The sequence below is a fragment of the Neolamprologus multifasciatus genome, chromosome 10, assembly GCF_963576455.1.
Source record: "Neolamprologus multifasciatus chromosome 10, fNeoMul1.2, whole genome shotgun sequence".
In the NCBI taxonomy this organism is placed as follows: Eukaryota; Metazoa; Chordata; class Actinopteri; order Cichliformes; family Cichlidae; genus Neolamprologus; species Neolamprologus multifasciatus.
Window position 1 is genome coordinate 30,258,001 of NC_140448.1, and position 1,115,880 is coordinate 31,373,880.

At 41.4% G+C, this 1,115,880-nt stretch overlaps 10 protein-coding genes and 5 long non-coding RNA genes across 31 annotated transcripts; 9 read left to right on the forward strand and 6 right to left on the reverse strand.

Moving 5' to 3' along the window:
* Positions 1–103,824: 103,824 nt before the first annotated feature.
* Positions 103,825–702,792, forward strand: sgcd (sarcoglycan, delta (dystrophin-associated glycoprotein)). Of its 8 annotated transcripts, none has more exons than XM_085173730.1 (10): positions 200,679–201,774; positions 288,368–288,489; positions 389,461–389,522; positions 506,045–506,230; positions 578,149–578,250; positions 595,274–595,361; positions 600,093–600,212; positions 664,855–664,927; positions 686,975–687,098; positions 696,999–702,792. In XM_085173730.1, the coding sequence occupies exons 4-10, from the start codon at positions 506,045–506,047 to the stop codon at positions 697,182–697,184; spliced, it is 879 nt and encodes a 292-aa protein (XP_085029856.1). In that variant the 5' UTR covers positions 200,679–201,774; positions 288,368–288,489; positions 389,461–389,522; the 3' UTR covers positions 697,185–702,792. The 8 variants fall into 8 exon arrangements, with proteins under 8 accessions (XP_085029855.1, XP_085029856.1, XP_085029853.1 ...); XM_085173726.1 differs by lacking the exon at positions 200,679–201,774 and adding an exon at positions 279,022–282,342; XM_085173729.1 differs by lacking the exons at positions 200,679–201,774; positions 288,368–288,489 and adding an exon at positions 103,825–104,698 and having other exon boundaries at positions 387,821–389,522.
* On the forward strand, positions 131,641–132,490 carry LOC146510486 (band 4.1-like protein 5). The gene has a single exon (XM_085175506.1). The coding sequence runs from the start codon at positions 131,684–131,686 to the stop codon at positions 132,488–132,490; it is 807 nt and encodes a 268-aa protein (XP_085031632.1). The 5' UTR covers positions 131,641–131,683.
* LOC146510487 (uncharacterized) lies at positions 169,352–171,701 on the forward strand. The gene is made up of 2 exons (XM_085173952.1): positions 169,352–169,906; positions 170,449–171,701. Exons 1-2 carry the CDS (start codon positions 169,522–169,524, stop codon positions 171,489–171,491), a joined length of 1,428 nt encoding a protein of 475 aa, XP_085030078.1. The 5' UTR covers positions 169,352–169,521; the 3' UTR covers positions 171,492–171,701.
* Positions 475,917–504,796, forward strand: LOC146510488 (uncharacterized). Its single transcript, XR_014876304.1, has 2 exons — positions 475,917–483,572; positions 483,614–504,796. It is a non-coding gene; the product is annotated as an uncharacterized LOC146510488 (long non-coding RNA).
* Positions 521,343–525,973, reverse strand: LOC146510489 (zinc finger CCHC domain-containing protein 12-like). Its single transcript, XM_085173721.1, has 2 exons — positions 525,469–525,973; positions 521,343–525,165 (listed from the first exon to the last, which is right to left on the reverse strand). Exon 2 carries the CDS (start codon positions 524,192–524,194, stop codon positions 522,473–522,475), a length of 1,722 nt encoding a protein of 573 aa, XP_085029847.1. The 5' UTR covers positions 524,195–525,165; positions 525,469–525,973; the 3' UTR covers positions 521,343–522,472.
* LOC146510490 (uncharacterized) lies at positions 530,870–567,598 on the forward strand. Of its 3 annotated transcripts, none has more exons than XR_014876301.1 (3): positions 530,870–533,442; positions 534,455–549,540; positions 550,500–567,598. It is a non-coding gene; the product is annotated as an uncharacterized LOC146510490 (long non-coding RNA). The 3 variants fall into 3 exon arrangements; XR_014876302.1 differs by having other exon boundaries at positions 534,455–547,448; positions 547,759–567,598; XR_014876300.1 differs by having other exon boundaries at positions 534,455–567,598.
* On the forward strand, positions 608,798–634,037 carry LOC146510491 (uncharacterized). Its single transcript, XR_014876303.1, has 2 exons — positions 608,798–620,674; positions 620,738–634,037. It is a non-coding gene; the product is annotated as an uncharacterized LOC146510491 (long non-coding RNA).
* Positions 702,793–780,289: 77,497 nt separating the features above from the next.
* LOC146510492 (rho GTPase-activating protein 7) lies at positions 780,290–906,976 on the forward strand. Of its 6 annotated transcripts, none has more exons than XM_085173708.1 (17): positions 791,508–792,751; positions 879,472–879,543; positions 879,635–879,716; positions 880,637–880,700; positions 881,222–881,796; positions 881,882–882,080; positions 882,706–883,086; positions 884,811–885,118; positions 887,256–887,429; positions 891,486–891,645; positions 893,186–893,384; positions 893,497–893,710; positions 898,114–898,228; positions 898,314–898,544; positions 898,647–898,876; positions 899,678–899,851; positions 905,794–906,976. In XM_085173708.1, exons 1-17 carry the CDS (start codon positions 792,631–792,633, stop codon positions 905,900–905,902), a joined length of 3,408 nt encoding a protein of 1,135 aa, XP_085029834.1. In that variant the 5' UTR covers positions 791,508–792,630; the 3' UTR covers positions 905,903–906,976. The 6 variants fall into 6 exon arrangements, with proteins under 6 accessions (XP_085029836.1, XP_085029837.1, XP_085029834.1 ...); XM_085173706.1 differs by having other exon boundaries at positions 791,509–792,751; positions 887,253–887,429; XM_085173709.1 differs by lacking the exon at positions 791,508–792,751 and adding an exon at positions 862,540–866,319 and having other exon boundaries at positions 887,253–887,429.
* Positions 906,977–913,692: 6,716 nt separating this feature from the next.
* rars1 (arginyl-tRNA synthetase 1) lies at positions 913,693–942,873 on the reverse strand. 2 transcript variants are annotated; one of them, XM_085173713.1, is made up of 15 exons: positions 942,702–942,873; positions 937,190–937,324; positions 936,897–937,088; positions 936,487–936,595; positions 935,440–935,540; positions 934,375–934,496; positions 934,163–934,283; positions 933,344–933,473; positions 933,053–933,157; positions 932,566–932,744; positions 932,343–932,452; positions 930,206–930,311; positions 920,999–921,171; positions 916,329–916,576; positions 913,693–913,968 (listed from the first exon to the last, which is right to left on the reverse strand). In XM_085173713.1, the coding sequence occupies exons 1-15, from the start codon at positions 942,744–942,746 to the stop codon at positions 913,859–913,861; spliced, it is 1,986 nt and encodes a 661-aa protein (XP_085029839.1). In that variant the 5' UTR covers positions 942,747–942,873; the 3' UTR covers positions 913,693–913,858. The 2 variants fall into 2 exon arrangements, with proteins under 2 accessions (XP_085029839.1, XP_085029840.1); XM_085173714.1 differs by lacking the exon at positions 942,702–942,873 and adding an exon at positions 940,692–940,813.
* Positions 942,874–943,732: 859 nt separating this feature from the next.
* On the reverse strand, positions 943,733–986,003 carry wwc1 (WW and C2 domain containing 1). Its single transcript, XM_085173705.1, has 22 exons — positions 985,001–986,003; positions 973,857–973,966; positions 973,376–973,579; positions 972,530–972,606; positions 971,695–971,774; positions 967,456–967,585; positions 962,008–962,154; positions 961,696–961,766; positions 961,182–961,427; positions 958,275–958,364; positions 956,491–957,146; positions 954,144–954,261; positions 953,795–953,965; positions 953,209–953,401; positions 952,936–953,028; positions 951,317–951,366; positions 951,002–951,200; positions 950,599–950,769; positions 950,430–950,522; positions 949,097–949,327; positions 948,792–948,910; positions 943,733–948,684 (listed from the first exon to the last, which is right to left on the reverse strand). Exons 1-22 carry the CDS (start codon positions 985,117–985,119, stop codon positions 948,618–948,620), a joined length of 3,435 nt encoding a protein of 1,144 aa, XP_085029831.1. The 5' UTR covers positions 985,120–986,003; the 3' UTR covers positions 943,733–948,617.
* A 7,652-nt stretch (positions 986,004–993,655) lies between these two features.
* On the forward strand, positions 993,656–1,023,270 carry arl10 (ADP-ribosylation factor-like 10). 2 transcript variants are annotated; one of them, XR_014876297.1, is made up of 5 exons: positions 993,656–993,922; positions 1,000,966–1,001,149; positions 1,008,056–1,008,231; positions 1,013,701–1,015,455; positions 1,015,846–1,023,270. XR_014876297.1 is itself a non-coding variant. In XM_085173732.1 (4 exons), exons 1-4 carry the CDS (start codon positions 993,785–993,787, stop codon positions 1,013,872–1,013,874), a joined length of 672 nt encoding a protein of 223 aa, XP_085029858.1. In that variant the 5' UTR covers positions 993,656–993,784; the 3' UTR covers positions 1,013,875–1,023,270. The 2 variants fall into 2 exon arrangements, 1 of the variants encoding a protein (XP_085029858.1); XM_085173732.1 differs by having other exon boundaries at positions 1,013,701–1,023,270.
* On the reverse strand, positions 1,023,241–1,032,810 carry nop16 (NOP16 nucleolar protein homolog (yeast)). The gene is made up of 5 exons (XM_085173734.1): positions 1,032,584–1,032,810; positions 1,031,232–1,031,340; positions 1,029,464–1,029,518; positions 1,026,786–1,026,892; positions 1,023,241–1,023,621 (listed from the first exon to the last, which is right to left on the reverse strand). Exons 1-5 carry the CDS (start codon positions 1,032,688–1,032,690, stop codon positions 1,023,478–1,023,480), a joined length of 522 nt encoding a protein of 173 aa, XP_085029860.1. The 5' UTR covers positions 1,032,691–1,032,810; the 3' UTR covers positions 1,023,241–1,023,477.
* A 2,613-nt stretch (positions 1,032,811–1,035,423) lies between these two features.
* Positions 1,035,424–1,092,761, forward strand: grk6 (G protein-coupled receptor kinase 6). The gene is made up of 16 exons (XM_085173720.1): positions 1,035,424–1,035,660; positions 1,047,948–1,048,043; positions 1,060,799–1,060,911; positions 1,066,041–1,066,118; positions 1,067,479–1,067,579; positions 1,071,955–1,072,047; positions 1,078,034–1,078,097; positions 1,080,935–1,081,075; positions 1,081,751–1,081,941; positions 1,082,022–1,082,059; positions 1,084,011–1,084,100; positions 1,084,407–1,084,615; positions 1,086,654–1,086,791; positions 1,087,915–1,088,052; positions 1,088,846–1,088,980; positions 1,089,489–1,092,761. The coding sequence occupies exons 1-16, from the start codon at positions 1,035,609–1,035,611 to the stop codon at positions 1,089,537–1,089,539; spliced, it is 1,728 nt and encodes a 575-aa protein (XP_085029846.1). The 5' UTR covers positions 1,035,424–1,035,608; the 3' UTR covers positions 1,089,540–1,092,761.
* LOC146510498 (uncharacterized) lies at positions 1,070,037–1,098,495 on the reverse strand. Its single transcript, XR_014876305.1, has 2 exons — positions 1,095,203–1,098,495; positions 1,070,037–1,076,334 (listed from the first exon to the last, which is right to left on the reverse strand). It is a non-coding gene; the product is annotated as an uncharacterized LOC146510498 (long non-coding RNA).
* Positions 1,098,496–1,106,809: 8,314 nt separating this feature from the next.
* Positions 1,106,810–1,112,677, reverse strand: LOC146510499 (uncharacterized). Its single transcript, XR_014876306.1, has 2 exons — positions 1,111,141–1,112,677; positions 1,106,810–1,109,967 (listed from the first exon to the last, which is right to left on the reverse strand). It is a non-coding gene; the product is annotated as an uncharacterized LOC146510499 (long non-coding RNA).
* Between the last annotated feature and the right edge of the window lie 3,203 nt (positions 1,112,678–1,115,880).

The following is a 1,115,880-nucleotide window of genomic DNA, read 5'->3' on the forward strand; positions in this document are numbered from 1 at the left end:
CAGAACAACTGTGTGCACGAAGAGCTGCACTGACACACATTTGCCACACTCAGATTGGCATAATAACATTACAGCGGGTGGATTGCACTGCACATTAAATTGCACGTTCCCTAGAAATAGGAGAACTAGTGGGTGCAGTGAGAGAATGAAGTGAACCAGGTGGAGGGGAAATGCAATGCCAGGTAGAAGGATGGGGGTGTTTAGAAATGGAATAATGGAGGATAAAGGCATAAACTGAAAAAATGGAATCAGAAAAGGATATATAGGATAAAACAGAAATATTCAGAAATGGGAATAAAGGGAAGGGAAACACGGATAAGAATGATGAGATGGAGAAATTCAACATGAAGAAGAGGAGCGCTGATGGAGATGGATGAGAAAAGAAAGCGTGAAGTGAGGGATGTAAAGATAAATAACTGGAGAGCGGTGAGGAGATGGAATGATCCCTTCATCCCTCTGGGTCTATCTCCATCTATCTCTCGACTCCTCATCCTCCCAATTCTTCAGCTGTCACTGACGAGCTCCACTCCCACTGGACTCAGCATCTGTCTAATCACTAAGTGAAACGCCAGCTTAAAGAAAAAAAAAATCCTCCCTTCTGTGATGCACCTTCAGATTCATCACAGGCAACAGACCAGTCAGATGTGAAATCTTCTGTATTCACAAGACAAACAGCGCGCTCACCTCCACCTACCGCGTGACTCTAACACGGAGGAGCTGACCGAACGCAGGATCGCGGCGGGCACGGCGGAGATTTGTCACTCCGGTCGAGGCCTGAAGCTTAATGTCCCAAGTAAAGTGTTACAGAATAGATGTTGACACAAAAGTGGCAGGTTCAGAAACCGACATGACTGCAGGGATTTGGCAGGAGGATGCTGGAGGACCGCCGTAAGTAAATGTGACACGGTGGCATACATCAGAAACACTGACATAACAGAGACGCTGTCGGGGGAAAGAAAGAGGGAAGAGTGACATTGCTCTATTTGTCTCTCTATTCTTTTTCTTTTTGCCTACGTCTCGCCTTCTGGCTTATTTATACTTCCATCATGTCAGTTTCTGTATTTCACACATTTTCCTTCTTGGGTGATTCAAACTCTTCTCTGGACTTTCCTGTTCGGTTTAGTCTGAATGGTCTACAGTAACGCACACAGTCCCCCGTAGCTATGTAAAGAAATTAGTTAGTTATTAGATAGATACATATAATAGATACATAGATTTTTTTTTCTTTCTCAACAGGTGATCCAGGTGATTGATATATGTATTTTTTTTGTCTGCTTATTTAATTGGCTTTTGGTTTTTTTGCCCTTTATCCTCGTCCCTCTTCTCTGCTGTTTTTCCCCCTCTTCCTTTCTCCCTTTTCTTTTCCTCATTCAAGTCTGTCCCGTTTCTAGCAAGTGAAAATTAAAAAAATTAAAAAAAATAAACAATAAAAGGTGAATCAAATAGACCATTACGGCAAGGCTGGGATGGCCACTTTGGTAAAGTAAATCCGTTGGGCATCTTTCTTCGCCTTTAGACAATAATTCTGATGGCAAAAGAACCAAACGGGACGGGCAAAAAAGAAGAAGAAAAAAAAATAGATACATAGAGTTTAAAACCAGTGAAAACAGGAAAAGAGAAGAATTTTAAGTTCTCAGAGTGCTGATTTCCTCTGATGCCCTTAAATTTGAAACAAATCTCCAAATTTTTGGACAGATCACTGATTCCTGCTCATGTTCTTGTGAACAGACAATCTGGAAGTTACTCCTGGAGGACGCTGGAGCAGCCCAGGAGTATCTGGAAGTACAGGGAGAATAAGCCAGTAGACTGAAGCTCAGGGTTAACCACATCACTTCCTTAGGCTACGTCCACACGTACCCGGGTATTTTTGAAAACGCAGATTTTTCTATGCGTTTGCACCTTTCGTCCACTGAAAACGGAGATTTTTTTAAAACTCCGGCCAGGGTGGATATTTTTGAAAACTCCGTTTTTGCATTTACGTGTGGACGAGAAAAATGGAGAAAACGCAGCGTCTTTTTTTGACGTCACACTGTGCGCCACGTTATTGTTTCGGTGAAATGAATTTCTACAATACTGTTACTGTTAATTGTTCTCTCTGCAGTGTTTAAATGCTTACATATACACACACAGTTACTGTCCCTCCACACATACGACTCGGTTCTGCTTCTATGCCCCAGCCAGTGTTGCCAACTTAGTGACTTTGTCGCTATATTTAGCGAGTTTTCAGACCCCCTAGCGACTTTTTTTCTAAAAAAAGTCGCTAAAAAAGACGTGAAAGACATTACAAAAAACAATAATTGCTAAAAGAAATTTAATTTGTAGTTCTAAATAAATTCTAAATGCATTTAGGACGTTTTTTGCTCACTTTATGTCTCGTCCACAATGTTATTTCTCTCTCCAGCAGCGTAGGTTACAATTACATTAGCATGACCAATTATACAAATTAGGTGATGACGTCATTTAGCGACTTCTAGCGACTTTTAGGACAACCAATAGCGATTTTCCTTACTGAGGAGTTGGCAACACTGGCCCCAGCTTTGTTTACTTTTTCCCATCGAGGCTTCTAGACTTCTGATTGGCCAACATTTCTACACGGTTAGGAATATATCGCCACCTGCTGCTTTGGCATGTTCTTAGCAGCGTTTTCCTTCATTTCTGCGTTTACGTGTGGACGGGATTATTTTTTAAAACGAAAATGGAAAATCTCTGTTTTCAAAAATACCCGTGTACGTGTGGACGTAGTCTCCATGAGCCACCAATCTGGAAGATTACAACTGGAGGACTTACGAGCAGAAAGGATATTCTTTAAAAGAAAAAGTGTGTCTCATTCACTAATATTTGCATCAAAATCATCTTGGCCTGCACAAAACACGGGTTCATGAAGCTGCATACTTGTCTTACCACCATGCCAACACACCATCTGCATTATAGTACCACGCACACATGCCCACTGCAAGAAAGGCAGGAAAAAGTCCAATTAAAGAAATGAAAACAATCGTGTTTGAGGAAGAAGCACGAAAAGGTGCAGCATTTCTTTCCCCATCACAGCCAGAGAGATGATGGGAGAGAATATGAATTGTTTTGTTGTTGAAAACACCACAATATGAAAAAAATATCCCAAAATGTTGGGAAAGGGGAACCGGTCATTCGCTAAAACTCGCTACAATGGGGAAAAATGAAATCTGTAATCTACAACATCTGTGAAATGATCACAAACAATTAGATTCACAGTGCAGAAATGAAGTCATTTTTAATGAAAGATAAATACTTCTTAATCATCTTAACTAATTAGTATCCAAATACGTTTAAATTAATTACATTTTTACACTTTTTTTAAAATCCAGTACTGTTTTCTTTATGTGCATTTTAATTTTCTTGTTATTATTATTATGATTACAGTTAGTGGGAGCCAGAGATGATTACTTTTTTCAAGTAACGAGTAAAGTAAGGGATTACTATTGCAAAAACTGTAATTAGATTACCGTTACTTTCCCATAGGAGCGCTGCATTACTGCGTTACTAAAACCGTGATTTTTTTGCAAGAATGTCTCATGACAGTGACGTAAGCGAGTGCGACGTTCGTGACAACAGCTGTGTGCAGATCAACAATGGATCATATATCGAGTGCAGAGAGAGTATGAGCGTGCAGCGTTTAAAGCGTGGAAGTACTGACCTTACTTTGAGTTTGATTCCATAAAAAGTGACAAAAACATTAGTGTCCGTTGTGCGTGGGAAGAAAACTTCTTTTTACACCGAAAAAACCCCTAAACAAGCTCCAAGTGCGCAATGACGTAATGGGAAATTCACAGAGAAACTCGCGGATTCTTCCACTGACCGCTGCACACCTGCACCAGGGTAAACCTCCGCCTATACCGTTCCTGCTTTACAGGTGAAAATAGAGCAACAGGACCGCTAGTCTTTGACTTTTAGTTATTTTCTGCTGTTTTACTTGCATCTATTTGAAAGACTGAGTGTAAACACAAAAAATATTTTATTTTATGTGCTGGAATGTGCAGAAAATAGGTTTAAATATTAAACTAATTTCTTCCAGTCAGAGAATGTTGCATATAATAAAATTTTTGCTTGATGCATAAAGTTAAAAGATTAAAACTAATAAAACAAGTTTTAAAAAGAGACTTTTCCATTTGATTACATTTTGTATGATGGATTATGTAGAAAAAGTAGAATTGGGCTCAAAGATCTATCACTTTATCACCTATTCAGGTTGTAAATCGTGTTGTTAAAAAGTAACTAAGTAATTAATTACTTTTGAAAATACGTAATCAGTAAAGTAACGGGATTACTTTTTTGGGGAAGTAATCAGTAATTAGTTACTGATTACTTTTTTCAAGTAACTTGACCAACACTGGTGGGAGCAGTGTTTTAGCAGTACTGATATTAGTGAGGTCACATTTAAATTAAAAATGAGAGCCGGGTCTTTGTCATTCGTTCATGTATATAGTTACATATAGTGAACCTATATATAGTTATAGGTTCACTTTGCTCACAGAATGCAAACAAACTTTGTACCACAAATACTGATGAATCACACATTTATTCATGTAATGTTCATTCACTCACAGATTTATTTGTGGATGAGGCCAAGTGAGATCTTTAAGTCCAGCCGCTCCCAATCCTTCCTCTCTCCTGTTACAGATGATAACTTTTACCACACACTAAGGGTCAGAGGTGAAAGTGCTCTAAGATACGCCACCTTGAACATTTATTGTGTTTATTACCAAGAGTTTAGTGAACCTGTCTATCAAACAGGCACCAACTGTAAGACAATTCTCCGGAAAATTCATTTACAGGCAGCTTCACTGACCTACAGTAAACAATGTTATTTTACAGTCTACCTTCTGTATTCTACATAATTAAGCTGCATTAATGTATATAACTTCTAAAATATCATTAACCAACCTGTGCAGATGTGCTGGGAACATTTAAAGAGAATGACAAAGATGTTGTATCTGTAGAAGACAGTCACTGAGTGATGCAGAGCCTTAAGGATATATTTTATTAACTCCCTAAAAAAGGCAGTCTTCCATCCAAGTTCATAGTCATTGTAGATATACTTTGTTAGAGTAAAACTTAGTGTAGTCCAAGAAAGAAATACAATTGCATTAATGTGTAATTGTTGTAACTGTTGTGTAGTTGTCTTTTTCAGACTGATGGGAATACACTGGTTTGATTGTATAAGGACAAACCAAGCAAAACAAATTAATGCTGAAGAGGATATGTTAAAATAATGAAGCAACAAGATGAGACTGGTTTAAAACCTCCATGATTTGGCTTAAGAGCCAAGGTGAATGGAGACAGCAGCTAACTAAATGCATCATATCCATCCGTCTGCATGTGAACAATGGCATGATACGGTCCTCCTCTGTGAAAAGGCCAAATAGTAATTGGGTCCTTGTGACACTTAAGAAAATGTAATAAGAGCAAGGAAAGATCTGTTGAGGTGCACTGGAGAAGAAAAAAGTGGTTAGAAAGAGAGCGAATTAAGAAAAGGCACATTCGGAGCGAAGGCTGCGACGGATTGAGGAAGTCCACAGAATGAGAGCAAGACGTGGGAATAAAAACAGATTTAATAAGAGAGACAGTGTATGTGTGATTATAGTACGCAGTGTGAGTCTTAATATTCCAGTTAATCTCCATCTTGCTGGATCTCTTCTTTAACTGCCCCGCTCTGTTGTTTCCGTGCTACATTTCCATACATTTTCCATATAATTGCATTTTTCCCCCTTTTCTTTTTGTGACAGAAAACTCACTCACCCTCCCCAGTTTTTGCATTTCTAGCTCCTTGACTAGTGAGCTAATTAGTTTTGCAGTAATTACCTGCTTCAGTGCATTGTAATAGTCTCTTTATTGTTTGGGGGGGGGGAAGGAATTACACAGTACAAGCAGAAAAGGTACAATGAATCGAAAGGCTCTCAGATTTTGATTTTGTTGTTCTTTAAACTCGCGACCAGCCTGAATGTCAAATCTTTTGATGTGAAAGGGCGGAAGAATAGAAAACAGAGCTAAGCCTTTTATCTGCCTGCACCTTATTCAGATAGCTGTTACTTTAGAATTGAAAGTAGGCTACTGGAAAGCATATGTGGCTTTGGGAAAAAAGCACCAGCACTTCCTGAGCACTCAACCAGGCAGTGCAACTCCCAAATCAACCAAACCATTAACACAACACGTCACTTCTCTCAGACGTCCTTGATTTTGTTGTTGACGATCATTTACAAAAGGCAGCATTAGTGCTCAAAAAAATTAAAATGTTGCAGCATTCTTGTTATTTTTAAATGTACAGTTCAACCCCAAATTAACCTTAATACCCATTTAACTGCTAGTCTGTTTGAGTGTGCTCAGCTTCAGTGACACTAGCTGCACAGATGTCTGATGGATGGGTAGGACCAAAGGAAGACTTTTAAAGCAGCAATGTATTTTCCTGAAATTGTTACACATTTAGTTAAAAAAAATGCATCTATCCTCAGCGTAACAGCACTTCTTCTTGGTTGCTCTTACAAGAGAATCTGAAAAGATTACAGCAAAGAAGACCCTCGAGGATAACGTCTTCCTTCTGCTCGCACCAATAAGAGTTTTAATCTTTACAGATAGAATGCTGAAGATGGCAGGGGAAGAGAATTTCACATTTTTGTTTGCATAAAGATCTTTGTGCGATTCCAGTTTAATATTTTGTGATGCCATAACTCTGGAAAACAGCTGGACGTGGAAAAGTTTACCCTAAGACTGTGAACAGATTTATTTTGATGAAAACAATTATCAGCAACTGAGTTTTCTTTTGAAAAATTTCAAGTAAATAGTATTTGACATTAGCAATGATAGGAAATTGCATGTGGCTTAGATTATCCACTGTTCTCAATATATTGACGATTTTCTATAGGTGACTAGCAATGGGTTTATAAACAATAGTTACGTGGGCAGTGTTGGGAAGGTTACTTTTAAAATGTATTCCATTACAGAATACAGAATACATGCCCCAAAGTGTATTCTGTAACGTATTCCGTTACGTTACTCAATGAGAGTAACGTATTCTGAATACTTTGGATTACTTAATATATTATCATGCTGTTTACAACTACATGAATGTACTATTGCTGTGATTTATTACTGTTACTGAAGGTCCGCGGCTCCGAACCGTAGTAAAGGGACTTCTGGCTAATACGGTGGGTTCTGTGTCGGCTCGTAGCCGAAAACTAGCTTTACTTTGTTGTCTGGGTCAACTTTGCTAGCGAGAGACAGAGAGAGGCGTTGAAAGGCTGCTCCAACAGAACTTATTGTTTTTGGAGGAAAACACGAACATGGTGTACAGTCGAGTCTTAATAGCTTACTTACAACTGGGCTCGTCAGGCTCTCTTCTTGGCTGCAGTGGTTATTATTATATTTACATGCTTCCAGCTCCCGTTTTTGCTCGATGACAACATGTACTTTTCCTTTTTCTCCCTCCCTCGCTCACAGACACATAACGTGTATGGCAGTCCATTCTCCCTGCAGCACGGACTACACTGCCCATGATGCTACATTCTTTAGAGCTATACCTGTAGCATTCTGCCTATTAGCTTAGCACAACAACAACAAAAAGGCCTCTCTCACCCAGGAAACACGCAGAGAGAGAGAGAGCGTCACCCCGTAACCATGGCAACCGTAACGCTGCCGCCTGGAACAACAGAACGTAGCTGTCAAACAAAACCCAAACAGTCCTGACCCGCCACAATATGAAACAGGGAAGTACCGCCGTGTAATCCATTTATTTCAACAAAGTAACTGTATTCTAAATACCACCTTTTTAAACGGTAACTGTAACGGAATACAGTTACTCATATTTGTATTTTAAATACGTAACGGCGGTACATGTATTCCGTTACTCCCCAACACTGTACGTGGTAACTAAGCCATCAACTTTAGTAAGATAACTGTGGTTGAAAATATAGGTGTGTTACCATACTAACATTCAAACATCCAACAGATAAAAACATAAGCCTCTGTTAGACGTTTGTTTTCTCCTCCACACAGCTCCCGAGCCTCGTTTTTCACTGTCTCCTGTGATTGTTTTAGAAAACTGATTAAATTCTCAGAGTTCTATTCAAAGGCGTTCTGGCTCCTAATTTGCCGTATTGTCAAAGCGCATAGACACAGCTCTGTCACTCGCAAGTGAAGTGAAAGCAGATGTATTGTGTATTCAAGGATGCTCCAGTCTGACAGCAAAGAAGTAAATCAAATCTTTTTCCTTTCTTTGCATGCAATAAACACATATACCTCACCAAAGACAATTTCCCTCTATCACTCCATTTTCTCCCCCCGAACTCCCAGTTTTTTGTATTTTCCTCGCTTGGCGGTGCGGTTGCAGTGAAACAGATGACATGCCTCGTGTGTGTGTATGACTGCCACTTGAACAACCACCACTTCACAGCTGTGTGTGTATACGTGCTCATAAATTGGCACTTGGGGTGTCAGCAATCTGGCACTGCGATGGACTCTCATGAATTCAGAGGCTTACTAGAGCTGCTGTTTATTTATTCAGGGCATCATACGGAATAGAGGGAGAGGTGGGATGAGAATGCCGGGGCAGAGTAACAAACATGAAAGTAAATATGATGTATAATTGACATATCCCTGACATCTCTTAGCTTCACTGGACCTGCTTAGGTTGGACAAGCTGCGCTCCTATTATTCTGATGGAGTCGAGTGACCTCACACAGAGTGAATCACAACAACTCTTCCACCTGCAGTGTGAGCAGGGGTCAGCCCGAGTAATTGAAAACACCTGTCAGTAGGACAGGGCCTTCAAAGCTTCAAACTTGATGCTAAAGAATTCATCATAATATATTTTTTTTCTTTTGCAGGCACAGTATTAATGGGTGATACACATTTTAGGCCATAAAAAGAAAACATAAGCTAAAAAAAAGACCAAGATTATTTTTTCTATCTATCTAAACTATAAGTCTGTGAAGGTTCTCAGTCATCCAGGTCATCGTAGCCAAAGGAGCTTGCAAAGAAAAGCGTCTGGACTTCTTTAAGTTACTTGAAGACGTTTCACCTCTCATCTGGGAAGCTTCTTCAGTTCTAAGGTCAAATGGTGGAGAGTCCCAGATATAAACCTAGTGGGAGTTTCCCCCCACAGAGGGACAAAAGGACCCCCTGATGATCCTCTAATCGCCTGAGCCAAGGTGTGAAACTGGGTGTGGGTCCCAATCAGCCAGAGTTTCGGTGAGCTCATTGTGAAACCTGGCCCCACCTTATCATGCGAATTCCTGAGGTCAGATGGTCCAGGATGTGAGTGGGCGTTAAGGCGTCTGGGGAGGGATCTCAAAACTGGATTATAGATGGCAGAGAGTTGGTGTCGTAAACCACCGCCTCTGTTCAAAGATGGTCGCTCACAGTGGACATAGATGGCTTCTTTCACTCCTCTTTCAAATCATCTGTCCCATCCATCCATCCATCTTCATCCGCTTTATCTGAGGCCGGGTCACGGGGGCAGCAGCCTAAGCAAAGAGGCCCAGACCTCCCTCTCCCCAGCCACCTCCTCCAGCTTATCCGGGGGAACACCAAGGCGTTCCCAGGCCAGCCGAGAGATATAATCTCTCCAGCGTGTCCTGGGTCTGCCCCGGGGCCTCATCCCGGTGGGACATGCCTGGAACACCAACCCCAGGAGGCGCCCAGGGGGCATCCTTGTCAGATGCCCGAACCACCTCAGCTGGCTCCTTTCGATGTGGAGCAGCAGCGGCTCTACTCTGAGCCCCTCCCGGATGGCCGAACTTCCCTTCGGCCATCGACCAAGAAGACCCTTATGAAAAGAACATCGAGGGAACAGTTTACCCTGCCCAGGATATGGTTACCGGGGCCCCGCCCTGGAGCCAGACCCGGGGAGGGTGCCCGAGGGCGAGCGTCTGGTGGCCGGGCCTTAGTCCATGGGGCCCAGCCGGGCACAGCCCGAAGAGGAGACATGGGCCCATCCTCCCGCAGGCCCACCACCCGCAGGAGGCGCCATAGGGGTCGGGTGCATTGTGTGCCGGGTGGCGGCCAGGAGCGGAGGCCCTGGCGGACTGACCCCCGGCTGCCAAGACTGGCAATAGGGACATCTGTCCTCTCTGTCCAAAATGTGAACATTGGCATCCTCGAAAGAGTGTCCTTTATCCTTAAGATGCAGATGGACAGCTGAGTCTTGTCCTGTGGAGGTGGCTCTTCTGTGTTGTGCCATGCGCTTGTGAAGTGGCTGTTTGGTCTCTCCAATGTAGAGGTTTGGGCATTCCTCGCTGCACTGTACAGCAAACACCACATTCTGTGTTTTGGCGTTTTGTCTTTCGGGTGAACCAGTTTTTGTCTGAGCGTGTTGCTGGGTCTGAAATGCACCGGGATGTCATGCTTGGAGAAAACCCTCCTGAGGGAAGTCCAGACGCTTTTCTTTGCAAGCTCCTTTGACTATCTAAACTATCCATTATTAAAAAGTATGCAAAAAATATTTAATTGGAAGCACAGTTTGTGCTAAACCAGTTCTCCCCTGCACCTCTCCCAAGTTCTGCCAGCTACTGATGCTACCGTACTTCTGAGATAAATGAAACGAGGAGAAGAGAGGTTAGCCAATGAAAGACAAAACCAAGAGAAAGAGGAGGGGGGAGAATACCCTGGTTCATCACTTTTAAGGAAACTTACAGCAGACAGTTACCTTCTTCCACTAAATCAGGATGAAAAAGTTACAGTTTACATCAAAGTTGCTGAGAAAATGTTCAGCAAGATGGCGTGCATGCTAATGGAGAGGCTAGCTGTGAGCATCCAACTGTGGTTGAGTTACGCTCGTGAAAATGCTTTGGCTTCTGCTCAAGATTAAGTACTTTAAAGCTTCTAGTGAATTTAATGTATTTCACATAATGATTTAAAATATGCTGTATATGTACACTCTGTGTAAATACTGGAGACATATTTAGGCCCAGGGGTCTGGAAGTTGATGATCCAGACATGTATCAGCGAGGGATCTTCATGGCAACTGATGTGTGTTAAATTAAATTAGAAAAAAAGATTAGACAAGTCTAAAAGACAGAAAACGTTTAAAGCTGAGCAGACTTTAAATGGATGAGGTTAAACATTGGCCAAAACAAATATTTTGTGTGTATTTGAAGATCTATATAAAAATATTAATCTGATTTTTCGTTAAATAAACTGTTGCTGAAACGTGGTGCTTTTGATTTTGCTAACATTAGCAGTGCTAGCTTTGGTCTGTTTCATGCTGGTGTGCTGCTACAACTTTGGTTGCTTGGTTTAGGGAGGGGGAAGACATCTGTCAGTGCTGCAGCCCCAGGTAGTGCAACTTGTGTAATAATACCTTTTAAATTGTAAATGAAAATAATATATTTAACCGATTATCACATTTCAATGCCTCGTTGAGTAGTCTTGCACATCCTTTAGCTTGAGCTTTTCCTGTGAGTGCCCTTTCCTGCCGTCCTTCTGTTTAGCTGTTTCTAATTCCTGTCACATACGGATGCACAAGTTTTGGATATTTGCTTTGTTTTATATAGTCAACACAAAAAGTTCACACATTACAAACAAATTTAACCCAGCTGTCACTGCAAAGGGCAAACCACAACCCTATTCAGACTCAGTGGAACACTTGCAGGAAGAGCTGGCTGCAAATTTTAGATCTCTTGGTTGAGAAGACAGTGAAATATAACACAACGGTTATGGTAAATTGATACTGTGTGCTGTTTACCAAATACGAATGACAGATAATTGCAGCAGAACTCAAATATATCTTTGCTTCGTTTGGACCGCGTGCAGCTCACCAAAGCTGCATATCAGTGTCAGGCTCATTGAGAAGCTGGTTTATCAGTGTGGATCCACTGTGTGACTGTTTACTCTCATGACTACCAGTGTTGGTCAAGTTACTTGAAAAAAGTAATCAGTAACTAATTACTGATTACTTCCCCAAAAATCCCGTTACTTTACTGATTACTTATTTTCAAAAGTAATTAATTACTTAGTTACTTAGTTACTTTTTAAAAACACGATTTACAACCTGAATAGGTGATAAAGTGATAGATCTTTCAGCCCAATTCTACTTTTTCTGCATAATCCATCATACAAAATGTAATCAAATGGAAAAGTCTCCTTTTAAAACTTGTTTTATTAGTTTTAATCTTTTAACTTTATGCATCAAGCAAACATTTAATTATATGCAACATTCTCTGACTGGAAGAAATTTGTTTAATATTTAAACTTATTTTCTGCACATTCCAGCACATAAATATTTTTTTTTGTGTGTTTACACTCAGTCTTTCAAATAGATGCAAGTAAAACACAGCAGAAAATAAATAACATCAAAGACTAGCGGTCCTTTTGCTCTATTTTCACCTGTAAAGCAGGAGTGAGGTAGGCGGAGGTTTACCCTGGTGCAGGTGTGCCGCAACGGTCAGTGGAAGAATCCGCGAGTTTCTCTGTGAGTTTCCCATTACGTCGTAGCTACTCGGTGCTTGTTCGGAAGTTTAGGGTTTTTTTCGCTGTAAAAAGAAGTTTTCTTCCCACGCACAACGGACACTAATGTTTTTGTCACTTTTTATGGAATCAAACTCAAAGTAAGGTCAGTACTTCCACGCTTTAAACGCTGCACGCTCATACTCTCGCTGCACTCGATATATGATCCATTGTTGATCTGCACACAGCTGTTGTCACGAACGTCGCACTCGCTTACGTCACTGTCATGAGACATTCTCGCAAAATAAATCACGGTTTTAGTAACGCAGTAACGCAGCGTTCCTACGGGAAAGTAACGGTAATCTAATTACCGTTTTTGCAATAGTAATCCCTTACTTTACTCGTTACAAAAGTAATCGGATTACAGTAACGCGTTACTGCCCATCTCTGATGACTACAGAAATGCACCACTTCTGATCAAACAGCAGAGGTTAGGACAAACATCAAAATCAAGAGAAGTAAAGATGAGTAAACAAATGTAAAACTGAGGTATGATTATAATTATATTTCTGTCTTCTTTTCAGTTTATTATCAATAATTTTGCTATTATTATTATTATTATTATTATTATTATTATGTAGTTATGCTAAATAGGTGTCATTAATATCCGATGAAGTCTACTAACACAGATGCTAAATCACCACGGTGCTGAAAGGCGCCTTTGATGTTTTTAGTTCAACAGCGCTAACATTGTATGTAAAACAAGTTATTTTCATTCTATTGTTAAAAGAAAACCACAACACTAAAATATTCTTCATACCTATGAAGCACAAAAAGGCATTTCTTAGTTTATTTGCCAGAAAGAGTGTAGTTGTTGTAACAGTGCCACTGGAAAAAATCAACAGGCTATAGTCCTCTAGTAAAAAGGAAGCTCAGAGCTTTCTTTTTACACTTTTTAACTGCACATTTTTGTGGAGTAGTCATTTGAACCTTTCTTTATAAAGTTGGAAAACATTATAGTTGGGTTACATTACTCTTTAGTGAAGGATCATTGTGTCCTAATTTGTGTAACAGCCAACCCGCTTCTATCCTTCCTCTTTATTATTTTCCCTTTGCACACCCCCTCTCCTCCTCCCCATCAAAATAAAGAAAGAGGTCACCATCTGTGGCAGCAGTATGGCCAAGTCAGAAGCCTCATCTATTAATCAAAGCTACATTTACTAGCATACTTAATAACGCCTGCCAAATTCGCATAGGAACATAATGTGAGTAAATATTTAAAAAGCTTACCGTATGTCAATTTGTGCCAGTATCGCCTCCACTGAACTGTGGATGTGAACAACTTGTAGGTGTCTTGGAAAATCAAATATGCAAACAGTTGAGGGGATAAAAAGCTGTTCCTTCCTCTGGCGGTCGGGAGAGAAGAAGCAAAGGAGCTGCTGAGTGGTAAATGAGTATTAGTATTCAGTGCCATTAACTGAGTGGAGGACAAATGAAATCATATGAAATGGATATAGCCACTAATTGATTTGTAGATTCTTGTTTTAGAGCCTTTAGTTATTCCTTATAGTCGTGACTATCTGGGTGTTATGGTCCCAGAAATGATCAGACTCGGACAAGAGGTTAAAGTGCTTGATTAACAGCTTATACTAGGAATATTGGTTAGTAAGGTGCTTCCATAATTTGTATGGGTCTATCGTCAAGGCACTTGCTAAAAACACTAAAAGGAGTCCAGCCCAATCTAGACTTCTTGGACTGACTTTTAGTAAACTATTTGTTAGACATATGCACCGCATTGCTCCAAAAGGCCCCAAAACCACAAACAAGTTGGAAAGGCCACGTTAGCAGACCGCAAGCATCCCTCACATCTAAAGCTTCCTTTAGAGATCAGACAGGTCAGTTCTTTATCTGTTTTTAAGTCACTCTTGAAAACCCACCTCTTTACCCTGGCCTTTGACACCATGTGAGATGTTGTTTTTTTATTTTTATTTTTTATTTTAGTTGTTTTTAGGTGATTCGATGCTGTTTTATCTTGTTTTTGTTTTAATATAGGGCTGTTTTAATTTTATGTTTTATGTGTTTTATTTATTTATTTTGCTGTTATTCTATTGTTTTAACTTATTTTCTGTACAGCACTTTGTTCCTGTGCTGGGTATTTTAAAGTGCTTTATAAATAAAATTGGATTGGATCTAAAGCAGTAACTGAATTTAAATGGGAGCTACTATCTATTTAAACCGTACTAGTGACTCACTTTTCAAAAAAAGACTCAAGTGGCTGTTGCAGAAAGTGCCGTTTCTAGCACTTTCAAATTTCGTATCTGGTTTTAGCCCCTGTAAGTGTCACTGTTCACCTCAGGTGTCAATTTGCAGTCATCCACATTCTCTGGAGGAGGCTGCGAAGCTTTAAGAAAGTTGAAGAGTCAGTGAAGCATCATTCTGTGTGATGATAGTGATATTGAGGCAAGTTGTTCAGGATATCCTAAAGTATTGTCTTGGTAAGCACTGATGTTAGCTATTAGCTATTAGCCAGTGTTACTGAAAGGTGATTCTAAGGTTGTCAGACAGACATTCAGTGAAAAAAATGATATGTCTGGAGACGGAGAGTGGCATGTCTGATCTGCTGACAGTAACTGTCACAATCCTGGCTCTTATGACCCGGCGGTTTCAGTTTGTGTGTTTTGTTATTTTGTATTATGGTTTGAATCCACCTTGTTATTGTCACAGGAAAGAGAGAGTGAAGGTTAAATGGCCATTTGCAGTTCAAACAATCTATTTGTGTTATGGCAAATGCAGATGGACCCAGGAAGCAGAACGCACGGAGGCAGAGTTGCGGTGAAGACAGTTTAGTTACAGTGAGGGGGAGGTATTTACAAGGACAAAATATATACAACAGTGTATGAATGGGGACGTGCAGGTGACGAAAACACACACAGGTAGTGCACTCGATCTAAAAAAGGAGAGGGACGAGAATTAGGAGGGTCTTGCCCGATAACCGAGAAAAGCTTAGAGTAAACTTTACCGAGAGTTGGAGAGCTTACTTGGTACTGTTTGATGCCAAAACCTCCAGACGGAAAACAAACCAGTCGAGGCAAAATCCTAGGGAGGAAACAAAACTCCTTACAGTCACCAAAATAATCCAAGGGCTCCAGCAGGCAGGGGCAGAATTTCAGACGCTCCAAAAACGCCAATACTCCGACACTAGTCCTCTGTCAGGTAGCTCCTAAAGAACACTTCTGAGGAAAGCATCTGATGAGTAACAGGTGTGCCAGGTTCAGTGACTCACTGCCCCGCCTACCTATACAAAAGGGGAGGCACCAAAAAACACATACAAACAAAAACACCACATAACCAGAACCCAACTCGTAACAATTTGTGATCTTTAACCCTTTAAAACCGGTCAGAGCAGCACGCTCTGTTTTGCGTAACTATTTTTAAATCCCGGTAGCTCTGCAACCACGTGAGCTAGTGTAATAATTTTTTTTGCATATGAAACCGGAGGAGTTGTACTTACATCTTATGCCATCAGCTTGTCCTCGGTCACAGCTTCCTTCCACATACAGCTTTGCAAAAACTGCATAAAAAGCACTTGCAGCAACAAGAACATAATATTCCAGAAACACGCTTTGCCGATCCGATCAGCTGTTCATAACACTTCCTACATTGGATTAGACGTCAGCGCGAACTATCGCATGTCCGCCATGATCTGGCCGAAACCGGAAGTGACGTCATTTTTGCGGAAATGTAGTTTTTTACCGTCCGGGCCTCATGAGCCTATACTGGTGTTTTTAAAAGTTATGTTTGACTTTATGACTTTCTGTATTGTTTCTGGGATGCTTAGGACTCATATTGCACTGCTGGAAATAGTTTATTTTGATGCATATGCTGCTTTTTTGCAAATTTGCACAATAATATTTATTTTCGTTTTTCCTGCAGTGTATAAAAATTGGTGTATTTCAAAAATAAAACTATGAAGACACTCAAAATAAATTTCCTGTGGTGGAAAACTATTTTGTGCAACTTTTTTGTATTTACAGTTTTGAGGGATAAGCCTCTTAAATTTCTCTAACTAGAAATATATGTTAAAAAAACAAAAACGATTTTCAATTTTTTTGTAGTTTATTGCACTTTTTTGCAATTTATGTAATTACTATGCACTTAATTCATACATATTATTAAAATCTAGGCTGTAATGGTTGTATTGATGTATAGCAACTTGAAATGCTCCCAAAAATGGCTCCACAGCATGTAAAAATATAATATAAGCTCTGGCGGACTTGGTTCTACGGTAGGTCTTAAAGGGTTAAATCAAAACTAACTTATAAATGTCAGAAACTAATAACTATAGCTTGAGAAGTGTCATGGAGTAAAGGATATTACTTTCCAACAATGCATACATTAACATATAAGGGACAAAAGATCTCGATTTTATGCTGCAAAGCATTCGCTAGAATCCAGGTTAACAGAGAAAATGCATTTCAACCCTGTTAGGAAAAAACTCGACTTTCATTTGTTAGAATCTCATCTCAGGCTGTAATTTTATTAGACATGTAGGCAGTTCTGTGAATATGCGATTTAAGATGAATAATGCACACATGCACACGCGAAGAAGAAAAATGAATACAGGACATTTTATTATAGTATCCACAGCGCTGATCCGATAGTGTCCTCCAGAGCACATGCAGAAACATATTCCTAGCAAAGATATGGAGCTATGACTGTGATTAATATTAATTCTGAATTTCATATTCCACGTGGGAACCTAAAAGTCATGTAATTATGAAAATGAAAAATGAATACCGTTTAAAATTTTGAGAGGTACATTCATAGAAGAAATGAATTATAAATGGTGCGTGGAGTCACTCTCTCCAGCCGTCGCTATCACAGCTTGAGGTCATCCGGTGTCAAACAACCAGTCCAATAACGAGTTAAGATTCACGGCGATCCTTCTGCTGGGGAAATGTTCCTGTAATCCCTTTGACATGCTAAACATCCAACAAAATGCTGACCTTTTTAAGAATACCTGAGTGGTTGGCATTTGCAGTGACAAGTGAAGTTGTGTTACCGCACAGTTACAAGGTGGGATGTAAAGGAAAATCAATGACACACGCACAAGGGCGGCAGGCAGCAACCTTGTAGCGCTGCAGTTAAAAGGAGATTCGCTTAGACTTTCTGGGCATTGATCAAATGTAAAGCGAGTGAAGAAAGAGTAATAGTGTAACAGTAATGTGAGAGTCGTTTCTGACTTGAACAATTTATAAATGAGCACATGGATGGAAATCGATACTCCGTGAGTAACAAAAATCAAACTAAAGACAAAATAAACAACATGATGAATAAGTATGTGAAAAATTGAACATAGCATGTCTATATTTAGATTTATATGACAGTAATGGGGCTTTTATGTGGTGTAGCAGAAGATGCAGCCTTCATAGCTTTTATTCTTTTATCCCTGTGCAGCCACAAAAGACTTGCTTTCTTGAGTTCATCATAATTATTAGTTTGTGGACCATCACACCTTATCACACCTTAAATTTCATTACTGTCTTTTTCTTCTTCTTGAATACTTTTTTGGTCAGAAATCCAGTTCAGACATTTGACTTATGCCGGGCTCACACTGTGCGATTTTTTTCAGTCGTGCGATTCAGCTCCTGCTCAAACTGCACGATTGACTCGCAGGGGTTAGGAGTTCGTAGGTCACGATGCAGGGTCTCACACTATACACCCCGATGCTCTGATGCGACCTGAGTGCTCACCAGGGTTTTAATAGTTTTGTAATTTTCATTAGTTTTTATTTTTATTTAGTTTTGGCTTCAGATTTTCAATTTTATATCAGTTTTAATTAGTTTTTACCAATTGTTTGCTAGTTTAGTTTAGTTTTTATTTTTTTGAAAATCCTTAGTTTCAGTTTAGTTTTGATTAGTTTCAGTTATAGTTTTAGTCGTGTTTGCAATAATTAAGTGTAACAAAATCCCAGTTTCATCATATCAGTCATTCTGCTCATCCTTGGGTATGTTGCTATTCCAGCTACCATACTGCACCCTGGACAGGTCGCCTGTCTGTCGCAGGGCTAACACGCAGAGACAGACAACTCACATTCCCACCTATGGGTTCTTTAAATAAATAAATAAAGGCAGATGAACAACCATTAATACCAGGCAACTATAAAATGTATATCTTGGCCCCAATGAGACTATTAACTCTCGCAGCACCGGGTGTTTGTAATTTTGGTTCAAGTGAATTGATAAACTTTTTGAAGGTAATTGACTCACACAGTTGTGTAGATATCCCCGTCCTGTTGTCTCGGGATGCATCACGCTGCCTTGCCTGGGGTTAGCTTCTGTTTTCTGGGGATGAGGGTTGAATGTGCTCCCTTACCTTCTCAAGCTAAGCTAGGTTAGCCTTCTTGTGTGAGCTTTTCAAGTGCACTTTAAGGTTTGTGGGATTTTTCCCTTTAGAAATGTCCCTCATAATTTGTCTGTTTCCACTACAAGACACTTGCTTTATCCAAAACACAGTCATATTCAAAGTAATCCCAAATTGGACTCTGGCGCTTTCTTCCGACTTTTCCTGACATGATTCTGCGCGTGGACGGAGCAGCAACACAGACGACTCGACTAACGTGCTGCCACCTGCTGGCATAATGAGACACAGCAAGAAAAAAATCTGTAAACTAAACTTCATTTTCACCCTTGACTATTGTGTGACACGCACACATCAATGAAAACTAAACACATTTTTGCTATAAATTCAGTTAATTTTAGTTAGTTTTGTGAACACTCATTATAGTTTTAGTTAGTTTTCCTTTTTTTGTTTTTATTTTTATTTCCGTTAATGAAAATGTTTTTTCACTTCTAGTTTTCGTTATTTCGTTAGTTTTCGTTAACGATAATAACCTTGGTGCTCACACTGTGCGTCCATAAAATGAAGGTTATAACAGAAATTCTGTCGCTCACTCTCCCTCTCTGTCTTTCACTCACACAGACACGGACACCACCGCCATCAACTTTGCTAAATTGATAATGAAAATCATTGATCAAGCAGCTGTGATTGAGCAGCAGTGTAGATCCAACTATTTTCACGGTTATTGTGGTCGTGATAATTTTGTGAGGCCACATCGAAAAAGGCTCGGATGAGCTTTCCAGGAGGATTTTGAAATCCTCACGACCAAGCGATTGATGATCGGGAGCTGGTCGTGAGGTGTTAATCGTTTCTCGTTACCCCACGTATACTACACGACGCACAATGAAGGCCAAAATCGGGCCGATCGCCAAAACGGTCGCACGACTCAAAAATCGGCTCAAAATGGGCCAAAAATTGCACAGTGTGAGCCCAGCATTAGCTGACATGATGCCTAGTATACAGCTGTGACACTGCTTCTGTGCAGTTGCTTAGCTATAGAGACTAGAACCAGTTTTCTTTAAGCAAGGGAGTCTATGGGGATAGATTCCCTTTTGGAGACATTCAGAAACTGAAATTTGAGTATCTTGGGGTTTTGTTCACGAGTGAGAGGAGATTGACAGATGGATTGGTGCTGCAGCTGCAGTGACACAGACGCCGCACCAGTCGATCATGGTAAAAAGAGAGCTGAGCATAACTATGATGTCTCCTGGGCGAGATGTTCTGGGTATGTCCCACCGGAAGCAGGACCTGCAGCAGACCCAGGACAGCCGAGAGATAATATATCTCAGCTGGACTGGGAGAAGGTAGCCGGGGAGAGGGAGGTCTGGGCTTCTCTGCTTGTGAAGCACTGTGTGACATCTGTCTGTGAAAAGTGCTATATAAATAAACTCAACTTACTCACCTTCCTGGTGTTGATACCCCAAATTTGTTTTCTACCAACTGGTCTAATAAACTTCTCAAAAACTACAAAATGGGTTTTTATTAAATGTGCTTAGTACAGGTCTAGAACATACAAGTTGTTGGATTCCCTGAAAGTCGTCTTGTCTTTAATAATAATTAGAAAATGATTGCATGCTGACAGTGTAAAATAAACATTGTATAAATTACACAAATCATTTTTCATGTTTTGTCAAAAAGACGTACTTTGCCTAAGAATGACCTTAACACAGTTTCTTTGTTAGACCAAAGAAGGACCTTTTGAAGATGTTGTTAAATCGTTGATTGTCCAAAGATTATTATAAGGTCTTGAATAAAAAGTCAGTACTTGGTTTTCTCATTTTCAGTATTGTGAGGTGAAAAGACTTCCCGGCAATTACATCTCGCAAAGTCTTGAATACTTAAAAAGAAAGCCACTGGACTTCATTCCATGACGTTGTCTTGCCTTTCATCCAAGAATCATATTCAGAACTTAACCCTTTAAAGCCGGTCGGAGCGGGCACGCTCCGTTTTGCGCAACTACTTTTAAATCCCGCTAGCACTGCAACCACGTAAGCTAGCGCAATAATTTTTTTTGCATATGAAACCGGAGGAGTTGTACTTACATCTTATGCCATCAGCTTGTCCTCGGTCACAGTTTCCTTCCACATATAGCTTTGCAAAAACTGCATAAAAAGCACTTGCAGCAACAAAAACATAATATTCCAGAAACACGCTTTGCCGATCCGATCAGCTGTTTGTAACACTTCCTATATTAGAATAGACGTCAGAGCGAACTATCGCATGTCTGCCATGACCTGCCCAAAACCGGAAGTGACGTCATTTTCGCGGAAATGTAGTTTTTTACCATCAGGGCCTCATGAGCCTATACTGGTGTTTTTAAAAGTTATGTTTGACTTTATGACTTTCTGTGTCGTTTCTGGGATGCTTAGGACTCATATTGCACTGCTGGAAATAGTTTATTTTGATGCATATGCTGCTTTTTATGCAAATTTGCATTATAATATTTATTTTCATTTTTCCTGCAGTATATAAAAATTGGTATATCTCAAAAGTAAAACTATGAAGACACTCAAAATAAATTTCCCGTGGTGGGAAACTAGTTTGTGCAACTTTTTTGTATTTACAGTTTTGAGGGATAAGCCTCTTAAATTTCTCTAACTAGAAATATATGTTAAAAAACAAAAACGATTTTCAATTTTTTTGTAGTTTATTGCACTTTTTTGCAATTTATGTAATTACTATGCACTTAATGCAGACATATTAATAAAATTTAGGCTGTAATGGTTGTATTGATGTATAGCAACTTGAAATGCTCCCAAAAATGGCTCCACAGCATGTAAAAATATAATATAAGCTCTGGCGGACATGGTTCTATGGTAGGTCTTAAAGGCTTAAGAAGTCTCTTACATGAGACACGAAATATCATCACGAACGAAGTTAGTCCAATCGTCTTCTTTTTAAACACTCAAGACCCACATGACCTGGATGATTGAGAGCCTACATGACTATCCTCCTCATATAAGGTTCACACTCTACAATTGTACACACCACAATGATTTATGGTGGATTTCTCTGTAAAACTGAACCTTTTCAACAATGCACCCACCTCAAAAGTGCCGCATGTCACTGTAAACTCTGATACATCAAAGTGACTCAAAGGGGAGAAGGTATAAAACAAAAAAGCCCCAAGGAATCCTTTCATCATGGTAAAAAGTGTCTCTTCCACAAAGGCATCAACTTTGGTCAGCTACATGTTTGATTGCATTTAAGTAGCCACTGATGGACGCGGTGTACAAAGAAAGTAATGACACGTCTGCCGCAAACACAACCATAAAATAGAAAAAGGTAAAAAAACCCAAAAAGTATGACTCAGTGGGTGAAAACACACACAGAGGATGTAGACGTCAGCATTCTTTTAGCATATGAAGGGTATAGCTATTGGGAAGGTGTCACTCTAGAGGACTGATGGTGCTTGTGGTTTTCCTCCAGAGGATTTCAAAAATCCCCCCGACCAAAACCACTCTGTTACGAGATTTCTCAAACACACACGTGGCGCAGTTCCTGCCTAGTGGGAGGCTGCCATCCCCTAGGGTGAAGAAGAAAAGGTTTGTCTTGCGTCGGCACATCGCAACAGCTGTTGCAGTTGACCTTTGGGTCTTGATCAAAGAGGCCTGCTTTGTCTGGTGTTAATATCAAATGATGAACATTCAGCTCCCGCGCTGCCCTTTATTTTTGCTGCCAAACAGACAGCAGGAACACATCAGCCAGCCCTGATTGGTATTCACACACGCTTGTATAAATAATTATGAGGCTGCTGAATGCTGTTGGACAGTAAAGAGAAGGCAGGCTGCTCGATTCTCAGTTTCTTTTCTGTCCTTTATGGTATCTTTAACCCTTTAAGACCTACCATAGAACCAAGTCCGCCAGAGCTTATATTATATTTTTACATGTTGTGGAGCCATTTCTGGGAGCATTTCAAGCTGATATACATCAATACAACCATTATAGCCCAAATTTTAATAATATGTCTGCATTAAGTGTATAGTAATTACATAAATTGCAAAAAAGTGCAATAAACTACAAAAAAATTGAAAATCGTTTTTGTTTTTTTTTAACATATATTTCTAGTTAGAGAAATTTAAGAGGCTTATCCCTCAAAACTGTAAATACAAAAAAGTTTCACAAAATAGTTTCCCACCACAGGAAATTTATTTTGAGTGTCTTCATAGTTTTATTTTTGAAATACACCAATTTCTATATACTGCAGGAAAAACGAAAATAAATATTATAATGCAAATTTGCAAAAAAGCAGCATATGCATCAAAATAAACTATTTCCAGCCGTGCAATATGAGTCCTAAGCATCCCAGAAACGACACAGAAAGTCATAAAGTCAAACATAACTTTTAAAAAGCGTGTTTCTGGAATATTATGTTTTTGTTGCTGCAAGCGCTTTTTATGCAGTTTTTGCAAAGCTATATGTGGAAGGAAACTGTGACCGAGGACAAGCTGATGGCATAAGATGTAAGTACAACTCCTCCGGTTTCATATGCAAAAAAAATTATTGCGCTAGCTTACGTGGTTGCAGAGCTACCGGGATTTAAATGTAGTTGCGCAAAACGGAGCGTGCCCGCTCTGACCGGCTTTAAAGGGTTAAGAAGCCCATGCTTTGAATATGCTCTTTTATAACTAAGTCAAATGTTGCATTATACTCAATGTACTTCATATTTTGAAATGCAATATTAATGATTAATATTTCTTCTCATTTATTTATTGTTCGTTGAGGTAGAAATTGTTTGTTTTTATTATAGCGTGAAAACTCAAAAAAAAAAAAAAGAACTACAAAAGATTTCTATCTTGCAAAAAACAAAAAATGATTTAATGAAATTTCAAACTGGTTGTTTTGTTAACCGTCCCCAGGTGGCAATATCTGAAAAAAGAAGCCAACAACTGTAGTTCATGAACGGGTACTTTAATCTGATTTTAAATAAGAGTCTGTCCAGGGCGTACCCCATTTCTCCCCAAATCACAGGTCAAATCACCAATCTGTTGCAAGGCTAACACAGAAAGACATACAACCATTGTTGCAACAACATCCTATTATAGAATCACTAATTATCCTAACCTTGTGCATGTCTTTGGACCGCGGCTGGAAGCTGCAGTGTCTGGAGAGGAACCATACAGACATGGCGAGGACATGGAAATCGAAAGGCCCAACCAAGGAGACCCAAGACCTCTTTCCTGTGAGGTGACAGTGCTATCTGAAAGTCTGATGTGAAAGTGGCTGTTCAGTATCAGGGTGACTATCTACAGACATGTGTGTGGAAATACTGGCACTGAACACAATCAAAGGCTACCAGGACGTTATACATTTTATTATAAATTATATCACTAATGGAGAAAACTGTAATCATTCTTATTCTGACCAGTAACTATTATTTAAGTAAATGTGCTCTTATGGCCATAAACAGATGCATCACATATTGGACACAACATACTTAATCCATAAACATTTAATCTCATTAGTAAAAGGAGGTTATTAGCTGGATGTATATACCCTGACTGAATACAGCCCGTTCCATCATCCTCTAAGTGAAGAGTAAGCAGCGGCCTCATATCACCACAGCGTTAGCAGGAAAGTGATTATAATGAGCAATGTGAAAGCAAAAGCTGTCAGGAATCACGGAGATGGATTAAAACAGAAAATGGCTCTACTGCTGAGGATTTCAGATGAAACGGGACAAACAATCATTGGACGAGGCATAATTTCTACCATGTGGACATGTTTTCACACACGTTGGCAAGCACGGGCGCATATAAAACTTCTGCAGCCACAGTTTAGTGCGCTCGGACGATCAATACCTCTGGCCGATCAATCGCCCGAGATGAGAACAAGAGCAGAGGTGGTGGTCGAGGTGCAAACCTGTGACATTTCATTGTAAATGAACGCTTGAACTCCCGTCATTATTTTATGCGCTGACAGCATTTTTTTATGATCCTAACTCTTGCTGAGCGCCTTCTTTACATGAACTCTTGATACAAAGCAATTACTGGCATTTTCATGTTCACAGGTAGAGAGGGGCGCCAGGAAACAGCTCAGCCACGCTGCTGCTGCTTTTTTGTGTGTATTTGACCTCACATCACATTAAAAAAATGAAGCAGAAATGACATTAAGTGTATGTTTAGGAACGAGATCATGGTTAAATTGTTCGCATCGTTTATGTTCAGACATGTAAGAAGTGGATGTCGTCTATGCATTTCATATTATTCACTTAACATTTGTCCATGACTGCGTAGAGGTGTGGGGAAATAAAAAGACAAATATCAACTCAGTTACTTTATTATAAAAAAATTAAAAAAAACCATAAATGATAACAAACGAACCCAATCGAGAGTCAACAAACCCTTATTTGATCCATTATTTGATCATTTTGTAGTTTCACATCATTCAAATGCACAAAACAAATAATGGCTAATTGCCACTTAATATCCAGAAGCAGTTTTTTTTTTTTAAAAAAAAAGAAGAAGAAATACAAATTAAGAGGAAATGCAATTTTGTGAAACCTGAGGTTAGGACCAGTGTGAAGTCTTATTTTGTATTTAGTGTGGGGGTCATACTCTGGTACTGTTGTCCTGGTAACATTTAAAAGGATATACAGATAACATAATTATTCAGTATTATGATAAACGTTTAGTGAGAAGAAGCATTAAATATGAGACGTTCTTATTTACCACGAATGGTCTCGTTATATAGATGCTATGTAAGCTTTAGCTTCAAACTAAACCATTTCACTTTGTTGTTTGATTTTTTTTATTTATTTCTTGTGTAATAAATGTAGAAAATAAATTCAATTTCAATTCAATTCAATTCAATTTTATTTATATAGCACCAAATCACAACAAAAGTCACCTCAAGGCGCTTCATAGATACAGAGAAAAACCCAACAATCATATGACCCCCTATGAGCAGCACTTTGGCGACAGTGGGAAGGAAAAACTCCCTTTTAACAGGAAGAAACCTCCGGCAGAACCAGGCTCAGGGAGGGGCGGGGCCATCTGCTGCGACCGGTTGGGGTGAGAAATAAAGACAAGTATATCTCTAAAACTGAGGTCTCTGTTAAGTAACTCTTATTTGATTTATTTGTTTATCACCACAGAGTAAGTCTATGTATAAGACAGAAACAGAAGGCCTCCCTGCGTATTGCTGGGTGAGAGTCAAAGCACTTGGTTAAGTTAATTCCCTTTTTGCAAAGGTCTCTTCATCTCTGCAGCTGATGATCATCTCTCGGAAAAAATTTGATGTCACCTTTTTTTTTTTTGCTTTTATCCTGAATTTAAATGTCCTCACACGGGGCTCATCCTTATCATCTCTGCTTCGGTATTAAAAATCCACTTAACAAGTTCAGAGTCCTTTGCTCTCTTTTCATTTTGAGATAGCACACTCACAACCCCCGCTCCTCCTCCCCCCCAGTCACACCCCCACAGTGTGATTAGTATGAAGGCCCCGCACGTTCTTTTCCACACTTCATTAGGAGACGTGTAGTTCCCTCAACGCAGGGATCAAATACACACCACCCCAATCTGGCCTCTTTTTATAGCTCTCAGTCAAATTCTATATTAAATTCCAAGTTGTATTGCTTACTTAAAGGGCTTTTCATGGCTCATGTATATATGTATATGTATATATATGAACCCAGGCTTTTTATCTGCTCCTGATTTCTTTTGTGAATCCTAAAGTGACAAAGCCTTTGATGTTTCAGCTGATTCCCCTTTCTATGACTTGTCCTTTTTCTGGTTTCTTGCTAAATCAGAATTTAGCATTTTACTTGATATTTTCATTGTGAATGGCCACAGTCTCTGTTTTGTGCCTCCGATACTCACTTCCTGTTTTATTTTGGTAATAACTCGACTTTTGTGTCTCTTTGCTTTCACTCCCTTGTCTTGCAATAACAGAAGATGAAAGTATAGTGTGTGCAGCACTTGTGTAATGCTCCCTAGTCACCAGCTTATTATATATTTTTTTTATTGCCATTCCCAAGGGTTGTTGTGTTTTCCAGTTTGGATTTTTACATGAACTTTCCCATAAATTACTTCTTGCCTATTTTTTTTAATTTTTTTTTTAGCTTCCCGAGTATGAGCATTAAGATTTAGACTTTTAGTCTACCCAGGTAAGCTCTTGGTTAAGTCTTAGTTTCCATTATTATGAAGGCAGTTCACATATAACCAGTGTTGGTCAAGTTACTTGAAAAAAGTAATCAGTAACTAATTACTGATTACTTCCCCAAAAAAGTAATCCCGTTACTTTACTGATTACTTATTTTCAAAAGTAATTAATTACTTAGTTACTTTTTAAAAACAACCTGAATAGGTAATAAAGCGATGGATCTTTCAGCCCAATTCTACTTTTTCTGCATCTTCCATCTACCATTAAAAGAAGTTTTCTTCCCACGCAGTGATCAGCGGACGCTAATGTTTTTGTCACTTTTTATGGAATCAAACTCAAAGTAAGGTCAGTACTTCCACGCTTTAAACGCTGCACGCTCATACTCTCTCTGCACTCGATATATGATCCATTGTTGATCTGCACACAGCTGTTGTCATGAATGTCGCACTCGCTTACGTCACTGTCATGAGACATTCTCGCAAAAAAATCATGGTAATCTAATTACTGTTTTTGCAATAGCAATCCCTTACTTTACTCGTTACTTGAAAAAAGTAATCGGATTACAGTAACGTGTAGTGCGTTACTGCCCATCTCTGCATATAACTGAAGTGCATGGATGTGTACGGTGTAAGTGCTCCACAAATCTGCTCCGGAGCAGGTTATGTTCAAAATTAGAGACCAACAGGTATTACAATAACCATTTACTGACCAATCAGTTCTGTGGAAAGTAGCATCACTGATCCCTCAGATCTCCTGACCTTTACACACACATGTACATATGTGTGTGTCTGTGTGTGTTAGCAGCTGCTTCAGATCCATTGCTGCCCTCAGTAGATTAAAACTCCCCGTCGTTACACTGATTGATTTTCTTTAATGTCGAGCACAACTATGAGGAAGTGTGTTGTCTGTAAGTAATTCCACAGCCTGAAATGAAATTCAAAGCTGTGTTCTACACCACAGCTAAATGAGAGAGAGAGAGAGAGCCAGGGACTGCGTGGAGATTTAGATGTTACACCACTCTGTGCATCCATTTTGGACCAAATTCATTACCCATACTTCAGCACTCAACTTCCCACCCTTCCAAATAAATGTTTGAGACTTCATGTACACATCCACCAGGACCTTGGTTTGTTAAAACTTCTGGCAACTTGTCTTTTAAACTTTAATTTCACAACATGTGGCTTAGCAAGTCTTCATTTTGGGGGGCAAAGGGGCATACGTTCACTCTATTCTGTATTTCTCCTGTGAAGGTGTCCTCATTTAGTCAAAAACAGCTTTAGCAGTCGTACTCTATGGTTTGTTTCAGTGTCAGCGATCAGTGCATTTTTTGTTTTTTGTCAAATATTAATGAAACATCTCAATTTAGAGCAAAGTTCTTTGAAAGTGGCAGTGCTGAATGTTCATGTAAAAGCAACCTCTGTTGTGGGTTTATGAATTATTTAATGACCTTTCTGTAATGAAACAGGTGACGAACAATCTCTCAGGCAGGTGAAACACTTAGATGCTCACACAGTAAGAGCCTCCTCTGACTCACAACCCATAATGTTGTCATTTTATTTCTAAAAAAGGCGCTTTTCCTGGATGTATATATGATTGCATTTCCTCCGAGTGTGGGTAGTTGAACATTTAGCAGCATAACAAATTTGAGGATGTCCTAAAGGTTCAAAATTTGTGCAGAGGCACAACATCGAGTTTCCTCACCTGACTAAGACAGTTTTATCTGATCTGCCCAGCTTCATCTACATATCTTTTTTTCATATCTGTGTGGATTTAATCAGAGGAGTCAATGAGGAGTAACACCTCTTTGGATTCAGCTATGAAGCCTAAAAGAGCAGGTCAGCCTTATTTAAAAGGTTGAATTTTGAGTAATTTTATCATTTCTCAGAGGCCGAGCAGCAGCTGTGCAGGGGGAAATTATCTTAGTGGCTGAATTAAAGTTACCAAATTTAAAGTGCAAAGGGGGACCTCCAGGATGTTCCACTCGCACAGATATTCATGTAAAAGGTGTTACAGATGAGCCAGACTTAAATTTTTCAAACCTTTAGACGGACATGCACAGTTTGGAAACATTTCACACTTTATAAGTCTCAAAGATTTGTATCATTAAATATATTTTTATGTCATTGATGTCTGCAGGTTGGGAAACTTGGCCAAAGAAAATTCACAGTATTTGCAAAGAAACCCACAGCCTACTGTCATAGGTGTTTTCACTGATCATGCCTGATTAGAAAACACTGTGTGAACATATACAGTCGGGGCGACACCCTTTTGACTGCTTAGCTGAGGTAAATGACATAATTATCATTCACAGAGTTTAGCGGTATCATGTAATTCCCTGCAAAGCTTCAGACACCTCCAGTTTAAATAGAGGTGAAATGACATGATAAGTATATTATTTTTTTCTTTGTTCATGGCTTAATGACACCACGCAAAATTAGTGAGTCACTTAACCAGTGTTTTGCCATAATTTTGTATTTTTCTCCTTGCATCAGTCTTCAAAAAGAAATAACAGTAATTCTTAAACATCATGCAAATTATTCGATTTCTCGGGTTTGCTGTCAGTGGTGATTTTTAATCTGTCTATTGTGGTATTCACAAAGTCTTCCCATTTGATAAAATGGCATGTCAGGAAAGAGTAGCACAAGGCCAAAGTCACTTCTAACATGAAGCGTGATTAAAGGAGGCGATGAAGAGCGGCTGCAGGATGATTAATGTAACAGCTCCCGTCTCCTTTGCTTTGCTGGCTCGCTCAACAGTTATTATACAGTTTCTGTCAGTTTTAGTGTCTGTTCATATAAAATAAATGGAAAAATAATTTAGAATTTTAGATTTACGGAATAATTACAAGAGGAGCAATACAGTTGGTTAATTGCATTATAAAGTTATAAACCTATGAAGAATAACTATGAAAACTAGGAAGATTGGGTTACATATTTTTTTAATTTGGATGATAAAAAGAAACAAATTACTGAGATTAGATGAAACTCTGATTTTGTAACAGTGAGATGAAAATGCCTGGAGTAATTTTTTTTCCAAGGACAGCTATTTCAGGCCTTTTCTGCTGAATTACATTCCCCATTTGTCCCTGTGGCAGAAGCAGTGCTGGACTCAGTGGTTTTAGAACTACACTTTTAAGTGTCAGGAATCAAACAGCGGGCCGTGATGGCTCTTGTGTTTGGATTTTCATATTGAATTAACTGCCCCGGCGGAACGCCGACCTTCTCTCTGTGTGGATCGAAGCTTCTCTTGATTCATCTCTCCTGCTGGGTGCCCTGCGGGACCTCATCGTGTTTAACATAGCTGGGTTCACACAGGAATAAAGGCGAAGGTGAGCTTTGATGGCACATTTCGTTTCTCTCCTCAGCAGTCAGCACTTTGAGAGCTGGAGGGAAAATGAATTGTGGCACGTGTTGCTCACCTCACTTGAGTTGAAACGACAGCTCTGTCACTTATCACAAGAACCTCAGCAGGGTGTGCTGAACTCTCCACAGGTAGATGAAAAACTAAACTGATATAACCCCATTTCGGCTTTGTTTGGTCGTAACATTAATTTAGTGTGTGATGTAAAAAGGAATTGTTTCCTGCACAGAGGCTTCACACTGTAAAAAAAATCCGTAAAAATACAGTACAATCTACTGTATAAACGTGAAGGAATACATAGAAATGTACGTTTAAGGATATAAAGAACTATATTTAATGAGTTACAGTGAAAAGAAGTGCTTGGAAATAGTAATATAAACAGAAATTTAAATTTTTCTATTAACGGAAAATATCAGGTAATGATACAGAAAATATACTGTGAATAAACGGAATTTTCCGTTTTATAGCGGAAGGAAATGTCCATAAATAGTACAGAGAGTATACTGTAAATCTACAGAATTTTCCATTTTATCATTTATAGAAAAGTCGTCAAACTTCCGTAAAAAAACAGAAAATGTACTGGCAGAAAATTACCAGGACATTTTCCGTTTTTCTACGGAATATTTTTTTACAGTGCAGGTTTTAAGATAATGTTAACTATGTACTATGTATAATACACTGTAAAAATACATCTGTAAAAATACAGTACAATCTACTGTATAAACGTGAAGGAATACATAGAAATGTACGTTTAAGGATATAAAGAACTATATTTAATGAGTTACAGTGAAAAGAAGTGCTTGGAAACAGTAATATAAACAGAAATTTAAATTTTTCTATTAACGGAAGATATCAGGTAATGATACAGAAAATATACTGTGAATAAATGGAATTTTCTGTTTTATAGCGGAAGGAAATGTCCATAAATAGTACAGAGAGTATACTGTAAATCTACAGAATTTTCCATTTTATCATTTTACTGGCAGAAAATTACCAGGACATTTTCCATTTTTCTACGGAATATTTTTTTACAGTGCAGGTTTTAAGATAATGTTAACTATGTACTATGTATAATACACTGAAAAACAACTTAATTTTAAAGCCCTGAAGACATGCCAAGAATTTTCAACCAGCCAAAAAGAAAGGAAAAGACACGATCGTACAGGGGAAACAAATGCTTGCATTCATTCATTAATACAGAAACACAGCCTTTCAACCAAGTCTGCAATGGTTACTCAGGGACAGAGAATGAACAGTCTAGCTAAAAAACATTTAAAATTGTATATTTTGGCAATTTGTTAGTGGACGTCTGCCCCGAAATGACATAATTTAAATAAATAAATAAACAAATAATGCCAATTTCTTTAGCTGAATCAATGAAAATCCCACATACACAGTTTCACAGGGAAAAAATAGCATTTTACCAGCAAGGTGATTCTCAAAGAGCCAGTAGCTGAAAAGTTGGTAAATCTTGGCTCGGTGTGCAGTCCGTCCTTACAAAATCTGAGGAAACTGGGCAAGTGGTAGAGCTATCTATAGCAGGTGAAAAGCATCTGAAAGTCGTGTCCTTAAGAGGAAATAAAGTCAAGCAAAGACATGACAAAGGGTGACGTAGAACAGCGATGTAGGAATCCTACAAACATTTAGACAAACATTTAAAACACAGTTTTCACTTTCATCCATGTTGACAAAGAACATCTACATCTCTCCAATGACTGTAGCAGTCAACAATTTAACAATTTAATACCATTCAGTTTTGCTTATATAGTACCAAATCACAGCTTACAATGATATAAAACCCCAACAATCAGATGAGTCCCCTAACAATCTTTTGGAGACAGTGGGGAGGAAGACAGCACAAAACAGACTGTGGAAGAGAGCTAATAACATGTAAGTAACATAAAAAGTGTGCATTTGAAAGAGTATGCTCGAGTATAATCAAATGCAATAAGGGAGGGTGGTGCTTTCTTTTGTGTTAAATCTTTTTCAGAACAACTTTATGCATTTGGTTTTATGTTATTCTGAAGGCTGAATGCTCCCTCTGCTGCTACACTGGAAACTGAAATTACCAGCATCATTACTGCCTAGTCGGAGGAACATTTCTCCAAGGGAAGTGGTCAGGAGTCACAGAAAGTCTTTGAAAGTGGTCCTATTTGATCCACAAACTAGGCCCAGACCTTGCCTGGTATGCAGGGGAAGAGAGTTTAGGATTCTAGGGTGGTTATCAGTGGAAAGACAAAGATCAGAGGTTAGAGTAGCTGAAAAATCACCTGAATAATCCAGTTGTGGTTTGAGTTTCTTGCATCTCTGAGATGACTTTTATTATGTGTAATCCCTGACTAAACTTCTAATCAAAGTCACTCATTTGTTTCAGCTTATGTTTAGCTGCTGTAGGATGGTCTCTATATGCTGAAACAGTGGTGTGTGGTGACTTTTACAGAAAGGCAAGCAGAGATTTGCATCTCTTATATTGCTTGTTTCATAAAGGTAGACCTCTGCCCGCTCTGAGATACACCCTCTGGTTTTTCTTTCAGGGTCTTAATTTGACAGATCAGAAGAGGAGACAGGAAATAGAGCACAGGAATGCAACAGCAAAGGACTTAAACTCAACTGCAAAATGTATGGGCACCTGTTCAATCAGTGAGCTAAACTGGCACACAGTCTGACTGCTGTGTTTGCACCTTTGTTGTTTTTAGTGAGGTTATCAGTGAGAAACTTTGGAGGCGAGCTTTAGGCTGCCCACCATGTTCAAATCAGTATTCATGTTTTCTATGAACTAAACCAAAATGAAAATAGTTTTCTTGCACTTTTGGTTTGTGTGGGCTGAGCCCAACCGTGCCCATACACGGCCTAGCTCTAAGAATTCATCTAACCGAGAGCAAATCCTCCAACATAAACACCTTCTCCATCTTTGACCCTGCAGTCATCAAAGATGTGCTTTAAGGCCATGAAGGAGGATGACTGAGTGTCTGTTATGTTATGAAAGAGATATTTCCATAGCATTATTCATGTGTGTTTGAGTTCTTTAACCCTTTAAAGCCGGTCAGAGCAGCACGCTCTGTTTTGCGTAACTATTTTTAAATCCCGGTAGCACTGCAACCGCGTAAGCTAGCACAATAATTTTTTTTGCATATGAAACCGGAGGAGTTGTACTTACATCTTATGCCATCAGCTTGTCCTCGGTCACAGTTTCCTTCCACATAAAGCTTTGCAAAAACTGCATAAAAAGCGCTTGCAGCAACAAAAACATAATATTCCAGAAACACGTTTTGCCGATCCGATCAGCTGTTCATAACACTTCCTACGTCCATCAGCGTGAACTATCACATGTCAGCCATGACCTGCCCAAAACCAGAAGTGACGTCATTGTAGTTTTTGAAATGTCGTTTTTTACCATCAGGGCCTCATGAGCCTATACTGGTGTTTTTAAAAGTTATGTTTGACTTTATGACTTTCTGTGTCGTTTCTGGGATGCTTAGGACTCATATTGCACTGCTGGAAATAGTTTATTTTGATGCATATGCTGCTTTTTTGCAAATTTGCACTATAATATTTATTTTCGTTTTTCCTGCAGTGTATAAAAATTGGTATATTTCAAAAATAAAACTATGAAGACACTCAAAATAAATTTCCTGTGGTGGGAAACTATTTTGTGCAACTTTTTTGTATTTACAGTTTTGAGGGATAAGCCTCTTAAATTTCTCTAACTAGAAATATATGTTAAAAAACAAAAATGATTTTACATTTTTTTGTAGTTTATTGCACATTTTTGCAATGTATGTAATTACTATGCACTTAATGCATGTATATTATTAAAATTTAGGCTGTAATGGTTGTATTGATGTATAGCAACTTGAAATGCTCCCAAAAATGGCTCCACAGCATGTAGAAATATAATATAAGCTCTGGCGGACATGGTTCTATGGTAGGTCTTAAAGGGTTAATGTTACCATAGATCTACTCTGTTCTGCCAAAATGACAAACAGGCCTCAGAATTTTCCATCACTGTGAAAAATGTATTAATGATGTGCAATATTTTGGTTAATGTAAGCTCTGGTCTAACATAGAATACAATACATATTTAAAGTCAAGTAAAAAGTCCTTATATTTCTAATGTAAATAAGAAATGTTAGGTGGTGATGCTTAAAATATCCTGAAAACCCTATAAATGCATGAAAAAATATAAATCATTGTCTCAACAGTTGATGCAAATATGGTCATTACTTAAGATAAAAAATGTGTTGTGCAGTGAGGAGCGGCTGATGCGTTCGTGTCTACCGTACTGTAACTGACGGCTAACAAGCGCCGAGTTAGCCCAGTCTGACAAATGCGGAATCTAAAATTAACTCCAGGCCTTTTGGTGAACCGGGAATACATAATATCCCATCTGTGTGTGAGAGCATGCGTGTCTGTGATCTGATTCAACTAATTATGACAAAATAAAGGGGAGTTTACATCAGTGTGAGAAACAGTGTACTGTAAATCTGAACTCATTATCTTCCAGCGCCGACATCGTCGCGTCTTTGACTTTGTGGGTGTTGAAAGGGCAGCTTGAGGTTGTTACAGAGGCGCTGGCATGCCGGTTGGTGCACGCAGACGCTGTATGTGATGAATGGGGTTTACCAGCCCAGAAGACGAGGGCTGCAGACAGAGACATGAGATGCGGAACATGGATTTATCTGCAGCAAGAGAAAAATCAATTAAAGCTCAACAGACAGATTGTGTGAGTGCGCGTGTTTGTGTCTGTTCACGCTATTTGCACATGTTTGTGGTGTGAACCAGACGGAGACGGAGAGTAAAAACTCCAGTTAAAGTCACCCTAGAAGTCATTTCAGCACCAACTTTTTTTTTTTTATCCACTGCTAAATCCCAGAGACTCTGATTGTAGGAATCGCACCTGCAGGAGCCAAATGTGCACTTGCATATAAGTATCCGAATCTGTATTGACCTACTTAAAGCTTCAGATGGGTGGGATGTGCACAAGTGCAGACACAGATTGCCAATTTCCTTGTCAGATGTGAGGTAGGGTGAACGAGAGGCCAAGGTCCCAACAATTTCAGGTACAGTCTGTGTAAAGTTGGGTCACCCTGAAATATTGCTATGCTACTTTGGAATCAGACAATAACCAGGTATCACCATATACTCAGATGACAATGATAATAATGCAGTTTGATCACCCGGCCTTTCATTCCTTCAGGGATACAGCTGGTTATGGCAAAAGTCAAATGGGTCAATCCTACCTGCTTATTTTCAAGTGGACTTTTTATGTCTTCTATTCCAAATCATTATATTTATATCCTAAACCTGGCCAATTACCTTTTAGAGCCAGTGAAAGTGAAAGTAGGAAGCATGTGAGTGGAAAACACAAACGTTCCTCCACTATGCGAACACTGTAGGTCTCTAAAAACAGGTCTGGTGTGTAAATTATCACCGCCACAGGAGACCTTACGCATAATGATGTTGGATGTTTTGCATCTGGGATAAAGTGGCATTGGACTTTAAGGGTTGATTTAAACCATTCTTGCTTGGATTCAGACATAGAATGACAAAACAACTACTTTCACATTAATTTCCTGAAAATAGCGTTTGTAATGAGATGTAAAATAAATTCTGTGTTTCATTTAAAAACAAAAGTTAAAATAGAAGTTGAGGGCTAAACATTTGTGACTAGCAAGACATTTCAGTGGTACATGGATTGTATATAAAAGAGGGCATAACAACCTTTTTTTTAATTCTTTAGCCTCAAGCTGGGTATTTTTTTAAACCAGATGTGACCAGCTGGGAGAAGATCTAAAAAAAATATTTAAAAATGCATTTTGTTACCCTTTAAGCATCAAATTCACTTCTGTCCAATGACTGTGATACTGAAGTGAGTTGTTGAGAATATGTTGAACTCTTCTTTTTGTAACGGCTGTCGTTGTCGCTGCTGCAAGCTGTTTTTAGTGTCTTTGAAGTGGACCTAGCATCATTGGATGCTGAATAAACTCTCAAACAATGTGACAATATGATCAAACTGTTTATCAGAAGAAAATGTGGGACTTTTAGGACTCTCAAACTTAACATTAGCAGGTATAATGTTAGGTTATAACCAGTGTTGGTCAAGTTACTTGAAAAAAGTAATCAGTAACTAATTACTGATTACTTCCCCAAAAAAGAAATCCAGTTACTTTACTGATTACTTATTTTCAAAAGTAATTAATTACTTAGTTACTTTTTAAAAACACGATTTACAACCTGAATAGGTGATAAAGTGATAGATCTTTCAGCCCAATTCTACTTTTTCTGCATAATCCATCATACAAAATGTGATCAAATGGAAAAGTCTCTTTTTAAAACTTGTTTTATTAGTTTTAATCTTTTAACTTTATGCATCAAGCAAAAATTTAATTATATGCAACATTCTCTGACTGGAAGAAATTAGTTTAACATTTAAACCTATTTTCTGCACATTCCAGCACATAAAATAAAATATTTTGTGTGTTTACACTCAGTCTTTCAAATAGATGCAAGTAAAACACAGCAGAAAATAAATAAAGTCAAAGACTAGCGGTCCTGTTGCTCTATTTTCACCTGTAAAGCAGGAGCGGGGTAGGCGGAGGTTTACCCTGGTGCAGGTGTGCAGCGGTCAGTGGAAGAATCCGCGAGTTTCTCTGTGAGTTTCCCATTACGTCGTAGCTACTCGGTGCTTGCTCGGAAATTTAGGGGTTTTTTTCGCTGTAAAAAGAAGTTTTCTTCCCACGCACAACGGACACTAATGTTTTTGTCACTTTTTATGGAATCAAACTCAAAGTAAGGTCAGTACTTCCACGCTTTAAACGCTGCACGCTCATACTCTCTTTGCACTCAATATATGATCCATTGTTGATCTGCACACAGCTGTTGTCACGAACGTCGCACTCGCTTATGTCACTGTCATGAGACATTCTCGCAAAAAAATCACAGTTTTAGTAACGCAGTAACGCAGCGTTCCTACGGGAAAGTAACGATAATCTAATTACCGTTCTAATCTAATTAATGGAATAGTAATCCCTTACTTTACTCGTTACTTGAAAAAAGTAATCGGATTACAGTAACGCGTTACTGCCCATCTCTGGTTATAACTAGCTGGTGCTTTCACTTTGGCATTGTTTTTAGAGGATACAACATAGGTACGGTCTTAATATCTTAAATTTAAAGCTGTCATGAAACGGCTGTGTAAAGCAGACAGAATAAGACCCAAATGAAGACTCATAGGCAGGACTTTGACTCAAAAACACAGCCTGTACTGCTGAACGGGAAAATAATACTAAACTAAGCACACAGAGAGGCACACGGAGAAACACACAGCCATGAGGGAGATTGTGACATTGGACAGAGGGAAACAGAGAGCTTAAATACACCAGGAATGACAAGGGAACAAAAAACACAGCTGTGACAAATTAGACACAATGAGACGAAGCAAGAGGGGACAAGAGAGACACGACGGCTCTGGAACATGGTAAAATAAACATGATAGATGGGGTGGACATGGAATAAAACACAAGGAGAGGAACATTGGAACACAGAAGGGAAACAAGACACAAGGACACACACATAAACACAAACACATCGAAAGGGACACAGAGGACAAAGACACAAGGGGAACCTAATAGACAAGAACTAAAGGAGGAACCTTAGACAATTCAAAATAAACTCACAACTAACAAAATGAACTTAAACATAAACCCTAATACAAAATGACATCAAAACACAAGAACTCAAAACACTACATGAAATGGTAAATATATGGTAAATGGCCTATTTGTATAGCGCTTTTCTAGTCCCTAGGTCCTTAGGGACTAGTAAAAGCACTTTACACAACCAGTCATCCACCCATTCACACACACATTCACACACTGGTGATGGCAGCTACATTGTAGCCACAGCCACCCTGGGGCGCACTGACAGAGGCGAGGCCACCACCAGTAGGCAACGGGTGAAGTGTCTTGCCCAAGGACACAACGACCGAGGACTGTCCAAGCCGGGGCTCGAACCTTCCGATTACAAGGCGAACTCCCAACTCTTGAGCCACGATCGCCCCAGGACCATGACAGAAGGTGCACACACCAATTAGAAGTTGCCTCCACAGCATATGGCTGGTCTCTAGCCCCATATATAAAATACAATTAGGTGTAATATTGATGCACGTCTTGGCCACTGTACTCAAGACAGCAGGACAACATAGCGGCTTCCTCAAAACAGCACCCACTCTAATGTATTTTAATGGATAAAGTCTATGTTTGTGAGAATGCATCAGTTTGGAAGACATAATTACACACTAATCAGTGTATATTTATCAGTGCAACATTCTTTTATTCTGTTAAATAAACTCAAAATGATCGACTTTACCTTTAATAAAAGTTAGGAAGTTAGAAGATCTGTGTAAAAAGTTATGAGTGTGCTTTAAATGCATGTGAAATATCTGTTCATCCACAATCAGAAGAGCTTCTGACCATTAGACAGAATGCAGGTTTAAGACACATCAGCAGTGATGTAACTTATCATACCTGGAAACAATGTCCATCTTTAATTACCTCCATAGAAATGATGGTTCATAAGCTTACGTAGATTCTGTTGGTTTATGGTTCCAGAAACTCTGATTTGTTGTGTGTCTGTAGTCTGAGTGCTACTAACCAGTCAGGTTCAAGCAAGCTTTAGATGCATGTGTGTGTGTGGAGATCAAAAGAGGGATTGCATTTGCCAAAATGCATCAATTATCGTCTGACAATGATTTCTTTTTTTTATCTTCTTTGAATATTTGAAACAACATCTGACATACAGAAACTGATGTCTTGTTCTGAATATCCACTGAGGCTGAAAACAGGCAAACTGATGGCTTCTCTAATGTGGTTAGGGTGTAAAAGAGGCCTTTTGCAGCATGAAGCTGAATATTTTGAATGGTGATTTCAAATCCTTGGAGCAAAAAGAGCAAGTGAAGCTCGTATGAACACAGTATTCAAGCTTTTTTTTAATAACAGTAACTGATTTTTTTTTCTTACATCCTCACTGAACAGCTGGCAGTGACTGCTGACGATGTTATATTTAAGTGTTTCTTCTTGGAAACCTGGCGATGGAGGATTCTGAGCAATTATTTGTGGTAATTAGGTCAGGAGGAGGCAGCGGCGTGCTGGGGGGAATCACAGCCCTCGGCGACCCTGCCGGGGAAACCTCACCTCATAAGCTATTATTGGCAGCACTGCAGAAAAATGTCAAGGAAATAAAACACAGCTCATCATATGTCACGACTATGTCTTGTAAACGTTACTTAAACCAAATAAATGTTGGCTCGCGCTGATAAATCTGTCACTCCGTGTAGCTTCTCCAACAGCTACTTCCTCATTTTAAAACGAGACTGATACATAAAAGCCCAGAAGCCTGGCGGGTATTACTTTCTATACAAGAAATCCTATTTACCGGTTATTAGTTGACATGTATTCGTAGTGTATGACTCATTAACTATGTTTTTTCTCTCAGTAGACTCCTATGTAACGCTTATTAGCACCAGACCACAAATTAGCTGCTCATAATTAACATGTTTAACTCTGTAAAATGCTCCTAATGTAAATGAGTAGTAAAACATAACCAAATTACTTATTACTCATGCCTCAAGTGCCCCAAACTGAACAAGAGTAATTAAGATTAAGGGTCCCATCTGAAGTGAATTCCTGCTCATACTGTAGCTAACTTCATTGCTCTTCACCTTCATCATCTCTTCAAGGGAAACTGTCAATTGCAGAGGCAGAAAAGTGCAACAGAAGACATGCAGAGCATCGCAACAGTGTATACATAAAAAATATAAAAACAGTTTAAAAAAAGTTGATAATGTTTTAGAAAACTTAAATGCACCACTGATCATAAAAGTAAAGAATCTGTCTGTCGGGGATGATTTTGGTGTTTTATAATGCACCACATGCAGCTGGAGCAGTATGTCCACTGTTTAATTAATTCTCATATTTTCATTTTCCACAGTGTTGAGATTTCATGTGGTTTTGCCCAGCCTGTGATGTTTTATATAGCTACTCATCGGTTGCATAAAATGCACAAAAAAATTCCATCCATCCATTCGCTTCTGCTTCTCCTTTTCAGGGTCGCGGGGGGCGCTGGAGCCTATCCCAGCTGTCATAGGGCGAGAGGCGGGGTATACCCTGGACAGGTCGCCAGTCGGTCACAGGGCTAACAGACAGGGACAGACAACCATTCACACTCACATTCATTCGCACATTCACACCGAGTGACAATTTGGATTTTCCAATTAACCTATCCCCACAAGCTGCATGTCTTTGGACGGTGAGAGGAAGCCGGAGTACCTGGAGGGAACCCACGCAAACACGGGGAGAACATGCAAACTCCACACAGAAAGACCCGGCCTGATGTTGGAATTGAACTCAGGACCTTCTTGCTGTGCGGCAACAGTGCTAACCACCGTGCCACCGTGCTGCCTGCACAAAAAAATTGATTCATGAAATTGAAACAGTGATGTTTGCCACGGCCAATGTGCTACGTATGCTAGCTGTAACATTTAAATGTATCATTTTGGTAAATTTTACAAAGGCTCAGAGATCCATATGAAAAAATACATTTCCACATGACTCTATGGAGTGCTGTAAAACACTAAATACAACATGTCATTAAAGAGCAATAACTTGCAGTCATTATTTTCCGTATGGATTTATATGGTTTTCAGATTTTCGTTGAGGAATATCTTTTTATCAGCATTTAAGTTCATGGAGGTCTGAAGGTATTCATCACAAACGTTAGGTATTCTGCTGTAGATTTACTGTTGTCAGGCAGAATGACCCACTTTCAACCAAGCTTTAGCTGTTGGCCTCCTGTTTGACTTTGTTTTTGTTTTTTTTGTTTTTTTGTTTGTTTTTTTTTTTTTTTTTCGCCTGTCCCATTTGGTTCTTTAGCCGTCAGAATTGTTGTCTGAAGACCAACAAGGATACCCAATGGATTTATTTTGCCAAATGGATCATCATGGCATTGCCGTATTGGTCCATTTGATCGACCTTTGTTTTTATTATTTATTTTATTTTCAGTTGTTACAGACGGGACAGACATGAGTGAGGGATAGGAAAGGGAGAAAGAAAGAGGAAGGAAAAGAAAAACAGAAGGGGAGAGGGACAGTGAGAAAGGGGGGAAGAAAAAATATCTCCGGGATCACCTGTTGAGAGAAAAAGAATAGAAAACAAGCAAAAAAAACAAAACAAAGCAACATACTATACACAACACCATCGCATTAATCTGGCTAAGTGTAAACAGCAGTAAATACTAAATATTGAATGTTGTTGTGCAGCACGCAGGACAGACAGCGCACAATGTGCTTTGAAGTAGCAGCCAAGAAAGGTGTGATTTAAGTCTACGAACAGTGAACACCTGTGTGCACACCTGTGTGGATCGGCGCGCTTGTATTCAAATGGTTTCCCCATGTAATGGTCTGCTAGAGGATGTAGAGAGCCATAGCCCCGTCCCCCAGGGCATGAAGCAGGCATGGAGGAGATCCAGGCCCCAGACATCCAGAGGCCCCAGAGTGCAAGAGCCCAAGGAGGACCACCGGAGGGGCATCCGTGCCACCTTCATGGGAAGGGCTGAGGATCCCCAGATGAGGGGTCACCCAGTATCCACCGGGCAGAAGCTAGAGGGGGCTGCACCGGCGTGCCCGCCGGCTCCGCCGGCAGCCAGCTGTGCCAGAGTGAACTGTTTGACTTTGTTGAGATACAGAAGAGTTCAAATTAAATTCAATGACTGAATGTTTTGTTCAGGTGTAATTTTGCAAACCTAAGATGTGCTGTCATCATCTTTTCAGAGAGAAGCGTCTTTGTCCTGGTAATCCAATCCAATGTTTTTCTAAACTGTGCTTTACAGGCCTCACTCAGCGTGTTAGTCACCGAGATGTAACTCTTTGTTGTACTTTCATTTTATTTCTAAATAAGTGAACATTAACCCTTTAAACCAGTCGGAGCGGGCACGCTCCGTTTTGCGTAACTATTTTTAAATCCCGGTAGCTCTGCAACCACGTGAGCTAGCGCAATAATTTTTTTTTGCACATGAAACCGGAGGAGTTGTACTTACATCTTATGCCATCAGCTTGTCCTCGGTCACAGTTTCCTTCCACATAAAGCTTTGCAAAAACTGCATAAAAAGCACTTGCAGCAACAAAAACATAATATTCCAGAAACACGCTTTGCCGATCCGATCAGCTGTTCATAACACTTCCTACGTTGGAATAGACGTCAGCGCGAACTATCGCATGTCCGCCATGACCTGCCCGAAACCAGAAGTGACATCATTTTTGCGGAAATGTAGTTTTTTTACCATCAGGGCCTCATGAGTATATACTTGTGTTTTTAAAAGTTATGTTAGACTTTATGACTTTCTGTGTGGTTTCTGGGATGCTTAGGACTCATATTGCACTGCTGGAAATAGTTTATTTTGATGCATATGCTGTATTTTTGCAAATTTGCACTATAATATTTATTTTTGTTTTTCCTGCAGTATATAAAAATTGGTGTATTTCAAAAATAAAACTAAAACTAAAATAAATTTCCTGTGGTGGGAAAATATTTTGTGCAACGTTTTTGTATTTACAGTTTTGAGGGATAAGCCTCTTAAATTTCTCTAACTAGAAATATATGTTAAAAAAACAAAAACGATTTTCAATTTTTTTGTAGTTTATTGCACTTTTTTGCAATTTATGTAATTACTATGCACTTAATGCAGACATATTATTAAAATTTAGGCTGTATTGGTTGTATTGATGTATAGCAACTTGAAATGCTCCCAAAAATGGCTCCACAGCATGTAAAAATATAATATAAGCTCTGGCAGACTTGGTTCTATGGTAGGTCTTAAAGGGTTAAATCACAATTACCTGTTCAGAATAATATAAAATTTGGTGCTCCACAGAGTGAGAAATAGATATATGATAACATGTATTCAGTCAGTTTGCCTCTCTTACGGTCTCGGACATATACTGACTCTACACGTGTGCAAAAAAAGAAAGAAAAGTGAAAATAACAATGTAGTTCTGAATCATTGGATGGAAAGTGATGGTAAAATTTCTTCAAAACATATATTTTAAGTGGTTTTTGTGAGTCAAAAGAAAATATGATAGCTTGGAATGTGCACAAAAACCACGTTACCTTTGTAGGTGCTTGCACTTTCACCAAAACAGCAAAAGAAAGAAGAGAAAAACTCAGTGCAGGCAAGGGGAATGGCACCGTATAAAGAGACGGAGTGTAGTGTTTATGGTTGATATTTAACATTGTTTCTGAAAAAAGAAAAGGGAAAAAAATCTTGAGGGACAGGAAATTGACCATGTTTGAAATATGTGCCTCCCCCCTCGTCCAATCCCACATGCCTTTGTCCTCGCCTCAGCAAATCACAGATATTCCTGTAAGGTCTAGCTGATTGAGGACATATTTGCATACCCAGCTTCTTATTTTATGCTACTTGAACTGTCGCTGTGCCATTACCATGTCCAAATCAGTGCGCTGCTATAGTGATCTAATTTTAGTTTTCTTTTGCCATTTGACGACAGTTTGTTTAAATCAAGGCCCAGCTAAACACGGCAGTTAGGTGTGTCACCATAGATTGTTGTTTTTCCTTTTTCTAGCATAGAGAAAGTGTCACAAGCTACATGGATGAAAGAACATGAGTAGATGGCCCTGAAATTAGCAGATCTACCTGGCTCTTTCCAGTTGTTTTATATATGTGCGTCCAGTAGCCCAGTAAGATATATTTGCTAACTCAACATTTCTAGCTGAATAAAACATCTTAAAGATGTTGAAAATCATTCCCTGACAGTTATACTCATTTTATATTAGCAAAGACTGTGACTGTGGGAATTCCATAAATGAAACAGCTCTGAATCAGCGTACATGTTTGGGTTTTTTCATAGCAGTAAAGCCTCTAAGGTTATCACGACTGAGTCAACCATGTCTAATGGAGTAAAAATGTCAAAATGTTTTTAATGTAAATCAAGTTACATAATATTCTTTTCATGCTTCGTAGGCACTAACCTTCATATATATATATATATATATATATATATATATATATATATATATATATATATATATATATATATATATATTTACAGTGAGTTTATTTACTTTTTTTCTTACATCTTTCGTGAGTTTGTGAGTCATTTCCCTTCTCCTAAACTACACTGCAGGAATGTCTAAATCCTCAGTTTCTTATTCGCCTGGCACTTCCAATACAAACCCAAATTTCCATCAGCTCCATCCTTGTGGGTGGCTCACATTGAAATCCCCTGCGTCCCCTTTGTTTGCCCCTGCTGGGCTTCCTTCTACAAAGAGAAACATGGCTGTGGGGCATCAGCCAGCTCTGGCAGCTTAATAATTCATGGCTTGTCAGTATGAATCATGGCACACTCCCCCACTGCAATCACTGAGATCATTTGCTCAGCAAACCCTGCTAAATGGCTCTGCCATTTGTCACAACAGTAATTAAATGTTTCACATTGATCCGGCCACCTGTGGTTACATCTGACCCAAAACAAAGTGGGAAACACACAGGTGGCACCGCTCGTGGCTGACATGTTGTGTGAAGTAAGTGATGAGCTCCACTCAGATGAGTAAGACTTTAATCTTCATACCACATTTGTTTTTTTTTTTTTAACTGACTAAAGACAGTTTTATTCTACAGAATCACAAATAAGATGCTCAAAGACAGCTTTTGTTTTGATGTTTTAAATGATCTGATATTCAAATGAAAATAAGAAGCAGAGAAACGCAGAAGTTAAAGCTTTACTTGGACACTAGCTTGTCAAACAGTCTCCTACATACCACAGATTGTTGTAGAACAGCTGCAGCTTAAGTTCATCAGTACACAGGAACTGTTCAGGCACATACTGAGTTGTAAGACACCCACATCCCATACTGGCATGTGTTAAGTGGAATATGTGATGAAGTAAAATGCGTGCACAAGATGACTGCTGAGTTAATAAGATGTATACATACATTTGATGCTGAGATGGATAACTGCAAAATGCATCCTAAAATCCATACAGACCCTTGAAACTGAGGCTAGTCCCTACTCCAAAAGGAAAAAATGCAATCATGATAGAAATGTGATGAAATATTTGGTTGGTAGTCCAAAATAGTGGTCTTTAATAAGCATTAATAATCCACTACATCCAAAAAAAGTGTTAAAATATGCATGAAAGAATGCAAAAATGCACTGGCAAAAGACTACATCTGCTATGGCTACACAGGAAGGATCAGAGGCAGGAAGTGCTGCTAAAGGTTCGACAAGTTTTAATGATGTACCCTGATAAGTAGGGATGGGTATCGTTTAGGTTTTATCTGATACCGGTGCCAAACCGGTACTTTTGAAACGGTGCCGGTGCTTAAACGGTGCTCGAACTGGTGCTTAAAGAATGGAGAACACAAAATTGGTCCAAAAACCTCTCATGTTCAGCCGTTTTTTTAGTAAAAAGATTACAATGTTAGCCTTTTCTGCAGCTATAGGGCATATATGGTATCACTCTTGGCTGGAAGCAGCTTAAACAATGGAAAAAACAAAAACTTTATCCAAAAAACTCTCATGTTTAACTGTTTCCCACTTTTTATTTGGTCATTTTTGCCTTTTTATCCAGGGTGAAGGGAGTATCTGCCATCAAACAAGAAGACAGCCGCATGTAGCTATGATGGTGTTTGCTAGTTCACCTTACATACATTAATGTAATAACGTGGTTAGCCTACTCAACGTAAATTATACACAAACAACATTAAGCTACTCACGCAGAGAAGAACGGCTGCTGCTGCATCATCATCCTCATCATTTCTGCTACACTGGCAGGGCTAGGGGCCAGGACTCTACTCTTCAGCTTTTTGGGGGATGTTGCTAACTCTTCGTCCGATAACAGGCACCACACCTGCAGTAGATGCGCTTGGTGTGAGGTCTCGCAGCAAGCTATCAAATACGGCGCATTTCTCGGCTTTTAAAAAAAGACGCTATGCGTCGCCAGGTGTTTCATCGGATTTCAGGTGTTACCTCCTTTCCACAGTATCACCTTAAAGCACTTGTTGCAGCTGCTGAGTTTGCATCTTTTGCTGTGAAGTACAGCAAGACTTTTGACCGCTTCGCCTTGGGCATTTTTAATCTGTAGCTCTGCTCTAAAAGAACGTACGTACCTGGACCCGCCTACTATCCCCGGAAACGTAAAATGATTGGCTAGAATTCAAAGTGTATCACATCTCAGGAAAAAAAAGCACCGAAATAAAGCACCGAAATGTGCGCTGCTTTTCGGTCTGGTTACTACCGTTTATGTCAGAACCGGTGCCATCATGGCACCGGATACCGGTACCCATCCCTACTGATAAGTATTACAGGTCAAGGTTTGGCATGAGCTTCCTCCGAAGGGTGGCTGGCCTCTCCCTTAGAGATAGGGTGAGAAGTTCGGCCGTCCGGGAGGGGCTCAGAGTAGAGCTGCTGCTGCTCCACATCGAAAGGAGCCAGCTGAGGTGGTTCGGGCATCTGACAAGGATGCCTCCTGGGCGCCTCCTGGGTGAGGTGTTCCGGGCATGTCCCACCGGGAGGAGGCCCCGGGGCGGACCCAGGACACGCTGGAGAGATTATATCTCTCGGCTGGCCTGGGAACGCCTTGGTGTTCCCCCAGATAAGCTGGAGGAAGTGGCTGTGGAGAGGGAGGTCTGGACCTCTCTGCTTAGGCTGCTGCCCCCGCGACCCGGCCTCGGATAAAGCGGATGAAGATGGATGGATGGATGGGTTTGGCATGTATTCAATTAATGAATTAATCAGTGCAGTTCTCCTCTGTTTCTACATAAAGCTACAAACATAAACATAAAGGTACGTTTTGATGGTAGCCTTAACACCTCTGCTGCACTGAGGAGGCAAAGACCTAGCAAAGAGTGGAGAAGTGAACCAGAGTTAATACTGCAGGTAAGTGTGACACAGGTGTGCCAACCTTAGCCTAAAGAAGATGCATCTACTGCAGGAGGAGGTAAGGAAAGTCGATGCACAGATCCATCCACACACTAGATAGAATCAAAGTAGATCAGCGGGAAGAGAGATGGCAGGTCAGCAAGTGCAGGACGGGGGAACCATGACAACACTGCTATATAATTATATGGAGACTAAGCTACAGGTTCTCTGGACAACTAGCATGAACAAGATGTTGGAATTGGGTGCTGATTTGACAGTTCTTAGTAGCTAATGTGGTCGCATAACGTGTTCTTTCTTTTATCGCAGTAAATTTCACCAACCAATATGGTTTTCATCAGGAAACTATTCACTTGAAAAAATGCAACAGTCTCTATAATCCACGCAAGGCATCACTCACATCTCTCTGTGTAGCCTGATATCACATACATGTCTCAGTGTGCTTTACTGTGAAAGAGGAAAAAATTGAGATCCGTCCTTTGACAACCCGACTCTTTTGACATTTGACAGGAGAGTAAATGTAATGAGCAAACAATGCCAAAATACAAGGATTTATGGGTAAAAGGATACGGCAGCTGACATCTGACTGCCAACAGTGTTTAATGAACAAACTGAACTGTGGCAGGCTGGACTGATGCACATATCCAGATAATTCCTTATGTGTTTCCCAAACGATGCAGACTCGAGACAGAAGGGCAATTACAGCACAGAGCACAGACGATGAGAAATAATTCTTCTCATGTCCAACAACTTGCTAACATTAGTACATGTGCCACAAGCTGAAAACTTTGTGCTTCAAAGGATTAACGGTGTATCACTGTCACAAGGAATATAGCCACACTTCCAACCCAATATGGCAAATAGATGATATCAACAGCAGCAACTGCTACCAATAAAAGCAATCACAAAATGTTTTCGCCAGTTGGTTGAGAAATGCCAGCCCGTTCTCACTCCCGAGGCGTAACATGCCGACGTTTTGTCACGTCCGCGGCATTCCTGAGGAACGCAAAAGGAGACCTTCGGCGTTCTTATGGTACGCGGCGGGTTATGGGCGAAATCCAGTGCAATGAGGCTCCCGCGGTAATCGACGTTCCAGCCCTGTATTCCAGCCCTAAACCTAACCTTATCCCTAGCCCTAACCATAACCTTTTTCCTGATCTTAACCAGGGCTTTAATGATGTTAAATAGCGTGTTTCTAAGCGATTTGAAGAAAAAGAGCGAACATGTGTAGATTGAGTCCATACGGTTCTCATATTTCCTCGTTTTTCCGAGGTCGTCATTTAGGAACTTGGTGGGTAGCCGAAAACGTAATATGTTGACGATTTGTCACCTAGCGTAAAATGTTACGCTTTGGGAGTGAGAACATGTTGGAAATGCACGTTTTTCCATGTTTTTCACAGTTGCCAGGGGGGGTCACTGACCAGTCTCCAACAACTACTGCCACCCAGTCAGGGAATACACATTTTTCCCTAAAGGTGCCTACAACAACAGAAATATTAACTTATATGTTCTTCAGATGTTCAGTACTTTTAATTTTCTTTTTCTCTTCTAAAGTGCGGCAAGAATCTATCACAATTCATATATCTTTTTGTTTGTTTTTTTCCTTTTATTTACACCCCCTGTTATTTCTGAATCCCATTCTAGGCTCTAGACATCGAAGGAAGTCGAGCGCTCAGTCAGTGTATATGAGGAAAGCTGCCAGTGGACCATTAATTATAGGGCAGGGTGTGAGTTGGCTGTGAAAAAAGATCAACAAATTCTGTTTAAAGAAAAATGACAGAAACACAAACACACACACACAACAGCGAGTTCACAGTGGATAAAACAGAAACACAGCTTTTGAGATTTTCTCAACTGTCAATTCAGCTTGGGCTGCTTGGAAACTAATTTGCAACCCATTGACAACCTGTCCTTTTATTACACATGTGGGGGGTTTTCTTTCCTCCCCCCCATTTGAATACATATAGGGCCATACCTGGAAAGTCTGCAAGCTCAGTAAGCAGATTAAACTTCAGTGGTCAGTTTGAAAAACCTCCATGATTGTTGTAAAAGGAGGGAAAAGCGTTGCAGATTCATTTTCCTGGTCTGGTTTTTCTAGGTTAGCTTCAGAGCCTTTAGGCTACCAATGCTGTCCAAGCTGGAGACGTCCTAAAAAGCTTAGCTCCATTTATTTTGGTCATGCCGTTTCTGGCTAAGGTCTTACCTACGGGCTTTATCGCACAGGATTTCACACTAAACTCTCACCAAATGACAGCGGTATCACTGGAGACACATTCACAGTCAAAGATTCTTCTGTTTGATTAAAAAAGTTCAATTTCTGGAGGCATGAATCAGCTTAAAGTCAACCGAAGGAAATGCAGACACTTATTTGACATGTTGAAAGCTGCCGGCAAGTAATTCTGAAAGAAGTGAGCCTGAAACTAGTGAGGGTGAGGAGCAAGGATGTTTAATGACAAACACTGAAAAGTCTGTGTGGAAAGCAAAGGAGAGTGAAACAGCCTATTTTGTCGCTTTGGAGTTCAGTATGTTTGTTTATTTGTTTATTTATAAGGAACCCCATTAGCTTCCACAACAGTGGTTGCTAGTCTTCCTGGGGCCCAAACCATCAAATACCACCAAATAAAATGTTACACAATGAGTTGGATGCAAAATGTCCACATAATTTGGCTCTTACATCCACAATAAGGTTTTACAATTCTGAAAATGTAAACATGTAAATATTAAAAATTATAAAAAATAAATAAATTAAAATAAAATAAATTAAAAAATAAATTAAAAAATTAAAAAAACAAACAAAAAAAACACTCAAACAAAATACACAATTTCAAAAGAAACAAAAAAAAGTGACATTACCCTCTTACAATTTTTACAAATAAATTAAAAACTGCTTAAATAGGCTTTTAGGTGATTTTTAAAATTATGAATAGAAGCCAATTCTCTAATTGCATAAGGCAACTTATTCCACTGAAAAGATGCTCTAAATATAACAGAGTTTTTCAAAAAGTTACTTTTAACTCGAGGAGTTACTAAATTGTGGTTAATGAGAATCGTGTACCATGATTATGTATTTCATCTGGATATTGCAACTGAGCATAAAAAAAGTGTGGTGTGTTTACCAGTATTGCTTTCTTTAAAAATACAAATAAGCCATAGTATAATTTAGCTTGTACAGAAAGCCAAGAAAGTTTATCGTGCATTTTATCAATACTTGTATAATATGAACACCTTAACACTAATCTGGCCGCCCTATTTTGGACTAACTGAAGTCTGTTCAGATCTGTCTTATTAGTATGTGGTTGCTAGTCTGTCAAAACCCACCCAGTTGCTGGCGATTATTGATTGATTGATCTTGCATCAGGCTTCTGAGACATTTTTATCAGTAGGTGATGCAAGTAATTCATTATGCCACTTCTGAATCATGTGCAGGCATTAAATGGAAGCAGCTGGTGGGAGGACAAAGACACTTCAGTTGCAGTGAGTTTCTTACAGCTCGGTTTGGTGGACAGAACTTACAGATCCCTCAGCAAACTCGTGACAATATGCTGTAATCGCTTCGTTTGATCTGTTTCGGTTGTTTTTATATTGGATTTTTTTTTATTTGAATTTGTCACAAATTAACCAGCGCAATCAGAAGTGAAACAACAGCTCATTTTCACGTTCTTCTCATTTTATGATCATAGCATGAAAGATGTGTAAAAGCCAGGTGGTTGGGCGCTTAAAATAGAGCACAACGGCTTTTTAACACATGCCACCGATATAAGAAGAACTTGACGGGGGGTTGTTTTTGTGGGATCGTTTTAATTTCCTTAAACCGTCAACGAGTGCAATGCTGGAACAAATCATTTAAAAGAAATAGCTTGCCAAATCGTTGTGCATTATCGCATCAATCCAATGCTATTTCCGTCATAATTGTTCCTCATGTTGCAAATCGTTACATCATTTCTAAAATGTAACATGGCTGCATTCATTCATTCAATAATAACACATTTTAAGAACGCAGAACATCTGTGTTTAAAATTTTATCTAATTTAAGATGGTAACTGATGCTGAGGATGAGGTGTGGTGATGAAATGTGTCTCTCATAAACAGAGAGATCAAAAGAATATAGTGTCATTTGTCTAGAACTGTATGTGGTTACTCTGCACGTGGTTTAATCAAGGTAAAAACAATGCACAGCTGTTTTTGTTTGCCCTGCTGCCTCTTCAGAGATTTAATGAACTGAAGCAGGAAGACTGAAGTGAGAAACTGCTCGGGGCCCCAAAGGCCTCAGCCATTTCTGCGAATTGGAACTTTGATCAAGCCCAAACTTCCTGGTCTCAAAAATAACTCCAGCCTCATTTGAAAAGGGGCGTTAATGCGCATCAACTCCCATGTTAAAATGTCCAACAATAGAAAGCACACACTGATTAGACATAACGTTATGACCACTGACAGGTGAAGTGAATAACACTGATTATCTCATCATCGCGGCACCTGTTAAGGTGTGGGATATATCAGCAACCAAGTGAACATGTCGTCCTCAAAGCTGATGTGTTAGCATCAGGAACATGGGGTGCATGGCTGCAGATCAGCCAGGGAGCCTTTGCTCACCTATATCCACCCCCAAAAGCACCATCAATCGGCACGTGAAGGATCACATCGATGGTTGGGTCCATGTGTGTGGCTTACCTGGGAAAAACCTGTCACCAGGATGCACTAAAAAAAAAGCCAAGCTAGCAGAGGCAGTGGTGTGATGCTTTGGGAAATGTTCTGCTGGGAGGTCTTAAGTGCTCCCATGCATATGATTGTTACCGTACTCTCTTTCTTGACTGTGGCCACAGCAGGATAATGTACAAAAGTGGGTCAAGAGGAGGAGAGGAGCACAACAACAAGTTTGTGTTGACTTAATCTTCAGATTCTCTAGATCTCAATCCAATTACGCATCTACTGGATGAGCTGGACAAATAAGACTAACGCACATCGCAACATACAGGTTCTTATATAGCATTTTTCTGCTTTACTTACACAGCATGCCTCATTCACCCATTCACACAGGAACTTTTTTTCTGTGCTTAAATGCTTTCTAGGTAACATTCACACCAACAGATTCATCGGAGGGCAACTTGGGGTTAGTATTCTTCCCAAAAGAAGTTGGTGGTTCGATGATTGGCATCCATGCCAGTCTTCCAAAGCCCTAAACCTGAGGCTTTGCATTATAGCATTCGTATTTTCTTGTAATCGGAAGGTTGCCGGTTCGAGCCCCGGCTTGGACAGTCTCGGTCGTTGTGTCCTTGGGCAAGACACTTCACCCGTTGCCTACTGGTGGTGGTCAGAGGGCCCGGTGGTGTCAGTGTCCAGCAGCCTCGCCTCGGTCAGTGCGCCCCAGGGTGGCTGTGGCTACAATGTAGCTTGTCATCACCAGTGTGTGAATGTGTGTGTGTGTGTGGATGACTGGTTGTGTAAAGCGCTTTGGGGTCCTTAGGGACTGGAAAAGCGTTATACAAATACAGACCATTTACTATTTAATCCAAATATTGCATAAGATATACATTTTGTCCAGATTGGGGGAATTCATTTGTGACTGCACTTTAATAATGATGCTTATCTTTAGGTTCAATAAGGAAGCTCTGTAATGATCATCTGCCTGCTTTCATGGGTGTTTGTCTGTTTATCTATTCTTTCCATCACGTCTGCTTTCCACAGCTGTCCAACTCAATTGTGACATCATTACTGTCCAGTCCAAACATTTTTTTGCCCACCCTCTCTGCGACAGTCAGCCTCCATTTTGCATGTTTTAAATCTGAGTAGTGTTCTGTCATTTTGCCTTGTTTGCGAAATCCGCCTCCTCCTCATCTCCACCTCATCCCGGTCACTCAGAGCCTCAGCCAAACCTCTGTCTTCATCTTCACCACCACCAACATCCAGAATTGGCGGGTGGTCCCGTCCTGATTTCATTTCACTGCAGGGATTTCATTCATGACCATGATGGGTCATTGTAATCTAATCACCTGATGACTTATAACACCAATAACTCAAGCTCGGTTCCTCCATTCAGTGATCTCTCCTTAAGCAACTATTAACCCTTTAAGACCTACCATAGAACCAAGTCTGCCAGAGCTTATATTATATTTTTACATGCTGTGGAGCCATTTTTGGGAGCATTTCAAGTTGATATACATCAATACAACCAATACAGCCTAAATGTTAATAATATGTCTGCATTAAGTGCATAGTAATTACATAAATTGCAAAAAAGTGCAATAAACTACAAAAAAATTGAAAATCGTTTTTGTTTTTTTAACATATATTTCTAGTTAGAGAAATTTAAGAGGCTTATCCCTCAAAACTGTAAATACAAAAAAGTTGCACAAAATAGTTTCCCCACCACAGGAAATTTATTTTGAGTGTCTTCATAGTTTTATTTTTGAAATACACCAATTTTTATATACTGCAGGAAAAACGAAAATAAATATTATAATGCAAATTTGCAAAAAGCAGCATATGCATCAAAATAAACTATTTCCAGCAGTGCAATATGAGTCCTAAGCATCCCAGAAACGACACAGAAAGTCATAAAGTCAAAGATAACTTTTATAAACACCAGTATAGGCTCATTGAGACCCGGATGGTAAAAAAACTACATTTCCGCGAAAATGACGTCACTTCCGAATCCGGAAGTGACGTCGGGTCATGGCGGACATGCGATAGTTCGCGCTGACGTCTAATCCAACGTAGGAAGTGTTACGAACAGCTGATCGGATCGGCAAAGCGTGTTTCTGGAATATTATGTTTTTGTTGCTGCAAGTGCTTTTTATGCAGTTTTTGCAAAGCTATATGTGGAAGGAAACTGTGACCGAGGACAAGCTGATGGCATAAGATGTAAGTACAACTCCTCAGGTTTCATATGCAAAAAAAATTATTGCGCTAGCTCACGTGGTTGCAGAGCTACCGGGATTTAAAAATAGTTACACAAAACAGAGCGTGCCCGCTCCGGTTTTAAAGGGTTAATAATAAATTTTGCTCCATCTTGTGTAGTACTTTGTCTCAGTAGTTTTAGGATTTAAATTGTTTTTGATAATTTTATGCTCTTTTTGTAATAAACTTGATTTGAGTCCAACCTTTGTGTTCTGTAAACCCACCAGAAAATGACAAAAAAGGAAGAAGTGAGCAGCATTAGGAACAATTCCAAATACAAATATTGCTTACATTGCTTGTTGCATGTGTTACATTTGGAGTGGTGATTTCAGTGTGTTGCCTTTCTTGCTACACTGCACAATGAATGGCTCCAAATGCAGTATGTAAATCGCCACCAATCAAATTATCCACTGAATCATCAACTTATTTTGAAATTAGAGTCAGCCTTTCTCCTGATTTACCCCGTGGCTTCAAAGACTCTGGGTAATATCAAAGACATGTCACTAAATGTCTTTAATTTCATTTGCCCCTCAGGCATATAATTATGTTGCTATTGCCAGTGATGTAGATGCTCTCCATATATGACAGCTGAAGTCAACGGTCATTACCATTAGATACTTATTGAGCTGTCAACTTCTGCCACTTCCCAATATGACAGTAAACACCATTAGTATAGGATGCTTGACACATTTAATGAGCAACAGATGAGCCTATGCACAGAAGACTCGGTAGGATCATAATCTACAGTTTTGTCAGGTATTTCCTATCATATATATATATATATATATATATATATATATATACTTTCACATTATTAATAATATCTAATAACTAATATCAGACAGAGCATGAAGAGAGGTTAGGCTGCTAAATTAGACCAAATATATTAATCAACAGCACAGTTACTGATCTAAATGCTGAACTAATTAAATGTGTTGTCAAATGAAATTTTGTTTATCGTATAAAGAACAAAAAACAAAACTTCTTTGTCATTCTAATTATATATAAAGCTCATCTTGCAAGGGCAGCTGGCTGCCGCTACCACAACCCTTCTGTGGCTTCAGACAGGGGGGTGAAAATACACCATCAAGTTAGCGAAGTGGCAAGCAGTGGAAAGCTGACAATCAAATGTCATGTTGTGAAGCAAGTGGATCTGACAAGAGAGCCTGAGCGATCTAAAGACAAAGGTTTTGTGGAAAGAAAAAAAAAATGAACGCACAAACTGTTTCATCCAGATTATTTTGTTTTCAAAGTTGTTGGATGCCAATGAAAAACTGCAATGTTAGTCAGAAACTGAGGTTTGAGGAGCTGACGTTGTTTTACTTGAGTTTGGGCTTAGTAGGGTCTCAGGTGGAATCTGCTGTTGGATGGTGGATTTCTAGAGCAGAGTGGAGGAGGCAGGTGGAGAGTGGGCAGACAGGTGGATGAATCCTTCCTTGAACAGGTTAAAGAGACCAAATGACAAAGCAGATGAGTTGACCTGGAGGCCTTCATAAACAGTGAGTGGGCAAAGGTCAGCGATTAGAGGAAGCGAGGAGAGTTAATAGAGATACATTTTCATGGGAAATTGTTTTTGGGTAAAAAGTTTTATTTATATGGTGTCAAATCATTACATCAGTTGCCTCAAAGCACTTTATATTGTAAGGTAAAGACCATACAGTAACACAAAGGAAGTCCCAATAATCAGACGATCCCCTATAAGCAAGCACTTGGTGAGAGTGGGAAGGAAAGCTCCTTTTCATCAGGAAGAAAACAGTATATCAAAGACTTTGTGCATTTGTGCAGTTTTTTCTTTCTTTTGAAACCTGTCTTGTTTGGCAGCTTTTGCAATCAGTGACCCCAATTTTATGTTGTGTCCAACGTCTTGCTTTTCCGAGATGAGCTCTATAAATTCTCTATAAGTTTATATCACTCTGGTAATAAAGCAAAGTCGATTTTTATCAAATGAGTCATTAATTTATAATTCATTAAAACTAAAATGTGCAGACATGTGGTTAGACTGTGCAGTAAAGTCAAAATCACTGTCTTTATATCCTACTGAGACGTTATAGGGGGACAAACTGATTAGTTTTTAAACTGTGCTCAAATGGATGGTGCTCAAAGTCCCACTCCATAATGGTACAACCCTCTGTGCATGTAAAGTAAACCTCATAAGACCTTTATCTATCTAACTGAGCAGCGAAAGAAGAGGCAGGAACAGCTTGACATGCATGCTGGTCTCACATCAATCTCCTTCAAAGAGCACATTGTTACACAATGGCTGAGAAGCTGCTGACCTCTCAGCTTGACAAGCTCCAGCCTTTGTTAACAGGAAATTGACACACCCATAAAAATGGCAGAAATTAGAGATTCCAATGACTCTGAGTCAGCTTCTAGAAACAATAGTCGACTGAGGCCACAAGGAGATGGATGCAAATGGCAAGCATGGGATCTTTTATTTAAAATGTAAGGAGAGAGATCGCTTTCACTTTGATATGTTTTATCGAATGTTCACTTTTAGAGCTCTGTTTATGTTGCCATCAGTGAACAGCTGTAGGTTTTACAGGCAGCTTGTGCTGCTGTTGTTTTCCTTGCACGTTGAGGCCCGTGATAAAAGTGATGGCACTTGAACGGGATGCGCCTTGGTGTTGTTTCAGCTGGGGGCGCACCTCCCAGTTTTCAAATGAGCTGGAGGCATGACTGAACAAGCAGGTCGGTCTCTGCAGGCATCTCTATAATACATCAATGGAGGAGCATAGAGATTCCCACATGACACAGAGGGAGATTGCAGCAACAGTTGGAAAATATGACACTTTCTGCAGAAATCTTCTGCAATTACTTTGTATTTTGAATTATTTCTCTTCCAGTTCCAGTGGTGAAACATTAACTGGAACCCATCATTTAGAACAGTCCTTCTCAAATAGTGGAAAGGTGGCCCTGCACTGTAAAAAATATCCCGTAGAAAAACGGAAAATGTCCTGGTAATTTTCTGCCAGTACATTTTCTGGGGGTTTTTTACGGAAGTTTGACAGACTTTTCTGTAAATGATAAAACGGAAAATTCTGTACATATACAGTATACTCTCTGTACTATTTACGGACATTTCCTTCAGCTATAAAACGGAAAATTCAGTTTATTCACAGTATATTTTCTGTATCATTACCTGATATCTTCCGTTAATAGAAAAATTTAAATTTCTGTTTATATTACTATTTCCAAGCACTTCTTTTCACTGTAACTCATTAAATATAGTTCTTTATAACCTTAAACGTACATTTCTATGTATTCCTTCACGTTTATACAGTAGATTGTACTGTATTTTTACGGATTTTTTACAGTGTAGGGAACGTGCTTTTTTTTGCCGTAGTAGAATAAAGTGCAATTGCACATCCACTACAGTAGGTGGCAGGGGGTTTTGCACCAAGCATGCACAGACACACAGCACAGAGCAGGAGGTAAGAAGTGCAGTAAACAAACCCTCAAGGAAAGAAGGAAAAATATTTAACAGTGATGAAAAGAAATGCGTAGAGAGGCGAGATAATGAGACAAACGAAAGTATGTAGCGCTTGGCTTCACTGTGAACACGGTGGGAGACTAGGACCGGTATGTCTATTGAATAGTTAATGAGTAGTAGTTAATGTTGCTGATCAATTTAAATTTATTTATTGATTTTGTTTAATTGTATTTTTCAGAATCAAATGGTTCAAGTCGGTCAAAAAATGTTTATAGTTTTGTTTATAGAGTTGCAGTACTACTACAAGCACTTTAAATCTTTCCTGTTGCAGACTAAAAACGATTTCTCAAAAGTTATTCTTTGTTTTAAGGTGATATTTTTTTCTTCTTTTCTTCAATATGGGGGGGCGTAACAAAAATAAGTGAGAAGCACTGATTTAGAAGGACACTTCAGCAAGCTGAACCCATCTCAAACACAAGTTCCTGTAGCTACGTATGATGCTGTGTTGGGATCACAGTTCACATGAATCACTTTCAATTTATCTCTAAATCTCTATAAAACAACATAACCACAGTGCTGTACAAAAATAAAATAAAATACAATAAGAGAACACGAATAAAACAATGAATTAGTACAAAGAAAGGCTAAAAGCTCTGTCTCCTCTGGATTTAGTTAGCTGATCTAAGAGCATGTGACAGCATGTGAGGGTGAAGCAGCTCAGACAAAGACATTTTTAAATGGATTTAAACTGAATGGGAAGCCAATGAAAGGAATCAAACTGGGGTTATGTGCTCTTGTTTGCTTTTACCAGTTAAAAATCATGCAGCAGAATTTTGTACCAGGTGTAGACAGCAGAGGGAGGCCTGGCTAATTCCAGTCAAAAGAGAATTACAGTAATCCAGGTGAGATGTGATAAATGCATGCATCAGTGTCCCTAGGTCAGGGGTGGGGAACTACAGGCCTCCAGATTTTAGATATCACCCTGGGTCAACATACCTGAATCAAATCAAATTACCAGGCCTCTGGAGAACTTCAAGACATGTTGAGCAAATTTAGCCGTTTAAATCAGCTGTTTTGGATCAAGGACACATCTAAAACCTGCAGGACCCTGCTCCCCGTTCCCCACCCCTGCTCTAGGTGGTATCTCGACAGGATGGGCTTAATTTTTGACAGCCTCAACTGAAAGCTGGACTAAGCCACAGCATTGACCTGTGAATCAAGGTTTAGGCTGGGGTCCATTTTTACACCTAAATTAGTGATGCTGGATTTTTTATGTCGGGTCAAAGAGGAAAGGTCAAAGGGAGGGATACAGCTGGAGCCACTTGATTTAAAAAGCATGACCTCAGTCACTGACTGAAGCTTTATGCTGCTCTGTCTCCTCCGCCCTCTAATTCTCTAATTTCATGTTCATTAATTTCTTTTGTTATTTTGGTTATGAATTTCCTTGTGTATCTGTGGCTGATTTGCTTCCTTTGCTTTCTGTTCTTGGTGATTATAATCACCGTCCTCATTTGTTTTCACCTGTCTTTAATTAGTCCTCTGTGTATAAATGCAGTTTGTCAATATCTACCCTCACTTTTCTGCTGTCCCCTACTATTCCTAGACTTTAGTTTTCCTTTTGGAACCTGCTTGTTTTATATATCAGACAACTGTTTGACTTCCTGACTAACATTGCAGTTTTTCATTACCTCCTCTGAAATGTTTGTACATTCTTTTGTTTGTCAAAAGTCCCTTTCTCAGTACTCATCCCAGTCCCTGGAATGCCATCTACAGTAAACACATAGCATGTAAAAGCTGTGATGATGAATAAAGCTTGTAATTTGAAAAATGTTTTTTTTTAAAAGTTGTGTAAAATATAAATAAAATTAGAATGCAAAGACTTCCAAATCTCATAAACATCTTTTTCTTTTAAAATATATCAGCACATTTTTAAACCTGATGGTGAGGGAACAAAAGGGAGGTTAACTGAAAGTGGTCCTAAAAAGAAACAGCTGGAGGAACATTTTCTAACTAATAAGGTTGGCTGGAGGATGGGAAGAAGTTCACCTATCTGCCTCTACACATTGAGGACACGTTGTTGCTGTGGTGCATGTTCTTTAATGAATTTGAAAACTTTCATTACTCACAGTGCAAAAATCTCTGTGTGCAAGGGACAAGGCCAACAATCAATATGCTCTGTCTGTAACGTTTGCCAGTGCCATCGACATGGGCAGGTAAAGGTCTATTTTGCTAAAAAGAAGCCACATGTGAACACGATCTAAAATCACCTTCATCGTCTGTGGGCCAAAGCTGATTTATAATGGAACAAGGTACGCAGCAGAAAATGGATGGACGGATTTTGTGTAGCTGCTTAAAAGCTGCCAGCATCAGATGTAGAGTATAGCACAAGGTCTTCTGGCATGAGTCCTGTGATTCACCAGGTCATCATGCCAATAGTTAAAAAAACAAACAAATTTTGGCAAGTCTTTGACCAAAGTTTTGAATTTGCCATAGTGTAACGTTTTCAATGATGCTGTGAAAGAAGAATCATGTAATTCAAGGCCAGACTTATTCTGAAGCCCACCTATAAAACAGAGCAAAAAGGAAAAAATAATAATAAAGTAAAAAGAACTGTTCTGCTCCTTAAGAGTTCACTCATAGCACCTTTGTGTTTGGTGTTAAATCTGACCAACCATTAACAGATTTGATTGTTCTAAATAAACACGGAGAAACTAAACTTCTCATGAGTAAAAGCGGCACAGAAAAGATGAGGAAATGTGCCTGACTACACTATTGCACTTTTATCCCAACAGTTGCATAACATCAATGTTCAGGTTTCAAAATATAACAGACCATAAACTACACACACACACTTATGTTAACCCACTGCATGTCATATTTCATCCTAAATCCAGTATTTGGCTTTCTCTATTAATGGGATTGTTCATGACAGTGAACCTTGTTGTAACTTTCAGTGATATCGCTTCCTTTTTCTTGAGTTGATATTATATCCTTCCTACAAACAGGACCTTTTGGCTTACAAACCTGCCTCTGGAATTAGACAGATAACATTGTCTGAGTTAATTAATTAAAGATATAACTTTGCTCCCTGGTGTTCTTCCTGTTCTCCCCCTGCCAGGAGGCAGCTTCCCACTCTCGCTGTCTGAAATTATAAATAATTTTGGCAATAAGTCCAGAGCATGGGGAGGATAAATGAAGTAATGGTTAAGAAGCCTTTCCAAAGCTTGGAGATGTTATGAAAGTAACTCAAAAATGTGCCTTAAAAGTTGACCTTCATCTATTTTGGAAGAAGATGGATCCACTGGAAAGGAAAGACTTGGACATTTCTTTCATCCGTGTCTAGGAGAGTTTTTGCCTTGTATATTGTCACTAACACTTTAAAGCCTTTAGAAATTAAAAGAGAAGCAATCAATACTTAATAAACTAAAATTACTGGAATTATAGTGAGCTTCCTTTTAAGAAGAACAGATGGGAGTTACTGCAGCTCCTCAGGGCACACAACACGACTCATTTAAACATTTGTAAAGAACTGTAAACCGCTCAGAAACATGTTTGGTGCAGCTTTGTGTCAGTTTCCAATTAGCTCAAAGGATTTCAGCGAAAAATCTCCATCCTGCTTTTCATTTCCCCAAAAAGCTGAACCAACCCAAACTGCACTACTTTTAACCCTTTAAAGCCGATCAGAGCAGCACGCTCCGTTTTGCGCAACTACTTTTAAATCCCGGTAGCTCTGCAACCACGTGAGCTAGCGCAATAATTTTTTTTGCATATGAAACAGGAGGAGTTGTACTTACATCTTATGCCATCAGCTTGTCCTCGGTCACAGTTTTCTTCCACATAAAAACTGCATAAAAAGCACTTGCAGCAACAAAAACATAATATTCCAGAAACACGCTTTGCTGATCCGATCAGCTGTTCGTAACACTCCCTATGTTGGAATAGACATCAGAGCAAACTATCGCATGTCCGCCATGACCTGCCCGAAACCGGAAGTGACGTCATTTTCGCGGAAATGTAGTTTTTTACCATCAGGGCCTCATGAGCCTATACTGGTGTTTTTAAAAGTTATGTTTGACTTTATGACTTTCTGTGTCGTTTCTGGGATGCTTAGGACTCATATTGCACTGCTGGAAATAGTTTATTTTGATGCACATGCTGCTTTTTTGCAAATTTGCATTATAATATTTATTTTCGTTTTTCCTGCAGTATATAAAAATTGGTGTATTTCAAAAATAAAACTATGAAGACACTCAAAATAAATTTCCTGTGGTGGGAAACTATTTTGTGCAACTTTTTTGTATTTACAGTTTTGAGGGATAAGCCTCTTAAATTTCTCTAACTAGAAATATATGTTAAAAGAACAAAAACTATTTTCAATTTCTTTGTAGTTTATTGCACTTTTTTGCAATTTATGTAATTACTATGCACTTAATGCATACATATTATTAAAACTTAGACTGTAATGGTTGTATTGATGTATAGCAACTTGAAATGCTCCCAAAAATGGTACTACAACATGTAAAAATATAATATAAGCTCTGGCAGACTTGGTTCTATGGTAGGTCTTAAAGGGTTAACTAACAACTGGACCGTAAGTTAATGAGTGGGTAAGGAAATTGAATTAGAGAGGACGTGTGGAAGCTTTTTCGTTGCCAAATCTTTAAGCCGTGTGATATTTTCACTGCTGTGAGAACGGATTGAAGCAGGTTTTTATATGAATGCCTCACATCTGTAGGAGTTTGGCCAGCTGATATTATAGTGTCTCTTGGTTAAGTTGTTGTGTGCATTAAGTGATGTCAGAGGTAAACATAATTAAGCAGAACAAACTAACTTGACCTTTTATTTTTAAACTCAAGAAATATCCGGCATTACAAGTGTACAAAGTCATTCTCAAAAATGATTTTATACTAATTTTGTTTTAATGACTATAGCCTTCTTTGGAGCTAGTCAATTTAGCCTTCAGTATAGGGTAAATGTAGCTAATAGGATCCAAAGGTTAGCGGCCCACTTTATTGACTTTTTACTGATGTATTATTTGTTACAGCTGAAATGCTGTCAATTTGAACAGGTTTCCTGTGTGTGGTAATCAGGCTCTCTGGTGCTAGCTGGAATTTCTAGTGAAGTCTTTGTGTTAATGTTTTGTGCGTCAACGGTCCCAATTAGTTGAATATGTCTCTCTGCAATGAAGAACTGAACTGTTCCTGTGAACAGAAGAATTGTGTTTTCTCTTACCAACTCACCGTTCACCCCTAAACTTTTTGATTAGGCAACTCCAAAACCTTCACTTTGATTTTTGTGAGCTATTCAGAGGTTGACTGGTGTGTTTCACTGTCCTGCTGTATTACTGAAGTGCACTCGACTTTCAGAGCACAAACTGATTGTCGAACAGTCTCCTTCAGGATTTTCTGTGGAGAGAAGAATTCATGGTTCCATCAGGTCCTAAAGCAGCCTCAGACCATCACACAACTACCACAATGTTTGACAGATGATATGATGTTATTTCTGTGAAATGCTGTGTTAGTTTCATACCAGATATAACACAATGTAAAGATTCTCGTGAGTCCACAGAATATTTTCCTAAAAGTTTTGGGGATCATCAAGATATTCTCTGGCAAATGTGAGACGAGCCTTTGTGTTCTTCTTGAATTTTGCCTGACTGACCAGTGGGTGCCTTTGTTTCGCCCGCTCTCTTTCTTATTGTTGAATTAATAAATTCTGACCTTTATGGAGGCGAGTGCAGCCTACAGTTCTTTAGATATCCTGGGTTCTTTTGTGGCTTCCTGGACAAGTCGCCTATGTGCTCTTGGAGTCATCTTGGTAGGCTGGCGACTCCTGAGAAGGCTCACCACTGTGGATAATAGTCCTAAAGTCTTAGAAATGCCTCTGTTGTATTTTTCAGGTGAATAGATTCAAAAGACTTTATTTCTCAGCTGTTTCTTTAGATCATGGCATTGTGTGTTGCTTTTCTGAGGTCTTTTAGTGTATTTCATTTTGTATAAATCTGAATTTGTTCTTGTGTGGACACAAGATGGGTGATTCTAAACAGACGTTCTGTGTTTTAAAAAACAACCAAAAGACCTCAGAAAGTTCAAGCTATTGGCACCAATGGGAAAGACTAAGAAATGGACACAAATAATAATTTCCATTGGAAAGGACCTTGTCCTTTTGAAATTTGTCACAATTAACAGCACAGCTTACATCACTGTAGGGTATGTTTTTAATGTTGTACACCTCTACAGTAGGGTATGGTAGAGGAAATAATAATAAATTATAATATATTTTATTTATAGGCGCCTTTCAGACCCTCAAGGTCACCTGACAATAGTACAAAACACTAGCAGCAACACAATATAATAAGATATAGCAAAATAAAATGTAAACATAAGGTAAATGAGAAAAAACAAGCATGAAAGTATAAAAGCTAAGCAAGGAAAAATAGACTAAGACGGGGTCAAGGGTATGCAATTCTGGATGGATGGGTTTTGAGACGTGATTTAAAAGTAGAGAGAGAAATGCCCAAATCCTCGCTCAATATTTAGAGGATGTTCATAAAAGAAACAGATGACTAATTTTGAAATATTTACAAAGTCATACAACCAGCAGACATTTTCAGTTGAACATGATATAATCCTACAAATCACAATACATAACATACAGACCATAGCAGACCAGGCTCCATCTCTGCCATCATGTTTAACAGGGAGTCACACTAACTGTAGGACACTCTTCAACTGAATGAGATGCCCTTTGTTTTTTAGAGTGGATTCACATGTAAGTTTTTGGATATACCACTGTAGGGACTTCTCAGCATTGGAGACAAAAGCAAATATAATAGTGAGTACCGATTTGTTGTCTAATTATGCAATGTTTTAAGGTAAACATTGTGCAAGTAAGCATAACTTTCAGTAATAACATTACTCTTTTCAGGAACTTTCTATTTTGTAGCAAGCTAGTAACATCTTAGCCGAAGCCTGTCTGTGAAGCACAGAAGTGTTCTTCTGCTCTCTGAGGGAGATAAGCAGATGCAGGCCTGTTCAGCAGCACAAGCTGGATTTAGTATCCCGTGCCGAATGCCGTCATTCACAGACAGCTGCTATTAGAACGATAGCGCCTGGCCAAATGCTATTCTGCGTCCCTTCCATTCCTCTGTGGTGCTCTGCTCGTCCGCGTCGATTGGCAACACCTTTGGAGTGAGCTGAAGTGCTAACACTACTCCTCGTCTTGCTGCCCGGCGCGCCCCGAGAATGTTTCCTCCTTTGCACTCTGAAAATATGGCTAGGAGCCACAACTGAACTGGAAATGAATAATAAACTGTGTGAGGACTCCACAGGGCTGAGCAAGGACACGTGCTTCAGCTGAATTTTGGTTTCTTGACAGGTTGCGATATGGGCATTTGCATACCACCCTGCAGGATCTTGTCTCAGCTGGTGCAAGCTTCTGAGGGACCTTCTTGTTTGGATAACTTCTTTGTTGGTTATTTTCTTTCATTTTTTTTAACTATCCCTGTCTGTTTTGATTCATTTGCTCCCTCCATTTTTTTAATCATTGTTATGCTCTAGTCATCATGTTCTTAAACTGGGTAACATCACATAACTCAGCTTTACAAAAGCTTGGCTTCAGGGCCAATGACATACTCTTTTGATTCACTTTTGTTCATTCTGTCAGAAAAAGAAGAAAAGCTCAAAAGATTAGAGGAAACTTGGTTACAAATTCTGTCTTCTACTCCAATGTTTACTCTTTTGATCTCGTTTGATTTCTTTTCCTTTTTTAAAAGACGGAGTTTCCTGGTTTCCAGGAGTTGGTGCTATAGTAGTGACAAAAAAGGTCAGTTTCAGGCGCTTCAGTTATCATTTGTTGTCCCTGACCTATGTAGTGGCTTTCCTGATTTACATAAATGAGTCAACTTTACTTGGCCAGAAAATCTATGTGTGTTTTGCTATTTTTTCTTTATTTTTGAATTCCCATTAATTGTATGATGAAAATACATTGCATTAAGTTGGAATATTGATTTTTAAACGCTCATGTAAAACTAAATCTGTTATCTTGGAGAACTGCACGGTAATTACAATATGGCACACTTCAATTAGCATGTCTATGTCTGTAGGTGTATGACTTCTCCCACTGTTAGAAACACTTTGAAGACCTGGAATAGGCGAGTCTGATGGAGGTGTTGGTGGTGCAGCAGGGTCGAGGAGCAATGCCAGGGAGGCTTGCAGAGAAGCTGAGAGCAAGTCAATAATTGTGCTCTCCCTGTTCCAGAGATGCCGGGACCTGGAGGAGAGGAAGAGCAGCTGGCAAAAGCTGGAAAGCTGTTGGGACTGAAAAACTTACAATTGTAAAAAAACAAACCTTACTGGAGTCTACAGTGAGTATAAGTAAGTTTTTGTAGTCTTGTACAACATGCAGAGCTTAAGTAAATTGTAGTCGTATATATATATATATATTTATTTTAAAATAAATAAATATTTATTTATAATATAATTTATTTATAATAATTGATAAAGTAAAACATCTTGCTTCTAAGAAATCTAAAACGCTGTACAAGTACAAGTTTTATTTTTCAAAGTAGTATTAGAAACTTATAGTTGATATTTCACTGATGATTACTTACCTTTAAATTTGAATGAATTTACAATAAGTGCCTTTATCATTTAGTATATTCTAATAATATTAAATAAATATATATATTCAAAATACAGAAGCCTCCTATAATGGTGCGTTCACACCGAACGAGATAGAAGCGACCAAAAAGCGCCACATGGCCCTAACTGGTCGCTTGCACATTCGCACCTTGAAGCGCGCCCAAAGCAAACTGGTCGTGCTTTGAAATATGCAATTTTCACGCATCTGAACTGTAAATGTGGGAGCAAGTGCCAGCTGGTATGTTTGCAAGATGGCAGCTGTCAATATAGCGTTTGAAGAGAGAGTCTCCCTTCTCTATTTAATGTGGAGAGCAGAGCAGCGTCGTAAAGGATGTCCTCACCGTACCTGGGTCCATCAGGTCCTTCACAAGCATGAGCAGTTTGGTGAGTTTCACCACTTGCTCCAGGAGCTGCGTCTTTCAGCGGTACCACTGTCTGTCCCTGGCCCAGTTTGAGGAGCTGCTGTCCTGCATCGGTCCAAGCATCGCCCACCTAGACACCAACTACAGGCGCTCAATCCCACCTGCAGAGTGTATGTCCATCTGTCTGTGGTTAGTAAAAGTTTATAATATGTGAGCGGCGCAGGACGTGCTGTGGTGGAGCCATCAGGCCTTGGTGTCCGGGTGAGGAAGCTGTTCATGGCTCACTTCTTGACAGAGAGAGCGGGGCCTTTGCAGCCACAACGGCTCTTTTAAGAGCCACCCACAAACCTCTTAAGAGCTTTCCTGTCTAAATAGTTTAACCTCTTTATAATGTTTTTTTTTTTGTTTTTTATTCTTGTCTCTGTATAGAAAACCGCCAGTGTTAGCCACGGTGTTTATCAGTATCCATGTCCAGTATCCATTTTTCTTAAAAACAAAAATAAGGTACAAAAAAAAAAATAAGCTCCTCTTGTGCTGTGCTTGTAATGTGATGGCCAGAGAGCACTTGTTGTAATCTAGACTTTAGAATAACTAGCAGGGTTGTGCCAGAGACCTATTATATTAGCTTTGTATGAAACTATATCCCAGGTTGAAAACCTGTATTTAAAAGTTGATTCTCAAAAGTTTCAAAGCCCGGAAACCAAAGTCAACCTTCTGTCTTCAGAGATTTAGATAAATATTTCATTACTACTGGGTTTTTCCTTCTCATTTTTAGCCTTTTGGCTACTGATAATTTAGGCACTGAGACTATAACAGCAAGCTACAGCTGTGATCATAGTGAAGTTTCTTCTATAGTATGTTCTTTGTTTTTAATTTATACTCTTCAATTTACTGAACAAAGGCTTTTAAACTAAAGTTCCAGAGATAAAACCTAACATCAAAGCCAGGAAACATGTGTTCTGATCCATAAAGAAGACTATTATCAAAGATAAAAGAATAAGAAAGGGCTGTAGGAACAGCAGCAGCATTGAAGGGATGCATATCCAACAAATGCACACAATGTATTTACTAAAAGATGCAGCAAAAAACAAGAAATAATTTACCAACTATTCTGTTAGGCTACACCGCGTGAAGAGGAGCTGAAACAGCTTGAAAACAATTATAGAGACAATATCCTGAGGAACATTTCCCAGGTTATTCGTCTATAAAATGTGGTTATTATACCTTCCAAAAGGAGCCTGTACATGAGATGAATATTTGTGAACGTCCTGTCAGCTCAGCAGAGATCCTGGCCTTCAGTGTCACTTACACTTTATTAACTGATGAGAGATCATTTGGTTTTCCATGAATTCGATGCAGGGCAATCTTTCCTTACAAGGCTGACATATGAGGCATATAAGTCTGTCCGCTAGTTCCCTTGGCAGACCTGCAAACACAGATGTCGTTAGTCCGAGTAGATCATTGATCAGGTGACAGTGAACACATGATTACCCTGCTAAGGACAGCCAGTCAGAAGAAAGGTGACTTAAAGAGAGTGTGGCCTTAAAGAGGGGGAACTGAACATACTGCTTCAGACAGTTGATGAACTAAGATTGTCCAGCTGTAAAAAGCTGATGGGGTCACCCCATCGGCAGGCTGGCGGACTGGCAGGCGGTTGGCATGGACATCCATTTTTGTGAACATGATAACTTGAGAATGAAGGCATGTTGGATTTCCAAATGAATACCATAAGTGCATCTACTAAAAATCTTGGAAAAGTTAAGTTAAAAACTTTGTTAATGCGATAATTCAAACATGAGAAACATGCTAAGCTACAGTAATAAAGCTAAAGCATATAGCTGTCACGGTGGCTGACTGAGGTACGACCCAAAAACAGGATTCAGACCACAGGGAATAAATGAATAGATGATTTTTAAACTAAATTACAAAATAACAAAGCTAGGAAAAACAGACAAGGACAAATACTGCAAGGATGACACAGCATATAACAGAGGCGAATGGAGACAACATGTACACAAGGAGGATAACGAGCGAAGAGGCCACAGGTGGGACAAAGCTGACACTCATGACTGACAACACAGGGGAAACGTAGCTGAACATAATACACATGAAACATAAGACCATCAAAATAAAACAGGAAGTACAAACACTGAGACCAAGACGTGGGCTTGACACATGGGGAGAAAACAGACATGGGTACATGACTGGGAAAGCTGAAAGACACAGAGATGAGACTAGTGATGGTAAATTTGATTCTTTTTACTGAATCGAGTTTTAATGAGTCACTCGCCAAAGTGAATCGGTTTTTTGAGTCATTTGATTCACTGAGTCAGTTGACCAGAGAGTGCAAAAAATGTACATTTTCACTCAAACTTAATTTGTTTCTCTTTTCATGTAAATCCTACTGCTAAGATGAATGGTTCTAAAAGAAAACAACTATTTTATATAATAATATATATATATATATATAATATAATATAAAATTAAGCAATTTCCTATCAAAATTGCTTAATAAACATTTATTTATTTTTATTTTATTTTTATTTTTATTTTTATTTTTATTTATTATTTATTTTTGTATTTTTATTTTTATTTTTATTTTTATTTTTATTAGTATTTTCCTTAAATGTGTTAAATATATATTTTCTCATCTAAATGTCCACTGAGCTGTGAGCCAGGGGGCGGTAATGCGCCTTAACATTGGTTGCCAACCAAGAAGAAGAAGAAGCTGTGAGCCAGGAGGGAGGGGGTGAGTGAGTGAGTGAGTGATTCGTTCGCTCTATGATTCAGCACAGGAGGGAGGGGGTTAGTGAGTCCTGAGTGATTCGCTTACGCTTACGATTCAGCACAGGAAGGGAGGGGGTGAGTAGCTCAAATGTGCTGTTAGCATGTTAGCAGAGCGATGCTACTGTGAACCGAGGAGCTATTTTCTTGATGTGAGCTTCTACTCAGGGTTTTTTCTTCCAGTTCAGAGCAGATATTTTTTTGTTACGATACTGGATGTTGTGTTTTTCTCCACAATTTTAATTATAAGCTAGATACATTGCTGCTAACGGCAACAGGGATGAGTCAGTGAGTCAGTTGGGCTTGTGAATCATGATTCATGAGTCAGTAAAGTGATTCTCGAGTATTGAACGATTCGTTCATGATTCGCGCATCACTACATGAGACTACGGAAGACTGAGCTCAAGAGAGACCAATATAGAACTAGTACATAGCCCATAACATACACAAAAACTGGGCTGAAGACCCAGGACCATGACATGTAGCTATGGATTAGAAGATTAGCTTAATAGGTTTCTTTAAAGATTGTGATGTTCACCGAATTTAAGTGATTCTTTTTTATCGGAAGTTGGAAGCAGTTTTTGGTGTAATGCTAACAAACAAGAAAAGACTTTCAAGACTTTCAATCAAAGCTTGCTGGGATGATTTCTGATGTCATTTCCATTTTGAGATAACAAATAAAGAATGTCGGTCCTTTCTACAGCTACTTTTATATATTTGATTCATAACTTGTGAACACTGGTAAAAACAGCTTACAGGAAGTAACCACCACTGCCAGGAGCTCTTGATTCTTTCCATCTAATCAGCTTTCATGTTGCAGAATTCTCTCATTAGCCTCATTAGTTAAATCTTTAGAAAGTCTAATAAAAAAAAAAATAGCTTGTACTGTGTGGTAGCTTGCCTATATACCTCCCTTGACTTAAATCTGAGTCTTTCACTGATTTGGTTTAATCTCATCATCGGCAGGATGCCCAGGATGTCCTTTCTGCTCTTGGTCACCCATCTGATCGCGCCTACACCAATAGCACTCCTGCCAATCCCATCAATCAACTTCGAGGCATCAACTTTCCCATTTAGCTCAGCAGCTAATTGTCAAAGAGGATGTGGAGCAGAAGGAAATGTTTTAGCTAAGCCTGCATTATAATTAGCAACAAACCTGGTGTTCTTCCAGTGTCTTCCAGAAGTGCTACTCCTGTCTAATTAGAGTCATTCAAACCTCAGCCTCATTGACAATTACATGCTGTGCTCCTTTTCCTTTTAGCTGTGGCACAAGTGGCGATGCCGCTCATCATCACTTGTGCCACAAGTAATGAATGCCATTTTAGGAGCACGAGGAACATGTGCCATCACCCCAGAGAATGCACTGTCACAATGATCAAGGCTTAGTCTATAATTGGTTGCTGATGAAATAAAGAATGATAAAAAAGATGCCAGCAATGATTCCTCCAGTCTTGTGAGAACATACATTTTTGATTCTAATAAACTCGATTACATCTTTACACGCTGGTGTACTTGTCATGCTTTTGGGTCCTTTAACCTTTTAAAACCGGTCAGAGCAGCACGCTCTGTTTTGCGTAACTATTTTTAAATCCCGGTAGCTCTGCAACCACGTGAGCTAGCGCAATAATTTTTTTTGCATATGAAACCGGAGGAGTTGTACTTACATCTTATGCCATCAGCTTGTCCTCGGTCACAGTTTCCTTCCACATACAGCTTTGCAAAAACTGCATAAAAAGCACTTGCAGCAACAAAAACATAATATTCCAGAAACACGCTTTGCCGATCCGATCAGCTGTTCATAACACTTCCTACGTTGGAATAGACGTCAGCGCGAACATGTCCGCCATTACCTGGCCGAAACTGGAAGTGACGTCATTTTCGCGGAAATGTAGGGTTTTTTTACCATATAGCCTCATGAGCCTATACTGGTGTTTATAAAAGTTATGTTTGACTTTATGACTTTCTGTGTCGTTTCTGGGATGCTTAGGACTCAAATTGCACTGCAAATAGTTTATTTTGATGCATATGCTGCTTTTTTGCAAATTTGCATTATAATATTTATTTTCGTTTTTCCTGCAGTGTATAAAAATTGGTGTATTTCAAAAATAAAACTATGAAGACACTCAAAATAAATTTCCTGTGGTGGGAAACTATTTTGTGCAACTTTTTTGTATTTACAGTTTTGAGGGATAAGCCTCTTAAATTTCTCTAACTAGAAATATATGTTAAAAAAACAAAAACGATTTTCAATTTTTTTGTAGTTTATAGCACATATTATTAAAATCTGGGCTATAATGGTTGTATTTATGTATATCAACTTGAAATGCTCCCAAAAATGGCACTACAGCATGTAAAAATATAATATAAGCTCTGGCGGACTTGGTTCTATGGTAGGTCTTAAAGGGTTAATGTGAGAATGACACTAAACTGCAGTGCAGAAGAATATCAGAAAAAACGCCTGTGGACTTGTGGTCTTGTCAGACTTATTCATGTACCAGAGCATCAGTAACATTTATGTTTTTCTCAGGATGACAAATCTAAAGGTGTGCTGTGAAGAAGGCCACCAAGATTAGTGTGCAGACACCCACACAGTCCTAAGAACAGGTCTAATCAGGCAGCGTAAGTGAAAACACCATGCCCATGTGTGGGTGGACCATGGCCTCTAAAATCTGGCACTTAAATAAGACTATGAGAAATAATGATACTGACTCAACCACTTATCTCTGATTTTGTGGCTGTATCGAGCTGATTACTGATCTTAATGTGTTTCATTTTCATAAGAAAAATATTTATTCGATGAAGATGCACTATATTCTTTAAAATCCAAACCACCAGTTATGATTACTGCACATTACTGATATAATCACATGTATTATGCCACGTGACAAATCTATTTTCTATCTTACATATAGTTATGTTTTTCTCATGTCATATCAGAAGTAGTTACCTTTCCTTAATAAAAATAAATAAATAAAGATATATTTTTTTACATTACTGTAATGTTTCTCAAAATAACCACATGCTATATCTGAACAAATCAGTAATATAAAACTGTGTCTGGGTCTGATTTTGGGCCTCAAACAAATCATGTGATGTTTTGAATCAATATATCCTGAGATAAATAACTGAGATCATAAATTTCGGGAAGCCATAGAAAAAAACATGCATCATTTCATTATGTCTGATCCTCTCTTTAGGGTCAACTCCTCATCTGCATGCAAATCCAGACTGCTTCCAGCATGGCTGTGATTGTATTCTTAGATCATTTCCTGGAATTCTTGTTCTTTTTTCCTTGTGCCTTTCTGATGTGTGATGGATCTCTTCCCTCATGTAAAATTGGCAGCTATTTTACTTGAACTCAATTTTCAGGAAAGCAATGGAGTTGTAGGAATCCAAATCTGATAAGTAGGGTGGGTGGTGAGTGAAGATTGTGTTAATATTACTTATCCTAGAGCAAGCCATTGGTTAGTGAGGTCAGCACTTCTCTAGTTCAAAGTCATAAAGGCTTGGGCTGCGTGTTCTGCTAACGTCAAAGTTGTTCTCACCTTAGACTATGGGAGTTTAAGGCACTTCAGCATTGGCTTCATTTTCATACCTGGAACAGTCAATTGGTCATTTTGGGAGAAGGTGTTTCCGCAAGTGGAAGTTATGTATACTGGTGTATTGACTGTAACATGAGATGCAAATATGCCACATCTTCAAAACAAATGTTGCATACAAGGTCAACATATCAGTCTTAGTCTGAGGGTGAAGATCTTGATTTAGCCTCACATGTGGTTAAGTGATTGTGGTTACTGTCAATTAGATCATAGAGACAATCACCTTGTTACTGAAAGGAAAATCACAAAGTGCTTCACATAAAATAAAACCACCAACAACAGCAAAAAGAAATAAATAATAAAACATAATGAAATGCTCTCCAATTGCCAGTTTTAAAAGAGTCTTCGGATGCTTTTTAAATGAGTCCCAGATCAAAGACGGGCAGAGAATTGCATAGAATGGAAGCCACGATTGCAAAGGCTCTGTCACCTTTACTTATTAGTCTAGATTTGGGGATGGATAACAGAAGACCTGACAGTCCTGCCAGTGACATAACTGCAAAAGTTTGCATATATAGGTGGGCATCAAGTAGAGCAGGGCGATATGACCAAAAATATTTATCACCATATACATTTGAAAATTTGCGATAACGATATAACTGACGATATAATTGACACTAGACAAAATACTTTACAACTCCTCAACTTTATTAGTGCAAGAAAACCCATCAATGTATTTTCACTTAAACAAGCAGCTGTTTTTTATCTGCATTAAAGTTATATAAAAATTTAACAGTGCAAATGCAAATTCCTTGCTGACAGTTTAACCAAAAGGCATTTCCAGTGGAAATTGGCTGACATATCTTCAGCATAACCATGTATAATATCCACAAAACTTAAAAAGAGGTTATACACACACACAATACGGTAATATTATGTTGAAGCACAGTACGCATCCCTCCGCGAGGCTCCTGCCTACGATAGCCGTAATGCTCCCACAATCCATCAAGCGGTGCGGCTTCGTAGCTTAGCAAAGTCGCACTACAACATTTGACAGATTTTCGAGCGCCGTGCACATAAAATCGTTTCGAGGTCAGTAAACACAACCAGGCACATAAGGCACACGGGATTATAAGGGGCATTGTCGACTTTCAGAAAAATCAAAGGATTGATTTTAAGTGTGCCGTATTTTCCAAACAACACGGTAACAACAATGGCCCGCTAGCATGCTCTACCAAAAATAGTGCTTTGTTGTGAATCTGACGGACGAAAGCCAAACCAGTTCCACACCACTGAAGTTGCAGCATTTTTACAAACCGATCCGCTTTCGCCCTTCTCATTCTCCATCGCCGCCATGCTTTTTCCGCCATATGCGTATGAAAACAAAGGCACCGCGCATGCGCGTTTTACCCATATTCTATTGCAATATTTCATTTTCTTATCGTTTCCCAACATTATACCGGTATTACTGTGAACGGTTTAATACGGCCCAGCCCTAGCAACAAGGTGAACACCACAATCATAAAACTGAACTCTAAATTAGATGGGTAGCCAGTGCAAACAGATCAGCAGTGGTGTGACCTGTAAATCCAAGGAGGTTTTTGAAGAAGCAAGTCAAGATTGAATCACAAAAATCCAAGTTTAAATATAAGCATGAATTAGTCTCCATGTTAGATTTGGATATAATATGTTGAAATTTACTAATATTTTTCAGCTGATGAAAACAAGACTGAACCGAATCCTTAACATCTCAGGTCTCTAATAGATCAGTTACCAGGAGATCAAATTTCCCGTGGGACCTGTGGGACCAGACTGGCAGAGGCACAAATAAAGATCTCTGATTTATTCTCATTCAACTTGAGAAAATTATCTGACGTCCAAGATTTGAATCAATTCAAAACATTTTGTACAATAAAGCTTTAGAACTACAATGAAGTTTAAAAGTGAATATCATCAGTGTAACAATGATAAGAAATATCAGTAAATCTGATCTAAAAAAAAAAGTAAATATGTGGCGATTGTGGCTCAAGAGTTGGGAGTTCGCCTTGTAATCGGAAGGTTGCCGGTTTGAGCCCCGGCTTGGACAGTCTCGGTCGTTGTGTCCTTGGGCAAGACACTTCACCCATTGCCTACTCAGAGGGCGCGGTGGCGCCAGTGTCCGGCAGCCTCGCCTCTGTCAGTGCGCCCCAGGGTGGCTGTGGCTACAATGTAGCTTGCCATCACCAGTGTGTGAATGTGTGTGTGAATGGGTGGATGACTGGTTGTGTAAAGCGCTTTGGGGTCCTTAGGGACTGGAAAAGCGCTATACAAATACAGGCCATTTACAATGAAAAAAAATGTGGCCAGGAACTAGGGATGGGTACCGGTTCTGACATAAACGGTAGTAACCAGACCGAAAAGCAGCGCACATTTCGGTGCTTTATTTCGGTGCTTTTTTTTCCTGAGATGTGATACACTTCGAATTGTAGCCAATCATTTTACGTTTCCGGGGATAGTAGGCGGGTCCAGGTACGTACGTTCTTTTAGAGCAGAGCTACAGATTAAAAATGTCCAAGACGAAGCGGTCAAAAGTCTGGCTGTACTTCACAGCAAAAGATGCAAACTCAGCAGCTGCAACAAGTGCTTTAAGCTGATACTGTGATACTGTCAAAGGAGGTAACACCTGAAATCCGATGAAACACCTGGCGACGCATAGCGTCTTTTTTTAAAAGCCGAGAAATGCGCCGTATTTGATAGCTTGCTGCGAGACCTCACACCGAGCGCATCTACTGCAGGTGTGGTGCCTGTTATCGGACCCGGAGTTAGCAACATCCCCCAAAAAGCTGAAGAGGAGAGTCCTGGCCCCTAGCCCTGCCAGTGTAGCAGAAATGATGAGGATGATGATGCAGCAGCAGCCGTTCTTCTCTGCGTGAGTAGCTTAATGTTGTTCGTGTTTAATTTACGTTGAGTAGGCTAACCACGTTATTAAATTAATGCATGTAAGGTGAACTAGCAAACATCATCATAGCTACATGCGGCTGCCTTCTTGTTTGATGGCAGATACTCCCTTCACCCTGGCCAAAAAGGCTAAAATGACCAAAGAAAAAGTGGAAAACAGTTAAACATGAGAGGTTTTTGGACAAAGTTTGTGTTTTTTCCATTGTTTAAGCACTGCTTCCAGCCAAGAGTGATACCATATATGCCCTATAGCTGCAGAAAAGGCTAACATTGTTATCTTTTTACAAAAAAACAGCTGAACATGAGAGGTTTTTGGACCATTTTGTGTTCTCCATTCTTTAAGCACCGGTTCGAGCACCGTTTAAGCACCGGCACCGTTTCAAAAGTACCGGTTTGGCACCGGTATCAGATAAAACCTAAACGATACCCATCCCTACCAGGAACAGAACCCTGTGGAACACCATGTAAGAGAAAGACTGATGATGGTTTATAAGTAGATGTAGCAACAGAGACACTTCTATAAGTAAGATATGAAGGATAGCATCTGTGTGAGTGATGAAACGTTTCTCCCAATGAAAATGCTATGTCCAGTTGAACAGAATCAACCTTTTGGGGTCTTCACAGAAGTTTGCACACCTCCCTGTTTTTTGTAACCACGAAGACTGACCTGTGGAGAATTTACTTTGCAGTATAACTACACATGAACAACAGGCGGTGGACTTCAGAGAAGTATAACAGGAATGACTGCCTGGCCATTGGGTCTCCAGTTGTCTGCGACTGTGTCTGCAGTGGAGTTTAATCAGGCATCTGACGCGACCTTCGTGTGCCTGGGAATATCTTCAGATATCTGAGGAGCAGCTGGTTGAGCAGTCAGCTGGTGATGTGTGCAGTGCAAGCACTTTGTTGTATTTATTTAGTTTAAACTTAAATAAAACCTTTCTTATAGCAGCATGTAGAGGAAGTCCTGCTCAGTTAATATAGACAGTCAAGATATAGCACCAGGGTCTGCACTCTAAAAAACACTTACAGGAAACTAATATTCAGGTTCCGTTGATCCATGAATCAGGAACTTTTGAACATTTAGCAAATACTTCACCATCATATGGAAAAAGTGCTATGCTACTTTAATCTGTTTATTTCTTTCTGTCAAAGAAAAACTGATTTCCCTCAAAGCTTTCGTTTCGTTTCGTTTTTCCTTTCCCCCCCCCAACGCCTCCCTTACCCTGTCTCCTCTGCAGGATGATGGATGTGGCTTTGCAAATCATGAGCTCTCCACTGTCCCTCATCCACTGGGAGACCCTGTCTCAGCTCCATGTGCATTGTTCCCTGTCGTTCTCCCTTGTTTTCTCCTTCCTCTCTGCGTCTCCGATTTGTTTCCTCTTTCTGTCTCTCCTTCACATCTCCTCTCGCCTCTGTTTGATGATTGATGTCGCTTCATCAGCTTCTGCTATCCGAGGGGCTCTCGTGCCTGTGATGCCAGAGGACCCAAAGGACAGCGGCCAAGCCAAACCTTCCGAACGAGCTGCTCATTAAACTCATCATGGGAAACTAATGAGGATGAATTTGGAGCCTGGATGCGATTTAGTACCAAGGGAGTGCTGGGCTTCTCTCAAAGTGTGTGTTCATCTGTTATACTAAGATTACCGAGGCTGTTTCTTCTGTTTGGCTTTTGTTCTGTTCTTTTTCAATTTACCATTTAATTAAACACAAAACAAATATGAATATTATGAGATTATGAACACATGTGGAGTGTGGTTACCCTGTGGGGTCTAAATCTTTATCTGTGTTGACCGTAGCTCCAACCCTAATCATATATTATCAGAATATTTTGGGTGGGTTTTTATTTTTTGTTTGTTTTTGTTTTTATTATTGTTCTCCAAAGTCTTTGCAAATAGGAAGACAAACAAAGCAATCATTTTAGGGTTAGGCTTTGGACTAGGGTAGAGTTTCTCACTAGGGGTGGGTTTTGATAATCGATTCATCGATTAAAATCGATTCTGGCTTGGATAACATGATATCAATTCATTAAAATCCTGAATCGATTTTTTAATATAAATTTATTTTGCCCGATATGCAAGAATCTCAGTTTCGACAACCACCAAACAGCTAAAACAGCAAATGAGAGCAGGTAGGCTACACAGATTCTGCACAAAGACGTAAACACAAAGCGCGGAGCCGCCGACGGATCAGAATCAGTGACGGCGGGTCCGTGCTTTGTGTTTACGTCCTTTTTGCGCTGATTCTAGAGCTGTTAGTTTGATCTCTCTCCAAACAATACTGACTGAACCAGCAGCAAAAGAAGATCCAAACTACGCTTCACATAAACATCGTCATGAATTCCCTCTGACTTTTGCTGTTTTGCTTCCACCATGCTTCATGCACAGCTCTCTCTCTCTCTGTATATTTCAAGAACAGTTTCCCGTCTAAAAATCTGTTTTCTGCATTATTCGCTTGCTTGTTACGCATAAGCCTACCGTTGTTTACAGCGCCGTCGGCCGACGTTTTTTTCCCTTTTACTTACTTCCGAAAAGAAAATTTCTGCCGTTCAACAGGCTACTGAACAAATGTAAACTTTTTAAAATTATGCAAAATGCAAAACGCTTAGCTGTGTCTCTAATAAAACTGCTGTAACTTCAGAGGTAATGTTCATATGTTGATTAATGGTTTTCTTTCGTTTTTGATGTCCTGCAGAATATTTTTATAAAATCCCAGGCCACGAAAATCACCTTCATGTTTTTCTGTGTTTTATCTTCAGCTATTTTGACACAAAGGCATCTGCTGTGATGCTTTCACCTTTGATAAAGTCTTGCGAGTGTCAGCTTCCTTTTTATAGATACAAAAATGTGAATTATAATATATATATTATATAATATTTCTGACTGTCTGAGGCAAAATTTCCCAGATTCAAATCGAATTGAATTAAATCGAATCGAATCGAATTGAATCAAATCGTGGATCGAATCAATTTGGGACCTTGTGAATCGGAATCAAATCAATTCTAGAAATCAGTGACGATACCCAGCCCTATTTCTCACCAATGAACCCTAACCTGCAACCATAAAAAGGTCGATTAATGAATTAACCTGTCACTTTGAAGCTAATAGCTGGTGTCTCGCAGACATTCCGACTCTGGTTGCCTGGTAACCCTCTGATTTAGTTACTACTCTCTCATATGTCAATCATAGGTGTCATTCACACTCACCTCAAAATTGAGAAAAGATGGCATGCTTTGTGTTGTCTGTAGTTAGTTTTTGCTTGTAGTCACCTGATGTCACTGAACTTCTACAGTCTCTGGTCACCACCTTGCTGCCAGTCACTTCCTGTGTAGACACAGCTTTGGATTTTAGAGGGTTACTGGACATATCAGATATATTAGTGTTCATATCGTAACAACCTCTGTGTTCTGAGGTTTTATGCAACTTGGGTTTAATATCTTTCCCGAGGATTTTTGACATGCTGACTAGATTAGCCAGGGATCTAACACCAACCATCCAATTAGAAGATGACCTATTTGACCTCCTGAGCTACAACCAACCATAGCGGAAGAAAATCTTATGTATGTATTGTTTCATATGCTTTTTTTTAAAGTAGTTTACACAAGTTTCAGAATAGAGGTCTCGTTAATATTTCTGTCCACTGCAGCTCTATGTAACGCGGTTAAAGGACCAGGGCGCCTGACTGCAGCTTCATAGACAATGAGCTTTCAGAAGTAGTTTCGACTATGGAGCCTGAGTGTGTGAATAAAACACAGGAAACCAAAATAAAGCTCAAAAATATATATATATATATTATGTTTGTTATAAGAAATATATAGACAGATGTACAAATATATATATATATATATTCATATATATCACAAACAAAAATAATGTTGACAATACAAAACAGCTTATTAGGTTCCAAAAGGAGGTGGGATGAGGTTTAGTCCAGTATGAGATTTAGTTTAGGTTTGAACATAAAAAAAGCATAATTCAATAGCTTTAACAGTTGGAGCAGATCAGAACAACTACTATACAACAAGTTATATCCACCAAACATAAAGATTTATACATATAACTTGATCTGTGACTGAATTACTACTGATTTATGACAAAAATGTTCCTGTTGTGCCACCTGCTTCCTCTGCCAGTCTGAATTTCAGATTCAGACAAACATACAAAAACCATTGTTCTTGCTGTTATTATGTCTTTGTGTCTCACACTTTTATATCAGTGTCACCTCCCACTTTCATTTCATTTTCAGTCTGAGCACACTTTGTGGCCCGTGATCCCCAAGCCCCCTGTGCTCTAACCATAACTTACATTCTGTATGCACAGGGCTGTGAGAGCGGTTGTAAGACTACATCTATATTCCATGTATAAAATATTCAACCAGAAGGACTTCTCTTGGTGCTCGAAACTTCTTAAAAAACCCAACATTTAATACAGGTATATCAAAACATTTTCTAATAAAAAATGTAATAAGTTGTACAGATTGCTGTTTATCATTTTTCCAAGCTTATAGATTTGTCGAACGCGACAAGCAAAATGCAGCAGTCTTTGTGTGTCTATATTCAGTTTAAAAGTGCTTTTCTTCATTACATTCCCTAATTTGGATTCACAATGGTCCAGGGACTATCAACCCGTCTGTGTCATTTAATTATAGGTGTATGAAATGAGAGCATTTCCTCCCGTACTCCTTTAATGTTTCCTGGAATTGATAAGAGTGAGGAAGCTCATCACATTACATTGCAGAGCTGTGATCCTCCTTTGTTGCGGCTCACTCACACTAATGGGCCTCATCAGCTTCGCAGGCAGATACTCGACTATTAGCCAAGAAGAGGCAAAAACCGTAATGGGAAACGTAGACATGGATAAGAAGGAAAAGAAGATGGGATGTAGTCAGGAAAGGAGAAAAACAGGAGGGAGTGGGATGTGGAATAAAGAGAACAAGAAAGAATGGCATTAAAGGCAACCAAACTAACACGTTACAGCTGATGGAAACTGAAAATCCTACTTGATGTTGGAGCTACAATAGTTAAGTCCTGGGTGTGAAACTAAAGTTCCCTATTAACAGTAAATACATTAAGGATTTTCAAATGTTTCTAGAGGTGTTGTTGGACAATCTGATTGGTATAAAGTGACCAAAGCCATAAATTTATGGGAAAAAACGACTCAAATGACCCTGTAGAGACATAACATTACTTCTACCCATATATACATTCAGCACACGATTTACACCTTCCCCATCCATTCACCTGCCATGCATCTATCAACCTTCATCCATCCACTCTACCATTGTCCATCTACCTCTCTATTCATCTCTCCCTCTACACATTCATTCATACACTCATCTTTTGTATACTCTGGACAAGGAAGTGGATCCAAAGGCTTTCCCTCAGGTCCAGAGGCCTATTGGTGGTGACATGGTGCCATCCATAATGCATTTCTCCTTAAAGGAAGCCTGTCTAGCAGGCAGAGGATTTGGAGTCTGTGTATTCACTTGCAAACATTCGGATCCATTATGGATTTCAGGACCACTCTCTGAACACAGTGTGGCTCTGATTTATCTACATGAGATGCTACAATAACAAGAGGACAAACTCTGCTTCTGATTTTAAAGTAGGTACCCTGAACACACACACACAGTGTCACATGTACACACACTTGTCCTACAAAAATGGGCTCACATGCACGTATTTTGCTCCCAGCTGGCATTTTCAATGGCTTACTGGGGGCTCACCTACAACAAAAAGGTCAGTAGGTGAGGGCTGTGCCACCTGGAAAGCAAATGTAGGGAATGAACTAAAATCAGCCCCGAAAGAGTTGGCACACTGCTTAAAATTAATAAATGAAAACAGAATATAATGACTTCCAGATCTCATAAACTTATATTTTATTCATGATAGGACAGGAAAAGATGATGATGGCATGCTGTGTTGCATTTTTATCTTCTCTTTAATTGTTTGGTGATGTAAAAAGAAAATAAATTGTCAACTAAAGACCACCAAGTTTCACAACCTGAGTTAGGCTTTAATCCTAATTTATTCATCTTTTTTATTTTCTGTATAATGCAAGTGATGTTGGCAAGTTTTTGATAGAAATCATCTCGAGGGCTGTCCACTTCCACTTCCAACATGGTTGCCATTTCTTGACCAGTACTTGAAAGTCTGTCTTGCCACTTGTGCATTTTGACCTCAAAGTAATACAACAACCATACATTGCCTTCTTTGTCAAAATAACTCAGAAAAGCTGCAAACACAAAAGGAATCAATCTAGAAATGCATATTATCTGAAAGGACCTTTTTCCTTATTTATTAGAGATATTTTTCACTTTTTTGTCAAAATTCTTGCATTTGGATACTGTGTCAACTAATGTAAGCCATAAACAAACTCCTCCATTTTCATGTACAGATACGTTTTAAGTTAGATGCAACTTTGGTCGCCACTACACATGGAAACCTACTTGAGCAAAGTCACGTTTTTGCTCAGGAGGAGCTGAGCTTCCTAATGTCTTGATGCATGCTCGGTCATCCAGGTAAGTAAATCCTAAAAGACTGATTCTGTTCATCTGGACGTATTTTTCTCGTTTCGACCAATGGGCTTTACAAGACGAACACCCAACTCTTGAGCCACGATCGCCCATGATCAATGGTCATGACAATTTGCATATTACTGATGAAGGAACTGACCTCCCAGCCCATTGTTCATTCAGTGGGCTAGTTTCAGTGATTGTGCAAATGTACTGTTTATAAGATTGGGGAAACCTGCAGCTAGCTGAGACTGAAGAAGTCACTTGGATGAGTGATGAAAGTTTCTTCCACTGATTCTGTTCATCTGGACGTAGCGTTTTCAACCTTTTGGTTATGGGCTTCCTTTTCCATTGAAGAAAAAAAAGGGACTTGTTACAATAAAGTGCATTGACATTATTTAGTCAAAGAAAAAAGAAAAAAAAACTTTTTCTTAGTCCTTTTGTTTTACATTCTGATAGCAAAAAATAAAAAATTAACTCATTGGCTTGACAGTGTGTTACATAATGCAGCATGTTTAACTTATTTACAAAGACTACATTAGGTACATATTATGAAGTTGAGGGTCAACCTGACATTGTACGATACATGGGAGATACACCAATTCAGGGCTGGTCTTACCTAAATTCAGGGCGGATGGGGGACACAAAGCTAATCCATTTATTCCATATTTTGTAGAATTCGTCATTTCGAATTTTTAAAAAGAATGTCAATTTTTCCATTTTAAATATTCCGGAAACCACATTAAACCAATCCTCAAGTGTTGGCGGAGTTGGATTTAACCACTTTCTGGTTATTGAATTTTTGCTGGCCGCTAATAGCGCTTGTAAGAGTTTTGTGTCCCCTCCCTGGACCGAGCCAGCAACCAAGCCGGTTATGGGCTTCCTAATGCACACGTGCTTATGGAGGTATGGATCTATACACAATTAAATATCATCATAAGTTTACACCCAATGCTCAGCTGTAAAATCTAAAAACGGACAGCATTAATTAAAATCTCTTCAACTTTCAACTTAATTAATTCACCAGTTTAATATATTTTCTGTATTCTTTCAGTCTTGTGCTCCCTGAATGGCTTATAACTTCATCTTCTTGGAATCTACATGCACACAGGTTTAGCTATATATGTTGACCTAATGTGAATTGAAACTGCTAAGGCATAAATTCTACATGAATGAGTCTTATTTAGATTTCTTTGTGCCCTCATAAACTATGCACTATGACTAAATGCAACTTGTGTTTTTTTCCTGGTGATAGGCTGGTCCCAAGGGGGCACTCAATACATGCACTGAGGACATACAAAACTACTTAATGTCTGGAAGTGTGCAGGCGATAGAACTGCCATATGTTCACATCAGCTGCAAGCAGATGTTTAAAAATTCAGGGTGGGAGGTGGAAAGAGAAGGCTGCTGTAAAACTAAGTGGAAGCAAATTAGCACAAATTAACAACAGGACATTGATTTTTAGCTCTTAAAGGTTAATGTGGTTTGTGACTCTGCTGTCTGAGAGACTGTCCGGGGAAAGAAAGTGAGTCAGCGTAGAAGAAAGCAGGAGAAAGGAGAGAGAAAAGCAATATTGTTCCATATTATCTGAAAGAATAAAATGTGTAAAAGATGAGCAGAGGAGGCCAAATAATTAGTGAAGAAACAAAGAACTGAGGCAATCAGGAGTTTGTAATAAACCCAAGAACAAAGGCGAAAAAGAGAGAATGTGATTTAAGATTCCTCTTTCAGTTTTTCAACATAACTTTCGGTTAGGGATGCAAAGATACCAATTTTTTCAAACCGATACGATACCGATACTTGGATCTGAGTACTTGCCGATACTGAGTACAAAAACCGATACTTCTACCACACACACACACACACAAATGCAATGAATTGGAAGACAGGTTTTATTTTATTCTCCGCCGATAAAAAATAAAATCGTAATAAAAATGACCACAAAAAAAATTTCAAGTGAAAAATAAGCACTTCTGTTAAATTATTGCGGAGTATCCACATTGTAATTGAACAAAATATCACTGAACTATTGGCACTGTCTCGAGCTTTCAGAATAATAAATAAACACTTCTGTTTGGAATCAAATAAATACAAATTAGGTTTGAGAATAAAATAAACTTTTAAATTATTGCAGAGTGTCCAATTTCATATCGCAGCTCGAGTATGCTGAGAAGACGGTGCAATCCTCTGTTTTCCACAACTGGCATTGGCTGGTCATCCAGAGCGATAAAATGAGTCAGAGCCTCTGTTATTTTAACTGCCCGTGGATTTTCTCTTGACATTTTTCATCGCTTTTCCAAAACCTGAGTTAAAGTTGGCTGTTCCGGTCCACACTGCTGACATTTTGTTTAGCCTAGCTACAGCAGCCTCCAGTTTCTCTTTTTTATCTGGAGCCGCCAGTCTCACTCGCCTAACCCTGTGCCTGTTTAGCGCGGGATGTCCCCCTAGTGGCCAATCTAAAAAGCTACAACAGAAATGACAAGCCACCCTCTGATTAATGAAATAAGTTAGTATCGGTTCATGGTATCGGTTAACTTTTACGAGTATGAGTACACACACATTTTACAGTATCGGCGCCGATACCAGTATCGGTATCGGTACCAGTATCGGTATCGGTGCATCCCTACTTTCGGTTAATATGAAACGTATTTCATATACTTGTTTTACTTTTTAATGAATGTCTGTTGCATATATCCATACACCACAAACCTAAAATCCAACTTTTGAGTAAAACATCTAAAGAAATTGTATTATAAGAATACATTATAAGTATTATAAGTGCAAGGATTTTGTTTTTCTTACTTAAAGTATTTTTATTTAGTGGCAGTTCACTAAACTTGATAAATTCTGTTTCTAAAGAAGCATTATCAGTATATTATCAGGGACGGGATATTATCCAGACATACATGTTTGCTCTACTTTTATTATTATTAACAATTTTAAATTTTGAACAGGTATAGGATTAACTCACCAGTTTCACTTTCTGCGTTGTCACATTGCGTTTGTTGCTTTTCATATGCTATTCCACCCCATTATGTGCTAGCTAATGGCACCTTAGCCATGGTGCTTATTCTATTATGTTTACATTCAATGGTAGCGGTTAACCACTCAATGTATGCATTGAATGTATAAAACATAAGCTTTAGGCTAAATGTAATGACATGGAGTCAGAGTCCAGTTCGGTCACTGAAGTATCTATTGGAAAACATCTGGAACAATGAAGGAATTAAGGCTGTTGGAAGAAAACAGATTTTCCTTTTTGATACTTTTCTGAAGCTGCAGTTCTCTGGATCTAATCATATCTTTTACATAGTAACCAGTACTCATACACTCACCTCCTTACCTTGAATTCTCCTTAGAGGTCCCACAAGGCTTCACACTTTTCAATTCAATTATATTTTATTTATCTAGCGCCAAATCACAACAGTCGCCTCAAGGCTCTTTATATTGTACAGTAGATTGTGCAATAATAGATAGAGAGAAAAACCCAACAATCATATGACCCCCTATGAGCAAGCACTTTGGCGACAGTGGGAAGGAAAAACTCCCTTTTAATAGGAAGAAACCTCCAACAGAACCAGGCTCAGGGAGGGGCGGGGCCATCTGCTGCGACCGGTTGGGGTGAGAGAAGGAAGACAGGATAAAAGACATGCTGTGGAAGAGAGACAGAGATTAATAACAGGTATGATTCAATGCAGAGAGGTCTGTTAACACATAGTGAGTGAGAAAGGTGACTGGAAAGGAAAAACTCAATGCATCATGGGAATCCCCCGGCAGCCTACGTCTATTGCAGCATAACTAAGGGAGGATTCAGGGTCACCTGGTCCAGCCCTAACTATATGCTTTAGCAAAAAGGAAAGTTTGAAGCCTAATCTTAAGAGTAGAGATAGTGTCTGTTTCCTGAATCCAAATTGGAAGCTGGTTCCAGAGAAGAGGGGCCTGAAAACTGAAGGCTCTGCCTCCCATTCTACTTTTAAATACTCTAGGAACAACAAGTAGGCCTGCAGTGTGAGAGCGAAGTGCTCTAATAGGGTGATATGGTACTACAAGGTCTTTAAGATAAGATGGGGCCTGATTATTTAAGACCTTGTATGTGAAGAGCAGGATTTTGAATTCAATTCTGGATTTAACAGGAAGCCAATGAAGTGAAGCCAAAACAGGAGAAATATGCTCTCTCTTTCTAGTCCCTGTCAGTACTCTTGCTGCAGCATTTTGGATTAGCTGAAGGCTTTTCAGGGAGTTTTTAGGACATCCTGATAATAATGAATTGCAGTAGTCCAGCCTGGAAGTAATAAATGCATGAATTAGTTTCTCAGCGTCACTCTGAGACAGGATATTTCTAACTTTAGAGATGTTGCACGTGGATGCTGTATTGTTCTTACTTTGTGATTTTTTATGTGTAAGCTGTTTGTTGCTGGTTTTTAGTTTGTTTTTTGTCTTTTTGGAAGCTGACACAGTCTCTATGGAGATGGGGTTTTGGGGGGGGGTAACAGGAGGAGAGATGCTGCAGAGAGGTGTGTAAGATTGCAACTCTGCTTCCTGGTCCCAACTCTGGATAGTCATATTTTGGGGGGTTTAATAAATTTGTCCCTATTTCTAGAAATGAGAGCTGCTCCATCCAAAGTGGGATGGATGCCGTCTCTCCTAACAAGACCAGGTTTCCCCCCAGAAGGTTTGCCAATTATCTATGACGCCCACATCGTTTTTTGGACATCACTCAGACAGCCAGCAATTTAAGGAGAACATGCGGCTAAACATGTCACTCCTGGCCTGATTGGGGAGGGGACCAGAGAAAACTACAGAGTCCGACATTGTTTTGGCAAAGTTACACACAGATTCAATATTGATTTTAGTGACCTCTGATTGGCGTAACCGGGTGTCATTACTGCTGACGTGAATTATGTGAATTTATTCACACTTTATAGTTATGACCTGTATATCCCAAAATATTCAAATGTATGCAGATGATGTAACATTTTTTGCATAAAGAAATTGTATTGACATTGTAACTAAGCACATGTGTCTGGGGTTCAGTGTATAAAATATATACACTATATTAAAAATCATGCAACTCAGTTTAAATACAATCTCATCATCTTGAATGTGTCACAGTCTGACAGAGAGGTCAGGAGTGAGGAGCTGAACCCAACTGCAGACATGCAAAATTAAACTTGATTTTAACAAAGGGCGAGCTGTTTATTAGAGGCTGATAAAATGGTACAAAGACAAAGGCAAAGGCAAAACTAAATAATAACCTAAACTGGGCGAGCTAAACATAAAAAAAAAACCTAGAACAAGAACATAAACATGTAGATATGATGTGGAAAAACTGGAACACACATGGCATGAATTCGTAGACTTGGAAACATGCATGACATAACAGGTAAAGCAGACGAACACACAAGGAATCAGGGGAAGTGGAAACACATGGGAAAACAGCTGATACGAATGAACACAATGAAGCCACAGGGGAAGTGAAACTAAACACACTGAACATGGGCTGTATCGCAATTCAGGGTCTGCAGCCTTAAAGTACGCAGCCTCAACGATCCTCAAGGGCCGCGTACTTAAAGACCGCTAAGGCCGGAAGTGCGAGGCTTGTGAAATGGGACGGTCTAGCCTCCGTTGCGCTGCCCAGGTTGCCTAGCAACCATGATACTAACAGCTGGAAACGTTTCATACAGCTTTGTTTGACAGAAATGAAGGAGAAAATCTTTTGTTCATTTGTTTGTTTGTTTCTACATGAGCTTTGATCATTCTCTGTAAGATTAAGCTCAGCTATTGAACGGCGTATATTTTAAAGTAAAGGCTTTAAAACCAAGTTAGTACAAACGTCACTAATGTCACATAACTTTGCCGACATGTGGCCAACAGTAATGTTTTAATGTTCTTCGTTATTAAACATTTGCACATAAATAAGTGACATGATATTCAGTACTTAAAGTTTACTCTTCGGCCGCCCCTCATCTGCCGTTTTTTTTCGGCAAAATTATCCACACCCACCGCCGCGCTATGCATTCTGGGATATGTTGGGCCATAAAGTCTACACCGCCACATCCTTAAAATTCAGGGAAATGAAGGACGCATTTGACAGCCTTCGTCGCGTCGCTGTGACGTAATCGGCCTTAAAATGCGGCCTTTAAGGCTGCAGACCCTGAATTGGGATACAGCCATTGGACACCAGACCACTTCAAAATAAAACAGGATGCAGACATGACAACATGAGCTTAACAACACAGACATGAAACACATGACACACTAAGACACGTGGACTTATTGTGGTAATAAATACACACCAGGGAAAAAGGGGGCCGGAGATGAGACTAGAATAGAACATGATGGCTGGGGGGAAACACATGACAGAAGGAATGAGCCACAAGGGGAAAACAAGAGGAGACAGACATTACTGAAACACATGAATGGCGAGGTAGACTTAAACAAGGGAGGGGAAGAAAACACAAGGGGAAGCTAATAAACAATGATCTATAATGGCAACAAAGCCTAGGATGTTGTGATTATTTCTAAAGTGGTCGTATTGATGAAATAGTGAATTTTGGCATGTATGACATCAAAAGAAAAACAAACAAACAAGTTACATAGAACTGTCAGGGATGTCATTTTGTTTTGACATTACTGCAAAGTGATGCTGGTGAGCAGAGGGACATCTGGACAAGATTCATTTATAAAGATAATACAACCTCTAAACATTAATATTAAATATTTGTTTTGTCAAAACTTGGTGGAAATTTGAAAAACAAATGGATAAAAATTAATTTCTTCAATAAATGACTTTTTTCCAATAACTGCTATTGTTGCAGGATAGGTCAAACCGATGAAATCACCTTTAAAAGGAAGCATTTTTTGATAAAAAATAATTTTCATTTCATTGTGGTAACATTTTGGAAAAACAGTATCAAATATTTCACCATATTTATTTTATGTATATAATGATATTATATTAATTATATATTAAGGGGTCCCACCTCCTGTGAATAACTTATTAAATAAAGGACTAGTGCTATATTTAGCACCACGGCCATCACTAAATAGAATTGTGAGGTGCCCAATAGGGCGAACCACATTTCAACAGATAACCCTACATAAAGGAAAGTAAACACTGGCGAAGCTTACCAAGGAAAACTCTGCATATCCTATTTTAACATGCACTGTAAATTGCAGATCATGGCAAACCAGATCTGTGATTATTTCTAAAATGTTATGATGGATTACTTGTATGTGTGCTTTTTATGACATGCCAGGGACTGTGGATGGAAATGGGAGCTTTCACAACAATCTGACATGTTAATGATTTATAGTCCTTTTCTGATGTCCATTAACATGCACTGTCCCTGTTAAATAAACAAATATAGAAGAAGAAGAATAAAAGATATGTACACTGATGGATGACACTGCTCTGGGGGCTGATTCATGTGTGGGGTTATGTGGTGCTGAGGAAAAAGCGTGTTTGTGTTGTGCGATGCCAGTATGTCAGTTGATTTGGTTGGTTTTAAGGCATGCAAACAAGCTCAGTCTTGTTGATGTGCCTTGTCAACAAAATCTAATAAGCGAACTGAAGATCATTGACTCTTCAGTGAGTGTTTGTTTTATTGAACTGGTGTTATATAGTTTAGTTTGCAAATGTGGTCGTTTGTAAAAATGCGTTTTTCCACCACAGTGTTTACTCCTCACAACTTATGAATTTATTCTGATACGCAGTGGTTCCAGCAGAAGCAAAAAGCCAACAAACGTTAAGGAAAGAAGAAGTTTTGTTCAGTCAAGTTTGCCTCTGACATCTCCATTTGGGTGCACCTCCATGATACTTTATTTTCTGCAGTTAAACATAGGTTGACATTACTCTCAACTTTCTGGCATTACTCCTGAAAACAGCAGGCAGAACAGTCATGTTTTGGCTGTTGCAATCATGCCCCCTGTTCATACAGGAGCCTTTAAGACATCCCTTTCAAATGTGCTTCCAGTCTAAGTAATAGAGAACAAAAACCAAGGTTCCTTGGTATGTGCAGAATATTGTGTGTGTACTATTGGTTTTTCTTTTGATCCTTAAACGAGCAAAATTCCCTTCAGGCCAAAAGACTACTGTGGATTAAATGTCACCTCAGCATACTGAGGTGACTCCATGGATGAACTCTGAGAGGAGGTGGTGTTTAGACAGAAGAAAAAGGGCATGGAAACACACAGATAACATCACAGTGACATTTTCTGTTGGTCACTCTGCCAGACTGGTAGTGAGACTGCCCCTCCCACTCTATCCACAAACTACTACTGTAAAACAGTTCATACACTGAACAGCTTGTTGAAGTAGTCAAAGATCATGCAGGCTATACACTGAGGTGAAGGAAATGAGGAACTACAAAAAGGCAGCGGAAAGGCAGCCAGGTATCGTCAGGGTAATAAGATCTGCACGTCTGGAAACATCACAAAATAAAGGTGTAAAAATGCCACAACCTGATCCAAACACATCACTGTGTGTTTTAAGCTGTATGTATCTATCTCTGTAATATATGCTGTATTCAATCACGTGACTGCAGAGACACGTACACTGTGTGCGCTAAGATGTGTGTTGTCCATGCATGGATCTTTACACAAAGTAAAATGCCATCATTTATATTCATACCCTTTGCCTGAGGAGAAAGAGAGCAGCGCACTCTGCATTCGACACTAATGCACACAAGACACAGACCCATTTTATAAATAACAATTCCTCCTTCAGGCTTTTTGTGTCCCTTTGCACTTCTACAGTTTCCCCATGAGATTCATATCAGATATTTTTTAACATATTATTAAAACACATAAAAGAATCTCAGCTTTAAGTTACTTATTTACATTTATACCATGCCAGATTTATTGCTTAAAACCTTTCACTAAAGAAATAGCAAGGGAGCACCTTTTCATATGCGTTCACAATGATGTTTAACAATATGACAAAGCGGATTATTCATTCTGGAAAAGAAAACATATAAGAGTTAAATTATTGGGTTTACTGCTGTGCAGCAGTTCAGTTATGGTCAGTGTTGGTCAAGTTACTTGAAAAAAGTAATCAGTAACTAATTACTGATTACTTCCCCAAGAAAGTAATCCCGTTACTTTACTGATTACTTATTTATACAAAAGTAATTAATTACTTAGTTACTTTTTAAAAACACGATTTACAACCTGAATAGGTGATAAAGTGATAGATCTTTCAGCCCAATTCTACTTTTTCTACAATCCATCATACAAAATGTAATCAAATGGAAAAGTCTCTTTTTAAAACTTGTTTTATTAGTTTTATCTTTTAACTTTATGCATCAAGCAAAAATGTAATTATATGCAACATTCTCTGACTGGAAGAAATTTGTTTAACATTTAAACCTATTTTCTGCACATTCCAGCTCATAAAATAAAATATTTTTTGTGTTTACACTCAGTCTTTCAAATAGATGCAAGTAAAACACAGCAGAAAATAAATAAAGTCAAAGACTAGCGGTCCTGTTGCTCTATTTTCACCTGTAAAGCAGGAGTGGGGTAGGCGGAGGGTTACCCTGGTGCAGGTGTGCAGCGGTCAGTGGAAGAATCCGCGAGTTTCTCTGTGAGTTTCCCATTACGTCGTAGCTACTCGGTGCTTGCTCGGAAGTTTAGGGGGTTTTTTCGCTGTAAAAAGAAGTTTTCTTCCCACGCACAACGGACACTAATGTTTTTGTCACTTTTTATGGAATCAAACTCAAAGTAAGGTCAGTACTTCCACGCTTTAAACGCTGCACGCTCATACTCTCTCTGCACTGATATATGATCCATTGTTGATCTGCACACAGCTGTTGTCACGAACGTTGCACTCGCTTACGTCACTGTCATGAGACATTCTGGCAAAAAAATCACAGTTTTAGTAACGCAGTAACGCAGCGTTCCTACGGGAAAGTAACGGTAATCTAATTACCGTTTTTGCAATAGTTATCCCTTACTTTACTAGTTACTTGAAAAAAGTAATCAGTAACTAATTACTGATTACTTCCCCAAAAAAGTAATCCTGTTACTTTACTGATTACTTATTTTCAAAAGTAATTAATTACTTAGTTACTTTTTAAAAACACGATTTACAACCTGAATAGGTGATAAAGTGATAGATCTTTCAGCCCAATTCTACTTTTTCTACATAATCCATCATACAAAATGTAATCAAATGGAAAAGTCTCTTTTTAAAACTTGTTTTATTAGTTTTAATCTTTTAACTTTATGCATCAAGCAAAAATGTAATTATATGCAACATTCTCTGACTGGAAGAAATTAGTTTAACATTTAAACCTATTTTCTGCACATTCCAGCACATAAAATAAAATAATTTTTGTGTTTACACTCAGTCTTTCAAATAGATGCAAGTAAAACACAGCAGAAAATAAATAACATCAAAGACTAGTGGTCCTTTTGCTCTATTTTCACCTGTAAAGCAGGAGTGGGGTAGGCGGAGGTTTACCCTGGTGCAGGTGTGCCGCGATCAGTTGAAGAATCCGCGAGTTTCTCTGTGAATTTCCCATTACGTCGTTGCGCACTCGGTGCTTGTTTAGGGTTTTGGTTTTTTTCGCTGTAAAAAGAAGTTTTCTTCCCACGCACAACGGACACTAATGTTTTTGTCACTTTTTATGGAATCAAACTCAAAGTAAGGTCAGTACTTCCACGCTTTAAACGCTGCACGCTCATACTCTCTCCCGCACTCTATATATGATCCATTGTTGATCTGCACACAGCTGTTTTCACAAACGTCGCATTTGCTTACGTCACTGTCATGAGACATTCTCACAAAAAAATCATGGTTTTAGTAACGCAGTAACGCAGCGTTCCTACGGGAAAGTAACGGCAATCTAATTACCGTTTTTGCAATAGTAATCCCTTACTTTACTAGTTACTTGAAAAAAGTAATCAGATTACCATCTCCGCGCATTACCGCCCATCTCTGGTTATTGTCACAGTTATTTTTGGCACTTTTAATTGAGAGTCAATTAGAAAGTGCAGCTTCATAGCAAACATTTACATAACATGTAAATGTTTCACTCTGGCAAGTAGAGATTTATTTGGCCCCCGTCTTGCTACATTCCTTTGATGTATATTATCGTATTTTACAGTTTTGTGGTTCTGTTTCGTGTTATAATACTTCACAATTTATTAAAACCTAAATAAATATGAAGTCAAATGAGATTTTTTTGTTTTAACACACATATAGATGTAAAAACACTTGCAGTATATACAGCATGTGTTCCAAAAAAGTCTAGTCCTCTAATGACACTGAACAAAGTCTGAGAAAATTCTAATTCAGTGGGGGAGGCCATGTTGGTTTGGCTCTTTTAATCAAAAGGTGTTAGGGTACCTGGGTCTAGTGACCCAGTGTTCAGTATTCTGATCAATATTCTGTAATTTAGTGGTTTTTCATGGTTTAGTCTTTTGTACTTCTTGCTCTCTTAGTTATTCTTTAATATTTTGAAATTTCTAGTCTTTAGGTTTTGTTACTGTGCCTCCTCTGTGTTCCTTATGTTACATCTAGTTATCGTTGTCTCTAGCTTCGTGTATTTCCTGTTTTACTTTCCCGTATCCTGTGTTTGTGTATTCTGTTTTGCTTCCTCTCGGTCTCCTTTTTGTGATTAGTCACAGCTGTGTTTCCCTCCTGATCCTCACTCCCACGTTACTCTTTTGCATTTAGTGTCTGCATCTTCCTCTGTTCGGCGTTGCATTCTCCTTCATCCCTCGCTGTGTGTTCCGCTCGCCTGGTTGGTTCATGTGGTTTTCCAAATTTGTTTTGTTTTTCTTGGTGCCTGCAATAAAGCTGTCTTTTGAGTTTAGTTTCTGCCTTTGAGTCTGCATTTTTGGTCCTCCATTCCAGCCTGCCACACACAGCAACCATTGAAAAAGGAAAGTACCATATTTTTGGACCATGCACAGGAATATATGGCACAATAAGCGAAATAAAACAGTCAGAAAAGTCAAACTTTACTTTTGAATTACATTAATTTTAAATTCTCTCGCAGCTGCTCTGTTCCCATGTTGTTGCAGTATATTAATGACAAACCTCATATTGTGGATGGATTATCTCAGGTCCATTTACAGCATCCTGCCATGCGATTACATTAGTCCCTAACCATCGGGAACCGTCACATTAACTTTTATTGAGGGAAAAAAGTTAGCATAACATAAACACAGTGAAGCTGGAGGATAAATGCTAACATAGCTGTGTTGCTAGCGATCACGTAGCACATCATTATACACCAGCTAGCCCAACTTCAGTAACCCTACAAATGTCACTGCTGTTTAGTTTTCTGTCTTCATTTATGTTGGAAGTGATAGCAGAGCTGTACGTTTTATTTTTTCAGAAATCTCTCAGTCAGAACATGCTATATAATGTTTAGGTGGAAACTAGCGAGCTAACTTCCTGCTAACTTCCTGCTAAATTTCATAAATTCTGTTTTCATGGATTCCTGGATGTTAAACTTAATTGTTACACCTGGTAAAGCAGCAACACTGATGATTTTATTAAAGATGAAAGAATTTAGACTGTTTTTAACTCTCAGTGATGCTCCAGTGTTTGTTTGACTTTGGGACCTGAAGCAGACGGAGTTTTGGACCCAGATTACTCCACGAGGCTCCTGACTACTGTCTCCGTAACGCTCCGACAATCCATCAAGCGGTGCGGCTTCGTAGCTTAGCAAAGTCATACTAAAACATTTTTTGACAGATTTTTCAGTGCCGTGTACCACATAAAATCAGTTTGAGGTCAGTACGCACAACCAGAATTCATACATAAGGCACACCGGATTATAAACCGCACTGTCGATTTTTGAGAAAAATCTGGGGGATTAGCACCAGAAACAGACAGTTGTTCCCACGTAGGCTTCTGAAGCTAACTGGTGTCTGCTAACCTTCACCTTCAGCGGATTCTCTGAATTGGACCTCGACTATGTTTGTGCTGTTGTTGCTGTACCACAGCCAGATCCCATGAAAGTACTTCAGAAGGCAAGTTTGTAATCCAGTATCAGCGAGTGAAATGTTGGTGTCAGGTCTGTTTCTTGGCACTCGTCTGAGCATGCTAACAAAACATGTCAGTGCTAAGTGATAAATCAAGCCTGAATGTGCTCACTTGTTGCTCCAAATAAACACGAAAGCAGATGAAAGATTACAGTTGAAGTTTCAAAATGCTGAGTTCGGAAACCAGAGGGTTACATTATGGTGGCTGTACAATTTGTTTTATGTATAGTTCACTCTTTCAGTTGGGAGACCATGGTCACATTCTGTGTAAGACCAGTTTGTGTTTACATAGATCTCTTATTATTATGACAGAGTTTTTTGAGGGTATTATTCTTATGGTTTTGTCTACTACCAAAACAACTTGGTAACGTTCAGGAAAACAACATGGATTTTTGTCAAAATGAACCCTTTAACAAAGTTAGACAGCAAACTTTTCCCAACTGTAAGCTTTGACTTTTTACTGAACAGGTCACAAAGATGCACCTGTAGTCACATGACCTCAAGACAAACCCACTGATGAGTGAAACCCACTGATCAAAGTCCACTGATCAATTATGTGAGGTCAGCACAATTATCAAAGACCAGTGGTCTGATTGACACCTCAATGGACCACTGATCAATGGTCCACTGGACAACAATAAATTTTATTGAGATTTATTGATAAAAACAATAAATCCAGGGCTAGGTGTGGAGGGTTGTGTGTTTCAGTGGACCACTGATCAGTGGTCCATTGTGGTGAAACCCACTGATGAGTGAAACCCACTGATCAAAGTCCACTGATCAATTATGTGAGGTCAGCATAATTATCAAAGACCAGTGGTCTGATTGATACCACAATGGACCACTGATCAATGGTCCACTGAAACACACAACCCTCCACCCCTGGTTGGGGTTTTTTGTTACTGTTTTTATCAATAAATCTCAGCAACAAAGAAAATACACCCATGTGTGTTGATTTCATCCTAAGATGGCAAACAGAAACACAAGTTTCCTTGTGGCTCAGGAAACTAACCACTCCAAGTGGCTCAGCACCACACCCACGCCCAGCACCACGCTGGTAGGCGGGTTTTAAACGTAGAAAAGCCAAATGGCTGCTCTCTGGGACTCTAGTTAGTTAGTTAGGCTGCTTTCTTTCTTTCTTTTTTCCAAGTAGTGCTCAGGATTTCAGATTTATGAGAGTGTTTTATTGATGCTGACACAGTATATGTGGCACATTTGACAAGATGAACTCTTATTAGTGGAGAGCTACTCCACCTCCTCATACATAGTGAGAGGTACAAGAGGAGGTCAGGAGGAGGTGGAGTGCGTTCATGTTTACTGATGGTCTGTGTGGCAGCTCTGTGATGAAGAGATCAGCCATAGAGGGCTCGGATCCTTCTGAGCAGGTGACCTTTCCATCACACGTACAGAGTAAAATGGAGAGAGACAGAAAGACATGAAGATGCCGGAGCTCTAAGCGACACTGACATTTGTACACTGCAGTGTTTTGTTGTGGTTTGACCTGCTGGGATCTGATCATCTGCCTAAACACTTGTGTAACTGTAACTTAATTTGCATTATTATTGATAGAGATGTGAACAGTAACAGTGTTGTTGATCGTACAGTATTACAATCGAAATAACCTTAAGCAATCTCGAGCAAGAACCTGGGCGAGGGGCTACAAGGCATTACTGTTAAAGTTACTGATATAGCACCTTATAGGAGTCACACTCAGACACCGAGGGTCACCTGAAGAATACTTTGTAAATTCATGAATAAAACTGTGTGCATGCTGTTTCATCAAATATAAAACCGAGACAGTCACTGGAGAAAAAAAGGTGTATTTGATGATCCTAGATCTAGTAGTGGGACTTGAAACAAGAGGCACCAGTTAATACAAAAAGACAACAATGCATGCAAAGTGAGGTCAAGTCATGCCTGCTAGCAATCTATGTAGATGCTGCTCCCTCTCTCAGCTGTGTCAGAGCTCCTTTTGGCTCTGGGACCTTAGCTCAGACATGACAGCTCGGCGTGCAATAACAGCCAACTAACAGGAGAACTAGAAACAACAGCATGAAGAAGTTACAGTAAATGTTAATAGAGAAGGGTAAGGTTTTTCTAAGTTACTGTATTATAAAAATAATTTTAGTATCCCAGAGGACAGCTTTTCCAGGCATTTGCTTTATAGAAATGGTCGTGGCTCAAGAGTTGGGGGTTTGTCTTGTAATCGGAAGGTTGCCGGTTCGAGCCCCGGCTCCGACAGTCTCGGTCGTTGTGTCCTTGGGCAAGACACTTCACCCGTTGCCTACTGGTGGTGGTCAGAGGGCCCGGTGGCGCCAGTGTCCGGCAGCCTCGCCTCTGTCAGTGCGCCCCAGGTTGGCTGTGGCTACAATGTAGCTGCCATCACCAGTGTGTGAATGGGTGGATGATTGTGTATAGTGTAAAGTGCTTTGGGGTCCTTAGGACCAAGTAAAGCGCTATACAAATACAGACCATTTACCATTTATACAGAAACAGAGGTGGCACATGCCTGAGGCCGACTGGGGTCCCCAAGGACCGACAACGCCCAGGCAAAGAATGTTTGCTCTCCTGCTTAGGTAGACTGCCAGCAGATTAGCGGATGATGAACAGGTGAGCAAGACGAAGCTTTATTGTCCCAGGTGAGCTTTATTGTCTGGTTAACCCCACCTTACCTGTAAGGTAAGGTGGGGTTAACCAGACACACACACAGGAGAGACAGAAAGGAAGAGAGAGAGAGAGAGAGACCAAGCATGGAGAGCAACAGAGAGAACCGGCAGAGACGCCCATGGGGACTGGAGGACCATGACAATTAGCGAGCTAGCCTGATGTGTCCCCTGCCGTCTGGAACTGTTAGCATAGCAGGCTGAAAGAACACAGAAGCTTGTAGTTTCAGTATTAAAACTTTATATTAGTCAGCCTGGTCTTGGGCAATGTTACTGAAACAGACAGTGAATGAATGTCTTGTAAAATAGCAGTAATGGAGTGATTTAGAGTTTTTTGGCATCATTTATTTTGGAGGTTTAATTATTGTTTGTCATTTGTCTTTTTTCTTATTTAATGCTATCAACGTGTTAGTGTTATGAAAACTTTACATGATATGACATTATTGAGCATGTTTATTACTTTTAACTTTATTATCTTTCACAGAATCGTTACACCGCACACCTACCAGAAGATGATGTTAACTACAGGTTCAGAATTCTACTTTTAACTGATTATACTGTTTTTTTGTTGTTGTTGTTATTTCAGTTCAGTTTGTAACTTAATGGCAACAAACTCTATTTGGGCCCCCTGTGATTTTCTATCTGAGGCCTCAACAAACTCCAGAACAGCCACTGTGTATAAATCACCTGTTTTCCAACAGATAAAAAAAAAGCGTAAAGCCGTTATAATATAACATGATTGTAGAACTCATAATATAATAATGAATAATGGCTTTGCAAGGTTTTACTGGATACAAAATACATTTTAAAGGATTTTATTCATTTTTAAAAAAGAAAAGTTCATCTCATTCTTGCTTATATTATTGTAAACTCTGCTTAGATTACAGTTTACATTGTTTCCCAATAGATTACAGCTCATTTGTGTATTAGTTACAGAACAAAATGATAACTTTATATTTTATTCTTTGTTAAATTAAAAGGCAAAGTTGTCATTAAATACCTGCTGATATTTTCCAATAAAAATGGTAATGAAGAATGTTTGCCAGTTGTTATTTAAATGAGACCAGAATGGGGTGAAAAATAATCAACAACACTGAATTAGATTCACTTGTTAGAAACGAGACAAACTTTCACCTGAACCCAGAGCAGTTTTACAATTTCCACCTTTTACAGCTGATATGAGGTTAATGCCTTTGTTTTTGAACAGCTGGTTACCAAGGTTATTATCGTTAACGAAAACTAACGAAATAACGAAGACTAGAAGTGAAAAAACATTTTCGTTAACGGAAATAAAAATAAAAACAAAAAAAGGAAAACTAACTAAACCTGTAATGAGTGTTCACAAAACTAACTAAAATTAACTGAATTTATAGCAAAAATGTGTTTAGTTTTCATTGATGTGTGCGTGTCATACAATAGTCAAGGGTGAAAATGAAGTTTAGTTTCCAGATTTTTTTCTTGCTGTGCCTCATTATGCCAGCAGGTGGCAGTACGTTAGTCGAGTCGTCTGTGTCGCTGCTCCGTCCACGCGCAGAATCATGTCAGGAAAAGTCGGGAGCCAGAGTCCAATTTGGGATTACTTTGAATATGACTGTGTTTTGGATAAAGCAAGTGTCTTGTAGTGGAAACAGACAAATTATGAGGGACATTTCTAAAGGGAAAAAAATCCCACAAACCTTAAAGTGCACTTGAAAAGCTCACACAAGAAGGCTAACCTAGCTTAGCTTGAGAAGGTAAGGGAGCACACTCAACCCTCATCCCCAGAAAACAGAAGCTAACCCCAGGCAAGGCAGCGTGATGCATCCCGAGACAACAGGACGGGGATATCTACACAACTGTGTGAGTCAATTACCTTCAAAAAGTTTATCAATTCACTTGAACCAAAATTACGAACACCCGGTGCTGCAAGAGTTAATAGTCTCATTGGGGCCAAGATATACATTTTATAGTTGCCTGGTATCAATGGTTGTTCATCTGCCTTTATTTATTTATTTAAAGAACCCATAGGTGGGAATGTGAGTTGTCTGTCTCTGCGTGTTAGCCCTGCGACAGACAGGCGACCTGTCCAGGGTGCAGTATGGTAGCTGGAATAGCAACATACCCAAGGATGAGCAGAATGACTGATATGATGAAACTGGGATTTTGTTACACTTAATTATTCCAAACACAACTAAAACTATAACTGAAACTAATCAAAACCAAACTGAAACTAAGGATTTTCAAAAAAATAAAAACTAAAATAAACTAGCAAACAATTGGTAAAAACTAATTAAAACTGATATAAAATTGAAAATCTGAAGCCAAAACTAAATAAAAATAAAAACTAATGAAAATTGCAAAACTATTAAAACCCTGCTGGTTACTTACCGTGCCTTTTTTATGTAGCCTTTCAAAAGCTCTGCAAAATCCTTCAAATCAGTGATTCACCTGTTTGTTCTTCTCTAGCGCTGCTTCTAATATTGATTAGACACGATATTGCAAAATTTCTGAATGCCTAAGCTGAAGAAAGTGCACCACAGGTTAAAATGCAACTTTTACAATGCTAACAAACCTCTGTTGAACTTTAAAATGTCATAACACAGTAACAAATTATCACATAAATGTTTTCCCCTGAAAATTGTCTTCAGTGCAGTGTCTCCAGTGGTGGTACTTTGTCCAATATCATACCCAAAAGTAGGTTTTCCTCAGGCACTCGAAACAGTAAATACATGCTACCGCTGCAAGCTGCTGCAGAGTGAACTGCCAGAGAAGAATTTAAAGTTTTTCTTGACACCGAACTACTCAAACATCTTTTACTTGTGTGGGCCAAAAAGTTTTGTAAACGTTTGCGTCCTCTGTGGCGTGTCATTAGTCCGCCTGCTTTTACACATGAACAGCTGTTGGACTTCATAGCTTCACATTTTGTATTAATATACAAATATAAGAATCAAGTTTTTCAAGCTGTTCAGCTAATTAATTAATTTATTCATTTTTTAGAGCTTGATTATCTGAGTGTAAGTGGTGAGCATTTAAGCACAAATGCACCACTTACATCTTCCATAATCACTGCTTATGTTAAGACCTGCTTTCAAACCTTTTTGTGCTAAACAATTCAATATTGATATTATTAAAGGTTATTACATAACATCTACAACTGCAATACGATTGCCCTGTTACGTCACACCACTCTCACTCAAATCCATTGTTTAATTTTTACTTCATGGTCCCTGTGCCTCCCCGGCCAGCCCAGTGTGGCCACAAGTGTTTGTTGTTTTTCTCTCTCTCTCTCCTACCTGTCTGCCTGGGCGGAGCTCTGATTGGGCTCCCGCCCTTGGCCCGCGCACCTGCAGCTGATCTCGAGTGAATTGCAGTTGATCTCTGGCTCTTCTTAAGGCTGGGGCTCTGAGCTATTCGTCGCTGGAATATTGAGTGACCCTCGTCAGTATTGCCTGGCTTCATTGTGAATCAGTTGTTCCTGTGCTTGCCGTCGACTTACCCTCGTCTGTGTTTATAGGTTTATCTGGACCCGCCCGTTTTGATTCCTGGACCCCGTGAGTGTGAGTGGGTTGCTCGTGTGAGGAGTGTTTGGACAAGGAGCGGAGCGAGTGTGAAGAAGTGTGTTTCCCCCCTATTGATCCCCGGGACCCTGGTGTCCCCCGTCCCGTGTACATAGCGCATCCGAGTGTTTAATAAAGTGTTGTTGAACCGTGCTACCTCAGTCTGTGCCTGAGTCCGTCCACCACCTTCTAGTAAAACCCCTCTGCCTTTAAATACAGTGTGACACTTCCAAAACAAGGCAGTGTACACGACACAGGGTAGTTAGTTTATCTCCGCCTTCCCTTTTCTCTCTGAAACAGTTTCATATGATCACTATGGAAGTCTCATCAAATAAATTAAAGGTAAGAAACAACATAATAACCAAAACCAAAGGTTTGTAGTTAGTGAAAGAAGGCTACTTTTTAAGTATCTTTTCATTTCCAATCAGTCTCAGTATGGTATCCGCCCTGGGGTCTTCTTCCGTTTTGACATACTTGTGTAAATGCATATGAGGAAAACTTCCAGTAAGTTTAGATGCCCAAACCACATTAACTGGCTTCTTCTAATGGGCTGAATATGGTTCTGTATTGGCAGTGTGTTAGCAGCCCATATGAAGCTATGGAAAGCTGGTCCACATCCACCATCTTTGCTTTAAACGCTCTATTTAAAAAAAAAAATCTGTGTTTTTTCATTTTTTCCTATTTCCAGTGAATGCCACTTTCAGTCCCTTCCAAGTTCCAATTGGCGTCTCAGCCAGTCAGCATTTGGCCTCCACGCAGTGAAGCATCATGCTGTTGTTTCTTTCTTAGAGAACTGCGCAGTAACACTTTTGCAAAGGATGACACCCCACTCCAAAGGCTGGTGTCCTGCAGGTTTTAGGTGTGATATCTAAAACCTGCAGGACACTGGTCCTTGAGACCTGGAGTTCCCAACCCCTGCCAGTCAAATACCTATGCAAACAGACCGAATGGTTATACCATAAAACTAACATGATGCAGAGAAGTAGCAGAGGAGCCCCTCCTGAATGACTTCTGAATTAACCCTAGAAACTTCAGAGTCTATATTCTTGAATCTATGTTTTTTTATTTTTTTTGGTCACTACCAGCAGATTGAACAGTAAATCATCACCTTCATTTTCAGATGTGATCTGGCTGAGGAAACGTTCCTTTACTCCACTTGGCAGTATAGTAAATTACAACGTTTTTGGCAGCGTCTGTGAGGTTTTAAAATCTAAGATTTATGGGGTTACCTTTCCTCTAGATCCTGTAAATTACCTCTTGGGCAACCTCTCAGGTTGCCAGAGTCCCTTTGCCTCTTTTCTGTAAGCCATCAGGCTTACAGAAATTCTACTGCTCACTGCCAAAAAAATGACAATGAACTGGAAGTCACATCTACCATTGTCAACTGGATGTGGATTTCAGAAGTTAATAACTGTATTCCTCTCATGGAGAATGATGGACTGTCTGGCAGCGTGGTCTCTCCAACTCCAGTGCACCAAGGTTATACAAGGCTATTGTGGTTAAAGCTATTTTAACAGTCTCACTTTTTATGTAGGTCTAACTTCGTTTAGATTGCCTTTGCTTTCTCCATGTATTGTGTGATTTGTTCTCAATGTAAAACCAATCACATTGATCCCTGCAACAGTCCCCCATCAATCTCAGTGTCCTAACTTACTTTAATGAATTCATGCAATTGTAGAAACAAATTTCAGCTGCACAACAAGATGCACTGATTGTTGACAGAGATCCGCCTGCTACCAGCTTCATCACTAATCCCCAAACTGTGGACTTTGATATCCCTGCCTGCTCGTCATGCAAAATCTGCCTGATGATCTTTACCATTTAATCAATACTGCGGATGCCTATACCTCCTGTGTTGATGCTGAAAAGAAATAAGGCTGCTTGACAGTAATTATGTAGTGATGTTAAATTTACTATCATGCAATTAAATGGCTGCAAAATTTACATTCAGACAATCAAAATAAGAACAGCCCAGTCACTTGTAGAAGCAAATAATGGGCTCGTGGCTAATGTGGTGGAGCCAGTTCTGCTCGAGGCATTCATACATCATTTTGAAGGAGGCTTCATGAGCTTTGTGGTCCACTTTTGAAGCTAGTGTGTAGATTGTGGATCGATACCTCACATGTCAACAGCGAGCTGCTCGCAGTGTCATGTTATTTCCTCCTCATTATGCCTGAGTTAGGTACGTTTATCCAGCCACTGTGGGTCAAATCCACAAATCAGCAGTGTTGGGGAGTAACGGAATACATGTACCGCCGTTACGTATTTAAAATACAAAATATGAGTAACTGTATTCCGTTTAAAAAGGTGGTATTTAGAATACAGTTACTTTGTTGAAATAAATGGATTACACAGCGGTACTTCCCTGTTTCATATTGTGGCGGGTCAGGACTGTTTGGGTTTTGTTTGACAGCTACGTTCTGTTGTTCCAGGCGGCAGCGTTACGGTTGCCATGGTTACAGGGTGACGCTCTCTCTCTGCGTGTTTCTTGGGTGAGAGAGGCCTTTTTGTTGTTGTTGTGCTAAGCTAATAGGCAGAATGCTACAGGTATAGCTCTAAAGAATGTAGCATCATGGGCAGTGTAGTCCGTGCTGCAGGGAGAATGGACTGCCATACCCGTTATGTGTCTGTGAGCGAGGGAGGGAGAAAAAGGAAAAGTACGAGCTGTCATCGAGCAGAAACGGGAGCTGGAAGCATGTAAATATAATAATAACCACTGCAGCCAAGAAGAGTGCCTGACGAGCCCAGTTGTAAGTAAGCTATTAAGACTCGACTGTACACCGTGTTCGTGTTTTCCTCCAAAAACAATAAGTTCTGTTGGAGCAGCCTTTCAACGCCTCTCTCTGTCTCTGCTAGCAAAGTTGACCCAGACAACAAAGTAAAGCTAGTTTTCGGCTACGAGCCCGACACAGAACCCACCGTATTAGCCAGAGGTCCCTTTACTACGGTTCGGAGCCGCGGACCTTCAGTAACAGTAATAAATCACAGCAATAGTACATTCATGTAGTTGTAAACAGCATGATAATATATTAAGTAATCCAAAGTATTCAGAATACGTTACTCTCATTGAGTAACGTAACGGAATACGTTACAGAATACATTTTGGGGCATGTATTCTGTAATCTGTAATGGAATACATTTTAAAAGTAACCTTCTCAACACTGTCTAGATCAGTAAATAAAAAGTGACGTTATGATGTGAACTTGATGTTATACTCTACTTGCCTGGATTGTTTTTCTTTCCTCTAACTTTCTGCAGCTCCTTATTACTCTCAGATCTAAGGAATTTACAGTAGCACCTGTGAAGCTGTGTGAACAGCTAAAGCAACGGGACGCATTTTATAAAAAAAGATTTTTGCAAAAAAATCTTAAATGTTCATGTTTGTTGTTTACTTGTTGTAGTTTTATTTATTTATTTATTTTTTGCAGTTCTTTTGTGCTTACATGCACACACTGAAGTGTCTGATTTCACAATTGTTGTCACAAACAGCCAAAATCAACCCATTGCAACACTTGTTAGAGTGTTTTCCACAGACACCGGAGTGCTTTTGTTGATAGCTGGAGGCCACAAGAATTTTAAGAGTTACGAATTACTAGGAAGCAGCATCGAAACTTGCTAAACATGCTATTGTGTTTTCAGTGACAGATGAAAAAAGAAATCAGTTGTGCATTTGTCCTGTTTCTGGCAGCTTAAAAGAAAACTTTTAAAATAATTACTACAGCTTTGTCATAAACACTGCTGTGAAACTGAGTGAGAGTCATTTATGGACTGTGATTTTTTTAAAGCAGCATGTTTTCCTGATGGCAGACATACTTGCCTGTACATAATTATATATTAAAAGGAGTCATGCCAGGGAACAGGAACAGCTGTTCTTGAAATGAAGGGAAACTAAGGACAGGTGGATGGAAACCAGGTCTGCACGGGAGCCATGCACTGGAAAGGCATTGTGCATTAAAATAAATATCTTTATAGCCACAACTTGGCAACTGACGCATGAACAAATGATTTATTTAAGTCGTGAACACTTGTTCTGGCATTTCAGCCAATCGCGGCATACCCCAGCCTCCCGGGGGAGTGTTTTGACTTTCAGGAACCAATAAAAAAGGAAAGAAAGTTATCCGCTGTCTGTATAAATATGCAAAAGTTGATATTTGAGAAATTTGTCAAACTCTGTCAGTGGTGGATAAGTAGCTAATCAACATGCAACTCATCACTTCACTGTTTTCCTATTCAAAACATACCCTTTCCCCAGTCTTTCCACCTCAGTGCATTTCGAGTGAAACTTGTTGAGCCTGCAGCTTGACATTAAAGATTATGGCAGAAGTGCAGCTAATTTTTTATTTTATATTCACAATTTTTTTTGAAAGACCCATCTTCTAAAGACCAACATGCCCGGGTGTATTGACAGGCTGACCTTCGGTTCTGCAGATAATGAGAGTGAAAACCAAGTAAACAGCTTTCTGCTTTTCTCTTCTCCCAGAGAGACTCCGCTCCATTTTTGGCTGAGGGAGGAGGAGGAATGAGAAGAAGGCTGCTAAAATCTCTGCACTGCTCTGCTCATTACTGAGGAAGCAGGGAGGAGAAGGAGGAGGGAAAGATTTAGGGAAGAGAGACATATATACCATACAGAGAGACAGACCACAACTGGGTGGGGAAAAAAAGAAGAAGTAGAACACTGGCATGTTTCTCTTCACCTTATCCTCCTCTCATCCTTCTATTCCTCATCCCACTTAGCAGAGAATTAAAAAGATGCAGTCTTTCAAAGAGGCAGAATTATACTGAGCTTTTTCTATGTTATGTTGAGCTGTTGGGGCTTTTTTAAGAGCAAACACAAATAGGTGAGCAGGCAGGCCAGAGCTCGCCTGGGGAGATTAAAATCTGCAACTGAGGGCCCATCTTGCCGAAAGCTGTCAAATCTGTTTACTGGTTATCACCACGGTGACTGGCTGGGGACGCCGGTTTAGGCGCAATGCCACAGAGGATCTTTGTCACTTGTGTTTTTCTCTTCAAATACTTATGAGCGTGTCAGAATACTGGCAGATGGGTGTTTAGTAAGTGGATGGCTCAAGTCACCACTGCTGTCTGCTCTTTTATTAAAAAGATATCAAAAGGACAACAAGTTGATTTAAGATTCAAAAGCCACAACACAGAACTTTATTGGACTGGAGTTACATTTATTTTACTGTGCCTGAGTAACAAAATACAACAGCTAAAAAAAGATGGAGATGGTCAACAATGTTTTTGGGGAAAATGTCAACCTGGAAACACATTGGCTATTGACTAATGACTTAAGTTTGATTCATATAAGCTTAATTCAGTTCAATTCAATTTTATATATCATCAAATCACAACAACAGTTGTCTCAATGTGCTTTATACTGTAAGACTCTAAAATTATATAGAAAAAGAACGCTCTATGAGCAAGCTCCTTTGGTGACAGTGGAAAGGAAAAACTCCCTTTTAACAGGAAGAAACCGCCAGTAAGAGGGGGGTGACCATCTGCCGGTTGGGAGTGAGGGAGGAGGACAGGACAAAGACATTTTGCTCAGTGCTCTATCGTGTGGAGTATATTTGAGCAAGAAGCCAAAGAAAAATTAATTGCTAATACCCTACGACCAAAGACTTGACAAAAAGGTGGGTGGATGAGGGCGGGCTATTAATAGGATCAGACATGATGGAGATGAAACCAATGCTTAATGAAGAGCATTTAATATATGCATTGAAGAACATAACCTGGTCAAAAACGACGTTCCTAAGATATTCCAGGCCAGTACAAAAACGTCAGCTTTGTCTGAATTTAGTTGAAGGAAATTATGGGACATTGAGACCTTTACGTCTTTAAAACAGGCCTGTAATTGAAATGATTTGTGCTATCTGATTTCATGTATAGACATATAGAGATGGGTATCATCTGCATAGCAATGAAAATGTATGCAATTCAATTCAATTTTATTTATATAGTGGCAAATCACAACAGCAGTGTTTTCTAATAGCACAACATAATAATAATAATGATAATAATAATAATAATAATAATAATAATAATAATAACTTAAGACTACTTATTTACATGCACAAGTTGAAATCTGTCAAATAGATACGACTCTAACAATTGCCGCACATTTCCTTTAGTAGTCTCTGTATTAAAATGTTATGATTCACAGTGCACCGGTCTTTTGTGCAGGACTAAGTGCACTGAGAACATTACTGAATAAAGATAAATGTGACTGTTTTAGGACTTTTTTCCGCAACTTTTTTCCCTTCAACCAGCTTAGAGGTGACTGACAGCAGCAATCACACTTACACATCCTAAATGGTGTTTGCTGAAATTAAACCGGAATGGTACACAGTACTCTGTGTCCTGTTTAGCTGCCACTGCCTCGGGGGAGAGGAAAAAAATATGATTTTTTTACTGGCGCGTCTAAAAAAAACTGATTAAGGATGCAATCTCTGTAGAAACCACCGATGTCCTCGCTTCACATCAGATTAAATTGTCCATCTAATTGGGTCAACGTGGCTTCTTTTTAAAGGAAGATGAATAAGCATGCCAGGATACAAGGATGCAAAGATGGTAACACACTCAAGGAAGATGGAGAAGGGGGAAAGTGAGATGCAGGTGTAAAAATGCAAGAGGAAAAGGGAGTGAGCTGCACAAACTGACGGAGTGGAAAGCACGGTGACCATAAAATCAACTGCTACACCTCTACCCACTCAGCTTTTTTCACATCATTACATATTGGCATATGCTAAAATCTGTTCATGTTAATTAACCTCTTTAATTTAGCTCCAGTAGTTACTGTAAGCTTGTCAATGCAGCCAATCAATGCATGCATAATTACATGAAATGGATACGGCGCTCAACCAGTTCACTCGACCTTCAGCTGACGACAGATCACAGCTCCACTCATGCTCCAGATTAATTTCAATAATTCCCTGTATGTTTCCCAAGACTGCATTTTGCTAGCGAGTCGATAAACATCAAATGAGAGGTGATAGTTGAGGTTAATTGCTCAAACAAAAGGTCAAGTCTATTATTGATAGAGTCTACACGGGGTGAACAGCAGAGGCCGCGATGCTGAAGAGAAAGATTTGTGACCAAGCTGCTCAAGATGGAAGCAGAGCGAGCAGCACCGAGCCTGAGTAAATGTATAATGACAGTTTGACTCAGCATTTAAATTGCTTGAGGAAAACCATGCAGATGGAGTGCAAACATCACATAGTTTCAGGGCTTTTCGTTTAGATTTTCTCAGTCTTGATACATTTTTAGCCACATCAACAAGAATTAAATAAAGTAAGTATCTGTAAAGTTTTCTTTATTACTTGAATTACTTTTCATGGTTTTGCACTCAAAATCTAGTTTAGTTTGCATTGGTTTATTTTAGTTAACTATAGTAACTTTGATCAGAGCTGCTGGAAAAGTCACTGGTTGACAACAAGCCTCATTAGGTAAACCAGGGGTGTCCAGCTCCAGTCCTCGAGAGCTATTGTCCTGCAGCTTTTAGATGCATCAAATGATGCATCTAAAAGCATCATCATCAAGAGGTAATCAAATGATGGGATTACCTCTTCAGAATGCCATCAAGTTTAGCAAAGGCCTGGTAACAAGCCATTCATTTGATTGAATGGCTTGGATGCATCTAAAAGCTGCAGGACAGTAGCTCTCGAGGACTGGAGTTGGACACCCCTGAGGTACGTGTGGCACTATGTTAAAGACAGAGACATGAAAATAGTAGCCCCCCCCCTTTTATTTGATGCTCAGAGACATTTTCTTTTAGTAAGACCACTGTAATGTCAGTTTTACTGTTGTATAAGTTCCACCAGCAGAGGGCGCTCAGTCCTGTACGCATCGGTAGCTGACGCTACACTAGAAGAAGTAGTGTCCGTGGTGAAGAGGCAGCGTACGGCCCGCGCGCCGAAAGAACTGATTAATCAGACATATTTCTGTCTTTACAGGTAAGCTGGGTGGTTGGTAATATAAAACAGAGGTTCTAAAAGTGACAGACAGCAGTGGCGATTAATGATAAATGTCTTGTTTGTGGTGAATGTTAAGCTAAAGAGCTAATTTCCAAGTTGGTCCAGTTGTTAGCCTGTTCTGATCCAAGTGTTAGACTGTACCTAAAGCTTGTGAGTTCATTGCAGGTATTTTTGGGTTAAAGTCGCAATATATATGTTTTGCACAATAAGAGAAAATGTGAATTGCTTTATGTTTAGTTCACGAAGAGTGAATGTTATAAAAATGTTAAGAAAAACATTTATTTGAAAGAGATTAGTTTGATAAATACAGTTAAGAAGACAGGTTCATAAATAGATTAAAACAGTAGTAAAAACAAGATAAAACTAATGAGAGTTCACTATGTTATTCATGCGTATAGTAAAATGTATTTTTGTGATTTAAGCAGTTTATAAGAGGTGCATGTGAATATGAAACTGTATAAGTTACTTGTATAAAGTAATGTCAGCTACACTAGAAGTGGTGTCAGTGGTGAAGAGGCAGCGTACGGCCTGCATGCCAAAGAGAACTGATTGTCATATTTTTCTGTTTTTACAGTTTTCTGTAAAAATAAATATGTTGCACGGGAGATGAGTTGGCCCATCATTTCAGAAGTGTAACATACGCTGCACCACACTGTTGCCTGAATGGAAGCAGTGTTGCCAACTCCTCAGTAAGGAAAATTGCTATTGGTTGTCCTAAAAGTCGCTAGAAGTCGCCAAATGACGTCATCGCGTAATTTGCATAACTGGTCATGCTAATGTAATTGTAACCTATGTTGTTGGAGAGAGAAATAACATCGTGGAAGAGACATAAAGTGAGTAAAAAACGTCTTAAACGAATTTAGAATTTATTTAAAACTACAAATTAAATTTCTTTTAGCAATTACTGTTTTTTGTAATGTCACAATTCCAACCCTGCTCCTTTATCCGGGCTTGGACCAGCAAAAGTGACCCGAAATTGGCACTCTGGTGGAGTTACTCTGTGTGTGTGTGTGTGTGTGTGTTTATAAGTACTTTTAAACCTTGTGATCCACAAAACAGCATAACAGTAAAAGAAGAACTGACTGCGTTACAGTCAGTGGAGGAGCAGCGGCTTCGCCCATGCGTGATTCATTTGCAGTTTGGACGCACAGGTGTGAACGTCTCCTGCCCTGATAGCAGCTGGGGGAGGACTATCCTCCACCTGGGAGCACTTTGGCACGGGTGAGGTGCCCACGGCAGCACCGCTGCTTGTTGAAAACGCATATCGCTCTTACTCTCATGTCAAAAAGTTGTCATAAATAAGTCTCCAATAATACCAGAAAAAGTCGCCAGATTTGTCGCTAGTCGCTTTTTAGAAACAAAGTCGCTAAGGGGGTCTGAAAACTCGCTAAATATAGCGACAAAGTCGCTAAGTTGGCAACACTGAATGGAAGCTCAGTCTGTTGTCACACACGCTTTATTCTGATTTTGAGCACCATGTTGTAAAATGTCTCTGTCTATTAAAAAGTTATTTAAGGAGCAGTTTGTGCCAAATTCAGTTAATACAGAGGTCCCCAACCCCCGGGCCATGGACTGGAGTCTTTGTTACAGGGCCGTGATAGTTGAGGCTCAGGTGTGAAATTTATGTTGTTCAGGGTTTTTATCATCAACTCTGTTTCCCCGGTACCAAAATCTTCTTTTTTTGGTACCGCTACTGGTTTTATTTTGTTGTATTTATCCGCAACACCTTAAAGGCCGGTCCGTGAAAATGTTGTCGGACATAAACCGATCGTGGTGCAAAAAAGGTTGGAGACCGCTGAGCTAATATACAGAATAATAGGAGGCTGTTTTGCATGCCTATAATTGTATTGAAGTTTCGTTTGTATGTGTCTTGATTGTTATCAATGTTTTTATTATGACAATTACTCTGACGAGGACAATAAAGTTATTCTGATTCTCTCAGAGGCATCAGGAACTTGAGTACTGTGCACTTCACACAATGATGATAGTTTCTTCATTTGGTGAATCATCTGGGCTCCATGTGAAATCTTAGGGTTTCCTTTAGAAAACTCCAACACAGTTGGAGAAACCATCACTTCAACTTGCTCATACCTACACACTATAATTTAATGTTACTGCTATAACATTTCATATGCTGCTTGTATTCAAAAGGCTCAGAGAAAAGGCCCAAAAGAGTCAAAAGCCATATCTGATTTGGATTATGTAGATCCCATGCAGCGTGAGCTTTTGTTCCATGCGCAGGGAGCTTCCAGCGTGGCTGCAATTTTTATATCTCTCCCTGGAAGTCCTGTTTTGATCACTCACACAGTGTGTGCTGAGATTTCACCACAGACCAAAAACTTGCACAGACAGCGAAGGCAACTTGTGCTTCCAACTGAAACTGATTGGAATTTCATGTGCTGGGAGAGAATTTGTCATTTTTCTCAATATTCCTCATACTATTCACCATAAAGTCATCCCCCAGGATAGCCTCTACTGTACTGACCTGAGGCATGTGAGGGAGAACATTCAGAGGAACAGCTCTGACCTGCGGTGCATGCCAACCTGTCATCTCGTGCCAGCTCAGAGCGCATCTAAAATGCAGGAGTTTTTTTGGCCATACAAACAATCTTTGCTCACCACCTGGACCACTCATCAGATTTGCCTCCCAGCAACTTTGTCCACTTCACGAAAAATGAAAATCAAGTTGAAGGGTCGCCATTTGACACAGTGGAAGAGATCCAGCACACATCTCAGAGGCACACATGGGAACATAACAAGACTTCAAGTGAGAAATCTAAAAATAGCAGCTGCACGGAGAACAGGGCAGATTGCCACGCGATGCTCCTGAACATGAGAGTCAATTTCTCACATTTTTTCCTCACACTTTGTATATTATGAGGATATTTGCCATATGCAACATGTATAACTTGAAATGTACTTAGTCAAGACAGTGCAATAATCCAGTCCAATCCAATTTTATTTATATAACACCGAATCACAACAATGCTCACCTCCAGCATTGTTTTTGATTTGTATTTAAAGGTAAAGAACCTGCAATAATACAAAGAAAACTGAGAAAACTCCAACAATCAGATGACCCCCCCAATGAGCAAGCACTTGGTGAGAGTGGGGGAAAAAACTCCCTTTAAAAGACAGAAACCTCCAGCAGGACCAGGCTCAGGCAAGGGTGGCCATCTGCCACCGGGTGGAGGTGAGAGAGGGAGGACAAGGCAAAAGAATCACTGTGGCAGAGAGCCAGAGGATGATAATAACCAGTGATTAAATGCAGAGTTGTGTATAAATGCATGGGCCGTGAAAAGACGTGAGTGAAGAAGAAACAGTGCATCATCGGAATTCCCACAGCAGTCCAGGTCTTTGCTCAGCCAATCGGACGGCATGTGGGTCATAGTAAGCCTGTCCCGACTTCCTCCTGTCAGATGCGTGGAGGCAAGCCAGGTGACAGAGCTGTTGCAGGTTTGTATTGGCAAACACTTGCTTTTCCCGTTTTAATGCATTTCTTTTAACACCCACTAACTTATGCAACTTAGATGCTGATTACTGTGAGCCAGAGCCACAGTGTTGTTGTGCACTGAACAGAACGGAATTGGTGAGTTTGAACTTTTAATTGACTGTTTGTATTGCTACCAGCTGACGCTCATTGGTTGCTGCCGGTCCAAACAATTTGATTTTGATTTGACCGATATTTGTTGAATAAAAAATGCTGTGAAGCTATATAGTATGTGTATAGCAGTTGAAATGTTTCAGTTAAATCTTTATTGGTTAAATATACTGTTTGTTTATTTGTGTACACAGGAACAAGAATAACTTAATGTTTTGGCTAATGTTGGCTGACATTTTTGTGTTATTCTTGTGATTTCTTTTTGGCCTTGTTTATTTAATGCAGGCCAGGTGAACCCTTTTCGGGTATGAAAAAGGATGGCGAGCCAATGAACGGCTAGGAGCAGGACTCATTCTGCAATTGAAGCTTCCACTGGTTGGGTAGGAAGCTATCAAAGACGACGCTCTGTCCCCATTTTCCAAATACACTGATTTCCATAATCATACACACCATTCCCCCCATTTATGGACAATAGCGCTTGGACATCTCTCATGGACATTCAGATAAAACTCATGGACTCCAGTGTGGATCAGTGTTTTTGATGTTAACATGTGTTGTTTATGGGGAACTGTTTTCTATATTGCTTGGTATAAGCCAGAAGAATTTGCTTAGTTGTTTTTGTGCACCCCCACTGGGTTTTTGATTAATTGAATAGCTGCAGCAGGAGTGATTATTTAAGTTTTCCTTTTCTTTTCTTGTTATTTTTCTTTGGGGTTTGGTTAAATACATGGTACCTGCAAAAGCATTTTGTGTTGTGTGTATTTATTAATTACTGCCCACCAGCTCCAGTAGCATTCCTAAATCCTCTGATTAATAATAACCATAGTATTTCACTCAATACCTTGCCTGTATTGATTCATTGGCGCTTCATCAGTGTTACAATGGTCAGGGTCAGCTGATCCCACCCTAACTTTGAGCTTTCTCCAAAAGGAAAATGTAATCCTAAGCTTAAAAGTAGAGAGTGTTTATAATAATTGTAATTGATGGATGTTTTCAAAAGTGTAACTTTACATTTCCTATTAACATTTGCATTATGTTGGCAAATTTAATTGTCGGATAAGGCAAATATGTGCATAAAACTTTACAGGAATCCTCCCACTTTCATAATCACCTCTTTAGTAAATTCACTCTTGACTCATACTTAAGGCAAGTATCCAAGTGATGTACAAAATAAATCTTTAAAAAATTAAATTTAAAATCCCCCTTTATAGTGGCTTCATTCATTTGGGGTTACCTCCTGAGGACGTGGTGATATCCTCTTCTTGGTGTATAAAGAGCCTCTGATGTGCCTCAGCTGAGTCAGTGAAGAACAGCTGTCATGATTTCTCCCTGCTGGAAAATAAAAAGTATTACCATAGTTAGGAAGCTACATCAAAGGATGTACAGCACTTTAAATGCTAAACATATGTCGGGGTAGTCCTCACTTTTTCTTTGCATTTACATTTCGTGTAAAATCTGTATCCAGTGTGACTTAATCTGGGTGCAACAGTTAGATAAGCTTTTATCTTATATATTAGTCATAAGAACAGAGGCTTTTCTAATCTAGAGCAATATAGAAGCCATCAGTGCATCCCTATCGGACATAATGTGAGCCTTATCATGATGTTTTTTCTCTGTTTTAAAGCACATTCTTTTTTTGCCTTTGTTTTGATGAATGTTCTAAATGAAACAAAGGTGAATAAATTTCAGGTTGATTTCAGGTTGAATTCAGAGAAATAAACTTTTTGGTTGCTATTGTTTTGCAGGGTTCATCAGTTTCTTTGAGCCGAACAGAAGTTTATTATATTTACAAATGATATTGGAAGTAAGTGCAGAAGATAAACAATAAGAATGTGGGTGTGAGTCTGATTCGTATCCAGAGTTTTGGAGTTCTGCTTACTTTTCTTCATATTTCCAGTGCGTACTGTGTTTTATTGTGTTCTTGGACCTTTAATGCCTGTTGTGATGGATTCTGGTTTTAATGTTTGTTCCGAATCTTTGGTTTTCAGCTTCATTTTCTGTCTTATTATGTGTAGTTCCTCTCACTGTTTTCCTTTCTGTTCTTTCCTCTGCCTCGTCTTTTATTTGTGCCTTTGTCCTATTGTGTTGACTGTTGACTCTGACTTTTTTTGTATTCATGCTTAATTATGATTTTTCTGGCTTCTTATTGTAGTTTGTCAGATGGTTTCTTTGGAGTCTTGCGTTGAGCTTTGCTTCCTTCTATCTTGATTCCAGATCGTCTGCGCCTGTGTCTCGTTTCCTGTCCTGTGCTCTACACTGTAAAAAATGGCAGCGAATTTGACATAAAAACCATGTAAAATCCCTACAGAAAAGTACAGTAAACTCAAAAACACAATTATTCTGCTTCAATCACAGTGGACTTTTGTAAACTATTAAATATAATATTTTTGTTATATTTACAACATCAATGTGTGATTATAATCAAATTTATTGGTTAAAACTACAAATACTTTGAACAAAAACAGTACTCGTAACAAAACAATTATGTTAATTTGACATGCAAGTATTGTAAAAATTATAGTTTTAGTCAGTTGTTTTTAAAAATCCAAGAATTATATGTAAGTCACTTTACAAGTTTATACTGCATGGATGTACTGGACCCACTTTTAACATGATTCATGAAACGATGCAAATTCCAATAGGACTAATTAAAATGTTTTCACAGAAGATGTCATTGTGAACCTGAGAGGTTGCCTCTCTATTTATAGCCTACATGAAAATATACAATTACAATTGTTTACATTATGTGTGCAGCTATTTGCAGCCTATTGTAGAGTAACATATAAGAAATTATTATTTAACGCCTAAGTAATGCTTCTGTTCAGTCATACTGCTTGTATTCTTTATGTTTCTTTTAATTGCAGTGTGATACTTAGACTAGACTACTGTTTTGGGTTAGGTTAGCAATGTCTCATTATTACAAGCTAAACAAACTTACAGTGCCTCCCATAGGATTTCTATGGTGCCTCCTCTCCACAGAACTGTAAGCTACTGTAGGTTAGTGATGTGCGGATCGATCCTGAAATATCGATTCCTCCGATACCAATCATTTATGTTCTAGAATCGATTCTCACATTAAAATGTCGATTTTTTTTTTTTAGTAATTTAGTGTAAATTTGTAGTTTAGCATTAACAGGAACACAGTGGAAAGAAACTATAACATTCGGATTGTCTACATTCAAAGGAACTACTTCCTCTTCCGCCTTTCATAGTCATGTGCGAAATATGGCTGTATAAATGTCTTGCAGCCCCTTGGCGTGCGCACTCACAGCGATGGCTGAGCGTAATTGGAGTCATGTGCGGACGTATTTTACCTCCACAAACAGCTGAGACGTGGTTTGCAATACATGTGGCAAAAAAGTGCTCCAAGAGTGAGGTGTTGTGGCCATACTACCACTATTTGCGCCATTATTCAGCACTGTTGTTGAAATTTGGTCCATTGATGAGGTTATGGACGCCTAGGTTCGAATGTAAACACAGTTACTTCAAAAGATGTGCCGGACACTTGAAAAGCTTCAAAAATATTTCTCAAACTTTGTCAACACATCATCAGATGTATCAGGCTTATCTTTTAGTTGGACAAGAATGCCGTGAACTGCTGCAAGTGAAGGAGAGCTGTGTGTTTTATCCCAACCTCTACAGTCACACTATTCAGCATGCAGTCAGGGAGTTAGCTTGTTCAGAAAGCAATACCACAATTACCACAGACATTCAGTACAAGGGCACTGCATATAAAAAGGGACAGTTTCTTGTGTACAGAAATGACGAGTGTATGGAGTTTGGTGAACTTCTACTCATCTTGATTCAAAATGACACATCTGTTTATGTTCTAATGGATATCCACAAAGGCATCTTCCTCTCCGAATACCGTCTGTATTCTGTGACAAAGGACAGTCTTGGGTTACAGTGTATCAACATTAATGACCTGCCTGATTTCTATCCTTTGGTATCATACATTCTTGAGTAAACTTCCTGCAGAAGTGATGCTTTTTCTTGAGAGGGGGAAAAGGCCTCGCCCAAAACTGAGGAGGCAAATGGATTGTTGTGACTGAGATGATGGAAAAATGTCCTCATGTAGGTAGAAAACATTCAATTGACATTGCAAAAAAAATGGTGGCAAAATATCCCACATCTCTGCGAGATGTAATAGAGGGTGATATTGTTGGCGCAGGCTACCTTACCCTTATCAAACCGTTGCAGAACAGAATTGAAAATGTAAGGCGTACTTCAACACCCAAAATAAGAAAAAGAAAACATCAGACTGACTCAGACCACACAGACGAGATCCCATTAGAAGAAAGAGCAGCAATGCAGGATACATACGGGAGCATTCAATGGGATGTAGAATTTCTGCCTCTTGAAGAATCTTCAGAGAGCCAACAGCAAAAGATGGAAAAACTCAAGGTGATGATCCAGCAAGCTGATGCCAATCAAGAAGAGGTAAAAAGTCTAATGAAGTCCACTTATTACACACAACGTCAACATGTCAATCAGGGGAAAAGTATCAAATGCCAATTAGGTTTGATGAACTTGGCATGTCTGTCCACTTCAAAGAACTTACTGGGATTGACCTCAAAGAGACATTCACACGAAATTTGTATTTGAAGAGGAAAAGGCTTCTGGACTACATGATCACAGTTGCTGTCAGCAAAAGCAAGGCGTTCCTTCAGACTTATGCAAGGCTTCAGAGGATGCGGGGACCGCAGAGTGGCTGCTCAGATGATGTAAAAGAGATGGTCCTGCTTCTGCTCAGCTACTTTGAAGAGAAGGAGGAGTCTGTGTTCAAGATACATGTCTGGCAGATGAGGTACAACTGGAGCAAGTGCCTCTGACACCCACTATTATTGTGTGTGGTAAGTCTGTTTCAAGCCTGTTACCACTGGGCATACATGCCAACCCTCCCGATTTTTCCGAAAATCCCGAATTTCAGTGTCCCTCCCGAAAATCTCCCGAAGCCACCATTCTTCTGAATTTCTCCTGATTTTTCCATCCGAACAACAAAATGGAAAAACCATATGCCAGAATTCATAGCGCGGGCCAGCCAATTCCAGTTTACAAAAATGGCAGTATTTACTTAGTTTTAATATTCATCTTATTTCTCTTTCTGAGTCGCAAAATGAACTTTTAGCATATTTTCAGGCGAGAATGTAGCTGTGTAAACTTGGCGAGAACAGTGAACTCCCGGCACATCGTTTTCAACCCCCCGCGGTCTTTCGCTACTCAGGTTAAACATGATATATAAGTCACTTTGATAACTTAAAAATGTTATTGTTTGGCTTTTTCAGTGTTTTATTTGTTCGTGAGTAAATCGGTTTGGCTGAGATTAAAGTTATTAGATTAGATTAAATAAAACTTTATTAATCCCTCGGGAGGGTTCCTCCGGGGTTTTCACACAGCTGAATAAACATCAAACAGAAAACTGATTAAACAGAAGTGTGAGATTGTCGAGAATTTTCGCCACCATCCGGTTATATTTTAGATAACAAGGAGCATGTTCCTATCACATCTATCACACCTGTGCTCTTCTGTTCCTTGTCAGTGTGGAGATTAGAAAATTATTTTACTGTTACTATTCATAACCATTATCATTACTGTTGCATTACTTGTCGTTTATCATTATCATTTCATCAGAGCAGTTATTGAAGCTGTTGATGTTACATTAAAGTCTGTATTTCAGCTGTTAGCTTAATTACATAATAATCTTTCATTGCAGGTGCAACTGTAACCACTCAGCAGCCTGCTGCATTGGAGTTTGCCTGGTAACAGATGACTCAGAATAAGTCAGGAAGTATACTTCTAAAATGTCTTTGTTTGTCGAGTGAGGTCATGCACTGAGGTCAAGACACACATAGGCTGCCTGTACACACATACACAGTATCTAGACTTGTTTTGCTCGAAACTGCAAAGTTGTTTTACCTGCGTACGTGACAGTTTAGTTCCACAGATAAGTGAAGTGCAGTAAATGAAATAACAGGAAGCATCTGGCGGTGGCGGAGGAACAGAGGAAGGAACTGTTCTTTTTTGAATGTGTCCAAGCTTGGGATTACTGGAACTGATGCATTTTATCTATCTGCTTAGACGCACGAGGGGCGTTATATTTCCTGATACCCTGATGTTATAAATACGACTGCTCGTTTATTGTTTGCCACCATTATGTCTGGTTAAACTTGGGTAACACTTTATAACACGACCCACAAATAAGGCACAAATACCCAGTACTTGCATACAATTTGCAGGCAACATGTCAGGTTTTTGCAAGAAACAATGAAACAAGTGCACTGTAAGTGCAGGGATACTTTAGTTACTCCATAACACGGACAGCGCCCCAGAAAGTACGGGGCACTTACACTGTACTTGTACTTACCTGAACTTTAAGTCCCACAGCACCTTAGCATTGTTGTTCAGCCACCTTTAGCAATCTTCCATCAGGAGTTGGGCACTAACTGATATCCTGTACGCTATCTCAACCGCTCACTTTTTATATTCTGCTGCTATGAACTGGACCGTCCACACTTGCAACTCGGGTCCTCTCGGCTGTGTGGAATAGGCAGATAGTGTGCCACATGATGCTGCAGTGTATTAGGGGATAGTTCCCGCTGACCCTCACAGACAAGCCCACATAGAGAAGGATCTCTTCTCTTTCACAGTTTGCTTTATTACATACTTGTGACCCATTAGAGGTCATGACCATCCACACATCATTTCCAAGACAGCATTGTTGTTGGGGTTTTTTTCAACAACAGTCAAGCAGGTCCTGTACAGTGAAGTGTGATTTCTAACAAGCTGCCAGTAAGGATGATTCCTGCATCTTATGACTCATGTCGTAATTAATTACTCCCACTCAAATCAGGGAATAAAAAGAGAAAGAAGGAAAGAGTGTGAAGAATGAGTAGAGCAAATGAGAGAAGACAGAGAGATGAAAGCAAAAGGAAGAGGTCGCTGAAAGGCTATGCGAGTGTAGAGGTAACTGCCCATCATAATTCAAAATGTTCCACTGCTGCTTCATTTGTGTGCAGCGTAATTGAGCTGGTCATTTGCTGCTTATCATGGCAGCATTACCATGAAATGGTCTCGACTAATTGAAAGCCCAGGAAGATGGGTCCCAATGGTGAGGAAATAGATGACCGTGAACTTTTAGCCATAATGAAATTATTCCATGTCTCTATTCCAATAATAATATGTTGTAGAGAGATTAAAGACAACAGGTTATGCACCCTTTTGTGGATGTCATAACTGTCAAAGTTGAGATTCTGGTGAATCTAGCTCTCCTTACAGATGGGATTCAGTCTACAGAAATTAATCCTGTATGTTCTCGGAGCGCACGAAGCACACGCTGCCTTTAGACCGATGTGCCAGCTTAAATATCTGCTTTAACTGCCCCAGGGTCATGCTGGGAAACCCTTTGAATATTCACTCTGACTTTCATTGACATCATATAAAGCCAAATGTGATCCCTGTCTCTGTGTAGGCTCTGGCAGACTCACAGAGTTCACCTTTGTTCATCTAAATCTATGATAAAACACATTTGCTTATCCAGCCAGCTGACACCGATATTGTTATATTTTAAAAGTTGGAGAAGTCGTGATCTTAAAAGTACAGCGGCCCCACATTTAGAGTTTTGCTAGATGAGGCAGCAGCATAACTATATTACTTCAAATTGAAGTAATTATGAAGTTTTACAGTTTTAAAAAGTTCTGTTTTTTTAATGAACTTATGTGTTTTGTGGACCTGGAGGATGCTTTAACCACATTTCTTAGGGTCCTTTAGAAGTTCGGGGTATTTTGACCATCCTAGTAAGACGTAATCGGTGTTACGTCTATGGTGATACAGAGAAGTCAAGCTGACAGTTTACCTGCTGATCTACATTTCTACGTTCACCTTTGGTCCTGAGCTCTGGGTAGTGACCAAAACAATGAAGCTTGGGATACAAGCAGCAGAAATGAGGTTCCTCTGAAAAGTGTCTGGGATCAGGCTTAGAGATACAGGGCTCTAGAGTGCGACCAATTTGGTCGCAAATGCGACCAAATTTTTCCGTGGTGCGACTAAAAAAAAAAATTTGGTCGCACCTGTGCGACCAACTGTTCAGGTAACAAATAAAAAAAAAAAATCTCTGCAACTCTCCGTGTGGTCAACAACAGACACACATTATGCCCCTATCGTGGACTAAACCAATCAGAGATAGTCAGGGGCGGGACCTCTCTGATTGGCCGTGGTTCAGTTGAAAGTGCAGGTGGAAGAGAGAGGTGAGTAGTCTGAATAAGGCGATATCAATTCATTAACGGATTCCACACAAAGACGTAAACACAGAGCGGACCCGACGCATCAGAATCAGCTTTGTCTTTCTCGGCTTTCTCACCCGACGGCTTGTACACGGATACGCTGTCGGAGCTCAGCGATTCTGATGCGTCGGGTCCGCGCTGTGTTTACGTCTTTTTTGCGCTGATTCTGAGCTGCAGGTTTCGTCTCTCTCCAACTAAAATTCGCCGAGCCAGCAGCAAAAGAAGCAGCAAACTAGCTTCACATTTGATTAATGTCGTCATGAATTCCCTCTGACTTTTGCTGTTTTGCTTCCACCACAATAAAAATCACACTTCCTGCCCAGCTCTCTCTCTCTGTGTACTTCAGGAATAGTTTCCCGTCTCAAATCTGTTTTCTGCATTATTCATTCACTTATTACCCATCAGTCTACCGTTGTTTACAGCGCTGTCTTTTTCTTTTTTCACTTAAATGACCTCCGACAAGAAAGCCTAATTTCTGCTGTTCAATACTGAAGAAATTTAAACTTATTAAAATTATGCAAAATTGCAGGATATTACAGAATATTTTAAGGTTTTGTGCTATAAAAAGCCAGGCCAGGAAAATCTCCTTCATGTTTTTCTGTGTTTTATTCTCAGTTACTTTTCGCACAGTGTATCCAGAAAACACATTATATGCTGCAATAAATGCACCGCCCAAGTGTCCCCTCTCCCCACTGCCTTTCAGCAGCAGGCAGCAGCAAACAGGTCGTCAGAGGAGCCGAGATGATGATTAAGTTTAACATTTTCTACAATATTGACAAAGCACTTTAAGCACAAGATTGTTAGTTAATAATTTAGAAATGAACATTGTCTGTATGGACTTCCCCCCCAAAGAAGGTGCACATGTAAAACTGCAGTGTTAAGCGATGCAGTTGAAAAATTTGTGTGCGCCTAACTTTTGTGCCGGTACGCCTAAATTTTTAAAGTTAGGCGTACCGGTGCGCCCATGTCAAAAAGTTAGTCTAGAGCCCTGAGATATGATGGATGGATTGATGGAAATAAAAAGAAGTCATGTATTATTTAAAAACAATTATTTAAGGGATTCACTCCGTACATTTTTTTCAGCCTGTATCCTCTGCAGTGCATCCAGGCTTTCAGATATCCTGAGTGACAGCGTCTTGATTTAGAAGCCAAGTAATACAATTTTGAGATTTGCCATCATGTGAAGAGAGCACACGTTTAGCAAACACAGTTAGCTTCATGTACAGCATCTGGCTCATCAACACAAATGTAATCACCATACTCGGGGGACACACTGAAGTCCTCAGTTCTTCTACATGAGCTGTTAATTGTGCTGATGACACAGATGAAAACACAAATACATGGATGTACACAACGGTACATAATACTCCTGCCACACACACAGACAGAAAGACAACATCCCAGCAGGTGGCTCACGTAGATCCATCTGTCCAGACTGAGGGATTCCAAGCAGCTGGTCTTGATGACATTTGCTTGAGGTCTTATCTAATTGGATTCTCTAAATGGCAGCAGTACAGAGGACCGGTCACAGGATAGGACATCATTGCTCCAGTTTAGCTTTCCATCATTTCTGTCGTCCTTCTAGATTACATCTTAACCCTTTAAAACCGGTCGGAGCAGCACGCTCTGTTTTGCGTAACTATTTTTAAATCCCTGTAGCTCTGCAACCACGTAAGCTAGCGCAATTTTTTTTTTGCATATGAAACCGGAGGAGTTGTACTTACATCTTATGCCATCAGCTTGTCCTCGGTCACAGTTTCCTTCCACATATAGCTTTGCAAAAACTGCATAAAAAGCACTTGCAGCAACAAAAACATAATATTCCAGAAACACGCTTTGCCGATCCATCAGCTGTTCATAACACTTCCTAGGTTGGAATAGACGTCAGCGCGAACTTTCGCATGTCCGCCATGACCTGCCCGAAACCGGAAGTGACGTCATTTTCGCGGAAATGTAGTTTTTTTACTATCAGGGCCTCATGAGCCTATACTGGTGTTTTTAAAAGTTATGTTTGACTTTATGACTTTCTGTGTCGTTTCTGGGATGCTTAGGACTCATATTGCACTGCTGGAAATAGTTTATTTTGATGCATATGCTGTTTTTTTGCAAATTTGCATTATAATATTTATTTTCATTTTTCCTGCAGTATATAAAAATTGGTGTATTTCAAAAATAAAACTATGAAGACACTCAAAATAAATTTCCTGTGGTGCGAAACTATTTTGTGCAACTTTTTTGTATTTACAGTTTTGAGGGATAAGCCTCTTAAATTTCTCTAACTAGAAATATATGTTAAAAAACAAAAACGATTTTCAATTTTTTTGTAGTTTATTGCACTTTTTGCAATTTATGTAATTACTATGCACTTAATGCAGACATATTATTAGAATTTGGGCTATAATGGTTGTATTGATGTATAGAAACTTGAAATGCTCCCAAAAATGGCTCTACAGCATGTAAAAATATAATATCAGCTCTGGCGGACTTGGTTCTATGGTAGGTCCTAAAGGGTTAAACAGTTCTCAAACTACATCTGTGCTGTATAAAGGAGTGTAGATGTTCTATCTTCGTGTTATGAAACACTTCTCGCAGGCGAATTGTCTTAAAACCTTTAAATAAGAGGTAAGAAAAAAATGTGCAAATCAAAATTCTTCTGATTGCTTCTTTCTTGCAATCCCATGCCTTGACCTTGTGTCTCTGATTTTGTGGGATTATGTTTCACAGGAAACTATTTTTTTAAGAATTTGGAATTTAGAAAGGCAATCAGAAACTCAGCCTTTTTGCAACAGCACACAAACAGTGGAGCAGTTACTGCTGCTGATCTAAAGCCGTCCAACTCCAAGTGGGTGTCCACTTTTTGGTGGGCTGCTGCTCACTTTTCTCCCACACTCGCTGCTGCTTTTTGGCAACGAGCAAAAACAGTAACTATGGAAATTCATACATGCAATAGACGCATTTTGGGAGGAGGCAGTTCGCTAGCTCAGCGGCTTCCTATTACACCTGTATGTTACCTGTTACTCCACAGTCATACTGTCGTGGTCCTGAGTCTGCCGACTCAGTGTTTTGTGTTTCCTTATGATTTTGTTTATTCTGATTATGTACTCCGTTATGATTTGCCATTTGTTAGGTTTCTGTTCTGTGCCTGCCCTGGTCTCACTTCCGTGTCCCCTCTGTCTGTCTGTGGCGTCACACTGTCTGCTTGTGAATCTGTCTTTAGTTCAGTGTCTCGTCTGGTTCTCTGTGTCTGAGTTTCCTGTTTTATTCTGAAGGTCCCCGTCTCATGTGAGTGTGTTCAGGTTACGTTTCCCCTGTCCCGTCAGCTCTGATTTCTCCCAGGTGTGTTGCCCTCCTGTCTCTCATCCCCTGATTACTGCTGTGTGTATTTAAGCCATGTGTGTTCTCCTGCTTGTTGCTGGTTCGTCTGTGTTTCATGGTGTCCTGTTCCTTGTCTGCGGCTCGCTGCCTCTCACCCCGTTCGTATGATCTGCGGTTTGTTATTTAGTTTTCCCAGTTCAGGTTTGTTCTGTAAATTCTCTTCCCTCACTGCCTGTTTTTGCCACTCCACCACTTGTAAATAAACGTCACTCGAATTATCAGTCACTGCCTGCATTTTGGGTCCTCCTTTTCCTCCAACACCACACGGCTCGCCTCGGCAGCCGTGACACACTCAGTCTTTCAGTTTCTGCATTTATTTAAAAACATTTTTCTTCTTAGCTTTTTTCTTTCTTTGAAAATCCTTTGACTATTTGATTAAATTCAAAGGTATTCCATGAACAATGTTAATAGGCCTGTGTTCACATTTACCATCATTTGTTTTTATCTGTTATAAATTACAGAATGTTTGAAAGCAAACAGAAAAAAACAGGTCAGAACGTGCAGGTGATTTTACATCAACTGTAGACCTTTATGCCCATTACAATCTATATTGTTTTATGAGTATTGGACTTTGTTTGTGTGTTTGTTGTGGTGGCCTTTCTGGCTGATAAAACAGACACGTCTTCCACTCTAGGTGCTCAATGCCATTGAGTGTATAGCTGTGTGTTAATACATGTGAGTGCTTTGCTTCACACTGTGGCCTTAACCTCCAGAGAGGAACATACACGCAAGCCTGCACAAACAACTTTACCACCTTGACCTGTCAACCACACACACAAACACTTATTTATCCCAAGGTCGGCAGTGGGTGACGGTAGATTAAAGAAGGAACTTATGTGTTTATGTGGATGGACAGATAAATGGACAGCAGGTGGCCACAGATGGATGGCCGGACGGCCTGAGCCTTTTCCTCTGTGGCTGCCAGGTATCATTGATCAGCCCTTTCCTTCATGCTGCATTTTTAATTGCTTGGCGAGAAAACAAATTAGGCGAGGTTGTGGGGCGCTTGGGGCACAGAGGTGAAGCCCGGCTGTAATCACTCAGGGGCCTCATCAAAGACCATCGATAGCCGCCGAGGACACAGGGACCAAAAGCTGAGATAAAAAGAAAAACTGTCCTGTCACGGTGTGTCTGAAGTGATTTACACTGGTTTGATTTGCTTAGGAAGAAAGATGGAGCTGAGCAGTTTTAATTGTGACCTGGAATGACCTGAAAAAAGTCCATTATATTAATTTATTGCTACATTTTATGATTGATGTATGAATGTGCTTAAAAGTACAGTAGGCCCATGTGGCTTTTTTCATCCTCTAACATATTGATTTGACGTTCAGCCTCACTGGCTTATCGCTCCAGTTACTCTGGTCAGTGGCATCACCGAACAGCACTAGCTAACATTAGATTAGATATGGATTCCACTAATGTCACGGAAGGACCGACTCCCAGTACAACACAGATTTCAACACAAAGTCCGTATGAGGACAGAACAGTGATGCTGTCTTCAGGTATTTTTCTCATAAAGAAAGTACATTAGAAATAGGGATGCACCGATACCGATACTGGTATCGGGTATCGGGGCCGATACTGTAAAATGTGTGTGTACTCATACTCGTAAAAGTTAACCGATACCATGAACCGATACTAACTTATTTCATTAATCAGAGAGTGGCTTGTCATTTCTGTTGTAGTTTTTTAGATTGGCCACTAGGGGGACATTTCGCGCTAAAGAGGCACAGGGTTAGGCGAGTGAGACTGGCAGCTCCAGATAAAAAAAGAGAAACTGGAGGCTGCTGTAGCTAGGCTAAACAAAATGTCAACAGTGTGGAACAGCCAACTTTAACTCAGGTTTTGGAAAAGCGATGAAAAATGTCAAGAGAAAATCCACGGGCAGTTAAAATAACAGAGGCTCTGACTCATTTTATCGCTCTGGATGACCAGCCAATGCCGGCCGTGGAAAACAGAGGATTGCACCGTCTTCTCAGCATACTCGAGCTGCAATATGAAATTCCCAGCTGCCCACACATCAGGGAGATAATGGTGCCAAAACTTTCTGAAGAGGTAAAGACAAGCAGTGTGTGCGCGATGTCAGTCCTCGGTTTAACGCCACAGTGGACTGATGAGGAGTTTGTTCGTCAGTGCCGAATACTTTCGTTATTTTGTTTGTTTGTTTACAATATGGACACTCTGTAATAATTTAAAAGTTTATTTTATTCTCAAACCTAATTTGTATTTATTTTATTCCAAACAGAAGTGTTTATTTATTATTCTGAAAGCTCGAGTTAGTGCCAATAGTTCAGTGATATTTTGTAAAATTACAACGTGGAGACTCTGCAATAATTTAACGGAAGTGCTTATTTTTCACTTGAATTTTTTTTGTGGTCATTTTTATTAAGATTTTATTTTTTATCGGCAGAGAATATAATAAAACCTATCTTCCAATTATTGCATTTGTGTGTGTGTGTGTGTGGTAGAAGTATCGTTTTTTGTACTCTGTATCGGCAAGTACTCAGATCCAAGTATCGGTATCGTAACGGTTTGAAAAAATTGGTATTGTTGCATCCCTAATTAGAAAGCAAGCTAAGGCTGGTCAGCTAGCACATAAGTCATAGATGGAAATAGCTACTGGTTTCTGTAGTCCCATTTTGAACATCTGACATCTTGTTTGCAAAAACTGAATGTGGTGGGAGAGGTGGGTACAGTGAAATTGTAGATGGATCTCTGTTTTGACAGAGAAGAGGGACTGAGTCCAAATTCTCCAAAATTTTACTGTCCAGGAACGTCTCCAAAAGTTGATTCTGTTCATCTGGACGTAGCGTTATCTGGGAGAAACGTTTCGTCACTCATCCAAGTGACTTCTTCAGTCTCCTTTTGGAGATTCATTTTCCTGGATGATTGAGAATGCATCAAGATGTCCAGGAACGTGTTTACAGAGCTCAAGTTAGAAAGCTGTTTTCCATAGACTTCTGTAAGATTAGATGACCTTTGGCAACCAAGATTATTGCCATCTGCTGATCTTCAGATAGAATTCAGGTTTAAAGCACTTCTGCATTTCCTTCATTTTTCCTACTCGGACACTCAGAGGCCGAAAGGTTACTAGTACACAAGAGTACAAGGAAAAAGGACTAAACCTGGATGAATACATTCAGGACCACAACAACTAACAGAGGACTTTGGTCGCCAAAAGTTTGACTGATGACTCCTACTGGTCTCCAAACACCACACGTTACAACATTTGTAACTTTCCCTTTGAAGTTGTGATGCATTTTTCAGTACCAAAACAACTGCCTTGTGTTTCTGTACACCTACAGTATGCAGTCAGTTTCACTTAGCAACCACTCACCAGCTGCCAGGCATTACAAATTTTCCCTCACCACCACTGGTTTTCACTGGTTTCCAACTCCTCTGTAGGCCCGTGTGGCTTGGACCTACAGTAAACAGTCCAAGCTCCTGGCACTGCATGAAAAGTGAGGTTTTTGTCAGAAAGCAACTCTACAGAGTTGCTGTAGAAGTGCAAGTTAATGACTTTTGACTGGAATTTGGAGGCATCCATCCATCCATCCATCTTCATCCGCTTTATCCGAGGCCGGGTCGCGGGGGCAGCAGCCTAAGTAGAGAGGCCTCCAGACCTCCCTCTCCACAGCCACCTCCTCCAGCTTATCCGAGGGAACACCAAGGCGTTCCCAGGCCAGCCGAGAGATATAATCTCTCCAGCGTGTCCTGGGTCTGCCCCGGGGCCTCCTCCCGGTGGGACATGCCTGGAACACCTCACCCAGGAGGCGCCCAGGAGGCATCCTTGTCAGATGCCCGAACCACCTCAGCTGGCTCCTTTCGATGCAGAGCAGCAGCGGCTCTACTCTGAGCCCATCCCGGATGGCCAAACCTCTCACCCTATCTCTAAGGGAGAGGCCAGCCACCCTTCGGAGGAAGCTCATTTCTGCCGCTTGTATCCGCGATCTCGTTCTTTCGTTCACTACCCACAGCTCGTGGCCATAGGTGAGGGTAGGGACGTAGATCGACCGGTAAATTGAGAGCTTCGCTTTTACACTCAGCTCCCTCTTCACCACGACGGACCAGTGCAGCGTCCGCATCACTGCAGCTGTAGCCCCAATCCGTCTGTCGATCTCCGGCTCCCTTCTCCTATCACAAGACCCTGAGATACTTAAACTCCTCCACTTGGGGCAGGAACTCATCCCCGACCCGGAGTGGACACTCCACCCTTTTCCGGTTGTCTGTGAGGCAACACAGAAATATTCCATCGTACCCTTGGACTGTGGGAGTCTTTCATTTGTAAATGGGAATGCTATGAGGTGCTGTGTGGAAGTCATCGTAGTGTGAAGGGGATCACTTACTTCATCAGGTAATGTTACAAAATTGCCTTTGCCTTTACGGGGCACACAGTCATTAAGATATTTAGGTGTGAAAATCGATTCATTTCTTTCTTATTTAACTGGCACTTTTTCCTTTCTATACGATGCATCACTGCAGCCTCACAACATCTAAGCACACTGTCATCGGTGGTTCTTGTTTGCCTTGGGAAAGCAGAAAGCGTAGCATTCCCTTTGAGTGCAGTTACTGTTATAACAAACGTGTTGTTATTTGTATGTTGACTGATGGGTAATGTTAAAATAGCAGCGTGTGAGCCAGTGAGCAATAAAGGCTGTGTCACTCTGTATTTTCATATTAATTCATTGAGTAGATGCGCCTGAGACAAATTTCCTCTGGGAGTGTAAAATCTATCTTATCTGTCATCCTACCTCACCTAGTTATTGAAAATAAGAATTACGCATTCCCAGGTGTGCGATATGTTGCAGGTGAAGTGATATAGAGTGAGGTGTAATGTATCCCTCTCTCTCTCTCTCGCTCTCTTTTTACTGTCTCTGTTCTTAGCTCACTCGTCCTTCTGGTCCTCAGGTTATCTTGTGCGATTGTGGCTCCACGGTCATGTGTGATGGGGTTCGCAGAAGAAAGATCCATAGTAATCCAGTAATCCAGGTATATCGGTGCATATTCAAAGTGTAATAAAATAAAAGCAGAGTAGAAAATGCTTTGCTTTACAGCAGGTCCGGGATGTCAACGACCCCAAATGTTGGCCTCGGATGTTCCCTCGATCCGTTTCATCCCCAGAGGCTGCTGCTCCGAGGCCGCTCTGCACGTGCTTATCACACAGTGATCTCTACACACATCACGCATCAGGTGGATGCTGCTGCCACTGTGTGTGGTAACAGGTCGGAACACCTGTGCGAAAATTATTAAAGTATTTCATCCAATCAGCTCACATGTGTCTTTAAATACACGTTTGGCTCTGTCCTGGCCTCAGCCTTAAAAGCTGTTCTGTCAGACACTATGTTTATGTTTGCTGTTAGCTGGGATTTTCTCCATTTCTCCATCGCTATCATTTCTAGTTAATGTAGATGCTGCTGTTTTATTTCTTGGGGCAGAAAATAGCTTTTAGCCTTTAAGACCTACCGTAGAACCAAGTCTGCCAGAGCTTATATTATATTTTTACATGCTGTGGAGCCATTTTTGGGAGCATTTCAAGTTGCTATACATCAATACAACCAATACAGCCTAAATTTTAATAATATGCATGCATTAAGTGCATAGTAATTACATAAATTGCAAAAAAGTGCAATAAACTACAAAAAAATTGAAAATCGTTTTTGTTTTTTTAACATATATTTCTAGTTAGAGAAATTTAAGAGGCTTATCCCTCAAAACTGTAAATACAAAAAAGTTGCACAAAATAGTTTCCCACCACAGGAAATTTATTTTGAGTGTCTTCATAGTTTTATTTTGAAATACACCAATTTTTATATACTGCAGGAAAAACGAAAATAAATATTATAATGCAAATTTGCAAAAAAGCAGCATATGCATCAAAATAAACTATTTCCAGCAGTGCAATATGAGTCCTAAGCATCCCAGAAACGACACAGAAAGTCATAAAGTCAAACATAACTTTTAAAAACACCAGTATAGGCTCATGAGGCCTTGATGATAAAAAAAAAACTACATTTCCGCGAAAATGGCGTCACTTCCGGTTTCAGGCAGGTCATGGCGGACAGCTGATCGTGAGCGTGCCGCTCTGACCGATTTTAAAGGGTTAAATAACTTCATTTCCATTTGCAATACAAAGCGAGACGTATTTTTAAAGAATCATACATTATTTGATAAAGTACCTCATTAATTTGTGTTTTGGGGATTTGAACTATCATCAAACAACGGAGAAGCAGTTTTTTTCTCCCTAACAGGAAACTAAGTTTCAAAGGTTTAATGTTTTAAGTGTCACCGCTGCTCATTAAAATGAATTCATTCATTCATTTAAAAAAAGAGCTTGTCCAGGTGACAGAGGATTTTTTTTGGTTTAATTGTCTCTGTGTTGCTTCCTCTAGCCTGCATCAGTAGATATGTGAAAACAAATGTGTGAGTCTTAATTATTTACCTGTGAGGTACAGAAGCTCAGCTAATTAGGTTGCTCATTAGTGGTACTATTTTCCTTTAGCGTTTAAGGCAAACAAACATCCATCCATCCATCCATCCATTTGCTTCCGCTTATCCTTTTCAGGGTCGCGGGGGGCGCTGGAGCCTATCCCAGCTGTCATAGGGCGAGAGGCGGGGTACACCCTGGACAGGTCGCCAGTCTGTCGCAGGGCCAACACACAGGGACAGACAACCATTCGCGCTCACATTCACTCGCACATTCACACCTAATGACAATTTGGATTATCCAATTAACCTATCCCCACAAGCTGCATGTCTTTGGACGGTGGGAGGAAGCCGGAGTACCCGGAGGGAACCCACGCAAATTATAGCAACAGGTGTGCGTTCGTTATACCCGCGCGGTATAACGAACGCACACCTGTTGCTTTTGCTTACACCAGGTACTTGGGGCCTTAACTGGATGCGTACAGGTGCCCTTCCTCTCCCCCCGTCATGTTAAGTTTCCTGCGCAGGACGCTGGGGCGACGCTCCATCCGGAAACATGCAGAGAAAGCCCGGCTACGAGAAGCCCAGCGGGCCACAACGCACATCCCTGCAGCTGGGGATGCAACGTCCATCATCACCTGCCGTGTGTCTCTGCTGGATGGGACAGATGTCAGTGTTGACTTACCGAAAAAAGCCAAAGGCGAGGAGCTGTTTGAACAGATCATGTACCATCTGGACATTGTTGAGAAAGACTACTTTGGAATACGTTTCATGGACTCGGCACAAGTTCCACATTGGCTTGATGTCACAAAAAGTATCAAGAAACAAGTGAAAATTGGCCCTCCTTACTGCCTTCACATGAGAGTCAAGTTCTACTCCTCAGAGCCGAACAACCTGCACGAGGAGCTCACCAGATATCTTTTTGTGTTGCAGCTGAAACAAGACCTCCTCAGTGGCAAGCTCGAATGTCCGTTTGACACAGCGGTGGAGTTGGCCGCCTTCTCACTACAGGCTGAGTTGGGCGACTGTGATCCATTAGAACACAATTTGGATCTCGTGTCAGAGTTTCGCTTCATGCCTGAGCAGACAGAGGAGATGGAGCTGGCTATATATAACACATGGAAGGAGTGCAGAGGTCAGACACCAGCCCAGGCGGAGATCAACTACCTGAATAAAGCCAAGTGGCTCGAAATGTACGGGGTGGACATGCATATGGTGAAGGCTCGAGATGGTAACGAGTACAGCCTGGGCCTGACACCCACTGGAGTTCTGGTGTTTGAAGGACAAACTAAGATCGGCAAACAAACAATTTAGCCCTTTCTGGAGCTCCACAAATACCAATGTATTTGTAGCACTGAAACTGGCAAGTGTAACTAGCCTGAAGGGCGCATTATATTCCATTTATATTCATTTATATTATAGTCCATCTTACCCTAGCCCAGCATCCTCCACTCACACACCAACCCTCTGCATGTCGTCCTTCATTACATCCATGAGTCTTCCTTGTGGTCTCCCTCTTTTCCTCCTGCCTGACAGCTCCATCTCCATCTCCATTGTCCAGTATATCCACTGTCCCTCCTGCACAGGTCCAAACCATCTCAGCCTTCCCCTCTAACCTGAGCTGTCCCTCTGATGGACTCATTTCTAATCCTGTCCATCAAAATGTTAACATCTTCAGCTCTGCCACTTGTATTTTTCTTAGCCACCTTAGTGCCTCCATAGTGCACCATACATGATATGACTATGATTGCTCCTCTCCAGAGCATGCTATCATTACAAATCATGATGTCTCATCTATCAGCCCTACTTGCTAACAAGTAGGGCTTCTAGGTAATCCTACCCCCACTTTGAATATCACTCCAACCACACACGCATGCACAGGTTTATGAAGCGCTCTTAGCAAGCCTTAATGAGATCTTTCCTCCATTAGTCTGCTGGAAAGGTGGTTTACTTTTTATTTCTTGTTAATGTCCTGCACGAGTATTAATTTTGCGTTTATATTTGTTTTTATGTTTTTAAAGTTAATAGTTGTTGACTAGATTCTCCAAACTGACGGCAAAAACCTCTTTAAAACGATTACTCGCCCTACCAGCCTCATCTCTCTCTCTCTCAGGTGCACCAGGTGGGAGTGATTAATGATTGCTCTGTCCTTTATTTAACAGACTGTGAGCTTAGTCTTGTCTCCAAGACCAAGCAGCTTTCCAGATGCTTCTTTTGGCATTTTTGTTTATTTGATGGAGGCCGTGGTATTCTTTTCACAGCTTTACTTATTACTTTAACTTTATTGTGTTAGTTTGTGGAAAGAAGTTCTGGGTTCTAGCCTGTTCTGTTCCTTAGTAGCATCTTTTTTATACGTTGTGAGCGCTGATATTCCCATCAATGAGCTGTCTTAAACATGGCAGTGGTGTCGATGCTCTATCGAGCATTTTAATGGATTTATCTGACAAATGCCATCCAAGAATACTGCGCTCCAGTTTTGCTGTTTTCTACTATTTTATTGGTCAGTTACTTAGAGAGCTAATTGGCTTGTGGTAATGCTCGGTCTGTCTGTTTATTGCATGTGTACATCTTGTGAGTGCAGCTTAATCAAGCTTGGTAGTGTCCCTTAGCTACCATATCTTTGTTCTCCAGCATGTTGTCTAAATATAGTCACTTCTGGCTCACATGTTAATTTAAACCACTAAAGCTGGACTCCAAAACCACTGAGCAGGCTACACCCATATATCTTTATTATGGAAAAACCAGGGAAATTTGGGATTTTAAAGACTAAACGCACTTTATATCTTTGTATATTTTATTTTCATCTTTGTTGGTAATAAGGTGGAGAATAAATTGCAAAAGTATTAATGATACAAATCAATCCCAAAATACATGCCACTGTCTCATCCCAGTGAATCTGCTCCAGTTATACTGGGCTTCCTCTTCTTTGATACCATCTGATACCGTGAGCTGTACTTTTTACTAGTGATTGAGTTTTAGCTTCCAGTGATTTTACACTTTTCTTTGATTACGCTGAAACTATTTTGTGTAATCTTTAAAACACAATTTGCAGGGAAAAAAAACACATCAAAACGTGATTTTAATGATTTGCAAATGAAAGGACATCAAGGGATGTAAGTTCAAACTACATCACATGCAGTCTTTGTTTAGAAAGCAGTTGAGTGTAGGGATGCAACAATACCAATTTTTTTCAAACCGATACGATACCGATACTTGGATATGAGTACTTGCCAATACAGAGTACAAAAACCGATACTTCTACCACACACACACACACACACACACACAAATACAATGGATTGGAAGACAGGTTTTATTTTATTCTCTGCCGATAAAAAATAAAATCTTAATAAAAATGACCACAAAAAAATTTCAAGTGAAAAATAAGCACTTCTGTTAAATTATTGCAGAGTCTCCACATTGTAATTTTACAAAATATCACTGAACTATTGGCACTGTCTCGAGCTTTCAGACTAATAAATAAACACTTCTGTTTGGAATAAAATAAATACAAATTAGGTTTGAGAATAAAATAAACTTTTAAATTATTGCAGAGTGTCCATATTGTAAACAAACAAACAAAATAACGAAAGTATTCGGCATTGACGAACAAACTCCTCATCTGCCCGTGGATCATCAGTCCACTGTGGCGTTAAACCAAGGACTGACATCGCGCACACACTGCTTGTCTTTACCTCTTCAGAAAGTTTTGGCACCGTTATCTCCCTGATGTGTGGGCGGTTGGGAATTTCATATCGCAGCTCGAGTATGCTGAGAAGATGGTGCAATCCTGTTTTCCACAACTGGCATTGGCTGGTCATCCAGAGAAATAAAATGAGTCAGAGCCTCTGTTATTTTAACTGTCCGTGGATTTTCTCTTGACATTTTTCATCGCTTTTCCAAAACCTGAGTTAAAGTTGGCTGTTCCACACTGCTGACATTTTGTTTAGCCTAGCTACAGCAGCCTCCAGTTTCTCTTTTTTATCTGGAGCTGCCAGTCTCACTCGCCTAACCCTGTGCCTGTTTAGCGCGGGATGTCCCCCTAGTGGTCAATCTAAAAAACTACAACAGAAATGACAATCCACCCTCTGATTAATGAAATAAGTTGGTATCGGTTCATGGTATCGGTTAACTTTTACGAGTATGAGTACACACACATTTTACAGTATCGGCCCCGATACCGGTATCGGTATCGGTGCATCCCTAGTTGAGTGCTTGCACATGAAAGTATACATTCAATCAAGTTAAGCAAAGCTTTAATGTGTTTCTGTTTGAATCTACTGATGATCAGCTATTCAATCCATAAATGAATCATTCCTGTGAGCTCATCTTTGCAGTCCATAGCGGCACTAGGCACCAAACTGAAGCATTGGCCTTGTACATAACCTGTTATCTGGAGCATTAAAGGCACGTGCCATCGCTCCTCAGCCACTGAATATTTATTTAGGAATGCAGGTTTGCTATCAAGGTCAAACAGCCTTGACTCTGCCTTCACAGCACAGTCATTTACCTCCCCTGAGGTGGTGTAGGGAGGAGTGATAGCAAGGAGAAAGATACAGGAAGAGAAAGAGAGGAGGATGCAAAGACACTGCAACTTTTCAAGTTTGTATCTGCTTGCATTTTCTCCTCGCGCTTGCCCAGGGCACAGACGTCGAACGCAGGGAGAGGACACGGTCGGTCAGCAGCGCAGCTCTGTATATATTTTTTCTCCATTAAATTTGTGGCTCACGAGAAAAAATCAACTTTTCTTTGGTCTTTACTCAAAATTCCCATCACATTCATCTTTTTTTAAAATTCCAGTCTTCTCACTGCTCTCTGTAAGCCTTTGCCAAAAATCCCTACACGTAGATAGTGCCCAATCTAAATGACTGCGGTGCCTGGCTTAGAATTGATGGAGACAAGGAAAGAGGAAATCTTTTTGAAGATTTATCTCTTCACCTGTGTAATGACTTTCTGTATTGTTATGTTTATCTACAAAAGAACACAGGGGGAAGTGATGAATGTCTATGATATGAGTTGACACCTCTCAGAGTGTGATTAAAAACCTTTTTGATGCTGTTGCGGTGCATGTTAGCTCATCTTCTCCTCAGTGGGGGAATCAGAAGAAGGTGGCAGAACAGCAATTGCGGCTGGTGCTTTAATAACTGAACCGCCTCTTCAGTGTTTGTCTGATTTGGTTGCTTGTTGCCTCGTCTCCTTGTCCTCCTCCTCCTTCTTTGTTCCCGTGAGAGATCCTCCTCAATTTGAGGACATCAAATGCTGCAGTTTTTTGTAGCATTTTAGAGATAATCACAAGTTGTTCTTTGACACTCATGCCTTGAGACACCAGCTGCACCAATACTGAACTGGGCTCCAGTTAGCGATGCTGACTAAACCACCAGTAGATCAGGTTCACTAACTAAAGTGACTGAAGAAAAATAAAGCCTGTCTCAAACTAATATTCTCTGCAATAGCCAGCCAGTGTTGTTTATGACTGTAAAAAAAAATCACCCTCCTCTTAATTTATTACCAATTCAGTTTGGGTTTATTTATAGAGGTTATAGGGGATTAAAAGCTTTATTAAAAAGGAAAGTTTTAAATCTTAAAAAGTAGAGAGGATGTCTGCCCACAGATTATGTAGATTTACAGTCTTAGTTGCTGGTTTAAACTCTTTTGAACAGTGATGATGCTAATTTTAGGAAATTATGGTGCACATTATTGAGAAGAGTCTCCTTGGTTTACCTGCACGATACATCCATTGCTCATCATATCTAGCTGCCAGAAATGGATGAATGAATGCTCAGGGCTATTTCCCATCCTCACCCAGTAGTTTTGATACCCAAACCTAGCTAAACGATAAACAGAAACAAGGTTCTCAAATCCAGAACATGCTCCAATGTCCTCGATAGGGATGGGTATCGTTTAGGTTTTATCCGATACCGGTGCCAAACCGGTACTTTTGAAACGGTGCCGGTGCTTAAACGGTGCTCAAACCGGTGCTTAAAGAATGGAGAACAAAAAATTGGTCCAAAAACCTCTCATGTTCAGCTGTTTTTTTGTAAAAAGATAACAATGTTAGCCTTTTCTGCAGCTATGGGGCATATATGGTATCACTCTTGGCTGGAAGCAGCTTAAACAATGGAAAAAACACAAACTTTGTCCAAAAACCTCTCATGTTTAACTGTTTTCCACTTTTTCTTTGGTCATTTTAGCCTTTTTGGCCAGGGTGAAGGGAGTATCTGCCATCAAACAAGAAGACAGCCGCATGTAGCTATGATGATGTTTGCTAGTTCACCTTACATGCATTAATGTAATAACGTGGTTAGCCTACTCAACGTAAATTACACACGAACAACATTAAGCTACTCACGCAGAGAAGAACGGCTGCTGCTGCATCATCATCCTCATCATTTCTGCTACACTGGCAGGACTAGGGGCCAGGACTCTCCTCTTCGGGTTTTTGGGGGATGTTGCTAACTCCGGGTCGATAACAGGCACCACACCTGCAGTAGATGTGCTCGGTGTGAGGTCTCGCAGCAAGCTATCAAATACGGTGCATTTCTCGGCTTTTAAAAAAAACGCTATGCGTCACCAGGTGTTTCATCAGATTTGAGGTGTTACCTCCTTTGACAGTATCACAGTATCAGCTTAAAGCACTTGTTGCAGCTGCTGAGTTTGCATCTTTTGCTGTGAAGTACAGCCAGACTTTGACCGCTTTGCCTTGGGCATTTTTAATCTGTAGCTCTGCTCTAAAAGAACGTACGTACCTGGACCCGCCTACTATCCTCGGAAACGTAAAATGATTGGCTAGAATCTAAAGTGTATCACAGCTCAGGAAAATAAAGCACCGAAATGTGCGCTGCTTTTCGGTCTGGTTACTACCGTTTATGTCAGAACCGATACCGGTACCCATCCCTAGTCCTCGACAACTTTACAGTTTGAGCCATGAGTGGTTGGGTCATAGCAGTAGCATACATCCTGCAGGGAAGCAATTTCTCTTTTTTCTGTTGACAAAACAGCAACTTTAATCTTGCTGGTTGGCAACCATGTCCAACACGGGTGGAGATGTGTGGGCAAAATGCCATTCTTTGTTAGCCAATTACACTGAATTGAAAAAACTATTACACTTTATCTTGTTTTATAAAATGTAATAGATTATATTCATTGTTATGATAAGACAGTTGGGGGTTGAGGGGGTTAACACTTTAACAATAGTCATTGTGGGCTTGTTGCACTTCATCATCTTTGACTGTCTATGATTTGGTTCATTGCCCTTCATCTCTCCTCTTGTTAGAGCCCTTTGTTGTAGTCTCTTCTTTGCTTTTGTGGTCTCATTCATATAGAATTAATTGACAGAACTTGAGGGATAAGCTTCTACTTTACTGTCTTGTTTTCGCCTCTTTTGTGATGTACGCCCAACTCCTTCGTCTTCCACTCTCACGTCACATCTTCTTCTTCCTAACCTGATCCTCCTAATTCCTTGCAGACAGGCTCAAGGGGATTTGAATGTTTGGGGAAAAAAAGGCTGATGAGGAAAGAAAAGAAAGATTAAGAGGATAAAATTGAGAGGAACCCTTGAGCCTGTCTGATTCTCGACACGTGTCAGATAAATGGAGCCTGGCTGCCAAGGCCTTCTTTGGGTTGCTGGGTCAACAAAACCTGATATGGCAACGTGGTCATGTCATCTGTCATTATCCATCACTTCCATCTCAGTCTTTTCCCCCTTGACTTCACTCTCTGTTAATATGCTGCCAGCCAGCCCTTACCTGAAACACGGGAAGCAGCTGTTAGATATTCTTTCTTTCTGGGCCGGTAAAATCGAGTTTACTGCAGAGGTCACTCTATGTTCATTCTCAACCATCCACAGACAAAATGGAGATATTAAATTCTGTCTGGTCAATGTCTGGTCAGAAAATGATGCTGTACTTAAATATTTCTTTTGATGTATGAAGCACAACATCCCTTTTATTCCAGACTTGAAAGAAAGGTACAAAAACCTTTACAAAATAGCTGTGATCTGCTTTAATTTGTAATGGTTACTTCCAATACTTTTAGCGAAAAAACATCAAAACACATACAGAAGTTTGAGTTTAGTCTTCTTCAAAATCTTACCCTGTTCTCATTTCCAGGGCATCAAGCCTCGGCATCCAATTTAGGTGATATTTTTCAAAAAAGGGTCCCTGTCCCAGATTTTTGCAAACAGGCCCCATGGCGTCTCGTTTAACTGCGCTGAGCAGACGCAAACTTTGATTCAGGTTCAAGTGCTCCATAGATGACTTATAAGCTGATAATAAGACAGAGCATATGTAATAAAACAAAGGAAATGCAAATTCACCAAAAGCATTTAAAATTTAGAGCATCTATGTAAGGCTTAATTATCTGGATTAACTAGAAAATGTCCTGGTCCTGGGTCTTGATTTTGTATTATTATTTTTATTAGTCTGTGGTTTCTTCTTGGTTCATGTTTACCATTGTTTTGGTTTCTGTTTTGTATTTCTAGTTCTCAGGTTTTGGATTCCTCTGCTCCTCGTGCCTCTCTGGTCCCTGTACTTCCCTCTGTTTCGTGTCCCTGAGTCTGTGTATGGAAGTTCAGTCTGTGGGTTTCCTGTTTTACTTTGAAGGTCTGTGTCCCTTGTCTCATCTTGCCCAATTAGGTTCAGCTGTGTCTCCCTCGTGTTTGCCATTCCTTGTTTCCCTCCGTGTGTGTTTGACTTTGCTCCTCGTCAATCCGTCTGCGTATACATGTCTTTCCTTCTCCCTGCTTGTCATGCTCAGTGTTTTCTCTGCTCTCCGTCTCCTCGTGTTTCAGGTTTGTGAGTTTGGTTCTTGGTTTTCCCAGTTCAGGTTATTTCTTAGTTCTGTTCTTGCCAGCCTCAATTTTGTTTGTATTTCACTCACCGTAAATAAAAGCTCGCTCACATCCTGCCTTTGGGTTCTTCTTCTACAACTCCACAGAAGAAAACATAAGAAGAAGCCAAAATATTGAAATAACATATCAGTATAGATACAATAAAGTAAGTTAAGAACATCTTTACTAAGTAATATCTTCTTGCACTATGCACTTATGGGAACAGGATATTTAGCATCCACTTATGGGAATGCCAAATATCCTTGGGCAAGATACTAACTCCAAAGTGCCTTCAAATAAAGCAACTGAAAATGAAATCAGTAAATACAAAATAAAGAAAAAAACAAAAATATAAATGAAAAGTCTCCCAAATGCAAGGTGAACTATCTTAACTAAGAACGTTGTGATTAGGGATGCACCGATACCGATACTGGTATCGGGTATCGGGGCCGATACTGTAAAATGTGTGTGTACTCATACTCGTAAAAGTTAACCGATACCATGAACCGATACCAACTTATTTCATTAATCAGAGGGTGGCTTGTCATTTCTGTTGTAGTTTTTTAGATTGGCCACTAGGGGGACATCCCGCGCTAAAGAGGCACAGGGTTAGGCGAGTGAGACTGGCGGCTCCAGATAAAAAAGAGAAACTGGAGGCTGCTGTAGCTAGGCTAAACAAAATGTCAGCAGTGTGGACCGGAACAGCCAACTTTAACTCAGGTTTTGGAAAAGCGAAGAAAAATGTCAAGAGAAAATCCACTGGCAGTTAAAATAACAGAGGCTCTGACTCATTTTATCGCTCTGGATGACCAGCCAATGCCAGTAGTGGAAAACAGAGGATTGCACCGTCTTCTCAGCATACTCGAGCTGCAATATGAAATATAATAAATGAACAGAAGTGTTTATTTATTATTCTGAAAGCTCGAGACAGTGCCAATAGTTCAGTGATATTTTGTTCAATTACAATGTGGAGACTCTGCAATAATTTAACAGAAGTGCTTATTTTTCACTTGAAATTTTTTTGTGGTCATTTTTATTAAGATTTTATTTTTTATCGGCAGAGAATAAAATAAAACCTGTCTTCCAATTCATTGTATTTGTGTGTGTGTGTGTGTGTGTGTGGTAGAAGTATCGGTTTTTGTACTCTGTATCGGCAAGTACTCAGATCCAAGTATCGGTTTGAAAAAATTGGTATCGTTGCATCCCTAGTTGTGATCTAAATCCAGACTTTGTAAAGCTTAACAAGACTAATGTCAACATCAAAGAAGTTACTACTTGCGCGTCACCTACACCACCGAACAAGACTGACAAGGCACTGAGGGGTTTAAACACAATGTGTTTGTCACATATTCAGTGAATATTCCTAATCTATATGTACATACAGTGTGGTGAACATGGTCCACATGTTCCTCTCCCCACGCCTCGAATATCCTTTTCGTCCTTTTTAGAGACATGTTTTTTCTTTGTGTTGCTTAGTTTTCACTTGCTGATTAGTTTTGTTTTATCCATTTTAATACCACAACGCTGAACAAAATGAGGACCTACAGGTACCCGGTGTGTTTAAATGAGGACTCATCACATAAATGCGTACTTTTAAAAATCTGCTGAGTTGGGGGACGCAGTATTGCTTAAACTATGTGTCAAAGGCCCATGATTGTGCTGTGATAGTACTACAGAAGAATTTGGTTCCCTGGACTGAAAAGTCTTAGTATGCATGTTGGTATGCTGCAGAAGTAACATATTCATTAAATATTACTGCTCATGTCCTGTTTGGATGCTTTCGTGAGCCTGTCAATTTTGGAAATGCTAAATTCCAGTGGAAGGAGGCAGGCATTTGACTCTCAGAAAGTGGAAGAACAGGTAAGGAGGCAGTGGGAATGGACATTTGCCAGTTTATTACCCAAACAAGGAGAATCAAACTCTTTTGTTGCGTCAAGGGTCAACATAGAAATGGATTTGAGGTGGTAATATTATTAACATAACGCTAACTCACATGGCAGCATTTGGTGAGACATTTATTGTCTCTCAGCAGACTTACTATGTGGAAGATTTGTGATGTTAACATTATTGTCATGGCTGGCTGCGTGGCAGGCAAAGGCTGGATCCAAATGCAGGACTCAAACACAAAGGTTAACTGAAGGAAGCAGCTTTAACAGATGTGTAAACTGGAACCTGGAAACTTGGGAACTGGGAACCAGGAGCTGAGGAGAGACGCACAACCACATAGGGACAATATTACAACATGCAGAGAAAGACAGAGGACTTAGATTTGGGAAACAGGAGGGAAACACAGCTCGAACTAATCAGACTAACGAAACAAGTGAAACAAAACTGAGCATGATGCACACAGGACAGGACTATCAAAGTAAAACAGGAAACATTAGACAGACTGAGACACGGTCTGACTGAATGCAGGAACCAGAGGAGGCAAGAAACACAGATGAATAAACATGGAGACAGAAGAGAACGTGGACACAGGGGAGGAAAAGAAAACAGAACCATCAATAATAATAAATCAGAGAATGTAAATGAAAACACATAAACACTAGGTCACATGTGTCAAACTCCAGGCCTCGAGGTCCAGTGTCCTGCAGGTTTTAGTTGTGTCCTTGATCCAACACAGCTGATTTAAATGGCTAAATGACCTCCTCAACATGTCTTGTAGTGATGGGATTTCCGGCTATTTTTAGAGATCCGGCTCTTTCGGCTCGGCTCACTAAAAAGAGCCTGCTCTTTCGGCTCCAAACCGGCTCTTCAGGTTGTTTTGTTGCTTTAATTATTTAATCATTAACAATAATATAAAATTATGCAGAAAAGGAATTACTAATGTAAAAAAAAGTGGTTTTATTTATATATGTGGCCCCTAGAGACAAAGCACGTACAAACTCTAAAGCATATACAAACTCCAAAACACATTTCTAACGTTTACTGAACTTCCAAAACAGAGCTACCCAGATCACTGAAATTACACAATTGAAAACATGTGTGTATTGTTTGTGTATTTATAGACAAGCACTCATATTTATTCAAATAATTTAAAAAAAAAATCATTTACCTGTTATTACCACACACCAAATCCGGTTGTTGATATTCCTGGCTTGTGTAGCCACTAGGTAACAAAAGCTCAACACTGCGCCCTAGAAACCTGGAGCACTTCTGTTGTCATTTGTACGTGTTTTGGAGTTTGTACGTGCTTCTGAGTTTTTACGTGTTTTGGAGTTTGTACATGCTTTGTCTCTAAGGTCCACCATAAATATACTTTATTTATTCACTCCACATAAAATGTAATAAATAAATCATATAATACAAAAAACAACTATTTACATTTTAAACTTTTAACTATTTAAATTTTCAGCTTTTTCCTTTTAAACAAATTTAACGTGAAACAACACAAAACACTGCAAAACACAACACAATTAAATATAAATTAAAATATTAAAACAAAAAGAAGATGCACATTCTCTGTCATATGGGCCTGCATGATTTCTGAATCCTTTATCATCTGCAACTGAAAATAGTGGATGATTACTATACCTTTCTAATGTGACGTTGTTGTCCCTCGCTCTCTTTCTCTCTGGCTCTGTTCCTGTGCTACTGCCAGTGTAACTAACGCCCCTCCCCCCTCTGCCCAGCGCAAAGTACAGGCCGCGCGTGCGGAGTTTAGCGGAAAAAAGGGCGAGAGAGAGGGTGAGAGAAAGAAAAAAAAACAAAAAAAAACTCACGGCTCCCAATAAGGAGCCGGCTCGCGTCGTTCACTTTAAAGAGCCGGCTCTAAGAGCCATTTCGTTCGCGAACGACACATCACTAATGTCTTGAAGTTCTTCAGAGGCCTGAAAATGAACTAATCATTTTATTCAGGTGTGTTGACCCAGGGTGAGATCTAAAACCTGCAGGACACTGGCCCTCGAGGCCTGGAGTTCGACACCCCTGCACTAGGTCATAGACTCAGTACCAGTTATTCAAATTTAAGACGAAGTGTTCTTATTCCATGCATAAGGTCTCCTGTCAGATGAGGCTTTAGTTCTCTTGGAAGCTGAAGCTAGAAGAGTTGAGCATTTTTAAAAAATGCACATTTAGAATTCATAGACAAAGCAGAGATAAGCACTTAAGCACCTGCAAAATGGTGCATATCCAGAATGGAGATAAACAGAAACGACATTTAATTGACCGAAGATGATACATCATCATCATCATTTTCAGTTAGTTTCTGAAGGAGTAAAAAATAAAGAGAAAAAAACATTCCAGACTTAAGACAAGTTTACTTTTTTAGACAAATTATCCCGAAGAACTCCTGACTGCTCGAGCACTTTTAAATGATGGCTTGCCTGAAGAGCTCAGGAGGTGTAATTTTTAGTTTTCTAATCACTTCAGAAAAGACATTTAAAAGCTTCCCTGTTAACAGCACTGGCCTTTTATTAAATGTAAGCTCAGGTTTATGATTCAGTTCTACTGTATAGTGTGTTCTCTGTGCTCCCTGTTTTTCTCTTCCCCCTCTGTAAAGTGTGGTTGAGCTGTGTCACAGTTGCTGCTTTATGCAGCATGTGGACAATTGAGCATCTGCAATCATTTAAACATAATTCCCACCATTACGTTACCATCATTGCAAAGTTCGCAGTGAAGAGGCGGGAAGGCAGAAGAGGAAAAAAAATATGACACAAAGTATAATTATCTTGTCATCATTCGTTTAATGTCACGACAAGCCGTCTGTCCTGTCATTGTCAGCCATCTCTCTGCTTCATAGTCAAGATGATAGGTTAGAAAAAGTCAGAGTTATAATGCAGTTATTTTACTGTGTGCAAAAATCTCTGGGTTTTCAACTTAATTCTCTTTTTTCTACTGTGCAATTTCTGACATTTTGCAAAAACATTCATAGTTTTTAAGGGTTTGGAATTTATCTTTGCAGCCGTACAATCTGCTTGGTAAGTGAGGTCATCCAGGAGAAATGATAGAAGTTTCTGTTTGCCTGTGCAGGCCAGCGTTTATCTGAAGAAAGTCGACTGTCCCTCTGAAGCAGAAGTTGTCAACAGTGCCGTGGAGCCGCGCCGCTACAGAAGGATGGAAGGCAAACAGAAATCATTAAAGCACAACAACACAATGTTTAGCTTTAGCAGCAGTGGAAAGAAGACTTCTTTTTTCACTGAGTCTCTTCAAATAGGAAATAAAGATTATACTTAAATTATACCTAAAAGAAGCATTTCTATAAAACTAGAAAATGTCAAACTAACCCGACCTCGGTAGTGACGCAGTTCAGCAACCAATGACGTACAGACTGAACAGCACAGCCTCCGCTTTTACACAGAACAAATTTTAATCAGCTGAATGATGATTATATCCTTTGAAGGCTGAAAAAAGCACAGGAGAAGCTGCAGAAAAACATCCATGCATTCATTTTCTGCCACTACCCTTGTCCAGCTCACGGGTAAGGATAGGCAGCAGGTCCCAAAAAAAAGATCACTAGTTTAAAAAGAACCTCGACAGAGTGATGCATCCCAACAGGTGAGTCTGAAAAACAAGTGCGGTGCAGCATGCAGTCTTGGGGAGTAACGGAATACATGTACCGCCGTTACGTATTTAAAATACAAAATATGAGTAACTGTATTCCGTTACAGTTACCGTTTAAAAAGGTGGTATTTAGAATACAGTTACTTTGTTGAAATAAATGGATTACACGGCGGTACTTCCCTGTTTCATATTGTGGCGGGTCAGGACTGTTTGGGTTTTGTTTGACAGCTACGTTCTGTTGTTACAGGCGGCAGCGTTACGGTTGCCATGGTTACAGGGTGACGCTCTCTCTCTCTGTGTTTCCTGGGTGAGAGAGCGCCTGTTGTTGTTGTTGTGCTAAGCTAACAGGCAGAATGCTACAGGTATAGCTCTAAAGAATGTAGCATCATAGGCAGTGTAGTCCGTGCTGCAGGGAGAATGGACTGCCATACACGTTATGTGTCTGTGAGCGAGGGAGGGAGAAAAAGGAAAAGTACGAGCTGTCATCGAGCAGAAACGGGAGCTGGAAGCATGTAAATATAATAATAACCACTGCAGCCAAGAAGAGTGCCTGACGAGCCCAGTTGTAAGTAAGCTATTAAGACTCGACTGTACACCGTGTTCGTGTTTTCCTCCAAAAACAATAAGTTCTGTTGCAGCAGCCTTTCAACGCCTCTCTCTGTCTCTGCTAGCAAAGTTGACCCAGACAACAAAGTAAAGCTAGTTTTCGGCTACGAGCCCGACACAAAACCCACCGTATTAGTCAGAGGTCCCTTTACTACGGTTCGGAGCCGCGGACCTTCAGTAACAGTAATAAATCACAGCAATAGTACATTCATGTAGTTGTAAACAGCATGATAATATATTAAGTAATCCAAAGTATTCAGAATACGTTACTCTCATTGAGTAACGTAACGGAATACGTTACAGAATACATTTTGGGGCATGTAATCTGTAATCTGTAATGGAATACATTTTAAAAGTAACCTTCCCAACACTGGCAGCATGAAACATGTTTCTAGTTGAAATACATTCAAGATCATACTGACTGTAAAAAGAAATAAAATGTTTTTGTGGATTAACATTTTCCTCACTGTTATTTTGTCATAAATGTGAAATTTGAATTTTGTCAGTAGTTGTAGCAAACTGGTCAACATACCAACAAACTTGGTATGGTGAGTTGGAAGATTAATTACCATCACCTATTTAATGTGAGCAGAGGTTAGCATCACTTTACTCCTTACATCAAAATGTGCAAAAGCTCCACAGTGAAAAATGAATCGCTTTCAAAATAAAAGCTCTAACTTCCTTCATGTGTTGGCCTAGTCTCTTCTGTCAGGCTCCAATGTCACGTTTCTTCCCTTCACAGATATAAAGGCTGACAAAGTTCAAGTCAGCAAGCAGGAGCAGGTGGTGGAAACAGTAGACTAGGGTTTGTCTCCCCTTCATAATTATTTATAGACCTACTTTTAGTGGCTTCATAGTGTAGTGGTTTACATATTCACCTAACAAGCAAAAGCTCTCCGTTTTGTTCCCAGGAGGAGACGGGAATCTCTCGAGGGTTGTTCCAAGGAAGGTCATCCAGTGTAAAAGCTCAAAACAGCTCAAACATCCAGATGGAATCAGAGAATCTGCAAGTAGCTTCAATTTCTAAACTTTCTTTTGTTTTCAGTTGCATTTTTTACTTACATCGATCCTTTCGCAACATTTACATTTTCTGTCCCAAAGTTCTGCCATCACCAGTGTGAACCAAATAAGAGAGAAATTGAATAGTTTCACTATCACAGTTTCGCCCTGTGGAACAACATAGCAGGTATGCACATTGCCGCGAGACAAATCTCTGCACAAGCCATGGTATGTTTTGAGTTTATGAGTGTTACATAAGATGTCATGATGTGTGCGTAAGGTGCTGTAAATCTGTGCCAGCCCCAGTGTTACTAATCCTGCGCATGCATGTTCAAGAAAAACCTCATTTCAAGAGTCGCTCTTCATGCATGCAAACCTGCTGCATACACACACGCACGCACAGCTCTACCGCATGCACACCCAAACAAACCCCTGTTTCCCTTCCTTCCTCTTTCCCCGCTCAAACACACACACACACACACACACACATCATCTAACTGTTCCATTATTCTGGCTCGCACATCATGTCTGCCCTGAGTCAAAGTAGCAGTCCCAGGGCTCACAGGCAACACTGTCTCTGCATGCTAATATCAACAGTGATGATCATGAAGCAGATAAGCAACGGAAGGATCTTATGGGAGCACAGGGAAGGATGGCACGTTGCCCGCTTCAGCTGTTTCTTTCTTGTTGACTCTCAGCTCCTTGTGCCATCGTACTCGCTCCCACTCGCTTTACCTGCTGTTATATCAGTGTTACCATCACCTGCATCACCTGAGCTGTTGACCCACTTGACCTCCTGTTGGTTATTGTATTAATACAGTCTGAAAAATCTGCCCTAGCTCTGTTTCTGCCAGTTTGCCCTTTGTGCCCCTTTTTCTGTTGGAAACTGAGAATCTTATTGTCCTCAGTAAACGACACCCTGCTTCCCAGTTTCTCAGCACGTCCCCTTAGTGACTGCCTACCCAGGCTTTTTCCTGGACTTTTGAAATGACTGAGCTTTACTTGGTGTTCAACTAATTCTAAACAAAATGTAAAGCTCCACTTTCAAACTCTGCGCAGACATGGCACGCCCTGTGGAGACCTCATTACTGTCCGTACTGCTATATCGAAGCCACATCTGGCCAGATGTGTGCCACATATTCTATTTCTCTATGTATTGAACCAAAATCTATAGTCAGTACGGCAGGAGAACTAGTGAAAAAAGAAATCGAGATCATCTCGTGAGGATGAACGTTACTGCAAATCCTAATTCTTCAGACAGATGTTGAGCTGATTAAAGACATCACAAATCATCTACAGACGAAAGCACACGGTTAGAGTCGGAAGAGTGTTACATACACACTTGTATCCATGTCCGCATATTCATTCATGCAAATTTTCATGCAACGTATTGGGAATCACCAACTGAAGTGCATGCCTCTGGAAAGCAGAGGAAACCCACACAGACACAGTGAAAACAGGTAAATTCTACACAGGACCCAACGAAGGTTTGAATCCAGAACCTTGTTGTTGTGAGGTGACAGTCCTACCCATCATGAGCAGCTCCCAAGGAAAATGTCTGGTCACTCCACTGTGTTCACCAGCAGTAGTCATTTGGTGAGTGTTAGCACACAAGAGGCATCCAAAGTGTAACGGCGGATATGTCAAGCTAGCTCATATTCACGTGATATAACGTTTGTGCTTTTATTTTGGTAACTTCCTGTGTGACCGGAAGTGAATGATGTAACGGTAACCAACTTGATGTACAAAAAAGAAAACGGTAAACTGTTGCTAACGGAGAAAACGGAGAGAAAAACATGGTTAAATTGTACAAAAATGAATGGTTCTAGCTACAGTCGATAGGGGAACAAGGTTTGTAATGTACATGATTTAAGTTGAGCAATCTGAAATGCATAATATGTATTATATAGTTAATAGAAAACGGTTAGACCAGCGTAATGAGCGGTTAAGATGGTGTTACATGAATAATATGGTAATTGTTTTATTTGTTTGTCTAGCTCTTACGTTGGTTCGTTGTCTGATACACGGCAAGGAATAATAAAGGTCATTCAACAACCATCAGTTCTGGCCTTCTCAGTTCGACTGGATGCTACACAAGGTTTTCTTTCTCAGGAACATCTGCCCCTTCCTGCGGAGCAGGAGGCCGTTACGAGTGCTGAGACCAAACCAACACGTCCACCCATCCATTAGGATTAGGTTAATCATCTCAAAGTCAATATTTGCCCGGCAATCATCACAGGAAAGAAGTCAAACTGCACGGTCATACAATCATTATGAAACCATTGTTGTACTTTTTGTTCAAATGTGAGCGATAGATAAGAAGATCATTTTAATCAGAATGAGTCATAGCGCACAAAGCGGATTCATTTTGTTCATTTTCAATGTTTCAAACTTACAAAGTGCCTACATCGCAAAACTGAGCTCCATACGTACACAAAAGGAGCAACAACAGAGAAAAGGAGAAAGGGTTTAGTGAGGGGAAAGTACAAAGAAGGTAGTGAAGGAAGAGCTGAAGGAAGCAGAGGGACCTTAGAGATGGCTGGATAGAAAATGAATCTTCTGAGGTGCAAAGTTTGCTGCAATCCTGCTGCAATACTTTGACAATTTCCTCATCCCTTTGTTGTTGATGTGTTTTGGAATGAATTTTTCAGATGAGCAGGGGAGTAGCTCTGATATGAGGGTTACGGCTGACAAGATGACAATTTTTATGATAGACTGCAGATCAAAGAAGGTTTAACATTCCAGTCAATCAAATGTTGAGGGTGTCAAGATGGATAGAGACAAAGGCCTGATTGCACTCGTTTCTGAAAAGTCTGGCGGCGCAATGAAGTGTGTGTATATTTGAAGATTTTAAAAGAAACTCACCTCAAACAAAACTTAGTGTTAGGAGAAACAACTCGTAAATGCTCTGACATTCAAAGCAGTTTCATTTGTCAGTGTCAGTTTGGGAAGAGACTGGTGCTTATACTCTACAGTAGAGCGCTTTCCTGTGAATATTTAAGCTCATTCAGCCATTCACACAAATGCTTTTTTTTTCTCCATCTATCTCCACAAACACACTCTAGTGTGTGGATTGGGGGAAATGTGAGGCTTGGGATCTTGGATAGGGACGCTAAACTTCTAATTAGACACCATGTTAGGCTACGTTCACACTGCAGGTCTTAATGCTCATCGAATTTGATCGGATTGATCAAAAAATCGGATTTGATCAAAAAATCGGAATTGAGCATTAAGACCTTCCGATGCAGGTCTTGATGCTCAATTCCGATTTTTTTGATCAAATCCGATTTTTTTTGTCTGCTCGTTCACACTACAAATAAAATGCGACAGCAAACGCGCTCTAGTGTGAACGCTCAAAGCGGCCCGCATGCGCAAAAGAAGACATCACACACAACGCGCTCTGTTTAGACCCAGAACAAACAGTATTGTTTGACTGATGGCCTTAATATAAAGACTTCGGACTTTACGTTTCCCAATTTTTGCTTTAAGTTATTTTGTTATTTACATAATAATGTAAATAACCTAATAATGATCCTTATTGCTGTTTTAGAGGAGCGCTGCTTCAAAGGATAGTTGCAGATTTCTGTCAGAATCTGCAGATTATACAGTACAAATAAAATGTTCACGTTTCTCCAACGTTGTCTTCCCAACAGTTTCACTGGATGACCAGGAAGCGTTCACGATGTCTTCTCCGGCGCTGATAATTGGCGTCTCTCTTGTGTCAGTGACGTAAAAGACGGATTTAATGTGACATGACCATCAAACAGCAGCTTTCTAAAACATCGGATATGTATCGGATTCAGTACCACATACGAAAGTGACCCAGATCGGATTTGAAAATATCGGATTTGTGCCGTTCACACTGTCACACCATGATCGGATATGGGTCGCATAGGGTCAAAAAAATCGGATTTGATGCGCTTTCGCCTGCAGCGTGAACGTAGCCTAAGAGAACTATCCCAAAAAAAAGCCTTTTGTCATGTTACACCTTCACAATGTGTAAAATCTTAATGTTGTGGGAGTTTTGTCCATTATGTTGCAGAAAGCCACCCTCATAGCTCAAAAAACACATTTTCTGGGACTTCTACATGAGTCCTTCATGAATTACATGAAGCAATGATTTTGTCAGTGTTACAGATGTCAGGAAAAAGCAAGCAAGCAGTGTATGCTCCAAGGTACTGCAGGTGCTGAAAACATAGCTTTGATTTACAGTACAATACAGTACAGATCTGTTTAGAAAGTCAAATACAGCCTCGGGTGACTTTTTAAAATCAGCTAATCACCTACATGGGTGTGATTTGATCTAATTGTTTTTGGTAGCACTTCAATGTCAGCAGATTTTGAAACTCTGCCAGATTCTCATTAGTGCATAAAAGTGTGTGACATCACTTTCATCTACCGGAGCCTTCCACACTTCAAACTAGTGAGAGGAGCAAAGGGAAATCACACAAAAGCACAAGTCTTTAATGATGTTGGAGCCACATTAATAATATTCTAAGAGACAGAGAGCGAGTTTGTGTCTGGTTTGTGAGATATCGATATAAAATGTGACAAAATGCTTATTTGTGCAGTTTGGTCATTTTTCTGGTATTTAAATTAATGAATTAAAGGGTTATTTGTGGTTGCTTGGCAGACAGCTCCAGCTTTACATTTTACCCTTTGATTCATTTAATGTCATTGTGTTTTATCCTAGAACAGTCAACAACTAAATAAATTAATATCCATTTTATCCTTTATGGAGAGTCTGCTACTCCCCACCTGACCACAGGTGGGCAAAGGAAAATGTTGTGGATGGAGTCCATTCAGACGTGGACTAATCAAAGGCAGCATTGACAGAAGATTGTGTGTGCTCATAGAGCGCTTGATATATCACAGCCCAGGGCTTCAAAGTGAAATATACTGATCATTTTGAATAAGCTGGGAAATCTACGGTGTCCCACAGAGGTCAAATGCACTCCGCCTTAAGAAATCACCAGCAAATAGAAAATATATGCCACCGAAGCTCAAAAACAAACAAACCAAATCTCAGAAAAACACAAGTGAAGTGTTATTGTGGAGACCATAAAGTGACGGAAGTCCCCAGCTAGCAATAAATGGTAAATAATAAGCATGTATTTACAGTATTATATGAATCATACAGTTAAAACACACATTACCTAAATCTTTTCCTTCATTGTGTTAGATGTGTGTTTCTGCAACATGTTTCTACTTGGTGGTATTTTCTGAAGTTGCATTCTTGAAACTCCTGATCTGGCTTTTAGTTTACTGTAAAGTCACGTGTTGTATCATGACAGTTACTCGCCTTCCACTGTCATCCATTCTCACTCACTGTTACAGATGTAAATAAAGAAAAAAGGTTGATATTTCTATTAAATTTATATACAAAACATTGCCAATGAAAGTATTTAATTTTAACAATGTTGTGTTGAGTAGTCCTAAGCCATCAGCATTCAATGTTGTTAATTCATGCACATACTCTTAGTTGTAGCTAGAAAAACATGCAAAAGTGTCTAGCATCAGTTACACCAGAGATTTCAAATCAAATAACTTGTCTGCAGCTCTCATTTTTAAGTCCCATTACTTTTTACATGTAACAGGCTTAAAACATTTTAACAGCGAAGAAGAGCATCTGCAAAACTGTAATATTACATTTTAAACATTGTGTTATTAGCATGCATGGTTACTATTTATTTTTTATTATAAATAAATAGTAACCATGCATGTAACCCTAATATTTAGGGCAGCACGTTGGTTAGCACTGTTGCCGCACAGCAAGAAGGTCCTGAGTTCAATTCCAACATCAGGCCGGGGTCTTTCTGTGTGGAGTTTGCATGTTCTCCCCGTGTTTGCGTGGGTTCCCTCCGGGTACTCCGGCTTCCTCCCACCGTCCAAAGACATGCAGTTAGTGGGGATAGGTTAATTGGAAAATCCAAATTGCCACTAGGTGTGAATGTGAGTGTGAATGTGAGTGTGAATGGTTGTCTGTCCCTGTGTGTTGGCCCTGCGACAGACTGGCGACCTGTCCAGGGTGTACCCCGCCTTTCGCCCTATGACAGCTGGGATAGGCTCCAGCGCCCCCCGCGACCCTGAAAAGGATAAGCGGAAGCGAATGGATGGATGGTTACTATTTACTTGAATTCAATTCAGTTTTATCTATATAATACTAAATTGCAACAACAGTTGCCTCAAGGCGCTTTGTATTGTAAGATAAAGACCCTGCAATGACACAGGGAATACCCCAACAATTAGACGGCCCCGTGTGAGCGAGCGCTTTGGAGACAGTGGGAAGGAAAAACTCACTTTTAAGAGGAAGAGACAGCCGGCAGAACCAGGCTCAGGGAGGGGCGGGGCCATGTGCCAGTAATGGGAGAAAGAACAAAGACTGAGAGCAAAGATTAATGAGAACTAATGACTGACTGTAGAGCAGAGGGGTGGTGAGTTAACTCTTTAAAACCAATCGGAGCAGGCACACTCTGTTTTGCGTAACTATTTTTAAATCCCGGTAGCTCTGCAACCACGTGAGCTAGCGCAAAATTTTTTTTTGCATATGAAACCGGAGGAGTTGTACTTACATCTTATGCCATCAGCTTGTCCTCGGTCACAGTTTCCTTCCACATATAGCTTTGCAAAAACTGCATAAAAAGCACTTGCAGCAACAAAAACATAATATTCCAGAAACACGCTTTGCCGATCCGATCAGCTGTTCGTAACACTCCCTAGTTAGAATAGACAGCGTGAAGTCCGTCATGACCTGCCCGAAACCGGAAGTGACATCATTTTTGCGGAAATGTAGTTTTTTACCATCAGGGCCTCATGAGCCTATACTGGTGTTTTAAAAAGTTATGTTTGACTTTATGACTTTGTGTCGTTTCTGGGATGCTTAGGACTCATATTGCACTGCTGGAAATAGTTTATTTTGATGCATATGCTGCTTTTTTGCAAATTTGCATTATAATATTTATTTTCGTTTTTCATGCAATGTATAAAAATTGGTGTATTTCAAAAATAAAACTATGAAGAAACTCAAAATAAATTTCCTGTGGTAGGAAACTATTTTGTGCAACTTTTTTGTATTTACAGTTTTGAGGGATAAGCCTCTTAAATTTCTCTAACTAGAAATATATGTTAAAAAACAAAAACGATTTTAATTTTTTTTGTAGTTTATTGCACTTTTTTGCAATTTATGTAATTAGTGCATATGTAATATGCACTTAATGCAAACATATTATTAAAATTTGGGCTATAATGGTTGTATTGATGTATAGCAACTTGAAATGCTCCCAAAAATGGCTCCACAGCATGTAAAAATATAATATAAGCTCTGGCGGACTTGGTTCTATGGTAGGTCTTAAAGGGTTAAGAACACAGTCTAGGCCTATTGTAGCCTGTAATATATAGTGTATATATGCACCATATATTATATAAATTAACTCTGTTTAGCATTTGTAACAAACCAGGTTAGGAGGATTATTAATTTTGCATAAGCCTGTTTTATACAATTCAGCTAAAGTACCTTAAAATCAATTGCTACCCTGCAGACAGGGTGACAAAAAAGAGAAAAGGAGACACAATAAATAAGTGAGACCTGAGAGTTGTAGCAGCTTCAGTCAAGCAGCCCGCTCAGATCGATGCCAGCTCTCAAACAACAGCGGCCTGTCAGTCCTCTTTCCACATGGTGGCCTTTTGCTAACCTCCAACTTGAAATAGCCTGCTTCCATCATTCCCCAGTGTAGCAGAGCAGATGAAGCCCCAGTTGACCAGTCTGTCTGCACACTGAAGCATGGTGATAACTTCCGACAGGTTGGGTGGCTTCGCTTCCGTCTTACTTCGCGCTGCCCTTTGCCCCCAACATCACTGCTGCTCCTGTAATGATGGAGACCTGCAGCCCTCACTACGAGGCTCAGAAAAACAGAGTATGGGAAGCATGACTAAAAACATAGTGTTCTTACTACAAGACCAAAATCTGATGTGACGAGTGTCTGTGTGTGGAGAAGCAATGACGGTTGGGAGGGGGAACATTTCATTTTCACTCGGGGTTAGCGTTAGATCTTTGTTGGCAGATTCTGAAGGTGAGCGACACCAGGTGGAGCTTCAAAGGCAGGTTGTTTGTTCTCTGATCACTTCTTAGCAATAAAGAAAACAAACACCCCCACTCCAAGGTTACAACATTTTTTTTTGTCTGACTAACTTTGCCTTTGTGATCTGCAAACAAATCACATCACTCTGAGTCAGAAGCCATGTTTTATTCATCAAACCACTGAACCTGTTGGTTGTGGTAGTTTTGAGAGCTGCAGACTTGACAGTTAAGATTCTGAGCTCGGGCTGACGTTCCAAAACAAAGACTCAAAACTTGAGTTTAATTATTAGGCTGTTAGAGTTCTCTGCTTTAGATGCTTCGAGACTTTTAGCTGGAAAACCAGTCACCTTTTTCTCTATAAACACATTCTTAAGACACATAAAATTTGTGCAAATACTTATTGCGTTAAAAAAAAATTTTGTACTCACCTTTTCTTAATGCAGCCATTGACAGTTACTGTCATGGTCCCCGTGCCTGCCCAGCCGGCCTCACAAGGCTACACTTGTGTTTTTGCTTTCTCTCTCTCTCCCCTACCTCTCTGCCTGGGCGGAGCTCATTGCTGGCTCCCGCCCTTGGCTCACACACTAGTGATGTGTGATACCACTGATTTCCTTTCCGATCCAATACCAAGTAATATTCAGGGAGGTATCAACGATACTGATCCGATACCGATACTTTGTACAAAAACTTCTCTCTAAAACAAATTATAGCGTCATAATGATTACAGGACATCAGATTACTTGTTCTTATCACTTAATAATGCAGAGTTCATCATATAGAAATAGAAAAACTGAAGTTGTGCTATTTGAACACCTTGCCTGCAGCACTAAAGGACTCCGTGAGAGACGTCTGTCTCGCCCTAGCAGCACCTGTCCCGAAAATCTCCCGGAGCCACCATTCTCCCGAATTTCTCCCGATTTTCCACCCGGACGACAAAATTGAAAAGCCATGTTGTAGAATTCATAGCCCAGCCAATTCCAGTTTCCAACAATGGCGGCAGCTACTTGGTTTTAATATTACTCTTATTTCTCTTTCTGGGTCGCAAAAAAACTTTTAACATATTTTCAGGTGAGAATGTAGCTGTGTAAACTTCAAATATCTGAGCCAACCGACACATCGTTCTCAAACCCCCGTGGTCTTTCACTACTCGGGTTAAACATGATATATAAGTCACTTTGATAACTTCAAAATGTTATTGTTTGGCTTTTTCAGTGTTTTATTTGTTCGTGAGTAAATCGGTTTGGCTGAGTTATTAGATTAGATTAAATTAAATTTAACTTTATTAATCCCTCGGGAGGGTTCCTCCGGGGTTTTCACACAGCTGAATAAACGTCAAACAGAAAACGAATTAAACAAAGTGTGAGACGGTCGAGAGTTTACGCCAGCGCCCGGTTATATTTTAGATAGCAAGGAGCAGACGGCAGAGTTTCACTCCACCGAGGGAGCTCGTGACGTACTACCCGGCTTTCTTTAGACCGCGAAGGCCGGGTCCTCAGGTGGAAGCAGCCTCTGAATTTGGACACCCCCACTGTTTCCGGGCCGGCCAATAATAACGGTGACATTTAACGTATTTTACCCAATAAATAAACACTGTAAAATGTAATTTTAATGTCTCCCTAATTCTGAGGTCTCAAAGTTGGCAAGTATGGCAACAACATCTCACTTTTTTGCCACATGTATTGCAAACCACGTCTCAGCTGTTTGTGGAGGTAAAATAAGTCCGCACATGACTCCAATTACGCTCAGCTATTGTTGTGAGTGCGCACGCCAAGGGGCTGCGAGACTTTTATACAGCCGTATTTCGCACATGACTATGAAAGGCGGAAGAGGAAGTAGTTCCTTCCAATGTAGACAATCTGAACGTTACAGTTTCTTTCCACTGTGTTCTTGTTAATGATAAACTACAAATTTACCCTAAATTACTAAAATATCGATATTTTAATGTGAGAATCGATTCTAGAACATAAATGATTGGTATCGGAGGAATCGATATTTCAGGATCGATCCGCACATCACTATCACACACCTGTTGGCGATCAGCTGATTTCCCGACTACTATTTGAGGCTGGGCCACAGATCTTCTCATCGCTGGATGATTGTGCTACTAACGTTAGTCTCTCTTCCCAGCTCCCGTGGTCTTGTACCTTTACGCCCTACCTTCGTGACTTGTGAGTGATTTTTCCCTTTCTTGTTCCAGTTTACCTTCCCAGACCTGTGACCTCCCAGCTGTACGAACGTGTGTGAGTTGGATGTGAGGACGTGAGCGAGCGTGAGAGAGAGAACCTTCCCCTAATTCCTTGGAACCCTGGATTTTTCCCCGTCACTGTATATATTATCGCACTGGTGTGTAAATAAACGGTGCTCTGAGACGTCAACCTGTTCTGCACTTGAGTCCCTGCTTTCAGATTGTGACAGTTACATTACATTTGACATGTCTTGAATATTTAAACAGATTTTTGACCGAGGTTAACAGTAGCCACAGACCTCTGTCTTGCCCTGCCAGTGAAAACACACATGTCTAGACACTGGTTGGTGAACCCTTGGGAACCTACTGCTTGGCAAGTGGTTGCTGGCTGTAACTGGGTAAAATAAGTTGCAAAGACAATGTTGCACTAAATACCTCTGATTGACTTAGTCACTACAAAGTTGCTGCTGTCACCCGTAGTTTGCATGGAAGGTGTCAGCTTGTCTGCAAAGACTTGCTAACCACAGAGACCAAACCCTGGGTGTTAGATAAGGTGCTTATGCATAGATAAAAGCAGTGTAAGTTATGTTTGTGTGATTGGGTGAAAGAGATTTGTAGTACAAATCACTTGGAGTCTTAAATTAAAGAGAAAGACACTATACTGCATGCAGTGCAGTCCATTTGGATCATTTGTGTGCTAAAATACCCAGAATGCCTGTCAGTTCTTTGGAAAGTCTCATAGTATCTGGTTAGTATTAACAGTGACTTACTAAACTTTTTCATCCAGCCACTCACCCATGTAAACTATTTCAAGGTCTGTCAGGGGGCGGAGTCTGTGACCCAGCATTTTGAGTTATTTAGTATTTTTTGATTACTTATGAGATAATGTTACGTTCTGGGGTTATTCGTGGTTTTTCATGTTTCTGTTCAGATTTTCTCTGTTTTGTTTTTTTTTTCCATGCTCAGATTCATGTTCATGTTCCCATGTCATAGTTTTCATAGATAGCCTTAGCTGTTCCCACTTTAGTTTCTAGTTCAGTTTTGCCCCAGCTCACCTTGCCTTTGTATTTTTTTTCCTATCTTGCTTGCTTTTTGTTATACCTTAGTTTTCTCTTTCTCGTGTCTGCTTTTGGGTCCACTCCGCAAACACACTGGGTCTTTGTAAAGCTGGAGCCTTGTCATTGGGCACATACATGGTAGGCACTTCGCCAGTCTATCACAGAGCAAACACATAGAGACAGACAACCATTCATGCTGACGGCTTTTTAGTGAGCCGAGCTGAAAGAGCCGTTTCTCTAAAAAGAGCCGGAAATCCCATCACTATCACCAATTAACCTAACATGCGTGTCTTTGGACTGTGTCAGAGGAAGCCAGAGTACCCAGAGGGAACTCACATAGGCACGTTGAGAACACACAAACTGCACAAGCAAGCACACAGTGTATAAATAAAAACGAATCCTAGCTTTCTTGTCTCAAATCAAACAATTGTGCAAGGGCCTTAAAAATGCTAGTTTTTCAATGGCCAACAGTGTGCGTTCATGTGTGAATGACCCTGTGATTCCCCCAGTGAACACTTTACTGATGAATTCAAAGTCTCAGCTATTTTCAAATCTTGTTGAATATGATGTTAATTTTGAAAATTATGCTTAGAGTCACAACGGATTAGAGCCCAAATCCTTAAGACCAATATGGATACTGAACGTTAAAATAGTGGCTGATCATTTTTTGTTCTTTCAGACACATGACTTGATTTACTTAACATTTATCATCTATGTACAGTAGCATATTTTGAAAAGCTGCTTTATTATCTCATAATTTCTTTGTCCATTATAAATAAAAGTATTAATTTATTAGTCCCTAATTAGAAAAAAATTAACTCTTTCACAGGCAGGGTTATTGTTTTCACCTTGGAGGACTGTCTGTCTTTGGTATCATGGAAAATGTGTTGCTGGGGACTCCTGCTAGAGACGGGACTATGATGAGGACAGTGCAGTGTCCTTTGGCAGGTGCATGTATGTCTGTACACGGACTTTATCAGTGAGACAATGTCACGAGACGCAGTCACAGAACTTTACAGCTGCATAAAAAGTCAGAATAAAGAAGAAAATCAAAGATGAGTTTGGTCCAGTGGATTTAAAAATAGGGGTCAGTGGTAAAAAAGCTAAAGAGCTTATTTTCCCTTTCTCTCTCATAGTCTTTTTAAAGGTTGTGTTTGTATGCTTATCTGATTTAAAGTCACATATATCACATTTTCCATGATTAGCATGCACTGAGAACTCATTGAAGCTGCTTCTGGTGTGATTTCATTGCAAGATCGTCTTTTTTTGTCCTGTTGATTCATGAGGACAGACTAAAGACAAAATCGTTTTTTCCAAATTATCCTGCAAATTTAATTCCTGTTATGTATTGCAAAGCAGTCTGCAACAGTGACTTTTGCTGTAATTTAGAGCTGTGGTTGAGCTATTACGGTAAAGCAGTCCTCCTCTAAATGACTACTTTCTGTAGCTTTCTCTGTCATATTTACAATTACTGAAAAGATGATAGTGTGGGTATGTTTTTGATAATTAGCTTTTGTCTGCCTGTCAGAGTCTGTCAGAAGAGCGGCTCCATTACTGTTGCTTCCCATCCTTTAATAATTTTGTGGTTGTTCGTGTAGCGACTGCTCCTCGTTGCTGTAAAGCCGCTTACGGTTACCTGCTGTAATGTTTTCCTTCACTTGCAGTCAATCATCCGTCGGGCCTTCAATGAGCTTTCGCTCATTTGTAAACCTCATATTTTGACATGTTGTTGAATCAGTGAAGGTTTGTGAGGCTGCAGTGGCAAAGTGAATTTTGTCTTAATATAGTTTTTTAAAAGTTTTTTTATAAATATGTAAGGTCATCACATTGCACTTAGGTTGTAAATGCCAAAGCTTGTTGGTCTCACAGTCAGAAGGCAATAAAACAAACTCACTTTATATTATTATGCATAATTCTTTCTTTCCTAAAGCAGCCTGAGAAGTTTCAGGGTTTGGGCAGTCGTGGGTGCTTCTGGGTGTGTTTTTGTTTTCCAGGTGGAGACGTGGGCAGGTCTGTGGCTGTATCCCAATTCAGGGTCTGCAGCCTTAAAGGCCGCATTTTAAGGCCGATTACATCACCGCGACGCGACGAAGGCTGTCCCAATCCGAAGGCTGCTCCAAATGCGGCCCTCAAATGCGTCCTTCATTTCCCTGAATTTTAAGGACGTGGCGGTGTAGACTTCGTGGCCCAACATATCCCAGAATGCATAGCGCAGCGGTGGGTGTGGATAATTTTGCCGAAAAAAAAAACAGCGGATGAGGGGCGCCTGAAGAGTAAACTTTAAGTAAGTACTGAATATTATGTCACTTATTTATGTGCAAATGTTTAATAACGAAGAACATTAAAACATTCCTGTTGGCCACATGTCGGCAAAGTCATGTGACATTAGTGACGTTTGTACTAACTTGGTTTTAAAGCTTTTACTTTAAAATATACGCCGTTCAATAGCTGAGCTTAATCAGAGAATGATCAAAGCTCATGTAGAAACAAACAAATGAACAAAAGATTTTCTCCTTCATTTCTGTCAAACAAAGCCGTATGAAACGTTTCCAGCTGTTAGTATCATGGTTGCTAGGCAACCTGGGCAGCGCAACGGAGGCTAGACCGTCCCATTTCACAAGCCTCGCACTTCCGGCCTTAGCGGTCTTTGAGTACGCGGCGCTTGAGGATCGTTGAGGCTGCAGACCCTGAATTGGGATACAGCCTGTGTTCTCTGGGCTGAGTTGATCTTCCTCACCTGACATGAATCCTCTCATTAAGGCTGTGATTCAAGTACCTGCTGTTTCAATTGCTCTAAGTCAGTTCATAGGTGGTAGCGAGGCTCACTCATATATGTATTTATCTTTGTGTGTTACTGCCTCTAACCCATCACACGGGTTGTCTGCCAGTGTCCTGCCTGAAGCCCACAGCCTGTTCTCAGAAGTATAAGTCAGTGTTCCCACAATCTCAACCTTTAATCGATACTCCTCGAGGATTCTTGGAACCACCTGTCGCTCACCTCCATGCCCACTCTCCACAGGAGCCCAGCTGAACCCTGGACCCCCACCTGCTCACCTGAAATCTCAAGTAAGGCCTCAGCTTGCAAATCTCCACTGTTGCTGCAACTCACAAGCTCATCCACCTTCACCTAGATCTCTCTCTCTGCAGACGATACCTGTGCTGATCAGTAGAGACTAGGATCCACTCAATATCTCACAACCCTACACCTGCATTTTTTTTAAACAATAAATCCATAAATATGCTCTATTGCAGTCCTATTACAACAAAGCCTGGGTAGTATAGAAGCAAAATGCAAAGAAAAAAGACCGATGGCTCAATCATTTTAACAGCCCTGTGAGAGATTTGGTATTCAGGAGTCCGGGTGATATAGGCGGGATGAAAGCACAACCAAAACTCATCGGTAAAAAAGACGAGAACTGCTAAAATTAATGAAAGCCTACAGACAGCAGGTGTTCTCAGAACATAACCGTGCCGTCTTATGACAGGATAAAAATAAACATGATTTTTTTGTCATGGTTTTCCAGCTGCATTAAGCTTTGTTTGAAGTAAATGCCAAGTGACAAAAACTGTGGTGAACAGCAATTGAGTTTGATGTTGTAGACACTCCACCCCACTGTGAGACATCCTTTATCGAAATGTCTTATAAATATCTCAGCAAGCTGCACGCTTGGCTGCTCGGCACAATTGTCATAATCATTTGTGTTTTACAACAGCAAGCTGTTGAATATTAAGAGCATGTGCAAATGTTTAAACCAAATGTATTATTGATTCCTCAACTTTTCCTCTCTGCAGTTTTTAACCTTTCTCCCATTCTTTGTTTTCGCTCTTTGTTCATCCGGTCGCGTTTGTTTCGACTCCTGTAATTCCTCTCAGCTTTCAAAAGCTTTTTTTAGTAGATCCTTGTAAAGAGGATGATTAAAAGTTCTTCTAGCTGAAATGATCCTCTGTTGCTCCTGCTACACTGATCTTTGCATCATAGGGTGGAGGACTTAGGGGAAAGTCATGAATCTCTCCTGGGAGATAATGACATGTGCAGTCATGTACAAAATGCTATGCTAATTTAATATTTATAATAATAAATGGATTTCATAATGCTTTCTCCAGTCTCATCGACCTGTCAAAAAAATATACAGCACGTCTACTATCCTGTTAGCTAGGAGGACCCACGCTACCTCCCAAGTGAGCCCGTTCTCACTCCCGAGGCGTAACATGCCGACGTTTTGTCACGTCCCGCGGCGTTCCCGATGAACGCAAAAGGAGACCTTCGGCGTTCTTATGGTACGCGGCGGGTTATGGCTGAAATGCAGTGCAATGACGCTCCCGCGGTAATAGACGTTCCAGCCCTGTATTCCAGCCCTAAACCTAACCTTATCCCTAGCCCTAACCATAACCTTTTTCCTGAGGTTAACCAGGACTTTAATGATGTTAAATAGCGTGTTTCTAAGCGATTTGAAGAAAAAGAGCGAACATGTGTAGATTGAGTCCATACGGTTCTCATATTTCCTCATTTTTCCGAGGTCGTCATTTAGGAACGTGGTGGGTAGCCGAAAACGTAATATGTTGACGATTTGTCACCTAGCCTAAAATGTTACGGTTTGGGAGTGAGAACGTGTTGGAATTGGAACACAGGTATATAAAAAACTACATAATGTAGTAATTCATCAAAGTAAGCACACACAGGGGGCAGTTTGTTGTTGAAAGACTTTGGTGATGGCATCTTCTTCTTCCAACAGTGCGCAAACAAGGTCCATAGAGATGGATGAGTTTGGTGTGGAAGAACTGGCCTGATAAAAAAAACGTCTGGGATGAATTAGAGTGGATCCTGAGAGTCAGACCTCCTTGTCTAAAAATTCCCATAAACACTCCTAAACCTTCTAGAATGTTTTCCCAGATGATTTGAAGCAAAAAGGTGGGCTGACATCATCATATGTCATCATATTACGCTTTGGGAGTGAGAACATGTTGCCCAAGTATATAAATGTGTTGGACATGCTTTCATTTTGCATCTGGTACTGCTTGTCTTGTCTCTTTCCCCTCATTGTCCAGCCTACAATGACTGACAGCTCTCCCTTCCTGAGCCTTTTTTTTCCTTCCCTGAGATCTTTTACTGTTAAAGGATTTCTTTCTCCCCACTGTCGCCAAGTGACTCACAGGTCACTGTTTGATCTTTGATGTTGTTTGTATAACATTACCAGGTCTTGACTCTTCGATATAAAGTTGCTTGACGTGATCTTCCAGGTGTGGGTCTGCCTTCTGTTTTTCTTTCTCTCCTGTCTGCTAAGGTTGTGTGTTTGTGAGCCTATACCAGGGGTGGGCAATTCCAGGCCTCGAGGGCCGGTGTCCTGCAGGTTTTAGATCTCACCCTGGGTCAACACACCTGAATCACATGATTAGTTCATTGCAGTCCTCTGGACAACTTCAAGACATGTTGAGGAGGTCATTTAGCCATATAAATCAGCTGTGTTGCATCAAGGACACATCTAAAGCCTGCAGGACATCAGCCCTTGAGGCATGGAGTCCCCCCACCCCTGCTCTAGGTCCAGGGAAAATGGCAGTATCTGATTATTCCATTCAATTCAGTTTTATTTAGCGCCAAATCACAGCAACAGTCGCTTCAAGTCAATTACAGCTCAATCTGCTGTCTACCAAATGTCAACTGCAGCTTCTATGGATCCCTCCTTCCTTCCTTTCTTGTACTAAACTCATCCTCAAAGTCACTCTTGTTGGCCTAAGTAGCAGTTACTGAACCAGCGAGAACACCATTCATGAATTCACCTGGATGAAGATTTTTCCAGGCAGTCTGAGCCTTCAGACTTTTTGAACTGAAGTGCTGCACAGACAGGTGTATTTGAGGTAATAGAGGGCTTGCAGCAGAAATCAAAAGTGCCACTTTGACATGCTTCTGGGGCAGATTTGAACAAGGGTCACTCGGGGAGAGCAAACATGTCATTTCCATTTGAGAATCTCCTGAGAAAAAGCCAATTCAGAAGGATAAGGAGAAATGTCTCGTTGAAGAATACAAATAAAACATTCATATCTTTCTGATAATTGATACAGGTTAAAATAAGGTCACTGTTTTCCTTAAGCCGTCTTTAAAAGGCGAGGCAGGCAAGAAAAAGGAAAATTACAGGTTTTGCAAGGACAAATCTTCTGGTTATTTAGCACGGAGTGTTTTAGAGGAGAAAGGCTTTATGCTGACTTTTGTGCTGAGAAATGCTGTAAGCAGCACGAGCCCTTCATCTCTGTTTTCTGTGTTAAACATTCCAGCATCTACGTGAAATGAAAAAGGTTAAAAGGTTCAAGGGAAATGCGAAAAGCACGCAGCACCTTTTAGTCTTTCTACTGTGCATATAAGTTTCTATTTGAGAAACAAAAGATGGTTTAAAGCAGAGGTGCCAAACTTATTTTAGCGTGTGGGCCACATACAGCCTAATTTAATCGCACCATTTACACCAGAGCAGTGAAAACAAAATAACACACAACGAACACAACTCAACCACCGCCTTGATTTAGACAGATACAAATGTGAGTAATATTTAGAATTATAAAAGCCTGGGAATCTAATCATGAGTCATGCAATCAGTGAGATTAAAAAGTCAAAAACTTAAGTGTAACTTTTCCAAAATTGTCACTCTTCAACAGAGATGGGCAGTAACGCGTTACTGTAATCCGATTACTTTTTTCGAGTAACGAGTAAAGTAAGGGATTACTATTGCAAAAACGGTAATTAGATTACCGTTACTTTCCCGTAGGAACGCTGCGTTACTGCGTTACTAAAACCGTGATTTTCTTGCGTGAATGTCTCATGATAGTGACGCAAGCGAGTGCGACGTTGTGACAACAGCTGTGTGCAGATCAACAATGGATCATATATCGAGTGCGGGAGAGAGTATGAGCGTGCAGCGTTTAAAGCGTGGAAGTACTGACCTTATTTTGAGTTTGATTCCGTAAAAAGTGACAAAAACATTAGTGTCCGCTGTGCGTGGGAAGAAAACTTCTTTTTACAGCAAAAAAACCCCCTAAACTTCCAAGCAAGCACCGAGTAGCTACGACGTAATGACAAACTCACAGAGAAACTGCGGTATCCTTCCACTGACTGCTGCGGCACACCTGCACCAGGATAAACCTCCGCCTACTCTACTCCTGCTTTACAGGTGAAAATAGAGCAAAAGGACCGCTAGTCTTTGACTTTATTTATTTTCTGCTGTGTTTTACTTGCATCTGAAAGAGTGAGTGTAAAGACAAAAGAAAAAAAAAATTATATATATTTTATGTGCTGGAATGTGCAGAAAATAGGTTTAAATGTTAAACTAATTTCTTCCAGTCAGAGAATGGTGCATATAATTAAAATTTTGCTTCATGCATAAAGTTAAAAGATTAAAACTAACAAAACAAGTTTTAAAAAGAGACTTTTCCATTTGATTACATTTTGTATGATGGATTATGTAGAAAAAGTAGAATTGGGCTGAAAGATCTATCGCTTTATCACCTATTCAGGTTGTAAATCATGTTTTTAAAAAGTAACTAAGTAATTAATTACTTTTGAAAATAAGTAATCAGTAAAGTAACGGGATTACTTTTTTTGGGAAGTAATCAGTAATTAATTACTGATTACTTTTTTCAAGTAACTTGACCAACACTGCTCTTCAACATCCAATAAGGGGGCCAGATCTGACCCCAGGCCGGCTCTAATCCCACTGGCTTTACGGCGACACGCTGAAATACACTGGCTACAGTAACAGCAGCAATCGAGACATATGTTTGGAGTTTACTCTATTGCTCGTCTACGTGCTGCTGCCAGAGGAGGTTTTGTCTGTTTTGGTGTTACTTGTCTAAATCTAATGATTACGGTGGATTTAGCTGGAAGGTGTCACAGCGGGTCTGCAGAGGTGTGTTTGTAGGGTTTTCTGACTGTCTATATAAACTGTCTATTTGCTGCATACTAAATAAAACCGTGAGCATAGGATTAGTTCACGTGGGCCACAAAGACGAGCTCAGACAGTCTTAATGTCAGCGACAACAGCCCACATCAGCTGAGGGCTCGGCTCATACTATTGCATCTTATTGCTAACTTTCACAGAAGGGATGCTACTTAACTTTTATATACTGTTTCATGCTTTCAGTCATTTGGAGCAGAGAGAGGTCGGGGGTCCAAGAATTCCCTGATAATTACTGTAGCCTGAAGAATTAAGACATGGATGATTAATGCATAACTAATGTTTCAGAGAGCAGAGTCTGTTTTTAGGAACACGTGTTTTTGGGGAAAAACTGTCACACACTGTCATGTCCTGTTTCACCTTAGTCATGAAAACATAAATACAACATCGTATGTAAATATATAATCATAAACAGAAAATTTGATTCACAATATTAGTTTAACATTAATATCAGAACTGTAATGGATCAAGTTGAGTCGTAACAGTAATTATTAGAAAAATAGGATTTCCATTTATTTAACCCAAAAAAATTATATTTACACAAGTAATAAATATTGAGCTCATAAAAGAAGTCAAAGAAACAAAACTAAAGTCATGCAAAGACTACAAACTTAAGAAACCAACTGACTGCCCAAACAAGCATAACTGACCTAAACATGAAATGACACAGGGGTGACACAAGAGGGGTAACTAAACAAAACAGTCATAAACCACACAAATGATGCAGTACAGTCTAGTTTGTTAATAAAATAAATATCAAAGAAGAAAATCTAGTTTGTATCCAAACTTGGTTTGGATACAAATGTATCCAAATGTAGGAGTTTCATACTCTTATGTCTTTTGTCACTTTAGGAAAGGTCATCAAATTACAGGCAAAAAACCCGACATTTATACATTTAAACTGCCAAATGTTAACGCAGGTCGAGTTTAGCCTGAAACGTATGTGAGGGTTAAGCTGCTGTTGCATGCCATGCTGTACCTCTGCAAGCCACTCTGCAACCCACCACCCCTGCAGCTCCTGCTTTTCATGTGCGGTCTGACATGAGCTGATGTCAAGTTGCTGTGATTGTTAGACTGCTTTGTGCTACGTTGAGCTCTTGCTGTGTCTTTCCTCCCCTGCCTTCAGCTTTCCTTGTATGCACATGAAAACACAGCAAGGTGAGCGTATGCTTTTCAAGCTGTGCAGATGAAAATAGTGTTTTTTGTTCAAAAGGAGAGTGTATTTCTCAAGGTTCCACATATGAGAAAGCGTTACCATTATTTTTTTTTTCTTTAATATATTTCCTTTACTTTTTCGTTTTGTTTTTTTTTTTGTTTTGTTTTTTTTTTTAGGAATATATTTATTCTCTTTGAATAACATAGTTAGAAGACACACAACTTTAACATCTCTACATAGAGAGAAAATAATGTGGAAAGCAGAAAGGCAAAGAAAATTTAAAAACATATCACTTCATAGTCGAATCCAATATGTGCTTTATGTCCAGCGAAGAGCAAAAAGCATTTTGATGAAGACTGTATATAACCATGGATTACAAACTACTGTTTTTATTAAAGTATCACGTTTTTTCTGTGGGTTTTTTGTCTTTGTCTGGAGCAGTAATGTCATCGTGGGTTTCTTAAGTGGGCTTGAACAGTGAAATTCCCCTTTCTGTCAAGAAGTTTGTACCCTATTCCTGAGATATGTCGGCATTAGAAAAAGAAGTCCCATTTCCAAAATGTGTTCCCTCCTTCTCTTGTTCCAAAGCTGTGCAGTAGGCCACATTAGAAGCTTTGCTTGGCCAATTTTGGTCCCCGGGTCTTAGGTTTGACACCCTTGGTCTGGAGTGTTTTCACCGCGGCAGTCTTTTCACAATAAAAGAGATAACTGTGCCTTTTATATTACATTATTCTATAAAAATAACACATTTGATTATTAATTTAATAAAGTATTTAATTGGCTTTCTCTTCTCTGGGTTTCTGTGACCTGTGAACATCTGTTCACATTAAACTTTAACGCACAAACGGTGTCCTCTGGGATTAGCATAATACGGCTGGGACTTCAGTGGCGAGTGTATCAGCACAGAGGAAATCTACAGTATATTGCCAATGCTATTTTTAACCACCATATTATCTTTACTCACCGTTTCCTTGGCTCTAGCGAGGCCTTGGCGAGTTTGTGCTGCACTCGAAGGTCAGAAGCTTTGCCGTTGGTGGCAGCTTGTAACAGTCGTCTGCTCTCAATCCTCAGATGGTAAGGTGGGTTAGAAAAGCTCTCCAGCTGCTCCCACAGAGGTGGGACAAAGTGTCAGCTCACCACACAGAGGAGGAAGGAGAGAGAGGAGGGCTTTAAATCTCTCCTTTTCTCTCTTTCACTCTCTCCACATTTCCCATGGCTTCCATGTCGCTGTCACTTCCTGGATTATTTCTGTATAATTTGTTTGCAGCATATATTTTGGATTTAAATCATTTGTAATTTGCATCTGTTTGCACACAATACATACCCACTCACACAAACATGTACACACACATTTGAATTGCCTGAAAATGTAAATTCCTTCAACCAAGTTTTAACAGTAAAAATTTGGCCCAGCAATAATAATGAGCATCATCATTAACCCTTTAAAGCCGGTCAGAGCGGGCACGCTCTGTTTTGCCTAACTATTTTTAAATCCCGGTAGCTCTGCAACCACGTAAGCTAGCGCAATAATTTTTTTTGCATATAAAACCGGAGGAGTTGTACTTGCATCTTATGCCATCAGCTTGTCCTCGGTCACAGTTTCCTTCCACATATAGCTGCAAAAACTGCATAAAAAGCACTTGCAGCAACAAAAACATAATATTCCAGAAACACGCTTTGCCGATCCGATCAGCTGTTCATAACACTTCCTACGTTGGAATAGACATCAGCGCAAACTTTCGTATGTCCGCCATTACCTGCCCGAAACCGGAAGTGATGTCATTTTCGCGGAAATGTAGTTTTTTTTTTTACCATCAGGGCCTCATGATCCTATCCACAGGTTTCTGTAAGAGCGTACGTAGGCTGCCATGACAGACCACTACTTCCGTTGTCCGGTTTTATACTTCCGGTTACTCAAAGCGAGACCCAGCGTTCAGTCGTTGCTAACAACAAAATTAGTTACTTTGTGCGGTAATAAGTGGCTTTACCTGTTCGAAGATGAGCTCGGGTTCAACGTGTGCTGTCGTCGGCTGCCACAATAATTCAAGAAAACTGAAAAACGCATTAGAAACATTTTGCCTTGAACATGAGCAACTTAGAAAGGCCTGTCCGTGCCCACCGCCCTACGCACTGCACTCTATGCCGCGGAAGGAGGATCGGAAACTAGCGTGGCTGGCAGCTTTAAGACTCAAACACCCTCCAAAGAGAGTTTATGTTTGCTCCTTTCATTTTATCGATAAAAAGCCCACAGAGCTACACCCCGACCCGGAGCTTTATCTTGGCTATGACCGACCCCCACCGAAGAAAAGAAGAAAGCTCACTCGGACCACTTTGAGTGTGACAGCTTCCAGTAATACGAACAAAAACACAGAATCTGTACCCGGTAAGTGAAAGTGTAAATGTGGTTTGCCACCGTTTCGCATTTTAATCACGCAATTACTTTTACTAAATAATAGCCTATGGTGAATGGAGTTAGTATCAGCACTAGCTGGTTATTAGCAGCCAAGTCTCAATTTTAACGAAAGTTTACACCCGTGGTTAGTAATTAACACCAGCCGCATGCTGCCAAAAGATTAGCTCCAAGGGCTGTAAAAGTCTTAGGTTTGTGTTTATAAAGAACATGTTTTTTCAAGTCGAGAAAACTCAAGTAAAAACGTTAAAAGCAACCTTTGCAAAAATACCAACATTGGTGACTTTTTTTTAGAATGAAAAATAAAATCTAATCACAGTAATGGAATAAAATTGTGACAAATTTTTAGGGGACTTAGGAACATTTTATGTTGACATTTATGATTTTGCATTTGTGTGAAAAAATGTAGAATGAGAAATTTCACTCAAAAAATATAATAAGCTAAGTGACACTTTACAGTTTCTCTTATGCTAACAGTTTGACTGTACATCTGATCATATTTTTGTCTTATTCAGACTCCACAGTGTTATGTTCAGTGGAATTAGACCAGGCCAGCATCTCCACACAACCCCCTGAGCCACATCTGCACTCAGTCCACACACAGTGGGAGGATCCTTCGCAACAAGACCATCAATACTGCAACAGGTCTCGCAGAAAAGATGTGCAGGATAAGATGACTCAGTGTGATGAAGTTGCATATTTCATTCTTCAAAATGATGCAGACGCTTTGCTGTACACTGGGATAGCCTTAGAAACATTTAACACACTTGTGTCGACACTGGAAGGATATGACAACAATGAATTTACCATGCCTGTCCGAGATCAAGTCCTTATGACACTTATGAAATTAAAGAGTAACCGAGTAATGGGTGACCTAAGCCGCCAGTTTCATATATCACAAAGCATGGCCAGCAAGATCATCTCACACTGGTTAGACAAGCTGGAGGAAGTTCTCCGACCATTAATTCCATGGCTGCCAAAAGAAACTATTCAAGCAACTATGCCTGAAGCCTTCAAGAAGAACTTTCCAAATACTACATGCATTATAGACTGCAGTGAGACCCTTTTACAGAAACCCAGAAATCTGGGCTCAAGAGGGGAATCATACAGCCATTATTATTCACACAACACAGTCAAATATTTGGTTGCTGTTGCACCATGTGGACTAATCATGTTTGTGTCTGCGGCATATGGCGGCCGATGTAGTGACAAATTTATCACAATGGACTCTGGAATATTAACATACCTAAAACCTGGTGATGAAGTCATGGCAGATAGAGGTTTTACAATTAAAGACTTACTCTTTGAGAGAAAAGTTAGATTAGTAATACCCGCTTTCACAAAAAAACGTAGACAGCTAACTGAGGAACAGGTAACATACACACGTCGGATTGCAAATGTAAGAATCCATGTTGAAAGAGCAATCAGACGCTTGAAAGTCTACAAAATACTTTCACAAATTGTTCCTATAAGCATGGCTCCTAAAGTAGACAAGATACTGAGAATATGTGCTGCTCTAGTGAACTTAAGAGAGGATCTCATTCGTGACACACAATAAATGTGTATGTTATGAACAATTGTGGACTCTGGGATATTAAGATGGTTACTCAGAACATAAAGTTGTGTAGTGTAATGTAATTATTTTAAAGTTAAAATTTGATGTACATATATGTAGAGAGTAAATAATTCCAGGTCTCCCTTTTTTATCTTCTGTTCTAGAAGAAAGGTTATGTGATACAGTACATATGTATGTGTGTGTATGTATGTATGTATATATATATATATATATATATATATAACAATTGCAATCAATTGAACAATTATCACTTTTTATTCAACCACAATGTGATAAATTTCTTAAATGAAAAAAAAAGATGTTTTTCTCAAATCTACAATAATTAGTTGTGCATTCTTGACATTTTTTTGTGTTGGAAGATTACAGAAATACAGAACTATTCACAGCATTTAATGTTGTCAGTTTGTCATTCATTTCCCACCATATGTTACAACTATGTACATTTTAGTTGTATTGAAATATTTAACAGATTTCATATTGAATGTGTCCTTTCATTCACAAGACAGAGACCAAACTCTGCAGACATGTTGGTGTCTGACTGTCCCATTTATAGTTGTAACAAGCATTAAACCTTGCTCATTATCTTCAAGTATCTCTCATTTAACTGAAACCGTCCTGCTGCATACTCCTCTACAAGTCGAGGTAAGAAATATGAGAAGTAAAACCCTCTCAAGCGCTTTACTTGTTCCTTTACAAATGCTTCATCATATTGCACTGTAAATGAAACATGCTCAGTAGGTGTCCAGATCACAAGTGTGGCAGTCTTGAGCCCTGTGCAAAACATTGTAAGTTGGACTTGCATGTAATAGCCTCTGCTGCCAGTTTTCTGCAGCTGCAGTTCGCCATCTACCAGTTTGATATCGCTGCATTTCTGGGTAAGCTGCTCCATGAGTGAAGGATAAGTCGGCACAGGACATTTTATTTCTAGAAGCACATCTGAGTCAATGACCCCGTCAGGACTCGCAGAGAGCCATGGCTCCTGGATGCTGATAACACTACCCATGTGAAGGATGTTCATACCCTGTTCTTTCAGCTGATGACAAGCTCTAACTTCATTTTCTTTACCATGGTTTGTTGCATAATTCCCACGAAAGGAAGGGTACATGTGCTCAGATAAAAATTTATCATTTTTTGTGGTGGCACGTACTGGAACTTTTTTAGCGGAGCTTGCTGTAAGTCTGATTTTCCTGCAGTTGTGCCACAAATCAGATGCACTTTGCTCTTTTGTTTCTTCTTGTAATTGTTCTGCTTGCTCTTCAGAAACTTGAATGTATGCCTGGTAGAATGCCCTACATGGATTACAGCTTAGTTTGTAACTGTGTGCTTGGTGTGGCTGAAAAAATTGCTCATCAACTTTACTGTTGCGGTGAGGACCTGCAGATGGCGAGGCATTGTAACACTTTCCAATTAATGTGTTCTTGAGGAGGAAAAGTGGCTTCACTGGTGCTTTGCTAACACTGTCAATAAAGTCTTGGTGTGTAAGGTGATATGGTGTGTTAGGGAGAGATTGTGTCACTGCAGTCCGGGAGTTCACATCGTACTGCTGCTCTGCCCTATGATGTCTGAAGTTTATCTGGCTTAGACGTTTAGGTTCAAGGTTCTTTGCTGTCCCTGCATTCCACCTGTGCTGCTCGTCTGTACACGCAAGCCCTGTCTTTCCACTGATCGCAGCATTCTGCACCTGTAACAAACATTAATAGTTTTTTCTGTCAATACTCTAGATTTAACATAATGAGGAAGTTTACACTAACAAAAGCAGTACACGGTCGGTGTCCTGCATGTTATAGATATGACCCTGGGTCAATACACCTGAATCCTATCCAAAACAGATATAAACACTGGCAAAGTCACCCATATTATCCATTTCATATTAATAGTCAGTTACTTTTTGATGCAGAAATATACATCCACAGTCTAATTTTTTTCAAAGTAGTGTGTGTGTACAAATATACATATATATAAACAAACGTGTATTATACTACCCTGTGTCACTTCTTATAACTATAGTTTTTCTTGTCCTGTAAATTTGCCCTTAATGTGCAGTCTTTTATTTATTTTTTTATATTTTATCTTCATGTGATTGTACAGCATACAGCCCACACAAAGTTAACGAGTGGCTTTCACATGTAAACAGTGCTCCACGTAATACTTGGCTAGATGGCAGTAGCGTGACTCCTTAATCACAGCCTTTGACCAGTCCAGTGTTTCTGTTTCAGTGATTTAAACATTGTGATATCCAGATAAGTGATATACCTTCCACAGAATAGCAGCCGCATGACTACATGATCTTCCTAATCCGGCGATACAGGAACAGCCGACTGTCTCCACTACTCCACTTTCTCTTAGCATTACCCATGCTAAGTGTTTCGCTTGATTAATACTCTGGCTCGGCTCTACAGCTGCTTTAAGAAAAATAAAGTCGCCTTGTTTGTTGAGCAGTACTTTATCAATTTTGTTGCTGTGCAGGTAATTATACGCCTCGGTGCTCTTGTAATTACGTAATTCCTCGCCATCAACGCCTTCGGAAAATACAAGGTAATTAATAATGTCGATGTAGCTAACATCGGGCCATAGTTTCATGTCATCTACCCACTCCGTGAGAAGTGACGGGTGAGGCACTGCAACTGAACTGTCCTCGCTTCTTTTTAAAACATCTCTACTGTGTATCCACCTTCGATGTGTTGCCATTTACTCCAGGTAAAAGAAACTGCAGTGAGAGAAATCTTTATCAACAGTCAAGGTGTAACCCCACAACTGTCAATAACAGCGCAAGCGGAAGTAAAAAACCGGCTTCCGCTATGAATCGGGGTAATGGCGCGAAATCAGAAATACTGTGGATACTGGTGTTTTTAAAAGTTATCTTTGACTTTATGACTTTCTGTGTCGTTTCTGGGATGCTTACGACTCAAATTGCACTGCTGGAAATAGTTTATTTTGATGCATATGCTGCTTTTTTTTGCAAATTTACATTATAATATTTATTTTCGTTTTTTCTGCAGTATATAAAAATTGGTGTATTTCAAAAATAAAACTATGAAGACACTCAAAATAAATTTCCTGTGGTGGGAAACTATTTTGTGCAACTTTTTTGTATTTACACTTTTGAGGGATAAGCTTCTTAAATTTCTCTAACTAGAAATATATGTTAAAAAAACAAAAACGATTTTAAATTTTTTTTGTAGTTTATTGCACTTTTTTGCAATTTATGTAATTACTATGCACTTAATGCAGACATATTATTAAAATTTGGGCTATAATGGTTGTATTGATGTATAGCAACTTGAAATGCTCCCAAAAATGGCACTACAGCATGTAAAAATATAATATAAGCTCTGGCGGACTTGGTTCTATGGTAGGTCTTAAAGGGTTAATTTGTACAGATTTCTTTTTTTTTTCCCAAATGCTGTGAATTAACACCCACATTTAACATAAAGGCAAACCACCGATCATGCTTCAGTACTGATGCTAATCATTGAATGACTCCTATGACAAAAGCACAAACATGCTCTAATTTCAAGCAAGACTACAAAAGAATTTTGGTGCCTGACAATAAATATGAAGATTTTTATTGTGGTTGCATCTGCATTAGCATGGCATCATTATAAAATGATTAGGGTAAAACTGATAATGCATTCAATTAAAATACTCCACTGAATGATAAATTGACTTAACTACATGCACAAATTGCTTACAGTTGCAGTTTTTCCTGGAAGTCCTGGACTTGAGCTTCCAGGCTCTGCGTTTTTACTCGATTTGGAAGGTGGCTGGAGCGCGCTGGTGCTGCTCAGTTTGTACTGAGGTGTTACTTTGAGATGTAGTGTATAGCTCTCGCTCGAGGAGGTGTGTATGTGTGTTCACGAGTGTGTCTGCATGTCAGTGCCAAGCCTGGTGATCCCTGAGCTTGGCACCGTCTGGGCTGGAGGCTTGAGCTGGACAGACAGACTGGGTGGGGGGTGTTGTTGTTGTTGTTGTTGTTGAAGCTGATCCCTGGGGTTTGAAAAGCTGGTTCCATCTAACCTCTAACCTCCCACCACTGCCTCTGGCTGTGGCACACAAAAACAGACACGGAGCCTACACCGGCATGAGCAGATATGACAAAGGCATACAAATACGACAAGGCACGCACATACACGAGTTATTCGAGGCACACGTGCAGAAAGTGGCAAAAAAATAAGAAACCCGACGTTGCCCCCCCAACAAAATGAGATGGAAAGAATCTATAAGGAGACAGAATGAGTGGGCGAGCATGCACACGAGGCCTCAAATGTTCCCCTAAATCCACGTTCAAAGGAAATTATGATGACTTTTCAAAGCAGTGCAGTGTATATTGTCATCATATGCATGCATCAACTTAAAGTGGTGCCTTTGGGGCCCATACATTGGCGTGTATGTTGTTGTGGTTATACTGTGAAAGGAATAGTTGTGTTTATTTTCTCCCCTTGCCTACAGTGTAGGTTTCTCTCTCTTTCTTTCCCCCTCCCGGTGTGTACCGCCACATGTGTGCGAGTTGATAGGTTTCACTGGGGTTAGGAGGTCCACTTAGGAGTGTGCCCACTTACTGGTTCCTGCTGAATTCCTGGCTGGTACACCTCTTCTGTGTCAACTAATCATCTAAATGTGGTATTTAAGGACTTCATCCACCCACTCTCCGCCAGATTATATCAGTGGTTTAAGCGCTAGCGTGTCAGGCTCAATCAAGCTCCTTGGCTTGCATCGTTCCCCTTCTGCTTACCTGTATCTTTTACCTCAGCCTGCCTCATCTTTGGAAACCCATCCACCTGCTGTCTCTTGCACGCCTGGTTGTAGCTCTGCAGTAAAAATCTTTGCGTATTCTTATGACTAAAGCTTCTATCATCTGTGTTTTTGAGTCTGCCGGAGTCCGTGTCTGTGCTCATTCTTCTACTCTTTCCCTCTTTTTGCTTATGCTGTGACACCATTAGTTAAATGGCTTCTGTTGTTTTCTGCACACATGCTTTTTCCACCCAGCCTGCATGTGCTGCACACATAAGATAATAGAAAACGGTCGGTGCATGACAAGCTGGAATCATGCATCAGCATTTAGACGTCATTCGCAAGGATAACAACAGCACAAAGACCAAAGCTGGAGGTGAACTTGGAATTTTCTAGCCTCAGGCTTCATGGGTGAATTCACCACTGAAACATGAGGCTTGTAGCTTCTCTAAAATTAAACTTCCGTTTGCTTTTAATTATCCTCTTTTTCACTTTAAGAAGTATTTGCTTAAGTAAAGTCAGCTAGAAGTCCTCTACTCAGTCATACAAAGATCAAAGGGAAGCACAGAGACCTTCAAACAATTTCCAGTTGTCAACCAGAGCTGCTGGACCAAATGTCATCAGCGCAAAAAGAGAGAGAAGAGAACCAGGATCAGAGTTGAGACAATGAAGCTTCAAGCTAAGGCTGTTCTTCTGGTTGGTGTTCAGAAATCAAATCTTGGTGCTGAAACATCAGTGGATGGACTGTGCTTACCAGCTGTGTAAAGATGTTGCCCATGTTATTTATCTGTAGAATTCACCAGTGTCTATTTGCTGCTGTTCAAATTCCTCTAGTTGTGCATGAATTGTGTGATCATCAGTGGGGATGAAGACTGGAAGGATTGAAACTTGAATGAATAGAAATCTGTGGGAGACATTTATAATGGTCAAGTGAGAAGAAGCCCAGAAGGATCCAATCAACAGCTGAGCAGGAAGCATAAAAACTGTTGTGAAAGCATGTTGTTGCACTGATACATGTACAGCAGAGGTTCACCACAGTTACAGCTGCATGTTCATTGTGAGCTGTAAGTGAGCATACTTGTCATTTTTCTTCCTTACACTAGTCACGAACAGTGTTGGGGAGTAACGGAATACATGTACCGCCGTTACGTATTTAAAATACAAAATATGAGTAACTGTATTCCGTTACAGTTACCGTTTAAAAAGGTGGTATTTAGAATACAGTTACTTTGTTGAAATAAATGGATTACACGGCGGTACTTCCCTGTTTCATATTGTGGCGGGTCAGGACTGTTTGGGTTTTGTTTGACAGCTACGTTCTGTTGTCCCAGGCGGCAGCGTTACGGTTGCCATGGTTACGGGTGACCCCTCTCTCTCTCTGTGTTTCCTGGGTGAGAGAGCGCCTGTTGTTGTTGTGCTAAGCTAATAGGCAGAATGCTACAGGTATAGCTCTAAAGAATGTAGCATCATGGGCAGTGTAGTCCGTGCTGCAGGGAGAATGGACTGCCATACACGTTATGTGTCTGTGAGCGAGGGAGGGAGAAAAAGGAAAAGTACGAGCTGTCATCGAGCAGAAACGGGAGCTGGAAGCATGTAAATATAATAATAACCACTGCAGCCAAGAAGAGAGCCTGACGAGCCCAGTTGTAAGTAAGCTATTAAGACTCGACTGTACACCGTGTTCGTGTTTTCCTCCAAAAACAATAAGTTCTGTTGGAGCAGCCTTTCAACGCCTCTCTCTGTCTCTGCTAGCAAAGTGACCCAGACAACAAAGTAAAGCTAGTTTTCGGCTACGAGCCCGACACGAACCCACCGTATTAGCCAGAGGTCCCTTTACTACGGTTCGGCCACATTTTAAATCATCTTGACTTTAAACTAAGACAGGAATCGGGATGTGTGTTACAGTGCAGGGTGTAAATCGAAGGTGTATGAATGCAGTATAAATGTGTGGAGTGTTAAGACCACAAAGTGAATATCTCTGCAGCACTGACAGAAATAGACTTAAAGAATTTGCAGCAGCCTCTGAAAGCTGGACTCAGTTTGCTCTTTGTCTACAAATTAGTCCTGAGCCATACTGCTAATTTTGCTATGACCCAACACCAAGTAAATACAGGGCCGGTATTCCTGATACTGATACTTTTAACTTCTAAAGGGAGCTTATGCAGGAGAGAATGGTTAACACAACAAAACACACCTTTCAGCTTTTAATAATGTATTTTTAATTTCTGGAGACCTGAGATGTGGACGTGCCGTCTTTAAAGTGCTCGGTTCAGCTTTTCTTGTTTAAATGTGCTACCGGCTATAAATAAAATAGACATGGTAGTCAGCACAAAAAGGTTCAGATATTTTTCATGGTGCATGTTTGAGGGATTTTTTTTTTTTTTTCATTTCATTTCTTTAACTTAAGTCGGTGTGCTGCATGCTGAACTTGGGTGAGGCAGGACTCAAACTGTGCAATCAAAAGGGGAATGTATTTTTACCACAAAGTTGTATAAGTATATAGAGTGATCTGGGTAAAGGGGGGTTCTGGGCTGGAAGGCGGGAAAACACATTTACTATCATCTTTGTTCACTCTATAGCAAAAACACACTCCATCTACTCCATGTAGTGACTCACTCTCACTCAATCATCCGACAAGGGTCCAGAGGAAACGGGCAGGGGTCCACGGAGGTCTGTGCAAGGAGACGGAGAAAGAGCCGTTAGGAAGAAGCCAGGTTACACAGTGTTGGGGAGTAACGGAATACATGTACCGCCGTTACGTATTTAAAATACAAAATATGAGTAACTGTATTCCATTACAGTTACCGTTTAAAAAGGTGGTATTTAGAATACAGTTACTTTGTTGAAATAAATGGATTACACGGCGGTACTTCCCTGTTTCATATTGTGGCGGGTCAGGACTGTTTGGGTTTTGTTTGACAGCTACGTTCTGTTGTTCCAGGCGGCAGCGTTACGGTTGCCATGGTTACGGGGTGACGCTCTCTCTCTGCGTGTTTCCTGGGTGAGAGAGCGCCTGTTGTTGTTGTTGTTGTGCTAAGCTAATAGGCAGAATGCTACCGGTATAGCTCTAAAGAATGTAGCATCATGGTCAGTGTAGTCCGTGCTGCAGGGAGAATGGACTGCCATACACGTTATGTGTCTGTGAGCGAGGGAGGGAGAAAAAGGAAAAGTACGAGCTGTCATCGAGCAGAAACGGGAGCTGGAAGCATGTAAATATAATAATAACCACTGCAGCCAAGAAGAGAGCCTGACGAGCCCAGTTGTAAGTACGCTATTAAGACTCGACTGTACACCGTGTTCGTGTTTTCCTCCAAAAACAATAAGTTCTGTTGGAGCAGCCTTTCAACGCCTCTCTCTGTCTCTCGTAAGCAAAGTTGACCCAGACAACAAAGTAAAGCTAGTTTTCGGCTACGAGCCGACACAGAACCCACCTTATTAGCCAGAGGTCCCTTTACTATGGTTCGGAGCCGCGGACCTTCAGTAACAGTAATAAATCACAGCAATAGTACATTCATGTAGTTGTAAACAGCATGATAATATATTAAGTAATCCAAAGTATTCAGAATACGTTACTGTCATTGAGTAACGTAACGGAATATGTTACAGAATACATTTTGGGGCATGTATTCTGTAATCTGTAGTGGAATACATTTTAAAAGTAACCTTCCCAACACTGGTTACACAAGGGAATTCACAAAGAAGAGCCAGGCTACACTGAGGTAAATACAACGATCCAGCGAGGAACAGTACGCCACTGAGGTCTTAAGTACAGGTGGAGAACAGGAGGCCAGAAGCCAAACGCTGGCAGGAGGAGGTGAAAACGGCAAACCCAGGAAAAGACGGAGGACCATGACAGAAACAAAGCATCGACCAGCTTTGGTACCTATCCTAACGATATCTGTATCGATCAGCTAACCTCTACCATAAATGAACCAGTAGAGATTTTGGAAGACCAAACCACAGGTGACTCTAGCTTTTCCCAGTCACACCAGCACTGAGATTAATATTTAAATAAAGCTCCATTCAAATAAACCTGATATTTTTGTACATTAAATACAGTGGGGCAAAAAAGTATTTAGTCAGCCACCGATTGTGCAAGTTCCCCCACTTAAAATGATGACAGAGGTCAGTAATTTGCACCAGAGGTACACTTCAACTGTGAGAGACAGAATGTGAAAAAAAAAAAAATCCATGAATTCACATGGTAGGATTTGTAAAGAATTTATTCGTAAATCAGGGTGGAAAATAAGTATTTGGTCAATAACAAAAATACAACTCAATACTTTGTAACATAACCTTTGTTGGCAATAACAGAGGTCAAACGTTTACTATAGGTCTGTACCAGGTTTGCACACACAGTAGCTGGTATTTTGGCCCATTCCTCCATGCAGATCTTCTCAAGAGCAGTGATGTTTTGGGGCTGTCGCCGAGCAACACGGACTTTCAACTCCCGCCACAGATTTTCTATGGGGTTGAGGTCTGGAGACTGGCTAGGCCACTCCAGGACTTTCAAATGCTTCTTACGGAGCCACTCCTTTGTTGCCCGGGCGGTGTGTTTTGGATCATTGTCATGTTGGAAGACCCAGCCTCGTTTCATCTTCAAAGTTCTCACTGATGGAAGGAGGTTTTGGCTCAAAATCTCACGATACTTGGCCCCATTCATTCTGTCCTTAACACGGATCAGTCGTCCTGTCCCCTTGGCAGAAAAACAGCCCCATAGCATGATGTTTCCACCCCCATGCTTCACAGTAGGTATGGTGTTCTTGGGATGCAACTCAGTATTCTTCTTCCTCCAAACACGACGAGTTGAGTTTATACCAAAAAGTTCTACTTTGGTTTCATCTGACCACATGACATTCTCCCAATCCTCTGCTGTATCATCCATGTGCTCTCTGGCAAACTTCAGACGGGCCTGGACATGCACTGGCTTCAGCAGCGGAACACGTCTGGCACTGCGGGATTTGATTCCCTGCCGTTGTAGTGTGTTACTGATGGTGACCTTTGTTACTTTGGTCCCAGCTCTCTGCAGGTCATTCACCAGGTCCCCCCGTGTGGTTCTGGGATCTTTGCTCACCGTTCTCATGATCATTTTGACCCCACGGGATGAGATCTTGCGTGGAGCCCCAGATCGAGGGAGATTATCAGTGGTCTTGTATGTCTTCCATTTTCTGATGATTGCTCCCACAGTTGATTTTTTCACACCAAGCTGCTTGCCTATTGTAGATTCACTCTTCCCAGTCTGGTGCAGGTCTACAATTCTTTTCCTGGTGTCCTTCGAAAGCTCTTTGGTCTTGGCCATGGCGGAGTTTGGAGTCTGACTGGTTGAGGCTGTGGACAGGTGTCTTTTATACAGATGATGAGGTCAAACAGGTGCCATTCATACAGGTAACGAGTGGGGGACAGAAAAGCTTCTTACAGAAGACGTTACAGGTCTGTGAGAGCCAGGGATTTTCCTTGTTTGAGGTGACCAAATACTTATTTTCCACCCTGATTTACGAATAAATTCTTTACAAATCCTACCATGTGAATTCATGGATTTTTTTTTCACATTCTGTCTCTCACAGTTGAAGTGTACCTCTGGTGCAAATTACTGACCTCTGTCATCATTTTAAGTGGGGGAACTTGCACAATCGGTGGCTGACTAAATACTCTTTTGCCCCACTGTATGTCTGGTTTTCCCAATTTAGCATAAACAAATAAGCACGAGTCACCCAGTGAGTCAGAAGGCCTGTCAGTAAATCTGCCACTCCGGCTGTCACCGATTCCCAGTGGCCATGTAATCAGCGAGCAGCGTCATCGTTTCCACACCATAATTCCAGCTTTATTTCCTCCTGTACGCCTTTCACCGCCTCTCATTGTGTACGATGCACTTTATTAAAAAGCTTAATGCTCAAATTGGCTCATTTAAGTATCTGAGAAAAGCTTTATACTTGCATTTAGTGTGCAAATATGTTTGAAGTGATGTCTCATAATTTAATTTCACGTTCCAACTACTGTCCCTGCGTTTTATTTCTTTTCTTTTTTAAGAGCTTTATTATATTTTGATTTTTCAGCTTTTAATTGATTTGTTTTATGCGATGGAAGCATCATTTCTCCCTTTTCTCAGCCCATTTCTCCGGCTTCTTTTAGTGCGCAGTCCTGTGGGTGTATATTAGAACCAGAGTCCTTTAAAATCAATGCTGGAATGAAGACAAAATCCACGACAAACTTTCAAACTCCAATCACTTCATGCTGCCTGCAAATGTACTGCAAAACAGACTGAATCCAATAAAGAACTGAACAAGCAATACTTGGCGAGTCTGCGATAAACTGAGAGCTTGAAACCAGCGAGCAGTCATTTTTATTTTATTTCCAAAACCTTTATCTCCTTTCCTCATCCCTCAAATATTCCAAATTCTTAGCAAATATTCTCGAGCACACTCCTCCCTAATATAATTACATTAGAGTCCTGCTAATTTCTTTCCCTGTCGTCTTCTCGCTCCCTCTCTGTCTCGCTGCTTCACTCGTTCTGATTATCTTCTCCCGCTCACTTTCTCCCTCTCTCACTTTCTGGCTCACAAATCTCGAAAATTGAGATCTGAAGGCTGGTGCAGTGGGAAGCCTTGATACAAGGCTACCACTCTCAGTCAAATGAAGACACTCCTTTGGCATCGAGAGGCGGGAGCGCAACCTGCCCACACTTGTCTCTCTGAGAGATTTTGGTCTGGAGGGCCAGTGCTTCCTTTTTATTCTGGCAGTAACACAAGAGGTGTGATGTGTTAGGGGGGTATGTTTATGTATTTGAATGTATACGTCAGAGCAGACTGTACGGTCGTGCACTTCTTGGAAAATGCTTTCAGCTGGAAAGGTAAAAGACAAATATGGACCGGGCTTGCATTTACATTTTGATTCCTTTTGATTTTCCACAGTTAAGTCAGTTCTCCATGTAGCTCAGGATAATTTCATGCATTTCCTTCCTGCATGCACTGCTGGGGCCCAACCGAACAGCTTCAGCTGCAGCCCACTGCACAAGCTCCTGCCTGCACATGTAAATGCACCTGGTGTGATGAGCACCAGCTTTCTGGTAAATCCTGACTTTTTATTTTTTATTTCTTTTCTCACAAGTGAAAAACATACTGAGAACAAATTACAGGAAATTACAGAGGAGATGTTTGTTTGTTAGGTTGGCTGGAGGATGATCTGTGAGTTTACTGGAAAACATGACGGATGTTTTATAAATTCGATTGCTGGAAAAGTTTCTTTGTGGGGGTGTAGAGCAAGGTCATGTTAACAATCCAATAAATATTGTCTGACGCACCAAGGTCGTCAAGGACAACTTAATGATTTATTTTTTAAAATTGACAAAAATCTTAGAAACTATGATTCTTATGTGTACTGTCAACATATAGTAGGTAAAATATCATGGCACATTTGACCTCTGACCTCTCCTTCAAGGTCAATAGATGAGTGATTAATTATAGTGATGTACCGTCATTTGTAAGATCCATGTTTTCTACTGCCATTCTTTGTACTGGCTACATTCAGCTTATGATACCAAGATAAGGAAGCTTATCATATTATAATTTGTAAACTAAAGGCAGTGTAGACTACAGTGTAGCCAGTTGTAGTATTTCTAATGACCTGCAGGAGGCAGCACCTCTGGTCATTAAAAAAAAAAAAAAGGAGTGGAAAACAGACAAATGTGACGGGATGTTTGATTCCAGAGTCGGAGGCCACCTCCGTGTTCTCTATAACATGTCTTCAGTAACTTCTGTCATCTGCATGGGTTAAAGTCGCTTCTTCCTTTGTGCTGTTTTTGTTTATATTACAGCCTTGTGTCATTGTTAATTCCTGTGTTACTTTGATGATCACTGACTTTGTGTGTTGTGTGTTTCTCCACTTCTGTAAATGCCTTCCTTTTTTTCTTACCTGACTCTTGTCACTCGTGCTCTTGTGTACTAATACCTCAGCTTGTCTCCTCGTTGTGCGTTTTATCATCTGAATGTTCCCGTTTCCTTTTCGTACCTGGACCTTTTTTTGGTCAGTGGTTATTTTTGGGCGGCACGGTGGTTAGCACTGTTGCCGCACAGCAAGAAGGTCCTGAGTTCAATTCCACCATCAGGTCTTTCTGTGTGGAGTTTGCATGTTCTCCCCGTGTTTGCGTGGGTTCCCTCCGGGTACTCCGGCTTCCTCCCACCGTCCAAAGACATGCAGCTTGTGGGGATAGGTTAATTGGAAAATCCAAATTGTCACTAGGTGTGAATGTGCGAGTGAAAGTGAGTGCGAATGGTTGTCTGTCCCTGTGTGTTGGCCCTGCGATAGACTGGCGACCTGTCCAGGGTGTACCCCGCCTCTCGCCCTATGACAGCTGGGATAGGCTCCAGCGCCCCCCGCGACCCTGAAAAGGATAAGCGGAAGCGAATGGATGGATGGTTATTTTTGTTTTTTTCTTTCTATTTTTGTACATCCAACAAGTAATTTTTTAAATGCAATCAGTTTAAATGCCCTTCATTTAGTTCAAATTCTCGGCCAAACTCTGATAAAAGATGATACTGCAGAATCCAGCAATAGAGGGACATTTACACAATGAAACAAAGGGTATTACTAAAAAAAACAAAAATGTCTCTCTCTGTGGATTTCAGTGTAGATTGTGGTTAGCAGATCACTAAAAGGTGAGACACACATGACACATGGAGTGCATGTAAGCCTGAAAAGTGAACAGATCCTAAAATCCATTTTCAAATCTAGTGGGAGTGGAATGTACAGAGTAACACTGGCCTTCTATCGATTCTTGTTAAGAGCCTGGTGGCTGAAGTGTCTGAAGCCAATTAATGGGTTTTTGGTGAGGAGGCTGCTAAAATAGTTAAGGTGTGAGAGGAGATGAAGGCATGTCAAATGTAAAAACAGAGGGTGTATTTTTTTTTTTTTAAATAACATACAACTTTAACTGCACCAGCTTTGTTGCAGGTTGTGCAAAATTGAAGTCTGACTGTTAAACCAAACAGCAAAGTTCGGCAGATCACTTGTTTTGCCATGTGTTGACAGTCACAATCACTGGTTCGTTAACAGTGTAATAATGAAGCCAATTTAATGTTTGTGGATCTGTAAGACATCAGCATTGGAAGCAGGTAAAGATAAAATGACAGTGGTCTCATACTTGATCCCTGGGGGACGCCACCACTGACAATAGAAACTGAGAGCAAGTAGATATTGATCTAATTTGTGGGACAAGTAGAACCGATATTTAACGGATATGAAGAGAACAATTTTAAAGCTGTAATGGGCGTTCCCACCCACAGGCTCAGTCTGTCCAATAGAAAGCTGTGGTCAGTCAAACATATTCCTAAAACCCAAATAAACAATGATGGAAGGCATCCCAACATCAACACTCATCAAAATGATATAAGTCACTCTGAGAAGGATTGTTTTTCTCTTAAGCAGCCTGGAGATGGATCTCCTATGTTGGGAGGTCAAATTCAGCTCAGATTCTTCTTTTAAAAGTTTCATAAAAGCAATTTTTGAGGTTTTGTCTGGAACAAACACCAGGTTTATCACATCAACTGGGCAGAACTTTTAGATCGTAACCAAGAATGTTAACAGGATTGTAATGAATCACCACTGTCAGTTTGTTTGGTTACCAAATAATCAACAATATCTATATGGCAGTTCAATTTAGGTCAAAGTGCTAGACTAATGGGCTGAATCATTTCACAGTTGCATGGCTAAATGCACAACTTCTCATAAATGAAGCTGCAATAATCAGAAGCGACGGTGATAACATAAACCAATAGTACAGATTATCTGAGCTGCTCGTGCAATTGAATATTGTGCATAATTGGTGCTTCACGTATAAGAATTTTGCTGCCTTATTACTTGAAACCTCCCTTTAAGCAGAAACATTTTAAATCTCAAATAACTCCGTTGTGTAAAGGTTACATTTATGGTCTTTTCCATTTAGAGAAGGTACGTTTTTTGTTCCTGTGACATGGAGCGAAGACGCAGAGAAAACCACTACAATAGTACTTACTCATTAACTTCAGTTCATTTAAGTGTGGCGTCTTTTGTTAAAAGGAATTAAAGTGAGCGGCTTCAGTCTGTTGAGGGTGTCACATTTATTAAAAGGAAATTAGTAATGTTCTGCTTCTTTTATTAGCATCCAGACAGCTTTGTGCATTTATATTTTTGAGACCAAACACTGAAGACATTGTATGATTTGTTATAGTACAAGCCATTACATTATGTGTTTCTTTTTTTAATTCATATTTGTCTGGATTGTTTTAAGCACATTTCTTTTCATTTTTATTCTTTAAATGTAATCTTGAAAATGTGGCGTTCACAGATGTCATCGGGATGAGGTGGGGATGCAGAAGACACTGAGGATCGTTGTCTCCATCCTGCGTGGTGCCTTCTTTACGGTAAGCATCTAAGGCGATGTTAGTATTAGTTTGTTAGTTTGTGGTTATGTTCAATACAAGCAGTCGGTTATTATTTCTTTTTGGGCTATTAGTGAATACGGGTCTATATCACAAATAACTATTGCAGTAAACTCACAAACAAACCAAATGGACTGAACTATGTTAATATTAAACATTAGCTCCGAGAAAGTTACTAGAAAACTTGAGTAGTGGTGTACTTTCAAAAATGTTTATCAATTTGATACCAAGTACATACAAAGCCAGTGTCACCAATACCAATGAAAAGACTGGTATGGATATGTCAGTAGTTGGGTTAATATGTTCAAGACACAATGCCACGACTGTCATTACGCAGGTATCAGTAAAGGCTCAGTTTCTTACGGAGCCCCGCAGGGGACATGGGAGAAAAAAAAATTAAGACGGACTTTTGCGAGATCTCGCACAACAAACTCGGGAACTCGCAAAACAAACTCAGGATCTCGCAAAAGTTTTAGCCGCATTCTTCAGATGCCGGCTCGAAGCCGACCGGGAGGTCGAGGCACGATGTGCCGGGAAAGCGGTGTTCCTCCCGGCTGTAGTAGGTCTCGACCTCCCGTTAGCTTCGAGCTAACGGGTTAGCTTCGAGCTAACGGGTTAGCTTCGAGCTAACGGGTTAGCTTCGAGCTAACGGGTTAGCTTCGAGCTAACGGGTTAGCTTCGAGCTAACGGGTTAGCTTCGAGCTAACGGGAGGTCGAAGGCCGAAGAATGCAGCTAAAACTTTTGCGAGATGTCGCAAAACGATGTGGAAATGTACATTCAATCAATATCAGACTCCACCAACAAAAAGGCTCTCAAAACAATATATGTATGTGAATTTTTGCGTGTATTCTTATAATTGTTACCTTTTTCTTTTACCCCTGGCTTTTTGTGTTCATGTTCTGTTGTTTTGTATACTTCATCTGTTTGTATGTTGTATACTCATTGTTTGTTAAATAAAGTAAAAAAAAAAAAAAAAAAAATCTCACAAAACTTTTGCGAGATCCCGAGTTTGTTTTGCGAGATCTCGCAAAAGTCCGTCTTAATTTTTTTTTTTCTCCCATGTCCCCTGCGGGGCTCCGTAGTTTCTTGGTATTTCATCAGTTCGTCAAGGTGTCTTGACCCAAAGCTGGTACAAAAGAGAATCACCAAAGCCAGCAGTCTTCATCCACCTCGCAGTTATTTGGAAAATTCAGTCTGGACTAAACTCTATAATATTTCCGATACACGCTTGTTTGCCGATTAGTTGCAAATCCACAGACAGGATTAGCCCACCTGCCCTTCAGAGATCTCAACACTACTCCTCTGATGTTAACCATCACTCCACATTTAATAAATAATAATGAAGTAGAGGTTGAAGAACTATGCCCTCGTGTATTTTCGTTTGCTCTGCAGTTTTTACTTGCATGCTTCTTCATATAAGAATCTGCACTCGAGTACAGTTCTGCACTGGTGAGTGCAGACTTGTGGCATTGGTAATGTTTCAGTTCACATTAATTGTGACTTGATTTCCAGTGTTTGTGTAGCAGTGAACAGTGTAAAGGTTTAGCTTGCAACAGGCCTTTCTGACCCCGGCTCCTGCAGTGATTAATGGTTTCTGGGTTAGCCTTCAGTTTCTGGGTTGTTGCAGAAAGGTTCATTAAGCCGCGTTCCTGCAGCTGAGCGGCGTAAAGAGCACAAGAATACAATGAAAAGGGATATCTGTCTTCAAGGATTTAATGTTAAATTATGTACTCCTGCCTTTTCCAAACAATTAAAACTAAACTGATCCTGTTAAGATTTTACCAGTTTTTCATTTTTTTAAACTAAGGCGAATTAGTATATTTTATAATTAGAAACACTGATGCACTGTCCTGTTTGTATTTCACTTAAAATATCCACGTTGTATAATTCCCCATCCTTATTTTTCTCTTTTGAGGCAATGTAAAGTGAAGAGTTACATTTTGCAGTGTAAAAATAAGAGGTTTTTTTTCTTTTTCTTTTTTGGTCTATTATTTTTCATCATACGTCAGACATCTCCCCTGGGAGAAAATCTTAAGTCTCTATGTTTTGAAGTGCTGTATTTCAATAAATCTCACGGCAGGAGTCCACCAAATGTAATGGAGGGAAGTGATTTCTCTTTTTTTATCATCTTTGTCCTTTTCAAAGTCCCGCTGTTTTGTAGGAGATCGTGATGCCTTTCAGGGTACAGATTTATCAAGCAGAATAGCAAGGACTCGTGTCAGTCAGGGCTACTTGTTTGTGTGTCACGCACCTAACAAACAGCATGTTGGAGGTCTCAGCGCCCTCCAGAGCTCTTTGTCTTGTCATCCCACCACAGCCAGGCAGGCTTTTTTTTTTTTCCGCCCTGCTCAGCTTCATAATTCAGCCAGAACGATGGGGACTCCCACAATGATTGAACATAATGACGTGTGAACCCATTAAGCAGCTAATCAGAAACGGCAACGAAGCTGATGATGATGAAGGTGAGGCCGTCATCACCCAACCCCCCCATCCAAACTGATGTGAAAAATCCTGCTGCAGTGTATTAGAGCAAGGCTACACTGCACACACGGCGGGTAATGCCAACATGAATGCAGCAAGGTGTTTATGAATGACGCAGCTGCAGACTGGATCTGATTCGCTGTGTTTGCTGAAGTGTGCGATCGAATATCGAGCCTTTTTTAAAAATTAATTCAAAAAGTTTTCTGGATGTGTAGTGACTCGGTCACACAGAGGTAAAAATAGCAAAACATCCTTGTGACTAGGAAAAATCAGCGGTTGCTTAGTGATTGCGTTACATTTTTTCTATTTGGTAACCAATTGGAAGAAGGTGAAGCAACCAGCAACAATTTGAAAGATCAATTGCAATAATGACATCAGACTGATATTGGACTTACTGTGCCCAGTCTTTATGGCAAATGACAGCAGCTAGTTTTCCCTGGTGTGGCTGTAGTAACTTAATCAGATTCAAAAGGTATTTCTAATGCATGGTAAAAACACTGTATATAAAAGATGGATGTAAGCACCATGAAGTTGTCCATAGTTTGTGCAAACTGGGCCTTATCACTGTAAAAATCTGTTTCTTGCTACTATTAATTATTTTAAGTAGAAAAGAGGGTTGAAGGTTAAGTTATAAACTCAAGCTAGCTAGCTGGTTAGCATGTGTTCATTAGCACAACCACATCCATAGTTTGTGTTGGAGTTTTGGTGAATTTCTGTCAGCAGAACTGTAGCATAGACATGTTGGGTGGCTTGTACAGGAACACCATAAAGGTGCCCATATTGTTTGTCAGATAATTACAAAAGCAAAGTTTAGAGGAGTAATTTAGTGGCATGGTTTAATGTACGTGAAGTCCAAATGATTGCATGTGGCTAAAGCTGCTTGTGTTGGCATGCACTCATTCAGAGTGAACGGGCAATTTTTTAAAAAGAATTCAGTCTATACAGTTGGTTTGGAAAAGAATAAACTATTTTTGTAAAACTAGACTCTAAATCTGTCCAAGAGGAAGAAGAAGTGACCATGTCTATTGGCTAAAATATGAATTGTCAGGGTTCTTGAGCCTTATCTAGAAAAATCGAACAGGCACAGCTACAGAACAGACAATAACAGAATCACTGTAGAGAAACTCATCACAGATTCTTTTAATATTGACCAAAGGATCCACTCGTTAACAAAACACCTAGCTAACATGTCAGACTTTATCATTGTTGATCTGCAGCGAGAAAACTAGATAATAATCAAATGCAAATAATGTCTGATTTTAAAAAAAAAAGAATATTATTTTAAAATAAAGACTCTCAGTATGATGATATGAAATTCTTAACTAACTAACCCACATTACAGAAAGACACATGCATGCATGCACGCTTAGAAAGTGCTCTGCAAGACTGCTAAAAAAAACCCTACAAATTTAAGCCCAAATGCAGATAAGACTGCACATTAAACTAATATTACATTGCTTCACAGTACTTCTCCAAAACACTTTGCGGGGATGGGATGGGGATGGAAGATGACAGTAGATGAGATCCGCAGATGTGTCCCTGGCAGGAACATGGCCACCAAAAGCTAATTTTGGTGCTGGTGCACAGCATACATGCAATAAGTGCACTTCATCGTTCTGTTCCCAGCTTGTCTCTCTTTGTTTCCTTTTTCCCTCCTCCAACTTTTCAGCCTGTCAGTTTCATTCAGTCTGCTGTTCTTTGAAACCTGCAACAGAAAACCATATCTTATTAGGTTCAACCTTCTTTTTTTGGTTTGTTTTATTATGGATGCTGTTTTTCCTTTTTTTACCGAATGAGCCACGCTATCAAGCAGAACGTGCATTCTTAAAAATGCGACTGCATGTTTAAGTAAATGTTTTGCATGCATGCATCAAGACATAAATGCTTTGCAGATCCACTAAATAGTTTGTGGGAACAGCAGGGTGAGAAGTAACAGCAGCTGCAACAAACAATGCTGTGCAATATTTTAAAAATGCATGCAACATTGCAATGCCTAGGGTAAGTTTAGGCCTGGCACACCACCAGATATGAAATACAGTGATGAAAATAAGGACGATTAAGCCTTTAATTTAGTGACAAATGGTTTTACAAATGCATTTAGTAGAGAACGAGTGTCCGTGGCTGAACTCGAGGTCTGACCAGAACTAGAAGCCGGTTGGCTTTTCATGAATATTTGCTTTCAAACTTGTACATCTGTCTGCCCTTGACCACTTCGAGTACCCTCATCGTCTAACTATTCTGTTATTGTTAGCTGTATTATATTCTTCTCCATTATGACTTAAGGTCAGCAGAACTGTTTTACAGACTTCTGGAAATCTTGAGGGCAAGAAAGCTCAAACCTTCAGCTTCTAAAAGAATCTTTTAAAGAAGTCTCTCAAATGAAAAAAAGGCCTCCTTTCAAAACAGCTTTGAAAATGAAATGAAATCATGTCTTCGAGCAAATATACATTAATAAGGAGTTATCCATATTATTACTGATTTTATAATGTAAGTCGTTTCGTTTAAAGCAGCAGTATAAGTGATGTGCACGGCTCAGCTTTTGTTAGTCATCGTTTTGTTCTTACATTCATACAGCTCAGCCAGCGAGATGGAAGAGAGACTTGACAATCATTAATGTTTTGTTATTGTTTCTAAAAGCATGTCGACCTGACCCTGAATTTTCTCACTTTACCGAGCAACAGCTGTGCGAGATCAGTCACATCTTTTTACATGGAAATGACTTTAGTGTGTAATTTCTTTCATTGCTTTGTGCGTTCTGTTCTGGGCATATATACATTTACCCACATAGCATCTGCACGTCTACTACTTCCAAGAGAGCATTAAAGCAATGAGTTCACATCACATTCATGCATAATTTAGATGAGCGTGAGCTTTGTTTCTAGCTGTGTAGCTTCCATTTGGTACAAAGAGCTGTTTATCCATCTCTGTTTCACCATCAGCAGCCTCAGCCTGCTTTCACTTGCCAAGTACATCCTGACAGGCAAAAGGAATTAGCAAGTGATGTTTCACAGTTATTTTAACAGGCAGCGAGCCTACAGCGAGGCGCCATCTGAACAAAGAGCACCTCTCCACACGCAAACGCACACTAACTGAAGATAAAGTGCATCTTTTTAGTTTTCAAAGCAATCATTCAAATAAATGAGCGCTCAATTTTGGAGTGCTTCGGTGATATAGAGAATTTACATTTTGTTCGTATTTATAATGTCATAACTCCAGCATGCGACACTCCCACAGCCCGGCAAACTAAATGAGTACGTTTATGGGGACGCACAGCCTCAATATATATTTGGAACACATACATTTGTCTGTCCCAATAAAAACACAAAAGAATTGAAGGAATTCTTTTGCTAGAACTTTGTACAAGAAGGAATCGACGCCTCCAGCATCTTTTTATCTTTAACAATAGCTCTTTTTTCCACTCTGGATTTGTAAAAGTAAATCATGAGCTCATACATCCACTCAGTGTTTTGTTATAGAATTAATTTTGGTGAAGCTGCTTCATAAAAAAAACATTAAAATTCAGGAAATTAAGCATCAGATGGGCAAAATTTCCTGGGGGACAACATCCACACCGCCCTCACGTGTGAAGGACCAATGTTTCAATGCAACTTTGCAAAGGAAAGCTTGTTCTTACTGCTTTATGCAATCATTTTCTTAGACATGCTTTTTCTTCTTGGGTAACTGTTTAACTCGGGGATGTCAAACTCCTTTTACATTGTGGGGCAAAAAGAAGTGCAGTTTCAACAATACATCAGTTTTTTTGTTTTGTTTTGTTTTACATGATAAAGAAATTGACTTTTTTGACTGTCATGTAATCATAAACTGGAAGATTTACTGTGTTTGAAATTTGTGATTTTTTATTTTATTTTATTTTTTTTAAATTCAATTCAATTTTATTTATATAGCGCCAATCACAACAAAAGTCGCCTCAAGGCGCTTCATAGATACAGAGAAAAACCCAACAATCATATGACCCCCTATGAGCAGCACTTTGGCAACAGTGGGAAGGAAAAACTCCCTTTTAACAGGAAGAAACCTCCGGCAGAACCAGGCTCAGGGAGGGGCGGGGCCATCTGCTGCGACCGGTTGGGGTGAGAGAAGGAAGACAGGATAAAGACATGCTGTGGAAGAGAGACAGAAACTAATAACAGATATGATTCAATGCAGAGAGGTCTATTAACATATAGTGAGTGAGAAAGGTGACTGGAAAGGAAAAACTCAATGCATCATGGGAATCCCCCGGCAGCCTACATCTATTGCAGCATAACTAAGGGAGGATTCAGGGTCACCTGGTCCAGCCCTAACTATATGCTTTAGCAAAAAGGAAAGTTTTAAGCCTAATCTTAAAAGTAGAGATAGTGTCTGTCTCCTGAATCCAAACTGGAAGCTGGTTCCACAGAAGAGGGGCCTGAAAAATTTCTCAGTTTATAGTGGAATAAACAGATTTTTGTTCTTTGTTTGTTTTGTTTTTTTAATAGTTTATCTATTACATATTTACTTTGGTGTAGTATCCATGGTGACAGGGGAGCTTTTATCAGTAGAAAATGCCCTAAAACTGTTAAAATGCATCTAAAATCGTTACATTTTCTAAAGCCATCCCCTGGGCCAGATTGGAGACTTCACAGGGCCAATTCTGGTCCACGTGCCTTATGTTTGACACCCCTGGTGCAGTTTTAGCTTTATAGATGGATACAAATCTTTCTGACCAATACTTTTTTGTGAGACTCACGGGTTTCGTTGTCACATCACAAAACTCGGAAAAAGGCTCGAAATAACAGAAAACGAGCAACAAGGAAAAAAAAGCCTCTTAGGTTTTCCTTTCAGCAGCTTCGCCGGCCATCTGAGGTTTCTGTCTTGATTGTGGCTGCATTTTCTTTTCTCTGTGCGTCCCTTGTGTCTTTGTGGTGACTCCCTGTAGGGCACAGTGTAGGCAGCAAAGGACAGTGACACGTTAACCTGCACTTTATCCATGAGGACAGCTCACCAGCTGTCTTCACAGCCACTAGACAAAAAGATAAAAGCCAGACTTTTAGAAAAGCGTCCTACAGAACTGAGCCAATCACAAATGTGTCTGAAAATATGGGATGAAAACTTCCGTGTAGACTGCACCGGTATTTTTCTACTTTCACATCTTTTATCAAGTAAATAATTGACATCGCATTGAAACACAAACTGGTATTTCAGTCTCAGTGGTAACAAGTCGCCTGTTAGTGTTTGCCTGAGGCTGATGATGTGCCATTAGTTTTGTAGATCGTAAACAAAAGCACAAATTAAAGTTTTGACCTGAAGATGGCAGAAAAAGATCTCTAAAGTAAGCCGCAAGGGGGGAAAAGCAACAGAGCGCTCATTATTAACTTCAGTCAGTCTTAATAACATAACATAGCATTGCATAAGAATCAGTACAGTTGTCTGTGAAGGTTCTCAGTCATCCAGGTCATCGTAGTCAAAGGAGCTTAGAAAGAAAAGCGTCTGGACTTCTTTAAGTTACTTGAAGACGTTTCACCTCTCATCCGAGAAGCTTCTTCAGTTCTAAGGTCAAATGGTGGAGAGTCCCAGATATAAACCTAGTGTGGGACTGGGACTTTCCACCATTTGACCTTAGAACTGAAGAAGCTTCTCGGATGAGAGGTGAAACGTCTTCAAGCAACTTAAAGAAGTCCAGACGCTTTTCTTTCTAAGCTCCTTTGCCAATCAGTACAGTTAGACAACGGCCATTCCAAACTCATGTGACTTTCTACAGATGACTCACGACTGCCTCCTGATTTTGAGCCAGTACATTGTTTCATTAAGTCTGTGAAACATAAAATGACAATTAGGAGGAAGTCACTGCCAAAAGTAGAAAACTGAAGTGATCGTCTTACCAGTTTACACTTTCGCTGGCATTAGCTTTGCACTGATGTGTGCTGGATGAGGCCACAGCTGCTGCTGCTGCCGCTGCTGAGTCAAGACTATTAGTTTAATTCCTCTTAAATAACCAGCGTGGAGTCTGCGACAGCGATCGTTCCACAATGTAAAGAAAACAGCTGAATTACATTCTTTTTTTTTTTCATACTCTTTTGCATCAGGCTGTAAAACTGACTGCACTGATTACTGTGATAAGGCAGTAACACTGCATTATCTGACTTCAATAAAACTGCATCACTGAGAAAACATTCATCTTTATCTTCTTCTTTTCGGCAGCTTATACAGAGTATGTGAGTCCAATAATTACTAAGTACAAACACTTGAAATGTCAGCACAACAATGATTTTAAGATATTACTTTCAATGACTAATAGTGGAGCACTTTTGTGTAAGCAAAGCTAAACTCTGGAGCATTTCCTGTACCACATGACCAACAGTGAGCCTGTGAAACTCCCTCTGAGTGACAGATTTAGCGCTTCAGCTGAATAACAGCTAGCTGTTGGTGTTTGGGTATTTTGCTCCTCATACATTTTGCAGAGTCGTGTTTGGCTTGCATGCGGCTCTTCAAAATGTTGATTTCCTCAGCAGCTTTGGACGGTTCTAGTCTCACAAAAATAAAATTACACATAAATTAAATAAAATATAGAATTCAACTAAGCAAAGGTAATGCTAGGACAGTGCTTTACTTCATTATGCCCAAAACCTTCAATGCCATATATGGGTAGTTTTCATTCATTGTAATCTGTGATAAACAGAGCAATAAAATAATACTGATTATCCAGCCATTTAAAGAACCGCCTATAGCATCTGCAGTGGTAAATCGTAGGTAGACAGAGTGCTTTGGTTGGATTTTTGGAACCTAAACAGTGCATAACTGTGCAAAAGGCAGACCTCAAACTTTGACGCTACTGACAACTGTTTGTTTTTTAAGCTTCTGCCTTTCCCTCAACCTCCAAATGTGGAATTGTTTTGCTCTTTTGGAACAATGGGACTTCAGGAGGTGCAGGGGCGTCAAACGGCCGCTGGTTATGTCAGGTGTTGCAGAGAGCATCCCTCATGACTGAGAGCCTTTGTCTTTGTGGTAATGACCGGGTTTTTTAACAGGACAACACTACAGTACTCAATGCCCACAGGACAAGGGAATTCTTCCAGGAGAATAACATCACTCTTTTGCACCATCCTGCGTGTTCCCCTGATCTAAATCCAATTAAAACCCTTTGGGGATGGATGGCCAGGAAAGTTTACAGAAATGGACTCCGTCTTCACCACTCTTCCCACTCACCTCATCGAAACCCTTGCTTTTTGAAGTGAGCAACAATAACGGTGGAGCTACTTATTGAGTTCATGTTTGGAACTTTGTTTTTATTTTATTTATTTTTTTATTTTATTTTATTTTATTGATTAGCATTCAAATCCATCCATCCATCCATTCGCTTCCGCTTATCCTTTTCAGGGTCGCGGGGGGCGCTGGAGCCTATCCCAGCTGTCATAGGGCGAGAGGCTGGGTACACCCTGGACAGGTCGCCAGTCTGTCGCAGGGCCAACACACAGGGACAGACAACCATTCGCACTCACATTCACTCGCACATTCACACCTAATGGCAATTTGGATTATCCAATTAACCTATTCCCACAAACTGCATGTCTTTGGACGGTGGGAGGAAGCCGGAGTACCCGGAGAGAACCCACGCAAACACGGGGAGAACATGCAAACTCCACACAGAAAGACCTGATGTTGGAATTGAACTCAGGACCTTCTTGCTGTGCGGCAACAGTGCTAACCACCGTGCCAAGGGCAGCACGGTGGCACGGTGGTGCATTCAAATATCTCAATGAATACAGAACAAAGATCTACCACAAAGCAAAGCTTGAGACAAGGCTAATCAAAAGGTATTGGCTGAAGCATTTGCTTATTACGCCAACCCTTTTAACAAAAGATTTTGGGGGACTTACGAGTGTTTTGGAGGTGCGATCCTAAACTTTTGATCAGCTGTTTCAGTTTCAGCATTGCTTTCAATAAATTGCATGCTCAAAAAAATGTTTTGTTTTACTCCCATGTCTTCTTGTTGCGTGTTGAAGCTCTTCTTGGAACCTTGTGAAGCTCCAACGATGCAAAATATGATTTATCTTTTTATTTTTGCCATTTTTCAAGTGGTCTTAAACTTTTGATCAGGACTGTAACTGCCCACTACTAGGCAGAGGAGGCCCCCTACTGGCCTCACGTATGGGACTGATAACAAGTGATAAGTTATTCAGCGGGCTGATAACGTATGAAAAAAGTGGACATCCCGACATTCAGTTAGAGAGATTTTACACAGACGTTTTTCCTTTGACAGCTTCAGAAAGTCCTCACTGCTCGGCAGCCAGAACTTCATGTTTAGAATCAGGAGTCAAATTTTAAAAAATCTTTGACAAAAATTTGTCCCATAATAATAAGAAAAAGTCTTTCCACCCCACAGGTCATAGTTCTGATAAGCATGTCTGCTATCAGTGAGCGTCCTGCATCAAAGAGAACAACAGGCACATATTTGTATTTAGGATTCTTAAGCTGATCTGTCTCTCCTTTGTCACATTTCTGGCCTTGAACACTTGCGTTATCTCCACTAAGCTTTTTTTTTTTTAAAGAATGCTTGTTTACTTTTTAAAAGCATGCCATGCAGTTGACGATATTAGCATCGAGTGACATCCCTGCTCTAAAAACCTAAAAGCTGGAGCTGAAGCTAACCCGTCCCTTACTTAAGCTCAAAATTAGGGACAAAACAGTTTATTTTAATTGCTATTGGCAAAGGTCACCTATAATTATCCTCTTCATTTGACCACAAACTGTGTCCTGAGACGCTCTCAGTGTTCAGTGGCAGTAAGCTGGCTTTCCAGCTGCTAATATAGACGGCTGCTTACAGAAGCATGTCTTTATAATTGCATGCACTGCTCAGACATGCTGTTTGCTGCACTCAACCAAAGAAGAAGAAAAACCGATTTTGATAAATGTGCCTCTACAAAGAAAAAAATTTATGTACTGTGTTTTGTTTTTTTCCCCTTAACCTTCCATCACTTAACAAACAGGCCAGTATTATTTTCATAACAAGTATTGATTGCATCAGCGCAAAAAGCTTTCTCAGCAAATTAGGTGTGTGTGTGTATCAGGTGCAATGTATGTGTGTATAGTTGTGGAAAATTCTGCTCTTTAAGCAATTGTGTATCTCGCTCTGTGTGTGTGTGTGTGTGCAGTGGGGCGTATATATGCTCATTTTAGAACGACACCTACACAAATAAAAGCACATATTGTACTTGCATGTTTTTGCAAGCGCAGAAATGTCAAAGGTGCATTACAAGCATTGCTTTTCTACTTCAGAGCACTAACAGGATCACGTTTTCAACTTTAAAATGTCACCTGAAGAAGCAATTTTGTGCATACATATTTCCAATACAATAAATTCAAGTGCACGCCAAAGGAAAAGCAAAAACAATCCCCTTTTCATTCTCAGAGTCTTGAATAACATTGCTTTGTCTGTGCCGTGACCAAACCAGCTTTAGTGCAGATCTGTCGGTTGGATCTCATCACACTCCGTCTATTTAAATAGACTGGGTAACCATCATAAATCAAATTGTGGTGGACGCTTGTGTTTTTACCTGCAGAAGTAGTGTTTTGTGATTAAACCTAATCAGCAAATTCAAGGAAAAGAAGAACGCGTGGTGATGAAGTGCAAAACAGAAAGCTCCAGGTGTCCTGGCTGATAAATGGTAGGTGTCCACTGGTGTGTATGCACCGGGTTCATGCTGTCACAGAAGGAAGATGCTCATTGAGTTGGCTTCTAGCAGAGAGTGGCTGTAGGAGGACAGCAGGTGTCAGTGATGACAGACTCTGACCTGCACCTGATTGGATGAACACGTCATCCAGGCAGTCTGCTTCCACCCTTCAAATGTTCTGTTTATGCACACAGTTCTCTAAAAACGTCTCGGGTGCAAAATGAGCTCCACAAAATCATTTTTATTTTTGATCAGCAAAAGCTACATTCAAAGCTTCTTTTTTTTGGGCGGATTTTCCCACAGGCATCAAATCACGCTACATGCATAGCATGCCCTAAACTTCATCTCTTCAGGGAGATTAGAAGTTTTTCACCTTGATGCTTGAAATTCACTAGCAGGGTGTATAGCATGGCTGGTTACGCAGACGGCGACTGGACATAAGAAATAGATTCAGCACCGTGAATATCAGCCCGTTCTCACTCCCGAGTCCCGCGGCGTTCCTGAGGAACGCAAAAGGAGACCTTCGGCGTTCTTATGGTACGTGGCGGGTTATGGGCGAAATCTAGTGCAATGACGCTCCCGCGGTAATAGACGTTCCAGCCCTAAACCTAACCTTATCCCTAGCCCTAACCATAACCTTTTTCCTGAGGTTAACCAGGACTTTAATGATGTTAAATAGCGTGTTTCTAAGCGATTTGAAGAAAAAGAGCGAACATGTGTAGATTGAGTCCATACGGTTCTCATATTTCCTCATTTTTCCGAGGTCGTCATTCAGGAATGTGGTGGGTAGCCGAAAACGTAATATGTTGACGATTTGTCACCTAGCGTAAAATGTTACGCTTTGGGAGTGAGAACATGTTGTGAATATTTATCTTCACTGTAGAGCAACAGTGGCTACTCTTCAAGTCTTTCAAGAGCTTCCATAAATCCTGAGTCATGCTGTTGGATTCACAGGAAGCCAGCTTGACCTCAATTACATGTAAATGAGGAGTGGGCAAGGTGAAGCCCCGTCGCTCAAAGCACGCTATGAGAGTCTACAACATAGCTGCTCACATACAGCTGACAGATCCTATGCATGGGTTGTATTTAACAAATGGATGAGGCCACTCTGACGTCAGTGATTGGTTTTTGGGGAGGAGGGGGCGGGGCCAACAACTTCAGGCCACCATATTTGTCAGTCAAGTGAACCATACTCCTGATTTTAGGCCTGGAAAGTATCAGAATGGATTTTATTTTTTACGACTTTAAGAGGAAGCTGTTATTTTCATGGCTGAAGGCATGTTAACATGGCGCTCTGTGGAGAGCTGAAGGAATCGTTTTTACCGCTTGACCCTGACAGAAGCCGGTGCCCTAACATGAGAATGTGTTGACAGGAAACAGCGCATCTGCATGGAAAAATCCTACAGCGCTTCACACACATTCCCTACAGTTACAACACAACCTGCAGTAAGCACAAAGTGTGTGTATGAAATGTGTAAATACACGATCAACCACATAAATATGTCTATAAAGTCAAAAATTAAAGACGGAGCACAAAATAGGCAATAAAGTGAAATCCATATCCAAATAAAGAGAAGGCTGAAACAAGTCTATAAATAGTTTATAAGTTCATACAGTGCAGCTGTGTAAATATACGTCGCTGGTGTGTGTGTGTGTGTGCGTGTGTGTGTGTGTGCGCCTACAGGGTCTTAAAGTGTCCACGTGTTTCCTTCCCGTGCGTGAGCGCGTGCGTCTTTAAATATTCTAATCAATGTTTACGACCCCTGGCAAGCGGCGGCTGTCGGTGTGCCAGCTTCACTGCAGGTGGAGGACTCTGCCAACCCCCAGCAGACACCACCACCTCCACTCTGTGCACGAATTCCACTTTGCTTTGGGAGAGAATCCCTCCTCTCAGGTTTCTTTAACCTTTTAAACACCCCGATTCTTCCCCCTGTCAGTGATTTTAGGACTCAGCCTCTGCTCTGCATCCTCCCTCATGAGTCGCTCTCTCTCTCCGTTTCAAACCATGATCAGCTCAGCTCCTGCAAGGAAAACTCCACCTACTCAGTTCTGTTAATGTAGTCACTGACGGTGCAAGCAGCTCCCTCCCCTCTGCTCACTTTCTCTCTCACTTTCTCTCTTCCAGGCATCTCCCCCTCAACCTTCCTCCTCCTCCTCCAAGCATCCTCTCCTCTCACATCGCTCTTTGGCTCCACTTGCGCTCGCAGCCTCCCGCCTGTTCGCATCTCTCCGCTCTCTTCTCTCCGCCTGTCCTCCTGTATTGCGCGCACACACATATATGCATGCATGCGCACACTTTCACTCTTTCTTTCTCTCTCTCTGTCCGTCTCAGTCACATCGGTCCTGTGCAGACTTGAGTGAGCCCCGGAGAGGAGATGATGCCGGTGGTGATTCTGTTGGAGCTCTTTTGGTGATTTTTTTTTCCAGGGTTTATTTTTTCCCCGTTTAAACAAACAGCAAACTAGACTCAGAGAAATGTTGATGCAACAGCACCTCTTCTCTCCACGCTTTGTTGATCTGCTTGCCGTCTGCCCAGCATCAGCCCGTTTTGGGGGGATTTAAGCGACAGAGAGTGTGCTGCGCCGGCTGTGCGCTCTGCGGCTCTGGTGCACTGGATCTTCTTCCTCGCCGCTTTAATTCACACAGAAGGATGATCAGTTCTTTGCGCCGACAGGAATATTACTACTTCAGCTGTCAATACTCTTATCCACTTCTTTGCCCCGGCCAGATCGCAGTCTGAGGCGCCCCGGTCCCCTGAAGGGAAGAAGAAGCATGTCAGAGGCACCTGTGTTGCACATGGAAATGAGCCGTCTGCTGCTGCTGCTGCTGCTGGACTCCAGCCTCTAAACTAAAGAGATTATTCCCAAAATAACAGAAGAAATTGGATCCTAAGAGTTTCCTTCTGACCAGCTGAGAATTCCTGTAGCTGCTTAACCAGCTCTATGATTTTCTGACTTCCCAAGCCTTTGATTTTGGCATCTGACTAAGAGGTAAGGCTGCTATTACTTTGCAATGTGGCTTACTCTAGCCTGCTCATCCTCAGCAACCTTGATTCTGCACTTTGGAGAGAAACGTCTCGGCGATGTGGCAGATTCTGTTGTTGCTTTGCTTGGTTACTTTGCAGTCTTCCAGAGCTAATTTTCACCAGAAGCTGAGTCCACTGTTGGGCTTGCCCCAGCTTTCTGTCATTAGTCGGGGCTGGCACTCTGTCCTGTTTACTACTGTCTGCATCATCCACTGTGTGGCTCTCGCCGTGTGTTTCTGCTCAGCAGAAACGAACGGCACTGCAGCTGAGAAGCCAGAGGTGTTTCGTGTTAAGTGGATTTCTAGAAGCAGAGAGTTTGTCATGATCTGTCTGCTGCTGTGAGTGCACAGGAATTAGAGATGAGCTGCAGGTATTTCGAGTATATTGAATCCTTTTTTAGAGCGCAAGGTTCATTATATTATACTTGTTGTCCTTCCTAAAAACCAGCCAGCTCAAGTTTGTGGGTATAGTTAGATATCAGAATCTCTTCTGCCGATTTCTGTTGGCTTATTCTGGCTACACTTTTACAGCAGAATTACTCAGCGGCTCGCATCGACATGCTTGGCACTTATTTGAAGTGGTACATGTAATTGGCATTGGACATGGACCTTCTTTCTGCACGTAGGGATCTACGTGGTATCCAGATTATATGCAAAGTACTCAAAAGTATTCAGTAATGCCTAGGTTAGTCCCTGTCGGATAGAATTACTGTGTGGTGTCTGTATATGGAAACACAGATGTGGGGTAATTGCATTCAGGGGTTCGCCGTACAGTCTGTTCAGTTTCAGAGTGTGTGCCAACTTCGGCTGAATTAAGCAGCGTTTTTCACACAGAGAGGATTCGACACTAAGTCTAAAATTTGGCACCAGTGTGTTCACGTCTCCGTGCAGAAATCCAAAGGGAAACTGCATTCCCAGGTGCCCCGTAGTCCTTGGATCGTCGCTCCTCGGGCTTTCTCGGTGGATATGTTGACTAGATTGAATTGCTTTTGTTGAAAATGGGATATAACCTGCCGGCTCATCGGCTCCAAGAATAGTCGGATGCATTTACGGTCCATCTTGCGTACGTACCATAAAAATTGAATATCTTGAGTGCTTTGAGCCATAATGCTGAAAGTCCTCGAAAAGCTACTGGAAATGTGTCTGTAAATAGTAACAGCAGAGTCTTCTCTCAATCAGAGGACGTCCACGGTGCAAAACACGTCAGAGCACATAAGTGATTTGGTGTTCTAGTCAGATTGTTGGGTTTGAAACAACTGCAAACTTTTTGCTGGTGTACAGTTTATCATCTCTTAGAAATCTGTCGTTTTCTGTGTGTACAATTGTTTTGGCTCTTCTGGAGAGCTCATCAGAGATTAGTTGCATCCTTTCCTACAACCCTGTCTGAATCGCTCTCTTTTAAAAAGCACATCGAAGGCTGCAAACAAGAGCTATACATGTCAGTAGTAGATAAAGTAAAAGTGGAGGAACGAAAGTGCTTTTGGGCATCATCAAAGTGCTCATAATGTCTCTTACAAGAAAAGTGTTCAACATTTTTTTAAAAGAAAACAAAGGTATCCCAAGTAACTGGAAGCCGTCTTCACTGAACGCACTCGTTAACGTGAATCGCTGTTGAGCGAGTGGGTGCCGTGAAGTGACGGCCCCTTGTTATTGGCACGGTTAGGACTAATGGCAGTTCAGACAACACAACTGCTAGCAGCACTGCTGAGACCAGTTCATATGAATATTTGATTGACTTTCATCACCAACTATTGCTAAAACTTTCCTAGTAAATCTTTAAATGTCCCAGTGAGTTGAAGAATGTCACTGAAATATGTGCAAGTCAATGAAAACAAGAAATTGTTACTACATCATAAGACAATGTGCAAAATAACACAAAAGTTCCTACAGAGCTGAATCATTTGTAACTCATGCAGATTTGAATGCTCTATATAAGAAAAAACTAAATGTGTACTTGCATTGTTTTTATGAAATGAGTCAGTCTTCGGTTCTTTATTAGTTTATAGTGATTTAATTTGGTAAGGCGCAGTGATGTGGACTGATGTATGGTTCATTTCAATTAAATTTTATTTATACAGCATCAAATCACAACAACAGTCGCCTTGAGGTGCTTCATATTGTAAGCTAGACCCTACAATAATACATACAGAGAAAAACCCAACAATTATATGACCCCCTATGAGCAGAACTTTGGCGACAGTGGGAAGGAAAAACTCCCTTTTAACAGGAAGAAACCTCCAGCAGAACCAGGCTCAGGGAGGGGCGGGGCCATCTGCTGTGATTGGTTGGGGTGAGAGAAGGAAGACAGGATAAAGACATGCTGTGGAAGAGAGACAGAGGTTAATAACAGATATGATTCAGTGCAGAGAGGTCGAGTAGGATGGCTCAGGGCAGTTTATCAAGTTAAATAAACTTTATTTTATTTTTTTTTTGTGGTTTCATTTCTAAATATGAATATTGTTTTAAAAACTGAACTAAATCTTGTCGTTGGTGCTGAATCAGGTGACCATCCCTTAGTTAGGTTGCCAGGTCTGCGCTACTGGCTTCCCATGATGCACTGAGTGTTTCCTCTTCACTAACTGTGTCTTTATACACCTCTCTGCATTTAATCATTAGATATTATTATTTCCGTCTCTCTTTCCCTGCATGTCTTTTGTCTTGATCTCCTCCCGTCACTCCAAGCTGGTCAGAGGCTACTCCTGTCTGAGCCTGGTACTGCTGGAGGTTTCTTCCTATTAAAAGGGAGTTTTTCCTTCCCACTGTCACCAAGCACCTTGCAATGACTGTTGCTGTGATTTGGCGCTATATAAATAAAAGTGAATTGAATTGGACCTTAACTTTGAGTTCTTGTGAAGGGTAACAAATTTTTTACTATAAATGTATTATTTTTTAATATAATTTTCTTCTTCTATGACTGTCTAGTAACTGCCTTCTTTTGACCCAGCTGTCTTGTCTTTAAAAACTCAACGTAATGAATAATATGTTGAAATTCTAGCCTTAATTACAGCGACATACGTCCAGCTGTCAGCTCTGTGATTACTCATGCAAGCCACAACTGATCATGTCACCGTAAAAGAGGAAGCTTATTCATAAATATAGTAGCAGTCCCACTTTCGGAATAGCCTCTTTGTCCTGTTATATCGTACAAACATTTCACATCTTCATACTACCTGTAAACAAATAAACGCTCACACATGGTCACTTATCGCTGCTGATCCCACTTGAAAGATCTCATGATTTGTAATGTAATGATGTCAGAGTGTGATAATTATCTGCTGTGTCAACATCGATTTCGTCCTGGCCGAGCACCAGATTTTCTAATGGTTTGCGGCAGGCAATTTACTGCTGTTTGCGCAATTAATGTTGAAAAAAGGCATCTTTTGATATTGCTGTAATAGTTGACGATAAGAGGGTTAATATAGCAGAAGGTGATGTTACCAGAATAAGCATATATTTGGTGCAAGTGAGTTGTGCAAGGCTATGAGCTAGGTGTCAAAGCTGCGTCTCTGTCCTTGAGACCTTCAGAGTCCTGGTTTCTTTTGCTCTTTCAATGTTGAACTTAAATTGGAGCTTCAGAGAGGAAAATAGTATAATTGCTCAAAACAATTGCAACTTTTTATTCACACATAATGAAAACTGCAGCGAGCACAAACAGTGCTTTAAAGTGTGGGCTGTAAAATTGCTGTGTCCTTTTTCTCAGCAGTGTGCACACAGAGCTCTGCAGCCTCACAAGTCTACATTTAAGTAGTTTTCTTTTAATTTTTTCTATCAAAATACACATTAAAGTCTGCCATTACATCATGTGTACTATGTTTTGTCTTTATTGTGTATCTGTCTGCTTTTAAGCTTTCAGAATTTCACTATGTGACTGCAGAGCGACAAAATATTTTAAATCACAACAAAAATAGTTTGTAATTTTTAAAAAAAGAGCTAAATCTTAGTTTCATTTATTACACTAAAGAACCGGCTAATGCAGAGACTTGAACCAGGGCATATTCTACCACAACCAATGGTTTCACAGACACACATCATGTTTTGTGCCAAAGCTTGAATTGTTTTTGTCATTTCTCCCGAGACATTTATGAGAAACAACAGACAGTAAAAGGAAACGGATGAGACTAGTGGAGGAGGACGGGAAGGTGAGAGATGACAAGGCAGAAAATTGTTGAAAGAGCAAGACAGAATAAAGGGAGGGGTTTATAGGAGCAGGGGGGGACTGCAGGTGGTGATCAAGAGCAGACAACAACAGCGTTCCCGTCAGAAGCCGGCACTATGATATGGGTCACTTGGACATGACGGCTGGTAAAGAAACATGAATAATAAATTTTGGGGAAGGTGTAGTGATGAATACTGCATTAGAGCAGAAGAAGCTCTGAGCCCTTTCTTCCCACAGCTCCCCTCTAACCCAGCAATCACTCAAGGATTACTTAGGGTAGAAATGCTGACCTGTGTGCACGCAAATTATACACACACACACACGCGCACAGCACGTGATCATGTGATGCATAACTACATTAGACCTCAGAGGACAACACCTAGAAGCTGATCTGGTGCCAGAGGACAACCTTCCGTGTCCTTCAGCATCACGACACCTTAAACAAATCAACTCATTTTAGTGGTCTGATGACAGCCTTTAGTGTCCTTGTTTAGCCTTGGGACACATACGTGTGTGTGTGTGTGTGTTTGTCAACAGATGGATAGATAATGTATTTTTATGTGCACAGTTGGGCACTGCCAGTTATGTCCAGTATTTGTGAAGCCTTTCTAAGAACAGTGAACATTAGTAACAATAATAAATACAAAATATGAAAGTAACAACTGGAGCTGATAAAAAATGAATAAATAAATACATTTAAAAAGCACAGAACAATGCTCTACCTTGAATTGGAACACAGGTATATATATAAAAACTACATAATGTAGTAATTCATCAAAGCAAGCACACACGGGGGGCAGTTTGTTGTTGAAAGAGTTTGGTGATGGCATCTTCTTCTTCCAACAGTGCACAAACAAGGTCCATAGAGATGGATGAGTTTGGTGTGGAAGAGCTGGCCTGATAGAAAACCTCTGGGATGAATTAGAGTGGATCCTGAGAGTCAGACCTCCTTGTCCAAAAATTCCCATAAACATTCCTAAACCTTCTACAATGTTTTCCCAGATGATTTGAAGCAAAAAGGTGGGCTGACGTCCTCATATTAAACTGTATGGATTAAGAATGGGATGTCACTTAAGTTCAATATAGTGTACTTCTCAATGTGAATGTAATGCAGTCTTTTGCTCTCTGCTTACTTGTTAGTGAAGCGTTCGGCTCTTCTGCTGCTAAATGTCCCCGTCTGCCATTTGGTGCTAAGCAGGTAGAGTGCAGTGAGTTTTAAGAGCTTATTTTTGCTGAAAAAGTCTGTCTGTTGTAGCTGAAAAATTTCACGAGCGTAGTCTGAGTGAACTATAGCGGTGAATTTACAGACTGAACAGCAAAACAATGAGCTGAAACTTGATATAAAGCTCCATAAAGCAGCGAGGAGCTGCAAATTCAGCTGATAATTCTCACTAGCTTCATCGTGATGGGAGACCCCTTTCACGTTTGATATAGTTTTATTATAAAACACTGATTACAGCCACTGTAAAGATAGCATAAGGTAGGTTAGTAAAAATGCCATTTGTGCCCGTTCTTTATTACGTTACATCTTTAGCGGTTTTCTTCTTCTCTGGCTTGTTTTTCCTTGTAGCATTTTGTCCGTTTTCAGTTTTGCTGCTTTTTCTCCGTCTTCCGACATGTTGCTCTCCCCTGCTTTAATATTTATTATTAGTAGTATTAGTATATGTCACTACTCCAGCCCTGCAGTTAATAAGCTCCATACCATAGCACCATACAGCATTAAAAATGAATTCAAGGACTATTTCTGTTTGTCAGCACTGCTCAACAAATCTTTGTATTTGTGTTTTTCTTGGTGTACTGTACATGTGTTCATGCATGAGTGTCTCATGCTCTCTATCGATGCTCTCTAGGGGACTAAAGGAAATTGGAGGCTTACTTCCTTTCCACTAATTACTCTGCAACAGTCCCCACTAATTGTCAGGGCCTCGCGTGTATTTGATGTCAGCAGTGTGAAGCCATGTGCACAAAGTGGGACGATGGTGAGAGGAAGGAAAAGGCAGAACAAAGCAGGTCAATAAATTTGCTTTGAAGATGTGTACAAGCCTTTAAAACAACTTCTGGATGTGGATCCATTTCGCTGGAAGGGAGGAGGATTGTAATATCAACATGGGCACAGATAATATACTCCATTTAAAAATCCTGGACTGCGTTCCATTACGAGCTGCTTCTTGTGATATTTATTTCAATGTGCCACCAAAATAAGTGCACATAATGAAGTGAATACCTGCACATTCTAATGCAATCCAGTGCAACGGTGCAGCAACCCACACTGCCTTTGTAAAGAAGTAATAATCAAAGAGGTATTGATTCAGTGTGAAGTCAAGTGGGAGCCTGCAGGACCCTCTGGGCTTGTGAAGAGCATTCTCATTCATTCAGAGTTAACCCTCCCACCACTGGTCAAAATTTAATGTCTCAACCCCCCCACTGCTCTTTTTTTTTTTTTTTTTTTTTGTGCACATCTGCGTTGGTATCGACTGCAACCAGGAAACAGCTGGATGTTTGCACGCTCAAGCCTGACACTGTCTCATCTGAGACCGACTGAGAGTACTTGTATTTTACACCTTATATTTATAGTCAAGCATTCAAAATTAATGTTGCAAACGATGTTGAGAAAATGTCACATGATAGAAGCAGGTTCTAAGAATAGATACCAAGTAGAGATCTCAAAGTCCCTGCCTGAGATTTGCATGCAGGGATTTTCAGAGCTCGGGAGGGCTCGATTACAAAGTCATCTTTTCTAAAGGAAACTTTAGTGGTGCTCAGGTGGCAAACAAGGAGAAGATGGACCATCTAAGCTTTGGCAAATCAGTAAAATTCTTATGTTGTTAAACTGTCAGCCATACCACCAGTGTTGGTCAAGTTACTTGAAAAAAGTAATCAGTAACTAATTACTAATTACTTCCCCCAAAAAGTAATCCCGTTACTTTACTGATTACTTATTTTCAAAAGTAATTAATTACTTAGTTACTTAGTTACTTTTTAAAAACACGATTTACAACCTGAATAGGTGATAAAGTGATAGATCTTTCAACCCAATTCTACTTTTTCTACATAATCCATCATACAAAATGTAATCAAATGGAAAAGTCTCTTTTTAAAACTTGTTTTATTAGTTTTAATCTTTTAACTTTATGCATCAAGCAAAAATTTAATTATATGCAACATTCTCTGACTGGAAGAAATTTGTTTAATATTTAAACCTATTTTCTGCACATTCCAGCACATAAAATAAAATATTTTGTGTGTTTACACTCAGTCTTTCAAATAGATGCAAGTAAAACACAGCAGAAAATAAATAAAGTCACAGACTAGCGGTCCTTTTGCTCTATTTTCACCTGTAAAGCAGGAGTGGGGTAGGCGGAGGTTTACCCTGGTGCAGGTGTGCAGCGGTCAGTGGAAGAATCCGCGAGTTTCTCTGTGAGTTTCCCATTACGTCGTAGCTACTCGGTGTTTGTTTAGGGTTTTTTTCGCTGCAAAAAGAAGTTTTCTTCCCACGCACAACGGACACTAATGTTTTTGTCACTTTTTATGGAATCAAACTCAAAGTAAGGTCAGTACTTCCACGCTTTAAACGCTGCACGCTCATACTCTCTCTGCACTCGATATATGATCCATTGTTGATCTGCACACAGCTGTTGTCACGAACGTCGCACTCGCTTACGTCACTGTCATGAGACATTCTCGCAAAAAAATCACGGTTTTAGTAACGCAGTAACGCAGCGTTCCTACGGGAAAGTAACGGTAATCTAATTACCATTTTTGCAATAGTAATCCCTTACTTTACTCGTTACTTGAAAAAAGTAATCAGATTACGTTACTGCCCATCTCTGCATACCACACAAATCTAATCACATAACTAACATGAAACAATGTTTGAAACCCACTCATGTTTAACTTTAATTAGCATCTTTAATGATGGCCAGAAAACTAATAGTATTCCTGTTTTGTTGGGCAAACTGGTCTCAATTAATAATCATTTTAATGATATGGCAACTGTTCTTATTGATAAACCACAATAGAAATTCCAGGTTTAAAATGTGATTGCACTGGGTCTGAACAATGCTGTTATATTTCAGGCTCAGAGAGGCAACGTCAGGGACAGCCTCAGGTTTTCAGTGTTATGAATGTGGTTGTTTTTGCTAGTATATCACTATAGTAACCAATGCTGTAAAGCTGACCCAGTCCAGAGCAGGTCATGTTCAAGATTACAGATCAGCGGGTATAAAATCGCTGCCTGCTGACGGGTTAATTCTCTGGAAGAATATCATCACTGTTCCTGCAAAATCGCCAGACTTTACTGTGCAAGTAATAAATTAATTGAATACATTTAATAACGTTTTCTTTTAAAAGTGTCCAATTGCTTTCTTTTCCCGATGAAGGGAATTAGAAGAAACTTTATTCTTGCTTTATTATATATCGCCTGCAAATGATTTAAAACGTTTATTAGTCTATAAGTACTTAAAGTACATTTATTTGTACTTGCTGACTCCATATAAAATTGACACGCAGTCTAAGCCTACATTTAAATTGTTTTTATTTTTATTCTTTATTTGCTCTCAGACCCCCTAAACACCATCTGGGCTTAACAGTACGTCCACACATCTGAACTTTAATTTAATGGAATAACAACAGATTCTCGCGGGTACACCAGGAGGATCTGATGGATTACACCAGTGTCTTAATGATAAGAGCTGTGATACTGATTAGTCTGTTAGATTTCACAGTCGCACATTTTTGCTGGCTTTCTTTCCTGGCTTCACGGAGGCTCAACTCTATTAAAATAGTAGCACGTTCCCAGTCGTACTGCCTGAAATGCTTGATGCTCGCACACATTCATACAGCACATTTCTCTCACACACTGTTTTTGTCTGTGCCGGCTGTTGTTTCCAGCCTGTAATATCTATTTAAGCACTTCATGTTTTTCTAAAATGATTTTATCTTTATTGGTCGTGTTTCCATCACAGCTACATTTATGTGAACCTGTTCGTAGCTAGACTCAGAAACCCTGGGCTGACTTACAGTATGGACTGGCACTCTATTTGAGTCCTTCACATACAACACCTTTTTCTATACCTCTGTGATTTAACCAACATTCATACCCCAGTGCGCGCATCGAAGCAAACCTGGGGTTCATTACCTTATCTCAGGATGGAGAAGCCAGGAATTGAACCGCTGACCTTATCTGCTCACCAGATAACCTATTGCAGACTTTTCAAGAAGCCAAAGGTCTGGGACACAGAATTAACAGGACTTTTGGAGAAGGACAGCTTTGTTGTCAGAGCAGGAGATTGCTGTATTCTTAGCTCCAAAAAGAAAAGTTCAGGGTGCTTCTGAAATGCCGTCACCATCACAGCTCATAGTATGCAGATAGATATTGATTGTGGTGCAGTTCCAAACGTGTTTTGCAGTCTGGCATCAACTACTCGGTCATTAAAGGAGACGGAAATGACAATACAGTTTAGCACGTCACATCTGCAAAAGAAACCCAGCTGCAGGCGATTTACAGCAGTGACACTACGTGTGCGACAAACTACAGTATAACTTTCATTTCGTGTAGAGTAACAAAAACAAGAAAGGAGAAAAATGTTACAAAGTAATGCAGTACTGAAAAAAGGGTTCAAGCTCAAACTGCCAGTGAAGTTTCAGATGATTTTCAGAATATTAAGGAAGTGTGTGGATTTAAAAACAAGGTTTAAATATGTAACGAATGTAAATTATTAGTATTTATGCCATTTTCAAACCAAGGTGTTTGTGGGACCTGAGTAGTAATGGCTGTTTCTTTTTTACATTATTAATGCAGTGCAGACAAATGAGTGAAAACTGGATGCTTGAAGCGAAATGTTAGAAAGCAAACAGTAAAATCTGGTTTCACATGAATATTTAGTGCTCGAAAGAGGAAAAATAAATAAATCTCAAATAAAAACAAAGGATTTTATGTTTCTCCTGACAGATGGAGCTTGATTGTGCTTACCTTGAGGACAATATATGTGTGTGTGTGTGTGTATTTTTAATGTAGAGATGTGTGTAAATGCCTGCATTGCTCCAATGCTTGTCTGCGTGTCCAAATCTGTTACTAAAAGCATGGCGGTCTCCGACAACTCTCTCTCCCATCTCCTGTCTGCTCCGTGAACAGCTTTGTCTCACGCTGCAGCTGAGCGGTGATGACAGGCCTGCCTCAGCGACATGGAACTTTTCTCTTTCAGTCGAGAGTCTGAGTCCTCCGAGGACCTGATTTGTCAGGCAGAGAAAAACAAAAGTCAACAAACGGTCCATCCGAAGGTTAGTAAACTCTGCGTGGAGGAGACAGGCGTGAACAGACAGGCTAAGTGTTGAGGGAGCATTGCATAAGAAGAGCAAATAGATTCGATGACGAGCGAAACTGCACAAAGATGAAGTTGTTTGCTTTCATATATTTTACAGTGGAGCTGCGGTAAACACACGTGGTTTAAAGTCCTGTGAAGGGAGTCGCCTTTCTGTGGGAAAAGTGTCATATGAAGTCAACACGTTAGGCAGTGTGGGCTGTAAAAGTGCTCATGTCTGCTCTGAGGTCGGGCGTGTCATCATGGGAGCCTGAGCAAGCTGGAGAAATGACCGTCTTCTAAAGCCAGCTTCAAGTAGCCAATAGGGGGACTGCAGATTTTGGCACTGCCAGATGTTTACAGTAAACCTGAGATAAATATGTCTAAAAATGAAACCCTTCTGATTTTACAACCTTTGTTTTTGACAGAATGACACGAATGGAAGTAATTCAAATTGAGCAGCTCTTTCGCTTTGGTCCATATTTTACCTTTTAGACTTTGCACAGTTCATAGCTGAAAATGCTCCTGATTGGTCTGTCAGTGCTGCAGCTCCTGAATTCATCTCAAGTGTTTCACCTCCTTTCAAGCCAGACATCAGTGTGCAAAAAATGGGTCTGGAAATGGGGTCAATCGACCGTTTTTCCAAAAAATTGCATCTTGAAAAGAATTTAAATATTTTAAGCAGAATTTTCACATCAATCGTCCTGATTTTGAACCATTACAATCTTTAGTTTTTAGCAGGAAATGTTCTAACAAATGTGATGATTTGAGATGGAATGACATGGGTCAGGGAAATGAAGAATCGATTTAACAAAATCATTTTCTCAGTTATAGAGGACCATTTAGAAATTTAGTTTTATGTGGATTAGACTACTGACTGTTGACACAGGCTGGCCCCTGTGATTGGCTGCCCCTCGTAAACAACAGGTTTTGAGGAGGAGGTGGGTGAACCTGTGCGCTGACCATGTTAAAGGAAATGTGTGCTGAAAGGTCAAAGGTCTGAGTGTTCAGAGTAATCAGAAGAGATTACTTTGTAGAGGTGGGAATCACCATATTACACACATTATCACAATACTTAACGCACGATACAATATTATTGCAATTTTTTTAAATATTTTGCGATATTCAGATTCTGTACATAAAGGTAAACTTTATCAACATTCATTTTATCTAATATCAAAGTCTCACACTCAGTCTTTCTCTCATTTCAGTTTTATTGTTGACAAACTGAACGGTTTGTATTACAGTCTAGTCCAACTTAACTGAACGCAACCATCTGGTACAATTATAGCTATTCTGAACTATGCAGTTTATGAAAACTATGCAGCCCCTTCAGCAACTGAAGAATTTGAAAGTAAATGAAAACAAAATATAATTTTACATTAAATAAAAAGTTTTAAACTTAATTAAAATAAAACATGTCTTAAATTAAAATAAGTAAACTGTCATGTTTATTGCTGCCATAAAAAAGTTAAACACATTTGGACAGTGAAGGAATGTCAGGATTCTTGCTCAGAAAAAGGATCAACATGCTCTGAAGTCAGAGCACAAAAACCTTTTTGTAACAAAATATCGATTTCTGCTGTCCCTGTATCGATACATTATTAGCAAACAAAATATCACCATGCTACACAGTATCCATTTTTTTCCCCCACCCCTATTACTTTGTGATACCCTGCAATACTTTGGACAGACTATTGTAACAGAAGACCTAAAATAAGGAAAAGAATAATGAGTTCCCTTTAATATTAGATGAGCTTTATTTTTGAGTGAGTAACTTCCCGTCAGGACCAACAGAAAACCAAGTTTTTAAAGTCTCTTTTCTGTTGTGTGGCTGCAGGATGAGCTGAGGGCGGGACGATGTTGTTGTTTTATAAAATTATACTGAAAGACGTATTTGTGTGTGCAGAACCATCTGCACTCATTTCTTTTGTTTGCTTTTATTCTCTTTTTTTGGCACCAGCACCTGTGTGGATAATTCATGACTCGACTTCTGTCAGACAATTGGCAGCTGCTGATGTTGTTTTCCGAGATAAAGTTAACTTCATCAACCTTTCATGGTGATCCCTGCTGAAAACACGTTTCTTTGTTTAAAGTTGAATGATGTCAGTAGCAACACGTACAGTTGTGTCACTGTGCCCCAGCTGTCTCCCTCACTCTCTGTTTAACTTGTCCTAAAATACTAGTTCAGAGTTTGCAGAGTGAACAGAAACATGGCCGTCAGCTGTGTGAGAGTTTGATCTGTTTCATAATAATGTGGTGTGCAGGAGAGAGTACGACTACAGCGTAGAAGTACCGACATTGGTTTGAGTTTGGTTCTGTAAAAAGTGTCAAAAACATTAGCGTCTGCTGTGAACTCTGCGTGGGAAGAAAACTTTCTACAGCGAGAAATAAAACACCGAGCACGCTGCCACGGGAATGTGAAATTCACAAAGAAACCCCCGGATCCCCCCACTGACATGTCCACTGCAGCACCGGGCAAACCTTCACCCGCCCCACTCCTGCTGAACAGGTGAGAATAGACTTATAAGCGTCAGGACTCGGTGCTGCTGAATCTTTGATTTGATTTATTGTTTGCTGTGTTTTACTTGCATCTATTTAAAAGAGTGAGTGTAAACACAAAACATTATTTTATTTTATATGCTATATGTTTAACACATTTCTTCCCGTCAGAGAACGTTGCATATAATTACATTTTTGGTTGATGCAATGTGCATAAAATTAAAAGATTGAAGCTAATCAAACAAGTTTTTAAAAGACACTTTTCCATTTGATTCAATTTTATATCCTGAAATATGCAGAAAAAAAATCTAATTTTTAAGTAATTAAGTAATTAATTACTTTTGAAAATAAGTAATCAGTAAAGTAACGGGATTGCTTTCTTAGAGAAATAATCCATAATTATTAGCTAATTACTATTTTCAAGTAACTTGACCAACACTGCTCATGACTTTAGTAATGAAGTTCACAAACACCTCATTTTCTCCCAGAGGCCTGGTGACCGTTGTTTCGTTGTCAGAGTGGGTTTGGTTTTCCCGCCATGCATTCTTCCTTAATTACTAAATACTAGTGTTTATGAGTTGATGCTGTGAAAATATTTGAATTGCCAAGTTCTTGGTGGTGAATAATGACAATTTTATATGTGATCCAAACTTCAGCTCCTGAATCAAGGCTACTTTCAAAAGCGAGCACACAATTTTAGCACCGTTATTGTTGGATTTTTGGGGGGTATAAAAGGTGGTGCTTTGACACCATAGTATCTAAGGAATGCCCTTATGGTATTCAATGTCCTTTCATACGTACAGTTTCTTATTTTCGTGACATTTTTGACACACCTACCCAAAAAGTCAAATCTGCTCCAAAACCTGTTGCCCAGGAGCTTCTAAGGAGCTTGGAAAGCAAAGCGGCAGGACTTCATTACATTTCATCTCTCATCCAAGAAGCTTCTTCAGTTCTAGGACCAAATGGTGGAGATTTCAGATTTTAAACACTAGGGGGAGTTGTCCCTTAAGAGGTTTGTTGACCCACTATTGATGATGTGCCTGATCACGAGCCAAGGTGTGAAAAAAGGTCACACCAACCAATCAGGAGTGAATCTCTTGCGACGCATATTCCGACTTTAAATGAAAATGTTGCATTAATTAGGATTTGAAACTAGTGACTGGCATCATCTGGAAACCAACGGGAAAAAATTTGCTAAGGTGTTGGAGCCATTTCAAAAACACGTCTGTGCAATCTGATTTCTGTATTTCCTTAAGCTTAAAAATGTAACAAAAATATACAATGTAACAAGTGTAACAAATGTAACAAATGTATTCTTTCTAATGAAAGAATACATTTGTTACATTTTTCAGAACTGTGCTTGTTTTTATAAAAACGTGTGTGTAAGAGCTACTGGCCTTTCAAAATAAAAACAAAATGCATTGCATTGTTACATAGAAGGCTCTTAAACAGGAAAAAAGTACTTGAGCAAACGAGGCATGTTGTTTAATGTTGACTGTGCAAGCTGAGTAGAAACGTTCTGCATAAGAACCAAATAAGGCAATGCTATACATAATAGTTTATGCTAATTCACAGATATTAACACTTATCTTTGATCTCTGATGATTCTTGGAGAACTCTGCACAAAATTCTAGCAACATTGTTATGGATTAAATACTGATTATGGAAAAACCGAGTCCAGCACACCTCTTTCTGCACTCTGACTAACAAGCAAGCTCCTTCGAGGTGCTCAATGTTGGCACGGGGCTGACGAATATGCATTGATTTGTTTGTCGAAAGGGGGTGAATAATTCTGATGAGCTATTGATTGCAGTAAATCAAGACATTCGTCACCTTGGTTAAGGGCAGAGGTGCCTTGCTGATAGGTTGTATAATGTATATGATTGGTGAACCTTGAAACAAGGCATTGAAAAATGACCACTTTGCTAACTGGCTGTTAAAGCTCATCATTCATCGAGGAATTTTAGTGACAAGCTCAAGGGTACACGATTGCTGAACAAAACAAAAACATACTTAAACTGTGTTTTTATTATTTTCCAAAGTGGTTTCTGACTCTGAAGTTAAGCTCTGGTGGCTCTACGACACGACGCTGAAGCAGCCGGTGCTTTCGCACAAAGGCGGGAGGATTGCATAACCCAGTGGTTCCCAAACTTTTTTTGCTGGGCCCACCTTGTTTTACAAGAAAAATGTTCGCGCCCCCCCCCTCATGCGCGCGCACGAACACATCCTCCAACCACACACACCCATATTTTGCTCCATTGCGGTTTATTTCACACCTCAAACATTTAGTAAACAATTAAGCAAATACAAGTAATCTGCAATAAATTACAGGTAGTAATAAAATAAAGTACTAACTCTTTTACGCTACGTCCACACCTACACAGGTATTTTTGAAAACGCAGCTGTGTCATCCACACGTAAACGGCGTTTCGAATCACCGAGAACGGAGATTTTTTAAAACTCCTTTTTTGCGTTTATGTGTGGACAGGAATACAGAGTTCTTCACACAAAGTCAAAGGTATGTGCCTTTTTTCACGTCACCCTGTGTGCACGTTATTGTTTACATGAGATGAATTGCAGAATGGCAGATAGAGATGAAATACTGTTAATCTGACTATCTTCAGGTTTTACACGCTTACATATACACGCAGTTACTGTCCCTCCATTTACAAAGGCAGAGGCGTCACGGTGTAATTATTTTACATGTAGTTGTTTTTTTTTTTTCTGTATAATAATATTCAACATTGCTATCAATACATTTTTCAAAAAATCCCTCTGCAAAATGGGTTCAAAAACATAAACAACTGTTGGATGCTGTTTGTCCATGATTTGAACCGGGGGAACAAATTGTGGCAGGATCAGCCTGATGTTATTTGTATCCCACTGTAACTTTACTGTATAAAGAGCTAACATCTCCAAAATGTCAGGAGTAGTTAGTCATTACAACAAGTGTTTGTGAACTACAAATCAAGAATGTGGGATACTGTTTGTCCGTGATTTAAACAGCCCAGCGCTGCTCCCAACAAAGGGAAAACCAATCCTGCAGGGAGACCTACCTCGGCATTGTGCAGGTGAAACCAAAGGGAAGATATGCTTCACCATATTTTCTAGTCTTTGGCTTAGAATGAAGTTGGTTTGGAAACATATTCAGCTATGCTTCATCTCTTGCTTTGCATTTGTGTGGGCGCCCGTGCTAGCAGTGTCCAAGCGTTGTTGTTTTGTTTTTTTTCCCTTTTCATGCCGCGCCCCCCCTGCAATGGCTCTGCGCCCCCCCTAGGGGGCGGGCCCCACACTTTGGGAACGTCTGGCATAACCAGTGCGCCAAGAGATTTTGGACTGCACGAATACCAGCAGCTTGTGAAGAATGGCTATTGTTTCAGAAAGAGTGAATGAAGGGGAGAGGAGAGGTGAGGAGAGAGTGAAAGGAGGAGTTCAAAAGGCAGAAAATAAGAGACAAACTCGAAGAAGGCGACGAAGTAGAACGTCGGAGATGGGAGGGAGACAAAAGATGAGGGAAAACTGCAGCGAATGACAGGACGGTGAGAAGATGAGAGAGGAGGCTGGTCAACGTGAAAGGGAGAAAGCTGAAGTTGAGAGAGAGATAATGTAGGAGACCGATGGTTAAAGTGTAGGAAACGAACAAGAATCCAATTATATGTGGCTTCAAGGAGTCAGAGCGTCTCATCATACATGTTGCTCGAGAGCTCTGACAGGACAGACCTGACTCACCCCAGTCTCTCTACAGTAGGACTGTGGGCACAATTGATTGGGAGGAAATGGCTCCTCATTATCTGTAGTTCATCAGTCAATGGTAGAGAGAGCTGTGGTTCGAGTTTAAGAATAAACGTAGCACATGGATTAGAAAAGTTGCTGTTTCAGTTCTCAGAAGTCTGGCGTCATACAGTCACTTTGTTGCTGCTAGTCTGTGTTGGTTATTTGGCAAATCTCGATCGTATCCACAACTTTAGAATAAAATATGGAATAAAACTACATTTTAATGATCATTTAAAATGAAATTTCAGCTAAGCTTCTACAGATCAGGTGTTCCAGACACAGCAGCTGCTAGATTTCTTCTCCATGTCTTAGGCTACGTCCACACGTACACGGGTATTTTTGAAAACGGAGATTTTCCGTTTTCGTTTTAAAAAATAATCCCGTCCACACGTAAAGGCAGAAATGAAGGAAAACGCTGCTAAGAACATGCCAAAGCAACAGGTGGCGATATATTCCTAACCGTGTAGAAATGTTGGCCAATCAGAAGTCTAGAAGCCTCGGTGGGAAAAAGTAAACAAAGTTGGGGCATAGAAGCAGAACCGAGTCGTCTGTGTGGAGGGACAGTAACTGTGTGTGTATATGTAGATAGTTTGATTATCATTTGGTTGGTTTCTATGTTTGTCTCGTCTTGCGTTGTATTTGTCTTATTTTATTTTATTTATTTTTATTTTATTTTTTTTGTGAAGCACTTTGATCAAAACTGTTGTTTTTAAATGTGCTATATAAATAAATTTTGATTGATTTTTGATGTAAGCATTTAAACACTGCACAGAGAACAATTAACAGTAACAGTATTGTAGAAATTCATTTCACCGAAACAATAACGTGGCGCACAGTGTGACGTCAAAAAATGCGCACACCTTTGACGCTGCGTTTTCTTTGTTTTCTCCGTTTTTCTCGTCCACACGTAAATGCAAAAACAGAGTTTTCAAAAATCTCCACCCTGGCCGGAGTTTTTAAAAATCTCAGTTTTCAGTGACCGAAAACGCCGTTTACGTGTGGACGAAAGGTGCAAACGCATAGAAAAATCTGCGTTTTCAAAAATACCCGGGTACGTGTGGACGTAGCATTAGATTGGTGTTTAACAGCAACTTGAGAAAACATCTGTGCACTCATTTCCAAGCATGATCTAAGCTAACATGATCACATGGACATGTTTTGTTGTTGTTTCATTTTAGATCTGATGTGAATCTTTGTATAAACGCCTTCATTTTTCTGTCTTCTGCAGTCTTTTCCTGTAGATTCCAGCGTGCTTTGAATGCCGCGTCTCTAAAGACGTCACAGCGTCAGCTCTGCATGTTAATAAATTACACTTGTGTGTTACAACACGAGGGCTTTCAAGGCATCCACATCCCTGGAACATTTATATAATTTCCTCTGGGATTAATAAAATATTCTGATTGTGATTCTGACAAAGTGTTGAGGCAGTAAGACGACACGCGTGTGTCCTAAAGAACAGACTGTAGGATCATGTTCTGCCTGAACAAAACCTTTAAAGTCGCCCTCTCTCGCCCTTTGCTTTGAATATTGATTAACCTCAGGGTCTGAATAAACTTCCTTCCTTCCTTCTTTCCCTCCTTCCTGGTGTACGGACTCCCTCCTTTGTAGCTGAACTCATCACTTGCATGGTTAAGCTTAATTTAGACGTTTCTACGTTAAGATGTAACTGGAAGCCCCTCTTAACCCTGCACCGCAGCCTTTCACGCCAAAGTTCAGTTACATATCTGGTTACGTTGCCACAGATTTGATGCAGATTTCCTGCTGATGCATGATTCACACATTAATTCGAACATTCAGAATTTATTGGAACGAACGTTGAAACGCTGCGTGGTGATTGAGCTTTTGTGCCCAAACGCTCTCGCTGCACCTCTGAAGATCCTTTGAAGTCTGAAGTGCGTTAACGACGTGTCTGTTCACTTGGATACTTGAGTAACACTTCTGCGTTTTGATTCGCTACTGCTCTCAAACCCAGCTTTATTTATAGTGCTGTTTTTCGTTCTTTCATTGTATAAATTTCCCGTCTTCTTTACATTTGAAATCCTTGCATTTCACGGCTGTTTGTTCTTGTTTAAATTTTGCATTGCTTTAGATTTTCTGCAGAGCTCCCCTGGACTCTTGTCTGCACTCTATAAATAAATATTGCTCTCTTGCTTGCTTTTGTCTGGGGTTGAGCTTGAACTGCAACAACGGTGGGTCTTATCAGTTGTAGCACTCGCCTTTGTTCTTGTTTCCTTTCTGCTACCCACAGTCTAACAGACACATTAAATTTCACAACGTTAGCAAATGCACCTTTTCATCCAGGACTCTTGTGTGCTTTAAATCGTGTCTTAGCAAAATAAGGGTAAAGGTAAGGCTGTGACAGCTTGAGTTTTTATTTTGATGCAGTTTGAGCTCCTTGTTGTGTTCCCTATTTATCCATCAGGGTTATTGGTGCTCATGCTCCCCCGTTGGGCTTTGTTTTATTTCGAGTAAACCGCTCTTACCGCTGCTGTAAGGAACCGTGGCGTGTTGTTTTTGCACAGTGGAGAAGCAAAGAAGACACGCTCTGTAAACACGCCGCAAATTCTGATCGCGTGTTTTGCATATTAGTGCAACACAACAGCTGTAAATCTATTCATTTAGGGCACTTTTCCATCATTGTTCAGTTTAGAAAAAAGCTCTAGTGATAAATGATTTCATATTGTGGTTTCTACGAGCCACTGTCACGCATGTCCAATAATTCCATATTCTTTGGGGGAGCTGAACCAAATCAGCTCTGTGAGCAGATATGCTTTAATGTACAGGCTTTTACTTATGAGCGAACACGAGTGTGTACTCGCAGTTGTTGTGTGTATTTATTTATGCACTTTAACGTTCCATGGCGTTTTACATGAAAGAGGAAATCACCACCGGCTTCCAGACGAGACTCGCTTTCCCTGAGCCGGGGAGAAAATTGAATGAGTCGGGATTTAAAATTTATTCATTATTTGATTTCCATCTCCTGAAGCCGGCCACTGAATTCCTCTCTGTAACCGGCTAAGCACAAGTGCCTCTGGCGCATGGCTACAAGTGCACAATAACACCACCTATCATTTTAATGCAGATGTTCCCAGCAGAAGAACGTTTCGGCGGAGTGGGATATAATGTCCGTCAGAAATGAAGCTGCTTTTTTTGACTCTTTCTTTATTTTTAATGGGCAACGGAGCCACACAGTAAACTGTTTCTTACTGAGTGCGATGTGAGCATGAATGGGCTTTTGTAATGGATCATTGGTAATGCATCTGAGTATTTTTAATTATGTCTTTTTCCAGTGGAGATGTGTGTAAATGCATGCTTTGCTCTTATGCCTGTGTGTGTGTCTCATTGTTTACCAGAGGGCAGTGTTAGCTTCAGGGACCCACGACCTGAATTGCAGAGGCTAGCAGTATTGTGAGCTAATATTGACTGTATGAATGATGGTCATATTAACCTGTTGAATGGATGGCTGCTTTGACTAATGACTACCTGATTTTTCATTTTCTTAATTCCACACTTTGCAAGGATGGCTTGTGTAAATTAAAAGATTCAAATGAGGATGGAGGGGGAGGCCAAGGGAAATGAAAAATGGACAATTTTTGAAAAAGTCCACAAGTGCACAGAGAGTTTCACACCAAATAGTTTTCTAATTGAGATCAGTGAAGGGAGGGTGGGGAAGTTATCTCCAGCTTGTCATTGTGCCGTGTGCAGAAATGGAAAGATTTCACCTCCTCGATTGAAACAAACCCAAAAGACAGTTGTTGAATTTTGAGAGCGTCGAATTAATTTACTCGAGTTGAACAAAACGGCATGATGGGATTTGTAAAAATAGTGTATGGCTTTATTGTGACGGAGGTTCATCCTCGATCGGGCTTCAGAAAATCTGTGTGGGGGAAATAATAGGACGATTCTTCTGCTACTCTTAGTTCAGTGCAACAGGCACTGAAGGAAGAATAAGGATTGAATAAGCCTCACTGATGTGTCCAGATTGTGCTGGCAAAAAAGAAAAACATTTCAAATGAATTCAGAAAAGGGCAGCTGAGCGTGAGAAATAGCTTCCTGTTAAAAGGACGTTTTTCCTGTCCACTGTCACCAAAGTGCTTTCTGATAGCTAATCATCTGATTCTGTAATATTGTAGGGCCTTTACCTTACAATATAAAGTGTCTTGATGTGACTGCTATTGTGAATTAGCATTGTAAATAAAAGTATATTGAAATTCATCCATGTCGTGTATATTTTTCTCTCTACATCTAAGCTCACAATATCCTTGCTAATCTAGCCCAAACCAAGCAGATCGGGGCCTGTGCCAGAGTGAGTAAGCCACAGCTGGTCCTGTGTAATGACTTTCATGTCTCTTGTGGATTTTCGCTGGCTGCTTGGCCACACTCACGATATCTTGAGGAGAAGAGTGGCTGGAGCTGGCAAAGGCGCAGAACATTTAGCCGTTCCCGGTCAAAACCGACGCCCTCCCCTCCTTTTAAGGTCTGACTAATGCAAATCGGTTCTGAAAAATGTATGTTTGTGTGAAACGTTGCAGTGAAACATTAACTATCCACATAACCAAAGCTGTGCAAACACCCCTGGAAGGTACAGTAAGTTATTTATGCGTTTAATCCTTCCCTAATGTGTGTTCCCTTACACTTTGCGTTAAGCTAATACATAATCAAACATCCCCAATGGCGGTTTCCTTTGCTAACACCATTTATACTCCAAGTACATGAGGACTTTTTATTTCACACACAGCCACTGATGTTACCGAAACCAAACACGGCAACCCCCGTTGCCAAAACAATTTATTTCTTTATTTCTTTCTACATTTCGTTTCCAGTTCTGTCATTCAGAGCTGTGGGTTAAACCTTTAGCTTCTTTGGTTGATTGACATTAGAGCACCGATGAGGCGGCATGGTGGGAGAAATTTTCATCTTCATCTATTTTGATCCTCCACACAAATCGTCCTTATTGAACTCATTTAAAAGCTTCATTAGGAAATAGTTGGGTTTGAATCGTAATTATTTTTGTCATAGCCAAAGAGATGTGTAACTGTACGCAGTGCAAGTCAAGTTTTGGATGCTGCTGTCAATGTAGCGCTGCTGGTACGGGTATGAAAACATCCAGGAGGCATCGTTTCTGTTTTTTTGCCTCAAACTGGAGAAAAAGCGCTTCAGTCCTTTGTCTTTATTTCTTTTCCTCCAGATGTTGAGGAATGAAGTTGCTTCTGCTGCTCCTCAGCGCTGAAGAAGCTCCTCCTGTTGCTGATATCAAACTGCAGCCCCAGTTAATGGTGATACATTATGTCGGGCTCTTGTCTGATGAAGTGTACTTAATGTGCTGCAGCGTGGCAGCTTCCTGTCATGTGGCATCAGACCCGTCAGGGTCAGGGTGAACATCTGCTTTGTCCTTGCACTCTTACAAGTAGGCTTTTTCTATTGCCGCGTGTCAGCGAACCTTTTTAGCTGCAGAGCAGCAGATTGCCCACAATCCTCGGGTTTTTCTGCTCCTTTGTGGGCTCAAGAGGTGCTTTTGTTCTCTGCTAAATGGAAGAGGCACGACACAAAAAGTCTTTCTGGCTTCAGTTTGTGTGTCTGTGTGTATCTGATTGTGAAGCTTGTAAAAATCCCTCTCCGTGCATTTATCACATGTCGGTACTACAGGCAATTTACTCTTAAATGTTACAAAATAAAGGCAAATTACCTTTTTTAACTTAAGCACTCAATGTGATTTTTATTTCCCAGTAACGTCTAATGGAAAAAAAGTGAAAATCACGATTTACCCAAACGGCAGGCAAACTGCGATTTTGCTGCGGATGTTTCTGCAACAAAAACACAGCTTTACGTGGAAGAAATAAAGGTTAAACAAGCAAAAACCAACATTTTTCTGAGTGCATTTTTATAGCCTAACCTGAATATAAATGAAACGACAGTTTTAATAGCTTTGGGATCAGGAGTACATCTGTACTGTATATTCAAAAATAAGAGGAGAGGGAAAAAGATACAATTGCAACAGAACAACCCACTTGACACCTCTTTAAATGAAATATCACAAGTAATCACTGAAAACGTCAGTGTGTGTGTGTGCGTGTGAGGATCCTCTGTAATTCCTACCTCACCTTCTTCAGAGGGCAAATGCTGCTCCAGATAGGTTGATGCATCGACCCTCTCCACTACAGGGGGACAGAATAAAGCACAAGTGTTCCAAAAAGGGTCCTTATTAAAACACTCCACCACTCATTTCCTCCCCTCATGGCCTCTCGCCTGCAGCAATAACAGCGGCACCTGCAAACCGCCTCTCCTGACCTGCACAGGTGCTCCGGACTCGCTCCCTTGCCAGGAAAAAAAGCTAATTTTGACTTCAGGCTCTTGGTTTGAATTTTACGATGCAGAATTAAAAGACTGAGGGAGGGAAATAAAGTCTTGGATTCTAATTAAGGGAGTTTTGTGCATCCCAGAGAGAGATGATTACAGAGAATAAAAGCTTTTAACAAGCATGGCATAAGGTAATCCACCACTCTCGCCCCTCACATCACCCATCAGCCAGTAAATGACGCCCCGGGCATGTCAGATTGATTGGCTGAAATTCAGTAACAGCATAATCAAAATGAGAGCCAGGACTGTGAGCCACCGCAGTAGCTCTAATATTACATTTGAAATGCATTGTGTGTGAGGTATTTTGTATGTCCCGTCCATCTAGGCTCTCATATCGTTAAAGTCTTTGCAGTTTTCGAAATCCAGATAAATAATTCGAACCTGTGTAGCAAACAAACGATCTGTTTTCTGTCCCGGCTGGATGCACGGGAAGCATTTCCAAAAAATACACTTTGATGTGTTATTCGGACCGTCCTGACCCGCAGCTGGTCAAGTGTGCAAATTAAATTTGGCATTTTTGCATTTTGCAGGTCTGTTTCCTGCTTATTCCACATAAAGTACCATGGCTAATTGAGTGGTAATAACTTAGAAATTACCACATTATTATATTCTTGTTTTTCACTGTTACCCTACTATTACCACTTTATTACAGAGTTGTATTTCCATATTATTACCCCCAGTTTTGGGGCTCTTATTATTCTATTACATAAATTTCAGTGTACTATTACTCAACTGTAACCACTGTAGCTACATGATATTACTTGGATATTACATGGTTATTACTATGGTAATTGCATAGTAATAACTTGGAAAATAACCCATTATTACCCTGTTGTTTCCCCCTTGTTACCCTACTATTACCCCTTTATTACCTAGCTGTAGTAGAAAGTGCTACCAAAATCACTGTCACAATCCCGAAAACTTTGACTGCAGCTTCGAGGACTTTCTTTCCCTTCATGAGCAAATTTTCAGAAAAGAGTTCCTGGTTTGTTTTAAATGATTTAGACAACACATACTGCTCCAGCAAATTCCAACTGCCTCATAAATGGAAGCCCATCACATACTATGACTATGGCATCTGGTCTGGCATATGAACAATTGCTGTCTTGTGTTTTTGGACCCATTGAGGCTATATTTGGAGAATAAGCGGATTATCAGCAAACACTAATAAGTTTGGTTAGCTTCCCTATAATTTATGGGTGAATTCCACAGATGGAGTTAACAAATCGCAATGAAAATTCGAGATGACTTTATTAGTCTTACGTCCTTATGTCAGTGGAATGGAACGGAGCCATGTGTGTAATAATTTAATTGGATGACCGGTTCAAATGACAATAAAACCTTTTAAAGGTTTGGTGACTTTGCCCCAAAGTTATACTTCTGTCAGGGAGTTGGGTCTGTGACCCAGCATTTGAATTAATTTTATATTTATATCTTTTTTTCTTTTTTTCCGCCTGTCCCGTTTGGTTCTTTTGCCATCAGAATTATTGTTTAAAGGCAAAGAAAGATGCCCAACGGATTTACTTTACCAAATGGAACATCCCAGCCCTGCCCTATTGGTCCATTTGATTGACCTTTGTTTTTATTGTTTATTTTATTTTTTACTTGCTACACACGGGACAGACATGACTGGGGGAAGGAAAAGGGAGAAAGAAAGAGAGGTAGGGAAAGAAAAACAGCGGGGAAGAGGAATGGTGATAAAGGGCAAAAAACAAAAACCAATAAAACAAACAGACAAATATACATATATCAATCAGGCTCCAGGTCCCGACAAGCAGCCACCAGGAGTGAGCTGGTGCGTACCTGAATGCCCATCCCCAAACACCAAGAACCACCAATGCACCGATGTCTGAGGGCGTCTGCCACTGGCAGGGGGAGATAGGCCTCCAAACCTTGGAGGGTCTGAGATGTCCCCAGAGAGGTGGCGTCTGATACCCAACCTCTTTTCTGTAGTGACATTATCTAAGCTGCCCAACAAAAGGGGAAGTTGGAATGTTACATTTCAGACACTTTGATAAGTCTTCACATATCTCGCGCCAAAACTTCTGAACTGGTGGACAGAACCAAAGAGCGTGGATATAATGAGTTGGTTTGACAGTGTGAACAGTTGTTGGTAGACGTAAAGCCCATCTTGAACATCCGATGACCTGTATAGTGAACTCTATGTAGTATTTTGTATTGAATTAATTGAAGACTGGGATTTCTAATTAGATGAAAGGTTTTTAAGCAAATCTGAGACCAGAAGTTTTGGTCTAAGTTAACTGATAAATCCGCTTCCCATTTTGCAATAGGAAGTGATATTGATTCATCTGTTTTAGAAAGCATTCTGTATATTTTGGAAAGTAATTTGGGGGTTTTAAGAGTAAGAAATTGTACCACACTTGATGGTGTTTGTAGTCCAACTTGACCCGGTTTGAATTTCTTTTTTACTATGGATTTAATTTGGTGATATATCCTAAAAAAAAATTTCTTATTGATCCCATATTGTGTAACCAGTCTGTCAAATGGAAAACCCGTGTTTCCCCAGGTGTTTCCTCTTCCTTCATTAACCTCCTGTGGATTTAAGTCCTCTGTCTTCCTCTGTTCAGTGTCGGGTCATCTGTTTGTATTGCTTCAGGTCAGGGCTCAGGTTCAGCTTCATGTTTATGTTTTTGTTTTCTTGTCACAGTTTTCATAGTTAATCCTAGTTTATTCCAGTTTACGTTTTAGTTTTTCCCCAGGTTACTTTGCCTTGTTTTCTGTTTATGGATTTAGCCTAATAAACGGCTGGCTTTTTGTCACACTTGGTTTCCTCTCTCCCGTGTCTGCTTTTGGGTCCACTCCTCAAACACACCAGTGATAACCTCGAGCACGCGTAAAAATAGTTTCACATATTTATGGCTTTAATATGATTATTTTTGCACTCCAGAGTGAATTTACTGCCAGGATCAGCACCGAACAGACAGCGTGCTTCCTCCATTATATGCATGCATCAGTGCAACAGCATGACTGGCTAGTATAACTCCTGTCTTAGTTGTTTTTTGGGGCACAACCTTCGACTGCCGTGTCTCCCTCTAATAGAAGTCTGCTGGCGACAGAGGTTGCAACAGAGAAATTATTATTTTGTTAAAGTGTGCATAATTATTTATTTTCTAAAGCATGTGTTCCAGCACATACAGCAGAAAACATTACAGGATGTTCATTTCCATCCGCATTTTCTGGCTCTTTGATGTTTTCTTTATTCTAACTGTAGATTTCCATGCTACCAGCAGGTACATGGATTATCCTACAAGAAAGCTAATTCAACCATAGGAAAAGGTTATGAATCACCCATTACGGCGCATTAAATGGTTATATAATGCCATCTGCACACTTAAAGCCCTACGTTTTAGTTTTTTCCAGATCAACATATCCGTGTAGGATTTTTCTTTAAATGCAGTGTTGTCAGTGTTGGATTATGACGTGGGTGATGGCGCGCTCTGTTAGCCGCACTGAGCTGCTTTGAGTCGGTGTTTTCAATGTGAAGGAGAAGAGGGAAAGTTATGAAGATATGCACGCTTTTCCCATCTGTAATGTGCAATAGAAGCATATAGAGCAAACTGACAGTGTGAGTGCAGGATCACATGCTTCATTAAAATCTCATTATGATGATGGGAATTTGTGTGGAGACTTTAAAAGGGTCGTATTAGGATTTTGGGGGGGCTTCCTTTTTCCTTAGGTGTGATACATGGCTATATTTCTTCTCTCATTTTCACTGATATAAAAGGTTAGAAGCCAAACTAAAAGGAGTTACTCTCAACCTTTTCTCCCGCCATGTATCAGCCAATGTGAGGGTGCATCAACAAAAAGCAGGAGGGGCACTCCTGCAGCTTTCAATGATATTAGCCCATTAAATGGCCGTTACCAGGTGTTATCACTCCCATACATGCTGCTAGTGGGTGTTTTCTCACCTATTGGTATGCTCAGTAGGTTCCTATGACCCTATATAATGAAATGACATAATAGTTTCCACTCTGATACTGGTTCTATTGAGATCTGCAAGTGCATATGCAGAATCAGCGGGTAATGGACACGTTTTCTGAACTCCATTTGCGAGACATGAGCTGCAAACCTGCCTTCTTTTTAATGTAAGTTTATTTTTTGGGGGCGGTTTTGTCAGTTATTGTAGTTTTTTCCAGAGTTCTGAATCAGAATCAGAAACTTTATTGTCATTGTCACAGGTACAACGAAATTAAGAATGTTCCCCGATCATTGCATCATCCCTAGCAATATCAAAATATAAATAAAACAATAAAATTCAATAAATAAAATAGATAGAATACTTAAAATACTAATAAGACGTAACAGTAAAACATTCACATACATGCTTCAGACCGTGCATAGATTAACACAAGAGTGGCGTGATGGACATTTTTTTTGTAGCATTCAGATGTGTTGTTGCAGTTGGATAACAGCTGTGTTTGAGTCTATTAGTCCTTGCGCTGATTGCCCTGCACCGTCTGCCTGAGGGCAGCAGTTCAAACAGGGAGTGGCCAGGATGTGAGGTGTCTTTTATGATGTTTTGGGCCTTTTTTCTGCTCATGGCTCTCTGCTGGGTTGTGGAATCCATTAATCTTTGGAGATTCATTGGCTGTTGGATTTCCTGCTTGAAAAGTCATGCCATGGCTCCTTCTTTCCATGATACCCAGCAGTGATGTCACTGTCTATCACACAGCCTGATCTTTGGGAGAAATCTGCAACCTCACAGAAATCCATGGGAAGGCCCATTTACCTGTTTTTATATTAAATCCCAAAATTGGAATGACACGTTCCCAGCACTGGGGAAGGTTAAGTGCAAGGTTTCCAATCCAGTTTCTAAAAATCTATAAATTTGTCTGAATTATTAATGGGCCCAAAGTTGATGATGTAATGATGGGGACACCACATTAGAAAACCCCAGTGTGATTTATTTTATGAACACGGTCATAACAAACCTATCTCACTGCTGAGGTATGTAATCGGGTGGGTTGAGTAAAAGAAGTAGGGATCCCTGCAGTGTTTGTGCATGCACACACACACACACTCCAGTTAAGGACAGCCGAGTGACTCTTCTCCTGCTATAATCCTGTGAAAGAGGACTAAGACTTTTATGCATACAACAGTGCGGCTGTAGATAACAGCATCAGAGGGCTTGCTTCATAAAACCTGCTCTACGTGAAAGCGATTCGCCAGGCAGAATTGTAATGCAGAGGACCCGTCTGGCCCCAGATTCAGCGTTCAAGCGGGTTTTGTTCCATCAAAAATGTCCCATTCTGTAACAGAAGAAAGGAAAGATCATCAATGACGCCGGCGCTCTGTAAAAATAAACTCGTTAGGAGTTGTATGGCTTCTGACTTTCATTTGTCCTCCGGCTTGAGCTGATTCGCAAATCTGTCAGCGGTCCACGTCTGGTGCACGAGGGAATAGGCGTGTTAAAACCACAGCCTGTTTCAGGTTCACCAACAGATAACCTGAAAGTGGATCTCAGATGTTTCATCTTAGTGGGTTTTTTTTTTTTTTTTTTTTTTGGACACCTGGCAAACAACGTGATGTCACATCCTACCTGGTGATGGGATTTCTGTGAGTGCATCTGTAGATTTACACCGCGGCTGAAGGCCGGAGAAGGAAACTGTTTGAGTCGCTGTAATGTCTCCTGTCAACCCCGTGCACCTGACAGCAGCCGTGTTTACTGCTGCTGTTGTAGACATACAAAATAAATGACAACTAACACTTTATTATAAAATACTGGTTCATCCTTCGACTTTGATGCCTTTTATTTTTGCTTGGATGACTCAAAGATCAGTAGCAGCTGAGGTAGCGGAAACAGGTTGCGTGTTCATTAATACTCCCTGATGTCAGCAATTTCAAAGTTAGCCTTGTAAAGACTTTGTAAGAGTGAGTATACTGAGTTCTTTTAACAACCACCTGCAGCACCCTGCCATAGTGAAAGAGTACTGTTCTCCTTTTAGGTCTTATTTGGTACATACTGTGGAAAAGTCTTGAGCCGCCCCTGATTTTGTTATATTTTGATTGGAAAATGCAACATAGCAAGTGTTGGGGAGTAACGGAATACATGTACCGCCGTTACGTATTTAAAATCCAAAATATGAGTAACTGTATTCCGTTACAGTTACCGTTTAAAAAGGTGGTATTTAGAATACAGTTACTTTGTTGAAATAAATGGATTACACGGCGGTACTTCCCTGTTTCATATTGTGGCGGGTCAGGACTGTTTGGGTTTTGTTTGACAGCTACGTTCTGTTGTTCCAGGCGGCAGCGTTACGGTTGCCATGGTTACAGGGTGACGCTCTCTCTCTGCGTGTTTCCTGGGTGAGAGAGGCCTTTTTGTTGTTGTGCTAAGCTAATAGGCAGAATGCTACAGGTATAGCTCTAAAGAATGTAGCATCATGGGCAGTGTAGTCCGTGCTGCAGGGAGAATGGACTGCCATACACGTTATGTGTCTGTGAGCGAGGGAGGGAGAAAAAGGAAAAGTACGAGCTGTCATCGAGCAACAACGGGAGCTGGAAGCATGTAAATATAATAATAACCACTGCAGCCAAGAAGAGAGCCTGACGAGCCCAGTTGTAAGTAAGCTATTAAGACTCGACTGTACACCGTGTTCGTGTTTTCCTCCAAAAACAATAAGTTCCGTTGGAGCAGCCTTTCAACGCCTCTCTCTGTCTCTGCTAGCAAAGTTGACCCAGACAACAAAGTAAAGCTAGTTTTCAGCTACGAGCCCAACACAGAACCCACCGTATTAGCCAGAGGTCCCTTTACTACGGTTCGGAGCCGCAGACCTTCAGTAACAGTAATAAATCACAGCAATAGTACATTCATGTAGTTGTAAACAGCATGATAATATATTAAGTAATCCAAAGTATTCAGAATACGTTACTCTCATTGAGTAATGTAAAGCAATACGTCACAGAATACATTTTGGGGCATGTATTCTGTAATCTGTAATGGAATACATTTTAAAAGTAACCTTCCCAACACTGAACATAGCGAGTAATTTACTGAAACATACAAATACACAAACAACTACAAATGTGGCAAAAACAGAGTTTGTGCATTTCTAAAAAGCTTAAAAGTCAATATTTGGTGTGACCGTCTTTATTCTTCAGCACAGCCTGAACCGTCTGAAGCAGTTCTCTTGTGATTTCTTTCAGTAGTCTTCAGGAGTAGTTCTCCTGACGACATTCAAATCTCTTCTTTGGATGTTGTTTGCTTTTTGTTCTGTGTTTTAAGATGATCCCACGCTGCCTCAGTAACACTGTTGTAACCCTCTTGTAATCTTCTCCACACATATTGTCAACAGTTAAGTTTTGGTTCATCACGCCGTAACACCTGCTCCTACTGAGTTTCAGTCCAGGTCTTGTTTAATTTGACAGACGTCATCATTTTCACTCCATTTCTTAAAAAGACCTTTAGAAAGTCAGAAAAGTTGCTCAAGACTGCTTTAAAAATGTATAAGAAAGTTTGGCTCCTATGAAACAAATTGTAAAGAAATGACAGGTGTCTCGAGACTTTTGCACAGCCCCATAAAGAGTAGAAATAAGTCCACATAGAACCTCAGATCTGACAGTGCAGTTGATTAAGGAGTAGACCTTCACCTGGGACAGTGAGGTCTAAATCCAGTATGAAGCCCAAGAATCAGCATACGCCTGTGCTCATCTGGTGACAGCTGCTTGGATTAGAGGGGAGGCTGCAGCAGGAGAGCTCTCTGCTTCCAAAATTTGCCCTCTTTTGTCCATTTCTAGGTTAAAGCTCCACCTTAGGTCATCTTGCCAGTCATAAAAATTGGCCTTCTTTCAGTCTTCAGATGTTGCCCTGTTACAGCACGAGTTTCTGCAATTAATGTAATTGTTCTTGATGCCACAATCTGCCTTATTTGCTATTCAAAAATAATTTTATAATGATAATTTGTGTGCATTGGCCCGTCCAGGGTCGAGTGAAAGGCTTTTAAAAATGAAAGTCAAACATAAAACGCTGCTTTTATAGAAATATTCAACATATTTCTGTGAAATTGTGTTAAGTAAGACTTTTTGTATCTCTTTCTCTCTCCCTGTAATAAATGGAGCCTTCCCTTTCCCAATTAAGTTGTCACATATAAGACAAGATGGTCCTTCCTTTATCCAGCTTTATTCTCTCCACATCATCCTTTTTTCAGTTTCTCTCTTTTCTGTCAGTCTTTCTTATTTTCTCCTGTAGCTAATTTGCAAAATGACCATTGCGCTTTTTTCTGTTTTTCTGTCTCTTCATGTTATTATATGTAAATCTCAGAAAGAATTATATAATTAACAGTAGGATTAAAGCCAGGATGTGTCCGTTTATCACATAAAATGGGCAAAAGCCTCAAACATGTTGTTTACAGGCATGGATTTGATATTATTTCAAGATTTTAAAAAGGAAAATGTGCTAGCATCTTTTCCAGACTTGTGTTTATATGCAAAAAACACAATTCTCCACTGTTTCATGTGCATACATCCACCCACCAAACATAAAGACCAGACCAAGCACCGATGACAAGAGACATGTCCTTAAGCCAGTGGAGTGGAACTGTGTGGGGGTGGGTTGCAAAGCATTATGCAGATGTGCAGCACGATCTGATATCCTCATGTTGGTGTTGTTCCCAGATCATCATACTAAAGGTTGTTCCAGGATCAACATTGCAAGTGACCAATCAGAATGTTGTGACGTCATACTTTTGCGACTTCGGGAAAAACCGGCGTAAAACAAAAAACTGTACTTAAGCTGCGAGAAACCGCCTTTGTCCGCCGATCAACGGACCCTGACCTTAACCCTAACCCTTTAATAAACGCTAAGCAGAACTGATATTGTCCTTGCAACATTGGAATTTCATAAATGCACGAATGGGTTGGTGCGCAAAAGAATAACGTCACAAGAATGTGATTGGTCACTTGCAATGTTGAACCTGGAACAACATTTTCATGATGATCTGGGAACAACACCAACACGACGATATCAGATCATCCCAGATGTGCAGCAGTAGTTGACAGGATGAATCTACACATTCTGTTTTTTACAGTAAGATATGTGGAAGAGTACTAGCTGAGCCACTGCTGCTGTGGCCGAAACGTTGGGCTTGACCTATATGTAGAAGCCCCTGGAGGAAAACAATTAAATGGCTTCATCAAAGCTTCAAAGCAAACCAAGCTTTAAAGTCAGTGTTTTCATGCTTAAATAAGCATATCAAAGGATCGACAAACTGAAGTTCATAGGGGTTTGTTTTGGAAGCCAAGTAAAGGCCATATGTTGCAGTTTTTCTGAAGGACTTGTCAGTTACCCAGCATTTATTTAGATGGTTCAATCTAAAGACGGCATGTCCAAAGATCTTTCTGTAAATCATTTGTTAAAAACAACGTATGGTTCCCCAGCTGCTGGCTTCATGCTGACTGGATGGAGTGTAAACGAGAGGAAACACTTTTTTTGTAACTAAGCTGCTGGATTCTTAGACAAAAGTCGGTGCTATTTGAGTGTAGTTGCGTTTGCGCCTTAATGTATTTGCACACTTAGCCGAGCTGCATTGACCTTTAGTGAACTATTCATCCATTGGTGCAATTAATTCATGTGTTTGACTGAACTGGAAAGAGAGGAGAGTTTGTCCTGCTACAGCCTGGCGATGCCAGCTCACGGCCAGCCTGGCCAAGTTCTAGATGGCACCACTTCTGACATGCCATGGTGCTAAATCCCTGCTGCCATCTCTAGAAGAAATGTAAAATTGCTATTTGAAGTTCATTGTGGTTTTTAACTTTTTGTTTTTGTGACTTCTGTCTGCTTGTCTCCCCACTTTTAGACATGCACAAAAGAGTATATCATGTATTTTTATGCTGTCTTTTTGGGTATAGTGCTTTAGCAAACATTTGTTGGGTTAGTTTTCGGGTTTTTGTATGGATTATATTCTTCACTTGTTAAATTGATCATTCCTGAACTCATGAATGCTGAGTAAAAGCTTCTTCCTTTACTCAGCATGTAATTGGTGCACGCTATACTTTCTATTTTAAGGGCTTAGACATAAAGATGTATAAGGTATACCTCAGTATAATGTGAACAGACATCAGTATTCACTGTACATAAGACTGGACTAAGAATATATGATAATGGAAGCAGTGTAAATAAATTACTTCTTTCCTATTCATCGGTGGCCACAGGGCTCCAAGTGAGGACAGGAACCATTACAATGACTGATATGAACCACGGTGATACGCTCATCGAGCCCCGCTGCATGCTGGGAGCCAAGCAGGCGAGGCGGGGCCGGGAGACCTCCTGGGGAAAACAAACTATCAGTGATGAGGCGAAAAAAAGGTGAGAGTTTCCACCTCTCCCCGGACCACATTTTTACGATCACGTTATATCATCTCCACTGTGGGTTAGTGCCATGATGGAGAGGGGGATTTTTTTTTTTAAGATTTAGTGGTCATGATGGTGAGGAGATGTATATTCACTTTATGGCCATTAGGACGGGAGAAAAGTGCACCTTCACTGCTGGTGATTTGGCACCTGTCCCAATTGGTTTGAAAGCGATAGCGTGTCCCTCACAGGATCATTTGAATCCCTGTTAATGCTCTCCACAGTTAGCTTAGCCTCCAAGGGGACACCGGAGCTTCAGCGATCCTTCAACAGATTATATTTATATTAATAATCTCAGTGCAGCTGCAGTCTGTGTTTATAAGTGCAAATAATTCAGAGTGTCGCGCTGTCATGTTTTTATTCTTGCATTACAAATATTATCTAATGTATGGTGATGTGCCGTGAGCTTAAACGACAATCGTTTTTTATTCTGCTGTGTTCAGATTTTTGCTTACATGTAAATGTTTTTTGGTGGGTTAATTATTGCAATTAGATTTTCATTGTTTTTAGTTTATTTTATGCTTTAACTATGGTTTACTTGCTCAATCTACAGAGACGTCCATGTTAATATGCTCAGCTTTAGCAGTGAAATAGTATAATAGTAATGGATTGCATTTTATATAGCGTTTTCGGGGCCCTCAAAGCGCTGTACAATTCCACTATTCATTCAATCTCACACACTGGTGGAGGCAGCTACAGTTGTAGCCACAGCTGCCCTGGGGCAGACTGACAGAAGCGAGGCGGCCATATCGCGCCATCGGCCCTTCTGGCCATCACCAGTAGGCGGTAGGTGAAGTGTCTTGCCCAAGGACACAACGACCGAGACTGTCCGAGCCGGGGCTCGAACCGGCAACCTTCCGGTTACAGGACAAACTGCCAACTCTTTGAGCCACGATCGCCCTGACGTCTAAACCAGGCCATAGACATTAAAATCTGTTTTAGTCCTGATACCAATTTCCCCTTTCAGAGCATCCTGAGCAGGAGGCGACACAGATACACATAGAAGGTGTTAGGCCTCACTTCCTCTAATTCCAGTTACTGAACCGGAGCTCTTTCGTTTTGGTGAGTGAAACTGTTTAACTACAGCTCCAAAAAACAACATGTGAGCGTGGTAGAATCCCCAAAACAGTCCACAAATCAGTGTGAGGCATCACGACGGCTCTCTCCATCCATCCATTCTCTTCTGCTTGTCAAAATCAGGATCTTTGGGAGGTGCTGAACCTATCCCGGCGACCATAGTCAGGGTACACCATGGTTGTACTCTGTAGCCTCACAGCACTAAATACCTTTAGCAGCATTGCTAACATTGGCTGGTTGCACAACCCTGCCCTTGACCCTAAATTGGCAGCACGGTGGTTAGCACTGTTGCCGCACAGCAAGAAGGTCCTGAGTTCAATTCCACCATCAGGCTGGAGTCTTTCTGTGTGGAGTTTGCATGTTCTCCCCGTGTTTGCGTGGGTTCCCTCCGGGCACTCCGGCTTCCTCCCACCGTCCAAAGACATGCAGTTAGTGGGGATAGGTTCATTGGATAATTCAAATTGTCACTAGGTGTGAATGTGAGTGCGAATGGTTGTCTGTCCCTGTGTGTTGGCCCTGCGACAGACTGGCGACCTGTCCAGGGTGTACCCCGCCTCTCGCCCTATGACAGCTGGGATAGGCTCCAGCGCCCCCCGCGACCCTGAAAAGGATAAGCGGAAGCAAATGGATGGATGGATGGATGGTTACTATTTACTTGAATTCAATTCAGTTTTATCTATATAATACTAAATTGCAACAACAGTTGCCTCAAGGCCCTTTGTATTCTAAGATAAAGACCCTGCAATGGCACAGGGAATACCCCAACAATTAGACGCCCCGTGTGAGCGAGCGCTTTGGAGACAGTGGGAAGGAAAAACTCACTTTTAAGAGGAAGAGACAGCCGGCAGAACCAGGCTCAGGGAGGGGCGGGGCCATGTGCCATAACCAGTAATGGGAGAAAGAACAAAGACTGAGAGCAAAGATTAATGAGAACTAATGACTGACTGTAGAGCAGAGGGGTGGTGAGTTAACCCTTTAAAACCAATCGGAGCAGGCATTTTTAAATCCCTGTAGAACTGCAACCACGTAAGCTAGCGCAAAATTTGATTTGGAAAATCCAAATTGCCATTAGGTGTGAATGTGCGAGTGAATGTGAGTGCAAATGGTTGGCCCTGCGACAGACTGGCGACCTGTCCAGGGTGTACCCCACCTCTCGCCCTATGACAGCTGGGATAGGCTCCAGCGCCCCCCGCGACCCTGAAAAGGAGAACCGGAAGCGAATGGATGTTAAAAGGAAGGTTTATCTTCCTACTGTTGCCATGTGTTGCTCACAGGGGGTCGTCTGATTGTTGGGGTTTTCTCTGCATATTTAGGGGTCTTCTCTTTACAATATAAAGCACATTAAGTCAGCTATTGTTGTGATTTGGTGCTATATGAGTAATACTGAAATTATTTGAATTAACATTGGTTGCAGGGTTCACCCATGAAAGCTGGGCAAGATCTACATATTTTCATGCAGTGCTGATGCCAAATGAGCGATTTTCCCAGCACTCTGGAGAGAGACAGAATACTGAAAGACTTTTTTTAAATACTTTTTTTAAGCAGAGAGATCCAAGTTGTGTTTCTAACGTCATGCCACCTCTTAAACTTGTTTACTTTTTTTTGAAGTTTTGTATAGAAATTTATACATTTATCAGTTATCTCAGATCCTTGTCAACCCTAAAGCCAACCCATCAACATATAAAAATACATGAGGATGTTTTTAAATTGTAGCTTTTATTTTTGAATAAAAAAAAGATGGTTTTAGCTTAATTACTGTGATCAGGTCACCGGGGGTTTGTTCTCCTGCACAAAGCTGAGGAACAGCAGATGGCAGGACCTGAGATAAGCTACACACACACACACACACACACACACACGAACCACATAAAAACCTCCACATTCACAGCTATGCAGAGGTATATGCATGCATGCACAAACACAGTATCTCTGCAACCTTATAATTAGAACCCAGTTGTCTCTTTGACACAGTCAGACTCACCTTCTGTCGGCCTGCAAGCTCTGTGCCTCTTTGTCTGAGAGGCACTCGCAGAGAAAAGAGCTGTCGGGTAACTAAGGGCTGACTTATGTGACACATGAGGAAGGATGAGGGAATTGATACATGAGAAAGAAATGTAAGGAAGGAGGCATGGAGAGGGGAAAAAAGGAAGAGTACCACCCTGTGAAACATTTCACTGTCAAAAGCTCCTCAGATTTATCAACCTAGTTTTCTTTCTGCCTCTTTTCACATAATTGGAACGTAGCGCATGTGTGCACAGAGCCATAGGGAGACAGAAAACACATTTTGGCAGGGGTTGACAGGTTACACAATGGTAGGGGGAAAATACAGTCAGGAGACAATAGCAATAGGACCAAGAGGAAGACTGGACTGCTTATGTGTGTGTTTGCAACATTGTGTTCATGGATGAATGTATGCATGCTTTTGCATGAGGCAGCCGATTGTTGCATCAGCGAGATCAGCAGATTATCTGATGTTACAGGTCACAGATTGGTGACTTGCAGTAATTTGCCCACTACTGTCTCCCCAAGTCAACATGTGCCCACTCTGTGTACACTTTAAGCGTCCGTCAATAAATTTGAAAACATACAAACGAGCTAACTGAGTGTTGCGCCACAGAGATGCGCAACAATGTGCCATACTCTCTGAAACTCATGCCCACTGGAGGGGAAAGCAGTCAGACAGACAATTGCAGCCAAGGGCTGAAATGCTGAAAAATAGAAAAACTTAAACTGGCATCAGAAAACAACATTCGAGAGGGTTAGTTTAGCGCACAGTGCCAAGTTTAAGCTAATGTTAGCAAGCTACTGTATTTACTTAAGGCTAACATCATTATTACGGAGCCCCGCAGGGGACATGGGAGAAAAAAAATTAAGACGGACTTTTGCGAGATCTCGCAAAAGTTTTGCGAGATCTCGCAAAACAAACTCGGGATCTCGCAAAACTTTTGCGAGATCTCAGTTGAATTCCAACAATGGCGGCAGCTACTTAGTTGTAATATTACTCTTTCTGGGTCACAAAATACACTTTTAAGATATTTTGAGGCGTGAATGTAGTTGTGTAAACGTCAGATACCTGCTCGGTTTACAAGACATCACATATTTGCAAAAGTGCTCCGACGTTTTCGGAGATCTGACACCCACTAGCTCGAAGCTAACGGGAGTTTGAGACCTACTACAGCCGGGAGGAACACCACTTTCCTGGCACATCGTGCCTCGACCTCCCGGTCGGCTTCGAGCTGGCGGCCTCCGAAGAATGCGGCTAAAACTTTTGCGAGATCTCGCAAAAGTCTTAATTTTTTTTTCTCCCATGTCCCCTGCGGGGCTCCGTACATTATTGCTACATTAGAGGATTGTTTTGACACACCATGTGCAGTTATCTGTTAGCTAAGCTTAGGTATGTGTAATAGTAGCTGTTGCAATGCCAAAGGATATTTTAGCACCGTTTCCATTTGAAAAGGTTACTTGCTGCTCATTGCTTTCACGTACATCTACAATCCACTTTACTATGCAGACAAAACAGTCGTCTAAAAGTCAGATTTGTACATTTTAAAAAGAAATCTTACTTGGTGGTTAGTGCAGGTCAGTAATTAGCATTATCAGGTTGCTAATTCAAAACCGATGGCTTCCTGTTTCTGTGTAGAGTTTCTTTGTCCCTGCTGTGGGTACTCCAGCTTCCTCACATACTTCCGTACCATACGCGTTGGAAAATGTGGTGACTCTGTGTTGGCTGTAGGTTTTCTAAATTTATAGCTACTTATGTCACTCCATTATACCTATTATAATGTACACCCTGAGGCTAATTAGATTTGATTACAGTGTGCCGACATCCCAATCACATCCAATCTCACTTCTGTAACTCAACACAATCTCATAATTAGCATTTCCTTAAGTGGTTAGTATGGAATTTCTGATAGTGGATCTTAAGACAAAACAGCATGTACTCATTATTCCTGCAAGACACTGAAACCTGCATGATTTTAATGAGTTTATTGTGAGCAGAGAACAAACCAGAGCTCCTGTGAGAAACGGCAGTGCAAAACTGCATGTTGAAAAGAATCTGAGGATTTACAGAACGTTTGACTGTTACGTAATCGTGCATTAATGGTTAATCTTTACAAAACAACACATTATTAAGCTCACCAGACAACCTGTTGAGACGTGCGCAGACAGATGGATCTAATATTAGCAGTGACTAGATTGTACTTTGGCACAGCAGTTAGCACTGCCGACTCTACTGACTCTGTATTACTGACATTATTTGACATTGAATATGGCTCTGGCCTGATCAGCTCCAACTTGGCCCCGCAGTGAAACCCAGCTGATGTTTTATTCATCTTGTCTAAAATAACCTGACCCGACATAAACCACATCCTGCTGTTGGGGGGATCCTCACCTATGATAGGCTGGAACAATCTGTCTCTACCCCCTAATAACGCACCCTCTGGCTATCTGCATTAATTCTCGGCTCCCCCGCTGGCTTTCTTTGCCGAAGCCGAGCGTCCAGCCTGCGTACGCCCCAGGAGGTCATCATTTCAGCATACATGTGAGACCAGATAAAATGAGAATTACAGCCACATTTAATGGTGTCATTTAAAATCATGCTGAGGTCTGAGATGGAGCTGTGCCTCTCGTCCACTCTGTCCCGCCTGTTTTTTCTCTGGTCTTCAGAAAGATGATGATGAGCTGGGAGAAACCAAGAGGCCAGACACATGCCGATAACAGCAGCGGGGCCATCAAGGCAGTTTTTTGATGGAGCTCTGGTTCTTTTTTTAGTTGTCGGAAAATGACATCAAATAGAGGAGGCAGAGTAAGAGGTCATCCTGGCTTGCCAGAGGTTTTGGACACAGGATATATATTGAGGGGGAACCTTGCAGTGACTGCAATAGCCACTTTTTTAAGGAAGGCTCTTTAATTTTACTTCAGGGGTTTGTTCCTGTCTGGGGTCACCCTGTACTTTATAAATCACAAATCCAGATACATCGACTTCAGTCATGGTTGTCCACTCCAAGACATCAAGCAGCCACACATTAAATGGAGAATTCTTTTTTTTGTTACATACATTACCGGAATGTTCTTCTTTCTTTAATTTTACGAGAAAGTCCGTGCAATCCAGAAATACTTTAAGAGCTTATAGTAACCACCTTTAGCATCAATGACTAAAGGAAAGGTAAAAATGTTGGGCCCACTCTTCTTTACAACTTTCTTCAGTTCATTGAGGCAACAGCATTTCCATGAGGTTCAGGTTTGGACTAAAACTCACGCAACACCTTTCATTGCATTGGATCAAAACCCAGCAGAGGCTATGCAAGAGCAATTGTTTGCCTTAAAACTTAAGTGTGGTGTGTCTGCATTGATGCTACTAATGCAGTATGGAAAGAAACAAGACTTCAGCACCCAGTAGGTCTGCAGATGAGGTATAACCACAGTTTAGGTCTGCATGGCTGTGGGGTATAGTTGCATTTCTCTCCGAGATGACGGTCACTGTAGGTTAGGGTGCATTTCTTCAATGTAAGGATCAGTAGTATAAATCCAGCATTAGGTAATAAAGCAAACAGACTTGGGGTCCTGAATTCAAGAAGCAAATCTCCCCAACGTATAGACAGAGTCCTGTGCTGATCACTGAGCAGAATAAGCAAAGGTGAGGTTTGCTGCGTTCAGGCAATAAGGACTAGCTTGAAGTCAGTATTTCTGTTTTTTACTAAGGTCTCGTCCCAAGTTTAAGCCATCAAGCAAAAGCCCAGATCAAAAGTATACAAATGTGTCCAGGTAAAGTAATGTTGGCAGTGAGGAGATTGTTGCATTGGCATCAGTTTTCTTCTTTATTAACAGTGTCACTCTCTACTTCATCAGATATAAAGACTATGAATAACTTCTCTCAAATGTTATTTCAGACGTAAACATGTTCTCTGATATTAACCCAGGAAAGTTAAAAGATACGTCACAGTGTGTGCCTACACTGTGACCAATGTGTATTTCTGATGAGCAGCACTGTCTGCTTAACCCACATCGGTTCATGTCATTAACATCACCACCTACTTCTCAATTAAGCTCAGCACACCTTCCCTGATTTAAAACCATAAAATAAAGAAAATGTGGTTTGATTTATACACCGTCACCGGCTAGCTGAGCAATCGTCCATTGCTGGCCATCAAGGGCATCTCTAATCTGACTATAAATAATCAATTATTTCAGCTAATGACCCTACAAGATCCCCTTTAGATGAGGTCAAGCTTCCACTTGGCAGGCGCCCCTCCGCCCCCGCAGAGTCGACAAGCTATCCAACATTAGCGGGCGCTGACACGTCCTCCCAGCCTCCCTGACGGACTGAAGGACCAGCTCTCCTCTGCTGTGACAGAAAACTCTTGGTCTAAGCACTCAGCTGTCTTGTCAGCCAGTCCATCTTCCCAAGAAGTCGATCTACAGTTTTTTTTAATACTAAGGGTGTTGTGCTTAATTAGACGGTGGCGGAAAATATGTCTCAGAGCGACAATGATGCTGTAGGTCAGGAGATGCCTGTCAAAGTGTCATGTTGTGAGAATATTATCAATATGTTAGCCTTGTTCCTCAACTCTCTGTAGCCTAATAGAATTCTAGGAGAATGTTCCAGATTCCTGAGAAAAGACAGATCAGAGCAGCCGAACAGGTACGATATGAGGTACCAAGAGGTAAGGTGCCATTTTTCAGTGTTTTTATTTGAACAAGTGTTTAGACACCATTTCTGGTTTTGTGTCTTTACATTGATTTATTGACTGAGATGTGTTGCTACCTTTTTTTTGTCCTTTCGCTTTGAGATGAAGCACTCCTGTTTCACAATTCATTACAAGGAAAACAAAATATTCTTTCCTGACAAAGGAACTGATGATAAAAAAGACCAGAGCGTCTCTAAAGAGTTTGTCAGGTGGTTAGTGATGATTAATGAGTCTAACCCAGGAGATTAGGGTTAAACTCCGGTTTAAATTTTCAGTTTAAGCTTTACTACATTTAGTTTTTTCTTGCTGTGAGGCCAGATTTCACCAACAAAGCTCTGTATGTTTTATGACTGGCTTAACGTGGCAATAAGGATCACAAACAGGGAGAAAAGAATGATTAAAATAAATGAATTTCCATCATAATAACTGTGATTTTGTGACAGGTTGAAGGACTACTGCATATAAAACTGTTGAGTTAATACTAATTCATATCAGTTGATATAAGGACGAAAATAATGTAAATATGGTAAGAAAATGGTTAAGAGTTTATTATTTTTCATGTTATATTAATGGCTTTCATGTTAAGAGAACTGCAATCTATACATCTCTGATCCGCTAATAAGCCTTTTCTGGGATCAATTAGTAGTGTCTCTATTCTCCACTAGGGGGCTTTCGCGCCTTCTCCTCACTGCAATAAACTACTGCATGAGAGACGCAAGTCATAATCACTCTCGTGATTCTTTTCCCCCTGTTTTCAGGTAAGAGTAGGGATGGGTACCGGTATCCGGTGCCATGATGGCACCGGTTCTGACATAAACGGTAGTAACCAGACCGAAAAGCAGCGCACATTTCGGTGCTTTATTTCGGTGCTTTTTTTTCCTGAGCTGTGATACACTTTCTTCTTCCTTACATTTATATTGGCGGTTGGCAAACAACTGAAAGGTGCATTACCGCCACCAACTGGTATGGAATGATACACTTTAGATTCTAGCCAATCATTTTACGTTTCCGGATAGTAGGCGGGTCCAGGTACGTACGTTCTTTTAGAGCAGAGCTACAGATTAAAAATGCCCAAGGCGAAGCGGTCAAAAGTCTGGCTGTACTTCACAGCAAAATATGCAAACTCAGCAGCCTGCAACAAGTGCTTTAAGCTGATACTGTCAAAGGAGGTAACACCTCAAATCCGATGAAACACCTGGCGACGGATAGCGTTTTTTTTAAAAGCCGAAAAATGCGCCGTATTTGATAGCTTGCTGCAAGACCTCACACCAGCGCATCTACTGCGGGTGGGTTGCCTGTTATCGGACCCGGAGTTAGCAACATCCTCCAAAAACCCGAAGAGGAGAGTCCTGGCCCCTAGCCCTGCCAGTGTAGCAGAAATGATGAGGATGATGATGCAGCAGCAGCAGTTCTTCTCTGCGTGAGTAGCTTAGTAGGCTAACCACGTTATTAAATTAATGCATGTAAGGTGAACTAGCAAACATCATCATAGCTACATGCGGCTGTCTTCTTGTTTGATGGCAGATACTCCCTTCACCCTGGACAAAAAGGCTAAAATGACCAAAGAAAAAGTGGAAAACAGTTAAACATGAGAGGTTTTTGGACAAAGTTTGTGTTTTTTCCATTGTTTAAGCACTGCTTCCAGCCAAGAGTGATACCATAAATCCCCTATAGCTGCAGAAAAGGCTAACATTGTTATCTTTTTACAAAAAAACAGCTGAACATAAGATGTTTTTGGACCAATTTTGTGTTCTCCATTCTTTAAGCACCGGTTTGAGCACCGTTTAAGCACCGGCACCGTTTCAAAAGTACCGGTTTGGCACCGGTATCGGATAAAACCTAAACGATACCCATCCCTAGGTAAGAGTGTTTAAAAGTTGATATATTTCCAATGTGTACACTGTTAAGATATTTAAGAGGTAATCCTTCATTGTTTTGTAAGCGTTAGAAGCATTATGTTACAGTTTTGTGCACATATACGTGGCGGTTTTGAGCTTCAGTTTTGTACTGAGTAATGGCCATAAAGATAACTGCAGGAGCTAAAAATGCCGCGATTGTCAGCCATTTTTTCAGGAAACCTGCTCAACCTGTTCATTTTGACTGCAATAAACTACTGCATTAGAGACGCAGTGTAGCCAATTCCTCAGTAAGGAAAATCGCTATTGGTTGTCCTAAAACTCGCTAGAAGTCGCTAAATGACGTCATCGCCTAATTTGCATAATCGGTCACGCTAATGTAATTGTAACCTATGTTGTTGGAGAGAGAAATAACATCGTGGAAGAGACATAAAGTGAGTAAAAAACGTCCTAAATGCATTTAGAGTTTATTTCTTTTAGCAATTATTGTTTTTTGTAAGGTCACAATTCCAACCCTGCTCCTTTACCTGGGCTTGGACCGGCAAAAGTGACCCGAAATAGGCACTCTGGTGGAGTTACTTTGTGTGTGTGTGTTTATAAATAGTTTAAACCTTGTGATCCATAAAACAGCATAAGAGTAAAAGAAGAACTGACTGCGTTACAGCACCCGCTGCTTGTTGAGAGTAAAAGCGATATGTGCTTTCACGTCTTTTTTTAGCGACTTTTTTTAGAACAAAAGTCGCTAGGGGGTCTGAAAACTCGCTAAATATAGCGACAAAGTCGCTAAGTTGGCAACACTGGAGAGACGCAAGTCATAATCACTCTCGTGATTCTTTTCCCCCTGTTTTCAGGGGTGTAACAATTTAAGGTAAAGAGAATGTAATTTTTAAAGACGAGGCTGGATGAACGGAAACATTAAAAAGTTATTTAAACAAATTGTTATGCTTTTTTATGTAGTTGGGGTTTTTTTGTTTTTTAATAAAAAAAATTGAGGATGAGATCAAAGTTTTACTTCTATTTATTAGTTACGTGCAGACCTGATACTGCTTGTTTCACATACTGGAGAGTAAAGTTGTGAGTGGACTGTCACTTGATGAATCAGGAGAATTTCCTGTTGTTAAAATGTCATCTTTAAATGCACACTGCTCAGAAATCCAAAGTGACTCAGCTACAAAGCGGTGAAAGTCTCGAGCTGAGCAGGTGGCTGAAACCTCCACGTTTCCTGTGAAGGCTGTCGTTCTTTATTTCTGGTGCAGAGTTTTCGCGAGAACCAAAATCCTCTGCAGTTAAATGGACCACAGTCGGTCTCTGTGCCATTTTGTGTCTGGCAAACAGAGCTGCTGCTACACAAGTCAGTATTTCTGGATTTTCTAATTATGTTGGATTTGTGTTTGTTAATCTTCAGCGTGGCCTGCTGGGAGACGAAGCAACATTTCATTTTCAAACAAAAACATGGGTTTTAGCCGCCGTCTAGGGTGATTGTGTGATTTGTGGATGTGCGTTTGTGCGTTTTCATCATTGTTATACCCAAAAATCCTCAGTACTCCAGCAGGGAAATGAATTTCAGATTCAGCGCTGCAGAGCCTAACTGCTTTCAGCTCAGCCTCCGAGGTTCAAGGGAAGGTTGTTTTCCAATAGCTTTATTTTTGCTGGTGCCCATTGGGAATGATAAATATGCTTGTTTTACAAAATGATGTTGTTTGAATACATAACAATGATTTCTGTTTCAGAGTCAGGTTTACTTTCTGTTTTCTAATGTGTAATATGGTTGAATTTTGAATGTGTGTTTTGGGAAAACAACATTTAAAAGGACAACTACTCACGCCCTCGAACGCACAGCTGGAGTTGATGAGCTAAAGACCACCGAAAGCACAAAAATCAGCTTTTTCTTCACTCAACGTTATAGGCAGCATTAGAGTGAGCAGCATGTGGCAGCTAAATTTATCTCTTCACGATCTCATAATTTCTCAAACATTCTCAAGCTGTTTATGACCAAAATGTCAATCGCTGTGTTTTATCTGCTCTCTCGGTTTTACATTGAAATGTCACGCAGCCTGGCGTGTGCGTTAACTCTTTCATCTAACGTGCACGACCCTTTACTGAGAAAAATTAGGATGTTTACTTAAATTTGTTACTGTCGTTAAACTTAAACATTAGTGCTTACCACTGTGGTGTACCAACTCTAATGTTGGACTGTTGCTAAACACTTCAGGACCTTCTTTGTCAAATTCTTTTTATGTGCCAAATGTTTTTGGTCGGCATCGCTGGGATTGTAAAACTCCAAAAAAGATGAGGCCTTCACAGATGTGCAGGTCAGTCATGCCATGTGCTCCCTCCCCAGTCATCGTTGCTGGTTTTTCAACTGTGTGCAGATAAGAAGACTCTTGATTCAGCTTTATAAGACAGATCAGTGAAGAAACAGGAAAGCGGGGACGGACATGCAGCAAAGGGCCGCGGGTCGGACGTTCTCAGCCATAAGGCCGCTCCGCATGCTGAACTTGTCATGGTCCCTGTGCCTCCCCGGCCAGCCCAGTGTGGCCACAAGTGTTTGTTGTTTTTCTCTCTCTCCTACCTGTCTGCCTGGGCGGAGCTCTGATTGGGCTCCCGCCCTTGGCCCGCGCACCTGCAGCTGATCTCGAGTGAATTGCAATTGATCTCTGGCTCTTCTTAAGGCTGGTGCTCTGAGCTATTCGTCGCTGGAATATTGAGTGACCCTCGTCAGTATTGCCTGGCTTCATTGTGAATCAGTTGTTCCCGTGCTTGCCGCCGACTTACCCTCGTCTATGTTTATAGGTTTATCTGGACCCGCCCATTTTGACTCCTGGACCCCGTGAGTGTGAAGAAGTGTTTCCCCCCTATTGATCCCCGGGACCCTGGTGTCGTTTCCCCCCCCTTCACGTGTACAAAGTGTTGTTGAACCGTGCTACCTCAGTCTGTGCCTGAGTCCGTCCACCACCGTGACAGAACTAAACCGGCATTCGGAAGGTGGTGGCGTTTGTGTTTGTGTGACAGAGTTTGAACTTTGTTTTGCACCAACGTTAATGTTGGTAGAGAAACAGTTGGTGTGATTTTGTTTCCGTAGACCACTACAATGAAATTTAAATCAAATAATCAAGTGCAGACTTTCATTTTTAATTCCAGGAGTTTTATAAAGAAAATGGCATTATCCATCAGGAATTATAGCCGTCGTTATGCTACAAAAACCAAATAAACCTAAAGAGGAAAAACAGAAGTCTACACATTCTACAAAAACCTGAAAGGCTTAACAATTAAAGTGTAAGATGATATAATTATTTTTCAAGGTTAAGAAAAACAACTTTACAACATATAACCAAGTCAATGTCATTGTTTGAAGGTCTAAAATAAAGAGATCATTGGTCACACAGATAAGGTCAGACTGGCCACAAAAACCTCTAAAAGAACCAGCAAAGTTCTGGAAAATAAATCTCGACACACATAAAACCAAGACTAACTTGCATCATTAAGCTGAGAAGACAAAAGTATGGAGGAGGAGAAAAACAGCTCATGATCCGAAGCATAGCGCATTATCTGTCGAACATGGCAGAGGCAGAAGCATGGACGCGTACGGCTGCTGGTGGAGCAGCAGGATGAGCTGTGAAGCGCTGAGGACAATACTGTGCTCGGAGTCAGCCAAATGCTGCAAAACCAATCTAACAGCACTTCAGAGCAAATGATAATGACCCAAAGCAAAAGCAACTCAAGGCTTTCTCAAGGCAAAGAGTTTCTTTAAAGGTCAAGTTGGTCACCTGAACCTAACAGAACACAGTGGCTGCACGACAGGCCTTTCAGAGCCTGAAGGAGGGAAGCACAGCAGACGTGTGGATTTAATGCAGTGCTATCTATGATTATAGCCTTTAAACATTTATTTGTTATGGAAACTTATCTCTGCCACTGAAGTTTATTTATTTATTTTTTATGTTTTATGACTTTTTTCCATAAGCGATTATCCTAGTTTAATATCTCTAACTTAAATACTTAAAATCACGCAACTCAAAATTTCAAGACGTTACCTGGAAACTAAACCTCACAAAATTTTGAGATGATAGTTTGGAAGCTCTTCTAAGCTCTGTCTGGAACTCCTTTTTTTTTCTATTCTTAAGTAGTGGAAACAAACTTCCATAGTTTTTAGCCTTGTGTTTATTGTATAAGATTATCTAGCATAAATTATGAATCCTCCCAAATGTTCAGTTCAATTCCATTATGTTTCATTTAAATAGAATCAAATCATTTTGTAAAGTGAAGACGCTACAATAAAACAAAGAGAGTACCAATAAGCAGATGAGTATGAGCAAGCACTTTGGCGACAGTGGGAAGGAAAAACTTCCTTTCAACAGGAAGAAAACTCCAGCAGAACCAGACTCACTGAGGAGCGGCTATCTGTCGGGGGTGAGGGGAGGGAAACGGGACGACTGGGCGACCGTGGCTCAGGGGGTTGGGAAGGGCATCTGTAACCGGAAGGTCGCCGGTTCGATCCCTGGGCTCTCTGTCCTGGTCGTTGTGTCCTTGGGCAAGACACTTTACCCTACCGCCTACTGGTGTTGGCCAGAGGGGCCGATGTGGCAGCCTCGCTTCTGTCAGTCTGCCCCAGGGCAGCTGTGGCTACGACTGTAGCTGCCTCCACCAGTGTGTGAATGTGAGAGTGGCATTGTAAAGTTTCTTGAAAAGCACTATATAAATCCAGTCCATTATTATTAAAAACATGCTGCGGATGAGAGCCAGAGATTAATAATAACTAATGATTAGAACAGAGAGGTTCGCAGCAGCCCACAACTGTTACTGTGTAACTAAGGAAGAATTCAAGATCACCTGGTCCGGTCCTAACTTTACGCTTCATCAAAAAACAAAGTTTTAAATCTAATCTTAAAAGTCGAGGGGTGTTTATCTCCCGTCATGCTGGCATGATACAAACGGCATGCTTATAAGGTTTTTCAGAAACGTGAACCTCTCCCCATCTTTACTCTGTCATACCAACACTACATGTTTGCTTTCTAGCATTACACAACTTTTTCAGTCTTTTGTTTTTCCTTTTTAATTTGCTTAAATTAAAAAGTGAAAAAAAAAACCAATTGTTGCATTTTTAGTCTTTAACTGGAGTTTAAATGCTTTTCCAGCCACTGCATTTTATTCAAACTGCATCTGAGCGTTTCTGGATATTGAGTTGTAAGAAATTTGAGCTGCAGTGATCCACCCGTATCATGCCTGTCCTCAATCATTCATGGTAACAGTTTAATTCGAGCAAGAATAAACCCACAACAATTGCTTTGTTTTTACTTTTGCCCCTTTTTTGTATGAGAAATGAGACATAACAAAAAAAAAAAAGCCATTCAGCCTTGCAGCAGCACAACGTCTCTATCAGAAGACCTGTCATATCCTCTGGAATTCAAACATGGGGGTGGACATGTTCATCTTTTTTGAATGCAGAAGTGGAAACAATGCCAGGCAGCTTCCTTTCCTCCCCTGTTTTCCCCTTCATCTATTTCCTGCGATGATTCATCTGCTAAAGTCTTGAGCGTCGTTAATAAAACGTATCCTCTGAGTGAACCCGCTGCCTGCTCAGAGGCTCTCCTTGGTTTTGTGCGCCGGCTTGGTGGCAATTTAATGACTGCTGAAGTGCCATTAAAATGACCGTTGGTCCTTAACAGGGAAAACGCCACCTCTGCTGTAATCATCCTTGACCTCTTGATAGAAGACGTTACTGTTCGGCTTCCTCTCACTTTGACAGGCTGTGCAGATGCAGCTGTCCGTGCAGACATGTTAAGTCATGTCAGCATCCACAAAGGAGTCGGCTTCTTCTGTTAGCGCTGGCTCGACGTCGGCACGAACGTGGATGAATCATTCATGAGTGAGGAACCACGTAATGATCTGAGTGAAGATTAGAGTCCAAAAATGATCTGAATACATCGGTGTAAAACATCCGTTTGAGCTCATTTATAAGAAATTAATAAACCAAAACAAAATTTCCAGAAAGCATCTTGATAGATGATGACATGTTTTAAAGGATAAAGAAATAATAACATCAAATGACTACATTTAAATAGGTATATTTAACTTCATTTATGGCAGTTTTGTAGTTTTTTCATGTCAAGGTGCTTTGTGTTTTAAGGTACAGTAAAGACTAGTGATGTGCGATACCACTGATTTCCTTTCCGATCTGATACCAAGTAATATTCAGGGAGGTATCGACGATACTGATCCGATACCGATGCTTTGTACAAAAACTATTTTATTTATTGTATCTCAAATTATAGCGTCATAATGATTACAGGACATCAGATTTCTTGTTCTTATCACTTAATAATGCAGAATTATCATATAGAAATAAAAAAAACTGAAGTTGTGCGCTATTTGAACACCTTGCCTGCCTGCAGCACTAAAGGACTCCTCGAGAGACGTCTCCTCGTAGAGTTTCACTCCACCGAGGGAACCTGTGACGTACTACCCGGCTTTCTTTAGACCGCAAAGGCCGGGTCCTCAGGTGGAAGCAGCCTCTGAATTTGGACAACCCCGCTGTTTCCGGGCCGGCCAATAATAACGGTGACATTTAACGTATTTTATCCGATAAATAAACACTGTAAAATGTATTTATCACCCCCCCTCCCAACAGCCCTTTTGAATGTCTCCTTAATTCTGAGGTCTCAAGGTTGGCAAGTATGGCCACAAACCCTCACTTTTTTGCCACATGTATTGCAAACCACGTCTCAGCTGTTTGCGGAGGTAAAATACGTCCGCACAATTACGCTCAGCCATTGTTGTGAGTGCGCTCGCCAAGGGGCTGCGAGTTATTATACAGCCGTATTTCGCACATGACTATGAAAGGCGGAAGAGGAAGTAGTTCCTTTGAATGTAGACAATCCGAATGTTATAGTTTCTTTCCACTGTGTTCCTGTTAATGATAAACTACAAATTTACCCTAAATTACTAAAATATCGATATTTTAACGTGAGAATCGATTCTAGAACATAAATGATTGGTATCGGAGGAATCGATATTTCAGGATCAATCCGCACATCACTAGTAAAGACCCTACAAATATTATAGAGACAGCCCCAACAACCTGTTGCTTCCATATGAGCAGCACTTGATGATGATGGGAGAAAGACTTCTCAGCGAGGGGCAGCCATCTGCCACAAGCGGTTGGTGGGTGACAGGATGGAGAAGAGAGAAAAGGAGCAAAGAGAGACTTTCCCTCCTTGTATTGAGTTATCTGCACTGTTTGCCTACATGCTGAGGAGTACAGCTGTGCGCACTTGTTTCATTTATTAATTTGTGCTCGAGTGTTCGAGTGCAGGACACTTCTGCAACAGCAAGTACGGAGACATGTGGGAGCGTTAATGTTTGATAGCAAAACTTTAATTTAGTAATGTTGTCTTATAATTTTAGTTATGTTGTGTTTAAAATTTGATTGGTGTGGACGTGCGATTGGGTCTCCAGCGTGGCTGTGTTTAGTTAAAGGGTGACCTTACAGTACGGTTTGATATTTGGAGGCGAAGAAAGGTGATGTGACAAACTGGAAAGGAGAAACTGATTCAGCCTGTGGACTGAAGCGAGCCATGGTGTCACTGACAGCTCTTTTTGTTGCATTAACTGCATTTGTTCTGGTTGCTAAATGACTCACAGTGTTGGCTTTTAACTTTAAACACTAAAAGAAAAGAACAGATGATGTTTTGTAAAATGTAACACTAAGGTAATGTTACTGTTAGCACTCAGGTATTTCTGTGGCACTGAAATGAATTTTGTGTAGGTGGGCTAAAAAGCTTACCATCTGTGACGCAAGTATGCGGACGAGGAAAGTGGTGAAAAGCAGCTTGTGTGAGCTGAAAAATGATCAGATTTGTATTTCAAATTTATGACTGTATTCTCAGAAATGATCAAACTCTTTTACTTTACCATAAAGTCCTGATGAGTTGTGTTCCAGTAATGTGTGGGATGCATAGAGTGAGAACTATCACTGAAGACAGAAGGACCGCTAAAAAGAGTGCTGGTGTGGTCTTGGATTGCATTTTTAATGCTGTAGTGTTTGAAATAAATCTGGGCGAGACTAAAAAAGCTGCAAATCTGTTGTAAGGTTTGATTGGATGTTTTTCTTGGTTTCTTGATAAGAAAGTCATATCTGCCCACCTTTAATCACTTCCTTTTATAAAGCGTCAAAATGGCGATGGCACAAAAGCTCAACTTTCTCTAGGTTTCTCTACTCAAAGGGTGGCAATCCAGGGACTATTTAATCGTTTTATATACCATCATGTTTTAATGCTTTATAAATATATATCTTTACATTTCAATACATTTGAAAGACCATCACTGAATCGAGGAGGGGCCTAAGGGTACGTCTTTCACCATCTTACAATGCTGTGATTGCAGCCATTCCCCAACTCTGATACCCATGGCCATTGATCAGTGGTTGTTCAACAATGGTGATGACAATTTGCATACTAATGATCAAGGAACTGACCTCACAGCCCATTGTTCATTCAGTGGGCTGGTTTCAGTTATTGTGCAAATGTTCTGCTTACAAGGTTGAAGAAACCTGCAGTCAGCTGAGACTGAAGAAGTCACTTGGATGAGTGACGAAACGTTTCTCCCACAAAACGCTACGTCCAGATGAACAGAGTCAACCTTTTGGAAGTTGAAAACCAATTAAACTTGTTTTTGTAATACCATTGTTCAGCATTGTAGAAAGAAAAAAAGAACCTATTATTAGATGACTCTAATGCCTCAGCTAAAACTCTCTAGTGCTTTCTGGAAGTAAGAGTATCTGAAATAGTTTCTGCATTCTTGTTTGCCTTATTTTCAGTCCTTACAAAGCTGCAGACAATTCATCATGTCGTTTCTTATCAGCAGCAGAACATGTGACAAAAAAGCGTTTCTCACTTGAATATCGCAAAGTTAATTTTGTAGTCCAGCAATGACACAAAACAGACAGGCCTGATAAAACCAGCTCACAGGCCTTCACTTATCACCATGGCAATGAAAGCTCTCTGCGTGCCAAGGATTAAGAATTTGACTGTAAAAGCATGTGCATTGGAAAAAACCCCAGTAGGGCCATTTATTAATGCTCACACGTCCAGCAAAACAGAAGAAACTAATAGTATTGGCTTTGGCAGTTATCCTTCTAGAAACCAGGCCCGACACTTGGCAGCCATGTTGGTGAAAAGCCCTTTAAATTGCAGAGAGAACCATAGTTTCAATTTCAATGCTCTCCAGGAGAATCGAGTATATTAACTAAAATTGACATATCAGTGTTGTGTCAATCATTCAATATCTATATAATAAATATCTGTAATTGTCGGGGTTTTTTTTAAGCTTTTGTGCAGATATGATGCATGTGTACTGTGAATTTAATTAACTTACCAAAGAGACAACACACAAGGTTATGACAAATTGACTGATGTAAGTATTGCTACTGTATTTCTGTTACATTTTTTTATTTAATCTGTAGCATCTTTCTAATTCTTTAGGTTTATTTTACTATAATCATAAAAATGTGGAACAAAATCTATAAAATAAAACCACTTTATGTGTAGTGACTTACTTTTGCTGTCCTTGGGCAAAGATTCCCCGACTTTAATGCTTAAATTAAAAGCTCAATCCGGAGCTCCAATGTCATCGTCTTCGGCTAATCATGTAGAAATGCAAATTTGCTTTCTCCAGTGAGAAAAATATGTAAACTTAATCTCAACTGACTGGCATGGCTAATGCATATACTGTATATTCTGTGTATTTATTATCTCACTCTTATAGGCTGTTCTTATTGTCCTGATCTTCGACGTTATGCTGCTCTGTTGTGTTGATTTCTGACCTTCCACCATACAGGTAAAGACTTTCGTGATAGGTAGGTGCAACAACATAATTGTGGGTGGGACACTTATAGTATATATGTGGTGTCTGTATACAGTTCATACTGAATCATGCTGTTTATTCCACGGCCATTAGCGTATTTATGACGGCGCTAAGAAGTCTGAGGCACGGTAGCTGGCTGGAACGAGTCTTGTAGTGTCTTGATGGATTGATTGGCTGACATGATCTGCAGGAACATATGCATTCTCTCCATAATAATGTAGCTTCTGGTACATCCACGTTACACTGCCACAACTATTAATCACACTCTGCATGACAAATGAACGGCAAATTAACTTTCAGACACCAAGTTTCAGCTCTGTCGCTCCAGTTTGTCAGCGAGTGACCTGGAAGAGCTTTGATGACCCCTCAGCGACTCCAATTCTTTGTTGCAGTGCACCAGACCCCTCTCGGCTGTAGCATCAGTGAGCGACTCTTTATCAATCAGCCTTGGCATCCATTCCAGCCTCTGCCACCTGTCCCACTCTGTCAGTGTCAGAGCACATTTCACGAGCAGGCCAAAAGCAGTCGGCTAGATTTAGCTACTGGCTCACAGAAGGGTTTCTTCACGGGTCATTACGTAGCAGAATAGTGGGCTGTTTACGAAGCCATTACCGCAGGCGCTCAGGGTGTTATGTGGTTTTCGGGGGTCTGTTTGTCGGTCGAGTCTTGGGTTTATTTAATTATATCTTTTCATCTGGGATCGTGTAAGAGCAGAATGTCCAGTTGGATAGGGTGACTGCAGACTTGGCAGGGAGTCAGAGGCTTCCTGTCTGACCATCATTAAACCTTTTGTGGGCTTTGAAAACATCCTTCACTCTCCTTCAACAGTGCAGCACAGGTCAAAGACAGATATGTCCTAGAAATGTGAAATAACAAAAACATTAACACAATATTGGGTAAAAATGCAAAGAAATGTGTAGAAACACAGACAGAACATCTTAAAGAGCACCACCTGCTTCCTTTCCCCCATGTTTTAGTGTCTAGCATTGTGGTTTACCATAGCCAGTGGCCCAAGGCTAGGAAACAAAAGAAGACAGGCCAGGTCTATGGGCAGATGCTGGCCTTTTGAAGCCAGCGACAATATTTCCACCAGCTGCAATCACAACTTAAGCAGTGAGTTGAATAGCAGAAGAGAATCCTTAATTTCCTGATTACCTGATGTTGACACTGAATAATATGAGGAATTTCACAAGGTCAGTAAAGCTACCAGTTTGATGTTGTTCACATGTTATACATTAAACATTTAACCATCAATTTTCTCATAGCCACATTAGCTGTCTGCTCAGTTATCATTAAGGCATTGGCTAGCGGCTATGGCTAATAAGAAAATAGTAGCGTTAATGTTGTAGCTAGGCAACAGATGCTACTATTCCCGCCCTCCTTAACGATAGTGTTAAATAGATGTTGTTAAATGAAAATCGAATGACGAAAGTGTTCAACAAGCAATTAGACAGAAGCAGTGGCACCGTAGTGGTACTTTACCAACTCCATCTGATCAACAACATAAATATGACGCAAGCTAGCAGAAGCACTGTCTAACACAAACATATGATTCTTTTTTTTTTTTGGCACTACCTGAAACAAAATTTTTCATAATTATGTAAAAATGCCAATAAAAAATTACCAATACTCAAATCAAAACCAAAACTCAAGCACAAACTTCTTGGATGGTCTGTACTACACAATAATCACATTAAAATCCTTCAAATGGCACAACTCCCACTATCATGAATGTAGTTGAGAATTTAGTAGTGCAAATTAGTCGAAGAGAGGTCCAGCAGACAGCTTTCAGAAGCCGTGCACCAAACAAAATCTAAATTGGTGGAAAAAAATAGGGGTAGGAAAAAACAATCACCGTCAGGTTGTTGTGAAGGGCGGAAACTATCCACAGAGACCAAAACCACGTTTTTACTGGTCTGTAAACAGCTTTTTAATGCTGTTGACTTGGGCATTTTAACACGGGGGTCTCTGGGGACCGACTTACTTTTCTAACCAGCCAAAGTGTTTATTTCTGGCACCTCATTTTTTTAACCCCAGAGATTGCCACTTGGCTCATAAACCGCCTTCAACACATATTACTTTTTTTGATCACAGGGATGAAACGGATGAAAACCTCTTACGGGAATCTCACATTCACTTTGGTTGTACAATCACAAATTCTTTCGGAAAGCAGAAAAACTGCATGCCAACGTGGATAAACCTGTAAATGGATCCCAGATTGATGGCCTTTTTGCCAGAGAGTCGTTGATGTCGGTGATCAATAATGCATCCCTGTATCTGAACTGATCAATTTTCTAACTTCAACACAGTCCTCGGTAGAGTGACTCATCCCTCATCTCGGTTTGAATGAAGACATTCATCTTTTTGCTAATGCACCAGTAAAACTGCTCATATAATTGGACACTCCAGTAAATTTTGATTAAAGACCTCCAACACTTTGGCGCCTGATGGCCGTCTGAAAGGAAAGCTCCGTGTCATAAAGTTGTTATACAACCTTCAGAATGAAATATAAAACACCTTCCATTATCTCTGCTTATTTGTGTCCCCAAATTGAGGAGCAGAGTGTAAAATAATAAGCTCCATAGAGTGAGATAAAAGCTTGGGGTTCAGTATTTTATCTAAAATGTTAATATTTTCTCAGCGTAAAAAAAAGAAGGGAAAAAAAAGCGGGGGGAATAATTTAATACAGTTCAATTCTGTTACATCCCGGACCAGTGATAAGAGGGGGATTTATCTGCTGGTACTGGCCTTTTGAATGCTAAGTAGTGTCATTTTTTTATTTTTTGCTGGAGTGAATTATCTTAGGACGTTCCACTCAAAGCCTTGAATAAACACAGAGGTGATAAGGACTTTTTGGACTCATGTCACTTCAAATTCTACTTTTTAACAAGCTCTAATCTGTGAAAATTAGAGCAGCTTTCCATATTTACTTTTTAAATGACTGATGTAAGTTTTTTCATTGAAAAATTCATTTTAAATTCTTGGTAAGTCCTTGATAATAAAGCCTTTTATAACAAATTACATTCATTCATTAGCGCTGTTGCCTCACAGCAAGAAGGTCTTGCATGTTCTCCTCATGTCTGTGTGGGTTTTCTTGGGTATCCTCCCAGAGTCTAAAGACATGCAGTTGTGTGGTGTTGGGTTAATTGGTGATTCAAAATTCCCCATAGAGGAATGATTGTCTGTTTCAGTCCTGTGACAGAGTGGTCACCTGTCCAGGGTGTACCCTACTGGTTGTGGCAGCCGGGATATGAGTCAGCATCCATCCCCCACCTCCTCACCCTCCTGCTACCCTTAATTGAATAAATGGAAGTGGATGGATGGTCGACTTAAAAGCTGCCGTGACTTAAGTCACACATTGATAGTGTTGATTATGACTCACTTTATGTGGTACTGCACAGCCTGTTTGTTCCTTTTATATCATCTCTCATATTTACACAATGTTCTGCGTTTCAACTGGCTCAAGTTTAGAACTGCTGGCATACAAGCACACAAAGTCTGTGGGTCAGAAAGAGATGTGCTGAGCTACTAAAATATAAAGATAAACTGACACTGATTGTGAAACGGAGGAAGACACGAGTGTAAGAAAAGTACCACAAGAAAAAATATTTTATATCTAACTTATTCTTAGAGAATTGACAGGGTTGATACTGAACCCTGAGTTTCCCCTGATGCATCCATCAGACTGTGTGTGAATCTTGGACAAAGCACTTAGCCTAAAAAAATTCCTGCATGAATGTGTTTGTGATTGGCTGTGATTGCTCATAGTACAAAGCGCTTTGAGTGCTCAATTAAAGTAGAAAAGCACTTTGTAAGTACCCGGATATTTAGTCTATAGTCATTTATCTACAGTAGGACACTATACTGGAGGACAGAAATCTAAACCTTATATATGCCTGGAACATTACATCTGCTTCATGGCAGTTGCATTACAGTATGTATACATTTACTTTAATAATAATAATAATGGATTGCATTTATATAGCGCTTTTCGGGACCCCTCAAAGCGCTTTACAATTCCACTATTCATTCAATCTCACACACTGGTGAAGGCAGCTACAGTTGTAGCCACAGCTGCCCTGGGGCAGACTGACAGGCGAGGCTGTCATATTGCGCCATCGGCCCCTCTGGCTAACACCAGTAGGCGGTAGGTGAAGTGTCTTGCCCAAGGACACAACGACCGAGACTGTCCGAGCCGGGGCTCGAACCGGCAACCTTCCGATTACAAGACGAACTCCCAACTCTTGAGCCACGATCGATTTGTTATATTGTAACAAATACTATAACTGCAGGAAAATTATCTTGAACTTTTTTGGAGTGAAACGCTTGCACCAAGTAAATATTACAGTCACTGGTGCCTGGATATCAGAGTTACTATTAAGACATAAATGCCAAAGTCACCTCCCAGAGTGATGGTACAGTCAGCCACAGTCTTTTGTCAGACTGTGGCTGTTATCAGAGATGCTGCAAAAAAAAAAGGAAACGCAGCACTTAAAAAATCGTGATCATAAAATATAAAAGAATTCTGAAATGTCAAAGACTTTCTCTGACTGAGCCACTCAAAAAGCGAAATCTCTCTGCATTCATTTACACGTGAGCTTTAAAATAACTGCCCAGGTAATTGGCGGGAAGCGTTACAAAGATGGCCGCCCAGTGGTAAGACTTTTGCATTCATAGACTTAAATGAAATGACTTGTGTGTGCACGCGTAGCGCTCGAGTCAAACATTTTCAAAGCATCATCATTAGACTTTTTTAAATAAAATAAAAAAACGACTAATAATTGATATAAACATTCCTCATGAAGGTATTTTTCTAGTAACTTTCAGGTTGTTTGGTGCTCACCATGTTTCTGTTCTCTTTTGTTTTTCTGCGGTATCCATAGCAACCTTGCATTGTCTGCAAATATGCAGATTAAAAGGGCTTCAAATGTCTAACAGGGCGCTCTCATGAACTTTGACAGAGGGTCAAACCAAAGCTCTCAAGGAACTTTGCAGCCGAATGCCTTAAAGTCTGTTAGTGTGGACACCAGACCGGCTTTTCTGTCATACATAATTCATTGAACCCTTTTTACATGAGTTTGAATGGCATTTTAAATGTGGCAAGAATCACTCTTCAATTTAGTACCTTTTATGTACCTATTAAGCACAAAGCATATTAAAATATTAACAATGAGTGACCGTGGATAAAATTAGATTAAAAGGGCAGACAGTTTAAAATGGCAACGTTGCAAATAGCTGCACTCTTTTGGAAAAAATAAAGTCTGTAACCATCAGCAGCATCTGGAGGCCGTGCCTCGAGTAAAAGTATGGAAACTCATTAAAAAAGAGCTGAAGCTGAAGCTGTAGGGTAACTTGTGCAGTGGCTGTGTTTGCATATTCATTCAGCTGAGTGAGTTTATTTTATATTACCATCCGAGGTTCATTTTGAAATGTTTCCCTGGGCTACAGATCCACAACTGGTGCCACTCAGTGGTGTAGATCTCAAGTTCAATTAACATCAGGTTTTCTGTAATGATTATTCTGTTATGTTTCCAAAAAGTAAAACACGGATGTCATTAGAGTGAGGGGAGTACTTTCCCTTTAACCTCCCACCTCCCTTCCCAATAGACGTTTTCTTCTTCACTGATTCTTCCTCGCACGTGTTCTTTGTCGGTTCTTTTATTGTCAGCTGAGAGAGAAAGCCCCTTTTTCATCAGAAACCTGCCTTTTGAATTAGTCACTTCTTGCTGTGATTCCTCTCAGAAATGACTCGTGCTGACATTTCTATGCAGGCAATCAGTCTTTGCTGGCACTGTTTAATCTCGCCTTTTCCCTCGGCGCATCTGCGCTCTTCAATCATTATAAAGTCAGGCGGAGAAATCTGAAAAAAGATGCTCCATCTAGAATGCACGGAGCATCTATGTTGCTGTTGTTATTGTTGTTTGTCAGTCGCTGCAGTTGCTTGTTTTTACTGTCTTTCATCACATCATCGGGACTGTCGGCGTACTTTATCTTCTTCCTGAGCGGAAGCCTCGGCGCTTTCTTTGAATGTAACGGTGAATACAGTTGGTGTGTTTATTATAGTTTATTAATGTCATACTGCCAGTCAGATGAAATGCAGCCCTGAAACCAGTCATGAATTTCCAAGATGATCTTCTTTTTTTTTCAGATGTTCTTTGTGAATATTAAACAAAGTTATCAGGAAACTTTTTAGTTCAGTGCTATTCAATTTTTCAATTCATCTTTTAGGCCTCAAGTTGTCTTTTTCTATTGTAAGGTAAAAACCCTACAATACTGCAGAGAAAACGGAGAAGACCCCAGCAATCAGGCAACCCCCCCATGAGCAAGTGCTTTGGAGACAGTGGGAAGGAACTACATCCTTTTAACAGGAAGGCACAGGAAGGCGAGGCCGTCTGTCCCGACTGCTACTCACTGCAAAGTGAGATGCTGGGTCTTTTCACGCAGCATCCTGAGCTAATCGTATATTCTCTTGGTTTCATCTGATGGTTTAGTTCCTGTTTAAACGCAGTTTAGTGTTGTATTATATCCTGATATATTTGAGTTTTGTGGTTTGCCTTCATTATGATTTATGAGGTTATGTGTTTGTCTCACCCCCGTGTCACCCATGTGAGTCTGTCATGTGTTCGCTGTTTACGTTCACCTCCCCGTGAGTATGCGTGTTCCTGTCTGTGCCTTAGGTCTGCATCTTTATTTCCTGTTTTATTTTGATAGTCTCCTGTTCCACGTTCAATGTGTTGGCGTCTGTCACTACCCGATCCGTACCGGAAACCCGATCGGTACCCCGCATGCGCGAAAGGTGTCTACTTCCGGTCGAAGCATTTTACGATAGTTACAGGTCAGAGTATCTGTTAAGATGTTAAGAATAATGAGTATCTCTTAAAATGTTTCAGATAATGAGACATTTAATATAATGTAGACAAAAACAAAAAAATAAAAAGATAGTTACGGATCAGGACTCCCCGATCCTTACTGCGCATGTGCAAAGTCGGACCGTACAAATCGGGTCTACCCGATCCGTACTGCGCATGTGCAGATGTTTTCTTCTTCTGCTGTTCGTTTAATGGCAGTTTACTCCCCAGTGTACGAGGATACCGCCACCTGCTGACCGAGCGAATGAACCCTATTGTAAACTGAATTAGCGTCATTACAAACGTGTGTTAAATTTGATTTAGTGATAGTCGAGTGTGTTTATGCTTGTCTGTGTGGAGAGGATTGTTGGAATAGTGATGATGATGTCGGCTATCACTGTCAATTGTCAGTAAACACTTAATCTGGCTGATGAATCTACACGTGAGATATTACAAAGTCTGTATTATTAACTCTGTAATTAGGCGCCATTCTTCTTATTTTACGGCGCTGTTGTTCAATCGGGGGACGCTCTCTGTTGAGGAGAAAAGCATGAATTTGTTTGTATACGGATTATCCGTTGTTTAAATGTCCCGGTAGTCGAAAAGGAGGCAGAGCTGTTGAGAAATGCTAAGAGCTAACTGGGCGCTAACCGTGTCATTCAAATATATTGAATGTCGCAATGTTGGCAAAGAGAGGAAGTGACGTAAGATTTGCGCATGCGGGGTACCGATCGGGTTTCCGGTACGGATCGGGTAGCGACAGCGTCATGTTCATTTGTATCAGCTGCGTTTCCCGTGTGTTTCCACTCCCCTCGTCTCCTCTTTGTGTAATTAGTGAGTTTTCTGTTATTCGTTTTCAGGTCGTCTGTTATTTTCATACCATGTCTTAAGGTTTCCTCGTGGCCAAGCCAGATTTTAATGTTTAAGGTTGTCACGTTTATTTTCTAGTTTTCCTCATTTAGGTTTAGTTTAGTGTTGAATTGTGTTGCCTAGCCCTTTGTTTTGTGTTCTTCATCAGCCACAATAATGATGCTTTTAGCTTTTTGTTAAGAATCCTGTTTTGCCGACGTTTTGTTTGTCTGCGTTTGGGTCCACTACTCTCCACAGACCGTGACAAAGAGGATGTTTTGTACCACCAGGTTACATCTACTAACCGTTTACTGTTGACGTCCATAGGACCTCTGTGCACAGGCTATTTATATTGCAGATGTGGATTTTAATGTCAAACTCATTTCATATGTTGTTTTTATGCTGCTTCTGCATCCATACAGGAAGGAACTAACACGGGTTAGCACCGGCAACATCGTGACCAACGTTCAGTGACGCCAAGCAGCAAATTTTAAAAGGACTATCGGTGACGCAAAGTAGACAGTGAGTGTTAGCTAGGTAATCAGAGCCTTGGATGTCCACTAGGGACCAATAAGCTGCAAAGCGATCACTTCCTGCGTGGATGGCCCTGAAGTGATGACGTGAGTCTGTGATGACTTTACAATCAGTCATTTTCTCAGGGAAAAACCTTCAGCGCCACATCACAGGCGAGGACCAACACTGACGTTCGTGATTCTGAGACCTTTGAGTTTTAAATGTAAATTGCACTCCACTCGAATGAACACCCAAACCAGATCACAAGCTAATGTGTGGCGCTTACATTTTTCTCAGAGCTGCCCTAATAAAAGTGCATTCTGTTTCCTTTAGCCTCCAGCTGGACGGATGAGAAAACAGGCGAGAGCAGGAAACTTAGCTTGATGTTATTTTCAAAGAGTCAGAGGTTTTGCTGTGGAAGAGGAGACACGATCGCGCAGGCGGATTAGCTACTGCTCTTAAAAATCTGCATTTACAGCAAAGCCGACGTGGTGTACGTTTAGGCCTGTTTAAGAAGAAGATAAGGGAGCAGTATACAGTGATGTACTGATAACGCCGCTCACACATAACTTGGGGGAGAAAACAAAACCCAGCTCCTGTTTCTATATCAGAAAGGCTCACATTTTCACCACTGCTGCACTGTTGCTCAACTCCCAGGAGCTGATCAAATCTTTTTGTGCTCTTTCAATTGCCGGAAGGCACTGAGGCAATGAACCGGCAACTGGTGGTTTGAAAGGCTTGAGTTTTGAGTAACAATATGTCTGCTGGGGTCTATTTTGCAGCATTTTTAGAAGTAATAGGTTTCAGTGGCTGCTGCTGCTGCTGTGCTAATGGGAGGAAGAGCACATGCAGGAGATACTCTGAGAAATCTGAGTGGTTTTTACTGCTCTTCACAGTTCTGGCTGAAAAATATGACAGACATCCAGGGGTGACTGACACATTTGTGCTGCATTTTAAATCTCCATCACTTGTCACTGTCACTTATTTCATATTTCCACAAATGAGCTCTAACAAATGAGGCTATATGTGGGTATCATTCTTTTTTCTTTTTCTGTTTTGTGCAAATGCACCTTTTTCTTTTTAACTAACTCAAATGTATGCAAGAAAAAGAACCTGTTCTATGTTTTTCTTTTAATTTGATCTTAAACACAAATTCCATCCTTGTCTTTATTAACATGGCCAGAATAACTTAACTCCACTTTTACCCAAAGTTTTGTGTAAGTTCGACCTTTTTACCTTTGGGTATTCAAAAGTGCAGCTATATGACTTCGGTTTAGTGCCATTACCAGGGTTTTAATAGTTTTGCAATTTTCATTAGTTTTTATTTTTATTTAGTTTTGACTTCAGATTTTCAATTTTATATCAGTTTTAATTAGTTTTTACCAATTGTTTGCTAGTTTAGTTTAGTTTTTATTTTTTTGAAAATCCTTAGTTTCAGTTTAGTTTTGATTAGTTTCAGTTATAGTTTTAGTTGTGTTTGCAATAATTAAGTGTAACAAAATCCCAGTTTCATCATATCAGTCATTCTGCTCATCCTTGGGTATGTTGCTATTCCAGCTACCATACTGCACCCTGGACAGGTCGCCTGTCTGTCGCAGGGCTAACACGCAGAGACAGACAACTCACATTCCCACCTATGGGTTCTTTAAATAAATAAATAAAGGCAGATGAACAACCATTGATACCAGGCAACTATAAAACGTATATCTTGGCCCCAATGAGACTATTAACTCTCGCAGCACCGGGTGTTCGTAATTTTGGTTCAAGTGAATTGATAAACTTTTTGAAGGTAATTGACTCACACAGTTATGTAGATATCCCCGTCCTGTTGTCTCGGGATGCATCACGCTGCCTTGCCTGGGGTTAGCTTCTGTTTTCTGGGGATGAGGGTTGAGTGTGCTCCCTTACCTTCTCAAGGTAAGCTAGGTTAGCCTTCTTGTGTGAGCTTTTCAAGTGCACTTTAAGGTTTGTGGGATTTTTTTCCCTTTAGAAATGTCCCTCATAATTTGTCTCTTTCCACTACAAGACACTTGCTTTATCCAAAACACAGTCATATTCAAAGTAATCCCAAATTGGACTCTGGCGCTTTCTTCCGACTTTTCCTGACATGATTCTGCGCGTGGACGGAGCAGCGACACAGACGACTCGACTAACGTACTGCCACCTGCTGGCATAATGAGACACAGCAAGAAAAAAATCTGGAAACTAAACTTCATTTTCACCCTTGACTCTTGTATGACACGCACACATCAATGAAAACTAAACACATTTTTGCTATAAATTCAGTTAATTTTAGTTAGTTTTGTGAACACTCATTATAGTTTTAGTTAGTTTTCCTTTTTTTGTTTTTATTTTTATTTCAATTAACGAAAATGTTTAGTTTTCGTTATTTCGTTAGTTTTCGTTAGTTTTTGTTAACGATAATAACCTTGGCCATTACTAACATGAGAAAATTTAAAATTAAAAAATAATTTATTGAAATGTGCAAATATACACGGTCATACAACACTGTATGTTTTGCAAAAATAGTTTATTCAACTTAAATGAGCTTGAAAGTCAGTATTTGGTATGACCACATCTTCATCACATCCAGAACCCTCAGAGGAAGCTTTCTTGTCTAGCCTTGTCTTGTGCAGGCTTCAGGGATAGCTCTCCAGGCTTCCTGAAGGACTTTCAAAGTTCTTCTTTGAATGTTGGTTCCCTTTTGTTCCATTATGCATCAGGATTATCCCACACTGCTTCAGTATTGTTGAGGTCAGAGGTCTAGGGAGGACAATCCATGACTGATTGGTTGCACTGTGTGTTTTTCACCTTCATGCTGAAAAATGAAGCCATTTCCAGATGCTGGCAATCAGACGCTGCCCAGATGGAACGCACGTGATTGGATAAAAATCTGACCACACTTCTTTTTACATTCATAATTCCTGCAGTTTTCATGAGATCTCAAACGCCACTGACTGAAAATCAACCCCCCAAATAGGGTATCCACCATGATTTACAAAAGGCTGTAGACACCCACTGTTACACTGATGTCCTCCATGCATACTGACAAAAATTGCAGCCACAAATTTCCCATGTGGATTCATCATTCCATAAAACTTGATGCCACTGATTTTGTCTCTTGTGTAATTTGGCTTTTCTCTCTTTCACTTCCTTTGCCATGACGCTTTGACAGCTATGACCATTTTTTTCTCTCCGCCTGTCCCGTTTGGTTCTTTTGCCATCAGAATTATTGTCTAAAGGCAAAGAAAGATGCCCAACGGATTTACTTTATCAAATGGACCATCCCAGCCCTGCCCTATTGGTCTATTTGATTGACCTTTTATTGTTTCTTTTATATTATTTTCACTTGCTACACACGGGACAGACATGACTGGGGAAAAGAAAATGGAGAAAGAAAAAGGGAAAGAAAAACAGCGGGGAAGAGGAACGATGATAAAGGGCAAAAAACAAAAACCAACAAAAACAGACAAAAATATAAATATCAATCACCTGGATCACCTGTTGAGAAAGAAAAAAAGAGAGCAATAGAATAAACAACATCATCACGATGATCTATGTGAATATAACAGTAAATACTAAATATCAAACATTATTGTTCAGCACGTAAGATCGACAGCACACAGTGTGCTTTGAGGTAGGAGCCAAAAAGGGTGTAGTTTGTGTGTGTGAGCACCTGTGTGTACACCTGTGAGCATGAACACGCTTGTTTTTAAAAGGTTCCTTCATGTAATGATCTGCTAGAGGGTGTGGGGGGGCCACAGCCCCGTCCTCCAGGGCATGAAGCAGGTATGGAGGAGATCCAGGCTCCAGAGACCAAGGAAGACCAACAGAGGGGCAACCGTGCCACTCTCTCCGATGTATGTATGTCATGTATGTTTCTCAGGGTGTCACAGCCAGCTGTGCCAGAGTGACCAAGCCCAGAGGCCGAGGGCACCCCACCCCCGAAGGGGCCCGAGCGAGCCCCAGGCTCCAGGCCCCGACAAGCAGCCACCAAGGAGTGAGCCGGTGTGTACCTGGACACCCATCCCCGGACACCAAGAACCACCAACGCACCGATGTCTGAGGGCGTCTGCCACTGGCAGGGGGAGTGGTGGGGGGAGATAGGCCTCCATACCTTGGAGGACCTGAGATGTCCCCAGAGAGGTGGCGACTGATACCCAACCTGACATATAGACACAAACAAACAGGCACACACAGATACAAACATCCATTCCCACCCTCATGCTCTCATATGCAATTACTCAGCACTCACCCAACGTGGAGACAGACATAAATAGACACCATACACACAATCACACTCCCCAAGCGTACTCTAAGCCCCGGGTCTAGGTACCCTTGCGCCTGGAGGGGGAAACTGCACCCGGACCCAGGTGGTGTTACCCTCTTCACTGGGGTGGAGAGAAACAGACCGCCCCGACTCAGCAGCAGCAGGGAGGCCCCACATTCCAGACCCCAATCGGACGGCCAACACCACCTCCAGAAAACTGCACCCGCCCCATCATCCACTCATCTTCCAGCTATGACCATTTCAATGACACAGTAGATCAGCTGAAGGGTCAGCTGATCTACTCTAAGTTTTGGTTTCCTCAAAGTAAAACCTAAAAGAGACTTCCTGCTAGTAACAAAGTGCCTGAAGATACAGTTTAAAACTGGTTGTTTGCTGAATTGTCTGTTATGTGCAGACACAATACTGGTTCATCCATTGAGTTAGCCGTCTGCACATTACTGTAAATGCAAAACAGAAGCTTTGAAAGAGCAAAGGGTCAACATCGTGTGAGATTCGAAGCCCAGTACAAGACTGGTCAACAGTTACTGGAAACTAGAAGCTGAAATGGAGGGACTGAGTTTCCCCAAAGTTTTTTACTTTTCTGAGGTTTTACCAATAGGCTGTTAGCATTTCTGATATGAGTCAATGTGATGCTGACAGTGTTGGAAAGACAGTTGTGAGAACAGAAATGGGCAAACAAAGGTCAGAGTTTGCACAGATTGCACATCTTGGATGCTTTGGTGATAGTTACGGACTGCCCAGGAGGAGCCTTGTGCACTGAGAGTGAACAGTAAAAACAGTAAGAATGTTAAGTCCAGTCTTTTTTCTTTTTCTTTTTTTTTTGTAGCTACTAGTTAGCCACTCTGGCGAGAGTCCACCTTCGTCGCACCCAAAAGTCTTCCTAAAAGCATTTTTCATGATCGCTGAGCTGCTGCTTCTTGCTATGGTGCAGAAGTTTGGAACCAATTAAGCGGAGATTGGCAGTGACTTCTGTAAGTTGTCTTTTTGTGCCTTGGAAACACACATAATAATGCTAATTGCCAGAGCTCTATTAAAACTGGCACGTACTGCTAATTGGTATTTAACTTAATGCGACTCACTTGTGTAGCTGTCTCTGTAATTGTGATTTAAACCAGCCACTGCCTGAATTTCTAATTGCGCGGTTGTAAACACAGCAAAATGAAACTCTGTGTACGAACACAAAAATAATGTTACAGGTCACCTAATTTTATTATGCCTATTTTTTTTTCCTTCAGTTTACTCATATTGTGCATTACCTCCCATCTGATCCCATCCCACAGCACCGCCTTTGCGTTATTTGTAGCCGTTCTGATCTGACTCCTAATCTAATGATGCCACAGGATACACATTGCCCGGCCGCTGCCTGCAGACAGGCAGGTCATGATGCAGAATTAATGACTCTGTGGTGCGGTGAACACTTTCTCCCGGGACATTTCATTTTCTAACACAAGAGCTCTGTAAGACACTGTGGATTCACATTCTCCCCGTGGTCGTTTGTCTCCAAACCTCAGCTACACTTGAACTCGGTTACTTTCCCCTTATGGCTTCCAAACCAACAGGTTTAATAAGAATAGAGTGCACTAGAAGAGGAAAATGAGCCTGTCATATTTAAAGTCTGTAAATTAGTTGGTAAAGCATGTTTACCTAAGGGTGGGTGCATTTGGTTAGCGTGATGAAGCACAGCAAGGTTGGAGTGTCCTTAAGAGAGAAATGAAAACGTTAGTGCTTCACCGCAGTCTTCTGGAAATGCAAACAAAATTATTCCCACACAAACAGCACTGCTCAAACCAGGTAAATCATCCCCAAGGATTATTTATTCAGTCATGAACGTGCCACATTGTTACTTTTGGTTTGCGTACTACTGCTCTGAAGCTAAGAATTTCTGCTTTTGCCATCTTGGTCTTGAAAATAGGCATGACTGTTATACTAACACTGGTCTGCTAACTCAGCCAGAAGGCTTATTTCCTGTGATCTCATTAAGTAATAAATACTAGGATGCTATTATTGACTTTAGGAAAAATGTACCTCTTCACAAAAGGGTAAAAAGAAACTGAACAGCTCACTCTTTAGTGTCCATAATGGAATATTAATATTAAGTGGGTCTGAAGGAGAAACAGAGGCTACTCCATGCCCACCTGTTAGTGCAAACTCACCAGGAAAGTGATGTTTACTTAGATCACAAATCAAATGTGCAATAACATTAAGGGTGTTGATTTGCAATCCCTGAAATCATTCTGTAAACCAGAGATTGTTAATCTGGGTTTTAAAATGGATCCTGAGCTTAAGCTTGAAAGCCAGATCGGGTTGGTTGTAACGTCTAGTTTCTTTCATCTGAGGCAACTGGCCAAAATTAAGCACTTTCTTACGAGACAGCAATTTGAAACAGTAATCCACGCTTTTGTAACCGTTCGGCTGGATTACTGTAATTCTCTTTATTTTGGGGTGAGTCGATCTTCTGTTTTTCGACTGCAGTTAGTCCAGAATGCTGCTGCACGCCTTTTAACTGGCACTCGTAGATACGAGCACATCACCCCAGTTTTATATTCACTTCATTGGCTGCCCGTGCATTTTAGGATCCATTTTAAGCTGCTTTTATTTGTTTTTAAATGTTTGTCCAATGCTGCCCCTCTGTACCTCTCTGAGCTTCTTCATCCATCCTTCCCGGTCCCTCAGGTCGGCAGACCAGCTCCTCCTGAGCGTGCCCAGGACTAATCGTAAGCTCAGAGGGGATCGGGCGGCACCAAAATTGTGGAATGAGTTGCCTTTACATGTTAGACAGGCACCTTCCTTTTCTGTTTTTATATCACGTCTTAAAACATATTTATTTACCTTGGCTTTTAGCACAGCAGGACTTGTTTATGTCTCTTAATATGTTTTCTTATTAATTATATTATGTTTAATTTTAAGATATTTTATATGTAATTTAAACTGTTTCCTCTCTGTTTCATATTTGTAGCACTTTGGTCAACAATGTTGGATGTAAAGTGCGTTATAAATAAAGATGCTATGCCAGGGGTGGGCAATCTCAGTCCACGAGGGCCGGTGTCCCTGCAGGTTTTAGATCTCACCTTGGGTCAACACACCTGAATCACATGATTAGTTCGTTACCAGGCCTCTGGAGAACTTCAGGACATGTTGAGGAGCTAATTTAGCCATTTAAATCAGCTGTGTTGGTTCGAGGACACATCTAAAACCTGCAGGGACACCGGCCCTCGTGGACTGAGATTGCCCACCCATGTGCTGTGCTGTGCTATGCTATGCTATAAGGTAACTTAAGGTAATGAATGGCACGTTTAAGGCACTTAGACATGCTTTTAGTGGTTTTATTTTATTTATTTGTTTTTGCATTTGACAGCTGAGTGCAAGTAATTGCAGCAACCAACAGATCAACCAGAGGTTAAGTGTTCAACATCCTCAATCTCTAGGTTCGCCTTTCAATTGCAAGTTGGTTGCACAGGTCACCAGGTAGGAGGGAACTTGTTCCCAGACAATCGGATTCCAACTTGAACTGATTACAATTCCTCTGAGTCAGACTGGCAATGGTTTGCAAATAACTGCCATCCCATTTCTAAATGCAGACGGATCGCCACGCTGCAATCAATCTGCACTGATTGGTGCAACGCGTCTGGTTGTGTTCCTATGTAAATATGTGTCGCAAAGAAGAGATGGCGTGATTTATTATCACACGTGTATTTGCTCAAACTGTTTTGGGGAAGTTCTGAGTCACTCTTGTAATTATGTTTTACCGTCATGTTGACTAAATGTTAGAGATAACAGGATCGGTGATAATACCTCAAATTAATTCAACAAAGCAAGATAAGAACTTTAAGAGAGTTTTCATTTGGCAGATCCTTTAAAGTGTGCGTGGTGACGATGTGCAATATGGAAAACTCAATTAACCCCAAAGGACCCAGATATTGTGTATATACAGGTGCCGTTTTATATAATGTCACCTCCAAATTACTCCTAAACTCTTGATAAGAATAATAAACAGCAAGAAAAATTGAGAAATATGTAATGATAATAATGAAACTGCCAGAAATCTGGTCTGTACTCTACAGCTAGATTTTTCCTTCTTGTTATCTTTGAATTAGGGATGCAACGATACCAATTTTTTCAAACCGATACGATACCGATACTTGGATCTGAGTACTTGCCGATACAGAGTACAAAAACCGATACTTCTACCACACACACACACAAATACAGTTAATTGGAAGACAGGTTTTATTATATTCCCTGCCGATAAAAAATAAAATCTTAATAAAAAATGACCACAAAAAAATTTCAAGTGAAAAATAAGCACTTCTGTTAAATTATTATTGTAATTTTACAAAATATCACTGAACTATTGTCTCAAGCGTTCAGAATAATAAATAAACACTTCTGTTTGGAATAAAATAAATACAAATTAGGTTTGAGAATAAAATAAACTTTTAAGTTATTGCAGTGTGTCCATATTGTAAACAAACAAACAAAATAATTATTATTAAATAAATAATAAAATATAAAAAATTATAAAAATAAATAATAAATAAAAGAATAATTGGCCCCCTAGTGGCCAATCTAAAAAACTACAACAGAAATGACAAGCCACCCTCTGATTAATGAAATAAGTTGGTATCGGTTCATGGTATCGGTTAACTTTTACGAGTATGAGTACACACACATTTTACAGTATCGGTGCATCCCTACTCTGAATGTTATGTTCATATATATACTCAGTGGTCACTTCATTAGGTACGCCGACTCTCTAGTATCTTTTGCCTTCAGTTTTAATCTTCTGTGATATAAATTCCTACAAGATACTGGAAACGTTGCTCAGAGATTTTGGACAACAGCTCGACACGATGTGAACTGTGATCCCACATTTGCCACAGACTCGTCAGCTCCATCTTCATGATGTGATTTTTCTCTTCCATCACATTAAAAGGTTACGTGGACTGTGGAGACCATTTGAGACCAGTGAACAGGCTGTCACGTTTGAGAAACCAAGTTCAGATGACTTAAGTTTGTGACATGACACATTATGCCAACACCACCAACATGAGCCTCAACTGTTAATAAAGGGGAGAATCGATCCATTCTTTCATATCGTTTACACCAACTTCTGACCCGACCATTCAAACGGTGCACCATCTTCTATTGTCTAGTTTTGGTGAGTCCGTGTGAATTGTTGCCTCAGTTTTCTGTTCCTAGCTGGAAGAAGTGGTCTGCTGCTGCTGTAGTCATTCTGCTTTAAGGTTCAACATGTTGCTAATTCACATGCAGATGCTCTTCTGCATACCTTGGTTGTACTGAGTGATTAGCATTAGCATTGCCTTCCTATCAGCGTGAAGCAGTGTGGCCACTGGCATCAAAAAGATAGTTTCTCCCATAAAACTGCCCCGCACTGGATATTGTTTGTCTTTTTTGGAGCATTCTCTGTAAACACTAAAAATGTGTCTGTGTCTGTGGGGGAAATCCCAGTAGATCAACAGTCTGCTGAGCATCCTATCCTGATACTCAGGATGAACTTCAGCAGGTCGTTTCAACCATGTCTACATACCTAAATGCATCGAGTTGCTGCCATGTGATTGGCTGATTAAATATTTAAATCAAAAAGCAGCTGAACAAGTGTACCTAATGAAATGGCCGGTGTGTTTACGTTAATCCTTCATGTGTCGGTTCACACTCGCACCAAAAATCCAAACCCTTCGACAAACAGATTATGTGGAAAAGTCGAGCGAAGCAGCTCATTGTGTCTGAAACACAATGAGCTGCTTGACTTGGCTCGAATCACATCAAGTTAGAAGGAAAGCTTTGATTATGAAGCCATAAAATTAAATTTTAATGAAGTAAATGGGATTATTTTGCCTGACATGGATTTCTGAGCACCGGGCTATTCCGAGCATACACCTGAGCCTGCCTCGTGGCTGAAAGCTGCACCTGGAAAATTAAAATGGAAATGCGAGAAAGCAAAAGCACAGCTTCCATCATTAAGTTCCAAAATGTTGTAATTAGATTTCAATCTTGGTAGGATGAAACTCTGCAGCTGCACGTCCACTAAATATAAACTGTTACGCAAGTCTGGAGCTCGGAGAGGTTTATTCAGCAGGCCACAAAGAAACATGATCAGCAGCGTTATTGTTTGTAATATTTGCATCTATATTTCTAAATCATTGATTTTTGCCTCTCCAGCATCCCTGAGCATCAGCGCACAAATCGAATAGCAATCCTCCTGTTCAGTGATGGCGCCCTGACCCTCACCGCTCGACGCTAACTGTCCTATACGGCTGATAGCTTCAGACCGCTACTAGTGTTGCAGAAGCTGCAGCTTCCTGAGCGCGCTTCACGCTGAACTTTGTAACTGATGCTCACAGTAATGAGACGCTTCCTGCCGGATTTATGGATTTATCTGTGCGTCGTGTTGTGAGAGAAACGGGCCAAGCAGCTGAAAGTGTTTGAAGTTAGGATCTCCATTAAGAAATGATCTTATCCAGCTTTTATTTCCTCTGTGATACTGATGGCATTATATCTAATTTTGAGAAATTCAAAGAAAAACAAAATTTGCAAAAAAATCTATAAAAATAGCCTTTGAGACAATTATTTTGTCTTGAATTTGTTCTGTCTTATTTGTTTTATTGCCGATTTATGCATTTTGAAATCTCTGAAGATCTGATGTGAGTTTGATCGCCTGTCTTTTGTTCCGACTCTCTCCCCTCATCCCCAACCAGTTGCAGCAGATAGCCACACCTCCCTAGGTTTTTTTCTGTTAAACGGGAGTTCTTCCTTCCCACTGTCGCCAACAGCATTCTCATAGGAGGTCATGTGATTATTGGAGTTTTCTCAGTTATCAGAGTGAAGGATTGATACTTTGTTTCTATCCCCTCAGTTTGTCGCCCACAGAATGTTAAATAAATAATTTTGGAGGAAATTAAAACATAAACCTCAAACATGCACTATGAAAAATGTCTTTGTGTTGACTTTCATGTCGATTTTGTTTACAGCCTAATCACATTTAAACAACAGAAGTTGTTTAAACACCAACAGGCTGCCTTTTTTTAATGATTTCCAGTAAGTGAAATAACACCTGCTGAGCCAATAACGTATGACTTTGGTGACCATCCAGCCTGTGGGTAACAGAGCTGCTACAGGTGAAAACAAACAAGATGCAATTGTGTTCATCTTAATTTCATTCAAATTTAGTTTGAGTGTTTCCATTTTGTCACAAAAATTGTCGAGTTTTTTCCCCCCCATTTTTTGGTTTCAGCAGATTGGAAAGCAGGATAAAGTTTGCACATAGAATAGAGATTGAAAATGTGACGTCATTCAGGGGTAAAACCGCAAAGAATTCTGGGAACTCGTGGCAAGAGGTACTAGCGCACGCAGGCTTTCAATTGAAATCAGTTACACAGCGATAAAAAGAAACACAAAAAATGTCAAGAAGCTGTTGTATTATTAACTGCAATAGCCGGTCGCATGATAGCCACAGGAAGCCGACGGGTAAAGAGATCGTTTTTTTTATCGGATTACGTCGTTGAAGAGAAATTATTCGAGCCATGTTTCTGAAGTAACAAAGAGGCGATGGATGGCCTGGATTGCAGCCATTCAAAGACCAAATATAACGTCCCAGAACATCCAGCTCACAGGTTAGTCTGCTCCAAACATTTCCACAAAGGTCAGTGTTTTGTAGTAGTTAATACGTCATTTTTCATAACATAATTGGTGATATAGGTTACAAGCAAGTCTGGCGCTGAACAGAAATTGTCGCGCTATGCTCCTTTGTTTATTGTGCATAAATAGTGACTTGTCCTGACACAATATTGCGTTTCGCTTCTGTTATTACCATGGTACATTGACAAAAACATACTTTTATTCACAGGATAAAACATTTTTTTTGTATCACTAATTGCCCAGTACGATTACAGCGTACAATATTATTGTCACTGCTACATTTCTGTAACGTACCAGAAATTATTTCCACTGCTAATTAATTACCGTTGAGCTCAAAGGTCCTATTAATAAACGGTTAACGAATGTGTATTTATGAAGACGATTTGTGAGACTGGTAAACTTATGATACATACGATGGTCTTTCGTTCTACACGGTGCATTTTAAGGTCCTGTACCCATCCGTCGTTAAACTGTACCTGGGCTTGTTACAGTGACCTGAAGTTACTAAACTTCATGAGTGTATGCACTCACTCCAAGAACCGTATTATTATAAATATGAGCGTGGTGAAAGTTGGGCAGCACGCTAACGTATTTTGTCCACTCTGTGTGCTCGTAAGGGTATAAACCTTTCACTCCTTTGATTTTTTTCCTCGTATCTTTTCTTTGACTTTTCATCAAGTCTGTCTTTGTACAGACCGGCATTGTTCTCCTTCGTTTTGTACATAACTTTTTTGGGGGGCAAAGAAAAACCACGAATTTATTGGAACCGGAGAATGAAAGTTTTGCGGTGCTGCAAATGCTTGCATTTGATGCGGTACTTGGATTGTTTTGCCACGAGTTCCCGGCATGCAATGCGCGAAAGTCACGTGGTCTGTCAATCTCTATTGACATGTTTAAAGGCATGGATACCGTCTACACAGGTGGCACAATGGATAAATGGCTACAGCCTATATTTCAGATGGCTTATTTTTAGACTTTTGACCTTTATTTATTGCACATAACTGTGGTGACCTTCAGCTTAATATGCTGCCTGAATGCCTTCTGTCTGGATACACAAGGAAGACCAGAGCAGCAGCAGCAGCTCTGGTCTTTGCTAACGTGCAGCTCAGCCAACATCTGTGTAGACAAAGCTTCAAGAACTCTTCTGCAAAATGCTGTGGAGGTGAAATTCAGCAGGGGGCCCATCACCATCTCAGAGGATTCTTTTTTTTATTCTGGATTCTTTAGTCAGACTTAAAATGCTATACTAAAGCATCGTCTTTGACCAGGTTCATTCAGCTGTTGATCTCTGACAGCAATGAAAATTTAACAACTACATGTAGGCTTTAATCCCCAAAATGCAAGCCAGCCTTTGGCTACACTCTGTCCAGAATATTCTGGCAGAAACATCAGATGTCTAAAAGTAACCAAAGTTTTACTTCACCTGCGTGATTCTGCAGCCAAACAGATTTACTGTTTTCTTTTGTCCTTAAGGAAACTATGTAGTGCCTGATTTTATCTGAGGTTACTTTAGCTGATAAACCACGTTTATATTTTCTCATTGTAACATTTTGAGCGTAGATTTTGTGCAGCCAATATTTTTAATAGCATCTAGTTTTTGTGGAAAAAACTCTGATTGTCACTACAGGTTGGAGAGTCTCTCTGAAAAAAGATGCCTGATTGTATAAAAGTCGGAAAATAAAAATTCTTTGCACTTTATGAGATTAATAAACACTTTTCTGATGAGTTTTTTTTATTTCTGTTTTTAAGTCTTATTTAATACAGTATTTACTTTTATACAGTATAATAAAGAAAGGTATGCTTTAAGGCATTGCATCTTCTGATTGAGAGATTACTATCGTAAGAGTAAAGTTTAGATCAGGGGTCCCCAATCTCAGTCCCCGAGGGCCGGTGTCCCTGCAGGTTTTAGATCTTACCCTGGGTCAACACACCTGAATCACATGATTAGTTCATTACCAGGCCTCTGGAGAACTTCAAGACATGTTTAGAAGGTAATTTATCCTTTTAAATCAGGTGTGATGGATCAAGGACACATCTAAAACCTGCAGGGACACCGGCCCCCGTGGACTGGGATTGGGGACCCCTGGTTTAGATACTCTCATCATGAGCATGAATCTAATTGCACATTTGAGCTTTTAATGATCGATTTGAGTTGTTCTTTCCAGAGTGAAATGGCTGTGCAGCACATCTTTAATGACTGTGGTGCACAAGTTTGAATTTATCTTTATTTATATTTATTTATTTTCTTTAATCTACACTAAGTCAAAAGTATACATACAGATTCAACTACACACACACACACTAAGGCCTAGTAACTTCTCATTAGAACTAGTAATTGATTACAGCTTGTAGTTTTTCTTTTACTGCATGAAAAGAACTGGTTTGACTGCATTCCTTAGACTGACCAGTACTAAGAAGCCCAAAGAACTCAGAAGATGTAAGAATAAGTGTCTTGGAGACACTTCTAAATAACTTCAGATTTCAGGATTATCATTTTTAAACACTGTATGTTGCTGCGAGTCAGTGAGACGTGTCACTCCCAGAGTCTGGAAGAAAGACCTAAACTGTCGCCTTCAGATGAGGGAAAATTGGTCAGAAAGATCAAGAGCAACCCAGGAACCACCAAGGCTCAACACTGCACAGAACCAGAGGCTCCTGAAAGCACAGTATCACTGAGCACAGTGAAGTGAATTTTAAATTACCTTGAACTAAGAATGTGCCAACCAAGAAAGAATCCCCTGCTCCAAATACAACACCTTCAACCTGGACAGCTGCCCACATAAAGACGTTTTATGGTCAGACGAGACAAAGGCTGAGCTAGCTGGGCACAGAGTAAAGGTGAGGCTCCCAAACATAAGAACACCACAACAGCTCAGTCGTGCTCTTGTTTTTTCTTCAAGTCGTTAAAGACGTTAAAGTGGTCACATGAAACTTTTGACCACAGCTGTCTACAGTATCGTCCTCAGTGTTACAGTCGGATTCAGTCCATCTCTTTAGGTTCGAGCTGAGCTTTCCAAGATGTGAAGAGTTTGATTTAAACAGAAAACTGTGACATTTGACCCTTTAGGTGTTCAAACCTGAAACTGAAACTTTTCTTAGTGTATTTCTACTTGTTTCATTTTACACTCAAATGATATAAATATGGGCTCAGATGAGGACTCAGAGGTCAGTCTGTGACAAAGAAGAACGTGAAGAAATTGGCCATCCTTTATTTTTAACTCTTATAAATAAAAATAATAGCATAATAAGTCTAAGCCCTGACCTGTTTGTGATATCTCGTGTTATAATCTCTCAGATGGATTCAGTGCTTTGATGTAATTGTGATTTGTTGAGTGACACAAAGACCTCAAACCCCTTTTTTTTAAGCAGGTGAGTGTTATACATTGTTCTGACCCTTTGGCTACAGAGACAAGTGGTTATTATGGTGCAGAGAAAATCCTTGCCTCATGATCAGCTGAGTGTGAGAGGCACAGATTGATGCTCGCAGGGTCTGGAGCGTTTGCTGTGTCAGTGTTCAATCAATACAATCTTTGCCAATCTGAGGAAAGGGAAGGCCGTGAGTTAGCAAAAAGGTACTCGGTACGCTGTGTTCTCTTGGATCCTGTACTACACACTTTCTGTGGTAGTTAAATGATGATCAATTCATTTGAACTTGCACCTTCCAAGTAAAATAATCAGTTTATCAAATCCTGTGCTTCCCTCAACACCTTCGATGTTACTCGAACCACATTTTAAATGTTGTCAGTGCAGATACATCCGTTCACTGCTTGCCATTAAAATGGTCCACCTTTCCTGCCCTTTAATAAGATTTTTTTGATTAACTTACAGTAGAAATGAACAATAGAATGACTTTGACCTGAATAAGCATTAACATTGATATTTATTTCAATGAGCTCTGCCTTCTTTGTCCTTTTGAGGGCAATCAGTGCTTTCTAATGGCTGATTGGTCATTCTGTGGCATATTTTCCCATAAACCAAGTAGTTTAAGCTACTACACCTGAGATATGCTTTAACTCAACTCAACTCTATTTTTCTTCTATATCAGCATCCAAAAAAAGGAGAAATAGTCCTTGAGCTTAACACAAAAGAAGCCTTTTCATCACTCAGAACCTATTTTTGTCAGCAGCATTGCATAACTTGCTTCTTTGCTTCTGACATTTTGAAACTCAGGCAGGAGGGTGAAATGATGGTTAGCACTGTTGCCTCGAAGCAAGAAGGCCCTGAGTGAACGTTGCATGTTCTCTCTGTGTAGTCACACTCCCTGCCTCCCACAGGTTGAGTTAATTAGTGAATCCATAGGTGTGAAAGGGAGAGTGAATGGTTGTCTGTCTCTCTGTGTCAGCCCTGTGACAGGCTGGTGACCTCTCAAGGGTGTACCCCACCCTACGCTCCATGGCAGCTGGGATAGCCTCCATCCCTCCTGTGACCCTGAACTGGATAGGCAGAAGGAAGTAAATGCATGGACTTTTTGTCTCATACTTGCCAATATCAGCTTATATTGCAGATTGTAAAGCTGTGGGAATGAAGTGGAGAGACAAAAGGTGACTAAGTGGTTCATCTACCCCTCTCAAAAGCGGTTGTCTTAAGCAGCATATTTGTAATGCTGATAATAAATAAGCAGTGTCTAAACAGAGACCTGTTTTCTTCATTCTTTACCCTATTTTAGGTTTTTATTTTTTCCCCTCAGCAACCAAGCATTTGTCTTCCAGTCTGGAAATAGGCATAATGAATAATTTAATCCCCGCAGGTCTGTATCATGCGAAGAGATATATTTAATACATGATGGATATTAATGTTAATAGTGCTAAGCATATTTGAATCCAATAAAGTCGGTGACAATGCAATCTCCTTCAAATTTATTGCGCACATGCAGCACACAAATATGTCCTGTGTTTTTTCTGAAATCAGCAGCGTGCTCATTCAGTAATTTTCAGCATATTGGTTTGTGACAAATGGCTCACTTGGAGTCAAAAGCGGAATGGAAAGCATTTGTAAACAGCCAGTAGCATTTTTCAGCATTTATTGCTCAGACATTAATCTTCCTCCATGTTAGCGGGGGTATTCTAACTGTTAGGTATTCCATGTGGTTTTTGTTTAAGTTAAAAAATTTACACACATGAATCTGAATGATGTTGGATTTGGATGATAGTTCGCCGTGGCATACGGTCAGCTAACCGTCCGCCATCGTCTGCTCTGGAGACATGTAAGAGACTATTTTCTTAGGTGTCTGCAGGGTTATTGTTTACCTAGATTGTATTGTGAGATATTGTTCTAAAATTTGAAAGCATTTACACAGGACTCTATGCAATCCTGTGAAAAACTAAGTACACCCCATGAATCAGTAGCTTGGACCGCCGCCTTTAGCAGCAATAACTTGAAGTAATGGTTTTCTGTGTGACTTTATCGCAATTTCAGTTCACTCTTCTTTACAACTTTGCTTCAGTTCATCAAGGTTGCTGGGCATTTCTTTATACTGACTCTGAACCACTGTGATTCTTTTATTTTTAAGCTTTTTCAGCCATTCTGTTGTAGATCTGCTGCTGTGCTTGGAATCATGGTCCTACCAATTTCAGCAAAGCTTTAGGTGTCAGAAGGCCTCACAATAATTTACAGAGGAGTTTGTGGTCGACTCAATGACTGCAAGATGCCCAGGTCCTGTGGCTGTGAAATAAACCCAAATCATCACTCGTCCACCACCCTGCTGACAAGTCGGTATGAGATGTTTGTGATGATTTGCTGTTTGGTTTTCATCACACGTGGCACTATGCCAAACATCTCCACTTTGGTCTCGTCTGAGGACGTTGTTTGTTGTTTGTTGAGTTTTGCTGCAAACCTCAGCCCTGCTGTTGTTTTTAGAGAGAAGAGGCTTTCTTTCTCCCAGCAGCTTTTCCAAACAAACCATGCACAGTCCGAACTTGGGGTGAGTTGGAGGGTTAATGAGTTATTGTGTTAACAGACATCCGAGTGCTCCAGACCAGCACACTGTTAAAACGTATCCTTTTATAGATGTACTAAGTAGTATTTAGTTTTTGACAGGACTGCATATAATCCTGTAAAAACTTTGATTGGCATGTCTGTATTCTCAAACAGTACATAAATACTGTAATGTGTATTACTGGGGTAAAGCATATGAACTATTAAAAATCTAGTGCTAGTGAAAAGTTTGGATACACTCACTGATTTGGGTTTTTTGTTGTTTTAATTAAATTTTCCGAATGCTTTTCTTTCTCTTTACAGAGCATAGTGGTCCTACAGGAATTTAGCAAACTAAAGAGGCACAACAACAGCACTTCTGATAAATTTATCAGTCCAGTTGTATCTGCATTATTTTCCCCTAAACGGTACATTTTCTCAGTTTAAGCATTTTATGTTTTTTATATATTTTACTGTTAATAAAATATGGTTTTATAAGATTTGCAGATTATTGCATTCCTAAAAATGTAAATGTAAAATCTGACTGAAGTATTTCAGCACCACAGACAGCGACTTCAGACCGCCATTCGTTTAGGTCACATATGTCAAAATCAAGGCCCGCGGGCCATATCCGGCCCAGCGTACATTTATATAGATAATTTTATATAGATTTATTATTATTGTTATGCATGGCCCGGCCATGAGGTGCTAATAACACACAAACTACAGATCCCATAATGCAGCGCTGCAGCCTCCTTGCCGAACGCTCGGCTACCTGGGAACATTCCCGCGTCAATTAAGTCAAACTTCTGTTAGCTAGCAGCTCACAATGGCGACGGGAAAAGTTGATTCTGAAAACCGGCGGCGGGAGGCTGAATATATGTTTACAAACATTGCTGGTAAACCCATATTTGTGGAGCTAATGTGGCTGTAATTAATGGATTTAATTTAAGAGGCACTACGAGACAAAACATCAACTGAAAAACCGAAATGCAGAAACTACAGAAGGTAGACGAGCTAAAGAAGAATCCGACATTTCAGCAGACTTTTTACACCAGAGCAAAATCACAAAGTGAAGCTGTTGTGGAAGCTAGTTTTATTGTAGCAGAGGAGCCAAATCAGCCCGGCTATTTACCGAGGGAGAGTTTCTGAAGAGCTGCATGACGAAGCTGTGCGACGTCTTGTGTCCAGACAAAACGCAGATTTTGGCAAATGTGAGCCTGAGGAGAAATACGATTGCTGATCGGGTTTGTGAGATGGCCACTGATTTAAGAACACAGTTGTGTGAAAGAAGCAAAAACTTCATTGCATACTCTCATGCTGTGGATGAAAGTACAGACATGATGGACATTGCACAGCTGACCATCTTCATCAGTGGAGTGTAAATATTGGGAATTAAATCGATGCACGGGACAACGACAGGAAAAGACATGTAACCGACATGAAACTGCCCTGGGACAACAGATGGAGCGCTGGTGTTGTGCAGGATGTAGGATCTAGTAAAGATGCAGGAGGAGAACTGTACCGGTGAGTTATCAGCAGATCACTGCATCACACACCAGGAAACGCTGTGTGGTAAAGTCCTAAAAATGGAGCATGTTATGATCACTGTAAATTTTATCTGTGCTAAAAGTTTAAATCACCGTCAATTTCAGTCTTTTATATGGGAAATAGATTCAGAGTTATCATACAGAGGTCCGTTGGCTGAGTTGGGGAAAAGTTCTCAACAGAGTTGTTGAGCTCATCAAGGAAATTGGTCAGTTCATGAACGTGGCATTTATGATGCGGTGAAGGCATTTCAAGTGAAGCTGTCACAAATGCATCAGTGCAACCTGCCTCACTTCCCCTGTTGCCAAGTAATGTTGAACAAAGTCGGGGCACTTTGCTCGTCTACATGCGGCTCCAACCTTGTGTGTGCTGTCAGTTATTTTTTTTCTGGGGTTTTGGCAGCATGTTCATATTTCTAACTTGCATAATAGAATAGAATAGAATAGCCTTTATTGTCATTGTACAAAGTACAACGAAATTGGAGTGCCACTCCCTTGGTGCAAAATGCAATAATAAATATAAATGTAAAATATAAAAAGTACAATAAAACAACCGAAGTACTCAGATAATAATAAGTACAATATATACAGGATAGCAGCATAATATAATGATAGTATGAATAGCAGCATAATATAGTGACAATGGCAAGTATGGTATAGTTAAGCAGGTTTAATTGTTTTGTGCTTATTTACTATGGCGATAGCTCTGGGAAAGAAGCTATCAAGGGTTTTTTTGACAGGATATATTTTTATGGAGAGCAAAATATTTAAAGTTAAAGTTTATTTTTTTTCTGGAATAATATTCCTGTCTGTTTTTATTCATATTTATGTTTAAAAACATTGTTTTAGTGTGTTAAAAAAATGTTTATCTTGTTTGGCCCCGACCTAAAGTGTGCCTTGAATTTTGCCCCCGTGAAACTGAGTTTGATACCCCTGGTTTAGGCGGATGTGTTGGCTATGGTTTGATTATCATTGGGGAAAAGCAGTGCACATTTTCAGAGCTACATTGGCTGTGTACAGAAATTGACAGTATCTTTTTTCCCGTTTACCTCACAGTTGAGTGAAATGGATATATGAAATTGTAAAATTCTAATCCTGATCTAATCCCTTCATGCTTGTCTTGGCTTGCTCCAGACTATCTCAAAAACAGGGGTGGACAGTGCCCCATTTACAGTGTCCAACATTCTAACACAGACTGCAATTATAACCACGGTGCTGCACAAAGAATGTTCTGGCATTCACACCCTTGTTTTTGTAGAAAAAAAACCCCTAACACAGTAGTAGATGATTTTGCAGACATCTGCAGCTGTGAATCTTTTTCTGTTTGAGAATCAAAATGAAAGTGAGAGGAGCTTTGCCTTGGTGACACGCTGTAAAGGGGCTTTTTTATGCTTTATCACAATGGGCTCGTATAGAAAGTGGATTATTGCACCTGGCTGCTTGTAATGTCATGCTGTCCTCCAGGACCACCAGTACTCAGGAATCCTATAATACCAGCAGCTAAGACCCTAGTGGGACCCTGACAAATCCACAGGCTTACACTGCTGCCTTTGAAGGGATAGAAATCACGACGTCACTGCTGGAGCAAGATTGTCAGTGGGAGCCACTGCACAGGGCTCCAGTAATGTATTTATCCTGGAGCTCACCTGGATTATTACTGCACGCTGCTACTTCTTAAAAGTTACACATTAGTTTTGATACTGTGGAAGCTAACTCTGTCTGACACTTGATGCAGGTGAAGAAAAAGCCTGACGACTCGGGTCTTTTTCCATTTATGTGTTGGAACTTGATAGACATTTCACTTTGTAAGGTTTTGACCTTCATACTCTAGAATTCTTGAACTTTTCTCAGTGCACAGAATACTTTGTTCTTACACCTTCAAGCTGAAATAACAAAATGTAACTTTGTGTCTGCTGAATGACAACATGGTTGGAGTCCATTTGTCAGTTCTGCTTGGGATGATATCCATAAGACAAGAGTTTTTTAAGTACCAAGGAGAGGTGTTTCAGTGCTTCCTGTATTGCCTCTTAGCAGACAGTAAGGCAAGGCAAGGCAAGTTTATTTGTATAGCACAATTCAACAACAAGGTGATTCAAAGTGCTTTACAGAGACATTAGAAACAAAAACAAATAAAAAGCATGATTTAAAATTGATTAAAACTAACTAACTAATTAACAAACAAACAAACAAAACAGTATATAAAATCAAAACAGATAAAATCAGAACAGTAGATAAAATCAGTAGTTAAAATGTAAGTTTTGAAATTTAAGCTTAAAAGTGTGGATTTGGTGTTTTATTTAAATGCAGCTGAGAACAGGTGAGTCTTCAACCTGGATTTAAATAAACTGAGTGTTTCAGCTGATCTGAGGCTTTCTGGGAGTTTGTTCCAGATATAAGGAGCATAAAAGCTGAATGCAGCTTCTCCGTGTCTGGTTCTGACTCTGGGAACTGATAAAAGACCGGATCCAGATGACCTGAGGGATCTGGAAGGTTCATACTGGGTCAGGAGGTCACTGATGTATTTTGGTCCTAAACCATTCAGAGCTTTATAGACCAGCATCAGAACTTTAAAGTCTATCCTCTGACAGACAGGCAGCCAGTGTAAAGACCTCAGAGCTGGACTGATGTGGTCCACTTTTTTGGTCTTAACAGTACACAGTACACTGGACCATCCTTTATGAAAGGAACCTGGAGACAAAGGTATCCCACAATTTAAAGCCACATATCTGGTAGGGGTGGAAAAAAATCGATACTGTGTAGTATGGTGATATTTTGTTTGCTAATAATGTATGGATACAGGGACAGCAGAAATCGATATTTTGTTACAAAAAGGTTTTTGTGCTCTGACTTCAGAGCATGTTGATCCTTTTTCTGAGCAAGAATCCTGACATTCCTTCACTGTCCAAATGTGTTTAACTTGTTTTTGGCAGCAATAAACATGACAGTTTACTTATTTTAATTTAAGACATGTTTTATTTTAATTAAGTTTAAAACTTTTTTATTTAATGTAAAATTATATTTTGTTTTAATTTACTTTCAAATTCTTCAGTTGCTGAAGGGGCTGCATAGTTTTCATAAACTGCATAGTTCAGAATAGCTATAATTGTACCAGATGGTTGATTCAGTTAAGTTGGACTAGACTGTAATACAAACCGTTCAGTTTGTCAACAATAAAACTGAAATGAGAGAAAGACTGAGTGTGAGACTTTGATATTAGATAAAATGAATATTGATAAAGTTTACCTTTATGTACAGAATCTGAATATCGCAAAATATTTTAAAAATGCAATAATATCGTATCGTGGGATGTATGGTGATTCCCACCTCTAATATCTGGCTTCGCTTGGAAATCACTGAAAAGTGATGCAAACCCTTCTGTGCATTACTGCTGTTTTCCAGCCTGTGCCTTGACTTGGGAAGTTACTGTCATCTGTTTGTATGAAGTTGTCTGCTTTTGTGAAATGACTTGTAACATGGGTTCTGTTTAACTCATTTAAAATGATCAAAATGAATCAATTTTGGATCAATTTTACTTCAGGGATTTTGACAGCATCAAAAAAATGCAAACTGGATCATCTGGAATCTTTTCCTAAGGCCTTTTTGATTTCCCCTTCACATCTTTCCTTGATGGAAATGGGCTGGTTCTTATATAGCGTGTGCTTTCAATCTAACATTCACAGCCTGATGGATGCATCAGAGAGCAACTTTGGGTTCAGAATCTTGCCCAAGGATACTTTGGCATGCAGACTGGAGCAGCCAGAAATCAGCCTTCCAATAAGTAAACGACCTACTCTACCTCCTGAGCTACAGCCGTGTCAACGGAGATTGAAGAAAAGGGATTAGGAAAAGATGTGGGGGGTGATCGACCCAATCCATGCCACCTTAGGCATACGTGTTCAAGATGTCAGGAACAAGAGTACACAAGTGGAAACACATTTTTAACGCATTCCTGTCATTTAAGATAAGATAAGATAAAACTTTATTAATCCCTCGGGTGGGTTCCTCTGGGAAATTCGGTTTCCAAAAGCACAGCACCGACAGAAGTTACAGAGCGTGAGCAGAATATTTTATATATATATATATATATATATATATATATATACACACACACACACACATATATAAATACAGAGACATATATAAATAAAATATACGAAGGGGATAAATAGAATAAATAGGAATAAAAATACAAGTGAATTGCACATTTAAAGTATTGAGGTCTATTGCACCGTTGACTATTAACAAAAGTATTGCACAACAGGTGTTGCACAGTGAAGTGAAGAGGCACTACAGCTTAGTTGTTCCCCCCTCCTTTGTCCTCCTGTCTCCCCTCCCTCTCCCCTCCAGAGAGGAGTTAAACAGTTTGATGGCGTGTGGGACAAAGGAGTTTTTAAGTCTGTTGGTTCTTGTCTTTGGGAGAAGCAACCTGTCACTGAACAGACTCTTCTGGTTGTTTATGGCCGTGTGCAGAGGATTTGTGACATTAAATGCCACTGCAATGTCAGGTGGTGTTAAGAAGTTGTAGTCTTCAATTAATTCTCATCCAAATAGAGCCATAGATGCTCAAACACACTGCTGTGGCAAAATTACAAACAAAACCTCTTTTAAAAAGCAGTAACAGGATGGCAGAGTAGTGAGTCTACCAGTGGTAGTTTGTGTCGCATTTTGGGAACTTGATTGATGTATAGACACAATTAATTATTGTTTAGTTCAGTTCTGGTTTTAAGAACAGAGAGCACTGCCCGCTCACACTATGGCTGCTTGTCTAGTGCAAGGTGGGCTGCTGTAAACCATTCCCTGCTTTCTCCTCTATCAGACTCTGAATGCGACCAAATCAAAGCTGCGTTTCAAAACACTTAAAATTAACAGTGACTCTGAATTTAAGTGTTTTCTGAGGCCGTGAATGAAGTTGATAATTGATAACGTCTACTCTTTTGTAATTCTGCTACAAAAGCTTCTAGCTTCTAGGGGTGGGGGAAAAATCGATACTGTGTAGCATGGTGATATTTTGTTTGCTAATAATGTATCGATACAGGGACAACAGAAATCGATATTTTGTTACAAAAAAGGTTTTTGTGCTCTGACTTCAGAGCATGTTGATCCTTTTTCTGAGCAAGAATCCTGACATTTCTTCACTGTCCAAATGTGTTTAACTTGTTTTATGGCAGCAATAAACATGACAGTTTACTTATTTTAATTTAAAACATGTTTTATTTTAATTAAGTTTAAAACTTTTTTTATTTAATGTAAAATTATATTTTGTTTTAATTTACTTTCAAATTCTTCAGTTGCTGAAGGGGCTGCATAGTTTTCATAAACTGCATAGTTCAGAATAGCTATAATTGTACCAGATGGTTGATTCAGTTAAGTTGGACTAGACTGTAATACAAACCGTTCAGTTTGTCAACAATCAAACTGAAATGAGAGAAAGACTGAGTGTGAGACTTTGATATTAGATAAAATGAATATTGATAAAGTTTACCTTTATGTACAGAATCTGAATATCGCAAAATATTTTTAAAAATCGCGATAATATCGTATCGTGCGTTAAGTATCGTGATAATATCGTATCGTGGGATGTATGGTGATTCCCACCTCTACTAGCTTCTAGAGAGAAAACACTTGTACGGCTTAACTGTTCAGATTGTCCATGTGGTAAATATCGTCTGTGGTTTAGACACCCGACAGACGTGTTTGATGTCCTGAGAATGAGAACCGGATGGGAACGTTTCACACATTTCTGTGAGAGCAGGTTGGTTTCTGCTGGTATCTCTCTTTGTGTGCGTTGGTGTTTCACTCCAGTGTACCTGAACGGACTCTTGGAACGTTATAGCTTAGAGAAGGAACTTCTCGACAAACCAGACGACAGCCTTTGTTTATTAGAAACTTTCAAAGAGTTTCAATTTCCCCCAACAGACTGTAGTATGAATTATTACTTTGCTATATTCAGCACTGTGGTGCCATGCTGCTGGTATTCACTTGTATTTTTATGTTTCATTTTACAGCTCTATCAGTTCTGCATTAGGATTTCGAGTCGTTTGCCAGGAAGCACTCTTTCTGCAACAGGCGAGAAAATTAGATAGTGGAGAAGGATTTCTTTTTTGACAGTATATCCACTCATTAGCAGGTAAAGCCACACTCCCTCGCCTTTTTTCTTCATTCATTGTCTCCCAAATTTCCCAGAATGTCTCTCTACTTTCCACTTCCCCTCCACAACCACTTAATCTATTTCTCTCTCTATCAGCAGAGCTCTCTGTTCTCTTTCCCTCTAATTTTTGTCAGGAGTTCCACTTGCAGCTACTTTTCAATTCAGCGCACACACCCCTTTTGCCCCCTATACAAATGAATGAGCAGGCCGGAAAAGAGGCAAACAAACGGACAAATAAATACAAGGGAAATGATATAACAAGATGTAATTCATCAACACACAATCAAGAATGGGGGGAAGCAGGCAAAGTCAAACCCAAAGTCAATCTTCAAAAGCTATAAGAAAGCATAAGCTGTAGAGAAAGGGAAGAACTGGACAAAGGGGCATTTCCCAAACACATTTGCATGAATTATGGGACTAAAATTGAGAATGCAACAATTGTTAGTCTCTATTAGATGCTCTGTCTCCTCTCTCATCATCTTGGGACAACACATTCAAGGACAGCAGAGTGTCTTTACTGAGGCTGGCCGCACTGAGAGAGCATCTCCTACTGTGGGTCTGCTCACCCGTGGGTGCTGGCATTAATCTCGATCACTTCTTTCAGCACAAAGACCTTCCCAGTGAACCCCAAGCCCACTGGTTTACCGCCCAAACCACAAATTCCTGCCAGCCCGGCTTCCCGGGGGCTCCGTGCCCTTACTTCCCGGCCCGGAGCCTCGGCACTTGGCTGGAGTATCGCATACTCATGGGTGAGGAAGCCAATTGTTGTTGTTGGTGGTGAGGCATGTAATGCTGTTATCACGGCCTCTTAACTTCCTTCAGAGTCCCAAGGTTGCTCTCTAGGCGTGACTTTCAGACAACTTTGAACCACAGCAGAGGAGGGGATGTCTTTGACGGTGGTGGGGATGTTGATGGAATGAACATGCCATCACGGAGGTGTTGGAATCGCTAGTCGTTGCTTTGTGTTCACGCAAGGCCCTCAGTCAGACAAGGCGTGAGGACAGACGGGTGATATTATATTAGCGCTCGAGGCGACTGTTATTCTGCAGGCCTCTCCTGCATCTTTACGACTCTCTCCTGTCCTTTGGGAAGCTTTCAGCTTCAATTGTTTTCTTTCTTCATATAACAAATATTATCTGGTGTTTGTATATATGTGAGATCTTACATTTCATTGAATTAAAGCGCGCTTATGGTCATATAATTATATTTGTGGTCTCCGATAGAGTAGCTATGTGTGATTTACAGCTTCAACTAATCTTTGTCTCACACTGACTGCTCAATGCATCATTTGTGTGAAACAAGCTGTTAGGATCATCCCCCAATCCTCGGATTGCATATTTCTTTATTTCTTAGAGTGCCTCTATTATGAGTGTGATTGGACCATGTGAGCAGCAGTCATGCATCACCATTGTGGTCCAAACAACACATTTTTTGTAATACAGAGCCCCACAGTGTGTTTGTGCTTGTTGAACTGCCCATCCCCTTTTTGTGTGCATGTGTGCGTCTATTTAGAGGCACGATCTGATATCCTCGTGTTGGTGTTGTTCCCAGATCGTCATACTAAAGGTTGTTCCAGAATGTTGTGATGTCATACTTTTGCGACTTCGGGAAAAAACGGTGTAAAACAAAAAACTGTACTTAAGCTGCGAGAAACCGCCTTTGTCCGCCGATCAACGGACCCTAACCCTTTAACCCTTTAAGACCTACCATAGAACCAAGTCCGCCAGAGCTTATATTATATTTTTACATGCTGTGGAGCCATTTTTGGGAGCATTTCAAGTTGCTATACATCAATACAACCATTACAGCCTAGATTTTAATAATATGTCTGCATTAGGTGAATAGTAATTACATAAATTGCAAAAAAGTGCAATAAACTACAAAAAAATGTAAAATCGTTTTTGTTTTTTTAACATATATTTCTAGTTAGAGAAATTTCAGAGGCTTATCCCTCAAAACTGTAAATACAAAAAAGTTGCACAAAATAGTTTCCCACCACAGGAAATTTATTTTGAGTGTCTTCATAGTTTTATTTTTGAAATACACCAATTTTTATATACTGCAGGAAAAACGAAAATAAATATTATTGTGCAAATTTGCAAAAAAGCAGCATATGCATCAAAATAAACTATTTCCAGCAGTGCAATATGAGTCCTAAGCATCCCAGAAACGACACAGAAAGTTATAAAGTCAAACATAACTTTTAAAAACACCAGTATAGGCTCATGAGGCCCGGATGGTAAAAAACTACATTTCCCGCGAAAATGACGTCACTTCCGGTTTCGGGCAGGTCATGGCGGACATGCGAAAGTTCGCGCTGACGTCTAATCCAATGTAGGAAGTGTTATGAACAGCTGATCGGATCGGCAAAGCGTGTTTCTGGAATATTATGTTTTTGTTGCTGCAAGCGCTTTTTATGCAGTTTTTGCAAAGCTATATGTGGAAGGAAACTGTGACCGAGGACAAGCTGATGGCATAAGATGTAAGTACAACTCCTCCGGTTTCATATGCAAAAAAAATTATTGCGCTAGCTCACGTGGTTGCAGAGCTACCGGGATTTAAAAATAGTTACGCAAAACAGAGCGTGCTGCTCTGACCGGCTTTAAAGGGTTAATAAACGCTAAGCAGAATTGATATTGTCCTTGCAACATTGGAATTTCATAAATGCACGAATGGGTTGGTGCGCAAAAGAATAACGTCACAATAATGTGATTGGTCACTTGCAATGTTGAACCTGGAACAACATTTTCATGATGATCTGGGAACAACACCAACACGACGATATCAGATCATCCCTATTTAGAGTGTGTAGAAAACGGATATTTTCCACCAATAATCTGTATTCATTTATTATTTTGCTGGATGATCACAACTTCAAACCTCTTTTTTTTCTTTAAAAACATCCATGTCCTCTAGTAATACACGGCAACACAAAAAAGACACATGGAAAGACTGTGTTACCGTCTGCATGTGGCCATGAATCTTAAGATTTATTCTAGAAATTAGCTGCGCAGCATGGTCACAGAATTAAACACGAGCATCCATACGGTACGCATTCTGTGCCTTGGTAGTAAATGGTCTAAGAGTCGAGTGCATGGGGTGTAAAAGATGATGAATGTACACTCGCAGCCTAAAGTCATACAAAAGACAAAAGTACAAAGCGCGAAAGGGCAAAGGAAAAAAGATCACATAAAAACTGCCTCGTCACCACCGCCACCAACACGAGCACCAGCAGCATCCCCGGCACCATCTGTGTGAGTAATTATTAAAGCACAGCTGGGCAGCTATCACTGAGCAAACATGGCAGAGGCGAGGAAGTTGGTCCAGGTGTGACAGCCGGGGACACCTGAACCAAACAACACTCGGATGTGCGTTCACTCGAGCTCCAAGGATTCGGCTCTCGTTAATGTTCGTGGCTGTGTGTCTTTGCGAGCGCTAGCAGCGTGGTGTGGCGCTATGATTGGGGAGAGTCCAGAAATGTTTCCTGTGCAAATGTTTTCTTACAATTCAAACAGAGGAATAATTCATAAATGAGCACCAGGCTGTAGTGTAGACCAAGCCCAAACAAACACAGAGGAGAGTGTGAGTAGGGTTGTATTAATACCCACTTGTAATGCATTGCAATCCAGGTTCTACATTTTTGAAACGGCAATGTTTGTGTGTTTTGTTGGAGCGAACCCTAATGGAATTTGTTCTCGGGCAGACCTGCCATCCAGCTACTTTTTGTTGGATATCATTGTGGTGCAGAGCCGAGTGCAGGAGAGAGCATTATGAATGCAGGAGAGAATTTTAAAAGAGGTGGCAGAAGGTGTTGGCAGGCTGGTGTGGGATGGATTCAACAAAAGACGTATAAACATCAAACCAGTGTTCATACAAAGAAACACTTTTGTATACTTGGAAAAAAGTCTCAAATGATGAAGAAGACTAAAAAACTTGCAGACTTTTGGCTTTTAATTGAAGAAAAACACATTTTACTAAGTGAAGTGGCTACAGTGCAATACTTTTTTTATATATAGCTACTCAAAATAATCCATATTAGAGAGATTACTTTACATGACATTGGACAATTTGAGTATATAATAAGAAAAGTAAAATTAGTTTAAGTCGGTTGAAATGTAAACGTTTTGGCAAAGGGGTCATTGTGATTTAATATCTGTGGTGTGGGCATTTGAGTTGTTCATTGAATATAAACAAGCGAGCAGGGCCACCAATAAAATCCACAAGATGACCTTTACAGAGCAGCTGTGTGCAGAGAAACCCAGTAAATCATAAATGACAAAGCCCATCCCCTCCACATCGAGTCTCTGTGGCTTTCTTCTTCTCTGGTATGCAAGAATGCAGAGCTGTGACGAGGTGGTGTCGAGCAGAAATTTAGGGTCAGACCAACAATTTTCTTGCTTCCTCTGCAGTATATGTTCTGTCCTCTTCTGATTCATCAAGAGCAAATCAATGCGTTACTTGTAATACATAAACAAGAGAAATCTGAATTAACAATTTTGCTTATGGTACTATTGGGTGCTGAGAAGTAGAGATGGACCGATCCGATATTACGTATCGGTATCGCTCCGATACTGACGGAAATTACTGGATTGGATATCGGAGAGAAATAAAAAATGTAATCCGATCCATCAAATATCAAAGCACCTCACAAAACTTGCGACATGGCGTAACTCGGCTCATAACCGTAGCACGTCGCAGCAGTGAGCGTCACCTGATAGAGCGGCTGTGTGTATTTGTAGCCTTGGTACCAAACCAGCATTTCATCTCCGAGGAAGTTATCCCAGAAAGAAGTAAAGCAAGTGTGTAAGTTCATCTCTGAATGTTTGTAAAGCATTCCCACGTTAAGCTTAACAACTGATATATGGAGCGACTGCCTCTCTCTCTCCCCCTCCCTCTCCTGCTGCTACTTTAATCATGAAACTGATCAATGATCAGCTGATCGGCTTTTCTCTCTTGTTTGTTTTTGGCCCACTTCTCACCAGAAAGAGGAAACCAGCGGCTGAACAACAGCAGCACGTTTAAGCTTGATAAGCTGTTGTTAGAATTTATTTAATATTACTTTCTACACCAGGATCTTTTTCTACGCAGCTGACGGCTGTAACTGTGCAGGGGCGGATCTAGCAAAGTTTAGCCAGGGGGGCCGATAGGGCATGAACAGGGAAAAGGGGGCACAAAGAATTTAAAATGTCTAGCTTTTAATAAATAATTATCCGAATCTTACACCCAAAGTTTTAATCTGATGTAAAATCTATAGAAGTCCATTAATGTATATAGTAACTGTTAAGTCTAATATACCCTAGTAAGCTATAGTACTTTTTCCTTTGGGAAGATACCATCTGTGCAGTCTGCAGTTCTGTAGAAGAAAGATGTTGAATCTATTTAATTATTCTTAAAAAATAATTGATTTCTGTGCATTTTTTTTCCACACTGCATCAAATTAAAGTTGATTACGTCGATTAAGCATCATGAGGTGGAGGGTGGTTCCTTGCTGGGAGTTTTAGAGCCCTATTAGTTAGGTTGCTTACTCTTTAAAATACCAGAATAGGGAGGATGGTGCAGGTTAAGTTTATTAGATTGATCAGAGAGATTGATATTGCTGAACTATGAAATGTTTTGGGTGCAGTGTATTTTTTGCATAGAAAAGCTTTAGTGTTGTTGTTTTTTTTAACTTGAGTATGAACTTATACAAAAAGCAGCCCCATCTTTGTGGTCCTGGCCTCTGTAATTTTGAAAGACTATCTGGGCAGCCTACCTCAGAGTAGGGGAAAGATTATAGGCAGGGAGATGAAAGGATGGAAACTGGGAGACATGTCAGATGTGATGTTGCTGTAACAACTGTGGAGCCACTACTGGCCTCATTATCGCACAAATTTGGTCATCCATCAAGCCTGATGCCATTGATAAAGCCCCCCAGGGCAGACATTTTGACTTGTCAAGCAAAGGTGGAACTAATAACAGTGATGGCTGAATTCCATTTGACTATTTAAGATCAGGTGTCCTGTTATTACGCAAGCAGGCAATTAAAAAATGAGAAATTATGTTGCATTTCATCTGCATCGTCTTACAGCTGGACTTAAAGCAATAATGAGTAGTTTGACTTGTATAAAATCTTTTGAAATAATGTATATATTCACCTCAGAGCCTTGTTGTGGTTGCTCATTACTATGACACTGCATGCTATGAATATGATATGTCTGTTGAGCATTTTGCCTTTTTTTCCTACCCTTGGTGCGCTTCTGCATTTTCAGCAGGAATCATGGTAACCTCACTCAGTGCTCCTTCTTGCACAACGAAATCACAAAGCAACTAATTTCTATATAGTGTGGATCATTTACTGAGAGCCAGAAAGGTTCAGATATTTTAGGAGAGTTGCAGGTCATTGAATTGGAAAACAAAACTTAGCTAAAAGTAGTGCACAAATATAACTTCAAATAAATGATTTACTGAGTAGTCTTTGCTAACATTCTCATTTCCTGTGCCTCTCCCCAGAATCAAATAATACATAATTACAGCTAATAATAAGTGGACAACAAATCACAATTTTTAAATCGCAATGGATGATGATCTGATTAGTCGACTAATCGCAAAAATAATCGGTGACTAGTCGACTATCAAAATAATCGTTTGTGGCAGCCCTAGTTTCTGTCAAAGCTGCAGGTTCTCAGAGCATATGCTGCTGGTTCAGTGCTGTGTGCATCAGGTTTAAGCACTCGTGAGAATTGTCAAAAATGGATGGCATCATCATAACCTAGTGCAAAAGAACAGACACAGATAAAGCAAAACTATTTGGTAACCTACAATTACCAACACCAATTAAGACTTTGTGTGTATCTCTGAGACACCAGAGAGATCTGAAAAAATTGAGGTATTTGGTGGTTATGTGAACTTGAAGTCCTCATACCATGAAATAACCCAAAGAAAAAATGAATAGTTTGTCTTTACAACCCAACTTGAATCACACTGAGCAAATCAACCAGACATATCCTCTTTAAAGTAGGTAAAAAATAATATTGCAACATTAATAAAAGCACTAAATGATAGAGTGCGCTCTATGCATCCAAAACGTGAAAATCGCGTGTGCTTCTTCAGAGAGAACATTAATTTCTTCCTAAGAGACCAGCATCATGGAAAAAAACCCTCTTTAAGGTGGTAACATGCTCAGATGTGATGGGAGAGTCATGTTGGCTGCGAGCGTTCAGGCTCAGCAGGGAGACAGAGGCTCCATTGTAACGAGAGAGAGGCCTTTCTGTGCTGTGACTCAGATGAACACAGCAGTTGTTGGGGAAAAGGTCAGGGGATTTTGTTGATATTCTGCAGCCGTGTGCTTTTTGGCAGGACACTTGACGGCGCAGCGGGCACTCGAGCGTGAAATGATGTTGCTTCCTCCGGCCAGGAGGCGACGGCTCCCTTGCCACACAGCATATGCAGGACGCCATAAATCCTACAGTGTAAATAAAGACCTGCTTCGCTCCACCACGTCTCACTCCTTCTGTGTCCCTTTTTAAAGAAAAAAAGAAAAAGTCTGGCTTTTCCCCATTTTCATTCTTCCTTGCTTTCATTTTTCTTTTTTGTGTTTACCCCTCACTATCTCCCCCCCCCCATTTTCACCAGTGATGGAGTGGTAAACAAAAAGGTGGCTGATCTATAACCTAACTGATCTTTTTTTTCCGCCAGAGATTTTAGGAAAACACTGATATAGTATTATTTGTAACTTCTATCTGTCTGTATTTTTTTTTTACTCTTCTTGTTTTTCTTTATAAGTTATTACACGAAACACGATCTTCATTTTCATCTGACTTTGCAGCAGTCAAATGCAGCTCCTGGCAGTTTATTAAGGAAACAAAAGGGGACGTAAATCTCATTTCGCCACAGTTTGACTTTATTAACTTCTCAGCAGGCACCGACACAGGTTTATCCTATGACAGATGTTTTGAAAGCTGCTTTAAGTGTTGCAACGCTACCCCCCGTCCTCAATGCATACACAACCAAACATGCGTTCTGTAATTACAGGCTGCCAAGCCTATACAGCTTTCAGGCCTACTAGGTATTTTGCTGTCACTTAAAAATGTCTTTATAGCAGACTCTACTTCCTTCTGCGTCCCACTAAAAGAGAAAATAAATATGTAGCAATACATTTAACTTGTAAAAGAAGGCAGTGCATTGGGCACTCTGTCACCTTTTTGTCATAACAACTTAAGTTAGGTGCAGAAACACTCATTCATAGTGGCGAGGCTCTCGGAAAATAAAGTGCGTTCTTGTACCTGAAGTGGTAGCGCAGTTTGTCACTCTGGCAGCATCATTTAAGGTGTTGCCATTTTACCATTGATTTGGGCCAACTTTTTTTGTACTGTTACTGAAGGTCTGGACTGGGTCTGGTAAATGGGCTGGTTCTTATATCGCACTTTTCTACACTACCGGACTAACTAGTGAGCTACCAGCCACACACATTAATGGCAGCCTTCCTTTAACCGTTTAAAACCGGTCAGAGCGGCACGCTCCGTTTTCCCTAACTATTTTTAAATCCCAGTAGCTCTGCAACCACGTGAGCTAGCGCAATAATTTTTTTTGCATATGAAACCGGAGGAGTTGTACTTACATCTTATGCCATCAGCTTGTCCTCGGTCACAGTTTCCTTCCACATATAGCTTTGCAAAAACTGCATAAAAAGCAGCAACAAAAACATAATATTCCAGAAACACGCTTTGCCAAACTGATCAGCTGTTCATAACACTTCCTATGTTGGATTAGACGTCAGCGCGAACTATTGCATGTCCGCCATGATCTGCCCGAAACTGGAAGTGATGTCATTTTCGCGGAAATGTAGTTTTTTACCATCAGTGCCTTGTAAGCCTATACTGGTGTTTTTAAAAGTTATGTTTGACTTTATGACTTTCTGTGTCGTTTCTGGGATGCTTAGGACTCATATTGCACTGCTGAACATAGTTTATTTTGATGCATATGCTGCTTTTTTGCAAATTTGCACAATAATATTTATTTTCGTTTTTCCTGCAGTATATAAAAATTGGTGTATTTCAAAAATAAAACTATGAAGACACTCAAAATAAATTTCCTGTGGTGGGAAACTATTTTGTGCAACTTTTTTGTATTTACAGTTTTGAGGGATAAGCCTCTTAAATTTCTCTAAATAGAAATATATGTTAAAAAAGCAAAAACGATTTTCAATTTTTTTGGAGTTTATTGCAATTTGTTGCAATTTATGTAATTACTATGCACTTAATACATACATATTATTAAACGTTAGGCTGTAATGGTTGTATTGGTGTATAGCAACTTGAAATGCTCCCAAAAATGGCTCCACAGCATGTAAAAATATAATATAAGCTCTGGCGGACTTGGTTCTAGGTCTTAAAGGGTGATTAATGATCTGTGCACTTGTCAAATTGCTACATTTTTACACTGGTAGCCAGAAAAATAGAGCCCAGTGATCTGTTACATTTATGAGCTAGAACAACCGTAAAAACATGTAAAAATTGTACGTAAGATAGCACTTTAAATAAAAAGATAATTTCCATAATTTAGCCTATAACTGCAGTTAGCCACCTAATGTAAGATCATGAAGTCTATTCTGATAAATCACTTCATAGATCAATTAAAACCATTCATAAGAGCTAAAGCTGGCCAACTCCCGCTACATTTGAAGAGAGGGGAAAAGAAAGTTGCCTGGCCAGGTCAACATTTCCTTTCCCAGCCATGAAAGATTTCGATCCCAAGAGGAAGTAGTATTCCCAACCAAAGTCACCAAGTTCCCCCAGAGTTTTTTCACCAACAGGACAGAATGAGCAGGAAAAAAATGCCTTATGAATCCAGCTTTTAGATTGCGGTTAATCGCCTCATACTTTGTATTTTCTAACCCAACTGCAGGTGTTCTGTTTGCTCACTAAGGAAGGAGGAACAGTCAGTTTGGGATTTATAACAAGATTGTTTTGTAAAGCTGCTGTTGCCCCCACTGCTACCTGTTCAAATAAATTAGACCTTTCTTCTAATAAACTTGCTTTATGAGTTTGCTAAAGGTATCAAGATCAATTAGCCCCTTATTTACATTATTAAGCTTCACTTCAAATCCTTTTAAGACCTTTATATTTGACGAGGAGAAAACCTGGAGCTGAGGGCGAACTTTCTGTCTTCAGACAAAAAAAGACTTTAGAAGTTCTAACCACAAAGATGGTGGCAAACGTCGGACTTCAGCTGTGTTGCCAACTCGTGATATGAACTTTAATTCATATTATTTGTTATGCACCATATGCTTTACCAGATCACATCATATTGTGTTTGTGGATGGGTAATGCAGAAACTCTGCTTTGCTGCCCTTGGCCTGTTTGCGGTGCAGTTTGCAAGTGACCGAGGCAGACGTTGGTCTATGTCCAGAGGGGAGGAATTAGCATTTCAGGCAAAGATTATTTGTCAAGGCCTCTGTATCTAGTTCCTGTTTCTTAATATCATTTCCATATCTTAACATTTAGGTAACCTTGAGACTTGCTTTGACATTAAAATGGAACCTTTTGTTGGGCTTGAGAGAGCTCATTACCTCGTTACCTAAATTAATAAAGGACGGCTCTAACATAGTAAACAGCTGTTTAAATAGTTCACAGTATGCAGCTATGACATATTGGGAATTTTCACTTTAATTTTGGTGGACTTTTGACTTTTTTTTTTCTCCTAAAGAGTCGATAGCTACTTTTAGAACCAACTTTGAATGTCATTCAGGAGTCTGCTCTGAAATGCTGGATCCTCCTGGGAAAGCTGTGTTCAGGAAATGTAGAGTAAAATAACACTGTGTGAATGTTTTTTTTCTTCAAAGCAGCTCACAAATACACCGACTACTCTTCAGTGTATAAACAGAAGTTTTGAAAAATCTAACCTTCGTTTGTAGCTCGATTCAACCTTTGAACAAAGCATCGCTTTTAAAATAGGACAACATCGAGTGTAAGCCTAATTGGATTCAAGGTGAAGCTCAGTAGCAATAATAATAATTTCTGAGGAGACACAGGTATTCACCAAATTGTTTTTTTCTAGCTTGAGGAAATTAAATCACCCTTATTAAATTATTGATTCAAAATATTAAAATGATTCAGTACAAGGTTATTAACCGATTAATAACCTTGTACTGAAAATATGCACCTAACTTAAGAGTTAAAGCGGTGTTGTCTGCACATAACAAAAAAAACAGTATCTTAAGGCACATTTTTCAGAAGCCTGTCACAAAAGCACACCATTTGTGGCCATTTTTTAATTGAATTTACAAAAAATGCTAAAGATCACACAGTTTGAGAGGCCAAAAATAATAATGTTTGCATAAAAAGGCGATTCCCAACAAGCTATTATCCAAAAACTTCAGAAAAAGAAGCAATGACCTCACACGGGACCCGAGAGTTGTAACATCCATTCAGTTGTTCTCTACGAGAATTTTACACACCAAAACTAAAGCACAGATTTCTTGGACTACACAACAGTGCGCATTATTTGTCTACTAACTCTATTAAAAAGGCTTTAAAAAAGCAACATCATCACAAACATGGTTGGGAGATTTATTCGAGTTATGAATCATGAATCCAAAACAAACAGCTAACTGCTGGCAGGCAAAATTATGAACGGGGGAAACTACCAGTGAAGACCAAACTTATTTTTACAAGGCTGTAAAAAATATTTCCTATGTGTGATTTACTTCCATGTCATAGAGGCTACTCCAGGAATTCCTGTTGTTGTCGTCACTGTTCAACAAGTTACTTCTTAGTTGAACATCAGTGCACTTATTTTAGCATACATAAGTGTGGAAATCAAAACATCTACACTTTAAAAAGAACATAAATGGGCCAAATTAAAAGTGTGGGTGCTTTATCGGTTTTACAGATCCTATTACCTGCTAAAAGCACTAATTAAGTATGTTGCAGATCATTGTATTTGTGTTATGAAGGTGGCCCAAGGTGCATATGATTATAGAAAATAGCTACATTTAAAAATGGGATTTTGCTCATCAGTGACTTGCAAACTTAAGAGATTATTTTCATTATTTATATATCTCATCCATTAACATACTTTGGAGGCTTGGTACTGGAGCTGTAAATGGCTGCCTGAAATCAGAGCTAAAGTCCCTGAACCAGTCATGGCTGTTAATAACATGAACATGGGTCCACTGGTGATTAACATTAGAAAGAGAGAACAAATTCAAGCAGTGGAGGGAAACAATTCACAGCTCTCCACTGAGTTTGTATTTTGTGAAGGTGCCTCCGTGTATAACTGGAAAAAGTCTAAAGGCTGCAGTTTGATTGGGGTTTGCTACCAGTAGTTTAAAGAATATGTTAAAAAGTAACCAATTAAAAAAACAACAAAATAAAAACTGAAGGAGATGAAGGTGTAAACCATTTCTTAACAGTAAAAGAAATCTGGGATCTTGACACTTAGTATGCTTACATGTGCAATAGGGCTGCCACAAATGATTATTTTGATAGTCGACTAGTCACCGATTATTTTTGCGATTAGTCAACTAATCAGATCATCATCGATTGGACGTAAAACTACATGCACCAGCAGCACCTGCTCTTATATAACTATCATCAGCTTACAGCTTTAAGTGTTTAAGGTATGTGCTAACTAAAAATAAAGACAAGATGATAGTTTATTAATTTTAATGAAGTTTGCAGATTGTTTCGGTGAAGTTTAATAAACTCCTTGCTATCTAAAATATAACAGGACACCGGAGTAAATTCTCGAGCATCTCACACTTCTGATAATCAGCTGCCTGCTTGATGTTTATTCAGCTGTGTAAAAACTATAACTTTAATCTCAGCCAGACCGATTTACTCAGGAACAAATAAAATACTAAAAAAAGCCAAACAATAACATTTTTAAGTTATCTAAGTGACTTATATATCATGTTTAACCTGAGTAGCGAAAGACGGTGGTGGGTTTGAAAATGATTTGCCGGGAGTCCGGTGTTCTCATGGCTCTAGTTAGCCTTGCCCCCGGCTAGCTATCGAGCTAGTGGGTAACAGACGTCTCCGAAAACGTCGGAGCGCTTTTGAAAATATGTGGTGTCTTGATAAACTGAGCAGATATTTGAGGTTTACACAGCTACATTCTCACCTGAAAATATGTTAAACGTTTATTTTGTGACCCAGAAAGAATAATAAGAGTAATATTAAAACTAACTAGCTGCCGCCATTGTTGGAAACTGAGCTGGGCTGCGCTATGAATTCTGGGACACAGCTTCTTCTTCTTCGGGGTTTAACGGCAGCTGGCATCCTTGTACATGCAGTGCTGCCATCTTCTGTTTCAGTCCGTTATTACACTCTTAAATCCTACTACTTATTCCTGCGTCTTTTGTGATCTTACAAAGCTTCAAACGACGCGTCGACTATTAAATCAGTCGTTGACGATTTTGATAGTCGACGTAATCGTGACTAGTCGACTAATCGTGGCAGCCCTAATGTGCAACTAGCATTTTGTCACTGCTGTCCAACATTGTAATATCAGTTTAAGGCTACTACATTAGTCTATACCTTAGGATCTGTGACTTGTATTACAGTGGAGTGTGGTTATTTCAGAAAGCTATGAATAATGTTACTTGGAAAATAGGATGCTGAAATAATTCTGTTGTGCAGTCATTCTCCAGCTGTGGGGCATACAGTCACTGCATGTGGGGCCAAGGGGGAAATATGGAGTTAAACTAGGTTAAATATGATTTAAGTGTTTGCTGAACCTTTTGTTTGAGTCATTTTTTGAGCTGAACTCAGATCCTTTATTATTTTTAATTACTGATTAAAATTGTGTGGCACATGGAATAATATGTAATGCTTCTGAAGCAGGGTATACCATAAAGCTTTAACAAACACCACTTTGGTAAAATCTGATGTTTTTATTCAAATTTCAAACTGTTCTGTTGCTGAACATTTTCTCTGTGGTTCACTTTCTCTTTGTCTTTATATGAATTCAATCTTGACTTCATCTTTGATCTATAACAACCATGTGTGGTGACTTTTATAGAAAGACAGAGTATGAAGTGCTTGTTTTTGACACTCTATAAAATCATATGTTTGGAGTGGCTGTCCTGCAAAGACCATATATTTCTAAAAATCTGTTGTTCCAGAAATATAGGACTACACCTTGCTTTGAAAAAGGTATATTAACTGAAAAACACAGGTGAATTAAACAGCTTTGAGCATTTATTGTGGTTAACAGTGAATATCTACACTGATAAGAAGTACACTGTTTCAAAATTCATGAAGAATAAAGGTGGCGTCTTAGCAAAACAGATGGTTACATTTTGTACACTTGGTCAATCAAGTGATTTCTCAGAGATGCAAATCTGTTTGAGACTGCACCGCGTCATGACTGGTTGTCTGTTTTATTAAATTGGACATGGCAGGAGTTAACCTCTCCCTCATTAGTCAAAACTTTTACTATACTTACTAATTAAAGCTTTAATTACTAACGTGCTAATTGTGCCATTAAAAGTTGGGTATATCACACATGCTGTCCAAAATTAAGAAGAGAAAACTCATCTGTTACACAATAATAATGCACACAAAGTGCAGATGCTGTCTGATCCAAGAGCAGTCAAAGCAGGCGCTGCGGCAACTTACCTGTCATGCTAATCTCCCATCAGTCTCTTGTCAGGGACCAGAGGTTTATCCACTATATGCATGCACCACCAGCTGCAAGCTGATGGCCTTCTAGCTTAGCATGCTCCAGGCATTGTTAACAGGAGACACCCATAAAAACAGCTACCTCATACCGATTTCAGTGGCTTCATTGTTGAGCTGAGTTAATCCTGCTTCCAGAGGCAAGAACTATGGCCAGGAGATGGCAGTAATTTAATGGATGGAGTGAGCAGGCATGAGCGAAGCTTTATGCCAAAACACTTTCTGAGCTAAAAGGAGAGAAACTGCTTTGACTTTGTGTGTTGAGTTGATGTGTCTTTTTATATTATTAAGCACTGCTTGCCTTGCTTGTCCTGACAAGCGCTACTGATTTCTACCTCCATATGGTAGATTTTTAAGACTCAGTAAAAATGATCCCTGTTTATATTTCGCTTGACTTTGTGAAGCCTTTTAGTTTATTCTGTCTGAAATAAGCAGCTTCAGCTCCTCTCCCTTTAACCTTTTAAGACCTACCATAGAACCAAGTCCGCCAGAGCTTATATTATATGTTTACATGCTGTGGAGCCATTTTTGGGAGCATTTCAAGTTGCTATACATCAATACAACCATTATAGCCCAGATTTTAATAATATGTCTGCATTAAGTGCATAGTACTTAAATAAATTGCAAAAAAGTGCAATAAACTACCAAAAAAATTGAAAATCGTTTTTGCTTTTTTAACATATATTTCTAGTTAGAGAAATTTAAGAGGCTTATCCCTCAAAACTGTAAATACAAAAAAGTTGCACAAACTAGTTTCCCACCACAGGAAATTTATTTTGAGTGTCTTCATAGTTTTATTTTTGAAATACACCAATTTTTAACACTGCAGGAAAAACGAAAATAAATATTATAATGCAAATTTGCAAAAAAGCAGCATATGCATCAAAATAAACTATTTCCAGCAGTGCAATATGAGTCCTAAGCATCCCAGAAACAATACAGAAAGTCATAAAGTCAAACATAACTTTTAAAAACACCAGTATAGGCTCATGAGGCCCTGATGGTAAAAAACTACATTTCCGCGAAAATGACGTCACTTCCGGTTTCGGGCAGGTCATGGCGGACATGCGATAGTTCACGCTGACGTCTATTCCAACGTAGGAAGTGTTATGAACAGCTGATCGGATCGGCAAAGCGTGTTTCTGGAATATTATGTTTTTGTTGCTGCAAGTGCTTTTTATGCAGTTTTTATGTGGAAGGAAACTGTGACCGAGGACAAGCTGATGGCATAAGATGTAAGTACAACTCCTCCTGTTTCATATGCAAAAAAAATTATTGCGCTAGCTCACGTGGTTGCAGAGCTACCGGGATTTAAAAATAGTTACGCAAAACAGAGCGTGCCCGCTCCGACCGGTTTTTCTCCTAAAGATACAGTTGGCATTTTGTTTCCCATCCTGCAGCACTTCACGGTTTCGCTTTAACCTTGACACTCATGTGCAAACATTCTTCAATCTGTAACTTTTGTTTGAGAAAATTTGCTTTTAGGGTTTCTAACAAATTGACTCGGTGGAGAAATATTCCGATAGGTTGATTACTTGCCTTCATCTTTTTAAAAGCACGAGGGAAGGTAATAGTCTCCTGGGAGTAAACAGGCATTAAACCTTGACAAAATGGATGTGCATTGATTAAGGGATAACATCTTCATCTAAAAGATTATTCTTTGAAAAGTTGAGGTGAAAAGCCAGGTGTCCTTTGCCTTTGTAACTCACAAATGTGCACTCTCATCGCAGAGGCAATTACCAACACTAAGAGTATGACAAGAACAGCAAAATGTGAAAAGAGGTAAATTGAATGTGACAAGACTGAATGAATTGCACCACTTAGCAGCCATTTCTACGTTCCGATGTACGTACGTTACTGATGATTCGATGGCACTGCAGTAGATTACCGCAGCCAAGCTATTATGTTGAAGTTTAACATCCCATTTTGCTTTCCCTTTTTCCATTTCAGCAGGTTTGTAAAACATTTGGACAGTGCGCTGCAGAGTATTCATCAGCAGTAGCTGTTGGATGGAGCTCCTTTACTTTTACTTAATTAATCATTACAGTACCAGCTCTCAGCTCCATTCAAGTCACATAACTTCACTGGTACGCACTGTATAAACCAACCACCTGTTTTTATACATTACTACCATTTGAAAGAAATTCAAGTGGACTTTTAATACTTTTATTTTCAGTCACATATGCTGTTAAAATGGCGAATCCTTACTGTATGTTAAACATGGCCAAAGGTTCAAATCATGAGGTCAGATCTTGTGCAAATAACACAAAACTTGAACCCAAATCTCAAGCTTCTGCCATTTAAAGCTTCTGCTTATGACAAGCAGCTGACGGGAGTTAGGTTGGATTATTTCAGACCGAGAATGAACTGAGGGGCTGCACCCAAGGAGGATTATTTTGAACTGCAGGTCATGCAAAGCTATTCTAGTGGATTTCAAACATGCAAATATAGAGCACAAAATGAGTCTCTACTAGAGCTGGGCGATATAAGATTTTTTCATATCACGATATGTTTTTTTCATTTCAGGCGATAACAATATTTATCACGATATCAGCCAAATAACTATATTTGTAAGATTTAAATGTGCCGTTGCTCACAAGTAAAATGTGAAATAATCAGCAGCTTGTTTTGATTTAAATATTTATTTCCCATAATAAGTTCAACAGGGTAGATGTACTTAAGGAACATGAGACTTTTTCAGATAAATAAAGGCAAATATTGCAAACTACACAAAAGGCAGCCACTAAAGTGTTTAAGTTTCAAAATAGAACAAACAAAACAGACTAAATTGTCAATTCCACTTAGAAACAAAATATTAATTCTAAAAATAAATCTTAGTTTGTTTTACAGAAGAACAGACAAAATTGACTAACTTTTGTCAATATCAAATAAACTGAGAACTAAAAGGAAATTCTCCATCTCTCCTTGTTGTATAGCTGAGCTTTTCAAACAGTTTTAACAGTTACTTTAGTCTGACAAAAGCTGAATGACGAATTAGCGCTTCCAGTCAGAAAGCGATTTATTATATTTCCAGACTTGCTTTCGGCACAATTACAGTGCGCTACTCTGTTTTTGTCAGACTTGAAATAGCAGAAATACCTTCACACTACAGGACTTCTGTGGCTCTTCCGTTCGACAATCTCTCCGGCGTTGGAACCATCATCGGTTTTCTCTTCGGTCACGCTCTCGGTTGATTTTTCTCTAGTCGGCGCACTCATTTCCTCCATTACCCGGGCGGCACGGCGGCTGGCTGCTTCCCAAACAAACAAGCTTGGCACTTGTGCTGTACGTAACAAGTCACCTGACGTGACGCTGCGGCTGTGATTGGTTCGGCTCTGCGCTACTTAATTTGGATTGGCTTCTTCTTTTCTGTTTTTTTTTTCTTCTTTTTTTCAGAGGACAAGCGAGATGAGGTCTATCGCAATAGTTTAACTTTTCTATCGAGAAAAAGTTATTTCGCAATACATATCGTTATCGTTCTATCGCCCAGCACTAGTCTCTACTATATCCACTTTGAAGTAGAACATATTTGTTTAAAAGACATTTGTAGTTATGAGAAACATGTTTTTTAAAAAAGAAAACCCCCCTTTGCATTTATATGCACTTAAGCGTCAAAGGGTTTGCAGTGTCGGTTTTTACAGTAACACTAAGTTGTAACAGAAGTTTGTCTTCCCCTCTGTCACCAAGTATATGATCAAACTTTTGAGAAGAAATGCCCAGGAGAACTAGTCTCAGCGATGGCAGCAACGTGTCTCTCCGGGGGATTTGTTTCAGCTAATCTCAACTAATATTTCCCTCGTTGTTGAGCCAATTTATTCTTTTCTCATCTAAACTTTTCCTTATTAAATAAAGAGGCTTTTTATCCTACTAAGAAAAACGAAGCAACTGCTATTTCTGTTGAACTGTGAAGCATTTAGAGTGTGGAAAGAAGTCACTCTGAAGTCTGATGATAAAGTAGAGGACGGTATGTTGGTTACCAGATGGCTGCAGGATGAACAGGCTGTGGCTGTGAGATCGTTTTGTCTTTTAGTATCTTTTGGGCTTTGTGTCTCATCTCAGCTCCCCAATATTACCAGTGCAAATGTATATTTAACAAAAACTTGGTACTTCTTAAATCTTGTGCTCAGAGTTGTTTCTGGAAGATTCTTTCCTATCAGGGTGGTAAATAAATCGAAACATGGAGTTTGTACGCTTAGCAATCAAGTTAAGACTTCTAAGGCTTGCTCCTCGTGGACATCTGCAGACCCCACGGGGGAGCAGTTGATGCATGGCTAATGAGCCTACATAGCCACAAACATGTTCTTGGTGTGAGACGTAATATACACTGGCTGTTCTGCCACACTAAGAGCTGGCCTCTGACATTGGTGCCTTCATGTATTGACTGCTGAGAGAAAATGGTTGTACTTTAGAGATCTAAAGCGTGTGGTTGGAGTGACATGATTCTCAGACTTGTCAGCCTTAAAACTGTGGCTCTTATTTGTTATGTGTGGCATTTATTGTAACTTCTGCTGCCCTCTTTCAAATTCAAATTCAAATTTTATTTGTCACATACACAGTCATACACAGTACGATATGCAGTGAAATGCTTAGACAACTGCTCGTGACCTAAAGAAAAAAAAAAGAAGAAGAAAAGGCTATGAATAAGATAGGAAATAAATATGAAAATTAAAAAGGGTAAATTTAACTAGGAAGGAATAAAATATAAAAATTAAAGTTAAAAATGAAATAACTGTACAACACAAATTAGAATGAAGGGTAAATTTAACTGGGAAAGAATAAGATAAAATATATAAATTAAAGTTGAAAATAAAATAACTACAACAAAATACACAGTATAGAAATATATAAGAATGTATGAAGAAATATAAATTGTCCTGGTTGTCTTGTCTTGTCCTGGTCTTTCTTGAAAAAGAGATTTTAATGTCACATATCAATGAGACTAGCAACTTACCTCTTTTATTTTGCTTTCTTCATCTAATGATTTCTTTAGTTTTTAACTTTTTTCACTTGTTTTATTCATTGGTTATTGTATGTTTAGGTAGTGAAAAAACATGGTTAGATTCAGTCATTGAGAACTGCTTGGTTGTGTTCAAGAAAACTTTGCAGCGGGGTGGACACTTTGTAACCTACCCAGATCACCTAAATTATGTCTACTAGGAGACAAAGGAGAGGTGCCGCAATTAAATAAACACCAGTTTAGAGTGTTAAGTACTGCATTGGTAACATGTGCCCGTGTCATTTTGGAACACTGGAAGGACTCCCATACTCCAACGCTTAAAATGTGGAAAGAAAGAATGATTGGGAATGTTGCATGCGAAAAGATGCTGGGAAAAATACATCATGTGACGGAAGCGGCGGTGGAACAGTGGGACAAGTTTTGCACCTACATGTCTACCTGACTTGGACATTTGAGCTTAATACAAGAGATGTTAAAACCTCACTGTTTTTTTTTGTTTTGTTTTGGTTTTGTTTTGTTTTTTTTGTTTGCTTCTTGCTTTTGGTTGCTGCATCTTTGTATTTGCTGTTATAAAATGTAAAATCTAATAAATACTTGAATTATAAAAAAAAAAAAAAGAAAACTTTGCAGTGTAGAGTAAAATGTTCCCTTCACAAAAGTAGCCGTACACAATGAAAAATGTAATGTGTGTAATAGACACACTGGTCCACTGTGTTCTTCATGCATGCTTTGGAGAGGCAAAGCATGAACTGGGCACACATGCAGGTTGTAGTACGCTGCAGCAAACTGCAAGCCAACGAATAATCGTAAATACATATTAGTCACATAGCTTAATCGTTTATGGCGTAAGGACCCGGGAATATACTTCATGCTTTTCTCGGTCACTGGTGACTTACTGAACATATTATCTCCCCCTGCTGGTAATGCAACTGCTGCATGCGTGTCCGTTTCACACTTTAGAAAGGCAAAGCGTGAAATGAACACAGTGGATTGGAGTGTCTGTTACACGCTTTGCTGCGATATCAGGTTGGCAGTGATCAAGCCTACGCCCTAATACTATTACCTGATCCAGCAGGGCACACACACAACACACTCCTCCACTTTTTATGAGAAAAGTTGTGTCACTTGGACCCAAGTGGATGCTCCCGTGTATCTGCAAAGTCTAATACTTGAGGAAATAATCTTTCTCCTGTCTGAGTTATTAGGTTAGTTGTGAAATAGATAATTACTGTATTCTCTATATAGGATGAATCACCTCAACCTCTGCGTCGTATACTTTGATTGTGGCTGTGTGCTATTGACGGACGCCTCCTTTTGGAGATAATTAAATTAAACTGTGGACACTCTTTTGTTCAGCTCACATGAATTGATTTTTCGGGGAACACAGAGTTGTGAGTGTTGCATATTTTGAGAGAGATCAGAATATCTTCAGTTTCTAACCTGCAGAGATCCAGCAGACTGGACTGCAGCCATCCTCCCTGCTTCCTCTGCCTGTTCATTGGTGTAAAAACAAGTTGGCTTTATATGAACCAGCATGTCTGTTTGCCTTTCCACTTCTGCATAATCTAACTAATGTAACTAACTAAATGAATTTGCACCAAAAATGGAGAAACAAAGAGTTTTAAGATGTGTTAAGATTCTGGTTTATTTGATGACATGCTTGGATTGATTTTGAGGAAAATGAAATTTGGAAAACCAAAAAGCGAATCAGAGGTTTTTTTTTACTCATGTTTAAAGATAATATTCGATAATGAGATTCACTTGCTGTGAAAAAAACAAACAAATAACAACAAAAAAAACTCCAAAAATTAAAAGTGTTAAAAGTTTCCTGTAAATTCGACATCACAACGTGTCAGCGAACACGGGCGGTGCGTTCACAGTTTCCTCTTCAGAATAAAAGCCTGCCAGTGCTTCCTGTCTAAACCCCGTTTCACCTACTGCACTTTACGCTAGTGAAACCTGGCACTCAACAAGTGCAATTATTCAACACCTGAACGTGCTTCAACAACGTGGCCTGCGGCGAATCCTGAGAATTTCCTACTGGGACCGAATAACAAACGAGGAGGTCCTACGAAGAGCAGGCACCCACCCATTAGCCGATGTTGTTGCAGAAAGGCGCTTCCGCTTTGCGGGCCATATTTTACACCTACCCCCTCATCGCCCAGCTAAGATTGCCATGACATGGCGTCCACGCACTGGCAAGCGAAAGCAAGGCCGACCAAAGACCACATGGCGTCGAACATTCATGGACGATCTGAGAACTGTCGACATTGCCTGGGACGAAGCTGAAGCAGTCGCTGCTGACCGACATAGATGGAGATCACTAGCTGCCCAATGCGCCGCCCGGCGTAGGAGGAACTAAGTGCTAAGTAAAGTAAAGATAAAGAAAGTAACCAATTTCAAAGACACCTTCAGAGAACTGCCTTCAAGATTATCAAAGTCAACTCATCTAACTTGTTTCTTAGCTTAACGTGATGTTTTGTCTTTACTCGCTTCCCAGAGAGGCAGTAAATGAGAGTAAGTGCTGTTTCAGTCCACATCCTGGATCCACACAATGTGAAGAGGCTGAGGTGGAGAAACGTGGCTCTGTGTGTTTGTGGGCTGATGAATAAGAATTATGTTTTCTTGCCTTACGTGTGGAGAGGCTGATAATGTCCCTGTAATGGAAGTCAGTTCCATCCTCTAACAGGATTACAGAGGAAAAATGAGCACGCAGCATTTTCCTACAAGGTATCAGGAGCTCTGTTTTAACAAACCTCCGTCTTCTAGTTCTTAGTCTCATCACTTTTTTTCTTCCTTTTCCCTTTTGCCAGCCGTCTGTGTGCTTTACTTTTGCTTTTTCTTCTGCCCTGTGGGATCTGCTTCATTTACAGTCATTTGTTGTACATAAGTGTAGCCGCAGTAGAAAGTCTCCTGTCACATATTTGTTGTGCCTCAGTTATTGCAATGCAAAATTGGAACTGCAAAAAGGTTCTGTTTTAATTGAGTTACTTTATTATCACAACTTCTAATTGTTAACTTTTCCCTCTTCCACCTCAGCTCAATGTGAAATCTGCTCATTTATGTCCCTGTCTAAGTCCCCATCAGTCTAAGGGGATTGACTTCCTGCCTCAAGAACTGCAGTTTTCACCACTTCCACACTGGCTTCATATTTTAACTCTTTAAGACCTACCATAGAACCAAGTCCGCCAGTGCTTATATTATATTTTTACATGTTGTGGAGCCATTTTTGGGAGCATTTCAAGTTGCTATACATCAATACAACCATTATAGCCCAAATGTTAATAATATGTCTGCATTAAGTGCATAGTAATTACATAAATTGCAAAAAAGTGCAATAAACTACAAAAAAAATTAAAATTGTTTTTGTTTTTTAACATATATTTCTATTTAGAGAAATTTAAGAGGCTTATCCCTCAAAACTGTAAATACAAAAAAGTTGCACAAAATAGTTTCCCACCACAGGAAATTTATTTTGAGTGTCTTCATAGTTTTATTTTTGAAATACACCAATTTTTATACACTGCAGGAAAAACGAAAATAAATATTATTGTGCAAATTTGCAAAATAAGCAGCATATGCATCAAAATAAACTATTTCCAGCAGTGCAATATGAGTCCTAAGCATCCCAGAAACGACACAGAAAGTCATAAAGTCAAACATAACTTATAAAAACACCAGTTTAGGCTGATGAGGCCCTCAAGGTAAAAAAAACGACCTTTCCGCGAAAATGACGTCACTTCCGGTTCTGGGCAGGACATGGCAGACATGTGATAGTTCGCGCTGACGTCTATTCCAACGTAGGAAGTGTTAAAAACAGCTGATCGGATCGGCAAAGTGTGTTTCTGGAATATTATGTTTTTGTTGCTGCAAGTGCTTTTTATGCAGTTTTTGCAAAGCTATATGTGGAAGGAAACTGTGACCGAGGACAAGCTGATGGCATAAGATGTAAGTACAACTCCTCCGGTTTCATATGCAAAAAAAATTATTGCGCTAGCTCACGTGGTTGCAGAGCTACAGGGATTTAAAAATAGTTACACAAAACAGAGCGTGCCCGCTCCGACCGGTTTTAAAGGGTTAAGTTTCCAGAGTGTAAAGTTTGACCCCAACCAAACATGCTGACACCAGCTCATTCATCTCATTCATAAAAAGTCTGCCGCGTTTTAGAGTGGCCCTGACAGCGCTAACATATTTGTATTAGGAAACATTTGCATACTTAAACGTACTGAGCTAAATGTACTGGCATGGTTACTGTGGATAAAAGCTGAAGCTGCCAGTAACTGTGGCCGCTAAGCAAGATGATCCCCACAGACTTTGTGCCGACTTAATTAATAAAATAAACACGTTTGCAGCCTCATGCACAAACAATTTTTGTCTTTATATCTAAATTTAGAACAACTGAATGCTGGGCTAATATCTCAAACGAATTCACACATTTAGGTTTTTTTGTTAAGGTGTAAAATAAGCTTCTCCTCTGCTAATTGGTGTCACTGAACTGAACTGAATTTCGACTCCCACGTGTAGGACAAAGTAGATAAAAGGCCAAAAATAATTTGTTAAACACTGGACTGAAATTATACGTTTGACCAGACTTGAGGTTTGCAGGAAACACATTTTTCATACCTCCAGTTAGTCTGTAAAATAACGTCACACTTCCATGCTGTATTTTCATGCTCCACCCACCTCCACCCTCCCTTCAATCCACTAATAACCTTTGGTTTTAAGTAGCTTCATTAATTCAGCAGTAACGATGCTGCGCTGACCACAGTATCTGACAGGTATTTATAATTAACACATACCACTTCCACAGTAACAGGCATCTGCCTCCCAGGAAATTATGCAGGGGCCATGGAAGTGTATATGAGCTCATGCTGGGATTGTTTGAATAAAACACTGTCCTCTAGTTTAGGGACTCAATCTGGCTGTGAATAGCCCCTCACTGTTCAAAGATGGGATACATGTAAAGCTGTGCTGGTCTTCTGCCACCTTAATTTTTTCTCTTTTCAGTATTGTTATACCTGACCAAAAAAGCACAATCAGAAAATATTTGGAACATAAACATGCTTGAGTGTATCAGTGTCTATTTTGCAGGTTTAACTGTAGTTGCAGGAAACCAAGCAGTAGGGCTGCCACAAACGATTATTTTGATAGTCGACTAGTCACCGATTATTTTTGCGGTTAGTCGACTAATCAGATCATCATCCATTGGACATAAAACGTACAGCTTATTGCACCAGCAGCATCGGCTCTTATATAACTATCATTAGCTTACAGCTTTAAGTGTTTAAGGTATGTGCTAACTAAAAATAAAGACAAGATGATAGTTTATTAAATTTTAATGAAATCTGCAGATTGTTTCAGTGAAGTTTAATAAACTCAGAATCAGAATCAGAATTTATTTGTCACATACAGGTTGCCCTGCAGTAAAATGAGACACCCCCCCCCGACCTTACACACATAACACAGACATTACATTGGGGTTACAAGTCGGAGATCGGCAGTTACGGAAAAAAAACACTGAAATGTACACACAATGGGAAGGTACAAGAGGAAAAAAAGAGACCTCTACTCATGCTGTGCTTCCATGGTAGGACAGCACGAGAACAGGAAACAAAAAAACTCCTCTGCACAAAAAAAGCACATGAATGTTCACAGCACAACATTATGAAGACATAACAAGCCACAGGGTTGGGTAGGGGGATGAGGAGTAATCCCAGGCAACACAGCAGACATCCTGCCACTGCGCCGACTCGCCAGCGCGGGCCCAGACCCGCCTCGTGTTCCCGGGAGGTAACAAGCATCGAAGGCGTTGGAAAGGGAAGGGGAGATGAGTGAGTGCTTATCAGTGTAAGTGTGTGTGTGTGCGTGTCCATAGTTCAGCTGAGACAGTGTCCTTCGCCCTATCAGGCTAAGTAAACAGTCCTCCAGCCAATCCAGGTGTCCTTGCATGAGATGGGGAGAATAGTCATCACACAGTCGTTATCAGGGAGTGTTTGTCCGGCTTCAGCCTTGGGCCTGTGCAGCTGGCGCCGTGGTGGTGTCTGCATTTTGATCCCGAATTTGTTGATTTATTGAGAATTTTCAAAGCTGATCTTTTTAACACTCTGATGCTGGTCTCTCGATCTCCCGTTGGAGAGCCGCGAGCCTCCCCATGATGGTATCAAACTTCTGATCCGTGGTGTTATCATTCTTTTTATTCTGAGACCTCACAACTGCAGTGATCCGTTCTGTGATGTGATCCAACTTTCGCTCAAGGTTGTCATTTTGAGCAGGGCCCTCTCTGATGTATCCCACCATACGCTCAATGGTGTTGTTTTGAGCCTTCACAGAAGCCGTAAGCGTCTCCAAGGTGTTAACCATGCTGCATTCGTTGTGAGAGGTCGCGACTCGTCCCGTCGCTTCGATTCCAGCGGGCAGCTTTGGGGGGGTTTGAACAGCCGGTTCTGCTCTGTTATTTCTCCGATAAGTCAGGGCCATGCCAGCTCCGATCAGCAAGAACCCCGTTATCATGGTTCCGAATAGGTAAATATCTTCAGCGTCCTCGATCGACAGTCCCGCCAGGCACACGACCCTCCATTTCTGCCACCCGTCCATCGTGTAACCGGCAGGGAAAGTCCCTCCGGGGCACTCGGGCTCTCCCGAGCCCAGACTTCTCGTTGAGAAGAGGGTGTCAATAGCATTCAGAGACCAGTTGATCAAATCCATAATTCTCTTTTAGGTTTTAGAGAACGACAGTGAGAGACTGTTCCAGGGAAAAGAATAATGCACATGAGACAGACAAGGACAGAGAGGCTAAGCAGGGAAGATAAGGGTAAGGAGGAGAGGAGAAAAATGCGACCGCCTCCGCTGAGAGCCAAACGAGAAGGAGAGCCAAAAGAGAAGACATTTGGGAGATGTCTTCTCTTTTAGATAGCAAGGAGAAACTCCTTGCTATCTAAAATATAACAGGACACCGGAGTAAATTCTCCAGCATCTCACACTTCTGATAATCAGCTGTCTGCCTGATGTTTATTCAGCTGTGTAAAAACTATAACTTTAATCTCAGCCAAACCGATTTACTCAGGAACAAATAAAATACTAAAAAAAGCCAAACAATAACATTTTTAAGTTATCTAAGTGACTTATATATCATGTTTTACCTGAGTAGCGAAAGACGGCGGTGGGTTTGAAAACGATTTGCCGGGAGTCCGGTGTTCTCACGACTCTAGTTAGCCTAGTCCCCGGCTAGCTATCGAGCTAGTGGGTAACAGACGTCTCCGAAAACGTCAGAGCGCTTTTGAAAATATGTGGTGTCTTGATAAACTGAGCAGATATTTGAGGTTTACACAGCTACATTCTCGCCTGAAAATATGTTAAACGTTTATTTTGTGACCCAGAAAGAATAATAAGAGTAATATTAAAACTAACTAGCTGCCGCCATTGTTGGAAACTGAGCTGGGCTGCGCTATGAATTCTGGGACAGAGCTTCTTCTTCTTCGGGGTTTAACGGCAGCTGGCATCCTTGTACATGCAGTGCTGCCATCTTCTGTTTCAGTCCGTTATTACACTCTTAAATCCTACTACTTGTTCCTGCGTCTTTTGGGATCTTACAAAGCTTCAAACGACGCGTCGACTATTAAATCAGTCGTCGACGATTTTGATAGTCGACGTAATCGTGACTAGTCGACTAATCGTGGCAGCCCTACCAAGCAGTTTGACTTGAAGTTTCAGTTTGGTTTGAAAGTATTTTTCTGTCATGTTGTCCATCCTTCACTGAGACTGAACACATGGACTTAGTTTTGTGGAATCAGTCAGGCTGGCTCTCAGGACGCTGTTTAATTGTCTTCAGAGCCTCTAACGTTCTTCGGTTTCTCAACTAAATACTTTAATGTAGTCGAACACCTTCAGGCACACACTCACAAGCACACACCTGCTATTCAAATGATGACATGAGCGCTTTTCTTTTCGACAAGTAAACTCTCTGAACAAAGTCCTGACAGAGATGGAGCGCAGGAATAATTGTTTCATTGCTCCGTTTGAAGCAGGCCCATCCATCAGCCTGCCTCGTGTCTTACAGTGCATGTGTATAATGTGTGGATGAGGATGGGATTGGATGATGATGGGGATGTAAAGAGAGAAACGTGTGTGTGTGTGTGTGTGTGTGTACTGTCTTGAGGTCTGCATGGAGACAAGGAAGCAAAATGATCTTTTTCAGGCAGGACGAGTTTTATAAAGGGAGATGCGTTACACAACTGGGCATTGTTGTATTGTTGTATAGCTTACTTTTGATTTTGCTACTCAGTTTTTCAAATGTGTAAATCTAACTTTATGTAGCAAATATCTAAATGCTGAAGTCCTGAATGAGCAGGAACATATTAGGATTTTTGCAGCGAAAGTATTTGAAATGTATTTATTTATTTGGTGCAATCAAGTGAACAGATGAGGCATCATGTTTTCAGTCTTCTGAAAGGAATTCCACGATTATCCCATGATTATTATTCGATGATTATTATGACGATCTCTTGGTGTGATTAAACAGAGGGGCGTTGTCGTCACGTCTAAGATGGGAGCTGAACTGCGAGTATTCGCCAGTCATCAGGCTCAAAGCAGCAGACCTCATCAGATACTGACCCACTTTAAAAATATCAAACCTGCCCCTCGATGGAGACGCGTGTCCTGTCTCCGCTAATTAAGATGCTCGAGATTCGTTCTGTTTACCGAAACGAAGCTTCGGCGTCAGAAGAAGTGTGATGAGCGGCATCAGCGCTATCATTTCATTATTTTGATGCTCGTGGTGTTCGGACCGGTTCGACTTTGAGCTGGTAGAGCATAAAGGAGGTCAGATAAAGCGTTTCAGTGTTGGCTGCGTGAAGGCAGCGAGAGCAAACAAATAATCCAAAAATCAAAAGCAAAATTTTTGTCTACACGAGATAAGAATGTGTCAAGGAGGAGCGCCTCGCCAGGAATCAGGGGAGCTCAGAGGAAAATCTCAGAAAGGCTCAAGCAGAGAGACGAGATCAGACGCGTTTTGTTGACCCACTAAAGTGCGAGGGCAATTTAGGGCAGACGTGCTAGCAGTGGGAGGAGAAGATGGGCGCAGTGCATTTACGTGTCGCTTACACCCGTAACGCATTTTGAGCCTTTAATAAATCATTGTGATATAAATAAGCACTGTTTCATCCACGGTCAGTTCAAAGCACTGAGCCATTTGGAGCTGCGACTGTGCAGCCGCTTCTTGTCACAAACTGCAGGTTAAGTGCATTTTCTGTTGCCACAGATGTGCCTTTTTGTAAAGTTCCCATCAAAGATCCCTGTGATGCTGACTTTCTACATATTAACATTCACAGTATGATATCAGATTGCCTCAAATGCTCTTTTGAGAACACAACATCTAATGTTTTTTCCACCTCAAGGAAGATTCAAGGAAGGCCGTTAGACTTGGGCTGAGTCCACACGTACACGGGTATTTTTGGTAAATGGTAAATGGCCTGTATTTGTATAGCGCTTTTACTAGTCCCGCCTAGGGACCCCAAAGCGCTTTTACACGTCCAGTCATCCACCCATTCACTCTCACATTCACACACTGGTGGAGGCAGCTACAGTTGTAGCCACAGCTGCCCTGGGGCAGACTGACAGAAGTGAGGCTGCCATATCGCGCCATCGGCCCTTCTGGCCAACACCAGTAGGCGGTAGGTGAAGTGTCTTGCCCAAGGACACAACAACCGAGACTGTCCGAGCCGGGGCTCGAACCGGCAACCTTCCGATTACAAGGCGAACTCCCAACTCTTGAGCCACGATCGCCGGAAAATCGCCGTTTTTGAAAACGGAGATTTTCCATTTTTGTTTTAAAAAATAATCCCGTCCACACGTAAAGGCAGAAATGAAGGAAAACGCTGCTAGGAACATGCCAAAACAACAGGTGGCGATATAGTCCTAACCGTGTAGAAATGTTGGCCAATCAGAAGTCTAGAAGCCTCGGTGGGAAAAAGTAAACAAAGCTGGGGCATAGAAGCAGAACCGAGTCGTATGTGTGGAGGGACAGTAACTGTGTATATGTAAGCATTTAAATACTGCAGAGAGAACAATTAACAGTAACAGTATTGTAGAAATTCATTTCACCGAAACAATAACGTGGCGCACAGTGTGACGTCAAAAAAGGCGCACACCTTTGACGCTGTATTTTCTGCGTTTTCTCCATTTTTCTCGTCCACGCGTAAATGCAAAAACTGAGTTTTAGAAAATATCCACCCTGGCCGGAGTTTTAAAAATCTCAGTTTTCAGTGACCAAAAACGCCGTTTACGTGTGGACGAAAGGTGCAAACGCATAGAAAAATCTGCGTTTTCAAAAATACCCGGGTACGTGTGGACATAGCCTGGATCTGTCAGATGTGATGGATTTTTTTTTTTAGAGTTGAATCCTCTTTTTGGTGAGGTCACACCAATTTGGGGTAGGATTGAAAAGCTACAAGGACCAATTTAAAGACCTGACCATCTACTATTTAGTGTCTCTTTGGGATCTGGAGGACAGACAGGTAGGTTCCTTTATTTAGAGGGAAGGGGTATAAAGACAGCTCTGTGGCAATATAAACTTATGTACTCAGTGACCATACCTGCTGTTTTCCTTCATATTGAGTATTTTCCATATTAAATGTCTGTATTTTATACTCATCAAAGATGTTTTCTAATATTGCCAGGTTACAATGAAATCTTGGTATTGCCCACCACATTAAAAATAGTGATGCTCTGACCTTTTCTCATTCTAACCCAGCATGGCAAAATAGGTCAGCAATGTGTGTAACAAGGTAAGATGTGACTGTTCAGCACACAGCCCTAAGGTCACAGGCACACAAAGAAAAAACCATTAGAAACACAAAAGAACAAAATGAAACGGACTCAAAGTACAAAACTGGAAATTCTACAAATACCAAAATTGGAAATAAGAAATAAGGAGTGCAAAATTAAAACTGGATCGTGAAAAAGTAGCAGTCAAAAGGAAGCCGAACAATGGGCGGTATAAAAGGAGAAAGGACTGATGGGATAATTTGTGAGTGGTGCACAATATTTGAAAGAAATAAAAGAAAGGAGAAAAATAAGAGGAAAGCAAAGAAAGCAGGTGAATTCAAAATAAAACTATCCAAACGGAAAACCATTACTATTTCACATATAAGAGGATAAACTCTGAGGTAATGAGCTGCTGAAGTCTATGTGGCTGGAGAGTGTGCAGGCAGGGCTTCACAGAGATGCAGGCTGGCACACAAGGTGGAGATCTGAGGCACAGGAGGAGAGACTAAGGTAAGTCTTGGGGCAAAAACACACTTCAAAAAACTACTTGAGATACTAGAGGACTTGGGAGCCTGAGCACTGCTACCACACAAGCTGAGAGGATGACCAGGCAAGTTGAAAAGAGGCTGTGCTCATATGCAGGAGGCATGAGTAACTGTGAGCAGGTCCACCAGCAGGAGAAACAAGCAGGAAGGATGTGACACCCACTGGGTTTCTTTCCTCTGAGTCCAGAACCACCCTTTTTTGGAATAGTGTTTTGAAAACGTGGCCCCCCCTCACAGAACTCCCAGTGGTTTGATCCACTGCCTACCATTCTCTAACCCTCTTTAAGAGCTTTTTTTTTCTCTTCACTAATCAGTTTTGTCACTTAAAGCTTGTTTAGAGTAAAACAAAACTCTGCTAAAAATAGAAATCATAACTTGATTGCTTTACCTAATAAGACAAAACTCCCAGTTGAATCTCGGGAGGAGATACAACTCATCGTGAAGGGGATCTGATAAAAAAACAACAACTGCCAAACATGTGGACCTGCTGGGGCTTGTGAATAAGGGAGCAGCTAGAATTTGCGTTATAACTCTATGAATTTTCAGCCAGGGTTTGTCTGTAGAGACAATCTACCAGCAGAGTCCCATGAATTTTATTGTATTTTCTAAGTAGAAGAAGTTTGAGTCTCCTGAGTCTCTGCTGCTGCTCATAAAAAGATTAATGGACCCATCGTGAAGAAGAAGCCGCGGCCACCGCCACTACCCCCACCGCTACCATCATCATTCTGACCGGGTAGTGAATTAAATCAGTCCACTTTTTGCTATTCACCTGCTCGGTGCATTCTAATTTAGCATTGTCCTCTCCCAAGTAGTACTGAGAGTTTGTTGACAAGCTGAGGAGGACACCAAAGGTCACTGCTGGTCGTTCTGCCTCTTTGAGAAGCTCTCCCTCCTTGAACTAGATTACACCATAAATCAGCGGCTTGCACTATAAGCTGGTGAGTAATCCAGCCAGGAGGTAGGCTGCTGTTTATCTGGTTGTTGAGTGTGTGTGTGTGTGTGTGTGTGTGTGGGTCTATAGGCGCATGAGAATTTATAAGGGAACGCATGTCTGTAAAAGTCCACTGAAAAACTTTTATAATCACTGCTTCTGTGATTGTTCTCCACATGCTCGCACTCAAGTGAGGCTCCCCACTGATCAGACTTCAAAGCATCAGTTTGAGATTTGACTAAGTTTCCTTCACCTGAGGATTTGTGCCACCGTGTGGCGTCATACGGTGAAACCTCGGAGCAGTTTTTACCAGGTGAGGTTCTGTTTTTAAGAAACTTGACCTTGTAGGTAACTTGCGGTTACTTTAATAATGGATTGGATTTATATAGCGCTTTTCAAGGCACCCAAAGCGCTTTACAATGCCACTATTCATTCACACACTGGTGGAGACAGCTACGGTTGTAGCTACAGCTGCCCTGGGGCAGACTGACAGACTGCCATATCGCGCCATCGGCCCCTCTGGCCAACACCAGTAGGCGGCAGGGTAAAGTGTCTTGCCCAAGGACACAACGACCAGGACAGAGAGTCCAGGGATCGAACCGGTTACATCGGCCTTCGACCTTCCGTTTACAGATACGCCTCCCAACCCCCTGAGCCACGGTCGCCCCTTTACTACATCCAGCACTGTAGAAAGTTACTCAAATTTGAATTCGAAGCAACATCCAGCAGTTAGTCTCAAGTAGCATAGCTGTGTACTGCATTTAGTGAGTTATTCTAGTTTTAAGTGTATAAATATATGACAAAATATAACTATCTGACAGTCTATATGGGGGAAAACAGCTGATTAAATGATCTTCTTCTCATTAGATTTAGTCTAAACAGAATCTGGTTACGATGTAATATAAGGACGGTATAGTGACTGCAGCTTTTTATATTTTTTAATCACATTAAAGAGTTTGTTTTAAAAGTTGAGGTAAAACTAATGTATCCGTAAACAACAAACAGCGTAATACTTGAATTTTTTTAAATATTTGGTTAACCATATTTGGGTGAGAGCGATTGTTAGGCTATCAGGTAATGCTAGCAAGTTTGCTAGGAAAAACCCATATGAGAGCATCAAACAGATACCACCTGGCAGTTACTGCTAAGCTGAATTTTATTCCCTAAAATAGGAGCACAGACTTCATGGATGGATGGTTGGTTGCTGCGATACATAGCAAGGAATATTTGTGTCACGATCCTGGGTCTTTTGACCCAGCGTTTTGAGTTTTAGTTTATGTTTAAGCCCTTCAGGTTTTCTAAGTTCATTTTTTATCATGCCTAGGTTGTTCTAGTTCCTTGTTATTAGATTCCCCTTGTGTCTTCCACCCATGTTAAGTCTCCCTTGCCCTTCATGTGTTTCATGTCTGTGTCTTACGTTGTCTAGTTCAGGTTGTCATGTCTGCGTCTTATGTTTCCTGTTTTATTTTGAAGAGGTCTGGTGTTCCTGTGTTCATCGTGTTTAGTTTGAGGCCCTTTCTCAATTCTCAAGTACGTGAGCACGGACTCGCGATTTGTACAATTGGAACACCAGCGTACTTGATGATGTCACAGGTCTGGAGTTTTTACTGCCGTCCCCTCTTAATTTAACTGTGAGTAATATGTTATGAAGCTTAACTTTAATCACAGCCAAACCGGTTTACTCAGGAACAAATAAAACACTGAAATAAACCAAACATTACCATTTAGAAGTGATCTAAGTGACTTATATATCATGTTTAACCTCAGTAGTGAAATCTCTATTAATAAAAATAGTGTACATGTACATACGTGTACATACCTTAATAAAAACAAGCAGGTGAGATGTTAGAACGCTTTTATTTTTATTTTAGTGGACACTCAATACAATAGACAGCTACTGGTTTGTTTAACCTGAGTAGCGAAAATACCGCGGGGGGGGTTGAAAACGATGTGCCGGGAGTCCGCTGTTCTCGTCGGCTGTAATAATCCTCGACCTCGCTGTCTGCTATGGAGCTGGCGGGTCACAGACGTCTCCGAAAACGTCGGAGCTCGTTTGGAAATATATGATATCTTGATAAATTGAGCAGATATTTGAAGTTTACACAGCTACATTCTCGCTTGAAAAGAACTTAAAAGTTTATTTTGTGACCCAGAAAGAGTGATATTTAAAAGTTTTTAGACCTGCTCGTCCGCCATTGCCGCGTTTGAGTTTTGGACGAAATGCATTCTGGGATATTTAGCTGTACCAAGTCCACACAAGTCACCACCGATGCATGCTCGATAAAACGGGCGGAGCGAGAACACATCCGGGACTTTTTTGCGTTCTCGGCTTGATGCGTACTTCGAATTGGAAGAGTACTTGTGATACGTCATCAGTGGGAGACCGAGAACGCAAGTACGCATATTGAGAAAGGCCCTTACTCTTCCACTGTGACGTCGTTGTGTTCATGTGTGTCAGCTGTCCCCCATGTGTTCCCACTTCTCTCTTAGATGACTTAATAAAGTTTATACAGGCGAGTTTAAAAAAACATGCCACCTGTGTGGTTGTAATGAAGGAGATAATTGACTATGAACCCAACTGAACTGTGGTCTCTACAGATTCCTGCTGTAAAGTTGGAAATGATTTGGGCTGACTCAGTTTTGTAGCCTGACAAATATTTGAAAAGTCGTAATGAACAGCAAGACCTTATTCTGCTGACAACATTCGGATTCACAGCAGCTCTCTTTATTAGCATATCATTTTTTGTGACTCTGCTGTTCTTCTAAGACGTGCGTCATGCTGTGAGTTCTGTTTCTGCTTTGTGATTCACCAGGAAAACTATCTGAGCTGGATGCAGTTTTTGCTTGTTAAAGAGGCAAACTAGACGAGTGGGTGGTGTTGTACAGCCAAGGAAAGGAATTGCGTGTCAAATATGTCCCATATTCTGCAATTATGCACCCTGGTATTACTAATGATTAACAGTTTAAAAAGTAAGACATGAACGATTCGGTGGCTATTAAAACCTGCTTCAGTTTTGGATAAAAATGGGGCAATTTGCACAAAAAGTTTGGAAGAACAATGGCCTTTACAAACCATTAAAAACTTAAGTGTAGTGATTCATCACAGTCTCAAGTGGTTGTGTTTCCATGCACTATAACTAGTTTTGTTAGTTGGGGAAAAAAATGTAAGGTCTTAGATACTATCGGAACCAAGTGGACCTGCCCTCTTACTGCATAAAGTCAGCAATCTCAGGCTCACGAGGTCACTCGCTGTGTTATTCTGGGAAAAGAAGGGGTTGAACAATGTGTTGCCCAACCATCAGACATCCAAGGTGGTTTGAACACCCACAGTTACTCCCTAAGGGATAAAAGCTGGTGGTCATAGAGAGTGGGAGACTTGATATTGCTTAAATATAACACTTGTTTTCCAGACAGTCTCACATGGAACAACTTCATACTACCACAAATAGCTGTGTATCCTTGAGGAGAAGTTCTAACCTTGCTTAGTTTCTCACATCATAGCACAATGTGGGCGTGAATGATGACAAATTGTCAGTTTGACATGTTGTCAAGCTTGGGGGATTGTGGTTTTCTATATTTTCTGTCATATAGATATGTTATTGTTACATTATTCCACAGTAATCGAAACAAAGTAAGTCCTGTGAGCCAAAAGCTCAGACTTCAAACTGCTTTAAACACTCGGCTTCAGCGAGTGTTTTAATAGAAACAGAGACCTGAACGTCCATGAGAGAACAGCAACAGTGGTGGTGGAAGTTGTGGGAGAATAAAACTTTTGCACTTGATCTGAGTCGGTGTGCGGCAGTAAGTGCAGCCCATCTGCAATGTGTCTCTTTGCAAAAGAGGACTTGGCGTAGCTGGTTGCAAGTAGGGCTGCCACTTACGTCAATTACGTCGACTATCAAAATCGTCGACGACTGATTTAATAGTCGACGGGTCGTTTGAAGCTTTGTAAGATCCCAAAAGACGCAGGAATAAGTAGTAGGATTTAAGAGTGTAATAACGGACTGAAACAGAAGATGGCAGCACTGCATGTACAAGGATGCCAAATGCCGTTAAACCCCGAAGAAGAAGAAGCTGTGTCCCAGAATTCATAGCGCAGCCCAGCTCAGTTTCCAACAATGGCGGCAGCTAGTTAGTTTAATATTACTCTTATTATTCTTTCTGGGTCACAAAATAAACGTTTAACATATTTTCAGGCGAGAATGTAGCTGTGTAAACCTCAAATATCTGCTCAGTTTATCAAGACACCACATATTTTCAAAAGCGCTCCGACGTTTTCGGAGACGTCTGTTACCCACTAGCTCGATAGCTAGCCGGGGGCTAGGCTAACTAGAGCCGTGAGAACACCGGACTCCCGGCAAATCGTTTTCAAACCCACCGCCGTCTTTCGCTACTCAGGTTAAATATGATATGTAAGTCACTTAGATAACTTAAAAATTTTATTGTTTGGCTTTTTTTAGTATTTTATTTGTTCCTGAGTAAATCTGTTTGGCTGAGATTAAAGTTATAGTTTTTACACAGCTGAACAAACGTCAAGCAGACAGCTGATTATCAGAAGTGTGAGATGCTGGAGAATTTACTCCGGTGTCCTGTTATATTTTAGATAGCAAGGAGCAGACGAGACTGAGTTTATTAAACTCCAACAAAACAATCTGCAGATTTCATTAAACTTTAATAAACTATCATCTTGTCTTTATTTTTAGTTAGCACATACCTTAAACACTTAAAGCTGTAAGCTAATGATAGTTATATAAGAGCAGATGCTGCTGGTGCAATAAGCTGTACGGTTTACGTCCAATGGATGATGATCTGATTAGTTGACTATCAAAATAATCGTTTGTGGCAGCCCTAGTTGCAAGCTGGTTTTATTCTGATTATATTGGTATATAAAAGCAGGTTTTCCAAGCATATATGTCACTTTGAATTTAGAGTAAAATTTCTGTGTGTTCAGACAAACTGACTTCATCTCATTGTCATTTCATTGCTGTCTTTGGTGCCGTCTTGGCTCACCAAAGTTGTTTTGAAGACCGCAACCGACTGCAAGTTGGTGCATACCATCTCTGAAGCAACCGTTTCAAAAGCATCAGAATCGTTGCACACACACTGCAATCATTTTGGTCATGCCACAAACTCCAACCAGTCTTTCCCTCGTGTAACTGTAGCACAGTGGAGCGGTGATTTATAAGCGTAGCACAGGCTTGAGTAATGCATAATGCAGCTGCCTTTTCAGCTCAAGCTTCTAACCAGAGAAAACAAATTACGCTTTGGAGTCTGCTGAACGAACGATCGGGTGAAGCCACAGAGATAAACTTTGTTTTGCACCAGACGCAATTTTGAAATCAGTCTGACAAACCTGTCCAACCAGTGAATGCAGTACCTGCGAGACATCTCTACAGCAAAGCAGCAAACCCCATCAAATATTCACGTCATGTTCACGGTGGTCATTAAAGTAATACCTTCAATCCACTGTTGAATTACACGTTGGAATTATTGCTTCCTTCTTCTCTACAGTCAAACTGTCAATTGTAATTTTGCAACCAGGGCAAAGACATCATAGTAAATTAAAAAATCTGCTAGTTATAAGGTAATTATTATAAAATATCGCTTGATGTATTCCGATGATGGGATTTTATTAGAGCAATTACAATTCAATTTCTACAGACGAAACGGGTACGGCGCTTAACGAGTTAGATTAATAATAGTCCGACTTCCTAAATCCATGCAAAAATACCATTAATATCACTGAAGACTAAAAGGGATGTCCCTGTCACGGGTCTAGTGTGCCAGGTTTTATCAGAGAGCGAAGCAAAACAGTCGTATCAAAGGAGTGTGATTAATTTGGGATACAAAAGAGGTAATATTTCATAGTTAAGAGAAACAGGATACCGCTGTGGCTTAATGAGAAGATGAAAGCGGGGGGCCAGTGTTATCTCATTCAGTCTGTGCCCTCCTAGGAAATGAATATTCATGAGGATATAATCACAGAATATTAAGAGATGGAACAGACATTCCTGTCATTAGACCTGAATGGTCGTCGCAGTGGAACAGAGGAGGAGCTGCACCGTGTGGCGCCAAAGACCAGCGGCTTCTTCACAGAGGGTCACTGTGTTTCTATGAGATGCTGAAGCTACTCTCGCTGAATGCTTCATTAGTTTCGGAGCACTCGACTTTCTGACACATGTTCACGCAAGCCTGCAAATTTGTGCTAATTTTTTTTACGCCGTCAGAATATTGGCGGATACATATGCCAAAACACGGGGGTTTGCCTCGGCCCGTGAATGACTGATCAGTTTTTAATAGATGTTCATCAAACAAGATATTTAAAGCACATGGAGTGTAGTGGAGCCCACCTTTCTGCTTAGACTGTAACAAATTGAGCATTGCCACAGCTTCAGAAAGCTAGGAAATCAACCACAGCCAGCAATGTCAGCAGATCTGCTAATGCCAGCCTACAGTTGACTGCATTCACGCTTAATAATGGCTGTATCCCAATTCAGGGTCTGCAGCCTTAAAGTAGCAGCCTCAACGATCCTGAAGGGCCGCGCACTTAAAGACCGCTAAGGCCGGAAGTGCGAGGCTTGTGAAATGGGACGGTCTAGCCTCTGTCGCGCTGCCCAGGTTGCCTAGCAACCATGATACTAACATCTGGAAACGTTTCATACAGCTTTGTTTGACAGAAATGAAGAAGAAAATCTTTTGTTCATTTGTTTGTTTGTTTCTACATGAGCTTTGATCATTCTCTGATTAAGCTCAGCTATTGAACGGCGTATATTTTAAAGTAAAGGCTTTAAAACCAAGTTAGTACAAACGTCACTAATGTCACATAACTTTGCCGACATGTGGCCAACAGTAATGTTTTAATGTTCTTCGTTGTTAAACATTTGCACATAAATAAGTGACATAATATTCAGTACTTACTTAAGTTTACTCTTCGGGCGCCCCTCATCTGCTGTTTTTTTTTCGGCAAAATTATCCACACCCACCGCCGCGCTATGCATTCTGGGATATGTTGGGCCACGAAGTCTACACCGCCACATCCTTAAAATTCAGGGAAATGAAGGACGCATTTGAGGGCCGCATTTCGAGCAGCCTTCGGATTGGGACAGCCTTCGTCGCGTCGCTGTGACGTAATCGGCCTTAAAATGCGGCCTTTAAGGCTGCAGACCCTGAATTGGGATACAGCCGTTGACAAACCTTATACTGCTGCTGAATGTGCAAGCTGCTTTGCAACCACATCCAAAAGAAAAGTGCATAACTTCTGTTTTTTAACCACTGCAAACAACGTGCTACATGTTGATGGAGTCTGAAGGTGTGAGCTGTCATTGTAAAAGTAAACCTAGTCCTAATTTTATTTATTGTATACTTCCCTTTGTTTGCCTTATATGACCTACTGTGCAGAAATTTGGGGGAACACATACAAAACATATTTGGATTCAATATTTAAATTGCAAAAAAGAGCTATTAGAATAATAAATAAAGTTGGATATAGGGAGTCCACCAACCAGTTTTGGTTGGACATTATATATTCTAAAACTTTAGAAATGATATATCGTGTGATGACATGGAATGTTCCAATTTGTATTTTAAGTATGTTTCAACTAAGAGATGGAAAATATGATGTGAGGGTCTTATAAGTTTGAAATGCCTAAAGTGAACCAATGTTAAGTATAGATGTCAGTTTTGGGAGTGAAATTATGGAATGGACTTAATGATGAACTGAAGATGTGTTTTTCTTTTTCATTCTTCAGGAAGATTTTAAAAATGAGTATTATACAAGGTTATAAAAATTTGGTTTGTTAAAAATTTTGTGTTGATTTAATTTCTTGATTTATCATTGATTTCTTTTCAAACTGTTATACAACTTATTTATCAATGCTATTTATTTTCTTGGTTAAGGATTTGATTATTTCTAAGGGGGTAAGGGATAGGATAAGTATAAGCCATAAGGCTTCAGCCTATTCCTTTTTCGGTTACTGTTTGAGTACTTTTATGTAAAATTAGAATCTGTTGTTGTTGTTGACTGAAATAAAAATTTCAATTCAAATTCAATTTTCTTTGTGATTATAACAATATATATGTTTTAAACTGTGAAATGACAAAAAAGAGCACCACTACCCCAAGTTTTGAGCAGCTGTGATTTCCTGTGACTGTAGCCTGATGAAGAGGAAAGCAGGCAGGTTCGAGTGTAGGTCTGACACCATTTCCAAATGTTGTGAAGGGATTTAGAAAAGTGTGTTTTACTAAAACTAAAGCAAACGAGGTGGAAAACACCAGGAGAGGAAACAAGCTGTTCAGCGTGTAGAATTAAAGCCCCACATCCGAACCTTAGGAAAGTAACAAGAGGTGACTTATTCCCTCCACAAATGTAACACCAGGGAAAACACGCACAGCAGGAAAGCTTCCAAAGTGTTCAACAAGCAAGATTTTAGTTGACTTCAAACTGCATTAAGTCATGTGTAATACATTTTTGGGGGGGAGTAATGGCCCCAACACTGTTGTTACACAGTCTACGCTGTAACTCTCCTCACATCAGCACAGCTCTTTAGTTAGAGATATTTTTCAGCCGTGCATGAATTTCTGCCTCTTCGCTGGTGGAAGCTCTCATTACCAGCACCGGCGCTTACGACACACTCGCTACAGCTTGGCATCTGTCAGCAGCTCCAGTCTAGTCCCAGTTTTGCCCCGTGCCACCTAATGGGAATATTGTGTGCCATTAGCTGAAGTTAGCATTGTCATGGCAACATTACACCCCAATAGGCTCAGTCAACAGTTGGCTGGATCTCCCTTTCTCTCTCAGAATGTGCTGTCAGTTCCTCCCTTTCCCTGTCTTCTCTCTATCTTCCTCCTCTCTAATTTATGTTCGTCCTATCTCCTTTTCTCCCTCTGCCTCTCGCAGATAAAAAAACAAACCTCTGAAGAGCAATTTATCGAAGTTCCTCATCCCCTCATCATTGCCGCTCATCACGGCAGAGCAGTAATATCTAATCTTGACCTCCAAATGTTTCATCTCGGTGCCTCTTTGTTTGCCACCTCCTGCACTGACTTCCTTCTCCCTCATCTCTCTTATTATTATTTTTTACATTACTTCAATGACCTTTCTGTTTTCTCACAGAGCAGGCAGGGAGAATTGTCAGGAGATACAAGTGAAACAGGATGACATTCAACAACAGTGCAGGTGCTGTGTTTCATGTAATACTGCAGAAAAGTCAGTGTTTGTCTGAACACATCACAAAAATGATAGCTGTTGATTATTTGTTGTTTTTGAGGCTTTGCTCAGGGGAAATCCACTCATGCAGGGTTAGTTTACCCACATGTGGGTGAGTTAAAATCTTATTGTTGGTCTCTTATTAACCCTTTAAGACCTACCATAGAACCAAGTCCGCCAGAGCTTATATTATATGTTTACATGCTGTGGAGCCATTTTTGGGAGCATTTCAAGTTGCTATACATCAATACAACCATTACAGCCTAGATTCTAATAATATGTCTGCATTAAGTGCATAGTAATTACATAAATTGCAAAAAGGTGCAATAAACTACAAAAAAATTGAAAATCGTTTTTGTTTTTTTAACATATATTTCTAGTTAGAGAAATTTAAGAGGCTTATCCCTCAAAACTGTAAATACAAAAAAGTTGCACAAACTAGTTTCCCACCACAGGAAATTTATTTTGAGTGTCTTCATAGTTTTATTTTTGAAATACACCAATTTTTATACACTGCAGGAAAAACGAAAATAAATATTATAATGCAAATTTGCAAAATAACAGCATATGCATCAAAATAAACTATTTCCAGCAGTGCAATATGAGTCCTAAGCATCCCAGAAACGACACAGAAAGTCATAAAGTCAAACATAACTTTTAAAAACACCAGTATAGGCTCATTGAGGCCCGGACGGTAAAAAACTACATTTCCGCGAAAATGACGTCACTTCCGGTTTCGGCCAGATCATGGCGGACATGCGATAGTTCGCGCTGACGTCTAATCCAATGTAGGAAGTGTTATGAACAGCTGATCGGATCAGCAAAGCGTGTTTCTGGAATATTATGTTTTTGTTGCTGCAAGTGGTTCTTATGCAGTTTTTGCAAAAATATATGTGGAAGGAAACTGTGACTGAGGACAAGCTGATGGCATAAGATGTAAGTACAACTCCTCTGGTTTCATATGCAAAAAAAATTATTGCGCTAGCTCACGTGGTTGCAGAGCTACCGGGATTTAAAAATAGTTACGCAAAACAGAGCGTGCCCGCTCCGACCGGCTTTAAAGGGTTAAGGAAAAGGAGATCATATTAATCCAAAGCAAGTCATGAGTGCAGTGAACACAACATCAACACTGATCTTTATTATTTCAAAGGTGATGACGACGTGTAAGCTTTACTTGCATTTGTGGACCTCAAACATCAGAGCTTATATGCATAGATAATGTTTCTGTCAGGTTAGGGCTGTGTGCAGGCAGGAGTGGTGATAAGGAGGACCCAAACTGCAGACGCTCGGAGGCAAGAGTGTACTTCAAAACAGCTTTAATGCTAAACTCAAAAAGTAACACAACTGAGAATCCAAAATAAACAGAACACAAAGCAACATGAGGGTAGATCGCGACACGGACACAGAGAAACACAGGGCTTAAATACACAGAGGGAGCAAACAGGGAATGAACACAGCTGGGGCAAATCAGGCCTAACGACACAAAGGAAGCACAACCAGACGCATTTACATGAGACACGGACTTTCAAAGTAAAACAGGAAACATAACACAGACTGAACTTACAGACACAAGCTGTGTCCCAATTCAGGGTCTGCACGCTTGAAGTACGCGCACTACGCGCACTACGCGCACTACGCGTACTACGGACGATGTGTACTATAAGTACGAGAAGTGCGGAAGTGAGAGGCTTGTGAAATGGGACGGTCTAGCCTTCGTCGCGCTGTTCAGGTTGACTAGCAACCATGATACTAACCGCGAGAAACGTTACACAGCTTTGTTTGACAGAAATGAAGGAGAAAAATGTTTTGTTGGTCAATCATTTTTGTCATGACATCACTTTGATTAGTTGAGTATCTGAGGCTGAGACCACAGGACTGTAAAACATGATTCAAGGGCTTCATTTCTGTACTGAACAGTTATTTCAAGAGTAGTTAGTAAATAACAATTAGCTGATGTTGGTCACGAAATCATAATCAAAATCATCTCACTGTGGTAATGTAAATATAATATGGCCAATATTATAGTTATTGTCAGATTATTATTTACCCTTTACAACCAAGTTAATGCTGAAAGTACAAACATCACTAACGTCACACAACTTTGCCAACATGTGGCCAACAGCAATGTTTTAATGTTCTTCGTTATTAAACATTCGCACATAAATAAGTGACGTCATATTCAGTACTTACTTTTGACAGTTCACTCTTCGGCCGCTCCCTTCTGCCGTATTTTTCGGCAAAATTATCCACACCCACCGCCGCGCTATGAATTGTGGGATATATGGGACCACGAAGCGTGCACCGGACCACGCTTGATATTTGGGGAAATCGACGGCGCATTTGGAGTATGCATTTGAAGTACACTTCGGATTGGGACAGCCGTCGTCGCGTGGCGGTGACGTAATCGCACTTAAAATGCGTACTTCAAGCGTGCAGACCCTGAATTGGGACACAGCTACAGACTCACAGACAGGCACTACAGAGGGAACAGAGACGTGGGACCAGGGCAGACACAGACACTGACTGGACACGGGGATATAGCCGACAGGGGAGACAGCAACTAAGGAGAACACAGAGACATAAACCAAAAGACAGAACTCTAACAAAGAAACCAAAGACTAGAAATTATAAATAATATAATAAACTCAAAAACCCTGGGTCAACCTAAAAGTTTGTAAGTTGCAGTAACATTACAGTCATTTAAAACAGTGATATCCAAACACTAACACACGCTGTAATGCATAAAGAGAATAGCAGAGCTGCTGATGCTGAAAGAGCGAAAGCAGGAAGGACAGTGAGGAATTCATGCTTTGCTTCCAACATGAAAAGAAAGCAACGCAGGCTCAGCGCACCTGGATATCAGCCAGCTGAATGGGTAAAAATGTATCAAGTTATGTTATTTGTCTGTTTTTTAGTTTATAAATTTCATTAAAACCAATTTTTAGCGACTCACAACGAGCTTGGTGGGCTTGCATTGATTTGTATAAAGTAAAACTGATGGAGTCTGTCAACAATCCATTTTGCTTTTATTTTAGGCAATTTGATGAAATGATATTGAGTAAATTATAATCCTCTTTAAAAAGGAATTAAAAACAAATGTTGGGGGGATAATTAAATGCATTAGCTATGTTAATAGCTATTGCTCGTGCCATAACACCAAATTAAAAAACATCCCATGATGCATCTATAGAGAGGGTTAACTCTACAAACCCTGTCAGTATCATGGCCGTGGATATACGATTCCAGCTGCATTTAGAGAGGATATCAAATCTCCCCAGAAAATGAAGGCTCAGATTTCAGCACAATAGAATCGTGTCTGCAAACAGCACCGCGGAGACCGATAATCTATTATCTGTCTGATGTTCGTGTGAAAATATACGCTATCACCGTCTCCGCTGTGCAGGGTTTCATTTGGTAAAAAACATAAAGTTGGATGATACTGACCCAGTTGTTTTTCCAATGAATTTCTATCTGCTTTTACGCCTCCAAAACAGACTAAATGACTGAATAAACTCATGCCAATACTCATAAAAAAAATATAACTTTGGCAAACATGCTCCTGAGTTCGGTCTTATTGTTATTAGTGTCTTACTGTGGTGTCGATTCTTTTGAATCTTGTGTCGCTGCCACTTGCAAGGCTCAAATGGAAAGGGAGTCTTTCTGAAAGCCGTTAAATATGAATCCAACGTTAGCACGAAGCAATAGTCTGGACAGCTTTAGAGCTGATGTTACGCTCACAGACATACTGTGTCTCTATCCCAAATCCCAGATTACAGCATATTTTTCCCGCCTCACATTTGATGTAGTGTCCCCAACATGAGTGGGCTTTTTTGAAGAACAATGCTCACAGAAACCATCTGCCTGCCTGCTTTACTAACAGGAGGCTTTCCACTGGTTAGATATTCAACAGGGGGAAAAAAGGACTGGAGAATAGAAAAGCTGTGTATGCATTCTCTATTTAAAAGCTTGTTAGCTAATGGTTTCTGTGTTTTTCACTTAACCCCAAAGTTATAACATACCCTGAAAACTCAGTGACTTGTTGGTCGGTTTCAATGTGGATGACTTTCCCCCTAAATGAACAGAGCAGCCACATTCATAGCTACTCTGGCACTGGTTACATAAGGAAATGGTAAAGAGTTTGTCTTGGTATTAAGTTCAGTTATTGTTTCCAAACGCGTTGAATACATTGCCAGTTTCTCTTGTCCTCTCAAGCACACAGTATTCCATATCAGCCTTGTCCTCTTGATGTTACTCTTGAGTTTCAACGAGTGCTGTTGTGCACCGTTATCATGCACACGGTGAATCAAAGTGCTTCGATTTACGCAGAAAGAAAGCGAGGGTGGGCGGGAGGTGCAGCATTCGGTTTATTTAAAGCCTGCCGTTCCCAGCTTTGATAACGCTCGTGGACTTAAAAAAAAGAAACACTTGAAGGTGGAGGTGTAGGTACATGTCTGCTGGCTCGGTTTGAAAATTTGCCTTCCTTTTAAAACTTCTGTCAAGTATACTTGAGCGAAGTACTCCACCTCCAGCTGCTGCGGAATAACTGCTGGATGATTCCAGGTGTGCCCCTCAGCACCTCTGTACTCAGAAAACACATTAAAAGCTTTAAAATAGCACTGGAGTGATGCAACGAAGGTTTTTTTTTTAAACTGGGTAATATTGTATTCATGCTCTGGTTATGCATCGGCGATTTGCATCTTCAAAGCATTTAAAGTGTAGCTCTCATGCCTCTGTCCCTCCCTCCCAGCTGCTGTGGAGAATCACCTCTCATTAAACACCTTTTGAAAGATGACCACGGCTCGCATGTCATCAACAGCTGAACTGAATTAAAGTGATTTAATTCTCAAAGTAATCATTTAATGTGTTAGCATGATGATACTTATTGAAAAATCCACTTCATTTTGCATATTTAAATTTAAATTAATATTTTGTGTTTCATTTTGTCATTTGCTTTCAAATCTATTTAAGATGTTAATAAAGTGCTACAACCAAATTCAAAAGTTATTAGGGAGCATTTGAGTATGGTAACAACATAGTCGTGTTCGGATTTTTAAAAAATTGATAAATTCAATTTTTGCAAACAAGCCAGTTGTCTTTCATGCAAAGTACGATCAACCACAGCAAGTCTTCCTTTTTTTTTTTTTTTTTTTGCCTGTCCCGTTTGGCTCTTTTGCCATCAGAATTATTGTCTAAAGGCGAAGAAAGATGCCCAACGGATTTACTTTACCAAATTGACCATCCCAGCCTTGCTGTAATGGTCCATTTGATTCACCTTTTATTGTTTATTTTATTTTCACTTGGTGAACACGGGACAGAAAGAAAGAGGGAAAGAAAGACAGCTGAGAAGAGGGACGGGGGAGAAGGGCAAAAAACAAAAACCAACAGAACAAGCAGACGAAAAAATACATATATCGATCACCTGGATCACCTGTAGAGAAAGAAAAAAGAAAACAAGCAGAAGAAAACGAGAGTAATAGAATAAACAACATCACAATGATATATGGGAATATAACAGTAAATACTAAATATTAAACATTATTGTGCAGCACGTAAAATCGACAGCACAGTGTGCTTTGACAGCCCGTTCTCACTCCCGAGGCGTAACATGCCGACGTTTTGTCACGTCCCGCGGCGTTCCTGAGGAACGCGAAAGGAGACCTTCGGCGTTCTTATGGTACGCGGCGGGTTATGGCTGAAATCCAGTGCAATGACGCTCCCGCGGTAATAGACGTTCCAGCCCTGTATTGCAGGCCTAAACCTAACCTTATCCCTAGCCCTAACCATAACCTTTTTCCTGAGGTTAACCAGGACTTTAATGATGTTAAACAGCGTGTTTCTAAGTGATTTGAAGAAAAAGAGCGAACATGTGTAGATTGAGTCCATACGGTTCTCACATTTCCTCATTTTTCTGAGGTCGTCATTTAGGAACGTGGTGGGTAGCCGAAAACGTAATATGTTGACGATTTGTCACCTAGCGTAAAATGTTACGCTTTGGGAGTGAGAACGTGTTGGCTTTGAGGTAGCAGCCCAAAAGGGTGTAGTTTGTGTGTGTGATCACCCGTGTGTACACCTGTGAGCATGAGCGCGCTTGTTTTTTAAAAGGTTCCTTCATGTAATGATCTGCTAGAGGGTGTGGGGGGGCCATAGCCCCGTCCTCCAGGGCATGAAGCAGGTATGGAGGAGATCAAGACTCCAGACATCCAGAGGCCCCCACAGCAAGTCTTCCTTATTCACAGATCACTGACATGCAGACATGGACGATAAGGCTCCGTGTGGCAAGTATACACTTTTTTATAGAACATTAAATTGATCTGAAAATTGTAAAAACAAAAGAAAATCAAATCTTGGTAAAGCTTGTAAGATAATTACTATTTAAGTGGGTGGTGATGCTGTTAGAAAGTGTTTGTGTGGGAACAATGGCCACATATAACACTAGTTCTCTGAGTGTCTGCCACCTACAGTTTCTAAAAGGAAGAACGGTTAATTCTTCCAAGCCGTCTCGTTTGTTTCGAGGTAAACATGTGAGGATGTTTTGTTTAATCCTGTTACTTCTTGAATCTGGAAGCACCTGCGGGAGTTTCTGTGTAGTAACCATGGATCAGGGCTGTTACATTCAAACATACCTGTTTCTGCTGCACGGTAATATTTCCATCAGCTGAAAACCAGGGATCAGAAAATCAGCTGTGTATAATTTATGATTGGAGATGTAATAATTAGAAATTCAGAGTGAACTGGGACCAGATTAGTTTTATTTTACTGTATATGTAGCCTTTCAGGCTGAACGATGGTCTGACTCTTAAACAGAAGGTTTATTTGTGTTCAAAAGAGTAACTAAGATGTAATCTATTACTGGGACTTTGATATTTTGTCTCTACATTCGGCCATAACGAGCTATGAGGTCACTGAGGAAAGAACATTTTTGTCAAGGCTGTAAATAATGATATGAGATAATATGTAACGTTTTAGACGGCTTTTACTTTGAAAATACACCATAGGTATCCTATAACGTTGTGGCCCACTCGATACTCCCTCTGATCGTCTGATTAGGAGAGTTAAGGGAGATGCTTGATTCATGAGGGGTGCTAATTGGTTATTTTAGGCACAAGGTGTGAATCAGACTCCCAGTAGTGCCACAGCCATCAACTAAGGCTACGTTCACACTGCAGGCGAAAGTGCATCAAATCCAATTTTTTTGACCCTATGCGACTCATATCCGATCATGGTGTGACAGTGTGAACGGCACAAATCCGATATTTTCACATCCGATCTGGGTCACTTTCGAATGTGGTACTGAATCTGATACATATCCGATGTTTTAGAAATCGACTGTTTGATGGTCACGTCACATTAAATCCGTCTTTTACGTCACCGACACAAGACAGAGCCAATTATCAGCGCCGGAGAAGACATCGCGAACGCTTCCTGGCCATCCGGTGAAACTGCTGGGAAGACAACGTTGGAGAAACGTGAACATTTTATTTGTACTGTATAATCTGCAGATTCTGACAGAAATCTGCAACTATCCTTTGAAGCAGCGCTCCTCTAAAACAGCAATAAGGATCATTATTAGGTTATTTACATTATTATGTAAATAACAAAATAACTTAAAGCAAAAATTGGGAAACGTGAAGTCCGAAGTCTTTATATTAAGGCCATCAGTCAAACAATACTGTTGCTCTGGGTCTAAACAGAGCGCGTTGTGTGTGACGTCTTCTTTTGCGCATGCGGCCGCTTTGAGCGTTCACACTAGAGCGCGTTTGCTGTCGCATTTTATTTGTAGTGTGAACGAGCAGACAAAAAAATCGGATTTGATCAAAAAGTCGGAATTGAGCATCAAGACCTGCAGAGTGAACGTAGCCTAAGTAACATTTTCTAAACTCTAGTTACAGCCTCTGTATCTACAGATGCCTGTGAACCAGAGACACAACCAGCGTCAGTATTATAAGGGACTACATTAGACCTCCCACAGACGCATGTTAAGGATTTTTGTCCATTCAGTCATACAGTCACGCAGCATCCATCAGTAACTAATGTAATTTACATCACACAGAATCTCAAAGCAATGGCATAGATTTTCCCCATGGATGAAGTTGTTACTGTAACCTCCCCTGCTTGCAGAGAGTTATTGGGTCACTAGAAGAAGAAGAATACGCTCTGTATTCTCATCCATTACATTTCGTTTGGTTTGTCAGTTTATCACAATTAAATTCCAGGAAATTACTTGGAGCAGGTTTTGCAGCATTGAACCTTTGTTTTTACAGCGTCCTTGCTGTAATCTGCAGCAGCAGTTTCTTTCTATAAAGACTGTAGATCTTTTTAAAACTATGGAAAATCTCAGCTTTTGTGTTTGCTGCACTGCAAGGTTACAGTTATGCTGCTGTATTCACATTTTAACACTCACCCTGATAAAAACCATCACAGCAGTACTAAATGAATTATCTGAATTCAAACGTTTACAATCCCATGAGTCTTTGTGCTCCAGCGGTCATCTACTCGGGTTTCTATGATACGTGTTGCCAACCTTTTAATTCTTTTATTGACTCAAAGAAACAGTTTGACTGGATGCAAACGATTTTTACAAACATCAAACTCGAGCAAACAGTGAACTCTGTGACTTTTGTAAAAGAAGAAATAATAATGTTCAGTATCTCACTGTCCATTTATTCCCTTTAAAGGAACAGAAGTTAATGATATTCTAATTATTTGGCTGTATTCATAAAGAACAGTGTATGACTGCGCACTAATTCTTTTTGCATATGAAGCCGGAGGAGTTGTACTTACATCTTATGCCATCAGCTTGTCCTCGGTCACAGTTTCCTTCCACATATATCTTTGCAAAAACTGCATAAAAAGCACTTGCAGCAACAAAAACATAATATTCCAGAAACACGCTTTGCTGATCCGATCAGCTGTTCATAACACTTCCTACGTCCATCAGCACGAACTATCTCATGTCCGCCATGACCTGCCCGAAACCGGAAGTGACGCCATTTTGCGGAAATGTAGTTTTTTACCATCAGGGCCTCATGAGCCTATACTGGTGTTTTTAAAAGTTATCTTTGACTTTATGACTTTCTGGGATGCTTAGGACTCATATTGCACTGCTGGAAATAGTTTATTTTGATGCATATGCTGCTTTTTTGCAAATTTGCATTATAATATTTATTTTTGTTTTTCCTGCAGTTTATAAAAATTGGTGTATTTCAAAAATAAAACTATGAAGACACTCAAAATAAATTTCCTGTGGTGGGAAACTATTTTGTGCAACTTTTTTGTATTTACAGTTTTGAGGGATAAGCCTCTTAAATTTCTCTAACTAGAAATATATGTTAAAAAAACAAAAACGATTTTCAATTTTTTTGTAGTTTATTGCACTTTTTTGCAATTTATGTAATTACTATGCACTTAATGCAGACATATTATTAAAATTTAGGCTGTAATGGTTGTATTGATGTATAGCAACTTGAAATGCTCCCAAAAATGGCTCCACAGCATGTAAACATATAATATAAGCTCTGGTGGACTTGGTTCTATGGTAGGTCTTAAAGGGTTAAAGTGGAACAAAACAAATCTAAATTACAGCTACTAGGGCTGCACGATTAATCGTTAGAAAATCGCGATCTCGATTCATACTTATGTGCGATCTCATTTCCAAATGACAACGATTAAAAAAAAAAAAAAAAGATGCTGATTGTACCGCATTTTGATCCGGGACATAATCTGCATGAAAACAAGCGCTCACGCTTCCTGCTCAACAAATGACAAGGGCGGAGCCTTATACCACGTGATACAGAAGCCACCTGGCAGGGAAAAAACAACGGAGAGCACGTGAAACTGCCCGAGGGGAGAAAACACAATTAGCGCAGAGGAAATGTTTCCTGATGGCGGTGAGAACGACCCCGCTGTAAAATTACTTCCAAGAAAAGGTTCTCATTCCTCTGTGTGGAAGTTTTTTGACGATGAGAGTCCAAAAAATATCATTTGCGAGCTGTGTTTTGCCATAGTAGCAGCACCGCAAGCTAACACTACAAATCTGTAGAACCACCTCAAACGTCACCATAAAGTGCAATATGACGAAGCTGTAAAGGCCGAGAAAGTGACAGGAGACAATCCGTCCCCGTCAACCACCCAAACATCAATAACGGGAACCTTATACAGCGCTTCCCTATACACGTCGAACTCCCGCAGGCACAAAGAAATTACGGAGGCTGTTACTTATCACCTGACCAAAGATATGGCTCCATCAACACTGTGCAAAACGAAGGATTTAGGAAAATGATCAACACCCTAGACAAACGCTACACAGTGCCGTCCCGCAACTATTTTTCTATTGTTGCACTTCCTGCTCTATACACGCAGTGTCGAGCAACGGTGGAGACGCAATTTCAAGCAGTACAACATTTTGCGGCGACGACAAAATGTGAGACATTTGTTGTTTTTATGTTTATTTATTGTTTTTATGTTCAGTCTCAACTGTTACGAAGTTGATGTGCAGTTAATAAGTGCAATAAATATTTATACTGGAAAAGAAAATCGTGAGAGAATCGTGATTCTCATTTTATGCAAAAGTGCAGCCCTAACAGCTACTCAGTTATAAGACGTTTATCATGATTACTCCAAAACACAATAATTGAACTTCTGTGATGACGACTTTTACTTTGACTTCTCAAGGTGGTTTTATTTACTGATGCTCATAATATTACGCTGGCTTTACTTTGACTGAGCTAATCCAACAACCTTAGACCTTCCCATAAGACAGCGCTGATAGTATTCTGCTGCAGCTCGCCGCCGTCTGACTTACTATCGGCCTGCCTTAGCGCTGTAGTACTTTATTTGGTCCCTTTCTATTTCGGTTTGAAAGCACTGCTGCAAACGGTGAAATAGGAGGGCACCGTTTCAGGTCACACACACGCCACAGACAAACACAGACAGCGGCACAGGCGTATAAATTAAGTAGACAAAACCTCATGGGAGCACACGTATGCCTTTATACACACTCAGACACACACTAATGGCTTTCCCGGAGATTCACTGCAGCTGTAAAATTATCTTGTAAAAGAGTGGTGGGGGCCTCTCGCTTTGGCTCTGGAGGGTTCATTAACTGACACACACACGAACGCACACATGCACACATGCACGCACACATGCACAGACAGACATAAAGTGACCCCTGCAAGGAATTCATTCATTTTTATGCCCCCTATCACCTCATGGCTGTTTATTTGTTTTCCGACCCATTAGGTTAGCAGCTTTTCAGGACTCTATCCTTTTTTAGGGTCTCTCTTAGGTTTACGCACTACGGCTCTGACTAGTTCTGAGAAAAAACGCTCCTCTAGAAAACACTGAAACAAGACAGTGAAGCACTGCTTCGAGACACTTTCCACTGAGTGATCAGACGTAATACCGGTGTATAAGAATGTGTTGTTGACTTATATCTGCTACTATAGAGGTAGTTTCAAACTTCAAGCTTTGGATCTCGCACAGAGACCGGAAAGCGCCAAAGTCTGGCGCCTCAGTTTGTTTAGTTAAGTTACAGGCCCTTTGCTTTCTTTAACAACTCTCAACATAAAGCGCTTTGCTACTGGGAAGTGGTGCGAATATTTACAACCGCCTTTAGCTGACAGGTTTTACTTTACAGGAAAAAAATTGTAAATGTAAAATAAATATTCTTCTGTAGCAATAACAAAGTATAACATAAATTATTCTGTAGCAATTACACAAGAATATCCAGTAATGTTCCTGCCTACAATTAAACACATTCACTTACAGAAAATCGGGGCATCTGCTGTGGCAAATGGGTGCAAACCTTTGACCACAAACTGAGTCACTGCTCGGTGACATTTGTCTATCCTGGCCTGAAAGGAGACGCTACCGGTAAACTGCAGCGACAACTGCCAGCATCTGAGCCAGACTCTGTCTCTCTCATCATGGTCACCTAAACGCACAGTAATGGCAGGTTTTGTAATAAGGCAGATCGCGCTAACATAATATGCACTGTTAGTTGATTATTTACCTGCCGCATTAACGGGAGAGGACGTGCAAACGTTACCGCTGCTGCTGGGTTGATATTCACGAGTCCGGAGCGGAATTAAAAACACGACATTCATTTAAGGTCATCGTGTGTTTTGTGAGCAAATGCTTTTGCATATTCGTTTCCTCCCTTAAAGGAAATATCTACTTTGCAAGTATTGCAAGTTGCCCTGTTGTCATCCGTTCTCGTAAAGTATAACCAAACTTTTGAGCGTTTAAGCCGCTTACGCGCCGTGTTTCCTGCCAGGTAAATGACGCTCCGCAACGTGGTGATGTCATTCGGGGCGACTGGAATCACCGTTTGCAAAAATGGCAAACGATTCCAAGGAATTGAAACAGTGGGAACCGGTTCTCAACAAGAACCGGTTTTCGATACCCATCCCTACTCACAGAGGAGTCACACCTCAGCACACGTGATGACTCACGTGATTAATAGTTGATAACAACCTTCAGGACCGCCTCCAACAGGCTCCAGGACTCTCCATCAGCTGTTTTAGGTGAAAACCTAACAATCTAGAAGGTGAATGACCGAAAATCCTCACAGATATTTAATGTGTTCAGAGCGATGCTGCATCGAAGCTTTAGGGTAAAAATAATGAATAATGAAAACACTCTATACTGCAGTTGGTATTAACGACTGTAAATACTGTGCACTGGCTTAATGAATACTGAGAAACACGTTTTTTCTTCTAAATATCTAAATAGCAGTGCTTTCCACGCATGTCAAGTGTATATGTCAAGTGAATAAGCTAAGTGCAGCGTCAGCTGTGTAATTTGCTGAAGCTTTGATTATTGTGCCTCTGAAGTTCTTAAAACCCTTGAAGTCGCCCACAGACTCTTCACCTGTATTGCCGTTGTTGCAGTGTTTTATTGCATTTAGCAGACGTGGCTACAGGATTAATAATCACAAGAGCTTCTTTCGCTTATTGTCCTCGTACGGTTTTCTCTCCTTACTGACTGTCGGCAAGTTACTGTTGTATCTACACGTTGTTGTGTAGACCACTTTTTTTTTTTTTTATACTTTTTATTTATTTATTTAGGAACATTTTTATGCAGAAAAAAACAAACAAAAAAGACAAAATATTATGAGGTTATGAAAAGACAATATATGCCCGTGTATATAGCTGCACATCCACACATACATATATCAATACTTTGGTATTGCAAGTTCTACACTGTTCCAAAAAATAGTAATGTCAAAGTATCTTACTGTATATTTTACAGTTTTGTACTGTCTTTCTAGGATATCATTAAATTTACATGAGTAGACTGTGATCTTACATGTCGAAGGTAAAATAACGTAACAGCTCTGTAAATATAGTAAAACACAATTTACTTGTTTTTTAACCCTTTAAAGCCGGTCAGAGCAGGCACGCTCTGTTTTGCGTAACTATTTTTAAATCCCGGTAGCTCTGCAACCATGTGAGCTAGCGCAATAATTTTTTTTGCATATGAAACCGGAGGAGTTGTACTTACATCTTATGCCATCAGCTTGTCCTCGGTCACAGTTTCCTTCCACATATAGCTTTGCAAAAACTGCATAAAAAGCACTTGCAGCAACAAAAACATAATATTCCAGAAACACGCTTTGCCGATCTGATCAGCTGTTTGTAACACTTCCTAGTCCATCAGCACAAACTATCGCATGTCCGCCATGACCTGCCCGAAACCAGAAGTGACGTCATTTTGCGTAAATGTAGTTTTTTACCATCAGGGCCTCATGAGCCTATACTGGTGTTTTTAAAAGTTATGTTTGACTTTATGACTTTCTGTGTCGTTTCTGGGATGCTTAGGACTCATATTGCACTGCTGGAAATAGTTTATTTTGATGCATATGCTGCTTTTTTGCAAATTTGCATTATAATATTTATTTTCGTTTTTCCTGCAGTTTATAAAAATTGGTGTATTTCAAAAATAAAACTATGAAGACACTCAAAATAAATTTCTTGTGGTGGGAAACTATTTTGTGCAACTTTTTAGTATTTACAGTTTTGAGGGATAAGCCTCTTAAATTTCTCTAACTAGAAATATATGTTAAAAAACAAAAACGATTTTACATTTTTTTGTAGTTTATTGCACTTTTTTGCAATTTATGTAATTACTATGCACTTAATGCAGACATATTATTAAAATCTGGGCTATAACAGTTGTATTGATGTATATCAGCTTGAAATGCTCCCAAAAATGGCTCCACAGCATGTAAAAATATAATATAAGCTCTGGCGGACTTGGTTCTACGGTAGGTCTTAAAGGGTTAAATATATTTTTTGTACATATGCATATTTAGATTGTAAAAATACATCCAGACATGTATCATAATTTCACGAATATTTGTCTGTTATGTGAGAGAATAATCTGTTGAATTCAAATGTAACGCCATGGAAAAGCATATAACATGATCCCTATAAGCTTGTGTTACATCACATAAGTATTGTTATCATTGCTAGTCAGGGCGATCGTGGCTCAAGAGTTGGCAGTTCGCCTTGTGATCAGAAGGTTGCCGGTTCGAGCCCCGGCTCGGACACTCTCCGTCGTTGTGTCCGTGGTCAAGACACTTCACCTACCGCCTACTGGCGATGGCCAGAGGGGCCGATGGTGCGATATGGCAGCCTCGCCTCTGTCATTCTGTCCCAGGGCCTGCAATCCATTATTATTTAAACCAACTGTTAGCTGTATATTTCTGTACATTTACGTATTATCATTCATATTGCCTCATTCATCCTTTTTTATAGGTAATTACATTGTTTGATCACGTTAAAATGTTCCTAATTTAATGTCTAAAAGCACTTGGAAAAGGCAGAATCCTATGTAAAATTAGCGCAACAAACTCTATTTTCATTACTGAAAATGACCGTATTTTTATGGGACAGTCATTTTCTGTTATTTTACGGTCGTATTTTGGTGCCCCAGCTGCCGGAATATTACCGTTGTTTTAGGATGGTTTTTTTAACAGTGTATGCTTTAAAGAGTGCTGCCACAATTTGTAAAGCCTAGCCATTTTCTCCAACGTCTCCTCCCCAAGTCTCCCTGGAGTCGCAGGGTGAAGGTCATACATTCAATCAATTTGATGTCTTCCACTATAGAGGTAAAGAGTATTATGTGGGAGGGTCTTTTCAAAGCCAGCGTTTTGTTATAGCCTTTTTCGCAGATGCCAAGAAAATTCTCAGGAGATGAACATCGTGTAGACCACTTTTAAGCAAGTAAACATAGCGATGAGTGAAGCTGTGCCCGGAAAACGGAGCACTAATTATCATTTCATAACAGTGTTGATGGTTTTTATTAAAAAGAGAGGCCACAGTATCAGAGAGACACGTCCTTTTTCTTGTGTGCGGCAAATTAGCGCGTGATTGGCTTCTGTGTGTCAGAGTTCATAAGGTAAAACACTCTATTCATGTGTAATTTCTACCTCCTTTTTTTTCTCTCTCTTTTTTCCTTTTTTCTTTTTCCTTTTTTTTCTTCTTTTTTTTCTTCTTTTTTTCTTTCTTTTTTTTTCTTTTTTCTTTTCTTTCTTTTCTTTCCTTTTTTTCCTTTTTTTTCTCCTTTTTTTCCTTTCTTTTTTTTTCTTTTTTTTCTTCTTTTCTTTCTTTTTTCCTTTTTTTTTTCCTTTTTTTCCCTTTTTTTTTTCCTTTTTTCTCTTTTTTTTCCTTTTTTTTTCTTTTTTCCTTCTTTTTTTCCTTTTTCTCTTTTTTTCTCTTTGTAATTTCAGTTCCTGTTCGGCCACGCGTAACAGACAAACAGCGATTACACTAACCTGCCTCCACTCTTTCTCTAACCTCTACTCGAGGCCACAGCAGCACTAGTTTCATCTTAATGATGCTATTGTTTTTCCTCTGTGCATTAAGAGCCAAAAAAAGTGATGGAAAACAAAAGATGATTAAGGAGGCAAAGGCAAGGAAATGTTCTTCAAAGCTTCTGTGAGCAGTGTGTACGTGATTGACACCTTTTAAATTATTGTGATAGCAGAAAGACTTTGTCCGCCTCTTCTCAATCCTATAAAGAGTGTGAAGATGTTTTCTGACTTTGCAATAAGTTCAAGTACAAGCAAGAATAGCAGTATTGCAGAAGGCACTTCATGCATAATGAAATCTACTAAAAGAAACACGAGCAAAAAAAACAGACGTTACTATTATTCTTTCCACGTGAGTTTGGATTTCTAGTGTTGCAGATTTTGTTGTGGGTTTCAAGTTAAAGCATTGAGATACTTAAAAACATAAACACTCGCTTTAGTAAGTGCACATGCTCAGTACTGGATTGGACCGTGTTTTACTGTCTGATCAGCTGCAACTCTTTGTGGCATTAATTGCTTCAAGTTGCTGGAAACATTGCTCACGGACCACATTGTAAAGGTTCTCTATGGACTGAGAGTTGGTCACTGTGGATGGTTGCTGTGTCAGCCATCTGCAGATGAGTACACTGCGGTCACGAAGGGATGGACGTGGTCGGCAACATTGCTCAGGTCGGCCGTGGTGTTTAAATGATGCTCGACTGATGCAAACAGTACCAGCAGCAGCCAGAACCATTGATATAATTCAATTCAGTTTTATTTATACAGGAACAAATCACAGCAGGCGTTGAATACATGCGTGGTGATCCTATCATTTGAATGTCACAGAAGAAATTGAGCTTCTTCCTATTTCCTGTTGTCCAGTTTCAGTGAGCCTGTGCGAACTGTAGCCTCAGTTTCCTGTTCTTAGCTTTACAGGAGTGGCGCCCAGTGTGGTCGTCCTCCACTGCAGGCCTTCTGCTTTAGGGTTTGACGTGTTGCGTGTTCATAGATGCTCTTCTGTTTACTTTGGTTGTAATAAGTAGTTATTTGAGTTACTAATGCCTCGCTTGCATACGGGCCACTCTCCTGACCTCTGGGATCAACAAAGTATTCTCTCCCAGAGAAGTGCTGCTTACTAATTGTAAGGACAAGGTAAAAAACTTGGGCGTGTGGTTTGACATGGTGCTCTCCCTCGAGTCTCGTGTAAAAGAGATAACAAAGACCGCCTTTTATCATTTGAGGAACATCAGCCAGAATCAGACAAGTTTTGTCAAGCGACACTGCAGAGGTTCTCGTCCAGGCATTTGTGTCCTCACGTATTGATTATTGTAATGCTCGTCTTTCTGGGCTACCAAAAGTTTCAGACGTCTACAGATGGTGCAAAATGCAGCTGCTCGCATTTTAACAAGAACTGGGAAATTTGAGCACATTAGCCCTGTACTGAGATCTCTTCATTGGCTACCTTGTCAGGAACGAGCAGATTTTAAGGTCCTGCTGCTCACCTACAAGGCTTTAAACGGACTGGCACCTTCATACGTCTCCGACCTTTTACATCTTTACGTTCCATCCCGTGCTCTCCGATCTCTGGCCTTCTAAAGGTTCCTAGAGCCAGAAAAAAGACAATTGGAGAGCTTTTTCTTTTCGTGCCCTGTTTCTGTGGAACAACCTCCCTCAAGATGTTAGGCAGGCTGCTCTGTGGAGGTTTTTAAAACTAAGCTGAAGACACATTTGTTCACCTTATCTTACACGTCTTAATTCTATGGCTTTTAGTTTCTAAATTTTTACTGTTTTTAACTTGTATTGTGTCTTTTACCTGTATTGCTATCAGGGTTTTAATAGTTTTGCAATTTTCATTAGTTTTTATTTTTATTTAGTTTTGACTTCAGATTTTCAATTTTATATCAGTTTTAATTAGTTTTTACCAATTGTTTGCTAGTTTAGTTTAGTTTTTATTTTTTGAAAATCCTTAGTTTCAGTTTAGTTTTGATAAGTTTCAGTTATAGTTTTAGTCGTGTTTGCAATAATTAAGTGTAACAAAATCCCAGTTTCATCATATCAGTCATTCTGCTCATCCTTGGGTATGTTGCTATTCCAGCTACCATACTGCACCCTGGACAGGTCGCCTGTCTGTCGCAGGGCTAACATGCAGAGACAGACAACTCACATTCCCACCTATGGGTTCTTTAAATAAATAAATAAAGGCAGATGAACAACCATCGATACCAGGCAACTATAAAATGTATATCTTGGCCCCAATGAGACTATTAACTCTCGCAGCACCGGGTGTTCGTAATTTTGGTTCAAGTGAATTGATAAACTTTTTGAAGGTAATTGACTCACACAGTTGTGTAGATATCCCCGTCCTGTTGTCTCGGGATGCATCACGCTGCCTTGCCTGGGGTTAGCTTCTGTTTTCTGGGGATGAGGGTTGAGTGTGCTCCCTTACCTTCTCAAGCTAAGCTAGGTTAGCCTTCTTGTGTGAGCTTTTCAAGTGCACTTTAAGGTTTGTGGGATTTTTTTCCCTTTAGAAATGTCCCTCATAATTTGTCTGTTTCCACTACAAGACACTTGCTTTATCCAAAACACAGTCATATTCAAAGTAATCCCAAATTGGACTCTGGCTCCCGACTTTTCCTGACATGATTCTTCGCGTGGACGGAGCAGCAACACAGACGACTCGACTAACGTACTGCCACCTGCTGGCATAATGAGACACAGCAAGAAAAAAATCTGTAAACTAAACTTCATTTTCACCCTTGACTATTGTATGACACGCACACATCAATGAAAACTAAACACATTTTTGCTATAAATTCAGTTAATTTTAGTTAGTTTTGTGAACACTCATTATAGTTTTAGTTAGTTTTACTTTTTTTGTTTTTATTTTTATTTCCGTTAACGAAAATGTTTTTTCACTTCTAGTTTTCGTTATTTCGTTAACGATAATAACCTTGATTGCTATTTATCGCTTTTATTATTATTATTTTTTATCTTTTTAGTTTCAAATAGTTGTACCGTACTTTGTTTGAAAGCGCTTTATAAATAAAGTTATTATTATTATTATTACTGGATATTTTCCCTTTTTCAGATCTTCTCTTTAAAGACTGGAGATGGAAAAAGATCCGTCTAGCCCCAACAATTATGCTACTTTCAAAGTCACTTAAATCACCTTTCTCTCTCATTCTGATGCTCGGTTTGAACTCCAGCAGGTCGCCTCAGTCCTGTCTACATGCCTAAATGCATCGGGTTGCTGCCGTGTGATTGGCTAATTAGATATTTGCATTAAGAAGCAGGTGAAACTAATACAGTGTCGGGTGAGAGTATCTTGGTTATCTTCACACAGTCTGTAACCGCTAATGTAACCTTGACTCATTCAAATTCTGCTGCTGCTTGTAATTTGCATAAGAAAATGTGTTTCTCTTTGAAACAGAAGGTCAAGTGCATGACGTATTATATGAAGTATCTGCCAAGCTACAAAATACTTGATGTCTGCAAAATGCTCACTGACTATTTAATTTATATTCCTATATATATTCCCATTATAGTCCTATTTGCTCTGCTGCCTTATAATACCTGCTCGCAGAGGCTAAATTGTCTAACTTTTTTATGGTTATGCAGAGTGGCAGCAGAGTGGAACAGAGCTTGGTGCTCTTGGCTCTTGGAGTTAAAACCCAGCTAAACACAGTTTGCATGTTTACTCCATGAGTTTCACGGATAAATAAACGTAAACAAAAAAGAAAAAGACAGTTTCCTTAAGTTACATATGGCATGTAATCCAGCCCTGATGCCTGTCTGCTTCATGTCTTATGTAGGCTGGAAAATCACAAGTAGGAAGCTGAAAATGTCCAGAAGTAGCGCGTCACGCCTGAAGAAGCAAGCTATTTATTTGCAGTTCCTCAGTCTCACATAGGGTTCTGTTTATAGACCATCTTGGTTCATTATCCCACTGCGCAAAGTGACATCAGAGTGACGTCCTTTACAAGTTATTTTTGTACACGTTTGGGCCACTGAAGGGGTTGTTTTGTAACGCCAGACGACGTCTACTGAACGTCTAATGTTGTCGTCCGTACGACCTCCGTGTACGGGCTAAAATGTGGTTGTTGTGGACGTCTGTAGTCCCGTGTTTCCAGAGTGTGGAAGGCATGTTCTCTGTACAGAAACCTTTATGTTTAAAGGGGTGCAGAGTGATCAGCGTCTCCGAGACGGCGCCGACTCTTGAGCTAAAACAAAAGTGAGCAGCTGCTCGGTGGATTTGGATCAGAGATGTCCCGGCGTCTCACATAGTCCAGTTCATACATACACACTGGCACAAGCGCTTCACAATAAAACAGGACACTTGTAAAAATAAACCATATATAATGCAAATGCTCTTTTAAACTTATTAAACATACTGTGCTCCTTTTAAAAGGATTTTTCCAAACCATAATTATTTTACATTTTAACATGGATGTCAATATTTTTAATATTTCAACACATTTTAATAAATGACAGTTTTAAGCTGGTTACAAACAAATAGCCTAATTAATTAAAATAAATAAACCCATTAAAGAAAACAGGAACATGTAAAATAACAAAAAACACCAGATGGAGTGAATAAATCAGCAGGCTAACCCATAATAAATCATGTGTGTTTATAAATAATTCATATTCATATGTATCATGTTGATAACAACTATGTTTATATTTATTTAAAAAATGAATTTTTTATACATGTAAACTTCCTGCACGTGTCAGAGACGTCCACATGACGTCCCACAAAAATTACAAAGTTCAAACGTTGAACAACATATTGACGTCCAGGTTGACTTGAAGGAAACGAGTCACAGTGTTTGCTGTTGGAATAATAATAAAGGCTTTGGTTAGATGTTTAGTGTCTGCTGTCAAAATGCTGACAAAATGCGTCCCTACAACTTTTGTATCCTCTTAAAATGTAGCATTACAGTAGGGGTGGGGGGAAAAATCGATACTGTGTAGCATCGTGATATTTTGTTTGCTAATAATGTATCGATACAGGGACAGCAGAAATCGATACTTTGTTACAAAAAGGTTTTTGTGCTCTGACTTCAGAGCATGTTGATCCTTTTTCTGAGCAAGAATCCTGACATTCCTTCACTGTCCAAATGTGTTTAACTTTTTTATGGCAGCAATAAACATGACAGTTTACTTATTTTAATTTAAGACATGTTTTATTTTAATTAAGTTTCAAACTTTTTTATTTAATGTAAAATTATATTTTGTTTTAATTTACTTTCAAATTCTTCAGTTGCTGAAGGGGCTGCATAGTTTTCATAAACTGCATAGTTCAGAATAGCTATAATTGTACCAGATGGTTGATTCAGTTAAGTTGGACTAGACTGTAATACAAACCGTTCAGTTTGTCAACAATAAAACTGAAATGAGAGAAAGACTGAGTGTGAGACTTTGATATTAGAGAAAATGAATATTGATAAAGTTTACCTTTATGTACAGAATCTGAATATCGCAAAATATTTTTAAAAATTGCAATAATATCGTATCGTGTGGTAAGTATTGTGATAATATCGTATCGAGGGATGTATGGTGATTCCCACCTCTACATTACAGGTGGATGGCGGGGCGGTGGAGGGGTTGAAACACCAGGCTGCAGCAGTGACACGGATATGTCACATGCAAAGACAGCAAACTTTGCAGCTTAAATTGTAGCATCCCTGGTTGAAAAGATGGCCTCTCAAACTGATGGCTCACAATCCTTTAATTAAACAGCCGTGTATGTGAACACACCGTTAGACCTGTTTGACCATTAGTAACTCAAACAGTGTGGTACCTCGCGCTTCTACTGAAGTGATGTTTACGCCACTTGATTTACGGCACCTTGTCGCTCTATAACTTTCTAAATAAAAGCATCAGCTGGGTCCAAACTGCAACAAAATAATAGCCACTCATGAACCAATTCACAAAATATTAATGAGGTGATTTACATAAATATGTTTCCAGACTGTGAGACTGTTCAGGAGAAGAAGGAGGATGTATGTAAACATAAATGTGTCTCACGCGGTGCAGCACGAACCGCCTGCCTAAACTAGCTTGCGTGCTCCGCTCCATGTTTAGCAGAGCGGTTGAGTAGCATGTAAATGTAATTTCTGGGAAGCCGGCTTGGCCACTGCATTGAATAGTTGCTTCTTCATGCTGCAGCAACACTGCCCAGATGGTAGCAGTGTGTGAAAAAGTAATTACGCAGGTAGGTAATGTATCTGATTATATGTTGCATCCTCCTGGTATAAATCTTCTTCAGGTGTTCCTCCCAGTGAACCCGATAATAAGTGTTGGAGCTCTCACACCAAATGAGGAAGCTGCACATCTGTATTCCCAGTTCTCACTCATAAATTGGTCGCATACGGATACGTCCCGAGGACCTGTAGGTGTCACATTTTAACATGCTTTTCGCGCCGCTTTTCAACGTGAACGGAGGTCCGATGGATTCGGTGGAAGTCACTCAGTGTCTGAAATAGATGCTATGAGGCTGCAGGCAAATGTGCTCTGCTGGTGTCGTGACTAAACATGGGGAAAAACAAAGTATGGACAATCTTGCCAGTAAACAATCCAAAGAAAGTTGCGTGGTTCCCTGAACCGGACTAAACTACAACAGAAAAGGAAAAGTCTAGAAAGTGTCAGTCACGATCAGCCCTCGAGATCGTATGATTGTGTCAAATTGCTTTACAGAAAGAAGATGGAGGGAAAGGAGACATAAATCAAGAGTGCACCTGTGACTGTGAAAAATGGAGTGGAGTTTCATGCAAGGGCAGATTCATCTGACACTTCAGTCGAAAGAAAGAACATGAAGGATGCCGGAAGCCTTTTCCCCCCCTCAGATTACAGGTGTGCCTCGGCGTGCTCTTTAGTGAGTCAAAAATGTACGTTTGAACATCACTGATCGAAAGGGAGAGTGGCCAGAACACAGGAAAGCACTAAATCAGGTATTATGATGCATCCATGCTTTTAAAAATGATACATAACAGAATTAAACCACTGTTAGGGCTGCTCGATTATGGCAAAAATGATAATCACGATTATTTGACGATATTTATTTAACAATAACAATGTGTTGAATAATGACTTTAAAGATTGTCAAAAATAATATAAAATAGTGCAAATACCGATAACAGTGCAAATGTTTGCAATATAAGAAATAAATGAAAAATGTAAACATCTATGTTTAGTGAACTTTGCAGTGTTGCTCTGTGGTGCAGCTACGACACTGTAGCAAAGTTTACACACTGTGTCTACTTGATCCACGTCTGACTCCGTGAACCCATAATGTTTCCACACCACTGAAGTTTTTTTTACCTCTCTTTTCAACCAACAGCAGTCACTCTCCTCTCCAAATAACTTCTGCTTAGCTTTCCGAGCTTCCCTCAGGTCCTCTTAATCAGCGGTCCCCAACCCCCGGGCCTCGGACCGGTACCGGTCCGTGAGTCGTTTGGTACCGGGCCGCGAGAGTTGAGGCTCAGGTGTGAAATGTATAGTTTTCAGGGTTTTTATTTAGGGATGCAACGATACCAATTTTTTTCAAACCGATACGATACCGATACTTGGATCTGAGTACTTGCCGATACAGAGTACAAAAAACGATACTTCTACCACACACACACACACACACACACACACACACACACACACACACACACACACACACACACACACACACACACACACAAATGCAAAGAATTGGAAGACAGGTTTTATTATATTCCCTGCCGATAAAAAATAAAATCTTAATAAAAATGACCACAAAAAAATTTCAAGTGAAAAATAAGCACTTCTGTTAAATTATTGCAGAGTCTCCACATTGTAATTTTACAAAATATCACTGAACTATTGTCTCGAGCTTTCAGAATAATAAATAAACACTTCTGTTTGGAATAAAATAAATACAAATTAGGTTTGAGAATAAAATAAACTTTTAAATTGTTGCAGTGTGTCCATATTGTAAACAAACAAACAAAATAATTATTATTAAATAAATAATAAAATATAAAAAATTATAAAATAAATAATAAATAAAATAATAATTGGCCCCCTAGTGGCCAATCTAAAAAACTACAAAAGAAATGACAAGCCACCCTCTGATTAATGAAATAAGTTAGTATCGGTTCATGGTATCGGTTAACTTTTACGAGTATGAGTACACACACATTTCACAGTATCGACCCCGATACCCGATACCAGTATCGGTATCGGTGCATCCCTATTTTTATTAGTTTTCAGCGTTATTTTGTTATCGTTTTTATCGTTAACTCGGTTTTCCTGGGTCTTTTCACGTGTGTTATGAATAAATTTTCTTTTTTTCTGTACCAGTACTAGTTTTATTTTGTTGTATTTATCCGTGACACCTTAAAGGCCGGTCCGTGAAAATATTGTCGGGCATAAACCGGTCCGTGGCGCAAAAAAGGTTGGGGACCGCTGCTCACACGTGTTCGAAATGCAGAGAGGTGCGCTGGATTTGCCACACGGAGCAGCGCGAGAGTAAAGCACGAGGGAGGGGCTAATAATCGGCTCAGTCACATTTAATGATCGTTGAAAGCCCAGATCGTAATCGGGATTAAAATTCGATTAATTGAGCAGCCCTAACCACTGTTACATGTGTACATGTACTAAATTTAACCCCTAGTGCTTCAATTTGCAAATATATGCAAACTGTACAAGTTCCTGTATATAGTTAACAGTGGGTTCCTTAAGTGGTAAAAATCCATGTGTGGTAAAAAATGTTGGGGAAAAAAAATCCATAAAAGATTTGTGTAAAATTCTTTCATTGTCCTGTATATTTACAGATGTTTTGAACTGTGTGTACAGAAAAACAAAGATAATGCAGTCGTGGCTGGAATGCAGGAATCTAATAAAACAAGATTCAGCAAATTGTTTCCGTCACAGCAAAAATAAAAGCAAAACAAAATTGACAGTGAAGCTGTGACAGCTTGAGGAAATATGATGGTGAAGTGCTAGTTAAACCCATTTACACTCAATTTAACCAGCGTTTCCAGCTGACCTTCATCATCATCGAAACGGATTAAAAGCACTCGTCTTCTTGGTGCGTGCGCCAGTTTCAGCCGGTTTCCGTTACAGCTCCGCGGTTCTGTCTGAGCGAGCACGACTCACACGATCAGCGACAGAATCATTTTGGAGCGTTTTGTTTCCCTACCAACAGTGATGACAGCGAACCTTGCAGCTGTACCTCGAGGGTTACACTGGATTTTCCGCCTCAGCGCTGCTCTTGAAGTTTGAATTATTCGGACTGTAACCCTGTTTGCTTTCGACCTTTCGAAGGGCATCGAGTCAGACGTCGGTCGACTGAGCAGATTAAATGTGTGAAAGCTTCTCAAGGATATTTCATTAGCCTTGGCTTTGACATTTTTAACATAAGATTCCTCAAATATTTGTGTAGCTTATCCTAATTTAATTTGCTGTTAATATAAATAATTATACATAATTAAAGCACCATCTTCATTCTGATGAACCTGAGAATCATGCCTTCAACATTGTAGTGGACTTTCTTTAGGGTTAACCCATCTATTTGGTGAGGTCGGACAATTCAGGGGGTTCCTGAGACAAAGGTTAGTCTGACTGGAGCCTTCAGGAAGACGATATCTGATTTCTGTGGGTGTTTCGGCTCCGTGTTGGGTCACAAGGACGTCATTGCTGCTTGTAGACAATAACGTCTGACCTAGGACAGAGCTTATGAAACTCGTCATTCATGGATAAACATGCCAAACGTAGTCTTATCAAGCATCCCATAATAACCACCTCTCCAGAATTACTTTGATCACTGAAATTAAAGTTTTGGATAGTGGCTTGGAGTTCAAGCCTGTGTGTTACCAGCTGATTTAAGGGATTTTTAAATGTATATTTAGACAAAAACGCAGCTTTTGTGACTTTATTCCACTTTACGCATTCAGCGGATAGCTGACCATTATCTGAATCTCATTCATTCATTGCTGTATGTCAGCATGCTACTTTCTCTCCATGCAGGTAATCGACATGCTCGTCTTCATACGTGTCTGTCTGTCTGTCTGTCTCCTGCATCTCTGCAGCTACACTGCTCAGATGAACCACAGTTACTGGACCTACACCTCCAGTTTGGTTCAACCAGGAAGTGCTGAGCAGAGAGCAGTGAGACAATAAAAACAAATCAGGTTTCAGAAGACAAAATAGTTTTTAGGCGAGGAAAGAAGAGGGTGAAATTAAGGTGAAGAGTAATGTGAAACATTAGGGATGTTGCAGGGCTGCTGCTGCTGGTGGATGGGGGGAATTCCCAGACCACCACCATGACCTTCTGTCCCACAATCCATCAGGGCGTCAGAGGCTGCATGGCCACACGCCACGATGACAAATCTGCCTGTCGGCCGAGTGCAGCGTAACAACTTGGCATTTTAAGTGCTCAGATTAACTTTGAAATTGGGAAGAAGCCATTACAGTCAGCACTGTGCACAAAGACCGTCTGGAGGGGGGGTTAATTACATTACATTACATGTATTCATGAATTTACAGTCTAGTTTAGATGAACTTGAGTTAATTATTGAATTTATTTATTTAGGACAGTGCATGTTAATGAACATAAATGTAAAAAAAAAATTACATGAATGTAAACATACCAGATTATAGCCAAGGGCTAATTTCTATCTGTTGTCCTTAAACATAAAAAATAGACATAATAATTCATAAAAATTCATCATTCATTCATAATAAAAACTCCATCACCAAACTTACACATACACACCATTTTAACACCAGTTAAAATGAGATGAACTGGATGTTGGACTTGTTTCTAAACAGGTTTTCATTTTTTCGATCCAGAAACTTGAGTCGCTTTTAAAAGGCACCCGAACAACGTTTAGAGGTTTATTTCAATAGAAAAGTCTCCACTGAGCAAAAAGTTTGACTTTGCTTCACTGCGTCAAAGCAAGAAATCTGTTGTTACTGATAATGACCTGTCACCCGATTAAAAACCCAGGCGGCGAGTAGTAACATCAGCAATTACTTAGAAGTGCACATTTGTCTCTTTGATATATTTCAGTCCAAAATACAAAACACTTTTGGTTTTCTTTTCTTTAAGGGAGACATCTCAGCAAAGTGCGACGGTTGTGTTCAGTAGCTAAGTGCTAGCTTTGTCATCGCCTGAATGGTTCTGGGCAGGTAGTTTAGTCTGCATTTACTCAATCTTTTCCACCTGCTGCTGCTGCTGCTTGCAGTAAGATCAATGATTCTACTGAGATTTGGCCAAAATGGTTCATTTACAGGCTCTTAAGGAAAAAAACAGATTAAAAATGGACTTTTTATAGATGTTTTATAGACTTTCCCTGGTACCCTGGGATCAGCAAAAAAGAAAAAGATTTCTGGTCTGAATGGGAATTTAGTGAAGCAAATGTCCTTTGTAAAAACAGCCGTACTGTTCATAAATATCCGATGTAAAATGTGTACACTGGTCACACCCCACCCCCTCTCACTGCTCTCTTTTTACTTCAGAAAAGAAAGAATGAGTCACTTATTGCTCGTGACAACTTGAATTATTATGCCCCAAAGGAAGAGTCCGCTTTTAGTACTTACTGAGATTCTGATCTAAAAATACAAGACAGGCCCCGAATGAAAAGTTTTGACATCTGCGTCTCAGTGCGACTAATAAAACGGATAATCAGTTTAAAGACTTGAAAGAAAATCAATTTTCATCAGGACTTAAAAAGTGAAATGCACATTTCTGTGCCATTGTTGTCTTCTCAAAGGGATGTCATGTGATTGTGAGTAGCGATTCTTATCTCAGAGTAATGGTGCAGTGAAGAGGGAACAAAGACTTGTTTTTTTACCCGTTTGTCTTATTTTTCTCGTCTCTTTCTGTTCTGCTGCAGTGTTTCTGCTTCGCTGGGACTCGTGCTTTCCCTTCACATAGTTGACAGCTAACAAAACACTTTAATTCAACCAGAAGATGTCATTATAATCCATTTATAATCAATAGTCATTGTTTAAAATTACACTCAAAGTCACCTCTCTGTCATTCTAGTCCCATCTTTTACTTTGCTATTTGTTTTGGTCTGTAGGCGCATAAGGTGATGTTTACTGAATTCATATTAGGCTAATTGAAGCTCTATTACCAGACTGTGCCATGTTCATCATTTCAGGCACATAAATAACTGTGTGAATGATGCTGATAATTGAGCTAATTAACCTCTCCAACCCTACAGAGCCGTCAGTGGGTCTGTCATTGAAAATGCATTCTGGGAACATGAGTTTATTTTCAAGTTATGTGACAGGTAATTTGAGTCGGAATTAAAGATAATTGAATATAAAACGATGCACAAACACTTACAGAGCTGAATTTTTGATTGGATATTGCACTGCAAATTACAAACTTTATTTAATCTGAATATGAACCATGCTTCTCTAACTTTCTTTTTTATTTCCATGCAACTATTTAATTTATTTGTCAAAGTCAAGACAATGAAAATGGGGAAACAGGTGAGACAATTTAGTGAAACACATGCAGACGTAGGTGGAAGTACAGTATAAGGCAAAAAGCGAGTTTGTACAGTTCTGAGGAGCTTGGATGTCAGTATTTGGGTATGACCAACTTTATTGTTCATCAACAGTGTCTGAACCCAGACATGAGCCACAAAAAACAGTGCATTCCCAGTAGGGATGCAACGATACCAATTTTTTCAAATCGATACGATACCGATACTTGGATCTGAGTACTTGCCGATACAGAGTACAAAAACCGATACTTCTACCACACACACACACAAATGCAATGAATTGGAAGACAGGTTTTATTTTATTCGCTGCCAATAAAAAATAAAATCTTAATAAAAACGACCACAAAAAACTTTGAAGTGAAAAATAAGCACTTCTGTTAAATTATTGCAGAGTCTCCACATTGTAATTTTACAAAATATCACTGAACTATTGGCACTGTCTCGAGCTTTCAGAATAATAAATAAACACTTCTGTTTGGAATAAAATAAATACAAATTAGGTTTGAGAATAAAATAAACTTTTAAATTATTGCAGAGTGTCCATATTGTAAACAAACAAACAAAATAACGAAAGTATTTGGCATTGACGAACAAACTCCTCATCAGTCCACTGTGCCGTTAAACCAAGGACTGACATCGCGCACACACTGCTTGTCTTTACCTCTTCAGAAAGTTTTGGCACCATTATCTGCCTGATGTCTGGGCGGCTGGGAATTTCATATCGCAGCTCGAGTATGCTGAGAAGACGATGCAATCCTCTGTTTTCCACAACTGGCATTGGCTGGTCATCCAGAGCGATAAAATGAGTCAGAGCCTCTGTTATTTTAACTGCCCGTGGATTTTCTCTTGACATTTTTCTTCGCTTTTCCAAAACCTGAGTTAAAGTTGGCTGTTCCGGTCCACACTGCTGACATTTTGTTTAGCCTAGCTACAGCAGCCTCCAGTTTCTCTTTTTTATCTGGAGCCGCCAGTCTCACTCGTCTAACCCTGTGCCTGTTTAGCTCGGGATGTCCCCCTAGTGGCCAATCTAAAAAACTACAACAAAAATGACAAGCCACCCTCTGATTAATGAAATAAGTTGGTATCGGTTCATGGTTTCGGTTAACTTTTACGAGTATGAGTACACACACATTTTACAGTATCGGCCCCGATACCCGATACCAGTATCGGTATCGGGGCATCCCTAATTCCCAGTGCTGGTCCCACACTGACATGAGTGGGGAAGGTAAATGTGCAGACCATCGAGAATAAGATTTCCATACCCGACCGGTCGAGGTCGGGTTTGAATGAGTGAGAGTAGGGACGCTACATGCAGGGAGGGTAAATGGAGAGTATCATACAGAGAAGGAAGGTGAGTATATTGTATGTGCAGGAGACAAGGTGGAAGGCAAGCAAGGCCACGAGCACTGGAGATGGACCGGCTGTGGTGAATACACATTTCAGGAACAGGGAGGAACATAAGGTGATGTAAGACCTGTGGAAAGTGCACTCAGGTGGATTACATCTTATGCAGAAAGTTCAATCTGAAAGATTTAGGAGACTCCAAGGTGGAGTCAGGAGGGAACGGGAGGAAGAGAGTGAAGGCGGATACGGGCATATAGAAGTATGCATACAAATTCAGAAGAATATTGATTTCAGGGAGGAGTTGAGACGGTCTCTGGGTGGTAGAGAGGTGTTACGAGATTATTGGGAAATACGGCTGTTCTGAAGGAAACGAGGTGTTTGGTGTATCGTCTGGACACAGGAAAGTACAGTACTGATGAAAAGTCGTGAGCCACAACACATTTTTGATTGGAAAAGGGGGAAACGTGCACATGAAAATGCAGTATGTAAGGCAAAAGTTTCAATATAACAAAATTCAATATTTAGTATGACCAACTTTAATCTTCAACACAGCCTGAACTCTGAGGCAGCTTCATGTCATTCCTTTAAGTAATCTTCAAGAATGATTCTTGAGGTTTCCTGAAGGGCTCTCGGAGCTCTTCTTCATATGTCTGCCGTCTTTCTAGGTGATATTGTATTGAAGGTACTTTCCTGTGTTTATAATTCCATAATTTTTACAAGATCGCCAACACAAAATCAACAAACAGCAAGTGCAGATCCAAACTATGACATCGCCTCCACTAGGGCTGCACGATTAATCGTTAGAAAATCGCGATCTCAATTCATACTTATGTGCGATCTCATTTCCAAATGACAACAATTAAAAAAAAACAAACAAAAAAGACGACGACGATTGTACCGCATTTTGATCCGGGACGTAATCTGCATGAAAACGAGCGCTCACTCTTCCTGCTCAACAAATGACAAGGGCGGAGCCTTATACCACGTGATACAGAAGCTGGCTGCTAAAATTAGCAGGGAAAAAACAACGGAGAGCAGGAGAAAATCCGTCCCGGTCAACCACCCAAACATCAATAACGGGAACCTTATACAGCGCTTCCCTATACCCGTTGAACTCCCGCAGGCATAAAGAAATTACGGAGGCTGTTACTTATCACCTGACCAAAGATATGGCTCCATCAACACTGTGCAAAACGAGGGATTTAGGAGAATGATCAACACCCTAGACAAACGCTACACAGTGCCGTCCCGCAACTATTTTTCTATTGTTGCACTACCTGCTCTATACACACAGCGTCGAGCAACGGTGGAGACGGAATTTCAAGCAGTGCAACATTTTGTGCCAACGACAAAATGTGAGACATTTGTTGTTTTTATGTTTATTTATTGTTTTTATGTTCAGTCTCAACTGTTACGAAGTTGATGTGCAGTTAATAAGTGCAATAAATATTTATACTGGAAAAGAAAATCGTGAGAGAATCGTGATTCTCATTTTATTCAAAGTCGTGCAGCTCTAGCCTCCACTGTGTTTTACAGACTGTAGACACTGACTGACCTCCTTTGTACATATTGATGATAATTTGAACAAAAACCTTTAGATCCTCAGATTTTTGACACACCTCAGCCTTTTCTGCCCATTTCCCTTCCTTAAGAATGACGTCTTGACAGTTGGTGAACAGTCAGTGGATCAACTTAAGAGCCAGACGGCTCTCTGAGGTCATGTCTCTGTTGTGTAGATGTCCAAAGAAAAACTTTGAAAGACCTTCAGAAAGCCCGGAGAACTTCCTCGAGGCCACTTTAAGAAGTTATAGAGCAGTCTGGCTCCTTGAAAGCAAAATACTCTGAAATGACAGGAGGCTCAAGACTTTTGCACAGCACTGTGTGGCATATGTGGTTTGGGTGGTATGTTAAACATTTCCTAAACAACCAGCAAAATGACAATGACAGTATATTAAAACCCAATGCGGAAATATCAACCGCCTACATGGGAACATAGGCGGAGATTGTAACCACCAAATCTCCCCAAATGTGCACAGAGCTGGTTAACCTGAAGTCAAACAGGTGTAAACAGCAGTGCCTCATCAACACAAGACATAAATGTCAAACATGGCAGAAAATCATTCAGCCCAAAGAGCGTCAGATCAATCAGAAAATCAAAATACGTCACAAAAAATAAACGTTAAGCGGAATAATTCTCATTAGAACCGATTCGAATGGTGAGCGTGCCGAAGCGTGAACGATGCGCTGCTGTGTGTCGCTGTGTGTGGTGTGAGCACGTGTCGTACCTCCAGCACCGCCCTCGTGCCTTGTCGGGGCCTCAGCAGATTGCCTTGTTATTCTTGTTTTCCATTAGTCATGCAGGTTGTGGTGCCGCGCTGGGCGGTTTAGGTCATGTTGCTCCCAGGAGGGCCTCATCCCGCTCCCACGACCTCGCGCACAACATTCGCATCGTGATGACAACTGTGAGCAAAGCCGTCGCATCTGTTGCAGCCTGTTTAGCTCTCCGCTCAGGTATCACGAGGCCGTCTCTAACATATGCAGGGGAAGGATACTAACATTAATTTGAACTGTGTACAGTGAGAATATGAGAAATGCGTACATCGAAACTGAAGCTGCTGCAGGATGGCGTCTGAGCTTCAGGCGTGTTGCAGTCACGTGTCCAAAGCCTGAGCACCAACGCAGCAGCGCACACCTAAAGGAAAAGTTCAAATTCATTTCCATTACACTTTGCTTTCTAATCCAGCAACCACAAATAAATATTAAGATACATTAAATATAAATCAAGGTTACTTTTCACTTAATTGCAGTCCTTCAGTTGGGTTAATGAAACGCTTTACTGCAATCTAATTATCCTTTCAGTGCAGCATTTTGTAGGGTGAATACTGAAATACCTCCTATTTTAAAGGGTTTCTGGTAAGAAAATCATTATTCAGAGGATATAAGTGCGTCATCAGTCCTGCAGACCACTGTGGAACTGGTGCTTCTGTGATGCTAGTGGCATGCTGGCTGAGAAAACTGTTCCCATACTGAATGGACCTGATGAAAAGTGGGCATTTGATCTGTTCTCTTTCCCGGGGCATCAAATCCTCAGATCCTGCTGTTCACCAACATCCCACATGCACAAAGTACATGTATGTAGGATAAACCTGCACAGTGGTGTCTGTGCAGGTTTGTGGCAGTGCATACACTTGTCTGTCACACCCACCTCCACACATTTGGATGCTTGTTCAGGACCCTTTGGTGTCACATGCCATGCTTTTAGTGTAAGCTGACATTTTTCAACAATCTACAGTTGCCATGACGTCTATTTTAACCCAAGCTGCAACCTTCTTGATAAATTTAAACCTCAACAACTACCAAGAAGCTTTGCTGACTAACTGAGCAGGTTACAGTGGGGGAGTTAAGTCCATTTTAAAGGAGCGAGAGCAAAGCTCTTCTGGTCATTGTGACTGTGTTTAATATCGCGCCTGCACAGGATTCATATGGTTGTTATCAGTTGTATTTGTTTATTTGCTTGTTATGTGTCATATTTGTACTTTCTCTGCCCTTTTGGACGGTTCTCTCTTGAATCCAGACTTTTACCTGGGTAAACGATGGATAATTCAGTAATAGTAATGCAATCGGGATAGTATTACAGTGTGTCAGGTTGATTGCAGAACGTCAATTCAATTCAATTTTATTTATATAGCGCCAAATTACAACAAAAGTCGCCTCAAGGCGCTTCATAGATACAGAGAAAAGCCCAACAATCATATGACCCCCTATGAGCAGCACTTTGGCGACAGTGGGAAGGAAAAACTCCCTTTTAACAGGAAGAAACCTCCGGCAGAACCAGGCTCAGGGAGGGGCGGGGCCATCTGCTGTGATTGGTTGGGGTGAGAGAAGGAAGACAGGATAAAGACATGCTGTGGAAGAGAGACAGAGGTTAATAACAGATATGATTCAATGCAGAGAGGTCTGTTAATACATAGTGAGTGAGAAAGGTGACTGGAAAGGAAAAACTCAATGCATCATGGGAATCCCCCGGCAGCCTACGTCTATTGCAGCATAACTAAGGGAGGATTCAGGGTCACCTGGTCCAGCCCTAACTATATGCTTTAGCAAAAAGGAAAGTTTGAAGCCTAATCTTAAAAGTAGAGATAGTGTCTGTCTCCTGAATCCAAACTGGAAGCTGGTTCCACAGAAGAGGGGCCTGAAAACTGAAGGCTCTGCCTCCCATTCTACTTTTAAATACTCTAGGAACAACAAGTAGGCCTGCAGAGCGAGAGCGAAGTGCTCTAATAGGGTGATATGGTACTACAAGGTCATTAAGATAAGATGGGGCCTGATTATTTAAGACCTTGTATGTGAGGAGCAGGATTTTGAATTCTGGATTTAACAGGAAGCCAAAACAGGAGAAATCGGCTCTCTTTCTAGTCCCTGTCAGGACTCTTGCTGCAGCATTTTGGATTAACTGAAGGCTTTTCAGTGAGTTTTTAGGACTTCCTGATAGTAATGAATTACAGTCGTCCAGCCTGGAAGTAATAAATGCATGAACTAGTCAGTATTATACGTCAAATACGTCGGTATTTGACCCCCTGGCAGGAGTCAGTACATTACATATACTACAGTCAATACTTTGCTTGGTTTTGTCACCCGGACATTATGTTCATCACAGCACATAAAACGATGCTAATCTGCTTTTTTTTTTGCTACGTTTTCATTCTTTAGCAATATCAAAAGTCAGATTTGTCTGGATATTTTTTTTACCAGAGGTGGGAGCTTGGCCCAGTGTAGAGCTTTCTGAAGTCTATTCAGATCCCGATAATGATTCAGGCGTTTATCCTGCACCATTGTGCGACAGGGCACGATTGTTCATTCTACGTCATGTGTCCACAAGTACAAGGTTCATATAAGAAAAAATTGGAACTATTATCTTAATTTTGTCAAGAAAATCTCATAAAGTAGAGGTCCCTGTGGTCCGGATGGCACTCTCAGCACTGCTGGGAGCTTAGGACTGTTGGGCTGCTAATCTCACGTGTGTTCAGACTGTCAGCTCAGATCTTGTGGATTTCCTGAGTCTATAATTATTATTCATAACTGCTTCCTGAACACTTCAGAGTGGAAAAGGTAATATGCTAGCATGCTGTCACATAAACAGAGAGGCCCAGGCCTGAAGGTCTATGAGGCAAAGGTAATGAAACGTCTATAAGAGGTTTATTCAGATGTTGTTGTTCTAATCACTTTAGTCTGTTTGTCATCTTGGATTATCTCCTAAATCTCACCGAACCCCGTTGGTGGTATTTTCTTTTACTTTCTTGATTGTTCACTAATTTGTGTCATTTTCTTAAATCATCTTGGTAACTTACAGTCGATTTATTCTTCCATTTTCCTCTGAACTTGCTGTTTTCGTTCTCCTTGTTCAGCTCTTGTTCAGCAGCGAGAAGAATTAATGAGAGAAGAACACTGAGCTGCTTTTCCTGATCTGTGCGTAAAGGTCAAATAGTGGGGAGACAGATGAAAACCAAGTTCAAGTAGCTGCTGCTTGGTGTATTATGAGAATATGTGTGTGTGTGTGTGTGTGTGTGTGCACAGTGCAGCTTTTAATTTTACATGTGTGTTTTGTAACTGAGCAACTGCCAATGAAGAAATGGGGCGTGGCCACGTTGTAGCAAGATGTAACAAATAATTTGACAGTTTGTACTGCAGGTCATGTTTAGACGACAACGGCACTCGTGATCAGATATGGGCAGTAATGCGTTACTGTAATCCGATTACTTTTTTCAAGTAACGAGTAAAGTAAGGGATTACTATTGCAAAAACGGTAATTAGATTACCGTTACTTTCCCGTAGGAACGCTGCGTTACTGCGTTACTAAAACCGTGATTTTTTTTGCGAGAATGTCTCATGACAGTGACGTAAGCGGGTGCGACGTTCGTGACAACAGCTGTGTGCAGATCAACAATGGATCATATATCGAGTGCAGAGAGAGTATGAGCGTGCAGCGTTTAAAGCGTGGAAGTACTGACCTTACTTTGAGTTTGATTCCATAAAAAGTGTCAAAAACATTAGTGTCCGTTGTGCGTGGGAAGAAAACTTCTTTTTACAGCGAAAAAAACCCCTAAACTTCCAAACAAGCACCGAGTAGCTACGACGTAATGGGAAACTCACAGAGAAACTCGCGGATTCTTCCACTGACCGCTGCGGCACACCTGCACCAGGGTAAACCTCCGCCTACCCCACTCCTGCTTTACAGGTGAAAATAGAGCAACAGGACCGCTGAGTCTTTGACTTTATTTATTTTCTGCTGTGTTTTACTTGCATCTATTTGAAAGACTGAGTGTAAACACACAAAAATATTTTATGTGCTGGAATGTGCAGAAAATAGGTTTAAATGTTAAACAAATTTCTTCCAGTCAGAGAATGTTGCATATAATTAAATTTTTGCTTGATGCATAAAGTTAAAAGATTAAAACTAATAAAACAAGTTTTAAAAAGAGACTTTTCCATTTGATTACATTTTGTATGATGATTATGCAGAAAAAGTAGAATTGGGCTGAAAGATCTATCACTTTATCACCTATTCAGGTTGTAAATCGTGTTTTTAAAAAGTAACTAAGTAATTAATTACTTTTGAAAATAAGTAATCAGTCAAGTAACGGGATTACTTTTTGGGGGAAGTAATCAGTAATTAGTTACTGATTACTTTTTTTCAAGTAACTTTCAACACTGCTCGTGACTGCTTGTATGCATTTCTTTTGCTTTTAGGGCACCAAATAATGAGAACTGTGGTATTTTGTGCTGGAGCGGATGATCACACAGGAGAGGTGTTCGGTCTGTATCTGTATCTGTTAGCAGATGACAATGACCCTTCCAATGCAAAATGTAGGGAAGCTGTGACTCAAAGTTTTGTAGCCTTCCAAAACTGGCATCCATGGTCTCTTCACACGGTGAGTTTTAGCCGGTGTGCAGAGGGGAGGAAGTTTAAACTTCTTTTTAAGGCATTTTTCCCCTTAGTTACACAACAGTCACTTTGGATACTTATAACTAAACGCATTCCTCCAGAGAGAGTCCATTGTGCTTGCAGTGTTTCCCTCCTATTCAAACTAATGGCATCTTGGCTCTCTTCACGGCTGGCAACGCGTCCTCTCTTCCATTCTGGCCCATAGACTGTATATAAAAGATGGCTGTAGTAACTTTGTCATGGCCCAGCAGATTGTGGATATGCGTTATGAAGCCTCGGCTTTTCTTTACAGCTGTTAACACCTTGTGTTGTTCTGTTTTTAAACAGAAGTGGTCATATTTAGATCAGATATTAGAGGTGCTGATAGACTCTGTCATGCGGTGTAGTAGGACTCAGGCGCAGAGCAGAGTTCAGGAGAAAGCAACGTTTATTAACACAACCACCAGGTGCAGATATATACAGTGAGGGGAACGGGGGTCCTAGGTCCGAAAGGGAGGTCCGGGATTGGAGTCACAAAAACAGGTTAGTCGCAGGTCCGGGGAAAAACTGTGCACAGGAGAAAATGAAGTTACACGGAGATCGTAGCAAGCCTACAAAGCTTTAAAGGTTCGAGGCAGAGGTTCACTAACGTGTCTAGCATAATCATCCAGCGGTGAGGCTGTCTGCATCCCAGCCTTAAGAGTCCAACCCGTAATCAGAGCCTGACAAGTTACAGGTGTGTGCCAAGGGCGGGAGCCTGCAGTGAGCTCCGCCCTGGCAGGGAGGAGAGAGGAGAATGTAAACAAAACACATGTGGCCTTGTGGAGCTGGCCGGGCAGACACGGGGACCATGACAGACTCGAAGTTTAGCACCTACTAGTAAACAACAGGCTAATGCTGAAACATCACGAAAAGCGAACACAGACTTGTATGCTCTGTTTGACACAGCTTCATGTGAAATTTGCCAGAAACTTTCATTCAGAATGCTCCTAAAAACGTAAGAGGATCGGCGACTTTAATTTGCATCAAGACTTCTTAGCACCCACTTGGCACCTGCCAAATGTTCTCAATTTTTAATTAGCTTTGCTTTGTTATGAAATTTAAAGTGTGAGCTTTGAAAAAAACGTGCATTTGTACTGATAAAGTGCCACAGGCCTTTAGACTGAATGGCAACCCATTTCCAATCTCTGGTCACTACAGCACAATAAGTTTCTCAGCTAGTTGGTGAGTGATTGCAGGAAGTTGCCGTGAAGGCCTCAGTCACACAGGCCTGACCGTTCAGCGATCCCCGTGGCAATCACAGCTTAGGAGAAATGTGTTTACCCCAACTGGGGTGGTCACTCGGGGTCACCACCCAGCCTTGATTCTCTGTGACTCATATCTAAAAGGGAAAGCAGATGAAGAGAATAGTTTTGCTTCTTTTTGCTGTAGAGTGTCTCAACATGGGAGTCTTTGTGAAACAACTGAAAGTGTGACGACAGCAGTAGCGCTTTTATCTGCATGCTTGTGTGTGCACTTTAGCTCAGTGTGTCCCTTGTCAGGAGGGGTGAGTGTTTAACAAATGACTGCCAACCCGGGGACACAGGGGCCAGGGACCTCTGTTAGGGAGTCGGCCAACAATAAATCTCAAAAATCAATATGACAGGGCCTGGAGTAATCAGTATCAATGATTTTAAAGCGGAATAAGTCCCTTGGGGTGAAGAATGATAAAATTCTCTGAGTTCAGAGTCTGAAAAAACATCCTGAAGGATGGAAATGAAGGATGGAGAAGAGGAAGAAAATAAGGAGGAAAGAGAGAGAGAGAGATTATTGATGCTTTTTACCCAGAAGGCCCTGCAGCAGGGTTAGGATCTCTGTTCTGTTTTCTCTGTTTGTCACTTGTGCCTTTTTCTCTTCTTTCCTCCTCTTACTTTTCATCCGTCACTCTTCTGCTGTCTCATCTGGTCGTCTTCACTCTGCCCCGTGTTTACGCTCTTACCTACTCTTCCTTTCATGCTTTCTTACTCGAAATCTTTGCAGCTCTTTCTCTGGTTTTGTCTTTAGCGACTCCATCGCTGTTTCTTTTTTTTTTTTTTTTGTAGTCTGTTCCACTCTTTCCGCCCCACAGGATTTAGTTTTGATTGATAGTGAGTTTTTCTCTCTTTTTAAGCCTTCTAGTTTACTTTTAATGATCCATTAGGAGACGAAATCTACAGATCAAATTTCAAAATGGAACTTGTGACTTGTTAACCCTTTAAAGCCGGTCAGAGCAGCACGCCCTGTTTTGCGTAACTATTTTTAAATCCCGGTAGCTCTGCAACCACGTGAGCTAGCGCAATAATTTTTTTTGCATATGAAACCTGAGGAGTTGTACTTACATCTTATGCCATCAGCTTGTCCTCGGTCACAGTTTCCTTCCACATATAGCTTTGCAAAAACTGCATAAAAAGCACTTGCAGCAACAAAAACATAATATTCCAGAAACACACTTTGCCGATCCGATCAGCTGTTTGTAACACTTCCTAGTCCATCAGCGTGAACTATCGCATGTCCGTCATGACCTGCCTGAAACCGGAAGTGACGTCATTTTTGCGGAAATGTAGTTTTTTTTTACCATCAGGGCCTCATGAGCCTATACTGGTGTTTTTAAAAGTTATGTTTGACTTTCTGACTTTCTGTGTCGTTTCTGGGATGCTTAGGACTCATATTGCACTGCTGGAAATAGTTTATTTTGATGCATATGCTGCTTTTTTGCACATTTGCACCATAATATTTATTTTCATTTTTCCTGCAGTATATAAAAATTGGTGTATTTCAAAAATAAAATTATGAAGACACTCAAAATAAATTTCCTGTGGTAGGAAACTATTTTGTGCAACTTTTTTGTATTTACAGTTTTGAGGGATAAGCCTCTTAAATTTCTCTAACTAGAAATATATGTTAAAAAAACAAAAACGATTTTAATTTTTTTGTGGTTTATTGCACTTTTTTGCAATTTATGTAATTACTATGCACTTAATGCAGACATATTATTAAAATTTAGGCTATAATGGTTGTATTGATGTATAGCAACTTGAAATGCTCCCAAAAATGGCTCCACAGCATGTAAACATATAATATAAGCTCTGGCGGACTTGGTTCTATGGTAGGTCTTAAAGGGTTAAAATCCTATTTTGTCATTCAGGAGATAAAATATGTGTTGAGAAAAACACCAACATAATAAAGCCAATTACAGAACTGTTGCTTGAAATATTTACACTCATTCTTGTAAAATTAGATTATAACAAAACATCAGATTTAAAGTGGAGGTCTTAAATCTCTGTGGACACGTGAGGAGAAAGAGGGAGAGCGCCCCACGCTTTAGCAGGCAGAGAAGACTGGTTATAGGAACCCCTCAGCTAATCACTGACTAATCATTTAATCTGAAAACCACTCAAAATAAATGGTAAATAAACTGGTCCTTATACAGCCCTTTCCTCCTCTGCCTGAGCACTTTATACAGCATGCCTTATTTACCTGTTCATACTGGCTCCTATCTAACTTTCTAGCTAACACTGCGATGGATGCATCGGAGAGCAATTTCAGGTGAGTATTTTGCCCAAGGATATTTGGCATGCAGACTGAAGCAGCCGGGGATCGAAACGCAGACTTTCTGATTAGTAGATGACCTGCTCCACCTCCTGAGCCGCAGCCGCCCCAATCAAATAATGTCCTAATAATAGATGATGTCTTCGTGATAGCATTTCAGCAAAGAAGTTACCTCTCGTGTGAGATGAGTTGTCAACGCTGGACTGAAAAGAAATCAGATCATTTCCAATATCAGAAATCTTGACCCAGGTTTTTTAGGTTCTGTATATTCGCATTAATAATTGCATTCATTCCTAACCACTTATTTTTTTAGCTAAACAAAGATTCTGCACAAACGATGTATCAATTGCTGCGTTCACTTGATTTGAGTTGGTGTCAGTTTTCTTTTGTTCGTTATATTCTTTCTCCACGCGAGAGGCGCTGCTGGCAGGAACAATTGGCTGATTTGGGTTTCATGTGCAGCAGCTCCAAGTCTCTGGAACAGTGGCCTGTGCCCTTTGCTGAAGACAGTATTTAATCACTTTCCCCCTCTTCCTTGGCACTGGTTGAAAATATGTTGAATGGCAGCCCTGCCATGCTTGAAACATCTGGGCCCCACTGTGGGTAAATGTCAACAAATAACATTCAGTCAGCGTTTTAAACATTTATCTGCCCCGGAGTTTCTCTTTGCACAGTCTCCTCCACCCCCCTCCTATTCAGCTGCATCTGCCCTGGGTTCCCCACTGGATGTATTTTAAACCTAGATAACACCCTAATACCCTCACACTCACTGCAGCCAGAGCTCCACAGGCATTCATTTCAAATATTTTTTGCTTCTTTTTTTTCTAGCAGATAAATGTTGGCATCTAGAATAACTCGCATTCAAAGGAATGCGAACCTCTGAATGCAGAGCAGGCAGGCCTCATTTTGGCTCCAGTGATACCAGGAGGCACAGCGAGGCTGGCAAGCCTGACTGTTCCAGCTGCACAGCATATATTTCACCATCATGATATATACTTAGATGGATGCATGTTTTACCATCTATCTCTCCATCATCCATCCATCCATAACCACTCCCTGGTTAGGGTCTCATCGACTTTCAAAACTAACATGATGACGCCTTAACAAACACTCTCATTCTCGGCTATTTGACCTCAGTGAATCACATGATAGGGTGGGGATAGCTTTCACAACAGGTTCACCCGAAACCTCGGTTAATTGTGACCCACACATGTTTTCACATCTTGGCTCGTGTGATTAGGATCAACAGGGGGTCCACGGCCCTCCTGGAGACACTCCCACAGAGCTTAAATTCTGGGACCCTCCTCCAAATGCTCTTAGAACTGAATAAGGTTCTTAGATGAGACGTGAAACACCTTCAAGGAAACTTAAAGAAGTCCAGATGCTTTAGTCTTCGAGCTCCTCAGACTATGATGACCTGAACCTTCACAGACAACTAACATGATGATTTCTCAACTTTAGGCTTTAACCCTTTAAAGCCGGTTGGAGCGGGCACGCTCTGTTTTGCATAACAATTTTTAAATCCCGGTAGCACTACAACCACGTGAGCTAGCGCAATAATTTTTTTGCATATGAAATCGGAGGAGTTGTACTTACATCTTATGCCATCAGCTTGTCCTCGGTCACAGTTTCCTTCCACATATAGCTTTGCAAAAATTGCATAAAAAGCACTTGCAGCAACAAAAACATAATATTCCAGAAACACGCTTTGCCGATCCGATCAGCTGTTCGTAACACTTCCTACGTTGGAATAGACATCAGCGCAAACTTTTGCATGTCCACCATGACCTGCCCAAAACCGGAAGTGACGTTATTTTCGCGGAAATGTAGTTTTTTACCATCAGGGCCTCATGAGCCTATACTGGTGTTTTTAAAAGTTATGTTTGACTTTATGACTTTCTGTGTCGTTTCTGGGATGTTTAGGACTCATATTGCACTGCTGGAAATAGTTTATTTTGATGCATATGCTGCTTTTTTGCAAATTTGCATTATAATATTTATTTTCGTTTTTCCTGCAGTATATAAAAATTGGTGTATTTCAAAAATAAAATTATGAAGACACTCAAAATAAATTTCCTGTGGTGGGAAACTATTTTGTGCAACTTTTTTGTATTTACAGTTTTGAGGGATAAGCCTCTTAAATTTCTCTAACTAGAAATATATGTTAAAAAACAAAAATGATTTTCAATTTTTTTGTAGTTTATTGCACTTTTTTGCAATTTATGTAATTACTATGCACTTAATGCAGACATATTATTAAAATTTAGGCTATAATGGTTGTATTGATGTATAGCAACTTGAAATGCTCCCAAAAATGGCTCCACAGCATGTAAAAATATAATATAAGCTCTGGTGGACTTGGTTCTATGGTAGTCTTAAAGGGTTAAAAACAAAACTCAACAAATCCACTCATGTGATAAACAGGATCATTTTTAAAATCTAGAAGATGAATGCATTTTGTGCATTTTAACTGAAACCTAAACTAAAAATGTGTGGCTTCAAACCTGGCTGTTGGATATCTGGATATGGAAGTGCAGAGTTCAAAGTACCAGAAGGTTTGGTTTATGGAAGGAAACAGTTTTTGAAACATCGGCAATAATTTAACTAAAAGTGAGCTTTTAAAAAATATATATCTGGGTTCATAAACATTATCTGACATGCGGAAGAGGAACAGCTGTATTAACGGCATATTCAGGCTAAACCCTGAAAAACTCAGCAGACAGATCCAAAATTTGTTTTCTTCATTTTTTCCACTTTGACTCCATTTTTATGTGAATCATATCCATCACCACGACAACAGAAACCTGGACACCAAGGGAGCTGATAGAGAACCATACGACTGACAGGGCTGGATCTAGAAGGTCGGCAGAATAAAAGTCAAGCAGTCACAGATGAATTCATTTTCTAAGATGGATAAATTAATAAATACTTCCAGAATAAATTTTCCAAATATAATTGGATGGACTTTAACCTGTGTGGGTGGGCTGTCCAACTAAATTCTACCTGTGGGAAACTGGATGTTAGCCTGACCCAAACCCTGAACCTGCAGCCTAAGATTATACCACGTTAATTCTACAACCTAACAGCAACTAAACATAATACGATCAAACTGATTGCCTTACTTGTCATAAAGGAGCATTAACTTGCTATTCATACTGGCAAATACTGTATACGTCAATTTACTCTTTGAGATGAAACAGTTGACTTTAGAGAAGCCCCTCTGAGGCTGCCATTATCAGGAATGAACAGAATTGAACTAAGAGGCAAAACCTTCCAGACCATACAAGGATGGAGGATCTTCACAGAGTCTCCGGAGACTAACTGACATCGTTTTTCAACCAGCCTTTGAGCCTCGGGCTGCCCGAGACGCTCGGTCAGGGAATTCCACAGTTGAGAGGATCAGAGAGCGACGTCCTCAAGAAAATCTGCCCCCAGTCGCTGGTGTGGATCCAGAACAAACAGTATTCCTTACTTTGCAGTGAAGTAGAATATACAGATGACGGTAAGGCAGCGCCTCACCTACAGATAACCAGTACCTTGCATTTGGCCTTTGTTAGCCTGAACAGATGCAGTCAGACATGAAATGCTACATCAGAGGAGAACAGTGAATCTCAAAGGTCGTCAGCTGGGAAGGAGGGTTTCCTCTTCTCACACACACACATTGTATAATTCACCTTTCTTTAAATGCTATGCTGAGATTGGGATGGGATTGGGACTGCCGAAGGGTGGGAGAGATCTTTATGTGTGTGTGCAAGTGTGTTTACATTTTGTTGTGGGGACCAACAGCCCCCATGGGGACTAAATCCCAGTTCCCACTAGTTTGAAGGCATATTTCAGACTCAAAATGTGCTTTTAGTGTCAGGGTTACACTCAGGTTACAGTTAGGTTTATGCATTCATTTTTTTTCCCCCCAAATATTTTTATTAAATTTTCTGCATTATTTTTTACAAAAGACAAATTAAACAATATGCCGTTTTCTTTTTGAAGAAATAAAACAATATGAAACATACACTCCCACCTCATAATTATAGGAGTACCAGTGGGTGTACAAAAGAAAAAAGAAAGGATCCAATCTAATAATACGAATAGTAAACCCTGGAGTACAAGATAACAGTTCCTGAGTGTACAAGAGAGATGTGGTGAGTTTCAGAGATCACACCCCCACACAGACACAGAAAAAACAAAACAAACAAACCAAGAAAAAACAACAAAACAAAACAAAAAAAACACAAACATAGTGAGTGGTCAGCTTAGTTGTAGAGATAAGTCAAATCTGTAAGAGAAAAGAAATATGTATAAAGTAGGTAAGTAAATGCCATCATAAAGCGCAGGCACAATAGAGTCCATATACTTAAACATAAGATAAAGTAAAATAGAATAAAGTCTGAGCTGGCTAATTCGGAGCGTTGCGGGACCGCAAAGTCTGAACATGGTCAAAAAAGGGTTGCCAGATCTTAAAAATGCTATGCTGAGATTGGGATGGGATGGCCATAGACCCACGCAGGGTGATGTTAATCTTTTCGAGTTTGCTAAAATGCAAAGCATCTCTGATCCAGATTTCCCAGGATGGGGGAGAAGGGGACTTCCAACATAACAATATTCTGCGTCTTGCCAATAAGGTGAGAAATGCTACCAGATCCGCTTGGGGCGTCGGCAAGACAACTGTATCAGGAAGAACCCCAAACAAAGCAGTTAAGGGCACAGGTTGGAGGGTTAGCTGGATGATCTTTGATAAAGTCAGAAAAATATTAAACATTCATTTTTGATGGTTAGGGGAAAAGCATTACGTCAATTAGATGTCCCCACAAAGATACGAAAACACGTTGGGGTGTGTGTGTGTGTGTGTCTTAATCGCTGCATTGGAAGAAATGAGAAGCTTCTTAATTTCCTCGTCGCTCTGCTCATGTCTCTTTCCACCCGCACTTCTTCTGCTCGTCATTTCATTTCGCAGCCTACTCTCATTATCTTTTCAGCCCTCAGCTCATTTCATCGTGTCCGCCATCATACCGTATCTCACTTCCTGCACTCGGTGTGTCTGTCGCCGTCTCTTCAGAGCAGATTAGTAGCCATCAAACCGCGCAGCGATGCTGACTCACGGCCCCGCGCGCTGCGAGGTGGATCTTTTGTAAAATCTTCGAGTTGAACTTTCTCCTTTCGCTCGCATCACTTCTTGTAGTCACTACTCAACCGCTGATACAACGCACACACGCTCACCTCCTGTGTCAACACAGGCACCAACATCTGTATACACAGGATCAACGCCTAAACTGACAAGCAGCAGTGATGGATTGTTCTCCTCTTTGCTTTGACCTCCTTGACTGGCAAACAGCACGTGTGCTTTAACTTCAGTGTGCTGTGACTGTCAGCTGTGGTCCACAACCGCACCGTTTCAGCCACCATCGGTAGCCTGACATTTACCTCATTACTCTTAACTTGTCTAGCGTCTATCCCCGTTAAAAAACGAAGGCTGGGTGTGGTGTCTGCATATTTAATGTTTGGAAACTAATAGTTCATGCCCTGAAATGCATGGAGGAGTCTTGACATGTCATTTAAATCTCTGCACATTTTGTTGGAGACGTCGTTTGATCAACCTCTGGCTTGGAGCTGTTTCACAGAAGTTACTGCTTAGAAGCTTTGTTTTCTGCACAGCTGGGGTTGGCACAAGGACGTGTTTTCCTTCAAGGTATAATGAGTGAAATGTTGTAAATGCCAGAGGTCAGATGACGCTTCATTGTTAGTCTGACCTGAAGTTGAAGCAAAGCAATAAATTAGAAACTTTTGTTTGTGGAGAAGGGCTGAAATTGTCCTTAAAAAATAAAAAATAAAAATCAAACAAACTTGGCAATAAATGGGACAACAAAAGTACTGTACTTGACTGTGTTTCAAATGAAAACATCTTTTGTGCAATCAGCACATGCAGCTGTGAAGAAGCTGTGAAGCACACAGTTAACGCTTAAAATTAAATCGAAACATCATGCTTTTTCCAAATCTAAGTATTTCTGACAGCTAAATTAGCTAAATTTTACTGCTCTTCATATCCATTAGCACAAATGAACAAATATTACTCAGACGGTGTGGCAGGTGTTTTTCACATGATTAAAAAAAGGATCATTTGTGTCCATGAACACAAACGAGTCGTGTTCTGTGACTGTTTTTAAGGCTGCTGTGATGCTCTGCTGTGCACAGTGCTGTTGGGGCTGAACCGTTACTACAAGTCTGCCAATATAATTATATAAACACTAGGGGTGCAACGATACACAAAATTCACAGTTCGATATTTTTTCGATACAAAAAATTGTTCATGCTTTTTTAATTTGTCATTTATTAAAATTATAAATATATATTTTAACTCAAACTTACAGTTTTTAAATTTAATGTTGCTGAAACAACAAAGTCATAAAAAAATAAATCGCTCTGATGGAGAAATCACTCATCTTTGGAAAAGAGAGTTTATTACAGCGAAATGGCTCTTTCCAAAATAAAAGCTATACTATACGCTTCTTCTGGGCTATATTCTCAGCAGCATATTAAACATATCAGGTCCCCATAAGGAGAATCATGTGCTAACGGCTGTCTAAATGACTCGGGTAACGTTTGTAGCATGCTGCTTGTTGTTTTTGTCTGCTTCCACTTGTCTTTGCACTAGGATGATGTCGGAGTAAATGTGCAGTCATATTCGTTGTGTTCCCACTAGTGCTGTCAGCCTTAATCTCGTTGAAATGACGTTAACGCCACAACACGGCAAATCTCCGTTAACGAGCTACTGCGGATCGCCCCGTGCGTGGGGCTGGACGGCGTCAACACGTTAACGAGCTAACTGCGCTAACGCACTAGTTCCCATGTAATTGAGCATTGCTGGCACATCCAACATACTGTTTTACTTTAGTCCATGACGCGCTTACCTTCAGGGTCATACGTCACATGAAAACCAAAATAGTTCCAAACGCCAGATCTGAATGAGGGTGGGGGAGGTTCAATTTGCCATGTTGCAACGAGCTTAGCTTCTGTCTTGCTAGCTTGCGCTGCGCTCAGTGAATCTGCGCTCGACTACTCCGCCTAGGTTGCACAGTCGAGCGCAGATCCACTGAGCGCTCAACACAGACAGCATCGTCAGAAGGAAAGTTGATAAAATAAACTAAAAATTTTGTATTGTTCGATACGCATGTGTACCGAACCGAAAGCACTGTATTGAACGGTTCAATATCGATACGAGTATCGTTGCACCCCTAATAAACACAGCACCTAGTTTCATTTTTCCATTAAACTCATGTGAGTCTTCTTAGTATCTCAGACCTGCAGACATTAAAGTAAAGCTGAGAAAACTCCTTGATCTTCTGACCTTGTGTCAAGCATCTTCATGAAGGCGTGAGTTACAGCCGGGCTGCCCAGAAGACCAACATTTATCACTTTGGAGAAGCCTTCATGTTACCCGCCTCCCCACTCACCTCTGGGACCTTCAGCGTTTTAGTCTTGTTAACACAGACATAATTCTTTTAACGCTGAATCATTAGACAGTCTTGAAATCTACTTGGCATCATTTATCTGTGGTGTTGTGGTTCAGTGTAGATCGTTGCCAGATGGTTTTACCTCAAGTAGAGAACGGACAAGAGAACTTTCTCAGGTCAGATAAGTGAGTTGGTTCATGATGATCCAGACATTCAAATTTTACATTCTCTTCTTGTTTTTAATGTCCACTTCACTGCATGCTTGAAAATGAGATAAAAGAAGAAGAGGATTCAGCGATAAAGTGATATACATATAGAAAGGGAGGATAAGCACACTCTGTCTCGAGGTTCTCAGACACAATGCAGTCACGTCAATGCGGCGACGTAGCATAACATTCAGCTTTGATGCATGTGGTAATAAGTCATCAGAGCTGTGAGAGCTGAAGGACCGAGGAAGGTTTATTATCCCTGTCTTCACAGCCAGAAGCTTCACTGAACCTCAAAATTTACCGGATCACACAGATGTCCTGAACGTTCCTGTAGTGACTGTGCAGATCATCAGTATCCAGGGGCCGTCCTCTTCAGACTGCTTTTGGCCGAAATACAAGACAGTAGATTAGATTTGAAAGGGTAAGCAACGGTGTAGTCGAAGAAAAAGCAATCGGTGTGTGTTCGTGCTTTATGCAGGAACTGCTCAATAGTGGGTTGTTGGCCCTCATGTTAGTTTCTCATTTTCATTTCTCTTTCATCTCATGTGCATCAGACATTAACAGCTTTACAGCCGTGTCTTCTGTCTGCATAACTGTTAAAATGCTAAGTGCATGCAGCTGTTATAGCATGCTACTTACACTTACTATTTCCAGTTTTGTAAAACATATGGTAAATGGTAAATGGCCTGTATTTGTACAGCGCGTTTCCAGTCCCTAAGGACCCCAAAGTGCTTTACACTACATGTCATCCACAGATTCACACACTGGTGATGGTGATGGCAGCTACATTGTAGCCACAGAGGGGAGGCTGCCGGACACTGGCGCCACCGGGCCCTCTGACCACCACCAGTAAGCAACGGGTGAAGTGTCTTGCCCAAGGACACAACGACCGAGACTGACCAAGCCGGGGCTCGAACCGGCAACCTTCAGATTACAAGGCGAACTCCCAACTCTTGAGCCACATATAGCTACAAGAAGTGCTCTATTTGTACCAACATGGTTCCTAAGAAGAACAATCAGCAACTTGCCAACCACAAGAGGTCAAAGTAGTATTTGGTAATTGCTAAACTGCTTAAGCTAGCTAGAAACTAGCTAGCTTTTAGCTAGCTAGAAACTAGCTAGCTTTTAGCTAGCAGGGAAATTGTATATTGGTGGTAAAAATAAAAATGCTAACGGGGCATAGCCAGTGTTGCCAACTTAGCAACTTTGTTGCTATATTTAGCAAGTTTTCAGACCCCCTTAGCGACTTTTTATGTAAAAAGTGGAAGGGAAACTTCTGACCACTTTTTGACGTGAAAGCACGTATCGCTCGTACTCTCAACTAGCAGCAGGTGCTGCCGCGGGCACCTCACCCGTGCCAAAGCGCTCACAGGCGGCGAATCGTCCTCACACAGCAGAGTACAGCAAACTTATTTGAAATGCTACTGTACGACTAAGTATGTCAGCTACATGGAGTATTACATGGAAGAATACTGAAGAAAATATGTCAATTTAAAAACTGGGATTGTTTGTGACTTTCAAAACTGCATCTGAACGTCTAGTTTGAAGCTAAAACACTCTCTGCTTTTCTACTAATGTACTTCGCAGCAGGGAAAATGTCATATAGCATGAAATAAAACACTGATAAATGTCAGAAGAATTCAATTTTGACCAAATCGTATATACATATATTTTTTAAAAAACTACCTTAATGTGGTGTGAACATATCACGGATCATTTTTCTTATGCATACAAGAGAAAAGGGCTAAATGATGAGGACTCATCAGAACCACACGATGGTGTTTCACTGAAAGCTTCCAAACAGAAGTATAAATGCAGGCCTGTCCTCAGAAATATAAAAGATGACACAGAAGGAAAAAGGCTTAAAAAATGATGCCAAAAAGAACCGTAACATAACGCCAAAAGCTAAATTTACATAAAAATATAAAGCATCATAAACCCCCCAAAGCACTGAACATAATGCTGGCATTTCTATCACATCTCATACTCATTAGCAGAGTGCGAGTGTGTTCACCCACTGTTCCTACAAGCTTTGTGCACTAATTAAGAAAACCTGGTGGCTGCCTGCTGGACTTGGAGGCTTGAAACTGTATGTGTGGGTTTGTTTCCACTGTGGTGAATTTCTAAGCTGTAGCTCATCAGACTGAGGTCACTCTGGCTGATCATCACTTTGACGTTTAGGTTTAGGTTTGTGCTTCAAATGAAGGGTAAAAATAATGGCTGGTATGTTGTGAGACAAGCAGGTTTGAGGCACAAATTTAAAAAAATATATACGTAAAAATATTAACTATTTTCCTTGTAATTTGATCACAGTGTGGCTCGAACTACCTACCCTGCTCTGTCACTTAAAGAGATGTTGGCACTGCAATTCTACCAAGTAGACTGATCAGTTCAGTACTTTGATCTTAAAGAGTACGTGTTCTGCTGATTCTCAGCTCTATATTAATATTATTAGACCGTGCTGCAGCAGATTTTAATGATTCAGCACCGCAAATTATACATATCCACCTTTTACTGGTACTCAGCTCAGTCTTTGTCTGAGACGGGCTGTTTTAGCTCCTCCCCCACTTCTTTGGCTGCTCCTCATAACCAGTCTGACAGCAGCTGGGCAGGGCTTCTGTGCTCGGTGCTTTACAAAAAATATCCCCTCCACTGTACATCTGTGTGTCTATCATTACAGGTTTTGCAACCTTTTGCCCTTAATTCTATTTATATTTTACAGTGACCAACTGATTTTTGGGAAAAACAAAATCCGGGTTGCAGTAGGTCCACGTGTCTATGCGTGCAGCAGCAGTTTGGGCCAGATTCATTGCCGGGGGATTGCTTCTTGACTAATTAAGCAGGTAGGCAGCGCAGACTGTGAAAGTGTCTGCACAGGATGAGCTGATGGCCATTAACACGACATCTGCCTCCACTTTAATCTCTCTTAGCGGGAGAGAGACGGATTGCAAGAGACGGAGGCAGAGAAACAGAAATGGAAGATTAGATGGAAAGAACCAAACATTTAAATCAAGACAGCAGACGTGGAAATGTGAGCGAGAGTAACAATGATGGGAGTCTGTGCAAAGAGAAGACGAGCTGTATGAAAAGAGCAAGAAAATTGGAATATGGAACAGCTGTGTCAGCTGGTGTCAGTGTCGTGGGAATAGCTTTTTAGTCCTTTTCAGACAGTTTCTGGTCAATCTTTCTTTAATTTCTTTTTCTCTTGTTGAAGCGACAGTTTTTTCCAGTTTATTCACATGTTTTTAACACATTTCAGCCACAGAGGAGAAAAAACTGTGAAGCCAAAGTTCACATTTGAAAGAAAAAAACAGTTTTTTTTGCTCGCTTATTTTTCTCTTTTCCTGTCTCTGATATCAGGTGTGCTTTCATGTGAGTTGTGCAGACACGATCACCTCCCTCTCCTGTTGAAAAGTAGTGGGCGTGTTGGTTCAGTACAGCTGGATTAGTTTACAGTTGCTCATTTCCTAACCACTCGCAGGATATTTGCCGTGCTGAGAGTTTCTGAGTTCTTTGAAGCGTGCTGTCAAACGCTGCTTTTGCAGACTGCCCAGGAAACTGAAACCTTCAGTTTTCCCAATTTTTTTTTGCAGTTTCTTTTCTGTTTCGTTAAACAATTGACTGTGGGCTGGAATCACATCCTACCCCTGCAAACAGCGAGTCTCCAGATGGAAACATGTTCTCTGAGCTCCTGTTTTTGTACTTCTCTGACAATTTTTGCATGTTTTTCCATTTCTACCCTTAACTTGATTTGCAGCTAACAGCACATTATTACTCGTGTCTGTAAACAATGACAAACACAAGCTTCCTGTTTTTCAGTGATTACTGTCACTGACTCGTCTCTACATTCTGCAGCATAAAGCCATGTTGTGTTAAGATGAGTTTTGTTTTTCTTTTACTTTTTGTTCTTTTGCAGAATAACTCAGGTATTAAATCTTTGCCAAAATTCTCACCTGACCTTTGGACTTTTAGCAGTGCGTAGAATAATTTTAGCGCTTGTTGTAAAACACAGAAACATTGAAATATGAACCTGGAGGCGAGTGGGAGTTTTTAAAGGAGATGTACTCCAAGTCACCGAGGTTATGGAGTAGGCGACTTTCATTGCTAACACTTGTTTGAATTAAGCTGAAAAACTGCAGCAGAACAAAAGTAGGAGGTAATAATAAATACAGAGGACAGCAATACACCATCGTCTGTTGGAATGTTGGATTCTGTTGGAAGGTTAACGTAAAGAGGTCAGCGTGTATCCCTATGAAAGTAAAATAGGAAAAATAAATGCAAGTTTAGGAAATGCTGATGTGGTAAAGGAAGGAAATCTGTCAGCATGAATGTGTGAAATAACTCCTTCATTTCCCAGACTGTCCTGTAATCAAACAACAGAGCTGTTAATTCATAAAAATGTTTTTTTTATTGTTTATTTTGTTCTGTTGTTTAACTGTGTGAAGTATATATATGTGTGTCCAAAAAAACAAAACAAAACTGATGCCCTCCTTAACATTTTCCAAAGCTCTTCCGTCGGCCTGATTGGAGTCGTTGCCAGGCTGATTCCGGCCCCCGGGCCTTATGTTTGATTCAATTCAATTCAATTCAATTCAATTTTATTTATATAGCGCCAAATCACAACAAAAGTCACCTCAAGGCGCTTCATAGATACAGAGAAAAACCCAACAATCATATGACCCCCTATGAGCAGCACTTTGGCGACTGCGGGAAGGAAAAACTCCCTTTTAACAGGAAGAAACCTCCGGCAGAACCAGGCTCAGGGAGGGGCGGGGCCATCTGCTGCGACCGGTTGGGGTGAGAGAAGGAAGACAGGATAAAGACATGCTGTGGAAGAGAGACAGAGGTTAATAACAGATATGATTCAATGCAGAGAGGTCTGTTAACACATAGTGAGTGAGAAAGGTGACTGGAAAGGAAAAACTCAATGCATCATGGGAATCCCCGGCAGCCTACGTCTATTGCAGCATAACTAAGGGAGGATTCAGGGTCACCTGGTCCAGCCCTAACTATATGCTTTAGCAAAAAGGAAAGTTTGAAGCCTAATCTTAAAAGTAGAGATAGTTTGAGACCCTTCTCTTTACTTTGTTTTAGAGATTACGGCCAGAAATGGTAAAATATTCCAGTGTAATATCAACTAATAACTGCTAGTATAAAGCTGTACTGGGTATTTTAAACTGCCCATATGTCACGGCCGAGGCCGCCTCAAAAGAGAAAGGACTCAAATGCTGGACGCCGAACAGCACGTAAGTAGTTTTAGAGACGACGTTTATTTTCTCAGTAAGTGTTCATAAACAGGAAACTGGAATGTGCGTTTAACAAGTGCAAAATGCCACAACTAAACCAAAGGGGTTTTAAGCAGCCTGGGCTAAGTAAGTCATCTGGTGTTGTTCGTTCTGAATTTTCCTTCGCACTGCGTACTTGCCGTTGGTGGTCTGTAGTGGCGTGGAGGGGTGGGTGGTCCGGGTGAGTGATCCGTTGAGGTGTTGAGGCAGGCAGGTGAGTCGGGTGAACAGCCCGTGGGACTGTCAGGTGGTCCAGCGTCCGGGTTGGAGCTCTTCGGCGGATATTTGTGTCTGGCAACTTGATGCGTGGCTGTGAGAGAAACACACAATGAGTCAAGGTAGTTTGCAAAGCGTGTGGTGGCCTGCACTAACTAGGGTCAGCTGGGAGAGGTTGAGTGCGTTGGCCTTACGAGTCCCCGGCTTAATTACCCACAGGTGTGAGCAATACTGTTCTGATACAGAACATTCGTTTTCTTGTAAAATCCAAATAAATCTGAACTAAGCACAGTCATTTGTAATTATTCGGATCATTCAGCCTCATTCCTCTTCTGGCTGTAACTTTATTTTTGTTTGCATAAAGTCTGACACCGCCGTCACTGCAGCTGCTCAGCGTTGCGTTGTAATTAAAGCGCGACAGCACAAACATGATAATAGCAAGTCAGGGGGAGAAGCTGGCTGAATAAAACTTTATTCAGACAAAGGATACAGTTTTTAATTTGAGTCCTCAGCAGATCAGCGCCACCCTTCATTAACCTGCCCCGACCTGTTCATTAATTCACCTTTCTGCTCTAATTGGCTGGCGGTGTGTGTAATGGGCGCTGTATTCTCGTGCTCTCCGTGTAGAATAGAAAAGGAGTGATTAACAAAAGTCACATTGGTAAGAGTGTCATGCATTCGCAGCTCAGGCTCTGTCAGCAGGGTGGCCCTGAGCCACATGTGGGGAATGAATAGTGTTTTCTCAAAAGATGAAAATCTAATTAAATTAAGGAGGAGGGTGTAGCCCTGGCACCGCATTACCAGAATGACAAGTAAGTGGCTGCAGAAACTTGGAGTCTCTCGCCTTCTTTGACCGAGAGGCCAAACGTGGCTGATCGTGTTGTAGACTTTACTGAAGTCTCCGTCGTTCCTGGAAAAGTGAAGTTGCCATTAAAGATGTATTTTTTATGTGTGTGAAGAAACTTTCCATCTTTAAAACTACAGTATACTTATTGGTACCACAGGTTTTGTGACAATGGCATAATGGATGTAATCATGGTTCGGTCCACTAACAGTGGACTTTAAAATGAAACTATCAAGACGAGACTCCCAGCTTTGATTCAAGAGGTTTAACAAAGTATCACATTTTTATATTTGCCTTCGTTTGTTGTTTGTTTGTGAGTCTCTCAGTTTTGTCTTGATTGAAGAATAGTCTCTGTTGGGTTGAGATCAGGTGACTGAGTTGGCCATTGAAGAATATCCCATTATTTTGCCTCGAGAAGCTCATCAGTTTGTGCTATAGGACCAATTTTGCAGACACTGGCTGAATTTGAGCAGAGGGTGTAGTCTTGTACACTGTACTGTTTACTCTGCTACTTCTGTCAGCAATCGCACGATCAATAAACACTAGTGACTCGGTTCTATGATGTTGCGTTCTCCAGATCAGGTGGTGTCATTCGCTCGTTACCTTGTGTGTTCCTTGTCAATTTGTCTGTGTAACCTGGTGTAATCTCTGCCCAACATTCTCCGTGCCATTAGCTCTTCATCCTGTTTTTGTATGGTTTCAGGTTTGTTCTTTAGTTTTTCCCAGTGTAGGTTGTGTTTTAGTTCTGCCTTCGCTTTTGTTGCGTTCACCTTCTGCAACAAAGCTCACTCGCATAACATCCAGTGCCAGCATTTTGGGTCATTCCTCACAAGTAGGGATGGGTATCGTTTAGGTTTTATCTGATACCGGTGCCAAACCGGTACTTTTGAAACGGTGCTGGTACTTAAACGGTGCTCAAACCGGTGCTTAAAGAATGGAGAACACAAACTTTGTCCAAAAACCTCTCATGTTTAACTGTTTTTGGCCAGGGTGAAGGGAGTATCTGCCATCAAACAAGAAGACAGCCGCATGTAGCTATGATGGTGTTTGCTAGTTCACCTTACGTGCATTAATGTAATAACGTGGTTAGCCTACTCAACGTAAATTACACACGAACAACATTAAGCTACTCACGCAGAGAAGAACGGCTGCTGCTGCATCATCATCCTCATCATTTCTGCTACACTGGCAGGGCTAGGGGCCAGGACTCTCCTCTTCGGGTTTTTGGGGGATGTTGCTAACTCCGGGTCCGATAACAGGCACCACACCCGCAGTAGGTACGGTGCATTTCTCGGCTTTTAAAAAAAAAACCCGCTATGCGTCGCCGGGTGTTTCATCAGATTCGAGGTGTTACCTCCTTTGACAGTATCACAGTATCAGCTTAAAGCACTTGTTGCAGCTGCTGAGTTTGCATCTTTTGCTGTGAAGTACAGCCAGACTTTTGACCGCTTCGCCTTGGGCATTTTTAATCTGTAGCTCTGCTCTAAAAGAACGTACGTACCTGGGCCCGCCTACTATCCTCGGAAACGTAAAATGATTGGCTAGAATCTAAAGTGTATCACATCTCAGGAAAATAAAGCTCAGAAATGTGCGCTACTTTTCGGTCTGGTTACTACCGTTTATGTCAGAACCGGTACCCATCCCTACTCACAACACCACACGACTGCTGCCGCAGCCTTGACAGTATCTGATTGTTGATTTGTCGACTTCTAAAGTTTTTGGTATCTAGATGTATTTTAGTTTACTGCCTAATAATGAACTCCTCCACTTGCGTCAACATCTCCTAGATGGACACGATGCAATAAAATGAATCAAACATGACAGAAGTTGTTCTCTTGTTTAATGCCTGCTTACCTGACACAAAGGGTTAAATCAATGTTTTGTTCCTTATTGGCTCTTGATTTTAATTGGTGTTGAGCTCCCACACACTGTCTACTTCAAGTAGTATGTTTTTTCCTTCAATTTGGAAAGGTTTTCTCAAAGCCCCGAGGAGAGCTTTGCAAAGGCCAAAGCGGTCTGAATATTCATGACCACACAAGTTGCACTGGCTATCTTGAAATCTGAAGTTACTACAGTGCAGTAGGTGAGTTTTGTGCCTAGAAAAGGTTACTTTCTATTCTTAGAGTCTTAGTGCATGCTGTTCATGATAGCAAAGTGAGAAACTAATTCCTGTAATTAGGTTCAAATATAAAACACAAGTTCATGTGGAAGGCTATGCAACCTGCACCCACGTTCACTAAGCGTAACCAGCAAAGTCCTGTGCACATACATGTGAGGAATTATGCAGCAGCAGATTGTGGTGTGAGTGCTGGTGTGTTGCTTTATTCCTTTAGCCAGCTGAGCTTATGCGCTTTATGTGTGTCACTTTACGTTCTGTCACATATGCAAATATCCACACCGACACTGTTGCAAACCATGTTCGCACTCGATGAGTCTTAGTTTGAAAGCTTTTTCATGACTTGCTGTTAAGTAAAAGCTGCTGATTCGTCCACATTTTTAAACCTCCATATGCTGCACATCTCCACTCCGCTGAGCTGCTAATTCCTTAAACAGTATTTTTATTCCCCGGTCTAAAAGGGAGCCATTAAAGGATCCGGTTCAGGTGTGTCACCACTGACACGGGATTTTGTGGCTGGAGAATATTTTTATAGCTTTTCAACCTCAATGCATCATCATCATCATCATCATCATGATCATCGTACGACAGAGTGCTGCTGGTACACTTTAATGCACGACTCGCCTCTCGCTGCTCAAAACTCCATTTTTATTTTTTTTAAATTAAAAATGTGAGAGACAAAGTCGACTCTACAAGTGAATGTAGAACGCTGTGTACATGTTTTTATGCACTACATGATCAGATTTGTTTCTTGATGCAACACCATCAAGCATGACTCTTGGACCAAAATGAATTCATCAAGCTCCCGCAGAGCCCTGATCTCGACATCAAGGAGTCAGACTGGGATCATGTAAAGAGACAGGAGGTTTCTTTTAGAGGATAAAAGTGCTGCAAAGTACAGCAGCTCTGCAGAGGGTGAGATTACCCATGATTCATATTTTGTTCATTTCATGCACTATTTTTATTTTATATGTTTACATTAGTTTATATATGATGGTATTTATTTAATGTAATCTTTACCTCACATTGGGGACTGGGTTCAGTGAAGCTAAAGCGCAGTTTTATAGTGCAGGAAACCAAACAACTGCTGTAGCCAGTGTTGGGGAGTAACGGAATACATGTGCCGCCGTTACGTATTTAAAATACAAAATATGAGTAACTGTATTCCGTTACAGTTACCGTTTAAAAAGGTGGTATTTAGAATACAGTTACTTTGTTGAAATAAATGGATTACACGGCGGTACTTCCCTGTTTCATATTGTGGCGGGTCAGGACTGTTTGGGTTTTGTTTGACAGCTACGTTCTGTTGTTCCAGGCGGCAGCGTTACGGTTGCCATGGTTACGGGGTGACCTCTCTCTGCGTGTTTCCTGGGTGAGAGAGCGCCTGTTGTTGTTGTTGTTGTGCTAAGCTAATAGGCAGAATGCTACAGGTATAGCTCTAAAGAATGTAGCATCATGGGCAGTGTAGTCCGTGCTGCAGGGAGAATGGACTGCCATACCCGTTATGTGTCTGTGAGCGAGGGAGGGAGAAAAAGGAAAAGTAGGAGCTGTCATCGAGCAGAAACGGGAGCTGGAAGCATGTAAATATAATAATAACCACTGCAGCCAAGAAGAGTGCCTGACGAGCCCAGTTGTAAGTAAGCTATTAATACTCGACTGTACACCGTGTTCGTGTTTTCCTCCAAAAACAATAAGTCCCGTTGGAGCAGCCTTTCAACGCCTCTCTCTGTCTCTGCTAGCAAAGTTGACCCAGACAACAAAGTAAAGCTAGTTTTCGGCTACGAGCCGACACAGAACCCACCGTATTAGCCAGAGGTCCCTTTACTACGGTTCGGAGCCGCGGACCTTCAGTAACAGTAATAAATCACAGCAATAGAACATTCATGTAGTTGTAAACAGCATGATAATATATTAAGTAATCCAAAGTATTCAGAATACGTTACAGAATACATTTTAGGGCATGTATTGTGTTCTGTAATGGAATACATTTTAAAAGTAAAAAAAAAAAAGTGTTAGACCACAGTAGCTAATGCATGCTAACCTAGCATGACCGCTGCTGGTCCAGGAGATCTGTTCATGTCAGAAGCTAGATCATAATCCACTGAAGCTACCGTTTAGCAAATCACTGGGATTGTTCGCTGGGTTTCCTCTGCCTTGAACTATAAAAAGCTTTGAGATGATTGTTGTGAACTTGCACTGTCGAAGGGGAATGGTTGGGTTCAGTCGTGCTTAAAGTATCTTTCATGGCATTGAATAGCATGTGAAAGCATGAAATGCATATTAATTAAATGACTTTGACTTTGTTTCTGTTATTCGTATGCTCTTTCATGAAAGTAGTTCTTTCTCACTTCATAGTCCGGTTCTGGGTCGGAGCGTGTCTGGTATTCTTCTGCTCATGTTTTGGTATAAAACATCTTCCCGTGAGACAAAGTCAACGGTCATTTATGTAAGCTGCATATTCTGACCCATGACTGTGACCTTTATATTGTTGGTGCTCTCTAACTGTCTTTGCAATTATGATGAAAGTAAAGGAGGAAGTGAGGCGAGCTTTATTCAGCCGCAAAGTCCGTGAGACCATGAGTGAGGTTGGGGAGGGCAGATGGGATGAGAAAAGATCAGGGTGTTTGTTTCCAGTTAAAACAAACTGTATCATTAGCATGTTGTTATTGTATTTTGATGCAATTTCTGATATTTTCATGAATCTTAAGAAGGCTAACCTAACATGGATGAAAGTATCTGCTTTGTTTTACTAATTCAGACAGACTTCCTGTGTTTTGGAAGAAAAACAACAAAATGTAAATGTATGATTCATTTCCCTCCACCATTTATGAAACCCAGATTTGTTTGAAGCGAGCAATTAGTGACTACTCGGTTTTTCAATCTAAGCATTGGTGTTAATTTTTCTTTTTTTGTTTGGTCTAATATTAAAAGATATTTCTGATTGGGTGATGGTGAGTTTTAATCAGATTTGCTGTGTTGTGTTTGCTTGATGCCACAATATCAGATGTCAAAACACAGCAATCCATCATAAAGCTTCAGCTTTTGAAGAAAATCAGTGACTTATGACCCTTTTGTCTCCTATCAACCCCACTGCAATCTATTATAAGGTTATTATAAGTTTTTTTTCTTGCTACAAAGAAAAGTTTAACTGCTGACACTTTTAAAAACAGAGGAACAGAAAGAGAGCTAGCGAAGGTTAAGTTTGTTTACTAATGTTTTCGTCTATACGGAAGCATCAAGAGAAGCCACAGCAGGTGATGAATCGCTATATCGCTTTTTTAATATTCTGTTGCCACCTGCTACGTTGCTAAAAGACTAAACCGCGGGGATTTAACATGAAATCGCCAAAGTTCACTTAAGCTGAAACGAGAGCTCGGAGAGCCGAAACGACCTCCAGAGTTCTGTGAAGCTTCATTTGTGAAGGATTTCTGAGGAATTCTGCTGATCCGGTCCCTCGGTTCTTCCCGGTTGTGCTTCTTCTCTCTGCACTGAAAGCGATGACTGTGGGAGATCTGTGCACTGATCCCACATCAGCACTCCCTAATTGGAGAAACTTGGGAAATAATAATATAGGTCTGGGATGAGATGATCAGCTTAGAGGCAGCCTATCCTTCACCTGCTGACCGTATCTTTCTACCTCCTCATCCCAGGTGATTAGAGAAATCTCCCAGACCCTGTCAGAAACTCCGAATCAGCACACTTATACACTGAGGTGAGTGCGTGATTCAATTTCTGCATGTGTGTTGTTTTATGTGTGTTTGTTCTTATCCTGCATGCTTGTGTGAGTGTACCTGTACAACGTCACAGCGGTGCTGGAAGAGAGACGTCTCTGCTAAACATGAAGTAGAATTTCCTCACATGCCAAAGCACTGCCAGCACTCATGTCTGGATCTTTCTTCTGAAATGGATGATGTGTATTTGGTGCTTGAACAGTGCTGAGTCCCGGGGGTGGTGTATGTGACAACAGTTGGTGTGTTCATGATGGCAGCACTTCAGTATGTTACTCACTGTAGCTCTAGTGATGGGTAGCACAGAGACTGTATATAAAGGATGGACATGCAGAGCGTGACACGCTGAGTTTTTTTGATGTTTTAAAACTGGGAGTGATGATTGATGAGAGAGGCATGGATCTAATAGGATACCTGACTTTATTATCTGTTTTATACTGAATGAGAACAAAATCTGCAAAATGACGTCGCACCATAAATGAAAAACTGGTTAGAAAAGTGATCCCTCCTCACCTCTACTGTCCAACAACATGCTGCGTGGACATCTGTTCCTGCACTTCCTGTTATGTGTTTTTGTTTTTTATATCTAAATGTATTAACCCTTTGAAGCCGGTTGGAGCGGGCACGCTCTGTTTTGCGTAACTATTTTTAAATCCCTGTAGAACCGGAACCGCGTGAGCTAGCGCAATAATGTTTTTTGCATATGAAACCGGAGGAGTTGTACTTACATCTTATGCCATCAGCTTGTCCTCGGTCACAGTTTCCTTCCACATAAAGCTTTGCAAAAACTGCATAAAAAGAACTTGCATCAACAAAAACATAATATTCCAGAAACACGCTTTGCCGATCCGATCAGCTGTTTGTAACACTTCCTACGTTGAAACAGACGTCAGCGCGAATGATCGCATGTCCGCCATTTCCTGCCCGAAACCGGAAGTGATGTCATTTTCGCGGAAAATGTAGTTTTTTACTTGTAGGCCTTAAGAGCCTATACTGGTGTTTTTAAAAGTCATTTTTGACTTTATGCTTTTCTGAATAGTTTCTGGGATGCTTAGAACTCGAATTGCACTGCTGGAAATAGTTTATTTTGATGCTGTTTTCTTTGCAAATTTGCATCATAGGATTGTTTTTCGTTTTTCCTGCAGTATATAAAAATTGGTGTATCTCAAAAATAAAACTATGAAGACACTTAAAATAAATTTCCTGTTGTTGTAAACTATTGTTTTGCAACTTTTTTGTATTTACAGTTTTGAGGGATAAACCTCTTAAAGTAGAAATATATGTAAAAAAACCAAAAACGATTTTTAATTTTTTTGTAGTTTATTGCACTTTTTTGCAATTAATGTAATTACTATGCACTTAATGCAGACATATTATTAAAATCTGGGCTATAATGGTTGTATTGATGTATAGCAACTTGAAATGCTCCCAAAAATGGCTCCACAGCATATAAAAAAATAAAGTAAGCTCTGGCGGACTTGGTTCTATGGTAGGTCTTAAAGGGTTAAATGTGCATTTTACAGACTGTTGTCTTATATTTACATTTGCTTCTTTTTTTTGATTTTTTGCAAAGATTGTTTGTTTCTCAAGTCTTGCAAAGTCAAATTTCTCATGTGGAATGTGGTCGAGTGGGAAGATGATTAGGAGGAAACGCCCTGAGTGTAGTTTGTTATGCTTCAGTGAAAGTTGCACAGAGATGCTGTCATGCTCACAGTGGGACCACACTTGGCTTGAGAACCTTTCAACTTTAATCTGAGCAGTTAGAAGAAAAGTAAATGGACTGCATTTGCAGTGATTGAAAACTGGTGTCACTGGTGTTACGCACCGAACACGAAATTATCCAGAATTGACCAGATCTGAACTTGCTGTGTAACATAAACACACACAGAGCCTGTTGCGTTTTTGTGAAAAAAATGAAGTCGACATGAAGCGACGATGAGCTGATCCTGATGTTCCTGAACAAGATAAGAAAGAAACGGGAATCCTGAGTTTATCCGGTTCTCATGACAAAGTGGTAGCAGCATAGCTCGATCCAGGAGTTCAGTGCAGGTCGGTCACAACTACTTTTGTACATATTTGATGATGTCAGAGTTTGAGCTCACGTGAGTGCAGTTGGAACCACGTCTGAGGAGGCAGACGAATACTTTCAGAGAGCCGTCTAGTTGTGTGTCTGAGCTCAAATAGGATTATTTCACTATTTCCACCTCAATGAGATTTCAGTGCTGGTGCACAATTTGAGTTACGAGCACATGTGCTGCTAAATGCAGCGATCTGATTGGTCACATCTGTTTATTAGGATTTAAAAAACTGAATGCTGCAAATTTGTCCAGTGAAATGGAGTGACTGCATTAAGAACCGCTGAGTCAGAAAAATGTTTTAATGCACAAAATATTTGGACATATTTTAAGTGTCTGGTGGAAGTCCATCATCGCTTTTGCTGTTTGAATCAATGCACTGATCTCATCTTATTACCAAGATTTTCTCAGACTCCTGCTGGTCATCATGAGGGCTGCAGGTTAAAGACGCGTGTTCTCCACAGACACTTTCAGTGTCACTTCAGTGTTTATTCCTGCTGTTTTAGTTTTACTCTGTAACCGAAATCATCTCAAATGTTTTCAATCTGATTAAAAAGAAGTTTGTTAAAAATATTCGGTGAGTTTGATCAAAGCTGAACGCCGATCGTGACTGCACTCTGTACAAGTACTCCCCAGGTGGAGTTTATGTATTATGGCAGTCAGAAAAGTGCATGTAATAGCTCAACACAGATATCGTCCATATTTGCTGTTGCCGCTCTATAATCAGAGCTTTGCATGGCCATTATGAGTCATCTCTCCCAGAGATATCACCAGTCTGTGGCCTCTCACAGCTGCTCTGTCTCATTTAGTGTCCACAGATCTTCCAGCTTTTCTTAAAGAGCAACGTTAGTAGTCCTGATGACCTCCCTAACATGAGCACATGACTTCTACAGGTCTGCCAGATCATCTGAGTTTCTTTCTGTTTGTCTCTGATTAGAACGACGATAGCTGCTCACTGAACCAGAATGTACAACAAGGGGTTATCAAGAGTCATAACAACTGATAAGGGCCATTCAGAGTGAATGAGTGTGAATACCCGGGATTAGATTATTAGAGATAAGTTTCCAAAATGTACTATGGGAGTGTGCAGTAATGAAGTGCAATACTAAAGCAAAGCACTCAGTTTCTTTCCAGCACTGATGATTCAGTGTTTTTTAGCTAAGCGGAGCGGAAAAGCACAGGTGCCTCTCCTGAATTCTGGCCTACGCAGCATCTGCTTTGGGCTGCGATGGGCGCCAGACGCTGCTTACTGTTGATTCTGTTGTGCTGGTGTAAATGAGTAGAGAAGCCAGAAGCAGTCGGCTATACTCTGGCACATTTTGTCATATCGCCAGAATGATTTCACACGTGTTTCCTAAAGCGAGAAAACACAAAATGGTTTTATTAAATCAAACAAGCAAACAGAGAGGCTACTTGGAACGACAACACACTGCCAGGCGTGTCAACTGCACCGTGTGAGGATTTAGAGCAGCATCTAAGTGTGATTCTGAGGGCACAGGTCAGGTTTGGGATCAGCGCCTGGCTCCAGATTCATCTCAGGAATAGCTCTTATTTGTTTTGTGATATGAGGTGACACTGGAGAGCCCAAAGGTTCACTGTAATGGGGCTCAGATGGCAACTTGGCACCAAACGTGAATGTTAAGCTGAGATTTATTGAATCAAGCAGCGCGATTTTATGTCGAGACAAATCCAACAAAGCATCTGGGAGAAGACGTTGACGTGAACGAAGAGCCGTTAGCACTGTCAAGAGCAGTAAATGAACAGGCTCACTTTTATATTTTTATATAAATTAAATGTAGTATTATGGCTTAAATAATGAGATCCACAAAAACTATATGAAAGTGTTTTTTTAACTTACTTGAGTATATATCTACACATTTTCCTTTATTAGGGTCTTGTCTAAACTTGTCTAACATGTAGGTACCAACCGGCATCTGCGTTTCCCTTTGCGACCATCATTCGAATGACACCATCCTCACCAGCTGCGGCAGCCAACCGGCGATCGGCGACCTAATCCAGCGCCGCCGAGTCCGTTGGTTTGGCCACATTTGTCGAATGGGCCCGAGCCGCTACCCCCATGGCCTACTCTGGTTGACCCGCCCCATTGATTGGAGGGTGCATCGAAATGCACCAAAGAAGACATGGATGAAACAAATCCAGGATGATTTGAAGGCCCTTCGACTTGACCTCGAGCAGGCAAGAACCATCGCCTTAGATCGAAAAGCGTGGAAGATAATCGTTGGTCAAGCAAGAGAACCTGCGGCACCTACAGCAGCGTACTGGTTTCGCAGCAGACCACCGCCGCTGGTCGCCCGCTAAGGACAAGAAGAAGAAGGTACCAACCACAGTTACACTGAGTCAGTGGACTGGACCTCTTGGCTGTCTTTGTAGAATCAGCACAGCACAGATGATACAGCCGGCTTTCCATGTAACTGTGCAGCCCGTTCCAGAAAACTCGCTATAGTTTTAGTTTAAATTCCAGTATTTTCTTTATGTCACTTAACTGGTAGCTGTGTGTATGCATTGCAGCAAGTGTGATAATGTTAGCTGATCATGGTCATGTTTGGATTTATAAAGAAATACACAACCAAATACAAAATCTTTAAAAATATATATATAAACCAATAGGTGACGTGGGTATGTCTATCTTTTATATACAGTCTGTGATATATAGCACATGGACACCTGGGTGAAACAGCTGTGGCTCCATGTTTCTGCCGCCTCAGTCGCTTCAGTGCCAAACAGGAAACAACAGTGTTGACTCTCGCTGTGTCCCAAAACCTAGCATCCTTCGGAGGTTGCATTTAAAGGCCGATTACGTCACAGCCAGACGATGGAGGCTGTCCCAATTCAAGGGCTGCTTCAAATGCGGCGGACAGATGCGTCCTTCATTTCCCCAAATTTGAAGGATGGGTCGGGTGTATCCTTCGTGGTCCAGCATATCCCAGAATTCATAGCTCGGCCCAGCCAATTCTAGTTTCCAACAATGGCGGCAGCTACTTAGTTTAATATCACTCTTGTTACTCTTTCTGGGTCACAAAATAAACTTTTAAGATATTTTCAGGAGAGAATGTAGCTGTGCAAACTTCAAATATCTGCTCGGTTTATCAAGACATCGCATATTTGTAAAAGTGCTCCGACGTTTTCGGAGACATCTGTTACCCACCCGCATGATAGCTAGCTGGGGGTTAGCTCACTAGAGCCGGCAAGAACAGTGAACTCCCGGCACATCGTTTTCAACGCCACCGCGGTCTTTCACTACTCAGGTTAAACATGATATGTTTTTTTCAGTGTTTTATTTGTTCCTGAGTAAATCAGTTTAGCTGAGATTAGAGTTACAGTTTTCACACAGCTGAATAATCGTCAAACAGAAAACTGAAGTGAACAGAAGTGTGAGATGTTCGAGAGTTTACGCCAGTGTCCTGTTATATTTTAGATAGCAAGGAGCAGACAGCTGAGTTTATTAAACTCTACTGAGACAGCTGGTGATGCACATCTGAAGGCTAGACTGTCCCATTTCACAGCCTCGCATTTCCGGCCTTCTCAGTCTTTGAAGGACCTGGCCCACGTAGACCACGAAGGCCGGGTCCTTCGAAGGATGCGGCCTAGGTTTTGGAAGGTTTTGGAAGTTTTGTTTCCTGTTTCCTGCTGCTTTATTCAAACTTTGATGTCAAAAGAATCTATTGGTAGTTAAAATAGTTCACGAATACTCTCGGTCTCTACGATGGTGCCATGGAAGCCACATGTTGCCGTTTATATTTGCTCCATGTGTGAGATGCACTGCGGATATGAAGGACACAGCAGCGATTGCCGCCCTTCGGTTTATTTTTCACGAAACTCGGAAACGCGAGTCTCCCCAAAGATGTAAATATTGACAAGACGTTAGGATTTAATATTCAGCCTGCATGTCTGCGCCTTTATGTTTGTGCGCGAGTGTGCACATGCCCTGGAGCACACGTGTTTTTGTCTCAGTTTTGCTTTGTGACTGAGCACTTTCAATGTTTCCAGCGAGGATCTGCTCCATATTTCATCAGTTTACATGACTGCAGAAACATCCTGACAGTGAATATGCATTTTTTTCTAACACACTGGGATTACGTGCCCGACTTGTGGCTCTAAAAATTTTTTTTTTAAAAAGCCCACAAAGGGATGCAAAACTATTGCCTGTGGTAGAGTTTGGTGTTGGTGAAAGCATGCTAATGATTCAGCAGTGGGATGACGTAAACAAGGGCTGGATGATGATCTGTGCAAAGAAAACTCCACAAAGTAAGACAACAGATCTGTCTGGGGAAGGTGAAGGAAACAGGAGAGCAGAGAGAACGGTTTGATGTGAATTTGGCAAAAAGAAAAGAGGAAAAACAACATTTTTAGACGAGCCACTGGCTGACAGATCGCGTGTTGAGGTCACTTATTACCAGATCTTGCATTAGGAAACACACTTTGAAGCACCCGTTGCAGCACCAAAGCGAAGCTGCCAACAATCTTCTGCATGAGTTACAGATTTCTATCCCCTCACTACAAGTAAACAAGCTTGGTGGATTGTTTTTTTTTTCTTTTGTGACAATCTTTCAGTTTCCAAAAGCTCTTGAAAGACCAGCATATGTTGCAGGGAGAGTTATTTTTTAATTTAAGATAAGATTTGTAACCGTTATCAGAAATCCCGGCCTGTCTGTGGTAGTATACCCTACAGGTAAAAATCAAAAGCTTTAACTGATGTGAATTCGGTCGATTAGGTAGTTGGCGCTGCTGTAATTTATTTATTTTTTAAAATCACCCGAACATCTTTTTCATCCCCTCGTACTAGAGCTGGATCTCCTTCATCAGGATTTTTATAAAGTTGTAAGTGTGTGGACAGTCAGTGAAGCCACTAGATGACTCTCCCACAGGAACCATCAGTTCATTTCATCGAAATATTCTCTTCAGTACAAACCCAGTGTGAAGCACCACGAGGTGAATGTTGAGGGGGGAAATGATAAGCGTGCTCCTAGTTTTGCTCCTCGCCCGACATCACTGGGGTTGGAAACTGTACTTCAGTACGATTTCAGAAAGTATGTTGCAGCCAGGCGCTGCTATTTAAACCCAGTGATCATCAAGTGTGAGCACCTCTGTGAAAGAAGGAGTTTTTTGCATGTTGCTGGTCTGGAGCATTCAGGTGTGTGGTTTAATGCACTGCCACAAATAGTGACGTCACTGCAAATTCACCCCAAGGTCAGGAGGAACTGCAAAAAACCCAAGAGATGCGTTTCAGTTGGCGTGTCGAAGGCTGAAGTTCGTGACAGTCCAGCTACAGGGGAGGATGATTTGGGTTTGTTTTGCAGAGGCGGGGCCTGTGCAGTCGTCCACTTGACCAAAGTATAATCGAGTCATAAAATGACACCATCGGTTTGATTCATGTAACGAGACAATAATCTGAAGCACAGCAGCAAATCGTGAACAGGAACCTGAAGAGATAACGATTAATGTGCACAGATTTCTTTGACTTTGCTTTTTACACGATTCTGTTAAAGTCATTGAATTGTTTCCTGTCTGAAATAAGAATGAAACAGCGTGATCGGTAGCTTTGTGCGAACACTAATTCTGCTAAATCCAACAACTTCTGCCAGCAAAAACCTTCTCTGCCTCAGGTAAGAGCTTCAGGACATTTACATGTAACCAAGAATCCGTTTAAGCAACTCATTTAAATTGAGATGAGACACGAGTCCTGCAGCTTTTCCATAAAGTGCACGTAACGCCGGGGGAAAGTGGCCGAACGCTCAGAGTTAAGAAGCAGCGAAACGGTTTCTATATATTTAAATCAAACACTTTTAATAAGTTTACTTTGCAGACTGTCATTTTAAAGGTTGTGGTTTCCAAGCTCACGATGTTTCTTCAATAATATAATTAGAGTAATCTTCTCTGCCTCGATAATGTTCTCTCAGCGCAACAAAAGACATACGACTGTTTGGAGCTTGTCGTCACTTGTAAATTATGAGTTAATTGAATGCCCCTTTCATCAAACGGGTGTTGTTGTTTCTTTGATGAAACGAGCTCATAGTGAAATGACAGCTGAATGACAAACACTTCATTTTAATGTATCCGAGCTTCAGGAATAAGCGCTGCATTTTCTGAGAACAATGAAACTGAATCTGAGGCGTTGGTTCATTCATGTTCTCTTTAAACGAGGGTCACAGTCCAAACACAAAGGATCCATTTTGTTCCATTTATTCTTCTTATGTTTAGAAATATTTAATTTTAACTGAAATATTGTCCTAACACTCTCCAGAGTAGCAAACGGTGAAGAGAATAGACAAAAACCATGAATCCAACCAACAGAACAAATAGATAAATATCAGCAACATAAAAAACTGATACAGACTCTGGCTCTGCAAATATATTATCATCATTATCCTAATAGTTAAAGCAGTTATCTGCAAACTGTAATAATAAATAAGGAGTTCAATTGGACAATTATGAATGAATGAAGTGCTATTTATTATGATATGTAAAGATTCTGAGACCTCGCTCATACAGGCCTCAAAGATGAAGGTAGTAGGTGGACGATGCATCGACAGCAAAGTCGAACCACACCCAAAACCTTGTGATTGCTTTGGTTGCTGCGGCCGTCTGCAGACATTCACTAACAAGCCACTGAGAGGGAGTGAAACTTGAAATTACACAAACAAAAACCAGAAACTGTTCCCCTTCAAAGTAAAAGCTGAGCCTGGGCCTGAACCCAGCCTCAGGCTCTGCTTCCAGTTTGGGTCTCGTTTTGACCGGTGCAATCTGTTAGCACCCGAAACGCAAAATCGCAAAAGGTTTGACCTCTTTGCAACCCGTTTCCACTCACCAACCAGTGGTTACTGGTCACTACAGCCCTGTGTGACCGGGGCTGGCTGTGAGCACAGACACCACAGAAACCCCGCCCACCTGCTCTTCAAATCAGAGTCAAGTTGCTTTAAAGGCAGGTACTCTTAAAATGACTTCTTTATAATAAGGGTTATTTTGATTTTGAATCATGCAAAAGTACTTGAGTACAGCAGTGGCTCGGACTAAGCAAAGCAATACAACAGATAAAGTATACAAAATATTTTCTACTGTGACATAGCTTGAGGTAAAAACAGTCTTCTGGTCAGAAACATTCAGTCTTCCCAAAGGAGCCAAAGAGGGGAAACAAACCTTGTGCTTAACTACATACCAGAATAAAGAGACACGCTTGGACATAAAAGCGCTCACATAGACTGCCGGGCCACCTGTTGCATAGAAACACAATCATCAGATTTTCTAAATTGAAGAGAAACTCGTGGAGAACTGTGATAGTTTAGCTTCATGAAATCCCAGTTTAGTTTTTGACAGAACCATGTGCCACACAGGTTGGATTATGATTTTATTGCAGATTCTACAAGAAGCAACGAGGATGAGAGTCGGAGGAGGGAGGAAGATGAAAAATAGGATGCGGAAGAGGGAGGAGAACAGATAAAACACTATCTGCAAGAGGAAGAGGAGGGTGGATAGATGGATGGATGCATACAAGAAAAAAGAAAGATTAAAATTTGTAGAGACGGAGAAACAGAGATGGGCAGCCGTAGGAGGATAAAGTGGAGAGGGGCATATGATGGCCTGGCAGGTCTCCAAAGGCTCCCGGCAGCAATCCAGCTGCTTCTGAAGGCCACTTCGAAAAGCCCGTTAGCAGTGCCAGAAGTACAGAGAGGAAAACAGAGAGCCTGAGAACCAGAGGGAAAACAGGGGAGACGGGGAAATGAAATATTATGGGTGAGGCAGGAGAAGAAAATGGATGCTGAGCTGGGATGCTGGGAAGTTCTGTTTCAAAGACAAAAGCAGGGATGGAGAAATTCTCACTGCTGCCACAAACAGAAACTAACGACTGGTTAAAAACAATGAAACCAAAACGCTGATCCCAGCGGAGACGTGCGCAGCTTGTGTGGCCTGACACGGTAAAACATTTGAGCTGGATAAGAAGGGACTGCGATGGTTTGCAGTTGATCATCACTTCCTAAGTGACGCATGACGAAAACAAATCTAACAAAGTTTTAGAGAAGAAACTCATCTTCAGCAGAAGTAACCTGTGCTGGAGCTTCAAGGTGGCAAATTTACGGTGAGGGAGCGAATCCCACAATAAATATTAAGTAATAATATTTCAGCAGTATTCTGAGGATTTAGTGTTGTCAGAGTTTTATTTTAGGCTTTTTAAGAGCGCGTTCATGCTGAGGGTCGCTGTCCGTGGTCCTGAAAAAGCAGAGCCGAGACCTCGTACACAAGGACATTTTTGTGTTCACCATAATCTATGAATATTAAGAAAACATAAATGTGTGGACGAAGCTGAGGCAGATTTTATAGTTTAGTCGGCGGCTGCAGCGACTGTGCATTTCAAAGAGCCGTCACATCTGGATGCATGATGGTCGATAAAGTTGAACTTTTTTTTTAAATCAGCCGTCTGAAGATTGTAACATATTAAAACAGATTTCCCACAAAATAAGAAGATTATCAGATTATCAGATTATCAACACAAGAAGAAGAAAAGCTTATTTGAGCTTTGCTTTTACAGCGACTGAATTCTCCAGTAATAATGAATGTTTTGGGATTGTTTGTTGTTGGGATGTTTTGTTTCCAGTCTGTGGACTGTTTTCTGAATTTTACTCCAGATGCATTTTTCCATCTTCACTAATCGTCCAAAAGCTCAGATATCTGCTGACAGACTGTCGCTGTCCGTGGTGCTGAAACCCAAGTCTCCACATTTTACTGTGCTCTGCATATTCAATAATAAAGGAGAGCACACAGCTAAAATAAACAAGTATATAAAACAAGGAATAATACCTGAAAAAAGGTGTTAATAGTATGGAATTATTATTATTAGAATTATTAAGTATAGCTCAATAACAAATGCTACAGGACGCATTCACACAAGCCTTTGTGTAAAAGTTTTGAGGAGTGATTAACGAGTAGATACTGAGAACTTCTCGGTAATGAGTTCCTCTGCTGCAGCTTCACAGAAAGCGTCTCTTTGTAACGAGGTGGGCCGTGGGAGGGTCTGACCCAACGAACGCAGGCAGCTCCATACGGTGTGAGTAAATCTATAAAGTAGACCTAAAGCCACGGGAGCTTAAAAAGTGATTAATAAAAGTTTCAAAATCCATTTGAATTCAGCGAGGCTGTGAGTGATGCAGACCTTTCTACCATTTACAGAAGAAGGTATTTGGTGTGTTTGCTTACTTTAGTTCAGCTTTGTTGTCTGAAAGCAAAAGATCCATAAAAAAAGGCATTTCAGCCAGTTGAGACTCGGGACAGTGGTTCAGTTAGAGATAAATGAAGAATCAGAGTCAGAAAAACAGAGAAAGCGCCTTTGATTGATTTTACCACCATCAGTGTCGTTTCCTGTGATTCTGATGTTGTTAATCTGTGTGTGTGACCTTTGTGCTCAAGTCTGGGATTCGTAAATATTTTTATTTCCTGATTTCCTTCTCTGCAAACAAATTTGGAACCAAGGTTTCATGCTGAAAGATGTACGAGAAGAGTTAACAAGTTCTCGCAGGGTCTTGGAACATGACGCAGGAGCGAGCTGCCATGAAAGGAAGATTCCCACCTGCACCTTTAGCCACATGCCGTGGGTGGAGACCAAAATAATACGATTCCCGATGCAAGCAGTGGAAATGAGCTGATCGTTGATGAGTCTTTCTACATTGAAAGCAACCAGCTCAATCATCTGACTCATATGCCTCCTAGGTGAGATATGACTGCTGTTGGACCCAAACATGTCTGAAATACAATGTCTCTCGATGGGCTTAGCAACACCTCAGTTTCCCCCAATCAGAGCTGGGAGACGTGATCCAGGGTGAGGGAGACTGCTGCCCCCGGCAACCTGAAAAATTGATGGATGAAAATTGCATTATTATTTTTTTTAAAACGGCTTTAAGAGAACAGAAAATAATTAAAATAGCTCATTTGCTAATTTACTGGCTAACTGGTGTCAGCTGATGTCCTTTGATCCTTGCTGAAAGTCATCACTTTCACCCTGTTTTATGGTAATATCTCAGTGATCTGTCTTCACCTTGTAGTGACAGATCAGGTGATCCTTATCCTTATCCTTATACTGCCTCTTCATTATAACTTTGGTTAATTGTCTTAATAACCTCTTAATGTTTCAAGGTGTGCTGCACAAACAAACCCCGCATATCCACGAAGCGGGAATAAAAATAGCCAGCGGTCTTTGCCTGCTCGTGTCTGTCCTGACTGCAGGACCAACAAAGCAGTGGAAGTTAAAGCCTGTTGGCATTTTAAAACGTTCCCTGTCACTTCCCACAGAATAATGGCTGCAGGAAGTATCCTCCCATGAGGCCTTATGATAATAGGCCCATATGTGCCGGCCACGGTGACGGTAATTAATTGCTACACAAAACTTGCGAGGTCGCTCCGTGGAGCACAGTGACCTCCAGACATGAGTGCAATGACACAGTGGGCTTTTTACAGAGCGCTGTGGGAAGACTGGGGAGGGGCTGAGGAGTGGGATGAGTGGGGGTGGAAGGGGAGGGCAGATTAGTTAGCAATTTGACCTTTCCCACGAGGCACCGGCTCATCGCCTCCTTCCTTTTGTTACAAGATTAGAAAATGTAAATGCAGTGGGAGCCCAGCTTGGGAATTCACTGTACTCTGTCACGATCTCTCTCTGGGCGTGTCTGAGAGTGAGGGTGAAGGGCAAAGGCGCAAAGCAAATCAGTTTTGAATGGGAGGGAAAGCAAGAGAAAGTGGGAGTGAAGTGGCGGTGAAAAGATGGCAAAGAGATCAGAGAAAGCAAGCAGGAAGGATGTCACGTAAAGAGGATGTAAAGCGGGGAGTAACTAGAGAAGGATTGTTGATGGATGGATGAAAAAGAGGAAAAAGTGAGCGTCAGGCAGCGATCGGCAATGGTGCCACGATGGAGTGATGAGTGATGAGAAAAAAAGGTAACAAGTGCACAAATAGAAGCCGGTGGGGATGTTGTGACTCAACAAAAAAGACACTAATGAACCGGCTCCAGGCTTAAAAGATAAATGAAGAAATAATTGACCGTGTTGCGTTAGGGAGTCGTTTTATCTCCACGTTTCCAGTTTCGGGGCACTCGATGATCCTGAAGCATCATCAAATAAACTGCTCGCTCACCAAAAAAAAAAGTTGAGCCAGCATCCGCATCATTATTTCAATCCTGCTTGGCTGCATTTTTAAAAAGAAAGAAGAAGACGTGTCTAAACCATTTTGAGAGCCCTGAAACCAGCAGCTGTTTGTTGGAGTCTTTCCACGAAGCTGGTTAAAGACCTGCAGCTTCTCAGGAGCATCTAAAGTAGCAGAATCCATGCGTGTGGTCCCGATGTTGCAGGCCTTTAATGACGCGGCACAAAAAATGTACAATAATCAATCATAATTATTGATCATCCCTGACTTTGAGTGAGAACCTAAAGGTATAATGATTATGATCTATCAAAACCTCCGGCAGGTGAGCCGTCTCACACAGGCTCAGTTTCATAGTTAAATCGTTTACTTCCCAGCAGCCATCCTCAAATGAAGTCTTAGCATCCATCACAGCTGTCAGGACATCTTGATTCTAGTCTGAAGTATAAAGCTCTGCAATTACAATAAAAAAGTTTCTCAGTCAGACGTGAATCTGTAAGTCATGCAGCAGCTGTTGAAAAGTCCTGACAAACTGGCTTTCGACTGCATCCAACAAATATTATGTAGCTTGTATATTAGAGACCCCCAATCAAACTAAATCTGGTGGATTTAGTTTGATTGGGGTGGAGCTGTGTCCATGTTATTCACGTATACATGACAGTAGTAATGTCCTCCACTTCTAAATGGACAAGAAAACAATAAATATAAAAGCATTCAGATGGATGGAGTCCTGCTGTCAGTGTGTGGATTTGTGTGCACTAAAGAAGAGCTTAACAAAATGTGCTGAGCGTTGAAATGATGACATAACTGCAAATCAAAACCTTAACAGAGGACTGTAATTTACTCTAACTGGGATTCTGGTGCTGTGGGAGCCGTTTGTGATAGTTACAATAGTTACAAAGTAATAATCGAGAACTCGACGGCACTGAAACGAAACTAATGGCAAATGAAACGTAAACAGACGTGTGAAATCAATGCCATTAACAGCTATTTGGAATAAATTTAAGACTTGATATTTGAGGCACTGACAAAGTGCCTTCAGGTCTTTCTACTGGTCAGCAGGGGGGCGAGCTCTGTGCTTCCAACAATAAGTCAAATCTTAAACGAGTCTGTGAGAAAGTTATTCTTTTCACTTCAGCTGTCAGTAAAAATTCTCTTGATGAGTTTTTTTTCTCAGTAATTAGTTTCAGCTCTGAACACAACATGATGTTAATTTTGTAAATCATCTTTCATTATAAAGTGAAATCGACAGAAAAGCAGGGTATGATTAAAGGTGCTTTCCTCTAACACATAAACACATAAAAATAAAAATAGTTGAAGGTTTAACAATGTCTTTGAACTTTACAAAGCCAAGGTGCATTAATTCCTTGTAAAGGATAATGACTGACAACATAAATAAATTTTTGTTTGACAGTTCTCATGGATTGACCAGTGAACAAGAAGGACAAGTGCAGATTTACACATGAGGGGAAGGTCACTTGGAGCCGTTTCTAACTAACTACAGATTCCTGCATCATTGGCTCAAACCACTGAAAATAAGTACAAAGTTATTCGCATGTGTAGCCAGTTTGCCGATGCCTGAAATAGGACATTGTCAGCTTTAGGAGAGAGAAACCACCACGACTTTAAGCCTGTCATGAACAGGAAACTGCTGGAATGCTGGCGTCGCTGCCCACAGTGTCGTAGGTTTTACATTGCCATGACTGAGAAGGTGCCAACCAAGAAAGAAGCCCCTCCTCCAAAAGCTCAACTGAAATTTGCAGCTGCCCACATGGACAATCCAACTGCTTTCTAAAGAAACATTTTATGGTCAGACAAGACAAAGACTGAGCTGTCTCAGTCACTCAATGACAAGAAGTATTTGAGTCTTCCAAAGCTACGTCACTCTGCTAACTGTCAAGCATGGCTGTGGTGGTATCATGTCCTGGCCTTGTGCCAGTGCTGCTGGTACATGGCTCAAAGTTGACGAAATAATGAGGGAGTAGGACTACCTCTTCTGAAATGGACTCACCTAAATAACATTTAGAATTTGTGGACTATGCTTAAAACCAGGTCTGTGCTCAGAAAACAATGAATTTAAATGAGCCCTACAAATTCTGCCAAGAACGTTGGTCAGATAATCAGCCAGAATTATGCCAGAAGCTTGCTGATGGCGACCCAAAGCGTCTGGTCAATGTGCAACTTACTAATGAAAATTTAGCTAAATATTATTTGGCGTGTATCTATCCATCTATCTGCATCTCACCCAAGAAATCTTTAAAAGTCTCAGATTATCATGACAGTCGTGCCCATGATCAGTGTGTGTAAACTTCCATCTACACCTGTACGGTCTATGGTTACAGAAGTCAGGTGTAAGATGCTTTGTCGTGCACTTTATTGTTTGTAAAAACACCTTCAGCTTTTCTGACGGCTGTCACACCAAAGCAGAAGTGTTTTCTGTTTTGTGAGGCTTAAAATAATTGACTTCACCTTGAAAAGTAATTACAGAAGAAGAGAGAAATTTACGATTTGCTTAGACAGGAAACTACAAAGAAAATAAACAATTCCCTTCTGCTCTTTAATAACCACTGTAGAGCTCATTAATATAGTGCTTCATCCGCTAATTGCTCAAAACCAGCAGGTTGAACTGGGAAGCTTAGATATGCAAATTCCTCTCAGAGTGTAAGTGGGATACTGTCGAACAGAAAGGTGCTCAGTCAGAGGAGACAGCGCTGTGGTAGTGCTGCTGGGTGCCACACTGTTGGCATGGCAACCTGATTGTCTTCGACCATGTCTTCATCCCTCAAGACAGAACAAAGAGTGGAGATCTCGGAGGACTTTGATGCAGAGCAAGTCAAAGGCTGCCCAAAAATTCGAATAAGCTTGGCCTCTGAATCCCTTTCATGTGGAGTCTGTCAAAGCTAAAGACCTTCAGCGCTTAATCATTATCAGTGAATTACAAAAAAAAACCCCAACAATTATCTGGTATTTAAAGGGGCATTACAGCAGTTTTTATAAATAAAAGATCAGTTTGCTTTCCACAGTATGAAAAGTAGGTGTCCAAGGTAGTTTCCAAGCTTTTGGAGAATTTTATGGCATTTTTCTGACAAAAACATGACTTGCTGCACTGTTAATTGTACTAATAGCCTGCTTCAGTTTTTGTTGTTTGTGTAAATTCTAGTGTTTCATTACCCTGTTGCTTAGCACAATTAGTAGATATCCTTTCATGTGCAAGGGACTCATAAAAACTCCTATTATAATAAAAATAACTGACTCTTTGTTTAAGCAGACCCTCGAGATTAAAAATCTGTTTAGCAAGAATATTATGTCAAAGACAGTCTGAGTTGCACAAAGTAGTAACAGACACACAAAAACAAATACACACTGCAAATATACGCAACACAATACATCAAAGGTTCAAGCAACACTGATTACTACAACAACAACAACAACAACAAACTTTATTTATAGAGCACATTTAAAAACCAGCGGTATACCAAAGTGCTTAACATAAAAGACAGAAAAGTAACATGAGTGTTATAAGGCCTCAGCAAAGTATCAAATATACTCACAGGTCATTGCCACTAATACACAGGGGTAATATAAAATGCATATCAAGTAAACACATAGTAAAAGCACAAGCCATAAAAGTCTAAGAGTCAGGTACGAGCATTAACAAGCAGGAAAAGCGAGATTAAACAAATAAGTTTTTAACCATGTGTGGTGGGGCGTGGTCTGCGGTGCCGTGCAGGGAGGGCGGACGCACCTGCACGGCATCCGTAATCACGCCCGCCGGGTTAAAACACGGGGGCTCAGGTGTGTGTGTGTTGTGTTGTGGTGAGATGTGAATAAAGATGGCTCTAAATGATACTCCGTGGCCCCGCCGTGCCTTATTCTCGCCACACCGTGATTTAAAAGATTGGATAGAATCGGACGCCCAGATCGCAATCGGAAGGTTATTCCACAACTCTGGTGCAGCCAGATGCCCGGTCACCTCTAGACTTCAGCCGAGATCTAGGCTGCACCAAGAGCAACTGAGTAGATGATCTTAATGCTCTGGCAGGAACATACGATTTAAGGAGTTCACTAAGGTAGCTCGGTGCTGTGTTGTTGGTAATTTTAAACGTAAGCAGCAGTATTTTTAATTGGATGTGGTATTTAATGGGTAGCCAATGCAGGTCAGCTAGAACAGGGGTGATACAGGCAAACTTCCCAGTTCTGGTCAGAATGCGTGCCGCAGCATTTTGGACTGTCTGCAGTCTATGAAGGAGGGCAGAATGAAGACTGAAATACAGTGAATTGCAGTAATCCAGCCTAGAAGTCACAAAGGCGTGGATGAGCTTTTCCAGGTCCTTATGCAGAACATAGTGCCTAGCCTTAGAGATGAGACGCAGTTGGTAGAAACTCGATCTAACCTACAGCAGACACTTGTTTATCGAATTTGAACGAGCTGTCAAGCAACACGCCCAAATTGCTAACAGTGTCAGAAAGGGAGCTGGTGAGGGAACCAAAGGCATCACGAAGCTGCCCACTGCTTCACTGAGTGAATGGGTTAAATGCAGAGTGGAATTTCCCCACTGGGATCAATAAAGTATACATTATTGGTATTATAGAGACAAAGACATGTGCAAGATGCAAATGTAGTATAGTTTAGCACACTCAGTGGATTTGTGTACGTTTTTGTTGTTTTTGAGTCTTTTGATGAGTATTGTAAGGTGTTTGTAAAGGTGTATGTGGATATCAGTTCTTTGGTGGTAGTGAGTTGAAGTCTCTGTTTGAGTTTATTGAAGCAACATCCTTTTTACTAACTCAAAGCACAATGCAAGAAAACTATTCCCAAGAAAACTTGTTTCATTTCTCAAAAACACACCGTCGAGTACAACCAGGGTATGCTAGCAGCTGGCAATCCAAATGTAAACTCGACTGAGCATCACTGGAGCGCGCGCTAACTGCACTCCACAAGACAGGATGAGCAAACAATGGGTGGAGACCACTTAAGTGTTGTAATAGCTCTTGTTGTATGATTGTGCATTTATTATATTTCTATTAGTTAACCGAGTAAAACTTGATAAACCTTGAGTTTCTCTGCATGCTACAGACTCTTTAAAGGGCACGACAAATCTTTAAAACAGAGTGACGTGTGTGCAAAGAGGAAAAGGAGACTTTTCAAGTACTTCAGTGAGCAGTAGCTCAATATAAAACAGACAGCCCTGTATCACATTAATTATCTCTTGACCATGCAAAAGACAGTCTGCACAGAGTCTGCCACAAGAGTCTTAATTAACTGTTGTCAGTAGAGCTTTTCCACCTCCAACTTCCAGTAGCTTTGCTTTGAATTTTGGGAGAAAGCACCACATGAATCTACTCATGTTTAATAAACTGTAAAAAGGAGAGTAATGAAAGCACTGTGGGTTGGAAATATGTCTTAGATGCATCAATTGTAGAAGCCTTGTTTTTTTAAAGAGATGACATATTTTTGGAAACAAAGCCCCCACCCCCCTTGAAAAAATGAAAAAACAAATTTTGCTTTGTATCTGAGGAGCTGTTAAAGTGAGACGACCTCAATAGCCATCCGCTGTAATCCGGTCGTTAAGTCTGACGTCACTAGCCGTGTCTGGGCCTAAACTCCGCTGCAGGTCCATATATCAAACGATCACTATGGCAACACTGAGAGTTAAAACACTGTCTAAAGTCTTTCATCTTTAATAAAATGATCAGCGTTCTGCTCTACCAGGTGTAACAACTGAGTTTAACATCCAGGCATCCATGAAAACGGAATTTATGACATTTAACGGAGTTAGAAGTTAGCAGGAAGTTAGCTCACTAGCTTCTATCTAAATACAATATAGCATGTCCTGACTGCGGGATTTTGGAAACAAATTAAAACGTACAGCTCTGTTATCACTTCCAACATAAATGAAGACAGAAAACTAAACAGCAGTGACGTTTGTAGGGTTACTGAAGTTTGGCTAGCTGGTATATAATGATGTGCTACGTGACCGCTAGCGACACAGCTATGTTAGCATAATATAAGCAAGCTAACTTTTTTTCCACTCGATAAAAGTTAACGTGAGTGTTCTCGGTGGTCAGGAACAAATGTAATCGCATGGCAGGATGCTGTAAAAGGACCAAACTTCAGCCAGGAGAACAACTGAGATAATCCATCCACAATACGAGGTTAGTCATTCATATACTGCTGCATGGGCTGGGCTGTAGTTACATCCTAAGGTTTTAAAAACTGAGCTAAATAAATGATTAGCGGTAATAAAAGCCGAGGGAGGTCAACGGTGATCACTGACTGTTTTAGGAGCTTTTTGAGATTAAATAGAAGAAAATACAAAACATTAAACATGTTAACAACACAAAAGCATATTAAACGCAGACTACTTTAGGCCCGGAAGTAGGATTCATCATGTCATCACTTAACGACCGGATACAGTCGGAGGCTACGAGAGGCCATCAACAGGAAAAGCTGTTCGCTGATTGTATGTTTTCTCTCTGCTTTGTTGAACCAGCAAGAAGAAGGGCTTGTGGAGAATCATCTGCTCTGAAATCTACTGAGTACATGTTAGTGGTTAATAACTATTAAACACAGAGAAAGTGGCTGAAAGACAGGCTGCAGGGGAAGAAACAGCTGTATGTTTGCAGAAAAAGAAGAGGAAAGACAATAATGGTTTTCTGCAGGGGAAGCCATGAATGTATTGAGGAGTTTGGATTGAATCCAGTGGGAGATTTTATATTTATATGCAAGCAGCACTTGGTTTCTTTCCTTTTTCTTGCCTTCTTATGTTTTTTTTCCATCACTGGCTGTTCTGTCAGCGCTGGGGCTTGGTATAACACCCACATTTCAATCAAATTTCAGTGTGAAATCATTTAGTTCCAACACATTTTGAGTGAGTGAGAAATAAATCCACATGGATGTTTTGCCCGCAATTCAGTCTGGTGAACTTTAACACGTGAATTTGCACAGCTGACCAACTGCAAATAGTCTTTTTGTTTACCTTTGAGAAAAGTCCTGCCGAGAGAGATGAAAGTAAATAAAAGAAGCCATCAAATCAGTTCAGCAAATTTCATCTTTTTAAATCTAAGTTTAGTTTTACCACCGTTGGTGTGCTGTAGAAAGTGCTCCTTGGAGAGGCATAGCTTTGTTTATGGTTCCAGCCCCCAGGGCAAAGAACATTAAGCCAAAGGGAGAGCGTTAAAAACTGCAGTTCCTCAAATCCCCCATAGACACCCCAAGTTTACCTGTTTTTAGCCTGAGAGGGATTATATTAAAAAAACCAAAACGCTAAAACAGCTCATTTCCTCTTTAAAGGTCTGTACAAATGGTGCTTTTCTTCTTCTTTTTTAAATAATTCAGCTGAAATTAAAGCCCAAAGTTCAGGGTTTGACTGACAGGTGTGTCCATGCAGGCAGTTTTACTTCATAACTGTCACCTTCACTAATTGGAAACACTTCTTGACCTCTCTCCCGTTTTTGTGCTGTCAGTGTCTTTAAAGCAATTACCCAACAAACAACATGGCTTACAGTTTCTGAGAGAAACTTTTCTGTGCCCTGAGGTCTGTTACCCAATAACTTCACCCTCACGTCACTAAATGTTCCTGCCAAGGAAAACAACATGATGGCCGAAATGCTAACGTTGACGAGTTTTGAAATTGAATTTATTGATATAAAAGGGACAGTGCATACAAATGAACATATCAATGTAAATATGCTATAATAAGCCAAAAGGCTACTTTTTATCTGTAGTCCCTCGCAGGTCAGACAAAAACAATAAATAAGAAAAGTAACACAGAGAATATACAACAAAAAATAAAACGACAACATGATAAATCCACAGTACAATCAAGAAAACACAGAACAACAACTAAATATGAAAACATACGCAGGGATCCGTATTAGGCCCAATTCTTTTTTCAATCTACATGTTGCCCCTAGGCCTAATCTTTAGGAAGCATCTGCTTTCACTCATATGCCGACGACACCTAGATTTATCTTCGGTTTAATAGAAACACCTCCACGCCGATGGAAGCGCTAGTCAAATGTCTTGACGAAGTTAAAACCTGGATGGCCTCAAATTTTCTTACCTTCAACGAGGATAAAACTGAGGTAATTATTTTTGGACCGAGCTGTAATTTCAATGCGTCAGATCTGGACTTATGCAACCTAACATGTGCTGTTAAAAAACCTGGGGGTTTTCTTGGAGAGCAAACTTACATTCGAGAAACAAATGAATTCAGTTGTCCAGCGGTCCTTTTTTAAATTAAGGCTCCTATCCAAAGTGAGATCTTTTTTATCTTTTAGAAAATTGGAACGAGCAATTCATGCGTTCGTTTTATCTCAACTGGATCACTGCAATTCACTATATGTGGGTGTCAGTCATTCCAGCTTGGCAGCTCGCCTCTTGACTCGTGTGAAGAAACACCAACACATTACTCCGGTGCTTGCTTCCCTTCATTGGCTTCCAGTGCGTTTTAGAATTTAATTCAAAATCTTACTTTTGACCTATAAAGTGCTAGTTGGCCAGGCACCGGACTATTTGTCTGACCTATTGCAGCTTTATACGCCCTCTAGAGCCCTTCAATCAAGCGATCACCTGCTCCTTACCTCACATAAGTCTAGGATGGTTCATAGAGGAGATCGGGCATTTGCGGTTGTGGCACCGAAAATGTGGAAGCTGTATGAGAGTTACCAATACTTTTATCCTAATTTTCTTTTAATTTTCTTACCTGTCGTTGTTGTCAATGTCATTGTTTAACTGTTACTTTGTACAACACTTTGGTCAGCTCCCTGTTGTTATTAAACGTGCTTCATAAATAAATAAATGAAATAAATGAAACATACAGCATTAAATGCGACACAGATTAGCATAAAATTAAATAATAAAAAATAAAAAATAAATAAAATTATTACAGATCTGGTTCTTCTGTAGCCATCCTTTGAGTTTTAAATGTGTAAATGTGTTGAAGGTTGTACATCTTCTTATTACAGATGGCACATTATTTCATATCTCTACCTTTAACTGATAAAACTTGTTTAATAAATATTATGTCTTAAATATTTTGCACAGTCGCATCTAACAGAGCCTCTGATTACTCTTCCCCTAATATTCTATTTTAACATGACAAGCTCATCAAATGAAGGTGGAGCAAGTATCTTATGATAGCACAAGCAAACTTACATTTTTTTTTAAATTGTAGACGTAAATGTAGCAATCTGTGTTTTCCCTGTGGCTTTGTTTTAAATGCAGTCTGTGATACAAACATGTCTATTCAAGTAAGTGTCAAATCAGAACAGCAGTCGCCTGAAGGTGCTGTATGTTGTAGGTTTAAAAACCATACATTATTACAGAAAATACAACCCCCTGTGAGCAAGCTATTGGTGACAGCAGGAAGGAAATACTTCCTTTTAACAGGATGAAACCTCCAGCAGAACCAGGCTCAGGGAGGGTCAGCCATGTGCCATGACCGCTAGGAGATACATCATGGACGGTGTCCTCATTTCTGACTCTGCATCAAAGACTCAGGCTCCACTCCCACAGTGCTGCTGACGCCACAGAACATGAACCTGAACCCCATCAGACAGATATTGAAGAACTTCAATCGCATCAAAAAATACATTTGGTTCTAACCTCCTGTTAGGAGTATTTGTAATTCTGCTGTGAACTGCTGAAGTAGCACTGTCCTACAAATACTGCCATTTTCTGTGGTGCAAAAGAAACACACAACATTTTCTTTATGTGCATTTCATATAAAAGACAGAAAGAACTAACAGTCATGTTTTTGAGAGCAACACTAACCACATAAGGAGGCAGGAGGAATGGCTGCAGCGTCAGAATCTTCTTAGCGTGGGCCTGTTTCTTCTCTCTTTTTACTCTCATTGACACTTACAGTTTGTTTAGCGTTAAGCACTAAAAACTGCTACACAGCTTCACAGCAATGTCCCCGCAAGCTGAAAAATGTCTTTACCCACTGCACTTAAATGTAACTGCAGTGGGTTCTTTATAAGCATCCATACATGTAGAGCTGACAGCCAGACCCATGCCACTAATAGTTCAGTCACACAAGGGTAAAAGATATGGTAAGCACCCTGCTAATAGGTAAAAATGGGAGGTTGCATTGGAGGTTTTTATGTATTCTTTTGGAAACTGACTGGAAGTAGTTGCAGAAATCAGTTTCAATATCAATTAATAGATCAGCCTGTCTCCAAACAATGACTTCTGAACTCCTGCCTCATATCTACGAGTGTCTGGCTGCACTCTGCATGTACATTTTCCCGATTTCTAACAAACAGATTGAATGTTATTGGCAAGCTGATCCAATTCAGTCAACTGACTCTGACTTATTGCTGTTTTATCAGCGTCTTGACTCATCAAAGTCACTTTGAAGATACCAAGTGGTCACAGACCTGGTCCAACAAGTTCATTTCACAAGGTCATAATAATTCTGGATAGAGCTGGGCGATAGAACGATAATGATATGTATTGCGAAATAACTTTTTCTCGATAGAAAAATTAAACTATTGCGATAGACCTCACCGCTCTTGTCCTCTTAAAAAAAAAAAGAAGAACAGCCAATCCAAATTAAGTAGCGCAGAGCCGAACCAATCACAGCCGCAGCGTCACGTCACGTGACTTGTTACGTACAGCACAAGTGCCAAGCCACACGTGTATTTGTTTGGGAAGCAGCCAGCCGCCATGCCGCCCGGGTAATGAAGGAAATGAGTGCGCCGACTAGAGAAAAATCAACCGAGAGCGTGACCGAAGGTTACCGAAGAGAAAACTGATGATGGTTCCAATGCCGGAGAGATTGTCGAACGGAAGAGCCACAGAAGTTCCATAGTGTGAAGGTATTTCTGCTATTTCAAGTCTGACAAAAACAGAGTAGCGCGCACTGTAAATTGTGCCGAAAGCAAGTCTGGAAATACAATAAATTGCTTTCTGACTGAAAGCGCTAATTCGTCATTCGGCTTTTGTCAGACTAAAGTAAGTGTTAAAACTGTTTGAAAAGCTAAGCTATACAACAAGGAGAGATTGAGAATTTCCTTTTAGTTCTCAGTTTATTTGATATTGACAAAAGTTAGTCAATTTTGTCTGTTCTTCTGTAAAACAAACTAAGATTTATTTTTAGAATTAATATTTTGTTTCTAAGCGGAATTGACAATTTAGTCTGTTTTGTTTGTTCTATTTTGAAACTTAAACGCTTTAGCGGCTGCCTTTTGTGTAGTTTGCAATATTTGCCTTTATTTATCTGAAAAAGTCTCATGTTCCTTAAGTACATCTACCCTGTTGAACGGCACATTTAAATCTTACAAATATAGTTATTTGGCTTATATCGTGATATATATCGTTATCGCCAGAAATGAAAAAAACATATCGTGATATGAAAAAATCTTATATGGCCCAGCTCTAATTCTGGACCCATCTGGTTTTGGTTTTCCCTGCTGTGACTGTAGCATTACATTAGATCTGTGCTGAGCTGGTGGATTTAACAAAACTGCAGTATATGAAATCCTGGGAATAAGAACAGGCTCAAATTGTGTGGATTATTGGATTATTATTTACCTGTTGACACAAATCTGAGGAACCATCTAGGGAAACGGGTAGACGTTAAAAGCTTAGTAATAACATTGCTGCATCTTTTTTCCTCTTTTCAGAAAAATAAAAATAAAGAAACATTGACGTGTTGCAGAAAGTCCACATATACATATAACAATATTAAAAATGACTGCAAAGAAATGAGCTCTTTTTAGGGTTCAGCAGGAAAAGCTCTTTTTTTCAGTTGTAACTTTAAGTCAAGATGGCTGCTGTAAACAAAGATTCATAGCTTTAGAGAGAGATGAGAGGTCTCAAATGATATGAGCCGTGCAAGAGACTCCGTGAAAGCGGTTCAATCGATGTTGCTGCATTTTCTGTTGGTCCCTGACAGAGGTCGATAAACATTATGAATTATTCACGTTCCTCTAAAGTTTGCAGAAAGAAACAAAATGCCGTACAACTTTAAATACATCCAGGCATTTATGATGCTTTAAATAAAAACACAAGCACAAGATGCAGAGAGCGAATTAACAGAGATGTTCTGATTTTTCACTAAACACACTGGCTGCTATACAGATGGTAAAACTAATTAATTGCTTTGGCAGACTCTAGTAGCTCTTTATCGTCGGGTTTCTTCTTTCTCTTTTCTCTTACTTAATCTTTTCCTCTGCCCTCCCTTCCTTTACCCCCCTCTTCTTCTTGTTGTCACATAATTTATAAGCAGCACATACAGAAAATAAATTGCTGAACATTTGGAGACAAATCACCCTGCAGAAGATGCTGTATTCATTCAAGGCCAGCTGCCTACACCATAAACAGTTTTACATTTTTATAGACAATGCCCATTGCCCTACTTACTGGAGCTACAAAAAACATATGTTTACATTATTCCTGATCAGTTCAAAGCTTTTTTCCCTCATAAATGCATTTTAAGAGTATTAAAAATTTTGTGTAGTCATCACAGGAAAGATTAGGTCTGCTTTGTGCGTTGGCTATGATGTGTTGTTGTTGTTGTTTTTAATGTGATTTAACACAGTGTTTTGAATGTTTTCTGCTTTGCAGTATTTAAGTGCTGTGGGAGACTTTGACAGCAGACATCTGAATGAAATGATCCATATTCCACATTTATATGGTTTGGTTTTCTGTTGCTGCTCATCTGCTCTGGCAGCATAGATTTATAGTTTTCCGATATTTTTTAAATGCTACACTTGCTTAATATTAATTTAGAGAAAAAATAAAATAATGAGAAGAAAAAAAGGATCTTAATATCTGTTGGAAGCGTAACAAGGCAAGTATTTACGGAAGAGTTATCTATAGCTACTTTAGCAGGTGATATTCTCTTCCTAAAACTGCCTGAATGCACCGCTGGAAGGTAAAAATGCTAAATGAAACATACTAGGAATACCTATTTTGGCACAACAGTCGAAAATGATTAGCTTGGCTATTTGCTGCTAAGATAGAGACCGACTAACAATTTTCAGCAAGCAGGAGGAAGCTAGGCTAGCTGATGTGCTAGCTAGGTGGGTAGCTAGCACCTTCAGCAAGCAGGAGGAAGCTAGGCTAGCTGATGGTGCTAGCTAGGTGGGTAGCTAGCACTGGTAATAAACACTGCTACTAATGCTAAAACTGGATAACTTCAGTTTCAGATAACACTGCCTTATGAAAGTGCTTTCCTCTTCTAACCCCCACTGACCAGCAATTTTAATTACTACAGCCTTATTCAGTTTTACTCAATTTGTGTTTAGAAACTAGCAGTTTCAATCTGCATAAAAGGAAAGAGAGACCTCCTGGTTTCCTTTTATTCATGCGTGTTATCTGTGTCTCGTGATACTTTTCCAAGCACTCTGTAAAAACATGGACTACTATGAAAATGTAAATTGCAAAACATGCCCAGGTAACTTAAGTGGGACAAAAAAAAGCATAATCTAGGGAATTCCCACCAGCAGTAGATTTTCTCATGCGCTCTTCCTGATGTATTCATCCAGTTACTTGCAATTATTTGCACATGCAGGAGCTGTGTTCCCCACTCAGTATTAACACCATCCTCCAGACTTGCCTTTGGCAGCAGTCTGAGAGAAGAGAGAAGCGCCGCTGAATTATTGAACAAATCAAGGTCCCAGGCCATGTATTTATATGATATTGGTAATGAGGCCGCTGGAGATTTTGCCGTCAGTTGTAGAGGCAGAAATAAGATCTTCATAAGCCCCGTAAGTGCATGAGTTGAGCACAGGTGATGGCTTAACTGACTTGCCTATGCTCCACTTTCATTTCCCCCAAGGACCTGCTGTTTGATCACTGCATGCTGTTTAAGTAGAGCGCATCTAAAAGTTTAACTGTGTTTATGTGTTGTGCTGTTCTATAAGAACCTTTCCCATTCTTCTGAAAAAATAAAGTGATGTATAATATAATAAACATATAGTCATAGCAAAAAGAAAGTACATCCACTGGGAGTTCTAAGGTTCCATATATCAGGATGTGATAATTATGAGGTCTTAAAATAAGGTAGATACAACCTACAACACATAACATCTTACACCATGTCATTATATATTTAACAAGGGGTCAAAAAACTAAGTATGCCTGATGATTTATTAAATTGGAAAACCACTTTTAGCAGCACCAACTTAAAGAAATTGCTTTCTGCCCAACACGAGTCTCACTCATTATGTTGCTTCAGGTCACTGGGGTTTGTGACACTGGCTTATGCACAGCTCTGTTACGGTCCCACCAGAGCATCCCAGTCATGTCGAGAATCTTTCCAAACAACCAAACAATGGAAAACTCTTGTTTGAGGAAACCAAAGAGTGGGAGGGTGAGCACCATCCATGCCGAATGTTGGTGCATCCGGTCAGGAGTGTTATGGCATGGCCTGTATTTGTATAGCGCTTTACTAGTCCCTATGGACCCCAAAGCGCTTTACATATCCAGTCATCCACCCATTCACACACTGGTGATGGCAGCTACATTGTAGCCACAGCCACCCTGGGGCGCACTGACAGAGGCGAGGCTGCCGGACACTGGCGCCACCGGGCCCTCTGACCACCACCAGTAGGCAACGGGTGAAGTGTCTTGCCCAAGGACTAAACGACCGAGACTGTCCAAGCCGGGGGTCGAACCGGCAACCTTCCGATTACAAGGCGAACTCCCAACTCTTGAGCCACGATCGTTATAAGGAGTGTGTTCTCCACAGTCACACGTTCAATGCTGAATTCTACTGTAACATCCCCAGCAATGCTTCAGCAGTGCATGAAATCATGCAGCAATGCAGGAGACCTTTGGCCACATCAATCAGATCTCTGCTTACGATTCGTCGCAATCATTGGATTTTACTCCGTGTGATGTTGTCGCGGTAATCAAGTGGTCTACAGTTGGACAAAGACAAGGTTATATGAACGTTATAGTCACACTTGTACATTATTTTGTTTAGCTAACGACGCAGTCTTGCTTTCAGCAGCGACTGTAGCACTTTCAACTAGAATACAGACAAAGTTCCCTCTTTGGTTTTTGAATTTCTTTCACTTTCCTCCATCTTTCACAAAGTGTTGCTGAAGTGTTTTTGAACTTTGAAGGGCCAGTAGGAGAAGTTCTTTCCTCCAAAATAGAGCCTATAGCTGCAAGTAAATAACTTAGTATTTCTCTATACTATAACTAATAACTTGCTATCGCTCTCCTCTCTCCATTATTGCCATTGATATAAAAACCAACCTGAATCAAATCTCTCCAGCTGCTCACAAAATGTGACAATAAGCCCGTCCTCCACCCCTGACTGCTGGTAGCATTAAGAGAATCCACACTCTGTGGTGGAATACTTTCTCTGATATATTTAAGATCCTTGTCACACAGTGCACATTTGCTTCGATTCACCTGTTTGCGTAGGCTTTGTCGTTTGAACTTCACATTTCTCTAAGATTATTCAGCTTTACCTCGCTGTTTCCAAGAATGAACATTTAACCATGTGTTCGTTGGTGGCATCTATTCTGCGAGCGAGCTTCGAAACCTGCCTATGTGGAAAAAGAAGTGATGATTGATCTGCAAGATGCATTTCTTTCAAACCTTACTGATCTTTGGGTCACTGCTTTTGTGATCGGTGTTCGAGGTGAGAAAAGGTTTGCACATAAACACAGAGGCCTCAGAAGAGATTAAAATTAGAGTTGAAAGAACAGAAGGAAAAAAAAACCCCACATGTTCTCGGCAAATGAAGACAACCAGCGATCGATTCAAGAGTGACACTAAAGAACACTTGTGAAAATCAATGTCTGGTTTTAGCACACTGTCTTTACATATGTATGAAAAGACTGACGCACAGATCAGCTTTGCTCCTGCTGCGACATTCACACATGAAATAAAGGAAGAATCACCATTTCTGTTTAACTAATCGATAATAATTCATCTCATTTCTTGCAATCAGTCCTTAAAAACTTTCGTTTTTCGCTCTCCAGTCCCATACTGTGCGCTCTAACCTCCATTTCATTTTATTAGAACATGGCTCTGTAAATATGGTTTTCCTAACTTTAGGAGTGCTACAGTTCAAACACTTATAACCTGTGTTGTCTGTCTCTTAAGCTCATATATCTGTCCTGCGCTAGTCTCTCTGTGATCTATTAAAGCTCCTGCTCTTGCTGCGGATCACAAACTCAAACAGCTGCCGAGTGACAGTGAGACGAGCCTCCGCGATGCTTTAAGCTCGACCTTTCTTTCGCTCTTCTACAAGAAAAAAAACAGTCAGAGAAACAGTAGCTATTTATAGACATGCAATCAGCGTCTCTTCTCACTAAAGCTGAGTGGTTGAATCTGACACGACTTTCCCACTTTTGCCTTGTTGTCTGTTAAAGACAGTTTCATTTTTACACGTAGCTTCATCTTTGGTTCACCGAGCACATCCTACCTCTCTAACCCATTCTCTCATTTACACTGTGGTTTAAATGTTAGATAACAGAGTCTGTATTTGGGCTCCACAGTGAGAGAACCACAGCGCCTGAAGTACTTAGCACTTAAGGAAACGTCCACATCTGCAGATTTCTTTCTCAGTGAGCAGGAGCGATGGCTTTGGTCCCTTTTAAGGACTTTAGAGAGATTTCTTTCTATTTTTTTCACTTAAATTATAATCAAAAGATTATAATCCAGATTGTGGCAGTGGAACTGGAAATATGAATAGCCCCCACTGGCACCATTCTCATTTACTCAACTACTTTCCTAATGTGCACTTTTAATGCTTATCTGTAATTATCTGTACTTATTTATACAGTATAAAGCTGCTCTCTTATACTCTATATATTTCCTCTACGTATAAATCCAGTAATATTCAATAGAAATACAAATAGAAGGAGCCAGCTCTACATAGGTGGTTAAAATCATCTTCAGCTACAGATTAATTACTCAGTAATGATGTTGTAATATAATGTAATAATTCTGAGAAGTACATTGTGCATGAATAATTTAACTCTCAGTACTTCGTTCGATTGATTAATGAAACTAATTAATTAGTTTGACGCTAAAACATGGACTATTGCTAAAGCGTGTAATAAACTTGAATATTTTGTGGTTTATTACTTAAACAGGAATTATTAGAGAAAAAAAAATCACTTTTTCCAAATTAGTCATTTTAAAAAAGCACCGTGCCACTTTTCATATGAAACATAAGTATGACGACATTAAATATTTTACCCACTGTTTTCTAACCCTAATTATTTCCTAATCAGTTTTTTTTTAAAAGTCTGTATAAGTACTGAATATCTTCCTGAGCAATGCATCAGTAATGTGTGACCTCACATTCTGCTCATTAGAAAAAACTGTTAGGGGAATTTACCGGATGGATTTAGTGGCAGAAACACACACGGGCACAGGATAGTAGTGATGCAGATTTATATACAGTGACAGGTAAAAATGTGCAAGGAGAGCAGCGCTGAAGGGATGAGACGGAGCCGAGGTATGCGGGTGGACCGATGACGCACCGGAGCTACCTGAAAACGAGGGACAAACAAAGTTACGTCGAGTAACGTCGATAGCGAAAGTTAAACTAAAGTGGACGGGGAGAGTTGGAGAGCTTACTTGAAACACAGAAATACAGCTGTAGCGGTGGTCACAGACTGGTACGAAGTAACTCTCCGTCACGGATCCAAAGAAGCCAACACAAAGAAAACTAGGCAGGCGAGCAGGCAGCGGGCACCTGTGAAAGCGACAATACTCCGACACCAGACGTCCGTGACTCAGCTCCATAAAAGCGCTCACTGATGACGTCCGACGCACCGCAGGTGTGCCAGAATGCCATCAAACCCCGCCCCGCCTACCTATGCCAAGAAGGGAAACAAAACCCAAGAACAACAATACACCTAACCGCCACCTTCTAACAAAAACAGAATCTAATAAGCGTTGGGGAAAAATAAAAGGGGAGAAAATTGTGCAGACCTTCACTAAAAATAAATAATTGCAGCTCATTCCAACGGCAGGAAACGCATCATCATTAATAACCTGACCTGCCTCTGCAGTTGTATATTAGGAAGGTCACATTTGTCATTTCTTATTTTCCTTGTGTTTCTATAAGCACGAGCTAAACCGATTAAACAATATTAATAACAGAGAACAAACTCCACAGTGTCGAGTCAATATGACACCCTCTGTCGTGTTCACACTTTCTGCTCTGTCGGTTTTCTCATCACAGTCATTCGCCTTGAATGTGCTTCAGTCTCACTGGTGTAAAGAAACTGCATCACTTTTAATGCTGGATTCTGCAATTTGGGATTTATTCATCCTTTCAGCTTAAAGACCAACACATCCATACTTTGGTAATGCTTATATAATATTGTCATATTCTTAAGCATTAGTAATGTACTAGTGAGGGCTTAATTCATCATTACTTCTCTGTGTAATTTATAAATACAGATACAAATGTTCATTCTTGATTAATAACCACTTATATATAACGACTGAGAAAACATATATAAAGACGAGTGTTGGTCAAGTTACTTGAAAAAAGTAATCAGTAACTAATTACTGATTACTTCCCCAAAAAAGTAATCCCGTTACTTTACTGATTACTTATTTTCAAAAGTAATTAATTACTTAGTTACTTTTTAACAACACGATTTACAACCTGAATAGGTGATAAAGTGATAGATCTTTCAGCCCAATTCTACTTTTTCTGCATAATCATCATACAAAATGTAATCAAATGGAAAAGTCTCTTTTTAAAACTTGTTTTATTAGTTTTAATCTTTTAACTTTATGCATCAAGCAAAAATTAAATTATCTGCAACATTCTCTGACTGGAAGAAATTTGTTTAACATTTAAACCTATTTTCTGCACATTCCAGCACATAAATATTTTTTTTTGTGTGTGTTTACACTCAGTCTTTCAAATAGATGCAAGTAAAACACAGCAGAAAATAAATAAAGTCAAAGACTAGCGGTCCTGTTGCTCTATTTTCACCTGTAAAGCAGGAGTGGGGTAGGCGGAGGTTTACCCTGGTGCAGGTGTGCCGCAGCGGTCAGTGGAAGAATCCACGAGTTTCTCTGTGAGTTTCCCATTACGTCGTAGCTACTCGGTGCTTGCTCGGAAGTTTAGGGTTTTTTTCGCTGTAAAAAGAAGTTTTCTTCCCACGCACAACGGACACTAATGTTTTTGTCACTTTTTATGGAATCAAACTCAAAGTAAGGTCAGTACTTCCACGCTTTAAACGCTGCACGCTCATACTCTCTCTGCACTCGATATATGATCCATTGTTGATCTGCACACAGCTGTTGTCACGAACGTCGCACTCGCTTACGTCACTGTCATGAGACATTCTCGCAAAAAAATCACGGTTTTAGTAACGCAGTAACGCAGCGTTCCTACGGGAAAGTAACGGTAATCTAATTACCGTTTTTGCAATAGTAATCCCTTACTTTACTCATTACTTGAAAAAAGTAATCGGATTACGCGTTACTGCCCATCTCTGATAAAGACACAATATTAATAATAGTATTTTATAAATACTTTATATTTTAATTCATGATAAGCCTTTAGCATCACTTTGTTTTTTCGTTTTTTATTTTAATGTATTCCTCTTTCGCTCACTTTGATTATATTTTTCATCATTACAGCATTTCTTGATAGAGAGCTGCTATATTTATTTTTTTCCTTGAACGTGTCACATTTTCCTCAAAGTCCACAATCAGTAGTTTAGCAATTAACTCCTCAGCTCCTCTCCACCACCTACGGGTGAAGTGGTCTTGTCTTTGATATACATCAGATGCTTCCTCTCTAATTATACTCTCTCGTGATTGGCAGCTGTACTTGGTGAAGCTGTCATACTGTATATTTCTTAATTAGTGCAGATTCTGAGCTGAGTCTCTGTTATGGCTCCGAGCAGGGCTGCTAGGAGAAATGGCTCCTGAGCTTTTTATGAGCATGAATAAAAAGGAGTTGCTGTATATAATAACACGCGCTCACTCCTCTTCGCTCTGACATAATGTTTAAAAATGATAGAAAATAAGCTGGTGCGCCAGTGATTAACACTGTGACGGACAGTTCACAAGAGGACAGACTGTGCAGATGCATCTGGGAATGACAACAAGAAAGCGAAATCTTCAAAAGCGTTGTATGAGTGAGTGACGGTGAATATGTTTGTATGACATTTTGTTTCAGTCTGGATCTGCGAGGCTGCATAAGGCAGCCGAGCTCGGGGGGATTCAGGGGTCATGCAGACAATACAGACACGCCGGGGGAAATGGATAATAAGACACAAGTGAACTCAATCAAGCCAGGAGAAAGAAAGAAGTGAAAGAAAGAAGTGAAAGAAAGAAGCCCAGAAAGCCACTCAAAGAAGTAACCTTTTAAATAATGCAGAGAGTAAACTTAAAGAAGGGTAGCTATGGGAACAGAGCCGCCACATGGGACAGGAAGACGGCGAGGAAACAGAACGTAACAAACAACGATCGTAACTCAGACCAACACATTTGTTCTGAGGTTTCCAGTGAGTAGCCATGCCAACCTTTTTGACATTTTTAGGTTGTTATAACATAAAAAAGTGAGAAAATATACTTTATTCTGTTGTCTGCAGACTTACTATTTTGGTGCATCTACCACCGGGGAACAAATATTTAGCTATGCTCTCCTATACGCTCCTCTGCCTCACTGAAAGAGTCCAATTCTGACATTGTTTTCGCTGTACATCGAGCATTGTGTTCACACTACACACACACACACATGCGGACAGCACATTTTCTGCTGTCTGTGTGTTAGATCTTGTACTTACACACACACACATACAGCTTACAGTTGGGTGACTGCCAGCGCTCACGCGACGCTCAGTCTGCATCTGCCAAACAGAGCAACTCATAGAAGTGTCAGACATTCAGTAACAACAATCCCAACTACACTGATCAAACAGCAGATACAGGCCTCACACACACACACACACACACACTGCTTATCAGCAGCCAGCAGCACAGGTCTGTACTCTATGTTGAGTTCATTTCAATAGATGGCAAATTCAATGGCGCTTCTTTTCGCTCCCGTCCGAGTCAGTTCAGTTTGATTCCATTTGAGTCACTTCAGTTCACTTTTGTGTTATTTAATGCAGTCAGTGTCATTGTCTGCTTTTAAGAAATGAGTTGCAAACTGTATTTTTGTGATTGTGACAAGCGCAGCAGTCTGCGTTTGATCAGAGGATCTCCTCATCTGCTCAGATCAGTCTTAACTACTTAACACAAAGATGATGTGTAAAAGCGGCAATGCTCAAAATCACGTTCACATTTTCATATAAATGATGTCCATCCTGTCATATTTATAGGATGATTTAACATTAATGCGTCCTATAACAGCTTCAGATCATTTGTATTCACTTATTTCATACGGCGAGTGAAAGAGCAAATATTTTTCCGGTAAAATGTGTCTGTTATACAAGCAGCAGTTCTTAGAATTTACCTCTTCCATCGGTGATTCTGTGGTTCTCGATTTTCAGCACAAAAGCAGTTTCTTTATGTCATGAGGTGAAATGAACCAAAATATATTAAACTCGAGCTTTAGACCAGCCAAACCTTAACCACTCAGGCTGTTCCTGTAGGAGGAACTGCTAAGGTTAGGATTGTTCCCAGTTAGGGATGGGTATCGTCTAGGTTTTATCTGATACCGGTGCCAAACCGGTACTTTTGAAACGGTGCCGGTGCTTAAAGAATGGAGAACACAAAATTGGTCCAAAAACCTCTCATGTTCAGCTGTTTTTTTGTAAAAAGATAACAATGTTAGCCTTTTCTGCAGCTATGGGGCATATATGGTATCACTCTTGGCTGGAAGCAGTGCTTAATCAATGGAAAAAACACAAACTTTGTCCAAAAACCTCTCATGTTTAGCTGTTTTCCACTTTTTCTTTGGTCATTGTAGCCTTTTTGTCCAGGGTGAAGGGAGTATCTGCCATCAAACAAGAAGACAGCTGCATGTAACTATGATGGTGTTTGCTAGTTCACCTTACATGCATTAATGTAATAACGTGGTTAGCCTCCTCAACGTAAATTACACACAGACAACATTAAGCTACTCACGCAGAGAAGAAGGGCTGCGTTTTTAATCTGTAGCTCTGCTCTACAAGAACGTACATACCTGGGCCCGCCTACTATCCTCGGAAACGTAAAATGATTGGCTAGAATCTAAAGTGTATCACAGCTCAGGGAAAAAAAAGCATTGAAATAAAGCACCGAAATGTGCGCTGCTTTTAGGTCTGGTTACTACCGTTTATGTCAGAACCAGTGCCATCATGGCACCGGATACCGGTACCCATCCCTATTCCCAGTTGTGAATGACCACGAGGACAGCTGGAGGTTCCATGGATGAGCACAGTTGTGTTCAGAAGTTTCCATACACTCATCGTGATTTCTTTCAACAGTTCATTTTTCAGGGTAGGATGGTTGTACTTGCTTTAATGACTTTGAAATATAAGAATTGGGTGCACTAGTTATATATAGTTAGATATTTTGGGGGGATTTTTTATAATCCACACACAGGGTCAGAAATATACATACAGGCTCAAATATGTCTACATGTAATATAATCTGTTGTGCTTTACACCACTGCATCAGCTGCTTGGCAAACCCACAAAGCTCACTACGCTCTCTTCTTGAGCTAATTTGAAGGCCACGTGAAGATTGGAGGTCTGTAGCGATCGACTCTGCAGAATCTTGGCGACCTGTGTGTGATTAAACCTGGCTTACAACCTCAGGGCCAATACTGTGGATAAAGTATACATTATTATTATTGTTGTTGTTGTTATTATTGTTAGTATTTAGTCATCCAAAAACCATCAAACTCTGGGTATGAAAACCTGGACTATTACAGTTTGAGGAATAATCTTACAAAGTATCGTAGGGTTTAAGCAACGGCACAAAATATTAAATTGTCAGTAAACACTCTTTGTTTTCGACTGTCTGTTTATTTGAAATTTACTTTGCTCTTTAGTCAAGAAGCACCAAAGCTCAGTTCTTTGATTAAAAATTCAAAAAGATCAGTTTAAGCAAGACAAAAGCCTCCATTTGTTAGGTTAGTTTGGGATATTGCTTTAGATGTCTTCTGAATTAAAAATTGAACTATGAGTCGTACTAACAGCTCGCAAAGTCTGCCGATGTTGGTTTTTCTGGAGGGAAGTGGGTCTGAACTTGAAAACACCGCATTTGACTCACAATAGCGAGTCTCAATATAAATTAAGTTTTTCGAAGTGAAGTAGGGAGTGTTCTTTTTAAATGTAATTACAGCGTACTAATCAGGCGTCCGCTTTTACTTACATTATCATTCTGGTCGAATAGGGTGAAAAATTAGAGCTTCAAGGGATCATCTGGGTCCTCACCATCAATAGATGAACCAATGAGAAGCAGCAGCTGCCTCTCTAAGGCATTCAATAAGCCGTTTGTAGAACAAGGATTTCCATTTGCATTTGGAAGCCAAAAAATAGAAGATCCTGAGATTGTGGATTACTCCCCTGGCTTTGCTTTTGAAAGGAAGAATTAAGACGAGGAGTTTTGGGAGCTTTATAGGGCAAATGGAATTCAAAGAACTTTGTGTGTGTGTGTGTGTGTGTGTGTGTGTGTGTGTGTGTGTGTGTGTGTGTGTGTGTGTCGGTCGATTTTTCTCAGTCTGGGTGTGAAAATGTTTCTGATAAATTGATGTGCACATGAGACCAGAGATAAAAAAAAAAAAAAAAGTGAAACACAGTGGTAGTTTCCAAGAAATAATGATTTCTGTGTACATATCTATAACTTAGCAATTATATGGTGCAATGTTTGTGTTTTAACCTTGCTTTAACATTCAGGCGTAATTCAAAGATGGCGCCAGTGTGCTCGGCAGGCCGTCTTCGCCTCTCCTTTCGACCTCTTTTTTGACTTTTGCATTGTACTCTTCATTCTTCATTCATTGTGTTCTTATCACTGGTGATTTTAATATTCATATCTGTTGTAAGGATGATCCATTAGCCAAAGACTTTCTTGCTCTAACTGACTCTCTTAACCTTGTTCAGTGTCTAAATGAACCAACCCACTTTAAAGGCCATACCCAATTCAATTAAATTTTATTTATATAGCGCCAAATCACAACAAATGTCGCCTCAAGGCGCTTCATAGATACAGAGAAAAGCCCAACAATCATATGACCCCCTATGAGCAAGCACTTTGGCGACAGTGGGAAGGAAAAACTCCCTTTTAACAGGAAGAAACCTCCGGCAGAACCAGGCTCAGGGAGGGGCGGCCATCTGCTGCGACCGGTTGGGGTGAGAGAAGGAAGACAGGATAAAAGACATGCTGTGGAAGAGAGACAGAGGTTAATAACAGATACGATTCAATACAGAGAGGTCTGTTAATACATAGTGAGTGAGAAAGGTGACTGGAAAGGAAAAACTCAATGCATCATGGGAATCCCCCGGCAGCCTACATCTATTGCAGCATAACTAAGGGAGGATTCAGGGTCACCTGGTCCAGCCCTAACTATATGCTTTAGCAAAAAGGAAGGTTTTAAGCCTAATCTTAAAAGTAGAGATAGTGTCTGTCTCCCGAATCCAAACTGGAAGCTGGTTCCACAGAAGAGGGGCCTGAAAACTGAAGGCTCTCCCTCCCATTCTACTTTTAAATACTCTAGGAACAACAAGTAGGCCTGCAGAGCGAGAGCGAAGTGCTCTAATAGGGTGATATGGTACTACAAGGTCATTAAGATAAGATGGGGCCTGATTATTTAAGACCTTGTATGTGAGGAGCAGGATTTTGAATTCAATTCTGGATTTAACAGGAAGCCAATGAAGGGAAGCCAAAACAGGAGAAATATGCTCTCTCTTTCTAGTCCCTGTCAGTACTCTTGCTGCAGCATTTTGGATTAACTGAAGGCTTTTCAGTGAGTTTTTTGGACATCCTGATAATAATGAATTGCAGTAGTCTAGCCTGGAAGTAATAAATGCATGAACTAGTTTTTCAGCGTCACTCTGAGACAGGATATTTCTAATTTTAGAGATGTTGCGCAAATGGAAGAACGCAGTCTTACATATTTGTTTAATATGTGCGTTGAAGGACATATCCTGGTCAAAAATGACTCCAAGGTTCCTCACAGTGTTACTGGAGGCCAAGGTAATGCCATCCAGAGTAAGAATCTGGTTAGATACCATATTTCTAAGCTTTTCAGCGCCGAGTACAATGACCTCAGTTTTATCTGAGTTAAGAAGCAGAAAGTTAGTGGCCATCCAAGTCTTTATGTCTTTAAGACATTCCTGCAGTTTAACTAATTGGTGTGTGTTATCTGGCTTCATGGACAGATAGAGCTGGGTGTCATCTGCATAGCAGTGAAAATGTATGCTATGTCTTCTAATGATGCTGCCTAGGGGAAGCATGTATAATGTAAACAGAATTGGTCCTAGCACCGAACCCTGTGGAACTCCATAATTAACCTCAGTGTGTGAAGAGGACTCTCCATTTACATGCACAAATTGGAGTCTATTAGATAGATATGATACAAACCACTGCAGTGCAATACCTGTAATACCTACAGCATGTTCTAATCGCTCTAATAGAATATTATGGTCAACAGTATCGAATGCTGCACTAAGGTCAAGAAGGACAAGCACAGAGATGAGTCCACTGTCAGAGGCCATAAGAAGATCATTTGTAACCTTCAATAAAGCTGTTTCTGTGCTGTGATGAACTCTGAAACCTGACTGAAACTCTTCAAATAAACCATTCCTCTGCAGATGATCTGTTAGCTGTTTGACAACTACTCTTTCAAGGATTTTTGATATGAAAGGAAGGTTGGAGATTGGCCTATAATTAGCTAAGACTGCTGGGTCTAGAGATGGCTTTTTGAGTAAAGGTTTAACTGCAGCCACCTTGAAGGCCTGTGGTACATAGCCGATTATTAGAGATAGGTTGATCATATATAAGATCGAAGAATTAATCAATGGCAGGACTTCTTTGAGCAGTTTTGTAGGAATGGGGTCTAAAAGACCCTTGATCTGTTTTTTTCATATGGCCCGGACATTTATATTAAAACCATTGACAATGCTGGGATCTCTGATCATTTCCCAGTTATTTTTGATGTTGATTTATACAATACAGAACTGCACCCTGGGGGCCTCCGACGCCCTATGCGCTTAATTAATTCTGAAACTGTGGCTAGTTTTTCTGTGGTGTTCCTTAATTCTGCACCCACTATTACTGATTGTCCCATACCTCACACAGTTGATGACTTTGCTAATTCTTTGCTATCCACATGCTCCTCTTTCCTTGGCATTGTAGCACCTATTAAAATTAAATGTCCTCGAACCGCCTCCCGACATTGGTTAAACGGCTCTACACGTGCCATACGACGTGTGTGTCACCGAGCCGAGAGGAGGTGGAAAAAAGATAAGCTCCAGGTATCCTTTGATATCTTACGAACCAGCCGCCTGAGGTTTCAAAATGCTGTTAAAATGGCTAAAGTGGCTTTCTTTTTTGATTTTATTGAGACTAATGGCCATAATCCTCGAAAGCTGTTTAAAATTTTTAATTCAGTGGTCAATCCCTGTCATGAAATGCCGACGGTGTCTTCTCCGGCTCTCTGTGAACAATTTTTAAATTACTTCACAGATAAAATTTTATCTCTCAAGTCTTCACACCCTTAAGTTGTGAGCCCTGCTTCCACCCCAGGATGTTTGTCAACCTTTCATCAGTTTGAGCTGATGTCACTTACTGCCCTAAAGCAAATAGCTGAACAGCTGAAAAATACAAATTCTGTATATGATATTCTCCCGTCACGCTTTATCAAGGATGGGTTTGATGGAATTGGTACTTGAATTCTTCATTGCTTTCCGGTCATGCTCCGTCAGCCTTTAAACATGCCGTAGTGCAGCCTATTTTCAAAAAAAGGAGCCTCGATCATAATGACTTGTGAACACGTTCCTGTCCAAAATCTCGGAGAAGATAGGCCTGGAGTTGCGAGAGAACTATCTGGATGCGAACAACATCAGTGATAAACTTCAGTCTGGCTTTAAACCACGTCATAGCCCTGAAACAGCTCTGCTGGGAGTCCTTAATGATCGTCTCCTAATTGCCAATTCAGGTCATTCTGCGGTCTTATCTTACTGGACTTGTCCTCAGCCTTTGATATGGTGGACCATAATATTCTACTAACGAGGTTAGAACATACAGTTGGCATTAGAGGTGACGCCCTTAACTGGTTTAAATCTTTCGAACAGGTCCTCTGTCGTCACTCTGGGTACCTATTCTTCCTCTTTTGCATCCTTCTGCTGTGGCGTGCCTCAAGGCTCTGTTTTGGGCCCAATGTTATTCTCACTCTATATGCTACCTCTAGGCTTAATCTTTGAAAAATACAACATGTCACTTCATTGCTATGCTGATGATATGCAATTTTATTTTCAGCTAACTGACGATGTTGCTCTGTCACTGCACTGCTTCCTAGAGTGCATGAGAGAAGTCAAAGAATGGCTTTTGGGCAACTCTCTTATCTTAAAAGAAATGAAAACCGAAATTGTGGAGTTTGTCATTTCCCCCGGGGCCAACTAGTTGATACCTTTGGATCCCTCACCACTTTTCTCTCTGACACTGTTAGTAATCTAGGAGTGCTGCTGGACAGCTCTCTCAAGTTTGACAAACAAGTGTCCTCTGTAGTCAAATCTAGCTTCTACCAATTGCGTCTTATTTCGAAGGCTAAGCATTACGTACCACATAAGGATCTTGAAAAGCTTATTCGTGCCTTTTGATAGATTAGATTACTGTAATTCCCTTTACTTTGGTCTCCATGCTGCTCTTCCCTGTCAAATACCGCATCGAATTTAAAATATTGCTGCTTAACTTCAAAATTATAAGTAATACAGCACCTAGCTATCTCGCCGAACTTCTTAGATCATACACCCCTGGGAGAGCCCTCAGATCATCGGACCAATTACTCTCGGTACAGCCTAGATCTCGGCTTGAGACCAGAGGTGACCGTGCGTTTGCCCTGGTTGCACCTAACCTGTGGAACAACCTTCCCATTGCTATTCGCGTATCTGACTCCATCCAATTATTTAAATCATGATTAAAGACTCAAAGACTGATTTAATCGTTCTTTTCCGGTTAGATAACGCCTGTATTTTATACTCGATTCAAATTTTATCTTTCTATATATCTTCTTCTACTTAAAACCTGTCTGTTTTTAGCAAGTTTCATTTGATATTCACTTTTATTCTTGTGTAATTAGTGCCATTGAGCTGTTAGCATATTCAGTACTTTGTTAATGGTCTTATATTATTCATGTTTTAACCTGCTGTTTTATGTGAAGCACTTTGGTATACCATTGGTTTTTAAATGTGCTGTATAAATAAAGTTGTATTGTATTGTATTGTATTGTATGCACAAAATGCTGGTTATATGTTATCTTCATATTCATTTTCTTTATTTAGACACATCCCTTAAAGTTCCTTTATTGCATGCAGCGTCTTATTAAATTGACTGTGTGTAATTAAAATTGTGATTGTTGGAAATCTAAATATGGTTAGTTTTATAAAGTAATCAACTGAATACAAAAAAAAAGAAAAATGAAATGCATTTGCTAAATGTGCTTTTACAAAGACATACTAAATGAAAAGACATTGATACCACCATGAAACAAGGTGCCCGTGACTCACAGCACAAGGTAGAGGAAAAAAACACCAACAAAACAAACAGATCACTCATTAAAAGCACAAAATAACATAAAACAAAGTGGAAAGTCATTTTTCTGTACAGCTGAGCCAAAGCAATTATTTTTTTTAATGTTAATGTCTTCAGCTGTCAGTAGCCAGTTGGATGTATTGAAAGCAGCTAACAATGAAGCAGGAATGGATAAGAGCGTTTTTGTTTCTCAGAAAATCAGTCGTAGCACTCATATTACAAATAACAGCATTTGTGAGTCGTCCAAAGTAACGACTAAACTATAATCCTGTAAATAAAATGAGTGGCGGCCTCAGGTTAAAGAGGTTAATGACTGAAGGAAGGAAAGCTGCCGAGTGCCGAGATTGCGGGGAGTGACGGTAGACCCTGAATTAATTCTGTTTTCTTTCTCTGTGCTGACATTTCTGAATAAGAATGACTAATTACCACGTCCTAATCCACAAACACTGTTTTTACTGCAAAGCAAACTTTCACACAGCAGGATGGCAGGAACCATATGCTTGTTAAGTGGAAACGTATTGACCCTGTTTCAGGGTCCCGGCTTCCACTACTTTGGCAGACTCTCACGTCTTTTCAGCTTCCCGCCGTTCTGTATTCCTTTTTCATTTGTGCAGGTTTTTTTATTGGCACCCTTGTGGTTTCTGAGTGATGCAGGAGGACAACACGGTGCTGAGGTCTGCGGCTCGAGTGACAGATGGGAGTTCTGTATTCAGGTGTGTACAGGCTCCGTGTTCAGGTGTGTACAGGCATCCTTTGCACCAAAACATAAATGTTTTAAAAATGATTCACTGTCAGGCAAACTAAGATTTCACTGTGAAGACTGAGCTAAGACTCATATTTGTTTGGAACATACTCATCACTAAAGTTCTCAGACAAGTTGTTGCTGCAGTGTCTTCCTGCAAAACGCTGCCATTCGACTGCCAGCTGGACATCACCTGTACTCCAATCTACCCACTGACCCTCACTGTGAACTCACCCTAAAAGTTCAGAAAGACATTGCTTGTGCACCACCTTTGAGTCCGAGGCCGTGGGCATGTTATTAATGAGTTATTGCCCTACATGAAGAAGTTAAGTATCTTAGGGTTAAGTAGCTGAATGGGAGATTGGCAGGCGGATGGATGCATGGCCTGCAGTGATGCATGCCGGCCTCCTGTTCTACAAACAGAGGTATGATGCTAGACCCTCAAACCTATAAAACTTTAGCTCCTGTGTTTTGTGTTTGTGGCTGCAGCAGAGAATTACATTTTAATAATTGATTTCCTGTTTAAACTGCGCTCCCAGTATCAAAGTTAAACAACTTCCCAGAGTTTCTTTCACCGTGTAACACCTAAGGTTCAAACGCAGCCCCGGTCTCCCTCTGACACTCTGCGTTTCACACACCTGGACTGTTTGCTGTGAGGGGGGAAAAAAATTAATGTAGCTCAAAGAAATTAGAACAATAAATGTTTCTCCTGCTGTTTAACAACCGTTTCCTGTTGGCACTAGTCTGGCAGTGCGCGGCTCTGCTGCGGAACATTGTGTTTTGTAATGAGGAAATTTGTGGAAAATCTAGCCAAGGGCAAAATGCTCAGGAAGAAAAATGACAGTCGAGCTAACAGCAGATTCCTCACGCTCCTGTGTGCATCTTCTTGCCCTTGCTGTTGAAGCTTTCAGTGTCTTGTTGCATTTTCTCCACAAAAATCACAGAAACATTTCAAATGCCTTCAGCTTTCAGCTTTGAATGTAACCAGACAGCAGCCAGATAAATGGATTTCTGCGGTCGAGTCAGATTCGAATTTCGTGCTTTTTCCACATGTTCCTACCTGTCTTTCCGACCCTTTCCCCCCCTCGTTTAGACGAACCGTGACAATTGTTAGTGTCACTTTGCTTTATGCAAAGGTTCCTCAAAGTCACAATATTCTGTTAGTTGCAGGCGGCTGCTGTTTGTTTAGTCTGGCAGGAGCTTTCAGATTGAGAAGTTCCGCCGGTCACTTTGTAAGTGCTTTCTTTATTGGTTGCCCTTGGCTGGAACACACTTGGTATGCATGTTGCACATGATTAAAAGCCTTTTCTCATGCTCATGACCTAAGCTGTGCTGAAGAATTGTGACCCTTATTTATCAAGCCAAGATGAATAAGAAAAGTGGAGAAAAAAGTGAAATGCAAAACCAGCCCCAACGGTAAAACCAGCAGATTCCCCCTGTCCTCATTCTGACCCTTCGAGGTCGGGACTCCACAGGCCTTTAAATGTGTTTTTGTAGCATCAGGATCCAAAACATTAGCGGCAGATTCTTTAGGTCCCCAAACACACTTGATGAAACTGTAATTTACCCGTAAAGCTAATAACGTTCCAGCAGGAAACTGCCACCAAGCGTCTTTCACATTGCTGCGTAGGAACTTTGCCGACTCTTCTTTTCAGATTTCCTTTAATTTAAAGTCATGCAAAAGCAGCTCTGCTGGATTTTAGTCCAGACATCTGCATCTTGGGGATCATCAAGATGTTTTTTGACAAATGTGAGACGAGCCTTTGTTCTTTATACTCTGCATTTTTGTCCCGTCTCTTTCTTATCGTTGGATCATGAACTCTGACCTAACTGACCTAAGTGAGGCCTGCAGTTCTTTAGATCTTGTTCTGGTTCTTTTATGATCTCCCGCATGAGTCGTCAATGCACTCTTTGAGTATTTCGGTAGAACAGCCTCTCCTGGGAAGGTTCACACCAGTTCCAAGTTTTCTCCATGTGTAGATAACGATCTCACTGTGGTTCACACAGACTGATAGATGTTAGTGGCATCTTTGTTAATCATCTGTTCTTGAATCTCTTTAGATGGTGGATCGAGCTTTTAGCCTACTTCATCTTCTCTTGATTAGCAGTTCTGCAAGTCTCGCTAGCAAAATTGAACTTAGCTCTCCAAATAATGTGTTTAATCACAGTTAATTCACGATGAGTCCTTGTGGGCAATTACTTTTCCACACTGCTTTTGTTTCCCTTAATGAATGAAATCATAATTAAAACTACACTTTGTATTTCCCCAGGTTATCTTTGTCTAATATTAAGATTTGTCGCATAATCTGAAACAGGCAACTGAGCAAAAAACATGCAAAAAAAATTTGAAATCAAGAAGGAATCTTGTACTTTTTCACAGCCCTGTCTAAGTTACATTTACATAAAAGTCAGGACCCCAAAGAAAACGGCCCGGAGCATCACAGGGTTGCCTTCTGCTCGTGTTGCATCTTGCTGCCATCGCTGGTAAATGGTGTGCATGCAGAAAACAGGACAGCCAAGTGAGATTGTGCGTGCTTGCTGAAAATATCCCAAAAGACCTGCACTTTTGGACTCACCTGTCACACTTGATGCTCTGCACATTTTCAGCTTTACGACACATCCATGTCAAAAACTGGCTGCTCGCTTGTTGCCTAGCATACCTCACTCACTCAGTCTCTATTGACTTACTTTGTCTTTGCTTGAAGAGTGCATACAGTACACTCATTTTATTCTTTGAATTTGTCGACTAGTATGTATATTTGTATATTAATAGTAGAACAAATGATATAAAATAAAAGTGAAATTACGAGCAGCCTGGCAGTTCTTGCAGCTTTAGTCTCTGTTAGCGCTTACAGCACATTTACTGTATGTTCACTCTGACTTGTTTTTCGTGCACCGAGCGTTTGTTTCCTGGGGGAAAACACTCAGACAAATCCAGTGTAAGCAAGCCGCCTTCCAACACCAACAGTTAGATAAACTGAATACCTGGGAATAGAAAGTGGAACATTCATTTAGCCTCTAAATAGCCAGACATTTATCTCAGGGGTCATTGGAGAATAAAGCAAAGACAATGAGCTTTTATTGAGTGGACAAACACAAGAATTCAAATGAATGATAATGTTATTTGTTTCATGCATAAAAGCCACTCCGGGTTTGGTAGCATGCTAGTCAGAATAATGTGTCGCAGTTTATTTTGCAGTTCACTAATGAGACCTAACAGGCCATCCCTTAGTCTAATCTGATACAAACATGTTCTCTATTAGCTGTAAACATGCACAGTCATATCCTAATTAGACACCTTGATCATAAATTATGGTGTAATTATGGTCTGGAGCGAGACTTACCGAACTTATAATAGTGAGAAAGACAGAGATCAGAGAAAAATACACTTATTGGGCTTTTATTGACTTAATTTAACTACATTTATTTGTAGCTTGTAGATACTTGTAACACTGTAATGTCCACTTTGTTTTCCACCCTGAGATCTGCATTCGACTTCTTCAGAGCTACTATTACAATAAGTTCATCTAATTGCCAATAACCAAAATATTTTTTTAATAATGGCAAAGGGGGAAGATACAAACACTGGAACATTGCACAACAAGTTTTAAAGTAAACTTCTTTTGTGCCTGTGCTACACTCTTGTGGAAGTCTAATTAGTGTCTAATAGTAGACGTAAGCATTCCAGAGTCCTGGCGGATTTCCTACAGTAATTTTCTGGTGATATTAGGCTAATGTGGTTGGACGGTGTCAGAACCTGTACAGGGGTAGAGTCTCAAATCCACAGGACTCCAAACAACATGCAGGCTACGAGGGACAGGACCTCATGACCTGATGACTTCAGATTAGTACATTTTTTTAACTAATGAGACACAAATAACCTTGATAAATCCAAACTACTGCTAAGTCTAGTAACTCCCTATACTAATCCAACACTACTGTAATCCCAATCTTAGAGAGGGAGCTCTGATTCAACCCTTTTGGAAACCAGTTTATTGACTTCTTAAAGCCGGATTGTCAGCTTGTTTCCTGAAGTGCTAAGCAGTGGTGTTCGGTGCCAAAAAATGGGAACAGATCGATACAGCTGTTGAAACACAATAAGGAGTTTTGATGGTGTGAATGTGCTGCTGCTCGGTGATGACATTTCCTGCATACGGTTTTTGTTGTATTGCTAAATATTTCACCTAAAACTGGCAGTTTATGCTGCTGTATTTTGTCTGTTTTCACAGTTTGGGAGACTTTTATTTCATAACCATTATCTCATCCTCTGCGCTTCTCTCAGAGGCCCTAGAATGCAATCTGTCATCCAGCAGTGACAGTCACACCCCACAAAGACGGTCTCTTCGTTTCTGACTCAGTGAACCCACGGCATCGGTGCCAAGCGACGCTAAATGCTGCACCATTTTTCATGCCTCTTCCTGTCCCATTCTCCTCCGTCAGAGTGTTAGCTCATCAGAGCAGCCCCGTCTGCTGCCTGCCAAAACCATCATCTACATCGCCGCACTCCAGCGGAAACACAATCACTGCTTTCTATGGAAAACCAAAGGCCAGCGTATAATAGGAGCAATATGTTTCCCTGCTGTCTGGATGGGGGCAACTGGGAAGATGAGGGTGGTGTGTGAGAAGGAGAAATTCAGTGAATGTAGCAGGATGAGATGGACTGATGTTCAACTGCGACTTTCAGATCTCCTTTTGAATGCAAAAATAGTTGGACATCCATAATGTTCATTTAAGGGGCACCTACTTTGTTTTTCTTTAGTATCTTTTTATACAGAGTTTGTACAGTTTTGAAAGTCAATATTTGTTGTGACCACCTTTATTCCTCAGCATCTTTAACCTTCTTTCTTTAACCCTTTAAAGCCAGTCAGAGCGGCACGCTCTGTTTTGCGTAACTATTTTTAAATCCCGGTAGCTCTGCAACCACGTGAGCTAGCGTAATAATTCTTTTTGCATATGAAACCGGAGGAGTTGTACTTACATCTTATGCCATCAGCTTGTCCTCGGTCACAGTTTCCTTCCACATAAAGCTTTGCAAAAACTGCATAAAAAGCACTTGCAGCAACAAAAACATAATATTCCAGAAACACGCTTTGCCGATCCGATCAGCTGTTCATAACACTTCCTACTGCATCAGCGCAAACTATCGCATGTCCACCATGACCTGCCCGAAACCAGAAGTGCCGTCATTTTGCAGAAATGTAGTTTTTTACCATCAAGGCCTCATGAGCCTATACTGGTGTTTTTAAAAGTTATGTTTGACTTTATGACTTTCTGTGTCGTTTCTGGGATGCTTAGGACTCATATTGCACTGCTGGAAATAGTTTATTTTGATGCATATGCTGCTTTTTTGCAAATTTGCATTATAATATTTATTTTCGTTTTTCCTGCAGTATATAAAAATTGGTGTATTTCAAAAATAAAACTATGAAGACACTCAAAATAAATTTCCTGTGCTGGGAAACTAGTTTGTGCAACTTTTTTATATTTACAGTTTTGAGGGATAAGCCTCCTAAATTTCTCTAACTAGAAATATATGTTAAAAAAACAAAAACGATTTTAAATTTTTTTGTAGTTTATTACACTTTTTTGCAATTTATGTAATTACTATGCACTTAATGCAAACATATTATTAAAATTTGGGCTGTAATGGTTGTATTGATGTATATCAACTTGAAATGCTCCCAAAAATGGCTCCATAACATGTAAAAATATAATATAAGCTCTGGCGGACTTAAGCAGGAATAGTTCTCCAGGATTCTTGAAGGACATCTAAAGCCCTTCTTTGGATGTTTGCTGCCTTTTGTTCTGTTCTGTCAAAGTGATGCCACACTTTCTCAGTATTGTCAGTGTCTGGGCTCTGGTGAGGCCCATCTATGATTCATATAAATCTATGGCATTTTCATAGATTCAGCTGAAGAAAGGAGAGCAAATAATGACAGGCTGGTAGAAAAAAAGGGCTTAAAAACATTAGTAACAACACTGATTCATTCCTCAAGTTAGACTCATGACTCATAGGTCAGTGTTGAATGGTTTAACAAACAGTAGAGCATTCCTCTGAAAATGGTCTGGTCCAAGACCAGGACTGAAAAAATTAGAAAACCATGATGCAACAAGTTTTCTTGAGCGATTGTAGAAATGTTTAGCTGATTTAGAGTTTAGAAATGTGTTAACATAGAATCTAGAATTATTGTAGAGACATTGACACTGCCCTCGATGTAATAAATGCCTGATGGTGTCCTGAATTTAGGAGCAGAGTATAGGAGACCCTCCCCAGTTGAACTGTGAAAGTAAAACAGAGAGGAGTTAATCCTGAGAGGAAATTCCCCAGAGAATGTTTGGGTGGGGGTCTCAACATTTGACCTGGATAACTGTGGTCTGGAAGGGAAATGGGTTTTTTATGACCTCTAGGGAGTCACCTACACCCACAGTGTTTTAACTGTCACGCACACTCACTTACGCGCACACACATACATACAGGTATGTGTACACAGTCACACACGAGCACTCACATAGACACAGACACAGAGTTTGCAGCACACCGTAGGGGGTTTTATGATGGGGACACCTCTATAAAGCTGGCTGTAACTAACAAAGGGGTGAAGATTTTGCAGAGGGACACACCGGCCTCGTCTTCCCTTCTAGAAGTGCATGCTTAAATGAAGATGAATAAAGATGAATAAAAGTTTTGTGAAAATGACTACTGAGTTCCGGTGCCGTCTCTGGAAGTTTCGACGAATAAAAGAACAGGGGTAAAACTGATTTCGTAACACGATCCCCGTTGCTTAAGACCACTTAAATAAATTACAGGAAAGCAAAACAGCAGGAAATTAGTGCTGGCTCAAGACTTCTGGACATTACTGTATGTAGAAGTAATCCCTGTAAGCCAAACATCAGGCTTCAGGCTGCTGCTCCCACAGTTTCGTCTACTGTTGTATCTGGTTGAAGTCAAGAGGGCATTTCCTTAGCAACAAACCTGAGCAAAGTGAGATAAGTCAGATATGCCCCAACATCCCTCTCCATCTGGCTTCAGTGTTTACTTAGGACTAACGTAAAGGCTTTATAAGATAGCCAAAAATGGTTTTAAGCTAGTCTCACTCCCAACTCACAGACGGACACATCATAATGCACTGAGTACCACTTTTTGCATAATCTTTCAATATGCACGTAAATCCAGGAGCTCAACGTTGAAAAGTATGAAACATAATGTTTGTCTTTTAAGCCAAACTGTGATTTATGCTTTTGTCTTCCCTGCCTAACAAATCCTGGCAAGAAGGCTGCTCAGTACCAACCTAAACTGAAGCGCAAAGAAGAAAAGTGCTCCCAGACAGAATTCAGACAATTCTTCTTGAGGAAGGTCACGTGATTGTGTCCTGAAGTGGACCTTTGTAGGTTTTTGTTGTTCTCCATGCTGGAAACTGAAGAGAAACTGGTTAAACTGGTATCCCTGTGCCTCAGGAAACCCGGAATACCCTCAGTGTGTTGGCTTTTTTTCTGCTGTACAGGAAAGCTCTTTAGGAAGTCAGTAGATTTGTTTTTGTAGAGCGAGTGAAGCAGGTGTTCCCACAAGCACCTGGTTCTGTCAGCATCAGCCAGGTGAGGGGCATCCAATGAGAAAAAAGCATTTTCTCTTTAAGAGAGACACCTTATATAGGTGAGAACTCCCTATTTCAGTGGATGAACTTAGGCTCTGCATGTAGGCACAGTTTACGATAAATAAGGACGATTTTTAAATATGAATCATGTGAAGCGACTGGAAGGAAAATAAAAGACTAAAAATTAGCACAAGGGTCAAATTGGATGAGTACGGAGCACCGCAGGGGACATGGGAGAAAAAAAAATTAAGAAGGACTTTTGCGAGATCTCGCAAAAGTTTTGCGAGATCTCGCAAAACAAACTCGGGATCTCGCAAAACTTTTGCGAGATCTCGCAAAAGTTTTAGCCGCATTCTTCGGACGTCGGCTCGAAGCCAACTGGGAGGTTGAGGCACGATGTGCCGGGAAAGCGGTGTTCCCCCCAGCTGTAGTAGGTCTCGACCTCCCGTTAGCTTCGAGCTAACGGGAGGTCGAAGGCCGAAGAATGTGGCTAAAACTTTTGCGAGATCTCGCAAAAGTTTTGCGAGATCCCGAGTTTGTTTTGCAAGATCTCGCAAAAGTTTTGCGAGATCCCAAGTTTGTTTTGCGAGATCTCGCAAAAGTCCGTCTTAATTTTTTTTTCTCCCATGTCCCCTGCGGGGCTCCGTAGATGAGTTTCATCAATGCACTCAAAGCAGACTTTTTACATGTTTTGCTTTTAGAGAGAGGTTCACTCAATATTTTATGTAGTACAAACATCACCTGTGAAGACGAAGTAAAAGTCCCGTCTTTTTAGAGTGTTTGTTGTCGTCACCTGAAAACAGAGTGGTGCTTTGTGCTTTTGTTCAATTCGAAAAAGCTACTTAGGTTAATGCTCGCCTTTTTAAAAGCAGTGTTTTGGTTTCCATTTCTAAAAAGCCTTTTCCTTCAGTCCCCATCTGCTCTTTCTCCAATAACCTTGTTTCAGTTGCTTCAGTGTGTTTCTTTATTAAAGATGGTCACTGCTGGACCACTTGTTGACAACTCAACTGGCAAATGAAATCAAGGTCGGTTGTTTTGAAATTTAAGACAGTCCTGTAAAAGTTTAATCACCTGTTACACTTTACTGCTGATGATTAAATACAGAAAACATAAAGGACAAAAGGGGGTGAACGGCCTGCACGTGTCATATAATCCTTAGATCCAAGCTTGTGGTCGACATTAACAGGAAAAAGCACCTGGACTGGATTCAAAGGAGCCGTCAGAGAGTCTGTTCTTGGTCATTTTTAGTGCTCTGTGACATCCAGAGGTGAACTGAATGTGCAGTTTTCTCCCACGTGGAGTCTTGATCAGCATAAGGTCACACTGTGGAGAGTAGCTGTCTGTCATGCTGACAGACTCTGCTCACTAAGAGGCGACGATGCCTCTATCCTTGTTAGCATCACTGTCACCTGTAGCTCATATCTTAATTATCTGGAAGCCTGTGCTGCGCTGTACCTCACACCTTAACAAGCACCTTCTCCCAGATTTCCACTTCGTGGCCACCGTGCCATCGGATTACATCCTACCACCGTTAAAGCTTCATCTTTGTTGACCAGAAACAGCTTCTGTTACAAGCTAACCAGATGGCTGGAGCCTGCAGTGGCACAGTGATCATTAACCTGCTGGGCTTCTCTCTGTGTACCTTGTCTCGCTTAATTCTAATCTCCTCTCTTGACTCCCGGATGTCAAAACTTCCCCAGGCTATCAAACTCTGAGGCGCCATAGGGCAAAGCAGGCGAGAGCTGTCTGCACAGGTTAGTCAGCTCACGAGCGCCGTGCGCTGAAGCACGTTTAATTAACTTGAATTACTTACTGCATTGAGAATGCTACTGAACCCTTGATTTTAGTCTGATGTTGGCTTGATAAATATAAAACGATACTAATATAAAACTGGCGAAGCTGACTGTGCAAAGACTCGCAAATTACTCACTAAGTGCCAGTGAAACTGTGAAATGTGCAACGTTGACTGGAAATGGAAACAATTCTCCTTAAAAGTAAAGTAAGTAAAAGTTGTGACTTTTGAAATGTGCTGAGCTGTTCAGCACAACTTTTTACACAAGTTTCACTAATGCTCTAAGAGTAGGGGTGGGTTTAAAAAGTTGATTTCCCAATTCAAATCAATTTTCGTTTGAATACCGTGATATTGAGTCATTAAATCCTGAATTGATTTTTAAATATAAATGTATTTTGCCAGAATCGCAGGTTAAAGCTCACAAAACAATTTCAAGAACCACCAAACTATGGGCTCAAAATGTGGTCATAAATATTTTGTACTTGTAAATCAGTTTTGTATGTGTAAAAAAGATTTGTGTGTGCATGTAAAAGGGCATTTATTCCCTTCAAAGACCTGCAGTTCAAAAAAGCGCCCCTCCGACAGCCAAACCCATCTGTTCTCTGATTGGATTGTTACATTTGTGATTGACATGACATTGACCAATCAGATGAAAGGAAGAAAAATAGGGTCAAAATTCGTACTTGTAACTTGCAGGGGGTTTTTTTGGGCTAAGTCCACACACAAATCTTTTTTACACATACAAAACTGATTTACAAGTACAAAATATTTATGACCACATTTTGAGCCCATACCAAACAGCTAAAACAGCGAACGAGAGCAGCGACACGGATTCATGTAAACACAAAGCGCGATCGTTCACACAAAGCCGACATCTCACAGATTCTGATGCTGCAGGTTTTGTCACTCAGACCAAAATTCACTGAACCAGCAGCCAACGAGGATCCAAACCACGCTTCACGTTTGATAAACATCATCATGAGTTTTCTCTGACTTTCACACTTCATGCACAGCTCTTTCTTTCCATGTCCTTCAACACCAGTTTTCCATCTCAAATCTGTTTTCTGCATTATCTGTTGTTTACAGCGCTGTCAGCTGCTGTTTTTGTTTGTTTCCCAAAAAATGACCTCCGACAAGAAAGCCTCATGTCTGCTGTTCAATACCGAAGAAATGTAAACTTTTTGAAATGATACCAAGTTGCAAAACACTTAGTTGTGTCTCTAATAAAACCTCTGTAACTTTGTTCTGCTTCACTTCAGCAGCATCAGGTAATGTTCATACGTTGATTCAGGGTTTTCTCCCGTTTTTGTTCGACTGCAGAATATTTTTAAGGATATATCTGCTATAAAAAAATCTCCTTCATGTTTTTATTTGTTTTAGCCTGAGTTACTTTGACACAAAGGCATCTGCTGTGATGCTCACACCTCTGATGACGTCTGAGTGTCATCGTTGTTTTTATACATGGATATATGGATACGTACTGATGAATGATCAGAATTATAAAAGTTCTGTCTGAGTCAAAATTGAATCAAATCAATTATAGAAGTCGAAGTCGATACCCAGCCCTATCTAAGAGCAAATGGCAGTTGTTTACAGGCGAGTCAGCACAATGGCAACCTAACACCAGCCGTACAAATCAAACCCTCTCTGCAGCTAATTTTACCTAGCGACAGCATCTTCAGCATCCTCCTGCAAACTGATCGAACAATACATTTTGCTCCTGCAGCACAGACCAGGCTCTACATGTGTGTGACTGAGGTCTAAGTTCAAGTAGAAAACGTCTTGATGCATGCTCAGGTAAATCCCCAAAGTTTGATTCTGTCTCAGCTGACTGCGGGGAAACCAAACAACCTTTGCAAAGCGGCACAACAAGAAGAGCCACCTCGTCAGGCCAGGACTCTGCCGTCTATTCACACCTACAGGCTAGTGGACACTCTGTCAATGATGAGGATGTAACATCCTGGACAGGGAGGAACGCTGGTTTGAGGGCGGAGTCAAGGAGGCCATTTATGTGAAAAGGGAAAGACCATCTCTGAATCGAGGAGGGGGCCTAAGGGTACATCTTTCACCATCTTACAATGCTGTGATTGCAGCCATTCCCCAACTCTCTGTGAATGGTACTCATGGCCATTGATCAGTGGTTGTTGACCAATGGTCATGAGAATTTGCATAATTATGATGAAGGAACTGACCTCCCAGCCCATTGTTCCTTCAGTGGGCTGGTTTCAGTCATTATGCAAATGTACTGTTTATAAGATTGAGACCTGCAGTCAGCTGAGACTGAAGAAGTCACTTGGATGATGATGAAACGTTTCTCCCACAAAACGCTACGTCCAGATTAACAGAATCAACTTTTGGGGATTCAAGTAGAAAAGGTGAAATTTAGCAGAAAGCTTGCAAATACAGCAGTCAGTGTCAGCACACGCCTGCAATTCAAAGTGCTCACGCTCCAAATAATGCAAATTTAACGTGTTAATAGAGTTTTAATAGGTGAATTTTATTTTATTTTTTTAAATAAACTGATATGATTGTAATGAAGAGAAAGTTAGATATTGATACCAACACAGTTAAAGCTGAGCATTTTAACAGGGAAATCAGTTGGGTCATTTTTGGAGCCAGCCTCAAGAGCACATTGATGCAACAGCAGTTTTAGCTCCATTTATTTTTTTAACCTCAGAATTTGCCAGTAGTAACAAAAAAAAAAAGCTGGGTCTAAATTGTTAAAATTGAAGCTGAAAGACTTTAAGGGGGAAAGTAAAGTTCAGTCAGAGTGTTTAAGAAATAAAAATATTTGAGGGCTCTAAATGCCAAGTTCAAAGAGTCGGGTCTTCATCCTTTTGTTGCTTAAATCTGGAAAGTGTTCCAGTGTTTACTGAGCTTTCAGTGCTACCTGAATGCGTATAGGTCAAGGTCAAATTTATTTACATAGCACATTTCCAGACAGACGACGCTGCACAAAGAAAAGCTAAAAACGCCATTCAAAAGAAACAATGTAAAACAATAATAACAACATAAAACAATGACGGGACAATAAAAGAATTAAAACAATAACTAAGACTGTTAAATAAGACCAACATGTTTGGGTGTTAAAAGCCGGGCATAAAAATGTGTCTTTAGAAGGGATTTAAATTGATCAAGTGTTTGTGCAGATCTAATATTTAGGGGAAGACTATTCCAAAGTCTGGGACCTGCCGAAGAGAAGGATCTATCACCACGAGATTTGAGATTAGACCGCAGGATGGACAGCATTCATTTTGAGCTACACCTCATGGTTTTTCCTGGAGCGTAAACAGAGAGGAGCTCAGACAGGTAAGAAGAGGCTCAAACATTAAGTGAATTAAAAACAAAAAGTAAAAGTATAGCCTAATACTATCAGAGACTAGAATACAAAGCTCCACCTTAATCAGCCTGCGTTTCATAAGTAAAGGTTGCTGACCCCTCAACTAAAGTCTGATGGCTTGGCCTCCAGGAGCAGAGGCCCGTGTTGTAAGAACTCCAGTGTGGCTACACTTCCCTGCTCTTAAATTAAAACACCAGTACCAAAGACTTTGAACTCAATTTCACTGCAAAATGTCATTCATGTCCCCCCCCAGCCTTAACCTTTAGATGGTTTCCTTCTGTCTTTAGCCTGAAAATCAGTGACACAGAATCCACAGCCTGAAAATGCTTCTGTGAGGATCGCAGCTTTTCTGCTAATGTTTATTTCATGAAATAAAAGCCTCATATTTACATTAAGCTCACATTAGATTTTTTTAAAATTGGTCCCCAGCTCATCGTGATTTTCAAAATTACACAAATACACAGGGTCATCGTGTATTTTAACAGTGGAGATGTCTTCATCCCAGGGTTAAACAATCATGTCTCGTCAGCATGGCTCGGCATCAGTACAGCTGCTCCGTGGGACACTCATGGCGTTACCCTTATTATGATTACTGTGCATTTCTGCTTAAATAGCACATCCAGCAGAAAGGCCATCGTAACCCATTAAAAATGCATGTGGAGAAACTTGACTGTTGCAGCCTTGCAAACGGCACCACGGCCGCCTGTTTTTTGCCCCACAAAGCAGCGTTTTCGCTAGAATAGATAAGAGTGGTTTCTGTCAAGCTATGATAGCAGAAATCCCCCTCTAAGCCATATAAATGACTACAACTGTAACTTTTGAAGAAAAAAATAACAGCGTTGGACGAAGTTGAAGGCAGATGACAGAGCTGGAATGTGACTAGCGTGTATATGTTTGAAATCGGCCGGTGGTGAGTGGCAGTTTCTTTGATTGCTTGTGATTTCACATCGCTCTCGGTGATTTCTGTGAGTTCAGCTCGTCAGATAGAAAAAGATGCGCCTCCTGGCAGAGAGAAACGCTAGAGAGGAGAGGAACACAGCAGACCACCGTGAAACTCAAGCAGAGGAAGATGTGTATATACTGTACGCTTTTAATAATACAGTCATAGGTCAAGTACTGATGAAATACTGTATGCAGTTTTTATGGTGCGCAGCGCAAAGCTGGCCAAAGAAAAGCCTCACATGATAGAAATACACACAAGTTTGAATTTTAAGTCAGAATTACTTAATCGAGAGTTGTCAAGAGTTCAAGATAACTCAGTTTTACTGTAAGATTAAAACTCTGGCAATGCGGTTCTTCCCATTTTACTGCAGGGCAACCTGCATGTGGCGAATAAAGCCTTGATTGGTTGATTGGTTGGTTGATTGATTGGTTGGTTGGTTGGTTGGTTGGTTGGTTGGTTGGTTGATACTGTGACCCTTTCTTTGCACCACCTCCAGGTAAGTGTGGCCACGTTCACCAAAACGTGACTTTCAAAATTGGATTAACGGTCATTGATCAGCTGAATGAATCACCGGTGGGTCTTTCAAGTACAGAAGTTAGAGTTGCATCAGTGCCAACTTTGACAAAAGTGTGAAGAGCAAAAAAGACTTGAGTCCTGATTAGTACTTATACTCAGCATCTCCACTAATGGACAAAAGTACTGAGCCGCCTACGCATTACACCAACAGGAGCTGCTCGGCCATGAAACTCCGTACATGAACATCCCAGCGCTAGTTCCTGTGCTGATGTTAATGCCAGAGAGGGTTTGGAGTCGGCAGAGCGTTGTACTTGTGGTCTCAACACTAGTTTTAGGCTTTTCCATTAGGTGATAGTACCTGGTACCAGGTACTTTTTTAGTACCGGAGGCAATTCGAAAATATGATGTCATCAGTCTTTATCTCACCGATTGGCTAGTTAGTAGCATCACTCGATGACTCCTGAGAGCATCTCCTTCTCAAAAATCCAAACCACCATTTTTGAAACTGAGCACCGAAGGAAAAGGCTTCACAAAAAACAACACTGGTCCGCGAGTCTGACAAAAAGCAGCAGGTTTACAATCGCATTGACGTCCTCGTTTGTTGTGGCGCTCACATTGCATACAAATAGCATCACCGGACATTCGTCTGCATTACTATAACGACCCCGCCCACATTAGGTTGTACTCCATTGTAATGGTAAACGACTTGAGCTGAGTCACGTCGAGCTGATCCAAATAGGTATTAATGATTCCTACTGATAAAGATCTCCACACATGGTTCATACTACAGCATTAAATGACAGAAAAAAATCTTTATTTTTCATCTTTTTTCATCTGATGTTGAAAAGACTGTTTTTTTAAAAAATGAGTCCACAGCAAAAAGGCAATTTCTGTGAATTCACAAACTTTCTGCTTTATAATTACAGCAAAGAGATATCAGAGTTTTTTTCTGTAATTTTACACGTTTATTTCTCACAATTTAAGCCCAAAGAGTCATGCTGATAAATTTCTGTCATTTACTACAGGAGCATTTCTTTTATAACATAGAAAAACTGCGCTGCTCTGCTGAAATTGCACTTATTTCTCTTGTACTAAGATGCCTCAGAGAATAAAAGTCTCGATAAACGTCTTTAAACTGACAGGAAGGAGACTTTCACGTGTCCGACCCACCTGAGATCAGATTGCGTTGTATGTGACTCTCAAAGTAAAATGAGTTTAACATCCCTGCCCTAGACTGTACGTAAAAATGCTCAGTACCATCAACCTGCATTAATTCAAAGGGCCAGCAGGGGGCGGCTCTGGTTACAAACACAGACAGTATTAAAAACTGGTGTAGCTACCCAGCTGGAAAAAAGTACGGAGCCCCGCAGGGGACATGGGAGAAAAAAAAATTAAGACGGACTTTTGCGAGATCTCGCAAAAGTTTTTGTGAGATCTCGCAAAACAAACTCGGGATCTCGCAAAAGTTTTAGCCACATTCTTCGGAGGCCGCCAGCTCGAAGCCGACCAGGAGGTCGAGGCACGATGTGCCGGGAAAGCGGTGTTCCTCCCGGCTGTAGTAGGTCTCGACCTCCCGTTAGCTTCGAGCTAGTGGGTGTCAGATCTCCGAAAACGTCGGAGCACTTTTGCAAATATGTGATGTCTTGTAAACCGAGCAGGTATCTGACGTTTACACAACTACATTCACGCCTCAAAATATCTTAAAAGTGTATTTTGTGACCCAGAAAGAGTAATATTACAACTAAGTAGCTGCCGCCATTGTTGGAATTCAACTTTTGCGAGATCCCGAGTTAGTTTTGTGAGATCTCGCAAAAGTCCGTCTTAATTTTTTTTTCTCCCATGTCCCCTGTGGGGCTCCGTAAAAAAGAACTGGATGAAGAAGTGTCTAAATTTCGATAGCTGTGGTTGCAAAATGACGTCTAGTTCTACAGAGCAGCTCTGATGCTGCGTTTATGGCTCAGTCACTCATTTTTGGGTCACACTGACTAAAGAAGTGGATGATGTAACAGCGGCTCCATCTTTTATACTGTCTAAGGTCGCAAAAAGCAGTTTCTATGAAAAATACTTTGATTTCTGACTTCTGAGTCTTTGAGCTTAGTTGCTAATTTCAAGTCTTATTTAGTGCAGCATGGTAATCATTTTATGCAGTGTGTCATTACGGCTGTTTTCTTGTTTTGAACAACAGTGACTAACTCGAGGCTTCAAAACAACACAACTCCAAAAGCCAAAGACTTTAAAGTGATTGCATCCATCTTACATGTTTTGCTGACGTTGATTGAAGGTAAAGATGTAAAACTGCTGTTTCTCCCAGCAAACGTGTGAACATATACAGTGTGGGGTCTTAAAATCCATCTCTTTTGGCAGCTCGTACGCTGCTTTAACCGCCGACTGTCATCAGTGGTCTGTTGTTATTAGTTATCATTAATATGGCTGTAAATCATTTTTCCAGCCTTTAAGTAGCACAGTTACTATCATCACTCCTGGTTCTCTGCTATGAGGAGCTTGTTGTGCTATTGCGGGAAGTGAAAGCCAGATATCAACTCCTCTGCATTCACAAAACAATCAACTGTGAGCTTGAGAAGTCTTTTATTGCAGGACTCAGGTCCTGCTTTGTTTATAAAAATAATTGGTTTAGAACCATGAAATATATGGAGCGAGGAATATGAGGTAATGATTTTCATCCCAAATGGAAATATGGATTTAGCTTGAAATAAACAACCTCTTTGGAATCATATAAAATCAAATAGTAAAACTAAAGGCCCAACAAGAGATGTTTATGATGTTTAGTCAATTTTCACATAACATTCCTTTGATTATGGATGCTCAGCCGCAGGAATCCTGAGCAAAGATGGTCTTTTTGAGGAATCTCTAAGCTGCTAAAGGTGGATATGAAGCAGAAATAACAATCAGACTCACAGCTGGAGGAGGAAAACAAAAGAGTAAACAATTGAGCGTGCAGTCTGATTGGAGTTTGAAATAAATAGCTGTATTTATTCATGATGACATCTGTGACACAATCCATATCCAGCCACTTAGACCGACTCTAAAAACCCCGTCGCTGCGCCAGCCCGGGCTCATAATTGCAGGTTTTCAGACGCAGGCAGAAAGAGGCTGGGAACGATCCAGACACTCTGCTGTACGGTGCAGTCACATAAAAACATGATGAAAAACAGCCTTCATTATGCATCGCCATGGGAACAATGTACAGAGACGAATCCGGACGGACACGCGGACGGAGATTTCGGCGAAACTTGACAGACGCGCGAACGATGGACAAAGACGGCTGAGAGCAGCGTGCGACACGGCCTCTCGTCTAAGCTCGCACAAACACGTCGGCGAGGCCGTTCTCTCATCCATATACACAGAGGAGGATTTATGAAGTGACAGGAAAAGGAACTGAACACACAGATTGGTTTATTTGTTATTCAGATGTTTCTCGGAGGCAGGAGTAATCTAATTGGATGAATTAAACATGGAAAGGTGGAGCCTGGAGCACAGGGTTTTTAGCTAAGCAGCCGCTGACTGAGCCACACTGTGAGGGGAAAACTTGCAGGGGGGATGTGGGGAAGTTCTGCAGTTTATGTGCAGCAATGTTGTGCAGTGCAAAAGGGATTTTCTTTCTTGTGTTTGTTATGCAGAGAATGTTCCAGTGGTGGGGACCCATAGTAAACATGGCTCCTATGGGCCTGAAGCTTCTGCAGCAGTGCTGTGCACAAGTGCTTTCTGCGCTCCACATGGACATTTTCACTCGTCTGCACTCCTTAGTAGCTCCAGCATTGTAAACCATTGTTATTTGTATTGTTAAACAGTTAAAATTCTATGTTACAAAAAAATTAATTAGTTGATGATGGATATTTTAGAAGCAAAAGACACAGTAAAACATCATGAAGACATTTCGGTACACATAAAACTATTTCATGAACAGATTCCTGTCACGGTGGTGGACGGACTCAGGCACAGACTGAGGTAGCACGGTTCAACAACACTTTATTAATCACTCCGGTGCGCTATGTACACGTGAAGGGGGGGGGGGGGGGGGGGGGGGGGACACCAGGGTCCCGGGGATCAAAAGGGGGGAAACACACTTCTTCACACTCGCTCCGCTCCTTGTCCAAACACTCCTCACACGAGCAACCCACTCACACTCACGGGGTCCAGGAATCAAAACGGGCGGGTCCAGAAAAACCTATAAACATAGACGAGGGTAACTCGGCGGCGAGCACGGGAACAACTGATTCACAATGAAGCCAGGCAATACTGATGAGGGTCACTCAATATTCCAGCGACGAATAGCTCAGAGCACCAGCCTTAAGAAGAGCCAGACATCAACTGCAATTCACTCGAGATCAGCTGCAGGTGCGTGGGCCAAGGGCGGGAGCCCAATCAGAGCTCCGCCCAGGCAGACAGGTAGGAGAGAGAGAAAAACAACAAACACTTGTGGCCACACTGGGCTGGCCGGGGAGGCACAGGGACCATGACAATTCCTTCCCTGGGATTTTAAACCGCACTCAAACCTTGCCTCAGGTGAGCACACGATGGTTGAGCTGTCACCTGTTGGCCCCTGTGATGGGAAAGACCCATGCCTTTTTTCTCACCTTCGCTCATGTAATGACTCGCATGATCAAAGGGGTGTAACGACCACCGGACAGGCCACACTAGGAGTTTGTAACCTGGGACTCTTCACCGGAAGCCTCTTGGATGTGATGCAAAACATCTTAAAAAGTTGAAGTTCAACCTCTCTTCAAGTTCTTAAGACTACCATGACCTGGATCATTGAGAGCCTACACAGGCCCATTCCCATACAGTGCTATGGATCATCATTACTGCTGAAAGCTGAGCTCATTTCAGGTATTTTTGTAGCGGCTGTCCTCATAGGACCACTTATCTCTGAAAAAACAGCTGTTAATGGGTTTGGGAAAGCAAGCATACATCTCGACCTTTAAAGCGGTAATATTAATATTAAATCACAGATTTAATTAAAGGCTTGAGTGGTGTGTGATATGTTTAACTGTCGATGTTTACAGCAGGATTAAACTTTGAATGAAAACTGTGTGTTGGCAAAACAGCTGATTCAACTTGGCACCAACCAACCAAGTGAAAGTGCTGGCTGAGATTCTTTAGACTGGATACGACATCATCTCTCTCCGTCGTCAAGGCTTTCCTTGCTAATCTCGAGAAGAGTTATTGAAAACGTTTTTCTCCATCGTCTCCACATCACACATTTTGGCCGGAGTGATAAGTAACAGAATACTCATCTATCACTGGTAGATACGTTTCCACACTCGGGATGGCTTGTAGCTGATCTCAGAGCAGCAAAAGCAGAGTCATTGCCTCTCGCTAAATCCCCATCAGGCTTCCTTTGAAGGCTGAAGGTTTGTCCACAAAAGTCTTTCTTAACAGATGGACACATCAGTGAAATGGAGACACACTACAGTGTCCAGTGGGATCCAAGCCAAGCACGTCTTCCAGCAACTATAGTCCATTGCAGCCACAAGATGGCAGCGATATAAAGGATGCAAACAGGCAAGAAGTTTTATGACACATTTCACTTCTGCACGTTTTAATTTTTGTCTATTTTTAGGTGTCTTGCTTGTCCTGATGGAGCATCACTGGGCTACAGTCCCGTCTAAACACTCAGTTTATCACCTTTGTCTAGGCTTGTACCTGTATGAAGCTTCTGATGGGGGATAATGCTAATATACTAATGCTAATCGCATACATGCAGCTCTGGTAGCAGGTGGCTGTAAGTACAGGCTGTTTAAACCTTCTGTTTGCAAGGGGCAAAAACAGCTTTTGGTCAAACTGCTGGCTTGCACCAAGACCCAGCAAGTTAAATACAAATTGTGTTTGGACTGTGAATCATGCAAAACAACTTGAGTAGAGTGCAAGAATAAAAAACATTGAGTTGGAAATGAGCAGAATTAGGGATGCACCGATACCGATACTGGTATCGGGTATCGGGCCGATACTGTAAAATGTGTGTGTACTCATACTCGTAAAAGTTAACCGATCCCATGAACCGATACTAACTTATTTCATTAATCAGAGGGTGGCTGGTCATTTCTGTTGTAGTTTTTTAGATTGGCCACTAGGGGACATCCCGCACTAAACAGGCACAGGGTTAGGCGAGTGAGACTGGTGGCTCCAGATAAAAAAGAGAAACTGGAGGCTGCTGTAGCTAGGCTAAACAAAATGTCAGCAGTGTGGACCGGAACAGCCAACTTTAACTCAGGTTTTGGAAAAGCGATGAAAAATGTCAAGAGAAAATCCACGAGCAGTTAAAATAACAGAGGCTCTGACTCATTTTATCGCTCTGGATGACCAGCCAATGCCGGTCGTGGAAAACATAGGATTCTTCTCAGCATACTCGAGCTGCGATATGAAATATAATAAATAAACAGAAGTGTTTATTTATTATTCTGAAAGCTCGAGACAGTGCCAATAGTTCAGTGATATTTTGTTAAATTACAATGTGGAGACTCTGCAATAATTTAACAGAAGTGCTTATTTTTCACTTGAAATTTTTTTGTGGTCATTTTTATTAAGATTTTATTTTTTATCGGCAGAGAATAAAATAAAACCTGTCTTCCAATTCATTGCATTTGTGTGTGTGTGTGTGTGTGTGGTAGAAGTATCGGTTTTTGTACTCTGTATCGGCAAGTACTCAGATCCAAGTATCGGTATCGTATCGGTTTGAAAAAATTGGTATCGTTGCATCCCTAAGCAGAATAGGTCCCGTTTGGAGAGATTTGTGAGGTACTGGTTAAACTGGAATTCTGCTAAAGAGTTGATCGATAGATTCAGACAGATGCTAAAAAAATACAGAAACTGGTTCCAAAATATAAACTGTGCTGTGATTTCTGATCAAAGCAGTTATGTAACATCAAACAGTGCTGTCTGCTTTAACCCAGAAATGAAATGATCCTGCATGTGCCTGAATCAAAGGTACACAACGTAAACTACACTTGTCATTTATCTGTTCTTTCTATCTCGACAAATACATCTAAAATCATTCATTTTATGTGTTGTTAGAGCATCTAAACTATTCCCACACATAGTTATTCATGTGTTCAGGTATGTCAAAGATGTTTTTGTTTCATTTCTTTCACTCTTTATTCATTCATTAGTTGTTACCACAGCAACAACCACTCTTCCTGGGGTCCACACTGGAAAACAGTACAAAACGTTCAAATATCATCCTGCAGTAAATTACAGAGACACATATGCCAGGAAACAAACTGCAAGCAATTCAAAACAGATAAAGTCTACAGTGTATGTGACAGATGCATAAAAACACCTAATACCACATCGTCAGTCCTCGCAGACGAAACGTCAGAGCAAAAAGTTTTTATTTTGCTTTTTAGAACTTTTCATTTTAACCTAAAAACGGTGACAGTTTGTTCCCGTTTGACTCTGTCCTGTCCATCCGTTTTCTTTAGAGCTGGTTTTAGGTGAGTGTAATGTGAAATGTTCCATAACAGTATGTCTCGTGTCACGACGGGGCGATCAGCACACACAAACACACGGCTGTTTTGTTGCTTTTTTTATGGTTGTGTAACGCATCGGCAGTAGTCAAGTGTTTTTCTTTACCAGCAGCTACCTTAAGTGCTTCGATTGCTCAGTCAGAGCAGTAATGCACAACCTACCTACCAGTGCTTTTACCCTTTACTCACAACTTTTGCTTTCCTTTATTTACTCAGTGCACAAATGGACCATAGACAACATGAAGCATGGATGCAGTGAACGTGGTAGCAGTTTGACTGCTGCTGCCATGTTTCTTAAAGCCAAAAGAAGCAAACACTGTTGAACCTGGTTAACAAACCGCATTCATGAACTACTCTGTGCATACATATATAGGCTAATTAGTTCAAAGTTACAGGCAAATAAAATACTGGCATTTCACTCAGGGTGCTGGGCTTCTTCTTCACTCACCTCTCTGCATTTAATCATTAGTTATTATTAGAGATGGCACGATACCACTTTTTTATGTCCGATACCGATACCGATATCATAAATTTGGATATCTGCCGATACCGATATGAATCCGATATAGTGTGTTTTTTAATCAACAAAACGTTTTTTTAATATCTTGCTGCTTTTTGTATAAGTTTATACTCAAGTTTAAATAAATAACAACACTAAAGCTACTCTGTTATACCTGTATGTAAAAAATACACTGCGTCCAAAATATGTCATAGTTCAGCAACACTGATCAATCTAATAAAGTTAAACCTGCTCCATCCTCCCTATTCTGGTATTTTAAAGAGTACTTAGAAGAAATTTTAAGCAACCTAAATAATAGGGTTGCAAACGCCCAGCAAAAAAAAATAAAAAAATAGGGAACCACCCTCCACCTCATGATGCTTAATCGATGTAATCAAATTTAATTTGATGCAGGGGGAAAATGCACAAAAATAAATTATTTTTCAAGAATAATTAAATAGATTCAACATCTTTCTTCAACAGAATTGCAGACTGCACAGATGGTATCTTCCCAAAGGAAAAAGTACTATAGCTTACTAGGGTATATTAGACTTAACAGTTACTATATACAGTAATGGACTTCTATATATTTTACACAAGATTAAAACTTTGGGTGTAAGAGTCAGATAATTATTTATTAAAAACTAGACATTTTAAATGAGAATAAGAAAGAAAAGTATGTCTTTGTGCCCCCTTTTCCCTGTTCATGCCCTATCAGCCCCCCTGGCTAAACTTTGCTAGATCCGCCCCTGCACAATTACCAGCTGGTGTAGAAAGTAATATTAAATAAATTCTAACAACAGCTTATCAAGCTTAAACGTGCTGCTGTTGTTCAGCCGCTGGTTTCCTCTTTCTGGTGAGAAGTGGGCCAAAAACTAAGAAGAGAGACGGACTCGCGACAGAAAAGCCGATCAGCTGATCATTAAGCAGTTTCACGATTGAAGCAGCAGGAGAGAGAGAGAGAGAAAGAGAGAGGCAGTCGCTCCAGGTATGGTTGTTAAGCTTAACGTGGGAATGCTTTACAGACATTCAGAGATGAACTTACACACTTGCTTTACTTCTCTCTGGGAAAACGTCCTCATAGATGAAATGCTGGTTTGCTAGCAAGGCTACAAAAACGCACAGCCGCTCTATCACGTGATGCATACTGCTGCTACGTGCTACGGTTATGAGCCGAGTTATGCCGCGTAGCAAGTTTTGTGAGGTGCTTTTTGGATATTTAATGGATCGGATTACATTTTTTATTTCTCGCCGATATCCGATCCAGTAATTTGGGTCAGTATCGGACCGATACCGATACGTAATATCGGATCGGTCCATCTCTAGTTATTATTAATCTCTGGCTCTCTTCTACACCGTGTCTGTCCTGTCTCCTTCCCCTCACCCCCAACCGGTCGCAGCAGATGGCCCCGCCCCTCCCTGAGCCCGGTTCTGCTGGAGGTTTCTTCCTGTTAAAAGGGAGTTTTTCCTTCCCACTGTCGCCAAAGTGCTGCTCATAGGGGGTCATATGATTGTTGGGTTTTTCTCTGTATCTATGAAGCGCCTTGAGGCGACTTTTGTTGTGATTTGGCGCTATATAAATAAAATTGAATTGAATTGAATTGAAGAAGTCAAATGCAGATCTCAGGGTGGAAAACAAAGTGGACATTACAGTGTTACAAGTATCTACAAGCTACAAATAAATGTAGTTAAATTAAGTCAATAAAAGCCCAATAAGTGTAAGTAAGGGAGTTTTTCCTTCCCACAAACACCAAGTGCCTGTTCGAGGGTTGTCTGATTATTGTAGTTTACTTGTGAAAGCACTGATAGCACAAACATGGCAGAGAGTCTGTGTTCCTGTTATGAAGGAGGAATCTGCAAAGATTTTTGTCCGTTTTTCGCTCCCTTTTGGAGCGAGCCCCTTGTGGCCTCTAAGGGAACTGCAGTTTGTGGCCCTACAACTTTGTTTTCGTTATCAACCTCTTGGAATCGATGTTTTCAATCAAATAACAGAAAACTAAATTCAGTTATGACATTGTTGATCATTTAGTTTATCCTCCAGCACTGTGCCTACTAAAACGTATTAGCTGTGACTACAAATAAGCAGGTCTTTTCACATGTTTCTTCCACAAATGGCCTCCGCCGTCATCCTCGACACTCTGGCGCGCTTTGTTCCTGACTAATCTGGCTTTGAGTAGTTGAAGTTTTCACGGTATGCTCTGATAAAAACACGGCTGTAGCTGCAGAGAGCTCGTTGTCCTGCTTTCCAGACCCAGGTTCTAGTGGCTTGAACTGGATCAAGTAACAGTTTCATTATATCAGGATAAAACCCTCGAGATCTCAATTTCAAGAGTCCAAACAAGCTAACATAGACGTTCCCAGTGAATTTGAGTAATTACACTAAAAAGACTCCCGCACACTCCTGATGAAGGTTTGCCTATTGAATGTCTACAGGCTGAAATGTTGTGTTTCTGATATATAAAGACGGAGGTAAAAGGGCAGCGTGCAGGGCTCATGTCCTCCTGCCTATGCGCACTTCCTCCCACGCTTCGTCTGAAAGAAGCCGAAGGAGTGCGTGAGCCGTTAAAGTCGAGGATAATTACTACCCTGGTCCTTCACATGCACTCAGTGGGAGGTGATGAGAGGAATAACTTTATAAACCGCTGCCAGAGGCCAAGTGTCAATCCACAAGAAGTTCAAGTGTGTATTTTTTACACAACTATGAAAATTTACCAACTTTTCAAGAGGATTTGATGCCATCTTAAACATGATGAATAATCTGGTCTAGCTGAAAATTGGCTTCATGTGCTTTCATCCTTTTTTGGATTTATAATCTGAGACTTCAGCTCCGCCCACTGACATTTATCTGAAAGACTTCATCTTCTCCTCTGCTTCCACATCAGCTCTGCAGCATGTACCGACTCCATCTATCGCTCCGCTATCTCCTCCATCGCCTCTTTTAAACTCTTCTTTAAAAATCTGTCTGTGCATGAGATCCTCGCCTCCCCTGCGGCTTTGCCTACGCTGCATCTTCATTATTAGACGGAGCTTCGCTGCGTTCCTCCTCTCTTCTCCACAAGCCTATTAGGGATTTCCCATTTTATTTATTGATTAATACATCATCAAGTGGAGCTCCGGCAGCAGCCAAGGGACAATAGTGAGGTTCCCCTGCTTTCTGCAGCCTTCATCCCAGCTGCCCACTTAAGATTCTGGACTTGTCTTGCCTGTTAGACAATGATCGCTATTATTCTTTTCTTTCTAGGCAGCGCTTCTAAGAGAGGGCGGCTGCGTTCTCGCCGTGGCTTATGTGAGAATTAAAGGGGAAAATACAAATATATATATATATATATATATATATATATATATATATATATATATATATATAGATATCAGAATGAGAAATGTAGAAATTACCAGGCTTACAGATGTGAATTTGGAGTGCGGATGTATTTGGAGCTTAACCTTCTTCATGGGCATATAAAAGGATTTTTAACCTCTTTTAATAATAAAAGCACCTTGCATTTTCTTATCAAAGGCGCAGTACTGTGAAGCTGCTGGATGTAACATCAAAGCACGAAGTATTTCCCTAACCTACAAAATCAGTCTCACCACAAACAAGCAGGCAAAGAGAATGGGATCAGTGTGGCTGTGAGGAGAGGGAGGACGAGGGGCGAAAAGAAAGTGGAGCTTTGTAGGAGAAGCTTTGCGAGGCTTTTTCCTCCCTCGCTGTCAGGCCACAGAACATTAAAGTGGAGGAGAGGAATTTGCATTCTGTAAATCGCTCGCTCTTGAAGTCACGTGGCGGGTCTCGCGCGCGCACGCACTCCCCTCGGTCTCGAGTCGCTGAAACTTGGGCAGCTGTGATGTTTCAATCTGAAATAAAAGAGAAAAGAATATGAATGCACATGAGTAACGACAACAAACAGGCTCATAAAGTGAAGTGTGCAGAAGCTACAGCCAAAAATATTATTAGCTTCAAGGAGAGAGAGCAATTTGCACTACACCAGTGCTTATCGTGACCTCCCTTTGCCTCTGAAACTGGAGTGCTTCTCCCAGAAACACTCGCCACGGTTGTAAAGTGGATTTCAACTTTCTCTGTGTCTTGTCTCCTAACACAGTCTGATGTGAGATGAGCGTGGACCGTATGTCTGTCATGGGAAGTTCATTATGACCCTGAACATATGTTGTTCTTGTTATCGTGCTGCAAACTTAATTTTAAATTCATTCCTGATGTTACAACTATCACAAATATGTCTGAGTAAAACAGCAGCAGCACAAGCAGCAGGTTCTGACCTGCTGTCACACTCAGCGTCACACTGCGCACGCCTGTAGCGCTGCTGTGCAACATGAGTCTGTGGTGAAGAGTTCTGCAGATGAGACAATTTGCCTCACAGCCAAGAGTGCTGGAAGTCAGGGGGTCAAGAGGCTATTTGCTCCTCCGCTTTTTGGCTCTCTTCTTAGCTTAGCTTGTGTCAGTTTGAGCTTTTTTTACGATTTTGCTTCCACATCTTTCCACATTTTTAAAACTCTGCCAGTGAGCGCAGCTCACCAATTAGCAGCAGTGACTCAGGCAGTAATTGATTGGATTTTGAAACTTCAACTAATAGCAAGTTTATTTTTGGCCCACCGACATCTGACGTGACGCTGGAGACTCCGGCAGAAAAATTGAGTTAATTTGAACCAAAGAAAGAAAGAAAAGAAACGTGCACAATTATGGTTTTGTCCAATGCCTTGTTCTGACATCCTGTGTGAGTCACATGACCTGGCCTCAAGCTGAGCATTTCACCATCACCATCCTGGTGTTTTGGAACTGGACACGAGTGCAGATCCGACTGAGAAACCAAGGGACGCTGAACACTTTTAGTTTAACTACTTGTGAGTTATAAAGTTTAACAACTTTTAACTGTTTTACTCTCCAATTTTATTCTAATTTTACTGAATAAGACCTGAAACTAATAAATGAGACCAAGAACTCATCAGGTCATCGAAAGCTGAGGTCATAGATTAAGGTCGCCATGTTTGGATACATTTCTATGTCCTCCTGAGGCCTTCCCTGTTTTTCATTAGAACAAATGGCTTTCTCCTGACCACACAGGCTTATTAGTTTTAGACCTACAAGCTATCTTTTATATATCTATTATATTCAGTCTGTTGGCGGCAAGATCCACTGAGGCTGCTGCTCAGTCCTGTCTGTCTCAGGCTTTCCCCAAGTACTCAGGCGTCTTCCTTTAGTGTAAAGTACACTGGTGGTGACCAGAGATGGACAGTAACGCGTAACGTGTTACTGTAATCCGATTACTTTTTTCAAGTAACAAGTAAAGTAAGGGATTACTATTGCAAAAACGGTAATTAGATTACCGTTACTTTCCCGTAGGAACGCTGCGTTACTGCGTTACTAAAACCGTGATTTATTTTGCGAGAATGTCTCATGACAGTGACGTAAGCGAGTGCGACGTTCGTGACAACAGCTGTGTGCAGATCAACAATGGATCATATATCAGTGCAGAGAGAGTATGAGCGTGCAGCGTTTAAAGCGTGGAAGTACTGACCTTACTTTGAGTTTGATTCCATAAAAAGTGACAAAAACATTAGTGTCCGTTGTGCGTGGGAAGAAAACTTCTTTTTACAGCAAAAAATCCCCTAAACTTCCAAACAAGCACCGAGTAGCTACGACGTAATGGGAAACTCACAGAGAAACTCGCGGATTCTTCCACTGACCGCGGCACACCTGCACCAGGGTAACCCTCCGCCTACCCCACTCCTGCTTTACAGGTGAAAATAGAGCAACAGGACCGCTAGTCTGTGACTTTATTTATTTTCTGCTGTGTTTTACTTGCATCTATTTGAAAGACTGAGTGTAAACACAAAAACAAAATATTTTATTTTATGTGCTGGAATGTGCAGAAAATAGGTTTAAATGTTAAACTAATTTCTTCCAGTCAGAGAATGTTGCATATAATTAAATTTCTGCTTGATGCATAAAGTTAAAAGATTAAAACTAATAAAACAAGTTTTAAAAAGAGACTTTTCCATTTGATTACATTTTGTATGATGGATTATGTAGAAAAAGTAGAATTGGGTTGAAAGATCTATCACTTTATCACCTATTCAGGTTGTAAATCGTGTTTTTAAAAAGTAACTAAGTAATTAATTACTTTTGAAAATAAGTAATCAGTAAAGTAACTGGATTACTTTTTGGGGGAAGTAATCAGTAATTAGTTACTGATTACTTTTTTCAAGTAACTTGACCAACACTGGTGGTGACCCACCTATAGCTTGGTGTCAGCTGGGCTGTATTCCAGTGTCCTAGCAATCAGATAAGAAAGCAGTTTGGGTGGATGCATGGATGTAGTTCTGTGTAATAATACAATCATTCATTCAGTACTTTGGAAAATGGATTATTGTGCTCTAGGATGGAGTGCTGGGTGTTTTTCACATTTTACTGACTCTTACTTTACCTTCTAATTGTAGATAAAGTACATAATAACAGAGAAATTATAATAAGCACTTAATTAATTAGACTAATTAAATAAATGGATCAAATATCTGCAGTTACCTTAGGCTTGAACACAAGTGTGTTAGTGTGTATGAAATCTGAGAAACCTCTTCTGGCTTCCTGTGCAGATATCCAGACCAACACTTCCTGCTCCGTGTATTGTTCATTGTTTATGAACGTTGATCTTTTTTTTAAGCGTAACTAAAAGTTAAATTGTTACCAGATGATACGTTAGAGTTCCGAGTCCTCTGTTCGAGTCCTCACATGAACAGTTTGACAGATGTTGATCTCTACAAATGCAAAAAGTTCCAGTGCATGGCATTTTGTTCCCTGCCTGCAGATTCTATAAATGCATAAATATACTTACTAAGTTGATTCTTATTCTAATGAGTGGTGCAAAAGTGAAAGTGTGCAGACTGCAGACACAAAATATTCCCAACTCGCCCCTATGTATCTGCTCATAAAACACAACAGGGGCAGAACTCTAGATGTAGACAAGGAGGGGTCGTCATGACAACACAACACTCTCAGGCAAGCCCCGCCTCTTTAAACTTCATACCCACATGTGTCTCTGTTTCTAAATCTGGAAGGCAAGAAGGCAGGGCTGCAGCTCGCAGACAGGGCTGGAGTAACAGGACTCTCCACAGCAGAGCAGCAGCTTCAAAAAAACAGTAAAAGAAAGAAAAGAGGGAGACAGCTGGGTCACGGGAGTCCACCACGCGTTCAGGAAGCGGCTCACAGCTCGGGGACTCGGCCAAAAGAGGCGGGCGTTGGTTTGTTATTGGAAAAGCTGACAAGTGAGCAAGGCAGCAGGGAGGGGACAGAAAGAAAGAGGGGCGGCTGTCTGACTTGGTCAGTGAAGGCCTCATGCAGCTTCTTAGCAGCAGCTCCAGTCCATTTTTATCTGCTCGACACACCTCGACTTAAAGCAGAGCTCAACAGGGGCCCAGGAGGAAAGAGTTGGACTAAAGAGAGGAATAACAAACAAGAAGGGGGGAAGGAAGCATGGTAAGTTTGCTTTCACTGCCTTGTTGGGTCTGCTCATTGACTGTGGTTGTCGGTGTGGCTTTGGCGGGTGGGGAGGTGGACTGAGCTTTGATTGCTGCAAGCTGCCTGCTTTAAAAAAAGAGAGCAAATTAAAGTTGCAGTTAGTCCTTTTTACTTTGCTTCTTCCTCCTGGGGGGAGATGGAAGAAAACTGCTTTTTTTTTCTTCCACTTGGTGCTCACTGGCCTGGGAAAAAAAGCAAAACATTATAACTTCTTTACAAATGCAGAGCCCCTGAGACTGACACGATGTAATTCAGTTATTTGTTGTGAACAGAAAAGTTGGAAGAAACTTTTTTTCCCCCCTATTTCTAGATGAAATTGAAAGAAAAGTTGTTTCCAAGACTGTAAATCTCACCTCTGGTCTATAATCTTTGGGTATAGAGAAGCAGAGGAGGAGGAGGCGGGTGAGTGGGTGGGCTGATCTGCCCCCCTCCACCTCTCCGTATCAGTGTCAGCAACACATTTGGTTTCAATTACTTTGGACCTCTGGGGAACAAGATGCTATAAATAAGTAAGAAGAAGGTGGATGTGGACAGACTGCAGGCTACTGTGCGTCTCTGAGGAGGAGGAGGCACATGCTTCGACACGGACTCCCGTTCAGCTCTGGTTGGGACGGATGAGTGTGTGGATTCAGTTGTGGTGACGGGGGCGTGTGTGTTGGTGGGGGAATGAGGGGAGTGAGGGTCTTGTTTGGCTTCGGCCGTCACATAACTCAGTGGGCAAAAGTCATGTCTGTTTTTAAATCATTACAGGCACTCAGAGGGAGCTTTGGTTCTTCTGAGCCCAGCTTCACACGCACTACTGTTGGGAAGCTTAAATGCTGACTTTAGAGCTTCAAATGAAACAGTGTTGAAACACATTAACCTCAAATTAGGACCATTTTAACTTGACTTCTGACAGCAAACTTTTAGACACTTTCATTTAGGCAGAGTGGATTTTTCTTGCTAGTAAGTGAGGAAAGTGTTCATTCATTCGCTGAAGCTCTGAACTTGTCTTGAATAGGGATGGGTATCGTTTAGGTTTTATCTGATACCGGTGCCAAACCGGTACTTTTGAAACGGTGCCGGTGCTTAAACGGTGCTCGAACCGGTGCTTAAAGAATGGAGAACACAAACTTTGTCCAAAAACCTCTCATGTTCAGCTGTTTTTTTGTAAAAAGATAACAATGTTAGCCTTTTCTGCAGCTATGGGGCATATATGGTATCACTCTTGGCTGGAAGCAGCTTAATCAATGGAAAAAACACAAACTTTGTCCAAAAACCTCTCATGTTTAGCTGTTTTCCACTTTTTCTTTGGTCATTTTAGCCTTTTTGTCCAGGGTGAAGGGAGTATCTGCCATCAAACAAGAAGACAGCTGCATGTAGCTATGATGGTGTTTGCTAGTTCACCTTACATGCATTAATGTAATAACGTGGTTAGCCTACTCAACGTAAATTACACACGAACAACATTAAGCTACTCACGCAGAGAAGAACGGCTGCTGCTGCATCATAATCCTCATCATTTCTGCTACACTGGCAGGGCTAGGGGCCAGGACTCTCCTCTTCGGGTTTTTGGGGGATGTTGCTAACTCCGGGTCCGATAACAGGCACCACACCCGCAGTAGATGTGCTCAGTGTGAGGTCTCGCAGCAAGCTATCAAATACGGCGCATTTCTCGGCTTTTAAAAAAAACGCTATGCGTCGCCAGATGTTTCATCAGATTTGAGGTGTTACCTCCTTTGACAGCATCACAGTATCAGCTTAAAGCACTTGTTGCAGCTGCTGAGTTTGCTTATTTTGCTGTGAAGTACATCCAGACTTTTGACCGCTTCGCCTTGGGCATTTTTAATCTGTAGCTCTGCTCTAAAAGAACGTACGTACCTGGACCCGCCTACTATCCTCGGAAACGTAAAATGATTGGCTAGAATCCAAAGTGTATCACATCTCAGGAAAAAAAAAGCACCGAAATGTGCGCTGCTTTTCGGTCTGGTTACTACCGTTTATGTCAGAACCATACTGGTACCCATCCCTACATATGAGCTTGACTGATAACACACTCTTAATGCACAGGGTTTAGCATGGTGGCGGCTCACCCTGTGCAGCTATAGAATCTTTAACTGTTCTGGGAAAGCTTTCCACAAGCTTCAGGAGTGTTTATAGGAACTTTTGACCACTCTTCCATTTTATTATTCATTTTCAAGGCGTTGCATGCGTTAGCACCCTCATACCTTTCTGATCTTTTGAACTGGTCTGCAGATCAAAGCTCCTAGCTTTCCCAAGGTCCAGATTAAAGCACAGAGGCGATCGATCGGGCCTTTGCTGTGACTGCTCCGAAACTCTGGAACAAACTGCCCCTTCCGATCAGGACCTCCCCAACATTAAACACTTTCAAAACCCATTTGAAAACCCACTTTTATTCCTTTGCTTTTAAATCAGAATGAGTTCTACTTTTATTTGTCTTATTTCTTATTCAAATCTTCTCATTTTATGCTTCTTTTCTTAAAATTTGTCACATCTTCCTGTTTTTATCTCATTTGATGATTTTAAATGTACAGCACTTTAGTCAACAGTTGTTGTTTTAAATGTGCCACATAAATAAATTTGACTTTTCCAGAAGCACATTTGTGAGGTCAAACACTGATGTTGGTCGAGGAGGCTACGTTCACTCTGCAGGTCTTAATGCTCAATTCCGATTTTTTGATCAAATCCGATTGTTTTGTCTGCTCGTTCACACTACAAATAAAATGCGACAGCAAACACGCTCTAGTGTGAACGCTCAGAGCGGCCGCATGCGCAAAAGAAGACGTCGCACACAACGCGCTCTGTTTAGACCCAGAGCAACAGTATTGTTTGACAGATGGCCTTAATATGAAGACTTCGGACTTTACGTTTCCCAATTTTTGCTTTAAGTTATTTTGTTATTTACATAATAATGTAAATAACCTAATAATGATCCTTATTGCTGTTTTAGAGGAGCGCTGCTTCAAAGGATAGTTGCAGATTTCTGTCAGAATCTGCAGATTATACAGTACAAATAAAATGTTCACGTTTCTCCAACGTTGTCTTCCCAACAGTTTCACCGGATGGTCAGGAAGCGATCACGATGTCTTCTCCGGCGCTGATAATTGGCGTCTGTCTTGTGTCGGTGACGTAAAAGATGGATTTAATGCGACATGACCATCAAACAGCAGCTTTCTAAAACATCGGATATGTATCGGATTCAGTACCACATACGAAAGTGACCCAGATCGGATTTGAAAATATCGGATTTGTGCCATTCACACTGTCACAGCATGATCGGATATGGGTCGCATAGGGTCAAAAAAATCTGATTTGATGCACTTTCGCCTGCAGTGTGAACGTAGCCTTAAGTTTTGTGCGTTTTTGATTGACCTTCTTTTCGTCCACACCTGCAACCTGTTTTAAAAGTTTGCTGCTGGGAGACATACAAATGCAGTTTTGCCACAATAACTTTTAAAAACAAAATGTCAGAAGCTTGTCAGCGATGCACATATGATCATTTTTATAGAAGTATTTTCTATTATTTTATAGAAATTTTTTTCAGTGTGGGGTTTGCATGTCCTCTCTGGTCCTGAGTGGGTTCTCTTTGAGAAGTTTGGTTTCCTCCCACAGTCCAAAGACGTGCATGTTACATTAACTGGTGTACAGTGTTTGTTGGGGGCAGTGTTGTGCCACAGCATCTGTTAGAAAGTAATCCGTTGGTGCTGTAGCCATCAAGAGCTGAAAACCAGCTGTGCAGCCAATTTAAAAGCTATTGCACATTCCTGGAGGTTTGTGAGTACATGTAAGAAAAAAAAAGAGGGTTTTTTTACTTTTAACAGCTTTGCACACACCACAGCAACGTCTGACATGAACACTGCAATTTGCCTCTGATGTAGCAGTGACGCTCCCTCAGCTGTGCCTTTCATCCCACTGCTGCGCACAGTGAGCCACGAAATAGCTGCATGTGTGGAAAAAGCATCTTACAGCACCTCAAGAAAATCTCCTAGTCCCTGCAGCGCATGCCCAGGTGAAAACAGACCCCAACTCATCACAAAGGTGATGTGTCAGGTTGAGTTGTGGAGAAACTTGACTGGCCTGCACAAACTCCTCCATCTCTTTATGGACCTTACTTTGTGCGCTGGTGTGGAGTCACATTGGAACAGTAAGGAGTCATCCCCAAACTTTTCCCACAAAGTTGGGAGGATGAACTTGTCCAAATTGTCTTGGTATGCTGAAGCATTAAGGGGTCATTTTACTGGTACTAAGGGGCCGAGCCCAACTCTGGAAAAGCACCATAATTTGTGGGGCAACCGTAGTTCAGGGGGTTGGGAAGCTCATCTTGTAACTGGTTCAATCCAGCTCTGTCTGTCCTTGTCGTTGTGTCCTTGGGCAAGACACTTCACCTACCGCCTACTGGTGTTGGCCAGAGGGGCCGATAGCGCGATATGGCAGCCTCGCTTCTGTCAGTCTGCCCCAGGGCAGCTGTGGCTACAACTGTAGCTGCCTCCACCAGTGTGTGAATGTGAGAGTGAATGAATAGTGGAATTGTAAAGCACTTTGAGTGTCTAGAAAAGCGCTATATAAATGCAATCCATTATTATTATTATTAATAGTCCCTCCACCAAACTTTTCACTTGGCACACTGAGGCTCAACATGTACCAGTCTCCTGGAAACTGCTAAACCCAGACTCATCCATCAGATTGGCAGACAGAGAAGCAGGATTCATCTCTGCAGAGAAGACGTGTCTTCTGCTCTAGAGTCCAGGGGCAGCATGCTTTATACCAGCGGTCTCCAACCTTTTTTGCGCCACGGACCGGTTTATGCCCGACAATATTTTCACGGACCGGCCTTTAAGGTGTCGCGGATAAATACAACAAAATAAAACTAGTATTGGTACCGAAAAAAAGAAGATTTATTCATAACACACGTGAAAAGACCCAGGAAAACAGAGTAAACGATAAAAACGATAACAAAATAACGCTGAAAACCGATAAAAACCCTGAAAACTATACATTTCACACCTGAGCCTCAACTCTCGCGGCCCGGTACCAAACGACTCACGGACCGGTACCGGTCCGAGGCCCGGGGGTTTGGGACCGCTGCTCTATACCACTCCATCCAACACTCTGGGTTGCTCTTGGTGCAATCGACGGTCGATCACCAAGATCGACCGTGGCGCTGGGGGTTTGGAAGCGCATCTGTAACTGGAAGGTTGCCGGTTCGATCCCCGGACTCTCTGTCCTGGTCGTTGTGTCCTTGGGCAAGACACTTTACCCTCCCGCCTACTGGTGTTGGCCAGAGCGGCCGATGTGGCAGCCTCGCTTCTGTCAGTCTGCCTCCACCAGTGTGTGAATGTGAATGAATAGTGGCATTGTAAAGCACTTTGAGTGCCTTGAAAAGTGCTATATAAATCCAATCCATTATTATTATCATTATTATTATTGAACAGCTGCTCAGCCATGGAAACAAATTCCACAAGTTCTCTACGCTCTGTTCTTGAGCTGGAGGTCTGTCACAATCGACTGCAGAAAGTTGGCGACCTCTCTGCATCCGCTGACACTGGTCTGTGATTTTACACAGCCTACCAATTTATGGCTGTGTTTCTGTCATTGCCAATGACTTCCACTTTGTTATAATACCACTAACAGTTGAGTGTGGAATATTTAGTAGAGAGGAAATCTTATGACTGGATTTGCTGCACAAGTAGCATCCTATCATGGTACTGCGCTGCAATTCACCGAGCTGCTGAGAGCGAGTGTTTGGAGAAGCAATCTGCATGTCGAAGTGCTTGATTTTCTTTTTTTTTTACACCATGGAAGTGATTGGAACACCTGAATTCAATGATTTGGATGAATGTTCCACCATCGTCCACCTCACCGTGACACAAAGTCTGTGTAATGTCTGTTCAGTGCGTTTGCAACGAGCGAGCACGTGGCCTCCTCCTGCACGCTCTCTGTTACTGAGACCAAAGTGTTTCCAGTAGTGAGAGTGTGCTGCGTGCTACACGTGCAAGAGAATCACTTTGGACAGCGTCCAGGCTCGAATCGCTCAACATTGACCAGATTTCAAGTGTTGAAAACAGCCATAGAAAGTAATTTAGAATTTTACCACTTTACTGAGAGCATGCTGGTTCAGGTGTGTGTTTGTGTGTGAGGGTTTTCAGGGCGTACCTGTTCCTTTTTTGTGATTTATGTCAAACTGATTACCCGAAGGTTGCCGAGCGTGGCACATTCATTTAAGAGGCAGCCCTGCTGTGACTCGATGGCTGCAGCATTGTTGTGTTTCATTTCTGTTGCAGCTGAGAGTTTTAGTGTTTACTGATCAAGGTTCTGGCCTTCACCGGGAGACCCGAGGGTCTTCTATTTGTGGAGCCTGAGGATGTTTGTTTTGGGCTCGTGGTTGTAAAGCTGTTGCTTTGGGGATGTTGGGGATGGTGTTGACTTTCATGCAGCATAAAGTTCTGTCCCTGCGCTCAGTTAGTGTTGCCCAAAATATGGTTGGATACAGTACATTGCTTTGGCTCTGCTGTACGTGAACATACCTGCTCTGCTGAATGCTGTTAGACTTAAAAAAGAAGAGAGAAGCCGGTAATATTGAGACAGAAGAATGATGACTTTTCAATATCTAAATTTGCTGTATCAGGACATGTAAAGTTCCCAATGTTTGTGCTGAGAGTAAGATTTTCTACAGACGTCTGCATGCACGGTGAAACATAAGTCTGGCGACACAAGTTTACACTTATTGAAATGTGGTTTGCACCGGCTGCTCCAGTGTCACCTAGCCAGAGTAGGAAGGAAGGTTGCTCGACTTGACGAGTAAAAAACAACAGGCGGGGCTTCCTGGAGGCCGACTGACACAAATAGGAAATGCAGAGCACAAAGAGAGAACAGTTAGCACAGGAGCTGCCAAACTAAGCACCAGTCTGAACATTTATGCATTCACAGCTGTGCCGTGAAACTCCCGGCTCACGCTTTTCATGCTGATTTTAATGCCAGAGGAGCTCTGCAGTTATTAAGTCTGCACAGAGTTGGAGACTGGCGCCTCTGCACTCAGCGACCCCTCTAATTTTAGGTGGTCTGCCGCTTCACAGCTGAGGTGCTGTGTTTCCTAAATGCTTCCACTTAGCAATAACAACACTTACAGTTGATCACAATATTGTTGCAATATTGCCTCCTGCAATATTTCCACTCTCTGCAGACTTTTTCACAAATGTCTGTAAAGACAAACTGCTTTGCTGGGGCTTGATTGTACATGCTAGTGGCAATGGGACTGAATAATTCACCTAAAGTCAAAGATTAAGAGGTGTGGCCTAATTATTTTGTCCATGGTGATTAGGTGATGCTTTCTAAGGTGTGCCACTCAGGGAAACTGCAGGAAACTGAGGGAAGCGACGTCCCGGGGATACACAAACCAATGTGTTCACTTCCACATAGAGCCCTGTGTTAAAATATGGAAATAACAGTATTAACATGTTACAGCCTAAGTGGAAAAAACTCTTTAGGCCTCTGTGGAGAGATTCTTCCTTCAGCTGCACAGGAGTTGAATTTTATTTTGAAGGGTTAAAGAAAGGGGGCGTGGCTTTCACTCAGAGGTGACAGTAAAACAGTCCTTGTTGCTGCTGCGATGTTTGAATGGGAGGCAGCTCACGACTGCTTCTCAGTTGCTGCAGTTTTTTAGAAACTTGGTATGATTTTTGAAAGTTGATATTAATGCCATAAAAGTGTTGTTGAAGCAGTTCTGTGATTTAACAACATCACTGACAGGAGTTTACCCGAGGATCGAAATATGATGTTTTTGTTTTCAGGCTTACGTGCAGCCAGCAGCTCTTTCCGTCTATTTTTGCCTTCCGCTATTTATACACCGATTATGTTTGCACTCCACCGGGAAACTGCTGCATCCCACTGCGACTCTGACATGTAACACAGTCGACTGCTTCAGGACACACCGCAGCTGTCGATCCACGCGCAGATATATTAGGAACACAGTCACGGCTCCAGATATCCCCACACTTCCCAACCCCCAGTCCCGACTCTCTGTCTCTTCATGTACTCGTTACTGTCTGCTCTCAGCTGTCTGCAGCTGCCTGTTGCCAAAGACAAGTACAACCACACTGCACTCATGCAGCATCATAATATCTGCAAACAGTGTTTATGCTAACCTTTGAGAAGGATCCTTTAACCATTCACATTGTAATGTATGAAATTAATCTGTCACGTATTCTGATTCTGACTTCGGGCCACAGTCACACAGGTGTAAACGCCACATGGTGCTGCCTGGTCATCACTGGAATTCCCCAACCGATTTGGGAGTGGTTGGTGGAGGTTGCTAGCATAGATGGATGTAGCTACTGTGACATCACTCGCTGGCTTGTGAAGCTTTTTGAAGCCTCGAGATGAACATTTTCACTGTCGCTGGGTTGCAAATAAACAGATGTGACAAGGAGGGGCGGGGCTGACTGTGAAATCGCACGTCCATTAGCGAATGACTTTCATCCTCAATATTGAAACGTGTTTTGGTAATTTTTTTATTCTAATGACCCACAATGAGTGACTGGGACCATAATCTCAGCAGGAATCTGTTTTTTTTTTACATTCACAGCTATCGCCATCTGGTGGTCATCTGTAAAGTTTCTGATTGTGGAAGTGCAGACTTATGGGACTTCCACAATCCTCATTTTTCCTACCAGGAAGCTACATCCATGTTTTTTACTATCTATGGTCTCTGGCGATCAACCAACAGTCACTAGGGTGTTAGGTTGGTTTCAGAAACAACTTGCAGTTGCCTTGGTCACTAGCAGATTGCTGCAGCTGCCTGCAGTTGATGCCCACTTGTCTGCAAACTTAATAAACAGTAAGGAAACTGTGAAGAGTGCAGCACACGCCGGAGATGGTGACCATTCTCCTTTTTCAAAGTAAAAGTTGCCGTTTTTAAAATGTGTTGGCTTCAGTGGTTATGGATAGGGATGCAACGATACCAATTTTTTCAAACCGATACAATACCGATACTTGGATCTGAGTACTTGCCGATACAGAGTACAAAATACGATACTTCTACCACACACACACACACACACACAAATACAATTAATTGGAAGAAATATGTTATATTTCCTGCCGATAAAAAATAAAATCTTAATAAAAATGACCACAAAAAAATTTCAAGTGAAAAATAAGTACTTCTGTTAAATTATTGCAGAGTCTCCACATTGTAATTTTACAAAATATCACTGAACTATTGGCACTGTCTCGAGCTTTCAGAATAATAAATAAACACTTCTGTTTGGAATAAAATAAACTTTTAAATTATTGCAGAGTGTCCATATTGTAAACAAACAAACAAAATAATTATTATTAAATAAATAATAAAATATAAAAAATTATAAAATAAATAATAAATAAAATAATAATTGGCCCCCTACAACAGAAATGACAAGCCACCCTCTGATTAATGAAATAAGTTAGTATCGGTTCATGGTATCGGTTAACTTTTACGAGTATGAGTACACACACATTTTACAGTATCGGCCCCGATACCCGATACCAGTATCGGTATCGGTGCATCCCTAGTTATGGATATTTTTATTTTGTTACTTTGTTTGCAAAAAGACGTTTCCAAGTTTGACTGCTACTCAGCCAGGAGACAACTGTCTCCTCACTAAGTCCTCAGGCCTGTGGGACTGAGGACTTAGTGATTAATGATCTTTACAATTGTTCCAGAGAAACAGAAATATTCTTTTGGGATAAAATATAAATGCATTTATTGTGAAAATACTTAATATCAGGGAGAATCGTGATGAGTTTCTGGTCTCAGCATCCTGACATACACTCTATTCCCTTTAGAAAATGGACACAGTAAATATTTTCAAACGAAGAACAAGGAGGCTGTCCTCGAGATCAATACAGACAGAAAAAGAAGATGGCAAACAGAAGAGGGTCAGGTCATTACATATCATCAGACCAGATTTCTTCCAACATCGCCAAAAAAGTCATGAAATAAATGAGCTCGGCTTCCAAAAGTGATCTAGCTCACCATGTTTGTTTTTGCCAAAGGACTGGTGCTGTGGCATTATCATTTAGCTCGAGTAAAGACTCACAGATTTGTTAGCACGGCCGCAGACACTTGCTAATATTTATACAAAAAGAAAAAAGGCAGGCCTTAGGCATGTCATTAATGCAGAATAAAATAAATGAATCAAAGTAACCGTGAGCCTTGTTTCAAAGATGCTAAAGTCCTTGGTTTAACAAAAACATGCAGCTAGCAGCTCCAGGCACGGTTGTAACTTTCATCCACGGCTGCTGTAATGCAGGTTTAAAACACCGCTTAATATTAGGCATCGTAATGGCTCCGTAACCCTGGCAGTGTTTCCACCCGCTGACTTACTAAAGTCAACACGGTCTTTCGGAGGAGCCACTGCGAGCTGTCAGTTGTTTGCTGTGAGCTTGTTTTCCAAGGTTCATCCTCCCCAACAGGCGCAGTTCTGCAGATACAATAAGACCCACGCTTCAAAAGACCAGCTTTGCTCTCAGCCTTGATCAGCATTTAGCATCAAACCACCGAGCTCTGCTGTAGAGCTTTCACTGCACTGAACAGGTGGGAGAACGTGCACTTTTGAGGGTGTAAGAGCGAACGCTACCAAGTAAGATCGTGATCGTGGCTCAAGAGTTGGCAGTTTGTCTTGTAATCAGAAGGTCGCCGGTTCGAGCCCCGGCTTGGACAGTCTCGGTCGTTGTATCCTTGAGCAAGACACTTTACCCCTTCTGCCTACTGGTGATGGCCAGATGGGCCAATGGCACGATATGGCCGCCTCGCTTCTGTCTGTCTGCCCCAGGGCAGCTGTGGCTACAACTGTAGCTGCCTCCACCAGTGTGTGAATGAATAGTGGAATTGTAAAGCGCTATATCAATGCAATCCATTATTATTATGATGATGAAGGAGGAAAACAGATCTGAGTAAAGTTAAAGACGACAGGACCACAGAAAGGAAAGAGAAGGAAGCAGGCAAAGGCAGAGCAGGTACACAGAGTTGCTAGCTTGGGGTTAAATTACGTTTAGCAATCACTGTGTGCACTTTTAGCATTTATATTCCAGCTAAACACAACACAATAAGAGCAACATGTTGCCTCCAATGAAAATGAGAGACTTTTATTTCTGTCTGCGTGTCTGCAGCTGCACAGAAACAGGAAACCTGTCGCGATGCTGATTGACATCTTGCTCACACAGACATGAATTTACATCAGCTGTTTGGTGCATTCAGCTCCTCAGTCACTCTCAGAACAGCTTTAAAAAAAACCCAACTGGCACAAGATTTGCTAACAAAGATAATCGTCTGTACTTTTAATATGTGCTGATGTGATTTTATTTATTGTAACGCTGTAAGTAGCGACCTGCTGGTTAAGAGCGTAAGAGGATAAGAAAGATCTTCTTATGCCTCAAGTGTTTAAATAAACTAATAAATGTAACAGGAAACACAAACGTTTCAAGTTTAAGTTACATTTAATGTGTGCTAGCTAACAGCAGGTACTAAACTTAGTTTGATAATCAGTAATGTTTGCCCTTCACCCTCTTTATCCCCAAACATATACATTAGCACTGTTACAAAGAGGTTCAAATCCTCCATCTGGCTGAGGCCTTTCTCTGTGGAGTTAGCACGTTCCCCCAACTGCTCTGACTTCCTCTCGCAGCCCTGTTAGGATAACTGGTGCTTTAAATTGGGTGGTTGTACGTCTCCCTGTGTCACCCCTGAGAGAGTGGGACATGTCTAGGGTGTAACCCACCTCTCACTGCATGAAGCTGGGATAGACTCCAGCTTCTCCACGACAATACAGCACATCAACACCCTGGTTAAGAAAGCCCGTCAGCGTCTCTTCTTCCTCAGAAGACTTAGAGACTTCCATCTGCCACTGAAGGTGCTCAAGAACTTTTACTGCTGCACCATCGAGAGCGTCCTGACGGCAAACATCTGCACCTGGTTTGGGAACAGCACCAAGCAGGACAGACGAGATCTGCAAAGAGCGGTGCGCTCGGCCGAACGCATCATTCAATCAGAGCTCCCTGACCTGCTGTCCATCTACACCAAGCGGTGCAAGTCCAAAGCTAGGAAGATTATGATGGACCTCTCCCATCCCAACAATGGACTCTTCTCACTGTTGAGGTCTGGGAAGCGCTTCTGCCCCCTTAAGGCCAAAACAGAGAGAATGAGGAGGAGCTTCTTCACAACAATAGTTTAAATAAGCAGAAGAGAACAGATGTCTGTCATGCAGCGAGGTTGGCATTTAGCCCTATCTGATCCAGAGATCGCTAAAGAAACGAGGTGCTTGGGGTAATATTTAAGACGTTTTTCAGCTGGTTGTTTCATGCAGCAATAGACGTGCATGATACAACCAGCTGAAAAACTCTTGAGTCATTCATTCATTAATTTTTTTTACTGTGACAGTTTCCTCCACACTACAGGAGATATATGCATTTGAATAATGCCCAGTGCTGCTGGAAACTGTTTAGCTGAGCTTTTTTGCAATATGGCTCCCCAGCAGAACATTATATTTACCATCTGGCAGTGAGCCTCGTGGTCTTTTTGCAACCATAAAACCGCCTCAAGTCTGGAAAGTCGTGAAAAGCGATGCAGAGTAAAACATCCTTGCTCTTTGACACGAGACTGAAGAGTTGCTTCTTCCTGTTTCCACTCGCTGCTCTACAGGCTGTCCAGAGACACGACAACGCTTCTTCTCATTTAGCTCTCAGCAGGATGGGGACGGTAAAGAAAGGATACGTCTATTTCATCAATAACTATTATTATTTTTGCAGAGCCTTTGTTTTAAAAAATCATTCAGTTGAATTTTGCATTTTATTATTGCCACAAATCTTCTCCCACTGGCTCGTATCACCACCGTGCTGGTTGGACATGATGGAGCAAACAACAAAGAAATGACAACGTTAATCTAAAGACCAGCTTGTGTTCCCACGTCTGCAGTTTAAATTTACTGACTACTAACATTTATTCACAATAAATAAATTAGTAATTTATTTCCTTTAGGTCTTTAGAAAAGTTGAATATGTTGTATTTTCTTCAAACTCACAACATCTATGATATGTTTAACCAAAGAGAGAACAACATGAGAATCAGCTCCAGAAGATCTCCAACAATTAAGGACTTACTGGTCTGTAGTTAGTTTTTACTGTGGTCATTTATTTATTTACTAACATTATGAGAACATCCTGAAAATCTATTTATGAATAAAACTGGTGTCATCTGTGCTGCACCTACTCAAATGCTCTGGTGGTCGTCTCTGTCTGACTAAAGGAGACTCAGGGACGCGGTGGGTGAAGGCAGGTATCTCATGGCCTAACAGTGCACAGAAGCACATCATGACAGTGATTAACACTGAGTGTGAGATATTGAAACTATTAGTCTGGATGCCAGGGGCGGGACAAAATCAAGTGCCTCAAACAAAGGGCGGTATACTGGATTTATGTCCTTAAGGCCATCAGTACATCCGGTGCTAATGAACACTTTGACCCCTCGTGTTGTTTATAGTCAGTACCTTGGTCCTACAGCAGGGTCACTGCTTTTATAATTGACTAGAGTTCACCTGCCGATGGTGTTGTCGATCCATCGCTAACAGTGTCGCATTTTTAATACTCCAGTGTCTTTGATTCTTTTGTGTGTGTTTACATATCCAGCCCGTTCTCACTCCCAAGGCGTAACATGCCGACGTTTTGTCACGTCCCGCGGCGTTCCTGAGGAACGCGAAAGGAGACCTTCGGCGTTCTTATGGTACGTGGCGGGTTATGGGCGAAATCCAATGCAATGACGCTCCCGCGGTAATAGACGTTCCAGCCCTGTATTCCAGCCCTAAACCTAACCTTATCCCTAGCCCTAACCATAACCTTTTTCCTGATCTTAACCAGGACTTTGATTATGTTAAATAGCGTGTTTCTAAGCGATTTGAAGAAAAAGAGCGAACATGTGTAGATTGAGTCCATACGGTTCTCATATTTCCTCATTTTTCCGAGGTCGTCATTTAGGAACGTGGTGGGTAGCCGAAAACGTAATATGTTGACGATTTGTCACCTAGCGTAAAATGTGACGCTTTGGGAGTGAGAACATGTTGACATATCTCAGGCTGTTAAAAGAAAAACACTTTTCTAACCAATCAGAGGGCTCAGCAGTGCCTGGGCGGAGCCTCGAAAGGTTAGCTCAGTGCTGTACTCACCACTGCCCCTAGAGGCTGTGAGAAATAATGCATGCACTTACTGTGACACACCTGTGGAGCATGAAGCTGTAATTTCTGTGTTTTTTATCGCCGATACACGTTTATGTATGTCTTTAACTCTATCAAAAAAAAGCCATTTACTAGTTTTGAATGTTTTATGCTTTTATGGGTTTTTCCCCTTGCATGAGCACCAGTCATCGTGGCCCTCAGCGAAGCACCCGTCTGCACTTATGCAATGTCTCTGATACTGTCTCCTCTCTCCTGCAGACAGATGGACAGATAGAGCTTCAGGGCGGTTTGAGAGGAAAATGAGAAGAGGGACAAAAGTGGGGTTTGAGAGCAGAGAAGGGGGGGTTTGCTGACTGAGTGATAATTTGAGGATTAGACTTTGGAGCAGGAATCAAACTGAGCGGAGCAAACGTCTTCCCACATCCGCCTGGCACTGCACAGCAAAGTCATTTCCATGGAAATTATACCCCTCCCCCCCGCCCGTTGTTTGTGTCCACTTCGCTGCAGGGTAAATAGCACCTAAACCTTCAGACGCCGAGTGAAAAAAAATGTACAGAGAGGCTGAAATTATATTCATGGAGATGCGCGCGCTCCCTCGATTCCATCAGTTTAATGAGCTGCGTCTGTAAAACCGACCGGACACCTGCAGGGTCCATCCATTACAGTCGTCCTCTTATTTATCTTCTATCAAAGTGTGATCCAGCCATCGGGCAGGTCAATTAAGAGGCTGGCTTTTTATTTATTTAGTGTGATGGCCTGGCAGAGCTCGCAGTCTTTTCACTTCATTACGGCTTCCTCAGACTTTGGCCGAACTTGGAGACGCATATAATTAGTTTCCTGCTTTCAAACATAAACCACGACTCAAAAAAGAAATCAGTCGATTAATAAAATGCAAAAAACTCTCTTTAGTTCAAACTTTAGCGTCTAATGGTTTATTTTCTGAAATAAGACTTATTGTAACTGGGCTGATTATGCTCAGTGTGAGCTCTGTGATTGCAACCACAAATTTGAAACATTGTATTTTTAACAAAGCAAAATAATACTTAAAGTCGGCCTTTCTAAACCTCGCAATAAAGGCTGCGATATGTTCAGACTGTGGAGGTTTAATAACTGCAATCAACTCCTCGTGTGTTTTGGTCACTCGCCCGACTACAATCAATCAGTCTGTTTGTTCAGATGTTAACAGCTGGGAATTGTTATTAAAAAGGCATTTCGACCAAAGTCGTGGCGAGGAAAGACTCGCCAGAGCTGAAAGTTTCTAACTAACTGGATTTCCAGTTTAAACTTTTAGCCGATGCTGTTATCATCAGCTTCATGCTGTTGAAAAATGTTGTTTTTTAGCATCTCAGATTCATTATAGGATAAATAGTTTTATTTAAACTAGTTCAAACCACTGTGAGGGTAAAATTGTTCATTTTTTAAACATATGTTGCTCTTGTGACTGTAAAACTGTAAATACACTGTGCTGTCTTCAGTTCTGTTCATGTGCAGTGAGTTTGTAGTAGGGCTGGACGATATGGCCTAAAATTCATATCGCGATATAATTTGAAGCACGTGCGGTAACGATATATATCACGATATATTCTTTTCTTCTGTATAACGTATTTTACACACTATAAGGACTTAAAATCCTTTAATTTTCTCAAAAATCGAGAGTGCGCCTTATGTATGAATCCTGGTTGTGCTTACTGACCTCGAACCGATTTGGACGTGCAGAAATCTGTTAGAAAATGTTTTTAGGAACAAATGCAATCGCATAGCAGGATGCTATACACGAGCCTGAGATTATTCATCCACAATACGAGTCAGTTCTTCTTTTACTGTTATGCTGTTTTGTGGATCACAAGGTTTAAAACTACTTATAAACACACACACACACAGTAACTCCACCAGAGTGCCTATTTCGGGTCACTTTTGCCGATCCAAGCCCGGATTAAGGAGCAGGGTTGGAATTGTGACATTAAAAAAAACAATAATTGCTAAAATAAATGTAATTTGTAGTTCTAAATAAACTCTAAATGCATTTAGGACGTTTTTTACTGACTTTATGTCTCTTCCACGATGTTATTTCTCTCTCCAACAATGCAGGTTACAATTACGTTAGACTGACCAATTATGCAAATTAGGCGATGACATCATTTAGTGACTTCTAGCGACTTTTAGGACAGCCAATAGCGATTTCCTTACTGAGGAGTTGGCAACACTGATTACGGAAGTGGAGGAAGCGCAGTTTTTGGCTTTCCCCTTATTTCAAAAGTGCTTCATCTCTTTGCTATGACTGTTTATATCGCCCACCCCTAGTTTGTAGTTAGGATTTTAAACAGAAAGAAGTTGTATAAAAGTATAGATGTATTGTATTTTAATTTAGCGGCAGTTACTGCTGAGCTGCAAGCTGCTTTGCAGCCCGTTTGTGTGGGTGGGGTTCCTTCTGGTAGTATCCCCACCTTATGCTTTCCCAACCTGTGCAGACGTGGGGATGTCCCACGTCAGAGCCAAATATAACATGCAATATGCTGCCAAATATAAATGACTGCAGCTGGAAACACTTTACCCGAATCGTGTGATTTATAAACTCTATTTGCAGCGTCATTTTTCCAGTCATTAAGCAAATGTTTTTGACAAGGATCCCCCGACTTCATAAAAAATGCAGTTTTGCAAACTGATGATTTTCTTGACTAGGCTGTAAAAGCCAACCTGGCCCTTTGTGAAAAAAATAATCACCTTCACAGTAATTAGTTGTTTTCATGCAAACAAAGAAAAACAGCTCCTTGTCCTTCGGCCTGCTTCTGTTGGCATCTTTTTGATCAGTCCATCGTTTTAACGACGAAGAATCTCCACAGTTTCCACAAGAACTCGTGTTAAAGTGAACCGCTAACACATTGTGACTTTGATTTGCTGTTTACACGACTTTGAGGCTGATTACAGGCACTTAACATGATGAGGGACTTCAAGTGTTACGATAATTAGCAATATGTTTGTCACATTTTAGACCCAATTAGTAGCAAACAAGTGGGGTTTGGGGAGTTTGTGCTCTCACACAGGTGATGTGCAGTCCCTGCTTGTGAAGCCTCTAATCTACCTGCGGGGTTTAAGAGGAGAGGTCGTGATATGTGTGTGCTGAGTTCTTGGTAACTTATTCTGCTGTGCGTACACGCGACAAAGTAAAACAAAAACTCTTCTGCTGAAAGACGAATGTGCAGAATTTGATCTGTCCGAAAAAAGATGAAACCCAGCAGCTCCTGGTAGCTGACTTTCTCTTCATGATGTAATGTGTTCTGGCCCAGCAATAGATCTGCATGATACGACTAGGAAGTATCCCTCTGCTGCAGCTAAGCATGGAAACACCGCCTGGGGAAACCCGAAGCAGAAAAAAGCACTAACTTTGACTTTAAGTTTAAAAGGGGAGCCATTATGCTCATTTCTTCCTGCATATTTTTATTCGTAGACTCGACTGGAGTCATTTTGCATGATTCACTGTGTAAAATATTCCTTCATCATACTGATCCTCGGTGCAGCGTCTCAGTTCGTCCTGTGTCTGGAAAAAGGCTTTTTTAGCTCGTCTGCTTTTAAGCTGGGATTTTTCCAACTGGTTACACTTTGTAAACACACAATACAAAAGGTCAGCGACTTTTTGCTCATATTATCATATTTATTATTCTTCTAAATGCTGATTCCATTGTTTGAAGCTAGATATGAACATCGCTATTGAAACAGTATGTATAGGGCATTAAAAACAACCAAGAGTGACATGAGAGGCCACTTACACTGTTTCTACTTTTCATACTATATCATATTAAATAGACAGGCTGTGACTACACTCTAGTTTCTTACTGCACCATAAAGTGTAGGACATGAGCTTTGCATTATAATACAGTACATACATCTTTTTATTTTCCCACTCTGTCCCACACATCCATCTACTCATCCTCGTGCCTTCAGTTTCTCACCTACGGCCAGGTATCGTCACTGATTTCTAGAATCGATTGGATTCGATCCACGATTGGATTCGATTCAATCGATTTGAATCAGGGAAACTTTGCCTCAGACAGTCAGAAATATTATAATTCTGATCATTTATCAGTACATATCCATATTTTTCTATGTATACAAAGAAAGCTGACACTTGTGAGACTTCATCAGAGGTGTGAGCATCACAGCAGAAGCCTTTGAGTCAAAGTAACAGAGCATAAAACATAAAGAAACATGAAGGAGATTTTCCTGGCTTTTTATAGCAGATAGCTTTAAATATTCTGCAGTAGAACAAGAAGAGAAGAAAACCATCAGCATATAAACATTACCTGATGCTGCTGAAGTGAAGCAGAGCAAAGTCACAGAGGTTTAATTAGAGACACAGCTGAGCGTTTTGAAATTTCCCATCATTTTAAAAAGTTTACATTTCGTCAGTAACAGCAGAAATGAGGCTTTCTTATTGGACGTCAGTTAAATTAAAAAACAAACAAACAAACAGCAGCCGACAGCGCTGTGCATGATGGTAGACTGGTGCGTAATAAGCGAGCGAACAATGCAGAAAACAGATTTTTAGATGGGAAACTGGTCTTGAAGTACAGAGAGAGAGCTGTGCATGAAGTGTGATTTAAAGGTCAGAGGGGATTCATGACGATGTTTATGTGAAGCGTAGTTTGGATCTTCTTTTGCTGCTGGTTCAGTCAAATTTGGTTGGAGAGAGACAAAACCTGCAGCTTCAGAATCAGCGCAAAAAAAGACGTAAACGCAGAGCGCAGACCCGCCGACGCATCAGAATCAGTGAGCTGTCGGCTCTCAGCCCGACGGCGTGTCCGTGTCCGTGCCGTCAGGTGAGAAAGCTGACGTCTCACTGATCCTGATGCGTCTGCAGCCGCGCTCTGTGTTTACGTCTTTGTGCAGACTCCTGCTGTAGTTGATGTTTTTAGCTGTTTGGTGGTTGGTTTTTTTGTGAGGTTTAGCCTGAGATTCTGGTGTTTCGTACAAAATGAATTTATATTTACAAATCGATTCAGGATTTTAATGAATCGATATTATTCACGCTAGAATCGATTTTAATCGAATAACCCCCATTCTCATCGTGTGCGTCCATCTGTGTTTTTTAATCTTTGCACTGGGAGTCAAAAATCCAGCAGACCAGCTGATCTGCACCATTGAAGATGAGAGCTCTGACATGATTAATCGTTACATTGTAAACAAACTCTAACACTGTTCCCGGTCACAAAAACTGGAAACAACATCATACATCTGCTGCTATCAAAGCTTGAACAGACAATTAGTGAAATAATCATTGCAAATCTTATAAATGGTGAACTGTTTGCTGTTTTTATTCTGAAAGGCGTCAGTATTCCAGCTGTTTCCAAAGAACAGTACATAACTGTACAAAACGTCCTTTCTCTTTCTGCAGATCTTTGTTGTTCTGTAACCTTTAACCGTCTTTAGTTTTCACCTTTGCTGTGAAGGTTGTGATCTCTTTGCTTCTCTCTTTTCTTTCTCTCCGTCTCCCTTCATGCTTCCTCGCTCTCTCATTTCGTCTCCATTCCTTTGATGTTTTTCAATGTTTTTTTTTCCCTGAGAGGTATTTTAGCTTCTCCTGCTTTGTCTGTCTCTTGTCTTTTCCACTTTTGTCTCCCTTGTTTCTGTTCTTCTGTGTGTGCGTACCTATTGCTGACTTCTTTTTTTCAACTCTGTCACGTCCCTGAGAGAGTACAGCATGACCGATTGGCACTTACCAAAGAAATTGTTGTTCTAAATAGTCCCAGACTCCCAAACAACGCAGCAGTGTGCATACAAATGAATGCTCGGTCGGCGTCGGAGAAGATGGACAACCGCGGCGAGCACCTATAATGATGATGCTGTAGATGAGCGCAGAGTGCAGTAAATACCACAGATGTTTACCGGAAACCATCTTTGAAGTGCAGAGAAGTCAAAACCGCCATCAGTCAGCTTGTGACGGCACAGGAAATGAATGCAAAGAGGTTTAGAAGAATCAGATTATATAATACATGAAAATCCTGACGGATTAATATACGGTGTAATATGCTAACTCAGTGACCTCACTATAATTAAATATACTCAAAAATGGCCTGTTGGTGTCTACCAAAGCATTAAGCATGAACTAATTACTAATTATGATGTAACGACAGAGGGGGAACAAAATCAGAAATATGTCATTTGAGTCCTGCAGAGTGAGACGTGTCAGCATCTGACAGGATGACATTTTCCAGTTTCAAAAAAAAACTGAACTGATGTGAATCTGTCACATCTGGGCTGTATTCTCAGTGGGATTTCTGCTCTTCTGTAACATCTGGGCAACCTATTTCCAGAGTGGCCCACTTGTTGTTTTTACCGGGTCACCCCACTATAGCGCACTCAAACTGACCCCTTTGTGGAGAGAAGCTATTCTGCCCTTCCTGTACATTGATGCCCAGTTTGGCAGACAGATCAACAGTTCTTCAAAAGGAGAGGCAAAGGCTTCCCGTTATCATTGCAGCGTTTATTTGTCTCCCTAATGAAGTGCACTGTAAAACTACAAACATAAGAAAAGCATATTAAAACATACACTTGGAACATAATATATTTCTCACATTACAAGTACAGACTGAAGACTTAGAAACTTGAATTATAGCTGGTATAACCAAGAAAAATAAATGAAAACATGTTAGCTCCAAATCCCGCTAGCTTAAAGCTAACACATAAGAATTTCCTATTGACATGCTAACACAATTAGCATCGGCAGTGCAGCTAACCCGCCGGCTTCAAATATGAGCGTCAACAACCCATTTTACATCACATGCTTAACATGAACACAAAATACAATCGTACTTACAAGCATATATTTCTCATGCTCCAGTACAGCCAACTTCAGAGCTAATATTTTGTGTGCTGGTATCAACTTGGCCAGACTCCATTTACTAGAGAAACTTGAGTACACAAACCCGCTTCCTCCCCCTAGTGGGGTGGTGGAGCTACTGCACCCTAGCAGTGGCAGCACAGAAGCGGTGTTCCATTGTTGTGTGTTTCTAGGAATGGAAACAAACTGTCATGAAACAAACTGAGATGGTGTAATGAATGAAGCAAGCACGGTGGATCAGCGGTTTGCACTGCAGCCACAGAGTATAAGGGAAGAGGTTCCTGTGTTTGGCGTTTACCTCAGATGTGACCAGGGAGATCATTTACTCCATTATCGATTCCTCCCGCCTCCATATAATATGTTCTTTCCCCTTTAAAGAGGACATGAAACACTAAAGGGTTAAAAGCTCATTTACAGCACTGAGCCTCAAGAAATCACTGCTCAAAGTTAAAGTTTAAAAACGTGTTTAGCGCCATCTTCTGTCAGTATGGAACATGACGTCATGTGGTTGGTTGGTTGCAGCTAATAGACTTGCATTAGTTTATGTTAGCTAACTAGGGACAGAATTGATAACTCGGAGTAAGATAACGTGAAGTGGATCACTTTAGTGCTGCTCCTGGCTATAACGATGAGTTTTATCCTAAGAAAACGAGGATCTACTGTCCACTTTCACTGTAGCTGTGTCCTAAAACGTCGGCTGCATCCTTCGGAGGTCCCTGTCTTCGCGGTCTATGTGGGCCGGATCCTTCTAAGACCGAGAAGGCCGGAAGTGCGAGGCTGTGAAATGGGACGGTCTAGCCTTCAGATTTGCGTCACCGCTGTGTCGGTGGCGTTTAATAAACTCGGCCGTCTGCTCCTTGCTATCTAAAATATAACAGGACACTGGCGTAAATTGTCGACCATTGACCTTAATTCAGCTGTGTGAAAATCCCGGAGGAACCCACCTGATGGATTAATAAAGTTTTATTTAATCTAATAATCTAATAACTTTGATCTCACGTTTAACCTGAGTAGCGAAAGACAGCAGGGGTCTGAAAATTATGAAGCCGGGAGTCCGCTGCTCTTGCCGGCTCGAGTGACTCCCGGCTAGCTATTGAGCTGGTGGGTAACAGACGTCTCCGAAAACGTCGGCGCACTTTTGCAAATATGCGATATCTTGATAAACTAAGCAGATATTTGTAATTTACACCGCTACTTTCTCGCCTGAAAACATGTTAAAAGTTTATTTTATGACCCAGAAAGATTAGTAAGAGTAATTTTAAAACTTAGTAGCAGCCGCCATTGTTGGCAGTTGAAATTTGGCTGGGCCGCGCTATGAATTCTGGGATATGGTGGGCCACGAAGGACACACCCAACCCATCCTTCAAATTTGGGGAAATGAAGGACGCATTTGTCGGCCGCATTTGAAGGAGTCGCCTGGCTGTGACGTAATCGGCCTTCAAATGCGGCCTCCGGAGGATGCAGCCGACGTTTTGGGACACAGCTTGCATGTCTCTTTAGCAGTTTGAGTCACCAGACCGACAGCCTGGACGCCACAGTCCAGCTTTTCCTCATCAGGCCGGTGTACCGAGCCGTGCAATCAGCTGGCAAAGCAGATGTTCACGAGATGCGATCAGCGTTATTTTATGCAAAATCTTCTTCAAGATGTGAAGAACTAAAAATCAATAGATGTTCTGTCATTTCATGAACCGACTGAGTCGAGTGGGATGTTTGCACGTTCTCTCCATGCTGAGTTTCTTCTGCTACTACAAAACACACCAGCTGGATGCTGCTCGTGTGTTGATGATGCTCAAAAACAGCTTCTTAATCCTGACAGTTTAACTTCTTGGTTTTCATTTTTAACCGTGCATATAAAAACTAACAAATATATTTCAAAAATAACAACAGTGTTGGAGGAAAAACAGCCACAGTCACCCCAGAGGCGGCTTTGGAGAGGATGTGGAGCACATGCACGCAGGGTTTAGTTCAACTCGACAGCCAGTCTGTGCTCGTTAATAGACTGAATAAATCCTCGTCCACTCAGCCGCGGTCAAGATCTTCAAACTCGGCAGACAAACCCTCGCACTCACTTACCCTGCCTTTGTCAAAGGTCACATAACCCTCCCCCTGGTTTCATTCAGCCGTGGAAAACAAACCAAAACTTTAGGATTCGGTAAAATCTCTGAAGAGCAACTCCAGCATCTGACCGTTGTCCGTTTTAGCTCTGAGGATCCCTCTGTGATCCCTCTCCACTGTACGAGCTTTTGATATTTACTAGGGATGCACCGATACCAATACTGGTATCGGGTATCGGGGCCGATACTATAAAATGTGTGTGTACTCATACTCGTAAAAGTTAACCGATACCATGAACCGATACCAACTTATTTCATTAATCAGAGGGTGGCTTGTCATTTCTGTTGTAGTTTTTTAGATTGGCCACTAGGGGGCCAATTATTATTTTATTTATTATTTATTTAATAATAATTATTTTGTTTGTTTGTTTACAATATGGACACTCTGCAATAATTTAAAAGTTTATTTTATTCTCAAACCTAATTTGTATTTCTTTTATTCCAAACAGAAGTGTTTATTTATTATTCTGAAAGCTCGAGACAGTGCCAATAGTTCAGTGATATTTTGTAAAATTACAATGTGGAGACTCTGCAATAATTTAACAGAAGTGCTTATTTTTTACTTGAAATTTTTTTGTGGTCATTTTTATTAAGATTTTATTTTTTATCGGCAGAGAATAAAATAAAACCTGTCTTCCAATTCATTGTATTTGTGTGTGTGTGTGGTAGAAGTATCGTTTTTTGTACTCTGTATCAGCAAGTACTCAGATCCAAGTATCGTATCGTATCGGTTTGAAAAAATTGGTATCGTTGCATCCCTAATATTTACCCTTCTTTGTCCAGCGCTGTAAACCTAAACACTAAAAGTTTTTAAGCAGATTAGTTGCACTTTTAGCTAATTAGCAACATTATTTTAGATTAACTTGAATTTAACTCAATCGTGTCGATTTAGGATGAATTATATTGTGTTAATATGATTTATGATTCTATCCTCAACATGACATGGCTCAAAGTGACGCTCCCCTATCAGCACTCTCCACTGTAGGAAACTAAAGTGAAAGCCGTGCTGAGCCATATAAGATTTTTACATCATATTTATTGCTAAGGTGCGCTTGTTTTGATATTAAATAAACAAAGCAGTGAGGTGGGTGCTGCTGTGAGAGCGCAGACAGGTCAGTGCAGCGACATCATTTCAAACTGTCTCCAGTTAAGTTTTGCAAAACAAACGAGGTCATGTCACAGAGCGACTCTGTTTATGTTCTAATTAAAGAACAGCAGACAAACCTGTCGAGTGTGGGTGACATAAAAACAGGCTGTCCGTGAGGTTGTATAAACGAAAAGAGTTTGAATTAACTTCATAACTAATAATGATTAAAGTTTAATGAAGCGGTACAAGTAGACCGTAATTAAGACATTGAAACCATGTAAAGTTCATAAAAAGTTTCAGTGTTTTAATTACTGCATGCATCTTTACGTTGTCCTCTTAAACTTTTTAATGTGATGTGGTGAGTCCGGGTCCTTTCTGTGTGGAGCTCTCCCCGGGTCTGCGTGGGTTTCCTGTGGATACTCTGTCGGGTTACCTGGTGAATCGGCCGTCTCTACGCCTCGCCGAGCTGCACTGAAGGGTCAGGAGGTTCATTATTTGGTCCCATTTGTGCTAAAAACCTCACATCACTCTAAAGCACTTTGGGTAAAAGTGCTCTTCACAGAGAGCGCTCTTGAAAAATAAGTGAAATGTGCTTTCATGCAAGAGACACAGTGAAAGCTGATACGTTGTAAGTTTTTCCTCAAACTTGTTAATGAATGGAAACATGTCAGGCTGGAAAACAGACGGCAGCTTAGAAGCACTGCAGTGGATTTTATTCTCTAATCGATACTGGACATAAAGTTATATTCAGTTATTTATAACCAGGGTTTGTCTGGTCATGGAAAAACCTGGAAAAGTCACAGAATTTGAAAACAGCTCAAATGTATTTGCGTCATGACAGAGTGTCCACTGTGGTTTAATGACGGCTTCATGCATATCGACGTCGTTCAGTTTTTATTCCTGGTTTTCAGTCCCAACCTCAGCCTTTTCTCTCTGTTTCCCATCCTTTAAAAATGGCTTCTTCACAGCTAACCTTGCACTGAGACCATTTGTGATGGGGCTAACGTCCAAAGACTTTGAAAGACCTTCAGGACGTCTGGAGAACAACTGCTCGAGGTCACTTATAACCCGGGGAAGACGAAGTGCTGGTGGGCACAAGCGCTCACCCCCTCATGCAGCGGGAGTCACTCAGACGATGACGCTTATGCCGCTGAACAGACTTGCTCCGCGGATGCGACGGAGCGTCGAGGGCCTCAACTTAGAGCTGCAGGAAGTGTTTGTGTGTGAAAGACAAGACGATCAGCATCAGCGTGAGATTTTGGATATCCCAGATGGCCACAGAGCTCCCGCCCCTGCCCAGAGATGCAGCAGTGGAAATGAAGGAAGCGATGCTGATGGAGAGGGACACAAGATCTCATAGTCCACAGGCTCTGGCTCTCCCATGGTGCAGGGAGATTGGGATGGGGATAAAAGTGATGGATTCAAAGGACAAGGTGAACCTGAAGAGGTCAGAAGTGACGCATCAAGAATACAAGGGGACTGAGAAGGAGAAAGAAGGGAAGGATCCAGTGGCCCCGGTGAGGGGTCACTCTGAGAGCCACTGCTGCACCACCGCCTTTGAGAATAAAAACAGCAAACAGTTCACGATTTATAAGATTTGCAATGGTTATTTCACTAATTGTATGTTCAAGCTTTGATAGCAGCAGATGTATGTGTGTGGCTCCTGGGAAGAAAATAAAAAGTGCTGTAAATGCAAACAGCAGGACGTTGTTGTATCGCGTTGCTAAAACAACAGTTTCTAAAACTATTTCTGTAATTCTGCACATGCGTGATAACAGATGACGCTTTTCACTCGATCACTTAATAAGATAAGATAACCTTTATCAGTTACACTCGCGGGAAATTTTCACATTTGTTACGATATTTCCAGATAATGTGCGGTTTCCATGGAGACCGTGGTTAGCTGCCACTTCATTCGATGACATTTGAAGACTACAAAAGATCATTTCACTTGTTAATGAGTTTCCTGAGTCATGCACCTCATCGCCAAAGGTGAACAAATATTAATTTGAACAGCGACCTCAGAGCGATGTCAGATCCCGATCATCACTCTGGATCAGTAATATTTTCCTGCTCTTAAGTACATTCACTATATCAGTTGTTTCATACAGCGAACCACTTTGCTTTAACCTCCTAGGCCCTGGCGTCCACATATGTGGACGTCACATTTTGGGTTATTTAGACCAAAATACTCAATTTTGCTCTACAAGGGCCTGATATCCACTTACGAGGACATTATACTGCTACTTCTATCAAAATTTTAAACGAATATGCTCATATGTGGCTCTTATTTTTCTTAAAAACAAAAATAAGGTAAAAAAAAATCTGGTAATTCTTTGTTTTTACATTCATCGGGCCCCAATCAGCCCAAATATCAAAGAGAAATTAAAAATGCTGCTGTGGAAAAGTTCGGGTCTTAGGAGGTTAAGGCACAGCCTGCTCTTTTTGCTGTCTAATTTTACTTGAACTTCATTTACCAACACTGGAGCGCGGCCAGTAAAAATGCTCCAGAAGGCACCAAACACAGTCTAGTTCAGATACTGGGAGCCCAGCAAACAGCTGTTACCAACAGCTGTTTGCTGGAGCGTCTGTCAGTGCAGCCACTTTGACATTAAACCAAAACAACCATAACAAAAGATGTACGTTCTGTTTATGCCTGCTTCCAGTTTTAGTTACAGTTTTGGATATAATCCACACCAAATTAGACAAAAGCACAGTTTGGGCTTCTGAGGACCAGCTGAACATCAGCGTACCCATCTCCTGATGGCACGCATGCCACAACGCTCACATCATCTTCAGCTGGTTTGCTGGAAATGAAGATGAGTTGAGCTCCACCATCACTAACAGAGCACCTTTGGGTCGCGGATGTGCAGACGACAACTCTGCATGAATCGTGTGACGGTGTCACGTCAACATGGCCGAAAAAAAGTAAGAGGTGAAGAATTAGAAAGTGATTCTGTCAAAACTGGATCAGTGATGAAAACGCAGTGTTTCTTTTTTGCCCTGCTCACACTGAAATATTCATTGTGGTAATGCCATCTTTAGCAAATATGTTCTTTACTGACGGATCGTCGTCGATGCCAAAGCCCGATTTAGAGCTGCGAGAACTGTTTTTATTTGGTAAACCCCTGCTGATCTCGAAAGGCATGTGGAAGCCCACAGCAAACACCAGTCACGCTTCCAAGAATGCATTTCCAGGAAGCTGCTTTTGGCTGTGAGATTAATATTTATTTACCGTGGTTTTGGAAAGAGGAGTCGTGTGCCATCTGGTTGATTCTCGGAAAATTCACAAGCCCTCTCGGAAAAATCCCACAAGGACTCATCGGATAGGCAGGAAGATGCTGCTAACGGATGCACAGCTAAGCCAGTAGGAGGTGTCTGATATTTTCTGGATCGCAGTCAGTTCCTGTATAATACCAGCGAACAGAGACTGAGGCACTACACCAGCTACGATTTCTACTGGAGAGGATCCCCTGTCTTTGTGCCAGCAGTACTTTGCAGCACAGAACAGAAGTTTCACTCGTCTGCAGCTTCAGAATAGCAGTTAAGTCGACTTGTTGCGCCACACTGATGCTGATTAAAGAGCCGAAACACGTAAAATACTTGGAAATTACTAGAAGAAATAGATATTTGTTATTAAACACAGAATTTAAGTGAAAAATGTGCAAATGTGGAAAAAATGTTGACAATGGCTGTAAGTTTTGTTTCTGCAGACTACACATTGTTGGACATGAAAAATGGCAAACAAGACGAAAATGAATGAAATGCATATCAATAACTGTGCATTCAGTTGGACTGTTCACATCAGCAAAGCAGCAAAAACAGGCATCAGAGTCTGAACCTGCTGATGGTCCTGAAATAGCCTGTGCTCGATACATCTGCACCAGGAAAATGTAAACTCAACAATGTTTCCATCCATGTTGGAAATGCTTTCAGAGAGAGGTGATGAACTCTGATGAAGAGACCAGGCCTGACGTGCTGAATGTGCGGCCCGTCGGTCACCAGAAGGACACTTTTTGTGGAAGTCGCTGACATTTCCTTCTCTTCACTGTGTTTAAATAACATCCTCGTGGACGTTTTAGAATCACAGCTCATCGCAAATCTGTTAAATGCCAATTTGTTGTCGGGCGGTTTGACGAAACAATCGTGAATCTGGTGTCTGGGCTTTGCAAGGCTGCTTTGGATGTTAGCGTTATTTTACTCAATCCAATTCAATAATTTATTGTCCCGCAAGGGGAAATTAGTGTAGCAGCAAGGGCAACAATAAGAGTAAACAAAGCAATAATAAAAAGTGACAAAACAGTTAGTTACTATTAAGGAGGCGGGTGCAGCAGGGATAAAAGAAACGTGGAGTTGTTTGGTCTTCCTCACAGGTACTCTAAAACGACGACCAGAGAGCAACAAGTCGAACTCGCTGTGAAGTGGATGCTTAAAACAATTAACTAATAGATTGAGCCTCACAGCACCTGTTTGTTAGAAATGTCCAAAAGTCCGTCTTGCCAACGCCCGGAGATTTTGCTGGCAGTTTTTCCCAAAACTCCCAGTCGATCCTTGTTCTTCTGAGTCATGTTACCAAACCAAGCAGCGATACAGAAAGAAATACAAGATCCAATAAAACTACAAACTATCTAAAGATGAAGTTGACTTCATGAGCTTTTCTTGGGCCCTCCTGTAACTGAAGCACAGCTCATTGCTTCACAGAGAGGAAAACCCACTCTGACTTTAACTCTGCCTCCTGTCACGTGCTGCAGCTCGAAGCAGCTTTTAGACGTCTTAAACCCCTCAGAAGAAGCTACGCTAACATCCATGTACTAGTTTCTCCATCAAGACCAGCATCCTGCACTGAGTGATGCTTTTATAGGCCGCGATGTCATTAAAACAAGTACTAACACGATGTGAGACTAAAACGACGTGCTAACACAAAATCCGTGGATTCGCTGTAAATATAAATCTGCATTGTTATTCCCCTCCAGCCGTCAGCGTCGGCCGTTATATGTAAACACAAATAAGCTGTGAAAAGTTCAGCAGAAGTGCTCTGCGACTAAAGTTATTGTTGTTATTATTCAACACCGATACTTCCCCCAAGGCTGCTTCCACGGCCGAGCGTATGAGTGTTTATGGTTCATGACACAATTATGATTAAGATGTTAGCCTCTCACTGCCAGTAGCTGGTAAGGAGTGAGCAAATAAAAAGTGGGGTGGGGGGAGAAGAGAGCGAGTGAGCGAGCAGGGAAAAAAGACGCAATTTAGCATCAGCGTCTCGCTCCTGGGACACCGGCGAGGAGCACAGTGCTGACCTGTCACCGCGCTGGGTCTCATCTAAGAGGACTCTCCACTGCTTCCTCTCACACCAAGCTAAAGCCTTTCTTTCTCCTCCTTTTCCTCATTTTCTTCCTCACAACAGATAATTCTTTCATTCTCCAACAGAGATCTGACGAATTTACGCAACGCAGGTGACAAGTCGATTAGTAACTAGTAATGTGACGAGTGGATTCAGTTCATTACGGCACGTTAATGTGACGACAGTGTCGCCTTGCCAGTGTTGGGGAGTAACGGAATACATGTACCGCCGTTACGTATTTAAAATACAAAATATGAGTAACTGTATTCCGTTACAGTTACCGTTTAAAAAGGTGGTATTTAGAATACAGTTACTTTGTTGAAATAAATGGATTACACGGCGGTACTTCCCTGTTTCATATTGTGGCGGGTCAGGACTGTTTGGGTTTTGTTTGACAGCTACGTTCTGTTGTTCATGTTGCCATGGTTACAGGGTGACGCTCTCTCTGCATGTTTCCTGGGTGAGAGAGCGCCTGTTGTTGTTGTGCTAAGCTAATAGGCAGAATGCTACAGGTATAGCTCTAAAGAATGTAGCATCATGGGCAGTGTAGTCCGTGCTGCAGGGAGAATGGACTGCCATACACGTTATGTGTCTGTGAGCGAGGGAGGGAGAAAAAGGAAAAGTACGAGCTGTCATCGAGCAGAAACGGGAGCTGGAAGCATGTAAATATAATAATAACCACTGCAGCCAAGAAGAGAGCCTGACGAGCCCAGTTGTAAGTAAGCTATTAAGACTCGACTGTACACCGTGTTCGTGTTTTCCTCCAAAAACAATAAGTTCTGTTGGAGCAGCCTTTCAACGCCTCTCTCTGTCTCTGCTAGCAAAGTGACCCAGACAACAAAGTAAAGCTAGTTTTTGGCTACGAGCCGACACAGAACCCACCGTATTAGCCAGAGGTCCCTTTACTACGGTTCGGAGCCGCGGACCTTCAGTAACAGTAATAAATGTTATTACGCCTTGCTGGGGATCTGTTTGCTCCCGTTAACTCTGATTATATCACAATTCCTTGAATCCTAAACAGTTTCTGTGTGATCTGAAAAACCAGAGGTGGGCCGATTAATTTATTTAAGTTTATTCATTACGAGCCCCTAAACGTGAACAGCCGAGCTTCAGCTCCTACGCTAAAGAAACACTGGTGGGCGCGAGTGCTACCCCTCAGCTTCTCCTTAGATGTGAGCTACAAATGTGAAAATCCATGAGATTTTCAGAAAACCTGACCTCTGACCTTCATCACGAGGTTGAGGTCACTGAGATGCATCTGTGGTATCAATTTGAAATTCTTAGGTCTCATCATTCTTGAGTTGTCGTGTTTAAGACTTGACCTCTGAGACTTAAATTCACTGTTGATTTTTAATAGATGCGTTTGTGGTTTCAATTTGATCATTCACGAGATATTGTGTTCCCAAAGTCGGTCGCCCACGCCACCCACGCCTCCCCGTGGAGTACTGACGATACCCCGTCAGCCTTTTATGCCGAGGGAGAAAACAGTCTTGTAACCACGAAAATAATCAGCTTCTCTGAAAGTGTAGTCCTCCAAAAAAAAACAACAAGTCCATCTCCACGTTGAAGGGTTGCCATGTTTCACTGGTGAAGGGTTCATGCAACAGTGATCATGCAGCAATATGTGGCGTGCAGAGCAGCCATATGTTGCTGTGAAACGCAGCGTGCAAATGCCGTGGGACTGAGTTTGATGTCTGTGCTTTGTTTGACGCCACTTGGATTAATTCTTAGAGAGATTAGTTAAAGAATAACATTTCTAAATGCTGCACAAAAGCAGCACAATAAATGCAAAGAGTTTGACTTGCAGTGGGAGGGTCTACCAAATCTGAGAGATCTCAGTAAACCTGCAATTTTGATTTTATCTAAACAGGAAAAACTCAGCACCCGTGAAGCATGAAAGTTTACACTATGTGCAACGAGTGTGCAAGGGATTAGGGGTAACATTAGCAGCCTAGAGAAATACGATTTATTTACGGGTAAGAATAATAGTAAAAATAAAAATCCCTACAGTGGTAGAAAGGAAAGAAACAGCCTCCTTCACTACCAACAGAGACACACGGGGGTTAAATGCAGGGATTTAGGGCCTCATGTTATTTTTGGTGATGGTAAAAGCAGGAAAAGTTGATCCCAGGAGCCTCTTTATGCTGCCAAGAAAATGCTTCTTCATCTTTACCTCCCAGTCTGCTGCCTCTCTAAATTCTGCCATCATCTCAGCTCTTCCTGTTTCTTCCCCTCATTTACCCCCACCGCCCTACTCTCTCCCCACCCCTCCCTGTTTCTCTTACCCATCACTGCCTGTCTGAGCACACTTTGGAGGGTGTTCAGCTCTGTCTGGTTAAAGTCCAAAACATCTAAATCACTACAGGGGGTGCTGATCCAGACTCGGAGCTTGGCAGCGTCACTCCCACTTCTTTCTGATTCTCATTTACCTCCGCTAATACTTGCGTGTCTCTTGCCGAAAGCCACATCTTCAGGTTTTATTTTGCTCTGCTTTAATGTGATGACGTCCTCTCTGCTCCTCTCCGCGTTAAATCCAGTCTGTGATTAAACGTTTTAACAGATAATAAATTCATGCTAGCAGAGAACCTGTTAGCTTTGGTGACATTAAAGATTAAGTTACTGTAATTATACTTGTGAAGTATGGCCTCGGGGCTCACGGGCCTATCTGTTCATAAAGGTAGATCTATGATGAGGTTCTGCTCTGTATGGCTCGCGTGTCTGAGGGCACGTTTTCAGCTAAAATTAGCAAACACTGATGTTTCTGTGCTTGTGGCATGCAGACAGTAGCACCTGCATGTGTTAGATGTTCTGCTGCTTACTTTTTACACACGTCTCAGCACAGAAGCCTGTATATGCACAAAATAAGAGGTACAGATGATCACATTCGAATGTGTTGGCCTGTAGTCACTCAGATGCTTCCTAAAAGGGAGATGTTGCTAAAGATATAAGAATTTTCTCTGGCGTCACTCGTATTATTAAATCTACTGTTCATGTGCACGGAGGATGAAAATGATGACGCAGTGAAGTGAACATTACCTTTATTTATATTGCATGAAAAGACAAGAGCATGCAATAATGTCAAAATTAGTTTAGGACAGAAACACGATATTGGCTCTTTGCTAACATCTGCACAGACGGCATGCTAACAAAAAGCTAGCTAGTTGTACCATTTCCCATATAGGGAAATGGTACAACTAGCTAGCTTCAGTGCTTCCTGTTTCTCATGAAAACATTTTAGAGGAAGTGAAGAGCAGACAAATGGACACATTTCATATTGAATGTAAGGAAACAAGATGTTTATTAAACCATGTGCCACAAAGCTCACTGGTAAAAACATAAAAAAAAGTCATATTTTATTCTGTCTTAACTTTAGATTAGGTATAGTAAAAGTTCAAGAATTGCTATGCCTTAATTAAATGTTTTAGTCAAAAGACAGTGACTAAATCTAAATCAAAATTTGCAGTCAAAATTTTAAAAAAAAAAATGCTAATGCTAGCTTTATGCTAGCATTGCTAGCTTTATGCTAGCATTGCTAGCTTTATGCTATGCTAGCTATGTGCTAGCTTTATGCTAGCATTCATCTGATGAAGTTTCGGTTTTGGTGGGTGAACTTCTAGTGTTTTCTCTGTCTCTACACTGCACCCGTACAGTTTATGCAGTTCTTCCATCCATGCTTGTTAGCAGTTAGCTGATGGAACTACTGCGACATCACTCGTTGGGCGCGGAGTATTGGAGGTTAATGTCAAAATATATGGCAACTTCTTTTCTTTCTAAACTACATTCATGTTGGAGTATTTGGAAAAAAAGTAAGAATTATTTCACAGTTTGTCTTTTAATTTTCTCTGTTTATTAAAAGTAAATACAGCAAAAGCCGAACAAATGAAATTAAAATGAAACAGACATTTTTTTTAATGTCTGTTTTGATTTCTGTCTATGAGATGAAGCAGAATGTGAAACTTTCTCGACATCTCTCCTTGTTAGGAATAAAGAAATATAATTCTCAGATATTTTACTATGAAAATGGAGCTTCAATATTCCACAGACAGAGAAAGTGCACTTATGAAATCATACCAAAGAGCATAAAACTATTACTGCTGGAGTTAGGGACATTTATTTAAACAGGTCTTCATTTGCATGAAAATTCCCATCAAAAAACCTGGATATGTTTTCTAGAGAGAGCACTAGCAGACATAATCTGGTTTATATTTTTTATTCTTTAAAAAGAGATACTGTATAATCTCAAATGTAACCTTGATACATGAGTTCATTCACCATGGTAACAGGGCCGCAGGAACTATCAGGCCAGATAAAGTCCGTGATTGGTGCTGTGTTGGTAGTGCATAGGTGGTATGTAGAGCTTTGGAGAACTGTGTGTAGATGCTCTTAGTGCTAATGTCACCAGGTTCAGAGTCTGGTTATGTAAAATAACCTGTTACCGTTCGTGTTGTTGGTCCTTTACCTTCGCCCGTGACATTAAAGAGCAACAATTGTTGGAAACAATGAAACCTGCCGACTTCAACATTCATTCTAAACCTTTAGCATCATCTTTGAGCTACGCTGGCTTTTTGGAGGACTGCACACAAATGCATCTCCACATGTTCCTCGCTGGCTGCTTAGCTTAGCTAAAGAGCTACTAATAAGATGTCAATGCAGGATCATAGATCTGAGCTCACATGCTCACCACTATTTATTATGATCAAACTGGGTTTTAAAGTGAAAAGGACGCCTCTCTCACCTCTTGCTTGCTAGCACAGATTTTGGTATTCACATTTTTTCTTTAAAAAAATAATAGTGTGTTGAGATACCGTGCATAACCGATACGATTCTTCCTCCTGGGATAGAGGGGAACAGTTTTGCCAAATTATCCTAATCACGTGCTCAACAATGCTGTCGACAGGCCTGCTAAAGCCACTGAAATAACAAAGAGGTGAAGAATAAACCTTCTTTATAGTTGTATCCAATTATAAAAGAAAAGGAAGTTACTCAGCTGTTTAAGTATTCATTATGCCCTGCAGTCAGGCCTGGCTCTGGGCCTGGCTTCACGCCTATATGGCAGAATAAACTAGTAAAATTGGTTGCTTTCTTCTTCTTTTTATATTTATTGTTTAATCGATAAAAAGCAGCTGTGTCTGATCGTGGGCAGGTCACACCTTTCATTTCACTATTTACTGTTATTTGTAAGTATTGTTTCATCTGTAATGGGCCAGTGAGACGGCGCAGTGTGGTGCAGCACTGAGCGCATGGCCTTAGTGTTAATGAGGGGCAACAAAGTGGGACAAAAGGCTGAACTGCTGGAGCACTTAAGAATACGGGTCAAAAACCCCTTTATTTACCATGTGCAATAACTGCACAACCATTTAACCTACTGACACTGAACAGAAACATAAAAGGTGCTTCTGGTCCGTTTATCTCGCCAACATATTACATCTTCTGCCTTTTGCCTTCAAACAAACATGACTAATCTAATTACACAAATCAAAAAACAATCATGAAGCTGTAGTGGAAAGGGTGTGCAGAGCCCGCACATTCAGAGAGACAACTGCAAACTAGCCTGAACACACACGTCCATGTGTGAAGTGAAAACGTGTGGCCAGTGTAGCAAAAACAGCAACAAAGTTCACGTTGGTGTAAACTTAAACTGGACTGAGTAAATAGATTCTCTCAGGAGACACGGGGTCTTCTTCAAAGTAAAACAACAAGCGATGTTGATTTTATTAAAAATTTGTGTAGAAAGCGTTTAGGATTAAAATTATTCCATAGCTTGTGTAGCATCCCTGGCTGAATGATGGTCTCTTATACTGATGCTTTATTGGAAAAGTTTTTATTGAAACATTCAGTGAAGACACCGTAAGAGCTAGGAGCAAAACAAAACCAGCAATATTAATACCATAACATCAAAGGAAACTAATTTCTCCTGCTCACATATAGCATATACATCAAATTTACATCACTCAATTCATTATATCACCTCACTAACTTACAACTACACATAAAGGTCAAGGTTAACAACATAAACTCTATTAAACGACATTTTGATTGCACGTAACTTATTCCGTTAAAGGAAACATTAACAAACCTTGTGCCACTGTCAGCCAGGTACTAATTGGCAAAGGAAACGTACATATTTTTCACTTTAAGGCACACTATTTACCATATCCTAAAAGAAACGTTACTAACAGCCCTTTAACGTTTATGCGCCAGTTTCCTGTTTCAAAATAAAAGCATGGATTTCAAAATAAAACCGAAGTACCTTTCAAAAAAACGTAAAAATATTTACCAAATTTAAAGGTCATTTACAGCTTGTGATATCACGATAACATGATTGGTCAGCTAATGGTCCAAGAGACCATTAGTGGTCCAAGAGACCATTAGTGGTCCAAGAGACCATTAGTCCAACAATACCAACAGACTGTGACGCACAGACCCTTAAACCCATAAAGAGAAGCCGCCTTTCTTCATTTCCATGCTCATAGATGACATACCGTGTTAGAGCGTGAGTGAGACGGGGCTGTCACTCCCAGCCTGCCAGTTTCAAACATGCAGGATTGTTTTTGTGAATCAGAAACATCATCTGTTCCCAAACCTAATGTGTGAAACACTAGAGTCACCACCACACCTCCAGCCTTCTAACACAGACATTCCAGGTGTCCAGAAGGAGACAGAGCCAAGTCCAAAAATACCCACTTATTTTTTTCACTCACTCTGTATTTAAACATTCATTGTTATTCGTCCCCGGCTTGCTCCCTGCACCCCCAACGCATGGTAGCCAGGTTCCTGCAGTGATAGTTGGATGATGCAGTATTCAATTACCTAAATAGTGTCGATAGCAAACATTGTTAGTTTATTTTGTTTGTGAATACATATTTTATTGGAATGCCTCATATCTAAATACTTCCTGAACGAAAGCATGTTTAGATGGGAGGCAGCTTTCATCAGAGTTTCATCACATTTCTTCTGCTCTTTGCCTCCACTGACTTTCACTGCATCACTGCTGATCTTCGATGGTTTTGTTGAGTTTTACAAAAGGAGCTGAAAAACCGAGGCTGTGCTGCTCCAACTAAAGAAAACGCTTGAGCTTCGTCTGTCTGGAGGTTAAAGCGGACCTTTTCCAGTCATTTCCAGGCTTTTTGTTTGTTTTTCTACCAGAGCGGCTTTGCATGATTCACAGTTCAAAATAATCCTTATTTGAATCATACTGGGAATCGATGCTACTCTGCTCAGGATGTCTTCACTCTGTGAAACCACACAGAGCCAAAAATAAAAGCAGAAATTCTACAACACTCATCTCATAATTGAGCTGTGTTCATTATGAGCATCCGTCATTGCAACAGTAACATTAACACAACAGAAAACAGGGAAAAGCACAATAGGTTCCCTTAAATGACCAACAGTCTGGGAAGTGTTTGCTTTGCATTCAGCTGATTACAATGTATTTCCACTTGCTTGTTTACTCACACATTGAAATGGCCAATAAACTCCCTCTGGCTGTCAGCCATTCCATGTATTCAAACATTTGGAGGCATGCAAGCCCCAATAATAGCCAATCCACTGGCAGCAGCCATCGGGCCCTGGTACCGATCCACATGTTGTCTATAAAAGTCCTAATGTGGAGCTGCCCGACTATTTGGCAGCAGGAATGACCAATAACATTTAGTAAAACCTCATTTCTCTCTCTAATCAGGGACAGACTTTGTTTTTCCACAATTGGGTTTTCTTCAGGGTCTCTGAATGAATAGTTGGCTGAACAAGTGGCACCACTGGAAAGCAGCCGTGAAGGGAAAAAGACTCAAAGGCCAATGATTTTGATTTGCCTCCAATTTGCCACTTATTTTCTTCCTCCCTAGCTCTTCAGCTCCACTTTCTTAACATGCACACACACACACACCTCTGCTCTGATGAGATTGGCCATTATTTTTGCTTGAACCCAGCCCCATATTCGTTTCTCAGTCAGCCACTAGCCTAAGAGGTTATTGGAAAGCTATCAGAACTCTTTGTGCATGGATGGAAATTGTGTAGAAAGCACAGAGGAGAGAGCCGTTATATTTCATCACTGCAGTGCATTTATTTGATTTGTGATATACTTTGTGAGGCGAGTAGATCCACAGCGTAATACTGTAGATGTAAAGGAATAAGAACTCTCTAACGCAATGTGCACTTTCCTAAAACTTTGAAAACCATTAGCAATTTGTTATTGCGTTTGGATTTTTGAATAATGTTGCCATCTGTCTGTCGAGCCGCCGTGTTCTGAGATATAAACAGTAAGGTTCCCCTCGGCGTCGGTACTTGACAGCCAATAACTGGATACCAAGAAGTAACAGCCTGTTTTTAAGGAGTGGAAACGTCTGCATTTAGAGGTTGGAAGGGTGGTGGTGGGGGTTTGTCTGCCAGGGGAACAGCCAGGAGTCCAGTTTCTGTAATAAATTGTTTGTTCGATTGACTCAACTTTTGCAGTAACTTCATTAGTGATGGTGGAAAGAAACCACAGGATGAGGTTCGGGTTAGGTCTCATAATTAGATCTAAATGTGATCTGAAAAGAGTCCCGTATCAGTGCTGCTGTAAGCCCAAATCATCATGGCACAGATGCCAAATCAAAAGAAAAGAAACACCATTCACTTCAACAACATGGCGCTATTCGATGCACCGTAAACGGTATTGAGCTGCTCAGGCTGATCCATTCTCTCACTTTACTACTTCTAAAAAACATGCTTCCAATTTTAGGCAAAGATACGGAGACTAAGAAATGTATCTTTGCATACAATAAGTTGAAGAATAGTTCATTATTTCCTAGTGTCATGGTCTAGTCTCTTGGTTTCTGCCTCTGTGCTTCCTCGTGTAACGCTTTGTTTTCATGTCTGTGCCTCTCATTGTTTCAGTGTCGAGCCCGCGTCTCTTGCCTGTCTCGTGTTTCCTGTTTTACTTTGACAGTCTCGTGTGCCGTGTTACTGTTTTCAGTTTGCTTCGCCCGGTCTCGTTGTGTGTGATTACTCCCAGCTGTGCTCTCCTCCTGTGTCTCATTCCCTCGTTATCTCTGTATTTAAGCCCTCTGTCTTCCTCTGTTTGTTGTCGGATCAGCTGTGTATCTCCTGCAGGATCCATGATCCTCGTCGCTGGTTTTCATGTGTTCCACGTCTCAGGTCTTTGGTTTTTTATACTTATTTTTGTAGTAGCTCCCAGTTTAAGTTTTGTCACTTTCTGCTTTTGTTTGTATTCTTTTCCTGCTGTCATTAAAATACACTTTCACTTTAAGGTCAACAACAGTGTCTATGTTGGTCGATACTCTCTTCACTCCTCGACAAATAGTTTATAATATGGTACGGGACAGTATGGTATTATGTAGTAAAACATGTTATGATATAAATTAACTTAATATCCCATTTAAGTCACTCTTTAATCATTGGTGTCGAATAAAAGTATATAATGTAATCAAGAAATATTTACAGCAATTGTGTCTGTATAATTTAAGTCAGCGGTCCCCAACCCCCGGGCCTCGGACCGGTACCGGTCCATGAATCGCCCATGATTCCCTTTAGTGACTATTTCAGTGGAAATATTCACTAAAGGGAAATTATTTCCGGTTAAGCTGGTGCGGTCGAGCGTGCACGTTCGGCGACACCAGTAGGCCGTTATCACTGCAGGCTGTAAACATTCTTCTTTGTCTTATATAAGAGGTGTGTAGCACATTATTAAAAAGATGAATGCATGTTTTAGAGTTGAGTCAAACAGCACAAAGACACTGGTCCACAGAGGTGTGGGAAACAAATTCAGTAATTATCCGTCAGCGTGTTGCAGACAGGTGGGAGGTGGGCTCCCAGTGAGGGGCATTGTTTCTGTAGTTGTTCCTGTTTGCTGCAGATGTCGCTTCACCCTTCACCACCCTGACTGGAAACACATTCAGTACAGAAGCGTTCAGATCAGGTTTTTTCTGAAATGTGACACATTTACACACGAATGGATGGGAACGCACACACACACTTCTCCATCTGACTTGATGCTGGTGTCACTAGGAGACTTGCTTTCCTGCCAAGCTGCCGAGGCTGTCGTCTCCACAACACCTGGAGAAGCTTGGCAACTCCTGAAGCGTTCTGTGTGTGTTTGTGGGGTTTTTCTCTTCAAGGACTTTTTCAGTTCAGTTTGTTTTGTTTCTGCAAAGCAGATTTTGTGAGAGTTGCACAAAACCACATCAAATCTGTCTGAATAAACCGCACTTTTGGAAGATATTAGCTTTATTTCTGAATGAAATTGAAAGTTGAGCGGTGTGGCCCGAGGATTTGGGGGAATTAGAAATTGTTTTTATTCACTTCAACTCTGTTTCATCTCAGAGTTTATTCACTACTCGTTTCCAACTTTCTTTCTGAAGACTTTAGCTCTGCGCACTTCTTTAATTTTCTCAGCTTAACAAATGTTGCTGACAAATTGTGTTTCGTCTTGAAGTTTAAGGGTCAGTTATCTGTACCTGTCACACCTGAGAAGAAAGAAAAGAATCAGAAAACTAATCTAGAGAAAATAGTGTGTGTGTCTGTGTGTGTCAGGCAAAGTGCTTCTACGCAGTGTACCAGGGGCATGGAGAAAAGTTGTCGTACCATAGGCACGAGGAGTGTGTGTGTGTGGGGGGCAAGGTGTTTCTGCGCAGTGTACCAGGGGCACGGAGAAAAGTTGTCGTACCATAGGCACGAGGAGTGTGTGTGTGTGTGTGTGTTTTCATAATCGGGATTCTTTTTGTAAACAAATGTCATTTGAACTGGACTCTGTTGAAACGGGTGACTGGACAGGACAGCAGTTTGTCTGCCACGACTCGCAGCCATATTTGGAAGGGCTTCTTGCAGATGGAAACAGAAAAGCAAGTGTTGTGCAGGATGAGGAGCATCATTAATTCCCTCTCCCAGGCTCTGCGAGGATATTGCCAGAGAGCTGATCAAACAGCCTTGGCCACGTTTGGCTCATGCAGCTGTTGCTCGTTGTGTTCGTGTTTTATGTTTTGAACCAAAGATTCGGGCACTCGTGGTAAACTGCGAGGTCAGCCTCAGATAATCAACCTGTAATTTTGTCTATACAGATAACTTGTAATTACCACACTGCAGTAATGTAATTACATAAATAAATAAATAAAATGGATTCTTATCTTTGGTCACCGATGTCCAGGATTCAACAGCCGGTGGCCTGAAGCTCATTTCTGCTGCTTGTATCTGCAGCCCATGTGTTTTTTTTGGTCAGTATTCACGACTTGAGGCTACAGATGAGCGTGAAAACCTAAATAGACTAAACTGACATTCACCTTCAGGCTAATCTCTTCCCTCCGTGATGTGCCGTCTCACTGTGGTGGATGGCTTTGAGTGGACTCTGTACAGGAAGAGCTATAGAGGTCCCTCGGCCCGTACATCACACACGGCCTTGGGGTTTTGATCCCAGCTGCCAAAAGACCTCAGGGTCGGTGTCGTGTTCGTGTAACGGCCCCTGATATTTCACGCAGAAATGGGCAGAGTTCCAGTTCATCCAGTGGAAGCATTTGTATCCTCAGTTCTTCAGAAATTCAAACGTCTCTGGTGCTTATTGATAATCAAAATAAGCAGACAAGACGATGACAGCTTCACGGGTGAGATTAAGGAAGGTGGCCAGAAAAACTACAAAAATAACTAAAAAAATACATGAATGTGTGTGTGTGTCCGCTTTAAATGCTATTTTAGAACAATCTCCGTTTGGATAGCTTTGTGCCTCGCTTGGCTTTTGTTTATTCTCGCTGCTTATTTCAAGCTTATCTATCAGCCTGGACGTTGCTAAGCTGCACCTCTTCAGCTCTCTGCATCTCCCCTCGCACAGAAATGAAAATCGGACCATACACAATGAGATTTCCCCGTTTTTGCTGACTGCTGTTTTGGAGTCTCCTCTAGCTTTCAGCGCTCTCTCACCGGGGCCCTGTCTTGTGCCATTTGTTTCAGTTAGCGGGTAATGTGTGTGGTTGTCAAAAACAATTGGCTTGGGTGGTGTGAGGCACGCACTCCAAAGCGCGACCGACAGTAAATTGTATTTTTCCACAGAGTTATTAGGCCATTATTATGGCGCTAGAAGTGAACAATGCCTCCTCATCATCAAAGGCAGACAATTAGAATCATCATTAATCGCTGCTATCGGCACATCAATGGGGCAAGGGGTTATAATGGAGTTATAGACCACTTATGGGGTAATCAATCAATGTGATTGCTAACTAAACTCTCTTTCATTGTGCCAAGGAGTGAGTGGCCAGTCAGTGACTCAAATGAGAGCTATTGGATAGGAGTATGTGAGAGGAATGTTTACGGCATGTTATTTGTAGTAATGTTCAGTTGTGTCCAATCTCTTATCTTAAAGTCATTTTCCTCCGTGGCTCTGCAGAGCTGCATCCAAGCAATCATAGTCAGCTCCATCCTGCAGCCCCCAGGGGCTACAATAATGGCTGAATACATAAAGGCCAGATTAGAGTAAATTGATGCTGTTATTGCTGTTCCACACCAGCACCAGTGGAACATTTAGCAGCTAAACAGGCAGACAGTTTTCTCAGGAGACGGTGAAGACCCAATAAGAGCTCAAAGACAAACGATGATTGGACTGTGATGAATAGAAACGTTGCTCTTTTGCCTGATGAATGCTGAAATATTTACCGTTACTGTTTGGAAGATGTTGCATCAGTGCGAGCGAAACATGTTTTTGATGCCAGTGGTGCTGAACAAGGTTATTATCGTTAACGAAAACTAACAAAATAATGAAAACTAGAAGTGAAAAAACATTTTCGTTAACGGAAATAAAAACAAAAACAAAAACAAAAAAAGGAAAACTAACTAAAACTGTAATGAGTGTTCACAAAACTAACTCAAATTAACTGAATTTATAGCAAAAGTGTGTTTAGTTTTCATTGATGTGTGCGTGTCATACAAGAGTCAAGGGTGAAAATGAAGTTTAGTTTCCAGATTTTTTTCTTGCTGTGTCTCATTATGCCAGCAGGTGGCAGCACGTTAGTCGAGTCGTCTGTGTCGCTGCTCCGTCCACGCGCAGAATCATGTCAGGAAAAGTCGGGAGCCAGAGTCCAATTTGGGATTACTTTGAATATGACTGTGTTTTGGATAAAGCAAGTGTCTTGTAGTGGAAAGAGACAAATCATGAGGGACATTTCTAAAGGGAAAAAAACCCCACAAACCTTAAAGTGCACTTGAAAAGCTCACACAAGAAGGCTAACCTAGCTTACCTAAAACAGAAGCTAACCCCAGGCAAGGCAGCATGATGCATCCCGAGACAACAGGACGGGGATATCTACACAACTGTGTGAGTCAATTACCTTCAAAAAGTTTATCAATTCACTTGAACCAAAATTACGAACACCCGGTGCTGCGAGAGTTAATAGTCTCTTTGGGGCCAAGATATACATTTTATAGTTGCCTGGTATCAATGGTTGTTCATCTGCCTTTATTTATTTATTTAAAGAACCCATAGGTGGGAATGTGAGTTGTCTGTCTCTGCGTGTTAGCCCTGCAACAGACAGGCGACCTGTCCAGGGTGCAGTATGGTAGCTGGAATAGCAACATACCCAAGGATGAGCAGAATGACTGATATGATGAAACTGGGATTTTGTTACACTTAATTATTGCAAACACGACTAAAACTATAACTGAAACTAATCAAAACTAAACTGGAACTAAGGATTTTCAAAAAAATAAAAACTAAACTAGCAAACAATTGGTAAAAACTAATTAAAACTGATATAAAATTGAAAATCTGAAGTCAAAACTAAATAAAAATAAAAACTAATGAAAATTGCAAAACTATTAAAACCCTGTTGGTTACTTCTTGCTTCGAAAACTTCCATAAAGCTTGGTGGCATTCGGTGAGGTACATTTGGGTACAGTGAACTCATGTTCAAGAAACCAGTTTGAGATGATGTTTGATTTGTGACGTGACGTGTTAACCTGGTGCAAACATCCTTTATCTGATGTTGGTGAGCTTGTACGAACTGCACCCTCAGTTTCAGCTGACAGGGATGGTGTTCTGCTGCTGTAGCTCGTCTGCTTCAAGGCTAAAAATGTTGTTTCTGCAAAGACGCTCTTCTGCTCACCTTCATCCTGGTTATTTGAGTTACTGAAGTCAAAATCCCAGATTAAACCTGCAGTTATCCAGTCAAGTCCTGCTTTATACTTTAGGCCTCTGGAAGAATCCTGTGTGAAGCCAAATGTCAGAAATGACTATTTTTTTGCAGTTTGTGAAGCACATTTACCCACTGACTAAGTACACGGTGCTTATTTGAGGAGTGGGGCCTAAAACTGAGAGGGAAGTGGATTGCCCGTGTTGTACTCGTGATGTTTTATGTAGTTGGTTTTGTGCTGTTTGGTTTTATTTGCCTTTCACAGATCTGTGACTACTGCAGCTTTAATGCAGCTTTAACTACGCAGATGCCCTGTAATCATCTCTTCCGATGAAACGGCAGCCCACAGGGGACAAAAACACAGCATCATGACACTTATTTGCCTTATAAAAGCTATCCAAATAAACAATGTTGTCAGTGCGAACCGGGCTTTCAGCAAACCCCAGAGAAACACTCTTGTTAGCGGTAAGCAACCCTAAGGTCGGCGCGCTGCCCTCGGCTTTAATCCTTTCTTTCTTGTTCTCTGTCTCCTCTCAGATGACCCAAGAACAGTGCACTCATAGGAACAATGTCCAGAGTTCAGAGAAACCACAAGTGTACAAAGTGGGAATATACGGCTGGAGGAAACGCTGCCTTTACTTCTTCGTCCTGCTGCTGATGATCCTGATCCTGATCAACTTGGCACTAACTATCTGGATCCTCAAAGTCATGAACTTCACCATAGTAAGTTACTGCTGGCGTTTCCTCACATCCATCTTCACCATCTTAACCCTACACCACCACCTTCTACATAACCTGACGTGAACCTCCTGAGAAATAAAAGTACCTGTCGGGTCAGCGCGTACCGCAGCGACCTGAATGGCGTGGAAGGTTGTGGTGTAGCGATAAAAGGAGTTTTGTAAGTTATGATGTAAAGCTCAAATCAACCTTTATGTTACATGAAAGCTAATGATGGCCCAATCAGAATCATTAGATACTGAGCCTTTGAGGTTCATCTCTGTAACTGAGCGACATTCAAACCTGTGCTTCACTCCGATGCCGTGCTTTTATTTATTATTTATTTCTAACACATCAAGTTCATAAGCTTCAGATGTGATAGCTTTTTAAATGTTCATGCAGTTGATTGCACTCTTTGTTGGTGAGATGCTCAGATCGACTGCCTCTGCAGGTGGTTTGAGCGATGAGAGAAACGTCGGGCGTCTCGGACTTGTTTTGAAATTACAGCTAATTTCAGAAACTGTCTTTATACGACTCCATTTTCAGCTGCGCTCCTTTTTTCTTCTGCTCCTCCTTTGCAACTTGTCTCCATCTTGTAAAAAAAAACAATCACAAAACAATTTGTTCTCACCACACAGACTGCGTTTTGTCTAACTGAACCTGATCTAAAGGATAAAACCTGAACTGTAAAGCTGTCGCCCTCCTCCTCCTCCTCCCGGAGCTCCTCCATGCTACCACTACATCAAACAAAACAAACGCTTGGAGCTCCGCTTTTTCACATATAAATAACTTTACCGCAGAATCGCACAGCAGACTAATTTGCATCAAGATTGCTCTATTTTCTGTGCTAAGCAGGCACTGCCGGATTGTTTTCATACAGCACTTTCCACAGATCCCATTTGCTAAGCAATATTTTTATATATTTAACGCAGATGAGCTTTCACTCTGTTGCAGACATTTAGTGTCATTGTCTGCTACATATCCAAGTCTTTAACAACAGATCTGAACTGCTAATGTTATCTGAACCACAGGCCTGTTCGTATCCCAGCCTGGCAAAAACTACCAGTTCATTTAGATTCAATTCAGTTTTGCTTACATAGTAAAAAGTCTCCTCAGTGCATTTTATATTGTGAGGTAAAGAGCCTAACAATCACACAACCCCCTGTGAGCAAGCACCAGGTGACAGTGGGAAAGAAAACTCCCTTTTAACAGGAAGAAACCTCCTGCACGACCAGGGAGGGGCGGGGCCATGTGCCACGTGCAGTTAGGGGTGAGCAGAGGACGACAGGACAAGGACACACTCTGCAAGAGAGACAGAGATTATTAACCCTTTAAAACCGGTCAGAGCAGGCACGCTCTGTTTTGCATAACTATTTTTAAATCCCGGTAGCTCTGCAACCACGTGAGCTAGCGCAATAATTTTTTTTGCATATGAAACCAGGACGAGTTGTACTTACATCTTATGCCATCAGCTTGTCCTCGGTCACAGTTTCCTTCCACATATAGCTTTTCAAAAACTGCATAAAAAGCGCTTGCAGCAACAAAAACATAATATTCCAGAAACACACTTGTTTGTAACACTTCCTATGTTGGATAAGACGTCAGCGTGAACTATCGCATGTCCCATTACCTGCCTGAAACCGGAAGTGACGTCATTTTGCAGAAATGTAGTTTTTTACCATCAGGCCCTTATGAGCCTATACTGGTGTTTATAAAATTTATGTTTGACTTTATGACTTTCTGTGTCGTTTCTGGGATGTTTAGGACTCATATTGCACTGCTGGAAATAGTTTATTTTGATGCATATGCTGCTTTTTTTTGCAAATTTGCACTATAATATTTATTTTCGTTTTTCCTGCAGTATATAAAAATTGGTGTATTTCAAAAATAAAACTATGAAGACACTCAAAATAAATTTCCTGTGGTGGGAAACTATTTTGTGCAACTTTTTAGTATTTACAGTTTTGAGGGATAAGCCTCTTAAATTTCTCTAACTAGAAATATGTTAAAAAAACAAAAACGATTTTCAATTTTTTTGTAGTTTATTGCACTTTTTTGCAATTTATGTAATTACTATGCACTTAATGCAAACATATTATTAAAATTTAGGCTGTAATGGTTGTATTGATGTATATCAACTTGAAATGCTCCCAAAAATGGCTCCACAGCATGTAAAAATATAATATAAGCTCTGGCGGACTTGGTTCTATGGTAGGTCTTAAAGGGTTAATAACCATTGCAGAGTGGTGTATAAATAGTGCATGATGGGAAGCCCACAGCAGCCCGGACCTACTGCAGCGTGAAAACGGGAGGATTCAGGGTTACCTGATCCTGCCTTAACGATATACTTTATTAAAAAGGAAAGTTTTAAATGTAGTGAGGGTGTCTGGCACCAGTGTTACCAGTGTAACCAGCAGCCGTGCACAGCAGATCCCGTCTAACCTCTTTTATCGATTAACGCTTCAGATCTATTTTTGGCTTCATTGCCGGTCCGGCATTTATCCGCTTCACCGATGGGGGATTTCCCCTGTGTGTTAACGAGCATAATGTGAGCTTAGAGAAATGAGAACAGCTGACTGTTCTAATCAAAGAGCGAGCTGAGATCTGGCCCGTGTTTGATGCAGGGTTTTCTTTTCGTGTCGCTCTTCGCACAGTTCAAATCGCACCGGGAGCATTTCAGCAGCGGGCCGTTTAGTCAGCGTGGGGTCTTTCATTCTGGAGCTCGACCGGATTCTCTTTGCGTTTCTCTGTCTGACTTCCTGCCCTCCGGCTCTGCAGAGCTTGAAGTGGCTTCTGTGTAAAACAGACCGGACGCTGCTTTAAGCGGCACAGAGCAGAGCGCGACTCTGGGACGCTTGGGAAATGCGCTTCGGAGCGTTTGGTGGAATACGGAGCGAAGATCAGCTCCAGCTTCAGATGTGAGGCGATGCAGTCGTGCCTGGTGTGTTGTTGGGGTTAACTTATAGACAGCGATGATTCAGTACTCAGTAGCCTCTCAGTTTGATGCACCACTTAACTTGAGAGAGCACAGAAAGAGCAAGTAATTATTTTATGCTGATGAATTAATGTGGGAGTGCTCCCCGCCTGGGCTGTATGAGGCGTCTTTCACTACTCGGTGATATTTTCTAATCTTTAACTACTTTGTGCTGCTTGTCGGCAGGTCCTGACTTAATCAGGGACCATTCATGATAAAGCGGTCAGTGTACTCGTTATCACATGATTCATGATATTTATAAATCATTTATGATTCATCAATATAGATCAGTTTGTTCTCGTCATTATCTACAATCCTGAAATCCACTAAGAATCACTGGAAATGCACCGCTCATTAATTATGGAGTAATGTATCGGCTCCTGAATCTTTTCGTTTAATGCGTGATTGAATACTCATGTTTACACTGGTTTGTTTGTTTCAGTGCTCACAAACCCTGGAAATCCTCACTCACTAGTTTTTGTACCAAAAACACGAAACATAAAGAGCTTACATGATCGCCGTGATCACTAACACCTACAGCAGCGAACAGTGTTGAGATAACGGCGCTCACATTCTCACTGAGGTGCAAAACGAACTGGACTTCAGTCAAAGGAGCTTGCAAAGAAAAGCGTCTGGACTTCTTTAAGTTACTTGAAGACGTTTCACCTCTCATCCGAGAAGCTTCTTCAGTTCTAAGGTCAAATGGTGGAGAGTCCCAGATATAACCCTAGTGGGAGTGTCCCCCCACAGAGGGACAAAAGGACCCCCTGATGATCCTGTAGAGGACCTCTACGTTGGAGAGACCAAACAGCCACTTCACAAGCGCATGGCACAACACAGAAGAGCCACCTCCACAGGACAAGACTCAGCTGTCCATCTGCATCTTAAGGTCAAAGGTCACTCTTTCGAGGATGCCAATGTTCACATTTTGGACAGAGAGGACAGATGGTTTGAAAGAGGAGTGAAAGAAGCATCTATGTCCACTGTGAGCGACCATCTTTGAACAGAGGCGGTGGTTTACGACACCAACTCTCTGCCATCTATAATCCAGTTTTGAGATCCCTCCCCAGACGCCTTAACGCCCACTCACATCCTGGACCATCTGACCTCAGGAAATCACATGATAAGGTGGTGCCAGGTTTCACAATGAGCTCACCTGAAACTCTGGCTGATTGGGACCCACACCCCGTTTCACACCTTGTCTCAGGCGATTAGAGGCTCATCAGGGGGTCCTTTTGTCCCTCTGTGGGGGGAAACTCCCACTAGGTTTAAATCTGGGACTCTCCACCATTTGACCTTAGAACTGAAGAAGCTTCTCGGATGAGAGGTGAAACGTCTTCAAGTAACTTAAAGAAGTCCAGACGCTTTTCTTTCCAAGCTCCTTTGATTAAAGTATTAAAAACAATCCACATATTTAAAATTCTGGTATTCCCTCTGGTTCCTTTTCAGACTCTGAAAATGGGGAACTATGTTTAAAAAATGGTTATCAAAAGTTCCTAAACAGTTAATGGGTTCTTGTGTTAAAACACATCTTGACTGTTTGATCTCAATCCTCTGCGCTGGCCTAGAACTGAAGAACCTTCTCGGATGAGAGGTGAAACGTCTTCAAGTAACTTAAAGAAGTCCAGACGCTTTTCTTTGCAAGGTCCTTTGACTACGATGACCTGGATGACTGAGAACCTTCACAGACAAACTGGACTTCAATCAGTGTATAAAGAGGAAGCAGTAAAGAGGTGCAGGGAATTTACCGTCATCGTGATCGACCAAAACAACACGAATGTGCTGCGTTTGTGCACTTTTATCTGCAACTGACATGTGAAGAACACGTCTCAACCAAATGGTGTCGCAGCTGAAGGTGAACATGTTTGCAGATGATGCAGTGGTTGTTGGTTTGCTCACAGAAGATGAAACACGACGTTGTGCACACCCAAGTGAGTTTTTTCGTTGTCAAATACGGCAACAATTCCACTTTATTTTACCTGGAGGCTGCAGCAGTCGATGACCTGCTCCCTGCCTATCATTCATTCGTACTGGGGTCGTGCGCTGCCCATTGATAGAACCAGTACAATAAGAATGTTCACATATCCGGTAAGACTGCAAGTCAACAACAAGACGGTCAACACAGCTTTGATCTGAGTGGCGGAGAAAAGCTTTTATTGTCTTGAAGAAGATTGCAGTTAACTGTATGGAGTGTCTTTCATTGTGATGTGTTTTCTGTTTTGTATTTATCTGAGAGTTTCCACAGACAGACGAGAGTTTCTTGACGGATAATAACTCACTTATGTAATCATAAATCGTTTACGCTGAAGAAGAGCTTCTTGCTCGCAGCTGTCAGCCTGATAAACTCTGGACACTAACAGCCACACACAAAGATGAAATGAAACGGGTAAGATTTCGTTTATTTTTATAGGTTATCATGCAATTATTTTACATTTCACCAGACTGTGTGAGGTCCAGCAGCTCTGCGGTCTTTCTGCAGCCGATCCTAGAATCTACATTTGATACCGATACCCAGGAAACATGACATACACTAAAATCAGTAAGTTAAAAACACTAAAAAGACTGTTTTGGGGCATTTTCAGCAGGTATGTCATGGTTCTGGTGGTGCTTTACTTTCACTGCTGATCAGACAGTTGGTGAGGTAGGCTGCTGCTGCTTCTGTCCAGGTGATTCTTGACTGTTATCAGCTTCAATCTTGGACTTGAAGAGATTAAAATCTGCCGTCTCACCTGTTTTATCATCAGCAAATACAACAAATCGAATTTTAGTTTTTATAGCAAAGACTTTACAAAAGGCTTTTATATTAAAAAAACATCATCATCAAAGCAACAAACTAAAAGGTTCTGTTGAAGATGTGTAATCTAATATCTACTGTACGTGCTCGTGCGCATCTTTAATCCCACTTAACTATTTGACAGTTCATGTTTTTCATACATCACAAATTGTGTGCGTAATAAAAAATGTTAAACGGATCCTTATACAGCCCAGCTCATCCAAATCAACGCGTTGCTCTCTCTAAGACTCTGAGATGAGCTGTAAGTGCCTCAGACTGTTCCTCTTTCCCGTCTCTCCCGTTTATTTCTCCTTGCTGTTGTCGTCTGTCTCCCTGCTTAGTAATCCACTGTCCCTGTGACGAGTCGGATGCAACGGAGTACACGACACATTTTCAGTACGCTGCACATAGAAACACGTGCGCGCACAACACATGGCCGCTGCTGTGAATAAAACATGAAGTCTGCTTCACAGCGGGGCTTTAATATGAGATCTACATAAATCAGAAAGCAGTTTCTCTGAAGCTGAGCCGTATGTTCTGACAGAGAGCTGCACGGGGAATGTTCGAATGTTTTTAATGCGTCACCCTGCTGAGTATAGAATAAGGAAATCATTTGAAATGTGGTAGCTGGTTTTACTTAAAGTTGCAGCGAACCAAGGAAAGACACGTCTGCTTCCAGCTCCAATCAGCAAGTCCCTCTGACAGAGGTGGACCCCACAACAAATTAAACATTAATTATTCTTTTTATTAGACCTATATTTCACCTGACGTCCCATGTGCCCATGTAGGTCCTCCTGGTCGAAAGAAGAATTGGTTTGGTGGCTTTCACCACCTACGCTCATTCAGGAAGTCTCTGTTTTTCTTTTTAGCATTTCTGTAGCAGTTGAGCTTTTTCCGGGGTGGGGTTAACCCCACGTCCTACCCTCCTCTTTTTTTAATCTGGGTTTGGGACTGGCAGTGGCGGAGAAGATGGCGCTGGGTAGGGCGTGCTCTATGCAAACCACCAACCAACATCACCAGGCAGGCAGAGGAAAGCAAAAGAGAGAAACAAATAGTGACGGACTCGAGGCAGAAGCACACAAGACGGGCTACACCTGGATGCAACTAGAAAAAAAGGTCCAGGACAAATCTCTGCAGATCTGCCTTTGGTGGCCCGCACCCTCGGACGGGCAGTATTAGTAGTAGTACTATTGAACCACCTAACATGCTTTTCAGGTGCAGCTTGCAGCCCTGTCTCAGTGTTTATTTGGTCCAGGACTGTTACGTTCCCCTGAGGGGTCTAGGCGGTGAGGGGGAAGTAACAAAAAGTGTCCGGGTCAGAAAAAGGAGTCAAGGAGGCAAAAGGGTTAAATCAAAGAGTTTTATTAAAATTCCTATCAAACTCAACTAAAAGAGACGGACAAGCCGCTAACACCATTTAAGGAAAACAAAACTCAAGCGTTGGTCAATAACGTAAAAAGTAAGTCAAAAAGAGAGAGCAGCTCACTAACTGCAAATACACCAAACGCACAGCTCACTTGCTGCAACCACCACAAACACGCAGCTCACTAGCTGCAACCACACTAATGGCACTCTGGCCCAGAGCTCACCTTTCCCTGGGCTTAAATCTCTTTAATTACTGACGAGAGTCAGCTGCACAAAAGAAAGGTGGCAACTAAGGCAGGAGAGATGGACGGACACACCCACACAGACAACTTCAGGAGGCGGCCCTGCTAGGGCCGTAACAAGGACACAAAAGCTAAGCGGCTAACAACAGCTAGCCAGCGCTCACAGTTCAGCCCTGTTCTTACTTTCTTTTACTCTCGTCCAGTGAAGTCCAGAAAACAATTCCTACAAAAATATAAAGACTTGTGTGAAAAGGCTCTGGCTTATATGGCAGAGCTGCTGACACCTTATTTACTATTTATTTATTTATTCATCGTTATTATGATTATTATTGAAATTAAATATACAAAAGTCAGATGAAGGAGAAGGTTTGTATTTTGCAAATTCAAAGTTTTATTTTTCTCGGACAGAATGCATCATTTATTTTAAGAAAGTTCACCTAGTTTTTCACTATAAAGAGTGAAAAAATATCCAACACTGGTTTATGTTTTACAACCTTTTCTCAGTAAAGAAAGAGGCTGGTCTAGAAACTTTTAGTAATATCTTTAAAATAAAAAACAGCACAAACATTTGACATCAATTTAGTTTGATTTGAAGACGGTGACACTTGTTTATCTTAACAATAAAAACTGAAGTATTTTCAACTTTAACAGACAGCAAGCTTGGAAACATAATCAAATAAGTAACTATTTTAACTGCTAAACCAGTGTTATATTACATGTTTTAACAAAAAAATGTTATTTAATTAAACACTAAACTGCACTGGGTTCTTTCTCCCATATACGATGATCAGAGTTCGTCAAAGGTCAGCATTTACACAAATCTGAATTCAAACCTGATCTCTCCTAATCAAAGGTAATTAGAGACGTTGTAGGGACGCCACGTCCAGCACAGTGTCTGCTGTTTAATCCAGAGTCAAATTATCACTTTTAATTCTTACATTTTTTATCAAATCAATGAATGTATTCAAATTAGAATGAGCAGGAACAGGAGGTTTAGTGTAAATGTTTCATTTCTGCGTAACTCCGTCACTTCCAGGCTGCAATAACAGAAACGTGTGAATAATGAATATGGACAAGCAGTGGACATGAGGGAGAGGGATGCTTGTGTGTGCAGGAGGCTCTGAGGTTACTTAAAAATGCACAGCGAGCGCCCCTTAATCAAAGTTTAACCTTTGTCGTACTGTGTCGGTTTGCATGCCAAAACTTGGCACTAAATGTTTGTACACTTGAGCTTTTTTTATATATATATATTAATGTGAATTTTATATTGGTACTTAGTGACCCTGCATAAATGTTTCATAGCAAAACATTAAATCCTCCTAAATTTAGCCTTAATGCCTTTCACTCTTACAAAAAATGGCTGTAGATAGTTTTGTCAGACAGGGCGTCTCTTGTTGTTTCTTGTTGTTGTTGCCGGGATGGTCTTTAAACAACCTCCTTCCAACAGCACCCTGCATTATTAAGAGTTAAGAGTTGGCGTCAGTGGCGACCAGTCGTTTGCTACAGTGCAGGTGGATATTTCTTACTTTTAAGGTGGAATTGCCAGAGATCTCTTTAAATTTAAGCTAAGTTTTTTTTTTTTTGAAATTGCACTTTTTGTAGTTTTGCCTCTGTGCACCAGCACGGTGACTTTTAAATCAAATCATACTCGACATGTGATCAGAGTGCAGAGTTTCAGCATGACCACAATTACTGCAACAGTGTCCGGTGAAATTGTTGCTTCTAAGACGAGGACCTGATCTGTGACCACATTCTATCAACTCCAGTCTCCAAAGCAACTCATGGGGATAAGATGTTAGACCGAGTCCGTTTGCTATCAGACTGAAATGGTTTTATGGTGATAATTACAAGTAATCTGTTTGTAATAATCAGTGTTGGTCAAGTTACTTGAAAAAACAATCAGTTACTAATTACTGATTACTTCCCCAAAAAAGTAATCCCGTTACTTTACTGATTACTTATTTTCAAAAGTAATTAATTACTTAGTTACTTAGTTACTTAGTTATTTTTTAAAAACACGATTTACAACCTGAATAGGTGATAAAGCGATAGATCTTTCAGCCCAATTCTACTTTTTCTACATAATCCATCATATATAATGTAATCAAATGGAAAAGTCTCTTTTTAAAACTTGTTTTATTAGTTTTAATCTTTTAACTTTATGCATCAAGCAAAAAATTTAATTATATGCAACATTCTCTGACTGGAAGAAATTAGTTTAACATTTAAACCTATTTTCTGCACATTCCAGCACATAAAATAAATTTGTGTGTTTGTGTGTGTGTTTACACTCAGTCTTTCAAATAGATGCAAGTAAAACACAGCAGAAAATAAATAAAGTCAAAGACTAGCGGTCCTGTTGCTCTATTTTCACCTGTAAAGCAGGAGTGGGGTAGGCGGAGGTTTACCCTGGTGCAGGTGTGGCGCAGCGGTCAGTGGAAGAATCCGCGAGTTTCTCTGTGAGTTTCCCATTACGTCGTAGCTACTCGGTGCTTGTGTAACACTTCTGGAGTCGTTACAGTATACTAGGACCAGTTAGGTTCGACTACTAGAGTAGTAATGAGTGTAGCATGTAATAAAGACCACAGACCAGAAAATACGTTTAAATTGCCGGCTTGTTATTTTGTGAAGACAGAGAATAGACAGTTAACACACATCACATAAAACATCCAACATCACACATTTAAGGAAAACAAGATATTTTCTTTCCCCTTTTTGTTCAGTATATTCTGTTAGTTTATCCTATTTATCTCAAAACCTTTTATTTGGCTTTAAAAGGATGTTATTTTCAACCTAGGTTATTGTCTTATTTATTTCAAGTTCTAAGTTCAAGTTTATCCTTTGATCTATTTGCATTAACACTGTGTTATTTTAAATCAAGTTCAGTTCTTTAGGCCCAAGATTTAATTTAATCTTGGTCTAGGTTCACCTTTCAATCTCAACCAGTTCTTATTTTGTTTTAACCCAACAAACTTATTTACATTTCCATTAACACCATTAGAGCATTAAAATGTAAGGTTGACCAAAATAATTTACAAAAACATGTAAAAACTAAAAACAATTCAGCAAAAGGCTGAATAATCCCCTTAAACAAACAAATAAACAAAAGAAAGTTGTCTCTGTGTCCTTTAACTATTAATCCTGGAATTACTCCAAATGATTATCCAGTGCTTTGAAAGTCCGCTGTTCTTTTGCAGAGGTGTATGGATTAATCCTACCAGTTTTTTCAGCGAAAGAGCTCAACGTCCAGCAGGGGGCGTTTTCCCTTTTCCTGCTCGGTACAGTTCAATGGGTCCGTGGGTGGCTCGCCATCTTGTTTCTCGCTCAGCGGATCAAACTCCGATTCTAGCTCGGCATTTCCCGATCCAAACCTTAATGGCCTACCATAACAACAAAATAAAGTGCATAAACATTCGAAAATAACACAAGGGTAGCTCTTAAATAACAGTAAAAGTCCATTTTTCCAGCTTATTTAGCCGTGAATGAGGTGACGCCAAAATGGCGCGCTGAAACACCGTCAAAGGCCTTTGAAGTACAGCCTGTGTGTCGGTTAAGCACGAATCCACCGTGTTTAACATAAAACAACATAAATCTGCTACCTTGGCTCTCCGTTTGCATGAAATGAGCAATATAATACAACAAAACATTTCTTGCATGAAATAAAATACAATTTCTAAACTCACCAAGTCCCGTTCGGTTATGTTCACAACGTCACCGAGGCAAGGACAGGTCGGAAAAACAAAAAATATATTCTCCAGAGTACAAAAATGACTTTATGTAGATTTCTGGCTCGTTTTTAATCTTTTTTCACTCGTTTAGGCAGCAGCTCCGCAAGGACTGTCTGCATTTCTCCCTCTCTAGCATCAAAAAGAATGAACAACCCGATTGGGTGTGGCTATCACAGGAGTCACGCTGCAGCGTGCCCTTTCACAATAAGAGTCTCAACACATATTTTAGCCATTTTACCTGAATTAACATAAAACACCATGAATTAGCAAGTTTTGTACTCTTTTAACATGTTTTTAAACACAAATGAAATCCTATAACATGAATTATATCATTGCTGATGTTTTTAATGAATTTTCTAACCATTATGATCTATTTATTTATCACCTGTGATATATTTCTTATGACTGTTTTTACTAACAGGCTTTTATTTATTGGCAGTTATGTTAACCAGGGTTACACCCTCCCCTCTTAAATGTATGCAAGCCCCTTTGCATAATGCATAAATCAGACTACCTGGATATCATGGATTTCAATAGAGCCTGTGACAGCTTCACTTAAACTTTGGAACAAAGACTGAACTATGCCAACAAGAGGGTTGCCTAATTGAGGGTATGTTAAGTGCTTGGGCTTTGTTCTCTCTCGGGATGATCTTCTGACTGATTGCTCTGCTTCGAGGTCATTTCTTTCAGTTTCATTGTTTACAGGTTCAGTTCCATTCACGTGAGTTTGAGTTGCTTCCTCATCATTAGTTTTCGTTGAATCCGATGCATTGTCCATTTCATTTTGTTGCGTTATCTGAGATCCTTCCTTTGCAGGTTCAGGCAAGTTTTTCATTTCAGGTGGTTTCTCCATTTCAGGTATTTTGTCATTTTCAGGTAAGTTTTCCATATCCGGTAGGTTTCCACAATCAGGTAAGTTTACAGTTTCCGTCATGTCCATGTGCTCTTCAGCAATATCAGGCACTGTCACACTTTCTGAGACTTGAGAATTGTCTGATTTGGGTTGCTCATTAGCATGGTTTGACTTAGCCTTGGGAGGAAAGACTACTTCGTATTCCTCAATCGACCATGAGATCTCTTTGGGAGGAGGTGGAGGGTAATACAGAGGGTAGTTATCCTCCTCAGAGTGATATTCAAGTTCAGGTTCATCGGGATCAGTCGTTGGGTGTTGACGTGTGCTTGGCCGATGAGGCTTTACTTGGACTGCTGGAGGATTTTCAGGGGCAGTTGACAAAAACCCACAAGGTAACAAAAGGTCTCTGTGGAGAGTTCTAGTGGGACCATGGTGATGCTCGGGTTTGACTGTGTATACTGGGAGGTTGTCTTTTTGACTTACAACCACATGGACGATGGACTCCCACTTATCAGCCAATTTGTTTTTTCCCCTAATCCGAACATTCCTTACAAGCACGCGATCTCCGACACCTAAGACAGATTCGGTTACATGTTTGTCATATCTAGTTTTGTTACGTTCAGCGACTTTGCTTACATTTTTGGTAGCCAGTTGGTAGCTCTCCTGAAGGTGAGATTTGAGGGCTTTAACATACTGTGAGTGAGATTGCTGCTGGTGATGGTTCAGGGGGACATTGAAAGCAAGATCAATGGGTAACCTAGGCTGCCTGCCAAACATTAACTCGTACGGCGTAAACCCTGTACTTTCATGTTTTGTGCAGTTATACGCGTGAACGAGTGGCTTAACAAAGTCACGCCAATGTTTCTTGTCTTCGTCTTTGAGTGTACCCAACATGTTTAGCAGGGTTCTATTAAACCTCTCCACAGGGTTTCCCCTGGGATGGTAAGGCGAAGTTCTGACCTTTTGAATCCCAGCTAGGTCGCATAACTCTTTGATAGTTTTTGACTCAAAGTCTGCTCCCTGATCGCTATGCAACTTCTCGGGAAAACCGTAGTGGATTATAAAGTTTTCCCACAGGGCCTTGGCTACAGTTTTAGCCTTTTGGTTGGGAGTTGTCATTGCTACAGCATATTTCGTAAAGAAATCTGTAATAACTAAGACATCTTTAGTGTTGCTGCGATCTGGTTCAATCGTCAAGAAATCAATACACACCAACTCTAGGGGTCTGGTGACTTGAATGTTTACTAGGGGCGCTGCCCTCTCTGGCAGGGTCTTTCTGCAAACACACCTGCTACAGCTTTTGATCTTTTGCTCTATGTCTGAGGCCATTTTTGGCCAGAAAAATCTGGTTCTGGTTAAATCAAGGGTCCGGTCAAGACCAAAATGACCCATGTCATCGTGAAGGCTTTTGAAAACCATAGATCTTAGACTTTCAGGAAGAACCAGCTGGTACTGGGTCTCTTCACCTACTTGCCTTTTTCTGTACAAAATCCCGTTCTGCAACTCAAGTTTGTTTAACTCACGCAGAAGGATGCTAAGTTGTGGGATCTCGTTGCGTACAGTAGGAGGAGATGTTTCACCTGTTTCAAGCTGGTGTATGATTTCACTGATAGCAGGATCGTTTGTTTGACTTTGTCTTATCTCTTCTTCTGACAAGCTTGGAATGACAAGAAAAGGATCACACTGGTCGAAACTGTCGGGAACAGCATCAACGGACATAGACAGTGAAGTTACGAGTGGGCAGGCGAGAGCATGGTCTGTGTCAAGAGACTGGAGGACTAGATGTTTCTCACAGATTGCACTGACAGCTTGAGTGGAAACGTGAGTGAAAGGATCGGTGCCAGGCAAGTGGTGTTGCACAAACTGACGGATCCGCTCCTGTTCCTTCAGGGAGACAAGGTCATTTAATGGCTCGAGATGCGGACGACGAGATAGGCCATCTGCGTCCATGTTTTGTTTGCCTGCTCTGTACCTAAGCTGGAACTCGAAAGAGGACAGGGCGGACAACCAGCGATAGCTCGTCGCGTCTAACTTAGCGGTGGTCAAAATGTAAGTTAGAGGGTTACTGTCAGTTATTACTGTGAAAGGACTGCCATACAAGTAATCACAAAACTTTTCCGTTACAGCCCATTTGAGTGCAAGAAACTCAAGCTTATGAGCAGGATAACGGCTTTCACTTTTTGATAGTCCTCTACTTGCGTATGCAATTACTCGCAACTCTCCCTCCTGCTCTTGATAAAGAGCTGCCCCTAACCCAATTGTGCTTGCATCTGTGTGTAATATGTAAGGCAACTTGGGATCGGCAAAGCCTAAAATTGGGGCAGAAGTCAATTTGTCTATAATCGTCTCAAACGCTTTCTGACAACTCTCTGTCCATCTCTCCCCGAAAGGAGCTTTTGGCTGAAAGTATTGGACGTAGTTGGACTTCGAGCTATTGCTTTTCCGCAGTGGGGGGTATCCGGCAGTTAGATTGGTAAGGGGTTTTACGATCTTAGAAAAGTCCTTAATAAACCGCCTATAATACCCTGCAAACCCTAAGAAGGAGCGGAGTTCTTTCAAGTTCTTGGGACTTGGCCATGTTTTTAACGCTGCTACTTTTTCGGGGTCTGTTTCTACACCGTTTTGGGAGACGATGTGCCCTAAGTACCGAACTGACGTCTGAAAAAACATACATTTTTCAGGCGACAGCTTCAGACCGTATTCTTTGAGACGATTAAGCACGTGGAGAAGGCGGGTCTCATGTTGTTCGAGGGTTTCGGAGTAAACTATAAGGTCGTCTAGATAGACCAGGACTTCCTTAAGGTTGATGTCGCCCATACATTTCTCCATCAGCCTTTGAAATGTGCTGGGAGCGTTTGTTATGCCTTGGGGCATCCGGTTGAACTCGAAGAACCCCATCGGACATACGAAGGCTGTTTTGTGCTTATCAGCCTCATCAACCTCAATCTGGTAGTACCCACTTTTGAGGTCAAGGACCGAGAACCATTTCGATCCTGTTAAGGCGGAGAACGCTTCTTCCAAGTTAGGAAGCGCGTAGGCGTCTTTGATGGTGTTCAGATTCAACTTACGGTAATCTACACAGAGTCTTACGTCTCCATTCTTCTTCCTTACCACCACTATCGGTGAGGAAAATGGCGACTCGGATTCGCGAATGACACCTGCATCGCTTAGCTCCTACAAATGCCTCCGTACGGCGTCAAGATCTTGTGGTCGTACGGGACGGGGTCTGTGCTTAAAGGGGGTTTCATCGCTCAGTTTGATTTGGTGTTTTACTTTGTTAGTGCAACCAAAGTCTGTATTGTGTAGCGCAAAAACCTCCGACATAGCACTTAACTTTTGTGTGATTCGTTCTTTCCATTCAGCAGGGACTGGAGAATCAGCAAAGTTAAGATTAAGCTCAGCAGGGTTCGAGCTGGGAGTCTGTTTGGACTGCTCTGTGATCTGACTGTTTGGTATGATCTCTTGAATAGCATGCATTTCAGCAATGACACTTTTCGCAGGGATAACTATGTCATGCTTACTTTCATTTCGCAGGACCACTGGAAGCTTTTGTGAGGGTTTCTCAGCAAGGGTAAGTAGACAGTTGGTGACCAAGACACCACCTGGCAAGGAGGATGTAGAGGGGGTCTCGACTACTACCCACTTGCCTGAGTGTTCAGTTTTTGCGTGGACTAAACCCTCTAACACTCGACTTTGGCCTGCAGGAATGACTTCAGGCTCTTTCCCTGACAGAGTGACAAGACCGAAGCTGTCGTCCTCTTTTTGCTTGTGTCTTTGTTGTAACACGCTCAGCACTACTCTATAACCATAAGGCAGGATACTGAGGTCTGTATCAGCCAAGGAGAGGCTTTCAAAGACAAGGTCAAGAGTGTTAGTGCCAATTAAGAGAGAAGACTGAACACTAGAGCGTGTGTCTGGAACAATTAATGAAAGAGAAGACACGGTAAGTTCAGTACCAAAACAGTTCTTTGGAAAGGTAATGTCGACACAAATATAGCCTGAATATGGGACATTCTGACCATTTGCAGCTTCGACTTCTAGCAGGTCCTGTATTGGATGGATTTCAAGGTCTGCAAGATTGTTTTCATAGAACGATTGGGACACTGTAGTCACTTGCGATCCGGTATCAAGAAGGCAGTTGCAAGCTTGATCATTGATTTTTACTTGAGCAGTGTACTTAGCTCCAATTAGACCCTTGGGTAGTTTCGCAGTGGCTGATTTATTGTTTGAGAATCGTTTTCCGGGTTTATGTGAAGGTTCAGTGGGACTAGTTTTATCCGTAGCACCCATTTGTCCCGCAATGAGGGCTCCCTTTAGTTTAAAGGCTGTGTTTGCTTGTTTTGTCTATCCCACAGTAACTGTTTTTCTTTCAACCGTTTCCTTTTGTCAGTGACTAAAGACGGGTTTGGGTCATTTGGGCATACAGAGGCAATATGGCCGTCTTCGCCACACTGGAAACAGTAACCAGGCCTGGGCCTACTCTTCGCAGCTTGGGGTGTCAAAGGGGTTCGTTCTGGTACTTTAGAGTTGGTCTTAGCATTAGCTTTCGGAGGATTAGACTTTTTCCTAGGAGGGTTCAGGGTTAATGTTGCGAGATGGCTTTGAAGCTGACTGATTTGTGCCTTTAGTTCTGTGACCAGATCTTTTTGAGCATCTACTGATGGGTCTACTTTCTGGGGTTTCAATCTTGTCAGTTCACTCTGCAGTGCAGTTATTTGTGTTCGCATTTCAGTAAGATCGTTTTGCATGGTGAGCGCAGGAAAGTCAGCATTTGCAGCAATAGAGTGAGAGGCTACTTTTGGTCTGGTGGCAGCAAAATGTTTTTTCATTCGGCTTTCTTTTGCAGTATGCTTGTCCTCTTCTACTCTCAACTGTAGCAGCAGCTCGGTGAATGAGGGGGGTTTATCTTTTTTCTTTTCGAGCTGAAGATCTGTTAACAAGGCATTATCCCAACACCCCCGACAGAATTGACGCAGAAGGTGCCGGTCCGCTTCACCAGCTACGACACCACCTCTTTTCAGAGCTTTTGAGAGAGCTGTTTGCAAGCGATGGAGGTAGTGTGAAGGCTTTTCACCTGCATCTTGTAATGTGTTGAGGAATTTGGCGAAAAGCTCATCGCCATCCTCCACAGTGCCAAAAGCTGAATGGAGTAGTTCAAGATAAGCTGAAGGCAAGGCTTCAGGGCCCAGAGGTTTCACCACGTTGGCAGCAGGCGGTACAAGACTGTCTAAGATTTTCCGCGAGCGTTGCAAGTCAGACAGATTGGGATCTTGAAGTATGAGCTCTACACTGTGGCGCCATGTATCAAAGTCCACCTCATGACTAGGACAGGGCAGTTTGCCCGAAAAATTTCTGAGGCGGAAAGAGGCGCTCACTGGTGAGACAAGAGCTTCACTTCGCACTATGTGCTCTACTACAACCTTTTGCACATCAGGGTGTGTTATAAAGCTCTGTGGAATGGTAGCTTGTAGATCTGGTTGTGTCTGGTTGACTGACTCAGAATCGCTGATGCGTTCGCTAGCTTTGATTGGTTCTGCAGTTTCACTTTGGATAGGTTGGTCATTTGCTTGTACTTGGGTTGTTGGTTCACTTTGTAAGTCTGGGATAGTTGCTTCTGTGCTGTGTGTGACTGACTGAGCACATTGGGAAAGGTGTTCATGCAGAACAGTTTCAAAAGATTTGCCACTAAGTCTAGCAATGCTTTGCAGTTCATTGAAAAAACTGTTGGTGGCGACGTTGGTAACAGCTGCGATGTACTCAGGTGACAGGGCTCGTATCTGATAAGTGACTTCATTCGGACATTCAAGTGTGTAGGGTAGTAAGGGTTCAAGTGTCGACAGAGCAGCTCCACTCTCATACTCTACAATAGCATTTTTGTGGTAAGAAGACTTAGGGTCATCTATCTTCAGAGTTCTCGCTGTTTGACCATATCTGTTTAAAAAGTCTTTTAAAGCTTCATCAGCGTCTGTGCCTGTAATCCCACTAACAATAACTGAGTTTGGGATTTTAACATTCTCTCTGTCAACTATTTCCATTTTGCCGGACTTGGCCTATTTTTGAGGTCTGGGTCAGGAAAACAAGCTTGAGGAATCAATTACTACTCCTGGCTGGCTCGCCACTTCTGTAACACTTCTGGAGTCGTTACAGTATACTAGGACCAGTTAGGTTCGACTACTAGAGTAGTAATGAGTGTAGCATGTAATAAAGACCACAGACCAGAAAATACGTTTAAATTGCCGGCTTGTTATTTTGTGAAGACAGAGAATAGACAGTTAACACACATCACATAAAACATCCAACATCACACATTTAAGGAAAACAAGATATTTTCTTTCCCCTTTTTGTTCAGTATATTCTGTTAGTTTATCCTATTTATCTCAAAACCTTTTATTTGGCTTTAAAAGGATGTTATTTTCAACCTAGGTTATTGTCTTATTTATTTCAAGTTCTAAGTTCAAGTTTATCCTTTGATCTATTTGCATTAACACTGTGTTATTTTAAATCAAGTTCAGTTCTTTAGGCCCAAGATTTAATTTAATCTTGGTCTAGGTTCACCTTTCAATCTCAACCAGTTCTTATTTTGTTTTAACCCAACAAACTTATTTACATTTCCATTAACACCATTAGAGCATTAAAATGTAAGGTTGACCAAAATAATTTACAAAAACATGTAAAAACTAAAAACAATTCAGCAAAAGGCTGAATAATCCCCTTAAACAAACAAATAAACAAAAGAAAGTTGTCTCTGTGTCCTTTAACTATTAATCCTGGAATTACTCCAAATGATTATCCAGTGCTTTGAAAGTCCGCTGTTCTTTTGCAGAGGTGTATGGATTAATCCTACCAGTTTTTTCAGCGAAAGAGCTCAACGTCCAGCAGGGGGCGTTTTCCCTTTTCCTGCTCGGTACAGTTCAATGGGTCCGTGGGTGGCTCGCCATCTTGTTTCTCGCTCAGCGGATCAAACTCCGATTCTAGCTCGGCATTTCCCGATCCAAACCTTAATGGCCTACCATAACAACAAAATAAAGTGCATAAACATTCGAAAATAACACAAGGGTAGCTCTTAAATAACAGTAAAAGTCCATTTTTCCAGCTTATTTAGCCGTGAATGAGGTGACGCCAAAATGGCGTGCTGAAACACCGTCAAAGGCCTTTGAAGTACAGCCTGTGTGTCGGTTAAGCACGAATCCACCGTGTTTAACATAAAACAACATAAATCTGCTACCTTGGCTCTCCGTTTGCATGAAATGAGCAATATAATACAACAAAACATTTCTTGCATGAAATAAAATACAATTTCTAAACTCACCAAGTCCCGTTCGGTTATGTTCACAACGTCACCGAGGCAAGGACAGGTCGGAAAAACAAAAAATATATTCTCCAGAGTACAAAAATGACTTTATGTAGATTTCTGGCTCGTTTTTAATCTTTTTTCACTCGTTTAGGCAGCAGCTCCGCAAGGACTGTCTGCATTTCTCTCTCTCTAGCATCAAAAAGAATGAACAACCCGATTGGGTGTGGCTATCACAGGAGTCACGCTGCAGCGTGCCCTTTCACAATAAGAGTCTCAACACATATTTTAGCCATTTTACCTGAATTAACATAAAACACCATGAATTAGCAAGTTTTGTACTCTTTTAACATGTTTTTAAACACAAATGAAATCCTATAACATGAATTATATCATTGCTGATGTTTTTAATGAATTTTCTAACCATTATGATCTATTTATTTATCACCTGTGATATATTTCTTATGACTGTTTTTACTAACAGGCTTTTATTTATTGGCAGTTATGTTAACCAGGGTTACACCTGCTTGGAAGTTTAGGGGTTTTTTTCGCTGTAAAAAGAAGTTTTCTTCCCACGCACAACGGACACTAATGTTTTTGTCACTTTTTATGGAATCAAACTCAAAGTAAGGTCAGTACTTCCACGCTTTAAACGCTGCACGCTCATACTCTCTCTGCACTCGATATATGATCCATTGTTGATCTGCACACAGCTGTTGTCACGAACGTCGCACTCGCTTACGTCACTGTCATGAGACATTCTCGCAAAAAAAATCACGGTTTTAGTAACGCAGTAACGCAGCGTTCCTACGGGAAAGTAACGGTAATCTAATTACCGTTTTTGCAAAAGTAATCCCTTACTTTACTCGTTACTTGAAAAAAGTAATCGGATTACTGCCCATCTCTGGTAATAATACCGTGAAAATCACAAAACGGTTGTTGCCGTCTACAGTCGAGGCTTTACCTCACAGACCTGAAATGGGAAAAACCACAAAATATAACAACTGCAAAATAGAATAAGGGCAGCCTTGCTTTGATATAGAAATAGAACTTAAATAGAATCATTTGGCAACCAGTTGAGTCAGATGAGTTGCAGAATGACTCAAATCGATTGTTAGACGTTGTTTATAGATTAGATTAGACGACGAGTGCTTAAAAACCACTGAGCGAGTGAACTTTGTCCAAGCCAGACTGTGATCACTTCCCACCAGGTGACCTGTGCAGAGGTCGGCCACAGGTTGGGAATGTCGCATGTGCAACCTTTAGACAGGAAATTGAGCACTGAAACTGCCTGCAAGTCATTTGCAAAAGAATTCAGTGCAACCACTCATTTTTTCCCAGCTTCAGACAGTTATTGAAAGAAAAGTAGTATTAAAATATTAAAGTATTAAAAACAATCCACATATTTAAAATTCTGGTATTCCCTCCGGTTCCTTGACTCTGAAAATGGGGAACTATGTTTAAAAAATGGTTATCAAAAGTTCCTAAATAGTTAATGGTTCTTGTGTTAAAACACATCTTGACTGTTTGATCTCAACCCTCTGCGCTGGCCCACCGAGGCAAAAATACAGAAATTGCATAACATCCAAATGCTTTTGGACCTGATTGCAGGAGTGTATTTTTCCTCCATGGAGAGATTCACTAATGATCTTCTTTGATATATTTCACCAACTTAGATTTCATCAGCCTGTTGTACCAGACAAACAGTTCAAATCTTTCAGGGGAACAAACATCAGTGAAGTGTACCATGACCTAGTACAAACATGTCGTTTCTTATGGTGTCCTGAATGTTTTCTAATGACATTTTGCAGCACAAACACATCCCACAAATGCTGTGTTTAAAACAACAACATATAGTTGGGTGCTAAATTCTTTCAGATGAACTTCAAACAGAATTTCTTTTGTGGAAAAAGTGCATCAATGCATCAGATCCACTTGATGCAGCTGCTGGTTGTTAGAGCAGAAACACATGAGGTCACACATATTACTGCATGACATTTTCCCCATCTGAGGAAATGCTCTCCTCGGTATTCTGAGCTTTTATGAAAATGTGTGTAAAGTTCAACTCGAGAGCTCCGTGCTCTACAAATGGCCCCTCTGCAGTCATGCATTAGTGCAGGTCAGCAGATTATCAATTGATGCAACTGGAACACTGTTGAGTTCACACAAGCAAGCAAAGATACACCGATGCGATTCAATTATTTGTGCACCACGGAGTGTAAAAATGATGTGCAATGGAAATGTTTACATAAGACGTTTGGTTGGGTTGGAGCACTCGCCTCCAGCCGAGAGGCTTCAGGTCAGAAAGTGACAAGTTTGGAGCGACTTGTTACTAATGTCGCTGCATCACATGCACAGCTTTGGCTGAGCATTGATGTCCTGCTTGCAGCTGATTATTAAGAATAAATTATAATTAAGGTTTAAAAAAAGACTCGTCCGTCATAATATTGAAATAAAATGGTTTTATTGGGAAATGTTTCTTCTTCCACCTTGCTGTTCAGTCACATATAGACTTCCCACTGAAGAGTTGATCCACTTTAACTCCTGCCTTTATTAAGATTTCCATTATCATTCTAGTAGAAATCCTCTGTAGAAATTATCCACATATCTCACTTATCTTAACTGCACTACTGTATAGCTCTGTGTAAATAATCATTCTGTACATACAATAATTTTTAATCCTACAACTGTTTATAATTTGCATAGTTCTGTTTATTTCTGTATAACTGTATATCTCAGATTTCTGTATAGTTTTTCATATTTATATCCTGTTCATAGCCTGTACATACTTATAGTTATAGAATATTCATAACATACTTCATACCGTGTACATTATAACATACCATAATAGACCCATTTCTGTAATATACTCACATATCTATATTATTGCTAATATATATTGTAATATATCTATATCATGGCTAAAGCACTTCTGGATGGATGCAAACTGCATTTCGTTGCCCTGTACCTGTGCATGTGCAATGACAATAAAGTTGAATTCTATTCTATTCTATTCTAAAAGTCATCAATGATGAGCCTAAAAGCCAGAAATCCAGCAAAATGAAGAAGTGACCCCATCCAGACTGAGATATGCATTTACATGCATCGCCTGCAAGTTGACGTTAGGAAGGATGCTCCAGTGTCTCCTTTGCTAAAGGAGATAATAAAGGAAGCATTTAGGAACCTTTCCTAAACATTTAGAGAGTTTGACCTGGGTAAGAATCTACTTTCGTTTTCCATCAGTACTGAAGAATATCTTTGTGTTTTGTATGCAATGCTGAACATTTCTATAGTGGGGGTTAAAGCAGCTGTGGACGGTGGGCTTCAGAGGCCGTGTCAGAAACAAGAAGAGCTCAGGGCAGGCAAGTCATTAAAAGTTAATAGAATCACCATAAATTTCAAATGAAGAGTTAAAATGCTGCTAATTAAGATTGTACTTAATTAGGAGCAGCCACTTTCATTTCACCCACTTTTCCTTTTTCATTATGTCATCAGCCACAGCAGTGCAGCTGAAATCCCCCGTGGGCTCCTGCTCTTGTGCAGCCGCTTCTGTCTGAAAAGGTCTGCGAGACCCAGAAATGAATCGCTGCATCAGTCGTGCAGAGAGCGGATAATGTGGCGGGAGACTTACGCGCCGATCTGCTCCGAAAGTGTGGATCTGTGCAGGATCTGTAGGCTGTAATGATGCGCTTTGTCTGTAAGATCTGCAGCTTCAATCAGGCTCCAGCTGACTTTATGCCCGTGTGCTGTTTGTCATGCAGTTGTGTACGAGTCTGTAACTTCTTCGCCTGTCTCGGGAGACGTAGAGCTCGTAGAGCTGCGTTTTCAGCCACCGATTATTTTAAATAGGCTCGCCGCTGCAGCGAAGACAGCCGGGGACTCTCAGATTGAGACAGATTCAACGGGCTGCACCTCATGTACGTGGACCGGAGTCGGTGAGGTAATGAGTTAAAGGGGGGAGGGCGAGCGATGTATTAGCTGCCCTCCCACCCGGGCTTTCCACTCCAGCAAACCAGGCCTGTTTCTCAGCCAGAGAAGCTGACTGCAGGCAGGAGGCGACTGGTGTAACCGAGAGCCTTCGGTGAACATTTCCTTTCATCTTGATTATCTGAACCTCATCTGCCCCCCACGCACAAATAGTCGAAGAAATACAATTTAAAAACCCTGAGAGGAATTATGTCCTTCCAGGCTGGTCCAAAAAACCTTTTCTGATTCCACCTCAGCCTCATTTAGTGTCTCATTCACAGGATGGGATCGTTAACTATTGTACACTTTCACAGTCTTACAAATAAATCATAAATCCTGGCCTGGGGTCGTTTAAAAATATACATATTTTCCCAAGTATTTGGGTTTAAATCTTGCACCACTGGTGTTGGTTTTGTGGTTTAGTTATGACAAATAAAACTGAAAAACCAATTTGAAGGCATCACTTGTACAGTACGGGTTAAGACTAGAGATAAAAGAAACCCATCCATCCACCCATCTTCTTCCCCCGGAGTCCAGGTCGCAGGGGCAGCGGTACAACTGTTCTGTTTCGGGGTTCGTCTCGTTGTTGCCCCTCTAGTGCAGCGGTCGCCAACCCCCGGGCCTCGGACCGGTACCGGTCCGTGAGTCGTTTGGTACCGGGCGGCGAGAGTAGAGGCTCAGGTGTGAAATGTGTGGTTTTCAGGGTTTTTATCGGTTTTCAGCGTTATTTTGTTATCGTTTTTATCGTTTACTCGGTTTTCCTGGGTCTTTTCACAATAAATCTTCTTTTTTTCGGTACCAATACTAGTTTTATTTTGTTGTATTTATCCGCGACACTTTAAAGGCCGGTCCATGAAAATATTGTCGGGCATAAACCGGTCCGTGGCACAAAAAAGGTTGGAGACCGCTGAACTAGTGCACCTGTTCATTAACACCAAAGCACATGAAACTACTTAAATGACCAGATGAATATCCCAGAAGATTAACTGACTTCCTGCTGTGCTCTGATTAAAAAGCATTCCTTTAATTTCTGTCACGGCCTTTTATGTTCCAAACACCAAAAAAGTCCAAGAAAAGGCCGCGGGTGGCAACGGGAGGTTTGTTTTTGGAACGCACTTCTGACTCCATTGTTTAAAAATCATATGGCGTTTATTTCGTGCAAAATCATAAACAAAAATCAACCAAATAACTTCTTACAACTTAAAATTCAACGAAAGTTAACTCAATTTGCTTTAACAACTTCAAAAGTGGTCAAAAAATCATTTTCTAACCCTCCCGTCTTCCCATCATTTGGCAAACAAAAAACCATCTTTACCACACCCCTCCAGGGTGCTCTTAATCCCCTGATTAATGGGAGCGTCCATAAGCCAATAAACCAATCACTTTCCAAAACCTTTTCCAATAAAATGAATTACAAATTTACATAACAAAAAGTTCTTACAACTTTAAAGAAAAAACAAAAATTAATACGACTTGCGTTTTATAAACATTTATAAACATTCAACAAAAATGGCCACAACAATTTCTTTAAGCATTACTATCAAATTTCAGTCTTATTGTAATGTAACACAGGTTACTTTTACCTAAACTGCAGCTGAGTCCATATAGTTTAATTTTAAAGCTGAAGAAATGGTGGTATAGTCACTGAAACATGGCTTATGTGAAACCACTGCACTCGGTCATCGTGCACACGTTTATATGATTTCAGTCACCTTAATTAAATCGAAAATACTCGAGTATCTGCAGCCAGAATGGGACTGAAAACCTTTCTGATCTAAATCAAAATGACGAAGAAGTCACAGTCCATCACAGAAAGGTTGGATCATCTCTGAGTCTGGATTTAGATAATGTCATTTAAACCGTTTTAGATAATTTCCCGGTCCTTTCAGGCATTCATGATACTGTGTACACAGCGTATATTCAAAGAAGGCAATTGATTTACAAAACATCATTATGCAGACGGGCAGAAGTTAACTTTGTTACAGCGGAGCACTTTAACAGGACCGCGGTCGCTCTGCCCGCTCCCTGCTGCCAGCGAGAGATTAATGAGAGGAGGGAGGGACAAATAAGAGAAAACACTCTCCTGTACCTGCTATCCCCACCGGAGCCTGTACTTAAAGCAAAGCTAGGTGAACTGTTGTGACTGCATGATATGGATCACTGCTCCTGGGAGACAGTGCCGGAGCGAGCAGGTGGAGGTTTGCAGCAGCACCACGCTGGACCGTAGAACCAAAAGCCTCATCGAGTCCCAGAAGGGGCGAGAGTGAGGCCGGTGCTGCCAGCAGCTCCAACCCAGAGGGGGAGCTTGACCTTCCTCTCCAGTCAAACCACCAGCACTCACCAACTCCCAGAATGCTCTCTGTCAGATGTTGTTTACTTGTGGCTGGTTGTTCATTAATTGCAAATCCCGTCAGTAAATTTGACGAGGCCGTAACTGTCTCTGAATTCGAAGTTGGAGCTGCTCTCATTTTTAGAATAGATAAAGAAAATTTAAATGTGCGCCTGTGTTTTTGTCCTTTGTTCAGTGTTCACTGGTTCTGTGTTTTGAGAATCCTTTTCCCCTATAAAAGAGACGCAGACACTCCGCCTCCACCCAAACCGTCATTATTAATTTTTTTATTGAACGTCTCAGGGCGCCTCTGGGGAATTTTACTGAATAAGACTAAAAATAGAAAGTCAGACCTGAAAGTTTCTTAGAAAAAAACTTCTTTTTAACCACCCTCATCCACAAAATATGAGTTTTCTGGCTGTTGGAGTGTTATCATTAATTTGAAACGCTGCTTTCTGTACCACCCTTTGTCAAAGTGACCTTTCAACTGCACTTATTATCTTGTGTGCTCTTGGGAAAGTTAAAAAAGATTAAATATTCCTTCACTTTGAGCCTGTGGTAATCGTGTGAGCTGATAGTTTTATATTCTGCTGCCATTTGGAACTTCAAAGGAGTGCAAGTAACTAAAGGGGACCCGTTTTGTGCTTTGCCTGCTCTCACAATGGTGGTTGTTCACAGTAAACATGGTCAAAGTTTCATATTAGTTGTGCCAGAGATTTAATCAGATTTGTCTGTTTAACCCAGGGGTGGGAACTCCTGCAGCTTTTAGACGTGTCACAGCTCATTTAAATGACTATTTTGAGGCTAAACTTGACTCAAAATAGACGTCTGAGCATTAAGGCTCCACCTACCTGCTGTTGAAACTGTGTCTCTGAGGGGCAGCCAATCAGAAGACGGGTGCTTTTGGCTTAATGGCAGGTCAAACAGCTTGTTTCAAACAGAGGATGAAGGGAGGAGTACAAGACAAATGCAGATTATTTTTGAATGTTAAATCTTCCACAGCTATGGAAGAATAAGACTTTCAGGCTGGTAAAGATCTCCTTTGAAATTTGCTTCAGTAAAAGTCTTTTTTAACTTTTCTGTTGCTGTTTGTGACTCCAAATGGATTTTTTGTGGAGAAAGCATGCTCCCTTTAAGCATCCTAAAAAAATGATATGTTTGCCACAATGGTATCTTTTAATAAGCCAAAAAATCTCCCACAGAAATGTCTACACATCTGTCTGCATGACATCTCCTGCAGCTGCAAACAGCTTAGGACACCTTTGGAGCTCTCTTAAATATCAGCAGAGATTGGATTAATTTCCTAAGGCTGAAAACTTGGATGGGATATGAACAGCTAATAAGTTTTTGGCAAGAAAGTAATGCTTGCCTTCACTCTGTGAACTGTGAAAACACACAAAGATTTATCAAGTTTCAAAGGGAACATAGAGGAGCTGCTCGGTGCTAGATCAACATGGTACCAGCTAGCACAGGCTTGGAGGCTTTGCAGCTCCTGGAAAACTCACAACTTATTATTCACTCGCCCACGTCCATGCACACAAACACAGTTTCACATTTTACAGTGAGAGCAGTTTTTGACCCACAGATGCACAGATTACGTTTTTCATTAGCAGAGATGAACTTCAAAGCAAAAGTCCTTAGAGGGTAAATCCTGTATCTATGACATTATGGTCTGTATATACCAGAGGTGGGACCAAGTCATTGTTTTGCAAGTCTCAAGTAAGTCTCAAGTCTTTATCCTCAAGTCACAAGTCAAGTCTCAAGTAATGTCAGGCAAGTCAGAGTCGAGTCTCAAGTCACTGGTGTAAAAGTCCGAGTAAAGTCACAAGTCTGAAACTTTGAATTTCAAGTCCTTTCGAGTCTTTAAAAAAAAAAAAAACGAAAAAAAGAATGTCGCAGTTATATGCTAAATGTAAATATTAGACCATGTGATTTTTAAATCTCTGTTTTTCTCAACACATGACAAAATAGTGAACTTAGAAAATATACACAAATTGTGAAATTGCACCTCTATAAAATGCAGCTCAATTAAACTTAGCTCCAAGAATAATTTTCACCAACAATTCTGAAATAAGCTGCATGTTATTCTTGGATGCGCTTGTAGGACCGGCTTTAAAATAGCATGACAAAAATATCATACACATTAAAGTTAGTTGACATCACAAAGTTAGATGAAGTCAGCTTTCTCATCGTAGCAAAAGAGAAGCACCACCTACCGTTCTTTATGCAAATGAGTTGCAACAAAGTTGGAAGTTGTTCCATCTCTGTCTGTGATTCTCTTCTTGCATGTTTTGCATATTGCATTTCGTTTTTTTGTTGACTACTTCATAGTTTATGTACCGGAAAAAAATAACTCCTTGCAGCATTTTTGAAAAAAAATCTGGTTAATTTGATTGGCTGTGCTACAGCTCACCCACACATACGTACGGAGTGTGGTTGGAATAAATGAATGAATGAATTGAATTAATGGTGCACACTTTCTATATATAAATATGTGTGTTAAATTTTAGATTTGGGGTGAAATATCAAGTCTTTTCAAGTAAACCGGTTCAAGTCCAGTTCAAGTCCCAGGTCACTGGTGTAAAAGTCCAAGTCAAGTCACAGTCTTAGAACATTTTTTCAAGTCAAGTCTAAAGTCATAAAATTAATAACTCGAGTCTGACTCGAGTCCACACCTCTGGTATATACAGATGGAAGCTGTCACTATAGAGTCAACCATCGTCACCCATAGCAGTCCTGGCCTAAACCTGGTTCTGCTGGAAGCTTGTTCCTGGTGAAAGGAAGTGTTTGTTCATGGGGGGGATTGGCTGATATTCTCTGTATTGTTGCAGGGTCTTGACCTTACATTATAAAGCAGGTGAGTGTTGTTGTGATTTGGTGCTATATAAATAACATTTAGTTAAACTACACCCACCGGTTAGTGAAGGCATTTATGAAGCCTCGAGTTGAGTGTTTTGGCTGTGGTCATCTTGGTGTTTTGAAAATGGGCAAAGGGGGGAAATGATCTACAAAATAAACATTATGTTATACTCAATAGGACTTGAAACTTTTAATTGAGGTCGTGAACTCACCAGTGTTACCTGAGGTCATCAATCAAGAGAATGGAGGACCAAGACCAGCAGGTCTGTAGAGAAGATACAGGTTTAAAGAGTCTACAACCAGAAGCTAAATCCACTACCTGAAACCATTCTTATTCCAGGGAGTTGAATGCTAATACTATATCAAAATGCGCCGGCACCTCTGGCTCACTGTTTAATGCTGGTGTCACGATGCCCCGATGGTGCTAATATTGGGTCCATTGGTAGGCTGCATAAATCACGTGACTCATCCAGATAGCTGTTAATGTCCTCAGTGTGTGTTTCTCCTTTAAATCAGGTTCAGATGCTAACCTCGTTATTTAGCTCCAGAAAAGCTCATAATTTGGGCTAAAATACACCCGATTACCAAAGAAAAGCCAAACCATCAATTGGTTGAGTCCAGGCGGCCATTACCAGTCCTTTATGCGATGACCCATACTCGGTTATAATTGTAGAGGCTTTGGAGCAGTTTGTAATATACAGAGCAGGAGAGATGACCTCAAAGCTCCCCCGAGATGTTTACCTTCTCCTGTAATCTGTGAGAGGAGTGCCACCCATATTTATGGCTCAGAGACAAACACAGACAGATAAACACACACACACACACACACACACACACACTCAGCTGAGTTAAATTCGGCCTGTCATATAAAAAGCTGTGGTGCTTGTTGTTGTGCTGGTTTATGGGACCCAGTGATTCGAGCCAGAGTGGTGCAGTGGCAGCTGGAGAGTCTTCAGTCCGCCTTAAAACAGTATCATTTTCTATTAACCTCTGGGTGAGGCTATTTAAGGTGTCCTGAAAGCAAATAACCACCATTGTTTGTATTTCTCTTCAGCCCGTAGTTGTGCCTGACATTTCTCCTTCGTTCAATATGCCCTTTTCTAGTAAACGCTGCTTTACCGCATTTAGCGCTAAATTGAATTTTCACTTGCAAATAATAATAATTTTGTGTCATTGCCGACGATTGCAGTACAAGAGTGATTTTTGATTGTATCACAGGTGGAGGAGAGTGCATGCTGTGGATGCTTTTCATTGCAATGTTGGAGTACCTGAAGGGCACTGGGACTTTTTTAGTACTGCTAAAACTGTTTAACTGCACGTAGCATTATTTTCTTGTGTATTTCTGTGTTTCCTTCTCTTCATCCATCCATCTATTCAGTTTTCTTACACTTTGGGTCAAGAGTAGTCTGCTCAATAGATGCCTCCATCTCCTGCTCTTTTGGAGCTCTACCGAGGCGATCCCGGAGTCATCAATTCTCCCAAAGTTATCCTGGTTTTTCCTGAAGTTTCCTGGTCGTTGGCAATGAACACAAGGCCTCACTACAGAGGTATTGTGTTTATGGCTGAAAAACAGTTAAAATAAAATCCCCTTATATTCATAAAACACCTCAACTGGCTACTCGTGATGTAGAGGAGGAACAGACCTCCTGAGTGACTGAGCTCCTCGTCCATCTTTGACAGTGGACCCAAAACCACTTCAAAGCAAAGGTCATTTCCAGTGCTACCTGTTCAATTTGCAGTCATGATCGGGGGGCACTGGAATAGCTCACTGAGTGGAGTGGGCTACGACTCATAAGCTGTAAGACTCTTGCAGAGGCTGCTGATGCTGTCAGGTCTCAGTACAGGACAAAAAGCTCCCCAAATATTCAAAGTGATTGTTAGCGATGATGCTTAAGACAAACCAAAAGTTTGTTTTTGATCTGTGTCAATGAGCATTTGTAACTTTTTGTGCCCTGATGAGTTGGAAGTAGAAGAAAAGGGGAATTTGCCATAAATCATTTAGACTTCGACCTCTCATTCATTTTTCAGTCACTGCCCACAGCTTATGGCCATATTTGAGGGTAGGACTGACCAATCAAATGACAGCTGTGCCTTGAGGCTCAGCTCGTCTTTGATCCGCTTGTCAATCTCATTCTCTACTTTTCCCCAACTTCAGAGCAAGAGCTCAAGGTTGCTAAACTTTTTGAGGCGACAACTTATCCCTCAGCCCAGAGCAGAAAATCCACCTGATTTTGCGATTGAGCTCCACGGCCTCAGATGCGACGGTAGTTGTAACTTTTTGTTCCTGCCACTTTGCATTCAACAGATCACTTGGTGACACTAACAGGACCACATCATCTGCAAATCACACAGACGTGAGACCACTGATGGTGTAACCAGCTGCTCTAAAAACTCTAAACTTTATTAAAAAATTGCATTTAAATTTAGATTGCATGCTTTTTAGGAGGCAGCATTTTTCCTAAAAGCAGGTCTTTAAATTTTGTAACCCTTTAAGTGATTTTTTTCCTGAAAATGCAATTATAACTATTTCAGCAGGTAAAAAAGGGACAGGCTACAATACGAGACCATTTTCTCTTTGCAGATAGCATTTTAGTCATAATGCATTTGAAGATAAACATTCCTGGGTCTGCTGTGAACTGCTGGTGATAGTGACAGGAGAAAGAGCTGTAATTTTCCCTCTGATTGCAGCCTGCCTTCCTCCGAGTAGCATTGATAAGCTTTTTCATGGGTGGAAAAAGGTGTGGGCTGGGAGAGATTTAAAAAAAAGAGAAGATGGAGTGGAGGAGGAGCGGGTGCTAATGGAGCAGATGATTATGGCTGATGCCTTTGATTACAGATAAAAGAACAAACAACATTATTCTTTTTAATGTTTGTCCACCTATAATTTTACCATGATGTTGGATTGTGATATTTCTGGCTTCATACAGTCACAGCAAAGGTTCTGATACATACACTGTTCAGCCTCTGGCTCAAGTAAAACCCTGAATGATGTCCAGTTTTCTAATTATCATGTTAATGTTTGAAAACAGGCACTATGAAAGGAGGGTGTCCTGTCCTAAATCCTTAGTACACCAATCGGTGTTCGTTATATACAAACTTAAACTGAAATGAAAAATCAGCTTGATGATGTGTAGCGCCAAATCACAACCACAGCTACCTCAGTGAGCTTTATTGTGAAAGGTACAGATCTTGCAATAATAAAGAGAAAACAGAGAAAACACCAACAATCATTTGACCCCCTATGAGCAAGTGAGAGGCGCGGCCGTCTGTCATGACTGGTTGGAAAGCATTTGGTTAAGAAGTGGAGCGGCTCTTCCCGATTGCCTCTAGTGTTACACTCAGCTAGCTAGCTTGGTTAGCTAGCTGAGTGTAACACTAGAGGCAATCTGGAAGAGCTAGCTTGGTTAGCTAGCTAGCTTGGTTAGCTAGCTAGCTTGGTTAGCTAGCTAGCTACATCCACAAACAGCAAATGTGCATGAGACGGATGTGTGTCTGCTCGTTAGTGTTAACACGCTAGAACCTCGCTCACCAAAACTGGGGCAGAAATGCACTGAATGGTTCAATTAATCTCACTGGACTCTGTATTATTTGTCAGATGATTACATTAAAAATGCTCCAGAAGGAACTGACACTAAAAACAGGGCTAAGAGGTCATCTTCATCAACGCCAATTAGAAGAGGTAAAGCCCTGCAGACAGGAGCACCCAGCTGTCATTCAAAATGTCCCATTGTTTGAATACTGAATGACTTTAAACTCTAATAAAATCAAATTATGTGAGTTTTAAAAATAAAGTTTTTTGCTGCTCGCCCCAGAACTCTGAGGTAAATGATTTAAATGGAAATTAAGTTTTTACTGTTGAACTTTCATAATCCATCCAGTTTTCACTGCAATGGCCAATTGAAATGGATGGTACAGAGCTGCTCGACCTTCACTTTTCCACTCCAAATACCGCTCGTTTTGGCAGCATTAGCAACATCAGTGACTCAGTTTTTTTTTTTTTTTTTATCACTGCACTTGAATTGAAACAATTTAATACATTAAATAAATTAAAGAATCTGACTAACACATAACTCTTTATTTAGATCTTCTTTGTAATATGCATCTGTCTGCAATCTTGCTTTAAGAACAGTAATACCTGACAAAAACAGGTACAGGTCATAAGAAGGTGGAGTTTTGGCTTTAAGAACAAGTTTAAGTAGATTTAAAAGAGAAAAAAAACAATAGCAGTCAGGGTCGAGGCTCACATGGTTTTCTTCATTCAAGTCCAGCTTCTTCCCCATGAATTAGTCCCAGGCTGCATCCAAACAGCCCGTTCTTGCCACTAGAATGCAGAATTGGATACTGGCAGCATTAAATCCCATCCTGTTGATGAGATCCAAGTTACTGGCTCGCACTGGGGACAATTAAACCCGTGCACCTTCAGCAGCCTTTACTGAAAGGTCATCAGAGAGAGAGATTGAAGAAAGAGAAGGGGAGAGGGGGAAAAAAGGTCGACCCCACGCCTTCACCGGTCTGTTTTCACAGTTCACATGCAATTCATTTTAGCTGAATTAAAGTAATGAGAGAGGGACAATAGGCAAGCCGCACATTTTAGTACTGTGAAATGGAGTTACAGACGAAGAAACTAATTATATTTGAGGCAGAGTCTGCTAAATTCATGAATTCAGCACTCAGGGGATGACTAATAAACCTAAACTTCAAGATTTTATAGCCCCTAATGGGAAAATTAGCTCGCTGCAAGACATCCAACAAAATGCATAATTACAAAACATGAGGAGATAAAAACACAAAAGCACACATAAATGAAAAAGAATGGCCTGGCGGGTTGCTGGCAGAGAGATGTTTAAATCTTGCCCTTAACGTACTTAATGCTCGTCTTGCTTTTTAACTCCCAAAAACAACAATCAGAGGAATTTAATGAACCCCAAACGAAAATAAGTACATGAAGATTTGTACACACCTACCACTGCTAAGGGTGCTGATGGATGGCTGTACTTTATTTCAAGTTTATTTCAAAACTTGCTCTTAAATGCAAACTTGGAGAGACATAAATTCCAACATTTAATTGTGGTAATTAAGTAAAGCAATCTGGGGGCGTTTTTATTGCCAAAATCACACCAATTACAACGTTTTATGAAACGTATTTCATGAAAGAACATCAAAACGCAGAACATTAAAGCCATTTCAGTCAAGAATATCACAGTCAAAGAGAGCGTTCTTTCCACCTGCTTTCATTCAGCAGAGCTCTGTTTGCCCATCAAGACCCCTGGTAGAGAAATCAGCATGTAAAAGTAGATGGGCTGGAGATGGGTTGCAAAGTGGCTTGCAGTAACTGAAGGGAAGCTAAAGCAGTTTAGTGTATCCTATTTGCCAAAAGTAAGAATATCAACTGAGCAGTAAAGCTGACATCACACGCCGCATTCTGTTGCCATGGCAGCTGTTCAGCCTTGACAACAGGGTGTTTAATACTGTCACGTCTAATTACTCCCTAGTGCAGGAACCTCAGCACCATTACTGGAAGGGTCCCTGTTTTTGTTATAAACAACAACTTCTTTTAACTTGAACACTCTCGAAAATTAAAGAAATAAAGAACCTTATTTGATGCCGACAGTGGTCTTGTCAGTGGGACCGTACCCTCTCAAATAGACCTGTGAGTACCACTGACAGGCGGCACTTATGTGTATCCCTGTGGTTTGTACCTATGGTGGCAATTTTGTTCTTTAATGTAACAGTACAAAAACCACCTTTTTTCAAGGACACACGGTTGTGTAAAGGGAATTCATTCATACGTCAAGTCTCTTCCTCTAATCCTTATCAGGGGGCTGGAGCCTATCCCAGCTACCACAGGGCGAGAGGTGGGGTACACCTTGGACAGGTCGCCAGTCTGACAGAGGCGGCCCATATGCTCTAAAGCTGGGCTCACACTGTGCAATTTTTTTTAGCCAGCTTCTGCTCAAACTGCACGATTGACTCGCAGGGGTTAGAAGTTCGTAGGTCACGATGCAGGTCTCACTCTATACACCCCGATGCTCTGATGCGACCTGAGTGCTCACACTGTGCGTCCATAAAATGAAGGTTATAACAGAAATTCTGTCGCTCGCTCTCCCTCTCTGTCTTTCACTCACACAGACACACACACCACCATCAACTTTGCTAAATTGCTAATGAAAAACATTGATCAGGCAGCTGTGATTGAGCAGCAGTGTAGATCCAACTATTTTCACGGTTGTTGTGGTCGTGATAATTTTGTGAGGCCACATCGAAAAGGCTCAGGTGAGCTTTCCAAAGTTCTACCAGTTGTGCCTCCATCGCCCAGCATAACGTTAATACAGAGGTTTGAAAGGGAATTTATTTGACATATTATTCATGTATCTATATGAAAACTGAGATGCGTTTGTAAAGCACTTATCTAGTCTCACTGACTTCTCAAGCCTGTATTTACTTCACATCTGGACCAATGGTCAACTTAGTGTCACAAATGTCCCCATTAAGCACGTCTTTGGGAGTGTGGCAGGAACCAGTTGCAACAACCCTTATTGTGTTATAGCACCAATAGGGGGTGGTTGCCCCACTGTTATAGTAGTTGGGGGGAGTCTCCTAGTGGGTGTGTGAGTATAGCCGCAGTCATTACATGCAGCTCATGTTATGTTCTCAGGAGAAACCTTACTGTTGTAACAGGCTGGCGCCGGCGACTACCGATCCCCGCTCATGTATGTACAGAGTAGAGCCGTGGAGACCTGGCTTGTATGGTCTTATGTTGCTGACAACGAATAAAAGTCTGTTTGATTTAACTGACTGGCTTCGAGTTATCCGGCTAACCTCCACACTCTCGCTGGACCTGCTAGCCGCTCCTTCCTCGCCAGACTGCTGTTACACAGTGCATCCAGAGAAAAGGCACGAGGGAGAATAAAGGCCCAGAATCTGTTAAACTTTCAACCACCATATAATGATTCCAAATGCAGCACAGAGAGTTTTAAGTGCTTTTTATTAAGCTTAAATAAGCAGTTAAACCTTGAAATTCACAAGTAAGCATTTTTCTTTACTACAACTTCTTTTTGCGTTTGGTCAAAAACAGACTGCTTTGTGATATTGGATCGAAAACAGTAAAATATGTTAGTTAATTTTACTTCTTTTCAGTCTTTCAAAGATAAACTTAGTTACCGTCCTCCATCCATTCATTATCAGATGTCGGGTTGCAGTGGCACCAGACTGAGCTGGTATTCCAGACATTTGCTCCCCAGGTATGCTTTCTACTCCCAGGCCAGCTGAGAAATATAAACAATTGGTCTTCCCTAGGGTCTTTTTCCAGTTTGGCATCCCTGGAACAAACCTCCAAAGGGAGGTTCCCAGGAGGCACCCTGGGCTCCCGAACCCCCTTAACAGGCTCTTTTAGACCCCCAACTCCTCACAGTTTCTCTAAGGCTGAGCCCAGCATCCCTACAGATTACACTAAATTCAGCTACTTATCTCTCTCTTCACCAGTTGGATACAGGGCCCACATTACTGCTGGGACTGCACCCATCCACCAGTCCAGCTCACGCTCCATGTTCCCATTACTTGTAAAAATGATCCAGAGATACTTGAACTTGTTACTTTAAGGTCCAATAATCATCTTTAGGGGTAGACATGTGTAGACTGTACTTATATGGATGGACTTTTACTGCACCCCATTTCTCAGTAATAGTGGTATCTCAGTCAAAATACTAGCAGTTCTTTTCAATTTTGTGCTTCACACATGTCCATTGCTGCAGTCTAGTTTAAATATGTCAGTGAAACTCATTTGAAGGCCAGAAATAGACTGAAAGAAGTAAACTGTTGGTTATCATCAACGGAAACCAATATGTCCTGATGAGGTAGCCTGGATGGACAATGATGAGCGGTTTACGACACAAGATTACGTTCAATAATCACTGATTAGTGCATTCAGTCCGGTGGGGAAACTAGTGGGTAAAATTACCTGTAGCTGTGATTTGTGGTTGGAGTAAATCGGCTGTTGGCGCTCCACATCCAGTAATTGACGCCTGCACCAAACAAGACATACAAAGGTTAGAACAAGTAAAAAGAAGGAGCCTCAGCAGACACTGACAATCAACATGAATTTTTCCCTTAATGTGTAATTAACTAGGTCTCCTTAAAAACTTACCTGGTCCGGACATTAACCGTCGTGGAATAAATCCCAGCAGCGTGCTGATCGATTAGCACATGCATAGACTAGCGCCGTTCATACCGGCACGTGCAGGACTGGAGTTAGAAACCATGCAAAAAAAATGCAAATTTCTAGTTGTTTTTCATGCCAGTAATTTTAATTAATTTGCTCAAATTATAAATAAAAGACTTTTTTTAGGGTTTCATTCTCTTGTTTTTATCACCAACATGATTCCTGTCGTACGTCTAATGGTGTGCTTGGAGACGAGTCTAACATGTCAGCACAGGCTGAGTTTGATTAATTAATCTCTCGCCATCTCGGTGCTAATAAGTGAATGAATCTTTGTTTTTCTGCCCAAGGACTTGTACTTTTTTATTGTGTTTTTTTTTCTTTCTCCCCCTGAGTGTTCAAACATCTGCTCATATATAATAAACAGTTGGAAAACAAACCGTCTGCTCGAAGAAGCTGCGATGAGCTTTTTTATTTTTTACTGGCTAAACAATTAAATTAAATCAAAGAAATACTCTGTAGATTATTTGATGATGTTATCATCTGAAGAATTCCTGCTGACTGTCATCAGAAAGTTTCTTTACTTAAATGCAACTTTCTTTACTTTCTGTTCTGTAAGAGTAAGAAAAGCGATTTATCCAGACATTGTTTATGACAGAGCAGTTCATGTGATTTTGTTTGAGTGGGAGTGTGTCTGAGTGGGTTTGGTCTCCCTTCTGGTCGAGTGGAGCAGCTGACTACAGACATTTTTTTCAAACGAAGGCTTTTGGAGCGGGTTCAAGACAAGTTCAAGAATATAACAAGGCGTCAAACTTTGCCGAGCGATTTAAACTCAATTCATACTCGAGTAATGATTCATCCATCATGCTGCCTGCTGCTTTGCGAACAGTATTGAGCCTGATATTGACAGCAGTGCGATGAAAATACACTCCCATCATCTCTCAACTAAGAAAAAGTAACAAGTAGCTCTGCTTCAGAAGTTAACTGGCAGATAAACACTGTCTTTGTTGGCTTAGATGTTCACTGCACGAAGTGATGTCGGTGTTTGATTACTCACAAAACACACACACACACACACCAAACCTCCAAATACTCTGCTAATGAGGCATCAAGTGGCTATTGTGAACGATTAAACGACTGTGACGTGAGGGTTATTAGTTTGAGCCTGACAGACTCAAACACCGGGACTCTATCCCCATAATTACTACTGCTGACATACCCTTGAGCAAGGTCCTTCACGCCCAGTCTGTCAGCTAATGCCAGCAACAGGTCGTCCAGTAGTTTACTCGCTAAGAAACTAATTTGCTTTGGCTTCTTTGTGTCATCGTGCATTCTTTCTTTTTCTGGCTAAAGTTAGTTTTTACCTTCACAACAAAGAACATAACAGGTTTGGCTAAACAATGGAATGAGTGAAAATATTCCAATCAAATTCTTTTCTCCCTGATTTTCAGTCTGAAAAACACAGTCTAAGCCTCGAACAGGCAAGCGCCATCCAATCAGAACAATGAGGCCACAGGATGTAGACAGCGCAAAAGAGATCAAACAGCTTGAAGAGCTTTTAAAGCTGACAAGCACTCAGTGTAGCTAGCTATGCAGTTAGCATGCTGTTAAACGATTCTTGCTGTTTTTCAAAAGAAAACTTCCACATAAAAGGCACTCAGTCGCTTTCTAAATATACCTGAATGAACCCTGTATCGCTATGTGGGAAAAATGTAACTAAAAAGAACAATGAACCATACGATGTAGAGCCCACTAATGAGCACAAACATCTTTAAAGATTGCATCGCTGTGGAAGTCAGAATTTTAGGAATTTACTGTCATCTCATTAAGAAGAATAAAAGTTTAAATACCCAGCAGGTGATTGGGTGGATCAGTGGTTCTTCAACGGAGCCAGACTGAATCACAAACTGAACCGTAAACGTGAAAAAACACAGACGTAGCTGACTGACAGGTCGTTAGCCAACGGGGGGTGTGTCCAAGTCCATGTCCATGGCTGTATCCCAATTCAGGGTCCGCAGCCTTAAAGTACGCAGCCTCAACGTTCCACAAGCGCCGCGTACTCAAAGACCGCTAAGGCCGGAAGTGCGAGGCTTGTGAAATGGGACGGTCTAGCCTCCGTTGCGCTGCCCAGGTTGCCTAGCAACCATGATACTAACAGCTGGAAACGTTTCATACAGCTTTGTTTGACAGAAATGAAGGAGAACATCTTTTGTTCATTTGTTTGTTTGTTTCTACATGAGCTTTGATCATTCTCTGATTAAGCTCAGCTATTGAATGACGTAAATTTTAAAGTAAAGGCTTTAAAACCAAGTTAGTACAAACGTCACTAATGTCACATGACTTTGCCGACATGTGGCCAACAGTAATGTTTTAATGTTCTTCGTTATTAAACATTTGCACATAAATAAGTGACATAATATTCAGTACTTAAAGTTTACTCTTCAGGCGCCCCTCATCTGCCGTTTTTTTTCGGCAAAATTATCCACACCCACCGCCGCGCTATGCATTCTGGGATATGTTGGGCCATGAAGTCTACACCGCCACGTCCTTAAAATTCAGGGAAATGAAGGACGCATTTGAGGGCCGCATTGCGAGCAGCCTTCGAATTGGGACAGCCTTCGTTGCGTCGCTGTGACGCAATCGGCCTTAAAATGCGGCCTTTAAGGCTGCAGACCCTGAATTGGGATACAGCCCATGTGTCTCCAAACCAAGATGGCTACAGTGGAAATGCTAATCTCAAAGCCTCAAAACAGGACTTCTAAAAACCATTAACTGCATCCCTACACTGTTAACTAACCTACCTTTAACTAACCACAAAGCTGGAAGCTTGCTAAAAAGCTAGTAACTGTGAATGCCAGTCTCAATGGAAGCAGGCGCCGTAATAATGGCTTGAATAAGACAACGTTCACCCAGAGTCCTCATTAATGTTTTGGACTTCTTTCAGCTTGGTTTGCTCAGTCACAGCAGCGATACCAAGGCTGAAGTTTGGAATCCTAGGTTCTTTTGTTTGGTAAATTAAATACATTTTCATATGCCTTTAGACACTTTTTGTAAACAAAACAAAACAAAAAAACCCAAAAAACAACTAGTTTAGTAAAAGCCTTAAGCCAAGTTTGAGCCAAAATAAACCATTTGGTAACACAAGTCACATTTTTAGGCTGCCAGGGTAATTGTACTGTGTTAACAGGAAATTACATATCAAATAAATCACTGAGGTGGTGCAAAATTGCACCTTATCTCACAAAAGAAGCCAACACAAAGTTAATGTTTGCAGAGACCCACCTCCAGGGACTCCTCGCTGTGTTTTTGATTAACTCTACTCTCTATTAACGTACCTCAAAAACTATCTTAGATTCACACTTCCTGTTGTGCAATATGCTTCACAGGTAATGATCAGATTTACAAATGCCTGTTTTGAATGCTTCACATTTTAATGAAGAACTTAAAAAAAAGCTTCCAGAACATCAACAAACTCTTTGACTCCTGGAGATCTGTGATTGTATTGATTAATGTCTCGTTTCATTGATGGCGATGGAAGATGGAAAGCAAAGAGGAGAGATCTTAAAAGGTAGGCGAAGATATTAAAAAGGACAGGAGAGAAAAAAGGTGCGAGATTATAAACAAGAGTAAGTAAGTGAGCCATAAAGAGGTATACAGAAGTGCTGAAGAGGAGCAGAGGAAGTAGGAAGGTCAGGGTTCCTTTGAAGTGGTGTAAATCCCAGAGGAGCGTAAGAGCTCTGTTTTTAATGGGGGGGATTGTTTCACTGCTGGGTTTCATTTAGTTCTCGTTGTTAGACATTTTTTAAACATCTAAAAGGACGTGTAAGCAAATCTGAATTAACAAGCAAAGCTGTCGTCCAGTATTTAAGGAGAAATGAGCTCTCGATACAGCAGCAAGGCAATTAATACCTATAATGCAGTTTGCTGTCCCACTGTCAGTCAGTATTCTGGATTGATGACTTTAAAGTCTATGTGATGTAAAGGCTCCAGCACTGCAGACCCTCACCCTTTGCTTCTATTACATCATAGTTTTAGTTTTCACGTTAGCTCAGCAGTTAAGTCTCAGCGCTCTCAGCGGTCTGGTTTCCAGTCAACCCTCCATCACATTCTCGTACTTACAGGTGATGATTTACGCCTCGGCTGTTTGGTGTTCACTTTCTTCGATGACCTTTCTGAACAGGAGTTGACAGTGAAAAACCAGACAGGCAGTCGCTTCCGTTAAGCCGCTCTTGCACCAGCTGAAGTCCTTATATCAATCCAATGTAAATTTAACCTGGATGCATGCCGCCCGCAGAATCAGCACCTGTGCTGACACTTGGTCTGGATCCATTTGCATCACTTCAGTGTCATTTTACAGGGGAAACCAGTAAATTCCACAGGAAAGGGTCCTATGCTGACGTTGCTACTGTATCCCGATGCGTAACCATTTTTCCCTAATCATATTCCCAATGTTTTGTGACAGGGACAAAAATGGGGGTTGTGCATAGCTGTTGATGTTTCTTTTTCTAGTCATGATGGATAAAGAAAAGAAATCTTGGACTGCTTCTATGATGTCTCACAACGCCCTGACATCACACAATTAAGGTTTGCTTACTTGACCAGTATAAGCTTAGATCACTCAGCCAGTCGAAAAGGTTTTGGGTACAACATAGCAAAGCTGAAGAGGATAGTGTCGCTGGTATACCCGGGGTTACTGTGACATGCTGTAGATCAACGGTCCCCAACCCCCGGGCCGTGAGTCGTTTGGTACCGGGCCGCGAGAGTTGAGGCTCAGGTGTGAAATGTATGGTTTTCAGGGTTTTTATTGGTTTTCAGCGTTATTTTGTTATTGTTTTTATCGTTAACTCGGTTTTCCTGGGTCTTTTCACGTGTGTTATGAATAAATCTTCTTTTTTTCGGTACCGGTACTAGTTTTATTTTGTTGTATTTATCCGCGACACCTTAAAGGCCGGTCCGTGAAAATATTGTTGGGCATAAACCGGTCCGTGGCGCAAAAAAGGTTGGAGACCGCTGCTGTAGATGACCAGTATCATGCACATCACCTCCACTGACATCGTCCATTTGTTATCTTTCTTCTGCATATTACTACCTTCTGCATCCTTTTCAGCAACATCTAGTCTGTCGTCTATTGCTCACAGAAAAGTCAGGATTTCTCTTTAGTCTCCCAATATGACACCGTGACTATGGTACTTGAGCCTGGAATAAACTAAAGCAGTGCCTAAAGCTTACAAAACACCATCAGCCGAGGTTAAATAAAAAACATCTGCCAAAGCACCTGCAAACAACAGGCTTATTTAGTTGCTGTGCTTCAGCAGTTATGCAAATTATGCTAAGAGGTATCTCTTGCATTAAAGCCTTTCTGTGTAACTATAAATGTGTGACATGATTCTGTTTTTCTGCAGATGGCTCTGCCTCTCTGAGCCTGCTGGAGGTCTCTTCCTTTTAAACGGCAGTTCTTTCTTCCCATGCTTGCAAAGTGCTTGTTGGATCGATGGCTGTCTTTAGGATTTTAGGGTCTTTATCTTATAACATTGAGATGACGATTGCGCTATATAAATACAACTGAATTGAATTCCAGCAGCTCCAGGTAGCTCCTTACAGAAAGCAAACTATGAGTCAAGTAAAAAAATGTTGGAAAACTTTGTGCTTGTGCACAGTTTAAAAGCCGTAATGGTTATAAATGTGAAACTTTGACAAACTCTGCTATTGTTGGCAGAGAGAACCTTTAGAGAGACCGATCTTCTCTCTAGCTGTTTGATGTGCTCCTGTCACTGCTGCAGTCCTATTTCATGCAGATAAATGCTGTCTCTCTTTTGACCCGCTGTGAAGATCAATATTGACTGATTGGGCTGCTATTATGTCCAGTCTAGCAGCGAGAGCTGCTCGGTCTTTCTGCTTCACACATCAGGTGTTCTTGTGAGAAAGAACCTGACTGTCTCAGTCAATGACAAAATGTTCAAGTTCGGGGATATTTCAGATCAAATCAGCTCCATCTGTTACAGTCTCTTCAGAAAAGGCCTATCATGCTGTGAACCTGTCTGAATCTCTTTATGTCCCCTTCCGTCCGCTGTGGTTCGCCTTTACTGTAGCCTTTATTTGAAGAGTCATTGTGTTTGACCGAGACAAGCAGCTGCCTTCAGCATCTTCGGCGTATTTTCTTTCACACCCTGCCTCTTTGTCGACTGTCACAAACGATTCAAGCCTCCTTCCAGGCACCATCACAACCAGAGTACCAAAACTTTATATCGCTAATCTTAGCCTTTACACCAGGATCACTATTTTGCTTTCCAACCTCCCCACCCCTAACCCTTTATTTAGTTAAAAGGTGTAAGTTAAATCGAATCACCGTGCTTTTCTATCCAAATAGTGAGTGAAACCAAACACAAAATACTCTTAAGGCCTCAGGCAACCTCTGGCTGCTAGAGAAAGTGTGTTCCCCAACAGGCTGGTGAGTGGTTGGTGGAATTTACTAACAATTGTTGTGTGAAATCAGTCACAAAGGGGTATATGGTGCATGCAACAAACCACCTCGTGATTGCTTAGGTTGCAAACCCATAATTTGAACATGCTGATTTGTCTGCAAACACTAGAAGAACTGTAGAAGTGTTTCATAAACTGGAAACGGAGAACATAAAAGATACCCGCACATTTCAAAAGGTTCAAGTTTTAATTTGGCTGGGAATTCAAGCCTGCTCCAAAGTATGCTCGAGCAAGATACTGAACCCTGAGATGCTCCCCAATGGTACTGGACTGTGAGTGTTAGCTTTGAAGCATTTAGGCAGTGTTGGGAAGGTTAGTTTTAAAATGTATTCCATTACAGAATACAGAATACATGCCCCAAAATGTATTCTGTAACATATTCTGTTACGTTACTCAATGAGAGTAACGTATTCTGAATACTTTGGATTACTTAATATATTATCATGCTGTTTACAACTACATGAATGTACTATTGCTGTGATTTATTACTGTTACTGAAGGTCCGCGGCTCCGAACCGTAGTAAAGGGACCTCTGGCTAATACGGTGGGTTCTGTGTCGGCTCGTAGCCGAAAACTAGCTTTACTTTGTTGTCTGGGTCAACTTTGCTAGCAGAGACAGAGAGAGGCGTTGAAAGGCTGCTGCAACAGAACTTATTGTTTCAGAGGAAAACACGAACACGGTGTACAGTCGAGTCTTAATAGCTTACTTACAACTGGGCTCGTCAGGCTCTCTTCTTGGCTGCAGTGGTTATTATTATATTTACATGCTTCCAGCTCCCGTTTCTGCTCGATGACAGCTCGTACTTTTCCTTTTTCTCCCTCCCTCGCTCACAGACACATAACGTGTATGGCAGTCCATTCTCCCTGCAGCACGGACTACACTGCCCATGATGCTACATTCTTTAGAGCTATACCTGTAGCATTCTGCCTGTTAGCTTAGCACAACAACAACAGGCGCTCTCTCACCCAGGAAACACGCAGAGAGAGAGCGCCACCCTGTGACCATGACAACCGTAACGCTGCCGCCTGGAACAACAGAACGTAGCTGTCAAACAAAACCCAAACAGTCCTGACCCGCGACAATATGAAACAGGAAAGTACCGCCGTGTAATCCATTTATTTCAACAAAGTAACTGTATTCTAAATACCACCTTTTTAAACGGTAACTGTAACGGAATACAGTTACTCATATTTTGTATTTTAAATACGTAACGGCGGTACATGTATTCCGTTACTCCCCAACACTGCATTTAGGCATAGGAAAAACTGCATTGGAGAATGAGACTTGTTGTGCTTTTCATGCTCCAATAGAGTAGAAAAGCACCAGCCTGTTCATTTTCTGTGCAAAATGCAGGTGACTGCAGCAACCTGCAGGTTCACTTAGTGACTGCCAGCAACCACCAAGCAACCACTCAGGAGGTGCACTTTTTTCCCTAGCAACCGGTGACTGCCGACTGGTCTCTGAGACTCGGGCCTAAATGAGACTAAATGAAACTGTAGTTACTGGTTTTGTTCTCAGCATCCCATCCTACTGCATATCTTATGAGAGGGTGAGGAGAAAGACGACACAGAAAAGACAAGCAAAAGGACACCCAGTGCGTGTCTGTGACATCAGCAGGTTGCAACAAAACATCAGTATTCGACGTTCTTGGAGGATTTTTTAGGGTAGCAACAACTAAATGGATGGCAGTGTTAATGTCTGCATTCCTGCGTGTGTGTTTTGATAATGTTTTGAGTGCGTGTTTGCTGGTGTTCTATTCATGGACCTTCCTGTGCAGTGCACGTGTACGAGAGAAAGCAAGGCCATCTCTCTGTGTCTGCTGCGCGATGTTGTGTGTATGCATGACTTCGCCTCATTCAGTAAAGCCCCATGAGGCAGAGATCAAAAGGCAGGGGTGGCAGATAGAGCAGACAACTTCCAGTAATACTCGCCTGACTTTTTTCACAAGGCGGATTCGAGGGAGATAACATTGGGGGAGTACGCATACAATTTAACACACAACATAGTGGACTGAACAGAAGGGAAAGTAGCTGCCAAGATGATTTTCCATGCATAGCCTACACATTTCAGCCATGAGAGAAAAAAACATATTAAAGAAGAAGTCGTGAAGAATGAGTGGGAAAGGGAGGAGAATAGGCTCGACTTCTCAGTGCTCCAAAAGCTCAATACAAGAAGTATTTCCCATCTGTATATTTTCCATTTGAAAATAAATGTATTACTGCCCCGCCACATGGCAGTACAATCCACGGGGACGACAAATATAAATACATGAATACATAAACAGGTGGACAGATTGGCTATTTCTCTACTTTCTTCTCTGCTGGCTTCCTTAAATGTGAATAACAGGTGAAGAAATTGGCCGTCTTCTTCTCAAAATTCCTGCAGACGGCTGAATAAAGAAGATGATAGGCTGCATTAAGCATTGCCAAATCTGTCTTATCTGCTTTTTTTATTTTTCTTATTAACCTTTCAGGGAGCAGAGACTGGCGAGCGCTCTCCTAGCCACATTTGTGCTGCTGTTTATTTGTCCTTATGTCCTTCACTGAATTTAAGCTAAAATAAAGTCTGAACCTTCACTTTGTTAATCATTCGCCACAGTCACATAGGCAGACATATTAGCAGTGAAAGGACACAGGACACACTTTAAAAAGAAGGCAACTTTCTTTGCTTTTTTTGGTAACATTTGAATAGGCCTACCGGCAGCCATGCTTATCAGGCCGCCATGTAGCTGAAGATAATGATATGAACCAATAAATCCATCCGTCTATCCACCCAGTCACTCAAAACCACCAGTTACTGAAAGAACAAACCGTGACTTTTCAAGACCTTGACATCTTTACTACTAATGAATCACGGTGCGAAGTATGCTGTGACATTCTTTCCCCTGAATATCGCTCTTAGGTCAGCTTTATCTGTCCCAGAGTGAGTAATTATTTCAGCAGCAAAAGGACACTGACTGTAAGACATGAATGATTATCTGAGGCCAAAACAAAAATCTGATTGAATCGTGTTTGGTTGGAAAAGCCGACTTAAGGGTTGCAGGATTTTGCCTTTAAAACAAACACAAAGGGAAATAGTTCAATTTAGGCTGGATTGTTGTCGTATAGACAGAAGTCGTTGATGTAACACGTTTGAATGCAGATTGTCTAAAGTCAGAGAGAAGTAGTGAAGCTTTTCTGGGTGTGTATTGGACCAAGATGTTTTCCAGAAGAAGAACTACTATACTATTAAAGGGGACTTACTTTGGTTTACCTTCTTTTCTGTCGAGTGTATACTGTTACAATGGTGGACCTTCATATTTAACATGGCAAAAGTTTAAAATGATGAGGTTGGGGTATCGGAGGTTATCCCAAAAGCTCATGCTTTAGTCCACTGAAGTAAACACTCTGTTTTTAGACATTTTTTCTACTCGTCAAAGGAGCTTGGAAAGAAAAGCGTCTGGACTTCTTTAAGTTACTTGAAGAAGTTTCACCTCTCATCCGAGAAGCTTCTTCAGTTCTAAGGTCAAATGGTGGAGAGTCCCAGATTTAAAACCTAGTGGGAGTTTCCCCCCGCAGAGGGACAAAATGACCCCCTGATGATCCTCTAATCGCCTGAGCCAAGGTGTGAAACTGGGTGTGGGTCCCAATCAGCCAGAGTTTTGGATGAGCTTGTTGTGAAACCTGACCCCACCTTATCATGTGAATTCCTGAGGTCAGATGGACCAGGATGTGAGTGGGCGTTAAGGCGTCTGGGGAGGAAACTCAAAACTGGATTAAAGATGGCAGACAGTTGGTGTCGTAAACCTGGGCCATCTGACCTCAGGAATTCGCATGATAAGGTGGGGCCAGGTTTCACAACGAGCCCATCCAAAACCCTGGCTGATTGGGACCCACACCCAGTTTCACACCTTGGCTCAGGCAATTAGAGGATCATCAGGGGGTCCTTTTGTCCCTCTTTGGGGGGACACTCCCACTAGGTTTATATCTGGGACTCTCCACCATTTGACCTTAGAACTGAAGAAGCTTCTCGGATGAGAGGTGAAACGTCTTCAAGCAACTTAAAGAAGTCCAGACGCTTTTCTTTGCACGCTCTTTTGGCTACGATGACCTGGATGACTGAGAACCTTCACAGACATTTTTTCTACTCCTGGCTCTGTATGATGTCACTGAGTACAGTTACCCTTAATATGGTCATCTCCATTCATTGCACAGAGATCCTTCACACCTGCTGTTCAACCCTTTTGTTTATTAGGGCAGCAACTCAGAGGAAAGCTGCCGGAAAGTGACCAATGATTGAGCTAAAATTTTGTACTACGGCTTGTGTAAAGCTAGTGTAGCTCAAACTAAAATATGTGGTTTAAAATGAGGGTGAGTTGGGGTTTTAGATGAGATAATCCTCTCCAGCGACTTCTGCATCTACTGTGAAGTGTCCTCCTAGTTAGGTGTGCCCAGAAAACCTCCAAAGGGAGGTTCCCGTCCTAACCTGATTGCAAAACCACCTTAACTGGCTTCTTTCAGGATCCTTCTGGATGTCCAATCTCTTCACGCTATCCCTAAGACTTAGCTCAGCCCTGATGAATCATCACCTTACCGTGATCCCATGGTCCCGTGATCCCAAGATCCCATGGTTTGCATGTCCATGGGATTTTGGAAGCAGTGTTGTCCAGGGCACTAGCCCCTAATAGGGTCTTCCATGGCAAAATTGGACCAGTGGACGGATCAGAGAAAGAACGCTTCAGAAAATCGAAAAGAAGTGAAGATTTCTGAGCCTTGAGGGGAACTTGAAGGTGAGCATCTCGTGTGCAGGTCAGGATCTGCTGGTTCATGAACTCCCCAATTGTGTGGACAGGGATTGAGTCAGTTGCAGTGTGAGCTGTGCATGTGGACCTCAACACCTCAGACTGTGGTTGTTTTACCCACATGCTAAACAGGCAGATATTCAGACATTAGAAGATGTTGCATTTTCTGAAGGTGATGTTAACCACAGATAGTGTAGATATAACTGATGTTTGCTTTGTTTGTGCTGCAGTCCAGCAACCTCTAAACAGAGACTAATAATCCAGTCTGTCAGAGTAGCATCGTTGTGCCTCCACGAGGTCTAGGACAAACATACCTGCTGAGAAGAAAATAAGCAAGTGTGTCTCAGAGATGCTGATGCTGAGATCTCTGATGCTGTTCTTAAATGCCCACATTTACTGCAGAGGTTTTCAAGTGCCCATTTTATGATGTTAATTAACTCTTCTGTCATATTTCATTAGCCATTAGCCAACTTACCCAAGCTGAGTCACCAAAATGAGAAGTCGAAGTCTCAAACTTTTTTGTGCAGTGTAAAATGTTCCTATTGTAAAGTGTCCATCCATTAGATGTCTTTCCATCCATTGTCATGTTTTTATGGCATTCGTGAAGTGTCGGTACCACTGTCGATGGATCACAATGAGCCGGGCTGCCGCTTTAAGAGATGTTGTTTGCTTGGCTTGTAACCTCATTATTCATCCTGCACTAAAAACATTTTGTGTATGTGTAAATAAACTCTTTATAGACATCAATAAAAGTTTTATGGTGTTACAGAAGATTATGGATTTCTCTGTTAGACGTTCAATAACGTTAAAAGAACCGAAAACATTAATGTTTTGCTTCTGTACCTGGAGCTGGAGACTTTTTCATGAGTTTGTATAAACCTGAAATGAAAATATCAGTCAGATCGTCTGGTTTTTGTCTGTCTGTCCCAGTCCATCCCCCTGTCTGTCTGAGGACATGGAGACCTCCCCTCCCTTTGATGGCGTTTGTGCCTTGAAGACAAGGCTATTCAATCTGAGCAACCCTGAGAGTCAATGAAAGTTTGTGCATCGTAAATTTCTACATGGTGCAGATGAGGGCAAGGTTTTTATTGAAGACTTCTTCGATGGCATCTCGAGTTTCGGGCGCAGCACAAAGACCTCATTTAAACTGTCTCACCCAAAGAAAGGAAGGAGAGGGGAGGAGACGTAGATCAAAGGGAGAGCTTTGTTGGCGCTGCTGTGGCACTTTGTACTTCAACTGAGGGGACTACCAGGGGGCTGTCGGCGCGGGGGGGGCGGTGGACTTTGTATTCCTCGGTCTGTCTCTTAACAGATTCATCCAAAATAGGTTGTCTCGCACTTTTATTGAGTTTCATTTCTTAGTTTTCACCAAACTCTCTTAAATTTGCATGTTTACACAAGTAGTGAAGTTTCTATTTTAAGCTTTTGTCAGGCTGCTTCATTATGATCACTTAACAGGTTCTTAACCTCCTCGTCCTCCACAGTCCCGTAATCATTATGCAGAAAAGCAAGCCTCTACCCATCACATGAAACAGATTTAATCCAGATTTAATTTGCATGTCTGATTTGATGAATATTTTAATGATATGATTTAATGTTCACTTAGAAACATGTTCACTTCCTACCTTTCTGGAATTTTCAATCTTTTCCCGCAATTAACTTGTAGTATTTTCTAAAATAAGACCTACTCATCGTCACGTCTGTTTTCGCATTAGCTTCCCAGCACTGAGATACCTGACTGACAATCATGAGCTCTGTCGCTTTGATGTTATCTATTGTAACATTTTGGCTGTTGCCATCTTGGTTTTCTGCAGCCTGATTTAGACAAAAGAATGAAGTGCTAGGTTATCAGCTAGCAATCGCAGGCATGGTTAATGACGTGCATCTGCTGACTGCATGGGTGCATCACACAGACACAGGTACAAGGTAATCAGTGTTTAGTGGTACAGAGATAAAGTAATGGGATAGCTCTCACCCAAACTGCAGAAAAGACGGTTTTAGTGGGCTGCAGACAAATATTTAATAGAGCAGCGTGCTACGTTATCAACTTGCTAATCAGGGTGCATCCTGATGACTCCACGGGTCCATCACACAGACACAGAAAGCAGAGACAGAGTAGAGGTCTCCTGCACAACTTCATCTACTAAATTAAAGAAATTAAAGCTGCAGCCACACTTGTAGTACAAAGAACAACTTTGTTTGACCAACACGTTTTGGTTTGTGGCCTTCATCGGGGTCATCCCATTCATACAATTAACCACAGAACGAGCCGTGATATTTGTCAGATACTTGTACTCAGATTTAATTTTACTTGTTAATGAAAGCATCACTTCAAATAATGCACAACTTCAAGACTTAGTAAGGTCGAAATGTGGGAGTTTATAAGAAAATCATCATCCATACAGACGTTATGAAGGTGTTTATTTCTCCTGTAATGTTTCTGCATATTAAAATGTGAGTCTACACGGATTGTCTCGCTTTCGGAGTCGGCCTGAAGAATGTGGGACCTCGTAATCATTGTTCAGCAGCACTGCAGCGGCACATGATTGCATCTTCCCATTTGGCAGTAAACCGCTGTGGTCGTGGCTGTGACAGTGACCGATCTTCATTTCTGGCTTTGATGAAACTCTGACACAAAGCTGCTCCGAGAACCATAAAAACAATAACCGCTTCCAATTAGCCCGCAGTAATTACTTAATAATCAGCAGATAATTGCACCACTATGATGACTGTCACAATTTATTCATAACTCTGTGTGTGTGTGTGTGTGTGTTGAGTACTTTTATCCCTATGGATACTCACCATCACTGCAACATTTGAAGGTGAAAAGAGTGAGAAAGTGTACGAGGAAACTGAGCTGGCATTCACTTGGTTGCATGGTGTTAGTGTTGTGAGGAGAAACACTCAGTGCATCATGGGAATCTCCCAGCAGCCTACAACTATTGCAGTGTAACTAAGGCTACGTTCACACTGCAGGCGAAAGCGCATCAAATCCGATTTTTTTTTTACCCATATCCGATCATGGTGTGACAGTGTGAACGGCACAAATCCGATATTTTCAAATCCGATCTGGGTCACTTTCGTATGTGGTGCTGAATCCGATACATATCTGATGTTTTAGAAAGCGACTGCTGTTTGATGGTCATGTCGCATTAAATCCGTCTTTTACGTCACCGACACAAGACAGACGCCAATTATCAGCGCCGGAGAAGACATCGCGAACGCTTTCTGGCCATCCGGTGAAACTGTTGGGAAGACAACGTTGGAGAAACGTGAACATTTTATTTGTACTGTATAATCTGCAGATTCTGACAGAAATCTGCAACTATCCTTTGAAGCACCGCTCCTCTAAAACAGCAATAAGGATCATTATTAGGTTATTTACATTATTATGTAAATAACAAAATAACTTAAAGCAAAAATTGGAAAACGTAAAGTCCGAAGTCTTTATATTAAGGTCATCAGTCAAACAATAGTTTGCTCTGGGTCTAAACAGAGCGCGTTGTGTGTGACGTCTTCTTTTGCGCATGCGGCCGCTTTGAGCGTTCACACTAGAGCGCGTTTGCTGTCGCATTTTATTTGTAGTGTGAACGAGCAGACAAAAAAATCAGATTTGATCAAAAAATCGGAATTGAGCATCAAGACCTGCAGTGTGAACGTAGCCTAAGGGAGGATTCAGGGTCACCTGATCCAGCCCTAACTATATGTTTTAGCAAATAGGAAAGTTTGAAGCCTAATCGTTAAAGGCTCTGCCTCCCATTCTACTTTTAAATACTCTAGAAACAACAAGTAAGCCTGCAGTGTGAGAGTGAAGTGCTCTAATAGTGTGATGTGGAACTATAAGGTCATTAAGATAAGATGGGGCCTGATTATTTAAGACCTTGTATGTGAGGAGCAGGATTTTGAATTTGACTTAACTGGAGTAGCTAATTTCTCTTTTGAGAAGCAAATCTAAATATTAAAATAGTTTCCATTTCCTTAACCTTATAAAGCCCTTTGATGAATGCAGAGTAGTTGCACCTAATTGCCCCTAATTAGCCCTACAATGTCATCCCTGCAATTAGAGACTAATCAGGTCGGCAACTGTTGTCCTGCAGAATGTCAGCTTGTGTCAGATTAAACTGCTTCATCTTGCAGCTGTTTTCATATCACCAACTGTGCGCCGCGAATAATACAGCCTTGCTCGTCTGCGTCTGTAAATCCACCGGCCGCGTGGCATCTTGTGTAGAAGCCACCCTCTTCGATGTGTCTCTTATCCAGCACGGCGAGCCTGCAGGCGTGTGTATTCACACGTCAATCACTGTCAGTGTGAAGACCTTGATGGTGCGCTGCCATTGGCCTCGGAGGGCCACGCCATCCATCCCAGATGAAGATGAAGTTAATAGGAAATCTATCGGCCTGTGACACTGACAGCCGCCGGCACAGAGAGCAGAGACTGAGTCTCCGAGAAGACTAGCGACACTTTCACCTGTTCCTGCCTGTGCTCTTTATCTTTTAATGAGAGCAAATAGATGCTTTTACACTGTTTGCAAGGAAATTATCCTCATGTAGGGGAAATGGTGACTTTCATTAAATGTGCTGACAATCTGCCAACGATCCTAAAATTCATATGGTGCCCTCACAAACATTCAATCTTTTATGATTTATAATTCAGAAAGTTACTGATTTCTACATTAGCATCAAACTGAGCCTGCAGAGGATGGCAAGACATGTGTTTTTCCATTAGGTTCCTTTCTACACTAGTATGGAAAGTTAATATAAAGAGGACTATTTGTTACAATGATAGCAGTTAAATCACCCAAAAGTAAGAATCTAAATGTTGTGCTACTAGAGTCTGCACAGTATCCTTGTGTCTATGCATAAGCAGCTATTAGAAAGATAATGTTAGCTATAGCATTATAGCATCTAACAGTAATTCCAAAGTAATAAAAGTTGCATACTGTCAAAATACTTTCGATTAACTAACAGAAATAGAGGCCTAACGTCTGTTTACGGCAGATCGACAGTATCTGAAAGTTGTGTCCTTAAAAAAAAACAGGAAGAAATCCATCAAAGACCCGACACGCGACCTGAGAGATGCATTTGACCCTTCAGCTGATCCTATTGTTCCCTGGCCCCCTCGTCAGAAAAAAGGTGTTCGTCAAGAGGCCGTTCTTAAGGAAGGAAAACGCGGTAAAAGAGCTGAGGTTGACACATTACACAAGAAGTGGACTAGAAATTAGTGGCAACAGGTCTGATGGAGTGATGAAATGTGACATGTGGTTCAAATTGTCATCAGTCTGTGTGGAGAGAGGTACAACAGCGAGCATCTATGGTGGAGGCTCTGCCATGTCAAACACAAACCATGCAAAACTGCAAAACCAAACACACTGCCAGTGTCATGGCCTCCCCACAGTCTGGACCTCAAGTATACTGGACATCATTTTAACAGAAAACAGAACAAAGGAAACATCAAAAGAAGTGTTTGAATGTCCTTCAAGAAGCCTGGAGAACTATTTACAGTTCGGACTGTGCTGATGAATAAATGTGGTCACGCCGACTTTGAAGCTTCTTCGAATTCCTCAAACTCTGTTTTGCTTTACAAACTGTATTTCCATGCATGTTTACATATTTCAATAAATCTTCCTCGCAAACTACAGGGTGGGCCATTTATATGGATACACCGTAATAACACTGGAATGGTTGGTGATATTAAAGTCTGTTTGTGGCACATTAGTATATGTGAGGGGGAAACTCCTCAAGATGGGTGGTGACCATGGTGGCCATTTAGAAGTCGGCCATCTTGGATACAACTTTTGTTTTTTCAATAGGAAGAGGGCCATGTGACACATCAAACTTATTGGTAATGTCACAAGAAAAACAATGGTGTGCTTGGTTTCAACGTAACTTTATTCTTTCATGAGTTATTTACAAGTTTCTGACCACTTATAAAATGTGTTCAGTGTGCTGCCCATTGTGTTGGATTGTCAATGCAACCCTCTTCTCCCACTCTTCACACACTGATAGCAACACCGCAGGAGAAATGCCAGCACAGGCATCCAGTATCCGTCGTTTCAGGTGCTGCACATCTCGTATCTTCACACCACAGACAATTGCCTTCAGATGACCCCAAAGCTAAAAGTCTAAGGGGGTCAGATCGGGAGACCTTGGGGGCCATTCAACTGGCCCACGACAACCAATCCACTTTCCAGGAAACTGTTCATCTAGGAATGCTCGGACCTGGCACCCATAATGTGGTGGTGCACCATCTTGCTGGAAAAACTCAGGGAACGTGCCAGCTTCAGTGCACAAAGAGGGAAACACATCATCATGTAGCAATTTCAAATATCCAGTGGCCTTGAGGTTTCCATTGATGAAGAATGGACCCACTGTCGTTGTGCCCCATATACCACACCAAACCATCACTTTTGTTGTTCCAACAGTCTTGGAGGATCCATCCAATGTGGGTTAGTGTCAGACCAATAGCAGTGGTTTTGTTTGTTAACACCATTCACATAAAAGTTTGCCTCATCACTGAACAAAATCTTCTGCGTGAACTGAGGGTCCTGTTCCAAATTTTGTTTTGCCCATTCTGCAAATTCTGTGCGCCGATCTGGGTCATCCTCGTTGAGATGCTGCAGTAGCTGGAGTTTGTAAGGGTGCCATTTGTGAGTAGCTAATATCCGCCGAAGGGATGTTCGACTAATGCCACTCTCCAGTGACATGCGGCGAGTGCTACGCTGTGGGCTCTTGCTGAATGAAGCTAGGACAGCTACTGATGTTTCTTCATTAGTGAGAGTTTTCTTGCGTCCACATTTTGGCAAATCCAACACTGAACCAGTTTCACAAAACTTAGCAAGCAGTTTGCTAACTGTAGCATGGGAGATGGGTGATCTCGTTGCATTGAAATCTGCTGCAATGACCCGGTTACTGCGTTGACCAGATATCAACACGATTTCGATCCGCTCCTCACGTGTTAACCTCTTCGACATGTCAATGGCTGCGGACAAAGAGAAACTTGTAAATAACTCATGAAAGAATAAAGTTACGTTGAAATCAAGCACACCATTGTTTTTCTTGTGACATTACCAATAAGTTTGATGTGTCACATGACCCTCTTCCTATTGAAAAAACAAAAGTTGTATCCAAGATGGCCGACTTCTAAATGGCCACCATGGTCACCACCCATCTTGAGGAGTTTGCCCCCTCACATATACTAATGTGCCACAAACAGGACTTTAATATCACCAACCATTCCCATGTTATTACGGCGTATCCATATAAATGGCCCACCCTGTATATTGAAACGAGGGGGGATGTGTGTGTTTGTAAAAGCTTTAAAGGCAATCACAGCGGAGTGGTTTCAAAAAGCTCTGCTGCCTCCTTCCAGACTGCATTGTGTGGTGTTTTATACCTTAGAGAGCTTTTGTGAACTGCTAAGATTTGGAAAGCAGTGGTTTAAATTGGATGTAATACCCAAACAGAGAGAAAAAGATGGCATTTCAGACTCATCCACATTAGCGTGGACATGAACACTCTGGCTGCTCGTCCCCTTTTTCCCACGTTTATTTCTTTTTCCTGCTCTTGTCTTCGTGTGATCTCCCTCTCCTCCCCTTTTCTCTCCTCTTTCGACTTCACTTCCAGTCAGCATGTTTCACCTCATTTGCGCTCCGGCACATTGCCTCTCCTCGCATTCGCGCTCATTTTCTCTTTACCCTTATCTTGCTCTCTGTGTTTATCTATCTATTTTACCCAGTCTTATCTGTCCCCGACTTTATCAGCCCTACCTCCTGCACTCCTTTCTTTCATCTTTCGTTCTTGGGTTCACTCTCCACCGAACCTCCGCCCCCATCTGCTTTCCCATCCCATTGATGGATGATGTGGCGATGCGTCGAGGGCCTCAATCAGAGGAGCGGGGGGTTCACTGCGGAGAGCAATCTCAAAGCCAATTCCACTGATAGCCATCACAGTGTGTAGCTACATGACGCTGCAGCTATCACCTGTGGAACGAGAGAAAGCGAGCGGCCTCAAAGCGATGCTGCGCCAGGCGGTGCTTTGCTCACACTGTAGGACAGAAGGGAAAACTTTTTGTTGTTGTTGTTATCAAATAGATCAATTGGAAAATGTATTAGTTTGGAGTTTGGCCATGTTGGCTCCTGGCAGCCACACGGGGACAACGGAGGCTGATTGAAAGAGCACTCAGTGATGCGGGAGTGTAGAGGGAATGGATTGCAGGAAACACATTGCTGCTGTCCGAAGGTGCTTAAATTTTACTCTCCGAGTGGGCTCCCAGCCGGCCGGAGGGCTCTTTCTTTTGCATTTGAAACATAAACAGGTTTATGTTGGTTAATAAGAGAATAAACACAGTTCTTCCCTGTCGTAAGGTGGCTACATACTGATGCTCGGTCACGGCCAGTCAGCGTTGTTGCACACTTGGTGCACCTCAACCTTTGATTTTCTGCCTGCAGTTAAAAAACAGAGTTCAATAAAAATCCCTCAGCATCTGAAACACATGTGAAGAGACCGTGTGCAAAAGTGCTCCACTGGTATCATCAGTGTCATCGGATACATAACCATCAATCCATTAGGGTCGGGGGTCAAAATACTGTGAACGAGAGAGAACATCACCAAAAACCTGAGATAGCGTCTTCGAGCAAACTTACATTAGTGCACAGTTGGTTTGTTGTACATGTGCAATGACAATAAAGGGCTATTCTATTCTATTCTATTCTATTCTATGCTAAATCAATGCTAAATCAATGCTAAATCAACTGTTAAACAACCTTCCTGTGGAACAGGAAGGTTGTTTAACATAAATGTAATTGTTATATGTGCATTTCTGTTAAATTTGGATTTGTGTTTGTGTAGACAGAAACAAATAACAATAATCATAATCATAATAATACATTTTGTTTAAAAGCGCCTTTCAAAACACCCAAGGATACTGTACAGAGCAAATAAGACAGGCATAAAAACAGGAAATAAACACAATAATAAAAGAAAGTTTAAGAGCATGGAGAAGTTATATAGAGTAGGCTATCTAAATATGTATACTTATGTGATTTTTCACAGTTAGTAGCTGAATTATCAGAAACAGGTTGCGTGTGAGTGCCAGCTTGACCCCATTCAATCGCAGACAGAGTGACTCTGTCTTATGACAACATTATAGCAGGTTTGAATCACAGTGTTAATCTGCTTAACCTCCTAGGACCTGACGTCCACATATGTGGACATCACGTTTTGGGACGTCTAGACCAAAATACTTAATTTTTCTCTACTAGGGCCTGATATCCACTTGCAAGGACATAATACTGCCACTGTTCTATCAAAATGTAAAACGAATGTCCTCATATGTGGATCTCATTTTTCTCAGAAACAAAAATTAGGTAAAAAGAAAAAATCTGGTAATTCTTTGGGACCTGTAAAAACAATGTAAAATGTAAAAACAATCAACCCATATAGCAACGAAAAATTCAAAATGCATGGCATGAAAGAGTTCGGGTCTTAGGAGGTTAAACTAGCTGAACTGAGATAAGTTAATATATTGAATTGAACAAATTTTAGTGTTGAGGATATAATTAGCAGCTGAAAAAAGGGAATAAATAAATGTTATTGCATTACTCAGCAAAATGTAAAAAATCACAATAAGGTCATCGTTAGTGAAGTAATGTGATGATATATACTGAGGTGTCTGGGAATATCCACAATCTATCCGTCCATCCGTCCATCTGTCCATCCAGTTAACCACTGAAGCCTTTCTCAACTGTCAGGCTGAGAGGTGGGGTACAGAGTCAAAATAAAAAAAGCGGACTGTGACCAGACTTCAAACTTTTCTTCTGGAAGTGTGATTGTGACATTTGTCCCCTCACCTAGTTTGTGGGATTTTGTTGTTCGTCACATTAGAAATTGATGAGAAAAGCGTATCCCTGAAGCAAGAATGCTCTGCGGTTTCACATTTGAGATATTTATTATTATTAGCCGATGTCGAATTAAGTAAAGAATTAAGACTCCACCTGAAGGACTTGGTTTACACAGGCAGCTATTTAATGATAAATAAATACTAAACAAGGATTATGAGCCTGTGCAGACAAGGTTTCAGCATATTGTGGTGGACAGTATGAGTTCCCGAGAACCTGTAGCTCAGATTTGTTGAGCTTTTACTGTTTTCACTCTGACTGTAACAAATTCATGAAAGGGTTTGTTTTGTCTCTTGCTGCGTCCCTGCTCAGGGGCTAGATTGTCTGAAGTCCTGTTTCAAAGGCCTCTTCTGATGCAGCCAAGAAATGCAGCCTGATGTGCCCTGAAATGGGAGGACTCAACCTGTGTATCTTTGCTGCCACAGTCAGTTTCGGGTCAGTCGATTATTTGAAGCCACCGCTGCTGTGTGTGCAGAAAATACTGTGAACATAGCATCTTTCAGATTGTTCTGATGGCCAAAGTTTTTGTTTGTAGTGTAAGCTTTCTAGTTTATTGGCAAATGGAAAGTCCAGTTTGATTAAGGCCAGAGAAAAACTGTGGTTACGGTAAACAAACACCGATAAGGTAAATGGAATGTATTTGTATAGCACTTCTCTTATCGACCGCTTAAAGCGCTTCACACTTCAAGCCAAATTCACCCATTCATGCACGCGTCCATAGGGCGCTTTGTTCTGTGCATACAGCCCTTTATCTGTTATGCACACATTTGTGCACATAAATGGACGCATCGAGGGAATAATTGATCCCAGTGCATCTATTTATTAGTCAATGTCCTGAAGCTGGGGATCAAAACACAGAGCTTACAATTAGTTGATGACCCACTCCTCAAGCCCAGGCACCCTGTTTTTGTCAGGTTTAACCTTACACGAGACGCCCTGTGAAGAGGAACCAATCTTATTATTTTTGCCTTTTGGCAGCAAATGCACTTACACAAACTTGCATTAATATTAGACTCCAAGTTTGATCTCTTTCTTACTGTGGGTCCTTCAGATCCGCCTTCTGAACTTGGATTGTGTAACTAACAGTCTGCTTGTGAGCTTTGCTCTGTTTATACCAATGACCTGCCTTTGCACTCGTTTCAAAGGTTATCAGCCCATTAAGTGGTAGTGTTAGGCACGATTTTTAACTGGCAGAAGAAAATTTGATCACATCACTCCAATTTTGGCCTCTTTACACTGGCTTCCAATTGGATTTAGGATCCGTTTTAAAGTCCTTTTATTGGTTTTTAAATCTCTAAATCATAGGTGTCAAACTCTGGCCCGCAGCCTAATTACATTTGGCCCGCGGAGCCATACCAAATTATTATTAGAGCTGGCCTACTGGTATTATACAGCTAATATATATATTGTTTAGTATTAAGCTTTGCTTGTTCCATATTCAGTTTTCCAGCAAAACTTATTTGAGTCCATAAGAAAAGATTCATTCTTATATCTGGAGGAAGATTTTTTTTTTTCAATAAATATTAATGTTAGCCCGCAACTTTGTTCCAGTTTTGAATTTTGGCCCACTGTGTATTTGAGTTTGACACCCCTGCTCTAAATGGTCTGGCACCTGTTTATTTGTCTGACTTGTTGAAGCCCCACGCCCCACTCGTTCCCTTCGGTCAGCTGAGCAGTTGCTGCTTTCGGTCCCAAAGTCATGGCTGAAACTTAGAGGAGACCGAGCGTTCTCTGTTGCTGCACCGATGCTTTGGAATAACCTTCCTCTCCATATTAGACAGGCTACATCTGTGCCAGTTTTTAAGTCTTTATTAAAAACCTATTTTTATTCCCTGGCTTTTAACTCTGGGTAACTGATATTTTTATTTGTTTTTTTAATTTTATTGCCATGTCTGGTTTTATTACTATGTGCATATTAGTATTGTACAGCACTTTGGTCTACCAGGTGTGTTTTTAAAGTGCTATATAAATAAATAAATGATGATGATGATAGTTTTCAGCTGTTATCAATGCAAATATCTAATTAGCCAAACAACCTGAAGTTAAAGTTCAAGCTGAGCATCAGAATGTGGAAGAACGGGGATTTTTGTGGCTCTGATTGCGGCTGGTTGTTGGTGTCAGACAGTCTACTGTGAATATTGCAGAAACCGCTGATATGCTGGGATTTTCCCACACGACCATGGTCCAAAAGGATGAAAATATTTCTACTGCAGAAAATGGTCAAAGTGCTTCAAACCAATCTGAAGGCAACAATAACTCAAATAACGAACTCATTACTGTCACGCTGGACGGAGGCCAGCAACTTGAACAGAACCGAAGCGCAGACACACAGAGCGGAGGCAAGAGGGCGTTTTAACACAATTTATTGGTGAATATATAATATGGGTGAAAACACAATAACGTGGCAAACTGCGGTGTGGAAAAGTAGCCGTGGAACTATTAGCGTGGCATGAACGTGAGGACAACTGGATCTAGGCAGGTAAGTATTGGTCACACTGGGGAGAGAGGAGAGCGGAGTTAGAGCTGGGTTGAAGTGGATTACCAGAGAGGGTAAGTATGAGAGTCTTTTCAGCTTACTTGCAGGAGGTGAAGGTGTGGTATTGAGGGGGAGGTGAAACGGCTGACCTGGGGTTCTTTGGATCCAAAGTGGTGAGTGAGCAGGAGGGCAGGCAGGTGAGGTTTGGAGATATTTCCCAGTGAGGTGGAAAGGAGCTGAGATCCAAGTGGATCCAAGTGGATCCAAGAAACGGCGTGAGTCAAACAACTTGAGATTAGCAGCATGAACGTGGGAGCCGGTTACCAACATCAGGTAGTTGACGAACTGGCAGGGAGGAGATGACAGCGCAGAGCTTAAATCCCTCTTTGGCCTGATTGCCCCAATTAGCTCCAGATGCGTGAAGCTGAGGAAGTCCTGCCCACGGGCGGAGCCAAGGGCGCTCTGGCACTGATGGAAAATCCCAGCTGCTCACCCAGACCATGACAATTACAACAAAGACAACAAAGACGCAGAAAAGGAACTATCAACCCACAGCACATCAGACCTATAAGCAGATGGTTTACAGCAGCAGGAGACCTGAATGGTTTCTACCTACATCAACAAAGAACAGGAAACGTGGGCTACAGTTTACACGGCGTCACCAAACCTGGAAGAAGTATTGTCTGGTCTGATGAATCTCAATTTCTGCAGCAACTTTCAGACGGTAGGGTCAGGATGTGGTGTAAACAACATGAAGCATGCAAGGACTGTGTGACGCCATCAAGAGGAATGTTTCCAACACCTTGTTAGATCTATGCCGAAAAGATCAAAGGCAGTTCTGAAAGCAAAAGGGAGTCCAACCCAGTAGTAGTACTGATAGAAGTAGCAGGCATCCTCTGCCTACAATCTATCAATCCATCTCCTCAACTGCTTATCTAATTCAGGGTCCTGGGGGTGGCTGGAAGCTATCCCACCTGTCATGGGAAAGATGCTGGGTACACCAGGACAGGTTACAGTGCGTCGCAGGGCTCAGAGAGACGAAGGACTATTCATGTTCATACCTTCTGCCGATGTAGAATTACCAAAAAATTTAAGTGTATCCGGTTTAAAACCTTAAACTCTAAAGGGAGAATTTAACTGAAGTATTAGTGGAGACAAAGAACATAACACACCAAATGTAGTGAGGTTACATTTAGCCAAAAAGATTTTAAAAAGCCTCTTTGTTCGAGCTTGCTTAGATCCAGTTACCCAAGATCTATCTTTCTGGGTTGCTCTGTTTGTCACTGACCTCTGACCCTGTTTGTAGGCAGAGACCACACAACACAGGACAAGTGTTTCTGTATTTCACAGCTCCTGTTTGCTCTTCACACTCTGTGAGAATAAAAGAAGAGTTTATATTTTCTGTTTATTGAAAACAGAAAAATAAAGTATCCACCTACATTAACGTACCCTCTGGCATCTTATCGTCTTTATTATGGGCCTAGTTTTCTTCAAGTGTAGCACTGAACTGTGCAGCACTTGATCCCAGAATAACTTGTGCTGTGTAGGAGTATCCAAACGCAGCTTTTACTTTTAAGCATGCAGAAGTGTGATTAGCTCGGTGGTGTACAAAAAGTCTCACTCCTTGTAGTATTTCCCCCGGAGACGGCTATATTTGCTTTAGCCTCGGGTGGTGGCTTGATGCATATCGATGCAGACGCTCAATAATAGGCCAAGAGCTCCACATTATTGACAGCAGCGACTACTGGCTCTTTGAAGACGTCTGCTTCGGTGAAGGAGAAGCAGGAGCACGACAGACAGAGAGATGGTGTGGATAGAGAGATAGGATACAGATAAGAGGACAGATATGAGCAGAGAGAAGATCCAGTGTTACATCAGTCTTTATATGTGCCAGTGCTCCTCTCCCCCCCCCTTCCTTGTCATCAACCCCTCTGTCTCTGCTGTAGCACACAGCTGGGCCAAATAAATCTGGAGAATAAGACAAGGAAGTGGAGGCACAAATGTTATTTGTAAGACAGACATTTCTTCCTGCGCTTTACCAACACAGGTCCGGGTAAACAGAGAAGCCGTGGCTATAGCACACATTCTCAATGAAACAAGTAAACACGCATGAAAAACAATATATTCTCAATAACTATCAAGCTTATGGGGAGGTGACAGTGGAGATCAGTTTAGTCCTTATTGCAGCAAATGCTGTGGAGAGAGAAAGGAACAAAGAGCAAAAAAAGGGATTAAGATAAGGAGAGTCCTGGACACGGAGGGAGCTCGGTATATGTCTGATGAGTTATATACAAAGCTGTCACGGCCTCACAAAAGTAAGGGAAATAAGACAGGCTAAGAGCTAAAGGCTGCCACCGACAGTTTAAACAGCATAAATTGACGGGCAGGTTTATCTGAAATGTAGGCAAATATTCGTGCAGCTCACCTGGTTTAACTTCTGAGAACACTGATTCGATGTTATGATTGGGAGTAGGGATGCACCGATACCACTTTTTTGGAAACGAGTACGAGTACTTGCATTTCAGTACTCGCCGATACCGATACCGAGTACTTAATAAAAACGTGATTTAAATTTACAGGTAACAGCTTTAGTCCTATAATTTAACAAAAAACAAACAAACAAGGGACTAGTTTGGAATTAAGAACATTTATTTAAAATGAAAAGCATGTTGTATGCAACATATTACAGAATAAATAATTATACAAATGATGACTGATTCGATGTTATGATTGGGAGATTCGATTTTACATTTCCTACATTTTATACTTACATGATTTTTAAATAACAAATGTTTTACAAAGAGAAAAAAAGTGAAGTGTGTGAAGTTGAACCCATTCAACAGGTAATCTTAACACCAGTTCTGCCAAATCTCACATTTTGTTTGGTTGGTTTAGTCTTCTCAGGGATCCTGCTGCCTCTGCAAGCTGCTTTGTAACCCAACCCCAGCTTTCACTCTTAATGACTCTTTTTCAATAAGAGACCTTTTTTATTTTTTTTATTTTTTATTTTATTGATTAGCATTCGAATATCTCAATGAATACAGAACAAAGATCTACCACAAAGCAAGAAAGCATGAGACAAGGCTAATCAAAAGCTATTGGCTGAAGCATTTGCTTATTACGCCAACCCTTTTAACAAAAGATGTTTTGCCCTGTACTTCGAGCCCTGTACACAGGGCCCTGTACACAGGGCTCGAAGCAAAGAATAAAACAAAGCAAAGCAAAAACAAACAAACAAAAAAACTTTCCACCTTAGATAAGTAACTACATCAAAGCAAAACAGTCAAGAGTTTCAGTTTTATTATTTTTGCTCTTTTCATTCTTGATTTATATATTTTTCTAATACTCTATTTTTAAACATGTTTTTAAACAAGGAAAATGAACTACACCTTTTTAAATCACTGTCATAACTATTCCACAGGTTAACTCCTCTAACAGAAACACATCTCTGCTTCATATTTGTCCTTATCTTGTTTTTTTTTTAAAGAAATCTGTTCCCCTTAAGTCATATTGACTCTCTCTGACTTTGAACAGCTTCTGAGTACTGCGGCAAAGCAAGTTATTTTGTGCTTTATACATTATCTGTGCCATTTTATATTCAACTAAATCATAAAATTTCAGGGTATTCAGATTAATAAACAAAATGTTAGTTGGTTCTATATAGTTCGATTGGTTTATAATTCTTATAGCTCTTTTTTGTAACTTGAAAATAGAAAGAGTGTTTGTTTTATATGCATTACCCCATATCTCCAGACAGTAAGTCATGGTTTTTTGACATTTTTGTTTTCACATGGTTTATATGAGACTTCCAACTCAGCTTATCATCAATTATCACACCAAGAAATTTATTTTTCGTACATTCTTTCAATTTAACCCTGATTTTAGATACATTTTTCATTTGTCTAGTACCAAAAATAATCAATCACCTGCAGTGTAAAAGGGAAAACGTTAACATCACAACCCTAATCAACGTTAGCTGTCTGTTATTTTTTTAAATAAAAGTTTTTTTTATGCACGAAAACAATGAAATGACCTATAAATGTGGTCAAACACTGCTGCAATGCAAATGTACTGTTGTTAACTGCACTCTGCTGTTAATTTGTGATCAGAGCTGAAGTTTTGACATCTAACTTAGAAAGAAAGAAAACTTATTATTACTATAATGACTTTTTACATAAAGATTAGATAAAAATGTCATATTTATTAAATCTTACTGGTATTACTATATATACATTTAATCCATTTACCTTTTTAAAAATCTCCAGAAACTCCTGATCACAGTTACAGTACACCATTGATTATAGATTGCATCAAATACAGGCGACTGGACGCTTTCAGACCCCAGAGAACCAGAATGCATCGAGCCAACAGCGTGTAGTTGCTTTGGATTTGGCAATAATGGTAGCTGATGGTAACGTTGCTGTCGAGCTGCTTGTGGTCTTTTGAGAATAAAGTAGGACTGGCAGATCCTCCCATGGATGACAGGCTTGTTTATTGGGCATAAAATTGCTCTAAAATGCCGACCTACTGCTAAAATATTAACATATAACTGTGTCAAAATCTCCTAAACTGGTGCTCTCCACTGAGTATCTTGAATTCTCTCCATTTGATTTGGAAAGGGTGCATTAGAGCCGATCATTGTTTTACTGAAGTTTTGCTTTAATTAAATAGTTTTTGCTGCACATTCCCCAAAAAGCTACTGATGACCAAGAGCCGTGAACATGGAGAGCATATTTTGGTTGGCTTCAGGATGATGACTTGATGATGGAAGTAAAAATATCTGGACACTGAATCGTACTGTGAAGGCTGTTGGTGCCCATTAAATAGCATTTAAATAGTCAACTGCTGATGCTGAGTATTCTTAGTGATGTTCTCAGTGTTATAAAACAGTTTAGGCATTATTGTCAAAGCAATGGCTGCCGTCTGAATCGTGTCATAATCTGCTCTGTTCGTTTTGCTCTGACAGAAGGTTACTTTACATTTCATGCCGCCTGAGTAGCAGCAGCTTTCAGTTCAAGCGGCAGACAAGGAGGGACAGAGGTGAAGAGAATGAATGGATGTAATGGAAGAAAATGTATTATTGCTGTTCAGGTAGAAATATCGAGTGACAGTAAAAATAAAAGAGTGGCAGGCAGGGGCCAGGAAAAACCACGTAGCCAGAGGTATCTAAAAGTGACAAACAGGAGGATCAGCACGGGGCCTGAGCAAGGGGCAGGATTGCAAGAAGATGATTAATGTCAAACTGCGAATTGCAACGAAGAAGAGAACAATGGGAGACGAGGGTAGAGGGTAGGAGGGAAGAGGTAAGAAGGCACACCTGAGTGTTCAGAGGCCTCTGTCCTGGTCAGAGCCATCCTGAATTATTCATGGCTCGCTGTGCCGGCTGCAGTGCACTGCTCACTGCAGAGAATAAAAAAGGAAAAGGCGAGGCGAACTGCAGTTTTTCAGAAAGGTGAAGAATTAGATTTCAACTTCCAACTTATAGAAAGAATGATGTCATATCGAACATGGCCGCACAGATAACCACCCGAGTCACCTCATCAGCGCGGCTTCATGTATCCAAAAATACGTCTGATATTTTTAAATTGCTGCTTTTGTCCTGCAGTTCTTGTATCACAGCTGTGACAGCTTGGAGTCTTTCAACCGTAATGTGAACCATGAAAACTGCTTGGTTAAAACAGTGGCAGCAGGGAGACTTTGTCATTTGCAGAATACTTGGCTTGAATTGAAACAACAAAAGCAGAGTCACGAACACAGACTGAGGATTTTGTGTCTCTTGTTCCCCCTGAAAGAGTCGAACATGAGGTTACGTTCAAAGTTATTTCTTTTCTCATTGATTTTAATGTAATTTTAGTGCAAAATAAAAGTTTTATCTACATCTAATCATTATCATTTGGCATCACTGAGAGGTGTAGTGTTTAAGTCACAGCTATAGGATGCGAATCCTGAAGTGTGGGTAGTGCATATGCTATGGATCAAGCATGTATTTCACATTTAGAAGCAGCCGATTTGGTGTAGTGTAGAATAAAAAGGAACTGATTTCAAACTCAGCCCAGCTTTTAGTCTCTCTGTGGTGCTGAGACGGTTAAACTCTGATAGCAAACGAATAAATAAACATACTCGTATTAAACGGTTTGTTTAGCGCCCCCTATCTCCCTCTGCAGCTGTAATGATTCTGATACTGTGTCTCACTGGGATACTTCTCTTTAGACATGTCCACATAGTACACTATGTTACTGCATACTTCCTTGTATAGGGTGTGAATTTTAATAGAACCATGCTGTGATGATATAACAGGGCTTACCAGCACTAGCTGCCACATTTTATCAACTTTTATAACTTATTTAGCCTTAGACTGCACATAGTGTCCAATTCTTCTTTACTTAATACAAGAATTGAATATGCATAAATGCTAAACTATTGTCACAACACCAAGTTGTAACCTCAGTGTCTACAAATGATTTGTAGCTGTTAACTAGCCAAACAGCTAACATTAGCACTTTGTGGCAACTGTTGTTTGCTTTGGCGCTAAATACAACTAAACTGAATTACACAAAATTGTATCCAATCTTCCCACGAGATTAATTTATGTTCTCAAAACAACGTAAAGCAGGAAATCACTGTTTAGAAATCCTCCAGCTTTGCTGAACCTCAATGAAACCAGGCTGTGGAATCAGGGGCCACTGTATGCTTGGTAAACACTTACTGCTTCCTTTCTGACTGTATTAGGGACTATAATTCACAAAATAAACATCTTTTTATATAATAAGTCTTACAACAAGCAATTGAACTGGTCATGAAAATGTTTACTGCGCATTAAGAGCAACGGCCATTTTCCCATAGATACGACAGGCGTTGCCCCCTGGTGGTCACATAAAAAGAAAAATGAAGGTTTCGGGCACATCCATATCACTTATCTACGGAGCCCCTCTGATGACATGGTCCTAAAAATAAATAAATTGTGCCCACAAAATACTACTTCGTGGCAACGAAATGCTAATTTGTGCCCACGAAACACTTGAGCGATAACCGTGATCCTTCCCAGGTCCTTGCAGTTGGTTGACAATAAAATCTATCCCAGCGTCCAGGTCGTACTTACGTCTGTAAAGCAACTGGGCTCTCAATATCCTGTTTAAATGTCTCTCCGTAATAATGGTTCCTTGCATTGCAGGCTTTTCAAAATGCATTTGTAGCTCATTCCCAGCCTAAAATAAAACTCAATCATACTGTCTCTGTCCATGATGTATAGGTTTAGCCTACTCTTATGCTTATGTCTCTACGCAGCCGTCCAGGAATTGTATCAATATGATGTGCGCACGTTATCTATTTAGTTGCCACAAATGCGTAATTCGTTGCCACGTTATACCCAATTCGTGCCCTCGAAATAGTATTGCGTGGCCACAAATTAGTATTTTGTGGCCACAATTTATTTATCTTTTGGACCATGTCATCAGAGAGGCTCCGTACTTATCAGACCCTGAAGTTACAGATCCATGTTTGATGTATGGTCCTGCCATAGATGCATATACAATATATATAGTATGCACAGTATAACCAAGCAGGTTGTGCTTACAGTCCAAGAACCAGCAGTAAAGAGCATCTGTGTAAATACAGGTTACAGGCAAAATTCTAATAAACTATGACCTTGTGCTTTTTAATTTGATGGTAAACCGGAAATATATCAGAATAATAGAGTTCATAAAATCATTTTTCCTCAGGCTCGGGCACTTGAATGAAACTGGATCATAACCAAAAAATAAAGTTACAGAAATACACAAAACTCAGGTATAACCTTACTCATTACACCCCTGGTGGTGACACTGCCATCAGTATGATTACTGGCTCTTGAATGGACTTTACATTAATTTCTGATGAAGCCGAAAAATCCATCAGAGTCAGTTTATTTGATTATTTTATCCCATAATTAAGTTTGGATTTTTCTGAACCTCAACATTCAACCATTGTGTTTTAAAGAAGCAAATCCATGTAAGTTGTTTATCTAAATGTCGGCCTACTGAGAAAGAGTGTATTCTGATATCTCAGCAGAGGAGAAAATGTATGAAATGTAGAAACAGAGATTCTGAACTGTCTGAAGCACAACATTTTTAAACTTTATGCATCTTCAGGGATTTTAAACCTTCCGCTGGGCTGAACCCCTGCTGGACATTTCAGTAAACATGCATCGCATGAATCTCTGGTTACCTCTTAGAGTACCTGTGCTCCTGAAAAATGTAGAAGACAGAAACTAAACACATCTTATTTCTTACCGTTGGCTTTCGTCATCAAAGTTTCAGGGATTGAGTTTAAATGACATCTGTGGGCCTTCGCTAACGGCCCCGCTGATTTCCACCAGGGGATAATTCGCAGTCGTGACACGTCCAGGACTCACCTCTTCGTTTCTGCAGCGGTGCCAGAATTTTAATACGTTTTGCACAGCGGGGGGACGGATTACATGGAGGAGGCTTGCAAACCATCCTCAGTTACTTTGGGATTTCAAGGGTCCTGATCTCCATTTGCTCGTTGGAACCGGGGATCAAAAGACGGAGGGAAAACAAAAAGAAGAGTCTTTGCAGGAGGAGATCACATGAGCAGATAGCTGGCTTTTTTCTCTCTTTTCTTTATTTCACTATCACACTGTGTTATCTGGAGACAATCCAGTGAGTAATCTCATATAATATATATAATGACTGGATGGAAAGTGAAGGGTCAGCTGAGCCCGTTGTGTTTGAATCAAAGCAGCTCAATAGCAGATCTCTCACCAAATCTCCTCTTATCTTCAATGGTTAATATCCTTTGGTCTCTGCTTTGTAGACAGGCGGAGGCAACAGAAGCTTCTGTAACCCGGCTGCAATACCTTCGAATGACTGGCAACTTCTGCTGTATTTATAACAATCTGAAGGAGAACGATGAAGTGTAACAGATGTGGTTTAGTTTCAGATACCTTGACAGGATTTTGTGCTCCTTCGAAGCACTTGAGAATTTGCTTTGTGACTAATTTCTTGTAATTTCACTTTTGCAGATATGTTTGCACAGATTCTGTTGAGAATGTAAAGTATTTGCCCTGTGCCACTTTAACTTGCTTAATTTACCAATCAGGTGTTTCGTATCCATGAGCATTTGTGGGTGCAGGTTTCGTAAATGGACTTCGAGAGTGGGACAATCTGAATACTAAAAGATCCTGAAAGCGTCGACACTTTCCGTTAGCTTGTTATTTAAAGAAGTCAGACTTCCCTCTGTAATACTTTGGTATTGAACATTCTTTCTTGTGTTCTCCACACATTTAATTCCATTTTATTTATACAGCACCAAATCACAACAACAGTCGCCTCAAGGTGTTTTATACTGTAAGGTAGACCCTACAATAATACATACAGAGAAAAACCCAACAATCATATGACCCCCTATGAGCAGCACTTTGGCGAGAGTGGGAAAGAAAAACTCTCTTTTAACAGGAAGAAACCTCCAGCAGAACCAGGCTGAGGAAGGGGCGGGGCCATCTGCTGCAATCGGTTGGGGTGAGAGAAGCAGCAGGTGTGGAGTCGTGCTGTCATTAAGTTAGGAATCTCCCACCACTGTTTTAGGAAGGAGCTTTGCAGTAATTGCACAACTGTTAATGAGTTTATGTTTGTGGCTTCCAGAAAAATTTTGCATGAGCACATGTAGTCCTACAGCATCACTGCGTAACGCTACATTCAAACTATCGCAGCGATGTCAAACTCATTTAAGTGGTGAGACACGTGCAGCTCGCTTTGATCCACTTTAAGTGGACGGGACAAGTGAAACTCCCCTCGCTGTCTTCTGTCTGTCTTTAACTACACATTTAGTATCTCTGCAATATCTTAATATAAGAAAACAAAATTCAGCTTCAACTGTGGGTCTTTGTTTAGGAAGGTTTGAAGCTTAATCTTGAAAGTAGAGATAGTGTCTGTCTCCTGAATCCAAACTGGAAGCTGGTTCCACAGAAGAGGGGCCTGAAAACTGAAGGCTCTCCCTCCCATTCTACTTTTAAATACTCTAGGAACAACAAGTAGGCCTGCAGTGCGAGAGCGAAGTGCTCTAATAGGGCGATATGGTACTACAAGGTCATTAAGATAAGATGTGACCTGATGGATCCATCTATTTTAACACATAAGCTTTAACAAAGTCATACTTTAAATGCACAGAAACTAGACTCATTTGGCTTTCACTGTTCCCTGACTCTACTAGAGCAACTTTACATGCAAAAAGTTTGAGGTTTTGGTGCAGCACTTTCTTACATTGTGCTTAGCAACAACCTCCAGCACTCGCCAACCGGATGACCGGGGGTTGCCAGGTGTTCACCGGCTGCTCTGAAGACCTGTGGGACTGATGCATACCCTTTAACCAACCACATTAAGATGACATTTTACAGCATGAATGTTTATCTCCTGTTTTCAAAGCCTGCTTATAGAGTCTGTGCATTGCTTGTAATGTGGTCAAAGTTGTCTTGCCAACTCGCCAATCAAATTTGACTCTATTCACATTCAATTTTTTAAACTTGTGTTTTAAATATAAGTTCTGCAGGAGCACTGCGGTGCACAGTGTGCAGCTGTATTTTGGGCGATTTGTGACTGTCTTTCCTGCACTGAAGAACCAGATCACACACCAGTCTCCGATAAAACCGATAGGTTAATGTGTTTTCTGACCATCTGATTTGTTAAAGTGTTTGTCTCTGCTATTTCCTGGCATAAACTTAACATTTCTGGCACAATATTGAATGCAAATCACAGAATCCTGCTTTGAAATGGAAATATCCCTCATGTCATTTGCATATTCAGTTCTTCGAGGCATTCTGGTCAGTTTGCATTGGCTGCAGTTACATACTGAACAGCCTTTTGCTGTAAATATCTAAACAAACTGCTCAATTGTATGTATGAATTCTGCACATCATATTAGCCTATGGCTTAGTTTGTAATACTAATGCTGAAGTCAAGTCTCAACCAATATCACTGCATTAAATAAAGATTAGAAGAGATTAGAGGAGCTGCTCACCCAGAGATACAGTTTAATTTGTCTAATATGCTCTGTGTACAGTATTTAGTTTGTATCTCTGTGAGTGTGAAACAAAATAACATCTTTCCTCACACCATCAGGTTTAATTTTTTCCCCCCGCACGCAGCCATCTTGCCATATAGATAAATACCAGGTGCTTGTTATCAAGCTGCAGGTGTCAGAAATAAAGTGGCAGGTGTTGGACACACACAGCAAGTCCTGTTCAAGGTTGAGCCCCATATTGGCACAGTATACACGGAGACAGCAGCCTGCAGAGGGTTAGCGCCTGTAAACGCTCAGACTCGATGTTTGGAACAAGAAGAAAATATACATAAAGGTCGAATTCATCGTGTTACCGTATCGTCTCTATGAATCCTGTGAAGCTGTTTTTATGTAACTGCATGCAGACTCAGATGATTCTGGGAAAATGAGTGTTTCACCTTAGCTCGCACAGATCTGTGTTTTAATAATAATGTTTAAATGTATTTTAATAAATGCAGATCTAGAAAGTGAACCCTGGGCTTTGCATATTTAATCACAACTATTACACTTTCATGTTAAATGAGTGCAAAGCGCTGTTTGTTGATACCAGACTGTTAAGCAGTAATTGTTGCAGTGATTGTGCTCCAGCAGCATCAACACCTATTTGCTGTATTTGCTGTAATGCAATTTGGATGGATGTAGAAATAAAAATAACATATGTGAAGATGATCTCCTAATTGAGAGCGTGTCTGTCTCCTGCACAGGATGGGATGGGAAACCTCAGAATAACAGAGAAGGGCCTGAAACTGGAGGGGGACTCTGAGTTCCTCCAACCCCTCTATGCCAAAGAAATCCAGTCCAAACCAGTAAGTGACTCGCATGAATGCACACCTTACATGGTACATACTGTACTGCACACATACATCCTGCAATTTGACCCTTTTTTAAACATGGATTAGGCTACGGACCATTTGTGCCTTCAGTAAGGTGTTAAAATGGAAGCTTTGTCATTCAGACATGGGTGACTTTGCTATTAATGGTCCTTACGGCTACATTCATGCACACCGTTTAAGAAAGAGCCATGAAAAAAGCAGTCGTATGAGCACAATATTTATCTTCTAACATGGGAGTCTACACAGTAAAGTGAGTACATCCTTGCTGTGACTGACGATGACAAGTGGTGCAGGAATTTTCCAAACCATTCCTTTAGGACAAGAAGCAATAATGATAAAAACACTGCAGTACACCTAAAACTGTAACATGGAAAGTTGTGCATGAAGTATTAGCAAAAAATGTTCCCCATCAGCGTTAAATGCATTAATATTACTGTTGCATATGTTTAAGGTTGAGCTCATTTTATATACTTAAATCTGTTTAATAATCTGTAAATCCTCCTCTACCTTCTCTACATCACACACTTTTAAAAAGATGGTTAGCAAAACTAAACCCATCTGTTATGATGCTAAATCACTGAAGCTTGTTTAGCTAATCATGCTAGCTGTTTTGACACAAAGCACGGCAGATCTCAGAGTAGTGAAAGCTCAGCCTTCCCATCAGTTTACCATAGAGGTTTGTCCACAGTGCACATGCACAAGCCACCACTCGTAAAACGGAGACAGCTACAGTTTCCTATAAGTACAAAACAAGTGATGCTTTTAGCTACAGTAGCCGACTGCATCCAGTAAAGGATGGACGCAAACTGGTGAGGACATTTATGGCGTTACTGTCTAAGATGGAAGGAGATTGTTTTACCTTGACAACTATTACTTTGTGTCTATTTTTAGATTTGACAAGGCAAGAACAGTTCGCCTTGCTTGTCCTGTTAGAGCGCCATTGCTTTACATTCTTCCATTATGGTAAAATACTGTGAGTTACTGTATTTAGGTCTTGTGATGTCACCTTCAGTGTTACTTTGGCTCATTTTGTTATCCAAACCATCCAAAACAGTCAAACCTGCCCCTACAAATTCCCGTAACACAGGGAGTCAGTGTATCCCACAGCAATGTGTGAAATGTGGTTAAATCACCATTTGAAATACTTTAAAATCAGCAGCAGCATGAGCTCATCGATACATTAGCACTTAGTCTTTTTTATCACTCATCACATGAACTAAAAACTGCTTTGCAAATTACCTTCTAGCAAAAATACAGTTTGTCTCATACTTTTCAGTGCGCTGTGAAACACTTGTTGAGTATAATACTCGAAATGAGGTGAGATTGAGAAGGTGTGAAGTGTCTAATGATTGTAGGTGTGGTAGTGGGAATTTGAGCTTCATACGGTGAGAATTAAGCATGCGAGACAATCCAGTTGGGACTCCGAGTGCTATCAACTCAGACAAGCTGATTTCAGCAAATGTCTAAACCTAAAAAGAAATCCAAAACTATGTTAAAACAGGTTATGTTGAAGCAGGCGCGTGTTCTCAGAAGAGTAACTGATGATCTGACTTCTTTTTCCTTCCACATGTATTTGGGTCATGTTATAATGCCAGCAGGCTAAAGCTCAGTAAATCTACTATTCTCATTCACGCCTCCTCTGGAATCCTGAAGCATCCTCGAGTCCCATAAGATATGGCTGTCAGCCACTGCATATCCTCTCAGTCTGACGTGTCCAAAACCTCGACATGAAGAGAATTCCTTTGAGCTTAATGAACAGAGCTTCTCTCTAATGCCTAAGTCTGTGTCTCACTGTTGGGGCCATATTTGAGGCCCCAGGTAACAAATATCATACTAATATAAATATATTTTATGGATATTAGCAATTTACCAGTTTATAACATATATAAGGGAAATCTTGTTTAGTAATAACACAAGACAAAGTCTGTGTGCCTCTAAGTTAGGATCAGGCCAGGTTACCATCAACTCATGTTGTGTGCTGCTGGGATTTTAATTCTCACAGATTTTTTTTTCTAACAATAAAACTGAACCACATGTGTTATAACAAAGAAAAAAAATCAAGCTGTCATCTTGTTAAATCGTGTTATATTGTAAAATAAAACAATATTAGATTAGAATGAATGTTCAGAGGGCTTCAGCAACAATAGGATCCAGTTTTATTTCCATTCATCCATTTTCTTCTGCTAATCCAATTCAGGGTCATCAGACAGTTGGTGCCTATCCCAGGTTTCAAGGGAGACAGAAAACCATTCAAGCTCACATGTGGCCAATTTGGAATCACCAGTTAAACTAAAATGTATGTCTTTGCACGTGCTCAGTGGCTCCTCTGGCTTCCACCCACAGTCCAAACTTCACACAGGATGCAATACATACATGCCATACTTAACTTGAACTCATCCGCTTCATGCTCTTTGAATTCGATAACTTAATTAATAGTGACGCAGATAGATAAATACTTACTTGTAGCACGTCACTACACACACACGTTGGGGTGGGTTTTTCTCTTCGTAGCTCAGAGGTTTGGTGTTTAATATATTTATTATTTTCCACAACGAAATATAAAAATACAAAGCATCAAATAAAAGTAAAAGAGGCGAGAAAATTTTAAATAAAAACCCACCCTAACAAACAACATCACTGTTCGCTGTCAAGTAATCAAAAGTTTAAAAGGGAAAACTTTCAATTGGTGCAAAATAACACCAGCCAAGGTATAAAGAATAAGAAGGAAGAAAAAATAAGCAAACAAATATAATTAAAAATAAATAAATAAATAAATAAAGGTCATCCCTGAACTTGTGTAGATGGTTGGTTAAAAAATATCAAAAAGGGTTTCCAGACTTTATTAAATTTATTTATAGAGCCTCTCAAAACGAACCTAATTTTCTCTAATTTAAGATGAAATAAAACATCCTTAACCAATGCGAAACTGTGGGCGGGGCCGCGTCCTTCCACTTCAAAAGTATTAGACATCTTGCCAATAGTGTAGAGAAGGCAATAAGTCTGAGAGTGACACTCTCATTCCAAATATGCACGACGAAGCCTCACAGACGTCCGTCCAGAACTTTTATATTTTGGGACAAGACCAAAACATATGGATCAAGGTCGCCTCTGAATATTTAAATCTTTCACACGTTGGGTCAATCTGGGGAAACATCTTTGCCAATTTCGATTTGCTGAGATGAACCCTGTGCACTATTTTAAACTGCAGAAGGCAATGTCTTGCACACATGGATGACGAGTGAATATTACTTAAAATATTGCCCCAGTCTGCTTCAGTAATACAGATTCTAAGATCCTCTTCCCATAATCGCTTAATTGCAGACATAGAAGAAGAACCCAGGCGCAAAATCAGAACAAGTATTGATGATATGGCCTTTTTCTTAGCCGGGTTACAACACATAATGTCATCCATTACATCATTAGGGGGTTTGTTCGGGAACCCTGGGATAGAGCCTGAAAGAAAGTGTCGTATTTGTAGATACCTAAAAAAATGAGAGGGGGGTACGTTGTATTTATTAGTCAGCTGTTCAAATGAGGCAAACAATCTTTTAAAGATCTCAGCCCTCGCCTCTGCCAGCCCTGAAATGTGGCATCAGACACTGAAGGGGAAAAAACATAGTTGGAAGCTACTGGGCTGCCTAAGCAGATCTTCAGAAGATCAAAATGTTTTCTAAACTGAAAGCAAATCTGGATAATATTATTAACTACAGGATTCTCAATTGTCAGGCTTTTGGGTAACGGGATAGATCCAGCAAGAAAGAACCAGAAGAGAGCTTCTTCATTTCTACCCATACGGGTCCGCTGCAGTCGTGCTGAATTCGGTAGAGCCAGGCCTCCGTCTTGCTTTGACTTTTGCAGATGTGTTTTACGCAAACGTGGTTTTTTATTGTTCCAAAGATATGATGTAATTACAGAGTCCAATTTCTTAAAATAAGCATTCAGAATGTATACAGGGAGGCTTTGAAACAGATAACTACATTCACTCTCCCAACTAATGAGAGAGGAAGCGGCGACCATTGTGACAAGTCTTGTTGCATACTGAGGTGTAACTTAGTAAAATTTTCTTTAAAGAGATCACTGAAGTTTTTCGTCACAGTTATGCCTAAATAGACAAAACTATGCGTTGCAATCTTGAAGGGAACAGTAATGTTTGCTAATGTGGAAAGAGGCATATTTAGAGGCAGTAATTCACTCTTATAGCCTGACACAAGCCCAAATGTATCAAAAAGTTCAAGAATGGAGGGAATTGTTACCTCAGCCTTGGACACAAACAGCAGGAGATCATCGGCATAGAGAGATAATTTATGCTTAGTTCCATATCGCAAAATGCCTTGAATAGCATGATTACTTATTATAGCTAGTGCCAACGGCTCAATAGCTAATACGAAAAGGAGGGGGCTGAGGGGGCAGCCCTGACGGGTTAGAATAATGGTTATTAGCGAGTACCATAGCTGAAGGACGGGCATAGAGTAATTTCACCCAGGATAAAAAGGAACTTCCAAACCCAAATCTTTGCAAGGCCTCGAATAGATATTCCCATTCTACTCTATCGAAAGCCTCCGCATCCATGGAGAGAAGGCATTCGGAAGCAGTGTGGCTGGGGGTGTACGTCGACGAATACTAAAAAAGGAGTGCCTGTTTTTAATAAAACCAGTCTGATCTGAAGACATTATGTTGGGTAAAACTTTTTCCAATCGGTTGGCCAAAACCTTCGCTAGTATTTTATCGTCTGAATTCAGGAGTGAAATCGGCCTGTAGGATCCACATTCCAAAGGGTTTTTATCTTTTTTGGGGAGTAATGTTATACAAGCTTGATTTAGGCTATCAGGCAAAACACCTTTGGCAAGAGAGTCAGTATATAATGTAGCTAACAAGGGGCTAGTTTTCCAGCAAAGGCGGCATAAAACTCGTTCGGTAAGCCATCAGGGCCTGGTGATCGGCGAGACTGTAACGATTTTACTGCTGTTATGATCTCCTGCTGCTGCAGAGGTGCATCCTCTTTAGGTCTCTAAAACAATCAAAGAGGAGGTTAGAATCATTGGTATTATCAGAGCTGTACAACTTATAATATTAATGCTGAAAAGCATCATGTATCCCCTGTTGATCTGTAACAGTTCCACCATCTCGGGTTGTGACCCCATTAAAAGTTTGCCTGGCTCTTGCTTGCTAGAATCTCTCCCGCCTTATCTCCGTGCTCGTAGGTATCACTGCGGTTCTTTAACAATAAATATTCTATAGATCATATTCTGCACCCAGTTTCAAACGTTCTTTATATAAATTTGGTGAGGGGTTCTGAGAATTCCTATTATCCAAGTCTGCTATTTGCTTTTCCAATTCCTTTAGTTTAGAAGTAGAAGTGTGTTTCTTATTAGCTGTAAACAATATAACCTGGCTGCAAAGATAAGCCTTAAGAGCCTCCCAGACCGACGAGATGGAAATATCTGGAGTTAAGTTAAATTCCAAAAAGTAGGTAATTTGATCCGAAATAAACTCTATAAAGTTTTCATCACTTAACAAAAGAGTTAAATCTTCACATCCGTTTAGGAGACTCCATACCGGGTATATGCAGTGTTGATATTAAGGGCGCATGGTCAGATATTACAATAGGCTGATAATCACATGACTTAACAAGAGAGGTTAGTTTGTTATCAGTAACAAAAATAGTCAATTTGTAGGTTTCATGAGCATTTGAAAAAAAGGAATATCGTCTGTCTTGTGGGTGTAAAAAACGCCAAATGTCTGAGATGCCGTAGGTTGAAAAAAAGGACTGTAAATAAGAAGCTGACTTTGTTGTTGAGTATCCAGTTCTTACAGACGATCTATCCATCAGGGTCCAAGCACAAAGTCACCACCCATAATAAGTAAATGGGTATTCAAACAAGGCACACTCAAAAAAATAACTCTTTGAATGAACATAAAAAAAAATCATGGAAAGAATTTCCACATAATTAAATTGCTTTATTTTAGCATTATGCAATTCTGTTATTCCAACTTAATGTACTTGAGTTGGACTAACTTGATTAATTAATGAGGAATCAACTGTTTTACTACAGTTGAGTCCAACTTAAATTGATTTGATCCAACCCATGCTAATTACGTTAGTGCAACAAAACATGCTTATTCGTAATAGAAATCCATTTATTAAAAGTTCATTTAAAGAGTTATTTTTTTGGAGTGTTCAACAAAGTCTAGAGTCTGGTTAACATAAAATGTTAATGGATTTATAATAACTTGCACTCCATCCATCCTTTTATCTTTACCAGGGTTGCAGTGAGGCTGGGACCTATCCTCTTCTAACCCAGTGATTTTCCTGTGGTTTGAACTCTTGTGTGATCTTGTGAATTTTGTGAATCCAGGCAACTAACCACTCTTACTAGATTGTATCCTGTCATCTCAACAAGAATAAATTAAGTTGCTGGATTTCATGCAGATCCTACATGATTTAATTACGTTCACCACAGAAACATGAAATTATTTTGTTCACATTACAAGTTTGAATTTGTAAATTTAACAACCACCCAATTTCATTTTTTTGAGTGCAGGAGGCCGAGGACGCGTGAAAAAAAAATGGGGTCATCACAGTTTGGGGCATATATATTTGCTAATTTAACATTAATATTAAAAATTGATCCGGTCACTATAACGTATCGTCCATTTAAATCAGCCAGAGAGAAGAAGGGGTAAAAGGAACCTTTTATTTACCAATATTGCTACAAACTCAGAGGTTTGGAAGCAAAACGTTCCAGTGTTCATTTCCACTTTTCAGACATAATTTTGGGAGATATTTGCAGACAGCAACACGAAGATGAGAAACACTTGAAGTGTTGTAAAGGCCGTCACTGCTTGGTTTTGTTGTTTGGCTGTTTTTTTCCATACTGCATCACATTTGGCCGCGGTGAAGTCACCCAAGACTTTAAACCTTAACAAAATCCAACTGGGTGAGGTATATTAAAAAAGGCATCACCCTCCCCGTGCAGTTGCTATGATACAGGAAAGGGTAAAATAATTTTTAGTGGCAGGCTGCAAACTTGCTTTTTTTTCACGGCTGGAGGAGCTGGGCCTTTTAACATAGAGGTGTATGAGGATTGAACTGGCCATTAGAGGAAATGCAGTTTTTGGCTTCATTTTCAGCCTCGGGGAGGTTGCTGCCTGATCACGGCGAGCACGCTGTGGCTGTACTAGTGCAAATGTTTCCGACTTGCTGAGGAAACAAACAGCAGCAAACACGTCAGTATTATCAGCACGTTTTCTCCCCGCGTTCTGCACTCAGCTACAGTTTCAGTGTTCCTGCAGTACGATTTTTGGTGTTTACCAATCGAAATGCTGTCTGGCTGAGGTCCCCTGTTATGCTGGCTTTACAAATTAACATTCTGGGGTGCTTCCTGGTGTCCAAACAGCAACTACACGAGCATCCAGGCCTAGAAGATGTCAGAGAAATGGGAGCGATGGGCACAATAAAGTGATAGGGTCTCTCTCCCTTTGTCTTTTCTACTCTGGGAGCAATCATTGCCGTGTGCAGGTAGTGGACAGATGGTCCGATAATGCAGAGGGGATACAGGAGCGCGTCAGAGAGCGGAGGAGAGCATATCAACAATGGAGATGGAGATGAGGAAGAAGGAGCAGCAGTAATAGAGACAGAAACAGCGAGACAGATGGAGGAGGGCTGAATCAGAACACCAGCAAGCTTGCTTTGACAGGCGGCGTGCAGGAGACGGCCAAGTTCAACACCAACTCAAACAAACATGGCGTGTTTGCAATGCAGTATCGTAGCACTGTGAAATATTCATAATAAAAGGGTTTCACTACGTGTCCAAGGAGCAGGAACAGGGGATAACAAATCCCCAGAGCATAAATTGGGCTCTGCATTCCCATATGTTCGTTAGGTGAAAGCCAAAGTTTGAACTCGTCTATCAGGATAGATGGCCGATAACTAGCAAAGCAGCTCATAAAATATGAATACCAGACCAGCGCTGAAAGTGCGGATCGTGTCTTCTGCTCTTGTACCGTGAAGAGGGATGAACGTAAAAGCAGACTGAGAACAGAAAGTGAAAGGGCAAGTGGCAAGTAAAGGAGGGGACGTAATACAAAACAGCAGAGCTTAAGGAGAGCTAAAGAGAAAGGGGACAGAGACAGGGATGAAGGATATGAGAGGAATAATGATAACCAGGAGGAGGCGATGGGAAAAGACCAGTACACAGTCGGCCAGGAAGGGTAAACAACAGTCCGCTCTGTATTTCCCAACGCTCCTCTTCCTGCTTCCTTTTATGCTTCGCTTGTCTAAGTGAAGTTACCGTTGTTATCAAAGGGTGACAGAAAGCTGCTGTTAGACGTGTCTCTGTCAGCAGGTCCTCGGTGTCTTCTTTGTTGTGTTTAAAGTGAAGGGAAACAAGTCGGCTGCTCCGCATTTGCATAGAGTTCAAGTTCAAGCTATTTTATTCAAATCAGGGGCGTCAAGTGCAGCAAACTTCTTCTGGCAACTAATTGTACAAAACTTTTAATCGAACCATCGTTAGCTGCTTCGGGGCTGACATGTTAGCTAAGCCATGGTAGTAATATAAGAGGAGACTTCCAGAAGAGCTGCCATCAGTCAGGCCGTTAGGACCATCGGTGAATTGGTTGGCACTAAAGATTCTCGAGTACTTTAATCTAGAAGGTTAAAATGCATTTAACTCGTCACCCTCAGCTTAGCGGGGTAATCTTGTTTTTCCTGAATGAAGCTGTTTCGGTCATATTTCAGCCATATTTGTAGAGCCAAATGATATCAGAGGTTAGCGAGAGACAGACACCACCCTCTATCCTGGAAAAACCAGAATCTTTTCTAGTGGGCATCAAGTTTTTATAGATACATACTGAGGTGTAAAAATCCATCATTAACCCTTTAAACCCTCAAACATTAAATAACTAATGTAGCAGCAGAGTCACTCTTGTGCATTTTCCAGTAAATCAAAATAAATGTTGACTTAAGTTCAATTCAATTCAATTTCAATTCAATTCAATTTTATTTATATAGCGCCAAATCACAACAAAAGTCGCCTCAAGGCGCTTCATAGATACAGAGAAAAACCCAACAATCATATGACCCCCTATGAGCAGCACTTTGGCGACAGTGGGAAGGAAAAACTCCCTTTTAACAGGAAGAAACCTCCAGCAGAACCAGGCTCAGGGAGGGGCGGGGCCATCTGCTGCGACCGGTTGGGGTGAGAGAAGGAAGACAGGATAAAGACATGCTGTGGAAGAGAGACAGAGGTTAATAACAGATATGATTCAATGCAGAGAGGTCTGTTAACACATAGTGAGTGAGAAAGGTGACTGGAAAGGAAAAACTCAATGCATCATGGGAATCCCCCGGCAGCCTACGTCTATTGCAGCATAACTAAGGGAGGATTCAGGGTCACCTGGTCCAGCCCTAACTATATGCTTTAGCAAAAAGGAAAGTTTTAAGCCTAATCTTAAAAGTAGAGATAGTGTCTGTCTCCCGAATCCAAACTGGAAGCTGGTTCCACAGAAGAGGGGCCTGAAAACTGAAGGCTCTCCCTCCCATTCTACTTTTAAATACTCTAGGAACAACAAGTAGGCCTGCAGAGCGGGAGCGAAGTGCTCTAATAGGGTGATATGGTACTACAAGGTCATTAAGATAAGATGGGGCCTGATTATTGTAGAAAATATTAAATAGTCACATGATGGTGATTACCAACAATAATGTAATAATGTAAGTTAAAGTATCTCTGTGAAATGTCTAAATGTGTTTCTATGCACACTGACAGACGCACATGCTTCTCTCAGTCACTGACATTTAATTAACACAACTATTGTGTTAAGGCAACTAATAATGACGTGTGTCTCTTATGAGCTCTGATCAACCTTTAAATGCGGACTGTCAGAAATTCTCAAAGCGTTGGATCGGTTCTGTGTCGACCTGTTTTTATGACTTGTGGTTATGTGCATGTAAAGATAAGTGACCTCTAACAAAGTGCACGTAGAAGGTGTGTAGGACCTGCAAATCTAAGGTGTTTATACCTCGTCCACGTTAACTGCTTTCAAATCTGAGCTTTACCAAAGAAAATGTCTCAGGAACAAAAAACCAATGTGATGGTTTGGTTGGAGGACAAGAACCGATCCTGAATATCAAAAGGACAAAACTGACATAAACCAGATATTTTTAGAATATTTTTATATATCGTGTCTTTTAAAAACAATAACTGAGCAACTAAGCTCATAGATTAGTCAACCGTCCAGACCTATTCAGTCACTGCTCATCTCCTGCGTCTTGAAACGACCTTTGAGCTCTTCAAAGCGAGCCTCGACACTGTGGATTTATTTTCATTCAACCCAAATTTCCAAAATCAGCCAATGTTTTACTCCAGACATATTGGTTCTTTGGCTCATCTCCCCGAGGTTTAATTCAACCCTCGGAGCAGCTCTGCCACCGAGAAACATTTCTATAACCAACTGTAATTCACACATCTCTCTTCTGGTCTCTCGCCTGACTCCTCTCTCTCTTCTTATTTTATTTTTATTTATTTTTCCCTCCCAATTCCTCTCTGTGTGAGAGGCGTCCTGCTGGGAGTAATATGGTCTGTTGCATTAGTAACAAAGAGAAGAGCGGATCAAAGGCACCGCACTGTAATGAACTAAACACGTGTAGAGTACACAAACAGCCCTGAAGGACTCCTGCTGTAGCCTCTCTGAGGCGTCTCAGAGGAAAAAAGCCCTACTTGAAGATGGAGCGATAAGCTACCTGCTGCTGGAACACGGTGATGATTTTACAGCTCAGGACTCGTTGTTAACCAAGAATATTTGCTGCTGGCTAAACTCATCGATTAGTACTGGCATCTACTGTGTACTGCCATAGAAGTAATAAGAAATGTCTGAATAGTTATGTCAGTATTCATGATCTAAAATCAGTGTGGCTGCTACGTACCCAAAGAAATCACAGCTCAGTGTTTTGGTCCAGATTAAAATATCTGAACTGTTGGAGGACTTTTGAGTGTGTCTGGCTCCACAGACTGAGCTACATTAAGTTTCTTTGACAGGAAAACTCCAAGTTGGGAAGGACTGATTAATGGGAGAATCATAAAAGCATAAATTAATAAAGAATTAGTTATTGGATTGATTTATATCTGCAAGCTTACTACCTGAATTCACACCAGAAATCCATCAGCATGTCTTCTGTGTGAGTTTAGTAGTGATGCAGGTCATTACAGCTACAGTAAGATGTGAGCAGTGAAGAATTTGGAGAGATCTCATCCATTAACTGCCTGGGTCACAATTCTGAGAGAAACTGAGGTTTCATGAACTAATGATGACCAAAAGCCACAAGCTGTGTAAATAGGTTGGATGCAGCCACTGTAAAATCACCCACTGGTCTTTTTTGGTCACAGTCACTAACACCGAGCAATGACCACGACCAAAATTACTGCAGCCTTATGCAATGAGCTCACAGTGTTTGCTTTGAAGATGTGGAACGGGTGTGAAAATACTCTGCAAATACAGTTTTTTGCAGAAATAGAGAAATTAAACTGTTGAAAAATGCACATTTTTTGCTTTCTACATAAACAGAAATTTATATAAAGTTACTTAGCCTAGTAACTAATTTTGTAAGTAACTTGCTTTTATATAGGAATGAAACCAGAATGCAACAATATGCAGATGACACTGTAATCAGTTATGTTACAGAAGTCAGCCCAAGCTGGTCCTTGATTGTTTGGAGATGGGTTTCCTTCCACCAGTACAGGACCAGTACAATCAGCCTAGGCTGAGCGTGCTGCTCACTCAAACTCTGAGCAATCCTTCTGTTGCTGCAGCTACTTGTCTCTGTCTCTGCTATGACGATTATACAGATTATACAGACCATGTGTGATGTTGTGGGCCCAAAATGCAGACATGGAAAACAGGTGGGATTCAACGAACGGCGAGCGGTTTATTGAGGCTGTTGCGAAAAACGAGGGAAGTAAAACTACAAGCAAGTATCAATATTTGAAGAATTGACACAAGCGGACCTGTATTAGCCGCCTGCAACCCTGAAATGGATAAGCAGAAGAGGATGGATGGATGGGACAAGAGGATAGGACGAGAAACACTGAGTGAAGAAATAAATGGTAACATAACCAGGAAATAAGGTATTGAGACTAAATGCACCCAAAAAAACATGAAGAAGATAAAAACACAGAAAACTAAGAATCCATCAGGAAATAAGTAAAAGTAGAGATCCACAGACTCAGAGTGACCATCACCATGACGCTGACGTCCCAGTGACTGCTGAAGGTCGCCTGTGACAGAAGCATCTACAAAACTGAAGCACAGATTTTTAATATAACATAGTCTGTTCAAAAGGCTCCAGCAGCACAAACAGAGGTTCAGTTTAGTGACTGGAATTTGCAGCTCCAGCTACAAGTTAAAAAATATAAAAATTTCAGCCACTTTACATTTCTTACAAAGAGGGAAACTATCCATAGAGGCTGTTCCCATTTTTATATCAGATCGGAAACATGCATTTTTACTGTGTATTTATACGTGGAAGTCTGTGGGGATCGACTTGCTTTTGGAGCCAGCCTCAGCCAGCGCTCTAACATGAAGCATCCTCCAGGGCTGGAAAATCAAATCCAAACTGCAAACAGGCTGAAAACAAAAAATACTCTTGGCAGTTATATTAGTGATATATTATAATATATCTCTAGTGCTTAGTATTAATAATATATGAGCCAGTGATATAGTCAAAACATTGGAATCACTAGATTTGCATTCATAATAGCAGTAGGGATGACTGCTATCTCCAGATTTACTTTCCACACAACATTAATATTCAGGAAATGTATGAATAATGTAACGTGGACTCTCTCAGTTTCTCAAAAGTGATATTAAACAATTGGATGCAGATTTGCAGGCAAAGCTTAGTTAAACTGATTCTGTACAAGCGGGACCAAAAAAACTACATGACATGGAAGACTGAGAAATAAGCACCAGGGCTAGTCTATTTCCTGGAACGTTAAGTATTTGTTTCCAGTGTTTCTGTATTCTAGTAGTGAGTCTTCCTTAGTACTGTGTGTTTCCATGTCCTGGACTTCTTGTTTAGTTTTTTTTTTTCATTCAGTGTTCTCTTGGGTTGTTTTCCTGTTTTACTTTGAAGATTTGTTTTCAAAAGTGGCCTGAAAAAGCCTAAAAGTGGACCGATTTAAAAGCTAACGGTTTTATTTGAGCCATTGTTTAACTTTCCTGTCAGGAAAAGCCTGTGATAGGCAAGTGAGTAGTCCGTCATTTGTCCTTACCTTATCATAGCAAGTCTTGTCTGTATGGCTGATGAAACACAAAATGCATCATGTAGCATGATCTCTGTATGAGAATGCTGTTGAAATAAATTTAACATGTATATTTATTAGGGGTGCAGCGATACTCGTATCGATATTGAACCGTTCAATAAGGTGCTTTGGGTTCGGTACGCATATGTATGAACAATACAAAATTTTGAATTTATTTTATCAACTTTTCTTCTGACGGTGCTGTCTGTGTTGAGCGCTCAGTGAATCTGCGTTCGACTACTCCGCCTAGGCTGCACTGTCGAGCGCAGATCCACTGAGCGCAGCGCAAGCTAGCAAGACAGAAGCTAAGCTCGTTGCAACATGGCAAATTGAACCTCCCCCACCCTCATTCAGATCTGGCGTTTGGAACTATTTTGGTTTTCATGTGACGTATGACCCTGAAGGTAAGCACGTCATGGACTAAAGTAAAACCGTATGTTGGATGTGCCACGCAATGCTCAATTACATGGGTGGGAACTACTGCGTTAGCACAGTTAGCTCGTTAACGTGTTGACATCGTCCAGCCCCACGCACGGGGCGATCCGCGGTAGCTCGTTAACGGAGATTTGCCGTGTTGTGGCGTTAACGTCATTTCAGATTAATGCTGACAGCACTAGTGGGAACACAATGAATATGACTGCACGTTTACTCCAATAGCATCCTAGTGCAAAGACAAGTGGAAGCAGACAAAAACAACAAGCAGCATGCTACAAACTTTACCCGAGTCATTTAGACAGCCGTTAGCACATGATTCTCCTCATGGGGACCTGATATGTTTAATATGCTGCTGAGAATATAGCCCAGAAGAAGCGTATAGTATAGCTTTTATTTTGGAAAGAGCCATTTCTCTATAATAAACTCTCTTTTCCAAAGATGAGTGATTTCTCATCAGATAGATTTATTTTATCCCCTTGTTGTTTCAGCAACATTAAATTTAAAAACTGTAAGTTTGAGTTAAAATATATTTAGAATTTTAATAAATGACAAATTAAAAAAGCATGAACATTTTTTTGTATCGAAAAAATATCGAACCGTGACACCAAAGTATCGAACCGAACCGTGAATTTTGTGTATCGTTGCACCCCTAATATTTATAGACAAAATGTTTTTATTAAGGCAAAGAGGCTTTGAAAGCCCGTCATTGCAAAGACTCTGTCACTGTCAAAGTCCTTCTAAAAGCAAATCTAAGCAGTTATCTTGGAAAGAATCCAGATGGTTATTTTGAAGTCTGCACTTAAATGAGAAACGAGCGCCATAAATTCAATTTCAGTGGTTACTGCAGCTCTGCACTCCAATTGAGTGAATAGAAATGCAGGTTAAATCTGATAAAAGCCCATTCAAAGCTTTGCACACATTGACCCAAAATAAGGTTTAAAAACCACATTGTCATCCAATGAAGCCTCTAACTGGATTCACATTATGGACGAGGGGAACACAGTTGCTTCAGTCAGAGCCCACGGAGCTCTGCGGGATGCTCCGGGAATGGCGGCAGCATTTTCCAGAGAATTCTTGACAAGCTTGTCTTTGACCCTCTGCTTGTTGCTACTGCTGCATCAGTGCAACATGATCAGCTAATAGAAAAAGGGCAGCTGTGATCTTTAGCATTTCTGTTCAGGATTCTTATATTTCTGGTCATTATTGTGGCTCTTTATTAAAAATGCATTTAAGTGAAGCCCACCTTAAACACTGTTAAGATTGCTATCATGCCTCAGCATGCTGGGGAGTCTCTGCTCACTCTTTAGAGCTGTTCAGCTGGAGGCTATGAGGTTTTTCCAGTACTTCAGCTTGTCTGGGAACTCATGGTCACCTCCCGTTCGTCTTGCGTGTCTGGGTAGGCTTTCGCTCCTCTTTGCATTGAGCTGTCAGTAAAGAAACTCACTGCAGTTTTAAGGATGTTTAAGTGCATCCCAGTCAGATAGCTTCTAGTATCTTTTTGACTCAGAAACACTTATAAACCTGGGCTCTGAGTGTATTTGCACTGGTATCTGTTTCTCCAAACCAAAAATCTTTAGCAACTACTAGAAAACACTGGAAATAGTCAATAAATTCCCTTTTTGGGGGGGAAACTTTGAATTGCAGATACTTTATCTTCTTTGGAGTGAATTATCTCTTTCTTTCGACTAATACGCACTGTTAAAAATAAAGACATCTAACCTTACTGCCATGCCCCCTTGGGGCAGCTGTGGTTCATAGTGGGTCATCCACTAATTGGAAGATCGGTGGTCTGATCTGTGGCTTCCTCCGACTGCATGTCGAAGGATCCTCGGGCAAAATACTGAACCCCAAGTTGGCCGTGATTCATCCGTCAGAAGGTGTGTTTGTGTGTGAATGTTAGGCAAAGCAGTTGAAGCATGAGGCTTGTAGTACAAAAACTCTCTGAGTGCTCAATTTGGGTAGAAAAGCAGTATATAAGTACAGTCTGTTTACCTCAGGACACTGTTTAAAACTACTTAAAAGTACTTTACACACACACCTGGGCATTATCAGAAACAAGTCCACAGTTAATGCAACACAAAGTGTCAACTGTTCTCCAACTTATGAGTTTTACATTCAGTGCACACCTCATTGTTATTGTAATAAGTTCCTACTTGTGTATCATATATTGGATGTATTTACTGTGGGAACTTCAATAAGTTTGGCAAGAGCCATAATGTTATCTGTAATATACACACAAGGCATATCCCCTCCTCGGCTACGAGCGCACCACAATGGTCAGGCCGTTATCTCTAATTAAGAAGTTGACTGAGGCATGAAGATTAGTCGGGCACAGAAAGAGCAGAGTGTCCAACGTGATCAGCATTACAGATTAATGCAGGGCACTCTGGGAAATGGAAGTTATCAAACGGAGCAGGAGGCTGAGTGCGGACAGTTATGGCGGTGTGTGTGTGTCTGAAGTCACACCTTTGTGGCCATTTCTGTGTGTGTGGATGCATTTGTACTTTCATTATCTAGCAGCTGACTGAGGCCGTATAAGACCAGCACAGCAAAGACATAAGGCAACAAAATCAAACGCAATGCAAGCGTGAGAGAGTCAGTGGCCATGCAGTGGGAGTGCTTTCAGCTAAATGCTGGTTAGTGGTTCAGTTGTAACATCATCCTTAGATATTGGATTCTTATATCACAGTACAGTATAAAATTGTACCATCAACATTAGATATTGGATTTTAATCATTTAAAATTTTCAACTATTATGAAGAGAAGGTAATCTGGATTCGCGTGCAATCACGATGTGCTCCAAAGCTCTTATTTTGGATTGAGTTATAAATCGACTGCACCCAATTTCTTTGCTGAAAGCCCAAAAAATTCAAGATAATTAGGTGATGGGAAGAAGCGAAGTAAATCTTATAAAAGGTTGAAGATGAAGCAGTGGTTGTGGCCCATTCATTTTTTGTACTCCTTTTATTTTATCGTGTTTATACCTTAGTCTAAGTCGCTGTCAGTGATAAGTAACCTTAATCGTAAATTTGGACGCCTAAAAATATTAAAATGTAAGATGTTTGGCTTTTGAAAAATATCCCAGAGTCTCAGCAATCAGAGGACGAAAAATAAAGACTCTAACTGAAACAGATAACTAGTTTTTTAAACAGGGTTCGGGTCACTTGTCCTCATCGATAAAAACTTCACATGATTAAATAAGCATTAGCAGCTTGATGACAGTTGCACATTGCTTTAAATGAGTTACCTGGTCGATCTCTCCGCAGGGCCGCCCACTGTTCCTGCAGTCATCCAGAAATGTGTCCGTCAATATCGTCAACAGCAACAACAAGCTGCTCACACAGCTCGTCACAGGTAAGACTCGGCCGGAGAAACGCTGATTTTCTTTGTTTTCATTAGAATCTGCAAAGATTCACAGGCAGCCGTTAAACTGGAGTAGACCTGAGTTCCTTTGATTCTTCCCCTCAGGTTTATTCATGAACTATGTTACAGGAACTGGTGACGCCTTTTTGTCTTCTATTACTTGACCTTCATTTTGCCAGAAAGCTGTTTGGGATTAAAACTTGTCTTGGAAAAGAGATATGGCAAAGATGGCAGCCACGCAATGAGAATTGGACCAAATCTTTGAAAACCTCCGTCCATTCAGTTTCTCTATTGCTATCCAATTCATGATGACAAAGGGGTTGGAGTCCATCCGGGCCATGATAGGGTTAGGTGTGCTATATGCTGGACAGGTCGTCGGCCCATCACAAGGACAAGTTTGACATACTCTGCTCATGTCAGTGAAAGTGAAACCAAATAACAAAAATATAGCCAACTGGGCTAAATTCAATTCAATTCAATTTTATTTATATAGCGCCAAATCACAACAAAAGTCGCCTCAAGGCGCTTCATAGATACAGAGAGAAACCCAACAATCATATGACCCCCTATGAGCAGCACTTTGGCGACAGTGGGAAGGAAAAACTCCCTTTTAACAGGAAGAAACCTCCAGCAGAACCAGGCTCAGGGAGGGGCGGGGCCATCTGCTGTGATTGGTTGGGGTGAGAGAAGGAAGACAGGATAAAGACATGCTGTGGAAGAGAGACAGAGGTTAATAACAGATATGATTCAATGCAGAGAGGTCTGTTAATACATAGTGAGTGAGAAAGGTGACTGGAAAGGAAAAACTCAATGCATCATGGGAATCCCCCGGCAGCCTACGTCTATTGCAGCATAACTAAGGGAGGATTCAGGGTCACCTGGTCCAGCCCTAACTATATCCTTTAGCAAAAAGGAAAGTTTGAAGCCTAATCTTAAAAGTAGAGATAGTGTCTGTCTCCCGAATCCAAACTGGAAGCTGGTTCCACAGAAGAGGGGCCTGAAAACTGAAGGCTCTGCCTCCCATTCTACTTTTAAATACTCTAGGAACAACAAGTAGGCCTGCAGAGCGAGAGCGAAGTGCTCTAATAGGGTGATATGGTACTACAAGGTCATGAAGATAAGATGGGGCCTGATTATTTTAGAAAATATTAAATAGTCACATGATGGTGATTACCAACTTGTTAAGTCAACACAGAGTTTCACAGTCTAGCTGTCAGCAAGTTCACACGAGAATGGCAGTGTTGGTGATCAGAATCAGAATTCTTTATTGATCCCTAGAGGAAATTATGTCACAAACATGGACAGGTGTGCTGGCAGCAAAGCTTTTATTTTTGTAAAGTTACAGTTTGCACTATCTTTGTAAAATATGCCGATTGAACCCAAAACACAGCTTGTACAGCAGAGCAGCTGCTGCAGCAAAAGGTTTGAGAAATCCTCCAGAAAAGGTGCTGATCAGAGAACCGATCGGGTTTGTACCTCGAATCTAATACTCAGAAGATAATCTACTCCAGCGAAGGTTGGCTCTTCAGCACAAGCTACCACAGAGTTACCACACTCCTTGTCAACCCTCTGTGCGTACCTCTTTTTGACTGCGTTGGTCAGGTTTAGATCGCCACAGTCTCACACTGGTTGCAATAAAGACGCTAGCTCGTCTGCTATTAATAACGACTCACTAAGTGAAACTTTTAAAAGGCCAATACAAACTGTAAATGGAGACCGTTGACGTATGAAGCAAAATTGTTTGCAGACAATTCGGCGTCTTCCATCCAAACTGCAGCCACAGCAGTCTGGTAACGACCAAAACAATCAGGAGGTTTCTGGTTCCATCTGTGCAACCTTCAGCAACCAATCACCAGTCAGTCAGGGAGTAGACCTTTTTCTGGGGGTCACCAACTGGAGGTCTTTAGGCCCATGTGACTGCAACCTAATCCTGCTTCATACTACAGGCTTTAGTGTAAGCTCCATTACCCAACAAATAACTTCTAATAGCTTTTAAAATATTCACAGGAGATATTTCAGAGTCAACTAGTTTGATCACAGTGAATTTTTTGAGGTCTGATAAGCTAAAATCATTCCATATTGCAAAGATTCAAGAATGTGACGGGAACATTTGTTTAGCATATGTTCTTCTACAGCATGTGAAATATTTTGCAACTCCCAAACTTCTTTCTGAGAGCCGTTTCTAATCCAGACTCATGTTTGAAGCAGCAGCTCCTGCTATCAGAAGTCATCGCCTTATTTATAATTAAGCATTTACACGTCGTGATTTTATTTCTCCTCTGATCCTTTTAAGTATGCCAGCAGAGGTCTCAGTTTCTCCTCCATTACTCTGCGATTGTGCTTTCTTCTTTACATCTCTTCATTCGCCACCTGTCACGCTGATCGAGTTGACAGTTTTTGGTGAACTGAAATCACTCGGCGTAAACATGCTCGGGAGGCGTCTCTCTCACATTAAAAAGCAAGCTGACATTTGCCTCCCGAGTCTGAAGAGGAGGAAGATGAAGTCTGCTCGGGTGCGTTGATGACTAAGCGGCGTCGGTGTACGGGGAGGAACTCCACACCCCAGATGGAGAGTGACAGAATCAATTGTGCGCGTGTCAATCAGTCAGCCTCTGCGTTGGGTGTCTTCTACCACCGCGTGAGACAAAGCAATTTGGGATTGGGTGGAGTTGTCTACATTTTCTTGTTTGTTGTGACACCAGTCAGAGTTTTGTCAGCTGGCGCGTGAGGATCTTTCCGGCACACGTTCAGTGAAATGTGTCTGGTTTGCTCAACCATGTTGCAGAGAGGATCGCTTCCACCAACAGGTCACATCTGGATGGTTGGACTCTAAATTCGAATTGGATCAGAACTGTTTCTGTTTCTAATTGATAAACTAGGAATAACAACAAAATTCCAAATAAAAGGAAAAAATAGTGACATTTAGATGATGTGTGACTGTTGCCTTATTTTCATTCTTCCTGTCTTTCAAAGCCACTTCACATTGGCATTTACTCGTCTGCTTAATATGAATTAATGATCAGCAATTCCACTAATGGGATTAGGCATTGGTGACCAAACAACAATATCACAAGGCACTGCAATTAAATATTACATCACACCTGTGGCCTCTTTAGCAAAGGGGATGTCCCTCCTTTGACTCTGGTTACATTTGATCAGAACACACAGTTAATCTGGTCTTTAAGTGATAAAAAATGAGTGTTTATTAAGGCTGTTGTGTTCTTAACACATATTAATGCTTTGTATCTTGTTCTATTTAATCTCAACAAGCCCCTAAAAACAGTCAGTGATCACTGTCGGCCTCTCTCGGTTTTTATTATCACTGTTCATTTTAAAGCTGTTTTTAAAACCTTGAAAACGATGTAACTCCAGCCCAGCAGCAGCATATAAATGACTAACCTCGTATGATCTCAGTTGTTCTCCTGACTGACGTTTGGTCCGTTTACAGCATCCTGCCATGCTTGTTTATTTGTTTATTTATAAGGAACACCATTAGCTTCCACAACAGTGGTTGCTAGTCTTCCTGGGGCCCAAACCATCGAATACCACCAAATAAAATGTTACACAATGAGTTGGATGCAAAATGTCCACATAAATTGGCTCTTACATCCACAATAAGGTTTTACAATTCTGAAAATGTAAACATGTAAATATTAAAAATTATAAAAAAAAAAAAAAACCCACTCAAACAAAATACACAATTTCCATTACAAGTGACATTACCCTCTTACAATTTTTACAAATAAATTAAAAACTGCTTAAATAGGCTTTTAGGTGATTTTTAAAATTATGAATAGAAGCCAATTCTCTAATTGCATAAGGCAACTTATTCCACTGAAAAGATGCTCTAAATATAACAGAGTTTTTCAAAAAGTTACTTTTAACTCGAGGAGTTACTAAATTGTGGTTAGTTGAGAATCGTGTAGCATGATTATGTATTTCATCTGGATATTGCAACTGAGCATAAAAAAAGTGTGGTGTGTTTACCAGTATTGCTTTCTTTAAAAATACAAGTAAGCCATAAAGCCATGCGATTGCATTTGTCCCTAACTATCGAAAAGTTAGCGCTCATCCTCCAGCTTCACTGTTTATGCTATGCTAACATAGCTGTGTTGCTAGCGATCATGTAGCACATCATTATATACCAGGTAGCCCAACTTCAGTAAACCAACAAAAGCCACTGCTGTTTAATTTTCTGTCTTCATTTATGTTGGAAGTGACAGCAGAGCTGTACGTCTTAATTTTTTCAGAAATCTCTGCGTCAGAACATGCTATATCATGTTTAGATGGAAGCTAGCAAGCTAACTTCCTGCTAACTTCTAACTCTGTTAAATGTAATAAATTCTGTTTTTATGGATGCCTGGATGTTAAACTTAGATGTTACACCTGGGAGAGATGTAACATTTTATTAAAGATGAAAGAATTTAGACAGTTTTTAACTCTCAGTGATGCCGCGGTGTTCGTTTGACTTTGAGTTTGGGCCCAGGCACAGCTAATGACGTCAGACTTAAAGACCGGATTGGTTCGTTGGACATTTTCTCAGCAGTCTCATGAATCAAAACAAAATCAATATTGCAGGTTTGGTCATAAGTCCCACATCTTCCACCAGGGTGCTTTATTTTTTTTTTTTAAGTTTTCATGTTCTCGGGTAATTCGGTAAGAAATCAGCTCCAGTCCCTCCTCTTTGATGTCTCCTCTCTCTTCTCTTCCCCTTCGGTTCAGGATCCAGTGGATTTAAAGCACGAGGCAAGATGTTTGAAGTGAAATCCACCTCTGGGAAGCTCCTGTTCTCCGCCGATGAGCAAGAGGTGGTGGTGGGCGCAGACCGGCTCCGAGTGATGGGTGAGTGGCCGCCTTCAAAAGCCTTGAATACTCGGTTAGGATCTAAAGTGGGGAAATGGCTGATGTGCGTGAGTGCGTGGCCTTTTGTTTTATAGGTGCGGCTCTTGTTGCGATGTTGCTAATAAGGAGTTAAAACTGCTGTTTGTTGGTGGACTCACTTTTTGGAGGGTCAAAAGCTTTAACTTGAGAGTCTAAGGACTTTTATTGTGGCCTTTTTAGGGGTTATCTTAGTAGTAACCGCTTTAGCTAAGATATACTACTTTCTTTCACACACAGAGAGAAACACACTGAGACGCACACATGCGTTTGTATCCGAGCTGATGTAATGTGTCAAACTGACATACAGTAAATGCAAAGCAGAGTAATGTAATGCTTATATTAGCATCATAAGCAGTCGATAGCGAGAAGAGCAAGGCTCAGATCTCTGCTGGTTGTAGTCGTGTATGCCAGGAGTAAGATGACAACTAAAAAGAACGAGCAAAAAGGATGAGGAGGATTGTTTTTTTTTCTTTCCAGAGAGAGAAATTCAAGCTAGGTAAGAGAGCGATGTGTTGGGGAGCTCATATTCGCCAACAGGACTCTGGGGGGGAAACAGGCTGACATGTTAGTGCTTTAGACAAATGAGTTTTGTGCTTATGACGGGAGATAAGAAGTGACAGAGTTGTTCTGACTGCCGCGGCCAGCCGGCCTGCGAGTGACGCCGCTGCGACGAATGATTTCCTGTGAGAGCAGAGGGGTGTAAGGGAGGATAGTGACGACAAAATGAGCTCACAGACAACATCGTGAATACAAGCATAAACAAAGCATCTGCATACAATTAACGCTCCAACAGAGAGGGTCATCCCAGAGTCTGCCTGCAGGAAGCGGCAGATTTAAGCTTAATGTTGACGGCCCTTTCTCATAAGGTCACGTCACAAGACTGGAGCTTTGACTTAAACAGAGACTCTGTTTGACATGGATGCCCCGCCTGAGGCTCGTTAATGAGCTGAGGGTGAAACTGTGTTTTTAGAGCTGCAAAAATGGGATTTAGATTTATGGTGACAGTGAATGAAACCTGCGAGGTCGTGCTTTTCCCTGGAGCTGAAGATGGTTTTCCAGAACATACATTTAACTGCATTCACTCTCTTCATCAAATCTGATGGGGGTGTGGGTTTTAGGGTTTGAGGCCCAACCTTTTTTTCTCAACTCTCGCGGCCCGGTACCAAACGACTCACAGACCGGTACCAGTCCGAGGCCCGGGGGTTGGGGACAGCTGGCTTAGACATTATAGGTTTGAAGGATAGAGTTGTATGAACCATCTAGACCAGGCGTCTCAAACTCCAGGCCTCGAGGGCCGGTGTCCTGCAGGTTTTAGGCCTCTGGAGAACTTCAAGACATGTTGAGGAGGTCATTTAGCCATTTAAATCAGCTGTGTTGGTTCAAGGGCACATCTAAAACCTGCAGGACACCGGCCCTCGAGGCCTGGAGTTCGAGATCCCTGATCTAGACTCTAGGGCCATGCTGAGTGAATATTGTGTTTATGTGGGCAAAAGATTCTTGGCTTTTCAGGAATTTGTTGCAAGGGGAGGATAAATTGGCATGTAATACAATCGCTAAGAGATCCAGAGGTGTTGATCAGGAATGGGCATGGTGGAGCCTTCCACGGAAAACTGTAATGTGGTCTAAATCAACGGTCCCCAACCTTTTTTGCGCCACGGACCGGTTTATGCCCGACAATATTTTCACGGACCGGCCTTTAAGGTGTCGCGGATAAATACAACAAAATAAAACTAGTACCGGTACCGAAAAAAAGAAGATTTATTCATAACACACGTGAAAAGACCCAGGAAAACCGAGTTAACGATAAAAACGATAACAAAATAACGCTGAAAACCGATAAAAACCCTGAAAACTATACATTTCACACCTGAGCCTCAACTCTCGCGGCCCGGTACCGAACGACTCACAGACTGGTACTGGTCCAAGGCTAAATTGGCATGTAATATAAATGCAATCCATTATTATTATTATTATTATTAATACAATCGCTAAGAGATCCAGAGGTGTTGATCAGGAATGGGCATGGTGGAGCCTTCCACGGAAAACTGTAATGTGGTCTAAATCATTGACGAAGGTGCCTCGTTATGAAAGTCAGGTTACAGAAGTTGATGTTTGTTTGATGTCTGTGGTAAAAAGTGCAGTGAATATGTGGTCAAAGCAGACCTTTCCAGGGATGCACTGAAAACGCCAAAGCATTGGTACGCTTTGAGAAGGAGACTGGCCAAACTGAAGTTTTTGGAGGTGTTGTGTGCACCACTTTATAGACTTGTTTTGGCGTGTCTACATCAGTTTTCCACACTTATCCAACAGAATGAGTTAAGTTTTCCTGAATGAGATGAACAGTAATACAAAAAATGTAATATTTAGTGAGATAATAACCACCTTCTTTGATTTCTTCCTTCCCTTCCTGTTACTTAAAACCTTTCTCTTTCTCTCTGCTGCTTCCTCTGTGACATCATTCCCCATTATTTTTGCATCTGCCATCATTCACCCGTCTGCTCCATCCATTCAGCAACATTAATAGAGAAACAGATATTTGAGGTCTCTCCTCTTTGACTGGGCCACCCATTTCCAGTTAAGAGCTCCAAAGGGTTCACTCTCTCTGACACACACCTTTCACCGCACTCTGTGTGAGCAATTACTCTTCATCCTCATCTACATTCATTTACATCCTTTCCAGCCTCACTGAGTCAGACTTTATTACTGTCACCGGTCTCGACAAAGTGCTCCTCTTGACGGAGGGAGGCACGGATGGAGGCAGGTGACGGACGAGGAAGGACAGGTAGCGCTGCGAGTTGTTTAATAGAAAGGTGTAGCTTTTATTGCAATATTTATTTCAAAGTCACTTGTCTCACATTTGGTGGCTTAACCAGACTGTATTTAAAAGATGGATGTAGCCAGCTTGACTTCACCCGTTGGCTTCTGGACTGGTTTTTGATGCATTTCAAAGCCTCAAAGGTACAAAACTGGACAAAAGTCTCAAATCATTTCTTTATATGCTGCTAAATGAGAAATGGATGGAAACAAGGCAAAAAAATATTTGTAACAAGTTTGAAAGTTAATATTTGGTCTGACTGTATGTGTGGCAGCTTCTCTGGATCTCTGAAGTAGTCTTCAGGAATCGTTCTCCAGGCTTTTTGAAGGACATTCAAAGCTCTTCCTTGGATGTTTCTCCCTTTTTGTTGTCTGTCAGGATGATCCCACCTGATCCTCAACATCTTCAGTAATGTTGAGGATCAGGCTCTGGGTGTTTTTCGGTCCAGGTTTGCTTTCACTGCATTGGCAGCGTGTTTGGGATCGTTGTCAGTCAGGTGCTTTCTTAGATGTATGAACTTTTTCTCCCCGTTTCCCTTCCTGAAAATGTCGTATTGACAGCCGCCCTTGACTGAGGCCATTTCTGATGAAGCTTCAGTGAACAGTAGATGGACAAACTGAAGGATCAGATCCATCTCTCAGGTCTTTGTTGGATTCATTACCGTTTCATAAGGAGATGATTGCCAGATACTGCACTGTTTTCTCTGAATCATTGTAGGCTCTTTACCTTACAATATAAAGCACCTTGGGGAAACTGTTGATGTGATTTGTGGCTGTATAAATAAACTGATTTGAATTTGTCCACTTGTCAAGTTTGGCAGCTTTTTTTAAAAAACAATTTAAAGCCTGAATCATGAAATAATTGCCATAAAATTCCATTTAAAAAATGGAGTGTTTGCATATTATTTTTGATTTCTATCATATTGGCTACATCTGCCAGTTTTTTTGCATTTGCTTAAAATTTTCAGGGAGGAGAATGATGATGCATGATGCATGCAGACGTCCCAAAAATGAAAAAAATAATTAATTATCAAATATGATACACCAGTTAAGGACACACTGCACACTGTGCTTAGATATGCTGAGTTTGTGCTGAGCTCATGCTCTTGGAGAGTCCTTATTTTGGTGCAAACGTTCTGTTTAGTGCCCGTCAAACTGTTAGTTTTGATGTCTGTGAAGGTTCTCAGTCATCCAGGTCATCGTAGTCTAAGGAGCTTGGAAAGAAAAGCGTCTGGACTTCTTTAAGTTGCTTGAAGACGTTTCACCTCTCATCTGAGAAGCTTCTTCAGTTCTAAGGTCAAATGGTGGAGAGTCCCAGATTTAAGCCCTGTGGGAGTTTCCCCCCCAAGGACCTCCCAATGATCTTCTACCTAATCACACGAGCCAAGGTGTGAAGACGGGTGTAGCTCCACCCCACCTTATCATGCGAATTCCTGAGGTCAGATGGCCCAGGATGTGAGTGGGCGTTAAGGCGTCTGGGGAGGGAACTCAAAACTGGATTATAGATGGCAGAGAGTTGGTGTTGTAAACCACCGCCTCTGTCCAAAATGTGAACATTGGCGTCCTCGAAAGAGTGACCTTTGACCTTAAGATGCAGATGGACAGCTGAGTCTTGTCCTGTGGAGGTCGCTCTTCTGTGTTGTGCCATGCGCTTGTGAAGTGGCTGTTTGGTCCCCCCGATGTAGAGGTCTGAGCATTCCTCGCTGCACTGTACAGCATACAGTAAGTTTGTGTTTAGGAGTTTTGTTTTTGGTATGAACCAGTTTCTGTCTGAGCGTGTTGCTGGGACTGAAGTATACTGGGATGTCGTACTTGGAGAAAACTCTCCTGAGTTTTTCCGATACACCGGCTACATAGGGGATGACAATGTTGTTGCGTTTGTCTTTCTATTCCTCCCGAGTTGGTGTCTGATCTTCTTTTCTGTGCCTCTTTGCTGACTTGATGGAAGCCCAATTAGGACAACTGCATGTCAAATATTCATTGATGATGTTAGTTTTGATATTTATTGTTCTTTCAATAAAGAAATGTGAACAGATTATTTGTTTTTGCTAGAGGTGGGAATCACCATACATCCCACGATACGATATTATCACAATACTTAACGCACGATATGATATTATTGCAATTTTTTAAAATATTTTGCGATATTCAGATTCTGTACATAAAGGTAAACTTTATCAATATTCATTTTCTCTAATATCAAAGTCTCACACTCAGTCTTTCTCTCATTTCAGTTTGATTGTTGACAAACTGAACGGTTTGTATTACAGTCTAGTCCAACTTAACTGAATCAACCATCTGGTACAATTATAGCTATTCTGAACTATGCAGTTTATGAAAACTATGCAGCCCCTTCAGCAACTGAAGAATTTGAAAGTAAATTAAAACAAAATATAATTTTACATTAAATAAAAGTTTTAAACTTAATTTAAATAAAACATGTCTTAAATTAAAATAAGTAAACTGTCATGTTTATTGCTGCCAAAAACAAGTTAAACACATTTGGACAGTGAAGGAATGTCAGGATTGTTGCTCTGAAAAAGGATCAACATGCTCTGAAGTCAGAGCACAAAAACCTTTTTTGTAACAAAATATCGATTTCTGCTGTCCCTGTATCGATACATTATTAGCAAACAAAATATCACGATGCTACACAGTATCCATTTTTCCCCCAGCCCTAGTTTTTGCAAAAGTGCCTCAAGTTGTCTGTTATGTGTAGACACAACACTGGTTCACCTGTTGAGCTACATGTGTTTTTATGCTTAAATAGCTCAAAGAAGCATTCCTCTGATGGATCAGACTGAAGGTGAATGTAAAAGCAGCCAATGTCCAGAGAAAGACTGTGAAAACCCTCAGTAAGCCTGGAGAGCCATTAATCAAGGCTCCTTTAAAAATGACGGCTCCTTGGAAACAGAATATAAAGACACGAAGGCTCGACACAGCGCTACAGCTGCTGTTGTGATTGCTTTTTAAAGGCAGAAGTGACCAAGAGGGTGGAGTGCTGCTCGAATACATAGTTTCACTTACCAAAAACTAAGCACAAACCTCACTGACAGTCTGCATTATCAGTAGGGATGCACCGATACCGATACTGGTATCAGGTATCGGGGCCGATACTGTAAAATGTGTGTGTACTCATACTTGTAAAAGTTAACCGATACCAACTTATTTCATTAATCAGAGGGTGCCTTGTCATTTTTGTTGTAGTTTTTTAGATTGGCCACTAGGGGGACATCCCACGCTAAACAGGCACAGGGTTAGGCGAGTGAGACTGGCGGCTCCAGATAAAAAAGAGAAACTGGAGGCTGCTGTAGCTAGGCTAAACAAAATGTCAGCAGTGTGGAACAGCCAACTTTAACTCAGGTTTTGGAAAAGCGATGAAAAATGTCAAGAGAAAATCCACGGGCAGTTAAAATAACAGAGGCTCTGACTCATTTTATTTCTCTGGATGACCAGCCAATGCTGGTCGTGGAAAACAGAGGATTGCACCGTCTTCTCAGCATACTCGAGCTGCGATATGAAATTCCCAACCGCCCACACATCAGGGAGATAACGGTGCCAAAACTTTCTGAAGAGGTAAAGACAAGCAGTGTGTGCGCGATGTCAGTCCTCGGTTTAACGGCACAGTGGACTGATGATCCACGAGCAGATGAGGAGTTTGTTCGTCAATGCCAAATACTTTCGTTATTTTGTTTGTTTGTTTACAATATGGACACTGCAATAATTTAAAAGTTTATTTTATTTGCAAACCTAATTTGTATTTATTTGATTCCAAACAGAAGTGTTTATTTATTATTCTGAAAGCTCGAGACAATAGTTCAGTGATATTTTGTAAAATTACAGTGCAGTTATGCCTGAGTTTGAATTGCAGCTTCATTAGCTGCTAATTCTTCTTTTACTCAACACAGTTCAAAGAGCCCTTCGTGCTTCCAGGTCATGCCCTCTTGAGACAGACACGGCAGGAAAAACTTGGGAAATCTGAATGAAACTCGAGCTTTCTCAGCAGCTTGGTCCACCGTGGCGACGACACTAAAAAGCAGTCGGGAGCAGTGTCGGAGAGAGAGCACCCGCGATTTGTCAATTACTCCGTTTATCTCCACAGCTGCTCGACGAGGCCGCTCAAGGCGACGGGGATAATCAAACACCTTGGCATCGGCTGCCTCGGCAGACGCAGTCAGCTCTTTCAGCTCCTGAAAGATTTCTGTTATTCTCAAAGGTTCTGAACGTCGGTGCGTTAGACTGAACTGCGCCTCGTGTCTCTTATTGTTTTACTCCCGTGTTTCTTAATCTTCGTCTTTGAGCTTCGCTGCATTTGTCTTATTTCTAATAACCGTGTGAAGATTTTCACCTGAATTTCACTTCTTCCAGTATATTTTCTTTTTTCGCTTCAAGTTTATTTTGTCATTAACACAAAAACACTTTTGCCCCAGACGAGAACAAGCCGAAGGAAGATTCAGTCTTTATATTTCACATTTCACGCTCTGAGAAATGATTCGGTCCGTGCTCAAAATATATTGGAGTCCCGGATGGATCAGGCAGAGATGTTATATTCGCTGTCACTGCTTCTGTTTATTTGGCTGTTGTGGGATCTTAAAGATGGAGTTTGAACTGCAAATATTGATTGTTGTCGTCTAAAGGCAGGAGTGGAAATAACATGTTGTATGTAGCACTGCAACAATCTTTTAGAGAGGAGGTCGGGACGGAGGAGGTGTCTTTTCTTTCCATCTCCTCCATCCCCCGTCAACCAGAGATGGGCAGTAACGCGTTACTGTAATCCGATTACTTTTTTTCAAGTAACAAGTAAAGTAAGGGATTACTATTGCAAAAACAGTAATTAGATTACCGTTACTTTCCCGTAGGAACGCTGCGTTACTGCGTTACTAAAACCGTGATTTTTTTTTTTGCGAGAATGTCTCATGACAGTGACGTAAGCGAGTGCGACGTTCGTGACAACAGCTGTGTGCAGATCAACAATGGATCATATATCGAGTGCAGGAGAGAGTATGAGCGTGCAGCGTTTAAAGCGTGGAAGTACTGACCTTACTTTGAGTTTGATTCCATAAAAAGTGACAAAAACATTAGTGTCCGTTGTGCGTGGGAAGAAAACTTCTTTTTACAGCAAAAAAACCCCTAAACTTCCAAACAAGCACCGAGTAGCTACGACGTAATGGGAAACTCACAGAGAAACTCGCGGATTCTTCCACTGACCGCTGCACACCTGCACCAGGGTAACCCTCCGCCTACCCCACTCCTGCTTTACAGGTGAAAATAGAGCAACAGGATCGCTAGTCTTTGACTTTATTTATTTTCTGCTGTGTTTTACTTGCATCTATTTGAAAGACTGAGTGTAAACACACACAAAAAATATTTTATGTGCTGGAATGTGCAGAAAATAGGTTTAAATATTAAACTAATTTCTTCCAGTCAGAGAATGTTGCATATAATTACATGTCTGCTTGATGCATAAAGTTAAAAGATTAAAACTAATAAAACAAGTTTTAAAAAGAGACTTTTCCATTTGATTACATTTTGTATGATGATTATGTAGAAAAAGTAGAATTGGGCTGAAAGATCTATCACTTTATCACCTATTCAGGTTGTAAATCGTGTTTTTACAAAGTAACTAAGTAATTTATTATTTTGAAAATAAGTAATCAGTAAAGTAACTGGATTACTTTTTTGAGGAAGTAATCAGTAATTAGTTACTGATTACTTTTTTCAAGTAACTTGACCAACACTGCCGTAACGCTGCTGTTGCATCTATGATGTCATGTTGCCCTTACACAGACATATTTGTCTGATGACTTGCTTGAAATATAAATGCATTTATTGTGAAATATCACTTTGAGAACAGATTAAGACTCGTAGAAAACATAGTGTAGTTTCTCTTGACTTCAATGGACCAGTGATGTTAACAAAAGATATGATTTATAAGTGTTACAGCAAACATAAAACTATGTAGAGAAGTAGAAATATATATCAAAAAAGGATCTGACAAAAATACCTCTAAAGCATGTCAATAGAGTAGATTCTCATTTCCGCGTGTGGCCTTCACTGGGACTGAATATATCTGATATTCAGATCACACCGGACACGTTTTTCTTGCTTACACCCACTCGGTCCCTTTCTCTGTTTTCTCTTTAGTTCATGAATAGGAAGGACGTGCGATGGCTTGGTCTTTGACTAGTACAAACAGTTGGAGAGCAGTGTGTGACTCACTTACAGTACGCATTATTAACTTTGCATGTGTGCGCTCTTCTAACTGTCGGTTCTGTCGTCCCGTTGACGTATGAAGGCACCGCGGAGGCTTATAAAGCTGCCACATGTCATTACCAGGCCCATCGTTCCTTCCCCACCAATAAAATACATAATTATCCCCTGTGTGTAACTTTAATTGGTCCAACTGAGGTCATTGGAAATCCATGACGCCGCCATCAGTGCTTTCTACTATTTATAGTCTAGTCAGACACGGTGGCAGGCTCCCAGCTGACGGACAGTAAATGAGAACACAAACAGAGGGGATGTAACGATAGGATGGGTCAAACCTGACCTAAAATCCTTTATGTGGATGGTTTTTGCTCATTTTAGCTGCTTTTTGCTTTGTGGGAGAAGGAGCTGGAACGCTCATCGACTTTCGTCTTCGGTTACGTTTGTTGTGTATCAGCGACATTTTTCAAGCTGTAATGGCTGCTTATATTATTACTAGGGGTGCAACGATACACAAAATTCATGGTTCGGTTCGGTACTTTGGTGTCATGGTTCGATATTTTTTCGATACAAAAAAAATGTTCATGCTTTTTTAATTTGTCATTTATTAAAATTATAAATATATATTTTAACTCAAAAGTACAGTTTTTAAATTGAATGTTGCTGAAACAACAAAGTCATAAAAAAATTAATCTGATGGAGGAATCACTCATCTTTGGAAAAGAGAGTTTATTACAGAGAAATGACTCTTTCCAAAATAAAAGCTCTACTATACGCTTCTTCTGGGCTATATTCTCAGCAGCATATTAAACATATCAGGTCCCCATAAGGAGAATCATGTGCTAACAGCTGTCTAAATGACTCGGGTAAAGTTTGTAGCATGCTGCTTGTTGTTTTTGTCTGCTTCCACTTGTCTTTGCACTAGGATGCTATTGGAGTAAATGTGCAGTCATATTCGTTGTGTTCCCACTAGTGCTGTCAGAGGTAATCTGAAATGACGTTAACGCCACAACACGGCAAATCTCCGTTAACGAGCTACCGCGGATCGCCCAGTGCGTGGGGCTGGACGGCCAACACGTTAACGAGCTAACTGCGCTAACGCACTAGTTCCCACCAATGTAATTGAGCATTGCTGGCACATCCAACATACTGTTTTACTTTAGTCCATGACGCGCTTACCTTCAGGGTCATACGTCACATGAAAACCAAAATAGCTCCAAACGCCAGATCTGAATGAGGGTGGGGGAGGTTCAATTTGCCATGTTGCAACGAGAGCTTAGCTTCTGTCTCGCTAGCTTGCCCTGCGCTCAGTGAATCTGCGTTCGACTACTCCGCCTAGGCTGCACTGTCGAGCGCAGATCCACTGAGCGCTCAACACAGACAGCACCGTCAGAAGGAAAGTTGATAAAATAAATTAAAACATTTTGTATTGTTCGATACATATGCGTACCGAACTGAAAGCACTGTATCGAACAGTTCAATATCGATACGAGTATCGTTGCACCCCTAATTATTACGTACTAAACCATGTAACTGGACTGTTGTTTCTACCTACAGTGTGGTCTAATTGTTTGTCATGTCTGTGTCAGAACTCCTTTCAGTTTTACTGCATCAGGGTTCAGTTTTATAGTGTAGTAAAACTGCGCTACATCAAGGTAAAGTATCAGTCTGAGCTTGAGAATCGATGTAAACAAACACGTGTGGCATGCTGGAGATCAAAGTGAGGTCAAAGTAAGAAAAAAATGAGACAGAAGTATAAACTGCAAAACTCTGAGCACATAGTTTAGTTTGGATCGCATGTGTTCAGAATCGTTTATGAATGTGTTGCTTGACTGTGAAACGATGTGAGCTAAATAAAAAGCCTGAAGGACAGCAGAGGTTTGTAAGTCACTGGGTCAGCTGATATTCCCACAACATATCTCCTCGCAAGCCGCTCAGACCCTCCTCGAGTCAAACTGCAGCTCCAAAATAAGCACTGCTCGCTCGTGCGGAGTGAGTGTGCCGGCTGGTTTTTACGTCAGAGCTGAGAAAGTGCAGAGCGGTCGACTGTGCTGATAAATACAGTATGAGGTTATTATATATATTTATAAATGCAGGAATATTCCAACTTTTCTAGAATAATACAGCTTATTTTAACTGTTGTCAGTCATTTTTTTCTGCTTTTGTACAATTTTGAGTAAATTGGTGGATTTCGGTCTTTGGTTCTTTAAAATTGAGCTTAATGTCAGAAACATCCAGGTGGTCCAGGTAGAGGCTGTAGCTGACTACAGCTGATCTTACTGCCAAACCACTTGACATGACAGAGCTGACGACCTCCTCCACATCTGATTCCTCTGTTTTGGCATCTGCAGGCTGCTTTGCAACCCACAGCAGCTTATGTAGTTCCTGTTTTATCTGACCCATTGATCCACAGCCATGTTTTTCTGCTATTATACAGCTTCATCCATCCATCCATTGTCTTCTGTTTATCCTTATGTCTTGAGGCATCTTCCCGGACACAGTTAGTTCAGGCAGACCACTATGCCAAGCTCTGTTGCAGTCAAGGTCGATCTATGTTCATGATTCAGTTGGCAGTTCTTATATTTTTGCATCTGTAATCTTTGTCCAGTCCATTTACCTGCTGACTTCTTCACGTCCTCCTCTGTGTGTGTCTGTAAAGGCGAGGATGTCCCTGAACAAAATGTTCCAAAACATTAAAGCACGTTGTTTTTCCTCTGAGATTGAAATGTGGGCATTAACCGATTATTCCCAATTTCCCAGGATTATTGCCATTCGTCCGCCGTCAGTGCTGGATGTCCCGAAGCGTCTCACAGTGGTTATTGTTCAACTTTGCTTTTAAGAAACTCTGAGTGGTCCAGGTGGCGTGGGAAGATTGTGTGCTGTGTGCTGCCACACGCTGGCATGCAGCACAGTTCAGATAGTTTTGATGCTACTGCACTTTGACAGTCTAACCCTGAGGGACGAACTCACGGTGCACAACCCCTTGAATGTCAAGGAAAAGAAGAGAAGCATCGTCCTGGTTTCACTCTCTCCTGACCCACTGCCTACAGGCGGAGAAACTGTGGACTCTTCAAGTGATCAGGATGTGACGTCTGGTGATCTTAAAAATAGCAGCTGTCTAGACATGCCCAGAGAAACGAACTAAAAGGGGATGTGTGACCAAATAAAATGGGTACGGGTGATTTTTACAGGCCCATTCCTGTAAATGTGATCAGCCCTCATTACTTTGACTGGATTCCAGTTGAAAGCTGCTCTGACCAGAGTGCTGCGTTTGTACTGAGCGCTGGCTTTGGACAGAATCAGTCAATGTGAAACGCGTTTTGACAATGAGCTGTGCTTATGAGGTCAAAGCGAGGCTTGCTCGGGCAACAGATCAGGACACGTCAGTGTCTCTGTTTTTATGTTAAAACTGCCGAGGCTCATGTAATGAAACCAGGCGTGGAGAAGGTGGATGGACAAAGAGAATTGGTGTGGACGTAGATCACTTTCAGTGGCCTCTGCAGAGGATGCGCTCTCCTTCAGTGTTCTTCTATTTTAAACTGTAATTAGAGCAAAAACCCCCTTGAGACGCATCATGTCAGGTTTTTTTAATGTCGATTTTTCTAACTTTGTCACTGTTTTTGGCCACTTGGAACTTTTGTCCTACTGCTGGACACTAAATCTGACCTTAGATTTGATATTTCAGTCACAAAGGCATGTTTGTCATTTTTGATCTTGGGGTTTAACCCTTTAAAGCCGGTCGGAGCAGCACGCTCTGTTTTGCGCAACTATTTTTAAATCCCCGTAGCTCTGCAACCACGTAAGCTAGCGCAATAATTGTTTTTGCATATGAAACCGGAGGAGTTGTACTTACATCTTATGCCATCAGCTTGTCCTCGGTCACAGTTTCCTTCCACATATAGTTTTGCAAAAACTGCATAAAAAGTACTTGCAGCAACAAAAACATAATATTCCAGAAACACGCTTTGCCGATCCGATCAGCTGTTTGTAACACTTCCTATGTCCATCAACATGAACTATCGCATGTCCGCCATTACCTGCCCGAAACCGGAAGTGACGTCATTTTCGTGGAAATGTAGTTTTTTTACCATCAGGGCCTCATGAGCCTATACTGGTGTTGTTAAAAGTTATCTTTGACTTTATGACTTTCTGTGTCGTTTCTGGGATGCTTAGGACTCATATTGCACTGCTGGAAATAGTTTATTTTGATGCATATGCTGCTTTTTTGCAAATTTGCATTATAATATTTATTTTCGTTTTTTCTGCAGTATATAAAAATTGGTGTATTTCAAAAATAAAACTATGAAGACACTCAAAATAAATTTCCTGTGGTGGGAAACTATTTAGTGCAACTTTTTTGTATTTACAGTTTTGAGGGATAAGCCTCTTAAATTTCTCTAACTAGAAATATATGTTAAAAAAACAAAAACGATTTTAAATTTTTTTGTAGTTTATTGCACTTTTTGCAATTTATGTAATTACTATGCACTTAATGCAGACATATTATTAAAATTTAGGCTGTAATGGTTGTATTGATGTATAGCAACTTGAAATGCTCCCAAAAATGGCTCCACAGCATGTAAACATATAATATAAGTTCTGGCGGACTTGGTTCTATGGTAGGTCTTAAAGGGTTAATTTAAATTTGAAGCATATAACTCAGGTTGGGTCACATAATCCTGAATCCGGCCTTAGTTAGGTTGTAAGAGGCCCAGGCTGCTGGAGGACATCCCATGATGCAGTGAGTGTTTCTTCTTCACTCACTACGTGTTTATGCACCTTATTCATCTCTCTATAGTTTGTCTTTTGTCCTGTCTTCCTGCCCCCCACCCTCATCCAGTCACAGCAGATGGCCCCACCCTGGCTGTGGTTCTGCTGGAGCTTTCTTCCTGTTAAAAGGAGTTTTTCCTTCCCACTGTCGCCCAGTGCTTGCTCATCGTAGGTGCGGTTTCTTTCTAATATCGTAGGGTCTTTGCACTGCAATATAAAGCAGTAACTGTTATGGTAAATTGGCGCTGTATAAATAAGCTCACACTCAGGATGCCGTGGGTTTAATGCTGGGTGGGCAGAAGAGCTGACTTGCTTGTCAGTGTTGCAGCACGATGGCCCTGCCAAAAAGTTAATCAGTCTTAAGTTACCAGAGGGGCGAATGTAAATGTTTGCAGTGACTATTTTGGGGAGTTGTTCAATATGAGCATTGCGTATCCTCCCCAGTGTATTTGCCCGTGCAAATAAGTTGTTTGAGAATGTTGTTTTGAGACCCCAGCAGTGATTTTTTGTAAGACGTGTGCCGTGCTGAAACAGTGAGCGTGATTACAAACCTTTATGTAAAAAACTAATTGGACTGAGTTGGGAATTGAAGCTGAGCCGTCAGAGTTGAAGGTAAAATGTGTTTCTGAACCAAATAAACATAAAATAATTCGTCTGCGTTAAGCTCTCGTAATCCCTCTGTGTTTAGGAGGCAGATAAATTTCTGTTATTTGTGAATTTTCAGAATATTTTTGTGCTTTTCTTTCTTTCATCCCCACATGTAAACACACACAAACACCTCGCACCGCCTTCAGTGTAATGAGAGCTTGCCAAAATGATCCAAAGGCCTTGCAAAAATCACAACGTTACCCAATGTTTTTTTTTCTTTCTTTTCCTGTCTGTTGGAATTATAATTAAACTCCTTTCATTACCCTCAATTATGTCCCATTGACTCTCTGAAGCCTGCGCCAATGCCAGCGCATTCAGGCCCTGATGATAGTGCAGGCTAGACTGTAGGGGGAAGAGGAGAGCAGAGGAGAGGAAGAAAAGACAGGTGAGTGGAGGGAAAGGTAATTGGAATAGTCTTTGCCCTGTTTGAGGCGCGTTATCAGCACTCGGTCCGCTTTGATGCGCCCACTGAGTAATTACCACTCCACATTATAGTTCTCGGGCTTTTTCATATTTTTGCAGAGGCAAATCAAGGATGGTGGCGCGATCACTGAAAAGCATCATGAAAGCAAACGATTTTTCTCCTTTCTTTCTTGTGTGCGATCTCGTATGAAAGCTTTCACTGCACTGACTTCATCTTCTCCGGCAGTCGGAGGTGACAGTGAGCGAGCTCGCTGCTAAAAATCCTCATCAGCTCAGATCAGGCCACATGGAAGCATGTTGCATTTGTACAGACGATTCGCTGAAGACAAATTGAGAGGAAACCTCCGAGCTTCACGCAGAGAGAAGACATTCACACTGTTTAAGCGTTTTAAACACACGTTTTTTTCTCAAGGGTTTAATATTTTTATTTTAAGAAATGAAGTGTTCATTGAAACAATTATGACTTCAAACACATGTAAAAAATTACCATTTAAATACACTTTGAGTTATGGGACTTAATATTGTTTCAGTGATTTTAGATTTAGGTCTTGTGCTCATTTCCTCACCCATCGCTGTTCTGTTCAAATTTAGCACAATCCTTTGAACTATAACAGTCTTTTTCATGAGAAATAAACCGAGCTGAAATACAGTGGAATGGATCCGTAAATTTATTCAAGTGCTTGGTTTATTTTTGCTTTAATGCAACTCTAGTTTATGCTAGGAATGTCTGCAGAATTTGGTAAGAGGACAACTGATGTTGTGATACTCAGGTCTCTGCATGTTGAATATTTTTGGAAATCGTTCTGTTAGATATAAAGTACCTCACCATTAATGTTGTAATTAATCAATTTGATCACATACGAATGGTCAACGATCAGCTAATGTTAACATCAATTATCCTTTTTTTTATTGTTCCATGTTTGGATGTGGACTGCACAGCCTCTGCCACAAGGTGGTGCTATTTAGTAAGCGAGGCAAGTTGTTCGTAAAAAAGTAGCAAAAGAAAGAAACTTTTCTTCTTTGGGGGTTTTTCATTGTTTTTGTTATTGCGACTAAAAAACGAAGGAAAAACAGGAGGAAACAGTACCGCAGAAAGTTTTTGGTGAACTGTACATCAGTACACAATCCACCATTGTTGGTTTAACCCTTTAAAACCAGTCAGAGCGGCACGCTCCGTTTTGCGCAACTACTTTTAAATCCCGGTAGCTCTGCAACCACGTGAGCTAGCGCAATAATTGTTTTTGCATATGAAACCGGAGGAGTTGTACTTACATCTTATGCCATCAGCTTGTCCTCGGTCACAGTTTCCTTCCACATAAAGCTTTGCAAAAACTGCATAAAAAGCACTTGCAGCAACAAAAACATAATATTCCAGAAACACGGTTTGCTGATCCGATCAGCTGTTCGTAACACTTCCTAGGTTGGAATAGACGTCAGCGCGAACTATCGCATGTCCTCCATGACCTGCCTGAAACCGGAAGCGTCGTCATTTTCGCGGAAATGTAGTTTTTTTACCATCAGGGCCTCATGAGCCTATACTGGTGTTTTTATATGTTATCTTTGACTTTATAACTTTCTGTGTGGTTTCTGGGATGCTTAGGACTCATATTGCACTGCTGGAAATAGTTTATTTTGATGCATATGCTGCTTTTTTGCAAATTTGCATTATAATATTTATTTTTGTTTTTCCTGTAGTGTATAAAAATTGGTGTATTTCAAAAATAAAACTATGAAGACACTAAAATAAATTTCCTGTGGTGGGAAACTATTTTGTGCGACTTTTTTTGTATTTACAGTTTTGAGGGATAAGCCTCTTAAATTTCTCTAACTAGAAATATATGTTAAAAAAACAAAAACGATTTTAAATTTTTTTGTAGTTTTTTGCAATTTATGTAATTACTATGCACTTAATGCAGACATATTATTAAAATCTGGGTTATAATGGTTGTATTGATGTATAGCAACTTGAAATGCTCCCAAAAATGGCTCCACAGCATGTAAAAATATAATATAAGCTCTGGCGGACTTGGTTCTATGGTAGGTCTTAAAGGGTTAAAAAATATTGAACATTGATCTTCTCGTCTTATATTTTATTATTAGCAGGAAATGGTCATGAAATGGAGCAGTGGCTGTTAGAGGCTAGAAGTAAAACTGTTAATGGAGTTCAAATCTTAAAAGGTGAATCATCACAAATTCAAAATTAATCAAAGAAATAATTTTCTGAATGACTGATCAGCAAATGTTCTTTTGCCAGAATAACCTTCGGCCTCCTGCTGGACGTAAGAAAGAATGCAGTTTAAGACGCTTCAGCGACGGCTTCACTTTTAAGACCCGACAGCTGCGTACTTCTTTAAGTTTGGTGCTTTGAAATGAACTTTCAGAAGATTCGGTGTCAGGACTCGGGACTTCACACAGATGAGTGCAAGTTCACAGGTTTCTGAGGAGAGGAGTGAAAAGTGTGAAAGAGAATATTTTAATATTTGAATTTCTGTTTACACAGTTTTAAATTTAAGATGAAAAAAGTCTCTCTGGGCTCTTTTAAACGATGCCACATCACGGCTAACGTGACGTGAAATGTGGGGCCGGGACAACATCTGCACACCGCGGTCACTCCAGAAACTCGTCCACAGAGGACGTGTTAAAAGTGGGATCAGAGGAAGTGTTTCAGTTGGCAGATGGATGAAAACAATGCCAAACTCCTAACACTTTTACAGCTTAATTGTATAATGTAACACTCACACTGAGAGAGTAAAATAGAACGGCATCAAATATTAATTCAAGGACTCCAGAGAGAAGGAGAGATGGAGGAAAATGAATTTTTCAGTGCTGTGATTCTTATAGCTGATTTTGCAGAGAGTAAAATCCTCGTTTTATTGTTGTGGCTGAACTGACCGTTTCAGGCCAAAGTCTGTTGCTCTGGATTCTCTGTAGAGCTGCAAAACACAGAATATCTCTGTGCAACGCATGCGCACCTCAGTGAACCTGCAAACTCCACACCTTTACCCCATTTGTCTCAAATACATTTCCCTTAATGTCTCAAAGAAAACATTTTAAAAGGCTCCTAAAAATCGAATGTTTTTCTTTCAGTATTTCTCTCTAGCAGTCGATGTCATTTTATATTATTTATGCTGTCTGGATGGAGGTAATAGAGGGAATAAATAAGCCCTTTGCAGACCGTTTTTCTCTCTTTCCAGATGATTTTGCAACTGAAAGTAGAAACCATACTGAAGCCCCCGAGTCTGTCTGCAGAGCAGAACCATATACAGTACTGCACTGCTAAGTTGTGCTGAAGCTTTGTGAGGACATACAACGTAGATTCGTGCATTTCTCATACTGTGTTGGGTTTTGTGCAGTGATTTTAATGTAAATCAGAGAAAAACACATTTAAGTTGGCCCTGAGATGTGATTTGACTCCATCTCAAGGTGGCAGTTAGGTCAAACCGAACTGAACTGGTTCTTATATAGTTTGTTTCTGCTCTGCTTGAGCACCCGGAGAGATTTATAGCATCTGTTATTCACCCAAGCACTGTTTTCTGCATGTCAGTGCTTTCTGTCTAATATCTACCCTCTGATGAACACATTGGGAACAGCTCAGGGTTCAGTATCTTACCCAAGGATACGTTGACATACAGATTGGATCAACCACGGATCAAACCGCCAGCCTTGCATTTAGTAGATAACCTGCTCTACCTCCTGGGCCACTGCATCCCCAAATATATAAACCCAACCTCGAGCAAGACTTGGCCACAGTAGGAGGAGGAACTCCCTTAACCAGGGTGGGACCTGCAGGAGATCCAGCCTAAGGCTGGGTCAGCCATGTTCAGCTGGGGCAGGTGAAGAGAGCGCAAACAACAAACCACACACAGCAAAAACTGTGGGAGCACACAAAGGTTAACGACGCACAACAGTCGTATACACTGTGGGTGCTATGAGGCCGATTGTTCATCTGTATGTGAAGATGTGAGTTCAATTCTGATTTTAACAAGGAGCTGATGAAGAGACGCTAACCTGGGAGACCTTTTGTGTCTAATAAAGGATTTTCAAACTTCCAGGGCAAACAGAAAATAAGGAATTACAAGTCCGACATCAGTCTGACGTTATGTTGATTCCAGCAACGTTTAAGTGGAAGAGGAATTCAATTTTCCCCAACCAATCACTAGAGACCAATGTAGCCCAACAACTCTAATGGCATTTCATTTGGGGTCTCAAAGGTGGAAGGAGCAAAGTAAATAAAGCTCATCATGTTCTTCCATTTGTCGCTCTGTAGCCTCCAGGGTTCAGGAAGCAAGCGCACAATCATCGGTTTTTAAAATGTTCCAACAATTCACAGCTTTGTTGGGCTTCGCACGGATGCAGTTCGACAGTCCAAACATCCAAGACAAGAATGACCAGAAGCTGCATGGACAGGATGTTCCTGATTTTAACGACATTGTCTAGTCACAGAATTAAAGGGTTGAGTTAAAATGACTCCTCGTGGTAATTTGGAGGTGAAGGTGATCCAGACATACAGTTGAAGCTGAGTGCCGGTGTTCTGACAAACCATCCTACTTTGGCAAAACGTCCTACCGTAAGTAGTTTATGCACATTTCTGCTGTCACAGAGTCATTCCAGCTCCAATTTAAGTAGGTATGACGGTTTGCCACTTAACTTTGCCCATCAGAGTATACTTGTAGCTCATATGCATACAGCCAGGATGGTTTGTCACTTCATTTTACCCGTTAAAGTATGCTTGTAGGTAACATTCACAAAGGTAGCATGGTTTGGCACTTAATTTTACCCGTCAGAGTATGTGTGTAGCTGTTATTAACAAAGGTAGGATGGTTCGCCACTGAAATGTAGCTATTAAAGTGTGCTTCTAGCTCAGATTAAATCAAATCAAATCAAAATTTATTTATATAGCACATATTAAAACAACAGTGTTGACCATAGTGCTTCACAGTCAGTAAAAGCATGAGACAATTAAAACAAACAATAAAAGAGGACATTAAACAATAGGTAACAACACAACAAGCTAGACCAGCCAACTAGACAGAATCAAAAGCCAAAGTAAAAAAAATAAGTTTTAAGACGTGATTTAAAAGACTGGATAGACTCGGCAGCACGAACATGAACAGGGAGGTTATTCCAGAGTCTGGGTGCCACGGATGCAAAGGCCCGGTCTCCTCTCGACTTCATTCGAGTCCCAGGTTGTGCTAGGAGCCTGTGATTGGACGATCTAAGTGCTCTGTTGGGATTGTATGAGTGGAGTAGTTCAGAAAGATAGCTGGGCGCTAAATTATTCAGAATATTAAAAGTGAACAAAAGTCTATACAATATTTAACAGGGAGCCAATGTAATTTGGCTAAAATTGGAGTTATGTGTTCATGGATTCTCGTACCTGTTAAAAGACGCGCAGCTGCATTTTGAATTAACTGAATTAACAAAGAGAAGAGTGTTGGAGGCCCGAGTAGAGGGAGTTACAGTAGTCCAATCTGGATGTAATACATAAGATTAACAAAAGTAGGACGATTTGCCACAAAATTTTAGCAGTTTAAGTAGGTTTGTAGGTGACATTCACAAAGGTAGGATGGTTTGGCAGTTAATTTGAACCGGTCAGAGTATTTTTCTAGCTAATACTCACAAAGGTAGGACAATTTGCCACTGAATTTCGTGTTGTGCGCATGCGCAGAAACAACGGGTAGGATGGATTCCCAGAACACCGGTCACTAATGGACGGTCCGGCCTCTCTGTGTGTTTTGCAGCTGCATTCATGACTCTGCAATAGCATCGCCTGTCATTTCTACAAGTTCTTGAATTTCACTGAGGTTCCACGGTCTATGGACGCCATGTTGGTGCTAGTCTCTGCTCTTACATCTGCCAAACACACCAACTTCAGCTGTTATCTTCACTCAAACTTCTTGCTTGAAGAGCAAAAAGTTTGTTCCAAATACCCTCAGTTTCCTCTTATTTCACCATCTTTATTGTGTGCTTGACAGGCCGATCTTAAACCAGAGGGCAGATTATTTCACTCCGAGGTCAAATTGCGGAACAATTTTAGCATCGACCTCTTTTATGCGTTCACCTGTTTTGATGATCGCTGATGAAGTCCAGGAGCTGCATTTGAGGCTCTGAAAGAGAAAAATCGCCATTAAAAACATTCATCCTTATGTCAGACAGACAGGAAGAAGGAATTTAATTGGAGATTTTTGAAAGGACGGCTCCATACAAAGAGAAGCCTTTCTCATTCTGCTCTTCTACAGTTGATCTCTGGAATTATTTTACCCACACCTTTGACCTCAGCTTTCTCCCCTTCAGGATCTGATTTATTCTCGGTCATTACTGAAACAACGCCGACCTTCCAGCTTGCAGCAGACTCTTGATCGCAGGGTCGTGACCAGAGAGGGCTCGGGGATCAGCTGCCCTCTCCGCGCTCGCTCTGACACGTCTGACCGACTCTGCCTCGTCTGTTTTGTAATGAGGGAAGTCTGTTTGTGTTTTGATGTCTTCCTGCCAAGCGCTCAGAGGGAGCTGGCATTATTCTGCGTCTGTCTTTGCCCTGTGGACCCTCGCTAGCCTGAAGCTAACCTTGCACCAGACCTTTTTGCTCCAGGGTCGCCTCGTATGTTATGAAGCCTCAGTGTGAATATTCGCCCCTGGGAGCGTGTCGTTTCTCGGGAATTCTTGTGAGGACTTCTAATGCGCTTCTATTTCATGTCATGGACCATATTTCAAAGAAGACGGGGCAAAAAAGAGAGAGCGAGAGACATGCTGTGAAGATCACAGAAGAATTTTGAACCCGGGATATCAAACCAATTGAGCCCCTCGGAGGAAGAAGGGTCCTTTTTTGGCCCTGAATTGTGCCTGCCAGGAGCAATCTTCTCCCGCTGTATGCTGCTCTTGAAGTTCAGTTATATTGTGATACTATACAGAAAGGACACCTCATCTGTTTAAGAACTATAAGCTTCTTCCTTTTGTGTAGCGGCAGTATCTGTCAGTGCGTATTTATTCTAGTACTTATGTATTTAAGTGTATTTTTAAACCTTTTCTTAGCTCACTGTGTCCACAACATGAATCAGCATGCTGACTACGGAGCTGCATGCATGTGTAGCAAAAGTCTAAGTTGCTTTTTAACCTTTAACAAACTTTATCAGAGTTCAATTCAGTTTTATTTATACAGCGCCAAATCACAACAACAGTCGCCTCAAGGCGCTTTATACTGTAAGGTAGACGCTAGAATAATACATACAAAGAAAAACCCAACAATCATATGACCACCTATGAGCAGCACTTTGGCCACAGTGGGAAGGAAAAACTCCCTTTTAACAGGAAGAAACCTCCGGCAGAACCAGGCTCAGGGAGGGGCGGGGCCATCTGCTGCGACCGGTTGGGGTGACAGAAGCAGCAGGTGTGGAGTCGCTGGTGACTCCACACCTGCTGTCGTTAAGTTAGGAATCTCTCACCACTGGTTTAGGAAGGAGCTTTGCAGTAATTGCACAACTGTTAATGAGTTTATGTTTGTGGCTTCCAGAAAGATTTTGCATGAGCACATGTAGTCTACAGCATCACTGCGTAACGCTACATTCAAACTAGGGCTGGGCGATATATCGAATTTTTTAAAAATATCGATATATTTTTATACGCGATATAAGATGTGACAATATCTTTTATATCGATATAGTATAAGTTCCGTTATAATTGTAGTTGTGGAGCCACAAGTTTGCCTCTCTTTCGTCCACTTTTGTCTTTACGCAACATTACTCGGCCTCGCCTCTCCTTCACTAAACACAACTCCCCCTCCTCCCCCATCGCTTCACCTGCAGGCAGCGACAAGATGGACCCGGCAAATCTCCGTTAACGAGTTACGGCGTCAACGTGTTAGCAAGCTAACCACGTTAACAAGCTAACCACGCTAACGCCATGCACGGCCTAAAATCATTTCATTTTCTCAAAAGTTGGCAGCGCGCCTTATGTATGAATTCTGGTTGTGCTTGATGGCCGCGAACCGATTTTATGTACACGGCGCTCAGCAATCTGTCAAAAAATGTTTTAGTTTGACTTTGGTAAGCTACGGAGCTGCAGCGCTTGATGGATTGTCGGAGCATTACGGCTACCGAGGAGCCTCGCGGAGTGATACGTACTGTGTGTATAAGGACCATAAATGGCGCCTGTTAAGAGACACGGTTATGAAGCGGATTTCAAACTCCAGGCTGTCAGTCACGACCTTGGAAAGAGAGCAGCTGTGAAATCTGTCTTTGTTACTATGCTCTGCGTCTTTTAGTTTACATTTTGACTGCACAATTGTGAGCTTTTTGTTATTCACAAAAACAACATAGTTTTCTTTTATTTATGGAGCATTATTATTTAATAAATGCTCATAATTTATTTTTGAGTAATTTCTTCATGTACATCTACGCTGTATGTTAATAAAAGTGCCTGTGTGACATCTGGGACACAGCTTTGACTAAGAACTCTCTTTTTGTTCTTACCTTATGGCTTTAAAAAAATATCGAGATATGAATTTTGGGTCATATCGCCCAGCCCTAATTCAAACTATCACAGCGATATCAAACTCATTTAAGTGGTGAGACACGTGCAGCTCGCTTTGATCAACTTTAAGTGGACGGGACAAGTGAAACTCCCCTCGCTGTCTTCTGTCTGTCTTTAACTACACATTTAGTATCTCTGCAATATCTTAATATAAGAAAACAAAATGCAGCTTCAACTGTGGGTCTCTGTTTATCTACATTATAAAGAAATACTGCTGTGGTAAATTAATGAAGCATCAGCTCACTGCACAGACTCCACTGTGAGAAACAGGAGCTTTTCTGTCTTTTAACATTTATTTGTTACTTAATTACTTTGGTGTAGTGTGAATGGCTGTGGTGGTTGGGGGAGAGGGGTATCAGTAGGAAAAGTTACAGTCACTGATTCTGGCCCTGGACCTTATGTTTGACACGTCTTCTTTAGGGGTTGGTGGTTGGAGACTGCAACTATGTGCAATGGTGCTTAGAAAACAAGGACCAGAGCAGTCAGCCGTAATCTTCAACGTAGCCTCGATGCATCCAGACGGTGATAAACTGCAGTAAGATGGAATCAGTTTGCTCTCAGCTGTTTGTAATAATATGAAGATTAACTGTGATAATTGGGCAAAACTGACAAATCTGCTGCCATCTGCATCCACAGAATTTCACATTAACTGCTTACTTTCGCAGTTCAGCCACATCGTCATAGATTTGAAGCAGAATTCCAGAAATTCTCCGCAAATAGTGACGTAGTTTGTGCAGGGCGGCGGTTTAACAGCAAAGCGACGCACACGCTTGGCTTGATTTCTTATAGAAGCATAACCGAAACACGACCAGCCGGGAAGCAGCGCAGTCGTCACCAAAGACGCGACACTCGGGTTGATTGCAGTCTGTCGGTAATCAGCGCAAGCACGGGGCAGCATATATGCACTATAAAGCAGGCAGACGTAATCAGTGCAGTGATCTGATGGTGTCACCGGTGAAGCTTTGTGGGTGGAGTGCAGAATGCTGATTGTCAGGCTACAGTGTTTTGTAGGACGTCTAATTCTGATAACACCAAACACTGTTTATCATGTATTAAAAATGACTTTTTACAGCTGCTTGAGTCTGTTTAACAGTTCTCATGAACAAACTCGTGTTTGAATATTGGGACTGGATCTGCATGTTTGTTCGCTGCGAACACTCGTAGGATGTTGTATAAAACGCAGGTCTCTCTTTTGACTGAGCTGGGAAACGTTTGCTATGATTCGGGAATCCATAAGAAGCTTTGCGTGGCGCCTCGGAGGCTTCGACTCTCAAACTTGATTCACTGCAGGAATATATTTTTAAAACTTTGTGTAAGAAAACACCTGTAAGGTTTCCTATGACATTACACTTTGTTTATTTGCACTTTTGATTCTACCAATTAACAGAGCCTTGCGTAACTATATAATGCAGTGGCTTGTCTTATGGGGAGACTATTAAAGTTTAAAACGCCTTGGTTCACCCAGTTTAAAACAATCTTTTTGGGTCACCTGCCCTTTGAGCCAACTTTCTTTGGATTGGCTTGTTGGGCTTTCAGCGCTCACAACCAGAGCTTTCAGGCTGAAATAACCACACTGGGTTTATCCTCTTTTTCTCACATTGAGGAGTGAAAAGAAAACAGTGTGAGGTCTAAAGCCTGAGCTTTTGTCTCAAAAGAATGACTTCCTGTTTCCGTGCAGCACATTATAAAGACCCTGGACTGCGGTAAACCTTCACTTGAGGAAATATCTGTCTTCACGAAAACTACCTGGATGATCTTCATCTTTATGTTCCATCAAAGCTCGCTCGGTCTCAGTCATATATCCACCCCGACAGCTTCAGGCTCTCGCTTTTATTTCCAGCTCTCCTTTCCTCAGAGTGGACACCGTTAAGCCGTAATAAGACCATAAAAGACTCTGTGGAGTTACTGCACGGGGCGACGTCACGGCTGAGAATTTATTCAAGCCGAGACGGAGGCAGGCTACATTTTATGGCTTTATCGGAGCTGAAAGGGAAATGTGCTCATGTGTGTGCAGCCACTGCACTCCTGTCAGCTGACCATGTTAAGGAGATGATGAAAGATCCATTAAACCTCCAGCGACTGCAGCTCCCGGGGACTGCATTAGGTTTCAAACACACCAATAAAATGGGGTCATAATCGATAGATTCCAGGTGGCGCCAACTTCATTTCATTTGAAAGTTAAAAGTGTAAAAGCAACATTTATATGGAGCAGGCGGTGCAGGAACAGTCTTCCAAAACTTTTTCCTCCCAACAACATCAACAATCACAAGTTGGCTGGATCTCAGTTGCACCTTAGCGGACCTGTGAAGTGGATGTGAAGCTTTTACCGCCGTGCACCTGAATGAAAAATTACACCTTTGTGTGTTTGCGCACCTCACACCTGGCTGGCTGAGGAGTTTGAGGACGTCTCCCACAGCCCTGACATAAATCCGAGTGCCAGCAGCCACAAAGCCAGATTAGATTGTAAGCACGTTGGAGGGAACCGCCATCTCTCCTCCCCTGTGCTCCGGGCATCCACAGCAGACGCCGTCCCCGACAAACAAGGCGAAGGTCCAGGCAAAGCCGTTTGCAACGATCACGGCTTTGCTTGCTTTCAAAAGGCAGATATGTCAGCGACAGGCAGAGTGCGTCCTATAGGCAGTAGAGGAGCGTAATGTGCTCGCTGTCGTTATCCCCCCTCAACACGTAATGGGCCATCTGTGTGCGAGAGAGAGGCCGACTGTAGTTAGTGCTAATGTACTCATAACATCTAGCATGGAAGCATAACCGACAGCCATAACGCCATTCTTTTGTCGCTGATGGCTGAATTTCCTCTAAGGTGACTTTCACAGATCTGTTTTTGCGTTGAAGAAGAAGAGGAAGGCGATGCAAAAAAAACCTCTTATGAGAGTTTTTAAGATTGAAATTTCGTCCTGGTTTTTTACATCATGACCCTTCGCTTTGCTCTGTCTCTGCTTCTGCAGACAGCTGACAAAACACACGTTCAGATCTTAACTTCAGTGATGAGAGCAAATGTGCAGATTGTTTCGGAAGCAATGCAAACGGAAACAAAACCGAGTGTGGATGTGAATTTGCACTCGCTCCACCTTCTGTTTACAACGTGCAGCCAATCAGAAAAAGCTGCTTTACGGCGAGGGTGGCTTTACATTCAAACAGAGGGCGAACCGAGGGCCTGAAACAACACACAGTGTGACGTAAGTGAGGATTATTTTGCAGGATGTTCTCACTCCCGAGGCGTAACATCTCAACGATTTGTCACATCCCGCGGCGTTACTGAGGAATGCGAAAGGTGACCTTCCACATTCTCATGCTATGCATCAGGTTATGGATGAAATCCAGCAGAATGACGCTCCCGCGGTAATACACGTTCCAGCCTTGTATTCCAGCCCTAAGCCTAACCTCATCCCGAACCTTAACCAGCAGGTTAAGGACGTTAAATAGTGTTTTCCAAAGCAATTTAGTAAAATGAACGCACATGTGTAAATTGATTCTAAATGGTTCTCATGTTTCCTCATTTTTCCGATCTCGTCATTGAGGGACGTGTTGGTTGCCCGGAAGCATAATATGTTGACGATTTGTCACCTAGCATCAAATATTAAGCTTTGGGAGTGAGAACGAGTTGTATTTTGAGCTGAGAATCATGCAAAGCTACTCTAGGGCAGCGGTCCCCAACCCCCGGGCCTCGGACCGGTACCGGTCCGTAAGTCGTTTGGTACCGGGCCGCGAGAGTTGAGGCTCAGGTGTGAAATGTATGGTTTTCAGGGTTTTTATCGGTTTTCAGCGTTATTTTGTTATCGTTTTTATTGTTAACTCAGTTTTCCTGGGTCTTTTCACGTGTGTTATGAATAAATTTTCTTTTTTTCGGTACTGGTATTAGTTTTATTTTGTTGTATTTATCAGCAACACCTTAAAGGCCGGTCCATGAAAATATTGTCGGGCATAAACCGGTCCGTGGCGCAAAAAAGGTTGGGGAGCGCTGCTTTAGGGACATGTTGGTTGCCCGGAAGCATAATATGTTGACGATTTGTCACCTAGCGTCAAATATTAAGCTTTGGGAGTGAGAACGAGTTGTATTTTGAGCTGAGAATCATGCAAAGCTACTCTAGAGAGTCCAAGGATACAAATATGGAGCTGTGAATGAAAATAATAAGTCCACTTTGTGCTGATAATGAGCCTGATCAGCCTGGAAACCAGGATTACTGTGCACAACAAATAAAGACTTGGAGAAGTCAGAAGATTAAAGCCGTCTCTCTTTTGTAGAAAGGACATCCGCGCAAAAGAACCGCATCTCGCCATCAGGCAGTTTCCATCTCCTGTTTGCTGACAGGCTAACATTAACCGCTTAGCCAAGCGCTAAACTAGCATTTTCATATTTCTTATGTTCAAGCTGTTGGTAATGTTCTTGTCTGTAAGATTAAATCACACCGAGCCCGGGCTCCCGAGGCTGACAGACGCACGTTGCCTTCTTCCCTCTTCCTCGTGTTTCCTGGGTTTGACTGGAACAGCTGCAGAGGTGCTGATTAATGCACAAACAAGAAAGCAAACATGTACACCGCAAACACGAGTCGTCCCACCTACACGTCGTGTCCTAATTGTCACGATGGATTTTTCTTTTCCTTTTTTTTTTTTGTTGCTGTTGTGTAAATACCCCGCTACTTGTCATTTGCCTGAGCCCTGCCCTCATTTGTGTTTGTGTCTGCCATATGGCTCGCTCATTATCATCATAACAGGCACTGATTGAATGGGAGGGATGCACAGTGAGGACTTTAATGGAAATAAATGAGCGGCCGAGTTTTGAGACACGTTATATCATTCGGTCTGTTGTCTGTGCTTTAAAATCAGCTGTATAATAAGTTCATCACAGAGGAAATAAAAGAGTGATTTTAAGGACTTTGTGAGCTGCTGTTATTTCAGACCATTGTTTGAGGTTTGACCTTAAACCCGCTGAGTGTATATGTACAGTCTTGTGAGGAGCTTGTAAAACCACTCGCCTCTCACATCGTTGTGGAGGAAATCTGGCCTCCTCTTCTTTATAGTGCAGCTTTGGTTCATTGAGGTTTGAGGTCTGGACTTCAACCCGCTGCAGCTCTAGCTGAGAGGTGCCCAGCTCCTGCGGCTGCACATTTGAATGGCATGCTTGGCAATGGCAATGCATGCTGCCCGCATTTCAGACCATTGTTTGAGGTTTGACCTTAAACCCGCTGAGTGTATATGTACAGTCCTGTGAGGAGCTTGTAAAACCACTCACCTCTCACATCGTTGTGGAGGAAATCTGAGGTTTGAGGCCTGGACTTCAACCCACTGCAGCTCTAGCTGAGAGGTGCCCAGCTCCTGCGGCTGCAAAACAAGCCAAACTCATCACCCCTGCAGCACCGTGCTTGCAGTTGGTCTGAAGTGTTTTTGTGCTGGTTTGGTTTTCTACAAATGTGGCGCCCTGAGCTCTGACCAGACATCTCCACTTTGGTCTGGTCTGTCCAAAAGGACATTATCCCAGAGCTCTTGTAGTTTGTCTTTAGAGAGGAGAGGTTTCTCCAGGGGAATCCTTCCAATACAGCCATGCTTGTTCAGTCTTTTTCTGATTTCACTGTCATGAACTTCATATTATATTCATGTTAAGTACGGCCTGCAGAGCCCGAGATGCAGTTTTTGGAGTTTCTCTGAGAACTCCACAGACATTAGCTTGAATTTGCTGGGATTGTTCCATTATGTTAAAACACACCTGAATTCTCCAGACCAGCAAACTAACAGAACGTCTGCTTTTATAGAGGTGCTCACACTACAGTGAAATGCATGTACGTACTCACCGAGGGCCTGAAGTTGGGGATTTGGGCTTTCCTATTTTTGTCTCTCATCCTGAAGCCAGAAGTAACTATTAGAATAAGAGAGTAACAGAGGAGGATAACTGAATAGCATCGATGGCTCAGCTTGAAGCTGCTGCTTTAAGTGGGGGAGTTTAGGTGGCTGGCAGATGGACAGACCACACCACACCGTAGCGGCCTGTTGTGGTAAAGAGGAAGTAATATTTGATGATTTGTTGAAGTCCCACAGTGGACTAGCAAACTATCCTGGGTGTATCCCACCTTTCCCCCGATAGACTCCAGCCCCACAGTGACCCTGAAATGAAGGTGATGTGCTAGCTTTACCCAACATTTTGGACCACACCTCATAACTGGATTAGTTTATGGGTTAGAGGTCCAGCAGCATCCGAGCTTACTGTGTCCGATGGCACCGTCTGACACTATCATATCCAACAAAGTCCCATTAGAAACAACAGAAAATATGTAATTTCAGATAAAAAATGAGTAAATTTGTCTAGATCAAATGATTAAGTGGCTGATCTTCATTCTTATTATTAAATATCGTCACCAACTGTAGCGAATAACTAATATAGAAGGATGTAGTAAGTCAAATCCCTTTTAATCATATTTCTGAATTCAGCATTGTCAGTTTTAAATACCTAACATCAGCTTCCAGAGAAAGGAAGTGTTCAGTCACTGAGACATCTTATTCATGAGTTTTAATGACCAACAAATGCATAGAAGATTAAATTAATACTAATATAAGTCATGTGGGCTTTAAATCCAGACATCGTGCATATAATTACCCAAAGCAACATTTTCAAAACCACAAACGAGCCAGTTTCTCTTTTCTTTTCATGTCATGAAGGATTTTAATCGTCTTTTAGCGCCGTGGGCTGCTCGCCCCCCTCCCCGTTAAATGTGTCCGGTGGCTCGTTTTCTCTGTTCCGCCCAGACTCTCCTCCAGCTCACTTTGACCTGGTATAATGAGACTGAGGACAGCTAAATATATTTCATGATAATGTGCAATCTAACTGTCCTGTTGTGAGACTAAAGCCAGAGGCCCCCCCAAGGCCCCGTCCAGGCCCTAGACCCTCATCAGCGCTCCATCAAATCCAACATTCACCTTCATCCTCCCAGTCTTTGCCTCCTCTTTGGGCTTAACCACGAGAGCTATTAAGCAGAAATTAGACCCAAAAAAAGCAGAGAGGCAAAGGGAAAAAGGAACAGCTGAGTGGAGGCAGAGGAAACGAAGAAGAAGCAAAGGTTGATAGATAACTGTGAAGGGCGAAGAAGAGGAATAAAAGGGCGGAAGAATAATTTGAGTCAATAAAAGTCGGGAAGAACGGGGGATGGAAAGAGCATTTAAAAAGCAGAGTGACGGCCAGACCTGAGCTCGAGGGAGACGAGACCAGAAGCTATTTATTTTCAGTGAATCTCGCGGCCTCCTCAGATACAAATTTATGTAATTTAGTTGGTAAAGGGAAAGAGATGCACTTCAGGCAGACGGATGACACCAATTTCACTGAACTGGACCACCTTGAGCATCTTCAGCAGCGACTTGCAGGGGGTCCCTTATTCCAGAAGACAATTTCGACATATTGCTCTTATATCTGGCTTGTAGCTAATAGCAGTCATTGAATTTAATGAAGGGCTGCAAACAAGGGGAAAAATGTGCTTTGCAGGTAGCTAAATTGCTAAGATTTCTCTTTGTCTCCCACTGTGTCACAAAGTTTCAGCCAAGGAAAGACGCCGTTAATAAAATAACAAAGTTACTTTTCTTAAGTAACTCTCTGAGGTTCAGTAGCACTTCAGTACACACAAAACATTATACATGCACACTCTACATGTGCATGCTCGCATGCATTAAAGCTTAGCTGCAGACAAATCATCTGCATATTTACATGCAAATTGGAAAATAATGAAAATAACTGAGGCTCCAGCTCAATTAGCTTTGCATGATTCACAGTTCAAAATAAGCCTTAATTATCTGATACTTTGCTTTCGAGATCACGCGCACTTACAGCTTCCAGAAGATGTGGTACTTTAGCTCATAGCACCAGCTCAGAAAGCAAAATGTTCTGAGTTTAGTTAACAGCAAACAGTTTACTTATTCATCCGCGTGTGTTTGAGTCTGAATCTGATTCTGAATATGGACACAAATATCTGCAGCAACCCATTTAGTAGCAGGACGCGTGTGTTCGGTAAATGCCGCCTTCATTTGCTGCTTGCTGTGAGATATAATGGTGGATTCAGTCTTTCATTCAGAAGCAATGCGAGGCGGGCTCTGCGTGCCCTCCTGCCATTACCTCCCGTCTTTGCTGAAACTTGAATTTAGTGTTGAGATTAAAACCTTATTCTTCATAGCATCTTCGTGCACCATCATCTGCAGCTGCAAACAGGCCCACTGGATTCTCCTGTAACAGGAATCCTGGAAGATGGCCTGAACAAACAAGCGTGGCACGTTTGGTTTCTTTTGTTGGTCAAAAGCTAAAACATACGAGCTATTATCCTGGCTCTGACTTACAAATGCTCATGAGCAGCTCCATATTTGTATTTCTGGTCTCTCCTACAGTAGCTTTGCATGATTCAGTTCATAATAATGCTTAGTTCTCTACTTCTGGGTTCATCCATTGAGACCAGCTGTTGTAGCTTCCTTCCCTTTACCTCCCTACTTTCCTTTATCATCTTTACTTCACAATATAAAGCTCCTTGAGGCGAATGTGATAATGTTATACGAATTGAGGTGGACTTGCCTCTTTCCTAAGCCCAAAAGGTTGATTCTGTTCATCTGGACGTTTCGTCACTCATCCAGGTGACTTCTTCAGTCTGACTGCAGGCTTTCCCAGCCTTATAAACAGTACATTTGCACGATGACTGAAACTGGTCTTTGATCAATGGTCTTTGAACAGTAGTTGTTGGTCAACGGTCATGACAATTTGCATATTAATGATCAATGAACTGACCTCACAGCCCATTGTTCATTCGGTGAGCTGGTTTCAGTCATTTCAGTCGTTTCAGTCACTTGAAAACGTTACGTCCACACGAACAGAATTGACGTTTTGGGATCTACTTACCTGGATGATTGAGCATGCATCAAGACGTTTTCCTAAGCCAGCTGTTTTTCAGTTGGGTGAACCAAGCCCCCTCTATGTGACCTCATATAGATCCAAGACTAGAAAAAAACACTAAACTGAGCTTTTGATGCAGAGATTACTTATACATGCCGATTTAAGAAGACAATGATTTCTGACATATACAGTTTAGATCAGGGGTAGGCAACTCCAGGCCTCGAGGGCCGGTGTCCTGGAGGTTTTAGATGTGTCCATGATCCATCACGGCTGATTTAAATGGCTAAATTAGCTCCTCAGCATGTCTTGAAGTTCTCCAGAGGCCTGGTAATGAACTAATCATTTGATTCAGGTGTGTTAACCCAGGGTGAGATCTAAAACCTGCAGGACGCCAGCACTCGAGGCCTGGAGTTGCCTACCCCTGATTTAGATGATGTAATCAGTTTAATTACACTGAACATGTTGGAGTTTGTATCCATCCCTCGAAGCTCAAATGATGTTGAGATGGATTTTATTAACTCGTTGTTGAAGAAACCCAACCTGCAGCCATTGTTCACCTGTTAAAACGAGTGTGTTTGCTTGTGATCTCAGACAAACTACTACAGAAGCCCAGCAGTTTACAGACGTGAGAGTTGTAGCAACATGGTTGACAGGAGGCGTCCTGACTGTCACCGACTTTCCTCCGCAGTCATCTGACCTCAAACCAACTAACATTCCTCGCACGAGCAACATTATCAGGTCACGCTGGGGTAACATGGAGTCTGCTGATGCAAAAGAGACGGCAGGCCAACAGTAAAGTGACAAAAACAACATTGCAGATTTTGTTTGCGATCGGTTTATTGTTTGGGATTATGACCACATTCATTACACGTTTACTGAAAATAATTTACCACTTAGACAACATTTCTGTTAATTATAGATTTGAATGCAGCCTGACATTTGCAGTTTGCTCGCAGTCTTTCATCTCGCTAGACAATTAACTTTGGATAGTGTTTGAATTGCTTTGACACATTGTAAATGTGCAGACACAATCTTAATTAAAATGGCCTGTTTTGTTCCCGGGAGAGAAATACAGCTTTCAGAAAGTGTCACACATCCTGATCTATAACACAAAGGCTGAATAAATAATATAACTCTTTGAAACCACAACCGGCGGCTCTTGTTTTGGAACTTCTCTGATCTAACTTATTGTTCAGACGTACTGTATTTCCCTTTGTCTGCAGTCACGACCCATCATGACGCCGCCTCGAGCTGAAGTGACAGCGGAGGTCTGATTATTGTACTCTGTGGTTCACATGTAATGTTGGCTTCATTCATGGCCAACTGAAGAATGCATTCTTTCGGCCTCCATGTTTTTTCGGGACCACTTTGAGACTTTCACATGTGCGGGTCTTTATCTTGGTTCTGCTCAAATGAAACAGAAGAAGAAGAAGACGTCGGTTTAACAAAGCAGGCAGCAGACAAAACCAAGGATTCTCAGTTATTGAGGGTTTTTTTCTTACAGCATACAAAACTACACGCAACTCCAATTTTTATTTTTTTTTATTGGCTAAAAAAACCCAAATGTAATCTAAAGACTTCATTTCACACCAAACCTTATGAGGCGTGTTCACCATCATTAGAGCTGCCACGATTAGTCGACTATCAAAATCGTCGACGAATGATTTAATAGTCGACGGGTCGTTTGAAGCTTTGTAAGATCACAAAAGACGCAGGGATAAGTAGTAGGATTTAAGAGTGTAATAACGGACTGAAACAGAAGATGGCAGCACTGCATGTACAAGGATGCCAGCTGCCGTTAAACCCCGAAGAAGAAGAAGCTGTGTCCCAGAATTCATAGCGCGGCCCAGCTCAGTTTCCAACAATGGCGGCAGCTAGTTAGTTTTAATATTACTCCTATTATTCTTTCTGGGTCACAAAATAAACGGTTAACATATTTTCAGGCGAGAATGTAGCTGTGTAAACCTCAAATATCTGCTCAGTTTATCAAGACACCACATATTTTCAAAAGCGCTCCGACGTTTTCGGAGACGTCTGTTACCCACTAGCTCGTTAGCTAGCCGGGGGCTAGGCTCACTAGAGCCATGAGAACACCGGACTCCCAGCTAATCGTTTTCAAACCCACCGCCGTCTTTCGCTACTCAGGTTAAACATGATATATAAGTCACTTAGATAACTTAAAAATGTTATTGTTTGGCGTTTTTTTTTGTATTTTATTTGTTCCTGAGTAAATGGTTTGGCTGAGATTAAAGTTATAGTTTTTACACAGCTGAATAAACGTCAAGCAGACAGCTGATTATCAGAAGTGTGAGATGCTGGAGAATTTACTCCGGTGTCCCGTTATATTTTAGATAGCAAGGAGTTTATTAAACTTCACCGAAACAATCTGCAAATTTCATTAAAATTTAATAAACTATCATCTTGTCTTTATTTTTAGTTAGCACAAACCTTAAACACTTAAAGCTGTAAGCTAATGATAGTTATATAAGAGCAGATGCTGCTGGTGCAATAAGCTGTACATATTACGTCCAATGGATGATGATCTGATTAGTCGACTATCAAAATAATCGTTTGTGGAAGCCCTAACCATCATTAATCTGCTACTTTTCTTTATAACCCAGTAAATTACATTCCCAAATAAGCTGGTCTTTCTTGGACTGTACAAAGATGGATTTAGACACATTTTAAATTGTGTTATTTCTGATGTCCAGCAGGGGGCGACTGTGTAGAACCCTGAGGAAATGAACCGAGTAAATGTTTCCTGATGCGTTTTGGTCTCCTTAACTATTTTAAGTCACACTGAATACAATGTGCAGTTCATATTATAGATGGTGATTAAACAAGAGTTCTGACAGGCCTAGAAAGTTATTTCTCTTCTTGTTTATATGGTGCTTTTCTTAAGTCTAATGAACGTGATTTCCACAGTTTGGGAACCACAACATTAAAAACACAGGCTGCTCTCATCGTTAACTCAACCTTTAACCTAGTGTGTACAGCTAACAAGCACTGATCAGCTGATTTCAGAGACCTAGCAGTTGGATAAGGACGAAGTAGTTCATTAAAAGGATGGTGGTGATAGAGATTTGCTCAGGGAAAAAAAAATGAATGAAAATAATCGAGGTGTAACTACATACAAGTCTGAATGATTGTTTCCATTTCAGTTCAGTGATATATTTGAGAGAAACGGACGGTAAAAGCAATCCTTCTCTAGATTGATCAGCCCCCAACATATTTAACTACACTATAGTACCATATCTTCCAAACAGAGCACTTCTCTCTCAGGCTAAAGTCTTCTGGTTTCTGAGTTTCAGTAGAATGGGAGGCAGCTGTGGAACTAGCTCCCAGTTTGGGTTCAGGAGACAGACACCTTCTTAGGCTTCAAATGTTGATAATTATAGTTAGACCTGGACCAGGAGACCCTGAACCATCCCTTAGTTTAGTTGCTGTAGGCTCAGAGTGATGAGGGGACTTCCCATGATGCATTTCTCCTCCTTCCCCTCTTTTCAAGCCCCTGCTGTTGTTGAAGTGATGTTAAAGAAGTAAAACTGAATCCATATTAAGTTGTGATCAACAGCTCCCAGCTGCAGGGCTGATGTCATGGTGGCTACACTGAGTTTTTTTGTGTTTGGGTTTTTTGTACTTTTTCTGCTTTGCTGCCAAATACATTGACCGTTTGTAACTGTTGTCATGCATTAAAGTAAAAACAGAAGCTTTAATCACTAGTGTAAGTCCATGAATGAAATACCAGTAAATGCAAACGTGCAAACTAGTTCTACCTTGTGTAATGCAGTAAAAACAAGAATACTAATGCTGAGATTGTACAACGCTTGGTGGAATTGCTGGGACAGTTTCTAGGGCTCTGTTTGCCTTTGGGGAGATATATGTGTACATGCTGCTCATGTGAGTGTTAGCAAGTGGAGTTGACAGCTCTTGTGAAGAGGCTTTTAAGGTTGCGGGTAGTTGTGGTCTTAATGGCGCGGTACGGTCTCCCAGAGGAAGGTTTTTTGAACAGATGGTTGGTTGGGTTATAGACCTAATAGAAAAATACATCAGAGCCTCCCCAGCGGTTTGAGCTGCTGCTGTCACCTCTTCCAGCAGCTCAGCAGCCACATCACCTGACTGACAGGCTGCAGAGCAACTCCAATTTTCTGTTCAGAGCCTCTGCGGGCTGCAGCAACCGTGGAACTAAAGTAGCTGGAGGAGTTTAATGTATTGTTGTGCTTGTTGTGCACGTGCGCATGTTTGATCTGTGTGGGCAGGAATTCAATATTAGCTTTAATTAACTGTAAATTATATCATGAAATGAAGACAATAACAGGAAAAGGTTTCTGCAGCATTTTAGAAATCCTTTTTTTTTTTTAAACTTTTTGCTCTTTTCTTCAGGGCTCACCACAGCAGGTCACCTAGCTCAGTATCACCCTATCCCTAGCATCTTCCATCACACCAACCCTCTGCATGTCCTCCTTCACTACATCCTTGAATCTTCTCTGTGGGCTTCCTCTTTTGACTCCTGTGTTCTCAGTGGTGGAAGCTAAGCTAAAAGACCAGCAACAGCTCAAACATATACAAGAGTAACCCATGTTACCAGCAGATGCCAATATTTATTTATTTTTTATTTTTGTGCTGCCCCCTGGTGGCAGTGAATAGATAAAGCATCTAAACATGCTCCAGAAAAGCTCAGCAGTACTTTGCCCAAAGCTTTAGCTGTAATGTTTTGTGCTTGTGTTGCTAGCTTGAGAGCAGCACAGTGGTGAAATGGTTAGCATTGCCGCCAAACGAAGGTTAAACTCTACAGGTTTAGCTAGCTAGATAATGGCTCAATCACACTAGAGTAAAACACAACAGTATTCTCCATGCAACTACAAAAAATAGTGTTTGTCCAGTGAAAGGTCGCCCGGTTGGATGCCGCTTATCTCCAAACAGTCTTGATGCAACTTGAACTTGAAGTGCGATCTTTCTCAGATTGCCAACACGCTGCGATCGTCACGGACAGTCTGCGCTGATGAGCACCAATCATCTGCAACACATCTCTTTGCAACTTGACTCAGTTGCAAGTTGATTGTAATGCATTTATATTCCTTTGTAAAAGTGAGCCAGGTGCCTATTTATTGCCCAGTTAAATTTCTAAATTTCAGATCCGTGAGGTTCTGTCTCAACTATGAAACGGCACATTACTGCGAGAAGTTGCAGACCTGATCCCGGTCTTACAATTACTTAAAAGGCAACAAGACTGCGAGTTAATTACTTTCACAATAACTTTCAAAATAATTTTACAGTCTCCAGTCACTGTTTTAGCTAACGTGACTGTTAGCTGCTGTTGTGTTTCTTCTTGGTCATCTTGTGCATCAGGCTCAGTTACATTCTGATCACCATCCTCCCCAAGTGGGACACTATCATCATTAATTAATGCAATCACCCACCTTCATTGTTTGTTCCACAGTCTTCCAGCTGCACCCGTCCTGACCTGTACAGCAGCAGTACACTGCTTGGCTTCACTCTCTTTATTCACCTTGGCTGTGGGACCTTGTACATACAATAAGATTTGTGCGAAAGCTGTGCAGCACGGAGAGTTCCCCACTGGCTCTGTAATATCTCTCCAGGTCTTTATAATACCCTAGGTTACCCATAATTCCCAGCCAGCCACCAATGGGGTCGGTGTGAATAAACAAAATGACTTCTCAGTAGCAAGCAGACAGAAATTCTAGTGTGACTGTTTTATCACAGGGATTGTAAAAACTGTTAATATTTCCTTTTCCATTTTCTTGTTGTCTTATTTGTTCTCTTCACTTGGGGCATTTTTCTTTACCCACCACATTTCTCTTCCCTCCTCCTCCTCCTCTCCCAGTTCTCTCTCCTTCACCACTGCTGCCGTTCCTCATCGGTAACAGTCGCCAGCCAACATGAAATATTATCAAGCGAATCTTCACGAGTCCTCTGAACACCACTGATTTATCCTGCTGCATGCTTCATAAAGTTCTGATTGATTTTGGCTTTGGATTATGAAAAAAAGAAGAAAAAACAGAACACTGGAGGAAAACTGAGAGCGGAGATGGAAAAGAAGCCAAATAACCAAAGGAAAGATGAATGCAAGGAAGGGGATTAATGCATATGGCAAATGACAGAAATGTTAAGAAGTGAGAGGAGAAAAAAATAAGAGAGAGGAAGGGAATTTCTAGGATAGGAAAGACGGGAAGCGAAGAGCTCCAAACGAGAGCGAGCAGCAGGCAGATAACTGGTTCAAGTCCCTCTAAACTAAATTTACAGTAGAAGAGCAGAACAAGCCCCACCATGACCAGCTGCATCCCACCTGGGAGTCACTGGACAGGCAGCTGATTATTGTTATTTTAATTAATAATTAGTTTAAGAAACTACAAGTGCAGAAACAGAATGAAATTATTTGGAAAACACTGAGGAAGAATCCGTCAAATATAAGGGAAGAAAAAACGAAGAAAGCAAGGATGAGTAGAAGAAGAACGGGGGATGTGAGATGGTTGAAAGGAAGAGTTAAAGACCACCTGTGGTGGAGGAACAGGTGGGTGGAGAAGAGAAAGGTGTCGGACCAATCAGCTCGATTTACTAGTGAATGATCTCATAGCTCATCACAGTCTCGTGTATCCAGGTTCATTCTTCAGAGTCGCTCATCTCGTGGTGTAACAGACTCCAGCTCCTTACTTAGACTTAGATCCTCCCGCGCCGATCGGTGCATCGGGCGACAAGAGAACGCCATCGAACTCGGTCTATCGCGGCAGTTGTTGCTTCATCCCACGACAGTTCGACTGAACGTAAATCTTCAAGGAAAGTCCTCCTCCATGTTATTTTAGGTCTTCCTCGCCGTCTTCTTGGGTTTCACAGAACCGCCATGGCCGGTCCCAAGCCCGGATGAGAAAGGAGGAGGGTTGGGCGTTGGGCTAGCAACCCGACCCCATAAAATTTTTTTACTGCTACAGAAACGACTCCAGCTCCATCATGCTGTTAAACATCCTGCTGCAACAAACAGTGCAGAATCAGAACCACCGACATCAGCTGGAGTCTTGTCCGAGGGACTCACTGGAGAGGAAGCGTGTGCGTATTGTATGTAGTGTTGCTATATGATATTTCTGTGGGAAACAGTGTGGAAGAATATATCAAAAAGGAATTAAAGGAGCAAAGCAGGATGAAGGTGTGTGGGCCCAAGCAGACTTAATAAAAAGGAAACGGAGGTGATGAATGGTAATGTTTGGAGTGTGCGATGCAGAGGGGAAGATGGAAATGTGGGAGGTAAAGAATGAGGGAGCCAAGAGGGGAGCAAACAATGATAGGAGGAATAAAGGGAAAAGGGGGATTAGAGAGGAAGGAGAGGGATCCGGGGGTGAAAATGACCAAAAAGGATGTGACGGAGATGGTGGAGAAATAAAAGTGGATTTTTCTGAGGGATTGCGAACAGCAGAAGAAGAAAAGGAGGGAGACAAAGAAAGAGGAAGAGAGGAGTTGTGAGATGCAGGAAAGGAAAGTGGAGGAGGAAATTTGGATTTACATAAAGCAAGAGTGTGAAAAAGAGATAAAGGAGGATAAAACAAAGGAAAACAGAAGAAGTTTGACTATCAGTGAGGTCACATTTTTGAAAAGCTCCTGATGAAATCATTTCAAAGGAGGAGGTGTGATATTTTGTCTGGAGGAAGTGGAAATAAAGCCCCGGGATGGGTTTTATCGATCCCTCATGCAGTCTGTTTGTACATGTTTACGAGGCAAATAGAGAGAGGGGAAGCTGATGAGAGGAAGAGGGGGGAGAGGCGAGGAGAACAGAGTGGTAAAGAGTGAGCGTGGAGGCGGCGAGCGTGTGTAAATGCAGGTGGGCCACATCGATCCGAGTCTGCAGGCCTCGCATCGACTGAGCAGCAGATGAGGACTGATTACAGCGCAGTTAAGAAGCACATGAAAGGAAACACTGGTAATGGGTCGGCCGGGTTCCCTCCTCCCTCGGTGACCATTAACGCCTTTGAAAATAACTCTATGAATGCGGTTGCCTGTCCGAGATGTGACCTCTGAGGAAAAGTCTTCGATGAGTAATATCGGTGCTGTCTTTTACATGTTCGCGCGTGTTCACCTCCACACGCCAGATCACAAAGCTTTTGTCTATATTAACGCTCCAGTTCGGAGGATGTTGGTTCCTGTAAGGAAAATTCAACCACAGTGATTTGACGCATTTGGATTCTTCCACTGTGGCTAAAATACCGTCACCATCTTGCTGTTTTGGAGCTGGAAGTGACCGCATTCAGACGATAGGGTTGACTGACTGTACACTGGTGGCCTCTTATATATAATCTGTTTGTGCCCCATCAGGGTCACTGTGGTATATTGATCTGGAACAAGTAGCCAACATATGCAAGCCAACATGTCACTGATGACTTGTGTCCTGATCCTGGGTCTTTTGACCCAGCGTTTTAGGTTTGAGTTTATTTTGTTTATTAGGTTATCTAAGTTATTTGTTTATTAGATTCCCCTTGTGTATCCAACCCCTGTTAAGTCTCCCTTGTCCTTCATGTGCTTCATGTTTGCGTTTCATTATGTTTCCCATTTTATTTTGAAAGAGGTCCTGTGTTCCTGCATTTTTTTCTACTCTTCCCCTGTGGCGTTATGTTCATGTTGTGTCTACTCTGCCTTTCTGTTCCATGTTTCAGGTTCTGACTCCCCAGTCTGTTAAGTTTACATGTCTTGAGTTCCGTCAGTGTGTTTCCTGTTTTACTTTCTGTCCTATGTTAATGGTCGTGTCCAAATTCATGGGCTGCATCCTCCTGAGGACCCGGCCTTCGCGGTCTACGTGGGCCGGGTCCTCAGAAGGTCGGGTAGGCCGGAAGTAAACGGCTGGGGAAATTGGACGGTCTAGCTTTCTGATTAGCGTCACCGCTGTCTCGGTGGAGTTTAATAAACTCGGCCGTCTGCTCCTTGCTATCTAAAATATAACAGGACACTGGCGTAAATTCTCGACCGTCTCACACTTCTGTTTAATCAGTTTTCTGTTTGACGTTTATTCAGCTGTGTGAAAACCACCCGAGGGATTAATAAAGTTTTATTTGATCTAATCTAATCTAATAACTTTAATCTCAGCCAAACCGATTGACTCACGAACAAATAAAACACTGAAAAAAGCCCAACAATAACATTTTAGGTTGTCTAAGTGACTTATATATTACGTTTAACCCGAGTAGTGAAAGTCCGCTGTGATCTGAAAATGATGTGCCGGGAGTTGTGCCGTTCTCGGCGGCTTCAGTGACCCTTGTTATTGAGCTGGTGGGTAGCAGACGTCTCCGAAAACGTCGAAGCACTTTTGCAAATATGCGATATCTTGATAAACCGAGCAGATATTTGATGTTTACACAGCTACTTTCTCGCCTGAAAATATGTTAAAAGTTTATTTTGTGACCCAGAAAGATTAGTAAGAGTAATTTTAAAACTTTGTAGCGGCCGCCATTGTTGGAAACTGGAGTTTGGCTGGGCCGCGCTATGAATTCTGGGATATGGTAGGCCACGAAGGACACACCCGACCCATCCTTCAAATTCGGGGAAAAGGAGGACGCATTTGTCGGCTGCATTCGGAGGAGTCTACGAATTTGGACAGCCTTCGGCGCGTCGCTGTGACGTAATCGGTCAACAAATGCGGCCTCAGGAGGAAGCAGCCCATGAATGTGGACACGACCAATGTTTCTAGTTTTGCTTCCCTTGTCTCGTCCTGCCTAATTACTCCCAGCTGTGGTCTCCTCCTGTGGCTCATCCCCCCTCGTTATCCCTCAGTGTATTTAAGCCCCATGTTTCTCTTTGTCAGTGTTGCGTCCTCCCTCATAGCGGTGTTATTTTTCCCTGTGGCTCCTTGTGCTTTAGTTTTCCCAGTTTAGTGTTGTATTGTTTTTCGTGTCCCGCTCCACGCCAGCAACAAAGCTGTTTTTTGAGTTTACTTTTCGTCTCTGTGAGTTTGCGTTTGGGTCCTACTCTTGCCTGCACACAGCTGTATGGTGACACGCTGACTGCTGTCTGTGCAGTTCAGGTCTAAACATGCAGATCATGCAAAGCTTCCAACTGAGGAAAGTGTAATTATTACACATGGATCATCATGACTGCTGACCTGCTTGGCTTTGCCGTGCTGAGCTGAACATCTGACCGTTTATTATTTATTTTGTTTTGCTCTGCTGTTAGAGACCCGGGGCGAAGACGCTGAAGCATGTTCGTAGGGTCTTGTTGCAGCTACCTAATTCTAAATGAGCTCATATTTCACAAAGTAGTAAAATGTGTTGTGTTTTCTGTGTTTATGGACTTCGTAGATCATTGCATTCTGCTTTTATTTGCATTTTAAGCAGCGTCCCAATTTTGGGAGGATTGGGGTTGTAAAAAAGAAAAAAAATCAATAAAGTGTTGGAACTTTCCAAAACACATCTTCAAAGGCTCGCTGCACAGAATGAGTTTCCCTCACACTCTGAGCCGACCCCGTGTCAGTAACACTTACATCCACATAACTTTCAAGTGCAATTCCTATTTATATTATGAAAGTTTTCAGAGTTTGGTCATATATCGTTTATATCCTGATTTAAAGATTGTTTTTACTCCTAAAGCCACGGTGATGGCTGTATTTTCTAATGTGTGGAGTAAAAAGATATCCTAAACCCTAAACTGTGAGTTTAATGTGTTTACAAAATAAAAACAAGAAAATGATTTAACCAGAAAAATATAACTTTTGAGATTAATGATCTCTTTTAAAAGGTGAAGATGGGCAGCAGTGCAATCAGCAGTAGCTACACTAATGTGTCAACATAAGCTGGAAGTTTTAAATTGTATCTATTTTCCAGTATTTGGCTCATTAAACATGCACAAATTTCAGTGGATACGATCTTATTTGCAAAAAAAGCCCAAACTTGTTGGTCGACAGGGAAAATATGTTTTCACCAACCAGTTGGCAGCTGGTTGCTGGAAGCTGCCGGTGGATGAAATTGGTTGGAAAGAGGAAAACAGCGCTGCACCAAAATATTTCTTTGTGTTTTCTTTGGTGATTACTGCAGTTACCTGTAGTTTACATCAGCCGGTACCGGTCCGGGAGTCATTTGGTACTGGGCTGCTCGGGTGTGAAATTATAGTTTTCAGGGTTTTTATCATTATTTTTTATCGTTAACTCGGTCTTTTCACGTGTGTTATGAATAAATCTTCTCTTTTTATTTTTGGTACCGCTATTGGTTTCATTTTGTTGTATTTATCCACGACACCTTGAAGGCCGGTCAGTGAAAACGTTGTCGGACATAAACTGGTCCGTGGCATAAAAAAAAATTGGGGACCGCTGTCTTACATGGAAGATGCCACTTTGCCTACACTTGCTAACTTCGACACAACTCTCACTTCAAAGTAAAAGTTGTTTCTGCTGAAAGCAGTAAATCTCAACAGCTGTAACCGCAGGTGCAAACACAGATATTCTGTGTTGGCATTGAACTCTTAACCCTTTACTATTTTTAAATCCCGGTAGCTCTGCAACCACGTAAGCTAGCGCAATAGCTTTTTTGCATATGAAACCGGAGGAGTTGTACTTACATCTTATGCCATCAGCTTGTCCTCGGTCACAGTTTCCTTCCACATATAGCTTTGCAAAAACTGCATAAAAAGCACTTGCAGCAACAAAAACATAATATTCCAGAAACACGCTTTGCCGATCCGATCAGCTGTTTGTAACACTTCCTACGTCCATCAGCGTGAACTATCGCATGTCCGCCATGACCTGCCCGAAACAGGAAGTGACGTCATTTTGCGGAAATGTAGTTTTTTTTACCATCAGGGCCTCATGAGCCTATACTGGTGTTTTTAAAAGTTATGTTTGACTTTATGACTTTCTGTGTCGTTTCTGGGATGCTTAGGACTCATATTGCACTGCTGGAAATAGTTTATTTTGATGCATATGTTGTTGTTATTTTGCAAATTTGCATCATAATATTTATTTTCGTTTTTTCCTGCAGTATATAAAAATTGGTGTATTTCAAAAATAAAACTATGAAGACACTCAAAATAAATTTCCTGTGGTAGGAAACTATTTTGTGCAACTTTTTTGTATTTACAGTTTTGAGGGATAAGCCTCTTAAATTTCTCTAACTAGAAATATATGTTAAAAAACAAAACTATTTTTAAAATTTTTGTAGTTTATTGCATTTTTGCAATTTATGTAATTACTATGCACTTAATGCAGACATATTATTAAAATTTGGGCTATAATGGTTGTATTGATGTATATCAACTTGAAATTCTCCCCAAAATGGCTCCACAGCATGTAAAAATATAATATAAGCTCTGGCGGACTTGGTTCTATAGTAGGTCTTACATGGTTAAAAGACTCATTGGCATCTTCTAACTACCGACAGCTGCAGCAATCTGACAGCGACCGAAGCATTCCCAGGGAGGTGTTTAGTCCAGCACCGTCTTCACAACCATTTTCTTCTAGCCATTGTGATCAATCTCTAGCAACCACTTGTCAACCCACTGGTTCCCGGGGGTCCCTGATCATTGCATAGGCCTGGGTGATTGGGGCCTAACTCTTATATAAAATGCCTCAAGTTTCCAGCAGAAGCACTGCAACGTAAATCAGGTGTGCAGTGTCAGACTATTTTAAACAAAGCTGGCCTCGACAAGTGATGGCTGGACCAAAGGTTTCTGAGGAGTCAAGTTCAAGTTCAAATAAACGATTGAAGTATTTTCACTAGTGGTCTCGGACCTTCAATCCACGCCGTACAAAATGTCCATAAAGGACGTTCAGATCTCTGCGAGCTGCTTTTCAGCAGCGAAAGCCAAGAAGGAAGGAAATCAATCCGTTCCAATCTGTTTTGGAAAATGGTCCTCAGTGATATAAAGTATATACCAGTCATAGTTAATGGCCTGTAACATTAAAATATAGTACTTCATTATAACATGAGGTGGAAATTATGCTCTAGAGACCTGAACACACCTTTCACTGCATTATTTCAATGTCAAACGAGACTACTTTTTCTGCTTGAAGCTCAGGTTTTCCACCTTATCAAATCAAGTTATTTAAATTTTATATTAACACACCTACACTCGCTCGTCTTCTTCTGAGGCTGCTCTGTTTGTGCACATTCTGCAGAGTGATCCTTGAACTTGATTTTCACTTTTGGAAAGTGGAAAGAGGCAAGGATCCAAGTGTGGCGAGTGAAGATTTGTATATGTTGGGGGGGGGGGGGCTCTGTTCCCACTTAGACACTGCTGGACACTACAGCAAAAATCAGCCTTAACTTTCACGTCCTGCGGGATTCATTTATAGTGCGAAACGCTGTAAATGTGAAAGCATTCTAGTCTAACCTGATGTGCTGCCTTCAGGCTTGGAAACTGTGGACTTTTCACTGAAATCTGCTCAAAACTTTTGGCATCGACACTAATGGTTAGGTTTTTTATATAGCCACAAATCACAACAACAGTTGTCTCAATAACACAGAGAAAATCCCAACAATCATATGACCCCCCTATGAGCAAGCACTGTGGCAACAGTGGGAAGGAAAAACTCTCTTTTAACAGGAAGAAACCTCCGACAGAACCAGGCTCAGGGAGGGGCGGGGCCATCTGCTGCGACCGGTTGGAGGTGAGGGGAGGAAGACATGACGAAGACATGCTGTGGAAGAGAGACGAAGATTAATAATAACTAATGATTAAATGCAGAGAGGTGCATAAACACAAAGTTGATTTCTTGATGATGCACAGTGTAAAAAACGGGACTTATATGGAGGAATTTAAAATCGCCGGCATGCTGGAAACTACGTGCCGAGAAAACGATCTTGAACAGTGGGCGGTTAAATTTAACCGTTAAATTCAAATCAAATAGTTTTGTGATTTTTGTGGGGCTGTATATAAATCAAAGCCTTCATTAATACATTACAACAACCCTGGTTCTACTTGGGTGTCTGTTGCAGTGCTGCTGGGCAGATTAAAGGAGAATCTAAATCTGTGGAAACTTGCTGGTGACTCAGAAAATACGTCTCAAAAGCCCTGTGAATGTACAGTATATGCTCTTTTCAAGATGCACAAAGGGCAATTGACTGAACTGAAATGAACTTAAGACGCACACAGACACACTGCCGCACTAATCAGCCTGGACCAGCACTCTTCAGCTCGGCGTCCCCGGCAGGCCTGTTTTCAGAGGAATATCAAACGTCCTGCACGCTATCATTCTTTCCAATTAGAGGCTCAGGACTTCATTACCGCCACCCCTCAGGCTGCGGGCTTCAAACACTTACAGACGGACGGACAGGCAGACGTGAAGGTTCGGGCTCTTAACTCTCTTTTACAATCTCTGCTAATGATTGAGCGACGTTAGTCTCTGTGCACATAGTGACGTCCGTCTGTCCCGTCTCCTCAGCTTCGCTGGCCCCCACTGGTCTGTTCATGCAGCATGCGGTCATGTTCTTTCTAGTTCGCTCTGCATGAGTTTTTCTTTGCTCGTGCTCTGAGAGTTGGGATTACTTTTATTACCGCCACTAAGATCCTAAAGGCGGGGTAAAACCACATATCTGAGCCCTCCGCTGCACCCCCTGCTGGCCTTGCAGGGGCAGAGTGAAATACTTTATTTGTCGTACAGATTTAATTCGTAATTTTGCAACACCTGGTCAGATGTGGATACTTTATTCCTTTTAGCTTTTTTTCAATTAAATAACATATTTTAGTAAGTGTAAAACAGCAGTTTTTATCAGATCTGGCACTTTTATTTTGCTTCTCATGACTTTAATTGTATCCACATAAATGAGTCCAAAACAAAGGCTTAACCCTGAGATAACTGGGGGTTAGACTTTAATAATTAATTGGATAAAATAGCACTCTGTCTGCACCCTGAGCTGACGAGGAAAACTCAAAGACAACATGGAGCGTGTCAACTTCAGGTGGTTGGTCCAGTGAACCAGCAGTGCACCTGACTCCTCTGTCCTCATTTATAAAGATCTCTACAAACTCAGGCGTAACAGCTGGCAGGTCGAGTTTCCTCTTTCCTGTTTCCTGTTTTAGTTTTTTTGTTTTAGACTCCTTATTTTCCAAGTTATTGGTGCTTTCAATCATTAGCGCACGTGAATTAAAGTCTACTAGCAGGAACCAACCAACCTATAGTGACATCACATTCTGCATTAGCCCACGATGGCGCTACACAAGCTCTAAATTCTGTAAAGCTTAGATTATACTGCAGAATAGTACACTGTTATTACTGTTATTATGCTACTTTGAAGTCCGGTGCCTGGGCGCTTGTGTAGTTGGTGCACTGGAGTTGAAATTCTCCGCAGATATCCAGACGGACCCTCGCTGACTTAGCGGACCTTTCTTAAATCCAGCTTGATGGGAAAAGTTCAATCAATGACAGTTTTTAAGAGGAGGGCTTCATTACATAAATTAGCCTTAAACATGTAATGTTTGTCCACTGGGTATTTTGAGAGCGGTAATTTTGAGATTCATGCCGTGTAGTTGAATATTCAGGATGTATGTGTGGGCTCTAACAGCTGGGATTGAGTCCATTATAGAGAACATTCACGAGACGCCATCACATCCATTCTTACTCTGCAGAGCATTTACACATTTTAGCCCAAATGTTGCACTCAAAAGCTAAAACCAAGGTTTTACTTCCACTTGCTCTAAAAAGGATTTAAAGTAATGAGAAAAAGAAAAACAAATGGTCGATACAGTCGACCATTTGTACCAAAACCATGAGATTGCAGATTTGTGCTACAGCTTGGTCACACTAGTTATGCTGCCCTCACGACACGTGACCATGTGAAGCTAGACAGCTAGCGAACAAAATAGACGAGATCTTCCACACAAGGCTTGCTTTTCTTGCTTTTAATGAAGATCCTTTAAAGCCTTATCCTCTCTCAAGGCTTCTCCTTGCTATTTCTTATTTGTAACTGAAACATACAGAAAGTGAAAATAAATTGCTAGCTAATACACATCTTAATGACAAACTTAATGATTAGCCTAGCTTAACCCGTGCGTTACATTAGCATCGCAGTTCACTCCAGGTAAACACATATAAAGGTTGTTTCTGAACACATTAATAATCACAAAGACGAACGTTTCCCAAGGTACAAGCGTGTAGGGCACTTTTAGCGTGTACATGAACTCGTTCACTCTTTTAATACTGCCGAAGCACTTTCACGGCATCAACGGAGAAAAAACGTCAAAGATAGGTTAATGATCAGAGCGCTCCCTCGCTCCCATTCCCGCACATACAATACAAAGATCGCTTGTGATAACGATGTCTCACTCTGAGCAAATTTTGAACCCAGACATTTTAACTGTTTTTAGCATGAATTACTTATAATATTTCTTAACTTTGAACTTATTTATCACTTTGCTTATGTAACTTAAGACTATGCACTAACTACTGACTTTTGACCAAAAGGCATAACACTAGTCAGTATATTTGCTTCGGTAACTGGCATCCGCATATTGGAAATGAAATGCGAACCTCCGTGCGGCTCTTTGATTTCAAGTTAATTTGAAAAGGTGCTGGCTCTAAATCAGGACACGTTTATGCAGCATGAAGAACCTCGTTGGGCTCAATTTCCTCTGCTTCTCTGATAAGAAATTATCAGGTGATCTCGTCATGAAGTCTCTCTGAACATCTCTGTCCGTGCTGCAGGCAGTAGAAGCATGAAATACAGTTATTCTTGAACTTTCGTGATGACCACGTGATGCTGTCGTGTTACAGGGATTTTAGAGGGAGCTTGCATGAATGGGAATTTTACAGCGACTAACAGAACCTCTAACCTCTCACAACCAATCAGCAAATACACCAATGTTTGTGTGACTGTCACCAGCCAGTGTGTAGAGCTGTCTGTGACCGAGGCCTAAAGTGAGTGGATATCAGCTGAAACTACATATTCTCTTTGTTAACTTAATATCTCTTGTTATGAGAATAACAGCTACTACATAACATTAAGCTGAAGGTTATCGCTATTGTCTAAAATTAAAGCTATTTCTTGTTGCATTAACCCAGGAGGAGGTCAACTTAAACCCAGTGGTGTGCAGTATTCTTGCAGACACCCCGCACTCGCAACATTAACCAGAATGGGGCTTGAAAACCGAGCACTATATCCCATCATCGCTGCAAGAATGACAGAGAGGTCAGCTGCTTGCAGTGGAGCCAATTTGTCCGCAAGACAGAAGGAGGCAGCGCTCAGTTCGAGACTTAGTGGGGAGTCTTGCAGGTCTGGGATCAGGTTAGTGACACAGTGTCAGCATTAGATGCTAGCCTGTGGCGAATAGTGCTAATGAAGACTACACCTGCCTCTTTCCTGCAGTGAGTTTTCTGCCATCGAGTCTCTTATTCTGTAATCTTTAAGCCAAGTTTCATCTTTCGTCTACAGCATGTCTCGACAAATTTGCCTCTCCAGATTTATCCAGAAACTGCACGCTCTCTAATCTTCCAAGCCACAAGCAGCTCCTCGTGCAGCACACCGTCGCTTTAATGTCACTCTGCCCAGGATGGCAGCTTGTCACTCGGCACGGGCTGCGATGGATGATGGCGGCTGACACTGTCGTCTCTGCCACACCAGCTTCGTTATACTGTCTCATGCTTTTGTTGCGATCGCTGTCGAGCTCGCCTGTCACTCCGGCGGCGGTGTCTCTGGCTGCATATTCAGGCATGGGGTAAAAAAGTAGTAGAGAGCAGAAGTCAGGGAACGATATGACTCAGGGTAAATGATTTATATTCACCTGCAGTGTGGGAGAAATTGTCGGTGGCTTTTCACGTCTCTCCTTACAGTCTGTAATCTGCTGACTGGATACTGTACGTGAGGAGCTGAAGTGGAGGTGAACAGCAGGGATCCATCTGTCACCTGGCTGCCATAGTTAGCTTCTCCGTTTGACTCGCGCTCACGTTTTCCTTCTGCTTTTTTACTTCGGGATGTTCATTTCCTTTTCCCCCTGTTTTCCTCTCCTTTTCCTTTCTATATCCAGGGCTTACTTTGATCTCACTCCCCCTTCTTTACTCCCACTAATCCGCTGGCTGCATACACTATTTGACAGCCTAAAACTTACTGTCGACATGCAGAATTGCCCTCTTTAATAAAAAGCTGCTGATTTCCTTCCACCATTCAGAGGAGAAAGGGCAAAGCGTCTCAGCAGGGAGCGCTGGCTATTTATTAGAAAAGGCTGCAGGCTACACCTCGAGTCTGACTGAAATACTAAAATGGAAGAATATGCCATACTCTGCAGAGGAGGGGGAAGGGGGAGAATTATTAAAGAGGTGAGAATTAAACTTTGAGGTATCGTAGGGTCCCGGCCAGCAGGACTCTGAGGCTCCTCACCTCCAGGAGTTTGCATATTTCATGTGATAACGGCTCAGTTGTGATTCCACGTGAGTTTGACTGGCACCTCACTGTCATCGTCTTGGGGTGCTATCGTGTCAGTTTGTCAAGTTTCATCCATCAGTGAACTACGACTAAAGTTTTAAGGCATGGTAAAGACACAAGGAGGGCACATCAAAGCTTCTAAATCAAAGTGTGCCCGGCAGTATGGCAAATATGTGGCCTCTGAAAGAAATTAAAATTAAGATCATGAACAAACTTCAAGTTTTGGGCTTTTTCCCACATGCAGCACCAACCGCATGATTTAAGATATTCAAAACAGCTGATTCACTGCCAGAGCCCTGCAGTGTTTTCCAGTTTGCAGAAAAATTCTGCAAAAGCACAGGAAATGCAAAGGAAGCTGAATAAAACCGAAAGGAAAGAGGGAAAAAACACAATCTAACAGTAGTGTTTTGGGGGGCGTAATAACCTGACAGACCAGCTGTGGAAGTCAGGAAAACCAAATGTGCAAACAATCGCACTGAGACGCACTTAAAAGAAGCAAAAGGTTCATCTGTATTGTGAGGGAGAAAAAGATTTAATCACAGGATTCATATAATACTGTAAATAAATGTTTGCTATTAGCCGTTTACCGTTAGCTTGCGACTTCCGCAGCAGTTCCGTGTTATTCCCAAAACACGGATCTACTTTGTTTTTTCACATCTTTTTAAAAGTTTTTTAGCTTTAGCAGCTGCTGCGTTTATCCAACCTCCGTCTTTATAATACTGTAAATAAATGTTTGCTATTAGCCGTTTACCGTTAGCTTGCGACTTCCGCAGCTGTTCCGTGTTATTCCCAAAACACGGATCTACTTTGTTTTTTCACATCTTTTTAAAGGGTTTTTTAGCTTTAGCAGCTGCTTTGTTTATCCAACCTCCGTCTTTATAATACTGTAAATAAATGTAAATAAATGTTTGCTATTAGCCGTTTACCGTTAGCTTGCGACTTCCGCAGCTGTTCCGTTTTATTCCCAAAACACAGATCTACTTTGTTTTTTCACATCTTTTTAAAAGGTTTTTTAGCTTTAGCAGCTGCTGCGTTTATCCAACCTCCGTCTTGTTTGGCGTGCTTTTCCAGTATTTCTGCTGTTGCTATCTGCTGTTGCTTTCTTAAGTTGCAGTGCGCTTGACTTCTCAGGGCCACCGTAGTCCTTCTCCTTTCACTGCCCCCAGGACTTTACAGTAGAAACACGCTGAATGGGTAAGCAGTGTTGCCTCGTGGGAGCTAAAGTGTCAAAGCAGTCATCAGAGCTAATTAGCTAGCATTAACTACCAAACACTCGTTCCTGGGTCGTTATGAGTCGTAGTGTAGTAAATGCCACTGACAAACCAGGTAGAAGTGGTAAATAAAAACAAAACACAGACTTTATATAAAACCCAAACAGATTTTTTTGCCTCCACATTTGAAAAATTTTAAATTAGCTTAGCGGTAAGCGCCTCTTGCATTAGCATTGCCTCTTGGATTAGCTTGCATTAGCACTGCTATATACTTGAAATGGTTAGCAGGATTTTTATCCCCTGGTTTTGTGTTTAGTATGTTGTATTAAATTATATGTTGCACCTTGTTATTTTGATAACTGGGCTTTTTAAACCGTGTCATCGCGCTCGTAATCACATTTTAGTGCTTTCGAATCAATTACCACTCTCATTTGTCTCTCTACACATCCAGATAACAAACACCTTCTCTCAGCTTTCAGACTCATTCTGGGAAATGTAGGCAATCACCAGTTGCAGCAGAGGTGTTCGAGACAGATTGAGGGAAATTGGGTGTACCAGGAAAGTAAATTACAACACTTCATCACAAAATCACTACGCAGTGCACTGAACATCACAAATCGGTTTTATCCAACGCCGTCAGAGCAGAATTTTCTCTGACAGGATGAGAGTGGGTTTCATGCAGTTGGACGTCCAGTCAGCGGTCATAATTTCATGGTTAAAAAACCGGAACAGCAGCAAAGATTTGCTGAGCTTTCACCAGCAGTATTTTATGGATCTGTATGTGGGTGTGTGTGGCGTTCTTTGAAAGGTTACAGATCCCACGTGGCTGTTATCATCTAATCAGTTGTTAGTTGTGCGTGCAAATTAGATGAGATTGAATTGAAAGATGAATGTGTAACTGCTGGTTAATTACATCCAGCAGGGCTTTGTCTGCTTCCTATAATTATCATGTAAAGGCACTTTTTATGGGGAACATATACGTTAGCGACTTACTGTGTGAGCAGCAGGTGTGTGCATGGAAGAAAGTGACACTAAATTTCATGGAAGATCAAACTCTGTATCAAACCCAGCACTGTATATTGGTGTTGCATGGCCATGGCCATAAAGTGAAGATAGTTTAAATTCAAATTGTGCATTTTTTATTGTGCATTAGTGGCATATTGTTTCCACCCACAGGGAATTGTGGCAGATTTGGGGACACATCTGTCGCTCTCTTTCTGTTCATGTTCATTTGAGTTTGAGCAACTAACTAGAAACCCCAGGAGCTTTCTGGGATTTGTCTCAGCACCCGCAGAATCTATCAGTGCCATCTGAAGAGGTGTAGATGCTATACCTGCTACCTGTTGTCATGGAAAGAGCTGACGTTGAAAGCTAACCTGTATATTTACTGCTAAATATATGACACAAAGGGTGTCTGTGCTCAGCCTCAGAGACAGAGTGAGGAGCTCATTTACTAACATTCAGTAACTTCGGAGTGCAGACTTGTGACTGGGGCAATGCTTTGTAATGACATTGCACCTCTGACAGTGGGCATTTACTCGCACCAGTCTTGAACTTCTAATGACTATTTTGTACTTTCATGTAATGTATGGTGCATGTAGGTATATCCTAATATCTGCAACAAATGCTAATGTTACCAGACCTCAGGAAGGTTAACACATGCCCTACTACTGCACCGCCATGCTACCAATAAACACGACAGATGCAGAAGAAAACCCACAGAAACGAAACCAGCTCTTCATTTAACTTGAATAAATAAGGAAATTCTTCAAAAATAAGAGTAAAACTCATATTTTAATTAATTTTTTTTAGCTGAACAGATACTGGACCTACAATCCAAAATAAGTTGCAAATATGACCCTTTTAGTTCTTGCAAACCTGTATGTATCTTTAGGACCTTCAAATATCTTGAGGTCCAGTATTAGACGCCCTAAGGGTGTCTAGATGTGGGGACTATTACTGGACACCTTTTTCTGAGGGTGTAGCTCACAGTTCTAGTGAAGGCCACAATGTTAAATCAACTTTTCTATGATTACTGTATCTGAAGCGTCTTACCCCTTACCATCTGCAATCAAAACAAGTTTTGCCCACTGGACTCAGACCATTAAAAGCATGTTCCTAGAGGGTAGCTCCAATAAAGGCTGGTGACAGTGCACCCGGGATAAGATAGATGGTTAATGGACGTCTGGAAGATGCATGCAACTCAAGACTTATATTGCTGATAGAGAGGCGACGGAATAAAGAAAAGATTCTTCAAAAGATCAAAGAACAAAATTATTATCCGACACGTAGATGCATGGTGACATCAAATCTCACATCAACAAGTGTGGCTCCAAAACGAAGCCCCATTGGTGGCAACTGGGTCCCAAAACTGCAGGTCCTCTAATCCAGCGGTCTCCAACCTTTTTTGCGCCACGGACCAGTTTATGCCCGACAATATTTTCATGGACCGGCCTTTAAGGTGTCGCGGATAAATACAACAAAATAAAAAAAGAAGATTTATTCATAACACACGTGAAAAGACCCAGGAAAACAGAGTAAACGATAAAAACGATAACAAAATAACGCTGAAAACCGATAAAAACCCTGAAAACTATACATTTCACACCTGAGCCTCAACTCTAACGGCCCGGTACCAAACGACTCACGGACCGGTACCAGTCCGAGGCCCGGGGATTGGGGACCGCTGCTCTAATCAATGCAAGAGTGAGTGAATCCCCGTAGACATAAAAAACCTGAACACTGTGACGGTTTTGGTCTCTATTGCTTATTTTCACCTGTGTACCAGCTGGACTGGGGTTAAACTTTGGTGTCCCTAACCTGTTTCAATTTGTGTTGAGGCTTGAAATTTGCATTATCAGCTCTCAGTCACGTTGAATGAAGCTGGGCCCTTTTAGCTCTCTGCAAGACTCGAGCTCAGCTAATAGAAACTGGACTTCTCCATCAGGTTTGTGGTGTTTGTGCATCTGTAGTATATTTTTAATGAAACGATCTGATTAAGAATATGTCTTTCTGGTTGCTTTGTTGCACATCTGTGCTCCAGTTCTACACCTTCTGTTATTTGTACATTAGCATTAATGAGTAGCTATCCTTGTCTGTGAAAGATAGGTGCTTGTTCTGCAGGTTTCTTCCTGTTGAAAGGGAGTTTTTCCTTCCCACTGTCACCTGGTGCTTGCTCATAGGGGGTCCTCTGATTGTTGGGGGTTTCTTTGCATTATTGTAGGCTCCTGACCTTAATATGAAACACATTAAGGTGACTGTTGTTGTGGATTGGCATCATCCCTCATTGGCTTTCTACCAGCAAAATAGCTTTTAATTGACACCCTTGGCCAAATAGCGACATTTCTCTGTGGAATCCACTTCAAGTCTCTCCGGTGAAGACAAGTGTTTTGCTCCTTTTGTTTGTGTTATTATCAGCGTAGTTGTTCTTACCCTGAAACTAAGTTGGATCGGCTGGTGAGAAACAAATATATCAGTTAGTACGAGAACACACAGAAGTTTTTCAGCATGTGAAAAATGTGCAGAGCTTAATTTGCATTATTCACATAAATTCTTGAAGATAAATTCAGGACTTTGGTGTAGCGTTATTGTTGCTCATGTGTAGTCCACAACGGCCACCAATCACTGGAATTATTCCTGGAGGGAGCGTCTTCTGGGCCTCGCGTGTCTCTGTATTTCATCACCTCCGAGACACTTCAAGACACAGATGATGGTATCTGCCCCTGGTCGGACTGCTCCCTCATAAACACCTCCACGCACACACAGACACACATATACATGGCCACGCATGGACACGCAGCTGCTCGCACGGCCACATTAATCTTTAATGGCTTCATTTATTTTCCCATTCGACCCCTCCCACGCCGGCCCGTGAACATGTCAGCGCTGTGACGTATTGCTGCTGTCTGCTCAGAATTCATGCGGCGCTTGTGACCAGAAAAATCAGATAAATCAAGTCTTATTCATGGAGGTGCACACGGATGGAGTCGTCACACTCTGCCTGAAAAAAAAGTGTTCCCACTACAGAATACCAATAATATCAGCGAGGCACAAATATAATATCTGCTGTGACAGCATGAAGAGCTTCCACACCAACTTATTTCAGATTTTAGGACGGATTCTGATATTTGATTGATATTCAACGTTCAATTTGATGATTTAAAATGCAGATTTACATTCTACCATAAATTATTACATTGGATTCTGTAGCTCTAATGCACTTCTGGCTCTACCAGTGTGTCAGAGGAAGACAGTCATGGCAGATGGCCGCTCCTATCTGAGCCTAGTTCTGCTGGAGGTTTCTTCCTGTTAAAAGGGAGTTTTTCCTTCCCACCGTCGCCAAGTCTTTGTGCATAGGCCATCTGATTGTTGGGGTTTTCTCTGTATCATTGTAATATAACTTCTCTCCATTACTTAGACTTAACCTTAAAGCACGTTGACTTGACTGTTGTGAGATGGTGCTGTGTAAATAAAACTGAACTTGAATAAGTCTGTGAAGGTTCTCAGTCATCCAGGTCATCGTAGTCAAAGGAGCTTGCAAAGAAAAGCGTCTGGACTTCTTTAAGTTGCTTGAAGACGTTTCAACTCTCATCCGAGAAGCTTCTTCAGTTCTAAGGTCAAATGGTGGAGAGTCCCAGGTTTAAAATCTAGTGGGAGTATCCCCCCACAGAGGGACAAAAGGACCCCCTGATGATCCACCTTATCCATGCGAATTTTCAGGAATTTGCATGATAAGGTGGGGCCAGGTTTCACAATAGAGATTGACAGACCACGTGACTTTCGCGCATTGCATGCCGGTAACTCGTGGCAAAACAATCCAAGTACCGCATCAAATGCAAGCATTTGCAGCACCGCAAAATGTTCATTCTTCGGTTCCAATAAATTCTTGCTTTTTCTTTGCCCCCCAAAAACTTATGTACAAAACGAAGGAGAACAATGCCGGTCCGTACAAAGACAGACTTGATGAAAAGTCAAAGAAAAGATACGAGGAAAAAAATCAAACGAGTGAAAGGTTTATACCCTTACGAGCACACAGAGGGACAAAATACGTTAGCGTGCTGCCCAACTTTCACCACGCTCATATTTATAATTATACGTTCTTGGAGTGAGTGCATACACTCATGAAGTTCAGTAACTTCAGGTCACTGCAACAAGCCCAGGTACAGTTTACCGACGGATGGGTACAGGACCTTGAAATGCACCGTGTAGAACGAAAGACCATCGTATGTATCATCAGTTTACCAGTCTCACAAATCGTCTTCACAAATACACATTCGTTAACCGTTTATTAATAGGACCTTTGAGCTCAACGGTAATTAATTAGTAGTGGAAATAATTTCTGGTACGCATTACAGAAATGTAGCAGTGACAATAATATTGTATGCTGTAATCCTCCTGTGCAATTAGTGATACAAAAAAAACTGTCCCTCTGTGGGGGGAAACTCCCACTAGGTTTAAATCTGGGACTCTCCACCATTTGACCTTAGAACTGAAGAAGCTTCTCGGATGAGAGGTGAAACGTCTTCAAGCAACTTAAAGAAGTCCAGACGCTTTTCTTTGCAAGCTCCTTTGACGAACTTGAATAAGGTTTTGTGGGGAGCCTCGCTGCCATGTTTTTACCAGCTTTCGACGGGGAAACTGAAGCAAGACTGGACTAGACTAGGCAGGCAGGGACACTGTTAGAAATACGCTCAGGACCAATTACAAGAACTTTGGTTTTATGTGATTCAGCCCCAACTGTCATGGAAGGATTGGAGGTCATGAAACTCTGCTGTGAATAAATTTAGCAACAGTTTTCTTCCATTTTTTTTATTTTCAGATTTTAAATCACTTTACAAAATTACTTTGTCATTTTAAGAATGGTTGAGAATAAAAAAAATTCAGATTCTTGGATCTCAGCTGTTTCTACTTTTGTTATGAAGTAGCTATATGGCAGACAGGATCTAGACCGAGACGCAGGACTCAGGAGGCAGAAATGAACTTAAACTCAGCTTTAATGTTGGTAATTCCAAAGTACAAAACACTTGATGATCAGCTGAAATCTCCAAGGGAAACCAGGAACATACAATGATGACACCGGACCAGTGGAGACGGAGACAAGAGGAAACGGGTGGGAGGGCAGCTGATACTAAACCCAGAAGATGAGACAAGGGAAGCAGAACGAAATACAAAGTGAGAGTAATAATAGACCAACAAAATAAAACAGGAAATAACTAACAGTGAGACCAAGGTTTAAACATTCAAACTTGGTACAGAAAGAGGGGAAAACTCCAGAGAAGACTGAGGGAACAGAATGGGAATGACTGCCTGTAAATGTGAAAGTATGTTTAAAACAGAAGTTGAAAACTTCTGAAGAGGACACACAAACACTAAGATATAATATAACGCTAAAGATGAACTTTACAGAACGATAACCCACCAAAATATGTTAATAAAAAATACACCTTCACTTCTAGGAAACGGTGTCTCTAAAACTGCCTTTTCCAAAAGCAGTTATCCTGGAGAATCTTTGTTGAGGAACATAAAAGTTATCTTCTTTTAAAAAATGATTCAACTGCAAATAAAACGGCAGCTCCAGACATCTGGGCGATTTGATAATAGAAAGAGAGTTTTAAAAAATGTCTGTACAATTTGAATTTTTTAAATGAGTTATGGGCTAATAAAGGTGGTGGAATTAGAATAAAGTGGCTCTGGTTTTATCCTTTAAACTAGTGCGTTAAAGCAGAGTGACAGCCGGCAGCAAGGCAAAGAGCTTTTTGTTCTTTTTATTCCAAATGAGAGCTGGGATTTCTAATGTGAGGCTTCTGTTTTATCTTCACTCACTTCTCTGCTGGAAAGAGTAGAGGGAGGGGTGACATGCACCGAGGCTTCCACTTCACTTTACATCTACGTGCTGCATCTCTAACCGACTGAGCAGGAGGTTTTTAAAAGTCACCAGAGCTTTCATGAGCTGCTGGAAATAGTTATTTGTCTTTCTATAACCTTCAATTTCACATGAAAAAAACAGAGAAATTACACTTTTTAAAATGCAGATTGAAAAGAATAAAGTACTTGTTCCCATTTATTTCCAGCGTGGACTGAAATATTGTAAAATATATTGACACACAGAGTGAAACATCCGATGCTGCTGATCTTGTCGTGACAACTGCCGCCCATTTGGGTGAAAACCAAAGCAGAACAGAAGCATCTCCACCTGTAGCAGCGATTAAGAGGAGTCATCTATCCCATAAGGCCGAGCTGGAGCGCCACTTTGTGTAAACAGATTTTATTTCCCTGAATGGCTGACAGGTTGATCTGCGTAATGAAAAAGATTCTCGAAGGACCAGGAGTGTAAACATCCAGACATCGGAGAGTTTTGTGCATTAAATGCCTTTTAAATAAAAAATACACATCAACAAACTAACCTGTTTCTGTACAGGTGAGCGTGCCGTTAAAGACTTTCAGTAGCTTCAAAACTAGTGTTGCACTTTGTTTCTACCAACATTAGCAGCATATATTCTTTATATTTACTAAGAAATGGCTTCTTTCTGTATATAAAAGAATGCCAGTGTACACTCAAATATTTATGCCCAAAATGCTCACTAATCTGTATACCATATTTTCCGCGGCGCACTTAATATCCTTTAATTTTCTCAAAAATCAACAGTGCGGCTTATAATCCGGTGCGCCTTATGTATGAATTCTGGTTGTGCTTACTGACCTCGAACCGATTTTATGTGGTAGACGGCGCTCAAAAAATCTGTCAAAAAATATTTTTGTACGACTTTGGTAAGCTACGAAGCCGCACCGCTTGATGGATTGTTGGAGCGTTACAGCTACCATAGTCGCGGAGTATCCTGGGTCTAAAACTCCGTCCCTTCAGGTCCCAAAGTCAAACGAACACTGCGGCATCACTGAGAGTTAAAAACTGTCTAAATTCTTTCATCTTTAATAAAATGATCAGTGTTGCTGCTTTACCAGGTGTAACAATTAATTTTAGCATCCAGGCATCCATGAAAATGATGGCGCGATATGGCAGCCTCGCTTCTGTCAGTCTGCCCCAGGCCAGCTGTGGCTACAACTGTAGCTGCCTCCACCAGTGTGTGAATGTGAGAGTGAATGAATAGTGGAATTGTAAAGCGCTTTGAGGGCCCTGAAAAGCGCTATATAAATGCAATCCATTATTAATATCATTAAAACAGAATCTGTTAGCTTTAACTGAGTTTGAAGTTAGCAGGGAGTTAGCTCGCTAGTTCTCATCTAAACATGATATAGCATGTTCTGACTGAGAGATTTCTGAAAAAATTAAGACGTACAGCTATGCTGTCACTTCCAACATCAATGAAGACAGAAAACTAAACAGCAGTGACGTTTGTAGGGTTACTGAAGTTGGGCTAGCTGGTATATAATGATGTGTTACGTTAGCTAGCTACACAGCTATGTTAGCATAGCATAAACACAGTGAAGCTAGAGGATGAACGCTAACCTTTTTCCACTTGTTAACGTGAGAGTTCCTGATGGTTATGGACAAATGCAATGGCAACGTAGGATGTTGTAAACGGACCAAACTTCAGTCAGTAGAACAACTGAGATAATCCATCCACAATACGAGGTTAGTCATTAATATACTGCAACAACATGGGAATAGAGCAGCTGCCAGATAATTCAACATTAATGAATCAATGGTACGGAAGTAGAGGAAGAATGAGTTGAGAAAAGTTTGACTTATCTGACTGTGTTGTTTCGCTTAATGCGCCTTATAATCCAGTGCGCCTTTTTAGTCTGAAAAATACGATATATAGATTTGTTAAAAACAGTAAATGTAATGGAAACCGTTCAAATGAAACCTACTTGATGGGTATACATTGATTTATACCAAGTATATTTAACTTCATGGTTAATAGGACAAAGAATGTAGCAAAAAAATTGACATTAAAGTCATATACATTTACCAGCCAATTTATTAGGCACACCTTTTCAGCTGCTCTTTGAAGCAATTATCAGCCACTCACTTGGCAGCAACTCATGAATTTATGCATTTAGACGTGATCGAGTCAACCTGCTAAAGTTCAAACCGAGCGTCAGAGTGAGAAAGATTTAAGAGACTTTGAAAGGTGGCATGGGTGTTTGAAAATCCCAGTAGATCCCTGTCTGGCACAAACACTACCATTTCTGGGATTTATGGAGAATGGTCTGAAAAGGAGAAGATATCCGGCGAGCGGAGGTTCTCAAGGAGAAAATGTCCTGTTGATGTCAGCGGTCAGAGGAGAATGGCCAGACTGCTCTGAACAGGGAACAACTTTTTTATAACCAATGGATTTAAGTAATTTTCCTGATGACTTTCTGGTCTTAGTCATAAGTCTTGTGTTTTATTGAACTTGATGAACATGGTGTTCATTTTGTAAATGATGGTCTTCCTCAGAGTCAGAAAAGGAGGAGGAAGCAGAATGTGGCTCCAGTACTGTATCTGTCATCACCTGTTACCTTTCGGTCTCTTGTAGGTTTGACAGTCTCATAATAAAAATGTCAAAGATTTGACGTGTTGAGAGGGACGCTGGCTTCACCTCTACAAACACACTCCATCGCTCTGAATTAAGGTTAAATGTCTGCAAATATTGTATCTCACATAATTGGAATTTTTTTCTTTTAGTCCTCATCTGTCGTGGTACTTAAAAAGCCTGTCTCACAGCGAGGAGTGTTTGGAGTTCCAGAAGCGTGTCAAAATGTTTTGAAATGTATTTAGTCATGCCCACTGATCTGCACCTGATGCTTGGCTGATTTGATGTCCCTGAATGCTCCAGTTTACACGACCCGCTGCTGCTGCTATATTGGTGCTACGATCGATCAGGGCCCAAGGGTTGAAGACCACCTGAGCAAAACTTTGTATTTTAACAAGCACTGCACTATAAGTCATATGCAGGAGATTTAGGAACTCAGAATGTCAGAAACAACCAGAATATGGCTTAGCTGATGGCCTCGTTTAGGCTGTCGTTTTTAATCTACGTCATAAAAATGCAAAAAGTTCGTCGTGAGTGGGAATCCACATATCGGTGTTATTTTTGTCCATCCAAAGAAAATCCGAAAACAAAAATCACATTTATGTTTTTCTCAGTTCTTCAGGAGTCTAACATAAGAAACAGCCTGGAGTCAAGAATAAGAGCTGGCATCATTCCCATCTTACAAAGGCCTGGTCAGTGTTACATAAAAGATGTTGAGACCAGTGTTTCTCAGGCTCAGATGGAAGATTTAGAAAATACTTCCGATGTTCTTGGTACCCAGGAGAAGCTTGGCAATCACACTTCTTTGCAGTTCATGTTATCACCGCAATTCCCAACCTGTTCAAAGCATTTTATACCAAAATAAAGTCTGTTAAGCACATTATGGTAAATGGTAAATGGCCTGTATTTGTATAGCGCTTTTACTAGTCCCCCCTAGGGACCCCAAAGCGCTTTACACACCCAGTCATCCACCCATTCACACACACATTCACACACTGGTGGAGGCAGCTACAGTTGTAGCCACAGCTGCCCTCGTGCAGACTGACAGAAGCGAGTAGGGATGGGTATCGAAAACCGGTTCTTGTTGAGAACCGGTTCCCAGTGTTTCAATTCCTTGGAATTGTTTGCCATTTTTGCAAACGATTCCCTTATCGATTCCAGTCGCCCCGAATGACGTCACCACGTTGCGGAGCGTCATTTACCTGGCAGGAAACATGGCGTCTAAGCGGCTCAAACGCTCAAAAGTTTGGTTTTGCTTTACGAGAATGGATGACAACAGGGCACCTTGCAATACTTGCAAAGTAGATATTTCATTTAAGGGAGGAAACACTACAAATATGCAAAAGCATTTGCTCACAAAACACACGATGACCTTAAATGAATGTCGTGTTTTTAATTCCGCTCCGGACTCGTGAATCTCAACCCAGCAGCAGCGGTAACGTTTGCACGTCCTCTCCCGTTAATGCGGCAGGTAAATAATCAACTAACAGTGCAGATTATGTTAGCGCGATCTGCCTTATTACAAAACCTGCCATTACTGTGCATTTAGATGACCATGATGAGAGAGACAGACAGAGTCTGGCTCAGATGCTGGCAGTTCTCACTGCAGTCTACCGTAGCGTCTCCTTTCAGGCCAGGATAGACGAATGTCACCGAGCAGTGACTCAGTTTGTGGTCAAAGGTTTACACCCATTTGCCACAGCAGATGATTTTCGGTAAGTGAATGTGTTTAATTGTAGGCAGGGACATTACTGGATATTCTTGTGTAATTGCTACTGAATAATTGATGTTATACTTTGTTATTGCTACAGAAGAATATTTATTTTATTATTTTACATTTACATTTTTTTTTCCTGGGGACCCTGTGACACCCCATTGAAGAGCTGTAGGCTGTGGATCTCTTAAGATCTCACTGTTGGTTTTGTAAGGCCATGTTACTCCTAAATTTCTATCTTGTTCAAAGAGAAGATATAAAACAAAGTTCTAAGCTATTAGACCTTAGTGTTCTCCTTTTTTAAAAAGAATCGAATCGTTAAACAGAATCGAAAATGGAATCGGAATCGTGAAAATCTTATCAATACCCATCCCTAGAAGCGAGGCTGCCATATCGCACCATCGGCCCTTCTGGCCAACACCAGTAGGCGGTAGGTGAAGTGTCTTGCTCAAGTACACAACGACCGAGACTGTCCGAGCCGGGGCTCGAACCGGCAACCTTCCGATTACAAGGCGAACTCCCAACTCTTGAGCCACAATCGCCCCATATCTGAGCAAAAACTTTTCCTCAGTTCAACAGTCACTAGATGTCCAATTAAGATCCGAGTGTAGTAAGATGTTTATATTGTACATCAAAGAAAAAGAACCCCAATGAACCACCAATCCATTATGAGCAGCGCTTGGCAATGGTGGGGAGGAAGAACTCCCTTTAAACAGGAAGTGACGTCCAGTAGAATCAGAGCCAGGGGCAGACATGTTTGAGTTTAAGACTTGGGATGTTTGAAAGACGAGATGGTTGCTGTCCAGGTGTGTGCTAAGCAACATGTTAGCATTAGCCAACAGCTTCCAGTAGATGGTAAACTGGGAGTGCTGTTGGCGTGTCCAGTTTGGTGAAACCACAAGACCAGCAGCTTTTCTCCTAAGCTGGTCCTTAGTTTGTCTGCACTGGTGGTTTGTTAGGGGAAATGTGTGTGTGTGTAAATCATTTACAACTTTTTGTGCAGTTATAAGTTGAAGTTGTTGTTTTTTTTATTGGCATGTCATTTGGGAACCACCGCTCTCTGCAGAACTACTGAACTTTACACCAATAAGATTACTTTTGCTTTTCCAAACAGTGAGTCTAAAGATAGAGGGAAGTATATATGAGATCTGAGAGCAGTGGAATTGTGGGTTATTAATAAAGTTTCGACTTTGGAGGGGACTTCATTTCTGGGTAACAGTCTCTGGTGTTTTCTCTTTTTTCAATAATGTTGATGTCTGAAAGACACACACTGGGTTCCTTCATGAAACCAGAGCAGTTGCTTCTTTCTCTCACTGAGAGTCACTTCACAGCTTAGAGGAGGTGATGAAGAAACGCTGAAGGAATCTAAACAGCAAACAAAGCTTATTTTTACATTTTTATTTGCCCCGATTGTTGCTTCTTCTTTTTGTCATCTCAAATGTGTGTGTGTGTGTGTGTGTGTGTGTCTACTATATCAGTGATGCGAGCTGAGCTGAGGGCCGCTGTGCCCGCTGACTGGAGCCGTATAGATCAGCAGTGTTGGAGATTATGTCCATTGATCGGACGGGAAGGGGTTTGTGGTTTGATTCTGTGTTTTCTGATTTCAGGGGCCGAAGGAGCCGTGTTCAGCAAATCAGTGGAGACGCCGCATGTCAGAGCTGAGCCGTTCAAAGAGCTGCGGTGAGTCTTTCCACGGCACACAGCGAGCACTCGGTCTCATGCAATACATGTACAGATGCACGTCAAAGTTCACAAATACTGCAGCAGTGTAGTGAAATAAAGTGCTCACAGAACACCAGATCAATCCCTCACATCGGTACACCGCACAGATGCTACAAATTAATTTATGGGAATGAATTAATGGAAAAGCATTTGAATGAATGTGAATCTGATTGACAAAGCTGAGGTACACTTCAACTGCACTCCTATGGCAGGAGCGTAAAGATTACACTGCTTTCATGCCCTTTCTGACTTTAATAATACCAATAAGTTGCAAAAATTATCACCCTCTTGTATTCAGTAAGACTTCAGAGTATAACCGAGACCACAAACATATCATAAAACACGAGGTTTTTATTCACACAACAGTTAAAAGGAGCTGAGAGCCTTTTTTGCACAGACTTCTACACAATCAGGCTTCTTTTGCAACTAGAACAGTCGCCCCCTGCAGGCCATTAAAGAGAATGCAGGATTAAGGCACTTGTGAGTTGTTTTACTGCAGTACTTAAGTGGTACATCAATGAAAATTAAAACAGGTAATATGATTATTCTGGGAGAATATTCCATTTTTAATAAAAAGTGGTTAAATCTTGGCGATACTAGTTCCCTGACATTCTCCCATTAATTCTCGGAGGTTTACCGATGTCATGGTCCTGGGTCTCTGACGCACTATTTGAAGCCTGTTCTGGATTTTTGGTTTGGTTATCTGGAATTAGATATTTTTGTTATGTATACGTCTTGGTTCTTGTTCGTGTTAGTTCCCCTTCGTTTCCAGTCTGTCCTAATCTCGTCTCTGTGATTGATATCACCTATATGAAGTCGTGTCCCTGTGTTCTGTCTCCATCGTTTTCTGTTTTCCCCGTCTGTTCTGACAAGTTCATGTCTTTGGCTGCGTTCACACTGCAGGTCTTGATGCTCAATTCCGATTTTTTGATCAAATCCGATTTTTTTGTCTGCTCGTTCACACTACAAATAAAATGCGACAGCAAACGCGCTCTAGTGTGAACGCTCAAAGCGGCCGCATGCGCAAAAGAAGACGTCACACACAACGCGCTCTGTTTAGACCCAGAGCAAACAGTATTGTTTGACTGATGGACCTTAATATAAAGACTTCGGACTTCACGTTTCCCAATTTTTGCTTTAAGTTATTTTGTTATTTACATAATAATGTAAATAACCTAATAATGATCCTTATTGCTGTTTTAGAGGAGCGCTGCTTCAAAGGATAGTTGCAGATTTCTGTCAGAATCTGCAGATTATACAGTACAAATAAAATGTTCACGTTTCTCCAACGTTGTCTTCCCAACAGTTTCACTGGATGGCCAGGAAGCGTTCGCGATGTCTTCTCCGGCGCTGATAATTGGCGTCTGTCTTGTGTCGGTGACGTAAAAGACGGATTTAATGCGACATGACCATCAAACAGCAGTCGCTTTCTAAAACATCGGATATGTATCGGATTCAGGACCACATACGAAAGTGACCCAGATCGGATTTGGAAATATCGGATTTGTGCCGTTCACACTGTCACACCATGATCGGATATGGGTCGCATAGGGTCAAAAAAATTGGATTTGATGCGCTTTCGCCTGCAGTGTGAACGTAGCCTTAGTCTTAGTCTCTCAGGTAGTCACTTCCTGTATCATTTTGATTCAGGTTCAGTTTCACGTCTTCATCAGTGATGAGTCTGTTCAGCTGTGTACTCCAGGTGTGTCCACTCTGCCCTAATCTCCTCCTGTGTTCATGTCGGGTCGTCGGTTTGTTCCTGTTCGGCTCCATTGTTGTCTTCGGTTTTTTACCCGCATTTAAATGAAGCTGTGATTTTGACGTCCTTCACACTCTGATCGCCACACGCTCGTTCACATGACAGTACCAGTTCCCTGACATTTTTCCCCAAAGAAAATCCTGATTAATTCTGCCTCGCAGGTCCCTCCCTTGTAAAATTGAACAGCGAACTGTTGTAAAACAGTGAAGATGTTCAGAATAAACCACTTAAAGCCAGATGATGACTATGATGAAAGATTTTGAGGTAGAACAGCTTTAGGTTATCAGCTATCAGTCAAATTCAGCTCAGACTGAGTGTGTGGCTCCGTACTTCCTCTCCACGGTGTACATGGTGTGTGTTTGCATGTGTGTGAGGCGTGGATGTCTCCGTGGTGTAAACGTCTTGTTTATCATCTTTCTCCCGTCTGTGCTGTCAGATGTGATGACAGTCAATCAGAGCAGAAAGTGAGCGAGACGGATGCCTGGTGTGACTGTGGATAACGGGACGTAGGGATGTCTGCGAAGGGAAAAAGGAAAGTTGGAAGAAGAAGAGATAACGTCCACATGGTCAAGATTAATACTGCCCAGCGAGGGTAGCCTTTTTCTGTTGAGCTCTTGTTTATTAATAATGTTTGTTCACCTATTTTACCTGATTAGACCTCTCCTCAGGACTGACGGGGTGTGTAGAAACTGATTGATGTCTTTCTCACTCTTCTATTGCAACCATTAAATTTGCTCCACTTCCCATCACAGATCCGCCCACGTATACTCTACAGTAGCAGAACGCTAATCAACCAGAACAACTGGGAAACGCTGCGAGTGTGTGGGTGGGTGTGTTTGATGGGTATGTTTTGATGGAGAAGTGAGTCTTATTTGCCTTTACTGAAATACAGACTTTTCCACTTCTCGTCCGTGTCCGCCCAAGAAGATCGTTTGTAATTCTGTAAACCAGAGGCTATTTAGGCCTGTTTCTCTGTGCGTATCCTCCCGGGTGATGCCGCAGCTTATCGTGGAGGTGCTTCACCAGGCAAAGTTTATATAAAACTACATTTAAAAAACAAAAAAGGTCATTACTCACTAGGTATAATGTAAACAGCAACAGACCTAGAATGCCTTGTGGCGTTTCCATCCCATTAGTAATGCACAAGCTGAGTAGAAGTTTCTGGCCCTGCTTCATTTATTTGTAATGTGCATGGAGATGAGGGCATTACAGTCAAAACTAATTTAAATTCTTAAATCAGATTTAAAGGTGTATTACAAATATCTGTAAAGTTTTGACCCTGATTGAGGAAACAGTGTGACGCTGTCCAGAGACTGAGGGCGTCAGAAAGTATGCTGACCTTTACAAAGTAGTTTTGCCCCAAAGGAAAATCTAATTTTAACCTTCCAGACCAAGTTGTGTCTTAAACCGAACAGATATAGAAACTAGGGATGGGTACCGGTATCCGGTGCCATGATGGCACCAGTTCTGACATAAACGGTAGTAACCAGACTGAAAAGCAGCGCACATTTCGGTGCTTTATTTTCCTGAGCTGTGATACACTTTAGATTCTAGCCAATCATTTTACGTTTCCGAGGATAGTAGGCGGGCCCAGGTACGTACGTTCTTTTAGAGCAGAGCTACAGATTAAAAATGCCCAAGGCGAAGCGGTCAAAGTCTGGCTGTACTTCACAGCAAAAGATGCAAACTCAGCAGCTGCAACAAGTGCTTTAAGGTGATACTGTGATACTGTCAAAGGAGGTAACACCTCAAATCCGATGAAACACCTGGCGACGCATAGCGTTTTTTTAAAAAGCCGAGAAATGCACCGTAGGCTAACCACGTTATTACATTAATGCATGTAAGGTGAACTAGCAAACACCATCATAGCTACATGCAGCTGTCTTCTTGTTTGATGGCAGATACTCCCTTCACCCTGGCCAAAAAGGCTAAAATGACCAAAGAAAAAGTGGAAAACAGTTAAACATGAGAGGTTTTTGGACAAAGTTTGTGTTTTTTCCATTGTTTAAGATGCTTCCAGCCAAGAGTGATACCATATTTGCCCTATAGCTGCAGAAAAGGCTAACATTGTTATCTTTTTACAAAAAAACAGCTGAACATGAGAGGTTTTTGGACCAATTTTGTGTTCTCCATTCTTTAAGCACCTGTTCGAGCACCGTTTAAGCACCGGCACCGCTTCAAAAGTACCGGTTTGGCACCGGTATCGGATAAAACCTAAACGATACCCATCCCTAATAGAAACTCAGTTGCTGTTTTTTAGAGTGCCACCATAAAAACGTTGCAGTTTTCTCAGCGCATCCATATGCTGACATTATTAATTATAGATCCATCAGAGCACTTTTTTATGCAAGGTAGCTCATAATGTAAACAAGTTTAACTTCCAGCCCTGCCAGACACACTCAGTACAGACTTATAGATATATAGAAAGCATATTTTTTTAAAGGCAAAAAGTCAATCCCCTAATGCCCTATATCTACAGTCGTGATCCAGAAAACAGTGGTTGGAGACAATGGCACCTGTGTGCAATGAACTTCGCTCTCATTGTCTTTGAAACAGCTGCTATGAAGTTGAGAACCAGGTCAAAGCAAGTCCTGGTGTGTTGCAACAGTCAAAGCAACAATAGGATGGAGTCAGTCCACTATCAGTTTGTAATTGGTCAAATTGGCAGTTAAAAGCAATCTGTAATCTGCCAATTAACTGTTATAAATCGCTCATCTGTTCCCATCTGCTGCAAATCTGTTGCTGTTTGCATACACAGAAATTCGCATTAAACAGAAATTCACATGAACTGAATCCAGCCAGTTGGCAACCTGTCTGGCAAATTTTTGCAAACCTTCACTAATCTGTCTGAGAGTGACTGCACTCAGTCCAAGTTGGACCAGGATTGTTTGGAGGCATGCTACCTCCCACCGGGCAACCTGTGCAATTGGCTCGCCATCAAAACTAGTCATCCATAGGTTGATAGTCTTGTACACTCAATGCAGTCAACCACTGGTTTGTCATACTCGCGGGGATGTTGCCGTGCTGTTTTTACTGTGACTGAATCAGAACAGCTGTTTCAAACAAACCCTGGTGCTGTACGTTTTGCAAAATGTGTTCAGTGTGGTGTTTCTCGTTGTTGCAACCTGGTCAATTACTTAATTGTTTTCTACAAAGAAAGCTCACTGCTTTCATTGGTATTGTTAATCTTCAAGCTTTCAATCCCAAAAGTGAAAAAGCAACTTGGCAGTACTTCCTCATTTTATTTGGCTCCATCTACTCGATGCGTTTTAGCAGCACAGGTTCTCTGTCAAGGTGTCCTTGGTTGTGAGCTTTTACCAACATTTTTCCTCAATACTTGAAGTAGGGTGTTGTTTTTGCACTGCAGCAAAGGACACAAAGGACGAGAACTTTCTTTTTGTAATGCTGCTACCTAAACTTTGATTCTTACTTCGATACACTGAATTTTGGTTGCAAGTGGACCATTTCTTTACTCTATATGTCACATGTTTAACTGTCCTGGCCATGCAAAACAACCTAAACGAAATAACCTAATGGCATCCTATAGATTAACCCTATCTACACATTACACCTACAGGAGCATTTACGACATCCCATTCAAATTGAGCCTCGTGCAGCTACAACAGCTTCCACTCTCCTGGGAAGGCTTCCTACAAGATTTTAAAGTGTCTGTGGAAATGTTTGCCCGTTCATCCAGAAGAGCATTTCTGAGGTCAGACACCAACAATCACAATCTCTGTTCTCGTTCATCCCAACGGTGTCTGATGGGGTTGAGATCAGGGCTCTATGTGGGTCAATCAAGTCCTTCCACACCAAACGCATCCAACATTTCCTTTTTGGACCTTGTTTGAAAACTCAAAAAATTCATGGTCAACTGAAGCTTTAATATTTTCCTTCATTGGAACTAGGTTTAGGCTGAAGCCCAAAAAACAATACGTAGTGTGTTAAAACACTTGTCTATAAACAGTTCCAACGAGTAGTCATTTCTGACGGTCCTGTTTTAGCATGTACTTCGTCTTCTTCCACCTTATCCAACAGAAAGCAAATAACAGTCTTTGGTTCAGATCCAGTGATTTTTTGAAGTAGAAGAGATTTCTGTTTGGTTTCCATTTACCTCCTCAGCTTGCTTGTCACCATCTAAGCCTCAGTGCACCATCTCCCCTCCAGAAGAAGTTGGCTAAGGCTTAGAGCTGTTAATACCTCAGTCCAGCTGAAGTAATAAAAGATGTATCTTAGATAATGCTGTCAACAGACAACAATCTGCTTTCTTCGCTTATTAACCTCTCAACATCCACATGTTCATGTAGACACCATTTAGCAGTGGGTTGTATTTTTAACTACATGCCAAACAAACAGATTTTTGGCCACTCTTCTTTATAGTTTTCATTTAGTTCCTTTCAATCAGAGGTCTGGACTTTGGTAACACCTTGATTTCTGCTGCAGATTTCCTGCTGTTCTTGGGATCATTGTTCTGCTCCTGATCAAACTTGTGGTCTGACTTTGGGTTGAATTTATTACTTAAAGATTATGGCTTTGGTAATGCACACCTGAATGCTTCAGACCTGCAAACAACCAAAACATCACACACTTCCTGAAGATCAGCTGTTCAGCTACATTTGATTATTATTATTTACCCCTCAAATGCAGAGTCTTGTGAAAGCTTTCTTTATCACATGACTGCAGAGTTTCCATTATTCTTTTTAGCAACATACTTGGACTTGCCTCAAGGCGCATCAACATGCCTCGAGGCGGTCCAGTACACCATTTGCAACCACTGGATTAACCTACCATGACCCCAGCAGTTACAAAGGTTTGGCCTTAACACAGCAGCACTCCAGCTACAGCCGACTTTCCAGCATTAAGCAGACTGCAGTGGTCTTTAGACAGAAAATGTTCATATTGTTGCAGTAAATGTTATAGCCATGATCTTTCTATCTTTATAGCAAAATGGTATTCTTTGATCTGAATTGAATGAGAGGGACAGCGGTAGAAAGACTGAAGTGAAAATGAGAAAATCTGGAGAAAGAGGGGGAGAAAAGGGGTGATAAAAGTATGGAGTGTGAAGATTAAAGAATAAGAGGGAGTGAGAACAAAAGAGACGCGAGTGACTGTGAAAGAGTTTGAAAGTATATGAAACTGGGAGGGGGGGGGATATTAAGAAAAACACAATATGGAAAAAATGAAAGATGATCACTTTTGTCCGAAAGTCTGAGATGAATAGAGTGACAAAAAAAGAGCGTGTAAGAGAAAAACGAGACAAAAGGAGATTCAGACTGAAATAAAAAGAGCTTTATGTGATAGAAGCGAAGCTATGGAGACGACTTTGATGGGATTTAGGGGTCAAATAGACAACGACAAATAACCAATAAGAGCATTTCAGTGGTGTTTGCATTGAGATGAACTGAAAGCATCAATCACTGCTGCTTCCTTTCTGAATCATTAGTTCAAATAATAAGAAAGTGATACTTTTACATCACTGATGCAACACATCGTTTCCTAGGTGACACTCCAAAGCCTGTCGTCAGGTCACTGTCCACACAAGAGTCTATAGTAAGGCGTAGTTTTTCTTCCTCGTCCCCTTTGTTGATGCATCTTTGGTGACAACTAGCCAATTGAGAATGAAATATGGCCCAAACTATCCAATTATGTCAGAAAAAGGCGAGCGAGCTCGTTGGCGCATGGCTAAAATCTAATCTTACCCTAATCTCTCCCAGCTCCTTGGCAGGTAGCAATCGAGGAATCAAATCCTATTTCAGGATATCATATTAACCCCTAACACATTTCCGGGCAGCCAGACACACATCGCAGCCAGAGCCGCCGCCGCTTCTTCATCAAAGCCATAACCGTTACATCCATCTGCGTGGTAATACCTTGTCAACAGGATGTGTCTTTGCATCTGAAGAATGCCTTTGTGATTCGCCGGCACTGGCGAATTTGAAAGTGCAGCTTCATTTGTATCCCGACCAACTGAGAGATAAAGGGAATATATGTATGAAGCAATATAAAGGAAAGCGAATGCGGGAGGGGAAGAGAACAAAGAAGCAGAACAGAAACAAAATGTGAGCATCAGTGAGAAGAACTTTTTCTCCCTTTGAATGAAATAACACGTGATGGTCCTCGAGGAAACTTTGGTAGAGTTGCATTAGCCTGATCTGTCCCTCGGTTCTTCGTGTATCTTGTAGCGCTTCACCGTGCAAGGTAGCGTAATGGGACTGGGACTGAGACCATGGTGATGGACAGAAACAAAAAAGGTTGGAGACAGTCGGGAACCCAGCGTTCCCTCCAGTAACTCTTCTTCTGCCTGTATCGATTACATTTTTATAATTTTAACGTTGTTAGCACCGTTAGACGCACTAATGATGAAGCAAAGGCAAAGTAAAACCAAAATAATACTGAATACTAAACAGTTTTTTAAAAATCCTCATAAATACTTAAAATATTAAAGCCAGTAAAGAAATTATCCGAGGAATTACATCCCCACCTGCTGCCTTTGAAAATGAGGCTAGTTTCTGCCTGCTTTCCCTGCGACTGCACCTCCTCTTGTAACCACACGTGTCAGGTGTAGCGTGAAGCTGGAGAGACCGGTGAAGTTAAACAATATCGAGCTGATGACATGTTAAGTGCAGTAAAACCTTTCCAACAAGCATCGGACAGAACATCACAGCAGCGAAAGCAAGAGAGCGAGACGCAGACGGGAGTGTGTTAGCCGTCATGTCAGCTCTCCTGACCACAGTTTGTGATTCGCTGAAAAACATATTGTAAAGGAAAAGCTGCTGGCAGTGCGCTGCTGCTGATCCATGACACAGTAAACACGAGCAACATAGACATGAACTGGATAGATCAGCCCGTGGTCACGATATCCAAACCAATCCAAATATCAGCTCAGTGCATCAGTACTAACAGGTTCATCATTTTAACTTGGCCTAATAAAACAAACTGAAAATGAAAGTGAGTCTGAATAGAACTGAATTCAGTCGGCTTCTATTTAAACCACTTCTTAATAACGGTCACGGTCAGTGTTTTGTAGTGTAACACTCAGAACTATAGAGGGAAATCCAAGAATTAGATGATCCCTGTTACGTCCCCACGATGGAGGTCTAGGACCGGTAACAAATGGGTCTGAAACAGAATGAAAAGGAAAGCAGACAGAGGTGTTTAGCATATGATATGGTTTTATTACAGATTATCTTAACATAAAGAGATGGCAACGGTGCTTTATCAATAAAACCAAAAGAAAGAAGAGCTCACAACAACAAAGGAAACAACCGATCAAACAACCAAAGGAAACACTTCCAAGGGCCCACAGGCCCACAGGCCCACCCTGTCACTAGCAGCAGCAAGCTCTACTGCTGCTGTTGTTCAGGCCCACAGGCTCACACTGCTCACATGCAGCTACTCTCCCCACAACTCCAGGACACACTCGCAGTCTTTTCCAACACCTAGAACAACAGTGTAGAGTCACAGAAACAAACCAACCCCCACATCACACACTTCTTCCCCAGCCTATGTAACCTCAGAGAGGTGATTGCTGACTGGGTCCAGCTGCCAAATGAGGGCAATGAACAGCAGGTGCGTCCTGGAGAGAGGGCAGAGTGAAACAGGCTGTATCCCAATTCAGGGTCTGCAGCCTCAACGATCCTCAAGGGCCGCGTACTCAAAGACCGCTAAGGCCAGAAGTGCGAGGCTTGTGAAATGGGACGGTCTAGCCTCTGTTGCGCTGCCCAGGTTGCCTAGCAACCATGATACTAACAGCTGGAAACGTTTCATACAGCTTTGTTTGACAGAGATGAAGGAGAAAATCTTTTGTTCATTTGTTTGTTTGTTTCTACATGAGCTTTGATCATTCTCTGATTAAGCTCAGCTATTGAACGGCGTATATTTTAAAGTAAAGGCTTTAAAACCAAGTTAGTACAAACGTCACTAATGTCACATAACTTTGCCGACATGTGGCCAACAGTAATGTTTTAATGTTCTTCGTTATTAAACATTTGCACATAAATAAGTGACATAATATTCAGTACTTAAAGTTTACTCTTCGGGCGCCCCTCATCTGCTGTTTTTTTTGGCAAAATTATCCACACCCACTGCCACGCTATGCATTCTGGGATATGTTGGGCCACGAAGTCTACACCGCCACGTCCTTAAAATTCAGGGAAATGAAGGACGCATTTGAGGGCCGCATTTCGAACAGCCTTCGAATTGGGACAGCCTTCGTCGCGTCGCGGTGACGTAATCGGCCTTAAAATGCGGCCTTTAAGGCTGCAGACCCTGAATTGGGATACAGCCACAGAGAGACAGACGGGTAGGAGGAGGCGGAGAGAGAACAACACCACATCCACACAAGGGCAATTTCAAGTGGAGGGCCCACTAGGGCCGTAACATCCCCGTGTGCTGATGGTAGAATGAATGTAGGGAGGAAGCCGGGTGCAGCATTTATACATATAGGTTGGGATGATGAGGGCAGTGTAGAGGATGAACAGTTTACACACTGTAGAGCTGCAATTTCTTTATCCCAGCTAGCAGTGAAGCACACCTGTTCGTCATCAAATAATGAAACACAGGGCGGCTCCATCTTAAATCACCTGATAGGTCACATGACCACGACCAATGGGAATAGTATCCAATCAGAACCACGTCTTATAGAGGACAAACAGCTGATCAATAATCTAGAAGTAATACGTATCTCCTCGGCACAGACAATCAGTGCTGAGAAAGACGCCAGCCTCACGGCGGTGACGATGTGCGCTGATTCTTCCTGTTTTAAGGTGAAGAAGAAGAGCATGAAGAGATCATATGGAAACAATCAAGATGCAAAACTATAGACAGAATAAATAACCACACACAACAAAAACTTTCCTCTGTGAACGTCCTGAATTTGAGCCTTACTTCAAGACGACAAAGCCTTGACAGTCATGTGACAGCGGTGTGGGCCAATAGAAGAGAAGGGGCCAAACTCCAAAGCTGTCCCACAGATTAATTTTCAGACTGCTTTTTATGCTTTGGGCAGATTTAAACACTTGCTTGAGGCTCACAATGAACGGACTTGACCTTAAAGGTGCTTTAAAATCACCTGTTCCTTTTGTATTAAATAACTTTCATGTGTCCGCTCTGTCTCGTGTTTTTATCCTCTAGAGGACTTCAGCACGAGGCAACAGCAGAAACTGAAATTATAGAGCAGAAGTCACGGCGCTGCCAACCAAGCCGACCACTGTGATCTGTGCAGAAATCACAGATTCAACGAACGCTGCCTTCACCTCTTTCTCCTCTTCTTACATCCCATCTGCCCTCCTCTCCATCTCCAATCTCCTCTCCCTTCTCTCGCCTCGCTTTCATTTGCCGTCTCCTCTCTCCATCCTCACCCCGCCCCTCCTCCTCATCCTCATCTTCTCGCCTCAATTACCTCGATCTTCATTCACCTCTCCCTGTCGCACCAGGTTCTGATCTCCCTCCTTTCATCCCCCGTTCGTCCTCCCATGTCACCCTTTCTTTTTGTTTCATTAATCCGAGCCTAAGCGGTTTGAAAAAGAACAAAACTGCAACAACAAAAAGAAATATTTATTCAGTAGATAGCGCCATGACAAAAGAGATCACGACTCAAGGTGGCCTCCCTCTGCAGGCACATTTAGCACATCTGAGCATTATCACAACCAAGAGAAAAGAATTAAGACAGCACATCCAGGCCCTTATTCCCCCTCCTCCCCCTCGGTCTGTCCTCTCTAATATCACACCCACTCCTTTCTTCTTCCTCGCTGTCCTCCACACCTTCTGCTCACACTGATCTTGGTAATTGAGAGGATGGCCTGCTCTCCAGCAGAGTGTTCGAGTGGCCAATCATAAAGCCCCGCGAAGCGATCAGCAGCGCTCTCACTGCCCCAGATTGCCATTTAACCTATGATTTTCTATGTAGCACAAAGGCAGCCCGTTCCAACTCAACGTAGCTTACACTATATTTATAACACCAAACAGCTCTGACCGCTGCAAACGGTGGCAGCTAATCAGGCGAAGGCGCCGTGGCCAAGGACAAAGGAGTCAGGCGCAGCCAACGGGGAGCGTGCGGACGGCGCCTGCAGGCTTCGGTCTGTGCAAGTTTACAGTCGGTGTCATTAAAAAAAAAACATACCAGTTGTTATCTGAAGGCAGACAATATGAGTGTGAAGAGTTATTAACCTTTGATTGTAGTTGTAGATATGAGGCAGGGCCGAGGAAGGAGAGAGAGGAAATGAGGATGTCCAAAAGTGGAATGGAAGACGTGAACGAGATGAAACCGTATTGATCGCTGTGGGGAAATGAGGCGGCGGCAGCCGCGAAAGTAATAGGCGACAGCAAAGAGTCAAAAGACGAATAACAGGCAGAGGAATATATTATTATAAAGTGGAAGTACATAAATATCCTGATGGAAGGATTACATTAAAGAAGCATTCTTCACTTTGAAATCTGTTCTGTACACTTCTGTTTTAAGTCTGGATTTTTTTTAAATATGAAAAACACTTTATATTAGAACGAGAGGCGAGGAGATGGGAAAGAGCAGGAGACAAAGTTTCAATTCGCCGGGGTGGTGGAGAGGAAATGAATACGGATACAAGGCGGAGAGAGAGAAATATTTCATTGTCTGACTCCCCGAGGAGCAACCTGGGAGAATGAGCGGAGATGAGAGAGGAGGAAGGCCTTTAGAAGGAGTAATAGAGGAGGATTTCTTTTTATAACCTCCCTTCCACTGACACAGAATATGTCTGAGGTCCTTTGAACCTGAACAAACTTCTTCGTCTTGCGGCGTATTCATTTTTATTTATTTATACAGGACAAGGACGAGCAACAGCCTTTGACCTTTGGATTGTTTAAAGTCAGTTTCCGTTGGATTTCCCTCCCCGTTCCTGCCTCTTTCTTGTCTTTTCTGTTTATACCTTCATCCTTCTTTGCCTTTAATGTCTCTAGTCTAGTTTGGTATTCGCTTTACGATTGTTTTCCACTGAAGGTTAGTTTTCTTTTCATATCCTGTGCTGATTTTACTTGTTTCATGGTTTTCACTCGTGTCTAGTCCCACTTGCTGTTATTTGTCAATCAGCCTTCAGTATATAAATATTCCTGTCCTCCTACTTGTGTCTACCTCTTGTGATTTGTTAGATTTTATGCTTTTTATATTTCTTTATCAGCACCTTTTGTTGGAATTCGCTCCATCACGTGTTCTGTATTTTCTACTTTTACCTCGTGGCAGAATTGGTAGCAGTGTGGTTTCCTGGCATGGACCCAGCTGTTAAATGTGGTCACAAATTAGAGTTAGAGGTTTTAGTTTAAGATTTCGGAGGTTTGCCTGCTTTATATCCATGTGTTTGGGATCTTTGTCCTGTTAGAGCACTCATTTGTGTTTCATCCTGCTGTTGATTTGAGGTGAAGTTGTCCTCCTTCATCATTCAATCCACTTTGTGCCAGAACCACAGGCAGCAAAACATCTGCAGAGCATGATGCGACCCCCACCATGCTTGACAGCTAGTATAATGCTCCTGGGTTTGAAAGCCTCACCTTTGTTCTAAAAAAAATACATTTTGTCATTGTGGCAAAATATCTGTTGTTGTGCCATCTGACTGTAAAACTACATAAGTACACTTTAAAAGTAGAATGGGAGGCAGAGCCTTCAGTTTTCAGGCCCCTCTTCTGTGGAACCAGCTTCCAGTTTGGATTCAGGAGACAGACACTATCTCTACTTTTAAGATTAGGCTTCAAACTTTCCTTTTTGCTAAAGCATATAGTTAGGGCTGGATCAGGTGACCCTGAATCCTCCCTTAGTTATGCTGATTCCCATGATGCATTGAGTATTTCTTCTTCACTCAATATGAGTTAAAGGGTTAATAAAAGGTACGATTTAGTGCAGAGAGGTCTATTAAGACCTACCATAGAACCAAGTCCGCCAGAGCTTATATTATATTTTTACATGCTGTGGAGCCATTTTTGGGAGCATTTCAAGTTGCTATACATCAATACAACCATTATAGCCTAAATTTTAATAATATGTTTGCATTAAGTGCATAGTAATTACATAAATTGCAAAAAAGTGCAATAAACTACAAAAAAATTGAAAATCGTTTTTGTTTTTTAACATATATTTCTAGTTAGAGAAATTTAAGAGGCTTATCCCTCAAAACTGTAAATACAAAAAAGTTGCACAAACTAGTTTCCCACCACAGGAAATTTATTTTGAGTGTCTTCATAGTTTTATTTTTGAAATACACCAATTTTTATACACTGCAGGAAAAAACGAAAATAAATATTATAATGCAAATTTGCAAAAAAGCAGCATATGCATCAAAATAAACTATTTCCAGCAGTGCAATATGAGTCCTAAGCATCCCAGAAACCACACAGAAAGTCATAAAGTCAAACATAACTTTTAAAAACACCAGTATAGGCTCATGAGGCCCTGATAGTAAAAAAACTACATTTCCGCAAAAATGGCGTCACTTCCGGTTTCGGGCAGGTAATGGCGGACATGCGAAAGTTCGCTCTGACGTCTATTCCACCGTAGGAAGTGTTACGAACAGCTGATCGGATCAGCAAAGCGTGTTTCTGGAATATTATGTTTTTGTTGCTGCAAGTGCTTTTTATGCAGTTTTTGCAAAGCTATATGTGGAAGGAAACTGTGACCGAGGACAAGCTGATGGCATAAGATGTAAGTACAACTCCTCCGGTTTCATATGCAAAAAAAAATTTTGCGCTAGCTCACGTGGTTGCAGAGCTACCGGGATTTAAAAATAGTTACGCAAAACAGAGCGTGCTGCTCCGACCGGCTTTAAAGGGTTAACCTCTGTCTCTCTTCCACAGCATGTCTTTATCCTGTCTTCCTTCTCTCACCCCAACCGGTTGCAGCAGCTGGCCCCGCCCCTCCCTGAGCCTGGTTGGAGGTTTCTTCCTGTTAAAAGGGAGTTTTTCCTTCCCACTGTCGCCAAAGTGCTTGCTCATAGGGGGTCATATGATTATTGGGTTTTTCTCAGTATGTGTGATTTGGTGCTGAAGGTGTCGATTTTGGAGCAGGGCTTCTCCGACTTCTAAGCAAAGTGATGCGAGTATTACATCGTCATCAACTGATAGCGTTTTGACCTAGAAGTCCATGAGAAAACAGGAGTGAGCTCTCTTGATACATAACTTTATTATACGCATGGCTGATGAGTTTATATCCTTAATCACTAGTTTGAAATCCTATTGAATGCAATACAATGGCTATGCTGTAATTCATGTTCCCCATTAGAGTCAAACAGACGATCAAGCACGCTATGCTTTAGGGTGGGACTCTCTTCTGAATGAGTTGCTACAGCGTCTTTGGTTTTTTAGCCACATCCACCAACTGATGTGACTTTTATGTTCTGTTGACAAGGAGCTGAAATACAGTTGGTCAGGTTCCAAAAAAATGGGTTACTTAGTTTGAAAACACTCATCGTGATACTCCGTCATCCAACTTGCACTCAAACCCTAAATTTGAGAGGCGATGAGAAAAGTCAGAAGAGTAATGGGGAGCTGGATGTTCTCAGTCATCGGCATTCGGGGCTTTTTTCTTTGGCTTGAAGAGGCATTTCAGTATTCTCCGAACCACCTCTATGGGATCAATTTTTACTCCCTTGTTTTGCAAAGTGTAAGATTAAAGTCTAGTCCATGCTCTCTTAATGTCCAGATACAACAGTTTTAAATTGTGTTGTCTCTAATCTGTTTTTATTTGCCCCCCAGTGACACAGCTCGCTGGGAATACAAATCGATCACGGCAGGCAAAAACTATAGAAATGAGCACAGGGCTGATATACAGTAATGAGGGATTCGTCAGAAATGTTCAGTAGCAGAGGAAGGAAGTTAACCGAAGGACTGATTCACGCCATCTATACAGAGCACGTCTTTATAAGAGCGCTTATCATAAAGACTAAGCACGCGGTCAAGTCAATCAGTCACAATGACATTTTGTTATTAACGACTATGTATTTAATTAATTACCAGCCTCTGTTCAATGTGCAGTAATTAATATGCAGTGGGGATTAACCCTTGTGGCAGAGATCAAGGGATAAAGCAAAGGAAGCTGAAGTTTTAATTTGGTAATTTGCTCATTTGCCTTTGGAACAGAGGTTTCTTTAGTTCGAGCTCACTGGTGTTACAAATACAGTAACTGCTGGGATTTTAAATGAAAAAACAACATGTCAGCATGGCTTCTTAGTTTAGTCAAATTACTTTATTACCAAGGGTAATATGTATTGTATCTATTATAATGTCAGGGACATTATAATAGGAAATAATTACCAATATTCTCACCAACTTCTTTACGTACACCTTGCTACTTCCAGGTTGGACCCCCTTCTTATTTCTTTAAGTCTTTATGAAATGCAACGTGATGCTAGAAATATTCCTCAGAGATTTTGGTAGCATCACTACCAACACGTGCTGCAGATTTGTCAGCTGCACATCAACGATGTAGCTCTGCCATTTCCACCACATCCCAGAGATGTGATTGAGTTCTGGTGACTCTGGAGGCCAGTTTTAGGTAGCCAAGCTTTGTGATACAGAGTTATAAAGACGTAGACGTGGTCACCAACAATACTCAGGTACGCTGTGGTGTTTGAAGAGGCTCAGCTGGTGGGATCCAAAAAATATCCCCCCCACCCTGACCTGAAACTACAAGGCAGGATGGATCTATGCTTTCATGTCGTTTGTCATAAATTCACCACCGAATGCCACAGAAGGAATTGAGACTCATAAGAAAATTGTGGTCTTTAGGTCCTTGCCACCCGAAAAAAATGCCAATCAACAACTGTCCAGTGTTAGTGTCCATTTTTGCTTTTCCTTGGCTGACTGTATCCAAGGAGTGGTTTGATCCCCATTTGCCAAATATCCTTGGACAAGTTGCTCTCCAATGCATCCAATGCATTGGAGCTCTGGTGCTCAGGTGGTGTAGAAAGCGCTACATAAGAGTCAGTCCGTTTACCAAGTAGACTACAACAAACTATCAAAGTGTAACTGAAAACAAAGCTTTATTCTTTTCTTTTTAAACAAATATATGTGGCATCAACATGAGTAGGATTTTTTAATGAATGAATAACCTGTTCTAGAAGGACTTTAGAATAATAACACAATCGTACGCTCAGATAAAAGTCAATAAAGTTTTGACTCAGTTACTGTAAATTTATCTTTCTCTCCATATTAAACTCCTCCGAACTGACGTCCTGTCATTTGAAGAGCTTTAAGCTACTTTTTTCATGAAACGAAGAAAATCCTGGAATTTTTTCCCTCCCAGATAACCCGACGCTGAACTCTGAAACTAAAGTGAACTTTGCTGCTGGTTTTCTTTCTTGCCTCTTTCGACATTTCCATCTGGTGCAACAGCACCTCGATGTTCTTTGTTCTCGGGGGAACGCAGGTCACCACCCAGGTGAATTTATTCATTAATGACGCCAGGAGCAAACTCGAGATTATGTCAGCACGCATGGGTTCATCTACCATCTTATTCTTGTGCTTCTTCTGTAATCTCTGTTACTCTCGCTGATGCAACTTGCATGACTTTACTCCCTGTTGTGATTTTTCTCATATAGATTTCTTATATATTGCATATAAACAGTTTCAGAGTTCTGTTATATGAATTTTCAGAAATTTATAGTGTATTTTTAAAAACTTTCTTCTTATTTCTAGCTTTTCTCATCATGTTTGACAGGAAGGAAAAATGTGAAAATACAGGTGTGCACACTTTTAATTTACTTTGCAGTTTTTTGCTCAGGTGAATGTTTAGTAGTACTTAGCTGAACTGCAGAGCTGGGTAATAGTTCCTCACTGCAACTGATGTTTCTACACTTTTCACATAAGTATTCCTGTAATCATTTGTGCATTTTAAACTTAAAGCGTGTTCAAGCAGATACACAGACTTCCAGTTCAAGACTCTATTTAAAGAGTGGAGTTCGTTATAATCTTAGCTTTAAAATACAGTTAAAAGAAACTTTAGAGGGTAATTTACAGTAGACTAAAAATATGCACAGAGCCAGTGATTAATCACACTTTGCAAGTCATATAGAAGCTTTGATTTATGGGTTTGTTTCTTACTCCACCACCACCAAAAAACTCTTCAGCAATGCCGTCTCCGAGTAGTTTCTGTCTTACCTTTCTACTTAAACGAGACTATAAACGAGAATCCCTGCTGTAATGAATAAACCAGTCAACACATCATGTTTATCTGGGTTTTAAATGCATGAAAAACAATTTGGAAACAGAGTCTCAGCTGAGGAAATAGAGTGAAAACATGCTTCAGATTAACACACTGAGTGCACAGAAGCTAATGCTACGGCCACACGGGGGAAGCAGTGGTTGGAGACAGCAGCACTAAAGTGGTTCCTTTGGATCTGTGACGGCTCCGTCGGCTGCTGTCTTCATATGATAATAAAGCAGTAAAAAGGCGGAGCCAAACAGCTGTCGCTCTCATTGGTTTGCAATTGAATGAGGTCAGTTTGGTGATTACATGCAATCTGTTTATGATAACTTTGCAAAATTTGCAATTGTGTTATTGTCTGAATCATATTCAGTATACAATATTCTGAAATTTAGTTAAATTACTGCAGGAGAGTAATTTACCTGAAGAGTTATACATAGGCATGCTGCACTCTTGCATTTGTACAGGAATATCACAACACAACTAGATGCTAGCAGTTGAAACGAGACCCTGTTCCCAAGTGTTGCAGTTGAGTTGTGCTCATCGGCACAGACTGACTCTGCTAGAGATTACGTTAGCTGTTTGCAGTCTGTGTACATTTATAGGTGATAAATTAAACAATTGTTTGGAAACAGGTTGCCTCCCAACAACCAACCTAAGGTGGTTGTTGCAGCTGCTTATAATAAACTCTCCAGTAAAGTAAGTAAGTAAAACTTTATTTATATAGCACCTTTCAAGATAAAAATCACAAAGTGCTTCACAGAAGCTAAAACCTAAAAATAAAAATCAACCAAAAGCAAGTTTAAAAAGATGTGTTTTTAGCTGTTTTTTAAAAGCGACCACTGAGTCCACAGATCTCAGCTCAAAGGGAGAGACTTCCACAGTCTGGGGGCCACAGTCACAAAAGCTTTGTCGCCTTTTGTTTTCAGCCTTGTGTGTTGGACAGCAAGCAAGCCCTGGTCACATGACCTCAGGGACCTGCTGGGAATGTATGGATGTAAAAGTTCACTTATATATGTTGGTGCTTGTCCATGCAGAGCCCTGAAGGTCAAGGTCAAAACCTTAAACTGGATTCTGAATTTAACGGGGAGCCAGTGCAGCTGAATCAGGGGTGTGACATGGGAAAACTTGGAGGACTTGGTCAGAAGCTTTGCAGCAGCGTTCTGAACGACTTGCAGACGCTCCAAAGAGGCTTTACATAAACAAGTAAACAAAGAGTTACAATAGTCCAGACGAGATGAAACAAATGCATTAATGACAATTTCTAATTCGGAGCGCGATACAATGGGACTCAGCTTAGCAATGTTTCTCAAGTGATAAAAACAGGAGCGAACCAGAGATTTTACATGCATCCAAAGTCAGAGCTGAGTCACTACTAACACCAAGGCTCCTGATAGACGGTTTTGCAAATGTAGCAAGTGGACCCAAGTTTTCCATAACACTAGCTACAACATTTTTAGGAGCACAAACAAGAACTTCAGTCTTCTCCTCATTTAGTTGAAGAAAGCCAGCCACACCAAAAGGCCTGAAAGACCAAAGACGGCAGCTAAACTCACAAAAACGCATTCACAACATTTAACCAAGCTAAGAACACTCAAAGAGGTGGGCCTATCATTGTTATGGATAAATGAGACACCCTCATGAACACAGAAGATTTACAACACAAACCACTGGTTTTAAGGACAGATGACACTTTCCAAAGAAAACATGTAAAAGAACCTGGAAAGTTCTGGAAAAAGTCTTTGGACAGATGAAACCAAGGTGAATCAGAATGATGATGAGAAAAATATGAAGTAGGAGAGAAACACTCACATTCTCAGTATACTGCATCACCTGTTAGTTACGGTGGATTTGGTTTGTATTTGTGGCTGCCAGTGACTTCTGATGTGTACAGAGCTGTTCTCTCTGCTCAGACTCAGAAAAAACCTGATCAGACAGCAAATAACGACCCAAAACAAACTGCTAAAGATCCATGGTTTTGGATTCTTTTGCGTCAAAAGATCCAATCCATGAGTTTCTCAATGCAAAGAAATGGGATATCCTTCGATTCGTATCCAGCAGAGCAGGTTTTGCATATTAAATAGCAAACAATGCAGAGAGACCCACAAACAGGGAACAACTGCGGGTGACTACAGTCAAAGCCTGACGGAGAACATCAAGCGAGGAAACTCAACATTTGGTGATGTCCATCATTTGTAGACTTCAGGCAGTCGCTGACTGCAAAGAATCCAAGTATTCGTTAGCTACGCTTCATTCAGAACAAAACCTCGCATTCTCTCGTTGTGGTATCAGCTAAAACCTTCCATGTGGAAAAAAAACATCACGTATTTTATCCACAACCAGCGTGGTGACAGGAAGACAGGAAGTGTACAGAGCGCTCCTGTTTAGGTTTGACTGTCGTGAGGCGCTCTGACATCTCTGCAGCTTCCTGTAGAGATCGGCTTGTAGCTCTGAGTGGTTTTGTCAAGATGTGAAGCCGAGTGGGCTGATTTTTTTTAATCCTCATGCAGAAATTTTGAACAGCCACAGCATGCAGAGGGGCCGTAGTGTTCGAGTGTCAGATCCACTTACTTTGTGCTCCATTCACAGCACTGGTTTCAAAGTAGCTGTTCTCACGTTTTTCTTCAATTCTTCAGACTGTTTTTGTTTTTTCATTACACGTAAGTTCAGGTCACTGTGGAGGAACCGCAAAGACATATAATAATGTGTAATAGAGTACTGTGCGCACAAGTCTTGATTTAGCCCTCGTGTTTTAAATATTTAGCTAGAAAAACATGAAACAGGTGCAGTGATTTATTGAAACGTGTGCAAACACAGATGGAAATAGAGGATAAAAGGCAAAAACAGAGCTTGTACAATTCTAACAAGCTTGAAAGTCAATATTTGGCTTGACCACTGTTGCTCACTCAACACTTGGAAGCAAAATATAGAGATAGCAGGGATGGGGGGAAAAATCGATACTGTGTAGCATCGTGATATTTTGTTTGCTAATAATGTTTCGACAGCAGAAATTGATATTTTGTTACAAAAAGGTTTTTGTGCTCTGACTTCAGAGCATGTTGATCCTTTTTCTGAGCAAGAATCCTGACATTCCTTCACTGTCCAAATGTGTTTAACTTGTTTATGGCAGCAATAAACATGACAGTTTACTTATTTTAATTTGCATTCAGTTAAGTTGGACTAGACTGTAATACAAACCGTTCAGTTTGTCAACAATAAAACTGAAATGAGAGAAAGACTGAGTGTGAGACTTTGATATTAAATAAAATGAATATTGATAAAGTTTACCTTTATGTACAGAATCTGAATATCGCAAAATATTTTTAAAAAATTGCAATAATATCGTATCGTGCGTTAAGTATTGTGATAATATCGTATCGTGGGATGTATGGTGATTCCCACCTCTAAGAGATAGCACAGTACTCTACATCCACTTTCAACTTTTTCCCCAATTTGTGACTTTTCTGGACATCTTGAAACCTGTGGCTTATTCTAACTACAAATTGTTGACGTCTTGGTGAATTAGGTATAAAACAAATGTTGGTATAATTTAAGATCATTGAAGGAATTGAAGACATGTTAGCAGCGATTCAGAGGTCTGGAACCTCCACTGTCATTCACAAATAGAAGTGGATAATCCGTTCATTTGGTTTTTCTGTTAGCTGGTCCACGTACCCAAAACTGTTTATTCATAGAAACAAATATTTACGGGTAAAATGCTGTAAATGTCTGTAATGCAGTAGTCTAATGAGCAGATTCCCTTACATAAATATGTTAGTTTGACGTGAATCAAGTTTTTAAAACGTTTCCACTTTCAGTCTGATACTGATGAACACTTTGGGTGTATTTACTAATAGAACTTATACAACTGCTGAATTTACCCTTTCTTTTCTGATACATCTGTTAACTTGGTGCTTGGTTTCCATGTAAACCTTCAAGGCTCCTGTGCCATATGTATCATGTAAACTATTTCCCACCCATCATACATGAATCGGTGCTCTTCCTTACCCTGTTAGAGTTCACTTCAGCTCCTCACCCTGAACGTTGTACCTGCCGTTTGTAAGCTGCTGCCTCTGTATGTTTCCAGGCTGGAGTCTCCTACCCGCTCTCTGCTGATGGAGGCCCCGAAGGGAATCCAGATCCTGGCTGAGGCCGGAGACATCCAGGCCATCTGCAGGAGCGAGCTGCGACTGGAGTCCAAAGACGGAGAGGTACTGTGTGTTCACCGAAGCAGGAGTTTGTGGGGTTGTGTTGGGTTTAATACAACTGGGATGTTATTTTCTGCATTTTGGCACGAGATCTCACCACACTGGGGTCTCGAGGTAAGAATAAGTCTGACGAGTCAAGAAAGCCAAAGAGTCAGGAGTTAAACCACCTGTTAAACCACAATTAAACATTTTACCTAAACTATCTGCAATTTATGCTTGATTTCTGCAGAATTAGTATCTGCAATTTTTGGTTGCTTGCTTACATGTGTAAGTGCAACGTAATGTACAATATAATATATTTTTCTGAAAAGTGCCTTTGAACCAACAAACCACTAAAAGTGGAATTTTTCTGTTTTTTCTTCACAAAGATGAGAAAAAACTTTTCAACCACCAACTGCATCTATTTGCATTGACCTCCATTCTCAAGATTCGCTAGGCTGCTATTTTTATTAAATTCCGAAGGACACGACACCCACTCCATCCACAGCCTGTTTACCACGCTGCCATCTGGCAGATAAACAGATAAACACAAGTATCTGCTGCTGTACCACCAAACTTAAGAATAGTTTTGTTCCTGAGGCTGAAAGATTTACTGAACTCTGAACTTTGCTGTGAGAAGAAGCATTTTCATCTTTTTATTCATTTGTATTTTTTTTCTTTAGTAGCTTTCAGCGATTAAAAGAATAATTGATTCTGGTTCTGCTCATCACTCTCTTAGTTATGAAAATGACAGTTTTTTTAATGAGTGTTATTTGTCTCATTTGGAGTTTTTTTCATTCGTTTCTAATCGACTTTAACAAACTCCACCAAACAAGGCCAGCAGGCTAGTTTGAAGCTTCCCATACTAACATCATTAAAATGGTGCCAGCAGAAGCGACTTTACATATGAATGTATTCCAACACAGTTTCAATTAGCTAAAACAAATCCCAGCGAATAATAAATATTCTTTATTTTCTTATACTGAGCCTTCAGGTCATCGTCGATCTGAAACACGGCGTCTCTTTTTAAGGACTAGAGGAAAGAAAAAAATCTATTATATTCACTTTCAGCGCCATGTTACCCTCTTAGATGCTGGTAGAGTTGCATTATTTACAATTCAAGATAATACAGTAAATGTATTCATACATGTGCTCTGCTCAGATTAAAACCTCCTTTCATTTATAGCCAGCTCTCTGCTGATTGGCTGCCCCTTATCTATTAACATAATGTCTATTAACATGCACGTGGGTGGGGCTGACTGCATTAGTGTCACATTGCCAGTGACTCTGCCTGCACAGTATGAATGCTGCAACCTGTGCAGGCTACATTATAGCGCTACATAGATTCACATAGCCTGTTTGCCCTTGTGTATCTAACTTCCTCTCTTTTAACCCTTTAAGACCTACCATAGAACCAAGTCCGCCAGAGCTTATATTATATGTTTACATGCTGTGGAGCCATTTTTGGGAGCATTTCAAGTTGCTATACATCAATACAACCATTACAGCCTAAATTTTAATGATATGTTTGCATTAAGTGCATAGTAATTACATAAATTGCAGAAAAGTGCAATAAACTACAAAAAAATTGAAAATTTTTGTTTTTTTAACATATATTTCTAGTTAGAGAAATTTAAGAGGCTTATCCCTCAAAACTGTAAATACAAAAAAGTTGCACAAAATAGTTTCCCACCACAGGAAATTTATTTTGAGTGTCTTCATAGTTTTATTTTTGAAATACACCAATTTTTATACACTGCAGGAAAAACGAAAATAAATATTATAATGCAAATTTGCAAAAAAGCAGCATATGCATCAAAATAAACTATTTCCAGCAGTGCAATATGAGTCCTAAGCATCCCAGAAACGACACAGAAAGTCATAAAGTCAAAAATAACTTTTAAAAACACCAGTATAGGCTCATGAGGCCCTGATGGTAAAAAACTACATTTCCGCAAAAATGACGTCACTTCCGGTTTCGGGCAGGTCATGGCGGACATGCGATAGTTCGCGCTGATGGACGTAGGAAGTGTTACAAACAGCTGATCGGATCAGCAAAGCGTGTTTCTGGAATATTATGTTTTTGTTGCTGCAAGTGCTTTTTATGCAGTTTTTGCAAAGCTATATGTGGAAGGAAACTGTGACCGAGGACAAGCTGATGGCATAAGATGTAAGTACAACTCCTCTGGTTTCATATGCAAAAAAAATTATTGCGCTAGCTCACGTGGTTGCAGTGCTACCGGGATTTAAAAATAGTTACGCAAAACGGAGCGTGCTGCTCTGACCGGCTTTAAAGGGTTAAAAATCTGTGCCTGCACTGTTCGCCATCAAGCACACAATGAGTGGTTTGAGGTAAAAACTACTTCCTGTCTTTGAGTCCTGTTACTCTAAAACTGTTTTTTGCACAAAGCTCTCGCTCTGCGCGCCGACAACAAGTTAACAAATTAACTTTTCTTGTCCTGCGGCCATGCTGGCTGATGGGGATCCATCTCAGTTCAACATTTTCTCCTGTCCAAACTTATTTTTAGCAAACATCGATCCAAACAATAGCTGGCGTCCTTCGCCAACATGGGCCGGCGTTCTCATAATGGCTGGTGGCAATTTCCCACATGCTGGCCGTGCACCAGGATCTGTAAGAGCCTCGCGGAAAAAAAAGAACATAAGATGATTGGTGTTCTGTTTTATACTCTCTCATCCTCCTTTTACTAATTACTTCCCCACAGTGTCTATGTGCTGCTAGCTTCCATTTCCATCCATCTTTCCAGTTTTCCGTCCTTCCTTCCTCCTTTCTCTGCCCTCTTTCTGTCGTAAACGTTGCTTGTTTACCCCCCCACCCTCCAAATTCGTTCATCTACTCATGCTGCTTCCTTCCTTCTTTCATCCTTTCCTTCCTGCTCCTAAATTCCCCCAACCATCCCCTGATTCGTTACACACATCAGTCTTCACATTCATCACGGCCGGCTGCGCTGATAAAAGGATTTCCCTCCTTAGGTTGCACCAGTCGTGTCATGTCAAATCTGCTAAAATCAGCGGAGGAGGATTAGGAAGAAGAAAGTGTTTAAAAGTTTCCCACAAAAACAGTTTCGTACATTAAGACAGACTGCTGATATGAGATGGACACAGAGAGGGAGGGAGGGAGGCGGTCTCAGGAAGGTGCCCTTGAATCCAGTTTAGTCCAATTAAATGCAACCGCAGCGGCCATGCTGCTGCCGCGTCTTCTCACAGATTTCATGGATGTGTGGTCAGAAATGAGGCTGTTGGACTAACGGTGGGCACTGCATATAATTAGAATCGCGTTCTCACACTCCATTAGGGTTGCAAATGTCCATTTGTCAAACCTCTGTCTAACACACATTCACGCTCCCCCTCTCTCCTCAGGCGCCGCCACTGCAATTACAGAAAGGTTTTGGCTATTAGACACCCACAGACCACACAGGCAGATAATGAAATAGAGTCGTGCACGCTCTTCTCGAAGCATTTTTGAAAGCACGCAAAGAACGACCCGTAATTCCCGAGCGCACATGCGCATTGACTTAAGGCGTCCTTGTTACAGCCGTCCGGACAGGCTGCACTTCACACGTGTAGCTGCTGGCATGTTTAATTACAAGGACGCTGCATCAAGTGTGAGCTGAACACCGGCGCTGTCATAGTTCAACCTTAATTGACTCTCTGTTAGCCTCACTGTTGGTTATCCACCAAGGTGAGACGGACCAGTGCAGATTTACATCACAGCTCGCACCCGTTAGCAAGAAAGGCCACGAGACACTGGCAGTTATACAAGAAAGTCATCACACGCAAGCACAAACTGTTGTGAAGCCAGCGGAGATGCATTTAAACATTTTCATCACTAGACCCTCGGAAGCTGTTTTCTCTCTGACAGAATACAGAGAAACAAACTAGAAGCTAAGTTCGGATGCACAAGAGTCTGTAACCATAACTGTACATGCATTTACAAAAAGAAACGTTACCTTGAATCTATGAACTCAACAAATGTGGATGTTTGTTAACAGTGTTGGTGTCGTTGCTCCAAAAAGTAATTTATTACACATCACACGTGAGTAAATGTTGGCCTTAGCCCATCCTAAAAGTGTTCATTTGTGGATTTTCTCTTTACCATCATGAGATACGTGGACGTATTAGGCCACATATTTTTTCACTTCCCAGTTCCCTTGACATGGGTGTATAAAACCGAGCGCCTAGCCATGCAGTCTGCCTGTGCAAACATTTCCCAAAGAATGCCTTGTTGTAAAGCGCTCAATGAATTCGTGCATGGTCCTGTAATAGGATGCCACAGCAAGGTCCATAAAAGCATGGCTGGATGATTTTGGTGTGGAAAAACGTGTAGAGCCCTGACTTCAAACCCATCAACCACCTTTGGGATGAACTACAATGGAAGTGGCAAGCCTGGGCTCCACATACAACATCCAGTGTCTGACCTCACAAAAGCTTTTCTGGATGAACTGACAAAAATTCCCACAGGCACGCTTCGAAATCTTGTAGAAATTCTTCACAGAAGAGTGGAAGCTGCAGTAGGGGCACGGCTTTTGGAAAAGCTAGTGTAGATGTGGCCCAGTGTTTTTGCTTATATAGTGCGTGGCTCACTTGGATGGATTTACCATCATATCTTCACAAATATGCACATCAGACAAAGATAATAAAAACTGCAGATGTATGCATTATACAGGACTGATAACAACCATTAAAGAAATATTAGCTTAGCCATTAGGTGATGTCTTCCTCCTAACAGCAGGTACCTATCACCATGTGCAGGGTGGTCGTTCCACCCTGCTAAATGGAAGTAATATGCGGTGTGTTGAGGGCTAAAAAAGCCACAGAAGTCAGCATCGGGGGAAAAAGGGTAAGTGATAATATAGCTCATGCAGAGAACATTTGCATTTCTACGGGAGTCGTTTCCCTCCAAGCTGCAGGAAGCAACAGAAAACCTCTGGAGACATGAAATAAAACCGAACTGATACCTTGACCTCGCCTCGCCTTTACCTGCCCAACCTGTTTGTGCTGTTGCCCATCACAAGCGCACAGACACGCGGATTTCATCCCGCCGCCCACACACACATTTACACACAGGTTCTGGAGTGTCTCACACCGTCTGCCCCTCGTGGTGAAAGATTTGTTCAACAGCAGCTGTCTGAGGAAGTCAGCTGAGACTCTGCTTTAAAAGTGTTCCAGGTCATTTGATGGCGATGCCTCCCCGAGGTGCACCGTAATGGCTCCTTTACCTTTTTTATGGCTGGAGAGCTCCTCCTGTCCGCAGCCGGTGCAACACCAGCCTCATACGAGCCCCGGGAGGACGGGAGGATGGGGGGAGGAGGGGATTCATGCAGCGGTGGTTTGTGACTGTGCAGAGCGAGAGAGATGGTTTGTTCCAATCAATGAGGGAGTAAAATGAGTTATGGGTTTATGTGTTTATGGAGCGGCTTGCAGAACAACTTTCTTAGGTTTTGCTCTCCTTTTATTGCTCAGGAGACGAGAGGAATAACTTTTGAATGAGCCGACTGTAAACTTGTAGAGGGCTTTTTTGCTTTTTATTTACCCTGTTTGGGACTCTCTGCCAACAAAATACTTGAAAATATCCCAAAATAAAACTCTGTTCATCTGGAGTTGGGGCCTCCTCAAACAAAACACCTGCTGTAGACGGCAATTTAGTTTACAGTGAAGTCTAAGTGCTGAGGAGAAATATGATCATAGGCAACCAGTTAAACCAGCGGTCCCCAACCCCCGGGCCTCGAACCCGGTTGTTTGGTACCGGGCCGCGAGAGTTGAGGCTCAGGTGTGAAATGTATGGTTTTCAGGGTTTTTATCGGTTTTTGGCGTTATTTTGTTATCGTTTTGATCGTTAAATTGGTTTTCCTGGGTCTTTTCACGTGTGTTATGAATAAATCTTCTTTTTTTCGGTACCGGTACTAGTTTCATTTTGTTGTATTTATCCGCGACACCTTAAAGGCCGGTCCGTGAAAATATTGTTGGGCATAAACCGGTCCGTGGCGCAAAAAAGGTTGGAGACCGCTGAGTTAAACAACTTCTAGTTAGTTTTACCTTCAGGTTTGATTGGTCCAAAGCACAGTGTGGTCTCCTAATAAGTGCACAGTTTTTAGTTTCCCAAATTTCAAACCTCCTAGATGGACCTAATGGCCAAGGAGCCAGACAGTTTTTAATGCTCTTGTTCAGTAGTTCTCCAGCGTTTCTGATGTTTCAAATGTTTTCTTTTACCATTTGCTGCTTTTCCAGTCATTTCCTTCAGTCCAGTCCTTGTACCTGACCATTTTCTGACGAATTTTCTTTTGTTGTGTGCTGATGTTTGTTGAATTCTTCAATATCTTACTATCAGTCTGTTGCTAAACACATTTTTCCAATTTCTTTAGTTGATATTTTTGCAACAACAACGTAATTCCCAAGGAGCTATTAGTCACAAACATTGCACACCATGCCGAGATATGTAGTGTCTTTAAAAAATTGAGGAAACTGGACAAGTGGAGATCAGAAGAAGTGTAAAAACTATTTACAGCAGACAAGCAGAATCTGAAAGTGATTTCCTTAAAAAAGGACCTGACACAGGATGTATCTGGTCCTTCAGTTGAGCCATTTTTTCAAAGCCTCATCAAATGGAAGTGGCTTCCTTTAGAATAGACCAAGAAGCCAATCTTAAGGATGGGAAACAGGGAGAAAAGGATGAGGTATGAAAATCTGACAGAGGTCCAAGATCATCTTGACAGAACAGAGCAAAAGGCAACCAATATCCAAAGAAAAGCTTTCAATACGTTTCTAGAAGACTGGAGAACTATTCCTGAGGACTCAATTTCAGAAGGCTTCCCCAAAGAGCTCAGGCTGTGCTGAGGAATAAAGGTGGTCAGTCCAAATACTGTACAAATGCTGTGTTTGGCCTTATATTTTGATGTATCTTTGCAGGTTTTAATAAATCTCTGCACCTATTTCCAATTTTCCAAGCAAAATACAAAGAATGATGGGTGGTATAAGACTACAACACTGTACTGTATTTGCTATGTTTAGCATATTAATCACAACTACATTTGGTCACCAAGAAGTCATCTTTTCTCTTCTCTCCTGAACTCAGCTAGTCCTAAGCTAAACTGAATCACTCTTCTTCTCTTGTCACTCTTAGCTGCCCTCAAAGTAAATCATTCACTCGTTCTCCTTGGCTTTTATTTTCCTTCTCAGGACTTCTGACTCACATAAATAGTGTCTGAAACTCCAGACACCTTCGCTCTCCCCTTCGTTGGTTGCATAGAATGTTAAGTGACCTGGATACTCAACTGCAGCATCTATCCAGTTTTTCTCACTTGAGATTTTTCCTCCCACATTTCCCACATTTCCCAGTGTTTTCCAGCCCTTTCAGTGGACATGAGTGGAATGAATTGTAAAGGTCATGTGTTGAATTTGAAGTTGACAGCAGCGCTGCACAGTAGAGTCATATCTATGATAAAAGTCACTGAGATTGCTCCTGCCTGGCATCATCTGTGCAGAAATCTCTCTAGATTGAGGCGGTGTTGTCCTACAGGATACTGCAGAGGCATGCCTTTTACCAAAATGTCATCAGTTTTAATCCCTGAAGGAGGAGAAAAGATAAAGATGAAGAGTAAAAGTGAATTTGTCAAAGCTGAGAAAAGCTGGAGTTTAAGAAGTTTAGAAAACAGTTCTGCGTGTCTGCAGGTCAGATGATCACAAAGATTCTTGTTGTTGGTATATACCAACAACGTATATGTATAAGATTTACACCTATTTTTCACTCATCCATCCTTAATCATACACGTAAGAAAATCTCAGCAAGTTGATTCTGTTCATAACATTATGCAAATTATGTTAATGATTTTGCATCAGTGCAACTTTTTAATTTATAAGATGAATTATCTGGTTTCTTTCGGGAGACATTTTCTGTTTCAGACAGTAAAGATGATAAACTATGACTGATGAGTTGAGTCCATAAAATATGTAGAAGATTGTTCAGGTTAAAATGAAAAACAGCAACTAAAGCAGTGAAAATGCCAAGTACCATTGACATGAAAATGAAAATTAAGAAAACAAGCAGGAATTAAATCCCAGGAACTCTGGGGTGGAAATTAGTGTCAGAATTCTTCCTTCTCTAACCCACAAGTCACAGCAGAGGTCTGTATTTCCCTGAGCCTGGTTCTGTTTCTTCCTGTTAAAAGGGAGTTTTTCCTTCCCACTGTCACCAAGTGCTTACTCAGAGGGGTTGTTTGATTGTTGGGGTTTTCTCTGTGTCACTGTAGAGTCTTTACCTTACAAAATAAAGCACCTTGAGGTGATAACTGTGGGATTTGGCACTGTGTAAATAAAAGTGAATTGAATCTAAATTGAATAAGGTGTCACTGCACTGACGCATCAGGTTAGGCTGTCACTCCAACGAGCAGGGTTACTGCTGTGACCCGTTTTAACCCCAAAAACCTGTTTCTTAAACGCAAAAGCAGTCTGTAGTGCCTATGTCTAACAATCAGGAGAAGATGAAAATAAAAAGTCAGACAAATTAAGTGCAAAGCAGAAAGGCAGCTGAACCTCCACCCCCGCCGACTTCTCTCTGAGACATCTAAGACTCTTATCTCTAAGTGTTTAGTGTGGATGCTCCTGGCAACTGATTAATATTTGATTAAGCAGGAGGAAGAAATCCCAATATTGAGTCATCTAAAAGTAAGAAAACACTCAGAAAATAGTCTGAGAATAATGAAATGGACAATTTCTCCCCACGAATAGCATGTTTACTTAATGCAGCTAACATTAGCTGTGCTAGCAGAAGTAGCCTTCTTTGCTAACGAGTATGTACGTACGCTTGGAGTTTCCCGACACAACCATGATACAGCCAGTCTTTATTTAGCTCTACAGAACAGTCCTGGTTAGCAAGGCTTGCATTCCCATTGCTGTTTTACAACTTTCAGCCACAGCTAGCTTCAACGAGTGGTGGGTGACTGTGTGGCATCTCAGAACCAACAGTTAACTGCATTGTGTCTTAATAAAATATTAATACCTCATTTACCAGGGCAGCATTTAGTCACCTTGCTTTTTATTTATGCTTTACATTCATAAAAACAGTTGTGATATCTTTCACAAACACAAAAACAAAGCTAATTCAGCTAACTGGGTTAGCTAACTCAGATGGTAAATGGTCTGTATTTGTATAGCGCTTTTCTAGTCCCTCAGGACCCCAAAGTGCTTTACACAACCTGTCATCCACACACTCACACACTGGTGATGGTAGCTACATTGTAGCCACAGCCGCCCCGGGGCGCACTGACAGAGGCGAGGCTACCGGACACTGGCGCCACCGGGCCCTCTGACCACCACCAGTAGGCAACGAGTGAAGTGTCTTCCCCAAGGACACAACGACCAAGACTGTCCAAGCCGGGGCTCGAACTGGCAACCTTCCGATAACAAGGCGAACTCCCAACTCTTGAGCCATGATCACTCCCACGATGGGTCTTTGCACCGATTTACCCATAAATCCATCTTTCTTCTTAACTACTAATCTAACTGAAGGTAGTTTGGGGGGGTGTTGAATCTATACCAGCTGTGACATCTATCGCAGGTCTAACATACAGAGCCTGCTGCCGACGATCACAGCTGACCGATTTAGAGTAACTGGTTATTCTGACATGCACGTTTCTGCATGTTCTCCATGTGCCTGCATGATTTCTCTCTGGGCTTCAACCTTCTCACTGTGATGGGGACTGTGCTGAGCTGAACTCTGCCACCTCACCAACCTATAATTTCAAATTTCAGCACTATGTACCTCAACATGTGGATGCAAGCAAACTACTTTTTGCAGCAGTCTTTTCCAGACTTTTCAACCATCTCCTTTGTTTCTACATCTCTACCCATTTCTCTTCTCTTCTTTACTTTCCCTAATCTCACCAGTTTGCTCTTCTCCCTCTACGGCAGATCTCGCTGGATGCTCAGAGGATTCGGCTGTTGCAGCTGCCGGAGGGGAAGGCCTCCACCAGCTCCTCGTCCTCTGGGACCAGGCAGACTGTCTACGAGGTTTGCGTTTGCCCCAACGGGAGGCTCTTCCTGTCCCAGGCTGGCACCGGATCCACCTGCCAGATCAGCAACAACGTCTGCCTCTAGGACTCATACGTACAAAAATAAACAAACGCATCCTGAAAGAGAGACGGGCTAAACAGACAGATGTACACATATCGCCTGCCTTTAGGACTGATTCACAGATAACACGTACAGAAATACAAAGACTGCCAGAGCTGATGGACAAACAATCATAGATACTGTACTTACTGATGGAAACACTTTACAATCACAGACTGATGTTTAGGCCCAAATGATATGTTTTAAGCTCCTGACATGTTCCAGTTTAATGCAACCTTTTTCTTTCCCTTAATTTCCTGAGTTGAAGTCGATCATCATGAGAACCTAAAAGTCTCCGCTTTACACATAGAGATCATTACATGAACAAAAAGAAACAAAGAAAAGGTTTTTTAATACAGCTGAGGTCTCCGTCACATTGGGAATAAACTGACTATTTAACAAAAGGCCAGTATTTGTAATATATCTGTGTGATCCTAACAGTCATACGCAGAGATCTGTAATCACACCACACATATTTTAACACGTGAACATGGTATACACACACAAACATTGTTTGCTTGTAGAAGCCTCCTGGTAGAAACTAAAAGGAGGATCTCCAGAGAGTTACTGAGAGACGCTGACGTGTTCCCTTTCTCTGTCAAGAGCATTTCAGTACGAGAATCACTAGGGTGATCACCTCCTTTCTTCCTCTGCCTCCATCTTCTCTTTCCTTCCCCGTAGCTTGCTTCAGTTGAGGTTTTAAACTTCACACCAGTGGTTCTCAAACTAGAGGGTGGGCGCTAATTTAGAGAAATGATTTTTGAAGGGAAGGACGGCCTGGAAAGACTTTTGTTTCACAAAGATTCCACTTGGATCCTTTTATTTTTGATGTTTGATATAAAACAAATACACGTATATGCATCCAAAAACTGTGGGGTCCTAACATTTTTCAGCCTTTGAAAGAAAGTTTGAGAACTACTGATGGCGAATGTTCCTAGAGTTTGATCGGGACATAAAACGAACGCAAAGACTTTCAAAACTCTTTAAGTTCAACAGCATTTACAGCGTGCCTCTGTCACAGTTCCTTTATGAGTTTGTTTGATTTTGTGGGGATATGTTGATGCTAAATTGTGACAGTAAGACCGTGTGCAAGTTGCTATGCTTATCAGACTGTGAAGCCATGTTCATGTCATATTGCCTTTACTCAGCTGGGCTTCTGTTCGCTTCTTTCCAAAAAATATTTGGCTTCAAAGAAACAAACTGCATGTTCTGCAAAGTGCTCGGTTTGTTTTCTTCTAAAGCAAATCTTTTCATATTCTTTGAATTTGCAGAATTTTTATTAAATATCTAAAGTTTTATCCTTCAACGGGATGCGAAGGGATTCCTTCACATCCTGTTTATTATTTCAGAATAATGAGTTTTTCTCTGGACCCTGAAGTTATTTTCTCTTCAATGTAGATAACTTTACCTTGAGATCAGCGAGTCTAGAAAGTACGCCACAATATGGTCACCTGCAGTCCAGCAACCATCAACTGCCAGTGTAGTTACACTAGCCTCCGTCAGTGTCGGTGTAAAAATCAGAGTCAATCTAAACGAGCCAAAAAAGAGAAATTAGGGGTGTTTCAGTTGAAACAGTTAAAATAATTGTGCATCTGGACATCCTAAAATATGTCAAAGAGCGATGTTTCAACTGGAAGAACATGTTAGTGTGGTGGCCTCATGCTTCAGGTGATCCTGAACGGTAAAGCCATAGCACGCTGATCCCGTGGTTACGTTTTTCTCACGGAAGTCATTCCCTTAGCATAATAAAACCACATCAGGAATGTTCATGTTTTCCACATGGGTGTGGTGGTTGGGGGTGGCTTTTATTTATATAGCACCAAACCACAATAAGAGTCCCCTAAAAGCGCTTTGTGTTATAAGAAAACTGATCAAAATTCCAACTTTTGTTCTCTAAAGTTGGAATTCTGATCTTTTTATTCCTGTTCTCTGCCACAGGGTCCATTAACGTCCAGAGCGTTGGAGTTTTAGATTGTGTTGGAAGGTCTCTGGTTCAGATCTCCAGTCTAGACTCACTTTGTCGGCCTAATCTTTTAATCTTAACTCTTGTATTCCTGGTGATGTGACATGAACAAGGCACCAGAGGCTGAAGCATTGATCTGTTCGAAATCTTTAAACATTTAAAGCAAACTGTGTTAACTTTGAATTCTGTGGATATTTTGTTTAATCTCATGTATTGATTGTATGCTAACTGTTGTTGTTGCCTGCATAAATTCTGACCCCTGAAAAGAGAGCATCTGTCGTCCTAACACTGAAGAAAATGACGAAAAACAGCAACAGCTTTGATATTTCCAAACCTCGCATATAAAAACACAAACATCCAACGTGAGCTGCTCGAACCTCGCCGGTGGTCACCCTACTTGTTTCTTGCACTGGGACATTTTTTTTTAAAAAGGACAAAAAAAGATAATAAAAAAAATACACAAAAAAACTAAAGCGAGCCACTCTGTTGAAAGAGGGGAACTGTGCCTGTGCCTTACGTCGATGCACTTGTGGCAAGAAAAAGCACATCACCCAGACTTTCTTTGGCATCAGTGAGTATTATGATCTCTGATTTCAGTTGTGTTTCATCACAAATCTTTCCCTGTGTGCGAATGCAAAGACCTTTGTTCCATATTTGACTGTAGCGCCCCCTGCTGTCAACACCTGACTCTGCAAAAGGAAGTGCCGGCTTTGTATCACTTTAAGTTCGTGTTGCTTTACATGCTCAAAATCTGAGGTTAAAACGTGTAACGTGATCCTGTGGAGTTTAATGTGCCGGTGTCTTTGAGTTCCACTGCTTATCTTGAACCACTAGCTCAAAAATATCCAGTCATGTACCGCCATTTTGTCACAAGTGCCAAGAGAAATACACAAGGGGGTGTTTGGTTTAGCAGCTACCCTTGGAAAGAGTAGCTTGGATCTATTCTAATGGTTGTCAAAACTCATCATTAAAGCTACAGGAGAGGTCATCAAATGTCATCCATCCAAATGCTCATGCAGATTCTCAGGGGGCGATCTCGGAGGCGATGAATCTAAATTTATTTTAAATTTTTATGGTTGGCATCAAAATTAAGACTAAAAACAGAATGAAAGGTGAATTGAACCTTCATGGTTAGTGAAGTCTGTGAAGCTTTAATTTGATTGTTTTCACCATCTTGTTGCTCTAGAAGTATCGCCCCCTGGTGGCCATTAAAAGCAATGCAGGTTTCAGGCATTTCTGGGTAGGGCTGTTCAATATAAGGATATATATCAGATGACGATATAAAAACGTCTATCGTTTCATTTTACGCTATCGTTTGTTTCGTGGTGTCACAAAATAAACTCAATATTTTTTCATTATTTTGATGGTCACTGTAGTGTCTATATTCATTTCTTAAAGTTCTCTCTTTCTCTTATATTTAATATAACCACACTACGGACGGACAAGCGCCTGTTTTTATGCGTTGTGGTTAGCAACAACAACGGTAACAGCATCGCGTGTCCGCTTGTTTATGTTCCACATAAACCTTTCACAATAAAGCTCAAGATCCTGTTGAGACTTTTCAAAATAAACTGAATCACGTGAAAGATGCAGAGTATTTACGGATGAGAAGATAAAAAGAGCCGTCAGGAGCTAAAAAATAAACTTTAGACTCAAACGTTAGAACAGGCTTTTCCCCGCAGCACGCCGTGTAAGAAATACTCACAAAGAAAACGGCGCCGTTACAACTTATGTCTAAAAATGTATCGTTTCATGCATCGGTTAAAACACTCGACTCCAGCTACACGACGCGCAGCTGGAAACACTTCACGCAAGTCGAGCTGCCCGAGATTCACAGAATTTACAGAAAATGTTACATTTTTGTGATTTATATCGTTATCAGGACGATAGATGTTTTATATCGGGATATGAGATTTTGGTCATATCGCACAGCCCTAACTCTGGGGTGACTTTGCTTTTCAGATCCAGTTGGTGTGCCAACCTTTCATACTGTCTGTGGGTTAGACCAGGCTCACTTTTGCCGCTGGCACCAAAGGACATCTCGTGTGCATCACTCGGTCTTTGTGTCTTGACATTGTCAGTTCAATGTAGTGTTTTGAGATCAGAAGGAAATTCCCAAAACCATCCTACGATACTGCACAGATATTGTCGAAAGCTATCTAGACTATCTTCAATTTAACATAAAAAGTGTTTTCCACCAAGTCTTGCAAAATTGTGCAGTATCAATATTATCTGGCTGCAGAATTAAATCTGCGGCAGCAAGTATGGAAGGTTGCCTAATTACCATATCTGCAAGGCTGTAGTAATACATCAGCAAAAGCATTCACTGACGATGCGTTGAGTTCCCCCTCGGTTTCTGTTTCCGTTTGGGTCGGGCAGCCAGCCGGTGGTATGAAAACATCGCTCACCTGTGATGTGTAAATGTGGCAGAAATCGAGGCATTTTACATCTTAAAGCACATTTTAAGATGCAATAACTGGAAGTGCAAAGTTGTGAAGATCTTTCATCGATGCACCGAAAAGGAACTCGACATTTCCTATTAAACGCAGTCACAGCAGTGCGCAGCATTTATTTTATTCATGTCTCAGTTGTTGTGTGTGTCACATCCTTTTCCAGAGTCGGGTGTACCAACCTTCCTGCTGTCTCCAGCTTCTCGGTCGCTGTATATTAAAAGACCTTCACAAATATTTCACCACTAAAACTGAACCTAACTGATGTATTTGTTTTTTGACTACATGTACACAGGAGGAACTCTTCTTTTTTTATACGGTTGTATATGTAAATAATGTAACCTTGTCGCTGCAGCATTAGATGATTCACACTGACAGAAGAGAAACACTGCTCTTTTACAAAAAGGAAAATCTGTTTTTATATTGTACATCAGTATGTGTTTTTATACCAAAAAGGGCAAAAAAAATAACAGTGTTAGAGGATGTCCACTGAGTTAGCATGTACAGAAATGTATACAATGTTCGCCTGTGGAGAACAAGCTGGTTTTGTTTTTCTGCCTTCTCCTTCCTACGCCCGTCTCTCCTGCCGAGCTCAGATGTCCCACTCACACACAGACCTGCCTTTCATTTGGTTTTGTTGTTGTTGTTGTTGTCGTTCTGTTGGGCCCGAGGTCTTTGCATTCTCTCAAAGTGTGCCGTGTGTAAATCTGTGCAACTACGAGTGAGCTTTTGTTTTGTTTTGGTTCTTCTGCTCCACAGAACGTGCTGAACGACGCTCAGAGAAGTACAAAGAAACAGAAAGCAGAGACCGGGATGTCGCACAGGGCTGAGGAGAAGTGTTTTGATCGGGCATACCCAAAAAGAAAAAGAAAGGAGCAGCAGCTGGTGTTGTTAACTCGCAGTAAACGGACTTAAGAAAGTAAATAATTACTCATTAGCCATCGCTCATCTCATCCAGCGGGCTGTTGCTGATCGATCTCTGTGATTGACCGGGCGGCGTTGCTCTGGAGGCAGTTCTTCCAGCCCTGTGTTTGTGCTGAGCGCTCTGTGCTTCTGTCTCTGGCTACGCACTGAGGTTAACATCCATCCTGAGTATTTATATTTTTCTTCATTTTGAATCTGAAACTGCCGTTCATGGAGTAGTTTTCAAAGATGCCAAAATAAAAAGGCGTTGTTTAAATCAGTGCAGTGGTCATTGGATCCTCCCTGACACGCAAGCAACTCCACAAGCTGAATTAGAAATCCTGAAACAAGTCCTGGCTAATTTCCTTCACTAGCAACACATGTTCGTATTTCAGTATAATTTTTAATAATAGTCTTGATAACAATGAGCATTGGCTTTTGCCAGTGCACCAGTAGCTAACTGTCCATTGATTTTATGGGAAATATCCCCAGTCTTTACACTGGAATTACAGATACAGTTAATGACGTGCCTTTTTCTGCAAGCTCCGATCACACAGGGCGAGAGCCGGGCTGCAGACTGCCTGCCAACCACCGGCTGTCAGGGGAAAGAGTAATTTTCAACCGGTAAACAATTGTTACTGGAGGTTGTTGGCACCTGTGTCCAGTCAGTGAGTCCTGCAAAAATAGTAGGCTTGTACTTGCAGACAAGTTGCCATCTTTCATGCAAGCTAGTGCAACCGCAGCAATCTGCTAGCAACCAAAGCAATCACAAGCATGCATTTGATGCATCACCCTCTTTTTACCTATTTCTGCTAGCGACAGCCGCTAACTGCCAACAACCACGCCCCAGCTGTTTGGTGAAGTTTCCTCCTTTTTCATTTTATGACACATAGTTTCGGAAATGTTAAAAATCCCAACAAAATGTGTAATTAAACTTTAGTTCAACAACAAAAGCTGAATCCCTGCAGGATTTGTGCTGATGGTTAGTTCATCTCTCTTTTAAAACAAAGTTTATCTCAAATGCATGTGTCTCCCAAAAAACACAATGTCGTGCAGCAGTAAGTTAATAATAGAAAAGTGTAAATATAGGAGGTTTTTTTAAGGTTTCTATACACTTGGCTTCAGGCAGTTTGAGAAAAATCGGACTTTCATGTGAATCTGACAGTTATTGAGTAAAAAACATTTCAAAGGGAAACAGGAAGTCCTCTGCTCCCTCGGGCTGAGGATCGCTGGACTCAATTACTTTTCATCTGCACTGCAAACATTTGTTAAAGGGTGAATGGAGCACGGAGAAGGTTACGCACACATTTCAAGATAATGTACTTTTATTTATATGTTACAAGGCTGATGATGAGTTTATGCCCTTGTTCTAAATCTGCATTAATATATGCACGGATCAGGCGTGACATAATGAGCACTGATAGGGGAAGTGAATACATCATTTATCTCGTCATCATAGCACCTGTTAGTGGGTGGGAGACTTTGGGGAGCAGGTGAGCTTTCTGTCCACAAAGTTGATGTGTTAGAAACAGGAAAAGGGGAAAGTGTGAGGATCTGAGCGCTCTGGTGGTGGTCAGAGGGCCCGGTGGACCAGTGTCCGGCAGCCTCGCCTCTGTCAGTGCGCCCCAGGGCAGCTGTGGCTACAATGTAGCTGCCATCACCAGTGTGTGAATGACTGAATGTAGTGTAAAGTGCTTTGGGGTCCTTAGGGACTGAGTAAAGCGCTGTACAAATTGAGGCCATTTACCATTTGACCAAACTGATGGATAGATGGGTCAGAGCGTCGAAAACCTGGGAACCTGGGTGGGAAGAGTGGTCCAAGGAAGGAACGAGTGGTGGCAACGTTAGGTGGTGCCTTAGTCTGATGACTCACGTTTTCCTTTACATCACGCGATTGGTCAGGTGCTTGTGCGTCGCTTACCTGGGGAACACCGGCCACCAGGAGGCACTATGGGAAGGAGGCGAGGCAGTGTCAGGGAATGTTTGTGCTCTGAAACCTTGGGTCCTGCCATCCATACGGATCTTTCTTTGGCACGTATCACCAGCTGAGCTTTGTTGCAGACCATGTACACGCTGTCATGGTAACCGCACACCCTGACGGCTGTGGTCTCTAGCAGCAGTGTTGGTCAAGTTACTTGAAAATCGTAATTAGTTACTCGTTACTGATTAGGTGTCCAAAAAAGTAATCCTGTTACTTTACTGATTACGTATTTTCAAAAGTAATTAGTTACTTTATTACTTAGTTACTTTTTACCTTTCAGCCCAATTCTATTTTTTCTGCATATTTCATCATATAAAATGTAATTAAATTAAAAATTCTCTTTATAAAACTTGTTTTATGAGTTTTAATCCTTTAAGTTTATACTCATTGTAAGCAAAGATTAAGTTATATGCAACAGTCTCTGACTGGAAGAAATTCGTTTAATTTAAACCTTTTCTGCATGTTCCAGCACATAAAATACACTCAATCTTCAAATAGATGCAAGTAAAACACAGCAAACAATAAATTAAATCAAAGATTCAGTGGCACTAAGTCCTGTTGCTCTCGTTCAGCAGGAGTGGGGCGGGTGGAGGTTTGCGCGGTGACGCAGCGGTCATGTCAGTGGGGGGATCCGGGGGGTTCTCTGTGAATGTCACATTCCCGTGGCAGCGTGCTCGGATTTGAAGTTTACATTTTCGCTGTAAAAAGAAGTTTTCAGATTGCACAGCGGACGCTAATGTTTTGTCACTTTTTACAGAACCAAACTCAAAGTAATGTGAGTACTTCCACTCTTTAAACGCTGCACGCTCATACTGTCTCCCGCACTCAAATGATCCATCGTTGATCCGAACACGACCATTACTGTTGCACGCTCGCACGACATTGTCATGAGACACTCTCGCAAACAAAATCACGGTTTAGTAACGCAGGAAAGTAACAGTAATCTAATTACTTTTTTTGCAATAACAATCCCTTACTTTACTGGTTACTTGAAAAAAGTAATCAGATTACAGTAATGCGTTACTGCCCATCTCTGTTCAGGAATGGTTTGAGGAGAACAAATTCTCCAGATCGCAGTGACAAACAGGTCAAATCCATGGAGGCCCGACCTCGTAGCTTACAGGACCTTTGCTAAGATCTTGGTGCAGATACATCAGCGCACCTTCAGGGTTCGACTGGACTCCATGCCTCGATTGGTCGGGGCTGTTTTGGCAGCAAAAGGAGACCAACACAATATTTGCATAGTTTCAAAAGTCTCAGAATATTTACGTCTGACTCAAAATGTGGAGAAAATGTGCAAATCTCTGACCGTATAAAGAAAACTTCACTTGCCACATCATCCTGAATACAGTAAAAATGCAACTTTTAAATGGCACTTTCACTTTGGAGATAACAATCTCTGTTAGACAAGGCAAGATCAAAACGTGAGCAGTTATACATCCTTTCAAGTTTATGCCGCTCCCATACCTACATCGTGTTTGTCGTGATCGTATCGAACGCGATCCAAGCTGAACTTTCAACAGTGATGCTGGATTTAATCGTCACAGAAGACGGCGGCCCACTGGAGTCGTTATCTGATGTCGTTTCCTGTTTCATCTAGTTTTCACATTTGCTGACGTCTTCTTCTTCATCGTCGTTGCGGCGCTATCGTTCCGATGGCATGAGTAATCACATGTGTGAAATTGGTTCGCCGAAGTTTGATGGCTTTCTTTGTCTCTGAGTGTAAAACTGGTCGACGTGCAAATAAAAATCGGTGAAGTAAAAGAGACAGGCACTCTTCGGTTTGAACAAAAAGCACTCCCTGGGGCTTTTTGCCAGGCATTAATGAGGCTTTTTATTCCAGACAAAGTAGTCCCAACTGTCTGTTTGTATTTTTTTTAAGAGTAAGAATCTGCAGAGGGTTACTCGAGTCCAAGTCTTTCTGCCTCGGAGAGTAAAGTGGAGAACTTATTTTCAGTCTAAGTCAAAGCCACTATCGTCACCAAGATGCCAAGAGGGGCAACGACTGCTCTTCCGGAAACTTTCCTGTCACTAAAAGTCAATCTTTGACACCCTAAAAACAGACAAATGAGGACTTTTCGGCTGTTGTGAGAAAGCAGCGGCCACATTCACTCAGCATAAACTTACATTTCCTGCAGCGTCTTTTTAATTTGATCTTCTTCGCCCGAACTGCACTCTGAGCTGTGCCAGAGTGCAGATGGGGTCACGCCTCCCATCTTGTTTTGCTGTGTTATCAGCTGAGAGAACCGGTGCCACCCCAGATTAAGGAGCGCTCCTCGCCTTCTCCGGCTCACGCTGCCGAGGCTGCAGAGTGATCCGTGCTGCTGAACAGCTGGAGGCCTGGAAAATGTGCTTCGGCTGGTCGGCTCATTAGACAATTTTCACCGAGCGACGGCAAAGCTCGAGCAACAGATATGCCGCAAGCGAATTTTCATCTTAGTGCGTCATTAAAGCTTTTTGTCCTGCATTAGATTTGCAGAAATATTCAAACATCTTTCTCTGATAGCCAGTGGGACGGGCGATTATGTCATTCAGCTGATCTCTTCGTCATTTCAACAAAGCTGAGGACGTTTCAAGGTCAAGTGTTTTGTTTATTTTTCATCCAGAAAGGTGTTTTTGACATAATGTGCCATTTTAGTAGAAGAGCTGTTTCTTCACACACAGATGATCATTTTTCTCTCTGATATGAATATATTCGACACACTTAGCCAAGCATATGGCCAGACTGTCCCTCCTAACCCACTCTCCGCAATTTTTGGCATTCCTCCCGACTTGAACTTATCTGGCCCCCTCAAACAGGCCCTAGCCTTTGCCACTTTACTAGCTCGGAGGCTTATTCTGTTGAAGTGGAAGCTTCCCCCAACTCATGATCATTGGGTGAGAGATGTACTCTTCAACTTAAAGTTGGAAAAACTTAGATTGTCTCTAAAAGGTTCTATTAGGGAATTTAACAAAATCTGGAAATCATTTCTCTTGCTGGTGGACACCATTACTCTACTTCCTGAGTCTGAAGTGAACTGAGCGAAGCTACATTATAATGTTGTTGTTTTTTTTGTTTTTTAATCTTATTTAAACCTTATCTATTTGTTTTTCCTTTTGTTTTGTTTGGTCCCTTCTCTGCTTTTGTTTTCTCTGTTTTTGCTTTGTTTGTTTGTTTTTTTGCGGGGGGGGGGGGGGGTTGTTGTTTTTTTTTTGTTTTTTTTGTGTGTGTGTGTGGGCAGAGACTGGTTCTCTGCGGTGTCTTGTCTAGTGTGGACCTGGTAGGGGGAGAATTCGGGTTGGGGGGTTGGAGGGTATAATGGACATACAACTGTTCTGGAATCAAGATTGACTTTGCTGTTGCTAACTTTGTATGTCATTGTTGAAATCAATAAAACAAAGTTGGAATATTTTTCTCTCCGATTATTGTTCCAATAAAAGCTGGCAGTGAGGTAGTGGCTGCTTCTCGTGCATCGCTTGAAAAAAGTGTTTTTATTTTTGCAAAGCTTGTCAGCTGCACGGACCGGAGTGAAGTCTGAGAAACTACAGAAAATATATTTATTAGTATGAACTGGTGGGTCTGGTGTGGAAGTTCCCACTGAGGGACAATTTACCTGATTTAAACAGCTCATCAGCCTTTCAGCATACGGCTCACCTGCTCGAACCTGTGAGTCACTGCACTCATCAGTTTGCATTTGAATGGGGTCAAACTGGACGTTAACTGTGATAAATTGGCAGGAATCACAAATCTGTGGCCGTCTACATGCACAGAAATGAACTGCTTACATTCAGAATCCAGACAGAACCTCGTAGATTCGTAATTCAACAATTCCTCCACAATCAGTGACGTAGTTGCTGCAGGACGGCAATTTCACTGCAAAGTTTCATGACAACATGCTTTGATATAGGAATATAACCAAAATACAACCAGCTCGTTATTGTAAACAGGCTGGTTGGTGTTGAGTTACGCTCATCACTGAAGACTCACTGCACTTTGCAAACCTTTGCAAGCCTCAAAGTTATTCAGACTTTGATTGTTTGGAGACTGGTTTCCTCCCACTCCAAACTTCTGGGAGACCTGTTGGTCGCTGCAGCTGCTTCCAGTCAGTAGCTCAATACAGAGAAATTCAATGTAACCAGTGGACAACCATCTGAGCTGCAAGTCATTATGTTTCTGCATTTGTGTTTTAGAATACGAGTGATATGAAATCCATCCAAAGGTTGCACCTGGTCAGCTAGTGTGTGTCACATGACTTATTATTTATTCTTTAACATCTCCCTTGTGGGCTTGTGCATACCCTAGTTATCATTTGTCTTGTTGTCCTTGTAATGTTGGTATTTACTTGATTGAGTGGTTGTTTAGTAATGAAGACGTCTTTTCTGTGGCTCTTTGTTTCTGTTCTTGTTCGTTTCAGCTGACGTGCTTCTAGTTGTTTTCCTCTTGTCTTCCTTTCTGTCCAAGTCCTGTCGTTTGTCCTTTGTCTTTCTATATTCCCCGTCTTCCCCGTTCCTCCTCGGTGTCAAGGTAACCCTCGTTCCTCATTTAGTTTTGTCTTCCTGCTTTATTTTGGTAACTTGTTTTGCGTTTCCTTCCCCTGCCTTGTTATGTCTATAGTGTTCAGCTGTGCGTCCCACCTGTTGTTTCTCATCTCGTTATCCTGTGACTGAATATATCGTCTCTGTCTCCCTCTGTTCAACCTGTGTTTCCTCTCGGAAAATTCCTAGTGTTTGGAATTCTTGCCCTAGTTATTGTTTGGATATTTGGATGTTTGTGAGTCAGCGTTACGTGCCATGACATACCTGTGGCTTCGACTCCTCTCTTCTCGTGTCTCTGGTGGGAGGAACTATAACACAAGGAAAGGATGTGAGGAAAGGAACTGAGAAGAAACAAACTAAGAAACAAGGAAGTTGACTGGCTGCACCTGAGAGAGGGGCGTGGCCTCTGGTATGAAAGGGTCTGCTTCCCCACACCTGATAAGTGTTTTTGGGTGTTGCTATTTTAAACACTACATAAAAAATGAAGCTGCAGGAACGCTGTGCACCTCTCGTTGGGACGCTGTGGGAGTACTCGGGCTGCGCTCCTTGTTGAGGTGATTGGACAACAGTGTTTTTATCACTACAGATCTCCTGTGCACCAGAGATGGGCAGTAACGCGTTACTTGTAATGCGTTACTGTAATCTGATTACTTTTTTCAAGTAACGAGTAAAGTAAGGGATTACTATTGCAAAAACGGTAATTACATTACCGTTACTTTCCCGTAGGAACGCTGCGTTACTAAAACCGTGATTTTTTTTGCGAGAATGTCTCATGACAGTGACGTAAGGGAGTGCGACGTTCGTGACAACAGCTGTGTGCAGATCAACAATGGATCATATATCGAGTGCAGAGAGAGTATGAGCGTGCAGCAGTTAAAGCGTGGAAGTACTGACCTTACTTTGAGTTTGATTCCATAAAAAGTGACAAAAACATTAGTGTCCGTTGTGCGTGGGAAGAAAACTTCTTTTTACAGCGAAAAAAACCCTAAACTTCCAAACAAGCACCGAGTAGCTACGACGTAATGGGAAACTCACAGAGAAACTCGCGGATTCTTCCACTGACCGCTGCACACCTGCACCAGGGTAAACCTCCGCCTACCCCACTCCTGCTTTACAGGTGAAAATAGAGCAAAAGGACCGCTAGTCTTTGACTTTATTTATTTTCTGCTGTGTTTTACTTGCATCTATTTGAAAGACTGAGTGTAAACACACAAAAAAATTATTTTATGTGCTGGAATGTGCAGAAAATAGGTTTAAATGTTAAACAAATTTCTTCCAGTCAGAGAATGTCACATATAATTAAATTTTGCTTGATGCATAAAGTTAAAAGATTAAAACTAATAAAACAAGTTTTAAAAAGAGACTTTTCCATTTGATTACATTTTGTATGATGATTATGTAGAAAAAGTAGAATTGGGCTGAAAGATCTATCGCTTTATCACCTATTCAGGTTGTAAGTCGTGTTTTTAAAAAGTAACTAAGTAACTAAGTAATTAATTACTTTTGAAAATAAGTAATCAGTAAAGTAACGGGATTACTTTTCGGGGGAAGTAATCAGTAATTAGTTACTGATTACTTTTTTCAAGTAACTTGGCCAACACTGCTGTGCACATAACCCATCAATACTTCCTGACCCATGCAAAACTGCATTTGTTGTCATTAGAAACATAAAGAGGTCCGTCTGTGTTTCGATACCACAGCGGTCTGTTGGGTTTGTGCAATGCTGGAATTCTCTCCCTCTGTGGGCTCCGAGGTGCCAACATTTTCTTTCTTCGGGCTTTGGACTGAGCGCTTGCTGGCTGCGATCAAAAAGCGCTCCATTTTTCTCTCCCACAATGCTCACATGAATCACATGAATAACCCGACATACAGTGGTATCACAGTGGTTGTATTCACACGAGGGAACAATGGTCACATTCATGCATGACTAAGTAACAACTAAATGATGCGGAGAGGGTGAACGTCTGTTAAAGGGCATTGTTGTGGCTAATGTTTCATTCAGTCCCTTTATGAGCTGTGAAGGGCATCTTTGTCCTGAATTTCTGACGCTAGTATGTGCATGCACAAAAAGGTCAAAGTCTACAGTTCGGTCTTCTGATCTCAGAAGGATCATTTCTATTGCTGACTCTCGTTTTCTCTTTAATTGGCGTCTTTTAGCATTTTGTTTTGGTTGCAATGAAAAGTTGTGAGCGCTAAATCAGACTGAATTTGCTAATGCTACACCTGCTGGAGGTAATCGAATCTCTAAACTTTGTTTGAAGTGATGAGAAACCTTTAATGAATTGTTGCTCTTAACAGCAGGAGGTATGCTGTTCAAGCTGTGGATTAATTAGCTGCAGGTGTTCAGCGTAGGAAAGAAAAGCATTCCCTGCTCTATTACAGAGGAAAGAGCAGCAATTTTATAATTACTGGTGGTTGCTTGGCAGCAAAGCAGTTGGATTAAGCTTAAAAGTATTTTAATGGCCTTTTCGATCACCCTATACTGCCAGAGTATGGATACTTTATTTATCGTGCAGTCGGTTTGGCTGCTTAAACAATGCAAATGCTGGGACTAAAGCCTGATTAATAATCTTACATTGGTGACCATTTTCACAGGCTATGTAGAGCTCAGGGCCTGGCACGACCCACGAGGGTGTCGTCTCCCAATAAGCAAAACAGCATTTCACTACTGTGCAAAACACAAATACTGACTTGAAGTTTTGTGCTTCTATTGCTGCTGTTTCGTGAAAGCCTCGGTGCACTGGGTGTTCTTTGGCACCTGTGCTAGGATGCACCAGGTCAGACTGGTCTACCCACAGTGGGAGGGCATACTTTTTCAGCACTGTTGCAGGATATATGTCGTTTCATGAACCTGATCAAGTAGATTTGGATGCTTAAAGTGAACAAAACACTGCAGAGCACAAAACATGACTCTGACAAACATCCAACTTGCTCCACTACCACTCCTCCAACATCCACACTTTGCATGTCTTCAAAAGATGTTTTTTCTCTTGGCGCCCAGTATTATCTGCAGCTGGTGCAGAAGGGCACCTTGGTACATCTTTGCAATCTTTGGTACCTGACATAACACCAGTATTTAACACCCTGAAATATATATTACATGTTGCTTGATTGAAGAAAGAAAGAGAAGGAAACTAACCAAAGCACAACCACATGTAAACAGGCTTATCCTCGGTCACTGGCATTTTAGACACTGCTGCCAATTTGGCAGCTATAACAGGTAGTCACTGTGAAATGAATAACTAAAGCCCCATTCATAGGCCTACAGTCAGTGGGTTTTTTCAGTGCAATGCAATTGTTTTCATAAAATGCCAAATCCCAACAAACGTTGTTTCAAGGTGCTTTATACTGTACGGTAAAGACCCTAAAGTAATACAAAGAAATCAGAGAAAACCCCGACATCATATGACGCCCTTTGGCGACAGTGCGAAGGAAAATCTCCTTTTAACTGGAAGAAATCTCCAGCAGAGTGGCACGTTTTCAAGCACAACCTCCAGCAACCACATCAACCAGTTGGTGCCAGTTTGCCCAGCAATCAGAACCCTGTGTGTCTGAGGCCTGAAGCATTTGAGCTGAACGAAACTTTTTTGGATGCTAATGTTTCAGGTCTCTTAAGACTTCAATGCTCTGACTCAGAACCCACACAGCCGGCAAACAATGAATTAAAAAGAACACAAAATGTATATGATGCATCCATTTTCCTCCATTTGGGGTCACAGGAGCCTAGCTCAGCTACCATGGGGGGCGGGGTACACTGTGGACAGTCTGTTGCAGGGCTCACGCACACAAAGGGCCAAATAGTGGATCTGAACTTGGGACCTTCTTGCTGTGAGGCAACTGTCCTGATCACCTAACTGCTGCACCAATTGCACGAGAGGGACACAGAACTGTGGTTGATCCATAAGAAAATCTTTACAGCCTGAGACACGATACTGAAAGCTGAGCTGTAATACAAACGAGTTAAGGGATGAAGCTGCCGGTGCGCTGTATCTGTGCTGAAACCCCAACGACGTTAGTCATCCAAGCAGCTGGACACCACCGTTTATCAAAGTACAATAAAGGAGGAAACAGTTCATTTGGTGGGGTCTATTTTCACATTTGATGCTGTAGCATCTGAGGCAGCAGGATGATTTATGTGGGAGTGAGTGGAAATAGACTACACCGTGTGGGCTCATGGAAATGAAGGAACATGTCCCCCAGTTTAAATAGGATTTTGGCCAACCATGGAGCTCAGCGGCACACAGGAATAAGATATATCAGGTTCTGCACATATATACACACATAGAGACTGCAGACTGAGTCTATTTGTCACGGGGTTTCTTTCATTAGAAAGTTAAGCTTAGGCCAGGGCCCTGTATCACAAAGCCAGGCTCTCCTGGGGTCAGCTGCCGCATGCAGCCTTACTCTGGCCATCCAGGCTCACGATCCATCAGCTGCTAAGACCAGGGTGGTAATCTGCCGGCTCTATTAACTCTGTTTTTTATTCTAGCCACGAGAATACTGAAGAGTAAAGGCGCAACGTGGTGAAAGGTAGATGGAAGTACTAAAAGCACTTGACTAAACATAGAAGCAAAGAAATTATTTCAAGGATTTAAAGTTTGGCCATATAATAAGTGCATGAATGAACAGAAATGCATTTAAAATGCAAGACTTTGATCTATCAGTATGCATGTATATATATATAAATATAGATAGATAGATATAGATATAGATATTTATGTAATAGCAATATAGCTTATCAGGAAAATGCTGAAGTTGCTGTGTTTCCTCTCGGTTTTCTCTTTTCCTTAAACACTAAAATACTGATGCTGTGCAGTATGAAACCATAAGTATACCACATAAAGATGATATACTGTATATTTTATTTAAAATGCTCGCCAACATAAAGCCAATCACCCTTTTGAATTTAACCATGACCATATCTTTTCTTCTTCAGAAGAAGATTCGATCAAGACAGTAAACTTTTTAATTACAGGCTGATAATTCATTGAGCCCTGCTTCTCTGCTGGGCTGTAAAAGATGGAGAGGGGAGGAGAAGATGGCTATAAAGGGAGAGAAAACAAGTGGGTGATGGTGAGAGTGTGAGACCGCCGGGAGCCGTAAGACTGATGATATCCACCGAGGCTTCCTGCCATGCTGGGATGTAAACAAAGAGACAAAGGGGCCCTTTAATATCATCTGACATTAACATGAGTTTCGTATCAACACTGAATACTGATATGATTTAGAGGCCATACTTTTATATGAGGAATTAGAGTGTACCCCCAGTAACAAAATGAAATCTGATTTCTTCTTGTGTCATAAAAAGTGGCCCATCGCATGAATCTCTTTGTCACTAAAACAAGTTTTTCCCCGGAAACTGCCAATAAACACATCAAACCCATGTTTCCTGGACAAATACTTCCATGCATGCGATCGCTTGTTGAATTAAAACTTCACAGAGGATTATGGGTCATTTTAGACTTTACACCTTAATTAATTAAATGAACCCATGAGAGACACTGGCCTGCTGAGCAAGTGGAAATTAGAAATCAAAGCTACTCAGTAAATGCCTGCTCAAACACGACTGGTAAGACAACTCCATGCTGCAGGCAGCAGCTAGTTAGCATTAGTGACGTCAGAAAACATTCAAAAACTCAAGCACAACCTAACATTTGCTGTATGTCTGTAAGCGATCCATTAAAACTCTTCTTTAACTGTCAAAATGTATTTAACATGCTGCTGAAATGTGCTGCACTGACCTGCTGAGTGTGGCTAACAGCAGCAGTGCTAACACTAGCAGCGCTAATAGTAGCAGTGCTAACACTAGCAGCGCTAACACTAGCAGCGCTAACAGCAGCAGCGCTAACACTAGCAGCGCTAACAGCAGCAGCGCTAACACTAGCAGCGCTAACAATAGCAGTGCTAACAGCAGCAGCGCTAACACCAGCTATTAGTTTTGTTTCTCTGCGGTAGGAGTCTTAAAATCCAACAATATTAGAAAATTATTTTAATGCAGAAGGAATCAAGACTACAGGATAAGTGTGGTATCAAATTGTAGGTAAAAAGGAGACCTTTCATATCCTTTGGACAGACACATCTCACACTGATCCTTTTTGCTAACGCCCTTTGAATGATAAGAGTGAAACCGAGGTACACTATACAATTAAAAAGCACAGCTTATCCATCACAAACGCCTGCTTTATTGTCCTTCTGGATACAAATGAGGTTGCACATCATATTTTATTCAGCAAGACTTCAAACCAGCAATTGAGTCAGGGGGAAAAAAGCCCATCAGAAAAGTGTTTACTGAGGTCACAGAGCAAGGGAGTTGAGGGCTGTTCTCTCATAGACGTCTATTAAACGAGTTGGGAAAATGTTCTGATAGCAGCCGACAAAGACAAAGTTAAGCTTGTAGATCATATTCATCATCGCCGCATTTAAACTTACCAACATTAGCTGTATCAGTCTGGAAAGTTGGTGGAGGAGTAAAACTTCCTATCATTTAATGTGCTTTTAAGAACACCCATTCCCTGAGCTATTAGCCTGTCAAGCAAGAAAACATCAGGAAAGTGAAACATTCATCAGTTTGTACAAGAGTGAAACACAACTTTCAAAGTAGCTCTGCTTAAATGGATCTCTTCACTTTGATGCACCTGATGTAGACTTCATTATGCCGTCGGCTCAGTTCAAAGAGAATATTTAGGAAAAACACCGCAAATGCAAATCTTTCTGTCGAACACGAGATCCTGAGATATCGTTCAGTAGATATTTTTTCATGTTGCCAGTGAGGTTTAGAAAGTCCTGTAGTGGTCACCTGGTTACCCGGTCACCTGTTGTTTGTCTTTTCGAAATTAAGTACAAAGTTAGAAATGCTCTGAATGCAGCTGAGCAGCAGGAGACATAAAACCAGTTTAACGAAGCAATTCTGGCCACAAAGAGATTTTTTCTTCGTTTGTGAGATTTCACTTTAACAATCCTTTTTCTCATCTGGATGGCAGCTCTATTCTGTTGCGAAGAAAAGCCGACAGGCCTATTAACATGCTGCCTCCATCACATTGAAATAAAACATTCAATGCAGAAAAAAAATTATTTTTTATTTAAAGATCTGTTCTTCTAGACTTCATCTTAGGTGTTAAACTTCTTTCTTCCTTCTTACATTTAAGTCAAAACAGACTGACAGCTTTGGCGTATTGTACTGTTGAGGAATATGCTGAATAAATTAATTTTATTCAGTGTGTTCAACACTACTGACTGGTTTGTAGGCATTAATGTGAACATTAATTTCATTGATTCTGTCAGAAGGGTTGTTTTTCTTCGAGCTGCTTTCACCGGGCGGCTCGTAAAAGCTGAACTTAGTGCAGGTCCCCATGAGCTGACATGCTTTTGCACGTGCCCTGTTTTCAACCTCAGCAAGCCACTTTGTAACACACCTGCTTTACCAGACGTTATGTTAAAAATCAGTTAAATTGGCAAACCTAATGAAGTGACAGTGCATCTGTGTGTACAGGACTGTGGAAAAGTCTTGAGCCACCCCCATTTCCTGATGTTTTGGTTCCAAGGAGCCAGACTTTCTTGAGCCTTGAGCAGTTTGTCTGTGTAGGTTTTCGGTCATCCCGGTTATGGTAATCTAAAGAAAGTGAGGAACTGCACTGAATGCATTCATCTCTCATCCAAGAGGCTTCTTCAGTTCACAACACTTGAAGAAATCCAGTTGCTTTCTTTCCAGGGTCCTTAGTCTTGAGCTAAAGTTCTCCTGGCTTTCTGAAGGCCTTTTGGACATTGGCTGCTTGGAGGAATTTGGATTTTTGTTTACAAGTGAGGGGAGAGCAAGACTGACAGACAGATTGGTGATGCAGTGATGCAGATTCTGTGTGATGAGAAAGCTGAGTGTAAACGTAAAGCTGGTGATTTACTAGTGAACCCACATTCCTACCCTCACCTATGGTCACAAGATTTGCGTAGTGATTACCCATACCTGGATCGAATGGACTGGTTCTTATACGGCACGTTTAAGAAACAGCACTTGAAGCACCAAATACAACATACCTCATCATCCATTCACAACCATTCATACAACCTCTTTGTTCTTCAGTGCTTTCTATCTAACTTTCACACACATTCATACTCAGATGAACACATCAGAGAGCAACTTGGGGTTCAGTATTTGCCAAGGATACTTTGGCATGAAGACCGGAGCATCAACTAACATACCACCAACCTTCTGTTTAGTACATGACCTGCTGTACCTTGTGAGCTACATCCACAGATTATAGATACAAGCTGAGGAAATTATATTTTTCAAAAGGGTAGCTGAGAGTAGAACCACTGTTCTTGCACATCCAAAGCAGCCAGTTGAGGTGATTCGGGCATCTGTTCAGGATGTTTAGCTGGTGTTAGCGCTGCTGCTGTTAGCGCTGCTAGTGTTAGCGCTGCTGCTGTTAGCGCTGCTAGTGTTAGCGCTGCTAGTGTTGGCGCTGCTGCTGTTAGCCACACTCAGCAGGTCAGTGCAGCACATTTCAGCAGCATGTTAAATACATTTTGACTGTTAAAGAAGAGTTTTAATGGATCGCTTACAGACATACAGCAAATGTTAGGTTGTGCTTGAGTTTTTGAATGTTTTCTGACGTCCCTAATGCTAACTAGCTGCTCCTAAACGTCTCCGAGGCAAGGTGTTCAGGGTATCAGGAGGACCCTCCTGGGATGATGCCTCATTGTTCCCCCAAAGGAGCTGGAGGAGGTGGTTGGAGAGAGTGAGGTCTGGGCTTCTCTGCTGAACAAAACACAGACAAGTGCAAGCGATGGAGGGATGGATTATTAGGAAGATTATTAAATTAGCTGGGACTATGTGGAATATTTATTTCCATATAGTGGAATTAAACCTTTGGCTCTTTTTTTAATTGCAGAAACTTGTCGAGACAAAAAAAAGCTGCTATGTTGACAAGTTAAACTGTTTAGCTTCATTAGTATGTGTATACGCTTACTTCCCAGCAAATATAGGTCCGTCTTCGTCTGGAGTGACTGTCTAATAACTGAATATACCTGTGATGCTGTGCAGGGCCTTTAGGTTAATGTGTCCATAATGGCCTCAGACTTGATCCCATTTCAGGTTTTTTTTCATTTTCAGATGAAAAAAATTGACTTTTATTGCTTTTTCACAAATAGTGTTTTTGACTGTTATTGCTCAATTCCCGACTCTGTGTGTGTGTCTATGCACAACATCGTGTAAGCATGCACATGTCTTTGTGTGCGCTGTCAGTGCCTCAAACTGACAGCTGAACTAACCACCCGGCATTAATGAGTTCACACACACACATTAGATAGAGGGGGAGAATAACAAAAGAAAACACCCTTCACGCCATAATTTGTTTTCCTGTGTCGCCTCCTGACACCGTGAAGATTGAGGCAGAATATTAGCAAGAAATTATGTCAAATTTAGAAAAGTTGTTTTGCCCACGCCAGGCGTCGGGACTGACAGACGAGGACGAGATGTACGAGTGTTTATCAGCTGCCATCGGGAAGCTCCCAAGGGGCTGTGAGGCAGACGGCCATGTTTGTGTTGGAGAGAAGAATCTTCTGGAATAGAACAGACAGAGAATCAGGAGGGAGGAGACGAGACAATCTGCTGCTGAAATCAGACAGAGCATGGATGGATGGGTGATGGAGGGGTTATTAAACTGATTATTTATGAATGAATGAATGATAAGAGGGACAGATGCGAGAAAAGTGAGACAGGAAGGCAATAACTGAAGCTGACAATCTCAGTGATTTCAATGGGAGGAATAAACCGCCTTCTTGCCCTCCCTCATCCACCCAGTCTCTCTCTTCTGTAATGTGTTGAAAAGATGCCCACATTCAGAAAAAATAACAAGAGCAAACCAGCAGACTCATGATGAGTTCAGCTATACTGAAAGCTGTGTATATTTATTCTGGGACTCTATTAGAGTAGCTTTGCATGAGTCACAGTTCAAAATAATCCTTAGCTATCTCAGTGATGCAGTCCCGCAGTTCATTCTCCATCTGGAACAAGCTGCTTTAGCCCCGCCCTCTTGGCTGCCCTATCTTTTCTTAGAGCAGGAGGGTGGAGCTTCTGCGGCTGAGATGACCATATTAGGAATGTTTGCTGTTTATGACATCATGCAGATCCATGACTAGAAAAAAACTGTCTGAAAACAAGCATTTCAAGTTATGACAGGTTAGGTGTCTGTTTTGATCAGCTTACTATTCCAATGTTTACATTCTTGAATTCCTGGGAATTAAGGTTTAGCTCTTACCTTAAGTTTAATACCTATTAGTTCGCTCAGTGTTTTTGTAGCTTCTGTATCAGCACATTTTGTGAGAGTTATGTAACCAGTATTAGTTGTATTTTTTTGTTCCTGTTTTACTTTGAAGGTTATTTTTCTTTCATGCTTTGCATTAGTTGAATGAACCTATGTTTCATTCCACTCTTTTAGTTACCGAGTTAGTCCTCAGTGTGGATACAGTGCTGTGCGTCTTGAGCAAACCCTCCTTATATTTCGCTTTGTATTGGCTCCAAGGAGCCAGACTTTTAACTCTTGGTCTGGATTCAATAGTTCTCCAGACTTCCTGAAGCTCTTTTTCACAGTATTGTGTTTAGTCCTGTTCTCTCCTCCCCATTTTGTCCTGGTAGTTTCCTTGCATGATTTTTGTTTTCTACTGGATTTTTCTCACATTCAGGCTTGGTTTGGATTTTTTGTTTGTTTGTTTGTTTGTTTGTTTGCTTGCTTGCTTGCTTGTTTGCTTGTTTGTTTGCTTGTTTGTTTTTGCGCTCGGCTTATTACCAGCCTAAATGAATTTAGCTTTTTCCTTCTTTTATGTCGGCATTTCCACCTCTGACATCTCACAACAATATCCACAGTCACTCAAAACTGCATTCTTTACATTCGCTTCACTTTGGCCTTTAATATAATTAAATCCAGTCATTCACATCAATAAGCTGCTGAACACGGTACAGACGGCCCTGTGGATATGTCCTTCTATCTCAACACAAACTACTTTAAAACTCAGCTCAATCGTCATTCTCAAATATACAGATGACACAACTGGATTAACAACCAAAGCGATAAAAAGAGGTGGAAGCTGGAGAAGCCCCTTGGTGCCTTGAAAGCAACCTCCAGCTCAATACATGGAAACACAAGAGACTGTTATTGATTTAAGGCACCGCTAACCCCTCAAACACCCTGTACACATCTTGAAGAATCTATAACATCATCATTAAATGTCATGGCACCCACATTAGCAATATGACTCATTAATATTGAGTAAAATTAGGGCTTAAATTAAAGTCACCACTGAGATATGCTATTATTATTATTATTATTATTATTATTATTATTATTATTATTATTATTATTATTATTATTATTATTATTATTATTATTATTTTAATATCTATGGCCTTAGCTTATCCAAAGTAATTTCTCCAGGTATATCTGGAGATGCAGATCATTCTGGATCCAGGAATTTGATTAATGAGTAGAATGATGGGAACTTTGAGCCTTGGGAGACGTCTGCAGTCTTGGACAGCTCGGGTTTGATGTAGCAATGATTCTTGACTCCTCTCTCAGATTTAAATGGTGTACTTAAATCACCCGTCTCAATCTTGCAAATATCAACTGTGAATTTTGCTTTGTAGCATCTGTGAATGCTACATTGGATCAAGCTTATCCAACGTGTTTGACCGATGGCAGATTTCACTGACCTTGGCAGTGTGTTTGTTTTGAAATGATTCTGATTCTTATTCTGTAACTCTCCTTATCCTTATCACCCGGCTGCAGTTAGATAACAAAGAGTCACTGACACCAACGTATTTAAGGCTATTGTGAAAGTTCTCAAGTGCAACTCCACTCTAATTGATGCAACAGAAATGAAGCACGACAGATGCTGTATCCATTTTAATCTCAGTAGTACCAGACAGACTCTTCAGGCCGTGCATTTTTATAACAGACACAGGCTGGTCCCATCGTAGGGACCTGCAGGAAGAAAAGGTTTCTGCAAATTAATTTGTGAATGGTCCCAGTGTTTTGGCTCACGGGTGTGTAGAGGACTTTGTCTTGGTTCCATGACTGCAGCCTGAAGAAGTGAGCATCAGTGAGCCGAGAAAAAGCAACAACTGCGAAACAAAGGGTCTGCGTGGGTCTCCAAAGAGACTTGTACACAGATACAGCATTAATAACAGCCAGCTATCAGTGAACACAAACTGGAGGGCTGGTGATTAATAAATGAACTCATCCCCCCTGAAAACAGCTGAGCCATCAGTGACACACAACGCTTACCCAGCATTCATCAGCACGATGATTTAAAGACATCTGCAGGCTGTGGAGTCATCTGCTCTAAAACTAAAAAGAAAATCACAAGAAGTGCGGCACAAAAAAAAACTTTTTTTCAAAGTTTTCATCTATTTTTTTTCCAGTGCATACAGATGAAACCCTTTTTTGAAAACTGCCAACAATATGAATAATTTAGAGAATCTGGAGGATAATAGAAATATAAAAAAGCAAAAAAAAGTAAATATTAAATAAAAAATAAACTCTTACAATTAGAAATTACTTTAATAAAGTTTGTATAAACAGAATAATAATCTAAAGTAATTAATTTCTGGATGTTTTAATGTATAATAAAAATAATAATTAAAATAACTTCTAAATGAACTATTAGTGAATGAATAGGACCAAAGAGGACCAAGTTAAAAAGACTGTGGCACAACTGTCAGTTACACAGTAAACAATAAAATAATATATACTAAGTTGGTATTGAACATGTACAGTGTTGGGGAGTAACGGAATACATGTACCGCCGTTACGTATTTAAAATACAAAATATGAGTAACTGTATTCCGTTACAGTTACCGTTTAAAAAGGTGGTATTTAGAATACAGTTACTTTGTTGAAATAAATGGATTACACGGCGGTACTTCCCTGTTTCATATTGTGGCGGGTCAGGACTGTTTGGGTTTTGTTTGTTCTTTTGTTCCAGGCGGCAGCGTTACGGTTGCCATGGTTACAGGGTAACGCGCTCTCTCTGCGTGTTTCCTGGGTGAGAGAGGCCTTTTTGTTGTTGTTGTGCTAAGCTAATAGGCAGAATGCTACAGGTATAGCTCTAAAGAATGTAGCATCATGGGCAGTGTAGTCCGTGCTGCAGGGAGAATGGACTGCCATACACGTTATGTGTCTGTGAGCGAGGGAGGGAGAAAAAGGAAAAGTACGAGCTGTCATCGAGCAAAAACGGGAGCTGGAAGCATGTAAATATAATAATAACCACTGCAGCCAAGAAGAGAGCCTGACGAGCCCAGTTGTAAGTAAGCTATTAAGACTCGACTGTACACCGTGTTCCTGTTTTCCTCCAAAAACAATAAGTCCCGTTGGAGCAGCCTTTCAACGCCTCTCTCTGTCTCTGGCTAGCAAAGTTGACCCAGACAACAAAGTAAAGCTAGTTTTCGGCTACGAGCCGACACAGAACCCACCGTATTAGCCAGAGGTCCCTTTACTACGGTTCGGAGCCGCGGACCTTCAGTAACATTAATAAATCACAGCAATAGTACATTCATGTAGTTGTAAACAGCATGATAATATATTAAGTAATCCAAAGTATTCAGAATACGTTACTCTCATTGAGTAACGTAACGGAATACGTTACAGAATACATTTTGGGGCATGTAATCTGTAATCTGTAATGAAATACATTTTAAAAGTAACCTTCCCAACACTGAACATGTATAAGAACATTAAAATATAACATGATGTTGCTCGGCTGTTGCATTGCATCGTATGTATTATGTAGGTACAGTATTAAGATGTGCATGATGGAACAATTATTAGATCAAATATTATTTGAGGTTTTCATCCTGGTCCAGGGTGTTGCTAAAAAACATTGTTGCTTCTGTGCTGGACTAGAGACCAATCAGCAACTCCCTCGCAACCAGCAGGTGGCGAGCATTTACAGACAAGTCACAATCTTCCATTTGGATTACAGGCGGTTGCCGCAACCAGAGCAATCACAAGGTTGTTTTTTGGTGCGGCAAATATACCTCTGTGACCACCTAACGACTGCAAGCAACCTTTGGGAACCAATCTCCAACTGGTTAGGGAATATTGGCTTTTTAGTAGCAACCAATGGTTGCCTGGCAGTGACCAACCATTCTCAAGGCTTGTGTGACCAGGCTTTAGCAATAGATTTCACAGCAATCTGCAGAAACCACTTCCAACAATTACCCATTGGTGGTTGTTAACCATGTGACCACATAGTACCATATTATTCCAGCAGAGCACTTTGGTGTCAGACTGCAGGCTTACTTACTTACTTACTAGTTTCTAGGAACCAGAAGTTTCATTGTCACTTTTTCACCTTTCTTTTCCCTTACAACCAATCAGGTCACGGAAGAATGCTGCCCCACCTGAGCCTAGTTCTGTTTGAGGTCTCTTCCTTTTAAACTGGATTTCCTCCTCCCGACAGTCACCAAGTGCTGCTCCAAGGGGATCGAATAATCGCAGCGATTCTCTGTCTAATATTGTAAGTTCTTTATTTTACAAAGTGCTTTGTGGAAACTATTGTGAGCTGGCGCTACAGAAATAAAACTGAAGTTAATTAACTTTAATTTTATAAAACATGTGTGCGTGAGTACATGGGGTGTTAGTACTGCTGCAGCCAAAAAACACAGAGCTGCCCAGAGAGCAGTTAGAAGATGTATAATCAAGACAGAGGTTGGCTTAACAGCTCAATTAGCAGCCGTAATTAAAACACTTGCTAAAAGACAGATAGCATGGATCTGTCTTCCACTCACACATACACAGTGCAAAATCAACCCACTGCACCCAGGAGCTCACACTGAACAGTGGGGATGATGTACTACTGCAGGCTCTTGCACGCAATGAGGAAATGAAGCTGTTTCATGCATTCAGTAATGACAGAAACCACAGAAAAGCTACTCATGTATGTAATTATCAATCCTCACCACCAACAAACCTGACTACCTCAGCTGCTGCGGCTGCACTGAGAGTACTTCCTGTCTCCAGAGCAGTTTTATATCCCAGCTCTGTGTAAGCGTATAAAGAGGAACCTTAAGCCCAATAAGGATTTACCATGTGTATCGTTCTGTTTAGAGCGGCGTGTTTGAGTGCTGCCAAAAAAGATGGCCACTTCTGTAACCTGTCTGTTCGAAACAAAAAGAGAAGCGGCTCCGCTTCCTTTGATATTCCACACTGAAACTCTGGAAATTGTCCTCAGTTGGCTGTGGGTGGTAAGTCACCAGAACCTGGGATGTGATTTCATTACAGCGTAATAATCCTTTACAGCTCGTCCCGTCCCACATGTCTGTCGCCGGCTTGTAACAACAATAAATCGAATCAACGAGAGTGTTCAGCGCTGAGGGAAAACGAGCACCAACAGCCCGTCTGAAGAACACTTTTATTTCTCTTGACACGTTTTCCTTTTTATCTTCATGTTGCTTTATGGCTTCTTTTCCACCATATTTATTTTCTGCTTCCATTTCTAAGACTGTAGAGTTTTCAGACTCTTGATTTGTTGCTGCTTCTGTTTTATTACTTAATGTTTTCTTTTGCATTTTCTTGCAACCATGCATAAGCTGATTACTGGCAGGGGTATGGAAATTTTGTGAGACGCATTTATTATTCATATCATCAGATTTTGTGCTGCACCAACTAACCAAACTAGACAGCAAAGAGCCAGGCTGTCCTTGAGATCTTCACAGAGGCAAAACAGAACATGCCAAAAAGAAGACACTCGTGTCATTCTGCTCAAAAAGGCTCCACTCATCCTGACCTTTTCAGGTCTCCCCAAAATGTCGACACGCATGTCTGACTTGCTTCTGGTTTACCATCACACCATTTATATGTAGAGTAATCGCTGAAAGAAGTTGAACATGATTAATTAAGACAGATAAATGAATGTTTTTGATGATTAGACTCCGATGGCCCATCATGTCAGAGCGAAATCCCAGCGTGATAGGATTTAGGACAGGACTCCCCGGAGTCTAGACTCTGGTGGTGGTGAAGCTGAAGTCTGAGACTTGGTTGGAGCTCCAACTGAGGCGTCTGTGAGGAGTTCGAGATGATGTGGTGTTGCATGAATGAGAGTATGAAAGGGAGAATGATGGAGAGCATAGATTTAAACTATGCAAAGTGTAGGCTGATTGGCCCAAATAAGGCAGGTGAGAAGATGGTTGGACTAGAGTAATGATGACAGTATTGAGACGCACGATCTGATGTCGTCGTGTTGGTGTTGTTCCTAGATCATCATACTAAATGTTGTTCCAGGATCAACATTGCAAGTGACCAATCAGAATGTTGTGACGTCATACTTTTGCGACGTTGGGAAAAACCGCCGTAAAACCAAAAACTGTACTTAAGCTGCGAGAAACCGCCTTTGTCCACCGATCAACGGACCCTAACCCTAACCCTTTAATAAACGGTAAGCAGAAATGATATTGTCCTTACAACATTGGAATTTCATAAATGCACAAATGGCTTGGTGCGCAAAAGAATAACGTCACAACAATGTGATTGGTCACTTGCGATGTTGAACCGGGAACAACATTTTCATGATGAACACCAACACGACGATATCAGATCATCCGTATTGAGACATCGTGGGAACGAGGTAGTGATGTAGAGAACAGAAAAACAGACTAACGCCCAGCAAAGCAGGTAGATGATTGATTACATATCTTCCTTACTGAACTTACAGATAACCTTCAATTCAGGGGGAATGTAGTTCTAAATTAAAAGAGTATGTAAATATAAATTTTACATTAAAAATATCTAGTGCAACACCATTTCAATCCCACATTTCTTAACTCGTGGGCATTTAGTCAAGACAAGCAAGGCAAGGAGTACACGCCCAGTGAATTCTTAAAAAAGGTAATAATTAAAATATAAAAAAGTGAAAGCAATCTCTTTCTCCTTACATCTCAAATTACATTCTGTCCCACAAAGACCTCATGCTGGCTGTTTGTTTCATTATCCATCTATCTATTTTCTACAACTTATCCAGGCCAGCGTTACTGGGGCAGCAGCCTAACCTGTTTGCATCTATCATGCATATTACTGTTATCTCATGGTTGCAGTTGGCTGCTGTATGGAAGCTAGCTTGACTAAACAGTCAGTGCAATCTACTTAGATTGCTTGAATGACCTCATGCACACATTGCTCGAAGGTTGTCCAATAGGTTGGATGTGACACAGCTACTGAACATGAGGAAAAAAGGTATATTCCCCAACTGGTTGGTCAGTGTTTCCTGGAGGTTGTTGGCAGTCGACAGGTGAGCTCGGTTGCAAAGTGGGTGCTTCACCAAAAACTTACTTGTGATTGCTTTGGTTGCAGGCAGGTTGCTGCAATTGCCAATAGTTTGTATAAAAAACACAAACCTGTCTGCAAACATCAAGTAGTTCAGCAGTAGTAAAACTTGAAACTTTCAAAGAGTCAACAAGTAAAAAATTTTCCTCACTACTGCAGCCAACACATTTTAAAAGTTTGCCTGTTATTTCACCACCAATTTCATCCTGTCTTCCTTCTCTCTCCCAAACTGGTCGCAGCAGATGGTCCCGCCCCTCCCTGAGCCTGGTTCTGCCAGAGGTTTCTTCCTGTTAAAAGGGAGTTTTTCTTTCCCACTGTCGCCAAAGTGCTTGCTCATAGGGGGTCATATGATTGTTGGGTTTTTCTCCGAATGTCTTATTGTAGGGTCTACCTTACAATGTAAAGTGCCTTGAGCCAACTGTTGTTGTGATTTGGCGCTGTTTAAAAATTACTGAATTTAATTGAATTTAAACTGAACCATCCAAATGACCAAGCTATCTGGCTCAAGAAGGGCTATGTATGACTCTATGGCCCCAGTTGCTATTTTAAGGTAATAATGAATAGAAAAAAGTCCATTTCCTTTCAACTGCTTGCTATAGCATATTAATGTGTCAATAATTCTCATCTATGTAGGTCTACAGGATGTTTTGGCTTTGCAAAAGGTTAGAGAGAGCAGTCAGAAAGTGGAACTGACAGGATTAACAAACAGTGCCACAGTGGGAGGAAGAAACAAAGCACAGGTGAAGGGAGCAGAGACGCGGTGAAACGTGCTCTCATAAGCTGCTGCTGAGTCACATCATGCCGCTGGATTAATAATCAGCTCTGGATGGCCTAATTGAGAAATCTCATTGTCTTAAATGAGCGAGGAGCAGCCAGTGGCCAAGGACACTGAAGGAAGAGCAATTTCCTATTTCCTGCAGCAGTGTTTCCATCAGTTATTAAGCTGTATTGATATTTTCCTTCAGCATGCTTTATGGGAGTTTTAAACATTTCAGGGGAATAAAGTGCGAGGAAGCAGCCGTTTAATGCTGTGACTTTGCAACTAGAAAGGTGGAAGCTTGTTACTCTCAACTTGTTTATGTGGTGGAAGGTGCACTATGTAGCATTTTAAGTGGAGGAGCTTTGTTTACTGGTATTGCGTGACTGGATTGGAAGAAATTAGACATAACCTGACTTTCAGGACTGCCTCTTAGAGTCTGTGGACCAGAAATCCAAATGATGTGGTGTTTATGTTCATTTAGTGTTTCAGGGTTTAATACTTCTGCTCAATAACAATGAGCACCACAAGCTAATGTTAGCTTAGACTGGACTAATCACTAAAATTAACATTAAAGCACAGTTTAACTTTACATAAGGGCAAGAAAATGACAGATCCCAAATGACAGATAATCTTCTAGCCTTCTAGCTGTTACACTGTATAGTTAGCTATTTAGATGAGTTAGAAGGCAAACTGACATTACCCAATAGTCAAATGGGAATGGAGCCAATCTCAGGGTTAAATCTGGAATAAAATAAACAGGGAATATGTTACTTCTTTGGTATTGAGGATCAAAATTTTCTGGATAGGATTATTTAATGCTAGCTTGCGCCTGCTAGCACTAGCAAGTGCTAGCAAGTGGCAAGTTGGACAAATGGTTGACTATCCCATGAAGCGAAATGTTTTCTCTATTGGATATGATCAATTAATTCACAAGACCTCTGATGATAACTGGTAAATCAGCTGACCATTTTGAAAGGGTCAAATTCAGGCAGCATTGAGCAACGCCAGCTAGTGCTAATGCTAGCTTAGAATGCATTAATCATGACTGCTAACAAACAGTCGTCTTGCCATAAAACAAAAGAAGAAAACCCGAACCTAATAGCTTAATCTGCTAGCTGCTACACTGGTTGGAAAGCAATCTGTGTTGGAAGAAAACTATGTTTAACTAGTCAAATCTGATACACATATAGTATTTAAGTATAGCAGACACACAGCTGCTAGTCAAGTAACATTAACTAGTCCTCAGTTTTGGATGTTTGACAATCATGATGACAATTTAAATTGAACCATTAGTGAATCAGTACATTATAGTCGCATTGTAGTTGCTAGCAAATTACGTATCAACATTCTCCGTGTCTACTTTTTCAAATTTTACTAGCACTACGGGCCACCACACCAAGATGCTCACAAACAAAACAATCACCCGTGCCCTGTTTTTGGTTGGTTGGGTACAAATGTGGGCATCGCAAATAAAAAACTAAAATCCCAGTCCCAAAAGATAAAGGCACTATAGACTGAGGCCGTAATGCACCAGTGTGTGACAATGTGTTTGGATTTAGCCCTTTGAAGAGTGTCTGTGCTTACACATGTTGGAGTCTAATTATCAAATGGTTTTGATTTGCCAGCTCACAGTTATTTAGGCTTTCTACATCCGCCTTTGGTGCCCAGACTGGTATTTAAATGTGATTACAGTTTGTTTAATTCAGCCTGAACTAGTGTAGAAAATGTTGCTTTGCAGAATTTGGCTTTGTTTAGAACCACTCGGCATAAACACACAGAGACCCAAGGCATGTACACAAAAGTTACTTCACGAGCAGCTTGTTTGTTGAACATTTCAGTAATATGAGCCTTAATGGGTCCGCCTCTGCTTTCCAAGTCCTGATGATCACATGTAAACATCCATCCTCATTAAAACAATGTGTTCTGTGTTGATTTCCTGTTGTTAAGTTGAATCTTAACAGCTTTGCATTTCATTTGGAAGACAAGTGACACCCAAATTTGCAAAGCCGGCAGAGCTGGAACAACACACTGCTCACTTTCCACAACAAACTCAAGTAGTAAAGACTCAAGAACGTGAATGCAGTCCAAACACGTGAAACTCTCAGCAGAAAGAAAGGTTTAGTTGAAGGTTTCTCTTGCATAAAAATCTGTCTACAGCAATCTAAATTCTGTTTATAGCTGAGAAAAGGCTTCAGGTTCACACAGATGCTTTCAGTTTGCTCCCAGAATGCACAAGTTTAAGGCTTGAAAAGAAAATTTACAGATGAAAAACTCTTTAAGAGAGTAGCAAGCAGCCAGGTGCTTATAATCAAATATGCTTGATTAATTGATCATCAGTGAGTGTGAGCAGCTCTGAGCATTCAGGCTTGTGGGAAACCAGTGGCAAAAGAAATGCTCTTAAAGAAGCGTTAAAGAATTGTTGACGCCAATCAATCTGAGAATTGTTATCAGGCCATTTCAAAACAAATATTCTACAGAGAGAAAGATTATTCACTAAAGGAAACATTCAAGAGAGTTGTCAATCTACACAGGAGCGCAGCTTCCACCAAAAACCCCCCAGAGGACCTCAGACTCTACAGTCTGAGCATGTTAAATGTTATAGCTCAAGACAGCACAGTTAGAAAAAGGAAAGTAAACAAGTATAGCTCTCTTTGAACATCGCAAATAGCATGGATAAAGTGTCCTTGTACATTTCTCTCTGGTACAGTTTTGTATTAGAGTTTAATTATTTGTCTGGGTTTGTTTTCCTTTGATTCGTGTGTCTCCATGGTTCCTTAAAAATAGTGGCACAGTCCACAGCGTGGATATGGACATTACTTTTGTTTTTATTGCACAAAAGGATGAGAGCGCGATGGTAAAGTGGAGACTACTCCATGATAGAAATAACTGCATTTTACTGCTAACACGACTCTGAGCAAGCACCTGCACAGAGAGCATGCTAACGCTAATCTAGCCGAGAGCTCAGAGTGATGTTGAAGCTGAGTGAATGCTGAAACCAACACAGCACCATGATAAAGTGAGCCGTCATTTGCAGTAAGGCCCGCCGCCGAACGTCAAACAGGTAACAAACTGTAACCTGTAGGCTCTGGCCCTTTCTCAATTCTCAAGTACGCGAGTACGGACTCGCGATTTGTACAATTGGAACACCAGCGTACTTGATGATGTCACAGGTCCGGAGTTTTTACTGCCGTCCCCTCTTAATTTAACTGTGAGTAATATGTTATGAAGCTTAACTTTAATCACAGCCAAACCGGTTTACTCAGGAACAAATAAAACACTGAAATAAACCAAACATTAACATTTAGAAGTGATCTAAGTGACTTATATATCATGTTTAACCTCAGTAGTGAAATCTCTATTAATAAAAATAGTGTACATGTACATACATGTAGATACCTTAATAAAAACAAGCAGGTGAGATGTTAGAACGCTTTTATTTTAGTGGACACTCAATACAATAGACAGCTACTGGTTTGTTTAACCTGAGTAGCGAAAAGACCGCGGGGGGGGGGGGTTGAAATCGATGTGCCGGGAGTCTGCTGTTCTCGCCGGCTATAATAATCCTCGACCTCGCTGTCTGCTGTGGAGCTGACGGGTCACAGACGTCTCCGAAAACGTCGGAGCTCGTTTGGAAATATATGATATCTTGATAAATTGAGCAGATATTTGAAGTTTACACAGCTCGCTTGAAAAGAACTTAAAAGTTTATTTTGTGACCCAGAAAGAGTGATATTTAAAAGTTTTTAGCCCCGCTCGTCCGCCATTGCCGCGTTTGAGTTTTGGACGAAATGCATTCTGGGATATTTAGCTGTACCAAGTCCACACAAGTCACCACCGATGCATGCTCGATAAAACGGGCGGAGCGAGAACACATCCGGGACTTTTTCACGTTCTCGGCTTGATGCGTACTTCGAATTGGAAGAGTACTTGGTCTCCGACTGATGACGTATCACAAGTACACGAGAACGCAAGTACGCACAAGTACGCACAAGTACGCATATTGAGAAAGGCCCTCAGTTTCTACCTGTTCATGTTTCCAAAGTAGAATCACTGTGGCGATCGCTTAAAAGTGTCTTTATGCTGGTTTTAGTTTTTGATTTGTGCTGTCGGCTTCACAACAAACAGGGGTAATACCTTGAACATGCACAAACATTTGACCACCACGCAGCGTGTAATTAATTTGCATGAATGTAATGTATTTGAATGAGAATGAGAATCGATAAGTGATATCGATAATGGAATAAGAATCAATACATTTTTGTCAATTCCCATCCGTACTGACAACGTTGGCGTATGCTTCTAATGAGACAACGAATGGTCTCCTGGAGGATTTTCACAAGATCTGGACCAGGACATCACTGAGTTCCTGTCCTATCACACGCGCTCAAGCTCCTTCAGATGGTACGAAACATAATTATCCAGAGGGATTCTACTGGATTTAGGTCACGTTGAGTGTGGGGGCCAGTCAATGGTTTGATTTCCATCATCCTCCAGGAACTGCTGGAACTGCCTCCATATTATCGCCACATTAGACCAGCCATTGCTATGCACCAGGTGGAACCCAGGACCCGCTGCACCACTGTATGGTCCAACACTGGGTCCAAGGATTTCATCTGGATACCTGATGGCAGTCAGGGTGTCTCGACTGTTGAGGTCTGTGTGTCTCTCCATGGATATCTCTCCCAGGGCGATGAGTGACCCACCACCAAACCAGCATCCTCGGGAGGGATGCTACAAATGTTCCACATAATAAAAAGCATTAGAGGCTGAGAAAACTGCATAGATTTAAGCTTTTGTCAGGGCGAGCCTGGAGGCCAGTACGTAGTAGGGATGCACCGATACTGGTATCGGGTATCGGCCTCGATACCACATTTTCTAAAGTACTCGTACTCGTTAAAAGTCCCCCGATATCGGGGACCGATACCACAGTCTGAGACCTGTCTATGTTTGAGCGGCATGTAAGGGGTTAATCACAGGCGCCGAGTGCCCGCCCCCAGGCCCCGAGTGCCCGCCCCCAGGCCCCGCCTGCATCTCAGAGCTGGGAGAAGGCGAGGCGAGACATATCAGCCGTGTGGAACTATTTCAAAGTGAACGAAGACGCGAAAACAAAGGCGGACTGCAAATTGTGCTCAGCGAAGTTGTCCAGAGGAGGCTCTAAAGGTAGCGCATTTAACACAAGTAATTTAATCAAGCACCAAAATCCCAACACAACAATGAGTACAAAGAGTTTACGCACGCTTATTTACCCACGCTTATTTACCCACGCTTATTTACCCACGCTTATTAGCACAGAGGAGCATAGCTGATGCTACAGCAGTGGGACGGAAAATAGTTGGGCATTTTAAACACTCCGCCTTAGCCTACTCCCGCCTCGAGGACATTCAGGGACAGCTCAACCAGCCAATAAAGAGACTGCAGCAGGATGTACAGACGCGCTGGAACAGCACGTATTACATGCTCCAGTCCCTCATTGAGCAAAAGCGAGTGCTGGGCGTGTCCGAGCACGAACTCCCTGACTATCTCACCGCTCACCAATGGGCTCTTATGGAGACGACTGTTGCCATCCTCGCCCCCTTTGAGGAACTAACTAAAAAAGTGAGCAGCTACGACGCACTAGCCTCTGATGTCATCGCCGCTGTGACTGTGCTAGTGAGACTTCTAAACAGAGAAACAGACGAACAAATTTAAAATTAATTTTTGTTTTTTTATAATTATTTATTCTGTAATATGTTGCATACAACATGCTTTTCATTTTAAATAAATGTTCTTAATTCCAAACTAGTCCCTTGTTTGTTTTTTGTTAAATTATAGGACTAAAGCTGTTACCTGCAAATTTAAATCATGTTTTTATTAAGTACTCGGTATCGGCGAGTACTGAAATGCAAGTACTCGTACTCGTTTCCAAAAACGTGGTTTCGGTGCATCCCTAGTACGTAGATTTGGACCCAAGCGCAGATTCAATCACGGACAGTAGTCATAGGATTTTAACAGAAACTTTATTGTGAAAAACAAGAGTAAGCAATGACACGGGGAAAGAGTGCGTGGCACGGTGATCTCGAGTGTGAAGGTTCTGGAGGGAGAGAGTGATTAGATGGGACACAGGGAAACGTAGGCTATGAAGGATGAGATAGATCTGGGTTTGGTGGCTTATTAGTGGGATGGAGAGTTGCTCCGGGGGGAGTAGTGGTGGCCGGGTGAGTGTCCTGAAAGATGGTTCGAGGTTCTTTATTCGTCACATGCATAGTTATACAAGTATAACACACAGTGAAGTGAAACCTTGAAGATGGGTGAGAGTTGTAGAGAGTCCGACCTGACTGATCCAGAGGATCGTGAGCCTGTGAGCATGAAGCAGCATGAGGAATTCCAGACTGGTGACCACCATCCAGGAAGGTATGCAACTGTAAGCAATGCATGCGGAGAATCCGATGAGCTACTGTGAGCACATGGAGAAGAAGGTAAGTTAAGCATGAAACGCAAAGGCGGCCTGTTACTAACACTCGATTAGCACGCAAACAGTTTTAAATAGTGATGGTCTTACATGGTGAGTAGGACGAGGGCTCCGCCCAGAGATGGGAACACTGAGACATCATGGAAAAATACAGCCACTCACCCAAACCATGACCGCTTTGTTTGTGAGTCGGATTGAAATTTGCAACAGCAGCAGGTTAAAAAGGTGAGAGCATCGTCTGAGATGCTTGGACGTGGAATCAGTGTTCGTTGGTGTCTTTGTGTAGATATGCTGTTAAGAGTTATAAATCAGAAAGACCAAACAATCATATAATATGAATATATTAGAGCATAAAATGTATGTTTATTAAAATATAGTTTCTTTATTTGAGAAGCAGCTTTTATTTGACGCTTTACAACTTCTGGGGAACAGAAGAGTTATTTAGCATGACACCCGTCAGGACACCTCTTGAAGCTTTCTCAGTATTCTTTGAGTCTAGTTAGGCTTTTTCTGTTGTTGTTGTTGTTGATTTTATGTTTCATACCCATATTGAGCCTTAAATGTCGGAGCTGAAATCTCCCCGGAGCTGTTTACAGTCGAGTGCTCGTGCTCCACAGCTCAGGAGCCGAGTGAACTGAAGGCTTTGCTTCAAATTCAGCAGCTATTTATTCAACCTGCTAATGTTTAAACAGAAGCCTTTAAGGCCCACAGTGGACCACAGGGTGTAGTTTTAGTTATTATTCATTGATTCACGTTTTGCTCTAGCTGTGCGTGTGTGTGCTCAATCCATCACCACTGCAAAAACACGCCCAATCTGTTTGATGCTGCTTCCCCCGACCACCAACTGTTTGTTACGAGCAGCTGATGAAAAATGCCGCTCTCCTTCAACTAAACTTTTTGTGCATGTCTGCCTCTGGTTTGTTTTTGTCTCTGACAGGTTGCAATTAGCGAGCGCTGTTTGTCAAGCAAGTGGTCGCCACTGCTGCGGGTGTCCAAAGGGAAAGTGTGCAGGCCATAAAACGTCCGTGCTCTGATTGTGTCCATGTGCGGCAGCTGTGTAATCATGTGAAGCTTCAGTCTATCATTAATGGCTCTTTGTGGCCCGTATGCACACACACTCCTGTCCAAAGAAATGCTACAAAAGGGGCAATAATCACCCGATTTATAGATCAACACAGACTGATGTGAGCTCGGGGAGGCAGCCTGTGTTTGTGTCAGTGGACAAGACAAATCTATCTTTCATCCTGTTGTGATTGAAGTAGTCTGAGAGGTGAGCAGTGTTGGTCAAGTTACTTGAAAAAAGTAATCAGTAACTAATTACTAATTACTTCCCCAAAAAAGTAATCCCGTTACTTTACTGATTACTTATTTTCAAAAGTAATTAATTACTTAGTTACTTAGTTACTTTTTAAAAACACGATTTACAACCTGAATAGGTGATAAAGTGATAGATCTTTCAGCCCAATTCTACTTTTTCTGCATAATCATCATACAAAATGTAATCAAATGGAAAAGTCTCTTTTTAAAACTTGTTTTATTAGTTTTAATCTTTTAACTTTATGCATCAAGCAAAAATTTAATTATCTGCAACATTCTCTGACTGGAAGAAATTAGTTTAACATTTAAACCTATTTTCTGCACATTCCAGCACATAAAATAAAATATTTTGTGTGTTTACACTCAGTCTTTCAAATAGATGCAAGTAAAACACAGCAGAAAATAAATAAAGTCACAGACTAGCGGTCCTGTTGCTCTATTTTCACGTGTAAAGCAGGAGTGGGGTAGGCGGAGGTTTACCCTGGTGCAGGTGTGCAGCGGTCAGTGGAAGAATCCGTGAGTTTCTCTCTGAGTTTCCCATTACGTCGTAGCTACTCGGTGCTTGTTTGGAAGTTTAGGGGTTTTTTTCGCTGTAAAAAGAAGTTTTCTTCCCACGCACAACGGACACTAATGTTTTTGTCACTTTTTATGGAATCAAACTCAAAGTAAGGTCAGTACTTCCACGCTTTAAACGCTGCACGCTCATACTCTCTCTGCACTCGATATATGATCCATTGTTGATCTGCACACAGCTGTTGTCACGAACGTCGCACTCGCTTATGTCACTGTCATGAGACATTCTCGCAAAAAAATCACGGTTTTAGTAACGCAGTAACGCAGCGTTCCTACGGGAAAGTAACAGTAATCTAATTACATTTTTGCAATAGTAATCCCTTACTTTACTCGTTACTTGAAAAAAGTAATCACATTACGCGTTACTGCCCATCTCTGGAGGTGAGTTAAACTCCTGCACCTCCTTTATGCTCTGTTGTCAGATCTTTAGAAAACTTAGTTTGTAGGAAAAGTGGTTGTAAGTAGGAGAACATACAATAATTCAGAGAACCCCAACAATCAAACGACCCCCTATGAGCGAGCACTTGGCGACAGTGGAGAGGAAGACTTCCCTTTTAACAGGAAGAAACTTCTGGCAGCACCAGTCTCAGGAAGGAGCAGCCATCCGTGGGTTCAGTCATTCATTTTCATTGTGTTGACTGAAAAGTTCTGTTTGTAATCCTAGCTTATTTTCACGAGTATACCTGTGATATGCTAATAAGTTTGACTTGTGCCACACAGTCCAAAGGGACGTGAAAGTATTCATGCTACATTGATTAAAGGCATAATTTTGCTAAGTGGCCCACGCTGCAGTAGCAAATCATGACTGAATCCAACACTAGTAGGAGTGCAGTCATTTTTGTGGATGAGAAGTTAAAGCTAACAAAAAGCTCAGTTAGCTGTCAGTTCTGAAAGTGTATTTTTAACAAACCTAATGATCTCTTACAGCGAGACATAACGAAATAACAACATCAACACATCCTTTACTGCTTGTTAAAGGGGTGCGTCTTACCACCGCCGCTCAGACTGGAAGTGACTTTCCTTTAAATCGCTTTGATGGACACTCCCGGAGAGTGGTTGGCATCATTATGTTTGTTCAGTTTTACAGCATCAAAATAAAAAAATGTGTTTCATGTTATCAGTTTTCAGAAGATAAGCTGTGTCTTTGTACCGACACACAGAAGGTGTAAGCGCTCCGGTGAGCGTGAACTTATAACCTAAACAGCTAATTAGAGCCAGAGCCTGCAGTACTTGTTCCAGTGATATAAAATATGGTTCTCAGTTTACCACCTGCAGCTTTAAATCCACACCTTCACTTGAACTACGTATTTGTAGCTCTCTTCACGACAACACAGACACAGGTCGGTTCTTTGAAACGGGCGTTTATTACTTGCCTTCTCTCCTCAGCTTCACCATCACCAGTACGCCGATACGCCATTACGCCGTGAGAACTGGTCACGAGCGAACAGTACAAACCAATTAGCAACTTTACAGTACACATATTAAGTCCAAACACAAATAAAAAACATTTCTCAAATGACAAATACCTCGTTGGCTGCTTGTCCTGAAAAGAGGTCCTTAAGTCCTTGTGTTGCTTTTTCTTTTAGCAAACTTTTAGCTTAAAATCGCTTCATGAGAGACATCTGCTCCCTCGCAGTCCATGCAAAGTCTCGTGTACTCTCGTTAAGGGTATTCTCACGAGACACTAGCTCTTACACTTTACACATGTACATTTCAAATAAAGACATTTCAACACAAACTATATATATTCATGAAATTATGTAACTTATTATAAATCAGTCATCTACATCATGAAATCTACACAGAACATTTTAACAGCATTTACAGTATTAATATGTATTAATGCTAAACTACACCTTCATGCTGCCCAGTGTCCACAAAACATATCAAAATGATCAAAGTAATTGATAGAAATGAGGGAAATCACTTCAGTGCTTATATTAAAATAAACCTTCAAGACAATTATATATAAAGCTTTCGTTTTTTGGTTTCTACGGTACCAGAAGTCCCTGCCAGAGAGGGAAACAGCTTTCAATGCCTTGACTAAATAGATATCAAGAAAAAAAACCTTCTTATTGCAGGGTTACAAATCACGCTGTCAGAAATGCTGTATGTCAGGAGATAATCTCTCACTTCCTCACACCAAGGACAGATTGATGGTTGAAGAGACAAAAAACCCGAAGATGGTAGCATTTGAAAACCCAGCATCTTCCACCTGCACCTGTCATTTCATTACACCTGCAGCTCCTTCAGAGCCACACCCTTTACATCCTAACTGTGCTGTAATTCAGACGTGAAGTAGCTTTAGTTCTTTTATTATGACACAACACTTTGCACTCTGGTGCAGGAGCCTCTTTGATCTCTGTTTGAGGTGTAATGATGGCACGCTGTCAGGATCACATTGTCATATCAATAAGATTTTATTTGTTTCTATTATTCACTCATCCATCAAAATCATTAAATTCAGGTGTTCCAATCCATCAGTTGATGCTGGGATGCACAGAGGTCACCAACTTTCTGCAAAGTCAATCACAACAGACCTCCAAACTCACAAACAGTAGTAGTAGACAGCTCCATGGAATGGGTTTCCGTGGCAGCTGCATCCAAGTCTTACATCACCGGGGGCAACGCAAAGCAGTGTTCTTTGGACTGATGAATCAAGCTTCAGATGGGCGAGTCTGGGTTTGGCGGTTGCCAGGAGAACGGTACAATTTCACGCTGGGAACAGTTTATGGATGACCTCTTCCTGTTCCAACATGACTGCACCCCAGTGCAGAAAACACATAAAGACATGGATGAGTGTGCAGGGCCGTCGAGTACTTCCACGCCAAACTCAGAGTCCTGACCTGAACCTGACAGAAAACCTTTGGGATGAATTAGAGCGGAGACTGCGAGCCTTCTCGACCAACCTCAGTGTCTGACGCCACAAATGTGCTTCTGGAAGAATGGTGAAAATTCCCATAAACACTCATATTTCTCCTGTTTTGGCTTCCCTTCATTGGCTTCCTGTTAAATCCAGAATTGAATTCAAAATCCTGCTCCTCACATACAAGGTCTTAAATAATCAGGCCCCATCTTATCTTAATGACCTTGTAGTACCATATCACCCTATTAGAGCACTTCGCTCTCGCTCTGCAGGCCTACTTGTTGTTCCTAGAGTATTTAAAAGTAGAATGGGAGGCAGAGCCTTCAGTTTTCAGGCCCCTCTTCTGTGGAACCAGCTTCCAGTTTGGATTCGGGAGACAGACACTATCTCTACTTTTAAGATTAGGCTTCAAACTTTCCTTTTTGCTAAAGCATATAGTTAGGGCTGGACCAGGTGACCCTGAATCCTCCCTTAGTTATGCTGCAATAGATGTAGGCTGCCGGGGGATTCCCATGATGCATTGAGTTTTTCCTTTCCAGTCACCTTTCTCACTCACTATGTGTTAACAGACCTCTCTGTATTGAATCGTATCTGTTATTAATCTCTGTCTCTCTTCCACAGCATGTCTTTTATCCTGTCTTCCTTCTCTCACCCCAACCGGTCGCAGCAGATGGCCGCCCCTCCCTGAGCCTGGTTCTGCCGGAGGTTTCTTCCTGTTAAAAGGGAGTTTTTCCTTCCCACTGTCGCCAAAGTGCTTGCTCATAGGGGGTCATATGATTGTTGGGCTTTTCTCTGTATCTATGAAGCGCCTTGAGGCGACATTTGTTGTGATTTGGCGCTATATAAATAAAATTGAATTGAATTGAACTCCTAAACTTTGTGGAAAGCTTCCCCGTAAGAGTTGAAGCTGTCATAGTAGCAACGGGTGGGCCGGCATTATATCAAAACGATGGATTAAGAGTGTGATACCACTCAAGTTCATATGTGTGTGAAGGCACACGAGGAAATACTTTTGACAATATGTAGCACATACTGGGTCACATTGAGCGTCCAAAGCACCTCCTGTGTGCACTCAGCCAACAACGCTTATCTGCTTTAATGTATGTATAATGCATATAAGCCATCACAGCCATGTATTAACAGGGATGATGGAAGGCAGCAGTGGATGTCAAATACAGGAAGGCCTATTAAGCATGCATTAAAATTGCTGATGGTCCACTTGCATGCAATTCATTTCAGCAAGATAGAACAATATCTATGCCAGGAGAGACTCAGAAGGTCATCAGCAAACAGTGCAACAACAGCGGCGCTCATTACTATTCATTGAAACTGGCATGTAAATTGCAAGAAAAAGCGGCGCATGTGAAGCCCCGACTGCCACAAAGCTGCCAAGAGCTAATGAAGAACCTGTGCATCGAGGTGCTGAGGAAACAGACAATGCTGGACTGATGTTTATTAGTTGCTGTGCTCCTACGGTGCTGCAGAAGCTAACCTTAACCTCTGGCATCAGTCTGTTGGCATCAAATGTCCTGGTAAGACCTGTGTATTTGTGTGTGTGTGTGTGTAGCATCGAATGGCTATGATTACACCTGTATGAAACACTGCCAAACTGAAAAGGTCTGAGCAGGTGCAGAAACTGCAGAAAAAGCAGACCCTTTGTGCTATCTGCATATTTGTGCATAATTGTGGCCTTATGTGAAAAAAATAATTGCCCCCCTTGTTAAATCATGAATTTACTTTGATTAACAACATTTTTTTTGGAAAGATGAGCTCAGTTTCACTAACCACACCCAGGCCTGATTACTGGTGGACCTGCTGAATCAAGAAATCGCTTAAATAGAACCCATGTGACAAAATGAAGCAGGCTAGAAGATCTCAAAAAGCAACACATCATGTCATGAGCTAAAGAAACAGCTGAGAAACAAAGTTACCAACATCTACAAAGACATTTCTTTGAACCACGATGGGAGCCATTATCCACAACTGAAAACGTCATTGTTGAACCTTCCCAGGAGTAGCCAGCCTACCAAAGTGACTCCAAGAGCATATCAACAAATCATCTTCAACAGCGGTCCCCGACCTTTTTTGCGTCACAGACCGGTTTATGTCTGACAATATTTTCACGGACCGGCCTTTAAGGTGTCGCGAATAAATACAACTAAATATGTCCACTACCAGAACCAAAAAACAGAAGATTTATTCATAACACACGGGGAAAGACCCAGGGAAACTGAGTTAACGATAAAAACGATTTTAAAAAAATAACAATAAAAGCCCTAAAAAACATCAATTTCACACCCCAGCCTCAACTCTCGAGGCCCGGTACCAAACGACTCCCGGACCGGTACCGGTCTGTGCCCCGGGGGTTGGAAACCGCTGATCTTAGAGGTCACAAAAGAACCCAGAACAGAATCTAAAGAACTGCAGGCCTCACAGTTAAGGTCAGAGTTCATGATTCAACAATAAGAATGAGACAAAAATGACATCCATGGGAGAGTTCAAGAAGAAAACCACCGCTGAGCAAAAACAACACAAAGCATATGCCGACAAACATCTGGAGGATCCCCAACACATCTGGGAAAATATTCTGTGGACTGACGAGACAAAAGCTGAATGTTTAGGAAGATTTGAGTGTGGTTACATTTGATGTAAAACTAACAGCATTACACAAAAATAACGTCATACTAGGGATGCACCGATACCGATACTGGTATCGGGTATCGGGGCCGATACTGTAAAATGTGTGTGTACTCATACTCGTAAAAGTTAACCGATACCATGAACCGATACCAACTTATTTCATTAATCAGAGGGTGGCTTGTCATTTCTGTTGTAGTTTTTCAGATTGGCCACTAGGGGGACATCCCGCACTAAACAGGCACAGGGTTAGGCGAGTGAGACTGGAGGCTCCAGATAAAAAAGAGAAACTGGAGGCTGCTGTAGCTAGGCTAAACAAAATGTCAGCAGTGTGGAACAGCCAACTTTAACTCAGGTTTTGGAAAAGCGATGAAAAATGTCAAGAGAAAATCCACGGGCAGTTAAAATAACAGAGGCTCTGACTCATTTTATTGCTCTGGATGACCAGCCAATGCCGGTCGTGGAAAACATAGGATTCTTCTCAGCATACTCGAGCTGCGATATGAAATATAATAAATAAACAGAAGTGTTTATTTATTATTCTGAAAGCTCGAGACAGTGCCAATAGTTCAGTGATATTTTGTTAAATTACAATGTGGAGACTCCGCAATAATTTAACAGAAGTGCTTATTTTTCACTTGAAATTTTTTTGTGGTCATTTTTATTAAGATTTTATTTTTTTATCGGCAGAGAATAAAATAAAACCTGTCTTCCAATTATTGCATTTGTGTGTGTGTGTGTGTGGTAGAAGTATCGGTTTTTGTACTCTGTATCGGCAAGTACTCAGATCCAAGTATCGGTATCGTATCGATTTGAAAAAATTGGTATCGTTGCATCCCTACGTCATACCAACAGTCAAAAATGGTGACAGACAGGGACTGCTTTTTGCCCTGAAGCTCAAGATCACTTGAGTTATGTAGTAGAACAATGATCCAGAACACAACAACAAGTCCACCTCTGAATGCCTAAAACATGGCTTTGGGGTGGTCTTGTTGAAGTCTGGACTTAAATCCAATTGAGATGCTTTGGTCTGACCTTAAAAAAGCTCCGAATTGAAATTACTCTGCAAAGAAGAGAGGGCCGATATTCATCCACAGCGATGTGAAAGACTCGTCGCCAGTTATCACAAACACTTGATTAAGTTTTTGTCTGTCAAGGATGGCAAACAACCTAAAAATGTGTTTGATAACCTTCAACATGTAAATATGACAAACATTCAAAAAACTAAGAAATCAGGAAGAGGCCAAATGCTTTTTTCCAGTAATGTATGCACGGGCAGGTAGTGCAGGTTACACATTCTGTAAACCAATTTTGTAGAACAGAAAACTAAAAGCAGCAGAGAAATGAAGAATCGCTTTAATAAAAATGTAAAACATTTTGCTGCATCTGATAGCAAGCTTAACTTCATTCATGTGAGCCTGAGAGAAGGATTACTTACAGTGATACATCAAATCCAGCAGGTTCAGAGCAGTGGAGTATTAGAAGATGGCTGTTCCCCCCTGACAGAACATCTGAGAGCAGCACAAACGGCTGACATTCGACTTTTCATGTGTACAGAGCCTGAAGCTGTTTGGCACAGGCCTGTGTGCCAAAACTAAGACTATAGAGAGGCCAGAGGAGGTTATGTGTATGTCCACGCCAGAGGACTGATTTATCTACTGATAGCTCAGCGGTGGTAAATGAGAAACTGAGAGGTTGCTGGCACATCTCAGGGTCCTCTGGCCTCACTGAAGCTTTATCTTTGGCACACTCTCTGCCACATAAAGCCGCAATATGACGATGGCAGGGATTCATATAACGAGCTGATGAGGTACAGCATGTTGGTGGCGTTCATTTATAGACTCTGCATCTGCTTGCAGGTAATTATCCAAAGAACGGGCTTTTAGTTTTAGTTCAGTGTTTCGTCTTGTTTTATTTTGTTGCTCTTCCTGTCACCTCGTCATGTGTGATGAAACGCACTTAACTGCACTAATCTGAATAAAGTGAAATTTGAATAGTCTGAACGCTAAATGATGGATGTGAAATCCAGAAAGAATACTTACAGTGTGCTAATACAATATGGTTATCTAAACGCGCTTTATATAACTACAACGGTCAAACAGTCCACCACCAGAGACACTTCAGTTTCTTAGATGTACTCTTGGCCTGATAAGATTTAAGATTTAAGAACTCTGGATCAGCGCTTCAAACCACGCAGCAGCATGCTAACGACTGACTCTGTGTTTAGATAGACCGTGTCTGTTTTTTCATGTTTGGTCTGTTTTCAGCATCTTCTTCTTCTTCTTCTACCCGTGATATGAACTTTGAGGACAATTTAACCCTTCCCTGTAGCATTGTATTTATATTAGCCTAACCATAGTTAGCAACAGGTAGCACATCATTAGCTCGACTAGAACTAGGCCAACTTTACTAATAACACTGTAAATGTTACAGTTATTTAGATTTACATATTTTTTACACTCACAATTGTAGCCATGGATTCTTTTTTAGTTTAAAGTATTTAAAAAAAAAAGACTGTGGTACAGTGTTATCACCTTTGGATGGACTAACTAGCTAACGCACCGCTAACCTAAGCTAATCTATTTCTCACTGATACCTGGATGCTAAACACTGATCATTTTATTCAATATGAAAGAATATGAAGCACATTTGACTCTCAGTGTCACCTCAGTGTTTGTTTCCTTTGGCGAACCAAGTTAACCTTAGCGCCTGGCTAATGACATCAAGCTAAATAAGCTAATCGAAGCTTAACTAATGGATGGTTGAAGTTCACCTGATTCATCTCTAACTATCAGTCTTGTTAGAAGGGAAAGTTTGGAGCGTTGAACTTTCCTGAACCCAGACTTGAAGCATGTTATATCCACCATGATGATAATACAGGATATGTTTTCAATTTATCACATCTTTTTACAAAAGACTGTGACGGTGAAAACGATTAGCTCAAGGCTTCAAAAATCATCGCAAACCAGTAAAAAACGTAGTAGCTTCTGTGGCGGAAATTTGTAAATGGTGGCACCTTTAAAACATTATTTACAGAGTAAAACAGCCACAACAAATGCTTACACCTTATGTTTCAGCTTCTCCCAGTTTGCAGTTAGACAGAAAAAGCACAGCTTCTGAGGTCTTCTCAAGTATTCTCAAGAGGAGCCAGTGTAACTTAAAGGCATCATGATCGTGGCTCAAGAGTCGGGAGTTCGCCTTGTAATTGGAAGGTTGCCGGTTCGAGCCCCAGCTCGGACAGTCTCGGTCGTTGTGTCCTTGGGCAAGACACTTCACCCGTTGCAGTGGCCAGTGTTCGGCAGCCTCGCCTCTGTCAGTGCGCCCCAGGGTGGCTGTGGCTACAATGTAGCTGCCATCACCAGTGGATGACTGGTTGCGTAAAGCGTTTTGGGGTATACTATACCCCAAAGGCTATACAAATACAGGCCATTTAGCATTTTCCATGATGGGAAGAGAGATCACACTTAAACTGCACTAAAAGCTGAATGTGGTGATTTTTATTCTTTAAGAAACCTGCTAATATATCAACTGCTACTTTGATAAAAGCTTCTACTCAAAAACGGGATGAGTAACTTCAATGTTAAATTCACAGGGCATCTCTGACCATCTTTTTGTACTCCTCTGATTTTTTTCTCCTTCTATCTTGTTTTCTCCTTGTTTTCCTTTTGTCTCCTTTATTCTTCCTCAATTTTCTTTTTATTCTCCCTCATGTTTCTTTTTCACTTGTGGCTTTTATAGTCCCCCTACATCCCCCGCATACCTTTCAAGGACAATCTACAGGTAAAGATGTGTTTGCTGCAGCAGCGATCCTGACAGCGCCCACTTTTATCCGGAGACTCAACACAACTTCACTTTGAAATCCATCATGTCTGTTCCTATGGGCTCAGCGTGGGGAACATGCGCGGGGGATTGAAGGCTGCGTGGTGAGTGTAGCTGGTGCTTCGGTGGAATGATGTCATCATGTCTACCTTAATACCCCCGGAAACTGGGATCCACGTCGGACCGAGTTCAGCACAAATAAGCCAACCATGTCATCCCTCTAACTGGTGAGATTATGTCTGACAATGGAGGAGGTTAGGGCATGTTTCTGTTCACACACACACACACACACACACACACACACACACACACACACACTGAAACTCAGGAAAAACTGGGTTGAGCAGCTTTGGGATCAGAATGGATGGATCGGGGCTTCAAGGATCCAGTGTGGATGAAATCACATCAACATGCCAACTCGTTCTTTTATTTTAATCTATGTCCCCTCACATACAGCTAAGAGCTGATAAGGTTCCTAATGTGGCCCGTATGATCAGAAATAGGCCGTCCTCTGCTGGTCGCATCAGTATCAGTGATCTAGGGCAGCGATTTCCAAAGTCTGGAATGGGAAGTACCATCCAGGTGGGCCTAGAGAGCTTATTCAGTGTTAGGATTTGAGTAAAATGGAGTCAGGATTGTTAACTATAACGCAGGAGTGACACAGAGTTGCCATTTTAACAAGGTTTATTGTTACACAAGTTAAATATGAACAAAAGGTACAGGACTGCAGGAGATCACAGGAAGAAGAAAAAAGCTGAGTCGTAGCTTGCATTGATCTCAGAAAGCTCCAGCAGTTCAGGAGTGGTGGAGGGTGGGCAGGCAGGTGAGCAGAGCAAACCAGTCGGCAACTATCTGGCAGAGTCTGAGTGGGAGAAGATCAAAGGAGAACAAGTAAACATTTAATAATGACACAAAGACGAGACCTATAGTCCTATTGGTGCATATTATTATGTTAATAAGCATCTTGTCAGGACATCTTGTTACCTTTAAAGCTTATTATGAGGACCTTAATTTAAAGAATTCCCTCTAACACAACCATACCAAGTGAGGTGACTTAGCATGACAAATAGTTGTGGGATTAAATTCACCAGCTGTAGAAAAGAGCAACACACAGATGCATCTCTAAGCACTTCAATGGGAAGCCTCCCTCGTGTGCAGTCAATGACAAGGTTCCCAAACTGAAACGTCTAAATAAGCTGCACTGACGGAGCTGTCCTCGAAGGTGACGGCAGCAGTGGAAAACCCGTCGAAGCCGCCAAGGCCTTTAAAACAGCTTTGGGTCAGAGGACAGTAGAAGAAGAGAACAATCAGGAGCATCACAGAGGCGGCAGGAGAGGCGGAAAGACAGCTCTGGATGGCAACCAAGACGTGGCCTGATTGCCTCTGGCTACACTGGATAGGCAAGGAGTGTTGAAAGATGCGAAACACCTCGTGACCCCGGGTGATGGTGTGTATTTAAAGGTGTGAACAGTGTAAACATAAGTCCCCCGGAGCATCAGAAAAAAGAGAGTATGAATTTTTAAACCAGGTGGGAACCTCCAGGGCTGAGGGCTGAAAAATAAAGCCAACATGGACACGAAAAAAATTCTCTCATGACCACCGGAGGCCAAAACAGAGTCAATCCCTGCAGACTCCCATGTTAAACTTCCAAACTTTTATTTGGGTAAGATGCCACCACTTCGTCCAACTTCCTAAAAGTTTGCTTTCCAATCTGCAGGCAGTAGTGAGGCTCCACCCACTTTTGGCAAAATACTTCTAATGAGGGGCATCCAATCAGGAGAAAGGTAAAGGGGGTGGAGCTAAAGCAGCTTTTTTCAGACAGAGGATTTAAGTATAAGATATATAACGATTTAAAATAAGGACTCCTCTAAGTGGACTTTTTGTATAACATTGCACATGTTTGAGCACATGGGAAACTCAAAAACTCTTAGAGCTAACGAGAGGAGCAGATGTTTGAAGGATGTAATGTTCAGTCGAGCTTCCTCACAGAACATTTAAATCCATTAATTCAGTTAAAATGCAGCAGATTTACAAATTGAGGGAAATTGTTTTCCATTCCTTGTTTGTAATTTGGGATGACAAGCTGAGTGTTTTTCTACCCCCCAAAAAATCTAACCGTGTGCTGCTTTGTTGTCTCAACCGAATAATGTGTTTTGGTAAAGAGGCTCCCATGAAGCACAGAGCAGCTTCAATCAAAGATGGAAATTGTTGCAGTGACACATTTTGAGCTAATCAGGCAGCTTCACTACACTTTTTAATGATTGTGACGACTTGATAAGACCTTGTAGGATCTCACCTGGTACATTATCACTGCAGCAGGCTAGCAGTGGTTATCAACTGTGTCAGGGTTAGTATAGGCACAAAAACACAGCTTACAAGCAAAAAACACAAATTAATTCCAAATATATTTATTTTAATTACCAAAAAAAAGGAAAATATTAAACAATACCTCACAAAAACAAAAAAAAAATGACATGATTAAGAAAAACAACAGAAACAACAACCTACAAAATGAAAATTACAATATTTTACACCAAAGGAAAAACAAAAACAAAAGTAAGAAAAGACGAAACAAGATGAGAAAAAAAAAGAGAGAAAAGTTGACATGAAATTTCACACAAGTAACATAGAAAATCACAGCTCTATAAAAAAAATTAAAAATTAAATAATTTAAAAACTAATTTAGAAAACACAACTTGTACAACGTAGCTCACAGATGCTGCAACACACCGGAATAAAATTAGTAGGTCATTAGCAAGACTACAGAACTTGGCTGCATGCTGAGGTGGCAGTTCAGCCATTTGATTCATGTTACAGCAGCTCATGAGTGAATGAACATGATGCAATAAAAGTACTCTTAGAAGTACTTTATTTAAGTTACACTTTCATTTAAATTTACTTGAGTAGGGTTAAAGGTTGTCACCTCGGCATCCAGTCAAGTCTTGCTAATGATCTACTAATTTTATTCCTGTGTGCTGCAGCTCGAACACATGGAAAAGTTTCAGGATACAGTCCTCGAGGAGTTCGACGTCCCTGAGTCATAAAAGGAACCAAACTCTCTGACAAAAATGGAGGCGGGCGCCAGCGTTCATAAAAGCAACATTATCGATAATTAAAGCACACGAGTGTAACTGTTGCAAACAGAACATGACAAAGTCCATGAAAGTATCGATACTGACTCTGGTATTGGTGTCAGATCAATGCAAACGCGATGGGATCGATACTTTGTTTTTATCCTCTCATCACTATGAAAACTGTCTGAACCTTTTCGTGTTGACTGTGATGTCTGTTTTATTTACACCCTAAAGCAGTGGTCTCCAACCTTTTTTGCACCACAGACCGGTTTATGCCCGACAATATTTTCACGGACCGGCCTTTAAGGTGTCGCGGATAAATACAACAAAATAAAACTAGTACTGGTACCGAAAAAAAGAAGATTTATTCATAACACACGTGAAAAGACCCAGGAAAACCGAGTTAACGATCAAAACGATAACAAAATAACGCTGAAAACCGATAAAAACCCTGAAAAAAACACCGGTTTTAGAATCGCTGCATTGGCTCCCCGTGTGTTTCAGGATTGATTTTAAAGTTATTTTATTGGTTTTTAAATGTCTTAATGGTCTTGGGCCTTCTTATCTCTCAGATCTGCTTTTACCATATGAACCCTCGTGGACCTTGAGGTCCTCTGGTACTGGCCTTTTGATTGTCCCTAAAGTCAGGACACATACTCACGGAGAGGCAGCGTTTCAGTGGTATGGTCCTCGTCTGTGGAACAGCCTGCCGGAGGAGCTCAGGGCCGCAGAGAACGTACATGTTTTTAAGAACAGGCTCAAGACCCACCTTTTTAATTTGGCTTTTACTTAACGTTTATTTATTTTATGCTTATTTATTCTATCCTGTTATTCTATTGTTAATTTAGGTTTTACCTAATATTTATTAATTTATTCTTATTCATTTTTTATCTTCTTACTCTATTTATATTTATATTTATATTGTATCCTGTTCTTATTTATTTTATCTTTTTACCCTGTATATATCCTATTGGGTTATATCTCCAGTGTTTCCTCGGAGGGCGCTCTCTGCACCAGGGCTGTGATCGACCGTGGCTGCTGGCGCTCTGGGGGTCCTCTCAGCCTGGCTGGGGGGCTTCTTTGCCTCCCTCCTGCTGTGTGCCCGGCCTGGAGGCTGCGGTCTGTGACCGGCTCCCGGTGCAGACGGCTCCCTGTGATAGTGTTTCCTCACTTGGCTCATGCGTACCCAGCCCAGTTTTACTTTTTAAGTGTGCGTGTGTGTGTGTGTGTGTGTGTGGGGGGGGGGGGGGGGGATATGTCTGTATTCACATCGCTTATGTTAATGAGAGTGTGGGGAGTGAGTTGGAGGGCGGGGGTGGGGTGGGCTGCTTTTAACCATGTAAAGCACTTTGTGCTACATTTTTTTTTGTATGAAAAGTGCTTTATCAATAAAGATTGATTGATTGATTGAAAACTATACATTTCACACCTGAGCCTCAACTCTCGCGGCCCGGTACCAAACGACTCACGGACCAGTCCGAGGCCTGGGGGTTGGGGACCGCTGCCCTAAAGCACAGTCGGTGTCAACAGAAGTGGCACATTTACATCCCAGGACTCAAAAAACAGCTGAAAATACACAAAAAGCTAAAAAGTTAAAGAATTGAGTAAAAAACATTTAGTGTTCATTAAAGTCTATTCAGAGTTTGCAAATTCATAATGATTCATCTCACAAATCAGTTTTTGGCCGATAGCTTAAAAGTATTGGTATCAGTATTGGTCCTGTTTAAAGCTGGTATCAGATCAATTATCACACATGACTAAAATGGATTTCCTCCCAAGCTGTCCAAGCTAAATATAGAACTGATTTCAATAAACATTAATTATTTTTGACGTTTTTGGAAATGTTGTTTTTTATCTAATGTTTGTGGTTTGTGTTGTTCTGTAAAGGTAAATAACAGAATTAGCTGATCTCCCATCTGAGATCAACTCTTACAGGCAGCTCAGAAACTTCCTCCCTGGAAGTCCAGTCCTGACCACTTGCATTAAGTTTTGTTTCAGACTGACCCAAATTTAAGGTGGCGGATCATCACCGGCGACGGGAGCAGGGTCTCCGGCTACAACGTGGACGAATCTGCAGTTTGCTGAGCTCAGAGGCAGCGAATCAGGTGGGAAACAAAACCATAAACATGCTTGTTTTTTCTTTTTTTACCCTCAGTGTTGTGTAAGGTGAGTTCTGCCACAACATCCTGAGATATCTGAGGCAGGAAATGATCCGCTCTGTGGCTCACAATAAGAAAAACGTGTCAGTTTGCAGCAGAGCACATTAAAACACAGGAAGCTTGTTTTTGCCACACTAGCCCAATTTTTGGTTCCTGTCTGCACTGTTTGTTAGATTTACCTCCGCATGACTTCTTCCACGTCCCACTTCCTTTGACAGACGGGAGGAAATCCAACCTCCATCTCAAAGGCGTAATTACATGAGAAGCCAGCTTTAAATCAGGCTTTTCATGTTAGAGACAGAATCACACTGAGAAAATCGTCATGTGGACTCTTATTTTCGCTCCTACTATAACCTGACAGTGGATGTGATGGTTTATGATTGCACTGTTACAGACAGTGTGCTTTGTGCAGCCCTCACTCACAGTTTATTTTGGGATATGCAGTCTGTAGCTTCATTCTAAGCGGGCCTCGTATTTTTGGACCATAAACACGACATCGAGTACACTTTTAGGGAAATTGCTCCTGACAGATTGCGGCTCTAGCGACTCACATTTTACAGGCTGATAAACACAACACGTGCAGGATACCGCAGGAAGTACAGGAAGGTTAAGGCGGTCTGACAAGCTCAACTGTACACATACTTAACGTCACTGTCAACACAGAGTCAGCCGTAATCAGGTGAAAGCAGGAAGCACTGCATGCTAATCAGCATCGGATTCACTTCGTTCTCCCGCTTTTTCACGTCGGCTCCCTTCATCACAGCTTCTCCTCCTCATCAAATCACGAAGCACATCTGTAGCAAAACAACTGTAATCATGCTGGAAGTAAAAGCGACTCCGACGTTGCACTTTTGCAGTGTTTTTGTAGAAAAATGATTAAAATATGGCTCAGAGTAGCCACTGATGACACGGACCATGACTCACCTTCAATTTAAAGCCATCATATCCATAAAAAGGCTCCTCACACTGAAGGTGTGCGCACTAACATTTCGGCGATAAAGTTGTGTTTGACACTATCTTGGAAGGACAAACGAAACTGAAGGAAATTTTTCAATACATTTATCTAAATGTGGCGGGAGACGTACGGCAGGGAAAAAAGACCAGCTACACAATTTTCAGCCAGTAGCGGTAGATTACACGTTTTTATCTGTGGGAAATAACGGCGTTCTGTTTTGTCGGGATTCCTCCTGCGCCTCATTATCACGGGCACGGTGTCCTTTGGTGTTGCGGAAGTATTCCTGCTGTGAGATAATGGTCCTGTTTGTTTCAGAGAAATCTGCATTTCATCTACAAGACCTCGCTTTGCATCCCGTTGGGACCTCGGTGTTTTCTTTTCCCACTTATTTTTTAAAATCCACTTCCACTTGTTTGTTTAGTTTAGTCGGCGGGAAAAGGAGTAAAAACAAAACACGCCTTCACAGCAGTAACCTTTGGGGACTCGGTGTTAAAAGTTCCTATAGGTGTTTGGTTTAGGCTCCAGTGCTGTGTGATGCTGCAAATGTTTGATGGAGATCCAAATCCAAGTAATTAGGGCAAGCATTGCCAACACCAATTTAAATGACCACTGAAGCATTTCTACTTTCCGCAATAAAAGACGCCATTCAGGTGCCGCAGAGAGAGCTGAACGAAAGATTGCTGTTGTTCAAATAAAGTGTCAAACACAATCAAACACTGTGTGGGTCTGTTTGTGCCACAGCCAGGCACGTGCAGAGGGGGGGGCTAGAGGGGCTTGAGCACCCGCCACTTTCCTGATGGGTGCCCAAAGTGCCCTTTTGTTGAGGCAACTTTTTAAAAAAAATGTAGTTATTTTTTTTTAATGTGTGTGTGCGTGCGGAGTCCTGTCTGTGCCCCTCAACAATAATATTTAACTATTAATCACAGTTTTGCTAAATAAAAGGATCTGGCTTGCATCAGTCACATGATCACATTTAACCAATGATCGCCCTTGATGGCAGAACGCGCTGGTTACGAGCCGGGAACGAGCTCACAAAGAGCACGCGCTTTTTTTGCAGTCCGGAGCTGTAGGAGAAACACAAATTAACTCAGAGACACAGACTGATGCGACAAAACCAGTAAGTAGGTGTACAGCGTACACTGTAGTGTGTAGCACACAGGAGTATTAGCTTATTACGTACACGTTGGTAAGTTGAAACAAACGAGCGTGCTGTGTGCAACAGCGTGACAAACATTACCTGTCCTTTTATTAACTGCACAAGTAGTGCTGGTCATAGCTGCTGGCTACCTGTGTAAGGCTGTCATGGGTCTGTAGCTCTGTCACCGTTTTAGGGAACATATTTAGTTTTAAAGTAAGTTTCCGGGCTTTTCCTGCCTTTCTGGGGGGATTATATTTCACTAAAAACAATCTAATATGCATGTCCACATAATTATGCATTATTATAATTATAATATATTAAAAAACACGCTGTATTTTAAAGAACATACATTAAGAAGCAGATTATATTAGATTTATATTTTAAATAAGACAACATTTGGATTTTACAGCAGTAAAATGATTGTATCTCTACAGTTTAAAAATGTAATAAGCTTTGCCCCTGCACAGAGTGGACAGTGAAACAAATGGAATCATCATAAATACATTATTTCATATTTATTACTTCCCCCTCCTCATTGCTTTATTATTGTAGCTCTAGTAATAAATAATAATGTAAGAATTCTGGATCAGCACCATGATGCCCATAGTATATACAGTATTGTGAAGAAGGTCACTGTCTGTGCGTGCGTGCATGTGTGTGCGTGCATGTGTGTGCGTGCATGTGTGTGCGTGCATGTGTGTGTTTTATTTAGATGGATTTTTAAAAAAAATATTACTCATGATATAACATTGTCCAGACATGGCTGGTAAGGACATGAGGAGGGAACAGTAGGAGCTGTGTGAGGCTACTAAAGGCAGGGCTATAACATTTTTCTGTCATCATTTTATTATAGATTAAGTGCAAGAGTTGTTAGGTTTGGATAATTAGATTATAGTTTATTGCAATAGAAAGTTGTGCCTTGTTCTCAGATAGACAGCAAGTGGAGAGTGATATATGAAATGATGGGATGGAAGGAAGAAGAGAAGCAAAGAGTGATTCACAGGCAGAGCCGAGTTTATTTCTCACAGTTTTTTGTTGCCTTATGGTTCCAAGCGCTGTCACCAATCTTTGCATTTTGTTATTATCTCATGACACTTGTTTAATCAGCTACCATCTCTCCTATGGACTTTTTACTGTCTACAGATCAACACAGCCCTGCCCTCCAGCACCATCAGCAGCACTATCAGCAGCAACCCCTCAACAGCAACATTGTACCCATCAGGTAAAACATCGGCTACGTTTGCTTTGCCTTGTTGCCCATATTAGATTGTTGATGAATGTGTTTTGTTGTTATTCAGCCTGGTTCAATGTGCCCCTTTTTAACTTTGAGCACCCGCCCCTTTAAACCTCTCTGCACGGCCCTGGCCACACCTATAAACAAACAGACGTGACAGTCAACACGAAAAGACAAGTGTCAGCAGTGGCATCGCCCAGAGACGCCAAACAGCTGTGTGGGTAAACGAGCCAACCGGAGTCCTGATAAAATGACACTAAGCGAGGCGCCGGGATCAGAGCAGGTTGGTTCTGGTGAGCGCACAACCTGCTGAGCTCGCTTTCAAGTCCAGTCTGCACCAATACGCACAGTTTACTCCCATGAGAATCCAAACTGCACGTGGCTGGATCGCAGCGCAGTTAAAAGAGAAGTTAAATAATATTTGAATTTTACTTTAAGTTTCTGAGCTCACACTCAACAATAGAAACAGTAAAATTAACTTGATTCATTTCTCGCATTACTGCAATGACCTTTGGCCCACTCTTGCCACTTCCACATTACAGAGTCACGCCAGCAAAGGCTGGAACATCACACAGTGCGCTTCCTTATTAACTGCTTACAGCCTCACCTCAGTGTTTACAGCATGACCCCGGGACAGGAGACGGAGCGAGCGCATTAGCCTGAAGGGAGCCGGAGACCGACTCCGGGTGTACTGTGGTGATTCTGAGATGAGGGTCAGGACCCCGAGTGCCTCTCAGGACGGACGCCAGCGGGTCGTTTTTAGAAAAAAACTGTTTTTATGTAATGAGCTCTGATCCCGGGCGCTCCCGCTGAGACCCGATTCAAAATGCAAAAGTTTCTAATTTCCATCTCTCAAAGAAACGGTCCAGGGATGTCCAGAAGTCTGAACTGGGTTTCCTTCTGTGGTTTGGAAGCTTGATTTCATCATTATTTCAAGTGGGCACGCTAAAAAGAGTGAACAAAGGAGTTCGGAGATACAGTGCAGACTTTCAGCTTCTTTCAAAGGTTTTTTCAAGAGTATTGAATGAACCGTTCAGGAATTACAGACGTTTTCGTCCACAGTTTCTCACTTTTAGAGGCTCTTCATTCACATTTTGATGGGTTGATGTAAAATCCACTTTGGTGGCTTTAGAGGCAAAATTAAAAAAAGTCGTGTTGCTCTCCAAATACTAATGAACGCCCTTTTTTCTGAGGTGTCTTACTCGCTTCTGTCTACCCTCTGTTATTTGTCTGTCTCTCTTCCAGATCCATCTACAGTGTCTATAATGGTTTCCACACTCTGGGGCATTTTGTTCTTTTTTTTAACGAGCAGAGCGTGGGATTAATGTTTGCCAGCTGGAGGCAAACGGTCGTCCTGGGAGTTACCTGTCAGGACCCTGCAGTGGTTTGGGCCTCTCTGCGGGGCGATGGATGTTACATAACAGCAGGACACGTCACTTTGGAGGAATGTGGGAAATGGGAGGGGGGCGTTAGAGGGGGATGGAGGGAGTGGACCGCCTCCGTGTGATACCCAGACATGAGTCACAGAAAATAGGTCAGTAGAAATCAACCTGAAGAAACGCTGCAGTTACACAACGCGCTGTGGCGTGCAGACAATGAGACGGTTGCATGCAAATGAGTTCTGTCCAGTGTGCACGGCTTTCTGTACCTCCTACACTAAACATTCAGTGAATGGATCATCAGCTGACCAATAAGGGATAGCGTCGGCATGCATTCAGCGTGATTAGGCCTAATATGAACAATGTTCTGCTTTAACGCACTATAAACCAATGCTTTCTGTAAACCGTTTGCACCAACATGGCTGCCACTGCTGAAGCCTCTCAGTATTAGCACTCGGAGTTTTATTAGGCAGTGGGAAGTGATTCTAATGATGCACGCCAGCCAAAGCTCACGTCACACTGAGCTGAGCCAAGGTCAGACCGTGCCACGTTCAGAGTTACACCACATTACACCGCAAGAGCTACATCTCAGACTCTACCGAGTTAGCATGTTAAAGGTTAAAGTTCATGACAGGACAATTAGAATAGGACTGAACCGTTTTCTTGAAAAAGTTCCACAGAGAAAGCCTCGTCTCTTTAAAAGAAACCTGCAAGTACAGTCATGGAACAATGTCGTTTGGACGAACGAGACCAAACTGACAGCATCGGCCTGACTTTAAAGGTAAATCCTTGTTTAATGAGAATCTAAGACCTTCTAAAGTTAACTATCAGAATGTAACAAAAGTTTTAACTTTATGTCCACGATGGTTGTATAGATCTTTGGAGCGTGATGTCACGGGGGTGGGCGTGGAAAGGATTTTGGCCTGACACACCAAGCCAAAAAGGAGCGAAAGCACACACAACAGCCATGGTTCGTACTGCAATGTTCGATCGCACGACCGGCAAGAGAATAAGCTTGACAATGGTTTGTCTTTTTATTCTTTCCCCACCTGGAAGCAACATGAGGGAACTCATATAGTGGACCTTACCAAAAGAAGGCGTCTAGCCTGGATAGCAGCCGTGAGACGAGCTGATATGCAGTTCTCTTCCATCTCCAAATATCTGTTGGTGCTCCAGACATTTTCATTCCCGTAAGTTCTAAATATGTCCATATCACTCTTTATAGCTTAATAATATTATCGTTGGTGGTCTCGGAGGTTATAGAAATTGCGAACAAACATCGAATGGAGACATACGTGTTATGTAACGATTTGCTAATTCTTTCACACAACTGTAGGGAAGCCTGCCTATGAAATATGTAATATCTTGCCCGATTATCAATGTGGTAGTTTGCATCAACTGTACAATTATGGACACATAATATGACAACGAGATTTTAGCAGTTCATTGATTGCTGTATAACATTAATTGTGGTGGGGGGTGAACCATGGCTATTACACTCGATGCGCTCCAGCTGACTTACCTTGGTTTGAATGACGACATACTCACAGTTTGTCGGCTTGAAAATAGCCAAATCTTGCACCCAGCCATTAGTAAATTGGATGTGCGCCTCCAGCGACTTGTAAGCGCTTACTCCAGAAACCACACACATAAAGATGTCGGGGTCTTTACTCCACTCGACGTATTTCATATGGGTCCACATTTGCGATGCACTCTATTTTTTGCAAGTACCGCCGCTTCGCCTCTGGACGCAATCGGTCTCTATACCGTCCATTTTCTTTTGAGCTGTTTTTAAGCATGTTTCTTGTAGTCGTCGTTCCAACGTTGTTTTGATTTGAGGCCCCAGAAGAAGGCGCCGCGCTCCCACAATACATTGCATTACATTATCATGCAGAGATACCAGTTTGAACCACAAGGAGGCGCAGTGAGTCAGTGGTTCGATCACGAAACATTCACAGACATTGCAGCAGTCTGGTAGTTTGAACAAAATTCGTAATAATGGTCTGTTCTAAGTACAGACTCTAATAAAACTTTGGTAAATCTGCTGCCACCTTGTGGTGAAACTATGAACTCATTAGCAGCAGCACTGAGTTGGGACAGTTTTAACAGCAGGTGGGCGGGGCTTCTGTTCTTACTGAGGGTTAGTATGGACTCTACATGCACACTGTTCAGCTTCTATCTGACTGCTACTGAAACTGTGGAAAGTTCAACACAAACCGGTAACCGGGAGTGTTTACCTTCAAAATAAAAGTTGCCCCTTTTGAAATATATTTGCTGCTGTAGCATCCCCGGTTGAAAAGATGGTCTCTCAAACTGATGGTTCACAATCCTTTTATTAAACAGCCGTGTATGTGATAGAGATGGACCGATCCGATATTACGTATCGGTATCAGTCCGATACTGACCCAAATTACTGGATCGGATATCGGAGAGAAATAAAAAATGTAATCCGATCCATTAAATATCAAAAAAGCACCTCACAAAACTTGCTACACGGCGTAACTCGGCTCATAACCATAGCACGTTGGAGCAGTGTGGTCACGTGATAGAGCGGCTGTGTGTGTTTGTAGCCTCAAACCAGCATTTCATCTCCGAGGAAGTTATCCCAGAGAGAAGTAAAGCAAGTATGTAAGTTCATCTCTGAATGTTTGTAAAGCATTCCCACGTTAAGCTTAACAACCGACATATGGAGCGACTGCCTCTCTCTCTCTCTCTCTCTCAATCGTGAAACTGCTTAATGATCAGCTGATCGGCTTTTCTGTCGCGAGTCCGTCTCTCTTCTTAGTTTTTGGCCCACTTCTCACCAAAAAGAGGAAACCAGCGGCTGAACAACAGCAGCACGCTTAAGCTTGATAAGCTGTTGTTAGAATTTATTTAATATTATTTCTACACCAGGATCTTTTTCTACGCAGCTGACGGCTGGTAACTGGCAGGGGCGGATCTAGCAAAGTGTAGCCAGGGGGTCCGATAGGGCATGAACAGGCAAAAGGGGGCACAAAAACATACTTTTCTTTCTTATTCTCATTTAAAATGTCTGGCTTTTAATAACTAATTATCTGACTCTTACACCCAAAGTTTTAATCTGATGTAAAATATATAGAAGTCCATTACTGTATATAGTAACTGTTAAGTCTAATATACCCTAGTAAGCTATACTACTTTTTCCTTTGGGAAGATACCATCTGTGCAGTCTGCATTTCTGTTGAAGAAAGATGTTGAATCTATTTAATTATTCTTGAAAAATAATTTATTTCTGTGCATTTCCCCCCCCCCCCCCCCCCCCCCCCCCCCCCCCCGCATCAAATTAAATTTGATTACATCGATTAAGCATCATGAGGTGGAGGGTGGTTCCCTTTTTTTTTGCTGGGAGTTTGCAACCCTATTAGTTAGGTTGCTTAATATTTCTGCTAAGTACTCTTTAAAATACCAGAATAGGGAGGATAGAGTAGGTTTAAGTTTATTAGATTGATCAGTGTTGCTGAACTATGAAATATAGTGCAGTGTATTTTTTACATACAGGTATAACAGAATAGCTTTAGTTATTTATTTAAACTTGAGTATAAACTTATACAAAATGCAGCAAGATATTAAAAAAACGTTTTATTGATTAAAAAACACACTATATCGGATTCATATCGGTATCGGCAGATATCCAAATTTCTGATATCGGTATCGGACATAAAAAAGTGGTATCGTGCCATCTCTAGTATGTGAACACACCGTAAGAGCTACAACATACAGAATAAAAGACTATTAGTAAATCAAACAGTGTGTTACCTTTAACCTTTTGACTTATTCATTAATCGCAAATTAATTCTCTTTACCTTACATAACAAATAACACTAAAACTTGTAAATTATTGCATATAACAGGGAAATCGCTGCATCGCTGCCTAAACATGACGAGGTACGTTAGCACCCTCTAGTGGGTGAAAACTTAGCCTTTATGCTTAGTAGTGGTCAGCCGCTATATGCTCCGTAAAACAACAAAGTACATATCTACAGGACAAACTTTGTTACAAACCTTGTTCCCTCATCAACCAGGTGCTAAGAAACTGCTTTCAACTCAGTGTTGCACCTTAATAGCCGTTCTTTTTCCCATTCCCGTCCATTAACCATAGAGCACACCTTCTCTCTGTGCATTAAAACTCCACTTGATTTACGGCACCTTGTCGCTCTGTGACTTTCAGAATAAAAGCATTCACTCCAACAATATAATAGCCACTCATAAGTTTACAAAAAAATTTACCAAATATTAATGAGGTCATTTACAGCTGCAAAGCAGAGCTTTTACTTTGAAAGTGAGTCTTCTCCATTTCTTTTCACCGCACCTTTCCAGGTTTAGTACTACTGGGCTAGTAGTTAGAGAGTAATTGCGCACAAGCATGACCAACCAAACAACCGTGGCAACCGCGTGATTTGGTCCAGGAGGCACTGCCAACCAGTCGGGGAAAACTCATTCATCCTTGGGAGATGTGTCCCAATATGGTGGACAAATCTCAAGCCGTGTGTGCGTGATGTCACATGAGAAACCTGAATAGCCAGATCTGTGTGGCTGAGGCGACCGTATAAGGAAAGTCTGACTGTGTTTAGAGCAGTGAAGATTTCATTTTTATCTCATTAAATACAAAAGTATGTAGAAAAGGTTCAGGTCCAGTGTGATCGCTCTCGTCGTGGATGACTTCTGCCTCTGACTGGCATCTTTTTCATAAGTCAAGCAGGACGCGATGACAAAAAAAAGGAAAAACAAACAGACGCGTCTTCATTGGCTCGTCACTGCCACGTGCACCTGTGCTCCTGTTGCCTTCAGACATGCTGAGTGTGAATGCTTCCTGAGCCACAAGGTCAGACAGACGGTGGCAGTGTTCAGACAGCTCACACACTCACACACACACACACGTCTTAAATTATTCAGGAGTAGACAAAACCCAGAGTCGGTAACTTTTCCGAGTGTGAAAGAGAAGGCTTCTCTGTCAGCAGGCTCCCTCGGGGACGCAAACCTCTTCACATTCTGACCATTCAGGCTGAGCTTCCTGTTGGAGGGAGCAGCAGTGGTGCTCTGTGAGCGGACGCAACAACAAAAAAAAACGCCTGTGAAACTGCAGCACGACATTTTTAGGTGCCGGACTGAAACAAGCCGGCAGGATTTGACCGACTTTCCCATCAGACTCAAACATTCTTCTGCTGCTTTAACACTACGAGTTTTTTTTCTTCATCATCAAAAGCCCAAAATAGACTCTGTGTCCTCTGATGCTATAAATGCAGTTTCTGGGTTTTTTCTCAGAATAAAGAATAAAATTCTGGGTCAGTCTCTGAATTATGAAGCGGTCCTGGCAGGGCACTCTCTGCTGCATATACAAACATTCATCATTATGATCGCCTCACTGAGCCTCGATTTCTGTAATGATATTTCAGAGTAGGTTGGAATGATCATTAAAATGCTGACGCACTGCAGGTTGTCTCCTCAGATTGAAGCTGCAGGATGAATATTGCGAGACGAACGCTCTGTGCAGCCTGTTCCTTTGTTTTGGGAAGGTACCGTTCCAAAGGGAACTTCCATATAATCCAGGTTTACAGTTGGAACAATTTTCAGAAGAAGTGCTGCAGAGCCGCGACTCGGTTTACTAATAATGGTTAGTTCAATAAGGCGGCACGGTGGTTAGCACTGTTGCCGCACAGCAAGAAGGTCCTGAGTTCAATTCCAACATGAGGCCGGGGTCTTTCTGTGTGGAGTTTGCATGTTCTCCCCGTGTTTGCGTGGGTTCCCTCCGGGTACTCCGGCTTCCTCCCACCGTCCAAAGACATGCAGCTTGTGGGGATAGGTTAATTGGATAATCCAAATTGCCACTAGGTGTGAATGTGAGTGCGAATGGTTGTCTGTCCCTGTGTGTTGGCCCTGCGACAGACTGGCGACCGGTCCAGGGTGTACCCCGCCTCTCGCCCTATGACAGCTGGGATAGGCTCCAGCGCCCCCCGCGACCCTGAAAAGGATAAGCGGAAGCGGATGGATGGATGGGTTAGTTGAATATAATCAGCCATGATTGTAGGGAACAGCAGTAGCAGGATGCTTTTCAGATCCTTGAGTGAGAACTAGAACTCAGGAGGAAAGCCTGTTCGTATTTCCAGGCTGTTTATTCTCAGGTGTCTAACAAATACAAAGGTCACACAGGCCCACAGAGCACCCGGAGACCTCCGTTCGTTAGAGAAGATAGTCGCTGGCAGTCGCTGGATGAACAGGATGCTGCAGCAAAAACCTCCTCGCGATCATCGTCACTGACAGAGTACAAACATCCACGCTGTACCCGCATATCCCTCGGTTTCATTTGAGTAAATCAGGTCGTTCGACTGAAAGTTTTGGAGCGTCACATTAGAATTCAAATGTTTTTATTTAGATAAAGAAAAACAAAAAAACAGGTAAAACATCTGTAATTTTGCTTCTTCCATGTTTGGCTGATTCCAGATGTGAGAGTCACAATCAGTGAGCATGGGGCCCCTACAGTATACCGCCAACGCTTTTGTGTCAATGTTTTAAGGACTAAATTATTACTTGGGGTGCAGAAAAATTTAAATTGCATTATTTAAAACTATAATTATTAATTATATGAACCTCGTACATAATATTTGATACAAAGATTCCTTTAATCCTCTGTTTTAGCTTGAACTTGTAGTTTCTACCTCCAGGGTTTTTTGTCCTATACACATCTATCAACAGCTGACCTTACAGTCAGTAGCTGAACGAACCTCTACATCCATGATCTTACTAAAGCTGCTTTTTTGTCCTATTCTTTGACTTTAAAAAGCGATATTCATGAAAACTTGATGTCTTTACTTTGTTGTTGTTTTTGTTGATTCTGTTTTTTTTCTTCTTTTTTAAATTCAAATTATAAAAAATCTGTTTTGTTCTATTGTGAAGCTTTAAATAACTGTACAACTTTTCCATGTAGCCATGGCGATGAAGTTATCTTCCATCGTTTTTAATCATCCGTTTTATCCTTTTTAATACCCCTCAGGTCTAATTTAGCACCTGGCCCTCTCTGAGCTTAAAGGATCATGTTTCTGATGTCATTGGACAAAAAAAATCCATCAAAACCTTTCAACATATTGAAGTGTGAGCTTTTGGAGAGGAATTGAGACTCCAGATCATCTGAGTGCTACAAAGTTAGATGAAGTGCTGCGGTAAGTTTATAAGAACACTTGTGCCTGAGTGAGCGGGGTTAGAATCCCATTTGAAGCCAGAAGTTTGCATCGTGTTCGGCGTTAGAGTCGGCCATACAAGCTGCATTATTTCGGGGTTTAAGCCTTGACTGTCTACAGATAATTCTTGAGCTGCAGTGCTGTGGTCCATCCATCCAATCACCCATCCATGCAACCTCCAGTCTGGATCTTGCTAGTGGAAGCCTCTCCCTGGCTTCCAGCTCCGAGGAAAACCGTGACGTCCAATCACACACCCGGTATAACCAACAAGGGCACCCAGGCGACCTCATCCTTAGCCTTCTATAAGTCGACAAAACACACGCAGACTGGATGGTGAAACTCCCACGGCCCTTCCAGAGGTAAACATCTGGAGTCCGCACTGCTCCAGGATCCAGGGTTCGACAGGTCGGCTGGAACATGCTTTCCATCACCCTGGAGTAAACTTGCGTCGTGACACACCTCGATAATTGGAGCACACCCTCCAGTCCTCCTTTTTGAAAAGTTGACCAACAATTCGACTGTTTTATCGTTTCATTTTGTTTTGTTTTGTTGCCTTTTCTAGATTTTAGTCTTCTGGGCCTTGAACTCTTTATGAGTAATCCCTGAAGCAGCTACCATTGGAAAAACCTAGAAATGATTCAAATGGTCGTCTCTATTGGTCAAAGGATCTGGGTAAGTTTATTCCTGCAATGCTATAATCCTTTAACACATTATTTCAGGCAGTTTAGTCTTTATTCTGAAAAGACAAAGAGACGTAAAGACGTCCTTCTTCATGATTGATTTTGACTGGTTTGTGGGCAAAGGTGAAGGGGAAAAAAGCCGTTTGTCCTTCCAGTTCGGAGGTTTGCGTCTTCCTGATGTGATTTCAGGGGGTAAAATGTGTTTAGTATTGATCCTCAGAGCATTATTCCCTCCACTCAGCCCGGCGTGGAGAGTGTCAGAGCAGTCGGTTAACCAGTCACATCAAAGTCAGTCAGTCAGTGCCTTACTCGCATTGCATTCATGTTCCTAATGTATTTAGAGAATGCATTCGTGTGAGAATCACTTTTAAAAACTAGTTTAAGACTGTCAGAAATCCAAACTGCAATCATGACACGCGATTTATTAATAATGGAGAAGAGGAGAAAAATGTGTCGCTTTTTAAAGCAACTTTTAGCAGATTTAATGGATTTCCTGACAATAAAAAGCGGTTTTAACTCTTCAGCCTTGCTGTCAGGTGAAGCTGTCTGATAATATGAAGACTCATTACTTTCTAGCCTTCTGATGTAGGACGTCCTGGAAGTCCGTCAGTAAAATGACATTAAAGCTGAATTCGAGGCGAGATGCATACGTAATTTGATTCAGGTGTTAGTGCTCGTTCAGTGGAACCAAACAAATCCTGTTTAGTCAAATACTCCAGCTCTGCTGATCCAATCACAGTTTACAAACGTCTCTAACAGTGAAAAATGAGGTTGTCGCTTGTGCACCGTGACTCGACAATGATCTTTGCAGCAAAAACACAAATGCTGACTGATAATTGGTGCTTTTGAGCTTGATTTGTCGGAGACGGACAACCATTTACGACATCTATAACACCATAATCTCAGACATCCTCACCACCAAACTGGACCAGCTTCAGTTACCACTGCCACCTGCTCCTGGATCAAAGACTTCCAAACCAACCGGATTCAATCAGTCTGAATCGGCCCCCCATCATAGGTGTACACCTACGACTGCACACCAACCACCCAACCAACGTCACTGTAAAGTATTCCGATGACATCACTGTGATGGGACTCATCAGAGTGACGCTGAAAAACTAGTTCATGCATTTATTACTTCCAGGCTGGACGACTGTAATTCATTATTATCAGGAAGTCCTAAAAACTCACTGAAAAGCCTTCAGTTAATCCAAAATGCTGCAGCAAGAGTACTGACAGGGACTAGAAAGAGAGCAGATTTCTCCTGTTTTGGCTTCCTGATAAATCCAGAATTGAATTCAAAATCCTGCTCCTCGCATACAAGGTCTTAAATAATCAGGCCCCATCTTATCTTAATGACCTTGTAGTACCATATCACCCTATTAGAGCACTTCGCTCTCGCTCTGCAGGCCTACTTGTTGTTCCTAGAGTATTTAAAAGTAGAATGGGAGGCAGAGCCTTCAGTTTTCAGGCCCCTCTTCTGTGGAACCAGCTTCCAGTTTGGATTCAGGAGACAGACACTATCTCTACTTTCAAGATTAGGCTTCAAACTTTCCTTTTTGCTAAAGCATATAGTTAGGGCTGGACCAGGTGACCCTGAATCCTCCCTTAGTTATGCTGCAATAGATGTAGGCTGCCGGGGGATTCCCATGATGCATTGAGTTTTTCCTTTCCAGTCACCTTTCTCACTCACTATGTATTAACAGACCTCTCTGTATTGAATCATATCTGTTATTAATCTCTGTCTCTCTTCCACAGCATGTCTTTATCCTGTCTTCCTTCTCTCACCCCAACCAATCACAGCAGATGGCCCCGCCCCTCCCTGAGCCTGGTTCTGCTGGAGGTTTCTTCCTGTTAAAAGGGAGTTTTTCCTTCCCACTGTCGCCAAAGTGCTGCTCATAGGGGGTCATATGATTGTTGGGTTTCTCTCTGTATCTATGAAGCGCCTTGAGGCGACTTTTGTTGTGATTTGGCGCTATATAAATAAAATTGAATTGAATTGAATTGAATCCCTGATTTAAATCAAACAGTGTACAGGTCGGAGAAAGAGAACTTGTCGCACTGGTGCTCAGAAAATAACCTGAAGCTGAACGTCCATTTCCCTCTCATTATAAGTGGAGAACAGAATCTGTCTCCACCTTCAGGTTTCTGGACACCCACATCACCGCCGATCTCACCTGGACCCAGAACACCATCGCCCTGGTAAAAAAAACCCAGCGGCTGCACTTCCTCTGTGTCCTGAGGATGAACAACCCGGCCCAGAAGCTGCTGCTGGCCTTACCGTGCCTCAGTGGATGTTTGGTACGCAGGGGCCACAACAGGAAGAGTGTGCAGGGGGTAATTAACACTGCCCAAAAAACCATCGTCTCCCTGCAGGGGTGGCAGAGGGTGACAGATTTGTCGGAGACAGACAACCTTTTACAAAATTTAAACATCATAATACAAATCTATCATGCAAAATAAAGGCCCCACCCAGATTCAAACACACTTGCTGTGAGGCGACAGGGTTAACAACCACACCACCATGCTGCCCGGTAAAGACCCTTCAACATGTCTAAGAAATCTCAACAATCAAATGAACCCCTCGGAGCAAGCACCTAATTTCTATTTTATAGTTTTGGTCACATTTGTTTTATGAAAGCTGAAGATAACTGTAACTCTTCCTCTTTTTCTTACTATCAAGCTGTAGATTACGGTTTATGCTTAATAGGACTTCAAGACCTCAAAAATTCCCAAAAATATGAGGAACAAACATGCGGACTATGAGGATAATCTGCCAGTCCACCATCGAATGTCTCGCCCACGATGCTGAGAAACTTCCCCGAGGACACAACCCAGCACTTACACAAATACTCATATATTAAAAAAGGAGGCAGTGATCTCATTATCTCGCCGGGGTGAATGTCTTCACATTGAGCCGGTGTAACTTTTCAAAGAACTAATAAAATCTTCGTCACATAAATGAAAAGTGGAATTCATAAGCACGGTATTGCATACGTGCTCAGTTTAACACACCCAGGCTGTGCTCTTTGGCCTGGTGTGACCATTAGCTAATATTCTCAAACTTTATATTGGTGATAACTCTGACATTGCAGAATCAGTTCACTGATCCCACTTCCTTTAATTGCATCCTCGTTTCCCACACTCCCTTGCCACTCAGCCTCTTTTTCCTCTAAACCAGCATCTGAAGCAGCATCTGTTTCTGATGGAGGCCGATCAGCTGTCGGTCTGCTCTTAGGGCTCAGAGAGTTTGGTTGGAGGAGACTATGTAAGTGAATTATGCACTGTCCAAATACTAATAAGGACACTGCTGTTTGCTCTTGTCTGCCCTTGAATCAGCCAAACCACTGTGGAAATGTGTAGCTCATATACAAAGAGGTCAGGCAGGGCGTGAAGTTAAATTAAGCCACAATCCCAGATCATCAAATGCAGCATAGATTAGAAGGCACAGCTGGAAAGTCTCTGCATTGCTCCGTATTTAAGCTGCTGCAGCCTGTCTGCAGTTGTAGCCGCCTCTGCAAGCTGCTTTGAAACCCACGTGTATCCCAAGCTCCTCCCTTTGTTGGTGGTGCCTGCTCTGTTCTCATTGGATGTTTTTCCCCACCTCGTGCACAGATGTTTATAAGTAGGTGCGTAGAGCAGCTGGGAGATTCCTGACCTGAGTCGTGCTGCCAACTTTAAATGAAAGGAAATAACAATCTTGTTTTGATGACAGATTAAAGGTTAAGGTTAATTTATTGTCTCAGATATGAGGAAATTAGTATTGCAGTTTCCCAAGACGAGATAAGCATTACGATAAAATAATAATGAGCCAGTTTAACTGACAAAGGTACAGATGAATGTTAATAATGGTTGAGCTTACATAAATTCTGTCTGTTCTTCAAGAATACATAAAATGCATACTCAGAGTGAAGCATATGGGAAAGGTCAGCTGAAGGGTCATTTCTATAATCCTAACAAATTTGAGGTCACCCCTCGATGAAGCATGAGCGTGATCCCAAGGCCACCAAACCTCCGGCTGCTTGGCTACACCTCCATGACAGCTATTAATATAATCAGCGGGATTACATCACCAAGTTGTGAGTTCGTGTTTTCAGATGATAAAACAAGAACTCGCTGATTAATTAGTTTGCTTTCTGTTTGTCATTTTCTGACTTCACAAGGAGCAACATCCAGCATCCTTCAGCAGATAGCGTAGCTTATGTTGACCTGAATTATTTAGTAGTCGTTACAAAGGACTCTGTTTGTGTGTTTGCTCTCCATCTGTTCTGTCAACAGTGTGATCTTTGCAGTGTGCAGAACAATAAAACCACTGAACAAATCCCTGTTCAGCCTGAATAAGAAATCAGTTGTTTTCTGATGCATTCTCTAAATACATTAGGAACATCCTTGACTCACTGAGATTTATTGTAAAGGTACTTTTTGTATTTACCTTCTGCAAAGGTTTACTAAAACTTTCACCACCAGGGGGTGCTGTTTCACCTGTGCTGTGCTGAGATGTTTTCATATGTCTGCTGCTTCTTTAACTTGTTGCTAAAGATTTTTTTGCCATTAAATGTTCTCAACGACTTACCTGGTTAATTAAATAAAGGTTACAGTAACTAACTGCCCCATCTTGTGGTGCAAGCTGGTACTTTTAAACACGGGGGTTCACAGTACCTGTAAGGCTGCTTACGACCTTCTGATACCGATCCTGGAAGCCGTCCCTGGCTCAGTCTGTCCCCTGTGTGTAGATGTGAGCAAGACTACCAATCAGCCAATCTCCTGAGAGGAGACGTGAGGCAGGAGGACACTGGTTTGGACTTTAGTTTGACAGCTTACTTTGGCTCTGTGTGAGATGTTGTTTTTGAGGCTGCTGAGAGCTTCCACATCATGCTGCTTTCACCACTGTTCTCAAGGCTTTTGTCTCGGTTTGAACTGAGAACTTTGGCTTTGAAGTAACATTAATTTTGCATGCCAGACTTTCAGATAGTTTGTCTTGGTTAATATGGACACTGGAGGAATGAGGTCAGCGTATCAAACACTGTAGTTAAACCTATGTTTGGTTGATTGCTGCACAAAACCAGCTGGACTTTGACAGTGAAGTAAAAACATATTTTTATTATTTGTGCATCTAGTTCCTAGTTTAGTCATAGATGGCTTTAGATGGCTTAAGTTCCCTTTAGCGTTCCCTTCCTGTTCCCTCAATTTCATCTTTGTGTTAGCCTTGTCTGCCTTGTTCCCCCAGTTGTGTTGTGTTGTTTTGTGTTGTGTTTAACTCGCCGTGTCTCGTTATGCCTGATTTATTCCCACTGTTCCTCTTGGCCTTTGTTGCATCAGTTTTGTGTTTCTGTAACTTAACATCCTGAAACACAGCACTCTTGTTGTTTTACCAACTTTTGGTTCACCTTTAAAAAGTTTGTCATGGCTTTGCATTTGAGGTCCTCAGTTTACACGAAATATGTCAAAATAATGCGACCTCACAGACTCCAGTTGCATGTCTGAAGACTTTGAGGAAGTTATTGCCCAACTTGAAGAATGCTCACGGTGTGTGATTAATGCTACTGTATCCTACAAAAGACTAAAAAGTTGGGGTTTTTTTGACAGCTACTTTAGCTACATGGAAATATGATCGATTTAGTACTATATACTAACCTCATAACATCCAGCAGGTCATCACTTAGGTTGCGTTTCAGCCAGATGATTTTAAAAAATCATATAAAGGAGTAGACATGAACCAAACAGGCTTGTGATGACCTGCTGGATGTTAGGAGGTTACAGTAGTTGATTCTAGCATATGTTGAGACTGAATTCACTGAGCAGATAAGTGGACTATCCACAGAAGCGTTAATTGTGTCACCACCCAACACTCTTTCTAGGGATGCAACGATACCAATTTTTTCAAACCGATACGATACAGATACTTGGATCTGAGTACTTGCCGATACAGAATACAAAAACCGATACTTCTACCACACACACACACACACAGAGTGCAGAGTGTCCATATTGTAAACAAACAAACAAAATAACGAAAGTATTTGGCATTGACAAACGAACTCCCCATCTGCCCGTGGATCATTAGCCAATGTGCCGTTAAACCAAGGACTGACATCGCGCACACACTGCTTGTCTTTACCTCTTCAGAAAGTTTTGGCACCATTATCTGCCTGATGTCTGGGCGGTTGGGAATTTCATATCGCAGCTCGAGTATGCTGAGAAGAATCCTCTGTTTTCCACGACCGGCATTGGCTGGTCATCCAGAGCGATAAAATGAGTCAGAGCCTCTGTTATTTTAACTGCCCGTGGATTTTCTCTTGACATTTTTCATCGCTTTTCCAAAACCTGAGTTAAAGTTGGCTGTTCCACATTGTTGACATTTTGTTTAGCCTAGCTACAGCAGCCTCCAGTTTCTCTTTTTTATCTGGAGCCGCCAGTCTCACTCGCCTAACCCTGTGCCTGTTTAGCGTGGGATGTCCCCCTAGTGGCCAATCTAAAAAACTACAATAAAAATGACAATCCACCCTCTGACTAATGAAATAAGTTGGTATCGGTTCATGGTATCGGTTAACTTTTACGAGTATGAGTACACACACATTTTACAGTATCGGCCCCGATACCCGATACCAGTATCGGTATCGGTGCATCCCTAACTCTTTCTTCCATGTGGAAAAACAACACGTTCTCATCCCGAGACGTAACACACGATGCCAATCTCTTTATAAGACTGGGGAAACCTGCAGTCAGCTGAAACTGAAGAAGTCACTTTGATGAGTGAAGAAACGTTTCTCCCACTGAAAACGTTACGTCCAGATGAACAGAATCAACTTTTGCGGATTTACTTATCTGCATCAAGACATTATATCAGTGGGTTGAGTACACGGTATCCAACTATTATGTTATGGATTGACATGCATGCTTTTTCATTGCTCCTCCGATTTATTTTGCCTTGTGATGATGGTCAAACCAACAATAAGTGATCAGCAAAGATCCGCTTTAACATCGGAAACATTGCTGTGCGAAGCCTCCCTCACGGTTTGCTGTGTACGTATTCCTGTTCGTCTCCCACCTTTAATTTATAATTCTGAATCTCTTGATCAGGTCAGGACTTTAAATCACTGCTGAGTGTGTTTTTAATAGGGATGGGTATCGTTTAGGTTTTATCTGATACCGGTGCCAAACCGGTACTTTTGAAACGGTGCCGGTGCTTAAACGGTGCTCGAACCGGTGCTTAAAGAATGGAGAACACAAAATTGGTCCAAAAACCTCTCATGTTCAGCTGTTTTTTTAGTAAAAAGATAACAATGTTAGCCTTTTCTGCAGCTATAGGGCATATATGGTATCACTCTTGGCTGGAAGCAGTGCTTTAACAATGGAAAAAACAAAAACTTTATCCAAAAACCTCTCATGTTTAACTGTTTCCCACTTTTTATTTGGTCATTTTTGCCTTTTTGTCCAGGGTGAAGGGAGTATCTGCCATCAAACAAGAAGACAGCTGCATGTAGCTATGATGGTGTTTGCTAGTTCACCTTACATACATTAATGTAATAACGTGGTTAGCCTACTCAACGTAAATTATACACGAACAACATTAAGCTACTCACGCAGAGAAGAACGGCTGCTGCTGCCATCATCATCCTCATCATTTCTGCTACACTGGCAGGGCTAGGGGCCAGGACTCTACTCTTCAGCTTTTTGGGGGATGTTGCTAACTCTTCGTCCGATAACAGGCACCACACCTGCAGTAGATGCGCTCGGTGTGAGGTCTCGCAGCAAGCTATCAAATACGGCGCATTTTTCGGCTTTTAAAAAAAACGCTATGCGTCGCCAGGTGTTTCATCGGATTTCAGGTGTTACCTCCTTTCCACAGTATCACCTTAAAGCACTTGTTGCAGGCTGCTGAGTTTGCATCTTTTGCTGTGAAGTACAGCAAGACTTTTGACCGCTTCGCCTTGGGCATTTTTAATCTGTAGCTCTGCTCTAAAAGAACGTACGTACCTGGACCCGCCTACTATCCCCGGAAACGTAAAATGATTGGCTAGAATTCAAAGTGTATCACATCTCAGGAAAAAAAAGCACCGAAATAAAGCACCGAAATGTGCGCTGCTTTTCGGTCTGGTTACTACCGTTTATGTCAGAACCGGTGCCATCATGGCACCGGATACCGGTACCCATCCCTAGTTTTTAATGTTTTGTTTTACCTCTGCTGGAAAGCTTAGCGCCGCTCGTCAGCGTGTCTTTGATCACCGGAGCCTGCCTGAGGTTTTCATCCTTTTCTCCACACTCAAACACTACAACAGATTCTCGAGGTACCGAATCGCTCCCCTTCAGCTGGACGCTGCGTGCTCAGACATCTGATGAACTGAGGCCATGATTGGTTGTTACACTTAGCTGCTGGTACCTTTGATCTGTGGCTTTGAGGTCATGTGATGAAAGAAATTTATATTGGTGCAGAGCGCTGCTGGGATCAAACAGCGAGCCGAGCCGAGCTCAGGTACAGCCTCCCACGGGTCAAATTTATCTGTAATCGATATTTTGGGAGCCAACAGGCTCATTTTAGAGAAGCTACAGGTGTTCCTGTACAGATGCTTTCTCTTTACATGAAGGTGAGGCCCCAGCAATGACAATCCCGCACAAAGAACTACAAGCATATTCTCCCAAATTTAATCCTCTGGGGTCTGTCTTTTCATTTCACTGCTGCCTCAGACTATACGAAGCATGAATACACTCAGATACAAGCACGTAACTGATATCATTTTTAACCCAGGCTGGACTCTCTGATTGTGTGTGCTGCCTTAATGCTATGCAGTGATAAAAAGGTAAAGGGTAGTTCAGACTTGTTGTAGCCCAAGGCCTCAGGTAAGAAGCGAGGCAATCAATCGAGAGAAGCAAGGTGCACATAAAAGATCATCCCTGAAGGGAAATTAATAATGGACCCCCTGACAGATTTTAACAACCAGCATCGTTTTATACCCACTGCTGGACTCACTCTCTCTTTTTGCAGTCGCTGTAGTCCACAATCAATCCACATGGTGATAATAATAGTTGAAAAGCAGTTTTGATACAATTTTAAAAACACAATATTGAATTTGCAGGATTATTAAATTAATTCATCTAAAATAGATCTAATAAAAGAACCATGGAGCTAATGTTTTGATGGTTTTATGTTGTGTTTTACTGTTTTGGCTCAAGTATCAACTTTTCTAAATTTAACAAGCTCTGAAACAACAGCTGTGCATTAGCTTAGCATAGAGACTGTATATGATGGTGGTAGTACCCAACACATCATGGTGTGACCTCACTGCTTGCAAAATATCATTTTTAAATCAGTTTATGTGGTATCTCTATGTTGCCTTGTACCTTTTTGTTTTTTTACAAATTGCAGTGATTTTGTACTCGGGGATCACATCTTGTGATTTTATATATTTAGTGTATTTTGGGATGTGGATTTTTTTTATGGTTGTTTTTAAATTGTTTGGATGGATGATTTCTTGAGAGCCTGCCAGCCAAGTTTCCCAGAAGAGACAATAAAATGAATTAACTGACCTGAGTGCTAAGTTAGCTAATGCTAGCTAGCTTGGTTAGCGAGCTGGATCCATCGACTGTACGGGTGAAACACAGAGACTGAAGGAGGAACTTCTCAGACAGTCTGTGGCTCACCGTGGAGTACAATATTCAAATATTGTTGTCTGTTACAGGATAACATGAAAACACTCAAAGTGTTTTCATGTTATACAAGATGCAACTCCACTTAGCATAGGTGAAACCTAGCATCTGTAGCTGCTAATCCTAAACACCTGCACACCCCTAATCCTAAACACCTGCACACCACCTGCACACTGAGATTCATCACAAACCTAAAAGCTTTACTCACCGTTCTATGTCCACCTCCTCCTCTACTTGGTTCAAGCTGTTGTAGCTCCTCTCCCTTTACTTTCTTCTGATTGGCTGCCCCTCATGAACAGGAGGTCTAACCCTTTCAAAGAGTCCAGCCTATTGGGTCCTCCTTTCCCCCACATCCCCACGGTTTGCCCTGGCAAACGGTGACATTTTTCATGCCTAAAGATGAATAAAAATGCTTAAGAAAAAAATCCTGGTTGAGTTTGTCATAATTCATGCATGAAAGGTTTAAACAGCAGGTGGGCGGGGCTCCTGAGCTCACACCGGTAGCTGTTTGCTTATAATTCTGGTTTAGAAAGGTGCTATAGAGATAAAGTTAAAATGGTTCTTATAATTGTTGTTGTATTTGAGATAACCACCAATATGACATCATAAAGAGCCGAGAGTAAGAAGAAAGCACTGTATTTAAAAGCAGAAGAAGAGAACTTCTACAGAAAACAAAAGCACATCCTTGTCCTAATACGTGTTTCTTATACACATGATGTCTTAATAGAAATGAGACTAACATGGCTCACATTGATCTCATGCAAATGCAGCCTGTGAAAGTTTTCCTTTTGCACACATTTCTTGCCGAGCGAAGTCTCCAACTCTCTTAACGCAGGAAATGAGACTCTCCAGCTTTTAAGGACCTAATGTCACCTGATTATTACCTCGACTGGACACCTGAAAATGGAGCAAATGTAGAAGCAGAGAGGAAACATAATGAGGTGTTCAGAGGAGAATGAAGTGCCTTCCTGATTGAATGTAGCTCTATTTGTGTTCAGCATCGGTTCTGAATCACACCTGGACGATAGCTGTGACGCTCTCGCAGACGAAGGGTCACTGAACCAAATCTTTGCCCAGCTGGAGCAATCAAACTCGGGAAAATCACCTCCACCGACAGGAAGTCCTGATCAGCTGCGCCTGGATCGCACTGTATGAATGTGAGGCGGTGCCCTGCAGGAGGAGGAGGAGGAGGGGAACTGCAAATCTCCAGGTAATAAAAAGCAACCACTGAAGGTGTTTTGCATTATGCAGCGTCAGACCTCAGTTTGTCTGCAGAGGCACATCACGCATCACGAATTTAAGGTCAGATTCACAGCGTGGCATCATTATTCTCTGTCCCACTCTGTTTCCACTTCATTTTAAATGCTCCGCAGAGCTATTTTTCTCTACCCCACTGAAAAAAATGTAAAAGGCAAAACAGCGATCGTCGGCATCAAGTTTTTCGTTATCAGCACGGTCAGGCTAAAATCATTTTAACTTCTGAAGCAGCAGCATTCTGATATTTACTACAGAAAATGTCTTTATTTATAGTTCATTCATAAAATTAATCTGACTATAGGCCCCTATATGAGGCACGTGTTTGTAACTTCCAGTCTAACATTTTCCCTAACCACTGGACCACATCTGGACCGCACAACATCTGCCAGTGTCAAAACTGAGCCAAATGTAGTCCAGATTAGACCCAAATGTTCCCAGAGTTTACAAAAAGAAAGACAAACTCTCTCTGGGGGTTAAGGTGCATATCCCAGGAGTGCAAATACCTTCAGCTGTGAGCTCCTGGTTTGATTCCAGTTTCCATAAAGCTCCTCTGGAGTAGATGCCATCTCCACTTTCACCACAAGACCACGAGTGATACCGCTCGCCACAAGTGTTCAAGTCAAGCCACTTACGAGCACATTCACAACTACAAGAATAAAATACTAGATTTTCAAACAGGTTTTGAAGTGTCGAGTGAGCGAGCTCCTAATTTAAAGGCCTGATCTCTTCTCTTTAATCTGCTTCTCAGTTCAACTGGAAGCATCGGGTCAGCTGACCTTAATGATTAGAAAGGTGAGGTGGTGTTAACCCGTTTAGTCGCTGTGTCCCAAAACGTCGGCTGCATCCTTCGGGTCTATGTGGGCCGGGTCCTTCGAAGACCGAGAACGCCGGAAGTGCGAGGCTGTGAAATGGGGCGGTCTAGCCTTCAGATTTGTGTCACCGCTATGTGGGTGGAGTTTAATAAACTCGGCCGTCTGCTCCTTACTATCTAAAATATAACAGGACACTGGCGTAAATTCTCGACCGTCTCACACTTCTGTTTAATCGTTTATTCAGCTGTGTGAAAATCCCGGAGGAACCCACCCGGGGGATTAATGAAGTTTTATTTAATCTAATAATCTAATAACTTTGATCTCAGCCAAACCGATTTACTCCGGAACAAATAAAACACCGAAAAAGGGTAAAAGAAATTATATTTTTAAGTTATCCGAGTGACTTATATATCATGTTTAACCTGAGTAGCGAAAGAGCGGGGGTCTGAAAACGATGAAGCCGGGAGTCCGGTGTTCTCGCCGGCTGGATTGACCATTGAACCCCCCCCCCCCCTTGCTATCGAGCTGGTGGGTAACAGACGTCTCCGAAAACGTCGGCACACTTTTGCAAATATGCAATCTCTTGATAAACCAAGCAGATATTTGTAATTTACACAGCTACTTTCTCGCCTGAAAATATGTTAAAAGTTTATTTTGTGACCCAGAAAGATTAATAGGACTAATTTTAAAACTTAGTAGCGGACGCCATTGTTGGCAGCTGAAATTTGGCTGGGCCGCGCTATGAATTCTGGGATATGGTGGGCCACGAACGACCCATGTCGGCCCATCGGGTTTCCGGTACGGATCGGGTAGTGACAGTCACTACCCGATCCGTACCGGAAACCCGATCGGTACCCCGCATGCGCGAAAGGTGTCTACTTCCGGTCGAAGCGTTTTACGATAGTTACGGGTCAGAGTATCTGTTAAAATGTTAAGAATAATAAGTATCTCTTAAAATGTTTGCAATAATGAAGCATTTCAGTACAATGTAGACAAAAACGAAAAATAAAAAGATAGTTACGGATCAGGACTCCCCGATCCTTACTGCGCATGTGCAAAGTCGGACCGTACAAATCGGGTCTACCCGATCCGTACCGCGCATGTGCAGATGTTTTCTTCTTCTTCTGTTCGTTTAATGGCAGTGTACTCCCCAGTGTACGAGGATACCGCCACCTGTTGACTGAGCGAAAGAACCCTATTGTAAACTGAATTAGCGTCATTACAAACGTGTGTTAAATTTGATTTAGTGATAATCGAGTGTGTTTATGCTTGTCTGTGAGGAGAGGATTGATTGGAATAGTGATGATGATGTCCGCTATCACTGTTAATTGTCAGTAAACACTTCATCTGGCTGCTGAATCTTCACGTGAAACATTGCTAAGTCAATATTATTAAGTCTGTAATTAGGCGCCATTCTTCTTATTTTACGGCGCTGTTGTTCAATCGGGGAACGCTCTCTGTTAAGGAGAAAAGCATGAATTTGTTTGTATACGGATTAACCATTGTTTAAATATCCCGGGCAGTCAAAAAGGAGGCAGAGCTGTTGAGAAATGCTAGGAGCTAACTGGGCGCTAACCGTATCATTCAAATATATTGAGTGTCGCAATGTTGGCAAAGAGAGGAAGTGACGTAAGATTTGCGCATGCGGGGTACCGATCGGGTTTCCGGTACGGATCGGGTAGTGACAGTGGTCGTGTCCAAATTCATGGGCTGCATCCTCCTGAGGAGCCGGCCTTCGCGGTCTACGTGGGCCGGCTCCTCAGGAGGTCGGGTAGGCCGGAAGTAAACGGCTGTGGAATTGGACGGTCTAGCCTTCTCGGATCTACTCCCGCCCTTAATTCAGAGTATTTCCGGTTGTCAGCGCCACAGCGCGAAAATCGAAAATGGACCCTGAAATCTGTCTCCGTTTTTTGTGTTCATTTTTAATTATCAACGAGCTGAAAAAACTGTGTCGCGGTCGTCATCGCCGGCATGTTTTGTACTCCAGGCTCATCAGAGAAAATCATATCCAGGTAAAACTATTAATCTTGATGCATTTAGGAATTACTTAGCTAGTTTTATGGATAATTTCAGTGACTGAATGACGGCGGTCATTCAAAATATATGAACAAAATCTCTTAGAAAATGTTCTTCTATAAGTTTACATTTATTTTCAATTATTTATATGATCTGTTACTTATTTTAGTACATAAAATTGCAGTAAAATTGTCAGAAAGCTGAAAATAGGGTTATTTTTGAGTTCACAAAAAAGCTTAGCTAAACAGATGAAATGTATAAAATGTTATTCCTCAGTGTTAGTATATTTTACTCAAGCTTAGTAATCAGAATAATGCTTTGATGTAATAAAATAAATGAAGTCATACCTTTCTATTAAAACTGTTTATGCTGTTCTCCACCTTTTCCTTAACCAGACAAGGCCGTTGTACTGCAGGATTAACCAAAGTGTACCAGTCCTGGACCGTTTTTTTAGCCAGGAGGATCCAAGGCCTGATTTTCGGCTAAGCAGGGAGTCTCTGGCAGTGTTGTTAAATCTCCTGAACCAGGATCGGCGGCATGGATGGGGTGCCACAATTGAGATCCTAGTGTTTCTTTTCTGGTTGGCAAGTGGAGCATCCTACAGGGTGGTCTCAAGAGTGTTTGGGATGCCGCGTTCTACTGTCCACTACATCGTCCACAGAGTCACGAAAGAGGTGTTGGCCATTCGCTACCAGGTCATCCACCTCCCAACAACCCCAGAGGACCTGGAGGTAGTGTCCCGTGGGTTTGCAGGGCTGGCACGCCACAGAGCCTTTATGAAAGCGGTGGGTGCAATCGACGGCTGCCACATACGCATCAAGTGTCCAAGTGGCCCTGATGGTCAGTGCTATAGGAACAGAAAGCTGTTTCCATCAATCATCTTGCAGGCGGTTTGTGACCATCGGGGCCGCTTCATCGACACGTACGTGGGCTGGCCTGGGTCGGTGCATGATTCCAGGGTGCTCCGCCACAGCCCACTCTACAGACAGTCAGTCTACCCTCCTCCAGGGCATTTCATCCTCGCAGATGGAGGGTACCCATGCCTCCAGCGTCCACTCCCCCTCATCACACCCTACAAGAGGCCAGGCCAAGGTGTGGGAGCCCAGCGCTTTAACAGCCATCATTCCAGGGCACGCTCCATAATAGAGCGTGCTTTTGGGATGATGAAGAACAGGTTCAGGGCCATCTTCCTGCAAGCGCTGGAGGTGCACCACACCTTTGTACCTCATGTAAGTGACCACCCAATGTCAAATTAATTGTGTATATATATATATATGTGTGTATGAAAGAATAATGTGTATATGTATATCACTACAGGTAGTAACAGCATGTGCCATCCTCCACAACATTTGCCTCAGTGCTGGCGACATTGTGGCTCCTGAGGATGAACCTGAGGAAGATGGAGCAGAGGATGATGAGGGGGAGGCTGGATTGGAGGCAGTCAGTGGTGCTCTGTGGCGGGACCAGCTGTCTGCCGAGGTGTCTGCCCTGGAGGAGGTACCACCAGACCATGACTACTGTTAACAGGCAAGTAAACATTTATCTAAGCATCTTTTTTAATACCACTTTTTCAAACTGTTGTCTGCTACAGAGTCACATGTATTATACTAGTAGTGAATCCACTTTCTCTGGTTTGCATATTTCTGAAAAACCTCTTAGTGGTGTGGCAGCCGTCGATTGAGTCAGCCCTGCAAACCTGTGGATGGACGATGCAGTGGACAGAGGGAGGAAGCATCCTACAACTCTTTGCAGACCACCCTGTGCGATTCTCCACTTTCTGACCAGAAAAGACAAACCGCGGGTCACAGTTGCAGCACCCCATCCATGTCTGATCTTCTTTCGGCAAATCCAGCAACACTGCCAGAGATTTTCTGTTTGTGTGATCTTTCAAAGTATATATTTTTTTAAAAACGGTCCAGGAACAGGTCACTTTGGTTAATCCTGTGTGAAAATTTGTAAATATTTGTATATATTTTTCCTTCTCTGACTAAAATTCATGTTTTAGAAATATTCTTGTTTTATTGTTATTTACCTTTAAATGTCCATTTAAAACTCTTCAAAGTTTATGTTCATACATGTTAAAAACTGTAAATAAAATGAGTTCAGTGAAATCTGTTTTCATCAATTTATTCATAATGAAAAACTTAAAATAACACAGAAAAAGGTAAGAAATGTATTTAAAAAAAAAAGAATATCTGAAGGCACAACCAATTTGGGGACTAATTTTCATTAATCAAAAACTTTTAGTATGACATAACAAATAGAACAAAGTAAGAACATTATCTGAATATATTTTTAAGTTATTTAGGAACTAATTTTTCTAGTATGGAAAAAAGTCTGTCCATCCTGTCCCTGCTCTCCTGTTCTCTCCTCTCCTCAGCCTCCCTTTGGTACTGCATGTCCTCTTTGATGAGCTCAAGGAGCTCATCCCCTCTTTCCCTTCTCCTCTTCCTTCCCGTTGTTGCTGGCTGACCTCGTTCCTCATCTGTCTCCTCTTCCATCTCGCTTTGGTTACCCACTGCTGTACTTGGCCCTGGAGTGTCCTCAGGGAGAGAGGAAATAAGGACAGGGGGCCTAATGGAAGGCCTCTGTCCCATCACCTCATCCATGAGGCCAAACCAGGGCCAAGTAGCAGCAGTGGGCTTCCCACTGACTCCCTCACCTGACCCTGGACACTTGCAATCCTAAAGGCAGAGGAAATCAGAAATGACAGACAAATATAAACAATACAACTTTTAGTAAATGTACATTTATTAAATTTCATTCTTAAAAATTATCTTCTTGACAGCACACATACTTTGTATCTTTTCTTTAAGTTATCCCACTTCTTTTTGGCCTGCAAGGGGGTGACTTTCCCTTGCAGGCCCATCTTCTCGAGAATAGTCCTGATCGCACACAAAAAAATAAGAGAAGAGAGAAAACCATAACAACTATAATAATCCCTAAATCCAAAAGTTTTCACAGCAGAACACAAGAGGAATATCGTCTGGACATCACAGGTTCTGTACAGAATGAGGGTTATTGAAACCGTACTCAGATGAATATGATGTGTAAATTGATTTATTCGTGTACCTCCATCCCACAGTTGCTGAATTTTTTACCCCGGTGAAGAGGTGATCATTTTCTCCTCTAGTTTTGATGAAGTTTGCCGTTCGCTCTTTGGTCCCTTTAAACATATCACAAAAAAGTTGATTGGGAAAAATGTAAGCGCCAATGAAAAACCGCGGGACCCACCATACAAGCTAGTTTACGGACACTTTTTATGAAGATTGTTTAAATAAATATTACAAGTCTATGCAAATTCACAACCCTAACAACATAACCGCTATAAAATGTAACTTTTGTACCACCAGATTTTCATATACTTACATTTAAAAGTGTATTCGTCTCCCGGTGTATCTTTTTGTGCCGCCATCGTTATGTGAATGTGCAATGAAGTTATGTCCAATGAATTCTGGGCCGGCAAGCTATGGAGCTGGTGGGGTGACAGACGTCACCGACAACGTCGAAGCACTTTTGCAAATATGTCATATTTTGACAAACCGAGCAGATATTTGATGTTTACACACCCACATTCTCGCCTGAAAATATGTTTAAAGTTTATTTTGTGGCCCAGAAAGATTAATAAGAGTAATTTTAAAACTTAGTAGCGGCCGCCATTGCCGGAAACTGGAGCTTGGCTGGGCCGCGCTATGAATTCTGGGATATGGTGGGCCAAGAAGGACACACCCGACCCATCCTTCAAATTCGGGGAAAAGGAGGACGCATTTGTCTGCTGCATTCGGAGGAGTCTACGAATTTGGACAGCCTTCGGCGCGTCGCTGTGACGTAATCGGTCTACAAATGCGGCCTCAGGAGGAAGCAGCCCATGAATTTGGACACGACCAGTGACAACCCATCCTTCAAATTCGGGGGAAATGAAGGACGCATTTGTCGGCCGCACGTCACAGCCAGTCGACGAATTGGGACAGCCTTCGTCGCCTGGCTGTGACGTAATCGGCCTTGAAATGCGGCCTCCGGAGGATGCAGCCGACGTTTTGGGACACAACTAGTGACTTAGAAACAAACCTTAAAATCAATTCTGAAAGCCACATAAAGAAGAAGGAGAAAGCAGAACCTATTCTGATCATCAAGCCTTGATTAAACAACTGCATGGATTACTTGTGATGAGAAGAGAAAGTCCTCAGCCTGGTAAAACAAGAGCTAATTTTGGGCACCCCTGACCACCAGAGGACAGCACTGTGCCAGACTGCTGTTAATGAGGTGAGGTCAGAGGGCAACAACAGCGGAGAGATGACGAAACCCAACAAAAGCGTGTAACTGACAGGAAAAGTTCAATACGGAGCAGAAGATGTGAGCTGCACTCGCTGCTCGGGCTCCTGCCGAGAGTTTACTGATGCTGTTTGCTGCAGCCAGAGGCCCGAGTGCTGCTCTGAGGCAGACAGCTCATCAAGATGAGTGACAAGCTTGTGCAGGAACAGCAGCAGCAGAGGAAAAAAGAGGACCAGACTCAACAATACAGTCTGTGCCCAGAGGCGAAAACTGGAGGAGAGGTGAGCAGAGGAGACGGGCTTTCAGTCCTCTTGACAATCAGAGATATTGTGGGCCGAGAGCAGCGAGGGGAAGCTCAACAAGGGGGGTGAGTTAATGATACTTTGGACGCCTGAGTGTGTGGATTTTACACTGTGCTTTAGCTGGGGGATGCTTGATGCACTGGAAGTACTGATGCTTTGGTTTAAGCAGTAAATCCTGAACTTGCTGTAGCTGAGAGTCCCAGTGTGTGGATGCTTCAGTTCCTCCTGGGAGTCAACATTTCTCTGAGTACGAGCAGTTTCTGTTGGAGAGTTAGAGGAGCATACAGGAAACTTCCAGCATCCGCACTTTAATTCTGACTTTCTGGTGATCAGTGTTGGGGAGTAACGGAATACATGTACCGCCGTTAGGTATTTAAAATACAAAATATGAGTAACTGTATTCCGTTACAGTTACCGTTTAAAAAGGTGGTATTTAGAATACAGTTACTTTGTTGAAATAAATGGATTACACGGCGGTACTTCCCTGTTTCATATTGTGGCGGGTCAGGACTGTTTGGGTTTTGTTTGACAGCTACGTTCTGTTGTTCCAGGCGGCAGCGTTGCCATGGTTACAGGGTGACGCTCTCTCTCTGCGTGTTTCCTGGGTGAGAGAGGCCTTTTTGTTGTTGTGCTAAGCTAATAGGCAGAATGCTACAGGTATAGCTCTAAAGAATGTAGCATCATGGGCAGTGTAGTCCGTGCTGCAGGGAGAATGGACTGCCATACACGTTATGTGTCTGTGAGCGAGGGAGGGAGAAAAAGGAAAAGTACGAGCTGTCATCGAGCAAAAACGGGAGCTGGAAGCATGTAAATATAATAATAACCACTGCAGCCAAGAAGAGAGCCTGACGAGCCCAGTTGTAAGTAAGCTATTAAGACTCGACTGTACACCGTGTTCGTGTTTTCCTCCAAAAACAATAAGTTCTGTTGGAGCAGCCTTTCAACGCCTCTCTCTGTCTCTGCTAGCAAAGTTGACCCAGACAACAAATTAAAGCTAGTTTTCGGCTACGAGCCGACACAGAACCCACCGTATTAGCCAGAGGTCCCTTTACTACAGTTCGGAGCCGCGGACCTTCAGTAACAGTAATAAATCACAGCAATAGTACATTCATGTAGTTGTAAACAGCATGATAATATATTAAGTAATCCAAAGTATTCAGAATACGTTACTCTCACTGGGTAACGTAACGGAATACGTTACAGAATACATTTTGGGGCATGTATTCTGTATTCTGTAATGGTATACATTTTAAAAGTAACCTTCCCAACACTGCTGGTGATTTGTTTTTTTTTAATCACCGGTTTTTACGTTTTCTGAATCGTTTTATTAAAAGTTTGTGTGCAGGAAAAGTGAAACACAAACAGCTGAATGTTCAACAATTACTAAAATATAACCTTATGAGTCTCTCAGCCTGTCTGCTGCTTTCTTATCTTCTAGCAATTTTTAAGGTTGTCTTGAGCAATAGTTGTGCAGAGTCTCTGAAGCTGTTTTTCTTGGGATTCCTTTTTCACTTGCTTTCAGTCGGGGCCTTGAAGTCTTTGGCCTGCTGGGTTCTGTCGGGGCTGGTTGGGTCTGCAGCTTCAGATTATCAAACAAAATGTAGCACTGGGGAAAGATAAAATCCAGTTTTTAACAGTGTGGACTAATAGCTGTTTGCGCCACCTTTGGCAGTAAGATGAGTCACAGTGAGTCTTTCATATCACTGTGGAGGATTTTGGTCTTTCCAGAATTGTTTTAATTCAGCCACACTGGCGAGTTTTTAGAGCATGAACGGGTCACGCCAAAGCATCTCAGTCTGATTAAAGTCCAGACTTTGACTACACCACTAAAAATAATGTTGATGATCATTCAGAGGTGAACTTGATGGCTTGTTTTGGATTATTGTCCTGCTGCATAACCGAAGTGCTCCTGAGCTTCAGGCATGAACTGATGGACGGACATTATCCTTCAGGATATTCTGGTACGGAGCAGAATTCATGCTTCCATCAAGTCCAGTCGTTCAGGTGATGAAGCAGCAAAGCAGCCCAGACCATCACACTGCCACCACCATGTCTGACTGTTGCCATGACGTTGTTTTTGTGAAACACTTTTAGTTTTACATCAAATGTAACAAAACTCAAACCTGCCAAAACATTCAGATTTTGTCCACAAAATATTTTCCCAAAAGTCTTGGAGATCATCAGGATCTCGTCATCCATTCTCTTCTGCCTATCCATGTCAGGGTCACCTCTCACTCTATAGAACACAGGTGTCGAACTCCAGGCCTCGAGGGCCGGTGTCCTGCGGGTTTAAGATGTGTCCTTGATCCAACACAGCTGATTTAACCCTTTAAGACCTACCATAGAACCAAGTCCGCCAGAGCTTATATTATATTTTTACATGCTGTGGAGCCATTTTTGGGAGCATTTCAAGTTGCTATACATCAATACAACCATTATAGCCCAGATTTTAATAATATGTTTGCATTAAGTGCATAGTAATTACATAAATTGCAAAAAAGTGCAATAAACTACAAAAATTTTAAAAATCGTTTTTGTTTTTTTAACATATATTTCTAGTTAGAGAAATTTAAGAGGCTTATCCCTCAAAACTGTAAATACAAAAAAGTTGCAAAAAATAGTTTCCCACCACAGGAAATTTATTTTAAGTGTCTTCATAGTTTTATTTTTGAAATACACCAATTTTTATACACTGCAGGAAAAACGAAAATAAATATTATAATGCAAATTTGCAAAAAAGCAGCATATGCATCAAAATAAACTATTTCCAGCAGTGCAATATGAGTCCTAAGCATCCCAGAAACCACACAGAAAGTCATAAAGTCAAAGATAACTTTTAAAAACACCAGTATAGGCTCATGAGGCCTTGATGGTAAAAAAACTACATTTCCGCGAAAATGACGTCACTTCCGGTTTCGGGCAGGTCATGGCGGACATGCAAAAGTTCGCGCTGATGTCTATTCCAACGTAGGAAGTGTTACGAACAGCTGATCGGATCGGCAAAGCGTGTTTCTGGAATATTATGTTTTTGTTGCTGCAAGTGCTTTTTATGCAGTTTTTGCAAAACTATATGTGGAAGGAAACTGTGACCGAGGACAAGCTGATGGCATAAGATGTAAGTACAACTCCTCCGGTTTCATATGCAAAAAAAATTATTGCGCTAGCTCACGTGGTTGCAGAGCTACCGGGATTTAAAAATAGTTACGCAAAACAGAGCGTGCTGCTCTGACCGGCTTTAAAGGGTTAAATGTCTAAATGACCTCAGCATGTCTTGAAGTTCTCCAGAGGCTGGTAATGAATTAATCATTTGATTCAGGTGTTTTGACCCAGGGTGTCTAAAACTTGCAGGACACCGGCCCTCGAGGCCTGGAGTTCAACACCCCTGCTATAGAAGATGGATCTGATGCCTAACACAGAGAGACAGACAACCATTCACACCTATGAGCAATTTAGCATCACCAATTAACCTAACCTCACTAATTGCATGTCTTTGGACTGTATCCAGGGAGAGTCGCCTGGACCATCGAGACGTTTTTGGAACATGTGAGACGGACTTTGGGTTCTTTTTGGTAGCATCATGTCATATTTTCCCCGTCTCTGTCTTACTGTTGAATCATGAACTCTGACCTTAACTGAAGCAAGTGAGGCCTGCGGTTCTTTAGATGTTCTTCTGGATTCTTTTGTGACTCCTCGATGAGTCGTTGATGCACCCTTGTAGTAACTTTGGTAGGAAGGCTACAACTGGGAAGGTTCACAACTGTTCCAAGTTTCCTCCATGTGTGGAAAAGTGCCAAAGCTTTAGAAGTGACTCTGTAACCCTTTCCTTTCTGATAGATGTCGATGACTTTGTTTCTCAGCTGTGTTTCTTCAGTTTGTGACATTATGTGTTTTTTGAGTAGATAAGTGATTTCAGAGTCAGCAGGTCTGGCAGTAATCGGGTCGGGTGTGGCTACAGAAATGAAATTCAGCTTTCCACATGGGACCAAGTATAGGTTTGGATAAATGATTTAAAAACTGCACTTTAAACAAAGATAAACAGATTAAAGACAAAAATGTGTTTGATGATCTGAAACATCCGAGTGTGACAAATATGCATAAAAACTTTTTCACCGCAGTGTAATCACGACGAGAATAAATACGCAGACTCTAACTTGGAATGATCACTGCATTAGTGTCACAACAACCTGAAAGAGCAGATTTCATTTGCACTGAACGGGCTGCTTTAAAACAAGACAAATCGTCTGCTTTGCCGCCTTCAACCTTTGTGTGTTTTGTCACATTTATTGGTGTCGCTTTGATTTTGCACATCGTCTCGGAAACGACAGAGCCGAATCCCGCGGCCCGTCACGGCGTCGCCGAGCCAAACTCCCACCTGCTCTCTCGCGCTGGTGAGTCACTCTTGATGAGTGCATTAGCGGGACGCATGCAAATGCAAACGGATGTGCTCTGTCACTAGTAAGGCTGCGCCTCGCTTCTTCGTCTGCTTGGCGTTTCCCTCTGATCGGCGGTGAGGGGAGCTCAGATTTGTAGTGGCGCAGTGTGCAGCTGAGTGCTATTTAATTACCTGCTTTTGGAAAACTGCTGGGAATGCAACTAATTTAGGTCTTGTTTGAAGGGTAAACAAATGTGCCAGAAGATGTCTCCCATCACACTCCCAGCAGAGGAAGAGGAGGGAGGGTGGAGGAGGCAGGAGCTGCTTCCTATCACAAATATTATAATAGCTGTCTGAGAAGCTCTTGGACAGGATTGAAGGCGTGCAGTAATGGTGACACTGAATGTAATTTTTTTTACTCTGCATAATGCTGCAGTGAATTGATCGAGCTTTGGGTTGTGCTGATATTCTCAGGGCTTTGTTCTCAAACACTTGAGGGTAAAGGCTGTGGAAACAAAAGCAGGAGAATAATGAGGGAAAGAGCTCCGCTTTGATATTCGAGCTCAGTGTTTCAAAGCTGCAGGTGTTGGAGCGAGCTGAAGTGCTGACTTTCATGCTGACAGATACTTTACGCCAAGACTTCAGGTGCTGGGTGACTAATGACGGAGCTCGAGGAAATCCTCATTTTCGAACGTGGAAATTTCATCCTCTCGGACTAAATTAGAAGGCAACGAAACTTCAGAGGAAGTCTTTGTCGCGGTCAAGTTCAAGTCAAGTTCAGTGTTTCGTAACTTTGGAAACTTGCAGACGCAAACACGGCGCTTTGTTCCCCTCACAGCCACTGTAATTATGTAAATGCACAAAATAGACTTACAGACTTTTTTTAAAAAAGTCATCCGGCACAATAAAACACAAAGGATGCTCAGTGCCGGAGAATCTGCTGATCATGGAAGAGGGTGATTTACGTAAGGGGTGCATGACGAAGGAGTTTGTGAAGGAATAATAAACCTAAGGAGAAATGCACAAAGTTAAGGAAACAAACACACACAACAACTGGGCAGTGGGTCAAAGGAAAGCCAGATTAAAACACTTACAATGATAACAGGCACCACCAACACTACAGTTACTAGACGTGGGAATCACCATACATCCCACGATACGATATTATTGGAATTTTTAAAAATATTTTACGATATTCAGATTCTGTACATAAAGGTAAACTTTATCAATATTCATTTTATCTAATATCAAAGTCTCACACTCAGTCTTTCTCTCATTTCAGTTTGATTGTTGACAAACTGAACGGTTTGTATTACAGTCTAGTCCAACTTAACTGAATCAACCATCTGGTACAATTATAGCTATTCTGAACTATGCAGTTTATGAAAACTATGCAGCCCCTTCAGCAACTGAAGACTTTGAAAGTAAATTAAAACAAAATATAATTTTACATTAAATAAAAAAGTTTTAAACTTAATTAAAATAAAACATGTTTATTGCTGCCAAAAAAAAAGCAAATACACATTTGGACAGTGAAGGAATGTCAGGATTCTTGCTCAGAAAAAGGATCAACATGCTCTGAAGTCAGAGCACAAAAACCTTTTTGTAACAAAATATCGATTTCTGCTGTCCCTGTATCGATACATTATTAGCAAACAAAATATCACGATGCTACACAGTATCAATTTTTTCCCCCACCCCTAACAGTTACTACAATCAAAGTTATGATTTGATTCCAGTGTTAAATCAATAAGCTGCGATTCTTGCTGTGAGTAAAAACGTGGAATTTCTTTCTTTCTTTTAAGATCATTTGAGGCTCGACTTAAACATTTCTTTTAAAAATAATAACAAATAAATACATCAGAGAATAAAAATGTGAATATAAATATGATCCTACAAACAAATCAGGTATTTGTTAGTAAGGTCATAAATGAAAACAGGACCCGCTGCAGTGATGGAGAGTCTGTATGATGAAGACAGAGCTGAGCATGAAAGTCAGCTGCCGATTTACCGACTGATCTGTGCTTTTACCCTCGTCTGTTGCCAGGAGGTCTGCAAAGTGACCAAAAGAATGAGATGGCAGATACTTACAGTGGAAATGACCTTTCCCTCAGAGCAAAGGTGAGGAGCTCAATCATTCGGAAGAGGCTCAGATTTGACCAACTACTCACATTGAGAGGAGGCAGCTGAGGTGGTTAAGGGTTAGGATGACTCTCAGAAGCCTCCCGGGTGAGATGTTTCTGAGGCCCGGCAGCAGACCCAAGTCACACTGGAAGGATTACATCTTTCAGCTGGCTTGGGAACAACTTGGAGAGCGTCTGGATGAACTGGAGGAGGTAGCCAGGGGATGGCTGCTGACATTGCTGTGGATGGATCGGATATCACCCAGTTCTGAAGTTCTAATCTCAGTTTCGTGGAAACCTTCCTCTCCAGATGAGAAGATGTTATGTCCATGTAGCTGGGCTGCCTCTGTGTCCACTGTAGAGCCCATACATCCAGGAGCGCCGAAGGCAAACGGAAAAAAAGCTCAGGTTATTCAGATGTGCCCAAATAGAGCAGCTAATAGCAAAAAAGGCACCACAATAATGACTGGGGCAGCAGTCAATACTCATTTTGGTATATTTGAATCAACACAGCTGAGATATCAGTCAGATGAGCTGTTTCTTTCTGAAAACTACTTCAATGTTTTATTAAATCCCTTCACAGACCACACATGAGCATTTCCCTTCTCTTGTCCTTCAGATTGGAGGCCAGTAATGTAAATTCCCATAATGACGGAGCCAGGAAGGAAAACAAAACTGGCCAAAATGAGCTCTCAGGTGACCAGAGGGAGAGCTGGATCAAAACTGCTCCGCTGCGGTACGAATGTGTCGATGAAAGCAGCTGATAACAGCTTCTCCACCATCGTCAACCTGACAACTGAGTAAAGGAGCAAAGTTAAATGAGGTGGAGAGGCCAACGGGTGGTAGGAGGCAGTGAAGGGGGGCAATTAAACAAAATCAGCATCAAAGCAACAAATTGACAATTTACTGTCTGGTTTTAAAAAAGCATCATAGTTACAATTTAAAATGATAGCATGTGTTTCTAATCTGCAGCTATTTTAGTCTCTTACGCCACAATAAATAATAATTATATTGCAAGAACAAAAAAAATTCAAGTGTTTTATTATTAGAGCTTTTAAAAAGTTTCCCCTAAATAAGTGAGCAACATGTTCACAGCCATCTGAAGCTGTTCAGGTCAGACATTTGTGACCTGCTGGGCTGCCACAGTGCAGGGAGGCTGGAGGTGGTCGACATCCAAGGACAGGTTGTTCATCATGTGAAGAAAATCCATCAGCTGAGGAAAACATCAAGCTTTACATCCTTGGATGGACAGGCTGAGGCTGTTTAGTGAACATGTAGGTCCAGGTGTCCAGTAGGGGTGGGGAAAAAATCGATACTGTGTAGCATGGTGATATTTTGTTTGCTAATAATGTATCGATACAGGGACAGCAGAAATCGATATTTTGTTACAAAAAGGTTTTTGTGCTCTGACTTCAGAGCATGTTGATCCTTTTTCTGAGCAAGAATCCTGACATTCCTTCACTGTCCAAATGTGACAGTTTACTTATTTTAATTTAAGACATGTTTTATTTTAATTAAGTTTAAAACTTTTTTATTTAATGTAAAATTATATTTTGTTTTAATTTACTTTCAAAGTCTTCAGTTGCTGAAGGGGCTGCATAGTTTTCATAAACTGCATAGTTCAGAATAGCTATAATTGTACCAGATGGTTGATTCAGTTAAGTTGGACTAGACTGTAATACAAACCGTTCAGTTTGTCAACAATCAAACTGAAATGAGAGAAAGACTGAGTGTGAGACTTTGATATTAGAGAAAATGAATATTGATAAAGTTTACCTTTATGTACAGAATCTGAATATCGCAAAATATTTTAAAAAATTTTAAAAATTAAAATAATATCGTATCGTGCATTAAGTATTGTGATAATATCGTATCGTGGGATGTGTGGTGATTCCCACCTCTAGTGTCCAGCTGTCCTTACGTAAGACATTGGAGCTCTACTTAAGAGCTACTTGAGGCTCTACCTGTGCATTTGGGTGACAAACACACTACAGAGCTCTCTGGTGACCCAGTACGGTTGCTGGTCCTATAAAAGTGCATTCTAATGGGCATTATCACCTTTATCTCATCCATAGGTTTGCAGAAGCGACCATATGTGCAAAATGGCTTAATTAGGAATCTGCACCTTCGTCTTTGAAGCTCTGCCTCGAGTTTCCACATTTCACAGGCAAACTGACAAGAGAAGAGAACATAGAGAGATGTTTTTGTCTCTCCAGCTGGTTTTAACCTTCGCTCTTACGCTTGTCTGTACTATCCAAAAAATTCAGTCACTGTTATGAAGGCAAAACATGGGAATCTGTTAGGATTATGAAACTGCAGCTCATAAGATTATTTCAGCATTAGGAGAAATGTATGGCCCTTTATGTGGTTGATGAGACTAGAAAAGTGCCATATAACTGCAGTCTGTTTACCATGTCTTTAAATAGCCCTTGTGGCCTAAATCTCAGCAGACTTGATCAAAGAGCACAAAAACCTGACCTGATAGTCAGATAGTGAGGAGCCATATAAGCTTTTTCATTCTCCAATTTAGCATTTCCCCAAGTTTTTATCTTCTTCTGCTCAGTTTATTTAACTTTCCCGAGAGAGGAAGTGTGTTTTTACTGCTGAAGATGACGAGGGTAATGATGATGAGGCGTGTTTGTTGAAGGCTGGGTGGTTCCTTAAAGCTGAGATTTTCTTCCTCAGCAAAACATTTTATTTGAATCCTACTGAACTATTATTCATTCATCTCAGGACTTTATGAAAAACACAATATTTCACAACTCTACTCTATATTTCACTGCTCCAAGAGAAGTGTTGGGTTGTTTGAGACCAGTCTAGTCATTTGTGTTATGTTTTATGTTATTTAACACTTATTCAAGCCAAGAGTGACTTAACTCGCAAAGTCTAGACTAAATTCTTTCAGCACAAGTCCAAGTTGACTTTTAAGCTATTCAAGGATAGATCGCCATGATGCATCTTATCTTCCTACTTCTTGTTTTTGCTGCATCCTTTTCTATTGTCTCTTGTATGTCCCCTCATTGGGTCTCTTTCTGTGACGTTATAGTCATGTCCTTACAGTATAATGTGGCTTAAGTTGACTACTGTGATTCATCGCGTAGATGAAATTCTCTCTTAGGTTTGTTAGAGTCAAGTAGCAAGTCATGCAAAACAATTCAAACGCATAAGTCCAATTTCAATTTTCAGTCATTTATAACTCCTTAAAGAGTCATTTTCTCAAACTGTTGGTCAAATATCACAATGACACCAGAAATCCTTCATATGAAGCTGTTTCTCCACTTGCACTGCAACTTTGAACTCTTCTACGACTTTCCTGACGGAGGTGCATGTGAGAACTCACATGTCCAACACAATCTGATCGGACTATAACTGGTCTTTAATCTGCCAGCTCTGTAATGAGAAGTCCATGTCCATGACCTGTCACATTGCATTAGCTCAGCTAGTATTCTAGGACATTTAGTAGTAGCAGCAGTGAAAGGAAGTCTCACTGGGGTTTGACCATCCAGTTGAAAATGTTTGGACATCACAAAGGCTTACAGGTTATGGATCTGCAGATGTTTGGGGTGCCATAGTCATCGATATGACTGATACGGTTTGTGTGACCAAAGTGAGAGCTATGTCTACTTCCATGGCACAAAATTAGGCATGTTTTCAGTAGGTGCTGGACTCCACCTCGTTTCGAAGGTTCTGCCTCGTTTCCAAGATCTGACGATCTAGTTAGTCAGGAGTTCATCCTACAGCAAGATAATGACCCAAACCACAGGTCCAAGCTATGCCAGAACTACCTCAGCAAAAAAGAACAAGATGGTGAGCTTGGAAACATGGGGGCGATCGTGGCTCAAGAGTTGGGAGTTCGCCTTGTAATCAGAAGGTTGCCGGTTCGAGCCCCAGCTTGGACAGTCTCGGTCGTTGTGTCCTTGGGCAAGACACTTCACCTGTTGCCTACTGGTGGTGGTCAGAGGGCCCGTTGGCGCCAGTGTCCGGCAGCCTCGCCTCTGTCAGTGCACCCCAGGGTGGCTGTGGCTACAATGTAGCTGCCATCACCAGTGTGTGAATGTGTGGATGACTGAATGTGTAAAGCGCTTTGGGGTCCTTAGGGACTAGTAAAGCGCTATACAAATACAGGACATTTACCATAACAGATGTATGAAGAACTTTCTGAACACTTGATTTCTATTGTATTTCTATTGGTCTATAAATTAATTCCATGACTTCTTTTTTAACTAAAATTTGCTTATTTGTACTATAGTTTCATTTCAGAGTGCAACGAGACATTAAACTGCACAACTTCCAATAAAAAATGGAAAAATTGGGGCTTTCTAAAACTTTAGACCGGTAGTGTCTAAATGAACAACTGAAAAAAAAAAACCCAACCTGATTCTATCAAAGTTGCTCAAAGCTCATGTGAGAAAAGTCTGACAAGTCGATCCTTGCATCATTCCAAACAAGTCCAAGTCGGCCTCGTCTCTGAAAGCTGTTCCTTAAACAACAGCCTCCCTTCAAAGCTTTAAAGTTGCATAACTGAGACCAAGCTGCCACCACGAAGAGGCCCGATAATGAAATATTCAGAGTGTGTGCGGCAGTGCAGCGTCTCGCAGTGTGCATGGAAGTGTTTGTGTTTATAATGCGAGTGTGTCTGCTTCCTTTTGCGTGCGTGTTTACACTGCTGATGCCTTTAACCCAGGTTAGATGTCATTTCCTCTCTTCAGGCCGGCCAAATCCTTTAATTTCTGACACAAGCACGCACACACAAAAGATAAATACTTCTCATTCTCGCTCTGCCTCGCACACACGGACACTCTGTAATCATTCGCTTATCTTTCAGCTACACACACTCAAAATTGCACTGATATTTTTGTGAGGATCTTCGCTGACATATTACATCCCCTTGCCCCATAAACAAATTCTTAACTCTCAAAACTCCCTTTGAAGGCTCGTCCCAAAGTTTGGTCCGTCCCAAACATCCTGACTTTATGAATTTGGCTCTCACAAAGATAGATGTACCCACACACTTAACTTTCTGAGTGTGGAGCTGTAGGGAGGGAAAGGGCTGTGCTGTTTCACAAATTGCATGCAGACTTTTTGCATCAAGTGTCAGCCCCCCCTGCCTCCTCTTCTACCTCCTCCTCCTCCTCCTCCTTCCTTACTTTGCTGAACTCTTAAGTGAAGCACACCCTCCGCATGAGCCGTGACAGAGTGAACGCTGCCTGCGTGGATTAGAAACTGTCCAGAAACACAGGTTTCTCACTGGGAATATGTGACTGTCGAACGTGTGGAATATGGCTCAGCACACGACGGTAAAATCTCAGCTGCGGAGATCTTTCAGCGAGCATGTTAAAGACTCCACCAACAAGGCTTGGGATGCCTTCTGGAGGGGTGTGAGGGAGAGGCGGCTGTGGGGTGAGTTGGGATTCGATGTGAGTGAAGATTATTTAGCTGGAAAAAAGCGGTTTATGCAAGGTTGCAGAAGTGTTTTGGTGAAAGCGTTTTGTGCAACTCAGCATGGTGAAGGAAAGTGATGTTAGGGAAGGGGGGTATAGTTAAAATCATTCGTCTGTTTCCAGTTGAGATGCTGTGCAGAAGGTGAATTAAATCAAAATGCAGTGGTTTGCAAATCAACTGAACCCTAGAGTCCAATCGCAAAGTTTTAAATAAGCAATGTCATTGTTTTTCTGCTCATCTTGAATTCAAAGCAAGGAATGTATTTCAAAAAAGTTGGATTAGGAGCAACAAAAGAGTGAAAGTTTCATGCTTAAAAGCATAAAACACCTGGTGGAACCTGCTGCTTTTCACTGAAGTTCACTGGCAACAAGTCAGGAGAATGAGTGGGTATAAAAGGAGCCTCCCAGGAGGCGATGGCGATGGTTTCAGCTCTGTGGAAGAGTGTGTGGTGAAGAAGTTCAGTAAGTTAAGTTCCACTGATGCTAAATGAAGCATAACATCCAGGCTTTGTTTTATTTAGGCAGAGTTGTGCTTAATTCAGCAACATCGTCATTAAACAGTCAGCAGCACCACGAATCACCATGTGAAAACAGAGACATCTGCAGATGTTTCTGGAAATTCTCTGCATCTCTGAAGCAGTTGTGATTCACACACTCTTCATTCACAGAGGCGATGCTGAAGTGAGTCAGAACCCAGTTTGATGGGAGATGTGATCAGAAAGCCTTACCTGACTGGCATTTGGCCAAACCCACACTCAGTCACCTTCTCATACACCTGTCTGGACTAGTTGGTGTTTTTAGGTCAATCTGTTCACTCTTTACCCAAAGAACGCCTGCTAGGAGCTGTCTTTGAAGCTCTTTTGTGAGCTGAGTGGTTTCAGGCCTGCTGATAATAGAAAGTGACTGGATTTGCATCAGAAGTTGGGGAGGGTGGTCTCTGCTCGTGCAGCTACCTTTGGAAAAACCCTGAAAAGTATTCTAGTGTTCATCAAACTCGTCTTTGGTGATATGAACTGAGGTGTCGAGACTCATCAAATGTTGTCTTTATGGGTGCAAAGTCCTGTTGGGTTCCTTTGCTCATGTGTTTCTGTGTCGTGGATTCTTTACCTTGTTTTTTATTTTGGAGGATGACGTTGCGGGGACGCAAATCTGGTGAGTGGTCCAGACTGTGAGTGAAGACTGTCTGTGTAGGCAAAATTGAGTAAAACTCTATCACATTGGAGGATGAATTCATGGTGCACAACACAACAACAAGAGACTGAGCTGGTTGGTTATGTCACTCCTCACCTGATGCCCTGGCTTCAGGTTTGGATACTGTGATAACTACAACTGAAGAACTCCTCGGTTGTCGCTGAACAGCCAATCTGTTATCGTAAGCCAGGAAAAATCTCTTTCTAGATGACAAAACAAGGTTCGTTAAAGAAAAGTTAAACTAAAATTGTGCACGAGTTTTGCAAATTGCAATAATAGATAATATGTACGCCATAAATTTAAGCAAGAGCTGCAAGAACGTATGATACAGAAGGCGTTGTAAGTTAGTTAGCTCTGGCTTTTCCTCATCTTCGAGTAACTTTGCTGGTGTCTTCAATCGAGGTGTTTCAATTATTTCTGTTTGGTTCATGCAGAGACACTACGTGTTGTTCTGGGGCTGAATTTTGAGCAACTGACACTTTATTTCCAGCATGCTGGTGAATTTGAATCAGATTATGGTAGAAGTGCATTTCTGGGACTAAAGAACGCCAAGATCTGAAGCATCGTTGTCCCGCTGGTTATCGTTTTCAAACGGATGTGTGCTAAATGCTGGCATCATGAAATCTACACCTTTGCCTTTAAAAGCTATGAATAATAAAATCCACGGACCGTATCATAACATGGTGGTCAGCTGCTGCTTCCTGCCGCCCATCATAGACAGTCCCATGAAGCCACTAGCATTCGAGCTGCAGCTGTGACTGATTGTGGTTTCACGTGTCATCGAAGCTGAGTGTTTTCCCGCGCTGCGAGGCAAACTCGCCGGGTGATACTCGGGGTGCTAAACGGAGCTCTCGGTTTTCGAGGAATTCCAGCGTGGCGTCCGCAGCGAGAACTTGAAAGCTGTCTCTCCATCTGAGAGGTCAGGGGCAGCATTTCAGCGCTCTTAACACAATGGATCCGTGAGCCCGCGGAGAAAATCTCACGCGGTCGAGCCGAAGCTGGGTCGGTCTTATTTTCCCGGAGGCCGTTTGTGTGTGGGCTTGTTAGGTGAGCCTGTGACTAAAAGGTTAATTCACTGAAGTAGCTGGGAAAATGTCAAGGTGACCCCCCGAGCGTGACTCTTCGCCTCCACCTGCTGCGCCCTGTGTGCTCCACTCTCAGGTGTAAATGTGAATGTAAAGCAGGATGCTGTGAAATACCAGCGCTGGCAAAAAAAAGAGAGCTTCAAAGGACTTTCAGTGCTAAAGTGAGAAGTTGAGAATGGAATAATATTTCTGCTGTGTGCATATGGATGGATTATGAAACCGAGCTCCTCCAGGCAAGACCTCCACACTGCAGAAAAGACAAAGCAGCTCATGCAGTTGTGTCTTTTTGTGTCCAGCAGGTGTTTTGTGAGTCCTGCTGGTGATTTGACATCTGTTTGCAGTGTTTTCCGTGGACATTTTTATTCCATCCTTCAGTAATTCTCTGCCTTTTGTTGTTATTCGTCTTTGATGATAGTATATCATTTCATTTTAGGTCATTTCCTGTCCTATTTTGGTTATTTTTGTATTTCTTTCTGGGCTGTTGTGCAGTTATTTTCACATACTAATTAATTCCGACCTGTCGCGTATGCTTTATGTACTCACAGCATTTAATTTAAGCTCTGGTCTCATAGCCTACAGAGATTTTGATGCTTTCTGCATAATCGTTGGATGTTTCTCTTTTCATTGGTGCTCATTACTCTCAATAGTGTAGAGGTTTAAACATTACCTGGACAAACAAAGGGTTGCTGGTTCGATTCTATCCAGAGGTTGTGTGTCAGAAAGAGCCAAAAGACAGTTGTAAAACTCTTCTGAATCAAACATGTAGATCTGCGCTCTGTGAAGGAAGCAGGAAATGTAGCTTGTCATTATGTCTTAATGGTATTTTATAAACAATGGTAACCCAGGGATGTCTTTGTGAGAAGGAAACTCCACCAAAATAAAAGTACCAGCTGTTTCTTTCTAAGCTTTCACAGCAGCACCAGGCTGACACTTTTCTATCAAAGCAAATGGTAGAAAAGTGAAACCGTGAAGCAGTTTTCATATGTTGGTTTCACAGGATTATATTCATACTGGCTCAAAAAGATTTTTTTTCAATAGGAGCAAAAAATGGAAATGCTTTTGAGGATCACAAATTCTTCAAACTGATCCGTTGTTAGCGTTATTTAAATTTTGTCCGTAGCATTTGGAAAGAACACTTTCATGTGGGCGTGCTTTGGAGCCCTGATTGGATTTTTTATACATGTCCTCATTGTGACTTTGTACAGAGCCCCGCAAGGGACATAGGAGAAAAAAAATTAAGATGAACTTTTGCGCAAATGTTTTGGCCGCATCCTTCAGAGGTCGCCAGCTCGAAGCCGATCGGGAGGTCAGAGCACGATGTGCCGGGAGTGCAGCGTTCCCCCCGGCTGTAGTGGGCCTCGACCTAAAGTTAGCTTCGAGCTGGTGGGTAACAGACGTCTCCGAAAACATCTGAGCACTTTAACAAATATTTGATGTCTTGATAAACCGAGCAGATACGCCTGAAAATAGCTTCAACATTTATTTTGTAACCCAGAAAGCGTAAGGTTAAAACTAAGTAGCTGCCGCCATTGTTAGAAATTACTTGGCTGGGCCGCGCTATGAATTCTGGGATAGGTTGGGTCACCAAGGATACACCGACTCAGCCTTCAAATGCGACCTGCGAAGGATGCAGTGTATTTTGCGAGATCATGCAAAAGTTCATCTTATTTTTTTTTCTCCCATGTCCCTCGCCGGCCTCCGTAACTGTGCAATTCTAACTTTTGTGCAAAATCAGAGACAAGCGATTGAAACAATTAGCTTGCCTCTACTAAAACACATATTGTGTGAGTTTTCCTGAATCTGAACGCCACATTAACGTGGCGCCACAGAACTGCCACATTAATCAGAAACACACAAGATTGAAATATACACACATTCCCATTGACCCCGGTCTCCTGTCATAACATGTAACTGTGGCCTCATTTTGGAAGAAGTGGAGAAATGAAACAGAGTGTGTGTTGATCCAAACAGCGGGGAGTTCGATATGTTACAGATCAGAAGGCTGCAGAGGACGAGGCCGGTTTCTGAGCTCAGAAGCTTTTAATGACAACGCTGCAAGAGCTACCTGCAGGTCTTCAAATGAACGTGAAAGTTGAGTAATCCTAGTGATGCATATTAACACCAGTGTGTGTGTGTGTGTGTGTGTGTGTGTGTTCTGACAGCTGGTTTGGGTTTTCTAGTGAGAACAGATACCAGGCTCCAGCTGTGTGTACACTTACATCAGTGTGTGCGTTTCTGGATCAGATCAACAAATGACGTTAGAAGGGTTGTGCTCACTGATTGGCTGAGAGAGAGATTATGTAATGCTGTGGTTCAGATCCCTGTAGCACACACATTCACACACAGCTGAGAGAAAAGCAGCTACAAGAAGTTTGGGTAATGGCTCAGTCACAGGGTATATGAACATAAGACGGCAGCCTTCTGGTGATGAGAGAGAAAATCTGAGTTTGCCTGGTGACTGTATTGTTTTTTTGGGGTTTTTTTTATATGGTGGTTCAGAGGTTGAGTGTGCAACACCCTCTACCTGTTTACAACCACTTTCAATCAAGAAGGAGAGGAAACTTTCAATTGCTCTCAGATAGACTGTCAAACATTACAAATATCTACAGCCTGATTGCCAACACAGACCGATGACTGCGATGTGTCTCTTTGCTATAGAGGACTTAACTCAACTGGTTGCCAAATGTAAAAGTGCAAGGCTCCTTAGCACCAATGTCATTGCACTGATAAATTATCATCCTTCAGCAACTGAAGCACAATTTCTGTTTCAAATCTGTAAGGGCTCCATCTGGACTCTAAAAGTAAAAACTGTATGTGAATTAGTGAATCAGAGTGTGAATGCAACCCATTTGATTTCAAACTGATTGTAGAGTAACCATATATTATTGTCATTTTGAGATACTTAGCAACTTACTGCCATGTTTAGTGATATTAAAGTCAGTGAAGATGGAATCTGACTGGTCCCTGTCTTTGAACCAACCCTTTGAAAGGCAGCAAGAATACATTTAGATTTTCTTTTTGTTTGTTTGTTTTGGCTACGTTTTGTTTTGTTTGTTCTTTGTTTTGCTTTTTATTTAAACTGTTGAGCAGCTGAGGATAGACATGAAACAATTAAATGTTGCTACCAAAAATGTGGTTTATTAAAATATTATTACTCACAAAAAATACTTAAAAGTAATGTCATTTAATGTTACAAACAGCTAGCTAACTGACACTTCCACTCATCACTTACTAGCCAGCTGCCAATAATTTAGCCACACTATAGAGCAGACAAAAGTGCGTAACATTCATAAAATAATTTGAAAATTATTAGCTTAGCTAGTTAGCTTTTGAGCTAACTAGCTAAATGTTTGTATTAGCAGGTGTTCTAGTGTTAGCTAGCATAAGTTAGAAAGAAACATGGCTCAGGGTTAGATTTGATTTCGTAAAACAAACAAACCCCTTCATGAATCGATTGCCCCGCTGATGTCACTCATAATCCTCCAATAGCTACATTTCCATTTGGTTTGACAGGCTCCAAATAGAACTGGCTAATGCTAGCTTATCTGCTAATGTGAATAAGCTGTTTGATACCCAGTGTAGCATATAGCTGCTAACCTCATTGTTTCTATCTAACAACACGTCATTTTAGAGGTTTTGTTTGTTTGTCAGTATGTTTCGTTTGTGTTGGAGCGCTGTAAACTAGTCATTTAGTGATGTTAATGGTTACTGAACTCCATTTCTAAGCTGACATTAGTGCTTGCAGCTAATGTTAGCTATTGTTACGTTTGGGTTTCTGAGGAGCGTTTGTCTAGAGTCATTCATAGACATAAGTCTACAGGCTCTTAGAGGCGCCATAGAGTAAAGTCTAATTTGTACTGAGTGTTATTACAGTCTCATAAGCACAGACAATAAAGCTTAACCAATAAACACTAAAAAACAACTATTAACATGCATAAAAACAATATGCTATTTGTGATTAACATTCACACATTAGTATCATCACAAAAAGAGTTGTTTGTACACTGTTCAGGGGAACTGAACCCTACAGATTTCGATATCCATACATGATATTTAACCTGTTACTCTAGTGACAGGAAGTGATTGTTATTCTCTTCTTTTATAACCAAACTGTCACTGAACTGAACCAGGTTTGTGTCTCTCCTGAGGAGTGACAACTGTGTTTGTCATAACTCAAATCCCAAATATGGCTGTCCATTGAAACCTTGCAGGCAGCATGACTCCAAACAGTCTGTGTCATAAGCTTTCTGTAAACTCTTCTCCACCGATATGAAAGCATGAGAATATCCAGAAACTCACAACAGGTGCAGGTGCCTGCAGATTCATGTCCATGGAGAATTTGAGTGCTTAAAAACCTCTTATAATCGTGTGGATTCAGCTCATCTTCTGTATTTTATGCAAACATTATGATTTAAAAGAACATGATGAGTAACTGTTGTATTTTAGGCAAATCCATTATATTTAGCTCAACCTAATCCATTTGCTTTTACTACTTAAACTTAACCAGAGAACATATCTTGGATTAATAATATCTCCCACCTCCACCAACCCCTGCAACCTCTAAATTTCAACTTTTTCATCTTTTAAAATTGTAAATCACTAAATATAAGAGTGAAAATTGTCATGATGGACACGGAAAAGGTGGCACAGCAACACAAATTAACAAATTTGAGGTTCTGACTACTGCCTATAGACTAGATCTGTTCACACACCAATCACTTTAATTCAATTCAATGTCAATTAAATTTAAGTTAGTCCGACTAATTTTGCTAATTGCTAATTTTGGCAAGCAAAATTATGCTAATTTTGCCAAGCAAAATTATGCTAATTTTGCCAAGTTATGGCAAAATTAGCATAATTATTATGCTAATAAATTATGCTAATTTTGCCAAGCAAAATTAGCAATTAGCAAAATTAGTCGGACTAACTTAAATTTAATTGACATTGAATTGAATTAAAGTGATTGATATTGATATTTTTATTTGAACAAATGTTCATTTGCCATGTTCGCATCATTTGAGACACCCTAATTACATACAGCACCACACAAAACGCTTTGCTTTAGATTTGGTGAGATTTTGGCTCTCTATGACATCATAGAGATCCAAAAGTGTAAAAGAAATTGTGTAAAGCTGCTGTTTAGAGGACTTATTATTTGTATATGTTTGTTTTTGGGTGGGTTTTTTGGTTTTTTTTTAATTTGTATATGACAGAAAATAAGGACAATTCTAAAAGGTCCAGTTGAGAGTTTAGGTTTTGTCGTCATTTCCATGTTTTCACTGTGGGCGGCTTAATCAGTGTTTGAAGACAGACGTGAGAAATGCTTGATGGATTACTAATTCCCCCCACAAAGCGTTCTTTTAATTTTGGCTTGCTCACTTTGGGATCAATTTGCCACCAATAGAGTTGTATTGATGGAGAAAAAAATAATCACAAAACAGCGTAAATTTCCATCCTTGCATTTTCTTCTTTCCGATGAAGCCGTAGAAGCTTCTGCTCTCCATTTGCATAAACAGACAGCAAATTATACAGTGATTTTACAGTTAAATAGCCTTGCATAATGAAGTGGTTCTTGAGGATAAAGATGATTAAAACTGAAAATGAGAAAGCAGAGAGTCACCGAGGCTCTGAGCCAAAAGTGATGGGGGAATCGATGTGAAGGCTGGTGTTTGTTCTGCGATCAGAGACGGGCCAAACTAAACAGCCGAGTGGGGAAAACTGGGGTGAGAACCTGGGTGACACGCACACACCGAAACAAAACACAAACTTCCCCTTCACGTCTCTGCAGGCTTGACAGTAAGAGGATAACACACACAGGGCGACACACACTCTTTATAATCAGCTTTCAGACACACACACACACAGTTTTGTTTTTTGCAGCTTGTGTGGTAAATGGATCTGTTTTGGGGCAAAAGGAGCAGCATGACTGCAGAAAAAGGGCATGTGTGTTTCATCATCTGTCTCTGAGCGGCGGCAGGACGTGAGGAAGAGCGTGTGTGATGGAACGAACTGCAGGGTTTAAAACACAGGAGACAAAGAAATAACAAACACACTGTACTCTCCCACAGTTTGAAGGCTCAGTCATGGCAGCACTGCTGACACACAAAACAGTGGACACAAATCAGTCCTTTCCCTCGACGAGGTCCATGCCCTCCCGGCTCAACCCGGAGCAAGTTCACGCAGTTCTTTGGGGCATCACACACCGAATCATTATTTTAAAGAAAAGAGACAAAAAAAGCTTAATGATTTATCAGTTTGCATCCTGTTTGATCTACAGCAGCCAGTCTTAAAATCAAGAGTGCTGCGACCCACACAAAAACCTGAAAATCCCACACGGCCCACTGAATCTTAAATCTACATCTGATCAACATAAATGAGAGTTTATTTAACTTAAAAAATGTTATTCAAAAATTATAAACAACGTAGGCTGTTTAAAGGTCAGTGTGTGTGACCCACCACGGGGAAGCAAACATCAGTATTAGATCAGTAAATTTAGGTCAGAGTAATGAGCAGCATCACAAACTGACCACTTCTATTACCAGTCTGAATTCACGTTTATATTAAAATAAATGCACACATTTATCTAAATGCAACTGCACATCCTTCATTTCCTCAAACTGAATTTCTGTTATTACTGCGACCCACCTGCAGTACCTTCACAGCCCACCAGGGGGCCTACCACTTCACTAAGGTTTAGCGCACCTGTCGATACATTTAAGAAACCAATGAATGAATGAATGAGGCTGCCAACGTCTCACATTTACAATGAAGGTGGTTTTTGGCGTCAGTGTTTTGACGCTCCTGATTTATTACAATCTGCCTGACCGAGCGTCTTCAACGTCTGATAAGACGCTCTCTGCAACATGCTGCAGTTCTCTGTCTCCTTTATTTTCAACCATGACTCTTGTTCTCTCCAGCTTTTTGTGTTGACTCTTGTCATGTGCAACACATATATGAACTTTAAAACCCCACAGTGTAGCTACAGCCGACAACCTCACTGAGATTTCACTGTGGACTTTTAAAAGCTTTTTCATAGTGAGTAATCAACATATTTGTAATTATCGTGCTGAAGATGTGCATGAATTTGGTCCATTTTCAGACCCTCAGCATTAACTTCTTTTATTTTTTGGAACAATTTAATCGTGACCTTAAGTTGTTCCTCTCCTAATGTGTTTATATCAGCCTAATTATAGCATTGTAGCTAGCTAGCATGTAGGAGGCCAGTATATGCCAAGTAGCCAGACTTCGCTAGCTGTCCAAACATTGCTGATATTTGTGGGTCAAGATGTCAAGTTCATGTTTGCACCTTGTTAAACTCTAATCATAATGTATAATTTTTTATGCACCTACCAGTGAGAGTGCAGGATACCAGTGATTGACATATGACATTGCCTAGGCAACCAGAGCCCAAAATCTCCACTTGTGACCAACTATCAGGTTCAAAATGACGAGAACGAAGCAAATTACTCCCCGTGTGGATGCAGCTGTAGTAGGTCAACGCTCTCTGCAGATTATGGGTCATTATGTCCCTGTTGTGGAAAACACAGGGACTTAACGAGATGTTATTATTTGTAAGCTTTATATTTCTAATGCCTTGCATTCAGGTAGCTGCTTGGTGTGTACAGTGTTAGGTGCATGGAGTATGAGGGTGAAGTCAAAGTAGTGAGAAGTCTTAGCTGCAGCCGTGTCAGGGAAGAGCTATGCTCACCACAGAGACAAAGAAATCTCTTTGAGATTGTTCGCTTTCATAAACGCATCGGATGTCTGTCGTCATCGCTGCCTGGGTTTCATCAGTGGTATTACCTCATCCTCAATGCCTTCCTTCACTCCGTCTTTTTTCCTTTCCCTCGCTCTGCTTTGCTCTTTTCCTCTCCGTGTGCTGCCTCCGCTCTTCTCCTCTTTCCTCTGTTTGCCGTCACTCCGGCTGCATTCACACGACGGACTCTGGAGAGTACCGAGCTGCGTCTGTGTGTGTTCAATGGGCCTTTTGCCATTCAGATGGAGGCTACGCTACACTTAAAAAACCTTTCCAGATGTGCAGCGGGGGCACAAAAACTCCAGCTGGAATAAAAGAGTAAAGGATTCAGATTTCAGGTTTCTCGACTCCAACATCCACAAAGAGAATATTTGAAAATTGTCTTATTTACTGATAGGTTTCCCATCTGCAATTTTCCCCTCACAGTTCATGAATATTTTAACGTATGAAGCCCTCTGAATCATTTTTATCAGAAATTGTTTGATTTATGAAGATGCAATCTTCATGTGGGGGAAGATGAGAATAAGGAGGAGGCAGGTCTTCCTGTTCAGAATGAGAATGATGGACTTTCGACTTGAAGCTGAAAAGAAAATGTCAGGAGAGGCAACAAAGTGGTCGAGTTTGCGGAGCTATTCAGGGAGCCTGTTAACACCGCCATCGACCGCATCTTCTTCTGTGAGTTAAACCTAATGGTTTCAGGGCCAATCACGGAGAGCTTTGTGTTTTTAAACCTTTAAGTTTGTCCAATGAATGACTGATGAGTCGGTGAAGAAAAAGCAGGACATTCAAGAGTTGGGAGTTTACTTTTGACTCAAGAAAGCAGCAAAGATGGACGATTTTTCAGTCGCTCAGCTGTGCATTAGGGAGGAGGACGGCTCAGCGTGGCAGCAAGCGCCGTGGTTTACTTACTTATTGCAAAGGTTTGGATCGAAATGCTTCATGAGCCGATTCATATTCAGCCCATGTTGGATGCAGAGGAATGAAATTTTCATGCGCTACGTCCATCAACGCTCGCATCAAGTAGCAGCTTGACTGCGGTTAAATTCCAAAATTAAGTAATTTCCCTGAAAACAGTATGCACCGGTCTGATTGCACCACTCTGATTTCTATTAGGACCTAATAAAAATGAATGAATGAGCAACTGGAAGCTAGAAAACTCAATAAAAACATCCTCGCAGTATTTTAGGTGGCTGCAGTCTGGCTCCTAATGAAGAGATTCAACGTTCAAATTTACTGCCCTGAATTCATATGTCAGTCTTATAAAAACTAAAAATCATCATAGCAATGACCTTGACATGTTGTGTACCGCCTTTAATCAAAAACCACTCTCTCTCGTTTGCAGCCTCTCACAGCTTCAGCTTGAGTTCAGTCGATAGGATCAAAAACTCTTCACTCTGTTTCCGCACCGTGAAGAAAAACCTGTTCCCGTTAAAACGTTTTCAAAGTTCGATGATTACAGTGCTCAAACCTCTTTAACCAGCTTTTTAAACACTGAAACATGATTAAGATTAATTATTCAATTGAAAACCCACAATTTGGAACCAGTAATCTGAATATTTCAAATAAATGTTTTCTCTAACCCTATAATTCACCTGTCATCACATCCTGTGACCTGTTCCTTTCCTTCTGGGATATTTTAAGGACTAATATGTGCGCTGCTGTAAGGTGGTACCAGCATTCCTGGAGGTAGCACTGCTGGTATTTTCCCCATTTTCCTGCCACAGATTTCAGTGTCGAGAGATTAAATGAAATGTTCCCTTCCATCTGTGCTCAACCTTTTAGTGTTTTTGTTGCTTTGCTTTATCTCTCAGAAATGACAAATCACTCGAATGCTGCTGTCATAATAACTCGTACTGCTGCAAACTCAACACTGCAACCATATTTTTAATGCATGAGGTATCAAACATAGAGCACAGTTAAAGTTAAAGCAAACATTCTGACTAAGCTAGAGAAGCCAATCGACTGCTTTGTGGGTCTTACATAGTTAAGAGGCCAGTTCGTGTCTCCATCATCATCTAACTATTTTTCAATCAAGACTAAACATCAAGAAAAGATGGTCAGCTGGTTGTTTTGAATGGAGAAAACTTGACAAAGTGCCTTTTGGTAAAGTTTTAAAGGTCCTAATACCGATTGATAATTATTAGAAAGCAGATCAAACATCCAGGGTACCACTGCTTGTGTTGGACTGAGAAGTAAAGGAAAGTCAGACGCAGGTTAAAGTCCAACAAAAAAGGTTTTTCTATTTAACCCAGAAAACAAACTTGGTTAAATTATACTAAAGATCTAAATCTTGGGCCCATAAAAGAGGTCAAAGTAACAGAACTCCACTCAAACGTTGGTAACAAACAAACTGACCGACCTAAATAAGACTTAAACAAAAAAGGGTAGAATGCACAAAAACGTAGCTGAAACTAACATAACAAATTCCATTTCCCCCCCATGATCCAGAGTTGTGGTATGACCCAGTTTACAGGTCTCCATATAGCCTTGCTCCGCCCCTTTTTCCACCTATTAGCTCATCAACCAAGAGACTGGGAGCAGCTGCCACTGAGAAAACAAAGAAAAGTTAAATAATACACATTCCAGTGTAAACTAAAATGTGCACACTTATTTTACGTGATCGTATAAGTAAATTAATTATAAACAAAAACCAGTTTTTATTTCCCTGTAAATTAAATCCTATATTTAAAGAGTTGTGTTATGTATAAGTCTATTGTAGCACTGTGATGTTGGACAGATATTACCCAATATATGTGGCTGTAACTGCAGCCATCACACCCTGGCTAGAGAAAAGTAATTTTGATGTTATGATGTAAATCGTTTGGTTGCCTTTTTGATTTAAATAAAGATGTGGGCCAATTAGATCATTTGTTATTATGTAACCTGGCCAATCAGCAATGATTTCCCAGCAACCCTTGCTGTTGACCTTGGTCCGACGAGGTCCGTGGCAGGAGGGCACAAACCTCGTCAAGTGTGGAAAATCAAACTGGTTAGAAGGAAAATGTCAGAAGTGGCAGGACAGAAAGTCAGCTAGCCACTAAGCTAACAGCTACAGTAGAGAAAAACCCATAAGCTGTGTCCCAAAACTTAGGCCGCATCCTTTGGAAAACCCATCCTTCGCGGTCTACGTGGGTCGGGTCCTTCGAAGACCCAGAAGGCCGTAAGTGCGAGGCTGTGAAGCGGGACGGTCTCGCCTTAGATTTGCGTCACCAGCTGTCTTGGTGGAGTTTAATAAACTCAGACATCTGCTCCTCCCTAAAATACAACAGGACACTGGAGCAAATTCTCGACCATCGCACACTTCTGTTTGATCCGTTTGCTGTTTGACGTTTATTCAGCTGTGTGAAAACTTTAACTTTACTCTCAGCCAAACCGATTTACTCAGGAACAAATAAAACACTGATAAAGCCAAACAACAAGTCTGACACAGACCAGAAAACTGTACTATGCAAATTATGCCACAAACCGGCCCCACCTCGGACTCAAACACGGCAAACCTTTTCGACCATCTACACGAGCGAGTTTACAGTTGAGAAGCAAAACAGAGCCGTCAGGTGCTCAAAGTAAACCTTAGACTCAAACGTTAGAACAGGCTTTCTCCCGCAGCACGCCGTGTAATAAATACTGGCGAAAATGGCGGCCATTACAAATTATGTCTAAAAATGTATCGTTTCATGCATCGGTCAAAACACTCGACTGCAGGTACATGACGCCCAGCTGGAAACACTTCACACAAGTCGAGTTGCCCGAGATTCATTAAATTTTTGCAGAAAACACAATCTTTTGTGATTTGTATGGTTATCGGGATAAGAAATGTTTTATGTTAGGATATCAGATTTTGGTCATATCGCACAGCCCTATGGCCTAGTGCAGCGGTCCCCAACCTTTTTTGCGCCACGGACCGGTTTATGCCCGACAATATTTTCACGGACCGGCCTTTAAGGTGTCGCGAATAAATACAACAAAATAAAACTAGTACCGGTACCAAAAAGAAAATTTATTCATAACACACGTGAAAAGACCCAGGAAAACCGAGTTATCGATAAAAACGATAACAAAATAACGCTGAAAACCGATAAAAACCCTGAAAACTATACATTTCACACCTGAGCCTCAACTCTCGCGGCCCGGTACCAAACGACTCACGGACCGGTACCGGTCCGAGGCCCGGGGGTTGGGGATCGCTGGCCCAGTGTCCTTTTCTCTAGTTCACTGACACTGATGCAGTTCATTGAAACTGATCCCATGATACACTCAAAGCTGGCTATAGAAACAACGTTTTAGCTTCGTGACACTTGGAGTGATTGTAAAGTTGCCGTGGTTTTTAACAGAGCTTTAATGTGCTGAAAGTATCAGATGGATGTTGTACTAGTTAAGTTAGGAGGGATCAGAAATGCTGGGATTGTTTAAAATTACTGCATTATTTAATGCAGCACTATTTTAGGATTTTCCCCTTAAACATGTGGCAGTGCAAACACCTTTTGCGTCCTCCCCTTGCAGGCACACTCGCCGGGCATATTTTCTATTTACAATTTGATATAAATGTTTTCACATTTCACTCAATATTTGCCTCCAAGAACCGAGCCGGCAGCCAGTTGGCGGGTTTGACGAGGTGGAAAAAAAACTGCTCTCTGCATCTCTCGCCACAATGAAATTCAATGTAAAGCACCTGCGGTTGTATTAAAGCAGCAGAGGGACACAGCTTTGAAAGGACAGCAGAATGAAAAGAAGAGAATACGCTTTCAGCAAAAGCCAGAGTCCCATATTCCACAATATTTATTGAGTTGGATTTATTATCTTGGAGGAAATGTGCTTTAGTTGTTTCCAAAGAGAGCAGAGAGGCGAGGAGGAGGCGGCCACCCGAGAGCCACAGAAAGGCCCAAAATGGCTGCTTTTCTCATCATCTCTCAGCAGATTTCCAGAGAGGCAGGGTGTGGCAGTAAACCAGGGCACCGCCGAGGAAAACGGCTTATCTGAAATGATTCTGCTATCCTGGAACAGCAGGGTGTCCTGTGTCTTAGAGAGTGAGTTTGTTAAAGGTACAACAGACTCTTCATCTTGTGGCAGCAATAGTTTCGCCCGTTTCGGTGCAGCTTTTACTCACCTCCTCATTGCACAACCTTAAAATCTACTTTCTGTCTTATTGGATTTGAGAGTCATTCTGTGGAGCTGAAGTCATGGATGTGCTATGAAAACACTGCATCATCAACCCCTGTTTCGCCATCAAACTTATAAGCTTGTTATAAGAGCCGCACATAAAAAAGAAGCTTTTTTTATTATTTCTGGGAAACTTAATGTCATCCAGGTTAGAATAACCAGAAACGCAGGAAATCTTAAACTAACTCCAGCCTTCGTTCTAAAGCTGGTGAACTCGATTGGTGAATATCGAGCCGTTTGCTGCTGACAAACTTACACAATCCTGGTGCATTAGTGGAAGACTTTGGCCTTTAGCTCCTGACCCAGTATGAACCTTCCAGATCCCTCAGGTCATCTGGATCCGGTCTTTTATCAGCTCCCAGAGTCAGAACCAGACACGGAGAAGCTGCATTCAGCTTTTATGCTCCATATATCTGGAACAAACTCCCAGAAAGCCTCAGATCAGCTGAAACACTCAGTTTAATTAAATCCAGGTTGAAGACTCACTTATTCAATTCAATTTCAATTCAATTCAATTTTATTTATATAGCGCCAAATCGCAACAAAAGTCGCCTCAAGGCGCTTCATAGATACAGAGGAAAAACCCAACAATCATATGACCCCCTATGAGCAGCACTTTGGTGACAGTGGGAAGGAAAAACTCCCTTTTAACAGGAAGAAACCTCCGGCAGAACCAGGCTCAGGGAGGGGAGGCCATCTGCTGCGACCGGTTGGGGTGAGAGAAGGAAGACAGGATAAAAGACATGCTGTGGAAGAGAGACAGAGATTAATAACAGATATGATTCAATGCAGAGAGGTCTGTTAATACATAGTGAGTGAGAAAGGTGACTGGAAAGGAAAAACTCAATGCATCATGGGAATCCCCCGGCAGCCTACGTCTATTGCAGCATAACTAAGGGAGGATTCAGGGTCACCTGGTCCAGCCCTAACTATATGCTTTAGCAAAAAGGGAAGTTTTAAGCCTAATCTTAAAAGTAGAGATAGTGTCTGTCTCCTGAATCCAAGCTCTTATTCTCAGCTGCATTTAAATAAAGCACCAAATCCACACTTAAGCTTAAATTTCAAAACTTACATTTTAACTACTGATTTTATGTGTTTTGATTTTTGATTTTATATACTGTTTTGTTTGTTTGTTTGTGTGTTTGTTAGTTAGTTAGCTTGTTTTAATCAATTTTAAATCATTGTTTTTGTTTCTAATATATCTGTAAAGCACTTTGAATCACCTTGTTGTTGAATTGTGCTGTACAAATAAACTTGCCTTTAGCTCAGCATTAGTGAAGTAAAGTTTATTTATACAGCACATTTAAGTACAACAGAAGTTGAGTGTTTATGCTGAACAACACACAATAAAATAGCAAAACAGTAGAAAACATAAGAATATAATTGTAAATAAAAGTAACATCCTACACTGTTCATATATCTTTTCATGATTTCACTTCCTGCCTTTTATTTCGATTATGCTGCACTATCCATAGACATCGTCACTTTTCTGCGCTCCCTTAAGGCTGAAGAAGAAATGATTACTTCTATATTTCCCATCGTGAATATTGTACTGTTAGCTGACGATGAGCAGTGGTGGATGAATGTATGGAGCTATTCGTTCAGTAAAGGAATAAAATAAGTGAAAGTGTTTCCCAAAAAATTATTTCGCCAAAAATGTTACCAAATAGCGTTAAATGGATCAATATTACTTCTGCATTTGTTTAAGATAAGCTCAGTTTAGATATTTTTTATTCATGTATTCTGTTCAATTTTGAATATTGAAATATTGAATTCTATAAAATCATATATTTTTCTGTGTGGCTTTCAAGTTAGGACCATGTACCACTGAAAAAAGAGCTCTGACAAACAAGCTAACACCTGTTTTTTATTTTTTAAACTTACATATTACAATACAGTAAATAAAAAAAAATAAAAAAAATCACAGCTGAATTAAAGGGTTTAAGCCATGTATGACAGTATCTATGGCAGATTATTAAAAAAATGTGAAATGGTAAATGGCCTGCATTTGTATAGCGCTTTACTCAGTCCCTAAGGACCCCAAAGCGCTTTACACCACATTCAGTCATCCACCCATGCACACACACATTCACACACTGGCAATGGCAAGCTACATTGTAGCCACAGCTGCCCTGGGGCGCACTGACAGAATCGGAATCGGAATCGAAATCGCTACAGTTTCAGTGCTGCCAAAAAAGTTAAAGATCCCTGGTTTGAGAAGGAGACACAAATCTCTTGGGGCTTTGTCAGGACAGGTATCTGCCATCGAAATCTGCCAAATCACATATGCAGGTGGTAGAGGAATACTTGGATCTTGGATCTGAGTACTTGCCGATACAGAGTACAAAAAACGATACTTCTACCACACACACACACACACACAAATACAATTAATTGGAAGACAGGTTTTATCATATTCTCTGTCGATAAAAAATAAAATCGTAATAAAAATGACCACAAAAAAATTTCTAGTGAGAAATAAGCACTTTGTTAAATTATTGCAGAGTCACATTGTAATTTTACAAAATATCACTGAACTATTGTCACTGTCTCGAGCTTTCAGAATAATAAATAAACACTTCTGTTTGGAATAAAATAAATACAAATTAGGTTTGCGAATAAAATAAACTTTTAAATTATTGCAGAGTGTCCATATTGTAAACAAACAAACAAAATAATTATTATTAAATAAATAATAAATAAAATAATAATTGGCCCCCTAGTGGCCAATCTAAAAAACTACAACAGAAATGACAATCCACCCTCTGATTAATGAAATAAGTTGGTATCGGTTAACTTTTACGAGTATGAGTACACACACATTTTACAGTATCGGCACCGATCGGTGCAACCCTAGTATATACATTGGGTGAATGTGCAGTAGTAGCAGCAAGCAGGTGAATTCTGTACATTAATAAGAATAGACATCTGACTATTTTACAGAATAGACAATATAAACATATTTAAAATTAAAGGAATTTGGACTGTACATTGTGCCTGGTTTAGAGTGTTTGGAAGAGAGTCCTGTCTCAGTCAATCATAGATGATGTGAGAGGGCGGGTGTGTGTGTTTAGGGCCCGGATGGCTTGGGGATAGAAGCTCCTCGAGTCTCTCTGTCCTTGCCCGGATGAACTTTCTACCAGATTGCAGAAGTTGGAACAGAAACAAAAACAAATTCAGTGTAAAAGCTGGAACCATTAACATCTATCAGTTAGCTAACCTAAGCATTCACCGTGGTGTATACATTGATAACATGTCTTAAGGACAACCCTTGGAAGCATTTAAAAGTGCCTCTAACATCGTCCGATCCACTGCTCAGCACTTTTCATAGTTAAATGTAGCTCAAAGTTTTCCACAGAGTCACTGAAGTTGATTAAGACGGAACAAGCACAGACAATAATTAGCTGGATGGAAAAAACCACTGGGCAATTAAAACTCAATAAGTTGTTATTTCACCTGTCAAAGCTTATCATCCTGTGATGTTCGGTCTTTGTAAGCTGATTAGCTTTTCTTGTTATTCCTCCTGTATGTTGTTGTGCTTCCCACTGAAGCCCTGACATGATTCGTGTTATTGTTCTCACATTCACATAATGTTGGGTTGTGAGCCTCGGTTATTTTGTGCTGTTTTTGTAGCTGTTGTTTCACATTGAGAAAACGTCTCTACCTGACTGAGTGTTATGTTCATTTTCATATCTCTGAAAACTCCCAGGACACAGTCATCATTTGGGTATCTGTGGCTGAATAACTTTCCATTCAGCTTCCCAGGGGGGAAAAAAATCTGTTTATTTACTTCTTGTAGGAGGACGCATGATAAGAGCGCAGGCGACGGGCTGGTTGGGACAATTGAGCACAGCGGCATTGTGCTGCTGAGACGGATGGGAGCGCGTCACCTCGCACAGCGTTGTCCCCAGACGGACCTCATTTTCTCTTCTGCTCGAGTTAGCACATTCACACTCACCGCTGGGTGAGACGCTTCAATCTTAGAAAAACTGTTTTTCTTATGCAACAGCTTTTTAAGACGTGGCTTTGAACACAGGAGCTCGATGAATTTGCTTAATTCTCTGTTGGTTATGTTGTCAGACCAAGTGGGTAAGATATTGATTTTATTTTGACGTCTGTGATGCTTTTCCTTCTTTTCTCGAGACTTTGCTCACCTACCACTTTACAGTATTTGGTACACTTTGCTAGTACTGGCTTGGACCTTTTCCCTTTTTTACCCCTCAACAGTTATAAAAAGGCTGATGGGGTAAAAACGTCACCGACCCGGGTGGGCTGGCAGCATAAACGCCTACGTTTGTGAATAACCCGAGAACAAGATTTAAATTGAATCCAGAGGTATATCTACTAAAAATCTTGAACAAGTTCAAATCCTAGTGACCTCAAGGTCAGAGGTCAAGTATTCTGAAAATCTCATGAATGCAATAAGTCAAGAACAAGTCGAAATGGGATTGATAGGTGTATCTCCTAGCAGAGTAAGGTAATCACTTGCAGCCACCAGTATTTTTTTCCTTTAGATCTGAGTTAAAGTTCATGGCATCGATTCAACAAGGTGCTGGAAACATTCCTCCGAGATTTTGGTCCATGATGTAAATCCAAATCCCAAAGATGCTCTGTTGGACTGAGATCTGGTGACTGTGGAGGCCATTTCAGTGCAGTGAACCTGTTTTCATGATCAAGACACCAGCTGATTTGAGCTGTGAGATATGGGGTGTTGTCCTGCTGGAAGCAGCCAATGTGGACATCAGGCATTTTCCAGTCTTCTACGGTCCCACTTCATGTAAATTATAGCCTCGGTTTCCTGTTCTTAGCTGACAGGAGTGTGGTTGTGCTTTCAGAGATGCTCTTTGCATAGCTTGGTTGTAGCAAGTGATCATTTGACTGATGACAAAGTCTCTTCTCCCGGAGAACTGCCACTCTCTGGGTAGTTTCTCTTCTTCAGACCATTCTCTACAACAGCGGTCCCCAACCTTTTTTGCGCCACGGACCGGTTTATGTCCGACAACATTTTCACGGAGCGGCCGTTAAGGTGTTGCGGATAAATACAACAAAATAAAACTAGTACCGAAAAAAAGAAGATTTATTCATAACACACGTGAAAAGACCCAGGAAAAACGAGTTAACGATAAAAACAATAACAAAATAACGCTGAAAACCAATAAAAACCCTGAAAACGATACATTTCACACCTGAGCCTCAACTCTCGCAGTCCGGTACCAAACAACCGGGTTCGAGGCCCGGGGGTTGGTGACCACTGCTCTACAATACCTACAAGGTTGGCTCTGTGGGAAAATCCCAGGAGATCAGCTTTTTGTGAAATACTCAGACCAGGCTGTCTTAGCACCAACAGCCATGCCACATCAAAAGTCACTTAAATCACCTTTGTTACCCATTCTGATGCTCAGTTTGAACTTCAGCTACAGGTGAATCTGGAGTTTTGGAAAAATGAATCCCATACTGTCAAATCCGATTCTGGGAGGCGCTGGGATGGAGGAGGGTTGCAAAGCTTAACCCTTTAAGACCTACCATAGAACCAAGTCCGCCAGAGCTTATATTATATTTTTACATGCTGTGGAGCCATTTTTGGGAGTATTTCAAGTTGATATACATCAATACAACCATTACAGCCTTTAATAATATGTATGAATTAACTGCATAGTAATTACATAAATTGCAAAAAAGTGCAATAAACTACAAAAAAATTTAAAATCGTTTTTGTTTTTTTAACATATATTTCTAGTTAGAGAAATTTAAGAGGCTTATCCCTCAAAACTGTAAATACAAAAAAGTTGCACAAAATAGTTTCCCACCACAGGAAATTTATTTTGAGTGTCTTCATAGTTTTATTTTTGAAATACACCAATTTTTATATACTGCAGGAAAAACGAAAATAAATATTATGATGCAAATTTGCAAAAAAGCAGCATATGCATCAAAATAAACTATTTCCAGCAGTGCAATATGAGTCCTAAGCATCCCAGAAACGACACAGAAAGTCATAAAGTCAAACATAACTTTTAAAAACACCAGTATAAGCTCATTGAGGCCCGGATGGTAAAAAACTACATTTCTGCGAAAATGACGTCACTTCCGGGTTTCGGTCAGGTAATGGCGGACATGCGATAGTTCACGCTGACGTCTATTTCAATGTAGGAAGTGTTACAAACAGCTGATCGGATCGGCAAAGCGTGTTTCTGGAATATTATGTTTTTGTTGCTGCATGTGCTTTTTATGCAGTTTTTGCAAAGCTATATGTGGAAGGAAACTGTGACCGAGGACAAGCTGATGGCATAAGATGTAAGTACAACTCCTCCGGTTTCATATGCAAAAAAAATTATTGCGCTAGCTCACGTGGTTGCAGAGCTACCGGGATTTAAAAATAGTTACGCAAAACAGAGCGTGCCCGCTCCGACCGGTTTTAAAGGGTTAAATAGTCCCAGAATGAGATTTGCCAGTAAGATGAGTAGGAGCCATCGGTTAATGTGTGCTGGCTGTGCAGTCAGGTGATGTGCAGGGATGCAGCCGAGTTTGAGTTTGCCAATATTAGGTTAAATATACGAGTCCAACTTTGTCTTTATTTTATCTCATTATCGACCACCGTTTGTCCAGATTCGTGTGTGAAGGCAGCAGCTGAAAAACACAGGTGCTTTTACTCCCTCCAGATCTTCCTGAGGGGAATCTAAGGGCTCCACAAAGCTCCAGCGTGTCCTTTGGGAAACATCCGGGTGGCAGATGACCCAACTACCTCGTTTAGCTTTTTCACCTCGAAAGAGCAACAACTCTATTCTGAGCGCTTCGCCCTGTTCCCAGGTGTTGGTCCACAGTCCCAGTGGAGAGAAGTCATTTCTCTGCCACCTGCGTTTGTGAACTTTCGATTACTACCAAGAGCTTCCTGACCCTGGGTGAAGACAGGAAAACATCAAGTGCTAATTTCAAACCTTTGTTTTGGAATTAGCACCTGAGGATTAACGTCTTCTGGCGGTGTTGCAGATGAGGCTGCAGTCTCCCTTTCTCCTGTCTACCTTCACTCATGAACAAGCATGAACTCCTTCAACTCTCTCCCAGGTTCCTGAGGCCAAGATGCTGTTTTCTCCCAAAGCACCATCTCCCATCAAAGCTGTAACTTCTGTGAATGGTCCATTTTTGGCACTGAGAAAAGTTTGGTAGTATGTAAGCTGGAGTTTAAAAAGTAAAATTGGAAGTTGCTTCATTCACAGAAACTGTGATCTTAGATAAAGTGGATGGCTGGGTCGTGCTTGTCTTCTCGAAGTGACGTTAAAGTACTTTATTAGAAAGAGTCCAACAGAGGATTCTGACCTTCATCTCTTTCAGTCATTCTGACAGTATACTCTGACCAAAATCTCGTCAACGCCTTCACAGTACACATGCTCACATCTTTCTTATCTGGGCGCACAGCTCTCCAGCATCCCAACAGTCAACACAAAACGAGTCCATTTCAACAGACTCTCAGCTCAGCCTTTAATGAAACAGACTGGCTGGGAAAAAGTTGCAGCTTTCTGCAGGTATTCAAAAAGTTCACCGGTTCATGGAGAAGTACTTAAAGCTTGAAAAGATTAAAGCACCACATTAAATACAGAAAAGTACTGGGTTACATCCCATATATCCACCGTAGCCGCAAGATCTTTGTTAGTGAGTTTAGGTTTATAACATCTTTACGTCTGTGTGTACGCAGTTTGAGATTTTACGTCTTTCTTTGCCATTACGGAGACGTTTTGCAATGTGGGTCTCACAGTTGTTTAGCAGAAACTATAAACAGTTACTGAAATGACTGATGCTAATATTCAAATCAGAGGGTAAATCTTCATCATTCGGAATTCCGAATGATGAAGTTCGATTCATTTGAGATTAATTTTGTCCTTACAGGTTAACGTTAGCTCTGCCCTGTCCTGTAATATCACATATTTGAGTTTTTGATGTCAATTCTGTCCATCCGACTGTCTCAAACTCCTCTGCCTTAGACGGCAGCTGGTGTTTAACCACGCAAACAAGGTGTTGGAGTTGCAGGGCTCGCAAAATCGCTAGCCCGACGTCCCGGGGCTAGCAATTTTTCCAGTCGGGCTACCAAAATCTATCTCTGCCCTGCCCGTCGGGCTGTCATAGGAAGGAAAATATATGTCTATGCTTTTGCATTCTTTCGCCAATGTAGCTGGGTAATTATGTCATTGGCATCGATGAGCCACTGTCAATATGTGACATATTGAAATCGCGTTTGAATTTGCGCTTGCTTTTTACTTTCACTTTCATTTTGCGATCGCGGAAAGGTGTGTAGAGAGCGGCAGCACTGATTGGTGAGTGACGATTACTTGCGCACCAATTCCTCTGACATCGACTTATCAATCGTTAGCTTACTATTCATACAAAAATTTCTGTTCAATTTGAACCAAGTATTTGAGTTGATGGTTGTAATTTCTAGACAGTTGTTGTGATTTGTATTTTAACGATTTTTTGATAAATTTTTGTTTCCGTTACAATATTATACTTTAAAGTACAATAAAGGAAACAAAACATAAAAAATTGCTTTTTTTATTTGGGCTACTTAAATTTATTTTGGGCTACCAAAAACTGAATAATGCCTGCCCGAAGGGCTACCAGAGATTTTGAAATTTTGCGAGCCTTGAGTTGGACTCCAGCTGCAGGATGAGGGATTCGGCAGAGAGGCAACGCTACAGTCACACCAGAGAAAACAGTGGTTGGAGACCACAGCATGACCAAAATTAGTGCAATAGGGTGCAATGCATTTGCAATTTTGCAACTGTTCAAATGTTGTGGCCTTTAAACTGAGATTGGTTCATCAAGACGGTGACAAAATGCATTCAGTCTGCCGTCACTCTGCAATGTAATGTGATCAGGTTAGCAGTTGCATGCACTCTGTTTGTGATAATATGGCAATTAACTGTAGCAAATCTGCAAAAATCACAGATGTGTTGCTGTGCATTTGTTGAAAGCTGTTGACATTTATGTACTTTACATTAAGCAGAAATTCATGAACTACTTAGATTTGAGTCCAGCTAGAACAGGGGTAGGCAACTCCAGGCCTCGAGTGCCGGTGTCCTGGAGGTTTTAGATGTGTCCATGATCCATCGCAGCTGATTTAAAGGGCCAAATGACTCCTCAGCATTTCTTTTTGCTACCCCTTATTGCCTACCCCTGAGCTATAAGCTCACAGGTTTAACACAGAAATTCCTCCACAAATCGGGCCGTGGTTGCCGCAGGACAGCGTTTAAGTGTTCATCGGTTATGCTCATCAGACTGATCAAAATATGTTGGCTGTATAATATATGTGTCTGTCAAACAGTCTGAGGGTGGTTGCAGTCAGTCCGAGTCAGACTGTGATCGATGGAGACAGGTTGCCTCCCACCAGGTGGCCTCTGCCATCATCTTAAGATGGGCATGAGGTTGACAAACTGGAAAATAGATGCCAGAATGAGGCAGTTCTCAGGTGGACTGTCAGATCGCTCTCCCTCAGTAGTCTTGCATCTCAATTCTCAGTTCAACTCAATTCAATTTTATTTATATAGCGCCAAATCACAACAAAAGTCGCCTCAAGGCGCTTCATAGATACAGAGAAAAACCCAACAATCATATGACCCCCTATGAGCAGCACTTTGGCGACAGTGGGAAGGAAAAACTCCCTTTTAACAGGAAGAAACCTCCAGCAGAACCAGGCTCAGGGAGGGGCGGGGCCATCTGCTGCGATTGGTTGGGGTGAGAGAAGGAAGACAGGATAAAGACATGCTGTGGAAGAGAGACAGAGGTTAATAACAGATATGATTCAGTCTTTGTAGTTTCTACTCAAAATAATAAACAATAAACATATTACTGTCAGTATATTTCAGACTGGGCTTTAATATACTGAAAACAAATATATATATATATATATATATATATATATATATATATATGTTTTGGGAGTTTTCTGCTGCCAGACTCAGTCTTTGGATGAAAGCTTCAGCATCATGCTTAAAGCATAAAAATGTGGCTGTGTTTCCTATTCAGGCTGAAAGGATACTTTAGACATTGTGGGATTACTTCTGCTCATTATGTGCACGAAATGATTCTCTGTGTGCAATTGCTGTCAGTCATTTGACATTTCAAATGTTCTCTTGCTATTCTTTCCACTTTCACACCAGGGGGAAACAACGATTAAGTATGCAGCAGTGGGGCTGCAGTTCATACATGTATTCATGCGTAGTAAATGTGTAGTGAAGTGAGAGTGTTTAACTCGGTGGTTGTTCCTGCCCACTGATACACGTCTCTCCGCCGCTGCGATTTACGTGTTTACACTGCGTGAATCTGTCAGGATGCCTCTCAAACACAGCTGCGGCGATGTTTAATCCGGGTTTTACCTGCACGTACGCAGTTATCACAGAGCATCAGGAGAATGTAAGACTCAACGCTGGCGATGAAGAATATTGAGTGAAAATGAAAAAGCGCTATCACTGAAACGTCAGTTATTAATTGCACTTCAGGAGCGACTATTCAAACATGTTGATTTTTAGTAGGAGCTGTCATCTGCGCTCATACTGCGCTCCATGATTTCCCTCTTCACTCCAGTGTTTTAGGAATTAATGACTGTCTGCCTGTATCTGTCTGCAGACATCAGTCATACCTTATCAGTATGAGAAATAAGGTGCTTGAGGAAGTTCAAGAAAAACTGTAAACTATCGTAGCAAAACATTTCCCCTTACAAGTTGTCATCATTTACTTTGGCTTTGTACTTTAGTTACACCCTAAACATCTGCTCCAGATGTTTTTTTTGTCCATAGCCATTCTAGCAGGCCTCTATTTTGCGCTAAACAGTAACATGCTATTGCTTGCACTAATTCACAACAAGGCGAGCAACACTTGGTGTCAACAGGGAGGAAGAACTCCTGAGCCAGGCTCAGAGTCAGGCACTTTTCTTATCTTATCTATTTGCTTTCTTACTAGGGATGCACCGATACCGATACTGGTATCGGGTATCGGGGCCAATACTGTAAAATGTGTGTGTACTCATACTCGTAAAAGTTAACCGATACCATGAACCGATACTAACTTATTTCATTAATCAGGCTTGTCATTTTTGTTGTAGTTTTTTAGATTGGCTGCTAGGGGGACATCCCGCTCTAAACAGGCACAGGGTTAGACGAGTGAGACTGGCGGCTCCAGATAAAAAAGAGAAACTGGAGGCTGCTGTAGCTAGGCTAAACAAAATGTCAGCAGTGTGGAACAGCCAACTTTATCTCAGGCTTTGGAAAAGCGATGAAAAATGTCAAGAGAAAATCCACGGGCAGTGTGTGTGTGTGTGTGTGTGTGGTAGAAGTATCAATTTTTGTACTCAGTATCGGCAAGTACTCAGATCCAAGTATCGGTATCGTATCGGTTTGAAAAAATTGGTATCGTTGCATCCCTATTTCTTACTAAAAGATTCATTCACTCATTCACACAAACATTCATACAGCACTTTTAATCTAACGTTCACTCATCCACACTCTGATAGAGTCATTGGGACAAACTCGGGGTTCTGTATCAGTAAAATACCTTTAGCGAGATCATTGTTGCTGTGGGAGGAAATCCACACAGTTTTGTCATTTGGAGGACGCTCGTATGGATCCTGCCGCTCATAGACGCTGCAGGTGAAAAATTCCTTCAGCTTTGCCGTGATTTCTGGGAATGCAATGGACATTTTATGAGGTATTTCAGTCTGCAGCAGAAGTAGTAAATCAAAAATATCACCATTATTAAAAAGTTGCATTTGCTTCAAATGCTTATAAATTTTTAAATGATTTTGTTACTTTTTTATTAGTGAGTATCGATCTGCCAGCACCTGAGTGACATCAGTAATAATATAATTGAATGTTTGACTTGTGTCACTGTGTTAACCATGAATACTAGAAGCTTTAATTTTGATTCATATGTTGTATTTTGAGTAATGTGTGCATCCTTTGATATAAACTCAGTGGTGACTTTAGTCATCTGAGCATCCATATGTGCTGCAAACATGATAATTTCCATAAAGCACTGTTCTTGCAAACAGTCCCTCTTGTTTTCCGCACATTTCACATGCACATTTAGCCGTGGCGCTAACGTTGCAGTCCCCCAGAGAAGGATCTCTAATGGTGGCTGACTGGTGCTTTGGTGGCTCTGTATCTTCTACCTGCCTGTATCGTTGTCATTCACATCATCACAGGACAGAACTTTGTTTGCTTTTATAGCTTCACTCAGAAACCACAAACAGATGAACAGATGCTAAATGGTTTTCAGAAACGGTAAACAAGCATCTATATTCATTGTGTGTCTGATGGAGTGTGTGGGACTGTGTGTGTTATAGGGTTGGCTATGTGACAAGTAACTCTGTTGTAAAATAACTTCTCTGCTCGAGTCTCACGTCAAACAGCCAGAAGCCTTATGGCCCTAAAAGGAGTTGTGCTGTCGGACAAAGATGAACATCTCTGGTCGGATTTGTGTTTGGACTAAAGCTGCCGCTGAACCTGGAGACTTCAAAACAAAAGTGTTAGCCTGCATCATTTCTCAGCCGAAGGGTGACTGCCTCCGTATGCAGCTGTTTTTCAGAGGTGTCCACGGGGTATATGGGCTCTTTTCTTTTTCTTTTTTAAGGGGGGAATGGGTCTATCCGCTTGTTAAGACTGAGCTCATTTGCCATTTATGGGTCCAAATATTCGTGAAGTTCCTAAAGTACAAACACTGTGACACAGCTGAGAATTAAAAATGGTCCTGATTGGTTCAGCTCCAAGAAAGTGATGTGTGGCTGTTCTCCTGGGTGCTGCATTAAAGTTTAATGTCCAGACATCCATGAAAACTAAGATTTACGAGGCTAGAGAAAAATGTGCACTCTCAACCAGCTGGGGAGAGGTTGCAGGAAGTTGCTGAGTGAAATTGGACCCAAAGAGGATTTTCCACCAAAAACAACCACAAGCAGATTGGTGCTGTTGCCTGTTGTTTGCATGGAAAATGCCAACTTGTCTGCAAATACTTGGAGAGCAGTAGTAAAGCCTGAAAAAGCATGGCGCAAACCAGAAATGGCACCTTCAAAGTAAAGCTAGTGACAGTTTCCGATTCATGTCACACTTATTTTTCACTACTGCTTAGAGAGTATCGGAAAAGCATTCGTAGACGAGTCAGCCTCTTCGATGCAAACTACTAACAACCGCTGCAATCTGCTAAGGCTTTGGCTAACCGTTAGCCAATTGGTCGAGGACCAATCACTAAGCCTTATTCACTTGACCCTACATGGTCACCGTAAATAAATAAATTGAATCTCATTACTGCTTCATGAACCAGCATCAGACTGTTTGGTAATTAGAAACTGATCCTAATTAGTGCATCTTATTGGAATAATACATTTTAAAATATTTAAAAAATAGTAACAGTAATAGTTTCCGAGATAAGTCTATGGATTTTTTATTAAATGAAATGCTCTCCAGCAGTGCTTTAAATCACCAAACCTTCCAGTTACTTTCTCATCTATATTCTGAAGGCATAGCCAGATTTACAGAACATTTTATACCTCCCAAACTGATTTTTCTGGAGTTTGACAGTTTTCTGATTAATGGAGTGATTAAAAATAAAATATTTCTAAAATCCCCCCTGCAGAAGTGCTCAGATCTACCAACAAAATCAACCCGTGTTCAGATCTCTGTGCTCAGTTTTTATCTGATTGGCTGTGCTGTGAAAAAGCATTTGCCCCACTCCTGATTTCTCAGGTTTTTTTCTTAGTTTCTTAGCTCAGAGAATTATTTAAATAACGACTATAAGTTCAGAAAGGGGGCCAGTGCTTTCTCACAGAAATATATTGGAGATATCCTCTCTCTGACATCATGCAGACGCAAGAGTAGAAAAAACTGACAGAAACTGAGTGTTTCTGTCCGTCTGAAGCTGACTTGGATATTCACAGAGTCACTTATTTGACACTTTGGGCATATTTTAAAGCACATGTCATCGTAACAGTGCAATATAAGAATAGTGAGTCTTCTTTAAAACACATGGACCCATAAAAATGATTATTCTTCCCCAATGTGTCCCGGCTTTAGCTCAGTGTTCATTTCGTCATGTTAAAGAAGACAGATGATGATTTTTCTCTATTACGTTCCCCTCTTAATCCCAAACCTGCTGTTTTACAACTCCATCGCCACGAATCATCCGTCTTCGATAATGAGTTTACTTTGATGGCGACAGTCGATTTGTCAGAGTTGCTGAGCGGGGTTGTGAGGTGCTCATTTACCTGGAGGATGCAGTCAGGCTGTCTGAGCCCAGCTGTGCCTCCAGACAGAAAGCCACCGTCCCCCGAGCGCGAGAACTTTGTCATCATTTAATGTCAGTGAAGATTTTCAACGTGAGCCTTTCATTCATTAACATCAAAAATGTTTTTGTTTGCCTGGTTTTCACAAGCTTTGCATCGATGTCTGCTCTACTTTTCTTTTTTTGCTCTAATGGAGACCAGAATTTACTAAATAAATATCAAAATCACACGAAACCAGTGACTGAGACCACAAAGTCGTCAACAAAGTGTTTTCTGTGCTTGTAAAGAAGTAGGGTCATATTTCCACACATACAATCTGAATTCAGATGATGCGCCCCCTGCTGGTCACTGAGCAGAATACAGGTTTAAGGTACTTAACTGACTTTCTTATCAGATATGGAAGCTTTTGGTCATTTTTTGTGGTAATGTGCACCTCTGGGTGTTGTAATGTAGGTAAACACCTCCTCCCAGGTGTGTGTGTGTGTGAGAGAGAGAGAGTGTGTGTGTTTATATATCTTTGTGGGGACCAAAGATTGGAAGTTTACTATGCTTGTGGGGACCAACCGCCCTTATGGAGACAAAATCCTGGTCCCAACGAGTTTGAAGGCATTTTTTAAGCTCAAAATGTGGTTTTAGTGTCAGGGTTACAATTAGGTTATGGTTAGGTTTAGGCTAAGGGTTAGGCATTCATTCATTTAACGGTTAGGATTAGGGTACATGGCATTATGTCAATTAGATGTCCCCACAAAGATATGAAAACACAGTGTGTGTGTGTGTGTGTGTGTGTGCAAACATGCATCCCTGCATTAGTGCCATTTCACGTTTGATCTGCTTTGCTTTATTGCGAACAACTGTGTGACTGCTGTGCCAAATCAGTGTAATTCAGCCAGCAGATTATTTGTGCTAATGAATGAAAGCAAACCAAAGGTGCTGGTTTTTATTTGTCTCGTCTCTCCTGAAGACAGAGCAGGATTACAGCAGCCGCAGAGGAAGCAGCCAGAACAGGAAGTGGACGTTTCTTTTATTCTCTCATGAATGCAGTCGTAAACTTGGCAGAGTGGCTCCAACATTAATCCCGATCCGGTTGCTCTGTTTTCCTTTTTGCTTTTGCTTTTTCATGTTTCTGTTGTTGTGGGTTTTTTTTTTTTGGAGTCCTGCAATACCACCGGCTGAGGATTACTCGTCCCCCCGCTGCGTGCCTGGCTCCAGCAGCTCGTCCGGGTGGCTGCGAACCCCTCCAACGATTCATCTTCGTGCGGCGTGAATGTGGCCGCTGCTGATAGAGTGGAGATGCAGCAGCGGCGCTGTTCCCCTCAGTGAGCGGAGAGGAGGCTCAGACAAAAGGAGAGGAGAGGAGAGGAAGGGAGGGATGTGGGAAGTTAAAATCAGGTCCAGTGACGCATCATCTGCATTTCTGACTGCCTGATCGTGCTGCAATCTCCATAGACTCCCATGTGAAAATTTCCACCTTTAAACACGTCTACAGCCTTAATAGTGTTTAAATACTTCAGTCTCACACAGCTGTTAACCTCCTTGACTCCAGATGTGAGGATCACAGGAGCCTCGTAGTTTGACTTCCATGTTTTTCCTTTTGCTGTGCAAGGTGTTCCTGCTATTTTAGGAAAAGCTGCAGTGCAGGAAACAACTGAGCTGTTCCTCATTTTTAAGTGGGCACCCTGAGGAGTCCCTCGAGGACCCCCGGAGCGCCCCACATCACTAATTTGCTGCTTTCTCCCACTGAGCCGACGGTGGAGAGTGAAACTTCATGACAACTTTATTTAAAACAAAACAAGATGTTCAGCTGAGCCGAGTGTGTCTGTGTGTGTGTGTTTGTGTGGGCTAATGATCTGATATTGTTTTATGGGTTTGTTTTGGAGTGTGTTTGGTTGTGGTTAGCAACAGCAGGCCTGCAGGGATTGAGATGTGGATCGAGAAAAAAGAGTTGCGAGGGTGAGGATCCAGCCAAGAGGCTCCATATCTGCCAGGCTGTGTATGGAAACACAAAACACACACACACTCAGTATTGCAGCGCTTTGTTGCAGACTCATCTCTCCTGAACCCTCTGAGCCACATGAAAAAAGGAAAATCAGGATCTCTAGCTGATGCACACCCTCACCCCTCCCCTGCAGATTATTCCCACATCATGAACTTAAAAAAAAAAGATGCTGCTCCAGCAACTTCTCTCTTTTTTTGGAGGAAGTCAACCTGCGACTCTCGGCTACCGTCCCTCACACCGAACCCCTCCGTCAGGCGACATTCAATTTGCAGTTAGCTCTCTTTCCATTTGCAGTTAGTTGGCTAAATGTGAGACTCCGGGGACGTGAAGAGCAGGCTGAAGATGAGCAATCGTTGTGGCGCTTCATTACTTAACTCTTCTCCCTTTTGAGAGCCAAAATTAAGTTTAAGTGTGTTTGGAGGAGGTGAGAAATTCGGCAGCAATTAAAAGCCCCCTCCATCCACGTCCAGAGATGTGGATGGAGGGGGAAGCGTTTGTTTGAACAATCACTGGAATTTCCAGTACTTCATAATTTTGCCCGTTTGGCCATCTTTTCCATCTTAGGAAAACACTGGGTGCATTTTATTTTTCTAATTTATTACCTTTGTTTTACCAGGAAGTCTTTACAAGACAAAACATCTCAAAAATGCTGCAAATAAACCATAAAATACAAAATCCACTTTCTATTCTCTAGTATTAATCCAGTAGCGACACTGGTGTCAATACTCAGCCGTAACATTAAGTGGTTTCACAAAAGAAACATCTGTAACAGGTTGAGACAAATCTCTCCCATACAGCAAACAGGCATGTTTAGGCCACACCCCCACTTTAATGACACTTTCTTATGATTGGTTGAACAGCAGGTGGGTGGGGTTTCTGGGGCTGGGATGACCATATTAGGGATATATACAATCTGTGACATCATACAGATCCAAGAGTAGAAAAAACGCCTGAAAGTGAATGTTTCTGACAAAAGTTTGAGTTTGTACAAACGCCGGTTTCTTTATTTGAACTTTTAATCATCGAAATATGAGCATCGACCACTGCAACTGTATATCTGTGACAATAAGGGAAAGCATATTCGGGCCACTTCTATGAGACTTTTTTAATTTTAATGTTTTCTGGTGTTTTCACTTCTGATTCAAAGTTTTTAAAAGCTCACAAACTCCACCCAGCTGCTCCGTCAGCGAGCCCTTATAAACACATCTAATTTTGTTTGTCCACCTTTCACTGCATCAGCCAGTGTGGAAACGAGCATCTCATCATTTACATGGTGAATAACTTTGCTCTGTTCTGCGAGGTCACAACTAAAAGCTCATCCCGGATTGCTTTCAGAGACTCGTTAGCCTTCTTGTGGAAGATTGATTTATAATTTTACTCCACGAGACATCCACAATTACAAAAAATGGTTGCTGGCATGAAAATTTATAACAAAGCAATTATTAAACTTCACAGCTACGAGCCATTTGCACGACCGTAAGGATGCAGCCATCCTTATAATGCCCACCCCAATCATCCGTGTCATCGCTGTCATTGTTGTCTCAAAATGTGTGCAGCTTCTCCTGTTATGGATGAGAAAATTCAATACAAAATTACCCTGAATGTAGCCCACCATCTGTTAGAGCCAAGTTCTGATTGTCATCATCATCATCATTAGCGAGTAATGGAAGACTACCAAACTGAGCTGGCCTCTGCCCAGCGGTAGTGTGTTTTTAAAGTGAATCGAAGATGGCTTCTCGCAGTTGTTCTGCATCCAGCAGACAAGAAAATGAACAACAAGAGTGAGTGAAAGAAAACCAGCAGCAGAAACAAATTAGTGTCCTCAATTAACATTCCAGCACAGCGAGAGGAGAGTTTTTGTCCTATAAGTAAACTGCCATGGTTACGTATTATCGATATATAACGGGCCCTCCTAAGACTAAACAAATGTTTTCTGAGCTAAGAGGAAATAAACCACCAGCTGTGAATAAAAGATGCCATAACTGTTGGTTTCTGAAGGAATTCTGAAGCTTTTTGGAATCAAAACTGACTTTAGCTAGCGAGCTTGGTTAGCGAGCAATAAACATGCTAATGAGAGCAAAGTAGCTAAGATGGCTTCCAAAAGCCACAGCTGTGTTTTCAGTTCTTCTCTCTTGATGCTTTTGACAAATTGAATTAACCAACAGAGCTCACAAATACTGATGGTTATCCGATTGTTCAGTCTGACGTCACTAGCCGTGTCTGGGCCTAAACTCTGCTGCAGGTCCATATATCAAACGATCACTGTGGCATTACTGAGAGTTAAAACACTGTCTAAAGTCTTTCATCTTTAATAAAATGATCAGCGTTCTGCTCTACCAGGTGTAACAATTGAGTTTAACATCCAGGCATCCATGAAAATGGAATTTATGACATTTAACAGAGTTAGAAGTTAGCAGGAAGTTAGCTCGCTAGCTTCCATCTAAATACAATATAGCATGTCCTGACTGCGGGGTTTTGGAAACAAATTAAAACGTACAGCTCTGTTATCACTTCCAACATAAATGAAGACAGAAAACTAAACAGTAGTGACATTTGTAGGGTTACTGAAGTTTGGCTAGCTGGTATATAATGATGTGCTACGTGACCGCTAGCGACACAGCTATGTTAGCATAATATAAACAAGCTAACTTTTTTTCCACTCGATAAAAGTTAACGTGAGTGTTCTCGGTGGTCAGGAACAAATGTAATCGCATGGCAGGATGCTGTAAAAGGACCAAACTTCAGCCAGGAGAACAACTGAGATAATCCATCCACAATACAAGGTTAGTCATTCATATACTGCTGCATGGGCTGGGCTGTAGTTACATCCTAAGGGTTTAAAAACGGAGCTTAATTAAATGATTAGCGGTAATAAAAGCCGAGGGAGGTCAACGGTGATCACTGACTGTTTTAGGAGCTTTTTGAGATTAAATAGAAGAAAATACAAAACATTAAACATGTTAACAACACAAAAGCCATATTAAACGCAGACTACTTTAGGCCCGGAAGTAGGATTCGTCACGTCATCACTTAATAATCGGATAAGTACAGCCTGTAAACTCTACCGAGTACACCTTGCTAGTACCGGATCGGGTTTTTCCTTCAGAAATGCTTCAGTTAATCATTGCTCAGAGGTTTTGGTCCATGTTGTCACGACGACATCACACAGCTCCTGCAGATTTGTGACACAGCGTTATGATCATGTCTGCATGCCTAAGTGCAACGAGTTGCTGCCATGTGAACTTACTGCACATTTTCTTTCACATCCTAAAAACAGTAACAGGAAGAGTCCTGCTCCCTCCTTCCTCCACGGTCGGTCCAACCACTGCACACCAGAAAAATCGTACTGATTATTTAGCCATCCTCTCTCTGGCGGATTTGTGAGAGTCTCTTGCTTGAAGCGGCGGTACTATTCTTCTTTCTGGTATTGTTATGTCTCACTCTGTCACGGCTCCAGCGGATCTCCGAGCCAGCCGCGGCAGCAACGCCTTCGCCGCCGATGCCAGACGTGCTGCTGGAGGACTCTGCTGTGGCCTGGCTGCTTCTCTTCAGTCATTTGGCCTGATGGATAGCTTTGTGCTGTTGGATGAGTCTCAGGGATGCACCAGGACTACTTTGTCACTGCAGCTCTGTGTGCTTTGTGTAGAGCTGCGTGCTGCCCAGCAGTCTGCCTACAACTGTAACCGAGGCGATCAGCAGTGAACCCGAACGCTGTGATGCAAAATCAAAAAAGCTTCATTTACTTAACAACAAAAAACTGACATGTGATGTAACACCGACTTTTCTGCACAACTCTGACTGCTCTGCTCCTCACTAATAACAAAGAGGTGAAGCAGACGAGGTCACCCGAGGGGACGTCGGGTTCACGGAGGCCATTCGCCGCCGTAGTTCTCATTACATTGTGCCACGGGCCCTTCAAACCTCATTCATCACCGCGGGGATGGAAATGACGAGAAGGATGCAGCTGAGACGAGGCAGGAGGCTGAAAATCAATCTGTTTGTGTCTGAGATGGAGCTCTGAGGGAGCTCGCTGCCTGGGGATCCGAGTCAGGGTCATATCTACGAGTATGTTTTTCATTTGGGAGCAAATGTTCATATTTGTTGCTGGAAACTTGTTAGAAACTTTCCAGGAAGTAGAGCTAAGGAGGGGAAAATGAGTGAAATGGAAAAATAATTAAATATTTCTATTTCATGTTGGAGAAATGCAGCAAGCTTCTGCCTGCAGAAGGACCGCATGTTTCTTCAATGAGGGTTAAACAAAAAATGCTGATTAAAACAAAAGCACAATGAAAAGAAGTTATTTATTGAAGCCATAAACACATTTTAAGCTGCACAAAGTAACAAATTCCTCTTATTTTGTGAGCGATGTTAAACGGAGCCGCCTGAACACTTCCAGCACTGATTAATGTTGTGCAAAAATAAACAGGGCGCTGAAACTGAACTGATCTTAATGAAACAAACCTTTGCAAAGGGATCGATGCAGCAGGGACAGGTATAAAGAAATAATACCAGTTTGTTTACACCCACTCTGTGGATCCAGTCTGTGTTCAGCTGTGGGAAGCTGTGGTTGTAGGAACCAGCCTGATAATGAAGACATAAAGTGCATCAGGACCTTGAACACAGCTTACAGTCAGTTGTTTTCCATCCTCAGACTCACTATAAGCAAACAACATCTGATGAGGAAAAGGAAAGGCTGCAAAAGCACACAAAACACAACAGAAATAAGAAAAAGAAAACAGAAAAAACAGATTTCCAAAAGCACAAGGGAAGTGTTTCTGGAGAGACAATAACCTGACGGACCAGTTGCAGGAACCCAAAACATGCTAGGTGTGTTTTATCATTCATATAATACTAATGACGGATTGTTAGGCTAATAGTTAGGCTAACACACTTACCTCTCATCTTTTCTTTCCTTACAAAACCGATAGATCGTCCACTTCTTTTAAATGTCTCCCAGCGCAATTCTTAGCATATTTTGGTTCCTGCAACTGGTCCGTCAGGTTATTGTCTCCCCAGAAACACTTCCCTTGTGCTTTTGGAAATACGTTTTTTCCTATTTCTGTTTTCTTTTTCCTATTTCCGTTGTGTTTTGTGTGCTTTTGCAGCGTTTTCCTTATTTTGTAGTCTGTTTGGACTCTCAAGGCCACCGTAGATGACCTTAAAAATATTCTGCAGAAGAACAAGAACAGAAGAAAACCATGAATCAACACATGAACATTACATGATGCAGCTGAAGTGAAGCAGAGCAAAGTTACAGGTTTAATTAGAGACACAGCTGAGCATTTTGCAATTTGGTATGATTTCAAAAGGTTTACATTTCTTCGGTACTGAACAGCAGAAATGAGGCTTTCTTATCAGAAGTGATTAAAAAGAAAAACAGTGGCCGACAGCGCCGTACATAATGGTAGACTGGTGCGTAATAAGCAAGCAAATAATGCAGAAAAGAGAGATTTTTAGATGGGAAACTGGTCTTGAAGTACACTGAGAGAGAGAGAGCTGTGCATGAAGTGTGATTTTATCGTGGTGGAAGCAAAACAGCAAAAGTCAGAGAGAATTAACAACGATGTTTATGTGAAGTGTAGTTTGGATCTTCTATTCAATTTTGGTTGGAGAGAGACAAAACCTGCAGCTTCAGAATCAGTGCAAAAAAGACGTAAACACAGAGCGCAGACCCGCCGACGCATCAGAGTCAGTGAGCTGTCGGCTTTCAGCCCCGACGGCGTGATTCTGATGCCCCGCTCTCTGTGTTCACGTCTTCCCTGCTCTCGTTTGCTGTTTCAGCTGTTTGGCGGTTGTTGTGGTTTTGTGAGGTTTAACCTGAGATTCTGGCGTTTTGGGCAAAATACATTTATATTAAAAAATCTATTCAGGATTTTAATGAATCGATATCGCGTTATTAGAGCTAAAATCAATTTTAATCTATAAACCGATTACTCAAACCCAGCCCTACTGCCAAGTGTGAATGAGTTTTGGATTAAAAAATCTCAATGCGGTGAAGAAACTGGAAGTATCTGAACTTTACAGAGCGTGGAAATAAAACGTTAAATAAAATCTCGACATCATCGTTTTTTTAATCGATTTTTGTCATTGAAGGTGAATATTTTGAGGATGTGGCTCTCTACACTGACAGCATTAGAGATTTTTATTGAACTTAACATAGCCCAACACTCCTGGATTGGACACCAGGAGAAACCCTGCGGCTGCATGTTGTAGATAATAGATGTAGGTACGGTTTCCCCTCCTTCACACTTCAGATGCACTTTTTAACCTTTAGAGTCCTTCAGTAACTCCTCAGCTGTTTCACATGAAAAAGATGTTTAGATGTGGAGTAATTCAGCAGCAATGACAAAGAGTTCGTAAGTCAACCTTAGTTAGGGCTGTCAGAGAAAGTTTAAAGGTTAATCATAAAATCACATTGATTGTGGAGATTAATATTCGACGTCTCGCTCTCGAGAGGGCGAAGCGAAGCTGTCGGGTCCACACACTCGTTCAGGGTTTCTAAACCACCACTGTGATGAACCTCATTAGGATCAGTTTGTGTGGTGATCTTCTGTTTGTCACTTGAAGGAACATTTTTGCACAATTATGTATTTCCTTGTTAGAAAGTTTGTGACAAATTGTGCAGTGAAATGAAGCAGACCAAGCACTGAGGAAGCAGTGATACGTGAGGTTTGAATGTTTGACAATAAGCGAGTTCTAACTGCTCAGACTGGCCGACCATGAGCAGGTGAGTCCTGACTTAACAAACCAGCTGAAATAGAAGAAGGGTCTGGTTTTCAGGATAAGGGGGCCATCCCGGGCCTCTGCATCCATGAGTCTGAGTGTGCTGCAGGACACTGTGTGTCAGTTAGGCTAAATTAAGAGCTCTGCAGCTCTGACAGCCTCCCAGCCATGAAAGACCCTTTTTTTGCTTCCCTCCCTCTCTTCAGAGGATGGTGTGGCTCAGCCTGTGAACTAAAAACTCACCATGAAGATTTATGATAAAGGCCTGAGAAAGCTGCTCTTATCTTGAGCTATTTCTAAAATAACCGAGCTGAAAAACAAGGGCTGCTATCCAACAAACACAGAGGCACAAACTCTACAAAAGATGGATGATTTTTACAAATGAGCTGCTGCTTGTTAACGGAGATCGTCTCCATGTACGGTCATTTTTTATTATTTTTATGAAAACAGCTGATGGTAACATCTTGTTTGCATAAGTTCCACTCCAAACACAGCGCTTAGTACCAATCAGTCAGTTTTGATGCTCCGCAGATATACATACCAGCCTTAACTTACTATGAAAGAAACATGCTTTTCACAGGTGTGGGTAATAAATCAGTAATCAGCTAAATGATTAGGAACAAATACCTTTCCTCTTTGGATGCAGAGCTGCTGACATTGATTACCAAGAGTTTATTAAAGGCACACAGAGCCTAAAACACAGAATTCAGATCAAACTGGACACAAACAAAAACATCTTTAGTGACACAGCGTGAGCAAACAGCGCCCTCTGTGTTGATAACTGGTCATTACAGGATGATGGTCAATTCTGAAAGTGGTTACCAGACTTCAAAGATAAAGTAGCTAAAAAACAAGTGGATTGATACACGCCGTCTACACGAATCTTTAGACCCGCATTCTTGAAAATGGCCAGCAGGGGTCGACTCCTCTAAGATGATTTTATGGTCTCAGTTGTTAGTTTCAAGGTTTACTGAATAGAACACGATGTTCATAAAACTACAGTTTAATTTAGACAAAAATGGACAGTAAGAGCCCTTTTATGCTCGTTGCTTACAGCGATATGTAACCTGTCACTGCAACTACAGCTGAGTTAAACACATGGGTAGGGATGGGTATCGTTTAGGTTTTATCCGATACCGGTGCCAAACCGGTACTTTTGAAACTGTGTCGGTGCTTAAACGGTGCCCGAACAGGTGTTTAAAGAATGGAAAACACAAAATTGGTCCAAAAACCTCTCATGTTCAGCTGTTTTTTGTAAAAAGATAACAATGTTAGCCTTTTCTGCAGCTATGGGGCATATATGGTATCACTCTTGGCTGGAAGCAGCTTAAACAATGGAAAAAACACAAACTTTGTCCAAAAACCTCTCATGTTTAACTGTTTTCCACTTTTTCTTTGGTCATTTTAGCCTTTTTGTCCAGGATGAAGGGAGTATCTGCCATCAAACAAGAAGACAGCTGCATGTAGCTATGATGATGTTTGCTAGTTCACCTTACATGCATTAATGTAATAACGTGGTTAGCCTACTGAACGTAAATTACACACGAGCAACATTAAGCTACTCACGCAGAGAAGAACGGCTGCTGCTGCATCATCATCCTCATCATTTCTACACTGGCAGGGCTAGGGGCCAGGACTCTCTTCTTCGGGTTTTTGGGGGATGTTGCTAACTCCGGGTCGATAACAGGCACCACACCCGCAGTAGATGTGCTCGGTGTGAGGTCTCGCAGCAAGCTATCAAATACGGCGCATTTCTAGGTTTTAAAAAAAACGCTATGCGTCGCCAGGTGTTTCATCAGATTTGAGGTGTTACCTCCTTTGACAGTATCACAGTATCAGCTTAAAGCACTTGTTGCAGCTGCTGAGTTTGCATCTTTTGCTGTGAAGTACAGCCAGACTTTGACCGCTTCGCCTTGGGCGTTTTTAATCTGTAGCTCTGCTCTAAAAGAACGTACGTACCTGGACCCGCCTACTATCCTCGGAAACGTAAAATGATTGGCTAGAATCTAAAGTGTATCACAGCTCAGGGGAAAAAAAGCACCGAAATGTGAACTGCTTTTCGGTCTGGTTACTACCGTTTATGTCAGAACAGGTGCCATCATGGCACCGGATACCGGTACCCATCCCTACACATGAGTGTATAATCGTGTCGGTTTTAGCTTCTTTTTAATGTTATTTCAGTACAGAAGCTCCGAGATTCACACATTATACAAATGTTTGAAAACCTGAGACTTTGTGGAAAAAGTCATCGGCGCTGATGTGGCGGTGTTGCCTGAGTGGTGACACTTATTGTTCAGGAGAATACTGCAGTGGCTTCCTGCGCTGTAATGGTGGGTGTAGATAAAAGTGACCATGTGACGATGATGATGATGATGTAGTCAGTGGTGAAGCAACCAATGCGAGGCTATGAACATGCGGTCTCTTTGGTTGTCCACCACCCCTTCCTCTTCTTCTGACCAAAATACCAAGATGGTGATGGTGGTTTTTCTAAGTTGAGCTCCAGATTTTAAAGACCAATAAATAAGAGTCGAGCTCGACTGAAGATGAAAATGTTAAATGTACGTGAGATTTCAGGCGCATTAGCTGCTCCAACCAGCACAGCCGAGCTGCATTAATGTTGCATTAGCTGAACAAAACAGAATGAAAAGACTCCTTTTAAACGTACACAGGGCCACGTGCACTTTAACACTCTCAGGTGTTTGTTTCTTATCATCCAGTTTACGCAACAATATCATAAATATTTTCCAACACATTTCTACATTTTATAGTCACGCTTTGTAATAACTGTCATAAGTAAACTGAAAATTGTCAGCTATGAAACTTCAGTCGTATCTAACAGTAAAATAATCATATTAATTATTTCCAAGCTTCCAATTTGAAAGAAATGATTTTATAGCCTCATCGCTGACGCCTCCTTTATTGCTGTAAAGTTGTTACCTTTGCATTTATAAATCCACGGCTTCCTTGTTAATCCTGCACACAGTGATGCAGGGAAGAATGTCTCCGACTGTTTTCCTGTTTGGAGCGTGCACAGCGCCGTGCGATAACAGCCTGATAATCGTATTATTTCTGCACCTCTGCCACTGATCTGTGACGTCTTCAGAGTGAAAACCAGGAAAGAAATTAGACAAAAATCGCTCTGCTCTAATCTCCACCCGTCCTGCGTCCCTCCCACAGTTTACCTGGCGTCTTATTGATTTCCTGCACCTCCCCACGGTCCCCGGTCCTGCTGTAAACCTGTAAGCCAGTCTGTTGCTCTTTATGGATCAGGTTTTTCTCCTTCATAAGCGCATGCAGGGAAACTCTGCGAGGTGCCAACCTCTCTGCACCGCTGCCTCTGAGGCATATCCCCGCACATTTATCATACTTGTCGGATAAAGTGACTCTGATTTAGATCTCTCCCCCTCCCCGCTTTCCTCTTTCTTCCTCCGAGCTTGGAAAATGGCTTATTCTGCTCCGTCCTCTCCGCAAAGAAAGAGATGCATTCATCTCGGGGTGGCCTAGCTTTTGCTCCCCTCATTGCTGCTTGTCAGCTGTTTTCTCCTCAAACACGCTAACTCCGTCTGACCTGCTTATCCAGCACTATCTGGAGCCGCTGTGGCCCGGGAGCAAACTGTGCCTGGCCCGAGTGAAATCCATCACGCCACCTGGGGTCCTTATCACGAGGAGAGGGGAAGCAGGAAAATACGATAGGGGTGGTCCTGACACGAGGAAGGTGAGCAGAAAGAGAACAGAGGAGAGATCGGAGGCAGAAGAAGGGGAGATAAGAGGAGGAGGAGAGATTTGAAAGAGAGCAAAGAAGTTGGGAAGGCTTCAGGGAGAGATGGAGTCTGAGAAGCAGTTTAGGAGCAGGGGCGGTTCAGATAAGGCAGATGCGACAGTCTGGGAAGACGTGACTCAGATAAGATGCACGACCAGCTACAAGCAGGGTCAACAAACAAAACGAGCAGGCTAAAAGAGAGGCGGGCAGAAGCTTTCGTACGTATCGCCGCCACATCAACCCCCCTCAGGGCCAAAAAATATAGCAAACACCCTTATTTACCAGCTCGAAACACGCCAAGGGATCCACCCATGCATATGTTTCCAGTTCTGACACCAATACCCGATTAATAAGCTGTGCTCCTCTCTGTGAGGAGGAGACAGGGAGTTGTAGGTTTATTATAAGGTAACATCAGGCTCGACTTAAACTTCCTTTCCTGACTTTGTAAAAGACTAAACGGCCGGACCAGCAAAACAGCTGCATACCAGCTACTACTGCTAACATTTACTGAAGATCATCAGTTATTATCAGCTCGCACAGCTCCAGTCTTCTTTAACACACCCATGAAAAAGCAGACACTACAGATTCCAACAGCTCAGAGTCAAGCAAAGACAACCGTGACGACCTGAGATGGAGGGATAGTGGGAATACTGGACAAAGACGAATAAGATGGAGCTGCATGGTCGCAGGAAAAGGGTGTCGTGAAGGAGGAGATGCAGAGGGTTATTGTGACAGAGCAGCATGTTAGGCACAAGGTGAGGTGGAGGCAGAGGACCTGCTTTTAGGAGCAGCTGAAAGATGAAGAAGACTTATGTCGTAAAAATTTACTCTGATTTCTGATTTCTTGTATAAAAAGTGTAAAAGTCCCCAATTTAACTTTTTTTGTATCCTGAGAGAATTTAGATTTGTTTTCTCACTCATATTTTATTCACAGGGACACAAAACAAAAAAGAGGGATGTTAAATGTTTAAAAAATAAGAAGTAAACATGCCGGAGTTTAGTGGAAAACAGCTAATTTTCATTATAGTCCCAGAGCAGATCACATGAAACTACAACGTACTTAATCACACACATAAACACACATAAACACACACACACACACACACACACACACACACTCATGCACACACACACATAAACACACACACACACACACACACACACACACACACACACACACACTCATGCACACACACACATAAACACACACAGAGGATGGACAAACAGTCTTTGGATGGAAATGCGCTAATAACACATGTATGCTTGACTGCACTTTCTGTCTTTCTGTTTCTCTCTCTCTCACACACACACACACTCATGCATACACACACACACATGCATACACACACACACTCATGCATACACACACACACACACACTCATGCATACACACACGCACACACACACACGCACACTCATGCCTTTCCTCTCGCAGCCATTTAAGGTCCCAGCAGCTCTGATCAGATTTCAGAGCCAGCCGAGTGTGATGATACAGACGAGCTGCAGCAGTGCAAAACACCAGGCTCACGCTGCTGCTTTCCTCTGCTGTGTGTGTGTGTGTGTAGGTGTGTGTGTGTGTGTGGTTCAAGAAGAAACACACATGCCAGCAAAAGTGTTTCCCACCTGGGATCGGAAGCATTAGCGGTTAAACAGAGCATCAGGGTCAAAGCCTCGCGCCGCTCTCGGACTTTCACCAGCTGCTCAGTCCGAGTGCAAAAAGCTTTTCCCTCACATTAGAAAACAGCTGGAAAAAAAGTGGAAACACCTCGCTGTCCACACTGTCACAAAGATGAATCTACAGACGCAGGGAGGACGTCAGAGAGCTCGAAGAATTTAAGCTATCTAATATTTTCCTTTGAGACAGAAAAAAGTGAAAGTAGGAATACATGAAGACTGGGATGTTTAAAATCACTGGTTCCACTGGGAAACTGGCATCGTAGGCAAGATATATTAGGTGCTCTGAGAACATGTTGGGTGGCAGCATAAATCAGGATAATACAACACATGACGAGTGTCACAATTCTAAAACAGGGACCGAATCACCGCACAAACATCTACGGGGTCACGGCGTGAAACCCACGTGCAGCGTTTCATCTCAGAGTATTCCCAGTCTGAAATCATTTAGTTAACTACGTCAGAAAAATAGAATTCATCCACTCTTCATCCACTGTTTATGTTTTAACCCTGTTACTCACCACCCATCCTACTCACCTGACTCCCACCGATCAGTCTTATTAGTGCACCAAGTGTCACAGGAAATTATTCAGAAACTAGCAATCAGTATTTTCTCATTTACAAATATGAAACCTGCTTTGATTGAGACGGAGTTCAGGTCTTCTCTTTTGATTTTCTGTCTTTTTGTCTCCCTCCATCACTTCTCCTCTGTCACCTCTTCTGTCCTTTACTCTGAGAGGGAGTCCGCAGGGAGAACAGAACACGTGTCAATCATCTTCTTATCTCCGGCTTTTAGAGAAGAAAGCCCGGGAGTTAGATGAGACACTGAGTCGTGCTTTCTTTCTGTCTTTCTTTTCTTGGAAAAGCTCGCTGTCAAATTCTCCCGCAGCGTTCGGCCTGGGTTGACCTGTCTGATTCGAATAGGTGCTCATTTTGCACACCGGGATACGACTGAAGGTCTCGGGGACCGAACAAAAGCTGAATTGGTGAAACTAGTGTTCTTGAGCCTCGGCTGAGGTGACGGATGACTTCATTCACTTTCGCTCCCTTCTGGAAAACACAGCTCTAACTGTGGTCGAAGCATCTGGAAAATGAAGTGAAGTTATTTCAACAAATCAGCGCCCTCCTGTAACCCATACAGTTCTCTGAATAACCACCTCCATCACTAGCAGATTCAGAAAAGGAAATTGTCACTTTAACCTTATCGAAAGCTCTATGAAGGAGGCCTGAAACACAGAAATAGGTTTGTGCACCTCCTCATCTATCATGTCGAAGTAAATCTTATTTTTGAGTTTGGTCTTTGGTTATAAGTCTGAAATAAATTGATGAAATTAGCATTAGCAATTTTCACAGATTCCCACATTAAATCAGCCTCTGAGACTTTTGTTTTTGTGCAAATGAGTTACAGAAGTTTGCCATGAGAATGACATAATCCTGCTGTGGTGCCTGATGTGGACAAACAAGATTTATTTAGGAAAGAAAGTTAAAAAATATTAAATTCAGACCCCATATAGCTGGTGTGTTACTACAACTGTACAAAAATAAACAGCCACTTAAATAGTTTGGTTTTGCCCCAAGAGCCACTCGAGGGGGTCGGTCAAAAACTGGCTGTCGTTTATTTTTCGTGAGTTTACTCGGCAGAGTGAGTGGACAGATCTGTCTTTGAGTTTATAGGCTGTCAGTAGACTGTTTACCTCAGCTGTCAATGTCGCATCTATTCACTGTGGAGGTGAAACATTGTGAAAACAATGTGATATGATGAGTCAGCGAAGCTCTTGTTTGACTGATGACAGCAACACTGAGGTGAGCTGTTGAGGATATCCTGAAGTTTTCTGTCAGTAAGCGCTGCTGTTTGTATTGCTGTTAGCTTCTGTTAGCCTCTGTTAACAGCTGTTAGCTACCTTTAGCCTCTGTTAACAGCTGTTAGCTACCTTTAGCCTCTGTTAACAGCTGTTAGCCACGTTTAGCCTCTGTTAACAGCTGTTAGCTACCTTTAGCCTCTGTTAACAGCTGTTAGCTAGCCTCTGTTAACAGCTGTTAGCTTCTGTTAGCCTCTGTTAACAGCTGTTAGCTAGTTTAGCCTCTGTTAACAGCTGTTAGCTACGTTTAGCCTCTGTTAACAGCTGTTGGCTATGTTTAGCCTCTGTTAACAGCTGTTAGCTACGTTTAGCCTCTGTTAACAGCTGTTAGCTATGTTCAGCCTCTGTTAACAGCTGTTAGCTACTTTAGCCGCTGTTAACAGCTGTTAGCTACTTTAGCCGCTGTTAACAGCTGTTAGCTACTTTAGCCGCTGTTAACAGCTGTTAGCTACCTTTAGCCTCTGTTAACAGCTGTTAGCTATGTTCAGCCTCTGTTAACAGCTGTTAGCTATGTTCAGCCTCTGTTAACAGCTGTTAGCTACCTTTAGCCTCTGCTAGCTAACAGCTATTAAAACGTCAGTCTAACATTTTTGATTCAGACACTTAGCGAAAAACTTCCATCCGATGTGGAATTGTAATCAAACTATTTATCAGAGGGAAAGTGTGATTTTTAGGTTATTCGAGTCCAACATTACCTGAAATAACGTTAGCTTATAACCAGCTGTGGTTGTTGTTTAGCTCATTGTGAGCTCTCCAGGAAGCTCATGTATAATCAGCTGACAATACGTAATTAAAATATTGAGAATGAGCGTGTTTCCGTGTTTCTGAAGCTCCGACTTCAGTTAAAGAGATGGAAGCTGAGGTGAAGAGGGTGACACTTTATAAAGATGCTGATAGCGTTGTCTCTTTCCTTGGCCTTTTCACTTCTTTGCTGAAGGGGATTCCTGCTCTGATGATTAAACAGATATAATGCTTCATATCTTGACTCTTAAGGTGCAGACATGAATTTAATTGTCCCTCCGTGAACGCCTACAACTTCTGTTTTGCCTTTGGCGTAACACGTCTGTGTCTGGTCTCTACTCACATAAAACATAATTAAGTATAATGGTGACGTGCATGTAGGCTTCCACAACGCGGCGTCCTCTCTGAGGTATTTTTAGTGTATTCATTTGGAATAATTAAAGGTCACTTTCTGTGTATATTTATGAGTACAGTGTCCTTTTTGTTAAACAACCTGAAAAACCTACTGGCTGTACCTTTAAAAAACACGTAATACAAAGTAATTTTATGCATATATTACTAGTAATACAGATTTACTAATTATCGTGCAAAACTACAACAAACTAAAACAAAAATGCCTAAAAACAAAGTCACCTCCAGGCGTTCCATACTGTAAGATAACCCTAGAATAATAGAACCACCTCCTCTGAGCAAACACCTGGAGACAGTCTGAAGGAAAAACTCCCTTTTAACACCTCTGTTCAGACTTCAGTAGACAAACAGTCCACATGACAGTTGTGACTTTCACCCAGAAGTGCTTCGTGTCCCTGTGAAGCCCAGATCAAAGTGGATTTATAATGTTTAAACTGGGTGGATTCGTCATTTTTAGCTCCTTTAACCTCCCAGGACCTGCCGTCCACATATGTGGACTTCACATTTTGGGTTATTTAGACCAAAATACTAAATTTTGCAAGGGCCTGATATCCACCTATGAGGACATTATGCTGCTACTGCTCTATCGAAATTTGAAACAAATATCCTCATATGTGGCTCTCATTTTTCTCTGAAACAAAAATCTGGTAATTCTTTGCAAAGAGAAATTAAGAATGCACGCCATGAAAGAGTTCGGGTCTTATGAGGTTAAATTAAGCTTTTTTTAGTTTCAGTTTTCTGTGGTGCCACATGAGAGCTCGCGGTGGTCTGAAACAGTCATGCAACCAAAGCGTCGTTCATTTCTAGCCTAACATCAGTGTTTTATTTGTGTGATTGCAAAGATGTCATCTCTGCAGTCTCCAGTATCGTCTCCCACAGAAGCTGTGTGATTTTCCCAAACATCAGACAAAACCTGTTGACTTCCTGTCCAGAGAGCCAGAGTAAGAAAAAGTCTGTCCTGTGGGTCACGACTTGTAGTAATCTGTAAGTGTCCGTCTGCTGTGAGGTTCATTCATCCTGAGCTCTGATGAGAAGTGTGAACTGCTGCGTTCAGCTCTTTTATTATTAAATATTAATAAAACGTATTTATTATAAGACTGTAGCTGTCGAAGGGTGTTTCCTATGCAAAGAGCGCCTGCCTTCATCCAGACCTGCTCTGACTGAAGGATGCGATACATTCTGGTCCGAGGAGTATCCTCGAGGTGCTTTTATTTTTCCCCGTGTGCCCCCCCCCCCCCCCCCCCCCTCGTTCCTTTGGTTTTAAAGCGACCGCTGTGAACACCTGACCTTTCATCAGATTATTTAGATTGCAGAGTTTCTCCTCGCTGCAGAATCCACTGTATCAGCGGCAAATGTCACGCCGCTGTGCTTTACGTTCACTCGGGAGGAAACTCTCTCACCTCGCCGATAATACATCTTTAATGCCTCCATTCAAGTGCTCTACTCTATACTTCCACTCCACTGCGTTTGAGAAATGCTGCACTGATTTACTATAAACTGATATTTTGCACACAGTCCAGGTTCTTGATTTTTCACAGAACTCTCAGTTTTTTATTTAAATCATCCCATTTGTGTTTTGGTGTTTTCCTTGTCTCTGACTGACAGAAGATGCACATCACCAGTTTACAGTAAATGACCCTTTAATTTGCTCAAAGGAGTCCTCAATGTTTGCAAAACATCTTAAACTGTCAGTCATGCCGCCAGCGCACAGCCGCCATCAAATCCACAGCACGCAATCACATGCTTGGGAGCAACGTCACGCTGTAGTGGTGTTCTCCTGCCACTAGGGGTCATGTTAGAGAGCAATAGGCAGGAGGAGGAGGTGAGGGAGCAGGGCAGTGATCTCTGAGTCTCAGGCATCAGCAGCTAAACATCATCTACTCACAAAAACACTGCAGGAATAACAGCTCAGCACCTTGGATGCAGACAGCTGACATCAGGGATGGGCAGGGCCTGTGATCATGTGACTTAGAGCCAAAAACACTGAGTGTGTAACTGCAAATTTGGGCTTTTGACTTACCTGCTTTCCATCGAGTAATCGCTGTCCTTGCACAAATTGCTTTTCTCCGTCTAACATCGCTACACGTGCCGAAATGAGTGTCTGCAGGGGTGGAGCTAAACTGACGGGTAACGTGGGGACCGCAAAATTCAGGAAAGGTGTAACCTTTGCAAACAAGATTCTCTCCACCTGCTGAGGCACACACTTTATTGGGGGATGGGTCGTCATGGGGACCAGAAAAGTCTGGAAATGTCAGCTTACTCTCATCCGCACACATTTGTTTCATGTAGGCTTTTGTTTCACTGTTGATTGTCTTTGTGTATTTTAAATTTTATTTGTCAATCAAAACAAATTATTAAAAAAGAAATCCAAAAAAGGAAAATGGATCACTTATTTTTAAAACAGCAGTTTAAGCAGGAATATTGGGGCGATTGTGGCTCAAGAGTTGGTTGCTGGTTCGAGTCCCGGTTCAGACAGTCTCGGTCGTTGTGTCCTTGGGCAACACACTTCGCCTACTGGTGATGGCCAGAGGGGATACCTAGGTATCTTGTAGGGGTGGGGGAAAAAATCGATACCGTGTAGCATCGTGATATTTTGTTTGCTAATAATGTATCGATACAGGGACAGCAGAAATCGATATTTTGTTACAAAAAAGGCTTTTGTGCTCTGACTTCAGAGCATGTTGATCCTTTTTCTGAGCAAGAATCCTGACATTCCTTCACTGTCCAAATGTGTTTAACTTGTTTTTGGCAGCAATAAACATGACAGTTTACTTATTTTAATTTAAGACATGTTTTATTTTAATTAAGTTTAAAACTTATTTATTTAATGTAAAATTATATTTTGTTTTAATTTACTTTCAAATTCTTCAGTTGCTGAAGGGGCTGCATAGTTTTCATAAACTGCATAGTTCAGAATAGCTATAATTGTACCAGATGGTTGATTCAGTTAAGTTGGACTAGACTGTAATACAAACCGTTCAGTTTGTCAACAATAAAACTGAAATGAGAGAAAGACTGAGTGTGAGACTTTGATATTAGATAAAATGAATATTGATAAAGTTTACCTTTATGTACAGAATCTGAATATCGCAAAATATTTTAAAAAATTGCAATAATATCGTATCGTGCATTAAGTATTGTGATAATATCGTATCGTGGGATGTATGGTGATTCCCACCTCTAGTATCTAGGTGGAAAAGTCCAACTGAGGGGGGGTATTTAACGTTTGTCCCATCCAGTCTCACACAAATCCATTTATTCCACTTTAAAACAAAAAACATTAAAACATAAATAAATTGAAAAATGTAAATCTTGAAACTAAATGGAGCATTTTGATTTAAATAATGTGCAAAAGAAAGACACATTATAAGGTGCCCGGTAAAGCATAAATCTTTTAAAACTGGAAAAAAAATTACAAAAACTCATTAATGTAAAAATCCAAATTCATTTCCCAACTTTTAAAATAAAAAAAAATCCGAATCTTTTTCCCGACAGAACCGACCTCATCGCCCGCTCCTCGGCTCAAACGTGTTGGATATTTCTCATTCTGCCGCTTCTTCTCGCAGCGTCAGATCAGTCTGCTTTTGTCTTTATGTGAAATATAAATCAGTGAATCACGTTTGACTTTCATTCGCAGGCAGTTTGCATGCACATCAAACTGTTAAGCGCTCGACAGCGAGAGGGAGGTGTTTTCACTCTGCCGCCTCCCCTCCGTCTCCCGGCCCTTCATTGCTGCAGTGTTTTGTTTTCCACGATATTGATCCTTTAATGTTTAGTTGATGGAGTGCTTTGTGTTGGTCAGCATTTTCACCAACTGCTGACGGTGTGCTGCCAGTTATTTCCACCTGCTCCGGGCTGCGAGTTCGGGTGTTTTTCTGCAACATTTTTTATCCTCTGCAGAAGTCGGAGCGAGACGTCGGCTGCACACAGACGGGAAAAGTTGACGAGAATCAGGGTTAAACTGTGCAAACTCACAGCAATTATATGAACTTCTTGTGGTGCGCTTTATCATTTTCTTGCTTTTGAAGGTCTAATTTCTGCTTTTTTCCTTGGACATCATCATCAGAGGCACCAACTGATCGAAAGAAATATATAATGAATGTTTGCAGTAATTAGACACCACCTTCAAAATGTTGCCTGCACGCTGCCTACAGGAGAGTCTGAAGTCTTCAAAACAGGTTTCTAATGAAAACACGTGACTTATATGCAGTAATACTGAGAAGTACTTAGACATGCATGACGCTGGGTACATTCATCTGTTTGTGTGGTTGTGCCACTGTTAATAAGCCGGTACCTTCAGTCACCGTAGTAGCAGTGAGATTACGTGAGCAGTGCCTCCAGTCACGACGATTTCAGAAACATGGAGCTACTTTAGCAACCGTCATATGTTCACGGTGCAGATCTCAATAAAGTCAGATTTGCTGTGTTTCATAGTTAGTGCTGCTGGAGAGGAAGTGGCAGGTTTAACACTATATAAACTATTAACAAAGAGTTGACCTATAAAAACTTGTTTTCAGCAGTTGTTTTTAAAAAAAGTTGTGATTGGACGACAGAGGCTACAGCCTGAAATGCAGCCCTCCATCACGGTCTCACTCCAGCTGATCGAACTCCAAGTTTAGCGTGTTGTACATCTATGTTACACGGTTCAAACTGCTTTTGAAAGCACATGCGTGTTGCTGTAGAGCTCGAAGGCGGAAAGCTGCAGGGTCAGAGGTTAATGTCGTCCTCTGTGAGGGAGGTGAAAGGCGTAAATTTGTGCTGCCGTTGGTGAAACTCATAAATGAGTTAGTTAGAATAAATCTTTAGCTCACTGGCTGAGGATAAAAGGTCAAAGTGTTTGGTGAGTGATTTGCTTTGTGGCCCTCGAATAGAAAACACACAAGAACAATAATAACACGTGATATATGAAGTCAAAAGCAGTCTTGACGTCTCTCTCTCTCCGTCGGCTCCTCGGGGGACCCGGGCCAGGTAAGATGTACGATCTCGCCGTGTTCTCGGTATACCCGCAGGTGTCCTACCAGCTGGAGCTGCAAACAGAGACGAGCACAAAAAGGTGCGAAAATGACCAATAAAGGACTAAAATTGACTATGAAGGGACTTTGTTTCAGGAGATCGAGCAAGTTTGTGCACAAACAAAAACGTTTTTTAAAGCCTATTTAAGGGCAGAAAATTACAAGTGAGCACACAATAAACTTAATTTATTTCCATTTAAAGTCAAGGCTCGCCCCACAGATCTACATTCAAGATTCTTTATTTGTCACATGCATAGTTATACAAGTACAACACGCAGTGAAATGTATCCTGACACGCTCGACTGTGCAAAAAGGGGAGAGAAGAACATTATATCTTATATTAGATCTAAATGTTTTAGCAAATCCTGAGATGGATTTGCTAAAACATTTAGATCTAATACGTTGTTCTTTAAGACTAAACTCCTATAATAACTAATTAAGAAAAGAAAGATTAGTGCTTTCCTTATAAGTGTTTTACGTGTACATTTGTTCACACTCCAGAGCAGCAGGGGGCAGCAGCAGGACACACAGCAACCAGAAGTATTTGTACAATAAGCTGGAAAGCTCGTGATTTTCTTTGTTTCTTTGCTTTTCTTTGAACATTAACTGTTTGTTTAACATTTTTTATCCTCAGTAGACGAAATATGGGATTTTGTTTTTTCAGTTTAGCTTTTTATATCCAAACACAGCCGTGAATGCTGGGAAACATCACCTGCAGCTCGTCAGCAGGTGTGCGTGGTTCACCCGCAGCAGCGCTTTCAGCTGCATCATTGTTGGTAGTGAGACTGCAGCTGTGCTCTCAAATGGTCAAAATGCTAACTGTTAGATTCAGCTTTTTAAATAAAAGCACAAACACAAAAAGGCCAAGAAAGAAAAAACTAAATGACCACAAAGAGCAGTCATTACAAAATGACCATAAAAGAAACAGGCAGCTATTAAAAGAAGCAAAATGATCACCAAAAAAAAGCTTCTACTCAAATCTATTGAGATTAAAGCAAAACTGTGACCCGACGGAGATTTTCTGCCATTTAGAATGAATTTCTTTCAAAATTAGCTCGTCTGTGCTGCTCAGTTTCACCTTTCCTGTGGAGAAATAAGCTGCACTCGGATGTATTAAATATACATGCACACAGAGCTGAGACAGTAATGTACACAAAACTAAACTCAGGCCACGACCACATCGAAGAGCCTCTATCAGCTCTGAAAGCAACCCACTTTAACACACACACACACACTTTGCTCGGCAGGGTTCGTCTGCTGCTTTAATCACTTGGTTCCACCGACTCTCTGCTAGCGCGCCGTTAGCCTACATACAGTATGTCTAATTCTTCAGCCTTTAGCGCGCTGGCCTCGTTTCACTGTGGGATGAAAATCGATTTCATGGCAAAACATTGCTGAACAGTTTGTGCTTTCAAACATAAAGTAGGACAGCAAACAGAGCAGCTGCTCCGGGAAACACATGCATACATACAGTACACATGTCCTACCTGACTCTGAGGTGGGCGGCTCCTTTTTTACCCTTTGTCTTACTTTTTCATGATTACAGTAAAAGAAAAACCCCGTTGGCTGCTCTTCGTGACCTCCTCTGTTCTGGGTGTTTAATTCAAGTCTGTCTGACTGCCACAGGGCTGCACTGGAGCAGGAAGCAAGGCCACGCTTAATTTAAAGTATGTGCCTCATTTTCCCCCCTTTATCTAAAACCTGATCTTCCTCCAACCAAACTGACCCTCTGTTGGTTTCATGTTTGGTCTCCACCGAATCCTCAGAAGAAAAAAGTTTTTTAGCTTTTACAGACTCTTTCTAAGTTTTCAGGCTAGTGTTAAGCTAACTCTGTGCTTTTCAACCTTTGCTGCAGCGATCTGGATCAGTGTGCTGACTGGCAAAGCTGGAATCTCAAATGAAGTCTGCAAAAGTTTAAGTTATGAAAACATTTTTGACTCTAAATGTTTAAAATTATTCATGTAAAATCTGTTTTTTTATAAAAATTAGTATACACTGTGCTATTTTACAACAGAGGTGCCGCGTTAATCTTCAGGTTACAGCAGGGGACATGAAACCAGATTTAAATAATTGTCTGTTAGCTTTTTTAACAAATACTTTGAGATATTGACAAAAAAAATGTTCAAAACTATTAAATGAAATTAAATCATTTCAAAAAGGTCCAAAATAACTACCACGGAAAACAAATACAAATACAAAGTGAATTCGATGACCTTCAGAAGACAGAAAAACACTGAAAACAAAAACATAAAAAGACGAATCATGACTGCAAACAGATGCTAAATGAGTACAAGGACACAGAAATGACAATAAAGGGAAACTTGCAGCCAATAAAAGTCATAAAAAGGCCACAAAACAAAGAGAAACAAGTGATCAGAGGGTTTTTTAATCTAGTAAAATACAGAATAAGTAAAAAAAAATGCCCAAACGATTACAAAAGAAACAAAAAGATACAAAAAAGACAAACATGATACCTCAGAGACACAAACTGAACAGTAGGTGAAAGTAAAAGACAGAAAATGACCACAAAGTGAGACTGATGGAGGACATAACGAAATCAGAAATCACTACAAAATTACACAAAATCACCTTGAAGAGAGATGCAAGTAGAAACAGAAACAAAAACATAAAAGAACAATGTAACACTAACACTATGTAACAAGAGCAGTTAAACAGATACAAAGACATAAAAATGACTATGAAATGACCATAAAATCATATAAAATGACTACAGACACACAAAAATAACCACAGACCTATACAGGTGAAGGCTAATAGAAACAAAACGACTAAAAAAAATCATAAAAATATTTTCTTATTGTGAAATGACTCACAAAGGAGAACAGAGAGCCACTAATCAACCACAACAATCTTACATTTAACAGACAGACGTTGTGTACAATGTAACTACTGTTTGAAAATGTGGTGGTAGTAACCAAGCTTTAGAAACAGGAAGTGGTCAGAGCTCTTGAATATCTCCGTACTTTTACTCAGAGTTTTTAATTCAGAGCTTGTATTATCGTGTTTTTACCCTCCTTCATCTCTGACTGTAGTATTCTCAAAGACATCCGTCTGTCTTTGCCGCTGCAGACTCGTCTGTTCTTCCTCGCTCTCTTATGGCCTCTCTGCTCATACCTTTAATGTCATGATCTTTAGCAGCCAATGATTTTCAATAGGGAAAGGTGGCCTGACCTTTCCGTCAAAGCCTTCTTTCCGAATGCTCCTAATACAACGAGGCAGGCTGTTGTGAGAAGCGGGCTGCTGGCTTAGGTCTCTGGTGATGGCTGGATGTGAACTGTATACAAATGTTTGGGAAAACGGCTCAGTTTATGAAGCAGAGTCTATGACCGGGGAGAAGCAGGATCAAAGTAAATTCAGAGACCTTTTTTTTGACTGAGAAACAAAGGTTGAAATTTTAAGTGACAATAGTGAGTGGTCGGTGAAGAGCCAGGTTTTGTTTTCAGGAGCTGGTGGAGACCAAAAACAGAGCTTAAAAAAGAGCTATCTGAATTAGAGACCACCAACCTTTTCAAAGAGTTCACGGCCTTCATAAAATTTGTTCCCCTGCCTGATGAAGGCTTTTTCTTTACCTTAAACATGACCGTGATAATACCCAGAGAGCAGACACGGGGCTTAATGTAGGCTACTTTCGTCACCAATGGCTCATCTATGACAGAAGTGACATAAACCAGTCGTAGCTGGGTGGTAACTTGGGTTACAGCAGGTGTTGTCTGGACCACACGATGACCAAATGTCTCAGTGCTCCTAACATCTGCTTCATATTAGTTTAACCTGTAGCTGAGCTGTGGAATCTAGACTAGCCCTGAGCCACTGCCGCCAGATGTGGCGAATAGGAAACTGCTAATGTGGGCCGAACAACGAGGGCTTTCTGGATAAACACAACTTAATTACTCCTGGAGTCTTCCATGGAGTTTTTTCTTGTTGTTATAGGCTTTAGAGATCAATTAATACTACAGAGAGAATGTCAGCACATCCAACTTGGGAGGTCAGGTGAAGTAGTATAGAGCAGCGGTCCCCAACCCCCGGACCTCGGACCGGTACCGGTCCGTGAGTCGTTTAGTACCGAGCCGCCAGAGTTGAGGCTCAGGTGTGAAATGTATAGTTTTCAGGGTTTTTATCGGTTTTCAGCGTTATTTTGTTATCGTTTTTATCGTTAACTCTGTTTTCCTGGGTCTTTTCACGTGCGTTATGAATAAATTTTCTTTTTTTCAGTACTGGTACTAGTTTTATTTTGTTGTATTTATCCGCGACACCTTAAAGGCCGGTCCACGGACCGGGCTTAAACCGGTCCGTGGCGCAAAAGAGGTTGGGGACCGCTGGTATAGAGTGCAACTAGGTGGCTGGTGGATCCACCAGCCGGTGGCAGTCTGCTACCAGTCAGTACGAGGCAGCAGTCAGCAACTCACAACAGTTACATTAACTTAAAATAAATTCTGCTTGTTCAAATATATAAAAATCTAGTCCCACAAAAGAACTCTGTGTTTTCATGCCAGCCCAGCACAGTGCACAAATGAAAAGGACTGTAATCCTCTCAAACATGTGAAAATATAAATAATACTGCTGGCAACGACCACGTCACAGCTCAAGCCAACGAAGAGTAAACAGAAAGTGCTAAAATAACATCCAGTGTGGCATTATCCAGCAAGGCATCAGCAGACTGAACTTCTAAGTGAAAAAAAAAACAATTCAGAAAATCCCCCTAAAAACAGCTTCTTCTTTTTTTTTACACTAAAAAGCCCTCGAGCAGCACCGGGAATCATGATTCTCGTCCACTGGGAGTGAAGAGGAAACAGTGTGGTGTTGCTTTAGAGCCACACAGGAAACTGGTGTTTGTCTCCTACCAGTGAATGCATGTTTCTCTGCTCCCTAATCAGGTCGTTCTTGTTTCTAAACCTAATCACATCGTATCTCATCAGGAAATGAGGGCACTTATAGTCAACATATTTTATCACTTAATAGAGAGACCGTTACGAAGAGCAGGTCAAGGGAACGAATGGGAATCCATGTGTGGAATTTGAGGGGAAAAGGTTTAGTAAAGCACTCTGTACAACATGAAAACGTAAATATTTTACACAGAACATCTGGTCTCTGAATTGTATCCCCGTTCCCAGCATAATCCTTCTTAGGACCTTCTTGCACATGACGGGGGGGGGGGGGGGGTCTTAATGATGGACTTGGGGACCGAGTCCAGGAAATGAGCAAGGCATACCAAAGCATATGAATCAGCTGGAGACCACTTACATCTGTCGTGAGTTGGATTCAAATTTGGACACTATATCTGGATAACCTGATCTTTTTTTAGCCCAGCCTACTTCAGGATAATGCCTTCAGTAATTTCAGGGTACGCATTAATACATCGACATAATGAATTACTAATATGTAAGGAGTAATCTTTCACCTTTAGCACCCGCTGAACTCTTATGACTAGACTGCTATTTCATGTGGTGTTGGATGGAGACAGAAGAGAAAGAAATGAACAAAAATCAAATCAGCAGAGAGAAAATACCCAGCGACAGGAAGCAGACAGAGTTTACTGATTACTCATAACTGCTGATGACTTTTGGAGAAGTGATTAGCACTTATAGCTGTGTGATTCGTCATTTCAGGTCAAACACAGATATACTGTACAGTCAGACTTAAAACTACCTCCATCCAGTAAGGCATTTAAATTAACCTAAAAAAAAAGCACATATTTAAAGACTATAGAGCTAGTTTTAGTGGATGTAACCAAAACTCTTAAGCTGAGAAAGCTTTGAGACACCAATAGAGAGCCCTGTGCAGATAAATGTCCGGCCAAGTTACCAGTTTAGCCCCAGGAGTTTAGACCAACTAGCCACTGACATCATCTGAGTTAGCAGACATGCTAGCGTAAGTCAAACAATCTCTCCATTGATTGAACATTAATGTTTAGCATTTAATCAATCAAGCAGTCACCTCTATTAGGGCAAACTGGCTTTTTTCTAGTTAATGTTAGTTAGTTAGCTTGTCAGTGAAGCTGCTTTGTACCTACTGTAGTAGCTAGCTAGCTAGCTAGCTAGCTAACCTTAGCTTGTATGCTAGCATCACTAGAAAATCAAAAAAAATCTTTTTTTACAAGTAGATGACGTCTAAAAGACAGAAAAAAGGTTAAAAAAATTATCTTAAAAAGATCCATCATTACTACAAAAGCAAAAATGGATTAAAATGAAAACAAAAATGCAAAATGACCACGAAGAGAGACAGGCGAACATCAAAAGAAAAAATCTACAGCTACAGAATGACTACAAAAACACCCAAAACAGTTAGAAAATACCCAAAAATTATACAAACAAAGAAATAAAATTGATGAATATTAAAAGATATAAAATCATTAGAAAAGGAATCTAATAAGTTGAAAAATAACTTTAGAGACACATAAACAGAACATTAAGGGAGACTATAAGCAACTAAAAAATACAAAATGAAAACAGAAGCATAAAAAAACAACAACACAAAATGAGACAGAAAATGGGAGAGATCTGATCCCAAAAATGTCTATGACAAGTAACTGACCACAAATGGAAACAAGAAAAGTACAAGAAAAATTGTGAAAATAGGGTTCAGGTCATTTACAGAACAACGTTCTTGCTATGAAATGAAAGCTTTCGGCTTACGGCCCTCATTAGGAACATCGTAAAATATACCGAACATATTATTTGTAATAAACTTTCTCTTGTGGAACGGCTGAAGCTGTGCCAGAAACCCTTCTCTGCCTATATTATAATTATTGCCAAATGTTTCCGTAATCCCATCCTTAATACTCAAGCAGTGCTCGTCTCACAAACGTGTGTGTGTATCCTCTTCTAACCTGAAACTGAGTTCAAACACTAAAAAGTTGAGTCTTGCAATTCTCTCAGTAAACTTGAGATTTATGTCCAATGCAGAAAGGTGTGTGTGAAGGTCAGAGTGGTGAATGTGCAGGTAGTGTGTCAGCCTTCAATGTACTTTGGTCAGAGTTAAGGTACCATCACATACCTCTGAGCTACAATTTTATTCACAATAAACACATTTTGTTTCCAAATTCAACCATGTGGTTCTGACGGGCGCCATCTTTAACTATATTTCTTCTCCTTATTCTTTCAGCTGCTCTCTTTCCGAGTCAAAGCAGTTCATCTTCTTACATCTCATTCTGTCTCGAGCATCCTGTTCTGTCACACTAACCCTCCTTCACTACATCCCACTAACATTGCCTTCCTCTTCTGCTCTTTCTTTTTCTTTAGCCAGCAGCAGCACAGTGTTGGTCAACAGCACCGGGCGTGGTCATTGCTATCAACAATGATGGCCTGAAAATAACCCCTTGACTTGAGATGAAGTTCCACATGGCTAGAGTCCAGTCAGTGACCATCTGGCAACCACAAGCCCAGGTAGGGTTGTGAGCAATGTTGCCAAGTGTTCCTGGAGGTCAGTGGTAGTTACCAGGTGAGGTGTATAATGCTGCACCAAAAGCCTTTTGTGATTGCTTTGGTTGCCAAGAATTCAAGCTAGTTTCCATTGACTTGTCTGCAAACACTCACCAAGCGTGACACAAACCAGAAAAGAAAACCAATCACCTTCAAAGAAAAGGTCGCTCTTTTTAAAGGTTCAGCATCACTCAGCCAGAAATTTGTGAGTATTTGCAGACAAGTCAGCATCTTCCACACCAAGTTCAGATTACAGCGACAGCATTAATCTGACAACCAGAAAACCCCGGCAACTTGTCCGGAAATACACATTTTTTCTTAGCGATCAGCCTCTGTAATGCGTCTTAGTCACCAGCAACTCATCTGATGGCACAAAGTAGAGATATATAGATTTGTTTTTTACAGTAATGACACAACAGCCTTTGAGCTTTTATGCATCCAAGTCAACTTTGGCGTCAGGAGGTATATTTTAGTTGTGCAAGTGCATAACCGTTTTGATACTTTAGGTGATTTTCCCCCTGCAGCTGTAAAGTACATATATTTTTGGCTTAAATGTAAGTAAATACCCATCATAGCTACACATTTAGCCACATGTCAGTGAAATGATGAGTATTGGGAACTACTGAGGACAGAGGGAATGAGTGGAAGTTTGTGTTCTGATTACTTCATGCGGATATTTAAAACTCCTTTTCACCATGAAACTGGGACACCGGTGGATGCCATCGTGACTGCTGTGGGACTACAGCACTCAGAGCCACCATCTATAGATCAGAGTCTGATTTTCAAAGTCGGGATTTGGGTGGAGTGTTCCTTTAACAGTCCAACCAGCAAGACAAAAGGGAGATGTGCAAAGGGGAGGGAGCATGAGAAAAGTGAAACGACAAAAGAAGCAGACAGATAGTGATCTTGAGTAAAACAGAAAGATTGAAAAACAGAGAAAAATAAAACCCTACGAGGGACTAACGGAGAGAGATTAAAAGAGAGATTGAGAGTGAAAGAGTTATCCACAAGCTGTATATCCAGGTCACTTCAAAGTACTAAGAAAATCCAAAAGTCCCCTGGGCAGGCGGCCAAGTTTTACCTGCCCCTCCACTTCTTCCATTAACACCCCTCCCAAACCAAAAAAAGCTGCAGCAGATTTAGTGCAACTGCAGGAAGTGTATATTAAACATTGGCAGTTTAAATACGGCTCCCTATTAACACCTCGGAACTGGATTGTGAATCACCAATAACGCAGAGGCCTAATTTTTTCTTGTTCCCGAGTTATCAGTCATTGTTCCCATCAAAGGTTTATGGGCCCCAGGAGGGGACGGTGCTGGAGAAATCGTCCGCCAGTAGAGTGATTAGAAGTTTGGAGATGAATGTGGAGAGGAATTAAGTTTCAGAAACCGAAGAAAGACAAAGGAGAGTTATATGCTGCTGAGCAGCGAGACATTTTGTTGCTTCAGTTTGGTGGATCATCCATATTTAATGTGATGTGTGGAGCATATATTAATCTTTTGTTATTGAATATTGTAAAATAAACCTCTGCTCGGGAAGCTTTGAGAAAAAAGCTGAAGAATTTTCTCTGTTGAACTATTGGATGATTCAGACGACAGAGACTCATTCAGTGGTGTCACATGACAGCTTTCAGTCAGCTGCTACCTATGAAAAGCAGGCCACTGTTACGCAGAAGGCACCTTTGCATTGGTGCCTTGCAACTTCAGTCGTGGCACTACTGGCCACCAGGACATGACGGTCTACGGACTGGCAAACCACGTAAGGGTTCAAAAAAATCAATGACCTACTAAAAGATGCAGTAAAACCATACTGGAACACAGAAAGTATAAAAACGTGGATGTAGATTGAGATATCAGATGTACTTTAGTGTAATACCACTTTGTACCACAAAATGTCATTTGGGAAAGTCTTTAAAAACACTTTATTTATATTAGTGTGGACAAGGAGGGTAAAACACCGCCCCCTGGTGGTGACAGCTGCAGGTTAAATAGACTCTGCATGAGAAAATGCTAACTTCCTGTTTTAAGACCGGATGTAGAGTTGTACATTTCCAGTAGGTTTATTTTGCGGTTAATCGCTGTGTCCCGCTCTGTACTGCTGGGGGGAGATTTAACAAGATGTTAAGTTTCCACTCCTTTCCAAAGGATCCAGAATTGCGCGCACAATGGCTGATAAAAACCAGAAGGAACGGCTTCACAGTTACGACCAGCTCTGGTGTGTACTCGGTATCTTCGTGTCTTCCTCTGGGAAACGTTGTCTTCAGCCGAAAGTTGTTCCATCGTTATTCCACTGGAATAATTTTAAATAAAAAGACAGAGCAACCCGGAGTTTGGGAGCGCCGCCCTTGACCTGTTGATACTGTGGCTATGGCAACCGAGAATGACAACACAGAGGATGAAAACACCGATCGCTGGGCAAATGTTCAGCATTCTATTATTAGCTATTAGCTAGCACAGTCATGTACACACGTACACAGCATGTCAACAAACCGTGAAAAAAAGCCACAGGATATAAATAAAAATGCTGGTAAGCGTCTCTATATATTAGTATTTACGAACGGTATGTTGGGACTTACCTCCAAAATTATACAAATACTGAGAAATATAAAATTTGAATCCTTTCTCACTTTTGCTCTGAGGCGCGGGGGAAAAATTATCGACTAGTCGATGAACATCATCTACAGAGATATTTGGTAAATGCCCAAGACGTCTTGAGAAATGTAAATGGGCGCTTGATTCATCCATTTGGTTGACTTGTTTTGGAAAACCCGACTGTAAACAAGGCGCGACTATCACACCGGAAGTAGCATACGCTAATGCGCACATAGTCTATTCAGAGAGGTTAACTGCAAAAAGTACCTTTAAGTAGCTGATACACAATAAAGCAGGAAAGATCAGGGACCATCCTGCTAAAGGGGCTACAGACCTGTTTATGTTTGCTGAGGTTTCACAGATTTTTTTTATGTAATTCAAATTGTAATGTTATAGCAAAGTTTGTGCAGACCTGACCGTTGTGTCCTCAGTGGCTCTCTGCACAAAACAACTGTATTTACACGTTTTATTTAAGATTTCCTCAAACGTATTGGTCTCTCTCAAGTTAAAGGGGAATTAAGTAATTTAGTGTCTAGACAGGGAGCGCTCCCTGTGATACAGACTGCAGCCAGAAATCTGAGCAGCTGAAGGAATAGTTGTTTAGTCACTTGTATTGATCTCCAAACTCTATCAACCCTCTGCAGATGGGGATTCTGTGCTGCAGTGAAAAAAAGAGAAAATCTTACTTATTGCTCTTTTACAGCTAAGCAGAATGAGGCGGGCGTAATAAAGTGAGCAGCCAGGACGGACAGGTAATCAGACATATGGGCGAGAGGACAGTTGAGACAGGCGAGCAGACAGTCGCATTACTGCAGAGACAAACAGTCGGACAGCATAATAGGCAGACAGACAGGCAATCACGCAGCCTCTCAGGAAGGGCCGCTTAATCGCAGCGTGATTTCCTGAGCAGGCGAACACGAGCGCTACAAAAGGCTGTATCGTCCTGCGTATCGCAGCGTTCTGGGCGGGGACTTCCTGCAGTCACGCTACAGAGTCTCTGAGGTGTGGATGGCGGCGTCCCCATAGGAGACCTCGAGGAATGTAGGCTGAGAAGCACGTAGTGAGGGTGCTCTGTGGTCACTGCCTCTCAGGTCCGTTATTTATAAGCACACGGTGAAGACTTCAAGCACATAACTGGTTTTTGAAGGGAACACGGTGCAATGACAAAACCTTTAGAGTGCTTTTTAATTGTGTTTGCTTACAGTTTTATATCGCCAAACCCACTGTGAGGTGCGTGCATCATGTATCCATGATGATGTGTGTGCAGCAACAACAAATAACATCATTTGATTGGCTTGAAATGCAGATGTTTTCTGGCACCTATAGTTGGATAAACTAGGATTCAGCTGCATCCAACTGTAACTGTAACTGTAACCACACCCTAAAGACTAAATACAGTTAAGTGGGTGACTTGTACAGTTGGCACAAAGGAACAAATTATCTATCAGTGTTGGGAAGGTTACTTTTAAAATGTATTCCATTACAGATTACAGATTACATGCCCCAAAATGTATTCTGTAACGTATTCCGTTACGTTACTCAATGAGAGTAACGTATTCTGAATACTTTGGATTACTTAATATATTATCATGCTGTTTACAACTACATGAATGTACTATTGCTGTGATTTATTACTGTTACTGAAGGTCCGCGGCTCCGAACCGTAGTAAAGGGACCTCTGACTAATACGGTGGGTTCTGTGTCGGCTCGTAGCTGAAAACTAGCTTTACTTTGTTGTCTGGGTCAACTTTGCTAGCGAGAGACAGAGAGAGGCGTTGAAAGGCTGCTCCAACAGAACTTATTGTTTCAGAGGAAAACACGAACACGGTGTACAGTCGAGTCTTAATAGCTTACTTACAACTGGGCTCGTCAGGCTCTCTTCTTGGCTGCAGTGTTATTATTATATTTACATGCTTCCAGCTCCCGTTTCTGCTCGATGACAGCTCGTACTTTTCCTTTTTCTCCCTCCCTCGCTCACAGACACATAACGTGTATGGCAGTCCATTCTCCCTGCAGCGCGGACTACACTGCCCATGATGCTACATTCTTTAGAGCTATACCTGTAGCATTCTGCCTATTAGCTTAGCACAACAACAACTGCGCTCTCTCACCCAGGAGACACGCAGAGAGAGAGCGTCACCCTGTAACCATGGCAACCGTAACGCTGCCGCCTGGAACAACAGAACGTAGCTGTCAAACAAAACCCAAACAGTCCTGACCCGCCACAATATGAAACAGGGAAGTACCGCCGTGTAATCCATTTATTTCAACAAAGTAACTGTATTCTAAATACCACCTTTTTAAATGGTAACTGTAACGAAATACAGTTACTCATATTTTGTATTTTAAATACGTAACGGCGGTACATGTATTCCGTTACTCCCCAACACTGTTATCTATAGAGATCTTTAGAGACACAAACTGTTTTTGTAGCAGGTTGTAAACGTGATCATTTTAAATGGGCGTCTGTGGGTACTGACTGATGGGAAGCCCCAAGTGGACGTTAGAGGAACTACAGCTCTGGCAGTCCAGTTTTAGCTTTAGTCCTTTTTAATAGGACAGTTTCTTTTTCTAACAGACTTTATTAGAATAAATCAGTTTAACCATCTACAAAGTGCAGCACAAGCATAATGTAATCTTACATTCTTACTGATAAATGTGTCATTTTTTCTCATTTTTCTTATAAATATAAGTAGTGTTTCTCATAAATTGGCAGTTTTTTAAATTGGTTTTTTTCTTTTTTTTTCTTTTTGTTTGTTTCTTTTTTTTTCTTTTTGTTTGTTTCCTTTTTACTCATGAATTTACCATTTGTTTCTCATCTATTTATCTTTTTTTGTTTTAAATATGCTTGTAAATCTTTTCTCATAAATTTTTCTCATAACTTTAAAACTTTAACTTAAAAAAGTTTTTTGTTTTTGTTTTTTTTTTCACCAAAAAAAATGTTGCTTAATATTACACAAAAAGTTCCCCGGTGTTTTCGGTGCCGGGGAATGAGCCGGTGTGTTTCCAGTATTTTTCCAGTGTGTGATCATATTTGATGTTCTTGCAGCACATTTCAGAGAAAACAATCAGCTCCTATTAATAGAAATCAGACAAAGACAGTCAAAGCAACATTTTACTGTCAAGTTGATGATGAGTGTTTAGATGAAAACACACAAACACAATGCGTCTAAATATATGTGTGCCAACACCAGCAGATTGAGAAATCAGAGGGAGGAAATCCCAGAGCCATTAATACGAACACGCTGTTTTACACTTTATGGAAAATCTGGATTTTATCTTTAGCAACGAGGTAAATCCCAGGAAACATCAACTGGACGGTCTCACATTTTCTACATTTTTAACCTAATTTTTAAACAAATGAATTTGTGTCGCGAGCACCAGGTTGGACACACTGATTCTGCTGTTTTCACCTCATAAATGTCTCATTTTGTCTTCTAAATTTTTCTTTTTTTTCTTATATGTGCCAACGTTTCTTTTTTCAGTCACACAAGTTTTATTCTCATAAATTTGTCACTTTTTTCCTCTTGTTTTCTTTCTTTTTTTTAAATGTTTTTCAGACTTGTAATTATTGTTAATTTGATGGGGATTTTCCTTTTGGGTAATAACCACCCCGAGGACTGTTGGGATGACACGAACAAGCACAATGCTTCTAAATATACCCACGTCAACACAAGCACACCCAGATGTAAGTCAGAGTGCAAAGGGAGGAAATCCCAGAGCCACTTGTGAGGACGAGCTGGTTTTACATGTAATTTGACAGGAAGCATAAATTATGGCCAGAGTTCAACATTCATGATGATTTTAATAATTTTTATGCATTTATTTGTGAAACCAGCTGAATTGGTGGTGGTCTGCACCCATGATCCCCGGGAAAAACGCTTTGTGTCCAGTGAGGACAGTCACCGCGTTCCCAGGTTCATGAACTTATTTTGATGCCACAGCTAACGGGAAAGGAAGTCCACCACATCCTTGTTGAACAATAAAACTTTGTCGTTGTTGCGATCTTGCGGTGTTCATACTTCTGTGCTGTGAAGATTTAGGACTGGTTTTTGGTCGGGTCAAATTTACACATTTAACTGTGATAATTCTGTAAACAAAGGTTTGCAAAAACATCAAAGTACAAATGGGTGCATTGATGAAGAGCCATCAGGATTCAGTTTATAGCACTGGGTTAATTACAGCTTCACCTCTCTCTGGCGCTGCATGGTGATGATGGCACTCTTCCCTGCACTTTGTCTCCTGCCATTTTAGTGTCTTTTCCTCAACACGTGAATTATTCATAATTTTGCGGCAGCGTTTTTATCTTTTATTAATTTTTTGTGGAAACACCATGCTCTGTTCCACCCCGTTGGTTTGAAATTGTGAAACTCAAAATGCAGTTAATATTTAATGTTATAGAAAGCAGATGACATAATAGCTTTCATAATAAAAGTCGCCTGTGACGCGAACCCCATCGGATGCCGTTTCGGCCGTGACACTGAAGGTTAGGTGTCTTTTTCAGGTGTTGTGTTCCAGATGAAGGTGCTGACAGATTTTGGGCATCAGAGATGGTAAAGCTGTTGTTGGGGTGGGACTTCCTGACGGGAACACTCAGACCTCTAACAGTGACCTTCACAAGTTTCCATTCATGGCTCTGAAGTCAACAACAAGCCCTCATTTATCTATAGGAACTCTTGTTAATAGTCTTATATTTTCTACATGAGTGTTTCTGCCTGACTGATCTTTGCGTGTCTTGATTGTTACTTATTGAATCTACTTCACACTCAAATCTGTACCTGCTCTCTTACACTTTAACAGTGTCCTCGTTTGGCCTTTATCCTCAAAATCAACAAGGTCATATCGACTTTTTACCTATTCAGGACCAGAGATGGGCAGTAACGCGTTACTTGTAACGCATCATGAGCTGTGGTTGCCAGATGGTTGCAGATCAGTCTCTAGGCCTGTGTGACTGGCGCCATGTTCACTTGACCCTACACTGAGAACATTGATTGTCACATGTTACATGGTGAGTTGTCACCAGAGATGGGCAGTAACGCATTACTTGTAACGCGTTACTGTAATCCGATTACTTTTTTCAAGTAACGAGTAAAGTAAGGGATTACTATTGCAAAAACAGTAATTAGATTACCGTTACTTTCCCGTAGGAACGCTGCGTTACTGCGTTACTAAAACCGTGATTTTTTGCGAGAATGTCTCATGACAGTGACGTAAGCGAGTGCAACGTTCGTGACAACAGCTGTGTGCAGATCAACAATGGATCATATATCAGTGCAGAGAGAGTATGAGCGTGCAGCGTTTAAAGCGTGGAAGTACTGACCTTACTTTGGGTTTGATTCCATAAAAAGTGACAAAAACATTAGTGTCCGTTGTGCGTGGGAGGAAAACTTCTTTTTACAGCGAAAAAAACCCTAAACTTCCAAGCAAGCACCGAGTAGCTACGACGTAATGGGAAACTCACAGAGAAACTGCCGTATCCTTCCACTGACCGCTGCACACCTGCACCAGGGTAAACCTCCGCCTACCCCACTCCTGCTTTACAGGTGAAAATAGAGCAACAGGACCGCTAGTCTTTGACTTTATTTATTTTCTGCTGTGTTTTACTTGCATCTATTTGAAAGACTGAGTGTAAACACACAAAAAAATATTTTATGTGCTGGAATGTGCAGAAAATAGGTTTAAATGTTAAACTAATTTCTTCCAGTCAGAGAATGTTGCATATAATTACATTTTTGCTTGATGCATAAAGTTAAAAGATTAAAACGAATAAAACAAGTTTTAAAAAGAGACTTTTCCATTTGATTACATTTTGTATGATGGATTATGTAGAAAAAGTAGAATTGGGCTGAAAGATCTATCACTTTATCACCTATTCAGGTTGTAAATCGTGTTTTTAAAAAGTAACTAAGTAATTAATTACTTTTGAAAATAAGTAATCAGTAAAGTAACAGGATTACTTTTTTGGGGAAGTAATCAGTAATTAGTTACTGATTACTTTTTTCAAGTAACTTGACCAACACTGTTCAGGACACGCGGATAACAGAACTGTGCAGCCAAATGCATGTTGGAGAGTTGATGTGAAAGATGAAGGGAGCTGAGGGTGAATGTGACGTTGTGCATTTAGCGGCAGATCTATATTCCTACCCTGGTGTCAGAAGGAATTGAGATGGAGGATACAAGCAGCAGAAATGAGCTTCTTATACTGGTTTAGGAACCTCTCGGTATCCCTGTGGAGACCTGGATGGTGGTGGCCAGGGAGAAGAAGTAGAAATTTGATGGAGGGGATAAAAAACCCACACTTTTTTTTTTAGCTTTTTCCTCCTAATCTTCTGTTTTTGGGAACACAAACTGCCCACTGTGGCTTCGTGCTTAGCATCTTTGCCCTGACAAGTCTCCAAACTTGGACTTTTGTCAGAGGAAGATGTCAAACATGGAGCCAACTGCCACACTTGGTGTTTAGAGGAATTTTGGAACAACATCCTCACTGAAAGGCTGGTAATAACATCCCTGCACATGGTGCCAGGGGCTCTGCTGACCCTTGGCAGTGTCCCCGGGCTTTTCTTCCACCGGCCAGAACAAAACAACAGAGAACACTTTATTTATAGCAGCGTGACAACAAATAAAGTTGGAAAGGTCAGCCGTGGGGCGTCCACATGGGATAAAGGGGCCTGTTGCACTGCTGAACTTCACAGCCAGTTTTTGTATGCATTTCTTAGCAACAATTACACTTCATGGCACAACTTTTTAGCCCCGCTGTTGAGTTACCCCAAGCACGCAGGATGCTTCAGATCCCAGCTTTACGTCCAAACAGGTGCAGCCGGCTGAGAATTCATCAAAAAGAAACAGCGGCTGACAGCATGATAATGTTTGGGTTTTAGCATGGAAATACGGATGAGCTCTAGAAGACGATAACAAGATGCCAAGAAGAAAAGCAATCCATCAAGTAAATCCCCAAACGGCCATTTCTGCTTGTTATATCAACCGCATTGTGGAGAGGGAGCTGAACGGGCATTTGGTAACAAAACAGCTTTCGTCTGTAATGGCTACAACACTTCACTCTCTTCTTTTGTGTTTCTGGTTTTTTCCTCCTAATTTAAAATGTGCTGGAGTCCTTGTTAATGCTAACTGTGCTCAAGGCCGCATGCAGACACAAAACTATGTAAAGGCACTTCAGACGACAGACTTCAACTTACTGAAGTTTGAGTTAAATCTGCACATCCTCCAAGTAATATATCACTAAAATACTTCAAGAGCAAGCAGGAAAGTCCCCAAAGAAAACACGAACATGATCAGCACCAACGTTAACCCACATGCTTTATGTTTGGAGATATTAAAGCCTTTAATAGATTTTTCCAGGAGATTTCACTTCATTTAGCTAGTCTTCTTATTCTAGCGCTATCTTCTTTATTTGGATAATCTCTGTCTGATTGCATCTTTGGTAAATCCTAGGTATTGGTTTTCTTTTAAATTTACCTCTATATGCATCAGTAAATACTTTAATTAGATTCAGTCCTTCCTCTTCCGTGGCTTAGGCGTTTTTTAAATAACATCTTCACTGCAGGTACAGTTGGGTCAATAATTTGTTGAATAGAAACATGTTTTTTTGGTAGTTTTGCATGTGCATGAGTTTGTACATGAGTTACAGTGAGTTTGAAATATTAAAAATACAGACTTTCAGCTTTAATTTGAGGGCTTTTGCAAAAGTATCGCATCAACTGTTGAGTAATTACAGGTATTTTTATACACAGTCCCTCATTTTCTAAATTCATGCTATTAATTGAAAAATAAGGTTCTTGTTAAGGTTATAAAGGGTGAAAGTTAAGTCGATGCTGCAGGGTGTAATAAGAAACTGAGCCCTTTGCACTCTCAATGATAGCTTGAGGCTTCCCAGCAGGACTTTATTAAGCAACAGGTGACGACACAATAGCTACATCCGTCTTCTATATACAGTCTACAGTATTATCTTGAGTGCATGCTGGAACAAAAAGGCGAAGCAGCTACAGACCACTTAACACAAAACCTTCTGGAAACATCTCTGAATCTTTAGCATTCATGCTAAATTAAATTGTAGATTTTGTTTCTATTTGTATCTATTTCTATTATTTTATTTCTCCTTTGCAGATTAATTCATATGTATGGCATTCTCACTCAGTCACTCTTCAAAGATACTAAAACAGCTGATATAAAACCAAAAGGATGCACAAATGAAGCTAATTTACCCGCACCAAATCTGGATCCAGACGAGGATCATTTGGACAAATAAAGCAGCAGAATTTAAATATAACAGGCAAGCAGGGACACAAAAACTCTGCTATGTGTACTGCCAGACTATTTTTTTCATTGTGTGGACGGCCCATTACTTCACACTCTCAAATGGCTCGTAAGCGCTAATGAAGAGCAGCTTTAATCAGATTCCTAATAAATTGACCATGTTTGAGGTTGGATGTACTCCTGCCAAGTCAAACAGAGTGTTTACCTCCACCAAAGAAGAAGAAACCAGGATTTAAGCTTAGCAGATGCTCGCATTCACACTGGTACTTCAGTTGGATGGAGACAGAGGTGTGTTTACTGTGATTATAATCATACGTGGTTGTGTAGTGGAACTGTACGTGTGGTTTTGATGTGATCTGCAGCATGTTTAACGAAGTTATCTGACATTGTTTTGGTCCACCGCAGTGGATAAGGCTTCATAAAGTCAGCAGCAGAGACAGAGACCAGGGCAAAAACATCTGTGCTCCTCCAATGGTTTGCAGTGAATGCAGGACACACATTTAAGGTGGCCCAGGCATTTCTTTAGCACATCTCACCAGATGCAGAAAGAAACTGAAACTCCATCATCATTTTGATGGTTAATAATCTCTTTGGTGCAGCGGATATACACGGTCAGGCAAATGTCAGAAAGCAGTGACAGGTTCAGAGTGCATCGCTCAGAGGAGGAGGCCACAGTTCACGACAGTGGCTTGCTTCCTGTCCTGCTGCATCGGAAATACCAGAAGCGAAGCCTCCGCGGCGGGACTCAGACGAAACTGCGCACACTCGGGAGCACACAAAGTAAACCCAAAGCCGTACACACCCCAGAAGCAATAAACACAGCCTCGCATGCTGATGCCGCCTCCCTCGAACACCAAAAACACACATAGGACACGTGAGGATTGTCCTCGCACTGAAAACCTCCCATCCGCTGGAGGTATTGTTGGACTCTTCCTCCTCTGACGCCTGTGAGGCTCATGTTTAGAAAGAGGAAACAGCCTCGTCTGAGTTTGTACACAGCACAGAGGCAGAAGGTTTGCACCGTGTTTACACTCACGATGGCGTCTCTGGATCGCAGACTTTCACACTGAGACCTCCTCCACATGCTGAGAAGTTGTTTTTCTAAACCATAGACATAATTCTGAGATCATCTACTTCTGTTGTTTTCAGGCTTTTTGTTGCTGCTGAGCAACAATTGTTGACACGTTGTTGATTAGGCCTCACAGAAACCTGCAGTTTCTCTGATGTCCACTAGAGGCTCCAGCAGTGAGTCGTTCCCTGTAGATTGACAGTTTCACAGCAGAAACAAACACGCTTACCGCCTGATTCTCCCATTACTCTGTCTTGTTTGAGCTCTTGGTGCGTTTTGGCCTACTTGTTGTTCCTAGAGTATTTAAAAGTAGAATGGGAGGCAGAGCCTTCAGTTTTCAGGCCCCTCTTCTGTGGAACCAGCTTCCAGTTTGGATTCAGGAGACAGACACTATCTCTACTTTTAAGATTAGGCTTCAAACTTTCCTTTTTGCTAAAGCATATAGTTAGGGCTGGACCAGGTGACCCTGAATCCTCCCTTAGTTATGCTGCAATAGACGTAGGCTGCCGGGGATTCCCATGATGCATTGAGTTTTTCCTTTCCAGTCACCTTTCTCACTCACTATGTGTTAACAGACCTCTCTGCATTGAATCATATCTGTTATTAACCTCTGTCTCTCTTCCACAGCATGTCTTTATCCTGTCTTCCTTCTCTCACCCCAACCAATCACAGCAGATGGCCCCGCCCCTCCCTGAGCCTGGTTGGAGGTTTCTTCCTGTTAAAAGGGAGTTTTTCCTTCCCACTGTCGCCAAAGTGCTGCTCATAGGGGGTCATATGATTGTTGGGTTTTTCTCTGTATCTATGAAGCGCCTTGAGGCGACTTTTGTTGTGATTTGGCGCTATATAAATAAAATTGAATTGAATTGAATTGAATTTTGGTGCATATTGAATCAAATAAAAATACACTGGTACATTTAGTCACCAACCCTTGGACCCGAGCTGACTTATAGTAAAGTATAATCCTGGCTAACCAAGCTTACTATAGTTAGCTGACTATTAGCACTCCACCCTCGTGACTTCTGGCTCCAAAAAAGCACCACGGCTAAAGTTACAGACTCACGATGCTGACTCAACAGTAAGAAGAAAAGGAGAATCTATGTTTCAAAAGTTTCGATTTTTTTAATATATTTTTACGACTGATAGAATATTCAGATATAATTTTATGACTTTAATTTTGTAAATCAAACTTTAATCAGATCCTTACTTCCTTTTTTTGATCAGCCCCACGTTCCTCTGTCCAGCGTATGCACACCTCTGGGATCACCATCCCAGATGTGTCCATAAATCCCAGATGTTGTAAAATATCAGAGTAAATATTAAGGAGGCAATAGAAGTGATTGAATGTAAGCCTGCTGCTCAGTCTGTTCACAGCAGCTGCTGTCTCTCACTCACACACACACACACTAATTAATCAGTGTGAATTAGGCCAGTTTAAGTGGTGACATGGACCGAAATATGACCTCATCTCTAAAATCTCCGGGTCGGTTTTAAAGCATCTTATCGGGCCTTGTTTCCACTCCTCCTCTTCCCTCTGCACCTCCACACACTGGGAAAAGTCCATCAGTTGTTTACATACTCCCACTTCCTCCTCCACTTGTGAATTAATGATGCGAGTGCCGCGAACCGCTCTCCTCTCCTCTTCTCTGAGGGAGTTATTCACATTTAAAAGCCCATAATCAAACACCTATGCGTTAAATGGAAGCCCATTAACGCTAATGGTATACCTTGGACCGAGCCGAGATGAAACCTTGAAGAACTACAGACTATTAGGGCACGGCAAGGACTTTATCCTTCCCGCGTTGAGTCACTGGCTCAGTCGCATATCTGTCTTCCATTTCATCCAAAGCTGTTACTGTTGCACCAGTAATGGGTTAAGGTCAGAGACTGGAGCTGGTGGAAAGCATCTCAGAGAGAAGGAAAGTTCATTTTGCTAATTTCTTCACTCGTTTCTCTGTCTGTAATTTCACCGTCTGAGGGTTGTGATAGCCTCGAGCGGAGGAGATTATTGATTAGGCCTCTGTTCAGGCAAACTGGATTCTCTGTTTTATAGTATTTAACACGGGGGGGGATGATAATCACCAGCCTGCCTGGGTGCAGCCAGGTCGCTTTACAATCCAATATTTCCTTCTTGGGGGGACCTTCAACATCTGTACAGATTTTATCTCCCAAACTCTCCAGCAGGCGCTCACGTGTCTGCTCAAGTCTTCCCTCTGGTTATTTTAGGATACCCCCCCCCCCCCCCCCCCCCCCCCCCGTCTGTGGTGTTCAGATGGTCTGGTCCAAGGCATGGGAAAGGAAGGGGAGTGGTAGAGGAAAAGGGGAAAACTTCAACAATGACTTCATTAACGCGGTGCCCGACACGACCAGCATAACTGGACTTCACAGCTCCGTTCCCACGCTGGATACATGTCTCTGGATTTAATTCTTTATGAAGCTCGTGTGTTTGTCCGGTTCAGCTGTCAGGGGTGACATGGAGGCCTGCTGAAGTTTCCTCTGCTCACAGTCCTCACACCTCGAACAGCATGTTGATCACAAGTGAGTATGAGTCCAGCTCAAGCCTAAATGTTGTGTTACACGACAGGATGAGGTCGGCCTCCTAATGCTGTTTCTCTCCGATGGCGTTATTCAAAGGAGGTGATTTGGAGATGAGTTTAGCGAGACATGAAAACTTTTTCAAAGGTTTGTTTGTTGAGTGACTTCAGATGAGACGTAAATATGTTGATTCTTGAGGCAGAAGAGGAATTTAAAGAACTCCAGCGCTGACTAAAACCTCTTTGTTGTTTGAAGGCCGTGGGCCTGAAAACATCACAAGTGAGCTTTTGAACTCTGGTGATATAAAAGCTCGTTTTACTGGCAGGAAGAGCGTGGGATTCACTCTGAATGTGCGTGGGTTACTTTTGAAATGTGATCCGCTGGAGAGAACTTTCCACCTGCTGAAGAAAACCACCGCACGCATATTCAAACGTTTTAATCTGAAAACACATTAAAGTGCGTCGAAGGCACTCCTGTATGTAGACTCAAAGTTGAGGCTTTTATTCTGAAACTTGGCACTTCATACCTGTGTTTTCCTTTTGGACCCTTAGTTTCTTTCTCACCACGTTTTTATTGTCAGTAAATTTGTGTTAATGTGAGGAAGAACCTGTTTGAACTGTGGCGTAGCGGGAGCAATCAGGATGTTTGGAGGTTATTGGTTCGATTCCTGGTGCCTTTTGTAAATTAATTTGAACAGAGGTTCTGTATATATGCGGTTCACTGTGGCTCCACACTCGCCAAACAGCCGAAACGTCCTCGGTTTGATCCCAGGAGGAGACGCCCTTTGGGGTTTTGTCAGGAAGGCATCCGGAGTAAAAAAATCTGCCCGACGAAAGATGCTTCGCTGCCGCTGTGGCGCCTCCTGGCGAATAAGAGTGCAGCTTCGTATATGTGCTTCCTTGTTCAGTGAGTTGCTTTAGCTCTCTAGTTCCCACATTTTAATTCATCTTTTTGTTGATTATCGTGAATAAAACGTTTGTGGCTTCTTGGACTTTTGACTCGGCATAACCAGTGATTTTATTTATGGTGGTTTTTTTTTAATTATTTAGTTTAATTTATAATTAATTTATCTCTCACTGTCCTTGTTCACATACACAGAAATGTTTGTCTGTAAGTGGTGTTGATGAACTTCCAGCATTGTTTTGTTTGAGTTTCCTGGCATCACAGGGGTATGTACAAGGTGCCCTTGGGTGTGGATCTCTTGGCGTACCAACCAGCCGTGGTAGTATTATTTGCTGAGAGTAAACGGTTTTGTTTGACAGAGCAATAAAGTCTACGAAAGGAGACAGGAGGCGAGGCAGTGGCTTAAATCATGAGACTAGACAGTTATTCCTGCCTGTTCTCTCGCCCAAGGTTAGTGCTCACATGGTTCATTTACACACAAGGTCTGTTATTCCCAACTTGTCATTTAGTAGGTAAGTAGGGTTAGTGTGATGAACAGGTATATTTAATGCAAACCAGTCTTTTCTACATATAGCCAACCAGGAGTATCTAACAAACCTAAACCTGACCGAAACTACCCATTCAAGTAATTTTAGTGCCTAAACCTAACCACACCCATATGGAAAACAAATAGTGGCCTACTTCATATAGTGAATCTTATAAGGCTTACATGATTTACTCATGAAAGTGGCCAGTTTCTCATTACTTTCAGATATTGTTTTAGTAAATATCCAAAACATACAAGTTTCATTTATATAATTTTTCAAGGGATCTTATATCTGTTTTCACTCTTGTACGCTTTTCATACAAGTTTCACACAAGACAGATACAAACTTATATTATTATTATATAAATCTTTTCCATATGGGCAAATACCTCAGCAATTAGTTTTCAGTGTCTAAACCTAACCAGTAAATGAAAGATAAAAAAGTACAAATCCCAAAGGCCACAACAGGTCACAAAGTGCAGTCTAATATCTGATACACCTGCAGCTTACACCACCTAATGCAGTAGTTTTGAGAGAGATTCCTCCCTGAATGTCTTCAAAAACCTCCACAAAACACACATTTCCTCCTTTACATAGAAAAAAATAAAACTTTTTCCCAGTAAAGGTTAAGAGAGTTTCTCCTCTTTTTCTAACTGCAGTTAATTCTGGTCCATTTCCTTCTCCAGATACTCATCTGTAAATGCCAGACAGCCTCATAAAAACAAAGTACAGCAGGTTTCATATCATAAATAATAATAATATATCAGTTGACCTTTTTTTTCATCAAAGACAACTTAACCATAATTTATTTTAAAAACTGCAGTAAGATTCACCGAGGACCTCACGCGTGTTGTTTTTCACCTAACAGTTAATGAGCTATAGGTGTTCCTACCTAAATGCACAAGTGGCTCATTAAGTATCAGGACTCACACAAATGCAGATGGGAAATGAACTCTTAACATTTCATAGTAAACAGTTCATATTCTTGTGCCAAACTTATGGTTGCCATTCCACTAATTAAGTCAAACATATCTCATTGAATCTTTTAATTTAAAAAAGTATAAACCAGGTTTCTCATGTTTAGGTGTTAGCTTTAGCTAACATAATGCATCTCTAGATCTGCCTCGTCAGTCTTAAAATGGTCAATGTAGCCGCTCTACCAGGTATAACAATCAAGGATTTGTGAAGTTTAACAGAGTTAGAAGTTAGCAGGCAGTTAGCTAGTTTCCATCTTAAGATGATATACCACGTTGTGACTGAGATTACTAAAACGTACAGCTCTGCATATATTAAGACAGAAAGACGTTTGTAGGGTTACTGAAGTTGGGCTAGCTGGTATATAATGGTGTCAGAGATGGGCAGTAACGTGTAATCCGATTACTTTTTTCAAGTATCAAGTTATCCAGGTCATTGTAGTCTAAGGAGCTTGGAAAGAAAAGCGTCTGAACTTCTTTAAGTTGCTTGAAGACGTTTCACCTTCATCCGAGAAGCTTCTTCAGTTCTAAGGTCAAATGGTGGAGAGTCCCAGATTTAAACCCAGTGGGATTTTCCCCCCAAAGAGGGACAAAGGACCCCCTGATGATCCTCTACCTAATCACATGAGCCAAGGTGTGGGTCACAATCAGCCAGGGTTTCGGGTGAGCTCACCCAAGACGTCTTAAAGCAACTTAAAGAAGTCCAGACGCTTTTCTTTCCAAGCTCCTTAGACTTTAAATGTTAAACAAATTTCTTCCAGTCAGAGAATGTTGCATATAATTAAATTTTTAAAAGATTAAAACTAATAAAACAAGTTTTAAAAAGAGACCTTTTCATTTGATTACATTTTATATGATGGATTATGCAGAAAAAGAAGAAGATCTATCGCTTTATTACCCATTCAGGTTGTAAATCATGTTTTTTTTTAAAGTAACTAAGTAACTAATTACTTTTGAAAATAAGTAATCAGTAAAGTAACGGTATTACCTTTGGGGGGAAGTAATTAGTTACTGATTACTTGACCAACACTGAATGGTATGCTACGTGCTGGCTAGCTACAAAGCTATGGTTAGCATAATATAAACACATTAGCACAGTGAAGCTGGTGGATGAACACCAACTTTTCCCCTCAATAAAAGTTAATGTAAGAGTTCCTGCTGAGCAGATGATCCATCCCCAGCATGAGGTTTGTCATTAGCACACTGGTGCATTGTTTGGATGACTCGCTGTGGAAAACTCCTGATCCTCAGCTTCATGTGCACAAATCTTAGTTAGCCTCAGAGCGTTTCTTTTCTGAACCGTTCAAATATTTGGTGTCTGGCAAACCATGAGACGACAGTGATAATAAAAACCCAGAGAGGCCACAACAATCACTGACTATTTTTTAAGGGCTTGTTCAAATTAAATAAACAAGATACATAAAACATAAGCATAAAACGCGTTAAAAAGACAACCGCCTTAATGAACACAGTGCAGTTTGTACCTAGAAGCAGAGTTCGTACGTCATCACTTAACAACCAGAAACCTATTTTGACCAAAAAAGAAACTTCTTTTGGTTAGACAGTATAGCTTATAGTCCATTAAGCTAATGTAATGATTCTTCAAATGCAAGACTATATAACCTTAAATTGGGGGAGGGCCACACCCCCGTTTTCTTCATGCTAATTCTAGTTTTCTTCATGTCCCAAAGGAAATCTTTAACAAAATGAAAAGTCATATGCTGCTACAGGGATTGAATTAAGAGTGATTCATGTGTATTAGATGAGTAAGCAGCCTCATGTTGTCTACCGCAGGCCTGAACTTAACGAAGCCTACTTGCTCTTCACCTATATTCTGGTTTAGGGGCCAGTGAGCAATTGAGTGTGTCCCACTTTGAACTCACTACCCATAATGCCGAGTTCCTGAGCAATGATTCACTTCACCTCCTGAGCCATGTACCTTCTTTCTTCTTTGCCTTCTTTCAGCACCACCATTCTCACATTAGTCCTCTGGCTCCAGTTCTCCAAATCCTCCACCCGAGCGTTTACATCTTCAACATCGGGCACTCATTGTTCCACTTCGCCCAGCAGTCTTATTTGAATATTTTCTTCTGAGTCTTTAAACTCAGTAGGTTCCTTGGTCGAAATAACAGATGCAGGCATCACTTCCAATCACGCGTTCATCTTTCGTTTCTTACAAATGCTTTCAAGCGTTGGGCTCGTCCTCGTTGCTAACTTCTCACACTTTTTCAAAAGTTAGCAACATTTCTCTGGAAGAATGCTAATATCTGGCCACTGACGACGATTTTACGTTTTTACGCATCAGAAGTACTTATATTGTGATAGGCTGAGAGGCATATAAATGATGACTCCACAGTTAGCTTAATAGTAACCTGAGAGAGTTTATCCAAACTCACAAAAGCCATCTTCCACTGGCACAAAGGCTCTGGACAGACTGTGTTGTTAGCAACAAAGACATAATTATTTATATATAATTATTAGACATAAGTTTACCACAAAACTGCTAACTACCAGTTTTAGCCTGCAGATGTTTAAAAAGAGTTCTCACACAGATGTTGAATTACTATTATTACCAATTATTTGCTATAAAAGACATTTCAGAATATCAATGAATCAGAGTTTAACAACATAACATATTAAGATACTTGATATAATTCAGGATAATATCAAGTAATTTAGAATTAAAAAGATGTTACACTGAATTTAACATCATAACAAGCTGCTCAATCAGCTCTGTGCTGGCATTACTTACTGTTTTAGACCCGTATGAATGTGACCTGGATTTAATGATTCGATATGTGCATTAAAGAGCAGATGAAATGTGCACCTAGTAAGTGTTTTCCAGGAAGGAGAAAGATTTGACGGCTGTAAAACTCACTAAATACTTGAAATTACTGAAATGTGAAGGTAATTATATCATGCAGCAAAATAAAGACCACAAACAGACAACGAATAGTTTGATGTTTACGTTTGTACACCAGCATCAGTTTATCCAGGACACCTAGAAGTTTCTGTGAGTGAACCACTGAGGAGGGTTAATGAATGGGAGCTTGTATTTATTGGAAGATGCCATGAACTCAGGGTCACTGCTTCCTGAACACTTTTAAACAGCTATTTCTATTTCTAAGGACTTCAACGTAATGAAGTCTTTACACAAATGTTTTCACATATTTGTAAGCTTGTAAAATTGATTTTTGTTCACACTGTGGGTCAAAGAGGAGAACGTCCTTTCAGAACCCACAAATTGGCTCATTATTACTGTTTGCAGGAACAAATCTCTTCAGCTTCAATTAAATTCACTTTTTAAGTTTAGTTTTCTTAGAGAGTCCACAGAGCAGCCAACATGCAGTGTAGATAAAATGCCGTTACTGGATTTTCAGTCCTGTCAGTGCAAAAATCACTTGTGTATATTTTTTCTGTTGTTGGTCTAAAGCTGCATTTCTGATTTGGTGAGTTTTGGTATTTGCCCCTGTGGCCCGTCATGACCGCGGGCATCTTAAACTTTGCAAAGCTGACTCCTTTTGCAAAGCTGACCGAACTGACAGGAGAATACCGCAGAGAAGGAGCGAGGAGGAGTACGGAAGCATGGCGTGCCGTTTCGACAGGCAGCTGACATACCTCTGATCTCCAACCACACCTCTGGAGCCCTGGAGACGCTCCCGAGCGCTCCCTGAACGGCAAACAGAACATGGACCAGTCACGCAGACATTCAGTGAGGTGTAAAAAGCACTGCCCTCAAATATCGGTTGGATATTGGACGTCTGAAGGACGGGAGCTGCTCGTGATCTGAGTGTGAGAGAAAGCTGAGAATATCTGGCTTTTGCAGATTTGATCAAAAACACAAACGACTGCATAGCAAACACGGCAACTTAGAAGCAGAGTTGGAGTAAATGCTACTTGTTTTATATGCAGTTAGTTGGCTGTCATAGTCTATATAACACATTATATCCAGATTTGTTACAGATTATAATAAACTGAATAGTTTTTCGTCTTAAAATATAAATAACAGTCATGTCATCCTTCAAATTAAAGTCATATTTGTCTTTTTTGTTAAAGGACAGTTTTTAAGAACAAATGCTACACAATTACCTTTCCCACTTGTTTTCAGAAAGCCACGGCAAAACACACACGTGTAACTTTTAACATGCAGAAAGTTCTGAACTTGAGCAGAAATCTTACAGAAACATAATTGAATTTCTTGTTTCTGTTTACACAAACACAAACATGTTACTGCCCCGAACAAAATGCACAAAACCCGCCTGATGTGGACGAAATGTGAACTCGATAAACTGACTCACAGGAGTAAATCCTGCCGATGTGTCGTGGTTCAGTCTGGATAACAGAAAAGTCGAGGACGGTCATTGTTCCGAACGTACCCTAAATTTCCATCTGCTGCCTGATTTTTGTCTTTTCCTTTACATAAATGAAAAACATGTTTCTAAAGAAAACTTCTGAATGAAATTAAGCATCTGCTGCTCAAAATGTGATAACAACAATGCGTCCACACGAAACCTACAGCCATGTACTTTCATAAACTTTTTAAAGCAGTTCAACGAGTGTTGTTAACTTTATTATCATATATAAATCTGAAATTTGACGTCCGCTACTAGACCTTAAGTCTAAATCTTTATTATGCACATTTTCAGTTGGAGTCTGATGCAGTGAGGTGACCTGATAGTAAAATCTCTAAACCTTTTTTCTGGTGAGCAGTGACTCTGTTTGTTCCAGGTCAAAGCTTTGGTGTCGAGACAAGCGTAAACACCCAAACACAAACGGTCCACCGAGCACGTAACCTCACCGTGCATAGTTCCTCTCTGCCGCCACACATACACTGTCCAGTTTCCTGCCGCAAGCCAGGCGGAGTCACCCTAATCAGACACTCCAATCTTATCAGGGCCCAGAGGAGCCAAATCACAACTTCCTCCGAGACAAAGTCATTTGGAAAGGGAAGAGGCCTCTGCCTGCTACTCAAACAGGAGCGCAGCAGATACCATCGCTTACGTAAATACAGAGCAGAGTGGGGACCGGGGTCTTTCATCAAACCTGCGAGACCAGTTTAAAATACATTGTTGCTTCTTGACAGGTGTGGAATATGTCGTTCTTCACTGGACTCATGATTCATGTGAAAATCAGGTCAGAAATGAGTCGGGTCTATTCTTCTACCTCTGGTGCTAGAAGGCGCTGGGATGTGTTCTTTGAATCACTGACGGAAATCATGAATGCGCTCGGTAATATCACTGATACATGAATTAGAATAACACTGCATGTTATTCTAATTTAGCTAGAGATGAGACGTACTTTATTTAGTGCGTGACGGCAGCCAAAACATGAACAAACACCAAAGAAGGAGCTCCAATCAAAACTGAGATAAAATGCTTAATAATTAGCTTAATAAGAAAAACCTAACAAATAAACATGCATGCTGTGGTATGAGACGGGAAGGACTTCCTGTTTAAATCAGCAGTTTATGATCACCAGAAGCATTCTGTCTGAAGGCCACCAGATGGCGATATCTGTGGTTCCTTTGAGGTGTTGCAGACATGTGACCACCAGTGTTGGTCAAGTTACTTGAAAAAAGTAATCAGTAACTAATTACTGATTACTTCCCCCAAAAAGCAATCCAGTTACTTTACTGATTACTTATTTTCAAAACACAATTTACAACCTGAATAGGTGATAAAGTGATAGATCTTTCAGCCCAATTCTACTTTTTCTACATAATCCATCATACAAAATGTAATCAAATGGAAAAGTCTCTTTTTTAAAACTTGTTTCATTAGTTTTAATCTTTTAACTTTATGCATCAAGCAAACATTTAATTATATGCAACATTCTCTGACTGGAAGAAATTAGTTTAATATTTAAACCTATTTTCTGCATATTCCAGCACATAAAATAAAATATTTTGTGTGTTTACACTCAGTCTTTCAAATAGATGCAAGTAAAACACAGCAGAAAATAAATAAAGTCAAAGACTAGCGGTCCTGTTGCTCTATTTTCACCTGTAAAGCAGGAGTGGGGTAGGCGGAGGTTTACCTTGGTGCAGGTATGCAGCAGCGGTCAGTGGAAGAATCCGCGAGTTTCTCTGTGAGTTTCCCATTACGTCGTAGCTACTCGGTGCTTGTTTGGAAGTTTAGGGGTTTTTCGCTGTAAAAAGAAGTTTTCTTCCCACGCACAACGGACACTAATGTTTTTGTCACTTTTTATGGAATCAAACTCAAAGTAAGGTCAGTACTTCCACGCTTTAAATGCTGCACGCTCATACTCTCTCTGCACTCGATATATGATCCATTGTTGATCTGCACACAGCTGTTGTCACGAACGTCGCACTCGCTTACGTCACTGTCATGAGACATTCTCGCAAAAAAATCACGGTTTTAGTAACGCGGTAACGCAGCGTTCCTACGGGAAAGTAACGGTAATCTAATTACCGTTTTTGCAATAGTAATCCCTTACTTTACTCGTTACTTGAAAAAAGTAATCGGATTACAGTAACGCGTTACTGCCCATCTCTGGTGACAACTCACCATGTAACATGTGACAATCAATGTTCTCAGTGTAGGGTCAAGTGAACATGGCGCCAGTCACACAGGCCTAGAGACTGATCTGCAACCATCTGGCAACCACAGCTCATGATGAAGGAATGTGTGTTTCCCAGCTAGTTGGCATTGTTTTGGTTGCTAGCATATTCTTGCAACTATTCTCTGAGCTGTAGTGAAACCTGAAAATTGCAAAGCAAACCAAAAAATAAAGACACTTTTCCTTGAATGTAAAATGTTTGCCCTTTAAAACATGTTAGCTGCAGCACAAACTTTGACTTTAGCGAGTATTTGCAGACAGAGATAAACGCTACAACTGTGGCAACATGCTAGCAACCAAAGCATGATTGCTAAGAGGTTTTTAGTGCAGCAAACATCTTTGATTCTGATTTTACTCAGCAAATGTCACCAATTTCCAGCAACCAATGACAACCAGCCGGGGAATACACATTTTACCCAAGCCAACCCAATGGTTGTATCACCATCATCCAATATGGCGGATAACTCTTCAGCAATGTGTGCATGACATATCCATTTCCCATCCAGTCACATGGATGACCTCTATTCTGTCATCATAATGATATTTGTGCATTTTCACAGCACATATAGACATACAGACCAAGTGTGGTGGAAATGGTATGGAAGACAGAAAACTGAATCAGTTCATTAGAGCGTTCTCTCCCCACGTAGAAAAACTGCTAATTGTCTCTTTGCCAGAACTGAACAAGCTCTTCCTTATTTTATCACCTCTAAGACATCAGTGGCAAAATAGCCTTTTATGGCCTGCTGCCTTTTAGAGTCTCTAAGTTTCAAAGCACAGTTCAAACATCTAACTACACTGCAGCACACAATAAATCATAGGAAATCAGCCTTTAATTCAAAGTCGACTGACCTTTGTTATTTCCACTACCCCAGTTATTTACAGGCCCAACAGGCAACAGTTCCTGAAAGTTCTCGGTTCTGCCTCCAAATTCCTGTTAACCTGCACTTCCACAGCTGTTTATAGTGCTGCTTACTGACAGAAATCCCACCTTTAGTGCAGCATCTGTTCAGTTAAACTGTTAGATAATTACAATAATAACAGTTGTACGTTTTTCCCCCACTAAGGCTGTAACCTCAAACATTTCCTGCAGGAGCTGTGAGCCCCTGTAGCCTTTAAGTAGGAAATAAGAACCTCTTTAAAGTGGGAAACTGGTTTAAATGACAACTTCTTTAATCTTGTGAGCCCAGAGGTTGCAAAGTGACAGGCTGTGATTTTTTTTTCTTCTGTGCTGTAATGGTCGGAGTGAGAGAAAAAGCAGTTCGGAGCTCTGGTAGCTCCACATATCCCTGGATTTACAGCTCCTGCTGTAGATGTGAGCCAGCCGCTTGACAAGCACTTGATCCCTTTCCCGTCTTGAATGTCACATCTCCATCGAGACGCCAGAAAACGGGCTCAGCATCTTACTATCCCGTTACGTCAGGGTCAACATAAACATGCTAATTTGACCACATTTTACCATTCAGCCTGTTCCTTTCATTCTGTCTCCCCCTTCTGTCATTCTGAAGGTTTAATATCCGCCTGTGTTTTCATATCGGGACCATCTGCTGTTCCTCTGACCGGGGGGGAGGGAGACCGCATCATAAGCCAAGTTTCCATCCTGCTGTCAAGCAAATTTTAGTCAAAGTTTTGAAAAGTCACATATAGTAAAATGAGAATTAGATGCCTTTTCTTCATGTCAGCTGAAGTGAATAAGTAGGCAGTAAAAAAAAAAACCCAACCAGCAGACAAGAAGTGTTAGAAGAACGAATCCGTCATGGCCAAACGGCTGTTGTTTGTTCTTTAGTGAAGACTAATGTCGGCCATATTTCATGCTGTCTGAATATGAAAACAAGAAATGCCCTTGGCAGTATTCTGACTGCTAACTGCGACGGGCCTCTTCTGCGTGGAGAGAGAGCAGGTTTAACGTTTCAGGGGGAGTTGTGGTGGACGAATATTTTGAGAAATCCAAATCCTCCTCCTGAGCCGCACAGGCAGACTGAGAAAATGGTTTCTGTCGCTGCTTGTTGTAAACATCCTGGATCAACTAAACGTATTCCATGCTTCCAATCACAGTTTTCCACACAAATACCGGACAGCAGCTGAAATTAATTGATATTCTGGTGTGTGCATCTTTCATGTTGTTTTGAAGTGGGGAGGAAATGTGTTGAAGTATGCACGCCTGTTTCTATTCCTGTTTCTCATCTAAGTGTGTGAGCAGGGAAGAGCATTACTGTGTCAAGTGTACTTTACTGTGTGTGTTCTTTTTAAGGCGTTTTGATAAAATGGTCACTTAAACAAACAGACTTTAATTTAACCCCACCATCCTCAGTGTTACTCTATAGAGCTGCAATAGCCACAAATATTTTTTAGAGGAGGGACGGTATGAATTTAAAATAAACATGCGTGGAATCTTATAGCAAATGTAGGAGATTTATGCTGTTTGGCAATATTTTCCGTGTTGCAGAGTTATGACAAATCTATATTTTGGGGCATTTACAATAAAGCAGTTTATATTTATGAGTGCTTATTCCCCGTTTTATAAGTTGACTTACAGATGAGGGTTAGCACTGCTAGCAGCTGTATTGACAATTTATAGCCCCAAAGTAAACAGAGTTTTGGTGGGAATAAAGCAAAACTAAAGCTGAAAGGTTTTACATTTGCACTTTTGCATTGTGTATAAATATTTATAAAGCAATTCAAGAAGAAAAAAAGTTAGCTAGGCAACACTGCTAATGACTTAATCAGAAATGTGGCACTTACATATAATATAATTAGGAAACTACTTAAAATGTGTAAATTATTAAATATCATAATGTTATATTGTGTTTGTTTTAATGCTGCTAGCTATTGCTAGTACTAGCTAACATAATAGCTAGATTTATTCGATTCCTGTTACGTGTTATTAAAAAGATTGCAAAAATGTTTTTATCCTTTTACAAAAGTAATACGTAATACTCTTGACTAGCTCATTAGCTTTACACTAAAGGGGATTTGTTGTGTTTATTTGCAAACCTACAGACATTCACTGAACTAGCTTAGCTGTCCTTGTTTTAAAGCTAACTATTTTGGAGGACACATTGTGTTGCTAATGACCTTCTCTGATGTCAAGGTTTTCTGTGAGACTGCTGAAAATTACCTTTCAAGGCAAAGACATGTTAATTCTTGGTTGTGATATTAGCTACTAGTAGCTAATGCTAGTAGCTAATGCTACTAGTAGCTAATGCTAGCCCCCACTAAATGAATTTGTCATGTCGTTTGCAAAACTCGCTTATTATTAACTAGCTAAACTGTGTTTTACCATATTAAATATTTGCAATAGCACATTGTGCTGCTAAGTAATATTTATCATTTAGAACCCATTATATTTTGGTATCTGATAATATTAAATCAACACACCTAATGTCACTGGCAGCTTATTTATTAGAGTTAGTACAACCTGTGCCTAATCTGGGCTTCTTTTGGCACTGATGGCTCACTTAAACAATGTTGTGTTGACCAAATGAGCTGAACGTAATGAGGTGGTTCTAGCATGGGTTGCAGGAAGTTTAATGTGGACTGGATGTAGCCTAAACATTATGAGCCAGCCTTGACAAGTGTTATTTGAGCCAGATGTGGCCCAAACACCTGACAGCTGGTCCATATACGACTTGTGGCTGGTTTTAGGCAACCAGACTCACCCTGTGTCGGGACTGCCAATTAAAACCAGACGTATTTATATGTGGGATATGGAAAGCTTAAAGCAAAGATGCACACACTCCAGATGTATTACGCTGAAATATCTGTGAAGTTCAAGCTTTGTCATGGTCTGAATAGAAAATGAGAAGTGTGTGAGAGCTGGTGTGTTGATGAGCCCAGCCATAGCAGCGAGTCTCAGAGGAAGAAGGTGACAGATGGCAAGAAGTTGAAGAGGAGGAACCTCTTTTCCCCGCTCTCTCAAGAACCCCCATCCCCACTCTTAGCCAATTAGCAGTGATTAAAACGGCCTCTTCCAGGAGTCACAGTTAATTAATAGCCTGAACGTGCTTCCAGTTTTTCTCCCTTCATGTTCTTTTTTTGCTTCCAAATGCAGATGTAATTAAACTTCATAAACAGACAGCTGATTAAGTGCAAATATTTGCCCTCTTAAAGCGGGCGGAGCATGAAATGATTATGATTGAATCAAATGTTGTTTTCTTTCCTCTGTGTTTGCAGAGATTGAAGCCAAGGAGGCCTGTGATTGGCTGCGAGCGGCCGGCTTCCCTCAGTATGCGCAGTTATTTAAAGGTAAATACGAGACTGTTCAGTCAACTCCAAGATACCAGAGCGTAACCCCAGACGCCGTCTTATTGTGCCATTCGTCTTGTCTGCGTTTCAGACTGCAGATTCCCCATTGACATCGAGTGGGTGAAGCGCGATCACCACTTCCTGGATAAGGATGCACTCGAGTCGCTCTGCAGGTAACGAACGCCACGCGGGAGCGTAATGCAATATTATGGACAACTTTCAGCAAGTTAATAAAACTTTAAAGTCAGCAGCAAACTTCTTAAGTATTTTTCGATCAGCCCAAAAAAGTTCCCAGAGGATTTTCAAGATCGATGCATTTCAATTTCTTGGTACAAATACAGATTTTGGTACAAAATGTTCACTCCTCTAATCACTCTGGATCAGATAGTTGTTTTTTTTACTCTGGGACTATATGATGTCAGAGAGAAAGAATAGTTAAGTAATAATATGAAGCTATGGAGCTGAAAACGACTATAATACATGCAGTTTAATGTTTCAGTATCCTGCACTCATTTACAGGCAGGTCCAGTACTGCTACAACTTTAATGGGCATAGCATTTTTGTAATTTATATCATCATTATTATTGTTGCTGGATTTTAATTTTCTTAATTTTCAGATTCAGTTTGGAAGATGAAGACTAATTGTTTTTCAAAACTCGCCTGACTGTCTCTTCTCCAAAGAGCCCAAGGCTTTTTTTTATTTTGGCCTCGCAGTCTTTGAGCTGCAACCGACTAAATATGGAGTGAAAATAAAAACAACAGCCGAAGGTTTACAAGAGTGATCGAGGGTTTTTTACACTGAGCACAAACACTCCAACAACAGTGTGATCTGATTAGATGTTATTCAGGAGAAGCTGGATGTTTGGTGCCTTGCTAAAGGGCTAAACTGTGCTGGTAAAGACAGAGTTCTTTCTTCACGTTCATGCTCCTGGTTTGGACATTAAACTTTCTGCCTCGTGATCCCAGAGTCATATTTTAAATCAGATTTTCAGCTTTGGTTTCGTAGAAACTGTACTGAAGGTATTGATAAACAAGTATGAGCTACAGTGTGCTATTTAACCTCCATTCACTCTTCTTCCTCTTCCTCTTCCAGGAGGTTAATCACTTTAAACAAATGCGTGGAAATGAGGCTGGAGCTGCGGAGATCAAAACGCAGGGTGAGTGCTGAGAGTGAGCAGCGAGTAACTTGAACGCAACGGGGCGCTCGTATCAGAGCGGCTGGCGCCACGCAGGGGGGCTTCACGCCATGAAATCTGCTCTTTAAGCCGCACTTGGAATTCACTGATATCAGCTGATCGCTCCTCCTGCTCGATGTTTCGTTCTCTAAGAGGAAGTGTTTGTTTTTCATGCCTGAGTCTTTATTGTCTTGTATCGCCGTGAGGTCTCTGGTGTCACGTTAAATTCATGCAGACAAACATTAAATAGCTTTTTCAAGCCAGGAAAGCGCTATCAACACCACAGACAGTGAAAATATTTTGACTTTTGGCCCCTTCTGTTGCGTCAGGGACAAAACCTCTACACTTCCCACGATGCAACTTATGCAAATACACCTTTCAAACCCCACGCCATAACTGTGCAGTACAGGCTTGCTGTTAAAAACAGGCCATAGTTGTGTGTTTGTGTGGTTTTCAAACATTTTATGGGTTTGTCTGAATGCGCCATCATCATCTTCTTCTAGGGAGATGACAGTGGTGAGGAAGACTTCTGTGCCATCAGCCCCAACTGGACCTACGACAAGCGGACCCGACAATGGCGACGCCTGGACTCCGCCGTGGATATCCTCCAACTGTCCCCCAACTCGCCTGATGTGTCGACATGCGATGACCACCATGATATCTGCTCAATCCACAGCTCCAGCAGCACTGAGAGCGAAGGCCACGAAGAACACCAAAAGAGACTACGAGAGCCGACTGATGGCTCCACCGTCACCATCGCAAGCACCCCAGATGACCTGGAGAACAGCAGGAGCTCGTCCCGCTGCTCGTCCTCGAACAAGACCCCGTCCCTGGATACTTCTCTCAGCGGACCCCCCTCCCCCGGTGGAGGATCCTCCAGTATGAGTCTCGAAGCCGAGAGCTGCTACCCCGAGAAACCACCCAGGAGGAAGTGCACCACATTGCTGAGGAAGATGGAGAAACTGAGGCTCAAGGGGGTTTCAGGTGAAAGCAGCAGGGGTCGGGCCCGGCGTGTTATAAGCAGGCCTCTTCTCGTCCAAGACGAAGAGAGGATGGAGGGGCTCCGCTGCACGTCAAGGTGAGGCTGTCCATCCTACCCGGCGTTGACTCCAGCATCTTTAACCCTACGTGTCTTTAACTTGTACCATCCTGATTGTATCCAGTCTGCAGGATCAGCCCAGCAGTCATGCTTCGTCATCGCCCTCGTCTCCTCACACCATCAGCAGCAGCAGCAGTAACAGCCACTCAGAGAGCAGCAGCACCGTCAGCACGCCCAGCCCGGTCACTCGGGTGAGGAGCAACTGCAAACGATCCAGCAACAACGTCGTGGTTGGCGGTGGGACGAACCACACAGGACCAGAGGTCAGAGCATGGACAAGATTTCTCCAAACCTTTTATTTCATCTAATCCTAACCGTTTAACCTCGACCTATATAGACCTGTATGGATGATCTGATATCGTCGTGTTGGTGTTGTTCCCAGATCATCATGAAAATGTTGTTCCAGGTTCAACATTGCAAGTGACCAATCACATTCTTGTGACGTTATTCTTTTGCGCGCCAACCCATTCGTGCATTTATGAAATTCCAATGTTGCAAGGACAATATCAATTCTGCTTAGCGTTTATTAAAGGGTTAGGGTCCGTAGATCGGCGGACAAAGGCGGTTTCTCGCAGCTTAAGTACAGTTTTTTGTTTTTCCCGAAGTCGCAAAAGTATGACATCACAACATTCTGATTGGTCACTTGCAATGTTGATCCTGGAACAACATTTAGTATGATGATCTGGGAACAACACCAACACGAGGATATCAGATCGTGCAGACCTGTATAGTGACTGACTCTGTTTCATGTATTAAATCCTTTTTGTTTTCCGTTTCTGAATGGATCGTGATATAACCTCAAACATTAGACCGTTCCCATCTGTCTTACTTACCAACAGCAAATGTTTCTCCTTTATTCGCTGACTCCAATGTTCTCGTTATTTCTAGGACTACAAGAACCAAATCAACAACAACAATAACAACAGCCACCAGAACATGGTCTTCACGATCCCCCACGGACACAAACCAGGAACCTTTCCCGCCTCCCTCACGCACAAACACGCCAACCTATTACCCATCAGCTATGACACCTCCGTGAACTGGCGGACTGGGAGCTTCCACGGTTATCGGACGCGTCAGACAAGATGCCATGGGATTTCTTCTCTGGCGACCGGGAGCATTTCATCCTGCGACGTTCCGAGCCCGCTGCCTGTGCTCGATTACCGGTTGAGCGTCTATGACAATGTGCCTGACCACCACCAGCTGTCTGAAAGTGAAGGCGGCAGCGGTGGAAGCGCCAGCGATGCAGAGCGGATGAGCGAGTCAGAGGTGGGTTAAATCACGGTTACGGTATTTTTATTTTATACATTAATAAGTACTCTATATCAGCGGTCCCCAACCCCCGGGCCTCGGACCGGTACCAGTCCGTGAGTTGTTTGGTACCGGGCCGCGAGAGTTGAGGCTCAGGTGTAAAATGTATGGTTTTCAGGGATTTTATTGTTTTTTAGCGTTATTTTGTTATCGTTTTTATCGTTAACTCTGTGTTTCTGGGTCTTTTCACGTGTGTTATGAATAAATCTTCTTTTTTTCAGTACCGGTACTAGTTTTATTTTGTTGTATTTATCCGCGACACCTTAAAGGCCGGTCCGTGAAAATATTGTCGGGCATAAATCGGTCCGTGGCGCAAAAAAGGTTGGGAACCGCTGCTCTATATAATATTACACTGATGTTCTTCTTTTATGGGGAATAAGGTTATAATAATATCCTTAATATAATGCCAAACCACCTTGTTGTTATGTTTGTTCAGCCAATCAGGAGAAGGAAGAAACTGCATCTTATTCAGACAGAGGATGAACTGTCGACCCAGAATGACACAAAGAAGGATTATTTTGAAGCTTGACTCATACAAAGCCAGTGTAGAAGAGTCCAAGAAATAAATGTGGAGTTGGAAATGAGCATAATGCATCCACTTTTCAGTGTTTTCTGTATTGCTGTTTTTGGACTCCTAAATGGGACTGTATGCCCTTACAGGTGGAGGCATAAGTTTCAAAATGACATATTAAGCCAAATAGTAATATGTAGAAAATAAGGACATCATTTATTTTTTACTATATTGTGTTTTCATAGAAAAAAAGCTTTAAAATTAAATATTCAAATGCCCTCTCAGTTCCCCTTTGGCTCTGCTGCAGTTCTACAAAAAAGTATAAAATCTCCAATCAAAGTATATAATATTGTTGTTAATGTAATGGATTATATTAATTCTGCTAAGCTAAGCTTTGGTATCAAGTTGTAAACTAATCTGACAAAATCTAGAAGTCGTGTAAAAGTAGATAAGAAATATTACTGAATTAATTAGAAAATGGCTTTTTATTTCTGCTCCATGAGTACGGGAAAAATCCCAAAATTAAACCCTTAATATTACAAAATCTGCCAACTTACAAAAAGGAGAGAGATAGAGAAGTCATACAGCAGATTAATGTTTGCATGATATTTTCATTATTTGGGATTTTTGCAGATCCCACAGCAAATCCCACAAAGCTCCAACAATGATGCTGCAGAAGATACATTTAACTGAGTCTAGTATCAGCTGTAATCCTAGCAACCTCTGCTATTAAAGCTGCTGTAAAATGCTTAAAACATGTGCAAACCTCTTTGCAACCTGACTGCAGCCCAGTTAAATCTACATCTGCTGTTAGTGATGCCTGACCTGTTATAAATGAGGGTCTTAATGTCGCTTTCCCTTCTTTATACTTCCTGTTTGTGAAGGGTGGAGAAGGTGTAAATAATGTACTTTTTGCTGTAGTCACCCCAACCAAACTGATTTAAAAGAATAAAACACTCTGCTTGGTTCCAGCCAGGTGTTCTTTCCATTACTGTACCTTTTGTCTCTTGTTTCAGTTCCTTTGTACATTTTTTATGCATCTGAGGGGCCCCACAGTAAACAGGAATATGTGGGCCAAACATTAATTGCCATCTGGGCTCCTTCTTGTTGTTCACCTACTAAACAGAACCAGTTAACTAAGTTATTCTTCTGACCTCGTTATCGCTCTCAGGTGAGCCGAGTGCTGGCAGGCGAGGACGTTTTCTCAGCTCTGGACAACGTTTTGGAGAAAATCAGTGATCTCCAGCAACTGGTGTCCTCCTGGTCCGAAAACTTGTCTGAAGATGAAAGTCAAAGAACCTCCTCCTCTTCCTGCTCTCAGGACTCACCTGCTCACGGCTCCTCTGCTGCCTCCCCCTGCCCCTCCTCGCCCAGCCATATCAACCTGGAGGTGCAGCTTTCAGAGGAGGAGGAGGAGGCTGAGAACTGTGAGAAGGTTACCTTGGAGTCGAACGCCGTATTACGACGGAGAAAGAGCAGGTGAGTGTAACGTGATTCAACATTTCACAAGCTATATAACTCAAAGTGTTTCACAGGTGTTGGTAAAAACTGATCAGGGTCATTTAAAAAAAGATAAATTCAGGCTGTACAGACATTACTGGATGCTGAGCGTAAGCCAAGTGTTAATAATGACAGTTATGGGGATTTACTCCCTCAGGCGTCGACCAAAGTAAGAGTGAATTTAATGTCAGGCACTAAAGATAAAAGCAGCAACCTCATGCTGCATATTTGTTTTCAGATATAGCGCAATAAAAAGTTATGAAGCCTTTCAGGTAATGCAAAGTAAGCCATACTATTAGTGTATTTGCTCACGGGCACTGCTTCTTTCTCCTGTACCCGTAACAATATGGGTGTGTGCACTGTTGCTGCAAACTAGCGTGTGTTTTTTACACCACTAAAATATCCCATTACTGGATACACCTGTCAGCCTATTCAGCTTTTTCCTATTTTCTGTCATATATACCTTGTTCCACGGGTGGATGTTCACATTAAGCACAGCCAAAGTTTAAGATTTCATAATGGTAATGAACTTTGAAGAGCTGAAGTAACTACCTCATTTTTTTCTGGATAATTTCTTTCTGACGTCAAAGCTCAAAAAAAAAGATTTCTCGCCAGGTCTAAGCAAAAATTTGGAGTTATCTCAAAATTGTGGGATATTTCAAGATGGTGTGTTGTTTTGTGTCACTTACTTAAAAGTAGGTGAAACCTTTTATAGAACAAACTAAAAGTTTCAAGTCAATAAACTAAAATTTCTGAATGAGAGGCGGGAAACCTAAAACACGAACACGTGATTTCTTCCTTAGGGGATACACTCCTTTGGCTTAGTGCCATACTCAGGAGTTCGGTGCTGTACATTTTGATTGTGACTCAAAAAAAGATTTCTCGCCAGGTCTAAGCAAAAATTTGGAGTTATCTCAAAATTGTGGGATATTTCAAGATGGTGTGTTGTTTTGTGTCACTTACTTAAAAGTAGGTGAAACCTTTCATAGAACAAACTAAAAGTTTCAAGTCAATAAACCAAAATTTCTGAAAGAGAGGCCGGAAACCTAAAACACGAACACGTGATTTCTTCCTTAGGGGATACACTCCTTTGGCTTAGTGCCATACTCAGGAGTTCGGTGCTGTACATTTTGATTGTGACTTTGCCTTACAATCAAGTGTATTTATTCAAGTGATTTAAAGAATTAACCTCCAGTCATTTATTTTTGGACATATATGCAGTTGATTATGATTTTGCGGCTGTTTTGTATTCTATACATCAGCGGTCCCCAACCCCCGGGCCTCGGACTGGTACTGGTCCGTGAGTTGTTTGGTACCGGGCCGAGAGAGTTGAGGCTCAGGTGTGAAATGTATAGTTTTCAGGGTTTTTATCGATTTTCAGCATTATTTTGTTATCGTTTTTATCGTTTATTCTGTTTTCCTGGGTCTTTTCACGTGTGTTATGAATAAATTTTCTTTTTTTCGGTACCAGTACTAGTTTTATTTTGTTGTATTTATCCACGACACCTTAAAGGCCGGCTGGTATACATAGATAATAATATAGAAAATCGGTCTGTGCTTCCCACCCGACCCTTGGAGTATTGATAGCTGTAATATTTTTTGATGAAGCCTTGGTAATATATATTTCCAGAGTTAAAGGCCCAAATCTGATGCTTTTTAAAAAGAAAAAAATGTAAATAGGACTGTAGTAGAAAATAGTTTGGACCCAGAAGGAATCAGAACTAGAAGATGGGCCTGTAATATAAATATATGTTAAAATAAGACTTTTATTATGTTCTAGCTGTTTTGAACATGACCCTTGTAATTTTACCCAGAAAGCTCTTTTTTATTTTTTCTCCTGAGAATGATCAGCAAACATCCAGGGTATTATGCTTGTTTAGGTTTGTCTACATCAAAGAAAATATGTCTAGTTTTCCCTTGGATTAGGCGTAAAACTGATTTGGCTGAAGTTTCTAACCGAGCTTGTGTTTTTCAACCTCCCCATGTACTGTGAGGGCTTCTTCATGGCTTCATCAAATATTCATAAGTAATTCAGAAAAAAGGCAGCTGATTCTGAGGAGGTCCTTCAACTGTGCTGCTTCACGCCATGATACGGTTATTCCGGTGTCTCCAGCAGGGTGAGCCAACAGCTCCTCTGGTCCAGCGAGCAGAGCCTGCCCTCCCTGCCCTCCAGTCCAGGCGTGGAGAACCAGTCCGCCTCCCAGTTCCTCCTGCTCCAGAAGCTGTCACTTCTCAAACTCACCGCTCTGATGGACAAGTACTCCCCGTCCAGCAAGCAGGGCTGGAACTGGTAAGAAGTGTGAAAGGATGGAGCTTAGTGGGTGATTTCATGCATGAAAATAAGTTCAGCGGAGGTCGAGAAGGTGAGAAAAGTCCACAGATGTGAAGAGAAACTTTTTCAAGGAAACAACTGTGGGAAGGAGGACAGGTGGGCGGGTGGAGGGTAAATATTTCAGGCAGCCTATTTAGAAAAGTCATTCATAATTCATTGCTCAGGTGCAACCTTGCCTCATCTGAAAAAAACAAAAACAGAACAACAACACACTTCAAGAGGAATAACCCCCCCCCAAAAAAAAAAACACAGGGAGGACTGCCAGTGGCTCACCTTGAGTCTGTTTTCCTGAGAAATTAAAGGAAAGTGTGATCTGTAGTTGTTTCTACTTGGCATTCATGCACAGTGGCTTATTTTGAGCTGTATATCCTTTTAAAGGGTCAACACATTTGCATTGTTTATACTGCTGCGCCAAATGAATTGGAAAATGACTACAAATAGTACAGATAAAGATTCAACATTGCTAAATTACTAATTCAAAATTTAGCTTAGAATTTTATTGGGTTAATTTAACAGTAGGTACAGGTATATGACCCTGTTTAAGAAAGATTCTGTTTAAAATGAGACAAATCAGCAGTATGCCGTTTACGTGTGGACGAAAGGTGCAAACACATAGAAAAATCTGCATTTTCAAAAATACCCGGGTACGTGTGGACGTAGCCTTAATTTACTTGTGTAGCATCTTTCATGAAGGTACGTGTAGCTCTTTGTGCTCCAATGATAGCTTGTAAGATAGAGCAAAATGTGATTGTAGTAATAAAACAATAAAAAGGAAACTGAAAAAGACTAAATTAAATGGATAAATAAAATACAAACATTTTAACCATGTAAGACCCAACCCATCAAAAAATAGCCAGAAATTCTGACATGTGTAATAACCCTTATAACAAAATCCACAAAAATGTTTTGCTATATCATGTTGTTTATGATATATTTTAATGATATATTTATTATATAGTTTTTGTATCACATTTGATAAATTGGGAGGTTTTTTTGGCCATAACATTATTTTAAAAACCCCACGAAGTGAACGTAATAATGCACTTCTGGGTAAAAGAGGCTAAGTTGCGCTTATGTACCGTACACGTGAAACACCTGCTATTTAGTGCTAACGTATTTGTTTTTATTGTGAAGTTGTTAAGTCACAGGGGATTGACTCGCTTTTGGAGGTAACCTCAAGTGGCGACTACAGGAGCTGTTTTCAGTGTTAATGCTAAGCTGAGCTACCTATCCAGTCTTTAAGTGATGACGTGATGAATCCTGCTTCGGGGCTCACTCTACTCTTTGTTTATTAAGGCTGTTGTGTTTTTAACATGTTTTAATGCTTTGTAGCTTGTTCTGTTTAATCTCAACAAGCCCCTAAAAACAGTCAGTGATCACTGTCGGCCTCTCTCGGTTTTATTACTGCTAATCATTTTAAAGCTCAGTTTTTAAAACCTTACGATGTAACTACAGCCCAGCCGATGCAGCAGTATATTAATGACTAACCTCGTATTGTGGATGGATTATCTCAGTTGTTCTCCCGACTAAAGTTTAGTCTGTTTACAGCATCCTGCCATGTGATTACATTTGTCCCTAACCTTCGGGAACCCTCACGTTAACTTTTATCGAGTGGAAAAAAGTTAGCTTGTGCTAACATAGCTGTGTAGCTAGCAATCATGTAGCTCATCATTATACACCAGCTAGCCCAACGTCAGTAACCCTACAAACGTCACTGCTGTTTAGTTTTCTGTCTTTATTTATGTTGGAAGTGACAGCAGAGCTGTACGTCTGAATTTGTTTCGGAAATCTCTCCATCAGAAGATGCTATATTTTATTCAGATGGAAACTAGCAAGCTAACTTCCGGCTAACTTTTAACTCTATTAAATTTCATAAATTCGGCTTGCATGGATGCCTGGCTGTTAAATTTAATTGTTACACCTGGTAAAGCAGCAACGCTGATCATTTTATTAAAGATGAAAGGATTTAGACCGTTTTTAACTCTCTGTGATCGTATGACTTCGGGACCTGCAGCAGAATTTGGGCCCAGGTTGCAGCTACATATTTATCATAAAGACCTAAATGTATTGATCATATTTCAGTTTTCAGTAGAAAGTGAATAAAGTTCATCCAATTATATCAAACTAGTCATTTTATTGTAGAAGAACTTAGCTCAGTTTTTTTGTGTAATCAGTTTGAATCTTCCTGAGGTGGTCGGAGTGTATGTCGTGTTTTTAATGTTGCTATCGGAGCTTAACATGCAAGTTCTGAGGACAGGGTAAACACAAACGGATACCTGTCTGTTTATTAGGAGTGTTAAAGTCAAGCTTTAAATGTAGGGCTTCACTTATTACTGACACACATGGCTGTAATGAGATCAGCGTTTCGCCTCCTACACTGTTTTTGGAGTGAACCCTCGTTCAGAACTGAGACTAATTAATTTTTCATTTGAATAAAACATTCAAACATTCTGCTTGTTTACGTTGCTGAGCACTTGGGTTTCCATTATTATTATTATTATTATTATTGTTGTTGTTATTGTTATTATGTGCTCTCCGTGAGCATGTGACCTGCTTGTTTTATGCTTTGGTAGAAAACCAATTTGTTTTTGGTCGTGGGTGTTATGCTCAATGAGATAAGGCTGGATGTGGGAACAGAAAACCCTCCTGAAATTACTCCTGGTAGATATTCCTCTTTAATTTTCAGGATCAAACGTGTGTTTGAAGAGAATAACAGGGAAAAATTCCTTTGTGGAAGCAGGTTGGGGAAGAAAGCTTCCTACGCTCCAATTTGGCATTTCAAACTGCTCCGCTGGGTTAAAAGTCTAATAAACGGCATGGAAGGGAAGGAGGAAAGCATTGCACAGATGACCTCTACGACATTACAGAAGAAAACAGTTTTAAAATGGCCCAAACTCTGAAGTCTAAATGGCTTATTCTTACTCACATTATGTGAAAATAATGTTCCTCTTTTAGCCGAACCAAATAAAGACGATGCTGTTGTTGGGACTGTGTTGGGATATGTTTCACCCCATCCATAAAGACCCAAACAGGTTTTGGTAGCAGGGAGTAAACAGGTTTCTGCTGTAAGTTTGGATATTTAAATACGGGACTCTTTGGGGATTTACCTACTTTTGGAGCCGTCTACAGGAGATGGGCGCTCGTATGAACACATGAAAGAGGTGTCAGTCTTACCTTCAGCCTTAATAACAAAGAGTTAATAAGTGTGGCTCTGTGTGCTCCGTCACTTCAGCACAGTTGGGAGAAATGCTCCAGCAATAGAAGAAAAACACCTCCAGGCTTCAACAGTTTGATCAAGTCTTCTCATTTCATTGATTTAATCACTGATGCCAAAGCGAGCTCTTGATGATTAAAAATACGGCAATTAACTGCTGATTGAGGCGCCTGATACTCGGAGGCACTGTGCTCAAAATAGCCGGTTTGTTTCCGAGAGAAGCTGCAAGGAAAAATGAAGGAACGGGAAAGGGAGTCGAAAAACTCTAAGACATTTGTCCTTTTAGAAACTTCAGAGACGAGACACGGTTTTATAACTTTTAGAGATAATGAGCCAAGTAAAAGACAAGAGGATTAATTTCTATTAAAAGACTGCAGTTTTATTCTGAGTGCACTCAGCACTACAATTCCCAGCTAAAAGGCAATCATTCAGTCATTAAAAGGATGCTGGTACCAGTTCAGGAACACAAGGAAACTTTAACAGTCCTTTCAAAAGTTCAGATCTCTTTGATCAACGTCCACGGTTTCTGAATGTTTTTCCTGCAGCGCTGCGTTGAATGGCACACACAGTTTAGCAACCACCAGAGACTTATGTAATCAAAAACTGTTTATTTGGCTCGCCCTTCAAAAGGAAACACTTCCAAACTGCCTTTTTCCCCCCAAACACTCGACTGGTTGAGATTATGCATTCTTGAAATGCCTGCAAAATGATTTCAGAGTATATTTCCATTTTCCATAACTTGAATGTGATTTTTATATATATTTCACGGTCTAACAGAGGCCTCTCTCTCTCGCCTGCAGGACTGTTCCCAAACCCCCGAGGAAGACCAGGCCGATGGAGGTGAAAGGCCGACAAGTGTTTGGGGTTCCTCTACTCCTCAGTGCCCAGCAGACAGGAGAACCCATCCCCCCCTGCATCCTCCGAGCTCTGGTCTACCTGAGGACCAATTGTTTGGACCAGGTAAACCAACACAAACCTGCAGGGTTTGAAGAAGCTGTGTTTAACAAGCTGTGCCAAAAATGCAGAGTGCCGTGTTTTTCAGTGGCCATTTGTGTTTTATTGAAGTTGAGACAATATTTTTATTAAGTTTCACGGCCACATGTGCTTTTGGTGATACTGGGAAACAGTTTTAGTGAAACTGGCTTTTAAAAATCTAAATATAACCCTTAAAGTGGCCTTGTAATGGCACATAACTGGGTGTAGACTGTGATGAAGGCTGACTAGTTTCCATAAAATAAACGTTAAGAATCACAAAGCATCGTGATTTGATTCAATTTCATCAAATTTAGTCAAAGGAGCTTGCAAAGAAAAGCATCTGGACTCATATTTTACACTATTGTACATGATTGCAGCAGACGCTTTTTCTTAACGCTTTCAATTCCTCTCAACTTCTCTCAAGAAATATTCAACTGGAGTTAAAAGTAGTAAACAACAACAACATTCCTACTGCAAAAGTTAACGTACTGGAAACAAACAATTAAAGTACTAAAAACTTTTATTTCATCAAACTAAATTTGATGAAATGTCTGTGAAGGTTCTCAGTCATCCAGGTCATCGTAGTCAAAGGAGCTTGCAAAGAAAAGCGTCTGGACTTCTTTAAGTTGCTTGAAGACGTTTCACCTTCATCCGAGAAGCTTCTTCAGTTCTAAGGTCAAATGGTGGAGAGTCCCAGATTTAAACCTAGTGGGAGTTTCCCCCCACAGAGGGACAAAAGGACCCCCTGATGATCCTCTAATCGCCTGAGCCAAGGTGTGAAACTGGGTGTGGGTCCCAATCAGCCAGAGTTTCGGGTGAGTTTCATAGATGGCTTCCATCTATGTCCACTGTGAGCGACCATCTTTGAACAGAGGCGGTGGTTTACGACACCAACTCTCTGCCATCTATAATCCAGTTTTGAGTTTCCTCCCCAGACGCCTTAACGCCCACTCACATCCTGGGCCATCTGACCTCAGGAATTCGCATGATAAGGTGGGGCCAGGTTTCACAATGAACTCACCCGAAACTCTGGCTGATTGGGACCCACACCCAGTTTCACACCTTGGCTCAGGCGATTAGAGGATCATCAGGGGTCCTTTTGTCCCTCTGTGGGGGGACACTCCCACTAGGTTTAAATCTGGGACTCTCCACCATTTGACCTTAGAACTGAAGAAGCTTCTCGGATGAAGGTGAAACGTCTTCAAGTAACTTAAAGAAGTCCAGACGCTTTTCTTTGCAAGCTCCTTTGACTACGATGACCTGGATGACTGAGAACCTTCACAGACATTTCATCAAATTTAGTTTGATGAAATAAAAGTTTTTAGTACTTTAACTGTTTGTTTCCAGTACGTTAACTTTTGTAGTAGGAATGTTGTTGTTGTTTACTACTTTTAACTCCAGTTGAATATTTCTTGAGAGAAGTTGAGAGGAATTGAAAGCGTTAAGAAAAAGCGTCTGCTGCAATCATGTACAATAGTGTAAAATATGACAATAAGAACGTTTAACGTCTTTTACTTCCCCTCAGGTCGGCCTCTTCCGGAAGTCGGGCTTGAAGTCTCGCATCCAGTACCTCCGTGAGCTGGTGGAGTCTGATCCAGACGGAGTTTCATTCGAGGGCCAGTCCGCCTTCGACGTGGCCGACATGGTGAAGCAGTTCTTCAGAGACCTGCCCGAGCCCATTTTCACCAGCAAACTCTGCGAGTCCTTCCTACACATTTACCAATGTGAGCAGATAACATCAGTTCTGATTGATTGTCATGAGGGATCAATGGTTTGCTTTCCTGACATGCATCTTTAATCTTGCCATAAAAGCATCTCGTCCCCTTCTTCATGCAGATTTTCCAAAGGATCAGCAGCTGGTCGCGGCTCAGGCGGCCATTTTGCTGCTTCCGGATGAGAACAGGGAGGCGTTGCGGACGCTGCTCTACTTCCTCAGTGATGTTGTGGCTTGCGTGGACGAGAACCAGATGACTCCCACAAACCTCGCCGTCTGCCTGGCGCCGTCTCTGTTCCACCTCAACACCCTGAAGAGGGACGCTAACGCAGCTAGGTGAGCCGAAGCCAAGAAAACGGTCTTAAAGTGTGTTTCTGGGGCATCAGCAGGCATCGGTTACCTCATCGCGTCTTCTAAGCGTCTTTTAAAAATCAACATCAGACGTTTCTCTAACTGTGAGGAGTCACACAATCTCAATATGGGAAGAGACGGAGGGCGTGAGGCGTCTGACCCACATTGTCAGAGTTATGTAAGTTTTAACAGCAGTTACATAAAGAGCTGGAGGTGTGGAGTCCACTCTGCCTGTGTGTGTCTGTGTGTGTCTGTGTGTGTGTTGCTTTGGTTTTGGCCCAAAATGAAAGCAGATGAAGATCAGAAGAACTGGGAGATTTCTCTGAGAGCTGTTCCTCTGCTAAGCAGCTTGTTTTGCAGCTTTTAGCCCATTTACTGCAAATCGTTTATTTGATATCTTGCCTGGAGAAGATTTTCTGACACGTCTCATCCTGTGTGTCCTTAAACATAAAACCGAGCATCGTTTCCTCCTGCGTAGAAGTCCGTGAGGTGACGACGTCAATGCTGTTGTGGTCGAATTAGATAAAACTAAAGTAGCCTCGACTTTTTCATGTGAAAGATCAAAGTCTCTCAAAAATCTTACAGTTTTTTAAATAATTGAATCATTTTGGTAGCTTTGCAGTCTCTGTAGGTACCATTTAAACCCCTAATAACCAACAGTTTGCCTTATGTGTGCCTGTTTATCTGACAGTGGACAGGTTGCTCATTTTTCCTGCTGGGTGGCAGTTTTCCGAAGCTCTCTGCTCTCACAGATCTCATGACTTCTGGATCTGATCCATCTTTTTCATATGTGTTCTCTGTTAGCGAGAACCCGTCGGCAGAGTGTGCACGGAGAACTTATTACATAAGCTCCACAGATTTCCATCTGACCTCAGCTTCACGCAGTCGGATGAATAAGTAGATTTTCTGCCGCTCATCTGTTTCATATTGAGAATGTGGTTTAGAAAACAGAAAAACTAGATGATATTCTGTAGTATTAGAGTTCATTTTTTAAGGAAAGATCCAACATAATTGTATAGAAGGCTCATGACGTGGCTTGTGCCGCTTTTGAATTCTCGTGTCCGGTATTAGAGAGAAAAATTTTTGTCATTTTTTTTTAATTCAAACGTTCAGCAGTGATTTGTTGGCTGTAGTTAAGGCTCTGAAAGTCGCTTTTTAGGAAAACAAGTCACTAAGGGGGTCTGAAAACTAAATATAGTGACTAAGGCTACGTTCACACTGCAGGTCTTGATGCTCAATTCCGATTTTTTGATCAAATCCGATTGTTTTGTCTTCTCGTTCACACTACAAATAAAATGCGACAGCAAACGCGCTCTAGTGTGAACGCTCAAAGCGGCCGCATGCGCAAAAGAAGACGTCACACACAACGCGCTCTGTTTAGACCCAGAACAAACAGTATGTTTGACTGATGGCCCTTAATATAAAGACTTCAGACTTCACGTTTCCCAATTTTTGCTTTAAGTTATTTTGTTATTTACATAATAATGTAAATAACCTAATAATGATCCTTATTGCTGTTTTAGAGGAGCGCTGCTTCAAAGGATAGCTGCAGATTTCTGTCAGAATCTGCAGATTATACAGTACAAATAAAATGTTCACGTTTCTCCAACGTTGTCTTCCCAACAGTTTCACCAGATGGCCAGGAAGCGTTCACGATGTCTTCTCTGTAGCTGATAATTGGCGTCTGTCTTGTGTCAGTGACGTAAAAGACGGATTTAATGCGACATGACCATCAAACAGCAGTCGCTTTCTGAAACATCAGATATGTATCGGATTCAGCACCACATACGAAAGTGACCCAGATCGGATTTGAAAATATCGGATTTGTGCCGTTCACACTGTCACACCATGATCGGATATGGGTCGCACAGGGTCAAAAAAATCGGATTTGATGCGCTTTCGCCTGCAGTGTGAACGTAGCCTAAGTCACTGCATCCTGATCAAGCCTCTCTTTAACCACGTTAGCTCCTGTTAGTTTTGTTAAACCAGGATTAGGCTGGACGAGCTGTTGGTTTGTACCTTCATCTTTGGACCGGCGTCGGTGATGAAACATGAGACGAGCCTCACGCTGAGACTAAAAACGTCTGTTTCTTTGTTGTTGTGTTTTTTAATAAACTGAGAGGCGATACTGATGTAAACATGACTGAAACATTTGCACGTTCACGGTTTCTTCCATGAAAATGGAGGAAACTCTGGGAACAGCTGACACCTACAACGACTGTCAGTCCCGTCTTGCTGTGTAAGTTTTATCTCTCCTTTCTCTCAGCCTTTTTCACATAAGCCACTTTGAATTGCCGTCTTGTTGAAAGGCGCTACACAAATAAGCGTCCTTTGTTTTCCGTCTGTCAGCCTTCCTTTCTCTCGCCGCTCATCCTCTCCTCATATATCTCCTCCTCTGCCTCCTCTTTCGCCTCTCATTCGTGTAATCACCCTTCTTTCAGCTTTTCCTCTCTCTACCTTCTTCCTCCCTCCCTGCCTTTCCTTTTCATCTCCACCTCTTCCTCTTTCCACTTTGCCTCTTTTCCTCCCTTCAGGCTGACGGGACGGATGATGGAAGTGACACAATCAGCACTTTGTGCCTCCCGTTCTCCCTCGAGCTAAAGTCCCGGCCCGTCAGAAATCATGTCACACTTTGTGCTGGGAACAATAACTCGGGGTGGGGGGAGACTGCCGCTCCCACAGATCTATGAAATCTCATCTGGTGTTTCTGCTCTGACAGAACTCACCACTCCCACAGAGTTATACTCTCTTTAATGCATCTGACCAGCTGGGCTTGCTGGAAGTACCGTGTAATTTCTCAGTTAAAATAAAAAAAGAAGCTCATCTCTTATCCGCCACAAACTAAAACAACTTGAACTTTCTGTGAATACATCCAGTCAGCCTCAGTCGGTTCAGTGCAAGGGTTTTCCAGAAAACATGACCTTCTGAAGGTGGTCGTTCCTGATATATGCACAAAGCCTGAAGCGCTGTGACGCTGACACGTCCCCAAAAAACAAAAAGCATAGAGTTGCAGGGTTCCTGTGGCTTCTTAAAGAAAGCCATTCAATTAATTTGATAATAACATTCATAATGTTTTTGCCCCCAAACAAAACTTGACTGAAATCTACAAATCTTCCTGCCAGTTTGACCACATTCATACATAAAAGAAACCCGAATGAATAAAACTGTTTTTTAAACCTGACGACTGTAATCTGACAGTGGCATGAAGTTTAAAACAAGAAGCTTTGACGGCGTGATGCTGGGTGGAGGATCAGAGTGAGGGAACCATCATGGAATTCAATTCAATTCAATTTTATTTATATAGCGCCAAATCACAACAAAAGTCGCCTCAAGGCGCTTCATAGATACAGAGAAAAACCCAACAATCATATGACCCCCTATGAGCAGCACTTTGGCGACAGTGGGAAGGAAAAACTCCCTTTTAACAGGAAGAAACCTCCAGCAGAACCAGGCTCAGGGAGGGGCGGGGCCATCTGCTGTGATTGGTTGGGGTGAGAGAAGGAAGACAGGATAAAGACATGCTGTGGAAGAGAGACAGAGATTAATAACAGATATGATTCAATGCAGAGAGGTCTGTTAACACATAGTGAGTGAGAAAGGTGACTGGAAAGGAAAAACTCAATGCATCATGGGAATCCCCCGGCAGCCTACGTCTATTGCAGCATAACTAAGGGAGGATTCAGGGTCACCTGGTCCAGCCCTAACTATATGCTTTAGCAAAAAGGAAAGTTTGAAGCCTAATCTTAAAAGTAGAGATAGTGTCTGTCTCCTGAATCCAAACTGGAAGCTGGTTCCACAGAAGAGGGGCCTGAAAACTGAAGGCTCTGCCTCCCATTCTACTTTTAAATACTCTAGGAACAACAAGTAGGCCTGCAGAGCGAGAGCGAAGTGCTCTAATAGGGTGATATGATACTACAAGGTCATTAAGATAAGATGGGGCCTGATTATTTAAGACCTTGTATGTGAGGAGCAGGATTTTGAATTCTGGATTTAACAGGAAGCCAAAACAGGAGAAATATGCTCTCTCTTTCTAGTCCCTGTCAGGACTCTTGCTGCAGCATTTTGGATTAACTGAAGGCTTTTCAGGGAGTTTTTTGGACATCCTGATAATAATGAATTGCAGTCGTCCAGCCTGGAAGTAATAAATGCATGAACTAGTTTTTCAGCGTCACTCTGAGACAGGATATTTCTAATTTTAGAGATGTTGCGCAAATGGAAGAACGCAGTCTTACATATTTGTTTAATATGTGTGTTGAAGGACATGTCCTGGTCAAAAATTTCTCCCAAAACAGTTGGGAGAAAGTTGGGAAGGAAAACCAACTTTGTTCTCCTCTAATAGGAGATGATAACATGATGTTGAACTTGCTCCTGTGGTGTCGTTGCTGTAGGTCCGGTCACAGGAAGTACAGCCTCGGCCGCCCGGATCAGCGAGACCTGAGCGAGAACCTGGCCGCCACCCAGGGCCTGGCTAACATGGTCACCGAGGTCCAGAGACTGTTCCAGGTACCACCAACCCGACGCAAAGGACGTTTATAAGCATGAAAACACATTTTTGAGAGATTAAAAGATCTAAATCATCTTTCTGCAGCTTCCAGAGTTTTGGCCCGGCCAGAGTCTAACCGCCAGCGATGACGTCTTCACTGAGGAGTCCAGAGGAGGCGTGGTTACCTCGAGTCAAAGCGGCGGTGAGGAGGACTTGGAGGAGAGAAGGCGCAAACTGCAGCTGAGCACCCAGCAACTGCTGAAGGAGGCGAGGGAGAAGAGCCGAGGCTGGGAGAGCCACCCGGCTCCAGATCACGTGGAGCTGGCCTACAAGAAGGTGGAGGAAGTGACATCACCACGCGGTTTCTGTGTCCCACTATGAAGGCTTGAAATTAACCTTAAGGCCTGCCTCTAATTTATCATCTCTGCTCGTCTTCAGATGGACGATGGCTGCCCGCTGTGGATGTGGCGAGGCTCTGTGGAGGTGGACGCCGCACAGAGGGAGCTGCTCCACCGGCTGCTGAGGGAGCAGCAGCTGTGGGAGGAAGGCCTTCATCAGGCCGCCGTCATCCAGACCTTGTCCAAGGACGCAGACGTCTACCGCTACCTCCTTCAGGGCCGAGGCCACGGCCTGGGCTCGCAGCCCCTACAGGAGCACCTGTTAATCAGGTAATGAGCCACAGCGAGCCCGCGAGCGCTCGACCTGCTGAGCCGTACGGAGCGGGGAGGACGGGGGAGTTGAAGCTGAAAGTACCCTCAAAGTGTCACTTTGAGTTACACTGAAACAAAGCATATCTTTTGTGTGCGTGAGGTTTGAATGGGGGGGGTTGATGAAATTTTAATCCGAGCCTGAAGTCAGATGAGACGTGACAGTATCTGTGTTTACAGTCGCTCGGCGCCGCCGGTGCACCTTCAGACTCGCCTGCCGCTGCGAGCGCTGTGAGCATGAACTCCGAGTCACCCTGACTAAGAACTAAAAATCACCACTTCTGCATAATGCATCCAAACGAGGTCTTTTACTTTCACCAAATCCCTCACGGACACCCAACCAGAACATTAGTGTGGCTGTGAGGACCCGCGGGCTTCCAATGAAAACGTCAATCTTTAAAAAATAAACAGTTTCATTTGTTTGAAGGAGGGAAAACACTGGAAGCAGCTGGTCGGGGTCTGTTTGAACCACCTTTGGTGTAACGCTTAATAACTTCCCCAGCTGATGGCCTACACTGAAGCACATTTGCATTTATTTACAGGACTTTCAACACATATTCAACAGAAATGAAATAAAAATGATATTTAGCACAAAGAAGGGTGATTGTTGGTAGTTTGGGTGGAGGTTGGAGTCCTTTTGCTTGAGAGGCTGCTTCGTTTAGATGTCAACGGCAAGACAAGCATCAGAGATTATCCCACACAGTAAAAATAATGTTGTGGGAGCAGTTTTGAACTTTGTAACATGAATCGCTCCCTCCTCAGGATCTGGCAGGCAGACTCGTCCTCCGGCCTGACGTACCTCTCCTCTGTGTCTACCGAACTCCCCGAGGTGCTGGCGGAGGGGATCAGGGTCCACACCCACATTTGCCTCTACCTGCTGGAGCCCACAGGAATCAGGAAGACCCGACTGACACACCTCTGCCGCACAGACACAAGGTGAGGAGCAGGGTTTTAATAGTTTTGCAATTTTCATTAGTTTTTATTTTTATTTAGTTTTGACTTCAGATTTTCAATTTTATATCAGTTTTAATTAGTTTTTACCAATTGTTTGCTAGTTTAGTTAGTTTTTATTTTTTTGAAAATCCTTAGTTTCAGTTTAGTTTTGATTAGTTTCAGTTATAGTTTTAGTTGTGTTTGCAATAATTAAGTGTAACAAAATCCCAGTTTCATCATATCAGTCATTCTGCTCATCCTTGGGTATGTTGCTATTCCAGCTACCATACTGCACCCTGGACAGGTCGCCTGTCTGTCGCAGGGCTAACACGCAGAGACAGACAACTCACATTCCCACCTATGGGTTCTTTAAATAAATAAATAAAGGCAGATGAACAACCATTGATACCAGGCAACTATAAAATGTATACCTTGGCCCCAATGAGACTATTAAATCTCGCAGCACCGGGTGTTCGTAATTTTGGTTCAAGTGAATTGATAAACTTTTTGAAGGTAATTGACTCACACAGTTGTGTAGATATCCCCGTCCTGTTGTCTCGGGATGCATCACGCTGCCTTGCCTGGGGTTAGCTTCTGTTTTCTGGGGATGAGGGTTGAGTGTGCTCCCTTACCTTCTCAAGCTAAGCTAGGTTAGCCTTCTTGTGTGAGCTTTTCAAGTGCACTTTAAGGTTTGTGGGATTTTTTTCCCTTTAGAAATGTCCCTCATAATTTGTCTGTTTCCACTACAAGACACTTGCTTTATCCAAAACACAGTCATATTCAAAGTAATCCCAAATTGGACTCTGGCGCTTTCTTCCGACTTTTCCTGACATGATTCTGCGCGTGGACGGAGCAGCGACACAGACGACTCGACTAACGTGCTGCCACCTGCTGGCATAATGAGACACAGCAAGAAAAAAACCTGGAAACTAAACTTCATTTTCACCCTTGACTCTTGTATGACACGCACACATCAATGAAAACTAAACACATTGTTGCTATAAATTCAGTTAATTTTAGTTAGTTTTGTGAACACTCATTATAGTTTTAGTTAGTTTTCCTTTTTTTGTTTTTGTTTTTATTTCCGTTAACGAAAATGTTTTTTCACTTCTAGTTTTCGTTATTTCGTTAGTTTTCGTTAACGATAATAACCTTGGTGAGGAGACGTTTTAAACTGAGCCGGAAGTAGAAAGCATTTAAATTTGTTTACAGTAAAGTGGCCAAACGGTCTTTTAGTTTAAAGGCTGAATTGTGCAGTAACTACACAGAGGCCGAGAGGGTTTAAGGCCGTGAGAAGCCTATTAAAAGAAATATCTAGAGAGAGCGCTTAGTCCATCTTATCTCTCTTAATTGAGCCCGTTCGGTGTTTTTGACCTCTGCCAGCACCCATCTGCAGCTCCTCCCTGTAGGTGAGCAGATGAGAAAAAGGAGGAGGAGGAGCAGGTCTCCTCCTCATGATTCATGCCCTTTGAAACTAAGTTGCTGCAGATTTTCTGCTGCTTACGTGATCAGGCTGACTCTCGGCGGAGCCCTGCAGCTCCATTTGTCTATGCTGATTAAATGAAACTAACCCTCCGTGCCACAGAAAGCAGGTGGCGGTGGCGCTCTCGTATCCCTGACATTGAACTACACGGGAAGGTGCTGTAGGCAGCGACACTGATTCAGTGTGTAGGAGGCACATTTCTGCCAAAATCTTGCGCAGATGTAAGCTCTCAGGTTTGATCTGGTCGAGCTGTTTCATATGTTTTTTATTGATCCTTCACAAACAAAGCAATGGTGATCTATCCTGTACCTGACGAGACATTATAAATGATTGTAATTACTATAATAAATCCTCCGGGAACCACGAACAGCTCCACAAGATTTCATAGATGGAAAAAAAGAACTGGGCCACAGCTTTTAATCTTTGAATTTGGATGTTTTAAGGCTCAAAATCTCATCTGGCATTAACATCATCACAGAAACTGCACCAGGAGCTTCGTTGCGTGGGTTTCCATAGGCGTAATGTGCACGTGGTACAGTTCTTGTCTCGATAACTACTGTGGCACTGCTCTGGGAATAAAATAAGACAAAATTAGGTACAATAACTCCCCTGGGAACCATGAACATCTCAAAAATGTAATGGTGACTCATCCTTCCTCCTGCAGTGGATTCAAAAATTACAAAAACACCAATAGTTTTTATTTTATTGCATTAAACAGCTGCAACAGGTCTTCGTGGTTCCAAGAGGATGCATCCCACTTGCTCCGGTGTCCTAAATGTGACGACAGAAGTGATGTCTCAGCTGCTTACAATAGCTATCCTTGAATATTGCTCCATCCTTGAGGACGGACTGTAGATTAGTTCCTGGTTCCCAGAGGAGTGACCACACTGACGTTGGTGTCATGGACTCATTTCTGCGTGTAGTATTGGCGCGGTAGCTATGACAGCAGAATCCATAACGCCAACGTGATTATGATCATTCTGTCAGACCTGCCTGGCAAGGCTGCAGCTCGTCTTCTGACACGTACTAAAAGATGTGAACACATTTCCCCGGTGCTCGCCTCTCTTCATTGGCTCCCTGTCCGCTTCAGAATTAACTTAATTTTAATAATTTTATTGTTGACTTACAAAGCCCTGAATGGACAGGCTCCCGGGTACTTGTCTGAACTCTTGCAGACTTTAGATCTCTTAGATCAAGTGATCTTTTGCTTTTAGCCGTACCAAGGTCGAGGCTGGTTCACAGAGGCGATCGAGCATTTGCAGTTGTAGCGCCTGAGCTGTGGAATAATTTACCCCTACACATCAGACAGGCTCCCACTGTCAATCTTTTTAAATCTTATCTTAAAACGCATTTTTATTTACTGGCTTTTAATACAGCATGAGAGTTATTTGTTAATTCATATTTGGTGTTTGCTATCAATATTTTATTATGTATGTTGTATTCTTGTACAGCAGCGGTCTCCAACCTTTTTTGTGCCACGGACCGGTTTATGCCCGACAATTAGGGATGCAACGATACCGATACTGAGTACAAAAACACACACACACACTGCCCGTGGATTTTCTCTTGACATTTTTCATCGCTTTTCCAAAACCTGAGTTAAAGTTGGCTGTTCCACACTGCTGACATTTTGTTTAGCCTAGCTACAGCAGCCTCCAGTTTCTCTTTTTTATCTGGAGCCGCCAGTCTCACTCGTCTAACCCTGTGCCTGTTTAGCGTGGGATGTCCCCCTAGTGGCCAATCTAAAAAACTACAACAGAAATGACAAGCCACCCTCTGATTAATGAAATAAGTTGGTATCGGTTCATGGTATCGGTTAACTTTTACGAGTATGAGTACACACACATTTTACAGTATCGGCCCCGATACCGATACCAGTATCGGTATCGGTGCATCCCTACTGACAATATTTTCATGGACCGGCCTTTAAGGTGTCGCGGATAAATACAACAAAATAAAACTAGTACCGGTACCGAAAAAAAGATTTATTCATAACACACGTGAAAAGACCCAGGAAAACCGAGTTATCGTTAAAAACGATAACAAAAAAACGCTGAAAACCGATAAAAACCCTGAAAACCAAACATTTCACACCTGAGCCTCAACTCTCGCGGACCGGTACCGGTCCGAGGCCCGGGGGTTGGGGACCACTGTTGTACAGCACTTTAGTCAGCACTCCTGTTGTAATTAAATGTGCTATATAAATAATTAAACCATCATTCTTTCGGGAACATCTCTGCACATGTTTCATAGCAGTCCATAGGTGAGAATAGGGTGCATCCCCTGGGGACCATGAACAGCTCTACAAAATAAGTAACATGAACCTACAGGTGGAAAACTTGCACCACTGCTCCCAGTAAACTGTTATACACCAAAGCTTCTGCACAAAGCTCAGGATGTATCCTCTGGAACCAGAAACATGTCTATACAACTGCAGTTTTTGATGAAGACCAGACCAATCAATGCTGTCCATAGAGACACAAGCATCACAAATAAAATGTCAAAGAATGCAATTTGTCAGGATTTTCTACCGTTTTACTTTTGATTTCCTAATTTTCCCCGAATGTCGTCGCCGTGTGAGAAAATGAACTCCAGTCAAAGAGTGAAAATGGTGATTTGCTACATGAGACGGAGGGCAGAACAGCAAAGACGGGTTTGATCTCTCACTGTGTGATTATCTCAGCAGGCTTTTCAGTCGGCCCATTACGACTGAAGTGAAAAGAAGCGCACAATCACACGCTCGCGTCTGTTTCTGATGAGTACGTGCTGAATAAAGAGACGCCTGTGAAACCGAAACTGTTATCCAGAGCGACGTAGAGCGCATACGGAAGCGAAATCAGCTTCATTTCCAGGCAAACATCGGCCCGCTCGCGCTCCTGTTCCGGAAGAGTGATCACGTAAGAAAGAAGTGAAAACCAGAGGGATGAGTGCCTTCACTCGTCCCGTTGTCCAACTTCCTCTCGCCTTTAATTTCCTCTCATCTAAACATCTGTGATGCGCCAGCCTGTCTCGGGCTTATTTGCTGTGGCATTAATTTTAAGTGCTTGTTAGCTTTGAAGGCAAGACAATACATCCACTGCATCAAGGTCAGCGAGGCTTTTTACAGTACAGGGCTGTGAAGGAGATGCTATCGCCTCCAGAGGAAATTAAACACGTTACAGCCCCAACGAGAGGAGGGAGGGAGCGGGGAAAGCAACGTGGATTTTCAGGCTGAAGCTCAGATGCTCTGTTACCTGTTCTTACTCAGGTTTAGATGACGAGCTTGAATAGAAGAACTTATAACTGCAGAAATGTATTTAAGGGACTTCATACCTCAGTCAAAATCTCTGAATACCTTCTTTGTCTTCTCATCCAAAGCTCTCAGACAGGACAGAGACTTTTGAGTTTTTGCCATGCTTCCTGCACCGACCCCTGACTAAAAAAAAACAAACCAAGACCATAAAACATTTGACCAACATTCGAAACAGTCTTGGTGCTCATTTGAGTCCAAGCTTTAACAAATCCAGCAATGAAATACGTCCATTAACAGTCTAAAAAAACGGAAGGGGGCAGCACTTCCTCTGTGCTCTGGCTAAAACTGCCCTGGTGGCCTATGCAGGTACTGCAGGTGGGCCCGGATAAGTCATTTGCAAAATATAGCTTTAAAAAAAAAGTCGTTAGATATTAAAAGATATTAAAACGTAATCCTCTGGATAAAGCGATAGAAAAACCGATCCCAGGATCCAGTCGTTTGGGGTTTCAAAATCAAAAAGGATTTTTTGAGTCCTGCAGGCCTCCATCTCTCAGCTTTTAATAAACGTGAGGAAATACTGAAACTGAAACTACGTTTTTTAAGTATGGCATCAGTGCTTATTGTTAAGGCCTTTACACACCCGACATGTGAAGCCCATTTCTTTTGTGTTAAAATTATTTTCGGTCTATTTAATTGGATTAATTTTATTTTTCCTCTAGATCAAGTTTGGTTTTTCTGATTTTTATTTATTTTTGCAGCGAGCTCAGTGTGTCCACATGTCACACGACAAGTTTGAGCTGTAAAATTCTGAGTTCCACGTTTGCTCCTAATGCGCTCGGTGTGTTTCAGCCTTTATTCCACATTTTTGAAGCTATTTTTGATCCTGATCTAAAGCCATTGATGGAGACTTGAGTTCAAAATCAGAAGACTGAACCAGCACACCGGTGTAAGTCCTGAACGACAGGTGTCGCCACTCAGGCGAAACCTCATCAGAGCTGATTTAGGTGTTTTTCGAGTGTCATCTTTTCAAACCGCTGCTGCGTCTTCCTGAAATCCAACACAACTTGTGATTTGGTCCTGCTGTGGCCGCAAAACGCAGGAGGTTACAAAAACGAACAGCAGCAGACATGATGTCACTTGTGTTGTCGTTTGTGTGCCTGTAATGGTGTAATAGTTTCCCTGTCCCACCTTTTTCCCGCTGACACACCACCTCTGTGTTTTATCTTCCAGGGGTCGGTCGCAGGAGTGGCACAGCAAGGTGAGCGGCCTCCGCCTGGCCTCCGGTCTGCTGGCCATCAAAGACTCCTTCAGAGCCGAGTACAAAGAAACAAAGATATGAGCCCATGCAGAGAAAGTCAGGCTCATCTGGAGCGCTCGTCCTCCTCCTCCTACTCTTCTTCACGTCTGGTTGAACTGCAAACCAAGCAGAATGCAGGACGAAACGGGGCGGACCGCACCGGCGCCGTCCTGCGTCTTTCTGGAAGTTTTAAAACTCTGCCGTTGGAGTTTTCTCTATATGTTTGCTTTTTACTGTGGGTGACCTTGCGGATCGCCAGCAGCACCTCTGCACTCCCTGCTGTGCCTGTTACGCTTCACACTCAAGTTCACACACAGACACACAAAAATGCAAAGCGTGGCGAGCTTTGACAAAGGACGTTTTGATGGGAGGGTGAAAAAGCTGAGGCTGGTTTGACTTTGAGGAAAAAAAGGAGCAAGTGTGACTTCTGGAATAATGGCATCACCGGCAGGAAGAGAAGGAGGCAGGGGAAGCTGCCGGGACAAAGTCAGGAAGCGAGGACAGAAAACATCAGGAAGCAGACTTTCAGCCACCAGAGAGCGGCCGCTGCATCAAACCTGTGACCGAGAACAAAGAAAAGGAACGCCGTGCGGCCGTCCTGAACGCCTTAAAAGGACATCGAAAGCTGTGAAGTCGGCTCGACGGTTCTAGAGACGGTCCGGCTAAACCAATCGGGAAAAATCTGAGGAGAGACGAGCAAATCGTCTTTCTCGAGCTTGGCGGTGACTGCAGGGCGGTGATGCCTGTGATAAAGGGGACTTTCTAATGCCGACACACTTTTTGCCAACTTCTGAATTCGCTCCTGTGACGGTTCGCAGACGAGCGATATCTACCTCTACACGGGACGACGCCGCGGTGGTGAAAACTCGGAGGCCGAACTCCAGGATTTTTTTTTGAACTTTGTATTTATTCTTGTACAGATGTTCGAGTGTTGCTTTTAAAGCCTGCTTGACCTGAATACTGCATGAAAAAGTCATAAATTCTATATCAGATTATTTAACTTTAAAGTACATCAGAATACAAATGTTCTATCCAGATATGTTATTTAATTCCCGGCTTTGTGTGTGAAACCTATCCGTGCCAAACACCTAATTAAAATGTTTATTTCTCCTCAAACCTGCTTCCTGTTGTTATTTCTCCCCCTCTCTCTCCTCTGTGACTCGTCTGAGTGCCAAACAGATTACCGACTGTAATTTTGCGGGAAGGCGGGGGAAACGGCAGGCGGCGTGAAGATGAGGTGCCACACTGCGCCACTGAAGCACAAGAGATTAATAAGTCTGGCAGTGCGATCCCAAAAGAACCTTCCAACCCTCACCTCTTCCTCCTCCTCATAAACATGCAACTTATTATGCAAATCGCGTCTAATTTGCATAAGGCTAATTTGCATATCTTATTGATTCATCTCTCAGATCACATGGTTAAACTGCTGATAAACGCGATAAGACGGAAACGTGAAGTAAAAATACTCATCGGGGCAAAGACGTCGCGCCCCGGTCCAAACAGGCTTTTAAGAAAGAGACGCAAATGAGAGAAAACAGAAGTCCCTGCAGGCGGTTTCATTTCCATACAAGTCTGTTCTTCCATATGGTGCTAAAACATCACGAGCTGAACTTTGGATGAACTCAGGTCAAAGGTTCAAGAAGCCGGCCAAGAAATCACAAAATAACGTGCACCTGTCCGCGGGTCGTTTGGTACCGGGTCGCGAGAGTTGAGGCTCGGCTATGAAATGTATGGTTTTTATCGTTTGTTTTTTTTTTAATCGTTAACTTGGTTTCCCTGGGTCTTTTCCCATGTGTTATGAATGAATCTTATTTTTCTGGTACTTATTTTGTTGTATTCATCCACGACACCTCAAAGGCCGGTCCATGAAAATATTGTCGGACATAAAGCGGTCCGTGGCCCGGTTGGGGACCGCATAATCCAAATGTACTCATTGTTAATACTATGCTTTTACTTGGGTAATACTTTGGTTACTATATATAACTTATTGATCCTTTCATTTTCTGTTACTATGTAATTACTGAGCCGTAATACAAGAGGTGGTGGAGACCAAAACTGGAGTTAAAAGATGAAAAGATTACTGGACTTACAGTCCTAAGACAAACTCTACGGAGCCCCGCAGAGGACATGGGAGAAAAAAAATTAAGACTGACTTTTACGAGATCTCGCAAAACAAACTCGGGATCTCGCAAAAGTTTTGCGAGATCTTGCAAAAGTTTTAGCCGCATTCTTCGGACGTCGGCTCGAAGCCGACCGGGAGGTTCCTCGGTGTTCCTCCCAGCTGTAGTAGGTATACAGTCTACAGCTTCGACCTCTCGTTAGCTCGAAGCTAACGGCTCAAAGCTAACGGCTAAAACTTTTGCGAGATCTCACAAAAGTTTTGCAAGATCCCGAGTTTGTTTTGTGAGATCTCGCAAAAGTTTTGCGAGATCCCAGGTTTGGTTTTGCGAGATCCCGAGTTTGTTTTGTGAGATCCCGAGTTTGTTTTGTGAGATCTCGCAAAAGTTTTGCGAGATCCCAGGTTTGTTTTGCGAGATCCAGAGTTTGTTTTGCGAGATCTCGCAAAAGTCCGTCTTAATTTTTTTTCTCCCATGTCCCCTGCGGGGCTCCGTAAAACGCAGACACAGGTCCAGTGGGATGATAACGTCGCCAGAATGGACTCAAGCTGACACGTGCTCTGTAAAGACAGACTACAGTCATGCCCCACAGTGGCAGCCAAAATACATGCAATTTAAATATAACCAGAAACACAAGTAAGACTTTATCTTTGAAGGTAAAGAACAGAGTTTAAGTTTTGAAAAGTTTCTTATGAAACGAGGATTTCAGAAGGACGTCGACACTGGGAAACAAAGAAGAGACAGTTGAATAAAGAGGGAATCTGTCACAACAAGAAAATAAAATATGAAATTACAATGCTTAACGAATTATTTGGTAATTATGAAAATCATTTTTTGCATTGATGTAATGCTTCAGTATGCACAACCCTCTCAGCTGAAATCTACATGTTATTCATTAATTTTCAAATGTAAAAATTCACCAAAAAAAGCTGAAAAAATAGTAAAGCTGTTTAACAAGTTAAATTACAGTTATTTACTCACAGTCCTGCAAAGTTGAACATTTATGCTTTCCTTAACATTTTCCAAATCTGATTGCAGTCTTTGCCGGCCCTTTCTGGGCCCGGAGCCTCATGTTTAACACCCCTGGTTTAGAGAATTCAAACTACTCAATCCCACTTCTCCTCACTTTTCAAAGTCATGCTGAAGATGATAAAGAAAATTGGAGTTGAATCTGCCGACACAAACAGACTGATTGCAACTTTGTGGCTGTATACAGACCTGCTTTTTACCTGCACTTCTCAGGTGAGCCCCCATCCCGTCCCTGAGCACGTTGCTCAGCAGCTTTGATCTCCACAGACGTCGTCACCAACCGCCAGGCCCCAAAACCACCCAGTCCTTCTAACCCAGCGCGAGACATAAAGGAGAGGGAATAAACTTCAGCTGAAAGGACTGAGTGATGATAATCGTCTCTCCCACTGAGGCAGGAGGGTTATTGCTTCTGCAGGTGTTACTGAGGTGGCGGTGGCATGGCGAGCGGTCTCCTCCCGGGGCGACTGTCAAAACACCTTTAACGCCGTCCTTCAGCAGCAGCAGCAGCAGCAGCGTGGCAGCACCCAAAAGAATAAAAGAATAAACTAAAACAGAGGCTCTGCGGAAGCCTGATGAATGTTTCATGAAGGAATTATTGCCTGAGAAGGTACTGAGATAAAGTCCCGGGACGTATGGGACGATAAGAGACAACTAGAAAGGAAAGAGACTTTATATTTTTCACAAGCTTCAAAGATGGGTCACAGGAAGACATCTTCAGAAGTCTTCTAACAACTGTTGTATGGCTTGTGGCCATTCTTGGAGACATACAATTTTTATATCTACCGCAGTGCACATCTGTCTGGGGGGTAAAGGCAGACTCAACAATTACAAGCTCGCGGGCTGCCTCGAGGAAGTGTGTGATGTATAATTAAGTTCATCAAATGGGTTTGTTTGCCTCACACTTTGAGTTTCTGAGAAACAAAGGCCACTTTCTCACACAAGTCATGAAAAGTGAAGACGAATCGTTATCTGAAATGCAGCGCGAATCAAATGTGACTTTCCATACATCAGAGTCGGGGACGCGGGGTGGGCGACGCAGAGGAAAGCGATTAGAGTCGAAATACATGCAAAACACTTCACACTGAAAAAAGCTTTAAGCCTTAAGTCAATCTGTGGATTTGTGTGATTAACGTGTTAGACAACCTTTAAAGGAACGAGTTCGGTGTCTGAAGAAGACGAGACACGGTGAAAACCGGAAATACAGCAGAGATGAAAGCTCGAGTCCATCAGCCACAGCTCGCTTTCGTTGCCTTCACGCATCCAGAAATGATGCTACAACTGCTGATAGCAAAGCCCTTTGTGCATTTTTATTTTGTGTGGATATTGTGGCTCTCAGATTACTAGCTAACATTACAAACTAACTAGCTAACCGAATACACTGCACTAAAAACTTGTGTATGATTGTTTGGTATATTGCCCGTACAGTTGCTCATAATTCTAATGAAAAGCACCAACTTGTCTGCAAACACTTGCCAACTACCAGCAAAGACGTGGTAAAACTTGAAAAAGTACAATGCAAACTGGACCGGAGAAGGTGCACCTTCAAAAGTAAAATTTGTTTCAAAAGGAGCAACTTTCTGAAGGGTACTATTGCTTGGATAGTTGCTGGCAACTGTGGACGACTGCTGCAATCACGAAGGGGGATTTGCTAACATGTCAGAGGTGTTCTCCAGCAGGAGGTTGCCAGATGGTCGCGGACCAGTGCAACTGAGGCCTTGGCTGTATCCCAATTCAGGGTCTGCAGCCTTAAAGGCCGCATTTTAAGGCCGATTACGTCACAGCGACGCGACGAAGGCTGTCCTAATTCAAAGGCTGCTCAAAATGCGGCCCTCAAATGCGTCCTTCATTTCCCTGAATTTTAAGGATGTGGCGGTGTAGACTTCGTGGCCCAACATATCCCAGAATGCATAGCGCGGCGGTGGGTGTGGATAATTTTGCTGGAAAAAAAAACAAAAACAAAAACACAGCAGATGAGGGTCGTCCGAAGAGTAAACTTTAAGTAAGTACTGAATATTATGTCACTTATTTATGTGCAAATGTTTAATAAGGAAGAACATTAAAACATTACTGTTGGCCACATGTCGGCAAAGTTATGTGACATTAGTGACGTTTGTACTAACTTGGTTTTAAAGCCTTTACTTTAAAATATACGCCGTTCAATAGCTGAGCTTAATCAGAGAATGATCAAAGCTCATGTAGAAACAAACAAACAAACAAATGATTTTCTCCTTCATTTCTGTCAAACAAAGCTGTATGAAACGTTTCCAGCTGTTAGTATCATGGTTGCTAGGCAACCTGGGCAGCGCGACGGAGGCTAGACCGTCCCATTTCACAAGCCTCGCACTTCCGGCCTTAGCGGTCTTTAAGTACGCGGCCCTTGAGGATCGTTGAGGCTGCGTACTTTGAGGCTGCGTACTTTAAGGCTGCAGACCCTGAATTGGGATACAGCCCTTATTCACTTGTCCAAGCCAGACAAATCAACGTTGCTAACAATCACATGTCTGCAAAGGCAGTTACATGTTGGTGTCACATTTTAAACACAGACTCAGAAGTAGCATGTCCCACTTTTATATTGTCTATGATTCAACATCAGCAGACTAATAGCTTAAGGTTGGATTTGAGCTGAAAAACCAAACAATTCTTCTGCTTCTTGTTTTTTAGAGCTAATATTAGCTAATGCGGGCCTGCTAATACAAAATGCTAGCTCTGCTAAGTCCTATTTAGCATCATTAAATTATTCAAACGAGGTCTAGTAACTTCACCTCCATTTTCATAGTACTTGATGTTTAATAACTATGTTAGATGAACTCATTAACCATCAGTAAACAATATAATTACAAAATATGCATAGCTAACATTTGCTTTTTAGAGTAATGAAATCTCATTGCAGATTTTTATTTATGTAGCTAGCTAGCTTTAATTTGGCTAAATCAACTTTATAGCTGACTTTGACTTAGTAGACCTTAATGTTGGCATACATAACATGAGATACAAAAGTATAGCGTCAGTTTTGTGCTGAATACCTAAACACTAGGGGTGCAACGATACAAAAATTCACGGTTCCGTTCCATTCTTTGGTGTCACGGTTTCATGACGGTGTCATGTTTTTTCGATACAAAAAAAAAATGTTCATGCCTTTTTAATTTGTCATTTATTAAAATTATAAATAAATAAATATTAACTCAGAAGTACAGTTTTTAAATTTAATGTTGCTGAAACAAATCTAAATCTATCTGATCGAGAAATCAATCATCTTTGGAAAAGAGAGTTTATTACAGAGAAATGGCTCTTTCCAAAATAAAAGCTCTACTATACGCTTCTTCTGGGCTATATTCTCAGCAGCATATTAAACATATCAGGTCCCCATAAGGAGAATCATGTACTAGCGGCTGTCTAAATGACTCGGGTAAAGTTTGTAGCATGCGTGCGTGTTGTTTTTGTCTGCTTCCACTTGTCTTTGCACTAGGATGATGTCGGAGTAAATGTGCAGTCATATTCGTTGTGTTCCCACTAGTGCTGTCAGCGTTAATCTCGTTGAAATGACGTTAACGCCACAACAAGGCAAATCTCCGTTAACGAGCTACCGCGGATCGCCCTGTGCTTGGGGCTGGACGGCCAACATGTTAACGAGCTAACTGCGCTAACGCACTAGTTCCCATGTAATTGAGCATTGCGTGGCACATCCAACATACTGTTTTACTTTAGTCCATGACTCGCTTACCTTCAGGGTCATACGTCACATGAAAACCAAAATAGTTCCAAACGTCAGATCTGAATGAGGGTGGGGGAGGTTCAATTTGCCATGTTGCAACGAGCTTAACTTCTGTCTCGCTAGCTTGTGCTGCGCTCAGTGAATCTGCGTTCGACTACTCCGCCTAGGCTGCACTGTCGAGCACAGATCCACTGAGCGCTCAACACAGACAGCATCGTCAGAAGGAAAGTTGATAAAATAAATTAAAAAGTTTGTATTGTTCGATACAAATGCTACCAAACCGAAAGCACTGTATCGAACGGGTATCGCTGCACCTCTACTAAACACAGTTTCATAGATATTAGCTTACACACAAACACAAGTAATACTATTATTACTGCAAATAGCAATCTCAGATTTTTCAAGGCTTTTTAAATCCATATTTTGTATCTGTCTTCTCTGGGTGAGGGAAAAAAAAAATCATGTTAATCAGGGTCTACAAAACTCTGGGTACGCTGATGAGCCAGGTGTAAATTGCCATGTGATCTCTCTGTGTAATGACATCCAATCAATGGGCCTTTCCAGCTGCACTTTTGGAAATTAAACCCAATGAGCAAAAGTGGCACCCATCCATCTCTGTGCCTACACTTCCCAACTTAGAATCCCACAGATTGGCCGTCATTATCCAGACAGATCACGTGTTAACAGCACGAAGTGGGAACAGGGTCTTAATGAGCAGCAGCACATGTAATCGACCTCTGCTTGAAAAACAGCCAGTTTATCCTGTGATATCCAAGACCGTAATCAAAATGCTTTTACTCACACACCAATGAACCGATTTCAGAGCTGTACCCTCTGAAGCACCGCTGTGTACAGAATAGCTCCCAACCACGGAGTTTGTGTTTAAATATATCCGACCAAACCAGGAAGCCGATATGTCTCAACTCAAGTTTACAGAACCAGCTTTAAAATGACTGACAGCAGACTGGGTGATATTTTGGTTTCACAATCGCCCTTTAATAAAAAGATCCTTCACACGAGACATTAATAAATGAGTCGAACACAATGATTTCCCCGTCCCATGTTTGATTTAATAAGTGTTATGGAAAAATAACTCTTCCGGTTCACTGAGTTCAGACTGCCAAGGTTCATCTTCAGGCTTCACATCCTCTCGACCGGGGTCAGACCCAGGATGTCAAAGCTTTTGGCCATGATGGCTGCAGTGGCTTCGCAGAGCAGCATCCTCCACATGTTGATCTTGATCACCTCACCTGAAAAGGTAAAAGCAGACAAACGGAGGAAATCAAAGGCGTGTTTGAGTTTATTTCTCTTGAACTATCGGATTATTTTCTCAGTAAATCCGCATTTTACAAAAGTGCTAGCACAAACCAACCCCACGATGAGTGTTTAACAGGACTTTATTTCTCCATTTTTGTCCTTATGTAGAGGATAAGAAATAACAAGACAGATAAAAGATACAAAGTCTGAAACAAAATAAAATTAAGGCGGCGATGATGGGAAAAAAGACAGAATAATAAGTGAGGTGAGGTGAGACTGAAGCGGTCAGAGGTGCACTAGACAGCGAGACTAATAAACAACAAAAAGTTCAGAGGGCGCGTTTAATGATGCCGCCATCACCCGGCAGCATCAAATAAAAATCAGTGACCTGAACATCTGCATCCGCACACAGCAGCCGTGACAGCCTCGCGCTGTCAGACGGAGAAGAAATCCAATAGAAATTAAGTCGGTAATGAGCAGCAGAGGAGCGTTACACAGACAGGTCGTTAAAGGGGCGTGAACGTGGACCCAAACAAGACGACATCCTGGTGTGCGGTGATGCGACAAGGATGGAGACATTTCTTTTTTCCATTTAGTAATTAAACACACACTGATCTGTGGATCGCCATTTTCTCCATGTTGATTTGTTGAAGCCAGCAGTGATCATGTTCCAGCGAGAAGGTGGAGTTACTCTTAGGTCACTCTTACTAACAGGTTGAACGAACTCTGCTGGGTCCATTATCATCTTTTAAACTGGCAAAGTGCTTCAAAGCTGCATTCTATTTAACGACCACCAGAGGGCGACTGCTCTGGCTGGAGAAAGAATTGCAGCCCTCGGCTGTGAAGGTTCTCAGTCATCCAGGTCATGGTAGTCTAAAGAGCTTGGAAAGAAAAACGTCTGGACTTCTTTCAGTTACTTGAAGACGTTTCAGCTCTCATCTGAGAAGCTTCTTCAGTTCTAAGGTCAAATGGTGGAGTCCCAGATTTAAGCCCTGTGGGAGTGTCCCCCAAGGGGGTCACGAACCCCCTAGCCCCACCCTATCATGTGATTTCCTGAGGTCAAGCTGGTCTTCAAGCAACTTAAAGAAGTCCAGACGCTTTTCTCCAAGCTTTTTAGAATTCCAGCCCTCGGCTCCTGGGATTTTTGTCCTTAGCCAACACTTTCCTTTAACATCAAACTCAAACTGAAAGCAAGGCCGCTCTACGATCCGCACACAGAATCGCAGGCCTTGTTTGTCCATCTCCAAAAAAGATCATAAACAGCCCGATATTGTGTAACGTCATTACAAAGAAACCGTGCTGTAGTAAATCTAAGAAACCCACCAGCAAGGCGCTCTGGGCTTGAACGACCTTACACTGGTGTAGTCTAATAAGCCGTGGGCTCTTTGTTAGCAGGAAGGCTGCACAATGAGTCAGACCTCAGCTCAGACTAACAGTCCAGACATCCTCTCTCTCATCAGGATTCACTGACGACCTGCAACACATCGATTACTTCTGCAAAAGCAACAGTGAAAAGTCGAAAATTCAAACCCTTCTTTGCAGCTTCATACTAAACAGTCGGGTCTGGATCCTTTGGCCATCCAATAGGACCTTGGCTCAAACTTTTGTTCTGACTATTCAATTCAATTCAATTCAATGTTATTTATATAGCGCCAAATCACAACAAATGTCGCCTCAAGGCGCTTCATAGATACAGAGAAAAGCCCAACAATCATATGACCCCCTATGAGCAGCACTTTGGCGACAGTGGGAAGGAAAAACTCCCTTTTAACAGGAAGAAACCTCCGGCAGAACCAGGCTCAGGGAGGGGCGGGGCCATCTGCTGTGATTGGTTGGGGTGAGAGAAGGAAGACAGGATAAAGACATGCTGTGGAAGAGAGACAGAGATTAATAACAGATATGATTCAATACAGAGAGGTCTGTTAACACATAGTGAGTGAGAAAGGTGACTGGAAAGGAAAAACTCAATGCATCATGGGAATCCCCCGGCAGCCTACATCTATTGCAGCATAACTAAGGGAGGATTCAGGGTCACCTGGTCCAGCCCTAACTATATGCTTTAGCAAAAAGGAAGGTTTTAAGCCTAATCTTAAAAGTAGAGATACATTATGCCAAGTTTATTATTTATTATTATTATTATTACTTTAGAAACACAACTTGGAGTAACTGTTAAAAGCACATTCTGAGAGGAAAGGACGTCATATCAAAACAAACTCTGAATATTCAAATCAAAGTGAAGAAAAAACCACCATCTGATGCACTAAACAACCAACACGCGAACACAAAACTGAAGTTTGGATCCTGACCAGAGACTTGTCCCCCTGAAACCGATCTAAACTTCGACCCAGCTCACCCGTCTGCCGGTCCTTCTCCACGCAGTAGCAGCTGTCGTAGAACTCTGTGAAGGTGGTGGCGAGCTCGTACAGGTAGTCGCACAGCGTATGGAGGAGCAGGTCGTCCAGAATCTTCTGCAGGATCTCCGGGAAACGCTGGATGCACTTCCCCAACTTCCACTCCTTGTCGTGGTCCAAGAGGATCTCCGTGGTCTCTGCCGCCTTCTTCAGCGTGGCCTCGTCGATTTTGGCCAGACGGGTGATGGACCTGCGAGAGGAAGACAAACGTTTAAAAACCAGTTAAAGAGTCCAGGCTAAAAAGAAAACGACTGGGAGGGCTGTGCTGTCTACCACCTATAGCCTCAAATAGTTAATAGTGTGAAGAGCTCAAAGACTTCATTTTAAAGGCAGATACCAAATATAATTGTTCTGGGACATTCAGGAGATTATCAGAGCAACAAATGATGGACAAACCAAGTCCTGAGACTGTTTATTACAAACATCGGCATGAATCAGTTCAACTCAAAGACTAATTGGCTTTTACTTGTGATGGTTTTGATGTTTAAACAGGGAGAGTCGCAGTGGTTAGCTCCAGTATCCTGCACTCTCATTGGTTGTTGACCACTCCAAAGTTGGAAAAGGTTTAACTCAGGACCCGCCTACTTCACATGAACAGCGGTTATTCTGCTCAACGTGACTTTAAATCACTAAATATCAATGACCTTCGACGGTTTCCACGTCACCGGTCACCAAAACCCTTTCACACGCCCCCGATCTCCTGCTGGTGATATGACGAGAACTCGCTTTGGAAAAGATGTATAAAACAAGTCAAACCGGTCTGATTCTCCAAGCATCCACTCGGCCACAGTTATCCCATCGTGTTCCCACTAGGGCTGCCACAAACGATTATTTTGAAAGTCGACTAATCACCGATTATTTTTGCGATTAGTCGACTAATCAGATCATCATCCATTGGACATAAAACTACAGCTTATTGCACCAGCAGCATCTGCTCTTATATAACTATCATTAGCTTACAGCTTTAAGTGTTTAAGGTATGTGCTAACTAAAAATAAAGACAAGATGATAGTTTATTAAATTTTAATGAAATTTGCAGATTTTTTCGGTGAAGTTTAATAAACTCCTTGCTATCTAAAATATAACTTCTGATAATCAGCTGTCTGCTTGACGTTTATTCAGCTGTGTAAAAACTATAACTTTAATCTCAGCCAAACCGATTTACTCAGGAACAAATAAAATACTAAAAAAAACAAAAAACAATAACATTTTTAAGTTATCTAAGTGACTTATATATCATGTTTAACCTGAGTAGCGAAAGACAGTGGTGGGTTTGAAAACGATTTGCCAGAGTCCGGTGTTCTCACGGCTCTAGTTAGCCTAGCCCCCGGCTAGCTATCGAGCTACGGGGTAACAGACGTCTCCGAAAACGTCGGAGCGCTTTTGAAAATATGTGGTGTCTTGATAAACTGAGCAGATATTTGAGGTTTACACAGCTACATTCTCGCCTGAAAATATGTTAAATGTTTATTTTGTGACCCAGAAAGAATAATAAGAGTAATATTAAAACTAACTAGCTGCCGCCATTGTTGGAAACTGAGCTGGGCTGCGCTATGAATTCTTCTTCTTCTTCGGGGTTTAACGGCAGCTGGCATCCTTGTACATGCAGTGCTGCCATCTTCTGTTTCAGTCTGTTATTACACTCTTAAATCCTACTACTTATTCCTGCGTCTTTTGGGACAAAAAAAGACAAAGCGTCAAACGACGCGTCGACTATTAAATCAGTCGTTGACGATTTTGATAGTCGACATAATCGTGACTAGTCGACTAATCGTGGCATCCCTAGTTCCCAATAATGATCCATCTTTTATCCACCAATCAAACCAAGCAGAAGCCGGCTTATAAAAATGACCCGTTGATAGTTTGTTGTTTTCTCTTTTTATCCTCCACCTCAACAATGAATAAACCAATTTTAGGAAAATACATGAAAGAAGTGATGTTGGGGTTCATGTTGAGGAAACCCAACATCTCCTAAAACACTGATTAAGCTCAGTTTTTTCCTTCTGTGTCCATGTTCAGTTAAACCCTGAGCTGGGCCGTCCAGTTTAAGTTCTGCTTCTGTCCATTTTTCTCTTCTTCTTCTCTGAATCTTGAACAGCACAGCAGGGGGCAGCTGCCGTCACTGAGTGCTCTATTGACTGAACGCACGAACATCGAATCCTCTCGGGCGAGCCTGCTCACCCCTCCCGGTTGGAGGGAAAAAAAAAAAAAGAGAGAGAGAGAGAGAGAGGGGATCAATCCTTTGCCGGGCGCTCTGCCACCCCGACTAACTCCTCCGGGAAGCTGGAGAGGAAGATCAGTGCAGCCTGGAGACGCTCAGTCGATGGAGGGGATAAGGGTGAGGACAAATTGGGTCTCACTGAGTGGAAATACCCCAAAGACTAATCCCAAGCCACAACGATCGCGGAGGGTCTGGCGAGGCCGATCTGATACGAGTAATGAAAGTATACTGGTGCTGATGGGAGGTTCTCGTACAGGACAGACGAGAAAAATGGAGGCACTCGATTTAACTTTCAGGATAGTTTCAGTGTCCTAAACTCAGGGTCAAGCAATAGTTCATATAACCGATGGACAGATTACTAAACAGACCAGCTTCTGCATTGCTACATAACTAATCAGTCACTACTGTTAAAAGAGGCTGTTAGCAGCAACGCTGCTCGTTATTTTACACTGGGTTTGATGGGCTGCATGAAAAGAGCTGCAACAGAGACGCAAAGCTGCAACTTTTCACTTCATCTCTGGATTTAGTCTGAATCTGAATCTTCCAGGTGTAAAGTGAAGCCAAGACTAACTAAGGTCGTCTCAGTGACCGTGAAATGCCAAGACTGCTGGAGAAGACGGAGGTGGCACAAAGACAGGATGGAGTGGGCCACCGAGGTTAAATGTGGAACTCCTGGTACTCAGCCGGGACTAGGGATGGGTATCGTTTAGGTTTTATCTGATACCGGTGCCAAACCGGTACTTTTGAAACGGTGCCGGTGCTTAAACGGTGCTCGAACCGGTGCTTAAAGAATGGAGAACACAAAATTGGTCCAAAAACCTCTCATGTTCAGCTGTTTTTTTAGTAAAAAGATAACAATGTTAGCCTTTTCTGCAGCTATAGGGCATATATGGTATCACTCTTGGCTGGAAGCAGCTTTAACAATGGAAAAAACAAAAACTTTATCCAAAAACCTCTCATGTTTAACTGTTTCCCACTTTTTCTTTGGTCATTTTAGCCTTTTTGTCCAGGGTGAAGGGAGTATCTGCCATCAAACAAGAAGACAGCTGCATGTAGCTATGATGGTGTTTGCTAGTTCACCTTACATACATTAATGTAATAACGTGGTTAGCCTACTCAACGTAAATTATACACGAACAACATTAAGCTACTCACGCAGAGAAGAACGGCTGCTGCTGCATCATCATCCTCATCATTTCTGCTACACTGGCAGGGCTAGGGGCCAGGACTCTCCTCTTCGGGTTTTTGGGGGATGTTGCTAACTCTTCGTCCGATAACAGGCACCACATAATAAGAGTAATATTATTATGTGCAGTGGGTGGCTGTAGCTCAGGTAGTAGAGCAGGTCATCTACTGATCAGAAGGTTGGTGGTTCGATTCCTGGCTTCCCCTAGTCTGCATGCCAAATATCCTTGGGCAAGATACTAACCCCAAATTGCTCTCCGATGCATCCATCGGAGTATGAATGTGTGTGAATGTTATCTAGAAAAAAGCACCTAGAGAAATGTGCTTGTGCGAATGGGTGTGAATGGGTGAATGCACAAGTTGTGTAAAGCGCTTTGAATGCTCAGAAGAGTAGAAAAGCGCTATATAAGAACCAGTCCATTTACCATTTACACCTGCAGTAGATGCGCTCGGTGTGAGGTCTCGCAGCAAGCTATCATTTTTCGGCTTTTAAAAAAAACGCTATGCGTCGCCAGGTGTTTCATCGGATTTCAGGTGTTACCTCCTTTCCACAGTATCACCTTAAAGCACTTGTTGCAGGCTGCTGAGTTTGCATCTTTTGCTGTGAAGTGCAGCCAGACTTTGACCGCTTCGCCTTGGACATTTTTAATCTGTAGCTCTGCTCTAAAAGAACGTACGTACCTGGACCCGCCTACTATCCCCGGAAACGTAAAATGATTGGCTAGAATTCAAAGTGTATCACATCTCAGGAAAAAAAAGCACCGAAATAAAGCACCGAAATGTGCGCTGCTTTTCGGTCTGGTTACTACCGTTTATGTCAGAACCGGTGCCATCATGGCACCGGATACCGGTACCCATCCCTAGCCGGGACTCGTCATCCATTCATCTAAGACTTTCAAACCTTTCCTGTCAGCAAATAACTTTGAACCCTGAGTACAGATGTTTAATTTACCTCAGTTTTCATGTGCACTTCAGTAAGGTTGCAAACACTCGACACTTCATTAGCTCCTTTAGGGCTGTAGAACAGATCAGGTCTTCCGATTGGTCCACGCTCATTTTAGATCCAGGCTGTTCTAAACTTCAGAACTCGTCTAAATCTATATGCTATTTTTATCCTTGTGTGCCTGACTGTCTGCTGGAACGCGTGCACTTCTTAAATCTTTTTCATTTAAACTGTAAGTATTAAAAGTTGTAGTGAACCCCGACCTGATGCGGGTGAAGGCGTAGAGGAGATACGCCGCCGTGTTGCCTCGGTCGTCCAGCATCTTATCAAACGAGAAGACGTAGTCGTTGTTGCGGTTGTGGGAGAGGTCGGCGTATTTGATGCAGCCGAAGGCGACGGCCCTCTGAGCCTTCGCGAGCTCCTCTGGAGTCAGGACCTGCAGGAAGAAGATTTTCTTTTATTAAAGCAGACAATCTCTCCCCATCGCCGTCTTCGCCCGGCGTGCTTTATGGCATTAAAAATGCTGATAAGTGTCGTTTTAATCAGCTTGTAATTACTGAAGGCAGTGCTTCACCTTCTGCTTCCAACAGTTAAACCAGTGAGATGAATTTAATCCAAATAATGAAACCAATTTACTATCCTCGGGCAGATATTAAATTGACTTATTGAGTCATAGCCTTCCCTTGAATCTGTGTGTGACGTGTTTGATACCGTAGGGAGTGAAGAGGAGGATTATGAAGATTTCGTGATAGTGATTAAAAAACAACAACAAAAAAAACCTGCAGTCAAGCAGAACACAGCAGATAGAAGAAGTGACGTGACAGGACAAAGATTAATGGCACAGGAGGTGAAAACAGGGCTGCGAGTAGGGCTGCCACGATTAGTCGACTATCAAAATAGTCAACGACTGATTTAATAGTCGACGCGTCGTTTGAAGCTTTGTAAGATCCCAAAAGACGCAGGAATAAGTAGTAGGATTTAAGAGTGTAATACCGGACTGAAACAGAAGATGGCAGCACTGCATGTACAAGGATGCCAGCTGCCGTTAAACACCAAAGAAGAAGAAGAAGAAGCTGTGTCCCAGAATTCACAGCTCAGTTTCCAACAATGGCGGCAGCTAGTTAGTTTTAATATTACTCTTATTATTCTTTCTGGGTCACAAAATAAACATTTAACATATTTTCAGGCGAGAATGTAGCTGTGTAAACCTCAAATATCTGCTCAGTTTATCAAGACATCACATATTTTCAAAAGCGCTCCGACGTTTTTGGAGACGTCTGTTAGCCACTAGCTCGATAGCTAGCCGGGGGCTAGGCTAACTAGAGCCGTGAGAACACCGGACTCCCGGCAGATCGTTTTCAAACCCACCGCCGTCTTTCGCTACTCAGGTAAAACATGATATATAAGTCACTTAGATAACTTAAAAATGTTATTGTTTGGCTTTTTTTTGTATTTTATTTGTTCCTGAGTAAATCGGTTTGGCTGAGATTAAAGTTATAGTTTTTACACAGCTGAATAAACATCAAGCAGACAGCTGATTATCAGAAGTGTGAGATGCTCCAGAATTTACTCCGGTGTCCTGTTATATTTTAGATAGCAAGGAGTTTATTAAACTTCACCGAAACAATCTGCAAATATCATTAAAATTTAATAAACTATCATCTTGTCTTTATTTTTAGTTAGCACATACCTTAAACACTTAAAGCTGTAAGCTAATGATAGTTATATAAGAGCAGATGCTGCTGGTGCAATAAGCTGTACGTATTACGTCCAATGGATGATGATCTGATTAGTCGACTAATCACAAAAATAATCGGTGACTAGTCGACTATCAAAATAATCATTTGTGGCAGCCCTAGCTGCGAGTAACGGGCAGGTTAGATTTAAGGTCAGATTTGGAACAAATGGCCACTTTTCCACTGCGGAAACTTCCAACGTTTACACAAACTGGCCTTCGTCTGCTCCTCCAGCTGTTCCCGCTGTTACATACGATCAACTGAACTTTCAAATCATTGTGAGATAGCTTCGACTGAAACACCAAAATAGAGCTCGAAAAAAAACAAAGATAAATATGATGGGAATATTGGTCATGTAACGTAACTCCGGCTCTATGACCAGAGGTGTACAGAGATGACCGGGTTCAAGCTTTTCCGGCCGATGTGCCAGGAGGACATTTGTCTAGCTTCTGATTTTTTTCAGATAATATGGAAGTTAACTGTGAAAATATCCTGCAGTCTACATAAACAGGAATTCACATTAACTACGTATATTCAGGGTTTGAAATAGGGTTGGGCGATATTTTACAACAAGCGTCAGTCCAATAAGCGACGATGGGGGTATATTCACGCATGCGCAGACTTTTGATGGGCGGAGCAATGTAATCATGCACGGACTGATTTGTGCAAGTCCAAACATGGACGAACTAATTTCCCCCCAAAAATTAGTGCTGTCAGCATTAACGCATTAATGTGGCATTAACGCGGTCATCACCATTAACGCCATTAAAAATTTTTAACACACTCAACCCATCTGGAGCGCAGAAACTTTGGACAAACTGCCCGAAATGTGTTGACAGAGACATTTCAGGGACTCTGTGCTCCAGACGGTTTAAATGTTAATCACATTAGTTGTGATGATGGTGCGCTAACGCTGACAGCACTAAAAAAGAAATATAAAAGTTGCCAATTTGGGATTTCTTTGGCTTTAAACTAGATGAAAGAGGTAAACCTAAGGATGTAACCAAAGCGGCGTGCCACTTGTGCAGACGTATAGCGAGCAAAGTACTCAAACACGACCAACTTTGTTTCTTCTGTTGACTGCTTCTATTAGCTCCATCACTATTAGCAAACTGACTCAAATAAATAAATCGCCCTTGTAAAAACGGCCGCCGATAATCGATATATTCGTCCAATCGCCCAACTCTACTTTGCAGTCACTCTGCTTTTCTAAATTAGATCCATGAGTCTGAGAGTGACTGCAGTGAGGCGACTGTGATTGTTTGTAGACAGGTCGCCTCCCACAACGCAACCTGTGCAATCAGCTTATGACCCAAAGTGGTCGAACAGCGAGTGGTCGAGAGTAAACCTCTGGTTGAACAGCTGTTTACAACATCGAACATGCCATCGCTTATTTTTCCTGAACAGAAAGACAAATCAAGCAGTAAAACCTGCAGTTCTGCTAATGTCCACTAGAGGCCGCCTCCAAAAGTGAGTCAGTCCCCATAGACCGCCATGTTAAGATGACCAACCTTACAGCCATAAATAAATCTTCACAGCCGGCTATAAAATACAGTTTTGGTCTCCATCAATACTTTCCACCTTCAACAACTACAATGGGTGAATTTTGTAATTATTCCCAGCGGAGGAACAATTCCGGGCTTTAATATTCTGGAATATAAAAATGTAAACATAAATATTTTATGAACTGATTGCAATAAATGTTTTAATCATCCTGGCATTCACAGACATTTGTCTCCCGGCCAAATCTTCCATTTTCACTCCATTTATGAACCAAATCCTAAATTCAAATCCCCTCCTGCTGCAGAGCCTCTGAATGACATCAATGTGTTTTCAAAATTACCGCAGATACAAGGTTTTCTCATTTTTGTCCCATCTTTTCAAAAGCGTCGAGGGGAAAAAGTTTGAACTGGAAATTTCCGAAATGTTCTATAAAAATATGAATCTTTAAAACTCTGCCTTTCCCTCCTTTCATTGCACTCTGCCCTGAATCTTAATCCCATCTTTCAAACGGGGCTTGATGTTCTTTTATTTAGTACTAGAAGGTGTATGTTACTTCGCTGAGCTCTCAGAGTGGCTCCAAAGAAACAATAGATCTCATCCCCCTGGTAGCTGTGACCTCCTGATTCAAGGACAAACCTTCAATGTTTTATAAAATCTTGGATCCTTTATTGAATTACAGCAGAACAGAGCGAGCTCTGAGAGTTTAAAGCGAAGCCTCTACTCTAAGAGTGTAGGAGAAAAGAAATAGCCTTAAAGACATATTCAGACGTTTAATAAGCTGGAGCCAGAAGTACTCGACAACTCCAAAGACTAGCCAACTGATTACTCGTCTTATCAAAGAAAGGCACTTTATTTTAATTCTCTTTGTATTTAGTCAGAAATTAAACATATTTATCACCATTTTTTGCTCCTAATACACAATTATTTCTTTTAAATGAGATATCCTGATCAAGGGGTGCAGTGATTCTCCAAAAGCAGCGTCTGGGCCGTACCGCTTGTTTCTTTAGAAGAGGGTCAGTGACATAAAACAGGCCTGACCCATTTTTATGATGTGTTTATATTAACATTTACTCAGATTACATGCACATCTTTGGAGTAAGTTTTACTTATATGTGGAGCTGCTGTTTTGAAACTAGGGCTGCCACAAACGATTATTTTGATAGTCGACTAGTCACCGATTATTTTTGCGATTAGTCGACTAATCAGATCATCATCCATTGGACGTAAAACTTACAGCTTATTGCACCAGCAGCATCTGCTCTTATATAACTATCATTAGCTTACAGCTTTAAGTGTTTAAGGTTTGTGCTAACTAAAAATAAAGACAAGATGATAGTTTATTAAATTTTAATGAAATTTGCAGATTGTTTCGGTGAAGTTTAATAAACTCCTTGCTATCTAAAATATAACAGGACACCGGAGTAAATTCTCCAGCATCTCACACTTCTGATAATCAGTTGTCTGCTTGACGTTTATTCAGCTGTGTAAAAACTATAACTTTAATCTCAGCCAAGCTGATTTACTCAGGAACAAATAAAATACTACAAAAAGGCAAACAATAACATTTTTAGTTATCTAAGTGACTTATATATCATGTTTAACCTGAGTAGCGAAAGACGGCGGTGGGTTTGAAAACTATTTGCTGGGAGTCCGGTGTTCTCACGGGCTCTAGTTAGCCTAGCCCCCGGCTAGCTATCGAGCTAGTGGGTAACAGACGTCTCCGAAAACGTCGGAGCGCTTTTGAAAATATGTGGTGTCTTGATAAACTGAGCAGATATTTGAGGTTTACACAGCTACATTCTCGCCTGAAAATATGTTAAACGTTTATTTTGTGACCCAGAAAGAATAATAAGAGTAATATTAAAACTAACTAGCTGCCGCCATTGTTGGAAACTGAGCTGGGCTGCGCTATGAATTCTGGGACACAGCTTCTTCTTCTTCTTCTTCGGGGTTTAAGGGCAGCTGGCATCCTTGTACATGCAGTGCTGCCATCTTCTGTTTCGGTCCGTTATTACACTCTTAAATCCTACTACTTATTCCTGCGTCTTTTGGGATCTTACAAAGCTTCAAACGACGCGTCAACTATTAAATCAGTCGTCGACGATTTTGATAGTCGATGTAATCGTGGCAGCCCTAGTTGAAACGTGAGCGAGGAAGACTGATGATCTTAATTTGATGTAGTAAGAGGAAGACAAACCATTGAAGAGTGTAGATTAGAGAAAATCTTAAATAAATTCAAACTTGTTCACCCAATTCTTGTTTTAAAAGGTGAAGATAAAAATAAATGTATAAAGTAAAATATATACTAGAATCTTTAGAGGATCTAGTGTTGTTAGGTCCAGAACACCTGATTACCAGGTCGTACAGCTTAACAGGGTGCTTAGTGACCTCATCCACCATATCCAATCAAAACGAAGAACCAGGAATGAGAAATGCTAAAATAACCATAAATATAAACCTTTCTGAGACCCTCAGAGTCCAGCAGAGCTAAAGGTGGATGTTTTTATGACCAAATGGGTTTTTGACTAATATTCTACTCAACCTGGCGACACGTTAGCGTTTTATGTACGTGAAAATAAGATTGACATTGAGTCACTAGAGCGACTAATCAGCTGAGCTGTTACATATACATCCAGCAGATTCTCAGACCAGTTTAATCGATCGCAGATGGCCTGAGTGTTTGTCAGTTAACTGAAGTTAGCTGTGAGACTTTTTCAGAAAACCTGACCTCTGACCTTGAGGTTACCTGTAGAGGCACCTGTGGTTTTAATTTGAATTTAATTCATAAACACCGCCTGACGCCTGCCCGGCGCTTCAGCCTGATGGAGAAAAAGAATGAACGGCTGAAGTGGTTGAAGGATTATTTTGAACAGTGAATCATGCAAAGCTACTTTGCAAATAAAAATATGGAGCTAGAATGAGGAGAAGAGGCCCCACCATGCTTAAAGGTTCCTGCTCTGCACTACGAGCTAAAAACCCCAAAACTGAGTTGTAAACTCAACAATTGGTCCCTGTAGCGAGAAATTCTTACAGTCTGGACTGAAAGGCGCTTTTCTAACAGCCACAAAAGGACAGGTCAGGGCCGGAGAGGCCAGGATGTGTGTGACACACGGGGCAGGATGAGGCAGGAAGGGCCAGAAAATAACAGGAAATAAAAGCACCAAACACAGAAGACAAAAAAATGAGGCGAGAGCAAAGTGTGAAACATCACAACTGCTGAAAACAAACATGAAGGAGCAGCAGTGTTAGAGAGCGGGCTGAGGTTCACGGAGGCCACGGCCGGGGTTTGTTTTTAATGAGGCCGGGTTAGCAGATGGTAGACGTGGGCACCGACCCAGACGGAGCGAGGAGCGCCGGGCCGGAGGGGCCGGCAGGGATGCTGGCACCGGCGTCCAGCAACCTTCTCAGCATTAAAATTGCTGCAGTTCAACTGAAAGTCAGCGACTGTTTGCACCACATCTAGTGCTCCACATAATAACTTAACCGGGTCAGGTTCTCTTGTTTTTCTCCTCTTTAAAAAATAAAAATCTCCCTGCAAGTTTAACATCACAGAAACACCTCAGCACCAGCAGGTGAGACATGGCGAGTCAAAGCAACGGGAACGTCGAGAGTCTCGCTGTGTGAGGCGGAGAGAGCGGCTAACGATGGCCCGGGGAGGGAAGAAAAGGATGCAAACAGGTATTTTCTGAGTTGAATCAGGCAGGAAACACTTCCCACCTGCAAACAACCAAACAAGCAGCTCTTAACGAGGTCCGGGCGAGCCGGTGATGGAGGATCAGGGCGGGCGGTGGCGGGGTTTGGTTTGAGGAAACAGAGAGGAGGGAAAACCGGACGGGAAACACGCTGGCAGAAGTTTGTTTTTCTGAAGAATGGAGGAAAATAAACAACTCGAGGCTCGACAGACTCGAAGGACTCTCCGCTGACAAACGCTCAATCCACCGAAGATTAAAAACGTGAAGTCTGACATTCGTCTCAGCTTTGAGCCCTGAAATGGGATCGCCGGGTCATCAGTCAAAACGCAGAGGCGCTCAGCAGAGAGTCAGGAAGTTTATGACACAACTTCCTGCTTTATCTGTGCAAAAACTTTCATTTAACACAGAACATCTGCTGAACTCCAGCAAACTGAGGCAGTCAGCTTCCCGTTTACCCTCCACTGACCTCTGGTTTCCCATGATGCACTTTGCCTCTGCTTTTTATCATTAGTTATTACTAATCTCCGTCCCTCTTCCACAGTGTCTTTGTCCTCCTTTCATCCCCAATAGTTCTGCAGCAGATGGCCCCGCCCCTCCCTGAGCCTGGTTCTGCTGGAGGTTTCTTCCTATTAAAAGGGAGTTTTTCCTTCCCACAGTCGCCAAAGTGCTTATAGGGGGTCATATGATTGTTGGGGTTTCTCTGTATTACTGTTGGGGAGGACTCTTATATACACTTTACAGTATAACACATATAGTATACTATATAAATACATCTGAAGGGAATATGAAGACTCACTATGGGAATGGATGGAAAGTAAAAAGAAGACGTGGAAAAACTTCAGAAACAAGGAAAAGTCGGAGAATCTAAAGCACGACCACATGGTGATGAACGTTAGCTTGTTTTTAGAGATGTCGTAGCTATATGAGCCGTCCACGTGTCACATGACCTCAGTTCAGGATCACCAGTTAGCCTAACGAGCACATCTTTGGACTGTGGGAGGACAAAGAAGGAAAAAATAAACATTTTCTGTGTGTTCTCCTAAATGTCGATATTTTCAGTTAATGAAGCGAAACGCTCAATCCATCGACCCTCTGATCACCGGTCCGATTCTCCTCTCGAGGTCTTTCTAAAGCTCCACGTGTGTGTGGCGAATATTTAACCACGAGTCCTGCTGATTCAAACTGGATTGATGGCGGGAAGTCTTTTTTTTATTCTCCCTCCTGGGTTACAGTCTGCTGGAATAACTCCTGTTATTACGATGATGTTATATCCATATTCTGTGTCAAATACTTTATCTTTTATAAGCAGAGGGACGCCGTCCAGCGAGTCGCTCATTATTTCTTCCCCGAGCCCGGCTTTCGATCCGCTCCGACGAGGCTTATTTTACAGTAATGACCGCCTCGCTCTACAGTAGCCATTAATTCTTCCCGCTCTCATCCCGCTCGGAGAGAGCCGAACTTGGGAGCTTTCTCATCTCGTCCAGACAGACTGAGGCCGAAACGCCGCCGCCCGGCTGTTTCCCTCTCATCCTCTCAGCCCTGTGTGGTCCTTTCATCCTCCTCTGCTCATGTGTGAGCTCAAACCTCTGCGAACACTTTTGCTCTCGGCTGTTTTGAGTCATTAATCCAAACAAGAGCAGAACCGTTTGGTCAATTTCACACTGATCGTCCGCTGATGAGTCAACAACAGGAAAACAATCATTCCGGTTTGTAACCTGATCTGTTTTTCATGCCCTCTTTGAGCTCTCCACCTCCACCACACGGTAAAGGCTCACGTTAAGAAGTAGCACCGGCTCTTCCTGCTCAGAATACACTGGTTACCCCATACTGGGCTGTACTGGGACCCAATGGGATCCAATGGGTTACTCTCAGTTGGGTCCAGCAGCCTATGGACCGACCCGGGTCCAAAGAATGTGACGTTTCCTTGTTTGAGCTGATCATGAGAAAAAAGTTACATGCAGCTCGTTTTAAGGTCACGCAGGCCTGCAAGTTGTTATTGTATCTATTTTATAATAAGTTAAGGCCCAAAACATTTTTACTGATAATAATAAAAAGACATTTGATGATTATTTGTCTGATTAATTCACTCCATAATATGGAGAAGCAGATTTACGATGTAAGACGAGGAAAACATCCAATTTTCAATATTGTCTTCTTTAAAAATCTGACCTGTTACCTTCTTGTTGTGGCTACTTTCAAGTATTTGTAGGTAAATATGAAGGTAGATTATTTATTTATTAAAAATAAAATTATGTTTAATTACACCCGTGTTATGAAGTGTTTTGTCTTTTAATTTCTTTGTGCGCTTTTCTTATGTTGTTGTGCTTTTGACCTCTCAGGGCCACCGTAGAAATCTTCTTGCTTACGTCATCTCGTGGAAATTATATCTGAGTTGAAACGCTCGTTGGCCAGTTAGTTACTCTAACTGGGACTGTTGGGCCGTCCCAGTTTCTCGTGTGCAGCCTGAACTCCTCGCTGCCGTGTGAACAGGTGAGGATTTTCTTAAACTTCCCGTCACGTTTTTGTTCTGCAGCCTCACCTTGTCTCGCTCCTTCTCCTTCAGCTTGTCCATGGACCTCTTCAGTCCCTCGTCCAGCAGGTCCATCAGCCTCACCGTGTCTCCAGAACGAGTCTTAAACTTCTTCCTGTGGAGGAAACGGCAGAAACTCAGTGCGAGGACGCCGGGTAACAAACCACCTGCAGGAGAACCAGTAATGGAGTTGCTGCAGTTTCACATCCCCAACCTGAACCAGCAGAGGTTCCACTTCCTGTCTCCAATAATTATCATGACAGCAAACTATTAGATTACTTCTGCTCGCCTCGGGGCGATACATTTTGTACAATCAAGCAAATCAGCTAAGCATTACAAGCCGAGCATGAGCCAAAAATTTAATAACCCCCGCCTCCCCTCCCTCCTCTGTTTACTCGCAGCTATAACGGCTCCCCCCGTGGCTGCGTTAAGCTCTTATTGTCTGGATGAGCGATTATGAGAACAGCGTGATAAATTTCTAATGGAGTCTGCCGTAGTGCAGACATAGTGGGGCCAATTTACGCCCCCTCAGGTTACCGCGGGGCATTTAGCGGCACTTAGTTATGGCCTCCGCGAAGCGTAACGTCAGCCCGCCGCCTGAACCCGGCGCTTCTTCTCAGGTCGACTGATTAGGAATAAACAACAACGTGACAGATAAGCGGTGAAATCACAAATCTGCTCACCAATCAGAGCGCAGCGAAGACAAGATGAAACCCAACGCTCGGAGACGAGGTGCTCAAACTGCACGCCAAAAGAACGGGAACGCGGCGGGAAAAATATATCTGAGGTGTTAAAGTTTATGAACGTGATGACTTGGAATCTACAAATAGATAAAAGAAGAAGAAGAAACAAGAAAAGCAGGAGGAGGAGGCGTGGAAGAAAACGGAGGTTTGATATAAGCAGCGAGAGGACAAAAGAACAGAAGGACATGAAGACAGCGGAGGAAGAGTGAAATGAAAATGTTGAAGAACAAAAAGAAGAAGAAGAAGAAGAAGAAGAAGAAGCTCCAGAAAAGGGAAAAAATCAAAGAAAAAGTTAAAGCAGCGGCAGAAGAAAGACAACGAGGAAATAAGTGGAAGAGAAAGAGGAAAATAGGAGGAGAAGAAGATAAAGAGGAAAGATGGAGAAAGGAGGAAGACGCAATGGGAAGGAGAAAATGAAGGAAGCGAACGAGCACTACTGAAGTGGAGGAAGAGGAGGAGTTAAACAGAAGAACAGAAAAGTTTAATTAAACAAGCAGAAGAAGAACGAGAAGAAAGGAAGAGGAGGAGGAAGGAGACAAGTGAAGAAGATGAAAGAGGAGGAAGGAATAATAACAACACGGACTCTGATCACTGCTGTCCTCCTCTTGCTCCTCCTCTTGCTCCTCCTCTTGCTCCTCCTCTTGCTCCTCCTCCTCCTCACATGCTGAGTAAGGCAGGCTCTGCGATTCGCTGCAAACGACTAAACTGTTTGTGGGGCAGTGGCTGAAAATCCTGCGTTTGATTCATCGACGCAGAAAAAATGTATAAATAAATAAAACGAGCCTTTTTGTGAGCAGCAGGAAACAGGAAGTCTGACCGTCTGGCGAGCAGAGACCTCGGATCTGACGTCGGCTTTAGACACATTATTTTTTAAAAACCCCAAAAAGCAGTTTTATTGTTTTAGTGTTTGTTACGTGTAGTTATTCATTTACTCGTTTACTTTGTGGCATTCCAAAACCGTCGCAGAGCGCCCTCTGGTGGACAAACTACATAACGCGGCTGCAGGGCTCTTCATTTATCAGCCAATCAGGCGGGCTCTCATATTTGAGCCCTATTTTAGAATTTTGACTTCCATGACCATCCACGGATGAGGTCAGGGGCGGAGTTATAAGTGCACAGTGGGCGTCGTCCAAGGGCAGGACCTAACCTTAACGTACACCTCTGCCTTCGCGAGCGGCCGACACTAAAACACTAGTGGCAGGCTGTCACATGATCTACCTCAGGTGCTTCAAACCCCACTCACACTTTGTCCCCAGTGACAATGCCCCACCCCTTTGCTCAGCACCACCTCCCCAGTGTGTCTCCACCCGGTGATGTCATACCTGGCAACAGTCGGGTACCTGCGGCCCTCAAACATCACTCAGAAAAACAAACCCTACTGTCAGAGCCTGTTTTGAACTCACTTGTCCTCCCCCAACACCACTCCAAAGCCAGCGTGCTCCACCCGGGTCACTTTGGGGTCGTACCAGCCGATCAGCTGAACTGCGGCGAACACCACCTGGAAGTGCGTGCTCTGGAGGGGAAAACAGACCCAAATCCAGTGAGAAACCCTCCAATCGTCATGTTTAGAAAAGAGACGGAGCTCAGAGCTAAATCCAAACCCTCTGTGGTCGCGTCTCCACCTACCTGTCCACTGTCGGTGACGTAGATGATGATGTCGGCCTTCTCTTCGAAGATTCGTTGGCGAATGGCCGCGAGGTCTGACGTGTCGTAGGTGTAGCCCCCGTCTGACTTGACGACGGTGAGGGGGATGGGCTGCCCTGGGGGGAAGACGACCTTACGACCCTCGTCGAGCTCCACCAGGCCTGAGGTGGAGATTTAAAAGGATGGAGGCGGTTTAATGAGAGGGGAAAGAAAGAAGGTCCAGTCGGTCCAAAAAAGACAAGGAGATAAAAACAGGAGGGCACCAAACATTCATGAGGCAATGCTGCCACCTGGTGGTGACACTCAGAAACTACAGGCTGCACTTTATTATCCACTGAAAGAGGAAAAACTGATTCTATGAAGATTTCTATAAAAATCAGTGTGATCAAGGGAACAAATAAGCTCCATTTCTGGTAACCCTAAATGCTCAGAAATGCCCTCCGTGACCTTTGACCTGCTGCACACTGACCTTTCTTCTCAAACTCCTTCACCACCTCAACCATTCGGTCATGGTAGTACGACTCTCCTCTCTCGATGAGCTTGATGTCCAGGCAGTCGTAAATTTTCTGAAACTCTGGAGAAATTTAAAAAAAAAAAAAATTAAAACCTGTCACAGGTAGACGGGCGGCTCTAAAGAGGGGGAGGAGCTTCAACGGGTTAAACCCTTTCTCGTGTCACATGACTAATTTAAGGCCAGCGGCTCTGAATCAGGGACGAGTGTTTCATTCCTGTTAGCATGAAAGGCTAAAACCCGACGTACCTTTCCTGGAGACGTCACAGATGAGGTTCCAGGCTTTGATGAACTCCGGCTCTTTGCTCTGCAGTTTGACGACACACTGGTACGCCCGCTTCTTAAACTCCTCGTCCGTGTCAAAGCGCTTCTTTGACTCCTGAACGAGAGCACGAGAGACTGTCAGCTTGCTCGTTTCACTGTCACAGTCAAATCTGAGAAAACGCGTCTCCCACACAATAACTCCAGTTCATCTAATGAAGCCACGAGAACATTTTCCCCTCACACTGAATATGTCCAGAAGCCTCAGGGTCGGTTTAATTTGGGGCATTTTTTCTTATTTCTGCAGCATTTTTGAGCTTTAATAACTTCACAGTTACAGGAAACGTTGACATGAAACCTTCAGGGCTGAAGACACGTTTAAGCTGCACCAGATTAATGTCTGTACCCGAATATTTGATCAGCGTCATGAATGCAGAAACTTCAAAAAGTGCATTCTGGGCAAACTTTCAGGGCTCGCATCACCATGTGGGACAGGTGGCTGGCTCAAAGGAACAACGGCAGCCACATCTTTTTGTGTTTGAGCTGAAGTGTCCGGCAGCCTCGCCTCTGTCAGTGCGCCCCAGGGCAGCTGTGGCTACAATGTAGCTGCCATCACCAGTGTGTGAATGTGTGGATGACTGAATGTAGTGTAAAGCGCTTTGGGGTCCATAGGGACTAAGTAAGCGCGAAGTTATGATGGTTAAAAAACTGCACTTGGGGTAAAAACCTTAAAGGGTCCTAACCCCACATGGGATTTTCCCAAAAGCAGCCCGATCACACACAGAGACGGGATGAGCATGAACTGACTTTGTAGAAGGCCTGCAGGTCACCGATGGGAGGGGAGACGGTCAGGTAGTCCGGAAACATGTCCTGCAGGTGGGCGATCAGCATCCCAAACTGGGTCCCCCAGTCCCCCACGTGGTTCAGCCTGCAGAAATAAAAACTAACTTTTTAGATTTTATTTCTTGAAAGGTTTTTAACGTTCGCAGCAACGACACAGCGAGCGCGGCCAAGCTGACCTGAGGACTTCGTATCCCAGAAACTCAAACAATCGGCACATGCTGTCGCCGATGATGGTGGAGCGCAGGTGACCCACGTGCATCTCTTTGGCGATGTTTGGAGATGAGAAATCCACCACCACCTGAATGCAACACAGACACACAGGAACTGATAAATGCTCCACGTTTTTATTCCTGGACTCTATCAGAGCAGCTTTGCATGAGTCATGGTTCATAATAAGCCTATTTTGGTGTGTTTAATCAAACGTTTTGACATCCGCCTTAAACCACACACGTTTTTACTTCCTGTCACAGCTTCAGTTTAAAAGCAATCTTCTTCTTTCCAGTGTTGCATTAATATTAATTTCTGTCTCTATAGGAAAAGCTTATTTTGGATTCTCCCTCATTCACATCCTCCACCTCCTCTTTCTCTTCTCAGCTTTTGTGAGCATACACACATTTTTTTTTTATGTCACACTTTATATGAATAATTTCAACTCCACACAGAAAAATGTGAACGTGACTTTTACGGCACCAAAATAATTAAATGAGTAAATGTGGTTCTTTATTTTTGTAACTGAAATAAATAAATTAATAAAATAATCTAATCTGTCCATTTTCTGGTTCCTGCTATATTAAACTGAGCTCCTCACCTCATCTCTGCGTCCAGATTGCCTTCACAGGAAGCTCATTTCTACAAGTTTTATGAAAATTTTTTATTTATTAAGAAAAAAATTTAATTTTCCTTTTCACAACTTGTAAAAAATATTTAAAATGTGAACCTAAAATCTGCTGTAATTTGCTTTGATGTAACTCTATAAACTGTTATTGTTTGTGTGTGTTTGTGGAAGGCTTTTATTGTGAAAAGCAAGGTCCGAATCAATAAAACTGGTGGGCGGGGCCTCTGTGGTACTCTCTTTGACATCACACAGAGCCAAGAGTAGAAAAAATGCGCGTGAAACTGTTGAATACCAGATAATTAGACACAAATAATTAAAGCAAATGTTAAAAAAGGGATCAAAGACTTCAGAGGTTAACTAAAAAGGAAAAACATGGCGGGAAAATAACTTCAGCATGTGCACAGACCTTCTTCTTGGATGGCAGTGGTGGGGGTTGCACTCCGTTAATCAACAAGTTGCTCAGCTGTTTGGACACAAATGTCTTCTGCAGGTAGATGTTGATGAAACCTGAAAGAGACAACTTTGTTTAGATTCACTTTTTAGTCATTTATTTACTCTTGTTTTAAATCTTTTAATATTTATACAAAACAAAGAATTATTTCTCTTTAAATATGTACACATTTGACAAGGTTCTAAATTAAACTAAATTAAATTAAACTAGAAAAAGTTGCATTTCCTGCGAAAATGCAGTGTGAATGCCGTGTAGTGGAAATCGGCTTCCGAAAACAGCTGAAGAAGCAGAACTGTCTGCTGAAAAGAAGTAAAGAAGCAGAACTGTCTGCTGAAAAGAAGTAAAGAAGCTGAACTGTCTGCTGAAAAGAAGTAAAGAAGCAGAACTGTCTGCTGAAAAGAAGTAAAGAAGCTGAACTGTCTGCTGAAAAGAAGTAAAGAAGCTGAACTGTCTGCTGAAAAGAAGTAAAGAAGCAGAACTGTCTGCTGAAAAGAAGTAAAGAAGCAGAACTGTCTGCTGAAAAGAAGTAAAGAAGCTGAACTGTCTGCTGAAAAGAAGTAAAGAAGCTGAACTGTCTGCTGAAAACATGCTGCAATGGGTGAGAGTGGAACCCAGCCCTCCTGCTCATCTCACTGAGCTAAAACACCGCTCACCCCGGCGAGCTAAATCAGCGATCACACTTGTAATGTGTTCCCATTCATCTCAATGGTCCAAAAAAATTGCATAAAAAGCTTAATATTTAAAAAAGTATAAAGGTCCTGAGCACCAAATGATATAGCTGGCATTAGCAGAAAGAGCTGAACAGTTTAAAATTTGAATGGTGAAAACTGTGGGAGTAGCTAACCAGCAAAGAAACGGAGCAACTAGAATAATAAGGTAGAAGAAGAATAAAGTTTAAAGAGAAACAGGCACTTAATAGCGTTCCTGTTACTTTAATTGTGTGAATGCCATGATGTCTGTGTTGTCTCCAAACACCGACGTCATTAAAGGCGGAGTCTCTACCTGGCCCCGCGACCTCCGTTTTCTGGACGAGTTCGTTGTCTGGAAGATTTTGGATAATCTTCTCTGCGATCTCCCTCGGGTTCATCTTTATCCCCTTTGCCTTCAGCATCTGCAACCCGACAGCCAGAGACAGTCTGAAGCAAAACTTTTTAATCTGACCTGCAGAGACCAGGACACGCTGCACTGCTCCAATACAATCCTCTAATTTGACTCAATGCAGCTGCAGCTTTTAAAACTGTAAAAATCATAGTAAGCTATTATAAAGCACAATAAGCAACCAGAAATGAAAATAAGCCACAATAATTCATAATAAGCCACCATAACAACCATAATTCATAATAAGCCACCATAGATAATAATAAGCCATCATAAACCATTAACTCGTCAGTTTTCGGGCGTGGTGGTCTAACCTGGGACATGCTCATGGCGCTGTTGCACTGGTAGTCCCCAAACTTGGCCTGCTGGCTGGGCGCAATGGAAAGTGGTGGGTTGTCAAGCTCGGGGCAGGAGGCCCGGATGGCCTCGCCGAAGACCTCCTGAAGTCGCTGGTTGATGTTTAACATGGCTTTGCCGCGTTGACTCAGTGAGTCTTCCTGCAGACTCTGAGGACAGCACAGAAAGGTTTAATAGTTTTTCATCAATCTGCTTTTCTCAGGTTAAGATTAAAACGTCTCAGGACATCGTTCAGCAGAGCGTCACTCACCTTCTTCAGGATGTTGAGGCGGTACTTGAGTCGGGTGTTTTCCTCCCGCAGCTCCTCCAGGCGTGGAGATGGACTGAGGTTCTGGGAGTTTTCAAGATTTTTGATCTCTGCAGACAGACGCTGGATCTCTTGCTCCTAGACATCAAAATATTTCCATTTTCCAAGAAAGACACTGAGAAAGAAAGTTCCAACTGGAGCTGCTCAAGAAGCTTTAACGTGCTCCTATAAATAGTAAATATTTTTACCTCGAGTTCCAGCCTGAGAAAATGCTTTAGGGTCTTAAATGCTGTCCATTTTTGTAAAAATACCATTTTTAAAAGGAACTGTGGAAGTATAAATATTTTTACCTCTATGGCTACGAGCATTACTTACATCAATGATCATTAAAAGAGGACCGAGTTAGCACCCTGTGGTACACCTCAGGAATTATAAAGACACATATATTCATAACCTTTAACAGTTTATACTGTTTCTGTATTTCACTGTTGATCTCTTATATACCTGTGTTTTTGAGATTTGTAAACTACTGTGCAAAAGTCTTGAGCCACCCCTAAATTTTTTAAAAATCTTTTTCTTTGGATATTAGCCGTTTCGTTTTTACTCCAATATATATACCTGACCATTATCAGATGTGGGGTGGGGGGTGGGGTATGTGCTAAGCCAGTTAACATGACCATGAATCATTTAAGTATAAAACAAGGAACCTAATTCAACAAATGAATCAATGTAATTGCGAGAACTTAAGACTCACGTTCGGACTTCAATTACAACTTTGTTCTTTTAAATAACTTTAAACACATTTTGTTTATTAGAAGAAAAAAAACAGCCTTGGGTTATGTGAGATTAGACACAATTTCACTTTTACTTTCTTCAGCTAAACAACATCTGCAGGCCTGCATTCTTTTTAACCCACATAATAAATGTTTTGACTCAGCAGAGAAATCTGCCAGTTGACTTTCTCCCATCAAATCTTCTCAGATCAGGTAGCTGATACGTTTTCAAAGCCATTTTAAGCCAATACACAGAAAATAAGGAATTTAATGAGTCCCTGGATACGTGGTGGTCAGGTGGGCAAGAGAGCTGAGCAAATAATACCTGTATGTATAACGTATAAAAAGTTAATAAGTTAATATAGCCAACTTAGACTAAAATTACACTTGAAAAACATTTTAGTTAAGAAAATAAAAATTAGAAAAACATTTTCTATAAGAGTTAAAATGAAACTAAACAATTTGTGAACTTGGAAAACTAAAATAAAATAAAAATTACATATTTAGTTTTTCAACCTTGTCAGGGCCCAGGACTAGCGATTTTTCCAGTCGGGCTATCAAAATCTATCTCTGCCCGTCGGGCTGTCAGAGGAAGGAAAAATATATGTCTATGCTTTTGCATTCTTTCAGAAATGTAGCTGGGTAATTATGTCATTGGCATCGGTGAGCCACTGTCAATATGTGACATATTGAAATCACGTTTGAATTTGCGCTTGTTTTTTGCTTTCACTTTGCAATCGCGTGAACTGTGTATAGAGAGCGACAGCACTGATTGGTGAGTGACGATAATTTGCGCACCAATTCCTCTGACATCGTCTTATCAATCGTTAGCTTACTATGCAAACATGACAAGTGAAATCTCCCGCAGCTTAAACATGTGAGAGGTTGATCGCGCAGAGAATCGCTGAGCGTTATGCGAGTGCGTGTGTAAAAGCAGCAGGATATATATTTTAGTTCTGCTGAGCCAAATAAGACAGGTCAGGGTGAAGAAGTGACAGCCAAAGAAAAGCTTACCACAAAACGGAAAAGTTATGACAAATCAGACTATAAGGCAAAAAGAAAGAGCAGCTTTTTGGTTTCATGGACAAAAGAATTTCTGTGGCTGCAATATGACGAGCTAAATAACCAGGGCTGCACATAAGTGGTCCGCAGGTGCGCATTCGCTGTCAAAATAAAAAACGCGCACAAGATAAGAAGTTGCAACGCGTGTTTGCTTACATAAGATTTTCTGGAGGAGGACAGACATTTGTTTAGAACTCTTAAAGATGTCGAAGAAGCTCCTTTAAGCAATTACTGTGATGTTCCTCCACCTCCAAAGAAATGTCAGAAGGAGTCCGAACCACAAAAGAAGCGCGTATTCTCGGAAAAATGGTTGCAGGAGGTGAGCTGGCTTCAAACAAATGATGAACGCACAGAGATGTGGTGCAGAATGTGCCGTGAAAATCCCACTCTAGGACAAAAACAGCCTTTTATATGGACGCAAACGCACGCTGCAACTTCTTATCTGGTGCGCGTCTTTTATTTTGACAGCGAATGCGCACATGCGGACCACTTATGTGCACCCGTGTAAATAACATAATGTTCTGCCGGGTGTGTTGTTGGTTTTCCCTCGATTTCTGAGTCGACAAGCGCCTTTGTTACTGGGACCAGTAATTTTAAGAAAGACCCCCATTAGAACCCATGAGAAATGCAAGAAATGCATTATTGCTCAGTCTGCAATATCTTTCCCAGAACAAACACCAATTGCAAATAACATACTAAAAATAAACCTGAAAAATCTGTTTAGAACAGCTACTATGTTGCAAAGAGTGAACTACCACTGCCACAATGTAGCAGTCTTTGCAAACTTCAAAAAGCAAATGGCCTCGATCTTAGTTCCACTTGCCTCTCACCCGTGACTTCAGTGGAAATGTCAGATTCAGGATCTGACACAGACTGATTCATGTTCTACACAGTTCTTACAAGTTCATAGAAATTTCTGTTCAATTAAAACCAAGTATTTGAGTTGATGATTGTAATTTTTATACAATGTTGTAATTTGTGTTTTCAATAATTTTTTGATTAATGTTTTGTTTCCGTTACAATATTATACTTTAATGTATAATATTGTAACGGAAACAAAACAGGAAACAAAACATCAATCAACAAATTGCTCTCTTTTTTATTCGGGCTACTTAAATTTATTTTGGGCTACCAAAAACTGAAGAGTCCCTGCCCGAAGGGCTACCAGGGACTTTGAAATTTTGCGAGCCCTGCTTGTAATATTTGTTATAGCTTAGCTGATGTCTGCAAGACTGAGATTCAACTGCTTTCAAAAGAGAGAAGTAAAAGATTACAAACTAAACTAAAATTAAATGTTTCAAGCAATAAAAATTAAAATGAAACAAACCTGTTTTCAAAAACAACTGAAATTCAAAACTGAAATTTGCAACAAAGTAAAAAAATATAAAACTATCCCTCCACTAAAAGACCGACCACACAGCAGGACAACCTTCAGTACACCATATAACCGAGTAATTAATTAACTACTTCTTATCAAACAATAAAGCGAGTTACTCTTTTTCCAGCAGCTTAGTTGCGCTGTGCAGTCTTCTGAAAACAAAATGCAAAAACACGCACATCAAATTTACGCTTCAGTTTATTCAGTAAAAGCGTCTCATTGCTTAACGTGTCCAAAATCAGATGAACGCTCCACACAACACAGAAGGAAAATCAGGAACCGACAACTTTACCTAAAGTCCACTGAACAGTTCAGAAACACATCGCTGTAGTGACTTTTAAAGTCTAGCTCAGGTCGGGCTGGTGACACACCAACATCACACCACAGGACACCAACAAAGTGTTAAACAGTGGTACAGTTATAAATACACTGTTCAAAAGAATAAAGTTAGTTAAACGTCTGAATTATTGATGTTATCAGTTAGTATCAGAGGAGGTTATTAATCAGGTTCAGCTGCTTTGATGTTATTGACGTTAACCAGGTGCAACGATGAGACAACGCTCGCCTGATCCGACTGAACACCTCGGAGACGTCATGTTTCAGCCCGTCCAACGCCTCCAGGGTAAACCTCAGACTGAGCACAAGCTCGCTGACGCCCTGTTTAGATATCCAGCATGATTTTTTTTTTTTCACACCTTTGTGTTTGTGAAAACACACCTGATGTGTTTTCAAAGTGTATTAAAACCTGCTTAATCTCCACTAGAGGGCAGCAAACACCAGCTTAATGCTTAGATTTCAAGGTAAGGACTGCTCATGTTTTTATATCAGATATTGGGTCTGTACATGTGACATTATGTTTTTTCATATTGTGAAACATGCTAGTAAACATGAGGCAGATTAACTGTAATTTAAAGGCTGCATTAAAAAAATCCTCACATATGTGACTCTGCAGGTTAGTGCAGGATAAACAGGTTACTTTGCTGCAATGTGGTGGATTTAAAGTGGAGAACAGTGTGTGACTGGTGCACAGTGGCTGTGGGTTCATGGTCACAGTTAGCTTACATCAAGTGTAGCAGAGATTCATATAAAGTTTAGCTGATGATGCTGTGACGCTGACTGAATTCACTATCATATTAACTTCATACTGTCTAGTATAAACACAGCATAAACTACTGTGAGTGTAGAGGATGGAAATCAGCCAGGACTACTATTGAAACATCTGCTCACATCTGGTTGAATTCAGTTGTGTACATCCACAGAGAGCAGCAGGTCAGCTGATCACAGCCTGTACACTAAGAAAATCTACTGGAGCTCTCAATAGAAATTATGAGTTGTGATTCTTTTCCCCACACAGAGGCATGACAACTGATTCCTCCACCTGCTGACTCCACTTTAACGCCTGACTGGACACGTTTTCCTGTTTAAACACAAAGTCACCCTCTACAATGTAGGTAACACAAAATACAGCTTTCTTCTATTTTCCTTATTTTTCTTCAGATTCAAACTACAATTATAATTTAAAAGTTTCTGGTATTATTTTATCATTATGTTAATAAAGCACAAGGTTCAGTTAGCTTTGCATAAAAACAGGTGGTAAAAATGTCCTTCAAGGGGATACTTTTACTTTCTTACTAGTACATTTCAAACTCGGTACTTTCACTTTTATTTTTAAAACAGGATTATCTGCACTTCTACTTATTGTGGGTGGGTGGGGTAATTTATTGATTCATATACATATCATATCATAAAAACGGAGCTCCAAGCTCCCAAAAAGGAATGTGAAATATTTATTTTTTCTGAAAAATAAGTTTGATGCCAGGGTTAAGTAGAGAAAAATGTTCTCGCCAGACTCAATTTAAAAATCTTCCGATTTAACTCCTCCTTTCATTTTCAGTAGTCACTCATCTTTCTGGGCTCCACTGTGCACAGGTGATCCCCAATCAAATCTGGTAAGTTCGGCATATATGTGACTTACAATAACGAAGCACAGCTCTTTAACAAGTAAAAACTCTTCATGCCATTCCTCCTTCATGCGCTGTCAAAGCAGTGTCCTCGAACAAATCAAAGGGACCTCCGACTACAACAAGACACGTTTGATTTAACAAACTTAACCCGAATTTGACACTAATGCATAGATATTCAATCAAAGCATGTCTGGTTTACTCGACACTGCACCTATTCAATAAAAAGCCAAAAAATCTTAAATTAGTACTTTTTTTCATTAAGTCTGGCAGAACTTTGGAATGTTGCTATCCGGCGGCAGGATGCGCATTTAGCCCTGCAGCTCGCATTAACCGCTGACCTGTTGCTGCAGCCGGGCCGTGTACTCGGTCACAGGGTCTCCCATGTTCCTGAAGCTCTGCGGAGAAACTCTTCTGTCTGCTGGACTTGGAATCTCGTGGCTGACGAAATACAAACCTGAGGAAAGGAAGAAGCCCGTAACTTTACAGTCCACTTCCGGTGCCGGGGAGAGCTTCTTCCTCGCTGCATTTAGACGGATTTAGAGCGCCTCCTGCTGTATCGGAGCTTCCAGGAGTGATTTTAGTGGATGTTTTAGCTGATTGTGCTTATTTTCTGACACCGTATCGATAACAGTGATACATTGATTTAGTAGATAGAAAAACGTTAAAATGTTTAACAGCTGCAGCTCTTTGCAAATTGACCTAAAAATCAAACTACGCACACAAACAAGCAGCAGGAGAGAGGATGACATTCCCATATGAGACGATCTATTTGATCTTTTTAACCCTCTCAGGCTCAAATTAAGTTTTTTGTTGCTAATGCACAACCAAGTCCTCCCATGTACATTCAGTGCAACATCACACTGCTGCAAATGAATGTCTGTTAATTGATGACAGTCCAACCTCTTATATTCTTCGTATCTTTTGCAAGTCTTATCATGTCAGTGGTCGTGTTTTTAGTGATACTTACCACACGACACACATAAAAGTCATTTTGGTGTGTTTGCATGAAGAAGATCTTGGTCTTGAATCTCTTACTTTGGTTGGAGAGTGACTGGTTTTGTCTCAGGATCAAATCTTTTTTTTGTAGATGATGTGATTCCGCTCATATCAGCTCAACAATACAATGTATTAAAAAAATAATAATTAAAAAAAATCACTTTTTTTTCCTCCTCTCCAGTTAATGACTGGCATGTAGTCCTAAAATTGTCAGCATATAATAAATGAAAAGGAACCAAGTCCAGAACCCTGTGGTGTCCCACAGGAGTAATTAAGCTAATTAGACATTCAAGCCAACAATTTAATGCCAACTTTTCAGATACCAGCATTTTAATAGTCAGGACAGAACAAAGAAAAACACACAACACACGAGTAGAAGAGAAGAACTTTTTTTATATGTTGTGAAACTACAAAACATATCGTTTGTTTTTTGTGCTGGTGAAATATTTACAACTCTGGTCGACAGTACAGTGTCTGAGAATAAAATTCACAGCTTTTCAGGACTCTTACGATAAAAAGGAAAAAAAAAACAAAACAGGAAAAAAGCACATCCCCCCCCCCCAAAAAAAAAAAAAAAAAAAAATCACAGAAGTGCAATAAATACATGCAGTGTGTTTCTCGTAGCCGCCTGCAAATGCATCGCCGGGTTTGAACAGATTCATCAGATAAAATAAACATAAAAGCACAAAAAAAACAAAGATTTGCCTACGTGATGAAGAAGAATCATTTGTGGCTAACAGCATTTGTTTTTTAAAAAACCTACATTCCTTCATCCAGATGTTTCAAATAAACGAGTCTTTTTTAATCAGAGGTTAACCGCTGAATTCCTATAGGTCCAATCTACTCGAGGAGACAGAGGACAAACAAAAAACGGCTAATATTAAAAAGATGAAAGTTCCTCCAAGTCTTCTTACACACCCAGCGACGGCGGCTCGTTTGGACATTAAACAAAAACATCTCCAGAGCTGCAGTGAACCCGCTGCTCGCCCTGCAGGCGCACGCCCGACTCCGTAACGTTCGTTCAGTTCTCAGTGCGAACAGTCGGCACAAACTGGAATCTACAGCTGATCTGCACTCTGAGAACAACGACGCATTTCTCGTTACCAACTTTTTTGATTTATAAAAAAAATACACCAGACGGCGAAAAAAAACATGCAAAAGCTCACGAAGTGGTCTGATGAGCAAGTGTACGATTAAAAGTAACTTTTTGTAATTCCCCTCTGCAGACTAACTAAAATGTTCACCACCAGGGGGCAGTGTTTGCTGAATGAGTTGAGCCTTATTTCAATGATAGAAAATGCTTAGTGTGCAGATCAGGTCAAAGCAGCCGTTTCTTCATGTTGTCTTTAGTTAATTTTGGAACATTTACAGTATTTTTTTAAACCCTGAAATTTACATCAAGTACCTTAAAAAAGAAAACATCTGGCTGCATCTTTACGGTGACATCAGCAGTCTGAGAGTAAACCAAGGGAAGTTTCAGGATGGTAAGATTGACTGGCAGGTGTTAGCTTAGCTTTAGCACCACATGCTAGCAGCTCACTATTTCCAATGTCTGATTTTCTGTCGTGCTGTAGCAGAGGGTAAAATTACAAAAACACCTCGTGACGAAGGGGTTTGAATCGTTTTACGTCAGAGGACGGGGATCAGCTTTTAAATCTTTGGTTTTGGTCTTTTTCACTGACTGTTCACACTGATGTCGGGCGATGGTGTCAGATTCACATCCTACCGAGGCTCTTTCAGAAGTCATTCGTGTCTCGTTATTTCAATCTTATTACCTTTTTTAAACATACATTCTAGAAAAATATATCTACTCCTACCTGGATGTGGTGGGACTATCTGACGCTTTAATGAGGACTGAAAACACTCACAGAGACTGGGCAGCAACAGGAAGTGGAGATGACGAAGGTAACGGGTCAAAATGGACAATAAAAAAAACCTCAATCATTTTCTAGAGCTGCTGTTTCTCTACACAGAGTTAAAAAAAGAAGAAGAGAGAAACATCTGGAATGACAGCAGCAGCAGCAGCTTGGTTTTCGTCAGCTACGTTCTTCTTTACACGGGGAATGGAAACACGAAGAACAAAACGCACCGACACCATCAGCCTGGTGGCCCAGCAAGAAGGAAAGTCGGACATTCAATAGACAGCCGCTTATTTCTGCATTCAGCAGCTACAGAGTGACAACATCAGGCAGTCACAGGCACTTTAGTGACCATTCAAGGCCCAGCGTTCATTTTTAGCTCCATTTTTGGTCTCCACCACCTGAATAAATCATCTGCTCCATGTTCAGCAGGTAGTTTATAATCCCACATTTTGTAATAATAATCTAGAATTCATGTTAAATGTTTTCCACGTGAAGAATTTTCCACTTTTTAAATCGTTATTTCGGAGAAGACTTCCTGACACATGCCTGTATGGAGGATCAAAACCGCCAAAATAATAATGGAACAGCAAGCAAATTAATAAATAAATTACAAATGTAAAAAACAACAAAATTCTTCAACATTCAAGGCATTCAATTATAAAATGTAAGACAAATATCTGTTTACTGACCTTCCCTGTATTTCTGCATAAAATTAATTTAAAAATATTAACTCATGTCACATTTTACAAATTAATAAATACCTACATGTATTTATTTTTTCGAACATTTAATGTCATTTTATTATTCACTCAGTCACATATTTTGTTTATTTTGGCACCTTCAATCCTCCATATGCTGAAAAGTAAAACATTTCCTGTGTCAGATTTCTTTTTGCTTGTTTATGTAAACACTACATTAAACATCAGTTTATATAGAACGTGTCAGGAGTCTTTGGGAGTGACGTTTTTCTAATATTTACCAACTCCTGAGGCTCTTTAGCTGCTCAATGCATCGATAAGTTCACTGAATGTGTCTTTCTCCTCGTTTCAGAGCTCCGAACAGACTGAAACGAGGAGAGAAACTGTTTAAATAACCAGCTGAGGAAAAAAAGGCGATATGCTGAGCTTTGCTGGGGTACCACACTAACGCCATCCAACAGTTTTAAGTGCAGAAGGTCCAGTTCTAATAGAACTGAATGCTTCACAAACATCCAGTTACAGGTGGAAACGTGAGGGCAGGAAGTCTGAAATTAAAACTGCAAAAACTGATCAGCCAATCAGAGAGAAGCGCAGGAGCTTACGAAGCAAAGCTGGACTTCCGTCTTCCTATTGGCTGACGACTCGGTTTTTTTTCAGTCGCTTCCAGTCAAACAATCATACGATCAATAACAAGTTCACAGTCATCAGAAATGCGTTTGAGATCACTTCCTGTTCCGACAATCAGAAATCGTTCCAGCGTGAGGCAAAGGTTTCCAGACGTTTAACTTTCCAAAAACCCACATCAAGTTTTTCTTTTTTCAAACTTCTACCTCAAGTTTCTTAAAGTGCAAACTACCCGATCAACTACCTGAGTGTTAGTGCGAGTTAGTGCTGTTTCTACACCGATGTGTTTGTGTGACGAGAGACGATGATTACGGATTACGCTCAGAGTGACGCGTCTCCTCTGAGCTGCTGACGTGCGGCCGCGCTGACGTGCTACGACCACCTGTGCCGTCAGCACGACGTCGCTCAGTTTACAGAAAACTTACAGTTTGTGCCAGTGTTTGAAGATGAAGATAATCCTTAAGATTTCAGTCCAGGTCAGTTTGGCAGTAAACGTGGCAGCTTATTTTTAACTCTTCGTCTCACAGAGAGCAGCTTTAATAACAGTTATATAACAGCTGTTTTAGCCCCTCCCCTTTGAGGAAGGCTTTCTTTTGGGTGGAGCCTGAGATGGCCATATTAGGGAAATCCCCTCTGTGTGACATCATATAGAACTAAGAGTAAAAAAAATGTGTTTGGACAGAATGTTGCAAAATGTTGCCGTCTTCCAGTCTTCTAGTGTATTTTAGTCCATTTCACTGTTTACCATTTGTACATGGTACCAGTTACTCCTGTATAGTATTTATGTTTATTAGTGTCTAATTCACCTTTTCTTCCTGAGCCTTGTGCTGCTGTAACAGGTGAATTTCCTCAGTGATGGATGATTAGTAATAAAGTCTGTATGCATCACACAGGAAACCTAAAGAAGTGCAGCATTAGCTGAACACAAATGCTGCATTTTGGCTCCCTTTGCTCCAGTTTTGGTCTTCGTCACTTTAAAAATCCGGCTCTTATGTTCACAACATAAAAAAAGCAACTTTTAAGTGCCTCATTTTGCAATAAACTGTAGATTTAGTGCATTAAATCTCTTTATAAATGAGCCATAACATGTGATTTGTTGTCTTTTTGGCCTCTGGGCTTTACTACGCCCTCCTTACAGTTTAACAGCGTAGTAAAAACTTATTTAATCGACACTGGGCCATAAAAACTCAAAGGTATGTTTAAGGTTTAAACAGGCACATGAATGACAATTGGACATGATCCAAAAACTTTCTCCTGCCTGATTGGACGGGATATAATCTGAGGTTATTTAATCTTTAGCGTCTCCTTAAAATGAATCTGACTGGATGCTTCCTGTTGAAATGCATCCTGGGAGTTGTAGCTGCCCTGCTCTAACAAACAGCTGCTTGTTTTTTGTTCTGATCGTTTAACCAGCAGAAATTTCACGTCTGTGTAGAAAATAATCTGACCTGGATTAAAAATCTTAAGGATTATAACTGCGGCGATTCGTCTGCACAAACATGTTTTAGTGCTTCACTGTTGTTGTGGAGGGAGAGCCGCATTTAAAAACAAATACAAAAATTAAACACTGTGCTGTTTGTCTGCTCAGAAAATACTCTAATAATAAAAAACTAATCCCACATCACCTGAAGGTCAATATTAAATATCTTCAAGCTGCGGCTGAATTTTCCTTTGAGTACCATTTTTGATTTTGTGCCATTTTCAGTACAAAAGTCTTCGTATGCTCGTGTGTGTATGATTCTGTGCTGGAATGATTTTAAACACCTACGAGTCTAAGAACAGCCGGTTAGTAACAGAAACAAAAACAGAAAAGTGGAAACGAGAATAAAAAAGGAAAAAAACAAAAGCTCCAGCAGTGCTATCGCTAATTTACAAACAAAGACTATCCACATTAGAAATGCTGAGCTCTTTAAAATTACTCTCTCCACGGTTTTTTCCTACTTATTATTATTATTATCATCAGTGTTATTATTATTATTTATTTTAATTCTTCATAATACCGCCAGACGTTTGCTTCGTCGGTGAGGGAACAGCAGGGAACGACTCCGGAAGGAAAATACTTTGAAATGCTTCTCTACACGTCGTCGGCCGGCAGGTCGGGGATGCAGGTCTTCGCTCGTGTGAAGAACGCCATCTTCTCTCTGAAACCACACACGGCGAACGAGGACATCATCATCGTGCGCGATGAGGTCGCTACCTTCAAACTGCCCCACGAATGAATCTGTGGTGGTGACGGTGCGTTTCGTACCTGAAGGTCTGCACCTCGGGGACCTCTTTGCGGCTCTGGCCTCTGATCTTATGGACGTCCTTGGCTGCGGCCTTCATCATTTTCTCCACCCTCTTCTCCTGCTGCTGCTCCTCTCGAGTCTGAAGAGAACAAAACCAGAGTTTTTATTCCAGCGGGACAACTATACTGTGACAGTAAAGAAAGAAAGTAGAGCGCCCTCTGGAGGATTATCTGTTTCATCTGCACATTGAGAGCAAACGAGGACACAGAAACTGATGTAACATGTGGACAGAGGCTCCACTCTGGACACTCGGCGGTAAGTTCACCTGTTTCTCGGCCTGCCTGAGGAGCAGCCGGAAGCGTTCGTCTTCTTGGACCCAGGCGGGCAGCTCTTTCTGGCCCTGCTGCCTCGCCTTCTCCAGCTGCGTCTTCAGCTCCCGCAGCACCCGCAGCTCCTGCGCCAGCCGAGCCTGCCGCGTCCGGGACACCTGCAGGTCCAACTCCAGGTCCAGAGAGGTCCGCAGCAGCCCGTCCAGACCTTTAACGGGTACAGGAGGCTGAGAGAGGATGAAGGGGCGGGGTTAGGCGCCGAGGACAAAACACAAATTTGCTGGAAAATCATCGACTGAACTGACGAGCTCTTAAAAATGTGACGGAGAATCTGACAGAAACTGAACGAGTGCAACAAAACAACAGTAACACCATCGACTTTCTCCCCGCTGCAGCACAAACTCACAACGTCACAACATCACAGTGCTTCTGCTGCCTGGTTCTGTCAGTCAGACAGGCCGAGTTTGAGCCGAGAGCAAAGAAAGAAAAAGAAAAATGCATAAAAAAACAAACCCAAAGCTAACAGAATCCAAACATCAGGGTTTCCTGCTGCTGTTTTGTTGGAGGTGACGCTGATCTAAACTCAACCAGGGCTGAACCACAGCTCGACACAGTCCTGCTACGTCTGCGCAGGTTTAAGTGCAGCCATCAGCGATGAAGCCTGTAAATCCTCGATCTCTGGAGGCTTAAACGTCACCTGAGTGTTTAATAACATCTCAACTTATTTGCAAATACTGTCACCAACACCTGCTGCGTGGAGCCCCGAGAGGCGAATCTGCTGCCTCGACTTTAAACCAATAGAAGCTGGCAAATGTCAGCGCTGCATTAAACATTCAGACGGTCATTAAATATTAAGAGTCGCTTCACTGGGAGTTGTCAGGAGGTTTAAAGCCTCACAAAATGCAAATTGTCTCTCCTTTCCGAGTTAATGCGGTCAGCAAATGTGAAGGTGTTACTTTCCAGAAGTGGAGAAGCAGGAGGATCAGAAAGACGAGAGAAACCGCACCACTGAAGCTGAAACACGGGAACCGAGCGTCCCGCGGTTCAGCGTGAACAGCCACGCTCACAGGTGAAGGGGGAGGGGCTAAAATGGCTTATTACAGACAGTGCTGCACCGAGGCTTAGTATCAGATAAACTAGGATTATTATGAACTGTGAATCATGCAAAGCTACTTTAGCAGAGTTACTTACTCAACAAATACCAACAAAGCTTCAATGACGAGTCTCACAAAGGAACTACTTTCTTTCGTCTACATCCGCCACACAAAGTAGGCGTGACGCTAGCTAATGTATAATGGTTCTGCAGAGGTGAGGGGGCGGAGTCTTTACCCTCTTCATGCGCATGCTGCGTCTCTCGGAGGCGTTTCTGACAAACGGGGACTTCTTGGAGAGCGTGGAGCTGTCGCTGTCACTGCGGTTAATCTGCGAGGACAAAAACGAGCGTTTAATGAGGTCGCGGCGTCACCATCGGCGCAAATCCTGCGTCGGTCTCACTTACCCTGCAGATGTACTGGCTCTGGGGTCCGGGCGAGAAGGTCTTGGAGCGGATGATGGTGTTGCCCCTCATGAAGGGGTTCTGCTGGCGGACGTCCGGGCGCCGCTCTTTGGGCCGAACCACGGAGCAGTGATGCAGCGACGGCAGGCTGTCCATGCTCGTCTCCTTGTTCACCTGTAGGAGAGAACCGCAGCGGTAACAAGGACGCTCGCCGACCGAGGCGCCGCCACAGTGTTAGTTCTAAAACTGCTTCCTGCTTAAAAACAAACTCGAAAAAGGTCGACTGGAACGGGAAGTGATTCTTCTTCTTCCCCTGCTTAAATGTCAGCGTTTCCAATTATCAGAGAAGAAGAACTCTAAACACAAAGCGGCTCGTTGACCTTTAAGCTGAAATAAATGGCGTTACCTTCTCTGTGATGGTGGCTGCCGCCACCGCCGTCGGAGGAGGAGGGGGTTTGGGCCCCTTCTCCTCATCTTCCTCCTCCTCTGCTTCCCATTGGCTGCTCTCGGGATAAAACTCATCCTCTTCCTTCAGAGGCGCCGCCCCCTCCACGCCGTGCCCTTCGTCGTCCTCGAACATGTCCGCCTCCAGAGGCTCGCCATGCCTGATGAAGACCAACCACAGACACTCGTTCTTACTCGCTACGCCACCATCGTCTTCCTCTGAACACGAGGCTCGCTCATAGTTTGCTTCACTCAGATTTTCATCCTCAACACTCACCACTCGTCATCCTCAGGCCCTCTGGCTCGGTCGCCGCTGGAAACGCGAGTCTGAAACACAAATAGTTGCATCAGGACTTTTTAATCCTCCGATCATTTCAAACATTTTTAGATCATTCAACAACGACATTCCCGTCACACTCGTAACACACACAGCATTTATGTCCCGAACAGTTTTCCACACTGATTGTGCATCAGCAGAATTCCTCTTATATTCCTACTGCAACCAACATGGCGTCTTACTTTCTATCCCTTTAATCTGATTTATGTATTTAGATTGAAGCTCGGTGATGGATATTCTATTCTATTCTATTCTATTGTATTCTATTCTGTCTCACTCACGGCTCCACCTTTAAAGACTTTTTGACCTTTTTATTGACTCATGTATCAATTTAATGACAGAAATGTGTAAAATTGTAACTGTTACTTTTCCTCTTCCTTCTTCATGTGCGCACACACGACTTTATTATTATTAGGGCTGCCACAAACGATTATTTTGATAGTCGACTAATCACCGATTATTTTTGCGATTAGTCGACTAATCAGATCATCATCCATTGGACGTAAAACGTACAGCTTATTGCACCAGCAGCATCTGCTCTTATATAACTATCATTAGCTTACAGCTTTAAGTGTTTAAGGTCTGTGCTAACTAAAAATAAAGACAAGATGATAGTTTATTACATTTTAATGAAATTTGCAGATTGTTTCGGTGAAGTTTAATAAACTCCTTGCTATCTAAAATATAACAGGACACCGGAGTAAATTCTCCAGCATCTCACACTTCTGATAATCAGCTGTCTGCTTGACGTTTATTCAGCTGTGTAAAAACTATAACTTTAATCTCAGCCAAACCGATTTACTCAGGAACAAATAAAATACTAAAAAAAAAGCCAAACAATAACATTTTAAGTTATCTAAGTGACTTGTATATCATGTTTAACCTGAGTAGTGAAAGACGGTGGTGGGTTTGAAAACGATTAGCCGGGAGTCCGGTGTTCTCACGGCTCTAGTTAGCCTAGCCCCCGGCTAGCTATCGAGCTAGTGGGTAACAGACGTCTCCGAAAACGTCGGAGCGCTTTTGAAAATATGTGGTGTCTTGATAAACTGAGCAGATATTTGAGGTTTACACAGCTACATTCTCGCCTGAAAACATGTTAAACGTTTATTTTGTGACCCAGAAAGAATAATAAGAGTAATATTAAAACTAACTAGCTGCCGCCATTGTTGGAAACTGAGCTGGGCTGCGCTATGAATTCTGGGACGCAGCTTCTTCTTCTTCGGGGTTTAACGGCAGCTGGCATCCTTGTACATGCAGTGCTGCCATCTTCTGTTTCAGTCCGTTATTACACTCTTAAATCCTACTACTTATTCCTGCGTCTTTTGTGATCTTACAAAGCTTCAAACGACGCGTCGACTATTAAATCAGTCGTCGACGATTTTGATAGTCGACGTAATCGTGACTAGTTGACTAATCGTGGCAGCTCTAATTATTATGATCAATATTTCCTCACAGGGACATTAAAGTGAGAACTAAAATGAGAAGAATTAGTTTTGATGAAACTGGAGAGGAAACGAAGCACGGCTCATTTGTGGGCCGCTCGCCGGGCTTCTGCTGACCTCGGGCAGGTAGACGCGACTCAGCAGGTTGTACCACTTGGTGCACTTCTCCTCCGAACAGCTGACGTCAGCGAGGCTGATCTGAGCTCCCGCCTGCAGCGAGGAAGAGGAGGAAGGGAGTCAGAGAGAGCATGTATTAAACTGTGTGTGATGAGAACCTCATTAACAGCTGATTAATTAACAGCTGATGACCTTTAACAAACAAACCGTGAGATCCTCGATGATTAGTGAACATTATCTTTTTTTTACAGTGACGTACGAACTGAAACTAACCAGACACTCTTCGTGGCCCGACTTGCCGGTGTCGCACACGTCCACCCTCAGGGTCTTCTGCCGCAGTGCACTGTGGGATATCTGCATGCCAAACACCTCGTTGAACTCCACGGCGTCTCGAGGTGGCGAGCTGCGTGTTCGGAAGAGGCAGCGAGTGGCCTCCACGCAGGGAAGCACCGCCACGCGAACATACCTGCAGGAGGAAAGGGCAAAGGTCACGCGATGATGTCGCGATGTAAATTACAGACTGTACACTAAAGATGGACGTAGCCTCCATGGCATCAACCTCTGGTTTCGTTTTTTTTTTACTTTGGAGAAAAAGTTTGTTTACTTTTTTATGAACTTTATTACTTTGAAACGTCACCTGAAGGCGGCTCGGCTGTTTTCACACGTTCATTATGATCTCAGTAAATAATCATTTTAGTTTTCGATCAGATTCCATAAAACTGCCGCGTAGAAAAGAAAAAAAACGACCGTATCGAGTTTTTCTGTTGAGCGCCTCAAACACACGGCAGCGTGGCAGAGGCCATTAAACCTGCTGAGATACGTTCGAGGGACAGGAAACACTCGGACTGAGACTTCGTACATTTTCTGGTCGGTCGGCAGACAGAGGGCGCTGCAGTTGGACAGCTGCATGACGTAGACGGTGAAGCGGCGGTCTCTGGCCTCGTAACGGAAGCCGAGCTGCACCTGAGGGCAGCCGGGCGCCAGGCGGTCCTCGTAGGAGCTCAGCAGGAGGTCGGCGGGGAGGCCGGGTCTGCGGGAAACAGCACGCGGAGTTATTTTAACCTCCAGCTGCAGTTATGGGAAATCCGTCCAATGTCACTCATTTATTAACAAACTGTAACTTTCTGAAACAAAGAGCCAGACCAGGAAAAATAAAAGAGTAACAATACGAGGACAAACCTACGACCTCGAATGTAAAACTTTCATACTTGCGCTCTGACGGCTCGTACACGCCGCTGTCGCCGGCGACCGACTCGTCAGACACGGCCGAGGTCACCCCAATCTTCTTTGGCCCCGCCCCCGTCCCTCGCAGCTCGGAAGCTGAGCCTAAAAAAACCAAAAGAAGAGAAATAAATAAATAAAATAATTTGATGTGTAACTGTAATCTCCATCAGCTTTGCATGAGTCACAGTTCAAAATCATCCTTCGACCACGTGTGGCGTCTTTGACTCCCGCTCGTGTTATTTATGTGCAAGTACAAAACCAAAACGTCCAAACTGTAGAGAAAAATGAAACCTGAACATGAGTCTATCTGATCCCTGAGCTGGGGTCGATGAAGTGAACCAATCAAACCTGGCCTGGAGCCGCACAGCGCTGCAAACATTAAAACTAATATAATCAATAATCTGTGGACCTGAGACAGACTTCAGGCTCGTGTGGCTTTGACCTGATAAGAGCAGGAAACCAGACACCAGGTGCAGCTTTCACCTGAGCCCGACTCTCACTGCCGCTCTGCGAGCTCGCATTAACCACACAAACGTGCAACAAGCTGCAAAACATGTAAAATAACAGAACAGTTTCTTTTTTTATTTGAATTAAACTTTCTGCTTTTTCTCCTCGTCTGACGTTTTCTTGATTATTAAACACATTAGTCAACAACACTGAAGTTAAAAGTGTCTCTCACAGCGGAGTTATTTCATATTTTAACTATTTAAGTGAAGCTCAAATAAAGAAGTAAATGGGGGGGAGGGAGATGAGGGTGGTAGGGGTCACGGGGTCGTCCAGCAGAGATTTGGAGAATTTTTGCCCATAAAGCCCTCGTTGCTGGTCCCAGTCAGTCTGACATCATGGCGGGACGTCTGCGAGCGCAGGCGGACGCAAGAGCGCCACGAAAGACGTCGGAGCCGACAGCAGATCAGGAGAGAGACAAGCCGGTAACAAAAGCAAAGGTAGGTCAGCACTCAGGTGCAGAAAGGGGCCTGGGAGGGGAGTGGGGTGAAAACATCACATTCATCGACTCGCTCGGTCCTAAAACAAACACATTAGGCCCACAGGCCACGCCTGATCCAAAACACACGACAACAAACACTGGGGCAAAGCGAGTCAAAAGAGCTGATGTAACTTTAGTGTCCTTCTGAACCCTGAAACTGTTGCTCTCTCCGGTATTTATCACGTTACGAGGGATCAGAAATAAAAACTGATCAATACACGGGCACCAGGTTATCAGCTGATATCGATATCGTATCAGCATCAATAACAGCCGATAAAAAAAAGTAAGAGTAGAAGAAGAAACGGGAGAAACATGCGTGAAGTGTGTTACAGGTGTTGATGTTGCATAATTTGTCCTGTAGAGGGCGCCCTGCTGCTGCTGCAGGCTGGCAGAGCGTAAACGAGCGAAACGAGTAAATGAGTAATCCACGACTGGTTTTAACAGCAAAACAGGATTAAACTCAGAAAGGACTCGTTAATAACGACGCTAACAAACATCAGGCAAAGATGTTTGTTTGATGTTCGTCCCACATATCGAATGTTTTAGTCACCAAATACAAACGTCAGCCTCAAACATCCTGCGTCTGTCGGCCGTATCAGAAATACAGGAAAAAACCAAATGATTGTACTGTGAGAGGATGTAGGAGAAGATTAAATATCATAAAAATATTTTTTTTAAAGACTGAACTGATTTACCTGAAAAAAAGTTTTTCAATTATTTAGTTTTAAAATGAATAAAAGTCAAAATTATACCTAAAAAATTAAACTGGAGCAATGAAGCGATCACAGCGATCACGTCTCCTGATGCAGAGAACGAGCTTCAGCTGAACAGCTGCAACCCTAAACCCCCCTGACCTTCACCTCCACCCTCCTCATCGCTGCCAGCAGCTGTCAGGTGTCACACACAGTGTTAAATTCCTCATCACACACACTGAGAGGAGGATTCCTGGAGTCGGGCTTTCTAATAAAGTTTTTTCTCTGAAGTTAAGAGCGGCCTCTGTCACAGCGACTCGTTCCTGACTATGTTTGATTATGTCAGACCTGACTGCTGAGCGGCTGAGAGCCTGGGAAGCTCAGGTCTGATGAAGAGTCACGTTTCCACTCAAACACGCCGCAGCTTTTATTCTCGTTTCTGATGGCGAGCGGTTATAAAGACGGCTCGCTGTCACCTTAGCAACACTGAGGATTAAAAGCGTTCGTCCTCACTGAGATGAAGACGTGCTTCCAGTTTCTGAAGCCTGAGGAGTTCGTGTGATTGCTGATGCAGCAGGACTCAGTGACTGGGATCAACAACGACTAAAAACATCAGATAGATCGTGCTGTGTAATCGTGCTGCTTCCTGTTTACCTTTGACCTCCTCGCCCAGCCTGCCGTGGTGGTTCTGCTTCTCCTCCGGACCTCCCTGCTCCTCCTGACGCTGCTCCTCAGAGTCCAGCCTGAGCTCCAGCTCGGCCAGCCTGCTGTGGAGCTCCAGGTCGAGGCCCAACCCGGAGCCGCCCGACTGGCCCGCGAACGTCTCGCCTGACAGGAAGCTAGCGTCCGTGACCAGGGGCGAGCACGGCGGAGACAGCGAGGAGAGAGACGAGCGCGGGGATAAGGAGTTCATTGAGCGCGGGGTTTCTGACAGTTTGAGGGCCTGGATCCTGGAAGGCTCCGCCCCCACGGCGGCCCCTGTGCCTCCTCCAGCGTCTCCTCCGGTGACTCCCGACTTGCTCTGGGGTCTCCCGGCGTCTTTCGTGCCGCTGCCGGTCACCACCTCGTGCTCGTGTATGGTGGTGATGGAGCTGGAGGGCCGGTACCCTCCCTGGACGCCCTCCTGCAGGAGGCTGTCCAGCTTGTTCTGGAAGTCCGGGTCGGCCAGCTCCGGCTGCTCCAGGTAGATGTCGGTGAAGCTGAGGGAGGAGGTGGAGCCGAGGCTGGAGGTGGTGGCCAGCGAGCCGCGGCTGGAGGTCAGAGAGCCTCGACTGCTGCCGGACGAACAGGAGAGGGTGCTGGCCGACAGGCTGAGGAGGAAGAGGGAGGAAGTTAACCACAGACACAATGACGCGTGAGTCGGCCGATCGGTGCAATCGTGTCGACGTTGGAGCGCGAGTCTGTTCACCTGCACCTAGAAACACAAGTCCGTTTCTCGTATCTGCGGCGCGACGTCACAAACGTCAAACCGCTGCTCGGCTTCATTACATGTACTAAAGAAAGAATCAGCTGATCAAAACCAGCTGACTACGATCACGGCGTAAAGGTGCTGAGCTCAACTGCTGTCCAATCATTTCTCTGGAAAACTGCTCTGGGTCTAACATCCTGGTCTCTTCCTGTCGAGCGTCAGCAACAAACTGATTCCCAAAAGCTTTTTTCCTGTTTTATAGTTTCTGTTTATCACGATGCTATGACCTTGACCTTTGACCTCACTGTGAAATGGAACGCCTCAGTTTATATTCATAACATCTGATTTCACCTCTGAGGAGCTAAACGGGATCGAAAACTGACCCAAAAAAGCTGAAACGTGATTTCAAAAACATATTTAAAGAGTCTTTGTTGACATTTGTTTGCTTTGCTTCTTTTCTTTGAATAATTAAAACGACTGTTGACAATAAAACTCGTTTTTTGACTTCTTCATGATTAAAGTCGTCCTCGTCTCTCCACCTCGGCCTCGGGACGACGAGCTAATTAAAGCGTGACGGCTCGTTGACTCGGACGCGGCGCACTTCCTGTCCTGTTACAACCACCAAACGCGGGAGGAGACGGAGAAGCCGACAACGCTCAAGTCGTGGTGTTGAGCTTCTTACGGCACTGATTTTAAAAAGAGCAGAATAACAACACAAACATCATTTTTCTGCATCCTTATTTCTACTTCATGTCTTTTTATAAATAAGGTTTTAAAATGAGTGACACAGAGCACAGAGTCTGTTTTACGTTCCCTTATTTAACGCACTTTTATGTATTTCCTGTTATTTCTGCCCATTAGGTTCAACATATTCAATGCCTGACTTCTGTCTTGAGCCTTTATTTTGAAAAAAACTGTGGACACTGAAACTTCAGTCTCACTTCTGCAGATTCTTCCATCATTCTCTGAGTTACCGTAAACTTTAAAGACGTGTTGATTATCTTTAATGAGCTCAACGAGAAGCACGAACCTCTTGAGCTGCGTGTGCAGCATGGTGGCGAGGCGAACGTTCTCCTCCAGCTCTCTGACCAGCTTGTTCCTCTTGCAGTGAAGACGAAGCCTGAAACAACAAAAACACAAAGACGCTGTTTAGTTTCTGCAGTACAGGAAAAATCGATGCCGACAGCAGCTCCTGAACGCCACACAATCTGCAGCAGAGATCTACAGCCTCGGTGCAAACAGACGTCTTCTGTTTCCTGTTCGTCTCCCTTTTACACATTTTTATTTAAACCTCTGACTCCTCGCCATCAGGATCAGGACACCATGGAGACACCGCCATCTTCTCTCCGCATGTTAACAACTAGGGATGGGTATCATTTAGGTTTTATCTGATACCAGTACCAAACCGGTACTTTTGAAACGGTGCCGGTGCTTAAAAAAAGGAGAACACAAAACTGGTCCAAAAACCTCTCATGTTTAACTGTTTTCCACTTTTTCTTTGGTCATTTTAGCCTTTTTGTCCAGGGTGAAGGGAGTATCTGCCATCAAACAAGAAGACAGCCGCATGTAGCTATGATGGTGTTTGCTAGTTCACCTTACATGCATTAATGTAATAACGTGGTTAGCCTACTCCACGTAAATTACACACGAACAACATTAAGCTACTCACGCAGAGAAGAACGGCTGCTGCTGCATCATCATCCTCATCATTTCTGCTACACTGGCAGGGCTAGGGGCCAGGACTCTCCTCTTCGGGTTTTTGGGGGATGTTGCTAACTCCGGGTCCGATAACAGGCACCACACCCGCAGTAGATGTGCTCGGTGTGAGGTCTCGCAGCAAGCTATCAAATACGGCGCATTTCTCGGCTTTTAAAAAAACGCTATGCGTCGCCAGGTGTTTCATCAGATTTGAGGTGTTACCTCCTTTGACAACATCACAGTATCAGCTTAAAGCACTTGTTGCTGCTGCTGAGTTTGCATCTTTTGCTGTGAAGTACAGCCAGACTTTTGACCGCTTTGCCTTGGGCGTTTTTAATCTGTAGCTCTGCTCTAAAAGAACGTACGTACCTGGACCCGCCTACTACGCTTGCAAAGGTAAAATGATTGGCTAGAATCTGAAGTGTATCACAGCTCAGGAAAAAAAAGCACCGAAATAAAGCTGCGAAATGTGCGCTGCTTTTCGGTCTGGTTACTACCGTTTATGTCAGGGGCACTCAGCTGGTTTTAACTAGTTTTTATTAGTAAATGTGTATTAAGGACATTTTAGCAGCTGTTAAAGGAGCTGCAGGAACCCTGCTGTCCACATGGAGGCAGACCTGAGCAACATTCAGACGACTGAACCGCCCAAAATCTTTAAACCAGAACCTGCAGGTGTGTGTGTGTGTGTGTGTGTGTGTGTGTGTGTGTGAGTGAGTGAGAGAGTGTGTGTGTGTGTGTGTGTGTGTGAGTGAGAGAGAGAGTGTGTGAGTGAGTGAGTGAGTGAGAGTGTGTGTGTGTGTGTGTGTGAGTGAGAGAGAGAGTGTGTGTGTGAGTGAGTGAGTGAGAGTGTGTGTGTGTGTGTGTGTGTGTGTGTGTGTGTGTGTGTGTGTGTGTGTGTGTGTGTGTGTGTGAGAGAGAGAGAGAGAGTGTGTGTGTGTGTGTGTGTGTGTGTGTGTGTGTGTGTGTGTGTGTGTGTGTGAGAGAGAGAGAGAGAGAGAGAGTGTGTGTGTGTGTGTGTGTGTGTGTGTGTGTGTGAGTGAGTGAGAGAGAGAGAGAGAGAGAGAGAGTGTGTGTGTGTGTGTGTGTGTGTGTGTGTGTGTGTGTGTGTGTGAGTGAGTGAGTGAGAGTGTGTGTGTGTGTGTGTGTGTGTGTGTGTGTGTGTGTGTGTGTGTGTGTGTGTGTGTGAGTGAGTGAGTGAGTGAGTGAGAGAGAGAGAGAGAGAGAGAGAGAGAGAGAGAGAGAGAGAGAGTGTGTGTGTGTGTGTGTGTGTGTGTGTGTGTGTGTGTGTGTGTGTGTGTGTGTGTAAGGGGGGGAGAAGGTGGACTAAAAGAGGTTCTTGTTCTTTGTGGAGCCTCTCAGGTTACAGGAACAGGAGACGCGACACAAAGAGAGTCTGAGCTCAGGTAGAGTCTGACCTGAACAGGAACAACAGGAGTCCTGTTAGAGGAGGAGGAGGAGGAGGAGGAGGAGGGGGGGGGTGTCTGTGGTATTCAGGAAATGTGAAAGTGGTGCTACGAGGCTAGGAGGGATGCAAAGGACTGATGATGATGAGGAGGAGGAGATTCTTCATGCTCCTCAGGGAGGGCTGATGTCTGTAAAGGTCAGCTGCATCACCAAGGACATAATGACGCTGTTTACACACCTGTCATCACCTCTGACCTCCTTTACGCTGCAGCTGCTTTTTAGTTTCTGCAGATGCGTTCAGGAACTAAACCAGCAGCTCGGGCAGGTGATTGATGAGGCGCTGCGGTACCATCGGGCTCTTCGTACAGGTCGCCACCGCGGATCGGCTCCCGGCCCTGCACCCTCTGCAAGTGCACGAGGTTCCTCATCGCTGCACCGTGCATGACGAGCAACGGTAAATCGCTCCACGCCGGAGTTGCATAACACACTGAAGCTTTCGACTTTACACTGAGGGAACCGCACTCACAGCGAGTCCTGCTGCAGCACGAAACCACAGGAGGAGGAACAGTTACCCGAGCACAAACGTCACACAGCAGGACGCTGCAAGCGATACGGACAACCTGCAGAGTATAACCTGCAAACCCAGACGCTCCCTGAACGCATCACCTACAAACAAATAAAGTTTTGGTAAAGTGCGTTTTCACACTAACGACTGGAACCGAATCCTGGTTCTGGTCAGGGCGACGTTTCCCAGTTTCTCTGGGTTTTGAACTGTGATGTGTAGCATCCGCGCTCACCCTGCAGCACACGTTCTCATTAGTCGTACATTCATCACCTTTCGGTCAGCGCCTTGCTCTGGTTGTCTCTGGCGGCCTGCAGGTCTCGCTCCAGCCGCTTCTTCTCGGACTCCAGCTTCTCTGCGTCGTTGGGCTGCAGCCGCTGCCGCGGGCTGATGTACTGCAGCTCCTTCAGAAGCTCCTCCTTCTCGTTGATGAGGATGAGGCGGTCCCGCTCCGGGTCCAGCAGCCCCGGCCACGCCTCGCTGTCCAGTTTGGCGATCTGCACCTCGATGGTGGCGATCCTGGGAGAGGAAACGAAGGAAACAGTTCCACCCGTAAACAAACATCACACTTTAAAAACACCTTTAAGCCCAGAATCAGGCAGATTATCAGGAGCAAACGGACTTTAAACGCACCGCGACGTCTCGCTGGTTTGATTATTTCTCACATTTTTGTGCTGAAGATCAAACTTTTTAATCTCGGAGAATCTGAGGGGTTTCCTTCTAGTATCCACCTCCAGCCTCATCATTATCTAAGCTCTGCTGACACGTGTGAGAGACAGACGGTTACCTTCTCTTGGCCTCCTCGTACTTCAGGCTCACACGAACCTTCTCGGCCAGTTTGTTGCTGCTGGTCATGAACTGAATGAAAACAAACAAAACAACACGATGGAGGTTAAAACTCAACGTTTTACCGACAACACTCACTGAAAACTGTGGACAGTGTGAGATTCGACCATCTCGACACACCAAAGAAGAAGAAAATAATAAAGAAACTGGCTGTGGAGTTATAAGTACACTGGATTATATTTGACAATTAATTATGGCGAACAGTCATAATCGACGAGTTTGTGCGCTGGACGCGCTCCGGCTCGGGGCTTACCTCGGCGGGGATGTCGGTCTGCGAGCTGGCGTCGGAGTAGAGCCGCGGGATGGACAGGTCGGAGTTCGCAAGCGAGGTGCTGCTGCCCCACAGCTCCTGCTGCGAGCCCGAGTCCAGCCGGAAGCCGTCCTTCAGCACCGCCAGTTTCTGCAGGAACACGAGACAAACAGAGAGGGCGCCGAAGGTCACAGCACGAACCGCAGCGAGGAAAGAGGCGCAGAATCACGACAGCATCGCAGAACGCTTAGCTGCTTAACAGCCGCCATCATCATTATTATTACTACTATAAAACTTTAAAATCTGTGCAGATATTAAGTGAATTAAAGACCATCGGATTCCACCTGCGTGAGGGGACATTCCTTTCAAATGCTCTGACCTTTGCCCTCGAGTCGCATTCGATCATCGAGGAACTGAAGCTGAGAATCATTTATGAACTGCAGCCTGTTTGCACAGAGCCGCTCAGTGAAAGCCGCTCAGGGCAAAGGGCAGGCGTGAAGGAGCAACTCCTGAAAGCGAGAAAGGAGACGCTGCTGCTGCTTCTATGTTTGCGCTGCAGCCGCGGCGTTCCCTTTCATCTTTACGACCACGATGAAGTCTGCGGTTGGTTTTGAAGTGTGCTGAGGATTGCAGCTTATCCCTGCTTTTATACGGAGCAGAAAAATAACACTACACCTCCATCATTACAGCATTTACAGTCCCACAGTTTTATCTGCAGTTCCAGCTCCATTAACGCGTAAAACACAAATCTCTTAAAATCAGCTTCTCTGCAGATCTGTCAGCTGAATGTTGGCGCTACCAAATCTCCAGTTTAACCACCTCCCGAAGGCGTTGGACTGGTGTGGGGACTGAGGAGGTCACTGATCTCCTGCACCGTCCTCCTGCAATCAGCCGTGAAGAGCCAAGAACAAACCAACACGACCGGACGACTGGGCGGGACTGAGGTATCCAACGAGTGCCAGGTTACACAGAGCGGTTCAGGCGAGTGTGGCCTGTCAGTGGTGTCACTTCCTTCATCCTCCAGGACCTGCATACTCTCCCCACATGAGGCCGAGCATTGTGGTGCAGCTGGAGGAACCCAGGACCAGAGATGGGCAGTAACGCGTTGTAATCCGATTTCTTTTTTCAAGTAAGGAGTAAAGTAAGGGATTACTATTGCAAAAACGGTAATTAGATTACCGTTACTTTCCCGTAGGAACGCTGCGTTACTGCGTTACTAAAACCGTGATTTTTTTGCCAGAATGTCTCATGACAGTGACGTAAGCGAGCGCGACGTTCGTGACAACAGCTGTGTGCAGATCAACAATGGATCATATATCAGTGCAGAGAGAGTATGAGCGTGCAGCGTTTAAAGCGTGGAAGTACTGACCTTACTTTGAGTTTGATTCCATAAAAAGTGACAAAAACATTAGTGTCCGTTGTGCGTGGGAAGAAAACTTCTTTTTACAGCAAAGAAAACCCTAAACTTCCAAGCAAGCACCGAGTAGCTATGACGTAATGGGAAACTCACAGAGAAACTGCCGTATCCTTCCACCGACCGCGGCACACCTGCACCAAGGTAAACCTCCGCCTACCCCACTCCTGCTTTACAGGTGGAAATAGAGCAACAGGACCGCTAGTCTTTGACTTTATTTATTTTCTGCTGTGTTTTACTTGCATCTATTTGAAAGACTGAGTGTAAACACAAAAAATATTTTATTTTATGTGCTGGAATGTGCAGAAAATAGGTTTAAATGTTAAACTAATTTCTTCCAGTCAGAGAATGTTGCAGATAATTAAATGTTTGCTTGATGCATAAAGTTAAAAGATTAAAACTAATAAAACAAGTTTTAAAAAGAGACTTTTCCATTTGATTACATTTTGTATGATGGATTATGTAGAAAAAGTAGAATTGGGCTGAAAGATCTATCACTTTATCACCTATTCAGGTTGTAAATCGTGTTTTTAAAAAGTAACTAAGTAACTAAGTAATTAATTACTTTTGAAAATAAGTAATCAGTAAAGTAACGGGATTACTTTTTGGGGAAGTAATCAGTAATTAGTTACTGATTACTTTTTTCAAGTAACTTGACCAACACTGCCCAGGACCCACTGCACCAGCGTGGGATCTCCATGGACCCGCCTCCCCAGACCTTCACTGATCCACCAAACCGGTCACGCTGAATGACGGTACAGGCAGCGCAACGTTCTGCAGACCCTCCCACGTCTGTCACATGTGCTCAGGGTGTGGCCTCTGCAGGGTCCAGGTCACCTCACGCTAACAGCAGCAAAAAGACATCAGTGTGAAACTGTCCCTGTGGGTTTCGTGTCATCATTGCCCCTTTGATGCACCTGTTGTTAACGTCATTCAGGCCAAAGCAGCTGAACCTGATCAACACCTCTGATACTAACGGATCACATCAGACTTCATGCAAGACTCCGATAGAACAGGGTTCCTTTAATATTTGTGTATGAACTCATATTCAGAAATAAATGTGTGGTTGTTGACGTGCAGATATACGATGTGAACACACAGGAACAGACGGAGCTGTCAGCTGCAGATGGTAGAGGGGGAGGAGGAGGGAGACGGACAGAAGGAGGAAGGCAGCAGATAATTTATTATTGAAGACATTTTCCTCCTCCTACCTCCGAAGCAATCTGCAGTCACAGCACACCTGACGGTTTCCATCTTTATGTGCGTCGCAGCGATGATGCACTTCAAAGACGCACACGTCTGCACCCTCAGCTCCGTAAATTACCACCGCGTACGTTTTCAAGTCGTTGCATCAGAGCCCAAAAACTACACATCAAACACTCGAAGTTGGTCTCAGTGCACACCTGTAAACAAACCCTCATCCTCTTCATGCAACTTTAATCCCCCTGCAGCCGTGGAGGAAATATGGACGAGTTAATACTGTGATGAAAGGACGTGGAGGAGCGAAGGGGTGCTGGGAGATGCCGGCGTAGCTCGCCACGAGGCGTCATTCATGCAAAACAGAGAGCTGCAAACTGAAGCTGTGGGAGAAGAAAAGCAGACCGAGCGGCCTTTAAACGGCTCGACACATAACGGCCTGCAGGCTTTTTAAAAGTCACTTCAGCGTGAGTCACTGTGTACATAAGATACAGTACATGAAAACGAGATAACAGAGAGCCTGGAGCTGAACACAAGCTACACTTCAGGACTCGAAACCTCTTTAAAAATGCCTTAGATTAAAATTACGATCAACTGTTTGTACAAACACTGATACAGTTTAATATTAACAGCGAGGAAGAATGAACGCTTTGTTCACGTTAACGACAATTAAACACGTCTGTTTGCTCCTCAAGCATTTCAGCAGCAGCTTTTACCACCGACTTCTCCTCAAGTCAACCGAGCTTTCCATCTCTGTAATCCAGCCCGCCGTCTTCTTTTTACCTTCAGGTTCCTGCCGCCGTTATCACCCCGGTCCCGTGGTCACCAACAGGTGGATCGCGGCCCAGATCTGGACGCAGGCGCCCATCTTTACGGGCCCAAGTTCTTTTAATCTTTTGTCTTTATGTTGGTGTACGTACAGACGAAACACAGATGCTTTCTAACTGTGTCCATGTGATGCTGCTCGGCCAATCACATCAATTATACAGAGTGAAAGCAGAAAAGCAGGAAGCAGCTGAGCTAGTTCACTGTAAACGCATCTGATGGACTGAAGAAAACCTCAGAGGAGCCTCTCCTCATCGTGTAAACTACTAAAACAGTATGTTCTTTGACTCGCTCTCTAGCTGGCCTTAAATCAGCAAATTTGATCACATGTGATATTCAAAGATGGGGTAATCTCCCCCTTTCTTTAATCGGTAAGATTAATGTTGTTAAAATTAACATCTTACCAAAATTTTTATTTTTATTTCAGTCAACTCCCTTATTTCTGCTGAAACATTTTTTTGTTTCACTGGACAAGATTATTGGTTCTTTCATTTGGGGAGGGAAGCCACCTAGGGTCTCTGAAACTTTGCTGCAGCGATGCAGATTTAGTGGAGGACTTGCATTACCTAATTTTTTAGCCTACTACTGGGCCGCTCACATCCATAAACTTTGCTACTGGCTAAAATCTTCTGGTTCCTCGTGGTGTAAATTGGAGCTATCATCATGTAAGGGCTCTTTGCTCTGTTCCTCTTTACCCGTAAAACCCTCTCTGTACACTGATAATCAGGTGGTTCTTAACACACTCAAGATCTGGTTTCAGTTTAGACGTCACTTTAATTTTGTAATGCCGTCTTCCTCGGCTCCTCTAAGCGACACCATTTGTTTCCCCCTTCACTCTTGGACTCAACATTCTCAGTGTGGTGTGACAAGGGTATAACACAGTTCAAACGTTTATATGTGGATGGTGTTTTCGATAGTTTTCCCAACTTGTCTTCTTGTTATAATCTCCCTATTACCCATTTGTTTCGCTATTTTCAAATTCGAAATTTTGTTGCCAAGTGTTTCCCAAATTTTTACCTCCAGAACAGCAGTGGGAAACTACGTTATCATTCATTCCTCATCACAGAGGAACCATTTGGAAACTCTATGATGCTATTCTGTCTTTTAGTAACCACTCTAATGTTAAGCTTAAGTGTGCATGGGAAGGAGAACTAGGAATTTGAATACATGAGGAGTCTTGGGAACAGGCTGTAGCGAGGGTACGATCTTCCACCTCCTGTGCTCGTCACTGAATTCTTTAAGGCTGTTTTTCTCTAACCGGACCTCCTTAAATCGTAGCTGGATCCCCTTCCTTTGGCCGAGCTGAGTCTAACCCTCAGACATTTGTATTTTTAATGCTTTACGTGAGCGCTGATGTTTCGTACCAGCCCGACGTTGCCTCGCGGTTTTAACGGCGTCAGTCTCTCCCATTCAAAACCTGTCGCGGTGACGTAAACAGCTGCGCCGCAGACGTTCTCTTACAGAGTGAGAAGTGCCAATCACGTTCCTGCGATACAGAATGACACCTGATCGTTTTTTTATCAAAGCCTTTGACTGAACTCACACGGCGTCTGCTCCATGTCACTTTAAGACCATCGCCTCTGTCCTCGTCATCATGTGACACACGTGCACAGCTGTAATATGAACATACACGACTCGTCTAAACTGAACTCAAACCTTTAACCAAGCAAGGTCCTGCATCCAAACGTTCAGCTGCACATTAACATCGAGTGTCCTCCTGTTGGTGAACGAGAGGAGGAAGAAAGACGATCCAAACGCCGGCGTGAAGCACATAGAGTCGAGGTAGCTCTGTGGTTTTATTTTGAAAGGTCACGCTCTGCTGAAACATCCTCACAGCTGTCTGATGTTTTTAACCGTTTATTGGTCCAAACTGCTTCTTCACGCAGGTCGAGGTAGATTTATCGTCTCTCCAGACGTCCCAGAGTAACTGTTAAGTCTTAAATAAGCCATAAATTACACGTGAAGCCTGCTGAGAGTGTAAATGTGAGAAGTCCAGGCTTCCAACCCAGGTTTACCTGCATGAGCTCCTGCTTCTCCTTCTCCCCGGAGCTGATGGCGTCGCGGATGGAGCGCACCTCGCTGAGGATGGCCTGGGCCTCCTGCAGCCTGTAACCGGACGGGCTGTTGGACACCTTCTGGTCGATCCTGGAGGAGGAAGAGAAAGAGGAGGAGTCAGGATTCAGATTGAAAACCGTGTGAGCAGATGTTTGTTCACTTGATTCAGGGACAGAGGAAGCTGCTCAGCGCGAGCAGTCTTCTCACCTTCGTGGTTTTCAGTAAAAACACGTCATTCAACATCTATCTGCTCTGACTTTTTACTCTTTGTGGTGCAGCGATACACATCAAGTGTAAATGTCAGGGACGAGGTTTGGATTCCACTCGTGACTGTAAATCGAGCTCCGATGAACCGAGCTTTGATTTTTCCCCCAGTTTCGGGTACGTCGCGCCCCACAGGTGACCTCAAATGAGTCAGAACTGAGGAAGCCGACAGCGCCACGCTCTGCCATTAAATCGGAATAATTGTGTGAAAATACGGTCAGGATGTTCTCCCACAGCCGTCCTTTCTCACAGGCATCACAAAAAATACCGTTTACTACGTCATAAATGTGCAACAGTCTTGTATGATTTAGATGGATTTATGAATCCCACGCCTTGTTTCAGATTAAAAGACTCTTCCTCGGATGTAAACAGCTCTACTGGTGAACTCATAACTGTCGCTGGTATGAATGAGACGGTTTAGGCGCAGGAGCGTCGACCTGGACAGACACGCACACGCCTCCGGTGGCCGGTCTCTGAATCGCTCAGGGAGGCGGATGAAGTCCAAGCTTCGCCTCGCTGGGTTTTTATTTGTTTCTGTTTTTGCTGTGAAACAGCTGATGGGACAGATGTTTTCAGGACGTGAGTGAGTGTTTAATCCCTCCTCTAATCGTCCTGCAGACCTTTCAAATATGACGGATGATTTATTCTATATTTTAATCAGAAATTAAAAATAACAACACGCTCAGTCAGGGTTGATATTTTAAAAAGCGAGCAGTCGAACGTGTCAGTATTTCCAACTCTAACTACGACGAGGGTCGACTGTTGGTTCAGGTGAGACGCAGGATCCCCGTCACGGCTGCGAGTGCAGCTTGGCTGCGCTCGGAGGCAGCGGCGGCAGCCATGTAAAGCCCGTCATCGGTAAGTCATGCATGCATCTGAACAACCGGCCCGTCCACATTCTTCAGAGAGGGAAGAGGGGAGGGAGGATCGGGCCGAGAGGGAGCGAGCGAGCGAGGGCCAAAACAAGGTAGAGCAGGAATGAGGAAGCGAGCGGGGAGGGAGGCACTTGTCTGTAACAGGCCGAGGGGACGAGTAATCCTCTGAAATCCCTCTCAGACATGGACTCATGTTTGCTGAAAGCAGCTTCAGATCTAAACACACACACACACACACAGATATATAATTTATACAGGAGAGGAGTGTTTGCTCAGTGTTTGCTGCTCCCGTTTGGGTAAACACGCCTGACACCTGTGACCTCAGGGACACGTTTGGCCTCAGACTCACGTCCGCACTGAAACCCGCCACTTTAAGGCTGATTCAGGGTCACGAGCACGTTTGACCCCGAGTCCTGTCAGACAAGGGCGGGCAGCTCATGAAAATCACTGTGTGGTAAGTAGTGTAGTATATTAATCAGCTGTAATCTTTAGGCTCCACTTATAATATCAAATATAACAACACGTACTTCAATTTACTGAACAGCCATTAATCAATAAACTGAACACACGTATTCAGATTAATCACTTCATTTATTTGGACTCTTCTCCTTTCAGCTCAGCGTGAAGCTGAAACATCGATAAAGGTTTAAATTAATCTGTCTAATTTACAATCGCAGGCACATCTGCGAGGTTTCCCTCCCTGTTAACAGATTATATCATGATCCTCTATGAGAGCAGGGATGTCGGGCACCTGTCACATCAGTCCTGCCACTTTATCTCAGCCGCTCTCTGTATTATGACAGACTGGATCAAAGAGCAGACCTGCTGCCGTCTATAACATCCAGGACTTCACTGCATACAGTGTCTGTTTTCCTGAGTGTGCCTGAAGTGTTCAGAAGAAATCAAATACTGCATCTGTGGTTACAATACTTGCTTGGATTTGATGCATTTATACGTTAGAGTGTGCAGGAGCTACAGGTGGATCTGCTGCGAGGCCTCGTTTCCATTTTTCAGAGCGCGGTTCAATGAGCGAAGCTAAACGTTTACTTTTGGGTTTACATTTTCCCTCTTTTTCTGCTCGTAAACTTTCACTCTCGTGTGCGGCAGTGAAAACTTATCAGGAGCCGAGCATGTGGCTGCATTCCAGTCTGAGCCGGTGGTGGGGGGGTGGGGGGGATTGGCTGTCCGGACGCCGTATGCGTAGCGAGTGGAGCGGGAGGGGAAAGTCGCGGAGGAATGCCGTCCGACAGCTCGCTCTTTAATCCTCCTGACACTCTCACTGTGCCGTGAGGGGCAAGACAAACAGACCCAACATTCCTGTTCGCACACAGAGGGAAAGAAGCCTCGGCCACTTTAAGTTCATATTCTTAGGAGTGGAAGCAGGTCGGAGAGGCGAGCGCTCACATCTGCATTGTTCCCGATAGAGTTTAACGATCAGAAGGAATGTGTGATATCAACCGAGGCGATAAGCGGCGGCTCATTTCCACCACTTCAATCTCCACTTTCACATTTACAGTTAGACACACACACGCACACACGCGCACACACACACACACACACACACACACACACACACACACAGGGGCAAATTCCAAACATATCGCTTCAGTGTGATGCAGATAACAGAGGAGAGCACGACGACGATATCAGTCAGAATCTGACACGTTCATGAATTCATGTGACGTGTTTTTCTGATCTCAGCTAGAAGACGCTTGTGTTCATTTTATTTATTTATCCATCCATTCGCTTCCGCTTATCCTTTTCAGGGTCGCGGGGGGCGCTGGAGCCTATCCCAGCTGTCATAGGGCGAGAGGCGGGGTACACCCTGAACAGGTCGCCAGTCTGTCGCAGGGCCAACACACAGGGACAGACAACCATTCACACTCACTGTCATTCGCACATTCACACCTAATGGCAATTTGGATTTTCCAATTAATCCCCACAAGCTGCATGTCTTTGGACGGTGGGAGGAAGCCGGAGTACCCGGAGGGAACCCACGCAAACACGGGGAGAACATGCAAACTCCACACAGAAAGACCCCGGCCTGATGGTGGAATTGAACTCAGGACCTTCTTGCTGTGCGGCAACCACCGTGCTGCCTATTTTATAAAATTTTTATAAATTTTATTTATTTATTTTTATCTATTTATTTTTTTATTAATTTTTCTTGTTTCCCGTTTTGTTTTCTTGCTGTAGCTCGAGTTCTTCGAATGATAAAACTTTAATTTCAGACTCTTGAACTGTTATTACTGCATACGTTTTTTCCATCATCGTGAAGTTTTTCCTCCCAGACCAGACGTTTGTGTTGGATTTTTGAATTTTCTGGAATACAACAGAGGCGGTGGTTTACTCTGGATGAGGAACAGGAAGAATGCGAACAATGGCCCTGATGATCTGGGATCTACAGTAACCTGTGGTGAATGTAGAGTTGTTTGTATGATAACCTAATATTCAAAACTGCACCTCAAAAAAGAAAAAACCCTCCAGATCAAACAGGAAGATTAATCCTGTGTTTGTTTGTGCCCGAAACGTCAACAAGAACTGGAGAACGGCTTCAGTCACACAATCTGAAATCCTTCTTTTATTCCTCGTTCGTCACACCAGCTCTGAACAACACAAACATGGCTGAGCTTGTTTTTCAGCCACAGCATCAGTAAACTTCCTCTTTGGCTGACGTGTCGATGCGAACCCAAAATGAAAAAGTGAAAACCTGCCCAACAAACTAATATCGAAACAGCTGAGCATTAATCTTTAGGACGTGGCTGCAGATTGTCTCTCCGGGTGGAATTAATCTACCTGTCTGCCCTTTAAACTGGGCTGTGAGACTGAGGGAAGGTCACACAAACGCTTTCTATTCATGTCAGATTCTGACCGCCTCGCAAATTAAATAAGGAGCCGAAAAAGGTGAGGACCGAACCCCCCGGCCGGCTGCTCACGAGCACGCCTGTCAGCGCTGCCCTTCAGCGAGGACGGACTCGCTTTGCACCCCTCTGGACTCCAGCAAGGCAATCGAGGCAACGCAGCAGGACGGACGAAGACACGGGAAACTTCAAAACTCACTCTTTGAGCGTCTCGAAGCCTTGCTCTTTGTACAGCAGCTCCTGCTTCATACAGGCGAGGTCCCGCTTCAACTTGTTCACCTGAGAAGAGGCAGAGACGGGGTGAGGGTTAGAAACCAAACCTCCAGGACCAAAACGTCTTATTTACATCTTTAAAAGTGGCTCACAAATATGGAGTTTAATGCTTCAGAGCAGCTGAGCTCTGTGTGTTACCCTACAGGTGTTTAAACAAAACATTTCAGACAGTTTTTTCTACTCTCAGATCTGTATGACGTCACAGAGAGGGGCAACCAATCAGAAGAACGTTGGCTTAAAAGTAGTTGGAGTGAAGGCGACATGGTTTGTATCAAAGTATCAGGCAAATAAGGATCATTCTGAACCGTGAGTCATGCAAAGCGGCTCTCAAAGAGTCCAAAACATCTCACGAGGAAAGAATGAGTTTGGTATGTGGTTGTGCTGCTTTGAACAAATTAAAATGCTGACTATGTGGGGGGGCGTGGCCAGAGTTCGACTCAGGTGACTCTTCAAAAGCATAGTTGATCCACAGCCAGGAGGTGTGTGTGTGACGCTCTTTGTTTTTCCCCTTTCAAGATGAACAACAGCAGCATTTACACCAGCCAAGAAGGCCAGAAAGCTCAACACCCCCACCCTGCAGCGAAGCGCCCGAGCAGCCCGCAGTGCCCGCCCACCGTTAATGTGTAAACTGTTCACTAATCGAAGCAGGTGGGTCGTCCTCTGCTGTAGGTAAATGTGACTCCGTGCTCTCTCAATGTTTGTTTACATGCCTGCAGGCTCAGCTAATGTTATGCCTCCTATTTGGACGGAGGTGGTCTTACCCGACTTTTGGCCGTGGCTATCTCGGCTTTGAGGATGTCCGGGTCGTATTTGCTGGAAGAGGACGATCTGGAATTCACTGTGGAAACAACAGACGTTAGAGAGGCTGTGATCTCAGCTTCAGGCTGAGGCCGAAGCGTTTGGTACAGTCTCAGTGAGGAAACCTCTGCTCAATTAGTTTTTAACAGAAAAGCTGAAAACCCCAAAAAATTATAAACACAGAATTTATTTATTTTTTAAATGTGACGTTATTTTACTCTTTTTACTTTTATTGAACTATATTTATTAAATATTTGTATTTTTATTCTGAATTTGAATGCATTTTTAATTTCAATTTTTTTATTTTTAAAAATATTTTCATTTTTTTATTTTTTATATCTTGTAAATATTTTTATTTTACTTTTTCCAATTTGTTTTTATGTTAACTTTATTGATATTTCTAAATATTATATTTATTTGAAAATTTTTAAAAAATTATTTTCTTTTTTTTACATTTTTCACTTAAAGTACATTTTATTATTTATTAATTCCCAATTTTTTTATTTTTAATAGTTTCTTAATTATTTATTTTATCTTTCTATATTCTTTTTATTATTTTCTTGTACTGATGACTGTTTTTGACACTTTTCTCATGATCACTACATGTATGAATGCATGATTACTGCTGTCACTGTCAGCAGAATTAGGCGTTCTTCCTCCTGCTCTCACATCAGTGTCGTCTGCAGACATCAGTCACAGACTCCTGCTGACCTCCTCTGTCCATCACCATCACAAACACAAAGAGGTCAGAGCTGATCTCTCGTGTAAAATCAGACAGATGGACGTTTTTGATTTCGGCCGTCACTCACAGCTCGTCTGCGACGTGGACTTGTCCCTCCACGCGTCGTTGAGCTGGCGGTACTCCTGCTGTGCCAGGCGGAGCCTCTGCTCCTTCACCTGGTAGATCTCCTTCTGGGCGCTGAGCGCGTCGCTGGCCACGGCCAGGTAGTCCCGCAGCATGGCCTCCTGCTCCCGCTGCCACTGGGCCCGCGGGTCCTCCAGCTGGGTGCTCTCTGGAGGAAAACACGATGAAGAGGAAACATGAGCAGGAGTTCAAAGGTTGGAAGAGCTTAAAAACCTTTTTTAGCTTTCTGTTGATGCAACAGAGGAACTGATCACAGCTTCTTAATGTACAACAGAACAGAAAAGACTGTTACGACAGCAGTGTCCCATAAACCTGCCGGTCCTTTGCTTCATGAAGCTGAGCGGCCTCCCAGCCTGAGCGAGAGGCTGACTGGTGTCTTATCTCATTCACAGAGGAGGAAGAAACAGGATGATGAGGAGACTCACTGGTGTTGTGGTCGACATAGTACGCTCCGACGACGGGGTCGTACGCCTCCTCCCAGCCGACCGGCAGCTCGTCCCCGATGCAGTCGGCGAACGTCAGAGGCTTCGTCTGCCTGAGAAACAGAAAAACAGAGTCAGAGCACAGAAAGCTCTTCATCACTCCTCATCATCAGGGCTGCCACAGATCCGGATGCAAAGGAGGGCGCTGACTCGCCTGTTTACATCAGTTTTACATGCTTTCGTGTTGCCCGCTCGATGTTTAAGATCGAGTCCATTAAAGCCGTTTATTTGGAAACGTGTCCAAATCAAACCCAAACATTCAAACGCTGCTGAATGAACCCACTCAAACTGTTTTTATCCCCACTCGCTCTCTGGGTGAAAGCTTCTTCAGCAGCAGGAGGAGGAGGAGGGGGATAGGAGAAAGGCTGGGTGTGTAGGGGGGTGGTCCCTGTCGCTCATCACAATAGGAGGAAACCGACCCGCCACATTCCACAGGCGGTGGTGACGCATCGCCTGGAGGTTTCCGGGGCAACCTCTCGACCTTAAAGCGCCTTGGCTGACATTAAATATTAAAAATCCCACGTGGACTCATAACAGCCACGTTACCGTGTCATATTCTCCACTTCACAGTCCTGCTGTGCATGAAGTGATCTCAGGACATCAACCAGAGGAAAGCTGCCCACTCAAGACTCATTTTATTTTTTATAATTTAATTTTGAAATTATATTAACTGTATGGAAATCGATGGAAATGAAGGATGCGCCTCCATCTGAGCTTTATTTGTATTTATAGCTTCGCCAGCTTGTCCGCTGCTCTCGGCCTCGCTGTGCGTGCACCTCCTCGCACACAGAGTGGAGGAGACTTGCCTTCAAAGTAAAAGTCGTGCTTTACTGCTGAAATGACACATTTCAAAAAGCCACAACTTTTACTTTGAAGGTCTCTGTTTACAGTTTGCATCACTCTTAGTTTCACAACTGCTTCATCAGCGGTAACCTGCTAGTAAGCAAAGCACAGAGGTCTTCGTCTCAGTACGAGTACCTCTATGTGATCATGTTTCCTCCAGAAACCGCTCGCCAACCATTTTTGATCGTTGCCTCGCCAAATGGTTGCTAAGCGCTCACTGTGTGGCTTAAGTTTCTACTTCCCATGTCTGTGAGTCTGCAAGGGTCCGAGTGATGTACATTTGACCATCAGACAGCGGGCACAGGGGTTTATATGGATGCCATGTGCCTGTTTTTGGTGGTCGCGCCCACTCGTCCACAGGCAGAGTTCACAGAAGTACAACCGGAATGACCGAGTGTAATCAAGGCTGTAATGACGACTTCTAACTTAAGAAAGCTTCAACAAAAGCTTCCAAACAAGTGTTTGGCACATGAGAGCTCGAGCGAGCGGGACAGAAGCCGAGAGTCAGCTGTGATTTTCAGTCACGTCGACGCGCTCAAAAAGTAAAAACTCCACACTGTTCGTCCTTTTAACGCCAACTTCCTCCGTCCTGTTTCAGACGTAAGCTGAACAGATCCACACCCGATCCAGCTGGACTCAGAACCCAAACACTGGATCGTGTCCATAGTTTCTGCTTCTTTGTACTAACAGTACTGATCTTTTTATATATAATTCACAATGTTCACCACATGTTTGGTGAGTGGATAACTAAAAGTGAATAATTTCAAAACCTAAAGAAAACTGAATATTAATCTGTTTTTTATGGTTTATATTTTCAGAGATGTTGACATGTTAGCCACAACTTAAAGAGAGTTTGACCCTCGTGGCTCACGTCATCCAAATATGAGAAGCTGAAAATCCACATCCATAAATGATGCTGCCCTCGTTTTCCTCACTTTACCGGGGAAACTATCAATTATCAGTATCAGTATCAACCAATTATCAGTCGACAAAAAGCCTGTGTGTGTGTGTGTGTGATAAAAGCATTTGGATGTGTCTGTGTGCTAAGCTTTGTCCAGACAAACACACAGATGTATGAAATCCGCCCTCGCTGAGGCTTCCCTCGTTATGTCGTGACTGCAGATAAACTCGGAGTCGGCTCACTGCTGACGGCAGAAACTGAACTGGGTCCTTTTTCAGCTGATGAATAATGAAAGGGGCCCGGAGAAAGACCCCCTCAGCTCAGCTCTAAATTTAGCCGGGGAAGACGGAGAGGCTGCTGATCCCAGAGAGAGCCGACTGTCCGACCGGCCGGCAGCTCAGGTATCCCATTATTTGATTCCTCTCCCTCTTTCTGTTTCCTCCCACCGGCTAAATCCTATCCTCTGATCGTCGAGGGGAGTCGCTAACATAGTCGCTCTCCGTCACAGTTTCCCCTCACAGCGGAGGACCAGCTGGCAGCGGCGGCGACGGCCTTCGTTTCACCGTCAGTCAATCAAATGGTGCTTGTAGTGCTTCTCGCATGCTTCGCTGCATCAGCGCTCAAACCGCCTGCAACGGCCAAGGGAGCAGATCAAAAACAAGCCACAGTGAGCGTAAACAAGCGTGCCGATAATACCTCAACAATGAGACGTGTTCAGTCACGTGTGTTTGGACCGTTAGTGTCCAAAATCAACAAAATCGAATTCCAGCACACGTTAAGAAGTCCTTACACGCCACAGCGTGAAGGTGAACACCTCGGGTACGTGTTCACGTGTTTTTACTTTAGTTGACAGGAAAATTTAAAAAAGGCAACTTTCTCCTGAGTGGGATCCCCAAGATGACCATATTAGGGATATCCTCTCTCTATGACATCATACAGATCCAAGAGTAGAAAAAAAATTGTCTGAAGCGGAGTGTTTCGATCAGGCTCGCAGGGGCCTGGAGCTGGAAGAGGAAACCTGTTGTCACACAGCTCACCTGCAGGGCTGCCAGTCATCCATGAGGGCCGACAGCAAGCTGCCTGTTAATCGGTCTGCATGCTGGTTTCTACTTCAGACCAGTCGAGCATCGCTGAGCTAAATATCCATTTACAGGACGCTTCTGAGCGTGGAAACCACGCAACATTACACATTTCATGCACCGCTGCCGTTAGAGAAGCAGTAAACTGTTATTTTCTTTGCACTTACAGATTTTAAAACATCCTGTGAGTTTGGGCGTAAGTGGCAGGATTCAGAGGGGATAATGCTGGAGTCGCCAGCCCCACCACAAAAAAAAAAGTGTTAAATGCACCAATTACAGGACTTTTAGCGTCGCATGAAAGGCTGCACATTTTTGAGCTCACACGAGACTCAAAGAAGAAGCATAAAAGTCATTCTGCTGACGTTCTGGTCAAAAATGAATTTGCAGTCTAACAAAAGTGGTTGAAAACCTGATACGAGTACGTACACCCCCCCACGCTCAGGTTTCACATACCAAGGTAAACACTGAGCCGAGCCTCGGCGCTCTGATGCGAACTGACAAAACGAGTGGCAGAGTGCAAACACACAGGGCGGCGAGCTGCATAGCTGAGCGGTGAGTCAGGCGGCGTGCAAATTCCTCAGGTTGAGTTATGAGGCTTCAAACCAGTTCATAGCTGCTCAAGGTCCAACTGTAAAACACCCTCACCACATCACAGCCATAAAGCTCCACCGCTGCCCCGCGTCACCCACCTCATACCTGCGTTATCTGACCAATAACATTCCTTTGTTCTGATGACACACGTTCAGGGCCAGCAGCAGATCCTGACGCGGCAGTCTGGACAGTTTATAAGCACTTCTCTCATTCTTTGAATCTCGAGGTGTAAAACCTCCTGCTGAGAGCGAGAAAACTTTTGACTGTACAAGAAGAAGAGCAGATGATACGTTTGAATTTGGACAGGTTTGGTCATCCAAACCTGTACGCCAGCTAAAGCTGCAGACCTTGGGCTGTGGAGCGCGCTGCCCTCGATAGATGGGTTTCGCTTCCCAACAGATGACGCAGTTTTGTGAAAAATGCATTTTTGCTTTAAAAGCTCAGTGAAAACCCGTGTCGACCAGTTTACCGCCCCAGAAAAGTGCTGCGTTCAAACTTTGGGCGTCTGCAGAAGACTTGAGGTCTGCATCATCCAAACTCTGACCTCATCATAAGGATTAAAAAACGTTTCTTTATAAAGGAAAGCAACGTAATTCAAAATGAATCAAATGACATCCAAACATTTTTCAGCGTGGTTTGAATCCACGAGGACAAAACGACACACGTGTAACCGCATCTGTGTTTTTAACCCCGTCAGACACTCAACCTCCCGGGTACACTGAGCCGCTTTAACGTCACCCAACATCAGCTGCAGGTGTTTTTTCATACATTAAAACAGCCATCTTTATTATATTTCCCTTTAGAGAATCATTTACTATATTACAGTCACATTTTTAAGTTGACATTTTACCGTATTTTTAGCGTTTTACTTATTTATTCCATTTATTTGAGCTCTAAAGCAGCGGTCTCCAACCTTTTTTGCACCACGGACCGGTTTATGCCCGACAATATTTTCATGGACCGGCCTTTAAGGTGTCGCGGATAAATACAACAAAATAAAACTAGTACCGGTACCGAAAAAAAGAAGATTTATTCATAACACACGTGAAAAGACCCAGGAAAACAGAGTTAACGATAAAAACGATAACAAAATAACGCTGAAAACCGATAAAAACCCTGAAAACCATACATTTCACACCTGAGCCTCAACTCTCGTGGCCCGGTACCAAACGACTCATGGACCGGTACCAGTCCGAGGCCCGGGGGTTGGGGACCGCTGCTCTAAATGGAGTAAAACTAACGATCACTCAAAAATTATTATTTTTTTGTATTTTTTTGTATCCAATTGATTAATTTTGTCTTCTGAGTTATTCTCCTTTTAATTATTTCAACTTGATTAATTCTTCTCAAGCCACAGTTTTGTTATTAGTTGGATATATGTTGCATATATACGTGTATCTTGAACATCTGGCCATCAGAACATGTGGATTTTGACTGAATTTTCAGCTTTAATGACGACTAAAGACCTCGCACTGTTGAAAACTGAGATCAGAATCAGGATGAGTGTCCACGGATGAGGATGAGTTTTCTCGTCTGTTTGTTTATGTTTGTTTATGTTAAAATAAAAATCTAAAACAGAAATCCTGGTTCTGTTTTTTACTTGTTTTCTTTCTCTCGTTTCTTCTTTTCATTCGGGCTGAAGTTCTGCATAAACCGCTGCATGCTGAGCGAGCTTTAGAGCCCAAGGCCACCATTAAAATGGGACTGCACAACTCACAAATGGCCTTGTTAATTAACAAAGAGCAGTTTTTATAGCTTCAGAATCAGGCCATAACAGCGCAGGAGGAAAGCACAGTGACAGAAAATAACAAATATTCCTGCACAGCTGCAGGAGGACTCCATATTCAAATACAGAGCATCAAATAAGCTGCTGCTCTCGCTTTAAATACAGGACGAGTGTAAGAGATGCTCCGAGTGTGGAAATCAGACTCGCTGTCCGTCGTCATTCCTGACTACAATGGGAGGATTTACACATGACTGCAGCCTTCAATTCAAACCACCTCGTCCCCGAGTTTCCTTTACGAGAAACGATGCTGTAATCCAGAGCAAACATCGACGAGCGCATGAAGCGATACGGGAATGTTCGGGAAACCTGTTCGACGCTGCAGGAGTAAAAACAAACAGCGGAGAGGTCGTCCTTCCATTTGTGGGTCAGCCTTTAAGTTCACGCGGTGCACATTTCTGCTGTCAGGCGAACGCACGTCTGACAGCGGGAAGCGTTCCACCTTTGTTTCCTCTCCGTGTGAAGAAGTCAAAACACGTCATCTTCCAGGTGTTTGAACTCATCACAACAAGCTACACCCAACACACAAACACATCCTGTTCCTAAGTTTCACACCATGAAGCCACGCACGAACGCCGCGGGGCCCGAGGGCTCACGCTGGGTCTTTCCCAGAAGCATCAATCAGACACGTTAACCAAAATTAAGCCTTTAAAGCCGCCGCCAAGCTGGAAGTCCCTGAGCCCTCGGTGCCACTGTTACCTACGCATGTGCACTCGGTACTCATTCAGAGGGTTTGCTTACATTTATTTACTTTTCCTCAAAACTGCTTTTGTATGTTCTCTAAATCTTCCCGGCTTTAAGCTTCTTTCTTTAACTCAAGTCGTCCAAAGTTAATCATGAACAAGACGGAGGCAGGTGAAGGAGGAACTGGGTGACCTCCATCTAAAGAAGAAAGAGTGGGAAGCACGGGTTTCTATTTCATAACTGCTGTAATTTTACAACATGAATAAAACCAACTCTTTAGATGAAGGAGGAGGAGGAGGAGGAGGAGAAATGGCTCTGTGAAAGCTTTCCTTTCTGCACCAGTCCGACCAAACTAAAACCTTCTCATGCTTTGCTGAATAATAAGTCATGAGAGTCGCTGGTTACGCATTAAAACCAGCACGGAGCGGCGGTTAGATCCCGGTTTACAGTTTGCAGGGCCTCACGCTGCACTTTGACCCCGTGCACCTTGGCAGGCAGTGAAAGGGATTTCAGATGAATCGGGCCTTTTGGTTGGCGGCTCTGCGAGCGCTCGGCCCCTCACGTTGTGTGTTTCAGGAATGCGCCTGTGTTGTTTTTTTAAATTCAGGACTTTTGTTTTCTTCTTTCTGCACTTTTAAGACTGTCGAGTGTAAAACAACCAGAGGAGAAATTCTCCGTTCCACCTTAAAACAGCGACTGTGTGTTTGTTATCTCACCAGCAGCCCAAATAAGTGGAGGCCGACAACCGACGGTACGCTGACACCTGCAACAAATTCTCACTTCCTCTGCTGATTGCAGCTCATCTTGTTTTAATAAAAAACATAAAAACCTGAAGACTTAAAAAAATGTAAAAATTCCCAGCTGGTAACTTTGATCGCCTCCCGGCAGTTATTTCATAGACCGTTAGCCGACTTTGCCCTGTGTGATCAGTCTGGTTTTGTTCAGATTGGTGTTGGGGGGTTTTCGCATAACTGCTCAAAAAGACATGAAAGTGTCACCAGATCAATGTTTCACACTCGGATCTCTCTGGGAATCTACCACAAACCGTCGGGCAGTTACACCGCCCGTGAATAAAGACCTGGATGGGAAGCTTGACATCTGCAGAGATCCAGCTACAGGACAGGCAGCTAACTGTGGTTGCCTCCACCAAGGAAAAGCTTTGAATGAACTCTGATGAGACTCTGTAGAGGTGTCGACTGTTAACAGTCCATTAACACCAATACATGCACGAGATCTTCGTGGTCAACTTCAGGATTTGTTGGTGGAAAAATGGACAAAAAGCCTGATAACAAAGAAACTATGATTCTTCCAGGTGTTCTGTGTCATGTCACATTTGACCTCCGACCTCCCCTACAAGGTCACTATATTGATCTGCAAGTCAAAGTGATAACAATGCTACATAGAGCATTAAAGTTAAAGTTGTGTTTTTTTACTGCCATTTGTTGTCCTGCTAACATGAAGGCATCAAGTGATTCATGGGGGTTCTAAATTATCACCTCATGTTGGACTTCTGACCTCTTCTTCAAGCTCAAATAAGGTCAAACCTCCATAAAATACCATGTCACATTTGACCTCTGACCTCACTTTTATATTTCCCATCTGGCTTTCCTTCAAGTTGACCTCATTGTGTTTTAGAGAAAGTAAGAGAAAGACAGTGAGCTGTTTAGTTAGTGAATAAACTGTAGTATTAATAATAATAATATATCACAAGTAGGGCTGGGCCATATCATACCGTTCACGGTAACACGGGTATAATGTTGGGCAACGATAAGAAAATGAAATATCGCGATAGAATATGGGTAAAACGCGCAGGCGCAGTGCCTTTGTTTACATACGCACATGGCGGAAAAAGCATGGCGGCGACGGAGAATGAGAAGGGCGAAAGCGGGTCGTTAAATGAAACTGATGAACCAGAATTGGTTTGTAAAAATGCTGCAACTTCAGTGGTGTGGAACTGGTTTAGCTTTCGTCCGTCAGATACACAACAAAGCACTATTTTTGGTAGAGCATGCTAGCGGGCCGTCGTTATTACCGTGTTGTTTGGAAAATACGGCACACTTAAAATCAATCCTTTGATTTTTCTGAAAGTCGACAGTGCCCCTTATAATCCCGTGTGCCTTATGTATGAACTCTGGTTGTGTTTACTGACCTCGAAACGATTTTATGTGCACGGCGCTCGAAAATCTGTCAAATGTTTCAGTACGACTTCGCTAAGCTACGAAGCCGCACCGCTTGATGGATTGTCGGAGCATTACGGCTATCGTAGGCGGAGCCTCGCAGAGTGATACGTACTGTGCTTCAACATAATATTACCGTATTGTGTGTGTGTATAACCTCTTTTTAAGTTTTGTGGATATTATACATGGTTATGCTGAGGATATGTCGGCCAGTTTCCACTGGAAATACCTTTTGGTTAAACTGTCAGCAACGAATTTGCATTTGCACTGTTACATTTTTATATATCTTTAATGCAGATAAAAAAAACAGCTGCTTGTTTAAGTGAAAATACATTGATGTTTTGTTTTTTTCCCTAATAAAGTTGAGGAGTTGTAAAGTATTTTGTCTCGTGTCAGTTATATCATCAGTTATATCGTTATCGCAAATTTTCAAATGTACATCGTGATAAATATTTCTGGTCATATCGCCCTGCTCTAATCACAAGCTCAAGGTTCTTCATGTCCAGTTATTTAAAACTCCATGTTTGTGTAATCAAAGTAAACATCTGTCACGCTGCCCTTCTCTGATTTTTACTGCACTACAAACTTCTGAAAGTTCATTTAAAAAGAACAAAGAAAACAAAGTGAATGTGTAAAAAAATACAGCGCTGTTCCCTTCAAAGCAAACGCCGCCCACAGAGCGAGAGGGTTGGTGGCGGTTTGCGCTCTCAGAGTGCTTCTTGTTTATTAGCTGTTATTTATTAGGCCGGTATGTGATTGGTTTGGCTTGTCTGTCTGGTTATTTACGTGCAGGACGTCTAAAGATTGCCAGAAAATGTTTTCAAACTGTTTTATTCACTGGAGTTTTTACTGAAACATAGCAGACATTCCTGGAATATCACATGCTTGGAAATTGTGGGAAAAATGTGAAGATTTCTGTTAAATGCAGAGTCAGCCCCCTCACCCCAGAGGCATTTTCTGAGTCCATTTACTTACAGGAAACTTTATCAGAGGTTTGGAATTATTCTGGGAGTCAAATGTTCTCGATTAAGAAAAACAGGCAGACGTTCAAAGATGGAATCATCCTCATTTTAATCTGACAGCTGGAAGCACGACCACTTCTCAGACACAACGTGGTCAAATAAACTCAAAGCGGAGCTCAGCAGAAGTCAGAATACTCTTACTAATGATGGCCGCTGCCTCCTGTGTCTTCTGCTTTCCTGTAGTTCTAACTGGAAAATGTAGGAATCAACCAAAGTAAACCAAACACACTGGGGGGAAAGAATCCAGGTTCTGTCACCCGGAAAAGAAAAAAAAAAAAAACCCTTGAGATTTCCAGACATTAGGCATTAAAGGGATTTGGTGTCAAAGTCTGAGGGGTCTTAAGTGACTGGTAAGACTGAAAAGCCCTGTATAAACCCACCCTCCCCTCTGCGCTGTGGTGATCTGAACATGCGAGTCGTTGTCACGCTCGCCTCTTTAAGCCTATTACACTAATGATTTCTACGAGAGAGGAGAAAAGAACAGGTAACACACCTCCACGCCTGACAGCAGGAATGTAAATGAGCAAACAAGAAAGCACCTCTGGCATCCTGAGTTGTGAGATACCCAAGGTTTTATGACAGGTTAACAAACTGAAGGAGGCTTTCTGCTCTGTGACAAACTCAGCTCGAGGTTCCATCCTCAGATTATTCCCGAGAGAAGGAATGATTCCTCACGCAGAGGTAAACGGGTATTTGGAGTGAGTTATTTGGAGGAACCTCACTGGACTGGCTGTTCATTACTGACCCGTTTAATCATTAGCAAGATATCAAAAATCATCTACTACAAACACAAAATGACAAACCATCCAGAAGCCAAAAATAATAACGTTGCTAAAAAGTTATTTAAGAGCAGTCTAGGTGGTCTGATTAAACATTAATAAATGAACATGTTCAGGCTGCCAAGAGCTCAAAATACTTCACTAGCTTCCAGCTGCCTCACTGCAGCAATAAAAGCATGATTACAGGGTAAAAATGAACTTTTTCCATACTTATCAAAGTAATATATATATATATATATATATATATATATATGTACATAAAATGCATTCACTCTAATTTACAGATAATAATTCATACAGGTGATTGGCTTTCACTGCAATTAATTAATTACTGTGCACACCTGTGAGGCTGATTCATCAGGTAGCCATCACCTTCTGTTTCACCCACCTTGACTCCAGCAGCCACCCATTTCATTCACGCCTCAGTCACACCAGCTGGAGACTACCCGGCAACCACCGGTTGCTAGGGAATAACAAGTATTCCACCATCCAGCTGTGAGTGGTTGCTGTGAAACTGACTGGTCAGTGTTTCCCTGGTAACCAGCAGTCGCTAGGGAAAAATAAAGTATTCCCGACCAGTTGGCGAGTAGTTGTTGCGAGTTAGTTGGTGAGTGTTTCCAAATGAGTGGGCGTCCTCCAAGCAAACTGCAGGTGATCAAAGCAACCTGTGAGCAACCAAAGCAATCCCAAGGAGGATTTTGGTGCAGCACCCTCTTTGCGACTAATTTAAAACCAGGCAGCAACCAGCAACCACTCTCCAACCAATCAGAGGTTTGGCAGTGGCAGTCTCTAGCTGTTGGCCAGCCACTGGGCAACTCTTTTATTGGAAGGTTCATACAAACTCTCCTCCATCACCTGCTACCACTGATTTTACTATAATGTCTTATCAAATAACTTAATAAACAAATAAACCTGCCAGAAAACTGGGAACAAGGCCCCTAAAATCAGGCATTACTGGGATTAGTGTGACTGGCTTTTACCTGCGACAGCTCCCTAAATAAAAAAATATTGCACATTAAATCCATATCAAGGTACTTCAGTGCAAACATGGTGCGGAACTCTGTGTTGCCTTCATGAACAAACAACGATGTTTGGGCTAAAAGGCTCACACCTCCTCGTTTACCGCATGAATGGAGCCTTTAACACATTATGTATTTATCACATGTATGTGCTTTGACTATCTGCCAGAGGTCAAAGGTCGACGGCACCTGTCCTCGCGCAGTCCTACCTGTCTCTGGGGTCGATCCAGCTCGTGCACTGGTTAATGTGGTCAATGTAGTAAACTTTGCCATCAAAGTCTCTGGCTTCCTCCCAACCGTCAGGTAGTGGCAACTCCTTCCTCGGCATGTCAGGCGAGTCTCCATGTAATGAACTCCTCTCTACTCAGAATCATCGCGAAGAGATACCATCATCATCATCACCATCACAGTCAGCCTCTACATCTGCAGTTAGTCCCCAAATTCAGAGTCTGGCTGGATTAAGCCATGGTAACAATCCATAATAATCCTCAGATTAACAATCAGACCCTGAACAGGAGGAGGAGGAGGAGGAGGAAGGGGGTAAAACAAACTGTTTCATCAGGCTGCACTTGTGCAACAATTCATCCCGGTTTGAGAGCCTCAAAGTATCCGTAACGTAAACACAGCAGCTGGAGGAGTGTCCAGGACGGTCTGGAGTTTCCCAGGTCCGCGGGCAAACTTTGAGGCGGCCTGGAAGAACTTTTTCGGGATGATTATCCACGCTCCGCCGAACACGGACGGGGTCCTGCTGCCGCCGGTGGTACTGCTGTTCGGGTTTAACGGAAACACACGGGGAGCCCCATAGAAACCTCCAGATTAACAAAGCGCAGACTTAGAAAAGGGTAGAGCAGCAGCCAAAACGTCCTCGCGTTCCCTTATAACACCCCCAAACCCGCAGAGCTGGGGCTCGGCTCCTCTCCGTGCCTACAGGCCACCATGTTTAGCCGCAGTAACCGACGCTAGCCTCCAGCCTGCGGGACAGCGAACAGTCCGCCCGCCGCTTGGAGAAAGGAAAAAAGTACCGAGAGAATTCACAGCCGTTAAAATCCGCTAAATAGCCGAAGAACTTCTCTGTTATCCCGTAAAAATCCTCCGGTGAAAGCTGGGCAGAGGGAGGCTGCAGCAGTGGCAGCAGCGGCGGTAAAGTCTTCTTCGGTCCCGATGACTTCGCTCGAACCGATCAAGCTAACGGCAGCCACTCAACCCGACGTCCGGTTTCAAAATAAAATATTTGTTGACAAACTCCAGGACACAAAATAAGACTTCCGGGCGAAACAATTTCCGAAAAATACTTTTACTGATACCGTGAGGAAAATTATTCTTTTATAGCAGCAGGAAGAAGAATAAAATATACAGGGGTCTATGCATAACACAACATAGTAAAAGGCCTATAGTGAAGGTAAAAATTAAATATAAATACTTTTGGTTATTGTATTAAAATATCACTAAAAAATATATATATATGTGTTAAAAAAGAGAATGTTGCAGTGAACTATAGCTAAACGTTAGTTTAAAAAAGTTAAAACTAAAACAATCAAAACTAGGTGTGAGTTAAGTTAGTAACAAACAAGATTAAAATTCACTAAGAATAAACACTTGGAACTTACAATAAAACCTACAGTAAAATAGAAATGCACACGTGCTGTGTTTTTATTCAAACAGCTGTTCCGATTTCGCAAAATCTTGCTCCTGAAAAACAACTTTCATGATTAAAAATAATGATCAAAAATCCACCTGAAACTAGCAAATCTACTCTGTAAAGTGAATCAAAGTGAAGTGTTTTGAAAGCAAAAACTTCAAAAACAAAAATTTCAAATCTCAGTAATTCAGTTTTCATTAAATTATTTTTATTTTTATGGAAGCATTGCTGTTCTATCTTAATTTAATATTTAAAAATAGCAAATTATGCATTTATGCATATTCTATAGTTTGTGGTATAATTTTATTTATGATTTATACTTTTATTCTACTACAACGGTAAGAATCCCTTAATAAGTTCTTATCTTAACCTATGTCATTTTACATTTTTTTATTATATGGATATTTATGGATTATTATTTATTATTACTATATAAATAGTAACAATAATAATTATTATTATTGGTAAATTTTAAACGTTATATTTTGTCTGTTTTGTACTTTTTAAATTTTGTTTATTGTTTGGTCTAAAAATTTAAATCAAACAAATAAACAAAACAAAAATACCCAGATAAACCTCCACATTTACAACTTTTATTATTTTTATTGACAGAAAGTTTCATTGTAGGCTGCGAGTTATGGTGATACTTAAAGTTTTGTTCAGTTTTGTGGCTCATACATCAATGTTTTATTCATAAAGCCTGGTTTAAATGTTATTCACTTATTTGTTAGCAGTTAAACCTCCTAACCTGCCCAAACTTTCAAGCCCACAGCGCCCCCTGGAGGACAATATTCCGCAGTGCTGAACAGGTTGGGAGAAATGGTGGTTATGATCACCTGCAGGTTCTTCCATCGTGCAGATATTTCTTCAAACAAGAGTCCAACATCAAGAACAAAGAGTGAAACTACTTCATAGTGCAGATGTTACGGGCATGGCTGCATTAGGCTTAGGCTACTGAGGGTTTCTCATGATGCACTGGGTGCATCTTCCTCACTCACTGTGTTTTTATACACCTCTCTATATTTATTCATCAGTTATAATTAATCTCTGGTTCTCTTCCACAGCATCTTTTTATCCTGTCTCCCTCCCCTCACTTCAACCAGTCGCAGCAGATGGCCCCGCCCCTCCCTGAGGCTGGTTCCGCCTGAGGTTTCTTCCTGTTAAAAGGAAGTTTTTCCTTCCCACTGTCACCAAAGCTGTGCTCAGTGTTTATCTCGTGGCCTTGTTTCTGTTTTTCCTTCACAGGGATTCAAGTGAAACTGAAGGACGCAGTGATGAGCTGCGTTCACTGACGTGTTTTTAAGAAATTGATTTCTGCCACTGAATCACAACATTTCTGTCTTTGGTGCTGCGCTGCCTGCAGGCCTCAGGCTCACAGCCTGGTTTTTGACCTTGTGTATGAAGATTTCTCTGAATCTTAACGACTTTATGTACTATGAATGAATCATGCACAGTCTTCCACGGAGAGCTGAAACCCTCCCTATATTTATCTGTAAAAACTGTGCGAAGCTCTTCTTCATGTCCAATCATGCTTTTAATTCACCTCAACAGTTATTTTAATTTTTTTTTGTTTTTTAGCATAAAACAACTTCAACAACAGTTTTCTGTTGCTCAGCAGTTGCTGGCATTAAATTCATAATGATCATCATGTAACTTTTTTTTTTTTTTGGGGGGGGGGGGGGGGGCAGACTATGTCCAATCAAAACGTGTATTAATTATTTGGCATATCATTGTTTTGTGTTTTAATTTTTGCAAACAGAGCTGCAGTTCAATACACAACTTTTTGAATATTTATATAGCAGCAATCTTTGCACAGTAATATCAATACCTGCTGTGGTTGACAGTGAAACCCAAACATCCTAACATTTTACAATTCTGTTGCCTTCAAGCGCTGTAGGAAAAACTCCACATTCGCTCTCACTGCACTAAGCTGGTCGTCTAAATCGCTAGAATTGTCACGGCTGCGCTGGCAGCCCATGGAGATGAGGGACAGGAGGACCCAAATCTAGTACTCTTCAATGCAAGCAGTGTGTTTATTTACAGTGACGTAAATATTACACAACAATAAATCCCTGTGGACCCCAGACTCCCGTGCCGTGTCTTCCTCCCAGTGTCCTCGCTTCCAAGAGTCCATGCACCCGGTGCTTGCTGCCCCCTCATTTCCAGGCTCCTCCTTGGAAATAACTGTGGCAGGGTTACACTTACTGATATGTTGAAACCACTGACAGGTACTCACATAATGATCCAGCATCAGAAAGAGCTCCACCACACTCCTAAGTAGCTCCTCCGATGAGGCTTGATCAGCTGCAGGTGTGTGTGATCATTTCCTCAGGTGTGGCCAGCCACCTGGTAGAGACACACCCACCAGGCCTGAAAGTGCCTGTAACCCAGCCTATCAGATACAGCCCCACACACACACACACACACACACCTGCCTATGTGGAACACAGAACTGCAGCACAGTGCAGCTAAAAAACACACATATAATAACAATAATAATAATGAGAGTCCACACTGCTCAAGGACCCTGGGTCCCTCAGACCCAGTGAGTAAAAATAAGCTTTAAGAGCAGTTTTAAAAGATTCAGTGAGGGAGCAGATCTGGCTGTGAGGGGAATCCTGTTCCATAGTTTGGGGGTGAAAACATCCCTCTGAGTGGAAGTAGTAAGAAGTCAGACCATGAAGGTGTTTGTAGATAAACAGGAGGATATTAAAGCTCATTCTGAATTCTCCACGAGGAGCAAGCAACCAAACTGGAGACAGGACAGAGTGGACCGACTGGGCCAGCATAAAGGGAAGTGCAGTAGTCCAAACATGAGGAAATGAGGGGATGAATGAGAATGTTGTGATCAGTCACAGAAAGAAAAGGCGTCATTGTTAATGCAGAGCATGGATGGAAGAAGCACCGAGTTCATCTGCTTGTCAAACTTAAAGCAAGAGTCAAATATCACAGCGACATTTTGACAAAGGTGGACAAACTGCCAAGCAGATCAGGGAAACTGGAACTGGGAGAGCAAAAAAGGACAATGTGTGACCTCTGACCTTTCCGATGTGAGGGACAGGGATGTGTCCAACAACCTGTAGAAGAGTTAAAGTAGCTGTGACAGCAAAAGGGTCCAAAACAGAGCCTTTGACCATTTCCATTATTATAAACACTTACGAGTCTGTGTTTCTGAGCAGATTCTGGGCCTTACACAGAGTTTCTGTCTGATTTCTCAGACTTTATATCTAATTTAGTTCTGAGCTCAGATAAAATAATTATTGTGGGTGATTTTAACATCCATGTTGATGCTAAAAATGACAGCCTCAACATGGCATTTAATCTGTTGTTAGACTCAATTGGTTTCTCTCAAAATGTAAAAGAACCCACCCACCACTTTAATCACACTCTAGATCTTGTTTTAACATATGGCATAGAAACTGAACATTTAACAGTGTTTCCTGAAAACCCTCTCCTGTCTGATCATTTCCTGATAATATTTACATTTACAATAATTGATTACGCAGCAGTGGAGAGTGGACTTTATCAAAGTAGATGTCTTTCTGAAAGCGCTGTAACTAAGTTTAAGAATATAATCCAGCCACTGTTATCATCGTCAATGCCCTGTACCAACACAGAGCAGAGCAGCTATCTGAACGCTACCCCAACAGAGGTCGATTATCTTGTTAATAATTTCACCTCCTCACTACGTACGACTCTGGATACTGTAGCTCCAGTGAAAACTAAGGTCTCTAATCAGAAGTACCTGACTCCGTGGTATAATTCTCAAACACGTACCCTAAAGCAGATGACTCGTAATCTGGAGAGGAAATGGTGTGTCACAAATTTAGAGGATCATCATTTAGCCTGGAGAAATAGTTTGTTGCTTTATAAGAAAGCCCTCCGCAAAGCCAGAACAGCTTACTACTCATCACTGATTGAAGAAAATAAGAACAACCCCAGGTTTCTCTTCAGCACTGTAGCCAGGCTGACAAAAAGTCAGAGCTCTGTTGAGCCAACCATCCCTTTAACGTTAACTAGTGATGACTTCATGAACTTCTTCACAAATAAAATTATCATTAGAGAAAAAATTACCAATAATCATCCCACAGATGTAATATTATCTACAGCTACTCTTAGTACCATTGATGTTAAGTTAGACTCTTTTTCTCCAATCGATCTTTCTGAGTTAACTTCAATAATTACTTCCTCCAAACCATCAACGTGTCTTTTAGACCCCATTCCTACAAAACTGCTCAAAGAAGTCCTGCCATTGATTAATTCTTCGATCTTATATATGATCAACCTATCTCTAATAATCGGCTATGTACCACAGGCCTTCAAGGTGGCTGCAGTTAAACCTTTACTCAAAAAGCCATCTCTAGACCCAGCAGTCTTAGCTAATTATAGGCCAATCTCCAACCTTCCTTTCATATCAAAAATCCTTGAAAGAGTAGTTGTCAAACAGCTAACAGATCATCTGCAGAGGAATGGTTTATTTGAAGAGTTTCAGTCAGGTTTCAGAGTTCATCACAGCACAGAAACAGCTTTAGTGAAGGTTACAAATGATCTTCTTATGGCCTCTGACAGTGGACTCATCTCTGTGCTTGTCCTTCTTGACCTTAGTGCAGCATTCGATACTGTTGACCATAATATTCTATTAGAGTGATTAGAACATGCTGTAGGTATTACAGGTATTGCACTGCAGTGGTTTGTATCATATCTATCTAATAGACTCCAATTTGTGCATGTAAATGGAGAGTCCTCTTCACACACTGAGGTTAATTATGGAGTTCCACAGGGTTCGGTGCTAGGACCAATTCTGTTTACATTATACATGCTTCCCCTAGGCAGCATCATTAGAAGACATAGCATACATTTTCACTGCTATGCAGATGACACCCAGCTCTATCTGTCCATGAAGCCAGATAACACACACCAATTAGTTAAACTGCAGGAATGTCTTAAAGACATAAAGACTTGGATGGCCACTAACTTTCTGCTTCTTAACTCAGATAAAACTGAGGTCATTGTACTCGGCGCTGAAAAGCTTAGAAATATGGTATCTAACCAGATTCTTACTCTGGATGGCATTACCTTGGCCTCCAGTAACACTGTGAGGAACCTTGGAGTCCTTTTTGACCAGGATATGTCCTTCAACGCACATATTAAACAAATATGTAAGACTGCGTTCTTCCATTTGCGCAACATCTCTAAAATTAGAAATATCCTGTCTCAGAGTGACGCTGAAAAACTAGTTCATGCATTTATTACTTCCAGGCTGGACTACTGCAATTCATTATTATCAGGATGTCCAAAAAACTCACTGAAAAGCCTTCAGTTAATCCAAAATGCTGCAGCAAGAGTACTGACAGGGACTAGAAGGAGAGAGCATATTTCTCCTGTTTTGGCTTCCCTTCATTGGCTTCCTGTTAAATCCAGAATTGAATTCAAAATCCTGCTCCTCACATACAAGGTCTTAAATAATCAGGCCCCATCTTATCTTAATGACCTTGTAGTACCATATCACCCTATTAGAGCACTTCGCTCTCGCTCTGCAGGCCTACTTGTTGTTCCTAGAGTATTTAAAAGTAGAATGGGAGGCAGAGCCTTCAGTTTTCAGGCCCCTCTTCTGTGGAACCAGCTTCCAGTTTGGATTCAGGAGACAGACACTATCTCTACTTTTAAGATTAGGCTTCAAACTTTCCTTTTTGCTAAAGCATATAGTTAGGGCTGGACCAGGTGACCCTGAATCCTCCCTTAGTTATGCTGCAATAGATGTAGGCTGCCGGGGGATTCCCATGATGCATTGAGTTTTTCCTTTCCAGTCACCTTTCTCGCTCTCTATGTATTAACTGACCTCTCTGTGTTGAATCATATCTGTTATTAACCTCTGTCTCTCTTCCACAGCATGTCTTTATCCTGTCTTCCTTCTCTCACCCCAACCGGTCGCAGCAGATGGCCCCGCCCCTCCCTGAGCCTGGTTCTGCCGGAGGTTTCTTCCTGTTAAAAGGGAGTTTTTCCTTCCCACTGTCGCCAAAGTGCTTGCTCATAGGGGGTCATATGATTGTTGGGTTTTTCTCTGTATCTATGAAGCGCCTTGAGGCGACTTTTGTTGTGATTTGGCGCTATATAAATAAAATTGAATTGAATTGAATTGAATAATGTCATCTTCCACAGGACTGCAGGTGTAACTCAGACCAGTGGAGAGGAGCGCGAGCTAGAAGGTTTTTTATTCCCTCAGTCACAAAGTGAAAAACGACGCTGCTTCTCCATCATTATCCCAGCAGCTGTGTCACTCTTTTGGCACTGTTGCATTCATGAAGCAGTGGATAAAGCTGTGCCTGCTGTGGGATGCAGGGTCTGTGCTGTTACTGTGGAAAAAAAGGAAACGCCTTCACTAACAGACGTGTTTCCAGCTTTGAGTGCTTTCTTAATGAAGCACTTTGCTAGATTTGAGCTGCTTTTTCAGGAGGAAATATTCAAATGATGTTCTTCCCTTCATAATTGTTTTATATAACAGGAATAAAATATCCACTAAATTGAAGTGAAGCATGAAATATATTTATTTTTAATGTTATTTTAATTGGTTACAGCTACAGTAAAACCCACAGAGCACTTCACTGTGGGGTACATCACTGTGGGGCACACTTCCAGTATATATAAGCAAATACTAGCTGTCTACCTTTATATTGGCCTTGGAATTTAAAAAAGTTGATAAGTGAAAAAGTGATGAAGAATGAAAGAACTTTTAATTTCCGTTATGAATGTTGGTGCTGCATAGTCTGGTTTGTACACCAGGGGGTGCTTTAGAGCTTCTCTGTTTGCAACAGGTGCTTGGAACATGACAAACACAACAATCAGCTGATCCGAGCAGAATTTGTGTAAATAGTTATCTATGACTTGGTATTGATATCAGTCGGGCTCTCGTACAAATATGCATATTCACAAAATTCATTAATTTTATATCATTATAACGCAATAATAAATAAATGTATCAACCTTAGTAGGCCAGGAACAAATAAAATCGTCATATAAATCATTAGATTATGACAGATTAAAAAAGAAAAAAGTACATTTTGTTCTTAATCAGTGATCAAAGCAGTCACAGTTCGCTGACCGTCAGTGTATTAGTTAAACGCGCTTATACAGAGGAGAGGGGAATTTCCGAGCAGCGCCTGAACGCAACATTTTTTCTGCGTCTGAGAACAAAAACATCGGAGCGGCTCGGTCACATGTAGCGCGCACAGCCGCAGCACGAGCGCGGAGCCGCGAGGAACGAGGAAGTCAGTCGAGCCGTCGGCGTCCAGGAACAAGCAGCAGTGGTGCCTCCGGCTCCCGTTCCCGGCTCCCTCCGCCACCTCACCCGCCACCTATGGTTCTCCTCCGGCACATCTCCATCGCCCTGACCGCCGCCGTGGCTGCCCTCGGCTCCGCGCTCTTCATCGCGCTGAACTACTTCTACAAGAGGCGGATATGGTCCCCGCAGGCGGAGTACTGCACCATCAAAGAGGTGGGAGGGCAGGTTACTCACTCAACCTTCTGAGTTTGGTAATTTTAGACGTTTAATCGATTTAATTTAAATTGAGCTGAACTGTTTAACTTGGTGAGGAGCGCGTTCAGGGACCTCTGACTGAGGCGAGGAGACGCTGCAGAGTCGTTAGAGCTGCTGGAGATGTGCTGATGCTTGGTGGAGATGTGCCGGTGGCATTATGAGAAAACAAAGATGTGATGAAGAAGAAGAAAAGAAGGAGGTGGCGCTGATAATGAAGCCGTTACTGATAATTAATGATGATGATGATGAATGTGGTGGTGATGAAGGTGGGAGAATGTAGTGAGCATGATTTGAAGACTTTGATGTAATGCACTTTATTTTATATTAACAGGGCAGCATTATGTAACGTGACAGCTCCAGAGGTGTATTGATCGCCCCCTGGTGGGTGGTTGAACTGTAGGTCAAAAGCCCCTCCCCCTCCACATTAGTAACCATGGACACCAGTGATATTTAAGACATGGGCGTCACCCACCCTTGACCGAAGGAAGCTGTTCTACTCCTTGTTAATCCCACTGTACAGAAATCGGGTGCAGTTATGACAGAGCTTCAGCAGGGGGCACTCGTGAGCTTCTCCTCATTAATTATAACGTTTCGGTAGCTACAGCGATATTTTATCTGTGGTGTTTTAATTTATTAGTAAATGAGACAAACCATCCAAAGATGGTGTTTACGTCTTAAAGTGGGTGTCTATGGGACCTCAAGTGGCCATTTGAGGAACTGCAGGTTCGGAAACTTTCATGCTAGCTTAATTTTTTTAGATGTCAAATAGAAAAGCACGCTGAATTAATTTCTTCTCAGACACGTTTGTTTTCTGACCAGCTTTTTTAACGTCCTCATGACCAACGGCTTCTCCAGAAAGAAGCAAAGATTAAGCGATTACATTTGCTGATTGTGTTCTCAGTTTACAGAGTTCTGTTTTACTCAAATCAGAGAAAAAGGCCACCCCAGTGTCTAAAAGACAAAAAACCCCTGAAGTACTCACAGCTTTTCGTGGGTAAATGACTGACTTAATAATTAAAACACTTGCAGATTGTTTCAGCTTTAATTGCTGCTGCTGAAAAGAGAAAAAAGTGGGAAATCATGTTCAAGGTGATGCTGAAGTAGCGAGCTTCCTTGTGGGGATATGATAGTTTATCTCAGCTTCCTGCAGAGAGACAGAAAAACAGAAATGAGGCGGATAGCGAGCGGAGGGTCTTAATGAATGAGTCTTCACAGCTGCAGCCTGAATCTCTTAATAAAATCTATTTGCATGTTTCTAATCTTGTTTCCTCGATTCAATCAGCAGCAGCCTGTAATGGGCTCAGCCTGGTTTATCTGGCTCAGCCCGTCTTCGGGGGATAGTGCCGGCGTCTGCCGGCGGCTCGCCACAGAGGAGATGTAAATGTTTCAGTCTGGGGATTCGTTCCAATCATGTCTTGGGAAAGCAGGGGGGGGACTAACAGCGTGTTTTTGACCCCAAGGAGTCAGAGCAGGTGGGAGGGCAGGACACGCTCATTTACAGAGCGACAAACAACCACAGGAGCACTTCGTTTTGCTCTTTCTTTCGCTATTTTATTAGGTAGACAATGTTTCCGAGGCCTTTATCTTTATCTTAATCCCACTTTTTCATATCGTCTGTGACTCCGCGGCCTCGTCTCTACAGGCACATTCGTTGTTGTTAAGTTGTTCCTCTGAGATTTGCTCTGTGTTGACATTATTAATCGTTTGTGCAGTTCTGCCACATTCGAGAGGCGTTCAGGTACCCGTGACTGCGATGGTCTCCAGACTCCACAGAAATGTCTAGCAGTGAAAATGTGACAAACTTATAAGAATCTAATCTGTTGTGCACGTACAAGACACGTGTTGTCCTTTTGTTGTTAGTTAGCACAACTTTAACTAAACCTAACCGAGTAGTTTCACAACACAAGCCTAACAGAATAAGTTTATTTCCTTAAATGTAACATAATAGCAGTTTTAATTATAGGTTCACTACTTAAACATAATTAAATAGTTTCATTATTTAAACCTAACCAACTAGTTTTACTACCTAAACCTAACAGAATACTTTTCTTTACCTTAATGTAACATAATAGTAGTTTAAATTGCTTAAACTTTTATAAGTAGCTTTAATTATTTACCGAAACCTAACAGAATTGTTTTAATTGTCTAAACCTGACCAACTAGTTTTGTTACTGAAACCTAACCAGGTTTTAATTGTCTGAACCTGACCAGTTTCACTACCTAAACCTAACCAACTAGTTTTACTACCTAAACCTAACAGAATTATTTTCTTTACCTTAATGTAACATGAGAGTAGTTTTAATTGTCTAAACTTAAACGAGTAGCTTTAATTAGTCACCTAAAACTATCCAGGGATTTATTGCCCTTAATTTGTAGTTTCCAAACCTTACTGAGTAGTTTTATTCTCAAAGTAAAGCTCATAAGAACGTGTAATTTTAGTGTGTAATGTGAGATTAAGGGTAAAAATAATAATACTTGTTGGCCTTGAACGTGAATAATGGGTCCAACAGCCTCAGATTGTGGACGTTATCACCCTTTAAACCAGGAAAAACTCAATTATGGGAACACGGTCACAAGTATCTCGATGTGGTGCGATTCATGTAAGCGTGAGTTGATGCGTTACGTTTAGTATTCATACATCGACAGGCGTGTGTGCTCACACTCTGCTTTGTGTCAGGGTGCAGTGGTATGGGAGTTTCATCTGGTCTTAAAATATCGCAGCGTCATAAGTCAGAGGTGTCAAATTCAGGTTCAGCGAGGCCCAGATAAAAGCTCTACAGGCACGATTTCACTGCAAATGTAACGTCTCAACAGCGTTTTCGCATACAGCTTGGTGAGGATGAAGCCCGCAGCCAGTCCACATCGAGTATTTTAGCCTGTGTGACATTTAGTCCAGGAATATAATATATTCTCACTGCAGTTCCAGAGGAAGGCTGCAGACAGTCAGCTCCCAGCGGTCTGTTTCACAGACCTTTGTCTGACAGCCTCTGCTCGTTTGTGGCCTTTAATAAAACTAGAAATGTCCTGAGGTAAATGCAAAGTTTTTGATCTTGACTTTATCCTTGAACGTACTTCCACAGGTCTCACAGAGCCCGTTTAAAGCTCGGCCTTACAGAGCCATCACTGAAACTGGGCTGATTACACGTGTTGTGGCGTAGCTGCGTTCTTCTCTTTGGTTCACAGACTTTCTGAAACCTCTGTTCACCGCTGGTGACGCCACATCACCCCACATTATCTCACGGTGATGGATATAAGCTCAGTGACGAGGCAAGATGCTCCGCCTTCCTTCTCGGCTGAATTCATCTCCCAGTTTGTTGCTTTTTGGCTCGAAGATGCTGTGAATCGGGTCACAGGCTTTCACCATGAAGCTGCAGTTTTCTTAGGAAGTACATGTGAGATGATGTCCATTTCTTTCCATGACACCAGGCCTACCTCCTGCCAGCTGACAATATGTTGGCGAAGAGTCTCAGTCTGCCAGGTTTTTATTGGATGGTCACAAACTCAAAGCTCACGCTCTATTTAATTCAGTTTCAGAGCTGAGGTTCTTTAGGTCAAAGAGGTTAAAACTAAAACCAGCTCTCACTGACTTTATTAACACGTCCGTCAGGAAGTACTCAGCGAGTCACAAGCTGGCTCTCTAACCAAAACTTCTGGTTATCTTTGGACTCTCGACTTCTGGGCGTTGATAAAGCTGCAGAGAGCCTTCCTGTCACTTCCTGTTATTCCAGGCGAAGCTCAGACTTGAGTTTGACTTCCATTTCCTGGGAAGGAGGAAGCATTTTTAACCCTCAGTCGATGCTTGATGGTACTGGCTGCAGTGAAATCACTGAAGTGGAAGTAGATGCGAGAGAGAGGAAGTCACATGTAATCACAGGAGAAGTCGTGGAACACGAGCGGCCGACGGCATGTGGCGTCGTTAGAGGATGACGGCTCCTTTTGCCTCCTCTCTGAGTAAACCGCAGAATTACTTGCTATTCAGAGCTGCAGGCGAGCTGGCTTTACCGCTCCCTCGGTGGGAAGCTGCTGCGTTGCTGAGCGTCCGCTTGGGTGGAGTGTCCTTGAGAGAGACGTTAAACCTCTGTCAGATCCAGCAGCGCTGATCTGCAGCCGAGCCGGGACTCTTTAACCTCCCCGCGGGGCAGCAAAGCAAAAGAAATCGATTCAGTGTCACCAGTTTTTATGAGAAATGTCTGAAGCAACAAGAAAAAGTTTAAAGAGAAAGTTACAGAGGGAACAGGAGATGATTGAATTGCTGGTTTCACTTAAAGTCATATTAGATCATTTGAATACGCGTGCAGTCCAGGTAGGAGCCAATCAGACGATGGAGATGCAGGCACGGCGCGCCCTGTTAGGAGCAGCAGCGGCTCTGCAGCCTCAGCAGCCACAGTGAGGCTTCTGTGCTGTCAGGGTTTGAGGTTGATCTCCCAGTGGGCCGACTCAGCCTGAAAAACACGGAGGCGAGCTTCAGAGCTGTCAAAGCAGCCTTGTTTATCTGCTGCTGCATTTATCCGGCAGCACCAGGCGGCGATTACAGCCAGAAAGACGTCAGAAGAAACGCAATCTATCATCAAAATATCCCAGACTCTTCATCTGGCCTGTTTCTGCAGTGCTTGCTGGGTAATTATGAGGTGGTTTCATCTGTTCGGGAATCAAATTAACTGATTCTGAAGGAGTAATTTTAGCACTTGATGATCCATCAGCAAAGCGGTATTTTTAATAGGAAGCTGACACATCTGCGCTCTAAAAGGGCTGATATGAATTGGTAATTAACCTCTACAGAGCTGCGGCTGCACATCAGCACACGGCATGAATAAAGACCAACCTTGTGTGACTTTTAAAGAGGAGATGACTGACGTGTGAGGATCTCAGAGGGGCCGTGACGTCCCCGAGCCTCTGAGGCGCTTTCAGAGCGCGTCGACGTTTGAAGCCTTTTCTGAGACTCGCGCTTCTTTATTCCTGCGTACGCAGAAGGCTCGCTGAGACAAATCTGCCCTGAAATAAAAGTAATAAAAGGATGCCTGCTCTTTCATTAAAGTATAATATCGCGAGCGGTGCCCCTTGAGGTTTGCAGAAGCTGATTCATATTCCTGCACATTATGAGGAGTCTTCAGTGCCAAATTCCCAAAAGTCTAATGCATTCAGTTTGATTTGAAGAGGCGACCCGGTGTGAAAAACACAAACATCAAGTTAAAATACCTGCTTCTAGCTGAAAGGCAGAAGAGTCAGGTTTGATCCAACCAGAGCTGTGCGAACATCATTTCATTACTCGGTTATCTGCTTTTGCAGTTTGGCTTTGTCCTTTATTAGGTTCCTGCAGCCAAGGTGAGGCTCTTGAAACGTCCAGAATGGTGAATTTAACAAATGTGACAATAAGACAAACACGTGTCTGGGATGTGTCATATTCCAGGTGGCCCAGAAAAACATGCTCACCAGCTATCTTTGGACTCTTGACTTTTCTCAGTATCTGTTAATCAATTCTGAACTCAAAGACTCTCCGAGCAGAGAGCCTTTTCTGCTCTACTGAAACTGGCAGCAATGTAGCGAATAGAGCTGAATTATTTCCACCTGTTTCTAGGAGGCAAAAAGCCGGCGTTGTTAGTTTAAACTTAAATTCTAGTGCGTGTGAAATAAGATGCAAACCAATTGACCCAAACGGTAAACAGATATTAGAAGTTAAAGCTCGACAGAAACATCCAAAGCAGCTCGTCGTGGTGTTTGAAGGTAGAGCTGGACCAGTTTATCCGTTCAGCTGTTTGTATGTATCTGCATTTGTAACGGCCGGTACATGAAAATATAAAAAGTAAGGCCTCGATTACACTCTGTCGTAGGCTCGGACAGCTGGAATTATTGTTAAACTTCTTTAATGCTGGGCTCACACTGTGCGATTTTGTCAGTCGCGCAATTCAGCTCCTGCTCAAACTGCACGATTGACTCGCAGGGGTTAGAAGTTCGTAGGTCACGATGCTCTGATGCGATCTGAGTGCTCACACTGTGCGTCCATAAAATGAAGGTTATAACAGAAATTCTGTCGCTCGCTCTCCCTCTCTGTCTTTCACTCACACAGACACACACGCCACCATCAACTTTGCTAAATTGCTAATGAAAAACATGATCAGGCAGCTGTGATTGAGCAGCGATGTAAATCCAACTATTTTCACGGTTGTTGTGGTCGTGATAATTTGGTGAGGCCACATCGAAAAGGCTCGGATGAGCTTTCCAAAGTTCTACAAGTGCCTCCATCGCTTGTGTCCAGATCACACGCTGCACTGCCGTGCTGCGCCGTCTTTTTCGCTGACATTTGTGTTTGCGCGTGCGCAGTGTGAGCAGCTGCGGTGACACCATTACGACCAAGCGATTGATGATCGGGAGCTGGTCGTGAGGTGTTAATCGCTTCTCGTTACCCCACATATACTACACGATGCATGACGCACGATGAAGGCCAAAATCGGGCCGATCGCCAAAACGGTCGCACGACTCAAAAATCGGCTCAAAACGGGCCAAAAATCGCACAGCGTGAGCCCGGCATTAGTCTGATTGAAGTCTGTTGCCTGGGACACATGCATCGCCTGTAGTAAATACAGGCGGACAGATGGACATCCTCACAGCACTCACTCACTGTCTGACGACAAAATTAACGTCACTGGGACCTGAGCAGACTTGACCTGGCTTATAGGAGAGACCAGAGAAACACCCTTCAACCATGTTCTGAGTGTTGACTTTGCAGAGTTTTTCCACTAGAACAACCGATGTTCACTCCTGGAGGTGATATTTGGTCGTAATGTTCTCCTTGATGTCCGAAGCCCTCCAACCTGCCCCATCACTGTGCATATATTTCCTGTATTTTGATGATTTGCTTGTTAAGCTCAAAGTGCAACACAAATCTCCAGAAACCAAAGGCTTCACCCTCACTCTGTGTTGAATAAGTGATGTGTTTAATCTTTGCCTCAACTCAACATTTCCAAGCGTTTGCAAACATTAACAGCTCTGCGGTCTGCCTGCAGGAGGAAGAGGAGCGTGGGAAGCGCCAGGTCCTGGTACTCGGTCTGGACGGGGCCGGGAAGAGCAGCATGCTACAGGGTTTGACCCCCGGGGATTCAGCGGCTAAGAGAGGCCGGTGCCGGCCCACCCGCGGCTTCAACTTTATGAGTCTCAACGCCCCCGCCTGTCAGCTCGACTTCCTGGAGAGTAAGGCTCCTTTTATCCGTCCTAATCAAACACTGCTCTGTGTGGAGTCTAGCGGGCATTGATGTTTTATCAAACAGCATGAAATGAGAAATGGAAAGAGCCCAACTGTTCATTTCAGTTGGCCATTTGTTTCATAAAACTGCCTTGAATCAAACAGCTCTGCAGACATGCCGGAGACACACTGTGGAAAACCAGATTCATAAAATGTTAGCATGAAGTTGTGAGAGCTCAGACTTGGTGAATGAAATTTGCAGATTTTTTTTAAACATTATCAAGTTATGGAGATAAGTGTGTGCTAATGTTAGCACATCTCTGCCACTTGAAAGTGTTTAGCTCGTTAGCTTGTTGACATTTGTTAAGGTAGACCCTTTATTAACCTTTACCACTGTTAGCATCAGTTAGCACAAGATGATGCTAACACTAATTAAACATACAGATTAGCATCTTAGATTACAGTCACACAGGCCTAGAGACCAGTTGACAACCATGTGGTAACCACCAGTCGATTTAAATTATATTCACTGTGCAGTTGCTGTTCGTTTGCTGTCCGTTCCTGTGAAATCGACCCATAAAGCTCCATTCACACAGGCCCAGAGACCGGTCACTAGGGATGGGTATTGTTTAGGTTTTATCCGATACTTAAAGAATGGAGAACACAAAATTGGTCCAAAAACCTCTCATGTTCAGCTGTTTTTTTGTAAAAAGATAACAATGTTAGCCTTTTCTGCAGCTATGGGGCATATATGGGATCACTCTTGGCTGGAAGCAGCTTAAACAATGGAAAAAACACAAACTTTGTCCAAAAACCTCTCATGTTTAACTGTTTTCCACTTTTTCTTTGGTCATTTTAGCCTTTTTGGCCAGGGTGAAGGGAGCATCTGCCATCAAACAAGAAGACAGCCGCATGTAGCTACAACAGTGTTTGCTAGTTCACCTTACATGCATTAATGTAATAACGTGGTTAGCCTACTCAACGTAAATTACACACGAACAACATTAAGCTACTCACGCAGAGAAGAACGGCTGCTGCTGCATCATCATCCTCATCATTTCTGCTACACTGGCAGGGCTAGGGGCCAGGACTCTCCTCTTCGGGTATTTGGGGGACGTTGCTAACTCCGGGTCGATAACAGGCACCACACCCGCAGTAGATGTGCTCGGTGTGAGGTCAGGTAAAAAAAACACCAGATACCGGTACCCATCCTTACTGGTCACCGACACCCTGGCAAAGAGGGTGCTGCACCAAATTCCTCATTGTCATTGCTTTGGTTGCTAGCATGCTGGGTAATGTTGGATTCCCTGCTCATAGTTGGCTTGATGAAGTACAAACAACCAAAGGCTTTTAGCTTGTTAACATTAGAATATTTCCAAGCTTGCAACAAGATGTTCTCAAAAAATAACAAGTGGTGTAAAAGAAATTTAAAACAGAAAAATATGTTCATACAGTTTTGTTTGGTCCAGAAAGTATGAAAACGTGAAGCTGGTAATGTCCATAATTGATCTGCTTTAAGTGCTGGTAAGTAACTCCATTGGCTTTATGTTTGAGTTGAACTTAAAGGGAGATTTGATCTACAAATTCAGTTGTTTTTCTTCCCTGAAAGCTCAGATCATCCATCACTGCCAACACAAAGGCAATCACAAGGCAATCTCTGGCAATGGCTCTTATTATTATTTGTTTAGCGGCTGGAAAGTTCAGTGTTAAGGTATCACGAAAGTTGACTGTGACAAAGAAGCCTGGAAAGTGTATTTCTGTTTAATTTCACACTATGGTGGTAAAGTGAGATTGCATTACGTTTGCTGGCGGGATCAATAAATCCATCACTTTAGTGCTCCACTAATAATAACATGAATGACTTTGCTTTGCATTCAGCCAACATGCGTGGTCAGCCGTGATTGGCCGATGTATTTAGAGGAATGTGTCACGCTCACTAATCTGAACACTGCTATCGGTGGGCGCCACTAATCTTTTTCTCATCCGCGAAAGTAAGAAGAGCTCACACCGCCACCCACACAGTCACAATACTTCAGCGGGTCTGTGCATTAAATGTCTAAAGTGTCTTTGTCTCGGTGACGTTGACTCACAGGCAGGCTGACAGGTGAGAAGCAGTACGATGCACGGATCTCTTTATGGAGTCCTCGGGGGAATTATAAATAAAAGAACTAACACCAGATCAGATGGAGAAGTAGTTTTAGGCTTTGAGCTGATGATGAGATTTAGTTTTGTGTGAAAGGGAAGTGAAACTGTCAGTGGTGAGGCCCTAAATCCTCAGCTTTTTCCTTCAGCATGGCATGTCTACTTTACAAGCTTTGATAAACAAATTGTGTTGCCATGTGCTGAAATGTAATTACTTAAAAAATAGTGTCCGAACAGAGGTAACAAAGGCAAAGAAGCAAAGGAACGAAGAAACGGAGAAGAGGAGGCAGGCGGAAAAGAGAGCAGACGAAGAAAGGAAGTAAAAGCACAGGAAATGAGATTATCCAAAACAAACAGGGATGATGAAGGCAAGAAGAAGACAGAGGAAGGCAAAGGCATGGAAACTCTGGGGAGACTGAAAGAAGAATAAAATCAAAACAAACACCACAAAAACCCGAGACCGCGATACAGATACAGCGGTCTGTGATACATGTATAACAGATATAACTTTAACTCTACAGAGTTAGGCAAACTTTAAAGACCTTTTGGAGAATAACAAGTTAAAAGGTTCTGTACTTAAACACCAAGATTTGAACTGAGATATCATGTGACAAGATATCAACACGACAAATCTGGGTGGAACAGTCGAACTCTGGCTGTAAAATCAGGTGTAAATTCCTCGTCAGGCCTGTAGCTGAAGCAGTTAGGTGGGTACAGACACACGCCCACATCATTCACACCCGTGTGACTCGGTGTTGACTGCGCGCACACGTGGGAGAGTGTTTAATAAGGTGGCCTGTAGAGCAGCAGGACCAGCATCCCGTTGCGATCGCCGTGACAATAAAACACAAGCTGCTCACGCCGCCGAGCGCCGGGTCCGGCCTCCATACTGCATCGGGTAAACAGGTATTTATTGCTGCCACATCACATAAGCTTATAGTACAGCACTCCCCAGTTTCCTAGCAACATTTCCCATTAGGTCCAGCACTAATGAATTCTTGCTACTCTCTTGGATTCAGAGGCAGTTAGGACCTAAAGTCTTACTCGCCGCTGTGAGCAGTGATTCGTTTGGCCGTCGAGCACCGCTGGTTCCTGCAGCCGGAGGTCACTTCTGCTGCAGACTTTCCAAACCACTGAAGCTGGAAACTGATTTTCTAGCAAATGTGACCTGTGACTGTGTTTGGTACAAGCAGTGTTGGTACTGAAACGCTGTAGATGGTTGTTTTTTCTTCTTACTTTATACTTTACCTTATGAAGGCATTTTTATATTACAATTGGTCTCATTGCTCCAGGTTTAGATCACGCTGCAACAAATACAAGAATCTTGTACATCAGTAGATTTAAAAATGAGATGTGTTCTCAATTACTCTAATTACTCAGTTCCACTGAAAACAATGGAAAGAAAAACAAATCAATACTGAGTTGTTTCCTCTGTGATCCCAGAAAGCAAGAAAAACCAAATAAAAGGAAAACTTCATGCTCAGGTCGATGGATTACACAACATAACTGAGTATTTTGGTTGATTTATAGATCTTATGGAAACGATAACGAAACAACTGATAAGTTTTCTCATTGATTTACTGATGATATGTAAATTAATGGAAGTGAATGGCTGCTTATAACGGTTTAAAAAACAACCAAAGTCTAAAAGTGCACAGGATGCATTTAAGCATAGGACCATGTGAAATGCATGTGAATATGCGTTCATATGTAAAATTTATTAACGTTCTTAATAGATTTTTTTAGTCATAAAAACAGGAAACACTCCCTCCCCCCCAGAAATATGTAAAAAAGAAGAAAAAAAAAGTAACCCCTAAATTGTTATTTATGAGTGAAAAAACTAACTGGATTCAGGATTTTATATTCAAGTTAGAGCCAGCAAATTATTCAAGCATAACATTCAACCACTAAAACAAAGTTTTCTGTTCAGGAATGCAAGTAAAAACTGTAATTTACATCTTGACCACAAAATTATGATGTCCTTTATTTTTTCTGCTGTTTTGTAAAACAGCAAATTTGAAAATTCAATAATTATATTTCAGGATAAAAAAAATATTCAGATTAGAGAGTTTTCACATACTGGTGTATTAACTGTTACTGTACTTAGTAATGACCAACACTGGTAATTAGCTGTGGGATTAAATCACATGGATGGAGTCCAGTGAGGTCTAAACGTTTTAGAGCACAGCTAAATGTTTTCCAAAGCACTGGACATTTGGAGCTACATTTCTAGGCAACGTTTGATTTTTGTTAATTTCTATATTTCAGTATCAATTTACGTTTATTGATTAAAATAATAATAATAATAATGGATTGCATTTATATAGCACTTTTCGAGAACCTCAAAACACCAGTGTTGCCAACTTAGCGACTTTGTCACTATATTTAGCGAGTTTTCAGACCCCCTTAGCGACTTTTTTTTTTCTAAAAAGCGACTAGCGACAAATCTGGCGACTGTTTCTGGTGTTATTGGAGGCACCTCGCCCATGCTAAAGCGCTCACGGGCGGAGGATAGTCCTCCCCCAGCTGCAGAAGATGTTCACACCTGTGCGTCCAAACTGCAAATGAACCGCGCATGAGCGAAGCCGCTGCTCCTGCACTGACTGTAACGCAGTCAGTTCTTCTTTTACTCTTATGCTGTTTTGTGGATCACAAGGTTTAAAACTACTTATAAACACACACACACACAAAGTAACTCCACCAGAGTGCCAATTTCGGGTCACTTTTGCCGGTCCAAGCCCGGATAAAGGAGCAGGGTTGGAATTGTGACATTAAAAAACAATAATTGCTAAAAGAAATTTAATTTGTAGTTCTAAATAAATTCTAAATGCATTTAGGACGTTTTTTACTCACTTTATGTCTCTTCCACGATGTTATTTTTCTCTCCAACAACGTAGGTTACAATTACATTAGCATGACCAATTATGCAAATTAGGTGATGACGTCATTTAGCGACTTCTAGCGACTTTTAGGACAGCCAATAGCGATTTTCCTTACTGAGGAGTTGGCAACACTGCAAAGTGCTTTACAATTCCACTATTAATTCACACACTGGTGGAGGCAGCTACAGTTGTAGCCACAGCTGCCCTGGGGCAGACTGACAGAAGTGAGGCTGCCATATCGCGCCCAAGGCCACAACGGCCGAGACTGTCCAACCCGGGGCTCGAACCGGCAACCTTTCGATTACAAGACGAACACCCAACTCTTGAGCCACGGTCGCCCCCAGATTGTACAGAAGTTAATGGAAGTCAGTGGTGGCCTAGTCAGAGTATTTTCACACCTGCACCCTTTAGGCCGTCCAAGTCAAACTCTGGTTCAGTATAGCCCAGTTTGGAGGACTCGATCTGGTTTGTTTATGGCGAGAATGTGATCCAACCTCAAACCGACCAAACTACCAGTTGTAAGATAGAAGTTAGAGCTGAAAGCCTTTGGGCTTGGCTTGCAGTTCACTCTGTGTGGAAGGAAATCAAAGTGTGAGGAAAAGCTAAAGTTTATAGACTCATCAACTGAATCTGGTCAACGTAACTGAACTACAAGTGTTAAAATGGCCCAAAACTCCAAGTCACGCCATTAAAAATGTTACACTTTGATGTTGCTCGATAACCAACCACTGACTTCCATTTTAAAAATTAAAAATGTGAATGGATTAAACAGCCTAAGCAAAATGAATCCTCACATTCCTCAATGTTTAAATCATGATGACTGAGCTGCTGCTGTTTCATGCAGCCAAACTAATCCAAGAAGCCTGCACACATTATAAATGAGATGTGTCCTCAATTATTTATAGTGTCTCTGGAAAAGAACACAAGGAAAGGAAAACAAATAAAAAAAGTTTCAAGAAGGGAACAAAATATAAAGTTCAACCAAAACCACATCAATACTAATGTATTTCCCCCAAAACTACGAATAATCTGAGCCTCTGAGCTGCAGGAAAACAAGAAAAACTGAATAAATTCCATGAAAAAAAAAAAAAAACCCTGACCCATTAAATGAAGAGAAATCGCTGCTGCACTGTCATATTTTACTCTGAGCCTCTTTAACATATCATGTCTGGAGGCAACAAGATGGAAAAAAGGAATCAGACTAATTTGCCCAGGAGCGAACTGTGGATATAAATAATGCCTGAGTGCCGTCGCAGCCTGTTTCATCCCTCGGTGAAAATCAGATCGCATTCAGTCCGGTGCAGATGAGAAATTAATCTGTGGCCAATTTGTGGGGATGCCAACAGCGTATCTAATTCTGCGGATCGATCTGTCCTTTTATTTAACCGAAAGCCTTCCTGGCCTTGAGCATGGCGGTCAGTCGGGGATGTGTTGGGATACTGTGTTTCTTTGGCTGACAATTTTTGTTGTTGTTGTTTTTTTGTATGAATCAATGGACAAACAGCCTCCTTTTCTCTAAACGCAGTGTTATGTGTACTGGTACACACTTAAAAATAAAACCTTTTTATTTTGGGCAAACAGATCCCCTCTAGGGAGCGACAGTAAACCAATGTCTCGTGCTTGTTTGTTAATTTTGAAAACTCCTGCTGAGGAGAATTGTGTATCGCTTCAGGAGCTGAATCCTCCACAGATACTGAAGCCTGCAGGCCGGGTGTTGCTCAACAACAACCAGTTTTTATTATGTGTTGTCCAGTAATGTCTAAAGACTAGCCAAGCTTGAAGATCACATAGAGAAGTCCAACCGTCTGGTAGATGACTCGCGCACTTCAGGTGGAAAATGACATCGCCGACGCAATCAAAAATGTCTGCGGTGTGTTTTCTGTGCTGCAGTTGGTGGTGGTGAGGATCTGCGGCGCTACTGGTCAGATTACCTGAGACGGACTCACGTTCTGGTGTACGTGGTGGACTCGTCTGACAGAAGCCGCCTCCCTTTGGCTAAAGCTGAACTGCACCGCCTCCTGAGGGTGGAGCCCCAGCTGCCTGTGGTCGTCCTGGGAAACAAGCAGGTAAACCATAAAACAGACGTCTTTTTATGTTTTTATCATTTCAAGCAACCGTTGATTTCCATTAATGCTGTGCTGAATAAAAGATAGTAACTTATAAAGTTTTAGGGGACATGAAAATTATGGAAACTAATTTTCTGCAGTTTCAGACATTAAACCTCAAGTTTCAAACTATATTATGTTCTTAAAAACTAAAGCAAAGACCAGTATTTAATTCAGTTTTAATTACACAACAACATTCACCTCAAAGCGCTTTATATTGTAAGGTAGACCCTAGAGTAATGCATAAAGAGAAGAATCCAACAATCATTCGACCCCCTATGAGCAGCACTTTGGTGACAGTGGGAAGGAAAAACTCCCTTTTAACAGGAAGAAACCTCCGGCAGAACCAGGCTCAGGGAGGGGCGGGGCCATCTGCTGCCACCGGTTGGGGTGAGAGAAGGAAAACAGGATGCTGTGGAAGAGAGCCAGAGATTATCTAATTTTTTTATGGATTATATGGAAATTAATGGAATTCAATAGCAACCCGGAAGAACAAAAAAAACACCAATCAATTAAAAATCTGTGTAGCAGACATTTATAACCATGATGGTGTTCAAGTTATTTGACAAACTTTTTATATACAGAATATGATGTCTTTTATTTCTTTTCTTTTTTATATGTAGACACATTTTTCACATAAGTATACAAAATGTAAGTCATTTATGGATTATATGGAAATGTATAGAGATAAATGTAAAAATACCCCAGAAGGCTAAGGCTACGTCCACACGTACCCGGGTATTTTTGAAAACGCAGATTTTTCTATGTGTTTGCACCTTTCGTCCACACGTAAACGGCGTTTTTGGTCACTGAAAACAGAGATTTTTAAAAACTCCGGCCAGGGTGGAGATTTTTGAAAACTCCGTTTTTGCATTTACGTGTGGACGAGGAAAACGGAGAAAACGCAGCGTCAAAGGTGTGCGCATTTTTTGACGTCACACTGTGCGCCACGTTATTGTTTCGGTGAAATGAATTTCTACAATACTATTACTGCTAATTGTACTCTGCAGTGTTTAAATGCTTACATATACACACACAGTTACTGTCCCTCCACACATACCACTCGGTTCTGCTTCTATGCTCCAGCTTTGTTTACTTTTTCCCACCGAGGCTTCTAGACTTCTGATTGGCCAACATTTCTGCACGGTTAGGAATATAGCGCCACCTGTTGCTTTGGCATGTTCCTAGCAGCGTTTTCCTTCATTTCTGTGTTTACGTGTGGACGGGATTATTTTTTAAAACAAAAACGGAAAATCTCCGTTTTCAAAAATACCCGTGTACGTGTGTGTAAGTCTACGTGCACACAGACACGAGTATTTTAGAAAACTCAGCCTGTTCCATGCCTTTACACCTTTCGTCCACATGTAAACGGCGGTTTGGGTCACTGAAAACTGATATTTTTAAAAACTCCTGCCAGGCTGGAGATTTTCTAAAACTCTGTTTTTGCGTTTACATGTGGAAGAGGAAAAGACTCAGTCATGCAACGTCAAAGGTGTGCGCCGTTTTTGACGTCACGCTGTGCGCCACGTTATTGTTTATGTCAGATGAATTTCTACAATGCCGGATAGAGACAAAATACTGTTGCTGTTACAAACGCAGGTACAACCAAATCCTGGCGCCAAGGTCGTCATCGGTTTTGAATAAATTTAATCTTTTTAAAATTTAATTAATGTATGCTGTGTGCATTTTGTCCATTCCTAAGTTGTGAGTCTACACCAGTCACATTTCAGAGCGCTGTGACTTGTGATTATGAATCACTCAGACTAATTTAAAATTTTCAGTTTCTTTCTTTATCGAATAAACTTTGGCCAAGAGAGCCAGTGAGGCAAAATCCAAAATACTGTCTTTAGTTATGAACATTTGAAATGATGAAGGCATTAGAAAAGTAACACAAAATTAGATGCCTTTCCAGAAAAACGTAAGGTTTGGTGAGGGCACAAAACTCTGTTTACGCTTTCCCTCCCAGGCTTCTAGATTTCTGATTGGCCAACATTTCCACATGGTTAGGATGTGGCAAGTTCTTCACAGCGTTTGACTTTGATTTTTGCATTTACATGTGGACGGAGATATTTTTTACGGAGCCCCGCAGGGGACATGGGAGAAAAAAAAATTAAGACGGACTTTTGCGAGATCTCGCAAAACTTTTGCGGGATCTCGCAAAACAAACTCGGGATCTCGCAAAACTTTTAGCCGCATTCTTCGGGCTTCGACCTCCCGTTAGCGTCGAGACCTACTACAGCCAGGAGGAACACCGCTTTCCCGGCACATCGTACCTCGACCTCCCGGTCGGCTTCAAGCCGGCATTCGAAGAATGCGGCTAAAACCTTTGCTGAGTTTTTTTTTTGCAAGATCTCGCAAAAGTCCGTCTTAATTTTTTTTCTCCCATGTCCCTTGCGGGGCTCCGTAATTTTTTCACTGCACGCGTGGATGGGATTTTTCTTTTTTAAACAAAATCCCCGTGTACGTATGGACGTAATGAAGCGTGAATAATTTTTTTCCTTCAAAAATAACAGTTAGCTGAAAGCAGCCGTGCAGAGGTTGAAATATGCATGCAGTTAAGTTCATAACCAGAAGAGGAAGATCCATCAGAGTCCTGAAATACATTTCCTCCTCAGTTCATATTTCCTTTCACAGTGTGTGGAATTATGCATGACACCGCAGGGAACAAAGGAATATTAGTCACATTTAATGTTGGATCACTGCAGCTCGATCCTCGCAGTGCTGTCAGGTTTTTTTGAGTACTAAGAAGAAAAACTTACCTGAAACCTCGCAGAACAGCCGCAGTCCGGTTACATCAGGTCACGTCATGTTTAAAAGATCAAGAGGCTCTACAGGTGTAAAATGAGCAGACTTTTACTGCTTTCATCTGTGAAGTTAATAAGGAAATTTGGATCATCAAACAGAATGGAGAATAGACCTATTAATTAACCTGTTGATACGAACGTGTACAGGAATTCAGATTTTTCATCAGGTTGAACTGCAAAGCTTTGAAGTTTTACATCAGAAAGTACAACAAATGCAACAATTCCCAGCAGTTTGGGTGATTTGCAGATCAAACGTTTAGTTGCACGATGTGTAAGCTCCAGTTAAAAAGTTTAGTTGAATGATAAAAGGCTGTTAGATGTTTGGATGACATATAACCGTGTCATTTTCGGGAGGAGCGTGTTTCACGTGAGAATATAGCAAAGTATATTTAACGGTCTGTACTGTTCAAATAAATGTCAGAATCATTCCCTATTTTTAGAGTTAAACCACTTATGCACGGATGATTACCCGTGTTTGATGTTATGGCTTCATTAGTTTTCATATTCACAAATAAGGTAATATCATATGTTACTTATCAGACACTTGGAGTGTCCATATTTATAATCTGAAGATAGAGTCCTAAAAATAATAACCAAATCTGTCAAAAAGTTGTTTAAGCTAAAAATGACATTGTTATTTATCATGCAGACTTTTCTCAGAAGTCAAAAATTATTCAATCAAAACCTTTTCTGTTCAGGAATATAAGTTAATAAATGTAATTTATGGTCTTAATCACAAAATTACAGTTTTTTTCAGGTTTTTGGTAGATGCATATTTTTAGCATTAAAGGTATTTTCATTAAAGAGCTTGTGCATACTGGTGAACTTACCATTACCGAAACATTAAAAGTTATTTTGGTAATTACCAATATCGTTCATTTTAGGGCAACTGTGGTGGTTTAATGCTTCTGTTGAGGTGTTTGCTAACTTGCCTAAACCTTTGGCTGTACCGTGACCAGTGTTGGTCAAGTTACTTGAAAAAGTAATCAGTAACTAATTACTGATTACTTCCCCCAAAAAGTAATGCTGTTACTTTACTGATTACTTATTTTCAAAAGTAATTAATTACTTAGTTACTTTTTAAAAACACGATTTACAACCTGAATAGGTGATAAAGCGATAGATCTTTCAGCCCAATTCTACTTTTTCTACATAATCCATCATACAAAATGTAATCAAATGGAAAAGTCTCTTTTTAAAACTTGTTTTATTAGTTTTAATCTTTTAACTTTATGCATCAAGCAAAAATTTAATTATCTGCAACATTCTCTGACTGGAAGAAATTAGTTTAATATTTAAACCTATTTTCTGCACATTCCAGCACATAAAATATATATTTTTTGTTTTTACACTCAGTCTTTCAAATAGATGCAAGTAAAACACAGCAGAAAATAAATAAAGTCAAAGACTAGCGGTCCTGTTGCTCTATTTTCACCTGTAAAGCAGGAGTGGGGTAGGCGGAGGTTTACCCTGGTGCAGGTGTGCAGCGGTCAGTGGAAGAATCCGCGAGTTTCTCTGTGAGTTTCCCATTACGTCGTAGCTACTCGGTGCTTGCTTGGAAGTTTAGGGTTTTTTTCGCTGTAAAAAGAAGTTTTCTTCCCACGCACAACGGACACTAATGTTTTTGTCACTTTTTATGCAAACTCAAAGTAAGGTCAGTACTTCCACGCTTTAAACGCTGCACGCTCATACTCTCTCCTGCACTTGATATATGATCCATTGTTGATCTGCACACAGCTGTTGTCACGAACGTCGCACTCGCTTACGTCACTGTCATGAGACATTCTCGCAAAAAATCACAGTTTTAGTAACGCAGTAACGCAGCGTTCCTACGGGAAAGTAACGGTAATCTAATTACCGTTTTTGCAATAGTAATCCCTTACTTTACTCGTTACTTGAAAAAAGTAATCGGATTACAGTTACTTGTTACTTGTAACGCATTACTGCCCATCTCTGACCGTGACATGGGCTACATAAAGAAGGAGCTCTTTCTGACAGTGATACTGGCGTTCGCCCACCAAGCCTTTGTTCTCTGCCTCGGCTCTCGCTTAGTTTAAACAGCACAGATCGTTTCCCACAGAACTCGTGTGCTGGGAAAGACGTGGTGCCAAGAAACGAGGCGGACATCTATAGAGTCGCACCGGGGTTGAATGGTTTGTGTAGGAAGGTGGTTTTAAATTCACTCGTTGCACACGTGAGTTTTGATCACAACAGAGACAACCAGCATTTAAACAGTGTGACATGTAGTAATTTGTAATGACACTGTGAAGCTTTCTGGAAGTTAATGGGAAGGTGTTTTATTCAAATCAGCAATTCATTTTGTGGAGGCGAACTCGACGGTATATTTGTTGATATATACTTTGATTGAAACCTGGGTGGATTTCTAATGTAACTGCACAGACCTTTGGGTAAATTGGGTATAATTTAAGTTTAACCGTATTTTACTGGAGTGCTCCGTTAACAAACTTCATACCAGAGATGATGCTTACACAGTTAGATGTTACACAGTTCTTAATTAAAGGTGAGAAACTGGGTTCATTTGCCACAATTAGAAGGTATAAAGCAATAGTGAGATTGTAATAAGTAATGTAATAAAACCTCAACCTTTTTTCCCTCCTCTTCACAGGATAAGCCGAACGCTGTGAGTGTGTCGGAGCTCCACGAAGCCTTGTCTCTGGGCTCCGTGACCGAAGACAGAAAGCTGTTTCTCTTGGCCGCCCAGCTGGACTCTGATGGAGTCCTGAGGAAGTCCTGCAAGTGCCTGGATGCAGTCCAGGACTTGCTGCTCCAGCTAGTCTGATCAAGGATCCCTCCCACAGAGCAGAAGAGTAGGCATGGAAGCAAAGGGATGGCTTGAGGACACCCTCCTCCTCCTCTCTGGTTTTCTTGTTTAAGCTCAGAGGCAGAGGAGGAGGACGGCGGGAGAGTGAAAAGATGCCAAAACAGAGTGCTGTTTTTTTCAGGACCTCTTCTTCTTTTCTTCTGGTCCTTTTTTTTTTATTAGTTAGCTTTAGAAACAGTAGCTTCTCAAGCATCTTACACTTTCCCTCTAACTCATCTGTTCTTGCTCAGTGAAGAAGAGGAAGTGCAGACTGAGGAGGATGAAGACAGAAGGTGGCCCTGAAGTGACTCAGATCTTACAGAGATCACCTTCTGCTGCTGACTCAGACTCTTATTTAATGTCGGCCTGTTACAGGTTTATTTAAGCATGTAGTTTGCGTGTATATAAAATGTGTGCTGTTGGGTGTCAGGTTTGTAGAAACAGATTTTTGTTAGATTTTCATGTTTTATGAAATGTTTTTGTGTAAAGTCAGATCAGGGCGTTGGCCGAGCAGAACGGTTGGCGTTTGGGGATTGGTTGAGTTTGCTTCAGAGGATGAAGCTGCTCTGAGATCTAGTGGAACATCGTGTGGAAATTGAAAGGGAAGTCCGAGACTTAAAAAATAAGAGTAAAAAATGCAGCATTTTTACTTCTTGCAGGTTTTGTCATTAATGGGGAACAAAGATTAGCGACTCCAAAGGTCGTAAAGTGAAAATAACTCCTTGCTTATTAAACAGTTTGTCGTTTCCTAGGAAACACTTTTAACAAAACCATGTACAGACACTGGGCGTTAGCTGCTTTTCATTGTTAGCTTAACAGGCTAACAAAAATGAACAGCTACTCTTTTTTTTTCTTCTCTTTCTCTAAACTGTGGCCGAAAGCCTACGTATTTAAATGCTTCATGTTTGAGGTGTGCTTTAATTACTTTAATACAGATACTTAATGTGGCTGCTGTACTTTAAAATAAGTGAAAACAAGCAGTAGTCGTACATTTGATTAGTCAGCACAACGTTAGCTAATCTAGTTCTGTTACTGGCAGCTGCAATATAAAAAAACCTGTGTGCATATTAATCAATGATAAATCCATGCACTACCAAAATAATGCCACGCTAACACCATAATGAATTACAGATGTTTACGTTTTCGGTACAAACTTAATGTCTGTCAACTTGGGAGAAGAAGAAACATTCAAAAGTCACGAATCCGTTTCTTGCAGTTCTTCCAGCTCGGTCGTACAACAAAGTGGAAAAAGTCGCCAAAAAAAAAAATTCATGTTAATAGGATCGAATTGTCAATTGTTTTTGAAACAGCACGACTTTCCAAGTATATTTAGTGTCTGGAGCACGAATCAGCTTTATAAGACGTGGCACCGTGACATTTTAAACCTAACCCGGTGTTTTAAATTCAACCAATTTTAGATATTTGAAATGTGACCTCTGAAATAATTAATTCTACATTCAGAACAAGGTGATGGCAGACTTTGTTGCTCTGTAAAAGTGGAAAATATGAACAGTATGTGCACAGATATGAGACTGGATGGATAAAACAAAAAAGACACAGGCTATGTCCACACGTACACGGGTACTCTTGAAAACGGAGATTTTATATGTGGAGGGACAGTAACTGTGTGTGTATATGGAAGCATTTAAACACTGCAGAGAGTACAATTAACAGTAATAGTATTGTAGAAATTCATTAAACCTAAACAATAAAGTGGTGCACAGTGTCACGTCAAAATGGGCACACCTTTGACGCTGCGTTTTCTCCGTTTTTCTCATCCACACGTAAATGCAAAAACTGAGTTTTCAAAAATATCCACCCTGGCTGGAGTTTTTAGAAATCTCTGTTTTCAGTGACCAAAAACGCCGTTTACGTGTGGACGAAAGGTGCAAACGCATAGAAAAATCTGCGTTTTCAAAAATACCCGGGTACGTGTGGACGTAGCCACAGTTGGAACTTTGTGTTCAGGAAGGTGAAGAAAAACAAATCAACTTATTTGTGTTCCCAATCCAGTTTAATATAAAAGTCTTACTGAAGAAACAACACAATGGGCTGCTGCGACATGGTCGTGAAATACTGTTTATGTCGTGCATTTGCCTGACAAACTTTTTGTCTCTTTTTCTGAAGAGATACGTGTCTCAGATGGGGAATTGATTTTGTGAACTGAAGCCATCGTGCTTCTGTAAACCCTTAAACAATTTCTTGAAAAATGCCAAGTTGTCTACCCTCAGATTCTCTAGTTATGGGCAGTAATAGTCAGCAGTGGATCTAAAACCAATTCTTTGTCTTTCTTTTGCCTGTGCAGTCTGGACGACATCCCATTTATAAGCTCATACTTCCAGTCCCATTTCAGTAGCTGCGTAGGAATCAGTTATCCCGTAAACTACACGTCTTCGAATGTGTTAATGAAGTATTTGACTTTTAAGCTCTGTGTAAGATAAAATGGAATTAGCTAGATCTTTTAATGCTGTATGTGAGCAGCAATGTTCGCTTCGGACGCACAGTTTTACTTTTTAATGAATGTGAAGTTTTATTCCTTGTGATGTACTTCAGAAATGTTTTCACTTTAAAGTTGAGTGGATTTGCTGTTTGAACACTGTTTTATAACCAGTCACTGCATTTCCTGTTTTATGTGTTCTGTTAGATATACATTCATGCATGTCTACATGGTTTTTTATCACCAAACCTGAAGGGGACCTATTCAGTTCATTTCCAGCTCAGTGGGTTTATTCTTGAATTCTACTAGAGTTGCTTTGCATGATTTACGGTTTAAAATAATGCTTATTAATCTAATTACTGGCTGTTAGTGCAACTTGAGATGTTTTAGTTCCTTTCCTATCACTTTTCAATCCAACTTTATTCTGAAAATGCAGTTCCCTGGAGAGCCAGGTGGGTGGAGCTTCTGTGCGTAGAAAAAAGCTGCTTGAAGCATGGTGACTCAGTCTGAATCCTGAACCTTTGACTCACGTGTTTAAAATGCAGATCCACCTTTGTAAATGCTGTGACAAAATGTGGAGAAAGATAAAGAAGACATAATCGAGTCATCTCAAACTTGGAAAATTGGTTTAAGTTTGTTTTGCTTGTTTTTTTTCCCCATGTGATAAGAGTGACACAAAGTCTCATGTTTGTCAAGTACTTACTTTACTGACTGCTCTGCTGTAACAAAGACATGCAGATTTCTAAAAGAAAAGAAATGGCAACACAGTTTTTCTTACTTAAAGCATTATTAGTTTTGTCATTAATGCCATCTAAAAAAAATGCTTATTTTACTATTACAAAGGTATAACTTGTACTAAACTAAACTTTTCAGTAATACAACTTGCAGCTTTTATCCAAAGTACAATCCACGATGTTATTAAAAAACCTATCCGGTCGTTCAGTCTGACGTCACTAGCCGTGTCTGGGCCTAAACTCCGCTACAGGTCCATATATCAAACGATCACTGTGGCATTACGGAGAGTTGAAAAACTGTCTAAAGTCTTTCATCTTTAATAAAATGATCAGCGTTCTGCTCTACCAGGTGTAACAATTGAGTTTAACATCCAGGCATCCATGAAAACGGAATTTATGACATTTAACGGAGTTAGAAGTTAGCAGGAAGTTAGCTCGCTAGCTTCTATCTAAATACAATATAGCATGTCCTGACTGCGGGGTTTTGGAACCAAATTGAAATGTACAGCTCTGTTATCACTTCCAACATAAATGAAGACAGAAAACTAAACAGCAGTGACGTTTGTAGGGTTACTGAAGTTTGGCTAGCTGGTATATAATGATGTGCTACGTGACCGCTAGCGACACAGCTATGTTAGCATAATATAAACAAGCTAACTTTTTTACCACTGGATAAAAGTTAACGTGAGTGTTCTCTGTGGTCAGGAACAAATGTAATCACATGGCAGGATGCTGTAAAAGGACCAAACTTCAGCCAGGTGAACAACTGAGATAATCCATCCACAATACGAGGTTAGTCATTCATATACTGCTGCATGGGCTGGGCTGTAGTTACATGCTAAGGTTTTAAAAACTGAGCTTAAATAAATGATTAGCGGTAATAAAAGCCGAGGGAGGTCAACAGTGATCACTGACTGTTTTAGGAGCTTTTTGAGATTAAATAGAAGAAAATACAAAACATTAAACATGTTAACAACACAAAAGCATATTAAACGCAGACTACTTGAGGCCCGGAAGTAGGATTCGTCACATCATCACTTAACAAACGAATTTGGATTTGCCATCCTGTGATAGTATTTCAGGGGTCAAAATGATCCAATCAGATTTAAACAGATTTAAGATCCCTCAAAAAATTATATAAATGAAACTTGTATGTTTTGGATATTTACTAAAACAATATATGAAAGTGGCCACTTTCATGAGTAAATCATATAAGCCTTCTATGATTCACTATATGAAGTAGGCCACATCTGATGCAAGTCTTTTAAGTTTTTTCTATTTCTTTTCCATACTGGTAGTTCTGATTGGTTCTCATCTCTCAATATTTTTGTTTCGTTTTTATTTGTTTATGAAATTGTAAATACATTTTATGACAGTTTTGTCCTGCATTACTTCTTATTAAGTAATCTTGCTTTTAGAGAAAGAAAACCAAGGTCGCTGACAAAAATGCAGTTATTGAGGAGCAAACATCTTTTTTAATTTTTACCCTCAGTTGTAAAAAAGCTGATGGGGTTTTGTCGTCACCCTGCCGTGTGGAAAGGCTGGCAGTGTGGACACCTAAGTGTGTGGGCACTGGGTTAATTCTTTTTATCTGTAGTTCATTTGTTTTGATTTCCCAGAAACAACCAATGGTTAAAGAATTACCAAGAGAGGATTTCATGTCATTCGAAGCCATCAAACCTTGTCGCTCTGCTTAAACAGAGATGAATCCCATGTAAATGAGGTGCTAAAGTACAAGTGGGGAAACATGCACAGAGTAGGCATGCCATAAACATAGGCTTGCACTCAACTTATATCACCCGTTGAATGGAGCTCTGAGATATCGCCTAACAAATATCCTATTTGCTTGCTTAGCCTTGGAAAATGCCTTATCACCCTTGCGTCTGCTGACTGAGCAATTCACTGCAAACACTGACAATACGAACCAAATCTATAAGTCTCTATAAATGTCCGGACTTGTTTCATGGGTGAAGTTCCCCAGCCGGCAGAGCAGGACTTTTATGAATTTGCTGAGACGTCACTCTGGCTCAGTTTCACTCTGTTTTCACGGCAGACTGCTACGAGTGTGACTCAGTCAGCATAAAGCGTCACAGCAGGTACGACTCAGGCATAAAACACCCCAAATGACGGATCACTGGCTTGTAAAGATACATAACAGCTAAAGAATGAAGTGATTCATGAGGGAAAGAGGGTTAATTCAAAATCTCATATCCCGATATAAGACATCTATCGTCCCGATAACGATATAAATCACAAAAATGTAACATTTTCTGTAAATTCTGTGAATCTCAGGCAGCTCGACTTGCGTGAAGTGTTTCCAGCTGCGCGTCATGTAGCTGGAGTCGAGTGTTTTAACCGATACATGAAATGATACATTTTTAGACATAAGTTGTAACAGCCGCCGTTTTCTTTGAGTATTTATTACACGGCGTGCTGCAGGGAAAAGCCTGTTCTAACGTTTGAGTCTAAGGTTTATTTTTTAGCACCTGGCGGCTTTTTTTACTTCTCATCCGTAAATAATCTGCTCTTTCACGTGATTCAGTTTATTTTGAAAAGTCTCAACAGGATCTCGAGCTTTATTGTGAAAGGTTTGCGTGGAACATAAACAAGCGGACATGCGATGGTTTTACAATCGTTGTTGCTAACGACGACACATAAAAACAGGCACTTGTCCGTCCGTAGTGTGGTTATATTAAATATAAGAGAAAGAGAGAAGTTTAAGAAATTAATATAACCACTACAGTGACCATCAAAACCATGAAAAAATATTGCCGTAAACAGTTTATTTTGCGACACCACGAAACAAACGATAGCGTAAAATGAAACGATAGACGTTTTTATATCGTCATCCGATATATATCCTTATATCGAACAACTCTAGAAAGAGATGCACCATGGGTGAAACCCAATAATCCTGACTTCCATGAATGTCATTTTAGTACATGACGTAACAGGAAACTGCATCTGCCAAAACAGTTATATAACAGATACAAGACTGTCCTTGTATGCTAGTGTATATACAGAGTGCACAAGAATGAGTATAACGCCAAAAGAAACCCTTATCAAGGAGGCCTTATCAAATCCAAATCACAGAGTTGCTCTTATTGATTGCATTGATTGATTGCACAGGCCCAGCAGCCACCATTCCCTAACCAGTTAGCAAGTGGTTGCTGGAAGTGTCTTGCTGTCACTGGTGGTGGGCTGGTTGCAAAGAGTGTGCTCCAGCCGAAAACCTCCTTGAAATGATGTCAGTCACCCACAGATTGCTGTGGTAGCCCAACAGTCGCCATTTACTCTGAGCTGTGCTGAAACTGTGACTTTCCAAACACGCCGTTTTTACTTAGAAGCCAAACGAGTGTTTACAGGTAATCTGCGAGCTTTGGGGTCTTTCTCACCTGGTGATTTCCAGCAACCACTCGCCAACCAGCAGATGCTGGTGGTTGCAATACAAATATTTCCTCAGCACACACTGTGCACAAATATGAAGTAATAAACCAACTTGGTAAAAAAAACCCCACAAAGGTCCTGATTTTTCACACTGAACGACTCCGTTAATAATTCACAAGCAGCGGTGTTTATTTATAAACTGAGCAATCACGCCGGACATTCCTTCAGTGCGACCTCAGATAAGAAGTTCCTGCTCTCACGCCAAAGATGTTTTTCTTGGCTGTAAATGATTGATGAGAGCTCAGAAGGTGAAACAGCTGATGAAGAGTTTGTCAAGATGTTGTTTAGCTGTCGTGTGGGAGATAATCTCCAACAACAACCAAAGACGATAACGGTACAAAGCAGATGTTACCTAGTCTATCAGTTTAACAGACGGGGTCATAAAAACTTGCCATGATTTCATAATCTCAGTTATTATTGGCTGAATCAAAGGAATCAAGCCAGGTTTATGCACATATACATATGTATATATATGTATATGTGCATAAAACTGGCTTGATATATATATATGAACACAAAACGTAAGCGTTTGATCGATTAGTTCAGAAATGATCACAATAGAAACACTTTTCCTTGTTATATCTGAATTATTAGATGTTACAGCAGATCTGCCATCAGTGTTTCACACAGGGAGGGAAATGACTCGATTCACAGGCATGTGTGGATTGAACAGGACTGATTGGTTAACATCACCTTCATGGTCCAACCAGGACCAATCATTTTATTTAATCTTGGATTTATTTGGTTTTGTTTCTTATCATGATAATTTGACATTTTCTAGACATTTTACCATGAACTCTGGGACAGATGTTCAGTGTTCCCACAGCATGAATTTAAGATTTTAAGCGAGGGGTGTCAAACATGAGCCCCAGGAGCAGAACTCGACCCGGCAAAGACTCACAGCTTTAGAATATGAAGGCGTGCATAGATTCTTAATTTTAACTGTATTTTCATGACTTTTACAGCTTTTCTTATTGATAAAGACCACCCAGCCACCCTTAACCACCATACTACACCAAGTGACATTTTCTACCAATTAATAAATAATGCTTTATTTTTCTATAACTATAGGACAGTCTGAGGTATAAAGAACCAGAACCTTTTCTGTAACGTTACACATTTATCTTGTGTTCTTACACATCTGGCCCACGATGTAAAACGAGTTCGACATCTCTGATTTAAACCTTCTGTGATTCAAAGACAAACGACTGTAGTTTCAGTTTAAACTGAAACATTTTTGCAACGCTTGGGTTGACAGGCCATTTGATTGTCGTGAAGAGCGAAAGGCGGGCTGTGAAACTGAGGGACGCTGAACGTTCATTGGTTACCCAGTGAGTAAATTATTTTACCTTGGTTTATCTGCCTTTCTGACTAATGGAGACCATAATCTACATCATCAGTATCACAATGTAGTCATGAAGACAAGAAACGAGAAGCTGAGCCCTTGAACTCATCATGGCTCAGCGGGGCCATCGTCTCACAGTCGCCGCCCCCTTTTGGTCATTAAAATAACTGCGTTTTGTCTCCTTTGTTCAAACCTCCAAGCCCTGTAAAATAAAACACTTCATGAGAGCACCAAGTGTAATCTAATGGACCCTTTTAAAAATTAGACCAGTCTTCAGAGGAGCTCACGGACGCGTGTTTCTCTTTCTTCAAAAGGACATCATGACCTGTCTGTTATCACGTATCTCACGTTCGCCTCAGGGTCGTCGTGTCTGTCCTCACTTCCATCTCCACTGATTAAACCGACGGCTCCTGCAGGTTTTTCAAAGACGGTGAAGCACTTCGAGCGTCCGATTAAAACATGTTTTTAAATTTAAGACCTCATCCTGATTCGGCTTCTACTGCAGAATTAATCTCGTATCAAACACTCAAATTAACGTTTATATTAAACACTTGCGTGTTCAGTAAAAGAGTAAAACCAGACTCTAATGAGGTTTCTACCTAAACACTCACAGTGAACAAACTTCCTCTGCATTTAAACACAGTTAAAACAAAGACTGAAGCTGAACTCCACTGCAACGAGAATTTAGTTTACAATTGTGCACAAAAAATAAATAAATCACAAAATATTTTTCCCTTATTGGTGGAATTTTTAAAGCCTTTCAACAAGTTTTTTGAATCAGCCGTTTAAAGACTTGTTTCAAATCTCCATGTTTCTACTTTTGGACTCTGCTTAAGGAGCTTTGCATGATTGACAGTTCGAAATAATCCTTACGTAGTTCCCATCCCTTAAAGAAGAATTGCTTAAAACAGAGCTGTGAAATGTAATTTTAGGTCTTTAAAGCCACACCAAAAGCAAGATCTGGGTCACGCTTTCACACGGCGTTAACATTTTTGTATCGCTCTCCTCCAAATCAGCAAAAATATTTTGATCTGTCGCTTCTGGTCACATCCAGAAACTCTCTGAGCGTCCCAACAATCGTCCCGACTTTTATTTCTTAAAAAACCTGCTCACATATTTGTTATTTATCAGTAAAGATTCACCAACTTCTTTATTTTAGCATCTCTCTTGATATTCGATCCCTGCACAGATCATTCTCGTCTTGTGGTTTCGGACTTTGGTTTGCTTCAGAATAAAAACAGAAATCAATGAAAACACCAATAAAAATAGATCCATTTTTCATGATTTTACTCGGATGTTCGGGTCCTCCTGTGGTTTATGAGGATAATGGAGGAAACTGAAATACTTTTATCCCAGAGAGGGAAAAAAACACACCTGCTGGATGAGTTTCAAGGGGTTTAAATTATTAAAAATCTCATTTCAGTCACGTTTGACTTTCACAAGAAAGAACGAATAAATCCTGAAACAAAATGACTCAATTAAAAATACAAAAGGAGAGAGAAACGTCCCAGAACATGGACGTGTTTCCTCGGCACTCGCCGGTATTTTACTCTCCGTCCAAACACTCGACCTCAGTCTGATTGTCCACAGTCCGCTTCCTCAGACCCACAGCAGATCTTCTACTGGACCATCGGCTCTGCAGCTGCGAGCGAGCTGACGAAGGCCTCGTAGTGCTGCGGGTGGCAGCGTTTATACTCGCCGATTTTCCTCTTGATCTGTTTGGGCGTGTCCTGGTAGTAGTTCTTCTCGTCTCTGGCCATCGCCTGCAGAGCGGGGAAGGAAGGGACAGCAGCGTGAGAGAGCCTTCCTCTGTAACATTAACCAGACGTTATTCAGCTAAGTGACGCTTAAACACCGAGGATCACCTTTAATTAAACAACAGGTTGGGAAGACTTTGAATTCAGAGCAGATTCAGGCTGAAGGCTTTTTACTGTCAGCATCTTGCTCGTTTTCCACTGACTGATGGGTCTTAGTCTAAATAATGGATCCATGCTGTATTAGAAAACAAGTGGTCAGTTTAACTCTCAGCATTTCCCACCTGCTACGTGCTGATCTTTAACCTTCTTGTTCAGCTAACCAGCTTGTGCTTTCAGACACCAGCTAACTTGCTGTCCAACATTTTTCAGCTTCCTTTCCAGTGAGTCTCTCATCCTTTGGACCGACTCCAGCTCTCCCATCCACTCGACTACAGCTGTCAACTGAAGTCTTTCTTCTGCAGAAAATTAAAGGATCTCCCTAAAAAGACCCTGCACTGGTTCATGTGCAGCCCAACTGAGCCCAGGAAGGTGGAGCTGGAGTCAGTCTTTGGATGAATGACTCACTGGAGAGGCAGCCAAAAGTTTAGCAAAAGTCCCTCCTAATGAGAATCTGTGACGAACACCTTGTATGAAATATTATTACACAAAGAGATGACTGCTGTTCTGCACCAGGACTTTTCTTTTTCAATTTTGTTTACATATAATCCCAACAAAACTCCTCAACGTGGTTCATACTGTAAGCCAAAGACCTACAGCAGGGTCGGCAACCTGCGGCTCTTCAGTCCTTACACTGCGGCGCTGCGTGGTTTGGGAAAATAAATCAGAAGCATTTAACTGAAGTGTATTTTATTTATGTTAGTTCTTTTTTAACTTGTAGTTCTAAATTGGAAGATTTTTGTGATATTGAAATATAAAAATAAAATTATATTCTATTATTTTTTCCTCGCTCAAAATAAGCCTCACACTCGCAGAAGCCGGTATACCCGCCGAAACGGCGTGCATTTATCGAGACTTTCAACCCCAGTTATGGATCTTTGGATCCACATTATGTCAGCAGCTCCACTGTGAACTATGTTAAAAACAAACACGCTCACGCCTCACAGACGACAGCTTACAGTCCTGCGTAAAGACCAAAGTGACTTCACTGTGCTCAGAGGTTCAGGAGCAGAAGTCTTATTGTAAACATATCACGGCAGACCCGACGATGTTTGCATGAACACGCTTTTCAGCTTCTCTTTATTGACCACTTTTCACACACGGTTGCTGTACGCACACAGCCGGCTGTTGCTTTGCAGCTCACAGCCCGACACACACCAACAACAACACAACAGCACAGACGTTAAGGCGGCGAGGCGTGATTGCAGGTGCCGCTCAGGTGTGTCGCCTCCCCTGCAGCGGTGCTGCAGACCACGCCCCGCCACACACATTAACCAGGTAAAATACATATTTAGGGAGAATTTTGCAAAGATCTATTTTTCCTTTTTTAGCAGCATAGAACTTTTTTTCAATTATTTTTTAAAAGTCAGGTCGAGGCTCCAAAGGCGATATAACAGTTTTTGTTTGCTGGATCATTTTAGTTCAGCTTTTCCTTCTGTTATATTTCTTTAAAAGTTCAAAATGTGTTAATTACATAAATAAAATGTAATTTTCTCTGTAGCACTTAAAGGATTTCATAATCAACACACCTTAGTTGTTCAAACAAAGCATAAAGGTAAAAACAATATATACAGTGTTATCTTCATTTTAGATGTCAACAAGTATTTCCCAGTGTTTTCTTTGACGTTGAACCCAAGTCCAAATGGCTCTTTGGGTGTTAAAGGTTGCTGACCCCTGACCTACAGTAATACAGAGGAAACCCCAACAATCCAACAACCACCTAATGAGGTAGCGCTTGATGACACCAGGAAGAAACCTCCAGCATGAGCGGTGTTAGGGGCAATGAGTGTTTCCTACATATTAATTATACCTGGGCGGTGATCAGGTGTCATAACCACCAAGTATATTCAGCACCTGATTTTAAAGTTTCATTTTTATTAAAAAAGTTTCCATTGCATTTTATTTTGAAAGTTCAGTCGTTCCAGGCCAGAGAGCCCTCCGCCGTTCGCATCAGGGACTTCAGCCGACTCACAGAGGATCTCGACTCACAGCTGGAACACAGCTAGTGACGGCTGTCAGCACCTACAGCTACAATCCAAGATGGCCGAGTCTGATGGGATCAGTGGGACGAGTGAGTCGCCGCCGAGCCAGCTGGTCACATCGCTCTGACTGATGAAGTACGACTACAGTTCAAGCAGTTATTCCATCTGCTGGTAATTTGATGGTTGACCTCGGTCTGAATGTTCTTCTGTGTTTTGATTTGTAAAATAAAAAAGCATCACTTTAATGGGAGCAGAAGTATCAACTCGGCTCTGAACTGCAGTAAAAACCTTGACTCTGCCGACATGTCCTCTCAGTGCGAAGCTCCAGCTGCTCAAAAAGTCGAGGGTGGAACATTTCTCCGTGAAGGACGTTTCATTGTATAGAGAAAAATCCACTCTCACAGTTTCCCCTCTTATTGACCGACTGTGGCTTGGCAGCGCTCCCGGCGGTGACTCAGTCTCATCTAAAGCAACTGTTGAAAATTCATTTTAATGAGTCATTTTTCAAATAAAAGCTCGGTTTAAACCTCTGCCACACACTGCTCCGTTTATCCAAGTCACTTCAGGGTTCTTCCAAGTATAAAAAACAACAACAATCAACGCCTCTGATCCGACCCCCTCAGAATCAGGTGATTTTTCTGTGCAATAACTGCAGTATATTTAATATTTATCCTCATAACGTGATTATTTTCTGAGTTACAGGCTCACGAAACACAAAGATAACACATGCTCCGGCCTATCTCCCCTTAAATAAGTTAAAGGAGGCCCTGACGTGCTTCGAGGCTGTTACAGGTGCAGATATGGGATGCCTCTTGCAGAGACCATGGGTGACGCACATGAGTAACGGTCATTTGGGGGTTTCTGAGACGTCTCCAAGCAGCAAAACCTGACCTTTTACTGTCAGTACCTGCTCATTTTTGGGAAATTTTCATGAATAACTCAGGAAATTGGCCGTAAAATGAAGGAGCTGTAATTTACTGTTAAATCCAGATGAAAGTCCCGTCACTGTGGTCCAAGCTTGGTCGTTCTTACCTTGTAGTCCTGGTTGTGCTCTCGGATCATGTGCTGAACGTATTCGATCAGGTCGGTCGATAACGTCTTGGTGTCTTTGCCGGGGAGGCTGGCCTCTGCCTCCAGCTCTGCTCACACAAACCAAAGAAGAAGAACAAAAACACTCTTATCAGGTTTAACAGGAAGAAGGTAAATAACTGAAATAAGGTTGCCGACGCAGACGAGTGTTTCTGAGCTGCGACCTTGCCACAGGTTGGAAATAAAAACGGTGAATCTGCAGCTGCTTCTATAACATCACAACAAACACACAGAAGTGAAACGCGGCTCATTTTAATTGGTTTAATTAGGCTGCATTCACAGAGCGAGCAACATGAAAAGACTTTAAGTGAAGAAGCGTCATTAAAAACACTAACATGTCATTAAGCAGCAGCAGCAAAGGAAAACACATCAGTGAGAAATCTGCAGCAGCAGCCGAGGACGATTTATCCTGACTCCGCCCCCGCTCCAGCGCCACGGTCAACTCACCACGCTCGTGTATTTCCAAAGTGTCTGTCCGCTCAAAGTGCTTCACACTACAAGCCACATTGTTAACCATGTGCTTTATATTGTAAGGTGAAGACCACAACAATACTGAGAAATGCCAACAATCAGATCAGAAGACCCCCTATATCAGAGGGGTCAAACATAAGGCCCGTGGGCCAGGATCCGGCCCACTGGACATCTTCACCCAATGTGAAGAAAGCCACAAACTCTCGACGTTTAACTGTATTTTCATGAAGTTTACAGTTGTCCCGTTGATAAAGACCTCTCCACAGCCGTTCATACTGAAGTAATAAAGAATAGATAAACGATTACCGTAATTGTCGGGCTATAAGCCGCTACTTTTTGCACAAGCTTTGAACCCTGCGGCTTTTAGTCAGGTGCGGCTTTTCTATGGATTGTCCATGATTTTTGTGATATCGTAAGAGGATTTGTTTTGTTTGTTCCGCTGTTGTACGGCACTACGTTGCCTGGCGGAAGGGCATGTGATCAGACACACAGTATCGGGGTTCAAGAGTGGTATGTTGGTCACATGTCCATCTGCCAAGCAACGTAGTGCCGTACAAGTAGCGTGAAAAACAAACTTCAAAGTAGCGCTACGCGTTCAGCGGGAGGCGTGGATGACGAGCGGCGATAAACTTGCGAAAAGCAAGTTATGCCCAACTCCACCGGTGGATTCTGACAGCGTGGAAAAGTGTGAAAACATCCACGATCACCAACGGATTTCGAAGGGCTGGACTGCTGCATGATGGAGACACCGCCACGGCCCTTCTGAGGGTGTTCGACTCTGACACTGACAACGAGGATTTGTTTGGTTTCGAAAGTGACAACAAAGGAAAGAAGTTGAGAGTGGATGACGAAGCCATCCTGAGCCTGTTCGTTTCCGACACTGGAGAAGAGGACTTTGGTGGTTTTAGTGCAGGAAGAAGAGAAAGATGGTGAATGACTGACTTTTCTTCTTGTTAAAGCCGTGTCACTGCACCTGAGCCTAAAAGGTAGGCCAATCTATTTTTCTGGTGTGCTGTAGGTTATTGTTATGTACTACATTTGTTACTCATTTATGAAGCACAGTACATGTTTCGTACTTGTAATTACCGCTACTTGTACATATACCTAAAAAGTTATGCAAATATGTACCCGTAACTTGTTTTTCAAAATATTAATAAAAGGGGTGTGTCTCCAAACAGCCATCTCTTTCCTGACAATTCCCTTTGTGCATATTCTCTTACATATGATAAGTCAACATTGAAACACCTGCGGCTTTTAGTCAGGTGCGGCTAATGTATGTACAAAACAGGATTTTCCCCTGATTTTAGCTTGTGCGGCTAATATTCAGGTGCGCTTTGTAGTCCGGGAAATACGGTAAATGGCAATAAAGATCTTTTTTTTCACCATTATGGAAAAATCCCCCAATCTGGACGATGAGCTAACAGAACTTTTTCTGTAATTTCACAGATTTGCTACCCACTCTGGCTGCCTCGTGGTCGAGGTCACGAGCTGAACCGGACAGACCGGTGCACGGATGAAGTGTTTGGGAATATTTGCTAAATCCTAGAAGCACAGCCTGGTCGGCATCCACGAGCAGGCTTTAAACGAGCCGTGGTGAGCAGCATCCAGCCAACTGAACACAACAAACCCTCCTCGGGCTCTGTGCAGCGGCCGGCTCAGTGGCCTCTGTCGGGCTACGTTAGTGACGGAGACGAGCGCCGATCTACGTTCCTGCCCTCACCTGCACCTCCGAAAGGTGAATAGACTCCTCCTCAGACTCAGGGTGAAGACATCAGACCCTCAGACGGAGTCCGGAGTCGGGACGATAACTCTCCACATCTGAATGAGCAGCCTGGATGCCTCTGCTGAGGTCACCGACCTTTCTGTTGTTCTCTTATCGTCATTTATCAACCTTGGCATCGCCCTGTAAACTTACTGCTTCTCCATCGACTTATTGTCTTTACAAGATCACATCTTATTCTCACGTTGATCGGAGCCAATGAACTAGAAATCATCCCTAAATCATAGAAAGTCTGACAGAAACAGCTCCTCGCTCCAGATAAAAGAATAATAAATGAATAAATGAGCAGGTGGGATTTAGTTTAGCGTTTCCTGTCACCTGCAGGATGAAGCGAAGCAGACATTCATGTACATGAGGAGGAGACACTCACGCTGTACGATGAAGGGTTTGGTGACGACGGCAGGCTTCTCGTCTTCCCTGGGGAGCTGCACGTGTGGAAGAAAAACACAACGAAGATCATCAGGCAGCCTGTTTGGACTCTGGGTTAATAAACATAATCATCCATCTTCCACCGTAATGCGACGCGATGACGGCTGTGAAATGTGCTTTATCTCATCTGCGACGACGTTTTGGGAGACAAAACCGTTCAAGTGTGCTCGCCGCCGAGCCCGGGGGGAAGACACGAATTCATCATTTAGTCGCCGTCACAGGAGAACAAAATGAAAACGTCTGAATGTCTGAAGGCTGCTGGAAAACGAAGTGCAGACCGCAGGCCGGCATTCGCTCGCCTTAGCCCCGGGTTGAAACGGCGGTGATTAATTAAAAACACGAGCAGCTGTGAAACATCAGCGGGGAGAAATTCAGGAGGTAGCATCTCTGTTTCTGTCTGAAACCTGGAGCTGAGAAACATCTCAGGCTGACTTCATAATTAACACTCTGTCGCCCCCTTCAGGCTCAAACTAACATTTGCAGGACGTGAACACAAACAAGTTGAATGTGCTGGTTGTTTTTAACATTAACAGAATTTAGAGCAAAAACTTGAGGTCATTCCTTCATTTCAGGTTGTTGTGGCCGTTTTTTGTTGAATGTTTATAAAACGCAATTTGTATTTATTCTTGTTTTTTCTTTAAAGTTATAAGAATATGCTGACCTAGTTTTGTTATGTAAATTTGTAATTCATTTTATTGGAAAAGGTTTTGGAAAGTGATTGGTTTATTGGCTTATGGACCCTCCCATTAATCAGGGGATTAAGAGCACCCTGGAGGGGTGTGGTAAAGATGTTTTTTTTGTTTGCTAAATGTCTGTTGGGAAGACGGGAGGGTTAGAAAATGATTTTTTGACCACTTTTGAAGTTGTTAAAGCAAAGTGAGTTAACTTTAGTTTAATTTTAAGTTGTAAGAAGTTATTTGGTTGATTTTTGTTTATAATTTTCCACGAAATAAACGCCATATGATTTTTAAACAATGGAGTCAGAAGAACCTCCCGTTGCCACCCACGGCCTTTTCTTGGACTTTTTTGGTGTTTGGAACATAAAAGGCTAGTTGCTATAAATGTGACTAATTTAATCACTTTCATCTTTAGCTCTACACTCACAGACCACTTCATTAGGTACACCTCCTCAGCTGCTTGTTAACACAAATATCTAATGAGCCAATCATGTGGACATGACCAGGATGACCTGCTGATGCATCAGAATGAGGCAGGAAGGTGGACGTTGTTGGTCTGAGTGTTTCAGAAGCGTTTTTCAGACCATACAATTTACAGAGAATGGTCTGAAAAAGAGAAAATATCCAGTGAGCTGTTTGAAAATGCCTCTTTGAGGTCAGAGGTCAGGATAGCCATGGCTGATAGGAATGCAACAAGAACTCAAAAAACACTCGTTACAGCCAAGGTAGGAGGAGGACCACCTCTGGGTGCTTACTGCTTGAAGCAGATGTGCTACAGTGGCAGAAGACCACGTCCTGTCAGCTAACACCTGAGGCTAATCCACACAGGCTCACCAAAACTGAATAACAGATGATTAGAAAGATTGGATAGAAGACCTGAATAAAATATAAACATTCACATTCATTTATGAATAAATTCAAATTTATGTTTCGAAACTGACTTTGGATCCTTACTGCATCTAAAACATGTTTTTAGAGCAAATTAAGCGCAGCTAACGAGATCCGAGACCTAAACTGTGCGCAGTCTCTTACCTTCTGCTGTTTTATGGGCAGAGAGCGGTTAGGATCAAAAGCCAGACCCATCTCCTGCAGGTTCCTGGCAACGGACTTGTTGTCATCCCACGCATTTCGAATCTGAGATCTGACAACGACAACACGTAAGACGTGAGAACAGCTCATCTGCTGCAGCCTAGCACGTGACCAAGAGCACAACTTTGTCTGTAGGATCAAGTCTTTAATACACAGGAACAGTTATTCACCAGATTTATTACTAATCAAACGTTAAAGTTCTTGGGCCACCCCAAGATTTACTGAAACGTGCAAAAATACATGTAATCGACATTTGTCATGAAAACCTTAGTCCTCCAACACAGCCGGATACAGCCTGTATTTTCTTTAAGGGGTCTTCAGGAATACTTCGCCAAGCTTTCTGAAGGACATTCAAAGTTCTTCATTCACTTTCAAGACCCCACAGAGCTTCAATAATGTTGAGGTCTTGGCTCGGGGAGGCCAATCCATGACTGATGCTGTTCTATCCAGATGTGCTTTTACTGCACTGACACTGAGATCACTGTCATGCTGACAAATGCAACCGTTGCCAATCAAGTGCTTTCAAGATGATTTGCATGATGGATCAAAATCTAATGGTACTTTTTAACGGTTTTGATACCCAGCTCCAAACCATCACAGAGCCTCCAGCGTGTTTTCCACATGGCTCCTCTGATGGAGCGATGATAGGGAATAATCCCTCCATCAGATCTGCTGCCACTGATTTTCAGTCCAGTGTTTGGATAACTGGCAAACCTCAGCCTAATCTTCCTGTTTCCCTCCGTTAACAATGACTTCCTGACAGCCAGTAAACCGCAGATCCATCTCTCAGGCCCTGTGTCAGGTCTTTGCGGGATTTATTTTCCTTCCATTTCTCAAGGACATGACTTGTCCAGTTTTCTCAGCATTTTTAAAGACACGCTGCACATCTGCTGCAATATTTCAGTTGTTATTTCACATAAAAGGACATTTTAGTGCCTGTCACCGTCACTAATGATCATTTCCATCATCCGTCTGTGTATCACTCAAACAACTGCATTAAAAACAGCAGGTGAGGTTTTAGTGGGCCTCTGTATGTTCATCCTCTAACATCAAAAAGCTGATTTCATGACAAATATTCAGTTCACGGTCAGATGCTTGTGTTAAAAGTATAAAATACTCTACTAAATGGAACATTTCTTGAACAAATGGGATCAATCAACTTTAAACAAAGGTGAATTAATGTACTCGATCAATCAATTAGTCGACTCTCGGGTCACTGATATGTTTTGGCTGCAGCTTTAATAACGTGTTTTTGCATCAATTCTACTAATATTAGCACACATGCTAACACTCACTGCTCGATCCTCGGGTTCGACTTCTTCTTGTTCTTCGTCTTCACGTTCTTCCGGTTCCGGTTGTAGTCAAACTTCTTCCTCCGGGCTGACTGCTTGGCTCGCGGCATTTTAGAGAATTTCCTCCGTTTTCAGAGCCGCAAACTTTGTATTGTTCGTACTGTGGCTCAAAAAAAACAGAAAGGAACAGGCAACGTGCGGGCAGCAACAGGAAGCACGTGTTTGGTTTGTGCAGGTCATGTGACGACTAGGCCACACCCCTCCAACCCAACCGCTTTTTATTAAAAACGTTCTTTTCTCATTTTTTTTCTCTTTTCTCACAGAGTCCACCTGCAAAAACAAAATAAAACAAAATAAAAAAGAATGTAGTACAAGAGAAAATAAACACATTTTGATATTTACAAAATAATGTGACATAAAAAATAAAAAATATAAATGAAGAAATTATTTTTCTCTGATTAAAACAATTATTTCATAAATCAAATAATTCAAATAATTTTGCAGGAAAAACTTAAAAAATAGAAAGTTTTAAGTTTACTGTATGTTATGCCAAATTGCTAAGATATTAACAGTCCAGAAGGGGGCATGTGGGTCAGAGTATTGTTAATCTCACAGTGGATGAGAGCAGAAAGAAGGTACAACCATTCACTCACTCACACACTGTAACATATTCCCATGTTATGCTGTTTTCTTCTACTCTCCTATATGTTGGATACAAATAATGCATCATTTATTTTAAAACTTTAGTATCTTATCTTGCAGATAAATTGCATTACCAAGCTGCCCAACAACAATATACGTGATTAATATATCAAAGGCTTCAGCATTAAATTGGTTTACACGTCGATCAATTTATAATTTTCCTCCATGTCATGTATATGACCGTGAACATGCCATGAATAATTCATTCATGAATACTTTGATTATAAATCAGAATTACAACTTTCAGCTTTTTTATCCACTGCTAAAAGTCAAAATCCTGTTTTTTCACTTGACAAAACAATTATTAACCAAACTCATCTTTAAACACGAGCAGTTTTACTACACCACCATGTAACAAACCTGTAATAGCATCTAAAAACAAGCCCGGTGTTTTCTACGTCGTTTTTCTGCGGTGATTTGAGGGGATGTTTATTTTTAAATGAGATGCTTGACATCGTGTTTTTCTGAGCTGCTGAGTCAGAGCTGAGAACCTGCAGCTGATGACTGAAACATCCAGAGGTCAGTGTGATCTAACCTACTCCACACCTGCTCAGAGACTCACTCTCACTCACAAAGAAATACTTTTCTTTCTCATCCTCATTTAAAGTGTCTCTCTTTAAATAAATAATTATCTGAATCTTACAACCAAGTTTTTATCTGATGTACAATGTATAGAAATTATACACATATAGACCAACAAGACAGCGTGCATCACTGTCACAACAGCGTTTGTTTTCATTCAAAGGCTTTATGGCTTTTCCTATAATACTTGGTGGGCCGGTATCTAGTCAAAATGCCCGGGCCGAGTTTTTTGTCCCAGTCCAGCCCTGGGCACGACATGCAGTGAATTAATCTGAGCAGGTGCATTAAAAAATAAATGGCTGAGCCAGCGGTGCACATCGCAAATTAGCTGAAATAGACACATTAGTTGTCTATCTTAGCTAACAACCCCAACTACCAGATTCAACTTGTAATTGGCTAAAAATAACTTCGCCTACCGGTGAGAGGGACGTTGCTAGCTGGCAGTTTTATCAAGCGATGTTGAAATTTCCAACACTTCAAATACTTCAGGAGCTGTCTGCTCAGCGAAGCATCAGCACCACAGAAATACATGGATACATCCGTAGACTCCAGACAGAATTCACAATGTGTTTTCGGGACTTTCAGGTGTTTGGACCAATGTTTTCTTTTCTAATCAAACCAAACCAGAAGCTTTAATGAGCAGCTGGATTTGTCTTACATTAACTGCCTGGACACAGATGACATCGAAATGCAGCTGATTGAACTGAAAGGCTCGACTCTGTAGGGGTCAAAGTTTGCAGAACTACAGACGCAGCTGGAATCCACAGCTGTGCGTGTTCATGGAGCTTGCATTTACTTTTAGATAAATGTAATAAAGAGTTAGCTAAATATAATAAATAAAACAGGTAGCAAAAAAGTAATAAACTATTAATGTAAAGTAACAAATGAAACATTTAGCTAAATGCAATAAACAGCTAACTAAAAATAATAAATAACACAGGTAGCAAACAAATTAATAAAATGTTAATGTAAAGAAAGGAACGAAACAGTTAGCTAAAAATAACAGATTACACGGTCAGCTAAAGGTAATACACAGTTAACTAAAAATAAAAGACAGTTAACCAAATGAATTAAAAGTAATAACCTGTTATAAATGGCTAAAAGTACTGAACGGTGAACCAAAGGTAATTGATTAAATGCTTAGCTAACAGTACTAAATGCTTAAATGATTAAACGGTTAGCTTAAAGTCATAAAGCGCTATCAGAGACCAGTTGTGCCCGTCTCTGGTAAAGCGTCCATTATAAATTATGCCACTCGGTCTTTTTTAAATTGATATTTAAGTAAAGTTTGTTTTAATATAACTCAAACTCTAATGGTATTGTTGCTAGCATGTTCTAATACCTTTAAATTGCTTCTTTAGCTAACACACACTTCGGGGCTAGCTCAAAACCGAAGCATTAGATATGAGCAGAGTGAGCTATCTGCCTTTGATATTATGACGCTTATTTCCTTTGTAACAGAGTGAGACGTCTGCTTTATTTCCTCCTCTCTGACAGCAGCTTCAGGGCGGAGAGATGGAGCGAGGAGGAGGAGTAACAGGAGGAGAAAGAGGAGAGGAGGAGCGCGGACTGTCACCGGACGGGTCTGCGCGAAAGCAGAACGGAGTTTTTCCTCCTTGGCTGGGCGGTGGGAGGAGGTGGTGGCGGTGGACGGTGCTTGGCAGAGGATAACTGTGATTGAAGCCGCCGGGGGGGACCTGGAGCTCGGTGTGCTGCCGCTGCTGTAAGCCCGCACAGCATTAACATGGAGCTCGAGAACATCGTGGCCAACACTGTGCTGCTCAAAGCACGGGAAGGTAAGGATGGGGAAGGCGGTGTGACAGCTCATCTCCACCGGTGTGTTACAGTCACAGCACCGGAGGGATGCCCCGGACTCAGGCGGCACGAACTGTTCCTGCACTTCCTGACAAATCTTCTGATGATGCGCGCAGGGTGTTACCGTAAATACAGTTCGTACGAGTAGATAGAAGCGACCAACCGAACTCCGTTTATAATTCGAGCGGTATAAGGCTTTGTTTCATATCCGTGGTCCTACGCTGAATGTCAACTTAATGAGGACTTTATTCAAGAATTTAGCAAACAGTGTCCACTTCGGCGTGGAATACGTTTAAACAAATCTCTTAATTACCGTGAAATCTCTGTCTTCCTTGTTCATTGTGCCGACTACATTGTAAAGTCAATAACTCTGTTATGCTACCTACACAGGGCATGTATGAATGTTTACTATATCCCAGTATAGGCTGAATTAAAGAGTATGACCTAAAGCCTGGGAAAACGTTACAAGTAGCAAATGTTTAAAATTATTTTTTGGCGTGGCTTTGATAGTGTACCTAAAAAGGTTGTCCGGAAAGGGTTGTAACCGTGAACTGTGGCTGCAGCGACACATCGGGCTTCCCTTGCTGATCTTGCAGCATCGTCCTGTAGTTTGCGAAACAGGATGTTGTGGCAGAGCAGCTGTGCTGTGCACGGCTTTGTGCACACAAGTGATTTTACTGTTCCTGCCAAAGATCATCATCATTAACACGGCCCTCATTAATCAGCTACAACCAGGAAGCTGTGATATCTGTGGGTAAGAGTCCAGGTGAAAAGGTTGGCTCGTAGGACACTCCACTGGCACAGTTTGTCCAGTAACTGTTAACACTTTTGAATACCTAATGCAACATAAACGGCCCTCCTGCGATCAAAGGCCTTTGTTATTGTTCCAGTAAACAGGAGACAAAGGTTTGAGTGGCTCACAGCCGACATAATCCTAACGCCATGTGCACAGGCACCTGAGAAGATGTTTCATGAGTTTATCAGCTGTGCTCATACATAACCAGGACCTGAGGCTCTGTGCTGGCATCCAGCCGAAGCGCCCTTGAGAAAGGCACCGTATCTCTGGGCCCCGTCAGGCCTTGACTCTGACCTCTCTGGAGCTGAGACTCATCTAAACTCTTGAGTTTAAGTTCAACACAAAGTTTGAGCTTTTAATTTCCTGCGTTCTGCAGAATTTTCTGCACCAGTTTGCACCTTTTCTCGTTGCTTAATATGTAACACATAATTGCTGTGTAATGATCGTTCTCAGTTTTCCTCATAGAGCACTGTCCCCACTGAGTCATCACACATGCAGCCGTGACTCTTCTGACCTCACTGGGGTTTGCCTGGTTTTGGATGTGAGAGTCATCTGATATCGGGATAATTCCCCGGCCTTTTGTTCGGGGATGAATGAATAATTTGTTTAATTTAATTTGCATACATAAGACGTGTTTCAGTAAACAGGGCACTCATTCATCGAAACAAGGGCTGGCAGTGTTATTCTTCAGTATGTGTTGGATAACCTTTCACTTTCTTTAACTCAAACTGGGATTTTTTTCCTCTAAATATCTGCTTGTAGTTTTAAATAATACTTTATGAGGTGTTTTGGATCAGTAGTGTATTTATGATGTATTTAAAATAACACAAATTGATGTAAAAGCTGAGTGAAGTGATTTGCTCTAACAACGATGATCCCTGCTTTTAAAATAGGAAAAATATTCATGTCATGTACACCAATGACGCTGAAGAGTCCAGCGACACTTACATTAATAGGGAACAACTTCAGGAAGTGACCAACGTGTTTCAGCTCGGCCGAATGACCCTGAGGAACGCCACAAGCCGAAACGCGTCAGTCACTTCATAAAGTTATATCACAGCGGGTCTTTACTCAAACTAAACCAGACTGCAGAGGCAGCGTGTGACAAACAGTGACTGAGTGGCTTGTTGAAGCATGTTTAGCAGGAGTAACTTAAAGTGCAACTTTATTAATCTCTGATATGGTTGTGGAGGATTTTTCATTCACTCTTCTTTACAATGTTGCTTCAGCTCATTGAGGTTTGTGGGCACTTGTTTATGCACAACTCTGTGAATGTCCAACCGCAGCATTTCAGGCGTGGCGAGGACCCTGAATCTTTTCTTTCGTCGTTCTGTTTGCTGCTTCGAATTGTTGCCCTGTTGCACGACCCAGTTTAGTCCAAGCGTTAGCTGTCAGACAGATGGCCTCACGTTTGAGTCTCGGTACACAGACGAGTTCATGGTCGACTCAACGGCTGCCAGGTGCCCAAATCATCATCCATCCACCAACATGCTGAAAGTTGGTATGAGGTGTTCTTGCTGATCTGCTGTGTTTGGTTTTCTCCAGAGGTGGCGCTGTGCATTTCCACTTTGTCTGTCAGACATCGTTCTAGAGGTCTTGTAGTTTGTTGAGATTTGCAAACCTAAGCCGTGCAGCCATGTCGTTTCTAGAGAGACCTTTTCCTGGAAACCTTTCCAAAAAGGATGTACTTGTGCAATCTTTGTCTAAGTGTGCTGACATGAACTTTAACCTTTAATAAGCTGACTGAGGCCCGTAGAGTCGGAGGCTTTTCTGCAGTTTCCCAGACGTTTGGACGTCTTTGCTGTTCACTCCTGAGAAGATCGTAGTATGGTTCTGCTGGAGGTTTCTTCCTGTTGAAAGGGAGTTTTTCCTTCCCACTGTCACCGAGCGCTTGCTCACAGGGGGTCGTCTGATTGTTGGGGATCATTGAAAGGTCTTTACCTCAAAATATGAAGCACCTTGAGGTGGCAGTTGTTGTGATTTGTGCTATAAAAATAAAATATAATTGAATTGTGTTATCACACACCTGAATGAGTCAATAGAGGTGGTCATGCTTTCCGATGATAAATTAGGGCTGCCACGATTAGTCGACTAGTCACGATTACGTCGACTATCAAAATCGTCGACGACTGATTTAATAGTCGACGCGTCGTTTGAAGCTTTGTAAGATCCCAAAAGATGCAGGAATAAGTAGTAGGATTTAAGAGTGTAATAACGGACTGAAACAGAAGATGGCAGCACTGCATGTACAAGGATGCCAGCTGCTGTTAAACCCCGAAGAAGAAGAAGAAGCTGTGTCCCAGAATTCATAGCGCAGCCCAGCTCAGTTTCCAACAATGGCGGCAGCTAGTTAGTTTTAATATTACTCTTATTATTCTTTCTGGGTCACAAAATAAACGTTTAATATATTTTCAGGCGAGAATGTAGCTGTGTAAACCTCAAGTATCTGCTCAGTTTATCAAGACACCACATATTTTCAAAAGCGCTCCGACGTTTTCGGAGACGTCTGTTAGCCACCAGCTCGATAGCTAGCCGGGGGCTAGGCTAACTAGAGCCATGAGAACACCGGACTCCGGCAAATCGTTATCAAATCCACCGCTGTCTTTCGCTACTCAGGTTAAACATGATATATAAGTCACTTAGATAACTTAAAAATGTTATTGTTTGGCTTTTTTTTAGTATTTTATTTGTTCCTGAGTAAATCGGTTTGGCTGAGATTAAAGTTATAGTTTTTACACAGCTGAATAAACATCAAGCAGACAGCTGATTATCAGAAGTGTGAGATGCTCGAGAATTTACTCCGGTGTCCTGTTATATTTTAGATAGCAAGGAGTTTATTAAACTTCACCGAAACAATCTGCAAATGTCATTAAAATTTAATAAACTATCATCTTGTCTTTATTTTTAGTTAGCACAGACCTTAAACACTTAAAGCTGTAAGCTAATGATAGTTATATAAGAGCAGATGCTGCTGGTGCAATAAGCTGTACGCTGTACGTCCAATGGATGATGATCTGATTAGTCGACTAATCACAAAAATAATCGGTGACTAGTCGACTATCAAAATAATCGTTTGTGGCAGCCCGATGATAAATGAATTAACTGCATTTGATTATCAGCATCTGGCTGATACTTAACCTCTAAGTCTCTACGGATGCATTGGGGTGCACTTCATTTTTCCCCACACCGTTTCTACATTTTGCTTTGGTTTTGTTACAAAGTGTGATGATACATATGTTATATTTTGTATTTTATTACAGGTTGTATTGACCTAATTTTACAACCTACAAAGAACCTGATTAATTCATGTTTGTGTACTTTCTTTGTAACTGCACATGAGTCCTAAAGATAATCCTGTAATCTAAATGTAGGTTTACAAAGAGCATATAACTTCGGTGCAGAGGAGCTCTTCAGCCAGACGATGATAAACTCAGCTCATCAGCAGCTCTGTTTTTGCATCCGTGAACCTTTTAGAGGAGTAGCACCTTGATTTTCGACATCTTTGTGTCCTTCAGGTGTGTTATGGAAATTTCAGAAGGAAGCTTTTTTGGGAGTTTCATCTGTAGTAGACCTGTTTTACTCTGAAGTTGGGTTATTCAGAGTGCTGTATACTGTATGCCGTCTTCAGCTTTGCCCAAGGATGTGATTTTAGCCCATTTCCTCACTTCTGTTAAGCAATTAGTACCAGTTAATTTCAGTGTGCCTTGGAAATCAAATTAGTTCGTGAAGAGTCTCAAAAGTTCGCCGAAAGGCATGTGCAGCGTGACGGCTCTTCAGTATTACTCCAAAGAAAGAGTCAGGGGGTTCAAGCCTCTGAGCTGCAGTTTTCTTCTTGATGGCACGCTAAGAAACGCTGAATGTGTCAGTGACCTAAAATCATGCAGCGCGATGTGAACGCTGGAGCACGAACGGAGGAGAGAGACGCTCTCTGCTGCGCAAAAGTTCCAGTCGTGACCTTTTGTGTCACTTCCTGTGTGCAGAGACGCTCATGCCCTGCAGATGTCTGCTCTTGTGCTGCAGGGCCGATCGGTGATTTAGGCCAGCACTGAGGAGCGATTTTACACGACATCAAAACCAAACATAGAATTATTTTTTCATATATTAGACGTGCAGTAAAACACAATATACACGCCCCAGTCCACTTTCAGTTTTCACTGTGATATTGGCGTAATTAGCTGCTACACTGTTACTACACGGTTAGCCATCTAGTTAGCTGTATTAGATTAGATGTGTTTCCATGTTAGCTTAATATGTTTTTTAACTTCCTGTGTGATTTCTGTCCATGTTTTAGATGTTCTAACGAATATTAAGCTAACACTTAGCTTAACACAGGCAGAACAAGTGTGTGTTTGTTGTCACATTCATCAGTGAAGGATGGCGGTGATTTTTATTTTGTGAGCTTTGAATTATGGACTGACGTGAGGCATTCGTGGCTCATTGTTTTTTTTTTAGGTGCTTCTTTGGTATCTAAAGCCCCGCAGTAAACCCTGTTAGCACGTGGTCACACCTGCCACCGTTTAGGTTTCAAAATCTGGGAGGTTATCCTGGATGTTGCACAGAGAATGATGCAATTAAGCACATAAAACGGGCACAAAGACGGCATCGTGCGTGTGCAACAGCACGACCAAACTGAACTGCTGCACGCAATCAAAAAGTCTGGTGAGGCAATAAACTGATGTAAACGTCCAACCGACTTTAAGTTCATTCTGTCTACTCTTCGTCCACTAAGACAGCATCATCAGTCCCGATATCATACCAGTCAGTGTAAACTTACTCAGATCTCAGTCGCATACGTGAGATCTTACTCGAGGCAGTAGGAATGGCTGGTACTTGGTAACAGTGTCCTGATGTGGATAATTTGCTTTCTGTTCAAAGCATAAAAAATTAAAAATTGTTTTTCATTTGTTTTATTTCCAAACCACTATTATTAACTCGTTGACTTGCTAAACAAGCAAAATCCAGCAGCCCAACGAGCCCGTTAAGCTCCAGAAATGCTGACCGTGCACTAACGAAGGCTGCGGCCTCATGAAAGCAACTCTCACCATTTCTGAAATATCTTTTGACTTTGTTTGTGTGGTTATTGTTTATAATCACCAAAGGTTGTTTAAATTTAACCCTAAATATGGTTTAAAAAAAACCTGTATGGTCAACTTCTGCCTCCTACCAAATAAACTCCCATTGATTTGAGTGCAGGATTGTTTCTGTCACCCGAGTCTCTCTTATAAGATCTCTGGCAATAATGTTGTTAATCAATAATTATAAACCAGCTACCTACAGATGGATGAGAAAGATATGGTTTGTGCCACAGCTGGTACTGAGAAATTTGAAACAATCTGTTGTAAAGTAAAGAATTAGCGTCCTGCTACAGAAGGATGAAATACTCCAAGAACAGAGGGGTTAAAGTCAGTCCAGTTTGATGGAAGACGATTACCTAAAAACCTTCTTGAAAATGTTAACATTTAATAAACCATCTGTGTGTAAAAGTGATAATAAACAGCCCAACAGTTGGAGCCCAAGTGCAGTTTCAACAGGACGTTACAAAGAAATGCTGCTGGTGTAAATCAGAGAAATTCATCAGTGCAACAAACCTGTAAAACAACCAAACAAACAACACAAATACATGAAATAAATTGTCGGGTTCATCTAGAGTTAAAGAAGAAAGGAAGTCTTCTGTTATTTAATGGTTCTTCTGTAGTGAGAAGACATTATCAATAGTGAAAAGGCAGGAATGTTTCTGAGAAAGCAGAACATGTTATGGTTCATGGTTTATCTGTAGTGTTTCTTCATTGCTTAGTGAGACTGAGAAAGCATAGACTGATGATGACGTCTCTAATCCAGGAGCAGGTGTCAGTACTCGAAGCGGTTCACTAATCAAAGCTGACAAAAACACCAATAAAGTTTGCTTTAAAAACCTTCAAGCCCCGTCTTTACTCCCAGGCTCTGTCTTTTATGAGATTCCCTCTGCTCCAGGCAGCTCCAAGTAGCCAGGTCGTATTGACCGACTGCATTTCATTGACAATCTGTCATCTTGGGTAAGAGGAGGCGGCCTTAAAATATACGAGTGTTGGCCCGGCACTCGAACACATCAGTAAAAACCCTGCACACTCTAAAACAGCCATATTACTCCTATAGTAATGTTAGTTGGTATATAGACACAAATATCCTCCTTTAATGTCGGACGAAACCACAGTCTGAATGCACAGCACAAAGGAAACGTGCCTCCTCACAGGAAATACAATGAAAAGCCGCATCTGAACCTGACTTGATTGTCACCTCCTCCTCTGTTTTTTTGCGTTCCACTTCTCACCTTATGCTATGTGATTTCGGTCCCTGATGTCACTTCCTCTCTCACTGCTGTTTACAGCAATTAAAATCTGGGAAATCGTGAGCTTTAAAGCGAAGCACAAACACCTTAAAATAACACCTTTTAAAAATAAACGTAAGCGGAACGAAGTCGCAGAGCCAAATAAAAAACAATTTTTCGTTTGCTTTGCTGAAAAAGCTGCGAATCGGCACGTTTGAGGCCGGTTTTCTGTCCACTCGATGTAAGCACTTGCCTCGGTTTACATGTTGGTTGAACCACCAAAGTTGTAATGACCTGTTCAGCATTTTAATCTGGTACCCTGACATACAGAAAAACATTAAAAGAAGCATATCTGGACCTAGCTGATGAACTGATTTGATAAATCTGTATTAAATCAGAATGTGTCTGGCCTCTGCGTCTGTATTCTCTACCTACAGTGTCCTGAGATGGTCCTATCGGGGCCTTCGATGTTAACATTTTATTGTAAAGAGGAGCTTCCTGGTTGTTGTGCCTTGCTTCACAAATACACAATCCAAACACCACCACAGTGGATTTTAGATCAGATAATCAAGATGCAAAGACGTGCAGACCTTCAGCTTTGTTGCAGAGTGTTTTTGCAACATCAGAAATTACAGTCTTTTTTAAAGACAGTGTCCCATTTCCAGAGACTTAAAAGTAATCGGACAGTTGACTGACAGGAAACTGATAAAAGATCTAGAAATTATTCAGAGACCAGTCAAATCAACAATCTTGTTCATTCTTTGAAAACATGAATGCACTGACCAGCGTAGCAACACGAAAGTGGATGATCACAGAATTATTTCCATGGTTCAGAAAAACACCACCCAACACCGAACCAAGTCAAAGTCATTGTCAAGGCCTGAAATCAGCAGACGTCTTCATGAATGGAAATACAGAGTTTAAGGTGTTGCACTGCCTGCTGATTGGTCAGCTGATTGGTCAGCAGGCAGTGGTTTCCTTCCTGAACTTGCTTCAGAGCATGGTCAAACCTGAACTCACCTTGCTTAGCTCATAAGCCAGCCTCATAATGGCCTCCAGGGTCATGTTTGGCCTTCAAGTGTAACCTTTGAACTGCCTAATGACTTTGAGAGTGCGGGATGAATTGGGCTGCTTTCATCTTAATTACATCGGTGTATCGCTCAGTCCGTCTTTCATCGGCTTTCCATCCGTGTACTCATGCTGTTTGTTACATTTGTTACATTTTCACTAATGCACACAGCGGGCGCGGGGCATCAGTCAGCTTATCTGTAATTCTGATATTATTGCCCATTTTCCAGCCACAAACACAACATCTTGTTTGCAGTGTCTTTATGACAGTAATTGATTTTCAAAGCAGCTGCCTGGAAGTATTTGAATAGCAAATCCTGAAGCGTGGACTGCCTTCCTTCAGGATCAGGGATGCTGAAGGCTGGACGCCTCAAGGCTGCTGCTGTATTTACAACAACGCCGTGTTATCGGTGAAAGCCTGGATGGTGCAGGTTCACGATATTTCACGTAAGAGGGTGTTTACAGACAGCAGATGGGGGGACTCGCTCTCCTTTATTTTTTATTCTTTAAATCTGACTTTCTGTCCCAGTTTTTTGTAGCCAAGGGCCAGAAAATAGCAACACGATGATGAGACCATAGACACTGATGTCCATTTATGAACCTGCCGTTTGATTAGATTTATTGCAGCTGTCCTGTTGGGTTTTTGGAAGCAGAAGAGAATAGATTACTTATCAGATATTCCACTAAAAATGCTCCCAAATGCATGATGGGAACAAGCCCAATCCACTTCTACTAGAGCTACAATCCAATATTAATCACTGCAGCCCAACTTTAAGCCTCGGAAGGATCGAGATGGATCAGTTATAAACAAATTTACCCACCATACTGAAGCTGAAGGGAGAAACTGTCCCAATGTGTTTATTCTTAGCTTGTTGATTTCTTCTGTAAAGTGGGAATCAATGAGGAACGAGTCACTTTTTTGAACTGGCTGTTAGAGGAACTGCAGTCGATGCTACCAAAACATTTCTCCATCACTGCTTTGCTCCACTTTTAGAGATCGTCTGAATTCCTGACTTTCATCAATATTAAATGCAGATTCTTTAGACTTTATTCTTGTTTTTGTAGCGCAATGATCCAATATCTCTAAAAGATGGATGTTTGTCATCAGATTAAATGTTAAGAATCTCTGGAGCAGATATATACGGAGCATGGTGACAGGAAGAAGCTGTACGGTTCTGGTGGGGATCCGATCTCTTTCCTAAAGTTGCAAAGGGAGGATGGTTGGCGTTCGAGGCTCAGACATGAGCTCACAGAGTGTGCTTGTCCTGCTTATTGCTGCGTCTTGCATGAAGCTCTATCAGAAACGAGAGTGCCGCCTGCCTCTGAGAAACCGCCCAAACACAGAGAGGACAGGAACTTCCTCTGGTTTCTCTTTGTTCTGCAGCTCTTTGTCTTCACCCTGCTCGACGGCTTCTATGAAAACGGTTCATGGGCTGCAGGGTTGCCATGACTTTTAACCTCATCGCATTTCAAACACGGAGCCTTGAATAAAAGCTCCCTCCTCTGACCACAGCATGTGCTCTTAACTGAGATAAACAAAGAGGATTCAGGAGTGGTTCAGGCTTGGGTGTAGAGACAGTCTGCTTTTGTCCACAGAGAGAAATGCTTCATGTTCAAAAGCTTTAAACAGGCTTCACAGGACCTGTTTGCTAAATTGATTATTGATTTAGAAACTACTTCCCTCTGTTTTTCTCAGTGTCTGTGATTTAGTATTCAGACCGTCCTTCAAAACATCCCAGAAACCCTAAAACAAACAATCCTCAGATGCAGACCTGCAGGTCACAGCTTTACAAAGATCCTCTTTTAGAGATCGATATCACCTCTGAGTAAATTCAAAGGACCAAATTTAATCAGATTTCTCTCACTGGTTTCATCTTATTTGAATACGACTCTGGAGGAAGGAGGATAAACAGGCAGACATTTGTCCGGCTCTCGGTTTCATTTTCCTTTGTGCATTGCAGCTCGTGTGTGCACAGCTGGATTGGTGAGGAGCCGGCTCATCGCTGGGGATCATTTGTTGTAACGAGCCCTTTGACCTTGCCTGCCACCCACAGCCGACAACAGCAGAGGTGTTACTGAACATGTGTAAGCCTCAAACCCTCGAAATTAGAGATAGAGGGTGAAGCTGCGAAATTAGTGATTGTGGGTATGAGTGTTGGGTTTCCTGCTGTTTGTTTAAAGCGCATGGGAGCCACATCTGCTCAGATCAGCACCTCTGGTCACATGACCCCCATAGATCGAGCCTGCGCTTCCTACTAAAACCACAACATGCTGCTTTTCTCTCTTCTGTTCTCACGTATGGATCAAACCAACTTCCAGCAGGGGGCGACTCTTCTGGTTTCAAACAGATCTGATTGAATAGACGTCTACGAGAAAGCGACCCTGCTTCGTACTCAGTTTACGACCTTCGTGGAGCTTGTGGTCGCAAGTTGTGTTTACCACGTGATGTTTACTTTGTAAATTGTGGTTGTTATGGTGGAGTTTTCAGATGAAACATGAAGAACAGTGATTTTGGGAACCCAAGAATATTCAGCCATGACCGCCAACAGGAGGACTACTTATGTGGAATTACATCATGGCCATCGAAAGAATCTCATCACAGCAACAACAAAGCTTTAAAACCACACAGACATCACCTGCTGCAGCTTCTATTGTATTATAGTCTAGTTCAATTCAATTCAATTTTATTTATATAGCGCCAAATCACAACAAAAGTCGCCTCAAGGCGCTTCATAGATACAGAGAAAAACCCAACAATCATATGACCCCCTATGAGCAGCACTTTGGCGACAGTGGGAAGGAAAAACTCCCTTTTAACAGGAAGAAACCTCCGGCAGAACCAGGCTCAGGGAGGGGCGGGGCCATCTGCTGTGATTGGTTGGGGTGAGAGAAGGAAGACAGGATAAAGACATGCTGTGGAAGACAGACAGAGGTTAATAACAGATATGATTCAATGCAGAGAGGTCTGTTAACACATAGTGAGTGAGAAAGGTGACTGGAAAGGAAAAACTCAATGCATCATGGTCTAGTCTGGTCTGCTTAGTGTGAACCCACCATCGGAGTAAAATAATGTTACCTTGTGATTGGCGTATTGGCGTGTTCCCCTAAAATAAAAATTTCCTGGTTTCCTGGCGTTTGCTTCGTTCACCAGTATGGAAGACGTCGACTCAAACTACTCACCAAACTACTCTACAAATATAGTGTCCCTTCAAAGTAAAAGCGGTACCTTTTGAAACGTGTTGGTTGCAACAGTAAGGCGTAACTTTTACTTGGAAGGGAAACGCTCTCTGTTTCCAGGTTATGTGTTGGCGGATAGGTTGGTGTGTTTCGTGCAAACTATGAGTGACTAAAGCAGTCCCAGGGAAGCTTTTAAGCTGGTAACCTCCAGAAACTACTTGACAACCAGTTGGAGAATAACATTTAACCCAAATGACTGCTGGACGCTCTCAGTCCTAAGATTGAAAAAAAAACCTGACTTCATCAAACCAACGAGCTTCCTGGTTTATAACACACAAACAGACCATTGTTCATATGTGATCTGTGGTGAGCAGTCAGGCTAACACAAACTGTCCCTGCAATGAATTTACTAGTTGTTTAACATCAAGGAACATCAGGAAAAACATTCCAGCGCTCAGAAAATATTTGCATGTCTGATTTTTCAGTGCAGCTTTTCACACTGATCATGTGATTTCACTGGGTGAATTTGCAACATTTATGTTTTCAAACCAAGTTAGATTTTTTGGATCTGAATAAGCAGATCTGACCAATCAGATCACTGCATCGATCGGCTCTCTGAAATCCTCAGAAACGGTCCCAAAATCCAACCTTGAAACCAGAATTTGAGTTTCTTACTTTACTTGTTCAGAAACATCAGCATGCAGCTCGTCATGGCTCGATGCTGTTTTTAATATGCACTCGACGCATATTTAAGTCTTAAAATCCTCAGTCGGGTTCTCAGTATTAACGGTATGACGACACATCCTGCTGATTTACTTTAAACGCTCACGTGTTTCTTCGTGTTTCTCGCTTTCTTTTGAATGTAGAGACTTTCTTCTCCTTCAAACCCAAAATAAAATAAAAAATGTGTGTGTCATTCACAGGAGGGGGCGGGAACAGAAAAGGAAAGAGCAAGAAGTGGAAGCAGATGCTGCAGTTCCCACACATAAGTTTGTGCGAGGAGCTTCGACAAACCATAGGTGAGCTGACGCCGCTCTCTCTCTCAGAGCAGCACCTTTATCTCATTTGACGTGGACGTCTTTGTGTCGAGTGAGTCTGACGCCTTTGAAACACATCGTATCCATGGCACCCTTTGAATACCCCTCAGTCATCACCGCTGGTACCTCAAACTCGACATGATGAGACTTGCACAAAAAAACATCGAATTAAGAAATAGAGGAGATAAGGGGACATTTTTACTGTAACTATTACCATGGAAAACACAGTCTGTGATAATGCAAAACACAAGAAATTATTTAAGTGGGTAATTATGCAATAATATATTGAACTGAAACTGAAAGGGAAGAATCTGTAGCAGGTGGATTATTTACGAAGTTTTTAACATCATCATTGAATTTTTCACTGTTATCATGATTACCGGCGTGTCCTCGTCCTTATTGATTTATAAATAAAGTTTCATCTGTGGGGAAACGAGCAGCAACCAGCTGGGCTGAAACTGCAGTTCCACCAACGCCCACTTGGCGTGACACAATCCCTCAATGATTGTATTTAAAAGATGGACGCATCGTTAAGTCACCTATCGGGTGTGGACTTTGCAGTCGTTAACATCAACATTTAATCAGCAGCTACAGGCCGTGTCAGAGGCCACGCCCCTACCCTAAAGCCCTCCCAGTATAGCTCCAGGTTCCAAGTTATAAAAAAGTCTCCTGCAGTCGTTATGAAGGTTAAAACTGTCCACAGAGACCTAACTGTTTCTGCACCGGAGTTGTGTTAAAGGAGTTGTGTGGGAGTTATATCTTAAAACGTCTTTAGTGAGAAGCAGATGACTCCTCTTTACTGGGGAAAAACCCCTAAAAGACGTCCAGTTTTAGATATTAATTTATGAATTGCTGCACAGCAGCTTTGTGGCTCATCTGAAGCCTGACTTCAATCCCCTCATTGTTTCAGAAGATGTTGTGCTTTCTAGTGTCTCTTTGCACTCTGGTATGGTGGCCCAGAGGCTCAAAACTCTTTAAAAAAGCAAATAAAGTAGAGACACACGGCTGCAGTGAAACATGAGCTACTCATCCTCAGTATTAAACATGACATTTCACTGAGGGAATACGATCAGTGTTGATTTTTCATTTCCTGTGTATACAGCAGCAGCGGCGGTGGCGGCTTCCTAATTCTGTACAGAAATAGACTCTCATTCATCCACATGGCTGATATTATCACCAGCAGACCTCAGGTTGTGTACAAAACTGTCCTGTGATCACAAAATTGTTGCTCATCAAGAGTTAGTTCCAACACATAAACCTCCATAAATCACAAACGACTGAATAAATGAGTTGTTACATGTGAATAACAAACTTTAACAGTTTTAGTTTTTAAATGCGAGATATCTCTCACTGTGAGAACTGATCAGAGTGGATATGCTGAGGAAGACGTTTATTTTGAAAGGGAAACGACTCTTTCCAAGGTCAACAGTGACCCGTCACACGCCAACATCTCACTTCCAACCACTTTGGATATGATCCATGACATTATGCTTGCATTAACCTCATTTGTAGCAATAACTGCGACTTTGTCTCAGTTTTTAACCGGACGGTTGGGAAATTGCTTAATGCTGATTAATGTAGAATAGAATAGAATAGAACAGAATAGAATAGAATAGAATAGAATAATCCTTTTAATTGTCAAACAAGGGAAAATTTGGTTGTAACAGCAGCCAAAAAGTCACATATACATACAAACAGGACACAGAACAGAAACATACATATTTACATGAAGGACAATGGTTACTATAAACAGAGAGTACTGTGCAGTTATTAAATTAAATAAAAATAGCTACAGATAAGATGTATCTGGCAGAACTTTCATACTGAGCGTAACACTGAGTGTTTGCTGTCGTTGCTCTTCATTTTCATACATTTCCATTTGCGTAGAAAACATTTCCCTCCTACAGGAACTGGACGAGTTTAAATTTAGACCAGTTATCAAATAAAAGTTATATGAGCTCCATGGAGCCCGTCGATCGACTTTTATAAGCAGAAGGCTCTTGATGATTTGAGATGACCGTCCCATCTCTGCCACACGTTCATGCTGATGTCAATAATGAGGATCTACTTGCCCAAACCCCACTTTAGCCCCACGCTAACCCCACTTTATCCACACACACACGGTAGAGGTCAGGTTGTTGTGCATTAACATGGGCTTAAATCCTAAACTGAATGATATCATGATTGTTGTATATTCTGTTGGAGTTGTGAACTTTGTAACCGTGTTACATGGAAGGTTTTGGAAACTGTTGCAGAATAAACTGAATGAAAAACAGTTGCCCCCCATTCCCCCAAACCAAGACTCACTTATGAGATGACAGTTGACGTCTTTTGTAATCGCCAGACTGTCACTGCTTCCTGTCCAACACATCGAGACTGTGGATCAAGCGTTGCTACAACTTCTGTTTTTATGCGTCCTTTACTTTTTGAAGTTGTATTCTCAGAGCTGCAGCTAACATGTTATAAAAATGTCTTTTACATTCAGGCAACAAGCAGCGACAATCTGCGCGAACTTTAATAGCATGCTATCCATTGAAAAGTCAAACCTGCGATGGGTCTGAAAGTGTGTGGGTGGTATGAAGACAAAACGCTAGTGTTGCTCAAGTGCTACCGCAGAGGAAACTGTGGCGCCTGCAGAAAGAGGAAGCAGCCTGTTTTTTTCTACTGTTTCAACCAACTGATTACTTTCATTTTAACTGGCGACTGGTTGGAGAAATAAAATTTAGACTCACTCAGGAAAAGATCTGATCTCTACCTGAGACCAGACTCAGAGATAATCGTTGTTGTGCTTTGTCATTGGTTGCACTTAAGTTTTTTACAAAATAAAATTAAAGGTCAAAGCAGCGAGCATGTTTTTCTCTACGCCTGGCTAGTTTTCTCCAGGTGCTCAGGTTTCCTCTTCAATCTGAAGTCATGCATGTTAGGTCATCAGATAGATAAAACTCGCACACAGTAGTTTTTTCTAAAGAATAAAGTCCTGTGTGAATGAATGACGGTGGTTTGTGGTGTAAAGAGCTTTGAGTGAGCTCCAAAAAAGTGCAGGTCCACTGACTATCTCACATTTTTGGGGGTAAGAAGCCCGTGTACATGTTTACTTCAGAAAGCATAAAGTAGAATGATGTGTAACGTCACTGAAACCTCGATGTTTGCACTGTCATGTTCGATTGTTGCACCCAGAAGTGACCATATTTGGGCAACTGTGCAACACAGACAAAAATATCTGCTAATTAGCGCCAGCTAATAATCGTCTACAAATTCAGTAACTTGTTTGAAAAGCCCCAAAAGACACGATGAGCTCAAACATGGTTCCTGTCGAACTTTAAGCCTTTATAAAACGTCGCCCACAGTAACGTTGTCATTGACTGGGAAATACCCAAACTTGTATCAGGCTGTAAACATGTTTGTTTCCTTGTTAAAGTTGAACATTTTAAAATGGGACGCTATGAAGACTGATGGACATTTGGAGCTGCCGTCAAGTGGACGTCAGCGGAACTGCAGTTTCTGGCACATGTGCGTCTCGTGCTTTGTGTTTATGTCAACTTGTTTATGAGTTTTGCTTCACAAAATTGGATGGAAATGTCCAGATGGGACGGTCAGAAGATATGTGACCAAAGCATGAACTGTGGTTTACTTGGTTTGGTTCTCATGACTTTATTTCCTTAAATAGTAACCATATCCCATATTTATCTTAGCTGCAGGAGGCCACTGTCCGGCATTAGAGACGGGCTTTTATCTCAAAGTCCCTGATGTTTGATTAGAACAAATAATCGAGGTCATGTGCATGAAAGCAATTGCTTTAAGTTGCTGCCTAACAGCAGCAGCAACATGTGATATCAGTGTGATGTGAGTTATTAGCATTATGAAGATTTTTACAGCTGACTTCCTGTTCACCTACTGGGGGGGTGTTTGTGTACAGAGGCATGGTTGCATCCATGGTACCCAGGCGGGGCAAGTCAGACACATGGGACACATTGTGAGGAAGAAAGAAGAGGAAGAAGCAGTGGAGCTGGGCTGATGACTTGTTATAAAACGTAATATGGCTCGAGGCTCAGAGCGGCGACAGGTGGGCAAGCTGGACTAAAGCACAGCACGTGTTTGTTACTGCTAAACCAAAGTTCACCAAAGAAGTCAAGGACTACACATACGCTCAAGTCTTACAGATTTCTATTTCACCAGCTCCCGGGGGCGTGCCTCCAGGGTCGTGTTCTTGGCGAAGTTTACTGTTACTGTTACTGTTTTGGGAAGTTCAAAAAGACAATGAAAGCACATGAAGCTAACTGAGCTAAAATGTCAGGACATTTTCCAAAGTTGTACTTTTCTCACATGTATCAGGAAACAGTTTGATCCAGATGTGTTTTCACTACTGGAAATACTCAATTTGGTTAAAGCAAGGGTGGGACCCGAGTGGAGCGTGCAAGAGACAGAAAGCATATTTATTTTGCTTGTAGGGATGGTCATGATTTTTGAATATTCAAATAGTCATTCAAGACGTCTCCAGGCTCAAAATGGGCCTTTGTTTATGCACGTAAGCACTATTGGTCCGATAGTTGAGCCATTTGGTAAACAAAACTCTGCATGATTCAGCAACAGCAACGACCATGTGACACGTTTCATCACTCAGGTTTCCCCAAGCGTTACCACAGGTTCCAGTCCAGAAACATTCCTGTCTCAATAACGTGTTCGGGCATTTTCTAATCACAGCGTGGACTCTTCATCTTTTCTTTTTACCCAGATTAACATTCCCGTCCACACAGATACGTTCACACTGTGTTTAACACTGGAAATGCCAAGGCAGTCGTTTTAAACCCTGTTTAACTCCCATCGTCTCATATTTTGGGATTTTTTCTAAAGTGGGTCATCAAATACTGTGGGATCAAAAGAAAGAGAAAGTATACCTGGAGCTGCACAGGGCGTCATTTTGACCCATACACATTAACCCTTTAAAGCCGGTCGGAGCAGCACGCTCTGTTTTGCGTAACTATTTTTAAATCCCGGTAGCTCTGCAACCACGTGAGCTAGCGCAATAATTTTTTTTGCATATGAAACCGGAGGAGTTGTACTTACATCTTATGCCATCAGCTTGTCCTCGGTCAACGTTTCCTTCCACATATAGTTTTGCAAAAACTGCATAAAAAGCACTTGCAGCAACAAAAACATAATATTCCAGAAACACGCTTTGCTGATCCGATCAGCTGTTCATAACACTTCCTACATTGGATTAGACGTCAGCGCGAACTATCGCATGTCCGCCATGACCTGCCCGAAACCGGAAGTGACGTCATTTTCGCGGAAATGTAGTTTTTTACCATCAGGGCCTCATGAGCCTATACTGGTGTTTTTAAAAGTTATGTTTGACTTTATGACTTTCTGTGTCGTTTCTGGGATGCTTAGGACTCATATTGCACTGCTGGAAATAGTTTATTTTGATGCATATGCTGCTTTTTTGAAAATTTGCATCATAATATTTATTTTTGTTTTTCCTGCAGTGTATAAAAATTGGTGTATTTCAAAAATAAAACTATGAAGACACTCAAAATAAATTTCCTGTGGTGGGAAACTAGTTTGTGCAACTTTTTTGTATTTACAGTTTTGAGGGATAAGCCTCTTAAATTTCTCTAACTAGAAATATATGTTAAAAAACAAAAATGATTTTCTATTTTTTTGTAGTTTATTGCACTTTTTTGCAATTTATGTAATTACTATGCACTTAATGCAGACATATTATTAAAATCTGGGCTGTAATGGTTGTATTGATGTATAGCAACTTGAAATGCTCCCATAAATGGCTCCACAGCATGTAAACATATAATATAAGCTCTGGCGGACTTGGTTCTATGGTAGGTCTTAAAGGGTTAATATAAAACCACTAGAGCAGGGAGTGGGTGACTGAGTGGGTGGAGGACCGGTGCAGAGCTGAAGTAGCTGAAGTCCAGAGTGTGGAGAACTAAACAGAGCAAATAAAGAGAGAAATCCAGAGCAGCACCCAAACGTATGTCAGGCCCGAGGAGGTGAAGCTGAGACGGCTTCAGGTTTGATGATCAGAGGCAGATGATAAACTTTGACTGTTCTGCTTTTACAGTAATTATTTAAATGTGTTGCTTATAGTTTTGTAGGTCAGCTCTGTTTTTACACCACCTCTATTTTAATACAGCCAACCCCACAATTCATGTTCTTCTTCTTTAATAACTCCATTTGTAGTTACTGTGCTTTGTTTAACTCTTTGTTCAGTAGTTTATTCTAATGTGTTTGTGTTAAATCACTGATGAAACCTTTAAAATCAACCTTAAATAATTATTTGGCCAAATCTGACTTAAAATTAGAAAAACAGTTGAAAGTTTGAGAAATGACGTCTTTAGCATTCGTGCTGTTGTTACAGGACAGGCTCAGAACGGCCCTCCTAGCAGTTCCAGTCTGGTAACCTCTAGAGGTGGGAATCACCATACATCCCACGATACGATATTATCACAATACTTAACGCACGATACGATATTATTGCAATTTTTTAAAATATTTTGCGATATTCAGATTCTGTACATAAAGGTAAACTTTATCAATATTCATTTTCTCTAATATCAAAGTCTCACACTCAGTCTTTCTCTCATTTCAGTTTTATTGTTGACAAACTGAACGGTTTGTATTACAGTCTAGTCCAACTTAACTGAATCAACCATCTGGTACAATTATAGCTATTCTGAACTATGCAGTTTATGAAAACTATGCAGCCCCTTCAGCAACTGAAGAATTTGAAAGTAAATTAAAACAAAATATAATTTTACATTCAATAAAAAAGTTTTAAACTTAATTAAAATAAAACATGTCTTAAATTAAAATAAGTAAACTGTCATGTTTATTGCTGCCATAAAACAAGTGAAACACATTTGGACAGTGAAGGAATGTCAGGATTCTTGCTCAGAAAAAGGATCAACATGCTCTGAAGTCAGAGCACAAAAACCTTTTTGTAACAAAATATCGATTTCTGCTGTCCCTGTATTGATACATTATTAGCAAACAAAATATCACCATGCTACACAGTATCCATTTTTTCCCCCACCCCTAGTAACCTCAGTGGGTAATTAACTCATGCAGCTCTTCCACATGATGATGGCAGGAACAGACTTCCTTTTAGCTCCGAGTAGCCTCTGCTCGGGGACTACAGGCCATCGTCCGGTGACGACGCTCCACCAACAGGAGCAGCTGTAACGGCCGTCAGGCTCAGAGCAGCACCAGGACATATAGAGTATAATATTATATATAGATATTATTAACAGAGCAGTTGACGATATTTCAAATGAAATAGAGGCTAATATGAATATAGCTGAAGCGGTGGCGGTCAATAACATGACCACTCTGTTTCCAGCTCATCTGCTAATTTTCCTAATCATCACTGCATCTGGCTTCTTTTAGACACGTACTTAACATAATTAAAGACTTCCTGCTGATGTGAAAATATAAGGAAATAAAGATGATTTTACACTCGAGATGCTGCTTCTTTTGTTTCCCTGGAAGGGCCGATGCAAATAAGTTTGGATTTGCATGAGTTCAGTCAAACACACACAGGAAGTTAGAAGCTCAGCGTTAAAACCACATACAGTACAGTTTGAAATGCTGATGTCCCACAGAGGGGAGCAGAGGTGCTGCAGGGCTGATAGGCCAGAAGGAGGAAAGTAAAAACAGAGGATTAGAAAGTGAGCTGACAGACGAAGAAGGAAGTCACGATTCATCCTCGAGACTTTTTTGTAACCAGAAGAACGACGACGAGTGGGAGGAAGCTATTCAGGAGCCTCTTTTCCTCTCATCCCCTGATACGAACATCATTTATTGTTATGTAATTATGCCGCGAGCAACGTGAGACATTTCTGTGTTGCACAACAGAGATCTTACAGATGTTCTCCCTTTGTTACGACACATTTCACCAGCACCGATTAAAAACAAAAAACTGAAGATTGGCCCTGCGATGCACTCGGACATGTGCTTTCTTGTTGTGTGCAGAGTCGAGGCAGCAAAACACAAAGTGTGTTTTTCTGTCTGTTTGTGCCTCGGCGACTCTGCTGTTCGCCGAACCTGAGAAACACGTGCTGGGAGTTTCACCGCACGTCCTCCTCTGCACAGATGAAAGCATCTTTAGTCTCGATTGATGCTTTCTCCTCCGCCTCCGCCTCCCCCTCAGTCCTCATAAGAGGCCATTAGAGTAACATGATATTACAGTAAAGTAGGTCCACACTGGTTTCAGTGTTCAGCTGCTGAATCATAGGAATATGTTTATGGTTTAAATAGAACCGAACAACCCAGAGAGAGGAAGAGGGAACCGGCTGCTTCGTCAGGGTGGTGATGCTGTAACCATGCAGCAACTTCCAGGGCGACAAAATAAAGGATGCTAACTGCTCTGGTTCATATACAGCACTTTTCTACTCGTCAAAGCACTTTGCACAACTTGCACAACCAGCATTTTTCTATGTAAGTGCTAATAACTAAGATTCATAGATGTTCATAATCAGGGGTTAAGTAGGATTTAACCCTTTAAGACCTACCATAGAACCAAGTCCGCCAGAGCTTATATTATATTTTTACATGCTGTGGAGCCATTTTTGGGAGCATTTCAAGTTGCTATACATCAATACAACCATTATAGCCTAAATTTTAACAATATGTCTGCATTAAGTGCATAGTAATTACATAAATTGCAAAAAAGTGCAATAAACTACAAAAAAATTGAAAATCGTTTTTGTTTTTTAACATATATTTCTAGTAGAGAAATTTAAGAGGCTTATCCCTCCAAACTGTAAATACAAAAAAGTTGCACAAAATAGTTTCCCACCACAGGAAATTTATTTTGAGTGTCTTCATAGTTTTATTTTTGAGATACACCAATTTATATATACTGCAGGAAAAACGAAAATAAATATTATAGTGCAAATTTGCAAAAAAGCAGCATATGCATCAAAATAAACTATTTCCAGCAGTGCAATATGAGTCCTAAGCATCCCAGAAACGACACAGAAAGTCATAAAGTCAAAGATAACTTTTAAAAACACCAGTATAGGCTCATGAGGCCCTGATGGTAAAAAACTACATTTCTGCAAAATGACGTCACTTCCGGTTTCGGGCAGGTCATGGCGGACATGCGATAGTTCGTGCTGACGTCTATTCCAACATAGGAAGTGTTACAAACAGCTGATCGGATCGGCAAAGCGTGTTTCTGGAATATTATGTTTTTGTTGCTGCAAGTGCTTTTTATGCAGTTTTTGCAAAGTTATATGTGGAAGGAAACTGTGACCGAGGACAAGCTGATGGCATAAGATGTAAGTACAACTCCTCCGGTTTCATATGCAAAAAAAATTATTGCGCTAGCTCACGTGGTTGCAGAGCTACCGGGATTTAAAAATAGTTACGCAAAACGGAGCGTGCTGCTCCGACCGGTTTTAAAGGGTTAATGAAAATAATCTTTTTTATTGTGCTGCTGCTGCTCTGAGGTTTACTGCTTCCTTTTACCAAATACATCCTACAATATATACACTCACCATCCACTTGTTCAACTGGTCATTAACACAGACATCCTATCACACGGTGGCAGCTCGAGATAACCTGCTGACGTTCAGTCTGAGCCCCAGAATGAGGAAGATTTTCCCGGTTTGAGTATTTCAGACGCTGCTAATCTGCTTGGATTTTCCTACCAAGCTGGTTTGAAAGGAAGGAAACAGTAACTCTGTTTTTTTCTGCTGACCTTTCCTCCTGTTAGATGTTTTGGATGGTTATTGATAGTCGTTCGGCTCATTCTAGAACAAACCGGTGCACTTAATATCAGTGTGACGCTGTATAAAGCGATGGAGGCCCTGCAGTGAAACTCACTTTCACTGCAGGGCCTTCGAAGCCAACAGGACACCCGACAGAGGCCTCTTTGTTTTCTGCGTGTTAATGTACAGCATGTTCTCTACAGCCTGGATCTCCATTCATGTATATCACAACTATCATGTCTCAAAACGTCCATAATCAGCCTTTTTCTCGTCGTTCTCTCTCTCATGTCCTTTGTCATCCACAGATTTATTCCCTTTGCCGCACACTTAGCTTCTCTGTTCTCTCTGCAGCGGGACTTAAGTGGAACATCAGAGAGAGAAGAGATCATTAGAGGAGAGGAGAGCGGGACAAAGGGCAGAGCAGAGACAACTAGAGCAGAAAATCTCAAAGTAGGATAAAACAGAGGAGAACCTGACGGAACGAGGCATCAGTAACCGTCAGTCAGTGGGTCATCAACAGGAAACGACTCAGCAGATGTACAGCAAAAACAAAAACACACTCGCATGAGGAGGTTTTAGATTGATATCTGGGGTCGTTTCAGTTCATCTGTCCAGCTGTGTTTGAGGGGAAAAAATAGAAACGCTAACAAGGAAACGTGGATTTGCATCTGTGACTCGTACGCATGCAAAACAACTCAGGAAGCTTCACGCACAAGCAAATGCGATTCACTGAAGATCGGGGCGGTCGGCGTGAGAGACGAGGAAAAGAGCGAAAAGGTCAGACTGATCGATGTGACAGAAAGGTTTACTCCTCCGTCAGTCACAGGGTCTCCAGCGTTCACTGAGCGAGGCCTGCTCCTTTAATGCTATAAGAAAGTGCGCTGCCTCTTTAGCATTTACATTCAGTCTTTCACAACAGTTCCTGCCTCACAAATGTGCTGAGCATGTTTCCTTCCTCAGAAAACATTTTCTAACCTCCATTCTCTACATGGAGAAATAAGCGCCCATCCGACTTTGTTTTTCTAGAGCCTTCTAATAATGCAGTGCATCAGAAACAACAATAATAAGATAATAAGAACATGTTTGGTGCTCGCAGCATAACAGGAACGACACTGATCCATGGAATAATCAAATACCAGCGTATTTGCATAAACCTGCTGTTTTGCTTGCAGGAACTTTATTATTTATGTTATAAAAAGTCAGCTTTTATTTAGAAGGAAGTAAAAATGTTTGGGAAAGAAAAACTGTGTCGAAAGCAAATTTCATCTGATGAATTTTCTACGTTGTAAATAGCCACAGGGTATAAGGTGAGGTTAAGGTTGCGTGCTACTTTGTACTTCCTGTGAGGGTCTGATTTAATTTGAAGTAGGGCTGCCACAAACGATTATTTTGATAGTCGACTAGTCACCGATTATTTTTGCGATTAGTTGACCAATCAGATCATCATCCATTGGACGTAACACGTACAGTTTATTGCACCAGCAGCATCTGCTCTTATATAACTATCATTAGCTCACAGCTGTAAGTGTTTAAGGTATGTGCTAACTAAAAATAAAGACAAAATGAGAGTTTATTAAATTTTAATGAAATTTGCAAATTGTTTTGGTGAAGTTTAATAAACTCCTTGCTATCTAAAATATAACAGGACACCGGAGTAAATTCTCGAGCATCTCACACTTCTGATAATCAGCTGTCTGCTTGACGTTTATTCAGCTGTGTAAAAACTATAACTTTAATCTCAGCCAAACCGATTTACTCAGGAACAAATAAAATACTAAAAAAAAGCCAAACAATAACATTTTTAAGTTATCTAAGTGACTTATATATCATGTTTAACCTGAGTAGCGAAAGACGGCGGTGGGTTTGAAAACGATTTGCAGGAGTCCGGTGTTCTCACGGCTCTAGTTAGCCTAGCCCCCGGCTAGCTATCGAGCTAGTGGCTAACAGACGTCTCCAAAAACGTCGGAGCGCTTTTGAAAATATGTGGTGTCTTGATAAACTGAGCAGATATTTGAGGTTTACACAGCTACATTCTCGCCTGAAAATATGTTAAATGTTTATTTTGTGACCCAGAAAGAATAATAAGAGTAATATTAAAACTAACTAGCTGCTGCCATTGTTGGAAACTGAGCTGGGCTGCGCTATGAATTCTGGGACACAGCTTCTTCTTCTCCTTCTTCGGGGTTTAACGGCAGCTGGCATCCTTGTACATGCAGTGCTGCCATCTTCTGTTTCAGTCCGTTATTACACTCTTAAATCCTACTACTTATTCCTGCGTCTTTTGGGATCTTACAAAGCTTCAAACGACGTGTCGACTATTAAATCAGTCGTCGACGATTTTGATAGTCGACTAATCGTGGCAGCCCTAATTTGAAGCTTGAAGTTTGTTATAGAAAAGAACCCAGAGTTTGTGTTTAGATTGTGACCTTTGGAGTGGGTGTTGGATTGATCTGGTTGCAGTTTTTATCAGAGCTCTGAAAGTTGCTTCCTGAGCTTCTGAAGCTCTGAGGATTAAAAATGATGGAAAAAGATGTTAAAAAGCACCAAAGTTAAACTCCTGTGTCCTTCAGGCGCCTCAAAGACCTCTACACACCAAACATGTTAAATCATGTAAATCTTTCCTGCATTTGGATTCGCCTATTCTTAATCCAGCCTTTTACTCCACGTGAGTTTTCTGGATGAAGCTCGATTTTTCAGATCCAATAAACAGATCTGATCAATCAGACATCCGTGTGCTCGCTTTGAGCTTTATTTTCTGCATAAAGGCGTTTATGTTACGCAATAAGTTTGCATCTGAAATGTTCTGTGTTGCTCTTTCGCAGCACGCTCAGTGTGCAATGGGCTTAACCTGAGAGCATTCACAGACTGATTCTGGATTAAACAACGTGCACGTTTGTGTCCAGATAAATGAAGTATGTGAGAATAGTTTCTTCCATCAGTGTAGGCAGGCCTCCTGTGATTCAGATCTGTGTAACGATGACCTCGCTTGCCTCCGTGTCTCTGCAGAGAAGGACTACAGCAGCCTCTGCGAGCGGCAGCCGATCGGACGGCTGCTCTTCAGGCAGTTCTGCGAGACTCGACCCGAGCTGAAGCGCTGCGTCAAGTTCCTGGACGCCGTGGTAAGCGGAGCCGTCTTCGTCTGACCTCTTCTCTTTGTGTGCTCGTGTGTGTCCAGCCTCAGCATCTTTCTCTGCAGGGGTCAGACTGTCCTGCGAGCCCAGGGTTTATCAGCCTCCCCACGTACGCGTTAACGTGAAAACAGCGTGACCAATCAGACACGGAGAGGTCAGCTGACAGCAGAGAGGAACAGACACGATTAAACTGTTTCTGAGTTTAAACACTTAATACAGACTGAAAGTATCATCTGAGGGTTTGTGTGGCAGGAAAACTGATACAGCTGTTTATTAATGTGTGTTTGCTTTAAGCTGTGAGCAGTGTTGCCAACTTAGCGACTTTGTCGCTATATTTAGCGACTTTTCAGACCCCCTAAAGACGTGAAAGCACATATCGCTTTTACTCTCAACAAGCAGCGGGTGCTGTAACGCAGTCAGTTCTTCTTTTACTCTTATGCTGTTTTGTGGATCACAAGGTTTAAAACTACTTATAAACACACGCACACAAAGTAACTCCACCAGAATGCCTATTTCGGGTCACTTTTGCCGGTCCAAGCCCGGGTAAAGGAGCAGGGTTGGAATTGTGACCTTACAAAAAACCAATAATTGCTAAAAGAAATTTAATTTGTAGTTCTAAATAAACTCTAAATGCATTTAGGACGTTTTTTACTCACTTTATGTCTCTTCCACGATGTTATTTCTCTCTCCAACAACGTAGGTTACAATTACATTAGCATGACTAATTATGCAAATTAGGCGATGACATCATTTAGCGACTTCTAGCGACTTTTAGGACAGCCAATAGCGATTTTCCTTACTGAGGAGTTGGCTACACTGGCTGTGAGTTCAGTGTGGCTGCAACAGTGAAAGAGGCTGACTGAGTGAGTTAGCACACTTATCAGTGTTAGTACGGATCTGACATTTAACTGCAGCTTGTAATTAATCCGTTAGATTAATGTGTTGTTTAGATCTGCTTCAGGCAGTTTGAAGACCTCATTGTTCAGCACTGTGTTTTAGGGCTGTGTGAGGAGGTGGAGGAGGCGCTCCTGTAAGAAATCCTGGGTCATTTCTGTCATTGATACCGTTAGAGAACGAGGCAGTGCTCTCTAAACTGGACCAGGTGTAACATCGTTATTTAGTAGCTTTAATACAAGCACCCGATATATGACAGGAAATGAGGTAGAATATACAGCAGCAGGCCTTTAACAGGAAACAAACACTTTGACATTTAAACGTTGTGATTATAGCACTACATGCACAATATCCACTCACTTTTAGCTGGTTTTTAGCCTCCAACGACTCACATTGATAAAGGAAGTTAGCTCATTATCAGCTAAATGCTGCTCTCAGTTTACAGCAGGAAGTAACACACAGTAACAGAGCACGGTAAAGTGGCCTATTTATGCTTTTTTCTGCTGTGATACATAAACAGTTTTTTCAGGATTCGAGTCGCCCAAAATAAATGCAAATGTCCAACTGTCCGAGCAGGCCAACGCTGAGCTGTGGGAAAATGTTCTTTTTTTTCTTCGGGTGAACTGACCCTGATTGGCGAGTTTAATTACCCTGAATGCCCAAATGGAGCACTTGAAGATGAGGAGGAGGAAGTAGGGTTTAATATCTGTTTAATGAAATACAGGAACTCTTGACTTCTGGGAACAATCTGCGTCACTGAGTCGCTCTTTCCTACCTCCCATGCTGTATCCCCGTCACACACACACTGCGGTGGGAATGAAACAAAGTGTGAGGGAAGCATTCCTGAAGTGAGCGGAGCGAGTTATGACTCGTTTACTGCAGCAGATGAGGTCGCACAGTGTGTTTCTGTATCTAAAACCATTACAGTGGGGACATTTCTGCTTTATGAGGTCATTCAGAGTGGTCCTCACAACTTCAGGTTCGTCAGGGGGAAGGTTGGAATTAAGGGTTTAGCTGGGAATCCTGATGTTCAGGTTTTTTAGTCATGAATTTGTTGATGATTGTTTTGAACGAGGACTTTCTGGGGACCACGACTTTCTTGGTGCCTCTGTGTTAGGGATGCACCGATACCGATACTGGTATCGGGTATCGGGGCCGATACTGTAAAATGTGTGTGTACTCATACTCGTAAAAGTTAACCGATACCATGAACCGATACCAACTTATTTCATTAATCAGAGGGTGGCTTGTCATTTCTGTTGTAGTTTTTTAGATTGGCCACTAGGGGGCCAATTATTATTTTATTTATTATTTATTTTATAATTTTTTTATATTTTATTATTTATTTAATAATAATTATTTTGTTTGTTTGTTTACAATATGGACACTCTGCAATAATTTAAAAGTTTATTTTATTCGCAAACCTAATTTGTATTTCTTTTATCCCAAACAGAAGTGTTTATTTATTATTCTGAAAGCTCGAGACAGTGCCAATAGTTCAGTGATATTTTGTTAAATTACAATGTGGAGACTCTGCAATAATTTAACAGAAGTGCTTATTTTTCACTTGAAATTTTTTTGTGGTCATTTTTATTAAGATTTTATTTTTTATCGGCAGGGAATATAATAAAACCTGTCTTCCAATCAATTGTATTTGTGTGTGTGGTAGAAGTATTGTTTTTTGTACTCTGTATCGGCAAGTACTCAGATCCAAGTATCGGTATCGTATCGGTTTGAAAAAATTGGTATCGTTGCATCCCTACTCTGTGTATTACTTCATCACTGTCATCTGTGTTTATCCTCTGGGGATATGCATACAAATTGAATATTAATCTACCAAATTATACTGGAAATATTTTGGTTTGAACCACTCAAAAGATGAAGAGGAGCACAAATCAGCAGTTTAAAGAATTGAGGGGTCGTCCTCCAGAGACCACAGATTTCTAGATGTCCCTACGTGTTAAATATCAGTAATTCATCACTGTCATCTGTGATTATCCTCTCGGGATGTGTTTACAAAAATCCAGTCCATGTGATTACACTCAAGGTATTTCAGTTTTATAGAGTCCAAAACCGCTGCACGTTGTCTTGAGTTGAGGGTTCATCCCCTGGGAAATCTATCCAGTCAGTGCAATAACAAGTTTGAACAAGTCCAAAATCTTAAACTCTGATCTGAAACCACCTGCTGGTGATAAGTCAGAGGATAATCAGTGTTTGTAGGGTTCACTCTGCAGAGACCATGAATCTCTGTGCAAAAGTTCATAACAAATGAGGGTTTGAAGCATTAAGAGCTCTTTGACCTGTCAGACAGTATCACACTCAGAACAAAAACAAACATTAAGCCCCATTCAGACAGGAAGTGTGGGATTATTTTAATATTAACTGTCCTGGTTCATGGCTAATCCTGTCTGATCTTAGGTAAGGGCAAGGGTAAGTCAAATTTCACCTGCTAATATGGGAAAGTAGTAAAAACAAATGAAAGCTGTCAGAAGGTTGTAACTGCGGAGGCTCATCAGTGTGAGGTAATGTCAGATTAACCTTTTAAGCCTGCATTTCTTTAAGTTTTGCCAATTTGGTGTTATTAACAGTAGAAATGATTTGTTAAAGTGGATCAGGTAATGGTTGCAGTCCTATCTGCTGAGGTAGAGGAGGTTGATGAAGACAGTCTGCTCTGCTCAGCTGACTCCAGTCTTGATGGCTTTGCAGTTTTCAACTCGCATTCGAAGCAATTATGCTCCCTTTTACCCCACAACCGCTTCCCGTCTCGTCTCTGAGAGCCCTACGAGAGGACGAGATGGAGAGGGGAAAATGAGATTTGAACCGTCTCCGCTGTCACTTAGCATTAGTTTACAGGCTCTCGCTGCCAGAGGGGAGAGGAAGCACTTTGGGGTTTTCCAGTCAGGCTCAGTTTACTGCAGGTCATTCACAGGGAGGAGTAGATGCAATCGGTTCAGGTGTGGGGGAGGAGGGCTGCAAAAAGTCTTCAATTAACTCATAAAGTGGGTTTTCTGAAGCCGAGAGGAGGCTGCAGGGGACACACACGACGCTGGTAGTTCAGCTGAGCAATCAATATTGTGTGCCTTCAATACTGTCATCATATATTCACAGTTTTATCAGATTCTGTCCAAATTAATGACTGAGTTATGTTTTTAAATGAAATGACATCTAGTGGTCATATGCAGAAATGCATGTAAAATGTAAATGAGCTTATATCGAAAAAGAAAAGAGTTCACTTTAACCCAAACACTTCTCTAACTCTGTTTAGATAGCCCTATATAAATGCAATCCATTATTATTAGTCAGGTGTTTTGATGACAGGATGCTAAAAAAAAATACAGCTACTGAAAACCACATCCTGGTACTCTTCTCTTTTTGAAGGTCTGGCAGTGTCACATTGTAGTGCAGAAATTCTCAAAACTCCTTATTTAGCTTGAGATGCCGCAAACTACCTTGTTTGTCTTAAGTGCTAAAAACTCTTTAGTTAGTTTAAAATGCTAAAAGCTACCCAGTTAGCATCAATTGCTAAAAACTACTTAGCCTCAGATGCTAAAAGCAACCCGGTTAGCATCAATTGCTAAAAACTACTTAGCCTCAAATGCTAAAAGCAGCCCGGTTAGCATTAATTGCTAAAAACTACTTAGCCTCAAATGCTAAAAGCAACCCGGTTAGCATCAATTGCTAAAAACTACTTAGCCTCAAATGCTAAAAGCAACCCGGTTAGCATCAATTGCTAAAAACTACTTAGCCTCAAATGCTAAAAGCAACCTTGTTAGCGTCAATTGCTAAATGCTACTTGGTTAGCATCAATTGCTAAAAACTACTTTGTTAGCATCAATAGCTAAAAGCTAATTAATTATTGTTAATTGCTAAGAATTACTTGGTTAACCCTAATTACAAAAACGACTTTATTTCAAGTGATTAAAAAATACTCAGCAATAATTGATAAGTTACTTAGCTTGCCTCAAACATTAAAATTGACTTGCTTGGATTTAATGCTAAAAGCTACCTGGGTAGGTTCAAGCGCTAAAGCCTTCTTGGTTAAACTTTCTTCGTACTAAGAAATACAAAGGCCCTAGAACATAATGTCACAAACAAAAAGTAAACTCAGGTCATGGCAGTAAATGAATTCACTGAAATAAGTTGAGCACGGTTTTGTCCTCAGATTGTGTTATTTAAGTATTAGTGCCTGCTAACAGCATGCTGATGTATGCGTTTCTCTGCAGGCGGATTACGAGGTGACACCGGATGAGAAGAGGAAGGAGTGCGGACAGGAGCTCATCGAAAAATACTTCAACCCAAAGGTACTCTCTGATGTTTCCTGTCAGGTCTGACATCGTTGTATTTTTATTAGGATGATATCTGTTAGTATTTTTATTGTTTATTGCCCACATGTACAGGATCAGAGATAGCTCAAAGCTCATTTCCTTCTGAAGCAGGAAGAAGAAACAAGCCCAAACAGAAGACCAACGACCATCAAATGACCAAAAGGTTTCCACTGGCGGTCATTAAATGTGTCACAAACATAAGAAAATATCTACAAAAATCACCTGAAAAGTGTCCAAACTGTGATGTTTAAAGAAAATTATTGCATTGGACGATCTTGGATTTGATAACAAAACATCAGTTTTGTTGTCAAAGTAGCAGAGGAGCTCTGTAGGAGTGATTTAAACTTTTATTAATGATGCATTCATTGACAAAAATATCAGACCAAAAGTCGTCAAATCTTTTCCATGTTTTACATTGTTTCTGTCTGTAGGTACCAGTGTGCTGTGACAGTGTGCACTATACATTTATTTGATAATTTTATTCAAAATACATGACCTGCCCAGTGGAGTAAATTAATAAAACTCGTCATCACAGCAGACTGAATAGAGTCACTGAGTTTTGGACAAAGTGCTAAATTTATTTGTATTTTTTAGTTTTTTACTGTTATTATTTTTTCAGCCAGTTTTGTAGCAGAAGGTTCGACTGTCTTCTGTTAAAAGCCGCCACTGTGGTTGAATTTTAAAACACCTGCCTCTAGAGCGTCCCTGAACGCATCACTCAGGAGGAAGCACTCAGTCCGGCTCGTCAAGAAGGAAATCTGATGGAGAATCAGATTTAATCAGCTGATGACGGGAGCAGAGCTGCTCATTGGCTGACCTTATGATGATGTAACTATGAAGCAGGGTTTGTGAGGTTAACTTCAGGATAATCCTGAAGTTTCAGTGTCATGAAGGTGGTTCACTTCTCAGCAGGCGAAGGTTATGTTTGACATAAGAGATCACCGCCTGCTGACCAATCAGATCTCTGTGTTTGATAGTAAGAGGGTCAAAAGTCTTTTCTCTCTACCTCAGGTGTTTCCAGGCCAGGTGAGATAGGTAGTCTGATGCCTGACCAGCATCAGTGCTTCTGATACTCTGATTGGTCATTGCCTGTGTCAGGATCAGTGAAGCAGATCAGAAAGAAATCCTGGCCTCGCCTCGTAGTTCAGGCTAAAGCTCCGCCCTGATGTTTCCAGCTAATTCTGTGTGAGCGTGAACGTGCAGGTCTGAACCTGCAGACGAACACGAACACCTCCCAGCTCCGTCTCAAACCTCATCCGCCCGGCTCTCTCTGTCAGAGTTACAGTCGGAGCTGATTCACTGTTTTCACCTGGATTTCATGTTTTTTCCTGTGCAGTCAGAGGACCACGTGCCTGAGGTGGAGGAGGCCATGATGGCTCAGTGCACAGAGAGGCTGCAGCAGGAGGCCTGCAAAGACCTCTTCAAGGACTGCACCAAGTAAGATTGCAGGGTTTTTAAGGATATATTTCCCCAGTTTAATCAGATCAGCTTTTTTAAGGCTTGTTCGGACTCTCGCTCACCTCGGACCCTGGAACATTAAGGTTGAGAGGTTTTCACTGGGCAAGGGGATACTACCAAAAAACATAAACAAAAAGTTACTTGTAACACAAATGCAAAACCTCAGCTGTTAGATAAATCAAAGAAATTAAATCTGAGACCCCCCCACACACCTTACAGTCAGGAGTAAGCAGCCCTAAGGCTGAAACAAGAATCCTCGGTCTTTGTTCAGCACCGCGGGTCACACGAACCTGACCCAGCCTCCTGAAGCGCCCTAAGAGCCAAAAATCACACAAACAGGTGCGCTTCAAACTGGAAACGATACACCGAGTTCCTTTAGTTTGATCTCAGTGATCCAGACCAGTGAAACCAGTCCATAACAAACTGTTTTCAAAGAAAATCAGAAAAAGATTCAGAGCTGAGACCATCCGCCAACCAAAGACGTCACCAGATATTATTGTTAGGAAACCGATGAACAGGCCGAGGTGTTATTTCCTGACTCTAATGTACATCTAATGACATCAGTTTACAAACCACAGTGGAAACCCATAAAACCAAAATAATCTGGTTGTACTTTTAACCTTCCCTTTCACTGCAGTTTAGTAAAGCTGGGATCCACAGCACCATTTACAAACTGGAGTAAGAAACAGTTTCAGGGTAAATAAATTAAATCAGCTGAGTCAGATGTATTCTTTTACCTCGAAATATTTAAAATACAACAGCTGCTCTTTTTGTCCATGCTTTCTCACAAAAAGCCTTTGAACTCTACGACTCGTTTATGGCGTCAGCATTTACCTGATGATGGTCAAACACACGAGTAACGGCACCAACAGCTGACTACGACAAAATAAGACGAGCAGACAAAAAGATGAATGTGCCACATCCAGATCCTATCTCAAGTCCAACCTTCACTTTACTGGGAAGATCACAAGATCTGGAATATTCTGCTTCGCCTGCTGCCGCTTTAACCCTTTAACCCCTCATTTAACCCTTTAAAGCCGGTCAGAGCAGCACGCTCCATTTTGCGTAACTACTTTTAAATCCCGGTAGCTCTGCAACCACGTGAGCTAGCGCAATAATTTATTTTGCATATGAAACCGGAGGAGTTGTACTTACATCTTATGCCATCAGCTTGTCCTCGGTCACAGTTTCCTTCCACATATAGTTTTGCAAAAACTGCATAAAAAGCACATGCAGCAACAAAAACATAATATTCCAGAAACACGCTTTGCTGATCCGATCAGCTGTTCATAACACTTCCTACGATGGAATAGACGTCAGCGCGAACCATCGCATGTCCGCCATGACCTGCCCGAAACAGGAAGTGACGTCATTTTCGGGGAAAATGTAGTTTTTTACCATCAGGGCCTCATGAGCCTATACTGGTGTTTTTAAAAGTTATGTTTGACTTTATGACTTTCTGTGTCGTTTCTGGGATGCTTAGGACTCATATTGCACTGCTGGAAATAGTTTATTTTGATGCATATGCTGCTTTTTTGCAAATTTGCATTATAATATTTATTTTCGCTTTTCCTGCAGTGTATAAAAATTGGTGTATTTCAAAAATAAAACTATGAAGACAGTTAAAATAAATTTCCTGTGGTGGGAAACTAGTTTGTGCAACTTTTTTCTATTTACAGTTTTGAGGGATAAGCCTCTTAAATTTCTCTAACTAGAAATATATGTTAAAAAGACAAAAAGGATTTTCAATTTCTTTGTAGTTTATTGCACTTTTTTGCAATCTATGTAATTACTATGCACTTAATGCAGACATATTATTAAAAGTTAGGCTGTAATGGTTGTATTGATGTATAGCAACTTGAAATGCTCCCAAAAATGGCTCCACAGCATGTAAAAATATAATATAAGCTCTGGCGGACTTGGTTCTAGGTCTTAAAGGGTTAACCCGACTCTGTGGATGGGCAGTGATGTGCGTTTTGTCTCCGTTTCACAAAAAAATATTTCCCCCAGAATCTTCCTACTCAGACGCTTCATTTTATGGACACATGAAGGGAAATTTGATTACATCTTCGTTTGAGAAGCTGCAGATTTTCCGAGCGTGTGATGAGCTTGGAAACGAATCAGCGTTTGTTTGAACAATGCCCTGTTTGTGTAGGCGCGGCAGAGAAATTGCCACTTAATGTCAAATATAAGAGATTCAGCTGTGCAGATATGACAGACTTTATCCATTCTGCATGAAATAAAACATCCCTTTGTGTCGAGGGTGTCGGCGTTAGCGCTTATCCAGAAATATCTCTGGTTAACATCGAGGGCCCTGCAGAGAAACCGGCAGCCGGGCTTTGATGTCGCCCCCGTGCGAAGTCTTTAAAGTCACAAGGCTCGAGTCCAACTGAAGTCAGAGTTCAGAGCAGCGTCGATTTTTAGAAGGTGATAAAGTCAACGTTGTGTCCTGAGTGTTGTGTGTGTGAGGGGCTATGATTGGCCCAGAGGAGGACCAAACGCCCGAAGAGTTCTCCATCTAATAACGTGTTTCTGGGGTTTTTTGTTAGGCAACAATAATTCAATTCAGTTTTATTTATATCGCGCCAAACCACAACAACAGTCGCCTCACGGTGCTTCAGGATGTGAGGCTAAGAGCCGACAGCATACAGAGAGATGTGTGACAATGAAATTCCAATAATCACAGTTTCATTTTAAAGCCCTGAGTCTTTGTAACATCTGCAGTATCGGAGGCTGTTTGTCAGGCTGCAGATGACGTAAAACAAAACTAACTAACTTGAGCAGGTTGTAAAAATAATAAGAATACATTTAATGCTGCTTCTCTGATGCGGTGTGCTATCACTCTTCATCACTGCGTAGGCGTGACGCAGCGCAGAGAAGCAAAATCAACACCACGATCTCTGAACTGCAAAAGCAGCCATCGTGCGTCATCTTACAGCTGACAGTAGACCATTCAAAGCTCTGTGTGGGTCACTCTGTGGCTGAGGGTAACCTGCAGTTCCTCTAACGTCCACCGGAGGCTTACTGCAGGATGCATACAGGGCACCCAAGGATGAAACATTTATGGCTAACGCTGTAGCCTGTGCATCGAAGCAGAGTCTCATTGAGGACACTGATGACCGACGAAGAGGTGTGTAAGAGAGGTTTACTGTGAGACCTGCAGGATTTCAGGAGCATCCAAAACAGGAAGTAAGCAAACGGGTTTGTGATAAAACCATGACAGCCCCAGCGATGTTTGCATGCTTTGCAGCATCTTATTAACGTTTGCTGTAGACTCAAACACCTCGCCTGCAGCTCACAGCCGGACACACACCAACAACAACAAAACTAACAACAGTTTGCACTGGCGAGGTGATTGCAGATGCTGTGCAGGTGCGTCCATCTCACCTGCAGCAGACTCAGACCACGCCTCGCCACAGAGTTAGTCTGCACAGTACCTTTTTTTTTCTGGCTTTTAGATGACTCGACTACTCTGAGATCTCTCCGTTGTCCAGCCATCCGTCCATATTGCTTATCTGAGTGCAGGATGGAGCGGCACCTCCACCAGCTCATCCGCAGAGACAGTGTGGGCCTCTGACATGTTATATCATCTCTGCAGCATGTCCCTCCTCCTAGTAGGGGTCTGCTGGGAGGTGTCCTACTCAGTGTCCTGAGCATGGACTGACTCCTTTCGATGTGGAGGACCATTAGCTCTGCTCTGAGCCCCTCTGAGTCGTTTAATCACTAATAAAGTGTCACCAGGAACATCCCAACTCACAACAAAGTCATGTTCAACTCGGCGGGTTTGTGTCCACATGAAGGGAATAAAATACCTGAAAATTAGGGGTGGGCGATATAAACGATATACGATAGAAATTATATAAATTTGGCTGACGATAGAGATTTTGACTATACCGCTCTATCGCGATAGCGCATGTTGATGATGTCATCAAGCTGCGCCTGTTTTGGTCGAAAGCAACGCAGCGGCTACTATTATCATCTGCAAATTATGCCGACAGTCATAGCAAAGAGATGAAGCACTTAAAGGATTAAAGGATTTTAAGTGCGTCTTATAGTGTGGAAAATACGTTATACAGAAGAAAAGAATATATCGCGATATATATCGTTACCGCACATGCTTCAAATTATATCGCGATATGAATTTTAGGCCATATCGCCGAGCCCTACTGAAAATCCTTCATTTTCCTGAGAGTCCAGTGTGAGGTTCACCTTAACCAAGTCAAATCACAGCAAACAGGAGACGCAGAAATAATTAGATTGTTGACTTAAATGACTTAAATGATCGGAGAGCTCTCAGTGATGAAGCTGAATTCAGTGTGAAACTGACAGCTGTTGTGTGTCATGTGTTTTCCAGACTGATCCACGACTACCTGAGCATGGCGCCCTTCGCAGACTACCTCGACAGCATGTACTACAACAGGTTCCTCCAGTGGAAATGGCTGGAGAGGTAACATTTAAGCATAAACACCAACTTTCTCTTTCTCCTTCTTTCTTTCTGCTCTCTGTGTGCAGCAACTTCTTCAACTTAAAAAAAAACAAACTCAGGTGCATTCAGAGGCACTAAATCCTCCACAGGACCAGTATGAACACGCTCAGCTGCTTCAACAGTCTTTACAAACAAAATCACCGTCACACGTTTAAAAATCTGATTTGGAAATTGCTCAATGGGGATGTTTCACTTTTCTGTTGGATATTATGGGGTAGCTACTCGAACAGACAGCCTAAAGGGGGTTCTGCAGAATTTCAAGCAACACCTGAGGGCGTTTGCTCGATCATGCAGTGTCTAATCACGTCTTCAGAAATAAACGCTTCCACAGAGCTGTGCTGAGCGATAACAGGTTTACAGAAAAACAAAGGATGACAATCTCTCCAAACAGCTCCAACGTGTCCTGCAAACAGCTCCTAAATACCTGAAGGAAGAGCAGCGATTCACCTTCAGCTACACTTTTCTATTCCTGTAATCTTTGAGGTTTGAACAGCAGGTGGGTGTGGCTTCTGTGACATCATACACATCCTAGAGCAGAAAAAACCCAACTGCTCCTGGCACAGGGAGTACTTAAACAACTGGACTTCCTATAAAAATCAAGCAGCCGGCCCCTGCTGGTTGGCTGTAAGAGACGTCCATGTTTTTATGCACAGCAGATGGCGCTGTAGATCGTTTTTAAATCACACCAGAAAATAGACACAGCAGGGAGTCTCAAAGTGTGGGCCAGAGCCCCCTGGTGGTCTATGAACGAACTGCAGTTTGGCAAAAAGAAACATTTGACAATAAAAAATTAAGTATTTTTCCACTAACCAGTTCAGGTTTTGGGAGGGCTGCAGCCTATCACAGCAGCCGTACTGGACAAGTCTGTTGCAGGGCTCACACATTAGTATTTAATTAATTTGTTATCGCTCATTTGCAAGAAAAGTAAAAGGGAAGCTGTTTATAGAGAATTGAGATCAAGCAAATCTTTGTGAACCAACAATGAAAGAAGTTCTTCTTCTTTGGTCTTGTGTGTCAGACTTGTTTTTTTAAGATTTCAGTGTGGCTTCCTTAGAAATGTTTGGTTAATTATGAAGCGACCTGCAGCTGCTCGAAGGACCTTGAGTAAAACCACTCAAGGTCACATCTGGCGACCTTAACTTTTCCCTTAGGATATTCTGTCACATGGCTGCGCTGCCACTTTAGCACACAGAGTAATTGGAAGAAATAGTTTCTTCTTTCAACACTGAGAAAAATATCCACAAGCCAAAATCCAGACTTCCCACAGGGACTTCTCCTGATGAGGATTCCCAGGAAACACCAGGGTCCTGATTCCTGGTATTCAGCTGTAAACGCGCTCTGATGAGTGCTTTGTTAATTTGTTTGTGGTGGAGTAAGCCGACACACAATGGCATAATGGCAGTTTTGTCAGGTTTGTTTGCTTCTCTGATGGTTCCCAGTCTCCACTTTGAAAACTTCAGCGATGCTGCAAACAAACTCTGGATCCTGCAGACTGTTTTGCTTTCATTGTTTAAACTTCTGCTCATGATGGATTAGCGGAAACAACGCTCTTGGGAAACCAGGGAATCTTACAGGGATCCACGTTTAGCAGATATAAAACACGAGTCTCGTTTGTTCCAGCCTCACATGCCGTTTAACAGTTTTTTAAAAAGCATGATCGGTTTTCCGGGAACTGCGGAGGGTTGTTGACCTCAAACTTGTCAGTTCATCGACTGAAGTTTCGAGTACTAGCTCTGAATTCCTTCCTTTAAATGAGGCAAAATCATGAGAAATGAGCACCATAAGTGGAAGTTCTCTTTTAGCAGTGAAGCCAGGCCGTGCTGCTGACTGACAGAGATTAAAGTCGTGGTCATTCAAGATGTCTCCACGCAGTTATCAGAGAGACAGAAAACAAGAAATTGTTTTACATAAAGCTGCATGTCATTTTTAGTCACTCTAAGAGGGCAGTAGAAAATTTAGCTCATTTATAGTTCGGAAGTATAATTCATTGATTTGTTCAGTGTAGTCAAAAAATTTACCTGAAGTTGTTTTGCTCAGCAAGGCTAAAAGAATTATAGTCAGGTTTAAGCTCAAAAGATCAGCATTGCTGCTTTACCAGGTGTAACAATTAAGCTTAACATCCAGGCATCCATGAAAACAGGATTTATGAAATTTAACGGAGTTAGAAGTTAGCAGGAAGTTAGCTCGCTAGCTTCCATCTAAACATGAGATAGCATGTTCTGACTGAGAGGTTTTGGAAACAAATTCAAACGTACAGCTCTGTTATCACTTCCAACATAAATGAAGACAGAAAACGAAACAGCAGTGACGTTTGTAGGGTTACTGAAGTTGGACGAGCTGGTGTATAATGATGTGCTACGTTAGCTAGCTACACTGCTATGTTAGCATAGCATAAACACAGTGAAGCTGGAGGATGAACGCTAACTTTTCGATAGTTAGGGACAAATGCAATCACATGGCAGGATGCTGTAAACGGACCAAACTCCAGTCAGGAGAACAACTGAGATAATCCATCCACAATACGAGGTTAGTCATTAATGTACTGCTGCATGGGCTGTAGTTACATCGTACGGGTTTAAAAACTGAGCTTTAAAAACACAACACAGAATAATTTGGGCCTGGAAGCAGGATTTATCACATCATCACTTAAAGATAGCATGTGGGGTCCCACAGGGCTTAGACCTTGGACCTCTTTATAGAAATAAACTAATGACTGCCAGTTATGTCTCATTTAGTCCTGAAAAGAAAAAGTCCTCCCTGTACTTCTGTCTGCCTGCCATTAAAAACTCAATGACTTCTTGCAGTTTAACTCAGAAATATGATCAGAACAAAAACAAGGATTGTAGTCTTATCCATCTTGGATTGCTAAGAACCAAAGTAAAGTAATCTAAACTTTATTCAGATAGAAAATAATTAAATGCCTAATGGACATTATGGTATTTTCATCTTGCCTTTGGTCTCCAACAAGATTATAAAACATAATACCTCCATTTCTTCCAGCCTCCTGATCAGAGGCCAGAAACTGATAAATGAGCCTAAATTTGAGTTAATGTTCAACTAAAGCTGCCAAGTCACAATCTGAATAAACCTCAGAATTTCTGCCTTTTATTAACTTAGGCAAAAAGACACAAAGGGACAAAACAAATCTGACATTTGGATTTAATTGGTGAACTTAAAGATGAACAAACTCTTTGTGCTTCAAGTAAGGAGAGAAAAGCGTCAGACGTGACGACAAGAAGGGAAGTAATTTTACCCTGTCAGTACTTCTTAAAAGCTTCTCTCGTGCAGGCCGATTGCTCTCTTGCTGGAAGAACGAGACTGACTAACTCAAGAGAAGCTTATGCCCGCAGACTAATGGGGCTGATTTAGCAGGGCTGGGTAATGGCTGATAGTAAGCAGCTGATGATGAGTGCAGTCAGAGAGAGTGAAGAAACCTAAACGGGGAAACTGGCTCTCAAAGTAATGTCAATAATTTATTATTTGCTTCCCACCCTGTTAGCTAGCCATGTCTCAATTTAAATCAGAAGCTGGATCTGTGATTGTTTTTCACCTGTATGTGGAGTTGTGTTGGAGTCTCTGTTGTGCTGGTGTTGATTAATATGCTGTTTGTAAGCTAATGCTAGCTAGTGTTGCTCATTGTTGATGCTGGGAAATTAGGAAAGGGAATTGGACGTAAGCGTCAGTGTGACTTTATCAACTTATGACATAGAAATCAGTCCACACGCTATTAAAGCCTAAAGAGAAAGATGGAGAAAATCTTTCAGTTTCATTAGTCTGTTCCAACACTGTCAATAAAAAGATATTAACACATTAAAAGTGAGGGTTACTGCACATTTTAATATGCAGGGCAGCAGAGAGAGTGGTGCTTTTGTTGCTAGTAAGTTTCCATATTCCTTGTGATTTCCATTGGAATACATAAGATGATTGTTGGCAGAGAAATTTGCCAATAAAAGCACCAAGGTCACATGTGCTTAATGCAAATATTCACAAACCAATGCCAATTATTAAAAAATGCAAATGTGAAAAAAGAAATAGGAGAATTTTCATCCCATGGCTTATTAAGCAGTAAATGAGTCATCAGGTTTCATGAGCCTGTGCCCCAGGGTCCATTTAAATTACCCGGTTGGATGACCAAAATGCCCAAAGGGGTGATGAGATGAGTGTTGATCCCAGGAGGGTCCAGATCAGTGGTGCTGGTGTTTATTACAACAGTGTGCAGTTCTCTGCAATCCATTTACCAACGACTGTCTGTCAACAGAAAAACTGTATTTCAAACCACTGCATTGTTCAAACAGGTGGCAGAGCTGCTGGTGTCTTATAGTTTTCACACAATATGTCATTATTAAAGTAACGGTCACCTGAAGATCAAAACAAGACACTAAGGCTACGTTCACTCTGCAGGTCTTAATGCTCAATTCCAATTTTTTGATCAAATCCGATTTTTTTTGTCTGCTCATGACAGCAAACGCGCTCTAGTGTGAACCTTCAAAGTGCATGCGCAAAAGAAGACGTCACACACAACGCGCTCTGTTTAGACTCAGACCAAACAGTATTGTTTGACCGATGGACCTTAATATAAAGACTTGTTTCTGACTTTACGTTTCACAATTTTGCTTTAAGTTATAAAGTTATTTTGTTATTTACATTTAGCCTAATAATGATCCTTATTGCTGTTTTAGAGGAGCGCTGCTTCAAAGGATAGTTACAGATTTCTGTCAGAATCTGTAGATTATACAGAACAAATAAAATGTTCACGTTTCTCCAACGTTTTCTTCTAAACAGTTTCACTGGATGGTCAGGAAGCGATCATGATGTCTTCTCCGGAGCTGATAATTGGCGTCTGTCTTGTGTCAGTGACGTAAAAGACGGATTTAATGCGACATGACCATCAAACAGCAGTCGCTTTCTAAAACATCGGATATGTATCGATTCAGTACCACATACGAAAGTGACCCAGATCGGATTTGTGCCGTTCACACTGTCATAGCATGATCGGATATGGGTCGCATAGGGTCAAAAAAGTCGGATTTGATGCGCTTTCGCCTGCAGTGTGAACGTAGCCTTAATCTACTTTTGTTAAACTAAAGTAATGAATTATTGTTATATCAGATGTATTAAGTAGATACTCAGTGTTGATCACTTCTAACAAAGTTTAGATGATAGCTGCTAATTCAAGTTATCAGTGGTTTTCTCTACTCCCCAGGAAAACTGACTATATCGCTAACTGATAGCTAGCATCTGATGTCAAGCTAATAGCTAATTAGCATTAGATTTGACAAAGAGACTAAGAGGACAAAAAAAATCAAACAAAAAAATTATTGACACATCCAATAAGAAAACAAATGAAATTTTAGCAATTTATCTAAATAAGCACTCATGCTAACATTAGCCAACATTGACCAGACAAAGACTAAAAGTTAAAATTGGTCCATAAAACCAAACAAAGAATCTCCACGACTTGAACATCTGACCAGTTTTCTCCTCATAGTCAATTTCCTAACAGGCTAGCGAGGCTCTAATAGATAAAACTGGGTTTCTTTTAACTAATGATAGCCGATATGCTAATAGTAGCCTACAAATTGTTTGCTAACCATATTAGCAGTTAGCTGGCTACCTCTCTAATTTTATCTCTTGACAAATAAAAAAATAAAGTAATAAAAGAAACGTGGCTGTTTTTCGTGTGACATCAACGGCTCTTATGTGTCTGAAGTTAAAGTTTGTTTACAATTCTTTGTTTTTCTTGATTGGAGACAAACAAACAAACAAAGGGAAAATGAGCAGACTTAACACTGCTTTTTTTTTAAGTTTAAACTGGTTTTAAACTGGTTCAGCTATATCATCATTATAGCCTTCCTAAACATCCTTTTTTCATTTCATTTCTAAACACGTGTACATTGGTTTTTAAATTGGACGTTTGTTAAAGTGAGTTTCTCTCTTTGTCAAACAGGCAACCAGTGACGAAAAATACATTCAGACAGTACAGAGTTTTAGGAAAAGGTGGTTTTGGAGAGGTGAGTACTGAAAGTTTTTGTTACTTTAATTATAATGTGTTATGTTGCCATAATGTCATTAAAACAGTCTTTCTTGAGCAGCTACAGTATATACAGGTAACGTTACCTGAGTTAAAAGTTCAGAGGCTCTGCCCTAATTTGAGGTCAGTGAAGATTTGAATGGAAAGTTATGCATTGGTAAGTCAGAAAGTTCTAGACTTTAAGACGTGTTTTTATTGGATTTAATCTCAACCGTTAAGAATCAGAGGCTGTAGATGAGTTTGTGGGTCCTAACACTGGCCAAAGAAACAGAGGGCAGAAGGAAAAACTGTCAGTTACGTTCCAGTCATTAGATTCAGAGAAATGGGTGCTCAGGCTGTTTCACTGAGGTCAGACTAAAACAAATGCCTTGAAACCTTTACACGGTCTAATCGTGCAGAGGAGTTCAGTGTTCCTAACTCAATCTTTTCTTTGGCCCCTGAAATGAAGGTCTTTATCGAGGCATCTAAATCCTGTTACACACCACTGAATGGTGTCTCTGTGCCCTCTGTTCGTCTAATGAGACGAGTCTTTTTTTTAATTCCAAACACTGATAGCTGATTAGGCGTATACGCATCAGGTCATGAGATAACAAGTCAGGGTCAGTTTTGTCGGTTCAGATCACGGTGAGTCGAATTTACTGGAACCACAAGGAAGGTCGTGGTGAGGAGAAAACAGGGGACACCTTTAAGTGATACACAAAGGCAATTCGGAGTGCTAACATTTTCTGACCGTCTTTGACCTGCATGAGGGGCTCTGGGGTCGTTCAGTGCCTCCCATCTGACCCCCTCAGAGTCAGCTGATTGCTTTTGTACAGTAACTTCAGTATATTTAATGAAACCGTGCAAATCTTACCTCCAGGCTCAGAGGATGATCTGAGCACTGATACTACCAGACGGAGGAGGACGCTGCACTGAACACAGCTGGAGGTTCTCCTCTGAAGTTTGTGCAAGTTAATAAAAGGGACACGCAGAGCAGACAATGAAGCAACAAACCGCAAAGATCACAAAACCCTCCGTGCATTCTCCGGAAAGAAAAACAATGTTTGATCCGCGTCCAAGCTCCATGAAGCATGTCTGAATTTAAATTCATTCCTCTGGTACAGTTTGGCAAAATCAGAACAAAATCCAGGGTTTGTTTCGGTTCTTCTGTGTCGAACAGTTTTACTCTGAAAGATGTTGGATAAGATCATCATCATGTCTGTATCGTCACTGTAACAAATACAACATAATTGTATTTGCAGTGTCAAAAAGAAAAAAATGGTAAATGGCCTGTATTTGTATAGCGCTTTATTAGTCCCTAAGGACCCCAAAGCGCTTTACACATGCAATCATCCACACATTCACACACTGGTGATGGCAGCTACATTGTAGCCACAGCCACCCTGGGGCGCACTGACAGAGGCGAGGCTGCTGGACACTGGCACCACCGAGCCCTCTGACCACCACCAGTAGGCAACGGGTGAAGTGTCTTGCCCAAGGACACAACGACCGAGACTGTCCAAGACGGGGCGCGAACCGGCAACCTTCCGATTACAAGACAAACTCCCAACTCTAGAGCCACGATCGCCCCTAAAAAAGCTTAAATATGGTTGTTTTTACCACAGCTTGTGTTTCTCAGCCTGTCAGTAGTGAGTTGTTTCCTTACCTTAACACTGCAGCTGAAACATTAAGTTTCCTTTAACTGTGTGTTTATGTGATAGAATCCAATGTGAACTCGTTTCCTCCTCATTTGCTGCAGTTAATATAGTTTGATATTTTTTTTAGTTTTCATGATTTTTTTCAGTCAGTTTCCAGCGAGGGTTTGTATGGAAGCCCGTAGGGCTGCATGATTAATCGTTAGAAAATCGCGATCTCGATTCATACTTATGTGCGATCTCATTTCCAAATGACAACGATTTAAAAAAGAAAAAAAGACGACGATTGTACCGCATTTTGATCCGGGACGTAATCTGCATGAAAACAAGCGCTCACTCTTCCTGCTCAACAAATGACGAGGGCGGAGCCTTATACCATGTGATACAGAAGCTGGCTGCTACAATTAGCAGGGAAAAAACAACGGAGAGCACGTCAGGGATGACGAGGAAGTGACAGGAGGAAATCCGTCCCGGTCAACCACCCAAACATCAATAACAGGAACCTTATACAGCGCTTCCCTATACCCGTCGACCTCCAGGCACAAAGAAATTACGGAGGCTGTTACTTATCACCTGACCAAAGATATGGCTCCATCAACACTGTGCAAAACGAGGGATTTAGGAAAATGATCAACACCCTAGACAAACGCTACACAGTGCCGTCCCGCAACTATTTTTCTATTGTTGCTCTACCTGCTCTATACACGCAGCGTCGAGCAACGGTGGAGACGCAATTTCAAGCAGTACAACATTTTGCAGCAACGACAAAACGTGAGACATTTGTTGTTTTTATGTTTATTTATTGTTTTTATGTTCAGTCTCAACTGTTACGAAGTTGATGTGCAGTTAATAAGTGCAATAAATATTTATACTGGAAAAGAAAATCGTGAGAGAATCGTGATCTCAATTCTAAGCAAAAAAATCGTGATTCTCATTTTATGCAAAATTGTGCAGCCCTAGAAGCTGTTTCCACCACTAAAAAAAAAAAAGTATCCATAACTCAAAATGTCAGGTTATTTTCTCAAAATTTTGAGTTAATATCTCGAAATTTTGAGTTATGGATGCTTTTTTGTGTGGTTGAAACGGGCTTCCATAGTTTTGTTGGTTTTAATTTTTCTTTTTTAAATGATGATATTTTCAGGGATCCTAAAGTGTCCTTTTTCTTCCACCCCGTCCTCTGCAGGTGTGTGCGTGTCAGGTACGAGCCACGGGGAAAATGTACGCCTGCAAGAAGCTGGAGAAGAAGAGGATAAAGAAGAGGAAAGGAGAGTCTATGGCCCTCAACGAGAAGCAGATCCTGGAGAAAGTCAACAGCAGATTTGTAGTAAGTATCTCATCTCAGCTTCAGCTCGAGGGATCGTTGCGGTGGCAGTAATTAAAAGGCAGCGCCGAGGTTTGCAGCGTCTCTGCTGTGGTTTGATTCTCGACCAGATGGACTTCGTTCAGCTTTTATTTGATTTGGACGCCCGTCAGTCGGCTCGTCCGGGCTCTCGGGCCTACGCGGTCTCCCGGGGTTTAAAGCGAAAACTCACAGACGGCTTTAATTAACGCATCTTAATCAGTTTGGAAATCTTTGGCACGAGGTTTTTGTGTTTATGTGCAGAACAGAACATGCTGAACTTCCTAAACTTGAAAGGATTACAGTTTTCAAAAGAAAACAGTCGACGGCGCGAAACTCAGATTATCGTCAGCACGGCATCTGAGGACAGTGCGCACATTTCCCCTGCATCAGTCAGTGTCAGAGATCTTATTGGTTGCCTACAGATTCCACATACTAACATCCACATGTGTGCATGAAGAGCTGGAGCCTCGGTGAGCATGTTGGCAGTGTGTGTGTAAGCAGCTGAACCTCAGGGCTTTAGAGCAGCTTTCAGATCAGCTCGTCAATTTAGTCACAAACGGCTGAAAGTCGTGTGAATCATGCAAAGCCGCCCTAGAACAGTCCACGAATCACTCCCAGCTCCAAATGCTTAAACACACGACTCCTGTCCATCTCCAGGTGAGTTTAGCGTACGCCTACGAGACCAAGGACGCCCTGTGCCTCGTGCTGACTCTCATGAACGGCGGCGATTTAAAGTTTCACATCTATCACATGGGTGACGCGGGTTTCGATGAGAAGAGAGCCATCTTCTACACCGCGGAGATCTGCTGCGGCCTGGAGGACCTCCACCGGGAGCGGATCGTCTACAGGTGAGCACCCAGACACCTTCCTCTCGTCTCATTGGCTCCTGCCTTTCTGCTCACTCTCCGTGTCTTTATCTTCTGCGTAGGGACCTAAAGCCAGAAAACATCCTGCTGGACGACCACGGTGAGTCCGATTACCGAGGAGGAGATATCGCCACCACAAACATCATCAAATCTTTAATTCTGCACATCTTTCAGTAACATTGCACGATGAACTTTTGCAGTAATTCCAGTCAGTGTTTGGAAAATAAAAATATGGCAGGTGGAAGGTGAAAATGAGGTCTTGTTAAAGATCTCTGGGAAGCACCAAGTCATATTTATCTGACTCAAATACAGATTAAAAAGCATTTATGGTAAACACGAGCTCCGCTTCCACTCCAAGATTCACTTTTGCAGTTTCAGTGTTTGCTGTTAAACACCAGAGGGCGCTCTGACTCCAGGAAACTCGCCTCAGGCAGCGCCAGTCTCTGCTGACGCATCATCATAACAGAGTGACTGAAGCTAAAGACAAACGGCATGAACGTCTAAATCTGAGATTCTCCGTTTGAAAAAACTTGATGATTGATGGTTTGTTCTAGGGCTGCTCGATTATGGCAAAAATGATAATCACGATTATTTTCACTGAGATCTCGATTATTTGACGATATTTATTTAACAATAACAATGTGTTGAATAATGACTTTAAAGATTGTCAAAAATAATATAAAATAGTGTGCAAATACTGATAACAGTGCAAATATTTGCAATATAAGAAATAAATGAAAAATGTAAACATCTGTGTTTAGTGAACTTTGCAGTGTTGCTCTGTGGTGCAGCTACGACACTGTAGCAAAGTTTACACACTGTGTCTACTTGATCCACGTCTGACTCATGAACCCATAATGTTTCCACACCACTCAAGTTTTTTTACCTCTTTTCAACCAGCAGCAGTCACTCTCCTCTCCAAATAACTTCTGCTTAGCTTCCCGAGCTTCCCTCGGGTCCTCTTAATCAGCGGTCCCCAAACCCCGGGCCTCGGACCGGTACCGGTCTGTGAGTCGTTTGGTACCGGGCCGTGAGAGTTGAGGCTCAGGTGTGAAATGTATAGTTTTCAGGGTTTTTATTGGTTTTCAGCGTTATTTTATCGTTTACTCGGTTTTCCTGGGTCTTTTCACGTGTGTTATGAATAAATCTTCTTTTTTTCGGTACCGGTACTAGTTTTATTTTGTTGTATTTATCCGCAACACCTTAAAGGCCGGTCCATGAAAATATTGTCGGGCATAAACCGGTCCGTGGTGCAAAAAAGGTTGGAGACCGCTGCTCTTAATTGTTGTGACACGTGTTCGAAATGCAGAGAGGTGCGCTCGATTTGCCACACGGAGCAGCGCGAGAGTAAAGCACGAGGGAGGGGCTAATAATCGGCGCAGTCATTTTTAATGATCGTTGAAAGCCCAGATCGTAATCGAGATTAATATTCGATTAATTGAGCAGCCCTAGTTTGTTCCATGAATCTCAGCCTTCAATGGGAATCTGATTTCTAAACACAGTCCTGAGCCACCCCTCCTTTCTTTACAGGGAGCCACACTCTGTTGTCACTAAGTTTCTTAACCAATACTTCTCCAGCTCGCTGAGAGTCGCTCAGACCTGGACCACTTTAACTCTGACTTTCCAATAATTCAATCTTAAAAAGAGCTCAGGGGATGAACCAGTGTTGTGTCCACATAACAGACACGTTTGCAAAGAACTAGCAGTTTGTTACTAACACAAAAACATAATTTGTTTCCATTTATTTAGATAAATCAATAAAAATGACAGTCTGGAAGGTATTTAATGCCATTTTGCATTCAGCTAGCAACTGTTAGCTGAAAACTGATCTCAGCATGCTAACATGTACTGAGATATGCTGGACAAGTGGAGGAAAAAAGAAGTGGCAGGCCTACAAAGCTGTTTAACATTGAATCACCGTGACTGAAAGTCTCAAGAAGTCAGAAACAGGAGCCTGTGTAGAGCGAGTGGACCACAGGATAGGATGGACAGATGGAGTCTGTCTTTAATGAGCCGATTATCCTCATGTGTGCTAACGTTTGTGACTTCAGGTCACATCAGGATATCAGACCTGGGTCTAGCGGTTCATGTGCCAGAGGGAGAAACCATCAAGGGACGAGTGGGAACAGTGGGATACATGTGTAAGTGACCTCTGACCTTTACTGAGCACATTTATGTGAGCACTGCACTAAAGTATGAAGTGCTTTCACATCAAACACATTTCAAAGGAACGTTAAATGTTTTTACCAACTTTAATTTAATTTCACAGTAACAGCTTTTACACTTCACACTCGAGTGTTGGGAAACGTTTGGTTATTCCTGTGTGTTTGTACTCAGTTTATCTATTTCAGGACTTTTACAAAGTGGTAATTGTACTTTTACTGTAGTACAAACATCCACCTCCAGATTTCTAATTTCTCTCCCGCCGCCTCCTCGCTCCCCTCCAGCTCCAGAGGTGGTGAAAAACGAGCGGTACACCTTCAGCCCTGACTGGTGGGCGCTGGGCTGCCTGCTGTACGAGATGATCGAGGGCCAGTCGCCGTTCCAGCAGAGGAAGAAGAAGATCAAGAGGGAGGAAGTGGAGCGGCTGGTGAGGGAGGTGGAGGAGGAATATTCCAGCAAGTTCTCCGAGGACGCCAAGTCCGTCTGTAAAATGGTGGGTGGACGCGGCGGCGAGCGGCCAAATCAGCTTCTTTCTCTCCGGCGTCTTTAGCTCCCATCTGCCACCTCAGTCACGCCATCGCTGACTGATGTTTTCTTACTCCGGTTTTTAGACTCAGCTTTTCAGAGTGGCTGAAACGTTGCGGCGAGATCTCCCTGTGATTATTCGTAATCGTCCGACATTCCTGGATCCAGGAGGACGTGTGGATCCAGATTAGCTGTACCCAGATACATTTATCCCATTCATCCAGACTCAGAACCGAACATAAGACGACGTTAGCTCATAACTGCACGAGGCTGGGGGTGTGTCTCCCCCCAGGCTCCAGCCTTCTTTGGCGTGAAAGGCAAACATTTTAAAACGCCGCACCACGTCACGGTCGAGGGCCGAATCACAAACCTCGTTATAAACATCATCCCAGATTTTGGTGAATGGACGAAACAAACGACCGAATTCTCACGCAGAGAAACGTCCAGGAACACGTCGCAGACGGCGAGCTGATGGATACGCGTCGTCCGTCTGCGGTTCAGCCATGTTTGCTGAGTCTGCTAACAAACAGAAGACAGAATAACCTCCCAACAGGAAATACTGCAGTTTGTTTTTGCTCATTGGTCAGATTTCCACCTGCATCTTTTTTTTTTAACCCTTTAAGACCTACCATAGAACCAAGTCCGCCAGAGCTTATATTATATTTTTACATGCTGTGGAGCCATTTTTGGGAGCATTTCAAGTTGATATACATCAATACAACCATTATAGCCCAGATTTTAATAATATGTTTGCATTAAGTGCATAGTAATTACATAAATTGCAAAAACGTGCAATAAACTACAAAAAAATTGAAAATCGTTTTTGTTTTTTTAACATATATTTCTAGTTAGAGAAATTTAAGAGGCTTATCCCTCAAAACTGTAAATACAAAAAAGTTGCACAAAATAGTTTCCCACCACAGGAAATTTATTTTGAGTGTCTTCATAGTTTTATTTTTGAAATACACCAATTTTTATACACTGCAGGAAAAACGAAAATAAATATTATAATGCAGATTTGCAAAAAAAAAAAAGCAGCATATGCATCAAAATAAACTATTTCCAGCAGTGCAATATGAGTCCTAAGCATCCCAGAAACCACACAGAAAGTCATAAAGTCAAACATAACTTTTAAAAACACCAGTATAAGCTCATAAGGGCCTGATGGTAAAAAACTACATTTCCGCGAAAATGACGTCACTTCTGGTTTCGGGCAGGTCATGGCGGACATGCGATAGTTCGTGCTGATGGACGTAGGAAGTGTTACAAACAGCTGATCGGATCAGCAAAGCGTGTTTCTGGAATATTATGTTTTTGTTGCTGCAAGTGCTTTTTATGCAGTTTTTGCAAAACTATATGTGGAAGGAAACTGTGACCGAGGACAAGCTGATGGCATAAGATGTAAGTACAACTCCTCCGGTTTCATATGCAAAAAAAATTATTGCGCTAGCTCACGTGGTTGCAGAGCTACCAGGATTTAAAAGTAGTTACGCAAAACAGAGCGTGCCCGCTCTGGTTTTAAAGGGTTAAATGAAAGTCAGGTGGGAGGTTGATTAAGGTGAGATCTGCGGTTCACCTGTAGTCTGAGTTTATCTGACTCATAATTGGACACCTGGAGGGCGAGTGCACACGGCTCAACTGGTCTGCGTACACTTAAAGTAATGATCTGCAATACTTTTGGCTGAAAGATGTTCCATGCTTAGGAAAACAAGCTTTAGACGAGGGAACTTCCTCCTGAAGATCAGACTGTGGAGGCCAGACAAGCAAAGCTGGATCACTGGCACTGTGTCTGCTTCATTTTAATACAGAGGGTAGCAAACATCCAGAACTCTTTGCCTTTGGCTGCTTTTCGCAGACACGTCGTGCTTTGAATACAAACACACAGCTTCCTGCTAAAACTCTGTAACACTGGAAAATGAAACTCAACTTTTGTCTGAGGCGTAACCGCTGATGCTTTATCGCCTGACCTGAAGCAGTAACTCTCCGCTGTGTTTTTAACCCCTCAGCTGCTGGCCAAAGATCCCACCGACAGGCTGGGCTGCCTGGGGGGCGGAGCCACTGAGGTCAAAGCTCATCCCATCTTCCGCTCCATCAACTTCAAACGGCTGGAGGCCGGCATGCTGCAGACACCCTTCATCCCTGATGTAAGTCCACAGCGAGCACACCGACGTGCTCACTGGTTAAAAAAAGATTTTAATTCTTATCATTTAGAACAAAACTCGGCTTCTGAAGAGTCGTTGACAAGTTTGTGACTTGACGTTCAGGTACGAGCCTGAAAACAGGTTTGTTGGTGACCCGAGATGAAGTCTGAGACTCCGTCACACATTCATTTTTGTTTCCCGGAGTGAAGACAAATGATGAGATCTGTATCTGTCAGTGCGTACAGTGTTTGCCTTTATTTTGAAGGGTCAAAAGTACAAAGTCACAAAGTTCAAAGGTTGGAAAAAAAACCCTGAAATCCAAAACTAAACATGAGAAATCAGGAAGGACGCAGCGAGCGAATCAGGGATCATAAACAGAAGTCTTAACAAACAAGACTATTTATAGACGAAGCGGTGATGACACAACGAGGCGCATGAGGGAGCAAAGCCCACAGCAGCTGACAGTCAGCGACAGGTGAAGACGAGGGGGAGGGGCAAGAAAATGTAAAAACTAGACTCGACAGCGTCTAACCAATCAAAAGGTGTTTCATACATCATCACATGACTCAAGCGCCACCTACTCCACAGATGGTGATTAAAAATCTATAAAAACATAAAACTGTTATAGAAGGACCACAGCACAGTGAATGAGTGCGTCTCCGAGGCCGTGGCGTGATTTCTGTGAAGCTGCTGCACGGCGTCTGTAACAGGAAGGATCCGTACAGCAGGTTTCGTGTTGGGCGGGTACAGAGCGAGCTTACATCTAATCAAAGAGACGCAGAGTTTGGTTTCAAGGTGTTTTTCCCCTTCAGGTGTGCCTCCAAAAGAGGCCACCGAGGAGGCAAACTGGCAGGTTGCAAAACATAAAAAGGAACTCTTTGAAGGCGCTGTCGGGGTGAAGCAGGAGCTTCCCGATAAAAGCCAAAGAAGACTGAAAAGGTAAACGCAGACTTGTGCTGGAGGTAAACAGAAGGTCTGACGAGGGGAGGGCGAAGACTCGGGGTGATGCACGTGGAAACGATGGCGAAGGCAGGAAGCCAGCGTGGGGTCAGATAACTGGAGATGTTTGGACTTGTCTCTGCTGAGACTGACGACCTTATCGGCTGTGTGTGTTTGTGTGTTTCAGCCTCAGGCCATCTACTGTAAAGACGTGTTGGACATCGAGCAGTTCTCCACAGTTAAAGGGGTGGAGCTGGAGCCCAAGGACGAGTCTTTCTACAGTAAAGTGTCCACGGGCAGCGTTCCCATTCCCTGGCAAAACGAGGTTAGAGACTCACACTCCTGCTGTAAAACGTCCTGCTGAAAAAAACCCAGGAAAAGGAATTTGTTCTCCTGATGATGTTTCCACCAGCATCATGATTTTTAGAGGTTTTGACATTTATGACTAACAGCAGTGAGAAAATGTTAAACATGCTGCTGCTGCTCCATCTCAGTAGGAGGAGGATAAAAATACCTAATTGGAAAAACACGGTCCTCACTTTGTCGTTACGCACACTGGTGCTGTTAGGAAAAGTCGCCTGACCTTTAGAGCAGATTTCAGTTTAAAAATAAATAACAGATGGAACAAAACATAAAAAGGAACTTGAAAGTGGAACTAATTAAATTATAATTGATAAAAGATTACATTTTTTTAAGTACAGGAAAGTACATTCAACAAGCCAAAAGCACCAGCACGAGTTCTTGTAAAGACAGGAAGTTACAGGACGGTTCACACTCCCCCAGTAGTTAGAGGCAGTGCTCAATTTCCAGAGAACCGTGGTTACATAAGTAACCAAACATATTCTTTTGAAAAAATAGTCTTAAATGTAAAACATGTTACAGAAATCAAGCACAGCTTTAATCAGGGAGGCCATAAAGTCAGTCCAGGCTGCTTTGCAACCCGCCTTCATCCCCTTTTCATGTCATGTCAAACCTCAGATCTGTTGCCACCTGCTTCACTAACGGCTGCTGTCCAGAGCAAGTCGAGCCTTTTGACCATGTTAGTGGTGAAAAGAACAAACTCCTAACTGCCCCGTGTCTTTGCACAGGTCCTGAGATTTTTGTGTTTTTCTCGGCAGATGATCGAGACAGAGTGTTTCACAGAGCTCAACGTTTTCTACCAGGACGGGGCGGTTCCTCCTGACCTGGACTGGAGAGGACAGCCGTCTCCGACACCCAAACAGGGACTCCTGCAGCGACTGTTCGGCAGAAATGTGAGCAACCTCCCTCACCTCCAGAACATCACCGCTCTTTTATTTACCAGCATACATCAACACACACGAGCTGTGAGCTAGCACAAAGTACACTAAACTGTATAGTGTAAGCCAGGGGTGGGCAACGCCAGGCCTCGAGGGCCGGTGTCCTGCAGGTTTTAGACCTCACCCTGTGTCAACACACCTGAATCAAATGATTAGTTCATTACCAGCCCTCTGGAAAACTTCAAGACATGTTGAGGAGCTAATTTAGCCAATCAGCTGTCTGATCAAGGACACGTCTAAAACCTGCAGGACACCGGCCCTCGAGGCCTGGAGTTGCCCACCCCTGGTGTAAGCTAACTCGACAGACGGACGTCAGTAAGGCGGAGTTAATATGGTAAAACAGCAAGATGGTAAAAAACAAAAAAGACCAGTAAATACATACAATACAAATACAAAGAATAAAATTTAGTCGATAGAAAAATGATCTGACAGTAACATCGGTGCTCTCTTCCTCCCCCTGCAGGACTGCTGTGGTAACTGCAGCGACAGTGACGAGGAGCCCACCAGGCTGTGACAAACCACACACATACAATCTGATTTGTTTACAACTTTTGCACATTTGTATTTTTACGGTAGTCCTATCTAAATGTCAGAATGTAAATTTTCATCATAGCCATAATGTTTAATGTTATTTAAAAGTGTGAAATATCTGCTGTTTCAAATCAGGAGGCGGAGACAGAAAATGAACTCTTGTTTTTTTGGGGGTTTTTTGCCTTTTATTTTTAGTCTGTTGTTGTTATTTGTCCAGGGAAGACTTTGCTTTTGTTTTCATCCACTCACACACTGAACTGAGGGCTGCTTCTGTTCAGCTCCACTGGAACAAGCGCCTGCTGTAGAAGTGCCTTGCTTGAGGGCACTGTGAAGTGAGGACCGAACATTCCTCCATGTCTTTGTCCAGGGAAACTTTCAGCCTGTGAACTGTGACCACTTCTTCTGCCCTCCATCCTGCTGAGACGAACCTCACCGCTTTTTTATTCTCTTGTTTGCGAGCTGGGACATTCAGGGTTTGAACATTTGGGTTTTTTTCAGAATTTTTCCGATGGATTTCATGAGACAATCGACGCCTCGTGTGTGTCGGCGCAGCTTCAGTCACTCTTGTCAGTAAAATATCAGCTTTCAGATGTGATGGGAGATGAGCCGTCCAGTTTTAACAGAAACTCTGAGATAGAAATGATCACCCTTAATCGCTTCTGGTCACTCAGAGCTGCATTGACCAACACACCTTATTGTGCCTTCATTTCACTCACTCTGGTTTATCCTGGCGAGGTTTGGAAAGCAGCTATGATTACGTCAGAGCAGCAGCAAAGAAAACTGTTACACCAGCTCTGGTAGTTTCCAAACTGCCACCTTTGACCCCTGATAATAACAACAGTCAGCCCGGGTTTCGTTTTTTTCCAGTGGCATAAATGTTGTGTTTCAATCACGAGAGTGATGAATGAAACTCAACGTGTCACAAAGATCTACAGTGATTATGATTGATTATCTAAATAAAAGATGAACGTATATGACTGAAGTCCAGGTGGATACAAATCTGAATTAGTTGGTAAAAATTAAACTACTAATTATGACACAAATAGTTACTAATTATTTTGTTGCACATCGTGAGACAAGAGAAGGCTTGTGTGATTGTGAAGGAAACTAAAATCATCACGTAGGCCAACGACACACTGATCTACGTGCACCGGGTCATGTTACAAACTGGCTGTGCTGGCAGCCGGTGCAAGCTGCTTTGCAACCCCCCGCCAAACCCAGATCCTGTCACTGATGCTGTAGCTCCCAGACCAGACTCCTACTGCCAAATATAAATCGCTGCAGATAAAACAATGAGGCTTTTTTCTTTTCGTCCCAGCGTTTAGTGCTGCAGACTGCGTTTCTCTCAGGGTTGTTCTGGGTTCTTTCTACTCAGTCCAAACTCTCTCAGTCACTCTGAAACTGAAACGACAAGAATAACTGAAGCTTTGGGGTCAAACCCTGAGACTGAAGTCGGATGGTTACAGTCAATGGCTTTCTCTTTCTAAGCTATTAAAATGAAATACCTCTGAATGTACAGACTGGCTGCCATGTTGTTTCTGCAGAACGACCTTTAGGATCCAACTAGACGCCAAAGTCTCACAAACATCCGTTTGTTCCTGCTGTTATGTTAATCCTCCGTAGCGGATGATTTTGGGAAGCGTGTGGAATTCTTCTCTAACTGTCAGCGTTCCTCTCGGCTTACAGGCTCCAGAATTAAAGCTGTACCATAAATACGGTCACTTTTTAAGAGTTTCTTCACCAAGTTTTATAAAAGAAAACATGATTTGACACTTTGCTCTCAGTCTGTGCTTGTCTGTATTTGGAGCACTGAGCTGTTATAATTATGGCTCCGCTGGTATCCCAGCAGACCAGACTGGAAGTGCTCTGTGATGGGATGGACCTCCATGACCCCTGACCCCCTGACCTTTTAGTCTCTAATGTTAAAAAATAAATGGAATTTTCCTTTAGCCAGTCAGATAATGAGATTGATCACTGAGGTGAATCATGAGCTTATCGTGTATTAAATGCAGCTACGTAAACGCCTGGGCATGCCCACTGTGCAGGAAAGACAAACATGAGCGTGACTGATGGTTTCTTCCATAAATCTCAGACTTCAGTGGGATCCTGATTACATGACAGCAGGAAAAACTGCTGCTTTTAGCGTTCGAGGACAAATGATCCAGTTTTTTAAAAAGTTAACGTGATATTTAAAGTTCTGAGCCACTGAGGTCAGGAATCCTCCAGGCTTCAGCTTCCTGAAGGTGTTTTAAAGTTTTTCTTTGGACATCAGCTGCTTTGTCACCAGTGTTGGTCAAGTTACTTGAAAAAAGTAATCAGTAACTAATTACTGATTGCTTCCCCAAAAAAGTAATCCCGTTACTTTACTGATTACTTATTTTCAAAAGTAATTAATTACTTAGTTACTTTTTAAAAACACGATTTACAACCTGAATAGGTGATAAAGTGATAGATCTTTCAGCCCAATTCTACTTTTTCTACATAATCCATCATACAAAATGTAATCAAATGGAAAAGTCTCTTTTTAAAACTTGTTTTATTAGTTTTAATCTTTTAACTTTATGCATCAAGCAAAAATTTAATTATCTGCAACATTCTCTGACTGGAAGAAATTAGTTTAATATTTAAACCTATTTTCTGCACATTCCAGCACATAAAATAATTTTTTATGTGTTTACACTCAGTCTTTCAAATAGATGCAAGTAAAACACAGCAGAAAATAAATAAAGTCAAAGACTAGCGGTCCTGTTGCTCTATTTTCACCTGTAAAGCAGGAGTGGGGTAGGCGGAGGTTTACCCTGGTGCAGGTGTGGCGCGGTCAGTGGAAGAATCCGCGAGTTTCTCTGTGAGTTTCCCATTACGTCGTAGCTACTCGGTGCTTGCTCGGAAGTTTAGGGGTTTTTTCGCTGTAAAAAGAAGTTTTCTTCCCACGCACAACGGACACTAATGTTTTTGTCACTTTTTATGGAATCAAACTCAAAGTAAGGTCAGTACTTCCACGCTTTAAACGCTGCACGCTCATACTCTCTCTGCACTCGATATATTATCCATTGTTGATCTGCACACAGCTGTTGTCACGAACGTCGCACTCGCTTACGTCACTGTCATGAGACATTCTCGCAAAAAAAAAAAAAAAATCACGGTTTTAGTAACGCAGTAACGCAGCGTTCCTACAGGAAAGTAACGGTAATCTAATTACCGTTTTTGCAATAGTAATCCCTTATTTTACTCGTTACTTGAAAAAAGTAATCGGATTACAGTAACGCGTTACTGCCCATCTCTGTTTGTCACCTGACCATTGCAGATGATTGTTGTTTTGTTTCTTAAGTCAGTTAACACTGACCTATGAATCATTAAGTATAAAGTTTGCACCTAACTCAAGGGATCAACCAGCATTTTGTCAACATTTAACAGACAACTTAGCAAACATCCGATTTTAAATCGTATCTTTAAGCACTTACTAGCATCCAATTGCAAAAACACATCATTTGTTCCCATTTCTTTAGTTAAGTCTGTGCAAAATCACAAAGGTAACACGGTTTGACAGACAGAATCATATTTTTCCACCAACAAGCTGATTCTCAAAGAGTGATTAGCTGAAATTAGCACGTTAAGAAAGAGGGAAAAATCCAGGCCTCTATGTGACCTTCAGCTGATCCATCTACTGTTTTATGGAGCGTCATCAGCAGGAGTCTCAGTGACACCAGAGCTGGACTGAAAATCAGTGGCAACAAGGCTGATGAATCCAAATGTAACTCTTTTCTTTGAAATATGTACAGAAGAGAAGCAGTGAGTTTCTACAGCCATCTGTAAAACACACTGTGTGACAGTTTAGGGCTTCATTGTCGCAGTAATTGTCAAAACTGATGAAATTTTGACCCCAAAATGTAACATAAGAATTTAATACCAATATCATCTGAAAAGGATCTGATTGGCAGCAGCCTGTATTTTCAGTGCACCTTTGAAACACACTATCAGTGCATTAAAAGCATACCTGGATACCTGGATCGGCTTTCCCAGAGCCCGGCCCAGAACAAAAGGCAGAAACATCACAAGAAGAGCTTTAAATGTCTTTCACGAGCCTTGAGAAGGATTCCTGAAGACTGCTGAAAGAAATTCTGCCAAAGAAAGTTCAGACTGTGCTGAAGAACACAGGCGATCATACCAAATATTGACTTTGGTCTTACGTGCTGTATTTCCATGTATATTTGCATGTTTCAGTAAATTGCTGCATCTATTTTACATTTTCCAAGCAAAATAGAAACAAAAGACTCGACCCTGTGAGGTACAGCACTGTGCAAAAGTCTTAAGTTTTTAGTTTCTGGCCCAAACTACCAGTATTGTTACTCCTGCTCTTCAGTTTTGAAATGCTTCGATGACAGAGTTTGGAAACTTCAGTGTTGCAGTGAACACCAGCATCTGTCGTCACTGTGATTTATATAATAATATTATTGTCTCTAAATGACAGGATGAAACCTGATGTCAACCACATTGTCGTTAACAGGGGTCTGTGGATCTGAAGTTTAGTTACACAGATTCACTGCAGGGAGCACATCACCTCCACTGAATGTAGCCAGAGCCGATCTGCACATGCGACAAGTTTTATTTATACCAGTTTTAGACAAAAATATCCATAAAGCCCCAGAAACTAAGAAGTCTCCAATCTTAAATAAAACAACACTTTTGTCCTCTGGTTTTTCTTAAAGCAAAGCTGAGTTTCCCCCTGAAACACAGCCACTCTGCTAATGCGTGCTGATTGGTCGGTTAAGGACAGACTCAGTGGCGTCCAGCTCCAAATGACACATTAAACAGTAAACCACAGCAGAAACTTTGCGTGTAGAAGAGACGTCTGATTGTTGTGCTGCTTGCTTCACGCTCAAAATAAAAATGGAGGATGCCCCAAAGCAGCTCGTGGTGCTGCGACGTCCTGTATACTCACAGAAATGCATTTAAAATCCAGGTGTTTGGAACTTTGTATGCTCTCCTCACCCAGAACAAAAGAGTTTATCCACCAGATTTACATTTTTCAGCTCCAGAGTCACGTTCGGGACTACCGCAAATGTTTCCATGACACAGGAAGTCCAGCGTGCTGAAGCGATCCGTTAGAAGCTGTCTGACTTTGACTGACCACCATCAGTTTGAGTGAGCTGCTAAGAGTCCCAGGAAGGAGATGCTAATCTTAAGTATCAGTTGAGGAAGTTCAGCTCACCTGCAGATCAGATGACCTCAGAGCCCACCCACATCAGGTTCAGCTGACACCAATAACTGTGCAAACCGCTTGGCAACCTACCTCCACCACAGCTCCTCATTTCATCCGCTGCCTGACTTGATCAGTGTCACAGAAATGGATGGAAATAATCTCATGAGCAACAAATCTCAACTGTCTCAATCTGAAAGTATTTACAGGAGCTTTTGTTGTGCATCTGAAAGCCACTCGGCAACCCCACCTCTTCTTCTTATTTGCTCTGTTCTGTTGTGGAAGGTTTCCTGTTGCTTCTTGGAGAGCGTCACGGTGCTCTAAAGTTATTTTTTATGTTATTCAAGATGTTTGATCATCTCATCCATACAGACATATTGAGTTATAAGAGCTGACGGGGATTCATCGCAGGTACATTGAATGAAATGACGCGATGAAGGTTGAATCACCTGTGAGGCCCTCAGCTGGACTCCTTCCAGGTGGACGCCTCCGTCGCTCCTCTCAAACCTTCGATCTATTAGGTGCAGATGTGAAGCTGAGTGGCGCCTTGACGACAGGGCGTCTCTGGATTGGTTGCTGGGTTTCATGTCCATAAAGGTCTAAGCGCTCGTCACTGTATCGCACAGCAAACACCGGCTGTCACCACGGTTCTTATCTGATGTTTTGCTCGGATGACCGTAACCAGCTGTGAAGTCACTCGGGTCTGGACCTCACTCATCTTTTTTCAAAACAAAAGACAAAAAAATCATCATGATCATCAGCTCTAGATCACTTTTACTTTGAAAAGCCTCTACAAAATTCTGCGACGGCCCGCCCTAGATGCCTCTGATTGGGTAGAGTTTAGGTTGATGCACGACTCACGAGGAACAATAATTGATTGATTTAAGCTTTTTGTTTCATATGATAGTTTTACACACACAACCTGCAAAATGAAACCTGATTCGTTTCTAAAACCTGGTTATAGCTCAACACCTGGACAGGTTGGGACATGTTTGCGAGTTTGACCGATACTGTGTGTCAATGAGGATGTCACGCTTGGAGAAGACTCTTAAAGGACATGTTTGCGAGTGGTTGCCCCGTCGTCCTGTCCTGTGAGTCACTGAGGACGCTGTGCTTGGATAGGAATGACTCACAGGAGACCAGACACAGATACAGGCCACAAAAACACAGCTACACCAAATGGAGAAAGGACTCTTTCAAAGAAACTGTTTCACATTATGGACTTAAAAGTCAGGCTCTTTGAGAGAAAAGCTCAACTTGCATCCAGACCTCCATCTGCTGCAGGTTGAATAGCCAGAATTTTGATCCTGTGATTCCTACAGGAACAAAACTGACTGTTTGATTTTAACCTTTACGCTTTTTCAGAAACTCCCACTATCCCAGCCACTGACAAAATATCCCAGCAGTCAGTGTAAAACTTCAAATTTTCTTTTGAGCTTAAAACGTAATCAAATGAAAAAGTCTCTTTTATTGGTTCTAATCTTTTAACTTTATGCATCAAGCAAAAATAAATTATATGCAGCCTCTGACTTGAAGAAATTTGTTTAACATTTAAACCTATTTTCTGTATATTCCAGCACATAAAATAAAATATTTTTTGTGTTTACACTCACAAATAGATGCAAGTGAAACGTGAAACACAGCAGAAAATAAATAAAATCAAAGACTTTGTGCTCCTGTTGCTCTATTGTGCTCACAGCAGTCGCACTTTCTGCACCTGCTGCAAGGTGGCAGCAGCATGTCTCCTTGTTGAACGTCTGCTTTGAATTTGTGGAGGTTTTTTTTGTTTTTTACTATTTTAAATGGGTTTTAGTTTTTTCCAACAAGCTTTTTAAAGAGTATTTTAAAGTATTCGCTAAATTCTTGGAAAGTGGTCTTTGGGCCTGTGCTGCCGGCTGAACCAACTGCATCTGCGTTGCTAGTGGAAGACATCAGCACCACACCAAGGCCTGTGCTGCTAGAAAAAGCTCATCTGCAGCACATTGGTCGCTGTGCTGTTGATTGAAGCCCCCTCTGCTAGCGAGCCACCAGGATCTGGGCTTCTGGCTGGAGCCTTACTTGCCATCCTAGGTTTGTGCAGCCTATTTAATTCAGCATCAACAGCCATTGTGTGTTTTGGACAATGGCTTTCTTAATAACTTTACTTTGCTCATTGGCTGTGGGGGACTATGGGACTCTCAGTTTTTTTAAGATGAGCACATTTAACTGTGTCCCCATTCTGTGAGACGTGGTCCCAGAGCTACATGTGTCACTGCAGCTGTGCATCCTGTACAATTTCCACTGTATTTGGAACAGGACATGAATTTATCATTTGAACTACACAAAGATTTACCTCACCTTCAAAACCTTCTTGCTTTGTACGATTTGGACTGGGAATCTTAATTGATGACTCGCTCACCTTCAAACCACATGTAGAGAATCTTGTGAAAAACCTGAAGTTAAAACTGAGATTTTATTTTCAAAATAAGTTGTGTTTCTCTTTTAATACAAAGCAGCGGCTTGTTGCTGCAACATTCTTGCCTGTGCTGGATTATGGAGATAATCTATATATGAATGCTTCTGCTCAGTGTCTTTAAATGGTTGATTCTGTGTATCGTGCTTCTCTGAGGTTCATCACTAACCATAAATTTCAGACTCACCACTGTGAGTTATACTCTCAGGTAGGACGGCCTGCTTTGGTAAGTCGGAGGAACTCTCATTTATACAGTTTTTTATATAAGGCGATACTTGGGTTGCTGCCTTCTTATCTATGTTCCCTGCTTGTAATGAAACATGCTGGTCGGTAGGGATGGGTATCGTTTAGGTTTTATCCGATACCGGTGCCAAACCGGTACTTTTAAAACGGTGCCGGTGCTTAAACGGTGCTCAAACCGGTGCTTAAAGAATGGAGAACACAAAATTGGTCCAAAAACCTCATGTTCAGCTGTTTTTTTGTAAAAAGATAACAATGTTAGCCTTTTCTGCAGCTATGGGGCATATATGGTATCATTCTTGGCTGGAAGCAGCTTAAACAATGGAAAAAACACAAACTTTGTCCAAAAACCTCTCATGTTTAACTGTTTCCCACTTTTTCTTTGGTCATTTTAGCCTTTTTGTCCAGGGTGAAGGGAGTATCTGCCATCAAACAAGAAGACAGCTGCATGTAGCTATGATGGTGTTTGCTAGTTCACCTTACATGCATTAATGTAATAACGTGGTTAGCCTACTCAACGTAAATTACACACGAACAACATTAAGCTACTCACGCAGAGAAGAACGGCTGCTGCTGCATCATCATCCTCATCATTTCTGCTTCACTGGCAGGGCTACGGCTACACACACAGTAGATGTGCTCGGTGTGAGGTCTCGCAGCAAGCTATTAAATACGGCGCATTTCTCGGCTTTAAAAAAACCCCCGCTATGCGTCGCCAGCTGTTTCATCGGATTTGAGGTGTTACCTCCTTTCCACAGTATCAGCTTAAAGCACTTGTTGCAGCTGCTGAGTTTGCATCTTTTGCTGTGAAGTACAGCCAGACTTTGACCGCTTCGCCTTGGGCGTTTTTAATCTGTAGCTCTGCTCTAAAAGAACGTACGTACCTGGACCCGCCTACTATCCTCAGAAACGTAAAATGATTGGCTAGAATTCAAAGTGTATCACAGCTCAGGAAAAAAAAGCACCGAAATAAAGCACTGAAATGTGCGCTGCTTTTCGGTCTGGTTACTACCGTTTATGTCAGAACCGGTGCCATGATGGCACCGGACACCGGTACCTATCCCTACTGGTCGGTATTCTCTTCGTCCGCATGGTTACTTGTTGCTTTCTGCTCCATTTGCCCGAACTGAACTTGGTAAAAGAGCTTTTGTCCATTTAGCACCCTCGGCTTGGAACAAACTGCAGAACGACTGGAAAATGACTGAATTCGTTTCATTAAGTGCTTTTAAATCTAAACTACGAATCCTTGAGGCCAAGTCCATAACATGCAACTGTTTCAATAGGATTGATTATCATTTTAACAGGTTTTTTATTTTTATTTGAATTTTATTGAATTTTATTTTATGGGTTTTTGTTTTTTTTCATTTATTTTTGTGTGTTGTTGCTGCCTGTGTTTAATTGAGTAATTTCTGTAACTGTGACACACCTGCTGCTGCCTATCTTGGCCAGGTCTCCCTTGAAAAAGAGGTTTTTAATCTCAATGGGATCTTCCTGGTTAAATAAAGGTTAATATAATATAATATAATATAATATAATATAATATAATATAATATAATATAATATATTTTCACCTATATAGCAGGCGGATGTTTGCCCAGGTGCAGGTGTGCCGCAGCGGTCAGTGGAAGAATCCACGAGTTTCTCTGTGAGTTTCCCATTACGTCGTAGCTACTCGGTGCTTGCTTGGAAGTTTAGGGTTTTTTTTCGCTGTAAAAAGAAGTTTTCTTCCCACGCACAACGGACACTAATGTTTTTGTCACTTTTTATGGAATCAAACTCAAAGTAAGGTCAGTACTTCCACGCTTTAAACGCTGCACGCTCATACTCTCTCTGCACTCGATATATGATCCATTGTTGATCTGCACACAGCTGTTGTCACGAACGTCGCACTCGCTTACGTCACTGTCATGAGGCATTCTCGCAAAAAATCACAGTTTTAGTAACGCAGTAACGCAGCGTTCCTACGGGAAAGTAACAGTAATCTAATTACTGTTTTGGCAATAGTAATCCCTTACTTTACTCGTTACTTGAAAAAAGTAATCGGATTACGTTACTGCCCATCTCTGCCTACGAGTCATATGTTCATCATCTGAAGGCGCCTACAAACAGAATAAATGTCTTGATGCTCGTCCAGGTAAGTAAATCCCAAAAGGTTGATTCTGTTCGTCTTGGACTTCCAGAATAACGTGAGGAGAAAAAGAAAAGAGCAAAAACTGGGTTGGACTGAGGAGCTCTTTAAAAATGTATCTTCAAATCCCAAAGTTACTAAATCCAGCTCGAGTTATCCTGAATTAAATGACCTACATGAGGACAGCAGGTGTGTTAATGGTCTGTTAGTTTCTCGCCGCCGGCGTGATTCAAGGATTCAGGCGGTGCAGCTCTGAATGTGTCCATCATCGTTTCTGCTCTCCTGCCAACAGACTATTCATTACCCCGGAGAGCCTTTCACTGAGGAACACGCTGACGTCATTCATTTATAGTGAAAACTGCTCCGGCTGCTTTCACACTGTTATAGCTTTATAGATTATAAAAGCATGTTTCTGGGAACCGTCGCCTTTAAACCCTGAAAAGCTTTAACAAAACATAATACAGACGGAAATAAAAGCTGTGGAGTGACCTCAGCACACATTCAGACGAGTCAAATAATCGTTAGAAACATGACGTCTCTCCAACTCTGTTTTTTGACCTCGATAAAAAATGTGATGGTTTCAAGGAAAGCGGTGATGGAGAATCTGACTGCATGTAGACGAGATCACGAAATCTGCTGAAGATTCGTCTTTTTAACGTAACACGAGCCTTCAGAATTTATCAGTCGTCATTCTCAGTCTGACCCTCAACACGAACCTTTATTAAGAACAAACAAATCCTCCATCATCTCTGTGCCGGTGTGTTTATATCAGCCGAACCACAGTCTGCAGTCAGCTACACCCATTCACATCTTACTAATGCAAGTTTCTAATCAGCCAATCACATGGCAGCAACTCAGATCTGGAGATTTAAGTTACTTTAAACGTGGCGTGGTTGTTGGGTTGGGTGTGTCAGAAACTGATGATCTGCTGGGATTGTCCCTGATAACAATCTGTAAAGTTTATGGAGAATAAAAGCAGACAATGGCCTCTCTAGACAAGCTGATGAGACAGCAACAGGAAGTCAAGGAGCCACTCTCTGCAGCCACGGTCTGCAGAAGAGCATCTCTGACTGCACAGCATGGCCGGGCTTGAAGCAGAAGACCACACTCAGACTGTCACTCCTGTCAGCTAACGACAGGAAGCCAAGGCTGGAAAAACATTGTTTGGTCACATGAGTCTTCCTGCTGTGACATTCAGACAGCTTTGTCAGTATTTGGTGTAATCATGGATCCATCCTGGCTTACATCAGTTCAGACTGGTGGTGTAACGGTGCGTCGGGTATTTTTGCCCATATCTGTGGTCGTTTAGCAGCAGCTGAGCATCATTTAAACACCGCAGTCTACCTGAGTGTTGTTACTGACCACATCCATCCCATTACGACCACAGAGTATCCTCTGATGGCTGCTTCCAGCAAGTAATATTCCATCATTTCAAACTGGTTTGTCCAACTCAAATGGCTGGTCACCAGATCTCAGCCCAGTAGATCACCTTTGAGTTGCGGCGAAACGCAGGTCCAACCCAGTACTTGGACCTAAACGCAGGTTTCAACCCAGTACTAACCTGCAAACGTGGCTGATGTTTAGTTTTCTGGAGTGATTGATCGAAGGAGTGCAGAACGTTTTTAGATATAAACTAGTTAGCTAACATCCTGCTAACCCTTAACTCGGTTAAACCTTTGATACGCCAATGAAGCGTTAGCTAACATTTCATTTGATGATGTGAAACATGTAAATGTGACAAACATTAAAAACTCAAAACTGGGAAAATACTTTTGACTGTAGAGGTGTTTCCACTAACCTACTGAGTCAGGGTAAAAAAATGTTTTATTACATTCTGCTCATTTCGTGCATTCAGATATTCGCAGTAATAAACACGTAGAAACCAGATTGAGATGAAAACACCACCGACCAGGATTTGCGACCTGCCAGAAGTCCAGCATAAGAAGATTCGTCAGGCGTCCTACCCTCATGGCTCATGCCTGTGATTTAGCTGCCGTGACGTTCACGCCGCGCCGAAAAACTAATCTTCACCAAACAGCACAAGTATGTAAAATATGAACAGCTTGTCCTTGGAAATAATGGCTACAGATTATTTCAGAGATGCGGCGGTGTCGGCGAGTCCTGCTGGGCCTCGTCTCACCATCTAATCAGTGACAGTCACTCACCAGGTGAGTAAAATTAACTGTAATAAGCTAGCAGGGCCGAGATCCGGCCGAGTGAATCATTTTCATGTATAAAGAAGTCAGTTTGAGTCAGACTGAAGTGACGTCTGTCCGTGATGCTGCTGTGAATGCTTTCACAGCTTTAATACATTCCTCCTATTGAACCAAGCCTGTTATTTTACTCTCTGAACTCCTCTTTGTTCTCCTTCAAACCATTTTTCATCCCTCCTGATAACAAAAGTGCCTCTGCTAATGCCAAAGCAAACGAAGCCTGCAGCTATAAGCTGTGGAAATGTTAAGCCCAAGTTATTAAAGGCTTACAGCGCAGCGTTTGGTGAAATTAGTGTGAAACATGTAATTTTCTCCAACACAAAATGGTCAATGTTGTCTCATTAATTCCTCCACATGCTGCTGTAAGTGTGACACTGATATTTGTCATCAATATTCTCATTTAATGTGAAACAGGAGCTTTCTCACTTTAAGGATTCTGGGAACCTTATTCACAGATTTTAATGCGTTTTGGCTGCTGTCAGAACCAGTGTTGGTCAAGTTACTTGAAAAAAGTATTCAGTAACTAATTACCGATTACTTCCCCAAAAAAGTAATCCCGTTACTTTCCTGATTACTTATTTTCAAAAGTAATTAATTACTTAGTTACTTTTTAAAAATATGATTTACAACCTGAATAGGTGATAAAGTGATAGATCTTTCAGCCCAATTCTACTTTTTCTGCATAATCCATCATACAAAATGTAATCAAATGGAAAAGTCTCTTTTTAAAACTTGTTTTATTAGTTTGAATCTTTTAACTTTATGCATCAAGCAAACATTAAATTATCTGCAACATTCTCTGACTGGAAGAAATTAGTTTAACATTTAAACCTATTTTCTGCACATTCCAGCACATAAAATAAATATTTTTTTGTGTTTACACTCAGTCTTTCAAATAGATGCAAGTAAAACACAGCAGAAAATAAATAAAGTCACAGACTAGCGGTCCTGTTGCTCTATTTTCACCTGTAAAGCAGGAGTGGGGTAGGCGGAGGGTTACCCTGGTGCAGGTGTGCAGCGGTCAGTGGAAGAATCCGCGAGTTTCTCTGTGAGTTTCCCATTACGTCGTAGCTACTCGGTGCTTGCTCGGAAGTTTAGGGTTTTTTCTCTGTAAAAAGAAGTTTTCTTCCCACGCACAACGGACACTAATGTTTTTGTCACTTTTTATGGAATCAAACTCAAAGTAAGGTCAGTACTTCCACGCTTTAAACGCTGCACGCTCATACTCTCTCCCGCACTCGATATATGATCCATTGTTGATCTGCACACAGCTGTTGTCACGAACGTCGCACTTGCTTATGTCACTGTCATGAGACATTCTCGCAAAAAAAAATCACGGTTTTAGTAACGCAGTAACGCAGCGTTCCTACAGGAAAGTAACGGTAATCTAATTACTGTTTTTGCAATAGTAATCCCTTACTTTACTCGTTACTTGAAAAAAGTAATCAGATTACAGTAACGCGCCCATCTCTGGTCAGAACCAGATGTGATTATATTTGGTGGGTATAACAGACACAGAACACTTTGTAACAGGAAGCCGAATGATTTGAATATTGCTGTTTGCTGATTGTGGTGTTCCACAGGGAGCTGTTCTTGGACCTTTATCACTTCTGTTATGCTTGTTGGTGTTATTGAAGAACACAGTGTGAGTTTCTATTTCAGTGCTGACGACAATTAATTATAATTCTCCTACCCCAACAGAGGTCGATTATCTTGTTAATAATTTCACCTCCTCACTACGTACGACTCTGGATACTGTAGCTCCAGTGAAAACTAAGGTCTCTAATCAGAAGTTCCTGACCCCGTGGTATAATTCTCAAACACGTACCCTAAAGCAGATGACTCGTAATCTGGAGAGGAAATGGCGTGTCACAAATTTAGAGGATCATCATTTAGCCTGGAGAAATAGTTTGTTGCTTTATAAGAAAGCCCTCCGCAAAGCCAGAACAGCTTACTACTCATCACTGATTGAAGAAAATAAGAACAACCCCAGGTTTCTCTTCAGCACTGTAGCCAGGCTGACAAAAAGTCAGAGCTCTTTTGAGCCAACCATCCCTTTAACGTTAACTAGTGATGACTTCATGAACTTCTTCACAAAGAAAATTTTTATCATTAGAGAAAAAATTACCAATAATCATCCCACAGATGTAATATTATCTACAGCTACTCTTAGTACCATTGATGTTAAGTTACACTCTTTTTTTCCCAATCGATCTTTCTGAGTTAACTTCAATAATTACTTCCTCCAAACCATCAACGTGTCTTTTAGACCCCATTCCTACAAAACTGCTCAAAGAAGTCCTGCCATTGATTAATTCTTCGATCTTATATATGATCAACCTATCTCTAATAATCGGCTATGTACCACAGGCCTTCAAGGTGGCTGCAGTTAAACCTTTACTCAAAAAGCCATCTCTAGACCCAGCAGTCTTAGCTAATTATAGGCCAATCTCCAACCTTCCTTTCATAGCAAAAATCCTTGAAAGAGTAGTTGTCAAACAGCTAACAGATCATCTGCAGAGGAATGGTTTATTTGAAGAGTTTCAGTCAGGTTTCAGAGTTCATCACAGCACAGAAACAGCTTTATTGAAGGTTACAAATGATCTTCTTATGGCCTCTGACAGTGGACTCATCTCTGTGCTTGTCCTTCTTGACCTTAGTGCAGCATTCGATACTGTTGACCATAATATTCTATTAGAGCGATTAGAACATGCTGTAGGTATTACAGGTACTGCGCTGCAGTGGTTTGTATCATATCTATCTAATAGACTCCAATTTGTGCATGTAAATGGAGAGTCCTCTTCACACACTGAGGTTAATTATGGAGTTCCACAGGGTTCAGTGCTAGGACCAATTCTGTTTACATTATACATGCTTCCCCTAGGCAGCATCATTAGAAGACATAGCATACATTTTCACTGCTATGCAGATGACACCCAGCTCTATCTGTCCATGAAGCCAGATAACACACACCAATTAGTTAAACTGCAGGAATGTCTTAAAGACATAAAGACTTGGATGGCCACTAACTTTCTGCTTCTTAACTCAGATAAAACTGAGGTCATTGTACTCGGCGCTGAAAAGCTTAGAAATATGGTATCTTACCAGATTCTTACTCTGGATGGCATTACCTTGGCCTCCAGTAACACTGTGAGGAACCTTGGAGTCATTTTTGACCAGGATATGTCCTTCAACGCACATATTAAACAAATATGTAAGACTGTGTTCTTCCATTTGCGCAACATCTCTAAAATTAGAAATATCCTGTCTCAGAGTGACGCTGAAAAACTAGTTCATGCATTTATTACTTCCAGGCTGGACGACTGCAATTCATTATTATCAGGATGTCCAAAAAACTCACTGAAAAGCCTTCAGTTAATCCAAAATGCTGCAGCAAGAGTACTGACAGGGACTAGAAAGAGAGAGCATATTTCTCCTGTTTTGGCTTCCCTTCATTGGCTTCCTGTTAAATCCAGAATTGAATTCAAAATCCTGCTCCTCACATACAAGGTCTTAAATAATCAGGCCCCATCTTATCTTAATGACCTTGTAGTACCATATCACCCTATTAGAGCACTTCGCTCCCGCTCTGCAGGCCTACTTGTTGTTCCTAGAGTATTTAAAAGTAGAATGGGAGGCAGAGCCTTCAGTTTTCAGGCCCCTCTTCTGTGGAACCAGCTTCCAGTTTGGATTCGGGAGACAGACACTATCTCTACTTTTAAGATTAGGCTTAAAACCTTCCTTTTTGCTAAAGCATATAGTTAGGGCTGGACCAGGTGACCCTGAATCCTCCCTTAGTTATGCTGCAATAGATGTAGGCTGCCGGGGGATTCCCATGATGCATTGAGTTTTTCCTTTCCAGTCACCTTTCTCACTCACTATGTGTTAATAGACCTCTCTGTATTGAATCATATCTGTTATTAATCTCTGTCTCTCTTCCACAGCATGTCTTTATCCTGTCTTCCTTCTCTCACCCCAACCAATCACAGCAGATGGCCCCGCCCCTCCCTGAGCCTGGTTCTGCCGGAGGTTTCTTCCTGTTAAAAGGGAGTTTTTCCTTCCCACTGTCGCCAAAGTGCTGCTCATAGGGGGTCATATGATTGTTGGGCTTTTCTCTGTATCTATGAAGCGCCTTGAGGCGACATTTGTTGTGATTTGGCGCTATATAAATAAAATTGAATTGAATTGAATTACGACACCAAATTACCAGTTAAACAAATTAGCACATGGCTGCTGCAAATATTAATAACCTGTACTAGTTCCTGCATTAACCACTGAAATTATAACCAACACAAATATGATGCACATTCATGTTTTTAAAAGATTTCCCAGCAAACATTTCAACACAGGCTGGCTGTTAGCATGACGTCTTGAACATTTCCTGGATGTCCTTCTTAAATTTTCCAGCAAAGAAAGCTTAAGTTCAAGAATCGTTTGATATGTTGGTTAATTACAACAAAATTAAACCAAACAGACTCTGAATGCGAACAGCTGACATCATAGGTCCATATTAATGCCGGCAGAGGCGATGGTTATGCTGGTTTGACATGTTACTGTCAAAATAAAACCTCTTTGTAACTAGGAAAGATTGGCAGGTGAATTTAATTTTTTCATATTTGGTGAACATTCAGTTGCAGCGTCCTGCTCGTCATCCAGAGGATCAGCAGGCAACACCACCAACCTGTGGACGACCACATTCAGGAAACTCGACTGGTTGTACTTCTAACTTCATTGAACTTCATCACAAACAGATTGCATATAATTGGTGACTTGATTCAGTCACAGACTGATAGCAGGCTGACTCAGTCTTATCAGAATTAAAATCAAAATCCTTTATTGATCCCTAGAGAAATTATGTTGGTTACAACATTGCTGGCCTTGCAGATCAGTCTATTGAGTCGAGCATTAAGCTCATCAAACGTCTTACATTTTGTTTATACCCATCAGGCTCTGGTGATACTGATCTGAGCTCTTGGGGCGGTTGTTATGTGACCGTGTGCAAGTTATCAATCAAATGTCCATCCCATCCATCCATCCATCTTCATCCGCTTTATCCGAGGCCGGGTCGCGGGGGCAGCAGCCTAAGCAGAGAGGCCCAGACCTCCCTCTCCACAGCCACCTCCTCCAGCTTATCCGGGGGAACACCAAGGCGTTCCCAGGCCAGCCGAGAGATATAATCTCTCCAGCGTGTCCTGGGTCTGCCCCGGGGCCTCCTCCCGGTGGGACATGCCCAGAACACCTCACCCAGGAGGCGCCCAGGAGGCATCCTTGTCAGATGCCTGAACCACCTCAGCTGCCTCCTTTCGATGTGGAGCAGCAGCGGCTCTACTCTGAGCCCCTCCCGGACGGCCGAACTTCTCACCCTATCTCTAAGGGAGAGACCAGCCACCCTTCGGAGGAAGCTCATTTCCGCCGCTTGTATCCACGATCTCGTTCTTTCGGTCACTACCCACAGCTCGTGGCCATAGGTGAGGGTAGGGACGTAGATCGACCGGTAAACTGAGAGCTTCGCTTTTACACTCAGCTCCCTCTTCACCACGACGGACCGGTGCAGCGTCCGCATTACTGCAGCTGCAGCCCCAATCCGTCTGTCGATCTCCGGCTCCCTTCTCACAATCAAATGTCGCCTGATTAAAAACCAAAGACAGCTGCATTTATTTTCTGACCCATTTACTTATTTCATGGTTCAGTTTTTGCTTTCATGCCCAGTTTGAACCTGCAGGCTCAGAACAATAATTAACGCACTCAATTCACTGAGGTGGGTCTGCTGCTGCAGACAGGCTGATAACAAACCCACATCTGACACGTTTGCCATCTCATCTCATTATATTCCATCATAACAGTTTACTAATCGTTCCTTATTGGCTGACATTGCTCCACATAATGAAAGTTAATCACGGCAGAGGGCAGATATCCACGTGTTAGGAGAGAAGTGGGATCTTTGTTCAGAAAATGAGAATGTCTGTCTCGATCACACGGGGAGAAATTAAAGCCCCATAAAGTAAAATTAGAAAATGAAATTGGTGCAGAAACAAGCAGCATGCACGAGTGTCAACATATCCATCCTCCGTTTTAACCCGCGTTACCACGGCAACTCGGAATCAGGAAGGATTTCAATGAAGCGATTATACTGTAAGTAGACACACGCCCACACGTGTTGTCACCCACGCAGACACCCGTAGCGTACGCTCGCCGCCGCTCTGTATTCGTCTCTTTGTGGCACGCAGAGGAGGAAAAGATGATTGCTCGCATATTTCATGATTGCAGCCACTTTGTCTTTCATGAAGATGCAAACGAGGAGAAGGAGGCAGAGCAGGAGAGGCTCCGCGTCCTCTCAGCAATCAGGTCGTGAGCTGCGTGAAGAGTCCTCAAACTCGAGCGGCGGGGAGGAGCGCCTCATATCTCGCTGTCACTTCAAAACCCTGAAAATCTACCTGCGAGCAACCTGTGATTAAAGCACGACGCCAAGCTCAGCAGTCTGGGCTGGAAAGCCAGCCCATCACCTCAGAGACAAGATAAATGTAGGCTGTTGACTTTAAATATCATTAAACTTTATTTTTAGAGCACTTTTTCCTCAGGAAGATGCAGAGCGGGTTTCAGAGAAGGAAATTAAAAATGCTCAAACAGCGAAATGAAAAGAAGCACAAATGCAGGGCCTCATCATCATCATCACATCCTGCTCTTTGGGAACTCGAGCAGCTGCTTTCTTTGCTCGCTAAGACTTGGTTGGAGACGGTGGCACAAACAAACTGTTGTGTTGAATATAGGGCACAGGTCTGCAACTACTTGCAATCTAGTTGCTGTATTGAGAGGTGCAGCCAAACGACTATAAGACGCAGTCAGCTGAACTGGGTCAATGTCAGCATCTAATCTGAGAGACATTAGCGATAACCACAAACGAACTATTTACATTCAGAATCCAGAGACATGAAACAGAAACTGCTCCACAAATAGTGATGTAGTTGCTGCATTGCAGCAATTTAACCGCACAAAGGTGCATCGTCTTATATCCAGTACAAACACCTGAGTCGAGCTACAAAGAGATGTGCTGCAGACCGACTCAGACTGGCTGCTTCAAACTTTAGACGACGGTTATTTGCAAACCTGTTGCAGAGTGACTGCAGTCAGTCGTGTTTACCTGAGGTCTGCAGAGGGCGGGTCATCCACCCTCACATGCACAGAGAAGCCTGATACTAGTTAATGAAGGAAACTATACATGGGACATCACAGCTATGATGGGTTCATGTGAGCGATGGCTGCTCAATCAAACCTTCATGCTGAGTAGAGATGGGTATTGTTTAGGTTTTATCCGATACCGGTGTCAAACCGGTACTTTTGAAACAGTGTCGGTGCTTAAACGGTGCCCGAACAGGTGCTTAAAGAATGGAAAACACAAAATTGGTCCAAAAACCTCATGTTCAGCTGTTTTTTTTGTAAAAAGATAACAATGTTAGCCTTTTCTGCAGCTATGGGGCATATATGGTATCACTCTGGGCTGGAAGCAGCTTAATCAATGGAAAAAACACAAACTTTGTCCAAAAACCTCTCATGTTTAACTGTTTCCCACTTTTTCTTTGGTCATTTTAGCCTTTTTGTCCAGGGTGAAGGGAGTATCTGCCATCAAACAAGAAGACAGCCGCATGTAGCTATGATGGTGTTTGCTAGTTCACCTTACATGCATTAATGTAATAACGTGGTTAGCCTACTCAACGTAAATTACACACGAACAACATTAAGCTACTCACGCAGAGAAGAACGGCTGCTGCTGCATCATCATCCTCATCATTTCTGCTACACTGGCAGGGCTAGGGGCCAGGACTCTCCTCTTCGGGTTTTTGGGGGATGTTGCTAACTCCGGGTCGATAACAGGCACCACACCCGCAGTAGATGTGCTCGGTGTGAGGTCTCGCAGCAAGCTGTCAAATATGGCGCATTTTTCGGCTTTAAAAAAAACGCTATGCGTCGCCAGGTGTTTCATCAGATTTGAGGTGTTACCTCCTTTGACAGCATCACAGTATCAGCTTAAAGCACTTGTTGCAGCTGCTGAGTTTGCATCTTTTGCTGTGAAGTACAGCCAGACTTTGACCGCTTCGCCTTGGGCGTTTTTAATCTGTAGCTCTGCTCTAAAAGAACGTACGTACCTGGACCCGCCTACTATCCTCGGAAACGTAAAATGATTGGCTAGAATCTATAGTGTATCATTCCATACCAGTTGGTGGCGGTAATGCACCTTTCAGTTGTTTGCCAACCGCCAATACAAATGTAAGGAAGAAGAAAGTGTATCACATTAGGGGTGGGTTTTTATAATCAATTTATCGATTAAAATTGATTCTGGCTTGGATAACGTAAAATCGATTCATTAAAATCCTCAATCGATTTTTTAATATAATTTATTTTGCCCGAAATGACAGAATCTCAGGTGAAATCAACCACCAAACAGCTAAGACAGTAAATGAGAGCAGGAACACGGATTCTGCAGAAAGAAGTAAACACACAGCGCAACCCGCGGATCAGAGTCAGTTAGATGTCGCCTTTCTCACGGTCGGGGCTGAAAGCCGACAGCTCGCTGATTCTGATCTGTCGGCGGGTCTGCGCTTTGTGTTCACGCCCTTTTTGCCCTGATCATAAAGCTGTTAGTTTTGATGTCTGTCCAAACAATATTGACCGAACCAGCAGCAAAAGAAGATCCAAACTACGCTTCACAAAAACATCGTCATGAATTCACTCTGACTTTTGCTGTTTTGCTTTGACCACGATGCACAGCTCTCTCTCTGTAGTTTCCCGTCTAAAAATCTGTTTTCTGCATTATTCGCTTGCTTGTTACGCACAAGTCTACCGTCGTTTACAGCGCTGTCGGCCGATGTTTTTTTTTTTTTCTGTTTTACATTCTTCCGAAAACAAAACCTAATTTCTGCCGTTCAATACTGAACAAATTTAAACTTTGTAAAATTATGCAAAATGCAAAACGCTTAGCCGTGTCTCTAATAAAACCGCTGTAACTTCAGAGGTAATGTTCATATGTTGATTAATGGTTTTCTTTCATTTTTGATCTACTGCAGAATATTTTTATAAAATCCAGGCCAGGAAAATCACCTTCATGTTTTTCTGTGTGTTATCTTCAGCTACTTTGACACAAAGGCCTCTGCTGTGACGCTCACACCTTTGATAAAGTCTTGGGTGTGTCAGCTTCCTTTTTATAGATACAAAAATATGTAAATGCACTAATCTGAATTATAATATTTCTGACTGTCAAAATTTCCCAGATTCAAATCAAATTAAATCGAATCGTGGATCAAATCGATTCAGGACCTTGTGAATCGGAATTGAATCGATTCTAGAAATCAGCGACGATACCCAGCCCTATATCACATCTCAGGAAAAAAAAGCACCGAAATAAAGCACCGAAATGTGCGCTGCTTTTCGGTCTGGTTACTACCGTTTATGTCAGAACCGGTGCCATCATGGCACCAGATACCGGTAAAAATCCCTAATGTTGAGGGAAGAACCTGAAACATCCTGTGCAAAGGCTTCGGGTCATCATGAGCCAGGCTGGGTAGCAGTCTGCAGACTTTAAATAATCCAACTGAGCTTCTGTTCTTTACAGGTTAATGTCCAAACATGACTCCAAGTAAAAGAAAGGCCAGAACGGTTCAAGTTCATCGTGTTTCTTGGTCTATGCTGTGATCTCAGGACAGTGTGTGAAACAGAGACATGATCTGCTGAAAGTTTGAGTTTATCTCTGTTTTGTTGTATAGGTGTTCCAGGAAAGTCCAGGCAGCCAAGAAAAAGTTCTGAAACTTGAGTTAGCAAGAGGTTATATTTAAAGATGATATACTAAAAAAACATGTAGCACTGCTATAACTCTGGATGTAAACTAGTCGCAGCGATATTTTTAAGGTTCTCAAATTCAGGTGAGTTCATGTTGAGGATCCTCAATGATCCTCAATGGCATCACGGGCAGGAAGTAGACACTAACATCTGACCAAACTTGAGCTCAGAGACCGTCTGTGACGTCCATCCACACCCCGAGGTTTATTATGTCACTGTGTGGTTCTGGATTGACTGCATTGAGAACACACTGATCCTTAGTTAATATAAAATGCCGTCATGCAGCGTCTTCCAGAAAAGTCACGGGATGGGACGCGTCCAGAGCCGACAGCACAAAGACTCCACTGTGTGTACAGTCAGTGTGTGTGTGTGTGTGTGTGTGTCACTTCTGGATCGGACGTCACGCCGTCACACTTTCACCCCCGCACGCACACACTTGTCAGCGCTGTGTGTCACTGGATCAAACACAGTTTCTCCTGCAGACTCAGCGCAGCGACGTCAGCCTGAACCCACTCAGACCGACACTTTTGTCTTTTCTGTCGTTGTTGTCTTGCTTCCCCGTCCTGTGGGTCGGATCCCACGCTGGATCATCACTGTGGCATTGTTTATTTCCTACGTTTTCCTTCATGAGTCAGTAGGCTGGATGACTCGATCTGCTCAGATCTCGGGACAATTTCAGTGTCTCAGTGAAGCGTCTCTCTTTCTTCTACACCTGTGACGCAGCACTGAAACATCCAAGCATCAGATTAACAGTTTTGCGGTGAGATTTGCACAGACGTTCATGATTCTGTAACTTTAATTTATAATGCACACTGGCTTAATGAGCACGAGCACTACACGAAATATTGAAAACATTTCATTTAGGTTCCTGAGCTCCATCTTTGAGGTCATCCAGTTCCACCTGAAGGGTCCTGTTCTGCTCATTACCACCTTTATATCATTATTCATGGACACTGGAGTAATTTTACTTCATAGTTATTCATAGTTCCAATTAACCATCACTTAAGTGCACAAACAAATATTATAAAACTAAAAAGCTTGGCACTGTACAGGACAGTTCCACAACAGAAAACTTGGGAAACATGAAAAAACAAAAAAAGGTTGGCAGAGTTTCAACATTTTTATTGATTCTGTATAAGCAGTTTTTATGTCCTTGTTCATGTTTAGTAAATATCAGACACACAGGTGACCAGAGGACCGGATGCTAACTGGTCCTCGAGTGGTTCCCGGAAGTTGGTGACTATCTCTGGGTGAAATCAGTCGCAAAGGGGCGCTATATGTGAGAAAGTATTAGAGCAGGTGGCATGTTTCAGTTCCCCTCTGACGTGCAGAGATAAGCAGTAGGTTGTAAAGAAGAATAGAAAAGGAGGAACTGCTCCTCGGATTCACTTGGTGCTTGCTGTGGCTGCATGTAGTGTGATCTCCCAATGCGCACTGGTAACAAAGCTTTGATGAGAGGATACTTCAGCCTCAACTGACTCTTCTTCTCCAGGTGGGGTCGAGAATTGAACCTCAACATATGCCAAAAACCTCCTTGCTGTGGTCACATGTAGTTCGTGTCAACTTGTCTGCATCACAAACATTCACTTTCAAAATAAAAGCCGTGCTTTACTGCTGCAGCAACACTTAAACAAGTGCAGCTTTAAACTTTGAAAGCAAACGGTCTCTGTTTCCTGTTTGTACTTTTGTATGTTTGACTTCTACTTGCTGAGCAGTCTTCAACTGTTTGCAGACAAGTTGGCACCAGCCATGCAAACAATATGTAACAGCAGCAACCTGTTAGCAACCAAAGCAATTGCAAAGAAGTTTTTAGTGAAGCGTCTTTGGAAATAAGTTCATGTTATCAGGAACCTCCAGCAACTGCTCACCAACCAGTTGCAGACCGAGATGGCCACGTTACCAAGACGCTACTTTAAACAAGGACGACTTTGGCGATGCTTTTAGATCTCAGTTAATTTTGTATGAATTTTGTAGCATCACCAGATTAGATTCCATTTTATTTTTCAGACAAACCATAATTCGGCGCTCTTTTTCTCAGCATATCGTACACGAGAGTGAAAAACTATCACGCTGAGTATTTACAGTATTTTGAAGCTTTCTGGTCATGTTTAATATAAAAATGCACCACATCGACAGCACACACACATGAAGGGAAACACAAAGTATAAGTGAATAACTGTTAGTGTGTCAGGGGAAACCACTGTGCACGTGATTAGGGTGACTCAAACTGTTTGTAATTGCTTTCCTGCTCCCTCATATAAAACCCACTCCTCTCCCTCCCTCTCTGACACTCAGCGGCTCAGTGTGGGTGGAAACCACGTCAGCTGTAAAACCACTGAAGGAGTTTCCACTCAGAGCGTCTATCCACCCGCTGGGAGCTGCAGAAACAGCCCGGTCCATTTATAGACCGTCAGCGGCTAAAAACAAACTGTTACTACATCGTTTCTCCTCTCAGCCGGAGGGAAACGACCACTGAGGGCTCAAACCACATCACACGCCAGCAGTAATAATCAGCGTATTATAGAGGTGACTGTGACATCGATGATGTTGGTGTTTACCTTTAAGCTCTTTGAAGGGAAACCCTTTATTCAATATCTGTGATTAATGGTTTAAATGTTTCTATTCAGCAAACCAAAGATAAACGCTGTGTGCCAACCCAAAAGCTGCAATGAAATGAGCCTCACAGCAGGTTCTTACATCATCACGACCTCCGTTTTCATTCATCGTTTCTGATAAAAACGCCACATTTGGGTTCAAACATGCTTGATAAAGAACGATGTGCTTGAAATGATTAAGAATAAACCAAAAACCCACTGAGATGTTTGGGAAATCAACCTGAGAGGCAGCAGACGGCGCCCACTTTGGCGATCTGGTGCTCCAACACAGTTTACCACAGAAACAGTTCACAAAGATTTCTGACTAAATTCATTAAATCTATTTTCAAGCCATAGTTTACATTTTATGGTGAAAGTTCGAGAGTTCCTGGCTCTCACACTGAGAGATTATTTTCAGCAGTGCTGTAACAAATCAGATTTCCTTCTCTGTGATTAGGACGGCTCACAGCTTGAGTCTGGTTCTGTCAGGGCTCTGTGTGCGGGCAGGTGGAGGTGAGGATCCAAACGCAGGACTCGTGAAGCCAAATGTCAACAGAAAACCACAGCGTTATTGCTGACAATGAACAAAACATGAATAGAGCAATGAATACTGAGAACCGGAAACACACAGGCAGAATCTGAGGGTACGACGAGCACGGGAAAACACAGGGTGGTAATCAGGGAATGGGCAACAGGAGGGAGACACAGCTGAGAGGGACTGGACTTTCACAATAAAACAGGAAACATGAATCACTAAACAAAGACGCAGACACGACACTGAGAGACAGACTAGACCAGGGGTGGGCAATCTCAGTCCATGAGGGCCGGTGTCCCTGCAGGTTTTAGATGTGTCCTTGATCCAACACAGCTGATTTAAAGGCTAAATTAGCTCCTCAACATGTCCTGAAGTTCTCCAGAGGCCTGGTAACGAACTAATCATGTGATTCAGGTGTGTTGACCCGAGGTGAGATCTAAAACCTGCAGGACACCGGCCCTCGTGGACTGAGATTGCCCACCCCTGGACTAGACACTGAACTAAACCTGCAATAAACATAAGACATAGACTTTCACAATAAAACAGGAAACATGAATCACTAAACAAAGACTCAGACACGACACTGAGAGACACTGTGCTAAACCTGCAATAAACATGAGAACACAACCTCATCATCCTAAAACATGAATAAACAGAAACCTATAATTCTCATAATGGTCGACGATGTAAAAGAATCAAAATACAAAATTAAACCAAGACACAAGAAACTCTAAATACTGGGTCAAAACTGACCCAGAACCGTGACAGGTTCTGCTGAAGGTTTCTTCCTGTTAAAAAGCGAGTTTTTCCTTTCCACTGTCACCAAGTGCCTCTTCACAGGGAGTCATCTAACTGTTGGGGTTTCCTCTGTATTATTGTAGAGTCTCTGCCTTACAATGTAAAGCACATTGAGGTGACTCTTGCTTTGATTTGGTGCTACATGAATACATTTGAATTGAATTAACTGCTAACCAATCCAGTGGGCTCTGACTGGTGATCTGTGTGGTAACCACGGTGACTGTGATCATGAAAGCTTAAAAGCAGAACATCAGAGTTTATGACAACACCTCGATACTTGATGATCGAATGTTTGGTTTGATTTGCTTTTACAAAACAACACCGTCATTAGAAATAATA

Excerpts from the sequence above, each read along its gene's own strand:
- LOC146510486 (XM_085175506.1), top strand. The coding sequence starts at position 131,684 with ATGTTAAGTTTCCTGCGCAGGACGCTGGGGCGACGCTCCATCCGGAAA.
- LOC146510487 (XM_085173952.1), top strand. The coding sequence starts at position 169,522 with ATGAGCTCGGGTTCAACGTGTGCTGTCGTCGGCTGCCACAATAATTCA. Across the intron at positions 169,907-170,448 it reads AAACACAGAATCTGTACCCG|ACTCCACAGTGTTATGTTCA; the intron begins GTAAGTGAAAGT and ends TGTCTTATTCAG.
- sgcd (XM_085173723.1), top strand. Across the intron at positions 600,213-664,854 it reads AGACCGGCTCCGAGTGATGG|GGGCCGAAGGAGCCGTGTTC; the intron begins GTGAGTGGCCGC and ends TTCTGATTTCAG. Across the intron at positions 687,099-696,998 it reads TGGAGTCCAAAGACGGAGAG|ATCTCGCTGGATGCTCAGAG; the intron begins GTACTGTGTGTT and ends CCTCTACGGCAG.
- LOC146510489 (XM_085173721.1), bottom strand. The coding sequence starts at position 524,194 with ATGGAAATAGTTGACAGAGAGAATGTTAAAATCCCAAACTCAGTTATT.
- LOC146510492 (XM_085173706.1), top strand. The coding sequence starts at position 792,631 with ATGGCTCAGCACACGACGGTAAAATCTCAGCTGCGGAGATCTTTCAGC. Across the intron at positions 887,430-891,485 it reads AGCAAGCAGGGCTGGAACTG|GACTGTTCCCAAACCCCCGA; the intron begins GTAAGAAGTGTG and ends TCTCGCCTGCAG. Across the intron at positions 898,229-898,313 it reads AGGTCCAGAGACTGTTCCAG|CTTCCAGAGTTTTGGCCCGG; the intron begins GTACCACCAACC and ends ATCTTTCTGCAG.
- rars1 (XM_085173713.1), bottom strand. The coding sequence starts at position 942,746 with ATGGGAGACCCTGTGACCGAGTACACGGCCCGGCTGCAGCAACAG. Across the intron at positions 937,089-937,189 it reads GCCTCAACATCCTGAAGAAG|AGTCTGCAGGAAGACTCACT; the intron begins GTGAGTGACGCT and ends TGCTGTCCTCAG. Across the intron at positions 934,497-935,439 it reads CACTGCCATCCAAGAAGAAG|GTGGTGGTGGATTTCTCATC; the intron begins GTCTGTGCACAT and ends TGTTGCATTCAG.
- wwc1 (XM_085173705.1), bottom strand. The coding sequence starts at position 985,119 with ATGCCGAGGAAGGAGTTGCCACTACCTGACGGTTGGGAGGAAGCCAGA. Across the intron at positions 971,775-972,529 it reads TAGCCACGGCCAAAAGTCGG|GTGAACAAGTTGAAGCGGGA; the intron begins GTAAGACCACCT and ends GCCTCTTCTCAG. Across the intron at positions 961,767-962,007 it reads AGACCGACATCCCCGCCGAG|TTCATGACCAGCAGCAACAA; the intron begins GTAAGCCCCGAG and ends GTTTTCATTCAG.
- arl10 (XM_085173732.1), top strand. The coding sequence starts at position 993,785 with ATGGTTCTCCTCCGGCACATCTCCATCGCCCTGACCGCCGCCGTGGCT. Across the intron at positions 993,923-1,000,965 it reads AGTACTGCACCATCAAAGAG|GAGGAAGAGGAGCGTGGGAA; the intron begins GTGGGAGGGCAG and ends GTCTGCCTGCAG. Across the intron at positions 1,008,232-1,013,700 it reads TCGTCCTGGGAAACAAGCAG|GATAAGCCGAACGCTGTGAG; the intron begins GTAAACCATAAA and ends TCCTCTTCACAG.
- nop16 (XM_085173734.1), bottom strand. The coding sequence starts at position 1,032,690 with ATGCCGCGAGCCAAGCAGTCAGCCCGGAGGAAGAAGTTTGACTACAAC. Across the intron at positions 1,029,519-1,031,231 it reads TGCCCATAAAACAGCAGAAG|CTCCCCAGGGAAGACGAGAA; the intron begins GTAAGAGACTGC and ends CCACACGTGCAG. Across the intron at positions 1,023,622-1,026,785 it reads AGCACAACCAGGACTACAAG|GCGATGGCCAGAGACGAGAA; the intron begins GTAAGAACGACC and ends CCCGCTCTGCAG.
- grk6 (XM_085173720.1), top strand. The coding sequence starts at position 1,035,609 with ATGGAGCTCGAGAACATCGTGGCCAACACTGTGCTGCTCAAAGCACGG. Across the intron at positions 1,048,044-1,060,798 it reads GGAGCTTCGACAAACCATAG|AGAAGGACTACAGCAGCCTC; the intron begins GTGAGCTGACGC and ends GTGTCTCTGCAG. Across the intron at positions 1,086,792-1,087,914 it reads AGACACCCTTCATCCCTGAT|CCTCAGGCCATCTACTGTAA; the intron begins GTAAGTCCACAG and ends TGTGTGTTTCAG.